This window comes from Pararge aegeria, chromosome 6 (assembly GCF_905163445.1).
Source record: "Pararge aegeria chromosome 6, ilParAegt1.1, whole genome shotgun sequence".
NCBI classification, from domain to species: Eukaryota; Metazoa; Arthropoda; class Insecta; order Lepidoptera; family Nymphalidae; genus Pararge; species Pararge aegeria.
The window spans coordinates 3,270,723-4,397,212 of record NC_053185.1 but is presented as its reverse complement, the minus strand read 5'-3'; the positions used below and the strand labels follow the sequence as shown (position 1 = coordinate 4,397,212).

General features: G+C 36.3%; 27 protein-coding genes across 44 annotated transcripts; 13 read left to right on the top strand and 14 right to left on the bottom strand.

The window, feature by feature from the left end:
• Positions 1-14,473: 14,473 nt before the first annotated feature.
• On the bottom strand, positions 14,474-46,106 carry LOC120624264. The gene is made up of 8 exons (XM_039890713.1): positions 46,037-46,106; positions 40,278-40,788; positions 34,403-34,511; positions 23,517-23,599; positions 22,816-22,952; positions 17,759-17,939; positions 16,493-16,644; positions 14,474-14,595 (listed from the first exon to the last, which is right to left on the bottom strand). Exons 1-8 carry the CDS (start codon positions 46,095-46,097, stop codon positions 14,474-14,476), a joined length of 1,356 nt encoding a protein of 451 aa, XP_039746647.1. The 5' UTR covers positions 46,098-46,106.
• Positions 46,107-363,484: 317,378 nt separating this feature from the next.
• LOC120624263 (protein GVQW3-like) lies at positions 363,485-363,874 on the top strand. Its single transcript, XM_039890711.1, has one exon. It carries the CDS (start codon positions 363,485-363,487, stop codon positions 363,872-363,874), a length of 390 nt encoding a protein of 129 aa, XP_039746645.1.
• Positions 363,875-374,473: 10,599 nt separating this feature from the next.
• Positions 374,474-403,131, bottom strand: LOC120624571 (guanine nucleotide-binding protein subunit alpha homolog). The gene is made up of 3 exons (XM_039891207.1): positions 402,461-403,131; positions 382,100-382,368; positions 374,474-375,458 (listed from the first exon to the last, which is right to left on the bottom strand). The coding sequence occupies exons 1-3, from the start codon at positions 402,959-402,961 to the stop codon at positions 375,101-375,103; spliced, it is 1,128 nt and encodes a 375-aa protein (XP_039747141.1). The 5' UTR covers positions 402,962-403,131; the 3' UTR covers positions 374,474-375,100.
• Positions 403,132-404,258: 1,127 nt separating this feature from the next.
• Positions 404,259-412,812, top strand: LOC120624224 (RNA polymerase I-specific transcription initiation factor RRN3). Its single transcript, XM_039890648.1, has 7 exons — positions 404,259-404,802; positions 406,836-406,935; positions 407,850-408,002; positions 408,917-409,132; positions 409,970-410,331; positions 410,911-411,136; positions 411,844-412,812. The coding sequence occupies exons 1-7, from the start codon at positions 404,394-404,396 to the stop codon at positions 412,049-412,051; spliced, it is 1,674 nt and encodes a 557-aa protein (XP_039746582.1). The 5' UTR covers positions 404,259-404,393; the 3' UTR covers positions 412,052-412,812.
• A 1,691-nt stretch (positions 412,813-414,503) lies between these two features.
• On the bottom strand, positions 414,504-419,031 carry LOC120624223 (probable RNA-binding protein 18). Of its 3 annotated transcripts, none has more exons than XM_039890645.1 (4): positions 418,828-419,031; positions 418,102-418,191; positions 417,274-417,480; positions 414,504-416,418 (listed from the first exon to the last, which is right to left on the bottom strand). In XM_039890645.1, the coding sequence occupies exons 1-4, from the start codon at positions 418,840-418,842 to the stop codon at positions 416,146-416,148; spliced, it is 585 nt and encodes a 194-aa protein (XP_039746579.1). In that variant the 5' UTR covers positions 418,843-419,031; the 3' UTR covers positions 414,504-416,145. The 3 variants fall into 3 exon arrangements, with proteins under 3 accessions (XP_039746579.1, XP_039746580.1, XP_039746581.1); XM_039890646.1 differs by lacking the exon at positions 418,828-419,031 and adding an exon at positions 418,540-418,788; XM_039890647.1 differs by lacking the exon at positions 418,828-419,031 and having other exon boundaries at positions 417,274-417,438; positions 418,106-418,191.
• An 816-nt stretch (positions 419,032-419,847) lies between these two features.
• Positions 419,848-422,941, top strand: LOC120624644. The gene is made up of 2 exons (XM_039891301.1): positions 419,848-420,558; positions 421,763-422,941. The coding sequence occupies exons 1-2, from the start codon at positions 420,075-420,077 to the stop codon at positions 422,227-422,229; spliced, it is 951 nt and encodes a 316-aa protein (XP_039747235.1). The 5' UTR covers positions 419,848-420,074; the 3' UTR covers positions 422,230-422,941.
• Positions 422,942-426,205: 3,264 nt separating this feature from the next.
• On the top strand, positions 426,206-482,688 carry LOC120624317 (SEC14-like protein 2). Its single transcript, XM_039890782.1, has 10 exons — positions 426,206-426,367; positions 466,175-466,244; positions 473,321-473,364; positions 474,043-474,163; positions 476,439-476,590; positions 477,313-477,451; positions 478,268-478,467; positions 478,723-478,868; positions 479,601-479,749; positions 480,926-482,688. The coding sequence occupies exons 1-10, from the start codon at positions 426,305-426,307 to the stop codon at positions 481,078-481,080; spliced, it is 1,239 nt and encodes a 412-aa protein (XP_039746716.1). The 5' UTR covers positions 426,206-426,304; the 3' UTR covers positions 481,081-482,688.
• Positions 452,353-463,134, bottom strand: LOC120624316 (armadillo repeat-containing protein gudu). The gene is made up of 6 exons (XM_039890780.1): positions 462,504-463,134; positions 461,601-461,907; positions 459,263-459,608; positions 458,636-459,019; positions 456,648-456,862; positions 452,353-452,498 (listed from the first exon to the last, which is right to left on the bottom strand). The coding sequence occupies exons 1-6, from the start codon at positions 463,100-463,102 to the stop codon at positions 452,367-452,369; spliced, it is 1,983 nt and encodes a 660-aa protein (XP_039746714.1). The 5' UTR covers positions 463,103-463,134; the 3' UTR covers positions 452,353-452,366.
• A 2,322-nt stretch (positions 482,689-485,010) lies between the features above and the next one.
• Positions 485,011-496,029, bottom strand: LOC120624333 (thioredoxin domain-containing protein 17-like). The gene is made up of 3 exons (XM_039890799.1): positions 495,648-496,029; positions 488,881-488,962; positions 485,011-485,747 (listed from the first exon to the last, which is right to left on the bottom strand). Exons 1-3 carry the CDS (start codon positions 495,790-495,792, stop codon positions 485,594-485,596), a joined length of 381 nt encoding a protein of 126 aa, XP_039746733.1. The 5' UTR covers positions 495,793-496,029; the 3' UTR covers positions 485,011-485,593.
• Positions 496,030-496,361: 332 nt separating this feature from the next.
• Positions 496,362-500,541, top strand: LOC120624535. Its single transcript, XM_039891138.1, has 5 exons — positions 496,362-496,589; positions 497,309-497,428; positions 498,785-498,945; positions 499,094-499,157; positions 499,449-500,541. The coding sequence occupies exons 1-5, from the start codon at positions 496,517-496,519 to the stop codon at positions 500,510-500,512; spliced, it is 1,482 nt and encodes a 493-aa protein (XP_039747072.1). The 5' UTR covers positions 496,362-496,516; the 3' UTR covers positions 500,513-500,541.
• A 3,058-nt stretch (positions 500,542-503,599) lies between these two features.
• LOC120624472 (peroxisomal membrane protein 2) lies at positions 503,600-507,402 on the top strand. The gene is made up of 4 exons (XM_039891040.1): positions 503,600-503,921; positions 504,700-504,792; positions 505,044-505,329; positions 507,074-507,402. Exons 1-4 carry the CDS (start codon positions 503,833-503,835, stop codon positions 507,167-507,169), a joined length of 564 nt encoding a protein of 187 aa, XP_039746974.1. The 5' UTR covers positions 503,600-503,832; the 3' UTR covers positions 507,170-507,402.
• Positions 507,403-513,230: 5,828 nt separating this feature from the next.
• LOC120624764 (serine/arginine repetitive matrix protein 2) lies at positions 513,231-549,848 on the bottom strand. 11 transcript variants are annotated; one of them, XM_039891483.1, is made up of 14 exons: positions 549,748-549,848; positions 549,308-549,562; positions 544,005-544,112; positions 532,042-532,263; positions 529,983-530,042; positions 529,420-529,446; positions 529,308-529,340; positions 528,249-528,357; positions 524,210-524,262; positions 521,966-524,122; positions 519,708-519,791; positions 519,100-519,225; positions 514,495-514,513; positions 513,234-513,425 (listed from the first exon to the last, which is right to left on the bottom strand). In XM_039891483.1, the coding sequence occupies exons 2-14, from the start codon at positions 549,544-549,546 to the stop codon at positions 513,357-513,359; spliced, it is 3,306 nt and encodes a 1,101-aa protein (XP_039747417.1). In that variant the 5' UTR covers positions 549,547-549,562; positions 549,748-549,848; the 3' UTR covers positions 513,234-513,356. The 11 variants fall into 11 exon arrangements, with proteins under 11 accessions (XP_039747415.1, XP_039747416.1, XP_039747418.1 ...); XM_039891486.1 differs by having other exon boundaries at positions 513,235-513,425; positions 519,100-519,192; XM_039891481.1 differs by lacking the exon at positions 514,495-514,513 and having other exon boundaries at positions 513,231-513,425.
• An 800-nt stretch (positions 549,849-550,648) lies between these two features.
• Positions 550,649-554,051, top strand: LOC120624464 (THO complex subunit 6). The gene is made up of 5 exons (XM_039891025.1): positions 550,649-550,898; positions 551,417-551,604; positions 552,221-552,422; positions 552,785-552,947; positions 553,703-554,051. Exons 1-5 carry the CDS (start codon positions 550,795-550,797, stop codon positions 554,021-554,023), a joined length of 978 nt encoding a protein of 325 aa, XP_039746959.1. The 5' UTR covers positions 550,649-550,794; the 3' UTR covers positions 554,024-554,051.
• Positions 554,052-556,788: 2,737 nt separating this feature from the next.
• On the bottom strand, positions 556,789-587,979 carry LOC120624524. The gene is made up of 5 exons (XM_039891122.1): positions 587,920-587,979; positions 566,381-566,466; positions 564,958-565,449; positions 559,416-559,636; positions 556,789-557,415 (listed from the first exon to the last, which is right to left on the bottom strand). The coding sequence occupies exons 1-5, from the start codon at positions 587,948-587,950 to the stop codon at positions 556,950-556,952; spliced, it is 1,296 nt and encodes a 431-aa protein (XP_039747056.1). The 5' UTR covers positions 587,951-587,979; the 3' UTR covers positions 556,789-556,949.
• A 2,844-nt stretch (positions 587,980-590,823) lies between these two features.
• LOC120624261 (dynein intermediate chain 4, axonemal) lies at positions 590,824-593,010 on the top strand. The gene has a single exon (XM_039890710.1). It carries the CDS (start codon positions 590,824-590,826, stop codon positions 593,008-593,010), a length of 2,187 nt encoding a protein of 728 aa, XP_039746644.1.
• A 616-nt stretch (positions 593,011-593,626) lies between these two features.
• On the bottom strand, positions 593,627-597,628 carry LOC120624730 (rabenosyn-5). Its single transcript, XM_039891420.1, has 6 exons — positions 597,121-597,628; positions 596,421-596,568; positions 595,706-595,920; positions 595,265-595,459; positions 594,513-594,773; positions 593,627-593,861 (listed from the first exon to the last, which is right to left on the bottom strand). The coding sequence occupies exons 1-6, from the start codon at positions 597,538-597,540 to the stop codon at positions 593,787-593,789; spliced, it is 1,314 nt and encodes a 437-aa protein (XP_039747354.1). The 5' UTR covers positions 597,541-597,628; the 3' UTR covers positions 593,627-593,786.
• Positions 597,629-598,441: 813 nt separating this feature from the next.
• On the bottom strand, positions 598,442-610,997 carry LOC120624631 (tetratricopeptide repeat protein 27). Its single transcript, XM_039891283.1, has 12 exons — positions 610,861-610,997; positions 610,397-610,779; positions 608,901-609,159; positions 608,014-608,248; positions 606,720-606,944; positions 605,426-605,597; positions 604,582-604,657; positions 603,508-603,682; positions 601,525-601,711; positions 599,455-599,630; positions 599,209-599,356; positions 598,442-598,709 (listed from the first exon to the last, which is right to left on the bottom strand). Exons 1-12 carry the CDS (start codon positions 610,919-610,921, stop codon positions 598,443-598,445), a joined length of 2,364 nt encoding a protein of 787 aa, XP_039747217.1. The 5' UTR covers positions 610,922-610,997; the 3' UTR covers position 598,442.
• A 458-nt stretch (positions 610,998-611,455) lies between these two features.
• On the top strand, positions 611,456-614,970 carry LOC120624474. Its single transcript, XM_039891042.1, has 5 exons — positions 611,456-611,667; positions 611,736-611,853; positions 611,937-612,130; positions 612,829-613,426; positions 613,689-614,970. Exons 1-5 carry the CDS (start codon positions 611,576-611,578, stop codon positions 614,724-614,726), a joined length of 2,040 nt encoding a protein of 679 aa, XP_039746976.1. The 5' UTR covers positions 611,456-611,575; the 3' UTR covers positions 614,727-614,970.
• LOC120624475 lies at positions 614,969-620,294 on the bottom strand. Its single transcript, XM_039891043.1, has 5 exons — positions 620,195-620,294; positions 618,409-618,548; positions 617,636-617,809; positions 616,653-616,807; positions 614,969-615,551 (listed from the first exon to the last, which is right to left on the bottom strand). Exons 1-5 carry the CDS (start codon positions 620,292-620,294, stop codon positions 615,506-615,508), a joined length of 615 nt encoding a protein of 204 aa, XP_039746977.1. The 3' UTR covers positions 614,969-615,505.
• A 4,524-nt stretch (positions 620,295-624,818) lies between these two features.
• LOC120624554 lies at positions 624,819-626,023 on the bottom strand. Its single transcript, XM_039891183.1, has 2 exons — positions 625,696-626,023; positions 624,819-625,246 (listed from the first exon to the last, which is right to left on the bottom strand). The coding sequence occupies exons 1-2, from the start codon at positions 625,789-625,791 to the stop codon at positions 625,097-625,099; spliced, it is 246 nt and encodes an 81-aa protein (XP_039747117.1). The 5' UTR covers positions 625,792-626,023; the 3' UTR covers positions 624,819-625,096.
• A 212-nt stretch (positions 626,024-626,235) lies between these two features.
• Positions 626,236-775,181, top strand: LOC120624727 (E3 ubiquitin-protein ligase HECW2). Of its 5 annotated transcripts, none has more exons than XM_039891413.1 (16): positions 626,236-626,393; positions 628,234-628,614; positions 680,613-680,714; positions 680,796-682,910; positions 683,863-684,007; positions 685,505-685,691; positions 687,965-688,150; positions 689,334-689,459; positions 691,219-691,311; positions 691,909-692,069; positions 759,347-759,544; positions 761,332-761,598; positions 767,015-767,180; positions 767,785-767,997; positions 768,745-768,911; positions 773,904-775,181. In XM_039891413.1, exons 2-16 carry the CDS (start codon positions 628,269-628,271, stop codon positions 774,160-774,162), a joined length of 4,731 nt encoding a protein of 1,576 aa, XP_039747347.1. In that variant the 5' UTR covers positions 626,236-626,393; positions 628,234-628,268; the 3' UTR covers positions 774,163-775,181. The 5 variants fall into 5 exon arrangements, with proteins under 5 accessions (XP_039747347.1, XP_039747348.1, XP_039747349.1 ...); XM_039891414.1 differs by having other exon boundaries at positions 626,236-626,437; XM_039891415.1 differs by lacking the exon at positions 689,334-689,459 and having other exon boundaries at positions 626,238-626,393.
• Positions 775,182-775,687: 506 nt separating this feature from the next.
• On the bottom strand, positions 775,688-777,641 carry LOC120624728 (plasminogen activator inhibitor 1 RNA-binding protein-like). The gene has a single exon (XM_039891418.1). It carries the CDS (start codon positions 777,454-777,456, stop codon positions 776,293-776,295), a length of 1,164 nt encoding a protein of 387 aa, XP_039747352.1. The 5' UTR covers positions 777,457-777,641; the 3' UTR covers positions 775,688-776,292.
• Positions 777,642-778,316: 675 nt separating this feature from the next.
• LOC120624509 (glutamine synthetase 1, mitochondrial-like) lies at positions 778,317-779,604 on the bottom strand. The gene has a single exon (XM_039891096.1). It carries the CDS (start codon positions 779,555-779,557, stop codon positions 778,352-778,354), a length of 1,206 nt encoding a protein of 401 aa, XP_039747030.1. The 5' UTR covers positions 779,558-779,604; the 3' UTR covers positions 778,317-778,351.
• A 21-nt stretch (positions 779,605-779,625) lies between these two features.
• On the bottom strand, positions 779,626-780,965 carry LOC120624510 (glutamine synthetase 1, mitochondrial-like). The gene has a single exon (XM_039891100.1). The coding sequence runs from the start codon at positions 780,914-780,916 to the stop codon at positions 779,723-779,725; it is 1,194 nt and encodes a 397-aa protein (XP_039747034.1). The 5' UTR covers positions 780,917-780,965; the 3' UTR covers positions 779,626-779,722.
• A 2,581-nt stretch (positions 780,966-783,546) lies between these two features.
• Positions 783,547-785,997, top strand: LOC120624671 (DNA-directed RNA polymerase III subunit RPC9-like). 2 transcript variants are annotated; one of them, XM_039891340.1, is made up of 4 exons: positions 783,547-783,827; positions 784,499-784,619; positions 784,765-784,917; positions 785,825-785,997. In XM_039891340.1, exons 1-4 carry the CDS (start codon positions 783,820-783,822, stop codon positions 785,912-785,914), a joined length of 372 nt encoding a protein of 123 aa, XP_039747274.1. In that variant the 5' UTR covers positions 783,547-783,819; the 3' UTR covers positions 785,915-785,997. The 2 variants fall into 2 exon arrangements, with proteins under 2 accessions (XP_039747274.1, XP_039747275.1); XM_039891341.1 differs by lacking the exon at positions 783,547-783,827 and adding an exon at positions 783,936-783,987.
• Positions 785,998-786,114: 117 nt separating this feature from the next.
• LOC120624670 (glutathione S-transferase 1-like) lies at positions 786,115-792,518 on the top strand. The gene is made up of 6 exons (XM_039891339.1): positions 786,115-787,393; positions 787,810-787,955; positions 788,962-789,020; positions 789,588-789,735; positions 791,089-791,282; positions 792,386-792,518. The coding sequence occupies exons 1-6, from the start codon at positions 787,381-787,383 to the stop codon at positions 792,510-792,512; spliced, it is 687 nt and encodes a 228-aa protein (XP_039747273.1). The 5' UTR covers positions 786,115-787,380; the 3' UTR covers positions 792,513-792,518.
• A 992-nt stretch (positions 792,519-793,510) lies between these two features.
• On the top strand, positions 793,511-1,116,382 carry LOC120624260 (serine/threonine-protein kinase 17A). The gene is made up of 7 exons (XM_039890709.1): positions 793,511-794,115; positions 1,108,500-1,108,671; positions 1,109,883-1,110,183; positions 1,112,488-1,112,716; positions 1,114,958-1,115,304; positions 1,115,637-1,115,776; positions 1,116,194-1,116,382. The coding sequence occupies exons 1-7, from the start codon at positions 793,970-793,972 to the stop codon at positions 1,116,380-1,116,382; spliced, it is 1,524 nt and encodes a 507-aa protein (XP_039746643.1). The 5' UTR covers positions 793,511-793,969.
• The last annotated feature ends 10,108 nt before the right edge of the window (positions 1,116,383-1,126,490 follow it).

Below are 1,126,490 nucleotides of genomic sequence, written 5' to 3'. Positions count from 1 at the left end.
ATTTTTTTCACAATAAATTTGAAATTTTTTTAACTGAAACTTTCAATGCTTATTACAATTTTTTTTTTTTCATATTAATTATTATTCATTTTTTGTAAACAAGACACGGGAATGTCATAATGATTGCACATTGAAAGTTACAATTAATATTAGCTAGAATAATTACATGGAAATTTAACGACAGTGAATTGAACGCTCATATTAACTAAGAAATTATGTCGTGTGTTACTTTAGATAATTAAAAAAAAAATATTCCGATACGATCATTTTTTCGACCAAATTTGATGCCACATACACCCGTCCATACACGGACGTCCAGAAAAGATTATGTTTAATGTTATTATTTACTATGTTAAACAAAAAAATTGTTATTGAAATGTATTTTATGTGCCTGACAAATTATCTGACTTGATATTAGTGTACTCAAATTAAAATGTAAGTGCAATATAAATAACAAAAAATCTATTTCAGTTTCGAAAAAACTGCTTTTTTTGAAATGTCGAGATTAGAGCACAACCTCAACGCTTCGCTTATGAGGCGTGCAATTCTGTGTATTATATTCATACAAATATTCATCAGACATCCTAGTACCCATAACATAAGCCACGCTTACTTTGGGGCTAGGTGGCGATGTGTGTAATGTCGTAGTATATTTATTTATTTAAGCCGGGCCACTGCAGGGTACGGGTCTCCACACATTAGAAGGGAGTAAGGCCTGCCCACGCTGGCCCTGTGCGGATTGGTGGACTCCGAACGCCATTGAAAACATTATAGAGAACTCTTGGGCATGGTTTCGTCATGATGTTTACCTCCACCGTGGAAACAGTGTGCATTGTTTCCACCGTGGAAACAAGTGGAAACAATGCTCTGGTTAAAGACGATGGTGGTTCCATCACCTAACATTAGTGTTAACATGTTAAATGTATGAACGCTTCATAAGTGCCTGCGATAAGGTCTACATGAATAAAACATTTTTGAATTTCAATTTGAATTTGGATTTCTAGTTACCATCACACAACAACCAACAATAACCTGATGGTTGACAACCTGCTTGGTCCGCAGTGGCGTGCACTTAATATATACAAAAGCTCTGCATACCCTAAAATTTTTGTATTACTCATAAACGCAAAGGATTGTTCCATTTTATGGCACCTTCCTTCTTTATGCATACCCTGGTCAAAAACCCTGTGCACGCCACTGTTGGTCCGTCAATTACTACCATAAATAAGACAAAATAAATTAAGATTTTATGATCACACTGTTGAATGAAGAGAAGACATATAAAGCCAATTTTATTCAGACTCAGATACTTTTATAAAATATAGCGAATAACGGGCAGAAGGCCAAGTGGCATAAATCTTACCAACTGTTACAGTCAGGAGTTTTTTCTCAGTTAGGATTCATCATCGAGCTACATTTCATAGATAATCGTAGAATACCAACTTTATAATAATAGCCGGCTCAAAATATCACGCCTTTTCTGCTTCATTCAATTTTATGCATGGACGTTCGGATACCCGTAGGTTATTAGGTAGAATAAGCGCGGCGGTGTTCGAATACAAGCGCAAAAAAGAATTATGTCGTTCTATCGGCTGGTTGTTACCACTCCTCAAGCCGCAGTGTTTGTAAACTCATTGTCCAAACACTACTGATATTAGGTTAAAAAAATTATCAATAAAAAATAACTAAAAACACACTTGGTGTAAAAAAAAAAAGTTTTAGTACCTTTTAGTTTAGTTTATTTATAACAACGTGTTTATTTAGTTTTCTTAAACTATTATTTTTATTAGAGCAAAATTAATCGGTAACCCATTCACCATAAAATTTGTTGATAAGAGCAATTGGCTAAAGATAATGGTTATTGGAATTAAAATTACCATCATTCCTGCCTTATCGACTTAAGATGAAATTATACTTAATATAAAATCTTATTTTGCAAATTTAAAAATGCAATAATTTTATCAAATAGTGTATTGTTATCGGTCCTCAACATATCACAAATTAAGAAAACAGACCGTTTGACAGGGGCAAAATCAAGTCCAAAGAAATAGGTTACAAACATACAAACAAACATTTTCACAAACACAAACAAACTTTTAATAGCTCTTACAATGCGTATCCCTAAGTTTTTTCTTCATTTTCTATCATCTTCATACCCTGTGCAAACCCTCTATGCAACTGCATAGAAGATACCAAAAGGAATAAACTTTAGGTAGTCTACTTAGTTAACTATAGTCGTACGAAAAATTCACAGAAGGACAATAGTTGTCGCTGATTTTGATTATAATGTAGCAGATCAAGTTCAATGTACAATTAAAATAGTGCATCAGAATTAAATAGTACGCAGATTTAAATGTAGCAACTCAAAATCAATGTACAATTTATAATATATCGTTACGATTTCAGCGTCATATACTAGAAAAAAATATTTTTCCACAAAACATTTCATCTTTCGAAGATTATACTTGTAATGGAGCACGCTAGCTGATGCAATACTGATTTATTTGTCATTCACGCCGGTATACACACACGAGTACATTATCATTTGAGTACCCACATATTATTTAACATAGTATACCACCTCTCCTTTCTTATAAATAAGCTTTATTATTTCTATATGGGTACTTAACATTCCTAACAAAGAAACGAATACACAAGGCTGATGACAATAAGAGTAGGTAGCGACTACTGTTGTTATTATCAATACATTTTACTTTTTTTTTAAACTATTGACATTATATTTTTTTTTATTTACATTTTACTACAGCTAATATTACAAACTTCATGTACCTTATTTGCTCCAAACAAAGACAATTTAGTGTCTTCCTACTTTTGTGTCATCGAAATCATTTTATCATTTACTTCGCTAGGATATTTGCTTTCCTTTTTACACGCTTTATTTGCTTCACTTGTATGTTTGTAACTGACTTCTTTGGACGCTATTTTGACCCACTTTAAACGGTCAGATTTCGTTCAAACTTTGTAGACATATCGAGGACAATACACTAATGAGAAGATTATTCCAACTTTCTATATAAAAAATAAGATTTTTTAGTTTTTTTATCTGTATATAAAATAAAATAAAAAAATTAATAAAATAAAATAATTTTATTTCAGGTCAGGGACCCATATACAAAATTTAACACAAAAAAAATATACATATAAGACAGATTTTAAAAATAAACACAAAATAAATATAAGACCGATTTTAAAAATAAATAAATAAAGGGAAAAAAAACAATAATTAATTAAAATCTACAATTAAAAATTACAATAAATTAAATTTCTATTAAAAAATAAATTAAATTTCAATTAAAATTAAAATCCAATTATTTTATATCATTTCGTGTTTGGAATCTGGTGCACTTTTCGCCAATGTTTAATAAATACGCTGTCAGGGGATGCCTGAGCGACGACTCAAGCATCCCCCGAGTCCCCCTATATCCTTTAAGGGTCTTACATAATATAACACAATACTGTAACAAATTATAATAAATGTACAAAATTTTCGTGGATCGTTACGATTTCAATGCTATAGACAATCAGGTTTTTGTACTCTATGAAAACAATGCAAGGGCTCCCTACTGTATTTTTACAGAACGGTAGGCATTTATTTTTCCACGGCGCGTAACATTTTAGGGAGGTTTTAACAAAGCAAAACGTGAATGATGTTTACATTGGAGAGAATATTATAACCGCCCGCGGCCATTATTCTCTATTGCGGTTTTATGGAACATCAAACAATATTTGGCCTTGGAATTATCCCTTTGAAAAGTTTTGTTATGAGCGCAAAGTTATTTATACACCACAATGAATATATATTTATCTTAGATGAGATCCATAACTGCCTCGTTGGTCTATATAATATGACTACGAATATCGAGATTACGAGTTCTGAGTTTGATTACCAGTTCGGGCCAAAAGTACGGATGTTCTCCCAGAATGAGAAGAGCTTAGTCCGCATTCAAGCACGCAATAAGTCGTGCAGGATTCCATATAATGTTTTCTTTAAACAACTCTTACTCTTTCTCTGATTATCTCTTACTAAAACGCACATAACTCTGAAAAGTAAAACACACACACATAGCCTTGAAGATGACGTACTCGGTCACCACCAGACACCTGGCTATCGTATAACGCTATGACGTTACCTTGCTGGGTGATACACTAGCGCCATCTATATCGGTTAGGTGAACTGCTTTGTTTATAGATAGATTGCAGATAATCGGTAAAGTTCTAACTGCTTCTTCACATCAAAGCTATTTGTTTTTGGAGGCACATCAATATTGATATTTATTGATAACCTACTCCGACACGAGGCGACTACCTCCTTGGCGCAGCGGTGAGCGCTGAGGGTTTAAGTGGGAGGTTCTGGGTTTGAAATATATATTTTCTGAATCTGATCTGGTATGGTGGCTTCTGCCGTGGCTAGTTACTACAACCGACTAAGACGTGCCACTACGCGATTTAGCGTACCGGTACGATGTCACGTAGAAACCGATTAGAGATATGTGTTTAATATAACTGCCATACCTCTAACGCATTAGCCCGTTACCATGTTAGACTCATCATCACTTATCAGCAGGTGAGATTGCAGTCAAGGGCTAACTTGTAGTGGAATAAAAAAAAACCTGTGGAATTCACACTAGGCGACCTGTAATATGGACTCCAGAATAGGTTGCCAGAATTGATCAAATAAGTTTTGTAAACTTTTATGGCTTCATGTGATGTGCATAAAACAGTTATTTCCATAATTCGTTATGAAACATAAAAAAACAAAGGCTTGTAAAATAATGTTAAAAATATTTGCAAATAAACATTTTTCAATGAATACAGAATGGAATGAACGTCAACGATTGCAACTTTATTGGCAGATTTGATGACCCGGCAACGAACAAACCCAATTAGGCTGCCTTCTCACCGGAGATGTGCGTAAACACTGTGATTTCTCAAGTGCATTTTCTTTAGAATCGATATAATTTTAAACTCGATGACACGAAAACGCGTCCCGATAAAATACAAAAACATAAATTGATTAAATCCGCGAGAGAATGACAGATAAAACTTTACACACTTTGTTTTAGTTACCATGGAAACGGAATAATATGTAATGTAATATTGTAGTCGTGGGTAGGCAGAAAACAGCACGTGTTATTCCCCCTGGATTAGTAGTATATTAGTACTTGTTTATCTCGGTTCACGACAAGGGGGGTCCGCCTGCCGCACTACACCGTACACTATTTAACAGTTACAATTATTATATTTATATTTAATTGTTAATCTATTCAGTAGCACTTATTGCCTGTACAAATGGTGATAGGTCCGGTAAAACGTACACAATCACATTGACGACACACATGATGCATCAGATAAATTTACTCCATACTACATAGTTTGAGTTGAACACAATGATAGCGCGAGAAAATGACCGAGTGGCGCCAGTTTAAACTAAGGACTGTAGGAACTAGGTGATTTAGTGTAGACGTGTATTAGAATTGTAAAAAAAGGGACCACTTTATTTCACACAAGAAAAAAAATAAGTCCGAACGGAAAAGTTATCATATCAACTAAATAATAGGATATCAACTAAATAAATAAAAAAATATATTGAGACAATATACACATCGCCATACAGCCAGCGTTGTATAACGGGTACTAAGTCTACTTTTTTTTTTAATATAACATATATATAAATAACATCCAGAAACTGAATAAAATTTTCCAGCTGTGGGAATCGAACCCTTGGACTCAGAAAGCAGAGTTAAGTCTAAGTCCGTTACCATATTTAATTTTTAGGCAGTCGGCGTTAGACGCCGTAGGCAGGCATTAGAGGCAGTATTCAATATTTTGGAGTCGTATCATCATCATCATCATCATCAACAGCCTATAACAGTGCACTGCTGGACTAAATAGGCCTTTCCCATGGAGGATTTGCCCATAATCACCCTGCTGGGCAAGTGGGTTGGTGACCGCTGTAGATGGTATGGTAGTAGTAGCTCAGAGTATGCTGCTGCCCGCACACACAGGGACTCCCGCGGGAAGAAGAGGGGTTGTGGCAACTGTATTCTAATCTACCGACACCACACGGCACTTCGGCGCAAAAAAATATTCGCATAGACACTTAATTTGATCAGATGCTTCCAAATTTCTAAAAGCAGAAATTAATGATTTAATTTTTTATAACTGTTGTAGCAAACTTCAATAATGTTGTATCTTGCTTGAAGATATCGTAGGTCAAATTGATAGGGCTGTCATTGTTGTGTAAACAACGTGTAAACGAATTACGAAATACTGTTAAAGGGTGCATAAGTGTACTTCATAAGGAATCACCTGTAAGATTATAAAATAAAAAAAAGCATATTTATTTTTCCGTACAAACTAATTCATAATGTTTACTTACGACAACCCTATTGAAGATAAAAGACTAACACGCGCATAGTACGCTACGCGACGCGACCTAATAAAGTGACTCCTGTAACTCGTTGATTTTCCTCGCGTCGATTTTAATTTTACATGTCATGTTAGGGCTAAATCTTATTTTCTTTTTATTTACACGTTGTATAATGTTGAACAAAAGGTCACAAAGACCTCGATTCAATACTACGATACGACCTAGATCGGGATAACTGGATTGTTAAGTTAGATTATGTCAAGAAATTCTCAGTACCAGACCGAAATTAGGATATTGGCTATATCCATTCCCGGGCCTGGGCGATAACATTAAATTATCGGTCCCGGTGATTGTTACACCACTTATATAATAATCTTAAAAGCCTGGCCATCCACACAAGACTTATTGATCTATAGCATCGGCATCAGATACTACAACGAAACAGTTACAATGTACTTATAAATTCAATAAAAAAAATTATCTCGCACACCTTCGTGAAAAGACAGCTTTACGCGCTTTTAAAATAAATAATATAGTGTTGGTAATTCAACGCAGGTAGGATACCTTTTTTTTTACAGAAAACTGAGCATTTTGAAATAATAGGAAGTTTTTTAGGGACGAAAAAATATGTATTTAAAATTCATTTATTTCAAGTAGACTTATGCTAGATTTCTGTAACGACGGACAAGACAATGCCTGAGTAATGCCTAATCAGAGAAGATTACTATTTATACCAATCGATTTTCACTAGGCAACTCATATAACCTCACTTTACTATGATTCTTGCCACAAGGTGAATTATTTTGTGTTTGTATTAACATATTTTTAATTTTTCGTACGGAGTTAAGATAATGACAAAAAAAGGATATATAATTTTTGGTCAATTAAATTAAATTTAGATTCACGATTATCAGAATCGGCAGAGTCGAAAGTATACAACATTCATTTCTTATTCTCGTTTTTCTGTATTCAATGAGAGAAATAAAACTGCTTTTATTATCATCATTATATCAACAGATGTATATCCACTGCTGATACGGATCTTTTATAGGCCTTTCCGAATTGCGGTTTGTGTGGCTCGTATGGGGTTACTTGCGATTCAATTGATGACGTCTGGCGATGTATGGGTCTACCAATGTAGGGTCGCTATTCCAGCACTTTGAGATCCTTTTGGGCACCTTGGGTCTTATGGGCCCCGCCTGTTGTCGCTTTAGCTTCTGATCTCCTCCGAAAACTCTGCCCAATGACGGCTGACGGCTTTCTGGCGCATTTGGCAGCTACCTTACTTTCTGAGTCCAAGGCCTTGGGCCGATCCCTACAACTGGACAATGTTTGTGTGATGAACATAATTGTTTCTCAGTGTCTGAGCGTTTATCTGTATATGATAAGTAGTTATGTGTATTATATTTATAAAAATATTCAACAGCTATCTTAGTACACATAACACAAGCTACGCTTACTTTGGGGCTAGATGGCGATGTGTGTATTGTAATATACTACGACATTTATGTTTATATATTAATGCCCGAAGAGTAACTCTCAACTTAACTATGTAGCCCATAGTCAATGACCATGTTTTGGGGCATCACATCATCATTAATACATCCCTTTCTTCGGGCACTCAAGAAAGAATCTGTGGGAAAACCAGAATATGGTGGCAGATGAAAAAAAACGTTTATTCAACCATGTATTAGTAACATTAACCGCGACGCAAAACAGCGGGGTTTTATTTGTTGTGTGTGTGGGGGGGGGGGAGGGTTGGTGGGTGTGTGTGTGTGTCTGGGGCATCCTATTAATTATGCGTATTTCCCGAAATATAAATGTTTGTTTTTTTTTGTTGGAAACGTTAATTAGTCGAGAGTTTTCCTAGCTATGTTTGTTGAAAATCGGTCCAAGATGGCCGCCACCACAAAATGGCGGATTTTTTTCACAACTTCCAGAATACTTGTGGGTAACAAATGACTGGCCTTGAGAATTATTATTTTCCTTACACATTTTACATAACATAATTTATTATTGGAGTTTATTGGTCTCCCAAGACAAAGAGTAATCGATTTACATCCCATTTATCAAAATCAGTTCAATATAGGCTACGCTACATTGGCACACCTATCACTACACGCGAACCTGTTAAGTACATTACCTTGTAACAGTGCCTTATAGTAAGAAGCGATGTGAAGTTTTGAGAACTTATAAAAATAGTTGGAATGCCAACTCTTGGGAAGTGAGTTGGAATTTATTTATTTATTATTTATTAGCTTTTCAAGGGAAACAAACAGTACTATTACACATAAAAGTAATGCCGCATTTTTATATCACATAAACCAATGAAGTTTCCACAACTAAGTTATACATATGATACAGTAACATTAACCACAATTGCTTTGGAACAAGCGAAAATTACACAAAAAAAAAATAAAAATTATGAATGCCAACTCTTTTTATAAGTAGTCAAGTATATCAGTTTTTTTTAGGACTGACTGTTTTTACTACAAATTCCCTTGGCAATAGTAATGTTTTGAATAGGTGATTAGTTTTTAGAGTTCTTTTTGGGCAAGCAGAGGCCCATTTGATTTTAATTGAAAAAACATTGCCTGTACGCAGTGCTACACTTCACAGAGCATAGAAGGAAAAAGTCCTACAATGTGTCGCCTTGTGGCCATCAACCGTAAGGATTAAGCCTCATGTACCTACCTGTACAATACGGTGACGGTACTGGCGCAGTGGGCAGCGACCCTGCTTTCTGAGTCAAAGGCCGTGGGTTCGAATCCCACAACTGGAAAATGATGGTGTGATAAACATGAATATTTTACGCGACCCGGCTTTCTGAGTCCGTGGGATCGAATCCCACAACTGGAAAATGTTGGTGTGATGAACATGAATATTTTTCAGTGTCGGGGTGTTTATATGTACATTCTAAGTATTTATGTATATTATTCATAAAAATATTCATCAGTCATCTTAGTACCCATAACACAAGCTACGCTTACTTTGGGGCTAGATGGCGATGTGTGTATTGTCGTAGTATATTTATTTATTAAAAAAAAAAATACGCCGTCAACCATGCTCTTCACACCCGAACACAGCTAGCTGCTTAGCGGTAGAATTAGGCATAGTTGTACTTCCCCGGACGAGCTCTGTCTCAAAAAACTCTTCTACTACTAAAGGATTGCCAACATTTATTTTAAATTTTTTTATTCCACTACAAGTCAGCCCTTGTCTGCAATCTCACCTGGTGGTAAGTCATGATGCAATCTAAGATGGCAGCGGGCTAACCTGTTAGGGAGTATGGTAATCATACCACTAATCGGTTTTCTACGCGACATCACAACGGAACACTAAATAGTCTATCGTCTTTGTTGGTAGAGTGGTAACTCAGACGATAGATTTAGATGGCCGATTGGCGCAGTTTGCAGCGATCCTGCTTTCTGAGTCCAAGGCCGTGGGTTCGATTCCCACAACTGGAAAATGTTCGTGTGATGAGCATGAATGTTTTTCAGTGTCTGGGTGTTTATATGTATATTCTAAGTATTAATGTATATTATTTATAAAAAATATTCAACAGTCATCTTAGTACCCATAACACAAGCTACGCTTACTTTGGGGCTAGATGGCGATGTGTACATTGTCGTAATATAAAAAAAAAAAAAAAAAAAACTAGCCACGGCCAAAGCCAGATCAGACCAGACAAGAGAAAAATCAATCAAAATTATAAATTACCAATTGCCCCCGCCGGGATCGAACCCGGGACCTCCTACTTAAATTCACAGCGCCCACCGTTGCGCCAGGGAAATTTTTTACGTGGTGAAGATTATTTTTAAATAAAATTGCCTCTTAATACCTTGTAAATACTTAGTCATGTTTTGCGTAATTGATTAGTCTGAGTTTGTTATTTTCCCGTGTAGGTTGAAGGATTCCAAGAATAGTCTAACCTTCGCAGGAAAATGTTACAAAAATAACTTTTTTATTTATATTGAAACCAATTCTTTCAACTATTTATGTTTTAAAAGCGGGGGATTAGATAAAAGAAAAACTTTTCTCGTAAATCTAATGCGGGGACAAAAAGAATAACAAATTCTGAAACTAACAACTTTTCACAAACTTTTAGTTGTTTTATTTAACTGTATATTAATTATATTGGGTCAAATCTCGCAAGTCAATTTTGGAACATTCTTACACGCTGATGTAATTTTGTAATTAATTTTGAGATGCAAATTTTGTATCGGAATGTTGTGCACGACCCGTGATAAGACTAGCCTCGGTATGAAATAGCTGGTAACTGAGTTGATAAACTCATAGATTCTTCGTAACCTAGGATATCTTCGAGATGTCTCTTAAAAAATTGGCTCAGTCTCTCAGTCAAATCTGTAAAGTCGGCTTACTGACGATAGTTGAAAGCGACAACGTCGTAAGAAAATACTGATGGAATGGTTGCATTTTTCAAAAGAAAATTTTAATTTTATTTGTTTGATAGATATTATCGTTGCTATAAACAATTGACACCACATTCACTTTTCACTGCACTTCATCCTCGTCGAAAACATGTAAATGTATTATTGTATAGAAGCTGTCCACGCGGACGCATCGCTCACTCAAGAAGAAGAGAGACAGATGTCGAACGCGGAGACCGACTGTGCCTCTTTGTCGCTCGTTCCGCGCTCTCGCTTGCACTTCAAGCCTTGAATGGAACGCCTCAGAGCGAGGTAACGCCGCATACGTCATGTTTTTTCGTGCGTGCAGCCGGCTCCATCGAATTATAAGACGTTGTCACGTCAAAAGTTCAAAGTTTGTTTTAAGCGAAAGCTTATAGAAAAGTCTTTTTATAAAGTAAACGTAAAAGAATCTTGGGTGTGAATTATTGCTCTAACCAGGTTACTTCTTAAATATTTTCAAATTACAATGTGAGATAATGATAACAATAGAACACCCGGCTAAGTTTATTGTGGCCTTCTTCTTAAACCGGGGCACGTTTGCTAGATCGGTATCGTTGAGTAGTTTGACAGACATATTATGGCAAGTAAGTACTTATTCGAGTGATAACTTCTTATGAGAGGGTAGATCGCTTCGTTACGTAACGCGTTACGGCGTCAGTCTGTCTGGCTTTCCTTTCTCTAGCACATAAGCAAGCTGTAGCAAGATTGTTACTTTTATAGGATTAAATAATGGTTTTATTAATATGCATATAAAAAATTGTATTGCACATATTCAAGTATATATTTTAATATCCGTACGGTGTGTCAGTAATGTTCTCTGTACCCACGTTTCGCTCCGATACCAGAGCATCCTCAGGAGATGTTGACTTAACAATGAACAATTGTTAAAACAAAATCTCTCTACGCACGTTTCACTCCGACACTGGAAAATCCTCAGGAAATATTGTCTTTACAATATACAATTGACTTGAGGCAACAATTGTTCAATGTAAAGTCAACGTCTCATGCTATTTAGAGAGTACATTGCCGAAGATTTGTTTGGTGTGGAGTATATAGATTGAAGAAATTATAAATCACGCCATACACATTCCCTTGCTTTATGCGGATTTATCAAGATATAATACAGTTCTTAAGATGCCGCCTCCCACAATACTAGACGAGATAAAATTCAGCAATAATAAATTTACAATTTGTATTTGGACCAAAGACGTACGAATTATAAGACCACAGTGCTCACGATTGCGCTAGGGAACTCGAAAATGGACGAAAGCCATTATTCCCAAGTCCAATTAATTAAAACCCGTTCCGACCGGGTCGGACGTCCGGAACGGGCAGCAATGATTGGCTCTACGTCGAGAGTAATGTCAATATTTGCATAAGAGCCATCCATTAGAACTCCGACAATGTAGGAGTTAGACGCCCCGCAACGTTTTGTCGAAAAAAAAATAATTTATTAAACTTCTGAGTACGAATCAACTAGCAATGCTACTTTGTCTATAACTATTCTTTCTTAGTGATAAGAGCTGAGACTGACGCGTGACAATCCTCTTTCAAACATCGAAAGTCGGGAATTCACCGAAGAGACAGCTTGTCACAATACCTATTAATATGCCAAGGCTAAAGCGACTGAGTATATCGAAGTCGTAAAGTATTTAGATTAAAATTTGTCCATTTTGAAAAGGTTTGTGATCGCTTCTTTTCTCTATTATGATTTCATACACTCGGCAATTTTCCACTTTTCACTACAGGCTGCAGGAATAGCAAGGGTAATAACATTACCCTGATTACCCTTATTATATTATTACCAATCATACTACAAGTTGTAGTATGATTTGTAATAATAAAATAAGGGTAAAAAATGCAATTTGCCTGGAACGACCGCTGTACAACCGTATAATATATCAAAGATCGATTATCCTTAGAGAATCGCTCCACTGAATATAAACGTGAATCACAGAAATCCACTCTTGTGAAGTGTAAAATATAGAAATGAGTTTATAAAAGCGGTTAATATCTCGGTTAGCTCACAAATGTCATGGTAATAACGAGATTTATATTACGACGAATACTATTCTGAATTCTAACACCATTCTAGTGCGAAATTTGAATACAATTTATGTACGAAGCGGTGTGTGAATGTATGCGAATCGACACGTGTTATTTCACACAAGATTCCTAGGTAGAGTTTGTGTTATTTAAAAACAAACGAGTTGTATGGCGGTTTGGTGGTATATAAATTTATCACTAGAGGTATTTATGATGTGAATTAATAAGTCTTTACACAGGTCACATCCTCATTTAATCGATTTTTGGGATCTTCAGGCGCAGCGGTGGGCGCTGTGGTTTCAAGTGGGAGGTCCCGGGTTCAGCCCATCTGGCTAGCACGGGCGGGTGATAAAAAATTTATCCCCCAATTTTATCCCCTGACAAGGGATGTAACTAAAGTACCCACCTGCTAAATCACTGGAACATGGAATCGGAGAAGTTTACGCCCGTCTATTAATACACATATGTTCAGTGGCGTGCATAGAGGGTATGCACAGGGTATGCAGATGATATAAAATGAAGAAAATCTCCAGTACGAGTATAAAAAACTTTAAAAAAAGGCATTGTAAGAGTTATAAAAAGCGTATCCTCAAGTATTTAGAACTCATACTGGATATTTTCTTCATTTTATATCATCTGTATACCCTGTGCATACCACTGCATATGTTATATGCATATTATTTCCACTTATGTGCACGTGCTCTGAGAGTTGATAAAGCTGTGGGAGAAGATAAATTTATATCCTTCCCCCGGGGATATAATTGTCCCCTGCCCATGCTAGCCGTGCATGGCTAGCACAGGAGAAAAAAAAAAAACAAATTTTAACTCCCGATTATATCCCCTGATAGTGGATATAATTATTGTGTCCACCTGCTAAAGCATGGGAACATGGAATAGGAGAAGTTTACGCCTGTTCATTATTACACATATATTATTCGAAGATAAATTGTTATTCTTTCCCCGAGGAGATAATTGTCTGCTGCCGTTGCTTACCGTGCTGTGATAATGTCACTCATGAAATCGGTTCAGTAGATCCGGAAAATACCCCCGACAATCTCACAAACTTTACCTTTATAATGTTAGTATAGAAGTGTAGATTATAGGTATAACTATAAAAGAGGCAAGCAAATTATGGCCATTGAAATCCATTTCTGCGGGATATAGAATTTAGTCGATAAAAGCTGCTAATACCAGCAGCACGGCCTCATGAATATGATAATCCGAAGGTTCTTATTACTCTGAATATTATTCGGAAATCTAACATTGCTCTGGTATGAATTGTAAGTAAAACTATTCTTAAAATAATAAAAGTAGGACTTTACCTGCTACCTTTTGATAGTATGGCTATAAATAATTTCTTTTGCGCGTTTTTCCATTATTATTGTTTTTTAGAAATCCCGGGGTAACCATTTTTTTCGTGGGATAAAGTAGCAAAAAGTAGCCTATTTAAGTTTCTATATTATCTTTGAATTAATTTTACGTCAAAATTTAAGATGTTTGTTCTTAGTAAATAGGGCATGAAGGACAAAAAAACAAACTTTCGCATTTAAGGCAAATCGAGAAATGAAAAATTCCTTAATAATCAAATATGAACAATTTATTATTATATAATATCATGATATAATATTAGGTGTAAAACTGTCAACGTCCCGAGCGCAATGGCGATATGCAAAGAGTCCGCTGTCCTTTTCCCTGCGCCTTGATGGAGTTCAGCCAAACTTTCCCCTGGAACAAAGAAAATTAGTTTCAGACAAGGATTTATGGGCCGACCATACTCAAACACGTCTGTCTTGAACCCGATTACCCTATAAAATACCAACTTTCGGTCCCTAAACTACCTCTATGCAGAAAATCTATGATCGCTTGTTCTGCAACCGTACTTTTTTCCGGAGTAAAATAACGTATGTCGTATCCTGACTATAATCTATCTCGGTGCCAAATTTTATCAAGAGGACCCTCCATTTATGACATAAATAAATGGCTGCGCCCAAACTGGGTGTACGTATACAATTACTGGGATACATTTTATAATTAGATTTATTTTAAATATTGTATTACGAATGTAGCATTATGAAATTGAAATTGTCAAACCAAATACTCCGGCGATAGCCAAGTGGCATTCTCGGGGGTGTGCGAGTTTGATCTCTGGCACGCACCTGGCAGGTACTTGCTTTAATAGTGCAGGAAATAATGCCTGAGATAAAAAAATAAAAGCTCTAAAACAATTAGATTTTTTTTTAAAAGAGTTTAATTCTTAAAGAAGGTAATTAAAATCGCGCTACGAACCTAAGGAGAAAATAAAACGAAGTAACAGCGGGAGTGTCATGCGACGCGGTGGGTTGGGGTAGTGTAGAATAGCGGATTCAAGATTGTATGGGAATTGAATGATCCGTATATATATTATGCGGAGGAAGTGGCGAATATCCGCTACCGTACTATGATATCCTAGCGTTTAAGCGTATCATCTTTGTACGCCTATACCTGCTATGTTATTAAGGACAACAAATTGCTTGTGTAATCCAATCCAGCCGTTTATCTTAGACGCAATAACAACGTACCGAGATCGAGTTATTGATGTAGAAATACCGATAGCCTAGTTGAAATTGACATTCATTACTGCTACCGAGCTTGCGCAATGTAGAACACACACGTCTTTAACACCCACGAACACAAACGTGTGTGTGAAAAATATTTAAGTGCAAAAAGTTTATACTAAAAAAACAAAACATAAACCGCCTGCAACTGTAACTAGATAAAAAAAAATCAGAAAAGTCGTTTTTTGTGGTTTTGTATATTTTCAACGAATAGAAAGCGCTACCTTAATTTCGATAAAACCTTTATGGAACCTATTTTATGATCTACCAAACAAAAAAAAATATCTAAATTTAAACCACAATTATTTTTAAACTGTTTTGACTAAATTTTGTTATAAAACCTGAATCCTGTAGACGGACATAGGATACTTTTTAGCCTAGACAAACATTCGGTTCTCACATAGTTGTTAAAAAAATACTCGTATGCACTCACCCGTATACAGCTCTTCGACTTCACAGTATATTCAAAATCAATATATACAATGTACGATACAATACGCTACCTAATAGCAACTTTACCAATGTATTTTGTTACATAACAAGGTAAGTCGCTGAACGATCACGTTTACGACCAGGTACTGCAGTATCACGTAACTTTACATGTCGTAAACATTGAATTACCTAGCGTAGGTATTACAAGTCGCACGAACACTTTTTTCCGCTCTGTAAATTCAAAGATTATTGCCATTTATATACTGTGGCTTTGCGTAGTGCATAAAGCGAAATAATATTTTGACAAGAAAACCTTTCTTTACGGTTAGGAATGGGGATAGAGGTAGCGAGGGAAAAACATAGCGTTTTACAAATAAATAAGAAACTTAATTTTTAAGTTTTGTAAGCTATTTTTCTTTAGGTTTTTTTTTTAGCGGCAACAAAAAAATATCATTTGAGAATATTTCAACTATCTAGCTGTCGCAGTTTATGAATTACAGCCTGGTGACAGATGGACGGGCAGCGGAGTCTTAGTAATAGAGTCTCGTTTTACATTTTAGGTATGGAACTCAAATAAAGGAAATAGACAGTATTACCTTTTATGACATGTAGTATGACGTGTGCGGTAGAGGGTGCGGGGGGCGGTGCGCGTGCAACGTTGCATGTGTAGCGGCCCGCGTCGTCGTTTCTGACACGTGCTACCCGGAGCACGGAGTTAGCGCCGTTTGGACCGAACTCTGTTCTGACACTGAAATATAATATTTATTATAGGCTCAACAGCTCTTGGTAAACTATAGGTTGTTCGGAGCCTTACGTCTAATACGTCTGTCAAGCAAGCCAGTCGACTGGTGCAGTGGGCTGCGACCCTTGTTTCTGAATCCATGGCCGGGGGTTCAGTGCCCACAACTGGAACATGGTTGTGCGATGATCATGAATGTGTTTCAGTGTCTGGGTGTTAATATGTGTACTATAACTAATTATGTATATTATTTATATAAATATTCATCAGTCATCTTAGTACCCATAACACAAGCTACGCTTACTTTGGACAAGATGGCCGATGGCGTTGTGTGTATTGCGGTAGTATATTTATTTATTATTATTATTATCTTAATCCTTTCTTCCTTACTAATAGTATAAATGCAAAAGTGGGTTTGTTTTTTTTGTCCTTTCTTCCGTTTTTTATCCCAGGAAAACGGTTTCTTCCGGATTTTTATACGTTGTGTTTGTTTGTAGTAATAATGCCAACAACTACTTCTAATATAAATGCAAAAGTTTCGATGGTTTTTTTCTCGATCATGCCGAAAAGGCTAAATAGATCAGGATGAAATTTTGCATATATTAATTATCTCGAGAAAACTAACGATTTCTGCGAAATTTTCCAAAATGAAGTCGTTAACAGCTATTTTTTAAATATTTTTAAACCAATTTTGCCTGACTTGTTGCTCTAGTTGTTTGCATGTTTAGGTCACGAGACAAACATTTCATTGCATTAGGATTTGCTGTCAAGAAATATCTAAATATTTCTTGGCAGAAAACCCTGCCAGCAGCAAATACCAGCTATGTTATAGGAAATTTTCGCTCTCCACTTACGAATTAACGATAGCCTTTTCAAGTAGAATAAAAACGTAAGTTGCAATATAATAAAAAATGGAGCTACATATCTATAAACCGGCAGAATCGAATTTTAACGTGTTCCTGCGTAAATGGATCTTGAATTATATTACAGTTATTCTCTGTTGTCATTACGAGGTAAGTAACTCAAAAAAACTCTCTTGTCCAATCAACTTCCTTATTTGGAAGTTGTCGCTTTTTTTGTTACTTAAAATACTAGCTAGCATACTCTAAAACGAAGTACAAACCTTATCCCCCCTCTGGTCGTGTCGTCATTGAGCAGCGCTTCCCGCCTGTACCACAGTAGCGAAGGGCCGCCCTCCATTCGAAGACCTCGGACTTCGCACCGCAGGGCTACAGTGCTGCCGAGCTCGCACACCTGCTCGGACACTTCAGCACCAGCCCCGTCCACTATGCGGACTGACACCTCTGCAAGAAAATTATATTTTATATAATCTCGTCGTTTTTGTGGTCGAACCGATTATTATGTATTTTTGATAGTTACAGGTGGATTTACATTTAAGGTCTAACCGACAGTCCTCTGTACAGAGCGTGCATGGAGGCAGATGAAACTCTGACACAGGTATTTCTCCGATGTAGTGGAGTAGCAGAGCAACGCGCAGCATACCTTGGCTCCCCAGCATCACTCCCTGAAGCACTTGGCGACCTGGGCGGCCTGCTACGCTTCTGGAGTGAGCTCGGCTGGCTGGAGTGACCCAGCGGGGAGCCGTAGCAGTGGCACTACGTACAACGGGAGGTTTCGGTCGACCAAGGACGGAGACAAGCCCAGGGAAAGACGAAGAAGAAGGTATAGGAAGGTATAGGAGTCTCGGGTGCTGATCAACTAGGTGTTACAAGTAACAGGCATTTGGTTCCAAAAGGCTGAAAATAGGACTAGTATAAAGGACTACGTAATCGATAAAAAAGTTTGGGTATAAATTATTGTTCTAACCAGGTTGCTCTTCTAATAATTTAAAATGACATTGTGAGATAGTGATAACAAAAAAAAACACCCAGCTAAGTTTGTTGTGGGCTTCTTCTTAGACCAGGACGCGTTTGGAACCCTCGTAGCTTTAGTTTTTAAGTTTACGAATGTGGTTATATAATCTCTCTACCGAGTAATTCTTATGTACGCATCAAAAGTGCCACCTATGGGCCTACTTGAATAAAGATATTTTTGACTTTGACTTTGGATAAGTTAGCGCTGCTGAAAAGGCTATGTTCAGCAGTGAATGCATGCATACAGCATAACCGCGAGGCGAATTAGTGCTCCCGTATGATGTCGCGTAGAACCCCATTAGGGTTATGAGTTTAATATAACTAGTAACTACCCTTACATGTTATCGTCATTAGACTGCATCGCCACTAGCCACTAGGCAATAGACGTCAAATAAAAAAACAACCGAAATATCACCAACATCGTTATAATAAACTTTAACAACGGTTTAACGTGCTATTACATATATACACGACAGGTTCATAAAACATAAAACTGTAGGTATGTTCGTTAAAGCAAAAGTGGCACTGTATTTTCCGGGGGCTTTATGTCAAAAGTTTCAAAGTGTCGGACATTTATTACAGTGCTCCATCAGTATTTTAATGCGAACTATTAAAACGGTTTGTAAAAATTTTATGAAGGCGTAAGCTCAGTGTTATTCTTGGGCCGAGACATATTTTTATTAAATTTTATAGACTTCTTTGATTTTTCATTTTTATTCCTTGACCCGCTGTAAATCCATAATATAAATCCATGACGGCAAAGCTGAGCTGGTAGGATCTTTGCCAATTTAAGTACTAACCTTAGTTTAAGCCTTCAGAAAAAAACGCTAAATGGTACTTTCTTAGAACGTCAAATACATACAGGAATATTATCAGGATGTAAAATCGGTCTCATTCAGGACACGTGCGGTATAGCGTCCCACGTACCAGTGACCCGCGCGTTACAGATAACAAAGTATGTTAAACCTTCCTTTATGACTTCCCGACTCTGGTATGATGTTCGTGATATAAGAATCCGAAAAGAGGCCTATTATATTATTTTACCAGCAGTTACCCCGTAACTTCGTCCGCTGATCTTTTCTCCCACAGTACAAAATAACCACGAACTCTCATTACAAAATCTTCCATTCTTTCAAGTTCCTTATTTCGATTCCAATACAATATTTTTAGTTCACTCATCTCCTCCATTATTTTGTAGCATAAACATGTATGTGTTTCTAATATCATCACAAATTATTTTTTGTTTGTATACCTACCCTCGTTTTTATGTTTATTTCTTGATATGGAAGAGCGGTGTCTCACACAGGGGTCCTTCCCTTAAAAAAAGCCATTAGCGTTTACAGTAACTTTATTTACCCAAATAAAGTATTATTATTTAAAAAAAAGTTATTTTTTATTCCCCTACAAGGTAGCCCTTGACTGCAATCTCACCTGATGGTAAGTGACGATCCAGTCTAAGATGGTAATGGGATAATCTGTTAGGGATAAAGCTGCTATATTAAACCCATAACTCTAATCGGTATTTACTCGACATCATACCGGAACTCTAAATCGCTTAGTCTTTGTCGCTACGGTGGTAACTAGCCGTCCGAAGCGACCCCCCAGACCAGACCAGAGAAAATTCAGGAAATATAAAATCCAAAATTGTCTTGTAGGGATATAGCTGCTATATTAAGCCCATTACCGTAATCGGTATCTAAGCGACATCATACCGGAACGCTAAATCGCTTATCATCTTTGTCGGTAGGGTGGTAACCCACGGCCGAAGCCTCCCACCAGACCAGACCAAAGAAAATTCAGAAAATATTAAACCCAAAATTATCCTTGCCGGGATCAAACCCGGGACCTTCCACTTAAAACCACGGCGCTTACCACTGCGCCAATTTCCCATTAGCTGGCGCGTATTACGCCCAATGGCTAAGTCTAGCGATTCGATAGCGCCTGCGTTTCGGGTATCACGCCCGTAACTAAACAGATGGACGGCTTATATTTTTTGTAAATATTATTATAGTAGTAGGTTAGTTTGGTTTGTACATAAGTCTCGTAAAGTAAAGTCTGTTACTTGATTGTTGTATCAATAAAAATTTTTACTATTTGTAAGCGGCATCGTTTTTTTATACCAACTCAGTGCAGTGTTTTTTGGTATTCGAACCGCGTGTATCGGAGATTCCGTCTTCTCACTACATCTCATCTACATCTTAAACTACAATGTGTTAATGACAACCGAAATATAAGTTCAAAAGGCTTTAAACGTACATTATTTACCATTTATTATTATTAATATTATTTTATATTAGATATATCTGAGATTTATCTGTTAAACCGAAACGCTAATTGTTTTTGAGTAAACCATTGCCATAGTTTTTAATAAAATAAATAAATAAATATACTACGACAATACACACATCGCCATCTAGACCCAAAGTAAGCGCAGCTTGTGTTATGGGTACCAAGATAGCTGGTGAATATTTTTATGAATATGATACACATAAATACTTATAATATACAGATAAACACCTAGACACTGAAAAACGATCATGTTCATCACACAAAAAATTTTCAGTTGTGGGAATCGAACCCACGGCCTAGGACTCAGTAAGCAGGGTCGCTGCCCACTACGCCAGTCAGCCGACAAAATAAATCTGATGCAGCCCTAACATAACATGCAAAATTTGATATCAAGTAACTCCTGTCACTTTTCCTGTCACTTTATTAGATAGGCATCGCGTAACGTAGGTACTATGCACGTTTCGGTCTTTTATCTTCAGTAGGGTTGTCGTAAGTAAACACTTGAGATGTTTTGAATTAGTTTGTATGGGAAAATAGATATGTTTCTTTTGACTTAATATTTTTATAGGATGAATACTTAAGAAATATACTTATGCACCCTTCAACAGTATTTCGTAATTCGGTTACACGTTGTATATATACGAACGAAACAATAGTTTAAGTATATTGGGTGAATTAGTATTTTAATAATAAGCCCTCCAACCAGCATTGAATCCGTATGGTGGGACAAAGCTCTAAATATCTCTCTTTTATTATTCTATATCTCCAGATATTCTTTACTCCAGATGTGGTAGTAAAATTGATGAGGTTTTTATTTATTTATATTTATGCGATATCTATAAAACTGATCGTCCCTGAATTTCCATTTCAAACAGTCCACAATATTGGTTTTAACGTTTCATCCACTTCGGAAAGTTGAAGTCAATCTAAACAGACCCCATTCCAGACACGTGCGGGGTTGCGACCCGCGACTCTGACCCGCATATTATGGATAGGAAAGTAAGGTAACCGTATGTACAACTCTTCATGCCGTTTTGCCATTCCGATAAATGTGCCAACGTGTGAACCCAGAACGGAAAAAATCCAGGCTTAGCTGCAAAAATAAGCATGGCGATAGTACTGACGTGCTCTGACACAATAAGCTATATTTAAGGTCATGAAAATTTACGAATTAAAATGTATGTTTTAATGCATTAATCGGTAAATTTTTATTATTTTTCGTTATAGGAGGTTCATATAAAATGGTGTACCTATTAAACTTGAATTATTTTGATCCATTATGATCATCATCATATCAACCCATTACCGGCCCACTACAGGACACGGGTCTCCTCCCACAATGAAGGGAAGGGATAACGACCGTAGTCCACCACGCTGGCCGAGTGCGGATTGGTAGACTCCACACACCTTTGAGAACACTATGGGGAACTCTCACGCATGCACGTTTCCTCACGATGTTTCCTTCAAACTTGTAAAAATTTTTAAGGCATTTCTTCTGGGGTAAATTTTGTCCAGTTTATATAAAACATAAGCTTAAAAAAAATCCTATTATAATATTAAGGATTTATTGAGGAATTGCTCTAGCTTCATAGCTGAATATAAATTTACTTTGTGTGAGAACATTTGTCACCATGATAACAAAAAAAAAAATACCCGGCTAAGTTTGTTGTGGGCTCGTTTGGTACCCTTGTAGCTTTAGGTTTAAGTTGGCGAACGAAGTTATCACCATCCCCTTACAATTATGAAAACATTTATGTATGAACGCTTCATAAGTGCCTGCGATAGGCCTACATGAATAAAGAAATTTTGAATTAGAATTACAATTTGATCATTTATTTAGATAACGCTACTAAAAAGATAATACGAGAAAGCACGAGTAGGTGATATATAAGACTAGCTATGCCCTGTGGATTCCCACGTACACTACGGGTAACTTTGGTAAATTGCGTCAGATCTCCAATTCGCCGATACCTCTTACTGAACTTTCGTTCGATAACACAATCTGTAATCGACTTACCAGGTACTCTCAACGTAACACGCGCAGTCCTCGGAGGATGTGCAGATAGTTGACAGTCGTAGAACGCAGCATCTGATGGCCTCACTTCCTTTATCTGAAGCCTCCAAATGTCAGGTGGTATGTAGCGGGCTGAATATCTAAACAAAATAGAAAATAGTTCACTATTATGATAACTTTTCATCAAAATAGTTTTAAGAATAACTACTAAATTATATTATGTAATACTTTTAAAAGTAACTTTAATTTTCAATACTTATAAATTAACTAATACTGTACAAGTCATGCCCACGTAGAATGCTAAGAATGCTGGCTGCATTTTTGCGCTTAACAGCCAGGCTGATTTGCGCAACATGATCCAGCCCGTCTGTCACCAGACAACTCAATCTTTTAAAATTGAATATAAAACATAAATTGTATGAAATAACTAAAAAAAACACGCTTCAATATAAAATCGAATTTAAAAGTAGATAATAATATAAATAAATTAGAAATTAGAAAAGCTTGGGTCGTAAATATTTTAATGTCCAACATTATGGAAATATCTTAATAAGCACGACTTGCTTGACTTTTTGAAGGGGTAATATGCGTGTAAAAAACCGTTAGCAGCACTTGTCGATTACTTTATCGATAGACCGAGTGTGCCTATGGCCAGAACTTAGGCTTCTGTTCTAGTAGTACTTTTTACTTGTTATTATATTAACCTGTCATCAGCCGTGTACTGTTGTGTCCCGGTTGTCAGCAATTCCATCGGCTGCTCGTCGTTTTTCCGACGTACCCACGATACCTGGGACAATATTGATAGCATGTAAATTTATATTATACTAGCTGTTACCCGCGACTTCGTCTGCGTTTGATTTTGTTTTTATCGTATTCAGTATCGCTAAGCCTTAAATGAGTACATGTGACTGTCAATTAATTATAGACAAATAATTTGCAATAAAATAAAATTGCGACTATAATGATATATCTAAGCTATCCTATCTCTTAAGTTGGACCAGACTGCTCACGGTGTGCCAATTTAAATTAAAATCGGTTAAGTAGTTTAGGAGTCCATCGCGGACAAACATCGTGACAGGAGATTTATATATATTAAGATGAGTAGTTTTTTAGATTGCAAGTCTTCTTGACCAATGACGTTACTAAGACCATAGCCCAACCGCTCTTGGACGTAGGTCTTCCAAATTCTACAGGGGTGTATTTTATGCCTGCAGCGAGCCCCTGATATCGTTTGTCCACCTAGTTAGGAGCGCATCGACATTGCGCTTTCCAGCGCGGGACACTACTACCTTTAGAAGCCAACGTCCATTAGTCCAGCGTCGCGCTACGTGACCCGTCCATTGCCACTTTAGTTTCGCTACTTGCTTACTGAGTGACTCTGACTCTTGCCCAAATACCAGGTTTGGTTTCATAATCTTCGGACCTATCCGAAATGGATTGGTAAACGTACATCTTTTTTTCAAATTAATTCTAGGTAAGGTTGTGGCAAAACGCTGACCTTTAAAAAATTTTCACCAGACCAGATTTTTCTTGGCTTCTTTCTCGATTGAATTTGTTAGCTAGGTTTTTAGTTTCACAATGTCAATGAAGTCATAGTAGAGCACGTTAAGCCGCCGCGTCGTACCGCACATGACCTTTTACCATAGAGACATTATTCTTAAGAGCTTGCCAACCGATATTGATTCACCATGGAGGTTTAACTCTCTAAGTCTCCTCTTATGAGATTCGAGACTTTTGTCCATTGTCCACCAGTGGGAAAACCAATGGACGTCCACTGCTGGACAATGGTATTTTGTAGTTGGTTCCAAATACCACGTTATTGTGCCGTCGCCGCGAGTCGTTGATGTCATCCATCCAACTCGTCGGGGGCAACCAACGCTGGTTCTGAAGCTTGGTCGTTAACTATGGTGGCCACTCAGCGGCATTTCCCGTTGAGTGGCCCATCGTAGAGAGAGCTATGCTTATAGAATTGCTACGTGATCAAATCAGGAATGAAGAGATCCGTAGAAGAATCAGAGTTACCGACATTGCGAAGCTAAAGCGGGTTTGCGAGTTATATAGCTAGGTGAACCGATGGATGGTGGGGGTCCCAAGGTGCTGAAATTGTGACCTGGTAAGTTAAGACAAGCTCCTTTTGTTTTCCTTAAAATTGGACCTTGAACTAGTAATAAAAGCTTAATGGTTATTTATGCTAGTTACGATACTTGCTAGTTCTGCCGTCTATTTAATTAAAGTAACGGAGTGTACGTACAACAAACTACTGAGTTAGTCTATTTCTGATTAAGTTTATTGCTTGTAGTGCGATGAAATATGAGTGTATTTCCCCCGGGGCAACTCGTCGGGCTCTCATCGAAGCGACCTTGCTACATCTTTATACCCAAAATTTGTATTATACTAACAAACTGGTAGCGAATTCCTTTTTTATTTATTAACATTAATGTGATACTCATAATATACTAGTAATGGCTAAGTTACTTGCTTTGAAATGGTATTTGTGAAGTGAAATAACCTGAGGTTGCTCTAATTTTTTTCCCATAGATATGACCGCAGATAATATTTTTCTCTATATCTCTCGTAGACCGGAAACGGCTCTTATGTTAGCGATGAATTTTTTTAATGCGTGGTCTCTTCTTCAAAAAAAATACATTTTTCAAAAGAAAAAAAGAAAACATCTACTGATATAATTTATCCTTTTTTCTTATGTAAATTATCTACTAGTTGCAGAAAATATCAGCTGTTTGTTACAATAAAATGCTGTACTAATGCAGGTAAACCCACACCAATGCTTAGAATGACAAAGACGTGTAACGATCACTTGGCAACGTTCACATTTTTGGATAGAAGCAGGCGTTACTTTGCGGAAATCCATGATATATTATGAAAATTAAGCTTAATTTGCTTTACTCCGCGAAATGCAGGACAATCTGTATGGTGTAATTTATAATTTCTTCAATCTCTATACTCAACACCAAACAGATCTTCGGCAATGTACCCTCTACGCACGTTTCGCTTCGAAACCGGAGCATCCTCAGGAGATGATGAATAATTGTAAAGTCAACATGAAGTGAAGTGAAGTGAAAGATTTGTCATTCTTGGCTATATTTCTGACTAAATAAATGATCACTGTCAATTCACTTTAAGAGCAAATTTTAAAGACGGTTATTATATCTTACTCATTTGTTCTTTACTCAATATTATGTTATTTTATTAAAGTAATTAAAATTCAAAGAAATGCTGAATGCAGAACGCCCACTGAGCATGTAAGGTTACGTTTAACGTTTGAGTTTGCGACGAGAGTCTGACATCTACTCCGGCCATCTCATGCTCCTAAGTGACATAAAATTATACTACACGATACAAGAAACAAGTCCTGGAAAAAAAGTAGCTTACTCTATGCCAAAAATAAGGTCGACTGGTTGCTTAGTTAAGTTGTGAAGGAAAGACAAACAACCAGAGGACAAACACATTCTCTCGCATTAATAATATTACTAGGAATGATAACTATCGTGTAATATGTAATTGTATAATATCTTCAATTAGCAAGAACATCCCTGGTTAGTATGAATGCTAATTGACTATAACGAACGATTTATATTACAATCAATCATTACATATTAATTAGTAGAATTAATTATATCGGAGCCAGACTTGTCCCGAAACGTGGTCGCTAACTGCGTGTGTCATAAGGCTCAGAGTTATACCGTGGGCGATGGAAGGAGCTTCTTCTCGGTCAGCCTTTTTCAATCATAATGGTGGCCTCCTTCACCATCTTCCACTTTTCGCGAGGAATGGATCCAATTCATCATCGTCATCATTAGGTGCCATCTTCATATTGAAGTTCGGAGGTCAGCCGGTGGAAAATCGAACGATGATGTGCCATCTTCTTCAATACCGGATAGGTATGTCCGGTCCACTCTCTTATATCGCCGAACCTCTTCTTCATCGGTCTCACAGACGCTCTTTTCCCGGCAATTTTCCCTTCAAGGATCAACCTTGGAAACTCGCACAGGGATCCTCTCTGTGACCGAAAAACGCAACCTTCCTTTGTATGACGGTTTTCATTAGTTTCCGTTGGCATTTGGCCCTTCGTAATACTTGAGCGTTTGAGATGAATTGTCTCCGTGATGTTATAAACATTTTTCGTAATGACCACATCTCAAACGCTTGCAACCGTCTACAACTTTCCTTCTTTAAAATCCATGTTTCGCATCCATATAAAAGAATAGACCAGACATAGCACTTGAGAACACGACACCTCGTGGGAAATAGAATTTTAGGGTCACACTAAGCTGCTTTAACTTGTCCAATTTTGCATTTAATTTCTTCTAGGTCTAAATCCGATGTAAAATACCATCAACCGATCCAATTCAACCGGCTACATTCTTCACGTCGTCCTTTCAGCGCATTAGAGGGAGTTGTCCTGAGTGCTTTTCTTCTCATGGACTCCCAGCACCCCTCTAACTTTTTCAAGTTATAAGTAATATCACTTGCTTCAACGGTGAAGGAAAAAATCGTAAGATGACCTGCGTTCCTGAGAGTTCTCATGTTCTCAAAGGCGTGTGGAGTCTTACACTGGGCCAGCGTGGTGGAATATGTTCTGAATCCTTCTCATTTTGGGAGACTCGTGCCCTGTAGCCGGCGTGCCGTGGGCCGGTAATAGGTTGATATGATGGTGATAATGTTATGAAAGTAAACAGCGACCGTAGCTTATACACTCGTACTCCAGCATGGTATACAAATAAATAACTGCGGACTTAACTAAACCACTGTTTACACAATTATCTACTTACACTCGAGCCTCTTAACAAGGTTACCGTTTAATTGCTCTTCACTATACAAATAAGATATACATGTTTATCAATACTTAACAATGCTCGGTTTGCTTGTACGTTTGAATTGGCTCATTACAGCCAGATCGATTGTCAAATACCTTTTTTAATAATTGAGGAACGTTATATGAAAATTATTTACAACATATTCAAACCTTAAATTAGTACGGATGAAACTGCTAAAACAGCTAGTGTGTACTCTTCTACTTATGATTTTTATTTAAAGTGATTTCGTTTGTGAAAACTGCAACTCAGCTTTAGTACCTATTAACTATGTGATGTATCATATGGCGTTGGAATTATAAATAAATGTGTATGCATTAACAATGAGACTAATATACGAGAAATATATATAAAAGAATATAGTAAAGTTTTAAGTAATGTACCATTTTAAATCTATAGTGCTTGTAAAATGTTAATAATCCGCCTGCCTGATATCGAATGTTTGCTAAATCTAATGATCAAATTATCATAGCATATGTATATTTTACGTTAAGATAATTAATCATTTGACAATGTACAACGAATGTAACCAGATACGTGAAAAATTGAAGAATAATTTTTAATTCTTAATTATTCATTTATTTAGCACTGTTACAGAACAAGTACCATATATTCAAACGAACATGGAAAAGGGCAGGACGTGCACAAGGGCCACTTATCCCAAAAGAGATTAATTCCACAAGCCCTCAAATGTGAGAAAGATTTAACTATTGCAAAATTAAAAAGATTAAAACATATCTTGGTAACTGGCCACATTATATCTTTGTAATTGAATAATCTTTTGTTTGGATTTATAATACACATATAACTGTGAGTGACGCGCTGTTCCGGTCATTGACTCTAGCATTAAAATAATTTAAATGGTTTTGCCACTGCATTGATATTTATCGCTGTTCCACGTGCAAAAGAATTTGTTTTCGAGGTTCCGCAGGTACTCATTAATTTTAAACTTACTTCAATGGGTATTTTCTTATCTATATACATAGTGGTTGACCCAATTAATATACCCAGTGACTAATCATTTCATGGATTACAATAAAAGGTGGGTAACCATCATCATGAACTGAGAGCCATCGATTTACACGAATGTGTAGTACTTTCTAAATATCACAAGCTAGTGATAATAACCGGGACCGACGGCTTATTATGATGTTACGTGATGTCCGGCGGCGGGGGAATATTTGTAACGAATATAGTGAGTAAACTTCTTGGTATACTCATTGAGAGTACCAGTGCGCAAGCAAAGTCAAGCTGGCATGCCGCTAGCGTCAGCGTGGGTAAAGGGGAGACCCCAGACCTGTCATTGGCCTGTCTCGTGGTTTATTTTACTAGTGATATTACCGGGACCGACGGCTTATTATGATGTTACGTGATGTCCGGGGCAGGGGAATATTTGTAACGAGTATAGGGAGTAAACTTCTATGGGGGGCTATGGATAGAAAACACTTTTGTTCATGGCAATAAATGACGTATCCAGCAGGTGGCGCACCTAATGGTAAGTGGAAAACCATTGCCCATAAACTTCACTCTTAAACTTCATCACTTCGCATTGCATGAAAGGAAGGCGAGCCTCATGTGTCTGTAATTATACAATTCTGCTTGGCAGCGGAAATAAGAATGGTAGTAAGAACTTCCCCGGACGAGCTCTGTCACAAAAAGCTCGAGGCAAAATGTACAGTATATCATGTGTATTACATTGATAACGCTCGTATTACATATTAATTGGAGTATTTACATAATCATTGAATATTGTACTTGAATATTAACTTGTAAATTACGTTGTGATTAATCACAATGATCCTATTACAGAATGTAGTAATGTTATATGAATGTGAATGTAGAATGTTTATTCAATTGAGATAATAACAGTTTAATTAATTCATATGTAATTTAGTCGTTATATAGGTCAATTAAGTTTTATTAATATACTAGAGGTTCTCCGCGGCTTTATCTGCATATAATATCTGCTAAGTTTTCCGTGCAATTAGTTTCACTAGGCCTTCTCTCTGATTTTTCATGTTGCTCTACTCCTAAGATTTTTAGCGCCGTGTTAAATAAGTAGCATCGAAGCTTTTTTTAGGTAGCAAATTATTTAAATTCAAATTAAAATTAAAAATTTCTTTATTCATGTAGGCCTATCACAGGCACTTATGAAGCGTTCATACATAATTGTTTACATAATTGTAACGGGATGGTGATAACTTCGTTCGCCATCTTAAATCTAAAGCTACGAGGGTTCCAAACGCGCCCTGGTCTAAGAAGAGCCCACAACAAACTTAGCCGGGTAAATTTATTTTTTTGTTATCACCATCTTCCAGTAAATTTAAATTAAGCTATGAAGCTAGAGCAATTCACACCCAAGCTTTTTTATCGTTTAAATAATCCTTAATGTTATAATAGGATTTTTCTGTAAGATTACGTTTTATATAAACTTTGAACTTATTGAGAGACAACTCAAAGATTTCATTTGGTAATTTGTTATAAAATAATATACAATTGCCCTTGAATGAATTTGCAATTTTGTGTAGCCTAGTAAACTGCACAACGAGTTTATTTTTGCTTCTAATATTAATATTGTTACAGTGCATTTTCTTTTTAAATTTTGATATATTTTTATGGACATAAATTAAATTTTCATATATGTACTGACTATGCACCGTCATTATTTTAACTTCTTTAAATTTATCCCTTAATGACTCTCCTGGGCCCATTTTATATATCGCACGAACAGCCCTTTTCTGCAGGACGATAATAGAATCTATATCAGCAGCATTACCCCATAATAAAATGCCATAGGACATAATGCTGTGAAAATAACTAAAAAAAACAAGCCTAGCAGTTTCTATGTTTGTCATATGACGAATCTTTTTTACCGCGTATGCTGCAGAACTAAGTCTGTTCGCTAAATTATTTATATGTGGGCCCCATTGAAGCTTAGCATCTTAAGTTATTCCTAAAAAGATTGTCGTATCCACCAAATCCAACTCCTCATTATTAAGTTGTACAATGGTTTTTACTTGTTTAACATTCGGTAGTGTGAATTTAATACTCTTTGTTTTTTTTCCGTTAAGAGCTAAGTTATTAGCCTCAATCCATTGTACTACTTTAGCGAGACATATGTTTACATCGTCAAGATTTTTTTCACGACGTTTAATTTTAAACATCAATGATGTATCATCAGCAAACAATATTATCCCGTGATTGTCCTCAGCTAGGTAAGGAAGGTCATTCATGTAAATGAGGAATAGGAAGGGTCCTAATATAGATCCCTGGGGGACACCAATTTGCACAAATGACCCGTTAGACCGCTTTCCGTTCACGTCAACTTTTTGAATTCTATCATTAAGATAGGAAATCATTAAATCTAGAGCTATGCCCCGAATTCCATAGTGGTGTAGTTTCCTGATTAATGTTTCATGTTGTACACAATCGAAAGCCTTGGACAAGTCACAGAAGACGCCAAGTGCGTCCCGTGACTTCTCTCAGGCTTCAAATATATTTTTTACTAACTCAACACCAGCATCGGTTGTTGAGCGACCCCGTGTAAAACCAAATTGCTGCCCGTGCAATAAATCGTTCTTATTAAAAAAGTGAAGTAATTGATTTAATATAAGTTTTTCAAAGATTTTACTGAGAGTAGGTAGTACAGATATTGGTCTAAAGTTAGAGGGGTCGGTAGTACTACCCGATTTGAACAACGGAACTAGTTTGCTATGTTTCATTAAATCAGGAAACACACCACAGTCTATACAATTATTAAATATGAATGATAGGTCAGGTGCAATTATTTCAATCAAAGACTTTACAACGTTAACGGAAATGCCCCACAAGTCATTTGTTTTCTTATTATTTAATAATTTAAATGCCTTAATAACGTCTGAGCTGCTAACGTGTCTGAACTTAAAAGTATCGTTACATTCAGGCACATTAAACTTCAACAAAGAGAGAGCGGTGTCCGGTGATGATTTCAATGATTTGGTTGTGGAGACAGGAATGTTGGTGAAGAACGTTTCAAAAGCAGTTGCAACCTCGAAAGCTGACGTTATTGATTTGTTATCTACATCAAGTTTGATGTCATTAGTTCGAGATGTTACTCTTCCTGTCTCCTGATTAATTATATTCCAAGTTGTTTTTATAACATTACTGCTATTTTTTATTTTATTCTGTATGAATATAGATTTAGCCAAAATGCATTCACGTTTAAATTGTTTGGAAAACAATTGCACATTTGTTTTGAACTCATCACTGGTGTTATATTCTCGTATCGCGTACAGATCATATAACCTTTGTCTACTTTTATGCAATTCAGTCGTAGCCCAATCACTGAAAACTAGTGTATCAGTAATCATGACAGACTTACTAGTGAAAATGGAATTAAATATTGTAATAAATTTACTGAAGAAAGTAGTGTACATTGCGTTAGGGCCAATTGTAGATGATAAAAAAGAAAGGTCCTTAACAAGGCCTATTCTCATTTTCTCCAGTCGGTCTGATGTCACAGGCACAAAAGTTATTTTATGTTTAGACAATGTTTTTTCCCAATTTTTGAACTGGATTAATTGACCACAGTGGTCAGAATCTAATTTACTTATGATATTTTTAGTAATTGGGTTGATATTTGTGAAGATATTGTCTAAACATGTGGCGCTAGTGGCAGTTATTGTTGTAGGCTCCATAAACATATTTGATAAGTTGTAGGTCTTAAATAGATTTAATAACCTACTACTTTGAGAGCTACTTTCTAAAATATTGACATTAAAATCACCGCACACAATAATGTTTTTATTCGATTTAGATATTTCATATAATACTTCATCCATAACCTGATCAAAAAGTTCAAAGTTTGATAAGGGTGGTCTATATACAGTAACAACAATGAATTGCTCTAATTCCACTAAGGCAAGTTCAATTGTTCGTTCAACAGACAGGCTCACAATGTCTGTTCTATTTTTAAATTTCAACTTATTATTTAATATAATTAATGAGCCACCATGAATTGCAGTAACTCTGGTGAACGAACTACCAACATGATGGTTACCAAAATTAAACATGTATTCATGAGTTTTTAACCAATGTTCAGTTATACATAAAATATTAATATTAAACTGATTTAAAAATAATTCAATCTCTAATTCTTTTCCTTTAATACATTGAATATTTTGGTGCACCAAGTTGATATGAAAATAATTTATTGTATTTAATTCCTTACTATAATTTGTTTTATTTAGGCAAGAGGATATCTCCATTGTCTTTTTGTCTAAGCAAGAGAAAACCTCTGTTGTCTCCTTAACTAGTTTAAAGTATATTTACTTGGAATAATTTCCAAGATGTTAATGTCAGAATAATTGGGACACTGCTCAATAAAAGCAGTTTGTTTAGCCAAGTTCTTGGCTGATATTGTAAAAAAATATGATAGCGAAACAGCTATCTGTCGTTTAAAATAATTTGATAGGTGATACCTATCTTTGTACAAATTATAATAAGCATTAGCACACTTGCTAAAGTCAATAACCTTAATTTTATTATTATATGTACATAAATTGTACAGAGTCATATTTAAATTATATCTGCAGGTATTTTCTTGGTGTGGCAAATTTTCACAATATGGGAATGTATACATAACAATACTATTAACATTTAGGGAATCTAAAAAATTATAAAGTTTTATCAATTCTATTTTGTTAATATTCCTTCTATTTCCAATTAATAATATTAAATTAGTTCTACAATCATACCTATCTCTATTTTTATACATACATGAAACAATAGACTTTAAATCAGAGTTAGGTAAACAGGTGTTCAAAACTGTGTGTCCTTGTAAGTTTGAATTAAGAAATAAGCCCATGTTACATCCAATTTCATCACTATACATAAATGTTTTTGTTGTGTTTAACTTAGTTGTTTTTGTCTGGGAAAAGGAACTGTTAGTAAGATTTTTTGTCAAGACTTTGGATCCGTCACACGTTTCCGTTTAGTTTTATTGTTAGTAGTAAATATTGAGTTTGCACGTTACCCAACCTACCTATGTCACGAAATCGATTAATTAATTTGTGACGACGTACCTCATTAGACAAAAATATTACATTGACTATATCGTTTATGAGAATTGTAGATATAATAATAGTAACAAAAGTAAAACAAATGACATTTTTTTCCAAAACACTCAGGAATTTCTTATACAGTTCTTTAGTTGAAATTTGCCAATTCGTTGCGTCGATAAATCTCTTGAAAATTTAGTCTTATGCACAAATTTGACTTTTACTAATTATAATTCCAAAAAACTTTTATGTATCAGGAATGTTGTTACAAAATATTAAAAAAATATCTCATTTTTAGGATCATCATGATCAATGATATTTTAAGCTGCCTTACTTTTAGAAATAATCGAGTAGTTATTTGAAATGATTCCGAGTCCCGATTTTTTCCGAGATTTGTCCCGTGGCCAGCACGTAACTTAAAATATATATGAATATATATATTTTAAGTTACGTGTTATATATATGAATATATATATTTGGTAAATATATATGAATATATATATTTTAAGTTACGTGTTTTTTTTTAAATAAAAATAGCTATTTTGTGTGCTTGGTATCTGTGACCAACCACGGCCACTTAATATTCTCAACTCGTTGAGCGTCGTCGTCTCCCGGCAGATGCTCCGGAGGATTATTAAATTGAAATTGTTATTGAAGTGGAAAATGAAAAAGTGATAGTGAATCAAATGTTCGGTAATGATGATAGAACATACTTATTACCAGTTTATCGTGCAGGGCGTCCACTTTGCAGTCCAGCAGTGCGGTGGAGCCAACCAGAGCCTCGATCTCTGGTCCTACTGCTACGTATATGCTGTTTCCGGTGCCAACTCTATAAACAAAGAAGAGAAAAAAAACGTGTGTGTATTTATTAACACGCGTTAAAAGGTATACTTCTTTGGAGTAAAATTTTATCTGATTTGATTCTGCCTTATTATATATAACGTTTGTTGACAAAACCACACTAACAATACATTTAGTATTTAATTCATTAAAAGTTTTATTATAACGCATTATCTAGTTAAACCTATCTAGTTCGCTTAAAGCGATAAGACATCTTTTGCGCATTTTTATTTTTCTAGTATTTAAGTTTTCAATATATGTTATCTTTATATAGAATTTATCCATCTATCTATCTATCTAGTTATCTCATTATCTAGCAACAAGTACACAAGTCACATTCAAATTTGAGATTTTGGAATGAGCCCGCAGACTTTGACAATTGAAGTGTAGGTACACTGTCAAAACTTTTTTGGAAAAACTAAAATGTTTTATAGCTTCAGGGTGACGGTTCTTCGTGACGGTGTGCGCACGCATCGTAAAAGTTTACTCTCATAATTTTTCCCTAACGCGCCATAAAAAGTAAAACTTCAAAAATTGCATAAGATTACGTAACTATAGGACCTTGGGGCCTTTTCATCACCTCAGCTAAATAATATACGTTCCTGGGCACAGCTATAAGCAGTGAACACTTTTATGACCTCTCTTATAGGAAAGATACAATAAAAGTATTGACCCACGCCAATGCAATCATCAAATTATTACCGGGACCCCAATGTCCTCAAGGTCCCACAATGAGAAGGCCGTAGTCCACCACGCTGGCCCAGTGCGGATTTGTGGAGTCCACACACCTTTGAGAACATTATGAAGAACTCTCATGCTTGAAGGTTTCTCTCTCAGGGAGCAAGTGAACTTAGAAAAGTTAGAGGTGCTGGTATTGGAACTCGGCCCCTGAAAGTGAAGTCGAAGTCCAACGCGAACCGCTGGGCTATCACCGCTTCCGATGAACGACTATAATCACGTTATGTTATTAATCTTTACAGGACCTTTTTGTAGTGGAATAAGAAATAAAACAAATGTATCTACCCATATACGACGGCCGAGTGGCGCAGTGGGCAGCGACCCTGCTTTCTGAGACCAAGATCGTAGGTTCGATTCCCACAACTGGAAAATATTTGTGTGATGAACATGAATGTTTGTCAGTGTCTGGGTGTTTATCTGTATATTATAAGTATTTATGTGTATTATATTCATAAAAAAAAATATTCATCAGCTAACTTAGTACCCATAACGCAAGCTACGCTTACTTTGGGGCTAGATGGCGATGTGTGTATTGTCGTAGTATATTTATTTATTTATTTATTTATATTTTCTATGTACAATTTTAAATTATTAAACCTTATAAAAAAAAATATTCAAAACACGGTGCCCTTTACAGCATAATATTATTAGAATGTATATGAGTAGAAATTAATCGGTTGTGCGGTTAGCATACATCACTGTGCGAACGGGTGGTTAATTTACGTCTACGAGTAAGTACGTGGTTCTCAAACTATAACAGAACGTTAACCTATACGTTACGATCCGCGGATATTGCGGATATTAGCTAGTAAATGACTGCCAAACCAACTGAAATGAACTGATTTATTGATTTCGTTTGAACTCAAAACTAAAGCCGCAAACAATGAAGTACCGTGAACAAACTGAATATTTAATGCAAATTCTCAACAACTTTCCAGGGGTAATGCTTGAGCGGCTGAAATCAAATTAGCTTTACTATTTGTATTTTACATTTGTAAGCCAACGGAGTTCATGTAAATAGTGTGTAATACTGGAATAAACAATGATGTTGATGAATGTGAATTGAAAAGTGAATGATGAATGATAAGACTGACTTTAATCTCACAATGAAGTTCGAGAAAATCGGTATAGTGACAAAAAAATAATTACAGGCAGACTTTGAATAAATATGCTGGCTTGACTTAAGCGCAAAGTAGGTATTTGTCACAAAAATTCGGTGATATGATCAAATTGCATTCGAATAAAGAATACGCAAAATGACCGCGAAATTTACGGATTAACGGACTTTATGAACATAACTTAAATTTGAACAAAAATTACCTCTGAAAAATTATATCTCCAGAAAATTATAAGTTAATTATTGTCTATTATCGTCAACTTTAAATTTCAAACGATGCGGTGTTGTTATATGTTCGTTGTGTCTGTGTCTATTAAAGTCAAAGTCAAATATTTCTTTGTTCACATAAAGATAGATGGCGCTTTTGATTAGATGCAAAATATGTGTGACTGTCAGTGGCATGGTATTTCCTTAACGGATAAACCGATTTTGATATTGTTTTTTTACATTATTTTTGTAATACTTTTGTAATAAGATAATACAGCATACAGCATGTATGCTGTATTGTCGAATATCTTTGCGAATATATTCGGGTGGTGGGAAAAACGACAAAATGTTAAAATCTGTTGTTATTTAAATAATTCCCGAGATCCAGTGAAAACAGTGTCGTAGTTACGTTGATTGTTCTCATAAAAATGAAAGGCAGAAGCCAAATTGGCTATGGAAAATTTGTTACCATTCATGACGAAGGATTTTTTAAATATACAACAGTAAATGAAAACCGAAATACTTCACAGACTTAAGAGGTACACTATCTCCTGTCTCTGAGACTTATCTGTCAAATCGAAAACTTATAGTTTTTGAGTAAACCACTGCCATAGTTTTGAATGAAAGAAAAAAAAAAATCAAATTCAGTTACAGCCCATGCAAAATTAAAAATCATGTGACTCCTGTCACTTTATTAGATGCGCGTCGCGTAGCGTAGATCCTATTGGTGTCGGTTTTTTATCTTCATAAGTTCACACATAGAATGTTTTGAATTCGTTTGTTTGCATAAATAAATATGCTTCTTTTAATTCAACATTTTTACAGTGGATTTCTTATGAAATATTCCTCAATATTTTTTCGTGATTCGATGATACGCTCTATATTTAGATATTTATTATTGACCATATTTTTATTTTTTGAAAAAAGTACTTAGTTCGCGTCGGTATAAAGAATAAGTCGTCGCTTGCAGCTGAGTCTTCAAACTCTTCCGGTACAGCTTACTTTTAGGGTTACGAATCAAATATGGAATGTCGTGGATTTTACTAAAATTCTGAGCAATATGTATTTTGAAGTATACGGTACACCACAATCCTGATTTGCAGAGAGTTATGCTACATATTTATTATAACGCTATGTTATGCTTCGAAAAATTATGTTAAATTATACAATATCCTAAAAGATCCGACAGACGTGGGATTTGCATGCGTTTACCATAATTTGTAGCTCGAATAAGCTCTCCTTTACAGGGACCCGTTCTATAAACGAAAACATACAGATGGAAATAAAAATAAATAATCCAGATCCGGTAGCGGTTATATCTTTATAAAATAAATAAATATACAACGACAATACAGACATCGCCATCTAGCCCCAAAGTAAGCGTAGCTTGTGTTATGGGTACTAAGATAGCTGTTGAGTATTTTTATGAATATAATACACATAAATACTTATAATATACAGAACACCTAGACACTGAAAAACAATCATGTTCATCACACAAACATTTTCTAGCTGTGGGAATCAAACCCACGGCTTAGGACTCAGAAAGCAGGGTCGCAGCCCAATGCGCCAGTCGGCCGCATATCTTGAAGATATATTACCTCTAAATTGTATAAAGTCAATTATTTATACAACAGGCTATGGTGAAAACGGCGATAGCCTAATGTGTAAGTCTTACGCCTCCTGGCGCACCTCTAACTTTTCGGAGTTACGTGCGTTTTAAACAATTAAATATCACTTGCTTAAACGTGAAGCATAAATTCGCGAATAAAACTCCATGCCTGAGAGTTCTCCTACCTCAGGGTATACCTACTTCAAGCGCCAGGTATACCAATCTGCACTTGTATAGCTTGGTCGAGCCTAACGCTTTTCATTCTGAGAGACCCTTGCCCCGAAGTGGGCCAGTGATGGAATGACAGAGATATATTTTTTTTACTCTTTGTCGAATGGCTTAATTGTATTAGCCCTTGACTGCAATCTCACGTGTTAAGTGATGATGCAGATGGCATGATGATGGAGTATGGCATTTACATATAGCCCGTACCCCTAATCGGTTTGACGCGACATCTTACCGAAATGCTAAATCGCTTAGCGGCACGTCTTTGTCGGTAGGGTGGTAACGTTGTAACTAGCCACGGTCGTAGTCTATCTGGTGGGGGACTACGACCGTGGCTCCTACGAAAATTATAAATTCCTAAGTTACCCCTGCCTGGAATCTAACCCGTGACCTCCAACTTAAAACCCCAACGCTGACGGCTGCGCCAGACAGGTCGTAAAGACATAATAAAGTGTAGTTCTAATTGCGATTTAGTTGTAAACTTTCTTTAAATTTGTGTAACCAAAACATTTCGCAGAACACTTATTAAATAAATACTTAAATCTAAATTCCCTGGAGCTATTCCGTAATAGAATATTATTTGTATGACAAATTCTAAAGCGCCAGTTGCGGTTGAGTGCAGAAATTTAATTTGTCACACAAATACTTTACGCTGCGTAAAAGATTAATAACAATTCAACAGTTTAAAAAAAAATCAATTGCAAAGTTTTTTGAAAATCTCTGAACAAACTCGTTTATTTATTACTTTTGTAATAAATTATTAATAAATTTTCTGACGATTGCGACATTCTAAAATATTCAATGACAAGGTTATATTGTCATGTGCAGATCTAACCTTCAATTTTCTACTCTTAATTATTCCATTTAACAAATGAAATGATATTAATGAATTTTTAATAGATAGATAGATAGATAGAATAAAATAAAAAAGTGAACTTTTTTCTCTTTCATCAATAAATAATAATAAAAGTTTTACTTTAATCGCGCGTAAAGGTTACACGCACACACTTTTATATATTTATAACGTATTTTAAGCATCGACGTAAATAAGGTTTTCTGTTTTCCGTATTAACGTTAGGCCTAGTTGCACTTGCATGAGTTGATTTAATTAATTACACAACGTTTATTGTTATAACCGTAAGAGCTTAAAATTATTTCACCCTTATTCAAATAAGTTTGAATGAATGAAGGAATGAATGAATGAAATTACTTTTATTGCACACCACAACAAGTACAAAAAAAAGAAAAGTACAACAAAACTACGTGTACAATTTGGCGGCCATATCCTTTTAACCAATGGCGAAGAAAACAAATACAGAAAATAGTTTGATGGTGCATATATATTATATATACAGTGGCGTGCATAGAGGGAATGCACAGGGTATGCAGGTGATATAAAATGAAAAAAATCTCCAGTATGAGTTATAAACAACAGGATAGGCGTTGTAAGAGTTACAAAAAACCTACCCTTATGTTTTTATAACTTGAACTGGACATTTTCTTCATTTTTTATCATCTCCATACCCTCTATGCACGCCCTGTATATACATACATATATGTAAAACTTATATTTAATCAGGAGTTTTCGTTTATTGGCTAAGTATAAGCTTTCTTCATAAGCTTGCTTCTAAAGAATGTTTAAACGTTAATATTAAACATATCATCTTTTAATAATGCGTTAATAATTTTAATATTTTTTTTGTTCAATTTTTTTTTTTAAATTATGTTTACATGACGCTATGTACACCTGTAATTGACGTGCATGTAAGTGCGTGTTATTTTGTGTGTGCTATATTTAAACACGTGTAATATGTACGTTGTTAGTGCTCTTAATCCTTTTAAAAATAGTAGCTTACCTTTCATTTCTATGTTGATGCGTGTTTGAATACGTATCAAATATGTAATTAAGAAGTGGCGCAGTGGAACCCGCTTCTCCTGGCTTGCGTTTTCTCTCAAGGGCCATCGGCTGGAGGCTTGGAAATGTGACCGTAGGTTCTGCATAACCGTTAAACGTAATATTCTTATCCCGCAGCACACTGTCGTCCCGCAACACATTCACAACCCGTCTTTTTCTATTCATTCTGTCCTTATCTAACACATTTCCGACAATAGCACCGTTATCTAAAGTTTTGTACATAACGTCTGTGCTGTTCCCACAACACATTACTTTTGATTTATCTATCTTCTCCATACTAGAGAAATGCTTAGGTTCGAAACTATGTAGAACATTGAGGGAGTAATTAAACTTGGGGTTCGTTTCATTATGTGAGCCGGTGGTGGCGTGCAGCATTTGATAGACCTTATTTATCGTTGGTTGCGTTGTTTCGTAGGTTTCATTTAAAATTGTCGAGCTATCGGCGTCCGTTCCTGTTGAAGAAAAAAAATTTTAATTTCGTGGCACTTCAGAACTTTGCAAATTACATTTTTACAACTTTATTTTCAACTAATGCCACGGCCAAAAGTACCGTTGTTTTTAGCGCGGTTTTTTGGTTTTACCGTGGGAACCGTACCGTATCCAGGATATAATCTATCTCCATTTCAAAATTCAGTCAAATTGGTTCAGTAGTTCTTGCATAAAATAATTACAAACTTTCATCATTAAAAATATATATAGATTAGTAATTAAATATATGAGTTTAATTTATTTCAATACCCAGCTTTCATGCCCTTAAAAAAAGCCTTACTATTTTTATCAAAAAAACATTTTCAGCTCAATGGTAAATTGTATTGTACCAGTCGGCCTGTAGAAGTATCTATATAATGAATTGGTAACCAACAATCAGTTATTTTTTGGGTCCTTTCCCGCTTGTTTTATTTACCTACAGATAAAAAACCAACAAGTATTCATACCTAATAAATGTAATTTTTTTATGGCTAAAATTGTCTAGCTCGTTTGATTAGGGTCGCTCTTTTTTGACTTTATCGTTACTTGATAAAAATATACGGAAGTTGTTCGATATTCGCTTAGATTTGAAACGTTAACAGGTGATAAAAAAGTTATGCTGTTATTTCATCGTTATCTAACTGTCGGGGGTTCTAAAGCAAAACCTTTTACCGCCATTGGACCTGCAGGATCTATCTGATTGTTTTGAGAGAGAATCTAAACGAAAAACGGCTTGCACTTATTATTATGATATAAGATAAATTATAAAGTTATCTACTTAGTAAACCTCTAAAACTGATCGACAGATAAACAACGCACTACTTAAACCGTAAAGATGGATAAAAACAATTAATTGCACAGGAATTTCTTCACTAACGTACATCTCGCTCTAAGTATATTCTTGCCGGCTTTCCCCGGTAGATTCTGCTTTTCGAACCGGTAGTAGAGTCACTATAAATAGACATAACTGAGTAGTTATGTCTATTTATAGTGAATATACGTTTCAAAAGTGCTTATGCAGTAGGTCAACTTGAAGTAAATCAATTTTGGATTTTGAATTATTATGATTTGTTAAAAGTGTGGTCACTGATAAATTGCGCGTGTTTAGTTTGTAATAAAAAAACAGCCTATACAATATTGGTAAAAGTTATTTTGTATCGAAAACCTGATAGTCGCGTTAACAGTCATTAAAATGATGTTTACGTACAAATAAAATCCCAACTGATTAAACTTTCAGCACACTGCAATGCTCAGTTTAACCACTGCAGTAAATGTTTGAATAGTTCGCCAGAAACATGCTCCTAAAAGACCAAAAACAAACAAGATGTGGCCGCTTTCCTTTCGATGTTAAGTTTTTCGGCAAATTCTCTTTAAAGTTTTAACACGTTTAAAACTTCCACGATAGAGACACATCTTAAAGTGGAAAGTTTGCAGAAAAGGTTTTTTTTTATAAAATAAGGCGAGGTAGTAAAGTTTTCAAATTTAGAAGAGTTAGGACCGACTCAATGGGGCTATAGGTGCCTTTATGGAGGAAGGTGAAGCAAAGGTTTTCTAGATGAAGCGAAAAAGGAACAGCAATTTAAATCTCCAGTTGAAGAACAAGAACATAAATCAAAGTCACTTTACAAACACATTAAACAAGAAGGCTTAGAGGGCAGACAGAACAATATAAACAAATTTTAATTTACTGAAAGCCTGTTCTACAATTCCACAAGCCAGACGTGATAAAGTATGTATTATTAAATTAAAACACAATAGCATAATTTTTGAACCGTGTTCCTTTGGATGTCGTCTTGCCAATTTAATTTCTCTGTGGCGTCTTAATGCAAATAAGAAAATAGCTTCTAAATACGAACTTAGATCTTTTAATCTTTTTGGACTAATGGTCATCACACACTAGTGACGAGTAATGGGCAGCGCGTAGCTGTTAGTGCTAGGGTACGTTCAGACCATAAGCGCTCAATGCGCGTTAAAATCGTGCTTACGTTACGTAACTATACTGTACAGATAGTGTGCGCATTTCATGCGTTAAACGCGCGATGCTCTGGCTGCCTTACTTTGAACTATATATTTGTCGTCACGTCAAAAGCGCACGCTCAGCTGTATGCACGTTGAGCCGCGTTTTCGCCCGTGAATTAAACGCCTGTATATGATCCGCCTTCTCTACGAGTTAAACCTATTTTGTATTGGGTTGAAGCAGTGCTACTTTGCAAAAGTCCACGGTATACGATGAACTTTAAGCTAGACAAAAGAAAATTATAAGCTGTTCGTTGCCCAACACTAGAAACGTGTTCAGAGAATATATTTTGGAGGGTAAAATAACAAAAAAACCAATTAATTATCCCTTTTTATTTTATCACGGGTCCGAACGTAAGCGTTGATAGCCCAGTGGTCAGGACTTCAGCTTCACTTTCGGAGTGCCGGGTTAGAACCTCTAACTTTTCTAAGTTATGTGTTTCTAAGTATCACTTGCTTCAACGGTTCAGGAAAACATCGTGAGGAAACCTGCACGCCTGAGAGTTTGCCTTAATGTTGTCAAATGCGTGTGGAGTTCACCAATACGCACTGGGCCGGCGTGGTGGACAACGGACTTAACCCCTTTTTTTATGAAAGAAGACCCGTGCCCTGTACTAGTAGAGTAATGGGTTGGTATGATGATGACAGGGCCGAATACACAGACTCCGAAAATGCAGAAACTTAGATAAACATTGTTTTGTAAGAGTGGCCCGAGTTGAAGTATTAGCCACATAAAGATGCCACTGCTCAAGGGGCACTTTTGGTGAATAAATATTTTTATGGTTTGGTCGGTTGACTTGAGTTAATCGACTTCACTCCAGTCGGACACCTCTTTCAGTTACAATCAGTCTGGCTAGCTAGAGGTCTTAAATATTCACATTGGTTTGAAGTTCATTGAAAACTGGTGAATATCGCGCTCACCTAGTTGCTCGTTTGTGCCGACCTTTACGGTTAATAAATATTTATTTATTACTCCAATGTTATTTTTAATTAAAGGCGAATGCGGCAAGCATCATCAGATTAGGTACCCTTAAGATTTTAAACGATTTAGTAAAGTGAAAAGTCTAATTTGAAATTGTTCGAGAATTCATTCCCAATTTATTTGTATATTTCGTATTTAAGAGTACGCTGACCGACAGCTCCTACTGAACCGTGCTACTAAAAATATTGCTGTTTTGTGAAAAGGAGATTCTAAGAAACTCAAGAGCGAGAATCGTGATTTTCTTCCTTGAAATTTAACATGAGCTTTGCATAATAGAGTGTTAATAAGGCAAAACGAATCAATTAATTAATTTTATAAACAAATAATTGACTAGAACCTATTCTTTTTTTTGCAATTTTCTTATTTCTTAAATGTTAAGTTTACAAAATGATGTCTACAACTTCATTCATTTACTGGTTGGAATTACTTGTTTCCCGTTTAACTAAGATAATTTCCCGCGCCGTTAAGCTTACATAGTTACGTCCGTTTTCAGGCAGAATTTTCTAGCTAGAACTGTTTTAGTTAACTGCGCTGATTTTTTTTTAAATAAATATTTTCAATCCATACTCAAAGTATTAAATGTCTTTAAAATTATAAATTAAAAAAAATCTCCTTTATAAATTGTTCGTTAAAATCCTTATTATTATTTTTTTATAAAAATAATGAATGTTTTTGATAATGTAAATCTCAACCTTCAGGAAAGCATAAAGACCTGCAAGTTGGGGCAGTTCAATAAAATTATATTAGAAAATATTTAATTCAACATTTCTAAGTTAGCAGTTATTGTAGATAATCTTAACACTGGGCAGACCATAGAATAGGTCAGAGGATAATGTGCAGATAGCGCAACCTTAATAAAAAAAAAATACATTTATTACAAGCTAGATTACCCAGCAGATTGCTCTTTTTTTTTAAGAGTGAGAGAAGAGAGCGGAACGTCCTGCTTCCAGGCAGCCGTGTCGTTAAGAAACTTATCAATCGTGTACTACTTAACCACGACTGATAATATGTGTTTTAATGCATTGTTCGAACTAAAGTAAAGATCTAATATTACATTCGGTATCATATGAAGGATATACATCCTCACAAAGGATTTCTATACTTTTCCTATATAATATGAAGATATCACTAATTTATGTCCGGTTCTAGTAAATCCATTTTTTTATTATTACAAATATATACTGTAAGTATAACTTTGGCACGAAGGGGTTTAAGCTTGAGATAAACTTTCAAGTAAAGTACAATATCAGGAGTCAACTTCAATCTGCCATAACTACAAACTTATCTAGCCCGGTATCGGTATCCAAAATTGGTACCTACTACTTGGCATTAAAATTCTAATTCGGATGCAATAATACTAGACCAGATAAGTGACACTGACACGGGCCACAAAAGTTTGTCGGTTTGTGACTATAGTTTATGGCTAGCCTTTATGGCTAACCTTTATGGCTAACTGTCGTAATTTGACAACTTATTATTTGGGTGAAATCACATTTGTCAATGCGTAATTGGACGCAGTGAAACAGGAAAGGATCGAATATTGAGCCAGTTCTAAGATATTTCCGCTTATATTGTCACTTTGACTATTGATAATTTATATTCCTGCCATATATAAGTAAGTTGCCATAAAATTGTTATTTACTTAGGTAGGCCCAAATAGTGAGAATTGTAAAGCAGATGTCCATTTAGTCAGAATAATGGTTAAGAATTATAACATTTCAGTTTGTCATTTATATCGACCTATATATAGAAAAGTCATGTTTTAACTGAATCTTGCGGATATTCATTTAGTCAGAAATTTGGTTGAAAATAACATTTCTTTTTGTCATATATATCGACCATTTATATAGAAAAGCGGATATCAATTTAGTCAGAATTTTGGTAACGTATAAAATCGTTTTTTGCTGTAAAAAATACATATATTATTAAAGTTTAATTTCTTTCAACCTTATTTAGCAGCACTGCAGGGCTAGCACGGGCAGGAGACAAAAATTATCCTCCGATTATATCCCCTGACCACACATATATTATTTAGATATTATTTCCACTTGTGCGCCCGAGAGTTGATAAAGCTGTGGGAGATGATACATTTATATCCTTTTCCCGGGGATATAATTGTCCACTGCCCATGCTAGCCGTGTAGCATCTTAATTCTGTTTTTGTCAACTGAACATAATTTGTGAATTTGCATGTTTTTTAAATTCTTAAGTCACCCAAAAGGCATGGGAACCTACCTTTACACGGAAGTGCGGTGAGCGCGGCTAATAAGAGCGCCGCGGCAGCCGGCGCGCACATCGCTGTTACATCCTCGATAGCACTGTAACAATAATGACAAAGCTTAACGAATATTGTACTTCGAAGAAAAAGAGTTCAAATAATTGATGCATCGCACCGCTTCGACTGTACCGCAGAGGTAATTGAGGCTAATGGATTCCGTTTAATTACCCACCTTCGAAATCTAAACATTGTTTGTAACATGTCATATTTAAAGTTATGGGATACCTTTATATCAATATCATTGAAGTAACGCGGTACCAAATTTAGAATCCATTGGACATATAGAAGGTAGTAAGATCCCCTCATCAACTATTTAGCTAATGATTTAAACAGCTGATCAGGAGATGGATGCGTTACCATATACTTTCAACATCATTGAATTAACACGGTACCAAATTGAGAATTCTTTGGACATATAAAAGGTAGTTAGATCCCCTCATCAACTATTAAAGAGCTGATGATTTGAACGACTGACAGGTCATGGTTACCTTACCATATATTTTCAACATCATTGAAGTAACAAAGTACCAAATTTAGAATACATTGGACATATAGAAGGTAGTTAGATCCGACTGATCAGGTCATGGTTACCTTACCATATATTTTCAACATCATTGAAGTAACAAAGTACCAAATTTAGACTACATTGGACATATAGAAGGTAGTTAGATCCCCTCATCAACTATTAAATAGCTGATGACTTAAACGACTGATCAGGACATGGTTACGTTACCATATACTTTCAACATCATTGTAGTAACACGGTACCAAATTTAGAATTCATTGGACATATAGATGGTAGTTCGATCCCCTAATCAACTCTTAAAGAGCTGATGATTTAAACGACTGAGCAGGTCATGGTAACCTCACCGTATACTTTAAATATCAATGTCAGATCCCCTCATCAACTAGAAAAAAAACTGATAATCTTCAAGCGGCTGAACAGATTTTCATGAAACATGGCTAAGATAGCTTGGGATAACATTATCAATGACACGAAAAAAAAAAAAAAGAAAACCGGTTAATCCGTTTGGGAGCTACGATACCACAGACACATACACAGATTAACAGACAAACATTTAGATTATAACACCCCTCTCTTTTTTGCGGGTAAAAAAAGCATTTTCCCAGGACTTTGTCCATATACGATTTCTGATATATTTCCAGCACAAACTTCCTTCCGCTATTCTAGCTACAACATTTATTAAATTATTCAAACTTTAACCCTATGGCTAATTTGCATTAGAATTAATTTTGTAATATTTTTTAGTATTGTAATATTTTTCTAAGCTTCTTCTTCTGAGAAAATAAGACTTCTTTGTGTACTGTGGGAAGCCATGTACACAGAATGTTCAGGAGTATCATACGATTTTTATAGCTGTGAAGAAATTAATTGACAACAGTGCTAGGTATTCTGTTTGAGAACACCTGGCTAAATTGTGGGCGTCTTGGACCCAGGGTGCGTTTGTTGGTTTGGAGTTTTTTTCCACGCAGAGACGGTTCAACGCATTTCAGGCTGCATAATTATAAGTTCCATATTTTCAAGTACAGGCAGAACTCTTCTTTCTACTTTTCATTATTATTGCTCTTTCCATTCCCACCAGTATATCATAATTATAGGTAGTAAAAAAAAAAATCCAAACAAAAAAAACGTAATGGACAATCAGACACGCGTCAGGCGGCTAAATTAAAATATAAAATTCCGTTTTTCCACTCGCGCTATGTCAATATCCATTAAAATTCCTTCCATAATTTTATATACCGAAAACAGTAGGAATATTAATTAAAAAATTTACGCTCCAATTTTGGGGCCAATACAATATAATATTAATTTGTGGTCTGTGTTATAAGTGAATATTGAGTACGCCATCGAAATAATTTAACGAGCGAAAGTGAAATTTAATATAAATAATATGGGTAAATCTGCATAACTATTGTTGACTAATTAATTAAAAGGTGAGAATACGTTGATAAAATCCATCCACGAGAGAGTAATTTAGAGATAAATTTAAAGATGTTAAGATAATAAACGTTTTTCTTTTTAGTTTTCCTAATCCTAATGTTGCCTGGCAGAGATCGCTACTAAGCGAAAAGGCCGCCTTTTTTATCCTGCTTCATTCTTCACGTGTTTGTTCTTTTTTTTGTCTCGTTTTTCTGAGTGGTGTACAAATAAAGAGTATAAATAAATAATGACCGTTTTTAGCCAATACATACTTATTTGAAAATTTAATGTATGTTTACAAAAATATATCCAAATTTAAGAGAAAATGTGACTGCAATAATTTGACCATTAGAAGCAAAAATAAACTTGTTTTGAACTTTCCATGTTTGTATTGAACGTAAACTTATAAATTTTTGGTTATAAATGATTGCTCCATCCAGGTTGCTTCTTTAATAGTTTTAAATGACAATGTAAGATGGTGATAGCAAAAAAAAACAACCGACTGCGTTTGTGTGTACGTAAAAAGTTTTATCTATGCCTATTTGAATAAAGAAATGCCTATTTGAATAAAGAAATATTTGATTTTGACTTTAACATACTAATATTATATACGCGAAAGTGTCATTGTCTGTTACATATTTTCGGTTAAGTGTATGAACGTGACTGTAAGGCTTTTTTTATTGTGACTCGAACTTTATTAGTGTTGCCCTATTAAAGCGTGAACCTATTTAACCTTAAAGGAAAATACAGCTGATGTTATAGTTGACACTGCGTAATTATTATGACGGTTTTATACAATTATTTCTAATAAAAAAATCGATTTCATCGCTTTTGACATTAAAAACTTCCATTGCGCCCACGAGAGGTGCCTGTAGCTTTTTTATGTTGAGTTCTTTTCGCTAAGTTACTATAAATAAAAAAATGGGCTGCTAAACGGAAACAATTTTCAAACAAACTTCTATAACTATTCTAGCTGACCCGCGCAACTTCGTCTGCACCAAACGATATTAAATACAGGGTTTAATATCACAAAAAAAAACCTAGAAACTAATTGCAGCGCTGTACTCATCTGTATTCATCCATGCATCAATCCTAACAAACTTTCGCATTTATAATATTAGTAGGATGATACGCATGCATCGTTGCGATCGTTGTCCCATATGCCTTGCGACTTGCTGTTATCTGTGAAGAGTTATGTCCTTTATCTTATTTATTATTATTATTCTATATTGACAATAGTTATCATCAGACAGATCTTCATCAAAATTAGACGATACACGCTTGATAGTATACATAAATCAAATACGATAGTATACCCAGATGAAAAAAGAATTATTCAAATTGGTTCAAATTTAACGGAGCTATGAAGTAAAATTGATAAAAATTTTCATCCCATTTCCCGTAGGAAACTTATAGTTTATCGGGATTAAAAGTATCCTATATGTTGAACTGGAATATTAGCTACCACTATAGTAAATTTTATATAAATCCGTTCTCTAATTTTCACGTGATGCCTGGACAATCAGACTGACAGACAGACAAAAACTAACAAAAAAATCTGTCTTGGACTCAGTATCGATTATAAAGCAACCCCCGGTCAAAATTTTCAAAAAATATAATATTAAATGTACAGAAATCTTCCAGTTACAGTTTTATTATAAGTATATTTATTGCACATAATATTTAAAATAAAATAAACGTTCTTTACCTCTTACACAAAATTGCAATATCAGTCTTAGGCCCCTAGGTTTTAACACTTCAAGAGCAAAGTAACCTCGCAGAAGTTTGGAGCAGTAAAGACACCCTAGATCCCGGGTCTCGAAGTGGATTGGCTCGAATAAGCGACGCAAGTTTTTGCAATAAATTTTTGATACGTTTAAAAGATTTTCAGTTGCAAAAAAGTAGGTATTTAGGGTTACGTGGCCAGCACCTGTCGCCGTTGCAAACCTTCGCTCGCTCTAGAAATAAAGTAAAACTTTATCGGAAAAATCTTTACTGGAGCTCTAAAAGTGCCGTTTTGCAAATATAACCGTAGAAATGTGCACGCGTGTACGTTGCAGTTTTGAATTTTTTTTTGAATTCGTGCAATTTTTTTCCAGCTAAAATATTTCCATAAAAGGAATAAATAAGCTATGCCGTACGAAATGAACGAAATTTCATACTCGTATGTTTACTCCTATAATTACTTCACCATCATCATCATATTACCCATTACCGACCCACTACAGCGCACGGATCCACAATGTGAAGGGTTTAGGCCGTAGTCCACCACGCTGGCCCATTGTGGATTGGTGGACTTCACACGCCTTCGAGACCATTATGGAACTCTCAGGCGTGCAGTTTCCTCACGATGTTTTTCTTCAGCTTTGAAGTAAGTTATGTTCTGATTGCTTTAAACGCACAGAAGTGCGTGCTTGGATTCGAACTTGGTCCCTCAAAAGTGAAACTGAAGCCCTCACCACTAGGCTATGACCGCTTCAAATTGCTTAGTACTTAGTTACTATATTGTAAAATTTTAAGACATTACCTTATAAAGTAAGGTAATGTCTTATAAAGCAACCAGTTTTCTACATTTTACTATCAACTTTTAAAGCAGAATAATTTTAGATTGACGCTTCACATTGAGAGTTATCCTCAATTATGGATATCAAAGTACATCGAGCTTTCATTTAAAAATAATACTGATTAAAGTGTTTTAAATAAAATTAATTACTGAAAAATAACCTGTTTGACAGAACAGACCATAGACTTGATTGTAAGGATTTTTGTTTGTTATCATCTCACGTATAGTTAATTGGCTTAAGCAATCACAAATTTCTTTTTAATGACATAATAAGAGCCTATTAAAAACAAAGAGACTTTTAAGATAAATTACTCCATTTTTAAGTCCAAAATATACTGCTTCGCCTAAGTAGGGATCCATTGTTTAAAGTTTGGCATTGGTAGGTCTAAAATTCCCTAATAATTTATAAGTAATCATGTTATAAAATAATATACTTAATCCCAGAAATGAGTTCGCAGACTATAGGCAGATGCCACATTTCCAGTAAGTCTGTTGTTTATAATCCACTTATCTTAGATCTTTAAGTATTGTGAATGTGTATCTCCTATTATTAAAATATAGTAGGTACTGTGTTTACACAAAATCTTTACTTATAATAAAACTGTAACTGGAAGATTTCTGTACATTTAGTATGTTTTGAAAATTTTGACAGGGGGATGCTTTATAATCGATGCTGAGTCCAAAACAGATATTTAATTTTTGTCCGTCTGTCTGTCCGGGCATCACGTGAAAACTACTGAACAGATATAAATACAATTTAGTATAGTGGTAGCTGACATTCCGGGTCAACATATAGGCTTCTTTTTATCCCGATAAACAATAAGTTTCCTTCGAGAAATGGGATGGAAGTTTTTATAAACTTTACTTCATAGCTCCGTTAAATTTTTGCCGATTTTAATAATTCTTTTTTTATTTCAAAGTGTATTCTATGAAGCATGTATTCTGTAATTTTAAGGAAGATCTGATAAATATTCTCGGAGATAAAGGGCATAACTCTTCACTGATAACAGCAAGGCATATGGGACAACGAATGCATGTGTACCGCCCTACTAATATTATACATGCGAAAGTTTGTGAGAATGGATGTATGGATGGATGTATGTATGGATGGATGCATGTTTGTTTCACTTTAACGCCAAAACGGATGATCCGCTAAATTTTGGCAGAGTCATACAATATAGTCTGGAGTCTTAGGCTTCTTGTTATCCCGGAAAAGCAAACAGCTTCAACAGGATAGTACCAGTTCCAGCAGTGGACTTCAATCGGTCGACGTGATGATGATGATGATGAAATTATTGTAAATAAATCGTTAAGCCACTTTAAGTATGCCTATCAAATTATGTAACAACATGAGGCGAAGAGCCGAAAAGTAAACAAAGTAACTTTACCACAGGTAATAATATATTCGTGTAAGTAAGCACCGGATTTACTAACTTCGTGGGGAGGGGTAGCGGGTAGGTACAACGTCACCCATCTCCCAAAAAGTAATTTAAGGCAAAGTTCAACAAAACCGATTTAATTAGAAATCTGCCACGTCACACAATCAAAGTTTCGCACCGAAAGCTTCAAGGCTTTATCATTGAAATAGGAAAGACGTGATTTCTCTACTCTAATTGGACTGCTCTGAATGACGTACCTACTACCTCTCTACATTTTGTGTCGACAAAAACACATTTCCTTCCTTTCCGCTGTCATTTTTATTTTTTATCTTCTGTAGACTAATTAATGGGACCGGAACAACATATTAAAGTATAAGCACATAACCTAGTAAAGGTCCTTATCAACCCTTTACCGGCCCACTACGAGATATACGTATCCTCTCAGTACGAAAAGGGGACAGTCCACACGGGACTGTGACGGGTGCAGATTGGTAGATTTCATATGCTTTCCAGAATATGATGGATATTTCACAGGCATGGTTTCCTCACGATGTAAACCTTCACAGTTGAATAAGGTTAAATCAAGAGATATTTACTTGACGGCGGATTGGCGCGGTGGGCAGCGACCCTGCTTTCTGAGTCCAAGGCCGTGGGTTCGATTCCCACAACTGGAACATTTTTGTGTTTATGAACGTAAATGATTTTCAGTTTCTGGGTGTTTACATGTTATGTTATATTATAAGTATTTATGTATATTATTTCTTTATCAGTCATTTTAGTACCCATAACACAAGCAAAGGTTAGATTGCGATATGTGTATTGTCGTAGTATATTTAGTATTAAATATATATAAATATATAATAATGCCGTGTGGTGACGATCTACCCAGCGCAGTGTGGTAATTATAGACAAACCCTCGCCTTGGGGGAAAAGTGGACTGTGGAAGGCTATTTATATTATGATAAATTATGATGCAACTGTTACATGTAATGCAGTCAACTGGACCAGAATTAAAATAAATAGACCTTCCTGCTGAGAATTTAAGTAGGAGGTCCCGGGTCCGAATCCCAGCAGGGCAATTTGGGAATTTATAATTTCTGAATCTTCCCTGGTCTGGTGGGAAGCTTTGCCGTGGCTAGTTACCACCCTACCGACAAAGACGTGCCACTTAGCGATTAATTGTTCCGGTGTGATGTCGCGTAAAAACCGATTAAGGGTATGATTGACAAACTCCCTAACGGGTTAGCCCGCTACTATATTTGACTGCATCTCTTTCCACCAGGTGAGATTGCAGTCACTGGCTAACTTGTAGTAGAATAAAAAAGACATACTCGTACATATTTTACTGAGTTTCTTGCCGGCTCTTCTCGGTAGAATCTGCTTTCCGAACCGGTGGTAGAGCCACACAAACATGCATACTTGACGTTTCAAAAGTGCTTATAAAGTAGGCCTACTTGAAATAAATGAATTTGAATTTGAATTTATTACTGTAGGAATAGATAGCCGTATCGTTACCGGTACATTTGCCTTTCTTATCCTCACCTGTATCGATACTACCGACAAATTCATAATAGGAACATTTCGATGCGGAGGTACATACAAATTTTTTCGTACATGGTTGAAATTTATGCACTGGTAATTCTAAAATGACATGCCGAACATTGTTATAACAGCTAGTTTCTGTAGAACCGTAATTTAAAGAGGAGGCGTGGTAGAAACCTGACTCACAACTTAGTCTAGTAACTATATTCCCGACAATTCACAGGAATACGGTTACATTGTCGAAACTTATGCAAATGTCGAAGTTAGAACTACGCAGTGGGCAACATTTCAAATGAATGAATTAAATGTGACGTCTTTAGAAATCAGCATGAATATTATACCATAACATAGACCCGTTTGTTCGCCAGTATATTCAAATCGAAGCCCAATTTGAACTGCAATTCATGACGCAAACTTCATGGGTTCTTGTATGACCAATAGCCTAAGTAATCTTGTACTAAGACTGGGCGTAACTTGCGTGGTTGCTTACAATCGAGGAGTCGTTTTCGCACATCAAACTCTGTAACGTAAAACTAAAGTGGAACTTGAAAGCCCTAGTTTACGAATTTTAGCCAAATTTAAGCTTTAATACGATGCAAATAAGCATTTAACTCAAATGTTCAAGTAATTCGAAATTCGAAAACGAAACTTGTAAACAAATTTTGTCGAGGCTGTTAAATTTGACGTAACAACTATTATATTCAGAGGTAGTAGAAAAGCAAGAAGTCAAAAAGGTTTAAACACGAATCAGGTTCTCAAAAACTTAAACTGTTGCAAAACGCAAGTAAACGCGACTTAGTCGACGTAAAATTAAGAAGCCAATATAACTTTGTCTTAAGAGTTTGCCAGGCTTCTTATCGGGGATCACTAAGTTTGTTTTTTTATAAGGCTCTATGGTATCTGTGTTCTTGTGTGTAATTTACTAATTACTAAGAGTAAATCTATTTTAAACATAAAGCTTAATTAAGCAGTTGTTTGTTTGTTTGATTAATGACCAAACAAACAAACCCTTGCAACTTTCAAATGTTGCAAGGGACATTTGAAAGTTCTTTTTTGCATTAGATGAGGAGGCAAATCTGTACAGTGCAATTTAAAATTTCTTTAAACTGTCTTACTGATTAAGCAAGTTGTAATTGTACGCTTCTGCTTAGAGAGTAGGTACTTTTGGAGGATCTGTTTAGTGAAGTGTATAATAATTTCCTGGTTTTCAAGCATTATAGCAAACTAGATTTTGCCGCGTTACTAACGTTTATCTACAAATCCCGTAGGTTTTCTTTGAGCTTACTTCTAATTTGTTTTCTTACGATAAAAGGAGCCTATGTTACTTTCCTTCCTTTCAACTTACTATGCCAAATCAAGTTAATTGGTTGCTAAGGTAGGGGCAGTGGCGTGCATAGAGGGTAAGCTCAGGGTATGCAGATGATATAAAAAGAAGAAAATCTCCGGTAAGAGTTATAAATTACTTACGGGTAGAATTTTAATAACTCTTAAAATGCCTATCCTTTATATATCATCTGTATGCCCTGTGCATACCCTCTATGCACGCCACTGGGTAGGGGGTGAAGGAAGGACAAACGAACAAACATAATTTAGCATTCATAATGTTTGTATGGATTAGGCTTAATGTTAAATGTATGTAGATTCCGCAAAGAAACGTCTGCTTCTATCCAATAATACAATGGAGTCAATCAATTTGAGACACCGCCATTATATAACTTTGTTTATTCCATTACAAGTTAGCCATTGACTGCAATCTCACCTGGTGGTAAGTGATGACGAAGTCCAAGATGGCAGCGGGCTAACCTGTTAGGGAGTCTTGTAGTGAAACCCCTAAATTGTTTCTACACTACATCGCAACTGAACACTAAATGGCTTAGCGGCACGTCTTTGCCGGTAGGGTGGTAGCTAGCCAAGGCCAAAGCCTCCCACCAGACAAGACTCCTGTGAAATCTTGTACTGAAAATTACTTGACAGAAAAATTCAATTCCATTTATTTATGACCTGACACGAGAATCGACCCCAGGACCTCTTGTTCGTAATTAAACACGCTAACCAATATACCACGAGGCCATTTTTATTTATACATAGACATTAATTAAATATTAAAGCAACGTGGAGTGTCTAAGATTGAACCTCTCTCTCCTGCGGCTTCTTAATCAAGGCTCTACAAGCACCTGTGTTAGGTGGCAGGGGGAGTCCATCGTAGATCTTACGTGGGCGACCGCTTCTGCATCACACATGGTATCGGGATGGAGAGTTGCAGAGGAAATCATCACACTCTCAGATCATAGACACATAATCTTTGTGGTGGCACAGCGGCCTCTGGCTCTCAACGGCCGCCTCAGTAGCGGCCCTGTGCGGAGATGGTCACTAAAGAAGCTTGACCGAGACTTGCTGGTTGCTGCTGCCTATGTCGCGGCCTGGCCATCGGGTTCACAGGATTTTCCTCCTAATCCAGAAGACGAAGCGACCTGGTTTCGAGGTACCATGTCAGCTATATGCGATACCGCAATGCCACGAGCCAGACTGTCCAGAAAGAGAGCAGTGTATTGGTGGTCAGAAGAAATTTCGCAACTGCGTAACGTCTGCCTTAATTTCAGACGTCAGTACACGAGAGCGAGAAGAAGACGGAGAGCCACAACAGGATCAATCGCTGTTGCATACGCAAATTACCGGGAAGCCACAAAAGCGCTCCAGACCGCAATAGCAAATGCCAAGGCCAAATGTTGGAAAGAGCTTTTAGAAGGACTAGATAGAGATCCATGGGGGCGCCCGTACAAAATGATACTGGGAAAACTCAGACCGTCAATTCCTCCATTGACGGAGACCCTGGATCTTGACCTGGTTATGAGGGTGGTTGATACTCTCTTTCCTACTATCCGGAACAGCTCAGCAACTTCTATATTGCTATCAGGTCAAAGTGCTTGGTGTGAGGAGCTAGAAGTGTCGGAGAAGGAGCTAGACCGAGCAGTGAAACGTCTCGCAAAACGCAACACCGCACCCGGGCCAGACGGTATACCTGGGCGAGCCTGGATTTTAGCCTTGGAGGCGTTAGGAAAAAGGCTAAGGGGCCTATTTAACAGCTGCCTTCGTTCAGGTGTCTTCCCATCCGACTGGAAGAAAGCCAGGCTAGTCCTTCTAAAAAAGAAAGGCAGGTCCATAGATTCCCCATCAACTTATCGACCCATATGTCTGCTGGACGAAGTCGGTAAACTATTTGAGAGGATTATTGCCTCCCGCCTAACTGACCACCTGACGCAGGTGGGTCCTGATTTGTCTGAATGCCAGTTCGGTTTCCGGCAGGGCCGTTCAACAGTGGATACGATTCTTCGTGTTCGAGCTATCTCACAACTGGCCGTTAATGGGGGTGGAGTAGCGTTGGCGGTGAGCTTAGATATTGTGAACGCCTTTAACTCCCTACCCTGGAGGGCTATTAGGGAAGCTTTAATTCACCACAACGTCCCTTCGTACCTACGTGATATGGTTGGAGCCTACCTGAGTGACAGATCTATCCAATACATAGGTCGGGATGGTCTCACACATGTGAGGGAGATGAGCTGCGGTGTTCCACAGGGTTCCGTGCTAGGGCCACTTTTATGGAACTTGGCATACGATGCTGTTCTTCGGGTTAGTCTACCCCCTGGTGTGCATCTAATTTGTTATGCAGACGACACTATGGTTCTGACAGAAGGGAACACTTTCGAGAAGACGCTAAGTCTTGCAGAGGTCGGTCTGGCAAGAGTAGTCACCAAAATTCACGGACTGGGACTTAGGGTAGCGCCCCACAAAACCGAAGCATTATGGTTTCATAAGCTTCCCAGGCGTTTGGAACCACCCAGCACATCAGTTCGGGTTGGTGATGCAGATGTCCAAGTGAGCAAGCATCTAAAGTACTTGGGGCTGACCTTGGACGGCCGCTGGGGCTTCGAGGAACACTTCGAACGCTTGGTTCCTCGAATACAAAAAGTAGCGGGTGCAATGCATGGTCTGCTGCCTAACCTCGGGGGACCGCAGGAAGGAGTCCGACGACTTTACGCTGAAGTAGTGAGATCAATAGCCCTTTACGGGTCGCCAGTTTGGTCCAAAAGGCTGTCTAGCGTTCAGCGCCTCAGAACAAAACTAAACAGCGTGCAACGCAAGATGGCCATCAGGGTAGCGCGAGGATATCGAACGATATCATTTGAGGCGGCAACAGTTCTGGCTCGTTGTCCGCCTTTTGATATTTTGGCGGACATGGACGCAAGGATATATGCTGAAAGTCGCACTATTAGCCAGAGGAGTACGGACGCAGAGGTGGAACCCAAAGCGCTCAGACAGCAAGCGCGCCAACAGGCCATCACCATTTGGCGGGTGCGTCTTGAGCAGGAAAGAAACGCTCGCCAACGCGCTGTTGTTGCGATACTCCCAAACTTTGAGGCCTGGTTGGCAAGAAGCCGTGGAAATGTCACCTTTAGACTGACACAGGTACTCACTGGGCATGGTTGTTTTGGGGAGTACTTGTGTCGGATCGGTCGCGAGGCAACACCGCGATGTCACCATTGTGGGGAGAATCAGGACACAGCACAGCATACCCTTGCGGAGTGTTCTGCTTGGAACGCAGAGCGCGTTGCCCTAGTCAGTCACGTAGGGAGCGACCTTTTTCCCTCAGCAGTAGTAGCAGCAATGCTTGCAGAGGATGAAGCATGGATTGCGATGGTCACCTTCTGCGAGATCGTAATGGCTAAAAAGGAGGCTGCCGAGCGCGATCGAGAGAGAGCCGATCCTTCTCGGAGACGACCGAGGCGTGCAGATGGCAATCATCGCCCAATTCCATCTGATCTTTAGTCCCAGATGAAGGGACATCGGGTCGTGTCGGACAGTCTGGGGCTGTCGCCGTTTAATACCAATTTACACGACCCGGGTAGGATTGCAGCTTGCCGTAGCCAAAGCAAGGCAAATGAGGTCGGGGGAATATTTTCTCCCGGGACGAGCTCTACATGCGCTGTACGAGGGAGGCACCGGTGCGTTCTTAGGAGATCCCGGAGCCTCCCAATTATGCGCCGAGGATGGCCACCGAGGGGGTTTTAGTGGGTAAAAATCCCACATAACCCGATCTTCTTTGAGGTCGGGTATCTTTGAAGATTTCCCCCCCGATAACAAAAAAAAAAAAAAAAAAAAATGGCTGGTAACTAGTAGAATAGGTAGAATTCCTTCAAGACAACTTAAAATACACTACGTAAGTACATGTTAAAGCGAAATGTGAGTTTTTTAAGAGCTTTCTCGGGATACAAAGTGATATTTGTCTTAAAATATTTTTAAGAAAAACGTTACATTTTCCCTCACATTTTGTGAATAGCGTAACCTCCATAAATTTGGAAATGTAAGCTTAGTTTTAGCTTATCCTTTTTTGTCACGTAGTGATATTATAAAACATAACTTGATATACTGATGGTTACACTAAAAGCAACGTGACATTTGTACAAAATGTGAGGGAACATCAATAGATACTATATTAGAGGCCTCCGGTCTCCCTCCCCGTTTGATTCCAGGGCCTTTATTTCTGAAAACCTTCCTGGCGCAGCGGTAAGCGCTGTTTTAAGCTGGAGGTTCAATTCCCGGCAGGGAATTTCTAATTTCTTAATGTATTCTAGTTTAGTCTGTTGGGAGGCTTCGGCCGTGGCAAGTGCGTACGTGCACGATTAGGTATACGGTTAGGTATACGGGTATAATGAAACTGCCATACTCGCTTACATGTTGGTCCGCTACCATCTTAGACTGCGTCATCTCTTAAAGGGCTAACGAGTAGTGGAACAACGCACGTTTCATGATACTTAACATTTATTGTAAAGTCAACATCTCGTCAAGATAATCCGGTCTCGGAGCGAAACGTGCATAGAGTACATTGCCGAAGATATATTTTGGTGTGGATTATAAAGATTGCAAAAACTATAAATTACATTAAACAGATTGTGCTGCTTTTCGCGGAGTATAGCATATTAAGATTATTTTTTATTTTATATCATGGAATCCCGCAAAATAACGCCTGCTTCAATCAAATATTTAAAATCGTAGTTCTGAGCTAATAGATATGCTGTTGTTTTCCTTCGAGAATGTATTTTCTAGAAAATTCTAGAAAGGTGTGTGTGAAAAGGTTTCAGACAAGTAGAGTTACTTTTGAATTTATAATAATAGTATTCGTAAGAGTCGCAAGGAAGCAGGATTTAGCTACGCTTACATATTATTGAGTTAATATGAATTTATTTACAGCCTCAAAATGTCCATGTTAATTAAACACCCAGCCGTAATTTAATATTCCGTAATAGGTACGAGTGTTAATTAAAAAGTTACGGTCCAATTTTGGAATTATTAATAAAACGATTATCACATTATTATCGGATGTTGATTTCCTCAACAGTAAGTCATTAATTAACACGGATGGAATACATTAAAATTAGTTTTTGTTTACCAAAATATTATGTTTACGACATAGTTCAATGATAAAGTGGAATGGGACCCTTGTCCCACAGCTCCTTAGGACCCTTGTCCTAAGGAGCTGGAATGGTGACCCCGCTGCTGTTACTCAAGTAGATAGACAGTTGAAATCGAACAGATGGCTGCGATACTGAACAAAAGCGGTACCAGACTGTGGAAATTAGAAATTCCCTTTCTTAACCCCAGTGTGTGTGTGTGTGCGTGTGTCTGTGCGTGGGCGTGTGAGTGTCTGTGCGTGTGTGAGTGGTGTGTGTGTGTGTGTGTGTGTCATCGTATTTCCCGAATAACGCATAAAAATGTAGGTAGGTAAAAAAGGTGAATTAATCGCGAGTGTTCTTAGCCAAGGAAGACCGCCGCCACAAAATAGCGGATTACATTTTTCATAACTCCCTCAATATAGGTATCAAATGAAAGGACTTGACTAGTAGAACACTACCTAGACCTAATTCGATACCCGAATATGGCCGATTTTAAAATTAACCAATAAAAATATCATTTACTTTACAGTTGAAGGACATCTTCGGTAACCTGCGAAGTCCCCATACTATTCTCAAAGGCATCTGAAGTCTACTGATCCTCGATTGGCTAGAGTGATGGCCTAAACCCTTGTTATTCTTAGAGGAGAACCGTGCCCTGTAGTGGGCCGGTAGTGGGTTGATGATGATAAAGTTTTTTTTTAATTAGCTTGGCGCCCATTATGAAATACGCCATCTCGTGTGACCCCCCAGATTTTCTAGATATTATCTTCACGTGGTTTCACAGTACCTTTCGTTCCATTCGTTATACTCTTAATCCGAGTATAACGAATGGAACTGTTTATTATTTTTACAGAAATAATAGTAGTAATCCTCTTAACCCATTTCACTCGCGATGACAAGACGGATCTGAGTTCGGACGGGTTGTTGTGCGTTATATTCAGAACCTATATTTGTCTATTTCAATATTCAGAATATTCAGAACTTATAAGTTAATATGTCATATACGCAACCCGCAAGATATATTATGTAGACTTATGAATGGAGTTTTACGGATATAACTTGAAAATTCTCTGAGTAATGAGGGCTCGAGGGCTATCAAAAAATATTCCCTCCAAATTTTGTTCGTTCAATCGTTTGGGGTGCAGATTGTCTGTGTTGCTATTCGACACGTCTGTAATCGCTGGTTTTGGCCCTGCTATCAACACTGGTATCTCTTGTTATCTCCCCAGAGATGGCAGCACGCATAAATAAAATAGCAACATAATATGGTTAATCTATTTTGCAACGTGCAATCGGACGAGATCGTCAGTTATTAAAGTTTAATCACGATTCTCTTGAACCGTGTTCACCATTCTCTTGAATCAACATGTGGTAAGGAAGTTAGACCTGTGTTAATATTGTATTGGAGTATTTGTTACACTTTTCGTATTTACTTCTGTACGCAATGTGGTACCTTAGCTAAGTTAAATGTGTATGTAGTAATGTAATGTAATAACCACTAGTGCTTTAGTATTTATCTGAATGGCTTGTTCTCTGTCTGTATAGGCTTGAAAACTCAAGCATTGCATATGAATTTTATTAGCCTTGAGGCTTGTTTATAGGCCCAATAGAATGAGAAATGCTCGCAGGTAACGGTTTTCAACTTAATGAAATTACGTGCATTTACTTTTATGTCTGTATATTTACCCAAAAAACGTTTTCACGAAAATTACTGTAAAAGCCTTATTAACGATCAAATGAAAGGCCTATTAACAGCTTCGTCTCAAATAAAATATTACTTAATGATCACAATTTAAAACGGAGCTTTTTATTTCATTTTCGGTTTATTTAATTTATTCTATTCATAATGAGTCTTATTTCGGCATTATATCTCTCAAAGTAAAAAAAAATAATGTCGCTAAAACATTTCTTTATAAGGACGTATTTTTTGAACCATTTCGAGGTTTATAATTCGTTTCCCCTTCGCTTTTCCTGCTCTTCACAATTTTGTTTTTCCTGTTCCACGGAGTAAAATTTTAAATAAATCGAGCTCATTTGGAGTGCTCAATATACTGTCTCGAACTTTGTCATTAAATATTTATCTTTTGGATATTTTAACAATGTCCGCCGCTTTCTTTGCGAGTAGGAGTACGGACTGGCAGGAATATACACAGGGATTGCAAGTCCCTACTAATAATGTAAAGCCCGTAATAGTGGTGGGGATAAATCTGTCGGATGTATTGCACGTGTGTTCGTATACCTAAATCTAAGTTGTATTCGGAGATTGCATGCAAGCTAAAGCGTTTCCCGCCGATTACCTAAAAGTACACTCGCGTAAGTCGCACAAAGTGCAAACTTACTTGCACGCGCTAATAAAAACTTGGAGCATGAGCATGGTTTCGAACTCGGCCTTCCGAAATCGAAACGGGAGTCATAACCACAGGGCTATCATCGCTTCCATTCGCTTTCTTTGATACACTATTTATGGTAAATAGGCACAAAATAAAAATAAAATATTAAAACTAAAGGGTTGATATTAAAAACTAAATATCAAAAGAACGACTGAATAAAATTGCATCCGAAAAAATTTGAATCATAACATTAACTTATTTATTTTTTATACTAACTCATTTAGTTTTAGTATTGATAGTCAACTTATGTAATAATAAATAAAGCATTTTTCAAAGCAAAAATATAATATCTACTCCTTAGTCAATTTCCAATTCAGATGTCTGGGCCATTGCGAAGGAAAAACCTATCCTTGACCAAATACGACTTAGAAAATGGAACTGCATTGGTCACGCTTTACGCCGAACATCCGGTGTCCAACAAAAAGCATTTCAATGGCATCTTGGCGAACGAAAACGTGGTAGGCCAAAGGCAACATGTAAGCGGTCTCTGGAAGCGGAAATGAAGGCTTCTAACTTATCTTGGACCACTGGAGGTCTGGATGGAAAAAATGGTTACGTATATTAGTCAAATTCTAAAAAAAAAGTTGACTACCTACGCTTCGTTATGTCGCAGGATTGCCTTTAAATTTTAATACATACCCAACATCAACGTAGACGATTACGCCGTTCCGCGTGATTAGATGTCTACGTACGGGGTGCGAGACGTGCGAACGTGGTGCAAAGACGCCCATAGAATACTGAGTCGGCAATAATAGTCATCATAATGAGCGTTACGGTAACATAGGCACGTAGTCACGCCAATATCGCCGTAATAGTCTGGCGCTTTGAGGTTATACCATCGTTCCAGGTAATAGGGACTATGTCTTGTTGGGGGGAGTTGGAATTCTTTTATTATAATTTTATATTGGTTAGAGAACGGGCTAGATGATAAATGAATTTATAGCTATTAATGAAACGCTGTGTTTCATAATAGCATAACAAATTGTTGTTCCAAAATTATAACATATATTTATCTATACTTATAATAAAAGTGTAACTGGAAGATTTCTGTACATTTAATATATTTTGAAAATTTTAACCGGGGTATGCTTTATAATCGATACTGAGTCCAAAACAGATTTTCATTTAAATTTTGTCTGTCTGGACAGACAGACTGTCCGGGCCTCACGTGAAAACTACTAAATTAACGAGTAAATGTTAAAAGTTTATTTGAAAGGGTATAATACTATCAAGCACGTATTGTCTAATTTTAATGGGGATCTGATAAATATTGCCGGAGATAAAGGACTCTCTTCACAAATAACGGCAAGTCGCAAGGCATATGGGACAACGATCGAATGTATGCGTACCATCCTACTTAAATTATAATTGCGAATGAAATAAAATAATACAAATATTTAGTTTGATTATATCTGCTACCTGCAAATTCGTTTACAAATTATTTAACGTTGCGACGGGTATAGAATAACACGTACGGCAACGACGGGCTGCGAATAACATACTTTGGAAATAAAACTGGACCCGGTAGGTAGCGCTGCAATTAGTTACTAGGTTTTTAAAGATATTAAGACGATTTCGTGCAGACGAAGTTACGCGGGTCAGCTAGTCTGTTACTAAGAAACAAAATCAAGACGTTAAGTTTTTTGTGGTTTACTTTTTTCTCTCGCTGGTACCAGGTGCACACAAAAAGGTACACGCCAATACTATTTACAATAATGTTAATAGTGTAATACATTATGTCTGCGAAGCGGTAATAGCTCAATGGGTAGGACTTGAATTTCATTTTTGGGGGGCCGAGTTCAAATCCCAGTTCCCACCTCTAACTTTTCTAAGTTATGTGGGTTTTAAGCAATTAAAATATGACTTCCTCGTCGTTATTGTGAGGAAACCAGCATGCCCGAGAGATTTTCATAATGTTCATAAAGATGTGTAGAGTCCACCAATCCGCAATGGGCCAGTGTTGCGTACTATGCCACAGTAAAAAATGAAAGTAAACCTTTCTGATGGTTGTAAGAGACCCCTGCCCCATAGTAGGCCGGTAATGATGATGATTGATAAAAAAAATGACAATATTTATTTTGACGAGAATATTGCGTATGCGCATGCCAAAATATATACTCGTGTTAACGTCCCACGACTCGGTACACGTCCCACGGCTTGCTCTCTTATAGAAGAGAGGAATCTAGATCGATGACGTCACATAAGTAAAGTGATAAGCTAAAAAGCAATATTCCTGCGCTTTAAAAAAAGCACCTAATGTAATTTACGGGATTTTAAATACGGGATGTAACTGCATGTATGTCTGCACAGTTAAAGTGAAAGGTATTTAATGGCTTAGAACCAACATAACTCTGAAAACGTAAACTCAGTCTCCCCGAAAATAGAGCGAACTCCTAACCTTAAAAATTCATTGCAACCTTAGAGAAAAGAAATATTAGAGCTAAAAGCTGATGGAAATAGAAAAAAAAAACACTGTCCAAGTGTATCAACCGTGACATATGAATACAACACTTTTATATTATGTATGTTTTTTATGAGAGGCCCACGGTTCACCACTTCAGTTTCGATAGAATGAGTGTCTCGGGGTGGGGCCAATTCTGTAGGTAAGGAGCAAAAAGGGTCAAGTGTACTTCACTTGTCGAGTTTTTTGTAGTACTCGTAGATAATATGAAGAGGGGTTATTGTTAAAATTATAGACGATAGTTACGAGTACGGCAGTAATTAATACATTTTTATTGCCCAGTCTAGTCGGAGGTTCCCAATACACTGTATTATTTACTAAGTCGGTATAACATAAAGCACGAGTGCTGTAATGTAACAAAAACATGTGTTAAAACATGTTACTAACAAGTGTTATAAAAAGTAGCTCATTGCACTACCTAAGAATAAAGCACTGGCTAGGACTATTCTCAGGTAACTCGTACCGAATACCGAATAAATTAGTTTACATATGCATTTTATATGATTTATGTTGAACTTTTATTAATTAATTTATTTAATAATGAATTGTTATCATATGAAAATCTGTCATATTTTGCTACAGTTCATAAACAAAATAAACTAAAACATAACTAATTAAATATTAATTATAATTTTTGAAATTAATTGTAATTAATCAAATTCTGAATGTTTTTAATTATTTTTAAGTTAAGATTTGCATACCTTTAAATGGGCTAAACATTGTTCTGTGTAACTTTTTGTAACATCTATAATTTGACATGTTTTTTGCAAATAAATGATTATGATTATGACTAAGTACACCAAAGAAAAAAGAAAAAGTAGTTACAGAGATATAAATACGAAGCAAGAGAGTACAATTTGGTGGTCTTATCGCTACATAGCGATTTATTCCAGGCAACCAAAGGCGTAAAAGAAAAAAAACATAGAAAAGAGGTAGGTGGCTATCTGCTCTGGCGTCAATAAATATTACTATTCAAAAAAGTACTTCCTGCCTTTAAGTCGCATCTGCTAACACTACTAAATCCGAGATACAAGAGTGAAAAGCGTTCACTGAACTGAGGCGGTTCGAATTTCAATTGTTGATACCATTTCGAGTGTACATTCTACGTATTACCTTTTAGCACACAATCTCTAGTTCTCTACTTCATATTCATAAGGTCTGAAACAGACAACGGCTTTGGCTGCAGAAGACTTCTGTTTACAGAATTTATTCTAGTGGTACACGGAATTAGGAACCGTTGAAAACTTTATCTTTTAAGCGAATTAATTTTAACCGAGCGAAGCTTGGTCTTAAAGTTTACTTGGGTGAAATTGAAATTTCTGAATTAAGTAACTTCCATTCTACAAATATTATGTAAATTTGTGACCCATGGCAGAAAATAAAATTATAAGAATTATGTTAAACTAGCTGTCACCCGTGAGTAATTTTGGTTGTTTCATTACAATCCGCGGAAAGGTTTTATTCTTCTGGGCTTAATAGTATCTATCTTATGTACCTGGGATGCGAAGTATCGTAAAGATCTGTTTAAAGCGGGTAAGCCAAACAAATAATTTTCAGCGTGCTCTCTCCGCAAGTATATTTTGAGCTATGAAATTCTTCTGCGGCGAGGCCTTCTTCTGCTGGCAACTTTGCTTTGTATGATATGTTAAAGAATATTAAATTGTTAGGTGTGCCCTCATCACGCGCCTAAAATATCCCAGTTTTTATAAAGCAAAACCAAATTTGTTTATTATTTATAATCAAGTCAAAAATGTAGTAATTTTAATCCAGCAACAAAGGTTTGAAGCTGTAAGGTCTGAAGGTGTGTTCGCGCGGGTAGGAACACGACTTCACTTTCGGGGGGCCGAGTTCGAATCCCAAAATGCACCGCTAACTTTTCTAAGTTATGTTCGTTTTTTTAAGCAATTAAAATATTACTTGCTTCCTCAATGAAGGAAAACATCGCGAGGAAACCTGAATGTCTGAGAGTTTTACAAAATGTTCTCAAAGGTATGTGGAGTCCACGAATCCGCACTGGGCCAGCGTGGTGGACTACGGCCTTAACCCCTTCTCATTGTGGGAGGAGACCCGAGCCCTGTGTGCCGTGTTTTGGGTTGATATGATGATGATAGCCTCCTTTCCTTCCTGAAATCACGACATCCAGGGTTCGATCCCCTTGACGGGACCAAGAAAATTCTGAAATTCCTTTGTATAAGAGATTTTATTAAAACCTTTTTTATACGACTATAGCTTATTTCAATTCAATAGTTGGTTCCAAATACAAACTAGAAAGTTTACAAAGTAAAATGAGATACTCTAGTTGCATTCTACTTAAACATTTTTGCTAAAGAAGAATGGTCTAGAAAGTTCGAAAAGTTCCATTACATTGTTTGAGCGCACCGTCTGAGTTTCAACGCAGGCTTATCTCTCTGTCACAGAGCCAAGTGTATCCAGCTTTCAAATACCTCCGTATACGTGCAAGTTGCGACCCATATAAATGTGTTCACAACTTGCTAGTAACCGATGTAGAAGACAAAAACGACTTAGTTAAGCCTATCTTACACAGTACTATCCTATTAAGATAGTGTCACACTCGCACTTGTTTAATTAAACTTTTTTTAATTCATATTTCGGATCTGAAAAGTGGTCGCTTACATTACGCCTTTTTTTTGTATTCCAGTGCTAGGCTAACATGTTAGCCTTTCACTGCAGTCTCACCTGGTATTAAGTGATGATGCAGTCTAAGATGGTAGCGGGCTAACCTGTTGGGGACTAAGGTAATCATACCCCTAATCGGTTTTTACGCGACATCGCACCGGAACACTAAATCGCTTAGCGGCACCTCTTTGTCTGTTGGGTGGTAACCAGCCGCCGCCAAAGCCTCCCACTAGACAAAAAAGTTTCTTAAGAAGGCTCAGAGTCACTCAGTGGGCGATAGAGAGAGCTATGCTAGGAGTATATCTACGTGACCAAATCAGAAATGAGGATATCCGTAGAAGAACTAGAGTTACCGACATAAGTCAGTGAATCTTAAAGCGGTAGCGACGAGCGGGGCATATTGCTCGGAAAACCGATGGACGTTTGGGTCTTAAGCTGGAATGGCCACCCCGCACCGGTAAACGGACATCAAGCGAGTGGCTGGTAGCCGCTGGAAACGGCCCAGGACTGGGTTTAGGAACTTCAAAAGACCTATGTCCAGCAGTGGACGTCAATCGGTTGAATTGATGATCTGTGTTTATGAACTTCACAGAACTACCGAGCTACGCAGATGATATTGTTAAGCCGGGTTAATCTATTAGTACACTTATAAGGTTATTGAATCTATTTGTGTTTTCCTATATTTTAGAGTAAAGGATATCCTATAACGTCCCTGCAGTGACTCCGAACAAAATTGTTTCTGAAAAGATTTACAGAGTTTAAGTATCTGGGGCTTATTTATTTATTCATAAGACACACCAGCAATTAATTGTAACTATAATCATAAAAAAATATGTGTTAGAATTACAAATTCTGTCTAGCGCTATTAAAATAATGGCTGTATAAAACATTATCGTTGTTATCTCCGGTCACAATTTAAAAAAAAAATGTAATCATTATCATTAAATCAATTACCGGCCCACTACCGGGCTTGGGTCTTCTCCCACAATGAGAAGGATTTAAGGCCGTGGTCTACCACGCTGTCCCAGCGGATTGGTGGACTGAACACACCCTTAAGAATAATACAGAGAACTCGGGCTTGCATGTTTCCTCACGAAGTTTTCGTACACCGATGAAGCAAGTGATATTTTAATCACTTAAAACGCACATAACTTATACGAAACATTATACGTATGTGCGAAATTGGAAAAGTCAAAGTCCTACAGGGCTATCAGCGCTTCGAACACAGGCAATAATATGAATGTTAACAATATTGAAATTATTGTAAATAGTATTGTATTCTTTGCTTTTCTTATAAACAAAAAGCTGATATTAACAATCGACTTACCAGAAACGGACATAAATTAGTGATATCTGCATATCGTCTGCGAAAGGTGCAGAACTCCTTTGTGCGGTTGAGTATACGCTTTTACAACATGATTCCTAAGGTAATTCTTGACCTACCAATATATACATTTGAAAAATGTGTAAAAACACATCTAATACAGCGAGGTTACTATACATTTGATGAATTCCTTAATGACACGGTAGATTGGAAGCAGCCAGCCTCGCTCTCATCTCCCCCAAGATAGAAAAATGATTGTAAATGTTGATGTTGGAAAAGAGCAACTACTGAGTTTCTTGCCGGCTCTTCTCGGTAGAATCTGCTTTCCGAACCGGTGGTAGAGCCACTACAAACATAAATAGATAGATAGATAAATTCTTTATTGCACACAATTAAGGGATAAAGATAATATAAATTGAAAACATAAGAAGAATAAAAATGCGTAAAGGCGGTCTTATCGCTTTAAGCGATCTCCTCCAGACAACCCTTAATGAAAGAAGAAAATTAGTATGGAAACGGGATAGTACAATTTTAAAAATATGTTACATAGAAACATACATACTGGACGTTTCAAAAGTGCTTATAAAGTAAGCCTACTTGTTGCTGGGCTATCACCGCTTCGCTTATTGTAATAGATGACTCATACAATTTGAAGGATATTGAAACTAAGCGTAGGGCATTGCCAGTCCGATATAATATAATAGCCCGCGGGTTCGTACGTTGCAACATGTAGTAACAACTAAAACTTATACTGTTTAAGGCCTATTGCAACAACAGGGCGACTGCTAGAACGATTCAATAATTAATTGCCAAACAAAAAATGAAAATTGCATTGAATTTTTGTTATAGTACCGTGGTCGATGGGGCGTGCGCTAGTGTGGGATGCGACCTGCGTTGAAACGTTGGCAGTTTTTCTCTTGCCGAGTACCTATGTCCCAAAAAGCGGCAGCAGCTGCCGAATCTGCTCAAATGCTTAAGCGCCGTAAATACTCCGTTATTTGTAATGACTACGTTTTTGCGGCGCTTGCGTTTGAGACTCTGGGCCCATGGTCTTCGGACACGAAAAATTTTATTAACGTCGTGTCGTCTGGCGCTTATTTAGCCCAACAGCTAACTCTAGCAATTCAAAGGGGCAATAGCGCCAGCATTTTGGGTACCATGCCCATAAGTGAACAGTTAGACGGCTTATATTTATTGTAAATATTAATTTTAGTTTATAATCATTTTTACTTATAACTTAAAGATGATTTTGAATAAATAAAAGAATTACACGTTGTATATATAAAAAACTAAAAAAAAAATTGAATTGCATACTAAAATTAAATCTGGGCATCAAGGTATTATTGAACACTATTCGCGTTATTGGATTTGTTACCACAATTCGCGTTATAAGTATGTTTCCACCCTTAAACTATCTGGTGCGGTGGAATAAAACGGTGCGATTTTTTCAAGCTTTATTGCACGGGAATAAAATCTCGGTACCGGCTTCAAGAAAAAAACCTCAAAAAGAACTGAATCCTTTCTCGTCGTGAAACCATTTCCAGTTCTCGATCATTTATTCAAATAACGTAAATTACTTATTTCCGTCTGATGTTGCGTAAACAGATTGATCCGTTAAATAAAGCTTTTTCATGCTCAAGTATATTTTGTATCATTATTTTATTAAATAGGTTTTGGGGCGAAATAAAATAACTTCAGAGTGACGAATCAATTCAAATAAATAAAGTGAATATATGATTTCGAAGTTGCTCAGAAGATTATACCTTAACAAAAACACACGCTTTGAGAGCACACGCACACGCTTGACCTACCGTCTTTTTTTTTTCTTTTTTTTTTTTATTAACGATATAACTGGTATGAAACGGCCAGCGTTTGACGACAATCATGCCCGTTAGAAAGCAATGCCTATTCACTCTAGCCTTGAAGGTACTTAAATTCTTTTTCTGTTACGCTTCATTATTATGTGGGGGTAGTGGATAGGTAGGGGAATTGGAAGTTGTACGAGATGCAGCATTTTAGATACCATGACCTTCGTCACCGCGACGCTGATGGTAGACTCGACTGGAAACCGCGGGGACGCCCGAACCCCCCTGGGAATCGCAATAAAGTCTCCTTAATATCAAAGCTAACCATCGTGAAGGCAATTACAATTCTGTCAACCTGATAGCACAGTTGAAATTGCTGTGGTAAGGGTTCGACTTAGTATGGAAATTAAGATTTCTAATTTTTCTCTGGTCTGGTCTGATGGTAAGCTTCGATCGATACTAGTTACCACCGTACCGGGACGACGTGCTGCCAAGCGATTTAACGTTCTGGTACAATATTACTTAGAAATCAATCAGGGGTATGTGTATTTAATGTAGCTGCCGTACCAGGTTAGTCTTACCTACCACTAGTTGAGATTGCCGCTGCGTTGCCCTTAAGGTAATTGCAATAACTAGGTTCACTTTCTGAAATTAAATAATAGTAGCTATAAATGTCAGAATTGGAAAATCCAAAAGTGCACGCCTCATAATCTCATTCATTACAATAAAATTGAGATTATTTGTAAATTTGTAAAAGTATTTATTAAATAATAATTAAACTACATCTAATTATAGCGTGAAAAGTGATAGGCTTCTACTCCTCAAAAAACTGAAGCCTATAAAAAAACCCACTCGATAAGTGAAGTATTTCGCTCGTTATCGTGACCGCAAGCTACGGGATCCGCACATAAAGACACACGGACGTCCAAGACAGAATTTTATAAACAATTTTTTAATTAGTTTAAATAATAAAAAGAGAATTTAAAAATATCATGAATGTTAAAAACAGTGTTTTTTCTCAACATTTGTCTATTTATATTCACTTATAAAAGCAATTAAGAATAAAAAAATTACATTTTAAGTTAGAGAATCACTCGGTGTGCGTAAACTGACAGTAATACCCACCTCAATGCTTCGCTTATGAGGCGTGCAATAACTAAAATAATGCCATGACATGATAAGTAAATCCTAAATCACAGCCCTGGATATTGCGGTAAAAAAACTAGATATAAGATTCAGTTTAGATACGTAAAAACTGTTCAAAAAGACAACTGAAAACCACTTCTTATCATTTCTATTTTTGCATTGTCTGAGTCTCATACGAGACTGAAGTTTATCGAAATGCACTCGTATTTATTCCAAAATACGAGTACCTGAATACAAGTACATTTCATTTACTTCTTGAAAACTTGTTATTAATTTATTAAAAATTATGAGCCCATATTGTGTTAAAATGCTAAATAGTTTAATAAATTATCTGCCACATATCAAATTATACCTAGTTATGAAAAATTGTATTTATTTACAAATCTTGTACCTAACACAATGTAGGACACATTTTGCTGATATCGGATCTGTAAGGGAAACCGAGTTGTTTTGCTTTCTGACTTTCGATTCCCGATATTCGAATTCGGTACAATGTTTGTGTGATGCACATGAGTGTCTTTCATTGTCTGGGTTTATCTGTATATTATAATCAAAGTCAAAGTCAAATATTTCTTAATTCAAATAGGCACATATATGGCACTTTTGATGCGTACATTACATGTAAAATATAACACAGAAGTGAGTTGATGGCGATAATTACATTCGGCAACTTAAAACTAAAGCTACGAGGGTTCCAAACGCGCCCAGGTCTAAGAAGAAGCCCACAACAAACTTAGCCGGTTTTTTTTTGTTATCACCATCTCACATTGTCAAATAAAACTATTAGTATTATTTATAAATATTCATCAGTCACCTTGGTGCACAAGCTAGTGTTGTATTGTTTATCGTATAAAAATATAATTTATGTAAAAATTTTGAGCCAACTTCCATTTGAAGAATAAGTGTGGTTGACGACTACGCCGACAAAAGAATTGAGATTATTTATATACTTATATTGCACTTGTCGTACGGACGGCAGCCGCTGTACACAAGTGGCGCAAGATTTTGGAATTGAACTTTTGTGGCTATCTAATTCATAAGCATAGTAGAAGTGATAATAGTAGTGCGGAATATCACTGTGCTATTCTACTACTACTTTACAGAGTAGTAGCAGAGTTGCACAGTGATATTCCGCACGCGGATATTAACTAAAAATGCAGGTAAGTTGTGAACAGATAGTTACCTAACGATAAAAATGCGCAATGAATTTGCGAAGTAAACCCATTAGCGTTTCTTGTAACGTTAAGAGCGATAGCGTGTTACATTTTGTTTACCCGACGCCTATTTCCCGTGAATAGGTATTATAATACCGAAGTAAGGTAAGTATGTATTGATTTAAAATGATGAAATGCCGCATAAAAAACTAACGGCTAAAAGGAGTCTTTTTGCCGAAGTACGGGTGTTTGATACCTAGAAATTTTATATCCTACTTAAAAGCCACGCGTAGGAAAATGCTTAAAGATCTACTACTACCTTACTACTAGAAACTACAAGCTTATAGATTTTTGTGCCACAGACTTGGCCTCCAGAGGGCCACATTACCAGTACATTCGCGAAATAATTTATAATTTAAAACAACGATGTGAACAAATATCGAATCATCTTTTTTTAAATGAGATAGCCCAAGGTCAACCAAGAAAACTGACACAGTGCAGCGCTAGTAATATTGGACCTGTTATTAAACTCCTCAAGATGCCCGCACCCGTTTAAGATAGTCTGAAATACCTAGGAACAATTCTGTGATAAGTCGCCGTTATTAAAAACCGAGACTAGAATAAAAATTTTAATAAACCGTAAACTTTGTATGGATTTTGTTTATGTTAGCTATCTCATTATTACTAAGGCCTGTATTAATAAACCGATATCAAGCTAAGGTTCTTAAGTATTGATCAAACTAATTCAATAGCATGAACACGTTAATCTAAAATGATATTGTTATGATATTGTAAGTCATAGTGGAAGAGATCTGCTGAAACCATTTGTTGGAATAAGTAAATGGTTATTATACAATTAAAAACTCCAATTTAAAATTCTAAACACATGGTACTTCTGCCGATAAAGCGGTAGTGAACTTGCCTACATACCTTTGTCTGTCTGTATATTATAACTATTTACGTATATTCATCATATCAACTCATTACCGAGCCACTAAAGGGCACGGGTCTTCTCCCACAATGAGAAAGGGGTTAAATACCTAGTTCACCTGGCCTTGTGCGGTGTTGATATATTATTTATGTACCTAGATATATTATTCATAAAATATTCATCAGTTACCTTAGTAAGTCAGTACCTACCCATAACACAAGCTACGCTTACTTTGGCGCTAGATGGCGATGTGTGTATTGTCTTAATATATTTATTTATTTATAAATTTGTTGGTATTAAGAATTATTGAATATTTCCTCTTATTTGTAAACATATATTGAGCAAAGAACCGTTGAATTACCTAGGGATAAATAATTACCGCGACCTTATACAAAGATAGAAACAACAGAGCCAGAAGAACGGCAAGTGTGTTGCTAGATTTTGAAGAAATTGTTATTATCCCCATATTGAAACTTAATGGCAATATGTTACAAGGAAGCTGGTTCCACACTTAACATCTGCGTGGAATAGATTATCTGGTATAATTAATGATCGAGGAATAAAAGCCCTTTAGCTGTTACGAATGAAATTTGTTTCTATCGTCTCTATCTCGTGGAAAGATCAAACAAAATTGCAGATAGTATGGGTGAAAATACGAGTAGGTAATACCTGAAATCTAATTCACCAATCTATCTAATTATCTGCTGATAATACATACGTAATTGATGCTATCTCTGATAGAATCACCGAACATTATTTGAACGCAGTCAGCATCATTGAAACACACTGTACTTAAGAGCTCAAACCAGACAAGGAGGAGATTTTAGATTGAATAGAAAAGAACACAAGAGAAAAAGAATGAGTATTCCTGTAAAAGCGAGTAGGAAGCCATTACCTTTTACCGCGAAATTCTAAAATATGGTGACTATTGATGTCGAAATATTGATGAGATTTTGAACACGCTCAGCACGCTCACGCTCAAGCAGTCGTCAGGAGCTCACTAAACTACGCCTCACTGATATGGTGGCCGAGAACACTCCTTGCGACAACCCAACTAGAACTACAAAAATTCCAACGTCAAGCGTGCCTAGCTATCACAGGCTGCATGAGCACAACACCAACCACTGCGCTGGAAGCTATATTATGCATACCACCACTACACCTACACATTAAAGAGGAAGCCACACTTGCAGCCCTTAGACTGAGGGCTTACGGGCTGTGGAAGGATACAAACATAGGACATACAAGGATACTATCAAAAGAAATTAATAAATGCCCACAACTAGACTGGATATGTGACAAGACGCGGAAACACTATGTGCTAGACAGGCACTATAAAGTAGCCGCTGAAGGAGGAAAAACAGACAAAGCTGACACCGTCGTAATAGAGGTCTACACCGACGGATCAAAGACAAACTCAGGCACTGGAGCAGGGATATACTGCCCGGAACTTAACATAAACATTGCCCAGCCGCTTGGTAAGAACAACTCCGTCTTCCAAGCGGAGTGCGTGGGCATAACAACAGCAGTCATAGCCATGCTAAACAGAAAAGTAAAAGGCTTCAGCATCAACATAAACAGTGACAGTCAAGCTGTACTAAAAGCCTTAACCAAACACACATCAACATCAAAACTCATACTAGACTGTCACAAGGCCCTGCAAGCCCTATCAAAATCCAACAAAGTAACCCTAAAATGGATACGAGGTCACAACGGAAACAGAGGAAACGACGCAGCCGACGAATTAGCGCGTCAGGCAGCATCACTAAGGGTAGCTGGACCGGAACCCATCATACCCATACCCTTCACTGAATACAAAACATGGCTCCACAACCAGACGCAAACATCACACTCGGTACTATGGTCTAAAACAAAAGAGTGCAAACACACGAAGGAGGCCGTACCAGTTCTCAACCCACGACTAACAACAAAATTACTGCAACTGAATCGACCTAAACTAAGGACAGTTGTAGGTATGATAACAGGGCACTGCCCACTAAACAAACACCTTTCCATTTTAGGTATAACTGACAGCCCTCTCTGCAGAGCATGCATGGAGGCGGAGGAAACACCGATACACGTAATGCTCCAATGCAACGGAGTAGCAGAACAACGGGCAGCACACCTTGGCTCCTCAGCAACACTCCATGAAGCACTCGGCGACCTGGGCGGCCTGCTAAGCTTTTGGAGCGAGCTCGGCTGGCTGGAGTGATCCAGCGGGGAGCCGCATCAGTGGCCAAAAGTACAACGGACGGTCCCAGACCAACCAAGTGCGGAAAAGGCCCAGGAACAGAAGAAGAACACGCTCAAGTTAATTAAGGTGGAAACTTTCTTCAGCTTGGCTATTAATAATTGTGGTTGCTATTCCGGCCAAAACTATTAGGAACAAGCAAAGAGGATACAAACACAACTCTAGAATATAGTCTTTCTCTAATGGGTACGTTGTCTGTTAACATGTTTGCTCCAGGCGTGCACTGAATGCACTATCCATTGTTGTTATTGTATGTCTTGGACTCGAATTAACCTCTACGGATAAGCCGCAAAAGAGAAGCTCATGAGCCGCTCCCGAGCATTTTTAATTTGCGAGCCAAATGCGAACACGTTACGACTCTCGATAACATTTTTTCCTATCCAAGTGCGAATTCCTAAAGAATTATTTCCCAAAAATATAAAATGACAATTAGAAAAGATTACCGTAAATTATTTGCATTTTGTGAAATTGTACCTATTCAAGAGACAGCTGAATTAATATTTTTTAATTAAGAATATTTTACAGAAAACTTATTAAGTACGAAGATGTGACAAATCAAACTTAAAAACTAAATATTATAAAAAATATGTGTAGTAAAAGCCGGTTGATCTACGTAATACCTTACTTTATTAATCAGCTTCCAAAAAAATAAAAAATAAATTAAATAACAACTAAAAAAACATTATAAACATCTTCTAAAAAATAAATACAGTTAATAACTGATTCTTAGAAAAAAAAAATCCTGTGAATTTAAGAAGGAAGTCCCGGGTTCGATTCCCGGCAGGTGCAATTTTGTTTTTTTTTTTTTTTTTGAGGTGAGAATTTCTCTGGTGAGGTTTTGGCCGTGGCTAGTTACCACCCTACCGACAAAGACGTGTCGCGATTTAGTGTTCTGGTGCGATGTCGCGTAGAAACCTATTAGGGGTACGACTACCATACTCCCTAACAGATAAGCCCGCAATCTTAGACTGTATCATCACTTACCACCAGGTGTGATTGCAGTCAAGGGCTAACTTGTAGTGCAATAAAAAAAACACACTTTCTGAGTCCGATGCTGTGGATTTGGATTAATATTACCTGTATACGTACGTACCTACCTATACGCTGTATATAGAGATGGATGCTGGCTGGTTTTGTGCCTTTGCGCGCGTAATTAAACCCGTCGCGCCATTTTCCGGTTGATTATTAATAATTTAAAATGTCCAGTTTAATACTAATACGTGTAGTAAGTAATAGTCGTTTTGCTGCGCCGGGAATAATAATCGAGGCACGAATCGTGAGTGAATAGCCCGAACGGTGCCTACGTAACTTTCAAACGCTAGAAAAACGGAAAATGGTCAGTATTTTTCTGAGAACGTATTCTCGCAAGTGTGATGAAAATTGTCATATAAAACGCGTATGGTATTTGGCTTATTTCACTCTCGGCTTTCTTATCGCGCTCGCCTACAGCTCGCGCTCTTAATACCGCCAATACTTATATAATATACTAGTGTGGGATGTTTTATTAAAAAACAAGATACAAAATTATGTGCGAGTAATTACGGTAAACAAAACTTTCGAGAGCGTTTATTAGAATGCTCAAATAAATTATTGGCCAAAGTTCAATATAATATCTAGAAAACTATTTCTACCAACTTCTATAATATTTAAAAGGTGTTAAGATATTCCAATTAACAATATTACCCCAGGCAACAAAGTCTATCATTGAATTATTTAATTAAAACCTTAAATTAAGGTGTTTTGAAGTATCAAAGGAAAAAGCGCCGTGTTTTCATCGTCTTCCTTGCATAAAAAATTCCAATTGCTATAAACATCTTTGACAAACGAAAACACCTTCATTCAATCGTGAATTCATCAAAGGAATTGATTAATAAGAGGCGAGAATTTATTAGCGCAAATTGCCGCGGGGGCATAGACTGACAGTGACAAATTGTGTTTTTCCTCACACAAAAAACGAAGAAAACAAATTTGTTATTTCTTTGCACGTAATTGGTAATATCTGTATTCTATACGTACCTACATAATATTTATGTTCCAATACAGCGTTATATATAGTGCAAGCCAAGCGTGCAATTTTTATTTTTAAACATATTGTTTTGGGTCATACAGAGATGTTATGTCAAACCGATCCAAGTGATGTAAAGTGACATTTCTGTGACATTTCTGTTCTTCCAAAGTTTCTTAATCTTGATTGTAAGCCTACGTGTAATCATTGTTTTTGTCACAGAACTAACAACATACAGAAACCGTGTACACGACACTAATATTGAATCATCAAAAACTACTCCACTTTATTAGTTTTCTCGAACAGTCACTTCATACAATTTAGCAGTTTATAGTAATGATTTGACCTTTAATGTTCTAAGCATTTACCATAAAATGGGAAAAGTTTGTGAGCTAGCAACATTCCCCAGGTGTGAAGTGAGACGGTCAATGTTTTTGGACGCAATGCACTAATGCAATAATGAAGGTACTGTATTTTTTTTATTCTGTGGGTTTTGTATTACAAACCAGTATTATAATAAGTCTATGATAAGAAGTATAATAATATATTGACTGCAAATAAAACAGTTGGTATAAACATCTGCATATTGAATTTATAGTTTACCGACCATGAAAATTACTGTTCTGACTCTGCTTGATTTTAGTAACGCTTTCAATACCGTTGACTATGATATCTTGCTTAGTCTTCTGCGCTCTATTAACATATCTCCATCAGCGATAGACTGGTTTCGGAGTTACCTCATTGGTCGTCGACAACGCATTCGGACTGATGAGTCCGTTTCATCTTGGTGTGATGTTACGGCCGGGGTACCTCAGGGTGGCGTGTTATCTCCTTTACTATTTGCCATATTCATTAATTCTATCACTCAAAAAATAGCTTCTCTCTATCACATGTATGCAGATGATGTCCAGATTTATCGCCACTCAACTTTTGAAAATCTTGGCTCTGCTATTACTGCTGTTAATGTTGACCTTTCACTGATCTGTGAATGGAGCAAGCAGTATGGGCTGAAGGTGAACCCCGCAAAATCACAATCAATAATTATTGGCAGTCCGGGAATGATTTCAAAAGTTGATTGGCAGAACATCCCTTCTATTGTTTATAATGGTGTCGCTATTCCTTTTAGTGCCACCGTTAAAGATCTTGGCATTCAAATAGATCAGGATTTATCATGGTCAACGCATATTAAGGAGCTGAGTAAGAAAACTTTTGCGACAATGCATTCATTGCGACGCCTACGTGCTGTTCTGCCAATCCCAACCAAAGTTATGATAGCCCATTCTCTCCTTCTCTCAATTCTCGATTATGCGGATGCATGCTTTCTTAATTTGACTGAAGACCAGATTAACAAACTTGAGCGTCTCCAAAATCTTGCTATTCGGTTCATATTTGGCCTACGCAAATATGACCACGCTTCCGAATTTCGACAAAAACTCAAGTGGCTCCCTATTCGCCGTCGCCGGGATTTGCATGTACTTTCGCTTCTGTACTGTGTTTTATTTCATTTAAAAACTCCTTCTTATCTTAAGGAGAAGTTTACTTTTCTGGGAGTGCAATCTGATTTAAGATCGTGTCGCGCGCTGACTCTGAGTACGCCTTTTCATAGAACTAAGTTCTATGAGCACTCGTTTACAGTGCAAGCCATAGCGCTATGGAATGCGCTCCCAATAGACATAAGGCAGTCTAAGACACTTTGTATTTTTAAGAAAGCTGTCAAAAACCACTATAGTTTGAATTGAAGACGACTTGTAATAGTATTTACTGTTTTTAATGTATTTATGATATGTTATAGTATATATTAGTTTATTATTATTTTTTATTATTTAATTTATTATGTATTATTTTATTTGTGTAATCTAGTTTAAGTATTAGTATGTAGTTATTAGTATGTATTTTTTTTTAATATGCACAACCTGCAGTATGTTATCCTTTTTTTTTCCTTATCCTAAGGTTGCCTGGAAGAGATCGCTACGAAGCGATAAGGCCGCCTTTTGTATACTTCTTCTGTCTGTGTTTTCTTTTATTCTTTTTTGTATCAATCTTATTTGTGTGCAAATAAAGAGTATAAATAAATAAATAAATAAAATTCATTTAAAAGAACATTAATAAAAATCAAAAAATCATGTTGACCTTTTACTCTTTTGTTACGTGAAAAACCAGCAAAAACTTTTGCAGTAAGAGTGAGTAAGGTACCTGCATCATGAACAAAAATAAAGTGCTTATATTGATTTAAAATAATATTACATACAATATTAATTAAATTCAAATTCAAAAAATTAATTTATTTCAAGTAGGCCTAATATAGGCACTTTTGAAACGTCAAGTCTGTCTGTTTGTAGTGACTCTACCACAGGTTCAAAAGGCAGATTCTAGTTGCCTGGAAGAAAGCGGAGCGGCTTGCTTCCAAGCAACCTTGTCATTAAGAAATTCATCAATAGTATAGTAACATCGATGTGTTACCTAAATGTGTTTTTATACATTCTTTAAACTTATGTAATGGTAAACCTATGTCAGGAGATGTTGACTTTACAATAAGTAATTCTTAAGTGATCTGTTTGGTGTGGTTGAGATCTGTTTGGTGTGGAGTATAAGGATTAAAATAATTTAAAACTACACTATACAGATTCTCCTGCTTTTCGATTTAATTTTCATAATTACGTACAATCTTTTTGCCTGACTCATGAATATTTTAGTGTTCAGTGAAAGCTAATTTTAGTGGAGTCGATGGGCTGTCAAAGTTTGGAAATTTCGCGAGTCAGTGGAAAATTTAGATCGATTACGGCGAGTGGGGATTTGTAGGTAGGTAATCGGCTTAGCGTTGTTCGTGACTAAGATGGTTTAGATTAGGGATAACTTAGGTAGCTGCCAATTTCAGCAAAAGTTTCGATTAATATTATATTATGATGAATTAGTACTGCGATTCTATATTTTCTCGTGCTGTAAGACTATATAACGATGAATTTTTTGACGTAAACCTGCTTTTTAGCTCCTTAAAGAAAATTAAATCTGCATCTTTTAAAAAATACTTTTAATGTATCTTTATCTTTAACTTTTTCTTGTTCTTGCTTGCTGTTCTTAATAATTATGTACCTATCCTTTTTCCCCTTCACTTATTGCCTCACTACTCTGTACAATGCTTTTAAAATTTTCTGCTAATGTAAATTAACTGTACTTATGTTGTAAGATGGTTATTATATGTATAAAGTTACTAATAGGTAATGACTGTTTTTGCCAAAATAAAAAATACACAAACAATATAGAAGTTTGTGCAAATGTTCCAATGTGATTTACAAAAAGTTGATATTGAGTGAATGAGTGAATGAATTGTATACTTTTTGTTAAATTTTTATTTTAAATTATTCTATATTTTTATTAGGTTTACAATGTAACAATAGGGTACAATGTAATAAAAATAGCATTCAATCATTCATTCATTCAATCTTAGATTCAGTCATTCATGTATTCATCGGCCTCACGACCACCCTGTCTGACAAGTGGGTGATTCTAAAGTTTTCAAACTAATTTTAACTCTCCGAAAACTATACTAAATAATAATAAATAAATTTACTATGAAAATACGTCGCCATATTGCATCATAGTAAGCGTAGGTAAGCTTGTGTTATTGGTACTAAGATAGCTGATTAATATTTTATGAATATAATACAAATAAATACTTATAATATACAGATAAATACCCAGACCATGAAATCATTCATGTTCACCACACAAACATCCTCCAGTTGTGGGAATCGAACCCACGGCGTTCGGACTCAGAAATCAGGGTCTGTCGGCCCACTGCACCAATCGGCTGTCAAATCTATACAACTGTAGAGGATTTTTTTTAAGTCCTTAATAGGCTCGCAGTTTACGACACGTTGTAAATTCAATTAAACGGTGACAAGGGCCAAATAACGTTGTCACGTCGCTGTCACAGTTTTCTGCCACGGTAGGCTTGAACTTGGGAATGTTGTGAAATTACTTGCGTGTTGATGGATTATTTTTCACACGTGACGTGGTTAGAGATAAGTTTGGTTACCAGAAGTATAATAACAAAAAACAGTAGCAAAATAACTTTTTGAAAAAGAAAAGGTATAACTAAGAAAATATTGGTCAATAAACCTGGTCAGCTCTTAAACAAAAATTATTACTTTAAAATTACACTTAGAATTTAAATTGTAAAAACAATTCAAGTTCAAATTTCAATATATACAGGTTTTTTTGTAATATGCGGTTTTTGTATGTAAAAGATATTTGGGATTATGAGACGGTTGGCAAATTGATATTGGCAATGGTAACACAGTTAAGTTTGAGTTTGTTAACAGGAAATTTCAACATACGTGTCAACGAAAGTATAAAGTTTTTAAAAATAATATATATTCTATGAGCATTAACTCCGTGACGAAATAACCCAGACTAAATCATTATTTTACAATGCTTCATTTATTTTCAACTAAAGCATTTCCACTATAAGAAAGAAGACTGGCAACCCTAATTTATAGAGAGCTAACGAAACAATAAAACAGAAACAAAATAACATAACATGTCCGATTTATATCCGTTGATACGAAGGAAAGGGAGAGTATAAACTGAGGTTCCATTTCGACACAGATCGAAGAACACAGAAACCATTGTCACCAAATGGACGTTTATTGTGTAAGTCCCTCCGTGCCTCACGGTATTTTCACAACCTTTGTGATTAAAATACCTAACCACTAATTATTATGAATACTAATTTGGATATATGCATGCGTTTAAACAATGTGTTAAAACTCATTTATTACAGCGAGATTACTATGCAATCAGTTATTAGTTCATATTAAATCAACGGATACAATTGATGAATTTCTTCGCTTTCATCTCTCGTAAGACTTTGTCTCGGTAGAATCTGTCTACCAAACCGGTGGTAGAGTCACTACAAACGTACGGATTTAACGTTTCAAAAGTCAAAATAATTGTTTTATAAATATAACCTAAAATAAACTATTTAAAACTAAATAAAATCTAAAACGTCTTCGAAACCACCGCAGCGAGGTACAGTTCCTAAGATGCCGGCAGCATTGCCGCTTTGGATGGCCAAACGAATTCGTTGGCCCGCTCTAGGATCACCGGTAGACTCTATAACTCTTTTCGATAGTTCTTGTTCTTTGAAAAGAGCTCGTGCCTCCGGACCCCACGGTCCTACGTAATAATTATCGAAAAGAGACTGAAATTTTTGCTTAACAAAAATTTCAGTCTCTTTTCGATAATGATATAAGTTTGTTACAAAACACAGTTAATCAATGATGTGACGTGATAACTTCGGAATGAGAACCCGATGGTTCACATTGCTATGGTAAAATGTTGAAGGTGCAAAAGGCCCCGCGTGACCGATAATCATGATACGTGAATTTTTATGTTTAACACGAGTCTTCGCTTAGGTAAGATTGCTTGTGATTTGTTTGAACACAATTCCAACATGAAAATGAGTAATATAACCTATTTACTTGCACGAAAAGTTAACAATATTGTTTTTATTTGCTAAATAAACAAAGACAGGGGTTTATTGGGGTTTCGTTCTCAAATAGTGTGATCCTGTCTGTCAATAGATCATGTAAAAAAAGTATGATATTTCATTTTATAATAATAATCTCCCCTAGTTATAATCATCTGCCCGGTGCAAATATGTATTTATGTAATGTTATTTATTGTAAATATGTATTTGTGTTATTTAAGTGTTTTAATCTCTATGTATCTCAGTAAGTATATAAATGTTGTTTTGGCTCACTATATATATATATATATATATATATATATATATATATATATATATATATATATATATATTCAAATTCAAATTCAAATTCAAAATTCATTTATTTCAAGTAGGCCTAATATAAGCTCTTTTGAAACGTCAAGTCTGTCTGTTTGTAGTGATTCTACCACCGGTTCGGAAGGCAGATTCTACCGAGAAGAAGCCGGCAAGAAACTCAGCAGTTGCTCTTTTCCAACATCAACAATTTACATTTTGTATTTTAACATTCATTTTTCTATCTTGTGAGAGCTGAAAGCGGAGCCGGATGCTTCCAAGCAACCTTGTCATTAAAAAATTCATCAATTGTATAGTAACCTCGCTCTAATAAATGTGTTTTAACAAATTCTTTAAACTTGTGCATTGGCAGGTCCAAAATCACCTTAGGAATCATATTATAAAAGCGTATACTCAATCCCACAAATGATCCCTGTACCTTACGCAGACGATATGCAGATGACACTAATTTATGACCATTTCTTGTAAGTCGACTGTTTATGTCCACTTTTTGTGTATAAAGACTAATATGTTGTCTTACAAATACTATATTGTTATAAATATATTGTGAAGCTACAGTAAGTATGCCTATTTCTTTAAACTTCTCACGGAGGGATTCGCGTGATTTAAGTTTATATATTGACCGTACAGCTCTTTTCTGCAATATAAATATAGTTTCGATATCAGCTGCTTTACCCCATAACAAGATTCCATAGGACATAACACTATGAAAGTACGCAAAATAAACTAGCCTAGCTATTTCAACGTCAGTAATCTGTCTAATTTTTCTGACTGCGTAGGCAGCCGAGCTTAGTTTACCCGCTAGTGAATCTATATGGGCACCCCACTGTAGCTTATTATCCAAGGTCACGCCCAGAAAAACTGTGGAAGTCTCTATTTTTAGTGATTCACCATTTATCATTATATTTTTATCAATTTTCTTTACATTTGGTAAGATAAATTCGACACACTTTGTTTTTTTTGCATTTAAAAGTAAGTTGTTAACTGTAAACCAGTGCGACACATGCGACATAACACGGTTTACTTCGTCAGAGTTATCTTTACTCCTATCAGTCTTAAAAATTAGAGATGTATCATCTGCAAACAATACAATGTCGCATGTTCCACTGACATGGTACGGTAGATCATTTATATACACTAAAAATAGAAAAGGACCCAAAATCGAGCCTTGTGGGACACCCATTGAGGTATTTGAACCCTGAGACTTTGCATCATTTATGCAAACTCTTTGGGTTCTATTGCTGAGATAAGAGGCAACCAAATTTAGTGCAACGTTTTGGATACCATAGTGGCTTAGCTTAAGAAGCAAGGTTTTATGATCAACACAATCGAAAGCTTTAGATAGATCACAAAAAACACCCATGGCGTTCTGTGAACATTCCCAGGCATCATAAACATGTTTTATAAGTTTAGCGCCTGCGTCCGTTGTGCTACGACCTTTAGTGAAGCCATACTGCTCAGGGTGTAGTAAGTTATTTACATTAAAATGATATAAGAGTTGATTTAATATAATTTTTTCAAATATCTTACTAAGAGCTGGTAAGATTGAGATAGGTCTGTAATTGTTTATATCATTTTTATTACCAGATTTAAATAGAGGAATGAGTTTACTATGTTTCATTAGGTTCGGGAAAGTACCTAAATCAACACATTCATTGAAAATTATGGCTAAAAGAGGAGCAATGACGTCAATAATTTGAGATATTACCTTTACCGACATTCCCCATATATCACCTGTTTTCTTTAATTTTAACAACTTGAAGTTTTTACTGATATCCGATGCATCTATATGTTTGAAATGAAATAAAACTTTGCACTCATTAATGTTGCCTCTTAATAAATTCTGAGCTGCAGTAGGTGAGGAATTTAGTGAATCTGTTAACAAAATAGGAACATTCTGAAAAAAGTTTTCAAAAGTACTAGCAACTTCTGTATCAGTAGTTACCATATTATTATTAATAATTAATTCAAAATTTCCGTCTCGAGATTTAGTTTTCCCAGATTCATTATTAACAATTTTCCAGGTTGTTTGTATTTTGTTTTCAGATTTTACTATCCGATCTTTAATGTATAGCGACTTAGCTTGTCTACAAACATTTTTAAATGTTTTGGAGTAACTTTTTACATATTCAAGGAAGGTTGGAGTCTGATTGTATTGTTTTTCATCATATAGCTCATACAACTTATCCCTGCTTTTGTAAATGCCTATTGTCGCCCAATCACTAAACCTCATTTTTTTATTAGAATCTATGTATTTAAAAGTAAATACTTTATTAAATGCACTTTCTATTTCATTGAAAAGCGTACGATAAAGATTGTCGGGATGACAGTTTTCAAAAAAGAGAGCAGGAATTTTGGCTGATATTTCACCTTCAAATCGCGTCAGTTTACTCTGAGTTATCGGCCTGTACTTAACAATATGTTTATTTCTATTTGTACCAACAACAGTAATTTGTTGGCCACAATGATCTGACCTTAAATTGTTTAATATCGATTTACCTAAGATATCACAGTTAAAAAAAATATTATCTAAACAAGATGCTGAAGTTGCTGTGATTCTAGTAGGTTCATCGAAAGCATTATTCAAATTAAAGCATTTAAATAAGTTTAACAACCTAGTCGTAGTAGTATTATGTAATAAGATATCAACATTGAAATCCCCGCATACTATTACATTTTTAGTAGACATACACAATCGCTTAAGGACATCTTCCATTACATCCTCGAATTGGTTGAAATCACCTGAGGGGGGATGGTACACACACACTATTATAAAACGCTCCAGCTCCACACAAGACAGTTCAATTATGCGCTCCACAGAAAGACTAACTATATCTTTTCGCTCCTTACATGTTATATTATTGCGTACAAAAATTAAGGATCCACCATGAATAGCAGTCTTTCTAAAGAACACACTTGACATTTTGAAGTTATTGATGTTAACTGCTATTTGTGCTCCAGTGAGCCAATGCTCAGTTATACACAATATGTGTATATTGAATTTTTCAACAAACAGTTCTATTTCTAATTCTTTGCCGGTGAAGCTCTGTATGTTTTGATGTACAATGTTCATATTACAGAGCTTCCCCGTTGTCTCACTGTCTAGTTTAAATAACTATTTGAATTAATTATAGTACTAGAACAAGTACTAGGGTCAATATTAGAAATATTGGTGGTACTTGAAGTACAATATGTAGAGGTGTCAATAGACTTAGTTACAATACTTGTAACAGTATCATTTAAGTTGTAAGCTAGTAAAGATGCCAAGTGATGCTTACTTTTCTTAGATAAAATTAAACTATCTCTAGACAATAGGGATGACATGGATTTATTGATGTCAAAATAAAAAACTGCGTCACTATGACGGCATGTCAGGTTATAAATTAATAAATTTAAATTATAAATATGTTCATTCTGCTTTGAACTAAATGTGCCACAGTAAGGAAAGGCACACATAACGAATTTACATTGAGTTTTACTATGTAAAGCTAGTAATTTATCAATGCATCTTATAATTTGATGCTTTTTGACATTCAAACTGTCTCCTATTAAGAGAACAACATTTTTATTTACATCTAAATAGTCACTATTCAAACTATTAATAAGATAATCGAAACTAGCCCCCGGTGAACATCTATTAGTCACTGAGTGATCAAGGTAATGGTTCATAATAGGTCCAAAACCTTTACCTAACATGTCGGAAAATATAATTGTCTGTTTTTCAGGCATACTTTTTAATAAAGGTGAAGGGTCTGGTATGACAGTTGAGCACTGCTCCAGGCATGTTTCTAATTGGTTGGAAGATACTGTATCACATAATTTTAGGTTAGTCATAGGTATCTCATGAGTACAGTTACATTTATTTGCTAAAGACTCAAAGCGAGCCATGTTGTAGGTACCTAGGGTAGGTACCTAACAACTCATCAGCTGCCAGAATTTGTTCATCAATCTGCCTTTGTGATAGCTCATATTTAATGGTTACAGTTTTAAGTGAGTCCTCCAATTGTTTAATTACATCATTGAGGCTTTGAATTTCACTTTCATAGTTTTCTCTACTTCTCTGAGAGGATAATGAAAGGGTGTTTAATTTATTTACTAAAACTGAGCGTTCCTTTCTTAATGCCAGGTTTTTTGTGTCAGCCCTTTGTTTTTTTATTAAAGTTTGAGTTTTTTTAATTATTTTACTTATTTTAATGTATTTTTTTATTTTGTTATGGCTATTTAAATAGGAACAGGAATGTTGCTGAGGCTTGGGGTTTTTAATACAATATATATATATATGTTTATCTTGCTACAATAACGTGGTAAGCCCAACAGCATTCTGAAACCATCAGTATACTGAACTCTAAGTCAGTAGGGTGTTAAGAGATGACAGGGATCCTGAGTTAAAGGTTTGACAAATGGCTAACAAACTAACTTTTACTTCCTGGCTACAACAGAAAAACCAGTGGATCAAAATATTACAGCGCAGCACCGTAGTCCAACGCTCTCGTTCTATGTCTACATCATCCTTAAGGTAATCGGTAACAACATGTCCTAGATATTTAAAATGCTTAACGTATTTAAGCGGGCGTCCATTCAGTATGATTTTAATATAAAATAAAAATAATAAATAAATTAATTAATATTCATTTTAATATTAAAGGGCATTGCCCGTGGACAGGCCCAGGATTTGGCGGCATGTCACATGTATATTTAATCCAAAAAAAATGTCTGATTTCTTTACGGTTATTTGTTTTTTATCAACATTTCTTTTACAATGGTAGGGACCATTAAAAATTAATATGAATACTAATTACGATAATATTTAATAATAAAAACGACTTAAAATAGTTATATCTAGCAACACCATATATAAACATTCGGCGGGTTGCGGAAAGTTGTTTTTGTGTTAAATCATAGATATAACCTCAATTTCAGCAACCTGAACAAAAAGATTTCTCCCAAACCTGGGTGAATAAATCAAAATAGTTTGCAGAATTTTGAAAGATAATTGTTTTTTATGTAATAAAATTAAAACTACCGTAACATAACATAACGTCATTAGGGGCCCAAAGCTCCTAATAAAATGGGCAATATCCTTTAGTGCAAAATTAAAAAATATGTAAATTTTTAGTTTAGTTTTAATAATCAATTATTCGTTACTAGGGCAAACAAACAGTATATTTTTCTTTATCATAAAGCACCGCCACTTCGAGGTTACATCATAACCTGTCAGGAACGCATTCTTTGCACGACTGAACTATAAGTAGTTAGAAAAAAGTAAGATTATAGTTTATTATGTAAGTAAGTAGTTCATAAATAGTAATGAAATGTACTATTTATGAACTACTTAAAGAAATAGGTCACTTAATGTAATTGTACTCTCTTGATATGTATTTTTATCTTTGTAACTACTTTTTTTTTTCTTTGGTGTACAATAAAAGTGTATTCATTCATTCATTCATTCATTTTAGCAAAATGGTGTAAGGTCGTGTATGGTAGCTATTTAGTCCTACATCAAAAATCTCTAAAATTAAATTTTTATAAAATTGATCGAGTTTGGAAAATTTATTAACTTTTCACTTTAATTATTTCTTATATAATTCGGGCCAGTCAGTGTCTGAATTAATTAATACGAAAGCTAGAACAAAAGGAAGGCTTTAATTATAAAATTAAATGCAAATTTTCTGTGAAAACTTGTGATGGGGCAAGATGGTCTTTAGAATAGAATAGAACAACTTTATTGAAACACAACACAATAGGAAAACACACAAGGAAACTACTTATACTAAAAGTACTTAGTGCTAGGGTGCAAAGGCGGCCTTATGACTAAAAGTGATTAGTGTCTATCTAAGCAGTTTAAAGCTAGTTTTTTATTGATTGACATTTGTTGGCGCAAGTCAACTTTGTTTTGTCTACAGTACCTACGGAAAAGATCCACATTGTTTTTTATAGACTTTTTTCATCCACTATAAGTTAGCCCATGGCTCCAATCACACCTGGTGGTACGTAAGTGTATATGGTAGAAGGCGACCTGTTATATGGTGTTAGGGGTATAGCAGTAATTATTATTTTTTTATGTCTACAGACGAGCACTTGACTGCAATCACACCTGATGGTAAGCGATGATGCAGACTAAGGTGGAGCGCGCTTGCCTAGAAGATGCATATTCACTCTTGATTTGAAGGTACTCATATTGTAGGAACTGGGGAAAATGGAAGCTGGAAGAGCATTCCAGATCCTAGCGGTGCGGATCAAACACGAAGATGCGAAGCGCTTCGAACGCGTCCGCAGTATATCGACCACGTAGGGATGAAGATCCTTACGGTGCCTCGCGGTTCGATGTAAATTATACTAAGCACATACCCCTAAATGGTTTAAACGCAGCATCGTAACGGAACGTTTAAGCGTTTTCGCCACGTCTTAGTTGTCAGGGTAACTCCGACCTAATGACCCACACCACCCAAGACAAGGGAAATTCAGAAATCATATAATTTCCAAATTGACCAATTGGCAAAAAAAGCCACTTTTAATATTACTAATAGTTCTACTCCATACGAATGCTTATGTTATAAGTAGGTATTTTAGTCTACCTTAAGCTTTAAGCTATAAAGGCTGTTAAAAGTTTACGCTCCGTTAAAAAGTAAGAAAGAAAGAAAAAATCTTTTGTTTGGCTATACCCCAAAAAAAAAAAGTCTCTACAACAAATAAAAGTAGGTATGTACGTTAAGTGGTTAATTGTTAAAACCCTATAACAGTCCATTGCTGGACTAAGGCTGATAGGGGGTTTGCCAATAATCACCTCGCTGTGCAGACTGGGTGGTGATAGCAGTAGATAGTTCTTAGCAGTCGCACAGAAGCCGCTGAAATCTTTTCTCCATTAAATTGACTAAGTCGCCACGTATGACACTCGCGGGTAGTGGAGGGTAGGTAACAACTGATTCTCACCATCATTCATTTATTCATAAGACACACGAGCAATTAATTGTAACAACATTCATAAAAAAAAAATGTGTTAGAATTACAAATTCTGTCTAGTGCCTTTACAATAATATAATCAATTATTGGTGTATACAGCATTATCGTTGTTATCTCCGGTCACAATTAAAAAAAAAATTAAAACTTAAATAAGATCACTTTTAGTATAAGACCGCCTTTGCACCCTAGCACTAAGTACTATTACTGTTTTCCTTTTATGTTTCCTATTGTGTTGTGTTGCAATAAAGTTTTTCTATTCTATTCTATTCTATTTGACTAAAAAACTATTAAAAATAATAATGTAAATGTTAGGTTTTATTTTGCGTGAGATTAAAAGCAATCCACCTTCGTTTATTTTATAATTTAAAAGGAAATGAAATGTGGGTAGTTGGAAAAGAAAAGAGAAAAGGGGGTTGGAGTCAGCGCGGGCATCAAGAACGGTGGTGTGTCGTGGTGACGGAGAAGAAAAGGAATTAAAAGATTGAATGGTGGTTGCAAACAACGGAGTTTTATTGATCCAGAGGTTTTTCTTACACTTCAGAAGTGGGATGTACACGTCTACACTTATTTCTCTTGAAGTAACCTTGATCTTGAATACAACTTACTCTGCATGTAATTTTGAGATTATTATTCCTGCAGTTAGTGACAATGCAAATTATTTATCTGTGAGTTTAATGATGTTTTTATAAAAAGAAACTTTCAAAAAGTTAGTATTAATTACGTTTTACTAATACCAAGCTGTTGTACAAATAATGTGGCCTAGTTTGTACTAGTAATTGGAGTTAGTATTGTATTTTACGTACATTAGTTAAAGAGATGTAACTGTAACAGTTAGACCCATGGTATCGTAGACTTTTTGTAAATATGTGGTTTTCTGTAAAACTGTAGTACATTACTTAAGGATGTTATGTAAATAGGCAGATAATATTTTTTATAGGTGTAACCTGTTGGCCAAATAATTCTGTTAGAAAGGGCATATAATACTTTGAACAGATAGTGTCTAGATGCTAGAACGACAGTATGAGATTAAGTTAAGATTCATTTATGACGTCATATACTTAAATGAGCATAATTGCGTGTTGTGTGCCTCATTTTGGAATGACCCAATTATCACCAATCACCCGACTCATATTATGTTAAATGCAACTATTAATGACATTAAGAATTTTATAGAAGTACGAACTTTGAATATTTGACTTGAATTTGATATTATTTATTGCTAGGAGAGTATATATAGTATTTAGTCCCATTGAATTTAAATTAATCAAATAAATTGTATTAACTTTTGCTTTTCTTTGCACGAGCTCTGGAACATGCCTCGCAAGAGTGAAACATCGCATAGGCGATTGACGACGCCTGATCGACTGGACATAGGTCTTAGTCAGGAATCAGCCAGGCGCAGTCGCAGTCGCATCCGTTTTGAGAGTCGTGGCTACCGCAGGCGCAGTCCTTTGCGCAGCTCCGTCAAAAGACGCGCGTGCTAAAAATATAGATATGGAAAGGCCCAGATATTCACTTATTCACTATAATACCCACAATGTTCAGGATGGCACTTAGATCTTTCATTAATTAACAGAATTATTGAAGCTAAATACCTAGTTTCTCATATTAAAGTATTAATTTTATAAAATACATCATTAAAGCCCACCAACCTGCTTTAGAGCAGTGTTGTGGGTCTGTACTCTATAAACCTGACTTCCCAAGGAGTGAAATAAAACAACTAGACTGACTCTAATACTGTATATTAGGCTTCTCTATAATTCATATTACTTATTACCTTCAAATGACTCTACTACCAGTTCGGAATGCTGTCTTCGGCAGAGAAGACCACTGGCAAGAAACTCTACCGTTGCTCTTTTATTCAATCAATTAAAACAAGACTTATAAACACAATTACAACATTATCATATGTTATAACGCTAGGCCCTTTGATACAAGACATATAAGACAGGTCAAACATAACTACTATTATCACTTATAACATCAGGACTTTTGAAACAAATTGTTTGTATAGAGCAACGTATGCTACATAAGCTATCTGTATGAAATAATGCTAGGGCTCCATATATGATACCTGAATAACCCAAAGGATATAAGAGATATACTTATCTGATGCTACATCAGGTACAACCATAGTACCGACAACTTTTAACAACTTATCTCAACTCCATCACCAGTATATACGACTCTTGTTTTGCCACAACAATATTTCGTTAAGTATGTCGTTTCCATTATAAATCATCTATTCCCAATTTGTAACGTTCTATCCACAATACTTTACTTAATCTTCTATTCTCAATTCATTAATTTAAATCCGTCCTCACTTTTCTTTTGCCGCCAATCTATATTGTCAAACTCGCGTCTCCCGCCATAGATCCTATACTTTTATTTGACAGTCTACTAAAAGTCCATTATTCTATTTTCAATACATTATCAATGAGTATACAAACTATGATTTGTTGATATATTTAATATAATCATCGTGTTTATCATAGATAAAGTGCTGTAATTCCCTATTTCCTAACACGGCCATTCTGACAAGTACTTCGTTCTCGAAGTACATAGGGTTATTCTTTTTAGGTATATGTATTGTATCATAAGTCTTTAGGTTCAAAGAACATCCTTATAAGTACATCATCTTATGTACACCTCTATAAAATTAGTTCATGGTATATAAGCATAAAAAATCATCAAATCAGTTACATTCTGTATACACTTTTATCAATAAACTGTAAACAATATTTTATCAAAAGATAGGCATAATCATAACATTTTATAATTAAAGTGAAAGAGACCAAAAAAAAATTTTCATCAAAATTCCACACCATTTAACAAATTATAACAATGTAATACTTCTATCAAAGTAAAAAAAAAAAAGATTAATTTTCAACAATGTAAATCAAAAATACTCATTTTCATTTATCTTGTACATTTTAACATGTACAATCACAATCCAAATATTTCCATCTCAATATAAATCTCAAACAATTTATCCATTTGCCTCCAGTCAAACTTTATCAAAATATACACATAATTGTATTTCTCCTCAATTCTGTTATTTGCATTGTTAGTCTCATTTAGTCACAGATGCAATAGGTACAGTCTAAATATGCCAAGGCAATTCGAACAATGTGCAATACAAGTCTCAACAGCTCCTTACTCACAAACACTGAAGCTTAATCAGCTGTGGGCAAGAACCTGACGCATGACTTACTTAGCCAATACCAAAACACCAACTCCTACTGATGATATCAACATAATCATCACCCACTGGTGATATTCATATTCTTTTCACTGTCCAAGTCAAGTAATATATAAGATAAATATAAATAAATTGATATAAAAACGCTAAGATGGAATTATTTCTATTATGGAGGGTTTACCTCTTTTTTTTTTATCATATCATCAAAAAAGCCAAGGTTTATGTTTAATTGTTATTTCTATTATTCAAAGATTATTTCAATCTAAACATCAATAAAATCACCCGTTTAACAGAATCATTTATCATACAAGGACTATTAAAATTTCAAAATAGAATTTGAAAATTTAAACAACTGTAGACCTAAGTATAATATAATTATTTATAATGCAACTAATATATTTTCCTTTGCAGCAGCAACATTAATTTAGTTTATAATTGTATTTTATTTATATCATTTTTAAGAACTTCTCTCAACATCATACTGAAAGATCTCTAACCTAACCTAACCCACAACATTTAAGCTGACTCCTAATTCTTTTCTTCACACAACCCAACATATAAACTATTTCATTTAGCTATTCAGTAGTAATTTTCCCTATATGTATTGTTCTGATACATAATCATATTCTATTCTATTCTACCAACAAAATTTTTTTTTTTTGTTTTGTTTTGTTTTGTTTTATGTGTATTCTTTTATATGTTCTGAATAATTTACATAATCTCTCCTATCTCGGCTTTCCTGACAAGTACTTCGATCTCGAAGTACATAGAAAAGTTCCTTAATAAAAGTTAACAGCTCGGCTAACCTGACTAGGTAATTATTGAAAACTGAGCACACAAACATAAATTAAAAATTAACACACATTCAATTTGGCTAACCTGACTAGTTGCTTAATTTAAACTTGAAAGCTTGTATGTAATAAATAAGAATTATAAGAAAAATCTATTACACATTACGTTCGGCTAACCTGACCAGTTAATTTATTTTAACCTGGACAGACTAATAAAATAAAACCTAACATAAATTCTATTTGTCTAACCAGACTGGTTAAATAAAACTTGATAATTCAAATTTATCAAACTTATTACACATTCTGTTTGGCCAACTTGACTTGTTGGTTTTCACAAACAAACTTAAATCAATTATATTTTGGACTTAATCATTTCAGCAAAATATACAAAGAGCCACTAGTCCATATCAGTTTCAGGTAATAAGTACTATCTTTCAAAAGTAGAAATCACAAAAAGATAAAATAAATAAAAATATCACATCAATTGGTTCCCCAAACCACATATCCTTCAATGGAATTTTACCAAGTCTGGTGCTCTGTCTCCAGAGTGTTTCTGTTTTAGCACATACCAGCTATTAGTTAGACATCATCAAAAACATCAAACCATGTACTATATCCACATTTGCCGGGATGGTTATTAATTGGTTCCCCGGACCACATATCCTTAAATAGAATTTCAACAAGCATGGTGCTTTGTCTCCAGAGTGTTTCTGTTTTAGCACATAGCAGCAAAAAGTTGAGGCATCATCAAAAACATCAAATTCTTTATTATGTCCACATTTGACGGGATGGTTCTAAAAAAAGTAAATCTGCATTAGAGAAAGGCATAAATTGGACATGAATAGGATCCCACTTCTGAAGCTAAAAATATAGATATGGAAAGGCCCAGGTATTCACTTATTCACTATAATAATACCCACAATGTTCAGGATGGCACTTAGATCTTTCATTAATTAACAGAATTATTGAAGCTAAATACCTAGTTTCTCATATTAAAGTATTAATTTTATAAAAGACATCATTAAAGCCCACCAACCTGCTTTAGAGCAGTGTTGTGGGTCTGTACTCTATAAACCTGACTTCCCAAGGAGTGAAATAAAACAACTAGACTGACTCTAATACTGTATATTAGGCTTCTCTATAATTCATATTACTTATTACCTTCAAATGACTCTACTACCAGTTCGGAATGCTGTCTTCGGCAGAGAAGACCACTGGCAAGAAACTCTACCGTTGCTCTTTTATTCAATCAATTAAAACAAGACTTATAAACACAATTACAACATTATCATATGTTATAACGCTAGGCCCTTTGATACAAGACATATAAGACAGGTCAAACATAACTACTATTATCACTTATAACATCAGGACTTTTGAAACTAATTGTTTGTATAGAGCAACGTATGCTACATAAGCTATCTGTATGAAATAATGCTAGGGCCCCATATATGATACCTGAATAACCCAAAGGATATAAGAGATATACTTATCTGATGCTACATCAGGTACAACCATAGTACCGACAACTTTTAACAACTTATCTCAACTCCATCACCAGTATATACGACTCTTGTTTTGCCACAACAATATTTCGTTAAGTATGTCGTTTCCATTATAAATCATCTATTCCCAATTTGTAACGTTCTATCCACAATACTTTACTTAATCTTCTATTCTCAATTCATTAATTTAAATCCGTCCTCACTTTTCTTTTGCCGCCAATCTATATTGTCAAACTCGCGTCTCCCGCCATAGATCCTATACTTTTATTTGACAGTCTACTAAAAGTCCATTATTCTATTTTCAATACATTATCAATGAGTATACAAACTATGATTTGTTGATATATTTAATATAATCATCGTGTTTATCATAGATAAAGTGCTGTAATTCCCTATTTCCTAACACGCGCAAAGCCGGATCAGCGAAAGGGAACTAGAGGTGGTGCAGCAGTGCAAGCGTTTGCGTGCGCTCTAAGATGCGCTTAGAAGACATGGCAGCCAAACTCGACGTGGTATATCTAGAAGACAGTCCTAAGTGCAGAGCCAATCAAAAATCTTTTCGATTTTGGCCCACCCTCTAAAAATCAAAGAATTGATATTTGTATTAAGAAAGTAAAATAATGTGCCACTGTCTACGGTTGGGACGAAAAGACAATCATACATTTTATCTATGCCTTTCTTACCAAACCTTGGGCCTAAAGTTGATTAGTTGGGACGAATGAGTGCTTTTCCTCTCGAGCAAAATTATGGTCAATCGTCTACACGATAATACCTTGAGGTCTAGTGCCAATGCGTTGCGCTGGGCTTAGCCTACAAGCCTCAACATATTTCCTGTTCATTAGGATAATGAGTAAAGAAAAACCACAATCATTTTATCGCAGTCAATACAAACATAAATCGTTATCTGAAACTCTTATAGCTGAGAAAAAGCAATACAAAGGCGGGTTAGATCCACGGGTAACAACGATGTTATTAGTACATAAGACATACATAAGACGCTCTAAGCTTCTTGTTCAATGCACTAAAGGTACGTAAAGCAAAAAGTTGTAATATGAAGCGCTATAAAGACAATGCACATTCTGACCTCGTACTCAAGTACGAAATATTTTAAAGATGTCATGGTAATGGCATCTTTCATAGATTTTGGTAGGTGGTTTGTCTTATAAAGCAAACAGTAACTTTTCGGTAATGATATTTTTAATTTCATCAGTGGAGTGGATTGTTAATGGTGTCTGTGCAGAAATCGTTTGCCATGAGGTGGGAGATAAATTTCTCGATTCTCCGTTATTAATAGGGCAATCTTTTACTGAGCAGGCTCATGTGCTAGTATTTAAAAGTGCCAACGTATTAAAATCCTATGATCTCAACTATAAGGGAACTTATAGTTGAGATTATATTTCCCATGTATGATAATAATGATAATGTTATCGTCACAAATGTCCTATATACTACTTCACATGGACCGGCCATGGTTAAATCGCGTATAAGTGGTTTTAGTAATGTAGATCTCCGGCTATATTATATCAGGTTAGTGAAGGTTTGCAGAGCGCCATGAGGATTTTTGTGATCTATCTAAAGCATTCTAGGGGTTGGTATCAAACACGTTGTAAAAAATTTTGATGCCTCTTATCTCAGCAATAGAACCCAAAGGGTTTGCATAAGTGACAAAGTCTTAGGGTTTCAATACCTCAATGTGTGTCCCACAAGGCTCGATTTTGGGTCTCTTCCTATTTTTAGTAAATATAAATGATCCACCATACCATTTCAATGGAACATGCGACATTGTATTATTTGCAGATGATAAGTATCTAATTTTTAACATTAACAGGAGTTAAGATAAACGCACTGGTTTACTGTCAACAATTTACTTTCTAATGGAAAAAAACGAAGTGTGTCGAATTTATCTTACCAAATGTAAATAAATTTTTTAAAAATATAATGATAATTGGAGAATCCCTAAAAATGGAGACACCCAACATTTTTCTAAGCAAGAATTTGGATGATAAGCTACAGTTGGGTGCCCATATAGATACACTAGCGGGTAAACTAAGCTCAGCTGCCTACGAATTTAGGAAAATTAGAGCGATCACTGGCGTTGAATTAGCTAGGCTTATTTATTTTGCGTACTTTCATAGTGTGATGTCCTACGAGGTATTGGTATGGGGCAAAGCTGCTAATATCAAAACTATATTCATATTGCAGAATAAAAGTACGATCAATATATAAACACAAATCAAGCGAATCCCTTCGTGTGAAATTTAAAGATATAGATATACTTACTTACTGTAGGGTCACAATATATTTATAATAATATAGTATTTGTAAAACAAAATATTCATCTTTATAAACAAAAAGGGGATATAAGCTTACAAGAAATGCTCATAAATTACTTTCGTCATATTGTCTTTCAAAGGTATAGGAAGTCATTTGTGGGATTTAGTATACGCTTTCATAATACGATTGAATTTGAATTTTTGATTTGGTAAATTTTAACTACAAAGATTTAAAAAAAAATGTCTTGTTGCTAATAGGAAAGTTCCTAATAAAAAAAAATCAGAGATCTTTATATCAATTTTCATCCCCTATTTGATACTTTTGGAGATGATATTTTAGAAATTTGAAAAACTAGTTTTTTTTTTTTTTTTTTAATAGAAAATCTAAAATCAAAGTTTTGTTAGTCTCTGGGAAAGGGGATAGTTTTGCCGAGGTACATATCAAGTAATCAACAAGGTCTAACGAACCAGTCAAATATTATAATCACACTATCTTTAGTTCTTTGACTGCTCAGAATCTTAATAGTAATGAGAAGGACTGGGATGACAAGGTAGGCGGGGTATAATGGAATTTAAATAATACTGTGAAAATTACTACGGGAAGGACGCCGGTAGGAGTCATGTTAAATAAAATGAACGCAGGATTTAATACTAAGCCACATGAAATTGTTCACATACTCAAGATAATATAGGTTTACTAACTATTTGTGAAACAGTAAAAGATAAAATCGACGAAGAACAGGAAAAACAAAAACCGGCGTCCTGCTCGCGTCTTTCACGAAGAAGAACTTGTCAAAATAGGAAAGCTCATTCCACCATACGTAGGTCCAAATGGTGTAGTTGTAGTCTTTCGAAATGACTGTTATAGGGTAGCAGATATTCCTGGCTTAAGCTAAAAAAAAAACAAGCGTTAATCAAACGTTTACGGCAATAGGTTCACTTGATTGCTCTTACTGTTAATGAGGGAAATGAAGAGTTTGATAAGAATGAACGCAGCAATAGTGATGATGGAGAAATTTATATTAAGTTTATACTAGATCTTTAATGTTCCTTTTAAGATGTTTTTGATGTTTTCCTGTTTGATTATTTGGTACGAAGATTGTTGAGTGATTTGTATATTTAAAATATTATATATCTCTGTAATGATTAGAGCTCGATCGTATCTGATTATTTGAAAATATTTCATTATTACGTTGCATATCTTGTGAGAAGGAAGTATCGCAAAACACGCATAGTTGGAGGCAATACGGCTGACTATTGCAACAAACCTGCGTTTTGGCGAGAAGGAAGTATCCCAGATAGCGCAACTTTAGATTTATGGTGTGTTTGGTGAGAAGGAAGTATCACGAAACACACAGATTAAGATGCAATACGACTGACTATTGCAACCGAGCTTAATGTGTCGTGTTTCTGTGAGAAGGAAGTGTCACTAAATACCCATTGGTTAAACAAATTTATTGAGATGATCTATAAGAAGGAAGTACCACAAAACATATATATAGGCGCAATACGGCTGACTATTGCGACCTATCCTGATGAGATGTTTTGTGAGAAGGAAGTATTACAGATCATGACGGTATCGATTGACGAAATAAACATTAAGTTTAATGACTAGTTATAGCAATTGCATTGATAATATTTAGTGTGAACTTATTTTTATTATATTTGATTTTGTCAATGATGCGCGCGACTGACTCAACTGACCAAGTGTTAGGTTTAGGAGACCAACTCACTCCGTGCATGAGGACATGCACAGGGTCAGGATGGTCGAGTGTTAGGTTTTATTTTGCGTGATATTAAAATCAATCCACCTTCGTTTATTTTATAATTTAAAAGGAAATGAAATGTGGGTAGTTGGAAAAGAAAAGAGAAAAGGGGGTTGGAGTCAGCGCGGGCATCAAGAACGGTGGTGTGTCGTGGTGACGGAGAAGAAAAGGAATTAAAAGATTGAATGGTGGTTGCAAACAACGGAGTTTTATTGATCCAGAGGTTTTGCTTACATAAATATGAATTAAGCTATTATAACAGATTGATAAGTACTATTTAATTAAAATTAAAACTTACACACGGCATACTATACATATTTTGTGTGGGATCACTGCATATACCAGAATTGAATTATGTAACGGAAAATTAAGTAAATCCTGTATAGATCACATTTACGCTCGATCCCGCACACAAAACCTATTCACAGCAGCGGTACGACACTGGCCGATCACCGCGCGGTAGTTCTCGCTTGCGTCGGCGCACGGACACGGAAACTATTATAAATAACAAAAAACTACTTGCTTTGCTTGAACAAATAGATTGGGAGCCTACGTTCAACATGACCTGCCCATTAAAAATTTACGATTATGTACATGCACGTCTTACTGAGTGTTATAAAAAATCTGAGTATCTAACTAAAATCAAATCTAACAGTTTAAGGAAAAATAACGCATGGATTTACGGTAAAATAGTTAAAGCTTGTAATTATAGAGATGAATTATTTAAACAATGGATAAAGAACACTAATAACATGATTATAAAACTAAAATACAACAAAGCGAGGAATTATGCAAATTCATTAATTAAAAAAAACAAAAGTAAAAACATGAAATATAGAATAATGTCTAATAAACGAAACCTAAAAATTCTTTGGTTCATATTAAACAGGTTAACAGGCCGAATAAAGTCATCTGTCGATGAAGTTCTAATAAGCTCTTTTAGTGGAAATGGTAATACGCCCAAAGAAATTGCAAACAAGTTTGCGTATACGTTTAAAAATAGCGTTAGGCAAATAATTTCTGACTGTTCTGAACCAATGCTTGACAAAACAACTGTTATATCACCAGTAAATGTTACAATGCGATTTCGGCCAGCTGGTCCCAAATCTGTAGGAAAAATTATTAACGCACTAAGTAGTAACAAAGCTCCCGGAGTAGACAAAATAAGAACTATTGACATCAAAATGTTATGTGATAAGATCAAGAAAGTTCTTTCAAATTTTATAAATACTAGTGTAGCTACTGGGAAATATCCCACCTTACTAAAGACCGGAATCGTAAGGCCAATATATAAAAAAGGTAGTCGAGTGGAATATGACAATTACAGGCCTATAACTATTTTGCCTACTATCGATAAAATTGCTGAAAAATACATAAGTGAGCAAATACATAAGTTTTATGAAGATAACAATATTTTGACAAAAAACCAGTATGGATTTCAACCTCACAAAAGCACTACGCAACTGCTATCTGCTTTCACGGACAGCATAAATAGCCACATAGACAACAAAAGGCATGTATTGGCTGTCTTTATAGATTATAGTAGGGCTTTTGACACACTTAGACATACTACACTACTACAATGTCAATCTGATAGCGGAATTAGAGGGAAACTGCTTGACTGGTGTAAAAATTACCTTCAAAACAGATCATACCAGGTGAGGGTTAGCAATTCTGACAGCGACACAGTTCCAGTCACGGAAGGCACAGCCCAAGGCTCAGTTTTGGGGCCTTTGCATTTTCTGACCTATGTCAATAGCCTGTCCAGTGCAATTAAGCAATGTGAAATATACCAGTTTGCTGATGACACTTGTTTAGTTGCCGCGGGACGTAATATAATGGAGGTAATTGTGAGACTCCAAAGCGATTTTGATATTTTGGCGAAATGGTCACACGATGTCGGACTGGTGCTCAATGGTAACAAAACTAAATTAATGTATATAAGCACTAGTCACAATAGAAGTTCTATCAAACCTACAATCAAAGTGCACAACCATCAATGTCTTCATTTAATTAACTCCATTACTAACGGTCTTCCTCTCTGTAACTGTGATTCCATAGAATTAGTTCAAAAATATACATACCTTGGACTTGTAATAGACGATCGGCTAAACTGGAAAGAACACGTTAACTTTGTATGTGATAAACTAAGGGCAATACTAGCCAAATATGCATTGATTAAATATAAAATACCGTATCAAACACTCCTATTACTTTATAAAGCATTGGCTGAATCTATCATATCTTATGGGCTGTCAAGTTATGGAAGAACCTTTAAAACTTACCTTGATAAAATTTTTACCCTTCAACTGCGAATTCTAAAAGAATTAGCTCCCAGAAAAATTAAAATAAACTTCGGAGGAGATTACCGTAAACTATTTGCATTTTGTAAAATAATCCCTATTCACGAGAAAACTGAATTAGCATTGTTAAATGAGGAATATTTTACAGAAAACTTACAAAAAGTCCAAAAGTCTTATTCAATACGAAGATGTGACAAACTAAAACTTACTAAATATAATAATCTGTATGGTAAAAGACGATTGCTATACGTTATACCTTACTTAATTAACCAGCTTCCTAAAGAGCTTAGGGAAGTTATAACGAAGAAAAATATTAAGTACAAACTTAAACAACATTATATAGAACTTATAACAAACAAATATATTTAATGACAAAATAATATATTTAATGACAAAATATGAGTAAAAATTAAAAACATCCTGTACATGTAGGAATATGAACGCACTTCGTTCCTACCTATACTGAGTTATATAAATTATGGAACGTAAACAAAAGATTTTTACATTTATCATTGTCTACCTACCCACATTCTAAATGGTAATGTGAATAAGTAACGATTTTGTAGCATTAATTGTGAATGTTAATATATTAATCTATTAGACTAACAAAGCAAAAATTTGTCAACGGCTAGGTGTACGGAAAAATTCTTTTGAGTTTATGCTTACACCTTTAAATTAAGACCTGTGATGTATATTATGTGTAATGAGTTAATAAATAAATAATACCATCTACGAATGGCAGTACTAGTGATGACGTAAACAAAATTATATCTTAACGATGTGACAATTTGCGATTTGCGCAATCATATAACCTAGCCTATGTTTGTTTAGGAACAACGCGGCCAATCTTTCTTAAGCTGTGGCTTTTTTCAAATGTCACAGAGAATACAAACACTATTTTTAATTTTTTTAATAATACAATTCGATTCTATAGATGAAAATAACACAGCAAAAACCTTAATATATATTGCAACAACATAAGATTTTATGTTTTTGTTCAAACAAAAGGCTAAACCCCTCCTAAGTCCTGGTATATTGTTTCACTTTATATTGTATCGCACACACGTTTAGGAACTGGCTCTATTCCAAATGACCAAATGGTGAGCAGTACAGCCTTACACATCCACACTTACTTATTATAAGCCCAATAATATACATAATAAATGCCGATCGGAGTTAGTGTTTGCCAATAGTTTGTGCTTGAGCGGTTTCCTATCTAATATCAGTGTTAAAAGAAATAATTAAGTGTTAATTTATGTTCGTTAACGTTCTGAAATTAAATACCTTTTCGTATAATATCAGAACGGTTTAATCTGTAAACGCGACATTTATTTTTTGGAATTAGGTACTAAATAAATATAAGCAGTTTAAAATTGCAAAACATAACCAAAATTTTTAATAATCCGTACATGATATACCTAAATTATTTTTATTTAACCAAAAATTATAATATATAATTACGAAAAGCTATTAATCTACCATAACACTTATCTTATATCTGTGACATTTTTTATCTGTTTTCATCTCCACCATATCAACCAAATACTGACATGGCTGTAGTCCACCACGCTGGACCAGTGTGGATTGGTGGACACCACCCACCTTTGAGAACATTATGGAGAACCTTTTGGAATACCCTCTACAAAAAATAATCGAAGACACCTAGAAAATAATATTACCTACGCAGTACGCTAATTACATTCTATAAAAATTCATTGTACATAAAATAACAGGTTCAATGCGTTTTCAATTATTAGTATTTAATAATAATTGCTTTATAAATTCTGACGATGTCATGAATTTTAATTTCAAAATAAATGACGGCTTTTATTTGATTGAAATGAATATTTAAAAGCACCGTTTTTAAATATTCATTTTGTCAATAGTCAAACACTTTTATTTGTGTAAACAAAAGCCTTATACAGTAGCACAGTTCGCATTAAAATTTCTGATTTAAGCTACTTACCCAAGCATTGTGTCTCATTCTGCTAAAATGGATTAAATATATATATCCCATCCCATACCGTATCCCTTTGCCGTCAAATATTTAGTATAAATAGCGTATAAAATTTAGTGTATATATAATATAGCGTTTAAAAGACGACCCTGTTAAAAGTTTATCGGCCAGCTTTAAATATCTAAAATTTGTAGGCACAATGAATGGTTTTAAATAATATATAATAGTTTTCTTTTTATAAAAAAAATGTTTTTTTTCGAATAGATTGAGCATGCAATATTCATTTCCTTTTCTACATACCATCGTTTTTTTTAAACAAAATATTTTTCGTGTTTGCATCTGCCAGGAGTTATTGCGGTTCAATTATTTTGAATTATATATATATTTTTTTTTGACTATATTTTACTTTCTCGAAGCGGTGATAGCGTATTGGGAAGGAGCTCGACTTCAATTTCGGGGGTCCGAATTCGAATCCCAACACGCACTTCTAACTTTTGTAAATTATGTGCGTTTTAAGTAATTACAATATCACTTGCTTCAACGGTGAAGGAAACCATTGTAAGGGAAACCAGCATGCCTGAGAGTAAAAATGGGTAACGCGGTTGTTTGCTCAGTTGGAAACTGGAGCAGACTGAAAATCAACGCTGAGCATTGTTAATACACAGCTTAAGCCAGAGTTTGCAGCCATTTGCCATATTGTTAAACAATAAAGTGGTAATTTTACTTAGTTCAAGAACTTGCACTAAAAATAGAAATAAAGGAATTTATTAATATTTCTAAGTTCTACCGCAATGCTCATTTCTGTCGCAAAGTAGTGTTGCTTTTTCCGCCCTGCGAAGTGTTGCTTTTTTTTGGAAGTAATCACCCGTACAGGGCTGTACGGGTGTTTACTTCCTTAATTATGCATCAAACTGATGGTCAAGAATAACGAAACAGCTACGCAATCATTGACAAAAGCTAATCGAACAAAAAAAAACCTTTGCAAACCATAGTCGCTATATAGTCGCTAGCAAAGTGTGCAATACTGTACTAAGATTACTGTATACTCAATCTTCAGAAAGGAAATTCAAACGTTTCCAACGTTGTTCCATTTCAAAACAAATCGAAAAAGACAGGATCTTTTTCCACAAAATAGACGTAGTTCCACTGTCTGTTTTCATGACAAAATCGTTTTCATGACCGGAAGTTGTGAAACGTGTTTTTATTCGCGATACGAATATTTTACTCATATAACTAGTTCATGTCGCAGTCTCGCCGCGTGTACTATTGGAATATGTACGAGTATATGCATACTTATCTGCTACAGATGCACTACAGGACACAGGGCACTCTTCCCGCAATGAGAAGGGTTTATGAGAAGGGCCGTCCACCACGTTGGCCCAGTGCGGATTGGTGGACTCCACACACCTTTGAGAACATTGCGTAGGTTTCAGGCATTAAGGTTTCCTCACGACGTTTTCCTTCTCCGTTGAAGCAAGTGATATTTTAATTACTTAAAACGCACATAACTAAGAAAAGTTAGAGGTGCTTGCTAGGATTCGAACTCGGCGCCACGAAAGGGAAGTTGAGCACCTGCCCGATGCGCTATCACCGCTCCTATCTAACTTATGTCATAGTAACGCTCTTATTTCGGAAAAATATTCTCTTATAATCTTTATTTTAGGTAAGTCATGTTCGTATATACCTACATATGTAATACAATAATACTTTTTATAGCGACGGTAACAAACCTCCAGCTTATAACTCTGTCTTCAATCCAAATTTTAGAAGAATCTGTTGTCATTTCTGTCCTTTGTTTACTTAATTATTATTGAGTAAAAATAAAACACACAGTTTCAAAAGACAAAACCCGTAAAGAGGAATTCCGTTGTAGAACCATAGTTACCGACATAGCAGTAAAAATTGAGTAAGCTGCATTGACAGTAGGAAAAATATGCCGGAACTAATAACTGGTAGATCAGACGAGATTCTAAGTGGAGAACGATTACTTGTAAAAAACGGAGAGAATGAACTTCAAAATTCAAAAATTCAAAAATCTAAATTCATTTATTTCAAGTAGGCCTAATATAAGCACTTTTGAAACGTCAAGTCTGTCTCTGTGTAGTGACTCTACCACCAGATTAGATAGGAAGGCAGATTCTACCGAGAAGAAGCCGGCAAGAAACTCAGCAGTTGCTCTTTTCCAACATCAAAAATTTACATTTTACATTTTAACATTCATTTTTCTATCTTGTGAGAGATGAAAGCGAAGCCGGATGCTTCCAAGCAACCTTGTCATTAAGAAAATCATCAATTGTTTAATAACCTCGCTTGTATAATAACTTCAGCGCAGTGTCACCATGAACAGGAGGATGGGTTATGAAGTGAGGTGACGCATCGGAAACGGCCTATGGTGGCCTATCTCCAGCAGTGGACGCATACTGGCTTTTGATAAATCGCTTGATAGTTGAAAAAAGACAAAAGCTCCAAACCAAAAAGTCGCTCAATGTGATCATTCACTTATCAATCACTTTTATGTATTTCAAATATTTGGTAAACTTAGCTGGTAACTCATATTTTCGCGAAAGGTTTCCGGAATGTAATACATCCAGTCAATTCATCATCTAAGCATCTCCCACCTCATTAGTACCTCATTACTACGAAATATAACATACATGCAACCCTTTGTCGCAAGTATGTTGTATTTCGTATGAATGATTACTAGCTACGTTATGTCCTCTGTCTAAAAGATCTTCGGCAGAATAAGATATGAATTGCTGTGTTGCTGCTGCGTTTCAAATTTACGTCCAGTCTGACCTACATATGTAGCGTGGCATTATTGGAGTTATACCTCTGATCTGTGCTTACAAATTTAACTTAAAGTGGAATAAATAAAATACAAAATATGTTTTCTTATCTGTCGTTATTTATCCCCTAAAAGGTAAAGTTACCAGCAGGATATAAATTACTTTGATTTGTTACTGAAGCATTACTTGAACACTTAACTTATATTGGTCTTACACATAGAAATACTTTGGAATAAACACGGGCAGCAGCTAGTTGATAATACTAAAAGGGAAAGCGTTTCTCTTGCCTTATTATTTCCATTTCTTGAGGTGGCATATAATCTTTTTATTTAAATTTATTATCGAAAGGGCGCGTTAATCTTGTGGCGCTTTTTTTTATGAAGCGATCGTAATGTAGCTTAAACGAATCATTTCAATTTACCAACCGATACCACATAAATATCAGCTGGCAAGTCGCCAGATACAGAAGATAGCAACTAACATCAAAATACCATTTCTACTTATTACTTAGCTAATAATATTTATATTGTCTGCGAAAAGACGCTTATTGTCTCCAAAAAGATGGAAACATAAAGCCTCCTGCTATTACATTAAGAGCTATTTTAGTTTGAACATAAAGCCTCTGTGGTTCATGATTGTAGTTTATTAGGCATAAAGTTAGCGGAAACATAACTCTTACAATATTCGTTGGGTAGTAAAGTGATATAAGAGAATACGGTAAATTATAGTAATAACAATTGATAGCCTCATAGTTAGGGCATTTGGATCTTTACGCAGCAATCTATGACTAAAAAAATATTTAACTTTCTTTATTTATTCACCGTCATCATTATCATAATTTCAGCCAAAGGACCTCCACTGCTGGACGTAGGTCTAAAAAGTCCCAACAAAATGTCTGCTTGGGTCTACCGGCTCCCTGTGACTCATTTAATGCCAACCGTCCACCTAATCGGTGGTCTACCAACTCTGCGTTTACCGGTGCGAGGTCACCATTCCAGCACTTTAGTTCTCCATGCTATATATGCCAATTCCACCCATTGCCATTTCAGTTTCGTGACTCACTGAGCTATATCGGTATCTCTAGTTCTCATTCGGACCTCCTCATTTCTGATTTAATCACGTAGAAATATTCCAAGCTTAGCTCTCTCTATCGCTCAGCGACCCAGAGCCTTATTAGGAGACCCATAGTTCGCGACCACGGTTCAGAGGCATCAGTCATCACTGGCAACACGCCCTGCTCGAACTTTATACAAAGCCAAAATAGCGAACATGGCCTATGTTTACTAGTGGCCGGGCTGTTGAGTAATTGATTGATTGTGTTTAACTTTTCGGCACTAGTTAGTTCTAGTTAGCCTGATGATTATGTCAGTGTATCATTACATCTATTTTATGTTAATGTTATGTCTATAAGATTGGCTAATATAGAACGCACAATCGTTAAGCAGAAAGGTTATTGTGGTCTATGTGTCACCCGAGCGTAGACTAGCGGTTTGTAATTTATACTGTAAATATGATTTACTTAAAAAGGTATTTTACGGGTACTATTCGATCCGTAAACGATTATCTTTTGTGAATGGTTCACTGACCTCTATAATACGTTGGAATAGCTGAATTTGACAGCCCTATTTGATTTACTCGACTCGGCTCGGAACAATTTGGGAATTTATAAGTTCTACACACTTCCAACCCCGATTCGACCCTCCTACCTACGTTGTTTGAGTGGGGAACTATGCAAAATTTATATAATATATTTAATAAATTTAAAATGTATAAAAAAATTATTAAATTGATAATTCCTCCGAGTGTAGGAATAGTAGGTAAAAAAACACTAATAAAAATTATAAAAATTATATAATATACACCAATATAATACTTAATTTCATTGATCTAAGAACTAGAACATTAAACGCTGATAAAAGCCATATATTAATTTCACCATCGGTGCTCACTTGGTAAAGCACTCAGTTGATCGGAGGTGGAAATTCTGATGGGTCCGAATTTTCTTTATGAATTTTAAATTTATGGCAGCGACCCTGCTTTCTGCGTCCAAGGCCGTGGGTTCGATTCCCACAACTGGAAAAATGTTTGTGCGATGAACATAAATCTTACTCAGTGTCTGGGTGTTTATCTCTGTACATTATAAGTATTTATGTGCATTACATTCATAAAATATTCATCAGTCATCTTAGTACCCATAACACAAGCTACGCTTACTTTGGGGCTAGATGGCGATGTGTATATTGTCGTAGTATATTTATTTATATTTCCTCCAAGTGTAGGTGTGTACTTTAACTTAGACACTAACTGTTTTTTGCGATTCCATCTGCGTTAGCTATTTTATTAAATTAAGCAAACCATGACCTGCTATGGCCCCTTACTTACTGATAGAATTACACTCTTTTCCCGTTACATCACTTATGAATATAAATATATTATTACTTGTACTACAAGTAGTGTTGGTGGTAGTCATGATGAATTCTAAGATGATAGCGAGATAACTATTAGGGGTATGACAGTTATATTATACCCAAGCCATAATCGGTGCATATGCTGCATCGTGCCGGATCGCTAAATCACAAGGTGGCATGTCTTTGTGAGAATATTAAGTGGCTAGCATATCGTATTAAATAGTTAGGCAATGGGTGTTTCTGTTAAAAAAAAAATACTACGATATCTAGCCCCAAAGTAAGCGTAGCTGTTTCTGTAGGTACTAAGAAAGCTGATGAATATTCTTATGAATATAATATACATATAAATACCCAGACAGTAAAACACAAACATTTTTCCAGTTGTTGGTATCGAACCCACGGCCGTGGACGCAGAATGCAGGGTCTCAGTACCAGTTAGAAAATTGCTACTATCCGTACCCGTGCATTGGAACTCACGTTAAGCTTGCGTTAAAGGGCTTTAAAAAGAAAAAACATTTATTCATGTAAAGTATTAGAAACAGTACATCTTATAATAATAAAGTAACAACATAGTATACAACATACAATGTCTGTGTGTAACACCAGACAGAAAGGGTGTACAGCTCAGCATTTGCCATGCATTGTACCTAAGTACACGCATGCCGCTGATTTTCAGCTGAGACCCGAGTGACGATACGGCAAACTGAATATATAAATAAAAATAATGAAATAAATAAATAAAGTGATAAAAGCAGCAAAATTATAATTATACTAAAAAATAATAAAAAAAAATAAAAAAATCAGAAATACTGTTTATTACATAATAAATAAATGCAATTATATAATTAGTGTTAATATAGTAAAATATAATATAATACGATTTGTATATAAAGATAATACATTAACTGAAACTCGCATGCCCACCTCTATATAATTGACATATTAGTCGCACAGCCTTCAGATTCTAATTGCCTAGCCAAGATGATTTTTTTTAATTTATGGTTGAATGAAAATTTTGCATACGAATTACGTATAGGCGGAGGAATGTTGTTCCAACACCGGGTTGCGGCATATTTGAAACTCGGGAAGGAAGCAGAGCAATGACGTGGGACGCCCAGAAGTTTTCGCGTACACCTAAAAAATTCTTCTGAGTTTGTTATACAAATATAATGGTTTTCCACCTTTGAAAAGTCCAAAGAGCAAACTAGCAAGCTTCCTCCTAGAACTCATTTTTAACAAGCCATGCACGTTTAAAAAAGGCGAGTTCTTGCAGGGATGCTAAAACAGAAGCGTGCACACGCGTTTTGAACCCGCTGGATGAGTTTACTTGTTCTAACTAATAACCGAGGTCCGTATACTACATCCGCGTAATTTAATTTGGGCAAGACTAGGCTTTTTACCAACCGAATACGTACTTCTTGGCTAATATACTGGCGAATTTTATAAAGAATCTTTAATCTGTAAAAACAGTTGCTTACAACCGTAGCTACATGCTTTTCAAACCTTAATTCCGAATCCATAAGCAGCCCTAAGTTGCGGGCTTCATGTACACGCTCCAACCTGTTACCCTTGAGACTAACCCTGGCAGATTCAAAGTTAACTTTGCCTAATTGCATCTTAGAGCCAAGCTTAGATTTGCAGGGATTGAGAACCAATGAATTACTATCAGACCAATCAGCTATTCGTTGAATGTCCTCATTAATCTTTTGAACCGCTACCTGGTACTCATTAGGCTCAAAAGAGTAATAAACTTGCAAATCATCGGCATATAAATGAAATTTACAATTTTTAATATTGGTGACAATATCTGCGCTATATAGAATAAATAAAAGTGGACCTAAAATAGACCCTTGTGGAACGCCCCTAGAAACATTAGAAAGGGAAGAACAATATTTTTTCCCATCATCCTGTGTAACTTCGACATATGGCACTCTGTTACTCAAATAGCTATCAAACTATCTCACTGCATCATAGTCGAAGCCATAATACGATAACTTGGAGAGTAACAGTCCGGTATTTATACTATCAAAGGCCCGAGAGAAATCCAATAAAACCAACATTGTACACATTCTTTTGTCCTGAGCAGTCAATATATTGTCAGTTACATCAAGAAGTGCAGTTACCGTACTTCTTTCAGCTCTAAAGCCAGACTGCATTTCGGGTAACAAATTGTCGCTTTCAAGATATTTTGATACTTGTAAGTAAACCACTTTCTCTAAAATCTTGGATGCACAAGGCAAAACACTAATTGGACGCAAGTCTTTAACCTGGATCTTTAGCCTGGATTATTGATTTTAGGTATAGGGCGGACCACTGCCAGTTTCCAAGCTTCAGGGAATTTACACGTTTTAATAGATGTGTTGATGATCGACGTGATGAAATCAAGGCTTTGAGGAAGTGTCATAAGTAATATGTCAAGTGTGATCTCATCGGTCCCCTCCGCATTAGAATGCAAATTCTTAATAATTTTTAGAATATCTGTCGCAAAAAAAGGCTAACTATTGTAGTGAATAAACGGCGTAGTTTCGTTAAAAGTTTCTAGCCTATGATTAATGAGTGACAAATGCTTACCGCAAGGAATACAAGTTTTGGCGACCTCTGACAAAACTTTATCGCTTACTCGAAGGGTTCAGAGAAGTTGGCACTCAATATATTATTCTACTTGCGATTCATGATTATGTATGAACGCGTTTAATACATGTACACTGCTTTAGTGTGAGATTTTCCCTGCGTTTACCTATTCGATCGCGTGAAAGTTATTTTCGATTTGTATGGAAACGAAAGAGCGCGCGTGCGGGTCATCTCCAAGCGAACAAAAGGCCGGTCGGGATGACGGGCCTCGAGACAACACCTCCTTACCCAGGACATATTTGCAGTGCAGCTATGCTGCCCTGGTATTAGTTGTTTTACTCCCCGCGTCACTGACAGCGAAGTCGTCGACGGCGCGCTAGCCACCGCGTTGTGATTGGAGGAGCGCTCGAGGTAGTAGACGCCCTGTTATAGGTCTGTCCAGTGCTGGAGGTTGAGGGGTATTCCGTGGAGGTTTTCGCAAGGCCCGTAATCTGCGTGAGCGAACATGCGGCGTGCGATTGTGCGGACTAGAGAGCGCCATGTAGTACAATAATGTTTCCCAGTTTTGTAACTATATGACGCAATTTCGATTGTTCTTCAATTGTATGTGAACCAATAGCATAATTAGTCATTCTCATTCTAAGAGGAGAACCTCGCTATATATTAGACCGGAATGGACTGAATAAGAGTATAGGACATAGGAACAAATAAACACATTTGTAACGATTTATGTAGCCCTCTTACAATCGCGGTCTGGTAACAAAGAAATAGTACTTTCCTTTATGTTTTGCCTGCCTTAACTAAGCCCCTATATATCACGGGGCCACACCCCGGACACTCCTGTGCGAAAATGTGTGAAGCAAGCGTAATCCATTTACCTATAAGTTACCTACTACATTAGCAGAGCTTTGTTGGTACTTAATGTTATCATTATTATCTTTTTATTCGATTACAAGTTAGCCATTGACTGTAATCTCACCTGTTGGTAAGTGATGATGCAATCTAAGATGGTAACGGACCAACATGTTAGGGATATAGCAGTTAAATTAAACCCATACCGCCCCAATCGGCTTCTACGCGACATCGTAACGGAACGCTAAATCTTCGTCGGTAGAGTGGTCGCCACGGCCGAAACCTCCCATCAGACCAGACCAGAGAACATTCACAAATTATAAATTGCCAAATTTGCCCTGCCGGGGATCGATCCCGGGACCTCCCGGAAGGTTGTCGCAAATATATTATTTAAGACAGTTCACTTGTATCACTGGTACGGACAAATGATGGAAATGTAACTTTTCAAACAAACTCCTATAAAAATTATTGTCACGTTAGCTTTTCTTATAAACTCATACTTTGCTGCAGATCCGACACGACAGGAAATAGATCACTGAACTAACTCTGATAACAGTGTCCTTTTATTCAAAGAATATAGTGGAAAGTTAAGTTCTGAGAGATCTGGTTTTAACCACAGGGCTATCACAGCTTATATAAACCCAATGGAAAAATCGATAAACTTTAACGCTGGTATGCAGATACTGTGCCGAAACCAATTATAAAACTTAGAACTAAATATAATCAGAAGCAATGAGTAAGAAGCACTTTGGTTCTAAGAAAATATTTGAATTCGGATTGTACAATTTAATATCTAGTTACTGCCGATTGTTTGTCTTTAATTAAAATTTGATTAAGAGAGAAGATGGTTTCTATTTGATACTTTGATACCTATATATTTTATTATGTAAACTTAGTATTAGTTTAGTGTGGAAACCGAAGAATTAATAAAAGCAATACACATTCACTCCAAATTAAATAAGTCAACATCACTAAAAATCCATTTATTGTATTCGTTCTAACGACGACGGGGTATTATAGGTTTGTCGTGCCTATGTGTGTGTCTGTGTGTGCGTGTGCGTGCGTGTGTGTATGTATATATATATGTTTGCGTGTGTCATAGTGTGTGGCATTGTAGATCTCGAACGGATGCACCTATTTTGTTTTTGTTTTTTTATCGATCAATTTTGATTCGTCCGGAGTGTCTATGTTTGTCCCAGATTGTCAGATTACATATTTTTCACAACTCCCTCAATATTGTATCGAATGAAAGGGCTTCATTAGTAAAATACTGTGTACTAAGACAAAAATCAAATGAAACATGGCCCATGGTTTGTCGTAGAATAATGTACACTGTATTGAAAGTGGGGGTTTTTTTAAATTTTAATATTATTCATACGTACGCAGGAAATCGCTTCGAAATCGGGTTTTTCAAATAACATAGGGAAAGAAAGTGATAACGACTAAAACACCGGGAGGTATCTTTGGATCGTTCGAGTGCATGTAGGACTGTTGTGTATCGATAATGCAGTCGTATTTATATCAAAATACCCACGAATTCAATGTCATGCACATTGGTTGTTAATCAAATATATCTTTAATTGTTTCTTGAAAACTATTTATTTATTTTATAATAATTATAAAAAAACTTAATCAATTCAATAAAATATGTGGCCAATATGAATTTATAGTTAACAAAAAATTTATTATGTTATTATGTACCCACTTTATAAAATTACTGTAACCAAATATTGCAGCACTTCCATGTGGACTTAAATATCCGAAAAATATATAAGAGCAAAAAAAAAATCATGCACCAAAATCGGTCTATTTGTTTTCAGTGGTTACAAATAAACACACAGACATACATAAAACCTCTAACGACTAATGCTTAAAAAAAATTAACTCCATTTTTTTATGGTTGAACCATAGACTTAAGAACTAAATAGACAAAAGAAGAAAACATTAGAGGTAAAATAGTTACTGTCAACTGCTAAATAGAATGGAGCCGCCTGTTCTAGAAACACTACTATAGTGGAGTGGTTTTTGATGGATGTTAGTGTACGCGGTTTCTGTATGTTTTTAATTCTGTGAGCTAAAAATATATGCTTGATGAACTGTTAGAACAATAATATATATATAATACCCTTGGTGTCCTTTTCTTTCCAACATAGTGTACGAACGAACGAGTATATTCACACTACCGAATGTTAAACAAGTAAAAACCATTGTACAACTTAATAATGAGGAGTTGGATTTGGTGGATACGACAGTCTTTTTAGGAATAACTTTAGATGCTAAGCTTCAATGGGGCCCACATATAAATAATTTAGCGAACAGACTTAGTTCTGCAGCATACGCGGTAAAAAAGATTCGTCATATGACAAACATAGAAACTGCTAGGCTTGTTTATTTTAGTTATTTTCACAGCATTATGTGCTATGGCATTTTATTATGGGGTAATGCTGCTGATATAGATTCTATTTTCTTCCTGCAGAAAAGGGCTGTTCGTGCGATATATAAAATGGGCCCAAGAGAGTCATTAAGGGATAAATTTAAAGAAGTTAAAATAATGACGGTGCATAGTCAGTACATATATGAAAATTTAATTTATGTCCATAAAAATATATCAAAATTTAAAAAGAAAATGCACTGTAACAATATAAATATTAGAAGCAAAAATAAACTCGTTGTGCAGTTTACTAGGCTACACAAAATTGCAAATTCATTCAAGGGCAATTGTATATTATTTTATAACAAATTACCAAATGAAATCTTTGAGTTGTCTCTCAATAAGTTCAAAGTTTATATAAAACGTAAGCTTACAGAAAAATCCTATTATAACATTAAGGATTATTTAAACGATAAAAAAGCTTGGGTGTAAATTGCTCTAGCTTCATAGCTTAATTTAATATTACTCGAAGATGGTGATAACAAAAAAATAAATTTACCCGGCTAAGTTTGTTGTGGGCTCTTCTTAGACCAGGGCGGGTTTGGAACCCTCGTAGCTTTAGATTTAAGTTGGCGAACGAAGTTATCACCATCCCGTTACAATTATGTAAACAAATATGTATGAACGTTTCATAAGTGCCTGTGATAGGCCTACATGAATAAAGAAATTTTGAATTTGAATTTGAACACCTTGTACTAGAAGTTCTCTCATGATCATCAATTTACTATAGGTAGCTTTTATTAAGAACATTGACTCTCTTTAACACAAAATAAATTATATATAAATTTAACTCACCGATAAGTGTTCGGTGAGTTAAATTGTTGGTGAATTTTTTGTCAAATTAAGTTTACATGACGCTTTTTCAATGTACACTTGTAATTGACGTGCATATCAGTCAATGTTTTTGTGTGTGTGCTATATTTAAAAACGTGTAATATGCATGTTGGTAGTGCTCTTAATAAATAAATAACATCTTTAATAAAATCTTTTTAATTTTTTTAATTGCACAAGTAAATTTCACTTGTTGGTAATTTATTATGCAGTTTAATCTGGTAGCGGGCTAACCTGTTACGGTATAAGGCAATTGTATTAAACCCATCCTTAATTGGTTTATGCGCGACATTGCTAACGCTAAATCGCTTGGCAGCACGTCTTTGTCGTTGAAACAGAGACCTAGCCGATGGTTTAACATGCTATCCGAGTCATGGAGGTGGACATCGCCAATTTCCTTACTCCAGACAGGCTGTGATTTTTTTTTGAGGCAAAACCCCAATATCTAACAATTTCTCCAGCGTACATTCTATTGTATTACATTTAATAGAACAGAACGTAAGCTTTCAAGTTACATTTCCAGTAAACTATAGATGGATGAATATAACTACAAAAAACCTCAATATCTTACCATTTCAGACATTTGCAGCTCTAGGCTCTTTGCGTCGTCTTCGGTATTTACTTCCTATACCTACCAAAATTATGCTCGAACAGACCCTACTCCTTCCCATTCTTGACTACGCTGACGCAAGCTATGTTAACTTAACTGAAGATCGGTTAAATAAACTTGAGAGACTCCAGAATTCTAGCATTCGTTTCATATTTGGGTTGCGCAAATATGATCATATTTCTCAATTTCGGTATCGTCTCAAGTAGTCTTCGCCGGAATTTGCACATTGCTTCTATTCTGTACTGTGTTTTATTTCATCCTCCTACTCCTTTACCTAAAAGAGAGGTTTCAATTTGTAGGACTCCCAGACGAGCTTCGTTCTACGAGGAAGTTAATCTTGAAGGTGCCTGGTCACAAATCCTCCTTCTTCAACGGATCATTTACGGTTCAGGCTATTAAAATATGGAACGCCCTGCCGTTAGATATCCGTGAGGCACAATCGATTGGGACCTTCAAGAAACTAGTGAAGGATCATTATTTGTCTCAATCAGCCGAACATCGCTGAAGCGGATCATTTTAAGTGTGTAATTTTAATTATCTATGTATTTCATATAAATTGAGGATGTTATTTGTTATCTATTTATATAGGTATTTATGTTATATATTTTATTTGTATTTATATGTAATATATTTATATATATAATATATATATTTTATTTATATATTTGTATAATTTTAAATATTATTTATTGCACCACCTACCTCTTTTCTATGTTTTTTCCTTTTACGCCATTGGTTGCCTGGAAGAAATAGCTATGTAGCGATAAGGCCACCAAATTGTACTCTCTTGATATGTATTTATATCTCTGTAACTACTTTATTTCTTTGGTGTACAATAAAAGTGTATTCATTCATTCATTCATACATTTCTACTCCAACGTACATTCTATTGTATTACATTTAACAGAACAGAACGTACGCTTTCAAGTTACATTTCAAGTAAACAATAGATGGGTGAGTATACCTACAAAAAAGCAATATGAAACACGCCGGCGAACGTGCACACGCTATATCCGTTGATCCTCAAAGACGGGAAATGCAAACATCGAGAGACATGTTCCATTTCAAAACGCAAACCTAGAACTGACTCAACCGTCGTTGTCGAGAATTGGACTTGTTCCTTGATAGCTCCCAAATGCTTTTACAAAGAAAGTTCATCCGAACTAAGAATATAAATGCAAAAGTGTGTTTGTTCAGTTTTTATCTCTTGATCATCATCATTTCAACCGATAGACGTCCACTGCTGGATATAGGGCTTTTGTAGGGAGCATCATAGTCAGAAAAACTTGCAAATAACGAGCGGTGTTTTTACCTATGCTTGGGTAAAACGCTGCACCATTATTGAGGAAAATTTTGGCAATTTCTTAAGCTAGGTGAAAGATTTTCGGGATTCACTCGTATGTGTTGACGACAAAACCATACAGTTTCGTATTTAGAATAGTATGTATGCATGTTATATAACTTTTTTTAAATTGCTAAATTCACAGCTTTTTATCTTGCCTCCACCAATCCGCACTGGGCCAGATTGGTAGACTACGGTCTTTCTCACTGTGTGGGGAGACACGTGCCCTGAAGAGGGCCGGTAATGGGATGATAGTATGAAATACACCACCATAATTCTGCTGTGGTTTAGATGCACCATCAACATGAAATAGTGGATTTCTGCTAGATCAAACAATGATGAAACGAGTCCGCTTAGTTTAGGCCCAACGTGTTACAGAAAGAGAATCATTAAAAAAAAAAAACATACTCAACTGTCAGTAAACTCGTATAGGTTTTTATTTTTTTAACGTACTAAACGGAAAATAAATATGGGATTATTAACATCCCGGAATGGCATGAAGAAACCGTTTTCTTGGGATTTCAAAACACTAATGTTACCTGAGAAAGGTTTAATACATAAACCGATTGTGCCAAAGTTTCTCAAAAAGATAGTTTGCATCCTGGACTTAGGCTACTTCTAGTTTAGCTACCCTTCACTATACATGTCTCCCTACTGTCTGAGAAGGGGTCAAGCTGTACCGTTCCCCCCCTCTATAGCGTAGGAGCCACGACACTTAACTGGGGTGGTTTGTAGACGTCCGGGAAGTGTATCCGGGTGTCTAGTAAAGCCACCTAGAGGAACATGCCGTGGTGGTTTTTATTCAGAGCGGGGAGTTCTACACATCCTTCGTCCTGCCCAAGGGAAACAACCTGCCGTTAAAAGGGGAACAAAAAAAGGGAACTCCAAGGCTGGAGCAATCCAAGAGCGTTTCCGAAGGCATTTTCAATATACATAAGCAGACAAAGTCACGGACAATAGTTAGTTATATATATTTAGGCTCCTCGGAAAGGGAAACGAAATCACCGAGAACTTTGTTCATTTAAACACAAATCGAGAAACACGGAAACTTTTTTTCGCAAAATAGAGACGTTTCCCAGCTTCCGCAAACGTCTGCCTTTACGACAAAAGGCCCCGCATGACCTGGTTTTGTAACACGTGTGTGTAAGTACTTGTTTTACACGCAACAATAACTTTCATTTCAGATAATTTGTATAAACAATGTCTTTGCAAATTTTGCCGACCATGATTATGACCATGACCATGATAGGCTTTATTGCCTATATGTAGCCTATAAACTTGACTAATGCCTAACTTCATTTTAACTTAAAATTTCACTTTAACATATCGGTAATTTTGTGAAGTGGGTAGACAATTAAACTTCTGATATGTATAACTTGATATATATCAGACATTTTATTGAATTGATTACCTACCGTTTTCACAAATCCTCTAATCATTACAGTTTTTATTAATTTATTTATATCTAGAATGGAAAAAATAACTATGCAAAATTTTGTCAAGATCGGTTTTGCTGCTAGGCGTACTACCATAAGTACCGAAGTATTTTTTTTCCCATAGATATCTCTGTCCCCAATTCCATCATGATCGGTATAGCATGGAGGTAAACAAAGGTAACATTAATAAAAACAAACAGACACTTTTACATATACATTCAATATTATGAAGCTGGAGAGTTTGTTTGTGTAGTGGAAAGCCCTAATCTCAGAAACTAATAGTAATAGGTTTAATCTTAAAAAATATTTATTGTGGGATGGTTAATTTATTACGGAAGGCTAGGCTGGGCTGCAAAATAAAGTGAAAAAAAAAATCCATTTGAGAGATAGCAATGATTTTTTTTAGTTTTGATATCTCGCCAAACTGGACAGCCAGTTTGATGACGAGTAGCTCTGGTCCTAGAAATAAAACCGAATTTTTAATTTTAATTTAAATAGGAGAAAAATATGAAAACTTAACTAATAAATTACTAATTACACACTGTCAGTCAGTGAACGAGTCCTTAAGAAAAACTTCCCTCAATTTATTTTATAAGGGCTCCTTCACTGACCTTCGTCTCCTCTCTAAGCCACTCTATGCTATTAAACATTTTTGGAAGCATAAACAATTCAGTCTTTTTCCATTATAATTAGCAACTGTTCGTAGTACTAACCTTATCTTCCTTATATTCCTAGTATTTTCTTTTTAGGTTACTTTTTTTTTAAATACCTTCTTTCGGCGCACCGCAGCCAGATTTTTCCGTAGGTAGTAAGTTAGGCTGAGCCGCCACGCTCTGAGGTGAAAGGCTCCCGACCGAAAAAGATACTTTCATGTGTCATTTTTTTTTTAAATAATGCATTTTAATTTTTCAAGGTGTTTTATAAACATGTTATATCGTAATAAATAATAAAAAAACAATCGCGAACGAAGTCGCGAAGCACTAGTGCAGTGGGCAGCAACCCTGCTTTCTGAGTTCCGATTCCCACAACTGGTAAATATTTGTGTGATAAACATGAAAGTTTTTCAGTGGCTGGTTGTTTATCTGTTTTTTTTTTTTTTTTTTTTTTTTATTTATTCAAGAACGTTTGTACAATATAAAGATGTTGGTAAACAATATAATTATTTTAGAGAGCATAACATTCTACTAAATTAATAGTGTGCAAATTTGGCTCATTGGATATTAAAAAGATCAACCTTAATTAAATGTCAAATTAAATTAAAATAAACACTACAAACACATGATAAAATTAAAAATTACAGTAAGTAAATAAATAACCAAATCGAAATAATGATCTATAATTTATATTTAAAATGGTTTAGTTTATAACAAATATTCTTTTACATCATAATAACATATTTTACTTAATTTATTCTTAAACATATTAAGATTCATGTTTTCAAAATCGGTTGGTAGTTTATTATATATTTTTACAGCCATACCGCAAGCACATTTCATATACTATTGCATCGTTTTGCAATACAGAGCCTGTTGGGATATCTGACGACTTTATACGCATTATATTCACAATTTCTTTTGAAATAATTTGGATATCTTTTAACAAATATACACATATCTCTTATATACATACAAGGCAGTGGTAGAATACCTAATTTCCTAAAAAGAGGTTTACCACTTTCTAATGGCCCTACGTTGCAAATAGCCCGTATGCATTTCTTCTGAAGTGTAAATGCCCTTATAAAATCAACGGAGTTTCCCCACAGTATCAAGCCATAACACGGATGATACATATCCGTGGTATGCATTTAAAGCCGCACTTATTGATATCGTCTTGACTAGACTAACGCATAAATAAATTTGTCTAATTTATATGTATATTACATGTATTTATGTACTCGTATATAATTCATAAAAATATTCATCAGTCATCTTAGTACCCATAACACAAGCTACGCTTACTTTGGGCCTGGATGGCGAAGTGTGTATTGTTGAAATGTATTTATTATATTTATTTAGTCTATAGTAGGTATAAGTATGCAAACAAATATGCGAATAATAGAAGCGGCGAGACTACGACAATAACTAGTTAAATGAGTAAAATAATTTGTATCGCGAATAAAAACACGTGTCACAGCTTCCGGTCATGAAAACCATTTTGTCATGAAAACTGACAGCGGAACTACGTCCATTTCGTGGCAAAAGTTCCTATCTTTTTCGATTTGTTCTGAAATGGAACAGCGTTAGAAACGTTTGAATTTCCTTTCTGAGGATTGAGTATACAGTAATCTTAGGACAGGATTGCACGCTTTGCTAAGGACTATACCGACTGTGGTTTTATAAAGTTTTTTTGTTCAACTAGATTTGTCAGTGGCTGCGTAACACTTTGTTTTAGTTATTCCTAAGGGAATTGAAGTTTTTTTTCTGTATAAACTAGAGCCTATGTGTGTGTGTGTGTGTGGTCACGACGGGACCACGATCCATGCAACTGGGTACGTAACCGTTGAACAATTTTAAGAAATAAACACATCATCATCTAGCCCCAAAGTAAGCGTAGCTCGTGTTATGGTTACTATGACGACTGATCAATAATTTTTTGAATTATATACATTAATACTCATAATATACAGATAAATACCCAGACACTGAAAAACATTAATGTTCATCACACAAACATTTTCCAGTTTTGGGAATCGAACCGACAGCCTTGGGCTCAGAAAACAGGGTCGCTGCGCCAATCGGCCGTCGTTATAGGCTATTCATGTTAATAAGGCTATAATGTTATAAGTTTTTATATCCAATGACGTAGTACATGCTGAGTAAAGACCAATTTAGGTCCACTTACATATTTTTATCTCTACACACTTGTTATCCAATATAAACACTTTTTCTTTCTTCTTTCTAGTGTTAAAATTTTTCACTACACCAGTAGTAGTACTACTGCAGGTACTTAACTTTCATTATATTGAATAGTGTTTAGAAGTGTTTAGAGTTATTATAGATCAAATAGATTAAAGCGTCTGATGTTAGACGATAAAAAAAAATCATTATGTACACGTTTATTTCAATACACATTTTTAGCTTACCACTTGATATTGCTTCCACTTGCGCATTACCTATATTATCTAACGTAAAATAATACCTGACTATCCGTATTGTATCCATGTATATGCCGTTAGGTTGAACCGTTTTGAAGAGGGAACAAAGTAGGAACGACTATTGTGAATGATAATAACCGTGACCGATGGGTTGTCGTACCCTCTTTGTTATGGAAATACTTACGATTTTATTCACGACTAACTCTTACCCGCGATTTTATATAAACAATCTATATATTTATACTAAAAGCAAATAATTTGAACCCATTTTGCGAAAATTGAGCGGACGGAGGAGCATGAAATTTCCTTTACTTACTAGTGTAGAAGTGAGTGCAGAGTGCTCATATCTTTTTTAAACTGAAACTTTTATTAGATAGTCTCAAATTTTTTCGTCTGTGTGCTGCATGTCGCGTGACGGTCGGCCGCGGGGTAGGGAAGTGGCAGGCGCTCAACAGAGCAGCCGAGGCCAATATGGCGGCGCCTATAGTTCGCATCAGCTGACCGTGTAGTCTATAGGCTATCATCACTCATTTGTGCCAGTGCTCAATACAATATTCAGACTCAACGATTATAAAATGTTGTTTTCAGTTTTTTAATAGGTGTCACCATCTAAATAATTGTTAAGTATTATGTATGTCGTACTCCAAGACACAGAGTTCAAAAAAAGTATAAGTCGGAGACCTAGTCTACTTTTATCATTTTTCATTATCATTCCCATTTTCCAAGTATAAAATTAATATTGATGAAGCTATTTTTATACACTCAATGAAATATTATTCCGAAAATGTTTAGTTAAATGTCTATAATGTGAAAAAAGTTTTAATTTTACCGTGATTTCTGAAACTTTAACCTTTAACTTTAACTTTATTTTGTTTTAATTATGCATAAAACATTCATTAAATCCACATTCAATCAATAAAAACACATTACAAGCACTGCCATACATTTAACACATATTCGCATAAATACTCTTTTTTAATTATTTCACACACAATACCACACTAACGCAGTGTTGGTCGGCCCCCAACGAGGTGGACAGACGACATCAAACGAGTCGCTGGAAGCCGCTGGAAACAAGCAGCCCAGGACCGTGGATTTTGGAACTCTCTACAAAATACCCATGTCCAGCAGTGGACTTCAATCGCTTGAAGTGATGATTATGATGATGACCACACTAAGAAAAAGAAGTAGAAACACTTCACTGCACGCAAAACATAAAGAAAACGAGAAAGTAAGAAGTTTACAGTAAAAGACATTGTAGGCATGCAAAGATGTTTAGTGGACGCGTGTTTTTAGACGGCCGACTGGCTCAGTGGGCAGCGACCGTGCTATCTGAGTCCATGGCCGTGGGTTCGATTCCCACAAATGGAAAATGTTTGTGTTATGAACATGAATGTTTCTCAGTGTCTGGGTGTTTATTTGTATATTATAAGTATTTATGTATATAATTCATAAAATTATCATCAGTTATCTTAGTATCCATAACACAAGCTACGCTTACTTTGGGACTAGATTGCGATTGTACCCCGTAATTTTATTTTGTTGATATTATTATAATTACTCTAATAAAAATGCAGTTTTGGATGCATAGATTAATATCTCCGCACCGCATCACTGGCAATTGCTACAGGGTATTTCTTAACGAAACGAATACAGGCTGTATTGTAATTTCCTTTATAAAAAAGTAAAGTAGGTCATCGTTGTAATACTGAAAAAAGGAACCGTCAATAAAATAAGCTGCAGCGAACGATAATACCCGGTGGGAGTAGTAGGTACTGCCGCAAGGAAAGAACACTAACTTAATTAACTAGGTTCTTGAATTTGATGCTATGTACTAGATATCAAGGGCCGAATCGCGCAGTGGGCCGAAACGCTAATAAGTAAACGCAAACAAAATAATTATACTTCTTTTAATTTAATATTTTTACAGGATAATTCCTTGTGTATTTCGTAATTCCGTTACAAGTTGTATATTCGTATGTATCAAATACATCGTAGTGTGCGCAATATTTTTTTTATAGATATTATCTGCTACTGTTGCCCGCGACTTTGTCAGCGTTTGTTTTTGTTTTTAGAAAGACATGTGGCATTCAATTTAGGTGTAATTCTACGGAAATTTTTAAGTTGTGTATTCTTATATAAGAAAAGTAAGTAAGTAATTATTTAAATCGGTTGTCATTTGACGGCGTTATGTCGCCCCCTATCCCAAAAGAACTGAGCTTAATTTGGGGATAAAAAGCTTCCTATATTACTTCTAATACCTTCAGGAATATGTGTACAAAGTTTCATGATGAACGGCTTAGTAGTTTTTGCGTGAAACCGTAACAAACAAACTTACATTACATATTAGTAGGGATTATGCATAATTAAAAAAAAAATAGCACTCTGCACTTGCTTACCATATAAACTATAAGTGTGAGAAATTTAATACTCCTCCGTCCGCGCAATTTTCTTTAAAAGGGGACCAAGTTTTTGCTTCACGTATCAATATATTGATATGGGTACCTGAAAACTCTTATAGCGGTTGACGCTAAACAAATTATTGAAATGGTTGCACGTGTAAAATAAGTAGTTTGGCGGAACCTAACTTGTTTTACTAATCGAATGACTAGGCAGGTTGTCAGACAGCACCTTAAGGCGTTGGTCCTAGTTTTTATCATTAAAATCTATAGGTACTTAGTATAATAAAACTGTAACTTGAAGATTTCGGTACATTTTATATATTTTGAAAATTTTGATTGGGGGATACTTTATTATCGATACCGAGTCCAAAACAGATTATTGTTTAATTTTTGTCTGTCTGTCTCTCTGTCTCTCTGTCTGTCTGTCCGGGCATCACGTGAAAACTACTGAACGGATTAAATTAAAATTTGGTAAAGTGGTAGCTGATATCCCGGGTCAACATATAGGATACTTTTTATCCCGATAAACAATAAGTTTCCTCCGGGATATGGGATTAATTTTTTTATCAATTTTACTTCATATCCCTATTAAACTTGCACCGATATAAATCATTCTTTTTTTATTTGATAGTGTATACTAACTGAGCATGTATTGTATAATTTTAATGAAGATCTGATGAATATTGTTGGAGATCAAGGATATAATTCTTCACAGATAACAGCAAGTCGCAAGGCATATGGGACAACGATCGAATGCATGCGTACCATCCTACTCATATTATAAATGCGAAAGTTTGTCAGAATAGATGTATGGATGAATGGATGTATGTATGGATGGATGTATGTATGGATGGATGTTTGTTACACTTTAACGCCACAACGAATGAACTGATTTGGCTAAAATTTGGCAAAGATACCTACAATATAGTCTGGCATAATTGACAGGCTTCTTTTTATCCCGGAAAAGCAAACAGCTTCTACAGGATAGCAGCGCTATTTTGCCCCATCTGTGTCTCAAAATCCGCGCAACTTAAGCCTCTATGCCCGAATTGGACACACAAAATAAATGTTTAGCGCAATTTCATTTTACTTTTTTAAAGTACAAAACCAAAATTAGTGATCGCGTTATAATCAATATCATTCGAAAACTTCAGATTGCAGATTTAATTTTTGCAGTATCCTCTTCTCTTGCCGATCGATAAAGATATGCTAATGGATAAACTATGCTAACCTCATTTTTTTCACCAAAGGGTTTGGGATGAGATTGATTAATTGAAATCGGGCGCTAGAAGTCACACAAAAAAAAACAATCAATGGGAATATAAAACAAATTGAAAGGTTCTAAATTCAATAAAACCGACGCTTTATCTTCTCTACGAATTCAAAAGGTCCGGGCCAAAGATATTCAAAAGTGATACGAGATCAAACTAAAAACGAATAATTAGACAAAAATAGCCTTTCATCTCTGAATCTGGGTAAACATCATAACCAACATATTAACGTCCCACTGCTGAGCCTCCTCTGTTATAGCAGAGGGATTTCGAGCATAAATCTCCACGCTCTTCCAATGCGGGTGGACGGGCGTTAACAATAGTTGATTATGGATAATAACCGAACGAAGACGGCTAAATGTTCTTACAATGGGGTAGGAACCGCCAGTTTCCTAATAGCAGGCCGGTGGTGAAATTTTTTAACAAAAAATTCAATACCTAACAAATCATTCAATCGAACCTCGAACCTCGTGATCCATAGCCAATCATTCCATCCAGCGATAAATTCTCTGAATTGAATAAAGTTGTTGCATGACAATATTATCATGAGCCACATGTATGCTTTGTATTATATATGACGGCGCCGGCAAGAAATGAAGTGAAATTATAATCACTTAGTTAATAATAACTAACCACTACTTTAATCAAGATAGTAATTATGCGAGATGGTTATCAACTATAAATTGTGGCTACTAATTCTAATTTTTAGTTGAGAATAATAATTAATTCGTTTTCCACAAATTAATTATCCAAAGGGTCTAAGGTAAGGGATAAGCTACTAGCACGGTACATCATGTGCACCGTGCTACGCCAGAGCCAAGACTGCCTCGCCACTGTAGTTTCGGTCCTTATATACGGATCAGAACGACTTGAGTAGTAAGTGAGTGGGGATAATGAACAATGCGCCAGGTGGCGAGAGTGGTGCACGTGTTGTTTACAGGTTTCTTGCTGGCGCCGTCATATATATGTTTTCGCTTCTATCGGCAGTCTTCACAGACTGCACCACATGGTTTTGTCCAATGACAGTATTCACGCATTATTTTGACCGATGTGCGTTCGTTTTAAGTCTGGTACGTTATTTTGCTATGACCAAGGTGCGTACAGTGTCTAGGTTTAGTATAGCTTAGCTCTATGGCTACCTCTGTTCTTTTGGGTAGGACAGAGGTTATGTGGGACTCGATTAACCAAACTAAAAACCATCACGCCATGTCCCTCACTTTGGATTAAAAAGACTTCCGGGAACCCGTTGTATACTTCCCAGACCTCTAACAACCGTTCACGGGACGCCTAGCTGATTTAAAAATGGAATTATTTAAATATTTTGTATAGAAGATATGCATGAAAGAATAGTTTATTATAGGTAATAAGTATGTCGCCAAGCCTATAGCTAATTTTATCATTAAATGCTTTATATTTAAACTGTCATAGTAAGTATGTCATAAGTTTATGCAGCATAGCATAGCTAAAACATGTCTATAGCTGATGGTGGTTAGTTGTCAATGTAAAACTTTGCTTAGATTGTTAGCTGTAAGTAAGATTGTACACCTGGTAATAAAATCTTTTTTATATTCCCCGCGGGAACTTTCTCGATAAAATAGGATGAAATAAAAAGTATCCTAGGTAAATATCTACGTCGCTAACTATCTATGTCACGAACTTTGTCAGAACAGTGAGTTAGTAACAAAGTAAAAAGTATAAGACATTGTATTTGACTTATTACAGCTGTTAATAAATAGAAGTTCGCAAATTTTTAATATTTACTTATGTCAAAAGCAGTTGATAGGCTCGACTTCACTTTCGGGGGCCGAGTTCGAATCCCAGCTCGCACTTCTAGCTTTTCTAAGTTATGTGCGTTTTAAAATATTAAAATATCACTAGCGTCAACGGTGAAGGAAACCAGCACGCCTGAGAATCCTACATAATGTTCTCAATATTCAAAGGTTTATTCAAAGGTGTGTGCAGTCCACCAATCCGCACTGGGCCAGCGTGGTGGTTTACGGCCTGAACCCCTTCTCACTCTGGGCGGAGACCCGTGCTCTCCTCGTGTAGTGGGCTGGAAATAGGTTCATGTGAGGATGATGATGCCAATGTAACTAAGTACAAACCGTCCCGGCATTGAACTCGCATATATCAAGAGTCAAATATTATCTCTCTATTGTTTTAGTAAATCTCTTTGATCCGAGCTCTTTCGAACCCAAATACAAATTCGGTTTTCGGGTCTAATTTACAATGTAAATATCTCTAGGGAGCTGAAATTACGTTTCAGTTAGAAAGTTAGATAATTTCGAACTCTGTTATGCTTGATTTTCCACTGCAATACAGCACTAGTTATAAAACTCGTTCAAAGTCTATCTAGAGTATATAAATTTATAGTTCATCTCATTCATTTGAAACTAAATGTTGTCCGCATTTTATTTGGTTTCCTACTGCAGTAATTAAGTATATGCAGTTATTTAGCTATAAAGTATCCATACCTGGTATGGATACTTTATAGAGATATTTTTTTCCTTCTTCATCTTTTCTTGTTAATAATGAGTATGTTACTTCTTATGATACTTAATAAATAAAATTAACAAAGGCGGTCATAAATACTGCCAACGTAATTGCCGAAAACTTAAACTATAGAATAGAACTATAGCTTTTCGACTGTAAATACTTTGTTTTAGTCATTTATGTTTCTTAATGCACATGTATTTAAAGCAAGTACTCATTATAGTACCTACTGCATTCATTCACTTTCCCCCTATCAAACATCACTCAACACGGCTAAAGAAGTTTTCACTTGAAAAGCAAGTGGCAAGAAGGGTTTAAAATTCGATCTAAGAACGAGGACAAGAGACTTAGCCAGGTATTCTTTTTGTTATCTCTAGATATATATATGATGAAATAATCCTTACTTATAATATTATAAATGTAAATACATGCCCTAAATAAGCAACCAATCGTCTTGATTTTGAAATAACGAAGAGAAACATAGGCTACTTTTGTACAGGAAAACAAAATTTTCCCACGGGATTTCTAAAAAACCGTAATAAACGCGGACGAAGAATGCAGAAAACAGTAGTTTATTATAATTTTCTGATTTATATTATTGTTTTATTTATGGACGTACATTGTTTTTTAAATTATGTAATGTATTTGCATTCACTTTAGTGGAAACAACATTGGGTCTCAGCTGAGAATCAACGGCATGCATATACCTAATACATGGCAAATGCTAGGCCACCTTGAGTACACCCTTTCTGTCTGGTGCTACACACATACATTGCTACTATATTAATAAAAGATGTACTGTTTCTAGCACTTAACATGAATAAATGTATTTTCTTTCTTTCATTCACATATTTTAATAAATTTTATTTAGTTTACTTCATAAATAATGTCAGAGCATGTGAAATACATAGAAATAAATGAAAAATGTAATGGTAGAAGTCAATTCAGATCTTCGAGGCACTAAGTGTGTCATACCAGTACTCCATGGATCAACTATGGGACATAGGTAAAGGGGAAACTTGAATGAACTTCCATATCAATTAAGTTGGGGCGGCCCAACCGATGGTATTTTTAGATGCAACCTAAAGACCTTTTTTATGGCTTTCTCTTACGACCTTTGCTTTACGGTGGGCGTGGCGATCACAAGGCTAGTCGCAAATAAGAAGATGGAGGCTTTTTTTTTAGACACTAAGATGAATACACTAAGTAAAGTTAATCTTTTAACTTTAAATTTGTTTCGTTAATCATGTGTTGCTTTATCATCAGAAAGTATACGTGTACAGAAGAATGCATCAGAATATTCCGTAGATATATTAAAACAAAAACTACATTTTTAAAAAGAATTCATTATAATTCGGTCTTATTTTTAGTTAAAACTATTTCCCATCAATAGTACAGTTATATTGACTAAGCAAATACTTGGTCATCTTGTGCTTTGTAAAGTTACGCAAAGGCAGGTCAAGAATAACCCTAGAAATAAACGTCATAAAAATATTTTATCCCCTCAAATGATTGAATGATCTGAATTCCGAACGATATAAAGATATACGTAATTTTAAATAATTTATTTTTGTGACGATGTTCGTTCGTATAATAATGTCCATTTAATGAGGTACTAAAAAAAGGAAATATCCTAGGTAAATTGCAGCAAAAAAATATTGGAGAAAAATATGCTGTATAGATTATACAGCATATATTTCTCATTTTATCTTAGGGCATGGAACCCAAAATGCTGTCATTTGCTCCCTTGTGTGACCAACATTAGCTTTTGGGCCATTGGGCTACACAACTTTCAGTTTCTAGCTATCCAGACTTATTTTCAAACTTTCATATTGATAAAAAAGAGAATTTAATCTTTTACAACAATTAAATTAATTGTATGTCCAGCTTTGAATTATTAAAAATTGACAGCAATAAATACATTTTAATATATTTATTTAATATTTTAGCATATTTATATTTATATTAATACCTAGATGTTTAAGCGTAAATCATTTATTTTACATTACAACGATTATAATTTAACCTGCAATATAAGACAATGCAAAAATGAAATAGGTTTTACTTACCACTACATAAAAAAAAAATACAAATTCACATTCACAGTCACCATTACAATAATTATTAACACAATATTACACGCGTATATCGAACTTTTTACCGCGACTGGACGTTGCACAGACGTGCGACCCATACCAGCGTCAAAATGCTACTGGCGTATCAAGCTCTATGTAGGTTTAAGCTAGGTGCTGTATATACTGATGAGTTAAGGGTTGTTTTGGTGCATGATAAGTTTTTATACGTTTTTGATGCAACGAAGCATTTCTAGTCGTTGCAAAACGAGGCATTCATCAAAGTTCGTAGCCAAAAAACCGTAGACATATGCTACGGCGTAGAAATATAATGCGCCTAAATAGATTTTCAAGTCTTACGTGTTTTAAAACTTCATCTTCCCACTTTCTTTCTATTAATATTGATAGCAAAATAATTACACGATTGCCGCACTTTCTAGTAGATATATTAATATAGACAATACTATATTCATTTAGATCTAAAAGTCTTTGTCGTTTTATCTACGAGACAAAATAGGTCCTAAGATCCACGTTTATATATTTAGTCGTAGTATATTTTTGATTGCGCACATGAAGCGGTGATAGCGCATTGGTTAGAAACTAGACTTCACATTCCTGGCGGCTAGTTCGAATCCCAGCACCCCTAACTTTTTCCTAAGTTATGTGCGTTTTAAGTAATTAAAATATCACTTGCTTCAACGGTGAAGGAAAACATCATGAGTCAAAAGATGTGTGTGTATTCCACCAATCCGCACTGGGCCAGCGAGGTGGACTACGTCTTAATCCCTTCTAATTGTAGGAGAAGACCCGTGCTCTGTGGTGGGCTGGTATTAAGCCGATGTGATGATGATGATGAGTAGCATAGCTTTATGACACTGAGTACTACCTCCATGCTTATTTTTTCCGACAAGAGACTTAATACCTACGCGTCAGCTTGATGGATACAGTACGGCACTTTGTAGTGTTCCTAACATGCCTTGAGAAGTTTTTAAGTTGAGAAGGTTTTAAGAAGTCTAGTTATAGGCCATGATTTTTGGCCCTACGAGCCATCTGCTTAGTGCGTCAATTAATTAGAAGCAAACTAATTGCATCATCATCATTATCATCCGCAGCCTATGAACGTCCCACTGCTGGGCAGAGGCCTCATTGAAGAAACGGTTTCAGAGCATTGACCCACTACGCTGCTCCAATGCGGGTTAGCGGGCTATAATATGAATTTTGTTAATCTGAACACTACATGATAGTTTGTCAAAAGTGAAAGTTGATGCGCATATGATTGTAGATATACCTAGTAGTTTGATTAGCACAATTTCAGGTGTGACTTTTCTAATAAAAACCCCGCTCAGTAAAGTCAAATAAGAAGATCAAACGTTTATACAAGGGCGTAATAAGAAAACGTTGACATATTAATCTTAAAAACGAAGCTAAGAAATACTCAATCAGAAAGGCTTCTTGAGACCTAAGGTACTTGATGCCAATACTAGAATACAAGTTAGTCCTTTTTTCAATTTATGTGAAGTGACCTTGTATATGTGTATTTTATTGACTTGATTTTTTCAAGTAGACCAATGTGGTATTGCTGTATCCAGTATTGTGTAAAACTTTGTTCCACAACTTTTCTCTTAGAAAAGTACCGTTCAAATAACAATACAAAATTTTCATAAAAATACGCGGTGACAACCATAACATCAGCTGGGATTATTTCTGGTTCTTTACCATTATATCTAGCTACTTATAACAAAATTGTCTACACTTTTTAGCAACTATCCTTAAATATCTACAGAAACAACTAAGGTGTATAGTTTAGTTAAATTTTAGATTTTCAATGAAGCAATATAAACAAATTTTTGCCATTTATTTAAGAGCTTTATCCATTTATTTTATCTATCTATCAATTTATCATATCTATCTATTTATTTTTATGCTGTCATTTAATTTTGGTTAGACAAGAATAAGATAGGCGATTTTTATATTGGATCATTTATAGTTCTGAAGGATCCACTTACGAGTATTGTGTTCAAGACCAGACACACTGTATATTTAATTAATATCAGTTTCAATCAAGAGGGTATAAATTAGGAAGGAAACAACATAAAAGCACTTTTTTAATCAACACTTTATGCTTAAGGCTATCTAAACTTCAGACTTGAAGCATATTAGTTCTTTGATTAGTCTTTAGTTGAAACAAACTTGTTTTACGCTGGCTCATGCTTTACAGTTCATACAAGGAACACGATCCTCAAAGTGCCGCCCCGAGCCGTAGGTGTATTAATTCATAGGTCGATCATAATAATAAAATTTATTTTCAAGAAACATTGTATAATGATGGTACGAATATGTTTCGACAAATGACACGCAATATTAATAGGAAGACAAACTAAGAACAATCCCTACTAATATTATAAATGTCAATGTAAGTTTGTTTGTTACGCTTTCACGCAAAAACTACTTAACCGATCCCCATGAAATTTCGTACACATATTCTTGGAAGTGATAGAAGTAATATAAGATACTTTTTATCCCAACGTTAAGCTCGGTACCTTTGGGAGAGGGGATGAGTGTTTGACGATTTTACATAATAACTCCGATAAATTATAACCGATTTAAATAATTATTTTTGTACAATAGAGGTTATAATATGTGTTTAATTTTGCCCAAACTTTGATTGGAGGTAGAGGACAGAACTCATCAGTGGAAAGCAGCAAACCGCTCATTTAAAGCTTAGCGATACTGCATACTCTATTTTTTTTAGATCTACAACTAAATTTAATGCCACATCAAAAAACAAAATCAAACGCAGACGAAGTCGCGGGCAACAGCTAGTAAATAATAAATAGATAAATTTCGATAAACATTCTGAGTATGACACACTAATGTCATATTATTTTTTATATATTAGTTTACATTCTACTTTAGATCAGCTTAGTTCAGTAGTTTTCATGTGTATGTAATAGAATCGGCAACCATGCCCATTTGCAGAAATACTAATGACGGTACTTCCTTGGAGAAGCTCTGTCATAAAAGCTCCACTATTACTCTAGAGATCACTTGGCTACGCAGTCCGTGTAGATTTGTACGCTTCTCGGGTGAGGATCTTGTTAAATAAAATGAAATTATCGTATTATATAATAATATATATATTCTTATCATACAAAATACAAAAATTTTATGACGCAACATGCGTGGCGTAGCGTGACTTGGGGTTAGCTTGCAAAGAGGTAAAGCTAATTTCAGATTGTGGGGAATGATAAAGCACAATTTGGTCGATGTAGCGTGAAGCTGATATTCTGATTCATTACCTCTCGAGTTTTGAACGTTTCGCTGAGTTTAATCCGATTCTAAAACCTCTGAATGGCTTAAGAAGTGAAGCATAATAAGTTGAAATCTTACAAAAAATATATTACACTAGGTGCTGATGCTTTTATCTCATGCTTCATTCATAAATAGTTATGACTACTTGTTGCCCACGACTTTATTCAAGTATAGGATAGGGCACGTCTTATAGAAGATTCCAATTTCTCAACAACGCTTCACCCAACGCATCTTTTCATAAAAATGGTGATCAGATTTATACTGCTTGTTTAAATCTACACGTTCACACAAAAAATACAGAAGAAGAATAAAAAAAAAACACAGACAGAAGCAGTATACAAAAGGCAGCCTTATCGCTTAGTAGCGATCTCTGCGAGGCAACCAGGTTGTGCATTAAAAAAAATACATACTCATAACTACATACTCATACTTGAACTAGATTACAAAAATAAAAAATACATAATATAATAAATATTAAAAAAAATAATAACAAATTTATATATACTTTAAGATAACAAAAATACATTAATAATAGTAAATACTATTACAAGTCGTCTTTAAAGTAAACTATAGTAATTTTATACGTTTATTCAGTGTGTCTTAACAAGAAAACACGCAGGGCAGGCTGGCGATAAATTCAAATTCAAATTCATTTATTTCAAGTAGGCCTACTTTATAAGCACTTTTGAAACGTCAAGTATGTATGTTTGTGTGACTCTACCACCGGTTCGGAAAGCAGATTCTACCGAGAAGAGCCGGCAAGAAACTCAGTAGTTGCTCTTTTCCAACACCAACATTTACAATCATTTTGCTATCATGCGGGAGATGAGAGCGAGGCTGGCTGCTTCCATTCTACATTGTCATTGAAGAATTCATCAATTGTATAGTAACCTCGCTGTACTAGATGCGTTTTTACACATTTTTTAAATGTATGCATTGGTAGGTCAAGAATTTCCTTAGGAATCATGTTGTAAAAGCGTATACTCAACCCCACAAAAGAGTTCTGCACCTTTCGCAGACGATATGCAGATATCACTAATTCATGACCGTTTCTGGTAAGTCGATTGTTAATTTCAGCTTTTGATTTATAAAGAGTAATATTTTGCCTCACAAAGACTATATTATTATAAATGTATTGCGAAGCTACTGTAAGAATACCTATTTGTTTAAAATTTTCACGAAGCGATTCGCGTGATCCAAGTTTATATATTGATCGTACGGCTCTTTTCTGTAGTATAAATATACTTTCAATATCTGCAGCTTTTCCCCACAGCAAGATCCCATAGGACATAATACTGTGAAAGTATGCGAAATAAACAAGCCTAGCTGTTTCAACATCGGTGATAACTATATATATGTACATTTATAAACAGTAAGTTCAAAAAGTAAACACATACACAATATACATATAGTTCACTTTTCGCTACAAAACACTTTATTCACTAAGGTATTGCACAAAGCCAGTTTAGCCCGTTTAACCTTTTAGCAGCTGGTTTAAGCTCAAACACACATGACGGCAGGTAAGATTTCGGCGGAAGAGAATCTCAATCCGATTTCATTCCAGATCAACGGTCACACGTTTATTTTCGCCAGTGAAGGAACATAATGCTAGGAATAGTTTGCCCTTTTGCAGCCAGTTTTCATCTCAGTGCTTTTCTAGGCACTGGCCCGAAATTCGGACATCTCTTGCTTTGAATATTTCAAGTGTTGCTTACGTCAGATTCACATTAGTGTGTCGTAATAATATGTTACAGAAATTTTGTAAAGTGGGTAAATAATTAAACAACTGTTAACAATAACTTGATCTGAAGCAAATATTTTACTGCATATTTTTATGCATGATTTATACGAATGTGCTAATAAATTATTCTTATTCAATTAGTAAATATAGTTGCCAATCTGATACAATTACAGCTTTAAGACTTCGTTCCCGAAATATTCCAACAAATAAGTTTGCCTACCTCATTGGAAAAAATGAAAGCCCTAATTGCTAAACATGTGGGATACTTGAGGATATTTATCACGTTGTGTTGGAATGTGTTCGGAATGAACAACTTAGAATAAGTTTACTAGATAGTTATTTAAGTATAGTAGATGTAATTAGCTTTTTAGCGTTTCCTCTTAGATCAGAATCAAAACTGATACATAAATTAGTTAGAACATATTTAAGATTAAGAGAATTAATATCTGTACGTAACTAACAGAGCGAAATCGTCACATTATGTGACTAAGCTCTTTACACTTGTACGTACTTGTAACAATAAAAATGAATATTAATTTTGTAATAAAACAGACATTTTTAACCGACATATAAAAAGGAGTGGTTATCCATTTGATTGTATTTTATTTTTTATTTGTGGAACAAATTTTATCTTTTCATTATTCAATATCTGCAATAACTTAAAGAAAAAAATTTCAATGTTTCACATCTGCCAGGCGTCCCGTAACGACTCACACTTTTTTTTATAAAGTATTTGTTTTGGTAATCTAATCTTTATCATCGGATCTTATATATTAATCTATGGCTATAGAAATTTACTGTATCGTAACAAAAGCCAAAGTTACAAAAGTCTGCGAAACTTACGAACTCCTTCATGACTTGCCGACTTGTTCACACAAGTTACTTTTAGTGAAGATCGTTATAGGAACATGAGTGAGTAAAAAGAGAGTTGGTAAAAGGAAAAGAACTTTGGGCGACTGATGTTTTGGTAAGCTAAGTAGTAGTAGCCCCGGTTTTGAATTCAGGCTTGATAGAATTTGTATATTCATAATATAAAGCTATCTTCTTCTACTAAGTCGTTTACTTTGCAGAATCATCTTGGCTTCGGATAACGACCTTCGACACCTTACGAATCTCCACGAACCACTGGACCCAAGCAGCACAAAACTGTTGTATTTGGAATTCCTTTCAACATACCTACGTCCAGCAGTGGACGTGAATTTTTTTTTTCTTCGACAATAAACACATCGCTATCTAGCCCCAAAGTAAGCGTAGCTTGTGGTACGGGTATTAAGATGCCTGATGAATATTTTTTTGAATTATATACATAAATACATAGAATATACATATAAACACCCAGACACTGAAAAACATTCATGCTCATCACACGAACATTTTCCAGGAGTGGGAATCGAACCCACGGCATAGGGGCTCAGAAAGCAGGGCAGAGTAAACATGGTGATGATGATGAGGGGTTACGGGGTGTCGGGTTTACAACTGGGAGACTGTCTGTCTCGTTTTTCTCGTGGTTAGTAAAATTAACTACAGTATCTCCGTATAGGATTAGAATTTTACTAATTTCGCACTAAGGGACGCTCCTATGTTTGGAAAATTCCTAGCTCGGGTCTAACCCAGAGTTCAAAATCGGAGGTGTATTGGTAGACGACTGGGAAGGAGGAATACAACGGGTTCCCCGGACGTCCAATAAAGCCAACAAGAGGGACATGCCGTGGTGGTTTTTAGTTCGGGTAAACGAGTCCCACATAACCTCTGTCCTGACCAAAAGGACAGAGGTAGCCATAAAGCTTTTCCACCACGACAAAAAAAAAAGATGTTCATCTCCGTAGCACATTAAGCCATCGGTCCCGGTTGCTGTCCCAGCAGTTCGACATTAATGGACTGAGCTGCTACAACAACCAAATCCCACCATCACCAACCGAAATGATAAATTTATTCCGATTCTATTCTAATACTACTTTATTCCGCTCCTTTAATATTTTTGTGACAATACCTACGTAAAGAAAAGCAGCAGGAATTTCTCTAACGCTGAAAATTCATTTATCTTTCACCCAATGTTGGCTTTCACTTGTTTGAAGATTACTGCTTTTGATCTCAATACAAAGTCGTTGTATGTAAACAGTGTTTTGTCTGTTTGTATTCTTATCATTTGCTTTGAGTCCTCGTTTCGTACGTAGAAAAAGTATACGTTCGACTGAATCGCATCTCATGAAGTCATGCTTTCTAAAAGTTTGTTCACGATGCAAGAATGGTCGTTTTCAAACGAACTCTTAAAAGGATTTCAATGCTCCAGGACTTGCCGCGTGCGCCTTACAGCTTCCTGTGTCGCTTTTTATGGCATCTACAATGGTAGGTTGCCATTCCAGCAACCTTGTATCTATATAATCCATCGTTTGAAGAAGTTAGTTGCACTGCTACTTGCCACTTTGGTTTTTAATCCATTCAACTATATCGACTATTGATGACCTATGGCTCTGAAACATGGTCGTTAACTATGGGCCTCATAAGAAGGCTTAGAGTCACTCAGCGGGCGATGGAGAGAGCTATGCTCGGAGTATCTCTACGCGATCGAATCAGAAATGTGGAGATTCGTAGAAGAACCAAAGTTACCGACATAGCTCAACGAGTCGCGAAGCTTAAGTGGCAATGGGCCGGGCACATAGTTCGGAGAAAGGATGGACGTTGGGGTCCCAAGGTGCTGGAATGGCAGCCCCGTACTGGTAAGCGCAGCGTTGGTCGACCCCCAACGAGGTGGACAGACGACATTAAGCGCGTCGCAGGTAGCCGTTGGATCCAAGCGGCTCAGAATCGTGGAACTTGGAACTCCCTACAAAAGACCTATGTCCAGCAGTGGACGTCTATCGGTTGATGTGATGATGATGATGAACTATATCGATACACTTAAGAGATATTTATATATATTTTTTATTATTCCACTACAATAATTTCTAATGGAATAATAAAAATATGGCCTTTGACTGCAATCTCACCAGGTTGCAAATAATGATGCAGTCTAAAATGGTAGCAGGCTAACCTGTTAGAGGTACGGCAGTTATATGCAGCTCGTCTTTTTCGGCAGGACGGTAAACTATCCACGGCCGAAGCCTCCCATAAGACCAGACAAGAGAAAATGCAGGAATTATAAATTCCCAATAATGTTTCCTTCCGGAATCGAACCCGAAACCCCCACTTAAAGGACCACAACGCTAACCATTAATCGGTGGAGGTAGTTAAAACATTCAAAAAAATCTTCAGCAATAATTAGTTTTGCACACTTCAACAAAACTTATAATTATTTATAATCTGCTAACCAATAATCATAGTTTAAAATCTGAGCAAGCCGTGAATTAAATTTCCCGGACCACCGTAGTTGTATATCCTTATAAAATCAGAAAAGATAGAGAACCATTTACCAAAGAATAACAAATGTTTAAATTATTCATTCTCTTGGAAATCAGGCACAAAATATAAAAGGTAAAGCAAATAAAACCGCATCAAACGCACTCCTATTGGCTCAGTCCTTAGTTGATTGAGCCATATCGCACAATCAAGAGTCACTGATATGAATGCGAAAAAGCCATGGAAAGCGTTTGTACATATCAGCTTTCCAGCTTCGCTTTTAATGTCCTAAACTAATGGAGTTTTTTGGTGATAAATGGAGTATCAAACGATTCTTTTATATAGAATGGGTGCCACAGGCTTTATAACAAGCTTTTTATGTAGGGAATGAATATTAAAGTTTGATATTTTTCTTTTTCTTCAACTTGTTACATATTACATATATTTAGTTATCATTATATCAACCCATTAGCAGCCCAATACAGGTTACGGGTCTTACCTACAATGAGAAAAGATTAAAAAAGTCCACCACGCTGACCCAGTGCGGATTGGTGACTCCACACACCTTTAAGAAAATTATGGAACACTCTCAGGCATGCAAGTTTCCTCATGATGTTTTCTTTTTACCTTTGAAACAAGTGATATTTTTATTCATAAAACGCACATAACTTAGAAAAGTAAGTGGTGCGTGCTATGATTTCCGAAAGTGAGGTCAAAGTCCTACCCATTAGACTACCATCGCTTCGCATTTATGTATATTTATATGTAACTAACTAATAAATTAGTTTAGTTACATGTATTTATATACTGATTTAATATTTAATTGAAGTGTTTATTTCACTTATTTAATAGTTTGAATCACGAATCTGTATAATAGCGAAAAATTAAGCTATTAATAAAAATATAAATTTTACTTCAATGGGGTCCACCTGTTAGCGACGCAAACAGCCCTCTAGTTAATTATTCATTAATAAAATATAAATAATTAATATTATATAATTTTCGCTGCAATAAATGATTGTCTATGGTTTTAATAAATAATGTGCTAAAAACGGAACGTAGGTGGCGGGGGCGGCAAACCGTTATTCTGACATCCGCGGCGGTTCAAATTGTAGACGTTCACCGCAACCGACCGCAGCCGCATCGTTTAAACTTTGCCAACCGCTACACACGTTCTGTCAGCCAAGTAATTTAAAGAAAACCTGTGTTTTCACTTGCCCTGGCCCCTACACCACCTATAAATAATTTAGCAAAGCGACTTAGTTCCACATTAACATATATTTATATCCTTTATTTGTACAAATAAAGGGTATAAATATATGCTGCCTAAATTAATAATATTGTATGCCACAAAAGTTAAGAACATCAACAAGAAAACGTAAACTTAAAGAAGTAAAACAATAGATTGCCTTTTCGCTTATTAGCGACTTCGGCCAAGCTACCTTAGGTTTATAAATTAAATTAGATATTTTAAGACTCGTTATTTGATTCTTTTTTTATATTCACATATATTTCGCCTAATTGTATACATCTTGTAAACTAGTTATTAATAACTTCTCCTAAATTGTATGTGGTGTGGTCATTCATATATTCTCATATAAAAACCGACTTGCATATATGAGAAAAATATTAAATTAAAAAGAGGACGAGAGGTAAAATGCATGATTGTACGAGTATCTTGAATATAAAAGTGTTACCAGTGGTCGGCACGGTCGCGGCTGCTTAGCTAATATATTTTTACGACCAACAAGGAATATACTGTAGGAATACACTACGACTGTGTGTCGGTATTGCTTTTGAGACTGTATTGCTTTGACTGCATAGGAAAAATAGGTGATACTTGTCGATATGGACATAACTAAAATGCGCGCGTGGTTTCACAAATCTTGTTTTATGTTCTGGTTTATATAGTGGCTGTTTGGTTATTATTAAAATCGTATTTAGTTGTCAACTTTGAAGCAAATAAAAATGCTTAAGCGTCGTAAATACTGTGTTGTTATTTTTTGCGGCTAGTTATAGCACAGCCCTAAAGCAAAGCCGTGTTTGCTGGTGGAATGCGCTGCGTAAGAGTTAGCGAATCGTCCGTGAACGCGGTAAACGACTGTTCCCACGATTACTATCCCAACTTCGGAATAATCCGCTCGTAATAATAAGTAAGGTTTTAGTTGTAATATTGAGAATTATTATAATAATATTTTTTTTATTTGGTAACTATGACCCATCTACACTATTATGTAACAGAATAATTAAAAAGTAAACTTAATCAAAGAAACTCACGTGTAATATTAATATTAAATTACAAATTAGAATTTCTACCTCCAGTCAGTCCTACGTGGAGTTTAATATAAAGCTTGTAAATCGCAGAGTAGTATCTATTTATTAATGCTTTCAGAGTGCCGTTACTGCTTACCCACGTTCTTTTCATCAAGGAAAAAATATACTGTATTTCTTATATTTATTCTTAAATTCATTTAAGTATCCGGAAGTCTATTATTTTGTCCCCCACCTGATATCTTCTGGAACTGGCGCTGGCATTTGAGACTGGTCCAATGGTTATCGGACACAAAACATTTGATAGTAAAATGTCGTGTCCCAAAAATTTAACTATACGTCCGATACATACTTATTGCTGGCACCTTTAGCCCAACGTCTAAGGTGATAGCGCAGTGGGTAAGACTTCGACTAGACTTTCGAAAACATCGTGAGGAAACCTGCATGCCTAAGAGTTCTCCATAATGTTCTCAAAAGGTGAGTACACCATACCGCACTGGCAGTGGCGTGCATAGAGGGTATGCACAGGGTATGCAGATGATATAAAGTGAAGCAAATCCCCAGTAAGTTTTATTCATACTATTATTAGGGTAGGCTTTTTATAACTCTTGCAATGCCTATGCTTAAGTTGGAAATTTTCTTCATGTTACATAATCTGTATAACCTGTGCATACCCTCTATGCACGCCACTGCACACTGGGCCAGCGTGGTGGACTACGTCCTTAACCAATGCATACATTTAAAAAATGTTTAAAAACGCATCTAGTTCAGCGAGGTTACTATACATTTGATGAATTCCTCAATGACAAGGTAGAATGGAAGCAGCCAGCCTCGCTCTCATCTCCCGCAAGATAGCAAAATGATTGTAAATGTTGATGTTGGAAAAGAGCAACTACTGAGTTTCTTGCCGGCTCTTCTCGGTAGAATCTGCTTTCCGAACCGGTGGTAGAGTCACACAAACATGCATACTTGACGTTTCAAAAGTGCTTATAAAGTAGGCCTACTTGAAATAAATGAATTTGAATTTGAATTTGAACCCCTTCTCATTGTGGGAGGAGACCCGTGCCCCGTAGTGGGCCGGTAATGCTTTGATATGACGATGATGTGATTGATAATGTATTAAGAAAAGGGTTATACTCCAAGATAACATATGCACTTAAAATCATATAAGGCGCTAAAACGCATGATATTATTCTATGTATAAATACTTTGGACCCGTTCGGATTTCATAACTGTGGTGTAGCATCCATCAAAAAAATTAAAAGAAAAAGTTATGTGTATTTATTATATAGCATAGATTTGTGAAGTGAAATACTACAATTTGGATACAATGGGAAATATCGCAAAGTCGTACACCGCACACTTGGCAAAACAACTTATCGTCATCGGTCGTACATAAAACACAGTCGCTGACTTGAAGCGGATGAACCGATACAAATCGCTGGTTACAAGTCACAGGAGAACTGCCTTCGTATTATAAAAGTTTAAAGATTAGCCTCTAGATCATAAAAGTTTGAATTAATGCATTGCGAACGGTTTTCTATTTCACCTAGGTACAAATCAATAAATTCTTGGTGTAACGTTAGTAAATAAAAAAAAAAAGAACCGGCTAAGTTTGTTGTTGGGTTCTTCTAAGACCAGGGCGCTTTTGCAACCCCTGTAGCTTTACTTATTTAGATATCGCCATCAACTCACTTCTATGCCATATTTTACATGTAATGTACACATCAAAAGTGCCTATTTGAATAAAGAAAGATTTGACTTTCACAAATTTTTGGTGGAACGTTAGTAAATAAAAAAAAAAAAAAACGACCTTTTAGTTTATTGTGGGCTTCTTCTTAGACCAGGGCGCTTTTGGAACCCTCGTAGCTTTAGTTTTAAGTTGAATAATTTAGTCAATAAAGAAATAATTAGACAATGACTTTGACTTTGAAATTAAATTCTAGACTATGGTTGTAGCGAGAGACCTAGCATCAAAATCAATGCTACAATTGCCAAGGTTCACAATCTTCCATACATAATATAAGGAAACGTACCAATGCATAGATAAACTTTAAATAACTAGAGATTTTAAACTAACATTTTCGTGGTTAATAAACATTTCTTAAATGAACTATATTACATACCACGATAATATTTTGGGATTTGTTGATATTTCACCCAGTTGCATAGATCGTGGTCACGACGGGACTTTTTGTTTCTTTTTTTTATTCCTCTACAACTTAGCCCTTAATTGCAATCTCACCTGGTGGTAAGATGGTAGTGGGTGGCTGTTAAGGAGTATGTAGTCATACCCCTAATCGGTTTTTACGCGACATCGCACCGGAACACTTAATCGTTTAGTGGCACGTTTTTGTCGGTAGGGTGGTAACTAGCCACGGCCAAAGCCTCCCACCAGACCAAAAGACGCTCCCGGACTAAGAGTCCTCTGTCGCTTTAAATAATTATCATACGTGCACTTATCTTTAAAAGGACTATCGTAATAAAATACAAATAATTACATAAATGCACACTCTTAAAAGTACATTCTATTAATTACATAATTTTTTTTTATGTTTAGTATATATTGCTATATATCTATGTAAATGATGTTTGTTTATTTTTTAACCTATGTAGCTTCAATTATTTAACCTAACCTAGCATAAAACATTTTGAGTTTCAAGAAATAATAATTTATATCACTTGGCTTAATATAATATCAAAGACGTCCATTTACATAAATAAACTGTCCTCGAAAGGCACTTCAAAATAAAGAAATGCCGTATTTCAAAGTCACGTATTACCATTTCGTTATTTTAATATAACTTAACCTTTAAAAGTTTTATTTATATTGTGCTAGCTGCTACGAAGAGCGCGGCTTCGTTCGCGTTTATTACGGCTTTCTACAAATCCCGTGGGAACTTTAATTGATTGGTTGCTTAGTTAGAGCGTAAAGGTAGGACAAACAAACAAACACACTTTCGCACATATAATTTTTTGACGACCACTCTGGCGCAACGGTGAGCGCTGTAAAATTAGTGTACTCGTGCGTAGCACGTTCCGGGTTCAATTCCCGGCAGGGACATTTTTTTTTTTTTATATCACTTTTGTTTGTTCTCTGGTCTGGTCTGGTGGGAGGCTTTCGCCGTGGCTTGTTGCCACCCTACCGACAAAGTCGTGCCGCTAAGCGATTTATTGTTGGAGCTAGTCGCGTAGATACCGAAGAAGGAGAAGAAATACTTTATTGCACGTATAACATACATGAAAAGAAACAGTAAGGAGTGTACAGTAAACAATGTAGACATGCAAAGGTAGCCTTATTGCTGGAAGCAAACTCTTACAGGCAACCTTTATAGACAGGACTAACAGCAAGAGTGTTGTAATATATACATAAATACCAAAATGTTTACATACAAATACATACATAAGTTTAATAAATATACGTATAATTAGGGGTATAACTACCATACTACTCCCTAATAGGTCAGCCCGCTAAAATCTTAGACTGCATCATCACTTACCACCGTCACTTAACTTATTGTGAAAAAAAAAGAAATGAATATTATCTACTCGTATATAAATATCGCTCTCTGCAACCTCTTTGTACTGGTACGAACACATAATCGCATTCGCATCGGAGTTACGATTTCAGATTTTTTATTACCCTCCTCACCCACTTGAAGGGAGGCCCTGGGATATTTACAAGTATGTCGGAACTTGTTTTATTGAAGGTTCGTAGCTGAGGACGAATTGTAGATTGGAAAGTTATTTATTTTCCTTTTATCCTTTTAAGGCAGGACTAACATAGCTTGTGTTAGTTACAAATGAAATGTACTACCTTTTTCACGTCTTCAGTTACATTTATTAAACACCAACTATTTAATAAACATAATTGATACTTAATTATAAAAGTGGTAATAGCCTAGTGGTTAGTGCTTCGGCTTCTCCGTCAGGAGCCTAGTTCGAATCCCGGCAAGCACAACTAACATTTGTAAGTTATGAGCGTTTTAAGCAACTAAAATATTACTTGCTTTAACGATGATGGGAGACATCGAGAGGAAACTGGCATGCATAAGAGTTCTAGATAATATTCTCAAAGGTCCACACATTACAGGTGTATAATAAACTGTGTTTATTTAGTTAGTTTGATAATAAGCTACTTATGTTATGTTTGACCCTGCCTTTCTGAGTCAAGGCTGTGGGTTCGAATGATCGAATCCCACAACTAAAAAATGTTTGTGTGATGAACATGAATGTTTTTCAGTGTCTGGGTTTTTATTGGCATATTATAAGTATTTATGTATATTATTCATAGAAATATTCATCAGTTATTTTCGTACCCATTACAGGCTTCGCTTACTTTGTGGCTAGATAGCGATGTGTGTATTGTCGGAGTATATTATTTTATGTTTAGCTCAACAACTACATTGATTTTGACGAAAGGCACATGTATAGTTTGTATCCTGGAGACGGTCGTAGGGTATTTTTCATACCAGCAACAATGCCGTAACTGCGGGATTAAAAAAAAAATGTAAAAAGGATAGCCCATAGGTTAAGACTTCGACCTTCGTTCTCTTTTTACTGAGTTCAATTCCAAGCACGCACCTTTAAAAAAATGCTTGAGCCAATCAACGAAAACGGTTATAACTCCATTTCATTGGAAAAATTATATTGTAACTTGCGTTCATCGGCGTACCCAAAACTAGGAAGAAGCTTCAATTCATTTATTTATCGTTTACCAATTCTTTAATCTCGCAATCGGCTAAAAGTAATTTGTTCTGGAAATAATTTTCAATCAATTCCAATCTAAAGAGAATTAATCAAGAGGCTGTCAAAAGAGTTTATTGAATTAAAAGGGTCAGCCGAGTGACTCAGAAATGGAACCCTGGCTTATTCCGTTCAATTATTCGATGTGAAGTAGTGAATTTTTAACAAGGTTGAATGCCTTATTAAGGTGAGCAATTTTTCTTCTCAGCCTCGTTAATTATGATCTTCATTAGTTTCAGTAAGTTCTGATAAACTTTCATAAGTTTGTGTTATTTATCGGAATATTTTTTTATTGTAATCAACACATATGAACTAATTAAGATCACAATCTCCCTGTAAAACCTGTCCAGTATTCTCTTCTTCTTAGTTGTGAACTCTTGAGATGTTGTTCATCCAGTATTCTCTTCTTTTTAGTTGTGAACTCTTGCTGCAGAGTGGTCGTGGCTGCTGAGATGAATTGCACGGCGTTAGGCATCATTAGATCGTACGGCTTCCTGCGGAAGTCTTCTCCACTTTTGGCGGTTAGTAGCGTGTCGGAAGCATTCCACCACAGTTGTCTGGGTCAACGATATCACCGTATCTGTACAACGATTAGATGACCGCCCTCTTGCCCTTTTTCCTTCAACCTGTCCTTTCACCACCAATCGTTCAATCGACCCCGCATTCCTTTAGTCCAGTATTATCTACATTCACAATAATATATAAAATCGACTTCTTTAAACTTTCTTCGACCAACATCTTAAGAAGCTTTCGCTTGGTTGTTGGATCAAGGGTCGGATACAGAAGGCAGTAGTCCTTGAAACAGCGCGTATTGAGAGGAGGTTCCTCAGGAGCCTCTGGAGCCCTGACCGCCGGTTGCTTGGGCATAATAAATTTTTAATAGTGTTTTTTTCACAGCACGACCGTATTCGATAGGAAACAAAACGTCAATGAACAAAATTGGACAGCAGCAAAACAGCCCCAAGAGACGAAACAGCTATAAGAGATAAATGTTTTTTTTCGGCCAATAACTGGAGTACTTTTAAGACAAGACTAAATAAATATTTTCTAGGCTAGCGCGCTTTTTCTCGGTAATGATATTAAAATGCTTTAGGATTTATGTACTAACATTTTCATACATTATTTTCGTTTATCGGTTATCTACGGGACACACAAGTGTCTTCAGTAACTCCACAATGTTGTTCATCTTTCTTCATTTTACTGTGACAGATCAGTGAGACGCTGTGAGCGATGGCGTCGTTATTTGAGTGACATCAAGTTGCACGAAGTTTGTTTATCAATGTTCCCGACGCGACGCAAAAACCTGGTGTTATAAGTTAGGCGTGTCTTTATGTATGTGTGTGTGTATGTGTTTATGTGTGTGCGTGTGTGTGTGTGTGTGTGTGTGTGTGTGTGTGTGAATTTGGGGGATATCATATTATGTTAATTGTGAAAATGCACTTGTTAAAAAAAGGCCTTAGGGAAGAGGAAAATAGAGATACAGAGCTACACTCTCACATCAAAGTTGTCAGGAAAATAAGACTTAGTAAAATAGGCGTGGTTTTCTTACATAGGAAATAAATAAAATTAGCTGATTCAAAACGTAAACGTTATTCTTTATCTTACATTTATTGAATTTGTAATATCGCTTTGTTGCTTAAGGTACCTACTTTAAATTACGTCAGACTGCGATAAAAAGTCGCCGTGTACCAAAAATCTTGATAGGAATATCATGATACTTGCCAAAACCAAGTGAACACATGGGCTTTAGGTTCAGATACATAAGTATCTATGCAAAATTACGCACAAACAGAAAGTTCGTGTTTAGCTATGAACGCAGTGTGGCAAGATTGAATTTAATTATTCAGCTGTCTGTCAGTCGTAAACCTCTTGTTTTAAATTAATCCGCTTAACAGAAATCTTGATTAGACCGTTGCAGTGCCATTTTGTTTATGCCGCACGGTAAACGCGTTACTTTCTGTGTTATCTAAATTGTATCTACGCTTTGGTTGCTGTAAGTAAAATAGGATGGAGCAAATTACCTCATTCTTTCAATGACAACCAATTATATGATGATGGAAAGCTTTTGGACGGTTTTGTCCCAAAATTATGAAAACAAATTCTGTAGTATGACTTTCTAACTACAAATGCTACATGTGTGTGTGTTGTGTGTGTAAATTTTTGTTTTTAAATTGTGTTGGAATTACTAAATTGATAATGAATAAACAGAAAATATTTATATCCTTAATTTTTGAAGCAATGAATCGAACAATATATCTTTCATCGTTTTAATGAATACTTATTTTACGAGTAATAGGTTTATATTTTTGAAATGCAAATATATTGATTTAACATTACAATGGTTTTTAAAAAAGGCCAGTCCCGCTTTAATTCAGATTTTTTTGTATTAAGCATAGATTGACAATTGATTGTTCTTTACACACAAAATTATTTTATGTTCGCTGTTTCGAAGAGGTCGAATGCGATTACAAAAATAGCGACCTACTATGTACGTCTATGTTAAAAGAAACCTATACGTTGAAAAACTCGATTCTGGGTCTGGGTCATTTTGGTACAGCAACAAAATGAAATTCGTTTAAGGTCTTACTATCCGACATCCTCTAACCGACCAAGCGGAAACCGGAAACACTCAATAACATAAGTGGCACACTTAATTAAAGCCAACGTCACTGTATCGAACCATAGCTAGGAGTCTCTTTTTTCTTATTATGAAAAGATTGCTAACGTTATAAGACGAAATTGAAGACGTAGTGTAGATGGAGTTCGACGGAAATGTAGAAGGGATTTAGTTTTGACCCCAATTCTAGCTCTACAATCATTCTCAAACCAATCATGATATATTCGCTTATTATTCAAATATAAGGAAGTGTAGTACTACAACCAAGCCTATTTCTGCCGCTAAGCAGCATTGTTGCAATGCTGTGTACCGGTCTAAAATGTAATGACATATGGAGCCGAGACGTGGACACTGACAGTCGACCTAATCCACAAATAAAGTCGATGAGCTATGTTGGGAGTCTCTCTTCGGATAGAATTCGCAACGACAAAATCCATAGAACAACCAAGGTCACCGACATAGCTCAAAGGATAAGCAAGTAGAAGTGGCAGTGAGCGGGTCATGTCTGTCGTAGGACCGATGGCCGTTGGGGCAGACGTGTTCTAAAGTGGAGACCACGAATCGGTAAGCGCAGTGTGGGACGACCTCCAGCCCGCTGGACAGATGACCTTAACAAGACGGCTGGAAGCGGCTGGATGTGAAAGGCGAGGGACCTGTGTGTGTGTGGTGGCGCGCTCTTGGAGAAGCCTATATTCAGCAGAGGACGCTTGTAGGCTGTTGATGGTGATGATGTACCGGTCTGAAGAGTGTGGGTGTTTGTGTAACACATGAGACATGAGGCTTAACACCTACGACTCTGGTTTATGTGTTGTCCTATGGTGGACATAGGACAACACTTTGTAGGATGTGTTCCTTGCCCTGCGAAGTGTTGCTCTTTTTATAGGCAATGGTTTTCCACTTATTATCCATCAATTATTAAGTGTAAAAAATTATGATATTTTTTATACTTAATAATCCATATATATATAAAAATGTTATGTTGGTTTGTGTACGCTTCAAAAACTCAAAAAGTTCTGCACCGATCGAACTGAAATTTTGGCATGATATATAATACGCATCAAGGATTGTTTTTATCTACTTTTTTGCATCAGTCACATATCCTCGACCACGAACTAGTTTTTTTAACGATCGATGTACCAGTGACCTCGCCATCTGCCGAAAGCGAGAAAAACACTCGCTGACACATGTAATGTATTCTTTGTTTCGTTTCTCATTTCTCAACCATTCATAAAAATGTGCCACAGCGAGGCGAGGCAGGGTACAGCTACTAGCTAGTAATCATTAATAATAAATAATAAGGCCTGCGGTGGTCGTAGTGCTCAACGCTGCCCGAGTGCTGATTCGTAGACTTCACACGCCATTAAGAGCATTATGGAGAACTCCCAGAAGGTTTCCTCACCATGTTTTCCTTTACCTGTCGTTAATTAAGTGATATTTAGTTAAAAAAACACATAGCTCTGAAACCCTAGCTACTAGGTTATCGCCGCTTAACAGATATTTACAGAAATCATATAAAAAAGTTATCACATACAATATCATGAGCCGATGCGTATGTTAATAAAAAATGTAGGTACACCAGTTTACCATTTGACGTCATGTATACAAACAAAATAATAAAAATAAAGGGTAAATGTTAAGTGTGTACTTTGACTAGACCAAAGAGGCAAAATGGGCGACAATGTTTTTTATTTTGACTGTGTAAGGCGTGCGGTCTTTTTGATTTTGCGCGGGCGGTCGGCGGTGTCCTTGGTCCGTTGCTATGGCAACCGTATGCGTCGCCCGCGCCGCGCCGCCAGGCCGAATAACTGTTTACCCGACTCCCGCGCAGTCCGTTTGCGAGCGGCAGTACTGGACGTGCGCTGTTTATGTATTAGTTGCGCTGGAGTTCGTCATTCCGAGTATGTACTTTATTTTATAGTATATATTTTATTTATCTCTTTAAATAATTTATTATATTAGTTATTAGTAGTATGTACTTTAGTGTGTAAATTTATGTATTGTTTATTGTAATTGCGATTTCCCGTCTCTCATGTATAATTGTGTACTATAGTTAAGGTTACCTGGAAGAGATCACTTTTAGTGATAAGGTCGCCTTTTGCTTTTAATTTTTATTTAAGTATATTTTTAATTTCTCCTTTACTACGCAATAAAAATGTTTAAATAAATAAATAAAAATCTTCTTATTAGGGTGCCGTCTCCTTACGAAGGTTGGCAATCATTAGGGCTATCTTTACTTTGAACACCTCTGCTCTAAATAATGATTTGGTGCTCTTTCCAAACCATCAATCAATCAATCAATCTATCTATCAATCAAACATACTTTATTGCACACAATAATTAAATAAAAAAGAACAAAGGTACGAGTCATTTAAAATTGTGTAAAAAAGGCGGTTGTGTAACAAACCATTGTCGTAGATCACAACTGTCATAACACAATAAATAATTAGATACATATTATGGCGCAACATTTCGCACATAATAATGTTATGTTTGCACCCTATTATGGTAATACAGTAAAAGCTTGTGCTAGGTACTTACAGTCCATTAGATAACACTAAGGACATCGCAACGCCATCCGTTAATGTGCTCATGAGATAATGTATTTCAGTAGGTGAATTTCTACAATAATATAATGTTAAATAATAAGATAGTGCCGTGTGGTGACCGCAGATCAGAATACAGTTGTTGCCATCTCTTTCTCTCTCTTTTAGGCGACTAAGGGAAGATAAAGGAGTATGGGCGGCACTGTCTTCTGAACTACTGCTAACATCTATTTTGACAGCCTTTACGCATTTTTATTTTCTTGTATTTCTGTTTTCAGTATATATTGAAAATATCGTCAGTTCTACGCACTGCATGGAAACTGATCCTAAAGGTGCATTCTCATAATTCTTCTTACTACCACAACTCTTTCACTATTCAGGCTGTTAAGCTTTGGAATGCCTCGCCTTTGGTCATTTGAGAGGCAAAATCTATCCAAATCTTTAAACAACTTGTGAAAGATCACTTTATGTCTCAATCAACTGATGACCCGGGACAGTTTACTGCTCCCTTCTTCACTGTTATTATTTTTTTATTATTTTTATTTCAGGATAATTATTTATTTTATATATTTTGTTTCATATTTAAACTATTATAATATTTTTAAGTAAATATTATTATTGTATATTATATATATATATATATAATTGTAGTTACTTAGTTATTTATTTGTTTTTAGTTACAAATATTGTTTTTTATATATTATATGTATATATTTAAGTAATGAAATATGTATTTTATGGGTGTATGCACCACCTAACTTTTTTCTGTTACTGTTTTTTTATCTTCGCCATTGGTGGCCGCCAAATTGTATACGTTGTTTTGTTATTATGTTCTTTTTGTTCTATGTACTTTTTGTGGTGTGCAATAAAAGTATATCCATTCACTCATTCATTCATTATCTTTATCCATTAATTGTATGCAATAAAGAATTTATCTATCTATCTATCTATCTATCTATTGCGATCACCAACCATTCTGCTCAGCTTGGTGATTATGAGCAAAACCTCTCGTTTGGAGATGCCAACAGTAAATAAATAAATAAATATACTACGACAATACACACATCGCCACCTAGCCCCAAAGTAAGCGTATGTGTTATGGGTACTAAGATAGCTGTTGAATATTTTTATGAATATAATACATAAATACTTATAATATACATATAAACACCCAGACACTGAAAAACATTCATGCTCATCACACAAACATTTTCCAGTTGTGGGAATCGAACCCACGGCCTTGGACTCAGAAAGCAGGGTCGCTGCAAACTGCGCCAATCGGCCGTCAAACAGTGAAGTTTTATAGGCTATTTATGATGATAAGGTGGTATATATTTCCTTTAAACTGGCTTTGTTTTAACATTTCATCATCATCATATCCACCCATTACCGGTCCACTACAGGGTCTCCTCCAAAAACGAGAAGGTGTTAAGGCCGTAGTCGTCTACGCTGGCCCGATAATAGGTTGATACGAGTAAATGATGAATTCAACTGGACACTGGGCGTTCGAAAAATGAAAAGAGATCAGAATGTTACCAAAACACAAAAGCGTTGCACAGTCTCAGGAAGTTTACATAAAAGAAATGAAATATATTGTGATTAGGTACTTACTCTCACGTGCGATGAATAAATAACAATTCCGCGTTATTTTTCATGCAAATAACTCGGCATTGCTCTAAAAGCACAACACGCCCGGGCTTTAGGTTTGATGCCACCGTAATGACATCCTAATGGGCTTTGTATTGTACGTGACATGACTCTTTTATGAATTATTTTAATGTTTTCGGGTTTCAATTTTTTTATATACGTTGTACTATTAGGTACGGTTTCGCCTGGAGGTATTTTTTGGAATACCTACAGTCTTTTTATTTTAACGTTACTTTGCGGAATTAATAATCAATGTAAATAATATAATATATAATAAATATATAATCTGGTGAAAGCTGAAAAGGAAAAAGTATCTAAATACTGGGACCTTGCTCACGAGATTACCGCCATGTGGAATGTTGAGTCGACCGTTGTTGTTCCGATCGTCGTTTCAGTCAATGGTCTTCTCGCGAAAAGCTTCGACCAACATCTCAAGAAGCTTTCGCTTGGTTGTTGGATCAAGGGTCGGATACAGAAGGCAGTAGTCCTTGAAACGGCGCGTATTGTGAGGAGGTTCCTCACTCTGGAGCCCTGACCACCGGTTGCTTGGGTATTCAAAAGCCCCGCAAGCGAAGGGTGGAAGTTTTTTTTTTATAAATTTTTAATAGTGTTGTTTAATTTATTTTTAAGCATTGTTAATAATTTAAAAAAAAAAGAAAAATAATAAATGATAGAAAATTAAATGGCAATATAGGTACTACAACAATATACACATCGCCATCTAGCCCCAAAGTAAGCGTAGCTTGTGTTATAGGTACTAAGATAGCTGATGAATATTTTTATGAATATAATACACATTAATACTTATCAGATAAACACCCAGACACTGAAAAACATGCATGTTCATCACACAAACCATTTTCCAATCGTGGGAATCGAACCCACGGCCTTGGACGCAGAAAGCAGAGTCGCTGGCCATTGCACCAACGGACTGTCAAATTCCATGATGTCAAATGATAACTAAGCTCAATTTGCTAGAATCTTCCTAGAGCAGGAAAATCTACGCTGCAATTTATAATTTCTTCAATCTATATACTAGACACCAAACGGAGTCCGAAATGTGTTTACTTTACGCACGTTTCAGCGGCCTGCAAAGTGTTGTTTTGTTTATAGGCGATGGTTTTCCACTCATGGCCATCAGCTTGATCCGTCAATTATTACTATTAATAAAGCTGAGTTTCGAATCCAAGTGCGAGCGCTTACGGGGCACTGTGGGCTTAACAGGCACATGTTCAACCTAAAGCTGCAAGGCACAGATCTATGTAGACTCTGTAAAGAGGCTGCGGAGACGCCGCTGCACTTAATCTGTTCCTGCCCCGCGCTGATGCATAAACGCAGCACTCTTTTGGGGAAGTATATAATACAACCAGAGGATGCTAAACTTCTTCCAGCAAGGAAAGTGCTTCTATTCCTGCGACCAATGCTTGCTCGGAGATCTAGACAGCTGTGTCACAATAGATCGTAGCCGGTCGACGTGACACCAGGGACCAGACGAAACTGAGCCGCAAGCAGAAGAAGAAGAAAGCTGAGTGTTCATTGAGTGTCACGCTGCCCATCCGAGTTGGATTCGGCGGTTCACCTCCTTCTCGAAATTGGACCTTCCTAACTGGAACGGATGGACGTTGGGGTCCCAAGTACTTATATGGCGGCCCCGCACTGGTAAGCGCAGCGTTGGTCGACCCCCAACGAGGTGGACAGACAACATTAAGCTTGACGCGGGGAGCCGCTGGACCCAAGCGGCAAAAAACCGTGGAATTTTGAACTCTCTTCAAAAGACCTATGTCCAGCAGTAGACGTCTATTGGTTTATATGATGATGATGATGATGATAATAAATAAAATAATAAATATACTACGACAATAGACACATCGCCATCTAGCCCCAAAGTAAGCGTAGCTTGTGTTATGGGTACTAAGATGACTGATGAATATTTTTATGAATATAATACATATAAATACTTATAATATACAGATAAACACTCAGACACTGAAAAACAATCATGTTATTCACACAAAAAAAATTCCAGTTGTGGGAATCGAACCCACGGCCTAGGACTCAGAAAGCAGGGTCGCTGCCCACTGCGCCAGTCGGCCTTCTAAATGTCACAATTTAAATTTGACCCCATTGCCCATGATTGGATAGCTAAGGCTGCTACCAGTTACACTATTTAGTCATGCGCGCACTAGTTATCTTTCGAAAACGACCGTATAATATGATAGTACCCGAGAATTTACACAAACGACTTCAAAGTGCAGTAGATGTCAGCCACCGCTTTGTTTCAGCGAACTTGTGGCTGCAGGTTTAAATATGGCGGCATTGTACGCGCTATCTCACTAAACTCGCGCTATTACGCCGCTACATGCGACATGCAAGTTAGTTCAAACCGAAATGCACTCAGTAAGTGAGAACGTTTTGGCTTCCAACAACATTTTTGGCGTTATAAGTAAACTAGCTGCTGACGGGTTTTACAAATTCCGTGGGCTTTCCTGGGATAAAAAGCCTATGCTACTCTCCGACCTATCAACTAACTCTATGCCAAAGACCAAGTTAATTGATCGCTTTGTCAGGGCTAAAATGAAGGACTAATAACTAATAGACACACTTTTGCATTTATAATATTAACATGGATAAATAACTTAACCGTTGTTCTTCTTCTATTTTCAGTTAGGAAATTTTTAGTACCAGTTTAGGGAAGTTAAGAACAAGTTAAGCCTTCGTTCCTGTTTATTATCACTTTCTTGTGGTAAGAGTCGCTAAAACCCACTAACCTGCATTGGAGCAGCGTGGTTGGACTATGCTCATAAAACTGTGTCTCCTATAAGAAACGTGGTGTGCCCAGCTGTGAGACTTTATATGATTTTTAATAAACTGTTGAAAGTTTATAACTTCGACGAAGCAAGATTCAACAACGAGGAAAGGTTGTTCATAAGCAAGATTTTTGTTCAATTGTCCATTTAAAGACCGCTGATTTAAATAAAAGTTATTAATGCTAATTTAGGAGAGAGGTCCAGAGAGGTGTGGCGACGAATAGTCAAGCGTGCCACAACACTTAAGTGACGACCACGGCCGCTCTGACAAGAGGAAACCGACTGAGACGAAGAAGAATTAATGTTAATAGGAGCAAAAACTATAGTCAATATGCCAAACGATTCATAGATATTTGCTAGCAAATGAAATTACGAAACATAGCTTTTATAACCATGCTAGAGGTGATGGGCATTTTGTTTATAGCAGAGGCGGGGCCATTTTCGTGTTCGATACGTTAAAGCGACCGCTAACATGAATATTCTCGTTTGCGGTCCTGTGCTTGAATAGTTTGACGCGAATTTTCATACAGTGGTTTGAAAACTGGTACAATCGACACCGTGTAAATGTTTTGTTAAAATTTACGATTTGTTTTACTCAATACGAGTTGTGGATAGCGGTTCCACTCGTGTTAACTTTTTCCATGTCAGTTTTAATCAAGGAATTCCGTTATCCACGAAAAATTTGTGGGAACGCATTAAGCTCTATGGAGTCTATGATGTAGAACGGCGAGGAAAAAAAATTGCGTTAACACGCGTGGAAACTATTTATTTTATTTTATTTATTTTTATTTGGTAACTATGACCCATCTACACTATTAAATAACAGAATAGTTAAAAAGTAAAATAAATAAAAAAAATACATTAAATATTAATATGCAATGTACAAAAAGTTACAAATTAGAATTTCTGTGTCCAGGCTGCCCTACGTTGAGTTTAATACGAGTTCACAGCTTGTAAATCGGACATAATTGTAAATCAGCTTGTAACTACTGTGCGTTTGAAGTGGAAATTTTTCGTGAATGTCTGCGAGCTCTGTGTATCCACTTCCACGGATACACAGAGCTCGCAGACATTCACGAATAATTTCCACTATAAACGAGTAATAATAAAATTAATTATTTATCGGCTTCTTATTCCAAGTTTTTCATTAATTCGCATTCAAGTTACCAATAAGTAGTATTCAGTTCCTGAGGAATTAATGGCCGGTGAGGAAAACGCTACTTGTAATCTTTTGTCTCTAGGGAAGACTCCTTTGTCTAAGGCCAAATGGTGTCACATAGTACTTCTGCTTCAACTTAAGAGCTAAGCTCTTGTCCCAGTAGCCTTTTCCGATTTCTCTATCTTTCACCCTTTCTTTCACCTCTTCATAGGTCCCAACCCTAATATTTCATTTTAAAGGTCCCACAAAAGCCACTTTCCCTCTTTTTCTCCATTTCCCTCTCAATTATATTGATGATAAATTCATTTTAGTTCAGCCTCAGTAAGTCGTCACAGGGTAAGTACTATAGCAACAGAAAGTTATTAGACTCATATTCATCATCATCATCCGCGACCTATTTATCTTCCCACAGCTGGGCCACGTCTGTTCAAGGAAATACGGTTTCAGAGCATAGACCCACCACGCTCGCTGCCAATGCGGGTTGGTGGGCTTTAACGACTATTACCTTAAGTTGATATAATTAAGTGAAAATTACCAACGGCTTTATGTGCTATCCTGACAGAGGGATGACATCGCCAACTTTCTAAATCCACGCTGGTACCGATAATTATTTAATACACAATGCCTTATATAATTGGGCCCAGCCAGGATTTGGCCAGGACCTCTTGAACCGTAGGTGCACATGTTAAACACTAGATATAGTAATAAAAAATCACATTAAACGTTATTAATTACACTCTGTTGAGCTCCACAAGCGCAAATACATATAAAACTTGATGTCAAGCCATTGCAATTGGGGCACACAAAATGCATTATTAGTTACTCCTTTATATGATCATCATAAGCCTTTAGCAGTCCACCTCTCGACTAAAGGCCTGGCTCAAAATGTTTTGCCCATAATTACACGCTGGAAGCGTTGATAGCCCAGGGGGTAAAAGCACGACTTCACTTTCGGGAGGACGAGTTCGAATCCCAGCAGGCACCAAAGTCAAAGTCGCATATTTCTTTATTCAAATAGGCACATAGATGGCACTTTTGATGCGTTGATTATATACAAAATGTGTACATACATAGCAGTGAGAAGTGATGGCTATAACTACGATCGTAAACTTAAAACTAAAGCTACGAGGGTTCGAAACGCGCCCTGGTCTAAGAAGAAGCCCACAACAAACTTAGCCGGGTGTTCGTTTTGTTATCACCATCTCACATTGTCATTAGAAAATATTTAAGAAGCAACCTGGTTAGAGCAATTGTTCACACCCAAGCTTTTTTATCGTTTACGTAACCTTTAACTTTCTAAATTAGGTGCATTTTAAGTAATTGAATTATCACTGGCTATAAATTTTTCAGTTAAAGGTAGACCTTGAAGTAAAACCTTATTGATTTATTAATTATAAACCATAAGTACCTACTGTTTTGGGCCAACAACAAAAAAAAAGCAAACTTTTAAACCTCGACGCTGAAAGTAATAAAATTAAATTCATCACTGATAATTTAAAATAAATTAAAAGGTTCACGAAATAGAAATAAGATCGGAGCAAAATCTCTCATCAATTAGAGATATTTCTTCGCCTCCACCAGGACTTCAATCTTTGAAAGTGGATGCTGAAAATAAAAAGAATACCTACTCTATTTTACTGAATCTCAGCAAATAGGATTATTTAGTACTCGAGACGATCAATGGCAAAATGTTGCTTGTAATGGTATTCCAGAATCGAATTCCGGTAGAGCTATTAATTGCCACGTTGGCAAATTGGTTTAGTGGTCAGGTTGATCAACCTATGGATCATTAAGTCCCGGGTTCTCAGTAACTATGTCCCCCATGCATCAGAGAACAGGTTTATACGGTCCGTCATGGTTACATCCCTTAACCCAAATGTGATAACTCGAGGTTATTTAAATAAAGGTACTAGGGCACCATCTGTATAGAGGCTATTATTTGATTTAAAGAATTCATTAGAATGCCGAATAACGTATATCTCGGTTTTATATAACGGAGTTTGCAGTGTGATGATGGCAGATCATTATACAATTATTATCACCCCTTCTTCGGTGTTAATCGAGGCGACGGGAAAATAACAGAGACCTGGCCGGAGCGTCCTCTATGCTACAATATACTGCGATTAACCCATTACTCGCCCACTGCAGGGCCCGGGTCTCCTCCCACAGTGAGAAGGGGTTAAGGCCGTAGTCCACCTCGCTGATACAGTACAGATTGGTGGACTCCACACACCTTTGAGAACATTATGTAGAACTCTCAGGCATACAGGTTTCCCCACAATGTTTTCCTTCACCGTTGAAGCAAATATTTTTAATTACTTAAAACGCACATAACATAGAAAAGTTACAGGTGCGTTTATTTGATTAATGCTGCTGGGATGGGCTAGAATGGTGCTGGGATTCGAACTCAGCCCCCCGAAGGTGAAGTCGAGCGCCCACAGCGCTATCACAGCTTCTATCTAGGTTTCGTATGTACGTATTAAGAATGTGAAAGTATTTTTGTTTGTTCTTTCTTGACGCCGTTGCTAAGAAACCAATTTACTTGATTTTTGGGAAAGACTAAGTTGAAATGAAGGAGAGTAACAATTTTTTACCGGCACATATCAGATATGTGTAAAATTAATTTCCTTGCTACGGGTTTTTCATGACGTCATCATGGAATCCACAGTCCAGCTCGGAAACGCTGAAAAATTATCAAATCTATTTCAGTCATTAACTAAGTCCCGGTATTGGAATCATTTCGGTTAAGGTGTCGGTTTCGGTCTTATAACCGGTTAAACAGAGAAACCGGTTTCTTATTTAATTTCATTCAATCGATTGAAGTTAACCGGTTTTACAACCTTAAATTCAGTTATTTTTGTGATTTGCTGCGCACAAACTGAAAGACGACCACATAAGGATGCCACCGTTCACAACGTCTCGCTGAAACATAAAGACTTTTATTCCAGCGAAAATACTCGGGATTTGTAAAAACCATAATAAACGCGGATAAAGAACGTAGGCAATAGCTAGTAATTTAATGAATCGGAAAATATTTGACTTTAGTATAATAAAACTCGCAATATTGAACATAGATACCGCAAGGGGAAATGAAAAAACTTAATAAAGCCGTTGAAGATTCCTGCAATTTCATTTGTATTCAGAAATTTAAAATTCTTACCAGAGGAACGGCTGCGGTTGGCTGGGTGGCTGTGCACTAATTAAGATTGTACTTCGCCGGTTTCATTAAAATCGGGTAATTAACTAGTGACGACAAGCGTGGAATAAAAATATAGCAATTGCTTTCAGTTCCGTAGCCGTTTATTTTGAGTGGCTTGTAAGAAAATGTTTTGTGAACTGCAGTTTTCTGTCAATCCAGTGTTATTCATACTTCGTCGGTCGTAAGTATATGTCAGTGGCAAATATCATAATCAATTAGGATTATTTATTTCAAATATTTCCAATACGATCAATTGTGAATAGCAAAGTGAATAAAAATTCAACAGTTTAAAAAAAAAATATTTTAAATTGCAGTCTTTTGAAAGTCTCTAAATAAAATTGTTTATTTATAACTTTTGTAATAAAAAAATTATTAATCAATTTTCTGACGATTGCGACATTCCATAATATTCAATGACACAAGGTTATATTGACATGTGCTGATCTAACCTTCTTTTTTCTAACCCCAATTATTCTATTTACCAAAAACAAAAATATTTATAAAATATGAAAGTTATATTAATAAATTTTAAATAGAATTTAAAATGAATTAGCGAATATTAAATGAAATAGCGGGGTCCTAGGTAAATTTTACTCTCCCATTAATAAATAATAATAAAAGTTTTACTACAATCGCACGTAAAGGTCACACGCACACACTTTTTTAAATTTGGAAGAGTGTAAGTTACTTATGTTCAGCTCAAGCATATACAATTTTGCACATTTAAAACTACAAATTACCTGAAAATAGATACAGGATATTTTTCATACCGGAAAAGCACCACCGAAACGTTCCAAAACATTGTACAGAACTAGCTTCCATCTAAATTTCCCTCATAGTATGATATACAATCTAAACCATCCGTCCAATGTTATTTACGTAAAATATTAAACATACTTTCCGATACGTTGAAATAGAGTACTAAAGTTTATATGCAGATTTAAAGTTGATCGCATACTACGTTATAAGCCGTAAGAACGGGTGCCTCTAACTACACTTAAGAAGTTATTCATTTATCTTTATTCCCCAATTATTATTATTATGGATAGCGATTAAATTGATGTCCTCCGTGTGGGCAACCGCAAAATCCCTTGTTAGTCGTAGTTTCGTCTTAGCTTAGTTATACGAAAAGTCTTAACTAAGGCTCCATAAAGGCACAAAGCTAATATACATATTAGTTATCTGTAAGACTACTGTGGAGGCTAGGCGTTTCGTCAGAAGCACTGTATAGCAATTAGTACGCGCGGCGTGGTGGTACTTATATTAAATCGCAGAGCGGTTTGGTAAAAATTCTCTTCGAAATCTGCTGCGGCTCTTACTGCAGTCTGCAGTCGAATTTATTATGTGTTCTCATTATAAAAGTAAACGTTAGCTACCTTTATACATGCGGTCCCCATTCATTTCATTTCACAGGCTACCTACGACTGGTAGGCTAAATTCAACTAGGAAGTTTAGTTTTCTTTTATGAAATCAAGTAATCCACTTTTAAAACGTAGTGCGTTTAAAACATAAACTGGACTAAAACCCTTTTAGAGACTTTTTGGCCTTTGCAATTAAAGCTTTTAGTACAGCATTCATAGCTGGGTTTCATTTTCCACTGAAAAAGTGTGTTTACCTTTAAAGGGATTGGTAGTTTACGGGTACAGAAATGTCCGTTGGCAAGCTCGGTTTTATTATTTATTCGATTGATATACCAGTGCGGCATTTTTATTGCGGTGTTGATATTTGAAGCTCCAATTTATATTTTGAAAATTAAGCTTGATTTGCTATATTCCGTGAAAAGCAGGCAGGTAGATGTTGACTTTGTAAATTTAACATCTCCTGAAGATGCTCCGGTTTCGGATCGAAACGTGCGTAGAGGGTACCGAAGATCTTTTTGGTGTAGAGTATTATGATTGATGAAATTAAAAATTAGACCATATATATTCTATGCTTTTCGCGGTATAATGCAAATTAAGCTTAATTTTCATAATGTATCATGGATTTACGCAAAGTAACGCCTGCTTCTATCTAATATTTGAAGCTTCAACGTCCATTGCTTTGTGCCCTTTTGTCGTTATGCATGATGCCCACGGAACATTTACGGGCGGTACGGGCGGTTCGAACGGCAAAGCGTCTACTAACTAAAACATCAAAAGTCTATAACAGTTCACTGCTGTACTAAAGGCCTCGCCCAATAAAAGGGTTACCCATAACCACTACGCTGTGCAGAAAGGCACATGATCGCAGTAGATGTTTGTAGTACCAAGGGAGACGCTGCTGCGCGTGTTCCGTTATATTCCCTTCGTTTCCTCGGGAAGAGGAGTTGTAGTCATAAGCATGGGCGTACCCAAGAGGGGCCGCAGGGGAGGGCAGCTTTTCCCCCTGGAAATCTCGCAGAAAATGTATCTAAGCATTTAAATAAAATAAATAAATAAATATACTACGACAATACACACATCGCCATTGAGCCCCAAAGTAAGCGTATCTTGTGTTATGGGTACTAAGACTGATGAATATTTTCATGAAAAATATACATAAATATTTATAGTATACATAATAAACACCCAGACACTGAAAAACATTTATGTTCATCACACAAACATTTAGTTGTGGGAATCGAAACCACGGCGTTGGACTCGGAAAGCAGGGTCGCTGCGAAGTGCGCCAATCGGCCGTCGTCGTATTTAAAAAATATATGGCGGCCTAGATACAGACAGACAGACAAAAATGTAAAAAAAATACAATTTTGGCTTCAGTATCGGTCAATAATTACTAAGAGCGGTCATAGCCTAGTAAGCGGTGATCGACTAGTGGGTAAGGCTTCGGCTTCCCTATGTCGAGACCGAGTTGGAGCCCCAGCACGCACCAATTAAGCAATTTAAATACCGCTTGCTTTAAACAGTGAAGGAAAACATCGTGAGGAAATCTCCATGACTGAGAGTTCTCCATAATGTTCTCAACGGTGTTTGAAATTTACCATTCCGCACTTGGCCAGCGTGGTAGACTACGCCCTTCTCACTCTGAGAGGAGACCCGTGCCCTATAGTGGGCCGCCTATGGATTGATAATGATGGTGAAATATACCTTTTATTTTTGCACACTTTTATTTAATTTTCTTTGTTGTTCTCCCTCCAAAAACAAAACAAAACAAAACTCAATCAAAATAAATGTAACGACCCCCCTAATTTAGTCCCCCCATAGTCCCCCCCCCTAATTTAGTCCCCCCATAGTCCCCCCCCCTAATTTAGTCCCCACATATTAAAGTCGTTGGCCTAGTTATTGGCATACTTAACTATAATCACAAGATCCTGGGTTCGGATCTCGAGTTTTTCCGTTAAAAATTCACATTCTCATTACTGGCTTATTGTATACTAGATGTGCCCTGCGGCTTCGCCCGCGTAATTTTGGGTGGCAGCGTACTGCTACATAGTCTACACCTTAAGTCATATATGAGATTTTGAATGTTTTTCACAAACATTTTTTTTATCTTAAGTAACTTTTTTTTTCAATGAAAAGAATAGGACTATACTATTTCTAATAACTCTAAGAATATATATAAAAAGTTTCATGAAGATCGGTTTAGTAGTTTTCGCTTGAAAGCGTAACAAACAAACTTACATTCACATTTATAATATTAGTAGGGATAGGGTAAGGTATTACTTAATAATTTTGTATGTTTCTGTCGTCATAATGCTCGTATTAAAGATTGATATGGCGTGATAATGTTAAAATAAGTTAAAACCTTTGCGAGATAACTCTTGCAAAAGAGAATGCTTAATTACTCAAATTAATAAGAAACAATTACAATGAAAATGAAATTCCGTTGAAGAGTTAATTTCTACGTAAGTTTCGAGTTTCGCAATGAGTTTTAATGAGTACAAATTTATTACATCGCGTCGTCCGGGGATAAATTGTACAACTGGATCTGATTAAATGAATCGTTTAGATTTGTTTTAATTACGTTACAAAACTATGGTTTAATCACGTAAAATTACGTAACTACGTCCGCTGAACAAAGTGCTAAACCATAATTTAAATCTCCTATACATGATTTGATACGGGGACTGGCACTTTGGACTACTTTCAATGTGGTGTACGTAGCCCACCAGCCCGCATTGAAGCAGCGTGGTGGGTATATGCGCTAAAACGCGCCCCTATGGGGCCTGTGCCCAGCAGTGGGACGTCAATAGGCTGAGGTTGATGAATTTTTACAGTTTACCAGGTCATTTAGTATATAACAATTAATGCGCGATTGAGTAACAAACCTCCACATGTTCACATTTATAATATTAGTCATTTTTCCATAAGATTGCATGTCACTGAACTCGTCCTAAATGCATAGACTGATATTTAAGTGTTTTTGCCTTAAGTAAGAACCAGCAAGAATTTACTTAAAAAAATGTGAAAGTATTTTTTTTTTAATCACCAATAAACCGCTCTAGTATATATATATACTAGCTGATCCCAGCGCCATCTGTCCTTCCAGGGTGCCACCCAAACGCATACCGAAAAATTCATTCAAATCGGTCCAGCCGTCTAGGAGGAGTTCAGTGATATACACACGCACACAATGAATTTTTTGTTATACGTTTGGGTGGCACCCTGGATGGTTTAGATTCACAAATTAGCCCGACATATGGCGCTGGGGTCCGCTAGTATATATATAAACCATTCTGGATAGATGATACTCCAATTAAGATTATTATTTTAATACGAGGTACAACCAATACTATGACAATATACCATAGGTTTAACATGCTCTTCGACGCACGGAAGGCGGACTTCAAAAGTAAAAAACCACCAGTTATTGAGTAGGTATAGTTAGTATAGCAAGTGTTACTAAACAAACTTTTTCTTGGCTGGGTTAATTAATAAAACTGTATCATGAACAATACACACGTCAAAGCTATTTTTCACTGCATAAACAATTTATTTCATCGTCAAGTGAACACGTAACACCTACTGTCACCGGCAAAATATATATCCATGAGTCAGCAGCGTTTCAAAAAAAAGGCCTGCGTATATGCAAATCATGCTTTGAATTCTGAACCAGAACGGTTGAAGGTTTATTGGTGATTTTTTTCAATCAATACTTTCACTTTTTTATGTAAATTCTCGCTGGTTCTTAATCAAGGCAAAGTTAAAGGCGAATCCGCGCATACCAAATATAAATTTTGAACACTTTTCACTTCCTTTTGACTTAGTAAATTATCGTGATATCCACCTGGAGCCCAAACAGACAAAATTCAAATTTGACAGGATCAATTTGGGTATCATTTTAACAGATAAATATGCTGTTAAATTAAAATTTAACATCTGCAAAAAAAATTTTTTAAGAATACTTAACAACGTAGGACTGGGTTAGTAACAGTTCTAAATAAAAAAAAATTTGAATGGTACGTTGTCTAATGCACGTTCTGAAACGGAATACCTCCGTTTTGACGACCTTCTTGGCGCAGCTGTTCGCGCGGTGGATTCAAGTGCGAGATCTCGGGTTGCGTACCCGGACAAAGACGTGAGTTAAGCGATTTGGCGTTCCGGTACGATGTCGCTTAGAAACCTATTGCATAGTGCTCGTTTGACTTTTCCACACTAGTATTAAAATGAATACTTCAAGTATCATTAAATTTAGATACGTCACGTGACGTTCAAGTATTTTTTTTATTTTTTATTTCACTTCAAGTTAGCCCTTGATTTAAATCCCTCCCAATGGTAAAAATGTGATGCAGTCTAAATGGTAGCGGGTATATATAGCATTAATATTAAACACGTAAAATAAAAACATACCTACCTAACAAAAAACGACAGTAAAAAACGAAAATTTTGTTCAACCAATTTCTAATTTTACGTAGCGTGAAACAAATTACGTCCAAAGTTTCGAGATATCACGTAGAAATCTGCCCTCATATTTAAAGTTTGCCGCAAATTTGCCGTGTTCCGTATACACCGGAGTAGCATCTGTGCACTTTAAAACCGTACGTATAAATCCTGTGTAAGCACACTTATTACTTATTTTATGACTCTGCTTAGTCACTTTATAGCATAATAATTTTGAGTAGGTTATATTTTTTGCTTTGCACTCGGATAATATTTTGTTTGGATGATATATATCGTAACTTTATCTAGCTTAATAAATTACATTAAGTCAGGTTATATTCAAGAGGTTTTAAATTTATGTGAATACTAGTCTGCGCACGCGGTGCTACCCACTTTGAATAAGTAGCTTGGTTTCATTGTTAGGACGTAAAAAAAGGACAATATTTGGTTTAAAAATACGAATGTTCCTGAAACCTTTAGGAATTTTATTTTTTTCCAGGACCAAAGTAAGCTATGTGTTTCTCCTTACTTTCAACTAACCATGCTAGAAATTAAGTCGATTACACGCTAAGTTAGGGCGCAGAGTTACATAACACAAACAAACGCACAAGCACAGTTTCACATATTTTTCGTTCATCGCTCTTCGATAAAAAGTAACGTACGAGTATGTCACTCTCCGTACTTTTGAATTGTAAGTATACCAAAAATCAAGTCCACTGGTTTGAGCGTAAAGTAAGGATAAACAAACACACTTTCTCATTTATTATAGTATATTTTATTTATTTTTATTTTTCATTTATACTCTTTATTTATACAGCACTCAGAAAAACGCGAAAAAAATAAAGATTTGTTCTTTTTTTTTACTAGAAGAATGAAGAAGGATACAAAAGGCGGCCTTATCGCTAAGTAGCGATCTCTGCCAGGTTTATTGTGGCCAGGATTATTTTATAATATTAATATGAATTATTATTGCAACAAGACCGTTGCTCACCGACCGTTGGTTAGACTGGATTCGTGGAGAGATTTTAATTACTTAAATAATGAATTCGGCTTGCCTCATGTTTTGATTAATTTTCAATCACTGAATACTAAGTATCTTCTTAAATTAAGCCATGTAAAATAATTACCGTCTTTTATAACTAATAAAACTATATAAAACTTTTTCATTCAAAGGAAAAATTTACTTAATATATTTTTGAGTGGCAGCGTCGCCTCGCCCGTAATAACGCTTGATTTATGCTCTTCCAAGAGTCCAGACTGAAAATAACTCGCCTAAACAATAAGTAGGGAAAGATCTTTTTATTCATCTGACTGATGTCTATTTGAAACGTAATTTACCCCTCTTTGACTTTGATAAAATAACAAGTTTTAGGCATCGATGTTCAAGTTTTTTTTTAACATCGTTTTATAATCAACATCATCATCATCACTATATTAACCGGTGAACGTCCGTCGCTGGTTACAGGTAGAGATTTTCGCAATCTATTTCAACCCCAGTGACTCTTTTAGTAGTGCAAAATAAAAAAAAAATACCTATTTACCTATTAATTTTTATTCCACTTTTAGTTCTTAGCTGCAATTTCATCTGATTGTATTATGTAGTGTTAGATCACATCAGGCTTATCTAATAGAGCAATGACAGTTATATTAAGCCCATAAGCCCAATCTATAGTTTCTACATTGTATTGTACCGCTACATCGCTTGGCGGCACCATGACGGCTGCCAAGCGCGTGTTAGGAAATAGGGAATTATATCACTTTATCTATGATAAACCCGATGATTATATTAAATATATCAACAAATCATAGTTTGTATACTCATTGATAGTGTATTGAAAATAGAATAATGGCCTTTAGTAGACTGTCAAAGAAAAATATAGGATCTATGGCGGGAGACGCGAGTTTGACAAGATCGATTGGCGGGAAAGAAAAGTTAGCACGGATTTTAATTAATTAATTGAGAAAAGGAGATTAAGTAAAGTATTGTGGATAGAACGTTACAAATTGGGAATAGATGATTTATAATGGAAACGATATACTTAAGGAAATATTGTTGTGACGAAACAAGAGTCGTATGTATTGGTGATGTAGTTGAGATAAGTTGTTGGTACTATGTTGGTACCTGATGTGGCATCAGATAAGTATATCTCTTATATCCTTTGGGTTATTCAGGTATAATATATGGAGCCCTAGCATTATTTTATACAGATAGCGTATGTAGCAGAGGTTGCTCTATACAAACAACTTGTTCCAAAAGTCCTGATGTTATAAGTGATCATAGTAGTTATGTTTGACCTTTCTTATATGTCTTGTATCAAAGGGCTTAGCGTTATAACATATGACAATGTTGTAATTGTGTTTATAAGTATTGTTTTAATTGATTGAATAAATGAGCAACGGTAGAGTTTCTTGCCAGTGGTCTTCTCTGCCGAAGACAGCATTCCGAACTGGTAGTAGAGTCATTTAAAGGTAACAAGTAATATGAATTATAGAGAAGCTTAATATACAGTATTAGAGTCGGTCCAGTTGTTTTATTTCACTCTTTGGGAAGTCAGGTTTATAGAGTACAGACCCACAACACTGCTCTAAAGCAGGTTGGTGGGCTTTAAAGATGTCTTTTATTAAATGAATACTTTAATAGGAAGGAAGAATAATAGTCATGAGAATAAATGATTACTGCTAAGAAACTAGGTATTTAGCTTCAATAATACTGTTAATTAATGAAAGATCTAAGTGCCATCCTGTACATTGTGGGTAATATAGTGAATATCTGAATACCTGGCCGTTCATATTCTATATTTTTTTAGCACGCGCAACAGCTATAGGGTTAATTTAACTGTCATTTCTACAACATTATATAATTTCAGAAAAAGCAATATTTTGAAAAAGGTAAACTCTATGAGCAGTATATATTTGACAGTAAGTTACGAGTATAACTTGTAGCGGTGAATGCCCTGTCTTTAGGAGTTCGACTTCACCTTCGGGGTGCCGAGTTCGAATCCCAGCACGCACCTCCAACTTTTCAGAGTTATGTTCGTTTTAAGTAATATAATATATATTTTATATATAATATATATTTTATATATATTATATTACTTATATCTTAATATATATAAATCTCCTGTCACGATGTTTGTCCGCGATTGACTCCTAAACTACTTAACCGATTTTAAATTAAATTGTCACACCGTGAGCAGTCTGGTCCAACTTAAGAGATAGGATAGCTTAGATCTTTAATTATAGTCGCAATTTTATTTTATTGCTAATTATTTGTCTTTAATTAATTGACAGTTACATGTAATATATATATATACTACTATACTCATTTAAGGCTTAGCGATACTGAATACTTTAAAAACAAAATCAAACGCAGACGAAGTCGCGGGCAACAGCTAGTATAAAATATAAATTGCTTCAACGGTGAATGAAAACGTCGTGAGGGAACCTGCATGCCTAAGAGTTCTCCATAATGTTCTCAAAGTTGTTTCGAGTCCACCAATCAGGACTGGGGAAGAGAAAACTGGCTGGAGAAGACTGGGGAAGGACTACGGCCTTTACCCCTTCTCATTGTGGGAGGAGACCCGTGCCCTGAAGTGGGCCGGTAATGGGTCTATATGAAGATGAAGTTATAACTTCGATATAATTGCAAACGTTTCCACTAAAAAGCTTTTAAAAACAACTTAAAAGGCGTAAATATGAAAACCTGGATAGCAGCTTCATTTTTGTGCCTTTTGGAGTAGAGACTTTGGGACCGTGTGGTCCGGAGGCAAGAGCCCATTTCAAAGAATTATCGAAAAGGGTTATCGAGTCTACCGGTGATCCTAGAGAGGGCCAACGAATTAGTTTGGCCATCCAAAGGGGCAATGCTGCCAGCATCTTAGGAACTGTGCCTCGGTGCGGTGGTTTCGAGGACGTTTTAGATTTTATTTAGTTCTAAATAGTTTATTTTAGGTTATATTTATAAAACACATAATTCAAGAAGTTAATATTATCTACAACATTTTTGAGTCGGCGCCAAGTAAAAGTTTTGGATAAACCTTAATAATCTGCAAATTAAACGGGGATGTGAAATATCATAGCCAGTCAAAAAAAACACATCAAAATGATAACCTTCCACTTAGAAGTCGGTTGAAAAAGCGCCCGATGCACTTTCAGCGCTTTAAGTTTATTAAAGCGCCGTTTATTTACAAACCCGAAACACTCGTGGATATGAATAGGCTTTGAGCCTATATTGAAATCAGCCGCTTTTGAGATCCACTCTGCATTCATATTGAATTTGCTGCTTCTTTTCAAAATCACTTTACGATCAATGGGATTAACAGTTGAAAAAGTTTTTTTATTTGGTACGCAACGTTGTACATAGGAACATTTTAATATTGTCATTACAAGTGAATAAAATTACTCGATGCGCTGAGCAATCCACGCTTGCCTCCCCTTCCACTGGTTAAAGTCTATAAAGCTTATTTAGAGTATTTACTACAGTGATATAGATCATTATATACCTTAGAATATGTACAGAGACTAAAGAGATACATGTCATCGGTATTATAATACGCATCAAAGCCTTTGTGGCTACAGTATTTCCCTTAACTTTTTCAACACCTTCTTTTTTTTGAACCACCTTTTCACCTTCTTTAATTTCCCATGATAAAGAAAGCTACTCGTATGTAGGCTTCGGCTTACGTTCTGCCCCACTCATGATTCAGATACTTAATTCCGTCATGTCATACTGATGTTATGGTGCAGAGTCTTGTAAATGCGAGGTCAACTTAGAGTGCTTCTTGTTTTGGTGAGAGCATTCTTTCGGCTGTGGAATGTCAAGGCCTTTGGGATTAACCGCGTGTAATCTTAGCACACGCGGGTCTCGTGGCGCAATGCACCTCGGTATCGCATAAAGCGGTATCCGAAAAGAAGTCAGGTCACTGGCTTCACGTTTTGTCATTTCACAGCTAAGGGACATCGTGTAACCGTATGTTCACGCTTAGGAATTAAGGTATGCGAGCCTCATTACTGCTCTTGTGGCACTCGTGTTGATCAATTGGGTCACCAAGGGCTTAATTTTAATCAAAGTGCTGGCTGTTTGTATCGTCACGGTCAGTGGCGTGCACTTCATACATGCACAAAAGCACTGCATACCCAAATTATTTTATATCACTCGTATTCCATTCCATTTTATGCCCTATACCTGCTTTATGCATACTCTGTTCCAAAGTCCTATGCACGCCACTGGTCACGGTGCTATCAATGATATAGTCTGGCCTATGCGTCCATCCTTGCACAATGGGAACCTCCCGGTTTGTTCAGGGGTGGTGGCCAGATACCAAACGGTATGACTATAGTAACGGTATGAATATAGTGCGCTGGTGTGGCATAAGACGTGCGTTTATACGTTGGCAGTGAGTACGTCCCAATTAGCGGACGCAGTTGCCGAATTTACCAAAGCGACGTAAATACTCCGTTATGTGTGTTTTTGAGGCGCTTGCATTTGAGGCTCTGGGCCTATGGTCTTCAGACGCGAAACATTTTGTTAACATCGTGTCCCAAAAATTAGTTTGATGACCAATGGACCAACTTCAGCTGACAGAAGAGCTGGCACAGCCCAAGTTCAGCAATTCAAAGGGGCAATAGCGCCAGCATTTTGGGTACCATGGCCCATGAGTGAACTGTTAGACAGCTTATATTTTTATAAATATTAATTTTAGTTTATAATTATTATTATTTTTGTCGAATGCTATTAAAATAAATATGCACTTAATATAACTTGCTTGAACGGCGAAGGAAAGCATCGTGCGGAAACCTGCATTCCTTTGAGTTCCCCATCATGTTTTCAAGCGGAACTCTGCCAGTTCGCACTTGGCCAGCGTAGTCGACTTCAGCCTAAAAACCCTTATCTTGAGAGGAGACCCGTGCCCTATAGATGGCTGTTAATGGGTTTTTGATGGTGATGATGATGATATATTGCAATAAGCTTATCAACCCAAGGCCTAGAACTGGTTAAGCATGCTAACCACTGGAAAATATATAAAAAAAGCATTTTACTTACCCAAACAATGTATTATTGTAATGAAAAACATCAGTTGTCTGCTGTTTCTTTTAGTTGCATCACAAAACTGACTTATTTTTTGTATCCTGTCGTCAAACGAAACTACACTCGTTACACTGGTGGAATAAGTAAGATTCTATTTTCCTTTCGTCTACGTTTGTTTTGAAAATAAAGGAAGCGGATAAAGAAAAAAGATAGAGCGAACTGGAAGATTTATTTAAATGTAAATGAAATGTATCCAGCGCATTTCCTGAGGGAAATATTAAATAATAGTAAAATTGGTGCCGCACTCGTTGCATACGAGTCTGACTATAATTCGTCATGAACCTAGGAATGTGACAGTGTCGTTAGTTTCATAGGATAATAATTCCACAGTTCGTTCCAATTGAAATATTATCAAACTATCAACTGTTTTTTTTTATATTATACCTTTAAAGTTATGAAACAAAATTTTTAATTTTATTTAAACTAACAGTCACCCGCAGCTTCGTTCTGGTGCAATTTCAGCTTTTCGGCACCACTATTGTTATTAAAATGGGCGTCCGTTATTTAAGTTAAGTTGTAGTTACGCGTAGCAGTGTAACACCGTAGTACATCTACGAATCATATCATCATCATATCAACCCATTACTGGCCCACTCCAGGGCACGGGTCTCCTCCCACAATAAGAAGGGGTTAAGGCCGTAGTCCACCAGGCTGGCCCACTGGCATTGGAGGACTTCACACACCTTTGAGAACATTATGGAGAACTCTCAAGTAAGCAAGTTGCTCACGATGTTTTCCTGAAGCAAGTGATATTGAAATTAAAACTTAAAACTTAAAACGCACATAACTTAGAAAAATTAGAGGTCAGATCGGAGGAGGAGGATCGGAGAGGAGGAGATCGGATTCGAACTCACCCCCGAAGTCGAAGTCCTACCCACTGGGCTATCGCCGTTTACGTATCGTAATATAGTTAACGTTATTCAATTAATTTGCTTATGAACATCCAAAAGAACATTGAAATAATGTATTTTAAAAAATCTTAATGGAGCAACACTGGTGGTTAGCCGAATCGCGTTTCCTTAATGAAGATTGTAATTTACGGATTTTATTAAAATTGGTAAGCCTACGTGCGAAACAAGCATGAAATAAAAATAAACTAATTTATTTTAATGGCCATGAAATTGGTTTTTCGTAAATTGTACCTTTAAATTTTAAAATGAACTTTATTTCTTTGTAATGAATATATTGATGGCCTTGTCGCTGTGAAATATGGTCACTAACTGTGGGTCTCATAAGAAAGCTTGGAGTCAGTCATCAGGCAATGCAGAGAGTTATGCTGGGAGTATCTCTACGTGATCAATTCAGGACTAAGAAGATCCGTAAAAGAATTTGGAGTTGCCAAAATATTTCAAAGAGTTGCGAAGCTAAAGGTCAATGTGCGGGACACATACCGACCTGGGAGAACCGATGGACGTTGGGGTCCCAAGGTGCTGGAATGGCGACCTTCTACCAGTACACACATCATTAGTATACCCCCGACGAGGTGGACGGATGACATCAAGCGAGTCGCAGGGGGCCGGAGCAATACACCATAGTATTTGGAACTCCCTACAAATGACCATCATCAGTACAGTCGTCCATTGGTTGTCATGTTGATGGTGATGATGAATGAAGATTTTAAAGTAAGATTTTCATGTTTAATCAACATTTCTTAAATAAAGTTCAACGGGTACATACAACGATAATATTTTTCGATTTGTCGATATTTCGACCCAGTTGCACGACGGGACTGCGTAGGTACGAGATGTCAAGTTGGATGTCACGGGCAGAATCTGACTTCTTTTGTCGGTATTTCACGAACTGTTCGACACACTACACTGACAACGTCACTTTTAAATTGAGAAGCTGTACGATGCTTTCTTCGTTCGTACAATTCTACCACTGGATTCAACACACTTGCTAATTTAAAACCATCCTCACGATAGTTTTTGTGCTTCCGAATTTCAATCGCTTCACGAACAAGTCTTGGAATATAGTGACGGTCGGTGGAGAGAACTTTTGGGTCATGTAGCTCTATCCAGTGCTGGTTGCCCCCTTGTATGGTCCGCAATCGATGACTTCTGTGTTTCATTATCTCTAACCGCTTTTATATGTTCGATACATATATCGCAAAAATATTATCGTGGTATTTACCCGTTGAACTGTATTTAAGAAACTATGAATGAATTTACTCAACAACAATATATATTTACAATGAATTCTCCCAATGCATCCAATCGCACAGTGTAGTTTTCCAATCAGATTATAGGATGATCACAATATGATTCAATTAAACGACCAAATAAATGAATGAATGAATGAATTTGAATTTCGCTGTAGTTGGCTGCGATCAAAAAAATGTAGCAAGACAATTCAAACATGAATCGGAATTTCAAAGGCTTGAATAGAACGACGCGTTGGTTACTCTCGAAGTGAACTGTTATGTATGTAAATCCAAGGATAACTAACGATTTTCATTACTAATAAAGAAATAAATAAATATAGCCCCAAAGTAAGCGTAGCTTGGGTTATGGGTACTGAGATAACTGATGAATAATTTTATTAGTAGTATACTTATAATATATATATATATATATATATATATATATATAATACAACGTACTAGTTTTTTTGTTTCTTTTTTCCTTTAATGCATAATGGAATAACCGGAAATGGATCATCACAGGAACTAATTCAAAATAAATGTTCTAAAAGGTAGAACTGGTTTTTTTGGGCATAAAAACAAAATAATCAAAGTAGTGCTATCCTTTTTCCACTTGACTGCAATCTCACACGGGTGCGGTCTAACCTGTTAGGGATATGTGAGTAACCTGTATGGCAGTTATATTAAATCCATACTTCTAATCGGATTCTACGGGACATTGTACCGGAACACTTAATCGCTTAACGACACGTCTTTAGTGGTCGTTAGTGGTAACTAGCCACGACCGAAGCCTCCCACGAGACCCGACCAGAGAAAATTCAGATATTATAAATTCGGGAATTGCTCCTGCCGGGAATCAAACCCGAGCCTTTCAATTTAAGACCACGGCGCTTACCGAAGCGCCAAGGAGGTCGACAAAAATCATCTCAGTTTATTTTATTTTTTTAAATGATACTTCTTTTGAAGATACTGTATTGAATGATACTTCTTTCAAAAAAACAGCTACAGGATATTTTTACCGAATGAAGCTACGCAGGTTAAGGATATACGGCAAAATCAAGTATCTCCAAGTCTTTGTAATTCTTACTACTTATATTCCCGCGATCTGTTTTCTAGCGATTTAAGCGCCGTACGGAAAATACACCGCTAGACGCATTTGCAAACTGCAGGCCATCAATCAGTGCAACTGATACCTGCGTCGGACATTGACCTGATCGTGACCTCTTATCTAGCGCTTCCAGCATCATACGCATAATTACTACGGCCCCATACATTGCCGCAGCTAATACTTGGGTCGAATATTGACGTAATTATTCCCCTTCTTTATTTCCAATAAAGTAACAACTGCCATTGTCATACGCAACACAATAGCTCTATATAACCTCTTTGCTCTCGTTTTCGAATTAGAGCAGCGAGGATGATCGAAACTCTACTTTCCTCTCTCCCATGGGAAAATATCTTTCACGATGTATAATACTTACTTGCCTACTACTTTTTAGTCTTAGTTCTTATTGGACCTTACAGTTTTTACTCAGTTTAGGTATCAGTGATTCAACCAACCATAGTTATGACTTCTGACACTATTAAACAATCGTGTTAATAAATGATTTTATTATTTTTATTATTAATATAAAATACTTCTTCTTACTAGATTATAAATGAAAAAGTGTGTTCGGTTGTTTGTTTGTCCTTCGTTCAGGCCCCAAAAGTATCCAATTAACTTAATTTTTGGCATAGAGTTAGTTGAAAGGACGGAGAGTTAGATAGACTTTTTATCCCAGCGTGTGGGCAACAGCTAGTCACAGTAAACGCCTTAAAGGAGAAGTAAACGCCGACATCCTTAAGACAACACGATAGTCCCTTACTTGTAAAGTCAGCGACTGGCGCACATGGCAGCGACCCTGATTTCTGAGTCCAAGGCCGTGGATTCGATTCCCACAACTGGAAAATGTTTGTGTGATGAACATAAGTGTTTTTCGGTGTCTCGGTGTTTATCTGTATATTATAAGTATTTATGTATAATATTCATAGAAATATTCATCAGTTATCTTAGTACCCATAACACAAGCTGCGCTTACTTTGGGGCTAGATGGCGATGTGTGTATTGTCGTAGTATATTTATTGTTATTAGCCTTTCCACACCTCTCACTTAACGCACGATTGGTCAGTCTAGACTGCTTCGTCGGGCTTCCATTTGACTATCATTACTCTGAGGGATGATCAATCCTGTTCTTTGCCATATTACTTTTTAAACATATCGCTTGATATGTTTAAAAATGCAGTTAAAGCTTATTATCTTGCGCAATAAGACGACTGGTTTTTATTTTTATATCACTATTAATTAATATAGCTTTTCAGAATATATATTAGTTTATTATTTTTAAATTTATTTATAAATATTTTATTTTATGTTTTTATTTGTGTATATTTTGTTTATGTATTCGTATGTAGTTATTGGTATGTAGGTTTATAATAATTTTACACCACCTATTTGTTCTCGCTCTTGTTGTCTCCTAATCTTAAGGTTGCCTGGCAGAGATCGCTTTTTAGCGATAAGGCCGCCTTTTGTATTCTACTCCAGTTTTTTTTTTTTTTTGTGTTTCTCTCTATTCGTCCTTTATTTTCCTAACTGTGTAGTGGTGTACAAATAAAGAGTTTAAATAAATAAATAAATAAATATTACTTTTATTGTATTCGGAGGAACGGAAAACGCACCAACCTTGGTAAGCCTATGTAGCCTGTCACAAGTTACAAGAAAACAGAAAACTTGATTATATATTGCCCGTATTGGCTTTCGTTAAAATAACTCATACGCGAGCCGTAAGCATTGCTAGGACCCTAGTGCAAGTCTCGAAGTGTTACGAAGTAAATATAAGTATTTGGTATTGGATAGTTGGTTTCCACGCTCTTGTGCTGCTTAGGACTTTGCTCGTTAACAATTTTTAATCCTACTACGGGAACTATGTAAGACATCGGTAAAGAAAGCACATGTCCTTTTCTATAGCATAGGTGACATGCATACCAAATTCCAAAGCTCCCTGACCGCATCTTAGCTCGTAAGAAAAATTCTATTGTCCCTCGGAAAATTCTTCAGGAATAAAAGGTAGCCTATGTTCTTTTCCAAATCAAACGCTACATGCATGCCAAATTTCACCCAAATACGTGCAGCCGTTTATGCGTGATTGAGTAACAAACATCCTCACTTTCACTTTCATAATTTACTAGCTATTGCCCGCGACTTCGTCTGCGTTTGATTTTGTTTTTTGATGTGGCATTCAATTTAGTTGTAGTTCTAAAAAAAATTAAAGTATTCAGTATCGCTAAGCCTTAAATGAGGGGTTTGCTACTGTCCGCTGAGTAGATCTTTCCTCTATCTCCAACCACATTCATCAGAACTACACAAAGTTTGGGCAAAATTAAACAAATATCATAACCTCTATAGTACAAAAATAATTATTTAAATCGGTTATAATTTGTCCGAGTTATGGTGTAAAATCGTCAAAAACTTTCATCACCTCTCCCAAAGGAACCGAACTTAATGTCGGGATAAAAAGTATTCTATATTACTTCTTACACTTCCAAGAATATGTATACAAAGTTTCCTGAGGATCGGTTTAGTGGTTTTTGCGTGAAAGCGTAAGAAACAAACTTACATTGACATTTATTATATTAGTAGGGATTAGTAGGGATACGGATATATATAGTAGGATTCGAAAACAACGAATGATTGTAAGCATGTAAATCTCTTTCTAAGGGTAAGCTGGCTAGTGAGGAACCATCGGCCCATGTTTACTATCGATGTTTGCTATGAGATTTGGAAATTTGCCAATAAAGTTCCTGATCATTGATTTCGATGAGGTATCTACCTATACGCGTTGTTGATGAATATCTAGTTATACCTTATCCTTCATGTTACTATGAATATCGATTGTATCTTCGTCAAAACTTTCTTCATCCAAATATATCATCATACATTATATTATTTGTGTTCAGGTGATAGTTCCATTAGTGTGACTGTACGAAACGCTAATGAAATAAACGTGGCAAAACGTCGGAATATGTATGCAGTAGTTTTCACGTCATTCAGTTGAAGTGAGAGACTGTTTTAGTATTGCATACTTCCCTCATCGAGTTTTCTTAAAACCAAAACTTTGTGTTTGACAACTCTAGTGCGTTTTTTATTTATTCATATTTACTAATTTTTTTTTAATATATTTATTATATTATGTATTATTTAATTTGTGCAATCTAGTTGAAGTATGAGTATTCAGTTATTAGTATGCATAACCTGCAGTCTGTTATCCTTTTGTTTTCCTTATCCTAAGGTTGCCTGGGAGAGATCGCTTCGAAGCGATATATATATCCGCCTTTTGGTTACTGCTTTTGTCTGTGTTTTTTTTTGTTATTGCAAATAAAGAGTATAAATATAATAAAATATATACCAAACAATACATGTTAATAGAAAACTCTTGTTAAGAGAAAAAGTCGACTCCATTAAACGAAACTAAAAGACTAATAGTCATCTTTAAAAGATAGTCTTAATTTTTTCCTTCTGCAGATTAAGACGAAACATCTGCTGTGTTGGAAGAATTTTTCTAGCGCTGTCTTATTTTATTTTCCGCAAAAGAACAAAAGTCTACTATACTAACAAAGGGACGTCGCGTCGGTTCCCTTTGTGTGTTCTATCGACTTTCGTGTTCTGAGGAGGGTGAACACCAATTACACAAATTAAATACTCAGCAGATTAAATTATACAGATTAAAACTAGAACAAAAAAAACAAAAAACATAATTATAACAAGTTAATTAACTTTACAATAGTTTTACTTAATTATACTATCTTCCCAAAAAATTAAAAAATCAAAAAAATAGTTAAGCCAAAAACATGGTGCTATTACATTTCTCACAGTACTGTAGGCAATTGTTAACAACGGTGTTCCAAGGATCCGCAAATATGTCACAGTAATGTGACTTCGTGAGCAGTGCATTTAGTGCCTATAACAGTCCACTGTTCGACAAAAATCATCTTTCAACAAAAAAAAAAATCATAATTCATTTATTTCAAGTAGGCCTAATTTAAAAACTTTTGAAACGTCAAGTCTGTCTGTGTGTAGTGACTCTACCACCGGTTCAGAAGGCAGATTCTACCTAGAAGAAGCCGGCAAGAAACTCAGCAGTTGCTATGTTCCAATATCAACAATTTACATTTTAAAATTCATTATTCTATCTTGTTAGCCGGATGCTTCCAAGCAACCTTGTCATTAAGAAATTCATTAATTGTATAATAACCTCGATGTAATAAATGTGTTTTAACACATTCTTTAACGTTATGCATTAGCAGGTCCAAAATTACCTTAGGAATCATATTACCCCTACCCAACCCAACCCTCTCTTTAAGGTCTGTTCAAGCACGCTTGTCTATTTATTATATGTATAAAAAAAACGCTTGTTTTACCTCAACTTGTACCATCCCTAAACCGCATACAATAAAGTTTCCAGTACATCTGTTTTTTTTATAGCCCCGCTAACCCACTTTTAGGGACGGGCTGAAATATGTGCTTGTAAAGTACGTTTCGAACTCCTAACTCACTTTATTGAGAGATTTAACTCACTTTATTCAAGGTTCGATTGTGAATATGTTCGGATCTCATGCCGAAAAGTTATGGGGATAATCTTCTGGCTTTGTTACAAAAGTATAGTTATAGGGAGTTATGTATCTTACAGGAGTTGTAGAGTGGTTTAGAATAAACTTTCAGTTCCATTTTTAACGCGCTTAGTTGTACTTATTTATGTATATACCAGCTGTGCCTATTTTCCACTCACGTTAACTATGGAGTCGTGGATAGATTTTATAAGCCTACATAGTTTTTCGTTAAATAGGATACCTACAATAAATTAATTTTCCCTTCTGTTGCTCTTAACATCGTACTTTAGGTGACGATATTCAAATTCAAATTCAAATCTATAAATCAATTTATATTATATATGTTATATATTTATATATATTATGTATATTTTTTATTTATATATATCGTATATTTATTTAAATTATCTATGTATTTGTATCTATACATCTCGGTATTTATGTATATCTTACAACACTCTTAGCACTATCCCGTTCTCTTGCTTTAAGTCCTTTCTACAAAGGTTGCCTGTAAGAGATTACTTGCAATAAGGCCACCTTTGCATGTCTATATTGTTTACTGCATACTCCTTACTGTACGTACTTTTCCTGTATGTTATACGTGTAATAAAGTGTTTCTTCTTCTTCTTCAATTTTATGCACTTGTGTTCAGTTAAAAGCGCCAGTCTAGCTTTAACTTAGAGTGATAGCTTATCCTCAAAAACATTTTATTATTGCAATAAAAACTCGGTAAGTAACACTAAACCCCTGCCCACTTTATAACTTGTCCGAAAACTGTCCCTTTTCCAGGATAGTCCTTTTATGATAGATTGCGGCTTTAGTTTTATAAATTGAGTCGACTCTTACGATATTTCCTAGAAATACAACTAATATTTTCGTTTTGGGGTAAGCCATTGTTGCCCTTTGTTAGGACAATTCCACGAACAACGTAAGCACGCAGACATTTATATAAACACTAGCGGCTATTGACCGTGACTTCGTCCGCTTTTGTTGTTCTTTTTAAAGCATCCCGTAGTAACTAAAAAAAGTTTATTTGAGAGACGTGTGGCATTTAATTTAGTAGTATTTCTATTAATATTTTTAAGTTGTGCATTTTTTGTAAATATAAAATAGGGTATAGTCTAGTTTAAAAGAAATCGCATTCACTTACACTAAAATATTTAAATAGAACTGCTTGTTTTGAGTCCTGAAATTTTTAAAACTCGCAATACAAATTATATTAAATGCCCTACTGGAATGCATTAAAAAGTATTTTACTGCTGCATAAATATCCTTGGTGATAAAACTGTTTATTTTCAAAAGAATTAATACTGCGATACTAATGTAACCAACTATTATCGATTGACTAACGATTTATGAATCTACTTTTTAATTGTACTTTTAATTTTAAAGTAGTAAAATCCGAGGCAGTAAGTAAATACTCGTTTGTTATTACACATAAATATAATAAGTTGAGCGAGCATTGCTCCAAACTCATCGTAACGTAAGAAAAACCCAATGGCCTTTCTGCCACATTTTAAAACATGGGGCCAAAATTCCACGCGATATCTCGAAAGTTTGCACTGTACCGTATTACACGCTACATAAAACTCAGATTGACCGAATATAAAAAGGGACTTTTGGTTATATCTCACCGTATTTAAGAGTGGTTTAACTTTAAGTTTAGCAGGCCATTACTCTGACAAGGTTGATAGAATCCACACTTCCATACTTATGTCATTCATTCATACCTAATTATATGTATGCGATAATTCGTCTGTTTATTCGTTGTCTACGTGCGCACAATCACTGCGCCAAGAAAAGTTTTATTTAAATTCTACCTTTTAAGTTGATAAAACAGGGGAAACACGTTTGTATAAAATTCTGAAATGTGAAGTTTTACAAAATACTATCTCAAACTGGCTTGGGGATAATAAAAATTACAACCTAGTTATTCATTTTTCAAGTTACATCCATAAATTTGGCATCACTATTTGCTTTGCTTTCTGGGGATACATAAGCACGGGCAAAAAATCTTAATCTTACGGGTTCTCAGAAATTCATCGCAGACAAAGTTGCTGGCATCCGCTAGTTTTTTAATAAAAATGTTCAAAACACCGTCTTGAGTGACAGCGCCGCAGCGCCAGTAATAACAACTGATTTATGTGTCTCCAAGGTCCTAAATGAAAAATAATCCTCAAGACAAAAAATGGTGAGAAAAGACGCTCTTAAAATTTTATTATGCGCCTTTCATGACACGAGTTATTTTTATCTGTTTATTGTCTCAGACGACATTCACCTTAGAACACAGATTTGTTGTAGAGATTTCGAAATATGGCCGCTAGCTACGGGCTCCTTTCCAAGGCTCAAAATCACTTAGCAGGCGTTAGAAAGACTCAATGCTGGAGGATATATGTGGTAGCGAATCAGAAATGGAGAGATCCGTAGACAAACCAGGGTGATAAAACTCCACGAGCTTTACAACCAATGAGTAGGCTTTTTTCATTAGTAATTGTTGACGGATTTTCCACCTACTCGTAACGTAAGTGGAAACCCAGAGCAATAATTCGCAGGGTACGCAAGGAACAGGTCCTCAAAAATTCCCTCTCTATTCCCGTCATCCTGAGGCGTAGGTGCTTAAAGCCTCATGTCTCCACCCTTCAGATCGGAACACTGAAATGCTGCTTGGCGGTAGTACTTTCCGGACCAACTCTATCACAAAAATGTCTATCAAGCCATTACCGGCCCACTACAGGGCACGGGTCTCCTCGCATAATGAGAAGGGGTTAAGGTCGTAGTACATAACGCTAGCTCAGTGCGGAATGGTGGACTTCACCTATCTTTGGATTACAGCCAGCAAATATTATGGAAAACTCTCAGTTATGCAGGGTTTCCTCGGGATGTTGAAGCAAGTGATATACTAATTGATTAAAACGCACATAGCTTAGAAAAGTTAGAGGTGCGTGCTGGGAATCGAACTCGGCCTCCCGAAAGTGAAGTCGAAATCCTACCCACTGGGCTATCACCACTTCAAAGACCTCTACTTCTACTAAAATGGCTAGTGATGATAATGATTGTGACCTGCAACCACAGATAATACCCTGATGTTACCCGAGGCCTGTCCGAAAAGGTAAAAAAACCTTATGAAAATGAAGCTTAATTTGTTATAATAAAAAGTACGAAAAGTAGGAACAACTGTATGGCACACCAAACACATCTCCGACTATGTACCCTCTACGCACGTTTCGCTCCGAAACCGGGCCATCTTCAGGAGATGTTGACTTAACAACGAAAAATTGTTAAGACTTAACAATTATTCATTGTAAAGTCTACATCTCCATACAGATTCTCCTACTTTTCGCAGAGTATAGCAAATTAAGCTTAATTATCATAATATATCACGGCATTCCGCAAAGTAAAGCCTGCTTCTATCAAATATTTAAAAAAATAACCTCCAAAGTCGAAAGGCAACCCGTCGACGTGGATTAACATTACTTGATCAAAGCAATCGATTTTGAGCTGCCGATACACTAGGTAACACAACTCAATTTTATGTGCGTATATAATATCTTGGGTTCTGCATATCAATGATTTCACGCTACATAAAACGGAGATTGGTCGAATAAAATGGTTCGCCGTATTTAACTCAGATTTAACTTTTAAATGGGGTAAAGTGGGCCGTAACTGTCGCCATCCTTATACATTGAGGTGGTTTTATGTAGGCTTTACTTTACGATTTTGTGGCTATAATAAAATACTTGACGACTTTACACAAATAAATATACCCTATTATTTTCGATGGTAATAAGCTTCCAACAAAGATCTAATGTCAAGGGATTTAACGTTTCGGTATGATAGCGTCGGAACCAATTTGGTATGGAATTAATATAACTGCTATCAGTTTAGCCCGCTACTATCTTAGGCTACATTATCACTTTCCACCAGGTGAGATTGGCGTCAAGCACTAACAAGTAACTTATACCTCCTAAGTTAAAAAAAAAACGTGTGTGTATTTATGTACACTTATACTTTTTTGGCGTAACAAGATCAAAATCTTTTGTAAAATTTTATCTTTGCCTTTTTCTACGTTTGTGGAAAAAACGACAGTAACAATAGAAAAAAGGTAACCTTAATACATCGAAAGTTTTACTATAACGCATTATCAAGTTTCTCATTATCGGACAGTCAACTTTAACTCAACAAAATAATTTGAGATATTCGTACAATTGAATCAGTTCAATCGCCGGAATGAGCCCGCAGAGTTTGACAATTGAAAGTATACACTGTCAAACCTTTTTTTTAAAACTAAAATGTAGCAAACTTTAAGGTGTCGGTGTTTTGAGACGGTGTGAGCGCGCATCGTAAAAATTAACGCGCCAAAAGAAGTATAACTTCAAAATGCTTTATATTTATGCCAACCTTTGTCCCTGTGGACTTAGCTTTATGAAAATGCCGTGGAAACAGTCTCAATTTACAGAATAAAAGAATCTTCTGTCCCGTCTGCAGGACGTAAGCTATATCCGTGCCAACTTTAATAACTTGAGCTTGCATAAATAAACAAACATACGAACTTTCGTATAAGCAGCAGATGTGGATATTTAACTCACTGTTAACTAAGTAAACAAATTTAATTCAGGACTTTTAACTGTCACCATTTGTATATTTTATAAATCCGCCGATAGTTACTGGCTTTCAAAACATTCAAAGATATCTATGGTTCATTATTCCACACGTAATTCAACTTAATATTTACTTTATTTACTAGCCAACGCCTGTGACTTGGTCCGCTTGGAATTAAGTGTTAAGCGTCCGAATAAAAGATTTTGCGGCTAAAAAGATATAATGTCTGTGTAGACATTGCATACGTTTCTATATTTGGAATGAAAATCTCCGCATCTCTCGAAATCTCTATTAAATATATCGGTGAGACCTCTTTTTTAACGTGGGGAAATCCTCATGGATAGCGCGGTACGGAGGCGCGAAGTTGATGTCAGTCCCTTACTGATTAAGACCTTATTATTCCTAGTCCAACGCCGACGATGGAGCCACGGAAACGTTTTTATACACCTCCGTGACTCCGACAGCGATATGCGCCGAAACGAATCCTCTTCGGACACTACGTGCCCGTGTTAACGTAAGAGGCGTGCCGGAACAATAGAATGCCAACCACTAAACAAATCTATATTTGACTTCAAAACACAGAAACAATGTTCATTAGTGTCGAAAGATCACCGAATGCAAAAACCTATTCTATAAACATTGTTTGTCCCTACGCCTACTATGGTCAACCTTTCTGGTATATTGGAAGGTAAGGGATCTATATTTCGAGTGTTGCCGAGGTCGAATCCCAGCAAGCAACTCTAACTTTTCCTAAGTTATGTGCGTTTTATGTAAATAAAAATATCACTTGCATCGAATGCGAAGCAAAAAATCGTGAGGAAACCTGCTTGCCTGAGAGTTCAACATAATGTTCTCAAAAGGTACCTATGGGGAGTCCACCAATCCGCACTGAGCGAGCATGGTCGACTACGTCCCCTTCTCATTGTGGGAGGAAACCCGTGACCTGTAGTGGGTCAGTAATGGGTCCATATGATGATACGTCTAATGTAAAATGACAAATAGACGTAATGTCTATCTATAAAATTAAGTCTATCGGACGTTTTGTAGGGATTTATGGTCACTCCCTATTTTCGATCTATCCCTAATCTAAGGATTTACTATTTAACAATGTTGTTATTGCCAAAAAATATCCATACAATTATTAACAAATAACAACTTTGCTTAGCAAATTGTCAACAGATTACAGACAGATTGAACAAAGAAAACGGATGTAAATCGAACGATCGGACGTCCATCGGATAAGATCAGGATGATAAATACCAAAGTTCAACAACCCTCAGCATTATAGACAATTATAATCCCAACCCAATGTTATATAATTGATACACAACTAGACAAACCTACTCGTGAGATTGCTTTAGTAATTGGAAAACAGACAGGCTTACAACACGATTGGAGTGACACTTCAGTTCAGACTCAAGATGAGTGAATACACATACCATAGAAATTGTGTTTGAAGCTATCGCCGTGGATTTTAGTTTCTACTTTAAACAGTACGATCGGTATAAGTCTCGACTCTGGTTACCAAAGCAATTATCCGTTTGGTCAGTAAACTATTTTAACGTATAATCAGCGATCTAGGTGCTTACTACCATCGCTTAGAGCAGTATTATTTTCATATCGTTGATGTTTTATTCGAGAATTAAAAACTTCTCTTCCGCTTTATGGCATTTAGATATGCCAAAAGTCATGATCTAATTTTTAAAAGACTTTAAGGGAAAAATGTATCCTGACATTTTAAAATAAGACTACTTTAAGAGAAACTTGTAAAGCAGCAGTCAACAGGAAATATTCGTGGGAAAATCGAAAATCTTTTTCATATACATTTCCATAAACAACCACTCATTTTAAAAAAGCGGAAGGCTGTATAAACATTTGATCTCATTCCAAGAAATACTTTGCATTTTTTGGAAGCTAACATATGGATGCTTAAATTCTCTACATAGTATAAAAAGTCGTTATCCGTGTCTGTTTTTTCACCGCTAACTTCCCCGCCAAACCACGATGGCACAAAAAAATTACCCAGCTAAGTTTGATGTGGGCTCTTCGCAGACCAGGGCGCGTTCGAAACCCACGTAGCCTTAGGTTTAAGTTGGCGAACGTAGTTATCACCATCATCTCAGAATTATGTAAACATTATATGTATGAGGCCTAAATAAATAAAGTTTTTTTAATTTAGATTTGAAATCTATGTTCCTATATTATGGTTAAGTTTTTTTTGCAACTAAGTTACAGGAAAAAAATCCATGGCATTTATACGCTTCTTTTCTTACTTATACCCGTGTCTACGTTAAGTACGTCTGGAGTTTTATATAAATCTTTCTTTTTACACTGTGACCAAGCGGATTTTTGATTATCCTCATAACTTTCTTTAAATTATAATATGAATGGAATCTAAAGCGCTTAGTTTCCATAGGTCTCATAAAGCCGCAATGGAATGGAAGCGTTACAATGCATTTTGGTAAATATATCGAGTGTTATCACATTTTATTTTGTTGTTGGGTGAGGATGAAAATTTTGATTATTGCTTTATTAAAATACTACTTAGCTAAATATATAATTAGCGACTCACTATGACGAGTTAAGAGTTTATAAACATCCCACGGGACCTGTTTAATCGAAATGTAAGTTGAAGAACTTTGGTATCTCTATGCAAAATTTTGACTACATTGATTTAGCCGAAAAGTTGTTTTTAAAATTCTTCTGTAATAGCTGGAGTGCTTGAACCGCATATGCAGAAGCAGAAGGTTATGCCATTATAGGATATCTCATTCGGATTCTTTTTAATATTTTAGAAGCTAATATAAGGTTTGAGTGCGGATCACAAGAGGATTAAAAAAATATTACCCGATTAGTTTTTTTGTTTACCACAATCATCCCTGCATTGCATACTTTAAACGTTTACACAACGCACGCAGCGGAATCTCTCAAAAGGAAAAAACCCCCGACTTTGAAACATTATTCATTGGTGTTATGCTTCTGTTGGTCTTAGCGTGTTAATACAGCCCATAGCCTTCCTCCATAAATGGGCTATTCAAAACTCAAATAATTTTCAAATCAGACCAGCAGTTCTTGAGATTATCGCGTTCAAGTAAACAAACTCTTCAGCTTTGAATATTAGTATAAGATAAGCGGGCTACATTATTCTAAAACGAAAATGTCTGTTATATAACATTAAATGGCAATATTGAATAGAACCGCAACTTTCTTACTTGGTATTATTTCCCGAACTTCACTGGCAAGTAATAATATCCTACTAAAGGAAAATTGTTATAATGAGGCTATCGCGTTTAAACTCTATGATAATTTAGATTTTCTGCAAGACTGTAGGACTCTACTATAAACTATCATTAGATTTTCTATTCAAACTAGCTGATGCCCCCGTCTTTGTACCTTATTTTTATTATTAATAAATATATAAAAATAATATTTGTTTAATTGCTGTTTAAAAAGATGTTTAGAATTCTAAAGAAATGTGTACCTTTAGTAAAATTACTTCCATATGTTTCCTGTGAACTTTGGGCATAATACACATCGGCAAGGAATTATATGTAATTATAGATTACCTATACCTTACCGCTTACATAAGAAAAAACTGAGAAATGAGGTATGAATTCATATCTCAATTCTTTACTTATAATCTCAGAGGCTCGGGTGTAAATTCCTTATGACAGCTCGTTACGGCTGGATTATTTATCTTGTGAATGTAATCCGTTTATCATCCTGAATCAGATTTCACCGAAAGCCAAGAGAATATAATCCCTGATAAAATATATACATAACGTGATTTTCAAAACTAAGTTAGAAAGAGGTGCGCGTCAGAATTTAGGATTTTATTTTGTCGTGTATTATTGCTAAGTTGATTAAGGTAACTTAAAAGAAAATAAATAGAATTTCTATGCGACGAAAGTTGGATTTTACACACAATAGGGGGAAATACTGATAAAAAAATATTCTATTAGTCGATCTTTTACTAGCACATAAGAAGCTTTATGAATATGTTTTCAACTTTATTGAGTATTGACGTTGATAACTAAGTTTAAGGTACATGTTTGGGGTTTTCTTTATACTAATATTATTACTAAGAGGAAAAAATAATTTGCAATAAGACTAAAAAACTTCGAAAATTATTCCAAATTTTTTTCACCTTTGAAAGCTAAATAAATAGCACAATTATTTCATTTCCATTAAAATAATTCCTAAAGTCTCCCAAATAGATTGTACATCCACACACACACACTCGCGCATTCACAAACTCACACACACACACACATACGTACATAATACATATACACACACACACACACTACAGGAACATTACATACAACCAGTCTTCCTTAATCATTGCTTATTACTTTTATCAACTTTTATTGTTAAGTAGTGTTTTATTTAAATAGTAATTACTCTGGCTTTTCTTTGATTCTGAAACTTTATTTAATTTTTTGGAGGGCGATGACAGCGCCCAGTTTTTTGAAGTTTTTTGGAGGGTGTTGCAGTGCACGATAATCGTTTTCATCTGTTTTTGTTATCATTGTAGTTTGTCCTAATAAATAAAACTTAAAAAAAAATAGTATTACTAATTATAATCTTACTTCGTTTCCAAGCTCGAGTGAATTATCGCTTTAATGACTGCAATAAATATAATATATCGCTGAATGAATGCATCCTAACATCCCATCGCTTTACAGAGATACCAAATAAAATTACAAACAAATCACAGGTCATACTGATGTCGATAACATGATGTAGTACTAATTAAAACATTTTAATTATTATTTTAAATTTTAATTCAAACAAGTAAAATAATTTTAATTAATTAATTTAACATTTGCATGCTGCCATTGGCAGTCGATTGTGTAGTAATTGATTCAATTAATGTACATCAAGTTGTTAAATGTTACCCGCATGATATTAATTTATCCCTTCTCATGCTCTAAAAGTGTGTCATTTCAGCTAAACTTGTGTGGACCATAGTTTATATATAGTCTTTAGGGATCAAAGTTTTTTTTTCACTTTGTTTATATCATCAACGTGCAACAAAAATAATGACATTCTTAAAGATTGAGCTTATTTATTTTTTCCATTTTGAAATATTTAAAAATCCTGTGCAATTTATTCACACACGGCGGAAGTGTAACTTCTTAAAAGTAGCCAACGAGAGATTGAGGTGGATGTAGAGTATCAGAACTATGAGGATAAATGTAAGGTTTATTATTTAGTTTCCATGGTAACTAGAACAGGTATAATGATTTCTATCTCGCTCGATCCTAAACATTTATGTGTTTGTTTCTTTATCGTAGATATTATTCGGTTTTATTGCTATACAAAACCGAATAATATCTACGATAACAGAGACAGAAATATACATACAGTTATCTTAAACAGATAACTGTATGTTTATTTCTGTCTAACTCTTTGCCGGCTTTATCCTACACATTTTTGTATTTGTGTCTCCGTTTATGTACCTTTCGTTTTTTCGTTGCATCCGGTTTGAAATCACAACGAAAAGAAGTTTCTTCTAAAGAAGTTTCACTAAAAAAAGAACATTTTCGATTGAATTAAATATAATTATTACATAATAGCCGTGTCGTGAAGGCATATCAGAATACAATATCCACCACCCCTCCTCTTTCCGTAGGAGGCGTAAGACGCTACTAAAGGAGAATGGGTAGCAAGATCAGCGATGATACTACTACTACGAGTATCTAGCGTGATTATGGACAAGACCTCTGTTATTAGTTCAGCAGTGGACTGTTATAGAGTATTGATAAATTTATACAAATATAAATTAATGTGAACGCCGAACGTGCCTATTCAATAATAACGCCATCAAGTTAAAAGCAAAGAGATAATTTAAAATCTATTGCCGTTGAATTCCCTTGGAAAATGTATTTAAAGACGTTACTAAACTTTCTTTCTCAATTGGAGAAGTTGAAAAAGAGTGCATTCGTTTGTAGGATAAGTTTTTCTAACTTATTATGATGAGCTACGTTAAAACTTGCAACAGTTCAGCTTCTCTTAGCAGCGCACATTAAATGTTAAAAAAGCCATATATATGTTTAAACCATATGCCATACTCTATTTCTCTTTTGGTACCTAACTTGTTAATTCTATTTATTTTATTTCTGGCAATCAAAGTTTTTTTTTTTTTTTTTTTACAAGGTAGGCTCCGATCTCACTTAGGTAGGTGGCGGTGCAGTCTTAGATGGTAGCGATCTAGCCTGTTAGAGAGTATGGAAGTCATAATAAACCCATACCCATAAATCGCTTTGTCGGTACGGTGGTAACTAGCCACGCCCGAAGTCACTAAACAGAAGGGAGAAAATTATTATTTATTATTATTTTTGACGGCCGATTGGCGCAGTGGGCAGCGCTTTCTGAGTCCAAGGCCGTGGTTGGTGGCCGTTGGTTCGATTCCCACGACTGGAAAATGTTTGTGTGATGGACATGAATGTTTTTCAGTGTCTGGGTGTTTATATAAATATTATAAGCATTTACGTATCCTAGTCATAAAAATATTCATCAGTCATCTTAGTACCCATAAAACAAGCTACGCTTACTTTGGGGCTGGATGGCGATATGTGTATTGTCGTAGTATATTTAAGAAAATTCCCTTGCCGGGATCGAACCCAGGACCTCTAACTTAAACCACAGCGCTTACCGCTGCGCCAGTGAGGTCGTCAACCTACCTAAATCTCATTTTTCTCGATTCTATACATAAAATATCTTATTCGAAACATGGCCGTGAGAAATGGCTCGTTTTATGCCCTAGTTGAACAAAAAATATTGACTTATTCTTATCCTTAACATGCGTGTGGGTATTTATAAAAGTCACTTGTATACATACCCACACGTAGCTCGCAGTCAATCCCAAGTTTTAATGAGTACTTTGTCTCGAGTCGTGAAATGTACTAAAATGTTGTTCGCGCGTAAATAAATTGCCGGCATTTATAACTCTCTTATTGCAAGGGCTAGCTTCCAAGATAAGGACGGTATAATTGCCCTTGGTATAAAAAGATAACGTACGTACTACTTACGGCGAGTTTCGCTAAAATACATTTGCGACAGTTTGTAAATGTGATTTTAACTCATTAATATAAGTCATGGGGTTGTAATTTTTTGAGATTTCTATAATATGATAACTGAAACAAAATGTATACGGACTTATGTTTATTGAAAATTATAAATCTAGTATTACTTGATTATATTTATAAGTGCCGTCCTTATTTTTATACCACTATTTTTGATGAACTCTTATAAATGGGAGGACCCGGGTTCGATCTCCTGTAGGGGCAATTCGGGAATTGATAATTTTGGCATTTTCTGGTCTAGTTGGATGCTTGGAGGAAAACTACTGAACCAATATGACTTAAAATAAGTAGGGAGATAGATTATATCCTGGATTAACACATATGCTACTTTTGATATTGGAAATGTGTAAAGTTTATGAAAATCCAAGAGAGCTAGTTACCAATATATTATAAACTAGCTGTTGCCCGCGACTTCGTCTGCGTTTGATTTTGTTTTAAAAGTATTCAGAATCGCTAAGCCTTAAATGAGTATAGTAGTATATATAACATGTAACTGTCAATTAATTATAGACAAATAATTTGCAATAAAATAAAATTGGGACTATAATTAAAGATCTAAGCTATCCTATCTCTTAAGTTGAACCAGACTGCTCACGGTGTGCCAATTTAATTTAAAATCGCTTAAGTAGTTTAGGAGTCCATCGCGGACAAACATCGTGACAGGAGATTTATATATATTAAGATTGTATATTTTATGTTCATAGTATATGCAAACGGGAAACACGAAAATTCGTTGCATATTTCATTAGTGACGAATTTGGACAAACATTGGCGCCAATGCCATTAATTCTCGCTGCGGAACATTTATCGATGTCTACGACTTCGCAATGTGTATTTGGTGAAACATGAGTTTGCATATTGTTTATTGTCATCTCGGATTCCTGATACTGTCTCATATTGTGCTCGTGTCAGAACATGTAAAGAAAATGGAACAAGTAAAGACATGTTCTCGTATTTATTCTTAACTAGCATTTGCCCGCGCCGTTGTACGGTTTTGTTTTGGTTTTTTTTATCCTGCGAGAATCGCTTAATTATCCTGTTTTTCTATCCGTAATGTTCTGTCTATGTTCTCGTAAAATTTAACACAGTTTCTCTTTACACAAGTCTTCACTCCCACGGAAGCAGTCCTGGGTGCATTTTCGGAATAAAAAACATCCTATGTCCTCAGTGCTATCCAGGATTCAAGCTATCTTCATACAAGATTTCGTTAAGATCGATTCAGCTATGTTTTAATGATTATAAATCTTCACTTATAAGTGATGAAATCTGCGACTGGTGAACTTATGTGCTCGTTGCCGCTCCGTTGACTACAATCCCACCTGGTGATAAGTGTAAGTTAAACCATCGTACCGGAACGCATAATCGCTTTGCGGCCCTTGGTCTGTAGGGTTATGAAGACAACGCCAATTTCTGAACTAGCACTGGAGATTTCTTGACAGAACAACCCAACCTTAGCATTATCATCTCAACCACTGCTTGACATTAAACTGTTATAGGGATTTCCATTCGCTACGATTTTGTGCTACTGTCCACTGCCGACTACCAATGCAGCTCTTTCCAGTTAGGGGTCGCCACTGTAAACAGTAGGACCCCAATATCCATTGCTTTTCTGAATGACGCCCCGCCGATTGCCATTTCAACTTCGGGGCACTTTGGACTCGGTCGGTCACTCTATTTCTTCCACGGATCTTCTCATTTTGATGTGATCCCGTAGAGATACTCTGAGCATAGCTATCTCCATCGCTGGCTGAGTGACTCTGAGCCTTGTTATCAGGCCCATAATTGTTAAAAAAACTTATTAGTTGCTATAAAAAGACGCGAGAATTCACAGAAATACTTTAGCGCTGTTAATTCCCACCAACTATCATTTTCCAGTCGAAATTCAAGTGCTAAATATAATCGCGAGTTTTTGAAATATAGTTTGATATTGTTCGTCATTTGGCCAAACGAGAACTACATTTTAGCAGTCATAATGAATAAAATTGGTCCTATAAGTAACTAGTCAATCCTCCAGGATTTGTCCAAAATTATACATCATTTCGCCAAGATTGGTTTAAATCTAAACTCCTCAAAGTGTGAGGAATACTTCTCGGATTTGGTTCCATTGGACCACAAAAACAAGATCCTTAATAGTTTAAATTTCTTAATCCTTTCTTGGTGCCTCTATCTTCAACGATGTATTTTCTCGTTTGTTGAATTCTTAATTTTAACACATTTTCGTACCGCCTTTTGGAGATAAAGCCGCACATGGCCATTTATATATTACGTTTATGTTTGTTTGCCCCAAAATATATGTACCCATTACGTCTGCTGTCCCTTTTCATTTCAATGACCGCGCCTGGGCTCAAGCCAGCCTTCTTGTTAAATACGGGGGCTTAGGCATACACTCTATTACAAGCGTAGCACTCCCAGCATTCCTATCTTCCGCTTTTGGTTCTGCCCCACTCATCAATAGTGAATGAAATGAAACTCGCCACTGAATTACCATACTTCTAAACTCAAAAAATATTTGTTGTGAATATTCCTGGCTCCATCCATTAATGTGAAATACAACCCATTCCCGCATATAAATGATATTACACATCATCGCGGTAACAAACGGAAGAGTGATGGGCGCAGGGGAAATAAGAAAATTCGTTGCATATTTCATTAGTGACGAATTTGAACAAACGTTTGCAGGGCTCCAACTACCTACACATTCTGATTCTCAAAATGAGGTTCACATAACGTAGACTATTAGGTACTAGAAGCGAAAAGAGATACGATATTCTTGACCATAATAATGTTCATTCGTAACCCACTACCGGCTAGTGGGCCGGTAGTGGCTTCTTCTAAGAGGGGACTTCTGAAGGAGAAGGTATACCATCTTCATCGTCGCAAATAAAATAGAAAATTTGTTGCCTATTTCATTATTCCCAACGAACATACGACAGGCAAAAACGCTTGATATCATCTTATTATCTTGCTTAATAAGACTACTTGTTTTTTTGTTTATTATTAATAGTATATGTATATATATATACCTTTTTGGATATATATTTTCTTTTCCAGTATTTATAGCTCTTCATAATATATATTAGTTTATTATTCTCATATTTATTTCATATATTTACTTTACTTTTGTGATTTTTGTTCGTTTGTTTTGATCGTTCATATATCATTAGTGACTTAAAATGCCTGAGAGATTGTTCGGTATCAATCAATAAAAGATTCTAAAATAAGGCACACATTATATTTTCACTCACTGGTCATACATATAAGAGTTGTGTACAAAAGTTGTGTTTACAAGCGTTACAAACGTGTATGTATACACAACACACATCTTATCTAGTCGTATAGCGCTATACGACTGGCTCTTCATTAATTCGCACGCAGGCGAATCACAATACAAATTGCTGGTTTATCATAATACGAATTCAGTCCCCTACATGATCATTATGGAGAATTCTCAAGCATGCCGGTTTCCTAACGATGTTTACCTACACCGTTGAAGGAAGTGATATTTAATTGCTTAAAACACCGAAACGTAACTCCGAAATTATAATTAAATTTTTGTCTTGTAAGATATAAAAAAAGAGTCGAGTGCTTCTGAGGAACCTTGACAGAAAAATACTATTCGATTCGAAGTTGATGTACCCAGTATTTAAACACAATACCGATCTGGAAAATACCAACACAAATATTAAATAAACATTCGCGGTGAGTCAAATAGAATTTTGATTATTTCAAATAAACTATTCCATAAATTTAAATTTAAAAAACCATGTGTACTTTGGTACCCGCGTTAGAAGTTATACAAGGTGAAAATCTTTTCAAAAATCTTATCTTTTCAAAGATGTTGTCTTTCTTACGTTTGTAGAAAAAACCATACTAAAAATAGAAAAAAAATATTTAAACATCGAAAGTTTTATTGTAACGCATTATCTAGTTAAATAAAGTTTATCTAAACATCACGAATAAATACGTATCGTGAATACAATAGGCAATTCTTACGCAAGCATACGTAGATGTCCATACTTTTACTTTGTTGGTAACTTTTATTGAAAAACTTAATTGTTGACTATAACTAACTTCAGGGTGTTTGTAAAAATGAACGCTCATCATTTTTCCCTAACGCCAAAAGAAGTAATATAAATAAAATAAAAATAATAATAACTTTAAAAATAAATACTATCACATTTCTTTAAAATGCTAATTAACTAACTAAAATATACAATATTTCAAGCTGAAGTTGTCACTGTTAGCCATTATAACAAAATTTCTGTGATAATACCTAATGTCTGCTGGCACGACCCGGGAATTGACTCCAGAACCTTGTGGTGCATTCGGGAAACAAGCAAACACCACAAGGCAGCTGCGAACACGGAAGGTATATTCCTAAAGATAAGATATTGCATACTGTCATATACATGTCCTCAAGCTTCGAATTCGTGCTCACGTCAGAATGAGTATAGCGGAAAATGAAAAATTATAATACGAGTTCCCCGTCGCGGGATACGCTAATAAGAATGTATAATATTCTGATTCCAGACGTCGACTAGTTGCAGTGCAAAGTCTGTGCGACATATCATTAGGATAAATATATTTTGTCGACGTTATACTTCATAGTATAACATCGACAAAGTTAAGTTAGTTAAGTTAATATTACCTACATAAAATAAGTTATAAATATTCTCATTGAGTGAAATTGTGATTTCTTTTGAGAAAAATAAACGTCTTTAACCACATGTACTTCATAGTATAATAGTGGGACATTAAATGCAAAAGAGATTTTTCAAATCAGTCTTTAACTCAGAAAAGAAACTCTTTAACATTATCATTATTTGTCAATATAAGTCAAAGTCAAAGTCACATTTTTATTTATTCAAATAGGCACATAGATGGCACTTTTGATGCGTTGATTATATACAAAGTGTGTACATAGAAGTGAGCAATGATAACGTTTAACATTCGTAAACTTAAAACTGAAGCTCTAGGGTTTCAAACGCGCCCTGATCTAAGAAGAAGGCCTCAACACTTCGCGAATCTACTTCTGAAACTTTAGCTTTTTTGTAAGCAAAATCAAATCAACCTTTTCTTAAATACAACTAACAATTTGCTAATCAGAAATAAGTGTTTCTAAGCAACACCGGGAAACTAGGGAAAATGGATAAAACGAAATTTTAAAATGGCGCTTCTAGTTCAATCGGGGTATGTTAAACAATAACTTCAGATCTTTTTCTTTCTTGATCTTTTCAGTTTTTTCTGTCATAGTCTCTTATAATAATAATAAAGCCTTTATTCAGACACAGTTTTTTTTTACAATTTACACTAATATTAACGACTCTGGTGAGTCTAAAGACACCGAAAACTTAGTCTGTTTGCCCAACGTTGGCAAAGGCCTCCCCCATTCTTTTCCACTCTTTTCTGTTTAAAGCTTTCCTAGTCCATGTTTTCCCCGCTACTGCTATCAATTCGTCTTCCCAGCTTCGGAACTGTCTGCCTCGATTCCTTTTTCTATTTCTTGGGTACCAAAATAAAATATGTTTGTTCCATTTCTCGATTCCTCTTGCTATATGCCCCGTCCATTTCCACTTTAGTTTTTTTATTCTAATTGTAACATCTTCTATTTTTGAAAGTTCTCTTATGGTTTTGTTACATATTCTGTCTGTTTTCTTAATATTCAACATGCTCCCCTCCATTGTTGTCTGACAAGTCTCCAGTTTCTTATTTTGTGCTTTAGTGAGTGCCCAAGTTTGGCAGCCGTATGTTAGAATTGGTAGTCTCTTACTTATCATTAAAAATTACCAAACAAAGTCCCGGCGGGTGAGACGTACACATTTAAGTTTTTTTTATTAAATTAAAGTTAAAAACTTATTGCATATGAATTACGAAGTTGAATGGTTGTTCGTTGTACCTCCTTAATTACAATTTTCTCGCGTACCTCAAGCGTGAGATCATTAATCATTGTAATTTATCTTTCCACGTCTATAAGGAAGTTTTCTTTTACTTTTATAATAGACTTACCAGGACTTTCGGGTTTCGGGTTTTTTTCGAGTTCTTAATAGGTAGTTTAGTTTTCTCCACGTTAACATGATCTAAAACGGTGATAGCCCAGTGGGTAGGACTTCGACTTCACTTTCCAAATCCCGAGTACAAATCCCAGCACGTACCTGTATCTTTTCTAAGTTATGTGCGTTTTAAGCATTTAAAATATTACTTGTTTCAACTTGATGAAGGAAAACACCGTGAGGAAACCTGCATACCTGAGTTACCTGAGTTCTCCATAATGTGCTCAAGAGTGTGTGGAGTCCACCAATACTGGACCACCGTGGTGGACTACGACGACTACGGCCTTAAACTCTTTTCTTTGAAGTAAGAGACCGGCCGGTAATGGGTTAATAGGATGATGATGATGATGATGATGATGAAACAGATTCTTACGATTATCTCCAGGATATCATTGCATGTTTCTATGGTAAATTATGTTACGATCGGTTTAGCTGTAAAGAATCCCCTGGGAACGTTACCCTGGGGCTTCTCCAGAATAAAAATTATCCTATATCTATCAGGATTCAAGCTATATATGAGTATATTCAATATCAGTGCAGTGGTTGTATATCATAAGTATCAAATTAAAAAAAGCAGACTTTTAGAATATTGGTATGGAATAATTCGCACTTACTTATTCGCACTTATATAATAATGAATAACAATAGTATATAGTTATCACGCGCAAAAATGGGCGATGGATCCTATAATGTCACTTTAATGATAGTCTTGACTTTAAAAAAAGTTCAGTTAGACATTAAATTAAACAAATATTGGAAATCAGTAGTAGTAGAGCTATTTGTGACAGATCTCGTCCGGTGAAGTACTATCCCCATGCTTATTTCTACCGCTAAGCAGTATTGTTACAATACTGTGTTTCGGTCTGAAGGGCGTGGTTGCCGGTGTAAGTGCAGTCGTTTGATCTTGGACACACGGCGGCATGCCCTGTGAAGTGAAGATTAATGGGCGATGGCTTTTCACTTACCATCAGTTTTCTCCGTCAATTAGAACTATAAAAAGAGAAACAATTTTAACAAAGGGTTTACAGAATTTATCGAAAATTAAGATTATTAATAGAATTTAATAGTTGAGTTAATATGTGTGTAAAAACGTATATCAATAACAGGAATAACAGGAATACCAGGTTTGTTTAACCACTGATTTTGTGTTATTTTGTTCCAAATAAATGTGATGAGGTATTTTCCTGGCGTAGGATCAATGAGGGATTGTAATTCAATTTGGCCTTCTTTTAGGCGCTGGGATTACTTGACATGGAAGGACGTATGAAGGGTAAAAAGTTAATATATTATTCTGATAAAAAAACTTTACGGTTTGGCCAGGACATTTGTTGTTTTATATATATATATCTAATATATAAAACTCTCGTATATAAATATATTTATAAAAATTAGTTTTATGGGTTAGGTTAGGTTTTATGAGTCAATAGATTATTATTATTCTTTACATATATATATTAAATATTATATAAATTTCTGCACCCGTTTCTTCGTCTTCCCTAACGTCAAAGGTTGTCTGGAAGAGATCGCTCTAGCGATAAGACCGCCGTTGCATGCCCAATTTTCTATTAAGTTTCTTCTGTATTATAAATGTTTACTTTGTATAAAATGTGTGTGTTATAGTATTCAAACAAACAAACAAACATTCGGAGCAAAGCACAACATTCTTATGCTTCTCAAAACGTAACTGTTGCAACTTGTATTGGTCTGCGAAGATACTGAGTTATTTAAGATAATCCACAGAATTGATAAAATATTCCAAATTTAAATGATATGCAAAATTGATTATTATTATACCTATTTCAAAATTTAAAAGGAACCTTATGCGTATTTCCACTAGGCTACTCTATGTTATATGCTTGAAACTGGATACCTGACTTGTCTAGATTCCTTAACACATTTTTACAGCATAACGCTGGAAATCTGTATCTGTCCAAAACTAAGACATTTTATAAGTATAAATTCCATAGTCAGTTTTATCAACTTTTTCTAGTTTCTAACCGTCGCGCGTCGTCGCTATGCCGTTCACGATATAAAGTATTAAATTGTGCTTTATTTTAGATTTGCGGTTCTTGCTCTTTTTATTTCGAGCGTTTTTTTTCGTAAGGTGACTTTTACGATTGTAAAAGTTAAACGTTAAAAGTTAGTAAATCTATTTCAACCATATTGTCAAATATATAATGAACACGGTAGATATGTGAGTCTTTGTAATTTGAACACCGAAAATAAATATATTTTGACAAATAAATGATCTTATCTTATCTTATGCTTCTCTGCTACAAAATAGGAGACCTGTGGAATTGTGGAGTGGATTGGAATAAAAATATGCAGGGGATTACGACAGATGGCAATGACGACGTATGAACATCCAGGCTTTATCTTTTTTCTAAACAGTTCTACCTAAACCACATTGATTGGGGCAATCCATGGTATGTTAAGACGGCCCGACATCAAAACCCCGTCGCGGCGCACCGCAGTGAAAACTCTCATTATAAATTTTGTATTTTTAGGAAAACAAAACTTGGATAGAATGATGATAAAAATAAGTTCGTAATTGAGATCTAGATACCTTTATATTTATTTTCCTCCCAGGACGTCTCGAGCAGTCACTAATAAATTCCGAGTACATAACTGGATTATTAGGTTACCGGGAAGCCGTGGGCGGATTTAGGATTCCCTGGCGTCAACACTCCTTATTTTGATGAGAGTTGCTTTTAATTAGTCAAATGAAGACGTCGCTGAAAATTTACAACTTAAGTATCTGCTAATCTGTATTAACTTTAAGCAATATCACTGAATGCATTTTAGATTCCTGTCCCAGTATTGAATATTAAAAAAAATCTTTCTAAATTTTTTGCGATCACTCTCACCTATTTCGCTACATTCTCTCTTTGCGTCTGCCCTTTGGGGCAAAGGGTGAACACAACACGTCTCCGTTACGGCCTGTTTTTGGCCACGCGCTTAACTTTACTCCAGGTAAGGCCAATCTTCAGCACCTCCGCTATAGTAGTTTGCCGCCAAGTTTGGTTTGATCTCCCCCTTTTACGCTTTCCCTGAGTGTTCCAGTCAGGAGCCGTTCTGGAAACGTGACTCTGGTTCCTCTGCAGGATAGTGACCAATCCACTTCCATTTGCGGCTACGTATTTGGACTTCAATTGAATCTTCGTGGCACAGTCTCCAAAAATCGTAATTAGTTATCGTGTCTGACCAGATATTTTAAAATAACTCCAAACTCGGCCACGATTTTCCTCTATCTGAAAATCTGAAAAATCGTGCTCCTACTGGAGCATAACCAAGTATGACTGAAATATTGCGTATTTCGGATACGGTATTTAGCTATATTAAATAAAATTAAAGTATTTTATAATATTAGCAAGTTATTATTTACTATTTATTATCATTTCTTAGCCATTATAATTCTTTTACCGTTGTTTTTACTTAAACCCGCCATTCAACTTTGCTCTAGCTTCGATTTTGATTATAAAAAACAAACTTATTTTTGCACTGACTTTATTTGAATAAAAGAAGACGTGTCCCAATAACCATGTTAAATGCATTGAGACAAACAATAGCGCAAGCTAATCAATGAATAAAGATCACCAACGCCATCGCAACGCAAAGGGAAAGCTTTGTAGAACTTTATTATTGCACAACTGTACTTGTAACTTTTTAATAGTGTCGCAAGCTTAGGTCCTTAGCTTTTCTTGAAGACAGCCGCCTTAATATTAATTCTAAAGTAAGAGGATTAAAAGCGCTAATTTTCTAACTCCAGCCTGATACTGAGAATTTTATAAAAAAAACTCGAATACGTTACTTTTCTTGAACAGTGTCATATTCTCCAGTCTCTAGGGTTGTGAGCTCGTATATTTAATACCAGGGAGTATTATGTGTAATTTAGCGCAGCTGTGAGGGCTGCGGAGGTCAATGGTATAACAAATGGCTCTTTTATCTAGTACTAAACGACGTTAAAAAAAGTAACTGACATGTTTTTGTTTTTGTCACTTCTAACCACCTTCTAACCCATTTTTCAATTTTATAGCAAACGAGTATATTCTATAGAGTACATTCTTACAATTTTTATTCGCATAGCGTGATATATACAGCCTAAGACTTTTCTCAAGAATAGTGCTAACAAACGCAGAAAAATATTTCTTAATTTTATTATCCTTATATATAGAGTATCCTTATATATAGATCCTTATAGAGAGTTTAGAGCGCGCGAATAGTATATTAAAAAATATATTTTAAAAAACAATCTAATTAAACAATAGTTTTATTGTATTACTTTTTAATGGAAAATTTGCAGCAACCCGAGACCTTATCACAACATGCAAATTAATAATACGTCTACAAGCAAATAACGGTTTTCAAATTAAAAAAAGATCCATCGAAATCGATTGAGTCTTTCCCTTAGTTAAAAGTATAGTATACACACATGTGTTAACATGAAATATACATCGTATGGCTCTGTTCCGTTAATCAACTATAACGACAAAATATATTTAAATTCATATTTAAAAAATGAATTCATATTATGCTTCTTGTTTCACTAGTGTAGTAAACATTTTAACTAGAGTCGCTAAATTAAGACGTTTCGCCCTTGTATAATTTACTCACCAAAATTACATGATCCATCAAAATGCAAATGAAGACTTAGCGGAGTTAACAGCTTAAAGTGACATCGTTACGTCGCCGCTATACACGTAAACACGGTAATGAGTGTTCCCGACAGCTTGCATGTCTGCAGTGACGCACCTTTGTGAAATTACCTCAACATTATCCTACTCATCTCAAAGTTTTGAATCCTACTTTATATATTATATAGAGAACTCTACTTGATAACTACAACTAAGTCTTCTTGCAAAACCCGTCTTTAAACTAAAACAAGATCTATTGAAATTGGTTTAATCTTTCCTGTAGTTAAAATAAATTATAGCTAGAGCTCTGCTTCGTTCATTACCTTTAACGGCAAGAAATATAATTATATGAACTTAAAATATGTTTCGAAACTGAAGAACTTTTTTTAATTTGTCACTACTGTAGCGAACATTTTAACTAGAGTCGCTGAATTTAAACGTTTCGCTCTTGTATAAATTACTTAACAAAATTACTATTAAAAGGGAAACAAGTCTGACTTAGTGCTTGTATTCTCTTTGGGTAAGTTATCGATAAGTAACAAAGATAATACAAACCTAATAATAATAACATATGTATAACATATGTACATACATATGTATGTAATATAAAAAAGGAAAAAGTAATAAAACAAAATCAGACCGAACAAGATACTTGAAGTAAAAAAACTACAGAGTGCAAAGAGCAAAGAATGCAGACTATATAAATAACTCTACTTGCAAATTCCTACTACTAACTCTATTAACTGCAAAAAGATTCTGCAATTATAATAGTGAATTCTATGTGGGGTTAACAGCTTAAAGCGGCATCGTTACCGCTACATATAGCCCGTTACCATATTATGGTAATGAGTTTTGGCGACAGCATGCATGTCTGAAGTAACGCGTATGTATGAAATTACTCCATATTAATATCTCTTTATCAGGAAATTTTCTTTTTACAAAGTTCAAAAACAGTCAGTAATTTTACCCCGACAGTCAGCATTTTTTTTTTTTTTTTTTAAGTGAAACTTCTTTAGGCTCGACTAGGGTTTACTCAGATTTCTTTTCAGACGTTACAGACGTCTGACATAAGTCTGACGTCTGTCTAGTTTCCGCTCCGTAAGTATATGTCATATACTCCACGCTTCTGGAATACAAATTCAACAGTTAAAAAAAAATCGACATACGACATGAAACGTATGAAACAAGGGTGGGTAGAAGTCGCCCGTAGTGCTTTTCAAAGCATGAAAAAAGTGCTCACTAGCCGCCGCCTAAACATCGCATTACGAAAACGCCTTCTACATTGTTACGTATGGCCAATACTTCTTTACGGATGCGAATCCTGGACCATCAAAGAGGATCTCAGGAAACGTCTAGAAGCATTCGAGATGTGGGCCTATCGACGCATGCTGAAAATTAGTTGGACTCAAAAGGTCACCAATGAGGAAGTCTTGCGACGAGTTGGTTGTCAGCGCGAACTTTGGAAGACCGTCAAAAAGAAAAAAGTTGCTTATCTAGGGCATGTGCTTCGGCATGATAGATACAGGCTACTGCAACTGATAATGATGGGCAAAGTTGCTGGAAAGAGACGCATCGGTCGCAAGAGGAAGTCTTGGTTGCGCAATGTGCCGCCCAGCTGTTTAGCCTCGCGAGAGAAAAGGAAAAGTATCAAAAACTGACGGCCAACCTTCACTAGTTGGAGAGGCACCTAAAGAAGAAGTAAACTGCGGCACCAGAGAAACCTATTCTTAGTCAAAAGATACATCCTAAAAACAACTACAAATTATATATTATTATGAACTTCTATTGTTTGTGAGAAAGCTGTAGGTGGGAACTGTTTACATAATTTGCATGCGTGGCAGGACGATCTAGTATAATATATTCTACCTCAAAAGTGTTATGTCATGTGTGTGAAGATATATAATTAATTACCTCGAGGCTTACATCGCTTAAACCTATAACGTTTTGAAACTTATCCCTTGACATAGCTATTCATGTAAAAGTATCTAAAGAAGTTTTAACTCAATAGACCCCTATTGAGTTAAAACTTCTTTAGTCATTTACTGTTTTCTTACATTTTTTTCTGTATTCCACCACTAGTTAGCCCTTAACTGCAATCTCACCTGGCTGTAAGCGATGATACAGCCAAACATGGTAGCGGGCTAACATGTTACAGATTAAAATAAACCTTTCAAATCGGTTTCTTACCGGAACGCTAAATCGCTTAGCAACACGTCTTTGTCGGTAGAGTGGTAACTAGCCACGTCCAGACCGGACCTGAGAAAATTCGAAATAATAAATTCCCAAACTGTCCCTGCCAAAAATCGAACCCAGAACCTCCAACTTCACACCACAGCACTTACGACTGAGCCAAAACAAACCGATAGGTATGTTTTTTAACAGTGGACTTGGGTCTGTGCAGTTACACTTATTTAACTATAACATTATGTAGAATACATTTAGAATTAAGTTTACATGACGCTTTGTCAATGCTATGTGCACTTGTCATTGACGTGCATATCAGTCCACATTGTTGTGTGTGTGCTATTTTTAAAAAACGTGTAACATGCATGTTGTTAGTGCTCTTAATAGATAAATTAATAAATAAATACATTAATAGAAACGTGGCAACAATATTTTGAAGCTAATTAAATTTTTTTAATTTATATTACTTTAAGCTTTACTGAGGAGATTTCTGATTAGATTCTCATTTATTTTGACTAATTATTTATGTCTTGAATAAAAAAAAAACACTTGTAATATATCCCTTGTCGGGGGATATAATCTGGGGATAAAAAATTTGTCTCCTGTCTGTTCTAGGCCTGCTGTAGTTGAACCGACAAACACAATCAGACCTACACATTCTTCCAACAATGCTGCGTGGCGTCAGAAATAAGCATGGCTTCTACGAGTACTAATAACAGAATTGGATTTGATTACGACAAGAGTACCAGGCATCCAGATAGTAATAAGAGGTAGTAGGAATCCAGATGGTAAGGATGAAAGTTTCAGCGGCGTGAGGTATCATTATTTTAATTTAATGAATGGTACTAGAGCGACGCGCTTCATAGACCAGCCTTTAATTACGAAGACCGCACTTTGCTTTGATGAAGCAATCACAGGCGCAGCAATGGAGCCGTTATATGCCTATTACCGGTGCAATATCGACCTATCAATGACCTATTTTAGAAGCAGTCTGTATTTAATTATAATTTCCTACAGGTGCATACATCATTAATATAATGAGCTGACTACTAAGCAAAAAAAAATCGAAGTTGGTAGGAATGTTCTTAATGAACCTATCATGGCTAATCGTACTTGTACTGCTGTGTTTTTTAAATAAATAAATACATAGATAAATAAATAAATACACACATCACCATCTAGTCCCAAAGTAAGCGTAGCTTGTGTTATGGGTACTATAGTCGTAAAAATGTAATAGGCCCGTTTTGACATTTGTCATCGCGACGTAACTAGTTATGGACCATAAGACTCTGTACTCGATACTCACGATAAATCAATTCAAGTTTGTATCAGTACTTGATTGATATTATTATGTATTGTAAAGTGTTCGCTCGTTCAAAGTATTCCTTTAACTTCACAACCAATACGCGTGACTGGCTGTTGATTATACGTCCACTTTTCAACATGTTGAAACAGAGTTAGTACTATATAACAACAAACACAAAAATCGAGTCAAATCACTATGTTAAAATCAATGTCCAAAATAGAAGAGCCATAGTTAACGTAATAGTAAACAATATATAACAATCTTAAACGAGCGCACAGTCAACTTTACAAGATGAGGAACGAAAAACTGCGCAGTGCGCGCGGGGACGCTTCAGTCATGTGCTGCTTGGTCAGATACATCATCTCAGACTCATTATTTAGAACCCATTTTGAGAACCAAGCTCATTCTTTGCAGTAAAGATAACTACACAATATTTAATTTCGATATTCAGTAAAAAAATGGTTACAGCTCTAGTATAAAAAAAAAAAAGACTGAGAACGTAACTGTTTTCGGAACGTTTCGAAACAATTATAAATTGCATGCTACTATGAAGTAAGCGCAAAAAGAATACTCGCGATATACTCTTTCATATTATTTAACGTCCCAAAAAAATTTACGTATTTTTTAAAACACTGTATGAAATTGATTTTAATTTTTTTGTTTCTTTCAGTTTCGTTCCAAGTTACATTCTATGTATTATATTAGATAATAAAGCCTTAACAACAGATTTCGAGGTGGCTACTGCTTTTGAAACCTTCTTTACCAACATTCCCGTCTCCACAACAGAATCATTAAACTCTTCACCAGATATGGCTCTCTCTCTATTAAAGGAAAATGTGCCTGAGTGTAACCATTCTTTTAAATTCACGCATGTTAGTGGCTCTGACGTTATTAAAGCCTTTAAATTATTAATTAATAAAAAAACAAATGATCTGTGGGGCATTTCCGTAAACGCTGTCAAATCATTAATTGATATTGTTGCACCCGATTTAGCCTTAATATTTAATAATTGTATAGATTGTGGTGTGTTTCCTGACTTAATGAAAGTTAGTAAAATAGTTCCATTGTTTAAATCGGGTAGTACTTCTGACCCCACTAACTTTAGACCAGTATCCGTACTACCCACTTTCAGTAAAATCTTTGAAAAACTCATTTTAAATCAATTACTTTACCATTTTCATAAGTATAATTTACTTCATATTAAGCAATTTGGTTTCACACGGGGTCGCTCAACAATCGACGCAGGTGTTGAGCTAATACAAAACATATTTGAAGCCTGGGAGGAGTCACGTGATGCACTTGGTGTGTTCTGTGACTTATCTAAGGCGTTTGATTGTGTTCAACACGAAACGTTAGTTAGGAAACTACACCACTATGGAATTCAGGGTGTAGCTCTAGACTTAATGAGTAACTATCTACGCGATAGAATTCAGAAAGTCGACGTGAATGGAAAACGGTCTAATGGATCAGTTATGAAAATAGGTGTCCCACAGGGGTCTATATTAGGACCATTTCTGTTCCTTATTTACATTAATGACCTTCCTTACCTTGCCAAGGATAAACACGGGATAGTTCTGTTTGCCGATGATACATCACTGACTTTTAAAATAAATCGACGTGAACTAGCTTTTGACGACGTAAACAACTCTCTCGCTAAAGTGGTACAGTGGTTTGAAGCTAATAATTTGGTTCTTAACGGAAAAAAAACCAAGTGTATAAAATTCACTTTACCTAATGTTAAACACGTGAAAACCACTGTACTACTTAATAATGAGGAACTGAAACTGGAGGATACGACAGTTTTTCTAGGAATAACGTTAGATTCTAAACTTCAATGGGGCCCTCATGTAAATAATTTATCGAACAGGCTTAGTTCTGCTGCCTATGCGGTAAAGAAGATACGCCATATGACCGACGTAGAAACTGCTAGACTGGTATATTTTAGTAACTTTCACAGCATTATGTCATATGGAATTTTACTTTGGGGTAATGCTGCTGATATTAGCACTATTTTCGTGCTGCAGAAGAGGGCTGTTCGTTCTATCTACAAAATGGGTCCGAGAGAGTCATTGAGAGATAAATTTAAAGATTTTAAAATAATGACAGTGTATAGTCAGTACATATTTGAAAATTTAATGTACGTCCATAAAAACATTTCTAAATTTAAGAAAAAATGTGACTGCAATAATTTAAACATTAGAAGTAAGAATAAACTTACAGTGCAATATACTAGGTTACATAAAATTCATAATTCGTTTAAAGGAAATTGCATACAATTCTACAATAAACTACCAATTGACATCTTGGAGATGTCTCTTAAAAAGTTCAAAGTTTGTATTAAACGTAAGCTTATAGAAAAGTCCTATTATAGTATAAAGGACTACGTAAACGATAAAAAAGCTTGGGTGTAAATTATTGCTCTAACCAGGTTGCTCTTCTAATAATTTAAAATGACATTGTGAGATGGCGATAACAAAAAAAAAAAAAAAAACACCCGGCTAAGTTTGTTGTGGGCTTCTTCTTAGACCGGGACGCGTTTGGAACCCTCGTAGCTTTAGTTTTAAGTTTACGAATGTGGTTATCGCCATCAACTCACTACCGTGTAATTCTTATGTACGCATCAAAAGTGCCACCTGTGGGCCTACTTGAATAAAGATATTTTTGACTTTGACTTTGACTTTGACTATGGTCTTGCACAAATGTCAAAACGGGCCTATTACATTTTTCCGACTATGGGATGACTGATGAAAATTTTTATGAATAATATACATAAAAACTTTTAATATACAGATAAGATATAAGCAGAAAACGCATATGACCAGCGTTGATGGAAAGTGTTGATGCTACCTTAGATTGATTAAAATTATACTTTTTACGGAAACTAAAGCACTGATTCTCAGTAATTTACTGTGTTCTCTTACTAATATTATAAATGCAAAAATGTGTTTGTTTGTATGTTTGTCCTTGTAGTTTTTGTACGTATTTACTTTGTTTGTATTAAAAATGGCTGCCATGTTGTATTTTTCAGAAACGGAAAGAGTATAGGGTAATTTAAAATATAGTGATTTGGGAATGAATTGTTTGTTGCTTTTGGTTTTTACAAAAGTAAATTTTTTATGTTTATAAATAACTGATGAAAACGTTCTTCAAATTTTTCTTACATTCTTCCTCTTCGTAATTTTTTTCTCGATCGAGAATTTTTTAAAGAATCGTTTAAATTAAATGAGTAAGAATAAAAAGCAACAAAATAATATTTATTTTTCGCTCAACACAATCCGTGATCCGGAAAATTACCACTATCAACTCACCACTTTGTATGTACTCTATTTTTTCTGTGTTATCTGTTAGCTATGTTTTAAAAATTATATAATACTAGCAGACCCCAGCGCCATCTGTTAGGCTGATTTGTGAATCTTAATCATCCAGGGTGCCACCCAAACGCATACCAAAAAACTCATTCAAATCGGTCCAGCCGTTTAGGAGGAGTTCAGTGTCCTACACACGCACACAAGAAATATATTTATAAAGACAACAGATGATCCATATAGACGTCAATAAATTACTGAGAAAAGACTGAATTATAGTTACTTTCAATATTTAGTCATAGGTAATCAATATTTAACTTTAGCATCTTCTCTATATTTATAAAACAAAGTCGTGTTAGTTACACCATTTATATCGTGAGAACGGATAGACCTCATCATTATTTTTGGATTGTGGGATTTCTATTAGTCCGGAATAGGACAATAATTATTAAAATAAAATGTTTATCAATAAAACAATATATATTTAAAATAAAAACTATAGTCTAGCCGTTCATTAGTAACAAAACACAACTAACGCGCACGTCATGTTGTCTTTAAACGTAGCTTGATAGAGAGCTACCTTAATCCGGAGTAAGATGAGTACTTATTGTACGTATTATACCTTACAAATACATTGTGAACAAATATTAAGTCTACATTGTGATGTAAACAAATATTAAGTCGAAATGTCGCGGGGACACCTAGTTTATAATAAAAGAATGGAAGACAAAACCAAAGAATATTAAGAAATCATAAGAGTTGATCCCAGTTCATATTACTACACCAAACAAGTTGCCTTTTGAAAACCTAATATCCACGCTCAGTTGGATATAGTGACATAGAGATAAGGAAACCTTTGTTTACTGGTAGCACCGAAAATGGTTTCCGTAAAACAATAGAAATCTGTTTGCTTCTTAAATTGTCTTTGTTGAAGGCTCAACCAGAGTTTAACAAGTGAAACACAATTTCGCTTCGTTTGCGCACCCAAATTATCATTTGTGTTCGCACGGAATTAAGTGTTATCAATATAGGGGACAAATAAAGACATTAAACAATTTTTGCGTCTTTTATCGAAATGACTATAAGAGAGCTAAAAATAAAGACATTTTGTGGTGACACTTCGACAATAAGTTTATAGTCTGAATATTGAATATTGCAATGCCACAATGCTGTTTAGCTGCAAAAAATAAGCATGGTAGTAGTACTTCCCCGGACGAGCTCTATCACAAACAGCTACACTTCTACTAAAATATATAGCTGAGTGACTGTAATTAAACCTGCTACAATAATTACCATAAAAGCAACAGTGACTTTTCTGTCTTTCGTTAAGTCCAAAGTCCAAGTCAAAAATACCTTTACGCTACGCTTACGCTTTTTCAATCTCAAATTTACGCATCAATAGTGCTACTTTTTATAAAAATTACATGAAAAATATATACATGGTAGTGAGATGATGGCGATAACCATATTTGTAAACTTTAAACTAAAGCTACTAGGTAGCTTGGAACTCTCCCAAACGCGCCCTGGTCTATAAATAAACGCAACAAACTTAGCCGGCTGTTATTTTTGTTATCACCAACTTTGTCATTCAAAATCGTGTTTCTAATTTTCACCTTTATACATCGAGGATTTACAAAGATTGCTTTTTGCTTTTTCGGAAGGACACTTGCCGATAACCACCTAAGGGGTTGCTACGGCGTCACCGGGGGAGTGGGGCGAGCGCGAAAGCTCGCCATGAGAAGAGCCCCAGGGCTCGACGACATCGGGGGGAGTATGGGAGACGTCGACCCGAGGGTGCCTCCTGCGAGGACTCGGACCTCGGCTCGGTTCGACGTTAATCTGACTGTTGGTGGACTTTTGGACTAATCATTGTTTAGTCCGAACGCCCCCGTGACCGTGGTAAGGATCCACGTCCGGATGACGTCAGAAATCGGGGCCCTCGTCTTCGCCGGCGAAGACGCTGTGAATGTTGCGTGTGTGTGTGTTGTTGGGACACGTTGTCGGTAGTTATTTTGTCGTCAGGGTCGTCAAGGACATGCTTCGGACGTCGCCGCTTTGGTTCGACGTCGGGGACGGGGGTATAAGTGGACGCCTCGACCACTAGGGGGTTGGGGTGTCGGACTGCATTTTCAAAGTAGGTCTTTGATAATGTTTTCATGTACTGGGCTATGGTGGGAAGATCGAGGTCTCGGTGGAGATCTACGTTGCGCATGTACCACGGACTGTCCGTGGTCATACGCATAAATTTGTTCTGCAGGACTTGAAAGCTCCTGTAGGAGCTGTGAGGGCGATGGGCGAATACGACGCTGGCGTATGTCATAATGGGACGTATGCACGTTTTATACAAGGTTACCTTGTGACGGAGGGATAATTTGCTTTTGCGGCAAATCATCGGATAGAGACGACCCATCACATACGCAGCCTTGTTGCGGGCCTTGCGAATGTGTGCGGTGAAGCTCATTCTATGATCGAACGTTACTCCCAGGTATTTGGCCTTGTCTTGCCAGGGTATGGGACGCCCGTAGAGGGTGACCTCTGCGGGGTTTACCGTGAAGCGGCCTCTCGGTTTGCCCGTGAAGAGCACCGCTGCGCTCTTCTCGGGGTTAACCTCGATCCTCCAGAGGCGGAACCACTTGCCCAGCAGGTGGAGCGCCTTTTGGAGTCGACTTGCAATGTTGCTCTTTTTGGGATCGGTCGCAAAGAGAGCGGTATCGTCGGCGAATTGGGCCAGTTTGACCGTCGCCGGTAGGTCGCGGGGAATGTCGCTCGTGAAGAGCGCGTATAGAAGTGGGGAGAGCGCGGAGCCCTGAGGGACTCCCGCTCGTATAGGTCTAGGGGAAGAGAGCGTACCGTCTAGACGATAGCGAAATGTGCGATCGGTGAGATACGCTCGCAGCAAACGAACGAGACTAGCTGGCACGCCCAGATGGTGCAGCTTGTACAACAAGCCGGCGTGCCAGACCCTGTCGAAGGCCTTGGCAATGTCTAAGAACACGGCCCCAGTGGGGCTCATGTGTCTGTATCGATTGAATCCTGCCAGTATGTGCTCCGTGAGGCGGTGCGCTTGGTGGACGCAAGAGTGCTTGGCTCGAAAGCCGAATTGCTCGTCGTTAAGGAGGTTTTTCTCCTCTACGACTGCCTTCAGTCTGTGTAATATTACCCTCTCATACACCTTTGCTAAGGTGTTGAGGAGGCTTATAGGGCGATAACTGGAGGGAAGGTCGCGGGGTTTGCCCGACTTGTGGATACCTATGACTGTTGCTTCCTTCCACTGGTTGGGGAAGTAGCAGTTTGCCAAGAATACATTAAAAATTACCACAAGTAGGTTGATAATTTGTCCTGGGAGTAACTTTAGGGTTTTATTGGTAATGCCGTCGGGGCCTGGGGCTTTCTTAGAGTGGAAACCCTTGATAATAGTATGAACTTCATCGCAGGTCGTCGGGGCGAGAGGTTCACCATCGGGAGGGGTCGAGAGGATTGTTGCGAGTTCGCTTTCGACTCGCAAGACGTGGGGCCTATCAATGGATACGGTGCTCGGAGAGCATTGGGATTCGAGGCAGTCAGCCATGCATTCAGCCTTATCGATATCTTCAAAGGCGGGCGGAAAGTCGGGGCGTGCTAACGGTGGGAGGGCGGGAGCGCGGGTCATTTTGAGAGCCTTCGCCAGTTTGTAGAACGCACTACGCGATGGCGAGAGCTCCCCCAAGAACCTGTCCCATTGTCCGTGTCGGAGTGCGGTAATGATAGACACTACCTTCCTCTGGGCTCTCCAGAGTTCTAACCGATTCTGTCGTGTCGGATATTTGTCATGCTCCCTATGGGCCCTATTCTTGTTTGTGATTAGCTCTCGCGCGTCCTCCGTGAGTACCATGCGGTAAAATCCGCACGGCATCTCGCGGGAGCATTCGCTCGTAGCGTCACAAACGTGGTTGGTCAAGTGCAGTGAGGCTGCCTGGGCTTGCTCTAATGTCTCTACGACGTCAGGAATTTTAGAGAGGTGCACAGAGTCCTTCGCTTCGAGTAGCCCGGAGAGCTTCTTGAAGTCGATGACTTTACGGGTCGGGAGGATCGCGGGGCCTACGGGGCCTAGCTGTAGTTTGACAGGTCTGTGATCCGAATATAGCTCGGATAGCACTTCCACAGAGTTCACCTGAAGGGTGATATTCTTGAGGAGCGCTATGTCGAGTATGTCCGGTCGGTCGATCGAACTATCCGACATCGGGAAGCGAGTCGGCGAGTCTGGGGCAACTACGATAAAGTTGAGGTCGGGTCGTCTGACAAGTATGTTAAGTTGTCGTCCGTGCGCGTTAGTGGAGCGGGACCAGTCGGTGTGCTTAGCGTTGAAGTCGCCAGCCAAAATGACAGAGTCACCTAAGGAGAGGAGAGCGAGTAAGTCACTCTCTAAAAAGGTTTTGTTCGGTGAGAGATAAACGGATGCTAGTATGATCGACGGATGGCCGGTCATACCCACCTGACATACGGAGGCTTCCATGTTGGTAAGCTGTGGAGGATCGAGAGGAGTGCAGTGAAGAGCCCTTCTGTAATAGATCGCGGTACCACCCAACCGGTTGGTGGTCCGATCATTTCTAATTAAGTTATAATTTCCAACTTTGGGATCGCTTCTACTAGGTTTTAAGAAGGTCTCTTGCACTAGGAAGATATCGATTTGTTGTGCACATATAAATTCACGGATTTGATGCATTTGATCGATAATGCCGTTTGCATTAAAGAAGCTGACTGCCAGGGAGTGTGGTTTTACCCTACCTTTATATGTACTACCCATTAACGGATTGCTTTTTGGATAGTCCCGATGGTTGTTAGGAGGCTAGAGTGCTCACGCATAGCCTGGTTGAGGGAGACCTTTGCCTTTGCAAAGAATACTTTTACCTCGTTCATGTCAACCGCAGACACGAGGTACTGGATGAAGTCCAGGGGGTCCATATCCGGAGATAGGTGCATGGGCGAGGGCGCTGAGGCCGGGTGGGCCGCTGCCGGTGCGGTGGCCTGAGGGGCTACCGGCACCGGTGCGGGGGCGGGGGCGGAGGCGCTAGGCGCTCCGTTAAGGGGCTTGGCCCATGCGCTGGTAGCGGGTACCGGCGCTGGGACGAAGCGTTGGGCGGGCTGTGCTGCGGGTCTCCGAGCCGGCGGCGGACCCCTGCGCCGTGTAAACTGCGGCGCCTTTGGGCATCCGCGATAATTCGCGGGGTGCCCTTGGGTGTAGCAGAGTACACAGCTCGGTGGTTCGTCGACGGTCGGGTCCCGTCGGGAGCAATCGGCGGTGCCGTGGTCGCCCAGGCACTTGACGCACCTAGGGCGGGCGAAACAATTCCTTGCGGAATGGCCGTACAGTTGGCATCGGTGGCACTGGCCGACCTTGCCTCTGTTATGGGGCTTCTCGATAGTGAGTCCTGAAAGGTGGCACACTTTTTCGAGATTGTAAATCTCTTTACCTTCGGGGGAAAGTTCTAATAAAACGAGAACCATCTCGTAGACATATTTCGTCCTGGTATTGTACATCCTATGTACCTCCAGGACAGGTAGATTTTGCGACAAAAGGTCGGCTTTTATTACCTCGGAGCTAATCTCCTTCGGTAATCCTTTAATGACGACGCGGAGAATGCGTTCGTCTCTTAGGGCGTAGGTATGAAAACCTATATTATGCTCTCTGAGCATTGAAGTTAGCCGACGGTGGTCGTCGGAGGATAGGCACTGTACTCTAATGCCTATAGCGGTGGATCGGGCACCGGTGAAGCCGATGCCGTTCGCTTCAAGAAGCGGGATGATTTTCATCCATGCGAGCTTGTCGCGGATGAAGAGAGGTGGGATTCTATCCCTGGGTTGGGGTTGCTCCTCCATAGGGGAGTCTTCGGGCTCGTCTTCGTCCGCAGGGGAAGCCTGGGACGCTGCGCGAGGCGCTGCGCGGGGCGCTTGGGACTGGGTCTTAATCGGGCGGTCCGTTACCACTTTCTTTGGCGGGTTCGCCTTGGATTTGGAAGCCTTAAGCTTCCGCTTTTTAGCACCGACGACGGTGAAGCCGTCGTCGGTCTCGGATGATGCCGGGGAGGTAGATTCTTCGATCGCTATCGCAGGGATAGCGACCGGGTCGTCGGTAATCGGCTCTGCGGGAGCCGGGGATTGCGGGCTGTCCGTGAACACTCTAGGCCTAACAGTCCTAAAGCGGTTTAGGTAACCCGCGTTATTCTCCTGGAGGTCCTTTAAGAGGGCCTCCAGATTAAGGTCGGAGTCGGCGAGGGCCATGGCGGCCCCCGGGGTAGCGGTTGACCTCCCTGCCATGCAGGGAGGTGTGTGCCTAAAAAAAGGGTGTGGCCCTATGGGGCCTCGCCTTTAGGTGACGAGGGTGTTAAACTACGCTAATAATAACACGTGTACTTACAGGAATCCTAGACCCTAGAACTACACTGCACTACCACAACGCAGAAACGGACACTGATTTCCACTGACACTTTCACCTCGAGCAATCGGTTGCGAGACAGACATCCGTACGGGACGGATGCGCGAGTCGGAATGTTCTTACAAAGATTAAACTACGCTGTATATTTATATAGATTTTGTAAATGCAGCAAATCTTTGTTTGGCCTTTCTTTACGCCTCTACTGAGTAACCAATTGACTTGATTTTTAGCATAGAGTATGAAGGACGGAGAGTACCATAGGCTACTTTTTATCCTAGTAAAACAAACGGTTCCTACAGGATTTGTAATAACCAATATTAAACGCAAACGTAGATCGCGGGCAACGGCTAGTGAACTAAAAAATGGCCCATGGCTTTCGATGAAATCAGAACCGAAATAATCTGGAATGATAAACGAATTACATTAACAAGATAAATATTCCGACGAAAACGAGCTGTCAGACCGAGTTCATACTTCATTTCGCTAATGCCAGAACGCCGTACACTCCATTTTTTTTTGTTTCGAATTACGGTGGGTTTAAATCTGAGAAAATAATAAGCATGTATAATTGGATTGGAGTCACGGAAACTGGGGGACAGAAAGTTATCAGTATGGCACATCAGCTTCGTAAAACTTGAACTGGTGGTTTTGCTAAGTATTTTATGTTTCCCACTTTTATTATATAAAGATTACTCCTAGAACGAAGGACTTATATTTGGAAGTGTTTGCATTCCTCTAGGTGATTAAATAAGCGTCTAATTTTAAATAAAATATCAAATGCATTTATTTCAGTTACTTCATAAGAACTTTTGAAACGTCAAGTCTGTCCTTTTTTTGTGACCGGTTTAGATGGAAGAAGCCGTCTTCTCGGTAGAATCTGAGAGAGACAATAATATATTTAAAAAAGGCCTCTAATGCTCGTCTTTACTGACGACGGACAAGGAAATGCCCAAGCAGGTAACGGATAATCAAAGATGATTCCTATTCCAGCTCAAATAACGTAACTTGTCTATGATTCTTGTGACAAAGCCTGGTATTTTGTGTTTGTATTATCATATTTTTCATTTTTCGTATAGATAGGTTTAAAAAAAAACGAATTATTATTTTTTCCATCTGTCAAATGTTTACGAGTCCTCCTAAACTTTACGATCCGGCGAATCGGCATCGTAACTTTGGACGGCGCCTGACGTCGTTAGTCATCACATGAGAGTTCGTGAAACGTTTTTTTTCTTTAGAAATCACCGAAATCACTAGGCATCCGATTGAGACTATTCCTCAGTTAAGTGAAAACGGGCTTAAGTTACGGAACCCTTAGCGGGTCTTAACTTGCACTTGGCCGATTTTTTTAAGTTATCACCCATAAAATATTGGTAAAAGTATCGATATCAAAAATTCCGCGAGCCAAACTTCCTTTTTCATTCCATTTGATTCCTTAATACGGTTCATTTATCAGAAGCATTGAGTTACCAAATAATAATGGCAAGATCAATAACTCGGGGAAGCCTTTATCTACGTTATTCGTTATAAGGGATTTTGAAGTCGATGAAAAATAATGTAGGATTGGAATTATAAACTGTAAATATATATATAATACATATCTGAATATATTTTTTTATTTTATTATACATATTATATTCTCCGTGCTGAGGTGGAACCAAATTTGTACACAAGCTTTATTTTGTTTAGTATTATAATTGTAGAATGAAAAAAAAACTTTAAAATAAACGTAGAAATAATCATAGTTTTTTATTAGAGTTATCCGCTCACTGTTTTTATTGTTGCGCAAAACTCAGTGTTAAAGCTTTGTCGCTTCGTTTTGAAAGAAGACTAATGACTGTTGATTTAGTGTGATGCACTCTACAGTAGAGCTCTCCTCTTACACATTTTTGCACACCCTAACACACACACACACCAAAAGTGAAGAAGCGTCGGTGTGGATGATGATTGAAGTTACGTACTCTGCAGCCACGAGCGTCGTGCTTAGAATAACTACTAAAGGCCGATTTACATCAAACAAGCGAACGCTTACTCTATCCCCACTCTATTATATTACATATTTTAGTGTAAACAGACGTAGAATATTCTGTCGCTGTATGTCTGTGTTCGCAAGATTCTATGAAATATTCGAAGAATGCTCGCTTGCTTCATGTAAGCAGCATAAGAGCGTTCTTGCTTTGTTCTTGAGTGCTGGCTTCCCGAAGCGGTTTCTTCAAAGCATTTTTATGCTCTAGAAATGAACATCGTTCGGCTGATCTAAGCACCAAGAATTCTAGATCTTGGTTCTTATTTTTGATCTTGTTATTTTGGTGTAAACACTGGAGACGAGCTTTCGTTTACACTAATGGATCACAAAAAGAATGCCCTTTTATAACTCTGGCTCTTTGTACGTTTGGTGTAAAATGTAAATGTACCTTAAGAAGAAAATTAGCGTGACTAAAGATAAAGTGTGAAACCATAAAGACATCGAGGGATGATTGAAAGTTTGTTTTTAAATCAGTTTGTAAGTTAAATATTAAAGCGAATGTTTAACTTTATTCAAAACATAATAAAGTAACACATTTAATTGTTTAGTTTCCCAGAGTTTTCTTCCACGTAGATACAAGGGGACGGCAAAGTCTATCAAACTAGCAAAGGTTTCAACCTCAATAACACTAAAAGTAAAACATAAACTGTATAGTTTTGAATCGGCTTACTTGTTCAAAGAAATCTTTACGTCATTAAAAATAAAAAACTTATAAAACGAGTGAAAAATGAAATAAATTGGCTTAAATCTGCGCCTCTTAATATAAGTATATTTTGGTCTTACCTGGATACCAATTTATTTAAATACTAAATAAAAGTGTGTGTACTCATGTACACGCGTTAGAAGTTATACTTCCTTGGCGTAACAAGATAAAAATCTTTTCAAAAATATTATCTTTCGCCTTATTCTACGTTTATAGAAAATACGACACTAACAACAGAAAAAAGTTATTTAATACATTTAAAGTTTTATTATAACGCATTATCTAGTTAAATTAAGTTTATTTAAATATCACAATACATCATTAAATAAATAGACATAAAAAACATAATTGAATTGTTAATACTAATAGACTCATTACCGGTCAATCAAGTTTCACTCAACATTAAAATTTGAGATTTCTGTACAATTGAATCAATTAAATCACCAGAATGAGCCCTCAGTCTATGACAATTGAAGGTGTACACTATCAAACGTAACAGCTAACTTCAGGGTGTTGGATTTTTGACGAAGTGCGCGCGCATCGTAAAAATTTACTCTCATCACTTTTCCCTAACGCGCCAAAAGAAATATAACTTCATAAACTAGCATATTATATTTATATTCTTCTATGTTTTAATACGCAATTGGATTATTTTATTTGTACACATATCATGTACATAAAAAAATATTGGTTCGATATATTTGGGAGTCCGCCATATTGGATATAGAATGCTAAGTGGCTACCATGCATTTACATCCAAACCAAATGTGTATTATCAAGTCAGTCGGTTGGGGACGCTTCATGATATTTGATTTTACCTAAAAAAAGCTCCAAAAGACCCAAGAGTTCTCGCTGGTCAGCATGGCAAGAACAACACTGGGCAGCGGGTGCTTTAAAGGTGAAGAAAACCTCATGAGGAAACCTGCATGCTTGAGAGTTCTTAATGACGTGTGAAGTCTACCAATCCATCTCAGCTACACTCAGCCATCGTGGTGGGCTATAACGGCCAAAACGCTTCTCAATCTGAGACGAGATAATCTGATGTTGAGTATGTTGATGATAGAAACCGATTAGGGGTATGATGTTATTATAATTAACGGGTCAGCCCATTACAATCTTAGACTGCATCATCACTAGCACGTGGGGCTGCAGACCAGGGATAACCTGTAGTTGAATTTAAAAAAAAATACACCACTTACCGCGCCCAATGTAAGTATTCAGTATTGTGTAGCCCGACCGCTCGAAAATAGTCTACCGTCCTAGACTCGTGTAACTTCTACATCTACGAATCTAGTATCGTTTCTTTATCATATCTTCATATTATGAGATATGATTTCCAAAAAGTTCCGAAAAGACAGTAAGAATCTAATTGAGATCCCTTAACAGGCTATATAGGGGTTTTCAATGAACCAAACGATAGCGCGACACAATAAAGTTGTGGTGCCATCTCTCGCTGCCCGGGACTACTAAATACCAATGTAGTCTAACTGAAGTATGATATATAAAGGTATTATCATTATATTAAGGTCGGATTGTATTAGACGTGTTGCTTTTTCCTTCATCAATATACATTTAAATACTTTTTTTTACACTTTGTGGCATCTCAGCTATTCAAAGATGGAAATCAATATCTCCCCCCATCCCCTTGCGGTGCGTCTACCTTTACCGCATAACTCGCCCCGTCCGCGCCACGGTTCCTAAATAGATCTGTTTCGAAATACCTGCCAAGGGTGGCTACCGAGGGGGTTTTAGTAGGCAAGAATCCCACATAAAACAAGCTTTTCCCCCAAGAAGCAGGGTATCTGGAGTGCAATGTTACCTATTGGTAAGGGATGATTCAGTCGCAGTATAAGATGGGGGCGGGCTAACTGCGGCATCGTACAGGAACTCTAAATCGCTTAGTGGAAGTCTCCTACCAGGCCAGATAAAATTCGGACTTCCACTAAGACCGCAGCGGTCACCGCTGCGCCTGGAAGGTCGACAATTACGTCGACTTTAAACTTTGAACAGGATTCATTTTTGTGATACTCAGGCGTACTGAACCATGTGGAAGATATGCTTTAAAATGCTGAATGTTAATTGTTATTTATAAAACCAATTTAATTTTAAATAAATAAAAAGTGCGTACATGATGTTTGTAAATATTTTAACTTGTCTTTATCAATCAAAATATTTTTTGTTAATACTGTTATTTGTACCACAAATACCCATTTTAGCGCGACGGTTGTATCCCGAATACTTAAAGTATTTGTATAAAGAGAATTTAGTTTTCCGGAAAGAATTATAAATACGGATCAAGATAAGTTTATTCACTTTATACAAAAATAAAATATTTCCTCTTTATTACATTAGCAAAAAAGTAGGGAAGTAGGTACACGTTAATAATACCTACACGTGCGGGTCTCGTCAAAAATAGAACCTAAAGGGAAATATTTCAACAACTTCCGGCTCTTAAAAGAAACATCGTAGTACATTTTCAGCACTTCTAAGCGCGAAAACGATTCACAAATGCTAAAGAGCTTTTGTTTTTATCTTTTCATTGTTTTGATCCAACGAACGGCGTCGAGGGTGATTTAGTAGGTCAAAGTTAAAGCTTTAAAGATGTTCACCCACCAGACATGCAGGGGGGATACGTAGTGGCCTAGTGCCCTAGGTTAGAGATTCATATTTACGAAACGATATATTTTTTTTTGCTACAAGTTAGCCCTTGATCTCATCTGGTAGTAAGTATTGATTCAGTTTAAGATGGTAGCGGGATAATATGTTCGGGAGTATGGTAGTATACCCCTATGGCATGGATTTAACATAACAGTGATTAGGGGTCCAATAGGTAAGTCTACTACTATTTTAGACTGTTATTGAAACAAAAAGAAAAGGAAGGAAGAATTTTTTTATTTTACCACATAATTGCTTACAGTTTTATTCAAAAATATAACTCACAAAAATATGAACAGTACGCATGTGGACAAATAATGTTCCGCCTTAGCGCAGCGAGCTACGGCGCTAGTTTTTGGGGGACCCTGTGTGCTCACAGACGTGCGACTGCTTCATCCATGCCAAAGCCTTAAATCTATACTTAATAAAAATAAAACACGGTACGAAGAAAATCCTGTGCAATTTATTCACACACGGCAGAAGTGTAACTTCTGAAAAGTACCCAACGAGAGATTGAAGTGGATGTAGAGTTTCTGAACTATTAGAATAAATGTATGGTTTATTATTTAGTTTCCATGGTAACTAGAATAGGTAAAAAAAATGTAACATGTTTTCTATATCACTCTGTCCTAAACATTTATGTGCTTGTGTCTCATTGGATTTATGTTTTGTTTCATCGAGTTTGAAATCACAACGATTCTAAAGAAATTTCACTTCAATCAAAAAAAATACAGCGCTAAACTAAGAAGCTATAAAGTCAGCCAGTGTCCATGGTAACGTTAGATACCGCCCTGTTTACAATCCACTAGAAATATAATTCGGTCCTTAATATTAATTGTTTTAGGGACCGAAATTTTCAACAGACATTGCATCAGGAGCTAGCTTGCAAGAGAAAAAAATGGGACGTTTGCGTCCTAGCACAAACGCTTAGAGTGCTACTTTAATAACTAAATTAATTAAACAACTAGCAAACAAAGTCGTCACACGCAAAGGCGTTTAACTAACTAGCAAACAAAGTCGTCGTGTGCAAATGCGCTTAACAGTTAAAATAACTACCAAACAAACTGTTTGTCGGAGGATATATGATTAAAACGAAAATAAACTTTTTATTTTATAGTAAAAATTGACGGACAAAGCAGATGGCCCACCTGAATCTAGAAAATATTGTGGGTTGTGAAAAACATTTCTCGGTTCAGGTATCTGTTGTGTGTGTCAACACAGCCACAGCCAACTCAACTTTGACCAAACAAGTCCGTGTACCTCTTATGTAACTGGAGTACCTCTAAAGTAGCCTAAGTAGTCAGAGTACCGCTAAAGTGTTCGACGTACCTTTACAGTCGCTGGCGTTGTCTGCTTACCAAGTTGTCAAATAGGATACTTTGTATCCTGTAAAAACAGGGGTACCGTTTCCGCAAAATAATTTTAACCTCGATCTATTTTTCATCAACTATTACTACGCAATGCTTTAAAAACATAGAGAAATACGGAAGAGGTCGCGCGTGTTAGGTAATAGGGAATTACTAATTGATAATTGATTGAATAAAAGAGCAGCCGAAGACAGCATTCCGAAGTGGTAGAGTCATTTAAAGGTAACAAGTAATATGAATTAAAGAGAAGCTTAATATACGGTATTAGAGTCGGTCCAGTTGTTTTATTTTACTCCTTGGGGAGACAGGGTTATAGAGTACAGACCCACGAAACTGCTCTAATGCAGGTTGGGCTTTAATGATATCTTTTATTATAGTAGTATAGCAGTAATAGTATTTAGCTTCAATAATACTGTTAATTAATGAAAGATCTAAGTGCCATCCTGAACATTGTTAGTATTGAAGTTAATATCTGAATACCTGGTCATCAATCCCTGTATTTTTAAGCACGCGCAATAGTCATACTGTTTCATTTTTTTCATTTCATCATTTATTATGATGGTAATTGGAAACCTTCAGTATCCAAAGTATTTGAGAAAGCTATGTATAATCGACTGTACGACTTTTGTGAAAAATATAACATATTTGACGACTGCCAAAACGGATTTAGGAAAAACAGATCAACTACACTCGCTACGTACATCAACCAAATACTTAACACACTAAATAATAAAGAATACGCGATAGGCATATTGCTAGACATGACTAAGGCGTACGATAAAGTACAATACAATATACTTTTAAATAAATAATACGATCTAGGTATTCGTGGATCTGCACATAAATGGCTTAAATCGTATTTGTGCAACCGAAAACAATACATAGAAATTACACATCATGACTTCAAATCAGGTGAAGTAAAAAATATTATATCTGACGTAGAATATATTTAAAACTCAATCCCACAGGGAAGTGTACTCGGATGCCTCCTATTAAATGCTTATTTAATTCCTCCTATTTAATGGGGCTGGCTGAAAACCAGTGCTGCGCGTTTTAGTTTGCAGCTATACTGAGCCAGCTCCTTTGTCACACATTTTTTTTTTAATTTTTATACGTTAACAATTATTTTATTTCACAAATGTAGCATTTTACACAAATGTGTGACAATAAATACGATTTTTCTTTCTTTCTATTCCTACTGTACAACAATGATCTCCCGAGGATCCTACAGGACCCATGCGTATTGTTTGCCGATGACATATCAATACGAACCACATGCAAAAACATCGAGGGCTTAGAGGTCTAAATTATTTAATATTTTAAATAATGTTTACAGTTGGCTAAGAGACCATAACTTAGAAAAAAATTTTCAAAAAACTAAAATAATGCAATTCAGACCATATCAAAAAGCAGCCTTAACTATAAACTGATACAATGATATTGTCCTAGAATGTGTCGACTCATTCACCCTTCTCGGTACTGACATAGATTGTAATATAAATTAATAATAATAAAATAATAATACATTAAACATAACATAACATATTCACATACGCATTGAGAGAGCTAAAAAAATCCACGAACTCAGAAGCGACACTGTTAGTCTACTTCGCGTATGCAAATGCCTGACTAAGCTACGTTATCCTATTATGGGGAAATAGTACAGAGGCACATCAACTTTTTGTACCTACTACAAAAAAAATACGTTCGTATTATAAAAAATATTAACAACACGGAAAGCTGTGCGCCTTATTTTAAATCGTTAAGATTTTGACCGTGCTCAAATACATACTAGAAACATGCAAATTTGTAAGAAAACATCCCATATTTTTTAAAAAACTCCAAGACATGCGCCGGTTGGATACATTGCGGCGCATGCGCAAACACAACTTGGTCCTACCGCCATCTAAATTAAAAATCCACAGGACCGGCCCAAACAACATGTGCACCCAAATTTACAACAAAATCCCGGAACATATAAAAGAAAAAGAAAGTATAAACTTATTTACAAAATCCTTAAAACATTACTTGCTGGAGAAAGCTTATTAAAATAAATGACTTCCTAAATGAGAATATTTAATATTGACAATAATAAGTCCGCCTCTCAATCTGGTTACAGCGCCCTCACAGGGTCCCATTTCAAATGTAAACATTAGATTGACATTATTTTTGAAAAATATAATAATTATGTAATCTATATGACATTTTAATGGACTTGTAATTGAAAAAATAAACCAATAAACTAAACTATAAATAAATAAACCAACGCTTATAAACAGAGCAACACTTCACAGGGCATGCAAGAAGCACGTCCTGCAACATGCCGCCCTGTTTCCGCCAATAGGTGTCGTAGGTCGTCGTAGGTATTAAGCCACATGTGCCTGTAATTACAAAGGCAACCACGACCTTAAGGCTGCCAGTCCACCGGAGCGGAGCGAGGCAGCGGAGCCGAGAAACGGAGAAATATTAACCAAATATAATAGGATTGCACAAAATCTCTGCTGCTCTTAAGTGAACCAGACACAGTACGCAACTGCGCTCCGCATTAGTCCGTTTCTCGGCTCCGCTGCCTCGCTCCACTCCGGTGGACTGGCAGCCTAAGGCCGGTGCACAGCATTGCAACAATGCTGCTTGACGGCGGAAATAAACATAGTGGTAGTACTTCCCCGGACGAGTTCTGTCACATAACGCTCTTCTACTACCAGCATGTTATCAGTTTAAGTTTTCCTTATGCTTTATTACAACGAATCTTCTTTTAATGTTTTGGATTATGAGCTATGACTACCCCATGTCCCATATGACCTGAACCTTCAGTATAGGGTTTCAAGTAAAATGAAAATGTTCCATGTTCCTTGTTGCTCTTTGCTTTAAAGCTCAAATTCGTCCTCATTAATACATTCTTGTCAAATAAAAAACAGAATTACAGAAATTAGTCTATTATGCTATGTTACACTAAACACTGTAACGTCTATGCTAACGTCATGAACGTAATAGTGTTTCGATATTCGAAAACTACTCGACGGTTGTGAGCAAATAAATCGTATATACTAAGTGTATTGAGCCTTATTTACTACGTTATTGTAATGTTAACTGCGCGAGCGCACAAAATGCACTTTTAACTGTTTCCATAGTACTTAATGTAAATTTTACTACCAATTGTAGTCAAGAGTATCTTACGGTGAGTATAATACATACATCATGCCTTCTTGTAAAATAAAAAACAGGTTTACAGGTCTGTTATGCTATGTAACACTAAACCCTGTAACGTCTATGCTAACGTCATGAACGTAATAGTGTTTCGATATTCGAAAACGACTCGACGGTTGTGAGCATATAAATCAAGCACAAAATGAAAAAATGCACACCGTTTCCATAGTACTTACTGTAAATTTTACCACCAATTGTAGTCAAGAGTATCTCACGGTGAGTATAATACAGAGATTTAGGGCTCAGATCCCCATCGGAAATTTAACTTGAACTAAGGTTTACAGGGAAAACGGCTTTCAACTGCTTTTTGACTTGCTTCTCGTGAAAGATGTCTAGTGTACAACTACCATTCAGACATCAAATGAGAGTTCTAAAGATGTACAATATAGCATAGACCTCATCCAATTGTAGACAAACAAAACTTGGCGTCATACCTGCTTTGACAAAGATATAAGCTAAAGCATACGAGCTATAGTCCCATCTCATTTCTAATCGGGTAACTATTAACTTTTAATTCGATTTTTGGATTGATGATGATGATTTGAATATAAACACACTTGTAAATCTTTCGTTAAAGTTCAATTATTTAATAGAGAACGGGGACAGCGTGGTTAAAGTAACTCCAAAGAAGTTATTTCATAGAGTTGATTAATATATAAAAAGCTCAAAATGCTCAGTTTCAGTTCTTGTTCTATCATAAATAATTATAGTTCCGCAAAGTTAAATAACTAAGCTTTTCAATGCAACTTTATAAGGCTACGGAAAATTGTTGTACTTCTGAAATGAGATAGTAATGGTATATAATACAGTTAACTTAACTCTTTCTCTTTGAGGAGTTTTATCTTCGATCTCAGAAGTTCTTCATCCGATCTTTACTAAATATAAGTAATACGAACAGACTTAGAAATAAAAATAATAGTTATTAATAACCAGTAACCATAGATCTAGGGTTGATAAACATATTTTTTACATTTCTCTTTGTTTTCGTAATCCATAAAAACTCAACTTCTACTTTATCTAAGGGCAACGTGGCGATCTTTTTAAAATAAAAAATATATTTATATCTAGTGGGCTTACAGACAGACATAAAAAGTTACCCAACCTACCTCTTGGTTTGATTATTACGGTGCGTGTAGCGTGACACTGCCAAATGGACAATCTATCCAATGATGGCAACCCTAGTCTTAGGGTTGTCAAACAAAGCTACGAAAGATTTATTTTTCCTAAGTCCCTGTACGTTTTTTTTTTTCTAAAATTATCATCATTGTCAACCTATTATCGGCGCACTACGTCTACTCTTTGAATAAGAAGGGTCTACCACGCCTCTGTCTACCACGTTAGCCCAGTGTATATCTTGTGTATGGCTTCATAGTAGACTTAACACGCCTTTGAGAATATTACATTGAACCTTTAAAGTTTCCCATAGTAGATCCGAGCCAATTTAGAAATAATAAAGTTTCGAAATCAATATAAGCAAAACTAACTCAACCAGACTGTAGGTGTGATTATTACGGTGGTGATTTCAAATTATGTGGAGCATAATTAAGTTAACGCGTGCAGCGTGTCACTGGCACATGTCCAGCGATCGAAGAGCGGGATTATACCGCGTCACAAGCTATTAGCGTCAACTCTAAGCCTAGGGTTGCCACTCTACTAGATTTTTTTTTATTTTGTCGGCAAAAACTGACGAAGTCGTCTAAGATATAAACTCTTTGGCCTTAAAGCGCTATAGCAGTTTACTAGTAGGTTTAATTAAACCAATTCTTACCTATGATGGGTTTCACACAGGTTAAGCATTATCTTACCATTCTGGTATTCTGTTGCTTGACGGTTGGCACCTACGGCATTTCTGACAAGAGTATTGTAGTTGTCTGTAGGTACATCATTTTATTTCAAGAGTGCCAACTGCAGTTAGGTATGCGTAATAATGTGGTATGTGTTAAAATAGTAATAGCGTTGTTTCTCAGTGCTGTCTGCGCAACTTAGCCTTAAGAGTTATTTTTAGTATTTTTTTTTTATTTATTTATCTAAATAAATGTCAAACATTCAGAATGAAAATTTGTAGATATGTTCCGAAGTGAACCTTTCGACAGTCGCTATTCATATAAATTTAGGGATACGAAATTCTGAGACTAGAGATAGTAATATAGCACTATACGCTAGCTTGTATATTACAATTGTATGACCTGTCTATGCCCATCGATTAACGAGGTAGAATTTTGTGGACTAACGTGTCTAATACGTAGTAAACTAAAACACAATCTCCATTTGTTTATATTACAAGAAAGTAGATAAAGTGATGTATGAGTACTATTGAGTAACTAATTAAATCCGTACTAATTTTATAAATTCGACACAAGATGTGTTTGTTTTTTTTACCTTACTTTACGCCCTAACTAATTTTAGGTATATTATAATTGTCTACATTCGTGAAAATCGTTACTTATTCACACATTATAATAAATAAATAAATTAACTATGACAATACACACAGCGCAGTATTCGCAAGCAACATTAGCAGTAGTGGAGCTTTTTGTGACAGAATACGTAAGGGAATAAGCTTTCCTTATGCTTATTTCTTTATTAAGCAGTTGCAATGCTGTTTTTCGGTCTGAAGGGTTTGGTTACAGGCACATTAGACTTAACACCTTTGCCTCAAATTGATGGCACAGGGCGGCATGTTGTAGGACGTACATGCCATGTGAAGTGTTGCTCTGTTTATAAGCCATGCTTGCCACTTGCCATCAGGTCGGCCATCTGCTTTGTCCGTTAATTATTACTATAAAAAAATAATCGACTTCAATTCTTGCATAGAGTTAGCTGAAAAAACGCAGTAGCATAAGCTTTTTATCCCAGGAAAACGAAAGGTTAAAAAAAAAAGCAGACGACGAACTCGGGCAACAGATATTTTTTTTTTTTTTTTATAGTAGTTAAAAATGTTCTAGTGACACTCAAGCCGAAAAACTTAGGCGACCGCATATTTATCATGTACTAGCTGTTGCCCGCGACTTCGTCTGCGTTTGATTTTGTTTTTTTATGTGGCATTCAATTTAGTTGTAGTTCTAAAAAAAATTAAAGTATTCAGTATCGCTAAGCCTTAATTAAGGGTTTGCTGCTGGCCACTGAGGAGTTCTGTCCTCTATCTCCACATTTTGGGCAAAATTAAACACATACCTCTATAGTACAAAAATAATTATTTAAATCGGTTATAATTTGTCGAAGTTATGGTGTAAAATCGTCAAACACTCATTCCCTCTCCCAATGGAACCGAGCTTAATGTCGGGATAAAAAGTATTACTTCTAACATTTCCAAAAATATGTATAAAAAGTTTCATGAAGATCGGTTCAGTAGTTTTCGCGTGAAAGCGTAAAAAACACACTTACATTGACATTTATAATATTAGTAGGGATTATAGATAGTAGTAGGGATGTAGCCAAAACATTTTACATGATACTCGTCGATTTTCTTTAATATGTTGCTTCATAAACACCAACCCGCACTTGGCAAGCGTGGTTGACTATTGAGAAAAAACTCATGCCCTTTAGCAGGCCGGTAATCGGTATACAAAATACGAAGTTAGATTAGAATAACTGAAACTCACGACCCCGAGGATCAGATTACTACTGAGAATGCTCCCTATCTGGACTCACAATCAATCTGCGTCAGCGTCAGCGTCTACGCCGGCAAAGACAAGGTCACCGACTTCTGACGTCATCCAGACGTCGGCTCACATCGAGGCCTCGGAAGCGTGCGGACGAATCACCGTACGAAACCCCCTTCTCTGCAATCGTCGCGCCGACGTCGGCCGAGTTTCGGCCTCACATGAGGCGCCCTCAGGCCGACGATTCCTTTACTTCTTCCAGACCTAGAATTCAAACTCTTTCTGGCAGAGCCTCATTCACAACAAGCCAGCGTTATGCTGTTAAAATCATTATGGTTAATCAGACACAATCCGAATAAAATTAAATAATAAAGGTTAAGGTAAAGACAATGATAGGTTAGAATAACTGAAATAACTTACCGTGGCAAAAGCAGCTTAGTATTCTAAGAATACATGCTTACAAGTTTGACATAGTTATTAGGGCACGCTTATTATAAAGATGTCCAGCGTGCCGTAGAGCGTGACTGGAGTACAAAAGCTACGAAACAACGCTGCGAATATACCGATGATATATGTTGCTGGATAATTTATAAGGCGATAGTCATCAAGCGATAATGTACTTAGTATTTGTGTTAACATATTATATGCACACCGCGATGAATTAGGTATAAGAACTAGAGATGAATTAATAATATATAAAAAAAGCATAAAAAAAGCGGATACAGGAGACGAATTTCCGTTAACCGTCAGGTGGCCCATTTGCTTGATAAGTACACCAATAATTAAAATAAATTGACCGAACACAAATGATGATATGGTTCTCCCTGCGTATTTTTTTTAAAACTTTGTAAAGTTATTTCTCTTAATTATTGTTTAATATCAGGAAACAGTTGTTGATTGTTTTTTATTATAATGAAAACTGCTACTCAATAAACTTGATTTCATCATCAACCCATTACCAGAGCACTACAGGGCACGTGTCTCCTTTCAGAATGAGAAGGGTTCAGGCCGTAACCCACCGCGCGGGTTAAATGCGGTTTGGTGGACTTCAGACGCCTCTGAGAACATTATGGAGAACTCTCGGGAATATGCAGGTATTTTCCCATGTTTTTCTTCACCCTTTTAGCAAGTGATACTTAATTCTAAAAACGCACATAACTTCGAAAAGTTTGAGGTTAATGCCGGGTTTCGAACTTGGCCCTCCGAGTAAAGCCGAGGTCCCACCCACTAGTCTATCACCGCTTCATATTCACATTCATATTAACCATACATAAAATATACAAACTGATGTGTATTTTTTATATTAATAACTGAAACCGAGAACTAATTATGGGAAACGAAACATTACTGTTGAAAGCGCTCAATTATATAATAAACTACCTAAAAATCTTAAACAGTGCAAAAATATACACACCTCACCACACCAAATTGTACTCTCTTGATATGTATTTATATCTCTGTAACTACTTTTTTTCTTTGGTGTACAATAAAAGTGTATTCATTCATTCATTCACCTTCAAACAATTACTAAAATACCATTTTCAGAATAAAACTTAAAATTTACATTTTAAAAATAAAACTTATTTCCTATCTAAGAAATAAAGAAATTAATTACCAAACTAAATAACCAAGTAGTAGTTTCAGTTGTCACATCTAGTTGTGGATGAATCCATGTTACCTATGCAGTGACATAGCCGCGGCTCGCGTGAGCAGTTGACCGTCGATATGAGTTAGAGGCCCTAACAGACCTCAACCCACGACTAACAACCAAATTACTGCAACAGTAGTGTGAACTAGTTCAGCTGGACATTACATTTTATTTTAGTTTTTAGTGTTTCATGTTTTTTAGTTTCATAATTTTTGATTTTGTTTATATGATAGGCATTTTTTCGAATAAAGACGATTTTTCTTTTCTTTCTGTCTTTTTTTAGCCTTATAACATGCTATGTGACTGTTATGTAACATTTGGCGATCAAGATGGGGATAATATTGAAGGAGTCATTTGTATAGGGACAGCTAGTACAGTTGTTATGTAGAGGTCAGTGGCTACACGTAATATTACTATCACCAAGATTTCTTCCAAAAAACAACCCTTGCACCAGTATCAGAGCGAACAAATGATCCGTGCATTCGTTTCCTCGTTATTCATATAAAAAATCAAGTATTTTAATAAAGTATATCATGCGTGTCAGAATGCTTACAGTACCCTTATTATAAAGGCATCCGGCGTACCGTCTCGTTGCGCGTGATCAGAACATAAACAAGAAATTTCCCCCCTAACTTGTTTTCAGCAATAAATTTAGAACTTTATTAAAACTGTACATCATCGATGACAGTTTTGCTTTCTACGTGCTTTGCTTGGTGATAAGTTTTAATAAGATTTTCGCATCACAATCAATCAATTCCATCGAAAATAATTAAATAACAAGTATTCTATAAAAAATAATTTAGATTTTCAGAATACTTTTCAGACCAGTGGTAGATTTACTACAAACAGAGGGATGTTAATACTCGTAAATAAGCAAGAAGTAAATTATTGGCAGCTTGATCGCTATAAAACTATCTACCTACCAGGTAATCATACTGTAGAGGATGTGATGACCATTAATAAAACGAAATGGGTGTAAATCGCCGGATGTAAGATACGACTTATGCGTTACATGAAACAGAATCAACTGTATTTTTATTGGCTTTTCAACACTATCAGCCATAGATATACCTCTATATATCTATGGCTGAGATCTTGTTTTCACGTCGGTGGTGCTTACGCTTATCTAATCCATACTTACTTAATATTATAACTGCGAAAGTGTGTTTGTTTGTCCACCAATAACGCAGCAACAGATTAAGATGAATTTGTGCCTAGAGATAGTTTATCTGCTGGACAGTGACATAAGCTACTTTTTATCCGGGATGCACAGTGCCTCTGGAAAGATACGCTTACGATTTCGTTTTGTCCTTCAATCACGTAGCAAAAAAGCAAAAGATTGCCGTGATTTTTGGCATAGAGTGGCATAAGCTACTTTTAATGCCGAAAAAAAGCAAAGTTCCTCTGGGAAGATAAGCTTTCTTCATTCACGTCCTAACAGAGTAACCGAACGACTTTATTTTCGGCATAGCACTAGTTTAAAGCACGCGGAATAAAGGAGACATAGGCGTTCTGAAATAGTGCAATGTTCTGTATTCATGATCGGTGCCCTAGCAAAGTTTTTCAAATTACCACGCGAGCTAAGCCGTGGGTAGAAGCTAATAAAAAATAATAACCAAAATGGCCACCCAACTTATATTAAAGTAGATTGTGCTACAAGGGCATAAAACAGTTCAAAGCCTGTGCCGAAGACGAGGGAGATATTAAAGTCGACAATAAAATTCGTTTATGAGTTAAACTCTGTTTTTTACTACGATTCGGAGGAAATTTGTTCGAGGTCTAAGGTTCGATTCCCGAGTCCGGTCAAAAGTTAATATTAATTTAATAATGCATTTTTTATCATTAGTAAATCTGTCATATTTGGTACTGTTTATCAATAAAATAAAAATAAACTAAGCTAATCGCCTCGTACGACAACCGCAGAAGGAAGGGTGTTGACAACTGTATTTTGATCTGAACTCAAAAAATGGTTAAAATAAGAACATTTATACTGTTAATGATTTTTTACAACAAAATGACATTTGTTGCTTTATTTGCATGATACATTTTGCACGCCATGTATAAACACTACACACACTATACACTGTAACCTAAAACCTTTAAAACCTTTAATACTTAAGTGAACTATACAATGAGTTTAATGCTCGAATTTCTGTTATTTTTCGACACGTTTTTCTATATTTAATCACGTGTTACACAATACACCTTACGTAACTATGTAAGTTACGTCACACAATAAGTGAAGCACTAGACAAATGTACAAGCATTCCTTAATGTGAGTAATGAGGTAAACATCTAAGTTGACGACTACATACAGCCTACATTACGAGGCATTTTAGATAAGCAATCCTAATGTCACGCGACATCCACCCCGTTCTGTTATACTCGTATTTTGTAAATTTATGTAACAACGGATAAGCAAGCAAGAAATATATCATACTATCGCTGTGATATGATAATTTAGATATTTTGCAAAAATTTTCATAAATTGTTGTCTAAAAATACGAGTTCTGCTTCCACAAATAACACTGTAAAAGGAATAGCACTCCTAGTGAAAGCATAAGAGTTATTTAATGCATTTCACACATATTTATCAGTATTTACTTACTTACTTATTTGATAGCCGACTGGCGCAGTGGGCAGCGACCTTGCTTTCTGAGTCCATGGCCGTGGGTTCGATTCCCACAACTGGAATATGCTTGTGTGATGAGCATGAATGTCTTTTAGTGTCTGGGTGTTTATCTGTATATTATAAGTATTTATGTATATTATTCATAAAAATATTCATCAGTCATCTTAGTACCCATAACATAAGCTACGCTTACTTTGGGGATGGATGGCGATATGTGTATTGTCGTAGTATATTTATTTATTTAATATTAGTATAAGTTCAATAAAACACTATTTGATCGATGAACGTGACAAACCACAAAACACTGATCATGAGATCCAAAATAATCATGAAAATTACAATGTTGCCGAAACAATTGCCTTTGTCAATAAACGTCATCAAAAGTAGATATAATATTGACTGTGATTATAAGCATCAAAACGTATATAGACAGTCACTATGTCAAAGGTTTTTCACATTTGTTGGTTTCACGACTATGAGGTATAGTGACTTTATTATTTAATTGTTAACATTTTATTTTTCTGTACTTTTGTGTGATAGCTCTTTTAGTTTGAACTAAAAAAAAACCTAATGGCTATCACATAAAAGTACAGAAAAAAAAAATACTTTATCACTCTGAGAGGAGACCCGTGCCCTTAGAGCGAGTCAGTCGGTAAATCATGATGCAATGGAAAAAGATCAGTGCAGAGTCTCTAGAGACTGTCTGTTTCACTGACTTGGAGAATCAATGTAAGGGTATGCATTGCGTTAATATGCACGAAGTATAAAAAAGCTGTGTTATTTATGTTTTTATAGTTGCCTCTTAAAGTATAGTTTTCTAAGTAAGAGCGCCCTTCGGAAAATGTTTGCGTTATGTAGGTTGCGTTATGTAGGTATCGAACTATATACCCAGCTAACTTTCAGGAGTGCACTGATTTGATTTGATTTGATTGATTTTTACAGCAGCATTATCGTGATTATTACCGACCCATTACCGGATACATTTTATTTTATTGTTCTGTACTTTTGTGTGATAGCCCTTAAGTTTGAACTTATGTAACCTAAGGGCTATCACACAAAAGTACTAAGTAAGTAAGTTTTATGTTTCCGAATGTAGTTTGCACCATCACCGTATCACAAGTAATAATGATAAAAGTATGTAAATGCACTGCTATTTTCAAGAACTGAAAATAGCAGTGCATTTACATAGCAGTGCAGCTAATAGACCTGATATAGTGCTAGTCGATCGATCAGTGCGCCGTGCAATAATTGTTGACATTACTATTCCATATGACGATAATCTGGTGAAAGCTGAAAAGGAAAAAGTATCTAAATACTTGGACCTTGCTCACGAGATTACCGCCATGTGGAATAGTAATGTCAACAATTATTGCACGGCGCACTGATCGATCGACTAGCACTATATCAGGTCTATTAGCTGCACTGCTATGTAAATGCACTGCTATTTTCAGTTCTTGAAAATAGCAGTGCATTTACATACTTTTATCATTATTACTTGTGATGCGGTGATGGTGCAAACTACATTCGGAAACATAAAACTTACTTACTTAGTACTTTTGTGTGATAGCCCTTAGGTTACATAAGTTCAAACTTAAGGGCTATCACACAAAAGTACAGAACAATAAAATAAAATGTATCCGGTAATGGGTCGGTAATAATCACGATAATGCTGCTGTAAAAAGATCAGTGCACTCCTGAAAGTTAGCTGGGTATATAGTTCGATACCTATATAACGCAACCTACATAACGAAAACATTTTCCGAAGGGCGCTCACTGATCTTTTAACACTGCTATTTTCAAGAACTGAAAATAGCAGTGCATTTACATAGCAGTGCAGCTAATAGACCTGATATAGTGCTAGTCGATCGATCAGTGCGCCGTGCAATAATTGTTGACATTACTATTCCACATGACGATAATCTGGTGAAAGCTGAAAAGGAAAAAGTATCTAAATACTTGGACCTTGCTCACGAGATTACCGCCATGTGGAATGTTGAGTCGACCGTTGTTGTTCCGATCGTCGTTTCAGTCAATGGTCTTCTCGCGAAAAGCTTCGACCAACATCTTAAGAAGTTTTCGCTTGGTTGTTGGATCAAGGGTCGGATACAGAAGGCAGTAGTCCTTGAAACGGCGCGTATTGTGAGGAGGTTCCTCACTCTGGAGCCCTGACCACCGGTTGCTTGGGCATTCAAAAGCCCCGCAAGCGGAGGGTGGAAGTTTTTTTTGTTTATAAATTATTAATAGAGTTTTTTAATTAATTTTTAAGCATTGTTAATAATTTAAAAGGAAAAAAAAAAGAAAAAGAATAAATGATAGAGATGAAAAAAGTATGTATGAACGCTTTACAGGTTTCTGGTATCACCTACATAGGTGGTCATTTCATGTAGTTTTTAACATCCTTGTTTGTCTGGACCTACAAGGATATATGCGTAGGTATATTTGGTCCTAATGTGGGAAAAATACATTGCCAAAGACGAAACAGAATGCATTGGCGCGATGGTACGATACAAATAATATACTTTCCCGACAATCGAGTGACACAATCTGGTATAGCAAAGTAACTGCCGCTAATCCTGGATGTAACGGTTTCATAAAAACAAATAACTTTTACGCTACATTGGTTTTAATAAATATTGTTTTCGGTACCAACCTACAATTTGTTCCACCTGAATTATTGAACGGGTTAGTGAAAAATGGCCCAGATGTATGATACATTGATATCGTTTCGACGACACTTTGATTGATTCATAAATCATTCAAAGTACGGTATTTTTGGGTCGTAAAGCGATTTGCGAAATGTATAGGCTTATGATTGTTTTGTTATATTACAAAGGCGTTTTTATCATGTTTATTATGTTTGAAACGACTAGAAAAAATTTACGCCTTAAGCCCCAACATGAAAGACTAATGCCCGTTTTCACTAACATCGAACAAGGCAATGCCTTACTATGTAACGCCTAATCTAAAATGATTTCTTAGCATACTTAAACCCAAACCAAAACAGCATTATGATCTGCCGTCACCATACGATTATATCAACATATCTAAAGAAATAATAATCGGTGGCATCTCAAAGAAAAAGAAATAATGATTGCCTCCTTTTTTATTATTAAAACATTTTAGCTAAGCACTCACTAAACGGAAACCTTAAAAAGAAGATAAAACTGCCGTGAAACTTTCCGTCTCGGAAAATTGAGTGGGTTGATGTTTCAACTCCATACATATTATAGTCGTATATACCCATTTTATACGAACTAAGTTTAGGATATTGTATCGGGAGAATGTTTTCATGGAAAGTGAATATTGTCATTATTTAACGGTGTATCTTTAACCTGCCACGCCGTATAGCAAGAAAAGGGTACTTTTAAAGTTAAATAGTGTACATATATGTTCAATATACACAGTAAGCTTTTGTCGTCTTTACATTAACACAAACTTACCTTAACCTTATTATATTCCAAGCGGAGCGGCAAGTTACACGGCCTCAGTGTGTAAACGTTACATTACAAAACTAGCATGTAAAAATATAAGGTTTAATAGTAAAGGATTATAATGATTAAAACGTAAACATTTAAGTGTTACTAAATTTGATGGCACGTGCCAAGAACGAGTGCCCTATGTGTAGTATAGATAATTGTCTGTGGTACATCAATATGGCTTAAAAATCCAATTTATAAAATTTAGAATCCGAAATCCCAGCTTCGCTGTGGAACAATCCCACGGAGAACTAATTGATTAATTGCGTTAAGCTCGCCACTGCAGATAACGAGGGCCGTTTTAAACTGCACACTGCACTCACCGTTGCTATGGAAACGATGGGAATAGGAATCCTTAATTCCGAACCTATTTCGTACTGTTTTATTCATGGCAGTGTAAAAATGGCGCATGAAGAAAAGGAAGCAGGAATTTGACATTAACATTTTCATTTAAACTACAGTATGTAGGTACTATTGAGAATCGCATGCTCGCAATCGTAGGGTCGTTCTCGAGTATCGCTACGCTGTGACATCAAAGCAAAATGAACCTAATTTAACTGAATTTAGAGTCGCAACTTCTGCAATCGTGGTTTTATTTTGTCAAGAGCGCTTGATGTAGGTTTGTGAACGAATTCTATAAGTATCTATAAAGTGCAAGTAGTCAAAGGCGTGTGCCGGCGTTGAAATCACCCGCACGTACCTCTGACTTCTCGGATTTAGGTGCGTTTTTAATTTAAGCAATTAAAATATCACCTGCTTTTTAATAAATAACGGTGAAGGAAACCATCTTGAGTAAACCTGTGTGTCTGAGAGTATTCTATAACTTTCTCACGGGCGTGTTAAGTCTGCCAATTACCACACACACTTAGCCAGTTCGGTAGGTTTATGATTTAACCCTTCTATCTGAGAGCACAGCCTTGATCTATACTGGGTTGATAAAGATGACGATGATGATGTTGATATTCGGTACTTCTTGGTCTCTTTGGTCTGACCGGTAGAAACTCAGATTTCATAAAACGTTTCGAACATTTTAATAACGAGCCGGTTTTATTTTAGTCAAGGGAGCCATTGACTGCAATCTCACTTGGTGATAGTTGTCACTATCCGTGCCTTGGAGTGCACGTTAAGCCGTCGGTCCTGGTTATTATCACTAACTTGTGACAATAGTCGTTATAGCCCACCAACCAGCGTTGGAGCAGTGTGATGGGACTCTGCTCTAAAACCGTCTCTCTTTTGAGAGTCCTGTGTTCAGCAGTGGGACGTTTTTAGGTAGGCTGACGAATGATGATGATGATGCAATAAAATTGTGTTAAAAAAAACCGTATCCAACACTCAAACCTACTAAAAACATCTGTGCCTTAGCGGCTAAGGAATGTTAAGCTTTCAAATAAAACTTTTTTTTTTTTAATTACAACCTAATGTAAACAGCCGAAACAAAGATTAAACCGAATTGAACAAGTCGTAAATTACTTTCGGAAAAGCAATTACATCATAATTATTGTACTGAACATGATTCGTGAATTCAAAATTGTGAAAACAATGAATGAATTACTCCCACATTCCAATAGATTACAAAACAAAATTACAAATTAAATTATTTTATTGAGTACAACTCGATATGAATTACATTATAATACGAAGCCCAAAATCAAAATGTAAATTAAATTATCAAATTAATTTCGTTTATGGTAATATAGCATTAGATGGATGATGCTATTTGGTCAGTGGAAAGCATTATTAACGCTAGTTATATTATTATTTATAATAAAGCACTTCCGTTTAGGTCAAATAAACGTCCCTTTCACACCACTCGCTCGATAATGCTTTATTGCACATACTAGTTTTAGGCTAAGCGGGATTGTAATGTTTTCAGAAATCCATTACCCTAACTCATTTGAGTTTCAGGACATCAAGTAACCTAATGTATAGGTTCCTTCTGATTATAAGAAAGAAAATACATAAATAAAAAACGATGGTTTGTCATATGAAACTTCGAACTAAGGAGCATCCCATTGAAAAAAAAATCGTCGGTTTATTATAATTTTGATATCCCGTTTCAACAAATGATCGGGCTCTCTCCTGATTTAATTTTCCTATAGAACCACAATAAATTCACCTCTTTCACTCGCTAGGTACAGCCCGTGAAATGCTAACCTTATATGTATTTGTAAATTCTTTCGTACTTATTGTGTTGTTATTAATTATTTTTTATAACAATACAATAAGTACAACGTTAAAAAAAACAAACATACGTAAGCTTGTAATAACACCGCAATATTCCAATCCAACTCTACAAAGCTCCGTGCTACAATTCACATGTGTTACAGATCAGAATATTATACATCTCATTTGTCTATTTTCCACACTAGAATTTTCCATTTTACAGAAAACTCACACCGACGTGAGCACAAATTTAAGCGACTTAACGATATAATATTATACAATTTGCACGCTCGTATTTCACAGTAATAGATACGAGTATGTATAACTCGCAGATGTTGAAAATTTTTCCTCATATCCTTAACAAATTTTGCACTAAATTTGTGCTACAAATTTTCAGAAAAATTCAGTTAGTGTTTTGGGCTTCAGCGTCGGTTTAGGGGCGACTGAGTTCGATCCCCGGGACGCACCTCTGACGTTACGGAGTTGCGTTTTTAATTTAAGCATATTGTTATTTTAAGGAAACCTGCATGATTGAGAGTTAATGGCAAATTTGGGGCAAGCCTGTAATGGCATTTTAAGTCTACCAGCACTTGGCCAGCGTGCTAGTGGTAATAATGATGCAAGAATTCTAAAACAACCTACAATACATAGAACCCAAGGCAAATACAGCTAGCAAGAAACTTTGCATCCTCAATAAGATCAAGCGGTACTTCACGCCTGAATAGTTTTTCACCTTGCACCAAGCTCAGGTTCGACTGTACATAGAATACCTACTGCTCCCATTTACGGGATGGCTCTGCCAAGTATCAGCTTGATGCCTTGGACTCAGCGGATCGTCGTTCTAGAAGGCTAATCGGTGAACTAGGCAATTAAGAATTTCAGAGTTTTTAGCATCGTCGCAAGGTTGCTTGCCTTTCGCTATTCTATATTCAATAAGATAAATTTGTGAGAGCTCTAGAACTGTTTCATCTTGTTCCCCCCTTTATACCATCAGACCGCAAGGCACCGTAAGATTCTGCATCCCTACGTGGTTGATAAACCATGAACGGGTACGAAACGCTTTGCATTTTCGTTTCTAACTCACACCGCAAGGATCTAGAATGCCCTACCAGCTTCCATTTTCCCCAGTAGGTACCTAGAATAGGAGTCTTATAGGCATGCGCGCTCTACATTAAGCTGCATTATCAATTACCATCAGGTGTGATTGCAGTCGAGTGCTCAACTATAGACATTTAAAAAAATGCATCATTGGTTCAGTGGTTAGCACGTGCATGCATTACGCGGTCCTCGGATCGATTTCTCGGTTGATCCTATAACTGTTCCGAGTTTTTCTAATACCAGCCAGGAGTTAGGAAATGGACGATTTCCACCCTCTTGCCCCACCAGATTATTGTCGACCTCAGTTTTTTCATCTGATTTCAAATCCTGCTTTAGCTATGTACAGATAAATCTGCAAATAATAATTACATACTACTACTTATCCGCCATATTTTATGTACTCCAAATGACGTCACATGGTTAAAATATCTTAACAATTTTTCAGTCTCCTAAGATTAATTGTTAAAGTCTAGACTGAGCACGGGCGTTAAAAGGTCGACGCTTCGCAAGAAAAATTCCTCACGAGACGTAGACCCTGCTAATAATAACTGAAATATATATTACTATCACGATCTCGATTCCTTACAAAAACCTGCAAAGATACATAAATCTTTCGGGGTATCATTTTATTACAACGCTGTATCAGACAGCTTTTGTATCAGATTTTTATAAACAGTATCAACTTTTCAATCAGGATTAAAGATGATGGTGTGTTTGTTTCAAAGGAAATTGAAGGATTTTTTCGATACACAAAGATAGCATAATACCGCCAGTAATCTCAAATATAAGGGAGATAAAGTACTAAGAGCCGGCAGTTGTTTAAGCTACGCTATAGTACCTATCAATCATAACCGATAGAAACATTTTTAATAGATGGTCGCCACAATACGTCGTCTGTGTAGGTACTTGTCGCAGGATACAACAATTTGATACTATTTACGATAGTTGTGGTACAGTTCCCTGTTTTAAGTTCAAAAATGGTAGGATAGCGTTTACAAAATGAGCACTATTTACCTACCGACTAGCATGCAAGACAAGCAAACAAATCGCAGCTCCACGGATATTCTTTAAAACATGCACACGCGAACCTTTAAGTATGTTTAACTCCGAAACCAAAGATTATGGTCTGGGGTACAATTAGTTCAAAATTCAAAATTCATTTATTTTAAGTAGGCCTAATATAACTTTTGAAACGTCAAGTCTGTCTGTTTGTAGTGATTCTACCACCGGTTCGGAAGGCAGATTCTACCGAGAAGAAGCCGGCAAGAAACTCAGCAGTTGCTCTTTTCCAACATCAACAATTTACATTTTGCATTTTAACATTCATTGAAAGTGAGAGCTGAAAGCGGAGCCGGATGCTTCCAAGCTACCTTGTCATTAAAAAATTCATCAATTGTATAGTAACCTCGCTGTAATAAATGTAGTGTATCGGTATCGGTTACAGGTTAAAGATTTTAAGCGATTGATTTAATATTAAATATTGGAAAGATTCCCATGATATACATTGAATATTAAGTTTAATTTGCTACACTCCGCGAAAAACAGGAAAATCTGCAAGGTGCAATTAATAATTTCACACACACCAAACAGATCTTTCGATCTAATGTACTCACTTCGCACGTTTCACGCTGATATAATTGCAAACCATTATTTTAATCATAACATTGAGAATTACAGAGTTCGTCAGCAAAAAGATTTTATTCTGTCAGTAGAAAATTTCTCCCTTTGAATTTAATGTTTGATGCATAATTTGACAACCGAACTTATCAGTATGGTATTGTGCAAAGAGACCCGCAAGACCGTTTGTAGCATCGTCGCTAGGTTGCCTGCCTTTCGGTAATCTACAAGATATATTTTGGAGAGGATGCTTAAGAACTATTTCATCTAGTTCTCCTCTCACCTGTTTACCATCGTACCGCGGGGCACCGTAAGTATCTATACCCCTAAGCGCTAGATATACCATAAATAGTAAAAACGTGTGAAAAAGCATATTTTAGGCAAGCGCATTCAACCTTAGACTTACCATCAGTTGTGATTGCAGTCAAGCGCTCGTCTAAATACATAAAAAGGTGCCATCTATTACCAAACATGTAAGGAATGTTTACGGCGGCTTTGGGCTTGACACTTTATCAAGGGAATTAGATACGGGGGCTCTTACTCTATAAGGGAGTATGCTACATCTTTGACGCAACATCTGCAATAGGTCAAATTGAATCAAGCCTTCGAATAACAAGATTTGTCATGTATTTATTTATTTTGTTGATTCTATAAAGTAAACACGAATATAATGTGGTAAACTAGTGCCACAAAAAACACAGTATATATATATATATATATATATATACATTATACATGTATACTTGCTGTTGCGTTCTTCATTCGCGTTTATTACGGTTTTTTACAAATCCCGTGGGAATGGTTTTCGTTTCCTGGAATGAAGCCTATGTTACTCCCCGACCTTTCAACTAACTCCACGCCAAAGATCAAGTTGATTGGTTTCTTAGGACGTAAAGGAAGGACAAGAAACAAACACACGTTTTATTGATTTATTTATTCACTTTATTACACAACCGAATAAAACGGTTTACACACTGCGAACTTAAATGCTAAAGCATTTTCTACCCGCCGCCCTACGGACGTGCTAGAATAACCAGGGTGTGCCTAAACTTTAGGAAGTAAGAAATACATATATCTACATTTGTATGGTAAAAGGCAAAGGTGACTGACTGACTGACTGACTGATCTATCAACGCACAGCTTTAACCACTTGACGGATCCGGCTGAAGTTTTGCACACCGATAGTTCATACAGCATCCGCTAAGTAAGGATTTCTGAAAATTCCAACCCTAAAAGAGTAAACGGGGGGATGAAAGTTTGTATAAAATCCTTCATTTATCAATTTATTTTTCAAGTTACATCGATGAAACTTTGATTAAAGGTTTTCGATTGAAAATAAAGAAATATTTAATTTAGGTAAATGAAATATTAAAAACAATCCCTGCAGAGTGCACAAAGTTGCGAGTGACAGGCCACAGCTAGCATCCCGATAAAGTACATTTATAAATACACGCCCAGCCAGCATACCCGTAAAATTAATTAAGGATTGATGTCCTTCCGTACATGCTGGAAGCTTTTTTTTTCAATATTTCCCACTCAAGCGGATTTATGTGGACATAATGGCGTGACTGGAGGCGCTGCAGTAAATATTGCGGCTCGGGGGGACATTAACGCGACTATCCGACGTTAAATCGGAAATAAAGGTACTTCTGTGCCAACTGATAGACGCCCATGAGAGAATCTATGCCAATTTGTGGTACATAACTTATTTTGCTGATGAAGATGGTGAGACGTTTAATAAAGCAGCCTATTCTCGTTTTAACCCCTTTTTATTGTGGGAGGAGACCCGTGTTGATATGATGATGATGATGAAGATGAGATGAGTAAAAACCATCGCCTATAAACCGAGCAACACTTCACAGGGGTGCAAGGAACATGTTCTTCAAGAACATATTCTTCAAGTGACGGCGCTATATTCAACCTTAAGGGAAGGTGTTAAGTCTCAAGTGCTTGTCATTACACCGGAAACCTCGCTCTCAAACCGGAGCAGCATTGCTGCTTGGCAGCAGAAATAAGCATGAAAAATAGCCCTCCTACTACTAGGGGTCTTATTGTATATATTACTAGCGGACGCCAGCGCCATCTGTCGGGCTGATTTGTGAATCTAAACCATCCAGGGTGCCACCCAAACGAATACCAATAAATTCATTCAAATCGGTCCAGCCGTTTAGGAGGAGTTCAGTGACATACACACGCACACAAGAAATATATATATAAAGATTGTATATCGTATTTAACTATGTTTCACATAAAAAAAAATACAACTATGTAATGCGGATACATTTCAAACAAATACCAGAATAAATTGGCGACTTATTAATTCGCTTATTAATCGTTTTTATCGAGGTAATTGGAACGAGGTTTACATTTACATTATCGACCGATAATTGTTATACCTACCATCGTTTTCCATCGTGGGTAGGCTCGTATTTCATCTGATTAACGTCAATTTCTTCGAATCGTGGCCCTGCACGTGAATTAATTATAATAATATTGTTGTAACCATATCTTCTCTTATTTTATTGAAAAAAAAAGTATGTATCCTAGAAACGGACATAACGCTTTTATCCCAGAATACTAGCTAGCGGTTCTCGAAGGACTTTTAAAACCCGGAACATATGCGGCCGAAAGCACAGGCTATTTTTCTCTTTTTTTTAAATATACTACGACAATACACACATCGCCATCTAGCCTCAAAGTAACCGTAGCTTGTGTTATGGGTACTAAGATAATTGATGAATATTTCTTATGACTAATATACATAAATACTTAGAATATACATATAAAGACCCTGATACTGAAAAACATTTATGCTCATCACATCTCATCAAACATTTTCAAGTAGTGAGAATCGAACCCATGGCCTTGGACTCAGTCGCGTCAGTCGGCCGTCTAAATCTTTATTTATCTTTTTAATACTATAAAGACGAACAGTTTTATTAATCAATTAATATTTTTTCAACGTATTATATACTGCTGTTCAACGGTTTGGTCGGTGAGAAGGTACATAGTTAGGTGAATTCAGAGCCATCTTATTTGTAAGTGAATTAATTTTGTAAAATGAGAAAAATAAGGTAATTTTATATTTCTCAAAGGACAAGCCTTGTTGAAAGTAATATTTGCCGAGCAGATTATTAAGTTACTGAGGAAAACGTGAGAGCGTAGTGGCGTTTCGGGTTCCTTTCACGTTATTTGTTATTAAGTAAAGCCACCAATTTATATGAATACTCAGCCTTTTCTTTTATTAAATTAAAACAATCTCTTTTTACTTAAAAGCTAAGTTCTTATCGATGTAGCCCTCTCCGACATTTTATGTCTACGTCTCTGTCTTTCACTACTCTAGAACTATAAGTCTACTCTTTCATAATATTAGTCTCAAAATGTGCAGTGTTGGTCGACCTTTTTATTTGTCTATTTCCATTCCATCCATCATAAATATGCGTGACAGGGTGACATATACGCGAAGGGCCTATAACGACCTGTACATCCAGTATAATAATGGTTTCAGAGTGTTGATGGGGCTGCCGCGTTTCTGTAGTGCATCTCTGATAACAATAACCAATGGTTTCTTTGGTATTATAAGAAAAAGAGCAGCATCAGTGTTGAGCAGAATGCGTGGAAGCTCCAGCTGTATTCTGAATACGCTATCATAAAAACAAGAAAATCCATTTATGCAGCACTGAGTGGACGTGCATGTGTTTTTTCAGTGCTGAGAAAACAAATGCATGCATGCTGCTCTATAAATGAAAGGTATGCCAAATAGCGTTGGTACAAACATAGCTTATAGGTATGTATTATTATTTACAAATACTTATTTTAAGTACAAATGTAATTATAGTTATTTTAATTTTATACTATTTTTCATAAAAGGATGCAATGTTTGTCAATAAAGATTATTATTATAAAACAGGAATGGAAATAGAGGGAAACTAGAAAAAAAGTCGACCAGTGCTGCACTTTTTGAGACAAATAAAATAAAAGATATAGAAAAGTGAAAGAGAGGGCCGGTGACAGAAAATATTGGAGAGGGCTACGTTACAAGAGCTAAGCTTTATAAAGGAGATTGTTTAAAGGTAATAAAAGAAAAGGCTGGTTATAACACCTTACAGATTCTTCTGCTTTTCGCGGAGCACAGGAAATTAAGCTTAATCATTGTATTTCATGGATTTCCAAAAATCAAATTCTGCTTCTAGCCAGCATTTTTTGTTTTTGAATCCGGGCCCTCATGATCGTAAATCATACATGCTAACCACGAGACATACGGACAAAAAAGGCAGAGTAAAACATATTTCAGCTGTAAGTATATTTTGAAACGGCATCGTATATCCTTTAGAAGCCCTGAAATAAATCTACGTCGGAAAGATTTCAATGAAATCCTTGCATACAATTTATATTCTTTTATCTGACAGCGGGTGTTATTGAAGCGGATCATCTTTTTCTTTACTTTTCGCATTAAAATCACAACTGAAGATAAACTATGAGAATGAAATTGCAAAATGCTTGTTTGTGCTACAAAATGCACAATATCGTTTTCGGATTGCTGACTACTACACAGTGTAACGAAAAAAATATAGCAGTTTGATGTCTTTAATCTCATGGTAAAGGCTGACGTAGTCTAGACACTGTCGCGACATTGCATAGAGACTATGTTGGTAATATACACTTGTTTTGAAATGAAGATAGGTACAGTGTAAGACTAAACTAAAAAAAAATTATAATATTTATATACTAACTGGTTAGCTCGTGACCATCTTAGACTATATCATCACTACGAACAAGGTGAGATTGCGGTCAAAGGATGACGTGAAGTAGAATAATTATTCCCTACTTACATTATATCTACGACTTATGAAAGTATGTTTGTTTGTTTGTCCTTCCTTTACGCGCAAACTAAGCAACCAATAATCTTGATTTTTAGCATAGAACTAGTTGAAAGGATTGTGTACGGTAACATAGAAAATTTTAAAAAAAGCAAACATTTTCCACGAGATTCGTTAAAAACGCGGACGAAGAATTCAGACAAGAACTAGTAAAAAATAAAAACAAAAATTTTACACTATACTTTTCCTTCCAAAGTACTGAACCCTCGCCGCTAGCATTTGGTGTGTTTTTTTTAAATAATAATAAACATTTATTGCAAAATACACGTCAATAAATTTCTACATATTGTTTTAGGGTACAGTGTATTGACAATGATTTGGCAGGTAGTTTTTATTTATTTTTTATGTTTATAGACGAGTGCTTGATTGCAATCACACCTGTTGGTAAGCGATGATGCAGACTAAGGTGGAGCGCGCTTGTCTAGAAGATGCCTATTCACTCTTGATTTGAAGGTGCTCATATTGTAGGCAATGGGGAAAACGGTAGCTGGTAGGGCATTCCAATATTACAATGTTACACAATAGTTCCCATACGTACAATTAATTGATGTCAAAAAAAAATAATAACACTTAGTCAGATTAATAAAAATTTTAATCGATTAAAATATAATTATGAAATATAACATTTGAACTATTGCAAAATTGCAAATAGTCATTGATGCTGTGAAATGTTTTGGAGCTAAGCCATTCATACAATTAAGCCATTAATAAGTATGGAGACCTGAGAAACGTGTGAGAAACCGATCCACTTATCGCTGATCACTTGAAGGGTAAATGAGCTATCATTGTACCCTCGTCTATCGCCAATACGTCAGCCATGTTTGTTCGGGCGCTAAAACATCTACCCGCAGCTGTCACGTTAAGAGAAAAAGGGCGCCTGCAAACAATAGTACAAAATAATTAGGATACTTTATTTACGGAGGCGCAAAGAAACGTATAAAAGTAAGATCATCATCGTCATCATCACAACAACCCATTACCGGCCCACTACAGAGCCCGGGTAGCACAATGAGACGCCACGCTAGCTAGTGAAGATTGGTGGACTCCACACACCTTTAAGAGCATTATGTAGAACTCTCAGGCATGCAGGTTTCCTCACGATGTTTTCCTTCACCGTTGAACCAAGTGATATTTTAATAACATAAAACGCACATAACTTAGAAAAGTTAGAGGTGCTTGCTGGGATTCGAACTCGGTCCCCCGAAAGGGAAGTCGAGCTACTGCCCAATGCGATATCACCGCTTCAACAAAAAAGTAAGATACCTGAATATAAAATTTGCGTTCAACTTTATTAACTTAGGGCTGGTACTGTGAATTTGAACTCAAAACCTTATATCATTGTCCGGATCCGGAAATCGAACCCTGGACGTAGTGATCCTAACGAGAATTAAGTAGTACCTACTTGAGCTTTTTGTACCATATCTCATCTCGTGTTTCGTAGTACTAGAGCTGATTTCTGCCGCTAAGCCGCATTTTTGCAATGCTCAAGGGCGTGGTTGCAGGTGTAATTAGAGTCACATCATCATAATCATCTCTTCAACCGATTGAAGTTCACTGCTGGACATGCCGCTTGTGCCAGCGGCACCCAGTTACTCGTTTAATATCGTCTGCCCACCTCGCTGGGGGCCGACCAACACTGCGTTTACCTGTGCGGGGTCGCTATTCCAGCACCTTGGAATCCCAACGTCCATCGGTTCTCCGAGCTATGTATGTGTCCCACCCATTGCAACTTCAGCTTCGCGACTCGCTGAGCTACGTAGGTAACTCTGGTTTTTCTACGGATCTCCTCATTCTTATTTGATCACGTAGAGATACTCCCAACATTACTCTCTCTTTTTATCTCTCTCTTATGCACATGAGGTTTTTTATGTAAAAGGTAAATAGGAATCTTCTTTGATTAGGCTTTACTTACTTTGGAATTGCTTTGTCCGTCGTCAGTGGAAACGGGCGTTATTCTTACTTAAACTTCGCAATCTAGAAATAGCAAAATATTTTATCTTTTTGGCCTTCTAAAATAATTTAAAAAAATACGAGAGACTTCATCCATAAACTTTAGAATAATAACCATACTAAGCCATACTTTCGTGAATTATTCATAGGAGAGAAAATTTTCTTCTTACCTAAATAAATCGTTGTCAAGAAAAATATAAAGTACGCTTTAATTAAACTTTCCTGGACGAAGAACGATACTCTTAGTGTAACCTTATTCACATTAGTTGTGTAACTATATAAATAAGGGCTCCTGGGGCAAGAATTAAATCAGGATTATATTTCAACTAAATCGTAATTAATATTATTAATGTATTCTAAGTTGTTGTTAAGAGTTCTCTATAATATTGTCAAAGGTGTGTGGAGCCCAACAATCCGCACTGGGCCAGTGTGGTGGAGTGTGTCCTAAACCCTTCTCATTGTGCAAGGACACACTGTATTATGGGTTGATATGATGAAGATGATGATGATTATAAATGTGAAAGTAAGTTTGTTTGTTTGTCCTACCTTTACGACCTAACCAAGCAACTAAAAAGCTTAAAGGATGGAAAATGAAATAATAAATGGAGGTTCCAATAGGATTTGGACAAAAACAAAAACATGGGATTTTAGAGAAGAATTCATTGTTAGTGTTGAAATAACCAGGCCAAATTAAGAATATATACCTCTTATTTTTGAGACTGGCCCGACCCGTATTTTGGGTTCAAACCCACCACGGTGTACTGTATCTTAAATACACTTTGTGTTTGCAACAGATCGTACTATGTCGAGGACTTATTACCACTGGTATAATAATACCCAAATAACTTTAATGGGGCATTATACAACAATTATAATGAATATAATAACATGAAATTATTATAGGAATGATAACGTGAACCGATATGCGGTATCGACTAAAAACAACATCATTACTACGCAAGCTTCAATCAAAGTAATGAGTAGGTATTTGACGGCGTAGCTCATATTTGATGTATGTGCCGCAATCAGTAAATTACCTACAGAATTTCTGCAATATAGCCAAAATGTATATGTAAAGTTATTTATTTATACATAAATATATATGATGTACATGATTTTTAGTAGTTTACATTAATTATGGGTAATTTCATATATGTTTATATCTTAGTTGTATTTATATGTAATATATTTATATTATTTGCATAATTTTTAAATCTTATTGATTGCACCAAGAGGTAGGCACTTTTCTATGTTTTTTCCTTTTACGCCATTGCCTGGAAGAAATCGCTATGTAGCGATAAGGCTACCAAATTGTACTCCCTTGCAACTTGCGAGTTACCTCATTTATATCTCTGTAACTACTTTTTTTTCTTTGGTGTACAATAAAAGTGTATTCATTCATTCATACATAATATATAAATTAAACATAATAATATTTATACACTGAACTATTAAGAAAATATAGAAACCGCGTACACGACTAATATTAAAGCGTCAGAAACACAGTATTGCTACAATGCTGCTTAGCGGCAGGAAATAAGCATTGCGATACTTCCCCGGACGAGCAGTATTAAAACAAGCTTATCTTGCACACTTACAAAAAAAGTTATAAACTGGCGAAGTTAGGAGCGTAAAATAACATCATTAGCACGCGACATCGCTCCAAAACGCGCGTTAAATGTTTGTCGACACAATGCCATTTTGACGTGTATCACGTACAAAAGTAATTTTTTAGGAATTTCGGCGCAAAATAGGCTACAAGTGTATTGGGGAAAAACATATTATTCCATCTTTTCTGACAGCTTTTCACTTGACTAATATCTAGGCTTCTTCTTACGCGTGTCAAAGTAAAATTTCGTATGTGCTAGCGATTATAGCCTAGTGGTACGAGACACGAGTAGCTTTGGCCTTTCTTTTGAGGGAACCGAGTTCGATCCCCGGCTAGCACGCTCTATCTTTCGGAGCTATGTGGGTTTTTTTAAATATCACATGCTTTAATGGTTAATATCGTGAGCTACCTAACCTTCATACCTGATATCTCCATAATGTTTTTTTTGTATATAGACGAGCGCTCGACTGCAATCACACCTAATGATAATTTATGATGCTGCCTAAGGTGTAGCGCGCTTGCCTCGAAGATGCTTATACTCTTGATTCGAAGGTAGGTACTCATATTGTAGGTAATCAGTGGCGTTCCTAGGGTTTTGAATTTGAGCAGGCCCAGTTACCTATAGGACAAATTTAACTCGTCATGAATTTATAGGTCGAGACTTGCTGTAAGGGTAGCTTGCTCTAAAGCTGGAAGAGTATACCATATCTTTGCGGTGCGAATCAGAAGCGAGGATGCAAAGCTATAATAAGCTATGTATAATAAATTCTATAATAAATTCCCAAATAGCCCTTGCGTAAATCGAACCCAGCATTTCCTGTTTTAAACCACAGCGTCAGGAAGGTCGTCAAAAGATTATTTATTTATTTCTTTGCCAATTTGGCATAGTATAACTGTCTTAAATATTATGGTTTAACCAAATTCCGCTTAACAGCATGAAAATCATGTATGTATACCTAATAGTAAAAAACAAATTAAAATTTATGTCACTATGAGATAGTCATTAATTCCCGCTTAAACGACGGAAAGGAATATTTAAGGAAGGAAGATTAACATTATTAAAAAGAAACGACAGATCGCATCGCAATCGGATCGTTTAATAACAAAATGCAGTAACACGTGGCAATGCAATACCTTCTTAGGCGAGATTAATGAATGGTACAGTAATGCTCAGTGACCCCTTAATGTCCTTTGTCCATTACTCGGCCAACAATTTAATTATCCTCGAAGAATTCTCCCCCTAGTCACAATGCATTACTTTCATTGTTAGAAGATAGCTAGATAGCTGCTGGGAATATTCAAGTGATTGTCGATTCGTTAAATTAAAGTGGGTACCTAGCTTTTGTTTAGGACGGGTTTATTTACTATTTACCCTACCTTGATTCTTAGGGTTCTTATTAAGACTCCGCTTTCCGTCCATTAGTCTGTCTGTCTTTACGTCTGTCACCAGGCTGTGTCTCATAAACCATAATAAAATTCAAAAGCCCCGCAAGCGGAGGGTGGAAGTTTTTTTTTATAAACTTTTAATAGTGTTTTTTAATTTATTTTAAGCATTGTTAATAATTTAAAAAAAAAGAAAAATAATAAATGATAGAAATAATAACCGCCGCCATTTAGCGCCAAAGTAAGCGTAGCTTGTGTTATGGGTACTAAGACGACTGATGTATATTTTTATAAATAATATACATAAAAACTAAGAACATACATATAAACACTCAGACACTGAAAAACATTCATGCTCATCACATAAACATTTTCCAATTGTGGGAATCGAACTCACGGCCTTGGGCTCAGAAAGCAAGATTGATGCAAACCGCGCCATTCGGCCGTCAAATTATTAGTTAGATTAGTAACGATTATTTTAAATTAAAGCGGTGATAGCGCATTAGGTAGGAGCTCGACTTCATTTTCGGGGAGCCGATTTCGAATCCAAGCACCTCTAACTTTTCTAAGTTATGTGCGTTTTAAGTAATTAAATAATCACTTGCTTCCACGGTGAAGGTAAACGTCGTGAGGAAACCAGCATGCCTGAGAGTTCTACATAATGTTGTCAAAGGTGTGTGGAGTCCACCAATCCGCACTGACGCAGCGCGGTGTACAACGACCTTAACCCCTTCTCATTGTGGGAGGAGACCCGTAATCGTGGTCTTACGTCTTATGTCTTTGTCTGTAGGGTGGTTACCACGGCATAACCCCACCAGACCAGACTAGAGAAAATTCTGAAATTATAAATTCCCAAAGTGCTTCTGCCGGGGATCGATTAACCCAACCAAAAAAAAACATCGGGACCTCCCATTTATAAGACAACAGCGACCTTTATGAAAAAAAAAATCACACCGGTCCACGAACGCTGAATTATTGCGTTGCTGAAGGAAAAACAAACTGTAGAAAATGTTATTTCTTGCAATTCATGATAGCCTGGTAGTTAAGAAAGTGGTTTTTTTTTATCCCGTAACAAGTTAGCCCTAAATCGCTTAGCACGTCTTTGCCGGCGCTGTAGTGGGCCGGTATTGAGTTGATGTGATGATGATGATGATGATTTCAAATTCGGTGTTCCCGCGATTACACCCGTGTTAACTAACCACTGTAAAGGGCAAGGGTCATAAGAATTTCTTGGTGATAAAATGTATTTTTTTCTTAAAAGAAAATATTGGAAAACATACAAAAGCCCAATATCGCTTGATTTAAAATTTTATTTATTTTAGGGTGAAACCTAGTTTCTACAAAATAAAACATAGCCTCTTTACTCTTTATAATATCAAGTATAGATAAGGCTGTGTGACACACTTTCCAGCGCTTTATTTCAAACCTAAACTTCGTAGCTCCGTTGCTACGAGAGCTTAGAATATTATTGAGTTTACGAGTAACTCATTTAAATTAAGCTAATTTTCTGTTTATCTTCCGCACGCAGCCATGATCCCGAAAATTGTATGCTCGTTGAGAATAGACAATTAACATGAGATTAACATAAGATGTAGACACAGATGTTTTACAGTGATAACAACGTTCATTTTAATATTCCGAAGGTTAGTAGATCACCTAAGGAATTCATAGTCCTTAATTCTTTTTTTGTTTTTCATTTAGTTCGCAAAACTGACAATCAACTGTTTACTTTTAATGTAAATTTTTGTACTATTTGGCAGGTTTATGCAATTGTGGCTTCTTGATGCAAGCATAACATGTAAATCCGCTGGGTACATACGGCTGCCGTCTACCGTAAATAGCTAAAAAATAAAAAATAAAATACTAAGAACAATAAATAAATATTTGGCGAAAATAAACATTAGTAAATTCTTTAGTAAAATTATGAATGTGAAAGTGTTTTTATTTTGTCCTTCCTTCACGCCCTAACTATAAAACAACAAATAAATACACTACGACAATACACACATCGCCATCTAGCCCAAAACTAGGCGTAGCTCGCGTTATGAGTACTGAGACGACTGATGAAAATATTTATGAATAATATACATACATACTTATAATATACAGATAAACACTCAGTCACTGAAAAGTATTCATGTTCATCACACAAACATTTCCAGCTGTGGGAATCGAACCCACAGCCTTGGACTCAGAAAGCAGGGTCGCTGCCCACTGCGCTAATCGGTCGTCAAAATCCAAACCAACAAATCAACCAGATTTTCGGTAGAGTTATTTTAAAGGTCGGATGTTCCCACATTGGCTACGTTTTATCCCAGGAAAAAAAATGGTTCCCTCGGGATTCCTAAAAGACGCGCGGTACACCTTTTTAAAACTCAAACTCACTTGTAGCCCAGTGGGTAGACTTCGACTCCACTTTCGGGGGGCCGTGTTCGCATCCCAGCACGCACCTCTAACTTCTCTAAGTTATGTGCGTTTTCAGGAATTAAAATGTCATTAGCTTCAACGGTAAAGAAAAACATCGTGAGATTGTTTGCAGGTTTGCATGCCTGAGAGTTCCACATAATGATCTCAAAAGTGTGTGGAGTCCACCAATCCGCACTGGGCCAGCGTGGTGGACTACGGTCTTAACCCCTTCTCATTGTTGGGTGGCTTGTAGTGGGCCAGTAATGGGTCAATATGATGATGATGAAGCACTTCTGAAACGTCAAGTAAGTCTTTCTATAGTGATTCTGTCGCCAGTTTGGAAGACCGATTTTCCGAGAAGAAGCCGGCAAGAAACTCAGCAATTGCTGTTTTCCAAAATCTTATTTTGTTTAATACAAATATTGGTATGCAGATGCAGTCTTATTGTTAAAGCAATTGCTAAACCAACCATTGACGAAAGTGATTGTAAAGGGTAGCGGCGCAATATACAAAATAAGTATAACTATAACTTATAGTTATACTTATATAAAATATTAGGTTAAATATACTTATAGTCTATTAGTATGTTTAATCTAATATTTTATTGCTTGCTTAATCCTATTGTAACAAAATACTGTATGTTTCACTTAATACCACTACAAATTTATCCCCTCCTTGTTATCTCGAGTTGGCAGCACTTTGTTTAGACTTTGCCGGCGAAGTTTTAATTCTCTCGGGACGGCGTCCAATTGAAGGCTGCTATCGACGAGCAAATCTTCATTTTGTATTCTGGAAACAAATTCAAAGCAGTAGTTTATATAACAATCCTTCAGGTCCTAAACATATGGGTTATATTTTTCGTCAATACTAAAATAATACTACTTTAAGAGATGGTAGTAAGCTCTCTGATTTGCATCTGACTAACGACTGATTGAAATCAATCCCTTTGTAGTCTGGGTCCCAATGAGCTTAATAAGCGAGATTCATAGAGCACAGCCTTGCAAAGCTCGGCGATACATTCGGACTTCAGAATTTGCTCGAATGAACGAACAGACTAAAAATTACGAGCATGTGCTTTCGTGGAAACTTAGAAAGTGAGTGACCAAGTAGCAAATAGCACGTATGTAGGTATTAGTGTACATATTAATATATGTTAATGTTATTGTACTAACATAAACCACTTGTAACTCGTCGTATCCTCTGCAGTTTGGTTGCCTGGCAGAGATCGCTTTGTAACCCCCGACGCATAAACGACTGGGTGCTATAAGTTTGGCGTGTCTGTGTGTGTCTGTCTATGGCATAGTGTTTACCGAACACCTCGCGTGGACTTTGATTATGTTTTGTTTTTCAGGTGTTCTTAGTGTTTTTCTATGTTCGATGAAAATTGATCTAAGATAGCCGCCGCTACAAAATGGCGGATAACATATTTTTAACAACCCCCTCATTATAGAAAAAGATAAAACTATGGCCAATTTAGTTTAGTTTAGCTATCTATTTAATTAAAAAAAAATCATTTTATACTACGGGGCACGGGTGTCCCCCCACAATGAGAAGGGGTTAAGGCCGTAGTCTACCACGCTGGCCCAGTTGGTGGACTCCACACACCTTTGAGAACATTATCTCAACAGAGATAGAATATAGAGATAGAATCAGAACAGAACTCTCAAGCGCTCCTCACGAGGTTTTCCTTCACCCTTTAAGAAAGTTGTATTTCAATTATGTAAACGCACATAACATAGAAAAGTTAGAGGTGCGTGCTGGGATTCGAACTCTGCCCTTTGAAAGTGTAGTCGAGCTCCTACCCACTGGGCTATCACCGCTTTTAGCTATCTATGTACAACAGAATTATTAGCACCACTGTAATGAGCGTTCTCAAGGCGTTGAAAATACTCGCAAATACGGCCATTTGCGGGGACTCTGGCATGTGGTAGATTATCGTGAACACTCTAATACATACAAACAACAGAAAAACTAAAAAGTGTAGAATTATTAGTGGTCGTGCGTCCATAAAATAAAATAATATTATATACTGCAATTTACTGCGGGACTGCGGGAATAAAATGCGTAGTCCTAGCATTTATTTTTTTGTGGCGTGATTTGAGCCGGCCAGATAAACTGGCTTTGCGCTGCTACTATAAATATTGTACTTTTTTCATAACTTCTGATTTAGTTGAATTTCGTACTCTACATAATATAGGATATTTTGTGGTCTTTTTTATGTGTGCAATAAATAAAGGGAGATTTACGGTAGGTTTTATATGAAGAGTTCATATATCACTTCTTCATAATCATATCAATCCATTACCGGCCGACTGCAGGGCAAGTGTCTCAACCCACACTGAGAAGGTGTTAAGGCCGTAGTCAACCACGCTGGCCCAGTGCGGATTGGTGGACTCCACACGCCTTTGAGAACATGATATAGAACTCTCGGGCATGCAGGTTTACTTTAAATCGCACACATTAAAACGCACATAACATAGAAAAGTTAGAGGTACTGGGGAGTGAAGTCGAAGTCCTACCCACTTGGCTATCACCGCTCCTCACTGCTATTAAGGCTCGTCTGATCGTTTGACAGAGCTTATCTCTGGATTGAGATAAAAACAACAGTAAAACTCTGTAAACAGTAAAAGTCTGGATAGTTGACTGTCTTTAGATTTTCCAAATTCGATATTTTTCTTTACACTGTGCAACAGTGCACAATGAGTCATTATCACTAATACCTCTTATTAATTAGCAGAGTTAGAGTGCCATCAGAGAAAGGCAACCTGTGTCCAGCAATTAAAATTTATTAAGACTGAAATTGCTGACAAGGCGTAGCTGATCGTGATAAATTAATGAGGTGATTTTTTTAGTCAAAAAACTGCGTGGCTCTATGGGCCTAATTTGAATGCACTATTAAAAATTCTCGTCGGGCATGTTAGGCAAAAATAATCAACAATGGAAAGAAATGTGTGGTTTTTAATTGTAAAATTTCTAGAACGTGAGCAGTGGTCCTACTTAATCATAATTCGATGAGATCAATACCAAATGTACCTACTATAAAGCTGCCATGTATATAACATGGTTGTTGATGAACAGTTTAAACTGTGTGCTCGCTGGGCAAACAACGGTCATGCGACTCTTTCTCTATATAACTTTTTACTCTACGGTTTTCCTGTTTTCTCTATAGGCGTTATAAAATTAATACATTTATTCATGAAAAAATGATTTCCATTTAGATTTTTCTAGAGCAGTGTCTCATATTTTCTCTTCTCTCTGGAGGCTGAAACATATTTGGATCTCGGATAAAACATTAAGCTACGTATGCATTTAAAATAATTTATTTGCTTATAAATCAACCACTGTTATTTTAATAATGAGCTAGCGATAAAAATCTTTTTAAAAAGCCGCCTTCAAAAGCTAATACAAATTAAAGAAAATTTTTGTACACTTTTTCAAAGAGAATATAAAACACAAAGTTATACACGTTTTAAATTTTACCGGCAAGGGCAAAGAGTATATTAACACTATTAACAGTGAATATAACGTCGTATTCTCTTCTTTTTTTAAGGTGTGCCATATCAGCACGTTGCACTTCGCCAATGTCACGTGTATTGTTGTATTCAGTGTTACAGTTAATTTATAACGTGGGTAGATAATTAAACTTTTGATAACTATAAATTCATATTTGTCAGATATTTTATTAAATTGATAAGGATTTTTACAAATACGCTAATAATTATTATTTAGTTAATGAATAGTTTTCAAGAAACAATTAAAATTATATTTGACTAACAACCAATGTTCATTACATTGAGTTAGTGGGTATTTTGATATAAGTATTTTGCATTATCGATACACTTCAGTCCTATATGGACTCGAACGATGCAAAGATACCTCCCGGTGTCTTAGTCGTTTATCATCAGTTTAAAACCATTAACAAAGTTTTTATAGGCATTGATGGCCCACCTGATCGTAAGCGAAAAACCATCTACTATAAACAAATCAGCTCTTTGGAGGGCCCAGAAATACGTCCTACAAAGTACTGCCCTGCATCCATCTGCCTAAGCCGTAGGTATTAAGCCTCATCATCATCATAACTTCGACCCATTGACGCCCACTGCTGGACATAGGTCTTTCTTAGGGAGTTCCAAAATCAACGATCCGGGCCACTTGTTTCCAGCGGCTCCCCGTGTCGTCTGTTCATCTGATTAGGAGCGGACCAAAGTTGCGTTTTTATTCGGGGTCGCCATATCAGCTCTGTTGGGATATCAACATGGATGGATGTTAGGGTGCTATGAGCCCTGGAGCTATTTGCCATGGAGCTATGTGCCCCGCCCATTGTTACTTCAGCTTGACGACTCATTGAGCAATCTCGGTAACTCTAGTTCTTCTACGGATCTCCTCATTTATATATCTGTATATTATAAGTATTTATGTTTATCATATTCATGAAAATATTCATTGGCTATCTTAGTACACAACTTACGCTTATTTTGGGGCTAGATGGCGATGTGTATTGTCGTAGTATATTTATTTATTTATTATTTTTTATTATTATTGTTAGTAATTAACAGAGCTTTCTCCATGGCCCGCTGAGAGTCTCTGAGCCTTATTATGAGGCTCATAGTAAGTGACTACGTTTCAGTGCTTCTACTATATTCAAAAACCTTGTTAATGCCACAACCTGGGAACTGAACTTAAAACCACATGTTCCAGAGAACAATTCTCTAGCTACTAGACCATTCGGCCGAAAAGTGAAATAGTTTTAGTAAGTCATAGTACTTACTTAATACGGAACGTAGGTTAGAGCAGGTCCCCACTTTGGCGTGCTCCCTTGCCAATAACTCACAAATGTTCCAACTAATCTCGTTCTATCTATCTCGTAAATTAGTGGCGATCGGTGGCGATTGAGTGTAATCATCGGCGCCATTGGCGATTCAATCGCGCGCGATCGCCTCTGGTCTAATTACGCCAATTTCTCTCCGATAGTGGCAAGCTGTTCTGAAATAGCCCGAATTTCTGATATCGTTGTTGATACCTACGGGAACAGGACTTTATGAAACTGTTGCATTATGAGGGGCATTAAAACAAGAGTGTGTGCTTAAGGTCGTAGATGAAATCATCATCATCAGCGTATCAACCCACTACCGGCCAAATACAGGCCACGGGTCTCCTCCTACAATAAGAAGGGAAAGGGTACGTGGTGTACTAACTTAGGCGGATTGGTGGACTCAACACGCCTTTGAGAACATTATGAATTCTCAGGCATGCATTTTTATTCAAGATATTTTCCTTTACCGTTGAAGCTAGTGATATTTTATTTGGTTAAAAAACGCACATAACTTAGAAAAGTTAGCGGTGCGTGCTGGGATTCGAATTAGCCCCCCCCGAAATTCCCCCTCCCGAAGACAATATGGCTGCACAGTGAAATACCTTTGCATTTCCCTCGGGAAAGCATAAAAAAAAACAAATGTCTGACATTAATCTGACTTCATTTAAAACAAGTAAAGACTAAGCAAAGTCAAAATACGCTGTGTTAATCTCACCCTTAGCGTTAGATTTTAAATGAAACGTGGAATTAATCGTCATTAATTAAATTATTTTTAATTTTTTCAATCACCTCTGAAAAAAACAACGCTTTATATTACTCGCGCGTAAATTCTGTGGAGCTTTCCTCTGTGAATAATTTACTCTAATCAAAAATTTCCCCGCGAATTGGCTCAACGCGGAATTACAATTTTTGTGACCTCGTTAAATTTCGAGTGAAAACATTCTCCTTTTGAAGAAGTTTTTAAAATAGTCGATGCGGGTGGCATCTCAAACTTAGAGTTAGGTAGGAAAATGCGGTTGGGAAATTTTTGGGTTTCAATAATACGCGTAGTTCTGGTGCTACTTTATCCGTCCGTCTGTCTTAACTGCTTATTACGTTTACTTTCGACGAGCTACTAGCGCAGTGAGGAGCGCTGTGGTGCTTGGCACATATGTAACTGGCATCTTCGAGATGAACGTACGATACTCTTCATTTTAATATTTAAATAACACTTTCCTCGGGATTTTCAAAATCCAAAACACTCGCGGCAGAAATCGCGCAATAGGTACATTCAAAAGATATTTATTTATTTATTTATTTTTATTAGAACTACCAACAAAATGACATGAACTATAGTTATAAATAAAGCTAGCCTTTTGACACATAATTTCACTTATAGGTAGTCACAGCATGCACTGATTAGTATGTACGATAACTTACTTTAATGCAAGCATTATTAAAAGATATGTACATTTATAATAATAAAATTTAAACAGAAAGCTTCATAAGTGCCTGTGATAGGCCTACATGAATAAAGAAATTTTGAATTTGAATCTTAGCTTATACCTAGACTTTTCTTTGCAAAAATGCAACGAATTCCGGATCTAAGATATGGAACTCCGAAGTTTTGCAGTAAAACGTGACCGTAACAAACAGAGCGGCACGTAGTATCGGACATGCCGAACTTGTTACTGTTAAAGACGTAGTTGAGTTAGTTGTTATCCGGTATTAGGCCAAGTTCACATAAATTCCATTCAGGGTGAATTTACATTTATTTGCCATTGAGTTCGCATGATGGATAAATTAACGTTTAGCATACACAATAAAAAGTGTATAAAAAAAACCTACATAGCGATCTCTTTCTTATTTTTTCTTTCTTTTAAATTGTTTGTAAAAATCTACTTATATTTATTATGTTTGTTATATAATTATATATATTATGTATATTTTATATTTATATATTTCGTATATTTATTTAAATTATATATGTATTTGTATCTTTACATTTTGGTATTTGTGTATCAACACTCTAGGCACTATCCCGTTCTATTGCTGTAAGTCCTATCTACAAAGGTTGCCTGAAGGAGATTGCTTGCAGCAATAAGGCCGCCTTTGCATGTCTACATTGTGTACTGTATACTCCTCACTGTTTCTTTTCCTGTATGTTATACGTGCGATAAAGTGTTTCTTTTTCTTCTCTTTCAAGCAAAAAATGGCGAAAAAAGGCAGCTACAGAAAAGATGGAGCTAGTGCATGTGTACAAACACACACAGATATATTTAAATAAGTATTTAATCGATGCGATAATACATATGGCAAGTAGCAGTTATTATTTTTGTGAAAAACATCTGTTTATACATAAATGGAACTTCAACACGTAACCGTAATAAACATACTTGTAAAAGCACGAAGTACAGACACACCGAACTAGTTCGCTGAGTTCCGTGCTATCCGAGCTTTGGCTAAGTTCACCTGACGCCCACAATACATATTGAGATGGATTTTCCGTTCAATACTGTGCGTTATCAACCGTATTATAAGTTACTGGCTAACTTACTGACTAATTCACTAATAAATTTAACATTTTTTACAAGTTAGCCCTTACCTAACCTCACCTGGTGATAAGCCGTCTAAGATGGTAGCAGGCTAACCTGTTAGGGAGTATAGCCTCCGCAAAAAGAGTCCCACCGTCTGGTCAGGACCAGAGAAAAATCAGAAATTATAAATTCATTTATAACTGTAGTATAAATTTTGCTACCACCCTGTGCTCGCCACAGGGTTTAAATATCATCTAGCGAGCATTCAAAGATCGACGACAACTAAAGAATTACGACACTATTTTATCAACAAATTTGTTGGTTTTCGATGTAAAACAGTAATGTATACATAACACAATATTTAGACCCTGTATCTAAGAACAATTAATTACTATGTATAAACTATATTCACTAAAACCACGTAATATATGGGGAAAATAACACTATCTGAACGTGACCTTACAATAAACAGGGAGAGAAATAATTTTGCGAAACAAAAGTTGTCATCAAAAATACATTGCTTTGGAGACAATTCATGAGTGTCTCTAACGTAACTAACCGCATAGGCTGCGATTTAACCACAACGCCATATTATAATATAGTATAAGAAAAATGTTACCTTTAATGGTATCTTATTAATGAAAAGCTTTTAAAAGAAAAGCTGGATCTTGAGCTGTCAAGTCTACACCCGGTCCTATCGGTGTAGGCGCTCATGCATGCCCATAATTGCTACATCGAATGCTACGTAGCGCTACGCAGCAAGATGACAATACGAGTATAAGGCTTAATGAGAAAGCTCAGAGTCACTCAGCAAGCGATAGCTGTGCATAGAAAGTCGACTAGCGACATAAATCAAAAGTTTGGTCAGTTGTGTGAGTCTTCGGTTTCTTTTAACACTTAATTTAAACATATACCAAAGACAGCCGACCATTGGTGATATCCATCCACATCTGTTAAATCGGCGTAGCTACGTAGGTGCTACGTACACGTACTAAATGGACTAACTGGTTACAAATTTTTGGTGGGTGCCAAACCGGTTTTGTCTGATGGGAGGCTTCGGCCGTAGCTAGTTCCCACCCAACGACTAAGATGTGCCGCTAAGTGATGTAACGTTTCGGTACGATGTCACGTAGAAACCGACGGTACGGGTTAAATATAAGTGCCATACTCCCTACCATCTTAGACTACATTATCACTTACCACTCTCTTGAAGTTTATTCAAAAAAAATACTCGTTTTACAGTCACCAACCTTTATTATCATAATAATTCTTCTCGTTGAATAAACAAGAAATCAGAAACGTTTTTACTGTTTTCCGTATATTTTGTATATAAAAAAATACCTATATATTGTTAGCGACTTAACACGTGCCAGCATTTAAAATTATATAATATTAAAACCACTGCATTTATTGTTCAGCACTAGCTTTTCGTCAGCATATCTATTTTCGGAGCTATAAATTTAAAAATATTGTGTTGAATTCATATTCTGTAAATATTCGAATACCTTTTAATATTAAATCCTTTGTAAATAACAACTAGCATAATCTTTAAAACAGGCAGTTTTTACTAAATCACAGGCAAACATACTTTTTAATTATGTGTATAATTATGTGCATAAATTCGAGGAAGGTAGAAAATAAACTCTTGAGGAAGGGACAGGAAGTGTTATAATTGACTGTGTAGTTGACTATTAATAATTATATTCTATCATTTATTGATTTTCATTATTTATTTTTAATTCATAACGATGCTAAATTATAATAAAAACAACACTATTAAAAATTTATAAAAGAAAAACATCCACCCTCCGCTTGCGGGACAAGGAAAATGAACCTCTTTACAATACACGCCGTTTCAAGGACTACTGCGTTCTGTATCCGACCCTTGACCCAAAAACCAACCAAATTTATTGTTACTCATGGTATTATTAGTTATTGATGGTATGCTTAAATATATATGAAATTAAAATTAAAAAACGTTAAGTACAATACAAATAGGGCATTACCTATGTTTTCGTCTTGTTTATTTAATCAGAGTTTTGCCTGATAGAGATCATAACTAAGCGAACAAGTATACGTACATAAATCATTAAATAAGTAGATAGTCACATATTAAATCAATGGTTGCGGTATATATTCTCGATCTCAGTTCCGTTTTAGTAGTAAATAATCTACCAAGTTCAGGAATTTTATGTGATTTAAAGTAAGGTTAAGTTTTGGAAACTTTAGGAAATGGTCAGCTGGTCCCGAAATTCCGCTCATTTGTATTCTGAACAAGTATTTGTAGTTCGCTACTGCATTCCAGCAAATAGCCTGAAGAGACGAACACTGAACACTTCAGTAGCCAATGACCTTTAATAAAAAGACGGGCTATAGGACAACGAGACATGCTTCTTTGATCACTCGAAAATCATCTGCATTCTTTTTCTGACCCCAGAGTCATCTACACACACCTGGTGCTTGTATTTTGAAGTCGAAGTAAACCATTAACTTTTAACACAAAAGCATCTTTATCGATACTGCATGATAATGAAGGTAGTCTTTAGAAAATAATATTAGTTAAATGCTTGACAGTGGTACAGTGTGGTGACGGCAGATTTGAATACGGTTGCCACCACCCCTCCTTCACTCGCGGGTGTCGTATGGTGACTAAGTGAATAACATTTTAACAGAGAACAGGCTGTAGAGTACCTACTCTATGCTACTACTACTAACATCCACAAACCCGTCTGCCCAGCATGGTGATTAGCGGAGGCCTTAAGTTCATCTGTGGACTGATATAGGCTAGGATAATGGCTTCATAGTGATTCAATATTATAGCCTTACTATCACTCGATTAAACTGCACCAATGGATGGTTTGACTCAAAAATAATGCCGGGCAATTACCTTGTATTAACATCGCTAACTTGAAGCGCTGGTAACGCATCTACACTTATAATTGCATCTTAGATAGTAGTGCAAACAACTGCCTGTTCTAGATTGTACTTCCCTCCATATTCATTTAAATTTCAAAAAATTTGCGTTCAGGATAGCAGATTTAAACCTTTAAACACATACTATATTTTAATAGTATATTGTTGCTAAAAGTTTTTTTTGTACTTCGTAGTATGTTATTATTGTTTGTATGGATATACAGGAACTTCGTTCCAAGGGATTTCATTTATAACAACTCATTCACTCATTCAAAAACGATATGTAGGGTATTATGTGAATAATTATTACTGGGTGTTGTCCGGGACTTTCACGGAAACCGTTCGTTTTACTGGTTAAAAAATGTCCTTTGTCAGGCCATCTACAAAGTTCAAGATTAGTCAACAACGTGAGCAAGTCTGAGGCAACAACAAGTGTATTACAAAGTTTTTGGCATATAGAACCATTCTCTATTATAAAAATAATATGATATAAAAAATAGAACAATACAAGAAAAAAATTAAATCTCAATCAGTGAAAGTTGTTTAGATTATAACGTGTAAATGAAAACCGGAATATTAATTAACATGCTTATTTACTGTCTGTTGGAATTACATGTGAAATCGAAACGTAAACGTAGTTGTCGAGTAAACCACTGCCATGGTTTTTACTGAAAGTAATCGGAACTAACATCACTAAATGAAAATCATGTGACTCCTGTCACTGTATTAGGTACGAGCCGCGCATAGCGTAGGTACTATGCGCTTTATCTTTAATAGGGTTGTCATAAATAAACACTGAATTCCTTTGTATGGAAAAATCACTCGCGTTAACGTTATCGTTATTGCTTCATATAAAGGATATCGTTATGAGGAAACCTGTATACCTGAGAGTTCTCCATAATGTTCTCAAAAGCGCATGAAGCCAACCAATCTGCGATCGACCAGCGTGGTGGACTACGACCTAACTCCTTCTTATCCCGTGACCCGTCTCCTGTAGTTGGCCGGTAATGGGTTATTCATGATAATTTAGATGATAATCCTAATCTTAATGATCCCTGTCGACAAAGATGAAAATCAAAATTCAAAAAAAATTCAAAATTTAAAATTTATTTATTTCAAGTAGGCCTAATATAAGCACTTTTGAAACGTCAAGTCTGTCTGTTTGTAGTGATTCTACCACCGGTTCGAAAGGCAGATTCTACCGAGAAGAAGCCGGCAAGAAACTCAGCAGTTGCTCTTTTCCAACATCAACAATTTACATTTTGCATTTTAACATTCATTTTTCTATCTTGTGAGAGCTGAAAGCGGAGCCGGATGCTTCCAAGCAACCTTGTCATTATTGATGGCTCTAATAACTCTCCGATCTAAAGTTATAAGATTAGATTGATTATTAATTACGGGCGTAAATTAATCTACAATCTGAAGTTTTTGAATACAGAGAATTAAGATGTGTGCGTTGTATCCAAAAACAGTGAAAACGCCCCGTGCACGTCTCACTTCACACCCGCTGAATGTTACTAGATCGCAAACTTTTCCCATTTATCCCATTTTATGGTAAACGTTTAGAACATAAGGGAAAAAATAATCACTGTCAACTGCTAAATGGAATAATTACTTGATTATATTTAGTAGTTTAACTGCCTGTTAAGGCTAACTGCCTATTCGAGAAATACCACTAAAGTGGAGTGGTTTTAGATGCTTCAATATTAGTCGTGTACACGGTTTCTGTATTTTCTTAATTCGGTAATTATATATTAATTTCAGGAGTAAACTATCAAAAGATCCCTAGAAATGTAAAGTTGAATCCTCAAAAATGGTCGCCGTGCTCAATGCATAACCTACACTCCATTTTTTCTAAGTTTTCTTATAATGTAAATAATCTTTTCATTCATCACAATCACGAGGAAGAAAAAATAGACTTTAACCTGTTCTATCCACGAAAACATTAAAATATTATCATCTTCATCAACAACAGTTTAAACGATTTATATTAACTGGACATAGGTACATTGTGAGGAGTTCCGAAAACCACGGTTTTTGGCCACTTGGTTTTAGCGAATCCTGACTACTCGCTTAATGTTGTCTGTCAACTTTATGGTAAACTTTATTGTCTATGTTTAACGGTGCGAGGTCGCCGTTCCAGCACTTTGGGAGCCCATCGCATCTCCGTGCTATGTTCCAAAGCCATTGTGAAATCAGCTTCGCGACTCAAATAACTTAAAAAGAAAAAATAAACAAAAGTAATCCAGCAATGTACACAATACCGCGTTATAAAATTATGCAAATCCCTGTAGGAGCAGAAAAAAATGTTCTCTAAAATATTGCAGCATATATTATTTCCGCCTTGCGTCGCTTATGCTTTCAACTTTTAGAGCGCGTGAATTTTTATAGTGCAATTTGCAAAATTGCACTACGTTTATGTGCCACATGGGCCGCAATAGTAAAAGATCCGACCGACGACGATTTGAAGTCATTCAAAGTTTAAAATACTAATCTTAACAAATAAATAAAATCACCATTTAAGCTTGTGTCTGTAAACACAGAATATATGATTTTTAGCTTTTTTCCTACTTTCTCCACTCTGACCTTTCAAACTTGAACATACAGAAGTATTTCCAAGTAGTAAACTATTAAACTATTTACCACGGCGATATGTACCGACAGAGATAACCGGAGATTTGCAGTATTATTTGTTTATACTCTTTTTACTCAGCTCCGCATTTATACTTTCATTTTAAAAAGAAATAAAACAGCCGAAGAGCAACGAAGGCTACTTTTATATCCTTGAACGGAAGTTTCATTACAGACAAGTCGCCCAATGAACTTTGACAGTCAACGGAAAATGGATCTTTATATATTTAGTATAGTACCGAATATCCATAAACCCATTCCTTTTGTTGACTTACCTTTCGGTATATTGAAAAGCAAAGTTGCCTGTACCAAATTATGTGCGGGACGGTGGAGAACGTATTTAGGGATAAGTTGTAAATAGTTCCAATTAATCAACCTTACGTATTTATAAGTTTCCACATGGGGAATAGTTGCGAGACTAAGTGTAAGAGTACATACTCAAGTTTATTATCATATAAGATTCCAATTAGATTTATACAACGTGTAAATGAAAACGGAAATAATACTTCAAAGGCTTTAGAGGTACATTATGTACTGTTTCTGTGAGTTATCTGTGAAACCGATTACCTAACAGTTTTTGGGTAAACCATAGTTTTTACTAAAAGAAATCAGAAACAGCCCCAACATCACACGCAAAATTAAAATCATGTGACTTCTGTCACTTTATAAGGTACGCGTCGCGTAGCGTGTCGGTATTTTATCTTCATTAAGGCTTCATAAGTAAACACTGAGAAGTTTTTGCATTCGTTTGTATGGAAAAAAATTGGTTGCCTGTAAAGTCGGTATACGGGCGAAAGTTTTACGTGACAACGACTTTGAGTGGTAAAATAATTTTAATGTGAATATTCATTCGTATAGTAGGAAGAAGGATGAAATAATAGTAACAATTTAAAACATTTATTTATACAAAGAATTATATTTAAAACATTCATTTATACAAAGAATCTCGCACTGAATTTCATATTAACAAAATTTTATTTTTACCTTTACACATACATACGTATTTATATACAAATATACATACAATAACTTGCAATACATTTGCGTACAATGAAACAGCGTTTACTACAAAGGGACGCGTGCCTTTCACTTTTTATGTCTGTCTCTCTCGCTCTTAGGCGGGCGCGTGCCTCTCACTCGCTCTCATTGTGAGCGCATAACGTGAGCGGAGCGTAACGCAGTTTCTTGAAGTGTCACCCGGCAAACCAATTTATAAGACGTTGTCACGTCAAAATAATGCTTCTTTTGCGTACAAATAGTAAAGTAAAATCAATATATTATATCTATGTGGACTTTGTTTGTCTTTGTTTACCATAAAAGAATATTCATTCATTCGTTCACAAAAGTAACCTGTTAATAAAATTTGGTTTACGTGCGATATATTAGAATTTGCACCCTGGAATCAAGAATACACATCTATTGTATACTACAGAGTCGAACATAATTGCAATAGAAAATTTTAATACAATTTATCCATTATTATAATACTTGCAGCCCGCCCTAGCTTCGCACGGGTATATTCACCTACATATTTAACAAATCATTCTTAGCGGACTTTACACGATGTCTGTCTGTCTGTCTGTCTTCTTTTTATGAAACAAATAATGTGACCTAGAACTGCAGCGCGGCGTTCCTTTTGCATTTTTTAAGGTGAAAAGCAGTTGTTGTGATATAACTGTAATAGTTAGATGTATAAAATTGCCACGTTTTGTAGATATTGATGTCTTCTGTAACACTGTTGTACATCACTTTGCTCTGTGGTCAACAGTGTCCGCAGCTTACGCAATAAAAGATTTTTTCTAATATTTTAGTTTTCATACGCATCCCCAAGTTTTTTTTAAACGTAGAATGTAGTAGATGACGTAGAATTCTACCATTAGGTAAAAGTATTTTTCAAATCACTTTCAAGTCATTTTGGAGCCTGAATAGGCTTTCAAATTTCAATTCAAACCGACAATAGTATATTGTGCAACTAGTGCGACAAGTTGTCGATTGCCCACGAAAGCGAAGTCGAACGCACGAGAGAAGCGAGTGCGGTCACTCGCTTGAGTGGGTAATCGATGTCGCACTTGTTGCACATACTATTTTGTATTACTCATGCGGGGAAAGTATCTTGACGCTCGCTGTTGCGGTTGAAAAAGAACCGTTTGCCCATTTTAAAATTTGAGTGCGACAAGAATAATTTGAGTGTGACAAGTAAACAAGAATAATTTTAAAATGGGCAAACGGTTCTTTTTCAACCGCAACAGCGAGCGTCAAGATACTACTTTCCTCTCATGAGTGATACAAACAAATATTTCGTCTTTATAATAATAATATTGCGCTGCAAGTAACGAGAGGCATAACAGGAAGGTAGGCAGGTATATGTTAAAGTTTCAGCAAAATAAAGAATTTGAATATGCTACGTCCACGTAAAATGCCATACAAAATGCGGTCTTGCTTTTATTTTTATAGTGCCGCGTACAAGAGCATTACCGTCCGCGACGGTTTGCGGGTCCAATAGTTTTAAATATTATTCTTCCTTTGCAGAAACTTTTATGTTACTTATTGGACATAAGATTTTGTCTGGTGAGAGGCGTAGGCCGTGGCTGGTTACGACCCTACCGACAAAGACGTGCCGCTAAACGATTTAGTGTTCCGCTGCGATGTCGAGTACAAACCGATTAGGAGTATGAGTATAATATAACTGCCATACTCCCTAACAGGTTAGCCCGCTACCATCTCAGACTGCATCATCACTTACCACCAGGTAAGATTGCAGTCAAGGGCTAACAACAACCAACAAAAAAAATAAGCTACCTTTGAATATCCATATAATAAATAGTATGTGTATAACCGAGTTTTACAGTACTTTTGCGATTTTTTTTTAGGTCTGGTCTGATGGGAGCCTTCGGCCGTGGCTGGTTAACACTCTACCGACTAAAACATGCCGTGTAGAAACAGATTAGGGATATGGATTTTATATAACTGTCTATTATTATTTATTTATCTACTCAAACTCATATTTAAGTATTTATGGTATATTAAGATATGTATTAGTATATATTTTTTTTAATATTTATCAATAGTATTTTTAATTTTTTTTTTATTTGTGTAGTCTGGTTTATGTATTAGTATGTAGATATTTGTATGTATGTACTAAATAGTGTACCCCACCTATTTGTTTTCTTTTTAGTTTTCCTAATCCTAAGGTTGCCTGGCAGAGATCGCTACTTAGCGATAAGGCCGCCTTTTGTATCCTGCTTCATTCTTCATGTGTTTGTTCTTTTTTGTCTTGTTTCTTTGTTTGAGTGGTGTACAAATAAAGAGTATAAATAATATACACCTAACCGGTTATACAATCATAGGTTGAGTCTTACAATCCTATGTCGTACCATCACTTTCCACTAAATAAGATTGCAGTAAAGGGCGAATATGAATTTGAATTATGTTTTGTTTCAGACATCTAAAGCTTGTTTACAATCGGTTATCGATTTTACGCTACTTACGTTTGCTTATTCCAACAAACGTTTAGTAAGTATGCAAGCTTTTTATTCTACGTATAAAAGACTCTCAACATCTTTATTTATTCATCATCAGCATCATATCAACCCATTATATGTCGGCCCACTACTGGGCACGGATCTCCTACCACAATGAGAAGGGGTTCAGGCCGTAATCCACCACTCTGGGCCAGTCTAGTACAGTAGAGTATAGTGATTAGTGGGTATTGGTGGATCTTTCACTCATAGTTGATACAGATTGGCAACAAAAACCAAAAAAACCGTAAAAAAAAATAAAAAAAAATATTCAACTAATATGCATAATGTAATAATTAACTAGCGGACCCCAGCGCCATCTGTCGGGCTGATTTGTGAATATAAACCATCCAGGGTGCCACCCAAACGCGTACCAAAAAATTCATTCTAATCGGTCCAGCCGTATAGGAGGAGTTCAGTGTCACACACGCACACAAGAAATATATATATAAGATAAGCTATACTTAACGCAAAATCGCAAAACTAGCTTAGTTTTTAGTTCAACCCATTTTAAATGAATTTATTATATTTTTCATCAAGGATAATGATAAAGAAAACTGTATTATATAAAATTGGTTTTTAATGTTTTCATTATTATGGATGAATAAATAAATTTTATTTAATTACCTACATTATACAGTATTTTATTTCAAATGTGTCATACTCATAACCTCTAACCTCCAATTATTAGCACTAGAAATAAATCGATCAATTTGTTAACCTCGATCTAGAGTCGAGTGGACATGACCAATAATTGATACTAATCAGCTTAATTTAATCTGTGTAAAAGTGGTGATAGCTCAGTGGTTATCGCAGCGGCCTCCCTTTTGAGGAGACCGAGTTCGATCCCCAGCACCGATCTATAACTTAACGGAGTTATGTGCGTTTTTAATTTAAGCCAATAAAATATCATTTGCTTTAGCGGTGAAGGAAAGCTTAAGGAAACATGCGTGAGAGTTCTCCATAATATTCACAAAGGCGTGTGAAGTATCCAAACTTGGCCAGCGTGGTGGACTGCGGCCTAAACCCTACTCATTCTGAGAGGATACCCGTCATGTAGTGGGCAGGTAATAGGTTTATAATATGAAATGTAATCTGTGGACTGTAACCTGTCAAATCGTTCTAACCCGAATGGAAATAGCAATGGCATAACACCTACGGCTCGGCTTGGTGGTCACAGGGTGGCAGTTTGTATTATGTGTTCGTGGCATGCCCTGCGAAGTATTGCTACGAGTATATATGCAGATAGGAGATCAATTGAGAGGATTAAATTATTAAAAAAAAAAACATTAAAGCCTTAATCGACAGGAATGTACAATGAATCAATAAATGATGAATGAAAGAATGAATGAATTAATTATTGTACACAACATAAAAATATAGGAAGAATTAAAAATAACTAGTTTTCACAGTGTATACAATTTGGCGGCCTTATCGCTACATAGCGATCTCTTCCAGGCAACAGATGGCGTTAAACGCAGCTCAAGACGAGAGGTACGATCAAATTTTAAACCAGATCCTTTGTTGTGGAATGCTCCAGCAATGCTACCAACCATCTAAACTGGAAAAGACTCGGGCGGGAAGCGGTTATTTCTAAACCTAATAACTAATGACGCAATTTACCAATAATGCCAAATTATTTTTATTTTGACGTGAACAAAGCTATAAGGATTATATATATTGCTCAAGTTGGACCATAAAAAGAGCACACAGCCGATAACTGCTGGTCTGGCTGTCATAAATCTGACTCTTATAGCTGTAAGAGATTTTGAGGTTAGCAGCAAAAGCAGTAGGCTTTAAAAATTAAAGAAGAAATAACTGCAACGTTGGTCTAGTTGTTACCATGTTCAACTAATCACAAGATCCTGAATTCGAATCCAGGATTCGAATTAAGGCCACGCTAAAAATTCTTAGTAGTACAAACTAGTTTTTTGATTAAATAAATAAATATACTTCGACACACATCCCCAGCTAGCCCCAGAGTAAGCGTAGCTTGTGTTATGGGCACTAAGATGAGTGATGAATATTTTTATGAAAAATATTCCTACATAAATACTTATGTATACAGAAAATACAGATAATTTAATCATCAGTACCAGTCCGGAGCTAGAAAATTGGCAACCCCCATGCCGCAGAAAGCACGTTAAGCCATCCAATAGGGTGATTACGAGTATCTCGCAATATCCTTGCGAGAAGCGTCAATCTCGCGATTCCTGCTATCAAACGTTACTTTTCCATTAAATTATAGAAAAGTTAAATTATTGCTGACTTATGGCATCTTTCGGCCGATTGGTGCAGTGAACAATAGTGTGGTGAAAATATTTATTGTCTATCCTAGTACACGTAACACAATCTACGCTTAATTTGGGGCTACGCTTATCGTCGCAGTATATATAAATATTTTTTTTAAACCTGCATTCGAGCAGCGTGGTGGGTCGATGCACTAAAACCGGCTCTCCTAGGAGAAAGGAAGCCTGTGCCCAACAGTGGGACGTTAGTAGGCTTTGAATGATAATGACGATAGATTTGTATTTATCTAATAATGTAATAAATCCATGCCCGCGGCCATTCGGATTTTAGATCGTCCCTTAAAACCACTTCAATGGTTTTCGGGAATGAATCTTAATTGAAATACAATTCGAAATAACCACGCATCATAAAGTTTCGCAAACGCTCGTCGCCGGCACGTGTATACGGACCTTTCAAATATAATTTAATTCCGCTCTATAAAGCTTTTAAGTTTTTAAAACGTTTGCGAAAACGAAATTTTCACTGAGCAATTTTAAAATTTAGTCTTCCATATTATTAATTTTGAACAATTCGTAATTTATCGCCTGTTAAATATGATGTTGAATAAAATTTTAAAAAAGCTACGCGCACAGAATTTTTGTATTAAAGGTATTTCATCCGCGTGGAATACATGTTTTCCTGCAAGCCTTGATAATTGTAATTGTGGTAAAAAAACACAAGACTTTTATATTTTTCTTTTTTAGGGGATATTTACAACCTTAATAATATATTTCGGTTATTTTTTTCTAGTTAAAAATTTGTACTGAACTCTATTTCAAGAATTAGTTACAATTTGGTACTGAACTCGGTTTCATTAATTGTGAGTGTTAATATACTAATCTATTAGACTAACCAAGCAAAAATTTGTCAACGGCTGGGTGTACGGAAAAATTCTTTTGAGTTTATGCTTACACCTTAAATAGACATTCTTTTTATACTATTGATGAATATTTAAAATGACATTTGTTAGTGATTATTAAATTATTTGTATTTCTTTGACATGTGCCCATATAAACTTAATTGTAATTTATTATTTTATTAATTGTATTGTGTTATTATAAACATTGTAGTTGCCAATATTTTAATTGTACCTAGTAGTAACAATTTAAAATTTTAAAACTACCCTGAAAATATTTTGCATGCCAATTTGGCGTGGTACAGTTAAGATCTGCATATATTTTTTTTCTTGTAACACCTATTTACCTGTATCAGCAAATAAATAAAATTGAATTGAATTGAATTGACCTTTAAATTAAGACCTGTGATGTATATTATGTGTAATGAGTAAATAAAAAAATCGTTAAAAGTTGCAAGGAATAAGAATGCAAATAGCACAGTCACGTTAAAATACAATAAAGACATGTTTCCCTGGTTATCAACCGATTACCGGCCCACTTCAGGACACGGATCTGCTCTCAGAATGAGATGTAGAATGTTTAGGTGGAAGTCCACCACGCTAGAGAAGTGTGGATTGATAGACTTCGCACACCTTTGAGAACGTTAAGGAGAACTCTTAGGCATGCAGATTTTAACGATGTTTTCCTTCACCGTTACAGCAATTGATATTTTAAATTCCTTAAAATAAAAACGCACATAACTCCGAAAATTATAGGTTTGAAAGTAAGGCCGAAGCTCACTTACTTGTCTTAAGCTAAAAAACGGAATAAACTAGAAATATCCTCCTCCTATTCGAGTTATATGAAATTTTAAGGGTAGCCAGTACATTTGTGCATATATTAAATGCACGCCACTGTTCAAACCAACTATCGCCGCTTCTCTAATTATACAAGCATATAATTACTTTCTCAGTATAATCTTGTGGTTGTGGCGTACCATTTATCTCGATACAGATGCCACGTCATACGTCATCAATCTTCGCAAGTTCATTAAATTAGTCGTCCTTCAAGTTTTTGTTCGAACGTTTATATAATTACCTAGTTCAATCAATCAAAACTTATGTATTTGAATAGCTAGGCATTTGAGGAGGCAGATATTTATAGTTTTTGCTCAGATTTAAGAAACAGTTAAAACGAGGGACAGCTTTGCCTGTCAAAAAACTGTTTAATTTTTTTTTGTTGTTGCTGAATAAGCAAAGTACGCTCTATAGATCGCGCTTTTTGCAATTACAATGTATCTCCAAGCTATGTCGTATGGGTGGTATACACAATAGAAAGCGTTACGCCATTTCCCGTGACGTGTGACGTAAGACGCGCAAAACAAGACGGACTTTTATTTTCTTTTTAGTAAAAATCGAGTGGAAAACATTTTCTAATTTTTTTATTAGTGTTTTCACCAACACTCGGAGGAATTATCAATTTTATAATTTACCATATAATAATTTTTGGAACCGACAGTATTTGAACCTGCGACTCTCTGGCAATCCCGGCCTGAGCGCTTTAAGCAATTCAGCTACGGCTCTCCTACCGTCGATGCCAAAATTAGTATATGGCTTTTACATATGGAGGGTAGAGGTAAGGAGAGTCATCTGTGTATATGAAAAAGTGTCGTCAAAATGTATTAAATTAGGATGGCGCCATATTTGCATCAGGGTAACTCTTAAAAGAAGCGCCAAATATAAATATTGTTAGAGTAGGCTTGAAAAATAAACAAGGAAGTATGGAGATACAAGGAAGTAAGGTTATATTTACCACAATATTTTGTACAACGTAAGTTGTTGAAATTCTCAATAATTAACTACTTTAGTCGATAATGACATTAAATTTTTTAACTCGGCATACTTCAATTCATCTACGATTGCTACATTCATACCATACCCTGTGCATCCACCAGCGCCATTGTGGAGGATTTTTGAACTGTTATTTAGCGCAACAACTGGACACTTTTTCAACTTTTCTCCCATATAAGATGACTCTCCTTACCTCTACCCTCCATACTTTTACATCAGTTTTAAAGCGACTGTAGCGCCATCTAGTAGGAAACATTGCAGTTTCGATCTATTTTTTCAAAGGTCCATTTTACAATAAGACACGTTTGAAATAAGAGATGGCACATTGTTTTTTTATAATTTTTTCAAGTTATACTTTTTTGGCGCGTTAGGGAAAAATGGTGGGAGTAATTTTTTACGATCCGTCAAAAAAAAAACCGACACCATGAAGTTAACTATAGTCAACATTTTAGTTTTTCTAAAAAGATTTGATAAACAATACCATTTTATTAGTGTTTTTACCTACACTTGGAGGAATTATCATGTTTATAAATTAAAAATGTACATAAAAATGATAACATTAATTTTAATTTTCATTTAACGGTGCAACATTCTGTTGGGCATGCAAGAAACATGTCCTGCAATATGCCGCCATGCATTCATCAACCTGAGGCATTGGGGTTAAACCTCATGTGCATGCTCATTGCAACAATGCTCATCAGATCATCACTAACCTAAGAATAATTATGAAAGTTGTTGTTCCGATCGTCGTTTCAGTCAATGGTCTTCACGCGAAAAGCTTCGACCAACTTCTTAAGAAGCTTTCGCTTGGTTGTTGGATCAAGGGTCGGATACAGAAGGCATTACGTGTTAGGAAGAATAAAAATGGAAGCTAGCAAATTTTGTTTCGGCAGCATGCGGGAGCATTTCATGTACTAGCAAATATTTTTTCGGTGCTGTTGCCCGATACTTGGTGCCTATAAGCAATTGCTTAATCTGCTTCTGTTCTAATCCGGAACAGCCCACCACCATGTTTTATTGCATGCAGTCAACGGCAGACATTTAGTGGAAAAATCACAATAATAATTTTATTAATGTGTTTTTGTTATGATAATGTAGCGAAACTTGTGTTGAGAGTACTACAGTCATCTTCATACTGTGGAGTATGAAGATTGTAAAAATTAAAAATTACACCATACAGATCTCCTGCTTTTCGCGGAGTATAGCAAATTAAGCTTTATTTTTATAGTATACCATGGAATTCCGGAAAGTAACGCCTGCTTCTATCCAAAAATAAGTTAATTATGTTTGGTTTTCTTTGATGTATTGATGACAAAGATTACATTATTATTTATTTGTTTTAAGCGAAATTGCTCCCCAGCTAGCGATGAAACGGAGATATGCATGCTGATTATTCAGGAAACAGTCGCGCGAGATAAAACGCTCACAAATCACGGACGTGTATTTATAGCCTCGGATGTACGTTATCGGATGCCTGGGATGTCGATATTCGAAACGTTTCAAAACATGATAACAAATGTATACAATACTAGCATTGCTCGCGGCTACGCCTTTTAACCTTATACCCCAGTAATAATAAAACCAATGCGTTAGGAGAGCTATTTGTGACAGACTCGTCTTGCTCGTCTTGGTCTAAAGGGTAAGGTTGCTGGTGTTATAACGGGCACTTGAAGCTTCATCGTAGTCATCATATCAACCCGTTACGACCCACTAAATGCAGGGGCGTGCATAGAGGGTATGCACAGTAGGATGGCAGGGTATGCACAGTAAGATGGCGCAAAAAAACCGATTTTTTTTTTAGTCTTACGTGAAAAAATATGTTTTATGAGCTATCTCCAAAGAATTTTTGAAAATGTTACGGTATATTTTTATAGACCAAAAAAAAAACAATTTTAAAAGGTCGCAAAGAATTTTTGTTGCGAGCGACCTTTTCATACTCAAATTAAAATTCTATACCTTTTTTTCCTTTTATTCAATGAAGTTTTTAGTAAATAGTCGGTTTTTTTTCACTACCCCACAGGTTATGCAGATGATACAAAATGAAGAAAATCTCCAGTACGAGTTATAAAAAACTCAAGGATTGCCTATCCTTTTGTTTTTTATAACGTATAATTGTAAGAGTTATAAAAAGCCTACCCTCAAGTATTTATGACTATTACTGAAGATTTTCTTCATTTTAAGCTCTCTGCATACTCTGTGTTTACTCTTTATGCACGCCACTGACTACAAGGCACAGTTGACCCACAATAGTAAGCCTTCGGCCAGTGCGTATTAATTAACTCTACATCCCTTTGAGAAAATTATAGATAACTCTCAGGCAAGCCGGTTTCCTCAGTGTTTTCCTTCAACACTTAAGCAAGTGATAGTTTAATTGCTTTACACTCACTCACTAACCTAAACTAACTTAGAAAAGTTAGTGATGCGTGCTGGGATTCGAACTCGTCCCTCCGAAAGTGAAGCCGAAGTCATACCCAAGCTATCACCGCGTCAGAGGCTATCACCGCTTCATGAAGCCTAACAATCGCTTTGGCGGAGTCAGAGCGGCAATTTGTTGTGTGTCTTTGCAGAGCCTATGTAGTGTTGCTCTGTTTATATGCGATGCGATGGTTGTCGACTTGCCATTAGGTGCTCCATCTGCTTCGTCCGCCAATTATATAAAAATATACTAGTAGGTCTTCGTAGTAGATCTTATAGGTCAGATCATACATTTTTGTGAGAATTTATGATAGCTATGTATAATTTTTTTTTTTCATAATTTAAAACTTTGTTTATCCAATTAATTGTATGCTATATAGTATTGTCATCAATTAATTTCATTAATCAAGTGTTCCAAATAATTTTATATTTTCTTGTGTTGAAATCAATTTATTTAATTAGTGTAATTGAGCTTGGTCCGTTATAGTTAAAAAACAATGACTAAATAAAAATACACTTAAATAAAGTCGTGGATAATATTAATAGTAAGTTACGCTTTCAATTTGTAGTAGCCACCAGGCAAACATCTAATGGGGCAGTAAGGCTCAAAATAATAAATTTATTACGAAACACTAGCAAAGGGCTAATACAGGACAAATACAATAATAATTATACGAAAGAAAATTTTATTTCTATTTGTTTGATATATATTATCATTACTATAAACAATTGACACCATATTCACTTTTCACTGCACTTCATCCTTGCCGAAAACATGTAAATGTATTATTGTATAGAAGCTGTCCACGCGGACGCATCGCTTACTCAAGTAGGAGAGTGACAGATGTCGAACGCGGAGGCCGACTGTGCCTCTTTGTCGCTCGTTCCGCGCTCTCGCTTGCACTTCGAGCCTTGAATGGAACGCCTCAGAGCGAGGAAACGCCGCATACGTCATGTTTTTTCGTGCGTGCAGCCGACTCCATCGAATTATAAGACGTTGTCACGTCAAAAACAGAGAGGGAATGGAAACAAAAAGGAACGCTAAAATATTTAAAAAGTACGATGCGTCCCTGGTCACTGGGTCATCTCCTTAGCTCTGTGTTGCAGCACCATACCAGTAGGTGCTTACCAAGGAATGCTGCAATTCTGATTTTCAATAGGTCCACGGACAGGCACCGACCATCTAGTGTTTGCATACTCTTTGGATAAGCTATCGATAAGTCACAAAGATAATACAAACACTACGTCCTTTTAACCTAATAATAATAACAAATGCTTATTCAAATTTTAATAATTCAAGTAGGGCATTCTGTATAAGTGCTTAGAATCGTCAAAGGTTTTACGTACCCAATTAATCTTCCTCCGAATGACGGTTCTAAATACACGAGTATATTCTACCTAGATCGATTGAGTACTTAGACGATGTCTAGAAATGGAATAGTTCGGTAAGTACCTATTCCTTTTTAAGGAACATACCTGTTCCCTTACAAATAGAAGTAAGAGCCTTCAACCTCATTACGATTGCACAAGTTACATAATTTTTGTTCACCCGCGCTTAAAGAAATTTGCACTTTAAAATTCGAAGGCAAACCTAATGCAAATTCGAATACAAATACTCTTTATTTCAAGTAAACCTTACAGGCTCTACACTGAACAGTCTTGTCTATCTGTTTCTTACGACTCTCCCATCGCCGGTTCTGAATGCTGACTCTAACCTTACAGGCTCTCCACTGAACAGTCTTGTCTATCTGTTTCTTGCGAATCTCCCATCGCCAGTTCTGAATGCTGACTCTAACCTTACTGGCTCTCCACTGAACAGTCTTGTCTATCTGTTTCTTACGAATCTCCCATCGCCGGTTCTGAATGCTGACTCTAACCTGTTTCTACGCGACATCGTATCGGAACGCTATAATTCTTGGTGGCATGTCTATGTGAGTAGGATGGTTATTAGCGAAGACCGAAGCCTTTCACCAGACAAATAGGTTTAACTCTCTTAACACTTGTAGATCCACGTGAGACACGCGGTGACAACTGCATTTTCATCTGCTGCGGCCACACAGTATTTTTAAATTATTATTAACATAAAATACGCCATTGTGGCTTATTTAAAACAGGTATTTATAACTTATTATTATTTCTTCAAAACATTTTTGTACATGGTATTTACGTATAGGGTACTATTACGTCTGCAGGGTACTTACGTATACTACAATAGGTTTGCGACAGGCGTAAATCTCGAGATCATTGCTGCACTTCACTTTTGCATTAAAAAAAATCACCTTTGACAAATTTATTATTATTTTATTTTTAATTTATTTCATGGGTTCTCGAACAACAACACAGTATCACATTAACAACACAGTATCACATTACACGAATATTGCAAGGTTTACGCCTATTGAAAGCCTGTCGTGAGAAACGTAAACACCTTGCAGGTATGGTGGCTTGCTTTACAAATATTACATTATTTGAGACTGAAATAAGCCTAAATTATAGCCCTTGTTACTTTATATACACGATAAAATTTTGAAATTTTCAGAGAACCTTGAATACAAGCAAACTAATCTTACTTCTTTATAATATTAGTATTAAATAAATATAATACGACAATACACACATCTGTTGAATATTTTTTTGAATATTATACACATAAAATACTTATAATATACAGATAATAACCCTTTTTAAGGTATTGAAATTTAGATAAGCATTAAGTGGTGAAGGCCTAGTGATAACGGCTACGGCCTACCTTACGGAGCCTGCTTTCGTACCCCGGTAGTCACTTTAAAATACTAATACTCTTTGGAGTTATGTGCGTATAAATTTTATGGATTTTGAATAAATAAATTATCCAAGCAGTTAAGATAACACTTAAATGGTGTAGGAAAACATTGTGGGGAAACCTGCATGCCTGAGAGTCCACCATAATGTTCTCAAGGTCGTGTGAAGTCTACCAATCCAATTTGTCTCCTCTTTGTCTCCAAAGAGGAGACCCGTGCTCTGTAGTGGTCTGGCAATGGGTTTATAATGATGATAGATGACAGATATTGATTCCGGATCATCGTGAGCCAAAATGTCAACCACTTTAAATCACGCAGTTTTACAATGTACTTCAAAGTTATCATACGAAGTGTTTAGCTGCAAATTGGCTTGACGGAGAACAAAAGACTCAAAGACAATAATAACGAGTGTAATCGCTCGGTTCAACCGCAATGGAGCAACTTTAGGGATTTAGATCGTGATTAATGACGCAACTTCAGACAAGTTTCTCTTTAGATCAGTTTAATGCCCTTTCCAAAGCGGTGATAGCCTGGTGGTTGGACATAAGGCGCCATATCTGGGGGACCGAGATAGATCACAAGCATTTCTAGCTTTACGGCGTTATGGGCGTTTTAAGCAATTGATAACACGTTTGTGTTAGTTAACTAACTAACACAGATGCGTGTCAACACGCGAAGGAGACCATACAAGCCATGATTAACAATTAAAGTCCTAAACCGTGACAAACTAAGGACAGTCGTAGGGATGATAACAGAGCACTCACTGCCTTTTGCCTAACACCTTTCATTTTCAAATTATCCATAGAAATAAAAACAAAGTATATAATACGACAGAGTTATTAAACTTAAAATTATAATGCATAGTAAAATTACTGAAATTAAAATTAAAAAAATTATAAACCAAAATCAAAATATATTTTTTTTGTATAACCGACAGTCCTTTTGCAGAGCATCCATGGAGCATGAAACATCGATACACGTACTGCTCCGATGCATCGGAGTTGAAGAACAAAGCTCAGCATACCTTGGCTCCTCAGCATCACTTCCTGAGGTAATGGACTACCAGGACGGCGAAGTGACTCAGCAGAAATCAGCGGCCCTCAAAACAATGGAAGGTTCCGTAAAACTAAATATGGAGTTAAGCAGAGAAAAAGAAGCAGAAAAACGGTATAGGAAAACATCGTGACGGAAAGAGTTCTCATATTATGATCTTCAAGGCGAGTAACAGCTCTGAATGTATCAGTATACAGGTAGCTATTATAACAATAGCATCCGATATGCAAGATTTTAGAGAATTTATTCCCCGAAGATCCAAAACAGGGTTGGTTTCGATGTATCTAAAGCACAACGCTATAATTGTCAACGTATCTGTCTACGCAATAATATATTCAAGCTATCAAGATTTACAAAAACTGTTAAAACGTAATTAATGACGCAACCCTTATTATCCCTTTCAAAAGCTGACAATTTCTGCATAGTCTTGTTGTTGCATAAATAAGTATATATCGATGTTTTTGAACGATTCAAAATACCAAATAGTAAGTAAATTTCGAAAAACCTTATGTTTAGTTTTACCTTTGTATTGCCCGTAATATATTGGATCAAATTCAAATTCAAATTCAAAATTTCATACATATTTGTTTTAATAATTGTAAGGGGATGGTGATAACTTCGTTCGCCCACTTAAATTTAAAGCTACGAGGGTTCCAAACGCGCCCTGGTCTAAGAAGATCCTACAACAAACTTAGCCGGGTAAATTTTTTTTTTGTTATCACCATCTTCCAGTAAATTTATATTAAGCTATGAAGCTAGAGCAATTCACACCCAAGCTTTTTTATCGTTTAAGTAATCCTCAATATTATAATAGGATTTTTCTGTAAGCTTACGTATGACTTATTGAGATACATCTCAAAGATTTCATTTGGTAATTTGTTATAAAATAATATACAATTGCCCTTGAATGAATTTGCAATTTTGTTTAGCCTAGTAAACTGCACAGCGAGTTTATTTTTGCTTTTAATATTTATATTCATTTATCAATCTTTTTTTTTTCAATATAGTTAATTGACGGACGAAACAAATGCACAACCCTATGATACGTGTAAACCCACCCGTCCGCCCCGCCCACTACAGAGCACGGGTCTACTGCCAGAATGAGAAGGGTCTAGGCCGTAGTCAGTGGCGTGCATAGAGGGTATGCACAAGGTATGCAGATTAAATAAAATGAAGAAAATCTCCAGTACGAGTTATCTATCTGTATATATAAAAGAGAAAGTGTGTGGGTATGTTCCGTATAGGCTCCGAAACAGCTGGACCGATTTCAATAATATAATAAATAAATATACTACGACAATACACACATCGCCATCTAGCCCCAAAGTAAGCGTAGCTTGTGTTATGGGAACTAAGATGACTGATGAATATTTTTATGAATAATATACATAAATACTTATAGTATACAGATAAACACCCAGACACTGGAAAACACTTATGTTCATCACACAAATATTTTCCAGTTGTGGGAATCGAACCCACGGCCTTGGACTCAGAAAGCAGGGTCGCTGCCGATTATGCCAGTCAGCCGTGAAATGAAACTTCAATGAAACTTTCAGGGAATCTCCGGATTGACCTGGCGAGTAATCCTGTAAAGTTCGGTGACGATCGGAGCACTCCTATTTTTGAACTGTAAAACTGTCAAATGCAGCTTTTATTTACTATGATGATATTCAATGTTGGGTGTACATGGGTGTAGATAATGATCTTCACCCGCTCGAGATGAGAATAGAAGAGAATGAATACGGAGAGAAATAAATGATTTAATATATTATGAGACTTTAATTAAAAAATTTATTGATGTAAGTTTATTGTTGAAATTAAATAAGGCCAAATCTAGCCCGGCGAAGCGGGCTGGGTACGCTAGTAAATACTTAAGGTTAGGCTTTTTATAACTCTCACAAAGCCTATCCTTAAGCTTTATTGTACTGGAGATTTTCTTCATTTTATATCATCTGCATACCCTGTGCATGCCCGTAGTCTACCACGCTGGCCAAGTGGCGATTGGTAGACTTCTGACGCCCTTGAGAACGTTATGGAGAACTCTCAGGCATGCAGGTCTCCTCACGATGTTTTTCTCCGTCCGTTTCACCGTTTCAAACAAGTGATATTTAAATAGCTTAAATGAAAAACGCACATAACTCCGAAAAGTTAGTGTTGCGTGCCGGGGCTCGAACTAGGCCTCGAAGATGGCCGAAGCCTTACCCGTAAGTACCCTTTATTAGTATTTTTTTATTATTATTGTATACATATTTACGGGTATGTTGGTTCGATACACAGAACTCACAGTCAATCACAGATATTTCCGCTATAAACAGGGTGGCCGGTCAGTTGACGTCATAAAAAAAATTTAGGTCCGGTCTGTTGTGGGGTACCCGAATCACCCCCATGTATGTTCCGCGAGTTATGATTCGTTTTCGATTTTTTGAGGAATTTCCATCCATCTTAAAAAAAATCTAAAAAAAAGAAAAATACTTTATTAGTGTTTTTTTTGGCAACTGAATTCCCATGAGTTGTACTTTTATGCATATAATAATCAGCTTCGTAGCTTTGATGGAAGTTATGAAAATGTTGTTCTAATGTCAAAAATTTAAGTTCCGTGAATTAATACTTCGATTTTTAATTTCAAGTTGAAAATTTAAGTTAAACACTAACTTTTAACTAAAATTTTGCCTGCGAAATATAGCTTCCTGCGAAGTATTGCTCTGTTATATTTCATAACAGAGCAATACTTCGCAGGACATGCGAGGAAGACGTCCTTTCATCCAACTAGTCCACCCTGAGGCGTAAGGGTCAAGCCTCATCTGCCTAAAACTATACCGGCAACCACGCCTATCAAACTGGAACAAAGCAATGCTCTTTCGGTGCAGAAATAAGCAAGACGATACTTCTTACTTCACTGGAAGAAGTCTGTCTCACAAAACTCTACTACTGTTACAACTATCGATATCGACATCGATATATCTTGCCACTTTTGTCATCCCTATTCCTACATTAACAGCCTCTTCTTATTTTTATCTCTTATAATATCGTAAAATAGAACGCCTCCCGCTTAAGCCCATTTCGCGGAAACAATACCTCGTTTCCCCTGAACTGTTATCCCGAGACATTAATAGGCCGTTAAAGCCTTTAAAACTCCTTTCCTAAGCGCATCGCAAGCGGAAATTTTGATAAGCAAATATTATTGCTTTACTGCCTCGTTTGTCTAGTAATTAACATAACGAGGTCCTGGGTTCTATTCCCGAGTCGTCATTTGACTTGTCAAACGCTATTTATTAAAGCTAACGGTATGCTAAGTATTCAGTGCAAGTTTTTTTTTAATATAAATATTGGGCTAATAAGCCACTTGTTGAATGATTACTGCGAATTAGGAGATATTTATAGGTTCGGCCAATTTTAATTTATAAAATAGTAAATAAGATAACTTTATATAATAGTAAATAAAGTTACTAGATATGGTATGTTTTCCGAAATAAACGTTATTATCTTATATCTTTAAACGAGCAATTCTTGTATATATATTCTATAATTGGAATATCGGAATCGGCACCAACGATTTTCTTGAGAGATTCTGATGCGTGCGATGCGTGAACGGTAAACGTTACGCCAAATGACGAAGGTACGAGTATGTAGTTAGTATATCGGAGCTATAGGAATTGTTGTTTCTTTAAAGTTCTATAAAACAGTCCGCGACAACATACGAATATTTTTTTAAGATGGCTCATTCGCGGACGAAGTCGCGCGGGTCCGCAAGTTATTATTAATAACTTAACACGATCAAATAAATAAAAGAACGTAGAAATTTTCACTCTTAGACCTCAATTCATGCGTTATGCGACTTTTTCTTGTAATGGAATATTTGTCTCAAATTGCCTGTTAAAGTTCACAGAATTTAAAGCCTTAGGATCTACCTATGTCTCAAAACTACCTCAATGTTGGTTGGATCCATTATGTTCAACTAAATTCAATTGGCACCCACTTGCCTACCGATGTGGGTAGGCAAGTGGGTGACTGGTGCGCGCAGCTTTATACTAAGCCGACGGAATGAAAAGAAAACGTAGATTTCATACATGAATTGTTCCATTAAGGAACACGAAATTTAAAGGGGTTTTTTTCGTCGATCCTAAAGAGAAATCGATCAACGTCGCCTATTCAGCGGCGAATACTGATTGATGCTTCCACGTGACAGCACCTGACGTCACGCGTATAGGCGCGCTACAGTTGGGCCTTTGAAAGAATGCGTTCTTGACAGGTTGTGATCAAATGGACTATGAAACTTTAAAGTGGCGTTGCATCCATGGCTATGCTGTCATACTGTTATTATAAATGAATCAATGAATTAATACACTTTTATTGTACACAAAAAAAACTAGTTTACACGATGTATACAATTAGGCGGCCTTATCGTGTAAATGCGTAGTATTGTTGGCCGTTTGTTTGTTCTTTATCCATGTTCAGCTAAACCTCTGCACTGATCTTTATAAAATTTAGCACTAATTACAGCTTGTGTCCTGGTCAATCTCCAGAATACTTTTTCCCGGAAAAGACCAGGCTAGCTTTTTAGCTAGCCGAAGGAATTTAAGTTATTCCCTTCATAAAAAATGCTTCGCTTCACAGGAACTTCTTGGTGTAAGTTTGCACAGGATAGTATATATATCTATCGATATCTAATACTAGCGCTTGACTGCAATCACACCTGATGGTACATGATGATGCAGCCTTAGATGGGGTGTGCTTGCCTATAAGATGCCTATTCATTTGAAGGTATCCGGGAAGAGGAAAGATGGAAGGGCACTCCAGACCTTTACGGTGCGTATTAGAAATGAAGAAGCAGAGCGCTTTGTACGTGTTGATGGTATTTCAACTACGTAACGTTGCAGATTATTACGGTGCCTCGCAGTTTAATGGTAGAAAAGAGATCGTTTAACCAAATCGAATAGCTCCTTAGCACACTCTCCGAAATGTATCTTCAAACTTAACCTCTGCGCTTCTAAGTTAATTTATGCATTATATGTTAAAATTGCCTATGGCGGTCCTAACATAAAAGTTATAAATTAGATGGTATAAGTACAATATATTACTTAGTTAAGAAAACATTTTAAATAGAAAACAAGAAATAGGATCAAGAAAAATTAAGTTTAACTCTACTATATTTAGCCAGTAAGATCTTTAATTGTAAGGAATGTAATAAAGCTTAATTATTATTATTATTTTAAAATTATTGCAATAGCATTTTTGTTATATATTTCACATTATTTCTATTTACTTATGACTTTACTATTTACCTAAGGTAATTTTGGACCTACGGATGCATAAGTTTAAAGAATGTGTTAAAACACATTTATTACAGCGAGGTAATTATACAATTGATGAATTTCTTAACGACAAGGTTGCTTGGAGGCATCCGGCTCCGCTTTCATCTCTCACAAGATAGAAAACAAAATATTAAAATGTAAAATGTAAATTGCTGAGTTTCTTGCCGGCTTCTTCTCGGTAGAATCTGCCTTCCGAACCGGTGGTAGAGTCACTACACACAGACAGACTTGACGTTTCAAAAGTGCTTATATTAGGCCTACTTGAAATAAATGAATTTTGAATTTTGAATTTAGACGTGTTTATTTGTTTGTGTTTGAACATCTCTTGTAACTTAAACAAAAGGCACTAACACAAACGTTTATATTATAGGTTTATTTTCTAGATTTATAATAACATAATTATCTGTTGCTTACAATAACATAATATGCGGTGAACCATGATGCTCTTAGTTCATACATATAGATGAGTTTGTTATTACGACCGAAGTAAGTTCCAGGATTCATTATACTGTATGCTAATTATGTTTTGATGATTCGGGGTTGACGATATTGTTGATTTTGCTTACTCCAACCGGGAGTAATATGAAAAAGGGGAATCCTTAACGATTAACACGGTGCCAGTTGTTTTTACCAACATCTTAAAATATAAGTTCACTAACAGTTGAATTCAATTACCACAAAATAATCAAAAATCAAAAATCGAAAGCAGGGTCGCTGCCCACTGCGCCAATCGGCCGTCAATATAGCATAATAGTCCGCTTGACAAAGTTAGGTGCCAGTGGCCCCAGATATGTATTCAAGCGGTAATAGCCTAGGGGGTAGCCTAGTGGCTAAGACCGGCTTCACTTTCGGGGGGCCGCGTACGAACCCCAGCATGCTCCTCTAACTTTTCTAATTTATATGCGTTTTAAGAATAAAATATCACTTGCTTTAATGGTCGAACTTTTCTAAGTTAGTTTAGGTTAGTGAGTGAGTTTAAAGCGATTAAACTATCACTTGCTTAAGTCGTGTCGTGTCGTACGTCGTAAGGAAGGAAAACATCGCGAGGAAACAGGCATGCCTGTTAGTTCTCCATGGTCTCAAAGACTTGTGGAGTCCTCCAATGCGCATTTGGCCAGCGCGGTGGACTACGGCCTAAACCCTTCTCATTCTGAGAGAATACGCGAGTTCTGAAGTGGGGGTAGATGGTTTAATGATGATAACAGGCTCCAGAAGTAGCAAGTACAAAATTCTTCCTGCTTTATCAAGCAAAAGACGAGAACAAAACATCTTCTCTTTTCATCTAGTTCCTTTGTCGTCACGTCATTTAGTAAAGCTTCTCGCCTCTCAGCGTGTCACTTTTGTCCGTTTCTAGGCTACTCTTTTCATAACTTCCTGTCTGATCATCCAAAGTCAGTGAGGTCGAAAGTTCTATAAAACGTTTACGTTCATAATCGTGGAAACTAAAATACTGTAATGAGGCTCAGTGGGTCGACTAATCGCGCTGGCAGTTCTCCAAATTAGTGTTATCGTTAAATACACTGCCCAAAACATTAACTCATACTAAAACAAGGTTTAGTTTATACTCCGCTGCTTATTCTTTATACAAGCACTTTGGCCACCTACCTACCTGTTCCATGCTATCAGAAAAAAAACCCTATGCAATTTATCAGTAAATTGCATAGGGTTTTATTTCTGATAAAACATATGATCTGATGTCAGCATCAGAAGCGAAACTTCTGAAAAATAGCCTACGAGAGATTGAGTATCAGGAGTTAGGAATAAATGTATGTATATGGATTATTCTGATAAATAGTGTATGTGTGTATTGTGTTATCAAATAAAAGGGCTCGACTAGTAGAATATTATACACGATGACAAATTTCTAATCCATGATGACCGGAACAACAAATCTATTAACTTAAGAAGAATCAACAGGTTAGCATACAAATTTCACACGCCAAAATCACTCAACGATATATGGAGAGGGCTATGTTGGAAGTTTCCCTAAAATATATAATTAGAAACGAAGAGATCTGCAGGAGAACCATAGACACACCGTAGCCCAAACTATCTTCAAGTTGAAATGGCAATGGGCAGGCCAAGCCAAAGTTGCGATGACCGTTGGATCAGACAAGTTCTAGTATGAAGAACACGAACAAGCAAGCGTAGAGTTCGACGCCCTCCAGAACTATGGACCGACGACAAAAAGAGAGTGCGAGAGTGGGTGGATAAGGAAGGCTGAGGTGACCGAATGTTTTTTTATTTATACGCTTTATTTATACACCACATGAAGTTCAGAAAAACAAACAAAAACAGACACTTTTAGTACGTAATAGGAAACAAAAGGCGGCCTTATCACTAAGTAGCGATCGTTGCCAGGCAAACTTAGGATTAGCAATGTTCAGCAGTGGACGTCCGCAGACTGAAATAATGATGGTGATGTCATAGTCTTATGAACACAATCACTACTGGTGATCTTCTAGTGTATGCCACTTATACATGGGGCGAAGCCATTGAGAAACACGGTGCTTGCTGTCTCTCTGGATATCTACAAGGCTTTTGATCGGGTCTGGCACGGCGGCCTTCTCAGTAAGTTTCCTGCTTACGGGATACCTGCTGGCCTGTGCAGCTGGATATCTGATTTTATGTGGGAACGCAACGGAAAAAAATGATTTTCCACTGCACCTCGCTTTATCCGAGAGCAAGGAACAAATATATAATATATATAACAAGCCAAATATATAATATTTTAAGAAATATACCTAATAATACTATTCAGAAGCAGACGTATAATGTAAAACGCCGATTTTAAATCTGCAACTGTCTTCTCCAAGCCAGGTAAATTTCAGCACCCCATTTGCCATCTATCTTGCACGTATAGTCTAAGAGCTGGGAACGAGTTCAGCGGATTCAGTCGTGCAGATTGGCCGGATCAATATTGATGGATAGTGGTTTTCCGGGCAATAGATTTATTGAAGACTTTTGTGTAAAAAGGTTTACTCGGAATAACATACATCCCACGTCTACCCACGATACGTAATGAATGTTGTACACGTGGATAAAACTGTAAGTGATGTGTTGAGATTATTGCCAACGGGCGTTATTTAAGACAAAAATTTATAATTTAATAATCCCCGACATAAAATGAATTTAGAATAGGGTACATTATTCTACTAGTCAAGCCCTTTCAATAATTAGAGTTGTAACTAAAATAATAGTTTAAAAAAAACTAAAAAACACGCTTTTTATAGAAAACCGAACTAAAAAATAGAAAATAAATTTTAATAAATTTAAATTAAGAATAGTGTTAAAAATTTCAATAAATATAAATTAATAATAGTGTGAATAAAAAAAAAATATTTTATTATAAAAAAAGCGTGGGGTGCATGGTGTCAATAGTTATAAATATTTTATTGACAGATATGAATAGAGTGATTATTATTTTGATAATATCTTAAAAAGCACCCTACGCTTTTTTTTGTGGTAGTGTGGTGTTCGCCATTCTGTGGTGACGGCCATCTTGAACCGATTTTCATCAAATATTTTTATTCCACTACAAGCCCTTGACTGCAATCGCACCTGATGATAAGTGATGATGCAGTCTAAAATGATAACTTACCGGTTAGAGAGTATGGCAGTTATATTTAACTCATTACCGCCAATCGGTTTCTACACGACATCGTACCGGAACGTTAAATAGCTTAGCGGCACATAGCTATGTCAGTAGGGGTAACAAGCCACGGCCGCAACCTCCCACCATATCAGACCAGAGAAAATTCTAAAATAATAAATTCCTTAATTGCCTCTACTGGGAATCGTACCCGGGTCTTCCAACTTAAAACCTGTATAACATCACCGCTGCACCAGGGAGATCGTGGAACGGGAACCGCTAAACTAACGATGTATTTTTATTACGTAGATACTATATATATCACAAAATGGGAAAGCGTTAAACAATGGGCCACACGTTCTCGTATTTATCTCCGCACTCCCTTTTGATTCGACGTCAAGTGATTTAGAACACTTAGAAAAGTAAACGCTCTAAAAGCCCAGGCGTCCGTTGTTGAGCAAACGATAAAATGAATACAACTTGGTAACAGTGTTGCTATATTGTTATTTTTTGGCTGTAGGTTGTTGTAACGTTTAAAAGTATAACATAGTTGGTTTCTACTCGCTACTACGTTCAAGTGCAGTTTAATTCGTAGGTTTTGTGAGAATGCATGTAACCTGTAATTACAACGGCAAACACGTCCTTCAGACCGGAGCACAACATTGCAACAATGCTGTTTAAGTGCAGAAATAAGCATGGCGGTATTTATCCCACGAAAAAGCTCTGGCACACAAACCTCTACTACTACTTAGGTATATAACATCTCACATAATCTACGAATTAAACTGTACAACGTAGTAGCGATTAGAATAAACTACTTAAAAATATGCTTTATTAATACTCAGGTAATTTATAAAATTTACTCTTACTTTAGGCATATTACTTTTTAAAATCGAAAAAGATATAAACACTTCGTTTAGAATTTATTTTTTTGTCGTCGAATATGTACTTAGATAACCAGGTTGAAGTTAGCCCGTAAATCTATATATATAAAAGAGAAAGTGTGTGGGTATGTTCCGTATAGGCTCCGATACGGCTGGACTGATTTCAATGAAACTTTCAGGGTATCTCCGGATTGACCTGGCAAGTAATCCTGTAAAGTTTGGTGACGATCGGAGCACTCCTATTTTTGAACTGTCAAACTGTCAATTACAGCTTTTATTTACTATTATGATATTATATTGTTGGGTGTACATGGGTGTAGATAATGATCTTCACCCGCTCGAGAAGAGAATAGAAGAGAATGAATACGGAGAGAAATAAATTATTTATTATATTATGAGACTTAAATTAAAAATTTAATGATGTAAGTTTATTGTTTAAATAAAATAAAGCAAAATCTAGCCCGGCGAAGCGGGCTTGGTATAATATAATATTATATTATATTATAAGTGCCGGATTGTGTATTGCAATACGACAATACACACATCGCCATGTAGCCCTAAAGTAATTTATTTATAAAACGAGCACCTATATAATCCTTTCTGTTATTTAGCTACCAAGTAAATTAAAAGACTAAATAAATAAAAGCCTTTGAGTTGAAAATCATGTTGATCCGTTGGACTTGCCACCAACTTAATTATTTACCGGATGGCAACGTTAGTTACAGTCGAGATGCTTGTTGACTTTCCGATTTTCTTTCAGAGTTTTTATCAGTATAATCTGCATTCTGAACAGATGCAAAGTCAAACAGTTAAACATAGTTTTAAATTACCAGCCTATATGTTACAATAATATTTACCAGTTTGTTCCACAATTACATTCTATTACAAAGAAATAAAACAATAGTAATCTTTACACATATGTATTACATTAAACATTAGGCTCAGATCGCTGACCGATGCTGCCTGATTATTTTTATTATTATTATTTGTTTTTTTTTAATATTAATAAATATTCTACGACAATGCATGCATTACTATTTAGCCCCAAAGTAAGCGTACTATCACATACTTATAAGCCTAAACTTTTCATTAAAAATGGCACTATTAAAATGTCTGCATAAAAACATAAATACAAACGCATTGGCGGATGATTAGTATTCTGTCTTATTTATCATTTCATAGTCTCATACATTAATGGAATCTAGCAAATAAATACATATTGTAAATTAATGCCTGTGCAGAGCAAAGAAACATTTGCCGTACTCAAAGGATACTATCGAGCAAAGTAACCATCTTAATCATAAAGAGCGAAATAGTCTTTCGAGAACTGCCTAGTTATAAAAACTTGTTATATACCCTATAATATAAAATATTTGAAGATTCCCCACCCATTTTGCAATGTTTAAATGAAAAAAGACGAAGTTATTTTTAAGGAAATGTAAAAAACGCTTTTTAGCCAACAGTTCAAAAACTACCACTGTTTGATAAAGAATGTCTAAATTTAAACATATACAGTAAGTTGTTATATATTCATACAATTATATAAATAAATACTTGCGAACTCCTTATCCTCACCATAAACATAAAGTTTCTAGGAGGATGGCTGATGTTATTAGAAAATGTTTATTACAATTTAAATTGAACAACAATAAAAAAAAACCTCTACGGCTGCACAGCACTTAGTTCGATAGATATAGATAGGTATATAGATGATAAAGATAATGACCGGGAACTTAACGTGCACTCATACAATTTTCTTACTCCTATGAGGTACTTTGAATGCCATGCAGGAAAACCCAATACCTTGCAAAAATAATTCAAATTCAAAATTTCTTTATTCATATAGGCCTATCACAGGCACTTATGAAGCGTTCATACATATATGTTTACATAATTGTAGGGGGATGGTGATAACTTCGGTCGCCACCTAAAACCTAAAGCTACGAGGGTTCTAAACACGCCCTGGTCCTATGAATAGCCCACAACAAACTAAGCCGGGTATTTGTTTTTAACACCATCTCACAGTTTATTTATATTAAGCTATGAAGCTAGAGCAATTCACACCCAAGCTTTTTTATCGTTTTTTATCTTTAATATTATATTAGGATTTTTCTGTAAGCTTACGTTTTATATAAACGTTGACATCTCAAAGATTTTTTGGTAAATTGCCCTTGAATGAATTTGCAATTTTGTGTAGCCTAGTAAACTGCACTACGAGTTTATTTTTGCTTCTAATATTAATAATGTTACAGTCCATTTTCTTTTTAAATTTTGTTATATTCTATGGACTTATATTAAATTTTCTAATATGTACTGACTATGCACCGTCATTATTTTAACTTCTTTAAATATATCCCTGAATGACTCTCTTGGGTCCATTTTATGTATCGCACGAACAGCCCTTTTCTGCAGGACGAAAATAGAATCTATATCAGCAGCATTACCCCATAATAAAATGCCGTACTGCCGTAATACAATGCCTGACTCGGGCACAGAATCCAGCACCTCGTGATCTACAGACAAACATGCTCATGCCAAAGGGGTTTTGGCCTTTAAAAAGGTATAGTGGTCTAAACAATACATCGAATAAAAATGGATTCGTTATCGTGTCACTGGTCATAAAGCGTTTATTTCTAGCGCTTTATTTCTACACAAATAATTCTACGCGAAGCTATTTTTGTTTTCAGGTTTGTGATATCGTTTTAGCTTGTTTTATATTGGAGGTTTTAGATGTCGCCATTGACGTTTGGAATGTCAAACGCTGCCAAGCCGTTTTAACTGTGGTTTTAACTGTAACATGTGAAATGTTCTAACTGCATTGCCAATTTTAACTGTATATATGCCCAAAAATCAATCATACTAAATAAAAAGGTAAATAGGTTAAGGATGGCGGAGAGTTAGTGCGTTAAAGATATGGTATAAGTAGACAGTATGAAGCCGAAGGTTTATCAGACAGACAAGCTAAGAGTGCTAAGAGTGCTAAAAAATATTGTTACAATAAAAACCAAGTTCTAAAATAATTGCATATAACCAAAAGCGAAAAACAAATATATTCTATATTTTAAATTCGACGCCAAGTAAAATGTAAACATGAATATGAACCTTCCTTGCTATGATATAATAGCAGGGGTGGAAACGTAGTAAAATCAGAAACGTTAGTATTTTTGCAAAAAAGTCTGTCAAAGTAAGTTTTAAAAAAGTCAGTATCAGTATTCAGTACTTTCTTTAATAACCCTGAATCTCTTTAGGATATTGAATTTAATGATTTTCATTTAAAGTGGTTCAGTGTCAACAATAATTGTCTTCTATTCAATTTTTGCATGCCACGCATGCGAGTTGCAAGTGCTGTTATACGAGTTCTGCATATTTTCTGCATGTGAGCTACAAGTGTATTTATTGCAAGTTCCGTATGTCTCGCATGTGAGTTGCAAGTGTCTTTTATGCGGATTCTGTATGTCTTTCATGTGACTTGCAAGTGTATTATATTTAAGTTTTGCATTCCACGCATGCGACTTGCAAGTGCTTTTACACGAGGTCTATATATTCTGCATGTGAGCTGGAAGTATATTTTGTGCAAGTTCTGTATGGACCACATGTGAGTAACAAGTGTATTTTATTCAAGTTATGCATGCCACGCATATGAGTTGCAAGTATATTTTATGTAAATTTTTAATGTCTTCTATGTGATAGTATCTTTTTGCGAGATTCTTAAGTAGTTTGTGATTTGAAAGGGCTTTTATGAGTATATTGTATTTGTTAGAAAGTGTCTATTAAGAGAGTTTCGTATGTTTTGCATGTGAGTGGCAAGTGTCTCTGAAGCAAGTTTTGTACGTATTGTATGTGATTTTAAAGTGAATTTTATAGGAATTTTGTACGGCCAGCATGTAAGATATAGGTGTATTTTATGCTTGTTCTGTAGGTTTCGCTTGCAAGTTACAAGTGTCTTTCAGTTTTGTTCATCTCGTATGTGAAATGCAGTTGTCTTTTATGCGAGTTCTGTATGTATTGCCTGTGATTTGAAAATGTCTCTTTAGAGAGTTTCGTATGATTTGCATGTAAGTTGCAAGTGTCTCTTATGCGAGTTATAGGTGTATTGTATGTAATTTAAAAGTGCCTTTTATGCGAGTTCTGTGTGTCTAGCATGTGATTTAAAATTTTCTTTTATGTGAGTTTCATATGCCCAGCATGTTTAATGCAGGTGTATTTTATACGAGTTCTGTATATCTAGCATGTGATTTGCAAATGTCTTTTATGCGAGTTCTGTGTGTCTAGCATGTGATTTAAAAGTGTATTTTATGTGAGTTTCGTATGACCAGCATGTAAGATGCAAGTGTCTTTTATGCGAGTTTCGTATGCCCAACATGTAAGATGCAGGTGTCTTTTATGTGAGTTTGGTATGCCCAGCATGTTTGATGCAGGTGTCTTTTATGCTAGTTCTGTATGTCTAGTATGTGATTTAAAAGTGTCTTTTATGTGAGTTTCGTAAGCCCAGCATGTAAGATGCAGGTGTCTTTTATGTGTGTATACATTTTTAATTTTTTACATTTGAGTTGCCAGTGTCTTTTATGCGAGTTATCTAAGCATTTGTCTGTGATTTGAAAGCGCTTTTATGCGAGTTCTGTATGTATTGTAGGTGATTTTAAAGTGTCTTTTATGGGAGTTTTGTATGTCCAACGTGTAAGATGCAGGTGTCTTTTTTGCCAGTTCTGTAAGTATTGCTTGTGATTTGAAAGTGTCTGTTATAAGAGTTTCATACAGAGTCTTTTACCCAAGTTTTGTAAGACTTACATATGAGTTCCAAGCAGATAGCAAGCAGAAAACAAAGTATCTATATAATACCAAGATTTACCGTGTTATTAATTACTGTATATTTGATAGCAAATTGCAATAAAGTACAATAAGTTACAGCATTATGCGCGACAAAAAACACTCATACGAATATATTATATTTAAAATATTGTTTTGAGTTCACTTTAATCAATTCATAGTTTGAAACACATCAATATAATTCCTAGCTTTCACAATAGTCCCATGGAAACAATAAACGTCTTCAAAGCGCCAGGAATTAATGACTTTGTTAATCAAAAGATGATATTTGATACAACGCAGCCATCCATCAATGTCCCGGCCACGGTGCTTCATGCTGGCGTAGGATTGATACTCACTCCTTTTGTAAGTATTCGAACAAATCTTAATGATTCACTGCTGTATATTGTACAAAAAATATTCAGTGCAAGTCTCAAATCTCTTCAGATTGTAGGCAGGTGTAATTCAATATTTTGCAAAACAAGTTCTACACACAGATATTAATACCATTACCAGAAAATTATGCAAATCTATGCTAAAATAATAAAATTTATATGCTTTATTTACCATAATAATTTTATTAGCTAAGATGCCGCTGTCATTTAAAAAAAAATCATATCTTAGGTTTAGTAGTTTTGGCATCGGGGCTGAATTGGCAAAGCACTCTAGCCGCAGTTGCCAGTAAGATACCGTTTCAAATTACCGAACTAAACGCTTGATCAAGAACTAAGGTCTGAGCTAGATTCGTAATGTAGTCTAAATATGCTTTAAAAGTCCTAGCTAGGACTATCTTTATAATAGAAACAATAAACGTCTTCGAAGCGTCAGGAATTAATGACTTTATTAATCAAAAGATAATATTTGATACAACGCAGCTATCGGTCAATGTCGGCGCTTGATGCTCGAGAAAGATTGATAGTCACTTCGTTTGTCTCTGTTCGAACAGCATTCGTTAGAACAAAAGTCTTCATAATTCACTAATGAATCTGTGGGACATAAACTCCTAGGTCTTTGCTGAAGTTTGGCAGAAATACTTCCAAAATAAATAACTAACATAATCAAAGCAATTCTAGCTTCAAAATGAACCAATTGATCTATTTATTGCATATCGTTAGATTGACCTTCTATTGAATATATACAACGTGTAATTGAAAACTGAAGTAATACTTCACAGGGGGTACATTATGTACTGTCCCAGAGACTTATCTGTGAAACCGAAAACCTAATAGTTATTGAGTAAACCACCGCTATAGTTTTTACTGAAAGAAATCAGACCCTAACATAACATACAAAATTATAATAATCTGTCCTGTCACTTTATTAGGCACGCGTCGCGTAGCGAAGGTACTATGCGCGTGTCGGTCTTTTGTCTTCAATAGGGTTGTCATAAGACTTAAAATATTTTGAATTCGTTTGTATAGAAAAATAATTATGCTTCTTTTGCTTAAATATTTTACGGGGTAATAATTCCTTATGAAATATTTATGCATCCTGCAAATTTATTTCATAATTCACATTACAAGTTGTATTTGAAATTTTAATTGCACCATTTCGAAATAACAAATAAATAATCTTGCAAATCCGTCCGCTCTGCCAGGGAGAGTTTGAAGTCGCCTGAGCCGAGGTTCGGTCTCATGGAAGCCGAACCTCGGCTCAGGCAACTATTGGAGTGACAGGGTTTCGGACGGTGTTTATTCTAAAGTCGGGGCCTCATCTTCACTTGCGAAGACACTGTGCAGAGGTCAACTGTGTTTCTTGATAGGGAGCATTGTCAGTAGTAATATGATCGTCAGGGTTGTGAATGATATGTTTAGGCCTCATCTTGTTGAGGTTTTTCGTTAAGGTTGGGTGAGTAAAATGAAGCCACAATTATGAGAAGGTTGGGATTTCGGATCGACACGCGTCCGACCACCGTGTACACTTGTCATTACGAGAATCATCGTCATTGTAGAAATAATTGAAATCCCAAAATACCCAAAGTGTCTTTTATGCGAGTTCTTCAAGTATTTATCTGTAATTTTAAAGCTCTTTTATGCGAGTTCTATATTTTTGTGGTGTGATATTGAAAGTGTCTTTTAAGCCTGTTTCGTATATTTTGCATGTGAGTTGCAAGTATCTCTTATGCGAGTTCTGTATGCATTGTCTGTGATTTCAGTGTCTTTTATGGGAGTTTTGTATGTCCAGCATGTAAGATGCAAGTGTATTTTCTGCTTGTTCTGTATGTTTCGCTTATGAGTAGCATGTGTCTTTTAGTTTTGTACATTTCGCATGTGAGATGCTGATGTCTTTTATGCGAGTTTCGTATGTTTTGCATGTGAGTTGCAAGTGTCTTTTATGCGAGCTATATATGTATTGTTTGGGATTTTAAAGTGACTTTTATAAGAGTTTTCTATGTTCAGTATGTGATATGCAGGAGTCTTTTATCCAAATTTGTGGGTCTTGCTTATTAATTTTAAATATCTTACATTTTTGTTGCCTCAAAGAATTTAATACCCAAAATTCGGTGATAATTTCGCCACTAATCACACAATTTGTGTTGACCGCGTAAACAGTTTAATAGTGTACTGTAAATTAACGGGCATGTTTGTACAACTCCCGATAATTATTGGTGTCCGGTTATTCCGTGTAATGCCTATCGATACACGAAACACGATGAGGTACTCTTGTGCATTATTGCCAAATCAGTTGTACATACAGAACGGGCTATTTTTGGCTATTTACTACACATACCCTTTGCCACAGATCTCAAGTCTGTGCAAAGGACATTTATAGCATGTCCTTCCTCTCCACAAATGTAGCATTCCTCACTTGTTTGCTTGCAAAGTACTTTTTTTTTTAAATTGTAATAATTGACAAACCAAGCAAATATAGCCTTATAATAAGTGGAAAACCATCGTCTATAAACAGGGCCACACTTATTCAATTCAATTCTTTTATTTGCATAAAATGATAAAACATTGTAGGTATACATGTTTAGTCAAAATTAATGATAAGCAAATCTTTATTTACACAAATTATTTTATATAACAACTAAAAAATCATCAAGATAAACAAAATCAAAATAATCAAAATATGTATGGCTGAATATAATAAAAATGTCATTAATTTTACTGTATAACTATACTTACTGTATAACTATACTGTATAACTATACTTGCATTGCCTGCTTAGTAACAGACTAAGCAGGCAATGCAAGAAACACGTCCTGCAAAGTGTCCATGTACCTGAGGCATAGGTGTTAAACCTCACGTCTTTGTAATTACACCGGCAACCACGCCCTTATAAACGGAACCAGACCGAAACACAGCATTGCAAAAACGCTGGTTTGCGGCAGCAGTAAGCATGGCTTTAGCACTTCCCCGGACGAGCTCTGACACAAAATCTCTGCTACCACTAAAAAATGCTGAAGCCCTGTGACCGCGGTTCACTCTCCATACTTATTTTAGTGCCATTTTTTTATATCTCACATCTACTAAACATATCTAGGTAGAGACCTACCTATTTCGATAAAGGAAGGAACTTACATAAACGCTGTGCCCAAATATCATAAAAGTTTGAAAACGACGTTAAGCAAATCGGCCTCTTGAGATTTCCCGTCGGAAGATCGAAATATCTTCCTCATAGAGAAACCATTGTAATGCTAGGTTACATCGACGAAACTAGCACAGACTAACGCTGAATATTAGGTTATCTTCTATGGTTGAACGTAATATTCGAAAACTTACGCAGTAAGAGGATATAAACATTTTAGAAGTTCTCGTTTAGCGAGTTTATAAAAAGGAAAGAAAAAAACAAGGTGCTATTGGAAGAATCAGGTGTAAGAAGCCCAGAATCACAGAATTAAGAAAATACTGAATCATACAGCCATGTAGTGCATTATGCTCATTCACTGTTTAAGTGAAACGTTTCTCGGACGTCTCACTTCACACCCGCGTTATGACGCTAGCTCGCAAACTTATCCCATTTTCCCCATTTTATGGTAAGCGTTTAGAACTAAACTAAAGTGAAGTGTTATCAAAATTAAGCTTAATTTGCTATAATCCGCGAAAAGCAGGAGAATCTGTGTGGTGTAATTTATAATTTCTTCAATCCTTATACCCCACACCAAACAGATCTTCGGCAATATACCCTCTACGCACGTTTCGCTCCGAAACCGGAGCATCATCAGGAGATGTTGACTTTACAATGAATAATTGTTAAGCATGCAACAATTATTCTTACAAGCTTAATTATTCTAACAAGCTTAACAATTATTCATTGTAAAGTCAACATCTCCTGATGATGCTCCGGTTTCGGAGCGAAACGTGCGTAGAGGGTATATTGCCGAAGATCTGTTTGGTGTGGGGTATAAGGATTGAAGAAATTATAAATTACACCACACAGATTCTCCTGCTTTTCTCGGAGTATAGCAAATTAAGCTTAATTTTGATAATATATCATGGATTTCCGCAAAGTAACGCCTGCTTCTATCCAATAAAGTGAAGTGGTTTTTGATGCATCAATATTTGTCAAGTACGCGGTTTCTGTATGTTATTAATTCTGTGCCTATAATATGATTTGTACGCGGGACGCGGGAAAATATCCGGGAAATGGCAAAAGAAAGGATCTTGTTGTCATTACAATTTCATGATTTTTTATGAGTCTACTTAAGTTATATACGAATAAACTCTGTGACATAATAATAAAATGATTATTTCACAAGCTTATATTTGAATTCACCACGTTATAGTTCTGCTATGCTAAACTATCCATTGGAGACGTGAAGGTCAGCAAAGGCTCAACTATTAAACTTGCAAATATATTAAGCAGATCCGTTTGGAACAGGGCTTGTGTTGTCTGTTTTATAATTTTTAGATTATATTTTTACAAAGTTTCCGGGTTCTATCCCTAGCAAAAACAATTTGGAATTTATAATGACTGAATTTTTTTATTTTTTAGTCTTGTCTGATGGGAGGCTCTCGCCTAACAGGACAACCGCGGAAAAAGGAGGGGTGGAGGTAGCTGTCTTCTTATCTGCTATCACCACACGGTTTGACAATGATGATTATGAATTAATAAATGTGGTTTAAGATCTTTATTTCTCAAAAGAATTACAAAAAATTCGCTTAGTTGAGGAAACATTAAACTGAAAAATAAAACATGTTGTAAGCGTACCCTATAGAAGGTACATATAAATCTATAAAGCATAACTTAATGCAGCTAAAAGAAAATGTTCGTACAATCGGGTAGTTTCACAAATATTACCGAGCAAAAACATACGACTTAAACAAAGATCATCGTTTACTGGAAACAACTTATACTGACATATTATTTATCAAGTAGAATTTTAATTTAACGTAATTTTAACGTAGATTTAGCTTCTTTTATATCAGATGGCAGTTTATTATGAATAATATGAAAAAATCGGTGCCGTGCGATGAAGGCAAAGTTCTCGCCACCCCACCTATTGTCACGGGTGTCGTACAAGGTGACTAGGTTTAAAGACATTTATTCCCATAAAAAGACCTAAGTCACTTACATAGGAAACTTAGTTTTCTATAATAAATTAATACACTTCGCCATTCGACTAAACTAAATTCAATTTTACTATTATCTACTCATTCAATGTATTCGTCTTATATTATTATAAAGTTTGGCGTCGTATTTTATTATAAAGTTTGGCGCCTTCAAAGGTAAGGGATTTTTTACCATAATTTGTTCTTGTTCTAGGTAAGGTAAGGAAACTGGCTCGACGAGTTTTATTTTTCTTTTTTGTGAAAGTGATATTAGTGTGGATTGTTTTGTTTATTGATTTTCTAATAAAGATGCACGTGCTATATATATATAATTGATGAATGTACAAAACAGTACACAACAGAGAACTCGCCCTGAGCTACTACTTTGGCAAATTCTCGACATTTAGTCCAGCAGTGGACTATCATATTGATGACATAAAAATATATTTTGTCTGTCACTACAGTGCTCTGTGCAACAAACACAATAAGATTTGGATAGGTTTCATTTGCATTTAAATAGATTTTCTTCCGTTCTGTATTATCTTACGTCTTCAGCACATACCTATTTAGATATTTATTTTTCTAATACGTTAAACGAATGAAATCTTTAGCTATAAATAAGGAAACGACGGTGGTAAATAAATTCGTAGGGGTCGTAAACGAGTTATAAAATAGCACCTTGCGGAAACAACCGCAACTACAGAAATTAAAAATTTAAAAACACAAGACGAAAAGCAACTTTTAACAGGGTCCCCTGATAACCTATAAACTCAAAATATACCTATTATTATACAGCAATATTGAACGGGGAAACTTTTTATTTGCACCCTCTTCCATTTCAACGTGACATTTAAAATATTATCTAAAAAAAACGCAAGACCACCCTGAACAGTGGTAATATAATAGGTATATAACCAATAGCTGGTAGAGTCACTACACACAGACAGACTTGACATTTCAAGTGCTTATTGCCTACTTGAAATAAATTAATTTTGAATTAAATTTAGAATAGAGGCAATTCTTTCAGGCAAGTGTGTACGTTTATAGGTGAACAGCTTATACACTTTTCGGCGACTAAAATGGAAAAGGACAATGTTTAATTAAAATACAATCCAATCAACAACAACGTAAATTAAAATGGAAACCGAAATTGAAAAATGGATGCTGACAATGTTGATGCAAGTAATTCGTATTAATATTTACTGTGTTTATGCAATTGCAATAATGGAGTCTTGTTGAAGAAACTGTGCTGCAAGCCTTTAAGCACGCGGCTCTGCACATGTATTTTATACATATTTCCATAGTATGAGTGGAAACAGAATACCATCAAGAATTATATTAATTATTAATATTAATTTTGACAACCTCTAGGCGCAGCGGTAAGCGATTTAAGCGAGAGGTACCGGGCTCGATCCCCTGTAGTTTAAATTTATGATTTCTTATCGGAACTCCATGATATATTGTGAAAATTAAGTTTAATTTTCATAATTTCTTATTTTCTCTGGTCTGGTCTGGTTGTAGGCATCTGCCGTGGCTAGATACCGTCTTACCGACAAAGACGTGCCGCTAAGCAATTTAGCGTTCCGATACGATGTCTTTAACCCTTCTCATTCTGAAAGTACGCCCGATATTGCTAGCGGATTAGGCAACAATTCGTAAATTTAGCCCACAGCGCTCACGACTGCGCTAGGAAGGTCGACAAAAGGTTACTCATGGGAGGGTAGTTTAGTTTTGATAACAATTAATTTTAAAAAGAAGCTTTACTCACCACGCTTCTTCATTTAATACATTAAAGAAGATAAAAAAAATCGTGCTCGTGGTAAATAAAACCGTGAGACAAACAATTAAAGAAGCGGAACTTTTAACTCAATTTTTATGACTGGAATATGAATTTTAACGAACTGTTATGTTAAAGGTTACTACAAAGTTATGCCCTCACTATTGCCAGCAAATATTATTCTAATCGCCCTAACTTTTATGGACTATAATTGCTTGTATGAGCGCCCCTCCAATAAAGTTTGTTTTGTAACTTTTAATGTCATTTTCCTTGCGTACAAATATACAATTTTCTGAAAACTCAAGTCCCGCGGGAAATCGAATATTCCACGCGGGCGGAGAATAGTTGATTATAATTTTAATGTACAAATATTTAAATTTTATAATAGGTACAACCGCAATTAAATATTAATTCACAAATATTTAAAATATTATATAATAATATAACCGCAATATAACGGTAATAAAATGCATCGATGGTTCTTGTTTCTGATCCAATGAACCGGTCAAACTTTTATGTTATACGTGCGTTTTGATAGCTGCTATGATCGTATTGTAACCGTACCGTACGTACTGTAACACATTTATCAGCCGTTTGGCGCAGTGGGCAGGAACCCTGCTTTCCGAGTCCAAGGCTGTGAGTACAATTCTCAAAACTGGAAAATGTTTGTGTGATCAACGTGAATGTTTTTCAGTGTCTGCGTGTTTGTCTGTATATTATAAATATATATGTATATTATTCATAAAAATATTCATCAGTCATCTTAGTACCCATAACAAAAGCTACGCTTACTTTGCGGCTAGATAGTTATGTGTGTATTGTCGTAGTAGATTTATTTATTTATCTACAGTTTTACAATGGAATGTAATACAGAGGTCCGACGAAGCCTTCTCGACAGAGCAATTCTGCAGTTAATGCAGGGAGAGGAAGACTCCTTACGTGTCCTGATTTTGCTGTCGCGACGCTGTTGGGGTGATGTTGGCATTAAACAGTTTACCCGACATATTTCAGACACGTCGTTTTTGCGTCCGAGGTTAAAGAGGTGATTTCTTTTGTCATTTGCGGAATCAGATTTACGAAGAAAAAGAAATGAAATGGGTCATGTATACTTTCACGAAAAAAATTATAGCTTTTGAGGCTAACCAGGAAGGACTTAGTAGAATAGATATATTGTATGGAGAATTACGCCTATACTGTTGTCATAATAAAATTATGTGACTGTGTTTTGCGTAGCTTTCAACTTGTTGCAAGAGTAACGTCACTTTCTATAAAATATTTAAAACATTGGGGTCCCAATGTGCTGGAATGGCAGCCTCTGGTTAGTTGGTAAGCGCACCGTTGGTCGACCCCCAACGAGGTAGACTAACGACATTAAGCGCGTCGCAGGAAGCCGCTGGACCCAAACGACACAAAACCGTGGAAATCGGAACTCCCTACAAAAGACCTATATCCAGCAGTGGACGATTATTGGTTGATATGATGATATTTTAAAACACTGATAACAAACTAGAAGCGAAATGCTACAGTTTCTATTCAATATTTAGAACATTAATATAAAAATTGCAAGCGGATTGTCACATAATCAAATTCTGAGAGGGACCCGTCCACCCGTCCCGAGGGTCCCTCTCAGAATTAGTAGCATTTAGGCCGTAGTTTACCACGCTGGCCAAAGATTGCTAGACTTCACACTCCGTTGAGAACATTATGGAGAACTCTCAGGCATGCGGGTTTCCTTACGATATTCACGATATTTTTTTACACCGTTTAAAGCAAGTTATATTAAAATAACTTAAATTAAAAACGCACATAACTCCCGAAAAGTCAGTGGTGCGGGGGCTAGAACTCGGTCTCCACGAAAGGAAAGCCGAAGCCCTGATAGTCAATTTCGCCGCTTCGAAGCGAAATGCCACGCACAGTAGATATTATAACAGGTCATACGGGACATTGTTTCATTACACCGTATCTCGTTATATGGAATGAATACCCCAATCATGAAATTCAGATGACGGCTACATTTACATTATCATTAACCGAAATGAATTCCATTCGCTTGCGATTTTCAACCCTATTAATTGTGCTTGAATTAAGTTGACAATTTTGTGTAGCTACCTATCATTTGGCTTCTATGTATATTTTATGCCCGTTTTCACTAACCACGAACAACGCAATGCCTAAATAAGTAGCGCCTAATCTAAGGATATTCCTAGGCATCCTACCTATGACCTATACCTATCACCTAAGAGTTTGTGAAACGTTTTTTTTAAACCCTGGTAAGAAACCCAGTGCACGCCACTGGGTGTGAAGTATAAAAGTTGGAGTAATTATAAATTACACCAGAAAGATTATACTGTATCCAATATGTGCGGAGAATAGCAAATTAAGCTTAATTTTCATAGCATGTATTATGAAATTCCTCAAAGTAACGCCTGCTTCTATCCAATATGATAAACATATCTATCTATAATGCAGCGACGATGTTATGTGTTGGCATTAAAGTAACTTTTGATATCTACCTTACTTTGTAAGAGTCCCTAGTTTTCAGAAGAACCATTTTACTAAGAGTCACAGAATGTACAAAAGATTCGTTCTCGCTTAATAAATAGCTGACATTTGTAACTTTCTTGTAAGAAAGCCTTGCTATCCACAACATAGCTAAGATAATACGAAGATATCCATTCCTGTTACACTTATATAAATTATTACCTGTGGCCAGGTATTTCATCCGCATTTATCTTTTAAAAATCCGTGGGAAGCGTTAATTTTTCTGGTAAAAAGTAGTTTATGTTCTTTTCAACTAACTCTATGCAAAAAATCAAGTAAATTTGTTTCTTAATAAGGGTGTAAAGCTAGGACAAAAAACACTTTCGATGGACAGTATGGATATCATTTCTCTAGAACCTATTTTAGGCATATGTACAACTAGGGAAATTTCTTTTGTTTGTTTGAAATCTATATTGCACACACACATTTTATACAAAGTATACACATATACAGAGAAACTTAGAAAAGAAAATAGAGCGTGCAAATGCGGTATTATCACTAAAGCGATCTCTTCCAGACAACCTTTGACGTTAGGAAAAACAAACCTTCTTATTTTGTTTAATCTTTCTTACTTCTTCTGGTTCCCGAGTTCGTCCAGTAGAGTAAGTAATAGTAAGTAATAAGTTTATTTCAATTAACAGTTACACAGCAAATTAAAAATAGTACAAAATAAGGCAAACATAAGGTAATGTGTATCATGAAACCCAAATTCGATAATACTGCTATAGTGCAAGACTGAGTCGCAGTTATTATCGCCCGTCTCTGGAGCGAGAACCATACACTTAAATTAAATCTAGTGAGATTAATAAAAATAAAAACCGAAAAACTTTTTGAATTAAATTCAATTGAAAGCATTGATAAACTCAATTTTTTTTTTGTTTTTTTTTTTCTAAATATGAGTGTGTGCGTGCGCGTGTGTTTCTGTGTATGTGTATGTGAGTGTGGGTGAGGGTGAGGGTGTGATTGTTTGTATTATTGAAAAAGGTTTTCAGTCTCTAGTGCCTACCCTTTGTGCAACAACGAGGAAATGATCTCCACCCGTTTTCCGTATTCACGGGTCTCCTCCCATAATGATAAGGGGTTAAGGCCTTAGTCCACCACGCTGGCCCAGTGTGGATTGATGGACTCCACACACCTTTGAGAACATTATCGAGAACTCTCAGGCATTCCGGTTTCTCACGATGTTTTAATTCTCCGTTGAAGCAAGTGATTTTTTAATTACTTAAAACGCACATAACTTAGAAATGTTAGAGATGCATGCTGGGATTCGAACTCAACCCCCGGAAGTAAAGTCGAGCTACCCACTCGGCTATCACCGCTTGTTTTTTTAGCATAAGTCGAAATAATTTTCTCGTGGTGCGCATGCTAGCCCTTCAAGAAAGTACCTACTACCGCCATGATTATTACTGCCAACAAGCAACACTGCTGTAATCTGATATGAATAGCGTAGTTGCCGGTGCCAGGCTCATGAGGCTAGTCACCTTCGCTTTAAGAAAATGAACACAGGGTGGCATTTTGTAGTTCTTGCATGTCCTGCCCTGAGCATATTGCTCTGTATATAAGCGTACCATCATGTGGGACATCTTGGTCCGTCAATTATTAATAAAGAACTTTGCAATATATAATAAATAAATAAATAAATATACTACGACAATACACACACCGCCATTTAGTCCCAAAGTAAGCGTAGCATGTGTTATGGGTACTAAGATAACTGATGAATATTTGTATGAATAATATTTATAAAAACTTATAATATACTTATAAACACCCAGACACTGAAAAACATTTTCCAGTTCATCACACAAACATTTTCCAGTTGTGGGAATCGAACCCACGGCCTTCAACTCAGAAAGCAGGGTCGCTGCCCACTGCGCCAATCGACCGACAAAATAGTGTAAATAATGTCACGTTTAGCCATAGAAGTTTTGAAGACTTCTATACTCGTTCACTTCGTACTTGTTTTGTCTAAGTGCAACTGACTCTGGATAAACTGAATTTATTCAGGAAATCATATTTCAGTCTCACTTACTTGCAGTTCGGGCCTGGTGGACGTGTTCCTTAGTTCGAACTTTTGCCCTGCAATATAACCGCTACACGAGAAAATTCAGAAATTCTAAATTTCCAAATGGCCACTATATACACGGGTATCGGACCTTGGACCTCCACTTAGAAAACTACAGCGTCAACACTGAGCCTGGGAGGTTGCCAATAACAGTATTTTATATTTCTTATATTGCCTAACTGGCAAATAAACAAATAAATAGTTACCTAAGCGTGGCCGGGTTAAGCTAGTTTGATATTAAATAAAACACAATTACAAATATCCATACTAAAAATGTCATTAAAACTAATTAATCCATAAACAATTTAGTTTAATGAATACCAACGTTCGGGTAATTTATAGACAATGGGGCCCTAATTTACACATGCCCAAGCATCCAACCGTGATTTAGATAGTGTGACCCTTCAAATAACCCTGCGGCCCTGGTGAAAGGCTGTGAATAATGACGGACGATGAATGAAGAAAATAACTATGCGATGAAGATAGCAATGCTTATTATTTCCTAGACGCTACACCGTAGGGAACTTTGATCCAAACATCAACATCATAAATTTATTGAAGTCCACGGTTGGAAAAAGCTGGAACGACTGCTTCGTTCTAGTAGTCTCTAGTAGTCATGCTCTACTACTACTATACGATCGCAGGGTTGGCAATGCAAGCTTACAAAAATCTCAGTTCCACCCTAGAGTAAGAAAATTGGATTGCCAACTTCCGTGCCTTAGAAAGCACGTTGGATAAAAATTCGGTGCAATTATACTATATTTTTGACTTTACAAGTGATAAAACTAACCCACCTTAAATAAATTACACTAACTTAAATTAATTTAGATTGCTTTGCAAAGCACGTTTCTTTAACGCAGATATGAGAATACCAGCTGTTGCCCGCGGCCACGTACGCGGTTGTTTGGTTTTTCATAAATCCTGCGGGGACCGTACCGTTTCCCGAGATAAAAAGCAAGCCTATGAGTTAAATCAGGATGTACACTATCTCCATTCCAAAATTGAGTCAAATTGTTTGAGTAGTTTTTTTGAGTAATAAACATCCATCCATCTATCCATACTTACAACCTTTCGCATTTATAATAATAAATAAATAAATATACTATGACAATACACACATCGCCATCTAGTCCCAAAGTAAGCGTAGCATGTGTCGTGGGTACTAAGATTACTGATGTTTTTATTTTTTAATGAATAATGTCAAGTCAGTCTGTTTGTAGTAACTCTACCACCGGTTCGGAAGGCAGATTCCACTGAGAAGAGCCGGCAAGAAACTTAGCAACATCATTTTAAAGTTTAACAATCTTTAGAATATTTCTGTTTTGTGGGAGATGAGAGCGGAGTGGCCTGCTTCCAAGCAGCCTTGTCGTTAAGGAATTTCTAATTAATATTTTAACATTGATTAGTCAGCTCGGAATCAGAAAATAGGCGTTTTCCACTGCTGTGCACGAAAGCATGTTAAAGTCAATAAGTCTTGAAGTTAAAAGACGAATTACTTAACGAATTTTCTCTGACCCAGTCTTAAAATTTCTGACTGACTGATAATCAACACACAGCCTAAACCGTTGGGTTTAGAAATATAGCATAATCCTCTTCATTCTGAGAGAAGACCCTTACGCTATAGTGGGCCGCTAATGGCTTACTGATGATGATAGACTAGACACCTTGGATAGAAGCAGGCATATTTGTTGAAATCCTTTGTTGAAATTCATGATATACTTTTCTTATTTCTAGAATCCTTAGTGTAGAAAGTGTTTTAGGGGCGCCGAATACCAAGGCAGCTTTAACCCTGAGTTGAATACTCTACTTTTCAAACCTCACGAGGAAATAAAATAAAGTTTTGAAGTGATTTTGTTGACAATCTATGCTCTATGGTTCGCATTTCACAGGCTCTGGCGAGTGAAAGTGGCGCCATCATACGTTAAAGCGAGATAGCAATATTAGAATGAACATATGTTATTCAGATACGCCGTGCGCGATATTCCTTATTCAAATCATAAAAGCTCCTAGGGGCTCCAGTACAACATTTCTTACCCTCTAAGCTTATAGGATGTATTGACTTACTTGACATCTCAATATAAGGCATTTTCGAGCGAGTAGTGTGAAAATATACATTATAAGACAAGTTAGTAAAAAAATAGTTTTGTTTACATTATTTAGATTGCTCAGCATACCAACTAAACTGGGAGACATCGTTTAGCTCGTTCAATAAAGATTTTAAAATTTTTCCGCAAGTGTCACACGCAATCTTTGTCTGGAGTCCGGTGGGATGGAAAATCTCCTCGGTGATTATGTCAGCTTAGTGCTCGTAATGTTAACCTATTTCTTAGTTAATTGCACATTTTAGCAAGGACGTTGTGAAATCGTTAGCCAAACAGCTCCCTATATTTTCAAGCCACTCTAAAAATTGGAGGAGGTTCTTAATTAGACTGTTTTTTTTTGTATGTTTGTCACACGATTGGCGGAGTCCAATAATAAACCGATTTTAATGATTATTATTTGTATGGTATGTCATGAAAATGAAAAAAAAAACAAAATGAAAAATGAAAAACCCTTTATTGTCATAAAGAATAACAAAGCAGAATCAAAAGTACTTAAACATAATAGATAAAATTTACAAATTTTGTTTTATTTTGCAAAGATAAAAATTTACCAGTTCTCCGAACTATTTCAGACTGTCTCGGAAAACAGAGGTCATACCGCAGAGGTTAAGATTTATTGGAGGAATCCGGGAAAAATCGGGCAAACTTTTCAAATATGGCCGGCCTATGAGGCACATATGCACTTTCTCTCGATAAGCACCATTTGGTCAAGTGAAATCGATAATGAAGACCACGGTAGGCGACCGGAACTATACAATAGTGAGTGTAACACGGGTTGCGCTTCGATTATGGTACAAAGTAGGTAAGCAATTAAAACTAGTCACATTAAAAGATCTGATGATGAAGTGCCGGCCGCCGGGACAGTACAAACAATAACCCCGGCTTCAGGAAAAACAATATTAAATTGTAACTTAGATAACTGCAAACCAACTGAAAAGCATGAAAAAAAATGCTTAAATTAAATACGCTCAAATTAATTAAAATTAACAATCGTTCCTCCAATTTCTTAAGCGATAATCAACATATAACAGTACCTAATATCAATGATTTTTTAAAATGTAATTTATGTTTAAAGAGAAACGAAGCAATACTTCACTTTAGCTCTATCCCGCTCTATCATATAAGGATTAGATTTTTTACTGCTCATCATTCACCGGATTGTAGGTATACAAATCAAGCTGTGAAAGTTTAAATTAATAATAGCTTGAATATGAAATAATAATAATAATATACTACGACAATACACACATCGCCATCTAGCCCCAAAGTAAGCGTAGCTTGTGTTATGGGTACTAAGATGACTGATGAATAAGTTTTATGAATAATATACATAAATACTTAGAATATACATAATATAAACACCCAGACACTGAAAACATTCATGTTCATCACACAAATATTGTCCAGTTGTTAGAATCGAACCCACGACCTTGGACTCAGAAAGCAGTGTCGCTGCCCACTGCGCCAATCGGCCGTCAAAATAAGTATATGAAATAATTGCATGACAATATGTACACAAACAGAACGTCGATAAATACGATTTACATTTTTAACATTCATTTCACAATATTATATGTACAGGGGATTCTATGCAAATAGTAATTAAGTACTGTGACAGTCAAATTTAAACATTATAAAATAGATTTTCATCGTCATTTTGAACTCATTATTGACTCATACAGGCCATACAAAGGTAGGCAGACTGCTTGCAAGATGGCCAGACGATATCGTTAAAATTGCCGGCATAAACTGGATGCAAGTAGCCAAAGATAGAGACCGGTGGTCATCTCTGGAGGAGGCCTTTACTCTCGCATGTGAGGGGTTCTTGCGAGATGATATATTATACTTACCAGTTAATAATTATTAATCACTTTATAAATGCAATTAAGAACAATTAGAGACTTTGGGACCGTGGGGTCCGGAGGCAAGAGGTCAAATAATAGGTCAATAAGAGGTCAAATAATAGGTCAATAAGAGGTCAAATAATTATCGAAAAGGGTTATCGAGTCTTCCGGTGATCCTAGAGCGGGCGGTTACCTTGGCCAACGAATTAGTTTTGCCATCCAAAGGGGCAATGCTGCCAGCATCTTAGGAACTGTGCCTCGCTGCGGTGGTTTCGAGGACGTTTTAGATTTTATTTAGTTTTAAATATTTTATTTTAGGTTATATTTGTTAAATTAAATTATATCTATTAAGAACTAACTTTTTAACTTATATATTATTTTTTTTGTATTTTTTTTTTATTTAAAATCTTAATATGTATTGCAATGTAATCTATGTATTGTAAGCAAGAATTAAAAGTCTTTTCTATTTTATTTTTTATTTTTATTTATTGGTTCACCATAGGACACGGATAGCCCACTATCATCATGTCTTACAACGAGATGAGATTGCATTCAAGGGCTAACCTGTAGTGGGATAAAGAAAAAAACTTTTTGCAGTTCAACATAGGATGTTTACTTCACATCGTAAAGTGTCCGGGTAAATTGAATTCTCTCGAGATTAAATCCAATAGAGAGCGAGTCGCTTTCATTGAACCGTTGTCTGGAGGAGCCCGGGGAGCGTGTCCCGGAAACACATTGTGCTTCCTTGTTTCGAATCCCCGAAGGCTTTGTATGTCATACATTTAAATCCCTATAATATTCTTATTAAAAACCCACTTTATTTACACAGCTTTATATATAAAGTGGAGTGGTAATCCGGCACCCCCTGTAATCCGACATGTCTATTATTATTAAATATTTTATTTTTATTCAATTGTGTCTGTAATTGGTTGGATCACAAGTTAGTTTTGTAAAAAATCCGGAATATAGGGGACCCCTTATATAGGCACACTGCCCTTGCAAAACTTTTGTCGGATTACCGGGTGTCCACTATACTTTTAAAGTGGTACAGTGGTTTGAAGCTAATAATTTGGTTCTTAACGGAAAAAAAACCAAGTGTATAAAATTCACTTTACCTAATGTTAAACACGTGAAAACCACTGTACTACTTAATAATGAGGAACTGAAACTGGAGGATACGACAGTTTTTCTAGGAATAACGTTAGATTCTAAACTTCAATGGGGCCCTCATGTAAATAATTTATCGAACAGGCTTAGTTCTGCTGCCTATGCGGTAAAGAAGATACGCCATATGACCGACGTAGAAACTGCGAGACTGGTATATTTTAGTTACTTTCACAGCATTATGTCATATGGAATTTTACTTTGGGGTAATGCTGCTGATATTAGCACTATTTTCGTGCTGCAGAAGAGGGCTGTTCGTTCTATCTACAAAATGGGTCCGAGAGAGTCATTGAGAGATAAATTTAAAGATTTTAAAATAATGACAGTGTATAGTCAGTACATATTTGAAAATTTAATGTACGTTCATAAAAACATTTCTAAATTTAAGAAAAAATGTGACTGCAATAATTTAAACATTAGAAGTAAGAATAAACTTACAGTGCAATATACTAGGTTACATAAAATTCATAATTCGTTTAAAGGAAATTGCATACAATTCTACAATAAACTACCAATTGTCATCTTGGAGATGTCTCTTAAGAAGTTCAAAGTTTGTATTAAACGTAAGCTTATAGAAAAGTCCTATTATAGTATAAAGGACTACGTAAACGATAAAAAAGCTTGGGTGTAAATTATTGCTCTAACCAGGTTGCTCTTCTAATAATTTAAAATGACATTGTGAGATGGTGATAACAAAAAAAAAAAAAAACACCCGGCTAAGTTTGTTGTGGGCTTCTTCTTAGACCAGGACGCGTTTGGAACCCTCGTAGCTTTAGTTTTTAATTTACGAATGTGGTTATCGCCATCATCTCACTACCGTGTGGTTCTTATGTACGCATCAAAAGTGCCATCTGTGGGCTTACTTGAATAAAGATATTTTTGACTTTTTTTGACTTCACTATCCAATGCCGCTATTTTACCTTTTATGTGAGCTATCGGTATCGGTCTACAATCGAATACCTCTAACTGTTATATATTATTTTTTTTAATTAATATATAGCAGTTGGAGGGAGGAGGTATTCGATTGTAGTTGATCGTCAATAAAAAAAATATTACGAACCGAATCCGAAAAGGAATGAAATGATTTTATATATTCCACAATTTTAATAAATAACTTAGAAGTACGTAAGGGCTTTCTATGAGTTGTCTTTGGCATTCATTTCTATAGAGGAAATTTGACTGAATACAGTTTAAAGCGGAATACCATTTAGTAGGAAAAAAAGATATGTTATTCCTGACCATATGGTCATCATCAATACCTTTCGTTTGTGAAGAACTACAGAGATTTAACAATTGTTTCAGTTCTTTCAACCTCATTGTAGCTCAGCCCCTTAAATGTTGACTTTCTACTTTGTAACAAACTCGTGTGCAATAGAATGAATCTATCTGACTGAAATTTCTCGCTTCTTCACTTAAAATTACATGATCAATCGATAGCATTTCTCCGTGCACCCGACATTGACAGTGAGAAATGGTTATAGCGCGGCCATTATATGCCTAATGGGTTAGGCACTATCGATGACAAAAACTTGTAGGTTAAAATGGTGGAAGCAACGATTAGAATCATAAAATATGCACATTAAAATGTGCCCATTATCAAATGCATGAGGTTCGGCAAAAATAAATACTGCACTCGTTGAATATTATCTACAAAAGCAAGCATTTGTACCGGTAAAAGTTTCGAGCCGGTTTCGGTCACTTATCCTAGTTTCGGGATAACTTACGTAACGGTTTCGGTTTCGGTCACTTATCATAGTTTCTGTTTCAGTCACTTATCCCGGTTTCGGTTTCGGTCACTTATCCTAGTTTCGGTATCGGTCACTTTTCCCAGTTTATGAATAATTTAGGGTTATGGTTTCTGTTATGTTATCTTATCTTTAAAATTACCTTAATCGGCGATAGGAGGACCGTGCCCATTCAGGCCTTGGTTGCCGGAAACATACGGGTTCAAACGCGGTTAAATTATATCACCGCTTAGAACTATATACGCATTTCAAAAATGTAGGACATACAGTTTTCAATACTAAGGTCAATAAATGAATTACCTTTGTTTCTGTCAATACCTAGGTACTAACTTTTTAGTTTAGTAAATTTTGCTTTAGTAGTACAGCAAAATTTAATCCATAAACGATGACTACATTTTCCAATAAGACCACGTCTAGCGGCCATTATAATATTACTCTATAACTTCATAATTGAATTTTGATTACGTTATTTTGTGAGCTTCATCTGAAGTTACCGCATATAACCGCCTAAAGGTCAAACAACGAGTCCTCTAGAAGTTTAAAGGTGATCGTCTAATAATTTACAAACAAGGGATGAGTGATAGAAATCATACCTATAATATAGGTTTTCGTTTTATTACATTCAACTTTTTTTATTGATAATATTGCAATGAAACTGAAAACTTAATTAATTACTGTACAAGTCAAGCCCGCGTGGAATGGTGCCCAGAACGTTGCGTGCTATTATAGGCATGCTAAAAGATTAATAGAATCATTGAAATATTCTATATATCTAATGATGACCCATGTATTATTATGAAAAACTTATTTTTTTTACATTCGAAGTGAGATATTTATCTGGTATTTATTTTCAATAAATAAAACTGCAAAATCTAACGAACCGCCAAATCAGGTGAAACGCTGAATTAATAATAATGACGAATGAATAATGACGTCACTCCTATATAACCATAATTTTATAAAATCTCTGCGTATATCAAGTATTTTGTAATTTCAAACTATAAGTTGCTTATTATTTTTGTCATCAATACCAAAATCAATAATCTTTAGGTATGAAACAACAACTTACTAAAGCTCTAGTTTGCCTTTGGCGTCTCGAGTGCGGCCATAATAATAATAATAATAAATGGATACACTATGACAATACACACATCGCCATCTAGTTCCAAAGTAAGTGTTGCTTGTGTTATGGATACTAAGATAACTGATTTTTTTTTATGAATAATATACATAAATACTTATAATATATAGATAAACACCCAGACACTGAAAACATTTATGTTCATCACACTAACATTTTCCAGTTGTGGGAATCGAACCCACGGCCTTGGAATCAGAAAGCAGGGTCGCTGCCCACTGCGCCAATCGTCCTGCGTCTGCACTGCGTCCATGACACCCGGCGAGCGTTTTCGTTGCAAAAAATTTTTTTTTAATTTAATTTTCAAATACCTATACTTAATTCCACAAAAAATATAGTCATCATGCCTTTCTGCGCTGAAAAGCCAGACTGATCCTTTTTGATTGCGCAAAATGAGCTATCTCATATGTCACTAGATCTAGTGACATATGAGATAGCTCATTCAGCAATCATAGTGTAAATATCAGTAAAAACTAGACCTAGGGTACATTTGTGTATCACAGTCTTTGGTAAACGCCTGATTCTATCCAATATTTAAAAAGTCACCGTTATTATGCTAAGCCTATGTATACTGCTTGGCATAGATCTCCTCTCTCATCAGAGAGAGAGTTAAGCCACCTCGATGCTCTAACTAGTAGCAGTAGAGATTTTTGAGAAAGAGCTCGTGCAGAAAGGTACTACCGCCAAACATTACTGTGTTCCAGTGTGGAGGACGTAGTTGGCGGTGTACAGGCCCTTGAGGCTTAACTCGTACGCCTCATGTTGATAAACATAGAGTGGCACTTTAAGGACATGCTCCTTGCATGCCTTGCAAAGTGTTGCACTGTTTAAAGATCGTTTTCCACATAAAAAAACGGTATAGTTTGTATTAATAATAAAAGTAACGTTTAATTCGGATAAAACTCCATAGTGGATAACATATAATTCGGATAACAATAACAATTATCCTATTCACTAATTTATAAATAAAAAAATGGTCAAAACTATAAATCAAATCTCCTAAAAGGTAAGTACCCTCTTGAGCACTTGGATTATGAGTGTACACCAACTCCATAAAGGGATATTCCCATGTATTGCTTAATATTTTTAAAATACGAGTACTAATGAGTATTGTATTATAGCGTAGTGGAGAAAGGCCTTAACCCCTTCTAACTGTGGGAGACCCATGCCTTGTAGTGGGACGATAATGGGTTGATAAGATGCTGTTAACTAACTATAATAACAGGTAACAGGGCTTAATGAACTCTCCGCATTACGAATTTAAAAACCGGCGAAGTGCGATTTGGACTTGCACACGAATGGTTCCATACTAAGTTGCAATATGAAACACTACACGGCAATAAAATTATTGAGACCAAACAAAACAACACATTTCCTATAGATATCATGTATCCTAAAGATTCATACGATTTATTTCATCCGCTGACAACCAGACGAACAGATCCGAGAACTAAAACACCACCCTTCGGGTACAGACCATAAAAAGTAGCGGTAAATTTACTTTCCGGAAATAGTACCCAAAAACAGGCTTTCAGTTGAACAATCACATCGGGTAACTGGTTAATTGGGTTAACGCTGCCAGTTCCGCCTTTGTGGGCAAAGCTTTGGACAGCGGAGTGCACTCACTGGCTGTAATCTTTCATTTGACCAATATTTCACCACCCTTTATTCGTAGTTCGATTATGTAAAAGTCCGCTAGTTCCCAAATTGTTAACACATTTTTGACTACTCAATTCACGAATAATTGTTTGATGTATCTGATTTCTATCCGTTTAAAACTCTAGCAGTGGTTTACTCAAAAACTATTAGCGTTTCGATTTCACAGACAAGTTTTACCTATATAATGTGCCTCTAAAGCATGGGAAGTAATATTTCGATTTGTAATCATAAAAACTTATGCAATTCGGTCTATCCATAACGCATGATAACGCAATGATAAAGACAGAGAAAGTGGTCAAACCAAGGGCACCCTTTTTTTACGTCGGGCGATTTAAAAATAATATAATAAGTTATACGACAAATGTCCCAAAAAAATCTTGTCCAAGAAGCGCTCAAGCGGCAAATAGCCGCTCTCGTTAGTTCAGCTCAGCCTTCAATGCATGTACCCGTCAACATACGGTTGAGCAAATTGCTCATATCATGGAATAGTGCGGGCTGGGAATGGTCAATTTTCCGCCTCGGCTCTTTTGTATGTTGTATAAAATATGCGTGCCATCAACTTAGCATTATACGTTGATCAAACACTGATACAAAATCCACGCACACACCAACGCAGCATTTCTTCAATTCATCGACTTCAATTTTATACACACATCGCCATCTATCCCCAAAGTAAGCGTAGCTTTTATTATGAATACTTAGATGACTGATGAATACTGACGGCCGACTGGCGCAGTGGGCAGCGACCCTGCTTTCTGAGTCCAAGGCCGTGGGTTCGATTCCTGCAACTGGAAAATGTTTGTGTGATGAGCATAAGTGTTTTTCAGTATCTGGGTGTTTATATGTATATTATAAGTATTTATGTATATTATTCATAAAAATATTCATCAGTCATCTTAGTACCCATAACACAAGCTACGCTTACTTTGGGGCTAGATGGCGATGTGTGTTTTGTCGTAGGATATTTATTTATTTACTTTTATGAATATATACATTAATATTTAAACACCGGTAGTTCATTAAGTTCATCACACAAACATTTTCTAGTTGTGTGAATCGAAAATACAGTCTCAGAAAGCAGGGTCACTGCCCACAGCGTCTATCGGCCGTCATTAATTCAATTTAATGTTCCCAATATAGATAATGCACAGGTTTCCAACACACTAGTATCAATCCATATTTATTTACCTCTAAGTCCGCTAACCCTTATTGCAGTAGCGTAGTGGATCAATGCCATATACGATCATGTACCATAAAGTATATACTTTATGGTATATGATGGTATATAGGAATCTAAAAGCGGGACTCGTCTGAGAAGAGTCCCGCCTTTACAAATTAACGTATTTGTTTCTTTGTCCTCACTTTACGCCCTAATTACGCAACAAATGGACTTGATTCCTTGAGACCTTCACGAGTTTACGAGTCTAACTCGTGTTCACAGACAGTATTGAGGGATTATTCTTATTTTGATTTTTAGTGCTGCCATTTAATTTCAATTTATTTTGATTTGATTTGATTTGATTTAATTTAATTTAGTTTTTAATTTATTTATTTTTGACATAATTTTATGTTTCGATTTTTTTTTATTTATTGTGTTTCATTTAATTTGTAAATTATTTAATTGACATACAATGTTTAATGTTTATGGGTAAAGCTTGAAATAAATGATTATTATAGTTTTTATTACTATTTCAGGGTTTTTTCAGCCCTTGCAAGTTGTAGTAATCAGATAACTCAATATGACATAAAACTTGATCGGAGATTATTACGAGACGGTGTTCGGTGGTAACTTTGAGAAGCCTCAGTAACTCAGCACTTTACTAAGTCCAAAAGGTTTCTAGTAAAAGGATAAGGTAGGAGAGTATAAAAAAGTTTACCATGATTGATTATTTTTCTTTGCATAATATAAAACAAATTCGCTCCCGCTGTTTGTTATTCACGCTGAGGTCTTTTAAAAACGACGCAACCGATTTTAATGCAGTTTTCAGGAATTTAAATGTAAAATAACAAAGAAATTCAAATATTTGTAATGAGATGTCGTAAAAAAGTTATTTTTGTCCCTTACATTGCAAACACTGCCTAAACTTTATGAGATAGTAGATTAAATTAATGTGTATTTCATTAATTGGAATGTATTATTAATCACTCCAAACTGTCTTACATAAGTATCTACATTACACCCGTGCGAAACCGGGGCGGGTCTTAGAAACACAAACACACAGTGTTGTCCAAATAAAAGTGTTTTCTTTCTTTTCTTTCAAACAAATTGTTTTATTTCTTTTCATTGGTCGGCTCTTGAAAAACAATTAGCTGAAGTCAATCTGATATTATAATTATTTACTAGTCTTAACTGAACTTATTAAGCCCACCTTCTCGTAGGACAGAGGGTTCTAGAGCAGGTGTTAGAGACCCGTTACGCTGCTCCTATGCGGGGTTTCAATGATTTTATCAAGTTATATCCAGGACAAACGGATTTAGGTGCTCCACGAGGCACGGGGTTAGTTAGGTACTGAGGACGAAATAAAATCCAATACCTAACAATGGGCCCGATCTGGGAATCGAACGGAGTACCTCTTGATCTAGAAGAGGGCAAGCCAACTAGCCTAACGTTACTGATAAAATACTATCTTGATTTTACAAAATCGACTCGATTTACATCGTATTTCTCTTTTATTTTTCTCCACCGGTTCGTCAATTTTTTTGCTAGTATCGGTATAAAATTATAGCTGAGCTTGCTTGCTGTTTATTTAATCTGAAGCTGCGGGGGAAATAATAAATGTTGCCACATTTCCCATTTTTCCCGAAGCCACGTCGATGCAAAAGCACCCACAATATAAAGACGTCCGCACTCAAGTCGGGAGTGACTGGCATGAATAATGAGGGAGTACTGGGTTTATTTTCCTTCATGAAGCTGAAGGAACATAAACAAATTGCTTAATAGAGCGTATTGGTGAATGTATTTATAAGGAAGGTTTTTGATTAATCTCAGACGCAAAAGAGTAGTGTATTTACTATATTTATAATAACATATTTTTTTTAATGTAGCGATGGAGAGAACTATGCTACGAGTATCAAATCAGAAATGAGGAGATCCGTAGAAAAACTATAGTTACCGACATAACTCAGCGAGTCGCGAAGCTTAAGTGGCAATGGACAGCTCGGAGAACCGACGGACGTTGGGGTCTCAAGGTGTTGGAATGCCGACCCCGCACCGGTAAACGCAGCGTAGGTGGGCCCACAACGAGGTGGACAGATCACATCAGGCATGTCGATGGGAGCCGCTGGAGGCAAGTGGCCTAGGACCGTGGATTGTGGAACTCCCTGCAAAATACTTATGTCCAGCAGTGGATGTCCATTGGTTGAAATGACTCAGAAATTTTCGACCGTGTGTTGCAAGTCCTGTGACAGTCGGCCGCGGAGTAGGGATAAAGTGACAGGTGCTCGTCAGAACAGCCGAGATCAATATGGCGGCGCCTATAGTTCGCATCAGCTGACCGTGTTGTGTATAGACTACTCACTTGTGCCAGTGCTCCATAAAATATTGGTTACATTTATTAACTGTGAAACTCATGATGATATATATGATGAAATGATAATAGAATGATATAAATAATTAAAAACCGGATCAAAATGATAACGATTATAAAATATAGTTTTAAATTTTTTAATGTGTGTATATCTAAATAATTGTTAAGTATTATGTTTGTCGTACTCTAAGACACCGAGTTCAACAAAAAAATTAGTTGGCGATCTAGTCTACTTTTATCTATAATGTGAAAAAAAGTTTCACTTTTACTTTTTAATTTGAATTTTGCTTACTTCTTCGAACTACTCCATGTGTTTTCAACAATATGTTATCTCGCATACCTACATTGTGAGCATGATGACTATTGTTTCGTTTTATTTTAGTAAATAAGTACCTAATATATCTTTTAAGAAGAATGCGCTGTCAAGTGGACTAGGCGTGGCGTTAAGGGTGCGAAGGACCTATAAAATATGCTATACTTTTGGTTCAATAAATAAATAACTGTTGCGCGGTGTTCTACTCGCGTTAACTAATTAAAAAACGTATATAGGTCACGCGGATACCTCGCACATAAATTTAAACTCGTAATTTTAATTACCTATGTATACATTATCGAAAAAGAAAGTAATAAATTATGTATTTGTGCATATAATGTCTCGAAAAGCGGTGCCCAGTGTGTAGGATTTCGACTTCGGAGGGCCGAGTTCGGAGGGCACGCACCTCTAACATTTCTAAGTAAAGTGTGTTTTTCCAAATATCACTTACTTCAACGGTGAAGGAAAACATCGTGAGGAAACCTGCATGCCTGAGAGTTCCACATAATGTTCTTAAAAGGTGTGTGGAGTCCACCAATCCGCACTCGGCCAGCGTGGTGGACTAAGGCCTTAGTCTCTTCTCGTTGTGGGAGGAGACCCGTGCCCCGTAGTGGGCCGATAATGGGTTGATATGACGATGATGATGATTTATTTATTTAAACTATTTGCACCACTACAAAATTAGGAAAATAAAGGACGAATGGAAAGAAACACAAAGACTGGTATTGAATACAAAAGGCGGCCTAAACGCTTAGAAGCGATCTCTGTCAGGCAATCTAAGGATTAGGACAACAAGAGCGAGAACAAATAGGTTGTTTAAAATTATTACATTCAAATAATAACATACGAATACATACACAAAAATTACACAAAATGATGATGATGATAAATGTTTACTATTCTTACATACAATCATATAATTAACCTGGGTCCAGATTCAGTATGAGATCAAAGTAGTTGTCGAACTGTGTGCACTCCGCGACGTAGAAAATACGTACATCTCAGAATGCGACCAGATAGCATACTGTAAAGAGCAATATTTATCTACATAAGATGTCTTGGCAATAAAGTGACTCTGGATGTAAGGATTAATATTCTATGCCTAAAAATCATATTTTAATACTTTTAATTTTTTCACATAAAATTCCGGTTTATTTATAACAGATAATAATAATAGGCTTTATTGACAAGAACAACTTTATATTACAAATTATAAAGGAATAAAAAAAACACCAACACCTGCTAAAGCTCGAGAACTTGGAATAGGAGAAGTTTGCCCCCGTTTATTATTACATATATATTATTCGGATATTATTACCACTTGTGCACCAGTGCTCTGAGAGTTGATAAAGCTGTGGGAGAAGATAATTTTTAATCCATTCCCCGGGGAGATAACTTCCCATACTAGCCGTGCAGGTGAAGAATTTTTGCGCGTATCACTGACTGACAAAAAAATAACCGCTATCTGGTATTTCTGCGAGTAAATCCCCGCGTCGTGACCCTAGAGCGACAATTAGTAAACGTTGAGCCCTGCCGCAGGCTCATTTGTCTCACGACCAGATTAATATGTAGCAGTTAACCTTACGCTTCGCACGTTTGTCACCTTAGAGTAATGCAAAAGTATTTAATTTAACATTACCTATGCACTTATGAAGCGGTTATAGCCTAGTGGGTAAGACAAACATTTTCCAGTTGTGGGAATCGAACCCACGGCCTTGGACTCAGGAAGCTGGGTCGCTGCCCACTGCGCCAATCGGCCGTCCAATTCAAAAATTTATCCCACTGATTCCCGCCTTGCCACAAGATGTAATATTTATGTCAGAATCTAAACACCAAAATATAACTTTCACAATCATCATTATCATCCCATCACATGTCCACTTCAGGCTACGGGATTCAACTCAGAATGAGAAGAGGTCTGGTCGTACTCCACCACGCTGCTGGCAAAGTGCGGACGCTTTTAAGAGCATTACGAAAAATCCGTCAGAAGTGCTGTTGTTTGTCCTCAATGAAAACCTTCATAGACAAGTGCTATTTAATTGAATGAATTAAAACGCCGGGTTCGAACTCAGATCACCCAAAAGGAAGGCGGAAATCCTGACCAATAGGCTACCACCGCTTGCCATTGAGCAAAACATCGACTAAAAGGGCAATTAACATGTCAAATTTACCCAAGTAATATCAAGATATTGAACAAAACATCAACTAAAAAGACATTTAACGAATGTAAAATTTACCTCAGTATCATCACCATCATCATATGGACCCATTAAAGGTCCAAACAGGGCACGGGTCTCCTCCCACAATGAGAAGGGTACAGTAAGTAATATGCAAAAAATAAACTAAGGGCATTCAACTGATGCAAGATTTACCTAAGTGATATCAAGATATTGAACAAAACTCCATCTACGGGCATTTAACTGATTCAAGATTTACCTCAGTAAGTAATATCATCATCGTCATCGTCATTCACCTATTACCGGCCCACTACAGGGCAGGTCTCCTCCCACAATGAAGAAGGGAATATAACGTAAGTAATATACAAAAAATTAACTAAGGGCATTGATTGATGCAAGATTTACCTAAGTAATATCAAGATATTGAACAAAACATCAACTAAAAGGGCATTCAACTAATGTAACGGAAAACTGAAGCTTAAACTTATTGTCATCAATCACCACACAAATCCGTAAAGTTTGTCCATTGCGGTTAAACCGCCAGATTACATGCTCCATCATTGTTGGTAGACTTTTGTTCAGGCAGAGAACATAGTGTCACTTTATGAGCTACGTTTTTCCTTTAGAAATATGAAAGTTATATGATTTCTATGATACTGACAAATTACACTAATAATATTTTAATACATCCGCTTCGGCGCTTATTTTGGTTATTTAAAACTCGCACAATAACTTTTTTTATTTTCCCGGGATAAAATGTATCCTTTGGCCGTTTCCAGAATTAAACTGTATGTTTACAAAATTTCACGCTGATGAGTTAAGCGGTCATCCGATTCATAGGTGACTGTTGCTATGTTTTTAATCCCGTGCGTAACTTTATGTCCAACTCCAGGATGCAAGCTACATGTAGGTATGCTAAACATCAACATTGGTTCGTTACCCTGTCGACAAAGACGAGCTGCCAAGTAATTAAGCTTTCCCGACGCTGCGTTGAAACTGTAGGCAAACTGTAGGTGGCCTAATCTTATACTAATATATAAAGCTAAAGAGTTTGTTTGCTTGTTTACTTGAACGCGAGGAACTACACTTTCAGTGGTCCGAGTTCAAATCCCAGCACGCACGTCGTTAGAATATCACTTGCTTCAACGGTGAAGAAAAATATCGTGAAAAAACCTGAGAGTTTTACGTAATGTTCTCAAAGGTGTGTTGTCCACCATACCACACTGGGTCAACGTGGTGGACTACGGCCTTAACCCCTTCTCATTGTGGGAGGAGACCCGTGCTCTGTAGTAAGCCGGAAATGGGTTGATGTGATGAAAATGATAATGACTTTTTGGTTAAGAATAAAAAACTCCCTATTTTCCTCGCACTCTTTAATAACATGTTTCAAAAGTTAAACCGTACAAAACCTTAAAGTTAGTCCATTGGGCTTGAACCGCGAGATTACTCGCCTTATTATTGTTGGCTGCCTTTTGTTCACCCCCAAGTAATGTACAAGAGAGTTAATACCGAGGCAAACAGGCAAAGTTCGCTATGTTAGCAGAACTTGTTAATCGGTTTCTTACTTCTGTCGGGCTGGCAAAATTATGTTTGGTACAGTCGCGTAGATACTTATAACGATTTGTAGGGTTCTGCACCCGCGAAGCGGTGATAGCCTAGTGGTTAAAGCTTCGGCTACACTTTCAAAGAAAATATCGTGAGAAAATCTGCATAATGAGTTAAAAGAGAATGAAAAGTGTTCTCCATAATGTTCTCAAAGGTGTGTGGAGTCCACCAATCCGCTCAATTCCTAATTCGAAGATTGCCTGACAAAGACCGCTATTAAGCGAAGGCTGTTGAATTCTACTTCTTTTTTGTTTCTCTTTTTATTTTATTTTTATAAATGTTAATGATAAAGTTTGTAAATGTGGTATACAAATGAAGAGTTAAATAATAATAATGTTGAGAAGGTACAATGAACATTAAAGTAAGAAAGAAAACTTTTATTAGAAATACTTGACGTTTCAAAAGTACTTATATTATGCCTACTTAAAATGAATGAATTTTAAATTATTTTGAAGTAAAACTTCTTTACGCGCGACTAGGGAGTAAGTAAGCGTTACTTCCGTCAGACGTCTGTGTAGTTTCCGCTATTTAAAAATAATAATTTAGATTGGTCGTAAGTATATGTCATACACTCCACGCTTCTTGACTTATACGCCAGCTAGTGGCAAATGTCATAATAAATTAGGATTATTTAGTTCCAATATTTTCTTCAAACGGATCAATTGTGAATAGCAAAGTGAATAAAAATTCAACAGTTTTAAAAAATATTTTAAATTGCAAAGTTGTTTGAAAATCTATAAATATACTTGTTTATTTATTACTTTTGTAATAAATAAATTATTTATAAATTTTCTGACGATTGCGACATTGTATAATATTCAATGACAATATTATATTGTGTTATATTGACATGTGCTGATCTAACCTTAAATTTTCTACTCTCAATTATCTTATTTAACAAATGGAAATATTTATAAAATGTAAAAGTTATATTAATGAATTTTAAATAAAAGATTAAATGAAATAGTGAATATTAAACGAAATGGCGGAGTCCCAGGTCCCACCATTTTACGTGTTCATCAATATATAATAATAAAACTTCAATCGCGCGTAAAGACGCACACACTTTTATTATTTTTAAATTTGGTTCTAAAGTCTTATGGTAAAGTAAAGTCAATGTGATTCCAAAATGTATTCAGTCAGCATGTTTATATATTTACGTGTATACAGGGTTTAATAAAAATACCACGTTCTCGGCCTGTATTGGTTTCCATTAAAACTAACAACTTTTGTTCGACGACATTTTCTTCCAACTCGATACTTTGTGAAATGTTGAATAAGTATTCAATATTTTACATAGATCTCTACTTGTTACTCTGAAATGTAACATCGGCAACAGCGGGCGAAACATGTTTCGACTACGCGCCGTTGTCAAAACTCGAATCACATGTCCCACAGTGGGACATGGGGTACAGAAATAACATTTTTTTTTTTTTCAAATTTATGCAATCCTTTTTAATATTGTAAAAGCGGGTTTTGTGTGCCGTGTGGTGACGGCAAGTAAGAATGCCATTTTCACTATTAAAATCTGCTGCGATCACAAACCCGTATGCCCAGCGGGGTGATTATGGGCAGATCATCACGTTGGGAGAGGCCTTTAGTCCACTGTTATAGACTGTTGATGATGATGAAAGCGTGTTTGTTTGTTGGTCTGTTCTTCACGCCCTAACTAAACAACCAACTTTTTTTTTAAAGGACGGAAAGTAAAGGCTTCTTTTCATCCCAAAACAAGCGGGATTTGTAAAAAACCGTAATAAACGCTGAGGACCGCAGGAATCAGCTACTATATAATAAATTTATAATTCTGATTTTTGGTCCTGTAAAGTTTTATTAAAATCCGTTCTGAAATATTTGTGTGATTTACAAACATCCATCCATCCCTTCGCATTTATAGTAGAGTAAGAAGTAGGTCAGGACCGGACAAGATTGTCAAAGTAAATACCTACCGTCCGGAAGCTACTATCCCGTCCTATGGGACGGACGTCTGAACGTTTTATAAGAACCGGTTCCGCCCGCTGGGACTGTTTCCTTCGTTGCTCTTCTTTACATTATTTGATGTAATAAATCGTCGAGACTCGACCTCTCTGGCGCGGTGGTGAGTGCTTTAGTCTTATAACTGGGAGTATCGGGTTCGATAATTAATGATAAAATTATTAATTAATAATTTGAGAATTTTGAAAAATACAACGTTGCGTAGAAATCGAATTCTATTATAAATATATTATAATAAATCGAAAATTCAATTTATATTCTAGGGCCAACCTGTTCGATTTCTATTCGATTCGATTTCGTTGTGACATTGCAGTGAAGGTTTAAATAGTAGATCAATAAATAAAAAATATATGGCGCCGCTTCACTTTCGACAAAGTCTACAATTACTCTAAACATCATTTAGATAGGAAATTTTAGAATTATTTTTACTTATTATATAAATACAAAGAAAAAAAGTTATCTGTATTACCTAATAAAATCTGTCATCAGGTCTGTCTAGACTAGTCTCAGGAATGGCTTGATCGATTTAATAAGTAACTTTTAATGAACATCCATCAATAGGCGTACGACATTGAATTTTGGAACTTTATGAATGTTTTCAATCGGCGCCCGGCGATGTTTGCAGAGAATCGTGTTGATGTGTAAACAAACCTTTAAAAATTTGGTGCATTGTAATATGTACGCTATGATTGTGCTCTGCATTCGTTGCTCTGCGTATCTCTCTTCTTGCCTTGACGTGCGACTACGCAACATCTCTGTTTATCACAGTACTATCACAGCATTATCACAGTACCTACTGTGATAATTATATTTTGTGCCACCAATAAACCATTAACTTCTGTGTTCACTGATTTTATTTTTTATCAAAACACATCAAATCGAACAGATGGCTTTGACCCCATCTGATTTAAGAAAGTCGCACTGCTCAGCAGGGTCCGTGAGAGCAGCAATGGCATTCTGCGTATATTTGCCGACAAAATATTCATCTGTGTTGGTATACTCAATCAGACTACTCGATCCATGTTAGTTATAAGATACTAACTCCGAAAAGTTAGAAGTGCGCCCCTGATATAGAAAGAATAGTATCTTATAACTAATATGGATCGAGTCCTCTGATTGAGTATACCAACACAGAGAACTATTTTGTCGGCAAATACAGCTAAAGCCACTAGCTAAATTTTTTTGTTAGCAACCGCTACTCCATAACAGAAAGCAAACACATTATCTTCCTGTAGTCGGGTAAAAATCATCACGTCCGTGCATAACGTGTGAATAGCATCTTTTTTTTAAACAAACAAAATATAACCGTGTCGCAATATAAACCACCATTATATTAATCGTATAATGCTACAATTTTTCACCATTTCAACCAAAAATGAGTTTAACGTAACAATATAACGTGATGAGCACGTTCGACTGTTTATGTTTTACCGCAATATAACTACGACCCTGGCCCAGCGGAGAGCGCTGCGGTTTTAAGTTAGAGGACCCGGGTTCGATTCCCGGCAGGGAAAATTTGGGAATTCATAATTTCTGATTTTTCTCTGATCTGGTCTGGTGAGAGGCTTTTGCCGTGGCCAGTTAACACCCTACCGACAAAGTCGTGCCGCTAAGCGATGTAGCGCTCCGTTATGACGTCGCTAGAAACCTATTATTGGTATGGGCTTAATATAACTGCCAACAGTGTGGTGCATAGAGGGTATGCACCGGGTATGCAGATGACATAAAATGAGGAAAATCTCGAGTACAAGTTATAAATACTAAATAAAGGTTAGGCTTTCTATAACAGTTACAATGCCTATCCTTAATGCCTATCTTCTTATTTCAGCTCATTAACTCCCAAATTGATTATTCCGTCTTACTCTCGCTCATTACTATAAATACTCGCGTTAATCCCAGATTAAAATATTTTAAACCATTTTCCCTAAGTGTCTACAAGAACAATACTTCCTTTTACAATCCCATCGTTCGCATGTGCCGCCTTTATAATGATTTAGTATCAAGTAATCATAATATTGACATTTTTAACAAAAGGATAAATATTTTTAAAAATCAAATTATTAAGCACTATTCCACATAATCTTTAGGGAAATAATATATATATTATTATTTAAGTGTTTCTTTTTTGTTTCAACTTTAATTTTATCTTTACTTTCTGTTTATTTTAATTCCAAGTTGTGTACACATACTTTGGGTTGTAGCTTAGAACAAAACTTGTTATTACTTATATTCAGATCTACTTTTAGTTATTACCTGTTTTGTGTACCTAATAACAATAAACAATAAACAATAAACTTAACATGCCTTTGAGAATAATATGTAGAACTCTCAGGCGTACAGGTTTCCTCACAATGTTTTTCTTCGCCGTTGATGCAAGTGATATTTTAATAACTTTAAAGCACACATAGTGCGAGATAGATATAAGTGATACTAAATAATAGATAGATAATAAACTCATCGACATATCACAAATGTTGCCTAGTGAAATTGCGTGCGGATGGTAATATTTTTTTTTTTAATTAAATTTATTAAATCTACTTCCCTCATCAGTTATTCCAAAAAAATCAAACACTAGTTGAGAACCAAACCTCACTTCCAAAAATTAAAAATATTGACTAGGTCATGCCTGTACATTTATGAAGTTGTTGTATTCATCAAATTAAATAGAAATCTGTTTAGGTTCTCTGAGAGTGCAAGGAGGCGAAATAAAATTTGTTTTTCAAAACATTCATCTGCGCAGTTTGGCAAAAGTTTTTTAATATGGCACCTAAGATTTACAATAAATTACCGGAGGAGCTGACTGATAAAAATCTTAGTACATATAAGCTGAAACGCAAATTAAAACAATATCTTCCTGAAAAATGTTATTATTCCGTAGATGAGTACTTTGCTGGTACTTAAGGCCTAAATTAAATTCATTGTCATTATATAGCATCTGACATAAAATTGACATTGTAATTAATTAATTTATATTATAATTGACGTAATCTAATTATGAATGTTTTTAATTATTTTTAAGTTAAGATTTGCATGCCTCTAAATGGGCTAAAACACTGTTCCTTATAATATTTTTAACATCTCCAAATCAAAAAAAAAAAAGTGAAGAACGCCATGTTCCCCTGTGCCCAACCGTGGTGCCAGTGCGTTGCCAGGTACAAGCTAGTGAGTTAGGTACTCGTATATAACTACTTGACCAACCCTGCGCTTACCAGTTCGGTGCTGCAATTCAAGCACTTTGGGACCTCAACGTCCATCCTTTCTCCGAACTATGTGCCCGCCCCATTGCCACTTCAGCTTCGCGACTCGTTGAGCTATGTCGGTAACTCTCGTTTTTTTTTTTCTTGTTCAGAAAAACGCATTACATGTTATTTACAACTATGGATGACACCGTTCTCGGTGTTTTGCTGTTCTGTGATAGTACATAATAAATCACTTATTTTTTGTCGTCACCCAGACAAACAGTCATTTGTATTCTGCGGTAGTACTACAATGATATTTATATTTCTACGTCCTTCAAGAGTTACGCATTGTAGAAAAATAAATGGGTAAACACTTTGACCTATCACGTACACACGACAAATTTATATTCGCTCCACAAAACTTCGAAAAGTGAAACATGGCCCAAAAACTTTCGTATAACCACTAATTAAAGATTTTGTGCGAGTAAGGTTAGGACTTTTGGACTACTCTTGTACATATGGAATAGCCGCGGTACCCGAACTTTGTTTTGAAACGTGTTGCCTCGATTACGTTAACAATATGTTAAAATGCATGTGTGATAATTTGTTTTGTTTTTACTCTCGTAAAACCCGATTATTTAAAGCTGGTATTTGCGTGTTGGACTTAGATCTAACTCGTAGTGTCGTTGAGATTACATCGGTATCCTATAAGTGGCACTAACTTTTACTATATTACGTATATAAATCGCTTTAAAGCATGATATTTCGCAAACGATTCCCTAAATCGACAGAGCACACTACGAGAGCATGGACGAGAAAACAAATGTGGGTATAAAAATAAATATGAACGAGGCCAGAACCACATAGAAAAACCAGAACGCAGGTTATAAAATCAAGCAGTTAAATAATTTAGCGAATTCTGGAGTACTTCAGACATATTGGCAGGAAAGACGGAGATAATCTCGAAAACTTGTAGTCGCTGTAAAAGTGGAATAACAAAGATTACGTGGCTCCAACCCGATGCGTTGGTTTGACCAGATTCGCTGCTCACTAAACACTACCGTCTACTAGCTGCTCTCCAAGTTGCTGGCGAAGGAAAGAAATGGCGTTCTATCGTAAAGAAGAAAGTCATGGATGGAGGTGGTCACGACCCGCAGATAGGAGGAATATAATTGAGAAATTTCGGTACTGATAATCATCATCATCACATCAACCTTCTACCGGCCCACTACAGAGTCGGGAGTACGGGTCTCCTCCTACAATGAGAAGGGGTAAGGCCGTAGCCCACCACGTGTCCCAGTGCTGATTGGTGGACTCAACACACCTTTGAGAACATTATGTGAGACTCAGGCATGCTGAAATGTTGGTAAAGTTAATAAATGAACAAAATTATACCTGAATGAGTAAGAATAATCAAGTGCAATTAAATGAGCACCGAAACCTTATAACTGTGATTTATATTAACGATCGTAATTTTTAAACTTTTTGCATTAACTTCATCCGCAGCTTAGAGACCCTTAAGTCGCCTCCGAGTTGGCGAGGATCAAGCTACGTGAACAATAAAACCTTTTTTTGTTTTTCAAAGTATTCATTAGTCAAATTCGATATGGGAAGTTTATCAACAAAACGCTGCCTAGCAACCAATGACTGATGTTAGGTACCTATTGAAAAAAGTTAACATTTTTTTATAGAATACTTGCTATAAAGACTGTTAGAAATGTTTATACAATATTATCTATATTTTTTAAATTTCTGCCTATTTATGTTTATTTAAAAAGATTTAAGTCGAATTAATCGCAGATTTCCGGACTCGCTCTTTTCCTTTGCCAAGAAAATTTCACTACGCTTTGAAGTCCACTCGAGTTGGGTAAATCAGGATAACTTATCGTAACAAAGTTCGTTCATAAAAAAATATCATCACAAAAGGTATGAACCTTTTGTAGTCAATTTGACGATTGATCAAAAAAAGACCAAATGTTACTAATCCGCGACATTCTATGATGAATACTATAATATAGGTTTGTTAGACATGTAGTAATAATTAAACATTTGTAAATTTTTGTGTTATGCTATTTTTATTTTATTACTTTTTAGCGCTGGACTGTTAAGTTATCTTTCATAACGATATTAAACTAAAATTATAATGTCTAACATGGATGTGATAATAAAAATACGATTCTTGATTACTAAAAGTGTGATAGATTCCATATCGAGTTTGGCAACTTGGTAGGTATGTATCTTTGTCTTGTGAACTAGTAGTTATGCCAGTAGTATACCTCGGAAGTACAAACTTTAAAAAAAACGGACAAATGCGAATTAGACTCGCGCACGAAGGCTCCGTACCTTTAAATACCGCAAAAAAATTATGTCTGTTGTATGGCCCCCTTATTATAGGTACTTTGTTTTTTTGTAAATGAAAAAGAATTTCAAATGTATAACTATCACGGTTTATGACAATCAGCCTGGTGGCATACGGACAAAAAGGCAGACTGACAGCGAAGTCTTAGAATAAAAAGTAATATTTATTTTAAAAATATCTCAGCCCATCGACATCGGACCCGAAACATTAACCGTCCACCTGTTCACTTATGGGCTTTGTACCCAAAACGCTATTGCGTCTTCTGACTTGGAGACCAATTTTTGTGTGTCATGTCACAACAATTAGTCAACAAGTTAGTCCAATTATTTTTTTTGAAACAAAATTGTCAGTAAGTCGACATTTAGCAAACTATGAGCTACCTAACTATCATGAGAATGACGTCACATGGATTTGATAAAACATATTGGCTGCTTCTCTCCCATGCCAATGACGCGGTAGCCTCACATCGGTCCGCACATTGTATCGTTCAGTTGTAAGTTAGATAAAACGCAATTATAGTTTTTAAATTAAATTAATAGTTTTGGACAATTTTGGTTTTGTTTAATCCTCCGCTGCGTAGATTGTTTTTGTTATTAGATACTTTTTTTATTTTCCGTAAACTCTCGTAGTTGGTTGTAATAAACCGAATTGTACGTTTAAAAAAAAAATTGAATAAATTCGACAAGACACAAACAAAAAGTGCAAATTGCAATGTCGCGTACTGAAATCAATTACGGTCATGTCACGACGTTAACCCGCCAAGCGTGTTGAAGCAGTGTAGTGGGACTAAGCTCCAGATAACAGAAGAAGCCTAAGCCCAATAGGAGATTATTGATCCCAAAGATGAACCACACATACTCGTATATTTGATTGATTGCAACCGCAAACTGATTACGGCTGAAATTTGTGATGAATTTTAAAACGTATCTACTCGCCCAAAATGAATACGTATTCAATTGGGGCCAAATAAGATTTATTCCAGTTAATGATGTAAATTTGACCGTCATCTGAATTTCATTATTGAACTATTCATTATTAAATCGTCAATGGCAGTACTTTTTTTTTACTTTATCGCGAAGTCATTTAATTCAGTTGTGCCACAGCCAGATTTGAGCAATATCTACCCTTGGAACATTATACAAGAGTATAAAGACGTACTGGCGTCAACGGTAAAGGAAAACATCGTGAGGAAACATGCATGCCTGAGAGTTCTCTGTAATGTTCTCAAAGGCTTTTAAAGTCCACCAATCCGCAATGGCGCAGCGTGGTGAACTACGGCCTTAACCCTTCTCATGTGTGGGAGACCCGTTCCATGCAGTTCGCCGATAATGGGTTGATATGATGACGATGATAAGGATCCAACTTGGTGAAGGATCCAACCATATACTTGGTGATAGGAGAGTACTAGATAATACTTGGACACATAAATTTATCTGTTTATTATATAATTGTAATTGTAGCCGTAGTTTATTTGTAAAGTAGTAGCTTAAGTTTCTTTTTTAATTATAAATATTTGGACGTCGGTATCGACAAAATAAGTAATGTTGCTCATATTGATTTAGTGTATATTATTAATATATGTATATTTACCATATTTTACCAAATAAAACTACTTAACTATTAATAGTATGTATATACTTACTCATTTATTGTATGTTATAGTATTTAAATATGTAAGTGTTGTTATTATATATATTAGTTTATTTTTATATTTATTTCTTAATTATGTTATTTACTTTTTATCTTATTGTGTACACTAGTTTATGTATTAGCATGTAGTTATTCGCATGTATGTCTATTCTCCTCTTCTTTTTTTTTCCTAATTCTAAGGTTGCCTGGCAGAGATCGCTATTAAGCGATAAGGCCGCCTTTTGTATTACTACTTCTTTCGATATGTTTCTGTTTTTGTTATATTTTAAATATGTTAATGTTGTGGTATATAAATAAAGAGTTTAATAATAATAATAATAATAAAATTTGATTGATTGATTAATATACTATACGGAGTTTTAATTAATAAATTATTTGTTAATTTCAATATGAGAAACTTCTATGTATCATGCCACTAAGAAATATTAAATGGCGAATTTCGTTGATATTGGTCGAGCATGCCGGTTCACTTCATTATTAAGCATTATCTAGTTAAATAAAGTTAATTTAAATATCACAAAAAAAATAAAATCTATATAATTAAAGAAATGGACATAACAAACATAATTAAATTTAGAATACCTACTAATAGACTCAATTGCGGACCAAATAGACAACCAAGTTTCACACAACATTAATATTTCAGATTTTTGTGCAAATGAATCAATTAAATTACTGGAATGAGCCCGCAGACTTTGATAATGTAAGGTGTGCACTGTCAAACCTTATAGCTAACTTCAGGTTTTTTGTGATGGTGTGAGCGCGCATTGTAAAAATGTTCTCTCATATTTTTTCCCTAACGCGCAAAAGAAGTATAACTTCAATAAAAAAAAGCGTAAAACCTCCTCCGTGCCTCGGTGGTAATAATCATTAGATTGATTATAATTTAAAGGAAGAAGGATATTGATAAATATCCTTCTTCTTATGAGCATGGAGGCCTCAGGCCAGCACAACAGTAAGCCTGAAATTTATAGAGCGCACTTTGACTACTAACTTCACTGACTAATGTCAGTCCCCGTCCTGTTTCTTAAATCTGAGCAAAGTCAAAGTTAATTAGGATTATCTAATAACGTAGTTTTATTATAATAAGTACACCTACTGTATAATGAGAAGGTATAACAACTTAACCTCATACCATGATAAAATTTCAATAAATATCCTCCCAGGATTATTATTACTGTAATTGATATTATACAGCAAAATGTAATTTCCTTCTATTTAATACGAGAAAATCTAGCATTATAATTAACGAAGTGCAGAACGCAATTATTACGTTCGAGCGAGCGGGCGGAATGTTTAATATTCTATATAAGCGCGCTAACAGTTCTAGTTTACGACCAAGGCCCTTATTATCTATGACAATTCTTACACACTCATTATTACAATTTTTTTTTTACAGCAGATACTTCTTAAAAAACAGTGACGTACACGAGAAGAACACTCGTCGATGACACGAAGAACTTGACGTGAATATTTTCAATTCTTTTTTTTTATACGACTACAATACCCACATATCACCATTTAGCTCCAAACTAAGCGTAGTTTTTGTTATGGGTACTTTTAATATCAAATGCCAATCAGTCAATGTTATAGATAATCGAATCAAACGAGATTGTTTAAAATCTTGTGCCGTTAATAAGTTATTAATTTCCGGCGTTAATCTAACTACAGTTAGTTTAACGTAGGTACTACTTCATCAAAGTTATAAAGTATGGGGTTCTTCGACAAATGTCACGAAGTGAGTGCAAGATAAATGTGTGCTATATATTTTGACGTCTCATTAGAATTTTGATTTACGGTCCTAATGTCGAGACCACAAACAACCGTTGAAGTTTGAAACAATTAAGATTTATTGATCGAGTAGCATATCTCAGGGCAGAGCCGTTATCCGTGTTAGGAAGTTTGTTTTTTATGTTATCGAAGCAACTGGTGGAATGAGAAAGCTTTCAATCCGAAAATCTCGAATAAAAAGTAATTTTTTAATAAGCGTTTTAATTTTTTTTTAAATCGATTACATCATGCTAGAAATCACTCGGAATTTGTTTATTCATTTGTTTCTTTATCTTTTTGATGTGAATAACGATAAATAATAAGCGCACTTTCGTCGATGACACAGAAGAACAATGACACGAATATTTTCAATTCTTTTTTTTATATACGACGACAATACACACATCACCATCTAGCCCCAAAGTAAGCGTAGCTTGTATTATGGGAATTAAGATAACTGATGTTTTTCAGTTATCTTACATACAACATACTGATAAACACCCAAACACTGAAATACATTCATGTTCATCACAAAACATTTTACAGTTGTGGGTATCGATTCCAACGAATTATTTCATTAATTTGTTTTTTTATCTTTTTAATGTTAATAACGTTAAATAAAATGCGCACTTTGCTTATAGCTAAAACTAATACGAAACTGTAGCGAATAAAAAACCTTTTTCAATTAAAATAGATTTTATAAGATTTAATTATTTACTTTTTAAAGATAAGGTTGTAGCACAAGTACAACTAAATACCTATGATAAGTATCATTTTCCTAAACTAATACTTCTCTCTTATGATTATAATCTACCCGCAAGGGCGAATCCAGATTTTGCGCCAGGAGGGGGTCACATAGTCGTGGTCAAGTCGAGAACTTATAATTTAATTTTGGTGACAATAGATAGAAGTAAAAAGTAGGTATTTTATTAATGTAACTGAGTACTGTACTTAAAAAAAATTATTCTTTACTGTACACTTGATAAACAACCTAAATAACTTGCATATATACTATATTTTAGTTATAATTATATGCAACATGTAGAATGGGTACAACTAAAATAATCGTTGTATTTAAAATCTTTATTATTGCTGGCAAAAATAATTGAAAACAAAGTTACACGTAAAAACAAAAAGCGATTTTCCGCTCCGACGCACAGTGGGATTTCACTGGGACACTTGTGGCCAAGTACGTAAAGCGAAGTGTCTACTTTGCAATCAGGCTTAGCTTTAAGAGAAATTGGACAGTTCAGAAGCTGATTCAGTATCTATACTTCAACAAAGCAATATGTTAGGGCTGACGAATCATGCCGTGGTGGTCTTTAGAGAGGGGAGGCCCACATAACTTCCGTCCTGCCCAAGGGTCGGAGGTAGCAATAAAGCTTTTTCACTACACCAAAAAAAAAATTGGTTGTCTGTAAAGTCGGCTTACTGACGATGACACGAACGAACGTGACAACGTCGTAAGAAAATACTGATGGAATGGTTGCATTTTTCAAAAGAAAATTTTAATTTTATTTGTTTGATAGATATTATCGTTGCTATAAACAATAATAAATAAATAATAAATAAATATACTACGACAATACACACATCGCCACCTAGTCCCAAGGTAAGCGTAGCTTGTGTTATGGGTACTAAGATGACTGATGAATATTTTTATGAATTACTAGCCGTTTCCCGCCCGCTTCGCTGGGCGAATTGAAAAAGGAAATAAATTACATTTTATAATTCATTTTTATTTTATTTTTTCATATTTTTATTATTCTCCTTTTTTTTTATTTTTGTATAAACATAAATAGGCCCCGCGGATAGAACTGTAAGCATCGATATTGTTTGGACTTACTCAAATTCCAAATTCCATCGATTTAGCCTGTATCTTTCATCCAGGTGATTTTTCTCACTAATATTCATTGTAACTTTCAATGTGCAATCATTATAACATTTCCGTGCCTTTCTTCCAAAAATTTATAATAATTGACATGAAGAAAAAAATTTGAAATGAGCATTGAAAGTTTAAGTTAAAGTCATTGCAAGTCTCATATGTGAAGTTGAAATCTGTCTAGGTTCAAGTGCGACGAATTTTCTGTTAACTAAAATTTTCTCCGTGACATCAATTTTTTATAGAAAATTAATTGTGCATGTTTTTTATGAATTCTATTGGAATAAGTAACTAAATTTCTTTTCCACATCTCATGTGCTTGGAAAATGCATTCATTTTAATCTGTTACATTTCCGCGATCCCGCAATAAAAGAATTCGTCGGTTATGTAGTCTGCAAAAGTAAAATGAATGTAAAATTCTTAGTCCGTTGATTGGATAGCTACATGTAAAGTTAAGTTTTTGAAACCTCTCAATGACTTTTTCTCCGCTGCCAAAAAGACGATTGTTGTAAGGAAATACACGAATATCCCTACATACACGAAGATCCCCACCAAATTTGGAGTCTGTAGAAGTTACAGGTTAGAAATAAAAATTTTAGATTTTAACACCCACCCCCGCAATTCCTGTCGGAAGTAGACTTTATTGAAATCCATTTTGAGATGTTCTTTATGTGAATAATAAAAGATTCCTACCATATTTAGAATTTTTAGAAGCTATATTTCGAAATTGAAATTTTTTATTGTTAACACCCACCCCCGCGAACCTTATTGGAGGTGATTCATTGTAAAATCCGCTCGAAGATCATTTTTATATTACATATAGAATACTCTCACTAAATTTGGAGTCTATAGGAGCTATCGCTTGGAAATTGAAAATTTTTATTGTTAACGCCCCCGCAATCTTCTTTGGGGTGGGATATCGTAAAATTTGTTCATAAATCATTTTTACATCACTTATTGAAAATTCCTACAAAATTTGGAGCTTGTAGGAGCTTTAGCTGGAAAATTAAAAATATTAATTGTTAATACCCACCCCCGCAACCCCCTGTGGGGTGAGCTATCGTAAAATTCGTTCATAGCCTATTTCTACACCTCTTACAGAAGATTCCTACCAAATTTGAAGTCTATAGGAGCTATAGTTTAAAAACGGGAATTGTTCATTGTTAACGCCCCCGCAATCCCCTTTGGGGAATGAATTTCTTAAAATCTATTCATAGCTGACATAGCAAAAGTAATATTCCTACCAAGTTTCACGTTTCTAAGTCTTATGGTTCCCGAGATTTCGTGGTGAGTGACTATATAGATGGGAATTCTTCGATTATCATCGAAATTTTTAACTTTTTATCGGGCCTTTTTAAAATTTTCTTACATACAAAACTTTCTCCTGACAATTCTGAAGTAAAAAAAAAAGTCCAATTGGTTTAGCCGTTCTTCACTACCCTGAGTAGATTCTTAGCTGAATGTAAAAAACCATAATCCGTTTAATACACTCTGTTGAAATCCATGAAAACAAAAGAATCAAGAGAAAATGCTTATCTTTTGTTTTTATTAGCGGGATAAATGTTCATAAAAGTAAAACAGCAATAAAAAAATGAAGGAATGTTGGAATTCAAAAAATAGATAGCCATAAACCATCTAGGAAAAATTTCGCATCGAATGGTGGTAGTTTCATGTCGATACGATCAGTGGTTTGGGCGTGATTGAGCCTCAAACGAAGACCATTTTCATTATATATAAATAGATATATACATAAATACTTAGAAAATACATATAAACACCCAGACACTGAAAAACACTTAATGCTCATAACACAAACATTTTCCAGTTGTGGGAATCGAACCCACGGCCTTGAACTCAGGATCGCTGCCCACTGCGCCAGTCGGCCGTCAATTGACACCACATTCACTTTTCACTGCACTTCATCCTTGCCGAAAACATGTAAATGTATTATTGTATAGAAGCTGTCCACGCGGACGCATCGCTCACTCAAGTAGGAGAGAGACAGATGTCGAACGCGGAGGCTGACTGTGCCTCTTTGTCGCTCGTTCCGCCCTCTCGCTTGCACTTCAAGCCTTGAATGGAACGCCTCAGAGCGAGGTAACGCCGCATACGTCATGTTTTTTCGTGCGTGCAGCCGGCTCCATCGAATTATAAGACGTGGTCACGCCAAAAAGGGCATACGACGAACACGTCCAGCAAAGGTCCTGTGTCTATCAACCTGAGGCGTAGGTGTTAAGCCTCGTGTGCCTGTAACTACACCCTTCAGACGGGAACACAGCATCTGCTTAGCGGCAGAAAAAAGCATGGCGATAGTCATTCCCCGGACGAACTCTGTCACAAAAAGCTATACCTACATAACCTACCTACCTACACAAAAGGGCAAAAATTTGGCTATAGCCAAAAGAAACCAATTTGGCTATAGCCAAAATTACTACTGATTCGATCCGATAAAAATCCTAGGTAACTTTCACTCTATTGAATAAGTAAACCTAGGTCCAACTGCTGAGTTTCTTGCCGTCTTCTTCTCGGTAGAATCTGCCTTCCGAACCGGTGGTAGAGTCACACACACAGACAGACTTGACGTTTCAAAAGTGCTTATATTAGGCCTACTTGAAATAAATGAATTTTGAATTAATCTTAATTTGCTATACTCCCCGAAAAGTGCAATTTATAGCTTCTTCAATCTTTATACTCCGCACCAAACAGATCTTCCGCATTGTCCCTCTTCGCACCGAGAGTAGCATCCTCAGGAGTTATTGATCTACATTGAACAATTGCTAAGCAATTATGGAAGCAAACTGTGCGTAGAGATTACATTCTAGAAGATCTGTTTGGTGCGGAGTATAGCAAATTAAGCTTAATGTTTATTGGATATCTTGAAATTCTGCAAAGTGACGGCTGCTGCTAGTCCAATATTTTAACCTTAGAAATACTCACACAGATCTCTGCGTTCCTGATTTCATATGCAAATGTTAACTGTAAATTAGTTGTCGCTGAAATACCACATCATGTATCTTATTGAGGTTACACGTAACACGTAAAATATGTCGTCACGTCGCAGACTCTCCATCCAACATTTATCACAACACTTCGCATTTCGCTTCACGTCACGATGAACGCTTTCCGGGAACATATGTTACTCGGGGCACAGATTAAAGGAAAAAGATAGAAAGTAAACAAACGATTGTAACATTAAGGACCCGAAGTTCGACCGATTTCAACTACTGTTATGATCTTGGTATACCACTAGAATATACTCTATAGGCTATAGGCAACTGAAAGTGTCCGTATGACCTAATAACTAAATACTTATAAATATTTCTATAGGTACCAGCTGTTGCCTACGTTCTTTATCCGCGTTTATTACGATATTTTAACAATATATTTTAATAATAAACCGTTTGTTATACTGTGATAACAAGTAGGCAATGTTTTTCTCCGTCTTTCAACTAACTATGCCAAAACCCAAGATTGATTGCTTATTTAGGGCGTAAAGGAAGGACAAACAAACAAACAACACACAATAAAGTAAGTAGTGCGTAGGTTGGCTGCAAGAAATTATTTAGCATTAAGTCCGCCGGCATTTTGTAAGCCGACTTATGGTTGTGCAATAAAGAGAAAAGAAAAAGTATAGTAAAAGAAGTTAAAATATATAGGTAGTTTCAAGTACAACATCATAACATTATTGTTAAATGGACCCAATCCATTTTACTTTATAGCTCGTCCTTACTATGCCAGTGCCTTGAGTGAAAACTAAAAATAAATGGTAATAAATTTAACAAATCAATTTAAATTTACAACCTTCATTTGCAAGTAAACTTTCTAATCGGTGAATCGCTATTAATAAACATTCTATCGATAAGCGGCCTTTAATGAACTTTCCAAATATCGATTGGGCGTAGTGTGCACACGTAACTGTCTACACTAAGATCGTTGAAAGAAGAAGGGTTTCGTCTATATTTTACGTTCGATCTTTGCTTGCGGATTGTTGTTTGGCAAACCCGCTTTCCATTTTGGCGAAACCTTTTAGGAAGAACTTCACTCTACTTTATTTTTTACGCCTTGTGACTATCGCTGTCTGCTGAAGCTTTTTCATTTTAGCCGGTGTTTAGTGACTTCATTCTGCTTTTTCATCACGTATAAAATTTAATATTAAAAAATCCTAAGCTTTTTAATGCATTTTTACGAGCTTTAATATAACATACTCGTAGGTGCAAACTCACGCTAAGCCAGTGACATAGGGTTAACGCCGTTATCGCTTTGGATCCTTAAGATTTTCTGAACACGTAAAATCTTTAGGGCGGGGCTAATCAAGGTTAAGTGTTTGGTTTCACCCAAAGCCCGAAGTTAGGGATTTGGCGTAGTAACCCCCCTCGTTTCGGTTGCAATGCTGTGGTACGGTCTGACAGGCATGGTTGTCTGTGTAATTACAGGCATACAAGCATTCACATCTACGTAAGTAATTAAAATATTACTTTCTTCAATGGTGAAGGAAAACATCGTAAGCAATCTTGCATGCCTGGGATATCTACATAATGTTCTCAAGGGTGTGTGGGGTCCACCAAACCGCACTGGGCCAGCGTGGGGGATTACGGCCTTAACGCCCTATCATTATGGGAGGAGTGCGGGTAATGTGTTGATATAATGATGATGAGGATGTATGAATTTAACTACAAGTTATAGGATTATAGTTAGGTAATTATGGACTACCCTGTTTCCTTTGTTCTCTCTTATAATTAGAAATTTCTCGTTAAAGCAGCGAACTAAAGCTGAGAGTGTAATCATTAGTTAGGTCTGGTCATTAATCTTCACACGTCGATGCGAGAAAATCTTCCTCGCTTTAACTTTCACTACAAGGCATTTTCTTAAACAATTTAACTAACCTATTTATTTTTAAAACAATATTTTATTAACACTGTATGCTTTAAACTCCATTATCATATATAAGTCAACTAACTTATGCCAAGAAATAAGTTTTCCAGGCAGCCAGTTGTCGCCGTGGTCAGCGATCCTGCTTTCTGAATCTTAGGCATTAGGTTCTTTATTACAGTAACTTTTTATTATGTTAAAAGACAGTCAGTGATAAATAAATAACTAACCGATATTAGGTACCTACCTGCTATATAATGAATATATCTAGTTAATAATTTTAATACGAAATAAAAAAATTAATATAACTTACTTTTAAAAATAAGTCGTAAAATTTTTCTTTATTGAAATAGGCACATAGATGGCGTTATGCGTTGGTTACATAAAAATGTGTACATAGTAGTGAGTGGTGATGGCGATAACTACATTCATAAACTTAAAACTAAAGCTACGAGGGTTCCAAACGCGCCCTGGTCTAAGAAGAATCCCACAAAAAACTTCTGCGCAAACATGGTGGTGTGTGTAGAGTCGTATTATATTTATTAATTTTTTATTAAAAATAAAAAAGTTGAGTGGCATAGTTAGGGAGTTACCTAAAGGAGGTACAAACACACTTTCGCATTTCAAGCAGGATTAGAGCTTTGACAACTGCCCTAACACACAGCGCCGTGATCTTAAAATACCTCCCAGGCTCGTTCCGCAGAAGGGGAAATTTGGGAATTTATGATTTCAGAATTTTCTCTAGTCTGGTCTTATCTTGTGGGAAGCTTCGGCTGTGGCTAGTTACTAGCATATTTGTTTAGGTATACATTTTTACTGCCGCAACCCGTTCCTTATAACAACTACTATCGCCAAAGGTTGTCTGGGAGAGATCGCTTTAGCGATAAGACCGCCTTTGCACATCTAATATTATTTTTTGTTATTTTTATCTATTGTGTTTCTCTTTGTGTTTTGTTTTTGTGTGTGCAATAAAGAATTTAATAATAATAGTAATAGTAATTATAACCTACCGACATGGACGTGTCACTAAGTGACTTAAGGTCCCGATACGATGCCGAGTAGAAACCGAACACGAAACATATAACATACTTACCTATGTACCTACTTATACTAAATATGACATACTTTTTAGTCGTTTTTCTTATAAATAACTAAAAACAAATACTGGTTCAGTCCAGTTTTTCTACAAATAACTACAAAACAAGACAAGACAAGACGGATCAGCGGTATGGACTTAATATAAGTGCTGTGCCCCTAATAGGTTAGCCTGAAACCTTCTAATACTGCATCATCACTTACCAGGTGACATTACAGTCAGAGGTGAACATGTAGTGAAATTTGGCTATTCAGAGTATTGTCTTATATAGTTGATGGACCGAATGGCCCACGTGATGGTAACCAGAGCAAAATTCATAGGTATGCAAGGAAAACGTCCTTCAACCTGTGGCGTAGGTGATATGCCACATAAGCCTGTAATTCCACCAGCAAGCGCAACCTTCACAGCATTGCAAAAAAAACATGGCGGCAGTCAGTGGCGTGCATAGAGGGTAAGCACAGGATATACGTATGATACGAAATGTTTAAAAATCTCCAGTACCAGTTATAAAAACTTAAGGGTAGGCTTTTTATAACTCTTAAAACGCCTATCCTTAAGATATTTATAACTCGTACTGGAGATTATTTTCATTTTATATAATAATCTGCCCGCTTTATGCATACCCTATGTTAGCGATGCAAACAGCCCTCTAGTTAATTATTAATTAATAAAATATAAATAATTAATATTATAAAATTTTGCTCCAATAAATGTTGACTATGGTTTAATAAAATAAATTATGTGCAAAAAACGTTCGGCAAACCGCGGCGGTTCAAATTTGAGAGGTTAACCGTTTTAAAATTTCGCCAACCTCTACACACGTTCCGCCAGCTTAGTCAGTGACCCCTACACTCTCTATGCACGCCACTGGCGGTAGTACTTCCCAGGACGAGCTCTATTACAAAAAGTTCAACTACTACTATAATCCTATATATACTGAAAACAACGCCTCGTGATATTATTTCACAGATGAGTGTTCTTACATCCTTAACACAGTTTATAGAACAACCACTGCCACTATAACATGATATGGCAATTAGACTTGTAGTACCAATTGGGCGGCTTAACGATCCAAAGCTTATACGATGTTGCCAGCAAGATGTCTATACCTCTGGAGTGATTATACCCGATCTGGGGAGTAGCCATTGATATTAAAATTACCGAGTATAAATGCTGAGAAAACTAACATGAGAATCAAACAACATACACAGTAATATCATTTTAATTTTTAGTTATCGGCTAAAATCACGTGAAATTACGTCGGTGAACGCAGGCATAAAGGGGCTACCCCACGCAACGATTTTACGAGTTAAACACGAGTAATTACAGAAATACTTGAATTAAACTGTTCAACTATAAAAAATAAATATAGTCTTCGAACGTGGCGTGCAAAAAAGTTGCATCTTTTTTGCACGCCACGTTCGACTCCTACCACTGTGCAGTCCCTCTGACGTCTACCATACAGTGCATGAATGAATACACTTTTATTGTACACCACATAAAAATACAGGTTTTTTTTTTTTATTAATTTAATTAGGCGGCCTTAACGCTACATAGATATCTCTTTCAGGCAACCGATGGATAAAACACTGCTCAAGATGAGAGTTGGTGCATATAAATATATTTATAAATATATACATAAATACTATATGTATTGTTGGAGGAATAGTCAGGTGACGTCATCGTGGAGGGGACGTCGCGTAGTGGTGGTGTCGAAATAATTAATTTATTAGAGTTTTATTAGTTCTGTATGTACTTTGCTTTAATTTCTATTAAAAATATATAAGCGTGAGTAGACGTGTTTGTTATTTTTTAATTAAAAATTCACCTCTGGTTCCCAAAAATATAATAAACTTCTACACAATATTATATATACATAATAATCAAATAATATCTATCTACAAAATGAATATGAATAAATAGGAAAAATATTGTCAATCCCTAAACAAAACAGAAGAGAAAAGGTGTTACTAACGTTCAGAAGATTCCGACTAAAAATGTTCTTTAACCGTGTCATATAATTAGTTAATCGTGTGATAATTTTTAGTCTGTGGCACTGGGCACACATCTTAACGTAGGCACTCTGTGTGCATTTCTCTTAAAACTGCTAACAAGTCACACCTGAGCTATCGTAGCAAATATCGTTTCCTAATATTTTTCCCTGAACATCCACCGGTTTTTAATATCATTTTTACAGCCTCCCGTATACCCATGTAATTGGCCATTTTACTACGTTCAGTATAATTTTATACACACCCACGTTGAATTGGAAATGGCGAAACGAAATTAACATACGATTACCAGTCTTCTGGATTCCTTTCTTGTGTCTTTTAATTTATATAAATACTAGCTTCTGCCCGTGCCTTTGTCTGCGTGGATTTCAGTTAATAATTTTAATCTTACCACGGGAACTATTTGAGAGATCGGTATAGATAGTACATGTCCTTAGGTGACAAAATGCATTCAATGCATACCAAATTTCAAAGATGTCTGCCTGCGGCTCGTAAAAAAATTCAATTTTCCCTCGGGAACTGCTTAAGGAACCGGAATAAAAGGTAGCCTATGTTCTTTTCCATGTCAAAAACTACATGCATGCCAAATTTAATCCAAATCCGTTCAGCCGTTTTTGCGTGATTGAGTGACCAACATCCACACGTTCACATTTATAATATTAAGTAGGATGAAGGATATTTAAAAAGGCACTCTAAGATGGATGAGTTTTTTTTTTTAATTCCTCTACAAGTTAGCCCTTGACTGCAATCTCATCTTGTGGTAAGTGGCGATGCAGTCTCAGATGGTAGCGGGCTACCCTGTTGGGAGTCATACCCCTAACCGGTTTCTAGGCGACATTGCATTGGAACACTTCCTTGCGATACTTTACATGTAAACTTACACTAAGGCAGCTGATCTTAAAGCAAACCAAACCCGTCTACACGTCTCTGTAATGAAATAATAAATAAATATACTACGACAATACACACACCGCCATCCAGCCCCAAAGTAAGCGTAGCTTGTGTTATGGGTGCTAAGACGACTGATGAATATTTTTATGAATAGTATACATAAATACTTACAAACACGCAGACACTGAAAAACATTCATGCTCATCACACAATCATTTTCCAGTTGTGGGAATCGAACCCACGGCCCTGGGCTCAGAAAGCAGGGTTGCTGCAAACTGCGCCAATCGGCCGTCGCGGTGGATTGATTTGGCGGGCTTCTCAGCAGCTTCACGTCTTGACAACAAGATAACTTTATAAGCGGCACTAAATCAACAACTTACTATTAAGTAGTACTACCGCCATGCTTTTATCTGCCGCTAAGTAGCATTGCTATGTTCTGGTCTGAAGGGCCTCATTGCCAATGTAATTACAGGCACCTGAGAGCTAACACCTACGCCAAAGTTTGGTGGACACAGGGCGGCACTTTGATGACGTAGACGAATTTTAAATTTTGAATTATGAAAACAACACCGTGCGAAGTGTTATTTTCATAATTCAAAATTCATTTATTTCAAGTAGGCCTAATATAAGCACTTTTGAAACGTCAAGTCTGTCTGTATCTAGTGACTGTACTACCGGTTCGGAACCCAGATTCTACCAAGAAGAAGCCGGCAAGAAACTCAGCAGTTGCTCTTTTCCAATATCAACAATTTACAATTTACATTTTAAAATTCATTTTTCTATCTTGTGAGAGATAAAAAGCGGAGCCGGATGCTTCCAAGCAACCTTGTCTTTAAGAAATTCATCAATTGTATAATAACCTCGCTGTAATAAATGTGTTTTAACACATTCTTTAAACTTATGTATTGGTAGGTCCAAAATTACCTTAGGAGTCATATTATAAAAGCGTATACTCAATCCCACAAATGACTTCTGCATAGGAGATGGTAATCTGTTGGATCGGTCAATTATTACCATAGAAAACCAAAAGAGAAGGAGTGAAAAGTGAATTTCCCGATTAATCACTTCGCCCGCAACATTTCAAGGATAAAGGGAGAATTAAAAGAACGACGTTCACACTCAAGTCCCAAACAGAACTCAAGTTTTAACGAGGTCACGAAACTTGGGTGAAGCCCGCGTTGCGCCAACTCGTGAGGAAAATTTTGATTGGTGTAAATTATTCAGTGAGGAAAACTCCGCCAAATTTCCGTTCTCACATTATCCCAGTAAGGAGGGTGACTAAACGTGCAAATTGAGAGAAGTTTTAATACCACGACTCAAATAAAACCTGCCATGGCTTTATTTAATAACTTATTAATACTGGCAGCTTAGACTTCTTTTTGCCAATGAGAATACAAACACTATGTCTAGTAAGCGAAGCAGTGATAAGCGATGTTGCAGTCTAAGATGCAAGTGCGCTTACCTGTAAGGTTCCCGGATTTAATAAATTTACATAAAGTGTAAATTTTATCGCCTAGTACATTTAGCACACACAATATTAATAGTTGCATATTAAATCAATGTCTGTACACGCTTTTGATATTATTATTATGCGTCGTATTAATAATGAACTGACTAAGTATTGTAATTTTATTCTATGTTTTCATAATCATTATTGGTGCGGTTTGGTAGACTTCACACGGGTTTGAGAATATTGTGGAAACCCCAAAGCATGCAGGTCTCCTCGCAATGTTTTTTCTCCTACACCGTTAAAGCAAAATTAAATAACTTCAAGCTATATATTAAACTCCATGTAGGCAGAAATGCTAATTTGTAATTATTTTTTATATTTAATATAAATAAATACCTCAATACGTTTTTTTGATTTAGTTTTTGATTATTACTGTTTATAATGATTCTGTTATATAATAGTGTAAATGGGTCATAGTTCCAAATAAAGAATAAGAAGTAATACTATTATTATCATCGACATTTACTCTCACGCCCGTGTACAAAATAAATATATATAGTGAGCCAAAACAACATTAACATACTTACATAGATACCATAGAGATTAATAAACTGAAATATATATTACATAAATACATAGGAATATTATTATGAGGCGGAAGCCTTGCGCGCGAGCTAAGCTAGTGGCGCCGCTCGCGCACAACCGAAATTGCGTTCGGAAATGGGGCGAACCGGGAATCAAAATTGGTATCTATAAAAAGGGAGGCTGAAGTGCCAACCGCTAGGCTATAACCGTTCTTCGTATAATTCTATACTTGACTCCTATAAGGATGAAATAAGACGAAAATGAGAGTGAAAATGAGAGTGCAAACTTGTACAAAGTAAGAAGTTATTTTGCAGCAGTACTACAATTCGCTTACTTTTCATTGCTACAGATTATGTCAAAGCCTTTTAACCAGTATCGTTGTTGCCCGGTGAATGGTAAGACATTTTTCCACCACAAAGTTGGTTCTGCGCGTGACGTAACCTACCTAAAAATAACTTCCAATACTTGGTTGTAAATTACATTTCTTATTGCTTTCGGAACGATTAATTTTCTCAAAAAAATCCGTTCTACTTTCGAAAGGCAATTTTCACGTCAAGGCGCATAAAACCTGCCACGTGATAACTAGCGTTAAAAATGTTTCAAAGTGCTTCATAAGGTTCATTCAGCGGATGAAAACCAATTTACACGTAAGAAAAATGTATAGGATTTTTTTTAGGGAACGGTAGATAAAACGATTGATTATTTACATGTTGTTACAAATAAATAGGCCTCTTGAATCGTTAATAATATAAATATCGCATTTCAAAAAAATAAAGAAATTAACTTCTTTAGCCGCGTTGAGCACTTTTATTAATTTACAAAAAACAATAATAAATTATACTAAAACCTTCCGCTTGAGTCACTCTGTTCATTAGTGAAAACCGTACGAAAATCCGTTAGGTAGTTTTTCGCTAAGACAGTCAGACAGAAAATTAGCCTTTGTCACTTTTCAGGCCCTCAACTAAGCCCATCCAGAAAACCACGATTATCTAAAACTCGAATTGCGCGGATTTTGAAAGACAATTGCGGAAAAGTTGTGATGCTATCCTGATAAAGCTGTTTGCTTTTCCGGGATAAAAAGAAGCCTATGAGTTATTTCAGACTATATTGTATGTCTCTGCCAAAAGTTAGCGGATCATCCGTTTTGGCTTTAAAGTGAAACAAACATGCATCCATCAATACATCCATTAGTAGGGCGGTACGCATGCATTCGTTTTCCTATATGCCTTGCGACTTGCTGTTATCAGTGAAGAGCCTTATTATGCCTTTTATCTCAGATAATATTTATCTGATCTTCCTTAAATCATGAAATTAACTTCTTTCACAACCCTTTGAGAACATTATGGGGAACTCTCAGGCATGCAAGTTTCCTCACGATGTTTTCCCTCACCATTGATCATAACATAGAAAATATAGGGGGTGCGTGCTGGGACTCGAACTCGGTCCCTCAAAAGTGAAGCCGAAACCCTAACTATTGGGCTATCGCCGCTTCACTGCGCTTTTTGTATACCGTGTTTAAATGTTTACTTTTTGCGTGAAACTCGCGTCACAGTCACCTATATATTAGGTATTTACCTAATATACCTGATATATAGGTGTATATTAGGTATTTACCTAATATATAGGTGTATATTAGGTATTTACCTAATATACCTAATATATAGGTGTACATGTACTACATACATTTACTTTCCACTTCTATCGGCAGTCTCCCAAAATTGCCCCGCATGTTTTTTAACGTTTATTTTATAAAATGAATTTACTGCACCTAAGGTTTTCGTATTTCTCGGTAGTTCGCCTTAAGGCAATACGTATCGCAGATCAACGTTATTGCGATGGTCAGCCGGGCGCTGCGCCAAGTTCAATCAGCAGCGAATGGCGAAATGCTGCACACGATTCGAATACCTAGCACCTGTTTCTTACCCGATGCTAGGGAGTCTTCCTCTTGCTTGCCAAATGATAAGCTTTCCAAAAAAATTCAGTTAAGAAACTAACCGCACTTATTATAGTTTTTAACTCTATTCTGTAAAATTGGTATACAAGATGCTCTGCACTACAAAATAATGAAAAAAAAGAGCAAACACGTTAACTAGGGTAAATAGTAAGGACCGATCTATACCACGTGTAAAAGAAAACCCAGATAATACTTTACAGGCTTTACTGGCACTGCCATAGTTTTTACTAAAAGAAATCAGATACAGCCCTATTATCACATGCAAAATAAAAATCATGTGACTCCTGTCACTTTATTACGTACGCGTTATGGAGGGTAGAGGTAAGGAGAGTCATCTGTGTATATGAAAAAGTGTCGTTAAAATGTATTAAATTAGGATGGCGCCACATTTGCATCAGGGTAAATCTTAAAAGAAGCGCCAAATATAAATATTGTTAGAGTAGGCTTGAAAAATAAACAAGGAAGTATGGAGATACAAGGAAGTAAGGTTATATTTACCACAATATTTTGTACAACGTAAGTTGTTGAAATTCTCAATAATTAACTACTTTAGTCGATAATGACATTAAATTTTTTAACTCGGCATACTTCAATTCATCTACGATTGCTACATTCATACCATACCCTGTGCGTCCACCAGCGCCATTGTGGAGGATTTTTGAACTGTTATTTAGCGCATACACTGGACACTTTTTCAACTTTTCTCCCATATAAGATGACTCTCCTTACCTCTACCCTCCATAGTACGCGTCTCGCAACTTAGGTACTATGCCCGTGTCGGTATTTTATTTTCAATAGGGTTGTCATAACACTTAGAATGTTTTGAATTCGTTTGTATGGAAAAATTAATATGCTTCTTTTGATTTAATATTTTTACAGCATTATTTCGTAATTCGGTTACATGTTGTAGAAGATTCTGTCCTGAGGTAAGGTAAATTGGTGATACGGGTAGTATTACCAATTTACCTGACGATGAGATTTGTAAGTTTTTTTTTTTTAGTAGTGATGGCGATAACTACATTCGTACACTAAAAACTAAAGCTACGAGTGTTCCAAACGCGCCCTGGTCTTAGAAGAAGCCCAGAACAAAAAAAGCCGGGTGTTCTTTTTGTTATAGCCATCTCACATTGTCATTTGAAAATATTTAACAAGCAATAATTCACACCCAAGCTTTTTTATTGTTACCGTAATACTATAATAAGACTTTTCTATAAGCTTTCGCATAATCCAATGTATGAACTTTTTTAGAGACATCCCCAAGATATCAACCATTGTATATTTATTTAAAATTATATACAATTTTCATCGAATGAATTGCTTATTTTGTGAAGTGTACTGCACTATTTAATAGTTTTTATCAGCCACAAGTATGCTTCTTCTATAACAAAATGTTTATGCTCATCTTTTAAATATACCTATATAAAGTCTATTCTTTGTTACATATCTTAATATTTTTGTTACTTTTTAGTTTAAAGTATGTTTTAAAAATAGAAGAAAAACAAATGTGTTGAAATAAATAAAATAAAAAGAGATATTCTTTGAAAATGTATGCTTTATTACATTTTTATATTTTCAAAACTTTAAATTAAAAGGTAAATGAAAAATTGTTTACATAATAATGCATGTAACATAAAATGTGGTGTCGACGGCCGATTAGCGCAGTGGGCAGCGACCCTGCTTTCTGAGTCCAAGGCCGTGGGTTCGATTCCCACAACTGGACAGTGTTTATGTGATGGACATGAATGTATTTCAGTGTCTTCGTGTTTATCTATATGTTACAAGTATTTATATAGGTATATTTTCATAAAATTATTCATCAGTTATCTTAGTACCCATAATACAAGCTTTGGGACTAGATGGCGATGTGTTTATTGTCGTAGTACATTTATTTATTATTAATTTATTTTATTTAAAAGTGTATTTATGCACGTATGTAGTAGGAACTCATTTAGTATTCTTATCTAGTCCATTAACCGACTTGGTGTAGCGTTGAGGCTCAAATTATTCAGTATCACTTTAGGTTCCTAACAACCTTGAATTCATAATAGCGGACAGTAAGATTTTATTTATCTACAAAAATCGAAACTGTTCTTTCAACCTACTGACATGAATTGAGTGTTTAAGAACGTTCTTTAAGAAGCTTTTACTGAGTGCCAAAATTTAAAAGAAAGCTGAGGCTATTGAATTTATTTCATGAATGTCTCCGCGACATTAAGGTGTCAACAAAGGCACAGAGATTTAGCTTAATGGTATATACAGACGTATCGTTGTCAGGGCAATCTTGACTCCGGGGTAGTGGATTCATAAGTCCTTCAGTCAATAGTGCTCACATAGAATTTAACGGCATGAATAAGAACAGCAACGCCCAAGTGGCATTAAAAACGAATAGCTCTAAGAAAGCGTGCGAATGTTATATAGGTTTATCTAGACATATCAGAGTCAGGGTAGATGGACGTACGTCATTTCCTAACGGACACATGCTTTGTTATTGGTATCCGAGTTTTTATCTCGGCCACGAACCTCATTTTCAACTTAATAAAAATAAGTCGGTTCCATCCGGTGTAGTACAAATTTTTCATGAAACGCTGGTCATTATACTTCTTTACATCTTGAGATTTTTTTCCGATGGACAAAGTAGACTATGGAACTCAGCGGGGGTCTTTCAATCGCACACGTATTTTCCGCTCCTGACTGAAGAATGAGTGTGTGACTGTGATAAGTATAAATAAACCCTAAACTGTAATCATTTCTCAAGTAAATCGAGTAGGAAATACCAAACGTTTACGGTTGTACTGAGATAATAAATCTGGGGCCTTTACGAGAACATCGTCGCATCAAGAGCAGACTGTTTGCTAGATAATGATTATGGCTGTACGGCGAAGATATGACGTCTTATAATATGCATACGGCCTCTTGGAGATATAGCTACAATAATTTAGCTTTGTTCCATGAGATGTTATTACTAGAGGGATACCATCGCAGGGATACATCGGGCGTCAAAATAGAAAAGTCAATCGAGGATTACATACACTTACAACATTCACGTACAGATGGGCGCACAGTCCCATACACACACAGACATAAACACACACACGCATACACATAACCACACACACACATACATACGCGTTTCAGTCAGCACGCTATTCTCACTTGACCGTTAGAAAACTCAACACACCTTTGAAAGTTAAAGTGCACTATATATTATCTCAATGATTGAATCAATGTTTGGGAAGGCACTGGCGACTAAGATACGGAATTCCCTAGTTTAGGAGTCAGGATTCCAAAGATTTATTGTACTGAGTTTTCTATGGATTACAAAAACCCAACTTTGTCATGACCTTCAACCTCCAATGCGGTTTGGCGACAACGTGTTTAGGGATAATAAATAACTTTTTTATCACCATTAACAACCCATCACAGGGCTAATACAGTGCAACGGTTTCATCTCAATATCTGCAGGGTTTTGACCGTAGTCCACCACGCTGGCTAAGTGCTAATTGTTGGACTTCACACAGCTATGAGAACATTTTAATAATAATAATAATAATAACGTTTAATTCAGATAAAAATCCATAGCTACAACAATAACAATTATCTTATTTACTATATTCTAACCTAAAATTGGTCAAACCTATAAATAATTAAAAAAAAATAAAAAAATAATAATAATAATACAAAAAAAAAAAAACAATAATCAGTGGCTTGCATGTTTTTTCGCGATTTTTTCCTTCATTTTTAAAATAAGTGTTATTACAATTGTGCTCCTAGCTCCGACAACTTTGAGGTGAATTCCGGAGATCAAACTCAGTCCGCCCTAAAAAGAAAGCGGTAGCCCTAACCACTAGGCTATCACAGCTAAAGACGATTATCGTCTTATTCACGTTTGTCGAGTGACTTCAGTACAGTCGAGCAATAAAACGTGCCCACATGAGGACAGCGCAGACTCTAGATAACATCTCAATGCCACAACTCAATGTCTGCGAATTTGTATGTTTATCATAATCTCATATAAATTATAGTATTTTGCGATAAATCTCATAGCTGTTTACAGAAGTTTAAGCTAAAAGCCTTCAGGCAGCATAATTTCACTTGACTAAAATCATCCTTGTGAAAAGCAATGATTAAGACCACATTAGAGCGCGCTAGTCTAGAATTCCACTGTTCAAGTAGGCCTTTTTAACTAAACAGTAAAAATAATGTGATTGCTATGGAAATACGAGAAATAGCGGTGAGAGATAGAAAACAAGATAGAGATCAGACAGCGATAGCGTAGAAAGATAGTGGAGTGGACTTGAAAAAAGGGCAATGAAAAAAATAGTAGCCGTACTATACAAATAAAGTTTTGTTACAGTTTGTAATTACTATTGGCACCATTGTAAATCAAAACGCTGGTCACAATCTCTCAAGTAAAAAACAATTATGGGAAGTTACGTCGCTCGCCGTGACTAGCCGCTGTGCCGGTCGCGCCACGCGTCCCGTAGCCTGCACGCTACAAGCTGCAAACTCCTTAGATCTACATCAATAATTGTAGCCATTGTATTTTACTAACCATTTTGTTATCCAAGTCAGTCGAAATAAATGATTTGATTTAATAGCTGTTACCCGCGACCAGTGACCTGGACTTCATACATGTATAAAAGCAATGCCTACCCTAAAATTGATATATAACTCGTATAGGAGGAGGGTTTTTGTCTTTTTATGCAATTATCCTGTTGTACGCATATCCTGGTAAAAACCCAGTGCACGCCACTGCCCGCTACTTTGTCCGCGTTTGTCTTTGTTTTTAGAGCATCCCGTAGGAACAGTTTACGGATATTTTTAAGTTGTGCATTCTTGTAAAAAAATCTGGTGTAGTTATTAAAAGTATTTTTTAATTCACTCCTCTATCTAGAATAAAATATCTTAAAACAACTGTTTGCGATAACTTTAAAATGAAATCATTACTAAGAGGAAGGAATTCGAGGAAATACTGGTCTGATTTTAAAGAATCTTTCAAATCAAACAAACAAACAAACATACAAACTCTTCAGCTTATATAAGTATAATATATAAGATTATAGCGTCTACGAAGCATCTACGACCATCTAACTCCAGCTATTTTATTGTCAGCGAAGTTAGGTATATGACCATGCCAAAATCCAGATTATACGTTAGAGTAGAGATTACAGAGATATTTCAGAAAGTGCTCGAAGAATGGACAATTTGTGAACCGGCAAGACCTATACAGCTTCCGTAGCAAGTTAAATAAATGCTTGTAATAAATTTCACAGCGAACCGACCCCGACCTACACTGTATTGGGACAAATAAATTTCTCGCTCGCCACTGGACATTATTAACTTAAGAGTTCCGCCACGCTAGGACAAGTTGTGTCGCGACATTATGTCTTGAACCTAATTACTGACCCAACGAAACATAGATTTGGTAAGAAAATGTCTATAGTTCTTTCAACCCTTTTTCGTAGTACAGTTCTTGTCAGTATGTATGACATTTGTAGTCATATGTAGAGAATATACGTTTCGTACGTTTCCTATGCTCTTGATCTTTTATTGTTACAGTCTTCTTCTATAGTAGCTCCTTCATCTGAGGTCTTCTCAAACATGTCCTAATCGTAATTTGTGACATAAAAATTTAGGAACAGAGATATTAATTGAATATGTTACTATTTATAAGCTCATTGTATATAGTTCTCAACGATGTAATTGTAGTCACAAATGCTTGTCTAGATATATTATTTTTTTTACTATAGTCCGTGAAAACCAGACTTAAACCGTGCAATTTAATGATAAATTTTGGAATTGTTCGTCGTAAAGACAACCATTCCTGAGAATTTCTGTAGTATCAGATTGTAACGTGCACAAACGCAGTAATATATTATATCAATGCACAGAAGTTTCAATAATTTGAAGGCCGATTGGCGCAGAGGGCAGCTACCCTGCTTTCTGAGTCCAAGGCTGTGGAATTGATTCTCACAACTGTAAAATGTTTGTGTGATGAACATGAATGTTTTTCATTGGGCTGGATGTTTTTAAGTATTTATGCATATTATTATTCATAAAAATAATGATCAGTCATCTTAGTATCCAAAACACGAGCTACGCTTACTTTGGAGCTAGATGGTTAATGGTTATGTGTGCATTTTCATAGTATATAAAAAAATAAAAAATTAAGTGGTTTAGGAATGAAGAAAATAACGAACGACCGGACTCTAACTTTTAAAATGTAATAAAATCTCGTGTGTCGCGTTAGGTTAGGGACGGTTTTGCATGTGTAACAGTAAATAAGAAAATAACTGACCGTATCATACAGTTAAACACATTGTCTTAAATTATGGCATTAAAAAAGATAGATAATAATATAATATATTTAATATTTACTGCGTAGAGAGTGCACAATTTATGAGGCGTTGAATATCCGCTACGCTGTTATTGTTCATAAGGTATCCACGCGTAATTAAGAAATATCTTACATTATTAACTCCGCCCTCGGCTGGAAATAACCTCCTTTGACAAACAAGAGGGTTTATTACATACATTATGACTAATACTTCCTCCAAGTGTAGGTACAGAAACAATATAAAAAATAATAAAATCTGTATATAATATATATAAAAGAAAGTTGTGTTAGTTACACCATTTACAACTCAAAAACGGCTGGACTATTTTTTTATGATATTTGACTATATGATTTTATTATATTTTATTTTATTTATTATTATTTATTTATTTTTGTAATTTATGATTTTTATTAAAGTATTACTTTGTGTACCTTTGTTCTCCTTTATTTTAATTGTGTATATTTTTTTTGTGCTTGTTTTTTTAATCTGGTGTACAATAAAGTGTATTTCATTCATTTCATGAATTAATTCGTACTCATATTGTAGGAACTGGGAATAATAGAAGCTAGAAGGCCATTCCAGATCCTTACGGTGCCCTAGAAGGGCATTCCAGATCCTTACGGTGCCTCGCGGTTCGATTTTAAAATTGCATGTAATTACACCAGCAACCACGCCGTTACCATTGCAACAATGCTGCTTAGCAGAAATAAACATGGTGATAGTGTTCCGAAGCATGTTCTGAGAAATGCTCGCGAATTGTATACCATCTTAGTAAGGTGGAGTTCAAACTGTAAAACCACTAACCTAAACTAACAACACGTTTCTATGACTACGACTTCCACTATGGCTGCCTAATGCCGATTTCTCAAATAAACTACTAGTGGCTACTATGGCTTGAACGTTATAGTAAAATTGGCGCAAAAGCTCCATGTCTCCAAGGTATCCAAGGCGAACGCAACCAAAATGACTTCGATACACAAAGTATCACCTGGAAGGGCTCTGTTTATTGTTGGAATTCTAATTGTCAAATCTCAAGGCCTCTATTAATAATAATCCAAAACACAAATAGAAACAATAGGTCCTTGTCAGATCACGCAGGCTTTCATTTAATTCTATAACTAATTCGGGGACGACGGAACCATCTTGAAACGTCAGAGTTCTATCGCCCAAATTAATAAATTTGTCTCGCACCTTCGTCAACCGACCAAGTTATATAAGGGACTGGAGAGATCTCACAAATCATCGGTATATATTATATTATTAAAAGGTACATACAGATAGCTATGTTATAATTATAACTTATAGCACTGTTCACGGTAGACCTGTATGTCTGAAAACTTAGTCATAATTCTATTAATGATAAGATCTTTTCAAAAACAAATCTGAAAAGCGTGACGTGCTGACCAGATTTGATTGTTTTTCTTTAAGACTTGAAATCCGGTAAAAATAATTCCGATACAAATCCAAATATTTTAACCATGATTGCCATAAATTTAAGTTGCATATTGGATAGAAGCAGGCGTTACTTTGCGGAAATCCGCAAACAAAGCGGATGATATATTATGAAAATTAAGATTAATATAGCGGAATATAGCAATATTCCGCGAAATGCAGGAGAATCTGTATTTCGTTATTAATAATTTCTTCAATCCTCATACTCAACACCAAACAGATCTTCGGCAATGTACCCTCTACGGACGTTTCGCTCCGAAACCGGAGCATCCTCAGGAGATATTGACCTTACAATGAATAATTGTTAAGATAACTTATGATAAACCGAAGGAAGCGCTACTCAACATAGATCTTTTGAAGCGATTTTCAGACACCACAGTACAGTGCCTCCTGTATCCGGTAAAGAAGTATTTTATTGGCAATTTTACGTACTGTGTCAGAGATTACAAATAGTGGGAATTTATTAATGATAACTGTAATAAAATTTCACCTGATATTGTGATTAACTGCGGAAACTGAAAAAAGATAAAAGGTTCACAAATCATGCGCCGAGTTTAATAGCCGCGATATCGGAGCCATAACTGTCCGCATTGGACAATTTTATTGTGGATCTGGATTTTAACACTTTAAGTACCTACCTACTAGTTTTTATTTGCAACGTTGACCATGTACAGATTGACTTACCTACATTAATAAAATGAAAAATAATGTAGGTAGAAACAAAATATGCAGATTGCAGTCCGGCAGGGTGATTACGTAACTTACGACAGGCGTAAATCTTGCAATATTTTCTGTCACATACCATTTTCGTTTTTTTTTTGTATGTAAAATGGACGTTTGAGAGTAATGATCGCCAGATTTACACCTGTGTCACTCACCTGTTGTGAGATACGTTATCACCCTCCTGTACAATCACAGGCTACTCTTTACCCCAGATTTCCGTGCGATTTGCGAATAACTGAATTTTACCTCAATGAACTATAACACTGGCCATATTACACCATAGCAAACATTCTCGAAATTAGATTCAAACAAAAACAATTTGTTTGAATCTAAGAACAAAAACAATTGGTTAAGCATAAACTATGCAAGGCTATTTATTACGAGAAATAGAAATGATCAAGAGACCACAGCACGGAACACTCCGGGAGTTCGTCAAACCGATTTTGACAAAATTTTGGTATTCATTAGTTTAACTTGCATTCTACTTTTAAGGTCGGAAGAATTCGCGGGCAACAGTTCATAAAGTAACTTTAATTTCATTTTATTTCATTTTTACTTGTTTAATTTAATTCTAAGTTGTGTACACATACTTTGTTGGGCTTTAGCTTGGAACAAAACATTTTATTATTTATATTTAGATCTACCTTTAGTTTACCTGTTTTGTGTACTTCATAACAATAAATAAATAAATAAATACTGAAACAAGCTCTTATAAACAACAACAAATACTGATGAAGAATAAACAGTTATTGCTTCAAAGTGTCACGCAAAATCCCCGTCCAATATGCAGCGGAGCGGCAAAACGCCGCTCTCATTATATCAGCTTGCTTCTATGATGTCGCTTCGTTTCATGCTAGATTGCTCTTTATATGAAAGATAAATTTGCCGCTCCATGCTCCTTTGTACTTTGCTACCAAAATTTGAGGTTTTTTCTATTTGATTTACGGCCTTTGATAATATTATTAGTGGTGGACAGTAACTTTCAACTATCAATAAAATTATTACAAAAAAAAATTGGAGTAGGTGAATTCTATCACGACATATTTATATGTTCACTTAAGTGTCCTTATTAAGGTTATTTATAGTATACTGATGGAATTTATAGAAGGAAAAAATAAAACAAAAAGGGAGACTTAAAAAATGAAATTTCCAAAGAAAAACGCCCAATAAAAATGTTGTTTTTTTTCTCATTTCTTTTGTAGTTGTAGCTCGGCAATCTGACATTTGGCCGTTCGTTTGTGGGTTAAGGTAGGACAAAAAAAACCGTTCCCACGGTAGCAACAACTAGTAGTCAATAATCATAATCTTAACCATAGAATGTCCACCACTAGACACACCTAATACTTTTGTAAGGAGTTTCAAACGCTACGGTTTTGTGACGTACGGTTGTATTCAGACTCACTGCGGGCTGCTTTTATTATTATTGTTATTATTATTGAATTATTTATTGCACACACAAAAACAAAAAAAAACAAGAGAGAAACTTCAAAACTAGTTTAGGTGGCCATAGGCGGTCTTATAGCTAAAACGATATCTCCCAGACAACCTTTGGTGAAAGTAGGTAATTCTACTCGTAATAGGGAACGGGTTGGGGGAGCAATCAAAATTTAGGCCCTTAATAAGAATGTTTAAAGGAAGTTTTATCTTGCCTGTTACCTTTGTACTCTGGCTACCATCTGTTGTAAAAAAAAACAATTCAAATTGCAGCTTTAAAACAAAGAAATTAACTTCGTTAGCTTATAACTGCGGTCTCAACGCTTATGTGATGGTAAATACAGTAGAAAGGGTAGTACAGTTAAAAACCCATGTGTCTTATCATTAGGTATCTATGCAACATCGTACCGGAACGTTCAATCGTTTGGCGGTAGTCTGTATCTACCCACGAACTCGCTACTTCCATTTCCGGTAACCCAGAAAGTTCTGACCATGACGTGCATGCTTTAATAAATTATTGTCACCATCATCCTCATCCTACTAAAGGAATTCAGAGTACACGTCACTCAAATGCAGATCCGCGGGATCATATCTATATTTAAGTACATTCACTTTATTTTACATAAAAAGAAATTTAGCCAAGTTCAATTTAAGTTAACAAAAGTTTTTTTTTTAATTGGATCATTAAAATCAATGATGTTATCACGAGAATAACATAAATAAAGAGAAATACAGGCGATTGACACCTAGATCTAGAAATTACCACAGCATGCTTAATAAAAATAATCTAAAAGCTAATCAAATAACAAAGCAAAATTTAAAACTGAAATAACTGCAATACCATCCTCGAAAAATTATGATACAAAATTAAAACTGAAAATAAATAAATTTAATCTATGTAAGTAAATGTTTGACATGTTTTTTGAATGAGGTCAAAGAACTACAAAAAAACAATACATAAATATTTAGAGATGGCGTATTCCTAATTGTTATGAGTATTTTAAATGCAAGGGTACCTACCTAAATCGCACAAAAACCAAAGCTTCATCGACACAATAACTTATTTAGGCGTTCTACCCTCGTTACGGCGTAAACCAATCCCGCCGCGAAGCTTGATTCAATTTCACCCATCCTTGATACCGTGACAAAGACTGAGCTCAGCATATTCCCTTATCGCGGGAATTTTGCGAACCCGCGTTAAATAACAGCCTTTGTATACTGAGCTCCTTTACTCCTATACAATCTTGATGAAAAAACTATTCATTCTCACTTCGCGTTTGGAAACAAAGAGTTGTTTTTGTCCTCAAATCCTATTAGGCCTAGCTTCGGAGCTTTTTTTTCGTGAGATTAGGTTTTACTTTAGTCACTGTGATATCTGCGACTTGAAGCCTGTACTTACCAAATTTCTTATCATTTGGTACTTCTCTACCAAATTTCTTTTGGCATCATTTTTGCCACACGATGTTTTGCTATTATACCTAATGCGTTATGCGAGGTTATGCGCCTAATAAAGTGTCATAAGCAACATAACATTTTTTTTTAAAGGAAGATACTTAAGGCTTAGGGAGGAAAATGTGTTATCAATACTTTGCTATCTTTTATATCCATGTATATAATGGATTGTACACTGGTATCCAAAAGTAGGTCTGATACATTTGCCAAAAAAAAACACTTGATCCTCATATATATATGTGTATTTGTGTTATTAGTACTAAGATAACAGATGAATCTTTATGAATAATATACACAAATACTTATAGTATAAGTATTTATACTTATAAACACCGAAAAACATTTATGTTAATCACACAAACATTTCCAGTTGTGGGAGTCGAACCCACAGCCTCGGGACTCAGTAAGCAGGTTCACTGCGCCAATCGGCCGTCAACTATTGTTTTTATGGGTCGCTGCCACAGAAATAAGAAAATACAGTACCCTTATTAGCCATTTTTGCATGCAGTGCGTTTTGGCCAAAAACAGTAAAAACGGCCCGCGCACTTATTCACCACACTTCAAACCCACGAAACGATGCTACGAGGGTGCATTTTTATATTCGCGGAATGGGTAGGTAATTAATAAATGAGGGTACTTTCCTTAGTCGTAACTGGTTAAATAGCTCATTATTAGTATAAATAGAACGTTTTGTATTAATCGGGCCATTACTATTTGAATTATCGTCGATCAAACAACTCAGTTGGGAAGAACATTGTGAAAAATGGAGAAAATCGAGCACCGCGCTGTCATAAAGTTCCTTACCAAGCAAGGTAAATCGGTTCAAACCATACTAGAAGAGATGTCATCCGTTTACGGGGAGTCTTGCCCCGGTAAAACCATGGTTCATAAGTGGCATACCCTTTTTAAGCAAGGCAGGGCCTCACTTGAAGATGATCCTCGGCCAGGACGGCCGATCGAGGTGACCACTCCGGAAATAATTCAAAAAGTGGAAAAATTAATACTGGAAGATGCTAGACTAAAGAAGAAACAGCTCGCAGAAATGGTTGGAGTGTCCGATACAACCATATTTAAAATTCTTCACGATCATCTCGGCATGACCAAAGTCAGTGCAAGGTGGGTGCCGAGAATGCTCACGCCGCCTCAAAAATAACAGCGCGTAGAGTGTTCTCGAGCGTTTTTGGACCTCTGTAATGAAGACCAGGATGGAGTATTGACTCGAACTGTTACTGGGGATGAAACTTGGGTTCATCATTATGAACCTGAGTCCAAACAAGATTCTATGCAGTGGCACAAAAAAGGTACACCACCACCAAAGAAATTTAAGGTGTCACAGTCGGCGGGACAAATCATGGCGACAATCTTTTGGGACTCAATCTTGTTGATAGATTATAAAGATAAAGGAGTCTCCATAACCGGAGAATACTACGCTTCAATCTTAGAGCGATTAAAGGAAGCAATCAAGGCAAAAAGAAGGGGAAAATTAACCAAAGGTGTCCTCCTTCTGCACGACAACGCGCCTGTGCACAAGAGCCGTGTTGCGTTGGCTTCCCTGTATAAGATGGGCTTCGATATTTTGGTTCATCCACCCTACAGTCCTGATCTGGCTCCCAGTGATTATTATCTCTTTCCAAAAATGAAAAAAGAACTTCGGGGGAAGAAGTTCTCAAGCGATGAAGAAGTGAAGGAAGCAGTTTCAGCTTATTTTTCAGACAGTCGAGGGTATACATAAGCTAATTGAAAGATCTGAAAAATGTATTAGGGTTGCAGGAGAATATATTGAAAAGGAAAAATAAACTTGTATTTTTATTTCCACGTCTTACCCCCGATTCCGCGAACTTAAAAACGCCCCCTCGTACCTTACAAACTTTTCCTATTTTCCCCATTTTCTGGTAAAAGTTTAGAACATTAGACATAAAAGAATTACTGTCCACTGCGAAATGGTATAAAGTGACTAACAGTCTGTTCGAAAAACTATCCAAAATAGAGTGGTTTTGATGCTTCAATATAAGTCGTGCACACGGTATGCTCTTAATTCTATAGTCACTGCATAACCTGAGGTTGCAGTTCCCCCCAGGTTACTCCGAGCCCTCGGCGAAACTGTTGAGGTTATTAGTTACAAAAGTCTAAAATGAAAGCCTGTAATAAATTTCCTCACGATCGAAGTGCAAAGCAGTGTGCAACTGTCATAAAACGGATTGCTTTATGCCCTTCAAGCACAATTATCAATTATCATAATGTAGTTTATCGCGTAAAAGCAACCGAGGTCTTTTTTCACAGGCTATCAGTTCGGCAAACGAAACAGTCGCAGAAATCGCTTTGTATTTCGTGCACTTGGGCAGCCTAGAGGTCTCAACTCAAAAGCACTCTCTCCTACGAGAGAGGCCAGCAGCATAAATAGGATGAGGGTAAAATGAATTAAATTAATTCAGTGGTGGGTTTTTTAATTCACCTATAGCCTATATCTGTACAACAGTCCACTAACGGACTAAACGCTTCTCCTAGGGTTGGTGAGCGAAATAAATGGTAGTAGTAGCACAGAGGACGCTGCCCGCTCTCCGTTATATTCCTTTTGTCGTGTTGTTTCCTTACGACACCCGCGGAATGAGGAGAGATAGTAACAACTGCGCTGTGATCTGCCGTCACAATGGATCATTTATTATATTTTTGTTATTTAGCCACAAAAATGAAACACAAAAGCATACATGCATGATATTTTATTACACTGTACAATAAATATTGGGCTGTATACAAAATATAGAGGAATTACAAAAGATATTGTCAACACTCCAGCATATATCAACATGAGTGTAAAATGACGTAACATACCTTTAAAATTCGTAACATACAACTTACTATAAAGGTCTCGTCCACTGCATTGGGCTGCGTCGACACCGTAAACAGTCCAAAATGTCGTTTTAGGTTAACAAAAAAATTAAAATATAACTAGTGTAGATGCAGTCCAATACAGTGTGCGATAACTTAATAACCGCTTACTCAGCCTCGATAGCTACATCTATTCCTATTAAAAACAATTGCATACTGTTTTCATAATCAAATAAATATTTATTATTGGATTTTTTTCGAGCAATTCAAAAATTGGCACCCACGGCGTTCACTAAACTACACCAATTGTGTCAAACATTCACCGATTGCTTAATTAATTGCTCTTTTTAATACGCACCACAGATAATATCGTCGATTGGTTTATTGCACTTTTTATTTATACGCGCCACAGATAATATTATGTTGTTCTTTTTATAAAGCTGCAAAGTTCTTTTATTCGCCTTTTAAAATGATTTGATTAGGGGCACGCATATTGCGTTATTTGTTATTTGCCTTATAAAGCAACGAATTTTCAACCTGTCATTGAATTGCTTCCATTAACTGTCTGTTTCAAACACACAAATCAAATTATTTTTATAATAACCTAGAAGACGATATTTTTTTATTTTAATTATTTATATTAATATTTTTGAAGCCCCTTCAAGTGCTGTCAACTTTACAGTGAATATTTGGCACAATATCTGTCTGCATCTAATACATACTGTGCATGTCCCATATTAGTGTACAAGGGCAATCAAAAAATTGCTTCTCTTCACCACTTACAGTGAAAGTTTATTTTAAACCCGCTAACGTTAACTACTAAGTTTTTACCCCCTAACTTAGCTTGTCTGCAATCCCTCTGCAAATTCCACCTGCGCGGCTAGATTCATGGACAGAAGACGATTTTTCTACCCGGGGAAATTATAAAATTGTTTCTTCTCCCACGTGTAATATATATAATAATAACGAGGGCAAACCTCTCTTGCCGTGATTGGCAATCACTGAGAACATACAGAACTCTCATTCAGCCATTATTGCAAAACTTTTCCCATTTTCCCAATTTTATTGTAAACTTTTAGAACATTAGAGGTAAAATTATTACTGTCAACTGCTAAATGGAGTGAAGTAACAAATTGCCTGTTCGAGAAATACTACTAGAGCGGAGTGGTTTTTGATGCTTCAATATTAGCCGTGTACATTGTTTCTGTAGGGGATATCAGGGGATATAATTATCGTCTCTTGTCTATATCTTAGCCGGAGGTAAGTAATGATACAATCAAGAAAGATGGTAGCAGGCCAACGTGATAGAGAAAAGAAAAGCAGTTCGTATCGTTCTAGAACGCGACATCGATAAAGTCCGACCAGACAGAACTTAAAAAATTCCCCTGCATGTACCTTCAACTCGACTAAGTGGTCAAGAGAAACGAAAATAATTATCCACATACACCAGTGCATCTATAAACTCCATTTTCTTTCATGTCTCAGTATGTAAACAATCTTTCAATTATTTTTAAAATTGCATAGAGAAAATCTCTTTTTATTATATTTCTATACATTTATTTCAACACATTTGTTTTTATGCTATTTTAAAACACAGTATACACTAAAAAATTATGAAAATAAGTTTACATAATAAGACAAGTTAGAACAAGGGAGTATAGACATTTCTACGTTCATTAACAGTAATAACTACACAATATCAATCAGCCTATCACATTGCCTCGACTTAGTCGCTAATTTGAGACCCATTTTCCGAACTTACTACATTTTTTACCTAAACTTTACCGTTACATTACAACTCTATATTTGTTCCTTTATAAATAACATTGTACAAAACACGCCTTAGGACTAGCGCTCACCGGGTACAGGAACGCAGAGTTTTTACCCTTTCTCAAAGTAAATTCATACTTATGTAATGGTAATAAGGTATACGTACATTAAGGTTATGGTCCAACGTTTATAGAACGACCCCAAGGCATCAAAGGAAGCTGATCTATTATTAAACATAGGAATATGTATCTTGTTACCATGAGTTACGTATGAATTTGCGTTGAGAAAAGATATAAATGCTCTGGCCTGCCGTCCCCTGGTGTGAATTAGCCATGGTAGCCATTAGGGCACGCTTAAGCAGCGGCGAGTGCAGCGGGAGCCGTATGTCTTGCAGACATACACCAATCAGATTCTTATGGCGCGATATCACATCATCAATCAATAATCTGATTGGACGCCTCCGCTGCGCTGGGTGAAGCGAATACGCCTCCTTTTAAAGGTGTGAAATTATATCTAACGATACATATGAGCCCATTCGTGCATGTTAACTTATAACTCAATTGAACGAACAAAATTGGCAGTATTCAGTAAAACATTCCCCATCGTTTACACTATTTATAAACTGAGATTCCAATGCACGATTACGTTCAGTAGCCTTATTAAAAGATTTGCAATCGAGGAGTCCTTTTCGAGTATGGAATACTTAAACATCTGAGTAAAATGGACCTTATTTGCATTGTTAATGCTCAAATTTGCCTACAACTCTTTTCAAAGAACATTTGTAAAACCATAATCAGAAGTACAAGATTTGAGACTAAAAATGAGTAACATTTTCTTTGACGATACAGCGTTCTTGTATTAAGGCTACAGGAAATTGGGAGGTAGCGTGAATAAATTATTTTCAGATTCTTAATAGTATATTCCTACACATAGATCCGCTTCTTGCTTCAGCGGAAACACACCTTTACATCTGTACAAATAAGGCAAATCCTAAGTTTACATGAAATAGGTACAAAAGTGCATTAAAAAACCAACCGATAGTCTAGCTACACATACATCCTAATGCGATATATTTTACAAATAAAAGAAATACTTTAATCAACTCACTTCAATAGTGTTATACCTATACATAAATGAGATTATTTGTACAGATAAAAAATTTAACAATCATATTTCGCTAACCTACACTGAAAGGTAAGGTACTAAATATTTAAAAGGTCAGTTTTAAATTATATAAATTATATTGATATTAGAATAACATTTTATTTATATATACTCTTTATTTAATCTCAAACATGTATTGCTTTAATTGATGCCTGCATTTGATTTTTGTATTACCAACGTCGTATACCTACATAATAAGCAACAATTCATTTGTTTTAATAACTACAATTTTTAAAGCGAAATCGGAAAGATGGGTCAATTTAGTACATTTTAAAATATGCTATACCTGCGTAAACTATAAGCAATTTTGTATTTTCTAATACATTGTAAAAAAAAATGATTTAAGGGTGATTTTTCAATGGTCAAATAAGTAGCCGGTACAATACTGTACTGTTTAAGTAAAGTAACGATTGGCTTTCCCGATATAGTTTTAGGGACAAAATGGTGACAATGTAAATGATAAAACACATGCGGAAGCGTCTCAGGGAGACATTGGGAATTTCAAGTAAAGTCGTGCGAACTGTTATATATGAATTAATACAATGCTTTGACAGTCGCAAGCAACCAATCAAAATGTTTTTTGGTATAGAGCTAGTTGAAAGGACAGAAAGTAACATAGGCTACAATCTTTTTACTTTTTATCCCCGGGAAACAAACGGTCCCACGGGATTTTTAATAAAAGCGGAGAAAGAACGCGGGCAACAACTGGTAATTTATATAAAACGCCGAATTTTATTCCTGGCGCCAGGGCATGCCCGAGATTGGTTCGAAGTTGGACGTTAACTTTGGATCTATGCCTCTTACGTTACGTAGCTTAGCCAAAAACACCCTTTAATCCTCAATGAAGTTTGTTTTATTTTAACTTTATTGCAACGAAAAGATGTACAAACGGCGCACTTACTGCTAACAATTCTCTACCAGTCAAACTTGGTTCATTTATAAAAAAAAACACTCGTGGTAGTCACATAACAATTGAAAAATCACCCCAAAACAATCGAACATTTATAACTTTCCATAATTTTAAAACAATAATTTAAATTAAATTCCGCAGGCTACACATTCATCATGTTAGACCGCCATTATTAAATGGCACCATTAAATGCAAAATATCACTCATTAGAAATCAGATTAACTCGAAAACATAGTGATTTCATATGCTCGTATTCAGGATTTTTTAATACAATAAAATTTTAATAAAGTTGTTGAACGTTTTTAAGATGGCAAAAATTCCGCTGTAGTCAAATCTCTAAACTAAAATGACATGACCTTAAGTCCTATAAGTATATAGACAGGCACATAATTCGGTGGATCAATGGACGTTGGGTCCCAAAGTGCTAGAGTTGACAGACATTATAAGATTCGCTGATCTGAATTGGACATAGTTAAACGAAAATTATTCAACCCATATTGATATTAGTAGTTTTGAGACATTTAGGACCTTACAAAGAAACGTGGCATAACGTCTGAATATATTAAGTTGAATAGTTTTAACACGCTCTGACATTTGAAAGACGTTTTCAGTTGAAGTGTGACAAAAACTGGTTAACTGTTGCGACGTTATACCACATTTATTTGTAAAGCCATATCAATGAGCAGTCAGAACTAACTTAACATTAGTTTAATCCTCTTAGTTTAACTACGTACAATTGGTATGACCTCGTGGAATTTGGTAAAACCTTGGAAGAGACTTTCCAGTATAGCTAACATAAACACGACATAGATAATTCTAACCGATTTCTCGTCTTTTTTTTCATAGAAATAAAGCGAGAAAATTGTAGATAGCATTATCTCTAGGCTTACTGAGGTCGACGTCCATCGTCCAATATAATATTGATGAGATAAAGTATTTAGCAATCTCCACAATTAATATTGTAAAAAAAAGAAAGCATTACTAAATCTGTATAGAGCATTTATTGATTAAACTCTCCCTGCCCGCGACACCTGCGGTAGGCCGGCTGGGCTTTACTTGCGCACCGGTACTCTCAATGAGTAGAGTTGTGAGAAATTGACCCACTATAAAATCTTTATACATAGGGGTATTGCTTTATATTCTAAATTTAAAAGTCTTAATTTAGTTTAGGATTTGTATACAACACAATTAGCACCAATAGTATGAGTCCTTACTCCTTTAAGACGGAGTGTAAAGTTAATTCAGTTTTTTTTATTGTTTGGTAAAAATATAATACATCAACTTCTGAATTTGTGTGGTAGGCTGTCTGTCTACCAGAGCCTAGTTGATGAACTACGGCCTGAAATTGGTATAGAGGTATATGTACTAATAGAAGATCAACCAGAAGAATCAATAGAGAAAACAGAAAAGGTTAAGAAAACTCTATTCTCTGCACTACTAACATTAACAGGAGACATTTTCTCCACAGTGAAAGGACCAAATAGTTATCTTCTCTTACAGTTTTAGCCACTCTCCGAGCATGGTGGTACTGGAGGAAATAATACAATATATATTATATAATAATAGGATAAAATGTTGTATCCTGTCTATGCTTGCCGTGCTAATGTAACGATCTGATTGGTCGGATTTCTCTTAATCGCCGCTCATACTTCTCCATCATCTCAGACGAATAATCACTTTTAACTAAGTAGACTCTAGATCGATCAACTTTTTTTTCTAATTCATCGTTATTATATATTTGGAAATAAATCGAACCAAACCATTATCATAGAAACTAAAACAAAGAGGTATTTACACAGGTAGCCTCGAATAAACCATTTCTATAGCAACTAAACTTTACAAAGAATAAATAAACGATTATTCTAAACGTAAAAAATAAAACTCCGATAAACTTTTACCCAACTAGAAATAAATAAACTAATGCTTAATAAAAACCAAATAAAATGAGTATAATTATTATGATCGATATAATTATGCAGTAATATTATTTAGAACTATAAAAAAGATCACGTTCACAGATCCGTAAGTTCAGAGAATCATTTTTTTTTTGTGCCCTCAATCGAAAATTCCCTCTCGAGGGAATTATACTCTGTGACAGCTTTTGAGCCAGCTTCGCCATAAGGACCCATGTGTTTACGAAATTGACACGTATTTTGTGACGTCAAATAAGTTTCGTACAACAGTAGGGGACGCATGAGTTACTCAAACATGTTTTCGAAGTAATACGCGAGACTTAAGATGTTCAACTATCCGAAATTCTTCGGAACAATAAATAATTTATAGCCACCCGCCCCGAGTGTAATTTCGCGGGAGTTATAATGTCGCGCTCGCCACCCGCCCTTCAACCGCTTTTCATACATCTGATATTATCTAAGATAATTCATATAAATAAATTAATAAGATAGTTTAAAAGTTCTAAGCGTTCGGGGTGGGTGCGACGTTGTTTTATACTATTTAAAGATGTATTTGTTGATACCTCTTAAACTCAACAACAATCTAATCCAAATTTTCAGGTAACAGAATCAATTGAGTTCTACCTTTTTCCTACTCTTCCCCGAAGATAAAGATACGGAATATTTACGGATATGACGCAACAAAATATATATAGCAGTAATGTTCCGAATGAGCAAAGAGAAAGATAAAAAAAAATATTCAAGATAGGGCAGGTAAAGCCCGGATATGCGTAAATAGCAAACTCTAGGTTTTCAAGTTGGAATAGCTATTTTTCCTTAATTAACTGTATGCAAGTGAATAAATGAGTGTACATTAGTCATTTTATGTACAAAGCCCATAGGTAAATAGTAATTTTACGTCATTGAATATTTAAGGAATTTCGTATTGGTTAATTCTATCTCACAAGGGCTGTTTGGCTAAAGTTTTTGTGCATGCATTGTGTGTGCAAAAACTAAGGATTATATACGCTTCTCAGTTCACTGTACTACTTCTGACAAGAGAGGCTAAACTGTCTTCGTGAGATACAAGATTTGTATTAACTTCAAAACTCAAGTTGCCATAGTCACTTACGTTAATAATTTGTACAAAAACATTTCGTTGCTCTTTACAGCTGTACAAAATTCCATCAGTTACTCTTTTTAATTTTATATCCCTCAATGGAATCTAAGTGACAATTGATTTTACATAAGTACACGATTATGTAAGGCTCATCTGGAATCTATGACATCAATCTATGGAACATTCATTAACATAAAAGTTATATTTATGGGCAGTGGCGTGCACTTATTACATGCACGAAAGCAATGCCTACACCAAATTTTTGTATAGCTTATAACGGGGAAGGATTTTTCAAGTTTATGCCATCTTCCTGCTCCAAAACCCTGTGACCACCACTGTGTATGGGGATGAAAGTTGAAAACAGCCTTAATACGTAATAAGCACGGAAATGATGTGGAAGTAGAGGTCATGTAATAAGGAGAGAAAAAAATCTTGCTACCAGAAGAATGTTTAATATTTATGTGAAAGGCAAAGAAGTAGAGGTAGACAGAGATGATGGATGGATTGTGTGAAAGAGAATTTGAGTTTAAAAGAAGTAGATAGTGAGATGAAAAATATTAGAAGTGAGTGGAAGAAGGCATGTTGTGACGACCACACTTAGCATGGGAACAGAGCAAGAACATATAGGAAAATAGGCGTTTTCAAATTGACTGGTAACCCTACGATATCTACTTAGCTGTGGGAAAAAAGACGGTAACGAAACAATATTTGCGGACTGACGTACGTTTTTAAACGCTTTCACACTGTTTCCTTTTCGTCAACGTGTACCAAAAGCACCGATACTAGAAACGACCAGGTGCAGGCGTGGTTACGAGTGACTGACGAAGTAGTGTGTGATGGGGATATTAAATCGGTATCATCGTTATAGATACCGGTTAGTTGTAAACTAATGTGAAAACCCCAATTCACCGACTTTTCTTTACTAGGTGACGTGCAATACGCGGGAAGGTGATAAATTGAGACAAAATATTTACGATACTTAATAGTGACGTAATAGTTGCGCAACTAGTCCTGAGTACGTGCTATTTCCAATATCCGTATCTTAAAAATATATATTATTTACTTGTATAAACCAGACGGACTTTTTGTGTTGTATAAAATGTATCGTTGTTTTTATCAACTAAATTATTTGCATTTCATTTCGTCATTGAACTTATATTTTCGTTGATTCAAAGTTGAAAATAAATTACTTCACGTAAAACTTTTATTAATGTGAACGTTTGTGAAAATTGAATTTTTTTTTAATTCACTGTCTTCACGGCCTAGGAGTTCAAGCATTTTTGTACCTGATTTTTACGTCATGCGTTCAAAAAATTGTTTAAGAGATGTGAAAAGTTGTAGAAAAATTCGCGTCTAACTTCACGTAAACACAATCACTAATTTTTAGGATCTTCATTTTATCGTTAAATAAATTTAAAAAAAAACAATAAAAATGGCAGTTAAATCTACATAAATTTGTATCATCGATAGGATACTTTAATGTTATTGCTGCTGTACTTATAATTCCGATTTAAAGACTAGGGTTACATAATTGCGCATGCGGTGACAGGGCGCGTGGCAGCGATTTGTAATCAGCGCACTGCATTTAAGATAGTGGCAATAATAAATGCGCTACACTGCGGCCTGTCCCGTGTGCGGGGACAAAAACTGTACCCCCCCCCCCCCCCCTTTAGTGTACAAAAACTGTTTCTAGGTCTAGTGCATATATTAAGCTCAATACCCTTGTAAACACAAGTAAAAAGCGCCGAATACATACGTAAATTTATCAAAAAGTGATCATAATATTATATATTTCGAGTGCAAAATCTACATTTTTGGTCATAAATAAACGGATATACAAATTTTATCATTACAATATGATAGACTATACATAGACCACCGAATAGACACTCGGTGAAAGTATCGCGCCAAACGATTAGCCGGAGAGATAGCGGGAACTTTTGAGGACGTGCTTGATTAAACCTGGAAATGTTTGATATTACTTTTCTGCATCACAAGTTTGGTGGTCAGAGCACATTTAACGCATGCTTTAATATATATATATATATATATATATATATATATATATATATATATCAAAATTTTTATCTTTAACTGTTCTACAAGAAAATAGAAGCTGCGCTTTTCCGTAAACGCGAAAGAAGTGAAACATCTCTGATATATTTTCATATGCTAGCTTAACTATTTAATCAAGAGTTAGTTGAGAGACTAGGTGGGCCGGATCACACTAAATTTTTTTTTGTTTCTTTATTATGTATGAAAAGTACCATTGCTCAAAACAATTTATTCACTATCAAGAAATTTTAAAATTCTAGTTTTATAATTCTCGGGTCTTTATCACGGGCCGGTAATCAGAAATGTCAGAATTGTCATACTCAGTGATTATGCCATACTATGCTACGTAATACAGGTACTACCCATTCTCAAAAAACTTTTAGCATTTATCAAGCAACTCCCCAAAATTTCCCGCGCTCTCTCGACCGTTATAAAGCTACCGAGAGTAGGCCGACGATAAAGCTCTAAAATAAAGAAATAATAAAAAAATCACATTCCTTGTCTTTTAAAATGTGCTTTCATATTATGCAGAATATAAAACGAAATGACAACAGAGCGCACAAAATCACCTACTAATAGAACAGATAAAACAGTGCAGTATTGCCAGAAATTATCACAATCATTATTAGTCCATGACATATGTCACTGTAGCATTAGAGATTCGAGATTGCGATTCAGGATAGTGTCCTTGACGGAATTAAATACGACCTCTATGTTGTGAGTGTCTATGGCGGTGGTGAAATGGTGGTACAAGGTTGTCTTTGGTTCCCTCCGGACGTTCGCGAACATGTTGAGCAAGTACATCTGCACATCTCTCAAGTTGTGGGGGTCACCTGCGAACTGGGGGTAATACCAGCGGATGTCCGTCTCACTGCTGGCGACCTTCTTCGCTAACAGGTCCGACTTGTTGAGAAAAAGTATGATAGAGATGCCCTTGAAATTGACATTGTTCACGATCGTGTCGAAAATGTTCAGCGCCTCCTCGAGACGATTCGTTTTCCTGAAACAGATAAAAACGACAGTTTAGTTTAGTGTCTTCCATTGTCATCGTTCAACTATCGTGGGAATAAATAATGTAGTAGTATCCCGTTGCTTTCTACATCACGGTACTACAGACACAATGTCCGTAGAATTCTGTTAGTGAACCGATTCAGCTGCTCTCCACCAGGATCCAGGTGCTACGCCCCTGTGGCTTGCCTCCTCCGCTGGTTGGACCGTACCGACAACTCTGTCTCCGCTATTGTTTTCATGAGTTTAGTGCAAAAAAAGCTATGTAATATAGACCAACAGGCATAGTACAAGATTTGCTCGCAATCGAGAGGTATTCTTGGCGAATCAAAATCGTAAAATAAATGGTTCCGAACGATTAAGAACATACAGTACACAAAATATACGTGCAAACAAAACCCTAAGGTTCTCTGCGAAGATTGGAATAAAATCTTAGCTCACTACACTTATACTATGGTAGAAGACGAATGACGATGAACTTCGTTTAGATTGTAATAAAAAACCTGCCAAATGCGAGTAAGACTCGCACACAAAGGGTTCCGTACTCACAGAAGAATGCCCACAACAAACTTAGCCGGGTGTTCTTTGTTTGTTTTCACCATCTCACATTGTCATTTAAAATATTTAGAAAAGCAAGCCCGGTTAGAGTAATAATTCACACCCAAGCTATTTTACCAGTCACGTAATCCTTTATATATAGTATAAACTAATCGGAATTAGTTTATTGTAAAATTGTATTCAATTTCCTTTAAACGCGTTACTAATTTTATGGAACCTATTATATGGCACTGCAAGTGCAGGCTGAAATTATTGCAGTTACATTTTTCTTAAATTTAGAAAGAGACCCTAAAAGTGAGATACAAACAATAAAATTAGGCGCGCGTGCGAAACCAGTAGGTGCGAATGAAAAGTTCTCCACCCTGTTTGGATATAATTATACCGCCAATCGTCAACAGAGCTAGTTTCTCTCGTAAACTCGAGTATTACTCGTATTACTCGATTCGTAACGGATAAACCATGACTGACACAACTTTACTTTCATAACACACGCTGCATTTACGCATTTCCCGCATACCTGACTATATTTTAAATATATTTTAAATTAGCTGCGCAGTTAAGAGGACCATAGAAGATACAAAAGAAAATAGAGCGATCATCCGCTATTTGTATGAGAACGATGCCACCGGTCGCGACCTCTGGATTTCTCCAGAGGTCGCACGATCGTACGCAGTACTGCAGATACGCAGCGATCCTACTAGGTAATAAATAAATATAATATTAAAAAAAATTTACTACGACAGTAGACACATCGCAATCTAAAAAGTAAGCGTTAGCTTGTGTAATGGGTACTAAAATAACTGATGAATAATATACATAAATACTTATAATATACATATAAACACCTAGACACTGAAAATCATTAATGTTCATCTCACCAACATTGTCCAGTTGTGGGAATCGAACCCATAGTCTTGGACTCAGAAAGTTTCACCAACTCTTAGGTGACAACTCTTGAAGAACAGTTGATGTATGCCTAGGAATCTCCTAAGATTAAACGATTTTTTATTAAGCCATTGCCTTGTTCGTCGTTAGTGAAAATTGGCACAAGACATGCAGCTCAATAGCTATACTTAGCTGAAACTTATTCTAGGCTTTGCCAGTGATACCAAAAGTTAACCTGACGTTCCCACTATTTAGGTAGCACTTAGCTTAGGTCTTTAGTTCATAAGTGAATGAAGATTTCTATTTTGTTTTTTAAATATAACTTCTACAAAGCTGCATGTAAATCACTAACGACAAATTACTGAGGCTCAATAGTGAATGGCACCAGTGTAAGCCCGTTGAACATACGTGTGTAGTCTCTATGTAGTTATATTTAGTCTGAGGCTTGGTATATGAAAAATCTTTGATGGATCAGTTTTATCATCCGCCGTAATTTAACGTCATTACTAAATGCGATGGCAGTAAAAATATTAATGGCACGGTTATAAAAACAACGAGATAAATTAATAAAGTAAGTAGTTAATGTTTATAATGATGGATTTTATCTATTTGCGTACACGTGCGTGTTTGAATCGATACCTAAATAGAAAGTCAGAGGTAAATATGTAGTGTGAACCTTTGCTGTTCATTGGTTTCCCAAAACCCTTGAAAAGTGTGTCTGTTTGTTTGTTTATTACATCTGTTCAGATTTCAATGAAATTTGACACCTATTTAGATTACTGACAGATTTTACTATTTAAATTACTGTACGGATTAATGATAATTTTATTTTCTATAACCGAGTTTCAGAATTATCCTGCATTTGTAAAAATAACTCTAATGCTCTAGATGAATAGATTTTGATAAAGACCATAGTTTTAAAATTTGTATTTTATTGATTTATTTAGGTATTACTTTTTAAACAGTGTTATTTAAATTATTTTCACGTATTTTGAATTAAATTATCATCTCATATAAGCGTTTTCCTATTTTTATTAATTAATTATAACAATCACTATTACAAAGTTAACTTCTTTTTATACATTACTCATTTTCCAGATCGCGAAGCATAGAATCGAGTCGAATTTTTAAAAGTAAAAAAGCTTTTTCTAAACCGTATCACAACCTATTACATTTTCCATCTCGTACAAAGTCATTTATTTTAAATACGTTACAATTATATGAAAACTGAATTATACGTTTTTTTTTAATTATAGTCATTTCTCTTAATGATGCAGTCAGCAGCCTTGGCACCATTGTACGCCATGACTGCATCAATAAGTTTACTAATAAGTTTTAAAGTGCCATCAGTAAAATTGAACGCCAAATACCAAAAAAAAAAACGGGCGGTGTTCGACAAGCTAAGTAATATGGAGGTACAAAACAAATAGAACAAAGTGGCTAAGGAGATACACAGAAGCGTTTTGAGCCAGATGACTAGGTAATTAGTATGACCGCCGCCCGGTCTAAATGATTACAGTAGTATTCGCACGACTAGCAGCCCGCTGCGGATGTGAATTAGCAATTCATAATCGCTTTGATTGTGAATACAAATATGATTCAGTACTTTGTTATTAACGGTACAGTACCCAGTGGTAGTAGAGCTTTTTGCGAGCATTACTACTACTGTGTACTGTACCGTGTGCAGAGCTCGTACAGGGAAGTACTACCACCATAATTATTCCTGCCGCTAAACAGCACTGTTGCTATGCTGCGTTCCGATCGGCAGGGCTAGCGCGGGCAGGAGACAAAAATAATAAATAATATAAGGGGTATAATGAACGTGTCCACCTGTTATAAAAGCACATGGAACAGGACAAAAGTTAACCCCCATTTTTTCACATATATATTATTTGGATATTATTTCCACTTGTGCGCCAGTGCTCTGATAGTTAAATAAATATAAATAAATAAATATACTACGACAATACACACGTCGCCATCTAGCGCCAAAGTAAGCGTAGCTTGTGTTATGGGTACGAATGATGAATATTTTTATGAATAATATGCATAAAATACTTATAATATACAGATGAACAACCAGGCACTGAAAAACATTCATGTTAATCACACAAACATTTTCCAGTCGTGGGAATCGAACCTACGGCCTTGCAGATTCGCTGCAAACTGCGCCAATTGGCCGTCAAATACTTCCAAGTTGATAAAACTCTGGGAGAAAATAAATTTTTATCTACGCCTCAGTTGATGGACATATGGCAACACTTTGCAGGATGTGTTCCTTGCATGCCGTGCGATGGTTTTCCACTTACCATCAGGTGAGCTATCTGCTTGGTCCATTAATTATTAACTATATATATAAAAAACGGGGGGGAATGTGAATCACAAAGAACTAAGAAACTGCGTCATTTTTCATCACCCAATCGCGGCCAAGTTAATGTGTATCTTTATACACTTTAACTATATTTTTTTTATTTTTTTATTGTTATTAGGTACACAAAACAGGTAATAACTAAAAGTAGATCTAAATATAAGTAATAACAAGTTTTGTTCTAAGCTACAACCCAAAGTATGTGTACACAACTTGGAATTAAAATAAACAAAAAGACATAACATATATAGAAGACATAAAAGTCACAGTGTATATTATTAACCTTCCCTCATTTGCGAGGGGCTAGTTCGAATCCCAGCACGCATTTCTAACTTTTTTAAAGTTATGTGCGTTTTAAGCAAGAAAATATCATTTGCTTTAACTGCTAAGGAAAACATCTTATGGAATGCTGCATGACTACATAATATTTCTAAAAGGCGTGTGGAGTCCACCAATCCACAATGGGCCGGCGTGTTGGACTACAGCTTAAACCCTACTCATTGTAGCAGAGTCCCGTGCCATGAAGTGGGTCGGTAACGGGTTGATATGACGATGATGTATACATAACCATGATAACAATTGGATGGCCAAGTTCAAGGAATCGCTAAGTCTAAACTGACTGAATAACTATGCAAAGAACCGGTAGGTATAAACGGAGTAATATATTTCTGTAAGGCAACGACCTCTTTTTCGTCGTCCCTAACTGGACTACACTAGGTGTGTGTTTCTAAGAAATAATAGCATTAATTGGATATGGCTAATAATCTCTAGCTAGTTCAACAAATTTTCCACGCCCCTTCCCATTAGCTTCGATTGTGTTCAAGTGTCTCTATTATTTGATATGCATGAATACTATAGAGTTTCACTTGTCCTTGTGTATGTCTGTTTGTAATCTTTTTTTTTTTTTTCACTAGAAGTGAGCCCTACTGCAATCAAACACGATTTTAAGGGATGAAGTATTCTAAGATAGTAGCGGCCTTACCAGTTAGGGTGGCATTTATTTGAATCGCATACCCCTAATCATTTTCTACAGGGCATCGTACCGGAACACTAAATCGCTTGGCGGCACGGCTCTGTCTGTATGGTGGTTACAGGCCGGGGCCAAGGGCTCTCATCAGACAAGATAAAAATCTAGAAAAAAATAACATCCAAATTTCCACCCCCACGGATCAAACCTGCGACTACCCACAAATCATGCAAGCCAAATATGATCCACTGTAACTGGAAGTTTGAAGGAAAATTACGCAGTGACAACCGACTGTGTTTACATTTAAGGTCAAATAAAGTCAAGGATTACAATTGCCACAGAAAAGAGATAAAGGTAAATATTAATACAATCATTTTAGCACACAGTTTATATGCAAACGAAAACATATTATGTAGGCAGAGCACTTAAATGTTGTTCAGTCACTAAAATGAGGGTTGACAAATTGATTTTAGGCAGTTGTAGTTATCTAAAACATACGTTAAATGCTTTAAATTAGAATTATTTCTGGAAGGGCAGATTTTTCAATCGGAAAACAAATAAGAAGGGGCCTAGCGTGGGCAGGAGACATTTTTTCTCCGCGGAAAAGGTCAAAATGTTACCTTCTCCCACAGCTTTATCAACTCTCCGAGCGTTGGTTCACGAATGTTATAATAAACACTAAACTTCTCCTATTACATATTGCCGTGGTTTGGCTGGTGAACACGTTAACTTTATCCCTTATCGGGGGATATATAATTTTTGTTCCCTTTCTATGCAAGCCGTGCTGAGTAATAAATTTTATAGATTTCCTTGATTGAAAATCAGCCTTCAATCGTGTACTGCGTAGCCCCTCTAGTCAAAGTCAGAAGTCAAAAATATCTTTATTTACGTAGGCCCGTAAGTGGTACATCTGATGCGTACATAACATGAAAGAATATATGATAACCATACTCATAAACTTTAAACTAAAGCTACGGGTTTTTCAAACGCGACCTGGTCTGGTCTGGTCTGGTGGAAGACCATAAGAAACTTTGCCGGGTACAAATCATCATAATCATAATATCCACCCATAACCGGCCCACTACAGGGCACGGATCTCCTCCCAAAATGAGAAGGGGCCGTAGTCCACCACGCTGGCCCTGCGCGGATTGTTAGACTTCACACACCTTTGAGAACATTATGGAGAACTCTCAGATATGCAGGTTTCCTCACGTTGAATCAAATGTTATTTTAGTTGCTTTAAACGCAAATAACTTAGAAAAGTTAGAGGTGCGTTCTGCGATACGAACTCGTCTCCCCAAAAGTGAAGTCGAAGTCCTTCCCACTGGGCTATCACCGCCTCAAAAACAACAAACATTCGGGTATATTGCCAGGTATTATGAAAAGAAGGACGATAAGACGAGTGGAACATGCAAAAGTCTATGACCAAAAAATACAGCTTTCTTCCAGATATACTGCATAAGCAGTTCCTGCAAGATCGAGTGGAGATAGGGAGGAGGTTTATAGTCCGTATGCCATTGGCGGCCGAGTGGCGCAGTGGGCAGCGACCCTGCTTTCTGAGTACAAGGTCGTGGGTTCGATTACCACAACTGGAAAATGATTGTGTGATGAACAAGGATGTTTTGCAGTGTCTGGGTGTTTATCTTTATATTATAAGTATTTATGCGTATTATATTCATAAAATAATATACATCAGCTATCTTAGTATCTTAGGCGATGTGTGTATTGTCGAATTATATTTATTTTTTATTTATTGGGATCATTCCCAATAGAGTCGGGCACGCACAAGGAATCCATGAGGGATTTGCCCTTACCATAAAAAAATATATATATTAGTTATGACTGAAATCCTCACCTGTCTTCCGATAGCACTTGGTCGAACTCAGAGGACGAAACTAGAAACAATATCGACGTGACGGAATCGAAGCACTGTGTCCACTTCTGCCTCTGCGTCCGTTGTCCGCCGACATCGACGAAGACAAATGGCACATTGTTGATGTTGATCGTACACTCCGTGATGCCCTTCGTGGCTTTCCGGCAGTGGAGGATGTCCTGGTGCGAGGGCATGTAGTCCGGCCTCGCTATGCGCTCCAGCTCACCGAAGAAGTAGCTTACTGAATCGCTCTGGAAAATAGAAATGGAAAATATTATTACAAACCATTATTTTTGACGACCTCTCTGGTGCAGCGGTGGGCGCTGTGGAGGCCGCGGTTTGCCTACAATTGTCCGGCCAGGAAATTTGGGAATTTATAATTTCAGAATATGCTCTGGTCTACTGTCAGCCTCGGCCGTGGCTAGTTACCACCCTACCGACAAAGACGTACTGCTAAGCGATTCAGAGTTCCGGTATGATGTCGCGTAGAAAAAGACTAGGGATATGAGTTTAATAAAACTGCCATTCCCCTAGTAACTTTAACAGCCGCTGCTCCGTGATAAATATTATATAATGTCCATCTCCAGGTACAAGTTCTCAAGCTACATAGGTGCCAAATTTCATCAAGATCGGTTCTAGGGTTGAGCCGAACTTCGGTAACATACAAACAAACAAATGAACTTACGCCATCGACCCGCCAATCTTCACTGGCAGAAAATAAGACATCGGAATTTTCGAAAATCAATATAGACTTCCGTGTAAAGATATCATTGTCGAGACGAAAATAAATAAATACATGGCAAAAGAAATACATTCGTTATAAGATTAAAATTGTACATTAACATAATATTATATTGTAGGACGTAGGGAAACCAGATTCAAGGGTCATTGCGTGTGACATTTAATAAATTACAAAATTCCATTCACCTTAAACTTAAAAAAAAAACTCGAGAGCTGTTAAAGAAATCCAGTATATCTTAACTGTCATAAGAAGACCTTTGTCATTAAAGGAGAAGCTTAGATATTCTGTGGTTTAAGATCACACAGAGATTCTTACGAGATAATTAGGTTTCCGCATAACATACATCACGCATATCTGTTATTTAATTTTGAATTCGCCATAATATCTTCGAAACTGATTGTTCCAAACTTAATATTATGGAGATTCAATCAACCTAAGAATGAATTAAAATTTTTGTAAAATTACTTTTAAATTGGCCCTAATATTATGCACGTCACATTAAATAGCTTACGGTTTAGATTCTAGTGCAAGACTATTAGCCTAAATGAGCAAAAATAAATTGGATGAACTCAAAACCATTGAACCTAACAAGGCATTTCATTCAATTCCATCTTATTCAGCCTTCAATTCATTCATCTGATCTTTGTATTGACGCCATTCCTATTTATCTAATGCTTCTTTGTTAACTCGACTGACCGTACATTAAGTGGGACCTTATTCGCTAACCACGCGTAAAAGACACACTCGGTAAGATGAAATTCAAGAACTGTAATAATAAGTATGTCCTACAGCACGCAGAGCATTAATTTTTGCATGTGAAATGTCTTATTCGCAAGAACGCTTTATTTTTTTAATCGCTTAATTTTTTATAATAACCGACCATGAAATGTTCATTCCTTATCTCATGATAATAAAATACATACGAAGTGGTACTTACGCCTGCTTCTATCAAATAGGAAACATTCAAACATTCACTGAGAGTATACTAGTGAGGACAAATGCAGAGTATACAAGTGGATCACCAACCATTGATAGGTATTAAGATACCTTCTCTGTGGTGTACATTAAAAATATATTCATCATTCATACGATAACATTTTACAGATTCTCACAACAAATGCTTGCATTTCGCATCTGTACCCTTGGTACAAGATTTGCTCGCTCGCAATCGAGAAGTCGTTTTCGAGTATGAGAAATACTTGAACAACGGAGTAAAATGCTTCCTATTTGCATTGCATTAAAGCTGAAATTTGCCTTTAACTCTTTAAATCCTACTATTGGCAGAATATGTGTAAAACAAAAATTAGAAGTACAGGATTTGCGACTCTAAAATTTTACTTAGACGATCCGGAGTTCGATTTGCGACAACAACACCTCGATTGCAAGCGAGTAAATCTTGTGCTAAGGCTACTGTTTATATTGGGAATATCATATCAAATCGTGGCCTAGTTTTACCTACCAAACACTGTTAAAAAAAAAAAAGGAAAAATGTATTTCATAAAACCGCTTGTCGCGCGTCATTGCATGAATATAATAATTCCGTAGGATACAAAAATTTATATTACTACAAAACTTAAGTGCGATAAGTGCACATTTGAAGCAATAAAGGATGTCAAGTTGATGAGGTCACACCTACAATCCGTGTTAAAATTGAGCATACACAATGAAAAGTGACGCGCCAAGTCACTGCTCCGGTGCGTCAATTAGGGTTGTCACAATCGTCTCATTACCAACTAAGCCTATTTCTACCCGCTGCACAGGCCACCTTTCCCATAGGATCATCATCATCATCATCACATCAACCCATAACCGGCCCACTACAGAGCACGCGTTTTTTCCAACAATGAGAAGGGGTTAAGACCTTGGTCCACCACGCTAGCCCAGTGCGGTTTGATGGGCTCCACACACCTTTGAGAACATTATATAGAACTCTCAGGCATGCAGATTATTTCGCGATGTTTTCCTTCACCGTTGATGAAAGTGATATTTTAGTTACGCACATAACTTAGGAAAAAGTAAGAGGTGCTGGGATTCGAACTCGTCTCCCCGTAAGTGAAGTTGAGCTATTATCCAATGCGCTATCACCGCTCTCTTTAGATTTGAATACCTCCATCCCATAGGATGGAGGCATTCAAATCTGAAGCTATCGACGCTGTTTTACAGCGGATAGGTACAATCTGCTTTACCATAAATTATAATAGTGATGTACAATTTGGCCGTTTAAACCGGCCATGAAATTTAACCAGGTTAAATAGTTCAGCAGCCAACTAATTAACTTAAACTAACCGGTTAAATTAATTAACTAGCTAACCGGTTAAATTAGTTAACTAGTTTGTTAGCAAGAGAATAGAAATGAACACTGGGTCTTCATCGGTCTTCTTCGGTCACACAACTTCTGGTCAGAAAAGCCTACAGGCAAACCCGGGTATTCATTGAAATTCTACTACACAAACTTGTGTTAAGACCAAGAAGACGATGTAAAAAGTTACATTGCATCTCATATTTTTATTAAAACATATGGAGTACTGAGTGACAAAAAATAGCCCATAAAGGACATTAACGCTATAGGAATCCCTATAAGATGTCCCCAAAAACTAGTAAACACAATTTAATTTATTTATTTTTAAATCCAGTTCCGAGAATAGGCATTAATTAACTAACTTATCATTACACCCACGCCCTTCAGACCGAACACAGCATTGCAACAATGCTGCTTAGAGGCAGAAGTAAGCATGGCGGTAGTACTTTCCCGGACGAGCTCGGTCTCAAAAAGCTCTACTACTACTGCACTACTACAACTGGCAGCCCTGAAGCAGAAAAAACACATACTGCGCGTATCGAAACGTTACGATTTTTCACACGACAATGCAAACGAATAGTAGGCACGGTACGCAAATAAGATGACACCGTTAGGTGTAATACAAACAAGAAACATTTAACTCAATTAACTTTCTGAAAAGTCTATAGTGATCTTCGTTTTAGAATCCATTGTTCAAGATTAATCGAAAAAATTGAGAATTAAAACCAAAAGCCAATATGATAACAATCACCCACACTTGCCTATAAATAAACCTTTTTTTTTTTGGCGTGGTGGAAAAGCTTTTTTTCTACCTCCTACCCTTGGGCAGAACAGATGTTATGTGGGGCTCCCCCTCTAAAGGGGGTGTACCCAAAACTAAAAACCACCACGGCTTTTTTAGGCTCTAACAATGCTTCTTGTTGGCTCATCATTGCTTTCTAACGGGCATGATGGTCTTCAAGCGCTGGCCTGTCGTTAATAAAATCAACTAAAAACTACCATACTAAGAGCTATATGTTAGTTGGTGCAAACATGGCGGTGTTAAGTGACCCAGCAGTGTATTAATTGAAGGATACGGTGAACGATTACAGACAAAAGCCTTTATTGGCAAGGCGAGCTACTGATAAAAACCAGTCGGTTAAAACTCGTCGCTTATCAGAAATTGAGACGCTTTCTTGTTCGCTAAACAATCGGGCAAATACTGCTATGCTAACAGGTGTTTGAACATAGCCGTAATTGATAAGCTACTGGTTCTTAAGCCGCTTGATGTAATTAAGTAATGTGTAAGTTTACTATCCCTACTAATATTATAAATGTGAATGTAAGTTTGTTTGTTACGCTTTCACACAAAAACTACTGAATAGATCATCATGAAACTTTGTACAGATATTTCTGAAGGTACTAGAAGTAATATAGGATGCTTTTCATCCCGAAATTAAGCTCAGTTCTTTTGGGAGAGGGGACGGAACTGTTTGACGATGTTACACCATAACGCCGTCAAATGATAACCGATTTAAATAATTACTTACTTTCTTTTTTATATAAGAATAACTAAACATCGAATAACATCAACCAAAAGACTATTGGTTGATGATGATGACCACATGATAGATATAATAACTGGGACAGACGACTTAACTTGCACTACAAGGCACGGCGGTGGACAACGCCAATGGAACCTCGCCAAAAATTCAACCACTAGAACACTAGACGATCCATAAAAATAAGTCTAAGTTAACATTATTACCAGTTAATTGATTAACACTCAGCTAATTGATCATTAATGGAGACCGGTTGCGAAACCAAAGGGTTAATAGCAAACCAATGTCATTATAGTTACTACAAAATCAGAACGGCGTTGCGGAATAAAAGAATCTCTTGTTAAAAGTCGTTAATTAGGCCCTAATGATGGTTACTTCAACTTCTAATGAATGAAGAATGCTCATGCCGTCGGATCTCTTTAGTGAATTTCCCATTTAAATTATATTTGCTAGCTTTTCTAGCCTTCTACACCAAAGATGATTCTGCACTTAAGATGCTTTGATCCAATACAGGAATCTTTAAGAACTGGCCAAGTGACCAATCGCGTCACGCAATGCGAATAAATTTATGGGAAACCGCGTCAATAGCAGCGCCGCCGATGATCACTACAATGTATAGAAGCATACCAAACATTGTACAGGATGATTGGTTTGCTTCCAAACGTTTCTTTAACTTAATTTAAGTCACTAAACCCTTAAAACTCGCGAGCGCGATTTTTTGCGCTACGTCTTCCTTGGCCAGTACGTCAGAAGGAATGCGCCTGTCTAGATCCTACTCTTGATTTCTTGGTTTGAAGGTACTCATGGGTGATCGAGAAAATGGAAGGACATTATTCAATTTCACTTGACTACATCCCATATTGTTCTGAAAGGATTTAAATATTAAACCGCATTGGAATGAATATTTTAATGAGAGATTGCTTGATAAAGGTATATGGTACAGAACCATTCAATCTGAGCCTTGATCTCAACTAAATCGGTAACTCTGGTTCTTCCAGGGTGGTTCTCATTCTGATTTGATCAAGAACAGATGCTCCGCGTATAAAGTCGGTCATTTAAAGTCACAAAACATTACAAAGTTTAAAAAGATATAAATCAAGTAGAAAGGTCGTGAGGCAAAATACATTAAGTTCATACGAAGTTATTTTAACTACCTTTAACATAGATAGTTTACTGTTAAAATTCTATATCAATAAACGATTTTAGAAATCATAATTCAATAAAAAGGTGACAAATTCGTAATCATTTTCGTTTTATACTAAAGTAACAAGCGTTTGGGGAGCTAAGAACTTTTTCCAATCGTGTTTCTAGTTCTGAACAAATCAAGAGTAAAGGCCCAAAAAGCGTATAGGTATAACAAAATAGCAAAGACATTGTCATGATGTTTTTAAAAGAAGCCTTTTCAGTCGGTTTAAGCAAAAAAAAACTGTACCTATTAAGTTTAGCGACAACCAATTTACTGCACAATCGAAGTAATTAGTTCACAAACGTTGAAAAGAAAACATTACTGATTTCCACTATTTGTTTGGAGATAAAGATCTTATCTACCGTTGGAAATCATTTTATAGGCATTACAATTCAACGCAATATTAGCAAACACACTATTACGTGATGATTCATGAACTGCTTTCGAAACAAAGGAAATAAACTAAGTGGTAACGACATTTTGCTGTAAGGTGTAGGGTACGATGTCTGCGGACGCAATATTACTCCTACATTAATTAATTCACATTGAAAACTCTTATGTTTAAACTACAGAAAAACTGACTCTATTGGCTGTATTATAGAGTTCACTTTCGATTGGATTTTATAGTACGAAATACTTTGATATATGAAAAGAGATATATAACGTTGACGTGTATAGCGGTGAAAACTAGTTTTTAGGACTTAGGCTTCTCTTTCGGAGGAACCTACTTCGATCCCCGGGTCGAACCCTCTTAACTTTTCGGAGACACCTAGCCAGCGTGGTGAACTAAGGCTAAAAGGTTGTGGGCCGGCAATGGGTTGATGATGAAAATGCTGGTTGGGTGACTTTGGATGTGTGAGTTTAGTCATTAATTACCTTTTCTCCGTACCTCGGAGAGCACATTAAGCGTCCGGTCCCGGTCATTAAACACCTCATAATTATGGTAACAGAATCTACTAAATATACTCCTACATTAATTTATATTAAAAACTCTTTAGTTTTCTACGTTAGACAAACTAAAGAGTCTCTATTAAATTTATTGTAGGTAAAGGTTCACAATTAATGGCAACAAAAATTATGGAACAAAAGGGGGGGGAGGGGGGGGGGGTGGACTTGGCTCCGGAAGCAAGATCAGTATAATATCGCGGTATAGAAGAGAGATACAGTTAATCGACGCCTTTTCTATAGCATTTAACACTAAATACCCTTAAGTTTTTACACAACGTTTTTATAACCGAATTCTACTTAAACCTTTCATTGGATACTAAACACTTTTCACAAAATGTTTGATATCATATCCGCACATTTGTCAAGAAGTCATATTACAAACAAACTGACACCGCATTCGTCAAAATCAAAACAGAAAAAGTACACGCCACAGACAAACAAATTTAAGACCACTTATATCAAAACAAGTCCGTAGTCCGGCAAAAATAGGAGTTGAGCTAAATTAAGCAGATATATTAAAACAGATTAGGACCGTTTAGTTATTTTCCTCTCATAACTAGTTTAGAGGAGAATTCTTAGAAGCTTAGTCTGGTTTATATATTTGGTTGAGCTCGAAGCCGAAAACGTAGGCTTATAATTGATTGTGTGGTTACTGAGAAGCTCAAGGAGGGAGTGAGAAGATCGCTGCACGAAATCTCGCAGCGAGACCTAAAATTTGCTATTTAAAACACAGTCTTTCTTATGGCTCGATATGGGTTATCCATATTAATATTATAACTACGGAAATTTATCTGTTTGTTTATTTATAAGGTACTTCTGTTCGGCGCAAACAATAACGTTCTTCGAAAAATTTCTGTCACTGAAATAGCTGTTTTTTAAATACATACACTATGCCTAAGTACACTTGCCTAGAAGATGCCTTTTCAATCTTGATTTAGTTGTACTTATATTATCGTAGATGAAAAAAGGATGCCGGAATGGCGTTACAGATTTCGAAAGCTACTATGCAGGAGCCATTAAAAAACGAGACTTATCCGAGGAAAATGGAGGATTTGTATAAGATTCATTAAAAAAACATTTCTGTCGTAATTTATAGATCGGAGTTCCGATTGACGTTTCTATCCCGAGTGCTAGAATGGTGACATCGCACCGGTAGACGCAGCGTTGGTAGAACCCTGACTAGGTGTCTAGACTATATCAAAGGAGTCGCAGGGAGCCATTAGACAGAAGCGAAGACGATGCTGACGATGGTGTTTTAAGGAATTCAGCCAACATAATTTACTTGCAAAATATCTAATTCTGAACCCAATTTAGCAAGACCATTTCCAAGTATAGGAATGTAGGCAACACAAATATAAATATATATTGTTCAAAATCTGAAAATTACAGAAAAATGGCTAAATCTATCGCATAATGTTGAACTGCATTCTACAGAGTAAATAAGCATTTTCAAAGGTGGTTAAACTGATCGCTGAACCAACATAATTTACTTGCATAATGTCTAATTCATACCTAATTTAGCAGGATTATTTCCTAGAATAGAGGGGTATTATAAACACACTGTCATTAAGCGCGGCATAATTCAAGGCTTCGTATTCTACCTCATCGATGATTTCATATTTAACCTGTCTTTATGGCCACTATACATAATTGTTTGCGATCATTTTACAATAATGCCATACATAATGGAATCGCAAAGTGTTCGCAAGCGTTTATTTTCTCAATGCAAGAGATAACCTACACATATCCAGAACATTTATTATACATTTTAGCAATAGCATCTTTATCTTTAGAACGTAATTTTCAAACTAAGCGTAAACCTATCTTTTTTAAAACCCATGACGAATGATGATTTGAGAACTAGTAAAGTTTAAAGAAAAATTTTGTTCCTGGTTCTATCTTAAAAACGGCTTTATCAAAAAGGTTACATATAATGACATGCAGCCTTTTAGTTGTGTAATTTCAGTCACATCCTGTAGTTAAACAACATATCATTATATCAATCGATTATTAAAAATACATAAAATAATACGTATTTATGCCCGTTTTCACTAAACATATGAAACGCTTAAATCTATAATAATCATTTGGGTGAGTGCAAACAAAAATCGTTTCACCCACACTTAGATTATGACTTACGTCGTTAGGCGCCATCTTGCATTGCAACACCGATTCGGCGGTGTGTAATTTTTAGGGAACTCGTAAACTGACTCTTGACAGATGAAAAAATGTAAATTCGTTTTTTTTAATAACCTTCATTAAATACATAAGAAAAATTAAAAATATTATATTATATAGTGGCAAGAAACATAGACAAGTTAGGTTATAAGTTGCCTAGTGAAAATTGATTGGTGAATGGTAAATGTATGCGTGTAAATCTTCTTTGATTAGGCGTTACTTACTTATGCAATCGATGGCGTTACGCAAATGTTAGTGTTTTTATCTTACAGCAAAGGCATTATAGTTCGGGACGAATCACTACTTCACACAGATCTTGTAAACATAACATTTCCATGAATAAAATACTAGGTAACAACTAGTAAACATACATATAATTATGTATATGTTATATGAAATGTCGACGGTAAAATATCAAATCGAGACCGGTTTGACTAATTTGCCTGCTGATCTAAATACATAAAAAGACATGTCATTAAACTTTTGAGTAATAATTTATATAACTTGTGAATTATTTTACCGACACCGTGGATATGCATAGAACGTTTTAAAAAGTAAAGCAAGATCGCATATAAATAAAAAAGATTTTATGCGAAATACATTTTTTTTACGTAGGTACCTAAGTAATATTTAAAACTTGAAGAAATAAAAATTATATGCATGCAATATTATAGAATAAAAGACTGAAAGAACAACAAGGACACTCAAAATATCGAAGCAAGCACAGAAAAAAAAGAGCAGAACTAACTGGGTACTTAACTTAGCAATTTTTCATTGTTCAGTGAACATCTCCTAAGGATGAAACGTGAGTAAAAAGTATATAGCAAATTAAGATTAACGTTCATTGAATGTTTTGGAATTCTGCAAAGTAATACCTGATTCTATTTAAGAGCAGAAGTGACAAGAAAAATTACGAAAAATGTTGCAAGGATAGTAATAAAGCAGAAAAATTATTCTTCGAACTTGTGGATGGTGACTTCAATGATGATACAATAATTTCATTAATATTTGTTAACGTTTGTTGAAATAATTTTCTTATGCTAACAGATCAGGAATGAGGATATCCGTGAAGAACCAGAGTTATTGACATGGCTTAAATAGTCGCAAAACTAAATTGGCAATTGGTGATCTACATAGCAAAAAGAACTGATGAACGTTCGGGTCCCAAAGTGCTGGAATAGCGACATCGCACATGTAAACGCAGCGTTGGTAGACCCGACGAATTGGACGACAGTTTATCCCAAGAGGAACGAGTCTAGAACACCCTACAAAACGTCTATATCAAGCAATGGACGTCTATTGGTTGTCATAATGATGATGATGATGTTAACAAAATTCGATCCGATAATATCTAAAGAAATCAATAATGCAGACTCTATACTAATAGATATTCAACGCTTTACCAAATGTGGTAGTGTTTGATAATGACAAGATTGCTTAGAAGAAATTGGCACCGCTTTCATCTACCTACAGAATAGATACACAGATTGTTAAATTGTAAAATGTTAAAACTATTCAACTGCCGAATTTACTTCCGGCTACATCTTGTTGAAATCTGCCTTCAGTACAAGATTTCCTCGCTCGCAATCGAGGTGTCGTTTTCAAGTATCGAAATACTTGAACATAGGTGTAAAATGGAGCTTAAATTAATTGTATTAAATCTCAATTTGCCTGAAATTCTCTCTCTTGGCTTTTTGCCGAGCACTTGTAAAATAAAAATCTGAAATACTGTATCAAAGACTATAAAACAAGCGCTCAAGGGCCATTTTTCTATGACGGTATTTGATATGTGAAAGCCGAAAACGAATCCTCAATTGCGAACAAGCAAATCTAGTACTAAGGCTACTGAACAAGTGGTAGTCACTAACAGACTGACTATACTTTTCAAAAGAGCCTACTTGGATGAAATTAATGTTGAATTATTTTTTTTTATTTGTCTTTACCGCTGACGTACCTACATCTTAACCCCACACCGGAAAACGTAGAGTTGGAGTAGTTTATATTATTTATAATCTTTTTCGTACGAACTTACTACATAATGTTTATAAAAATTAAAAATAAATCTTGATTTGCCTACATTACACTTTATTCACATGCAAAGACGATAGAAACATTACTTTGCTTTTGAATAGAACACAACGGCATTTAAAGTGGTCATTCCACCTGTACTGAGTGGTCGGTCAGCTTGTCGTTTATGACAACGTTACATGAAAGGTAAAAGTAAATTTTCTTGTGTAAGCGACTTGTACTTTCATTATGTGTATTATCTTAATATATCATCTTATATAGTAAAATAATTATTCGATAATCTTTGCTGCTTGCCTATCAATACAATCGACAATATAATCTTTCTTCCCCCATTCAGAGCAGGGGTAAATCTTATTCTTCCATGAGCTGCCAGAGCATTATTACAGGTTTTTTCTTGCGGCACCTTTGTGCGCGTGTCAGACTCGCACTTGGCTGGTTTTAAATCGTCGTATGCCGCCCGCTGCCATGTCTTTTTGGCCAACCAGGCTTTCTTTGGCTTTGCGGATTCCAAAATTGAAATCCAAATCCGATGCATCAAATTATTACACTACACGAACACGTGAGATAAATGAGAAGGGCCTAAGTTCAGCTGTTTTTTTTTGTTAGATCTACGAAAAGCTTTTGCTTCTAAGACGTGCACGCCGTTGCAGCTTCCTCTTATTACTGTACGCCTTTGCTACAATATTATTTAGTATTATTTAATAAGCAATCTAATCTAAGAACTTCAGATCGTCAAAACCTTGTCAACATACAATTTTTAGTAAAGTATAAGCACGAATTCTCACAAATAAACGTCACAATAATTATGCGTTTTAGGACACTTCAACTGATAGCAGCCTTTTAAATGTTTGAAAGAATGATCACGCAGATCGGTAAGCTACATAAAACATGCATCTCATTTTATAAATCGCTAAAACTACAAGGTCAGAACAAACCAAAAGGATCGATGTCAGTTAAAAAGTTCCTTAGTTATAAATGCAAATGCGAGTCGGAAACGCCAACAGCGCAATGCAGATGTTCTGTTCGGCACGCAATCAGAAAATAGTTTCAAAATTGTACACCAGCGAGATACACAGGGTGTACTGAAAACAGGACATAATACGTAAGTAATAACATGTGTTAGCTCATAAACTCCGCCTGCTTAACTGATTGCCATGTGTGAGATATCCTACGTTTACTTATTCGTGCGCGTATATGTTAAATACGATTTGTATAGTGTCGAAAGAGCGCCATCTAGTGACAGCTCGATTTCCCAGTATGGCGGTGCTTCGATACCATACAAATCGAAGTTAACTCTCACGAATAAGTAAACGTAGGTAGAAAATGTCAAACTTGGCACTCAGTCGCGCAGCAGCAGAGCAATGGTTTGCAGTGCATTTTTTTGCATTGCTGATCATTTATAATTGGCCAGAGTGTGACACAGACAGATATAAAGGAACCGTAAGTTCCTGTGAGATAGCTTGAAAGAGCAATTTTGTTATTATATTGAATCTTGGCTATAGTGGAAACAAGCTTATAAAATCCCGTCTAAGTCCTGACCTTATACCATTTAACGACATAGCCCTCCTTGTTTGTACGTTATTCGTTCCGTTCCAGGCACGGCATTGTATGCCTAAGTTACCTTAACCTAGAAGAAATTTAGGGCTATCAGGTCAGTGTGTTTCCGCTGGAAATTAATATGTTTTTCATCCATAGATTTGATCAAGAGCTTTTTTTTCGTAATCCTATGATATCTGTTGGCGTTGGATTAATAATTCCAGCCAATTGATTATGGTTTGTTTATAAGAAAAACTAGCAAAATTTATTGGAATATTTTGATAACCAAGGAGGCTACCCACGTTGTAATAGCCTAGTAGTTGTTATTCTTAGGGCCTCTCTTTCGTGAGGACCGCGTTGCGTTTTCGAATTTAAACAATATAATTAAACATCAGCTTTAACGGTGAAGGATTAAAAAAACAACGGAGGAAAAGGAAACCTGCGTGCCCGAGACTCTATAATTCTCAAAGGCTTGTGAAGTCCACCAATCCGCACTTGGCCAGCGTGGTGGACTTCGGCCGATACCCTGTTCGTTATTTGAGGAGACCCATGCCTTGTAGTGGGCCGGTAATGGATCAATAGTAATGCCCTAACCCACTGACTTATTTACTGGACACCCTGTACAGGCACTGTGAATCTTGGTTTCCGCGAGTTTTATAAACGAATCGTTTATAAAAAAAAATAACGACAGGTATGAGGTGGGTTACTCAACACTTCCAATATCAAGTAGAATACATTATAACCCAGTTATTCTTTGGATAGACTTTTACAACACTTTGTGTTTAATAGAAGCAATATCTGGGCAAATTATTCTACATTCCCTGTCTAGGAAAACGATAACTTTTAAAATCTTATAGCATGACAGTGGAAATTTTAGTCTTACAAAAATACTTTTTTATCGTTGAAAACATCTCTTTAAAAGAATTACTCATACGAGCTTTTTAATCGGACAAAGATGTGTATATCCATAACAATACGTATCTGGCATACACAATCGTCCGTCAGAAATGAAGGAAATTTTTCGAGATTGATTATCAAAATAGTCTTCATTCAAGCAGCCACAAGCTTAACATGCTGTTTTGAATCATTCATAGTCATTTTGTAGTAAACCTACATAATATGATATTGGTTTTATCGTCAACTTAAAATAACTTAAGCTAAGAGGGTTCCAAACGCACCCTTGTCTGAAGGAAGCCCACAACATACAAAGCCGGATATTTGAACGACATATATTATAATTCATTTAAGTTTTCAACGAAAATGAAGCTCATTGATTCAGAGTAGTTTTGCGTGTTTTTCGCTCATGGGTAAGGTTCGATAAAGATATCGTTTCAAGTAGTTTGCCCTCAAAAAAATGTGTGAACCAATTTGCCCAAATTGTTATAATTGTGAGAACTTAGGCAATTGATGCAAAATGTGCACTAATAGGTGGCAAAATAGTAGATGCAGAATTTGCATTAAAAATTATTGACGTCTTGTAGTCTTTATAGTCGACCGACTTTTTTGGTTTTTGTGCCTTATGCCCAGTGGCGTGCATAGAGGGTATGTGCAGGGTATGCCGATTATATAAAATGAAGATAATCTCCAGTACAAGTTATTAAAAACTTAAGGATAGGCATTGTAAGAGTTATAAAAAGCCTACCCTTAAGTATTTATAACTCGTACTGGAGATTTTCTTCATTTTATATCATCTGCATACCCTCTATGCACGCCACTGCTTATGCCCACCTTGACTAAAAAGTCGCAAAGGCAAAACCTCACTGGTACCACTATTCTTAAAGGCTATAACGACATCACAAGGAAAAACCCTGTAATGAAATCGTAGTAAAAGAAAGGCTGTTAGATTATGTAGTGAATTACATAATATTTGAATAGTTAACGCTTAGTCATACTTTTCAAACCGATTTAAATAAAATAAAGCAGGAAAACACGCGGTCGGTCATCTTTTATTCACGCTGTCTGCCAAACTCGATACTGTTTTGGTACGAAATTTGATTAATTCCTCACTTGAACGCCGATGGCTGCATTATATGAAAACGTAGTAAGCGATCAAATAAACAGAAGAGACAGTCATAATTCTCAGCTATCTACATACCGACTTAAACACGCCTTTCTCTCAAAGGAAAGAGGGAATCAGATCCTGCACACATCATTGCGTGATCTTCAACATGTTCGTGTGATAATAACCAAGGACAAACAACAACAATAGCTTAACCTGCTTTCCAAGGCAAGGGGGTTAAAGATGCCAACATCCCATCTCTACACTGGTGCTGAGAGTTCCTTGGAAAAATAGCGCCGCTCTTGCATGCGGTCACCATAGTCTCATATTTATCTATCTTTATATATAAAAGAGAAAGTGTGTGGGTATGTTTCCTATAGGCTCCGAAACGGCTGGACCGATTTCAATGAAACTTTCAGGAAATCTCCGGATTGATCTGGCGTTTGATTGATCCTGTAAAGTTTGGTGACGATCGGAGCACTCCTATTTTTGAACTGTCAAACTGTCAAATACTGCTTTTATTTACTGTGATGATATTCTATTGTTAAGTGTACATGGGTGTGGATAATGATTTAATATATTATGAGACTTAAATTAAAAATTTAATTATGTAAATTTATTCTTCTTCTTAGGGTGCCGTCTCCTTACGAAGGTTGGCAATCATTAGGGCTATCTCTAACTTGGACACCGCTGCTCTAAATAATGATTTGGTGCTCTTTCCAAACCATTGTCGTAGATTTTTGAGCCATGATATTCTTCTTCGGCCAGGCCTTCTAAATAATTAATTTATAATTCGTAAATTTATTGTTTAAATAAAATAAAGCAAAATCTAGCCCGGCAAATCGGGCTGGGTACGCTAGTAATCAAATAAGTGCGAAAGTGGTTGGTTCATTGGTCGTCACTTTTTACTCAACGACGAATGGAGAACAGCCGATAAATTTGAAGAAGCTTCCGAGAGAAACTTTAAATATATTATATTTAAAGATGCACCCAGATGGACCCAGGCCTCACTTCCGATAGGGTATGGCGGTCTTGGAATTCGCAAAATTTCAAGTGTTTCGCTGCCAGCTTTTCTTTCCTCTGTGTACAGTACACACACTCTTTTTCAAAAAATTATATCCAATTCTTTGGGTTCCATAGAAGTGTCATACTTGGCAGAGGCAAGAAATAGTTGGTCTGCTCTTAGTCCCAGTATTTTGCCGGTTTCTTTTTCTTCACAGAGACAGTGGGACGACATTATTTGCAAAAAAACTTTTGACACACTTTTAGACCAAATGCCATCTAAAAGAGACCGTGCTCGTCTTCTCGCTCTCTCTGCTAAGGAGTCCGGCTACTGGCTACATGCTCTCCCTTCAGCTAACCTGGGCACTATGTTAGACCACACCACTCTATCGGTGGTGATTGGTCTTAGGCTTGGCGCCTCTATAATTCAGCCTCATCGATGCCACTGCGGTGACAGCGTTGACACCTACGGTCACCATGGACTCTCCTGTTCAAGAAGCGCTGGTCGCTTCTCTCGCCATAGCACCATCAACGACATCATCCGACGTTCTCTAGCTACCGCTCACGTACCAGCTGTATTAGAACCTATTGGTTTGGCGCGGAGCGATGGCAAGAGACCTGATGGTATGACGCTCATACCTTGGAGGCTTGGAAGGTCACTTCTGTGGGATGCAACTTGTGTTGATACCCTAGCTGCATCACACATCCAGGCCACTTCGTCAATGGTAGGTGCGGCTGCTTCCAGTGCCGAGCAGGCCAAGAGGCGTAAATATGAAAACCTGGATAGCAGCTTCATTTTTGTGCCTTTTGGTGTAGAGACTTTGGGACCGTGGGGTCCGGAGGCAAGAGCCCTTTTCAAAGAATTATCGAAAAGGGTTATCGAGTCTACCGGTGATCCTAGAGCGGGCAGTTACCTTGGCCAACGAATTAGTTTGGCCATCCAGAGGGGAAATGAATATATTATATATATTTAAATATATTCCTAAGGTATTTTAAAAAACTAATATGACACGGAAACGGCTACAATATCTATATACTTTTTTCTAAGTAGATGTAAACAAAAGAGACCTACTCCTATTTTATTTTGGCAAACCTCGGCTTTGTAGTTTTATTTTCCAGATTAACTATAAATATCGTTTACGAAAACTATTCTCAAACTATTGCACTTACTGGGTTTTTAACTTGGACAGTCGACGGTCCATTGTTATGTGCAAAGAATGATTTGTCAATTTAATTGTTTGTTTTTATTGTACCTACATTTAAAAAACTGGAATTATGTTAAAAATTTCATTCAGACACCGAAGTTTTCTGTTACGAGTTCCCGCAAGTAGGTATATAAAAGGTTATAAAACAGGTGGCTTGTCGGTAAATAACAGGTAATAAGCGGGCAGGCTAGATACCAGGAAAATGCAAAAAAGGTTCGACGCTACCTTTTTTGCATTTGTACCTAGTTTTTCCTTTTTTATTATCGTAACAAAGTAAACGTATTTTTGCATCAGCTCATTATATTTTATCATGTAGACGGCGTTTATGCATTTGGCTTAAGAAGAATACGTTGTAAGTTTGTTTGTTAGGTTAGGTTTTTCCAGAAAGCTAGAGGGCCAATTTGAGTGCGTTTTTAACAAAGTACGTATTTGGTACTTTGTTAAAAACGGTTGGCAGGTTTAAGACACGTTCGACGGTAAAAGGTCAACATTGGAAACGTGCTTAAAATATTTTACTTACTTACAATTCATTGATAAAATTATGCCGGTTTTCACTATATAGAAATAAGGCAAAGCCTAAATCAGTACCGCCTAATCTAAGGAGATTTCCTAGGCATCCATCAACAGTCCACCAATAGTTATCACCTAAGAATTAGTAAAACGTTTTTTTTTTAGCCATAAGCGTACTAAGTTGAGCCTTATGAATATGATAAGGTTAATAACGATCCGAGAGGTCCAACCTTCCATTTCAGGGTCGTGCCAAAAATTACTTCATGTCATGAATTTTCAGTCCCGGGGTGAGAAAGTAGGCTCACCACCTTGCCTAGTCACTAGACTAGACTCTAGTGGAAAGCATGTTCGACACATCACACACTGCTATCGATCCCCGGGTCGGGCCAATAGATAGTCCGGAGTTTGGAAGTTGGCGGAGATTCTCCCCCGTGCCAGTCCGTCGGATCGTCGCCGGTCGTGTCGGATCTGCTGTCCCATCGGACTATGAGAGTGATTGGATACCTGCGTTCGCGTACACACTTGTGCACTATATGCATAATATCTACAACGTACTTGGAAAATCTCGATGGAGATAGACAAGCGTGCAATGATCGCGAAATTTACGCCTGTCGCAAGTTGTGAGATACGTCATCACCCTCCTGATTATGTTATAGCCTTTAGTTGAATGAGTTTTTTTTCATGTGCAATAAAAAATTAACACAAATTAATACATTCCAGGTTTTCTTTTGGCTTCGTTTAAACAGTTTTTTTTATGCCCAGCTGTTCAAAAGTAGCAAGATGTTGGTGATACAAGATTCATACTTAGAATACGTCGAATTCTTTTAACACATCGGTAGACATGCGTTCGTTCGTTCAAACTTTTTGAGTACAATCATGTTTTAATATTTTTTTGACATGGTCAGGTATTGTCCGAAGACTAGGTATAATTATAAATAGGTATGTGCCACGGAACCTTGCAACCGTAACGCATGACGCAACTCCCGTGTGACTAATCAAACGAGATAAGACCTATTACAATTATTTCATTAATATTATGCTAGATGATGACGTCACAAAGTCATCTGGTCAGCGGTTTGGCATTAAACTATCGTACCGTTAATTTTTAGCATCGCATTTTAAGACAGTTAATTATAAACTACCGAATTGTTTGTTAGGGCACTATGTTACTAGGACTCCAATAGCGGCGCAACCAGTCGCGCTACCAATGACGTCTCATTCACCGGGCCTGAGGTATCGCAAAATATTTTTTTTTTTTATGAAAAAGAGTTCATTATTATTAATTTATTTAGGGCAACAAATAGTAAAAGAAGTTTGTTCGCAATCAGCAAAGCCTGCTCTTTTCTTATATAATTCATTGTTACAAAGTTTAAGTGAACCGAGCGAAAAAGAACATCCTGTACAGGCAGTTACAATGCAGGCTTCTCTCGGGTGGATAACATCGGAAATTTTATTTTTTATAAATTGTCTATGGTTGTTAACCTTTTTTTTTTGTTTTGTGTGGCACAATTGTAATAGTAAACTAACCTCGATGGTGTCTAGTTCTGCTACCAGGTATTCCTCTCTGGACAAAATACGTGCGCGACGATTTCACGAAAAAAAAAAAATTATTTGAAGAACTAATACTGCATATTCCCTAGCAGCCTTTTTTAAAGTTACTATGAGTACTTTAATCACTTTTATATTCTATCACCAATAGTCCTCTTAGTGCTAACAGTTAGTGGGCACAATTTTGCTACTTTGGGTTACTTTCTTCGTTACTTTGTTATTGGAATTTTCTTCATGATCTCTAAATTATTTTAATAAATTATAGCCTATTGTACTTTGTGTGTTGTACTTGTACTTTGATAGTTTAACTTTTTTTTTGGCGAAGAAATGGTTTAAATTGGTCCAGTACTTTTGGAGCTTATTCGGTACAAACAAAAAAATCTTTCCTCTTTATAACATTAGTATATATTTTTGTTATTGTTACTCTAACTTAGCACCAAGACTGACTCAGCAATTGTGCATTGTGTAACCTTTACTGAGGAGACTCCGGTTTTGGGAGTGAAACATGTATATTTGGACAATCTGTAGTGTGGAGTATAAAAAAGTTAATAAAGAAAATCCCATAGGAATCATTTGTTTTCCTGGGATAGCATATGTTACACTCCTTCCTCTCAACTAACTCTATGCCAAGTTGATTGGTAAGAGAAATAAAGCAAGGACAAACAAATAAACACACTTTCGCATTTATAATATTGTAAGGATAAATATGGACTAAAATTGAGAACTTGCATAGCATAACTTTACCACTTATCTTCCTCTTAACACTATGAAGCATATATTAGTTGCTCCACTCCAGCAGGGGCAACTTGGAATGTAATGCTTTAAGGTTTTTGTCAGGCCTGGTCTGGTCTGGTCTGGTGGCTGTGGCTAGTTACCACCCTACTGACAAAGGTGTTTAGCATTCTGGTAATACAGTTAAAAAAACCTTGTTCACTAAAATGCCTTGTATCCAAAGCATAACTATTTATTACTTATTCAAATATTAAAGGAAACCTAATATGGTCACCAGAGACCAGCCAAACTATTATAGCTTGTTTCTTCTTATAAGATCTACTTCTTTATATGATGTACTCGGCCAATAAATTAATTAATATTATTCATTTCAAACCTAATAACTGTCAAATTATTAAGAGGCACTATTGTAATAGTTGATTGACCTATCCTATAATCAAGAGGTAATTAAGAATAGTCAATCAATAAACAATAAATAAATATAGAATAACAAAACGAATTATTCTAATCTTTACATAGGATTTGTGTGGTTTACAAGAAAGAATAACAAAGGAAAAATTATCTAATAACAAACACTAATTATGGATGTTTTACTGAGAATTTCATGATTCAGAAATTGAAGTCCAAAAAAGATCCTTCTTCTAAACACACCAAGCATAAAGATTATTCCTGCATAAACAAAAGCTCTGTAGTTCTCCTACAAACTACAAACAAGAGATTGCAGAAGATGAAAAGTTTTGGCAAGATTTTTTTAGAGATTGAAATAAATCAGATTTAAATTTGTTTAGAAATTGTAAAGATGTACCCCAAATGAAGAAGATGGTTAAACCTTTAAATTACTTCACAATAATAACGACTAAAACATAAGAACCATGTAATAAACACTCACCAATTGAAATTCTCTCCGCCTGTCATAGGCCCTCTTTATGGCTCTGTCTAACCACAACGAGTGTATATGCGGCGCATAATGCATGAACAATCGGCTGTCTAGCGACGCCGTACTGTTAAAATGCAAAGCCTGCTGCCCAATGTCCAGATTCCTCGGATTTTCCCAAGGAATCGCAAGCTTATCCCTCGCATCCACTAACACCTGTATCCCCTTTACAATGTTCTGGTATATCACGTGCTGGAACTCGCGCACCAGTTCCGGCTCGAACTTCACTTTGTGTATGATCCTCATCTGCTTCAGGAATGTCGATTTTCCGCTTTCTCCTGCACCGAGCAGCAAAAGTTTGACCTGTCGCCGCAACGTCTGTTTATCCTTCTCTAGTATCCTATCGATCTCCTTGCTTCTGTACCGCTGCTCTATCTCCTCTGGAGACAGCTTGAGACGCAACCAACAAGTCAGCGCCTCGGTACAACAGGTACATGACCACATATCGTTGGCCATTTTGCATGATTATCGACACTCAAATAGGAAAAAAACGCTTAGTAAGATATCATGAACACAACACATAACGTTTATAATACACACATTGTTAATGTAACACTTTGTGCGAATCGATAACAATAAAATAAAGTTTATATCCGGAATAGGACGTACACACGCATTCTACCCCTCCCAAATTCATTGAGAAAAATAAAATGAGAAATTGAGTGAAAGAGACCACAGATCTATAAAATATTTGTGTTGCCCTTGAAATCATTCATCATTGAGGATACAAACATACAACTTTTAATAGCAAATTTTTTTTAATGTCCATTCTTTAAAAAAAATTGCTTCATCTATGTCTTAGGATGTTTTTCATGTGTTTAATGTAGTGAATCCAACTTATCTGTGTCTGTGTATCAGAGAATCCAATATATCTTAAAATTAACGAGTGTTTCAGCGTATCCCCCCCCACTGCGTCAGTGGTATAATGTCTAAAACCATCCAACCAAATTTTATTCTCTCCTGTGTCTTCTGCTTTGTGCCCAATTGTGGGATTTTCATAGACTGCATCCATCCACGAATCGGCATACATGAAAGTTATATCCACATAAGCCACGTTAGATTGTTTACCTTTATAGTTAATGTTCTAACTATTATCAAAGATCTATTATTTAGTAGATTTTAGATATCTATTCTATTATTTCGTGGTTTTGATACAACTGTAATGAATTATTATTTGTGTAATAATTTTCAAATAGACGTACATGATTGAAGTCAGTTTCTTTCGTAAAAATTACTCACACACGGAGTAAAAATGACTCTTAACGCATAGGTTAATCTGGTAACACTTGATTTATATCAGTCAGATCAAAATTCAATTGACTTGTCAATTTGTCAAATTAAAAGTTCCGCGCACTAAAGTTTTGCACGTGGTTTATTTTTAATATAAAAAATATTCATAATTTTGATAATATTCTGGTAAAACTTGGCCAATTGCAAAGAGCAATACCATAGTTCACTTATAATATTACTTGAAATTAAATTAAACAAAGCCACAATGTGAATTCAAAGCGTGATGTCCAAAGAAGGTTATAGTGCCGAAAAAAAGGAAGGAGACAGTAAAGTTGTGTTAGAAAAGCTACAGTTATATCTCAAGGATAAGAGAAGTGTGGAATCTGTTGAACCGAGCGTTATCTATAGCAAGCCGAGCACTAGTTTCGAGCAGAATCCTCCGAGTTCCATAGACGACAGCAGTAACGTGTTACGTGACGTATTGAATCACAAGAAGGCAGAACTTCTTCGGCAGCCTGAAATAGTCTCATTTCTGAAAACTATATCTTCCGATCTCAAGAAGTCGTGAAAAATAATCGATAATCGGAATACATGTCTTCTATTTTACGTCAGTAAAATTTGTAAAGTATTTCGCATTGGAATTTAAAAGATCTCCAGAATGGCAGTAACAGCACAAAAAACCGTGGCATCCCTGATGCAGAAGACTCTAGATCGTCAGGCGGCTATCGCTCGATTGAAAATAAGTTTCAAGAAGAACCAAATAGAGAAGGTTCTGCTAAGTTACATTAGGGATGGGAACTCTGCACCGTACAATGAGTTATTAAATATTTTAAGAGACAATTCACTAAATGATAGTAACTTCAGGATATTGTTTGAAGACTGTTTAAGATGTGTGGTGTTGTTAGGAAGGGAACTGAAACCTTTTGTGGATGTTTTGTGTAGCATAGAATGGGCGAGTCGGGAGGAAGATTTGGTGGATATTTATAGTAGATTTTTAATTAACCTGGTCACCGCACACACCTATCACTCAACACGGATTTTGGGTGCATTAGTCAAATTATTTAGAGGTAACTATGAATTTTCTTATACAGCGTATTTTTTGTCTCCATCGCTGGGTACAGGCCTCCAGTCTTTATATAGAGGTGTTTAAAGCTAGTAAAGTGGAGCTTATTCTCTTGAGCCCTGAGGAATTTCCTAATCGTTGATCTTGAGTACCCTGTTCTAAGGATCTCTCCAAATTATTGTACAAATATCAATTCCACAGGTCCTATACTGTGGGAATACCCACTCATGACAACTGGCTTCAGACTATATAATTTGGAAATCTTGTAGCCTTCAATGTATGCCAGATGGCATTCATTCCAGCAAAACAGATTCTGCGGACTAAATGGAGATATTGAAATCATATTGTAACCTATCCAAGCAGAGGTATGGGCTCTAAAAGATTGTAGAAGCTGCTGCCCTGTCTTATGATGAGGTTGAAAACTGTAGGTATACCTTGATCCTCCCAGTCCCAAAAATCGTTTCATCTGCTGGAAACATAAGCAAGAGTTAAACTTCTCAAAAGGACTATAGTCAAGTCCTTCAATAAGAAAGTTGCTCAGCCCTTAGCAGGAACATCTATATCCTTTAGTGCAAACACTAATCGCAACCTAAACTAAATGTGATGATGTTATATACATCAGCAACCAAAGCATAAAAGGCAAAGCTTAGAACCTGTTGAATTTACTAGTAAATTTTGTTTAGTAAATGACCATTTTTTAAGGAACCAACACAAGTAAATCATTGATTAACCTATTTAAACCAGTATGGCATTGAAAAACAAGAAGAAGAACAGAGGTCAATGTCTGTTAATCTCTTTAATATATCCTGGAAAATATGTAATACATACTAAGGAACCTAAGCAACACCAAGCCAAGAAAGTGCTGCTGTTTCTGGCAGTAATCAATATTGGTTGGAAACTACAGACATTACACTAGGTGATGTGGCAACTAATGAATAGTCCATTCTCTAAGAAAAAGAAGGCTCACCATCCTTCTCAAAAGTGGTTCAGTGTATTATTATGCTCATATGTATTTATGGGTATTTTATAGTTGTTGCAGCAGTTCAGATATTGTTTGTCTGTTCCGTTCAAAGAAAAGTTCTTAGCATTTTGTATGGCATAAACTATGAGATATCATGCTATGTACAATTTTCCAAACATGAGAAGAGAAAAATATGAAAATAATAATTTGTGATAAACATTCAGATTATCAAATAAAAAGGTTTCATAGCTTGCTTTTGGAAATATAAAATTTGACCAGACCTTTGATTTCTGCTTTAGAAATGATATTACTTTAGGGTTGTGGGCTAGAATTTTATTGTACTTATTGATGGGAAGGAAACCATAACTAAGACAGGTTGTGTGTTTTGTTAGGACCATTCCACACAAGCCCTAGAAAAGTATAATCAGCCTGTCTAGAGGATAATTCAATCTGCAGGTGACTAGAAGGCTGACATTTATATTATCCAGCATAAAAGTCTGCCGTCTGCAGTTTGGATATTTTAAGAGGTATCAGCATACTGGGTATCTTGGGATGTCATAGTTTAGATGATGTTTTTGATATGTTTTGACTAATATTTACATATTGCAAAATATTTCACATCATTAAGATGTTCAAGTGACTCATAATATACATTAAAGTACTTATAATTCATTGTGTAATAATAAATCATGAAGTTTCTTGTATGAATGTGATTCTCTATTGCAATCTAATCAAATCTCTTATCCACAAGTCTTAAAATGATAGTCCTTGTATGAAGAGGTACCAAAATTTAAGCCACAATTTTATCCTTTGCACACCAGAGATATTGCACAACTCAACTGAAGTGAAAGCATTGGAATGTAAGCTTTATATAATTTTTTATGTAGTTCAAAAATGGTCTTCATGTTTCACACTTCAAATAACACTTTATACGCTTACATTTCTTTATTATTTTGTATCAATTTGTTATATGATGTGTAAAGGCCACTTGCATTATGTCAAATATAAGGGTCTGGGTGTGCTACTAAGATTAAATTATTTTAAATATTAATATGATAATTTCCTCATATTTTCAGCTGACGGTGAAAACTGGGAGGATACCCCATCACCAGATATTGTTTCAAAATGGTCAAATGTACATACAGTTATTGCACAAATAGTGGCTGTTATGCCTATGTGAGTATGCATATGTTTTATTTAATAGATGTTACATTTCCTGGTATTGATTCTTTACATATTTTGGCCTTTAAAATAAAACAAGTTTGTAGTCCTTAAATGAGATGCAAAAGTTAAAATGCGAAAGTTGTTTGCTGAATCAAATCAATGTATTAATATTTGTGACTAGGATTTTATTTGTCCTTGTCATCCACAACCTATTAATGAACCCAATGCTAGGCTCATCTCTCATATGAGAGACTTTTAGAGCATAGGCTCACCACTCTGCTCCAATGCTGGTTGGTGGGCTTAAACAAATATTACACGGCAAGTAAATGATAATTACTAGGACAGACAGCTCTACATGCTCTCCAAAGCACAAGAGTTGACAACTTATTTACCGTAAATACCAAATCAAATTTAATAATGATGTATACAATATACCAACCTGTGTTTATGAGGAAATGTGACAGATTGTTAAATTTAGATCATTACCCTTTTTTTAAAACCCTTTTAATTTTGAAAAAAAAGAAGTAACAATAAGTATAATACAAAACAATAACTATATCAGTATGCACTTTATACAAGTATAAAAGCACTGCCATAAAGATTATTTTAAATGTGTTTGGTTTTTTTTTTGTGTTTTTTGGTGATATTATGTATATATGTTTTTGTTTGTAGCAGATTTGCTTTAATTAGTATTTAATGTAAATCAAATTATAATTCTGACCCAATAAAATTGTTATAGGACCTATCCCATTAAAATTTCAGCAGGTTTCAGGGTTATACTAGGTAAATCTAGGCCTCCTGGGTATGTTTTTTCCATAAAATCTACAAACAATTTTTGACTTAGTAGTATTTTTTAAGATCATTTTTGTATCATGCTATAGTAGTACAAGCACTAATAATTATGTTTGTCATAATTTACTTTCCAGGACCAGTGATCTCCTAATGCAAACAGTGGCAGAACAGTTCCCATATTACAAAGCTGGTTGCTTTTGCAACCGGGCATATATTCATAACCTTATATGGATGGGCAAATATTTGCCATCTCTTGTAGAGCAAATTATGACAGCTATCGTGAGCAAGTGAGTATTTATTTTTTACTTTTCTTATCTCTATGACATTCAAATTTAAAATGTAATGTAATGTAATTTAATAATGCTATGTTTATACTTCAAAACACTGATAAATGCACAATCAAATGCATATTGCAATTTGTGGAATCTGCACAATCTTATGAACTGTGTGTATGTGTGTGTGTGAAAAATGTATCAAGTTTTAAAATTTTGCTGGTTATTACTCCCTCAGACAACTATAAATAAAAATAAAAATATAAAAGCCTTTTATTATTCCTTAATTGATAATATAAACAAAAAAAAACAATAACTATAAAAATAGGTAAGAATATAAGCTCTTAAAAATTTCTTATGTTAGATAAAATTTTTTTTTTTGACAAATTGAGTTTTGTAACCAAGGACACCTTGTAAAGGCCTCCTCCATTCTGCCACTCTGTTCTGTTAAGTGCTCTTTCAAGCCAGTTCTCGCCAGCCACACTCTCTAATTCATCTGCCCATTGTACATAGACTACTAGGACTGAACTAATTGGGCTGAAATTTGGAATCTAAAATTTTTTTTTGTAAGAATTCAATCATTGCTATAACAAAGTTGAGCAAAATCTTATGAATTTAATATAAAAATTTACCAAAGAGTTTAGGGATCATCAGTACTGTAAAATATGCTGATGGATCATCAGTACTGTAAAATATGCTGATTTGTTTTGATTCCAAATGTATTAAATTTAAACGGCATTTATTTAATGTATGTTTTCCTTTAAAGAAGACACTTCATAGTGGTTAAGCTTAAGAGGCCCTTAGTGATACATTTTAGTCTACATTTTATCAAAAAAAGGTGACATTGTATCAGTGTGATATAATTTAGGCAAACATCAAATGAATAGAAACAATCAAACTTGACTAACTGATATGAATTCAATTTTCAGAATGGTAGACATGGATGCAAATATTGTGGACAGAGACAAACACAAATCCCAAGAAACCATATTTGACATGGAGGTGGATGAAAAGGATGAAGTCAGCGAAACACTAGATTACTGTATGCTGGAAATGCTGAAGTGGCTTGAAGATGAGAGGGACAGGGTACTAACTGTTATGTGCAATGTTTTTGAAAGAGTTATACTGCCCACTCATGGGATAAGGTATGATTATTTTGCTTATCTTTATTTTAAAATGAATGCCTGTTAAGTTTTTAATCTAATTAATGTAAAATGTAAACCAAACAAGAAGTGACAACAATGTACCATTGTCAGTGGTGACAATGAGCTTACAATAGTTACATATTAAATCAATGCATAGTGCATTGATTTTCGTATATAATTAGGCAGTAAATAATGACTTTTGAATGCTGCCACTGACAACACCACAAGACACTAAAACTCTTTTGTGTTTCAGCTAATAATGGACTTCAATAATAAGATTATAGGTTCATAAGCATATTTTATGGTTTCCCTAATGTTTCTCTTGGGCAGTTATAAAATATTTATTTCATTCAATAGAGGGAGTTCTTGAAAATAAATATATAAATATTATATCTAATATTGATCCGTTCTTCAACTAACTGCAATAATATGAATTTTATAACTTCATGAATAAAAATATTTATATCATGGATGTAAAACGAACACCCTACTTTTAAAGTAGGATTTGCATATTCTTTCAGTGCAGCAGTTTCTTTGAAGCTAAATTTAATATGTAACTTTAAACATCGTAATCATATTTTATAGTTGTGTTTTTTTACCAGCTTCTGCAATCATCAACCTGTCTGCAGAGCATGGTGATTATAGGCAAACCCTTCAATTGGGAGAGTACTTTGGAGAGCCTATACCAGTCTAGGAGTAGACTACTATGGCCTATTAATATAAAATAAAACACACATAATAAACAGTTTTAATATTTTTAGATTTTTTGTCCAGAAGTGGACTGTTATGTGCAATGTTTTGAGTAATGATTTTTAAATACTAATTTTTTTTTTGTAGACACGTCCAATTCCTTCTTCTATATACGATATCAATAAGCCAACAATGCGCAGACCGCGTATTCACAAACCTTTGGATAGTAGCCGCTGGCTTACACGGCCTAGGACCGGGAGCTTTGGCAACGCGGCGAACAGCTGCCAGCCACCTGGCAGGTCTGCTAGCACGATGTGTCAGAGTGCCAAACTCCAGGCTTATATTCTACTTGAAGACAATGGCAGAATGGTGCCATTCCTACATAACTGCCACTCAAGAGTCAACTGTAGCTGATAATACAAAAGTGCATGGAGCATTTCATGCAATATGTCATGCAGTCTTCTATCTGGTTGCATTCAAAAATCACCATCTGTTCATGAATAAAGAGAGTAAGTCCTTTAAAGCAAGTGCTACTTTTAACCTTACTGTTGGCAATGCTGGTCAGATGAACTGGGGAGAAAACTTGTACAAGAAATACCATGTAACATTCAATATGATTACCGATTGATGTGAATCATCTAATGTGGATCAGACCAGCTGAAAGTGTGTTGACTTGACTCACTGTGCTCATCCATTTTTATTCTTTATTCAACTTAACTACACCATTACCCTGCCATCTCATCTCATCATGCTGGCAAGTGAGAATGTAATCTAAGATGGAATCAGGCTAACCGGTTCTGGAACTGGAGCCGGTAATCGGTTTCTACGTGACATCTAACAGGTGCGCTTAGTAACTAAGCAGCACGTCTTTGTTGCTAGGGTGTAACTAGCCCCACGCACCACACAGAAAACTTCAGAAATTATAAATTGCCAAATTGCCCTTGCTGGCGCAATCGAATCTACTCACAACTTCTACTCAAAGTCACAACACTCGCCGCTGCGCCAAAGAGGCTGTCGTACGATGAGTTTTGTTATGTTAACATAAGTGTGTAAAAAAAAACCAATATTAATCATAATGTCTCTTCCAGGTCTTAACTTCGTAGAGTCCCTTAACCTTCCCCGACTGGTCACATGTAACTTAAACCCTCTACGGACATGCCCCCCACAAGTCACGAGAGCCTTCTCCTCCGTTACTAGATCGCATCAAGTGGTCTACTGCCAGGCGATCATAGAAAAGAACACAAGACTTTCGTTGCAGAATTCGGTTCAGAAATATGACGAGTGGTTTCCGTACGACCCTTATATGTTACCTGTGTAAGTATTATATAATTTTTACCAAAAAGTATCACTTTACAGGGACTGAATATGAAAACTTTAATATCACTGAAACCTTTGAAGTTTGTTTGAAATACCTTGATGTTTTTCTTTTAAATTATATCCTTTGCACACAACGCTTCTATTTTTGGTTTTGTTAATTGCAAGTTATGAAATAAATTTATCTTATCTCCGTGTGGCGTGTGGTGACTGCAAATCAGAATTCAGCTATCATCACCCTTCCTGTTCCCGTGGGAGTATGAGAAGACTAAAAGAATATAATGGAGTACAGGCATTGGAGTATCCCAATTGCGATAGCTAACCCATCCCAATACCCATAGCATAGCTCAGCATGGTGATTGAGTCCAGCAGTGGACTGCTATAGTCTAGTAAAAAGTAATAAAAAAACGCTTTGAGGAAAGCCCATGTTTACACCATAAGACAGATGATGTTTTTTTTTATGTTCGGATCAGAAGATGCGAAGCGCTTCGTACGCGTCCGCGGTATATCGACCACGAAGGGATGCAGATCCTTACGGTTACGGGTTCTATAGTAAAAAGGCGAGGGGGGAAACTAGATCAAATAGTTCTTGAGCACACTCCGAAATATATCCTATAGAGTACCGAAAGGCAGGCAACCTTGCGATGATGTTCCAAACTCTTAAGTATTTTATTGTTTATATGTTTTAAGACACACTATTGTTACAGATCTGGTAAAATAATATGGCCACTATGTATGGAATACAAGAACCTCTTTAAGGATGGAGATGATGAAAACCAATACAATAGTCTCAAGAGGAAACTGGAAGCAGAGGATGATGACTTCTTAATACCGAGCCCCTCGCAGAAACTAGCTAGCTCTTTAACTAATTGTATATCGCCCGGCTTTAAAACCAGTGAATCTATATACATGTAAAAGTCAGTGATTAATTATTATTTAAGCTATAAAAATTATAATAGACATGTTATTACTGATGTTAAAACGTTTAAATATATAGCTTTCGTAACATGTAAGTTGTGTTTACAATAACAAAGTCCATTTTGTCCGATTAGATATTATTATATGATAATATTAAATATTATCCCAATTCTGATTATCAAATTCGTGTTTGATATATATGCAGGAATATTTAAAGTAAAGTATAAAGTTACATTATAACCACAATAGGTTGTGGCTTCCGCCTGTAGATATATTATATGAACTCTAGTTTATTCTACTTGACTACGGCGAAACAAAGTTATGGGATACATATATGTATAAACAATATTTTTTTTACTCATGATTATAGCTCATTTTAATAGATTTTATTCTTGTTTAATACTATAAAAGCATACTTTACACTAAATAAAGAACATTAAAAATTGTTTACATAATAAGAAATAAGATGCTGCCTGTATTATATCCATAAGTAGGTTCAACCTCAGCCCTGTTGTTCAAAAGTTTATAAATGGAAGTGTCCTTATGACGTCATTATGAAACAAATATGGAGGATATCGAATTAAATATACATTGAATAATCTCGTTTTGAAGAACCCGTAAATTATACAATATTTTTTTAAAGATTAGATGTTTTTTTAATTGGCGATTATGATATTGTATTCGATAGCCTCAGAAGGATATGCTGCTTAAACCCACCACGCTGCACAACTGATTGGAGAGTGTGACATCGTCAGGCATAATAGATAACAATAATTAATGCTTATATCCCAGATAGGTGATAAGTACTACTTTAAAATTGTAAAGTTTTTACATGTTTGTAATTGTACCCATATTTTATTTTAATACTTTTTTATGGGTAGTAAAACTAGTAACAGTTATTGGCACTATTTTTTGTTGTAAATAAATCTTTTGACTTCAGTTTAGAGATTTGTATACAGCAGAATTGGCACCACTGTATAATAAAGCTTAATTGCCTCAATAAAAATTATTTATTAAAACATGGTTTTGTATTACATCGTTAAACTTCCTCTTTTTATTTCCAACAGTATGTATTATTACAACACAAGCCACTATAATGATATTCAAACACAACTATTTTAAAACTATTCAGATAGGGTTAGCTTTCGCCAACTTAAAACAAGGCTTAAATTTTTAATAGAGTCTCGTGAATGTAATGGCGTAAAAAATAGAGTAAAAACTGATAAACTGCAATTTCGCGAAAATCTTGTTCTAAAAGTTTATTTATGAGGAGCAATGTTTAAAACTATTTTTGAATACATATCTAGAAATGTTGGAAGTGCGTTCCGCGAATCAGTTGCACATTCGTTTCACACGCGATTGTGAATTTTAAGTCGCTAGCAATAAAGTTCTTTTACTAAAATAGTTTGTTTACAATCTTGTCAACCTGAAAGGTTTGTGATAGGCTAAACATAGTTTGGAAAACAATATTATTTTATAATTCGTAGAAATTTTTACTTTATATACCCGTTTTGTACAATGAAATAATACTAAAAAATAAACATCTTAAAGATTAAAAGATTTTAATTTTTTTAATACAATAAAGTCCCAATTCTTGTTGGACAAAAGTTAACTCAGTATCCTTTAAAAGTAGCACATAAGTGGTTGAGGAAAAATTACAATCAATTACTGCGAAAACATCAAAACATTCGCTTATTGAACACCAAAGGTATTAAAAAAATCTCACAAAACAATTAGCCTATGTTAAGATTAAACATTTAATAGAGTAATGCTAATAATAAACGCCCACTACTAGTTTGAACAAGAGATAAAAACGGCTTACAGTTAATAGCATTAGTGATTTAGTTAGTAAACTTAAGAATATTGGGATTGGAGGCTTGTTTAATACTATAAAAGCATACTTTACACTAAATAAAGAACATTAAAAATTGTTTACATAATAAGAAATAAGATGCTGCCTGTATTATATCCATAAGTAGGTTCAACCTCAGCCCTGTTGTTCAAAAGTTTATAAATGGAAGTGTCCTTATGACGTCATTATGAAACAAATATGGAGGATATCGAATTAAATATACATTGAATAATCTCGTTTTGAAGAACCCGTAAATTATACAATATTTTTTTAAAGATTAGATGTTTTTTTAATTGGCGATTATGATATTGTATTCGATAGCCTCAGAAGGATATGCTGCTTAAACCCACCACGCTGCACAACTGATTGGAGAGTGTGACATCGTCAGGCATAATAGATAACAATAATTAATGCTTATATCCCAGATAGGTGATAAGTACTACTTTAAAATTGTAAAGTTTTTACATGTTTGTAATTGTACCCATATTTTATTTTAATACTTTTTTATGGGTAGTAAAACTAGTAACAGTTATTGGCACTATTTTTTGTTGTAAATAAATCTTTTGACTTCAGTTTAGAGATTTGTATACAGCAGAATTGGCACCACTGTATAATAAAGCTTAATTGCCTCAATAAAAATTATTTATTAAAACATGGTTTTGTATTACATCGTTAAACTTCCTCTTTTTATTTCCAACAGTATGTATTATTACAACACAAGCCACTATAATGATATTCAAACACAACTATTTTAAAACTATTCAGATAGGGTTAGCTTTCGCCAACTTAAAACAAGGCTTAAATTTTTAATAGAGTCTCGTGAATGTAATGGCGTAAAAAATAGAGTAAAAACTGATAAACTGCAATTTCGCGAAAATCTTGTTCTAAAAGTTTATTTATGAGGAGCAATGTTTAAAACTATTTTTGAATACATATCTAGAAATGTTGGAAGTGCGTTCCGCGAATCAGTTGCACATTCGTTTCACACGCGATTGTGAATTTTAAGTCGCTAGCAATAAAGTTCTTTTACTAAAATAGTTTGTTTACAATCTTGTCAACCTGAAAGGTTTGTGATAGGCTAAACATAGTTTGGAAAACAATATTATTTTATAATTCGTAGAAATTTTTACTTTATATACCCGTTTTGTACAATGAAATAATACTAAAAAATAAACATCTTAAAGATTAAAAGATTTTAATTTTTTTAATACAATAAAGTCCCAATTCTTGTTGGACAAAAGTTAACTCAGTATCCTTTAAAAGTAGCACATAAGTGGTTGAGGAAAAATTACAATCAATTACTGCGAAAACATCAAAACATTCGCTTATTGAACACCAAAGGTATTAAAAAAATCTCACAAAACAATTAGCCTATGTTAAGATTAAACATTTAATAGAGTAATGCTAATAATAAACGCCCACTACTAGTTTGAACAAGAGATAAAAACGGCTTACAGTTAATAGCATTAGTGATTTAGTTAGTAAACTTAAGAATATTGCGATTTGAGGCGACTCAAAATAACTGAACCATCAGAGGTTCAATCATCTAGTGTGTAGTCATAAAATTGAAGTCGACTTAATAATAAAATAAAGCTTATAATACTTCTGAAAATCACTCTTACATTCTAATTGTAAAACATTATTAGATTCGAGGAAATAGTTGAAAAAGTTGCATCTCAGTAAACACAAGCAATAAAATACATAACGGTTGACCCTCACTAACATCAATATTTAAGTGAAAACCATATTTCATCCCGTAATTAGTGATGAATCATTGACTCGGCATTATCATTTCTTCTAGCATGCATGACCTGATTTTAGAACCTTAAATTAATATCTATGTATTAAATTTTTACATATTTATTTTAATTTGTATAATACAATGTTATGGTAGATATGATATGTGATGGCGGGGCTGATAGTAATATTAGTAGGATGGCGAAGTGGTGAGAGCCTAGTGTTTAGGACCTCAGCTTCACTTTCAGAGCCTCATGCCCTGTAGTGGGCCGGAAGTTGGTTGATATGATGATGAACTAGGATGGCTCCAATTTCGATGTAATATTTTTTCGTACGTTCGTAAATTACGTTTTGATTTTAATTACCAACAGCTTACTTAAAATTATAAATCGTACAAGCATTCAATTGAGCCAATAAATCGGTACACATGTAACTATTTTCTAAACACAAATGAACTAAGATTGTATCATATATCTTATAAATTACATAAGCGGTAACAGATTCATCTTTTCTTATGGTAAGGATGCCTTCGTTTAAAAGAACTGATAGTTTTGTTTTGCACCTGATGATGTTTAGTCTGATACTGAGCGATGATTGGTGTTTCGTTGGCCGCCAGCTTGTTGATAACAAAGTCGTCTCCAGCCTTCATGTTCTCCATCATTTTTAGTTTGGCTTCAATGGACTGGATAGCAGTTTTTTTGCTGAGTTTTAACTCGGGTTTGACTCCACTTAGCGCTGCTATGCCAAGCTCCGGTTTCGGTTTGTCTTGGTCGTCCTTAAAAAAAAATTGAGTCAATATTATGAAATCTGGAATCTAAATAAAAAAGTAACAAGTTTCAACACATAAAAAAACTGAAACTTGTTTGTTTTATTTTGATACTTATATTGGTAAGTTTGTATTGTATATCTAACATCGTCAAGTTGACTGATTGACGTCCACTACTGAACATTTAGGTACGTATTTTGTAGGGAGCTTCAAACTTTGCGGTCTTGGGCCACGCGTCCAGAGGCTTGCTGCAACTTTGTAGTCTATTTACCTAGTATGGGGGTCTAATAATGCTGCATTTAATGGTGCCATCCGAATTGCGATGGGTCGACATCCAAGCTTCCTGTGACTCAAACAAATAATTCAGTCTAAGCCACGGCGATGCCATCGGCCATCACCTGCTGGGTGACTGAGCCTTCTCCTCAGGCTTGTTAGGCGATGGCTTTCAAACCATTGTCATCACTGGCAGCACACACTGGTTGAAGACTGGTCTTAGGACACAGGTATTTCAGATAAAAAGATGTCACATAGTTTCCCCGACAAATTGTTTTTTCCATGCTGGTCTACAATTTTGAATGCAGAGCTCTTAACTATGTCTGGTTGCAAATACTCGTAGCAGTCTCAATTATTAACTTTTCAGTAACATAAATAATAAAGTAACGATACTTTTATGGAAACTAATTTTGATTCTTTGATCAAAGATCCTGTCAAGAAGTCTGAAAATACTTCTACTATAAGACCTTTCTCCAGGCCGAGCCATGGCTCTATAGAGCTTTGGTCATGAATTTTAATATTTCATAACAAAATAACTCAAACTCAAACTCAATAAAACAAAATAACTTAAAATCACCAATGAATACTTACTGAAGTGTTTTTGGCAAACTTAACGCATATTCTCTTTGAGCCCAAAAGCTGGCCGTTTAAAGAGTTCATAGCATTGATAGCATCTTGCTTCAGCTTATACGTGACGAAGGCGAAGCCCCGTGGCTGGCCGGCGTTTGGCCCGCTGCGGTGGAACAGCATGTCAAACTTCTCGATGATGCCATACACGCGGACCATTTTCAATAATTGATACCGGTAATAAGAAAAGGTTTCGTTTAATCGATTGTTTATTCATTTTCATCATCACTCATGGATGGATTATGACATTAGAGCAGTGTGGATATTGTAGATATTTATTTAATTAATTTATCTTTTTTGTGCCTACCTTAATCAAAAATCATCATCAGATACAGAAGTTAAAGTTTTTTTAATAGAATTTGAAGTTCCAAATATACAAACCTATTCACATGTTTGTAGTATTTAAACCACAGAATTAAGAACATGCAGAATACTCATGCAGTGCATTGTGAGAACTCAACAATTTTAGACTCTGCACACATTCTTGTCCACACACAAATTTTGTCTCCTAATAATTGATTAAGTTAAATTTTTTATTGTAATTTAGCTTTAAATATTTATACTTTTAAAGGTTTATATTAACTGACTAATAATTAATTGTAAATAATTTATATGAATGACTTTTTTACATTTTAATGCATGCTGTGATAACCTGTAAATAGTTGAACATTTACTATGTGACTCATTCCAAAAAATAAAAAAAAAAGCAAGTTTTAATGTATCTACTGTTGGTTGTCCTTTATAAATAAATAAATAAATATTTAAGTTAGTTCTTATGGTGATTAATTAAACATACTCATTAACTCGTAGATCCAAATTTCCAATCCATAGTCTTTTGTCGCACCTTTCTGTTTGCTTGATAGGATCCAAGTGTAGGGGAAGCTATAAAGAAGAAAAAAACATATAATTACCCAAAGTCCCTACGCTATGGGTAATTATATAAGTATTGGTCTCCTCAATAAAAAATAACATATGTTTATAAAGTTAGTGTCTAAACATCTACATTTTGTTTATTACAATCCAAAATGGAATTAAATTTTATTTTAAGGGTTATTCATTTATTTATTATTTATGTACCATAATTTGTGATTGTGAACATAAGATACATGAAGTGTACAAAGGAAAGCTTATCTCTATAAGAGATCTCTTCCAGCTACCCCAGGATGAGATGGTGGGATGGGTTAGATAAACAATTAAATCACTGTAGTTGTATAAGCTGCTCTGAGATACCTGTGTTATGTGCATCAAAATCGGTGAAGCAAACGGTACTAACAGCAGCAGACAACCAGCAAGTGTCCTTTACTTTTCATCTGTAATCGTTTGAGCGAATAATCTAAGCTTATCCAACTCCCGTTACAAATGTAAAAGTAAAAAGCCACCCCGTCACACCACATTAGGCCTTAATATACTACTATTTTTACTTTGCTGCTACACTGTATTACTTCAAAGTTTAAACCTTTTTCAACAGATGTTATCTTTAGAATGGTCAGAACAACTAGATACAAGAGAAAAACAAACCGTAGCGTTTGCCATAGCTTTTTCTGCTCGATTATTTGCACTTATTATATTAAAATGAATTATCACATAATTTTGTTATTAAGTGAAGGACTGCAAGAAGTGTATGTTTGATTTTGTTCTCGTATTTCTTCTCCTCCACTACCACTATATACTTCAACACTCGTAAAATTTAACCCGAATTCCGATATCGATTACTTTAAACCCTAGAATATGGAGGGTAGAGGTAAGGAGAGTCATCTTATATGGGAGAAAAGTTGAAAAAGTGTCCAGTGTATGCGCTAAATAACAGTTCAAAAATCCTCCACAATGGCGCTGGTGGATGCACAGGGTATGGTATGAAAGTAGCAATCGTAGATGAATTGAAGTATGCCGAGTTAAAAAATTTAATGTCATTATCGACTAAAGTAGTTCATTATTGAGAATTTCAACAACTTACGTTGTACAAAATATTGTGGTAAATATAACTTTACTTCCTTGTATCTCCATACTTCCTTGTTTATTTTTCAAGCCTACTCTAACAATATTTATATTTGGCGCTTCTTTTAAGAGTTACCCTGATGCAAATGTGGCGCCATCCTAATTTAATACATTTTGACGACACTTTTTCATATACACAGATGACTCTCCTTACCTCTACCCTCCATACCCTAGAATCAAAGTTATAGACTAAAGTCCACAGAACAATATAACAATAAGTCAAAGATATTCCTGCTCTGTGCCAAGCTTTTAGCAAATAGCGTAGACTGATGTATTACTCAGTCTACGGCTAATAGCTAATACAGCTTTTTTTTTTTGACTTGCTTTACGGCTTTACAGTCTCGCCCTTACAATCGCTTACAGAGGAATACTTCAATACTCATTGCACAACTGTGTAGCCAATGTTTGGCCAAAGTAAGATATATAGATATATATAAGTTAGAATCCAAGCTTAAAACCGGAATAGTTTTGTCTATTGCTAGTGTCAGTTTTGATTTTTAACCTGTGTTTCTGACCATGGTGTGTGGTTTCTGACAGTGATATGAACAGGCCATGAAATGAAATATGACAGGTAGGTAGCAGAGCTTCAAGTTCTGCTTAGTAAGCAGAGTTTGAAGTTCTGCTAAGCCAAAAGTAGTGTGGGCCCAGTTGAAGAGTAGATTTTTGATGTTTGTTTTGTTTATTTTGCTATTTATGAAGAAGTACATTAAACTAATAATCCAAAATAGATTGATAGATAAGTAAAGTTGTCCTAAAAATTGTGTTCCAAGATGACGGTTATGCAGAAGATAAACAAACGAATCCCTGGCATCTTACCACCTCCTCCTAAAAGTGAAGTCGATGGCAAAATCGAAAATTTATCAGCGAAATCCAAAGCAGAACTATTGGATATCCGGGACCGGCAACTAAAACTTTTGAACAACAAAACATTCTTGAGCAAACTCTCGGATAAGGGGGCAAAGATTCAGCAGTTTTACGACAAAATTGTTACAGAAATAAAAGCAAGGGAACATGTAGAGCAAACCTGTCGTTTGTTAAATGAAATGAGTATTAGTTCTGACAAAGATTCTATACAAAATCTCGAATGGGAAGGTAACATGAAAAAAAATGAGAACATTTACTTGGATTCTGATGATGACAGTGAACCTGAAGACACCTTGCACATAATAAGTCAAAGCACATCTCATGAAAAGAAAGTTAAGGTTATGAAGCCAGAAAAGCCATTAGTTACTCCTGAAGATCTATTAAGTATAGGTAAGATTTTATACCTACTCAGAGAAGACCTTAGCCACCATCTACCTAATTAATGCTACAATGTGTCCCGTGGGCTTACTACTAAAGTAATACTAGTAAGCCTAGGGGACACAATAATTTAACATTCCTTGACATCCTGAAGTAGTAGAGTTGTAGTAGAGCATGACTGGGGAAGCTTCACTACCGTGCTACACTTATTTCTGCGGTCAAGCAACATTGCTGTGTTCTGGTCTGAAAGGTGAAGTTGCCCATGTAATTACAGGCACAAGAGCCATAACACCCATGCGTCAGGTTGATGAAAAGGCATGGCACTTTGTGGAATGTGTTCTTTGCATGCCATGCAATGTGTCACTCTGTCTATGCAATTGTTTTTAAAATTCCAACCTTAAAGTTGTAATTAATGGGCCAAGAAGATGCCTTCTTGACCCAAAGTCAAAAATATCTTTATTCAGATGATGGCGATAACCACATTCGTAAACTTAAAACTAAAGCTGCGAGGGTTTCAAACGCGTCCTGGTCTAAGAAGAAGCCCACAACAAACAAAGCCGGGTGTTTTTTTTTTTTTATATCACCTTCTCACAATGTCATTTAAAATTATTAGAAGAGCAACTAATTAACCCATTAATTACATCTATAAGTAAAAAGAAAATAGATAAAATAATAAAAAGCTTTAATTATATTAGAAGAATACTTAAAGTAGTAATAGTAGTAGTGGCGATAGTAAGTCTGGTCTTGTTTTATAAGGGTAGGGACGTGGAATATTAGACCTGCCGCATGGCTTATTGGGCTAAGATAACAAAATTAGTCTGATGTAACAATAATTCTTATTGTTAGTTAATACAACATGTATCAACCCCAGAGGTATCGAGTGTGTCTTGATACCTTTTTTTTATTCCACTACAAGTTAGCCCTTGACTGCAATCTCATCTGGTGATAAATGATGAAATTCCCAAATATCCCCTGCCAGGAATCGAACCCGGGACCTCCTACTTAAATTCACAGTGCTCACCGTTTCGCCAAGGAGGTTGTCGTTGTCTTGATACCTTTGGAGCAAAATAAATTTGTACCTGCAAAGCAGTCACCTTTCTAGTAGCTTAATATATTCTTAGTTTTTATAGAAAACCCTTTACTTAAATATCATATTTCTATTAAATTAACTATCTAGTAGCTTTTGAAAAAATAATGGTAACTTATTATCTTCTAGGTGAGATTCCGCACATCAAAAAACTTGTTGATATAACCGAAGTAAGCATTAAACCCAAAACCTCAGGACAATTCAAACCATATAGGACAACAATATCAGATGTACATAACCCAGAAAAAGAGATACTTAGAAAACAAAATAAACATTGGGAGGTTACAGCTGCAACACCTCCACCTATATTACATTGTCCAGCAAAACCTTTGACAATAAAAGAATCCTTAAATCTCCAGACGGAACATTATAAGCATTTGAAAGAAATTGAAGCAAAACATGCTGCTGAGAAGTTATTTGAACGCACAGGAATCAAAATGGCTGAATTACCAGAAGATAGGTCCAATTTTGGGAACTATAGGTCTGCAGATAGTGACGATTCGGGATCGGAAGTGTCTGATCCTGAAGGTAGCGATAAAGAAGTCCTTGATGAAGAACCGGAAAGAGGGGGAGTTGTTTTTACAGTTCTCAAGTGATCAAAATTGTTGTAGCACCATTATTCCTTACTAATATTGTAAATGCAATAGCGTATGTTTAGGTTTGTACCTAATGAAGCAACAGAGCAGTGGGTTAATTGTTATTAAGCTTGTGATGGATGTCACTCTAACATCCAAGTCTTAATGGACAGACTTACAGTGTTTCTGGTGTGCTACTATCAAACTTATTTCCGTTGCAAAGCAGCGTTGTTGCTTTGTTTGCTGCTGTTTTCTGGTCAGAGGGGTGTGGGTGCTGGTGTACTTACAGGCACATGATATACTTACACCCATACCTCAGGTTGATGGACCCAGGATGGCTGGTTCCAGTATGTGTTCCTTGCAAAGTGTTACTTTGTTTATAGGCAATGGTTTTCCATTTACCATCAAGTAGCCCATATGCTTGGTCCGTCAATTACAGTACAATAAAAAAAAATGAAATTTGTTTATTACCTCAACACAAATTATTTTATAAGGATGCATAATATTTGTTATTAAGGTATCATTTTAGCCTTAGAAAATTGATTTGTTAGTTTATCCATCTTTATGTCACCGCTTTTGCATTTATAATATCATTGGGTATTTAATATCCCACAGTACATTCTGGCAAAGCCATGGATCTTTAGGTTAGTTGTGGGTAGGAATATTTATAACGTTAGTGTTAATACAAACATTTTATATGAATTAAAAATAAATTGCGATATATTTCATAATATGGTGCTATTTATTTTTTGCCAACATTAATTATCCCCAGCTAGCATATAGGCAGGAGACAAAAAATTATCATATCTCCGTTGTTTCTATTGACAAGGGATAAAATTGGGAAAAATTTTGTCCTTTCCCTGTGGCGACAATGTCACCTCCGTCAGCTTTGCTGTGCTGTATCTGTTTTTTGGTATTATTTTTATTATTATGCGAAATAATACATCACAGGATTTAGAGGTACATTATGTACTGTCTCTGATACATGACTGTTTCGTATCTTAGAAAACGTCTTACGCACGTTTGTTCCGACACCGGAGCATCCTCAGCACGGCTAGCATGGGCAGGACAGCAGCATGTTTTGAGACTATTATATCCCCGGGGAAAGAAAACAAATCATCTTCTCCCACAGCTTTAAAAACTTTCAGACCACTGGCGCACAAGTGGAAATAATATCCAAATTCTTCTCCTATCCCCTGTTCTCGTGCTTTAGCAGGTGGACACGTTAATTATAGTTACTTTCACAGCATAATGTCATATGGAATTTTACTTTGCGGTAATGTTACTGATATTAGCACTATTTTCGTGCTGCAGAAGAGGGCTGTTCGTTCGATCTACAAAATGGGTCCGAGAGAGTCATTGAGAGATAAATTTAAAGATTTTAAAATAATGACAGTGTATAGTCAGTACATATTTGAAAATTTAATGTACGTTCATAAAAACATTTCTAAATTTAAGAAAAAATGTGACTGCAATAATTTAAACATTAGAAGTAAGAATAAACTGACAGTGCAATATACTAGGTTGCATAAAATTCATAATTCGTTTAAAGAAACTTGCATACAATTCTACAATAAACTACCAATTGACATCTTGGAGATGTCTCTTAAAAAGTTCACTGTTTGTATTAAACGTAAGCTTATAGAAAAGTCCTTTTATAGTATAAAGGACTACGTAATCGATAAAAAAAGCTTGGGTGTAAATTATTGTTCTAACCAGGTTGCTCTTCTAATAATTTAAAATGACATTGTGAGATGGTGATAACAAAAAAAAAACACCCGGCTAAGTTTGTTGTGGGCTTCTTCTTAGACCAGGACACGTTTGGAACCCTCGTAGCTTTAGTTTTAAGTTTACGAATGTGGTTATCGCCATCATATCACTACCGTGTAATTCTTATGTACGTATCAAAAATTCCACCTATGGGCCTACTTGATTAAAAATATTTTGGACTATATCCCCTGTCAGGGTATATAATCGGGGTGGTATTATTTTTGTCTCCTGCCCGTGCTAGCCCTGCAGGAGATGTTAAATATGATTGTTAATTTTAAGGTAATTTTGTAGATCGCCGTAGACCTGTTTGATGTTGAGTATAGATAGTAAAGAAATAATAAATTACAGATCCTTCTGCTTTTCGCGGAGCATAGCGAATTAAGCTTAATTTTCATTCTAATTTTTTTAAATAATACCTACAGTATTTATTGAATTCTGGGACTCGGTTCTCATCTCGTTGGCATCGAATTTCTCTTAATAGAAATATAAAGTCTAATAACACGCATTCGAACCGCGTTCTATGAAAGTAGGAAAGTGAAAGTCCCTTAAATCACTGCATGTTGTTATTAGCAGAACCAAAGCAATTTCAACTAATAGAGTGTTATCTTCCTTGATATAAATACAGCCTTACTTATAAAGAAGACTACTCTTAGATTGCTTGCGAGCAAATCTTGTAGAAGAAGAAGAAGAAAAAGTCTTTTTTGCACATACAAATATAAAGCCAGGTTAACAAAAAAAAAGATTATATGCATATGCACAAAGACGGCCTTATCTCTTGAAGCGATCTCAGAAACATATTACAGAAAACGGGATAGTGCAATACCCAAATTGTAGATACTAAGGGGGATCCATTTTAATTCTATCTACATACTGATTTTGAGTAGGCACGTGTTCTCAGCTTGATATCCTAGGGCCTAGGTGTTTACTATGGATTAGCACGTTCCAAGGACTTATGTCGCTTGCGACAAGCGATCTATGCTACTCGTTTGATGTCGTACCTATTTTCACCTGGTGGGTGGTTGGTTCTAAAAATCAATGTATGGACGCGGTTATATCGTAGACCGAGACCAGGACTTGTAAGGAGTACCTAGAAAGGCCGGTTTCTACGCGACATCGTACCAGAACGCTAAATCGCTTAGAGGCACGTATTTTTCGCTAGGGTGGTATCTAGCCACGGCCGAAGCTTCCCACCAGACCAGACAAAAGAAAATCCCAAATTGCCTGCCGGGGATTGAACCCCACTTAAACCCACAGCGCTCCTCGCTGCGACATGAAGATCGCCAATGACATTATCTTAACCGAATAGACGTCCGCAGGACATAGATGTTTCTACACTATACGGTCTTGAGCCACCATTGTGTCTGGAACAGGTATCCAACGGCTCTAAACGGGTAAAAGATTTAGTCCGCTAAAAGTTAGCCATTGACGGTGATTACACTTGTAAATGATGCAGTCTAAGATGGTAACGGTCCGATCTTTTACTATAAAACTGCCTGGGATGAGAGATGTCTAGAAACATAAGTATTTAATCCTCATCATCATCATCATATCAACCAATTACCGACCCACTACAGGTCTCCTTCCACAATGAGAAGAGGTTAAGGCCGTACTCTAACACGCTGGCCCTGTGCGGATTGGACTCCACACACCTTTACGGAACGGAGAACTCTTAGGATAGCAGGTTTCCTCACGATGTTTGATCAGGTTCAAGCCAGTGATATTTAAATTTCTTAAAACGCACATAACTTAGAAAAGTGAAAAGTGCGTGCTGGGATTCGAGCTCGGCCTCCCGAAAGTGAAGTCGAAGTCCTACCCACTGAGCTATCAGAGATTCAATAAGAATTTAATTTAATTGCGGAACTACCATATGTAATGAAAAAAAAAGCTAGTGCGATGAACCGATTTGAAAACTCTTTAAAAAAAGTTGTTGTTTCTAAAGTCCCCAGAGGGCCTTATAAATCCGCGCATGCCTTCTTGCGCCGTAAATACAACGCAAGCGTTAGGGTGTCGATACTTCAAGCCTCAAGGGGTATTAAACGGTAAACATTACTTATAACACCTTGAACAAAACACTCCTGAACCAGCTGGCTACGATATCTATCAACATCTATCGACAATATCTATCTCAGCTGATATCTCAATCAACTGTTCATTGTACACAATCTTCATTCATTCAATACGCAATATAATATAGCAAACTCAAACACAAGTCACGTAAACATAATAATTTAACATTTGTATACGAGCGCTCGGTGTGACCGCACGCCTTGTTTGGAGCGAATTGTATTTTTTTAGTGCGTCGTAAATATTTATTATATATTGTGATATGGCACCAGTGTCGAATACGGTCGTTGGCATCGATGATGACCAGCGTTTTGCCCTTATGAAGGTATGTCTTTCATTATGTATGCCTACATAATAATTGTTACTGGTTAGGTTATTTAACTAGAGAAATGAGTAGATTCATAGCATTCCGTTGTTTTCCGGTCCTGCATTTTATCATGTTTATTGGTGCCGAGGCAGCGCGGCGTTATACCATTTTAATTGCCTATCTATCTATAAACAAATATACGCAGATACTTACGTGTCTGTGTATTGACTCATTAAATTACCTAATCTTAAATGTTTTCCGAATCCATTTCAGGCGAATGCTCACAACCTCTTTCTCGTGTTTACGTTTTTAATAAACTTAATAATTTTCTTTAGTTTGTAATTTATACCAATAAAATATACCTACCATTTACCAGCCTGCCAGTAATGAGAACCTAACTACTTTAGTGTACCTACTAATAAGTTAGGTTCTTAACTTTTAGATCAAGGTGAATAAATATTTACAGCTGTTCTTGAATAAAGTCAAGTCTAATAGGTAAATAGATTAATAAATTTAATAAATTATTCCATACAGTAAAATTAATGCACATAGGTACATTATTATTATATTCAGCCGACATATTTTGATTATTTTGATGTTTTTTTAGGTATTACATAAATTAATTTGTTTAAATTAAGATTTGCATGTCATATACCTATTATGACTTAACATGTATACCTACAATGTTTAATTCAAATAAAAGGATATGAAATTTCTATTAGAATTTAGAATAAAACAACATTTTTCTAAAATTTTAAATTTGTATTTCATCAGGCTTATCATTTATTTTAAAAAATGATTACGATTTTAAGTTATACCACGCACAGTCGTTAGTAGAAATGTTCATTAAGTTCAAATAGCTGGAATGTATACTTAAGTACAATTTCGAAATAGTTATAAAAGATATTCCTATGATTTTCATACTTAAATAATATTCAAGAAATAATAAATCATAAGAGCAAAAGTAAGAATACTTTAGTTAATAATTACCTTGTTTTTAAAAGTATTATCTTATTATGTAAACATCTTTAAATTATTTGATAAGATAAAGTATGAAGTGTTTAAAAAAAACAAGTGCGTACTAATAGAAAAAGTATTCGTTCATGAATGTATAAGTACATGTTTTTTTTCAAATATTTTTAAAACACTACACGAAATAATGTAAATATTTTTAACGTAACAAAATAAGTACGAAAAAATGAACTATCCACTGCGAAACAGGTAAAACTAGTTTATGTGCCATAAAGTTTATCGGTGTGATACTCGCCTTAACAGACCAGATGCCCTATGTTGACTTCCCAGTAGGTCGAGTAACGGCTTAGATAATAATCTTTTTAACAGTACCTATTTAAAAATAAACGAAAATGAAACGTTTTAAATCTTGATCATCATCATAAAATTCATCATCTCAATCACAGGACGTTTACTCGTGGATTGAAGACTCTTGAATCGTTTGAGTTTGACGCAAGCCTTCAATCTGAAGGCTTGCGTCAAACTCAAACGAACGACCAATAATAACAAGAAACTCGACAATAAGAACCAAAGGTGGGATTGGTCGCACGCAGGACGCAAACTAAAGCGCCCCTATAGACGCAGGTTTAACCTAACCCTACTTTACTGTATATATAATGCTTTGTTCCGTTTTAAGATTTCACGCACGAGTTAGAGTATTTCGCATGTGTTTTTAATGACTTCGCATTAGATACATAATACCAGAATCACAATACATTTAGGTATTTACAAAGCAATTGGTCGGTGATAACCTAAAATTACATTTAAGTAGGTACTTACCTCATAAATCATTACTCAAATTATTTTATCTTTAGAGTAGACAAGATAAAACAGACGGCTATAAAAAATACACCTTTTTAAACCCGAAGTAATAAATCGCAAAAAAATTTAAATTGTGCCAAGCAATTACAGGACTTAGTTTATTCTCAGAGATGATAATAAAAAGCAGGTATCAAAAAAACACCCATTTAAATATATCCGAGGTATAATCATCGCAAATAAAATAAAACTAATGTTGCTAAATAATTGTGTAAATAATTTTAATAAAATACTTTATTCAAATTAATTAATTTGAATCATAATTAATTAATTGTGTAATTTTGTTTAATTTTGTAATTACACAATTAAATTAAAAAAGCTTTTAACACTCGAGGAAGCTATCGTAGGAACTGCCAGAACACCAGACCTTTTTAACAACCTCAAATCAGTTGGAAGTTCGTAATTCGTCGGATTTTATTTGTTAATCTACCATCGCCGCTTTTTTTGTTGGTACAAAAAAACAATAGTCGCGATATAGTTACCTGATATCCAAGCCTTTATATCTAGCATAATAGGCCCAAGAACAATACAACACAAACAGTCGGCCTAGTGCTATAGTTAGACTTCACACAACCTTCGGAACATTATAGGGAACTCTCAGCCATGCAGCTTTCCCCAAGATGTAGCTTTCCTCACGATGTTTGAAAGTTAAGCCGAAGCTAAGCCACTAAGTTATCATCGCTTTTATCTATACCAGACAATAAATAAATACACCTATTATAATTTATACAGTATCTGCGATGCAGCTAATGATCAAACGTGACTTTGTTGCCATTAACTGCCTTTTAAGTTTTACGACGCTATATTTTTAACTCAGCATAGTAAATTAATTCTATATACTGACCCATTGTCTGTAATGAATAATGACCTTGGGACTAGCAAAGTGCAATAATGTATCTACACAATAATAGATAATTATCAACACATATTGGCAATGTATTTGTGATTACAAAACACTCTTATATAGACGTTTTGAAATAATAAACCTGGTATAAAGATTAAAAATAAACACCAGGTGTTGTCTTCCGTCATGTGTAAAAAATGAGTTACTAACATGTGTGAATTATTTTCGAAACCCACCATACTGCACGTGAGCAGCATCGAGGGTAAAAAATAACTCTAATTATCGTCCTATCCTAGGAACTCCATAAGCAAGGAGGCCTAGTTCCAGCACGGCTAGCATATGGGCCGGAGACAATTATCTCCCCCCTTAAAAATTTTTCTTCTTCCACAGCTATATCAACTGTCAGAGCATTAGTGGAAATAATATTCAAATCATATATATGTAATCATAAACGGGGGTAAACTTCTCCTGTTCAATGTTCCCGTGCTTCATAGGGTGGACACGTTAATTGTATTATATATAATTATGGGGGATATAATTTTTGTCTCCTGCCTGTGCTTGCCCTGCAGCAGGGGAGTGACAGTGACAGTGTCCAGGGACTCTAATTATTTATAGGTAGCCTAAGGAACTTACTTTTCTTAATATTTTTTTATTTTTTTTTTTTTAAATAATAATCGTTTTTTTTAATTACTAGCACAAGTACAACAATTCAATAATATACCTAATTCTATGAGCTTTCTCAGTGAACAACTGGTTACATGGTATTTCTCGTCCTATTTCTATGACTCTATGAGGCGGACGAGAAATGGGTAGAAATAAATGTCTCGTGGCGCGTATCTCGAGCCTTCCTTGCCTCATGAGCTAGATCTAAAAACAAGCTGGAAAATACCTATTTACATTTTCCACGCTATTAACCACCCACTTCACAATCGTTATGAAATCTGCCTCTCACTCAGCCTTAATGCACATTGCGTAGAGCGTTGCATCTTTACGTATAATATTATGTGCCTAACTCTTTTAAAATAGGACACCTCAACTCAGAAAGTTTTATCAATTTTGTGTGTATCCTTACATATTATAAAACCGCATCTGTCTGCCTGCCTGGGCGCGAAAAACTAAAAAAACTACCGAACGGATTTTCATACGTTTCTTACAAATGGACATAGTGATTAATGAGAAAGATTTTTGTATATAATAAATTAAGTTTTTCGTGTTAATTGGCTGAAATATAACGATGATTGTTGAAGATGTCGCCAAAAATGATACCGACTAGGAGCTGTGCTAGCGTGTACCGCGAAAAAGATATGAATACTTGTAAATAAATATATCTACTACATTATGAAAATGAAGCGTAATTTGCTATAGTCTGCGAAAAGAAGGGAGAATCTGTATTGTGTAATTTATAATTTCTTCAATCCTTCTACTCCACACCAAACATCTTCGGCAATGTACCCTCTACGCACGTTTCGCTCCGAAACCGGAGCATCCTCGGGAAGTGTTGATTTTACAATGAATAATTGTTAAGTTAACAAGGAGATGTTGACTTTACAATGAATAATTGTTAAGTTAACAAGGAGATGTTGACTTTACAATGAATAATTGTTAAGTGTGGTGTAGAGTATACCTGTAGTAAGTAACGCCTGCTTCTATCCAATATATACCTACATCTAGCCCCAATGTTATTTATCACTTAATAAATTACTACGTAGTAGCACCTACCTAGATTTTTGTTCAGTTATGTAATACCATGGTTAACGATACTTATTATATTATTGTGCATCTACATAATATAAATACCTAATGTACATTTTATGTGAATTATAATTTTTGGTTGTAGAAATATACTGTATTGTGTACATATAATATTCTTCCTATAGGTAGGTTCACTAGCTCAGTTTTAGCGGGTTTTTGAGGTGTAATTTGCTGCATAAACCTATTAATACAAAATTTTTGACTTTCCCGCATTTGAAAGGGTTTTCTTATGCAACATCGTCTTTTAAGGTGGATGGCCTCATTCATTTGAATATCTTGTTCACAGTTCATCTAATACACAATTAAGGCAAAAACAAAATTTGGATGACTATTCTCTATTTTATCACGTGACCACAAAGATAACTTTTTATCGATAATACATGTAACGCGTGTTACCCCGGATGTTTATACATATATTTATCGAAGTATATATATATATACGTTGTATTATCGAGAATTAAAAATAAACACCACTTTATCGATTGTTTTTCATACATCCAACAGCTACATTTGTGGGTTATTTTCTCACTTAAAAAAAGTAAGACATTGACTAGAATAACTGTAGGTATAACAAAGAACGGGTAGTTCTCAGTGCTAATAAAACCATCTATTGCTATCACAAACCCATTACCAACCAAGCCCAGCGTGGTGATTATGCGCAAACCCTCGCATTGGGAGAGGCCTTTAGTCCAGCAGTACGGGTAGCAGGGGCCGGGGAAAATTATCTCCCCGAGGAAAGGATAAAAAATGTATGTTCTCTCACAGCTTTATCAACTCTCAGAACACTGGCGTACAAGTTGAAATAATATCCAAATAATAAATGTGTAATAATAAACTGGGGTAAAGTTCTCCTACTCCATATTTCCTTGCTTTAGCAGGTGGACACGTTAATTATATCCCTTGTCAGGTGATATAATCGGGGGATATAATCTTTATCTCTTGCCCGTGCTAGCCCTGCAGGAGACAAGAATTATATCCCCCGATTATGTCCTCTGACAAAAGTTATAACTAACGTGTCCACCTGCTAAAGAACGAGAAATTGGAATAGGAGAAGTATACCCCCGTTTATTATTACACATTTATTATGTGGTTATTATTTCAACTTGTACGCCAGTGTTCTGAGAGTTGATAAAGCTGTGAGAGAACATACATTTTTTATCCTCTCCCCGGGGAGAATATTTGGATATTATTTCCACTTGTGCGCCAGTGCTCTGACATTAACTGTCAGCTATGGGAGAAGATACATTTTTATCCTTTCCCCGGGGAGACAATTGTCTCTTGCCCATGCTAGCCGGGCAATTGTAGGCTATTGATGAACATGACAAATGAACAGCAGCTTCTGCTGTGATTTTACTTTCTTATGATTTTACTGAACTTACTATCCATAACTAATCTAAGTTTCAGTAGCAAGCGAGGCCGTTAAAATATTGAAAGGTTCGTTCGCATTGTGTTGTGAGTCGTAACAACACAATTTGTAAACCAGTAGCTGTCCACATTTCAACAGAGCACCCAATCTTGATGTCCGACGCCCGGTGTCGCCTTTCATGGCCGACAATCGACATTGTCCCCCATGCGTTACGCATACTAATCAATTTAGTGTTACGCATAAAACACACTATTATAAGGAATCGTATTACGTATTAGTACGATTCAAAATCACATCATGCAAAGCCTATTAGAAGAAGCGCCATCGAACCGCGGGGCACCGTAAGGATCTGCATCCCTACGTGGTCGATATACCGCGGACGCGTACGAAGCGCTTCGCATCTTCGTTTCTGAACCGCACCGCTAGGTTCTGGAATGCCCTTCTAGCTTCCATTTTCCCCAGTACCTACAATATGAGTACCTTCAAATACAAAATTGAATAAGCATCTTCTTGCATCATCGCTTACCATCAGGTCTGATGCACAGTCAAGCGCTCGTATATAAAGATAAAAAAATCGGTTTTAGAGCATAGACCCACCACGCTGCTTATATCCTGGTTTGTGGGCTAGTACGAGATTAGGGTGCTCGTAATCGTAGAGTAATTTTGAGTATCGAAACGCTGGAACGTCAGAGTATAATAGAACATATTACATAAGATACCTATGTTTTCTCTTCTTATTCCCATTAAGTATTCAATCTTCTTTTTATTTACTGTCATGGCGTAGCAATATAATAAGTTTGACCCCTTATAATTGCAATTTAAACGATTTGAGTCTTACGATTCTGATTGGTGTTAGTAAAAATAAATACTTATGTCTTCATAAAACATATTGTTATAAATAATAGAATACTAAAACATTTTGGATATTTTACTCATCCGGAATTTTCTTATTACTTCAAAATAGCAGCCACGCAAAATACGTATGTTATGAAACAATAGTTGGAATTCAAAAACTTTGTTGACAAAATTACATAGTGTCAGATTTCTGAAATATAAGCTAATCTTGTAAGCTAAACTTGTAAATACCGGTGGCGCCATCTTTGAATAATTAATAAATAATAATAATAAATATACTACGACAATACAAACATCGCCATATAGCCCCAAAGTAATAGTAGGGGAGCCCAAGCGGGGATTTCGGGATTTACTAAAGCGCGGCAGATTAATATACAGGGGGATACCTTGTACCCGGTTAAGTACCTCCACAAAACATGAGGCCCATATATAAGTCATCCCGTGAAGGATACAGGATCAGATTAGTAAAAAAAAAATTGACCATCACTATCAGAAATTCTCGAGCGCGTCAGATTAAGGTACGGTGAGTTAATTACATCCTAAAAAGTGTATATTCCACTAATCTGCCAATTTGAGAGTGACGTAACAAAAGGGGAGGGCAACAAAGTTGTAAAAAAAAACGTCATCTCGACATTCTCGAGCGTAGCTAAATTTTTTTTTATTTTGAACGAAATAATTCAAGAATAATGAAAAATATATAATCTGACGATTTCCGCAAGCCGAAATAACAAAAATTCGTCGATAAAGTTAAATGCGTGCAGCTGCGTGATGCCTACATTTCCTTCTCCGCGTTTCTATTCCTCTCTCACTCTTTCTCTATCTATTACTCTCTCACTCCGTCCCCACTCTGGTTTCTGTTGCCATGACGCCATCACAGCTGATCATAAAGACTCGTTCGTGGCATACTGTTTACACATACACTTATTTATTTGCATGCTATTTCCTGAGCTTTTTAATTAATTAAGTTAAATGATTTAAAAAAATAAGAAAAAAAATTTTTTTGAAAGTGGTTTTTTTGGAATAACTTTTAACCGGCTTTATCGATTAACTTCAAAAACTAATCCGCCTTTGAGCTTGAAAAACCACGTCGATCGCCACCAAGCTGGTCAAAATCGGTTGATTCGTTCGAGAGATATCGTGAACGAAAGAAACCCGAAAAAGTGCTTTTTCGGGATTACTCCGAAATTTGTGGTTCGAACAATAAAAATTGCAAAATTACTTACGAGGATGATAAAACTGCGTCGAATGGTGCCAACCGCGTGAAAATTGGTTGATCCATTCAAAAGTTATTGCGGTTTGGAAATTCCAAAAATAGTGTTCTATGAAACTTTTATCAGACTTTCGAGCTGGAAGAGCTCAAATGCATAGAAATATTATTTCTTTGAACTCAGCGAACTATGACATAAATTATATTTTGAGCTCAAAAATGTCATAAGTATAATTTCAAGCGCCCAGGAATGGAATTAGCGGGAAGTTGCAGGGATGGCCTTTAAAGTGAACCGTTTTTCTAATTTTTTTTTTGTCAGATCAGGCGAATCCCTCTAGATAATCGTCAGATTATGAGACAGTACGTTTAGAACATAAAGGTGAACCATATATATCTTAATCTGACGCGCTTGAGTATTTCAAAATGGCGATTTTTTTTTGCACATTATGAAAATGGCCGCGAGTTTGCGTCCCATCGAAATCGTCAGATTAGTGAATGAGAGCTTTTTTTTGGTGTACTTATCACTCCCTTAGAAAATCTGACGCCCTCGATTAAATTTTTTTTTTTTTCATTTTCATCCCTTAAATACAACCACCCGCATCATGCAAACAATCAGATTAACATACGTACATTATTAAAAATACGTAGGGCATTGATGCTATCAATATCTGATGCGCTCGAGGATGTCTATGCAACAGTTTTTTTTTACATATTTAAAAATCTATAGCCGCTTCCCCCACCGATGTAAAGGTATATATCATATAACATTTTTTCTACTTATCATCTAAGCTTTGCATCCCAATAGGTCTCTACGACGCTCGAGTAAATCCCCATTTAGCCTCGTGGGCTCCCCTACTATAAGCGTAGCTTGGGTTATAGGTAGGTACTAAGATAATAATATACATAAATATATGATAAACACCCAGACACTGAAGAAAATTCATGTTCATCACAGAAACATTTTTCAGTTGTAGGAATCGAACCCACGGCCTTGGTCTCAGAAAGCAGGGTCTCTGCTCACTGCGCTAATCGCCCGTTAAAACTAAAATTAAATATTGTTGCTATTTTTTAGCGAAAGACTTATTAAGCCAACACTTTCTCTGCTTGTACCCAGCTTTCCATTTTCTTGTGATATCCCACTAATGGTGCTCTCATAACGTTGTATTTTCTTCCATTGCACAGATATACACGTGGAATAAAATTATGTACATTAAAATATCATTATGTTGTCTAGCAGTTTTTTTTTATTTTATACTGATTTTATTATCGCTACAATAGAAAGTTAAATAGGTGCATTTCGCTCGGATTTTAGAAGGCAAGAATGTTTAAAAATGTATATTTTTGTAAACAATATTTCTTTTATAACATAACTTGTCTCTACTTACCATATAATATAGTACAGATAGGGGCAAGTTATGGAAAATCTAGGTATTTATAATTAGTAGGTAGTTTGAAAATATACTTTTTTTAAGTTATTACGCTCAACGATATTGGTTACCCTAAAAAATATACTGGTACAGTGTTGGCTAATTTGTCTGATATTCTTGGTACTTAAGTATCATAAAAGTGTGGTTAGTGACCTTTATAATTATTCTGTTATTAATTATTTTTACAGCCATATAAATAAGTACGTAAAAATGTAATTGCTTAGAACCGACATCGGTGATATGAATTTATATTTTATATTAATCAAATGTGCTAAAAAAGATAATGCACAAATAAATATAATTAACATGAAGAGGTGTTCAATCATTAACTCGTTATCATAATTATCTTCTTTGCCCTTAATTTGAACTCATATAGCGTGGTTTTAGCACAGCTAAACAACTGCTAACGTTTAAAGGTGTCCATACACAAGCCAACTTGCGGTAATCAATCGAAAATCGCAGCGATTCCATAGCCTAAAAATGTGTCGTCCAAACTCCACAGATCACGTGTTTGAACGGCACATAAAACCAATAAACCTAATGAAATAGCTTGTGGTTATTATCAGCAGTATAGTGCATTTGTAGCTTGCATCAGTAGTTTATTTAATATGGGCCACTAGCTTGCTCGGTGGAGTTTGTACAAGTAACGCTAGGAAACTTCAAGCATTGCTACGTGATTGTCCTGAGTACGGGAACCGAAATTATTATTTATTAATTAAATCGAAAGCGGTTTCAGAATATGAAACTTAAAAATAAGGCCGCCTTTGCATGTCTACATTGTGTACTATATACTCCTTACTGTTTCTTTTCCTGTATGTTATAGTGCAATAAAGTGTTTCTTCTGCTTCTTAAAACTTTTTCTTATAGTAATAATTGAAGAGCCAAGCAGATGGCCGGACTGATGGTAAATGAAAACTGTTGCTAAACAGAGCAACATTTCGCAGCACGGTTACAATTAACGTACACCTGCCAGAGCAATTCATATGCGTAGATAAATTAATTTGATACGAATTCCACTTGAGCGCCAATGTTCAAAGAGTTGATAAACCTATGGAAGAAAATAAAATTGTATCCTCTCACCGTGGGAGAAGAATGCTGGTAAGAAAAAGGTTCCGAAAGTGTTTTCGTGTGTCTATGAACCAGAGGCGTAGGTGTCAAGTTCCTATGTGACCGTTATGTTATAACACCGGCAACCATGCCCTTACGATCAAAACAATGCGTTGCAACAATTTCGCTTGGCCCAGAAACAAACGCGGTGGTAGTACCTTCCCGGACGAACTCTGTTACAAAAAGCTCACCTTCCACTGAATCGATTTCTAACGACCTACCGCAAGCTACGAGCCGAAATTAGTCGCGAAAGCTACTCGCACGAGTTACTGGGGCATTCTACGAGTACTTGCACGAGTTGTCTGTGATGACACGTGACCCGTTTTAGAAGAGTTATAGGCCAAAGCAATCAATAGCAAGTGGCGTGCATAGAACTAAGCGGACAGATGAAGATAGGTCCTTTTGGTTGTATTCGTACAATGCCTATCTATAGATATAGATAGTAGGCATTGGACAAGTTATGAAAAGCCATTCCATTCCTTTTTATATCTAGGACTGGTGTTTTTTTTTTTTCATTTTATATCATCTACCCTGTATGCACGCCACTGGCATTAAAGCGATATTATCTCCGTGAATAGGACTCTTAATGTAATGAATCAAAGCATATCGCTGTATCAAAGCTTTATCTTAAAAAAAGTAATTATTACGTAAATGCTTGTTTATCAATACTATCGTTATCACTGAGACATAATATTGGGAACATTATTGGTTTTCTATACCTACCTAACTACTGGGTTATGTAGGACCTCTATAAGTTAACTGCGAGAGTGAAAAACGCAATACCGGACCGACTATAATGTATTCAGGAACTATTCGAATTGTATCCACTTTTACTTACCTTTCTATCATCGAACCGCAAGGCAGCGTAAGTATCTACACCGTTACGTAGTTGATATCGCTTCCTTGTTTCTAATACATACCGATAATTCTGGAATGCTATTCGACCTTCCATTAGTTACCATCTGGTAAGGCTAGTCTATACATGAAATCTATACCGCTACCATGTCTTTACATATACAAAGCATTGCTATTTGTGAGGAAGAATCCTAATTTATTTCCTACATTAAATGAAATTTATCCAAACAGGAGGGGCAAACCATATCCTCAATACAAACTTTGGGTACCAGCTAAAAGGTTGGCTGTCTTCTCAAACAATTCTTTTTGTATGGCTATTACTTTGTACAATAAACTTCCGGACAAAAATCTACCACTAGTAAAATTCAAACGATTTTTTTGGAACTATCATCAAAAAAAACTATTTTAGTATTAAATACACTTTGTGACAGTAATATAGCTACTAAGTTACTTTTGTAACCGTATAACAAACATTTGTAATTGTAATATTATATTTTATTTATAAAAACATTCGCACACTGTCTGTGACAGTCGATTGTGAAGGTCTCGATCTGTTTAATGAAATGTGTACTTGTTATGTACCCACAATTTGGCAAATAAATAAACATATGTACTCCCATAAAAAAAAAAATGTAAAAAAGCATGGTCGCCAGCGCTTGACGATAATATGCTGACTTAGTGGGACAGAACCAGACGAATCGCATGGAAGGCGCGTACTCAACGCTTTTGAATTCATCAATAGCTTATAATTTTAATAAATATATTACGACAATACATACTTAGCCACTTAGCTCCAAAGTAAGCGTATCTTGTGTTATGGGTACTAAGATAACAGATGAATATTTTTATGATTAATATACACAAATACCTATTATATACAGATACTGAAAAAAAATCAGGTACGTGATGTACCTGAATTTTTTTTCAATTGTGGGAATCGAACGCACGGCCATGGATCCAGAAAGCAGGGTCGCTGACCATTGCGTAAGTCGGTCTAAAGGCCTCTCCCAATAAGGCGGCTTACCCATAATAACTAGATTGAGCAGACGGGTTGGTGATAGTTGTAGGACAGAGAACGCTACTTTAGGACTAGCACGGGCGGGAGATAAAAAATATTTCCCCCTATTATATCCCCTGACAAGGGATATAATGAACGTGTCCACCTGTTAAAGCACGGGAACATGGAATACTCCCGGGGGATATAATTAACGTGTCCACCTGCTAAAGCACGGGTACAGGGAATAGGAGAAGTTTATCCCCATTTATAATTACAAATATATTATTTGGATATTATTTAGACTTGTGCTCTGAGAGTTGATAAATCTGTGGGAGAAGATAAATTTGAACCTTTCCCCGGGGATATAATTGTCTCCTGCCCATGCTAGCCGTGCTGCCCTTTATATGCTGATTGCCTACGTCCAAGATACAAAGGTGAAGGACTACAGTTATGGTTGTGGTTAGGAGCTAGCTTTCCATATATATATATATATATATTATATGGGAAGCTAGCTAATGAACAATATACTAGCTGACCCGTGCAACTTCGTTGCACCAAATCGGTTATTAACGGAAAACACAAATAAAATGACATTTTCTAAAAATGAATCTTAGCTAGATCGATTTATCGCCCCGAAACCCCTGTATACTAAATTTCATGAAAATCGTTGGAGCCGATTCCGAGATTCCAATTACATATATACAAGAATTGCTCGTTTAAAGATATAAGATATATTTATAGATAAAACACGAATAAAATGACATTTTCTTAAAATGAATCCTAGGTAGATCGATTTATTGCTCCAGAAACCCCCTGTATACTAAATTTCATGAAAATCGTTGGAGCCGATTCCATGATTCCAATTTTATATATATACAAGAATTGCTCGTTTAAAGATATAAAATAAGATATGCGTAGATTCAAACAACTCGTTCGAGAAGTTACTGCGATCGTGTTAATTTTGAAATCCATCAGAGATATTAGTTGAGACTGAAGGTCAATTGCATTTTAACTAGATGTCAACTTGCAATCTTTATATAGGTGTGTACCCGCCTAATTACTATGACATTTAAATATGCCAACCGTTAGTAAAATGCTAATCATGCTAAATGTAACATGCTAACCACATTGGTTACCATGTTTAACTACGGATCACGAGGTCTTGGGTTCGAATCCCGGGCCAATTATATAAGGATTTTTCGGTACAGTCCTTTACACAATTAGGAAAGCATTTTTTAGTATAAATAAGAAAACCTTCATACAGATATATAAGACATATGTGGGACCTTTATTGGAGAACGCTTTTCAGGTTCGGAGTCCCTATTTTGTTAAGAATATAGAAATGCTTGCAAAGGTTCAGAGACGAGCCACTAAACTGCCAAGAGAATTGAGAAACCTTTCAAATGAGCAAAGGCTTGCAAACCTGGGACTCAGCACCCTCAAAAGTAGGCGAGAAAGAGGCGATCTCATTGAAACTTATAAAATATTAAATAATAATACTTATTCTGTACTTAACAACATTCCAAATTTTGAGGAAATATTTTCAAAAAAGAGTAACCCCAGATTGAATTTCAGCAGGCATCGTCTAATCCTTCTTCTAAGCAATACGAATGTGGAATGCCTTGCCTGAAGATGTAGTGACTGCAGTATCACTGAATCAGTTTAAGAATAGACTGGATAAACATCAAAAAGACAAATAGTACAAGAAATGATATAGACGCATCAGCGAAAGCTGCTAAGTCTATTATATAATAATAATAATATTTTTTATAATAATAATAAAGTCCGGAGTTAGGAAGTTGGCGGTGTCACCTCCCTTGTGTCGAAGAGCACCTAAAGCCGTCGGTCTTAGTTATTATTACTTAATTGTGGAATTCGTCGTTATAGCCCACCCACCCGCTTTAGAGCAGCGTGGTGGGTTTGTACGCTCTAACCGTCTGTCCTATGAGAAACGAGGCCTGTGCCCTGAGGCTGCGGATGGTGAACTTTTTTATAACCAAACTAGCTGTCTCCCACGTTCTTACTCCACGTCTGTCGGTTGCGCATTGTTTGAGGGTGAAAATGGTATATGTTCCGACTTGGGTGGCAGAAATAAGCATTACGGTAGTACTTAACCGGGAACATAGGATAGCACGGGAACATGGAATAGGAAATGTTTAACCCCGTTTTTATTACACATATATAAGACATATGTGAGACCACGTGCAGGTGGCAAAGCGAAACTTTGGTTGTTACTACAGCCTATGGCCGTGGTAGCCCTAGCCTACTTGTCTGCTGATTTGCCTGCGTGACGTGTTGTGGCGACGCCCTATCCGTTATAATACCATCCTTTTTTGCTTTTCCATTGTAGAGATGGCGTGTTATACAGGTTTTGTGTGGAACCACTGCCGTCTGACCTCCGCGACCCCGAAAGGTGTTCTGTCGTCAAAGCCTTGTTTGTTGTTTACAGTTTGACGGCCGATTGGCGCAGTGGGCAGAGACCCTGCTTTCTGAGTCCAAGGCCGTGGGATCGATTCCCACTACTGGAAAATGTATTTGTGATGAATATGAATGTTTTTCAGTGTCTGGGTGTTTATATGTATATTATAAGTATTTATGTATTTTATTCATACAATTATTCATCAGTCATCTTATCACCCATAACACAAGCTACGCTTACTTTGGGGCTAAATGACGATGTATGTATTGTCGAATTATATTTTTTATAGCAGGGTGCACAACAAAATAAAAAGCTCTACTAATTGCTACCTTTTAAATAGCTGATTAAGTTTTTAAAATAATATTCGTGACACAATAATGTAGGCCAAGTGCACACGAATTCGAGGTCACCGTTTTGCCGATTCATGTAATGTGTTTTGTAGGACTACAACTTACAATGTCATTAATCCGGTGCACACCAGAATAACCTGCTCGAAATAATTAAAATATACTAAAATCATAACAGTTTTAAATAATTTTACCTTCATTTTGCATTTAAAAATAAATATGCCGGGGGTTTAAAGTTAAATTACTTTTTAATTTATGATATTTAGCCAAAGAAATATGTTTGCATTTTTTTTATTCAACTACAAGTTAGCCCTTGACTGCAATCTCACCTGGTGAGTGATGTTGCAGTCTAAGATGGTTTTGGGCTATCCTGTTAGGTTGTATGGTAGTTCATAATAATAATCGGTTTCTACGTGATATCGCACCGGAACACTACATCGCTTTGCGGAACGTCTTTGTCGGTAGGGAGGTAACTAGCCACGGCCGATGGCCACCAGACCAGACATAGGGTTACCCGACGGTCTGGAATTGGCGGGATTCTCCCGAATTCCGTTCTCCCGACTCCTGAAAAAGCAAATAATAACCCGAAAAACAGTTCCATAATTTTAAGTTCACATTTTCGTCAAACGAAACTTGCAAACAAGACACAAAAAAATATGACAAACACTTATGGCAAGAACAAAACAATAAACATTCTCATTCGGTTCTTATCTTATGTGTCACAAATACCTACTATGTTTTCTTATACTACAGTGCAATGTAAAAATATGTATGTTTACTTAATATATTATGTATAATTAATATAATTAACTTATTTTTTTATTTCTTCCGACCAAAGCCCAAAAATCCCGAAAAATCGGTTATTGATCCCGATAACAGGAAGAATCGATCTGGCAACCCTGACCAGACCAGAGAAAATTTAGAAATTACAAATTCCTAAATTGAGAATCGAACCCGGACTCCGAACGACGAACTCCTATTTAAATTCACTGAGCTCACCGTTGCGCTGGGAGGTCGTCAAAATAGATGTGTTGTCGAGTTGATATTTCTTTGATCAGCAGTGCACGCTGCAGCTGTTTTCTTAAATAATTAATTATGAAAAATCTTCCGGTAGCAGAGTCAAAGGTAAAAACAACTTTGACTTAGACCTTAAGTCTAAGTCAAAGTTATTTGTTATTTTTACCCTACTAAGTTAAGGTAGTTAAGGTAGAAGTCAAACTTGTGGGGGGGGGGGGGGGGGTTCTAAATACCTAGGCCCCAGATGATAAACATCGTAAGGAGTCTCCTAATAAAGAAACTTTGACTGAAGTTTCGTGAAATCAATTACATACGAGCGTGTGGAGTCTAGGTCAAGTGAGTAAAGTCCGAGGTCACACGAGGCACTGGCTTGTCGGCATTATCAAAAAAGTGGGACAGCCATTCATGTTAAAAGTTAACAGGAATTTACCTACTACTGCTTGAATGGATGAATGAATATAATTTTATTGCACATCACAAAAAGTACATAAAAAAAGAAAAGTATAACAAAGCAACGTGTACAATTTGGCAGCCTTATCGCTTCTTAGCGATTTCTTCCAGGCAACCAATGGCAAACAAAGCAAATAGAGAAAATACTGAGGTGGTGCATATATATACTCGTACATATACCCAAACAAAAATTATTTACTTAAAAAAAAAAAACATACTAAGACAATAAAAACAACGCCAGCTAGCCCCAAAGTAAGAATAGCTTGTGTTAAGGGTACTAAGATGACTGATGAATATTTTTTGAATAATATATATAAATACTTATAATACATATAAAAACCCACATACTGAAAAACATTCATGTTCATCACACAAACATTTTCCAGTTGTGGGAATCGAACCCAAGGCCTTGGACTCAGAAAGCCACTGGCCGTCAAAGTCAGGGGGCATTAGCGTGCGTACACAAAAGCACTGCCTAAATACTGTTATTATAGACATTTTTGAAGACATCACTGGGACGCGGTGAGCGCTGTGGTTTTTAAATGGGAGGTGGGAGGTTTTGGCCGCGACTAGTTACCACTCTGCCACGTGGCTCATCTGCCTAGTTCGTCAATTATTACTAATAAACAAAATAGTATGTAATCTATATATATAGATCTACTCTTCATCGCAACAGGCGAATCGCAATCAATAGATCACATGTGTGTCAGTAGAGAATTGAGAATCCAGTTTCCGCGAAAAGTACACGCGCGAGTGAAGCAGCGGACAGAACTTGTTTTGAATGAAACATTAAAGTGTAAAGCCGTAAAGTAAACCACAGTAAGTAGTACCTACCTAACAGTTACGGAATACTCCTGCGGCGTCCAACCATAAAGCAAGTTTCTTTGAAGTCGGTATGTGACGCAATAATTTTTGTCTTCGCTCATCTAGTGGCAGTAAGGTGGCCCCACACTTCAAATTCTGCGGGGCGGCCTTTTATACAAAATGACTTATTTTTCTTCGTACAACTGTGACCCAATTAATTTGTCGAATGTCGACTACTCAATAGAAAAAAAAAAAAAAATTAAGAAAATATTCACCAAGTGAGATTTCACACAATATTTTTTTTGGGCTATCTCATAGTGGAAAATGTTGTGGCCACACACTTCCAATTTTGCGGGGCAGCCCTTTATACAAATGACTTATTTTTCTTCGTACAACTGTGACTCAATCAATTTGTCGAATGGCGACTACTCAATATTTAAATTAAAATATTAAGAAAATATCCACCGGGTGTACACAATATTTTTTTGATTGGGCTAACTCATAGTGCAAAATGTCTGCCAGAAGAAAAAAAAAAGAAACAAAACACGTGTCGCCATTCGCCAAGCGATTTGCCGTTCTTGAAAGGCGCCGTGTAGAAGCCGATTAGAAGTAAAAGAAAACCCCATATTTATATCTTACAACGTTTAATCGTTTAAGCATCTGTAATAACAACATGGCACATTACACTGTTAATTAACTACAAAGAGATAACTTCTTCAATCTCCCCTTGACACATCTGTCTGTACTCCTCTGTACCTCTATTTTTTTCCCGCCATTTTATATGACCTTGCATTTTGATCTGGGTTCCTGTCATTTTGAATTTCTACTCAAACTTTTACCGACAACAGATCATGCATAATTTTGACCAGTCTGAACGAAGATACCTTTTTATCTTAAACCAAATGTACACGCAAATGCAGATTTGCTGAATTATTATCTATTATATTCCTATTAACTATCGATTACATTTACCCCGTATATCGTCAAAATTATCTGGTCACCTTGGATAATTGTAAGAGATTATTTTGTAGAACCAAGGAAACGGTAATATGCGATGATTAAAGTTTCATAACTAGGTATAGCATAATTTTAGACATTTTAGTTTGATTACTCCGTCTCCGGTGCGAGTAAGTATATATTATTTTCATTTATACCTATAACATAAATTGTTTATTTTATAACTTCATGTGAATATAAGATATGTATGTACTAAAAATAAAATAATAGGCCATACATAATGCATTAATTAAAATACAAAAAGATGAAAGAACGAGAATGAAAATGTGTTTGTTTAGATTACTTACGCCGTTTATTTGCGAGTAGGGGATTGCAAAAAAAACACTGAGCAAGGTCAAGGCGCTAGCGATTGTAATCTCAGTGCGCTTGCGCAAGTCTGAGAACCGATACATAGGTGTCGGAAAATTTTATTGATAATTTTTTTTTATTATCTATACAAATTAAGAATAGCTGTACAACTAATAACTCATTACTTCCATTTATCAATACCTATTTGAAAGTCGACAACTCAGACTTAGACACTAATTGGACACTTTTAAAACCTTTATTCCATTATATCATTGTCCTTAGAAGTACGTATACTCTACACTAAGTTACTGGGCTAGTAAGTAGGAACTGTTCTTGGTAATCGAAGGTTTCTTATCTTTTATAGGGCACAGGTATCCACATCTCCTCATTTTGCAGCATCCAGAACCATCAGAAATCATACTACGTACACATAATAATATAAACTATTAGCATACAATAATCGTTAACACGTTCCCTGTCCCAAACAAAAATGCAAAATTGAATGACAAGTCCAACATACTTTTTGCAAAATACTTTTAATATGTTGTCAAAGTAATAAAAAAAAAAATAAAAAAAAATAAAAAAAAACCGGAAGTAGGTATTATTAGCCTGAAACACATATGGCTCAGGAGCGTAGAGAGTCATTTTTGTTTCTGCACGTTCATGACCATATGTGGTTCAGGGAAGTTTATAGTGGTTTTTATAATTATTTATTGATTTTTTACACTTTATATGTACAAATTATACATTTATACAACTTATGGTAATACCTACTTATCTACAAACATGTCAGTGTTACATATTTTTTGATGTCACTGTCAATGACATCAAAAAATCTGTCCGTTACTTTTTGATTTTCATGATTGATTTCTGTGTTGTTTTGAAGTTCATCATCGTGTGTTTTTTTGTCGAAAATGTCCCGTAAACTTACTACTGAGCAATTGCGACAAATACTGGAAGAAAGTGACTTCGAATTGAGCGATAACGACACGGATTCGAGTGGAAGAAATAGTGATGTACAAGACGAGCCGGATTTTGTCGATTCGGATGGTGGTTTGCAGGAACCAAGTATTTTTGCTGATGATGATATAAACGATCCAGACTTTGATCCAGGTGAGTTCAATCGTTCAATTATTGTTACCGAGGCCTTTTATGGTGACTATGGTAGAAACTCACCTGAAGATTCGCCCGATACCGTTATAAATCCGCCCCAACCAGTTACGAGCAGCGTATCGCAGCCACTTAGACCCAGAAGGTGGACAGCTGGTGAGGTTATGCGGCTTTCTCCACAGGAAATAAATAACATTGATGAGGAAAATGGTTGGAAGCAGGAAGTACTACCATTGTCACGTTCTCCTTATACCGCAAGCTCAACCCTTCACATCCAAGGAGAACATTCTGTTGGATCCATTTACCGAAAAATAGTGACCGATGAGGTATTAGATCTTATGGTCACACAAACAAATTTGTATGCAATACAAATAAAACAGAACACCAATATATCAATGCATAGCCGCATGAATCGGTGGACAGACGTGACAAAAGCTGAAATAATGAAATTCATCGGCTTGTACATGTTGATGGGTATTGTACAATTTCCCACATTGGAATCGCATTGGAAATTAGACGCGATTTATTACCATCCAATTTTTCACAATGTAAATATGTCGTATAATCGCTTTTCATCTATATTGCGTTGTTGGCACTTTGTCGATAATGAAGCTCCCAGAGATCCGCAGGAACGTTTGTACAAAATAAAGCCACTTTTAGACCTTGTCATCAACAACTGGAAAAGTTTACATACACCTGGTGAATGTATTGTTATTGACGAATCAATGATGCCATTTAGAGGGAGGATATCTTTCCGTCAATACAACCCATCAAAAGCTCACAAATATGGCTTGAAAATTTATAAGCTCTGCACAGAAGAAGGATTTGTCTGGAACTATGTCATTTACATAGGGCGCGATCCCGAAATTGCTGATCTGGACAAGCCGGGAAGTGTCGTAGTTCAGTTATGCGATGGACTTTTAGACACTGGACGGGTTGTTGTGTGTGACAACTTCTACAACAGTGTAGGACTAGCAAAATATTTGCTGCAGCGGAAGACAGACTTATGCGGCACTCTACGAGTAAATAGGGTTGACCTTCCATGGGCAATAAAAATAAAGAAAATGGGCCCCAAAAAAGGTGAATTAGTTGCTCGTCAGAAAGATAATGTCACTGTGCTGAAATGGAGAGACAAACGTGACGTCGCTATGATATCTACTTGCCACGACGCTAGCATGCAAATGTCTTCTGGGTACCGCCCAATATCAAAACCGACAGCAGTGCTTTTCTACAATGATAGAAAGAAGGGCATAGATCTATCGGACCAGCTTTCAAGCTATTACGACCCTAAAAGAAAATCTCTAGCGTGGTATAAGAAGATTGCTCTGGATGTTTTGATTTGTGCGTCGGTTACAAACGCCACGCTATTGTATCAAAAACTACACCCAACTGCAAACAGAAAATCTCGCAAAACGATATTACAGGCGCAGCAAGAGATTATCAGGGAGTTCTTGCTATTGGACAATTCATCAGATACGAATGCCAATACACTGAGTAGTCCAAGACCGTCTACTAGTTCGATCACAAATCAACATTTTCTATCAAAAATTCAGCGAAAAGAGGACAATAAAATTATCCGAAAACGTTGTAATGGATGCTACGAAGACTTGCGAAAAGATGGTACAAGCTGGGAAACTGCTGCTAAACAAGTCAAACGCGTAGATACAGAGTGTTTGCAATGCAAAAAAACCTTTTGTTTGCCATGTTTCAAAAACAAACATAATTAGTTAGGAAGTGTAATTTCGTAAAAAATAAAGATATTTTTCCGTACGTCTTGGCGTTTTTCTTTACTATATGATTGTCTTAGCACGTCCCAAGCATATTTAGTACAGTACCAGCGCGTCCCGTAGAAATAGTCGCTATAGAAGTTGTATATGTCCCCTGACACACATATGGCTCAGGAACGTATTAGTGCTTTCCAAGGGCAAGTTTCCTGAGCCATATGTGGTTCAGCGGACAGGGAACGTGTTAAACAGTCGTCGTTGTAGTGTTGCGATGTGTTATAAAAATATATATAATGTTTATTATGTAGGTATTCATAAACACCACACGATGGAAGCTTTTTTCTACAAAGGGCCAATATTTCATAAATTGATCTCATTGCATGTCTCATCAAATAACAACCCAAATAAGTTTGAAATTTATTCGCTTAATAGTAAGAAAACACTCATTCCAACTCGCGCTCATAACGAAAGGCAGGCTAGACATCGCGTCGGCGACTTCAACGACTCGGCATTTACTGTACACCCGTTATGTTTACTAAGTATATTGTCGAGATTCAGCGAAATCGCTGAGATATCTAATACATAGTAACTTAGTATACAACCTAGAATACAAATTATAATTCCTCCTACTCTACTAGACTGCCACAGGCTATTGACGATTGTAAAGTATAAATGCACCCCAACTCTTCCTGCGGGTGTCGTACGATGCGACTAAGCAACTACTATCATCTACTGCGATCACCAACCCGTATTCCCAGTGTCGTTATAATGGGAAAAGCCTTTAGTCCAGATGTGGACTGCCACAGGCTATTACAAATTGAAGAAGTATAGATGGTACTATAACAGAGAAAGGCAGCAGCGTCCTCTGCGCTACTACTACCATCTACTGCGATCACCAACCCGTCTGCCCAGCGTTGTTGTTATGGGACTATAGGTTAGTCCAGCAGTGGACTGTTACAGGCTATTGTCGATTGATAAAAATTTAGATGTATTGGTCCGAAAGACTAATCTGGTGATCAAATTCAAATTCTAAATTTCTTTATTCATGTAGGCCTAACACAGGCACTTATGCGTTCATTCATTATTTGTTTACATAATTGTAAGGGAATGGTGATAACTTCGTTCGCCAACTTAAATCTAAAGCTAGCTGAGGGTTCCAAACGCGCCCTGGTCTAAGAAGAGCCCACAACTAACTTAGCCGGGTAATTTTTTTTTGTTATCACCATCTTCCAGTAAATTTATATTAAGCTATGAAGCTAGAGCAATTCACACCCAAGCTTTTTTATCGTTTAAGTAATCCTTAATATTATAATAGGATTTTTCTGTAAGCTTACGTTTTATATAAACTTTGTACTTATTGAGAGACATCTCAAAGATTTCATTTGGTAATTAGTTATAAAATATCGATCGATCGACTATTTTGGTGATCGATTTTGACGCGTTGTAATTAATTCAATTAATTTTAGTATACAAGTGATGAAATAATATATCTCTCTGTATTTATTTCCATATAGTTTCAAAATTAGCAAACTGCAGACTATTAAAGCATATGAATTATATTATATAGTAGCTAGCTTAGCTCGATGTAATTATGTATTGAAAAAAATAATGATTGTTTAACTGTTTATTGTACCTATACTTAATGATAATTACGTTCATGTTTATGATGATGACAAGTGTCGAAGTCGACTGGTAATGTGAGTTAAAGTTTTTTCATGTAGTCAGACCGAGAATAAGATACTTTGAGGAATAAAAAACCTTTGTAAACCCGGACTAGCATTTTTTATTTCTTGGTAAAAACGCTGAAGGTATTTAGGTAGTGGAACCTCTGTAAACACTGACTCTTAAAGCACCCACAAATTATAAACTTTGGAATGTGGCGGGCATATAATATTTATTATATGTAATATATAACTTTGCATAAACGTGCAACACACTAATAGTTTTTTTTTTGTCTTCTGACGAAAAAAATGTTTAATGCCATGTGAAACAAATACAATAGCATAAGTATTTAAGCAAATTACTTCCTATTGTTCGTAAAGGTCCCTAGGTAGGTACACACTTCGGTTTAAAAATCACAAAAACCGTGAGCAAAAACCTACGTATAGAATTAAATTACGTACCTATAAAATCTTATGGAAACTATCATTTTAAAAGGATAAATCTTCGGCCTAACTTTCCGGGGTACTGAGATTGATCCAGGCACGCAACTCTCACTTTTTGGAGTTATGTGCATTTTGAACAATTAAATAACACTTTCTTTAAAGTTGAAGGAAAACTTCGTGTGGTAACCAGCATGCCTATTTATATTTTAGTTATATTTATATATATATATATATATATTTTATTTATATATTTGTATAATTTTAAATCTTATTTATTGCACCACCTACCTCTTTTCTATGTTTTTTCCTTTTACACCATTGGTTGCCTGGAAGAAATCGCTATGAAGCGATAAGGCCACCAAATTGTACTCTCTTGATATGTATTTACATCTCTGTAACTACTACTTTTTTCTTTGGTGTACAATATAAGTGTATTCATTCATTCATTCATTCATGCCTGATAGTTGTCCATAATGTTCTCAAAGGCGTGTGGAGTCCACCAATCCGCACTGGGCCAGCATGATGGACTACGGCCTTAAACCCTTCTCATTTTGGGAGGAGACCCGTGCCCTGTAGTGACCCGGAAATATTGTTATTAATGATGATGAGGAATCTTTGACTGCCTCTTGGTGTTTTGGTTTTCTTAGTGTTGAAGCACAGAATTAAGAACATCCTTGAAGAAACATTTAATTCGCCATTTTGTTATGGCGGCCATCTTGGATTTGAAAAATTCATAGTCAGTCGTATTCTACTAGCCAAGCACTTTCATTTGATACCCATATTGAGGGAGTAATCCGCCATTTTGGAACGATTACCATAAAACTTAGATAAATATACTCCTGACCTAGTCTAAAACACAAAATCAAAATTGGTCTATCCGTTCGGTAAATACGTTGCCACAGACAGACAGACACATACAAACACGCACGCACACGCGACAAAATTGTAACACCACGTCGTTTTTACGTCGGGGGTTAAAAAGCATCATCACATCACACATCAACTTCTAATCTTTTCTTTAATCTTCTTTTATTCTTTTTTTGTATTTTTATTTGTGTGCAAATAAAGAGTATAAATAAATAAATAATCAACCAGTGCTATTTTAAGCAAGCGCGGGGCCCATAGAAAATTCTTTCAAAAAGCCCTTGAAAAGAAAAGCTCTGGGTTTATGTGTGTGTGTATGTAAGTGCCCCTCTTATAGCTTTTGAACGGCTTGAGCGATTGGTATGAACTAAACGGGGTTCCAAAGAGTTCCACCAAACTTAGATTCCCTGATAATTTTAACCAATTCGAACAAGAATATTTTGAGAAATCTCAAAAATAATAATAATTGAAAAATGGTTTTATTGGAATCACTTTCTAAAGGCTTTATCGATCAACTCCAAAAACTAATCAGCTCCTAACCTTGAAAAACCACGCTTCTGCCGTTTTCGATTCTGATTCCTTCCTTGAAAACTGTGTTAGCGGATTTACTTCGAAATTGCTAATTCAATCAATTCAAACTTAAATACCCTTTATGAGGCTTATAAAACCGCCTCGAACGCCGCCAAAAACGTGAAAATCGATTGATTTGAAAAGTTTTTGCGATTTGAAAACCGAACAAATAGTGCTTTATTCAATCTCTATCAAACTTTTCAGCTCGAAGAACTCAAAACATAAAGCAGGTATATCTCTTAGAGCTCTTGTTTTATTGCCTTTAAGACGTTTCACGTTTTTTTGGCATCAAAAAAATTCAACGTAGGAGTACCTCATCTTAATGAGTTTCACTAAAAAAGTTACGCTCAGGCAGAGATGAGTGGATTTAAATATGCGGGGGCCCCCCTTTGCGTGGGGCCCGCAGCAATTGCTACTCTTGGTAAGTGGTTAATCCGGCATCGACATCTACCTATTACCGGTCTATTAAGCACGGGTTTCCTCCCACAATGAAAAGGGGTTAAGGCCATAGTCCACCACGCTGGCCCAGTGCGGATTGGTGGACTCCAAACACACCTTTTTTTTAATTATATACTACGAGTGTAGCTTGTGTTATGGGTACTAAGATAACTGATGAATAATATACATAAATAATTATAATACACATAAATACTTATAATATACATATAAACACCCAGACACTGAAAATCATTCATGTTCATCACACAAACATTTTCCAGTTGTTGGAATCGAACCCACGGCCATGGACTCAGAAAGCAGGGACGCTGCCCACTGCGCCAATCGGCCCACCTTAGAGAACATTATGTTGAACACTAAGTCATGCAGGTTTCCTCGCTATGTTTTCATTCACCGCTGAAGCAAGTGATATATTTATTACTCAAAACGCACATAACTTAGAAAAGGTAAGAGGTGCGGTGCTGTGATGCGAACTCGGCCCCGCAAGTGAAGTTGAGCTCCTACCGATGCTATCGTAGCTATATAAAGCATGCAAACGTCAAAAGGTGAATAAAACCAAGCTTAACCTGATGTACATTTTTATTAATAATATTACTAAAACACTACTCATTGCTTCAGTTTCACCTTTTCAGTGGCTAGCGCCAACTTGCGTATGTTGCAGAGGCAACCCGCTGATGCTTCTTGCAGAATCGCGTCTTTGGAGCCTATCGTTTCCAGTAAGAACTGTACAACTCCAGCCTGTAAAAGAATAGTTTATTTTTCAAATACAAAATACATAGATATTATATAAAATAGATATATATATCCATATTACGGTATATGGATATTTGTAAGGCGGGAGGCTTCGTGCATGGCGGGCGCGGTTTTTTCAGTTTTGCCTGTAAGTTTAAATAAATAAAATACTAACGAATAAATAAAAAATACTACGACAGTACACACATCGCCATCTAGCCTTAAAGTAAGCGTAGCTTGTGTTATGTGCTTGCTTTTGGTACTAAGATGACTGAAGAATATTTTTATGAACATAATACGAATAAATACCTATAATATACAGAAAAACACTCAGACACTGAAAAACAATAATGTTCATCACACAATCATTTTCCAGTTGTGGGAAAATTATGGCTAACTAAAATACTAAATGAAAGAGTCAGTTGTGGCGAAAATATATCTTGAAAACGGCCAATTGAAAGCACTGTTTTGAATTTCTAATTATTCAGTTAGTACAGGTAAATATTTATTAACTAAAAAAACCTAAAGTGCACGGCCTGCGGGCACATAAATATGTATGTTCTGATCTAACCTAACCTTATTCTACTTATCTAACTTTAGATTTCAGTGGTAACACGGGGAAAAGGGATTATAACTTTCGGAGCATTTTATCTATGCTCACTTTATATAACATTATTATTTTTTTGAACAATTATTATTGTTACAAGTTAATTTTTGCAAATAATTTAATGCTGATCTTTGCTCAGTTTAGTAGTAGAGTATTTCTATTCTATTCTGATATCAACAAGAATGACTTTTGTCAATATTTTATTTAAAACAAATATTGGCTGTACGGTTATACACCTTTGCCTTTTCTTCATGGAAAAGAATAAGGAAAGAAGTTAAAACAAATGTTATACCTATAAAATATATTAAACATCAATTGACACAGAAGGACAAGAAACCAATGGGTAGGTTAGAATTGAATGCAATATAAAAAAAGTTACCTATATGTCCAAAAGTATTGCGATCTCGAGATATCAAAATGTTCACGATTTTTTTAAACTTTCTAGGTAGGTGCTAAAATGATAATACGTGCTATTATGATATTCTTGTTAAACAAACAGCCTCTGATGACTGACTAGACATTTTCTTAAGTTATTTGGCGACCATAATTTCAACTCTCAAGCAATTAACAATTCAAAACTCTAGGTAAAAAATTACCTGGGATTTGAAAAGTCTATTACAGAATTACTTCCATTCTCCATTACTTCGAAATTAAAATGACCATTCTTTCAAGGTGAAGTCTTACATATGTTTCATTATTTTTATCTACTCTTGCAACGGAAAGCGTTAATGAAAGTCTCAACAGAGCGTAACCAAATTAGAAGAAAAAAAACTACGTACTCATGTGAGGTCACTTAAAACGTACCGTTATAATTTAGCTACATTTTCTGTGATAGGTACATTAATAAATCTTTTTTTTAACTCGTTAATCCGAGATTTGGACTGCGGAATTGAGTTTAAGCACGCACATGCGTAGTTAAATTGAATTTTGATTTAACCTTTCAAAACGGGTTTAAAATACAAAACTCTATTGCCCACTCCGTCTAATGATTCAACATAAATTCCCCCTTAGAAAATATTAAACTCCTTGAAATCACTAATTGGTCAAAAGTTCATGTACATAGGTTATCTAAAAAAGTTCATACAATTATTAATTCATTGCTTTGAAAATCGGACTGTTTTGTATGCGTTCAAATAGGTACAAATTCATATACTCTCTCATTAATTACTTTAAGAATTATAATGAGTAAAAATAACAGAATAGGTATGCAAAATAATTCAATATACGATAGTATGTGTATGCATTCTTGAAATAAAGTAAAAAATCATTTATTTACTTAACGTTTTAACGTTATGAGATCAAAATTCAGGAAAAAATTATGTGTTTGTTAATATTACGCTATTCTTAATCACATTATTCTATTCAATTTGCCTGCATTTTTATGTTGGGCACAACAAAAGTGTCATTCATTCATTCTTGCGATATACCGCAAAAGGATGTAAAATTTAGTTCTTGGATTACGAAAAATTATGAAACATTTTCATAATTCGGCTTAACACATGTAGATAGAACTTCTCAAAGGCTCTTTACTTGATCACTGATATACTATGGCATTGCAAATGCGTACTCACTTGTAAAGTTAAGGGCCAATTTATATTGGTCGCTGGATGTTTTCGCCAAGTTTTTAGATAGTGAATGGATGACATGATGTTGACAAGATTAAGTGCTTAATAATCTTAAATAAACAAGTGTGTCTAATTGAAGCAACATGTTGAAAAACCGTTGAACTAGACAGCTTAAGTATTTATAATGATGTTAAAAATTCTGAGGAACGATCATTTGGGACTAGTTACTGGGTAAGTTTAATACATAGTTTAGTCCACCAATCCGCCTTACTGGGTTACCGTGGTGGACTATCGACTCAACTTCTTCTCGTAGTGGAAGGAGACCCGTGCCCTGTAGTGGGTCGGTAATCGGTTGATATGATACATAGTCTATTACAAGCCAACCAGACTCAAAATTTGTAATGTCCAGTGGTTAACTTGCAATGAGTATACAAACACTAGGTATTTAGAAGTACCTAGGTATTAATAGTTACTACCCTATCTTTAATGTACGATACCAGCTAGCACGGGCAGGACACAAAAAAAATTATATTCCCTGACAAGTAATATAATTATTAACGTGTCCACCTGCTATCGCACGGGAACAGGGAATAGGGGAAGATTTCCCCGTCTATGATTACACAAAATATATTATTTTGCTCATATTCCCACTTATGTGCCAGTACTCCGAGAGTTTATAAAGCTGGAGGAGATAATTTTTTATTCTTTCCTCGGTGAGAAAATTGTCTCCTGCCCATGCTAGCCGTGCAGCTCATGAAAGAAACCTACGGTGATGTTAAAACCAGGAGATTTTCATATAAACACTAGCAATCGTAGGCTCGTATGAATAACGCGGCATCAAACTAAGAGCAGGGTCAAGGTCTTTCTTAAGTGTATATTGACAGATACCTACTTCAGAACAAGTTCTTGGTTCGATGTTGCGCGCTGTCTATAATCTATGGTGCCTCTTAAAATTCTGTCCTCCTCGCGATAAGTGCAATTTAAGATAATAGAAAGACATGGGGTCTTGCAAATCTCATACTGTATTAACTCTACTAACTGAACGTATAAGATAAATATACTACTACGACAATACACACATCGCCATCTAGCCCCACAGTAAGCGTAGCTTGTGTTATGGGTACTAAGATAGCTGATGAATATTTTTAAGATTATAATACACATAAATACTTATAATATACATATAAACACCCAGACACAAACAATCATGTTCATCACACAAACATTTTCCAGGACATTTTCCACACAAACATTTTAGGACTCAGAAAGCAGGGTCGCTGCCCACTGCGCCAGTCGGCTGTCGAAGATGAAACGACACTCGATCTGGAAAATAACAGTAAAAACTCCACAAACTTGTACAATGAATAATTGTAAAGTCAACATCTCCTGAGGATGCTCCGGTTTCGGAGCGAAAAGTGCGTAGATCTTCGGCAATGTACCCTACATTGCCGAAGATCTGTTTGGTGTGGAGTATAAGGATTGCAGAAATTATAAATTATACCATACAGATTCTCCTGATTTTCGCGGAGTATAGCAAATTAAGCTTAATTTTCATAATATACTTATCATGGATTTCCGCAAAGTGACGCCTGCTTCTATCCAATAAAGAGCATCTTCTCAAAAAGATTCAGTGACATATTTCCCTGATAAGTAACCATTTTTCTCCACTTTTCCCTAAGTAAACTGTTTATTGAAAATGTATATACGAGTATATATATATTTGTTGGTACTAGTTACACTGCTGGTATTAAGAGCTTGGTATAATGTAAGTAATGTGATATTTATATAAATATTCCTATTTTTATTATGTATTTTTTAACAATATATCTTTAGGTATACATTTATGATATACTATTACACTCGTTTTTCTCGTCCGTCCGAATTTTTAAGCATTAAGTCCATCTTCAGCCGTTGCAAAAAAAGCTTCAGTGCAATCCTAGTGAAACACGATTTAAATAGTTAATTTGATGGACAAGATCTTACCGCATGCATGGTAACACAGTTAATCGAGTAGAATGACAGGTGGTAGAGCGCCAATGCGGTCGATCTATGCACGTTCGGATCCCTTGAAGTCATGTAGTTAACTAAAGGTGTGATCGCACCCCGCTTGCCGAACTCCTGGCGATTCTGTGCCCATTCGCAGCAATACGCGATGGCGACACCGAGGTTGGCTCTCAGATGATCATCCGTTGTGCTAACTGTAATAATTCCCTAAAGTCATTAAGTCGTCGTAATAAAAAATATCACTTGATGCAATCGTTTACAACTTAAACCCTCCACTACCCTTCAATGGTGGGATTATTTATTATTACATGTTAGCTGTAATCAATGCCTTAACGACTACCAACGCTTAATTGCTACGAGTAATTCCGAGGTGATACTAACAATTTCGGGTCATAAAAACATTATCTCCGTGCGACCCGGGAATGGAATCCAAAATCATCGATCCACTAACCAGTAATCCAGCGAAGTACCACAGTATGATTAGTAAAACTACGATTACGACTTAAACTGAACTTGAGATTCTGGTAGAATGTATCCAAAGTACTTGTGACTCATTTAACCTTCATAAAGTGAAGGTGTCATCAAAAAACACTCAGCAGTTTTGACATACCTTTGATGAACCATCATAAATTTCATAATGTTTTGCCTTCAAAAGATCTTCGATTAATGAACAAAAGATGAGTTACTTAATAGATAAGCCGGCAGGAGGAACAAGGTTGAAATGGTTAACGCGTTCCGACTACGAAAGACATGAATAAAATCGCGACTGTTTCCAATCCAGCCATAATAAAGCATCATAATAAACTATTTTTCGCGCTTTAATCAATCGAAATTGTTTCGGTTTTTTCAAAATCCCATGTAAACTGTTTATTTTCCTGGGCTAAAAAATTCTTATACTCGATCCAGACAATGCTCCAGATCCAGAATCCGTAAAGACAAGCTTAGAACCGTGCGTAAATAACAAGTAAACAATATGATACATACGATTTAGTGTGGTTTAGAAAAACCGACTCTACTTACAGACAAAAAATTGCTTAATATTATCTTTTCAAATAAAACCACCATTGAAAGCCGATCAAATAAAACAAAAGATAATAAGTCTAGCTACCTAATAGTCTTACACAATTTCATAACGTAAACGGTATACCAATTACTACTAAAATAAGTACAAAAGATTTTACACTTACCAAGTTTCGAAAGTTTCACAAGCAACCTTTGCGGTTGCCGCATAAATAGCAGAGCATAATAAGAAAATAAATAAAGTAAGTAAATACCGTTGGCTTCAAAGCTTCAACGAAGATCGGGATTTACCTTATTTAGCGTAGGTATGATGCAAATTGTGTACTAAGAATAATCAAACGCTACAATAGTCTACAAGAGTCTCTTGGCACTGTATCTGTCTACTACTAAGTGACTCTCTGTTTGATATCCAATTAATCAAAATACAACCAAACTCTCCGCAGAATGTCCGGCTTTTTAGAATATTTCCTAAATGACCAACAGTTTTGGCTGCGAGGATTTTGATCCTCGCTGAATATGATAATAAGCCTAGTCACTAGACCACTATGCAATAATACCACTAATTACAGATTAACATGACCACCGATCATGCGGTTGTACTTCCTAGATTCGATGATAGGTCCGGTGAAAAATAAATAGGGATTCGGGTTTCCTGTTTAAAATTTCTCGGCCCGGAAATAGGCGTTTTTCTCCATCTCATGACTCGGGGATCAGGTATGGTGATGTAAGTAATGTTAGAGATGCTAACACTGTAGAGATGTTAGCATCTCTATCTCTATTAGTGACGGGTAGCCGTCACTAATGACAGGGAGCAGACATGGTAGTTTATTGGTAACTGTATCACTAACATCTATTATAACCGGTTAAAGCGTCGAGGAAGTCTATGCACAGAAGTTGGGCATTAATACTCTAAGGATGATATTAATTGATAAAATAGTTACACTCACCAAGTTTCGAAAGCTTCGCTACAACACCATGATCAGAGATAACAGCTAAGTTTTCATGATCGTGAGCAATAGTAGCAATAGCAGCGCAAACAGCAGATAAAACGTTATGATCATCAGAGTCCAGTAAATCAACAGTTAGATCCAAAGCACCGACGAAAGATCGGACCATTTCTCCGGAATCTGCAGCATTCTGAACACACGGGCTCAATGCTAGAGCAGCGTTTGTCTGCACTTTTTTGGAGTCGTTCTTCAGGAGCGACCATATTAGTCGCACTCCATCCAAGTCGTCGATTTCACTCATGCAGTTTTGTTCTTTAGCACATTCCATCAGGACCAAGGGTACGTTTTCCAGTAGTGGTTTGTAGGTGTTATTTAGGTGGTGTACTGTGAACCAACCAATCTTTCTTAAATAATAGCTTTATTTGAGTTCCCATTTGAAGTGCCAAATAGTTCTCTGACACTATTGAGAAAGTGTTTTAGTAAGTCCAATTTCGTTGCTTGGACACTCGTATAACAGCGCTAAAGTGAAATCAATTAATTGGAGACCAAAAAAAGTGACAGCAACCTTTCCATTAATTCTATTCATAACTAAACTCTACCTAAAAATAAGGGGGGAAAAAAACTTACTTAGCATCGGGATGCCTCCAGAACTTCTAATTTTATCACGGTTAGGTGGATGCTTTGCGCACTCGGCAAGAGCACCTGCGACGTTCGTCAAAACCCCGTCATTTTCGTCGTCCAGCAATCTCACAAGTGTCGGAACTGCACCGAGATTGTCAAGTTTCTTAACACTCGCATCACTGTTGGCACATTTCCATAAAGCACCAGTAACGGCGGCCATTAGAGGTTTGTTTGATCTGTTTGTTGTATCTTGAGCCGCTTCGACTAATAGCTCAAGGCCACCAGCCTCTCGTATCATATCTCTTGTTATAGGATCGTTTGCACATTTGTATATAGCTAAACTGCAGTACGTCTGCAATAAATGATAAGAATATTATAAATACTAAGTATTCCCAAAAGGCCAAAACAACAAGTCTTTCTTTTAATATAAAAGGATTTATTGTGTTTAGGTTTTTTTTTATTCCTCTACGTGTTAACCCTTAACTGCAATCCCATCTGGTGGTAAGTGATGATGCAGTCTATTAAAGTAGCGGGCTAATCTGTAAGTGAGTTTGGCATATTGCTAATAGCTACGCGACATCGTACCGGAACGCTAAATCGTTTAGCAACACGTCTTTTCCGATAGGGTGGTAACTAGCCACGACCAAACCTCCCACCAGACCAGACCAGAGAAAAAAAGTAAATTGAGAAATGATAAATTCCCGAATAAGTCTCAGAGACAGTAAATAATGTACGCCTGAAGTATTATTTCCGCTTTCATTTACACGTTGTATAATTCTTCTGTCTGTACGTGTGCTTATCACCTAACTCCGCCTACACGACTGGGCACAATTTTGATGTTTATTTCATTGGGTTCACCGGACAGTTCCAATTGTCGTCTGTTCCAAACGTCTGCCGGATCCGCTAGTTAGATGAAATAATAGTACGATATATTAGACATTAGCCCGGAATTATGTCCCCCCTCACGTTACATGTCAACCTTCCTGGCGCAGCAGTTAGCGCTGCGGTTTTAAATGTAAGTAGGTCCCGGGTTCGAACCCGGCTGGGGCAATTTAGGAATTTATAATTTCTGTTTTTTTTTCCACACTCTTTATCAGTACAGCACTTATCGCTAAGTAGCTCTGCCAGGCAACCTTAGGGTTAGAAAACAAAAAAGAAAACGGAAAGGTGGGGTACACTGTTAAACACATACATACGAATAACTACAATTCTTTTACAGTCAAGGTGGTTATACTCTGGAATGGATTGCCAAGAGACATAAGACAGTCTAAATCATTAAGCATCTTCAAAAGTCGTTTAAAAGAATATTATTTATCTACAGAGTCATAAACTAATATATTTGCTCTGTATGTATTTGTGTATATTTATATTTATTTATATGTAGGTATCTGTATTAGCTGTTTATGTATTATTGTTATATATAGTAGATGTAGTTTGTGTTATATATTTTTAAAATTGCACTATCCCGTTTCCATACTCCTGTTCTTCTTTCATTAAGGGTTGTCTGGAGGAGATCGCTTAAAGCGATAAGACCGCCTTTGCGCATTGTTATTCTTCTTATATTTATGTTTTCAATTTATATTATAAATTGTGTGCAATAAAGAATTTATCTATCTATCTATCTATCTATCTACACACTAATACATAAACCAGACTACACAAAAATTACAATACAAAAATTCTATTGATAAATATAAAAAAAAAGTAATTCTAATTCTAAGTAATTCTTTAGCATACCATGAATAAGCATATATGAGTTAGAGAAAATAAATAATAGCCGTCTTTATTAAGCGAGATAATGATCACTTAAGCGATTTAGCGTTCCGGTACGATGTCTTGTAGAAACCGATTAGGGGTATGTGTTTAACTGTTATAAACTTACAGTAGTAGAGCCCCTTACCCACATCATCACTTACCAGCAGATCAGATTGCCGGATCAGTCAAGGTCTAACTTGGATAGAAGCAGGCGGTACCTTGCGGAATTCCATGATATATTATGAAAATTAAGCTTAATTTGCTATATTCAACGAATAGCAGAAGAATCTGTATGGTGTCATTTATAATTTCTTCAATCCTTATACTCAGGACATTATACCAAACAGATCTTCGGCAATGTACCCTCTACGCACGTTTCGCTCCGAAACCGGAGCATCCTCAGGACACGTTGATTTTACAATGAATATTTATTCATGGTAAAGTCAACAGGTAGAGCGTACATTGCCGATGATCTGTTTGGTGTTGAGTATAAGGATTTAAGAAATTATAAATTACACCATACCGACTCTCCTGCTTTTCGCGGAGTATAGCAAATTGAGCTTAATTTTCATAAGTCAGTAAGTAATACCTTCAAGTCCTTGTCCTCATTCGCCAAATGCGTAATCAAATCTTTAACCATCTTTTCGGTCTGTATAGCGAGCTGAAAGGAAGTCTCGTTAGCGCACATTTGCAACAGTCCAACTGCCGGAACAGCCACGTCCAAATGAATGGTCTTGAGCATTCGTGCGAGAAGAGGTATTATGCCATATTTTCTCATTGCTTCGCGGTTACGCTGCGAGGACGACATTGACCACAGGGCCTTCGCTCCGGCTCTTGCTATATCTAAAAACTGCAGCTCATCTTGGTTCAGCTCTTCCTTCGGTGCTATTAGGTATCTATAAAACCGGCCAAGTATGAGTCAAGACTCTATAAAAGACATTATTACGAACAGTGTTATATTTTGCTGTTCTTATGTTATCTATGAAAACAGCAAAAAAATAATGCTGTATAGCAATTACTATTAGATGACGCCACAGTCGCTATAGGCTGATAAATAGCCATGTGATCATTTCGGCATCAATTGGCAAAGCACTCAGGCCGCGTTTTTTTACTGAATAGCATTTCAATATCTGTGGTTAGATTACTAGAGCTTTTTGAGACAGAGTTCGTCCTGGTAAGCACTATGCTTATTTCTACTGACAAGCTGCATGATGTGTCCCCGTGTGAAGGGCGTGGTTGCCAGTGTAATTACTGGCACATGACGCGTGGGACGGAAATCATAACAATGAAACTAAAGACTAGCAAAATACCATGCCAGGAGAAAAGCAAGTTCAAAACCTGCCATTTTCGAAATTTTTAGCATTTCAAATGAATAAATGAATAATTGACATTACCTTCCAGTGCTTATATATGCCTTATTAGCCAAATAAAACTATTTTTTTCCTTTCTTTTTATAACAACACATAAACAACTAAAATGTCCAAGTAATTACCTTTCTTTTATATCCAATAAATCTATTAACTTCGGAATTCCACCAAACTTTCTGCAAAATTTCCTGCTTTTGCGTATTTTTCCCAAATTAGCAATAGTTTCGGCTGCAAGAATTTGTACATCCCTCGCTGGGTCCGATAATAACCCGACCAGAAGAGGAATGGCGCCTAGATCGGTTATCTTTTTTCGAATTTCAATATTTGGAGATATATCTTTGAGTACAGCAAGCCCTCCCAAAATACAACACAAATCTCTTGTCTCCAGTAAGTTAACCAGGAGTTCTAAACCACCGATCTCTTGTATAGCTCTTTGGTTAACTTCAATAGTTAGGTCGTGATCCTTCAGGCACGACAATGCGACCATAGTTGCTGTTTGATTACCAGCTTTCATGTACTTCACCAGTTTTTGTATGTGCCAATATTCTGGTGGAATCTCAGAGGATTTGATGAGATCAGCCCAGTTGTCCTCAGAAGATGAAGTGGACGACGGGGAAGAAGCTGAGGTATCAGACCCCTCTGTCACCATCACAATTCGAGGCAGACCAACCGTGTCCTGACCACCGTCCACACTAAACGTCGATATATTATCAACTTCTGTCATGATTCTCGATTAAATAGCTTAAAAATATATTTAAAAAATCTATAGATGTCTACGCAACAAATATTAACAAACACCAAAAATCTAAAAACGATTAAGATATTGTGTTTGAATATTGTAATCTGACGGATAAGTAAAATAGTTTGTCAATATGGTTTCTAAGCAACGGACATGTTACACCTATTTTTGTCTTTGTAGTCTTCAAAGTCTTTAGAATTTCTTAGTTCTGCTGCCCGATTCCAGTGAGAATATTACTAATACTACTGTTGCCCGCGAGTTCGTCTGCGTTTGTTTTTGTTTTTTGAGACATATGGACATTCAATTTAGGTGTAGTTCTACTGAAATTTTTAAGTTGTGTATTCTTAGAAAAAAAAAACTGGTGCAGTTTTTAAAAATAAATTTTTTAATTCTCATTTTAAATAATATTTAAAAAGAACTGTATGATCAGTCTCAGCTTCTCCTATCACTTACAAAGAATAGTAATCTTTAAAGGAAGAACCGAAATCGCATTGTTAGTTGATTTATATGTAAAATCGTCCAACTTTTCCATCCCCTCTCCCAACTAAGCAAAAAAAGTATCTTATTATCTTATCTTTTTTACTTCGGGGTAAAAAGTATCCTATGTAACTTCTAATACCTCCAAAAACATGTTACCAATGTTTCATGATGATCGGTTCAGTAGTTTTTACGTGAAAAAAAACAATCAAACAAACAAATAAAACTCACATTCTCATTTATAATATTATTACTATTACTATATTACTAGAACTAATACTATTACTATTACTAATTACTAGTTACTAACATAGTCTGATCTATAATTTAATTATTATTAAATTCTTTATTGCACACACAAAAACAAGATGGACAAAGGAAAACAGATAAAAATAATAAATAATAAAAAACTAGTTTAGGTGTGCAAAGGCGGTCTTATAGCTAAAGCGATCTCTCCCAGACAACCTTTGGCGAAAGTAGTTGTTATAATCAACGTCTTTGTTGTGTTAAAGATCGATGGCAAGAGTTTACAAGCTCACGACAAAGAATAAAAATATCTATAATAATATATTTACCTACTACGTTTCTCCGCGTTATTTATTTCTGACACAAAAAGTTTTATTATTACTCGTACATTAATGGCTGTCATTAACGCTCAGATAATAGTAGGTACGAGTACTTCGTCTAAGGATTAACGTTTAAGTTGATTTAGATATCACTTGGTCAGTACTTACTTCCTGTCTTGGACTGGTAATGCATCATGATTCATGCATTACTTACAAACGCATAACGCACAATCGGAAATCGGCAATTAATAAACCGGTTAAACTTAAATAGAATATATACTTCGTTGCTACTACTAATTTCCTAGTTAATTAAAATAGATAGGTATATTGACCTCGATTATTGAAAAATGCATTTTTCTATAATATATGCATATAAATTATCTATAAATATCTACATAAATTTATTTTTACTAAAAATATGTATAAAATAGTAAAACAAGGACACGTAGGTACAATATAAAAAACTAATAAAAAAATTGCATACACAACCATTTGAGATTTTAGCCGATCGAGATAATCAAAAAACTGGCGCTGCAAGTAAAATAAATTTTTATTTCGTAAGGAATTTGGCAAATTAAAGCATTGCATACAGATTACATCGCACTCGACTGCCGTCTGTCTAATTTTAGTAAAACTATGATCAAAGTTTATGTAACTAAGATAAGTCAGGTTAAAATTTTAAGAATTAAAAAACTGACTAAGTTTAGATGTGTTTCATTAATTATAATGTTTTATATGGAATAGAGATATTATTTAAAAATAGTATAAAAGACAGACAATATTATAAGTAGTAGACGTAGATACTATTTATTTTATCATCACTCACTTCTGAGTCCTGACCTCTGCTCTAATTGAAGTACATCCTGAATAGGTACCAAATAATTTGGTAGTAGGTAACTAGTATACGTATTCACTGCGATGATACCCGATATACTATCGGGTATCATCGCAGTGATATACGTATCTAATTACAAAAAAAAGTGATTTCTTACACTAAAAGTAGCCAATGTTACACTTTCAACTATCCGTCTTCTATCTATCTATCAGTTGACATGATTTTTGGCATGGAGATAGTCCTTTCAACTATCTCCATGCCAAAAATCAAGTCAACTGGATGTTTTGTTAGGACTTTTTGTGTAAATTAACGAATATATATTATGTTAACCATCCTTGGGAATTTGATGGATGTTTTTCCAGGAACAAAAGTAGCCTTAGTTACTCCCCGTCTTTGCCAAAAAAAATGTCTATTGGTTGCTAAGTTAGGGTGTAAAGACAGGGCGAACAAATACACTTTTGCATTTATAATAATATTTAGGATTTGGATTTCTTGTCCACCAAACACTAAAAATGGATACCTTCCTATCCTATAATGAGTTTTATCGAGAATCTTAAAGTCGTAGACAATCAAACGGTCCATTGTTATTTACCAACCCTAACTTTTTTATCCGACTGCGAAAGGGTTCATGTTTTTATCAGTTGATGTATGTATAGATTTTCAGTTTTATGCAATACTAGCTGTTGCCCGAGACTTCGTCTGCGTTTGTTTTTTTTTTCGAAAGACATGTGGCATTTGATTTAGGTGTCATTCTACGCACTTTATGTATTTAGGATAGCTAAGCCTTAAATGAAGGGTTGGCTGCCGTCCTCTGAGGAGTTGTGTCCTCTATCTTTAATCAAATTTGGGCAAACCTCTAAAGAACAAAAGTAATTATTTAAATCGGTTATCGGCGTTATGGTGTAAAACCGTCAAACACCTTCTACCCCTCTCCCAAAAGAACTGAGCTTAATTTCGGTATAAAAAGCATCCTATATTAATTCTAATACCTTAAGAAATATGTGTACAAAGTTTCATGATGATCGGTTTAGTAGTTTTTGCGTGAAAGCGTTACAAACATACTTACATTCACATTTATAATATTAGTACGGAAGTAGGGATAGGGATAGGGATATTGTTAAGTAAGTATTAAATTGCCGTTTGTTTCTAAAATTAATGAAAAATTGTCGTTTGTTGCAGTTCCGAAGGAGCGTAAGAGATGTTTTGAAGCCTGAGCACAACGATCACTTTTTATTAAGATGGCTGCGAGGTAAGTCATTCACATAATGTTCTTTGTATAAACCAATAAATAAATAAATAAATATACTACGACAATACACATATCGCCACCTAGCCCCAAAGTAAGCGTAGCTTGTGTTATGGGTACTAAGACGACTGATGAATATTTTATGAATAATATACATAAATACTTTAGAATATATATATAAACACCCAGACACTGAAAAACATTCATGCTCATCACACAAACATTATCCAGTTGTGGGAATCGAACCCACGGCCTTGGACTCAGAAAGCAGGGTCGCTGCAAACTGCGCCAATGTTTCATAATCGTCATTATCAACACAATACCGGCTCGTTACAGAGCACGGGTCTCCTCAGGATGAGAAGAGTATAGGCCGTATAGGCCAGGAGGGTTACAGGTTGGGATGGGAAAGTCTTGACGTAACTTAGATAACCATTGAAATCGCTGGCGAATCGTATAAGTATTGCATTTCTCGGGGTGCTCCAGCTTGAAAAGGTGTGCTAATTGCATAAACAACGAAAAACTGAAAAAAAATGCAAAAATCGCGTTTTTTTCCGGAAACAATCGCGTATATCTCGATAAATATGCATTTTAGAGAAAAAATGTATACTTATAAATTTGTTCGTTATGAAATTTCCTATAAGATAGAGTTGGTCCGATATCCATAAATTTGCAATTCTCGCTGCAAAATGCTCGAAAGTGCGAAAAAAGTAGGTCAAAAACAAGGTCATTTTAAATTGTTTATTGAACAATGAAAAAATTCTTCAATCACGCTATAAATTTCAAGAAAAGTACTTGGTTCCAATACAAATCGAACGCCGTAAGAGCGGTTACGATCGGGCTGATAGTTTTTGCATAATTCTATTGTTAATTAAGCTACCTTGAAAAAAAGACCTTTTTTAAAATTTTGTGCCAGGCTCAAAGTTATGAATCTTTTTTTGCGCCCCCGCTTTCACACCTTCTTGGACCCTTAAACTATCATACGCAATTGTTATCTTAACCATTTTTCAATTTTTAACAACTTTTTGAGCGGTTTTAAAAAGTTGAAAATTTTTGGCTTTTAAATAAATAAGCCTGTGAAGCGGGATTTGCGAGTGTGAAAAAATCGAAAGGTAGGGAAAAATAGTACTCGGAGAGACGCTTCTTTTAAAAAAAAAATCATCCAATTTGGTCCGTTAGATGTTGAGATATTACATTCCAAAGTTGGGAAGGGTTTGCGGCGTAACGGTTAATGATGTAACAATAAATTTTATACCAATCGATAGGTTTTTCCGAGATCTTTTCCTATGTGCTTTAAAAAATGACATAGGATGTGTGCATCACGCGCAAAAATTAGCATAAACATAATGTAGTGCGCGCTCGGAGGCGCGCTCGGGCCGGAAGTAGGAGGGGTGGGGATAGAGTGCGAAACTTGAAACGGGCGCTTCAAAATCGGCGCGCTCGCTTCAGGGTGACTTATCTCGGCTTCTACTGCACCGATTTTGACCATTTTTTTTTTAAACTGGGGTACAAGAAGGAGATAAATTCAATTTTCGTAGTTGCGTTTATCAATTTTTATAAATAAACAATCTGTATTCGATTTTCATAAACATGCATTTTTAAATGTTGCTAAAAATTAATGCTAATCGTGATATCATTATTGGGCACACATTGTACCTTGTAAAATAGTATTAAATTGAAAAATTTATGCGGAATAATGATATAAATTAATTTTATTGTTATTGAATTACTATAATACATTGAATAACAGAAGATAAGGTATAAATAATTGTAAAATATTGACATTTCCATTACATTTACATAAACTATAGTATTTATTTATTAAAAAATTGATTTATTACGTTAATTTTTGTTTTTTACACGGAATTTCGTCGTTGCTGTCTTCGTTGTCGGAAACGCAATCTTCATCTAACATATTTCTTTCTACATCGAATTGAACATCATTTTCCCTCTCATCGACATCGCTGCTATCTTCTATATCTATATTATCTAATACATTTTTTTCGCAATTTTTACATGTTTGACCGTGGCATCCTGCGCAATAATCGGAACATTGTAATCCGTGTTTGACACAGCTGCAAGATTTTGTGCAGCCTTTAGTACATTTACAACTGATGTCCCGAAGTATATTGAAGTATATTGTTGTATAAGTATATTGTATATTGTATATATTGGGGTGGGCCTAATGAGGGCCTGTCTAGACACCTCGAGACACTGTCCGTCTAAAGTCCATGTAGACACCTGGAGACTGTCTAGACACCGCATAATTTACTTTAATCTTGTGTCTTGGTGCATGGTTAATAGCTAAGATAATAAATTAAGGGATAAGGTCATTAAAAAGCAATTACGATTTACAATGCCAAAGGCAGGCACAAACTTGTACAGATTATCCGACGTGAGTAGATATTAGCGTAGACAGGAGAATAGTAGCAAACAATAAAAAAGTTTAAGCATGAAATTTTTCAATTTAATACTATTTTACAAGGTACAATGTGTGCCCAATAATGATATCACGATTAGCATTAATTTTTAGCAACATTTAAAAATGCATGTTTATGAAAATCGAATACAGATTGTTTATTTATAAAAATTGATAAACGCAACTACGAAAATTGAATTTATCTCCTTCTTGTACCCCAGTTTAAAAAAAAAAATGGTCAAAATCGGTGCAGTAGAAGCCGAGATAAGTCACCCTGAAGCGAGCGCGCCGATTTTGAAGCGCCCGTTTCAAGTTTCGCACTCTATCCCCACCCCTCCTACTTCCGGCCCGAGCGCGCCTCCGAGCGCGCACTACATTATGTTTATGCTAATTTTTGCGCGTGATGCACACATCCTATGTCATTTTTTAAAGCACATAGGAAAAGATCTCGGAAAAACGTATCGATTGGTATAAAATTTATTGTTACATCATTAACCGTTACGCCGCAAACCCTTCCCAACTTTGGAATGTAATATCTCAACATCTAACGGACCAAATTGGATGATTTTTTTTTAAAAGAAGCGTCTCTCCGAGTACTATTTTTCCCTACCTTTCGATTTTTTCACACTCGCAAATCCCGCTTCAGAGGCTTATTTATTTAAAAGCCAAAAATTTTCAACTTTTTAAAACCGCTCAAAAAGTTGTTAAAAATTGAAAAATGGTTAAGATAACAATTGCGTATGATAGTTTAAGGGTCCAAGAAGGTGTGAAAGCGGGGGCGCAAAAAAAGATTCATAACTTTGAGCCTGGCACAAAATTTTAAAAAAGGTCTTTTTTTCAAGGTAGCTTAATTAACAATAGAATTATGCAAAAACTATCAGCCCGATCGTAACCGCTCTTACGGCGTTCGATTTGTATTGGAACCAAGTACTTTTCTTGAAATTTATAGCGTGATTGAAGAATTTTTTCATTGTTCAATAAACAATTTAAAATGACCTTGTTTTTGACCTACTTTTTTCGCACTTTCGAGCATTTTGCAGCGAGAATTGCAAATTTATGGATATCGGACCAACTCTATCTTATAGGAAATTTCATAACGAACAAATTTATAAGTATACATTTTTTCTCTAAAATGCATATTTATCGAGATATACGCGATTGTTTCCGGAAAAAAACGCGATTTTTGCATTTTTTTTCAGTTTTTCGTTGTTTATGCAATTAGCACACCTTTTCAAGCTGGAGCACCCCGAGAAATGCAATACTTATACGATTCGCCAGCGATTTCAATGGTTATCTAAGTTACGTCAAGACTTTCCCATATCTGAAAGATTTTCCCGTAATTCTCCTGGCCTAGTAGTCTACCGCGCTGACCGTATATGCGACACACGCCTTTAAGAGGTTTCCTAACGATGTTTTCCCACGCATTTAAAGCACGTGATAATAATAAATTGCTTTAAACGCACTCTAACTCGGTCCCTTGAAAGGCTGGCTGAAGCCCTAACCTAGGATTTTACCGCTGGTAGGCTTTGGCAAAAATGTGCCAAGCGATTTAGCGTACCGGTACGATGTCGCGTAGAAACCGATTAGGGGTATGGGTTACGTACCCCAACTTACAGATTAACGCGTTACCATCTTAGACTGCATTAACACTTACCAGATGCGTTTGCAGTCAAGGGCTAATGTGTAGAGGAAAGAAAACAAAAAGAACGCACACGCAATTTTGGAAACTTATGTGAAAATAAATAAATAGTTTTATTATTTAGTCGCCATTAAGTAGTACCTGATAACTCATTTTTTAAATAACAATAACCAAGAACGGAAAACTAAGTATTAGTCATCTAAGTCCTAAGAAGTCCTGCTAAGTTTTTAAAATAGCCGTCGATCGACTTTTGGTGCTGATCGGCATGAGCTGGGCTGGGCGTTATTTCTTCGGGCTGCGAGTTATAGCTTTGTAAGTAAATCACTCAAATAGTTAGCTTTAGATTTGTATAGAATTAAGTTTTTAATAATAACGTCCCATATAGCAGTGCATTGCTCTACTGGGATCGAACGATTATCACTGACAGGTATATTACAGCTAATAGACCTGATATAGTGCTAGTCGATCGATCAGTGCGCCGTGCAATAATTGTTGACATTACTATTCCACATGACGATAATCTGGTGAAAGCTGAAAAGGAAAAAGTATCTAAATACTTGGACCTTGCTCACGAGATTACCGCCATGTGGAATGTTGAGTATTGTTCCGATCGTAGTTTCAGTCAATGGTCTTCTCGCGAAAAGCTCAAGTTGGATCAAGGGTCAGATACAGAAGGCAGTAGTCCTTGAAACGGCGCGTATTGTGAGGAGGTTCCTCACTCTGGAGCCCTGACCGCCGGTTGCTTGGGCATTCAAAAGCCCCGCAAGCGGAGGCTGGATGTTTTTTTTATAGTGTTTTTTATTTTATTTTCAAGCATTGTTAAGAATTAAAAAAAAAATTAAAAAGAATAAATGATAGAGAATAATAAAGTCCCATATAAATTGAATACAACGTACGTGACGTACTTAAATAAACAAAGAAAATGTTTAACATAAAAAATCTAACTTAAATCAATCCTTCATTGAGATACTTAGGGCCTTAAAAATAAACGTGGAATAACGTTGCAATACTCATGCAGTATTTTGTCGCACTTCAACGAATGTGACGCTATGCCACATTTATTTATAAGGCCGTAAATGTCAACCAATTCGCACTGGACCAGCGTGGCGGACTACGGTTTAAACACTTCTCGTTGTGGGAGGAAACCCGTGCCTTGTATTGGGCCGGCATTGGATGGATACGACGATGATGATGATTTTAAATTAAGAGCTAAATTTTAGGATGGTGGAGCTACTATTGTTTGCGGTCATTTTGACGTCAATGTTAATCTGTAATGACGTCAATGTTTTTGGCTGATATGACGGTTGGCCTATCGATATAATAACTAAGTACTTTTCCACAACCTTTCGTATTTTATACGATTTTTTTTTCATAATGCATATTATAATGAAATTCTTAATATATACGTTAATTACTTACAATTATAGTGTTTGATGCTCATTTTGTTTGCTAGAGATTTTTGGTCTTTCCGTGAAACAGGATAGATCAGAGAATTAAAACTTGTGTTTTTTAGATTAGGTACAATATTTTACAGATATGCGGTAGTAGAGTTATCACATCCGGACAAATTTTATATTATAGAAGGCTCCTTGAAAGAACGTAATTTTGAATTTTTATTAAAATCGCTGGATTTTTATTTTATTGCTGTTTCCTTTTCCGTCCAAAAAATCCGCTCTTAGAAGTTCTTATTACTCTAAGTTACTTTATATTTTAGGAAAGCTATAGGCATGCTTTTATAAAATTTCACCCCTCGGGAGTTCAATATGGGATAAAGTCTATATGAAAGTTTGTCATTTTCTAAGTTTCATTATTACAAGTGGTCGACAATTAAATGTAAAAAGGAAGGGAATTTACAGTTAAACAAAAAAAATCCATTTTGGTATTTGATAGCCCAATCTAGGAGCCAAGCATACGGAGTTATAGCAATGGCGGTCGAGGCGCCGCGGTGGTATATTATGTGGAATAGCGGAAGAATGTTTGTTTATAAGGGAATATCATCAGGTAAGAACGTCGGACATCGTCGCGTGGATCAGCTAGTGTAAGCTCAGAATTATCGCGAAAAACAACTTGTTTGATTTGTATACTTCATCTGTAAATATAAAACCAGTATAAAGCAGGTTAAGCAAATTCACCGTGGTAATTAACATTGGCATTGAAAAGCACTTGATATGTGCTTATTTTATGAAGTAATAACCAATGACGTGTAAAGATATTAAACAAATTGGTAAATATTTAATTTTACAAAGTTCTTTTAAATTAAAATGTATAAACATATTTTTGTAACCAAGCAAGGTAATACAAACTTAAAAATACCAAGACTTGTTTTATCTTGATCAATAGGGCTAAGTAAAAATTTAAGTAGATTTGTAATCATTATACTTATACCAAATTATTTTAAGTTACGTCATCCCTGACTGGCTTCGGGTTCCAGCTGAAACTCAGCGCTGCATACTTATCAAGCAATGTATGCTGAGCTTTAACCTTTTACTAGGTTGTGCCACATACGACTTAGACCTTTATCCTGGTGTTTCTGTTATACGAGCATTGAAGTTGTTTTCTATTAGAAAAGGCGCTGGGTGGCATTTAGAACTTAGGTGCATAGCGTTAAAAAATTGTAGTGTGTGGCATCTTTTTGGCTTTTTTTTTAAATTTATTATTTGATTACGTATTGTACACATAGCAACTACAAAAAACAAAATTGTAAAAACTTCACAAGTTATTTAGATGTATAAATGTCTTAGAAGGCAATCTTTAATAGTTTTTTTACATAAGCTTAATTATAGTGGATAAATATTGAGTGCATTGTTTATTTTATTATATAACTTAGACCCAAGAATATAGTACTGATTACCAGCAAGAGTTGTTCTATGCAGACTTTTGGCTTCCTTCGTGTATCTTCAGCGTTATTAGGAATTTTGAATGGTAATGGTTATTAAATAAATCATTACCATAAATCATAACCATATTAAATCATTAGCCTATTTGTTGTAATAAATAAAATATTCTTCTTTCCTTTTGTTTTAGCCAGGCAGTGGAATCCAGATGCCGCGGAAAAAATGCTCAGAGATGTAAGTTTAAAATCAACGAAAACTTAATAATAATATTCGACGTCGCCCCAAAGCAGGCGCCCTAACTCCTGAGAAAGAAGTTTCCATCGATGTCGTTGGGTCAAATTAACAATATAAAAAATTATAAATAATAATAAATTAAGCGCACAATAAATCTTGGACTCTTGAAAAGTAAGGTCTGCTGCTTAAATATCAGTTATACGAAGTAACGTAGGTAGTTGCTTAATCAAGGACGTGCCCAAAATTATAACTCGCGAGCCATCTTTGGCACGCGTTCCAACAGTTTCCATCGCTGCTCTAGAGTCTTACCAGGATGTTGAAATTAATACTTACTAAGATCTATGGGTTTCATGAATACTTTATGAGAGGCTGGTAGGTACTAACCTATCTTACCAGTTTGACTTCGTACTTCGTCACCATCCCATCCTAGTTTCTTGTCTAGGGGGGAAAAGTGAGATTTTTTAAGGTCAGTTCATCCGCGGCTGTTTTTGAACATAATTTTAGAGGGCTATCTATAATCGATACGGAAGCTGTCTTTATCATGGCCGCCATATATTTTTTAAGAGAGTTCATACATTTTTTGCGAGATTTCCAGGGGGGAGGCAGCTGCCCTCCCCTGTCCCACCCTAGGTACGCCCATACCTATACATATTCAAGTTACCTTTCCTACTTTTTCAGTCAATGAAGTGGCGTGAAAAATGGGGCGTTGACACTACCCTGGCCTCCTGGCAAGCACCTGCAGTATTAGAGCAGCATTTCCCAAGTGGAACTACCGGATTTGACAAAGAGGGGTCGCCAAGTAAGTGTGCACTTATATAGTTATTGTTTTGATATTTTTCTTTATAGTAAAAAAAATTGGTTGTCTGTAAAGCCTTAGTCTGTCGGCTTACTGACGATAGTTGAACGTGACAACGTCGTAAGAAAATACTGATGGAATGGTTGCATTTTTCAAAAGAAAATTTTAATTTTATTTGTTTGATAGATATTATCGTTGCTATAAACAATTGACACCACATTCACTTTTCACTGCACTTCATCCTTGCCGAAAACATGTAAATGTATTATTGTATAGAAGCTGTCCACGCGGACGCATCGCTCACTCAAGTAGGAGTGAGACAGATGTCGAACGCGGAGGCCGACTGTGCCTCTTGGTCGCTCGTTCCGCGCTCTCTTCAAGCCTTGAATGGAACGCCTCAGAGCGTGGTAACGCCGTATATGTCATGTTTTTTCGTGCGTGCAGCCGGCTCCATCGAATTATAAGACGATGACGTCAAAAATTTATGGCCCAAGTAGATGGTTAAGCCTCAGGTGCCTGTTATTACTCAGGCAACCATGCAACAATGCTGCTCGGTATTAGTACTTCCCCGGATAAGCATCACAAAAAGCTCTTCTATTACTAAAACGATTCTAAAGTAACATACATAATCTAACAAATTTAAGTAGGCAATGTTGTTCGGTATTCACGTATTGTATGTGTGAGTTTTTATTAAAATATGTCAAGTAGTATGCAGTAAAGTTTCTTGTTTTAATACTAGTTTGTTAAGTTTTGTGTTTATTAAGTTTATAGACCTACTATTTAATCATGTTTTGATATTAAGTTCTAAGAAATAAGTGATGTGTTTTATAGTGCACTTTATCAGTAAATTACATTACTACTACTAAATACAGTTATAACTAGTTAGGAGTCAGATACTCACCCACACCATGGCCAAATTACGACTTTTTACCTGTATCTATTCGAATATTTGTGGGTCATAACCTTGTTTTAATACATATATATAAATAAAATAAACTACTGTCCAAGGTGGAAGCGGACTAACCTTATAGGGGCGCCACTAAACGTCTTCGTGTCTTCGTCTTTATAAACGTAATATACGTCGGATTAATTATACAGTGTCACTCTCCAACTGACATCAAATTTCAAATGTCACACAAAGCGTAAAAAAACACTCCTCTATTCCGGCGTTATGCTACGTTCACTAATAAATCGCTGGCGCAATGAACTTATAGGTGAGTCCCGGGCTGAAAACTCAATTTAAGAATTTGTAACTTATGAATTTTCTGTCGTATACCTACTACTAATGGACTATCTGTCGGATTGGGGGTAGGCCTCAGCAGGGCTAGCACAGACAGGACAAAAATTATGTCCCCCGATTGTATCCCCTGACAAAATATATAATTCACGTTTCCACCTGCAAAGCACGGGAACAAGGACGAGGAGAAGTTTACCCCCGTTTATTATAATATCAAATATACTATTTGGACATTATTTCCTATTGTGCGCTAGTCCTCTGAGAGTTTATACAGCTGTGGGAGAAGATAAATTTATATCCTTTCCCCGGGGAGATAATTGTCTCCAGCCCATGTTAGCTGTGCAGCTGTGGTTAGTTATCACCCTACCGCATTGCCGCCAAATGATCTAGCGTTCAGGTCCGATGCCGAGACGAAACAGATAATGGGCATGGGTTTCAAATAATTGCCATCAATGCCATCACTTAACATAACTGCTTCGTTGAATTAGTGGATAGCATGTGTGACTGCATATAACGAGGTCATGAGTTCGAGCCCGGGTCCGAGCAATAAATATTGTCTATAGGATTTTTCAATCATGTAATCCTTAGGAAATTTCCTTCCGATCGTGTCCTATCTCATGTTCCATCGCAGTATGAGATTGGTGGAAGTTTCTTTTTTTGCGGTTGTGTGGGCTTATTGCTGGAATATGGCTTTGCCAGTAAGAGTTTCAACCCTAGGGCTCGAAGAAGTGAAGGGATTGTTCCTCATGTTCCTTGAGGCCTCATGTGAGGCCGAACCTCGGCTCAAGCGACGATTTTAGTGAAAGGGTTTCGGACGGTGATTAGTCCGCACGCCTCCGAGGCCGTGGTGTGAGCCCACGTCTGGATGACGTCACAAGTCGGGGACTTCGTCGTCGCCGGCGAAGACGCTGTGCAAAGGTAATAGGCAATAGAGTGCACCTATGTTTGCGCTCTATAATATCTCTTAGAAATCGGTCAAGAAAACCGTGTTTAACAGGTCCAGATAAAAAATAATCCTAATATAGTATTTTTCCGTTCCAGTATTAGTAATTCCGTTCGTGGGTCTGGATGTATGGGGCCTGCTGCACGCGGTGACGCGCACTGATATCATCCGCATGGTTCTGTTACATCTGGAAAACTACCTCTCTTTGGCCAGTAAACAGGCGCAGACCCACGGAGCCAATGCCCTTAAGGTAGATATCGGAGGCAATTCTGTGGTACACAAATCTCTAAAGTAAATAGTGCTGTCCTATTTACAATGATCGTGTTGATTCGTGTGTAAATGAAAACCACTTTTTTAGACCTAGCACCAATATCATTTAATTTTAATTTTTTTTCTTATCCCGTCCATCTCTGTTTTTTCCTTTTTGTGGTGCCCAAAAAAAGTGTATAAATAAATATCCTTTAAGTACAATGAACAAAGTGAATGAAATTGGCATTAGACTGGGCACAAAGCTCGAAATCCCTATGGACGTTCTGTTTCCAAAGTGCTAGAATGGAGACCTCGGTGGGCAGACGGTATCAATCGAATCGCAGGGAGTTGCTGCATACACTGTGGCACTGGATACACTGGAAAAAGATCGTGGCGCATGGAAATCCCTAAAAAGATCTATGTCCAGCTGTAGACGTTCAACAGGTTACACAATAATAATAATAATAATAGATATGCCTACTGAACTTATCGCCCAACTCCGCTAGACAGCGAGACAACTGAAAGAAGAATAAACATCTGTATCTACATCTGTAACATCTGTAACTATTCCTTTTCGTCTGGTCTGTCGAAAGGGACAGTTATAAAATATGGCAATATCGGCTCTAATCCCAATTATAAATTTTATAATTGTTTTTTAAGGTAGGAATTAAACATAAAAAAATATGTTTCGGATGAAACTTGTAAACCTATCCTCTATTACAGGTAACAGTCCTCTTCGACCTAGAAGGGTTCAACATGCGTCAATACGCCTGGAAGCCAGCAGCGGAACTGGTGTTCAGTCTGCTGCAGATTTACGAGGCAAACTACCCCGAGATACTGAAGATATGCTTCATTGTTAATGGTATGTGAACCAGGATCATTCCTAGACTTAATAACTCAACGATATTATCATAAGATTCAGAGTGACTCAGCGGGCGATGGAGAGAGCTGTGCTCACAATGTCTCTACGTGATCAAATCAGAAATGTGATCTCATTTCTGCTGTGTCCATCAAACCGTGGAAGGACCATATTTACCGGCACAGCTCAATAATTCGCGAATCTAAATTGGTAATGGCGGGACACAGACAGGCAGGGCAGACGACATTAAGCGTGTCGCTAGGAACCGTTGAACACAAGCGGCCCAAAACCATGGAATTTAGAACTCCCTACAAAAGACGATATGATGAGGTCGATATGATGATGATGATTATCAAGAATGTAAAAAGTGTGTTCCTGCTATGAAGTCAACAATACTTAAGTATGGGGACTAAAATCCAAATGGTTGCATGAAGACTTTCCTGTTAGCAATTAGATTCCTTGTCGTACACATTTCTAGCACTGGCTTTGCCTACATTTAGCTTTTGCGATTGACATGTTAGTGCAGGCATACATGCATCGACCTAGCAAAAAACCGATGGGTCCCAACATCACAACAACACGTCTGTCAAAATTATAACGGTAGTTCTGAACACATTGGTCTTAAGAGATCCGATAGAGATGACAAAACCATGACCTTTAATAACCTTGCTACTCCTTTTATTGTTTAAAAGCCAGCGCACGCCTATACAATTTAATAGATATATGTTTTTCTTGTATGTAGACTACACAAGCAAAACTATTTGAATATCTATTCTGAAAAAACAAATTGAGTGAATTGTCTTTAACCCCCTTTTTCAGCCCCAAAAGTATTCTCGCTGGCATTTAACGTCATCAAAAAGTTCATGGACGAATACACGTTATCCAAGATCCGTATCTACGGCAGTGACGCTAAAAAATGGCAAGCTCAAGTATTGACAGTAATCGACAAGGACCAGTTGCCACAGCACTATGGAGGCAGCATGGTTGATGAGAATGGAGATCCCAAATGCAGTTCTATTGTGAGTTTGTTGTTCCTTATTAGCTTTCCTGTAACCAAACAAGTGGCTTTCTATCCCTCTCGCTTGTGAGAGGAGCTCTTTATTCAGCAGTGGGATATTGATCGATCCCACTTCTGAACACATTACTTTTTGTGACAGAGCTCGTAGGGGCAAGTACTACGGCAATGCTCTTTTCTGTCGCCAAGCAGCATTTTTGTGTTCACGTTTGAGGCTGTGACCTGAATAAAATATGGTTTCTTTTTCATATTGTTTCAGGTGAAACCCGGTGGAAAAGTATCAAAGAAATTTTACGCGCGGAACGTATTGAATGAGTCCAAGAAGGAGTACACGAAGGTGACTGTCAAGACAGGCGAGAAGCACTGCGTCGATCTCTTGTGCGCCGACGGTGATAGTGTTTTGAAGTAAGTCTTTTGAGCTGTGAGTTTTAAGATCTCGCGTTGACCATAGAAAATATAGAAATTATAAACTCCGGTTTTGCATCTGTCGAACCTGAGTCTTCCCACTTATGTGACCATCGCGGTCACAACTGGGCCAGCGAGCCTACGAAAACCTAGACAAAAGCACAACTTTGGCTTTGTAATTTCGAAATTCCCCATACTTATTGTTTATAAGTATAGAGAAGGAATGCAGAATGCAGAATGCAAATTTTTTTTAATTATCCATTAAACATACATTAAATCAATAAAAAAATCATTATACACACTATGACCTTTTCGACACACACATATATATATATATATTTTATAATCATTTTTTTAAATCGTTCTATAGTTTTGGCGAAATCTTTTAGTCATTGACAATAGTATCTAAATAAGGTACAAACTTTGATTTAAATTAATTACGTCAAATTCGACCAGTGGGCGACCGTAAGTAATAATTAACCCGCAAATCCCATTACCGGCCCACTACAGGGCACGGGTCTCCAGCCACAATGAGACGAGATTAAGGTCCAGTGCGAATAGGTGGACTCCACATAGCTTTGAGAAAATTGTCGAGAACTCTCAGGCATGCAGGTTTCGTCACGATTTTTCCGTCCACCGCTTAAGCAAGTGATAAATATCACTAACCTGAACCTTGAAGAATATGTAAGAATGAAGAAGTTATAAGCAATTGTATTTTGTATTGATTTACAGATGGGAATTCGGTGTCGATAGTCACGACATCAAGTTCTCGATAAAGAGGAGAGACCAGGATGGTAACGAAAGTATAGTCCATGATCCGAAAAAAGTCTCCGAGGGACCAATGGAAGTTGGCGTTCTATCATGCTCCGGACCAGCCACTTGTACGTTTACTTTCAGTTACTTTTGACATTATTCACAACTGCGTCGATGGACTCGTGGTTAGCATGTTTGACTACTGATCACGAAAAGCTGGGTTCGATTCCCGGATTAGGAAAAAAGGCGACTTTTGAATTATTGACATAGAACATATTCGTAGGTTCGGTCTATTTTATCTTACTTGTCTTTTTGTCACTTAAACACGCGTCTACCCCAATTATGTTCACTAATAAATGATAAAATTTACCAGTCCACACGCCAAGGCACGGCAACAGGGATAAGGAAAAGTTTAGCTCTTATTTAATATTTTTACAAATATTGTATTAAGATATTATTTCCACCCGTGTGATCAGCAGGGCTAGCACAGGCAGTAGACAAAAACTGTATCCCCCGATTATATATATATATAAAAGAGAAAGTGTGTGGGTATGTTCCGTATAGGCTCAGAAACGGCTAGACCGATTTCAATGAAACTTTCAGGGAATCTCCAGATTGACCTGGCGAGTCATCCTGTAAAGTTTGGTGACGATCGGAGCACTCCTATTTTTGAACTGTCAAAATGTCAAATACAGCTTTTATTTTGATGATATTCTATTGTTGGGTGTACATGGGTGTAGATAATGATCTTCACCCGCTCGAGAAAAGAATAGAAGAGAATGAATACGGAGAGAAATAAATGATTTAATATATTATGAGACTTAAATTGAAAATTTCATGATGTAAGTTTATTGTTTAAATAAAATAAAGCAAAATCTAGCCCGGCGAAGCGGGCTGGGTACGCTAGTATAATATATATAGGGTATATATCCCCTTACAAGGGATATAATTAACGTGTCAACCTGCTAAAGCACGGGAACAATAAATAGGAGTAGTTAACCCCCGTTTATTATAACGCATATATTATTTGGACATTATTTCCACTTGTGCTCTGAGAGTTGATAAAGCTGTGAGAGAAGATACATTTTTATTCTTTCTTTGGGGCGATAAATGTCTCCTGCCATTGCTTACCGCGCATAGAGTGGTTAGAAAATAGTTTGGTGAAAGGTAAATGTATGACTAGGAATCTTCTTTGATTGCCTTGTCCGTAGTGAAAACGGGCATGAGTGTTCTGGGCCTTAGTCATTTAGGCTTTAGGTATAGGTTTATTCCTTCACTCGTCAACGATTAGTTTCTTTTTACAGATACGATAATATTCGACAACAAGGGTTCATTCCTACGGAACAAGAAGGTGTATTACGACATCATCATGACCATGCCGGAAAGAGACCTCAATATGAGCGACGATCCGGAAGACCTTGTACCGAGCGGGGCCAGCATGGTTACAGCAACTCCATAAGAGATTTTGATAATAATTGTACATATTAATGTAAGCTCGTATCGTGCCTTAATATGTAAGCAGATTCATAATTATATCTACGCTTAGCTAGTTAGATTGCTCAAAAAACGCTATTCAGGGCTTAAAAACTTCTTAGTTGTCAGAGTAAGTCCATTTTGAGAACAAGATTAATAATAAAAGCGGTTTTTTGGGTACAAAAGTTCGCTTTTAACCGGTTAATTTAACGAATTAAATCTGTTAATTACCTAGTTAGTGAGTCGTTTCCTTGTGTGAGCGTTGACGGGTTGATTGCCCGCTCGTGTTCGATCGAGCTTATGTAACGCGTTGCAAAGAAAGCGAAGCGCACGGGTTTGCGTTGTTTCTAAGTTAATTGAACTATAAACCGGTTAAAGGAACGGTTTGATATAGCGTTCTCAAATCAATTTGTCCGAATGAAACCGGTTTAATCCAAATCTGCTTTTAAAGCCCTGCATTTATCTATAGTTGCTTAGAGAACGGTGAGGCATATTCTGTGATAAAAGAAAAAAATGTTTGGTGCGGTTTTTATACTATACTTATGTACAAAATATTAGAAGTAACTAATTAACTTCAAAGTATAGGAGTTCATGGCTATAGCTTCATTTTCATTATCTTGTTATTCAATTCAAGTCAAATAGAAATCCATAAAGCATTTTATTGACATTAAATATAAGGGATCTTCTGTAAACAGGTATATGAAATTGACAATGATTATAAAACATAGATTGTAAGTGTTGATAATATACATGTTCGTAACTTGACAAGATATATAGAAAACAGGGAGAAATATTCTATTCTTATCATATTATCCTTTGCTTAAATTTAAGGTTTAAAGTAGTTAGTTCTACATTTTTTATTCTAAATAATAGGTATGCTAAATCTATTGTTAGCTAAATAATACTTGGGTACCCAAAATTTTAAATGTAGGTACATATAATAGGCGCTGTGACCCATTCAAATATTTAAGAGATTTGAAGTAAGACTTGGAATTCATGTCTATTAATTATATGGCACAGAATTAAGAGCATACGAAAACCGTGTACACGACTAATATTGAAGCATCAAAACAACTCCACTTTAGGATGGTTTCTCGAGCAAACGTTAAGTCACTTCATACCATTTAGCAGATGACAGTAATTATTTTACATCTAATGTTCTAAGTGTTCACCAGAACATGGGAAAAAGTTTGTGAGCAATATTCCGCGGATGTAAAGTTATAAGTGAGTGGGGCGTTTTCACTGTTTTTGGACACAATTTACTTATATGGAAATTTACTTTTAATAATGGCTAAATGAGGATTCTGTATATTCTTAATTCAATGCTATGTAAATGGGTAAATAAAAGCAGTTATGTATTATCTTTATTTATCGGCTAATGAAAATGGAGAATTTTTAATAGATGGTAATAAATAATCATTTAATCCTTTGTCTGTTTTTGTTGGGAAATTTTCTGTAATTTACTTATTTTTACTAACGCTAAGTTTAAGTAGGTTACATAACTGAACATTTGGTTAAATCTGCTATGAATGATATGAAATCTATATCTATAAGAAAAACTTTTAAAATATAAAAAAGTGGTGGTGTAAAATTGGTTGTACAAAAATATCTCTTTAAGTCTTAAATTAGTTTTAAGCAAAATATTCTCTTTCCTCAAATTTAATATTTTTCTTAGATTTACCTTTAAATCAATTACCTATTCCATTTATTCCACAAATGTGCCTACATTTTTATTTTCTTTGTTTCAATGTATTAATACCATGAGCCCTTGAACCCGACCTTTGATATTTTATAAAAGTTGAAAGCTTGTAAAAATCACCACGTGACGTGACTGTGTAGACGGGTTGGTGATCGCAGTATATGGTAGTAGTAGCACTGAGGACACTACTGCCCGTTCTCGGTTAAATGCCTAAGCGGATTTTTTTAATAATACTTTTTTTACAATAACAAGATGTTTCCTTATCAGCCAGACCGTTTTGAAAGTTCGAACTTTTCGATCCCATGCCTAGCAAGCATATTAAAGATTTTAAAATAGAATAAGTATAACTACATTCCAAATTTCAAGGAAATATTAAAAAAAAAAAGTGTAACCCCCAGACTAAGAGGCTATGGTCTCAATTTTGGATTTCAGCAGTTATCATCTAATCATTCTAAGCACTTTATCAGCATTAAAGTTTTTTTTTCTTTTTTCTTTATTTGGTTTACCAACAGCTTTACATTTCAAAAAAAACAATTTAAACTAGCTTATACTGTATGAAGACAAAATGTAAATCTACTTACAGGTAAACACCGCATGCAATAAATAGCGTTAAACTAGCTTACAACTACACAAACAAGAAGAAAGTGTATACAGTGTAGGAAGGAAAAACAAAAGATTAAATTATTATACTTTGCTTAAAGCTAATTCCATTGATCTCCGGAATTCGGCCAGAGAACCACAATGTATATCTACAATATTAAACTTGTTATAAAGTTGACATAACCTAGGGACTGGCGAGTTGGCACCCATAACTGTTGAACGGCGAGGGAAGGTTAAGATGGTTTTAAGGTACCTCGGATATCTCATGGGAACTTTGTAACTAAAGCTCTGTAATAGAGAAGAACAATTAATTTTATTATTAAGAATCTTGAATAAAAAAACGAGATCTAGTTTACTTCTACGTATATCCAATGATTCCATATTAAAAAACTTTAGACGATCTTTGTAACTTTTCATTTATATTTCGTTATACAAATGTGGAATGCCTTGCCTAAAGATGTAATTGACTGGAGTCACTAAATCAATTCAAGCATAGACTGGACAAACATGAAAAAGACAAAAAGCACGATACAAGATATGATACAGACGTTTCAGCGTAAGCTTTTTAGTCTTTCATATAATAAAAATATAGGGAAGCTGTTCATTTATTAAGGGGCTGAAAAAGTTTTAGCTTTTATCAAATAAAGAAAGGGCGATTTCTGTTTTATTATTTCTCAACATTTAAAGCTGCCAATAGTTAAATTGGTAGATTTTTGTACAGCCAAATTAGGTGCCACATTTATCAAAGATAAAATATGTACTTTTAATTACGTAGTAACTTTCATAAGGTTTTTATAATAAAAAACTTGTACATATCTTGATGATTTTATTTTAACCTTGTCTTAAGATATAATATAAAAATCATTAGGGTATTTGCGTACCACGGCTTAGCACAGGCTAACTAAGAGAGAAGAGCATTTTAGAGCATAGACCCCACCGTGCCGCTCCAATGCGGGTTGGCGGGATTTAAGGTGACCAAAAAAAATCTATAACGCGCGGTAGCGCACAGTGTGTTATAGAGACCATTTTTTCGGACATCGGCGTTTTATCAAAAATACCGATATAATTAGTCATATAAAACTTGAGAGCAGAGCTCCCCTGACAAAAATGCTTAATCAAGTAGTAATATTTATTTGAAATCTCATGAATTTTAATCTGAATAAAGTTTATAAAAAAAACTACCTTAAAAACTAAATGACAATATAAAGAATTGATTAGGTAGTTCGAAAGTGTATTTTAAACTGCATTTTATTTTTAAGAATAGCGTAAGTTTCTTGCAGCAAGAGATTTTAGTTTCTTTAATATTTTTGTTTTTTTTCTCAAGGAATTCACTGTGAAATTTTAGTGTAAATACTTTGTCCTACAAAGTATTTACACTAAAATTTCCGATGCGTCGCATTCATGATTATTAACACATACCGGAACTAATAGCTTACCAAGGCATCTGGGAGGCCACTGCCAATTTCCTTACTCCAGTGTGGTACTTACTGAGATTATCTTACAGAATAAACTGAGTCTCGAACCGAGGACCTCGTTACCCATAGATGAACATACTGACCACTAGACCATAGAGGTAGTTATATTATTCATATTACATATAAGAAAAATAGACAGAAATAATTAAATGCAAAGGCTTTTATTCAAAAAGTTATCATCTTATGATTAAATTTACAGAATAAAATATTTTTATGACTATCATACATTCAAAGAGATTAAAAATACATTTGGATATAAGTTTTTAATGTGGCAACAAGATAATTAATTCATAATAGCTTCATAACTTGAGTAAAGGAAAAAGATAAAACTAAACATATGCAGAATTAATGCAGACTCAATGAAATCGATTACGAAAATAAAAAGTGTTAATAAAATATGAAAACGACTTCACATCAATTGTACGAATAATTAGGGAAATGGTTTTGTTATTGTTAAAAGATTCTTGCGTCTATAAAGATATATAAGCACCCCAATGAAAAATTTTAACAATAACAAATAAAATGTAAGCATTTAAATCTGCTGAACCGATAACAAATTATATGTTTACTTGGATATAAAGTCTCACATATTGTAATAAGAAACCTTCCTTTTCGAATTTTATGCACCACAATCAAATAACATTGAAAAACTGCTGTTCCTTCCAAGATCTTTTTCTCTTACTGTTTAATATGCATATCATAATAAGCTTTAAACTTAAACTTTACTAGTCGTCTTCTTCGAATAGCATTTGCAATAGTTCTCGATTAGAACACTGGCTGCCTTCCAACCTTTGCACTCCCTTCCATTTAATTATAGTGGGAATCACCATCAGCTTTGTTCGATTGTCTGTTCTGAATGGACAAGCTTTGTCCTTCCAGCTGAAAGAAAGCACCAAATTAAGTCTAGTTCTAGAAAAAAGCAAATATAGTCTTGTTGTTAGAACTCAGCCTTTACTTTTGGGGACGCCGAGTTAGAACCCCAGCAAGCATTTCTAGCTATTTTAAGTATGGACGTTTTTGAACAATCAAGTATAATTTGCTTTACCGGTAAAGGAAAACGTCGTGATGAAACTTTCATGCTTGAGAGTTCTCCATAATGCTCTAAATGCTAAAGGTGTTTGAAGTCCAATCTTTACTAGGCAAGGGAAGTGGACCTAAACCCTTCTCATTTTTGGAGGAGACCTCCCCTATAGTGAGCCGAAGACGATGACAATGTAGAAAAAAATTATATTTATTTAGAAAAACTGTTTCTTTGTCATTCAAAATTTGTTTTCAAGACTTTTGTATTATTATTTTTTTCAAAACATCCTCAACTGAACGTTATCCCAGTAGGTGTGGTCCGCTTGACTTAAAAATTACATCAATCCAGATCAGTTTTAAATTTGGTCAAGATTGGTGTAGTGGTTGAGTCGGAACATAGCAACTATTTTAATTTAAATTCATTTATTTCAAGTAGGCCTACTTTATAATCACTTTTGAAACGTCAAGTATGCATGTTTGTGTGAATCTACCACCGGTTCGGAAAGCAGATTCTACCGAGAAGAGCCGGCAAGAAACTCAGTAGTTGCTCTTTTCCAACATCAACATTTACAATCATTTTGCTATCTTGCGGGAGATGAGAGTGAGGCTGGCTGCTTCCATTCTACCTTGTCATTGAGGAATTCATCAAATGTATAGTAACCTCGCTGTACTAGTTGCGTTTTTACACATTTTTTAAATGTATACATTGGTAGGTCAAGAATTTCCTTAGGAATCATGTTGTAAAAGCGTATACTCAACCCCACAAAGGAGTTCTGCACCTTTCGCAGACGATATGCAGATATCACTAATTTATGACCGTTTCTGGTAAGTCGATTGTTAATTTCAGCTTTTGATTTATAAAGAGTAATATAACTAACAAACATATAAACAGAACTTATCCTTTTATATTATGGATAACCTCCCCAAGCTGGCCACAGGCCTCCTCTGTGTTTCTAGGTAACAAAGTGACTAATAATTATTAATAGTAATAATCATTATTTTGTCCAAGTGATGCAAATTAATTTGGACTAGGTCCTGCAGTGGACTTCGGTCAGTTGAGATGACGATAATGATAATATTTTAATCTACATCAACAAGTGCCACCGCTTTGATTGTTATCAATAACATAATACATAAAATAGCTGATTAGATATTATAATTTCAATCCTACAAGGTAACAGATGCAGGCAAAATAAGTCATTCACGAAAAAACTAACTAAAATTGTATGGTAAGTACTATCGACGATGGAAGCACTCTGTATCAACAATCACCATGAAATCAAGCGATAGACGTCCACTGCTGGACATAGGTCTTTTGTAGGGTGTTCCAAATTCCACGATTTTGTGCCGCTTGAATCCAGCGGCTACCTGCGACGCGTCTAATGACGTCCGTCCACCTCATCGGGGGTCGACCAACGCTGCGTTTACCAGTACGGGGCTGCCGTTCCAGCACCTTGGGACCCCAACGTCCATTCCTCCTCCCAACTATGTCCCGCCCATTGCCACTTCAGCTTCGCGACTCGTTGAGCGATGTCGTTAACTGTGGTTCTTCTACGGATCTCCACATTTCTGATTTTATCACGAGATACTACACATAGCTCTCTCGTATAACTAAATTACCCCTAATCAGTTTCTAAGTAGCAAACTTCGCCCTCGCCTGCAATCTCTATGATGATGCAATCTAAGATGGTAGCGGGCTAACCTGTTAGGGAGTATGGTAGTCAGATATTTAATCTGTTTCTACGCGACATCGCACCGGAACACTAAATCGCTTGGCGGCACGTCTTTGTCGGTAGGGTGGTAACTAGCTAGAAAATTCTGAAATTATAAATTGCCCCTGCCGGAAATCGAACCCGGGACCTCCTAGTTGAGCGCCAGGGAGGTCGTCAAGACAAGATTGTAGTCAAAGTAGCAGGAGAAAAATTTATCAAAAGCAAAGAATTAACAAAATCACTTTATGATAAATCTACTAATCCTATAGTGTACAATACAGAAGATTTAATTCAAATAAAAAGCGAAAGATGGTAGCAAGATGGATAGTGTTTATTTAATATGCAGATGAATAAAAACGGTAAATTGGATACAATTCAAAAGATTCATACGAAATTGTTCAATCCTTATGAGTAAGTTTTGTTATTAACCTAATAATGTATTTTACCCATCTTTATAAAAATATAAAAATTATATTTACATACTATTTTTTTTTATTAAAATAAATAAATAAATAAACAAATATACTACGACAATACACACATCGCAACCTACCCAAAGTAAGCGTAGCTTGTGTTATGGGTACTAAGATAGCTGATGAATATTTTTTTATGAATATAATACACATAAATACTTATAATATACAGATAAACACCCAGACACTGAAAAACATTCATGTTCATCACACAAACATTATCCAGTTGTGGGAATGGAACCCACGACCTTGGACTCAGAAAGCAGGGTCGCTGCCCACTGCGCCACCCGGCCATCAGGAGTCATAAAAGGATGAAAGTGGGAGAATAAAAGGTATGTATCCATTACATATGGATGTAGAGTGTAAAAAGTCAGTATTAATTGAACGTCCCGCATTTCATTACACCGCCAAGATCCCGCCTTTCAAAACAATATATGAATAAAAAAAAAACTATGCCCTGCAGTAGTATTTTGGGCATAGGATTCCCTCCTTTTCCAAAAAAGACATAAATTGTTGTATTGATATATATTTTCAAGAATGAACATAATATTATAAATAACTAGTTGCTGCATTCTTCGAATAGAATAGAATATCTCCATATTATCCATGATTATTGCAAATCCTATGGATACCATTTCTTTTCCTGCGATAAAAAGATACATATGTTGTACTTTTTATCCTTTAAACTCTATGCCAAAAATCTAGTTAATTGTTGAGTTAATGTGTAAAAGACAAAAAAAAACACACTTTCACATTTATAATATTAGTATGGATTATCCATTCAAGGTATTAAAATATGTAACTTACTATTCCCTATCTCCAACATCCACATAAACAAATGTTGCTTCTTTCTTCACCTCTGTTAGAAATGCTTTGACCACAGGTTCAGCTGAAAAATTACATTTAATTATTATAATTAAGTTAAACCAATATGGTCATAGATAATAGAATGTATATATCAAATAGTTGGACAAGTCCAAACAAATGGATCCATTTTTATTTACATATTTTATACTGTATATGCCCTGGTTACTACTCTAGGAATATGGTTAGTATGGCCAGAAGACATTTTTTGCGAGCATTGGTGCACATGTGGCAAAATGTCCTAGTAATATATATGTAATAATAAACAGGGGTAAACTTTTTATATTCCCTGCTGCCATGCTATAGACATGTCAATGGTGGTGTTGAATTTTTTTCATACCCATTTGACAGTAAATGCACCAACTTCTTCCATTCTCTTTTTTACTCCCTGTAAATAGTATATATACATTCTTTCTTGGTTTCAAGTGTGCAACATAATTAGTAAATTCCTCGTAATTATTAACTGTATGAATAGTCACTTTATTTTTACCCATTTCCGTTTGAAAATAACAAATTTTAGAAATTATCTACTCAATAAATATATCATTAATTTTCTATATCAGATAGAAAATTAATGACAATTGTCATAAAAAACATCAAATGGGAATTTAATGACAAATGTCATATAAATGATCTTAGGGAATCAGGAAACCACTTTACAATTTACAACAAGGGAAAAGTATTTTACAAGATATCCTGCAACTTTTATTCTAGTTCAAAATAGTACAGGTATTTCTGTCCTTGAATTTTCAGCAAAAAACTCAGATATAGAAAATTGCCATGATCCACCCCTGTGCTCCAGAGAGCATGTTAATACCGACTATACATTTGTGTTTTTTTTTTTTTTTTTTTTTTTTTCCTCTTCTGGCTTTACAGAGATTAGCCAATGTCAGGTGTCTATATGTTTAATAAAAGTTAGGGAAACTTAAAATATAAAACATCAGGATTAATCTACTTAACTATTTGGATAGGAAAAGGATAGGGATTGATTCTACTTTATAAATATATTATACGATTTGCTCTATAGTTTGATATCATTTTTTTCTAGAAACAAAGATACAATTTTATAAACTTTACACGAATGGATATTTAATAAACAAATTATAGAGGTGGGAAATGGAATGTTTAATGATTCGAGATGAGCAAGAAAGGCAGAACGATCATACATAGGGCATGCAAAGAAAACATGGTTTAAGTCCCCATACTCCCCACAGGAACAAAAAGGATCAGGAACGATTTTCACTCTGTGCAAGTGCGCCGGGGTACAAACATGACCCAGGCGCATTCTACACAGAACAGAGGTGACTGTTTTAGAAAAAACGCATTGGCTAAACCAAGGTTTTCTCGGAATGGATACTTGAATTTTCTTGTAATGTTTACCAACTGAACTATCATTATTCCATACCCTATCCCACTCTTCATACAGATAAACATTGGCTTGGTTTGCCAAGTCGGAACAATGATTCGTATATGGTACAATGTCTCCTATGCGAATAGCCTCATTTGCCAATTGATCCGCTCTTTCATTTCCAGGAATGCCGACATGACTTGGAACCCAAGCCAGCACTATGTTACAATTTTTCTGTGAAGATGTATATAGTAAATCTCTAATTCGAAAAACATTTGGAGACTGCTTATGAGACTTGAACGGAAATCCCATAATAGCCTCCAAAGCACTTCGGGAGTCTGTAAATACAATTGTTTTTGGTATTTTCAGAATTAAAATATATTCAATAGCTTTGAGTAAACCGTAACATTCACCAGTGTAAACTGATGTTTCTGGTGGAAATTTAATCTGCTGAATAACTTGGTATTGTGAATGGTAGACCCCAACGCCCACGCAACTCTTACTCCCATGTTTAGATGCATCGGTATATAAACAGTGCCAATCAGACCATTCATTATTAACAATATTAATAAAATCCTGTTTTATATTAGGGCTATTTTTCAATAGTCCTATATCCAATTTAATTTTGGGAACCGCAATAAGATTTTTGTAATTGTATTGGTATAAAGGCAGAGTAACACTGCGATGAGTGGGAGCTCCCAAGCTTTCATATTTTTTATAGCTTTTTACAAGACACGGTGAATCTTTATGCGTCCAGTAATTACAGGTATCAATCTGATCCGCAAGTTGCTTTACTTTTGGAAATAATGGATGGGAGATAAGCTGTAACGTACGGAAGAAAAATTTATCACAGAGTAACTGTCTCCTAAGATATAAGGGCGGATCACAGCATTCTATCTGCAAACAGTTTATTGGAGTTGATTTCATGGCACCTGTAACTAGTCTCAAAGCCTTGGACTGAACGAAATCAAGCTTTTTAATTGCACCTGTGTTACCAGGGTGTAATAAGAATGTCCCATAGTCTAAAATGCTCCTGATCAAAGCATTGTATAACAGTTTCATTGTAAAAGGATGTGCACCCCACCATACTCCAGAAAGACACCTTAAGATATTTAAGTTTCGCTCACACCTTAATAAAACATATTCACAGTGAGGAACCCCAGTCAGCTTGGAATCTAATATAACACCCAAAAATTTTGATTTATCTGTAACTGTTAGCGGTACATTATTGTAACTAATGTGAATACATGGGAGGATTCGTTTCCGAGAGAACAATACAACAGAGCTTTTAGATGGTGATAGTTCTAGACCATTATTGTCTAACCAAGACTTTAAATCGTTCAAAGCTAAGTTTAATAATTCACTGATATTATCTAATGATCGACCAGAAACATATAAAAGCAAATCATCCGCATATTGAAGAACATTTGCATATCTCAATACAGAAATTTCCAAATCGTAAGTATAAATGTTATACAAAATAGGGCTCAAAACCGAACCTTGTGGTAGGCCCTTCCATACAGTTCTACTAATGAATTCACTTTGGGAATGGCCTATTGAATACTTTATATATCTTTCGTATAACATATTTACAATAAAATTTATTAATAAGCTAGGAATATTCAGGGCTAACAGTTTACTCTTTAAAATTGAAATGTTAACATTATCATAGGCAGCATTTATATCTAGGAAGGCAGCAACCACTGATTCATTTTTGGAGAAACTGAGTCTGATGTCTGTGGTAAAGATGCTCAAGCTGTCAAGGGTACATTTACCTTTCCTGAAACCAAACTGTGTTTTTGATAGTAATTTTTTATGTTCCAAAAACCATTCCAACCTGATTTTAATAAGGTGTTCAGCAGTTTTAGCTAACACAGATGATAGAGCTACTGGTCTATACGATTTTGGATCTGAACTCGATTTGTTCGGCTTCTGTAATAAGATCAATGTTTGTGATCTCCAGGATTCAGGAACGATACCCGCAATTATAATATTATTGATTAAAGAAAGATAATAACTAAGACTATTGTCGTCAAGATTTGACAAGAAAGAATAAGGAATACCGTCTTCACCTGGCGCAGAATCTGTCGTTGATGAAAGTACGCCTTTCAGTTCTATAAGTGTAAATGGTGAATTCAAATCTGAATTGTTATAATAATTGTTATTGGATACTATTAGAGGCATTATGGCCATGGGACATTCAGGTACATATGGAGGACCTAAACGATCCATGATTTGCTCTGCTATTGCTGGAGATAATTTATTCTGTTGTGTGTCTTTAAATGCAGATCTGAACTTTCTAATATTTTGCCAAACTATTGATGATGAAACATTAGGATTTAAGGATTTACAAAACCTACGCCAACCTTCATACTTCTTTACCCTAAGTAGTTCCTTAGTAGAATTGGCAATTTGTAAGTAATGGTCAAAATTGTCATCAGTCATGTTTTTACAATATTGCTTCTCTGCTCCCTTTCTCTGTTTTACTGCATTAGTGCACTCTGCATCCCACCATGGTGGTGATGGAATAAATCCTGAACCATACTTTTTTAATGGAAAAATTTCATTTGCAGCTGCAATCAATGCAGTAGCTAATGTTTGTGAGCATTCTAATATGTTAGAGCTACTTATTGGTGGTAAACTATTAACTTTCTGTTCAACAGCTACTCTATACAAGTTCCACTTAGCATGAATAAGTTTATGTTTTATTCGTGGTTGTTTCACATATTTTGGAGGTTTTTCAAAAGGAAAAGTTATAATAAGCGGGTAGTGATCACTACCATAAGTAGACTCTGCAGTTGACCAAAGGAGAGATGAAGCAAGATCAGGAGTGCAAATGGACAAATCAGGAGCACTAGGTGTCCGTGCAAGCCTTGTTGGAGACCCCATATTCAAAATACACAAGTTATGTGAGCTAATTAACTCTAACAATTGTTCTCCATAATAGGTTGATGTAGCACAACCCCATAACATGTGATGAGAATTAAAATCCCCTAAACATAAATAAGGTTTCGGCAAAAAATTTAAAAGTTGATTAATTTCATTAAATATATCATTACTAGGACGAGAAAAATATATAGACACATAACATACACTATTTACAATAACTGCAATAACTGATAAGTTATTGCTATGTACAGGGAGAGTGATATTTGTAAATGCCAGATTATTTTTGATGAGTATGGCCACTCCACCATACCCATCAGGTCTATCTTCTCTGACACAAACATAACCTGGCATTTTAAATAATGACTCCTTTCTCAACCATGTCTCTTGAAGACATATGAGAAAAGGTTCATGTTTATTTATTAAGTGTATTAAATCGTGTTTTCTACTGTTGAGGCTCAGGCAATTCCACTGAACCACTTTGGCTCTGTGATCCATTGTTGTTTGGGATGTGGTATAATGCTTCAATTACTGTGGCAACGTGGGACGGTGTAACTATGTTTGATTGTGATAATAGTTGAATAAGTATTTTAATAATGTCAGCAATTTTCATGCTATTTTCAATATTTTTATTATTAATATTAGGCTTTTGTTTAGGGAAAACAGGATCTTTTATTATATCAGAGTGAGCAAAGCGGTCATAGCCCTTACCAAGCTTAGACGGTGATCTCGGCTTGGCAAAGACTGTTTTTTTATATGACTGAGACTCTGATTTTGAATAAGATGGAAGGTTAGAGTTTTGAGGACTATGTATGTCCTTTGATGAAGAGGATGACACAGGTGTTGAAAACAAAGCTTCGGCATATGACATCTTTGAAACTGGTGGATGCATCTTAATTGCTTCCATATATGAAATACAACTTTTGCTCATTGTTTCTTTGATTGCTCTCTGTCTATTATGTTCTAGGCATTTTTTATCAATGGCTTGATGTGATCCGTTGCATAAGCAACACCGGTAATCCTCCTCTTCAACTTGGCAAGAGTCACCAGAGTGTCCTTGACCACACTTATAACATTTTGGCAAAGACCTGCATTGATTTTTAACATGACCAAAACGGCAACATTGATAGCATTGTACAGTTGGATAAATGTACAATTCCACTGATAAGGCAGTGTAACACATGTACACCCGGGTAGGCAGAACTTGTCCGTCAAAAGTTATAATTACAGTGCCAGTACTAATAAATTGATTTACATTATTTACAGTGACTTTTCTTTTAATACGCCTGATTTTAATAATAGGACCGCAACCCAGTGGCACATTTATGTTTGACAATATTTCCTCGTCAGACCAATCATTTGGAACACCTCTTACTACACCCATGCGTGTTACATTGAAGGTAGGTATAAAGGCGCTATATTTTTCCAAGCCAAGACTTTGATGCAACAAAAATTTGTTGGCATCCATATAGGAAGAAAACGCCATACTAATGCGATTCCTACCCACACGTTTGAGACTACCATTCACAACACCATCAAATTTGTTACGTTGCAAAAAGCGACCAAAAGTTATGGGATGTAGGGTTGTGGAACTATCACTATTTTCATATTCTTTGTTAACATGTACCACATATGGGGCACTGTCAGATTTCTGATACTGAGCACGACCAATTGGCACTCGAGTTGGTACATTTGTTGGTATGGTGGATAATGATGGTTTATTATTATCAATGGAAGAAGTGGGTTCAGTTGGTTTGTGGTTGGGAGAAATATTTGGATTTTTGTTAGGGCGATTCGGAACATCATCAGTATGTGATTCGCACATGCAGTCATTAAACTTATCCTTTTCATAATTTGCTTTGCCTTTCCTTTTTTTTTTCTTGCACATCGTACAAACGCGGGAAAAAATTTTTCGTTTTAGCGTTTGTTCGGCATTGGACACAGCAGATGCGTCCGTGTCCATTGACGACTCAACCGCTGAGATTAATATATCCATCTTAGATGGAATATTTACAGACCCTGGGGGTATTGTTCCCCCAGGGTCGGGGGGCCGATCCCCCATAAAAGTTTAAAATTTCCAATAAAATATTTTGAAGAACTTACCTATATAAACAGCTAACTACTATGAGAATGACACTAATACTACAATATGTACAATATAAACAACACCAAATCCTTTTCAAGACGAGTTTACAATAAAATAAAAGAAAAATTTGAAAAAACCGCGTCCGCCATGTACGAAGTTTCCCGCCCTTTTTTCATTTGTGTTATGACATTAGTATCAGTTGTTATCACAACATAATGGTTACTTGGTTTAAAAGGTTAATGAAAATCCTGAATTCGAACAGCAGGATATTTAAAGTCCGCCCTTATAAGCGGAGGCCCAGCAGTGAGGTATTAAAAATACCGAAATTTCAGCAAATTTCATTAATACCGATAGTGTAGTGAGATTATAAATAAAGCCACGTTTACTTACCTTCAACACAATCCGAACACCAACTACTGCCGTTCGGCAATTTTGAGCCGCTAAAGTAAAACAGTACTAAAGGGCTACTAGAAGAAATACTCGCAATATATTTTGCAAAGTCATCGAACCCTTTTATTTGAACGATTGTAACCATTGTATCCAAGAAACAATAACAACAAATAAAAAAAGAAATTATCAATTATATTACACTTATCGTAATTAGACGAATTAAGACCAACAACTAAGGTAAAATAATTAAAGCATGCAAGTTGAAACTATTCCCTATTCCTACTCCCACAAAATTACTTAGAAAATAACAAATTGAAAAGTGAACCGTGAAAATAAAGATCACACTCCGACTACAGCCTCAGACTAAAACCCTTAGTCCTACTGCCACTAATCTTTGACAGCTAACCACAAGACTTATCGCAGGCTAGACGAGTCACAGACTAGGTCCTATACCTAAGTATAAAATACACAGATGACAAACCCAATAAACCCGTAAACATGCCAAAACACGGATTATAACTTTGAATTTAACTTGGTTATAAACACAGATAATGGTTACCACCTACGTGAAAGTGGTATTTGTAAACATCATGTGGCTATGTATTTTAACTATAAGTTGCTTTTAAGGTTAGGCTTAGTCAACCTTCGTCGTAAAGATTCGTACTGTTTGTATCCTCTTCATGTTGTATATGAGAAGCCTATAGACCAAAGAACAATCATGACAGTTAAATGGCAGAAACGACAGTTATTTGAATTCGGATAGTTATTCTTTTGTGGTTGTTTTATTTGAATTAGTTTTTGTTATTGTTTCGTGAAATATCATAAATCCTTATTGTGTTTTAAATGTTGAAATACATCGATAATACATTATGGATACAACTATGCCTACTCACACTCCCATGCAAGCAAAAACGATGGCAGAGTTGCTACCCGGGATTAAATGTACGTTTCATTTTCATCACTAATCTTAGAAACCTATATGACCTTTGCTCAGATTTCTCCTAAATCTTATAATCTCATTGAGTTTAACTTAACTTTAATGGAACCAGTGAATAGGGACAAACTTTCTACGCCAGATAAACTATTGTCGTCGTTAGTGTCAAATAAACCAAGCTACACTGTTCATGAGCGGCGGTTATCACTTAACATCTAGTGACCCGCTTATTCGCATGCCTGAAATAATAAATCAATAAAAAATAAGTTACCTGCATTGAGTAAAAGTAGTATGTCCAAATGTAAACCATTGCTACCTATTGCAAAAACCTTTATATTAACCCAAACTTCATAGTTTGTAATTGTTGTAAATAAGAGAAACACATTATTTGACTGTGCGGCATGCACAGTCAAATTAAAGAAACAATCATACATCAACATCATAGCAATTGCCAAATAGGAATAGTTTTAAACCCCTAAGTTGATCTACAGGTGTTATGATTAACCATTACACAATTTACAACACACTCGGTGTGTTTATATTATATTGTACAATAAAAACCTTATATGTAATGCAAAACTAAAATTTTACCAACTAAAACTATACCCCTAAAAGAAATTATAACATTATTGAACTAAAAGATATTCTCTAAAGACACTAAATTAAACTAATGTCACTCATTTAATGAATTGCCTAAATACTGAAGCATAATTTGTTTTGTTTTCAGCTATATTGTCTAAAGATACAGTGATGATGCTAACTTCAAAGAAAAAGCCAAGTTCTAATATACATCAGACGCGGACAACTGGGAAAATCATCAAGCCAATGACTATTGCAGAAATGAAAGGTATATTATGTGTCAAAGCTCTATTAACTACTAATACTAAGGATGTCAAAATGTGGAGTTGCTTTTGCATATCAAAATCCACTGATATTTTGCCAGATAAACAATTTTATACAGCAGAATTTTACATGCAACTGACTTAACGATTTAGAGTTCAATCTTGTACTAAAGGTCCAGTAAGTCCACACGCTAGACTACAGCGTAAAATCTGATAATTTAGAGCAAAGACCTATGCTTTGTAGTGGACAGTAACCCTATTAATATTATAAATGCAAAAGTTTGTATAATTTATTGTAATTTTTATATAGTAATAAACAAGTTGTTGCCTTACGTATGGTTTTTTGCAAATTCCATGGCTGCGTTAATTATGGTTTATTGCAACTCCTTTATTCCTTGGATAAAAACTAACTAATAACTTTAACTAACTTTAGTCCAAAAAACAAGTTGATTGATAGCTTAGTTAGGTTGTTAAGGAGTGACAAACAAACAAACACTTTTGCATTTGTAATATTTGTAAGGATAATTGACAGAACAATCATATGGCTATAGTAAGCAGAAAACCATAGCCTATTAGCAATAGTTCACAGGGCATTTAAAGAATATGTCCAGCACTGTGCACCTTGTGTTTATCAACCTGTAGTGTAGGTGTTCAGCTTCAAGTGCCTGTAATTGTACTGGAAACCTCACCGACCAGACCAGAACACAGCATTGCAACAATGCTGCTCAGGGGCTGAAACAAGCATGGCGGTTGTACTTCCCTTTCTTGGTTAATCTTAATCCACTAGTGGATTAATGATAAACTTAAAAGTTTTCATTGGTATTATACATACAAAGTCGAATGTGTACATAGCAGTGAGTAGTGATGGCAATAACTAAGTTTTAAGTTTATGAATGTATTCATAAACTTAAAACAAATGCTTTAAACACACCCTGGTCTAAGAAGAAGCCCACAACAAACTCAGCTGGGTGTTCTTTTTGTTATCACCAACTCATATTGTCATTTGAAAATATTTAAGAAGCAACTTCTTAGAGCAATTGTCCACACCCAAGCGGTTTAATGTTTACATAATTCTTTATACTATAATGGGACTTTTCTATAAGCTTTTGCTTAATACAAACTATATGTGTGTACTAACTTATATATAAATTACAACACTCTTGGCACAATCCTTTTCTTGCTGTAAGTCCTGTCTACGAAGGTTGCCTGTAAGAAATTGCTTGTCAACATTGCTTATGGTATACTTCTTACTGTTTCTTTCCCTGTATGTTATATGTGCAATAAAGTGTTTCTTCTTCTTCTTAAAACCATAAGTGCTGCAGACATAATTCAATGATTTTGACCTATTCTTCTCTTTCTAGCTTTAAGAGGACCCTTGCCTAGAAAATATCCACAGCCAACAACTGCTAGTAAAGCTAAACCTTGGAACTCCTCAATAAAGGTTGACAAAACTAAAACCCTCACTAAAGATGGCCAGATGAAGCATAGTACAGCAAGAAAAGTGCTCAATTTCCAACCAAGAGTAAGTACAAATCTTTTCTGATGCTGCTTTTAAGGCTGCTTTAAGGCTAGGTTTGTTTATTTTGCACTTCCAGTCCAAAACTGACTTATGCATCCGAAGGGCACATCTTGTAATATTATAAAAATGTAAATATTTTTAATGTTAACAGCCAGCAGCAAACAATAGGGCTACCATGATAGCACCTGTGGCCAGGAAATCGATTCATCCTCAAGGTAAATGATTTAAACATTATCAGTATCTCTTACAAGTTTGCACATCATGTACAAATAGAGTTAGATGTTTTAGTCAGTTTAGATACTTTAATGTAAGCGAGACGAATCTCATGCTTTCATTTTTCAAATTGAATTTTCACAAAGAATTATTATAAATAAACGATATTGCTTGTCCATTTAATTTTGGTATATCAAAAATCACCTAACGATCAACATTGTTGACTGCAACAAACTCGTAATATGCAGTCTCTATATACCGAAAAAATCATGTTTTTCAAAACTTTATTTCAGTCAAAGCAAGTAATCGAAATGGCATAAATAGAATCAGTGGCGTATCTAAGATACCAGAAACACCAGTCTTCAATCAACCATTTCCACATCGAGTTCCAAAATTGAAAATGAATAATATTTCATTCAAGTCAAATGGCGATGACAGCTTCTTACAGAAGGAGAAAGAAATAAACGATTTTGAAGAAAAATCTAATGCTTTAACTGAAGAGCCAACATTGGAAAAAATTGCTGAAATCTCACCACCTGTTTCAACTCCTTTCAATGATTACAGAAATGTTAGAGATTATTTCAATAACAGTGAAGCTGAACACTCGGTTTTATGGAATGATAACACTATAATGTCTTTTGAAAAACCTTCAGAGATCAAAGATAATGTTAACCGAGATGAAAGCGTCATAGTGTCGCTATGTGAGATGCTAAATAAAGCCACGGTCACAAACGCTAACAACAATAATCAAGAACTAGGTGAGTTAATCGAATTTGAAAGGCAGGCAGAAAATAATTTGAAAATGATTGATAATGTTATGGGAATGTTAAATAGTATGAAGGAGAAACAGCGTATATCTCTGCAGTATATCAGGAAATTAAAACACGATAAACTCCAAACGAACGGTGCAAAAGATTGTAACGTTACAGTTTTAGAAAAGGAATATATTGCTAATAATTTAGCAAAAACCAATTTAACAGAGGAAAGTAAAACAAAACCAAAAACACCTAAAATCAATACTGTGACAGTGAAAGAAGAGAATGTCAGTCCCGAAAAATCCCCTATTAGCAGTAGACCCACAGTGATTAAATCAAGATCGCCGTCGTACAAGATACCAAGAAGAAGTATTGGTCTTAGAAAAAAAGTATTCTGCAAGTCAATGCCGAACGTTTCAGATGGAACACAGACGCCAAATAAAAACATGGATAGGGCACTAAGTATGTACATGCAGATTAAGGATCAGATGACATTTCTCAATACTCCGTTGGCGAAAGCCCGTACGGAAATTCCAGACACTCCTGCGATTACATCACACAATTTACAAAAGCAATTAGACAAATTGTATAATGAACGCTGAATTTAAAATTTATCTTGTACCAAAGTGAACGATTGTGTTATTAATTTCTATAAAACTATGATCATATAGTACAGTCATTTTAGTACATAAAGTGGCTATCTCGTAAATATTCTGAAAGTTTTGAAATTTGGTAGATTTCATTAATAGGCTGGTTGAAATATACAACATAAAATCAATCGTAGTTTTATGACGAAACTATTAATTTTACATTCTTTAAATTACTTTATTATGTAACTTTTTTAATAGTTATTTTCTATTTCGTCTTTATTGATAGAACAATATTCTCTTTAATATGTGTATAAATGAAAATTTGAAAAGAATCTATAGAGATACTAAATTACTTGCATTGATGGTATGAGAGCTGTAGCTTAGTTGGCAAAGCAATCGGGCTGCGATTGCCAGAAATAAGCAGGTTCAAATCTTGACAGTTTCAACATATTGATATGATTAAGATTTGTCTATTTGCTTTAATTTAGTTGACATTTGTATACAAAAATTGGCATCACTGTCTTCTCAGCAGGTAAGTATATTAAGTAAAGTCACAGCAAATGTAATATTAAAGTAGAATGGAAACCACCAACAATCGTCCGAAACAGCACATTCACACAGATGCACGCTTTTACGAGGCCCCTAAGCTATTACGAAGTAGTTTAGTCGGGATTACGAGACGAGTGGTCGCTCGTTTTACTATAGTGTAGGTAGGTCGTGTGGAGGGTCTAGTTTCCATACTGTTTTAGCTTATACTGTGGTATTTAGTCTATAAGAACGGAAATAATTTCATCTTTAGGTAAATTTAATTCTTCGTAGATTTGACCGCAATATATTATAATTCGCACCCGACGTGGATTATTTTTGAATATATTTTTATTAAACACTCTTTACAATAACCAGTAATAAAAGGATAACTTACACGATAAGACACTAAAAATTCTGTATAATATAATAGTGTCATATGAGTAATGAGTATAAAGTGCGTCAACTTCTTACTATGCTTTGCCAAAGTTAGGATTTGGTTTCTTCGGGTAAAATAATGAATTATTCTTCATGTAAATGACACTCCTAACGAACAACCACATACTATCGAAAATCGGTGATTAATTGAACACAATAATATGTACTAACTATTTTTTATAAATATTAAAGTTATTTGCAACAAGCAATAATTTGTTAAAAGAAATATTATTTACATAGTTAATGATTTTAGTTTTATTAATTGGAAATCATTAAGTATCCATTATTATTGCCAATCATAGCATGTAAAGTTCAAAAATGGGAATTATTTCATCAAAAAATAAAATAGTTTTTTTTTGTATTTTAATCTCACCATACAGAATTGCAATGCAACAAACGATTCCAAGCACTATGGGAATTGTAATCGTCAGTCCAAAAGGTTCATTAATGATTATACACTACCTGATCCCAACTGTAGGCTGTCTAAATAAATATCCTACATTTCACAAAACATTAAAGCCGAGCGGCCTAGTCGACTCACTATAAACTCATTACACCGCCCGCAGGCTCGTAGCGCAGACTGGTAGGATTACACGCTAGGCGTGTTTCTAGCACTGGTAAAGCGTATTCGACACAGGTGCTACGAGCCTGCGGGCCCCACACGCCTGGCGTGTAAAACTTATCGCAACAGCTATGCGGCTCTTACGCAGCAGGTGTGTTATTACATCACTCGTAATTTCTCATTTATTTATTGACGAACATGAAAACTCAACACTTGTCGTGTTTGAAATATAGCATTTTTTTTTGTTGGATGAAATAGAATAATACTTTAAAATATATTGTGTAGTGTAGTGGTTGCTACCCTTTTACTGACTAAAGATATGTGCATGTGACTAAAGCTGTTATATCCTAATAAAGCAAAGGGTAAATTTTTAAACAATTTAGAATCCTGCGTGTAGGCCTACCAAATCTGAACTAAAATTGATGACAAATTATTATACGTTTTTAACTCTCATTTATTTACATATTATTATTTTTAATATAGCTAGGTACATTCCGATTCAAACTTGATGTTGCTGCGAGTGTAGCTTCGCGTAGGGCGTCAATTGTACCTTCCCGCCGATTGGCTGATACTTCGAGAAGTCATAAAGTTAGAATCGGACTATACTCATCTAGCTTTAGAATATTATCATGTGGGAGCTACAGGTTAGCTGTTAATAGCATAATTTTAATTGTATTGTATAAAATAAGGTTTATAACATAGTTCTTTAAATTAATTTTGTATAGGTATAATTTTTAAAGATTTTAAAAATATAATTAGAATGAAATATATTATTTGCTTATGAATCTTTGTGTTTCTAAAAATTATTTATCAATCTTCTGCCCATATAAATGCATTTCACTATTGAACATTTTTACAAAAAAGAAGACAGGTCTTTTTTATGAGCTTGCATGAAATCGCTCTGCTATTCTAAATTAAGAAGCAAATATAGTAAGTAAATAGGTAAATCTATATCTACCTATACATATAATAAAATCGTAGACAAGCTGTGTCTGTACCTACATTAAAGATTTTTACAAAGAGATAATTAGGAGTACATTAAAAATATACAATAGAATGTAAAAAACAATTTTTGTCGGTTTGTGTTGATTTTACTACATAACGCCGCCAGTCCTAAACTGATGTCATAATTTTATTTTACTGAAAAGGTTGTTCTTTAGTTTATTTATGCCTAAATTTTGTGAAGATCAAGTGAATATTATTGAAGGTAGATAACAACAAACAACTGATTTAACGGTTCATAATACATACAACTCTAGCCACACCTAGGTGCGCTGCGTTCCATAGTTTCCAGCGGAAACAGTGCAGCGGGACACAGTTTTGTCTACTTGCGAATTTGATGAATCCAGAACCTGTAGTGTGTATTACAATAATGTATTATAAAGCACGAAGCTTGTGTAGTATTCTTGGAAAACGAGGACTTTAATTAAATAATTCTAATTTTCAAACCGACGGTTTTCCTATTATCAAATTATGTTTTGCCACCAAGCATCAGTCATAAATACATAGTGACATATTACAATTATTCACTGGTCTGTACTCTGTGGTTTCAATTTAAAATTTTGAGTTTCTACCATTTTTACTATAATCAGATTGTAATAATATTGTTGATATGTGTCAATAAACAGGCAGTCCCAGAGTACAGTGTACACTAATATCATATTCGGTAACCTGTGTTGAATGATTATGTGATAAGTGATAACATAATCAACATTTAAGTGATCAACGTCATTAGGTCCTGTTACTAAGATAAATTCAAGAATTCTCCACCAATATTAGCAAGTGTTTACAAAAACTACCAATAAAAATGTCGCTATCAAAACCAGTAATGAATTTAGTAGTGTCGTACTTACAGAATTTATATCTGCATCCCATAAAAACTAAAGCTATAACCAGGTAAGTTTTCAAGTTATTTGTGGATAAAATCAACATGACTTGCTCTTTTATGTTAGTTATATAATATCAAGTTCAAAGTGCATTTAGAATTATGAATTTAAAAATCTAAGCTTATAGTTTACTAGGGTCAATAAACACTGTCGTTATGATACTCGGCTTTTGAAATAAGAATTACTTTTAAAATTTAATGTTCTAAGTAAACAAACAACAAATAAAACAAAAAAAGATTGAGAGTTGGTACTAGAAACTTATAATAGAAGGCATAAACAAACAATAAAGATCATCATCGTTTAACAACCCATTACTGGCCCACTAAAGGTCTCTAGGTTATTATGAGAGTTCTAATAATAACTTTTGTTTTTATAGACTAATATTATGTAAAGCTGTAACATAGGTATTATATATTTTTCTGCCATGTTGTATTCATGAGTACAATACCAAATATACCAAACAAGCCTTAAGAGTTTGTGGTAAACACTTATATTTACAAGCCACACTACGCTTTCCAGTATGTAACCATACTGGAAAGCGTAGTGTGGCTATTCCAGCACCTTTTGTCTCCAAAGTATATCTGTAATCTAAGCTATGAGACAGGGAGTTGCTGGATACAAGCAACACGAACCTGTAGTTTGTGGAAAACCCAACAAAAGAACTAAATACAGTGGATAGATGATGGAGGATCCATTGGATGTACTGTGGTTAAAATGTTGATATAAAAATATAGGCATAAAAAAATACTAACTCAATTTTTATATCATGATTAACATTTCATTTACAGCTGTGTGGTTGGCTCAGCAGGTAGTATAGCATCCCAGCTAGTGTCTGGAGATTCTGTGAGACTTGATCCTGTTTTAGCCTTTGGTTTATATGGGTAAGCATATATATGTTTTTTAATATTATTTTTTTTAATATTATTTTATATTTTATGGTAAGCATATATATTTTTTTTATCTTCATAACATTTTTAATTTGCTAACAAACTTGGTTATAAAGACAAGTAGAACTAAAACAATAAGTTGCAACCTTGCTATACGGGGGGTAAAGCAAATGAAGATTATATTATTTAAACATTGAATAAAATAATTATTTGAATATAAATAACATGATTTAACATACTTTCAGGTTAATATTCGGAGGAACCATTCCGCATTACTTCTATGAGTTCATTGAAAGAGTGTTTCCCCAAGAGACGTCAGCATTCCCCTTAGCAAAGAAGCTGTTATTTGAAAGACTGATCTTTGCACCCTTCATGCAGGCGTTCTCTTTATACACACTAGCAAGATTTGAGGGCAAGAATCACAATGCTGCACTGAAACAGTTAAATGCGTTATACTTGACTGTGTTAGAAGCCAATTGGAAATGGCTGACGTTATTCCAAATTATCAATATGGCTTTTATACCTCCCATGGTAAGTATACTAACTGTTTTGATCTTTTAACTATTGCTGGTTGTAATGGAACGCACTTTGTCCTTCAGGTCAATGTACAATACAATCATTACTTCTTTTTTTATTTTCTGTACAGCAAAAAAGTCCATTATTTGTTCTGGTCTAGCCTGAATAAATAGGCAGTGGAAGTTACAAAACTGATTATGATATTGTTGTAGCAATTATGTGTTTCTTTATCCTTCATAACTTTTAAATGCCTGAACAGATATGGATGTATTGTTAGATTCCTTGCATCATCGCGAGGGACATAAATTATTTTGGAAAAAAAAATTAGCGCCATGTAGGCGCCATATTGAAATAGAACATTGGCAGTTGTGTTATTTAAATATTGTAGATTACATACTTATTTGATGTAAATCTATACCTCTATACAAATAAATGAAACAGTACTTAATCATAAATTGATAAGCAGGCAGTAATCATACCTACTTGTTTATCATATAAGTTATGATAAATTTGAAATGAACATAATAAAACATCTTATTTTAAAAATGCTGTTTACTATACTTCTAAAGTAATATTAGAAAGAGAAACGATTTTTTTGTTTGTTGTTTACACAAAAATCTGAACAGTTTTTTTTAAACGTTACGTCGTTATGTACCTACGTCATTATTTGGAAAATCCTGAAATTAATTACACATAATAATAAACCTTTTTCCTTATGCAAATTATCCTGCAGGGATAATAAATAGAATTTGTCACCTTTTAAATACCGCGTTAGTGGAATGGTTATTTATTTATACCTAATCTTTATTTGTACAACACATATTCGGAAAAACAACAAACACTTCAAGAATGAAGTAAGATACAAAAAGCGGCCTTATCGCTAAGTAGCGATCTCTGGCCAGGCAACCTTAGGATTACGAAAACTAAAAAGAAAAACGAAAAGGTGGATTACTTTTTAAAACATAGAGACGAATGTCTACATACTAATACATAAACCGGACTATACAAATACAATAATACTATTGATAAATATAAAAAATAAATATACTAATACATACTTTAACATACCTGCCATAAATACTTAAATCAAATATGAGTTTAGTAGATTTAAAATAAATAATAGTCGTCTTTATTCAGCGAGATTTTTAAATATTGTGCCCAGTGACTTCAACTGTCTTAAGTTAAATGGGACTGCTACTAATAATATGAATCTTTAGTTTTTTTTTTTTTGAATTATTGAAATACCAAGCATACAGTCCAATGGATGTTTAGTGGAAAACCATTGCTTATTAACAGGGCAATACTAAGCAGGGCACGCAAGGAACACGTCCTGCCACCCTGTACCTGAGGCGTACGGTAGGTGTTAAGCCTCATGTGTCTGAAATACATCGGCCACCACGCCCTTCAGATCGGAACACAGCGATACTGCATTGCCGGTAGCAATAAGCATCGCGGTGTATCAGCAATAGATGGATAAAGAATTAGAAGAAATTTATATCAAAATACCCACCGACTCAATTTCATGAATTTCAAAAGTTTTATTATTTGCCCACTTTTTAAATTTACTGTAACAATAGTTATGAATTATTTTATGATATAATAGAATTTATTAAAATATTGGAGACACTCTTATTACAATAGAATACGATTCAATTTGGTCCATCTATCGCTGCTAGAGCGGTAACACTTCGCTAGAAGAGCTCTGTCACCAAAACCTCTACAATTTTTTTTTATAAATATTTTTTTTCCTTGTTTTCAGCTACGGGTGCTGTTTATGAATCTCGTAGGCTTCGGCTGGGCGATGTTTGTGGCTTCAAAGAGGAGACAACAGAACAAAGGAATAAAGAAGGATTAATTTAGAGACTGATAGATAGAAATCCGCAGATTTATTTCAGAATTAAAGGCTGGAGTGTAATTATATTATTATGGGTGTGGAAGATTTGTATACTGTTTTTATAATGCATGGGGGTATTTCTCCGCTCCAAACTAAAGTGACCTTGTAAGTCTACAAAATGCTGATAACTATAGTCTATTTTTTCTTACTTGCCTTATAATGAAAATAACCTTTTTGTTATTTTCTAGTGTAAAGTTTATTTTCCAATTGTTGACAAAATAACAAAACTCACGTAAAGAAAATCTATTTTTACGGATTTTTATTTTATTTTATTTAAAAACATACTTTACACTTAAAAGTAATGATAGGATTGTTTCCAATATAAGAAAATTTGCAAAAACACTAATTTAAAAGAACGCACTCTGTAACGCAATGCCTTCTTATATTTTTCCGAAACATGGGAATAGCCTTGGATCATATTGCATTTTTCGAAGTTTATGATAACTATGTAATAAGTAAATTGCCTTCAATTTTAGCGCAAATTTTTTTTAATACAATTTGTAAACTTAATTGACAGATCTATCTTTTTGCGCAAGAAGGACGGCAAAGGAAAACGTTTCTTTCAAACACTGGTTTTCCTTGGGGTTCTACACGAATTTAACAGCTTTTATAGTATTTTATCTGTAATTGTGATGTGATAAGATGACTTTGAACTGTATTATCTGTTAAGGTCCTTTCTGATAGGAGTGATATTTTATAAAATATTTAAAAGATTTTATTGGAATGATATAAGAGCTATTTTCACACAATTAGGACCTTTGTTATAAATTTTAAATGCATATATAAATATTCGGAACCGACAGGATTTGAACCTGCGAATCTCTAGCAATCGCGGACTGAGAGCCGCAGGTTCAAATCCTTTCAGTTCCGAAAAATTTTATATGCATTTTAAATTAATAAAATTGTTAATTCCTCCAAGTGTAAGTAAAAACACTTTTAAAAATTATAATAATTAGGACCTTCTCTTTAACGATTAGAAAATATTTTCGCTACTCTGCTTCAGAAAACGAAATTATAAATTAACGTTTTAGGTTCGATCAGTAAACATTGGAATCTGTACCTTATTACAACTGGTTATGTAAGTATTTCGGTTGGGTAAATATGAAATGTTCTGTCTTACCAGCTTGTTGTGCACTGGCTGACGTTGCGTTTTTGAAGCAAGTTACAGTTAGTAAAATATATAAAAACAAAAAAAAATGCATTTTTATATATGTACTTATTTTCTTTTCAATAATTGAATTTATATACTTATTATGAAACTAATATAGATAATGGTGTATTTTTGATACATGATTGATGGATAAGAAAATTTAAAAGTTTGTGATATATTTTGGAAACATATACATTCCACTTATTTGTGTGGTGCTCTTAAAAGTAAGGAAAAGGTGCAATAAATACATTTTATAAATATTAGGTACTTTATTTGACAACAGCAAAAATCTAATATTTCTGATATTATTCCTATTTTATAACCGCAGATATAGAATCGGCTGTAATTCTGTATAAGTTGGATCGCATACTGCCGCCTAAAGCCGCAACGCTATTGATGCGTTGCGTCAGTATGCTATTAGGGTGAAAACACACTTGTCAACATCGATTCGCATTCAGCTGAAGGTAATCAGTGTTAGGAGTCATACCTTCTTCTAATTTTATTGGTTGGTGCATTTCAGCTACTCACCGTTTCCTCATCGTTTTTCTCATTCCATTTGCAACACCACATACCAACAGGTGTGATTGCAACCAAGCGCTGGCCTGTATATTTTAACCTAAGCGATTTTATTGGTTAGTTTGTCGTAGTTTAGAAACGTGGTATATCGCTTGCTGAGAAGTGGTTAAGTACAGTTTGTTATACTTTGTCTAAATTAAGAAGTTAAAGTTTCGTATTATTTTGCGGTAATACAGAAATTGTCGAATTTCATTGATAGATAGTGAAATCCAAGCGTAAAGAACATCTATAGAACTATAGAATCGAAAATACAATGAACTCAATTATCTCACAATATTATCATTTTATGTACATGCGTAATAAAGTTATTTGCAATTATTTATCACGCAATTACAGCAAACTAATTGAGTTTTAAAATTAGAAACACGTAATTATAGTCAGTTGTTTAACAAATATCATCGGTAGGAATGACTAATCAAAAAAGAAATGAAAAAAAAAAAAAATTTAAAAATTTTATTATAGAAACTAAGTATCGATTTTAAGTTCTATGAATGGAATAAGCGACCATCAAATAGGTTCATTAACGATTATACAATACCTCATCCCTACTGTGAACTGTCAAAATAATTTAGCATCCTGAAATAGGCGGTATGGACAATGATTTTTGCCTGTCCTTTGTTAAAAAACACCAACAACTAAATTAGACAAAGCATAAATGCCCTCGCAGTTGAGTATATGCAATTGGACTCGCGCGTTGACGCTGCACTTATCCGCATTTGAAATAAAAAAATTCAAAGCTGAATCCATCCATAAAGAAAGTTACTAGAATAATTGATAAAAGGCGAATTGAAACTGACATTTGTGATTTTACCACTCCTTTTTTACGTAAAGAGTTTTTCGCCTTGTGAGTATAAAAAAAAACTCTTTATGTAAATATGGTAAAAAAATCAATAATAAATTATTTCCTTTGTTACTCTTATATTATTTATATAATAAATTATATTTAATAATCAGTATTCCGAGTATTTTATTTTCTAATATCGTCATATTTTCAAATTATTGCTTTGGTATCCTGATTTACAGTTGTTTTACAATGATTCTTCTACAATAATTTATCACTATCAAAACAATATACATAAATGAACTACGTAGGGTGTATTTTGATAGAATATACGATGGTGGTACTGTTTCTGATGTACACAATAACTAAATTGACTGGTTTAAAATTTTTTCCTAGTGCAAAAAAGCATAGCGCAATTTTTAGACGCGTAAATTTAACTTATTTTTTTTTACATAGGTACTACAGAATTGGCACCAATCAACCGTAGGTACAGTTTTTTTTTCTCGGCGTGAATTTTTGGCCAGTTCTGTATCTTAATCGATTCCAGAATATTATCAATTTTTTTTATGGATTAAGTGTTCACGGACCGCGCCGTTTGAACAGCGTTTACCTCAGTAAAATAATTACTGCTGTCAGTTTTAGTTGGGTGATCTTAATTGTGGCTATCGAAGTTTTAATCTTTCTTAATAGCGCTCTAGAAAAAAAATCCTGTTAAAGCTGCTAGTATCGTAGACTTAGAAATACGTTCAATCTATGGTCTTCCGTTTTCGAATATTAAAACACCGCTATGAAAAGTGGCCCTCTAAATAAAGTCGTATATTCTGCACTTTTGATTTAACTTCAGAAGTGTGAACGTGAAGCTTTATAAATATGATTTTGAGCGAGCAAATCTTGCAACCCATACTAGGTTGTAGGTGTTGCAAATTCTGTTTACAAATCTCTCAACTGAAAAGACTATTAGTCGGAAAACCGTGCTATCTTTTCTATTGAAAAGAGTGACAAGGACAGCACTAATTTTAGATTTGGTAATTTAAGATAGTTTCTATAGCAATATTGTCACCATTGTTAAAAAAAATGAGTCTACTTTTAGACTTGTCAATTTAGCGTAGGTTAAAAGAACCACCAAAATAGCCTCAGTAATAAGAAACCATCCATAACGTCTCGCATATTTTAGGAAAGTATTTCAAGATGAAAATAAGAATAACACCAACGTATTCTATATGACATTGTAAGAATGAAAAACTAAGCAATGCATTTTTTAGCGTAAATAATAATGTCAAGTTAAACACGCAATGTAATTTGAAAAGTAAAATTTGAGATTTCTTCATATAAGCACTGAACTGTGAACCGTCGTAGCGAAAGGTGGCCACATTGGTCTCAAAAACTCGCAAAAGCTGGTGACTAAGATTGGAATGATTTTTTAATATATCAGTAAAACATGTAGTATTAGTAAATCACAAAGAATAAGGAAGTTCTATCCCTTTTTAGCCGAGAGTATACACTACGCGACGCACGACGCCTGTTCGAGGCTGAGATCTCAGTGGAACCACGCGACATGATTGTAAGTTTATTATAATATGATCTTCACGAAAGGAGCAACCTATTAAGAATAGATTTTCAACCATACGGTGTTCTCCATGAAAACAGACTTTTTTTCTGTCATGCATAGATTAAATTGCATTTTTTTTTAATTTGCAGCAACGAGTTAGACAATTCTTTTCGTTCAGTGACTGTCTACCTTGTAACCTTCCGTTAAGAAGCGGCGTCGAAATCGATCAAAGGTAGGGTTTTAATATGCCGTACATCTTACTTAGGTTGTCACTCGTTATCAAATGAGATCGCAAATCAGCACTAGCTTCAATATAAATCAATAAGATTTAAAAAAAATAATCCAATTCCATACACGGCGAAACTATGTTTGTCTCTTGACTAGATTGGCTACAAACCTTACCTATAGCACGAATTATTTTCATAAATTTATCCAAAACACGCTTTACCTACGTTTATAATATAAACAATGAATTAAATACCAGAAGTGTACGGATTTTAATGCAGATAAAAACTATTTGGTACGTACAAGCAATTAATATTTCTACGTTTATTGTAAAGAAAATTATATTTATCACTTTATAAACATGTGTTACAACTGTGATTTCCGTACACCTCCATTTACAATAAATATTAGATATAAATTAGCAAAATAAGACAATTTGTCAAATGACTAGAAAAAGATCAAAATAATTTAGTGTAAATATCCTTTTAAATAAATATATTGCACGTATTATCCTAAATGTAAAAATAAGTATTCTTAATACTTAAGACTAGAGTATCATTGGTAGGTACTGAGAATGTTTAAGTATTAAAATAAAATTATCAACAAATAAAAAAAAATCAAGACTAGCATTTGTATATAAATAAAACAACTTTTGCTAAAGTTAGGCATACATACCTAACTGAAACAAAGTGAGTATCATTATCTTCGAAAACGAAGTTTGCCAATTGGCATTAAAATTTAAATACGTAATGGCTACGTTGCAAACGAGATGCAAGTACTACATACATCGTACTACATGTCCCTACATTAAAATGTATTTTCTTTGAAAGAAAGCGACGGTGTTCGATATATAACATAAATCGAAGTATTCCAAGAAGTAATTCACAGAAGAATTAATTTCACAAAATGTGAATGGTGGCCGCATCATCTATGCATTAAATTGTTCTACTTAAAACTACCAATAAATAAATAATTGTAACAACAATTAAATCTAAGTTATAGGTATGGGTGTGTGTATGTGTACATTACAATGGTTTGTTTTGGGCAGCCCTTAACGGTAACTTGAAAATGACATTGTAAGAATGGAGACCACGTATGAAACTTGAAATATTAAGTTATTATTAATTTGAAGATTTATTTCGTATATATTATGTACCCCCCAAAATGTATATAATGGATGTAAAATTGGAAATGCTAATAGATAAAAATACAGGGCGTCGTCAAATAAAACGTATCCAACCCTGATTAAGCTAATTTGAGACATTTCGTTAATGCCCGCAAAACTCGAAAGCAGCCAATGGAATTTGAATAAAAATAATTTAATATGACCATACACCAATTATTTATTATGCCTAAAAAATAATTGGTTTTGATATTTTAACGTCATGTATTATTGTTGACCAATGAGGACACAAACTACTTAATCTCTTAAGTGAACTTAATTCAGATTAGCTTTTTCTTGCTTAAAGACGTCCTGTTATTACTTTTGTTGATGCGATCGAGTTACTTTAATAGAAAAGTCATCACTAATCAATAGTGTTCAATCCACTTGCATCTGCATGGTAGCTCTAGAGCACGCTCAAAATAGTGCTTTTTTTTAAACTATAAAAAATTTAAATTCATACAAATTGCAGAGGTACATGTACTCATAGTAAAAGAACTACGAACTTCGTCTACTCTGCGGGTAGCTCGTAGAAACCGAGCGCCGCTTGAAAATGTTGTTTAAAATAGAGCTTCTGTATTTTATAATTCAATTGTGGGTGCATTTTGATTGCAAGGCTGCCCGTTAACATTTTCTCAGTGTTATATTCATCATTCACGTTCAGGCCGAGGTGATCTTGACCAACTCTTCTGAGACGACCCGCTGCTATAGTAGCTTCCGCTCGAGTGGGTTGACGGCGTGGGTCTCCGGTACGGTATTGGGCGTTTTCGTGCACTGTTATTTTGTTAGTAAAGAAAATTAGTTAGTAATAGAAGATGATTTTTGTTTTATAATTATAATAATGCGAAATCATTAGTAGTATTATATCATGATTTAAAAGATTTATGAGAGATCAGAATTAACTAAAGATGGGCGCCGGAAGGGGTTGCTAGTTGCAAAAACTTACAAAACTATAGATTCTAGAACTACTTAATACGCTCGCTTTTTGAGTGCTCTTTTTTACAGACTTGGTTTAGTATTAATTGGTTAAATCCAGTAATTTTATAAGCCATACTTAATAATATAAATTACTATTTAGTCAGTGTGTTACACCCAAACCAACGACCACATTTTGATATTCCGCCTCTAGGAAAAGAATAGACATTATCTTGGAAAGTAAAAGAGCTTTTTTAAAAGCTTGAGTCCCTGCGGGCATTTGCTGCTTATATCTTCATATTTTTTTAACAAGTTTTAGCGCCCGTTTTAAAAAGTTGTAATTTGTAACATAATATTACAAAATAAAATTAAAAATAATTCCGTGACGTCAATTGTTTCAAGAATTTGAACCCACATTAGAACAAATTCTTGAAAATTCTTGGTGGTTTTAAATTTCAAAATTGCGCTGGGTGATCACAACATCCACCCTACTTTAACGTATTCTGTATGAACCCTCGTAAAAAAATCCTGCCGGCGTCCATTAATCATGCTTATATAAACGATGACTTGACTTGTGACTATTTAGATATATCAGAAGTTAAGGCTGGCAACAGTATTATTTCAGAGTCTATTTAAATTTACTTTTTACAAAAGGCTCATGAAATTTAAAAGACAATTCCCGTAAAATAACACATCTTTAAATTTTAGACAACTCTTTTTGTGTCAATTTTGTAAAAATATGTTACACATTTGTCGTTTGCGAGCCTCGTTAATTATTTTTTACAAAGAAAAAAAAACGGAATGTAAATCTATTAAATGCAAACTACGTTTAAAAAATATCATGCAGAAATTAAAATACAAATAAAAACAACCTAAAATGTTTTTGATTCGAACTACTGGAAAAAAACAAAAAATATAATAAGCTTACCTTTACATGGAGGTCAATGCTGCAAGCGATAAAAACAAATCGATTAACCCTTTAACCGCCAAGACTGTGATTTCCCGGGCTTTTGCAGTAAGCAAGCCCGAAATATCACATGTAGACCATCTTATTTTGTAATGTATAAATGGTAGAGAGTTCAAGTGTGTGGGCATAGCTTGAGACTTGAAGTTTGATCAAACAAACTTTTCAGTGTAAGCACGAAAGTCGTGCAAATGTAATAAGTAGATTGTTGTACGGCTGCCGGCCTGTATTTGCAGTGGCCACTTATCGTTCTTACTAATATTAAAGCTAAAAGGAGTTAGTTTTAACGTGCTTATTTCGGAAACTACCAGTCTAATACAAAGTTTGTATGACAAACTTATCTTATAGTCTGAATAATATCGCATATTCTTTGGGCAAGACAGTTCTCAAATATCTAAAGAAAGATAATTAATATACTCAATATTATATGGATTACGTAAGGAATCGTTAAACTGATAAGAAATGATTCTGCTGCTATATGACGCTAATCGAACAATATGTATTGAGGTAGTGGGGCCAAGAATCTCCCAGTTCCATATTAGACGTTTTCGGATGAATTTTGAGTGCTAAATGAGGTTTTCTCTGTAAAACTCTGTATCTAATCTAATCAAATTTAAATTATTAATCATTTATATGGCTTCATTTTTATACAATTCAATTAAATATTTATCGATAGAGAAAAAATTTGAGTTACCTCGAACGAAAATTCGAAGCAACGAGGATTTGACGTAAGTAGTTTTATTATTTTATTCTTGCGATAATATAAAAAATACTTTATAAGTAGAAATAACAGAATAATTACTAATTTTTATTTATATTTCCGCCACTAATTGTAGGTAAAAACAATTTTATTTTAGTATAATTTTTGTATTGTATAAAATTTATTTTATATTGAACACGATGATTCCCGAAATTATCTAAAATTGCAAATCGCTTACGTCGCAAATTGAAATCAAATCTGGTTATGTTACCTTTTTTAGCTCCTTCAGGAAGTGGCGAATGACCTTGTCGTTTATAAAAGCATATTTTACACCATAATCTTTTTTAATGGTTTGGAAACCTAAAGGCCGTCAATTTTGTACTTTGGAAACTGAATCAGTGTTACAACGGAAAGTACCTAAACGACTATTCAAAGGAAGAATTTGACGCCTCAAACATAGTTAGTATAGTTTGTATGCGCTACCTGAAAACTGGATCAATCCTCAAGCCTCATATAAATTGCACGATATATTTGAACGTCTATAACTTGCATAAGACATAGATATGATGTAATAATGACTTAAAAAAAAAACGCCCAACTCAGGGAATTCACCTGGTGTAAATTTTGGAAGCAATGAGTTTAAACTCAAACCCATTTGAGCGTATTGCAATTATTAGTAATAACCAAGTATTTCTAATAATCGTATTTTAATCAAGTATTCAACACTCTAAGCAAGAAGATATTATAACCCTTGAGCTAAAAATTAAGTTATGAGCTAAAATAATTAGTTAAAATGCATGAGTTTAAACTCAAAAATCTCAATAGATAAAATATTCATACTTTTCAGATGTGAAGACTCTTTTGGCACTATCTATCTATTTACTCTATCATTTTGAATGTTCTCAAACATGAATTCCTAATTCTTTAGAATCTTTTAAATAATAACCAATGGATTATTAAAATTAGGTTCATCAAATTTTATTTTCATTTCTATATAATTTCCGTAGAATTAATGTAACATTAATGTTTTCTTATGTTTATGATATTTATACATAAACGATCTTGAAGTTCCTAAATATTCCTTCAACTATCGAATTTGCCAAAAGGTGCTTCAAACTGCGTACTATAAAAAGGTAATATAAACCAAAAAACTTTGAATGGTCTGGCGGTAAAAGAGTTAAAATTCTGAACAGTGTAGGGTGTATAAGATTCTATATATTTTTAATTTATCATGCAAAATGAAATAAAAACAAAATATAAATTTACAATACACTTTAATGTGATAACACAAAAAATAATTGAAACAAAACACACTTGAAATAAAATGTCCTTATAATATATAGCACAACTTCTACATCTGGCGTCACTTGCAATAAATTGGTAATTGGCAATAATTTTTATCATAGTTCATGTAATTCATCTTCTTCGATACTTGTATTTCTTTGACGTGTATGTTAGATCTATTATGGGCGCGCTACGAAGAAAAATAAAAATTTTATTAAACTGAACTTTTTTAAACTTCTTAGATACAAACGCAAACATTTCCAAGTACGTTAAATTATTTAAGCAAATAAATTATTGTTAATGAAATCAGAAAGACTTTCAAGGTTTTTTTTATGAGAAGAAAATCGATGGTTGACTTATTGATTTTTAATAATGGATTTCAAAACTGTTTAAAAATTATTCTTTAAACAACTTAATCAATGTATTATAAATACCAAAACTTATATAATATGTTAAAAACCTTGTTAGTAAGTATCAAAACAAAAAAAATGTTAGAACAAACATTTATGTTAAGTCATTTTGGAAAGAAAAATATTAATGTATGCGTGGCATGGGTTTACTTTAATATTTACATGCCCGAATAATATGTAGTCCAAAGTAAATAATTCCATGGAACCTATTGTTAAAAAAAAAAAAATGCTTGAATTGAGTAACAAAATATCGAATACATTTCCCTAAATTATTTACAACAGGACAAGTTGTATGTATGAAGTGGTTTTAAATCCATAGAAATTATGGATTAGAGACAGAAACGGCGAACATAAAATTTAACTAATTGGGGTATGTAAAAATATACAGATTTATAAAATAAGTAACTTAATGATAATTATGAACTAGCACTTCACTAATCCGAGCAACTAATTGTGTCTTCAGTACTCGTGCGCTACAATTTCGTGTATTTTTTATCTATAAAGAAAAAAACAAATAGTCACACAGCGGCAAAAATAAAAAAAAACAGCGCCTTAAGCTAGTTGGTTATCTGGCAGACAAGAAATTTTTATTTTCAAATTACGAACTCCTATTTTCAAATTGTGAAACTTGCGCCCACACCCACATAAAGGGCGTCGAGTTTAAGGTGCTTTGTTATGAAAGTTTTAAACAATCGACCAGATTTGCAATCAGCTTAAAATAATGTGTTATTGAAATGTTTCAAACACATTACCTTCGACGTCTATTAAAACAAAAGAAAATAAAGCCCAATGGATTACCATAGACAAGCGACACACAAAAAAAAATGTTAAATCACACAGACACATTATCGACGTTTATTAATTTATTATTAATTTATTTTACAAACAAAATTAATATACGTCAATTTAAGTGCAATTTACAAGCTCTGAGAAAAACAGTGCTTTTGATTTTTTTTCATTCAATAAAAACTTCAGTTAAAAGTATACAACGCATGTTTCTAATCATTGTAAAGATAAATCGAAGAATTCTTGAAACCGAAGAAGAATCTTAGTTTATAGCGAAATAATAAAACAAAGCACATAGACGAGGTTACGGTATACAGCATACCTTTGCCTTGTCAGTAAATAAAAAATCCAAAATGTTAGTTTTTTATACGTCCCAATTTTATTATCACATTAATAATTATTATTTCGGTTTAACTCCGATTTTTATCCTCGTAAGGCCAAAATAGTTCCAGGTTAGGATTGGTATCTCAACTTGTACCATGCAATATACATTACACAATTAATTTTGCCGGTAGACTTTCTTTCGGATAGTTTAATGAATAAAATAAGGTTTTCGGTATCAGTAAGTGTGCAAAAGGAGTAAAACTTATTTGTTTACTTATACGAAGAAACAGGTTGAGTCGAGTTGAATCGCATCAGGTCCGGTCCGGTTACGGTTCTAAAAAGGGTTTGAGTCCAAGGACGTCTCGTGTCTCGAAATTTACGTAAATTTAAATGTCTGTAATTGTTTCTGGAAAGTCTTGAGGTCCCGGATAGTCCCGGGACTGTGATAGTGAATGGTCTTGTGTCGTAATTTGAGAATGTCGAGACTCCTCGAACACTTATCGAAGTTTGGTACCGGTCCAGCTATTCCATATACATCGAGTCGCTTTTTGTAACGATGTTAAGCTAGCGATGACCTGGTCAGTAGAGGTTTGAGTATTAAATCCGGTCTACTGTTTTACTTTATCAAAGAATAAAAAATTGCCGCCCTGTGTCCATCAATTCGAGGCGTAGGTGTTAAGCCTTTAGACCAGAACACAGTATTTCAACAACTCTTCTTAGCGAGCTCTGTCACAAAAAGCCAAAATAAATTTTAATATTATAATTTCTTTTAATTTATTCCCGACTGCGCCGAAAGAAGTTTCACTTCAGCCAATATTATAGAGGAGAAAGAAAGAAATAAAATTCTGGGAGTTTAGGAGCAGATGGCCTTGAAATTTATTTCCAATCGGAAACTACTATACCATTGATATCGCGTCTTGTTTTTGATTTTATTGTATATTGTGCTTCTTTAACGTAGGAAAGCAACTCCTGATATGTACATTGCATTGTACGCGGGGCCTTACGAGGTGTATTTAGTGCAAGGTTAGTGTTCCATCAAAAGCACTGCTGTTTGTGTGTCGGTACCTCGTGATCCGTCGCCGGTCCAAGAAGCTGGGCGAACCGGCGCGGCGCGGGATCGATGGCGATCGAGAGCGCGCGGAGCCGCGGTCGCTCGATCTACGGTAATCGGCGTACACGCCCGTCATTGTTCTGTTCGTTACGCACGTTACGTTACGTGTACGTGCCGCATGCATCGCGTATTATACGTTCGGGAAACATCGAAAATTAATGTTAATTCCTTTAAATCCTTCATTTTATTCAATAATATTTGTAGAAATATGAGACTATCGAATATTGAAAGGCTAATCCACACATACTCAATATAACACAAGGTAACGGTAAATTTTATTAAGACCCTATTCAGTATTCGAGGGTTATAGTGTCAAAGAGGCATAATTATAAGCTTTACCATATGCAACTCTTAACTAGCCGATTCCAGATTTTATGGAATAAATAGTGTCAATAATTATATTATTAATTCGTTCGTGAGCGTTGTCGTATTTCGTTTGTAATACTAATGATTTTTTACTTAAACAGGCCGAATGATGCAGACAATAAAATTAAAATACTTTTCCCATGAAAAAACTATCGAATTTTTCTTTTGGGTCTGTTCTAAGGTAAGAGATAATTACCTTGAAGAACGAGAAGAACGCGATGAACTTGATGATCGAGAACTTCTGCTGCTATACGAACTGGATCTACTTGATCGGGACCGCCTGGAAACATTTATATATTTTGAAACTTGAAAATAAAAACTGAATCAAGATGCAGTACACTTCCACTATAGCCCCCAAATGCTTTCCAAATTAGAGTGTTACTACGCAGACAATTATTAGGCATAACATTGGCTTAATATTGCAATTTAAGGCACGGATTAGTAATCTAACTGAGTAGTAACTTCGCGGTTTTAATATTTAATATTCAGGTGTAAGGGAGTCCTTAGTTGTTATTTAATGATTGAAAAAGCAGCAGTAGGTTCCTGATTTTCATCTACTCCCACAATAAGAATGGGTTAATGCCGTAGCCACATTAGCCCAGTGCGCATTGGTGGATTTTACTCACCTTGGAGAACACTATGGAGAACTCTCAGGTATGCCGGTTTTAGAAATGTGTAACGTAATAAATGTCTATTTAATTACGTTACATAAATTTTATAATAATATTGTTGGAATTTGCGCGCGGGCAATCTTCCGAAATGTCGCGAAACTGGTATCCCGGCGCGAGGGGAGCGGTGCGCGGGGACCAGCCGCGCTCGCGGCTTTCTAACTTCGCGCGGCTCGTCAGTCGCCCAGGTCTCTGCTAGAGGCTGGACGCCGCGCGGCCGCCGTGCGGCCGCCGCCGCGTTATTTTTCTTACGACTCTCACTTGATTGCTGTTTTTTTTGCCTTAGACCTTAGGGATGCTTACCCTCGAGCTATCTAGGCCCCGTGTATCGGGTAAGTGTTGAACGATTCCTTAAAGTTTAGACGTTAGAATATCTTTTAATTAGGTAAATTACACGCATGCGGGTCGGCCATTACGCTCGTTGCCTTTGTTCTTTGTTCTCGCACATTGACCCATGCAATTGATCATATTTGGCTTAATCCTTGCATATTCTTTGTTAAAATTTCATCTAAATGTTTTAATTCCTTTTTTTTTTATAATTAAGTTTCCTATTTCGATAAATTCCCAGATTCTCATACTATAGTAGTTCTCTGTATTTTGCTAATAACCTCGCGTACCTTTTGCTATTTGCTATCTTTTAATTAATATTAGTCTTAATGTCTTTTGTTTTATTTTAATGCTTCTCACGCTCTCATAATGTAAACTCCGTCTGATTGTGAACAACGCATCCGCCATCTTGCGCAGTGCTTGCCGCTTAGCTGAGCCACGTGTTTGCAATCAGACGAGTTGAAGCGGAATTATTTTTCACACGCTGGACGAAAATTCCAGGGTTCGAGTTTCGAGTCTCAAGTTCGAGTTTCAAGTCTCAAGTTCGAGTTTCGTGTCTCAAGTTCGAGATCTAGTCTCAAGTCTCAAGTTCGAGATCTGACGTCACCTCCGACGCCATCTCCTGGTGCAGCTGAAGACCACCTCGTCTTCGCCTGCCTCGCTTCGAGTTCCTCGCTTCGAGTTCCTCGCTTCGAGTTCCTCGCTTCAAGTTCGAGTTCAAACCCAAGTTCCGGGTTCGACTCTCTACTGTTGTCCGACGCCGATCTCCGGGTGCAGCTGAAGACCACCTCGTCTTCGCCTGCCTCGCCTCAAGTCTCAAGTTTCAAGTTTCAAGTTTCAAGTTCCGGGTTCGACTCCCTGTTGTTGTCGACGTCACCTCCGACGCCGATCTCCGGGTGCAGCTGAAGACCACCTCGTCTTCGCCTGCCTCGCTTCGGGTTCGACTCCCTGTGGTTGTCGACGTCACCGTCAACGTGCCGTCTCCTGGTGCAGCTGAAGACCACCTCGCCTTCGCCTGTTCCTTCTGGGCCACGCAATCAACGGCTACAAGGGCCACTGCAGAATTTGGAAGCGAACTAATTGACGGGCCCTTTCACCCACGACCGCTGACCTTGTTACCCTAAATAAATTTGTGATTACGAGTTCCATCTTTTAATACACTCTAACTAGAACCGCAACAAATGTTTACTTTCACCGTTGAAGCAAGTGATATTTTATTGGCTTAAAACGCACATAACTAAGTTAGAGGTGCGTGTCGGGATTCGCCTCCCCGAAAGTGAAGTCAAAGTCCTACTCTGGGCTTTCACCGCCTCAATCAGCTAAGATTCGCAAAAGTTTAATTTCCATGATAAGCTCAGTCCATTCGCACTGACGTTTCAGAATATTCTATATTTTTAATTAAATGTCAACACATTTACTTTGAGTTCAATATTTGAGGAGTTGAACTATACAAACTTACCTTGAAGAAGAGTATGAACGCGATCTCGACCGGGAAGATCTTGATCTGGAGCGGGACCGGGATCGGGATCTTGAACGCGAGCGGGACGACGACCGTGACCAGCTGCGTCGGGACGTGCTTCTATCGTGTTTCTTCTTTACTTCCGGGGAACTTTCTACATTCACTGGTGCTTCCTTTTTTGGACTATCAACTTTAATCGGAGTTTTATTGATAACTTTAGGGGTCAACTTGTCAACTAATTTGAAACTTCCTTTTTCCAAAGCTTTTTCTTTTTCCTCAGGGACTTTTTCCTGGACGGCCTGCGAAGTCGAAGCACCGTCCGAATTCTCCTCGATCCGCTTCCGCTCCATCGAAGCTTTCGCCATTAAAGCTAATTTCTCTTTAAGTCTGTTCAACTCTTTGTTATCCATCTCCTCTTGTCGGGCTCTTTCGTCGAGGCTCAGAAAGTCGTCTTCCGAATCTTCATTTTCGCTGGATGAACTGCGCATACATGCGGCTTTTGGTTTATTATATTTCTCGGCGGAGTCTTTACGTTTCTTTTTCTTTGGCTGAAGGTCAGATGGCGATTTAATATATTTCCTCTTATCTTTTTCTGGCAATTTTTCAATAATGTCGCGATATCTCTCCGGACTGCGACGCGCCGGTGAGTAGCTTAGGCTCGATGTGCTACGGCTCCTGTGATTTGACCGCGACCTAGACCTTTCTTTGTGAGATTCCTTGTGATCATTCCTCTCATTATCTATTCTTTGGTCTGGGTTGGGCGACAAACTCTTTTTAGCTTTTCTGTTTGGTGTGCTGCTTTTTCGCTTCCCCTTCTTCGAGTGTCGACGCTCGGGTGAAGAAGACTTCGATCTACTCCGTAAAATTTTTTTTCGAGTCTTTTCCACTGGTGTGGGTGACTTTTTTCTTTGCTTACTGTCATCACGTTTCTGTTCTGATGATTTTGAACTACTTTTATACATATCTGGTTTCTTTTCATTTGCTTTTCGATCCGGAGATTTATTTTTTGTGTATTCTATAGATGAACTGCGCCGTCGTTTCTCTTTCGGGGGAGATTCACTTTTCTGTTTTCGTGTGGTTTTAGTTACTTTTGACTTTGGCGGTGCTTCATTTTCAGAGTCAGAAGACGAAGAGCGCTCGGCTCTAGCGGTTTTGTAATATCTCTCAGGTGCCTTCCGTGATTGCTTCTTATTTGATTTGATTTCAGGCGCAAGTTCCTGATATGCTTGAGATGCTTCCGGTCTATCTCTTGAAATACTTCTATTCTTATTTCGTTTGGGTTCATCGCGATTGTCCTTGTAGTGTCTGTCATTGTCATTTCTGCGTCCTTTGTCGTCTTCATTTTTTCGAAATTCTTCCTGACGACTACCTCTATACTCAGGCGACTCGCTTCTTTCTTGTCGCTTTTTGTCGTTTCGCTGTTTAACCTCTTCTTTTGACTTTTCTTTTTTATTGTTATAAACGTCTTTCCTGTTATTTTCAGGCGAAGGACTTCTGCGTCGTCTTTTTTCTGGAGGTGGCGAGTCACTTGATTGTCGTTGAGGTCTCCTGTCTCTATTTTCATATTTCTTGGACGTTGGTTCCTCGGATTCGGAACGAGACGGTGATCTTTCCCGCTCACGTTTCGACTGCCTAGAATCCCTTGATTTTTCATAATCCTCTCTGTTTTTATCTGCTTTGCTTCCGTAATATTTTTGCCTATAATCTGGTGACCTACGTTCATCTCTGCGCCTTGTGTCCGGTGATGGCCTGCGTTCATCTCTGCGCCATGTGTCCGGTGATGGCCTGCGTTCATCTCTGCGCCATGTGTCCGGTGATGGCTTTCGTTCATCTCTGCGCCTTGTGTCTGGAGATGGCCTTCGTTCAGTAGATCGCCGTTTCTCAGGCGATCTGCGTCGATCGACTGATCTACGTCGATCAACCGATCTACGTGGCTCAGCTGACTGACTTCGTTCGTCGCGCCGTCTATTGGAATAGTTTGGTCTTGAATTTCTTTGGTTATCCTCATACCAACTATTGCGCTCTTCATTTTCCCAATTCTTTTTTCGGCTGTCATTATCTTGCGGCTCACTAGGACGTTCCCAATTTTTTTTACGTATATCACTGGATTCGCTTGGACGATCCCTTTGTTTTTCTTTAGTCTGCTTTACTGGAGAACTGAAACAATGAAGTCGTTAAGAACGTGTTCTTGATCCTATAGTAAAGTTGGTGTATATGGGTCCTTAGTTTCATTAATTTACTAACCTCTCCCGGCTAGATGGTACACTGCTTGCCCGGCGCCTGCTTCCCGACTTTTTCTGTTCAAAAATCAATATTAAATCATGAAAATCAGATTGCAATAATTTGGCAATTAACACCAGTGCCAATACAAGAATACTAGTGGTTATGGCAACAAAACACATATTTACTTCAATAATCTGAAATTCCTCACTTCACGAGTCTTTGGTAGTGATTGAAAAATTTCTAAAAATAAAATAAAAAAACAATAATTTTTACACATGCACTTCTATTTAGAACGAGATAAAACAATTTAGAGGCGTTAACTTAAAATTCACTGTTTAAAAAAGCTACTCACGAAAGCGAATACTGATTAAAACATTAATTCAATGGACGTATTGTTAGGTATTTTTGTACTTTTTATTATATTACATTACAATAAAATATTTATCCATAACACTCTCTTTTGTAGAAATGTTCATACTTAAATAATATAGGATTTGGCACTAGTGCATGTACTCCTTTTTACACAAAATATCATCTAGTTTAGTAACCACATTGCAATGTTAATAGAAAGTTCGTAAGATACTTAAATACATAAATACATGTATTACACAAAATCAAATGTAATATTTCGGGACGTACCTTATGCAACAAACGGTGGTGGTAGTGTATACCATTTAAACATGTGGAGCATCCTTAATTAGTTTTGAGTCAATGAGAAGAGGGAGAATGTTATGGATTAGTTACATTTTTATAAACAATCAAGATCAATGTGGAGATTAAACAATGTGCGATACAAAAACGTGCTTATATCCGGCACTGAAGACTCAAAATTTAATGCAGATCAACGTTACACTTCAACATTTACCCATAGTTACGTTTAAAGGTCTGATCAAACTGAGGCGATTTAATGAAGTTCTTTCGCTAGCAAAACTTATGCCACTTTCAGCTTGTTTCTTAATTTCCCTTACTGCTTTCTGTTGGTTAGAGGACCACGTAATTTTATTGTTGACTTGTTAGCCGTAGCAATAGAAGAATCACAAGACTCGAGGATAAATTTGTGTGAAAAAGTAATTTAAACCGCGAGATCAAAATTAAATTCCGTTGGGATGGGACTCGGCGCCCGTCTTTAGTGTCGTGTCAATCTAGGATACTCCGTTTGAACACGTCCATGCGAGTCAGTGGAGAGATTGGTCGCGAGCGACTTCCGTCCTTTGTTCCTACTCAGATAGCACCTCAGTTTGAACAGAGCGTTACATCAATCGTGATCAGTAGCCCTAGTACAAGGATTACTCGCTTGCAATTGAAGAGTCGTTTTCGAGTATGGAAATACTTGAACATCGGAGTAAAATTGATCTTATTGGTATTGTTTTAAAGCTCAAATTTTCCTGCAAATCTGTCTGCTTTTTACAGTACATTTGCAAATCAAAAATTCAGGATTCCATTAGGTCCATTTCACTTGGCGATACATAGTTTAATATTCGAAAACGACTTCTCGATTGCGAGTGAGAATAAATTGTACTAAGGGTATAGATAATAATTGAGTATCGAATAGTTATCAAAGAAACATGAAAGCACGTTTTTCCAATACACATGAGGGCATTCACGCTGCAAATAGCGATACCACCATCTTTTTAAAAGTTCTACGAAAGACCATGCATTAAACGGTGCATAAGACCCTGACAATTGCCCATATTGTATAATCTCTTCGCAAATTAAGTTAGTCACAAATGTATATGAAAATGCAATAACAAATTTAACACATATCATTTTAGTTTTCACCTAACAGTGTTTTATTGAGTGTTATTGTTTTGTGATATACTTACAGTATACGTTATTTCTTCAGATAAAGATGGCTATCCTATGAAATGATGCACAGTTAAACAGATAATTTTTACTGTCTATTTTTTGTATTTACAAACAAATATAAATAAAATTAAAAAAAAAATATATTGTAAAAAGACATTAAACCACAAATCAGATTTTATGCCCATGTCGGATTGTATGTCCGTTTAAAAATTTAAACGGCTCGAGTAATTTCACAATAATTCTAAGATGCTCAGGGGATTTGTATAGAAAAGGAAAAATATAGCAAAACAAAATTGAAAAAAAAAATATATTGTAAAAAGACATTAAACCACAAATCAGATTTTATGCCCATGTCGGATTGTATGTCCGTTTAAAAATTTAAACGGCTCGAGTAATTTCACAATAATTCTAAGATGCTCAGGGGATTTGTATAGAAAAGGAAAAATATAGCAAAACAAAATTGTGATAACTACATTCCACAGCTTATGGACGAATGCATAGAAAAATATAGGGATGTGTAAAATAATTTATACAATTAATATAAAGTTAAAATTTTGAAAGGTATGTGCAAAAGATTCCAGAGCATTTCATGTAAGATCAACAAGATCGGTATTATTATGGTTCAAATAAAAAGAAAGCACAGTGCTACGTAGGCTATTGACATTATCCTCTAGAGGGCGTTATGAGTTAAGGTTGGTGACATGTCAGTGTATTTGTGACAAGAAATTCCCCCAAAAAGAACTTAAAGCTATTAAACATATTACACACTCATATCATGGACCCAATATTACCATCACTACCTCTTAAAATTACAAGAGACAGTAATCACTATGAAGAACTTAGAATTCAAAGATTATGTAACTTCATTTCTTTTGAGACACAAGCAACAAAAAATATACTGTTATTCCATTTTAAAGGAATATCTAGATATGTATCGGTCAGGATCTTCCGGGACAGTTATATCTATTTTTATTCGATATTTCAGTGTACACAATGAAAGACTCGTTGGTCTAATGATTTTATTAGCACAGATCAATAAGTTTTGGGTTATATTTTCTGGGTCGGGTGTATTCAACAAATTCTCAATACCAGCTCATCATTATCACCTCAACCAATTGACTGCTGGGCATAGGTATTTTGTAGGAAGTTCCGAAATCCACGGTTCTGGATCGCTTGCTTCCAGCGGCTCCCAGCTATTCGTTCGATGAGAAAATATCAGGTCGGAATTCGTTAGTTAAGCTAACAACTCCAATTACTAATACGTGTTAATAACCGTTTAAGGTTCCACATCACTCTCTCCTATTTTGCATTTGTAGGCTGATGGTGTTATACATCGTTCGATTGACACGAATAAATCGGATCGGATAAAGGAGAGTGTTTCTTCTCATCAAAATTCATTTATTTCAAGTAGGCCTAATATAAGCACTTTTAAAACGACAAGTCTGTCTGTTTAAAGTGACTCTACTACCATCTCGGAAGGCAGATTAAATAGAAGCCGGCAAGAAACTCAGCAGTTGCTTTTTTCCAACATAAATTATTTAAATTTTAATTTTCATTTTTCTATCTTGTGAGAGAGGAAAGCGGAGCCGAATGCTTTCAAGCAACCTTGTCATTAAGCCTCGCTGTAATAAATGTGTACTGGACGTCCTGATGTCTCCAATATGGAAAAGTGTTTATATGTATGCTAGATTTTTTTTGTCAATCCCTGAAGGACTCCTGACCGTGGTTTGGTTGATAAATTATGATTTTTTTTTTTTTGTGTTACACATATCGTGTTTAAATATGAATCTTCAAACAAAACAATATACAAAGCCTAAACTTTTTCAATAATTTTATAAAGCTACAAAGATTTTTTGGGTTTTCAACAAAATTCCGATAACCTTCGATAAGAATTGGGCTGTAAGTTTTGGCCCTTTACCATTTTCTTTACTTGATTGACGCGTAAGCAATAGATCGTGAGTTACATTATTATCAGGCTGATCCCCACGCTTGGGCCAATCAAACAGTCACCAATCAAAGTGCTCTAATGCGAGACTGTGAGGCATACTGAGCCTCTAGCAACGGCCTTTTTGGGATAGGTCTACTAAAAATGGCTTCATTATTTTCATTAAAAAGACGATATATAACAAAAAAAAAAAGATTTGTTTATGTACAGCATCTGTCCGAAACACAATCTTTGAATAATAAATGACCTAACCACAAACTGCTAAATCATATGGCAAGTCAGTAATCACTGGCCTAAACTGATATTTACCTTCTTTTTCTTCTGGCGTTCCTCTTCGGAGCTGGAAGCGCTGTCACCTTCTGAACTGCTGGAGCTCTCGTTTGGCGACTTGGAGCGTTTCTTCTTTTTCTTGTCTTGTCTAAGACAAACAGAATATACATTATATATATTATGTCGACCTATTATCGGCCCAATACAGGGCACACGTCTCCTATCAGCAAGGATAGCTTGCTTTCTGAGTCCAAGGCCGATTCCCATAACTGGACAATGATTTTGTAATGAACATAAATGTTTCTCAGTATCTGGGTATCTGTATATTAAAAGTATTTATGTACTATTCATATAAATAATCCTCCGTCAGCAAAGTACTCATAACTCAAGCTACGCTTACTTTGGGGCTGTGTGTATTGTCATAGTTTATTTATTTATTTTGCTCTCCAGGAAAAGGACGAAATGCTATCTTCTGCCACAGCTTTATCAACTCTCGAGTGTTAGCGGACATATGTAAATAATATCCAAATAACATACTTTTAAAAATAAACGGGTTCAATTTCTGCTACTCCTTATTACCGGGATTTGGAAGACGGACATTCTATCTCTTGTCAGGGAGTATAATCCGTGCAGAAAAAGAAGGGTTGGTCAAGTACAGATTGGTAAAGTACACCAGCCCTCGGAGAACATTGTGTAGAATTCTCAGGCATGGCGTTTTCTTCACGACGTTTTCCTTGACCGTTAAAGAAAATAATATTTAATTGCAATTTATTATTATAACAATAATATTTACAAAAGAAAATCAACCGATAACAAGTTTCGCGTACAACAATAATTGTGACGCAAAATTATACAGGAGGCACTAGTTTTCATTGTTCATTTTTTATTTTAGAAGGCTTAAAATATCATCAGAGGCGGCTTCTCTGTCCCATGGAAGGGGAGCAGAACTGTGCTCAGATTTTATTGAATATCAGTCGGTTAAAAGGCTAGAGTATTTCCATAATTTGACTCACTAAACTTTACATTTAAAGCAATAAAAATCGGCTTATATTAGTGATTGCTTTTATCTTTAAAATCTCGTTTAAATAGTTTGCATACCTACGAATAAATCTCCACAACATTTTTCTTTGACTGAAAATAAATGATCCTTTAGATATTTATTCAACGCGAAAATAAACCACATAAAATTAGGTTAAAAGAAAACACTTGCCTTTTAGTTAATTCTAGCTTCACCTGTCTAAGTTTACAAAAAAAACATTAACATCTTTTTGAAATAAAATAACAAACTAATACAAGATGATATTTTTATGGCTCCATGCGTATGTCATTGGAGTAAACAGTTTTGGCTCTAATGGTCGCCAGTTGAAACGTTCATAGAATACATGTTAGTAAAAATAAAAAAAATTATAAATGCTTCAGTGGTACATATAAATAAGACTGAAGATAAATTAAAACCCTTATATATAATAAGGTTTTAATTTATACTTTAATTAAAAAATACTCAATATGTTAAAAGGAAGGGGAATTTTACCCAAACAACTAACAGAGCAAGCTAAAAATCTGAAAAAAGTAATAACTATAATAAGAGCGTGCAAAACTTTTGTTCAAGTCATTTCACGGCTTTTATGGTCACCTCGATGATCCTATTGCTATTTTATATTGCTATTACATATTTGTTTTAAGAGATGGTCGAATAATTTTAGCAAGCATTTTACTCTTTAATGTACGGAACACGTTAAACATAATTCAAACTTACTATTGAATTTAACTTACTTGTCTTTCTTATTCTTCTTTGACTTTTTCTTCTTAGATTTTTTGGCTTCTGGTGATGTACTGGAATAAGATAAAAATAATACATATGTAAAGTTAAATTACTCGTAAATACATTCAAAGTATACTTTTAGGCTAGGGATAGATGCGTTTTTATCGGTCAATAATATCACATGCGTTATTGCGCCTCGATTGTTGCCAAAGTTGAGTGAGTCTACTCAGTACAAACATACCGTCTTGAAGCTTCAAAAATGCTTATAAAGTAATATTGAAATCTTCTTTTGTTTTTCTAATGCATCTGTAATATCACAGCAGTGTGTAACTTATTTGCCGTACTAATAATGTACTGAAAAAAGAATAACTTATCAGATATTTTTGACTGATAATAACGCGCTTGTGACGAACCTTTATTGAAATCGAGTGTATTTAATAATTCATAATATTGTATAAAAATAAAAAAAAAATGTTGTATAAAAATAAAAAATAAAAGTTGTATAAAGTATTGATTATGCCATCTCTCACATAAAGTTGCCAAACATTAAGAAAAGAAGATGAAGAGAAACTGGCCAGCTGCCAAAGAAAAATTTAAAGGATCATGTTGGGTTTAAGAGTTAAAGGTCGAGTAAGTAATAGAAAGATTCGAAAGATATCAAAACTTGTATATATAACAAAAAGGATAAGAATTGTTGTTGCAACAAGAGAGACCGATTAAAAAATTGGCGGAATGGGTTCCAAGAAATAAAACGAGGAAAAGAAGACGACAAAGAAGGCACCTCCTTCTTTTCATCAGAGGTGTGGCCCGGATGCGAAAGGCTCGCGACAGAAAGCTTTGGCAAGACTTGGGGGAGTAGGCCTCCGCCGCACCGTAGGCGACTTAAACGTAAATGTTTAAAAAAAAATAGTATGTACGTATGTAAAGTATTTATAAAATTGTAATACTTTTTAGAAATAAAGGCATTTTTATTTATTTTATTTATTATTGTATAGGTTTATTAAGCAAGCTATATAAGGCTGTAATGCAAGTTGGTATGGCGGTACTAATGTATGGGATATTAGTTCATAAAGAAAAACATTTATACTAGTAATTTTCCCCGGGATCAATACTTTTCCTAGACAAAGTAGTCATAAAAAATACGCAATGACAACCATTAGATCAGCTGTGTTTGCAATAGCAAAAATTACATAGATAGGTAATATTATAATCTACACTTACGTTCGCGCACACATACGAAACAGAAATGTGATTTCAAGTCATTAAAATTGGTTAGGGTTGTCAAATATTTTTCTGGGTTACTATAAAAGCTGAATTATCCGTTTCATAATTTCTCTTAATCAAAAAGCTATGACTGATATTTTTTATGGGCTGTGCCCAGAAGCGTGCGTAGAGGGTATGCACAGGGTATGTAAATGATATAAAATAAAAAAAAATCTCCAGTCCGAATGATAAAAACCTTAAGAATAGAATTGTAAGTACCTATTAGTATACACTAAGTATTTATAACTCTTACTAGAGATTTACTTCATTTTATATCATCTGCATACCTTGTGCATACCCTCTATGCACCCGTTGGCTGTGGCCTAGGAACCCTTTTCCAGCCAGGCTTGTATAACATCACGCTACGACACCGGGAGGCAATTCCAGTATATGTTCAAAACACCGTAATCCTGAAGTGTTAAAGCAGTTAATAAAATAGCTCAAGTTACTAGACTTTAATAAGGCTTTTATCGACACATCAATTAAAACTTATTAAACTACAAGGAGGAGGAGTAATTGAATGGCCCAATTCAAGAGATCCTACTCCAAATAACTCGACTTACCGTGCCTTTATTATGAAATTTTATTTTTAACTTAATTTCACTAAATTAAAATATAAATCTTATCAAAAACCAGTAACAGAACTTTCCTTTTTTAAATTTTTTGCACATTTCATAATGATTATGCTAGGATAATTAAAAACTCTGCTATGTCAATTCTGTAGGTAAACGTTGCTCGAATTGGACCATTCCATTGTAAATACTGTGATGTCACCGTTTTAATGGAGGTGTAGGTTCATTATATTACCTTCGCTTCTTTTTCTTCTTGCTGACGTGCGTGTCGCGAACAGAAGAGTCCCTCTCATGGCTGGGTGTCCTCACTAGAGGATACTTCTGAGCTTCGTCACGCGCCCTCCTCTCTGGGTCCAGGCTCGTCCCCTCCACGAACCGCGGCGATATTCCGAAAGCGTCCCTGAGCCGCGCATTTTTCTCTTGTTGAGCCTCCGCCACCGCATGTGTTTCGCGCACACTGGAAATTCAGCAAAATTTCAAAATGGCCGCCGATACAATCAAATTTTCATAAGAATCTTTTAATTTGTGGAGAGCTAAGTTGCTATTTAACTGTTGAAGTCACAATCTTGTGAATTTAAATCTCATCTAAAATAGTATAACGCATAAGCTCCAATTTAGCTGGAAACAAGGTTATATTTACCTGTATAGCACCTAAGTGCGCTAGAATAGGGAAATAGTCAATTAATTCATATAGGTAAATACTAGTTTATCTAAGTCGTTCACAATCAATCTACTGCGGCACGGAATCGTAAAGTTATATTTTATGTAGCGTAGCGTGAAATCGTTTAAAAATCCGATTATATTACTAACGAAGGCGTGACATTTATAGAAATGCGATATTATTGATTTCTCGACATTCGATCAAGTTAGCGTATACTGCGGTGATTAGTAAATCGGTACAATAACACACCTTATGACGGATCGCATCGATTTCCTCTCCTCCTCATTGGAGAGACAGACCTGCAAATTGTTGTTAACATTGTTGCGATTGGAGGCGCAACTGCATCGACAACAGCAGCTTCTGAGTCCCTCCAGAATGGTCCTCAGAGCTGGTTCTAATGGGTCTGTCATGATGGGGGGATGTCTGATCGGTTCGATTGACAGGTCTGGGTTGGGGTCGTGCGAGGAGGCGCGCGTTCTACGCGAGCCGGCGAGGACCGCCTGGAAAGTGCCTCGCCATAGACGCTCGAATACCACACGGTTATTGTGTTCGCGACGCGACGCTCTACCACGTTGCATTATAAATAAAACCTTAACCTAGTGGAAGACTTGTTTTCTTAAAGCTAGTTAGACTAAGGCGGCGAGGCCGCTGGAAGACTGCGAAGGCGTGGGGCGTGAGGTTACATTGTAGTCCGACCGGCGGCGACCCGGCGGCGCTACTGAAGTAATAACAGGAAGCACGCGACGCGCGCACCCTGCGCAAACAACCCATCTCCGTTCTGACACCGCCCTACTCGCTACAATGGGTTTTCCTGCCCTTTGAAACTAATGCTTACTTTAGGAATCGCGACCTACTTTAAAAATGAAAATGAAAAAAAAATTCAGACTTCATATTATACAGAGGCTTTGCATTTGTGCATTGTAAAGTCAACATCTTAGAGTGTTGCGGAGCGGAAATAGCGGAGTATTATAGGAGACTGTTTCGAAAATCAACACACAAAAATATTTTTTTTTAATCCTACGTCCGACGCCAGGATTCACTATCACCATCAATATTCCTTCAATATTGATTAAAATCTGTTGAAACGGAATTAAAATATAAGGATCTAAATATCTGAATCTTCCCAACCGGTGGTAGAGTTTGCAAGCAGTTTCAAAAGTGCTTATACTAGGCGTACCTGAAATAAATGAGGTTTAAAAGGCCTTTCTTTTCCAAGGTTTAGGTAACAATATAGGTCTGTTTTTCCGGTGGGAAAGGTTCACATTTTCTGGGATAAAAATTATCTTGAGTCCACAAGTCAAGTATTTACTTGAGTCCTTCAAGTAAATTCTATAAATATAGGTCTAGAATTTGAGCCGAAAATAGATAGCAAATAGTTTCGTATTTAAAATACCACAATGGCAAAAATATACTTTTAAAGTCCCACGAGTCAAGGTCATCAAGGTATGCCATATAAAATAGAATACTGCTTTAAAGCTATGGTAGTAAGCCCGCCCACTGACTGCAACTATCGCGTCGGCATTCAAACACGTGTAAAACTTAAGAATTTTCTAGAAGTCTGTAACGCAGGTCAAGTCGCTGCGAGCAAAACGCATACATCGCTACGCCTATACGCAATGCGACTGACCGCAATTTTCGTGTAGGCAGTAAAACATGAGTAAAACGTAAGAATTGAAACTGCGTCAGTGTTCCTATTTTACAATTGTATCACGTGTATCTCTGGCTACGTTTTGCGGTTTATTTTGGATTTGGGATTGATACAGGCAGTTGCCAAAAGCTAATGCGCTGTGTACGTACAAGTGTGTACGTTTCTCTATCTACAAACGCTATCACGACACATTTCTCTTCCTTGGATATGATTTATTGTTTAACAAAGCCTTACAAATCTACCGATCGATACTGGTAACTTGGCAAGCTATAAAACTCAAAATTCAAAATTCATTCATTTGAAGTAGGCTTAATATAAGCACTTTTGAAACGTCATGTCTGTCTGTTTGTAAGTGACTCTACGACCGGTTCAGAAAACAGATTCAGCAGTTGCTCTTTTCCAACATCAACTATTTACATTTTACATTTTAAAATTCATTTTTCTATCTTGTGAGAGATGAAAGCGGAGCCGGATGCATATTATACGTATATCCATACTAATATTATAAATGCCGAAAGTGTGTTCGTTTGTATTTCGGAATTGCTTAGTTTTTACAATCAAATCGACTTTTGCTATAGAGTTAGTTAAAACTGAGAGTAACATTGGCTACTTTTTATCCAATTAAAACCAACGGTGTCCACGGGAGTTTGTAAAAAACAGTAAAAACGCGGGCGACAGCTAGTAGAAATGTAAAGGGCAACGTAGAAAATAAAATAAATACTGGGGCCGATTGAACCATTTCTAATCTACACCAAATGTCAGGTTTGCTGTATCAATTACAATAGGGGAAACCCTAGACAAGTCAAGCTCTATTTTTATAAATTTTTAACATTCGTCGAGAGGTTAACCTACAACAGAATTGGCACCAATATCTGCTTTAAATGGACAAATTTTAATAAATATTATTTCTTGTGAAATTACTACACCTATTCTTCTTTTTAAGACATACACATTTATAGTGATACTATAGTTTCAAATTAATAATTTGACAGTGTACCGAGTGGAAAGTTTGCTAATTTATTGTAACAGTAAGAAGTGACGGAGCCAACCTTATTTACACTATAAAATGACTGTTCCAAAGGCAGTTCAGTTTTACCGCAAAAAACATGCGTCCACAGAATTAAGAACATACAGAAACCGTGTACACGACTAATATTAGGACAGAAATGAACTTATTTCATGCCCTTTTTTTTATGTATGTAGTTATTTGAATATAGGTTTATGATAATTTTACACCACCTATTTGTTCTCGCTCTTGTTGTTCTTATCCTAAGGTTGCCTGGCAGTGATCGCTTTTTGTATTCTACAAATAAAAAGATTAAATAAAATAATTGTCATGTCATTGTGGTTTATTAGCACGCTGATATATGTAAAGGCTAAAGGTACTGCGGTAGCTTTAGTACAAGATATGCTCGCTCGAAATGGGGGAGTCGTTTTCGAGTATTAAACTCTGCATGTTTGAAGTAAAATGGTAAATGGTATGGTAAGTAAAATCTCAATAATTTTAGAATCGCAAATCCTTTACCTTGTTTTTTGTTTTACGAACGTTTTGCAAATTTGAGCTGAAACACAATCAAAATTCTACTTCGACGTTTAAGTATTCTATACTCGAAAACGACTCCTCGATTTCGAGCGAGTAAATCTTGCACTAAGGCTACTGGACGCATTTTCTGGCCGCTTCAGTCTTGCTACACTCCCGCCTCTAATGGACCTAAACATTTAAGCGCAAGTGTCTACCGAGAAGGCATAGTGATAATGTAGGTGTAATTATTGACTAACTTTACGTATATTATTTATCGTTTACGAACGAGGGGAGAATAAGTGGCGCATTCAAAAATGAACACTACACGTACATATCAGTCTTAATAACATTATTTTCACGTATTCATAATTTACCGTTTACGAGTGGGTGTATTACAAAAACATGACATTTAAAAATCCTTACTGCCTTAAACGAAAAAAAATTGGATCGATTTAATTAATTAGGAAAACCGCTCTTCACCTCATTCAAACCTAACAGACCCATTAGCCGTAGGTACACATTTCCAACTTTTATGGCGCGTTGAGTATTCAGCGCAAGAAAACTTAGCTACGCTTAGTGGGGCGGAATTGTGTGAAAATAGACCACTTATATTATTGACTAACAAGCTCTCGCCGCCATTATAACTCGTAAACGACCATTCTGCTTTTCGAAATACGAGGTAAAATGGTAAAAAATAAAATAAAATGGGACGCGTTAAAATTTTAAAATAATAATAGTAGGTATTTTGACGATGGAAAAACTGACTGGAACACGTAGGTGTTCCGAGACGATTTAAAGTATGCGTTGTCAGTCAGTCAGAGTTTTATTAAGTTTTTGTACCTACCTCTGGATGACCAAGCTTTGTAATAAAGGAGAAAAAATAATCATCTGGACTAGAACCGGGGTCAATTAGTTTTGGGATCGATTTCCCACCGGAGCTATTATACCTTGTACCTGGTGGCGATATTTATTCTAATGATATTGTACCAGTTTTTTTATTGTTTGACATCCCAGAAAAAATTACATTTTTCTGAAAATGAAACCTAGCTATAATCGATTAACTAGCGCCCGATTCACTGCATACTAAATAAAAGCATATAAGAACCGATAGACGTCCACTTCTGGACATGGGTCTTTAGTAAGGAATTCCAAATTCCACGGTTTTGTGCCGCTTGGATCCAGCGGCTACCTACGTGCTTAAAGTCGTCTGTCCACCTCGTTGGGGGTCGACCAACGCTGCGCTTAACGGTTAAGAATTGCTCGTTTAAAGGTATTATATTAAGTAGTGTAGTGAAGCCATAGTTTAATCACCTCATCTCACAATAACTTAATAAGTCTAACGCTGCACATCTTCGCTCCGCACTGAATTTCTCGCCTAACCGTTTCAATGAAAACTGTCACAGGCTACTTTTTACATTTCAGCTGCATATCTCGTATCTTTATCGGCTACGGCCTTGTTAAAATCCAAAATGGTTTTTACATGTACTTATGCACAATAACAAATTACCCATTCATTTAGATCATAATTTATATTAAGTGGACTTAGTTAAGGTTTCATAAAAAACGGTGTTTAAAATTAGTGGTTAGGACTTCGGCTTCAATTTTGGTCGAGTTCGAATCCTAGCACACACCTCTAACTTTTCTAAGTTGTGTGTATTTTAAAGCGCTTAAAATATCAGTTGCTTTAACGGTGAAGGAAAAACATCGTGAGGAAACCTTTATGCCTGAGAGTTCTCCATAGTCTTCTTCAAGGCGTATGAAGTCCACCAATCCGCACTGGGCCAGCGGGTCTCCTATCAGAGTGTGAAAGGTTTAGGCCATAGCCATCCACTCTGGCCAAGTGCGAATTGGTAGACGCCTATGAGAACATTACATGCCGATTTCCATTTCATTCGGGGTGCTATAAGTTTATTGTGAATGTGCATGTGTGCATATTCGTGTATTCGTGTGTGTGCGTATGTGTAAATGTGTGTGTGTGTGTGTGTGTGTGTGTGTGTGTATGTATGTATGTATGTGTATGTGTGTGTGTGTTATGAAAGGTGAAAAAGACGGTTTATTGTTAGTCAAAAGCTATATTGATGAATATGTAAGCCACCACAAACAATTAAAATTCGAAACGACTCATCGCCGCAAGGTGAAATGTGACTTTTATGTTCTTTGCAGTGAAGTAAGACTTGACCTTTTCCGCGGAGAGGCTGTTGAAAATGCTTTTAGGTCGACAGGAGCTGTTGTATAATGTTTTGAAATAGTTTTTCGCAGAAAATAAACAAATAAATATACTACGACAATACCCCAAAGTAAGCTTAGCTTGTATTATGGGTACTAAAAGATAGCTATTAAATATTTTAAAGAATATAATAATAATCTGGGTGTTTATCTGTATATTATAAGTATTTATGTGTATTATACGTTTTCATAAAAATATTCATTAGATATCTTAGTACCCATAACACAAGCTACGCTTACTGTGGGGCTAGATGGCGATTGTGTGTATTGTCGTAGTATATTTATATTTATTTAAAGAGGTAAAGTTTGTTTGGTTATAGTGGGTAATCTCTGGATCTATAGAACCGATTTTGAAAATTCCTTTACCAATTGAAAACTACATTATTTGTGAGTGTCATAGGCTATAAATTATACTTAAAGATTAAGCTATATATTAAACTGAAAGTTGAAAAGACTTTTTCCCGATTGCCTGATTTGCAAAAAAAACCTGGCGAACAACAACCTTTCTCACGAAAACAGTCTTACGGTGATAAATATATGAGTTTTAGAGGACAGTTGTAGAGCTTGAAAATGCCTACAAAGAAGAAACGACAGCATATGTCTTTTATAAGTCACAAAAAGCAGTTTTTGCATCAAAAATTATATGTACCCGAGCAAAGCGGTGCGGGTTGGGTCAAAGTTTAATTATAAGCTACTATGACATATAAATGTACGTCAAGAAGAACTTGAAATAGCACACTCGATATATTTAAAACACAATTATTTTGTTTATTACGGATAGGTACAAAAGATTACTGATTAAAAAAATATGCCAGGCTTACGGCCGTAAAACTTAATGAGTCTAGACCCGTTCCTTTTTTTATAAGCTTTATAACGCCACTGGATTATTTCCTTTTGAAAATGGCTGCCTTAATGTCGTTTGATTAAAATTCACAAATTTGTTTTCTTTAATTATGTTTAAAACTTACGGATTTTCCAAATTTCTTGTTATTAATAGTGTACCTATTTTTTTTTTATAATAGATGGAATGGACAAAGACAGGCTTGATACAGAATATTAATTTCGAGTTTATAGTGTCAACATCTAGTTTATAAGAGGCCAACCTTTATGAAAAATGTAGTTGAACTGTGGCTAAAGAAAATAGCAACAAGAAATATAAACTTTTTATAGAACAAGAGTGATTCATTTTAAGTACGAGGTAGCAAGTATGGGTGGGGCAATTTTTTTCTCGCCCGACACACCCGCCGAATGTTTTCATCCCTCAAATATTTAATGGGTAAATGTGTTTGTTGGGCTGTCCTTCTTTCACGCAGCAACTTGCGCATCAATAACATTAGTTGGGAAGTAGGCATACGGTTCACGTCGGCAAAGCTGTAGCTGAGTTTGAAATGCATACATTTCAACTTACTCTATATCTATATAATTGGTCTAAGATTAACTGTAATGCCCACGCCAACTGCCAAGTGCTAAATGATTAACACCTTGTCAACATGTTCACCCTGCTATGTGTGTTAATGGAACGAAATAATTAATAATCGTGCATTAAACATGTGTGGCTAATAGATAAATAAATATATGCCAAAAAGTTTTCAGAAGCAACCGAGATAGTTTTGAATGTGGACATGGATAGGTCGGTACAGGTAGATCAACAGCAAAGAAAAGTACGAATTTACAAGCAAGTGTCGAGAGGCAATTTTTGTCTGGTGGGAGGCTTCGGCAGTGGCTAGTCACCACCCCCCCGACAAAGACGTGTCGGATGTCGCGTGGAAACCGATTAGGGTCATTGGTTTAACATAACTGCTATACCCTTAAACAGGTTAGCCCGCAACCATCTTCATCACATGCGTTCAGGCGAGATTGCAGTCAAGGTCTAACTAGCTATTGCTTTTGAGTATGTTAATGTTGCCGATTTTCTATAAAAGTATTTGGCTATTTTTTAATGAGGATGTGCTGAACTGAACTATGTGCATATAGATTAGAGAAATTTATGTTCAAAGTATGACTCATGAAACTTAGAATGAATTATTATAGATTTGTGGAAACATCCCAAATATAAATTACAGATAACAGTTGTTATGTGTGTAAAGGGCTAGGAGCCGATGCTAAAGGTGTAAAGGGCTAGGCACGTTGCTCAGAATAGGGCAAGAATTACATGCTAAATTCTCATGGTCATTGTCGTACAAATATAGCTAACAATAAGTGGACTACAGAGGCGTGCACAGGTTTTTTGACCAGGATATGCATAAAGAAGAAAGATGGCATGAAATGGATTTTTTTTCTCTTTTATGAGATATACAAAAATTTTAGGGTAGGCAGTGCTTTTCTACTTGTATGTAGTGCACGCCTGCTGGACAACGTACAAACAAAAAGGTGCTGGAACAGTAACATCAGTCGACTAAGTTTTACACAAAAGGCACATGAAATATCGAGCAGAAGAGACCTACGCCCGAAGGTGGTCACACATCGGTTAAGACGAAAAAGACAACACGTTAAAAAAAAAAACTGAGATCAAAACAAAATTATATTCGATATATTATCGACTACGCTAAATGATAATGATAGGATAATACGTTGAAAATTTTCTATTATATTTTAGCGGAACAAAAATCGTGAAAACAAAAGGCTGGCAAGCAATCAAGCCTGATGAATACTTGAAACTGAAAGCTCTCCTATTGAATAGCATGAAAAAACATCGTGCTGTTTGCTTAATTAATATGTATTGTTCTCTGGTACACTCGGAAAATTGTTTAATATTTGAAAACCGAATTTATAATAATTTTTGGAGCGATATCGAGAAAGCCACTTAGGTATTTTTGATACTCTCGAAAAATATAAATATACTAGCGGACCCCAGCGCCAAACGCATACTAAAACAATCATTCAAATCGGTCCAGCCGTTTAGGAGGAGTTCAGTGACATACACACGCACACAAGAAATATATATATATTGATTTGAGCAATTAAAGTCCAAATGAAAGGTAGTAAAAGAGGTTGCCAGCGATCTCTATCAGTAATTCTCTTGGTTTTTTCAGTAAATCAACTACATCCTTAAAGTTAATAACAAATTTACTCGTAGCTGTTCAGATTTAATTAATAATTAAGTATTTAAATTAACATTTTCTTGACAAATTTCAATATCTTTTGAATCGTTAAATAATATGTTTCCATATTAAAAGGATCTTTGTATATTTCTCATAATCAGTACCTACCATTCTTGCAAAAATATCAGTAAGAGGGATCGAGATTATTGTACCTATGCTATATGGTAACAGTTTCTCCAATTATTTGTCAAGCATACTCTATTACACAATTAAGCAAAATTATTGTCGTATAAGCTTTATGCTAGGGATAGGGCGATAATAATCAATATAACCTCTTGTCTATGATAATAAGTACCTACTCAGGCCGAGCTTGCCTTGGCACGATATACTTAGTAGTTCCATAACCTAAATAAAAGAGTAAAATTTTTAGTCAAAGTTTAAATTATTATTAATAATTTTCCACCTATATAATTTAACCCCTTTTGGAATCACATGTCATGATTAAAAATAAACAAGGTTATACAACCCCTGGTAAAACCATGCGCGTTGTATTCCAAGCGTAGGGGGAGAATGCGATCAATACGTGGGGATACTTTTTCTAGGATTAAGGACTTTAATATAGAGATACATTTTACTTATACTCATTTATATGTATAGTATATACATATATTATAACTGAACAGGTTAAATCCGTACATTGAAAATATTTTGATTTGATGAAGATGTTGACAAAGTCAAAAAATATTTTATTTATGAATCTTTGCCACGTCTTCACGACGAAACTATACTGAATGAATTGAAATCCTGGCATCATATTTTGAGTTCATACTACGAGGTAAAACACGGGATACTTTTTATCGCGATGGCGATAAAACTAGGACTCTTAGGATAACGTAAGATATCCTAAAATAGATAAACGGGTTTAGAAAGGTACGTGACACGACAACAATCTCGAAACTCCTTTAAAAGTGCCATTGAATTGTGATGGAGGGTTTTCTTTAGTCACATATTACAGTGTAACAGAAATAACAAAGCAAATACTATTTAAAAAATGCTTTTTCCTCCTCTATTATTTATAAACATTGTAAGTCTCCTATCTACATTTACAGTCACGTTAATCTCTCTCAGTATGCAAATGCAAGCTTTTATGTAACTTTCATAATATGTAGGTACTACGGCTTTTATCTAGTTCACCCATTGAGCTTTAACTATGGTAGGATATATAAGTATTCATATAAACGAATGTCACATCCACGTAAGCATAAATCGGTCATTTTCATTTTCTGTCATACTCGTACTTCATTACAAAGTTCCAAAAGTTCGTTAACTTAGTAGTTCCGGGAACATTCCTCAAATATACGAAAATAAAAATGATTCTGGAATTTCTTTATTTAACAAGGGGTACTCTTCCAAGGGGACCTCTTTAGTCTAGTGTAGAGCTTGTTCGACTCAAGATCACGACGTCCCACTAAATTCGGTTTGATCCCCACTAAATTCTTAGTACCAGCTTGATGTCTGATAGTTTGTCATTAAAACTGAATGTAACCCTTTTTAGACCAAATTTTGTTCTCAGGCTCTGATCGGATAATGTGGAATGGTTATTATCAGAAAACCACAATCGAAAATAATTTTGAAGCTTTTGATACAATTGTATTTTGGGATCTGTAATAAAACGCAATAAATCACTAAAATGTGAACTATTCATTGGATTTTGGGGAAGGGGCACTATATATTATATAACTGTGAAACCTTGAACCAAAACTTGTAAAATATAACCATAAACAAACTTTTGTCTGAGCTAATATGGTAAATAGTTTGCTCACATTTAGTGTTTTTATTTTTTGAATCAGTTCAAACTTTAAATATGAAAGAAAGAAAGTTGGCTTTTACAAGACAACGTACGTAAGTACTATTTACAAATTTACTATTTATCTTTAATTATAAAACCACCACAGAATATAAACACAGAAGATGTATAATATCAATGTTAAATAAGGCATGTAATACGAGTCATATTTACTTCCAATAGATGTTTTGACTCGAAAAGATACATAAATATTAGTGCGTACGCGCATATTATAAAAGTAAATAGTTAAATAAAACGCAGCGTTAGTAGGCCTCTTTCACAGGGTAGACAGAAAACATAAAACGAATTGCAAGGAGATGCTGGACACAAGCACAAAAAAACTGTAGCGTGTATTCTTACAAAAGACCTGTCTTATAGTGGGCGTAGTTCGGTTAAGATGAAGATGATCAACCTGCATTGGAGAAGCGTGTTGGGGCTATCCTCAAAACCCTGTCTACTATGAGAGGACGAATTTTTTTTATTTATTTTTTTCGCGCTGGGAAATGCGTTTACGCATCCCTTCCGGAAATATCCTATGAGAGGAAGCCTGTGCCGAGCATTGGAAAGTTAAAAGACTAATGATGGTGATTAATTATCTTTATATATTGTGATAAACAAAGTATAAGACAGTGTAGGTAGAGATATAAATCTTTTTGATTACGTTTTCACTGGGCAAGCGAATCGATTTTCCGGCAATAATTGCCCGTTAAGATAATTGTTTTTACGCTTGTTTCTGTACGATTGCACAATATTAATAAGAGAAAATGTAAATAACAAATGTGATTTTAAACAGAACAAAAAACATATTTAAATAGAAACCAATCAAAAAGAGAATTTTACTTAGTTATTTGAACAAAATATAACTACGGCGAATAATAGTAATATAACGTTCATAACAAAGCCTTTTGTTGAATTAAGAACCTACTGTTTTTTATGTTGCTAAATTACTTATATTTTAAAATTCTTTCGTACAAGTTAGTTTCATGATTCGTTCTCTACAGACGGTTCAATTTAGTTCACTTGAGCTATTTGTGTACAACAGAATTTGCTCTCATGTTTTTTTATTTCTCTTGCAACAATTTTTTTCTAAAAGGCACGCCTCCTCGAATTTTGACCCTCAATAACGGATACAAATAATATCTTTCAAATCACCGCTTAACAAGTTTCACTTTTAAAGTTCTTTATTCATAAACATTTTAAATACAGAACATTTGCTCAGAATACGCAACGATATTAAAAAAAAATACTACTTACGCCACTCTCCCGAACTCGTCTCTGGGCACATCCTTGTCAGCACCGCCTGTTTCTGACAGCTTCGCTCTGAACGCCGCAACGCGGGCAGCTATCTCCTCCTTCGGCAACCTGCGCAACCACACCAAAGACACACTCATCATTGATTAAAGTCGATTTTGCTTTTAAAGTTGTAGAAACAAAACCAATAAATTCATTTTAAATTGTTATGCCGAAGTGTTTCGTGCTGTGCGTCAAGTGACAGTATGCATAAAACGCGTTCGTATAGTCGAATCTCAAAATAAATAGTGAGCGGTCGACTCGCATAGAACTTAAGGCCCGGTGGCCACTTAGGTAGCATGTACACTGCTATTTAAGTCTGAATTGCAAGAGTTTTCTAGCCGAGTTTCTTTTGTTAGAGAAACCAACGAGCAAACAACTTTTAATTTCGACTGCCGATATTGATAATCCCTTAAGATCAGCCTTCACATAGTAAGCTTTGATTGAAACACGTTTTCTTACGTGGGCTTCTTTACAATTTTTCATTAGACTGCTTCTCAGACCGCGTTCGGAACTCTCGTAGCTGTTTGAAAGTTAACTCACCATCACTTCATAACAATGAAAAAAATTATGTACCTCATGCTCTTCATAATGGCAGATCTACATTTTATAATTCACTCAAGTAGGCCTAATTTATAAGCACTTTTGAAACATCAAGTCAGTCTGTTTGTAGTGACTCTACCAACCGGTGGTAGAGTTCCACTGAGAAGAGCCGGCAAGAAACTCAGCAGATTCAGAGCTCAGAGCAGATTGCTCTTTTCCAACAACATGATTTGACCATAACCATAACTCATTACAATGATCTTACCATAAGGTTCGTAATAGATACCTTCACCCGTACGTTATTCGCACAACCACATTGTACGCATTTTTAGATATGTATCTTTTTTTTCCTACAACCCCCTTGCAATACCACCTGATGGTACCTACCTAAGTGATTCAGATTAGTGCAGTCAAAAGTGGTAGCGGAGGGCATTGGGTATGGCAGTTATACTAAACCTTAATTTTATGCAAGAAAAACTATAGCCAGTGTCTCTCTCGACTCGAGAAGATATAACATTAAGCCAGTAAACATTTATAATCATCATTATCAGCCCACTAAAGGGCATGATCTCCATTAAGAAACATTATAGAGAAACTTTTCTGTCATGCTAGTTTCCTCACGATGTTTTTCTTTACCGTTAAAGTAAGTGATATTTATTGCTCAAGTTAAAACGCACCGAAAAGTTTGAGGAAGAAGGATGGAAATGAAGGGAGAAGAAAGTGAGGCCGAGATCTAACCACCGTATGTTTTTTACACAAAACATCGACACTATTTTACAAGAAACATTACACTAATTTTTTGAACATTTGTATTAAAAGCATACAATTACAAGTGTGAACTAAACCTACCAATGCATGACACGGTGTTGTAATCACGGAATTACTTTTAGAAAACAATAAAATGTGCGATAAGACCCGGCCGGCGTGCGTCGGTGAACTGAATGCGTTGAAAAATTTTATAAGGGCCTCTAACTATGTACTGAGTTATTGATTAAACTCGTGCGCAAGGGCTACTGCCCCTACAAGAGGGCGGCTAGGAGGGTGGAGAGCAGCTATGGACTAAGGGGTGGCAGATTTTGTATGAATATTAAAAGGGTATTTTATAGTGTTCCATATTATAGTGGAAAAACGACACCCTATAGGATACCAGTTTTTTCTGTCAGTCCGGTCGACAGTCAGAGGATTTGGACTCAAAATTTTCCAACAATAGGCATACATACATTAACAAAGAATCGGTAAAATATTGTATTTATCTAATGATATATATAATTAATGTTTTTTATATTCGATGATTTTGTATATATAATATAACGAAGTAAGATTGGTATTTATATCAATAAATAAAACTGCACAATTTAGTCAATTATGACGTCACGTCTTTATAAACAATTTTCTTGAATTATGTCAATCTCTATTTTGTGATTTCAATTTATCTGTTGCTATGTTTTTTTTATAACAATACGAAACGAATAATCTTTAGCCATGGCACAAAGACAAGGAACTACTGCTATAGCACCCGGCGAGCTTTATTTGTAATTTATATCAACAAAAGCTTTGATAATTGACTTCCAAACATCATAAGGCAGTTTATCAAAATTAGTCACCATGCCTATCCCAGCCTGAGTGCTTTGCCAATTAAACATGCTAATTAGGCCTGTTTTCGTGCCACTGATGCCGTAATTATTACATATCTGTTGACAGTCTTATAGCGACTGGGTTGTTTTAGGGAGTTTTGCTCGTGGTTTTGTACGCGTTTCAGTTTTTTTTATCACACGGAAACCGTTTATTTCACAGGGCCATATGTAAAGTATCCTGTGGATGCAAGCTAGCCGCATACAATTTTGTCAAGATCGTTTTTGCTGTTTGACCATAGGTATAGTATGGTATGTAAGTATATGGATATTAAAGTCAATCACAACGATCATTTTAAAAATTTAAACTTTCTTGTAAAATGCAATTATTATTTTACAGCTATTTAAATGGCTAAATTTATTTATTTATCACAAACCGTTATAACCGTTTTATTCGTGTGTGTTTTTCAGGCGGCAGAAAAATTTAACAAAATATTCACATTTCCTTCCATGTTGCGGGACCCTCGGAGCGAGAATTTTGAATTGCGCTTAGTCGGTTTTTGATAAAATCGATACTTAGCGACACGTGTCGCGTATGTTAATAACGCAAGGTGCAATTAAAATTATAACAATGATCGTAAATCTGTATCGCGTTTTGTCTTTGCGCTCACGACACTTTATGGGTCATTGAACAAATAAAGTGGCACCGATTCATTGGTATTGACGTATATACGTAAAAAGAGCACCGAGCGGGTGCACGGGGTAACCTTAAACTGCCAACTTGACAGGAGAATTTAATTGACCCTTATTTTCTATCCAAAGATCCTGTATTTTTTCATTTTATTTCTATATAGTTAATTGGTAAGTGGAAATCCATCGCCTATAAACAGAGTAACACATGCCTCAAATCATCACATGTGCCGCCCTGTGTCCATTAACCTTAGGCGTAGGTATTAAACCTCATGTGCTAAACATGGCCGATTGGCGCAGTTTGCAGCGACCCTGCTTTCTGAGCGGCCGTGGGTACGTTTCCCACAACTAGAAAATGTTTGTGTGATGAGCATGAATGTTTTTCAGTGTCTGGGTGTTTATATGTATTATTGATGATTGATATTTTTATCTATAAAATTCATAAAAATATTCATCAGGCATCTTAGTACCCATAAAACAAGCTACGCTTACTTTGGGGCTATTTGGCGATGTGTGTATTGTCGTAGTATATTTATTTATTTATTATTATGGCGGTAGTTCTTCCCAAGACAAGCTCTGTGACAAAAAGCTCTATTACTTCTAGATCTACACATTCTAATGACAAGGCTATGTTGAGTAACTTATAAAATACCACATAGCTCTATCAAGGTCTGTTCAGGTGCTCAATTCTTTTATCAGCAAATTTGACAACCACCCATATGGTTCATATAGAACTTGGCTCTAACTTTGAACATATGTTATGTTTTTAATGGGACATACATTTCTATGGCTGTTCAGCATAAAATATTAGAGGAAAAAACCTTTCTAACATTGACCGAGTTTCTAGACACCCTCTGCACAGCTAGCATGGACAGGAGACAATTATCTTCCCGAGAATGGATAAAATTGTATCTTCTCCCAGCATTATCAACTCTCAGAGCACTGGCGCATAATATCCAAATAATATATGTGTATAAACGGGGGTAACTTTTTCTATTTTATGGGCTTTAACAGGTGGACAATGGACATGTTATTTAAGTCCTTTGTGTCAGGTTGATATAATTTTTGGATCCTGCCTGTGCTAGCCCTGCTGGTGCAGTGGTAAGTGTCTGAATTCAGGTTTGATCACCAGCAGCTGGCAGTTTGGGAATTTATAATTCTTGTAGTTTCACTGGCACAGTTTCTGCAGGCTTTGGCTAGTCAATGCCCTACCAACAAAGATTTAGCATTCCAGTGTATACTGAATAGAAAGCAATTAGGGGTAATAATACATCTCTCAAACCTCTAACAGGGCTGCTTACCATCAGGAAAGATTGTGGTAAACTTTTTAAATCGTGCACCCTGAATTTGAGGGGGGAGAGGTCGGGGGGTTGTTGGGGGGTGCCACCCTACTCCACTGGTACCCTTTCTTTGGAGGAAATGTCTATTTTTTGAAAAAAAATACATATTTATAACTCATACAATTTGAGGTTATGTTTATCCTTTACTACTATAGACTATAGGGAACTCTTCGCTCCGCTCGGCTCTGAGTGGTTCAATAATGTTCTAACCTAACCTAACCTAGTTTTTGAAATGCATTTTGACCTATATGGTAATTATTATCCAGTGACATATACCTTTTTGACAGGTTAAAATTAAACTAACCTCAATTTTTTTTTATTTTCATTGTTATTTTCTCAAAAACTATGCATTTGTTCAGAAAAAGAAAAGCTGTTTGTTTGGAAAAGTGACTGTCGTCTATCGAATGCATGTCTCATTTTAATAAAATTCGTGGCGCATAATATAAAAACCAACCCAAGATTGCAGTCAAGGAGTCAGGAATTAAAAAGCTGATACAGTAGCTAGAGATAAGTCTCTAATTAGCAGTCTCTGATTAAAAAAGAGCTGATATATTGCATAACTAATGTAATAATCAGTTTAACTGCCCAATGTCTGGTTATAGCTCCTTATCTTGCACCAGGAGCTATGACAATTAGTGATGTACAACAATACTAACAAAATAAGTAGGACCATGATAATATAATCCAAATAGCAGAGAAAGAGTAGATGAAAACTGCCCACGATAGAAAAGTGTTGACTTAGCTTGCGGCCATTCCCAGTTCTAGATAGATCACATAGCATGGTTATGACATCTAGAACTAGGAATAACAGACTAACACTATCTTATTTATTTAAAAATCACACTAACCAAGTACTAGCACAAGTAGTTTGTAAGGAACATAATTTAAGTAAATTTCGATTGAATAAATAAAGCTTTATTACACATGCAATGACTTTATATTTATCAGAGTTACCCCCCAAAGTGTCCCCACATTAATTATTGCAGAAATGTATGGCCCATTCTATCTTTTCAGAAGTAACAGAGATTACTTCATAAAAAGAAACTTAATATCTTTATGGTAAAATACAAAAGCTAAAATAAACTAACTATTTATTAAACTATAGATTTATAATCTGACTCACCCTTGCTCTTCCAGTGTATCCTCTAACTCTGCACATTTCACTTCGATCTTCCTCTTTCTTTCGTGATCGAGAATATCCTGGTTGGGTTGTTTATTTGACGCGGAATCTAATTTCGCGATCTCATCTTCAGTTCTATAGTTCACAGAATCTTTGGTTTTTCGAACAGAAGCCCAGTTCCTTTGCACATAACCATTCGTCCCGGAGCCCCTTGGCGTTGTTAAACCAATCCCATTGTACATTTTGAAGACCTAACTCCTATTTAAAATAAGAAAAACAGGTTAAATTCACTATGTAAGTCACTAATACAAATTTTTCTCCATCGCTTGCAATTTGATACGTAAGCAAAAATAGTTTGCAGACAATGAATCCACTTTCAAGCCAGATTTGTATCCTCGTGCGCTTTAAGCTTTTAAACTAGGTCAAACTTCATATCACCTTACCTAAATCAAGACTCTCAAAATGTTATTTTATTTCACGAAAAATACGTCCATCTTGGTTGAGGTTTTGATTTTTTGATTTTTTTTTCCTTGCTTTCCGTACAGATAAAACAAAATATAACCTCTGACGTTTATTAAACTCTCTAGTCTCTATAGGTCCTGTATCTATGCTCAAGCGTTAGTGTATTATCTATGATCTTGAATGCTGAGGGATTGCTACGGCGGCGTCACCGGGGGAGTGGGGTGAGCGCGACAGTTCGCCATGAGAAGAGCCCCAGGGCTTCAAGACATCGGGGGTATGGTGATGTGTGTGATGTACTAACCAGGACCACTGTACTCACGGCTACTCAGGGCTACTATAGTTTCTTTCACTCGGGCGTTAGGTGCTGCCAGAAAAACTTATGTCCTTATTTTGAGGGAAAAAATAAATCTTGGCAAACGTTCTCTATACTAAAATTATAAAAAGGTAGAGTTTGTAAGTTTGTGACACTATCGTGGGTACTTTATCTCTAGATCTACATACTCAACCGATTTTGAAAATCGTATGCCAATTTGGCTATATTAATTAGCAGTTTACAAATAAGTGAATTAAATGATTATGATTGAATACATAATTCTATTTTTTATTGAAATAGAGATAGATAGAGAACAGAAATTAAATGTTTGTTTTCTTTTATTACAAATATTAAAAGTAAATCGAAATTCGACTATTTTAATTATCCATTTGCCCATTATTTTAACTGAATATTAAATGGGTAAACTATATTATGTCCTTTATCTGAGATATCATAGATTCGCTCTTCAATCATCGTCAATAGTAACCACAGACAACATAGTAGTGAAGAGTTCTCAGACAAAGGACCTAGTTTTTTTAGAGTATGGTTTCAGAAGTGTTTTGTTTGCTCTGAGACATAATTAATGATATACTATCTAAGACCTATTTACTTAGAGGTTATGTTTGTGTTTAATATAGGACATAGGTCTTGTATCTGTAAATTTAAAGAATAAATAAACCTCAAATTTTGTACCTTTTGTTGGTTAATTCACAAAATGCTGGACAAGATTATATACAACACTGTTCTTTCTCAGACGCTTTCACCTTGTGGGAAATATTTGGTAGCCGGCAATATTTATGGCCAATTGGCTGTTTTTGAGTAAGAATTTTAGATTTTTCTAGGATTATTTTCTCATATTGTATGGTCTTAATGAATCCCAGATATCAATAAAAAAGGGGGGTCACCCTTTTTACATCTCAATTAAATACATAATACAAGGCAGGCTGTCTTAAATTTTGGCATTTATTGAATTTTTTTTTATATATTACAAAGTGCAAATTATATTACTAAGTAGCCAGCTATGCAAGATTTATGTATAAAACATTTGAAAATTTATAAATTTGCTAAAAATAAAAAAGATTTTTTTCTCTGCAAGAACAATTTGACAAAATTTTATTTCTGAATTTTGTTTTGTCTTGTTGAAGGAGTGGTTGGTTACCTACCTACAAACAAAGAACCACCATATTATTTAAGCATTTTCTCCATCAATTAAATATTGATATTATTTCTATATTTTATTTCTATATCAATTAAACATTGATATTATTTAAGCATAAATAATATCAATGTTTAATTTTATTACCACCTTTACATGTTTTACACATTTTTTTTTACAGTCTGGATAACATATTCAATCCAGTAATTGAACTACTCACCTCTGAATTTAATAAGCCTAAACACATACATACACTTGAGTCTGGCAGTCAAGTATGTAGTTTAGTAAGCACAAAGAAATTCCTGGTGGTTGGTACAGTAAATCAAATATTGGGATGGGACTGGAAATCTCTAGGACACTCAAAATTGGGTATGTTACTTTTCAATATTTCCTGCTTTTCAACTTATATCATCATCATCATATCAACCCATTACCAGCCCACCACAGGGCACAGGTCTCCTACAATGAGATGGGCTTAAAGCCTTAGTCCACCACACTGGCCCAGTGCAGATTGGTGGACTTCACACACCTTTGAGAACATTATGGCGAATTCTGCAGGTTTCCTCATGATGTTTTCCTTCACAGTTGAAGAAAGTGATATTTTAATTGCTTAAAACACAGATAACTTAAAAAAGTTAGAGGTGCTTGCTGAGATTCAAATTTGCCCCCTGAAAGTAAATCCTACCCACTATTTATATATCCCTAACTTGAAAGCAATGCAGTATTTTTGTCTGATATTCAGACATTTCTGGTGACTGGAAACTAAGGCATATAAACACTTAGCACTCTCTTGTCCAGCTAACTCCAAGGCATCAAAAGGGTTTATCAGGTTGATTTAATTGAAATTTATATCTACTAGTTGCTCCATAATGTATATACTCTGGGTATAAATAAAATACTCTGGCCTAAAGATGTGATTGAAGAAAAATAAGCTATCATACTTTCACTTTTTTATCCTTATATCAATCTGTTTTTACTTCAACAGGTAAGCCAGCATGGAATATAACAATACGACCAAGATCTCTTTTTGAAAATTGTGATATCAATAGTTTATGGTGCTCCGAAGACGAGGAGAAAATATATGCTGGTTGTGGTGACAATAAAATTTATGTTCATAATTTAGAAGATGGTCGACTTGTCAATTCATATGAAGGACACTCTGATTTTGTGCATTGTGTACATGGGAAGTGAGTAATTATTGTTTCTTAAGCTGTAGTGTAATAAGACGTAAAATACAATGAACACTTTATTTTCCCTGGATAAAAAGTATCCTATGTCTGTTTCCCGGATGTGAGCTATCTCTGTGTTCAGTTATGGAAAGATAGGTGAAGCTATTAGAATGTTTCTTGAGCCTGAGTATTTGTTCACTTCCTCTTTGGTATTACCAAATATTTCTGAATTTCTTTATTGCGTGCAAACCAAGGTGCACCAGAGATTGCCCTAAGGACTATGTTTTGGAACCTCTGAAGTATGAAATGGTTGGAGTGGACTGTTGGTCCCAGAGTTCTATGAAGTTTGCAGATGAGTAAATAAAACTATTGTGTTCTAGTGGTAAACAGATAATCTCGTCTGGTGAAGATGGATTGGTTTTGCTCTGGGACACGCGGACCAAGAAGTCACACAACAAAATAGAACCTCACAGGAACAGCAAAGTACAGCGACATGATATTGGCAAGTGGGTTGGTGCAGCTGCGCTCGGAAACGATTGGATTGTCAGTATTTTTGTTTTAATTTCATAGCTTAATATAAATTTACTGTGAGATGGTGATAACAAAAAAAAAATACCCGGCTAAGTTTGTTGTGGACTCTTCTTAAACCAGGGCGCGTTTGAAACCCTCGTAGCTTTAGGTTTAAGTTGGCGACAATTATGTAAAAATATTATATGGATGAACTTTTCATAAGTGCCAGTGATAGGCCTACATGAATAAAGAAATTTTGAATTTAAGCCAAATATTTTTTTAAATTACATAAAAACCATAGATCTTAATCGTACAGTATCGAAACAATAACTCTAAAGTAAAATTTATATTGCCGGCTATTATAATGGTTCCAAATAACTGATGAAAATATTCATCAGTTATTTGGGATACATAAAACAAGCTTACACATTATATTTATTATTTACTTATTAATCTTAGTTTTCTCACTTTAATGTCTTGATCTTTATATTTTTAAGCTTAGCTCTCGCTATGGTATATATGTGAACGAATTGAAGGCAGTGACGTGCATAGAAGGTATGCAAATAATACAAAATGAAGAAAATGTCTGGTACGAGTTATGAAAACTTACCGGTAGGCTTTTTATAACTCTTAAAATGCCTACTAAGTTTTTTTTAACAAGTACGGGAGATTTTCTCCATTTAATATCCTCTGCATACCCTGTATGACGCCACTGATAGAAGGTACGGTAAGGTGAATTTGCAGTTAACCAAAAGCGTCAACGACTAAAAATATACTGTTCTTTCTAGATCTGTGGCGGAGGTCCTAGACTATCTCTTTGGCATTTACGCTCCCTCGACGTCGTCACGGTGTTCGACCTCCCGGACAACGGCATCCATGTGGCATTCTTCCACGACGATTGCGTATTCGCTGGCGGCGTATCCAAACATTTGTATCAACTGAGCTACTCCGGCGACATCAGAGTCGAGCTACCAGTGTCGGCGACCACAGTGTATTCCGCGGTGTTGAGGACAAACCCGCGCAAAGTTTTGTCTATCGCCGGCTCTAGTCCGGAGATTGATCTGTGCACTACGTTTAATTATAGAGATCAAGTTTTGCATTTTAGATAACTGGAAATAAAACCGTTTTTTATATAAACTGTAGTTATTATTTTTGCACATTTATATTTTGTCTGTGATATTTTAATCGCGACAAAGAAGATTTTAATGTTGAACCCTTCTGATATAAACTGTGTAATTTTTATATTTTGCACATTTATGTATTATTTTTTATTCTACTACTTGTAGCCCTTGAGTGATGATGCAGTCTAAGATTGTAGCGGGTAACCTGCTAGGGAGTATGGTAGTCATACCCTAATCGTTTTCAACGCGACACCGCACCGGAGAACTAAATCACTAAATATATTGTCTGTGATATTTAAATGGCGACAAAGAAGATTCTTATTTGATATCCTTGAGTGTTTGCGTATTGCATACAGTTTTTTGAAATTGATTGATTGATTACATATTTGAAATATGACTTTAAGCCAATTTTCATTAAAATCGGACCAGTATTTGTATCAACACAGGTAACAAACAAACAGACGAACTTTCGCATGAAAAATATTAGTATGGTTTTAAAAATATTTATTTTAGTGGGCCTACTTCATGAGTACTCTTGAAACGGTAAAGTGTATCTGTTTGTTAGTACCATCAACTGCGGTCACCAAACCGTCTATCCAGCGCGTGGTGATTATGGCCAAACCCTCCCACTGAGTGACGCCTTTAGTCCAGCAATGGGCTATTGGTTGCTCGATTGACATCATCATATCGACCCATTACTGGAACTCTTAGGACACGGATCTCCTCCCACAATGAGAAGAGGTTAAGGCAGTGGGATACCTTAGAGACACCTTAGAGAACATTATGTAGAACTCCCAGGCATGCAGGTTTCCTCACGATATTTTCCTTCACCGTTGAAGCAAGTGATAGTTGAATTACCTAAAACGCACATTACTTAAAAAAGTTAGAGGTGCGTGCTGAGATTCGAACTCGGCCCCTCGAAAGTGAAGTCGAGCTCCACCTCCTAGTTCAAACTAAGCCCAATAAAATCTTGTGCTCGGGGACTAATTGTAGGTTGCATATATGATAATTTTTAGTGACAACTTCGTTAGCGCGATGCAGAATCTTTGTGGCGCCATCTAGTTAGGTTAATGTGGAGACCGCTACATACTCCACCCTATCAAGGACTTCTTTCGCAAACGACTACAGATTGGTCTGATTCTAGTAAACCGATCGGTTTACTAGAATCGCCGTCTGCCTCGGAAACAACGTTAAAATTCCATTCCCGCTTATTATAAGCTAACACCAAAATATAATAGCTATGGCCTAAGGTCTGAGATCGTTGCTTATGACCACCAACCCGTCTGGAAATGGCGCGGTAGGGTTTTAGTTTTATATTTCTCTGCTACGGTGATAAAGGAAATGTGTGCCCAATGTGAAATAACTTAGGGTGATTGGTTATTAATATTATGAGGGACGTACTAGAGAGACCATAGAGAAAATAAGGTATTAGCAATAAATAATTAAATAAGTTATGGATTTTAACAACATTTTATTTATACTTAATGTACTTATTATAATTATCTACAAATTAAACAAAAAAGTTAACGAAGATAATAAATGCATACGCGATTTCTTTTAGGCAGTGTCACAGCTTCAAATCGGCACCAATTTTGAAGGTTTTCTTTCGTCTGATAGGATTTACCGTGTTGTTGGTTCCATTTTTTAACAAGGATATATCTACATCTTAGCGACATAACTCTTTATTGGACTATAGCTAATCATTTAATTTGAGTCCAATATTAAATACTGTACCTAGGCCCCCAAAGATAACCTATACATAGGTGGTAGGTACATAACAACAATAAGAGTAAATTTGCAGTTTCGTCTATTTTAATTCAATCCTTGTATTTGTATACAACTTCTATGAATAAAACCACACTGTTAAATAACTAGACCCGACTGTTAAATAATTAGGTAGATACTTATACTCCACGCGTCCTAGCCCCTACCCACACCACTACAGCAGACGATCGCTCGTCTCGACACGGTAAATCTTATACTCTTATACCAATGAGGCTGAAGAGTTAGTTTGTTGGTTTGTAATCTTGTAATGAGGTCCGCTTCAGCGGATGCACCTCGACCTTCCAGGATCTTTGCTCTAACTGTTGGTTTGTCTGTTGTTGTCTTGTCTTTTAGTTTGTTGGTTTACTTGAACGCGATGATCTCAGGAAGCATCGAGGAAGACTATAGGCTATATATCATCACGCTAAGACCAATAGGAGCATAGCACCACTGAAGAATGTTGCAAAATCGGGGGTTTTCTTCCTTTTGAGAGCTTTCGCTGCCTGCGCTGCGTGAACTGTTAAAGTTTTAATAAAACCATGTATGACAAAGTTGTTCCTCTTTATAAGTTCTAACGAAAAGTCTGCGACAGCTATTCTATTCTAAGGTTGACTTATAAGCGGACAAAGTCGTCAGGGACCGCTAGTGTTATGAAACGTGTAACAGAATTAAGAATTAATATTGAAAGATGCATTAGTATATTTCATAAGGAGTCACCCTGTAAAAATATTTAATCAAAAGTATATTTATTTTCACATGCAAACTAATTCAAAACATTCTAACTTATGCCAACCCTATTGGGGGAAAAGATCGACACGCACCTAATAAAGTGGGTCACATGATTATAATTTTGCATGTGATGTTAGGGCTGTATCTGATTTTTTTCAGTAAAAACTATAGCAGTGGTTTACTCAAAAACTATTTTGTTTTCGGTTTCACAGATAAGTCTCAGAGACAGCACATTATGTACCTCTAAATCTAAATGTATTATTTCGGTTTTCATTTACACTTTGTATATAATAGCTTTGGGGCCTAGTAAAGGTTTGCATCTGTGTGAGTGTTCTGTTACGCACGTGTGTTCCCGTACAGCATTTATTAATTTACTGTGATAACACAAAAAGTTTTGAAATGAGAAACAGTCTTAAGTAATTCAAATATACCCATGCCCAGCAATAGCTGCCGGAATAAATCCCTGGTTTCCGTCCTTCCGTCTCACATAAAACCATTCCAAGTCCACATCAGTCTCTCCCCCGCCCTGTATTAGCACGACCACTTCACCCTTTTTCACCGACAACGTTCTATTTAAAAAACTACCATTATAATCACAATTCACAACCAACAGAGTCTGTCTTTGCAACTTCGGTTTAAAGTCGACCGAACTATCTTTATATCCACTATCAAGATTCGAGCAAACGGATTTAGTTTTTAAATACAGGCTATCAAAGTCCTTTTCTGCGCAGGTTGTTTTGGTTTGTCTAGTTCTCGGACGGTGCCGGCTTTCCGATCGAGTCCTGCCTCGTAGATGCTCTTTTTCGCTGTCTGTGAGGTTACTGCAGGGCCGCGGGTAGATATCTGTACTGCTTTCCCAGCAAGGTGTTTTCTTTTGAAGGGATGACCTGTAAAAGTTGAATTTATAAAACTGCAGTTACCTATTTTCGAGCCATCAGTATGTTTCAAAACGTAAGCTGCAAATATTCATCTGTGAGATTATTATTTATTACTGGTTGAAACGCGATCATTATTTTTTATATTTTTTTTTAGAACTACCCGTCATATTTTGTATGTAGCTTTAAAATACTTTACCTTCTTATTATTCCGAGCGCTGAACGATGAATACCGGTGTACGGATAAACCCGATTGGGTTTTTGTTACGTCATAACATATGAAAACATACATACTGACTACATATTTTATAAATATACTTTTATGCTAACATAAATGTATATTTTTTGTTAAATTAATTAATTGCTAATTACTGTTCTGCGAAGGTAAGTGGTGAATATACCTAAACTCCCGCATATAGATAAAAGATAAAAGACAGAATTAAGAATATACAGAATCCTCAGTATCCATTAGTGCATTGTGTCCAAAAACAGAGAAGACTTCCCGCGTACGTCTCACTACACACCCGCGGAATCAGCCCACAATACACATTAGAGGTAAAATAATAACTATCAATTGCTAAATGAATAAAGGGACTAACCGCTATATATATATTGATTCCCACAACTGGAACATGATGTGATGAACATGAATATTTTTCAGTGTCTGTGTGTTTATCTGTGTATTATAAGTAGTGTTTATTATTCATAAAAATATTCATCGGTCCTGTTAGTACCCATAACACAAGCTGCGCTTACTTTGGGGCTAGATGGCGATGTGTCTATTGTCGAAGTATATTAATTTATTATTTATTTTATTTGGAAATTTAGAGGTGCGTGCTGAGATTCGAACTCGGCCCCCCGAAAGTAAAGTCGAGCTCATACGTAATTTATAAATAACTAGCTGTTGCCCGCGACTTCGTCTGCTTTTGATTTTGTTTTTTGATGTGACATTAAATTTAGTTTTAGATCTAAAAACATTAAAGTATTCAGTATCGCTAAGCCTTAAATGAGGGGTTTGCTGCTGTCCGCTGAGGAGTTCTGTCCTCTATCTCCAACCACAGTTTGGGCAAAACTAAACACATATTTGCAAACTAAATAGTAAAAAATAATGATTTAAATCGGTTATAATTTGTCGGAGTTATATGTAAAATCGTCAAACACTCCTCCCCCCCTCCCAAAGGAACCGAGCTTAATGTTGGGATAAAAAGTATCCTATATTACTTCTATCACTTCCAAGAATATGTGTACAAAGTTTCATGAGGATCGCTTAAGTAGTTTTTGTGTGAAAGCGTAACAAACAAACTTACATTGACATTTATAATATTAGTAGGGATAGGGATAGGGATAGGTAGGTAATAGGTATACATAAATAATAGCAGTGTGGTGACGGCAGATTAGAATGCAGTTGTCACCAACCCTGCTCTTCCCGCGGGTGTCGTATGAGGCGACTAAGGGAATATAACGCGTACTCTGTGCCACTACTACCGTCTACTGCGATTACCAACCCGTCTGCCCAGCGTGGTGATTAAGGGCAAAGCCTTCCGTTGGGAGAGGCGTTAAGGCCAGCATTGATGACAAGGCTGCTTGAAAGCAGGCCACTCCGCTCTCAACTCTCACAAAACAGAAATTTTCTACAGATTGTTAAAATAAAAAATGATGTTGGAAAATAGCAACCTGCTGAGTTTCTTTGCCGGCTCTTCTCGGTGCAATCTACCTTCCTAACCGGTGGTAGAGTAACTGCAAACAGACTGACTTGACTTTTCAAAGGTGCTTATTAAACTAGGCCTACTTTAAATAAATGAATTTTGAATTTGAATTTAACACATGAATACTAATAATATACAGATAAACACACAGACCCTAAAAAACATTTAGGTTCATCACACAAACATTTTCAAGTTGTGGGAACCGAATCCACGGCTTTGGACTCACAAAGCAGCGTCACTTGCCATTACGCCAATCGGCCGACAACTCAATTGTCGAATCTACTAAGCAAATATAATTGTTCTCACCTACTAGGCAATATTCCCAAAGGCAAGCATGCGCTATAAAGCACGTAGCCTTCATCACCATGCGGTGTTTGCGCGTACAGCCACTGCTGGTTTTTGAACACCGCGTTCAGTACCGTGCCCAGAGGCAAAGTCAGCTCGCGTTGCAGGTCTTTCTGCGTCTGATACAGCGTGGTGGGGAACGCTATCACTACCGGAATGTTGCCCGGGTGGTCTATTGTGGCCTGGAATCAAGAAAGTGATACTTAGTTAATTTGGAATAAGAAATAAAAGGATCAATGAGCTCCAAAATGTTGTATATTAATATAAAAAAATATATTTATTAATACTTTTATATTTAGTTCGCAGAACTGATAATCAACTGCTTACTCTAATATTACCACCATGCTTATATATCTAACTAGCGGTCCTTCGCGAATTCGCCGCGAGCATCTAAAGGCGAACAACTTTTTGATACACGCTTTTACCGAAACTTTAACCGTTTACGTAGCGCACGCAGTGGAAGGTCTCAAAAGTAAAAAAAACCCGATTTTGAAATATTATTTATTGCTGCTTTGCTTATATTGGTCTAAGCTAGCCTGCCTCGATAAATAGGCTATCCAACACTGAAAGAATTCGTCAGCAATCAATCGCGTTCAAGTATTCTAACTTACAAACAAACAAAAAAACAAACTCTTCAGCTTTATATATTAATATAAGAATAGATAAGGAACGATGTAGGTAAACAATGCCTATTCTGTTGAACCAAAATCTCAAAACTAAACTAAAATTATGAGTCTGAAAAAAGTGCTAGGTCTAATCAAAGTGAAAACCAATCAATTTAGTTATTTAGGTATTTCAGGGTTTCACTATTTTTGTATTTTTAAAATTATTAATTCCACAAGTAACTTCTACAGGATGGATTATATAGGTTTCACCTAAACTTAAATAACAAATTTGTAACAACAAAAGTCATTTATAGGCTTTTATTTTAATAAATTTCATATTATATTTATAATAGCAGGATATTTGTGTGCATTCTAAATGAGACTATAATAAATTCGAATCTTGGGCCGTCAATTATAATAATAATAAAAAATAGAGCTATCTTAACAGCTCGTATTCCCCGTCACCGGACACAGGACACAGGCCTCCTCTCTTAATATTTAAGAAGATAAGAAGAGCAAAAATCCACCACGCTGCTTTATACGAGTTGGTGGTCCTTAAACAATGGACTTATTATCACATGATTGGACTGATTAGATACAATATAGCACATAGAACGGTTACCACAGCTTAGAGTCTTAAGACCATTAATTTCAAAGCTCCCTAATGCCTGTTTTCAATAAACCAAGGAATCGCCTTAATCGAATCATAATGATGATAACTATTGGTCAATATAGATCAAATATATCCCTAGGAATTTCCCTTACATTTATTTAGATTAGGCGTTATTTATTTAGATTAAGCGTACTTTATTTATGCATTGCGTTGTTCGTCGTTAATGAAAACGGGCATAAATATAACTATTCTGAAAAGTAGAGGGCTTGTTGATGGAGGCATGATACCCGTAGGTAGGCTATGTCGAATTAATGATTGCAGGTAGTAAACCTGTATTTAATTAATAGCAAGTGTTTAAACAAAGTTAATCAAATTAACAGCTGTAGAAGCAGTTATGTAATCCTGGATAATTATCAGTCATTGAATAAACCTGAGGCAGGATATCTCGTTTGCTGAGAGAAAAGGCAAAATTTCAACATACTTAAACCTACATAATAGTTAACACCATTATACATTTAGTGACTGTGTGTCACTGCCTCGCAAACACACGCACACACCCACGCATGCACGCACGCACGCACGTACGCACACACACACATACACACACGCAAGCACGCACGCACGCACGTATTATTTTGTGTCGTGGGCACTGACTTACTAAAATTACGTCAGTGCCCGTCCGTGGGTTAAAACGAAGCAGTTATTTCGAAATTGCACGGGAACAATTCGATTTTTAAATTTATTTATTGAGATCTACCATCTGATTCTGGCATTAAATAACTCTCGACTAAACAAAGCACTTATTTAAATTCCAATCAGCCATCATTCAAACATTTCACTTTGTCAACTTATCGCATGGCAAAGGTCAGAGACAAATCGTGGATATTTGTTTGGTATTATTTTCCAAATATCATATTGCTTTCACAAAACGTGCTGGTGCAATCTCGGACGTTTAACGAAGCATTGATGTATGGGCTTTGTTCGACTAAGAGATTAGGAGCGTTTACACATAATCTGATCCGATATTTTAGCCACGTGAAAGCATTCAATTTATTGTGGGACTGGCGTAGACTGCTATTTCGGGCTGCCTTGGGCCCATATTTACAAACATACTCGTAGTAAACTTTTTTGACGACCTCTAAAAATATTACTGTTCTAAATGGTAAATTTTAGACCTAATATTTTTGCCTGAGAATTGGCAATTCTATAGTCGTTTCGCCTGGTTCAAAATCTTTGAACAAAACGAAATGACAACAGAATTGGCAACAATATATGTTTCAATCAAAAACTAAAAACTTGCCAAGGATGGGTCAGAAATAATTACATTTTGAGTGTAAAATTTTGACCCTTTAAAATAATAAATTACGAAATTATATTTAATTCAAGTTTTACTTGAACTTTATTATCTGATCGGACTAAGTGAAAATGTGGTAAAAATGTTTCGAATGTCCGTTACGTAATCCTATAGCGCGGTTTAAAATTGCAGGGATAATCGGTAAGTCCCGAAAAGCGGGCTCCGTAATATTGCACCATTAAACATTTTTGTAAATGACGTTGCTCGTCCAACAATTTATGAGTATTCCAATTTTGCACCAATTTTGCAGTTTACAATCAATTTCAACATCGTGACCGGAAAGGTTCACTTACAGCGAACGTAGTCACGATTAAATTTAAACTTTGTAACGTAACTCTTTTGTTTTTTTTTAAACACAAACTAGTTAACACAAAATTAACTAAATCCACGGCGAAAATATTAACACACTGCGCCACTCGGCCGTCAATTATATTAAAATACTAAAATATTAAAATATATGCTTTGCCTCAGGCCTTTAGACGTGTTGAATTTTTTATTGTTTTGAACATTAAACCAAGATAAACTTTACCCAATCGATATAGTTTTGTCGGGTGGAAGCTTTGGCCGTGGCTAGTTACCACCCTACCGACATATACGTGCCGCTAACGATTTAGTATGTATGTAACGGGTCGATGTCGCATAGAAAACGATTAGGGGTATGACTACCACACTCCCTAACAGGTTAAGCCAATCTTCACTTAGACTGCATCTTCACTCATCTTAGACTGCATCTTCACTTACTAACTAACTTGTAGTAGGCTAACTTGTAGGGAAATAAAAGAAAAAAGTTTAAGTATTAGATACTTAAACGCAAAAATATTTTTTTCAAATCGTACCTAAATACCGACTTAAAATTTCTAAGATTATCACGTTTGCATATACTCGAATACATACAAACTTTAAAATACTGTTGGTATGGGGAACGTTCGTTATTAACCATAATTACTTTATCATCTCAAGCGAGGCTCGAATAATATCGTGACGTCGCCTCGGAATGATGAACTGTTAAGTTAAAACCACAATGCCCTTTTAATTATTTTCTCTTAAGCGTATAATATCTTCTCGGGAATTTTTTAATCTTGACCAATTAACCCGGCACTGAACGGTAAAATTGCATAATGCGAAAGGGCATGAGATCGTAACGTGCTAATTGCTACCTACCTGTCTTCCTTCTATTTATATAGCAAAAGGGAAGCGGACTCGGGTTTTGGTTTTGAGTAGATATGATTATACAAAACAATTTTTTTTGGTAACATAAAAAAGAACGTCCAACATATTCTGTACAATACCATATTACAGCAATACTTTAAAAGTTAAATAAATTAATTAATATTGATAATGGAACCATAGCGACTTAGCCAAAATGCTCGCGTAGTAGAAATAACTTGATTTATCGGATTTCCACTTGAGCTACTTACATTTTTTTCCTTTCTACTAGATAGCCTTTGACTGCAATCACAACCTGGTGGTAAGTGATTATGCAGTCTAAGATGGTAGCAGGCTAACCTGTTAGGGAGTGTGGTAGTCATACCCCTAATCGGTTTCTACGCGACATCGACCAGAGAAAATTAAGAAATTATAAATTACACACTTAAATTCACAGCGCTCACCGTTGCGGAGATCGTCAAACTAGCTTCTACTCTAAGCTAACTTTTAAAAACCTACAATATTTTATGGTAACCACAGAAATAAGAACATACATAACCCTCGTTCAGCTATTATTGCCTGCAGTGCATTGTGTCCAAATATAGTGAAAAAGCACCGCGCACGTCTCACTTCACACCAGGTGAATGTTGCTAGCTCACAAACTTTTCATATTTTCCCATTTTATGGTAAACGTTTAGAACATTAGAGGTAAAATAACTAACCTTCTGTTCGAAAAAAGCTACTAAAGTGGAATGGATTTATGCTTCAATATCAGTCATGTACCCGGTTACGGTATAATATTAATTCTAACTAGCAATGGTTATCAATAACATGTCAATCTTTGAAGCCCGGCAACCCGCAGTAGAACTAAGCTATAAATGTCTCTCACATATGAAAGGGAAAACGTGTATCGAGTGATGGGCTATTAAAATAGCCACATAGATGAAGAAAATCTTCAGATGGCAGATGGTATTCAGTAATGTTATCATAATTGAAGAGTAAAAGGATGCGATTTATAAAAGTACGAGTGGAAAATGCCGTATCTGATTATATATGTTACTCTCAAAAAAATCTTCAAATTTTGGGTGTAAATGTTTGTGTGATGAGCATGAATGTTTTTCAGTGTCTGGGTGTTAATATGTATTATTCTTTCTAAGTATTTATGTATAATTCATAAAAAATATTCATCAGTCATCTATCATTTATATTTATTTATTTATATTAAATGAATGTTATTCTATGAGTATGTTTCATTCGGAGATATATTCAGCAACTCCGAACATATTTAAAAGAAAAAAGATATCCCACTGTCATTTTTTGTTCTGTAGAGTAGGTATTTCAAAGGTTTTCATAAAAATATGACCTATGACGGACGAGGGATTGGGATATAACGTCACTTACAGGAAATTTCGTTCCATCATCAATAACTTGAATTTTGACGGCCGACTGGCGCAGTGGGCAGCGACCCTGCTTTCTGAGTAGGCCGTGGTTTCTATTACCACAACTGGATTTTTTGTGTGTGATGAACATGAATGTTTTTCAGTGTCTGTGTTTATATGTATATTATTCATTAAAATATTAATTAATGATCTTAGTACCCATAACACAAGCTACGCTGACTTTGGGACTAGATGGACTTTAAAAAAGTCGCAAAAGGCGACCTTAAACCTTTAGACCTTTTTTTTTAAAGTATATTTTTAACTTTTCCTTTACTACGCAATAAAGATGTTCAAATAAATAATAAATATTTACTATTATTAGCTTTTAATGAAATTGTAACTCTACCTCGGTTAGAAATGTGTCCAAATCTCTAATGTCGTATCCGAATTTGCTGTTCCTTTTTCTTCTCCGATGTCTGTGTCTGTGTTTCCTTCTCACAAACTCCTCAGTCCCGACGCTAGAGTCCGAACAAGAGTCCTGGTGGTTCGCGAAGACTTCGCAAGCGCTCTTAAACCTTAGATTATGATAATATTCATTACGGCCAGCCACTCTATCTTTGGCAACATATTTGTTATCAAAGCATTTGGAAACAGGCTTATCGTAAGAAAAAGCTTTTATTTTCTCCTCCTTTTTCCTATCAGCTTTGTCTGTGTTCTCTTTCAATACCCATGTTAGGGATATTTTGGACTTGTGTCTGTGTGATAATGGCGTGGAATGCCACACACCCATATCTTCGATTTCCGCGTATTCGACCTCAGACTGGGTGTCGGAGTCGTTAGGTTCGCTCGTTATTTTGCAATTTGCCAGCAAGTCTAGAGCGTCGCATGATGGCGGGTCCTGGAAATTAATTTTCGAACTACATTATTACCTTCATTTGAAATGATTTCAAAAACGAAGGTTCTCAATTCGATTCGTATCTAGATTAGCGTTAATGTTTATTTAAAATTATTATTTTTCGATTTATATTAATTCTGCGTTATGTAAAATTAACTAAATGTAAATTAAATAAATATGTGCGGCAGTCTTCGGGGACACTTTATTCGGTACGCATCACGTAGCATAGCTACTATGCACGTGTCGGTCTTTTATCATCAATAGGGTTGTCATAAGTAAAGAATTTTCAATTAGTTTGTATAGAAGAATAAATATGCTTCTTTTGATTTAATATATTTACTGGGTTATTTCTGTTGAAATACTCTTATGCACCCTTCAACAGTATTTCGTAATTCCGTTGCAAGTTGTATACCTACACAATATGCATATGTATAGCTCATGGGAAGCATGCGATACCGATGTCACGAGTTTCAAGCTTTTTATTCACCAAAAAGTAGACATATTAAATTACACAGTACACCTAAATATATAGCTCTTGGAAGCGTTCGATTACGATGACCCGAGTTCCATGATTTTTTTCAATCAAACCTAAATAAGTTTTAACTTAAAAAAGATTTTTTTTCTAATATAATCGGATCATAGCATTATAAGTACCGACGTAGTATTACCATAACACTATTTACATACGCAGTTTCATAACTTAAACATTAAATTAAAAAATATATATACATGCATCTTAAAGTGACCAAAAGCACTCTTCAACAATGTACCTTCGTAATACGATCCAAAATGAAAAAAAAATATTTTAAAGTGACTAAACGCCCTCTTCAATAATGACCTTCGTAATACGATCGAATTCGTATACAATTGGAGATAACTGTTTGTCAGCCCGCAAACAGTTCTCACATTTATTTTTATCGAATATGTAACGTACCGGAATCTGCTGCTGGAAGTTCTCTCGCTGAATTGCTTCCACTTCATTTTCCCGATATGGTGGCGGCAAATCTTTGAATGTGATTCCTGTAATAGAACACTTCACGTCAGATTGCTCACGGACAATGTAGCGTATGTACTACTACTTCACTAAGAGGGAAGTTTTGTGGTAAAGTCATGCGTAGGTAACAAGTGCTATTTTTTTTTAATTTCGTGGGCAACTTCTACAAATAGCTTTTCCGGGATAATTAATTTTCTATTTCCATCTCCAGGATGAAAGCTACATGTATACCATATTTCATCAGGATCATATCAACATCGATAATAAACAGACATTTATAATATTAATGTGGATGTTAAGACATAGGATACCTGTCTTCCTCTGGCAGTCTTCAAGACTGCCTGAAATACTGTCTGTTGTAAGACTCAATCATTAATGATTTTCCATTGTAATAATTCAGATTAAAAGGGTAGTCTAGGGTGCAAACTTTCCAAATTTCAGGGATTCAGGTGTTAAATAAAACAGAAATATTTTAAATATTCATCCTTTCAGCTACCGTTATACTAAAAATCGTCATAATCTGTCTAGCCGTTTTCGAACGATGTGGATGTAATCTAACTCAGTCCAATGGCTTAAATACTCTACCGGAATAATCGCTAAGCTACTTGAGCCATGAAAAACCCACAGACCCCTACATTTTCACATTTATGTTAGGACGTTTTTTATGAACGTCTATTTTTAGCACGTTATTTTTAGGCTAATAAATATTTTCTTCTTATTACTAACAAAGAAAAATTATTATTTTTGAATGCTTAGATAAGTATTATTGTACATTTGTACCCATGTGCTGTAAACTCCATTCTTTGTAATATAAGCAAACTTTTAATTACTTTTTACGTTTTAAAAATACCTATAGAATAACAAGTGCGATATAAATAAAAAGAAACACTATTAAATGTTATTGTGTTTTTATTATTTTCTTAACAATTTGAAAGTTTACTTTATCCTAAATAGTGACAAAAAGACTAGACTTAGACCGCTTTAAGAAAAGTAAGAAAAAATTTACTATACTATGCCAAAAAGTCTACGTTTGGACTGTGTAATAATATGTCTTTTAATAAAACCTAAGTTGTTCTTATTCGTCAATATTTTAATTACATTATGATGTACATAGTTATTCTTGTATAAGTATATATAATTTTTTAAGCCTAGTAAAACAATGAAATACCTCTAAAATTATCTGCATAATATTCCTCCACAGAAACACTATTACTTAGTTTGTTGCGTCACTTTACCGGAAGAAAATTATATTAAAAATTTTTTAGTTAAATAAAATAAAGCACGTGAAACTGTGTCTGGACAGTACAAGTTCGCGCCACTGACTGGCACGCTGGCGACTAGGCAGCGGATAAGCCACGATAGAGCCTCCGAAAGTAAAAGCGTACGAACAACAACGAGCTCGAAGCTCCTAATCAAATAAAACGGTGACTTATTTTTCCTCGATGATGCAAAACTGACCCTGTTAATCTAACCAATGTCTATTCATTGGTAATTTTTTTTTTAATATCTTTAAGAAAACTTGCTATTGATACATTCATTGGTATTTTTTTAAAAAGAAAACTAGCTCTGTTGATGTATTCATACAAGTACGAGTCAGGACAATGCCATTTCGGCCTATATAAGTGCAATTCTAGGTCCAGATTTTGTCTTGAAGCTTCGGCCGTGGCGAGTTACCACCCTACAGACAGTCGTGCCGCTAAGCGATTCAGCGTTCCGGTACGATGCGCGTAGAAACCGATTAAGGGTTCCATATAACTGGTAATTCAAAAAAAATGGTAAATCCTTTACCATCCTGGACGGCATCGTCCCTTACTAATAGTAGAATTGGTGGGATTGCAGTCGAGGGCTATCTTGTAGTGGATTCAATAAAAAAAAATGCGGGGCCGTTATTGGGTAAGAGTGAAAACTAAATGTACATAATCGCAGTATAGTAAACATATAGGTCATGGACAGCGTTCAGTGACGATGACGCGAGTTATATGATTTTTGTTTACCATAAAAGCGCTCAACGTGCCTACAGAAGTTTGCACTTCAAAAAATACATAATACACAAAAAAACTTTCGGTTCGACAGCTTTTCATAAAAATGTATGAAGCCATATTACTTAATACGGTTCGCCCATTAACCGCTTGGAGGTATCTTGGTATATTCTCACGGGGCTATACTCGTACGCACGCAGTAGCTTTAGTGCAAGATTTGCTGGCTCGCAATCGAGGATTCATTTTCCCACATCAAACTCTGTATCGTCAAAGTATAATCGACCTATTGTCACTCGTTTAAAAGTCGAAAATCTGCTACTTCTGATTTTTGTTTTACAATCGTTCTGTCAAAAGCCGGACCTACAGAATTGCAAGCAAAATTTGAGCTTGAATGCATGCAAATAAGATCCATTTTACACCAAAGCTCAAGTGTTTCCATACTCGAAAAGACTCCTCGATTGCGTGCGAACAAATTTTGTACTAAGGCTACAGGCCGCAGGACACGCTTCTTTCAAGCGCTCTGACCAATGGCCCTGACGCCCTGAGCCCTCTCTCACGAACACTCATTACGACAAGCGCGCCGGAGTTTCGCCCCGGAGTCCCCAAACTTCTTTGGCCCGTAGGTACTCCACGTGCGCATTTTTTTGGATAGACCTAACGCTGTGCCTAATAAGAATTCCTCTTCGTGCGGATGGGATCTAAACCGAAAAAAGTGTAGTAAGACTATTTGGTCCGACACTGCTGTTGCGACCTAGTTCCCTGTTATTTTTACCGTTTCCTTAACTATGATAAAAAGTATCCTACGTCATCTACAGGATGCAAGCTGCAATATGCAAAATGCTGCTGTATGCAAAATTTCGGCAAAATTAATTGGTAACAGAGGTTATAGAGCTGGCGCTTTTTCCGACTTAATACCATATGTATGATATATACAATATCCTATTTCCATCTATAGGATGCACGGCTTTATATAGGTCAAATTCCATCAAGATTGGTGCACTAGCTGAGTCGAATAAAGGAAACAAACAAACAAAGAAAAAATAAACAAACAGACACTCTTGCATTTATGATCATCATCTTCATCACTTCACTACAGGGTACGGTATGTATGATAGGTACTGGCACGGAAAGGGACTAGCGGTTCCCCGTAACTTCGTTCGCGTTACGCGTATCAGTTCTGTATTATTTACTATACCACCTTTCGTCCGCTACTCTAACACATTAAGGCCACAATAAATAAAATATTAGGAATGAACATAACTATGTGTAACTTCTGTTGCATAATCAATGCAACACAAATTGGTTTTTAAAGTATTTTATGGTCCAGTAAACGCTATTGGCATTAATTACCTCGCTCACGATCTCCAGACTCCAGAAATAGATGGAGCTCCTGACGGACAACAAAAAATCCCTCGCACACAGTGCAATACGAAATTCTTCACCGTCAAACATAACTACTGAACAACAGGCCAAAATGGCATCTAAACGAGGCTCTTTAGTTCTCTTGCACCTACATTTTTTTTTACTGGACGACTAGCATGGACTATGTTCTTATCTGCTCCACTTCTGTATCCACTCTTCGAGCTTGGGCGCACGGGTAAAAATAGTATCCAAATAATAATAAGTGTAATGTCAATCAGCGGTAAACTCCTCCTTTTTCCCGTTGCCATGGTTTGGCAGGTAAGGTAAATTTTATCCCGTTTCAGTGGATATTATCAGAGGATCTTTTAGTATCTTACCTATGCTAGCCGTATGGGGCCGATATACCTACACGACTTTGGGAATGACTGGCTTAGACAGTCGACCATAATTTTATGCGAGAGTTATGGCTTTTAATATGCGGAACTAAGGCTGCCTTTAGATCACAGAGGATGACGTCTGAGGATGCGAAGTGCCATGTGTGTGAAACTAACAGGATTGATTAATTTAATTAGTTATGGGCCAGCTTCTCTTCTCTTTGCGGAAGGAGACCCGTGTCCTATATTGGGTCAGTAAAGGGTTAAAATGGTGAAATGCCACTAAAGGCCTCGCTGGCGCAAAGACGTGCCTCTAAGCGGATTAGCATTCTGGTACTGTGCCGCGTAGAAACCCATTAGTAGGGTTTAATAATATGACTGCCATATCCTTAAAAGGTTAACCATCGCCCCAACATGGCTAGCATTCCCCTTTTCCCTAGCTATTCCCTTTGGTCTATGCATCTCATTCTGCAGTAGACGTTTATCTCCCCGGAGAAAGGTGAAAATGTTTATTCTCCCACAGCTTTATCAACTCTCCGAGCACTGGCGCACGTTTGGAAATAATATCCAACAAATATACGTGTAATAATAAACGAGGGTAAACTTCATCTTTACCCTGCCATGCTATGGGAAGTTACACGTTGTTTTTATCCTTTGTCAGTGGATATAATAGGGTTGTTAACTCCTGCTAGGCTTGCTGTGCTGGTGTGAACGCCACAGGGTCTGTTGTTCCATTGATCACTTACGAAAGGACTCATTCCCATTGAAACAACGAGCGTTCTCACAGGTGTGGAATACCTCGGGTATCTAATTTAGAAGTGTAAAGTGCTAAATATTCAAATGTTCGGAAAACGATAACTCGTGGTGAACCAATCTGTATACCGTGTGAAATACCGCCGTCACTTCCTAATAATGCATTTAGTAAGAGTAATGTAGTTTGTTAATTGTAATTTTTTTGACTTTTCTATCATGGGTTTTTTTTAAAACTAATTGTCTTACGTCTAGTTTCCGAGAATTATAGCACAAACACACTTGGCTAAGTTTGTTGTGGGTTATTCTTTCATCTCCAATTTAAATTTAAGACGGATAGAAGTAAAAAAATCCTGATTATGTAAAGTTATAGATAGTAAATGATGGCTGCTCTAATACTAAATCTTGATAATCTTTCATTATGCATCCATATTATGAAATCTAGTAGAAATAGTGACCGGTTTATATTTTTTAGCTGAAGGTTATCTCTGGAGTGTTTAGAAATATTGAATTTATTTTTAAAAAATATGAGTGAATCTACTTAAAATAAGATAGTTTTATTGCTTTTTCGGACGTCAATCACGAACAAATTAGCTTTTTTGCTCGAAAACAATCGAAAATAGTCTCCTCATTCTTCTTCTTCTTCTTCTTTGTGTTAATGGCTTTTTGTCATTTAGGTCTCCTAATTCACTTGATGTGACCTGTCTTGCACGGATAGTTTTTGACGTTTGTCAGTACCTGGTAGTACCTTTATTGTTAATCGGAGATAAAAACGCAATAATAACAGAGATATTCCCCGAAATATGAAAGTTACACCGTCGGACGTCGCGGTTACCCGCATGATTTCGATACGCGAATGTTTTGTTTTATCCTATTCACCGGTTTTACACTTTTTTGCGCTTCTCTTTATTATCGCATTAAGTAAGTGCCAACTTGATTACAATAACTTATTAAACTACTAGCATCTGCCCGCGATCGTTAACATTTTTTAATCTTACCACGGGAACTATTTTAGAGATCGGTATAGAAAGTACATGACCTTTTCCATAGCACAGGTGACATACAAAATTTCAGAGCTGCCTGCCCGCGCTTGCTGGCTTAACTCGGTTGCAATTTTCAATTGTCCCTCGGGAACTACTTAAGGAATCGGGATAAAAGGTAGCATATGTGGTTTACCATATCACCTTTGATATGGCCATGTAGCATTCTACGTGCATGCCAAATTTCATGCAAATCCGTTCAGCCGTTTTTACGTGATTTTGTAACACATCCACTCCTTCACATTTTAATTATTAGTAAGATTTATTTTTCGTAGCCTTATATTTTTATCTTTGTATCCCGGACACTAGTATGAGCGGTTTTTTTTAATGAAGTGTTTAGTAGCTGTTGCAGCTACTACTACGGCCGCGAGTTTTTTAAGAAATCGCAGGAACCGAATGCTATGTTGCTAATCTCTATGCAAAAGGATCTCTATGCAGAATGGTGCCAATATAGGCTACTGTACTGTAAAACCATCTCCGTACTGTATAACCATCAATATCAGTAATATAAATGGTTTTTAGGTATTAATATAATTAAATAATTGCTATAGCCAAGTAAGATGACGTGTTGATATTGCTTAGCGGTTCAGTGAGTTTAGTTACGCTATTAAATTAAATATAATAATAATTATTATCAAGATAATATGTTTAAAAAAGCCTAGGTATGTTTATAAGGAGTACGTTTTCCATTTAGAGGCACAGAACCCTAAACATTGTCAAAGCTTCAGTTATGTCGTAGCGTTTTGTGTTGTTACGTGACAAAAGGGTGCGTGCGTGTGTCAGTGCGCGGCGAGGCGGCACGCGGCACGTTTTCGGCAATCGTGAATCCCTAGCATTCCAGACATTCCGCGCTGCTGGCACATTCCTGGCATAGCGACATGCTCGTGCGAGCGGAGATTTTGTCTTGCTTCACGCCTGCTCACCTGCTCAGCTTTGGCGGCACTAATATGTGTCACGCTGAAATTGAGGAGCCTTAATAAATAAAGTTAAATAAGTATAAACCACACTGACCACTGTATTATTAAACCATATTTTGTATAAGGTTTAATTTATTAAACATTTCTACACAATTTATTAAACAACTAAAACATTATAAGTGAGAATAAACTTACAGTGCAATATACTAGGTAAAATAAAATTCATAATTCGTTTAAAGGGTGTGGAGTCAAATCTCATGCAATTTTTTTCTTGATTGAAACAAAATGAAACAATATTATTTTGAAACCCACGTTTGAAAAATCTCACGTGAGATTAGGGGATGGGGAGGGGGTTGAATAAAATCTCACGACATCTCACCAGGAAGGGAGAGAAAATTAAAAAAAAAACACCACACGTTATTTATGGACGCATGAAAGGAGGTTTGAAAATATAACTTTTAGAAATGATTGACTAAATCTACATTAAAGCAAGTGCAACTGCGGGCAATAGCTACATAGGATCCCATTTAATTGCCTCAATTAGTAACTATAAACATTGAGGTCGAATTTCGGAACGTAATCATATTTTAAGTTAAAATTCTACGGTCACGAGCGGTTTCGTCAAAAGATTACTTAAACGTAACATTTTTTGAATTATAAGTATTTATTCGCAAGTTTTTTTCCGTTTGTATTAGCAATTTAATAAAAAGAAGATAGTGAAACTTCTTGGAGAGATTCCTTCTTATAGTATACTAGCGTACCCAGTACGCTTCGCCGGTCTAGATTTTGCTTTATTTTATTTGAACAATAAACTACATCATTAAATTTTTAATTTAAGTCTCATAATATATTCAATCATTTATTTCTCTCCGTATTCATTATCTTCTATTCTCTTCTCGAGCGGGTGGAAATCATTATCTACACCCATGTACACCCAACAATAGAATATCATCATAGTAAATAAAAGCTGTATTTGACAGTTTGACAGTTCAAAAATAGGAGTGCTCCGATCGTCACCAAACTTTACAGGATTACTCGCCAGGTCAATCCGGAGATTCACTGAAAGTTTCATTGAAATCGGTCCAGCCGTTTCGGGGCCTATTCGGAACATACCCACACACTTTCTTTTTATATATATAAAAAGATAGATAATAATAGCTTTAAATGGCCTTATAAGCGGCTATCTTAGTTTCGTTCTGTAGAAGTTTCATATACTTTAGTCATAGTCATTTAATACGATCACAAACAATAAATTATTATCATAAAGCTTAGCGGTAATTTACTATGGCTCAGAAAGCCCGGCCCACGTTGCGTAGATGATTATCAAAAAATTAAAAAGTTAAACCCATCGCCTATTATTTGTTAGAAACGCCTACACGGATTAGGCCGAACGTAATAATTACGCGAATTTATTTATTAGAGATTTTCCGCGTCGATAACTAAATTCTTTAGAGTCAACCGAACGTTTGTCTATTTTACTTTTTTATCCCACTACAAGTTAGCCTTTAACAGCAATCTCGCATGGTGGTAAGTGATTATTCTGTATACGATTACAGTTCTACCTCTAATCGGTTTCTACGCGGCATATTACTTGAAGCCTATTAACGTCCCACAGCAACACAGGCCTCGTCTCTTATAAGACAGACGGTTTTAGAGCATAGACCCGCCACGGTGCTGCAATGTGGGTTGGTGGACTTTAACGACTATTATCAGCGTATGTGATAACAGGGACTGACGGCTTTACGTGCTCTCTGAGGTACGTGGGTTAACACCGCCAATTGGCTGCTGGAGCTGGTTCTTAAAATTCTTGAACAGAAAATACACGATACCAAACAATTTTTGGCCCGACCTCTGGGATTCGAACCCGGGACCGCGTGATCTGTAGTTGAACATGTTAACCACTAGAACAACGATGCAGTCCTGAAACAGATTCTCGAATTACACAGGGGAGGCATATTAGAAGCTAAATATATTTTGGAAAGCTATAAAACAAATATTTCTGAGTTAACTTTAAAAGTAAATATAAAATAAAATTAATTAGTACTACGACAATACACAGAACGCTATGTATTCCCAAAGTAATAGTATATATACATAGTATAGGTACATAGTGCTATGGATACTTAGATGTCTGATGAATATTTTTTACGAATAATGTACATAAGTACTTATAATATAAAAGTAAAAACCCAGATACTGCAAAACATTCATGTTAACCACACTAACATTACCCAGTTGTGGGAATCGAATCCACGGCCTTGGACTCAGAAAGCAGGGTCGCTGCCCACTGCGCCAATCGGCCGTAAAATAAATATATTATGGCTAGTCCTGTGCCCGGGCTTTCAGATCCCTAGCGACCGTGGATTAACCACAGTCGCACATGACATTGTGAGATGGTGATAACAAAGAAAAACAGCCGGCTAAGTTTGTTGTGGGCTTCTTCTTAGACCAGGACGCGTTTGGAACCCTCGTAGCTTTAGTTTTTTAATTTACGAATGTGGTTATCGCCATCATCTCACTACCGTGTAATCCTTATGTACGCATCAAAAGTGCCACCTATGGGCCGTAATACTTGAATAAAGATATTTTTGACTTTGACTTTGACTTCACACTTCACAACAGCATAATTAGGCTGATAATTAAATAATAAGAGAATAAACAAATAAAAGAATAATAATTATGGCACATCTCATGGTAAGGCAGCGTAGGCGAAATTCGCCGTGTTGGCAGGGAAGGTCAAATTAGGGGGTAGTGTAGGTGGCCGATAATTGCACCGTGAGAACGCGTTGCGCGTGCGCAGAAATTACACAAAAATTATGCCCAGCTCACCACAATACCTACTAAACTACCTGCTTAAACATTAAGGTGTTTTAGTGAAAGTGTTGCTAAAATTTAGAAAGGAAAAGTTTCCTAACAAACACCTAAGTACAGTATATTTAAAATTCAAATGGTTCATTATTTTTATTGCTTTGGTTAATATTTAAAAAATCTAATAGCTGTATTATGACTTTACTAATATTATAAAGAGGAAAGATTGTTTAATTTTATAATGTAAAACTTTATATTACATATTATTCGGTTTCCAAGGTCAGTTACCGTGGAAACTGGAAATACGAAACAAAATGTGTAATGTTAACTATCGCATTCTTTTCTATTCATTTAATTGTTTCATATATTATCGTACGACCGAACTGAGGAAATTCTCAAAGCAATTTATTTATAAAATCTTGTATATAGTCATACACATATTCTTTTACATACACACATATGGAAACTTATATACATACATTCAGTACACACCCTCTATATGTACACATACACACCAACACTATACATATATTTGCATGCTTATAATATAAATTATTTGCATGAAAAGTATTGGATAATTTTTAATTTCAAAGATACCTTTTTGTTAGAATCTCTTACTATTTGCTCGTATGTATAATTTCTCTGTATTACTTAGGAAGGCTGTCTTCTGAAACACAGTTTTTACGAGTTCAGTACTCAGTGAACAATTGAATTGTATTTTTTACTTATTACTATACATTTTGTGATGTAAAAGATACGTAGTAACTATTGCCAATATTATTTTTATATATAATTTCTAATGTATTAAGTACATATTTGTAGTAGATAAGTTTACAATGTGTAAATTTAATTAATAAATAAATAAATTCTTTATCGTGACGCTAACGACGAAGTTTCACGATATTTATTTTTTAGCCCGATGGAAAAGCCTGTCAAAAATATGTGTAATCCGTCTGTATCGACTTATGCTGCGCTTACTATTTATTACACGCTTTACCTGTATGTAACGATGTATTATAAATAAACCAAACTAAAAAGTAGAAAATAAATAATAGTTTAAAAAAACTAAAAAACACGCTTTTTTTAGAAAACCAAACTAAAAATAGAAAATAAGTATTAATAAAATTAAGCTAAATTTTAATTAAGAATAGTGTTAAAAATTTCAATAAATATAAATTAATAATAGTGTGAATAAAAAAAAATATTTTAAAAAAAGCGTGGGGCTTTTTAAGATATAATCAAAATGATAATCACTCTACTCATATCTGTCAATAAAATATTTATAACTGTTGACACCAATGCACCTACGCTTTTTTTACAATAAAATATATTTTTTTTTTGCTATAGGACTTCTGTCTTAAAGTTCAACGCAACAGAAAGCGAAACCTTAGGTCAGTGGAACAACCACGGTGTTGCAACACGCAACCACTGATCTGTGAAGCTGTGACTAATAAGTAATCATAGCAATTAGATTCGGAACCTGCAGTGACAAGTGTTGTGAATATGACTGATCTGAGTGAATGCTAACTGCCTATTTGGTCTCGCAGTTAGTATGTTCTATACGGATCACGAGGACTTTTTTTTGCGTGTAGGAAAAGCTTTATTGCGACCTCCCTTGGGCAGGACGGAGTTTATGTGGGACTCGCCCCTCCAAAAGCGGTATTATTATAGTCTCTTATATATATAATATGTGCATGCATAAAAATGTGATATCTATATATATATATATATTAAATTCTTAGTAATAAATAATAAAATCTAGTTTCACTATGGACCCCTATACGGGTGAAGGCCTCCTCCATTTTTCCCCACGACTGTCTGTCCTTTGCTTTAATTAACCAATATTCACCGGCTTTTCTTTCCAAAGGCGGTATACCCAAACTAAAAACCACCTCGGCATGTCCCTCTTGTGGGCTTTGTTGGACGCCCAGGGAACCCGTTGTATACCTCCCGGAAGTCTACCAACCACCCCAACCGATTGCTGGGGCTTCTGCGTTAACAAGGAGGGAATCAGGACAGCTTGAACCCCCCCTCAGTGCGTAGAGAGGCTTTTGTAGTGACGGGTAACTAGCCCAATAGCAGCTGGCGAGCGGCAAATTGCCAACGTCTTCTAACCACCAGTCTACGCCGGAGCGAATGCGGGGTTTGATTCTCGTGTCGGGGAAAAATTTAATTTCCTGTTAAAATTCTCAATACCGTAATAATTTTATTACGGTATTGAGAATTTTATATATTTTAATTTAGCTAAATGAAGTCCAACCCTGTGCCTCCTAGAGTGGGAGTTAGGCATTCGTCGCTCGATCCCCATTTTATATTATTATATTAAGGTGACCTTGGAGGGACCGAGTTCTATCCCCGGCACGAATTTTCCTATTATAATGTTAAGGATCATTAAAAGATTAAAAAACTTGGATGTGAATTGCTCTAACTTCATAGCTTAATATTAATTTACTAAGTTAATTGTGGGCTCTTCTTGGGAAGAAGTTATCACCATCCCCTTACAATTATGTGAACATATATGTATGTACGAACGCTTCTTAAGTGCGTAAAAATATATCTTTATTCAAGTAGGCACATAGGTGGCACTTTTGATGCGTACATAAGAATTACACGGTAGTGAGATGATGGCGATAACCACATTCGTAAACTTAAAACTAAAGCTACGAGGGTTCCAAACGCGTCCTGGTCTAAGAAGAAGCCCACAACAAACTTAGCCGGGTGTTTTTTTTTTGTTATCACCATCTCACAATGTCATTTTAAATTATTAGAAGAGCAACCTGGTTAGAGCAATAATTTGCACCCAAGCTTTTTTATCGTTCACGTAGTCCTTTATACTATAATAGGACTTTTCTATAAGCTTACGTTTAATACAAACTTTGAACTTTTTAAGAGACATCTCGAAAATGTCAATTATATATATCATATATGTCGTATGATAAGACCTACAAAAATAAAGAAATTTTGAATTTGAATTTTGAATTCGATCCTTTATTTTCCGGAGTTATATGCGATGCTAATTAAAGCAATTAAAATATCACTTGATTTAACGGTGGAAACAAAGATCTCAAACAATCTCTGCATGCCTGGGAGTTCTTCATAATGTTCTCAGAGGCGTGCATGAACTTCACCAAATCCGCAGTTAACCAGCGTGGTAGTTTGACCTATTCTAAGAGAAGACCCCTGCCCTTAGTTTGCAGGCAGTGCCGAATTAACCACGTAGAACAATTGCTACGGGCCCCGTGCGAAAAAGGGGCCGTCATATTTAATACCACTCATCTCAGCCTAAATAACTGACTAACAGACTGACTAACTGACTGAATGACAGACTGACTGACTGACTGACTGACTGACTGACTGACTGACTGACTGACTGACTGACTGACTGACTGACTGACAGACACGCACACAGCCATCGCCTATAGTAATTTAATACACTTTTAATTACCCACAAAATTGTAATTTATAAATAGCAAATACCTATTGTATTTAAGACACGTTTATAAGTATTTAAGATACGTATTGATTATTGAATTGTATTTTTACTACTTTATCCGGCACTGTGAGCAGGTAATGGGTAGATTTATTTACCCAGCGCAGCGAGGTGATTACGGGCGAAACCTTCCGTTGGAAGCTTTTAGTCCAGCAAATACCCAGACACTGAAAAACATTCATGTTCATCACACAAACCTTTTCCAGTTGTGGGAATCGAACCCACGACCTTGGACTCAGAAAGCAGGGTCGCTGCCCACTGCGCCACGCGGCTGACAAACTTACCGTATATTATAGGTATTTATTTATATTATTCATAAAAATATTCATCAGTCATGTTAAGTACAAAAGGTTTGTGTGATGAACATGAATGTTTTTCAGTGTCTGGGTGTTTATCTGTATATTATAAGTATTTTGTGTATTATATTCATATATAAATATTCATCAGCTATCTTAGTACCCATAACATAAGCTACGCTTACTTTGGGGCTAGATGGCGATGTGTGTATTGTCGTAGTATATTTATTTATTATTTATTGTTATTTATGTTCCGAGGCGCATTCTTTTCAAATTGCATTCCTCCGAAGATACGGTAATAACGTATGCAAGATTACGTAATCTGTGATTCTGTGATCAGCGCGCTCGCCGGGATATGGCGAATCGGTGCAATCATTCACAATTTCTGTTGCAACTTTTTCGCATTATCTATACGTACACTTCATGAAGCGGTGATAGTCAAGTGGTACGGACTTCGGCTTCTCTTTGGGAGGGCCGAGTTCGAATCTCAACACGAACCTCTAACTTTTTTAGGGTATAAAATATCACTTGTTTCAACGGTGAAGGATTATTTTGTAAGGGATCCTGCATGCCAGAGAGTTCTCCATAATGTTCTCGTAAAGGCGTCAACCAGCAATCCGCAAAGGGCCAACGTACCCACTATACTACACTATACTATACCTATGATTGTCAGTACCTGTGCCAATTCTGCATGGAACATGTGCTTTCCAAACGGGCTATCATGGGCAGGGGACAATAATATCCCCGGGGAAAGGATAAAAATGTATCTTCTCCCACAGCTTTATCAACTCTCAGAGCACTGGTGCACAAGTGGTAATAATATCCAAATAATATATGTGTAATAATAAACGGGGGTAAACTTCTCCTATTCCACTTTTCTTGTGTATAGCGTAATATCATACAAAATGCAACTTTATCAATAATTAGAGTGTATTATACGAATTGTTTAATCGACTGTAATTCGAGTGACAACATAAATTTAAGCTGTTAAATTGTAAATAGGCACCCACAAAACAGGAATACCTAGTGTGGGTACCATCGGTCGGTAACATGGAATCTGTAAATGTTGTTTTTGATAATAAATATTTTTTCATCCGAGCTTTAGCAGGAGGGCCCGTTTATTATATCCCTTGTTAGGGGGATATAATCGGGAGATATAATTTTTATCTCCTGTCCGTGTTAGCCATGCAGAAGGGTTTCATATAAACTATTTCGTTAGGCTATGTTTACTAACTAATTTAACTTAGTATTTTACTAATCATTTATGATCCAAGTCGGTCGAAATAAATGACTTTTATTTTATACTATAGGGCCTAAACCCTTCTGATTGTGGGAGGGATCATCGACCCAGTGGGCGGGTAATAGGTTGATATGATGATGATGACGATCTATACACTTTTATTAACGATGACAAAAAACGGTGATAGCTTATTAGATAGGATACAGTCTCTCATTGTTGGGAGCGATTTCGAACCGCGATATTTTTAATCATTTTCCGGAGTTACGTCAGTGTTTTAAGCAATCAAATATAACTCAAAAAAACTCGAGGAAACCTGCAAGCCTGAGTTCTCCGTAACATTCTATAAGGCGTGTGAAATCTACCAATCTGCACTTGACCAGCGTGGTAGACTTATCGTAAGCCCTTCTCATTCTAAGAGGAGACGTGGCTGTTGTGGGCCGGTAATAGGTTGTTGACAGTGGCGTGCACATCATACATGCACAAAAGCACTGTCTACCCTAAAATTGATATATAACTCGTATAGGAGGAGGATTTTTGCCGTTGCTCTTAATTTTCCCGCTGTATGCATACCCTGATAAGAAACCCAGGGCACGCTACTGGTTGATGATGATGATGAATGATGATATGATGAATGATGATGATGAATCTTAATGACAAGTTTGCTTGGAAGCATCTGGCTCCGCTTTCATCTCTCACAAGATAGAAAAATGAATGTTAAAATGTAAAATGTAAATTTTTGATGTTGGAAAAGATCAACTGCTGAGTTTCTTGCAGGCTTCTTCTCGGTAGAATCTGCCTTCCGAACCGGTGGAGTCACTACAAACAGACATACTTGACGTTTCAAAAGTGCTTATATTAGGCCTACTTGAAATAAATGAATTTGAATTTTGCATTTTGAATTTTTTGAATTTTGAATGAGTTAGGTATAGTTATGCTATAATCAGAGCTATTTAAAAATAATCCAATTTCATTTAATTATTACGTTTGTGTGGTTATGAGGGTATCATTAACAATTCGACATACCGATGTTATCGTGGAGGCGAAATTATCGCGGAATTCCTTTTAAATTTTAAGAAAAAAAGAACTTTACAAGGAATAATTTGAGGTCAAAGAGGCGCGTGATCCCTGGATAGTGCGGATAACAAACTGACTCTGCGAGTTGGGCTCACATCTAAAGTTCCGTAGGAAATAAAAACACGTAACTGCAACTACAATTAAAAAGGAAGTTGTGTTAGTTACACCATTTATAACTCAAGAACAGCTGGAACCATTTTTATGATATTTGATTTTTCGGATTTCTGTTAGTCCGGAATAGGGTAATAAGTTTTAAAATATAACATTCATCAAAAACAAAAAGATCCGCGGTATGAAGTTCGCCGGGACAGCTAGCAATTATATATCCATGGGCCATGGCTTTAAAGGTTCATCGCGAGGTATTGGCGTGCATAGAGGGTATGCACAGGGCATGCAGATGATATAAAATGAAGAAAATTTCCAGTACGAGGTTTTAATACTTAAGGGTAGCCTTTTTATAACTCTTACAATGCCTATGCTTAAGTTATTTAGAACTCGTATTGTGGATTTTCTTCATTTTATATCATCTGCATACCCTGTGCATACCTACCCTTTTTTTTTGGCGTGGTAGAAAAGCTTTATTGCTACATTCCAAATTTGGGCAGGACGGAGGTTATGTGGGGCTCTCCCCTCTAAAAGGGGTATACCCAAACTAATGTCCGTCTGGTTGGCTTTGTTAGACGCCCGAGGAACCCGTTGTGCAAACCCCCTATGTACGCCACTGTCGCGAGGGGAAGTCGACCAGTCCTCACTTATTTAGCGTGGTAGTCTGGGGCCTAAACTCTTGTCTGAGTAGTGGCCCGTGCTCTGGAGTGGGCCGGTAAAGGGTTGATAAGGATGGCAATTTTAAGATATTGTATTTCGTAATGCAATTCTTGGAATTAACATAATATTTATGTGAATATAAACTACTTGATTTCTTGGTCTTTACTATTGCATTAAAACTTAAACAATCAGCGGGCCTGAGTATGAGTGAAAGGTACGAAATATAAATATAGCGATATTCAAAGAAGAATACAAAAACCATTAATTTGTAGAGAAAAATCCTCTTGACTTATTGGCGTTAAGTTACAAATTTCTTTTTTTATGGCTATTCTAGCTAAATCATTATTGTATATTATATATATATATATCTTTATACATATATTTCTTGTGTGCGTGTGTATGTCACTGAACTCCTAAACGGCTGGACTGATTTGAATGATTTTTTTGGTATGCGTTTGGGTGGCACCCTGGATGGTTTAGATTCACAAATCAGCACGACAGATGGCGCTGGGGTCCGCTAGTATATATGTATATATATACATATATATATATATGTATATGTAATATTATATTGTAAGTATATGTTTTCTTTATTATTTTAGACTTCAAATAAAGTATTTACAAACAAAAATACCGGAACGCTTATTACTTAGCAGCATGTAATTCAGAAATTATAAATTCCCAAATGCCCCTGCTGTGAATCAAATCCGGGATCTCCAACTTAAAACCACAGCGCTCACCGCTGTGCCACGTAGGTCGTTAAAATTCTCTTTACTTTACTTTACTTTTTCTTGATCCACGGAGCCCTAAAAGTAATCTGCGTGGGGCGCGGCAATTAGGGAGGCGGGGCAACTCCGAGGATGACCCCGCGACCTCGCGCTCGGACTGTATGCCGACTGCAGGGTCCTTCGCGCCTGACGCCTGTCCACTCGCATTTTGACGCGGCCATACATCTAGCAACTCGCCTTGCTGAAGACGTAACATCAACATTCATCTATTTTACGTAAACGGATGGTTTCGGAAAACTTAGTACGGAGACAGGAACAGGAGGACCTATAAATGTCCCACTGCTGGACACAGGCCTCAAAGCACACAGCACACTGCGGGCTAATACTGAAAATTTTTCACAGTAAAACGCCATAGCTAACATTTGGCCCGACCTTTTGGTTTTAAAAAATATTTTATTACCGTGCCAAAAGGCGCGGTTTTCTTGCACTGGGTTCAGCAAAGTTTGGAACAAAACATATAAATTAGAAAAACACATGACCATTTCACTTTTTGTTAACGCCATATTTATTTGACCGAGTGGTCATGTACTTTGCCAGAGGCAATCGTAGCTTACAGTAATGCGGGCAAGAAGCTTTAGCTTTGCTATCCCGCGTTTCTTTATGGACACAGTACGCACCCAAAGGAATCCCTAAATTACAGTCCTGACTTTACCGATCACGATTTCACCCACTTTCCCGCTCTTATCTTAAATATTTATTACTTTAAACCGTTACACCGGTATCGAAATAATACCTCCAACCTATCTAGTAGGTAGGTATTACAATCTTAAAAAAATATCATGTCTCAGTATAAAGCAGCTTATGAATACATTTTTAGTGCAGCTTTGCAACTGAAGTTTGACTAGCAAGGTAGATACAGTTAAGTTTCGGTACTATACGTACCTACTTCTCGCATTGAATTACCTAAGTACAAGACTGGGCTAACGACATCCTGCGTTAGTCATTTCCTGCTACAATCAAAGCTTTGTAAACTTAAAACGAAGGTTAGTCAAAGGCGTTTTAAATTTGTGTTTAACAAAATATGATACTAAAAATATGATACTTAAACCTTCCACCAACACCTACGCTTTTGCTGTAATACTATTTTATAATAATATTTATTTATTAGCAAAATTGCAGGTACATAACAAGTTAAATTTAACTAAACAGTCTCTTAACAATCGACTGTCACAGACGGTGTGCAAACGTTTTAAAAATAAAAAATAAAATAAAAATAACCTTACAATTTAAAGAATAAAAATACAATAATCAGAAATAGGTAATATGTAATTAACTACTATAACTAACTAACTGTATAATGTAACTGTTTATCTGACAACTTTGAAGGCTTGAAATATTTAATAACTAGTGTCGAAGGTTCTAGAGCAGAACAAACCAAAATTTGTTATCTCTTTAGTACCAGTAGGCCACCATGTTTATCGTTTTTTCATCAATCATCAAGTTCAAATGTGTCCTTAACAGCATCTGAACTCAGATATGGCTGCAATTTGCTTTGCGAGATGATCCATTCAATATTTTTTGTAAGATCCACTTTCGTTGACCTTACCATTCCATGGACTACTGATTTATTCTTGGCTGACATGTAGGGCTAGCATGCGCACCACGTGTTAATTATGTGTACGCATTATCTAGTCTATCGCTATAGAAAAAGTAGGTACGAGTAACGGGTAGAGATAATTATCTCGTGGGACGTATGCTAGCCTTGCTGGATGCAACTTGGGTTTATATAGACCGCTTAGTGCATATCAACCCATTACCGGCCCACTACAGGGCAAGGGTATCCTCCCACAATGAGAAGCGTTTAAGAGCATCGAAATACTATGACGCAAGAGTAATATGAACCTTATCCTTTTTTTATAGCAATAAATGACGGACCAAGCTGATGGCCCACCTGAAGTTGAAAACCATCGATTAAGAACAGAGTAAAACTCCGCGAGCATGCCAAGAACTTGTCCTAAAAGTCGCCAACCTGTGTCCGTCAACTTGAGGCGTAGGTGTTAAGCGTCATTTGCTTGTAATTTCACCAGCAACCACTCCCTTCAGACCGGAACACAGTAATGCTGCTTGACGGCAAAAATAAGCAAGGCGGTAGTACTTCCCCGGACGAGCTCGTATTAAAAAGCTATATATACCACTAGTAAATAAACTGTTTTTAAATGAGTAAGTATGCACTATCTGTGCTAATCAGTCCAACAACCCCATCAGTCGAAACGCCAATATAAAGTCCTAGTGTCCCAAGATGGCTCTCAATTTGTTCAAGCATTCCCACGAAGCTTCACTTCGGTTTTACGCTTGCAGATAAAAAAAAATCATTTATTTCAAGTAGGCTTATATAAGAACTTTCAAAACGTTAAGTCTGCCTGTTTGTATCGACTCTACCACCAGTTCGGAGGGCAGATTCTACCGAGAAGTAGCCGACAAGAAAGTCGCATGTAAAAAAACAGCAGTTCGAATATTCCATTTTTAAATAGATCGCACAGTCTCTTCATGAAATAGGATACTGGTAGACGCGTAGGTATTTTTATAACTTTTATAACACTAACTTAGGATATTCAGTGGCTTAGGCAGTAAACTGGATAAAATGTGCTCGGACAAGCAAGAGAAGTTATGCAAAGTTCGCATACCTCGGGACTTGCGTACGCATAACATAATCGATTAGGAAAATGCCTTTGAAGACATGGAATTTAAAAAGGTGTACCTATAATGTGATACAAATAAGTATGTCTTTTATTTCGTCGTCCTACTAATAGGTATTATATGTTTGTATGGATGGATGGATGGATGTTTGTTACTCTTTCACAAAAAACTACAAATCCAATCTGAACGAATTTTGAAATGGAGATAGATTATATCCTGGATTAACAGATAAACTGCTTTTTATCCCGGGAAGGAGTACGCGGTTCCCGCGGGATTCACGTAAAACTAAAAATACGGGAACGCAGCCGCGGGCAACAGCTGGTCACCTATAAGCGTGTGTTGGGCATCCCTCCCTCCAAGCTCGTCCAACGCGTGTTGGCGGGCTTTTTCAATTATTATCACATGCTAGTAATAAAAACCTTGACCAACGCCAAATTCCTACCAGCGCGCTGATAAAAAAAAATGGCTAAGTATTGCTGGCCCAAACTGGGAATCAAACCCAGAACCCCGTGAAAGAACAAACGAGGCAGTTTAATAAAGGTATAGCTAACGAAAGCACCTAGTAGATACTCAATTTATTGTTTAATTGCGAGCGCAACTCGACTCTGCGATAATGAGTAGATACATTAATATTAAAACAACTTAGGCACGCGGTTTTATCCATGTGTACTACTTGCTTGTACCCCTGCTTCTCACTTACCTTACTCTAATTACGCTATACGGGCTATGTCTTAAGGAAATAGTACTAGTAGTACTATTAAGTACTGTGAAATATGCACAAACAGTTACACATTTAAACCTACCTTTATGTAATTAATAGCTTTTTTTTAACAATAAACGCACCTGAGCCCAGATTATTAGTACTTGCTTGCGTTAACAAAATGTTAGAGTGCGTTAATTCCATGATGGTGAACAAGAATAGCGTTTAAGATCTATCTCATTATGTTGTCTTGAAAGTAAGACACATTAAATAATAATATTTATAATAATTAATTATTTATTTGGTAACTATGACACATTTACGCTATACCTAACAGAAAAATTAAAGACAGTAATACTAAAAAAATAAATCATAATCAAAACTTACATGAGATATTGATATCAAATATACAAAATAATTACAAATTAGAATAAAAAACGCTGCCACTGAAATTCAGCGTTCACTCTGGGCCCTATTACCTCAGTCGTACGACTTGTCGGTCATGCGCTGGTAACCTTCACAAACTAAATTGCCTAACCGCTTGCAACGAACCACTGTCGTGCAAAAATAATGCCAAAAAGTTATTTTTTATCCCTACAAGTAAACCATTGACTGCAATCTTATCTGGCTTAGTGTAAAGATGGTAGCGGGCTAACCTGTAAGGGAGTATGGCTAGTATATTTAACACATACCTCCCCAGTCCCCACCCATCTGTAGGTATCCATATCGTACCCAGTGGCGTTAAGGGTAGGCTTTTTGTAACTCTTACAAAGCCTATTCTTAAGTTTTTTATAACTCGTACTGGAGATTTTCTTCATTTTATATAATTTGCACACCCTGTGCATATCGGTACGATCAGTGGCGTGCATAGACGCCACTGATCGTACCAAAACGCTAAATCGCTTAAGTATTACATATAATAAATTATTAATAAATATTAAGCAGCATTCTTTTTCTGCGTTTATTACGGTTTTATTTTACAAATTCCGTGAGAACTTAGAAAAAAAAACTTACTTTCGTGGTTTTTCTGGGATAAATAGTAACCTTACAAACTTACTCTCTGTTCTTTATGCCAAAAATGAAGTTGATAGGTAGCTAGTTAGGGCTTGTATGAAGGAACAAACTTTTAAATTTTTACTTTTTACGGTATACTTTACTATAAGTTAGGTTTATTGTAATGTTACCACAAATAAAGAGGTTTTGTTCAAACACGCTATCGCATGAACAGTATTAGTAAGAGGATAAGAAATAAGACTCACTTTCTCGCAGTTTCCTCAGGATCTTCTTCATGATGAAGGAAGGCCAGACAGGGCAGGTGTTTTCCGGCACGCGTTAGCAAACTAAATGCTCACTGCAACACTGTCGGATCGTCACGCATCGTGTACCGCGCCGGTATCGTCTCGGGGTGGTTAAACTCTGACAAAGGGCGAATTACTCATCGCAAATTAGTCACTAATGAAAAACTTACGAAAATGGCAAGGTCTTACGATCTTACCACTTTGGCTCTGGTATACGCCTAATTAGTTTACGTAGCTATCTATACTTATACACGTACGTCAAGTCTATATTTTCCTACCCGTCTTATAACGTACACTTCTTTTCGTCACTTAGTGTAAAGTTTATTTGGAAATGTTAAAAAAAACATTTACATAGTGGAACTCTCTTTTTATTTTGTTCATTTTTATTTATTTTAGGTACTTTACACTCAAAAGTAAAAAAAACAGATTGCTTTTGATTTATAAAACATACCTTACACTAAAAGTAATGAAAAGTTTGCTTACATTATAAGACAAGTTATTATTATAGTATTTATGTGTTAACCTACCAACTACGTAGGTATACGTAGGCCAGCCAAAAGTCAGCTCTTGGAAAGGTTTGCACGTGTAGTAAAAAACTAGGTAAAAACCATAGCGGCTATTTGAGACTTATTTACGAGTATGTACGGCTAACATAGGTTATCATAGGTAATCATAGGTAACATAGGTAATCGTAGGTGGCGCGTTACCACAATCTGCAGTTGTTTTTTTTTATTATACATTATGTTCATTTGCTTTAACATTTGTTAACTACTGATAACGGATCAAGTGGTTAGAACATATGCTGTCGGATGTAACAGTTGCCGATTATAACATCGGCTGTTTGGATGATCGAATATCTTCACTTCACTTATTGAATCATCACTTTACTCCACTTATTATTGCAGGCATATTTATTTAAATAATCTTTTTATAAAAAGATTTTTTTTTTTTAAAACTATTTAAAAAAAAAAATCTTAAATTTTAAATAAATATGTCTTAATCTTAAATTTTTATCTTACCTAGGTACACTAAATCTTAAGAAATCTAAATCGAAAATCTTAGCTAACGGAAAAATATTCAAACATTTCTTTCGAATCAAGATATAAAAATCTGACTGAATTATGTTCGTTCAGACATCGAGAACAACTTACATCGATATAACTTTATTTTTTTAAAACCCGTGGAGGATTTAAAAATCTATTAATATATCGAGTAATGGAAACCCGAGATTTAGGTAGGTACCTACCTAAGGAATTAATAGAATGCAAGTACAAGTACGAGTAGGTATGCACTTAAAATAAGAAAGGTAAACATTCGAATTACATATTGTTGATGTTCGTGGATTTTTTTTAGTGATCATCATCATATTAACCCATTACCGGCCCACTACAGGGCGCAGATCTTCTCCCACCATAAGAAGGGGCTAAGGCCGTAGTCCACCACGCTGGCCCAGTGCGTATTGGTGGACTCCGCACACCTTTTGAGAACATTATGGAAAACTCCCAGGCATGCCGGTTTCTTCAAGATGTTTTCCATCACAGTTGAAGCAAGTGATATTTTAATTACCTAAAACTCACATACTTTGAAAAGTTATAGGTGCGTGCTGGGATTCGAACTCGGCCCTCCAAAGTGAAGTCGAGCTCATACCCACTGGTCCGATAGACATACCTACTATAACATTTTTTTTTCTAGTATTTTATTTATTGAATTTGCATTAACTTAATATATAAAACAATACAGGTACATTCAAGAACCACGGAGAGCTAAAGTATAGACTCTCATGTAGATTGTAGAGAAACCGTTGAACTCCTCGAGGCGGAAGCACGCTTCACAAAGCGCGACGACATCGTGTGCGATATGCTACACTACCCCACCGACGTGCTCGCTGCTCACTGCCACGGAAACCTCACATTATCTTGTTTACACTTTATATACTTTAATATATAGGTATGTTACTTATGTAGGGTAGGCTATTCTTAAGGCAGTATGATTTAACTCGTGCATGCTACCGCAGAACACACAATGGTGCCAATTCTGTTGAACTAGAAAATACCTAAATTGAGAAATAGATAGAAGTACTTTAAGACACTTGGATAGCACTAATTTTGGACAAGTCACTTAAGTTTTAACTAAGTAATAGTAGACCGAGCTCGATCCCCGGCTCGCACCTCTAACTTTTTGGATTTATGGACGTTTTATGAAATTAAATAACACTTGCAACGATGAAGAAAAACATCGTGAGGAAACCTATATGCCTGAGCGTTCTCAATAACGTTCCACGTCATATTAAAGTAACGATGCCGAACTTGGCCAGCGTTGTGTTCTCCGCCCTACACCCTTCTCATTCGAGAGGAGATCCGCGCCCCGTAGTGGGCCGGCAATGAGTTGACGATGATTTAATGGTTCATAGTATAGGTATTATTTTAATCAGGTCTTAATTAAATAAACGTAGGTACGAACATCTTCCTAAAATATGAAAAAGGCAATGAAATCTTTTAGAACTTTTTGACGTCATAAAACTACTAGAAGCTATGAATAATTCATTGTTCTGTGTTAAACTAGCTACCGATTCGGAATCGGGTTAAAATAAGCCGCGAGATAAGGTCTCGGGAAAGATCAGGTTAGATAAGAGAGTCAGCAAAAATCGTTTTAAAAATATTTCAACCAATGACGTTGTCAATTTAAATGTCAATAAATAACGCAAAATCGGAGAATACATTACATGACATTGGTGAACGTAGAAATATTTACGAAACATATTATTTAATTAAGTTAAGTAGACTCGTATTTTACTTTTTGGGCGTTAGGTACCTACTTCACGGAATCTCAAAGTTCATTATAGTAGGTACTAGGTAAGCATTAATTATGGATACCGGAGAGATGTCTATAGATGCAGCGGATCACAGCTCCATATCGACAACTGGATCTATTCCTAAAACTATAATCTCTGATTCTGTTTCCAAAGCTACATTTAGTTTTATGGAAAAGCGCGAAATGTACAGAGTAATCTTAGACGATAAAGACTGCACCCCAGATGATATAGTGAATTCTGATTTTGTCACAATGGAAGATACATTTTCTCATGCCGCTTTCGAAACCAGAGTTCGCTCCAGAAGCACTGCCAAAGATGCTGGTAAATGCAAATCTACCGCCGACACAGGAATGAAAGTTTACGCCACCACGATCTCCCTTGACGATATCCATATCGACCACACAATCAATACAGAGGTGGGATTCGTTTATGACGATGTCGACTTAGAAGTGGCACCCTCAGCTTTTTATCTGCCCAGAACAATGCCAATCATGTCGTACCCACCTGAAATTTTTGTGATATTGAAAGAAACTGAAACACATTTTCTGTTCGAGTTACCGAGTTTCTCGTACGAGAAAGGATCCGTTGAAGGCAACGCTGTGGAGGAAGAAAATGAGTTCTATCAGTATATAACAGTCGGTAAAGGAAAAAATCGAAAAATGGTGAACGAAGAAACACAAACAAAAGAACTTGTAACACAAACACGTCATACACTTGCTACAAGGCCGCAGAAGAAAAACGCTATCGTGTTTGCCTCTATGTGGGATATGCACGATACGTATGCGAAGCTCGCGATGATAAAACCAAAGGAACTAATTGACGAGATGGTCATGTACCAGTCTGCTGCACCCAATTTATTGCGTAAGAAAAAGGAAAAACATTATGATGCTCAGTTTGAAAGCAGAGGCAAAACTTTCGACGAGATATCAACTTCTCCACAGTTCTTAGATGCAGTCCTTTTAACAGAGCGAGTTCTGGCGACGTTAGAGTATTCTGGTGCGCAAAAAAAGTTTCGCGGTCTCGTTAGGATAAATCCATTGTCGTTAGATTTGGTTTACGTTTACACAATGAAACCTCTTTGGACCCTCGAATGTACTGATACAGAAAATAGACCTATTTCGAGCATTTCATTCAACCCCAAAAATAATAACATTCTAGCAGTTGGATATGGAAAGTTTACGTATGCCGAAAATCAGACTGGATTAATATGTATATGGTGTACAAAGAACCCATGTAAACCTGAGCGGTTATATCGTTTCGAAGATCCTATTACGTCACTAGCTTTTTCAGATAAAAACCCCAATTGGTTAGCGTGTGGTTTTGCAAACGGCGATGTATTGATACTAGACGTAACATCTTACCCGATAAAAACGATTGCTTCAAGCAAACGCGACACTAATCCATGCTTCGAACCCATTTGGACGACAAATTGGCGGGCTCTCGACAAAGACAACGAATATGTTATAACAACATGCCAAGACGGCAGAATTAATAAGTTTACGAGCACGAAAACTCATGCTTTTATCTGCACGCCTTTAATGCGTATATCTACCGTCGAGGGTAAAATGAAAGGTTTAGAAGCACCAAAGCAGTGTCTCAAAGAGGACGTGCCGATCACTAGGTACCCAGCAGCGCTGTGTATGAAGTGGCACCCCAGAATAGATCATATCTATTTCGTCGGGACTGATGAAGGCTGTATCCACAAGTGTTCGACACACTATTTAAATCAGCATATGGATGTATTCAGGGCGCACGCTGGTCCCGTGTACAGCATGCAATTCTCGCCATTTATCGATACTCTGCTTGTTTCTTGTGGGGCCGATAACGCTATCAGACTTTGGATAGAGGGTATGGACGACGTTATACTTACAATGAATTGTCCAGCCGCCGTGTACGATGTAGCATTTTGTCCAGTAAGCTCTACCATTATTATATCGGCGAGCGGTAACGTGCTATCCATTTGGGACCTTCGAAGAAAAACGCACATGCCATGTGCAGAATACACTTTCCCCAGTAATGTAGTGTTAACATTCATACAATTTACACCATCCGGTGACAACGTGTTTGTTGGAGATTCGATGGGACGTATTCATACGTTCCACTTAGAAGACACGCCGATACCTCCATTCTACCAGAAAAAACTGTTGGACGAGACAATAAAAAAGGCTCTGTGCACTCGGCCACAAATGTTGAAGCAATTAGAGAAACTAGAGAAGTTTAGACAGAAATTTGGTCAATAGCCGGTATATCTACCCGTAGTTTCAGATAAAATAGCAATCTATAGAATCCACCAATTAACTATCCTACTACCTACATGTATGTGAAAGTGTGGATGTTTGTTATTGAATCACGCAAAAACGGCTGAACGGGTTTGGCATGCACGCAGCCTTTGACATGAAAAAAAACATAGGCTACCTTTTATCCCGATTCTTTAAGTAGTTCCCGAGAGAAAATTGAAAATTGTTAACGAGCTAAGCTTAAGACCCAATTCTGAAGTCCACGCGACGAAGTCGCGAGCGGAAGGGCAAAAAAGGGGTATCGTCAACGCAACGATCAAATCAATCTACCATTATCTGGCTGTAGACATCGCGGGTGGACATAACGCGCTGGCAGATATCATGAGCAACGATTTGAGAAAATTGAACGACCCATCAAAGTAGGAAAGCCTAAAGCCCAAAAATTGGGGACAACCTAGAGGAATAACACGACGAAGTGATATAAACTGATACAAGTATGATCAGCATCACTTTTCAATATGAGTTCGGATGAACTTTGAGTCTACATGGTAATGTTTGTGAATAAAAGTACCTATTAATAAAGCTAGAAAGATAATTTAATTAAAAAAATAAAACAAAATACACTTTCAGCTCTTTATTCTTCAATTTACAAGAGAAGGAAAGTATTAAATATATTATCTTATATTATTACGTTGTAACAATAACTATAACTGCTTTAAATACAAAACGTGCTTACAATATATTACAAATAAAATATTATTCATATGAAATGGAATTGACTAGGATTTGTATGAGAGCATTTGAAGTTGATATTCCTTCTTGAGTTCCTTAAGATTCGTTTCTAATATCGCCACCTGAGGACAAAATGAAGTTTCACTATCAACATCTGCCTATTAGTATCCCAGAGTTGGACCATCGTTATATCAGATTCAAAGTAAGAAGTATGCTACTATTTAGTTTTTAAAAGACTGAAATTTTGAGTCAATCTAATCTTAAATCTTTAGAACGCAGATTCATCATTATCATCATATAAACCCATTACCGGTCCAAAACAGGGCACGGGGTCTCCTCCCACGCTGGCCCAGTGCGGATTGGTGAACTCCACAAACCTTTGAGAACATTATGTAGAACTCTCAGGCATGCAGGTTCTACATAATGTTCTGAAATTCTCCCACTGTGTTCTCGCACATAACTTAGAAATGTCGGAGGTGCGTTCTCGGCCCCCCGAAAGTGAATTCGAGCTCCTACCCATTGGGCTATGACCGCTTACTGGGCTATGAACGCAATTTACGCATTCTACTTTTCCATGACAATAAAGATGTCTCTAATAACGTTATGATTGGTTCTGAAGTTTTGGGATTAAATAGATTATTAACTTAAGACGTTAGTCGACTTCCGTTAAACTTTGTCTCGCTTCTCCATTCGCTTTCGGTCCTATAAGTGATTATGTGACTGGAATAGTTGGGAATTTATTAAATCCTAATACAAACAATGACATATATTACCTCCTCAAATCTAAGCTCCTTTCTTGCCTCTTTAATGTATTCTCTTATAATATTCATCTGTTCGAGCAAGGGATTATCATCGTCATGCTTGGGACCATTGGTGCGAGAACCGCTAGACTCGGCCTCACTCCTCCACTCCCTTTCCAACTCTACTCTCTCTCTTTCCAATTGTATTTGTTTCTGCGCGCGTTCGTAGCGTTGTCTTCTGACCTCTTCTATTTGCGCTTCCGTTGGTAACTTTCGTAATGATAGGAGTTGGTCCTGGGAATTATTACATGAATTTAGGTTCATAAAATTAACGACGCGTTAAAGTAACATCGTCATATCCACCCTTTACCGGCCCACTACGGGGCGTGCTACTTCCACAATGAGAAGGGGCTAAGGTCGTAGTCCACCACGCTGGCCCAGTGCGGATTGGTGGACTTCACACATTGGGAACATTATGGAAACTCTCAGGTATGCAGGTTTACTCACAGTGTGTTCCTTCACCGTTGAAGCAAGTGATATATTAATTGCTTAAAACACACATAACTTAGAAAAGTTTGAGGTGCGTGTTGGGAGTCGAACACGCTCCCACCAATTGAAGTCGAAGTCCTACCCTATGCGCTATTACCGCAATAGTACATAGTTCCAACATATAAATTTTATTGATAAAGTATCGAATCAGTAATGTATTGTTGATTATTCCTTTTAATATAATTTCTAAATAATATAGATAACAGCTGTACAATAAATAAAAAAACACTATTTACCTTAATATAGTATGCTGCAGCTTGACTAATATGCTGTTGCACCTTGGCCTGCCTGGTATTGGGCTCAGCGGGGAAGCCCAAAACTTGCTTGCTCAACAAATCAATACCCTCGGCCAACTTACCGATGCGTCCACGCATTGCGTTCACATCTGATAGGTTATAGGTTGTTTCTCCGTCGAATAAACTTTGACACATCTAAAATTACCAACCAAGTACTTTTATTAAAATAGAATGCTGATGATATATAAATCAATTATTTTTGGCTGATTTTAATTGCATTAACAACCATTGTTATTAACAAATTTAACTTAAAAATGAACAACATAAATATCTGTAAAAAGTTTCTCAATAAAAAATTAAAAAGGTACAGTCTTTGACATAAGGAAGAATAAATGAATGATTACAAGTCCCATGGGAAATAAAAAGTAGTTTTTATTATACCTTTTCATACATAGCAACGGCTGGTTGAGCCTGGTCCATCAGACTCCGCATCTGTTCATAAGTGGTCATAAGCCCAGTTTTAGCATTTCTGTTCTCTTGCACCTGTTTACGCAGCTGTACTAGTTTGTAGCAGTGCTCGCAAAGACGTAAACCATTTTTCTCATTTACTTCATGCTCCTGTGATGTTTGGGGTGCAGATGGATCAACTATTGTTCCTAGAATATAGCAATAGGACTATGGTAAAATAAATTAAAATTGTATGAAATGTTTAGCGATACAAAAATGTTTAAAAAAAATTAATATATACTTGGTTGTTTTAATAATAAATGAGTTACTCTGATTTTTCCTGGACTTTGACAATAACTTTGCAACATTAACTATTCCCTGCAGGACCTTGACTATTTAAATTGAATATTTCATTTAGGCATTAAAGGATTGTTGTATATGTAGTTATGCTGCAGGAAATGGGAAAAAAGGATTTTCTACCAAAGTCTGGCCGCAAGACCATTTTGACAACATTGTTGAAAACGTTTATAAACAGAATGTGCAAAAGCTCAAAAAGCATACAAACCTTCTATTACCGGACAAATAGATTTTTAAAGGTAGAGTAAGTAATCAATAGTAAATTTGTTTTCTTTTTAATCATGATGTGAATGTGTGAAAAGAATCTTAACTCTAATCAATAAATAAAAATAGAGGAACTTAATTAACTCACTAGCTACATTCAAGTCCAAAAACACAGAGCAGTCATGACATAGAATGGATCCACAAAGTCTGCAGTGGTGTTTTCTCCTCGTCAAACTAAATGCTTTAGCACAGTTGGGACACAACTTCACTGATGTTCCATCTAACCATGGTACAACCTGTAAATTACATTACTTATGTGAGGGCCTCAACTCTGCATCCATCCAAAATTCCATCCTGTCACAACCTATGACAATACTTTTGCTTGAAATCATACTTCTTGTAATCACAACTGGCATGTTTGTGATTTGAGGTATATTATAAAATTAAAAAAGCATTCACATAATCGATTTCATAAACTATGATTGATGAAGGTTCAACACAGTTTATTGGATTTGCCTTAAGGTTTTTAAATGATACACATGAATAGATTCCATATGCCCTGAGAAGTATGGAAACCTGTATTTGTTTAGAACTAACAAGAACTACAATGGCAATAAAAATTAAGTAGTAATGGTATATAACTATGAATGACTAATGTCAATCAATTACAATGTTTAACATTTCTAGACTATGCTGATCAATAATCTTTACAACTTAATTTACAACACAAGTGATACCACATTAGGAGAATCATAAAACCTCTCACTTTAAATGGCAACCAGAGTGTTGTTTCTAGAAGTTTCACACGATAAGAAGTTCACAAAAAAGGTAAAATTAAGATTACTTACTTCCTGTTCATGTTGCTTCCTTTGGTTAGGCTCGCTGGGCATGTTAAACACTAATTTATCTAACCTTATCAATAATTTATTAGTTTCAGTCGCGTATCTCTCTAATCTAGCTGAGCGTACCGCTTTAAAGTAATCGCTCGAACTTCGCGATACACCAATAGTCTGCTCCTCATACGGATAGTACTCTTGGGAATTAAACTTTAAGGCACGATCGAAGGTTTCTTTCAAATTGGTATCATCAGCGTTCAATATGACCTTCTTCGCTTTACCAAATATATCCTTTAGGGACTTTAATACATCCTGTTCTTCTTGATGGAGGCTTTCGAAATGACTTGTAAGTTGGGACGCTGATTTTAAGTCTGCCTTGCAGATCGGGCAAAGGAAGCCCTCTAGTATTTCTTCATCGTTAGCTGCAGCCATTTTTGAGCATCACTTATGCACTTGCGGAGTAATTTTCATTATAATTTAATTTGTTTTCAATATTTCTTTTACACATACACCCATTCTATCAAACGTCACAACGCGTTTTATTTATGCATTTTTGACAGTTATTCATTTAACGCATCTTACATCATTTCATCAAAAATCTTATGTAGTGATAATTAATCTATAATATGCTTAGATCTTACTTAGTATCGATACTTATGAGAAACAGCATATTTTTAGTTATAAAGTAAAAATACATTAAAAAAGTAGGAATGCAATATTAAAGCGCTTTATCTCTTTTCAGTGCTACCATATTTAAAAATGAATTTTATTGCTTACATAATAAGAATACCTCTTTCGATAAGAGAAGCAATGAGTTTGCAAGGGATTTGGATCTGAATAATAAATAAATATACTAAGACAATACACACATTACCATCTAGCCCCAAAGCAAGCGTAGCTTATGTTATTGATACTCAGATAGCTGATGAATATTTTTATGATAAATAATACACAAAGATACTTATAAACACCCAGACACTGAATAACATTCGTGTTCATCACACAACCATTGACCAGTCTCGGGAATCAAACCCACGGCCTTTGACTTAGAAAAAAGGGCCGCTGCAAACTGCGCAAACCGGCTGTCAAACTGACCTCCGGTCTGACCCCTAACCTCACTTTTTTTTATATAGGTCAGTGTGGCTCACATTTTAGCAATTAAGAGATGCCTGTAATTTAAAACTCGTTTCCCCATTGATCAAAAGCGTGTAGCGGCTACCAAGATAAATAAATATTTGATTAGTAGTACAGTGTTTGTATCCTCAATGGTAGTACTTTTATTTATAAACTGGCATGTTCTTGATTTGAGGTATATTATGAAATAAAAAAAGCATTTACATAATCGATTTCATATATTCTGTAACACTGTTGAACAATTCTCTTAAACCATCTAGCATTTTCTGAGTTTCCGGCCAGTCTTGTTTCTCAGCTGCCCGTATCACTGCCTGCCCCGTTAGTCGAGCCGACGACAGCTGTTGATTCGCTTGAAGATGGTCTTTTTCTTCCGCCTCCTGTCTTGATTTTAAGCTGTAGTCTAGGAGATTTTCTGCTAGCTCCATCACTTTCTTACACGTGTCTGGGTTATTTGACCAGCTACCACTCTGAAAAAAGAAATTTTTTTTTGCCTTCCAAGCAACGTCGGCATCGAAGATGTACCAATCGAATTAACCTTCCAATACTTTTTTTTATTCCACTACAAGTTAGCCCTTGACTGCAATCTCTTATCCCTTGACTAGTGGTAAATGGTAATGCAGTCTAAGATGTAAGCGGGCTAACCGGTTAGGGAATATGGTAGTCGTATTCCTAATCGGTTTCCACGCAATATCACATCGGAACACTAAATCGCGTAGCGGCACGTCATTATCGGGAAGGTGGTAACTAGACACGGGCAAAGCTTCCCACCAAGCCTGACCAGAGAAAATTAAAAATTATTTTCAGAATAAAACCCGGGATATAGCCCTGCTAATATTATGAATCACTACTAATATTTCATACAATTGTTTGTGAGAAGATAGGGCAGAATATAATTAAAACTAAAAATACACACGAATATTAAGTGTAATGTAATATTTTATACAAAAAAAGGCTACCATTTTTTACCTGCGTATATCCTTTATAAGCTTTCAGTAAACGTTGTGCCTTCAACAAATAAGTTGGACTCAAGTCTGAATACAACTGCCATATTTCCGGTTTGTTTTGATGAATAGATGTTATTCTGCCAAACAACTCAAGAGCACGCTTTTGTAATCTGTGACATGGATAACGTAAAAATATTAAAAAAAAAATTAAATATTTAAAATTGTATAAAGATAAATTTACAGATTATACAGTTTGTTGTTTTTTTACCTGGCAGCACTATTCCCATATGCATCCTTTTCATCATTTAAAATAGCTCTAACGAAAAGCGATAGTAATTCGACATCCTCGAACTTGTGTTGTAGATCAAGTATACGGTGGCATCCACGTATTACGTCGTCAAAATGGCCCGTGTCTATGCTTACTATTATAACATTTTCCCAGAGCTAAAACAGACTAGTATTAAGTCACATTTCACAAATTAGCTGCTCTGCGTAGACACTCAAAACAAAAGCACAAAATTTTAAGTATTGGCTCTCTTAAAAATGTATTGTAGGTATCTAAGTAGCATAGGTCCGATCACCAAAACAAAACTGTAGCCTTAGTATTTTATTTGCTTGTTCGTAATCGATGAGTAGTTATGAAAATTATGAAAATTAAGCTTAATTTGCTATAATCCGCGAAAAGCAGAAGTGTGGTGTTGTTTATATATAAATATTTCAATCCTTATTGATAAAGGACTAAGACACCGGGAGGTATCTTTGGTTCGTTCGAGTCCATGTAGGACTGCCGTGCGATAATGTAGTCGTATTTATATCAAAATACCCACCAACTCAATGTCATGAAAATAAACATCTGGCAAATATGAATTTATAGTTATCAAAAGTTTAATTATTTACCCACTTTATAAATTTACTGTAACATTATACTCCACACCAAATAGATCTTCGGTAATGTTAAGAGTGTTCTTAACAATTAAGTATTCATTGTAAAGTCAAAATCTGAGGATGCTCCGGTTTCGGAGCGAAACGTGCGTAGAGGGTACATTGTTGAAGATCTGTTTTGTGTGGAGTATTAAAGAAATTACAAATAACACCAAACAGATTTTCCTGCTTTTCGCGGAGTATAGCAAATTAAGCTTATTTTCATCATATATCATGGATTTCCGCAAAGTAACGCCTGGTTCTATCCAATATTTCGTAGAGTTGTTTTCGAGTATTAAGGTCTGTATGGTCAAAGTAAAATTGATCTAATTCCACTTGTTTTAGAGTCGCAAATCCCGTACTTCTGATTTTACAAACGTTGTCAAAACCCGAGCTAAAGAATTTTAAACAAATTTGAGCTTTTACATAATGCAGAAAGGATCTGTATAACCATTGAATTAAGAACACAAAGATTCCTAATTCAGCCATTATTGTATACAGTGCATTTTGTGCAAAACAGTAAAAACGCCCCGTGCACGTCTCACTTTACTCCCGCGGAATGTTGCTAGCTCACAAAATTTTATGGTGAACGCTTAGAACATTAGAGATAAAATAATTACTGCCATCTGCAGTTTGTTCGAGAAACCAATCTGGAGTGGAGTGGTTTTTGATGCTTCAATATTAGTTGTGTAAACGGTTTCTGCATGATGTTAATTCTCTACATTTTATATCGTATTTAAGTATTTCCATACTCGAAAGCGACTCCTCGATTGCGAGCTAGCAAATCTTGTAAATTTGTTGCGCAGATTATTATTTAGATTAGTGGTGGAAACTTCATTATCATATCAACCCAGTACCCAAACATACACAGAAACACGCATACTTATTTTGTATATTATAGGTTGTAATTTTTTATTATCATCTAAATTTCTTTATAACATGTCTGTCCTTTTGTATATAATTGTATCTCTTGTTTTTTTTTGTTTACCTACCTTCATTTTAATGTATTTTGTTAAGTTTATTTTAATTGTAATGGAAAAGCGGAGTCTTCTGACACAGGGGTAGTAATACTACTCTTAAAAGAAGGCTTCAGCGATATATTGATACCAATTTGTTTCTTACCGAAATAAACTATTTTTATTTTATTACAGGGCACGGGTCTCATCTCACAACGAGGAGGGGTTAAGGCCGTAATCCAACACGCTGTCCCAGTGCGTATTGGTGGACTCAGTATGGAGAACTCTCAGGCATGCAGGTTTCCTGACGATGTTTTCCTTCGCAAGCGACATTTTAATTGCTTAAAACGCACATTACTTAAAAAAAGTGACAGGTGCGTGCTGGGCCTCCCGAAAGTGGGCTATATATAAACTGGGCTATCACCGCTTCGGTATAAACTTAGCTATAATATATTTCTCACCTTCCAGTTATCGTAATTGAATCTCAGCGCCTCTATCAAAGCGCGATAAGCTCTGTTCTTATCGCCTTGCTTCACATAAACTTTTGCTAGATTGTTCCAAGCTTCAAATGTGTTTGGATGCAAGTATGTGTAACGGCGGTATGCTTTAGCTGATAGTTCCCAGTTTTCGGTCATAAGTGCTGCGTATCTACAACAAAAAAAAATTGGTTGTCTGTAAAGTCGGCTTACTGACGATAGTTGAACGTGACAACGTCGTAAGAAAATACTGATGGAATGGTTGCATTTTTCAAAAGAAAATTTTAATTTTATTTGTTTGATAGATATTATCGTTGCTATAAACAATTGACACCACATTCACTGCACTTCATCCTTGCCGAAAACATGTAAATGTATTATTGTATAGAAGCTGTCCACGCGGACGCATCGCTCACTCAAGTAGGAGAGAGACAGATGTCGAACGCGGAGGCCGACTGTGTCTCTTCGTCGCTCGTTCCGCGCTCTCGCTTGCACTTCAAGCCTTGAATGGAACGCCTCAGAGCGAGGTAACGCCGCATGCGTCATGTTTTTTCGTGCGAGCAGCCGGCTCCATCGGATTATAAGACGTTGTCTCGTCAAAAAAACATAATTCATAATATGAGCTAAAAAAGACCAAACATTTCGCTATTTCAGGCATGCTATATTATTCAAGCAGAGACCTTTCAAATAGTTACATACTAAAAATCGTATTAAAGCGTAATGCACATGTCATTTAAATATAACAAAAAAAAATTGGTTTACTCATTTTAATGGTGGAATTGGAAAAAGCTAGGCTTTTGTGTGCGTTTGAAGGTATTGTTGCCAATTTTTTTGTACACACATTTCTAATTTAAACTAAAATTGCAGCTCTAAAAGTCAAATTCAAATTCATTTAATTGCTTACAACATGACAAAATGTTATACATGTTCAGTCGCAATATACGACATGCAAATCTTAATTTACTATACATAACCACTCAATTGCATACATATTAAAAATAATAAAAATTGTAATTATAAGAATTTCATATGTACACTGTCTATCATTTCTAATATCAACACAAATATTTTTGTTTGTATACCTACCCTCGTTTTTATGTTTATTTCTTGTTATGAAAGAGCGGCGTCTTTTGACACAGGGAAAGTAATACTACCCTTCAAAGAAGGCTCCAGCCTTTAGCGTTTACAGTAATTTTATTTACCCAAATAAACTAACTTTTTTTTCTATGATAGAATTATAAGGTGTAATAGCTGTCTGTCATAATCAAAATAAAGAAAAAAAAAAAGTCGTGATTATTTTCTTCGGGAAACTTTGTAAAAAGGACAGGACTACTTTTTGACCTGTCTATATAGTTTAATATAGACATTTTTTTAACATCTGAATTAAAATGATGATCATAGTTACCATTCATTCAAATACTCGAGCTTGAGAGATTTGAATTAAGAGGGTACTCTGCTTATTAAATGGATTAAGGTTAGGGCGGAGCTACACGCTTAATATACCGCAAACACTACATAATTTATCTCGTTAAACAAAGTAAGTGAGCTAAACACCGACACGAGAGTTCCTACTTTTTCAAGCAGTAATTTCGGCCAGACAAGGTTTTCGCCCTTGATACGAATTTTGTATTTTATTGTTTGAAACTTTTAGTAAATAAAGGAGAAAGTCAATTAAAGTTACATTATTTTACCTAAATAAAACCAATTAAGATCGAGTTAATTACCAAACAGAAGGGTTATACATTTATTTAATTTTGTTGCATAAAATCCGCTTTAAAACTGTTAATAGGTACTAAAAGTACTCGATTGAATAAAAAGTGCCCGTTTTTTGCAAAAGAGTTGACAATTTTCAAAATCACTAATGAGTATAATTTTTGATTTATTGAAAATAAATATCTTTGGTAAAACAACAGTTTCATAGGTGGAGACATGAGAATAAGCTGTTTTACATGTAGTACGCCAACATACCCTAATCGCAGCCACACTCTGTCCTGTATAGAGTTGATGTCGACAGATTGTTCGTAGTGCGGAATGCACTCTTCATATTTCTTGTGGTCGAAGAGGTAGTTGCCCCAGTGGCGTTGCGCGCGACTGCTCTTGTGGTTCGAGAACTCCCACGCTTTGGAATAGCAGGTGACATCATCTGTCAAAAGTAAATGCGTTTATTAAAAAGTCACGTGAAAATACCGTTTTCGAAATTGAAATTCGAATTATGCGTATTTAAGTTTTATCAGTAGCAGGTTACGGTTTTTTAGGATGAAAGTTTGTGTTACGATTGTTAACGCACTCTTTCCCTTTTTATATAATTGTTTGTATAAGGCATCAGCCTCTGTCAATCCTATTGTCATCTATATATCTCTTGGCTGCAATGTCATCAATAGCAGTCAACAGTCCCACGGGAGGACTACCCATAATTACAACACTGGACAGACGGGTTGTTGTTCGCAGTGGATAGAGTAGTAGTAGTAGCACAGAGGACGCTGCTACACGTTCTCAGTTATATCCCCTTTGTCACCTCGTACGAGGGTGACATATATACATATATATACTAGCGAACCCAAGCGCCATCTGTCCGGCTAATTTGTGAATCTGAACCATCCAGGGTGCCACCCAAACGTATAGGTACCAAAAATTCATTTAAATCGGTCCAGCCGTCTAGGAGTCAAGTGACTTACACACGCACACATGAAATAAATATATGAAGATATCTATATTTGTATGTAAATATGTAGGTATATTTATTTATTTATTGAACCAAAAAAATAACAAATTTTATTAGTTTCTTCGCACCCTGTCAGAGTACTGCGAATTCCTCTTGAATGATTAGGTACATAAATACTAAAATAAAACGAAACAACAGTCATCATGCTCGCAATGCAGGTGATCGAGAAAACAATACAAAATCACAATATAAATAACTATATACTCGTAAATGTAATAAATTAAAACAAGAAGTTAGCCAAATATGAACCCTGTGAAAACTGGCATTAAAATTCGCGGTTAGTTGACACATGGCATTCAAAGTTGGCCCGTGATTATTACCTGTTGCGTCTCCAAGAAGGCAATATAGCTTCACGGTCGGCTGGATGTCTATTTGCTGTTGGATAATTTCCGCAGCCTGAAAAAAAAAATCGCTATTTATCTAACAGTCAGGAATGTTTAGAATTATGCCAGAAACCAAAACTATTTAGTGTATCAATTTCCTCTTCTTGCGTAAAAAGAAAGAGTTTTGGTCAGTCTGGGATTAGTTATAATCCTTAAATCTATGAACGTTTGCGTAGGTAAGATTGCGTCTGCGTAGCATTGAATTGTCACTCAAGATTTCAAACGTTAAAATATGGACTGTGATCGAGGATTGGAAAATAATAAAAAGATGTACGTGTGTTTTTGACGTGACAACGTCTTATAATTCGATGGAGCCGGCTGCACGCACGAAAAAACATGACGTATGCGGCGTTACCTCGCTCTGAAGGGTTCCATTCAAGGCTGGAAGTGAAAGGGAGAGCGCGGAACGAGCGACAAAGAGGCACAGTTGGCCTCCGCGTTCGACATCTGTCTCTCTCCTACTTGAGTGAGCGATGCGTCCGCGTTGACAGCTTCTATACAATAATACATTTACATGTTTTCGGCAAGGATGAAATGCAGTGAAAAGTGAATGTGGTGTCAATTGTTTATAGCAACGATAATATCTATAAAAACAAATAAAATTAACTTTTTCTTTTGAAAAATGCAACCATTCCATCAGTATTTTCTTACGACGTTGTCACGTTCAACTATCGTCAGTAAGCCGACTTTACAGACGACAAATTTCTTGTTGTATATGTATCACTGAAATGGAAGAAGTGAGTTTTTCGTCCCAATTTTATAAAATATCCCACATACATACCTTATGTCTTAGTTGCAACATAGTGTAGCACACAATGACGTCCTCCCACAACTGCAGCCTCTGGTATTCTTCGAGTGCCGCTTTCACCAGGCCGAGACTTAGGTACAGGTCGGCCAGTTGTTGCCGCCAGTTCCAAGCGGGCGACAGGCCGGTTGCCCACAAATACGACAACCTATTGATAAAAACAAGTTTAAAAGAAGAAGGCCTTACTTTGTTCCGCAAAGTCAGCTAGATGTCCGTTTTCACCAAATCTAGGAATCGCCTGACTTCTGTTTTTCTTTGTTAAAAATTGCATAGATATTTTTTGGGAGTAACAATGTTGCTAAGTAATACGTAATAGATTACGGTTAGATTGGATATTGAAAATGGACGTTAATCGGATGCCTGCTGATTTAGGTTATTCCTTTGAGAAAAAATACGTTTCACGAACTTATCTTCTGTCTTACGACGTTAGGCGCCGGCTAAAGTTACTGATTCGGCAGATCGTAAAGTATTGGGAGACTTGTACACTGACACTTGACAAATTAAAAGAAATATGAACACCTATGGAAAATATGATAATACAAACACAAAATACCAAGAACCATAGACAAGTTACGGAATACAGAAGCAGGTCTATTTGACTGACAATTGAGTCGAAATCGCTCATCTGAATCATCTCATCTAATAAGCTAAGTGTATGGAATGGTGACGGTAAAATGTGGTGGCGGATCCATCGGATCTAATACGGATTCGGATCCACGTCTCGCATCGGAACTAATATAGTCAAGTGTCGATTGCTTAAAGCGATGTTCGTGTCTTGCAGTATCGTATTTGTCTATTGAATTATTTCCTTCTCCGTTGGTGGTAAGAATAGCTGTTTCAAAGCAAAACAAATTTTGTTTATGGTGCGCAAATTGTTAAATGGTGCCAGCAGCGTTAACCGTAATCTGGATAGTCTAGAGTAAGCCATTTTTTTTTGACACTAACGTCAAAGGTCATCTTCCTTTGAAGCACGCCGAAAGCGTAATTAGGGCCTTGTAGTCATATATATTTTTATGCAAACTAAAGGCACATACACGTTAACAAAGAATAATTGTTAAAACTAAACAATTATTAATTGTAAAGTCATCATCTCCTGAGGGTGCTTCGGTTTCGGAGCGAAACGTGCGTAAAGGGTACATTGTCGAAGATCTGTGTGGTGTGCAGTATAAAGATTGAAGAAATTACACCATACAAATTCTCCTACTTTTCGCGGAATATAGCAAATTAAGCTTAATTTTCAGAAGATATTAAATAATAATTGAGGTCTTACCTGCTAGTTGCTGCAACACCAGACTTATCATTCACTATGGCCTCGGCTTGCAACATCGCACGTTCTACCGTTCGTTTGTGGTTGGCCTCCATCTTGCAGCGGATAAGTAAAGCGGCCACACGGGTCGACCACGGCCCGCTCTTCTGAGACAATATTGTCTCTATGTAAGGCTTTATTTCTTCGTCTCTAAGATCGTCTTTTGCTTGAGACTTTTGGAGGTATTGGCTGCAAATAATTTCATCATCATAATTCGGTTAGGAGTTAGTGTTTGCGTCCTCGCGGCCGCTTTGATGTGTATATGAATGAAACTTCGTGGACTGTATATAAAGCTGGTTATAATAAGAATAACAACGTTGGTAACACAAACTAGTCAAAATTGACAAAATTGTCTATGAAATCGTTGATCGCGTCGTCGGTGGTCCGTTTGCCGCCGCAACCGTGCGATGTATCCGTCGACTTGCCTGGCCTACCGCGCATCTCCTCCCGTGCGTTACATACGAGTATATCGTTCCCGCTTCTACCGCGCGTTTACTTTCGCGGCGTCAACCTCGAATCCTAGCTCGCACTAGCTTTTCTAAGTTCTGCGCGTTTTAAGCGATTAAATATCACTTAATTTTATAATTTTTATAATATTCTTACATACTTACACTTGGAGGAAATATTAATTTTGTAAACAATATATAAGTTATAAATTTATAAAAAAGCAATGTGTCATCTCTTGCTTCAAAGCTAAAATGTTTCCTACTACATAGCGCTACCGTCGCTATAAGACTCATATAAAAGACGTGCCGCTACGCGATTTACGGTTCTGGTACGGTTAGGTATATGAGTTTAATATAATTCATTTACTTAACCAGTTAGCCCGTTTCCATCTTGGACTGCATCTTCATTTACCAGCAGGTGAGTTTGCAGGCACCGTCTAACTTGCAATAAAACAAAAAAAAATTGGGAAATAATACTCTAGAGGATTTTGATGACTCGAAATCGGCCCCCCGAAAGTGAAATCGATATTCTACCGACTGGGCTATCACATGTATTTACGATTCTTAAAACATTAAAACGCGCGGTTCTAAGACCCTTATCTAAGACCCTTATCTAAGATCCACTATAATCCTAAAAGGGCCTAAGTAGTACCTACTCTCGTAAACTATAAACGACACTGGCGCACGGTGATCAACGCTGAATACTCAGAAGCTAAGCGAGGTTGTTAGCAAAAGTACTGGAAGTACTGGGAGAGAATAAGTTTTCATTGATATGAAAATTTTATTTGCTCTTATTTATGCCTATTACTTACACCGTCAGCAAGCATAATGTTTGCTCCAAACTAGGCAGTTCAGCTTGCACTACATTTTCATTGAAGGCGATTCTGTTCAGTCGCACATCATCTTGCAGTTCAATCTCCGCTGGGAGGTCTGAATCACCGTGACTTTGTTCTGCTGTTGGACGCTCTACACCGTTATCTAGTTCACTAGATAACGCTAACTGTGCTAATGCATCTTGTTGGAACTTTGTGCGCTTTCCCAGCATACCTTTAAATAAATAAAGCCTTTATTGCTGATACAAAGTCTGTACAATATGTAAATTTAACTTATTAACACTTATATCTCGCATTTTAGTTAATACTAATCCGTCTCCTGACGCATATTAAAGTTATGCTGGCAGGAGGCCTATGCGCCAGCATACCTTTAATTATAAATAAACAATAATAAATTTAAAAATTTAATAGAGGGCAGTCACTCCCCCCTCCCTGGAAATCTCGAAGAAAATGTACCAATTCGCCTAATCACTAATTAAAGCTTAAAAGGGGCCTTATGTGCTAACTTTTAACATAAAATAAAATTGCTTAGCAAGCGCTACAGCCGCGATAGTAAAATTTACTTTTAATTATTTAACCACCTATAAAGCAGGATCATTTGCGGCTGTTTGCACAAGACACTCACTATAATATATGCCTAATGTTTCATAGAGGTGTCTTTGTGTTAGTGCGTATGATAAAAATCCATTAGTGATGACATAAACAGGTTAAGGCCTCGTTAATATTACAGCACCCCTTGTCTCCTCAGCATACAACTCCTCAAGCACTTTGCAAGCTAGTCGCCTATTAAGCTTTTGAGGAATCAGCTGGCTACAAAAAAGCTGGCTAAATGACGATGATGAATTAATAAAAAAAAATTATCTTACCAGTCAACTCCAGTTTTAACCCAGCTATTTCCTTTGCTTTCAACATGTACTGTTCAACTTTTTGCACTCGTCCGTACATTAAGTATGCCTGTGCTATCTCCAAATACAATAATATCTTCAACCTAGGTTTGTCCAGTATTTGTGATGCATTGTAAAGTTTGGCAATGATCAACTCCAGTTCATTGTACAGCGTAGCACTGGTATCTTCCAATACTCTTTGATGTGTAACTTTGCTACGGAAGCTCCACCAAAGATGTAGCTGAAATGTTAATTTAAATAGTAAATAATTACTAATATTATTAATGTTAAAGTGAATGTTTGTTGGTCCTTCCTTTTGCACCCTAACCAAGCAACAAATTAACTTGAGTTTTATTATGGAGTAAGTTGAAAGGACGTAAAATAACAAGCTATTTATTCCAGGAAAAAAGACGATTCCAACAGGATTTTTAAAAAAGCCTTAATAAAAATGCACAAAGATTGGGGTTGACAGCTGGTTTATTACAAAGTATAGTAATTAGAAGTTATAAGAATAATATCTATTTACTATATTTATGTTTTTACTTATGAATTTACATACCACTATCTCTTCCTTGGAAAGTAAACTGTTGGGCGACTGCAATATTTGGTTTAAAGCATTAGTTAGTAGCACAGCAACAACTACAGTGGATGTTAGAAGGTACTTGTTTTAAACATACTTATTGCCATCATATTTAACTTTTAACAACCTACTTATATGACAAAGATTAGATAGAAGTGAGTGGCCAAAGGTCGAACCCTGCATGCACCTTTAACTTATATAAGTGATGTGTTTTAAGAATTCAATAACACTTGCTTTAATGTTGAAGGAAAATATTGTAAATAAACCTGCATGCCTGAGTGCTCTTCATAATGTTCTCAAAGACATCTGAAGTCCACCAACCTGCACTTGGCCAGTGTGGTGGTTCTCATAATGGGTTGTTGATGATGATGGTCAATATAACTAAAGCAAACATTTGTCCACCAATATCATTCACAATAAATTATACTATCCAATTTTGGCATCGTCAATATTAAGCACACACCAATAACTTAATACTGACTTGAAGCGATAGAAATACCAATGCATTTGATTGGTCACTGCAGCATGAGATATCAATACTTTTTTAGGAAGAAGTTAATATCAAAAGTTATGCTTGATAAAGTCAGTATTTAAGCCTTCAGAAGAAAAGCATGCCCAACCACATATTTAACAAGTTCACATAGGTGTTATCAAAGGAAAACTTTTTTTAAAGCAGCTTCTTTTGGTTGTGCCCAAAGTAGTTTAATATCAATATCAAACCTTATAGCGTATTGAATTTTATGCATGCAAATGCACATCAAAGAATTAATCTTTTTTCTGGATTTATTACTTAAACAAATATATATATATATATATATATATATATATATTCTTAAGTTTACCTATATATTATAATTACAAAAGATAAACTTAAGAATATATATATAATGAAACTTACAAAACTTTGTTCCACAGAACACAGTGCAGAGAATATTTGTGAAGAAAAATATAATAACTCTGGATGTAAAATGTTTGTGTACAAAGGTTCGGAATCACGCTGCAACTTTAACAATGCTCCTATATCTTGAGGCCATTGAGCCCCTAAATATTTATTTGTATCCAGCTCTTCATGGTGAGGATTCCAATTTATATCACAGAATGTTAAAAAAGAACACACAGCTGTCTGTAACACCTCTTTTATTTTACGGTCATCATTTTGATACTTTTTCACAGCAATACTTAAATTATCAGTTTCCAAATCACAAGAAAGAAATTCTTTAACCAAATCTGGGTTTTCTATATTCCATTGTCCTGACCATAGTTTCTTAACGATATCAGGGGCTGTAATTTGAAATTAGAAACATACTAATTAGAAAAATAAAAACAATAAAAGTAGTTAAAAGATTTTAAAAGGTTTATTACCTGTATCACCTAATTGATCGTCATAGTTACACATATAATAAATTTCAGTATTTAAAGCCATTATGAAATCATAGGACTACAAAAAGTATTAAGAATAAAATAAACTTAACCCCTGCAAGTGAGCACTGAGCTGTGAGGTTCAGATTGTTTACAAAAAAAACATGTGTTTGTGACATTGATATATTTTTTTTCTTTATTCTTCCCCGTAGGGAAAAGGCAATGGTATATCACCGTACAGCCATGTCTTCAGTATATTTACATTCAATCTCATATCCAATTTCATAGGAGGGCTTAACGCCATGTCTTAAGTAGAGTAATGTTTTCCTAATTCGTTGTAATTCAAATGACATTGATCTAAATTACCAACACAAAATTAAATCTAGATTATTAGGACACTGTGATGAAATCCCTCAATCTATTGTCATACCGGCTTTTCCATCTTTTTGGCTAATTAAAACAATGATATCTAGAACAAATTATTTTAACATGATAAATTGTATTATTTAGTTTATAAAATATTTTTACCATGACAATAATTAAAAATTATTTATGTGCTTGCTTCATCATATTTTGAACTAAAGCGTTTTTTTTTACGATTAATGTTGTGCTGTGATGTTGTGTCTGTGATAGTGATGGTGGGTGGGTGTCGTGTATTTTTAGGTTAAGAACAATAAAAATATGATTTTGTAAAATATATAACAAAACTCGACCAAAAATGAAACTTACTTATCTTATGGAGTCAACATTAATTACAATACCAGCAATCTTGTGCACGTTATTGCTCTGGAGACTTATTTGCAATTTGCGGTAAGCAAAGTAAGGTTATAATACTTTCCCGCCGTTCTAGTGCTATTATTAAATATAATTTCTTTCAGGTCATCTCTACCTTGGAGAGTAAACTGTTGGTTTTGCAACAGTAATATTTGGGCGAAATACATTGATCGGAACTGTTGGACGTGCCCAAAATGCGATCAGTACAATGGGTTTACGAAGGTACTTTTTTTTTCTTATTGAACTAAAAAAAAGGCAGCAAAAACTTTTTGATTTGTCTACCTGACTGTTATCTCGTATTTTAGGACGGTGACTACAACAAAGCGATTTGTACTACTACGGAACAAGTTTCCAAAAGTCCCAAATTATTTCATAGAACTCCACCCAAAAATGGTTTGTGCAAGATGTGTAATATTAACCAACAGCTCAAGGTGACACAATTAGCGAATTTTGTGCCAATGAATGAGAAAAAATATGATGAAGAGATAAACTCCTACAGGTATGTGTTAGCGTATTATGTAAATGAAACTAAAACTGGATTTTTTATGTGCTGGCCACGGAACAAATTGCGTCACGCGAATTTTCGCGCGGTAGAAATAAATGAATGGGTAACCGCGGTGCCGGTCGCCGTTGCCCCCCAGAGCATGCTTTCTTAAATTTCCATACATTTTTTTTCGTAACTGGACGCTTCGCCGGTCGCGGTGTGAATCCCGTGGCCAGCATGTTACGCACCTATTTTCTAAGGGCCTGGAAAATATTCTGTAAAACAATTAAATCTATTTGGATGGCTAGCCACCTAGTAAACTCACCTTGTTGAAAACTTGAATTTGCGGGACACCCAGGAAGCACACAGCAGGAATTCTTAATAGGGTGCAAAGTTCATGCAAATAAGCATTGGAAATGAACAACTTTGGGTATAAAGTAGTGAGTGTTAACTAGCTATAGATTTGGATTCATTAAATCTTCAAAGATATAGCATAATGTTTAAAAATTTAAATCTAGTATCAACTTTTATTGGTACTACCATAGTGTAGAAACATTTACAGGAATACCAGTCAAGAATAGCTTGGTTTAAAAAAATTACAGTGAATTAATTCCCATTTAATACTTGGGGAAAATTTTATGACTTATTAGTTCCAGACATTTGCAAATTAAGGACATTTATCCTATGTGCGTCATATTATTACATTTTTGCAGAATGCAGTTGGAAAAGGCATACAAATTGTGCAGCCCATGTAAAAAAACCCTGCAAAAGAAACTTCATAAGGAAAAAGAGTCATTGTTAGGATCAAGATTATTAGAAACAAGGGCTTCAGACAAAAGAGATCAAAGGATCAAAAAACAAAGTGAAATAATGAAGAATATAATCAATACTACTTCTAGGCTAATAGCAATCATTTTACTAGTTCTCGTGGCAACAGAATGTCATGAAAATGCTTTGAAACACAAGAATTTATCCCATACAATACACTATGTAAAAGAAATTATTTGGAGCCTTGTGGAAAGAGTTTTTTCTATCATAAAAATGAAGATGCTACTTACATTCCCATCACTAGCGGATCAACATATTGACATATATAACATAGATTTATTTACAAGCTTTATTGGACCCAATGATTTGATGCAGAAAGCATTAGGAGGATTCGTATGTTTTATACAGATTATTGGACATTTTTGGAATATTAACAAAGCACAATATTGTATAGTAATTGACTTATTCTGGTCTGTTTTTGTACTGACGTCATTAGTACAAGATTATGTGACTGCAGACCCACTAATTATGAGCTTATTAAAAGTAAGTATAAATTTATTATGAAATAAACGTTATTGTTGCACGACCATTTCTTTGAATAAGTAACAACAGGAAATGGTTTTTGTCTATAGTAGTATAGAAAATATTCACTTTCAATCAAATAACTAAAAAAAATCCTTATTTTTTAATGTGATGCATACCCAACAAAAACAAAAAGATCTCTGTTAATTGCTAAAATTAATAAACAAAGAAAGTTTCTTATGTATTTATTTAACTAATAACATATTTATTTTATTTCTTTCAGTTATTTAGTACATTGGCAGTGTTGCATGTCTATAGGCATTTGAATGACAGGACTGCTAAATATGTTACAAGAAAAAATAATACGCCAAAGACTTTGAAGAATTTTGCAAGTGTTACACCTAAGAAACTCATTGACGAAGAAGATAATATATCTTTAGATACAGACGATGATGTGTCACTTAGCAAATTTGGCTTGCACAATTTCACTGACTCATCTAACGAAACTGCCAGTTTGATTAACCATAGTCTCATAAATGGTAGATCATTTACCCCCCGCAATGAATCTTTATGGGGCAAACCAAAACTTAATTCAACCTTTTCAATAAACTCTGTCACTTCTAGCCCAAAATCTCTTTCAGAAAGTGTTTTCATTAAACCTTCATTCAATAATTACCAAAAGATTGACGATTCTGATTCAGATTTAGATGAGAGCATAAGCTCACTATGTATAAGCAGTCCAAAAAAGAGGAGCTCGAAAATTAATCCTGTCTTTGCATTACGCAAGTTTACAGCCTCTCCAAATTTCGTAGTTCCGACTCCCTTGAACAGATCTAGACCTGTTATATCGCCAAGTAAATTAGGTCACAGTACATCTTGGGTGGCGGGAGGTTACTGGGGTAATGACGGTGAGCGTCCCATGATATTTAACGTAAACGGGAGTCGTTCCTCTAGTCAAAGTTCGGGGTTTGAGTCTCAAGCTTCTAGTTTGAACCAACGTAATGTTTTTTCTCAACCGTCGTCTCGAGAGGAGTCTGACTGCGGGGAGCCAGATAAGCATTTATTGTTTGACAGATTCCAAAACTGTAATATGAATAATTATAATCAAAATACACAAGTGTTCGCGCCTATAAGCTCCCCCGTTTTTCCTCAAATGCAGTATAATAGTCATGTACAATTACCTCAGCCAAGATTAGCTCAGCAAACTTTTGTATCTCAGAATGTGTACGCGCATCAGCAGTTTGCGCCAAACAGTTTGTTCAAAGCCCCTGGTGGGTCTCGACTCATCAAGTTGCCTCAAGATAATTTTATGTCTCGCTAAGGCTGGAAAGATACTTATAACACGCCACTCGATGCAACGCCCAAGTTGCGTGGTGGTTTAAGCTGTTTATCCTGTCATATGAGAGAGGATGCCTGTGACCAGCAAAAGATATTAAAAAGATGTAGTAAGGCATTTATGATGATAGTGAGATATCATCATAGTACTTAGATGTAGGTGCCGTGGTGAGAGCTGTGGCCTGAGGGTATAGGTTTGATAGGGCCAGTTTTTGGTTTTATTATGCCATGTGTATCCAAATAAGGATTAGATATGAATTCGAGTACATTATCACTTACTCACGGTACTGTTCATGGAAAATAGTAGTTTCCATTATTCACTTATTCATATAATCGCGGGGCGTCGGTTCGGGTGGCGTGTTTTAAGTGTGCCAGTGTCTTTATGCTCAACTGCTAGTCAGATTGGCATAGTAACTATTGCGTTCAACTAACACTTCGCCTTTTTATTCTTTGATTGTTTTTATATACTACAGTATCATGAACTGCCATTATGTTAAGTAACTTCGTTAAATTATATAGTATTAAATTCATTTAGATTGTAAGCGGTTATTAGTTGTAATGTCTGAGTGAAGTTAGTGTGTAAGTGTCTGCTGATCTCTGTTGGTTGGTGCCGGGTGATGGCCGTGTTATATGAAAGCATTAAGAATTATTGTATTGTTACAATTTTTATACGGACGTCACTGTCCTCTCTCGAACAAAATGTGATATTTAAAGACTAGTAATTTTTGCAAAGAGTGATGAAGAAAATGATTCTTGATGTTATCATTATTTTGATTTTGTCATCTTGTAGCGAAAACTTTTTGTGAAGCTCCTGAAATAAAATATATAAACATCAGTTTCGTTTGATTAATTTTAAACCATTGTCCATTCGCAATAACCTAACCCCTATACAATATAGGGGACTACATAACATATGGGACAAGTTAAAAGGGATTGGACGGTACATATAAAACGAATGCCGTGTGGCGCTTGCAGATCAGAATAACAGATGGCACCACCTGTTGCGCTGGTGTTGTACGAGGCGACTAAGGGAACAACGGAGAACGGAAAGCAGCGTCCCTTGTGCTACTAATACCATCCTGTCTGTCCAGTGCCGCTGCAAAAGCCTGCCGCTGGGAGAGCCCTTTAGTCAAGCAGTGGACTGCTGTAGATTATGGATGATTGACGGCCGACTGGCGCAGTTTGCAGCGACTCTGTTTTCTGAGCACAAGGGCGTGGGTTCGATGTCCACTACTACTGTTTTTCTAAGTATTTATGTAGGTAAAAATAAAAATAAAAAAATTAAATATTAAATAAATATTCATAAAAATATTCATCAGGCATCTTAGCACCCATAACACAAGCTACGCTACTTTGGGGCTAGATGGCGATGTGTGTATTGTCGTAGTATATTTATTTATTTATAAAATATATATATATATATTTTATAAATAAATAAATATATATATTATACAAAGCTAGGTGGAAAGTGGGTAGGTGGTAGGTACACAATAATTCTCCATCACTAACTTATAATAGCATTTACACGTGCCTGTGTCTGAGTGTGAAAGTGTGAATTACCTATCGTTTCAATGTTATCCAGGGCGATAACCTTGCTGTTATAGTAATCCGTGACCCTATTTGACCTTGTATAATAACAGCTGATGTTATGGATGTCACGGCGTATATTACTAGCAGTTTCCTTGTCGGGTCGGGATTTCGGTACTGAGGTATGATTTTAAACTTAATATCAGTAGCGTTGTGAACGATCGTAACTAAAAACCCGCGAAAACGCATTGGAGCAGCGTGAAGGGTCTAAGCTTCTTTTATCAGAGCAGTGGTATATGCCCAGCTGTGGGACATGAAGGATATTAAAAAGAAGACTATGATGATTCGGCATCCATGAGGCATAAGAAGTAAAACTAGCACTAACGAATTCCTGGCCTTTCTTTCGCAACGTTGAAGATACTGATGAGGCATTGGCGGGACATAGGTATCTTCATACAAAGTCGACGAATAGTCCGACACGTCAGTGCACTTCCACTCGTGTTCAAGATATTTCTTCAGGCCCCATTCTGTTACGTTGCCCTTATGAAAAAGCGAATTTTATTATCACGACCTGTTGCCCGCGTTTTCATCTTCGTTTATTACGGTTCCTTACAAATCCCGTGGGAATCGTTTGCTAACCCGGAATAATAAGAAGCCTATGTCATATACAACGTTTACCGGAATAGTGAAATATTGTTGAAGTGTGCATAAGTATATTTCATAAGGAATCGACACCATGGAAAAATATTATATCAAAATACAGCAATTTTATTTTCACATACAAACTAATTGAAAACATTTTAAGTGTTTAATAATGACAACCCTATTGAAGACAAAAAACCGACACGTGCCTAGTACAAAACGATTCAAACTTAAATGCGTCTACGTGAAGTTAGCAGACGTGCGCTGTTACCCTCCCCGCTACACCGGACACCCAAAATGTGTGTGGTGCGCAACGTCGTCGTGCGCAAACTTCAGGGGCGCATTTACGTTTGAATCTTACTGTACCTACGCTACGCGACGCACAATAAAAACTATCGCAATGGTTTATTCAAAAACTATTAGCGTTTCGGTTTTACAGATAAATCTCAGAGATAGTAAATAATGTTCCTCCGAAGTATTATTTCGGTTTTCATTTACACGTTGTATAGCTCTCCGTCCTTTCGAATAACTTTATGCCAAAAATCAAGTCGATTGGTTAGAGCGTTAAGGACAAACAAACACACATTCGCATTCATAATATTTTCATACCGTTTAAGGTAGTCTACGTAACTTCTTAAAATGTTCATAACTTAGTGGCTAGGACCTCGGCCTCCCTTTCACGGGGACATCACGTAGAGGGAGTAGTAGGGTAGGGTAGGTGCTTACGAAGCATTTCATAAGATCCGGCTGCGGGTAGAACTGGTGGGCGCTGCGTTTGTAATAACGCTGGATAGGTCCACACAATGGTTTCGGAAGATGGTTGTACACAACGTCAGTCGTGGTGGCGAAGTTGCCGCAGGTGGCGTGACTGTCGTGACGGACTACTGCGTGAACGTAGCCCTGCAATGAAATGGTTTTTTTTTTAATTACACTTAAGTTAGAGATGAAGCAGACAAAGATGGAAAAGGGCTTTATTACATGACATAAAAATAGTTTATAAAATCAAGTTTTTTTGATTATTACCAGTCTGCGCTCGTCCACGCTCGCCGCTCGCTGGTTTGCGAAATGTAATAAACCTAAACAAAAGCCGGAGAAGCCGGACAACGTTTATTTAGGCCGGATACGCAATCAAAAAACCTAACTATGTTCGGCTTTATCCGGACGCCTGGCAATTTTAGGTGTGCTCACCTAAAATTGCAGGTAGGTAGGTAGGTATACTTATCTTGAAGTAGGTAAGTGATAATTAACTGATTCATTAACACTTCACAACGAGTAGATGACCAAGTACCTGCTTTACACATAGGTAGGTAATACTGTGATAATATTAAATGATGTAAAATTTTAACTTACGTAGGTAAAATATCTACCTAAGTCGAAAAAGTATGAATAAATGAATTCACATAGGACATAGGTACACCACATAAAAGTACACAAAATAGAATAACTAGCATAATACCACAACGCATACAATACTGAAGTAAGAGCATCATAGTACCTACCTGCAAACCGTTTAATTTATTTAAGCGGAAATCAAGCTGCCTTGATTCTGGCTTTAATTTCTCGTAGTCGATCCTTTCTTTAGGTGGAAAATAATAGGTACCACCTTTGGGACACTCGATTCTGTCCTCGACCCAATTTCCTAAAGGCAGGAAAAAAGTTTAATCAATTTTCATACTTTATTTACAACGGTTTCTATTATTTCATCTTCTCATTCCTGATTTAATCATCAGCCTCGTTTCTGATGATTTTACGAGCAGTGAAAAACTAAGCATCGGCCCCCGCTTTTGCTCATTTGAGAATGACGGTTATAAACCTCAAAAAACAAATATCTTCGAATTATTTTCTATGCAACGACGACCGGAATTATTCTGCCATAGACAATAGGATACAGAGGCGTTCCAAAATCACATTCTCGATAGCTAACAGATAGTCAAAACACGAAATGCTCCCTGTAGACCGCTGCTCAATGACTTACGAAGCTAAAGTAGCAAAGTGCGGGAATATAGCTCGAAGGACACACGAAGTTGGGGGTCCCAAGGCGTGGTAGCCCAGCCATAGAAAATTTAAGGCGAGTCACTATACGTAAGTGTTTCGTGCAGGACCTAACAAAAAACTTAAAGCAGACGGTTTTCCGACAGTTGAGAGACTCATCATCATTTCACAATCTATTAATATGAATGACGCATCACGCAGGTGTCCGAATGCTGGGAACAGGCATTCTGCCTCATACGAATACAGAAGAGAATAACATGTCACTTTGGGTGGAAGGGAAAACGTCAACCATGGTTAAGAGATTGAGAGGTCTGGGTTGTTAGAATAAAAACCCAGCAATATTTTAGGTGCTTGTAGTTTTTTTATGCAAAGATCGAGCCTGACGCACACCACTCGTTGGGGAGAAATAGAGTTAAAGAGAGTGCGTCACTCAATGAACCCATGGGCGAGGCTGCAGGATGCACTCGTGAATCACCGCACTCCTGCCTGGTTACACACTCTCCACACAACCGTGTATGGTGGTTCCCATCATCGTCGCCAGCCTGTACCCTTAGTACAAAATTAACTCGTTCGCAATAGAGGTGTTGTTTAGATTACCTATAGAAATAATTGAAAATCAGAGTAAAATGGATCTTATTCATATAAATAAATAAATATCATCATCATCATCATATCAACCAATTACGGGCCCACTACAGGGCACGGGTCTCCTCCCACAATGAGAAGGGGTTAAGGCCGTAGTAAACCACGCAGACCCAGTGTGGATTGGTGGACTCCACATACCTTTGAGCACATTATGTAGAACTCTCAGGTATGTAGGTTTCCTCACGAAGTTTTCCTTCACCGTTGAAGAAAGTGATATACGCACATAAATTAGAAAAGTTAGAGGTGCGTGCTGGGGTTCGAACTCGGCCCCCCGGAAGTAAAGTCGTGCTCCTGCCCACTGCGCTATCACCGGTTCATAAATATAATAATAGATAAATGGCTCTATTTTGTCCATAGTTCTTTAACCGCATTTAGCTCTAGGCTTTTGGTAGGATCTTTGTGGAATAAAAATCACAAGTACCTTCAGGGATTGCAACTCTAAAGTCACATTTTACATTTTCCTGCGTAGGTATTTAGTTTGATACGCAAAAAAGACTCCTCGATCGCGAGGAAATCTTGCATTTAGGGTACCTTCTGGTCGCTGCTTAAACCTCTAGAGGTGCGTGCAGAAATCGGCATGCCACGTTCCCGTACGCAAAACTTTTCCCTTATATTCGACACCCGCATTATTGTCCACTGTATACCTGCCTTGAAGCACACCAGTGCAAAAGGTTGGTACTGGTACAAGCGACTTGGCGATTGCTTCCGAACGTGTTGGAGACTTCGACCTCGTGCTGATCGTAGTCATAGTTCTAAAATATATTATTAAAATAAAATATATATAATAACTTCAAAAAAATTACATAAAGTGTGTTTATTTACTTCATAACTAAACTTGATGTTTAATTATGATAAGATTGTCATAAATATTATTGTCTATGGAATAGTCATCTGAGCAGTGGATCCAAGAAGGATAATTTTATTGGAATCTAGATATTATATTAAACGGCTCCGAAACCCTTATGTAATGCGAAATAAACGGAACATTAGTAGGGTCGGAAAGATTAGGTGTTGTATTTTTAGCTTGAAAACATGTTATTTTAAGCGTTTTTTTTTGTTACGTAGATACATAGGTGCCAATTCTGTTAGAAACAAATATCTAAACTAAGCAAAATTTATCATGCCATCCTTCCTTCAATGTTAGATAGACAGCATTACTTTTATATGAGACTGTAGTGTCTACACTATACTAAAGTCATTGGCACCAATGACTAGCATTCAGTATATGTTTCAGGTTTCTACTTGATACCTCAAACAAATATTTTGAAAAAGAGGCTTCGGGCACACGACTGACATACAGGCAAACAGAAAATAGTGAAACTAGCCACACCAACATATGAGATTCAGAACTTTAAAAGAAGAAAATTAAAATCATATTCCCATTGGTTGTGCATCGCTTTATTTTAAATTTACACAAATATTAGTTAACCAAATTACACTTGTATTGTATAATTATATTAAATCAACATACCAGCATATCATCAGCACTATTAAAATATATCATAGTAAATTAATAACAAATATAATAGAGAAATATTAAATTTAAACTGACTTATAAAAATAAATTACAACTAAACATTTCATATTACAGAAACAATAATTATTATAAACTATTATAATCAGATTGCATTATTTTTTATTTATCACTACTTTCGAATAAATAACGTACCTACTTAACATTGTTCTTAGGCGTCGAAATATTTAAGTATTTGACTTAAAACAATATTACAGGAGGGCAGTGTACCACCAATTAAAAATAAAATGCGTTCGCACTCATTATCAACTCAACACACTCAGCTCAAAATAAATCCGGGGTCATAAACTGTAACCAATGTAGTGTGACCTGCCTTGTGGTGACGGCAGATCAGAATACTTTTTTTACCACCGCTCCTCTTCCCACGGGTGTCGTACGAGGCGACTAACGGAATTTAAACGGACAACGATCAGCAGCGTCCTGTGTTACTGCTACCATCTACCGCGATCAAGAACCCGTCTGCCAGAGCAGCCTGATTATGGTCAAACCCTCCCCCCATTGGAAGCCTTTAGTCCAGCAGAGGACTGTTATTGGCTTTTGATAAAGAAGTGTGTAACAAATAAGCAGTTTTAAACCTTACTAGCGTACCCAGCCCGCTTCGCCGGGCAAGATTTTGCTTTATTTTATTTAAACAATAAACATACATCATTAAATTTTTAATTTAAGTCTCATAATATATTAAATCATCTATTTCTCTCCGTATTCATTCTCCTCTATTCTCTTCTCGAGCGGGAGAAGATCATTATCTACACCCAACAATATAATAGCATCATAGTAAATAAAAGCTGTATTTGACAGTTCAAAAATAGGAGTGCTCCGATCGTCACAAAACTTTACAGGATTACTCGCCAGGTCAATCTGGAGATTCCCTGAAAGTTTCATTGAAATCGGTCCAGCCGTTTCGGAGCCTATACGGAACATACCCACACACTTTATATATATGGATTGTACGGTGTGGCAACATTGGCAACGCAGTAATACACAGCTATAGTGTTTGCTATAGCTTTAGCTTTTGTTCTCTTTTGGGGGTGTTTAAATTATTGATTAAATCATTCAAATATGAGCTTAACATTACACATTATCAAATAAAGTTCATTTTTGTATACGTGGTGCAATCGTGGTATACTTTCGCAAAATTAACTGTATGCTATACGATTTAAAGCTCACAATCCAACGACTTTGAGTAGAGTCGGTGTTGAGTCGATATAGTGAGCGAAGGACATTATATGACGTATCTGCTGCTGTATTCTATAAATTTCTGACAAGTTGCCAACATTTAGTTTTAGAATGAAAGTGTCAATACCTAACTGCCGAGAGTTAAAAAATTGGTGGTGTTTTGGAGAGCACGTTAAGACGTCGGCCCGGGTTATCATATCAAACGTTTGATAGTCGTTAAAGCCCACGATCCCGCATTGGAGCAGCGTGGTGTCTATGCTCTACAACCACCTACCTTGTGAGAGAGGAGGCCTTTGCCCAAATGTAACAGGCTGAGGTTTATGATGATGATTGGTAAAAAATACGCATTTTATGCAGAGGACCATAAATTTAGACAATAACAATTGCAATATACCAGCTGATCGCCACTGGTTATCAATTGTCAGAAAAGTTATAGAATACAGTGCCATATGCTTATTATCATAATATGTGCATGAAAAACATGAATTAACAGTTTAACAAATTGTATAGAGTGTAAAGTTAAAGAGTGAAAGACATTGGTGCCAATTCACATCAACTCTCAAATCGCACAACGTCCATCAACTAAGACTTTGTTGAACAGACAATAATTCAGAACAAATTAACACCATTGCCTATCATAGGTACTATATATTAATATCACTATGTATTATAATGTCTATTATAAACTGAAAAGATGATAAATATATAACTGTTCCTATTTAGAAGTAATAGAGGACCAAAAATCAGCTATTAAAACAACTACAATGGATTCCAAATAGTTAGTTGAACCATATTAAAGACACAAACTTGACAACATTCAATTGATTCACTATGCCTACCTTTAAGGGTGCGTTAGACGTAACTAATACAAGATTTGCCCGCTCGCAATGGAGGAGTAGTCGTTATCTTTATCGTTATCTTACTAGTATTATAAATGCGAAAGTATGTTTGTTTGTCCTTGCTCCACGCCCTTGTGACATAGGCTACTTTTGTATTAAAAACATTCTGTCAAAAGCCCTAGCTTTAATCAAATTGCCTATAATCTTTTATAGGCAAATTTGAGCTTAAACCCAATGAAAATAAGATCCCTTTCACTCCAATATTCAAGTGTTTTCATACTCGAAAACCACTTGATTGCAAGCAAGCAAATCTTGTACTATGGCCACAGGTTGAACGTAAGATGTTTGGTACAGTCTGTTTGGCTAAAACCTTCATGGTAGGTCCTGGTACCAATTCGAATTGCCTTAATGGATTTGATCCTAGTCCTCTGTGAGATTAAATATTATTATAAGTTGAACACAATGTTATGTAAGGCTGTAATTACACTTATGAAGCATGCAAGGCATATTATCTACATAGTGTATCATCATCACAGATCATCATTATCAAACAATAAGGGAATCACAATAACATGTTACACAGCACTAATAATCAATGTTATATCACTGTCTATGCCCACATTCTACATGAAACATTTTAAATTTTAGTACAAGAGAAAATACAATTGTGGAACTAAACCATAAATATATTGAAACTGGGACCTGATTCTCTGTTAATTTCTAATTGCAATAAACCTCCACTTGTGACAGATATTATTCAGTCACAAATTATGGTTAAGATACTACTACTACTAGTTACTTTGAATTATCAGTCTGTCAATTTCATACAAAATGGTGTCAAAATTTAGATGTCTGTCAATATAGGCTTTGCACAGACATCCCAAATAGTGTAACTCACAAATGTAAACTGCTGATGCATGATTTTTGTTAAATAGATTCACTTCAGCACAAAACCCACCAACCAACAATTTAATACAATAGAATATATTTGTGAGGTTGACTCTGTGAACTTTATCTTGAGATTCTCAGTTATATTATTAGGTAAAAATAAACTATTTTGAATCTGTAAGTTAAGTTTGAATAAGCAAAACGCATTGGGTTGATAAGTCATTAATTACTAGCATACGGACACCATACCAACTCAATGCTGTGTCAGCTTAAATTATATCATTGAAATATGAGCTTTTGAAGGTGACCTATTGTTGTTTTAAATGTAAGATGTGTGGCCAACATGTGGTCCACTCTCTCTTTACAACTGGCACAAAAATATTAAAAGATTAACTGTGTGTCACATAAACCGCACATTCCAATACAATTTCCGTTGAATCATTGCAGAGGCTTTATGGTTTGTGAAGGTCATAATCCTTATTTTTTGCTAGTCTTGGTATAATAAAGTTAAGATTCATGCATTTCTATCTTTTGAGATAAACAGCACATAAATCATAAGTCTTTTTTTTTTTATTATTAACAATAGGCCAATGCTTGACGACACTCATGCCCGTTAGAAAGCAATGATGAGGTCTAGGTTGGAGCACGCTTGCCTAGAAAAAGCCTATTCACTCTAGCCTTGAAGGTACTCAAATTATATGGCAGGAAACAAATTGCTGGGAGGGCGTTCCACATATCAGAAACATGGATAAAAAACGTTTCACGTGTGTTGATGGAATATCAACCACATAATCAAGTCAAGAATATACTTATAACCATTCATTCTTGATCTGTTCACCTTACCACAAGACACTGGACGGGTTTCATTCCCATATTGCCAATATCTTGAATTCATATGTCTTCTTATTTGGGTTTTACTTAAACTGGGAATCTTTGAAACGACATTGGATAAGTATCTGATTGTGCATCTTACCAGAGCTCATTTAAATTTTCCATATGTAAGATAGTGGTCAAGCAAGAGCTGTTAATTTATATTAATTTGGGATATATGTACTTCCATGCTAAAGTCTCTTAATTTTAATGAATACTAAAATGTATAAGTATTAATTGGTTTCATTCAGTCTCCATTGGCAGGGTAATGTTTGGCTTGGGTAGGGTTTGCAGCAGAGCAGATAGCTGACTCTCTAATGGACCAGCTTGCTGGACAATATTCTTCATGTTCTTCTCAACTTGCATGATATCCTGGTTTATTATTTCCATGTTCTAAAAATGAAAACAAGTATATAAGTAACTTGAAAAACCATTGTCATTAAACCTTACTCTGAGGATGTAACCTATGTTTTTTACATTAACTGTGTTTATTAATGGTAGTTTAATTTATAATAACACTCATTTCTGGAGTTTAAAACATAAACTAATTACTAAAGTAGCAAAACAGTAGACAAACATAACAAAGTCTCCTAAGTTAACTTGGAATAAAATAAATAAATAACAGTAAAATTTAAAAAAAAAATTACTTTTCACCATCAGTACTTTTCTTATTTTTCCAATAAAATGACATTAAAGTCTGATTTTCGATTCTTTTAGAACGCTAAAATGCCGATAAACCGGGAATATCAATACTTTAGTGGTTTTGTACTACCCACACTAAAGCCTTCTTTTCCCGGTAGGGACTGCTACTCAATATGTTAACAGATCTCGACTATAAATACCTGTATCATGGATTTATAAAGATGTTTAAACTTTTCGTCGCTGTACCGAATAAACCCGCTGACATTAGACTCAGCGTCTGAAGGCATTGAATCCATAATTATAACAATGGGTGAAATTAATATATTACAGTAGCTTTTAATTTACGATTTCAAAAAAAAATTACATGGACGACTTTTTTCTCAACAGAAATATTTTCAGTTCTGCCGTTTGAGGAGTCAGGAATGTGACATTAGACATAAGAATTCTACGTTCTGAAACGTTTAGGTGTTTATATCATGATGTCGTTTTATACTGTGGTTTGTTACTGTAACTTTAAAACTTTCGGTTAATCTCTTAACCCAACAATTGTTTTAAGTATAACTTTTGCTTGTAGGAAAAATTAATTCAAAAACTTATATTTCTTTTAGTTGATGACATTGACGTTTTAAATGTCAAGTTCAATAGAAACTTGTCATCCGCAGTACAACATAGACCGACAAAATTTTTAACCAATCCGAAAGTTCCTGCAGCTTTCCTGCAGCTTTTCTACGCTCTCTCATTGGTTGGCTCGGCATATCCTGTTCGCTCGATGTGTCAACGGGAACAAGGACTGCAGTGAAGAAAAATACGAAGATGAGGAATTTTAAAATAATCTCCGAGGACTAAACCAAAAATGTGTATTATGTGAAAGAATAATTCAAGCAATTAGTGTGAAAGTGTATGTGACATGATTAGCCTTTGTTGTAGTGTAGACATCACTACGTAATTCTGCATTTTTCACAACCTTTTCATCTCTAATTTGTGTTGTTTTCATTTAGTTGCATATTGACAAAATTATTGATCTTTATAGGAACAGCCTTTTCTTAGTTAAATATTTAAAATGTGGAATAAAAATGGGACAAATTTGTATAACTTGCTTCTTTGATTCTGTTCTTTGCCTATTCTGAAGTAAATATATATATATTTTTTATTATTTAAGTTTAAATGGTCCTCACTTGAAATAATGCGTTATGCTTGTATGCTTACGACATCGAAGCTCTTATAATGTATTAAAATAAAACCAAAGGTTGTGAGATGATGTATGACTACTGATTGAAATATACAGTCATGCACCTTTGTGGATAAAATACTCCTCTGAAATTATTGTAATAGACATTCATTTAAACACAGTTCTTATTATAATTAAAATTTATTTTTAATGAATAGAATTATTCCATAATCAGGAACAGTCAGGAACAATTGATAATGCACTATAAAGAACTTGATTATTTTGTCAAAAAATATCTGTAAAATTATATTGCTCTCATCTGAAATAAAAATAAAATATACTGTATTAATTTACAAATTAACTTTTGTATTATTTATTTAATTGTATTAGCTAATCACATATTATAGAAGAAATTTCATAAAACAGTCTTGTTCAAACAATAATATTTATTATGATTAATAATTATTATACGATCAGTGAAATTAATGTAACTAATCAATATATATCTAAAGTAGGATTATGTATATTCGGTTTTGTTGTTGTAACAGGATTTTTATGATATTTTAAACATGACCCTGACAAGCTCTTTGCCGAGCTAAACTATTCTCTTATTTTACATTATGACACAACATTGCAATCATACAATAATCTTTAAACACTTTATTTGATGTGAAATTTCAATAAATATACAAAGGTGGAATTATTTGGACAGAATACAAAATTTATTAAAATACCTACTATGATTTGGTTGAATTAGACAGGCGTTGCAAATTTGTAATTGTTTCCTTATATTTTTTTGTATGCCTTTTCTTAAGATAACAAAAAGATCTTTTAGTATTAGTACGTACACATTTTTGTTAAATTTGTGCTAATGTATTTAAATAATTAATCATAAAAAATAAAAATGAAGTAAATAGGTAGGTACTTTAATTAATTTCCATACAATTGCTCATTATTTAGAGAATTTCCCAGCATTTTGGTTCAGCTAAACGTCTGAACTCTGAATAGACGGCATTAGGCGTCAGTTGTTTGCCGGCGCCGGCCGGGCTGGCGTCGCGACGTCGCACCGCCCCATACCTCCAACCTCACCCCTCAGTGTCTCTCTCGCAAGTCTTATGTTCACAAGTTTCATTTGGTTCAACTCTCTTATCTTAATTTGCACTTGTATCATAGTAACTCTTACTTCCGAAGTTGTAAGCCAAAGTTTTTTATTTTTCGTCTTTTTTAAAAATCTTATCGAAAAAATCTTGAAAGCTAACGAACGGCCGAATACTAAAATGAATAAATAAAGTTATTTGTTGAGCTTAAATAATAAGTGTAGATACATTTTTAAAAAAAATCTTGAGTTTACGAATACCGCGATTTGCTACATTCAAGGTAGTGTTACTTTGCATTTGGACTGTTCGTAATGTAAGCATTAATTAATGAGTGTTTTCCTTATCGCAGAGCTAAAAGCACAGTTCTGTATGAAAAAAAGGAAATATGCTCTGAATAAACTTTTTTATAAGCGTTTTGGTATTCGGATCGGACACATAAGTTGGCCAAAAATTTCACATACATTTTGACGTAGTTGCAGTCAACCATGTGCAAGTAGCTCTTTGAGTCATGTCAGAGGAACATGACGTAGATTGTGCTGGAAGTGAACGAACTGAGGACAAAGATTGCAATGAAACTGGGGAGGACGAGGTAGGAAATAAAAACGAGAAAGACAACGAGGACAATACGGGAGATAAAGACAAGGTAGAAGAGATTGCAAGTGCCAATGTTGTAAGTGCCACAAACGACAAAGAGAGTCTGAGTAGTGAAATAGACGAGAAGCAAGATTTGTACGGAGGGAAAGGTTCGAAAGGAACGCTTACGTGGACGAGGGAGGAGTCTAGTTTACGAGTGTCGTGGAATTTGTACGAAGGGACTGCAACTCCGAAAGATTACGTGGCGCTATGTTATGCAGGTAAGATTTTTGATTTTTACATGACGAAGGCAACTTAATTAAAATAAGCCTAGGTATTTAAGAATACCGTTTAAACATTCTTATTATTGCTTTGTGCGCTGTCTTAAGTGTATACGAAACTATGGGAAACATGTGATTCTCTAAAACTATCCTACGTCGCGTCGGTAGGCCAACAACAAGTTCATTTTTAATTTCATTCCACTATATTATTATTCCACTATTTATAGGGTTAGCCCTTGACTGCAAGTTCACCTAGTGCTAAGCGATAATGCAGTCTAAAATTATAACGAACTAACCTGTTAGAGGTATAGTCTGCCTTTGCATAAAAAGCAATGTATTGGAGAGATCAGAGTTTTTGCTCAGCCGTGGGACAGTACGGTTTAAATAGAATAAGATATTTTAGTTCTTTATTATGAGATGGAGACGTTATTCGTTTACTGAAAAATAAAAATTATGAGAATAAGGCTGGTTTTCCACCAGATAGATGTGCTAGGCGTATCTTGCACATCCCACTACTACATCACTTCGAATCCCCAGTTCACATACCTACTTAACTTCCATCCGCAACTCCCATCTTTAGCACGCGTCCCTCTATACGAACAACAAAGATTCGGTCCACGTTTCTACAACACATCGGTAAAAAGACATCCGTAGCCTTAAGATGTGTCCTGTAATTTTTATTCCTGCTATCTTTTTACTTTTCTTATTATTGAATATTTTCATATACTTGACCACGGATCACCGAAAAGCCACAAAATAGAAGATAGAATAAATTAATATTTCTTCACGACCTGCCTTTAAATTTCTTTTAATTTTTTTCTAACATATTTTATAATGGTTTTTATGTTTGTTAAGTCTGCTAATCCGCATGGTAGGAAGCAGCATGGTAGGTTTTAGTAGCCCTCTTCTGTCAGAGGAGAGTTATTTCTACGTGTAAAATTACACTCTTCTGCTTGAGACATCCAAATAGGTTACTTGGTAAATATTAACATACTTGGTAACTATTTATGTTACTTGGTAAATATTAACATATTTAGCAAGTAATTGAATAGGTATAGAAAAAACAATAAATTAGTATTAGAAATAGAATGTATTTAAGACCTCGAATTATAAATCAGTTTTTCTTTAGCAATTAAACGTGTCTTTAACGCCTCTACTATGTTTATTTTTCATTGTTTTAGAAATTAATTTAATGACCTAAATAGCTTCACTATCTCGATAGGAAACTTATTTACGAGGAACCCGCTTTATAATGTTATTACTTCCAATATTAAGTGCCAAAGGTAATTAACCTTGGCAACATAATATCATAAGCCACTTAACCTTTATTGCAAAGTTATTTTTAAACGTCGCAACTTTATTTCGACTAACTACGTCTTAAAAATACAACTTTGCGTTATTATTGTGTACATAATGAATGTTTATGCCTGATTTTTATATTGAATTAAAAAATATACCAATTTTTCAAGATATAATTTTCCCTCAAAATTTTACAACGGAATCGCTGGTCATCATTCTTGTTCGTTTGAAATCTTACATGATTACCATTTAGCTAATTGCGCGAACAGCGTTTTCCGCGGCTAAGCGTTTCATACCTACTGTCTTATAATTTGGGTGCTTTCCTTTATTGCATCCTAAAATGCTTTTCCTTGCATTATTTTCAGAAACAGCAGAATTTAATTTTAAATAATCAGTGTTAAAGTAATCATTGACATAGATGCTCGCAAATTCACTCGCACTTGACATACTGGTAAACTATTGGAAAAGAATTTTTCCATTTTTCATCATTGTCCGTATCGAAGAGTGTACCCCGGACGAAATTCTGCGCATACCACACATCATATGTGATGTAACAAAAGATTTTTATTGGCTTAAATTTCAATGAGCAATATCGCGTTGTGAAATGTCTCGACGTTACTCAGTTACTCTAGTGCTAGTGCATAGTTTAATAAAAAATGTTAAAAAATAAATTTAAAAACGCTAGAACGTGGTAGTTTGTAATGAAGCCTTTTTGTGGAAACAACGTATAGGATAGCGAGGTTTTTTGCTCAAACATAACGTTTCCCAGTCGGCAACTGCATGCAACTTGAATGTAACTGTATCCGTATCGTTGGAGCTTATTGCATTAATTGAAAACAGGAAGTGCTGAGTGCTCTCCCTTGCTCCCTTGATAACGCCGCTTGGACGGCTTGAATTCATTTATCTTAGGAAATGTTGAATGGTAAATGTATTCAGCAAGATATATAGCATCTTGCAATTATTTATCTTGACTTGGAGGATAAAATAGTTGCAGTGTAACTGAGATAAAATGCAAAATTTTCTGCCATACTCGTAGTGTTGGGGACAAATGAATTGTGGAGTGTGATATATAAACTTCCTCGTTTTTAGAAATATCTTCTGAAAATTTTGATTTATGGGTATTACCTTTTCGACCCAACTTCGAGTCAGAAGAGGAAGGTGTTTGAACTTCTTTGGCATTACCTGACGCTACAAATCTACTGGCGGATTCAACTGTATGCACTTGTGTGTTTAATTATACATTGTGGGTTGTTAGGCCTAGTTACGAAAGCGATTTTTCTGGCTAAGCACCGTTGACCTTGGTCGGAACTTCGTCGTATTTAATCTATTCTGTACCTTGGAGAGCTTTTAAAGACTTCGGCATGTATTAAATAAAGTTTGTTTGTTCGAATCGCACGCACCACCAACTTTTTGAAGACATGTGTTTACATATAATTTGAAAGAAAAAATCGTGAGAAAACCTGCATGCCATAGAGTTCTCGATAATGTTCCCAAAGGCATGTGGAGTCCTCCAATGCGCAAAAGGCAACAGCGATAAAAAAAAAACCTAAGCAACAAATTTATAACGTCCCCAATTTGGAAGTCTGTAATAAATTGTAAAACCTTTAGGCTGATGTTAAAACATGTAAAAAGCAATTAAGCATACGTTCCATATAAAAATGTTTTATATCATCGGAGTCAATGCATTCTGAAAGTTCACGAAAGTGCAATCTTCGCCCACGCATGCTTAATTGTGCGCCTGAACAGGCTCCCGCCTCGATACACTGCATATTGATAACCGCTTTTATTACCTAACACCGCTTTATTACCATTAAGATGGTACTGAGTCAGGCGGCCTTTTAATTTTGTGATAATAAAATTAATGGCGATTTCCGATACTAAAAAGCAGTTACGGCTTATGAGTCAGAAACTTAATATAATTTTTGCCAAATTTCAACTACGGACGGATCCACATCGACTTAAATTTTCCTATCGTGTAAAATGAATTTAATTCTTAAATATTTGCATGTCATCGCCTATGTTGTTTCCTGGATATGTTTTTATTTTGTACTCAAAAAAAGTTTTGTCTACTGACTCTTGTTGTCATAACATGTTTTTAGAAGTCGTAGACAGTTTCGCTGGGTTCAAGAAGATACTCTGTCTTTTTGACTAACGAATTTCTCATATCCTTCCAGCACGGCTAGCATGGGCAGAAAACATTTATCTCCCCGGGGAAAGGATAAAAATTTAATTTCTCCCACAGCTTTATCAACTCTCAAAACATAAGCGCACAAGTGGAAATAATATCTAAATAAATGTATAATAATAAACTTCTTCTATTCCATGTTTGCGTGTTTTAGCAGGTGGAAATCCCCTGTCAGGAAATGCAATTTTTGTCTACTGTCTTCTGCCCTGCAAAAACAGCTAAGAGTCGCAAACGTTGTATCCGAGAGGGATGCGGAAATGCATTTTCCATCATCGATAGATAGACAATGACGCTTTCACAAATCATGGCGATTTGTGGATTTCCATTAAAAATATTCTACGACTGAGTAGTCTGAAAATGGATTCGGAATATTGTACGAAGTTTAATATACAAAAAAAAATGGCAGATTCTATTGTGATCATCATCCAAGTTAAGCACTCTATGAGTGACATGTGGAAACAAAAGGCCGGCGTAGTGTTGCAGCACGCGCTTACCAGTCCGTTACGTAAACCTCTTGTGAAGCCTTTCACCAGCAGCCGCATGTAATTTCCTCGTTTAGCGGTTTTAAAGGATTTAGCACTCGTGGTTTAGTTTACATCATTAGCGGTCTTTTGCTTTTAAATTTACCAGCATGGTTAAGAATTTCCAATTGGCAAAGTCATATTTTCAAACAAGTGCTTAATCCTTTTTGTTTCGAGAAAACATCTAATTTCTTGGCGGTTTACCACATTATCTTACCACTTAATCTTACCGCTTAGTCACAGCACAAGTCAACTCTATCTTGGGCCGGTGACTCTTTTGAAATGTTATGTTGTATTTGATACATCAAATACAACATAACATTTCAAAAGAGTCAGATGTAGAAGTCAGAGTAAGATGTTCAGGAATTATACAAATTAAAATCGAGTTCTCGATATTGCCTTATTAAAAGTCCAACATTTATATATCAATATCCGTAGAGATCTATCAGCAGAGATTATATTAAACAATTTAGGTTAAACATACAAACATATTTCACAGCTTTAACGTCACTTTGATTAATGGACATTGTTAAATGTAAGAATCGCATTGTCTTACATTTTAAGGCGGCTGCTTCCGGTGAATATAGAGTCTGCACTGTTCTCCGATTTCCCCAGACTTTCGCTGTTTCAACAGTCATATTTGTGTCACCGGTGCATCAGTGTAAAGTAAAACGGATAAGTTCCATCTCATATCCAAACACTAAAATAGCTCCAACAGACGTGGCAACTTCCAAATCTACTTTAAGGCCTGTTCTTCAAAATAAGTTGTTCTGGTTAGTAGCCCAGTTATTGCCATATCTGTTTGGAAATTATTATAATCATAGTACTCACTGTTCCTCGTTCTTCATCCGCGTTTATTAAGTTACGAATCCTGTGGAAACCGTTGATTTTCCTGAGATAAAAAATAGCCTATGTTACTCTCCGTCCTTTCAACCAACCAACCTAGTTTTAAAACCAAGTTCATTGGTTGCTTATTTTGGGCGTGAAAGAAAGAAAAACAAACTTTCGCATCGAAAATTATATACATATGTATTATTAAATTTTTTTGGTACAGCTGCAAATGGGAATCTAAAATCTCAGATCAGCAATTTTCAAAACCGGTGTGGCAACTTGCAGATGGGACGAGGGCGCATGGTCGTTTTGCATGGTGCATGATTTTGTGTACAGCGGTTACCAGAGTGCATTGAGCAGGTCACCACGCCTCGGTGGTTGCATGAATGGGCTCCGGAGGCCCCGCGCGTCTCTCCCCGCCACTCGATTTGTGAATGAATGCCCCACCGGCGCGTGCCTCGCCGCTCACGTTCAGTCGCGACGAGCACCGCCTTCGATACGCGAGCGCATGCCCCCGTTTCAAATTCCGACGGATCGAACTTTGCAATCGCGAGTTTTGTTATAGTTATCACCCAACAACTTAATAAAATCTGAAACACTTCCCCACCCAGTGAATATCCCTGGATACGTGTTCCACCAGCCTTTTGACCGGCTTTTGGAACCTCATCGCTTATTAGGTAAGTAATTAAAATATATTATGTTCTAGCCTATTCTTATATCCAGTTAGGTGACACGTAGGTTAGATTCATTGAAAAATACGACAGTGGGTTGTACCGTAGGTGGGTTGCCCACGTTATTACAAATATGGTACATGTAGTACGCCATCATGTCTTCTTCGATATCGGGCACGTATTTGGTCGATTATATGGTAGGTGTTGGTCCGAAATACTTTCACAAGCACCCGCTCATTCTGCACTATTACTTAATTCATTCAGCTAATGATAAAATTCTGTTTGAATGGGTTTTTATCGCAAGTAGGCCTAGCCCGAGGCTATGTTCGCGATGCGGTTCAATGTACACGAAACCAATTAAAGTAAACTATAATTACCGAAACGTATTCTTTTTAAGCTGTAGCAATTCATTTTTGTTTAAGGGTTATTTCGCGTAACACGGTGATTTCTAAATATTATGAACTGTGAACTTTGTTTGCTAGAATCTGTAATCAAGTTTTTTGTTTTCGGAATTGATATACTGGTTACCTCACAATAAAGTGCAAAATTTTGAAGTCAATAGAATTGCCATGATTAACTTTTAATGTCCTAATCCTACAGGTTAATCTGATTTTACAATATTGAAAAATAGCCGGTAAGAGAGCTCAGTTTTTTAAATGCAAATTTAAGTAGATTTGCATATCATATACACTTTATATATGACCGGATTTTAAACCAATCATTGTCGCTACAAAAACTTAGGTATTGATTATATATTGATTTAAATTTTTTTATAAAATGCATGGGAAACTTGTTGCCGGCTGCTCATTCAAAACTTGAAGTGGACGGACACTTTTTATATTGTTCTCCACAGTAGAAGTTAAAAACTAGGCGCCCGATACAATGGCCTTTTATAAGGCGCTAACGGCAACTACCTGGGTATCATTTGCAACTTTTCACAATGGCGTGCGATTGCGCCCGTATGCTTTCGAAATTGATGACACCACCATTCTCCGGGCGATATATCGATCACATTGTGACACCCCATTAAAACCACGGTTTGTGGATTGTTCTCCTTCGACTCTTAACATTTCCGATATTTAACTTAAACCAGTTCATGAGACCTACCAATATGTATTTTATTTAATCGCCAAGTTCTCAATACAATATAAAACTTGGACTTGGAATTTGTTAATAAAGAACCAATTTAGATTCTTGACAATAGAAAAGTGGCATAGTAGTAATCTAGAAACAATTCTGTTTCTTTGCAAAAGAAAACTAGTAAAAATAATGAAGCTTCTGATTGAAAGGATTTATCAAAAGACAAATAAGAGACTAAAAAAAAAATAACAAGTTATCTGATGAGCAAGTTATAATTTAATTACTTATCTGTAACTGCATAAGTGCATATACATAAATATTCTGAAAATCCTTTTTAGCCAAGAAATTTCCTCCTAATTCTGACACAGTTTATTATAAGGCCGGCTTCGCTCACTACATTCTAATTAGGGTTTCGCGTATGATCATCACCCAAATAGGCCTAATTCTTAATGTTCCATGTCGATTCTCTGACATAATATTCAACCTTTTGTCACATCACGTTATGTTGTTTTGTGCTAAGTTACGGAGAAATGCCATTCAATAAATATTTTAAATTCGTCTAAACTTTCTTATGAAATTTACTAGCTACCTCACGATCATCGTAAAGTCGAGGCACGTCCGGCAGTAGGGTTAATAAAACTGCCATCCATCATGACGGGCCACCGGCGGATATTAAATTGACACGCCTCACTCCAACACTCCATCTCATTTCATTATGATGATATTATTATACTAGCAATTCACCACGGAATTATCTACTGATTTTTTTAAAATTTGATTTGGATTTGTCACTTGGAACTTCTATTTTGCAACCAAGGGCACAAAACTATAATTTAATTTTAGGTTTTTATAATGAACATAACTAACCTCACCTAACCAAAGTTTTAAGTCTATTCGCAATGATTTAAGATGATACTTAAACTAAAAAGATGCGTATGCTTTTGAATGTTTTTTTCGAGGTTTTAAAGTCTCGTGGTACGATAATTAAATGTAAATATTTTTTATTGCGTCAATATATGAATTCGTGCACTATGTTTAATAGGAAAGAATAAATTATGTTAACTTATATCATAAATTTTTATGACAAACTCAATTATCACTACCCTATAGCCAAAATATAATTATTATGATTTCATGTACCTATAACTTTTTAGTAATGGGTATTGATAATAAAGCTTGTTTTTCATTACATTCTTCCTTCACAGAATTTGGTACGTTTTACCAAGATCAGCTTTATGCCTCAGGCGTCTGAAGGATTTTAATAAGATCAGACAATTTTAATAAACCCAAAACATAGCGTTATATTTGAATTTGATGAATTATTCCAATCAATTCCGTTTAAGTAATCTTTAAATGAGGCAATGATAAAAATTTAATTTTACCGACAGACTGGATTATAACATAATACAAGTAATATTATGGAGGAAAAACACTGAATATGAAGAACATATCCTTCCCTTTATATAAATATTACATCAACCACTTCTCCCAATACGTTTTTATTACCTTACTATAATTGATCCACAGGTGCTAGAGGAATCCCATCTCTATTAGACCCTTGCATACTTTTATTAGTTTTCTTAGTAGCGTCTATAAGGCAATTTTCTTTTTCATTCGCAATAAATGACACCGATGTTACTAACGATAAACTTTATGGGTAATAAAATATTTTTGCTGACTGTGGGTGGCTCCAGAAAAAGTTATGTGTTATTAATTGTACAATTTTGAAATACCATTAGGTAATTGAATAGCGTACAATATGAACATTAAGAATAACAAAGAATTACTCTTTTAGAAGTAATTATAAATTACACCATACAGATTCTGCTGCTGTTCGCGGAGTATAGCAAATTAAGCTTAATTTTCATAATATATTATGGATTTCCGCAAAGTAACGCCTGCTTCTATCCAATATACAAAACTCGATTTTCCTTTATTGCCTTGGCGCCTAGAACACGTGATAAACATGGCATTATATGCATTAAACACCTTAATAATATACAATTCTTTGACCTTCAGATTACATAATTTTACATATATTTTATCGGTTATCATGCGCATAGTTTATTGATTTGGCATACATAAATTTATTACAAATGCTAAACATATTCATGAATGTGATAATCAACGAGTTTTATGGGTTTAATAATAATGCAAGGTAAACATTTTTTTGATTTGTATATTTTTAATACGTACATCTAAAATGTTTTTAATAATTTCTCTTGACTCTTTCTCTTTTTAATTTTGATGACTAAACTTATACTATCGATGTCAAATATCCCATAAAATTCATTTGAGTCTATTGCTGGAAGATTCTTTGTCAGGAGTGTCTTTGCTTGGATTCGTAACGTATAGTAATTTAATTTTTGGCTTTGCCCTCCTTAAAATCCGGTTCTCTATAAAATCTCGTTACCCACCATAATATGCTTATAAAAGGATAAAAAGGGATTCATTTAACTTAATAATATACAGATTATAACATGTACTTTCATGTAATGCGTTGTACACTGTACCTATACTTACTATCAACTGCGGCCGGCGTTGTCCGACGGAAATTAAATCGACACGCCCTCATTTCATGCCAACACAGCGTCCACTATACGTCGCTCATTTGCTGTGTTTTTAATTAAATCCAAATTGCCCATCTTATTTCAATTAATATTTTTTTTGTTTGTTTGTTTTTAGTATCATATAAATGAAATAGCTCTTTTATTGAAAGGGGATGTAGTCTCACAGCTAGTTAAGTAATAATTCCTCTTTACGCACGTGTATATTTATATAAATTTTTATTGCATCTTTTTTTGTATCAAAATCTCGTTTTTTGCGGGGAAAGTCCACCAATTCCAATGCGTGATGTCAAACTTGACTGATTAGACGTCACGTCGACGTCGACGTTTATTAATTTTATCAGCCTCATAGATAGAGCATCTGATTGATCATTAAAATAGTTGAAGCAAGAATCATCCCTTCAGTGTGATATAGAATTAACCAACTGACCACCCTTTATCTCCGATTATTAGTGAACCTCAGATTCCACAAGAAAACTCAAGGCATCGATATCCTTGATATATGTGATCACTTATCACCATTTTTTACTGTTTTACCAGTTTTTACTCTCTTTCATCTCAACATGGATTCTAATAGCCTCAAAGCGGGTGTGAGGTAGGTGACCAAAGTGATTCTGAAAAAAAGCGTGATGAAACGGCATACATTTCAAATATCATCATAGACTGTACTTACGGGCTGCCCATAAAGTTTATAAACCAAAAAATAATTACTTAAATCATTAAAACCTTTCCTTTATTTTGAACTAGGTTCGTATATTTAATCTTAATTAACGGCTTTAACTTTGCTCGCTGGTTTAATATAATATTATAAGTTTACGTTTACAAGGATTTCCTTTGCCACTTATGTTTATTGACATAGCATCCGGCTGGCTAACAGATAAATTAAATTTAGCTTTTTATGCCACACAACGACCTGCCCTGGTAGGTCAGCTTATATGAAATAACTCCTGACCTACCAGGTCATTATCATCATAATCCCAACTTGTGTTATTTTTGGGTAAAAAATAAACCTATTTTTCGTTAATTTAGTTTCATCATGATCATCATTATTATATCTTTAATTCCTTAATGAACACGATACAGGGCACGAGTTTCCTCTCAGAATAAGAAGGGTTTAGACCTTAGTCCATCGTACTGGCCAAGTGCTTATTGGTAGACTTCACACGCCTTTGAAAATACTATAGAGAAGTTCCAGGCATGTAGGTTTTCTCAAGTTGTGTTTCTGATGTGACTCTTCCTTCGAAAGTTTTGCTTTGGGACTATTTGCGCTATGTCGGAAACCTTGGTAACGGAACTCTGTATTTCGATCCCATATTAATTGATAACATAAATGAATTACGTTATTGGCAGAAATCTAGTCTAGCTACTTACTAGTCAATAAAATAATTATTTGAGAAACTTGTGTCATAAATATAATTAATAATTAAAGTTAAGATAATCATCATCATTATGTCCAACTGCTGGTCATTTGTAGGGAGTTCCAAATAAGTACCACAGTCTTGTGCCGCTTGGGTCAAACGCACTGTGACACGCTTTATGACATCCGTCCACAATCGTCGGGGATCTACCAACCCTGCGTTTTCCGGTGTGAGGTGGCCATTCCAGCACCTTGGGAACCCAGCGTCCATCAGTTCTCCAAGCTATGTGCCCCGCCCAATGCCTCTTTAGCTTCGTGATTCTTAGAGCTGTCGGTCACTGTGGTTCTTCTACGGATCTCCTAATTTCTGATTTAATCACGTAGCGATAATCCAAGCATTGCTCTCTTCATCGTCCCGTGACCCTGAGCATTCTTATGAGGCCCATAGTTAGCGACCATGTTTCGATCCCGTTAAGATGATATAAAATTCATATTCCCATAAATAGGTCCTTTTAATGTTCCTATCCTGATACAGTTACTCTATGTACAGCTAATAGTAGGCAGTAACATTAAACATGATTTCAATTAATTTAACTTAATTGTACTTATGCATAATACTTTCTTGCGAAATTCGTCATCTCATCTACCGGTTTCTCTGAACTTTATTCACATATTGTTTGCAAGAGACAAAGGATTTCACAAGCAGTTTCTTCACATAAGTCTTTATAAGATTTTCTTATAACAACGTGCAAACTTATCATTCTAATGATTATGTGTAGTATTTTCAACCGACTGCTGAAAAGAGAAGATTATCGGTTGGGGATGAGTATTTATTTTACTTTTGTTTAGTGACTTAACTCCGTGCGGATGATGGTGGTTTCTGAAGATATATGAGAGAACTCCTTAACAAGCAGCAGCAATTAACTCTGGTTTAGTTTAAGAGTTTCTAGAACAGTGTCCTTTCATAACATTACTTAGTCAAAGTAAAAACTTTTCTACTATTAAATAGATCTAAAGATAGCATTTATAATGCGTAGATACGTAGTAAAATTTAATTTGCACAGGCTTTAAGATAGACCTGCGCGTATTATAAAAAAAAATTTACTTTCATATATTGACTGTTAAATATACAACCCTTCCCTTAAATCGCTAATTAGCAATAAGACTGCCTATTAGCACCTACTATATTTGCTTAATAGTTTTGTAACCTGTTCTCTTACTAGTTTCTGTGGTGTGCAATAAATCGTTTACATACACATAGATCGAGTAAAAAATACATTCTGATCGAGATAGGGGAAATCTTGCTAGTTTTATAATATTGACGTTAACGTTTCCTGTACCTCAAGGTATATTATATGTTTCAACATACCGCATTCTTATTCTTGCGAGTGCAGTGATTGCGTAAAGCTCTCATCATACTTTTTGATTGAAATTATTATCATGCCATTTCTTAACACATAGTTAGTGAAACTGTGATCAATGATAAAAACAGCGATTCGATAATCAGACTATTAGTCGTTGATATTTTCTGAATTGTGTTGCCAAAAACGAGTAAAGAAGATATGAGGTAACATAAATATTTCGATCATATCAAAGAAGTTATTTAGGTTCAACGAAATTAAGCTTCATTTTCTATAATACTTGACAACTATCTAGGTAATTCTGTGCTGTCTTATTTATTTTTATTTTTATTCTCCTTTCCACACTCATCCCTAAAAATACTTATACTCTACGCTCTTTACAACTCACCGTATAACAGTAATTCACTTTGCAATTGTGTTTTTTTATTGTAACGTTTGTTAAAAACTTTTAATATCTGATTGGCGAATGGAGATTCTACGTCGCTATTAAAATTAATGGCTTGTTAACTTTGACAGCTATTTTTATTGCATATCCATTGATTTGATCAGTAACATTTTTGAAACTTAAGATAGATCTTCGTCATATTCTGAATTTTGAAGAGAAACTGCAATACTTCACAGTTTTGTTGTTCTTAGCAATATTATGACAACTTTTTTTTTGCTTATTTTAGTATGAGCTGTCAAGTTTTACTTCACAAAATGCTTTTTGCGTGTACTTGACAATTTAGTAAATGGGGGCCCATGGAAACTGTTGATTATTAATTTTTGTAATTAATAAAATCCAAGAAATTAGACAACGTTAGCACGTGGCGTTCTGTGATTTCATTAATATCATTGCTTTTCTGAAGTGTTGTCTATCCATACTTAAATCCATATGGACAAAAACAAAAAGACACACGATTTTACAGTAATCCATATAGATTTAAGTAATACTGTAAAATCGTAGTTACGTTGCCCAACAAGATGGCGCCACAAGATCCTTCACCGCGCTTTCGAAGTTTTAACAATTGTGGACCATAAATTTAACATCCAATAGATGAACTGTTGGACCTCGGTCCCGAGCATACAGCACCAGCTCTTCCTATTTCTATTGTCGAGTTATTCATTAATATAGGTTTATTTATTTATAGCGCGCTAGTAAGGAAATATAACAATGGTGGACAGTAGGTAAGTTAGGCTCCATATTTAAAAGTTCAAAACTTCTTATAAATTAAAGATCTTTGCGTAAACGATCGTCAAGATTTACGGAAGCCCTAATTAAGATCTGTAAGATTAATGCAGATAAAAATTATCTAAAAGAGAAAACGTCTTTAGATTTTGCCATTAAATAAGGAATGTTGTAAGTCTTGTTTCTTTGATACCGGCGATGAACTAGTATCAAAAGATTATAAAGATCGCAAACTAAACGTTTCTCTAATACATAAGACTTGTAAGCTACATTCGTGTTTCGATAAATAGTGATTTTATTGCAAGTTTCGTTTGCTCGCAATCGTTGACAGATTTTCGACTATTGAATCAATATAACGTCACAGTAAAATAGACCTTAATTATCAGGTTTTAACCTTAAGTTCGCCCGAACTGTTTCAATCAACGCTCTTAGCAAAACGTTTGTTAAATACAGCAAGCACAGCAATATAGGGTTGTTAGACAGAATTATTTTACTTTTAAGACACAGGTAATATAGACATCTGTACCTTTCGCAGCATAGTGTCTGCGAAAGGTACTCATGTCATTGTAGGGTTGGGATTATTATGCTTTAATAACATAATTCAATCGGATATGTAGACACAGAATTAACACGTTGTTAAAACTTATGTATTAGTAGATACCAATAGATAAGTTTGAATAATGTTTTTATTCTCATTTAGTACATATAGCAGTCCACCAATCTGCAATGGGCCAGCGTGGTGAACTTCGGCCTAAGCCGTATTGTGGGAAGAGACCGTGTCCTGTAGTGGGCCGGTAATGGGTTGGTATGATGATGAGAACATATCGCTTTCCATGCAATTGATGAATTTATTTATGATAAGGTTGCTTCGAAACAGCGGCACCTCGATTTCATCTCTCAGAAGATAGACTTGTTAAATTGTAAATGTTGATGTTGAAAAGAAAAACTCTTGGGATTTATACATTTGTAATTGGTATTTAAGAATTTATAATTTTAGAATTTGTGGATAGTTACCAGCATACCGACAAATCCGCTTGGTGCCACGTCTTTGACTCCCACCAGACTATACAAGAAAAAAATCAGAAATTATAAAATCTCAAATTGCCCCTCCCAGGGATCGAATCCGGGGCCTTCCACTTATCTTCGCCAAAACTTGCATCATGACGCACTATTTTTATATTTTTAAAACATAATTTACACTCGAATAATAAAAACGCACTTACATAAAGCACAATTACGCACTTAAATATTAAAATCTCGTTTAATTTTGTTTCTTTTTATTAATTTTATCGTACTTGTTTTTTTTATATTTTTAAAACATAATTTACACTAGAAAGTAATGAAAACTTTGTTTACATTATAAGATATGTTAGAATATACGAGTATGATATGAGATGTGTTGACAATCTTTTTGTTACTTTTAGTGCAAAGTTTATTTTGAAATTGTTAAGAAAATAATAAAGACGCTAAATAAAGAAAATCTCGTTTTATTTTGTTTGTTTTTATTTACTTTATCGCACTTGTTTTTTTTTATTTTTAAAATATACTTACTTTACACTAAAATTTAATAGATAATTTACATTATAAGATATGTGAGAGATGTAGTTTAGTACATTGTTGATCGAAGGATTTTTCCTTAGCCATGCACTTATATGGGAAAGCTTCCCACGGCGCACGACGTCATACCAAGAAACATGGCGGGAGGGACCCCGCTGTTTTCGATTGACTCTTACGAGATACTAATTGCATTTTGACTTCGTTAAGATTTCTTATCTTAAAAAAAGTTTTTTTTTTCCTTTTTATTGGAATGCTTTTGTCTTACGTTTCCCATAAATACCTCCGTCTGGTACTGATTGAATTAAAGATCGTGCAAGGATCCATTATAGTTAGTTATTTTAGGTTTTGTCGCTTTAGTGTGCCCACTGTGTTAATTGTCACAAATTTTTTAAATAGCTTTTGGATTGCATTCGAGAAAACGTATTGTCGGTCTCATTTATACAGTACAGGTTGTACTTGAAATAAATGAATTTTGATTTTAAATTTCGAAACTACTTAAATAAGCTTGTAATAAGAAAATTACCTTTAAAAGTTGTAATGTAATGTATCCTAGATAGTTTGAATATCCAGATTGCCCAGCATGATATAAACCAGGCAATCGAGCGAGTAGATTGTGGTAGCGTGTTTCTCTAGAGTATAGATTAGTGAATTTCTCTTTAATCACATATATCATCTAGAGTCTGCAGCTTGTCGCCTGTGATATGATAAATTGCTGCCGTCAAGTTGTATAATATGTTGCTTCGAGTAAATTCAAATTCTAAATTCATATATTTTAAATAAGCCTTCAGTCTTTTTGTTTGCTTGTGACAAACAAAGAAAAGTGGGCTAAGGATATAACCGAATGGTGTCCCAGTCAAAATAAAAGAAAGAAAGGGAGACACATTGGAGGTTGATATTAGAAAGATGGCTGGCGTTACCTGGAATAGGATGACCTATAATAGGAAAGTGTGGCAAGCTCTAAAGCCTTTGCGGAAACGCAAGACAATCTTAAAACCGATGTCAATTAGACTATTTCATATTTAAGTTTATAATTAAGTTATAAACTTAAATATGAAATATAAAGTATATTAGTATAACTTTCATATTATTATTTTTTGTAAGATTGTTTAATAAAGGTTATTATTATTAATATTTAGTCTGTTAGAAGGCTTCGGCCGTTGCTAGTTATTACCTATATCCTTATAGTTTCTACACGGTGTCGTACTGGAACGTTAAATCGCTTAGCGGCACGTCTTTGTTGGTAGGATGGTAACTAACCACCGAAGCTGTCCCATCAGACATAACTCAAATAATAAACAGACTACAAGACTTGAATAAGCAATACCGAGGCGACATCGTTCCGGAACGTCTTACGTCTCTGTCAGTGAGGTGGTAACTAGCCGGACAAAACTCTACGAAGTACATAATAGAAAGATTTGACCTTTCAAAAGGCCTGTAAAGATTTTTCAATCGAATATGCACACAAGCCTCTTGTTATATAGGTACAACTCTCACGACCTTAAACCACTATCGTTGTAGTGTTTGTTCTACGAAATTGTATTGTATTGTTTCTACGAAAACTGAGAGGAAGCGATAAATAATCTTCGAAGTTTATAAGACCGGCCGATCTGCGCACGGAGTCGTACATACACTCGCTATTCGTTAAGGTTGTTTATATTTGTAACGATGCCGGCCACTTTGGCTCCTCTAATCCACTTATACACATTGTTTTCTCACTATAGCCTCATCGGCACGTTCTACTTCGAGGTATCACGGGTTCGTCGGGTCTATTCCCGGTTTTGACTAACAGTTGTAAGGTATTGGGTTTTCGGGTCATATTAGGTACTTGGCGTTGTCCTCACAATTTCCAATTTCGGTTCGTATTGCAACCAGAGGTTTTTTTAAATCCTAATTTTAAGAGATGATTCGCTGGGCGAATATTGCTCTCTGTAGTGTTACATTACGTATAGTAACTACATACAGTACTAATACTACATACAGCAGTAGCCAGGACTGTCATCGACGAGAGAGGAATTGTTATCGTTTCTTCTCGATACCAATCCCAACCAATCGCAACAGTTTTCTTGCTGTCATTGAATGTGGGTAGGCCAGCACCAGGCCAAAATATCTAATGGAGCTTAGAATCAGCTTATTAAAGTGCTAAGTGCCAGAGGTTGAAATTGGATTGGAAATAGGAAAAAAATTCAAACCGTTTTCGATCAGTTATCGAATCATTTAAGTCTTCATCAATCATCGGTTAAGGTTTTCGTTGATTTTATTTAATCGGTTAAATTGAGAAGCAGTAGTTCTAGTTATATAAGCCCTGTTGAAATAAATTAATAGGTTTGAAAGTTCACATCTTGTTTGATGATTATTATATTATGTTAGCTAGTGACAATATCTAAGGGCAGGTACTGATATTTTACCAGAATAATTAATTGGGCCGACCCGCGAATTGGAACCAGATCATCATAGTCAGCAGTTGAGAATGCTAACCACAAAATCTAAAAAGGCTGTGAGGTTCGGTATACAACGTGTAACGTAATCTATACTTATAATAAAACTGTAACTGGAAGATTTCTGTACATTTAATATATTTTGGAAATTTTGACCGGGGGATGCTTTATAATCGATACTGAGTCCAAAACAAATTTTTGTTTAATTTTTGTCTGTCTGTCTGTCTGTCCGGGCATCACGTGAAAACTACTGAACGGATTCGAATAAAACTTGATTTAGTGGTAGTTGATATTCCGGGTCAACATATAGACTACTTGTTATCCCGATAAACAATAAGTTTCCTCCGGGAAATGGGATGAATTTTTTTCAATTTTATTTAGACTTAAATTCAAACCGATTTCAATAATTCTTTTTTTATTTGAAAGTGACTATGAAGCATGTACGGTCTTATTTTATTAAGGATCTGATAAATATTGTCGGAGATAAAGAACATAACTCTTGACAAATAACTGTTAGTCGCAAGGCATATGGGACAACGAGCGAAGGATGGTAATCCTACTAATATTAAAAATGCGAAAGTTTGTGAGGATGGATGTATGTTTGTATGTATCAACTAAAATACCACGTAAAATAATAGTAGGTACATACCCACGATGATTATGATGTTAGCATCAGATATATTCAAGCTTCTCGATTGACTCATATGCGGACGAAGTCGCGGGGTCCGCTAGTTACGAAATAATATTGAAGGATGCACATTTAATAAGGAATCACTCTGTAAAAATATTAAATCAAAAGAAGCATATTTATTTTTCCATACAAACGATTTCAAAACAAGTGTTTACTTATGATAACCCTATCGAAGATAAAAGACCGACACACGCATAGTAACTATGCTACGCGACGCGTACCTAAAGAAGTGACAGGAGCCACATGATTTTAATTTTGCCTGTGATTTTAGGGCTTTATCTTATCTGTTTCAATATAAACTATGGCAATGGTTTACTTAAAAACTATTAGGTATTCGGTTTCAGAGAAAAGTCTTAGAGACAGTACATAATGTACCTCTAAAGCCTGTAAAGTATTATTTCGATTTTCATTTAAACGTTGTATATGGGATTCTTATCAGCTCGGTCAAACCTTCACCTTGATAGCCCTTATGGAAAACCGGTTATATCGTAAGTATCTAAGGGATATTAGTCGAAGTAGTAGATGAGTTCGTGAATATTTGTGACTGACACCGTAATGTGATAGTGATAATGTTTGTGTAATTGCCTCGTTGGCCTAGTGGTTAGCATGTTTGACTACGGATCACAAGTTCCTTGGTTCGAATCCCGGTTCGAGCCAAACGTTGTTTAGTGTATTTTCTGTTAAAGAGCTCTCAGTACCAGCCCGTAGTTAGAAAATTTGGGTGTCCCACGTATCTTATAGAGTATGTAGAGTCGTTAAAGTCTCCTAACCCGCAATGGAGTAGCGTGGTGGGCTACTCTAAAACTGCCACTCCTATGAGAGACGAGGCCAGTGCTATCTATAGGACGTTTAAAGGCAGCGGATGACGCAAATTTTAAATAAATAATTATACTACGACCATACACACATCGCCATCTAGCCCTAAAGTAAGCCTAGCTTGTGTTATGGGTGCTAAGATAGCTAATAAATATTTTTATGGATATAATAGAGACACTGAAAAACATTCACGTTCATCACACAAACATTTTCGAGTTTTGGGAATCGAACCCACGGCCTTGGACTCAGAAAGCAGGGTCGCTGCCCACTGCGCCAACCGGCTGTCAAATAGCGGTATGAGGAATGTTTTACCTATAGGTACCTAACCTAACTTAATCGACCAGCCTGCGAGACCAAAAAAATATAGGATCCAAGTAACACAAAACCGATTACCTACTTAAATAGACTTAAGTTTTATTACCCGTGTAACAATTATTCACCTTTCCGACTTTGAGCATTTAAATTTTTACAACGGACAAATAGACGGAAGTTGTAGTCCGGACAAAGGCTCAGTTGACTTTTTAAGCTTATTAATTTTTGTCCCTTCCGGATCAGCCCCTAAACTAGGGTGGGATTCATTCAAGCGAAAACGGAAGTAACATACGTTCGCCATACCGTCCCGTAATTGGTGGCACGGGCGTGCGTTTCCGGTTTTAAGAGGCACTAATAATAGGCCAAAATGTTTGCTTTCGACGATTGAGTTGTGTTTGTCAACTTATAAACAATGACGGTAAATCACGAGGTGATGCTGCTTTATATAACTAACGCAATGATATTAGCTTGGCTTAGTTTAGTTTCAACCATTTTGAAGGATTGTTTAACATTTTATATCAAGAATCGTGCCATAACGAACCTTAAACAGTTTTAACCCGTATAGCGATCGCGCTTTTAATATTTTTTGCTGCGAATTTTACAAATTGGCAAATGGTCATAGTCAAAGCCCACCAATCCGCATTGGAACAGCGTGACGGGTCTATGTTTTAAGCTCCAAGATCTTATGAGAGAGAAGGTCTGTTCAGCAGTGGGGTGTTAATAAGCGGAGGGCGAAGATATAAACAAAGTGTGATTTCTAAAGCGAATGATGACTATAAATAGAGACGTAATTGAATTTGGCCTCTCCGTGCGAAGTTCCTACGTTAGGCTTAATGGCCGTCCTAATAAGACGTGTCCTTTGCTCATGAGAGCGTGACTCGCACACTGAATACAAGTGCATTTACGTTTGCATGCTTGTGTTTCCAATGAGCCGTGTCCTAAACGATGAATGGACCAATAGAGTCAAGGGCGATTGATTATGCAATAAAAGCAATTTTTGATACCAAATTGAAATTTGTACTGGATTGTCTAAAATAAGTACACCCTCGTAAAACGGTAAAACGCTGGCAACGTTCGCCAAATATCCACTATGATGTACTTTAAGATATTATATTTATAAACATTTTATAGCAGGAAATCCACGTAGCTTCAAAAACGATAATGATAAATATTTTAAACAGGATAAAGATAGATTCAGTGATGAGCGTTTTGTTGTTTTCTAAACGCCGCTTTAAATTTAATCTTGCTGCTTAAGCCACCAATAAAAGTGTATGGGACCAAATTTGCCGTAGACGCTGTAAATTTTCCCAAGACAATTTCGTGTGCACATAAAAAGATTAAAGAAGGGTGGAGGTGCTAATGCATGAGTGTACGCACATCCGGTCCATCCATGGCCGTTAATTGGACCGCGTAAAAGGGATATCGTGTAGCCGCCCCCTCGTCTCTTCACGACTTCCTTTCTCGCGACTCCGACAGGTCGGTATCACGACACTGTAGATGAAATACTCCTTAAAAGGCCCGATGTCCAATTAAATGCGGCCAAACTACCCCCCGCTGAGGGACTTCGTCTTTGATCTTCCGTCACGATTATTCTTTATATTTTGCACGTTTCTTTACACAAATTAGCGAAAATATATTGACGTAGTCTACTACGTGTAAGCGATATGGATTCATATTATTCTTATTTATTCCATCACATGAAATACGCAACTAAGGTTGAGTGATTTAAAATTACTTTACTCTTTACAATTAATTCTCGGCATCAATTATTTCTTTTATGCCAGCTTTTTCATTTACGTCATTCATTACTCTCCAGGACCACGTCCTAATGTATAATGTTTAATGAATGGCCTTCCCACGATTCTTTGTAATTTCATGAACGAAGTCATTAACCGTGGCCCCCGGTTATACTTCTTTGCTTTGATTCGTAATCTCGACTTCATGTTCCCATGACGACGTTTTCGACTGTGACTGCCACTTTGGTTTATACTTATTCATACGTATGATCACTGTACCGTGCACTCGCTAACTGCGTAGGTACTTCGTCGTCATCAAAGCTTCTTTGAAATTGCGAATTCACATAAATCAAAAGTAGCATTCCATCTCGATGCGTAATATTATCCGAGGAAGGCGTGTTATTATCTTGATGTTTCTTCGAGCTATTTTCCTCAATTTTGTCATTGTTAACAATTGAGATCTATTTTGTTAAGATCTAATAAAGTGTTTAAAGATATCGTAGATTTTATAACTTCTGCAGGAAATGGACTGTTCTGCTTCTTATAAATAAGCTTTAGACTTTGAGCTTATGTTTTTGCTTGATAAGTGTTTTTAATGTGTGTGAATGAAAATCTCTGCATGATTAAACATTATTTTAAAATAAGTATAAATTGTTATATAATATTATATTTGCTAACAATCAAATTCTCACTTAACGAAAAAATTAGCACACGCTAACAGTTTACCTATTTAGATTAATTTGCAGTTGGATTTATGTAAACATTTTGATCAAATAAAAAAAAGTCAGTCCAATGTCGTATGTAAATGATATTTGATCATTAGATTATCAAGACGGTCTTCGTAAGCTTCGTCGATTTATTTTTGATGTTTTTCGTCGACTGACCAGCGGAAGTCATTATGCGTTTTCCGCCGTAGACAGGCACTGCCCTGTAAAAATATATTCATTAAAACAGCGACCACGAATTCATACCGTACCATTCTTTATAGCTTTAATTTAACATACTATTTCACAATTCGCTTTTTAATACTACTGATCCATTTATGTGAGCATATATCAGTTGTGCTCTATGCATAAAAATTATATTCGGTAGTAGGTTCATATTTTTTTTATCAAAAAATAACACGAAATGTATTAAGTTCATAAATATTTGTTTGGGTGTGGACTACGACAGGTTTGGACTTCAATAAAGGATGCGCGATGTTGAAAAATGGTTTAAGGCGGTCTCTTGCAATCGCGGGGGCTTGTGACAAATATTAACATGGCAAATGTTTGTCTCGGCGAGCACGCTCATCTCTTGTGCCACTACGTGCGGCGTAGGAGGCTCACAGATAAAGGTTATACTGCTTGGCTCCGAGATAACTACAATGTTTGCACAAAATAAATCGTGTTTGCTTTCTTTATGTCCTGCACATTGCCAGGATCACGGCGTTTTGAATCCTCACGTACTGTTTGTTTTTGCTTTATTATAATGGTAAGTGTATTTTACTATCATCGGGATTTATGTTATGGTCTGCGTAACTGATCGAAAAATACGTGGTAATACGGCATGAAGAAGGATTAGCTATGGTTTTTGTTTGATTATGGCCTATTTCCGTTTTAGACGCTACCATAAAAGTATGGCTAGATATTAAGTTTTCATTTTTATATTTCAAATGAAGAGTGTAATAAAAAATTAAAATTAAAATGTTCACGGGCTTATACGTCATAGTTTTCTTCTGTTCGGTTTTGTCTGTAGTGTGTTTCTCACCCGCCTATTTAGGTCTTGACCTACGACACATGCGCGTTTCAGACAAGAACAGCGATCGAACAGAACCTGACTTAGAATCCTGGCTAAGTCATCTTTTAGTTTGTTTAAAACTGGTTTTCGAAGTTACTTTATCGGTGTTTGTATAAATTCTATAACGTGAGTTATTATAAGTAGTTACTCAGAGAGCTTAAAACCAAGCTACGAATGCATTACTACCAATCTTGGTGAGTTATCAGGTTTATTTGTTATAATAATGTGCAAAGATTAAAACTAATTTTATTGATAAAAACATGTATCGATTAACTTAAGGTTTTTGAAATTGATACGTGAATATACACACTTACTTACTCGAATAATCTACTCCATTTATAAAGTATATGTATTTTGTTGCCCAGTCGTTAGGACTTCGGCTTCACTTTCAGGGGGCAAAATACCAGCACGCAGCGCACCGAAGATACAGATTTTTGGTACTAACATGATTTTCTTACTACACCGCTAAAATTATATTTTTTTTACCTGCTAACCCGTTGTGATGACCACGATAAATCTAAAGCCAAATAATTTTTTGTGTAATCTTTGAATAATAGTTGAAGAAGTAGATACCAAAATTGGCGTTTGATCACAATTAATACCTTCGTATTTGAGTCTAAATGAGAGTTAATTTGGTCAAAAAGTTCAACATCCGTAAACACGTCCGTCAAGGCCAGTTATATTTACGCGCCGGGTAGTAAGTAGATACTTGTAAATCGTTGAGAACCCTGCATTCCAAATTACACACAATGATGTAGGTATAGTGCGCCAATTCGCGTGGTGGACAACGACCTTAACCCCATCTCATTGTGGGAGGAGACCCGTGCCCTGTAGTGGTCCGGTAATGGGTCGATGTAGTCATAGAGGGGTGGGGTACACGCTCCAGCTGGGTAGGTCCAAATTCGTTGATGAGGTCTACTGCTGATTTTAACTTGCTGGGCAGCATTCGAGTAAATGAGAGACTGAAGACCAATAAGCGCTAATAATAACACCGCTAATATAATTACACCTTTGAAAAGTGGTCGCTAACTACGAAATTTCAAAATCATTAAACAGGCAATAGAGAAGAAGCTACGCTCGATGTCATCATCATGGGATCGCGGAAAACCAGTTAGGGGCCAACAAGTCTTCCTTTTTCAAAGAACAACCAGAGTTATTACAATTAAAAAAACTTTTGACGGACTTTGAATTTCTGTCCTTTATCTATAACTGCTTGATAAAGAAAAGCAGATCCAGCTAGATTATCATACTAAATTGACACATCAATCAATTTGTTGAAGATGTCCATTACACAACAAGCGTGCTCAGCTCAATAAACTGCGTCGCGTGTAAATCACCAACGGAAATGAGTGCCAGTAATGAGGTTCGGATGTCGCTCACCTATTGTGCCATGCGAATAGATATCGACTTCCTCAGTTCAGTTATTGGTAACACAGCTCTTTAATGAGGCATTGTTCGTGAGTCAGGAAGTCTTCAAGTCCTTAGATCTTATTCTGTTTTCAGGACGCAGATCCATGCTGTGATCCGATTGCTAAATCCTAGTATCGTTTATTGCGACATTGATACTGCCGAGGTCTCCACAAAACCAGGTCAACGTCCGCTCACGGATCTCAACACGTAATCTGAGCTTTGTCTTAGTTCAAGCACACCGAAATCAAGAATTGGTGATTGGATTAACTTTAACAGCACGACTGAATGCACCATTTATTTAAGACTGCTGGATATTGGTATTGAGTTATCTCATTTTTCTTTATAATATTCATTTCTCCTTCACTATCCTATGATTGCTGGGTATTTACTCAACTAAATTCATCAGTTGTTATTTTATACAGAAAACTGTTAACTGATATTTCTTCGTTTTCCGGCTTTTGCTTGAGAACGGAAACCCTTCAAATATATCTGACAACCGTAAAGCTTGCAAAAGCATTTCTAGGGGGAATTGGTTGGCAGTTTAAATATACCTAGTAAACAATGTAGGGGAGATTCTGGATTAAATTAAGCCCGCAGTCATGATGTTATTATTTTTGACAAAGATATGATTTTATATTCACCGAGACTCATGATATATTTATATATAATGACGTGTAAATAAATAGGCACCAACTATTAAGTCCAGATGTCTAAAAATCTAAGCTCAATAATCTCTGTATGGCATGCGCGTGCACGTTTTTATATGGGTTAGCGTGTCAATCACAAGGTCAGACGGCCTTTAATTTCGGGTGATAAATTGAGGTCTCCAATCGAGAACACTACACTATTCCTTTCCGTCCCCCATACAATCTTTATGTTACATTGAGAGTGGGCAGAGAATATGGTCTGCTATTATTTTCACGCAAGCGTCTTACCGAGTGGTAATAAACCTTATCTTGTTCGCCCATGTAATGGAAACCTGAATGTTTTATTCAGCTCGGTCATCTGTATCCATGCCATTGAAAAGCAGGGCTTTATCAACCATTTATTTTATAGGAGTGTTGTAAATATCTAGAATCAACTAGGTAATCTTAATAGTCAAGTGAAAATAAGCTTTCGACAATCATATTGCATCGGAGAAATGTTCCATTTACATACCTGCTATGACTAACGTTATAAATCCAGTTTTAATATTAACGTCCTTGATATAGTTGGACTCGTTTTACTTCCTGTTACGCGGCGAATTGTATACACAGAGCACGTCACTCATTCAGACTCAATCAAAGGATCGTGAATGAGATGTTTACCGCGTATGCGGTTATAGTTATATGTGCATAATGCAAGAGCTCGGCATTTCCTGTTGTGGTTCTACTGCATAGCATCGTGCGCTATGCTCTTATAGATTTCCATTAAAAAAAAAAATCTCACATAAAAGCTTTAAGTGTAAATTGCATTTACTTGAATTAAATTTACCGATATAATAATTGAACACTTACAAAGATTGTATATCTGATTCAACGATAAACATCGTGATTTCCATTTTATGGTTTCTCTGCCTTTAAAGTCGTCGGGGTCGTTTTGTGACATCCATATAATATGTATCCATGAATAGTCGTGGCTCGGCGCGAGCCGGGTCGGTCGTCCTACCAAGGCCAGCGAGTTCATTAGGGCCATTCATGGATGCCTGCCTCTTTCCTTTGCCCATGGCGACAGGATACTCTTCGTTTCTGTGTCCTATGCTGTACTTTTGATCGGTTTCTTTTTTTTCGAGATCGAGCTCGAGACAAAAACCAAGCGCAATCGTAATTCACCGGATGCACTAACGAGTGTAATATTTTAAAGTTTCACCATGTAGCATTAGTTTGTTTTTGTTTAGAACCTTTTCCGTCATGATACCTTTAACTGTTGAGTTATTATTTGTTAAAGTTAAGGTTGACATAGAATTGAATGTTTTGTTGAAATTTATTGTATAAATTAAACACTATGTATTTAGGGAACTTGTAAGGAACATACGTTCCTCAGAAGTTTTGCAAAATATTTTAGTAATAAAATTCCATCCATCGGAGTACTAGCGGCGCATTTAGGACTCGGAAGGTGGGCAATTCGTCATGATTTGGGTATGTAAATCAATGGAGTTTAGTTGTATGAACGTAGCGGTATTTTTGTCGGCATATAACAGGAAGACGGATGCTATAAACACACATTTAGCAAACCACAACTATCCGGGTATACACATAACGTTCTGGCAGTACCAAATTTTTTCATTCATATTTTGACACTGCCTCTACTGATTCTTAATAGTCATTACTTTTCAATCTATACTAGATGTACTTTTAATTCGAAAAAGTGTCTGAAAATATCGTTCGGTCTGAAAATGCAATTAAAGTAACGTAATATCTTACTTCAAAGTAGGTAAGGACATAGATATCATTAAAAGTTAAGATTCAATACTTTCAATTAATGAACTGTGAAATCATGAGTAAAAAAACAAAACTGGATTATTTCTGCTATATGAATTTTATATAGGACATAAGGCCAATAATCAAAAAATATTATTTACCCTTTTTTGTTGTTTGGCATACGCTCATAAAGACGAAAAGAGTTAAATTATTTGTTGCCGATTTATGCCTCAATCATTGTTTGGTTTCACATACAAACAAAGAGAGGACACAAATTATAACGTGCAAAAGAATCATGCACTAAATTTAGTTATATTCCAATATATCACAAAACTGATTTTGAATAGAATTGATTAAAAACAATCTTTGGTTCTTTATGCGGTAAGAGCTAGAAAATCATTACAAATATTGAGAGGGTTAATTTAGTCCTTTTGGCGTTTCAATTTAAAACACTACTTGTTAGGTTATCAGTGTTATATACTTTGACCCCTTAGATAACGTAAATGAAGGTATACTTATAGGTCCGTTTCCCCGCAACGTCGTTCGCGTGATATATATATTTTTTCGAAATATACGAACTTAACGCCGTGTCGTAACCCCCTGTCTTTTCTCCATTCGCTCGGGTCCTACGGGCCGTAGCTTCATATTAAATAATTTATAAGGTTACTTAAGAGTTAGGGTATCGAATCCAAAGAACATTTTTCTAACACAACTGGAAATACAAGAGATTAGCGCGTTTGAACAAAAAAAAAAACAAAGTCAGGCTTATTATTAGTAGACGAATACAAAGATCGTCCATTCCATAAGTGCATTTCCTACGTAGGTCTCAACGATGATTTCAGGATATTACGCCACCGTGCATAAAGCGTTGGGATTATAACCCTCGTCTGTTATTTCCCCCGGGTAAAATTTTCTTAATGTCACTGGTAAACATTTAAATTTGCATAAATATTTAATTTCCGTTTGCATTTCACTAGACTTTAATTTAAGTTGCAAACAAAAGGATACATTGTTTTGTAAATTTTATCTGCACTTTAATAATCAAGCTGAAGAGTTTTTTTATTTATGTTTGAAGTTTAGAACTACCATTCGCTTTTAAAAAAATCTGGTTGATATTGAGGAAGATTGTAGGTTATATATTTGTAAAAAAAACACGATACTGAAAGGTCGAACACTGGGCAAAGCGTTCTGTAATATGGCTTTGACGGACGGATGGACGAACAGACAGACGGACAAAGTGCAGTTTCGCTAGTTTAATCAAAAAGTGGTTATATTATTCAGCCAGTTTTATTTTATTGAGTTAGTTGAAAGAACAAACGGAATTTTTGTTTTGAGCCACCGGAACTTGCGACGTGGAATCTATGCTAGCCGTACTGGTACCTACAGTTGTGAGTGCTATGGTGTTATAAGAGGAAAAATCACGGGTGGGAGTATTAATACTTTCTGGATTTTCTCTGGCGCGATCTGTTCGGAGCTAGTTTAGTACTAGTGTATTTATTTTTATGACAGAACCGTATTTTACATTACTTTTTGTGTAAGTATTTGCCGATTTTATGAGACGGCCGATTGGTGCAGTTTGCAGCGACCCTGCTTTCTGAGCCCAAGGCCATGTGTTCGATTCCCACTACTGGAAAATGTTTGTGTGATGAGCATGAAAGTGTTTCAGTGTCTGGGTGTTTATATGTATATTCTAAGCATTTATGTATATTATTATATTCATCATTCATCTTGGTACATTCATTATATTCATCATTCATCTTGGTACCCATAACAAAAGCTACGCTTACTTTGGGGCTGGATGGCGATGTGTGTATTGTAGAAGTTTATTTATTTATTTATAACTAAAAAGAAAAAAATCACACGTCACGGGACGTCTACGGCACTTCCACGTACACGTGGCGGTAAGGCCGCCAAGGTGCGCCAAGTCCCGGTACGATGCGTAGCCCGTTACCATCTTAGAGTGCATCATGACTTACCAGCAGGATTCGAGATTTCAGTGAAGGGCTAACTAGTGATTATCGCCCTAATCTACGGTGTATTATGTTTATTCTTCTGCGATATACCATGTAGTATTTTAATCTATTTTATTACTGCTGACTATCTGAACAAAGTTTTAAGAGCACCAACGTTTGATAGTTCTTAAAGAGAATTATGTATCATATTATAATTTTATTTTACTGATATCAATACATATTCTTGAAGTAATATTTTTTATCGCGATTTTTTGTGGAGCGAATTTGTTAAAAAAATGTTGTAACGTAGGTATCTCCCTGTTTTCCAACCGGTTTCGGTTGTTTATTGGACAAGCTTCATTAAGAATTGACTTCTCGGCAGAATAGCGCTAGTCTTGTCACAATTATATACATCTAGGTACCTTTGATAATGCAGATCTTGGGATACATAAGTACTGTCCTAATATTACCTATGTTATATCCAGATACAGTTTAGCTAGTTATTCTTCTTCTTACTATTGCTACTAATTATATTTGTATATCTCTACTAGTTAGTTCTTGAATGCAATGTCATCTTTAGGCTCCTATGATGGTTTCAGTCTAAGATTAAGTGGCTGCTAGGAGAAAGATAAGTAGTTATATTAATCACCCCTAATCGGTTTAAACGCAACGTCGTAACCGAACGTATTTCTCGGTTGAGTGGTAATGAGCCATGGCGGAATCCCCTCGCCACACCTTATCACGGAAAATTAAGAAATTATAAATCCCCAAACTGCTGGACTTTGATCAGTGTTCAATACAGCGTCAGAAAGGTCGTCAAAATGTTTTCTCTCAGAAATCCTTCGCAAGATATTCATCATCAAGAATTGTATGTAGGATTCAAACGAAGCTATGAACAGTTACATTGTGCGTTCCATCACCGCCCCCAGCCTTCAACCTACACCCGGCCACATCTTCACCCTACGCAACATAAAAACCACGTTAGATAGATTCTGTTTAGTTTTCGAAGCGTAGGCCCTAATAGAAATTTTCAAACTATACACATTGACAAATTCCTTTGACTCTCTCGAGAGATATGAGATGCTGTCACACCCACGAATTAGTTTATCAATCACGAAGGATCGATTGAATAAGATCAATAAGTAAAGTGAGCAGTGGGCGATCGGTCGACGAACTGCGCGGGCGCAAGTTGCCGGTGGTGTGCTCTAATTTGATTTAACGACAATCCACCGCACACGCACCACAATCCATTTCTCTGTCGACTATGTATTATTACTCAAGACAAAAGTGTATATTACAATAATTCAATAAGCTTTGTGGAGTGTTGACTTCGAAATATTATTTGACTTATTGCTTAATACTATCAGATACGCTCTTAGAAGTTGATTTAACGTAATGTTCTATGGCGCGACCATTAAACGTTGACAAACTGTTGAGCAAGCAGAATTGTACGACAGAGATTAATATTTTATAGAATTTATGCCCCACTAAGACGAAGATAAAATCAATTCAAGGAGCTTACTGTCACTGAATGCGTTTTAGTATCTAGTGTAGATGCTATTTTATTATTTAACTTCCCTTTCAGTCATGATATGCCTATTGTTTAGCAGATAATATTGCCTTTGCGGGCCGGATCTGCAAGGATGGGCCGTGTCACCTTGAATGCCGGATGCCGGTGTTCTGACGGAGGACCTATCGGCCGTCAATCGTGTGAGCGTCGCGCCATATATTATGGTAGTCTGTCTGTTAGTCTTTGCGGCTGAGAGTAGTTTTTATTTTACGACTGTCCACGTCCGCTCTGCGAGACCTCGTCCAAGGTCAACGTTTCTTATAACTAATCGTGTGCAACTAAATGAATAGGATGAATAAGGCGTTAAGCCGATGTTAGTTAACGTACGATTTATAATTATTACTTTGCTTTAAAAATTCCATGTTTTTCATGGAAATAGCGTGTCACCTAAGTACGCAGCGGAAACAGATTGGATGTGGGCGACGCCCACGTTTCACGTTATTGACCATTCTTAAATGTAACACGTGACAAGTTTAATGTTACATCTATTTCTGAAGTTACTTTATTCCCCATGAATGGTTGGATTATTATATATTTGTTCTTTTCTTTTCAGGTAAAATTAACCTCTTGACTTCTACGTGATAGCTTTAAGGTCACATAACAGTAAGTAAAATTATTTTCTATACTTCTTTTCGCCTGATCTTTGAGATTAAGTCTAACAAGATATCACGTGTTTTTTTAATAATCTCATTGGTTTAACCTTTAGCCTTCTACATTTGTGTATTGTGTTACTTCATAGTTTACTTTGTAAATACAAATGTTATTTTCAAAGCGTTATATAAATTTGTTTTATCAATTTTAATCACCACAGCCAACTTTGTCAACGTCTCAAAAATACTCAACTGCATTGAATATTTTTTAGAGTGATGAGATGGAATACTCAATACATATTGGATGGTTATATTACGAATTTCAATAAAGTATTTTAGCTCAAATTATTAAGGTTGAAAATTGTTTAAATTCCATGGCTCCCTTTGAAGTTGAACGGGAATATTGACAAAGACGGATGTCCGGTGCCGGTCAGGATTTGTTTCACACGCAGTGGTTTCTCGGGCTTGATGCAGATGAATAATTTCTAATAATGTGAGGGAAATTATAGATACGCAAAATTATTTCGATATCCGGGCCCGATAATAAGCATAACATAACTCGATAACCATTAACTAAATAATTAGGTTAGTTTCATTTGTGAGTTTTGCTAACTATCTTGATACTTTTAGCACCAGCGTCCGCAGATTTTAATGTGTTTTTTAAACTCTTGCTGTGATGTCATTTATATCATACAATCACTATTCATTCATTTGAACGCAATGATGCATTCGCTAAATCGCTAGATAGTCAGGACCTACTTAGGTTACGCAGGAGTCTCTGGTGGTTACAAAAATGTGGTCACCCAGAGCAAGATTGTAGTGTCAATTATTTGCCTCTGTAATTATGTAATATGGATATCGCGTACACGCCGTCATATCGACTTCTAATATGCTTTTGACACCAATGCGTTTGTCCAATCCAATTCTAAGCTGATTATTATTTATTCCCTACTACCTTCGTTTAAAAAAAGGAATCTCATAGAACAATCTGGAAATTAAAAACCTAAAACAACTGCTCAAAATATCAACGTTGCATTAATTCGAAATGCAAATAAGTAAATATGCAACAATGTTTACACTAGCTTTTATTTAGAATATTCTAAAGGGATGTTGGTATGGCGAAGAATTCTTCCGGTCCTTTTGATATTGCCAAGCGGCGTGTATGCATTTCAAAGGGCTACCGTATTCGCCGGTTCTTATATAAACATTGTTTGTTTGCTCGCCTATGATTTACCTTTTTGTGTAGTTTTTGTGGCACGTCCGTTTAATCGCATTATGTCAGCATCCGGAAGTTGATGATGGCCGGTTAAAAGCTGAACTTTTATTCACACATTAACTCAAAGCCGGATGGTTACTACTAATTTGTTAGTCTTTGAGTTTAAAAAATGGTTCCCGTTTAGAAAATGCTTTTTATGGTTGACCATGAATCCTGCGCGAACCGCAGATTTTTCCGGGATAAAAAACAGCTTATGTGTTAATCCAGGGTATAAACGGAGATAGTCTGTATTCCAAAATTCAGTCAAATTGTTTCAGTAGTTTTTGCATTAAAGAGTAACAACCATCCATCCATCGATCCGTCCATACAAACATTCTCATTTATAATGTTAGTCAGATGCTTCTTTCTGTTGGTCTTAGTCTGGATTTGAATAAACTGGTCATTAACGTGTGATGATGATCGTTAAGCCCACCAACCCGCATTGAAGCAGCCTTGTAGGTAGAGTGCCGCTTTGGGACTTTCCAGTATTCCAGGTGAAGTGTCCTGCACATTAACTATAGTGTCAATTTGTATAAGAACAGCTAGCTTACCGTTACCGCTGTTGAGTCAGTATTTGGCGGAACAGCCGCTTTGCATACAATACCCATAGTGGCTGCTTGCGCAACCGGTCATCGGGCCGGATGTGACGACATGTCCAATACTACGCCTAGACGTCTGAGTTAGGTCAGCAGTTAAATGCCTGCTTAATGCTCTGTTTAAACGAACTTAATTTTTTTATTTGAAGAGGCGGCAAATAATCACACTTTTGGCTGCAGAGGTAAGGACCTAAAAAGCCTTTATATATAGGCGCGTTGCTTTCTAAACGACGCCGGCATTTACCACGAGATCAAAGGCTTCGAACAACTGTATCCCTTCTTTATAATGTAGTAGAATAGAACTCGGCAATAATGCCGCAAAACTTCACGTAACAAAACTTATAGTACTAAGAGTGAACGCTATCTGCAGAACGGTACGACCTGATTTAAATTTTGAATGTTTAACATGATATTTTACATTGTCAGTATAATGCAGATACTAACAAATTAAATAAATGGTATAATGTAATGTAGAGCTTTAGGAAAGTTCTAAAAATCCGGAATTCCTATCCTATTGACTATAAAATTATGTATGACCAACCAGACTTTTAATAACTTGATTATTTAAACGCATTCTCTGCAGATTTTTATGTATTGTATTTGCAGATTATTCGGTCTTTGCTGATTTAATTACCATAGTTTTACATTGAATGCGTAATTTATTATTGTTAGATGGCCACTAGGCTTTTTTTATTCCATGTAGACTATCATTTCGACTGTCTTATATATCCGCATGAACGTTCAACTTTACAACCTTCTACCTTTGCTTCCTCCCCTATGACCAGCTGTGGGATATTGGGCTGATGATAAAGTGTGTTGTGCCATTTTTAGTTCAACATTTTGTCTGTTTTACATTTAGTTTGAAGCGGTGATAGCCCAGGAGCTCGACACCACTTTCGGGAGGCCGAGTTATGGTACTGGTGTATCCGTAACCGTGTGTCAATCACAGATCATCATATCGTCCGCAGGATGGCTCGCCTCGCAGAGATAGCTTCTCACCGTCATCGCCGAAAGAAATACTTGTGGCTGTCTCTTGTATCTTCGCTATTGTTATTATTATATATGTTCTCCATGTACAATTAAGTGTTTATCAATTATTCACTCTTCCATTTAATATTTCACGTATTAATTAATTTATTCATTCATCACATTAGGTAAGTAATGTGCTCACAGCATCATAATCAGATGTATTATAAAGCCAGAGTCCAGTAGCCGTAGTACAAGATTTCCTTACTCGCAAGCGAGGATTCGTCAAAGTAAATAGTTTCAATATCCCTGGTTTTAGAGTCGCAAATTCCCTACTTCTGATTTTTTTTTTACAAACGTTTTGTCAAAAGTCCGAGCTAAAGAATTGTAGGCAAATTAGAGCTTTAATTTAATACAAATAAGATTTCCATATTCGAAAACGACTCGAATGCGAGCGAGCAAAGTTTGTACTAAAGCTAGAGATATATATCATCGCGGACGTTTCGAGCTATTTGGACTGGACCGCGCTCAGCCAAGGTCGGTTCACAATCGTCCAACAATTCAGACACGTGTCCATTGGACGTACCGAAGCTTCCGGCCGCTTCCTATGTAAATTACCACCACGCTGGACTATAGCAGTGCCATCCTTGGAATTAAATCACGTTGTGCATGACCACTTGTAGAAATTACAATAGTGGTTGGAGTACCCATATACGTATGTATATGGGTCTATTTATTAAATTAGAATAATGAATCTAGCTTGGCACTGTTTGTAAACGCTTTATTCACGAAGTTGCCTTCTTGTTTATGTCTTGTAAATATTACAAGTGAATTCTTCTCTTCTTTTTTGTTTTACTAGCTGTGGCCGCAGTTTTGTCTTTTTGTCTGCGTATTGTTAAAATCCCGCGATAAAATTTCGTTATTCCGTGATTGAAAGTAGTTTATGTCTGTCACCATGTTAAAATTTTGTCTACCCATTATCTCTCTCTTATAGAAGGACTACGAGTAACGCTTGCTAACCCTACTGGAAGCAAGCTATCTCTTTACAAAATGTGGTCAAGATTGATTTTTCTGTTAAGCTCTGTAAAGGTAACAAAAGTTGTGTGGACAAAACTTGTAATTTATGAAGAGAATTCTGAAACACTCGTAATTTTGAAGTACTTTGTAGTTTGATTTTGGTTTTAAACCTAAGCTTAATTGGGATTTATATGTATTTAAATAGTTTTATTATAATTTTACGTCTTTTTTTTCAAAGCACGTAATAATATTTTAAGAAACGATTTAATTTTAATTTTAAAGACATTTTACTCATTGACCATAGTCCATATAGCTTGCTTTCTAGCTAAAAGGCTTTGTGGGCTAATTGCTAATTCAGTGCGGGCTAACCACGTTTTTAAAAGTTTTGTCAGTTGATTGATAAATCGTACCCGCATAGCGCTTGCTCGTGGCGCAGTGAGACCTATATCTAGTGCATACCCGATATTATTAACATACATTTTTGTTTTTGGCGATGATCCCTGACTTAAAGTATAATAATTGGTATGGAAAACTCATGAAAGGTAATTGTTTTATAATTATCTGCATGAATTTAGTTTAACTTTTCTTTTTTTTTAATTTATGCTTCTTCAAACCCTTTATATGACACCTATTAATCCCCCAGAGCATCACTTATACATTAAAAACTAAAATGCAGTTAAATTCGCGAACTTATTCATCAATTTTACCTTTAGGTATAATAAATAAATTTTGCCTTTATAATAAATAAAAAAATCAAAGCTTTTCTTGTTTTCAAATTATTATCAAAATTTATATCCTTATTTATGCAGCTTAATTATTGGTCTGACTTCTCAAGTCACTGCTCAAAATCGATCTACTAGAAACAGAGATAAAGTCACCCTTTACAAACGCCATTAAATCTTGACAAGACTATGAAACATGCGGAGCTCAATTCCAGGTAGAATGGTTTTGAATATTTCATCTTATCGCCGTATTTCCTTACGCCAGGAATATTACAGAAATATATTAGCCATATGACTTACATCCTCTGAGATATCAGGAAACACGATGTCGGTAACTCGAGTCCTTGCTTCGCGACCGTTACACGAAGGGTCAAGCTTGACAGGTTTATGTTCGTTGCGTGCTCCACCATTCGCATGTTCAATCATCATGTAACCACTTATATAGATATAAAATAGAGAATTACACTCGGATGTCACTTTAGCAAATGAGTTTTCTTTCTTTTTATAGCAGTCATATCATATTTTGTACTTGCTCTCATCCTTGCCTATAGAATTCTTATTCGAATAAAAGAACATTCGAGATTATTACGTATGTCGATCATGTCATCATTTATTATACTTCACTAATATTATAAATGCGAAAGTGTTTTTGTTTGTTCTCTCTTTACGACCTAAGTAACCGGTTAATTTGACTTTTGCCATCGAGTTACTTGAAAGAACGGAGAGTAACATAGGCGCGTACGCGATTGGTAAAAAAAACGTAATACACGCACGATGAACGCAGGCAACAGGTAACGTCATAAATAAATCCCATTAATTTTGTATTAAAATTTAAAAAAAGAAAATAGTTACCCAAAGAATAACTTCCGCTCAAAATGATATTTCATGGCAATTTGGATCTAAAGTTTAAATGACAAAGCTTAAGCATAAATAGTCTTAGTAAAAAAATCAAATGTTGCATAACAAGTAAAGTACGTCGAAATTAAGTTTAAAGATGGGAACAAATGAGCTCCAATAGCATTTGCTAACCTTAGTAAATGTCGGGAACTGTCTCCAATTAGTGTTGGCGACTGACAATGCTTGTTTTTCTCACGACTCAGTGGCACCGGAAGTGAATTGCAAAAGATAAATCAGTTCCCTGCGTAGACAACGCAAACAGCGGTACTTATGTGAGAATGCAACGCTCTACTTACTGGTAACGCTGAACCTCACTCCGTTACACGATCCGCTTGGAATATGAAATTGCTGAACCGCTTTACGAGCCTTATCTCTTTTTCAGAGATTTTTGCCACGCACCTCTATCTTTTCGGAGTTTTTTTTTTATTTTAGCAATTATTAACGGTGCAGGAAAACATGTGTGAAACATGCATGCCTAAGAGTTTTCCGTAATTTTCTCAAATCTCAATAGCATGTGAAGTCTATCAAATGTCTGTATTCTTTGTCTTGCAGATTAAAATCATCATAATACAGAACATGTTTGGTGGATATAACGCTAAAGATGTGTGATTTATCTTTGAAGATTCATGTTTTCACTGCGTGTTTTTGTTTACTTCTATTTTATTGGATTATTTTTTGGATCTACTTATGAGTAGGTTATTGCAAGTTTAGTGCTCTTGTCATCAAAATACTTTTTATTTTGAAGAAGAAATAATTTATTCCTTAATTGGCATCAAATGTAAATGTACAAAAGTAAATCTAGGAACTGCACTGGTGGTCAAGTGTTTAGTATGTTCGATGTCGGATCATAAGGTCCTGTGTTATATATTTAATAGGTAAAGAAATTTTCAGTACCAGCCCATAGTCAAGAAAATTGTCTCTAACTTCCTCTTGTAATAATTCCCAATTTAGGTACGCAAAAAAGTTATTTTTATCATAGACATTTTTAATTGTGCGAAATAAAAGATACAAATTCCGTTAGATTAAAAAAATGGAACGTCGTGGCCGTGTTGACACTACTATTGTATCGTGACATGCAATTGGTTCTCACGTCATGTAGGCTTCATTTACAAAATAATTCTCTAGAATATTCCAGACGTGAGAACTTAGTATGGCATTACAATATGATAATACGGTATTTAAATAACTAACCGGAAATCCTTAGAGATGACCTTTGACTTTTCATTACGGATCCTGGTCAATAGTTAATGAGTCTATGTCTACATCGATTAATATAATGCACTAATACTATTTACATTGTTGCTAATAAACTATACCGTAATGTATCTATTATCAAGCTATTCTTTGATATGGAATATTAGTTTTTCAGATAAGAAATAATTGGTGCTGTACTAGTTTTTAACTTTTCGGCCACCCTGAAGTGAGCTTGCGCGCAGTTTTTGGCGGTAAAAAAAAGCTTTACTAAGATTGACGTGAAGTTTTTGTGTGTTATTATGGAAAGTAAAACTTTTGGATCTCTCCTAAGATACAGTTCGTTTTGGAGATATGATCAGAGCAAAGAAATATTTATTGATTATCAATTTAACACTCATTAACTTAATTATTCACTCAATTAGTGTATAATACTCTATAATTTAGCCTGCCAATTTGGACAGGCGTAAAATAAAGTGCTTTAAATAAAGTCCAATCTTACATTAAATTATTGATTGGATTGGTTATAAGTATTTTTGGTAGCATAGCAGACACCAGTAGTGCGAGAAAAATAATTTCGTATAGTCGAAAGCTAATTCTTAATAGCTCACCATACACATACAATACTTCGATAATGTTTTCGATGAATGCAGGAAGTGCGTGCGAGAATTTCATTTGTCATTACCGTTGCCACTATGGACTACTTTGATTTAACGTTTAACAATTTGAAAGTTTTGGACTCACCAAATTCGTACTCTTTCATCATCACTAACGGTCGTAAGCTACACGTATCGATTTTATTTTAATTAATGCCAGCAAGTCCTTTCGTTTCGTGGTTTCTGGTCAGCCTTCCACTGTGTGGGTCCAAAAAGAGGGTCGGCCTCGTTGTGCCGACTGGCTGGGTTGCGGTTGTATGTGCTACCGTTCCCGTGATCCCGACACCAGGCGAGGAGTTGGAACACCGTGGGGATTTAAACGGAAAGAGTCCGACATACCCATTGCTCCTCCCCGGGAGACTACTGCGGAATATATCTATAAGGTTTTCACCAGGGAAAAAAAATCATCCACCGGACCATTTAAATATGACGTTACATGTGACATTGCCCAATTTGAATAGTCTAGTTGGGAGAATCTTAATTCTGCGTTCTAAAACTAATTTGATTGGCTGACTTGTAATATTAATTTAGAAAATCCCTTAAACTTATCGTGCGAAGTTCATAAATTTTTCTACTCATATGATTTATACAGAAGTTAATGCGTTTTGAATCTTAATTCTTTCGATCAGGTCAAATAAATCTATTATACGTTTGGGACATTTTGTATTCATTTCACAGACTTTGAGGTCGTTCGTCCCGGCTCTTGTCTGATGCTAGTTATGCTTTTGCATACCGCGGACGAAATCTCAATTCAGTTTACGTACCCACTTGTATTAGCACATTGGAAGCACAATGCGATTTGAATTTTTTATTTACAGCTTTACGAAAACATTCCTTTTCCAGTACAATTCTTACTTAATAGACTTTTTCTAAATTCTAGATAAAGAGGTTATTTTGCAATGTCTTTGTCCTTGACCTTTGTATTACACTCCTCCATGATTTAGGTAGTGGTTAAAATCAGGTTTAATGAATGCAAATAACGATAACTACTGTCCTGTTTGGAATATAACTTTTAAGAAAAAGCCCTTTTTTCAAAATTCATTCAAAAATATCTCGATCATTGTCAACCCACTACAGGGCACGGGTTTCTTCTCAGGAGAAATCTGGGCTTACGCCGTAGTGGACTATGGCGTAAGCCCAGACATACTGACCCAGTGCGAATTCGTAGACTTCACGCTCCGTTAAGAACATTATGGAAATCATACGGTATCGAACTCGGTACTCCTGATATGGTCGCTGAAGCCGTCACCACTAGGCTATCAACGCTTATGAAGGGCTTAGTTTCAGATAATTATGCAGTCTTTCATCTTAATATCATTTAGGAAAAGGTGATCCTATCAAATAATATCAACATCATCAACACATTATTGACTTGACACGCTTTTGAGAATGTTATGGAGAATTCTAAAGCCTACTGGTTTCCTCACAATGTTAAACCAAGTTATATTTTAATTGCTTAAATTGAAAATTGCATACTTTTATTGTTCACAACACAGAAATCTAAAATAAAAATTAAATGCAAATACAAAGAAGGAAGGTACAATATAAGCGATCTCTTCCGGGCAACCAAAGGCGTAATAAGTATAAGCTTTACTTGCATCGTAGGTGGTACAATAGTATACTAAAACATATAAATACATAGACAAAGATCCTCCCGAAAATGGAGGCCGTTGCCCTCACTAGTACGCAAATCCTATCAATACTTTAGGAAAAAATAGGAGTTACAGACCGCTATTTGGAAATGCGGTTTTTGGAGTCGCGTCCTTTTTATTCTGTTTGTTTTTGTCCGTGGGAGCATATTGACTCGCTAAGCCATTGCTTGAACTGGCATGCGACAGGTTGGCGGACGTAGGTGTCCGCAAATATTAGCAATTGCCTAATTCATTGCCTGGAGACCTGTTTACATTATACTGTATGTACTGTATTACCTAACTGCCTGTTTAATGTGGTTCTATTGTCGTGCTATGCTGTTTAACTTCATAACTAATTAAGGGGTGTGGGTGTGGAATTATACGCAATACAAAATTGACAGTGGAATGATATTGTTTGGGCGAGAGCGTCAACTTGTTGCACTGAAAAGTAGGGGGGATTTTTTTTATTCAATTACAAGTTTGCCCTTCACTGCAATCTCATCAGAGCGATGATGCAGCCTGAGATGACAGCGGGCTAACCGGTTAGGTTAGGTTATGTTACACCTTATTGTTCTTTTTAATTTTAAGTCACGTCAAGCCAATCAGACGGTTGGCCCACCTGATTAGCTTGACGTCACGCCGTCAGATGGCTCGCCTGGTTGTAAGTGGAAAACCATCGCTGCTACTTCTTTGCGAAATTGCATCGTACCAGAACGCTAAATCGCTTAAGGGCACGTCTTTGTCGGTAGAGTGGTAATTAGTCACGACCTAAGAATCTCCCATCAGACAAATCTAGCAGCTGACAGGAGCCTTCAGTTTATAATTAGTGCTTTAACAGTTTTTTCGGCGCACGCCATTACAATGAATTTTATACGCAAAATTTTGCTACTTTAGGTTACATTACAAAATATATAGCCTATGTTACATTGTGATAGTTTAGCTTTCTATTGGTATAATTTTTTTTTTAATTGGTCCATTAGTTTCGGAGCCTATTGGGTACAAACAACAAACGAACGAAAAATATTTCCTGTTAATGACATTAGTACCTTAGTACCTATAGATTATTTCGTAGTGAAATCGACATTCAAAAGCCCGTCAGCTTAGTGACACCACTTTCCTTGCATTCTCCGGAGTTCAACGACGTTCTGATGAGTGACGGGACAGTGTAATTTATGATTATGACACGAGTAATCTGAAACACGCGTTTGCGGTGGCGGGCGGCGCGAGCGCTATGAGCGCTCGGCTCGATGGCGAGACGCGAGGTCGTCGATGGACGCATTATGAATGGACCCCCACCTCGCGGCCATGTTGCCGATCAATGGTCCGCATGTGGTAGTAAATCGATTGAGAAATTTAACGCCTACTATTGTGATTTTTATCCTACTTATATCGTAAAGTGCGAAAGTTCGTATGGACGGATGCTTGTTACTCTTTCACGCAAATCTACTGAGCAGATTTTGACATAAATCAGAATAACACATAGGCTATAATTTATAATTCTTAAAAATAAACTACCGGTTAGCATCTTGGAAATGTCTCTTAAAAAGTTCAAAGTTTGTATTAAACGTAAGCATATAGAAGAGTCCTATTATAGTATAAAGGATTACGTAAGCAATAAAAAAGATTGGGTGTGAATTATGCTGTGAATGCTGCTCTAACCAGGTTGTTTTTTTTTATAATTTTAAATGACAACGTGAGATGGTAATAACAAAAAAGAACACTCGGCTAAGTTTGTTGTGGGTTTCTTTTAAGACCAGTGCGCGTTTAGCACCCCTAAGCTTTAGTTTTAATTTTACAAATATGGTTATCGCCATTATCTAACTCCCATGTAACTACACATTTTTCATGTACTGTACCTACGCCTCATAAGTGCCATCTACTTGAATAAAGATATTTTTGTCTTTGACAATCCAAATATTGTGCGAAAAGTAAATTTAAAAGTTGTTTGTCCTTCTTGCACGCCCTAACATAGCAATTCCAAATTCCAAATTCAACCTAAGATAGCAATTCCAATCAACATAATTTTTAAGATAGAGTTAGTTTAAAGGAAGGAGATTAACATAGGCTCCTTTTTGTCGCAGGAAAACTTATGGTTGCCACGGGATTTGTAAAAAACCGTACAAAGTGCGGACGAAGAAAGCGGGCAACAACTAGCTTACCTATATGTTGGATAAGTGTATCGTTGGTCAAGTGGTTAGCATGTTCAACTACGGATCACGAGTGCCGGGTTTAATTCATTTGGTAATATTATGGTATAATATAGTTCCTGTATATTTTTCGTCTGGTATGGTGTTCGGGCTGTGGCTAGTTTAACTGATAGATTCTTACGCTTAGGTTGCCTTTAAAATATCAACTGAAGTGATAAGGTCGACTTTGCACCCTAATACTATGTACCTACTATTTTTTTTTTTTATTTGTATATTCCTTGTGATTTGTTGCAATAAAGTTATTCTATCTATCTATCTACAAGATACTAACCTAGCGACAAAAAAGTCAGGTTGGACCGCTACGTGCATATACTCGTAGATTTTTTCTCTTGCAGATCATATAATGCCGAGTTTATTGTACTGTTTGTTTGACAAACTCTATAATTTTACTTGTAACCCAATGTAACACATTGTTATATGATGCTGGACCGCTGTTAATAATAATTGACATTTATTATTTGTGCTTAATGGAAGTGATTCAAATTGAGCGGTCGGCAATCTTGTTAACGATGATTTTAAGCAATAACGTCGGATTGTACACCCAGAAAGTTTACGCAGATGTATTCAGTATATCGGGGCATACCCAAATTTTCTATGTAACTTAGTAGTAGTAGTGTAGTAGTTGCATATGTTTTCGCGACTTAAAGCTAGTTGGAAAAATATTTACTTTTTAGTTAGTATAACATTTATTTCTTTAGTCTGTAGTATTTTGTATAGCCTGGAGCATTTCATCCAATTAGCTAATACCACTACTCCAAATCGGTCTTCTCTCAATGAAACGTTTATATAATCGTACATGTTAACCATATCCGATGGAGCTAGTTTCCTAACGAAGGCTCCGAAGGAGGCACTTATCACCATCTTTGGGCTGCGCCGATATGGCATGACAATAACTCTGCCCGTTATGAAAAAGAAAATCATATATGACTTCATTTAACGGACTGAAATCACCAGGTGTTGTACAGTGCGTTGGAGCAAGAAGAAAGTTCGAACCTACTTTTATGTCAGTAATGGGCCACTATCCATCAGCCTTTCAACGGTTACTGCTGGGCACAGGCCTCTTCTGTCATAGGAGAGACCACCACGCTGCGCCTATGCGGGATGGTGATAATAACACGGGACCGTCGGCTTCACGTTAGGCCCCAAAGCTAGCATCTGTGTACGAAACGAAACACACTTCGTTTAGTTTCGTAAGTTTGTTCGTAGTTTCGATACTGCTTTAATATATTTATTGTGTCGGCCGATTGGCGCAGTTTGCAGCGACCCTGCTTTCTGAGTCCAAGGCCGTATTTGCCCGCGTATGTTTCACTTATTTAAAATCCTCACTGGTACCTCATAATTTCCGGCTTTAAAAAGTATCCTAAGTCTGTATTCAAAATGCAAGATATCTCTCCGCAAAATTTTATTAAATTGGTTTCGCTGTAGGTAAGTACGCTATATTTTTTTTAATCCCGCAAGAGAATCAAAATCACTGACATAGCTTTACCAATTTAAAGTAGCAATCGGTGGGTCATGCTTGCCGTAGGTGCGATGGCCGGCGGACCTGGAAATTCCTAAAGTGGAAACCGTTAAAAAGCAAGCGTAATGTGGGGCGCCCTCAAACACGATGATGGCCTGACGACACTAAACCGCCTTGCTCGATAACTTCACATTTTTCTATAAAGTGAGCAAGAAAGTAAGAGTGCAGTAAATAAAACAAATATAAATCTATTTATTTTCATCTTACTCCACTCAAACTGAAATAATGGAAAACACAGGACTCGAATACGTGTATCAATCGACACAAGATGCGTCAAGTGCACTAAATTTCGGCCGGGTTCGATTCCCACAACTGGAAAATGTTTGTGTGATGAGCATGAATGTTTTTCAGTGTCTGGGTGTTTCTATGTATATTATAAGTATTTATAAAAATATTCAACAGCTATCTTAGTACCCATAACACAAGCTACGCTTACTTTGGGGCTAGGTGGCGATGTGTGTATTGTCGTAGTATATTTATTTATTATTTTATTTATTTATTGTGGCTCAGTCCAGCAGTGACTGAAAGAGGTTGTAAGGATAATGAAAAGTCATCAAGGTTAACTTTCTCATTCATTTCCTGGAAATAGAGTAACCTGTTACAGGAATCATAGGTACATGTTTTGCATTACTTAGGTATATCAAATTAAACTCCTCTATTACCTACTTCTGACCTATTAGCGCAAAATGAGTTCTTAGAATGATATTATGTCGGTATAAACTTTTGCTACTAGTTCTGTGATTACAACTCTTAGGTTTAACGTCTGTCTGGTTTGGCCGCCGTTAAGGGGATTAGGGGATTTTTTTATCTAATCTGTCTATCTATAACAGTCCACTGAGTGACTAAAGGCCTGTCCCAACGGCCTTTGGAAGGAAGGAAGGCAGGGAGTGTTTGCCAATAATTACCGCGCTGGGCAGAAGCAATTATAAATTGGGCTATAAAATATCCTTTTTATTTTTTTAAAAGTGCGTTTCACACGCACAAACGCACATTTAAAAAAATAAAAAAGTTAAAATTTTTTTAGTAGTTTCTGTGTTAATTCCAGACAAACATAGTGGCACTGGAATTATATATAATAGAGAAGATGACACATAAACGTTTATATATATACATCTAATTAATCCTCTAGAGTCGCTGATGTGCCGAAATATATATTCTGTCAACTAGAGATAAACTTACTTAGCGATGATCAAAACTGTGACACCTTCGCCATATGTGCTGGATTATCGCCTTTGAGTCTACTGGCTTTTGTTGCCCGACTTCCTTTAGCTTAACAGTTGTTCTATAAGAACAGGAGGTGTATACTATTGTTTCGTACTCTACAGTGGTTATATTGCAGTGTATTGTTTCGTTTTAACTTTAATTTCCGGTACGATTTGTGTTCGCACCGTGGAATTTTAAGTGGTCTACACTCGTAAAATTAACCGGTCCTTAACGGCGGGGAATGAATGGAAGGTATTTCAAAAAGCGTTTGCATTTCACCCAAGTATTCTTTACGGTCAGAGCATCGAAGCTTTTTAAATACGTAGCACTATTGCTTGAATACATTAACGAATTTAACAGACATTTCGTCTCCCACATTTAAACGACGCACGACGTCAATAAAGTTGCGTGATTTAAATTCTGGGTACGTTAATGTTGTTTTTGTATTCATGGTATTAAACATTTATTACAACTCTTACATGACAACTACAATTTTGTAGAAACTATCCATAAATTGTGCTATAAAAAATAAATTTTTGACGGCCTCTGCGCTGGCGCTGAACGGTTTTAAGTTAGAGGTTCGAACCTGGCAGGGGAAATTTTGGGTTATAGGCTTCGGCCGATTCGGGCTCTAAGCGATTAAGCGGTCCGGTAAGATGTCGCGTAGAAAGCGATTAGGGGCATTGTTATTATATTGTTATTTACAACTATTTGAAAAGTAGCCCGGTACATTAATAGTTGATACCCAAGCATTTATAATTTTTAGGTAATACTTTTTACTATACCTACTACTTTTTCAATGTAAAATGTATCTCTTAAAAATAACTGTTTTGTTTGGGTGTAGTGTTTAATTTGTTTTAACTCGCGATCACTCCAAAATTAAATGTCCAATTATTACAATGAATTAAAAAGTATTTTACTGCTTTATAAATACCCTTGAAGGTGCCTCATTAATTTTTATTATAAACCGATTTAATATAACTGCCATACTCCCTAACTGGTTAGCCCGCTACCATCTTAGACTGCATCATCACTGATCATCAGGTGAGATTTAAAAAAAGATCATGCTCTTTTTGTGTTCTATTCTAGATCAAAGTCATGCCTTCATTCATTTACTCATTTTGTTTGGTGTTGCAACTCTGCCCCACTTCCATCAACGCTATTGATTGTCTGATCATCAGGTGAGATTAAAAAAAAAGATCTTGCTCTTTTTGTGTTCTATTCTAGATCAAAGTCATTCCTTCGTTCATTCACTCATTTTGTTTGGTGTTGCAACTCTGCTTCACTTCCATCAACGCTATTGATTGTCTGATCATCAGGTGAGATTAAAAAAAAAGATCTTGCTGTTTTATTGTTCTATGCTAGATCAAAGTCATTCCTTCGTTCATTCACTCATTTTATTTGGTGTTGCAACACTGCTCCACGTCCATCAACGCTATTGATTGTCTAGGGTAGTTACACAATTACCGGTGTGTAATCGTGTGAAAGTCTGTAACGATATTTAGTCTCACGTCATCGTCTTCTAACAACCTCGTGAAGCTGTCAAATCGTCACTTCGCTAATGGGGGTCTGTCATCAACTCGACCCCTTTAAACTCGCGTTTCCTGTCGTCCGAACTCCAAATGTTATTTTGAGACGGATACACTTAAGTGCTCGAAATACTGCGGTTTGTCGATGAAACTGTACGTGCCTTTCCGTGGCAGATGTCTGCCGGCGATGACAATAAATATGACGACTTGTTTTAGAAGGGTTGGGCTGCGGATAATCGATTTATGGTAGTGCATCCCAATGTCAACGCTCATTAACACACCCGCATGCGCTCCGTTGACGTAGATACAATCTTTTCAACCTCTTTCAAGGACTTCACTGGGAATGTAATAAATTACTCGTAAATTAAACTTTGATGTTCATCTATGACCCTGATGAAACTCATAATGGTTGACGTAGTTGATCCAAGTTCAAATACTAATAAAAAGTATGTGATTTGAATTTATTTCAACCCCTGTAGTTCTTTTGTGATTGCGCCGAGTTGAGATATATTTCTTTAGTTTACGTTAAAACTACAATAGTGATTAAAGTTTCACGTTGCACCTGCGTAAGGTACTGCAGAGTATTTTGTCTCTATTTACTTATTTTTTAAAGTACCTAAGGCCTGCAATTTAACACGGGTAAACTACGGGGAGTAGCGTAGTTTTACCTGGTTTACAACCTTCCTCAAAACGCATTTACTTTTAATCTATTTATCTTATTGAAAGTTTTAAGTGAACAAACCAACAAACCAAATCTTTATAGTAAAAAAGAAATACATAGATCTATATAGGTTTTAGTGTTCAAGTATAAATGGTATCGTAGAACAGTAAAATCTTCTAACTGACGTTTAAGTAGTGTGTGTTGTTTAAAAGTAAATTCTCTTTCAGAAACTAGATGAAAACCATGAAAAAGAAATAAGCAGGTATAAGCCAACTTTTAAATAATAAAAAAAAATAATGATTAGGAGCAAAATCTCCATACACTTCTGCTCAATCTCCTTCGTACAAATTTTTTTGACACCTGGCAGTTTACTAAGTTGAAGATAGATACCAGGTGATTGACGTCACCCAGAGCTTGTGTGAATGCGAGGGGCCCACTTAAAACGATATCAGACAGCACAAAAACAGCTAAAACAGTCGTAGGCGTTAAAAACAACGCTGAATGAGGGTCGAGAGATGACCGTAGTTTAGTTTAACTATGGACTTCCGTCTAATGACCGGTGGCGTGACACATTGTTCGATTGTCAGTGCGGTCATAATTGCAGGCTTCTATAGAATGTCCCGTGGTGTAAACTAGAACAATCATTAGTAGCTATTACACCTTATTATCTATCATTCTATAAATATATAATTTTTTTTTTACTCCATCTGACTTGTGCGATGATGCAGTTTAAGATGGTTGCGAGTTAACCTGTTTGTAGTAAGCTATATTAAACCCATTTTTATTTATTTACACTCTTTACACCACAACTGAGAAAATAAAAGAAAGTAGAATATTCAAGTAGTAGGATACAAAAGGCGATATATACGATTAATAGATAAACCGGACTTTACAAATAAAACAATACTGATAATAAATTCTATAATCGGTTTCTATGCGGAATCGTACCTTGGCTGCACGTCTTTGTTGGTTTCGAAAACTTTTAATAAGTAAAATGTGTATTTATCGGTATAGAATATCTCCCTTACCTTACTGTACCAGAATTCATGTTTGATAATCGATCTGAAGGTTTATTTATTACTAGCGTACCCAGCCCGCTTCGCCGGGCTAGATTTTGCTTTATTTTATTTAAACAATAAACTTACATCATTAAATTTTTAATTTAAGTCTCATAATATATTAAATCATTTATTTCTCTCCGTATTCATTCTCTTCTATTCTCATCTCGAGCGGGTGAAGATCATTATCTACACCCATGTACACCCAACAATAGAATATCATCATAGTAAATAAAAGCTGTATTTGACAGTTTGACAGTTCATAAATAGGAGTGCTCCGATCTTCACCAAACCTTACAGGATTACTCGCCAGGTCAATCCGGAGATTCCCTGAAAGTTTCATTGAAATCGGTCCAGCTGTTTCGGAGCCTATATGGAACACTTTTTTTTTATATATATAGATAGAAGATAGATAGATAGAAGATAGATAGAAGATAGATAGATTGTTTTCATTATAAAAATTCATTCGCAAAAATATATGTTGGCAACACTAGTAAATTAGTAAGCTTTTATTTCTGATAGTTTGCTATGCGATAATGTAGAGTATATAACATGACTAGACCAATTTACACTTCTTGGAAATCTATATTGAAAATAAAAATAAATTGTAAATCCATGTTCCGAGGAAGCTTCATGATTAACAGATGTTTCCTCTTGATATTGTCAGTCGTTGACTTTTTGTAAAGTGTTGGTTCTTTTTGTATAGAATAGAGACGGAAATAACTTTAGTCATACATTTTTCCTTCAAATTACCTAGAGCTTTAGGCTCATCTAAATATTTTTTTGAGGTTTTATTTATTTACAATTGGTTGCTATCTATTGCTTTATCTTCTGCGTTCAAAACTTTTAATCAACTTTTCGAGTATTTGCTGGCATTCTCAAGAGGAAGATCTTTGGTTGAGAGCTAAATATAACAACTATCATCCTATCTACCCATTACCGGCCCTCTACAGGGCACGGTTCTCCTCCCACAATGAGAAGGGGTTAAGTTCGTAGTCTACCACGCATTGCGGATTGGTGGACTCCACACACCTTTGAGAACATTATGGAGAACTCTCAGGCTCTCATTTTAATTGCTCGTTTCTAACGCACATAACAGAAAAGTTAGAGGTGCGTGATGGGATTCGAACGCGCCCCCCGAAAGTGTAGTTGAAGTTCTACCCACTGGGCTATCACCGCTTCGCAAATCAGCAAATAAAATAAATTGAATCGAATTGCCGGAAATGGACTTCGCGACTTGTTACTTACAGGGCGACAACGAAACCATACTTCTAGAATTTGCACGGGAAGGTTGCCGGTTACAGGTGTTTTTTTAAATCCTAGAATAACAATATAGGTTTAAATAAAATCAATACTAAGTTTCATGTGATTTAAGACTCTATACCTATAGAGTCTTAAATCTTTTACCTATTTCAATCGTGAACGCTCAACTAGATCGAAAGGGCATTGGATGTTATGCGATTTGATATCGGTATATTGCATAACGTCGTATTTTTTCACTTTTTCACGCTCAGGCATTTGTAAGGTGCTAAGTGTAACAGAAAAATGCATAACTATTCCAACGTGATGCCATATTTATATGGCCTTAAAATATCTCAAACCTACCTCAAAGTGGGTTGGATCCTTTTCGCTTCGCTACGTCCAATTACAAACAGACCACATTCAGAAATACGTGAAGTGGGTCACCTGATGTTTAGTGATCAATTTGTTTATCCACCTTATTGTTTAGCTTGAAAAACGTTCTCCCGTGATTGTGAAATAAATTAGGCTATAATACGACTTCGATTAATAAGTATGGCAATCAGTGGCGTACACAGGGTTTTTGGGGCACCAGGGTAGGCATAAAGCAGGAAATTCCATAAAGTGTAAAACTCCTCCTCCCATGCGGGTTCTTTCAATAATTTTGGGTATGCATTGCTTTTGTGCATGTATGAAGTGCACGCCGCTGATGGCAAAGCTAGATAACAATTGGCGTAACATACGCATGACCCAATTCGAGCATCCCCCGAACTATCGCAAATCCCGCGGAAGTATCCCGCATCAGTTGATCTCGCCGCACTGGTATCTGTTCCCGTATCCTGCGGAAGCGTGCGGATGTTGCGTCACCGGCGGAAATAGACGCCCTCTGTGTCACTCTGTCGTCACCACTGCCGTCGCGTTGTTGACAGCCCGACACCGTTGTGGAGATGCCTTGGCAGCTGGCAGGCTAATTAATTAGAGCAGAATATTGTATTACAGTAATTTTATAAAGTGGGTAAATAATTACACTTTTGATAACTATAGGTAACTATATATACGTCACAGATAATTTGTTAGTTTGATTAGAGTTTCAACAAATGTGCTGGTAATTTTTATTTATTTATTTATTAATTTCACCAACAGATTATACACTGAAACTAGCCTAGGAACTACAAAATTGAGAAACATAAAGTTGTAGTATAAACACTGGCAAACTGGCATGCGTATCTGAAAAAATACAAGGGTTCGCAAGTTTATAATGATAATATTGTTGTAATGAAAGAAACACTGTATAATGAAGTTAAAACAACCACCAATCAACTTGCTTTTCGGCATAATATTAGTTGAGAGGACGGAGAGTATTTTTTTTATCCCAGGAAACAAATGGTTCCTACAGGATGTGTAAAAATCTGTTATTAACGCGGACGCGAATCAAAGAGGAGTGATAGCCTCTGTTTTTTTTAATGTATAATCGGCAGATTATATTTAATGTATAATTCCGGAATAGTCCCATTTAAATTTCATATACTCGTAGATCTGATGAAGAGTTTCGGAAACAGACAACGTGACTCATCAAAGAGTGAGTTTTGCTATCGGATAATAATGCATTGGTTACGCATTAACACAACATCGCCTCTGGGTACACCCAGATTTTCTATTCAAGTACGTTATAGTTGCAAATTTTTCCGCAACTGAAAGTTGGTATAAAATTTATTATAGATTTCGGTTAAAAAAATTATCTAGTTTAGTCTATTTTAGTCATCCCACTGGACTATATAATCGTCCACCCTATTCATTGTTTTCGGCTATATGAATGACAGACATAAAGATTTCTATTTAAATAAATATGCAAAAAAGAATAGGCATATGTTAGTGAATAAGCATGTTCTAGGTCATCGCGCTCCACCTTAGGCAGCATCATGACTTACCATCAGGTGTGATTGCAGTCAAGCGCTTTACACAATAAAAAATATGTACTTATTCCATTTCTCAATTTTAGCGAGGATGGTTTACTAGGAACCCAACAAAATGTGAAATTTGAAATTGAAATTACTGTCATTTAGCAATTTCCAGTAAACGTACAACATTTGTTTTAACTACAAATGGGGCCTCGTTAAATAAACTACAAACAAAAAGCTAATGGCTGTCATTGATCAGGTAAATCCAATTTAGCTGTGGAGCTTGAACGTGATCATTACAAAACGGAAACGATCCCGAGATAATTCCGCGATTTATCCGTTCTATAGGGTAGAAAGTCTCGCCCTTCTATTTCCGCAGCTAAAAGTAATGTCTACCCATATATACATTTATAAGTAATTTTAATCTCTGTCTGGGATTTCCATTTAACTATCGCTCACTCGTATTTTGCTCATATCGTCAGCGCCAACAAAATACAAGTTTTAAATTAATATTAATAAACCTATCTATAAACCTCATATCTGATGGATTTTGACAAAATTTTCACAATCCGGTAGTCTTACTATTAGGTACAATTTTAATATTTACACCTTACATGCTCAAATATAATGTTGAATGTTTGATGTAAACATTTTCACCGCGGTCAGTATTTACGAGCAAGCCGAACACTTCATCAACGGCAGGAAGATGTAAACTGTCCGCTCATATTTTATCCCAATCGAAATATGGTAATGCTCGGCTGCGGGTGGACGCACCGCACCGGTGGCTTGCAGAATCAATTTGCGTTCGCGCTGTTTATGGCCTTGTTTCCCCAATTAACTGGCAATTCGGTGGCTTCGATTATTTCGCTTTAAATGTGCGGACGACTCCCGCATCCGGTGATTATGTCTGGCGTATAATATGTGATGCACCAGCGTCGAACTGCGCATCCTACGCGTTGATTTTTGTTAGATAAAAAACGGAAGGGTTCGCCGAGGCTCGTTTCGCTGTTCCCCGTTTTGTTTTTATTTCACTTACAGTTCTTTGCACCTGTACGCTTTTTGTTTCTCGCATTTGTTGCCGCCGGCATTAAGTAGGGGCTTTAGGTTGTTTTTTTAATCGAGCACAACTTTATGTTTCACTTTTGAATAAATTGGCAGAGTGTATTTGAATTATAATTAATTGGTTGAAATTTTGGTTTCCAATTTTTGAGTAGATCGAAGTTTTTTAGAGAAACATTAATGTGAAAAAAAAAATGTTTAATAAGCGAACGTAAAGCAACGTTCTAAATTTAGATTTGTTATTTGATTAGTTCAATGAGTTCTAAGTTCTGGAGAACAAATAATTTGAAAGATTTGAATCACATAAAGTTAATCTACATAAAGCAAACGTAGAATGTGTTGATTAATGAATTGAATACTGTGTCATAAATAACAGAGCGATAACATTTTATTATGTTCATTTACAGAGACCGCAAGCCTCGCCGGTATCGCCAGGCTCGTGCCGGCGACCGGATGCGACACTGGCCATATAATGTGGCTGCTTGATGAGCCCAATCAGCCTTATGAAGGTAATCGGACTTTCCTTAAAAACCCTCTTTTACTCCCTGTCTTCATATCAGATAACTAACAAATATCATTTACCGTTCCAGACTGTGAGCAGCTCCTTTGCTTTCGCTATTACAATGGCGAAGAAGATGATTGCGTGGCAGAGTCGTCGACGATCCCGTCGAGGTTCAAAGTTGAACTCAAGAAGCTTCCCCTGAAGCTTAAAGAGGGTATATCAAGAAAGAGAAGCGGAGACCAAGTGTCGCCCTTCTCTTACAACAATGAAAGCTTTGAAATGAACTCCGAAAATACTCCACGAATGGAATTAGTTAGCACCAGTCAAGACATTAAGCATCTTAGTGAAAACGTTGATAAATGCTCAATTAGCGCTTTAGAGTCTAGAGAAAAGTCTAGAGAAAAGTCTAATTTCGAACAAAGTAAATGTGATCCTAGCAAATCTCTAGTTAGTAATAGTACTGAATCTCAATCTGTAAATAGTGAATCTCAGAATGCTCTGAACTGTAAACCGACATCTTCAGGCGTAAAAAAGAAATGTCCTCCACCTGTTGATACTGCCAGTTGCCTAGCATTGAATGGTGTAAAGAAGAAGACGAGTATTAACATTGGTTTCGAGTCTCCCACATCACCTGATACCGAATATTATAAAATATGGTCACCACAAAATCCGTGTAAAATAATGAAGTTTGTCTATGATGTCGAAGGTGCTAATGTGCCAAATGATGCTCAAAAATCGCCAGTACCTCCGTTGCCTCCGAGACAATCGCATAAACCCTTAGAGAGAATGCACGCTTTACCACCAATTGTACAAAGGCATCGAAAACCAAAAAAGCTTTCTAAACCTGAAGACGCGTTCACCTTTGAGCTGATAGATACAGATGAACAGTTTTTTACAGATAATAATATTGCAAATTCTGCGGCGTTACAAGGAGATATAAATGATTTTAGGCCTGGGGAGTTTTATTCTGGTGCTCAAGCACCCATTTCTTCTACGGCAAGCTTTTTAAGAGGGTGTCAAAACGTTGCTCCCTTAGCAACACCCGAGACTGACGGCAGCTTATGTGAATCCACAGTTTCTTCTATTAAATTGTCTAGGTTAGCTGATGATAAGAAAAAAAGTGATGTACCTGATAGCACGCAAAGCGTGAGTAAGAATAATGTTATGTTAATAAAAGATATAGGTCCAGATAATTATATTACTACAACGTTTGCAAGGAAGGATAAGAACATTGTAGAAGCTTTTCATTCGACTCCTAATCATGCAAAATCCGAAGAAAAAGCTCAACATACGTTCCTTAATGATATAAGTAGTCATCAAGATTTCGAGGATGACAATAAGAATCAAGTCGAAGAAAAGGAGATAACGGTGATAAAGGCCCATAAACCTCTAACGAGGCAAAACTCGGGACGATCTACACCGACAATGATGACAGCATTTCTTAACTCATCCCACATTGATGGACCTAGTCGAGAAATTGTCCCCGGCAGTCCCAACGCTCCTAGTTCCTGCAATTCGTCACAATCAAATTCACCCATAGATGAAACTAATAAGATGTTACCCAGTGTGGGAACTATGATATTGAACCGCAAATATTCTTGTGATAGTTCGACTCCCAAACACTCAAGTTTACCTCGGCATCTTTTAAAAAGTCTCGGCTGTGAAGGGACTCCTAAGCATTCTCCTCATAGAGTAAATCCATCAAAAGACACCCCAGATAGTCCATTGAGGCCGCACCCTAGAGTCCTTTCTAGAGTTGCGGCATTAGCTGGATCTATGGCCCCTCAATGCCCACCGACGCCTACGCATCACGCGCGCAGACCAAGGCCACTGCCACCAGCAGATTTACATCCACCACCTATACAAAACACAGAAAACAGGGTAGCAGAGAATTTCGAAATGGTTGAGTTTACGAATGAATTAAGAACATCGGAGATCAGATCTCCTAACCTTGAATTTAGTAATCATTTCACGATTGTTCACGCCGGACCGCCAGACGATGTTGTGTTGAGAAGGCCGCACGCTGTTGATGATTGTGATGATAATGAAAACGCTGTAGCTTCACCAACACCTTTAAGACATATGGCAGGTATTAGATTACCATCGATACCTGAACGTGCGTCAAGACAGATGGCTTTGACTGGAGATTTTCCAGCCAATATGATTGGCGGAATTATTGAATGTGAAGAGCCATTACCTCCTGGTAAGAATATTTCATGTGATTATTTATTTTTACTGGAATAGAAGATATTTATGAATTCAGCTCTGTATATGTCTACAAGTAGTACATGTTTGTTAATTCATAGGTATAGGACCCAATAATGTGGTAATCTTGTGACTTTAAAACTAGTATTTCTATTGGCAAATTGTCCTTGGGAATCGGAACGTTATAGTAAAATGAGTAAAACGAATATATAGTTTGCTATCAATATTAATTATAGATTCAGAAAATATATGAGTAGGTAAAACGTAAAAATAAATTAACACGCAACACGCATAGTTTCGTGTAAACTGATGAAAATAGTTTTGCCCGATATTTTTGTGTAGTTACAAAATAAAAATCGAGAGACCGCTTTTATTTAAAAAGAATCTAAAAAGTATCCTTTGTGTTATTGCAGGACGAATGTCCGTGAACCAAATTAAATTCAAACATCCGGACATCATCACAAACTGATATTGGCGTCATAATAGATAATAATCCATTTTAGTTTATGTACTTGTGTTGATAGTTAAATCCTTTTTATAAATTTAAAATTAACATAAAAAAATTATAAAATTGATAATTCCTCCAAGTGTAGGTAAAAACACTAATAAAAATTATAAAAATATAAAAAAGCAATGTGTCATCTCTTGTTTCAAACGTGTCTCATGGACCTTTGAAAAAGTAGATCGAATCTGCAACGTTTCCTACTAGATGACGCTACAGTCGCTATAAGACTGATGTGAAAGGCATATCCTAATTTCGACATTGACGGTAGGAGAGCCGTAGCTTAATTGGTGAAAGCGCTCAGGCCGCGATTGCCCGAGAGTCGCAGGTTCAAATCCTTTTTTAATTTATAAAATTGATAATTCCTCCAAGTGTAGGTAAAAACACTAATAAAAATTATAAAAGTGAAATCCTTATTTAAACCTAATATTATGTTTGGTATTTCTAGGCTGGGAGGCACGTATGGATAGTCACGGCCGCGTGTTTTATATCGACCACATAAACAGAACAACGACGTGGCAGAGGCCCGCGGCTAACGGGAGCTCTCCTAGATCGCCCGCACCGGAAGTCCAAAGGCGGCAATTAGATAGAAGGTAAAATAACTTAAGCTACGCAACGCGTCACTTGTTGAGTCAATTCAAAATCTTTTTATTTTTTACCAACTTAGTATTACGATCACTCGATATCACTGCGCGTCGTATCGGATGATTTTAGTCGTAATCAATACTGCGGGTTTGATTTGACTTAATAAGACTCTTAGATCGTTTTACCTTTAGCTGACCTTCTAAGGTACTTGCGTGAATTTTTCTAATCGATTTTTTACTGTCGAATCCAGCAAATTACATCAATTAGGATTACAGCCATATTTTTTTAAAATTTTGAATTTGAATTTTGTGTGTGTGTCCTCTATTACAATTTACTATGATTAAATGCAAATAAATTAATAGTGAAATACAAGTATGCAAAGTCCAAGAAATTTAATACCAGAATATCACTTTTCCAAGAAGAGTTGAAGTTAGACAGGCATCGTAAAAAATATGCCAAAACCAAAACGTGTCTATCCGCGAGGATGTTTGTTAAAGATTTGTTGTGTTGAACCCTATACGGGTTATAATAAGACTATAATTATTAAGACTTTTTGTAATGATTTAATTATTATTTACTAGCTGTTGCCCGCGACTTTTTCTGCGTTTGATTTAGTTTTTTGATGTAGCATTAAATTTTGTTGTAGATCTAAAAAAAAATAAAGTATTCAGTATCGCTAAGCCTTAAATGAGGGGGTTGCTGCTGTCCGCTGAGGAATTCTATCCTTTATCTCCAACCACAGTTTCCAACCACAGGGCAAAATTAAACACATATTATAACGCTCTATAGTACAAAAATAATTGTTTAAATCTGTTATAATTTGTCGGAGTTATGGTGTAAAATCGTCAAACACTCATCCCCTTTCCCAAAGGAACCGAGCTTAATGTCGGGATAAAAAGTATCCTATATTACTTCTAACACTTCCAAGAATACCTACGAAGTTTCATGAGGATCGGTTAAGTAGTTTTTGCGTGAAAGCGTAACCAACGAACTTACATTGACATTTATAATATTAGTAGGGATTATGAACTAAGTGAGTGGGCAACTAACCTAACCATCGCCTATAAACAGAGCAACACTTCACAGGTCAAGGAAGGACAAGGAAGAAAAATTTAAGGCGTTGATGTTAAGCCTCATGTGCCTGTTGTAACACCGGCAACGGCACTTCATACATGCACAAAAGCACTGCATACAAAAATTATTTTATATAACTCGTATTAGAGGGTAATTTAAACATTTTATGCCATGTACCTGCTTTATGCATACCCCGCTCAAAAACCCTGTGCACGCCACTGGTGATAGTACTTCCCCGGACGAGTGCTGCCACAAAAAGCTCTACTTCTACTATAATTACGTTCGTAAACTTAAAACTATAGGTAGCTAAATGGTTTCCAAATGGTTTCCTCCTTGGTCTAAAAACAAGCCCACAACAAACTTATCTGGTTGTTTTTTTTGCTATCACCATCTCACATTGTCATTTATAGGTTAATACTTTCCCGTTTCAGATACCAATCAATCCGTCGCACTATGACGCGCACGCAACTGGGCGAGGAGGAGCGAGAAGCGAGTTCTTCCCCTCCCCCCGCCGCCAGTACGTCTCGCTCGCCCGAGGGACAGCCCCCCGCCGCGCCCCACCCCGCCGCTGAGTTCCTGGCGAGGCCCGACTTCTACTCCATACTGCATATGAACTTGGTAAGAAATCTCCGAAAGGAGACTTGCGATCAACTGGTTAAATAATCTCCCATCTACAAACTGAGGCACATCTTGTCACTCTACGTCTATGTAATATCCATTTCATGACGTAGATATGCCTAGCGATAGTGGATTTTGGTACAATGGTACCATACTACCCTCATATTTTTTATACTTTTAACGGATAGCTGCATGTGAATTAATTATTTTGGCATATTGAATGAAGTTTTTTCTTTTGTGTAGCACTCCTGACTTGTAATGTCAGCAAACCTTATAATGTAATAATAGCTTAAGTTTTCATGTAAGTGAATACTGTTCTTATGAAAACAATAAATTTCTTAAACCGCAAATATGTGGACGAGTTCGCTCGCTCTACATGTAGTGAATATATCCCCCCAATGTAATCACACCCGCACCTTTTCCCGCAGTTTAGTTCTTCATTAAGATAGCGAGCTACTTTTGGTGCAAATATCGTTCTTCATTTAAATCCTAACAAAGCAACAAAAAGACTTATTCAACGTGGGAAACACCGTATGGCGCAGCTAGTAGTACTCTACAACGTGTAAATGAAAGCCGAAATAATACGTCACAGGCTTTAGACGTACATTATGTACTGTCTCTGAGAGATCTGTGAAACCAAAAACCTAATTTTTGATTAAACCACTGCCATAGTTTTTACTGAAAGAAATCAGATACAGCCCTGACATCACTGTTACTTTATTAGTTACGCGTAGCGTAGCGTAGACACTATGCACGCGTTGGTCTTTTATCTTCAATAGGGTTGTCATAAGCTTGTAGTCGAGGACGCTGCCGCCCGCTCAACGTTATATTCCTTTAGTCGCTTCGTACGACACTCGCGGGAAGACTAGGGCTGGTGATTACTGCATTCTGATCTGGCGTCATATAAACCCATTACTTCTACAGCGCACAGGTCTCCCACGATGAGAAGGGCCGTAAACCACCTCGCTGTCCAGTGCGGATTGGTGAACTCCACACATTGGTGTGCATAGACGGGCGCTTTCTCAAGCAATCAAAATATCACTTGCGACAACGGTGAAGACAAACATCGTCAGGAAACCTGCTTGCATGAGAGTTCTCCATAGAGTTCTCAGAGATGTGTGGAGTCAGTGGCGTGCATAGAGGGTATGCACAGGGTATGCAGATGATATAAAATGAAAAAAATCTCCAGTGAGAGTTATAAATACTTAAGAGTATGTTTTTATAACTCTTATAAAGCCTATCCTTAGGTTTTTTATAACTCGTAATGGTGAATTTCTTCATTTTATATCATCTGCATACCCTGTGCATACCCTCTATGCACGCCACTGACAACTCATATCTTTGAGAACTCTATGGAGAACTCTCAGGCAAGCAGGTTTCCTGACGATGTTTCTCTTCACCGTTGACGCAAGTGATATTTTAATTGCTTGAGAAAGCACCCATAACATAGAAAACTTAGAGGTGGATGGATTCGAGCTCGGCTCCCCGAGAGTGAAGTCTAAGTCCTACCCAATTGGCTGTCACTGCTTCACCTGAATTCCTCCTTAAAATTTATAGCATTTAAGCGAACAAGAAACGGCTGGAAACAGCCGCATAAAAAAATCAACGTATCTATGAATATAGCGTATATCCTTTTTTTTTTTTTTTAATAAATATATTACGACAATAGACACATCGCTATCTAGCCCCAAAGTAAGCGTAGCTTGTGTTAAGGGTACTAAGATAGCAGTTGAATATTTTTATGAATATAATACATAATAAATTTACAAATAAACACCCAACTCTGAAAAACAATCATGTTCATTACACAAACATTTTCAAGTTGTGGGAATCGAACCCACGGCCTAGGACTCAGAAAGCAGGGTCGCTGCCCACGGCGGTCAAATATATATATATGATTGAACTTTGTGAATGAATGAATGAATGAATACACTTTTATTGTACACCACATAAACATAACAAATTAACAGTAAAAATTTAACAAAAGGTATACAATTTGGCGGCCTTATCGCTACATAGCGATCTCTTCCAGGCAACCAAAGGCGTTAAAAACAGCTCAAGAAGAGAGGTAGGTGGTGCATTTAACTGTACTGTGTTGCAAATAAACATGCATAAACCTATATATACAAATATAATATGTACATATAACAAACTTACAATAAAATATATAGATAGTGATAATAATTAATATATACCTATATAATTAATATCAATAATTAATAAATATATACAATATTTTTGTGTATAAGTTTTTGACCTTATTTTTCCACCAGGAAGCATCATCGCTATACAACTGCAACTCCACATTGAAGCATATGATATCGAAGATACGTCGCGACACGGCGTCCTTCGAGCGGTATCAGCACAATCGAGACTTAGTAGCGTTAGTCAATATGTTCAGCGAGTCTGAAAGAGAACTGCCATTGGGATGGGACTCGAAGCTGGATAGAAATGGAAAGGTGAGCGTTTTAATTTTCTATAACAATTCAACAAACTGTAGATCTAAAGAGAAACGTTACATGGCATTTGATTTTCATGAAAATTATGTATTTTTAATACTTTACTTCGTTGGAGTTGGGATATTCCAGAATGGGGTGTTAAACTCGGTTGTTAAATTTTTTTTTAATCCAAAAATTGTAGGCTAATAAAAATGCTCAAAAATAAGATATATATAGCCGGAATGAAGAAAGAGGATACAAGGCGTGACGTCACTGCTAATAGTTTCTGGTTTAAGGAGGAATTAACGATTTGTTTCCACTACAACCCTACTTTTAACATGTCGGCTTGTGGCAGAGGTTATTATTATCAAATACAGGTAAAATAAAGCACGATACAAGGCGTGACGTCTTTTAGGCTAGGCCCAAAATTAATCCTCTATTACACACCTACTTTTCCTCATTGCCTCTTTAACTTGGTAGCAGTGTTGAATCTCAAAGGACAGAAAAGGAAAACACGTTACAAGGCGTGAACGTGACGTCAACGCGAAAGTGCGCATTGATGGTTTATACGTTTACGCTTGAATTCTTTTTCACACATTTTGAAGGCTTTTTAACCTGAATTCGATAATTTATCCCTACTTAGTGGTAGGGCTTAGATAAAAAGATGCTGTTAGTAGTAATAATAAGGTAGTCCTATATTTTATTAGTTGCCCGCGACTTCGTCTGCGTTTGATTTTGTTTTTTGATGTGGAATTCAATTTATTTGTAGTTCTAAAAGAAATTAAAGTATTCAGTATCGCTAAGCCTTCAATGAGGGGTTTGCTGCTGTCCACTGAGGAGTTCTGTCCTCTATCTCCAACCACACTTTGGTCAAAATTAAACACATATTATAACCTCTATAGTACAAAAATAATTATTTAAATCGGTTATAATTTGTCGGATTTAATCGTCAATCGAAAATCGTCAAACACTTTCATCCCATCTCCCAAAGGAACCGAGCTTAATGTCGGGATAAAAAAATCCTATATTACTTCTAACATTTCCAAGAATATGTGTACAAAGTTTCATGAGGATCGGTTAATGTTGACATTTATAATATTAGTAGGGATTATACCAATTCGATTCGTATAATTATTTTTTCGTTTATCGAGGAACTATATCGTTTTAAATGATACATAGGATTACTGTATATGGTATCCAACAGCGTTTCTTTGTGGACCACGTGATGCGGCGCACGACCTTCATAGACCCGCGGTTGCCGCGAGTGCCTCAAGCCGGGCCATTCTCGCCACTGCTGCCTCCACGGAGACGACCCATTATGCCTGACCAGGTCGAGAACATATGCTGCTTTTGTGGGCCTTCTTGCGCTGCATACTCGAACTATCCTGTGCTATCCGAACACTACCTAGTCTTACTACCTTCGCTTAAGCAGTATTATTCAAAGTTCATTTGAAAGACGCCGATGACTTAAAAATAAGGATTATAGTTCTGAAACTGAACTTAGACAATAACGAAGTAATACTGCGATGCGAAGGTGACTGACCTTGAAATCCAAAAATCGCTAAACATTGCCATTCTAACATCTACGTTCACCTTAATTTTTACCCTATGAAGAAAATGATCAGAACAAACCAAATCAGTATAGTTATGCACTTAAATTTAGAACTTCATAAAAATAGTGTGTGAACTTGTGTACACGGGTTAGAAGCTGTACTTCTTTGGCGTAAAAAGAAAAAAATCTTTTCAACAATTTTATATTTCGCCTTATTGTACATTTGAAGAAAAAACGACATTAACAATAGAAAAAGGATTGTATACATTGAAAGTTTTATTAGAAAGCATTATCTGGGTGAATAAAATTTGTTTGAATATCGCAAATAAATACATATCGTGAATATTTACTCTCATCATTTTTCCCTAAAGCGTTAAAAGAAGTAGGTATAACTCCAAAAACGTAGTATAAATTCAGTTCAGAGCACCTTTCAAATGCCAGAGCAGATTGGTCCACAGATAAGATCTTAAATTAAACTTAAATAAGACTGTGACCCAAAATTAAAAAAAAACGCCCATTTAAAAGGAGAACGTAGATGAACGAATTCCCTGCTCTATTATAATCTTTGCTATAAATTATCTGTACTTTTATATTGCCGCGGATGTAAAGTGCATTTTGTGATCATTTCATTTGCTAGATATGCTATATGGAGCATGTATGTTTATAGTATGGTTTTCGCACGTTGTTATGACATTCAATAGTTACTCTTGTGGAATGATTACGTTTTTACGTTTTTTTTTTTAACTTGTGTACCTATTTGTTTTTATTTTTTTGTAGTTCTATAGATTTTTTGTTTGTGGTAGCCACCTTTTGGTTTCAGTTTGGTTTCTGACATTGTTGATGCTGCTTGTTTCTGAGATTCTTTTATTTTTGGGTTTTTTTAATTTTTCTATGGAATTATTTGTCTTTTAATTCTTTAGGTTATGCAGGATTGATTTTCAAGGCGCAAGGTTTATTGTTCTACAAAACTTTATTTTCTATATTCTAATGATTTACTTAATAATACAGGCAGGCCTTTCATATGTAGAGCAATGCCTCATTTATTGTTCGTTGCGTTGCATAAACGACAGCAAATATTATGAAAATTAAGCTTAATTTGCTATACTCCGCGAACATCAGGAGAATCTGTATGGTGCAATTTATAATTACTTCAATCCGTATACTCCGCACCAAACAGATCCTCGGCAATGTACCCTCTACGCACATTTCGCTCCGAAACCGGAGCATCCTCAGGAGATGTTGACTTTACAATGAATGATTGTTAAGTGAAAAATTTGTCGCCTTTTATACCTTTCACAAATAGCGACATGCATGTAACACATCCTGCAACCCTGTGTCCATCAACCTGAGACGTAGGTGTTAAGCCTTAAAATCCTGTAACCACACCGGCAACCATACCCTCCTGAGTTTACGGCATTGCAACAATGCTGCTTAGCGTTAGAAATAAGCATGGTTGTAGTACTTCCTACGTTACGTAGCACGTTTAGAGTATTGGTACTGCTGTGTTCCATATAAGTTAAGTTAACGTTTGATTCAGGCGCCGACGCCGCCGCCAAGGCCGCCTGTGCTCACCTCGGACACGTACTCGCACCATTCGCAACAAGAAATACCTGTTGCCTATAATGATAAGGTGATAAAAGTTTAACCACTAATTTATAAAATAAATCATTCCGCATGTTCTGTGATGTATAACTTGATGAAGAACTGATAAAATTTCATTTTATCAAACAATTTCCACATTAGTGCATTCTAGATTAATTTCATTATATAATGTAACTGAAAGCCCAGTTTGGGCGTAGCTATTTTATCTCAAAATATATTATAATTTTTAGTTTAAAAGATATTTAGATGGGAAACCGATTTTTGACCGAATTTATGACCTTCTAAAGGAGAAGGTCTCAAATTCTGATGTTTTGGGCATTACAAAACATTCGTTGTTGATGGATAGATTGATTGTCGTTCGCCTGTTTTTTATGCGTTGACTTATTTTGCAAATCCAACTACCAGGAAAAAGTCTTTTGATTTTTCCGGTTAATATATAGCCTATGACTCTCGCAAATAATGTTGTTTTCTATTGGTAAAAGAATTTTCATAATCGGTTCAAAAGATCCAGGAACTACTGTATACAACCCTACAAAGTTTTTTGAGGGAACACACATATATTTTATAAATTCCTTTGTATCTTTGCATTTTACTGGTAATTAAAATAATGTAATTTTCCGTATAGGTGGTTGCGTTCCTCCGACAACCGAATATCCTTTCAATACTCAAAGAGCGATGCGGAGGTTGCGGCGCGACGCTACGCGACAAAGTGAACGCGGTGCGAGTGGAGGGCGCGCCCGCACTGGTCCGGTACCAGAATGACGTGCAACTCACGTGCTATCTTAGGTAAGTTTAGTTTTAGTACCCTTGATTGAATTTCTATTCAACACAACGTGATATCGATACGTAAGCTGCGATTTAGACGCGAAAAAATAAACGCGGTGGGAGTTCGCAACGCACCCGCACTGGTCAGATACCAGAATGACGTGCAACTCACGTGCTATTTGACGAAAGTTTAGTTGTAGAACGCTTGATTAAGGCTCAATGCAAGACAATGAAATATCAATACGAAAGATGTGATTGAGACGCGACAAAATAAACGCGGTACGAGTCGAGAGCTTCAGAGTTTTGCTTATACCAGAATAACTTGCATCTGACAAGTGACATGTTTTCTAAGGTAAGTTAAATTTTAATAACAGTGAAGTATGTTTAAATTTCTGCCAACCGAAAATAGGTATTGTTGATACCTAAGTTTGATACGAAAATGCATTGCATGTTTTAACAATACTAGAATGCTGCCAGTTGTCAAAAAGACTAAACGGAAATCTCACTTAATCTAAATAATAATCTTGAACATAAAAAAATTAATAAAGGTAACGGAACTCTTTAAGTTTAGAATAAACATACATTAAGCGTTGCGTCGTCATGTTTCGACAAAAAAACGCGATTAAAAGCAAAATGGCGGCCGAAAGTTGCGTTGCTATGGTTTATACCTTTAACTGAAAAGGTACATGTTGCATTAGTCGTGTTCAAAGTTACATCCTAAGAGACCTAACTTATTACATAGCTGCATTTAATATTTTCGTAACAGTAGATGGAATAGTGTCCTCTACCTTTTATTTTAAGAATCTTACGGAACTAGACTTCTAACGCCATCTCTCGTGTTATACTAAATTCTGAATAATCATATCCGCAAGCAGTCATAGATGTCACTAGTAGCTCAGAACCTTTACTTATAGTTTATCTAGGATTTTTTTGATTTTTGATGAAATTAAGATTTGAAGGAAACACTTCATAGTACGCTTGCACTTCGAAGCTTTTAAAGGATAAATAATATGCTTTTAATTTAGAACCTGCGGCGGGGACATTCGAAAGCTCGAATAGGTAAAGTTGTTTTTTTAACCAATAATTGATACCTAAAGTAGGTATCAATTATTGGTCAGTTTTGCCAAAATTATCAACATAAATATTCGTTCTCTCTTCTAGCTCAGAGTCAGAGTTTTTTTCTTCTGGTTTTATATGAATCCCGCGGAAACCGTACATTTTTCAGGGTAAAAAGTAGCCTATGTGCGTTAGTGTTATGTAGCCTTATGTTACAGTTATGTAACCTAATATCCGTTTATATTCCTCAGTCACCAGGGTACAGGCTATCTCCATTCCAAATTTGAGTTAAATCCGTTCAGTAGTTTTTGAGCGCAAGAGTAACAAACATCCATCCATTCATTTATAATTCTACTTGTAAAAACAAACGGGTGTAGTTTTTCAAAAATATCTTCGACAATTAAGTTTTGTTTAGACCTCAAATTTTTAAACTCGTGATAACTTCTACATAAAAATTTCCGATTGGAATTAATTAAAAAGTGATGATAATACTATTTATTTGAATAAGAATGAATAAAACTATTTATTTAAATAAGAATGATTAAAACTATTTATTTGAATAATGGCGATCTAATAAAATTTTAGAACACAAAGGGACTTTTTGTAGGTAAATAATAAGTACTTCAAATATTTAGTATATGTTTTTTTATGTATAAAGCGCACGCTAAATAATGAATTTTACGATTATGGTTTTATCATAATGAGGATGTTTCATTTTACGCGCCTGTCTGTCTTACCTAAATACCTATCTATTTTAATTAGTTAGGTAAGGACGCGGGCGCCGTGACATAGTGCGTTGATGGTTTAATAAGATTGGGAACGAAAGAAAGAAAGATTTTTTGTTTGTTTGTATCCAATAGGCTCGGAAATTACTGGATCGATTTTAACCTTTTCTTTGCCAAAAGAAAGCTAAACTATCACGAAGTTTGTGAAAGCATAACGCTTCGTTAATGTTTCTATGTATATTGGCACGGGAAAGGTCAAGAAAATATGGTCAAGAATAACTGTTCGCTGAAGAACAACATACAGTATTCTGTATTAGTAGTTTAAGTTCTATTAATGCCATTTAATTAAACAGCACTCAGCATCTTAATGTCTTTTAATAACTGAGATCCGACTGCATTTTTCTTATTTCCTTTAAACTTAATTATAATATGAACAATTACTAATGAGTGGTACATTCTGCTACAGTAGGTTTTATTGTAATTGTGTCGTTTAAATAACTAAGCATTCACAAACTAACTACTTATAATGCAGTCCTAATTCGCACGTTCTAATTTGCGGTGTAGATTCATGCTTCTTTGTGCTGTTGGTAAAATTATATGGCATAGAACAACAGTTGTATTATATAGTATGTTTTAGCCAAGTCGGCCTGTCTGTGCACGTGTAACCTTACAGTCTCGAAGCCTCGATGAACAGGGTGGGTTCAACTTGAATACATTTTTATACATAAATCTCTCATAACCAATACACATTATTTCAAAGTGACATAGGAATTAAGTTTTTTTTTTTTAATAAAAAAGCATATATGCATATCTTTTAAAGGTAAGTACTAACAAATTAACTCAATTCAAATGGGACTTGAAAATGTCCCTTGTTAATTAAAAATACGAAAATATTTATTTGAAAAATACACATTATTTAACTGTTACATAATTAAAATAAATAGTGTATTGGCGAAAAAAATAAAAAGAAAACAAGCTAATCGGCCAAAAATCTGTAGATTTTAATGGTCAAACACTAAGTTTGTGTTATACAAGTATATAAGTAAATAAAATCTACAAACTCGTGCCTTTCGTTTACAGTTGTTTATAAATAAAAACGAAGTAATTCATTTCGCAGAAGATTGATAACAAAAATTTTTCCCATGTGAATAATGAAAATAAACACGCTAAATCCGGTGTACAGGATAATTATTGCAAATTCAATGCAACAAGATGTCGTACTTTTGCATTGTTTCTAGTTTTTGTGTCTTTTAATACATTGTTAATTATTAAGCTCTGATGCTGGCTGTCCATCTTATAATGTTTGCGAGAGAGCTAAGCAAAATAATCAATGGTATAAGATGATAATTGAGACTGTGATAATTGGTTTCTCTTGAAGTAACTGAGCAACGGATCAGTGAGATTTTTGGATAGTTAAAGGTGGTGTAGAACGGATGTATGCATCTTCATCACTTCATAAGGAATCTTGAAATTTAAAAGGAATGGATTCTACCTAAGGTTTCTCCGGTGTCGAAGCGAATCGCGCGTAGAAAATATATTGCCGAAGATCTGCTTGGTGTGGAGTATAAGGTTTAAAAAAATATAACTTACACCATACAGATACTCCTGCTTTACGCGAAGTATAGCTTAATTTTCGATTTTGCAATATAAGTTGACTAAAAACAACGACGGTGCTAGTTAGTTAATCCATAAAACATTCAATGTCAACTATCTATTGACTGAGATCGACTGTCAATCATACTGTCCATCTATGTCAAAATAGTTTTCCCGCTAACGAACATCAACTCGTATTTCGCAGTCCTCGTTTACTCAGCTAACCCATTCCACTTTAGCGGGATATACGAAGTTATATGATAAATGCAAAAGTGTCTGTTTGTTTGATTTTTTAATTGTTATACACATCCCGACAACTAAGCCGGTCTTGCTGACATAAGACACATGTATAAATTGTTCCCGGGTGGATATTGGATTATTTTTATCCCAGAAAAGTACCCGGGAGCGGTTTGCAATTAGACATGATTTAGACACTTTAAGGGTGCTCAAACAATATTCTCTCGTATCCGTTTATGCTGTAGGTTTCATTTTATTTATTTATACACTTTATTTGTACACCACAAATAGAATAAAAAACAATGGACACAACAAAAATAAACTTTAAAAGTAGGATACAAAGTGCGGCCTTATCGCTTAGTAGCGATCTCTTCCAGGCAACCTTAGGATTAGGAAAACCAAGGAAAGGCAAGGTTGTTCAATCAGCACAAAGTTTTTTATAGTTATGGTATTGGAATGATTATATGGCATCACATAATCTTATCTTTCAACTAAACATCCTTGCACAGCATAGCTACAACACACTGTTCTAGTGGAAGGCGGCCTTATACCTGTTCTCTAGGATCATTAAAGCGTCGAGTCGATTGATGTTACATAGCCCTTAACAGGTTGGAAGTTCTATGTTGATCGGATCCGGTAATGGTTGTTTTATTTTTAAATGCCATTCAAGATTTTCTGTATAAGATTTTTGCTCAACGGTTTTATTCAACTTGATTGACGATTGAAACCTGAGAGGTTTTTGTACTACGACTATTTTTATCTGTAACAAGTTAGCGCTTTACTTTTATCGTATAAGTAGGAGTCTACAAGACTCTTGGTTCTTTCCAGTAAACGCTATATGTTGCTGGTATTTCTGCTAGTTTTGGTGAACTTCTTTGACTTTTGGACCTTGAAACCTTGCAATTTTATGAGGAGCATAAAGGAACATAATGGGTTTCATGTTAAGAAATTCAAAGTTTTCAGTACCCGTAAGGAAATTGTTGTTGTCATCCCATTGCCTGGAAGAAAGAGCAAATTAAGCCATTGTTCTCAGGTATTTTCATTTCAATTAAATAGTTTTAATTTGATCGTTAAAATCCTACAATTGGTAGAGTTTAGAGGTTCTTAGCTTTAAATCTGTCTCTTGAGCGATCTGGCCTGTGCCCTTCAATGTGGCATTAATATGAAGAGTTTTATAAAATTTAGTTGGCCCGTGGTATTTTGTGTTTTGTACTTTCTGAGACTCGATGTCTTCTGGTGTACAGATAGTGTAGTTGGGAGTCTACCGAGCAACTACGTTTACCAAGGAAGCCGATAAGGTTTGGCAAGTGGCACAAGACCGTGGTTTTCGGAACTCCCTACAGAAGACCAGCAGTGAGCAGACCAACGACTAGCATGATGATTATGATGATATGATATTTTAGTTATATTCGAACGACAGTGTAATTTTCTTCATAGAACGCAATAATTTTTAAGATGGACTTGAACTCAAGACTTGAGTTCAAGAACACTTTTGTGGGAGGCCTTAGCCGTGGCTAGTGACCACCCTACCGACATAGACTTGCCGCTTAACGATTTAGTGTTCCGCCATGTCAGATTGCAGGGCTATCTTCTAGTGGTATAAAAAAATGGACTTGAACTGGCATTTCAGCATTTTGTCCCTTCTGTAAGATATGTATTTTAAATTAGGCGATTTGCACTCCATAAGGACTTATCTAGATGGAGAATCTTAGCGGTTGTGAATGTTGAATTTTACTCGAGATTTGTCAAGTAGCCAAACGTGCTGAGGTAGCAAATAAACACATTTCCCTATTTAGGTATTAAATAAGGAAGCGGAGTATAGTGCCGGTATAAGCCGCGGTTATCTCGCAAATCGGCCTTACGCGTATATTCAGAGCTTGCAAGATGCAATCTCTTTAGTGACTTTCCCGTATGCTGCGATAAAATTTGATGTGTGGAAGTCGTGTGCAGCATAACATCTTATACTAATATATAAAGCTGAAGCGTTTTTTTGTTTGTTTACTTGAACGCGATGATCTGGCACTACCTACTGGATCGATTTGAAAAATTCTTTCAGTGTTGGATAGCCCATTTATCGAGGCAGGCTTAGAGGTTATATATCGTCACGCTAAGACCAAAGGGAGCATAGTACTAATGAAGAATGTTTTAAAATCAGAGGTTTGAGAATTTTTTCGTTTGGTAGCTTTCGTTGCGTGCGCTGCGTCATAGTTTCGATAAAATTATGTATGACAAAGTTGTTCTTCTTTACCCGTTCTAAAAAAAGACCTCGAAAGCATAAGTCGCGTGGGACCGCTAGTTTATGAATAAAAGCTTTTCCTGAATATGCTTTCAAAAGTTTGTACCTACGCCTGAATTGCTACTTCCGGTGTTTGAAATTCTCATTAGGTATTATTAAACATCGAGGCTAACTTTTGGACTAAAAACATTGCTGAATTACGGTTGCCCATACTTGTTTTGACTCAGATTTCCAGAGCGTAAATGTAAGCTTTCTCAGGCTTGACCCATATATCGAAATGTCTAAAAATAAATGCCTTCCCGTTTAATCCGCTATTTTGTAACGCGTGAACTAGTTACCTACTCATTTTAACGCGGGATATGAAGCAGATGACATCATAACTAGGTGGATCGTGCAATGGAATTAAGTTTTCAGTTTAACCTCGCAATAAGCTTTAAGAACTGTATTTTGCTGCTATAGCTGTGCTGTAAGGCTTTTTGAAGTTATACTTCTTTTGGCATAATCATCATCATCATATCAACCTATTACCGGCCCACTACAGAGAACGGGTCTACTCCTACAATGAGACGGGCTTATTCCGTAGTCCATCACGCTGGCCCAGTGCGGAATGGTGGACTAAACACACCTTTGAGAACACTATGTAGAACTCTCAGGCATGCAGGTTTCCACAGGACGTTTTCCTTCACGGTTGAAGCAAGTGATATTTTAATTACTTAAAACCCAACTTGGAAAAGTTAGAGGTGCGTGCTGGGATTCGAACTCGCTCCCCCGGAAGTAAAGTCGAGCTCGTACCCAATGCGCTATCACCGCTTTATAATTTTATAAATTTAGTAATGCAAAAATTAACCTCATTAGGTAAATAATATTCTCACCCCATCGCCGATAATCTCTGTTATTAAATAACTGTTAAGGATAAGCGGAAACAAAGAATACAAACAGTAGACAACTAGCATCTTCTTAAGAGTTATTTGTTAATTAACCTTCCAACGAATAATCTCATCAGTTTAAAGGTCTACTAATGAATTTCTATTGTCATTCAAAATGTTAAGCTAATTGGGCATCAATTAAAGGATTAAAATCTCTAGTTAAATTATGAGTTGTAAAATTCTCCACAAATATTTTCAAGAGAGCTACAACACCCAGATGACGACCACGACCAGTCTGTCAAGACTGAAACGACTAAGAAGAAGAAGAATCCCAGTGGCAGTAGGTAATGCCAGAGAAGCCGAAAAGCCAGGCTCTAATTATCAATCGAAATTTCTAATCATAATTCCACACCGGCGCGTGGACCATAATCGTAGTGTCTTTATTTATTAACAGCACTAACACATGCATATCACACGATTTTAAACATAGCACACACACAAAAACATGGACTGATATGCACGACTATTACAAGTGCACATAGCATTGACAAAGCGTCATGTAAACTTAGTTTTTATCAAAAAATTTCAAAAATTAAGTTTTAAAAAGTGCGTTTTTTCCTAAAAGCTGTCTTTCGAAGCCGAGTTGATATTTGTCATTTGGCACAAAAACAACTGCCTTATATGGGTCATATGATGAGTCAAGTCAAGTAATATGTTCATTCTCACCCTGCGAAGACATCCCGCTAAGCGATTTAGCTTTCCAGTACGATGTTGCGTAGAAACCGATTGGGTTTAACACTACCATACTCCTTAACAGGTTAGCCCGCTACTATCTTCGACTATATCATTAATACCAGGTGACCAAAAAAAAATATCCATTTTGTTATTTGTGGGATGGCAGAATATACGTAAGTATAGTCCACTTTTTCTTGTCTAACGTTAAGCGTTCTTACCTTAGATATAAATCATTTTATGGTTTAAGAACTTTATTTATCTAAAAAGTTTATCATCAAGAATAAGAGTATGGGATAGTGTGTTTAACAGTCTATGTATCAGTATGTATATATATACTTGCTAATAATTTAAAATGACATTGTGAGATGGGGATAAAAAAAAACACCCGGCTAAGTTTGTTGTGGGCTTCTTCTTAGACCAGGACGCGTTTGGAACCCTCGTAGCTTTAGTTTTAAGTTTACGAATGTGGTTATCGCCATCATCTCACTACTGTGTAATTCTTATATACGCATCAAAAGTGCCACCTATGGGCCTACTTGAATAAAAGTATTTTTGACTTTGACTTGTTAAACTGCCGTACTTAATTTTATAGAACTGATTAGATCTTTATAAAAATCTTCAGACAATCCTACTATAATAAAATAATCCTCCTTCCTTTCTTCCTAATATTATAAATGTGAATGTAAGTTGGTTTGTTACGCTTCCGCGCAAAAACTACTTAACCTATCATCATGAAACTTGTACACGTATTCTTGGAGGTATAAGAAGTAGCATAGGATACTTATTATTTAAAAAAAAAAAAATATTTTTTACAAAAGATGAAAAAATGTTTGTCAAAAATCTCGTGTATGACTACAGGTGTAGACTATGTAGCAGTAAGCTGCGTCCCGAAATTTACGCGGACGAAGCTGCAGGGCATATCTAGTAATATTTTGAATGTGAAAGTGTGGATGTTTGTTACTCAATCACTCAAAAACGGCTGAACGGATTTGGATGAAATTTGGCATACATGTATACTTTCACATGGAAAAGAACATAGGCTATCTTTTATCCCGATTCCTAAAGAAGTTTCCGAGGGAAAATTGAAAACTGTTTATGAGCTAAGCCGCGGGAAGACAGCTTTGAAATTTTGGAAAAGGACATGTAGGTACTCAAAGAGTTCCCGTGGTAAGATTAAAACTTGTTAACTGTTAACGAGCGAAGCTTTTGACATTCGGTTGGCGCAGTGGGCAGCGACCCTGCTTTTTGAGTCCAAGGCCGTAGGTTCGATTTCCTCAACTGGAAAATGTTTGTGCAATGAACATGGATGTTTTTCAGTGTCTGGGTGTTTACCTTTATATTATAAGTATTTATGTGTATGAATATACATAAAATAGTTATCAGCTATCTTAGTACCCATAACACAAGCTTCGCTTGCTTTGGGTCTAGATGGCGATATGCGTAGTATATTTATTTATTTAGACTCAATTCTGAAGTCCACGCAGACGAAGTCGCGGGCAATAGCTAGTATATAATATATTTTCCGACAACCAATTCGAATTTATTTATTGTTATAAGATGTTTTGTCGACCTCTCGACATATTTGTTACGACTAAAATATTTTACGAGTTCCTTTGAACCGCTGTTGATACTTTGGTTCCTCGAATTTAGGATTATCTATAGTTTGTAGTAATCTCTGACACTAACATTTTTATGGGGGCATGCAATTTATTACTTCTTCTGCCACATCATTTTTAAACTATTGAAATATATATATACAAGCAGTTACCCGCGTTTTTCGTTCGCGTTTGTTACTGTTTTTAACGAATCCAATTTGAAACCTTTTTTTTTTCCTGGAATAGTTAAAAGTCACATAAATGGCAATTTTGATGCGTACGAAAATAAAATTCGTCAACATAAAACTAAAGCTACGAGGGTTCCAAACGCGCCCTGGTTTAAGAAGAAGGCCACAACAAACTTAGCTGGTGTTTTGATTATCACCATCACACATTGTTATTTAAAACTATTAAAGGAGCAACCTGGTTAGAGCAATAATTTACACCCAAGCATTTTTATCGTTACTCTCCACCCTTTCCAAACATGATTGGATTTGACTTTACTTTCCGAGGGCCGATTTCGAATCCCAGCACGCAGCACTAACTTTTCTAAGTTATGTGCGTTTTAAGTTATCAAAATATCACTTGCTTCAACGGTGAAAGATAACATCGTGAGGAAAATGCCTGAGAGATCTACATAATGTTCCCAAAGTAGTGTGGAGTCCACGTATACGCACTGGGCCAGCGTGGTGGGCCTGGTGGCCTTAACCCTTTCCCAATGTGGGAGTAGACCCGTGATGTTTTGTAGGCCGGTAATAGGTTGATATGGTAATCATGATGATTCTATCCAAAAGTCTTGCTTTATTTTTAGACAATTATATGTATAGAAGACTCATGGACTACTGAAGAGTATATTGATGAAAACAACTTCCACGATTTTTAATCCTATTATGCCGATAAGATGATCGTCTTAAGATGATTCTTATCATCCCTATCCCTATCCCTACTAATATTATGAATGTCAATGTATGTTTTTTTTTTTTACGCTACCACGCAAAAACTACTTAACCGATCCTCATAAAACTTTCAAAATTCAAAATTCAAAATTCATTTATTTCAAGTAGGCCTAATATAAGCACTTTTGAAACGTCAAGTCTGACTGTTTGTATTGATTCTACCACCGGTTCGGAAGGCAGATTCTACCGAGAAGAAGCCGGCAAGAAACACAGCAGCTGCTCTTTTCCAACATCAACATTCATTTTTCTATCTTTTGAGAGCTGAAAGCGGAGCCGGATGCTTCCAAGCAACCTTGTCATTAAAAAATTCATCAATTGTATAGTAACCTCGCTGTAATAAATGTGTTTTAACAAATTCTTTAAACTTGTGCATTGGCAGGTCCAAAATCACCTTAGGAATCATATTATAAAAGCGTATACTCAATCCCACAAATGATCCCTGTACCTTACGCAGACGATATGCAGATGACACTAATTTATGACCATTTCTTGTAAGTCGACTGTTTATGTCCACTTTTTGTTTATAAAGACTAATATGTTGTCTTACAAATACTATATTGTTATAAATATATTGTGAAGCTACAGTAAGTATGCCCATTTCTTTAAACTTCTCACGTAGGGATTCGCGTGATTTAAGTTTATATATTGAGAGATCGAGTAAACATATTCTTGGAAATGTTAAAAGTATTATACCTAGGATGTTTTTTATCCCGAAATTAAGCTCGGTTCCTTTGGGAGAGGGGATGAAAGTGTTTGACGATTTTACACCATAGCTCCGACAAATTATAACCGATTTAAATAATTATTTTTGGACTATAGAGGTTATAATATGTGTTTAATTTTGCCCAAACGTTGTGAAGATCTAATGAATGTGGTTGGAGATAGAGAACAGAACTCGAACAGAGAAGAGCAGCAAACCCCTCATTTAAGGCTAAGCGATGCTGAATACTTAAATTTTTTTAGAACTACAACTAAATTGAATGCCACATCAAAAGACAAAATCAACACGGACGAAGTCGCGGGCAACAGCTAGTTATTATTATAAATCGCTGGAATGTGCTTGCGATGTGACGTAGTAAAAGAATCTGGAAAATAGCTAACACTTTTTTATGTTAATTTTAATTCGCGCAATAAAAGACTGTCATATCACATAATTAGTTCTGTTTAGTTGGCGTAAAGCCATATATGAGCGGAAACCTTTGCGGAAAATCACTATGGAAGCCTTATTAGAGCTTTGCAGGGACGATACGTTTCGAGAGTTAATTTCCATTGTGTCTGACTTATAGACGTAGCGTAGAAATAGATTTATTAGTTTCGCTATAAAATGATTGATTCAACGTGGCATAACGTCGGAAGAGTATACCCTCGCATAAAGCAGTTTTATTTTTAAATGACATTTATATTGTGAAAAAACAACAATATCAGAAACAGGTTTGAGCAATAGTAGTAAACTCACAGAGCATTACAACCTATTCCGACGTTATGCCACGTTTATTGGTAGCGATAAACGTGGCATAACGTCGGAATAGGTTGTAATGCTACTGCCTAAAACCCGACAATTTAGTGTATATTAAATTCAAAAATTAAACCACTATATTGTTCAGTTGTCGCGGATTATAGAAAAATTAGGCTGAATGATGATTTCTTGTTATGAACTCATGGAGTAAAACCTGCTTTTATCCAATCACGATTAGTGTCACTATCCCTGTTTGGGATGAACCGTTATCCAATTTTTCCACAGGAAGTGGCTAAAAAGTAACGCTAGTATGGCTAGGCACAATTTAATGGTCATTGTAATACAGATCTCGCTTAATTATAATACATACATACAATTAGATGACGAATCGGATGGAAAATAATTCAATACTAGATATTCAATTCAATACGACACGTAAGCTTCCGTTGCATTACTCACTTTAGATCATTTTGCTTCTTAGGGTCAGCGCACTACGCTTGCTTTAAGACGATTTTTTTAGTAGTTGATCTGTTAAGCATCTGATGAAAGTCTTAGAGAATGGAGGACGGAACTCCTCAGCAAGTCAACGGTAATCAGCGGCGGTATAATTAAAAAAAAAGCATTTTTCGTAAGTCCATGATATAATCGCATTAAGCTCAACTTGCTTTACCCAATACAACCAGGCATATTTGAGTGGTGTGTTACGTAATTTATATTTGTTTATACGCAGAGCACACGAGGTTTAGCTGTGCTGTTTTGTAGTAAAAGTAAGCTGTTCCTCGTAAGAATGAAATATATTTGTCATATAAATTACACATTAAACACATAATTTTTATCTCTGCAATTAAATTAAAATGGTATTCAAAATAAATTTCATATATAGGTACCTAGCTTAGCTATGTGCTTTATATATATATATAAAGAATGTTACAGAAGCGATATGAAGTCTATCTCTTCTGTTCTGCTTACTAAAATTCAACTCTATTATAATTTGATGTCTGAGGCCAAAGTTCCGGAAATGCGAGCGCAGTGTATCCTACCGTCTGAGCTGACCCTTAGCGAAATTTTATATGATTCATTCATCATCAAATTAGTGCTTTTCAGTTACATTATTCCAACTTTAAGCGGAAGGTTTCATGTCATTTGGAATTTTACCCATTTTTTTACGTAAAAATTATGTTCGTTGATTTAGTCTGAGGATTTTTTGCTTTTGTGGTTGGTTTACAAAATTGGTGAGTGGTGAATGAACTTGTCAAATTACCATGGATAGTCGTTAAGGGATGCGTCAGTTAAATTGCCGATTTCATTCTGTTTGAGCGGAAATTTTAATATCATACATAATTGTTTGGAATAATGGGTTCAATGTTTCGTAGAATCGAGTTCTATGAAATATTGAACAAGAACATACAACCAACAAAAAATATCTTTATGTTAAAGCAGCAAGTTCGAGTTGTAAGCATAAAAGTGTTTCACGGTAAAGGGAAAAGAGACGGATGAAAGAATAGTAGACGCAGCTGAAGAGTTAACATGGAGAGTTCTCTCTATATAGACCGATAGTTATTAACCACTTTAAGACGCGACGGTGTCACGAAATTCAATCAATCGGTCTGTAAACAAAAAGTGGATTTAAACAGTCGAGTTACAAGAAATGGTTATAAATTAGTGACATCTGCATATCGTCTGCGAAAGGTACAGAAGTCATTTGTGGGATTGAGTATAAGCTTTTATAATATGATTCCTAAGGTAATTTTGGACCTACCAATGCATAAATTTAAAGAATATGTTAAAACACATTTATTACAGCGAGGTTACTATACAATTGATGAACAAGGTTGCTTGGAAGCATCCGCTTCCGCTTCCATCTCTCACAACATAGAAAAATGAATGTTAAAATGTAAAATGTAAATTTTTGATGTTGGAAAAGAGCAACTGCTGAGTTTCTTGCCGGCTTCTTCTCGGTAGAATCTGCCTTCCGAACCGGTGGTAGAGTCACTACAAACATACAGACTTGACGTTTCAAAAGTGCTTACATTAGGCCTACTTCAAATAAATGAATTTTGAATTTTGAATTAATGGTAATGGTGCCACTTTGGTTCGCCGGTAATTTCGTATCTTAAACTGCGAGTAAGTAGTGCTATCCTTTTCAAAGTGTTGTCAATTTACTTTAGTCAAGAAGTTTATATGCAACCGAATTATCATAAATAACTAAGAGTGCATTATCAAAAAAAACAGCACACCCAGTCCGTGTTTACTAACATAGCGTCCCAAGTACGAAAAGGAAATATCGCAATATTGCTCAATACAGAGAATGATGTCAATACAGCTCAATACAAAGAATGATGTAATTTTATTATGATTCAACACTATCTACCAGACTTTTTTCTGCATCTGCCTAAAGATTAGTCAAAAATATGGCGTCTCACCCACGTTCTATTGTCGTAAAAATATACGGCCAATCACAAAACGCGCTTGTTTAAGCAACAGTGGTGATTGGTTGTTAGAAAGATGCAATTTTGCACGCTAGCGTGGACACGATCTGGATACGTTATGCATCACTTCAACCTATCGCCGGACGTCCACAGCTGTAGGTCATAAGTCGATCTAGTGGAAGGTCTTCTGACTAAAATCAGGTTTTTCTTGTAAAAAAGGCGATATTAATGGCCCGACCATAGAATCAAATACAGGACTGTATTGTCCGCAGTCGCAGAAACTCACTAAAATACTAACAAAGCGGTTGCATCAAAATAATGTTGTAAGGAAAACCGCACGTTTTAACCAGTTCCTGAAGATAATTGGCAGTCAACTGATATGTTTATAAATCGTAATATAATAGAATTGCTATACCTAATTACATGAATCATGTTGAAATTGTTTAGAATAATAGGGTATTACAGATAGTTTTTTTATACAAGGCAAAGCCGTACCGATGCGTACAAATTTGCGTTCTAGTAACGACCAATGACAAATTTTTTGCTCAAACCGGTGCGTTTTTGTGATTGCTAGTGTATATGCATATACGGGTCATATTAAGAACCTCTTTGGAAGTCAGATTAATACGTCTGCGATACTTCAGCGCACTTCACACGTCGATACACTTAGCATGTCGTTTATTCGAACTGCTCCATACAGTCGACGAAGAATGACTTACTTCCCGACTTCACCAAGAAATTATCGATTTATTGACTTTAATCATAAGGATGTAAATGGGATGAATATTCTGGAAGGCATCCATCAGACGGTCGGCATTTAGTACTCAGTTAACTTGTGATAAGCTTGAGAATAGATCAACAGGCTGGCTTTTGCATGAAACATGATTTTCGTCTTCATGTTGGAAACACTAAGTAAGCATTAATTTAATAATGATTTTGTGTTTTCTTCAGATTTCCGCTTAAGCTTATTTTCGCAACAGCTTTAAGCTTTTTTGTTTCGTTCGTATATAAATTTGAATTGACTTTCAATCATGTCTGTATCCTAAAACATGTCATCTCTATTGAACTAAACCAAAGTTTGTTTGTCTACTTAATTTCTAAATTCTTAGATAAAATATTTAGTTAGGTGTGAATATGATGTACAAAGACGTGACTCAGTCTTTGAAAGCATGATTATTAGTATACTTACTGTAGCTTCACAATATATGTATTAGTAAAAATATAGTATTTGTAATACAAAACATTACTTTTTATAAACGAAAAGTGGATATAAACAACCGTCTTACTCGAAACGGACATAAGTTAGTAACATCTGCATATCGTTTGCGAAAGGTGCAGAAGTCATTTGTGGGATTGAGTGTATGATTGTCAGGGTAATTTTGGACCTACCAATGCATAAGTTTAAACAATGTGTTAAAACACTTGTAATAAATTGTGGCTACGACAAGGCTGCTTAGAAGCAGGCTCCGCTGTCATCTCTCACAAGATAGAAAATTTTAAAGATTGTAAACTGTAAAATGATGTTGAAAAAGAGCAATCTGCTGAGTTTCTTGCCGGCTCTTCTCGGTGGAATCTGCCCTAGGAACCGATGGTAGAGTCACTAGAAGCAGACTGACTTGATTTTTCAAATGTACTTATAAACTGGGCCTAAAATAAATGAATTTTGAATTTTATTACCACCATTACGACACTGCGACACAACAGCTGATGATACCTACTCCCGCCGCTTAACTCAGTTATCAGTATCAACTGATTACCCTTGCACTCTAGGGCACGGCTCTCCTCTCAGAATAAGAAGAGTTTAGGCCGTATATCACGCTGGCCAAGAGCTCTCAGGCATGCAGGTTTCCTCACGATGTTTTCCTTCACCGTTTAAGCAACTGATATTTAATTAATACCGCACACTCCGAATAGGAAGCCGAAGCCTTACGTACTAGGCTAGGCTATCACCACTTACAAAGCAGTACCATCCTAAAATTTTTGACGCTTTCGTTTCAAAATTAAAATCCCTATTTTTTAAATATAAGCGATGGTAGCAGATGCTGGGTAACTAATAAGAAATATTACGATATCCGTCCATCATTATCTTGATGAACACTTTTGAGGAATCTCACAATATGATTAATTTAATAACATTCCACACAATGTCATTTTCTTTGTAAGGCTTTCAATAAACTTGATCAACTGAAGGGTTTCGCAATCGACATTATGCGGAGCCAATAGGGGCCGCGTTATCAAGCAACACTGTTCAGAGAGGACTATACGTGTGACATTAGCTATTGACTGTTTGTCTGTTTGTTTTTTTTATCTGCGATGCATAGTTTTAGTGTATGCAAATGTTTTTTATTGTAATAATGCATAGCTCATTACATTGGGAAAACCATTAACATATAAACAGAGCTACATTTATGCTTTTTTCTTGGCTTTCTATACTTTTGTCGTGTTAAATTAAACATTATTCAGTTCTTAATAAGAAGGTTGCTTGGAAGCATCCGGCTCCGCTTTTATCTCTTACAAGATAGAAAGATGAATGTTAAAATGTAAATCGTTGATGTTGGAAGAGAGCAACTGCTGAGTTTCCTGCCGGCTTCTTCTCGGTAGAATCTGCCTCCCGAACCGGTGGTAGGGTGATTACAAACAGACAGTATCAATATTGCTTATATTATGCCTACTTGAAATAAATGAATTTAGAATTTTTATTTTTTAATTATTTTGACCTAGTGGACCGGTACTTTGACATATGTGAAAATTCTGTGTAACCTCTCTCCGTTCTAGTATTTCGTTTGCGTGCATGCGGGCATTTACATTACACGAGCACGGATATTTGAATGTTTAACCCACTTTATTGTAATCAATTTATTCTTTGGTACGCATGAAATTGATTGAACGACGGAAATTGGTTTCGATTTCTTCCTTATTACATTTTTCACTCTTCATTCTGTGCGGAATGAGTAATAAAATTAATTGTAAAATAATATAATAGGAAATATAATAGGAAAACAAGCTCAATGTGTTTTGAGGTTCTTGTTAGATTAGGGTGCGTTTGAAACCCTCGTAGCTTTAGTTTAAACTTCTCGATCCGTCTACAGGGAAGACCCTCGGGTGCCCTTGGAGGCGACTAAGGAAAATAACGCAGAGTGGGCAGCAGTGCCCTCTGTGCTACTTACTACCAGTGGCGTGCCCTTCATACATGTACTAAAGCACTGCCTACCTTGAAAATTTTGTATAGCTCGTAAAGTCGAAGGACTTTTCCATTTTATGCCATCTTCCTTATTTATGCATACCCTGGTCAAAGACCCTGTGAACGCCACTGCTTAATACTACAATCTTCTTCGATCACCAACCAGCCTGCCAACGAGGTGATTTTGAGCAAATCCCGCCGTTGGGAAGACTTTAGCCAAGCAGTGGACTTTTATAGGCGATTGATGATAGACCATCGCACTCAGCAGACAGATATTGAGCTGAGAACCACGACGCTGGTGCAATGCAATGACAGGCGTTCTTACTATAACACGTCTATCTGATTTGTACCGCTAGCGCGTTCCACTAACAGGAGTTAAGACTAGAAAAATGTAAACAATACAATCACTAATCACAATTCTCGCAACACTTTATATTGAGTGGTAACTTATTAACGTTTTATACATTGTGTCCAACAATGTAGCTCTATGACTCCAATGTCGCCAGTTGACGTCTCCACATCAACACCCTCGTGAACTTGAGCAGTCAACCATTACGTGAGGTTCCACTCTTGCGCTGATTTACGGCTAAATAAATCCTAAATTTATGGCTGCGAATTGCGTTTTTATTATATAAACATCCTGACTCGACGATTTATGTGACTGCCTTCAAGTGTTTTGACCGCCATTAAATATATGTATATATATATAATAGGTTTCAACTTCCAATTTATCAAATTCATCAACTCATAAGTAAAATGAAGATTTTTTAGTTAATTATAAACCAAAGTATAGAAAAAATAAAGTGTTTGCAATGAGAATGTTTCTCGAATACATAACTATAAATGCTAGAGAGAAAATGTAACGTTATAGCGCTATTCGCTTCGCTATTTTTAATCAACGTTAAAAGAATGCTCTTCTTTTAAATTAAAAAAATTGCGATGTTTTAATACCTATATTATATTTCGTATAGCCCCCGGTTCAAAATGAGTGTACTCATTACGAAACAATTTAGTTTATAAATGTATTTTTTTTGTTTTATAAACTACCTACTTTGTTTTATTATGTTAAAGCTATCACTGCTTTGTATTCATTTAACGGTCGGTTTGTCAACCGTTTAATGCTAAATGCGGACAAATTGTAAATGGCGAGGATATTTTTGTTACTTTTTTTATAATGCTTAAGGCTGAAAAATACCTAACAAGCGAGAAAAGTTGCAACTGTTCTCCGGTAAATTCTATTCTTTTTTTTAAGGGAAAAGGAGGGGATGAAACAAATGTATTCTGATCCACGGCTCCACAGAGCACAATACAAGTAAAAATATCCTCAAGCCCTCACGAAGGTCTTATGAAATGAATCGCGGAATCGTGTAAACAGTAGTGTTTACAACACATTCGTATTTTTAACGTAAAACTTTGTTATTAAATCAAAAGATAAACACAGGGGGATATTTTAGGCATCAGCCCCCATTGCTTGGTGCGCCGCGCCGAGTTCTAACAAAGACAAAGGTGTTGTTTTAATAATACAGCGGGAACATTTGGCAAGTCTCCGCGAATTTGAATGGTATCCTGGAACGGTGTGTTTATGCTTTGTTTATTTTAACGCGCGCAAGGATCGTCCGACGCGATGGAAATAGTCGACGTTCGTGTGCGAAAATAGCTGCCGATGCGACGCTTCGACGCCTCGAGCGGATGCTTCTTTGTAATTAAAATGATATCCAGAAGCTGCTGTTAGCCTGGTACTCGTACAGGGCTTTTCACACCGGACCGGTTTGAACCGGTTTGTCTGACTGTGTGCTATTGTTCGAACAGTGTGATGGATTCAAGCTCCAAATCCTATGAGAGAAAGCCTTTGTCGATCAGTCAAATCTGTTTCTTCATGACTACTTTCTTCAAGCTAAACCGATTTGGATTATGTTTTGAGTTTAGGGCGTCCAGTTGTCTTGTTTAAATTAGTAGCTATTACCTTTAGTAGCTATGCCGAAACGCCTAAACGGATCACAAAAAAATACTCGCAGAAATCTTAGACAGTGCAATCAAAAGTTAAGTAATAGTACCTATCATGGAATAGTACCTATCATGCGTCCGGTTTAGACTAATTTCTCTCTGACGAATCCATAATCTGTCCAATTAAAAAAAGCGAAAAAAAGCTAAAAATTTTAGGTGTTTGGTTTTCCTGCCTACAGAATTATGAGTGTCAGCCTTGTGCTAGGAAATTGAGGTAGTCCTACCCAATAGTAGCACGTAAATCCGTCGGTACGGTTTTATTATGCATACATATATTATAACTAATTATTTTTCATAATAATAGTTAAATCCCGCTAACCCACACTTAAACAGCGTGTAGGATGTAAGCTCTGAATAGCCGTTAGAACTTGCGCAATGTTCAATTCAAGAAATACAAATATATATATATTGTATATAAATGTATACTTCTCATACCGTATTTTTATTATTAATACTTCTTTGCGCCTTCGACAAGTTCTTAGAATGAACTATGTTACATTGTATTTTTCTAGTGCAACAAAGTTTAAAAAAAATAAAAGATTTAACCACAATTATTATCTTTACACATTCACAAATCAATCGGACAGATGGCGCTGGGGTCCGCTAGTACTATATGAACCACTAGTTTTTTCAATTAAATCCATGAAGGATTTTTAAAAAAAACGGACATAAGCATGTTATTATATCCAATTAAGCCACCTGCCTTACGTGGCGCGTCTTCTATAAGCCAGATGGCCCACCTTCACTTGTCTGAACCTCCTTGCACTAACACATGCTTTTAAGGTATATAATAGCACATTTCATACCCGAGACGTCTTGGAGCTTGACACATCATGTCATGCGACATGAACCCGTTTTTAAGGCAAAAAATATCGCATTCGCGCAAAATTTTTCCCACACTAAAACTAGTAATAAAAAAATATGGTCAAGTGCGAGTTACAACACCAATATGGTAGAGTTCCGTAGCTATGCCAATGAGGAGAAGTTCTTTTTAAAGATGTAGGAGGTACGTTGAGATGTAGTGTTCCAAAGTAAGCTTAAATCCTATTTAAGATTATAAATCTGAATGTTAGTTTGTTATTTTGTTCTTCTTTGATGGATTAGATGCAGAGTAACGAAATAATCAGATTTTTGCATAGATATATGTAGTTTCTTGTCCGGAGAGTGACTTAAGGTACTTTATCCCGCAATGATGTATTTTTCCTGGTCGTTTAATCTAAAATGCTACACTATTTGTACCTCTGAATGCTAGAGACAGTTTGCTAGATCCAAAACCAGATAAATGTCTATAGGATTAATTCCTTTCTCTGTTTGCTTGCAAGAGAAGCAAACAGGTTACCACTGTCACACCACACTGATCATCCAAAATACACTATTCGACTTCTACACGTGAGCTACCTCAGGCTCCTAAAGGCTGCCATATTCCTTATCCTAAAATATGATATTGGTCCTTTATGGCTGGTGTGAGATTCACAATTCCACATTTGACTTATTTATTTGAATAAACATTTCAAGAGAGTCGCAGACTCTCTTGAAATGTTACACATGAAACAGCTACCTAGCTGTTTTCATAGTTGTGTTAAACTCCAGCTTAAAAAAAAGTAAAGAAAGGTTAAATACTTTCTGAAAAAATTGCTGTGCCATAAAAACAGCCACACAGGCATACGCAAAAGGTATAGTTTTTAACTATAAATTTTTCCGCCGCGAAACCCTAAAAAATGATTCGCCGCAAACACCGCTTATTTCTAAGGACAGAAATCCTGCGCAGGTGTATTACGAGCAAGTATACCTCGCGACGCAACTAATATACTAAATCTTCAAATTGTTGCACTCAAAAATAATCGTAAGTGCCCTATGCAAAGAGGTGAAAATAGATTGTAATATTTAAATAACTTCAGTTGCTACCGTTTTAGGAGCATCGGGAATATGTTTCTCTACAATTATTGTGAAGAGCCCTATTGTGCCGTGTTAACGGAACTATCTTTAGAATTTGTACCATTTTTTTGTATTGCATTGCAATACAGTTTATAGAGGCTAGCATTAAATTCCTTATTTTTATAACTTCAAAAATTTGGTAAGTAATTTCATTTATTTGTATAATTCTAGTGCTAACATGTTATTAGGTAGATATTTACATGAATTTATTAGTATCAGATGCGAAAGGAAATATGTAATAACAATTAATTTCAAAATATCGGTTAAATACATACGCCATGACCAAAGTGTATCAAACATCTGTTACAATTTCACAGTTAACGTCCTTTTCTTAAACACTTTATCTTGCTTCATTCAATTATTACCTTTATTTATATGGAACGAAGAATAGATATTGTATTCGATATTGTCGAAAATGTTTTTCATATATGAATGATATCCTACTATTTTCAATAAGGTTAGTAGGTAATCGATTTGCCGTCTATGTGTGGGGCTTTATTATAGGGTCACAGGGGTTAATTTCAGGTGGCGTCTATGTTTAACTATATAAATAGTTTTGGGTTCCCTTAGAAATATTACCACGAGTTGTAACACTACATGTTATAAATATACCTATCAATTTTAGATTTTTTTTTTCTTGTAAACCGCTCATTTCACGATATATAATCTGTAACAGACTTTATTCTGCCTAAGATCACCAATGAAAGCTGAATAAATATGCATTACAAACTGTATGATTCATTGTTGATACGATATGAAAATTTTACTTAAAATTATAGCTCTATGGTTACATTGAAGACACAAACACTACGTTAGACTTCTCAGACTAGCTTTTAGTTTTAGGGTGCGTTACATCGAGCTGACTTTTTATGGCAATCGCTCACAATACTGACATCGACTATACTTTAATTGAAGCATTCAATGTCTTTTAATAATTAAAAAAATTGTATTCGTTTTTTTACCTATACTTGGAGGAATTATTAATTTTATTAGTTAAAAATTTTTGGAACCGATCGGATAGGCTAATTTATATGCATTTTAAATTTCTAAAATTCATGGAATGTCAACTTTAAATAATGATACTTGAATTAAGCTTTTAACATTTGTGCTCAAGTAGTAAGTAGTATGACGTTGTACAAATTGGACTCGTAGCCTTAACGAGGAAATTTAAAAGAAGTTTACTATGGAAACTATAGCTAGAGTTAAAGCCATTGGTGGCACTTCAGTTATCACAAATCACGCGGAAACCATGGATTTTTCCGGGGATAAAAGTAGCCTATCTGATAATCCTGGGTCTAATCCTAATAGTCTACTTCAATTCCAAGATTCAGTCAAACAACCAGTTCAGAGCATGAAGGAGTAACAAACATTCACACTTACATATTTATTATAAAAGTTTTCGCTATTTTATATAAGTTTTGTCCTGTATCACGATATAACCAAAAGTATAAACGTGTGTTAAGGAACAATATGTCAATCCTAATTTGAACAGAACCCATCTTCCGTTTAAATCAACTCATCTTATTTTTTCTTGTCAATATAACGGTACGGACAATTTAACGCAGGTAGATGCGCCCGCGCAGCCGCACCCGCCTTCTGGATAGGATTACATCGTTGCTATGCTATAATTTTTTTTCTTCATTTTACTAGATGCATTTATTTGACACTCCTGCAGCTTTCTGTGCATAAGTCCATTCAAAATATCTTATATTTAAAATCTCTTAGAAATTATTTGATTAAGACCGCGATTAAGACCGCCGTATTATTTGATTAACTCTAAAATTTAGATTTTGTTTTAAATTTTTTTATGTGAAAAACATGTTTAATTTCACTATGTTCGGGTCAAATCTTTCAATAAACTTTGCATACGGTGTACCGTCATCAGAATTTAATACTACACAATACGTGTACAAACTTTATGATACTGTATTATTATGGTACAAATATCTGATGATGCAGAAGGAATGAAGTCATAGGAACTATAAGGTATAGTTATCGTTGATACCAGTTACCTCGTTTAGGTCGTTAATCCATCGAGTCTACGATAGTTTAACTGACAGATAGTTATAATGGTTTAATTATGGAATAAAAGCCATCACAACGCTGAGACACACAAACCTTTTGTAAAAATCTATTTTATATACATTTTTTCAAATAAATTGTTACTTCGTCTATAAACTTGCGTGTTTATGTCTGATAGATTAACTATTGTTAGAGTATTTAGACAGCCTCCACTAAACATAGCTTGCAACGATCGCTCATGAACTAGCTCGATTACGGTCAATCAGAATCAGAAGACTTTGTTGTCATGCGATGGCTTTTGTATGACATAAAAAACCGGCTCAGTGCGAGTCTGTCTCGCGCACGAATGGTTCCGTACAGTAAGCTATAAAAACGGCAAGACAATTATGTCTATTTTATGTTTTTTTTTTAGTATTTATTGTTATAGCGGCAACGGAAATACATTTGTGAAAATTTCAACTGTCTAACTATCTCAATTCTTAATATACAGCCTGGTGACAAATAGTTACAGTCACAGTCTTGGATTTAGAAAGCAGGGACACTCCTACTGCGCCAATCGACTGTCAAGATGGCACCTTTTAGATTCTATATTAATCATAGTTAAGAATAAGTAAACGTAGGTAGAAAATCTCACATTAGACACCCTGAACGTGTACACAGTGGCGTGCACAGGGTACGCAGATGATATAAAATGGAGAAAATCTCCAGTAAGAGTTATTAAAAACTTAAGGAGAGGCTTTGAAAGACTTATTAAAAGCCTACCATTAAGTATTTATAACTCGTACTGGAGACTTTCTTCATTTTATATCATCTGCATACCCTGTGCATAACCTCTGTGCACGCCGCTGCGTGTACGTAAACAACTACGTAACCATTTCACGTTATACCACGTTTTAAAATTAGGGGGAGTGGTTAATTTCCCCTCCGTTAAGCCTTATTTATTGCGCAAAATATTTATTGTATTACGTGTAGGAGGAGATTTTTCTTAATTTACGCCATCTTCCATCATTATGCCTACCGTGGGCAAAAATCTTTTGTACCTCACTGATATTTTCAGTAGCGTGCACAAGGTTTTTAACCCAGTACTAGTCGTACGTTTTTAATCAAACGTGGAACCCCCCATTTGTAAGGCCACACGCTGCGCCAGTAGTTCTCCAACTATTAAGGCCACATCTCACTATCAGTATCATCAGCCATATAACACTTCCGCTAATTAACCAAGATAGTTAAGCTGAGTTTATTAATTAATAGTAAAGTATCCGCACAATCGACGCATCCTCATTAACGCTTGGTTACTCACACTTGCGAATTGCAAGCGAGTATAACAGCGGGTAGTGTTATTTGCCATAACTAAGCCTTGTTTAACTGCTTCGTCGATAACAGTGGTTAATATGTTCGAATACAGATACTGTGTTCTATTCCCGTTCGACGTAAAGAATGTTTGGTATTGAATTTGCTGTAATTCTGCTCAGTAGCAGCCTGGTATTATCATATCACATCATGTGCTTTATAGAGCATGTGAGCCCTTCGCACCTGATCATTATCACTAACGTTAATATAATAGTCAAAGCCTTTCAACTCGAATTGGAAGAGAAAAAGCATTAAATTTTAATGATGGAAAGGAATAATTACCGAGTTTGTCTCGTTAAGAGTCTGTCTTCCAAACAGGTGGAAGAGTCACTTCAAACAGGCTGATGACGTTTAAAAAATGCTTACCTAGAATAAGCCTATAAATGAATCTAGATTTTATTCGGCCATCCCCATTCGGCCTCCTCCTCTCTTACGTATGAGGCTGTAGTGGGATTTATAATAGCCTAAAAACAATCGGGATCCTTAAAAAGTTCAAGTCAAATACCTTACGATATAAACTTGATATGTTTATAAACTATTTGAGTGTCCGCTTGAACGGGTATTCAACGAAATAAATCCTTATCGAGTGTGCTAAAAATGTCGTAACTCGTCGTTGTAAATAAATCCCACCGCAAAACACAATAGAAGCAGCTTCCATTCCTGTCGATCGATGTTCCATGCAAGTTGGAAGTGACAGCGACATGCGAGACGGGAGATGCGCGTGCGCACACGCAGGGTGCAATCCAGATATAGAACTATGTTAGTAAATTGATATGTTAAATGAGAGAGAAGCGGCTATTCGGTTACAAAGATGTTGCGATCCGGCTGCTGAACTGGATACTATGTATCTATTCTTTTAGTTGAATGGGTTCCTTTGCGATTTTTGTTTAAATTCCTTTAAGGGCACTTAGCTCGGAGGAACGATGGATGGAAGACTCGAAAGTCTTTAGTTAGCATTTGTTGGAGGGACAAGGTTAAATTGGATAACACAGTTATCGTTTCGGTAAGTCTGTAACAGGTTGTAACCTTAAGAGACCGTCCGCGTCACCAGAGGATGGGAGCGAGCGTGAAGATCACTAGCCTCAACTCAGCTCGCTTTGATAAACCCTGCTAGATCGATGAATACATCTAACTACTTTCTGTGTGTGAAAATCCCTAAGAGACCTTACCTAGGATGGAGTTAGATGTTGACGTCCCACCCGGAAAGCATGGCTTTAAATTAGTAGGTAGGTATATAATAAATAAATATACTACGACAATACACACATCGCTATCTAGCCCCAAAGTAAGCGTAGCTTGTGTTATGGGTGCTAAGATGGCTGATGAATATTTTTATATACCATAAATATCCCATTATCACCACGCTGGGTAGACGGCTTAGTGATCAGAGTTGATAGTAGTAGTCGCATCGAGGATTCTGACCTGAGGCCTCGTAAGACAACTGCGGGAAGAGGCGAGATGGTGACAACCGCATTCTGATCTGCCGTCACTTCTGCCGAATTTTCAGGCATGCAGGTTTCCTTAATGTTTTGCTTCAGCGTCGAAGCAAGTGATATTTTTAATTACTTAAAACGCACATAACATTTAAAAGTTAGAGTTGCGTGCTGGGATTCGAGCTCGGCTACCCGAAAGTGAAGACGAGCTCCAGCCCAGTGCGCTATCACCGCTGCTAAAACAATGTTGTCCCATAATCATTGACATTTATAGTTTTTTTTGTCTAAACAAAAAGGGTTGTAAGAAACGGTTTCACCATTCTGTTGGACAAATTGGGAATGGAACCTTTATTTTACTCTTCCATCACACTATTCTGTACCTCAATAATCTTTTCTTTCTTTACTTCCTTTGAGCGGGCGAACGCCCCGCAATAATGTAGCTTACTAAATACTTTCAAAACTTTTACTTTCACCGAATTCTAGACAATGGTGCTTGACAGGGCCTTTTGTTTAATATCTTTTTATATTGTCATCTAATTACAGCTCCAGCTCGGCAAGGGGTAAGGGCATTTTCGGTTATGGTCTGTCGACGCTCTACAACGCGTTATTATGATTTGTGATCGCTATTTCGAATCTGTTGAACACGTATTTGGCTGTTTGAAGTGCGAGTTCACGTACAATACGCAGGAACGGACGATATATTTGATATTTCAGACGTTATCTACAATCTTTTAGGCTCCTCGCATACAGTCAATATTATTGGTAATTATACTAAAGTTCTTAATATCGCTGACAATGTTCAGATAATCGATAATAATATTATCGCGATTGCCTTTGGTATTTTGTGGTATAAAGCTATTGCCGCGCGCCACTGCTTAAGACAATTATACGTTTATAGTTATAGTTAATTTATTTTTATTGGACATCATTAAATAAAATAATCAAAATATAAGTTTTTTTATGAAATTACTTATTTAACTTTTGCTAAATTGAACTTTTTTCTATAATATTCTGCTTGGTAATGTGTTGATGATGATATTCCTCCAGTAAGCGGCTGAACGTAGCTAACTAACAGTGGCGTGCACTTCATAAATGCACAAAAGCTCTGCCTACCCTAAAATGTTTGTATAACCCATAAGGAATTTTCATTTTATGGCATATTCGTTCTTTATGCATACCCTGGTCAAAAACCGTGTGTTTGCCACTGCGGACTAAGTATCAAAGATGCACGCTGACAGTGCCAGATTATTTAGTGCTCTCGCAATCGGATAGTCGTTGGCGAATATCGAAAAATTGTAACATCAGAATAAAATTGACCTAATTTACATTAAATCAACGCTTAATTACTGCAAATAGCGCTTCTAACGGAATATCAGTAGTATTAACGATTTTTAAACGAGAAAAATTAAGACCATTTTACTCAAGCACATAAATGGTTCAATACTCGAAAACTATTAGAAGCTTGCAAATCATATACCCCAATCTTAACCTGCCTAGTGGCTCTGAAACTGGCTTTTATCATATAAATTGATTGAATAGCTTAGTTACAACAAAACATAAAGAAACGATAGAAAAACGTATTTAGGGTGCAAAGGTGTCCAATCTCTTAAATAGACCTTGTAAAAGCAACCCGAGCTTACATTAATGTTACTACGCACATGTGCAATACTCCAAGAAAAAAAAAACTTGCATTGCTATACACGAAGCTTAAAAAACTAATATACAATGAATAAAAAAATCTAACAAAGCTCACAAAAGGGCTATTCCACGTACCGTACATCCCACACATACAACATCTCATTCAAAATTACACAAACTACGCTCTACAGTTTCAAGTTTCAATACGACGTAAATTACCGAGAACATAAAAAGGGAAAATAGGTCATAGTACTTATAGGGGTCCCTTAAACTGAGATGCGTTGAGATATCGACCACGTGCGCCCACAGTATAATGCGTAATGTTTACAGCAGTGGAATCACAATGAGGCCTATGTTTACATTTCATACAATTTGTGTTTACTATATATAAATGGCAGTGCTACGGAACGTGAGCGATTTAATAATATTTTGGTTCTCGGTAGATCCGATTCATGGTTATCAGACGAAATATCACTTAAAAATAACCTTTTAGTAATCTATTTAAAATCAATCAATAACAAATAAAATCGGCTAAAGATTGTAAACTAAAATTAACGTTATTCCTGCCTCATCGACTATATATGAAAATTATATAACAAAAATCTTATTTTGCAAATAGAAAAATGCAATAATCTTTGCAGTATTGTCATCGGTCAATATCTACTAAGTTGGAACGAAATCAGACCGTTTGAAGAGGGTCAAAATCTTAATAATAAAATCTAATTCCAGTCAAAGGAGTCGGCTACAAACAATTTTACATGCAAACAGACATGGTGGGTGAAGCTTATAAAAAGCGTGTAAAAATTTTGTTCTTTATCATATTTCTCACCTCTATGTCTCTGTTCTATCATTTAAGCTGACAACCATTTATTGTCCGCTTTACACGATTGAATAAAATTTTGGTCTCAAAATTCAAAGGTTAACTCTAACGAAAATGTGATATACTAGCTGTTGCCCGCGACGTCGTCTGCGTTTGAATTTTGTTTTCTAATGTGGCATTCAATTTATTTGTAGTTCTAAAAAAACTTTAAGTATTCAGTATCGCCTTAAATGAGGAGTTCAGTCGTCTATCTCCAACCACATTCATCAGATGAACACAAAGTTTGGGCAAAATTAAACACATATTATAACCTCTATAGTACAAAAATAATTATTTAAATCGGTTATAATTTGTCGGAGTTATGGTGTAAAATCATTTCATCCCCTCTCCCAAAGGAACCGAGCTTAATGTAAATGTGTTAGAAGTAATATAGGATAAAAGTATCCGATATTACTTCTAACACTTCCAAGAATATGTGTACAAAGTTTCACGAGGATCGATTAAGTGGTCTTTGCGTGAAAGCGTAACAAACTTACATTGACATTAATAATATTAGTAGGGATGCATTATTTCACTTAGACACACTTTTACATTTATAATACTAATATGGATTATTTATCGAATAGATATTATTTTACTTTGTTCTGGCTTAGGGAGTCGGTTTTAATGAAAACATTTTTTATTTCCTAGTAGTAACAATAAAGCTATTATGTCAGGCGAACAGTAAATCTTCTAACCTTCGAATCCCAGGAAAACCTGAAGCCTACATTATCGGCACGCAAGGCGACGTAATTACGAAGATTGCGTCTCGTTACGCCTTACATTATATTAAATTACAACTCAATTTAGCCTTTATTACCCACTAAAGTATAAATGGGTTAGGTGTTGAGACTAGGCGGTAGACATTAAGGGTTAATCGAAGCCTAAATAATAACGTTGTAAGTTCTAAAAGGGCCCCCGAGTCTGCTTTTTCAATTGTGACTCAGTGATCGATGTATGACATCATAAGATACTACTCGTAATTAAAATAGTATCTATGTAGAACAAATAGTTAAAAAAGTTTTTATGCAATCAATTGCATGCAATTTTCCTAAACAACTAATTAGGAAAAGGGTGGTGGTAACCCATTGAGAAATAAACATAACATCTCTATATATATAAAAGAGAAAGTGTGTGGGTATGTTCCGTATAGGCTCCGAAACGGCTGGACCGATTTCAATGAAACTTTCAGGGAATCTCCGGATTGACCTGGCGAGTGATCCTGTAAGGTTTTGTGACGATCGGAGCACTCCTATTTTTGAACTGTCAAACTGTGATATACAGCTTTTATTTACTATGATGATATTCTATTGTTGGGTGTACATGGGTGTAGATAATGATCTTCACCCGCTCGAGAAGAGAATATAAGAGAATTAATACGGAGAGAAATAAATGATTTAATATATTATGAGACTTAAAATAAAAATTTAATGATGTAAGTTTATTGTTTAAATAAAATAAAGCAAAATCTAGCCCGGCGAAGCGGGCTGGGTACGCAAGTAGGGTTATAAAGAGTCCTAAGGGAAATTTTATTCATTGATAAAATAAATAGCTTAATGTTTAACAACGTTTTTTTTAACGTATGGTACGTGAGAGGACTTCCTTAATCGATAGCCGAATGATTTTTGATATTTATATATAAACGAGTATATATCTTTTTTAATTTTGGGTTTTCTTTGGAAATATTTGTTTTACCAACACTAAGATGATAACTATTGGTTAACGGTTGATGTATGCCTAGGAATCTCCTAAGGTTAGGCCTTACGTATTTAGGAAAATTTTTGTTCGTCCTTAGTCAAAACGGACATTAGAGCCCTGGTTATAAACCTAAAGACGAATGAACTTTTTTGGACTTGGATGCTACGTTGTTAAACCTAAGCTTATAGAAAAGTCCTATTATAATATTAAGGACTACTTCAACGATAAAAATGCTTGGGTGTAAATTATTGCTCTAACCAGGCTTCTTTAATAGTTTTAAGTGACAATATGAGATGGTTATAACAAAAAAATAAAATAACAACCGGCTAAGTTTGTTGTGGGCTTCTTCTTAGACCAGGAAGCGTTTGGAACCCTCGTAGCTTTAGTTTTAAGTTGACGAATATAGTCAACTTAAAACAAATCACTTCTATGTTATATTTTACATGCAATGTACGCATTAAAAGTGCCATATATGTGCCTATTTGAATAAAGAAATATTTGACTTAGACTTTGAACGGTAAGTTAAACTTTGTCAATCGCAAATCGCGAGTCACTGTAAACAGGCCCTAAGGACTATATTCAAAATCACTTATAAACTAGAGGAAACATTGCTAAATTTTAAAGACACAGGTACTTATCACGTAATTACATAAGTATACATGTTCTAACTTCTTAAATAGCTTTAAAGTGGTCTTTTTTTTCAGTTTAATATTTAGTTATGATATGACCTCACTCCAATGTTTTTGCTAGGTTTACTATAACGACAATTATTAGATTATTAATGCAACAATATTCACCTAAGAGTGCATTGCGGAGTGGTACTTGAGTCACTACATGATGTCACTATGACCTGACCGTCACGTCACTGCACTATACGTACTTTGTATACGGTAAAAAATGTATTAGGTTCTCGTATTCACGCGTCTTTGTACGCGTTTAATTACCTGTGAGATTAAAAAATAACTTGTATCCGAACTTATTAATAAAATTTCTTTTTGTAACAAATTTTCTTGTCGAATTCTAAGACTTTTGGCCAGAAGCTTGGAATGGCTGGGCATTGGAAATACATATTTTATTTACCTTCTAAAAGTATTTAATGACAAATATATAGAACTTTCCAACCCCTATTTCACAAGCCTTTTTATACAGAGAAAATACCTGAAGCATACCACTCCGTTATGGGAAACGATGTCCAGTTGCGGGAATCGAACCCGCAGCCTTGGACTCAGATAGTCCATTGCTGCGCAAATCAAGGAAAGTGTAAGAAGCAATAACTCTATGTTACTACTACTGTCCAATAACAAATATATACGTATATTCGTTGCTGCGTGAAAGTACCACAAACGTACAAACGCGTGGATTTCTACTGTTAGTTTTGATGGGTAGCACGGTTTATAGTGAGGGCAGGTCTACATCGTCAGAAGCCTTTTAAGGTAAAGTGACGTAGTATTTGAATAGGTATGCAATGTAGGGGTCATTGGATACCGTTGACTTATTACGCATTTACTATTATGCCCATAGTCGCCATAGGTCGTTTTTTTTCTTGACCAGTTACCGTAATAAGGTGTTTGTTGAACTGCATTTTGTTGTGGAAATAACCATTATTAGTTGTTTAATATATTTTCCATAGGGCCTACCCAGTCTATGGAAAATATAAGCAATCGATCCCAGCTCGAAGATAGTGAATGATTCATCATATTTATTCATCATAGGACATAGGTGTTTGACTATCTGTTGACTTAATCGCTCAGCGAGCTATGGAGAGTTCTTGCTATATTGGATCGGAGAATCTCTATTTACTCTATCATAGCCGTAAATAATTACGGTAATGCCTTTTAATAAATCCCTATAAAAAAAAGTGTGTGCGTGTAACCTTTACGCGCGATTGAAGTAAAACTTTTATTATTATTTATTGATGAAAGAGTTTGAAAATATTGGAAATAAATAATCCTAATTGATTATGATATATGCAACTAGCTGGCGATAAGTCAAGAAGCGGGGAGTATATGACATATACTTACGACCAATCCAAATTATTATTTTTAAATAGCGGAAACTACACAGACGTCTGTCTGACGCAAGCGTTACTTCCGTCAGAAAAAAAATCTGAGCTACTCCCTAGTCGCGCCTAAAGAAGTTTTACTTCAATAAATAAAAAAAATGTTAATAATAAAATGCAAACATTGTAAAGAAAGCTCAAAATCACTCAGCGAGCTATGGAGAGATCTTGTTATATTTGATCTTCTGCTCGGAGTATCTCTACTCTACATAGCCGTAAATAATCACTGAAATGCCTCGTTAAAAATTAAATGAAATAATAAAATACAAACATTCTTAAAAACAATGTCTTTATTTTATTACTTCATTTTCCTTCCTCGATAATTCGTAGATAATTAAAATAAATAATCTTTATATTTTACTAGTGGTTCCCTGCGACTTTGTCCGTGTATTTCTGATAAGTAAATATATTTGAACGCAACGCATATATATTTGGTATGTTTAACAGTGTTGACATGCGATATACATTAAAAATTTAGTAGCTTCACACGCGAAGTTTACCCCTGGGCGTTTAGTAGAAAGCCTGAATAACAACTGTGTACCTCGGGCGCGGTAGGTACCTGCTAAAAAACTTCGCGGTCTCCAATACAACTTGGTCTCCAAAGACTCGGATTACATATTATGCATTACCCACGTGAGCGTGATGCGTGGAGTTTCTACGACCGGAATCACACTTTAAACACCCGGCCTGCTTTATTCCAACATGTTTTACTTTTAAGAGCTTACGTAAAGTTACTAGCTGAGTCCCACGCGTTTAATTAAATAAAAAAGCCTTTTCATGATAGTTCTTATGCCTAGCCTTCCTTTAACTTATCCAGTATTTAATGCATAAACATTTTTACTAATGGCAATGGTTTTAACATTGTTTAACGCATTCAAATTTGCAACTTGAGATATATTATGCTATCAGTATATATAGATATCAGAGGTTTTTACAACTAGTTTTTACTTGCTGTTCTGTATAATAATTATTTATACGTAAAATAAAATAATGGTTATAAGAATTGATATTCTTAAGCTTCTATTAAGTAGATATTTCGTAAATTGTTTCATACTTTCGACGTTTTTTATTTTATTCCCTACAAGTTAGCCCTTGACTGGAACCTCACCTGCTGGTAACGGTTAGGGTGTCCACGGCCGAAGTCTCCCACCAGACCAAAATTAAAAAAATTATAAATTCCCAAATTTATCCTGCCGGGGATCGAACCCGCGACCTCCCACTTAAAACTACAGCGCTCACCACTACGCCAGGGAGGTCGCCAAAAAGGTTACTGTCGTGTGCGGAACTATAGTTACGACGACCAAAAGAGACGAGCCGGGAGATGTGATTCACGGCGAGCTTACAAGTTGCAACCCCTGTAGCAAGCGTAGCGGCCGGCTTTCCAAGTTCCGTAGAATCTACGTCAGTATCGTCCGTACCACGCTGACGAGCGCACGTGTCACCCATAATCGACCTCACTTGGGCTCTATATTACATCGTATTTAATTACGCACGATTCTTTTCTATGCGTCCGTTTTAAACGCTCCGCCTCTAAAATAGGGACAATTGTATTGTATTAACAGTAATTTGGTACACGATTGTATTGTAATGAACGCCCTAAAAGCCCGAGAGCAGGTAAACGATCTTTTTAGCCAGTGAATAGCTCAAAAGTTTTCCTTGGAGCATGTTTGTGTGGTGTACCTGAGAGGGTGATGAAGGATTGCGCCGGGGTGGAGGAAGCTCGTCAAAATTAGCTCGTACGCGGAACTCGGTGCGCCTCGAGGGGCGCGCCGGAGACAGTTCATCAAGGGCTGGAAGAAGACCATGGGGGTCATCTCCAAAACATTTGGCGTCGTATTCAGTCTGTGAGTAAACTACACTTGTTATAATATTGATTCTTAAAAGAATGTTACTAATTATTTATCGGTACAGACTTTTACATTTATTATTTGATAACAAAAATAATGCTTTTTTATTAGTGTTTTTACCTACACTTGGAGGAATTATCAATTTTATAAATTTAAAATGCATATAAAAAATTTCGGAACCGACAGGATTTAAACCTGCGACTCTCGGGCAATCTTTCACCAATTAGACTACGGCTCTCCTAAATATTATATAAAAAAAATAATGCTCTTAAGAGTTTTTGATTGGTGAATTTGATGCCCTGGATTAAAAATTAGCCTATGATACTCACTGGGCTTTCAACAATGTTTATAATATAATCATGTCGATGCTACGTTGCTGCGTTAAATAAAGTATAAGCCGGTACAATCATTTAAACATTAGCATTTATTTAAGCTTCAAAGCTTAAATAAATGTTTATATAAACTATCAAATGCTATGTTTCAAGGTAACACCCTAAGGTTTGAATTTGGAAACGAAGTTTTCAAATATCCCATCGGGACTATACAATAAACAGTATGTAATAAAACATAATAATACGATAATTTAAAAAAAATCCTCAGTATCAGTAGTCGGGGATAGATTAAGTTGTGATATATTATGACCTGATTTTCTTATTATATTTACTTGGTTTTGTAGACCAATGTGCAGCATAATATATTTATCAAAAACATGAGGTTTCGTTTCTGTAGTTCTACTAACTTTTGATAAAAACAATGCAAGTTGCTTGTGTAAGTCCAAGTGTTAAGTTAATAGCAAGCAGAGACTTTTTGGTTTTTTTTTATAATAAATTTGTCACCTTGTATATAATAAGTTTGTTTTATGCAATGAAAATTTTGGCTATGCTAATTGTTGATTTCTCAGAGGTTGAGCCTTTTTGACAAAATTTCTTAAATTACGAGTAATACGACTGAATTATAACGACAGTTATATTTAATAAATTTTGTTAATAAGATAGTTCGCTACCTGGCGGCGGACATAACATACTGTTTATACCGGGAAATATTAACATTGAATTTAAAAAAAAAAACCTTTCTTTTATACTACTACAATACACACATCGCCATGTAGCCCCAAAGCAAGCTTGTGTTCTGGAGACAGCCATAGATATACGATTTTTGCTCGGAGTCCTTTGGTCCGTGAGGGTTTATAAAATTCCAAAATAAGCGTGGATAAAGTTGCGGGTAACAGCTAGTATATGATATTTAATAAGGTATTAGAGTTAGCATTTCTCACATATAACGCATATCTTGACAATCTTACATGTATATCTACTGTACAGTGTATACACAGAGGTGTAATAAAGGGCTATTGCGCAAGCGCAGCTATTCGCACGGGCCTCACGTAGATGCGCTTTCGCTCTGCTAACCTAATGGCCCCACGGGTGATCGTCATCTCCATACATCTCACTGCTTTTTTCACTCTACTATTGATATACTAAGTTGAAGATGTACAGTACTGGATTAATTAGAACTAATGATTTTAAATTGGTATCAAACGTGTAAAAACAAGCACAAAGCTTCAAATTCTAACAGGCTTGCCGGCAATTATTAACTATTCAAATAATTATATAATAGTTGCTACCCTATAAAATAATGAAGAACATAATAATGTATTTATTCATTCTGGTGCAAAAATTTTCATCGGAGGCAAAAGTAACGCAACATTTTTATGATAAGTGGAGGCGACTTGAAAGATTTAAATAATGAATGTTAATAACTATGTACGAGTATCTTTGGTTTCTTTATATAAATGTTTTATACATATTATATAATCCAAAAACTTAGGAAACACTTTAGTTTATTTATCCCAGTCGCAACACCATTGTTTTTATGCTAATTATCGCCTGATTCGCACAGTTTCTTTAACCGAAGTTTTCGCTTTTTGTACGCCATCATATTAGTATACCTTAATTATTACATTTTATTTGTGCGAAAAGGTTTTCACATCAATTTTTATTCTATTTTTACTTAATTAAAATTTATTTACAATCGTCGAATGAAACGATGGTGGGTGTTTATCTGTATATTATAAGTATTTATTCATAAAAATATTCATCAGCTATTTTAGTACCCATAACACAAGCTACGCTTACTTTGGGGCTAGATGACGATGTGTGTATTGTGGTAGTATATTTATGATTATTATTTTATTATACTTAAAACCATTGAATAAAAACTCGAAACTCTAAAATTCCGTAGCTGAATAGAAATTCTCGTTTTCCAAAATCACGTCACAATTATTATTATGATTTGTAAGATCATGTATAATAAAGCGGATGTTTATAATGACATAATAAGGGTTGGTGTTGCGTAGATACCAATCATGTAATTACGCATACATAGAGAACTATGGTATAAAATTTATACTCGTCTCTAAGCAGAGAAAAGTATGGTTAATTATGTAAAATTAAGTGAATGTTTCTTGAAAAGATGAGATACATTTTAAAAACTGCTGTCTTACCCGATTTTCGTCTACTTCTTCTCTAGCATTATTTTACGCACGAAACACTTCGCTCGTTAAAAGTCGACCTTCCTCGTTGTTGCTCACTAATCCAGTAACCCCAGCTCGTCACAGAAGCCTAGCAGGCCGTCCAGGACGTTAGGGATTTCTGAAAATGTAGCTGGGGCTAGCAGGTACTTATACTGCAGGTTTGCTTACAGAGAAATCCTATTATAATATTAAGGATTACATGTATGATAAAAAAGCTTGGGCATGAATTTCTCTAACTTCATAGCAAAATATTAACTCTACTGTGAGATGGTGATAGCGAAAAAACATAAATACCTGGCTAAGTTTGTTACGGGCTCTTCTTAGACCAGGGCGCGTTTGGAACCCTCCTAGCTTTAGTTTTAAGTTAACGAATGCAGTTATCACCGTCACCTAACATTACTATACAGCTACTATTGAATTTTTGCACGAGACGTGTAGCTTTAATAGTTAGACGTTGTTTTTAAAATGGGAATGCTACCTTAGTGTCACTGCAGTCATCATCTTTATGAATTCATCACATCCTAATAATTTCACTAATGTTTTTGTACCACCTACTAATTTCGTATATCATTTTCTTGTATGCCTTTGGTTGCCTGGAAGAGATCGCTATTTAGCGATAAGGCCGCCAAATTGTACGTTCTACCTTATTGTGCTGTTGTATTTGTATCTCTGTAAATTTTCTCTGTGGTGTACAATAAAAGTGTATTCATTCGTTCATTCATTCACCGGCCCGCTGCAGGAGAAGGGTCTCCCCTCAGAATTAGTAGGGTTAAAGCCTTAGCCACGCTGATCAAGTGTGAATTGACACGCCTTTAAGGACTTCATCGAGTCATGCAGGATTCCTTACGCAGTTTTCCTAAAGCATGTTATTCTTAATTCCTTAATTAAAAACGCAAATAGCTCAGGGAAGTGCTTGCCGGGGTACGAACTCGGTCTCCCCAAAAGACAGTTCGTGGTGCCAACCACTATTATATTACCCTCGTTCTTTTCTGACTGAATTTCTTGTATTGCTTACCGAACTATGAGATTGTTACGTCGTAAACAATTTAATAACAATATTATTAAAGTAAGCACAAAGCGGGAAGGATAATTTCATACTATTAGTCATAACAACAAGAATAATGTTGCGCTTTAGTAAAATGATATGGTAAATATTAAAGAGCAATTTTAGTCAAATAGATAACAGAACCTTGGTACTAACAACATTGTGTCGACGACCGCACAATATGGTTTCGCAATAACAAAGCGGATAGAAGGAGGCGTTAATTTGCGGAATTCCATGATGTACACTGAACATGAAGCTTAATTTGCTACACTATTCGAAAAGCAGGAGAATCTGTAAAGTGTAATTTATAATTTCTTCAATCCTTATAACCCACGCCAAACATATCTTCCGCAATGTAGGTTGCAACGCACGTTTAGAAACTAAAGCACGGGAACATGGAATAGGAGAAGTTAACCCCCGTTTATTATTACACATATTATTATTTGGATATTATTTCCACTTGTGCGCCTGTGAGAGTTGATAAAGCTGTGGGAGTAGATACATTCGTATCCTTTCCCCGGGGACATAATTGTCTCCTGCACGGCTAGCATGGGCAGGAGACAATTATCTATATTACATTGACATTACAATAAACAATGGCTAATAATAACAATCGTTAACATAGCGTCCTAAACAACCAGTACACAGCACCCCACTCACTAACCTAATTGAATATGTTAGTGTCCATATCTTCTAACAGCACTGGTGGTTATATCCATCCCAAAAGAACCAATATCCCACTGTAAGCCTTAGATTTTGGTTCTTTTATATTTTTGAAAGTGGTAGAAAGGACAATTTTTAAGCTAATAAGATGGGATTGCTTATCCAACTGTATGACCAGTTGAGAGTTTCAAGTGTATGTTTTTTATATATAGCTAGCTGTCCCCCGCGACTTCGTCCGCGTATGAGTCAACCTTAAAACATAGACATGCTGCCACGGACATATGTAGTACTTTTAAAGAGGATCAATTCCGTCGTACCACGTTATTTTGGCGTTACTTTACCAAAGCTCTCAAAAAAAATTATTTTTACAGTTTTTACTAAATTTTCGTCTATCCATATGGACTATCCAAGAAAAAACTATAGGTCCACCAGGTAGTAGGTAGGTAGCACCAGTAGATCCTGAGCAGACAAACCCAAATAAAACTGTTCAGCCTTATAATATTTATATAGATTCAAGATTGCAATTGTCACAATGAATAAATAACAAGTTTTGTAATACGGGCCTATTTCGTGTTTAATTCGCGGTCAGAGCATTCATCATAACACCGGGTTCCCGATCTTGATAGCTACTAATTCTCAAATAAATCTTGTGCACTGCAATTTAGAGCGGGGCCAATTATTACGATGACGTCACTATTTTAAAATACACTAACAATAAAAGTTAGCGACTTCATATGCCTACCGCTCTGACAGAGATAAGATGATCTTAAACGGCAACCGTAGTTTTAACATAAACCTTAGAAAGGTCCCTTAATCTTATGGTGATGAATGTGGCTCTGTATCGTGGCCCCATAGAAACCTTAAATGCATCAGACTTCAGAAGAACCAAAGCAACCAGAGTAACTGACTTAGCTCAACTAGATGCGAAGATGCTTATTTTGTACTTTGGATTGCAAAGTCCATCGATTTTCAGATGAACTCTGAGGAGGTATGAATCTTAAGTGCTGGAATAGCGAGAAAGATACCATCAAGCGAGTAAAAAAAAGCCAGACGCTATTGTCATCATCATATCAACCGATAGACGTCCACTGCTGGACATAGGTCTTTTGTAGGGAGTTCCAACTTTCACGGTTGTGTTCCGCTAGCGTCCAGCGGCTCTGCAACGCGCTTGATGTCGTCTGTCCATCTCGTTGGGGGTCGACCAACGCTGCGCTAACCGGTGCGGGGCTGCAATTAAAGCATCTTGGGACCCCAACGTCCATCCGTTCATCCGAGTATACATCCAAGTATACACTACACAAAACTGAGTTGTGCAAATCTAGTATAACGCGCGCTATTAAAGCACAGATTTATAATAATAAAAAACGATTCTTGCTATGGGACATTGTTCTTGCACAATGTCCCTAAAATTGTGCGTAAGAAATGTCAAACCTTCGACCGCCTTTTATAATTTTATTCTATAAGCGCGTCTGTTATACTTAGCAATAATAAGTTATACTTTTGCCAAGTAAATGCCCATCGGTTGTGATTAAAATCACTAGTTTTTCTAAATTGTTGATAGTGGAAAGAACCTGCAAATGCAACCTACCTAAGTGCTAAAGAGTCAGTGAGTGAGTGAAAAATTTCACATGTACTTTAAATAGCATCAATCATTTGGTATTTAAGGCTCGAAACTCTAATGAAACAAACAACAACCGTGTTTCTTGTAACTACGTTGAAAAATAAGTAAAATCCTAAAAATATTAAACCATAGCTATTGTACTCAAGACGCAGTGGTTAGCTGACCGATTCGAAACTGTATTTTGATAAACCTTCTTGCATTGTCAAGCTTTACCGAAAGGCGGCGACCAACAAAGAGAGCTCTCTATTTATTCCACGAAGGTAGTAGAAGATTAGGATAACCGGTTAAACGTGGCCTTCGGATTTATCGCCGGATTTGTGTTTGGGATTGGCCTGCAAACGCGGCGGATCGGAAAGTGAAACAATTGCATTCAACTTTTGTGTTTGTAACTGTTACCTAAATGAAAGAGAAAAGGACCACCGCTTTCAGATTTAACCATGGGCGTATTGGTAACACTCCATACCGCCATACAAAATCCTACGCATTTGGGTCAATTCAAAATCATCTAAGTACGTAAGTTAGGTTGCTCTTTGAGAGGAGAGGGACAATGCGACCTGCGGGGCAACTCATCATCATCATCATATCAACACATTACCGCCCCACTACTGGGCACTGGTCTCCTCCCACAATGAGAAGGGGTTAAGGCCGTAGTCCTGGCCCAGTGCGGATTGGTGGACTCCACTCCAAAACCTTTTTGAACATTATGGAGAACTCCCAGGCATGCAGGTTTCCTCACGATGTTTTCCTTCACCGTTGAAGCTAGTGATATTTTAATTGCTTAAAAAGCACATAACTAAAAGTCAGAGGTGCGTGCTGGGATTTGAACTCGGCCCACCGAAAGTGAAGTCGTAGTTCTGCCCATATTCATACTTAATTCATTACCTCAACTGTATAAATAGGCTAAGTATGTAAAGATAATGATGTTATTCGAATTCCGAAGCTTTAACTCGACTAAATTTGGTTGGAAAAATTAATTAAATTGCTGTTGCCCGCGCTTATTACAGTTTTCTTACAAATCCCGTGCAACCGTTCGATTTACACGGATCACGGATAAAAAGTAGCCAATCTTATACTCTGTTCTTTCAACTAAATCTATTCCAAAAATCAAATTGATTGTTTGCTTAGTTAGGACGTGATTAAAGGACATAACAACAAACACTTCCGCATTTATAATTTACTAGCTTCTACCACACGGATTCACTCGCGTGGTAATTTGAAAAACTTTGCCTCGAGGAATAGGACACCGATCATGAATACAGAACAGTGCTGCTGCGTTTATGATGGACAAACAAACACACTTTCGCATTTATAATATTAGTATGGAATAGTATGGATTTATTTATTTTTTCAAAATTTAAAATTCATTTATTTCAAGTAGGCCTGCTTTAGAAGCACTTTTGAAACGTCAAGTATGTATGTTTGTAGTGTCTACTACCGGTTCGGAATGCAGATTCTACCGAAAAGAGCCATTTAGCAAAAACACACCCCGTGAAGACATTACGGTTACCTAATTGGTTTACCCGGGGCAATAAAAAGAATTAAAAAAATACAAAAATAATATTAATAGCTAATAATATAAAATTAAGAATTACAAAATAACAATAATAATACACAACTGAAATAATAACAATAAAAAAATATATGTATCAGTAAGGATGTCGTCAATCCATTTTTAAAGATAAGAGGCAATAATGGTTACTACAAATATGAAGAATGTGTTGTGTGCCTATTAAAAGTTCTTATCTGCATAAGGAAAGAAAGGTCACATTAACGACCGTTCCCTAAAAGTGTGTTTTCCCGCGATAACATAATTCTGATAACACAGCCCACTTTGGTGGGTAGCGATTTATTTGTTGACCTACCGAAACATAAATATTGCTTGCTAATCTTAGAGGTACCTACTATCCTGGAAGTAATGTTATATAATTATATCCTATAATTTTTTCCTCTATTTGTACTTAACATATAGAAAAAATATATTAAAAAAAACGAAAACCCGACTGAGTCTTGATATCTGCCATCTTTATTACATTAATTGAAGAACGGAGAAGATAGAAATAAGATATAAATTTCCTTTTTGCCCTGGACCGAATTATGAACCAGGAAGGTTTTCAAAAATAAAATAAAAAATAACTAGCTCTTTATGCGCACTTTTCTTGGCTGATTAAATTTTTTTTTTTTTACATTTGAGCAAAAGGAATGATAATATACAGTATACTACGACAACACACACTACTAGCCCCAAAGTTAGCTTACTAAGCTTGTGTTATGGGTACTAAGATGACTGATGGACATTTTTATGTATGATAATCATAAATACGTATAAAATATACAGATAAACACCCAGACACTGAAAAACATTCATGTTCATCACACTAACTTTTTCAAGTTGTGGAAATTTAACCCACAGCCTTGTACTTAGAAAGCAGGGTTGCCCAATGCGCCTATCGACGGATTGACCTCTCGGCTATCTATGGATAAGTTCAGCAGTTTTATATCTTTTGCGATCTTTTCAACGCTTAACATTTTTCTTTTAAAAAGTGATGTCCAGTTGGTAGGACTTCGACTTCGCTTGATGGTCCGATTTCGAATCCCAGCACGCACTTCTAACTTTTTAAGTTATGTGCGTTTTTTAAGCAATTAAAATATAACTTTCTTCAGTCCACTAATCCGCAATGGGCCAGCGTGGTGGGCTACGGCCCTAACCCCTCTTAACTCGTCATTGTGGCAGGAGACCCGTGCACTGTAGTGGGCCGGTAATGGGTTGATACGATGATGTTATTGTTGACTTACTTTTATTGACATATATTCTAATGTCATCAATAACAAAAAGACTACATTATTACAAAGGACTCATCTATTAACTAATCGCTAGTAATTTTTCAATTACAGTCAACACTTGGTCACTAAAATGGTGTCTGTAATAAAGTAACAATATATCAAGAGACATTATAATTACACCCTAAATGTATTCCATTAACGACTAAACAAACTGTTTATGAAGGTGTGATTTACAACCTCTGCCCCTTTTTATTACCCATACGACTGAAGTTTTATATGGATCGCAAAGGACTGAGTACACCATGCCAGCTCAACACGCACCTCTGCAACACGGCACCCAACTTCATACATACAGTGGCCAAAGCGATGCGTGCGATACGTAAGCGTACACGCAGCTACAACCAACGAGGTGGCAATGCGGGCCCCACGTATTAAGTGTACAACGCATGCCCACTCGCTTTATAATAATACTACACAAAAAAACTTGCTATATACTTTCTTTCATATAGTATGGGGCTCAGACTAATGCTTTAATTTGAGTCGAGTCGGTGTTGAGTCGATATGTTGTGCTTAGACCTTTAATCGTACGATACCTGTGCCTTTCGTGCCCCCATATCGTTAGTCGCGGTTCAATCAAAACCTCGTAAAGTGTAATGGTAATCTACTCGTTCGATATGGGAACGAGCATTTTCGAATAGTTTAGGAGACGACTTTACCTTTTCCCCATTGAACTTTCCTTGACCTTGGGTAAGAGCCTCCTCTCAGCGCCTCGTTAGTACACATATTAGCTATGTACAGCTGAAATAAGCCACGATAAAACATAGGATGTTACTTTAGTAACTAATAGTTATTTCACACCAGCTACCTCTCCAAAGGCTATTCAATTATATTTTGGTTTTATCGCTATGGCGAGATACACGTTATTTTGGATAGAAGCAGGCGTTACTTTGCGGAAATTCACGATATATTATGAAAATTGAGCTTTAATTTTAAGCGTAATTTTCTAATACACGTTACTTTGCCAATGGCACGTGGATGGAGACACGATATTTGTAATGATCTGTGAAAAGTGAGGATCAATGTCGACAATATTTACTACACGCGGGAAACTCCTTTTGCTGCCTCCACCATAAATTTGTCCTTGGCTATTTTTAACCATTTATTTTAAATTAAAAAAAAAACAATATTCATTTATTTCAAGTAGGCTTACTTTATTAGCACTTTTGTGTAGTCGTTAAGTATGTATGTTTGTAGTGACTCTTCCACAGGTTAACTCAAAACGCTACCCCAGCTTACGTGCCAAAAATGCATCTTTTATGATTTCTCGTTTCTGATAACATACCTTCTGCTAATAAAATAGAAAACTTTAGATACCCTCCGGCGTCTATAATAATATATCAAACCAATTATGTGCAGTCTAAACATCTCGGCACGCTGCACTGTATTATTTATGAGTTTGATCATTAGCTTACATGACAAACATACAAACAATTAGAACCTGTAGGAAACGTTTCAAATAGTTATAGTTTAAGATAAATTCAATAAGTTAGGACTAACAATAATACATATAAATAATATAAACCGTTCAACTTTGGGTTTGGGTGTACGGAAAAATTCTTTTGAGTTTATGCTTACACCTTTAAATTAAGACCTGTGATGTGTAATGAGTTTATAAATAAAAAATAAAAAAAAACTGTTTAAGGGCGTGGTACCCAAAATTTTTATGGAGCTCCTTTAAATTTTCTTAAATGTTTTTTTTAACTTTTTTACAACTGTCTCTCGGACTACAAGATTAAAGTGATCTAATATCGATAAACAAAGTATATTTTAATCGATAGTAGAATTTACTCTGTATTACTTGTGCAGTAAGGTCTATAGTATTTTAATCCATCACCCCCTTCCCATCATTGGACAAACATCATGTTACGGATTAAACCGTGTGTGAAGAACTGTTGTTTCCTATGCTCATTGTTTTTTATGGGCGAGTGTTTCACGGTACATACGTTTTGGTGTATCGTTTCGACGTGCGTTTTTTTTTCATTTCTCGATATAAAAAGTTGCGTGCTGTTACGAAAGCTTTTAATTCACGTGAAATATAACTTTGCTTTAGATACATATATTAAAATGTCACGGTTCCGCTTGGCTTGTTTAGCTTTAGCTGTAAGGTTTACCTGAGCATCTGCAAAACATACGTATAATATGTTAAAGTAACATCCGGTGATTGCAGTAGATGGTAGTAGTAGCACTGAGAACGCTGCTAGCCGTTCTCTGGTATATTCCCTTAGTCGCCTCGTACGACAACCACGGGAAGATGAGGGTTGGTGACAACTGTATTCTGGACCTGTAGTCGCTAAAAACCCCACGGCCCGGCATTAATTATTGGCCAATGCTAATTTCCTAACTCGGGGCTTGTGTGGGCTGACTGGCTTAATGGAACGGTTGTCCTCACCACTAATTCGGTGTTTTCGGGATCTAGAAAACAACACATAACAATCTTCATGCGACATCGGGTTATGAAATCCAACATTGTGTTTATCTGTATATAATATTTATTTATTTATATTAGTTACTAGTTTTTGCCCGCGGCTTCGCTTACGTTAACTAAAATTTTTGATTCGGTAAATTTTAACTACAAAGGTTTAAAAAAATGTCTTGCTGCAAATAGAAAAATATGAACGTAAATTACTTAAAAAATTAGAAACGTTCATATGAATTTTCATCCCCTATTTGATGCCTTGGGAGTTGGAATTTTTAAAATTTGTGAAACATGTATTTCTTAATTTTTAATCGAAAACTTAAAATCAAAGTTTTATGGATGTAACTTTAAAAATAAATTGATAAATGAAGGATTTTATACAAACTTTCATCCCCCATTTAACCGTCTTAGGGTCGGATTTCAAAAATCCTTTCTTAGCGGATGCCTACGTTGTATTAACTATCCGTGTGCAAAATTTCAGCCCGATCCGTCAAGTGGTTAGAACTATGCGTTGATAGATCAGTCAGTCAGTCACCTTTGCCTTTTATATACCTATATAGAGATAAGAATAATCATCAGTCATCTTAGTACTCATAACACAAGCTACGCTTACTTTGGGGCTAGTATAGTTATTTATTTATTGCAAACTACTACATGAAGCTAATAATCGCAATAACCAATGCTTAGAAACTGCGATACCTAAGTTATCGCATTTAAGGAGCTTTCGGTATATAGTTTTTAAATAGGTAAAGGCCAATCGTTAATCTAATGCATGATTATCAAAATGAGGTAATCGCTAGGTGCCTTAGCACCGTTAGCTCTAGATTGTCGTTGTTACGACGTCATTAAAAATTTTATATGGTGGAATATCCAAGATGGCGGACAAAGCATTTAAATTCCAACAGGACGAGTCGCGAGTTTATTAATAATGTAGCCGTACGGTAACTTTAAAAGAATCGTTGTTACTAGGTAAGTGCGAAGTAAAAAGTAGGTACTTAGTGCGGTATACAATTAAAAGGGGTCTAATAAAAAGGGATTGCTGGTCCGTAATGGCATTGTCGGGATGTGGCGCGCCGACTGGTGCGTCCAGATGTCCCAAGGCTGACGGGATTGTTTCAGTAGCTAAGATAGGGTTGACACTCTAAAGCTTACGAAGATCGTAACATGGCCTGATTCGATGTCGGCATGTAACGTTCTAATTTGCAGTTATAATTTTAGTTTGTTCCTTTTGCAAAATTGTATCATTGCAAAATTTGGCATTTATTTCTATTAATTTTTTTTTTGACTTGAAATATTGTCAAGTATAACGAATCTTTTTTCGTCTGCGAAGAACTACATAAATCATTATTAATGGATTATGTTAAAAAAAAGTACTATAATCTAATATGCGTACTGCGTAGTGGTGATCTGTACAGCTAAATAACTGTAAATAAACTAAATCACGTGAAAAAGGTTGCAGGTAAAAGCTAGTAACATTTAAATATAAATAAATCTACACTGGCTTTTTTGAATCGTTGCAAACCATTCAGAACCAAAAAATCAACAGTTGTTTATGCCCTTAAGACACATTATGGGGTATGCAGCTTATTTTGACAACCCTATTTTAGACAGTACTGGATTGAACATTTAATCTAGTGTCACCAGATTCCCGCGAGTGGTGCCGAGTGGGTAATATGGCTGCGGTGGGCAAACAGGCTTTAGATTCTAGCTAACGTCATATCCGTTCAGATAAAATGATGCATCTCTGTTATTTTCATACGTTTTAATTAAAGTAAAATTTCAAGTGAAATGTTGATAGCGTCGTAGATAAAGCTTCGATTTCCCACTGTGGAGACCAAGTTCGGAGTTATGTGCGTTTTAACTAAGCAATTAAATATCGATTGCGTCGAGGGGAACCATAGTGAGGAAACCTGCATGCCTGAGAGTTCTCCATAATGTACTCAAGGACGTGTCAAGTCTACCAATCCGCACTTAGCCAGCGTGATGGACTTAGGCGGGCTGAGAATGGATTAAATATGATGACGATGGATAGCAATTTAACGGCCGATTGGTGCAGTGGACAGCGACCCTGCTTTCTGAGTCCAAGGCTGTGAGTTCGATTCCCACAGCTGGAAAATGTTTGTGTGAAGAACATGAATGTTTTTCAGTGTCTGGGTTTATTTGTATATTATAAGTATTTTTATGTAAATACATAAAAATATTCTTAGTACCCAAACCAAAGCTACGCTTGCTTTGAGGATAGATAGCGATGGGTGTTTTTTCGTAGTATATTAATTATTATTATTATTTATTAATTAATTTATTTATTTATTCGTCATCAACAGCTATACAATAAAAATCAATTTATAAATAGTTTCACTAAAATCTAAGGCCACGAAGATTACATACCCATAACATTTTGAAATAGTACGGTCTCGGATTTAACATAAAAATATTTTTTGAATAAATAAATATGTGAAAGAGTTAATAAATAACATAAAACATTATGAAAATTTCATCTAGTGTTCTAGAAATATGGGAAATAATTACGATAACTTTTTCGTTTGATCGCAAGAGGGGTAAATAAAGTACTTATCTAAAACCTTGAGGCTATCAGTAACTATGGAGTTGCTGTCCTCTCCAACATTAGTCATTAAGTATGAACGTGCAGGAGTGTCCTTCCAATCGGACAATCACCTTTATTTTAAAGAAGGCTTGCCTCACTGATAACGTCAAATTCTGGCCCACAGGACCAAACTATTTGACTGATTACAACGGAAATCACGACGGAATAAATCACGCTGAAAAAAGATTTTAGCACAATAAAAAAAAGGTGAACCTACAGTATATTTTAATATATTTGTTGATGCAAACCCAACAGTCATTTAAAAATAAAAATTTTATCACTTATCGTACACCGCAGTATCACTGCCTCGTTGGTCTAGTAGTTAGCATGTTTAACCACGGATCACGAGGACCTAGGTTCAAATCCCGGATCGGGCCAAAATATGTGAGGTATTGTTATTTTTTCTGTTAAAGAATTTTCAGCTAGTATATTGGCGGTTCCAACCAGTGTGCCTCGAAGAGCATGTTAAGTCGACCACAATAGTCGCAAAAACCCACCAACTCGTATTGGAGCAGCGTGGTGGGTCTATGCTCTAAAACATCTCTCCTATGAAACTTGTGCCCAGCAGTGGGATGTTAATAGGCTGATGGTGGTGGTGGACAGTCATCATCATCATATCAACCCATTACCGGCCACTACAGGACACGGGTCTCCTGTGACAATGAGAAGGGTTAAGGCCGTTGACTCCACACGCCTTAGAGAACATTACGGAGAATCCAGGCATGCAGATTTACTCACGACCCTTATCCGTGGAAGCAATGGATATTTTAATCGCTTAAAACGAACACACTTGCGTAAAATAGAGGTGCGTACTGGGATTCGAACTCAGCCCTCAGAAAGTGAGGCTGAATTCCTAACCACTCGGCTATCAACGGTGGACATAATTTCTGCTTCATAAAAAAGTCCTTAGTCACATACGAATTGAAAACCTACTCCACTTTTGGAATCGGTTAATAAAAGCCAAGCTGTCTGCCATCAAAAGCTATTTTGGTGAAGCGTCATTCAAGTCGGTTTTTGCTCATCATAAATCTTTTTTCCCCTACTAATTATCCCCCGGCCGAATTTCAAAATTGAAAAGCTATGGGTGGATCCTTTATATGAAATAATGATAGGTTGAGGATAATGTGAATTTTGCGCAACAATTTTGGGAATACTGAACCTTGATATTTAAAAAGTATTACTGTGGGATTTTCGTATTTTCAATTATTCGTGCTTCTCTAGATTATATTACATTTTTCTGCAACAACGTTGGCCGGTCCTTCTTTATTTCGTTGATTTAATGTATTACTATCGGTGTGTTCCACTGATGGCTTAAAATAATAAGTATACTACGACAATACACACCTCGTCATCTAGCCCCAAAGTAAGCGTAGCTTGTGTTATGGGTACTAATAATATACATAAATACTTATAATATATAGATAAACACCCAGACACTGAAAAACATTCATGCTCATCACACAAACATTGTCCAGTTGTGGAAATCGAACCCACGGCCTTGGCTCAGAAAGCAGGGTCGCTGCCCACTGCGCCAATCGGCCTTCGATGCATGGCTTGGCATGATGATGATGATTGTATGCATTGTATTATGCTTGATTTTGTATGTTCCATATTTTTTTATGGTGCATGTCGTATAAAGTTGTTCACATCAAAAGTTGGAAAAGTTCCTAATGGTGATTGTCAGATGCCACCATTTCAGAATTAACTTGTCATATTCAAAAAATCAATTCATTTGCATAGAGGGTATTCACAGATGATATAAAATGAAGAAAATCTCCAGTAAGAGTAGTACTTAAGGATTGAATTTAATAGTTCTTACAAAGCCTATCCTTAAGTTTTTTATAATTCGTACTGGAGATTTTCTTTATTTTATATCATCTGCATACCCTGTGCATACCCTCTATGCACGCCACTGGGCCTTTCACCCTCAAGGCGGTAAGTTCAAGAGGCATTACGTACATTTATTACAATGTTTCTTTGTTATGTTTTCAGCATTCTATCACGTCATAGTGAACAATGTCAGAGCCAAGGCTTCACAGAATTATCGTTCGTATGCAATAACAAAATTACATTAGTTGCTCTAATTACTAATCAGTGATTCGGTTCTATGCTCATATTGTATTCACTGAACTTCTGTAGCCTTAGTACAAGATTTCCTCCTTAGCAATCGAGGAGTCGTTTTCTAATATAGAAATATTGGAACTTCGGAGTAATATGGATCTTATTTGTATTGTATTAAAGCTTAAATTTGACTAAAATTCGTTAGTTCAGTTATTTTACGTTTGTTAAAAAAAAATCAGTTGTACAGGATTTACGACACTAAATTAGTATCGTTAGGTCCATTTTAATTTATAGATACAGAAGTTACTACTCGAAAACGACCCTTCGATTGAGAGCGAGCAAATGTTGTACTCAGGCTATGGAAGTGAACTCTTTTTTTTATTCTAAGTTAAAAAAAGTCCCGTTGAACTCGCGAAATCGAATCGAATTGCTGAAATATCAAAGTAGCTTTCTGTGTCCGTGTCGTTTCATTCGCTAACCCCTCTTAAATCGCGCAACGGATTTTGATGCAGTGCAGACCATCGTTTAGAACATTTTTCACATGCTTTATGTATCTTTTAAAGGCTTAGCCTTTTAGTTAAAAGAATTAATCCGTTACATACAAAATTAATTTTCAGGGCAGTAACTTCTTCTTTTTTTCCTAAATTCAATGGTATACCGTGCGACCCGGTCTGGGTCTATACTTAGTGTATCTAAAAAAAAAGGTAACCAAAAATAAAAAACTAGATTTCCACATTCACTTGCCTCTTTATAAAGTTGCAAGCTTTTCTTTGGTATCTTTATCTAGTTGTATTCCATGTAATGAAGAAATAATTTCATGATCTTTTTTTTAATTTATTTTACTCCGGGATGCAGCCTTAACTACTCTCTCCTTACTCCTTCTGGCGCATTGAACTCGAGAAAGTGAAAGTTTTTTCAGAATTACTTACACAACACACCGTCTAGATGTAACTTTTAAAAGCACCTTCCTATGCTACGTATGATTTTTGCATAAAACTTCGTTGCCAAGGCTTAAAGCGCAGTCAATTTAGGTCTCATCCCGAACTTTCAAAAATAAGTTTCCTTTTAAAAGAAAAGATGTGAATAATTCATGTATACATCAGTCTCTACGGCAACGGACGGACAACAAATTAAAATCATTTGGACGTTTGCATAATTTAAATCATTTGGACGACAACGATCGCGTGGACAAACATTGTTTTTTTATTATATTGTACATGCGCTTAGATTATCTGGACGCTTTGTTAATACATTAAATAAGATTGCCGTTTGATATCAAACGCCATTATCCATAGTGTATTATGCCATGGATGGCGTAGGTCAAAGTTATTATCTTGTGTCATTAAGAATCACAATGGGCTAGCATCGTATACGTACTTGCGTTAAAACATTGTTGTCTACTACTTCTGTGACGTCAAAGTCAGTGTCCTTTCACACCTTGAGTTACGATATCGAAGTTTTCATACGGATCCCGAACTCTTTCGAAAATATTCTATACAGCCTATGTTCATCAGGGATAATAAAGGATTCTACTTGTAAAAGATTTTTTCAAAACGGCCAAATAGTTTCGGAGCCTTTTCAATTCAAACAAACAAATCTTTACTCTTTATAATATTAGTATTGATAATACATAAATAAAGTTTTTCATTTTAAGCAAATAGCCTGTAACTAACGTGATGGGAAACCTATCCATGAAAATGTATTAAGATTTTATTAAGTTATCGAATTGCATCATAAATTTGGAAGCTCATTACATAAAACATATATAGGAATGTCAGTAAATGCCACTTAGATTATAATCTTTCTTATTTCAAAAAACAGATTTTAATTCCAGCTTGCTGGAAAACCAATCGCTTAAAAAACAATGTATTCTTGCTTCACGTTCAAATATGGAATCACAAAATTAAAAAAAAAACTTGGAAACTTAGTAACGGAATCGCATCATAAATTTGGAAGAGTATTCCATAAAACATATAATTATAGGAATGTCAGTAGATGACACTTAGATTATAATCTTTCTTATTTCAAACAGAAGATTTTAATTCCACCTTGATGGAAAACCAATCGCATAAAAAAAACATTTAAATGTATTCATAATTCATCTTGAAATATGGAATCACCAAACTTGGAAACTGAAAAACGGAATCGCATCATTAATGTGTAAGCGTCTAGTAGAAGATGCAACTTAGATTTTATGAGTCGTATATAGCCTACTTATTTGTTTCGTTACACTTTTTTAAGTGCAAGGCGTCATCATGTGTTGAAAGCGAAAAAAGAGGTAACACTTTCATCGTTTTAGCCTCGGACCACATTGTTGCTACCTCTATCCCGCAAAGTGAAAAACAAAAAGTAACAAGTATACAATACGTTTTGGCAGGTGCGTTTGCAAAAATTAAAGATGCAAGTAAAATTTACCTAACGTGTTACATTAATACTTACTACGTGCTTATCTAAAAAAAAATCTTCAGTTTAATTATTGTGTACATTATTCTACTAGTCAAGCCCTTATATTACAAATAATATAAGGGTATCAAAATACCCATATTGAGGTGGTTGTGAAAATGATGTACTTCGCCATTTTATAGTGGCGGCCGTCTTGAAGTTGAAATTCGACAATGTGTACACTAGTCGAGCCTTTTCATTTTTTTTAAATTATTATACAAGTTAGCCCTTGACAGCAATCTCACAGGGTAAGTGATGATGCAGTGTAAGATGGTAGCGGGCTAACCTGTTAGGGAGTATGGCAGTTATATTTAACCCAATCCCGTAATCTGTTTCTCATCGCGACATCATACCGGAACGCTAAACCGCTTAGGGTCTTTGTCGGTAGGATGGTAACTAGCCATGGCCGAAGCCTCCGTCCAGATAAAAATTGGTTGTCTGTAAAGTCGGCTTACTGATGATAGTTGAACGTTACTAACGTAACGTCGTAAGAAAATACTGATGGAATGGTTGCATTTTTCAAAAGAAAATTTTAATTTTATTTGTTTGATAAACAATTGACATCACATTCACTTTTCACTGCAGTTCACCTTGCCGAAAACATGTAAATGTATTATTGTATAGAAGCTGTCCACGCGGACGCATCGCTCACTCCAGTAGGAGAGAGACAGATGTCGAACGCGGAGGCCGACTGTGCCTCTTTGCACAGTCGGCCTCAGAGAGAGAGGTAACGCCGCATACGTCATGTTTTTTCGTGCGGGCAGCCGGCTCCATCGAATTATAAAACGTTGTCACGTCAAAAATTTGATACCGATATTGAGGGAATCGTGAAAAATATGTTATCCTGCATGCCTGAGGGTTCTCCATAACGTTCTTAAAGGAGTGTGGAGTGGTGCTGACCAAGTGCGGATTGTCTATCAACCCTGGCGTGGTGGACAACTGCCAAACCCTTCTCATTATGAAGGGAGAGCTATGCCCTACAGTTGGCCGTTGTTATGATGATGATGAATCTAAAATTAATATGCAGACGCTAGTTAATCATTTCCTTTAGCCACCACTTTCCTGTTGCTAGTATAGTCCGCGTTTCTATCATAATCTTAAAATACCTAGCCAATTACTTGAGACTTCGCGACATAAAATATCCGGTAGAGCTGTTTACGAGAACTTTTAATCAAAATTCCCACTAAATATACTCAGCATTTTGAACTTCCTCCAGAAATAGGGACAAAACAACCCAGTACCATTTATTTAACTAACCGTTTTCGTATGCTTTAACAAACTCATATTTGTTAAAGTTAAACACTTGGAAACAAGTAATTGTAACAATAATTAATTCTACCCTTATTTTATAGATTATGATTCATTACCGCATGATCTACATACGAGTGCAGACAGGAAGTTGTAAACAATGGTGTGCCATGGGACCACTCAACCCTGACCCCCCGCTTATCATGCGGACGGCTTCATTAGGTATTTATTTATAGCGGACCTAAATAAGCCTTTTAGGGCTTTTGTGTGTTCATTATTCCGTCCTTTGAATTGTTTAACGGTTTCTGACTTCGGAAGCCATTATAGAGTATGTACAAAGTAATTGATGCTCATTAAAACACAGTTTTAGTTATAGTTCTATATATTGTTCGTCATTCTATATTTCAATTTTTCCAGTATTTCTTTTTTTGTTTTAAGCTTCGAAAGTGTTAGGGGCCAGTTGAATAGTGAAAAACCAATTCTAACGCATGTACATCACAAAAGTGACTCAAAAGTTAAAAGCTAAATAAATTCTTTAACTATTAGCAACAATGTTATCCCACGATCCAAAGTGCTATTTCTAAGACAGCTACTACGGTGACATGACATCTCGTCATTTACTTCAATATCTCAGGAACTACTGATCCGATTCGGAAAGTTATTTCAGTGTTGAAAAGCCCATTTATCGAGGAAGGTTATATGTCAATACGCTGAGACCAAAAGGAGCATAGCATTCATGAAGATTTTCTTTTTCCTTTTGAGAACTTCCGCTGCGTAAACGGTTAAAGTATCGATAAAATCACACCATCAAATACATGACAAAGTTGTTCCACTTTAAAATATCTAAAAAGGCTAACTTTTAACGTTGACTTCGCGTAAGTTGTCGCGAGGGAGCGCTAGTTACTAATATAATATAGTCAACATAATTACTTAACTAATTTTTAAATAATAGACTAGCTAAATAAATTGAGTGCTAAAGTCAAGCCTCGGAAAACGCCTAATATTTACAATTAAAAAAATGTAAGCCAAGTGATTTGCAACATAATAGGATTTAAAACTAACAAATGACGCAATATGAAACGAAGCCCGCCTAATACCTACCTACATGCCGGTCGATATTATATTAATCAGACTTACAATGTGATACAAATTGATAAAGGACGGTCCTGACGTAGAACAATCGAAGCCTTACGAATCTAAACAAAACAGAGGAGCAGTTTCGAATCAAGTTTGAATACATTCCAAACATTGACAACTTTGGAAAAACTAATTTAGAAATTCCAAAGATAGATGTGACTATCATGTATTTCTTATCAGTCTCACTAATTATGTAATTTAACTAAAACACGCTCCAACAGATACCTATATTTAAATGAAAATTGAACAAGTTCCTCAGCTAATTACAATAGTTAGTGCCTACAATACAATGTAATTTATTTTCGGCGTTAATTTTACACCGGCCTTGAGCAAGTTTAGTAAAGCGGTTAGCTTTGGGTATTCTTTATATTTTGTTTCTTGTTATATTCGAAAATAGATGTGTAACAGTGTACTTATTCTTGATTCAGTTATTTCCAAAACATTCAAATGTCTGCGTGGGGTTCACCTTATATCATAGTCATGTATAAAAGCACTGTACGATAAAGTTTTTTTATAATCTGTATTGGATATTAATGCCAATGCCAAAATTTTTAGTGCACGTTCAGGACATTTTAAAAAAGATGGTGAACCAATCGCATGAAAGTTAAAATTATAATTATTAAATTATAGTTTATTAAAATTATAATTATTAAATTATAGTTTAAAATATAATTAACATTTAATTATAAACCTACCTAATTTTTACTTGATCGATCTACCGTTGTACTTGGGGAACTTTTAAATAAACCTAACAAAACAGTAGACGAAATACATGTTACCTAGAGCTTTCTTTCTGTTTTTGTCTTCTTCTGTATGGCATATTTCGCTATGATGGTAACTTTTTTAATTGATGAAACTCTCTGCTGGAAGAAGAATTGCCCGTGCCGTCCGCAACTAAAGTGGGACATAGTTAGGAAGAAGAGGGTCATATTTCGAAAAAATTACACTAAAGTTATTGTTTGCATAATAAGACTAAATAGAAAAAATGGAGCAGTATGGTGAACGATTTGGTCCGGTAAATATGTCTTGGTCGAAATTTTAAAAATGTAGAGAATCTCAAGAGCATTTAAAAACAAACAAGATATTTTTCTTTTTGAAAACAATACTATCGTTTACCTGAGAGTTAGACACAGTCACGGCCTCGCCAAAAGTTTTCAAACCGAGCTCCAGAAGTACATTGCGACGGTTAAGTAAAACAATAACAAAATTATACAAAACCGTCATTCAATAGTTTCAGTGTGATTAGACAGGTGGTTTCAAGGCTCGCGTTTGAATTTGTTTCCACGGCACAATTCGCCTTTTGTTTTCTAGTTAGCAATGGTCCACGAAGGAAGTAATTTAGCAGAAGTATTGGGCACGTATCTCTGCTAAGGTTTCGTAAGGTCGGTGCATTGTCAAAATCAAATTTAATATAAGTATTATCAGAATTAATGTTTCCTGGGTCCATAATCGGTATTTAAGTGGGAGGTCGTTATGTAAGTATATTTCTGTACTTATTCTGCAGTAAAATGCATTTTGCGCTTAATTCTGTGATAGAAGCTTCAGTAAATCACCGATCTTGATTGAAATTATGGCCGACATAAACGAACTTCGGCGTTTTCATGGCTTTTATAGCACTTCCTAGGACAACACCGGGATTCAATCGTTTTTTTTTTTCAATATAGTTTTCCGCGATCCCGAGAACTGAATGCTTAAATAATAATTAAAGTTGCGAGTTATTTTTGATAATGCTGATACGTCGTTTTTATACATCCTTTTTTGTATAGCTATAAACCTTAATTTAAGTGAAATTATCAAAACTGTAGCAACCAATTTAATATAACTTTGGTGTGTAACCAAAGTTCTATTAAATTAGTTGCTACAGTTCCATTTCACTGCATCTTAGAAACTTTACACACATATAATTTAAGCCTTGTATCCTTCAATTGTAAGAATTTCCGTGAATGAGAAATCGATATGAAATTTTGTAAGGAATTTAATTTGTAAACCGATTTAATTTGTCTACCAGGAAGATGCAATGATGAAGAAAATGAAGATAGGAATTTGTAACATAGTAATAACAAAAAGCCTACAGGCGCGGTAGTAGTAAATAACAGCGCTGTAGCGATTGATGAAACCTCACTGGGCGTTTGGGACCTCGGGCTAAACGTTTATTACCTATCTTACCTAGTAGTCATTTCGGACCGGCCCTAATTATAATATCGAAAATTTCAAAAAATTCAAGTCAGTGTTCCGAATTCCTATCATAAAGGCTTATATAAATAAAGGCTATCATAAAGAAAAGATGTTCTTTTTTCAGCTTCGTCGATAAATAAATTAATTTTTTAAATGAAAATCTTAGATTTTCGTGATTATCTCCGGTTAGCAAAAGATTCTGATTCTGAAGTTTTTGCAATATCTGAGTTTGTATACTCATAATAAACGTCGGTCAGGAGTACAGATTTCAATCTATAATCACAATTATTTAGAATTATTTAGTTGTTCTTGTTCTATTTCTTGATTTACTGATGGGTATTTAGTTAATTTTTTTTTTGTAATAATTTTGTTTTTTTTTAATTTAACACCATTTCACTGATACTTTTATTTTCATTTAAAACAATAAATTCTTCAAAAAGAACAAAATATGCACCGAATTTGGCGGGCAAACGGGTTCGAACATCTGTTTTGCTGTACGCAGGTGCTTGCTATCGCTTTTTATTACATCTAGATGTATGGAACATCATCCTTCCGGGCTATTTGATAGCTATCACTTACTTTGTAAGTATGTGTAGTGTATATTTGTTTAATACAAATGTTGCATACATTTATTTTGCACATGTCTTAAATGTTTAATATAATAAGGTAAAGATGAAACGGCCGATTTGCACAGCGAGCAGCGACCATGCTTTCTGAGTCCAAAGCTGTGGGTTCGATTCCCTCAACTGGAGAATGTTTGTGTGATGAACATGGATGTTTCTCAGTGTCTGGGTGTTTATCTGTTTATTATAAGTAATTATGTATATTATTCATAAGAATATTTTATATTCGTCAGTCGTCTTAGTATCCATAGCACAAGCTACGCTGACTGTGGACCTAGATGGCGAAGTGTGTATTGTCGTAGTATATTTATTTATGATTAGCTGTTGCCCGCGACGTCGGCTGCGTTTGATTTTGTTTTTTGATGTGGCATTCAATTTATTTGTAGTTCTAAAAAAAATTAAAGTATTCAGTATCGCTAAGCCTTAAATGAGGGGTTTGCTGCTGTCCGCTGAGGAGTTCTGTCCTCTATCTCTAACCACATTCATCAGATCTACACAAAGATTGTGCAAAATTAAACACATATTACAAATTCTATAGCACAACAATAATTATTTAAATCGGTTATAATTTGTCGGAGTTTGAGGTGTAAAATCGTCAAACACTTTTATCCCCTCTCCCAAAGGTACCGAGCTTAATGTCGGCATAAAACGTATCGTATATTACTACTAACACTTTCAAAATATATGTACAAAGTTTCATGAGGATCGGTTAAGTAGTTTTTGCGTGAAAGCGTAACAAACAAACTTACATTGACATTTATAATATTAGTAGGGATAGGGATTAACTGTTACGTTTTTTGAAGTGGCATGCCATATGAAATCAAATCAAAAGTCATTTATTAGCAAGTAAGCCTAGTTTATTAGCACTTTTGGAACGTCAAGTCAGTCTGTTTGTAGTGACTCTACCACCGGAAGGATTTGGAAGGCAGAGATCGGGAAGAGCCGGCAAGAAACTCATCTCGGCTCTTTCACAACATCATTTTATAGTTTCACAATCTTTAGAATTTGTGTATCTTGTGAGAAATGAGAGCGGAGTGGCTTGCTTTCAAGCAGCGTGTCGTTATAATATCTCTCATCCTACTTATTTTATCTATATTATAACACCGTTTCCTGACTGGCTGTGATAGGCAACGGACTGCCCACACAGTTAAACACAGAAACTTTAAATTCGGTAAACGGATTCTTTAAATGGTTTCGGGATGCAATCGAGTTAAGTTAAATCCAGGATAACTTTTTGTATGTGAGTGAGACAATGCAAGCTCTTTTTTGTCCCTGGAAGATATTTTAGTAAATGTTTGAGTCGAACCACGAATTAAATAAAAAAAAAGTTGTAGAAAACCCAGATGTGTTAATGTAATCGATTCCATAGCTTCCCATTTTTTAAGCTTGTTTATTCTACGTCTACATTTTATATCTTCCATCTTATTATTTTGTATCGTCCAAACCATCGCTATCTCTGTATCAAGTAGCATCTCAGTTTCATTGATTATTATCTAAACATCGTGCGCATAATTAAATTACCACCACAATAGCACAAAACCTCTGCGTCACGGTCGACTAAACTAAAAACCGAACTCACTTAAGAATCAAGACATCAGGCCCCGTAAGCCTGCATCGCCATGTACCAAGCAATTGAATGTCTCGATAATATTGAATCGTAATATTGCTGATAGGTGTTACCTAAAAATAGAAATAAGAAAACAGCTACAAAGAGTGTAGAGTTGCCAGCAGTACTATGAGGTTGTGTATTAGAAAAAGACTGTAAGCCAAAATTCAGAACAATTTAATCGGAGTATTTCGCTAAAATAACATGTAAATTTTGATTCTGGATTACCTTACTGAAGCATCAGATTTTAATTTTAGCATTAAAAAGTATCCCTTTAGCTGTTCTTCCCTTTTAAGTCAATCTGTACTCGAAAACTATCACCAATACCGGCCCGTGGTCTGCGCGTACACCTGTTGTCTATAAAAAATGGCAACTGTAAACTATTTTAAACTTTAAAAGGATATACATAAGTGTGCTTTTTCAGTAATACCAAGGTCTAAGATAGCCGTAGGCCCGGACGCGGCACGCGTGCTCCGAGCATAAAGCAACTCTGTCCCTCCTCTCAAAGGAGAGTCGATTTATGGAACGTACCCGTCTCCTCTACTAAAGTACTAGACCACGCTATCCAAAAATATATAATAATATGGAAATGATCTTATTCGTGATGATCGTGTTATTTATCTGTTATGCGATGATGACTCTATTTTCTGTGTTTTGCGTTGTCCTTATATTGCAAAAAGTTTTAAGTAGGTAGCATACCAACTAGTACTGACGAGGCATGCATATGATATGCTGCTGAAGGCGTAGATGTTTCTGATATTGATACGAGTAAACTCGTTGATACAAATTGTGTGCATGTATTTCTATAGCAGCAGAGCTTTTTGTGACAGAGTTTGTACGAGGAAATACTACTGAGTTGCTATGTTATGAAAGGCTTAAGTAGATGAACACAGGACGGCATCTACCATCAGGTGTCCAACGGCTTGGTCGATAAACAAAAAGCATTTTTTATGTAAATGGTCTGGTCCTGTGGGCTATGTCGTCTCCCAGGCGTGTCCACTGTCGCTCGATGGCTCCGAGCCACAGGGGAATGCCTCCAATAGTCATTAACTTTTGGAGATTGGTGGCATCACAATGATATATGTTTGGGATGTGCCGGATGCTTATGTAATGACTGTGGTGAAGGTATTATTGTGAATACGAAGTGTTTTTCGTTTTTGTTTTGTAACGCTGCGTTCGCTTGGCGCGACGTTAGTTGAATTGATTTTGTGCGGAGAAAATAATTGTAGAGTTGTTTTAAAGTATTCATCTGCTTCTCTGGACTTCTCTTTACTCTTTTTGAATATTTTTTTTATCCAATTATTTTACAATGGACCCTATCGTAGGTAGGCGGAGGATCAGAATCGTTTAAATCTAAAATTTTATTGAATGTTTCGAGCTTGAGCAGAATTACACTATCAAGGTTACTGCACTATCAACAATCTATCTTACAAATATTTTAGTAAATTACAATATTTATTACAAAAATGTACATTGAAAAAATATTTAATTTCAATGAGGAACTTTGCTGAATCACAATGAACTTTATAATTTTTGAATATGTTAAAATGATCTATGCTCAAATAACTTTTACCTAAAGCGGTGATAGCTCAGTAGTTGGGACTTCGACTTCACTTTCGGGGAGCCGAGTTCGAATCCCAGCACGCATCCCAACTATTCAGTTATAAGCGTTATAAGCAATTTAAATATCGCTTGCTTTAACGGTGAAAGAAAACATCGTGAGGAAACCTGCATGCCTGAGTTCTCCATAATGTTCTCAAAGGTGTTTGGAGTCCACCAATCCGCACTGGGCCAGCGGTGTACTAACCCTTAACCCTCTCTCATTGTGAGAGGAGACCCGTGCCCTGTAGTAAGCCAGTAATCGGTTGTTGATGATGATGATTTTTTTTTTTCTGGAAACGTGTTATAATTTTTATAAGTAAGTTAAGAATAAAAACGTTATATAATAATATATCAATTATTTAATATTATAATCGTCAGAATTGAATTTACCAAAATAAACACTTCATTTACAAAGCTTCGTAGTTCGTGTACATGTAAAAATACTTGTGTTTAATATTAGTGAGCAACACAATGAAGCACTATAATAATATATTATAGTTATATTTATATATATATAATATATATATTTTATTTATATATTTGTATAATTTTAAATATTATTTATTGCACCACCTACCTCTTTTCTATGTTTTCTCCTTTTACGCCATTGGTTGCCTGGAAGAAATCGCTATGTAGCGATAAGGCCACCAAATTGTACTCTCTTGATATGTATTTATATCTCTGTAACTACTTTTTTTCTTTGGTGTACAATAAAAGTGTATTCATTCATTCATTCAAGCACATGAAAGCAAAATGAGTAATATAAATAAAAAAAAGAAATCCGAGAAAAATGTTTCTAGTTTGTTATCAAATAAATTGTGTGCGATGTTACTGCGGCCGTTCGCTCATCGTCTAACGACTGCCGAGTAATATCTGCTGGAGCGAGGGTAATTTTAGGTCATTCCCATCCATCGTTCTCGGGAGGCGGCCTTGCTACACACACACGTGCACCGACAAACTTTCCTTTCGGATCAATTTCTTCAACGTTTTAGCTAAAATTTCATGCAGTTATTGGTTCAAAAAGTCATTCTTACAACTCTATTTCTTCAACGTTTTAGCTAAAATTTCCTGCAGTTATTGGTTCAAAAAGTCATATCTATCTTATAACTTTTTAAATGAGCGATATATGTGTACTTTTTGGTTGAACAAAAAGCGTGAAACTCGCGTCGTCGTCACCGCACGCTTCCCATGAGCTATAATGTATACTTTGTACATATGTACATAGATTTAGTTTTCCGAGCCAAATTAGCGTAGAGCGTGGGGCAAAACCAAAACTAATTAAAGGTTTGATGAAAAATTTATTTGAAATCGATAGTTGAATAGTTCTTAATGGGAATAGTACTGCTAGTTTTCATAAATACCAAACAAGTAAGCTTTTACAGCCAGGAAACAAAAATTGTTACAACTAGCCCCCCGCTCCCATATTGTAGGCAAATTAGAGCTTCAATGGTATTCAAATAAAATATATTTTACTCCGATGTTCAAGTATTTCCATACTCGAAAACGACTCCTCGATTGCGAGCGAGAAAATCTTGTACTAAGGCTTCAGAAATTGTTCGAAGAATTGATTGAATTGAATGCGCCGATTTCGGTTTGTTTTGTCTACCTCCGTTGCTACGTTACGTAACTTGTTAGTGGAAACCAAAACCTTTAATAAATAATCCTTATAACATTACGGTCTACAATAAAAAGTTCAAGTAGACATAATCGATGAAACCAGATATCCTCCGTTTGAATTCTGAATCATTGAATTCAAAAAAAGCTTTTTTAATTACGTTTGTTATTTATTATTTTCATTTGACCTATCTCACATATTAGTAGACTAATTATATACCTACTTTAGTCTAAACAGAGGAGCCGTTTGAATTATGGTCGTAGTGGCAAAGCGTTTTTAATTATGTTTTTTATTTATTATTTTGACTTGACCTAACTCACTTATTAGTTTTCCATTAGTCTATTAGACTAATGGAAAACTATAGTGCCCTCTGTTTATCTCTCCTATTTTTTTTTAACAATCAACTCTGTGACACCGGTTGTCTAGTAGTACCCAAATCAGTAAAGGGATTGGCGATCAACTATATGTCTAAAATCCTTTCCGTTACTCTCTATTTCTCTCTCTATCTTTATAACTTACTTATGATGTCGATCGCAACCTAAGAGTCAAAATTCGTAACTACCAGCCCAACTAATAGAAAGTGAAGTTTTCTTTCAGTATGGGGCCATTAATCAGGCTGAATGATGCCAGATATGTGTTGTTTCATCATTACCACAGAGCACGGGTCATATATATAGGTACTTTATTATGTCTAGATATATTAAAGGGAAGTAACTAAATCTATAAATATTTGTTAGAATTTCTGCCATTTGGTATTAAACCTAATGGGGTCACCAAAAGAAATACGAGTATTTATCGCGAGTGCTTGCGCAGGACGTAAGCGTATGTGCTGGCAACGAGCCAGTTCAGAGTGAGTCGCAACTGAATCTGGAACGAGATGCAAAACAACAGATAATCTCACGTTTCCATAAAAAGCACCAATTACTGTGGTTGGACGCACGAGTAACATGCTTAGACATATTGCTTGTCAAATTAATTCTGATCTTGATACACTGAATATTTTTGTCTGTTGGGAGGCTTAGGCCGTGGCTAGTTATCACCCTACCGACAAAGACATGCCGCCTAGCGATTTACCGTTCCGGTACGATGCCACATAGGAACTGATTCAGCCCAAATTTACCGGTACTATCTTGGAGTTCGGCAAAATAATGGTTTTAATAGAATGTAAATAAAATACAGTACAGTTATAAGCTAATAAAATGACAATTCATAAAATTTTCTTTTTTTAATATTGCCTAACACAGCTTCCGTTTTAAACGCTTTTTTAACGTCAGGGTTGTCTGATTGTATTGACTCTACCACCGGTTCGGAAGGCAGATTTTATCAAAAATAAGGTAAAATCTTTATGTATTCATCAAAGCCTTGTTGTATTTATAAAGCACATAATAAATACGAAATGTATTTAATCGTCCCTTGTCGAAAGTACACAACAAGAATCTTCAAAAATGAGAAACTATATAATTCGTTTAGTTTAAAAACAAACGATTACCTTACAATAGGTTGTATTATATCTCGCAGCAACCGAAATATATTATCATCATTGCATTGTCATTCAAATTCAGAATACCTGAATATATTTTAAGAGGTCTTTTTAAACATCTCAGATATGTGTGATAAGACGCACGTGGCAAGAGCTTTCCGCATAAAAAAACCCTCGATAGATGTGCGAACAAACGCGGCTGCCGGCCGACACGATTTAAAAAGAAATAGTAATTAAATATTGATGTGTCCGAGCAACTTTACAGACTAAATAACTGTGTTCCAAATTCGGAACAACTAGGGAGATTTAAGAAAACCATTTTAAATTATGCATCGTTATTACATTAGCTTGGTAGAGTCATATTTTTTATGATAGAAAATGTTATTTCATCCAGCGTGAACTTGAGGTGAACGTAAGCATAGCAGTGATTTAGCCTACATGGCCAGGTCAACCCAAACTAGAGGCAGGCGTCGGATGCCTCTGATATATGATGATATTCTTTATACATATGCTTATAATGCTGGATGCATTTCCGCGCTGAACCGCTGGTCTTAGTTTTTCGCAAACGATTTGCTAGCCTTCTGCAACCAGATTAGCCAATTAAACTCCATGTTATAGATCATATTTTGTTTTATTTGCTTGAATGAACTTAAAAAAGATGAAGCAAGCGAATTGAATTTAGAAATTGGTACGTCTGTTTACGATTAATTTCGAGACAAGTCAGACTTGCAAGTCCACATTATTCTAATTACGCCGTGTTGATCGCCGGCAGGGCGGAGCGACATTAAATCTCCACCAAATCGATTACAGCTCGCAGCTCGCTAGCCTAGAGCCCGCGTTTTGTCTCTGTCTAATGGCGACCTTCCTCTCAGTTTTGGGCACAGTTTTAAACGGTTCATTGTACCCTGTGGGCCATTAGGACTAGCTTCGCCCGCGGGTTCAATCGCGCGGCCCATAAAAGAAGATTTAAAAGCCAGTATTCTCGGAATATGTAATAACAATTAATACAGAGATGCACGGAGAAATATACACTCGTAGCTTGTAAGAAAAAATAATTTCATGCCGCGATATTTCTTACCAATCGATGTTATAAAATCTGCGCACTAATTAAAAGCTTGTTTATTATCGTCGTCTAAAGTAGCCTTTACATTTTACTTGGCGCCGATTAAAAAATGTTGTAGAAACTATTAATTTCTTGCTTTTTAGTTGCTTAAAAAAATTAAGTTCTTTTTGTAATTTTTTTTTTAATCTGTTCCATTCCATAAAAATGTAGGTAGATGGAATTTGCCTTACAAACCGATGGAAGAGTCTCTACAAACTGCTACCAACAGACAGATTAGTCTTTTCACAAGTGCTTATATTAGGTCTACTTGAAAGAAATTAATTTGAATTGGAATTCACAAAAAACTATAGAAAACACAGAAATCGATTACCTAATCGAATTTTTGGGATTTGAGATTAAATTAGATTGGGAAATCGACTTGACGTCTCACACGCACATGCATCTATAACACGCACTAAGGCATAACTTCAAACACTGGGCATTTCTTAACCGTCGTTAAAAGTTTCGTCGATTATTAATATAGAATGAACGAAACGGGATGTCATTAGTCAAAGTCACAAAAAAGGAATACGCTTTCCCTATTCATAGACAAACGCCTCTACCTCTATCGATTATTTGAATAACTGAAAATAGAATTCCTATCTAGATTATTTGCGATCTACCATTTAGTTGGATTCTGACGCTTTGTATTGCTTCAGTGTACAGTAGTTTAGGTGCGCACGGAAGGTCGACGATAAGTATTTATTAAAGTGGTGGTAGATCGTTACTAAACATTTCAGTTACTGCATTTCCGCACTAAACTTGCATGGCCACTTTGGAGCAGCCTAAAAGGGTTGGAGGTTAAAGTTTAGGGGACTCGTAAACTGATACTTGACAGAGGAAGAAACAATTAAATTCGTTTTTTTTTTTAATTATCTTTAAATCCATAAGAAAAATGAAAACTATGATAATATAAATACAAAATACCACACTGTTTGGCAAGTATCATAGACAAGTTAGGTTGTATGAGTTGCTTAGTGAAAATCGTTTGGTGGAAGGTAAATTCTTCGCTAGGCGTTACTTACTTTGGCATTGCCTTGTCCGACGTTAGTGAAAACGAGCATAAACATCGTTATGCTATGAGAGACGTCTGTGTCCAGCAGAAATAACACTAATAAGGAAAAATCTAGACTCATAAAATTACCGGTCGGATTTGAAAATTCCTTTTTGCATTTCGTAGCCAAAGTGTTAAATCGCGTTATATACGTATATTATCTGTAGTATACAGGCTGTATAATACCACGATACGACCCCCTAGAAGCCTAGCAAAGAAAATTCCCATAGGAAAATATAATTATCAAAAGCTAAGAAGGTATGTTATTTATGTTTGTAAATAAAACTGCCGGCCAATAAAATCGTTAGCTCGAAGAGAATGAGCGACTCCAACTTAAAAAATGTATAGCATACAAATTTAATAATTTTCGCTCTGGTAACCACTGTAGTTAAGTATAGCACATCCTGTCTTCATAGTCTTTATGATAAGGTCTTAAAGAGCAGATTAGCATCTGGCATTGCACGTTCACGCCGGGCGATCATTTCGGTTAAGGTTATGTGAGAGGTGCATAAGAGGGAAATGTATAAAAGTGAAACAATAATGCGTTCGCATATTAACATCACTTGCGGATGTCGGATACGTGGCGAAAGTGAATTTTAATTCACTATCACTAGCCACTAACTAAATACATTAACCTAAATTGAATTGAGCTAAGGCTAAATGTCTAGCCTGCGTCCTTAGATTCATAGGTCTGTTTTTTTATTACGGACCTACGGATCTACGGACTCAAGACTTGTCGGACACGGATTTTATACGGTTTTGCGTTTAATTTGTAGTTGTTTTTGGAGTCTTCGAAGTTGATGATTAGAATAAACAAAACACATCTTATAAGTACTCTACGATAAACTGTATGCAATGGCTAAGACATACGAATCACAAAGAGATTCAGAACAAAACATTTTTTTTTTTAAATTTTATAATTGATAACTGTACACGTCATGCACGCGTGGATTATTTTTCAAAGGTTTTCTTTTTTCTTCAAAAGAACTTTCTTCAAAGGTTTAGGTTTTTCTAAAGTTTAAAAAACTTTTGCCTCTCCCACTTGAACGAAACAGCTAATATGTTATTAGGCGATCGGATTTTTTAGAAGTGTTAAAGATTTTTGTGACAGAGCTCGTCCGGGGAAGTACTACAACCATGCTTATTTCTGCCGCTAAGCAGCATTGTTGCAATGCTGTGTTCCGATCTGAAGGGCGCAGTTGCCGGTGTAGTACGGACATTTAAGGCTTAGCACCTACACCTCAGGTTGATGGACACCGAGGCGGAACGTTGCAGGACGTGTTCCCTGCATGCCTTGCGAAGAGTTGCTCTGTTAATAGGCGTTTTCCACTTAGCATTCGGTGGGCCACATGCTTGGTCCATCAATTATATCAAAAAAATAAATCTTTCGCATCCTTGATTATCCTCAGCAAAAGAGAAGGCAAATTGCACCGATGCCATTTTGTGTTAAAGTTTCACAACTATCTATGTTCGTAGATTTTTACACGTATCGATGCTACAATACCTTCTCTTCCTTTTCCAGCCTGTTCGAGCAGGAGATCATGAGCTATGTACCTGCATCGGGATGTGCAACGGCAGAGCCCTCGCCCGTCGCGTCGCCGGCCGCAACAAGGAGTACCAGGGCACCAGCGCCGCAAAGGAGGGACTTTGAGGCCAAATTGAGAGCGTTCTATCGGAAGCTCGAGAGCAAGGGCTATGGACAAGGGCCTGGCAAGTTAAAGTAAGTTCTATAAACGATTTTTTAAGAAACCCTGACGATAGCTTTTTACTCTGACAAAAGAGACATTTTGATGCACATGACATTTGTCCACTGCTGGACTAAAGGCCTCTCCCAATGGGAGGGTCATAATTACCACGCTGGGCAGACGGGTTGGTGAGCGCAGTAGATGTTAGTAGTATTAGTCAGAACGCTGTTGCCCGTTCCCCTATATATTCTCTTAGTCGCCTCGTACGATGCTCACGGGTAGAGAAGGGTTGGTGACCATTATATTCTGATCTGCCGTCGCCACACGGCTAAAATTACCCGCCAACTACAGGTCACGGGTCTCCTTACAGAAAGAGTTTAGGCCGTAGTTCACCACGCTGGACTATTGCGGTAGAACTACACACGCCCTTGAGAGCATTATGGAGATAACTCTCAGGCGTGCCGGTTTCCTCACGATTTTTTCTCTTCAATACTTTGGATACAAAAGTTCGGTGTGAAGTAACAGGGCATCAGCACTGCTAAGAAGACATATTGAAGGTACTACATCGAAAGTCTGCGATCATTTTGGCAACCAAAACATTTATTTTCATACCATTTATTAATCAAGCTCGGATGCAGTGGTGAGAGCTGCTGTAGTCTTTAGGTCCTTTACAGTCCGAGATTCGATCAGCGACAGGAGCACATTTGGAATATATAATTTTAGACTTCTCTCCGGTTTGAACTGAATAGATATATATCAGGAATAGTAAATTGGAATATATGAATCATATACATCGCGGTGAAAAGTGCTCGTATAATCTTCTTCGTTTAATTGTCCAGGGTAAAATATAAAGAGCGGGGAAAAGAAAGCAATAGAATATCTTCGTTTGCTCTAATGTGTTTATTTTGCTATTACAATTATTATTTGTTATAATTATCAAAAGCCACGCTGAGCAGACGTGTTTGATCACAGTAGTAGTAGCACAGAGGACTGCTGTCTGTTTCCTTTATATTCCCCATAGTCGCCAATACATTAAAGTAATTTAATAGTGTGGCAACACTTTTCAAATGTAATTGAAACTAATAATATTTAGTCTCAAAACTGAGGGTGTATAGATTCAAAATTGTAAAAAAAACATTCTATATTTTATACATTATTTTACTAGTCGAGCCGTTTCATTTGATACCGATTTCATTTGATCTTGAGGGAGTTGTGATAAAATATGTAATCATACATTGATTTTCATCAAACATAGCCAAGAACAATCCGTACTAATTCACCGTTCAAACAAAAAAAAAAACAAAATCAAAATCAAGTTCGGGCAATACGATGGCACAGATACACACACACACACACACACATACACTCACACACAAACACACACAGACACGTCAAGTTTATAACACCCCTTCGTTCTTGCATGATCATCATATCAACCCATTACCGGCCCACTACAGGGCACGGGTCTCCTCCTACAATGAGGAGGGGTTAAGGCTAGTCCAGTATTGTGTATATTATATTGTGTATTGTGTATCGGTGGACTCCACACCCCTTTGAGAACATTATGTATAACTCTCAGGCGTGCAGGTTTCCTCACGATCTTTCTTTTCTTTCGCCGTTAAAGCAAGTGTTATTTCAATTACTTAAAACGCAAATAAGTTAGAAAAGTTGGAGGTGCGTGCTGGGATTCGAACGACCCCCGAATGTGAAGTCGAGCTCCTACCGCTGGGCTATCACCGCTGTCGCGTCTGGAGTTAATAGAGAATGCTGATCGCAAATAAGTCATGATTATGTAATTTACGTTTGCGTTGAAAAATTACAGATTGCACATACGCCGGGAACACCTTCTAGAAGACGCGTTCAGGCGGATAATGTCGTGCAGCAAAAAGGAGCTCCAGAAGGGCAAGCTCTGCGTACTGTGGGATGGGGAGGAAGGCTTGGACTACGGCGGGCCCAGCAGAGAGTTCTTCTTCCTGCTATCCAGAGAGCTGTTCAACCCCTACTATGGTCTGTTCGAGTACTCGGCGAATGACACCTACACCGTGCACGTATCACCGATGTCCGCGTTCGTTGACAACCATCATGAGTGGTGAGTGAGAAACGTCAACTTAATTTCATTCATCATTATAGCCTATAGACACAGAGTTAAGAACGTACAGAAGCCGTATCATCGTCATCATCACATCAACCTATTACGGGCCCACTACAGAGCACGGGTCTCCTCCCAGAATGAGAAGGGATTAGGGACACCACGCTGGCCTAGTTCGGATTGGTGGACTCCACACACCTTTGAGAACACTATATAGAATTCTGAGGCATGCAGATCCTCACGATGTGTTCCTTCATTGTTGAAGCAAGTGATATTTTAATTACATAAAACGCACATACCTTTCTTAGAAAAGTTAGAGGTGCGTGCTGGGATTCGAACTCGGCGCCCCGAAAGGGAAGTCGAGCTCCTACCCACTGGGCTATCACCGCTCCCATCCGATGTCAAATGTATTTAAAACAACAATGTTTTAAAACCTATATTTTTAAATGGCGACTTGATTACCGCTATTATCGAAAATGATGAATAAGCGATGTAACAATAGTGATTATCTCTCGAACGATAGCTGCAAACGATTGAAAGTTAAACGCATTTTTAACTAGGTTTTCTGCGTAACCTAATCTTAAGGAGTCTGTTAATCTTAAGAACTTAAACGTTCAATGTAAATACTTAATTCCCCTAACTTTTCTACTATCCACATAAATATCCTGTCTGATGTTAAATGCGTGAGGTGTCCTTTTCATAAATAAAATAAATAAATATACTACGACAACTCACACATCTAGCCTATCATCTATCTAGTTATGGGTACTAAGCTGACTGATGAATATTTTTATGAATAATATACATAAATACTTATAGTTTACATATAAACAGCCAGACACCAAAAAACATTCATGTTCATCACACAAACATTTTTCAGTTGTGGGAATCGAACCCACAGCCTTGGACTCGGAAAGAACGGCATCAGCAGTTTTGTTTGACCCTTCAGCAATGTTGAACAGATCTCTTCAGAATATTTATACCATAAAAGCAGCTAGTAAAAGACACCGGCGGGATTTAAAATAGCAATTCTTAGCTTTGCATGGCGCTTTACGTATCTTGGGGAAATATTCTATTTAAATAGCTAGCATAAATCACTGACGTATTCATATTAGGTCAGTGATTTATGGTCAGTAGTCAGTGTATTCACAAACAAAACAAAATCACAAAATAAAAGCCGAAGCCGTTATTTTACTTGCCATTGTTTCATATCAAATAAAATTAAGAAGATTTAACGAGAAATTAAAAAGAATGCAATTTTGGCATACATAACATTTTTACCATTTATAGTGGGAATATCGTCGTAACAACTACATTTAACTTCAAACTAAATTATTTGCATAAAAAACCTAATACTTCGAGAGTTACGTGCTAACTTCAAGCGCTGATTTCTAGAGGATTGGAAAAAAACATTAACCTGAGTGGCACTGTCTAGAAATTACCTGACGGAAAATTAAATATGGCGACTGTTAACGCCATTTCTAAAAATGAATCTTCGGCAGTATTGCTATAGAAGTTTTTTTTTAATTTCCTAATTGTGTATTTGTATTTATTATGACTTTCACAACATAATAAAATGTATGTATAAATATATATGTATGTATATACTTTATTGTACACCACAGAAATTTATAATTATGACATAAAAAATGTATGCTAATCAGTCAAGGCGTAATCATCGACCTGAGCGAGTCCTGCATAATCTGATATTATCTCGTTATCACGCGATCCCTGTCACGAATTGCGATAAAACAGATTACGCTATTGTTATTCGTACGCAATAATTATTTATTGCACAAACGCTGGATTATAAAAAAGGCTATTACTGCACTAGGACTTAAGACTAGCGGTCTCGTAGTTGTAAATACATAATTATAAGGTAACAAATATCTTTGAATTTACGTTTATTTTGTTATTCAAATTTCATTTATTTCAAGTAGGCCTACTTTATAAGCACTTGTCAAACGTCAAGTATGTCTGTTTATAATGACTCTATCACCGGTTCGGAAAGCAGATTCTACCGAGAAGAGCCGACAAGACTCTTTAGTTGCTCTTTCCCAACATCAACATTTACAATCATTTTTCTTTCTTGCGGGAGATGTGAGCGAAGCTGGCTGCTTCAAATCTACCTTGCCATTAAGAAATTCATCAAATGTATAGTAACCTGACGTGTTTTTACACTTTTTTTAATGTATGCAACGGTAGGTCCAGAATTACCTCAGGAATCATGTTGTAAAAGCGTATACCCAAGCTCAACCCCACAAAGGAGTTCTGCACCTTTCGCAGACTATATGCCGATATCACCAATTAATGTCCGTTCTGGTAAATCGATTGTAATCATTTAGAACCTCCAGGTGGACGTATGTGGAAAATATAATGTTAATAGGAATAAAACCTATTATACAAAAAATCGAAAAAAAAAAATTTTTCTATCGGAATTGCCACTTTGGTAAACTTCCCATTCATGGCGCTCCATAGATTCTTTCTTTAGGTTGTACGAAGTTAGTCGGGTCATCTTATCTTTTTTTTAATTCTAAATGCTTTTTTTAATCTTCGTAAATGCTTATTAACGTTTGTTTTTCTAGATCATCAAGCTGTAATTACACGGTAAAAAAAAAGCGTACCAAAAATTCAGAATCGTGATAGCTAATCAATTTTACTGCTAGCATCGCAGGACTGATATTTGTGAGCGCGCATAGATAAGATGCAATAACATTGTTACGGTACTAGTGTTTAACGGTTCAGTAATATAACAATAATAAACTGCACATAAAAGGCAATTTCGACGCACTGAGCGATATAATAATAAAAAGAGAACAAAATAAAAACATTCAGTTACGAAGCGCCGGGTGACTAGACCTATTGATAAAACTCCTCTTTACTCCCGAGTGCTTTTAACTTTCGGGCAGTTTATAATTCAAGACAAATCTTTAAGTAAACTATTAAAAAACCATGTCGTATCTTTATGATAAACTATCAAACTTTACAAGTTCCTACGTTAAAAGCGATTTCTCAGTCGATTGTTTTAAATCTGTAAGTTTGATCTTAAGTAGGTACAGATTAAACGTTACTTGAGAACATGTTTTAGCTCGATGGCGGTTTATCAATACGTATCTTACAGGGTAGCAAAATTAATGTGACGATCGTTATTCTTTTATTAGCAGACAATATTCTACTTTTGTAGGTCCAAATGAGAAAAAGCTTCTATTGCGATAATCGCTGAGTGGCAATCTAAAGTTTTACAAGATATCTCCTCATTTCTGCATCGTCTCTCAAAGCCAAAGAAGTTCCTATTCAATTGCGCAGTTTCAAATTCAACTCCTGTGAATTTCAAATTCAAGAGTCGTTTTTTTAACATTTATTTTATATATATCACGGCGTATACCATATTCAGGCTACTTTTTATTACAAGAAAGAGAGGAGAAGAGAAATCAATCCCTTTATAAGAAACAAATTCTACGCGGCTATGACGCTAGTAGAAGCTTTTGATCACATATGTTTATATTAATCACTGATTGATTAATGGTATTTTATATAGAGATTCTTAATTATTCTTTATTGATTCTTTATTTTTTGTTATTTTATTTTGTTTTTCTTGTTATGTTCAATCTTTGTCGTATTGTCGTACTGAATCGCCGTCGTATCGTCACCGCGTGTTATAAAGGCGTCCACTCTTTCAATCACAAACAAACGGGTCATTGTACTTTTTTTTTAAATCAATTATGGTACGTTTTAATTGTCATTCACAATGCATGGACTTCCGTTGATTGTTTTACGAGTGTATGCTGTTTAGTCACAGCACAGGCTATATATTTTTATTACAAATTATTTTCAACGATTATTTGTTTCTGAACGCGTGCTCCGCAGTTTAATGGCGACCTCTCTACACAGTTCCAGTATCTTAACAACCATGGGTTCCTTTCTAGGATCATATTTAAGTTTATTTCGAGAAGTGGCTATTGTCTTATGGTGCGCCATGGTTATAAAACATTATTAAACTCTAGCTTTCGACAGCGACTTCGTTCGCGTTTATTTTAAGCTTTTTAAAATCTCGCAGGAAACCGTTTTTTGATAAGTTAAGCCGCTAAGCCATGAATGGTTAACAAATGCTTTTTTTTCAAATCCCGCGGGTAATTCCTATCAACAGCTTTGCCAGGATAAAATATATCATATCTCCCCGACTCTTTGATGAAACATGTATGCAAAATTTTATCAAAATCGGTTTAACGGCTGAACCGAACAAAGGTGACAAACAAACACAATTGCTCATTTATAATATTAGTGCTGATCGATTTGGATGAAATTTTGTGCATATATTTCAAACGTATCCTGGATGTGGATGGTTATAAAACACAATTGTCACTTTTAATGTAGGTCTAACAAAATAATATAACAATGACTGAGTTTTTTTCTTGCAGATCATAAGTAGACATTGCTGGTACAAACTCATTCAATTTAATACACGTCTCCAAACACAGTGGAGGTTAAACGAAGGACTTTGTAAAAAAAGCCTCAAAAATCTCACATTACATCCGCTATCTGGTTACGAACTGTACAAATAGACGCTTACTGGTGTACAGGTGCTTCTAGTTTTTGCGCCCACTGGATACTTCGTACCTGCGACAGTCACGGTTGAGAAACACGTAAAAACATGTGAAACTTAATCGCACAATAGCTTACTTTTGTGTTCACTTAATTATTTGAAATTTAGTACACGCTTGTAATACCATCATCATGATTTTCGTCAATCAACCGATTGACGTCCATTGCTGGACATAGGCCTTTTGTAGGGAGCTCTAAAATCCACGATCCAGGGCCGCTTGTTTCCAGCGACACGATTGATTTCGTCTGAACACCTCGTTGGGGACCGACCTACATTGCGTTTACCTGTGTGTCGTCCAAAGTAACGTCCAAAGGTCAAACGCCCCGTCCATTGCCTCTTCAGCTTCGCGACTCGCTGAGCTACACTGGTAGCTCTTGTTCCTCTACGGATCTCCTCATTTCCGAGTTGAAAACGTAGGGATAGTTATCACTTTCAGTCAAGTCAGTCGCTTATACATATAAGTGATTAAATATAAGACATTCGCTTTAACGGACTTGCCCACATTCTTCGTCCGCGTATATTACGCTCGGAACCGTTTATTCGTGGGATAAAAAATAGCCTAAAAATGTTAGGTTAAGGTCTCCGTCCTTTTAAAAAAAGTCTAGTTGATTGGTTAAGGCACGAAGGAAGAACAAATAAACAAAATTTCGCATTTATGATATTAAAACCTAGGATTGACACTCTGACATTAAAAATTTGCACTATTTCGACCACGTCTATGTTGGGCGGTATAACCCCTCTTTCTACTACGAGCCGAGGCATATGCGGTTGGGCTAATGATCATCACTGTATATGCAACATTTTGTCTGCCAGGTTCAGATTCTCCGGCCGCGTGTTGGGTCTCGCACTGGTTCACGGCTACCTGCTGGAGGCGTGGTTCACTCGCGCCCTGTACCGCGCTCTGCTGCGACTGCCCCCAGCGCTGGAGGACGTTGATGCGTTAGACGCACAGTTCGCTGCATCACTGAGATGGCTGCAGGTAACATTTAAAACTTCTCCTAATAGTCCTTGGAGGCAAGAAGTGTTGATAGAAAAGAAAGAATCTCATACCTCGGGGAATTTCATGGAAATAAATCGGGGATTTGCTAAATAAGATTTGTAGCTTCTTTATGATATTTTATTGTGTATTTTTTTTACTTGGCTTGTCTTAATTTCAATTCAGGTTCGGTCCTGAATTGGAATTGGATAAAAAAATATTTATTTAAATTAGCACTACTTTATAAGCACTTTTGACAGGTCAGGTCACTCTGTAGTGACTACCACGTAGGTAGGAATGCAGATTCTACCAAGAAGAAGTAGGCAAGAAAAGGTTGCTCTGGCGCCTAAATATATCAAACAAAATATATTTAAAAAATTAGCTCTCGCATTTATTACGGTATTTTACAAATCCCACGGGAACGTTTACGTTTATTTTCTAGGGATATAAAGTACCCTGCAGTAGCCTTAGTTAGGGCGTAAAAAACAAACAAACACACTTTTTTTTACTACACGCCTATAAATATTAAATTGATTTTCAAAGCTATTTGTCAATGTATTAATTATGTTTAAAATTATATGAAACGAGGTGTTTTATCTGGTCACAGACGGCACGGTGCGTGTCGTCGCTGGAACTGACGTTCGCGGTGTCGGAGCGTCTCGCGGACGGACGCGTTTTGGAGCGGGAACTGAAGACGGGCGGGCGGGACGTGCCAGTTACGGAGCGGAACAAAAAGGAATACTTGGAGCGCCTTGTGCGGTGGCGTGTGGAGCGAGGCGTGGCGGAGCAGAGCGAGTGGCTCGTGCGGGGATTCCACGAGGTGCGTACACTAGATTGACTAAATTAACTTCTTTTCATGCTGCTAGCCTAGTAGCTCGACCAAACGTGCCTGCCACGAAGTGCGTACAACAGATTGAATGACTAGGTTTCGACCTACGCCAAACCCACCGCCACAATGATATAAGCAAAAATAGTGGCTAGATGGATTAGAATACCTTTTAATGATGCTGCTAGCCTAGTAGTTCGAACTACACAAAAACTACCTCTCTACAGTGCCATAAGCGAAACGAGTGGTAAGTGCGGGTGTAGTTTGCCTTCTTTTGACGCTGTTAGCCTAGTAGCTTGACCCACACCAAACCCCAGTTCCATAAGTGGGGCGCAGAAACGTCTAAGCAACGAGAAAGTTTTGATCCTGCGTGACAGTTAATTCTAGGTCTTGGATTTACTTTTGAAGATATAATCCATACCGATGCCATAACGAGGTTTTTTGCATGGGTGTAGTTGTAGAATCTCGCGACTTACGCATGCAAGGCCACCCATTGCATCGCACTCAACCTAAACTATCCCTAGTTTATTATATAAGGTTTAAATACTCGCAAATCTTGTTCCTTTAGTTGTTTTCGAGGATCAAAATAGTAAATGTTCTCTGTATAAGTAACTATAGTATTATGTGACATTGGTCAAATGCTTACATTTTCGCAGGACCAACTTTAGTCTAGCCGAACGGTTTACTATGGGACAAACAAATTGGAGTCGGTTCTTTTAAGCAATGAGATTGTGTGTACAGGTGGTGGACCCGAGGCTGGTGGGAGCTTTCGACGCCCGCGAGCTTGAACTGGTCATAGCGGGTGCGCCCGAGCTGGATGTGCCAGACTGGCGGAACAACACGGAGTACCGCGGCGGGTACCACGACTCGCACCCCGTCATCTTGTGCTTCTGGCAAGCGATCGACAGGTGAGGCCTGCAACATGTATACTGAATGCCAAGCTGGTGGAAACTGGAAACGTCGCTGCATATTAATAAATAATATGTGATATGTATATATATATATCATCATCATCATCATCGTCATCATCACTTCAACCGATTAAAGTCCACTGCTGGGCATAGGTCTTTTGTAGGGAGGTCCTGGGCCGCTTGTTTCTAGCGGCTCCCAGCGACTCGTTTGATGACCTCGTTTGGGGCCGACCAACGCTGCGTTTACCTGTACGGGGCACCATTTCGGCACCTTGGAACCTCAACTTCCATCGGTTCTCCGGGCTATGTGCCCCGCCCATTTCCACTTAAGCTTGTCGCTGACTCGCTCACTCGCTGAGCTGTCGGTAACTCTGGTTCGTCTACGGATCTCCTCATTCCTGATTTGATGACGTCGTATTATAGTTATATAGTGACTTTATATATTTGTGTAATGTTAATATCTTATTTATTGCACCACCTACTTCCTTTCTATGTTTTTTTTTCTTTTACGCCTGTACCTAACTACTTTTTTCTTTGGTGTACAATAAAAGTGTATCCATTCATTCCAATAATAAATAAATAAATATACTACGACAATACACACATCGACATCTAGCCCCAAAGTAAGCGTAGCTTGTGTTGTTTGGACTAAGATAGCTGATGAATATTTATATTAATATAATATATATAAATACTTATAATATACAAATAAACGTTGATAGTATGGAAACGGAGTTCGAAATTCAGCACGCACCTCTAACTTTTCTAAGCTAGCTTCAACGTTGAAGGAAAACATCGTGCGGAAACCTGTATGTCTGAGAGTTCTCCATAACGTTCTCAAAGGTGTGTGAAGTCCACCCATACGCACTGGGCCAGCGTGTTGGGTTTAACCCCTTCTCATTGTGAAGAGTCGTTAATGGGTTGATATGATGATGACGATGATGAATAATAAACGGGAATAAAGTTCTCCTATTTCGTGTTTCTGTGCTTTGGCACATGGACGAGTCAATTATATTCCTTGTCAGTGAATATAATCGGGGGTTACAATATTTGTCTCCTTCCCATGTCTCCTAGCCCTGCCATATGTTACTGCCCTAACCTGCATAAGCGTAGGATCCTTTATGTATTCATTGTATACCCTGAGGAGGCTCCACAAATCCCAACGAAGAAATGCTTCTGTTCCTGGCAACAACCGGTATCAATCGGGAACTGTAGATAGTAGCGAGAACAATAGATCGGTAACGGTCGACGTAACAATGGCACTTTAAGCCGTACATAGCAGAAGCCTCAAGAAGAAGAAAATTATTCCGCAGATGTTTGACTTAAGGGAACCTAACTTAAATACTAACTTAGTCGTTTAAGATGTATTACTAACAAAGGTGGACCTTAGTTGTCTTAATAAAGATATTATTATTATTATTATTAAGGGAATTCGGTAGTTATGTTATTGGCCTAGTCCTCCATTGAGGTTTTAGCAGCTGACGGCTAAGTTAGCCGTCAGCTGCTAAAACCTCAAGTTCACTCAAAAGGGTACGACAAGATGGACAGCAGTAATTGTACGTCTCTGGCAAAAAAAAAGCTGAGGGTTTCACTTAATAATGCGGTTGTTCTGACGAATTTCTACCAAAAGTGGTGAGTACTCGAGACACGCTTGGTGCGTGCGTTAAAAGCTTGCAATTCACCGGATTGACTAGCCGCAAAGAACGGAAGGCCCCTTAAACTAGAAGTTATTTTTGTCTGCTAGGTCACTTTGGCTGCGACTAGTTCATCATCTAAATGGATCATCTTGTGTAGGGATATTCACACGCCTCGCCGAGGATAAGGCCCCGTGATAAGTGAGAAAACTTTTACCACTTGAATTGGCTCTTTTTATGTTGTCGGTGAATCTATGGTGTAGGTTCTGGCAACACTTCGTTTCTCGGTGTAGGGGCTTCAGTTTTATGTCCCGCCCATTACCTCTTTAACTTCTCAACTCATTGAGTAGTTATTTCAGTACTTTATCCGGATCTCATCAAGTATATTTGATCACGTTGACAAACTCCTATATCATATCTCTTCATACCCGGTCCAACAATGTAAAAACTGAGACGTGATTGTCACAAGTATTTAGGTAAATAGTCTAGAATACCGAAAGAACCGATAACCCTTGCTCGAAGATAAATATAATCATAAGATTTATGCCATGACCCTAGCAGCTTAGAGTTTAAATGTTCCCAATAGATACCTAGCTAAGAGATGTCTTGAGTGCACGTAAACGTAAACAAGTATCATTTTAGATTTCTTTGCCATTTTTTTTACTATAAAATCTGGTCATTATAAGTAACTTTAGGGTAAACTAATTTTCTAAAAAATTTATCTACTGAACTGGTGCTGAACATATTATATCCATTTATATAGTTTTAACGCTTAAACTTGTTCTGTTAGTCAGACTTTAGAAATCTATTTTGTTATCAGTAGATAACCTGATTCTAGAGGAAGGTACTAAATCAAAATCATATCTGCCTGATTCCATTTTTTTATTTTACGCAGGAAAGTCTTAGCGTTTCCTAACTAACAAATATGTTATGTATAAACGGCTAGCATAAGTTGGAGTTGGATGGAATTCACTTTTCCACTGCTAAAGTACCGCAAAATGGAAAAAGAGAAGTTTACCTCCGTTTAATATTACAAGTAAATTATTTGGATAATATTTTCACCCATGCACCCATCTCTGAGTGTATAAAATTGTGGGAGATGATACCTACACATTTCATCCTTTCCCCTGGGTATTTAGTTTTCTACAATATACCTATGCTAGCCTATGCTGTACCTTCCGATAATATGATTCACTACCCACTAAAACATTGTAACTGGCGACAGAATTGAACATAAAGAAACCTCATTCAGCCATTACGGCATGCACAGTGCATTGTGTCCAAAAACAGTGAAGAAGGCGCGGCCACACCCGAGGATTGTTGATAACTCACACTTTCCCTTTTTCCCCATTTTATGGTAAATGTTTAATACATTAGAGGTAAAATAATTACTGTCAACTTCTAAATGGAATTAAGTGACTAACTTCCTGTTCGAGAAACACTACTAAAGTGGAGTGTTTTTTGATGCTGAAGCATCATTATATAACCACTGCTAAAGCATATTAGTATCGGACGTCCGATTCGCGCAGTGAGTTTGATTCTTACAACTGGAAAATGTTTCATTGATGAACATGAATGCTTTTAAGTGTCTGGGTGTTTAATGTTTATCTGTATTCTATAAGTATTTATGTATATTATTCATAAAATTATTCATCAGTCACCTTAGTCCCCATAACACAAGCTACGCTTACTTTGCGGCTAGATGGCGATGTGTGTATTGTCGTAGTATATTTATTTATTTATTAGTCTTGTACACGGTTTCTGTATGTACTTAGGTAATTGAGTATTTGGCACATAGTTGAGTGAACGTATATCTACCTAGCTATTTTTACTCCTTTTCACTCAAGGATAAGATAACAAGCGAAGGATGTGGTCATCGAACAAGGTGATAAGAGAAATACATTTGTGTTCACAATATTATTACAGATATTGTCAATCTGTAACCACATTTCGTTATCATTAACATGTTTTGCCCCAGACCGCGATCTCGCCTAATGGCGACGTGATGATGTAAAGGTCATTTTGTAAAACCAAAACTCAATTTGTTAATATAGGTAATGTTTCAAACATTATTTGATGTTATAGTAATAGGTGTTTAAGAAGCAGTCGAGACTTCTAGAAACCACGACACAAATAAAGGAGTGACAAAGTAAATAAAATTTATTTTGAATAAATTTACATTTCTTTTGTGATTCATTGATCTCTCGCAAGATAGGAAAATTCTAAAGATTGTAAAACTGTAAAATGATGTTGAATACGAGCAATCTGCTGAGTTTCTTGCCGGCACTTCTCGGTAGAATCTGCCTTCCGAATTGGCGGTGGTAGTCACTACATAAAGACTGACTTGACGTCCCAAATATGATTATAAACTAGGCCGACTAGAAATAAATGAATTTTGATAAGACTCGCTTGTTCAGTTAAACTTATTAAGCAAAACGACTACTGAATAAAATATGTAACTTTCACATCAAACTTTAGAGCAATTTTTTAATTTTCGAGATTAGTGATATAAAAAGAGATACTTTTCCATAAAACCGCTGTTGACTTTATACAGTTGAGGTTGAATTTTCTCTCATTAAATATTTTCAAATATCTAATGACAGTACGCACAACACGAAAAAATTATTTCCAAGTCTAGGCGGGAATCGAACCCAAGCCAGGCTTTAATAAATATCAGACTACGACACTGTATTTTAAATCAGTTTAAAGAAACTGTATTGTCAAATCTTAAAACTAAACTAAATAGCACGAATTTTTTTCCAAACAACAAGCTGTCATTCCTTTAAAAATTTAGAAGACGAGACAGAATGCCTAAGAGGTTATATTATTCATTCGCACATGTTGTTCATTTCCATTGATACTAAATTCTACTCGGAATACTCTACTCATTGAAATACTACTACTGAATCGATTTCGTAAAGATTTGAATTAGGTAGGTACATGGTACCAATTTAGAGCTGAAGATTGCGTAACGTGATTAGCACATGTTGCCTGTTATGGTAATTTCTCTCAATTTGCGTAGGTATTTTATCGAACAGAGAAATGACATTCGAGTGCGATCATCTCAGTCGCTATATTTTTGCAAAAAGCTTCCCGATACAAATGGGCCACAAGTTTTTTATAGAGCCAAAGAAGTCTTTTGGTTTTTATTTATGGACTTACAAACAGGAGGACAATGTTATGTTCAACTGTACCTACTGTACGAAAAATTCTCCGTCAATTATAATTGTGGACCAAATTTGAAAATTCTTTTTATTGCTTGAAAGGAGGAGGTGGTGTCTATAGTGAAAAGTCATTTTTTTTTGTGTTCGTACTTTTACGAACAAAAATTAACTATCTGTTTTTGTCCTTACAGATTTACAAATGAACAGCGCCTTCGTCTCGTTCAGTTCGTGACGGGCACATCCTCCATCCCCTACGAAGGTTTCTCAGCACTGCGCGGCTCCACTGGTCCACGGCGATTCTGCATAGAACGATGGGGACGAATCGAGTCCCTTCCAAGGGCTCACACCTGCTTCAACAGGCTAGACCTGCCTCCGTACCCCACGTTGCAGCTTCTACATGAAAAACTACTTCTAGCCGTTGAAGAAACTAATACCTTCGGAATTGAATAAAGAAAAAAAAGGACAAGGCAGTTGTGAAAACAATAAAGCACGTCGTGACAAGCTAACGTGCTCAACTAGCTTCTCCTATCTATAATATATGAACAAGTTTATTGGCGATAACTTTGTGTCTATATTTAGTTGTGGTAGACCCCTAACCAAATGATAAAATAGTTGCTTGTAAAAAACACTGGTTAAATGTTGATGTACTGTTAATGATTGTAATCCCATTAGCGGCTGTAAATTATGAGTTTTATGACTCTCATGTAAATAGTAGTCAATTGATTGTATAGTTGAGGGACAAACAAAGATAGTGTAATAATATTTGCTGTACGTACGTAGTGTAGGTGTGCCAGAACATTTATAATAAAGTTAGCCACGTATCTATTTGAGGTTTGTACTTTATAAACGCTTTGATTGTAAGTGAAGTATATTGTGGCTGTGAATCGGGGCTCAAGTCCCAAGTTTAGTTTTACGCTTTTGTCACTAATTTATATTATTCTATTTAAAACTTAGATTTCGAGAATTGTATAACTTGGCATTTTTTTAATCTCTCGAGAAGATCAGTATTTGTTTTTTTTTTAATTATAATTTAAAACACATAAAAGTGATTACCTCTTAACACTCTTTATTGGCTATAACAGAGAAGCTATTAAAATTTACGAACAGCACTTCCTAGTCAGCTAATATAAATATATGCTTATAATAAAAATAACTGCAACAGAAATCATAATATTGCTTGATCATCCCTGTAGTTACACTTACCTATTTATGTAATTAATATAATAATTGACATGTGGATGTTGTGATTTATTTTGCTAATCTAAAATTTATGTACCTCTGTTAATTTATACAAAACAATATGGAAATGTTTCATGCTCAAAATTACTGTAAACGATGGAAATTGTCACATATTTAATGCAAGTGTAACAATAGTTTGTACTTCAATGTAAATACATTATTTATTGTGTTTATGTAAATTACACTCAAGTGTAAGTTCATGTTTATTTTTGTAAGTAATATAGCTCTATTATGTTGGATATTTAACTACTATTAAATATTGTTTTATTATGAGTAAATTCTAAGTAACTTGTTTTGTGTGAAAGTGATCATATGTGTCAATATACAATATTACTTACATATCACTGTAGTTTGAATTTTTTTCCAATCCTACTTCATATTGACGGCAAAATTGTTTCATCAGAAACGTAAGTGCATTTTTCAAAAGTAAGAAAGAACATTTGAAACTTCATTTAACTACAATTTTAACAGGAATCAATAACAAAACAGGCTCTTTATTTTGTGACATTCAATGTTACAAAATAAATGAATTTTTATATGTCAATTTGACACCCTTTAGTTAAAAGATGTCGCAATACATAGTTAACAATTGTATTATTAATAGAGGCCCAAGCAAATCAAGTGTTTCATTAGAATAGACTTGCTGCAAGGGGGAGGAAGATGTTAGCAAGAGATAGACATTCTTGTTAGAGGAAGTGAAATTTGCAACTTAATTCAAAAATAATAACAATAAAGCAAAAATTCACACATACAAAATGTTTATTTTTCAAGAAGTTTGTGTAACAACAAAAATCAACCTTGTTATTAAAGACCTTATCTTTTAAACATTTATAAAACTATTTACAGTGTAGAGTCTGCATCTGTCAACACAAACAGTGGTACAAAATGCAACAGGTTATTTCACAATACTCTAAGCTAAATTGTGACAGAGTTAATTTATTATGTGTCACAGTCCACAACTTTGAAAACTTATCAGATATAAAAAATCATAAAAATAAAATGTAAGGCAATGTGATTACAATAAAAGCTACTGTTATGATAGATTCATATATGCATTACTGTTGCTATGTGTACGCAAAATAAACTGATAGTCCTTCCCCTCCCTTACACCAAGCCTAACTCAAGGCTCACCTGCGTCATTTCCCTGATGAAAATTTATAATCTGCACTTCACCAGCAGGTTTTGACTAAGAACGTTGAGACAGTGACTGAACCGAATGCAATATAATACACATCTTTGTAAATATTTTGTATATTTACTTCAAAAATAACAGTACATACAATTTAAATCTGTATCTCTATCGTACTTTCGAAAGGGGAGAAGAACAGCGACTCGCTGAGTCTAACCGAGAGAGGGGAAATCCTTGCTGTCGTCCACCTTGGGCGGAGCGACCTGGCTGCGCGGCGCCGGCCGCTCCTCGGGCACCGCCTCAGGCTCACGCGGAACGCCGCGGGCGCCGCGCCCACGGCCGCGACCCCCACGCCCGCGACCGCCCGTGCCGCCGCGCCGCGCGTTGTCGTTGAACGTGTACTCGATGCCTAGCACACGCTTCTGTCGGCCCACGCGCTGCGGGTAGTCGGCGATGTCGTACTCGTCGTCTTCGTCAGAGTCGTGCTCACCCTCCTTCTTCTTCTCCATGAGCACGAGGTTCTTCCACTGGCTCAGGTCCTCGCCCTCGCCGGCCTTGCGCAGGTTGTACTGCGGCGCCGTGCGCTGGGCGTTGCGCAGAGCCTTGTACTCGTCCAGCGTGAGCTCCCGCACCTCCTCCTCGGCCGGCGGCGCGCGCTCGGGCTCGGGCTGCGGGCCGTCGCCGGCCGCCGCGACGTCCGCGGGCTTCTCGGCTTCAGGCGCTTCTCCCTCGGATCCAGTTTTGTTCAGCTCGTCCAAATCGTCTTTAATCGTTCCCCAGTTGTGGGGACCGGCCCCTTCGCGTTTGTCGACGGGTTTCACACCCGTTTTGTCAGAGCCCGACCTCCTGTCGAACTCCCTCTTTCCTCGGCCGTCGAAGCCCGGCCTGGGGCCGCGCTGACCGTCACGTGGCTCGCGCGGCGGCCTGGGGCCTCTGCGCTCACCTCCTTCCGGATTCTCGGTAAAGTTGCGTCGTTCAAAGTTAGGCCTTCGGTCACCAAACTCGCGGCGGGGGGGCCTGGCTCCTTCCTTGCCTTCGACGACCGCTCCATTCTGTGGGCGCTCCTCGCGGCGACGCGGAGGTCTTTCCGCATTGCGCTCGGTCGTCCGCGGCGGACCTTTGTTCTTTTGTTGATCGCCACTTTTAGTTTCCTGGGTCTTCACATTTTGAGTTTCCTTGATTCCCTTCCTTACGACGACAGTGCCGCTTTTAGGTTTGACCTCGGGTTTACCCTTATTCTCCTTTTCCGCATCTTTGGCCTTTTTTTTGAGCTCTTTTGCTTGCTCGCGAGCTTTTATCGCATCAAGAGGATCGGACTCGTCGTCCAAGAAAAGAGCGTATCTATTCACTATCCCCACACCGTAGGAACTCTCCATTGTGATCCTCTTGATGTTTTAATTACACAAAAACTAGATGTTAATGGATTATTTTAGTAAGGCGACATTTTGCCTTATTTTATTGATTTCATTTAATATGGCGGCTTAACGAACACACTTATACGCCATATGACGGCAAGAATAGAGAATGGAGAATTAAAATGGCCGACCGCTCTCATAACTTTAGATAGTCTATTTGTCTTTGGTAGATAACAACTATAGACAAAATATTTAGATACCGAGAAGAACGGCAAAGGAAATTAGCTATACAGCCTTAATAGTAAACATCACTTAGATCACAGTTGTAGATATATATATATATATAATGTAAAACTCTTACAATAAATTGAACGACAATAAGCGAAAAAGGCTAGTGATACGTAAAAGGCTTGTTAAAACAGGCAATTTGTTGACGAGTACAAGTGAGCGGGCGAGCTGTGAATATGCACGATCCGTAGTAGAAGCATTTGTTAACCAAGTTTGAAAAGTTTGGATACAGCTTGCAATTTATTTACATGGATCATTACAGACTCAATCTTATACAATAAACATTTTTTACCATTAGCATTGCTAGAACTTGCTAGCTGTAAAATTTGTATCTATGTTGTATTTTGTATAACTTTCCCATGTTACGTCCCTACCTTCATAATCCCAGTATACTATATACCTTTCAATAACAGAATAATAAAAAAGGATTGCAAATAAAATATATTAATAATATTTTAAAAAACATACTTTGCATTATAATTAAATAACAACTAGTAAATAAAAACAATATTTTTTTTTACTTTGAAAACGCAGTTGCAATATTATAATCATCGAAAGCAAAACTTTAATATTTTGAAAAACGAACGACCAGGTCAATAAATTTAATATTGTTATATATTTATTAAAATTAGCACTTTTTGCCTCCTCTAGAGCCTCCACTTCCGGCTGAACCTAAACAAGTGTCCATCAGTAGCCCACAAACAAGGTAGGGGTCACAATCACCAGCTGGTCTTCGATCTTCCATAAAACCTTTGCCTTTCTCTTTTATATTTCTTTGTAGACGAATAGAGGCTTTTCTATTTGCAATACCCCAAGAGAACTTATCAAAAGGTGCTGTTTCAAATTTACCAGACAATCGCATGCGATTCGTTTGCTCATCGGCACCGTATCGTTTCATATGCTTCATATGATTCTGTTCTAATTTTTTAATACATTCTTCAATGAACTTATAACCGCCATCGGACCGCATTCTTTTTGTACTAAAGTTATGATGCATTCCAACACCTGGATGCTTTGGACCCATGGGCTTTGGATGGTAAGTAATAACGACACCGTAGTCTTCAGCTACTCGAGACATTAGAAACCGTGACATCCACATGTCGTCTGGAGCTTTTATTCCTATCGTTGTGCCTATTTGCCATTCCCAACAAGCAAACATAACTTCGGCATTGGTGCCCTCGAAATCACATCCAGCATACAAGCAACATTTTGAGTGAGCCTCACTTACATCTCTTCCAGCTATATATTTTGCTCCCACTCCACAGTAAGAAAATTCATAATTTACCGCAGGAAAACCACCTCCTTTGGGCCAGCCTAATCCCCAACCATCAACATCTAACATGGTATATTCTTGTTCTAGACCAAACCATGGCTCTTCTGCTTTATGTGCTTCACATAAGTCATTGCAGAATTTCCTATGATTGGTAGGGGCTGCTGAACCGTCTCCCATATAGACTTCAGCCAGCACAATAACATGTGGCTCAAGCCTGAACGGATCTCTATATACTGCACAAGGCTTCAAAGACGTGTCAGAGTTATCGGTGGCGGCTTGGCCACAGGAGCTTCCATCAAAAGCCCAACCGGGTGCTACATCGGCACTATAAGGTGTACAATTTAAAATCCTGTCCTTACATCTCATGTTAATGCCTGATCCGTCAATCCAACAGTATGTTGCCAAAACCTTATTGCAGGGCATTGGTAGTCTTATGTATCTGTCCATTACTTTTTTGCTCATAATATGATTAATGGATTGTTTAAGCATTAACCTCTTTGATACAAAATATACATCCACATGTTTTTGGAGTTTACAAAAGCACTTAAGAAAGCTCTCCATTTTAAAATTTCATTCTTTAAAAAAACTATAGAAAATTAAAAAATATACAGAAAAAATATACAATAAAGAATTTTGCCTACCGTTTAATTTCAGTCATCTTAATTTAAATGTGAATGAAGTTTCATAAAATACAATTGTTTTATAAGACACACCTTTTCCAGCCAGTCAATTTAGGCAAGTTTCTGCTAAAAGAGCGCAAACTCTATACGGGTCACAATCACCAGCTGGTCTTCTGTCTTCAAGAAAACCACTTCCTTTTAACATAACTCTTCTTTGAATCCTTACCGACGCTCCTCTATCTGCCACTGCCCATTTGCATGTATCGAAAGAAGCAGTTTCAAACTTTCCTGTTAGTCTTTTTTTGTTTTCATTTCCATCTCCAAGTCCATAGTTTTTTATATACTTTGTATGCTTATCACAAAGAATTTTGCACACTCTTTCTATTTCCCGTATTCCTCCATTATCTCTCATTTTTTTAACACTAAAATTGTGATGGCAGCCTATGCCTGGTTGATATTTACCCATCGGTTTTGGATGGTAACTGATAATGGTATTAAAATGTTCAGCTATTCTGTTTAAAAAATACCTTCCCATCCATACGTCATCCGCAGCCTTTATTCCTAAAGTGGTTCCGACTTGAAATTCCCAAGTTCCTTTCATAACTTCAGCGTTAGATCCCTCGTAGTCCATGCCAGAATAAATACATGCTCTTGCATGGCATTCTACAATATCTCTTCCAGCTATGTGTTCACCATTCCCACAGTAAGAAAATTTGGATTTAATCACTGGAAAGCCACGACATTTTGGCCATCCTAGAGGCCACATATCCGTATCAAACATTGTATATTCTTGTTCTATCCCAAACCACGGTTCTTGGTGTGCTATTTTACTAAGAACTTTTGCACAGTTTGCTCTGTAATTTGTAGCTGTAGGTGTTCCATCGCAATGAAACGTTTCACAAAGTACTACGACATGCGGACTTTTACGAAATGGATCTCGATATATTGCACATGGAATTAAGATCGTATCGGAGTCGTTCGTTTTCGCTTGGCCTGTGGAACTTCCATCAAATGACCATTTTGGGGCCATGGTAAGGTCACAAGGTACTCTCTCTAATATACGATCCTTAGAACGCAAATGTATGCCGCTTCCATCAATCCAAACATACGTCGCTAGTATTTTATCTTTTGGCAAAGGTAAATTAATATAATGATTATAAAAAGCATTGATGGGCGTATTCAAACTTGCTACACCTGAAGTAAAATGGTGTTGAGCCAACGTACGTGCATATATTTTAATGTTAGAATAACTTTGTAGGATATTTCGCCAACGTGAAATACTTTTTATATATATAGACATTACATTTACAAAATTAATAAAGTGTAAAAATAAGAGGACACAATATTAAACTGAAAGTATTGATGATTTTCTATATCTAGACGGCTAGGGCTATTAAATAATACAAAATCTAGTAGCCTTTTATATTTGTTTACCTTAAAAAATAATGCTCATTTATGGACAATGCCATCACAGCATGTAAACAATATATAGAATGTAGAAACGCTGTTATTTGACGCTCTACATGTCGCAGCGGTGAGTTTTAAGAGGAAAGTCCTGGGTTCGTTAACTGGCAAAGTTGTGGTAAAATGGCTCTGTGTATAGAAACCACGCATTGTTGTCTAAAATTTTACAAATTTTAGATTATATAAATATATAAACCAAATCTCTTGCATTCATTAGGAAAAGATGTTTTAAATATCGTGTCTTTTTATGAAAGCGTTGTAAGCAAGAGAAGACACTGCTGTCACGTGTGTAATATGTAATTTCAAAAAAGGTTGACAAAAACTTAAGAACTATGTTTAAGGAAAACCTATCGTGTGTGGCAACGTCTCACATTTTTATTATCAGCAATTTTTAATATGGTGAATTGAGCACACTAAAGTATTATCATTATGAGGATTATTCATTACTTACGTTGCCGAGAGGATACAAACGCTACATAATATGTAAATGAAGCTGGAACCCGACGTTGCAGTACGTTTTAAAAAACATCCAAAAAACATAGGCTAGGACTATGGAGGGTAGAGGTAAGGAGAGTCATCTTATATGGGAGAAAAATTGAAAAAGTGTCCAGTGTATGCGCTAAATAACAGTTCAAAAATCCTCCACAATAGCGCTGGTGGATGCACAGGGTATGGTATGAATGTAGCAATCGTAGATGAATTGAAGTATGCCGAGTTAAAAAATTTAATGTCATTATCGATTAAAGTAGTTAATTATTGAGAATTTCAACAACTTACGTTGTACAAAATATTGTGGTAAATATAACCTTACTTCCTTGTATCTCCATACTTCCTTGTTTAATTTTTAAGCCTACTCTAACAATATTTATATTTGGCGCTTCTTTTAAGAGTTACCCTGATGCAAATGTGGCGCCATCCTAATTTAATACATTTTGACGACACTTTTTCATATACACAGATGACTCTCCTTACCTCTACCCTCCATAGCTAGGACCCAGAGCCGGAAAGCATCGTGATTGTGATCGTCTGGGGTTTTGGGGTTAAAAGTATGGAGGGTAGAGGTAAGGAGAGTCATCTGTGTATATGAAAAAGTGTCGTCAAAATGTATTACATTAGGATGGCGCCACATTTGCATCAGGGTAACTCTTAAAAGAAGCGCCAAATATAAATATTGTTAGAGTAGGCTTGAAAAATAAACAAGGAAGTATGGAGATACAAGGAAGTAAGGTTATATTTACCACAATATTTTGTACAACGTAAGTTGTTGAAATTCTCAATAATTAACTACTTTAATCGATAATGACATTAAATTTTTTAACTCGGCATACTTCAATTCATCTACGATTGCTACATTCATACCATACCGTGTGCATCCACCAGCGCCATTGTGGAGGATTTTTGAACTGTTATTTAGCGCATACACTGGACACTTTTTCAACTTTTCTCCCATATAAGATGACTCTCCTTACCTCTACCCTCCATACTTTAGCGTTAGCACCGTTAGTTACTGAAGTTATACTTCTACCCTCCATACCTCAATAGTATGGAGGGTAGAGGTAAGGAGAGTCATCTGTGTATATGAAAAAGTGTCGTCAAAATGTATTAAATTAGGATGGCGCCACATTTGCATCAGGGTAACTCTTAAAAGAAGCGCCAAATATAAATATTGTTAGAGTAGGCTTGAAAAATAAACAAGGAAGTATGGAGATACAAGGAAGTAAGGTTATATTTACCATAATATTTTGTACAACGTAAGTTGTTGAAATTCTCAATATTTAACTACTTTAGTCGATAATGACATTAAATTTTTTAACTCGGCATACTTCAATTCATCTACGATTGCTACATTCATACCATACCGTGTGCATCCACCAGCGCCATTGTGGAGGATTTTTGAACTGTTATTTAGCGCATACACTGGACACTTTTTCAACTTTTCTCCCATATAAGATGACTCTCCTTACCTCTACCCTCCATACTTTAGCGTTAGCACCGTTAGTTACTGAAGTTATACCTCTACCCTCCATACCTCAATAGTATGGAGGGTAGAGGTAAGGAGAGTCATCTGTGTATATGAAAAAGTGTCGTTAAAATGTATTAAATTAGGATGGCGCCACATTTGCATCAGGGTAACTCTTAAAAGAAGCGCCAAATATAAATATTGTTAGAGTAGGCTTGAAAAATAAACAAGGAAGTATGGAGATACAAGGAAGTAAGGTTATATTTACCATAATATTTTGTACAACGTAAGTTGTTGAAATTCTCAATATTTAACTACTTTAGTCGATAATGACATTAAATTTTTTAACTCGGCATACTTCAATTCATCTACGATTGCTACATTCATACCATACCCTGTGCATCCACCAGCGCCATTGTGGAGGATTTTTGAACTGTTATTTAGCGCAACAACTGGACACTTTTTCAACTTTTCTCCCCTCCATACTCCATAGTTAAAAGCACAGACTAGTAAATAAATAGTATAAGAGTCCGTCATTTTAACTTAAATGTCATTTTGTGTTTATCTCTAAAGTGAATCTAACGAAAAGCCATAAATCAAAAGAAGAAGAAAGTGAATCTAGAATGTAAATACAGAATCGCGGTCTACCTTTTTGGATCAGAGTTATGTCCTCCACCTTCATATAAGGTGGATTGGATGTACGGAGATAGTAAAGTTAATTGTTTTGGTTGTGATTGCAAAGTAATCTACTAGAACAAATTACCTGTTGGACTTTAGCAATGGAAACGTAAGAATTATGTATTAACCAATTGCCAATTACCATCCTTGTGTCTCGCTAATACTTGGAAATGGGTTGAACGATTCGATTTTTTTTTGTTTTTGTTTTGTTAGCTTCAATGCTGGGATTGTTTGGGAAGTATTAAACCCTGTTGAAGCAATGATAGTGGGTAAGACTTTAGTTTCTACTGACTGGGAGACTGAGTTCTATCTCCCACACCTTGTAACACTTTGGATTTAAAAGAATTAAAATATCACTTCATCTTAACAGCCCATTAATAGCCGTTTACAAGGCAGGGCACAGTGATAAGGTGTTAGATGCACATTACTTATAAAAGTTAGAGGTGAATGCTGGGATTCAAACTCAGCCCCCTGAAAGTTAAAAAAGTCAGTTATACATTAGTAATATAATAATAATTTGACAAGGTCTAGAAATGCATTCTAAACAGCACACAATAAAAAAAAAATATGATTGTAGGAAAAAAGGAGAAAGCAAACTAAATTAAGTAATTTTAAGGTATTATGCTAAAATTTTAAAATTAAAACATTATTTAAATCAAAATTAAACATTAAATAAATAAAACTAGCAAAGTCAGCAGAATAACAATGTTCAAGCTTGTCAAAAATTAAGTTTTTATTTATCTAAAGTTTTGGACAATATCAAATATAATTTTGTTGCAGAACCAAGGCAAATGCAGCATTTTTATGCAATTATGAAGTGATGCAGATTCTACAGAAATTGAAAGACAATACACAGAAAAAGCACAAACGGGAGGGTTCTTTGGCTACTGTGACTTATGAGGTACTAATTTATCTTAACCAGTTAATTATACTGAAGTTTGTTTTTTCTCTGGAGTTACTTGAGTTAAAAATCTTAATGCCTTTGATAGTCAAATTCTTGAAGGTTATAGGTATATGTTTCTATCACTTGTTTTAATATTTAACAGACAGTTCACTATTTGCAAGACACAGAGTGCAAGAATCAAAGTGCTGAATCAATCCAGAAGTTTCTTGAAGCAATGAAAGGGTTCAAATTAACCAAATCTGAGAAGCTGATGATGGTGAACACACCGCCAAGAACAGAACTGGAAATCCAATTGGTAATCATTTCTTTAGTGTAGTCATCATTATCATCATCATAATGACCTATTAAAGTACTTCATCCAGACAGAAGCTTCCTCTTATAGCTAATGACTGCCTCTTTGGTCTAGTGGTTAGCATATGTACAGATCACAAGATACTGGGTTTGAATCCCAGATCTGGCCATCTGGCTGGTAAGGTATTATGTTTTATTGGCTAATGAATGTTGAGTACCATCCTGGAGTTAGAAAATGGGCAGTAATAACCCCCATATCTCGGAGAGCATGTTAAGCCGTCTGTCCAGGTATAATAATAGCTGTTGAAGGCCACCCATCTGCAGTTGAGCAGTGTGGTTGGTCGGTCAATGCTCTAAAATCATCTCTCATATGAGAAAAGGCTGCAGATGATGATGAATGTGGATTTGCTGATTATAAGGTTGATTATGTTATCACCATATTAGTTAAGTTATAATAAAGAACCCATGGCTTAATATGGTTGCTTGCTGGCCAATCCCTTGTACAATATCTGCGATCACTGCTGGCCTGGAGACAACTAAATCTTGATGTGTTTGCCAATGAATGAACAAAGTTTATATTATTATTTTGTTAATTTTTTTACAACTAATCTATAATTTGATTTTGTTCATACTTTTTTCTTGCTATGTTTGTTTAGTACTTCTGTATAATTAGCTTTTCGCTATTCTAATTATAATTATAATATAATATATCAATAGTAATATAAAATAGTTGGTTTCATCAGATCTGGAGAGTTATTGTATGATATATGATATTAAAGATCTCCTAAGCTTAGTAACCCTCTTAATAAATAAGATTTGCAGTTGTGGTCATGAAGGTTGTGTGGTAAACAAGCAATTTGCACACCACCCTCTTTCAACTTCTGTGACACGTTTTGTTTGTCTGATTCCAGATAGTCCAAGAAAGCGAAGAAAGATTATCAGAGGAGGATGTTAGGAAAATCATAGAATTAGCAAATGAATTCCTCCCAGCGACTCCATAGTACTCTAAATAGTACACTGCATTTAACCTTTAAAGTTTCTAATAGTATGTAAGTATTGAAAATAAAATTTATTTTATCTTTTAGTGTTTATTTTTATGTTTTAAACATTCATATTGCAGTGTCAGTAGATATATAGGTATAGATTAACTTTATGGCAATAAAACACAAAAAAACAATTAAAAAAAAAAACAATGACAGTACCTACATATTGTTAGGGTGCAAAGACGTACCCCTTTTATGGGGGAATCCCACATAACCTCAACATGGGTTGGAATTAGCCTTAAACCTTTTCCACCAATTAAAAAAAAAGGATGCAAAGGCGGCCTTAAGTCCTTATTTTAATTTTAATATGTATTCTTTTTTGTTTCTAAATCTTATATAACTTATATACCGACTAGAAGTTTCCCGATTTCGCCCGCTTTTATTTTCAGTTTGTAAAAAACCCGCAGGAGCCAGGATGCAAACTATTTTTGTGCAAAATTTCACTAAGATTAGTTTAGCGTTCAATCTTTGGGAACTTTTACCAGCAGATAGTACAGTTCAACAGTTGAGCCGAAAATAGGTAACAAACAACACAGACAAACTTTCGCATTTATAATATTATTATGTATGATTGTCTAAATTAAACTGAAAAGCAAATATACCCAAAGTAACTGTTTATTTAATAGATTAGATTAATATTTTATCAAGATTATGTTAATTATTTTATTTGTTAAGCTTATTTACTTTATTCTACTTCTTTTATGTAGTTACTCATTAATATAATAATTGTTTTTATTACTGGAATGTACATTAACACCCGCGACTTTATCCGCACTTAGTTCTGAACTACTTGCAGTGTTACCCCTGTTGAATAAGTCGGAAGGAAGCATATTTGGTGTGAAAATACGAATTTTGCTTTTAACAGCTCTTGGAAATTTAATACAAACGGTTACCACGGGATTTGTAAAAAACTAATAAATGCGGGGCAAAGCTAGTTTGCTATAATTCCAAATTCAAATGACAAAATCATATGAGCTAATCTAATAAATAAGAAACGACTCTTACGAAATCACAGACCAGACAGACATTCCAAGTTTAATAATTATTTTTATAGTTACATATAGATAATAATATATCACGTATAAATTCGCCCTTGATAGGAGCACAATTTTCTTTATCAACAATCGTATACTGTAATTTGGTACCTCAGTATTAAGTGTTAACTGATCAGATATGTACACAAATATTTGACAGACATATCACAAATCTATCTAGCAAGATTTCTATGTATAGGTATATAGTTTTCATATTTTGTTATTGTCTTATCATCGACGGAGTGTATCACAGATATGTAAGTGAAAAAACCTAAGTATATAATTTGCGATACCATCTACGTGTGTATTGTCATAGTATATTTATTTATTTGCTGAGGATAATTTGTTTTTTCTTATTTTAGTTGAGGTGTTTATTATATACCAGTAAATATGGCTAAACAAGGTATGTAATGAAATTATATTTATTTATGTGTTTTATTTAAGTCATACGAACCAATTGGTCTTGTGGTCCACTATGGATATCGAGGTCCTGGGATCGATTCCCAAGCATTGACGTTAAAAAAATATGCTGCTTATTTGAAAGAACTGAAACTAGGATTTTTGTGTTTAATTTGATTTCTGGAATTGGTAGCCAGTACTGATAGTTTCGATTAATAATGAACAAACTTTGGATAAGTTATTTTGTCTGGAGGTTTTGGCCGTGGCTAGTTACCACCGTACAAATTACACACATTATATACCATACAAAAATTGCCTCGCATTTCGTGACTGAAACTTGTTTTTTTTCAGTCACTGTTTGTCGACACCTACAGTATATTTTGAAGGTAATTTATTGTAATACGTAGAAATAATGTTTAGGTTGGCCACGACTAATTCTATACAAGAACCCCGCTAGCCCGCCTTCCTGTGCGGTTATGATATTAGGAGATATCCTGGGACTTACATTCGACTACAAAGAACCGGAACTGAGAAAACGAGAACACAAGAGTGCAGAGTTTAAAAAGGTGAATATAAACTACGTCTTTTGTCTATGAATTTTTTATTCAACTACCAGTCAGCTTTTGACTTTGATATCGTCATTTGATGATCTCTCTATCGCAGTGGTGTGGTCTTTGTAATTTGGGAATTCATAACATCAGTTTTTTTTCTTTTTTGAAGTTATGCTTCTTTTGGCGCGTTAGGAAAAAATGATGTGAATCGACATCCTGAAGTTAGCCATCATTTTAGTTTTCAATAAAAGTGAATATCAATATCTATAAGTTGCAAGCAAAAAAAAAATTTCCACTTCTTTAATTGTGTAGATTTTTTTTTGTGATATTTTAAAAAACCTTATTTAACTAGATAATGCGTTATAATAAAACTTTTTAAATGTATAAAATACCGTTTTGCTATTGTTAGTATTGATTGTTCTACAAACGTAGTTAGAGTTAGTATAAGAAGAAAGATAAAATTTTTGATGAGATTTTTATTTTGTTACGCCAAAGAAGTACAACTTCTAACGCGTGTATGTACACGCCTACACATACGTTTTTTTTAATGATTTTTGTTCAACTAGCTACAAGTTAGCCTACGACAGCTAACTCTCAAATGCAGGCAGCTAGACGTGTAAATGTTCGCGTGTGTCCAATGCTCAAAATTCACATATCTTAGAGGTAAATGCAAGGACACACAACATTGTTTACACAAGCAGCAAAGCAGCAAGTTTGTATATTCGTTAATTTTGGATGTGTATTCATGATCGGTGTCCTATTCCGTCTGGCAAAGTTTTTCAAATTATCACAGTGCCAAAACAATATTATATTGTTTTGGCACTTCGCACTTGCGATGACGTTGGCATTTATTCAAAAGGTACATCATACGGTAGCTGGTTATACGATGGCGAATCTAGGCATTGAGTCATAAAATCACCATAATTGAGATAAAGGGGTTTCTAATGGAGTGGTTTGGTTCTTGCAGCTTCATGGCTTACATGCAGACGTTAAGAGTAAACTTTGTTTTTCTTATTTCCAGATAAATCCAATGGGAACAATTCCTGTTCTGCAAGATGACGACTTCATTGTGTCTGAAAGGTTTATATTATATTTATAAGACTCCTTAATACCCATAACACAAGCTATTATTCTCTTTATTTGTAATCCACATCAAGTCAGAAAATCAATAAAAAAAGAAAAGACACTTCCAAGTAGGATACGAAAGGCGGCCTTATCGCTAAGTAGCGATCACTGCCAGGCAACCTAAGGATAAGAAAAGTAAAAGTAAAATTAAGAGGTGGGGCACACTGTTAAAAACAAACGACTATAGTCATATATGAGATTTTGAGATATATTCCCAAACATTTTTTTATCTTACGTAATTTTTTTTTTCAATGTAAAGAATACTATATTATTTCTACTACCTCTAAGAATATGTATAAAAAGTTTCATGAAGATCGGTTTAGTAGGTTTCGCGTGAAAGCGTAACAAACAAACTTACATTCACATTTATAATATCAGTAGGTATTATAATGCTATAACTGTAATGACAAAATTACCTTGAGTAAAAAACACAGACAGAAGCAGTATACAAAAGGCGGCCTTATCGCTTGGTAGCGATCTCTTCCAGAACCTTGAAAAGCATTTGAATATTTACATTTCCAGTCACGCAATAATGAAATACCTCCTAAACAAGTACGGAGGGGCTTTACAAGAGAAGTTGTACCCAAGCGAGCCGCGACAGCAGGCGAAAGTTGATCAGTGTCTCTTCTTCGAGGCGGGCGTACTGTTTCCCAGGCTGAAGGCTGTGGCGGTGAGGATTTTTTTCTGCTTTATAAGTGACAAGCTATTGCCCGCGACTTCGTCTGAGTTTGATTTTTGATGAGGCATTTAATTTAGTTAAATGAGGGGTTTGTTGTTCCGCTGAGGAGTTCTGTCCTGTATCTCCAACCGCATTCATCAGATCTATCTATCATCAGTCTATAGTACAAAAATAATTATTTAAGTCGGTTATAATTTGTCGGAGTTATGGTGTAAAGTCGTCAAACACTATCATCCCCTCTCCCAAAGGAACCGAGCTTAATGTCGGGATAAAAAGTATCCTATGTTACTTCTAACACTTCCAAGAATATGTGTACAAAGTTTCATGAGGATCGGTTAAGCAGTTTTTGCGTGAAAGCGTTACAAACAAACTTACATTTACATTTCTTATTAATAGGGATAACGAACAAGACACCGGGAGGTCAGAGATTTACACATACAATACGACGTTCAAATCAATAAGTTCAAAGTTTATATAAAACGTAAGCTTACAGAAAAATCCTATTATAACGTTAAGGATTACTTAAACGAGTAAAAAAGCTTGGGTGTGAATTGGTCCAACTTCATGGCTTAATATAAATTTAATGTGAGATGGTGATAACAAAAAAAAATATTTACCCGCCTATGTTTGTTGTGGGCTCTTCTTACACCAGGGCGCGTTTGTGACCCTCGTAGCTTTAGACTTAATTTGGCGAAAGAAGTTATCACCATCCCCTTACAATTATGTAAACGCATATGTATGAACGCCTCATAAGTGCCTGTGATTGAATTTGAATTTGACGGTATCGGGCTAACCTCTTAAGGAGTATATTAGTGATACTAATCCCTAATCGGTTTCCACGCAAGATCGCATCGGAACACTAAATCTCTTAGCAGCACGTCTTCGTCTATAGGGTGGTAACTAGCCACGGCCAGACCAGACCAGAGAAAATTCAGGAATAATGAAATCCCTAATCGCCCCTGGCGGGAATCGAACCCTCCTACTTAAATTCACAGCGCTCACCGTTGCGCCAGGGAGGTCATCAAACGTATGTGCCACTTAAGCTTCCCGTCTCGTTGAGCTATGGCGGTAGCGGTCTGGTTCTTCTACTGATCTCCTCATTCTTGATTTGATTACGAAGAGATACGACTTTCCACCTTTTTATCGGCTTCGCACGCTCAGGTTGCCTTTAAAAGGTCACTTTTAGTGATAAGGCCGCCTTTGCACCCTAGCACTAAGTACTTACTAAGTACTACATTGTGTTGTGTTGCAATAAAGTTTTTCTATTCTATTCTATTTCGACCATCTCCCTCAACCGCCCGCTGAGCCTTGTATATTTTAATTCAAAACATATTTTACTTTCAGCTACCCTCATTCTTTCACGGCCTTGCGGGACCCACATCCCAGCACTTAGAGGACATTGAAGAAGCGTACTCAGTTGTAGAGGCGTATTTGAATGGAGATCGGTACATCGCTGGCGATCGCATTACCATCGCTGACCTATCACTCGGCACCACTATTAGCGCTGCGGAAGCTATACTAGAGCTGGATAAGAAAAAGTAAGTTTTTATATATTGATTAAACTGACTGTTATTTTACATAACCGTGAGCACCGTTTGCTTTCCTGGGATATAAAGATACGAACCAAAAATAAAGTTGATTGAAATTAAAATACACTTTATTAAAATATATAACATAACGATAAAGATAATAAGCATTACAACCATCAAATATTATTTTATAAACTAAAAATATAATAATAAAAAAGCACTTTTGTTTTAAAGTGTCTCATTGTAGTATGGAACTTTGAAAAAAAAATCGAAACTAAAATGTTTCCTACTAGATGGCGCTACAGTCGCTATAAGACTGCAAAACTCAGTGGTCAAAAGCGCTCGGGCCGCGATTGCTTGAGAGTCGCAGGTTAAAATCCTGCCTATTCCGAAAAAATATATATTAAAATTATATTACATATTATAATTCATATTTCATCTATAAGGTACGAGTATATAATATAATTGATATTTCTTTCTAAGTGCCTACACTTATAACAACACTATAAAAGTTATTAAATCATCAAATATTATGCAGGTACCATAGGCGGCCTTATCTTTAAAAAGGGACAAGTAACATTTGTGTTATAGCTGATTGGTGACGTAGTTAGGGCGTAAAGGGAGGACTAACAAATAAAAAAAGGCACTTTCGCATTTCCAATATTAATTACATAACTCCGTCGAATTTTAACTGTTGTAACATCTTTTTTTTTTACTTTAAAGTGTTTTCGATCTGATTGTACGTTGTCTGATTATATAGATGTGTGAATTGTCGTAGTTTATATTTATTTCTTTTTATAGATATTTAAAAGTATAAAATAAATTCGTGGTAAACAAAAATCGGGGGAAAGTCATCAAATATCGCCGCGCTATTTGGCGTACCTAAAATTTAAATTCAATATTCGACTTTTGAAACGTTAAATATGTCTGTTTGTTAATCACTAACAAATAACAATCTACCACCGGTTCGGAAAGCAGATTGTACCGAGAAGAGCCGGCAAGAAACTCATAAGTTGCTCTTTTCCAACACCAACAATCCTTTTTCTTTTAGAATGGATATCTCATTTTAATATAGTAAAAGTGAAGTCATTTAGCTATATTTTTATTTCTAGATTTCCCCTAAGTGTCGCGTGGCTGTCCAGATTGCAAGAAGAAGATTGTTTCAAGGAGATTAACAACCCTGGTGCGGCGTTGTTTACAAAGCTGTTGCATATGAGTTGGCAAAAAAATAAAAATTAACTTTCATATTTTGTTTTATTTGTAAACCGATCTGTAAAACCGCTTTCCATACTAGATTCGCAGTACACAATAGAAAATCAAATTTCCAACGTAATTTCCAACGATTTCAATTATATATTGATGGTAATTTCGAATGACGTTATTAATAAAATATTCTTCGTGAATGTTTTTTTTCCACCCGGCTAATTAACCGGACATTTAGATTTAATTCTGACTGTCCAGATGTCACATTTAAATTTTGAGAAAATCTTGGGAGCTAAACACAATAACTCTCTTCACAACCGAGTGCAATCTGCAAATGTTTCAGATTTCAGTTAAAGCACCTATTTATTTTTTATTGTATCTTTTGGAGATAACTAATTCAATTTTAAAATTATTATTTTTCTTATTACCTTGATCATAGACTGACCACACTTGACTGCACACAGTCAATATTATTGAAACTATGCAGAATATTGTCAATAATAGTAATGATATATAGTGTAATACAAAGAAATATATAAATAACACATTTATGTAATAAAAAGCTACCCCGAAATAATATTTGACAGGATTATTTACTACAAATAATATCGTAGGGCTGATTTTCAGTGCCATCTGGCTGAAGTCGATTGAACTAGTTGATTGTCTAATCTTAGGCCTAAGACATTCTTTGGTAAAATCACTATGCCCATAGATAGCGCTACTGTTCGTTGCCATAACAAAGAACTATTAAAGTTGTGTTTTTGTTAATATATTTTATGTTAGTAAGAAACAACCTTTAAAATTTATGAATAATAAAATAAATTAATAAATTGTTCTATTAATAATTGAACTGAAATTAGGTAAATTGTATATTTTTTTATGTATATGGTAACACAAACCGGACTCAAACGCCATCTAGTTGGTCACTTGGCAACATTATGACCCCAACTGACGTACGGCCATGCAACTTTCGAACTTGAAACAAGGGAATAGTGACATTCGCCAGAAACGGAATTTGAATAGTATCGGCCGTCACGAGCCGAGTCCGCGAAGACTGAGCACCGAGCGCTGTCGACAGAAACGTGTACGGCGAAGTGCGGTCGACTCGTCGATTCGCAGCTGTCTAACCGCGTTTGTCAATTTTAAAGTTTTTCTCGAAACGCGTGTGTAAATAAACAAATTGTCTTATTACTTTTCGTTATGAAAATGAAGTGAAACATATGTTTGTTTATTAATCGTGCATAATCGTAAACAGTGGAGAGCTTCGATAGTTCATAGTCTTCGAAACCTTAACCGCTTCTCGCAATGACAAGGGAGAGCATTAAGTTACCTTTTGAGAAAACGGAGGAATTTAAACTGTTGTTTCTTATGGTTTAAATTGATGCTTTTGTAACGTATAAGTGAATTCGTTGAGTATAAGAACTACTGTGTTTCGTTTTGTGACAATTTGGAGCGTTTTCGTTTAGTCGGTTGTTAGTCGCGACGCATTAAAAATGAGTGTTCTAAGTGGTTTGAGCAAGGCTGACTTCAAAACGGCGAGTGATGGGCTACTGGAGCTCTCTGAAGAGCGGCTCCGGAGCATCATGCGTACGGAGCCGATCACAGACGTGTACCACGTCGAACAGACACCCTTTGCAAGGTCAGTTTGTTTACACAACTTTATAACTTATATCACGTGTCTTTATTCGAAAACTTTTATTGCAATAACTTCTCTAGAAATAGCAGCATAACTTATTAGTAGTTTCCATTCACGCCTCTTACAAATTGCCCTCAACAAAGTTAAATTGATAATAAACTTGCCAGCAACAGGTTTCTAAGTTCCACTCGTGTATCGAATTTAAATTTGACTCTAATTAATACATCAGCCAGCCGATATCTGCATACTAATATATTAAGTATTTGTTAATAATAATCACTTATGCCTGTTTAGATTGATTTGAAAAATAATAAACATATATTTCATGGCCACATTATCTGCTCTATCATTGAGTCACACACAGCCTCACAGCTCAGAATACTAACACAGACAAAGCACACATTATTGCTCAGTTTATAGGCATAGAGTAAACAAGAGGTTATCCTTTAATTTAACCGACAATGTTATGTGTATATAAATAAATGTATATATGCCACACTTTGCCAACTTAAAACTTTTAATTAATAAAAATTAAAATGTTCAAGTGGATCTTTTGACTAATTTATGAGTTTTGCAAACACAAACATACAGAAGCTATATTTTTATACAGTTATATTATAATAATAATTCAATCTAATATAATATAATTAAAAAAAATGGACATAACATAAATTTAATCATAATAAATAAATTAGTAATTAAGAAGTTTTGAATGATTAGATCTAAGAACTTGTTGAGAAAAAAACCAAATGCTAGGACATAATTGAGCATCCTTCTCCAAAATGTAGTAAAACTTACAAATTTACGAAATAAACTAAATAAATAAATTTTTGTGAAATATTTTAGTAAATTATAACATCTCAAATAAAGTGATTTTTTATAATTCAAGGATTTGGAACCACTTATTTGTAAAGTGTGATTGTTTCTAAATTATAATTTACTGTTGCCTTGTGAAATGGCTATGTATAATATAGTGTTTATCTTGACATTCCTGATAAAAATGAATGATGATACGAGGCATGTTGATACTGGAAGATAACATTGTTTTATTCACCTGTTTTATGTCTCAACGCTCAAGTAGTGTGTTTGTTCACCCATTTAACTGAAGATATTATATTATTATTAAATTATAATTATTTAAACTTTAAAGAAAATAAAAAAAATAGCTTTAGGTTCTAGAAGTTGTAATAGTAGGCTAGTTTTCAGACAAAATTACTTATTTAGTTTAATTATTTTTTAAGCCATAGAGAATATAAAAAAAATTGTACTGTCAGTGCCTACTACAGAAGGCAATAAGATTTCAGGCTCCTAAAAACATTTGATTTTTAAATAATTTATTAACCTGTAGAAAATTAAACATTAATTTTAAAATGAAATTGTTTATTTTTCGACACCTTATTAATTATAATCCTGACTACAACTAGTAGGTAATTCTTTTTAATTGCACTAAGTTACAATATGGTCAAAAGATACCTGTAATGTACAATTAAGATCTCAAAACATACTCTAGCCGTTTCTCTTATTGTTTTCCAAATACTGAATATACTGTATAATACTGTTTTTGACTCTCATATTTGACAAGGGAATTTGAGAAGAGCTGTAATCTACATATAAAAATTGCAACAAGAGTCTTACAGCTACTACTGCATCATCATCATGAGTCTTTTAATCAAATTGACAGATTGCAACCAATACTGTTCATCAACTATCAGAAATGTTACACAAGTAATGTCTTTGCAATGCATTAAACTTTTTAGTACTCGGTTTAGTGTTTATGTAGGTCTGTGACAATTATGGACCAAAAGTTTTAAAAGTTTTTTTCTTGCAATAATATATTGCTTATGCTGCAAACATGGGATATGCTAGTAGATATAGATATCAACCTATGATCTATATTTAGACAAGAGTCAAGGATTGTTACTTAATTATAGTTTGAATGTAAAGTTGGTACCTACTATGACTAACTGAATATTTATTACCTTTTTCAGTATTGAACTCTAATGAGAGTCAATTAAGTAATTAAAGGTGATAATTATAATAAAAGAAACTTTAATCAGAAACTAGAAACTAATTATAGTGGTTGTATAATAAACTGGGTATCATTGAATCATATACCATATAACTTATTAAATTTTAAATCTGTAAGTACCATTAATTAATTATGTTTTTAAATAGGTTTAATGTTTAAGATAGAGGCAACTACTTAACTAAAAAAATCAATATAAAATGTTACCACCTGCTTAGTTTAAAATACTTTCCTGTCAACTGTAACAATTTTAAATGGTAAAATGGTATTTCCATCCATAGTTCTAATTTTTAACCTTTATCACCAATTCGTGCCTGGCTTTTTTTCATAAAATTATTTATTGCTCACTTTTGGCCAAGGTTGTAATAAAGGCTTATTGATTGCAAATGAAGAGATACAAACTATTTGACGTCTAATTTGAACTTTAAATAATGATCGGCCTGTTTATACTGTAAATAGGTTATTTTTTAAATATATTTATAAAATAAAGAATGGCGTGTACGCGAAAGTGTTTATTTGCGGTGTCGCTAACTCTATGCGGGGACATACATGTCCGGCAACTTTTCCCGTCGTCTTAATATGAATTTGGCATTATTTGTTTTGTTTTTTAAACTTTATTTATAGAGAAATTTAAATTCTTACTCAATTTGTATGGCATGTTTCCTTAAACTATATTAATACCGCCGCGCTAGTTCTTGATACACATACATACCACTAAAATATGAAATATGTTCTCTTCATCCTGTGCAATTAATTGGGTCTTGAAATCTTATCGATATAATAGGCGAATTTATTGAATAAAATGTGTTAATCGGACTCGCAAAAAAACTATGATGTCCCTTTTGAAGTATCTAGAATCTAAGAAGTCATCAAAGGTTAAGCTTACGGTCTTTCGCTAGATATATAGCTAGCGGCAGGCAATCCCTGTAAAAGAAAAAACAGGCGAAACTGATATCTCAACTTCTTCGTCAGTCGCTTCTCTAGCTCTTTTGATCAATCATATGTCAAGGAATCCTACAAGGAACTACTTTTCTAGGTTGATTATTAAAATTATGGATGAGATTCAAAACTGTATTTAAGTCATTATTAGTCGTATTGAATTATCAGTCAGTCTTATTTTTCATTCAAGTAATTAAGTGTGGGCAGGGCGTCGTTGCATTCAGAAAAGGAAAGTGAAACGCGCCGATAAATATAGAAATAGAGTTGTTATTCGATTGTATCGAATAATCGTTTGTAAATTTATCCGATACGTTACAATAATAGGAATTAAGTTTCTAATTATTATGTCTTGTAACTTATGGCTATTTAAAAAAAATATATATTTTTTTAAAGATCACAAATTTTGGAAATAAAAATTATCATCACAATGAAAATTAGAATTTATTTTTTAACATTTCAATCTACTTCTGGGTAAGTAGAACGTTACGAAACTATACAGAATTTGAATTTCATGATTACAGATAAAAAATAACTCGAAAAGTTCTTCTTCTTGCCCTTATCCCGCGTTATGTGGGGTTGTCACACCATAACTTGAAGATAGGTACATTTTATTTTGGTTTTGGCTTACAATTTTACGACCTCGTAACTACAACGACGATACGCTTGCCGGTCTGACTTTATCCCTGCTCTGGTTAAAACCAAACAAACATTGTTTAATACATTAGATATCTTAACAATCTAAATCAATTCTATGTGAATTCTTTATTAATATAGAATTAATAATAATTTACTAATATAGAACTTATATTTGTTATAGAACTGAATAACGAAATGACATACCTACCTACTTTTTTTTTTCGATGTTCAACACACATTTCGTGTTGCTTTAATAACGCTCTTATAGGAATTGCTGATTACAATTATTATTATTATCACAGGTAACATTTTAGATAAAGCTTCATTGCGTCGTATTTTGTATTGATAGGACGATAAGATATTATGTACTTGCTTATATTTGAAGTAGAATAGACTCTAAGATTTGAGTGGGTAACCTTACCTAAATCTAGAAGGATTAGGTACGTGTACCTAGAAGGATTTTACTAGTTGAATACCTCCTTAATTGTAACAACGAGCGCTTGCGTGTTTCTTACTCTATCTTTATATATACATATATATATTTCTTGTGTGCGTGTGTATGTCACTGAACTCTTCCTAAACGGCTGGACCGATCTGAATGTTTTTTTTGATATGCGTTTGAGTGGCACCCTTAGTTTAGATTCACAAATCAGCCCAAAAGATGGGTCTGGGGTCCGCTAGTCTTTATATATATATTTCTTGTGTGCGTGTGTATGTCACTGAACTCTTCCTAGACGGCTGGACCGATTTGAATGAAGCCCGACAGATGGCGCTGGGCTCAGCTAGTATAATATAAATATTAAAAAAAATTTGATGTAAAAACTAGATAACTTGCGAGCAAAAAACCTATTCAGCCGCACGATTGCATCTAGGTAGAAAGGTAACTAGGTATTACAGGCTTACCTAAATTATTTAAATCAACTCTTAGAGAAAACAACGACTGATAACTTTATTTTTCTTTATAAACAATAATAAGCTCGGAATGTGCTTCCATCAAATAAAAAAAACAAAATTAGATAACACTGAAATGCAACGTTGCCGTTTATATATATTTTATTACATTTTCCAGCTTTCATAACTCGGCAAACGACTATTTTTTTCTTAATTTGGCATTGAGATACTTTAGCAACTACCTATTCCTGTTCGCTTCTCAATATAATTAAGAACCGATACCGGTTTATTGTGTCGATAAATACCTATTAAGTTGACACTAGCGACATGCGCTAAACAAAAAGCATCTTTTGTGACATACAAAAAAAAACAAATGTGTGTCACGTGGAAATATTAAAACTAAAAAGGTTTTTGCTACAGAATATCGTGCACTTGCAAAATTAACTACTAATGTTAAAAATCTCAGTAACTTGTTACTAAACGTGGTATAATGTGTGAATACATACATATGCAGTGTTTTAGCACAATTCAACTGAGAGCACCTTTTCAATCTCAGAGCGTAAAAAAGGACTGCATAACTGTTCCGACGTAATGCCACGTTTGTTAATAATACCCTAAAAGTACGCACCTACAACTTTACTTTAAAAATTAATGTTACGAATCTGCTAAAGGTATACTGAACCCTATTTCATTCAGCTTTTGTCGACTTTGAGTCAAGAAAATTCGCTCCACATTAAATTATATCGGAATATTTCTAGTTTCATACAGAAAATCAACTAGACAAAAGTTAAAAAGTACCTAGAGGTTTAATGCATGAAGCGTACGCTAAATGTAATTATAATTGATATGGCTGATAGCACTGGGCGATTCGTCGCGTCGTTTTGATTCCTGAAAAAGTAAGAGGCGATTTGATGATTTTTTTCCCTTTTTATTTTATATCATTAGAAACATATATATTTGACGGCCGATTGGCGCAGTGGGCAGCGACCCTGCTCTCTGAGCAAAGGCCGTGGGTTCGATTCCCACAACTGGACAATGTTTGTGTGATGAACATGAATGTTTTTGAGTGTCTGGGTGTTTATCTATATATTATAAGTATTTATGTATATTATTCATATAATTATTCATCAGTCATCTTAGTACCCATAACACAAGCTATGCTTACTTTGGGGCTAGATGGCGACGTGTGTATTGTCGTATATTTATTTTATTTATTTAACATTTAAGTACAGTTACCTAATTAATTCTCATATCTTGTAGATTTATTAATTTTTTGCGAAGTAGTATATTATCTATGTGTACCGCCTTAAAAGTTCCTTCGATTACACGTTTCTTTAATACATTAAAGCGTTTTTTAGGAGAGAGGGCCCTGAGCATGATCGACGGACGGTGCATTACGTATCGTTTCCAGGGCCTTGAGGCGCAAGGTCGCGGGGTCTGCCAATGGCCCCTCGCTTATCACCCTAGCCATTTCTCGAAGCCGGTTCATAGATAGATCTATTGCACTTTCTGCGCCGTTTCTACATGTACGGATGTTATAATGGCTGGATTTGATCGTATTAAGACATACTCGTACATAATGAAAAGAAAATATGTTGTCCGCGCGCTGTTCATAATCAATAAATAAATAAAATATACTACGACAATGCACACATCGCCATCTAGCCAAAGCGTGGCTTGTGTTATGGGTACTATGATGACTGTTGAATATTTTTAAGAATAATATACATAAATACTTATAATATGTATGGGTATTTGGGTTTTTAAAAATCCCGCAGGAGATCTTCATTTTACCAGGTTAAAATGTATCCTATGGCCGCCTCCAGGAACCAAACTATTTTCAATATCAAATTTCAACAACATAAGCCGTGCATAGGTAACAGAAAAGCTTCATCCTTTTTATTATATCAACCCATGACCGGCCCATTACAGAACACAGGTCTCCACCCACAATGAAACAGAACTTTTACCAGCATTTTTTCTGATGTTGAAGACTAAAAGGATTCTTTTATCTACAAATAAAAGCATAGATAGTGAAGAACAAATAAAAGCGCAGTCCCCGTTCTTTCTTTTTTCTTTAAAGTCTATTAAAAATAATTATTATTGTTTGAGTTGCCCACAAAATATAGGTACCGTAACGGCTTTCATAATAAAAACTGTTGACAAAGTTGTTTCGAGTTGCAACTGTCGTAACTGGCAACGGTTCTTTTTTATTTTGTTTTCAGTTCTGTACCTAGAACCCCTAGTAAAAGATTTGTACTCTCGCAATCACGTAGTTGCCATAGAGGACCGAAACTATATATAACTTCAAAGTGTAATGGACCTAACGTTACTTGTTTTAGAATTGCAAATACTTTGCTATTGCTACTAGTACTAATGAAAAAACACTACTACTAATTACAAATAGTTGAAGAAGTTTGCAGCATGCTTGCGGTCAGCTGTGCTTGCTTTTTTTGTTAATAATTCATTTTTTGAGCAAAACAACTTGAGGGAACAAAGGGACCTATTTTGTGGCAAATAGGCACACAGGAATGAAAAACTTTTTTTTATTCCTGTGTACGATTTTAATCTTTAAAGCGAAATGTATAACTTCTATTTTACTATGACGACACTCCGACAGCATGCGTGCAAATCTTATGCTAGGGTACCGTTGTATAAAGTTTCCATTACGACAATCTTCGATTAAGAACAGACATTTTGTGTCGAATATGCCGTAAATGTGGTTGACCTTGGCGCCTCTATGCGTGCCGTGAAATCCGCAGGAGCCGCGTGAATTTGTAATTTTTCAGTGCCTACTAACATGTGAACGTTCTGTTAAAGTAGGTTCAACCAGTAACATAATAAATCAACTGGGTTCAACCGTACCAATGAGATCAGACAAACAGACATATTTAAAAATAATGCTAAAATGTGTCCGTTCAATTAGTCATATTAAGTTGTAATATAATATTATGTTCCAAACTGCTGCAGTGATCCCGTACTGGGAAAGTCAGCGTCGGTAGGCACCCAACTTGGGGGACATACGTAATGAAACTATTCGCAGGAAGCAAACGGCACAAGATTGCGCGTTAGAAGAGTTAAAGTCCTTACAAAATACGTAGTAGTAGTTCTTGGTCAGTTATCATCATTCTCAGACGGGTATCTCACTGTCACTTATGGGCACAGACTCTTGTGGATAAACCCTGACAAAAAGTCAGTTTGAGTTGAGAGAGGAGAGAAGACCTGTTTTTATTTATTAAAGTGAAACTTTTATTGCATCGTATCAAACTTTTTCAGCTGTGTTTTGCATGTCGCGTGACGGTCGGCCGCGGAGTAGGGAAAAAGTGACAGGCGCTCGTCAGAGCAGCCGAGACCAATATGGCGGCGCCTATAGTGCTCTATAAAATATTGGTAACATTTATGATGAAGATGGAATTGATAATAGAATGATTGAAAATTAAATGAAAAACGGATCAAAATGACTCGACCATTATAAAATATAGTTTTCAGTTTCTTGATGTGTTATATTGTTAAGTATTATGTATGTCGTACTTTAAGACACAGTTCGATAAAAATATTAGTTGGAGACCTAATCATTTCCCATTTTCCACTAGGCTATCACCGCTCCATGATCTATGAGTAAAAATAAGAGGCTAGAATGACATACAGACGCTTACAATTTTTTGTGGTAAGATAAATAGTGCAACAACAGTTTCGTTTGACCTAGTAAGCTACCGTTTAATTAGGATAATGCAGGTCATAATTTAATACAAGCCATCGCTATATGACACGGTTAATTAAAGTCCGCAATAAATTGCCTCCACGTCCCAGTTTTCGCGAACACGATTTTCGCACTGTTAGATAATATTTCGCCGACCTGGAATGTTTATTATGTAAACATGATAAATGGCCGGCGACCCGATTCTAACGAGATATTATGTATTAGTTCTGGCGCCCGCTCGAGGATTAATGATGATACAGCACCATCAGCCAGGCTATTTAGGTACAAAAGTTGTAATTATAAATAAATAATAAATAAATAAATATACTACGACAATACACACAGCGTCATCTAGCCAAACGTAGCTTGCGTTATGGGTACCAAGATGACTGATAAATATTTTAATGAACAATATACATAAATAATTATAATATAATGTATAAACACCCAGACACTGAAAAACATTCATGCTCATAACACAAACATTATTCCAGTTGTGGGAATCGAACCCACGGCCTTAGACCCGTAAAGCAGGGACGCTGCCCACTGCGCCAATCGGCCGTCCAAATGATTGATTGATGAATACGAAGCGCACCCTAAAATTCAAATTCAAACTGTATTCTGATCTGCCGGTCACCACGCGGTCCTTTTAGGAATAAGAAATATCCTAGCGATGGAATTATTGCACTTTTTCTCGAAGTTTCGCTAAGTGGTCTTAAGAGTTATTTGCATTCACCATCATCCCTCTGTCTGTAGTTCCAAATTCAAAATTGTTTCTACAGACAGGGAACAGGGATAATTAAACATAGGTAATATCAGTTCCTTTTTACCGCGGGCTTGCATATTGTGGAACAATCATCCTTCTACTGTGTTCCCTGAACATTACGTTTTAATGTTTTTAAGGAGTCAGATAAAACCCGGCTACATATTGGTGGCTTCTCTGGTACTGCAGAAGTTCATGACCTCAGTAGACATATATAATATCTAGGTGCCCCAATTTCCCGTTTTTAATATTTAAAAAAAAACTTTTTGTGTTAACCTATTTTTGTACGAAAGAAAACCGAATAAACAAACAAAAATCAGGACAACAGTTGGTTGGTATTTCATTGAACTATTAGGATTAATGGGTATCCATATTTCATACAACGGAAGTTTTTAAGCTGTGTTTATAAAACAAATGTAAACCTGACCTCGTAGCGCTGTTGTTTACACGCGGTGTAAACAGCAGCGATGCCCAGTAGTTAGAATGTCTGAATGCTTTCGAAGCTATCACAGGTTCATATCTAGAACTGTATGTATCAAGCAACATAAGTGATATGTCTGCGTTCTTCGTCCGCGTCTATTTTATTACCGTTTTATAAAAATCCCGTGGGAACCGCTTGTTTTCCTGGGAAAGAAAGTAAATGGTATGCTTAGTTAGGGCGGAAAGGAATGACAAACAAACAAATTTTAGCATTTATAAAATAAGTTAGGATTTATTTCATAAATTTATTTAGATACTAGGAAGGCATAAGTTGTACGTAGGTACGTAACGTCATCGTATTTATTTGGTACTATTAGGACCTGCACTATCTATTGCAACTTGCACTCACCTAATTAGATAATGCCTAATGACCAACAAACAGAATTATGTCAGTTGTGTACATATTATAATATACATGTATGTAACTCACTTTTGTTTCAAACGGCGATTTAATAAAATTTTAGAACACAAGCCGCTATTGCGATATAAATAATATGTTAGTTAGATATATTCCCTCGCGGACTTTTTTGTTGGTAATAATGAGATACTATAGTCATGTAACACAAACTTTGATTATGTATTATCAATAGTTATCTCAGCGCACGCCAAGTAAAGTTATTGATAGTCAAAATTATGCTTTTTTGGGTTTCATTATTGCAATTTTCTTAAGGTTCTCCATTTTATTTTGAAAAGAAATTATAACCTTATGTTACTTTGTGATAGTTTAGCCATCTTTTGGCGAAGAAATGGTTGAAAACGTTTCTATACTTTCGGAGCCTACTGGGTACAAACAAACAAAAAAATCTGTCCTCTTTATAGTAGTATAGACTAAAAAAATTCTATAAACCCTCCTAATGACCGTTTAATGACTTTTGTACAGCAAGTTAGCTTTAATTATCTCATACTAAAGAGTATTTTTTATTATCACTTACGTTAGGTCATTCGCGCAAAAAATGGAACTACGGTAGCATGGGTTCAAGGAAATACAAACCATTCTATATAATACATGACGCCCGATTGGCGCAGTAGGCAGCGAGCCTTCTTTCTGAGTCCAAGGCCATGGGTTTGATTCCCACAACTGAAAAATGTTTTTGTGCTGAACATGAATATTTTTCAGTGTCTGGGTGTTTATCCGTATATAATAAGTATTTATGTATACTATTAATTTAATTCATCAGTCATCTTAGTACCCATAACATAAGCTACGCTTACTTTGGGGCTAGATGGCGATGTGTGTACTGTCGTAGTATATTTATATTATTATTTTAATAATTGCAAAAGTGAGTATGTTTGTTTGTTTGTTTGTTTCATGAGGTTCGGCTCAACCGTTGAACTGATCTTGATGTTCGGCACACATGTAGCTCTTGCATCTTTAAGACGGACGTGTACGTATACGTCCGTTAAGTCCGTCCGTCCGTTAAGTCCGTCCGTCCGGACGATAGTATATTACTGACTTCATTGCCCCCACTACAACATAGTGTCCATACTTAAAAAGTAATCTTAAATTTCGTAGGCTCCCTAGGGCGTCGCATCCTTACATCTTTATCATCAGTGGCGTGCACATCATTAATGCGCAAAAGCACTTCCTACCATAACATTTTCATAAAACTGGCAACCGAGGAATGTTTTGACATTTTATGCCGCTTTAATGCTTTATGCTTACCCGTGTCCATATTACTACACGTGCTACGTGTGCACGCCACAATATAGCAACATCGTTGTTCGCTCAGGGCACAGTTTCCCGGGCGGGGAAAACAGTTCTTGCTCGCGGCAGCCCGGTCAGATCAGAGATGTAATCGTTGACTTTCTACAGCTGGTCAGACGGTTTCACTTTCAAGCGTCGGCGGAATGCGGCCGGAGTCCGGACCTCCGACCCGTGTCTTGTGTGACACTGACGGGTGAGGAACCCTTTGATGGCCCTTTAGTATCGGGTGGTCTAATATAAAGGCAGGTAACAAGCGAGGTTGGCACGTGATGTTGGAGACTGAAAGTTGATATAGTAGGTACTAATCTAGTTAATTTTTAATATTCGAAAGCATTTATTTAAACATTAAAACGAAATAAACCGTGATCTTCTAATGACTAAGTCTGTACTCCGTACTTAGAAAACTTAAATTAAAAAGTTTTAATTATTTTCATCGTAATTAGGATTAATACAAAAAAAAAAGTTAAAATCAAAAATATTACCTGATTATGGATGTAAACACAAAAATATGTCAATTTATTTTGGCCTTAACTTTTTAATGCTTACAATTTACAAAAAAATACTAATAAAAATTTATATAAATAAAAAAATACTGTCCACTATCAATACGACCGATAAACGTCCACTGATGGTCTTTTGTAGGGATTACCACGGTTAGCTACTCTCCGCGTCCCAATGCGACTTTTTACATGTAGTGCCCGGTCTGTCCAACGCTGCGTATAGAGGTTACTACAGCACTTTATGACACATAATCTGCTAAGCTCTGAAAGGTCGAAAGTCAAACATGTCGTGGGCTATAAAATAGAAGGATGATGATGAAACAATATTGCGAATGTAACGTGTCGTATGTTTAAGTTAGGAATTTGTGCTAGATCTGTGGTAGGTCGATGAGCAATATTGATTGGACACGCGGCCCCAATACCCGAGATGGACGCGCGCTGGATGCCTCGGCAGCAAACCGCGCTAATATCTTATTCGTGTCATTGGTGCGAAATGTCAGCGGCTTGGCACCCGCAGCGCCGGCCCCCGCGTGCCAGGCGGGCGATGCACCGGCGCACGGTGCCCGCACCGCAGCGCATCAGCTAAATTCGGGACCGCGTTGCATCATGGATAGGGTTATCACCTAAAAAGTTTTTTCTTGTCACAAGTCACAAGACAAGACTCGCAAGACTCTTGTCCAGACCGTCTATGTGATTGGTCGCACGCAGGACGCAAGCCTGCATGCCAAGGGAGACTCAGTTTGAACGTCTTATTGGCCGTTTGGTTTACCTGAAATAATGTCTAACCGTATAAGCGCAGAAAAATATACGTTAAGCAACGTCTGCGGATAATAGGAACTTAAGCAATGTACCAATGGTGAACGGTACCTACTATTCCGGTTCCCGAATCCTGATCATATTTATTGTCACATGTGCTGTGGTATTTAAAACAAAACTGACTAAAGATTTATTTTTTGTTGGGTTTAGTGATAAAGTAGAGCAACCTCGGTGTCACCATCGGCTCATTCAAAACCAAATCTGCGAATAAATTGATTATCAATCGGGTTAATTTGAAATTCAAGAGGTGGTTCATTGAAAAAATCAGTTAAATTATTCGTTGATGTTTAGTATACTTTATTTTCTAATGACAACTTATATGGTAAATTATACAGTTAATATTTAATAATATAATTTTATTTTTATTTTTTATGTTCCAAGTTGATAACCCTAATCAAAGAGCACTTTCGGTTTCGTTTGTCACGCATCTATTTTAGATAATGTCGATTATTAGAACGCCGCATTTAGCATCGTGCGCCGGCCCACGGGAGCGGAGTGCGATCCACACGAATGTGACTAATCTTCGCGGCATGAGGAAACTTCCACGTCAGTTTAGGTCCTATATCCGACCTCGTGTTTCCCATTTAAATATACCAACGACGGCTAAAATAGGGCACTCTAAGGCTAGGCGAGTTTCAAAGTCAGCGTGCGGTCGCAGCTTAGCGAGTGTACAGTTCAGAAACGAACGCCTTCATAGGGGTCATTCGAAGTATTTATAATTTGGTTCGGGGTTGATTTAGTGAAGACTTCAAACGCAACTAGGTACCACGCTACTGGCGAAAACGTTCTTTTAAGCGATTGAGCGTTCTCATCTGATGCCACGTAAAACTGTTTCGGTGTGGGTTTTATAAACTATAACCTAAAGTTGAAATCTCACTCGTTGAACTATTGTCGATTAAATCCTAGCAGACACTTTACCTAGTTTAAAAGGGAAATATATCCATCATCATCAGCATCATAACCAATCGACGTCCACTGCTGGACATAGGTCTTTTGTAGGGAGTTCCACAATGCACGGTCCTGGGCCGCTTGCCTCTAGCGGCTCCCAGCGACTCGCCTGATGTCATCTGTCCACCTCGTTGGGGGCCGACCTACGCTGCTTATAGCGGTGCGGGGTATATACTCTTATCTATATCGAGCATGAATGTTCTTTGAACATAAGAAAACACAACAATAATCGTCATTAACCTAGGAGCAATTTTCCATGTATCGGCAATCTATGCTGAAGATCAACCTTCATAACCTGTTCTTAGCTTAATTCTTAGATTTATTAATAAGACAAAATAATAAGAGTAATCATCAATGAATATAACATGTTGTATGCTTCTACAAATGGGGATTTTTCCATACTTACAATGACCTGATATAGGTAAAAACACCCCAGTGGTGATACTGGTGCCAGTATCATAACTGTATGGTAGCTGAACTGCGTCGCGGCTATGCAGCGGGTCTAGCCTGCTCAGTTATCTTGACTTTGCGGAACGTAACCCGATACGTATGTAGTGGCACGGGCGAGGCCAACGCGTCCGCAGAACAGTTCTTTTACTTCGACTCCTTAGTGTTTACGGTTTACCTGAGGTAGGTGACCACTTAGTTTTTTTTTTTACAAAATTATCATTGTAGAAAATATACCGCATTTCTTCTAAGTTGTGAACTCTTAAAAGAGTAATCGTGGCTGTCAAGATAATATACTTGATCGGACTGCATGGCTTCCCTTGCACTTTTGGGGCAGTCGTTAGCGTTGCTAAGAATTTCACTACACTTAACTGGGTCAGCGACTTCTGTATCAGTCCACCGAGTAGGTGACCGCCTTTATCCATCAACCTGTCTTTGCACCACCATTCGCTCAATATACCCTTTATTTCTAGAGATAACAACCGCATTTCATCATATCCATCCATTCCCACCCCACTGCAGGACACGGGTCTCCTTGTGGACTTCACACACCTTTGAGACCATTTTGGAGAGCTCTCAGGTATGCAGGTTTCCTCACGATGTTTTCCTTCACCGTTGAAGCAAGTGATATTTTAATTGCTCAAAAACGCACATAACATAGATAAGTTAGAGGTGCGTGATGGGATTCGAACTCGGCCCCGAAAGTTAAGTCGAAGTCCTACCCACTGAGCTATCACCGCTACAAACGTATTAACGATGTAACAATATGGACTACACGAATTTGACCTGTTTAAGCTACTATTATTTATATAATTCATACTCGTTATTTCCCATTTGATTCAAATCTTAATTATCTCACGAATCGAGTATATATACATTACCGCCCATAGGCCATATCTAGGCGCCCGAAGGTCGCCTACACTTTCGCTAAACAGCCTGTACCTGTATAATGCTAAAGACCCAAGAGATCTATCTGAACAGTAGAGTGGACATTTTCGTATTCATACGAGTAAAATTACTGGAAAACGAAATGGAAAAAGAACACTTTGCATAAGTTTTGAAGTTTATGGACGGAGTTCTCGATCTAATTTGAATCGATTTGCCAAATAGTGAGGTTTCGGCGTCCATACAAATTATCAGATTAGCATAAATATGAGGTTTTGACCTTACGTTTAAGGCGTCCGAAGACGTTTACAGTAACTTTATGCTAAACAGAATAAAATTTATTAATAATTTTGAAACTTTACATTTAAGGCATTATAAGCAGTGGCGTGTATAGAGGGTATGCACACGGTATGCAGATACTTAAGGGTAGGCTTTTTATAACTTTGCCTTAAGATTTACTGGAGATTTTTTTAATTTTATTTCATCTGCATACTTTGTGCGTACCCTCTATGCACGCCACTGATTATAAGACCATTGAAAACATGTCAGAATCCTCCCAAGGTTTCAGAATAGAATTTTTTCTGAAGAACATCCGTTTTACTGTTACGCTAATGAACAAAGACGGATAGAAAAAGCGGTCATGCTTTTAAAATCTCTTTTGTATGAGGAGATTTTAAGCTTTTTATTTTAACTTGGTCACGTTAGAATATCTGGAACTTTGTCCTATCTGCCACTAGAATATAACGTGCCCAGCGATCCAACGGAAAGCCTAGTCGCCTACGCGAACGCACCGAGAATACGAGATGCAGGACGGTCGCATTACCATAAGAGACAATCAAAAAGCAGCACCGGAGCCATGTTGACGTTGGCCTGCTGTTGTCTGTTACATTCTGTTTGGTAATAGGACCAGCAACCCGCATTCCGATGCTATGTTACGGTATAAGAGAGTAACTTCTACCTATATTGATTGTTTACTTTGACGGCCGATTGGCACAGTGGGCAGCGACCGTGCTTTCTGAGTCCAAGGCCGTAGGTTCGATTCCCATTACTGGAAAGTATTTCTTTGATGAGCATAATGTTTTTCAGTGTCTGGGTGTTTATATGTATATTATATGTATATTATTCATAAAAATATTCATCAGTCATCTTGGTACGGGGTACCCACTACCCATAAAAATACAATGTCACCTGGTGGTAAGTGACGATGCAGTCTAAGATTTTAGCGAGATAACCGGTTATGGAGTATGCTTGTCATACCCCTAATCGGTTTCCACGCGACATCGCACTGGAACACCAAATCGCTCCAAGGGCAAAAAAATTTCAAAGCCTCCCACCAGACCAGAGCAGAGAAAAATCGGAAATAGGAGTAGTCCAGTCCAAAAAAATCTTTCCTCTTTTCGCAAACGTTTCGTTATCGAAACTCACAAAAACCATCAAAAATTTTGAGTTGTGCCATCTTATGCCTACCAGGGGTACAGTTACATTCTGTTTTGTAATGTTAGTTGCAGAAGCCCGCATTCCAATGTTTAGTTATTCGAGAGGATTGTTCTCGAGCGAGCTACCACCCACGTGCCAGTTGACAGTTGCACAACTCCGAGCCTCCAAGCGTTCTAGCGCAGGTGAACATTCGCCCAACGTTTGGCCTTGACTGCGAAGGGCACGACCGTTGCCCATTCCGATAAGTACGCGGAGCGGAACGCCCCAACACCCTCGATATGTTGAGTAGATTCGTGAGACAGCACCGGATGTTCATACCAACATAATGGGAACGTAATTGATTGAATTTGTTAGTATTATTAAACACTTACTAAATTGTTTTCGAGAAAAAACAGAGTAGGTTCCTTTTGATTTTCATGGGATCCTGCGGTTTTTTTTAATTATTATCTCTGGAGTTAATTCTGTTGTATGAAAATTCTTTAAACATACTTAAACTCACAAGTTTGATATCTTCTTCTTTTGATTTATAACTTTTCGTAGAAGTTTGAGTTATTTGACGTATTTTCTTATTGGAAAGGAAAACAACTTTTATTAGAACTTTTTATATAGTTTTTTAGTATAGAGTACATAGTAATATGTACCCTAGAAATCGTGAGTTGAATTTAAAGGATAAAAAATTATCTTCTCCCACAACTTTGTCAACTATCAGAGCATTATTGGCGCACAAGTAGAAATAATAAACATTAGGAGTGACTTGCGGATGCACCTCTGCACTTTCTACGGCGCGAAACGAAAGAAAAAATAAACTGCACAAACAACCATTTTTAACACTTATTGCTTATTACGTATATTTTATATCTTATTTTTTTGTCCGTAAGTAGTCAAAGTATGACAAGCGTAAGATTCGGATCTCTTGTTTTACTCTGTGTTGAGTTATGGACTACGATCTTATCACGTGTAAATAATATTTCGTTTCGTCAGTTTTGTTTAACTGCTTCTTTTTTTTTTTGTAACATAATATACACAAACATTGGTGGTTTTTGTACAACTTTTAGGTACAAGTTTACGTTACAAATGTAAAAATATCCATTTATGGACCATTATAGACATGAAGCTGTAATAGCCCAGTGATTTAAACTTCAGGCTATTTATTCTCTGGGGGATCGAGTCCGATTCCCACTTATTAAAACAAACACAGCTCTCACCACTGTGCCCCGGAGTCTTTAAAAAGGTTTAAAAGTAATGCATTATATATACTGCATGACTTCGGAATATGATAGCGCTACCATTGGTTTTGTATATTTACTTAGAACTTGTATAAAAACTTTGATATAATCATCATCATCATAAAATAGAATCATCTTCATCGTCATATCAACCCATTAGTGGCCCAGTATATAGCACGAGTCTCCCACAGTTTGAAGAATTTAGACCGAAGTCCACCACGCTGGCCCAGTGCGGATTAGTGGACTCCACACGCCTTTGAGAACATTATAGAGAACTCTCAGGCATGCAGGTTTCCTCACGATTTTTTCCTTCACCGTTGAATAAGTGATATTTTAATTGCTTAAACCGCACATAACTAAGAAAAGTCAGCGGAGCGTGCTGGGATTCGAACTCGGCCCTCCCAAAAGTGAAACCGAAGTCCTAATAATATACATAAAACATGCATAAGCAAAAATCACCAATTATGCAGATTTATAGATTAACTCGATATTGAGTTTTTCGTTTCCAGCTTAAACCTACACTATGAATCATTATCAACTCCTCGTCGTCATAAATGATGTAACACAAGGCTGGGATTTTCCAACAAATCGGAAATTCGGTCACCTACTTTCGTTGACCCGGTAATCGTACGGTTTGGAACTTTTAATTGGTACTGTCTTTTCGTTTTGTGGACAATTTACTAGGTTGAGCGACAAACTCCGCTCGTATGCTTGCGCAGATTTACGACGGTAAATGAAATATCATCGTTATCTATTCCTAAACCTAAAGAGTTTCATGTATGTTTGAATGCGCTAATCTCAAGAACTACCAGTCTCTTTTAAAATATAGTTTTGAGTTCGATAACCCGTTTATTGACGGCCGATTGGTGCAGTATGCAACCCTGCTTTCTGAGCCCAGGGCCGTGGGTTCGATTCTCACAACTGGAAAATATTTGTGTGATGAGCATGAATGTTTGTCAGTGTCTGGGTGTTTATATGTATATTCGAAGTATTTATGTATATTATTCATAAAAATATTCATCAGTCGTCTTAGTACACCTAACACAAGCTACGCTTACTTTGGGGCTAGATGGTGGTGTGTGTATTGTCGTAGTATATTTATTTATTTATTTATTATTTATTGAGGAAGGTCAAATAATATGCCGTGGATAGGTAACAAACAAATAAACGAACACACTCACGCATTTACAATAATAGTGTTAACTTTCCAGATGTCTACTCGATGTTTTAATGCAATAACGAGTAATTTAATGTGATAATGGCCAATGCCTTTCTACCAATATGCAGTGCACGCCCTTATAATATATTACCGAAGTCTCAATTGAATAACACTGCAAACGATTCGTAAGATTCCACGTTCTTAAAACACGTCACGTTCACGTTTACGTCACATACTACAGTCAGAATAATATTTACGTACTCTTCCATTAAAAAATATGTCGCCCGTATGTAGCACTGGTGCTTATCGTTACTTACTTACACTTACTCGTACATATGTCTTTATCACTACCGATTGACGACCGATTTGCGCAGTGGGCAGCGACCCTGGTGTCTGAGTCCAAGGCCGTGGGTTCGATTCCTACAACGGGAATATGTGTTTAAATGTATATTATAAAGTATTTATGAATGTTATTCATTAAAATATTCATCAGTCATCTAAGTACCCATAATACAAGCTACGCTTACTTTGAGGCTAGATGGCGATGAGTGTATTGTCGTAGTATATTTATTTATTCATTTATTTATTTACTATAAGATAACTGTCGTGTAAATGAGCTATAAAAATTAAACTCTTGTTGTAAATCTTGCAGTTCAGAGCCTGGTACGGTTATTCGCAGTGACCTATTGTCAGTAGCATTGGAGTGTACTTCACCATGTCGTCATTTCCTCCAACTCGCTTAAAAAATTGACAGCACCTTTTTAGAACTACCCCCTATAATCTATCTAGTTCTACCTTTTATACATAATGTATACTCTTTGTTATAGCTAAAAAAATAAAATATTTATTATGATTTCAATGTATGTATTGTCAGTTTCTTTATAAAATTTAAATGCAATTTAAGAATTTTCTATAAGATGATGATCGATTTTTCAGATGTGACTTTGAGAGTATATCTGAATACTTTTAATTTTATGATATAGTTTGATAATTGTCAAAAGAGTAGATACAGTTAATTATAAACCGAATATCTCCTGCTTCTGATTTATGTTAACCGTGTAGTGTTTACAATATTGTCAGTTTCCCAATCTACTGTGGTACTCAGCATCTCGCGGCTACATAAATGTAGGTATCTACAAACTACCCTTTATGTTGCTAAGGCTCAGGCCGTTTATAAGCGCGTTCGATATCAAGAATCGCAAATTTAATATAGTTGTTCTGGTATGCTTGAAAGGGTCTCGCGGTGTACTAATATTGACGTTTCTCGATTTTATTGTTTGATCGCTCGATGGGTGCGATGCGCTGTTCGTAAGCTGGCCAGGGCTTTTACATTTCCGGGATATATTTCGTTTAATTTGGATATGCTAGTGGATTATAAAATAACACGTGATAATATGATTTTCTCCATGGTTAATAATATTTTTATTAATTTCTCGTCGCCTCGCCATCTTTTTTTTTATAGTCCTCCTCTTAATAAACGTGGCGTAACTTCAGAAACCTTTTAAGTGTCAGAACGTTACTATTCCAACGTTATACCACGTTATTAAAAAGAGGGTAGAGATGTCAAATGGATAGAAGCAGGCGTTACTTTGATTTTTGTTGGATTGAAGTAATTATAAATTGCACCATACAGATTCTCCTGCTGTTCGCGGAGTATAGCAAATTGCGCTTAATTTTCATAATTGTGAAATATAGTTCAAGTGGAAAATGTCCCGAGGAAAGTGCGTTGCTATTTGGCAGCACTAGTCGTTCGCTCCGTTTGATGTCGCTTCCCTTCCCTAACCTTGAGTGAAGTTCAGTGACTTCGGACCATCACGCTGGGCTCTAATTGTGCGTTTCCGGTGTATTTCCATCCTCCGCCAGGACCTAGGACATCGCGCGGCACGTGCATCCTGAATGTTTACACACTCTTCTATATTTAACTCGTTCTTGTATTCGTGGCGCCCCCCGCCCTGACGTATGCATACACGTGGTGACGGATAGATGTAAACATACGATTGTCCAAAGCTATAACTAGTAATTCCCGTTCTCCGTATATTTGTAAAGTACCTACCAAGTATGGTAGAGTTTACTGCCGTAAAGGACCATCGATCCGGAGAAATCGGGCAGCTAATTTATTTTTATAACGAAAAAAAAACTTAAAATGATTTGCATGCCCCATCGAGTAGGTAAAGAATGATGATCTATTTAAAGTTTCTTCTTTCAAGTTTCGCGAAAATTTTAACAATCATTAAAGTGAACTTCTTTGGGACAGTCAATAATTTTAAATTTAGTTCGTTGAGTTTACCGGTCAATACAAGATACTCATTATCTTGTATTGACCGGTAAACTCGAGCATTGTTCCAGCATTCCTCGGGGAGGATTTATAGCATGTCGGCTGGCGCTGCGTAAATATAATTAGAGGGGCTATTTATCAGCGCGGCGGAAGGGCGCACTCTATCGCCGCTGTAAATCTGCCTCGGCCCCGGATGGCTCAATCTGAAGGAGAAATGGATGTAGATTTTGAGAAGTTATGCGGATTTCCGTCGTGAAATAATCCAGAAGCAAGTTGGACGAGTTCTGACTTATAATTATTAAGTAATCTTTCGATGAATAATTTTTCGTTCCTGAATTCCCTTATTAAGAGCACTAGCTGTCGCCCGCGTTTTGTTAGTTGATGAATACGAAACGTTCTTGAAACTTTGTTTTAGTCCTCGACGCAAAAACTACGGGATGTTATAAGTTTTACGTGTATGTGTATGTGTGTGTGTCTGTCTGTGTGTGTGTGTGTGTGTGTGTGTGTGTGTGTGTGTGTGTGCGCGTGTGTGTGTGTGTTTGTGGCATCGCATTTCCCGACCGGATTAACCGTCACTTCTTTGAACCGGATGAACCGAGCGTTTTTCGCTATGTTTCGCTATGTTTGATAAAAATCGGTCCGAAATGGCGGATTTTAAATAATTATTATATAGGTACCATGCGTAGGAAAGTAATTCCGTAAAGCGCTTGTGGAAAGCAAAAAATTCAAGAGTATCAATATCCTAAAGATTATTGGAGTATTAAAACTATCCTATTACTTGTTTCAAACGTTGTACCTTATATGTCACAATCAGCAAAGGATTACCCGTTGAAATAGAGCTGGTATTTGAATAAGTGGAATGGATAGGACGCATGGTTGGATGCTCAGTTGGGATTATGTTAATTTATGACATTACCAGACATCGATGCTAAACTCGGATCGCCCTAACATTCCGATGTCAGAGCACATGCCACGATATCATTATTTCTATATTCAGATTATAGTTTATCGTTTTTTTTAATGTTCGTAATCGTGCTGTTAAAAATTTTCATTATTTAAACTAGGAAATTTTGATTATAACTGTATTATAAATTCAATTCAATTCCTACAAGGGACTACATTTTATGTTTTTTTTTATAAAATCTTTGACTTCTTTCTAATTTCGATGGGTTTCGTTGAGCAATGTTTCATCACCATCATCATCAACGCAACAGATTGACGTAAATTGCTGGACATAGGTCTTTTGTAGGGAGTTCCAAATACACGGTCCTGGGCCGCTTGTTTCCAACGGCTCCCAGCGACTCGCTATCCGTCGTCTGTTCTCCTCGGTGGGGGCCGACCTAGCAATCTTTATTTAAAATTAATTCATTTCTATTATATACTGTATAGAAGCGATGATAGCCCAATGGGTAAGAGCTCGACTGCACTCTAGGGGGGCGTTTTAAGTTATTAAAATATCACTTGCTTCAACGGTGAAGGAAACTATCGCGAGGAAACCTGCATACCTGAGAGTGGCAGACACACTATGCCAGCGTGGGGAACTACGGCCTTTACCCCTCGATCGATTGTGGAAGGAGACCCGTGCCCTGTAGTGAGCCGGTAATAGATTGATGATGATTTACTATATCTGTAGTTCAATTCAAACTTAAAGGAAATGCTGTATTAGACACAGGTATTTAAAATAATTATACAATGTATTTCAATAATGTATTTGCATGGATTTATAAACACAAACAGTCGAGCCGCAGGCGGGGGGATGGTCATCTGTAGCAACAATACATTAGCATACACCATGCACAATTGCACTTGAGCTCAGGCCCCGCCCATGAATCGCGGTGGTTCAAGTAGAAAGGAGGAAATCAAAACACCATACTCGACTAGTCCATAATAATATTGCGACGATATTAAAATTACTTATATAATAGTTTCATCAAAATTAGGAATTTTTGCTTTCGCGCTTTCAGCAGAATACTAGACCTATGTTATTATTCGTAAAGTTTCGGAGGTTTCTTAGAGCTGCATTGGACGAATATCTCTTCCGGAAGTTGTAAAGAAATCCAATACTTATAATTTTTAGCTACTTAAGTAATTTTATTTATAATCGTGAAAGTTTCAAACCAGCTGGTATAATATATGACTGTAAAATTCTTCATTTCAATCTGTTGTTCATATGTAAAGTACACAACTTTAAAAGCTTTTATGCTCATAAAATGTTTTTTTTTATTGCATTATCTGATGCATCACTAATGTATTTACACTCAGTGCGTTATCGTGAGTTTTTTACTCTTCTCGTTGAATACTTTTTAATTTTTATGTAAATTTTTCCTTTTTTTATATCTACTTTATTCCTTTGTATAATTTTCTGCGTCCGGGTCCGTACCTTTTTAATGATGCGTATTATTTTTTAGGGAGTTTAACCGAGGCGCTTAATCTTTGTTTTTAACATAAATTGAACGAATATTCTTTGTAACGGTTCTAGATCCGACCCTTGAGTTCTAATAAATTACGCTTAATCATAATCCCAATGAATACCAAGGGTAATGATTTATTTGGTATAAGTTATAATATGATTGTTTCAAAACATTTTGTGAACATTTTGTGCATAAGATTTGCTTATGGTTGTACCAAACAATAAAAGTGCAGTCTTTATTGTACAATACGTGAATGCTGCTATGAATATATAATGGGCGTCCACAACCATGACCTTTATTTTGGCCTTTCTCTCCGGCTATTGTTCTTGGACGAGCATGGCTCCAGCTAGCCATTTATCTTGTATTAGCTTCGTATTGAAAACGTATATCGGCAAAAAACACTACGAACATGCCCATAGTGTATAATTTTTTGCGACCTGTCAATAAACGTCTGTCAAGTTACGATATGTCGATCCCTCAGCTCTTTGTTTAGATCAAAGTTACGATATGTTATGGCACAAAAAATACTCCACCTCTGATGATGTAATCGACAGTGGATTTCACCGATTATTGTGTGGATGCTTACTCATCTTAAATTCATCTATAAATTATTAGATTCTGCAAGGATTTTTTGTTATTACATTTCTGTTTTGTTCGTTGCTTCGTTTAGATTACAGTAATAGTTAAAGAATTCAGTTATTTCCTTTATTCTCTAGTCTTTGGATGTCTATTTTAGCATTGGCAGTTTAAATCGATTACGAAAATCACTGTCATCTATGTATATGATTAAGCCGCTTTTCAGTAAACTCTTCAATGTTCTCCTAGCTATAATCTAGTTCATGTATCGTTTGGAATACCAAGCCCTGCACATAATGACCCACTGGTGAAGGAACGCATTTCTTAACCCGTGGTTACTCACAGGTGATTTTGTGCGGTGATGTTATTGAATTTTTTGGACTTTTGTCCAGATGACTAACACGATATTTGCATAGGTATGCCTTCTTAGGAGGATGATTGTAATTTATTCTTTAGTTGTGTGGTTCATTGATCTTGCTAAGTTTGTATTGCTTTAACATCTTTGATATGATGTTGTCTATTTATGCGGTCTTGTAGTCAAAGAGTATCGTCATTATCAACATACTACGGATCCACCACTAGGCCGGCCTTTATGGCCAAGTGCGGATTGGTAGACTACTCAAGCATTTTAAGAAAATTTTGTACAACGTTCAGGCAAGCCAGTTTTTTCAAGAATTTTTCTTAACCATTAAAGCAAGTGATCGATCATAAATTGTTTAAATCGTGCACAGGTTCGAAAAGCAATTAACTCTACGAACTTAGCAATTGGTCATTGTAAAGTCAACATCTCCAGCTACTTTGCCGAAGACCTGTTTGGCGTGTAGTAGTATAAAGATTGAAGAAATAATAAATTACACTGTACAGATTCTCCTGTTTTTAGCGGAGTATAGTAAATTAAGCTTTGGTTATATTCATTGTAACTCTAAAAAGTTAGAGATGGCTCCTAAGTTCTAACAACTAGGCTATCAACGCTCTACGTATAGTCCAGATCATTACTGCCGAGCAAATGCAAATTGTGGTACCAGCTACGATCTATGATATTCTTGCAAAACAATGGTTTAGAATTATACGGGATTAACATTCGGGGGTTATTTCCTTAAAAATCTGAAATGCATTCTTAGCTCCACTGGCGATACGTATGTCCACGAGTACTTCAGGTGTCGCACCCCTTGAATCAGTGTTGTGGTAAGCTTCACATTTTCTATGCCCAAAATAAGATTTGCGACCTTTATCGACTGTTAGTTACCTTAGTTTGTACTTTGAAAAGACCGAAGATTAGGTGGCGTCAGCTGGGCGTCGACACCTATGAAGGTTTTTTGTTGTCAAAGTCACTTTGACTCGCGCCTCTTTAGGCGTCTTCCTGGTCGGCCTTCTTTGATTTACGCGTGTAAGCCGATATGGTGAGTTTTCGTTACATGTGAACAAATTAATTTTGATACAGTTAACGCGTCACGGTGTATGGCTTTAAATGGGGGAATTTAATACGACAACACGACGTCTCCGGCGCAACAGTGCGTATATATTCCTCTCCCAAGAGGTCTCATCTCATTTTCCGTGTCGCCTACTTTACCTTTCATTTAATTGCTCTAATTATTCTGGTGAAAATTTAGTTTCGACACTTATGAACAAATATGGAATATCTTGGTTAATAGGAACTTTATTAACAGATACTTTGAAAATACGGTCGAATTTGATCATCAACATGCCCAACAATGTAAGTTCACTGCTAGAAATACGTCCTCGTAGGGAGTTGCAAATACCACGGTCTTATGCTGCTTAGGTCCAGCGGCTCCCTGCGAATCATTTGATGTCATTCTTCCACCTAGTCGGGGGTCTACCAACGCTGCGTTAGCCGGTGCAAGGTCGGAATTCCAGCAGCTTTGGACTTCAAAGTCCATCGGTGAGCTATCTCTCCGGCCCTATAGCTTTACGACTTGTTGAGCTACAACACATCGGCGTAGATAAACCCTAAAATTCGTGTGTAGCATCCTATTATCAACTGGCATTTTAGATATCCTGTACTCAAAAAGTCACAAATTCCCTTGAAAATTATTTATTATAAACCTAAGAACTTAATTAATTTATTGTCAACCAACATGTAAGATTGAAATCGTAACTAACACAAACGAAACAATAAATGTCATAAATCACTGTTTCCTCCAGGCACTGGTTGCATCCTACAGCATCTTTGCGGCGGCAATCTTGCGCTATCTAAATTGATGGTTTCCGGAGTACATTTGAGCAGTAAACCTATCTCAGCGAATTTGTAATATCACATTGAAGACATGTCGGTGGACAAATAGTTGCTAATGTTTTCGCCACAAAGGAAAATCGGCAGCTTTTAATCGACTTTTCAAAGAATTAAAATGTATTGGATTTTAAGGAGTATCTCATTTTCATTGAGTTTTTTAATAAGTAAGTTATTTTGTGGGTGTTGTTTTTTCGATTAAAAGGCATGAGGCAAGCTATTTTTCATTAATTAATTTGGCATACATCTTTATTTTTAAAATGTCTCCATACCAAATTTGTACCAAATTGTATTGTAAAAGGTACGTTTAATTGGGAAGAGGATCTTATTCTTTTTTCTATTTTGTATTAAATATGATTTATTTTTACCACTTTCGAGCACGACTTCAAATCTTAAAGTAAGAGCTCTCTGCTTTAAAAAAAAATGTCAAGTGTAAAAGAATAGCAACAAAATTTTACCTTAAAAATTTTCATTCATTGACAAGATAAAAAGTCTCTCGTGTGTTGTCACACTAATACTAAGCAACTGTCTACATATGTGAGTCGTGAATCGCGACACACTTCATTTGGCGTTGCGCGTGCGCTCAAATCAAACAAAAATTTACGATGGGAGAAAGGGACGAAGGATGGAGCTAGTCATGCTTACATTATAGTTATCTAGCTGAATGTTACTTATTAGATTTGCAACTGAAGTACAAAATTAATATCTACCTAATCATAATCCTGAAGATTGATAGCTGAACTCGCCTGCCTCCAAAGCGTTATGCAGCTAATGGGCTTCGTTAAGATGTTATGTTGTATCTTTGAAGTTCTCCCAGCCATATGGTCTAGAATATCTGGGACTATAAAGGCTGGTTATTTGCTGGACTCGATTAAACAATTTTTTTCGACTGAAAACAATTCAAATTTACCGCTAACATAAACGTACACAGACATAATAAAAATACTATATCATATTATGTAGGGATTACTGATAATTTTGGTTTCGTTTAATTTTATTGAAACTACAAAAATTACAAAAAAAGTGGAAATCGAAAAGTGCATTTTAAAGGTCGCAGATTAAATTTAATCGGCTAGCCTATTTATCATTATTTTATTGTGTTTTTGAGCTATGTTCATTATATTGAAATATAGAATGACGGCTGGAATTTATAAGTTTTTTATATGTTTGTTTTGAACTCTTTCGAGATCCTTATTCATGTTTTGTATGTAGTTTTTCAACTAATGTGAAGCGATTTATAGGTGGTAACTTGTATAACTGCGCGCCGCCGCTTCCTGCGATTCTTATAGTTATCTGTGCATTTCATCAATTAATATTTACCCATAACATAATCAGGGCAATTGCTTGAATCGAATGTAATTTCCGGTCGCGTAATCATTTGAATACCGCTATATCGGGAACGAAATGAATATTCCACTAATCAGGTATCCAGGAAATTGGAACCGGCGATGGCGAATATAAACGACCTTTGCTTTCCTGCGCGATGCCACAGAATACCAATAAGCGTGCCCTTAGTAAACAAACTCGCCAACATAACTGCACACAGCAGTGTACTCCTACGCTATTAAGACCTATATATAACATTTTATAGATTATATGTAAAGTTTATGAACTGGTATAGAAAAAAACTTTAAAAGAAATTCGATTTATGATTACGATAGCTTTTTGGACGAACAGCTTTTGCTAAACTTATTTGAATAGATGAAATTTTCATTTAATTCGGTTAGCCAGTTCCGGTATCAAAAGTCTATGGACGGCCGTCAAATGATGATTTTGTCAATCGTCGTCAAAGGTTGTCAATTATGATAAGGTTATATTCAATCTCCAGGATGCATGCTATGTAGTTTCCAAATTTCATTGAAATCGGTGTTAAAGCCGAACAAAGGTAACACAGATAAACAAACAGGACACACCATTTTGTGTACTTGTAAAAAAAAATTGTAAGTACAGCCGATGTGACATTAATTTGTGACGTCCAAATTGACAGATCTAGTAAGACCAACATCTGTCAATTAAGTTTGGACGAAATGAGCTTTGTATGTGTTCACGATACATAATCAGTGCCCTTTTGCGAAATCTGATAGCTCCGCAATTTGATTCCGCATTATCTAAATGAATTTCGTTAATACGAGGGGTCGAACGGGACATCTGCTTCTCTTCCTATTTCCCCCATTTGCCACTCGTTTATCCAACCCCTCCTGATTGACAGGACATTAGGATGGGAATAGCTATCCCATATGTGTGCGTACGTAACTCTGTTCCATTAAAAGCAGAATCCTCACGCAAGAATACATTGTTAAGTTTAGTCCCCTAACTGCATAAAAAAATATGGCTAGTTTCCCAATATATATAAAATCGGCAAATAGGTAAACTTTTAAGTGGTTTACTCTGTAAAATATACCTTCACTCTTAATCCGCATAGCCTATATTTGCTTAAATCAATGCCCAATGTTCTCATATCGTCTGACCACCACTTTCTCGTCAGAGCGAAGCGTTACATTGTCGAAGTATTGTTTATGAAAAGCGGGTCAGAACTGAGAAGAAAGCGATTGGACGGCGGACGTCGGTGTCGAACGGCTGGTTGCTCGGATATCTCCCGGTGGAGAGGTCACGGTCATGCGCGAATAATCCGAGAGCAATCTGCTCTAGGTACAATGTGTACATGTATCCCTAGTACCTAATATTAAACGCGAAAGTGTGCCTATTGATTTGTCCTTCTTTTACGCAGCAAAGGAGCAACGTGTTGTCGTAATTCCTTGCATAGAGGAACCTGGTCCAAATTTCTTATATCAGAAACATTTAAAATGCTTGGGTATATCAGACAGGAAGCCCAATATTGGGAAAATAATCGTCTGATGATGAATTGATTTTCCAATCAGCAGAATTTTCATTAGATTAATACAAATCACTCGCAGCTTATAAATATACATCATCTCGATAGTAATTTAACTCAAGGAGGAGCAAAGAAGTCAAAACAATCATAATTCCTGAGTTTTCATAGAATTGCTAACTATAAAAAATAAAAGTCAATAACTCGGCTAAAAGTCGAGATTCCCTTTATAATATAACTAGCAGCTCTCGGTTTTATTATTTTTCCGGTTTCCTCTGATTTAATTTTTTGGTATGTTTTGAAATTAAAGACTTTTAGATTCTGCTCAGAAAGAAGATATCAGCCAGCATCTGACCATAAGAAGAATCACTGTCGAGAGCCCCTCCTCTAAATGACTCAGTCATACCGTAACAATGCCTTTTTGTTTGTATTCCGTTAACCTATAAATGATACAGATTTCTCTTTCGCCATCTTTTGCCACTAATTGGTCCGATTCAACTGCATTCATTGCATTGGTATTTTTATTGCACTGTTTTATCATTCGCAATTGAGAAGCGTAAAAGATTAAATTCATATTAATTAATATTATTTACTTACGTTTTTTGCTAATGGTTTATGTAACTTTTACTTCTGAGGTTTCTGTAAGTCCGCCTGTAACTGGTTGGTTACAGTGTTCGACTCCTGGCTCGGGTTGATTTGGAATTTGTGACATATCAATTGTTCAGTGCCCAGTTCCGATAATAACTTTGGCACCATAATATTGTATAAAAAACGTGTTAGATTTTAAGTACGTGTACCTATACTGAAATTTGGAGTTACATGTAAGATTTGATTTGTTTCCAAATATATTTACCTACTAAAAGTCTCAAACATGGGGAATACGGTGGAATAATCTTTACAGAGGACTGAACACCCGTCTGGCAATGGCAGGCGGCCCATCACTAAATATATATTATACCTATTAAAATAAAATAAGTTTAGTAAAAGCTTATTTAAATATTCAAAGCAAGTGTTTACATTTTTTTACAATTAGTCCTAAAGGAGGTCGCGTCAGTCATGGGGGTCAGGGAATTCTTTGAAAGTTCGCTTACTAGTAGAGTAGAGTAGTTTCCCTTCTACCATTGAAATAAAAGACCGCGTCAGGTTTGGAGATAGGTAATTCTTTGAAAATTCGGTTAATAAAAGTAGTTTACTTTTAGTCTGTGTCAGCAACTTACTATCGCATTCCGTCTATCATTGAACCGTATGCAGGCAAATTAAATATATGTTAGATCACTTTTTATGGGTGTATCCGTCCATCCATTGTTGCGATGTCAAAGGGTTATTGTCGCGTGCTCGCCGGAGTGTAAACAATCAAGCCACCGTTGGTACAGTCCGTAATGCTAATTGAATTCGTTTCAAGTGTACAAGTACATTCGAATACGAATGAGTGCTCTATCGTCGGCTTTTCGTTGTTTAATAATATGAATATTCATTTGTGCATGTTCGTCACATTAGGGTTGGCAACTTTGTGATTCTTACCAGCCATTTGTTCTTTACCTCCTCTAACTGCGGGTAGCGAAGGAGGCGACAGAGGGATTATAACGTTGAACGGACTACTACCACTACCTGTGATCAGCAACCCGTCTGCCCAGTGTGCGATTATGGTTTGCCCATAATCGCATGTGGCTCTCCCGTTGAGACAGGCGTTAAGTCCATCAAATGCTGTTATGCGCTATTGACTAGACCACACACAAACAGACTATATCAAGCGAGTCGCCGGACGCATGCAAAGAAGAGCTTCCCTAAAATCTACATTACAAATCTAAAAAAAAAGAAAGAACATTAATAAAATAACCTTTTGATGAAAGTTTGCATTGGAAATATTAATGAACTTCAAATTGTAGGCGACCGAAGTCCCGGGCGACCTTTAGTATTTATTAAAAAAAACACCTTTATTTATTTTTACTAAGGTGGTGTAAATACTCTCAAAATTAAAAATAAAGAATAGAAGAATAAAAACGCAAAGCCCTGTAGTAAGTAGTAATAAAAGTCAGCCTCGTCAGGTATTTTGACGGTTGAAATCCCTAGCGGGTGTACATGTGTGCAGGATTGCATGCGCACATCGAATCTGGAATGCCTTTGCGCAGCATGCACGATGCTGAGTGGCACTAGTGTGGTGTCATTTGTCCGCGAACGTTTTGTTCGAGCGCCATTTTGACACAAGGTCATCAATATTCCAATACTATGTTATGATGTTGCTTATATAATTCAACCTACGACGCTGGACTAGTGTTGGCTGTTGGCATGTTGGACTATGGCACACGAGGTCCAAGACTTTTTAATAGACAGGTCGCACCGAAAAGTGTCAAGTAGGTGTTTCAGAACAAGAAATTTTCCGTACAAAAGGCCTAGAAACACTTAAGTAAAATAACTTATCTTATGTTTATCTGTATGTTATAAGTATTTATGTATATTATTCATAAAAATATTCATCAGTTATCTTAGTACCCATAAAACAAGCTAAGCTTACTTAATTATATAACTTCATTTGTAATTTACAATCGAACTTCTAATTGAAATATCAACTATATAATAATTATGTTTATATTAAAGTACAGTTAACGGTTGGTTAATAAAATAATAGCATTGGGATATTTTTCTCCACGGGGAAAGGACGAAATGTTTATCATATTACGTTTTATTCTTAATAAATTATCCACCTAATAATTTTATCCGTTGCCGGTCGATATAATCGGGGTATATAATTTTGGTCTCCTGACCGTGAGGGAGCGTGATTCGTTTAAAATGAAAATATTTAAAAAATAATTACTTACAAACCGATTTGGAAACAGAACTGAACAGTTGTTATTGGAATTTACAATTTCGATCGACTTAACTAGGTTAACGGTTTCTGTTTAATCCCGTTTTTTACTTGTTCAGTAACGTATTTATGTAAATGTTTTTATTTATCATTTTCATTGACACTGGTTTCCCTTGTTGCCAACGAACCGGTCTACTCCCTAAATGCAAGCAGGGAAAAAAAACCTGCATTTTGAAAAAGGTAAATTTCTTAGATTACAGGAACTGTGCATTTCTCTGTAGCGTATTGTTTGTTACTAGTCTTACTATCATGTAAACAATCAAAATAAAGTTAATCTGAAAAAAAAAATCTTATATAAAGGAAAATCTCATTATGTTTTGTTTGTTTTTAGATATTTTCATCATCATTATATAAACCCATTACCGGCCCACAACAGGGCACGGGTCTCCTCCCACAAGGAGAAGGGGTTTAGGCCATAGTCCAACACGCTGGCCCAGTGCGTATTGATAGACTTCACACGCACTTATAAACATTATGGAGAACTCTCAGGCATGCAGGTTTCCTCACGATGTTATTCCTTTACCGTAAAAGCAAGTGATATTTCAATGGCTTACAACGCACGTAACTTAGAAAAATCAGAGGTGCTGGAATCCGAACTTTTATAATTAAAAGTCGCTGTTTTTTTTGTAATGATTATTGTAAGATCCCATTTAACAGCCGCAATTGTTAATTGCCAGCGACTTTTATAGAAGCCGTCAGATATCTAATTAATAAGCAACAATGGGATAAGTAAGCAGACGGAGCACAGCGGCAGCCGACGGTTAGCAAGCACGTGGGAGGCACCCACACGATCAATAAATCACTCATCGTTTCCAAGTCCGCGATGTTTTCTATTGTAACATACAATATATAATGGCGGAATAACGTTTTCTCACCTCATTAAATGTAGATCTAATGGGGAAATCATATTTCTGTCGCCGTGGTTTTCTGTGGGCGGTGCTGTAATCGTTAGCCCTCAGTGCAGCCATGGAGTGTGGTGGTGGAGTGGAACGAAACACACACGCACGTGATGCTGGAGAGAATTGGCGATGCAAAACTGCGTAGGGTCAGTGGCGTGCATAGAGGGTATGCACGGGGTAGCCGATGGTATAAAATGAAGAAAATCTCCAGTACGAGTTTTAAAAAACCTGAGGGTAGGCATTGTAAGAGTTATAAAAAGCCTACCCTTAAGCATTTATTACTCTAACTCGTCATTTTCTTCACTTTATATCATATGCACGCCACTGCCGGCGGGGTCTTCCGGGGGGTCACAACCTTATCATTAATAATTTTATTAATTATTGTATAGTAACAGTTTATTCGTACTCAAATAAAAAAGCACTTATTTCAAGTAGGCCTAATATAAGCACTTTTGAAACGTCAAGTATGTGTATTTGTAGTGAGTCTACCACCGGTTCGGAAGGCAGATTCTTCCAAAAAGAACCCGGCAAGGAACTCAGCAGTTGCTCTTTTCTAACTTCATTTCATAATTTAACAGAAAGCGAAGTGGCTTGCTTCCAGGCAACCTTGTTATTAAGAAAATACATCAATAGTACCTATAGTGACTTCAATGAACTAAATGTATTTTTGATTCATTCATTAAACTTATGCCATGGTAAATCTAATATTACCTTCGGTATCATGTTAGAAAAGCATATATTAAGCCTCACAAAGGTTTGCTGTACTTTCCTGAGACGATATACTGATATCACTCATTTATAACCTTTTCTAGTAAGTATGTGACCGTTTCTAGTATAGTGAAGTATACCTCTATTTCTTTATTTTTTACACGGAGAGAAAATATAAGTATAGTATCTATATCAGCTGCTTTGCCCCATAGCAAGATCCCGTAGGATATAACCCTACCCAACCCCACAAATAAATCCTGTCCAGTTCGAGTTTTTCTTGTACGTTAGCGCTAGGACAGAACGACCAGTTGTTTGAGAAAAAGCTTAGATTTGCCAATCATTCTATCCAGCTAAGGGAAAATACATACGTTATAATATAAAATAATATAAGGTTTATACAGTAGATTATTAAGTAAATCTCTATGTATATGTATCAATAATAAATAAAATGTAAAATTTTGATAGTAAGAGTGATTTACATTTTACATCGGTATATAAATATACAATGAATAATGAATATTAAACATAACATGATACAGTGTTCATTTTAGCTTGAATACAGAATATGAAAGTTTAAATTGTGAACCCCTAAATAACAACCAGAAAAGTCAGACGACCTTCTTTTTTAAGGGTTCACAATTGAAACTTTCATATTCTATATTTAAAATTTCAATCGAGGGAGTGAGTGTGACCAATAACATAAATAAGGTTTCAATAAAATTATTTTTCGTAAGTTCGCGACGCTGCAAAAATGGCAGGCCATTATAAAATCAATAAAATTTAAGCCCAAAGCTCTTTACCGTAAATGGGCTTCCACATCCGCGGGCCTTCGTCGAGGATTTGCATAATGAGACACCGTTGACACGTGTAATCTACGGATATCGTTGTGAATTTATTCCTAAAATGTAACAGCATCTTGGCTCCAACTCTTATTTAGTTGCTCTGTGAACTCAGGAATCGGAATTAAACATATCTACCTATTATATTGTTAGCGTTATTGAATATGTTAACATTATTTACGTTTATGATATTATTTAAATATATAAAATAATGTTAATTAAGATTATATATGATATGAAGGATGGCGGTTTTATAATAAAACCTAATTGTAATAAAACCTATTACAATAAGATTTACAATATAATTATTTAATATAGATTATTTAAATAGTTGCAACATTAATTAAGTAATTAATATTAGCTTGAATATGAAATTGTATGTTTGTTTCCTCTTTGATCTACATGCCGAAAAAAAAAACAATAAATTGAAGAAAAAGATGATGCCAATTATGGATTCAGACGCGAACGCTCAACATACTTGGAATGGATATAATTTTAGAAGTGTTAATTTCTAAGCGAAGAGTTATAATTGAATTAGTATTGTAAAAAAACGAAGAAGGAAATAAAAGTGCTGGAAATATTAAGAAAATTATTTTGAAGATCAGTCAACAATATTTACTATCAATTTCTTTGTAATTTAGCTTTTCTATTATCATCGAAACATGGAATCAATCAAGGAAACCTGTATATAGGGTGTCGAGAGGTCGTCAACATTTTTATGGAGACCTAATAATAATAGTATTTTAAAAGAACATTACATTATGTTTCTTCCATTGATTTAATATGTTACTACTGGTTTCTTCTAATTCCTAAGTCCAAAGGATTTAGATCTGAGACGGTGCTCGCATGAGGGTATTAGAGCAGACATTGTTAAACTGTAATTAAATACAGATACAAACATTTTACATGCTAATGATTGTTATTAGGGTACATCCAGACTTGTTAGTGTCAGAGATTTCCGGGTTCAAAGCGCGCGCGCGGTGTAATCCGTCCGGGAAGTGCCGAAGTTATCTGTGTAACCATAAATCAGGTAAATCGGCATCGATGTTTTCGGTTTTGTTTCCGAGTTTGTTGATTTTAACACAATTGTGTCTGGTTCAAGCACTGCAGGAATGTGCTTACGTCACTGCTTGAATCAGAATACTTTTGGTCTAGATTTTCTCAGATACGGAAATTTGTCAACGTGCTTATGACAAAAATATCAAGTTGTAGTTTTTTTTTAAAACAAACTGAATCCAAGCATTTTATTCTATTTTAATAGCGTCCAGTTTTGAATAATTGCATAATTTTACGATGTGGTTCGTGCCACATTTTTTCTGTATGTGTATTTTTTTTTATTAATCAATTACAATATATCACTTGCTTTAACTAGCAATTTCGCGGAATATAGCAAATTAAATTGTTTTATATAGCTTAAAGTATCCTGTAAATAAATGAATAAATAAATAAAGGAACAAACATTTTCCAGTTTCGGGAATCAAACCCACAGCCTTAGACTCAGAAAGCAGGGTCGCTGCCCACCGCGCGAATCAGCCGCTTAATGGCCATGTCAATAGGACAAAGAAGAAATCTAGGAAGGCCAGAGATAAATTAATTGCTTCAAAAGTACATAGCTCCGGGGAGGTTAGAAGTGCGTGCAAGGGCTCGAACTCAGTCCCACCGAAAGTCTATATATATAAACTATTAGGCTATCACCGCTCACAATAGTTGTGTTTACTGTCAAACAACTATCAACTAGTGGCGTGCATTTAGCTTTTGCCCTGGGTATGCATAAACATGAATATGGCATAAAAATAATAGGGCAGGCAATGCTTTTGCGCATGTCGCAACATATCACAGTATCACACGCATCAATTCACTTACTGCTTTAATCAAATCAACATTGTTCACCAGTGGGAGGTCCGCAGGCGACGTTCATAAAATGCTTTCATCAAGCGTTCAATCGAAGGTTTTATATGAGGCGCGTAATAAATTCCGCTTTAAACGCTTCCGCGTACGCTGCGGCGATCATTCACACTTGTCCGTACGAATTTGTGCCTTTGGGGAGTGAGTCAAAACTAATGCCATGTGGGTGGCAACGGCATTTTGTGGCCTTAGATCGGTAGTTCCTTAAGTATGAAATTTGCACGTTTTGCGAGTTTATCAAGAGTCTTTTTCTAGTATCGAAATACTTACTAATATTATAAATGCGAAAGTGTGTTTGTTTGTTTGTACCTTTACGCCCTAACACAGCAACTGATCAACTTGATTTTTGGTATAGAGTTAGTTGAACGGACGGGGAGTATTTTATATAGGTAGGCTACATTGTAGTCACGGAAAACAAACGTTTCCCACGGGATTTGTATAAAACCGTTAGTAAGCGGACTAAGAAAGTGGGCTTTTTTCTTTGACAAAGTTAGTTTGGACAGTTTCAGCATAGTTCTGAGTGAAAAACACATCGAAATAAAAATCATTATATAGGTAGGCTACATTGTAGTCACGGAAAACAAACGTTTCCCACGGGATTTGTATAAAACCGTTAGTAAGCGGACTAAGAAAGTGGGCTTTTTTTTTTTGACAAAGTTAGTTTGGACAGTTTCAGCATAGTTCTGAGTGAAAAACACATCGAAATAAAAATCGTTAGTGACTTATGTTTGACTTCAAAGCGAGAAGCATTAATTAGGTTTTACTCTGGCGTCATAGTTATTCCATAACGAAAACTAATGAAACTTGCAAGGAGTGCGATCACGTTCTACCTACCTACTATTTATTTGTCATCGCCTATGACTTCGCAAACACTTATTTTTGTTTGGAGACCTCCAGTATTTGCGGTCAAGTATGCTTTTACTTTTCGACAAGTTTCAGCTAATTTTGTCGTTAGTACCTAAACGTTATAAGAAACAGCTAAAAATTCCAATTTTTTAATTATGTTCCATTAAAACTTTTCCACTATAAATAATGACTGCAATCGCACCTGCTGGTAAGTGATGATACAGCCTAAACTATTCGGAGTAAAGTAAGTTATATTACGTAAACCTATACCCTCAACGTACTGAATCGTTTAGCTGCAAGTTTTGTCGGTAGGGTGGCACGGGTCATCTTTTACATCGAGAAGGGTTCAGGTCGCAGTCCACTACGCTGGTGGCAAACTGGTGGACTAGTTGCTGTTACGCTTCATATTTCATTAAATTTTGCTCTAAAATAAATATGTTTCTTGAACTATCAGTAAAAATATATATAATTTTGCAATGTACATATATAAAATGATATAAAATGTGGAATCAGTTATGTAGTTTATGATGCAGAACAATAAATAGTAGAGTAATTACCAGATTACATGATGGAAAAACGCACGGGCAAAGCCCCAAATTGGTTTATCTCTATCGTGTTTTATTAATGGGTACAATCAAAGATTAGGGACATTCTTGCCATCGCTTTACGTAATCATACCGGAAGGTCGTAGAAACGTTATCCATTTAAAAATAACCATTCAATTTTACACCGTATCGCCGTGGAATACGATACAAAATTCGCTTGAAACACTAGCGTAGGATTAAGAATTCAATTTGATACACGGCTCGGTGTCGCAGGTCAAAGTTAATTATAAAACAGCTGGGGATTAAATCGAATAAGGGAACGTATTTATTAAAATAAACAGTAAATCTTGTAAATTAACCTATTTTCCTTGTGGAGCGTACATAATGCTGTGTGCTTATGAAGTTTTAGTGACACAACTGCCTCCTTATGAGGAGCTGGGTTCACGTCATGAGAGTAATGTGCTTTTACATGATTATATTGGTCTTAAAATTCTAAATTCATTTATTTCATGTAGGCCTAATATAAGTACTTTTGAAACGTCAAATCTGTCGGTGTGTAGTGACTCTACCACCGGTTCGGAAGGCAGATTCTACAGAGAAGAAATTCCAAAGAAGCCGGCAAGAAACACAGCAGTTGCTCTTTTCCAACATCAAAAATTTACAATTTACATTTTTCTATCTTGTGAGAGGTGAAAGCGGAGCCGGACAGCAGCAGCAGCAGATCTTAGAGACAGCAAGCTGACGTGACTATTTTATTGCCAGTGTCATTTGGTTGTGTATGCCCAGTGAATGGAGGATGCCCAGTGAATGGTGTATGCCCAGTGAGTGGTGTATTCCGAGTGAATGGTGTATGCCCAGTGAGAGGTGTATGCCCAGTAAATGGTGTATTCCCAGTGAATGGAGGATGCCCAGCGAATGGTGTATGCACAGTGAGTGCTGTATGCCCAGTGAGTGCTGTATGCCCAGGGAATGGTGTATGCCCAGTGAGTGGCGTATTCCTAGTTTTGTTAGTGTTTTGAATTGTGACGCTCGAAATCGAATAGTCGTTTCAGAGTATCGATAAAAGTGTAGTGTAAAATACACTTAATTACGTTGATTACGTTTGTAAAATTTAATTTTGCCCATCTGATAGTGTTAAAACCATCGTCTGTAAACAGGGCGACGGGGCGTGCAAAGAAATCGTTCTGAATGCTACCCACCTCCTACAACTTGAGGCGTAAATGTTGCCTTACGTGTTTGTAATTATAATTGCAACCACGCCCTCCAGACTGGAACACAGCATTGCAACAATGCCGCTTGGCAGCAGAAGTAAGCATGGCGGTAGTAACTAGTACTTGCTCGTACAAGCTCTGTCACAATAAGCACTACTCCTACTAAACATTTATTTTTACATTATTATTCACGCAGCAATGAATAACTAATTAAACTTAACGGTCACCGTCGAATTATAAAGTAGGGCCGCTATTTGCGTTAGTGCGATCTAAACCGGCGACATCGGTTGTGCCGTAATCGATCTGAAACCCGTGATTAATATATTATATTAATCATTGCTGTATTTAATTCGAAACGTCGGAAGTTAACCTGTTGTTAATTAAAGCAATTAATTTGGTAAAATGTTCCGATGTTAAAATAGTTAAGTTATTGCGTTTCGTTAAAGAATTAATGAGAATTGAGAATTTACGTGCAACCTCCAGCTTTTGAACTCCGGTCCTTTATGGTATTTATTCAGTGCGAATCAAAAAGTAACGAATCCCATCTGTAGAGCAGGCGTTATATGCAACATTCAACTTGGCCAAATTACTGGACCACTTGGTCAAAACATACTTTATGGTTTCAATGCACTGCCCAAAACACTATACCATGCACATCATCGTCATCATATCATTATCATCCCATTACCGGCCCACTACAGGGCACGCATTGGCGTGCACTGGGTTTTTTACCAGGGTATGCATACAGCAGGAAATTTGCATAAAACGGCAAAATCATCCTCTTATACGAGTTATATATAAATTTTAGGGTATGCAGTGCTTTTGTTCATGTATGGAGTGCACGCCAATGGGCACGGGTCCCCTTTCAGAATTAGAAGGGATAAAATGCACACACAATGTTTATTTTTGCCGACGTGCATTAAAAGAGGCATAAATGACTGTCAATAGTTTTCGTATATATAATAAGCAAGTAGCGTAACAAAATTAAACAAAAAAAACATATATTGTCAGACTGATTTTTATGGTTTCGTTTTTTCCAAGTCTAGTAAATAGAAACAGTAGCGTACTATGCATTTGTCGTAGTGTGTAGATGTTTACTTTCACTCGTGCGAAATAATAGAACTATTCGAGCTGAACGATAGCACCGTGTCTTCTCGTGGTTGATCGACGTGTTGGTCAATTTCGAATAGGTTACTTTGTCACCGTATACGTTTCATCGAGATCGATGGAATCGGTTTTGACCATTTTCGGCTGGCGTATTGGCTAACCTGTTTCCATTATTTATACTTGTACCTACTATACTTATTAATTTAATACTGACGGTCAATTACTGTAGGTATTTGCCTTAAACCCATATAACTTTTGATGCGCCTTAAATGCTTTAAAAGTTCAACACAATAATTTCAGTTTGAATAGCGAATGATACTACCAACCTTATTTGTAAGACTTAAGTAGACTATATCGTAGTCAAGTTATTTTAAGTATCGTATTCCGATTTCAAAAGTGTCGAACTCTTCCCCTCTAAGCTTGCTACTCCAGCCATTCAAGCTCTATCCCTCTATCTAGCCTAGCAGGCCGCCCAGGTTGCCGAGGACTTCCGAAAGTGTGGCTGGGTATCCCAGATAGATTTTGCCGTGTTCTGCCACGCCCGTGCACTCCAGCACCACGTGCGCTGGTGTTTCTTCCGCCACAATTTATGTCGGCAGTGAAAACTCGATATGATAACTAAATGACTGAAAATGGCTGAAGGTGCTCTCCGAAGAACGGGAGTAAAACAACGCTCATTCCATAACTCGGGTACTGATAATTTGTTGATCGATGAACCAAAAACTTATTAGGTAAACTTTTGGTCGTCTTAAGAATCGAACTTGAAAGAAATCGAGATCTTACTCGAACATGCTAACAAGATTCGCGATGCAGGTAGAAAAACTTACTATAAATAAATGAAAAAAGGCATAGATACCAACTCGATCATAATGCCTTTTAAAAATGAATTAATCTTCAACGGTAGAGCGGAGAAACTATACGCTTGACCACAATATGGCCGCAATAAATAATCGCAGACGGATCTGCGTGTCATTTATCATAATATTGTCTAGCGGCGACTTCTCAAGTTCCCGTCCCGGCCCGGAGCAGGTGGGTGTCCATACTTGCCTTATTAATCGTACTACTCAATAGTACCAGGGCAACACGATCCTGTTGCCCTGGTACTATTGAGTAGTCTTCTCGTCTTACGAGTGAATTTACGTACAGATTTATTTTTTATTATTACTTTTAATTCTTAAGTCATCACATACGAAGACCACAGCGCTCAAAACAGCACCAAAGTTGTGGAAAAGTTGTTGGTATGTAACATTAACAGCTTCTTGATTAAGGGGTGAACTGAAATACGAAAGGTGTAGACAGGAATTGAAAACTGGTAAATATTTGCGCTCCGGTTCGTTAAAATTCGATAAAAATTGCGGTTTCGTTAGTAATAAGTTTAGCCGGTTTATAGTTGGAAACGGTATCACGAATTAGAACGACATTTGTGAATTTCCTTGATATTTATACTTCACTTGACTGATACTTTGCAATTAGTGTTTTTGGCCCCATGTCTATCTGAAACATTGCGGTTAAAGAGCGGTTTGATATAACAATCACGAGGCCAATTTCTTATAATATAAGCTAAATTTAGAATGCGAAGTTAAAACGCCGTGATTAAGGTTTACTATTCGTGAAACGCGGGTATATTACATGTTTATAGAATGTTACCTACTGTAGTATTTCAAGCTTTATGTCGTCGCACAGGTACAGTCAAAAGTTTGGTCCCGATGATAAAGAATATTGAGTTCTGCGTATTCCGATTCAAAATATATGACTTCTCGAAATTCGTGCGTCTCGATGCGCAGAACTCAATATTTATTTATTTATTTTAAATACCACCACCACCATCACCATCTTTCTCCACCAGCACCATCTTTGATACGAACAATTATGTTTTGTTATACTTCTCCCATGTACCAACGTATTCTTTACGTATTCCTATTACTTCACGTATTTTAACAAGTGGCTTCTGACTCCTGAGCATTATACAACGGTCCGCTTACATTTTGCATGTAGATTATGTTTATGGACACGAATTTAATTGTAAGGAACTACTTTGTGTTGTACGTAAAACGTCAATATTAAAATAGTGTAGGCACAGTTGATATACTGGTCGTCAGTTCTGAGCAGGTTTCGCTCGGTAATTGGGACGGAGCCAATTACCTACGTGCATGCGGCACAATGCAAATATACGACCCGCCCCGCGCGCATAGATCCGAGATAAAGAAGTAAGAACCGACTGCTGGCTGCTGCCCGCTCAGTGAAACACAGCTATGTGCGAGAAGCAAGGTTCGATATTTGAACGCTAAATATTTGGTTAGGAGTTCTTTATACGGTTGCATATCACTATTATCATCCCATTACCGACTGAACGCGAGTCTCCTCTCAAAATGAGGAGGGTATAGGCAGTGGCGTGCATAGAGCGTATGCACATGATATAAAATGAAGGAAATCTCCAGCACGAGTTATAAAAAACTTAAGGATATGCAATGTAAGAGTTATAAAAAGCCTACTCTTAAGTATGCGCCACTGGTTATAGGCCATAGTCCACCATGCTAGCCACTTAACTATCCGCACTTGCGGATTAATAGATTTCAAACGCCGTTGAGAAATTTATGACACTAGCATAGGCAGGACAAAAATTTTATAGCCCGATTCTTCATCTACTCATTCACCTATTTACTTTAATATTTGGATATTCTATTATTTGGATATTCTTTCCAGCCGTGCGTGCGCTCATGCTCGAGGAGTGGTTAAAACTGTTGGAGAACATAAACTTTTTATCTTTTCCCAGCGGAGAAAATGTCTCCTAACCATTACACACGCTCAGGACCCCGCTTTTTGCACTTTGTGTTTTAGTTAACGTACGGCATTCAGTTGGCTTTAATTTGACGAACGTTGCCAATGTTTGTTCAAACAGTTACTCGGCACACATTTCCCACCGGCTGCGTCGATTACTGCAACGACGGCGAAAACTAGCCGCTGTAGTGCTCTCGACCCCGCGACCTTTATTCAAAGAGCCAGGGATAAATCATCACCAGCTTTAAACGAGCTCGCGTCTTCTTCTAAACTCTCGTTAAAATGGATACTACGGGGGTCAGGCGTAAATGGATGTGCTTGCTCAGTGCCCGTTAGTCTTGACTGCTTGGGGTCATCGACAGGTGGCGATTTGCAAGTGACGAGCGTGGTTTTCCTATTTTGGTTGTGCATTGTTAAGAAAATAAACGTGTCCCGTTGCGGACCTGTCTTCGTAAGTGTGAGCAGCTCCCATGCCTAGACTTGCTGCCTTAAGGCGATGTCCCAATAGCGCGACCAATCGCGTGAACAAAAGTACGGTGGTCTTATAATTCCACGTTATCAATTTATGTCAATAGTGACGCGACGAAGAAGAGGATGTCCTATGGGCGTTTGATGCGTCGACCGTGTTCTGCTTCTATAAATCGGTTCTGTAAATCACATTGCGTTCCCCTTTTCTAGCACTAGCTACTCTGTCTCAATCAGCTATCCTTATTGGATGGTCGTATCGAAATTTGTTGTATTGCATCGATAACGTTAGCGCGCTTGAAGGTCACTGACCGCACCCATCTACACCCCGTTGATATCAAGACCGTACGAAAAAAAATCGCGCAACTAATCGCGGTTTATAAGGACGACGCCTTATAGCAAGTTTTGTCTACTATGTTCAAGAATACGGGGTTTATTTTGATAGACAATTTGATATCTCCGTGTAACGGTAATAAGATGTGAACCGTTAACCGCAGTTTAAATTATTGTTGTTGTTGCCGCGTTATTTTGTTGCTATGAACTCAAGATTGGCGGATCGATTAAATTTCAAACCGCGAAAAAAATGTGTGGTGCCTTTCGACTCCAGCTTTGATTTAACGGATTAGTATGTGAAATATATAGTGCGTTAATAGATATTTACTTGTTGTATAATTGTGTTATGGGCGGCGTTTGCAAGGTGTGCATTTTAGTTTAGCACCGGACTTCAAATTTGGAAGCAACTGGAGATCATGGCTTACTTTTAAGATCTGAATACACATATCTCGTGCCTAGTAGGGTGGGCTACCCGTAATCGCGACAACAACTGCTCTTGCGACAACATCAAATAGGTATGTGAAAAATAAGTAACACTCGAGCTACCCCTAAAATCCGTAAATTGCGATTACTATGCAAGAATATTAGTTCGAAGTTATATCAAAACATGCAGTTATATATCTCATAATATCTAGCTATACGACCGTACATAACTGAGAATCTTTTGTAAACATATTATGGATAAAAAATCTGTAGTATTTTATTAATAAGTTTATGAATAAATTAATTGGAGCCATGTTTGGTCGCGTGAATAAATACGTAGGTACGCAGTTCCGATAGAATTAATTTTATACGATTAAATACTCCGCAATATCAGCGTAATAATAATTTAAAAGAGCCTATTGTTTCGTTTATATGGGCATGGCAATTAATTTAAATAATCATAGCGGAAGAATTTTGTGCCCATCGTGATTCCTTTTGAGCGTTTATGTTCTTTTAAAGAGAAAATTGAATTTTAATAACATATTCCATCAATAAGAATAGCCAAAACTGTTCAGCGAATGGTGAGCAATTTGCATGTCGAAGTGAAGCGATTACTCATACATTTTTAAGTGTCGTATATGTTATTTAAAGCTTGAAGATTCTTTAAAGCGTAGGTATATATTTATCTGGCTGACGAGATCATGGGTTCAGTTTTGCGCTAGTGTCACTTAAATAAAGGATAACAAAAAATAGTTTTGTTATAGCGTTACTTGCAAATTATTAGTCATTTTGGGAAAAGGCAGTTAACACAGCTCATTTTCAGCGCACGCTTAGTTATAAAACTGGTTATATGGGCAAGTATGTACTCAGTATTTGAAAAAAAAAAACAATTGCTTGTCGAATATGTATAATAAATAGTCTGTATTGCGTTAAAGCATTTTTTTTTACTTGATGATCATAGATAAGAAAAAAAAAGTAGAAGAAGAAATGACGTTATAAGATATACACGTGAAACGACAAAGAAGTAGAAATAGACCTAAGAAGAGATAGATTATGTGGAAGATTATATGTGCGTAGGAGGAGCAGCATAGAAAATTCAAATCCTATTCTACTACTTTTACACACATTTTTTTACAAGAATAAGGAAACATATATGCCGAAGTCACATGTATCCTTTAGGGAAGTCAAACGTTAATAGAAAAAATACACAAGGTGTAGCAATCGTAACTTTCCATATAACAGGTCGCAATTTTAAACAACAGTCTATCTAATGTTACAATATCCTATAGTATAATCCGAAACAAATTTTTATCGTGGTTTTTTACATATTTTAAATCACATAAATAAATATATTACTACAGTACACACATCGCCGTCTAGCCCCAAAGTACGCGTAGCATGTGTTATTGTAGATAGACTAGTGTTGCCCAAATTCAGTCTTGGTCTTGCAGTCTTGGTCTTGTTCTTGCGTTTTTGCAAGACCAAGACCAAGAACAAGACCGCGTATTTTTAGCAAGACCAAGACCAAGACTGACCGTGCAAGACTTGAGCAAGAACAAGACATAGCCTGCAAGACTCTTGCGTCTTGCAGCTAGGACTTAGCGCTATTTCACGGAGTAGTTAGGTGTAACAGTTCGGTGTATAGGTAGGTAGGTACGCTTAGGAATTCTATGAGACGCAAAAAACTATATCAAAGAATATGAAAAACTGGACCTATGCGCATTACGACTAATACCATAAACATAGCGAATAAAAAAATATCTATTAAAATCAAACTGAGTGCATGCATAGTTATGTTTTAACCATCGGCACTTTGATAATGCGGCATCAAAGGTTTTGTACTTACTTCTCAAAGAAATTTGCCGCTTTTCGGAAGTACATGGTTATGATACACGCGCCGGCGGCTTCTTTTGAAATCTAAAACAATCGTTGCCGCCGCGCCGAAATCATAACATTTGACACTATTCATGCAAAATAATTTCGAATTTTAAGAGTACCTACAGGTGTTCCAAAGAATAAATAAGTTTCAGAGTGCTTAGAATGAAAATGAATACATTATACTGATCACGCAAGTAGTATTATGATTAGGATAAAATGGTGAGGATAGGTAGTAGATGTCATAATAATTCATTCTAGTAAGTAATTATAATATTGATTACTTATATGGTTTTAAACTAATTACTTAGGTACTATTATTGTACATTTAGTCATTATATTTCTTAAGTTTTTACAAGTTGTTTTAGCAAATGTAAGCTTATAAATCATAAATGTTTATTAAGAAACAGTTACTTCCATGGAAAACGACATATAGGTCAGTTGATTTTTCGAATTTCTTATCAAATCTTCAGTTATTTATTAATCTGCTTGATCTTTACTATGGCTATGTTAATTCAAGCTCACAATGTTCCAATTCTAATACGTTTTTCTAAGATTTAAAGTAAACTTTAATAAATAGTAATAGACTAATAGGTAATTGCAAGACTTGCAAGACTCTTGCTGCAAGACCAAGACCAAGACCAAGACTGGGAGCGCAAGACCAAGACCAAGACCAAGACCAGGTGTATTGGCGCAAGACCAAGACCAAGACTGGCTAAGTCTCGTCTTGTTCTTGCATTTGGGCAACACTAAGATAGACACCCAGACAATGAAAAACATTCATGTTCATCACACAAACATTTTTCCAGTAGTGGGAATCAAACCGCCTTGGAGCCGCTGCCGTAGGGCCACTGAGCCACTCGGCCGTTAAAAATTAAACATTAAGTGCAATATATAGTACTCACATAGTAATATTTTTAACCTTTGCTCCCATGGAGATTATAATGCCAATATATCTCTATTACTAGCTTCAAAGCAATTTCACGCAGCCATTATTCAGTCTAGATAAACACAAGATATTGACAGATGGCGTTCTTGGGATACGACTGTTATGAATCATTTTAGATTTTGCTTCGTTCGTGACGATGTAATTCCAACTTAACGACTTAATGTAACACCTTTATGGAGTCAGGAATTTTATTATACAACATAAATTGGTATAACGAATAACAGAGAACGTCAAGGCGATGACGAAATGGGCACCCAAGCAAAAAAGGCAAGAAGGAAGACCCAGAATAAGGTGGATGGATTGTGTGGAAGGGGATCTATAGTAAATTGCAAAATTTAAATTGTGGAAAAAGGAAGTGACAAAGACATAAAATAGTACTGGAGGTCTAGACACATAACAGTGTGTCACATAAATAGCTATAGACTGCTTCGTCAATCTAGTGATTGTTAGACAACGGATCATGTTCTGAGTTCGATTTTATTTGGGGTATGGTATTTGGGGTTTTCTATCAAGAAATTCTAAGTACCAGTCCGGAGTTAAATATCCAGTGAATCCGGAGCCTGGAGTTAGGTGTAGTCAGTCCATCTCCTGGGCTTTTGGAAATCACCTTAATTTGTTGGTATTCTTATTTTCTATTTTTTTATTATACTAGAGACTGTAACTTTTAAATCTCAAGAGAACCATTTACCCTAATCGAGATGTGCTAATTCTTATTAAGATTTAAGATCAGAGGTCTCCCAAACTGTATTTGTCGCTATGCTGTTTTTGGGTGGCTCACCTAATTTTAATTTTATGCAAACTCATTATCTTTTAGTTTTGTAGTAACAACTGTATTTGCAATAGTGGCCGCACTTTGGAAGATTAAAATTTTAACTATTCCACTCGTGTCAAACCAAAATTATATTTATGACCTGTTTGAACCCGTTCCATTATCATTGACACCCATACGTTGCATGGCCCCCAATTTTTATTTCCGCTGACATGGACAACTTTGTCGACCCCAAGGGCTCGATAGAGATCTCTTTGGGTATCGTCGATATAGATGATACTTCAAAATCTACCATTGCTTATAGTTTGATCTTTCGCGACGAGAGCGTGTCAAATATTTATTAGAGGAGAAAATTGTGCAGCGAGGCACGCGATTTTAAACTAGAATATCTTTACTTATGCTCTATTTGCTCAGTGATTCACGTAATACATTACCCTTCTTCTGGTGCATTCGGGCTATAGAAGTAAAATTAAACTTGTAGTGCAGTTTACTAGGCTGCATAAAATTAGAAATTCATTTAAGGGTAATTGTATATCTTTTTATAAAAAAATACCAGATGAAATCCTTGAGATGTCTCTCAATAAGTTCAAAGTTTACATAAAACTTAAGCTTATAAAAAATCCTATTATAATATTAAGGATAACATGTATGATAAAAAAGCTTGGGTATGAATTGCTCTCACTTCATAGCTCAACATTAACTAGACTGTGAGATGGTGATAACAAAAAAAAACCTGGCTAAGTTTGTTGTGGGCTCTTCTTAGACCAGGGCGCGTTTGGAACCCTCCTAGCTTTAGTTTTAAGTTAACGAATACAGTTATCACCATCACTAACATTAGTGTAACATGTTAATTGTGTGAACGCTTCATAAGTGCCTGTAATAAGGTCTACTGAATAAAATATTTTTGAATTTGAATTTATAAACATCTCGCAATTGATATTCTTTGGCCTAGGTTAGCATACTCAACCTACCGATAGCGAAGTCTTGAGGCTACAAGCATTTATATCGTCATCGACCTATTACCGGCACACGGTAGGGCGCGGGTCTGAATGAGAGTGGTTTAAGCCGTAGCCAAGCCACAGCAGAACATGATGAGGAATCCGCAGGCATGCAAGTTTATTCAAAATATTTATCATCACCGTTAAATCAAGTGTTATTTAGCTGATTGCTTGAAACGCACATAACTCTTTAAAGTTAGAGGCCGAAGTCAAAATAAAAAACAATAATCTTTAATTTGAGAAAAATACAACTTATAAAGTACACGCAAAAACATATCAATGAGAACATAAATAAAAAAAAAAGATTATGTATTTTATTTATTAAATTCTGTATTGCACACTCAAAAACAAAATACAACGATAGATAAAAATAAAAAATAGTAAACAACTAGTTTAGGTGTGCAAAGGCGGTCTTATCGCTAAAGCGATAAAGCTCCCAGAAAACCTTTGGCGAAAGTAGTTGTTAGAAGGAACGGAAAGATCTTAAAATTAGGTAACTAAATAAAGTTAAATAAACTAAAAACAAACGAATATAATTCTATGTAGGCATTGACATATTACTATGTAACGTTAACATATTTTTTGGTGTTGTTTCTCCCAAACAAAGTATCGCCTCAGCGTTATGCTGTGTGTTAGTGGTTTATTGATCACTGCTTTCATAATAACATACAATTTCCGATGTCCAGAGATCGGCTCGAGAAATTCCCACTGAGGCTTCGGGGTCAATATCTGAACATTGTACTCTGTAACTTGCTATCCCCAACCATTGGCGTGCACAGAGTTTTTGACCAGGGTATGCAATAAGCAGGTACATGGCATAATATGAAAAAAAGCCCTCCAATACGAGGTTTATCTAATAATTTAGGTATGCAGTGCTTTTGTGCACGTATGAAGTGCACGCCACTGTCCCCAACCCCAAAAGCTTCTTTATGTCGTGGAATAAATATGTTTAACGGCCCAAGGTTACAATGGTATAAATTGAAACAGCTGTTATTTTCAAAACACTACCAGTTCTGGCTAGCGACGCGCGCGCCTTATTGACGAGTTAAAAAAAGTTGTCCAACACCGCTACACGTAGGTATGGTACCTACAGTGTGTTTAATTATAGCCAACTCCTCATTAAGGTTGATACAAACATGCCGCACTGCCACTCGGCCTTTGGACTCTCTAAACATGGACAAGTTGGAGAGTTAATACTTTGGAATTTGAAAATAGAGTTACTCATCTTTATAACCCGACGACGTCCACTGCTGGACACATGCCCACCGATGATGTCCTTATGGCTCTTTCGTCAATAGCTTTTATTTCCGCTGCTGGCCTCTCCAAACGTAAGTAGGTGGTTTTTCCTTACGCAGTAAATGGTAGTAGTAAACAGAGGTCACTGCTGCCCGTTCTTCGTCATATTCCCTAATTCGCTTCGTAAGTAACTCGCGGGAAAAGAAGGGTGATGTCAACTGTATTCTGATCTTCTGTCACCGGACGAAACGTGTCTCCTAATGTCGCCCGTCTATCTATTTGAAGATTTACCGACGCTGCATTTTCCCGCCAATTAATACTTAATTAAAATACAAAACTAATTTATTTAAATTGGCTCAAATATATGCTTTGTCTGGTTTGGGAGGCTCTTTGGTCGTACCTAGTTACCACCCTACCGACAAAGAGATTCTGCCAAGCGTTCCGGTACATTGTCGTGTAGAAACCGAACAGAGGTATGGGGTTTTCACTGCCATATTCCTAACAGGTTACCATCAGATACTGCATCATCACTTGCTGTCAAGGGCTAATAAAAAAAAAAGTGTGTGTCAGCTCCGTCGCACGACTGGAGTTTACTCCTTAAGTAGTATTGTCGAAACATACACAAGAAGATTTTATTTAACTGAATAAAGATTAATACCATATGAAAGGGTACATTAAAAATCCTGTGCAATTTATTCACACACGGCGGAAGTGTAACTTCTTAAAAGTACTACGCCTACGGGAGATTGAGGTGGATGTAGAGTATCAGAACTATTAGGATAAATGTAATGTTTATTATTTAGGTTCCATGGTAACAAGAATAGAAAAAAAAAAGGTATAATGTTCTCTACCTCACTCTGTGCCATATATTTATGTGTTTGTTTCTTTACCTAGATAATATTCGGTTTCCTTGGTAACTTAAATAGGAAAAATAAGTTAATTAAATTAAAGCGACGTTGCATGTTTGCGCATCACAGTTGCCGGTCATGCAACGTCGCAAAGCGAAAACGTAAAGAGGTCATTCATCAGTAGATTTTATTTCTCACAATTTTCTCATACCGGGCGCCTTATATATGAAAATCGATTCTTAAGGAGTAAACTCCAAAAACCGTTTTGACGCGTCAAGTCTGCCGTCCGTGACTCTACCACCAGCTCGGAGAGCCACCAGCTGGTGTAGAAGTAGCTGGCAAGAAACAGTACTTAGTTGTTTTACACAGTACAATTTCAATATCATTATTCTATCTTGCAAGAGTTAAACGTGTAAATTTATTAGTTCAGTTAGTTAGAACTCTAGTTTTGCGTTGCATCGTTGCTTTATGCATAACTATGCACCGATGGATACACTAACCAGAGATATCATTGAAGCCAAGTGTTAATACGTTAACACAATAATGTTTTCATAACAACGCGCGCTCATAGGAATGCTGTACAATAGGGTCGACCCTTATCGGTAACTAGATAGCTTGACCGGCTCGGTAGCAATATGTACTAGCACACATCGATCTGGGAGGCTTTTGCGTCACAACTCACACGCTGAATATATATTGTCAACACCATCCAACGTACTCAAAGTACTAAAATATATCTATAAGCTTATTATCTTGCGCAATAGGACAACTGGTTTTTATTTTTATATCATCTATTCATTAATATAATATATATCAGTTTATTATTTTTATATTTATTTCATATATGTAAAGAACTCTTTTCTCGAGTTTATATATCGAACCTTTTCTGAAAGTCACCAATGTTTTTACAGTGATAAGTGACATAAAGAAAAGGATGTTTAAGAAGAAATTATTTTGATTTTAAAGACCTAAAGTATCTACCCATTGAAGGGAGTATTATAAACATTATTATATATATATAATTATTTTATGTTTTTATTTGTGTATATTTTGTTTATGTATTCGTATGTAGTTATTTGAATGTAGGTTTATAATAATTTTACACCACCTATTTGTTCTCGCTCTTGTTGTCTCCTAATCCTAAGGTTGCCTGGCAGGGATCGCTTTTAAGCGATAAGGCCGCCTTTTGTATTGTACTCCAGTATTTTGTGTTTCTCTCTATTCATCCTTTATTTTTCCAACTGTGTAGTGGTGTACAAATAAAGCTACTTAATATTGTAAATGTTAAATTGTCCTTCCTGTACGCTATATCTAAGTAACTAGTCGACTTGAATTTTGGCACGGAGTTAATTGTTTTATCGGAGAGTAACATAATCTAATTTTTATAGCAGGAAAACAATCGGTTCCCACTTCCCACTTATTTTGTAATAAACCATAATAAACGCGGACGCGGGCAACAGCTGGTATCCTTAATAATAATAAAAATGCGGAAGTGTGTTTGTTCGTTTGTCCCCTACCTTCTTCACGCCTGTACATGTAACACGTATTTCCATACATAAGTTTGCTACTAGACTCTGGTCAGCACAAGCTTTCTGCTGTAAGTTTCGAACCGTTCTATGAATATCCATTTCAACATGTACACAATTCTTTATGTAGTTGACACGATAACGGTATTTCCTCATGACGAATGTGGGTACAGTTATTTCACGTTAATAAAGTAAGATGTCACTCTCTACGTTTATTGGTGTTCACTGTTTTGCATACACATTACCCGGAAAAAGTGTGTGTTGGTTTAAATATAAAGTTGTTACAGTCATCATTGCAAACTGTATATGCAAATTTTTTTATACAGTAATAATTGACGTTTATAATATTAGTAGGGATTCTCTTCAAGCCTGGTACTATGGGACGGCGACAGCCTAATATCTGGTTAGGAGTGCGTTTCCACTTTCTTGGCGAGACTGATTACTTTACTTGTACAAACTTAGAAAAAATACAAGAAACACACAAGAAAAGAAAAAATAAAATTAAAAACAATTAAAAACAAAAAAGTTAAATACAGTTGTGTCCAATTACAAAAGCAACCACTGCAATAGTTTTACTGAAGGGAATTAGATCCATCACATGCAAAATTAAGATCAGGTACGCGTCGCGTAGCGTAGGTACTATGCGTGTGGCGGTATTTAAAATTCAAAAGGGTTGTCATTAGTAAACACTTAGAATGTTTTGAATGCGTTGGTATGGAAAACTAAATATGCTTCTTTTGATTTAATATTTTTACAGGATGATGATTTCATATGAAGTATACTTATCCTTTAATATTATTTCGTAATTCGGTTACACGTTGTATGTATTTTGTTTATTCTTATAGCTTTTTTAACTACTAAATCTATATATATAAAAGAGAAAGTGTGTGGGTACGTTCCGTATAGGCTCCGAAACGGCTGGACCGATTTCAATGAAACTTTCAGGGAATCTCCGGATTGACCTGGCGTGTAATCCTGTAATAAGTTTGGTGACGATCGGAGCATTAAAAATTTAATGATGTAAGTTTATTGTTTAAATAAAATAAAGCAAAATCTAGCCCGGCGAAGCGGGCTGGGTACGCTAGTAAAATAATAAATGGAAGTAAACAGTTTATATTGCTATTTAATTTGCATGGACGTAAATTCTTTGTTCCAACAGTATACTTACCAACCATTTGATTAGTTTTTATATTTGTAAAGCTTCTTGTTTACCGATTGACTCAGACCATCCTTGACCCACATATTATATCATTCTTCTCAATAATTGACGCATGATATTTTCTATACCCGTTCGTGTCGTCGATCATCCAGCTTTAATTGACACTTTGCTAAGTGTCGTGCCCGAATTGTAATTACTAAATTCTTTATCTGTCGTTTATTAAGACGACGCCCTGTCGCAGCGGTGAGTGCTGTGGTTTTAAACAGAAGGTCGCGGGTACGTTTTCCGGCAGGGGCAATTTCTGAATGTCCTCTGGTAAGGTGGGAGGCTTCGACCGTGGCTAGTTACCACCCGACGCAGACGTGTGCCGCTAAACGATTTAGGGGTATGGATTGAAAATAGCTGCCACACTCCTAACAGTTTAGTTCGTTACCATCTTAGATTGCATCATCACTTACCATCAGATCAGATTGCAGTCAATCAAAAAAAAACCGATTTCAATAACTCTATTAGAACATATTCCTGTAAAATATGTTCTAATAGATTGGAATTTTATGTGTATGGTTAATTTATGTTTAAGAGTGTTGTTTGTTGAACAATCTTTTTTAAAATACGATATAAAAAATGTGCTTCAAATATATAAATACTTAGAGTTTTATTTTTTTAAATAATAAAAAATTACATTGCTAGAAAGTAAACTTCAAACTTAAACCAACAAAACCCATGAAAACATTGTCTACATATTTTTTAGACAGATATAGCTAACGTCACGAATATTTTTACAAGTAGGGTATTCTGCAATTAATAGTTTTTACTAATTGTTAATAAAATAAACTGAATTACTAAACACAATCTAAATGAGACTTTTAAACCAGTGACCCCTCCCCAATGAAAAGCTAGTTATTAGAAGTAACTGTTTGTAAAAATCCAGTAATCGCAGCTACGTTTTCGACATCTAATTGACGATACTTCCGATACCCGTCGTCGATCAATCCAGTTTTAATTGACACTTGTAGTGTATGTCAGCCGTGTACGAATTCGGTGGGTTACCGTTAAAACCGCCTCTGCTAGCCGTTCCGCACGCGATTTATTTGCGACGTAATCGGGTCCCTTACGGTATCCATCTATATTCTATATCAGGCATTGATATACTAAACCCGAGATATACAAGCCTTTTAGGAAATGGACTACCATGTCAAAGGGTGTAACTGTATTCATGATAATGGACGACCTTTGTTCCGCAACTTAGACGTGGGTTATATTCTGTTTGTGAAATAATTGTGCGTATTTTTCATAAAAATACATGTTGCCAACCATTAAACCTGTGTTTAAATTTAAGGATTATTTAAGGATGGTTACGGATTACTAAGGCAACAGAAGAGGATTATTTTCTTTTTGAGATATAATAATACACGGTTTCAACTATTAAATCTGTGTTTACATTTAAGGATAGATACGGATTACTAAGGCAACATGGCAACAATTTTTTGGGTGTCGCGGATTAAAGTAAAAATGCTATAAACCAATTACTGGGCCACTACACTGCACGGATCTCATGTCTGAGTGTTAAGGGCGAAGGCCGTAGTTCACCACGCTCAAGTGTGACTTTACACACTTTTATGGAGAATTAATTCTCAGGCGTGCAGGTTGCCTCGCGAGGTGCGTTTTTCGACACAGGTAAAAAAGTGATGATATTTTTAATTTACATCGCATATAATAACGTTGAAAGGTGCGTTCCGGGATCGAACCCAGAAAGAAAAGCCAAAGCTTTACCCACTAGGATATCACCGCTTTTACCCATACATATATATTTTTGTTTCTTTAATACCTTTCTTCGTTTTAAATATCAGCAGATATCGCTCAATAAAGCATGAATCGCGCACCTATATCACGCATGTCTATCGGTTGGATGTCGACCCTGATTTGGACCCAATGGGCTTCACTTGAACTTGCCCGGTATTCTGGAATAACCGTTATTTTAAACTAATATAATAATAAACCGTTTCTTCGTAAACCTCCCGGAATCACTTTTCTGTCTAACTGGCACGTTGAGGTTGCTATAGCGGACTGCAACCAAAAAACTAAACATTTATTCCATTATTATTTATAAGTTTAATTAATGACGCTACACCCGAATCTTCTCGTTGTGTCACTATATGATATGAGGCTTACCTACCTCATCCATCCTCTTACATCTCACCCTAGGGAAAGATAAACCTACGTACCTTTCTGGATGTTTTTTTTAGTAAAACGGGTGTAAAAAATTTATTTAAACTGCCTTCCCTGGTAGAGCATTCTATCATTCATCGGAGCTCTATGTCACTATATGTATGACATGATGGGTCTATGATATTGGAGAACGCGGGAGTCGTCTTAAATAATACTAATTTGTATTTGCAGCAGGAAGATAGGACAGAGTTTCGTTTTTAAATAGATGTACGCCATATATTATGCATGTATGATAGCTTTGAGCCAATCAAATACTGCACGAGGAGATGTATGTCAGAATGACTAAGGTGATAAGTTTTACCACTCGAATAAACAGCTTTAGATAGTTCCACTTTCTAAGCTAACGTGAGCTTAAGCAACACTGAATTTCGAATATTTAATAGCGTCAGTGGTAGATCTATCCTACAAACTCCCATTATTGGCTTGCTTTGTGTCATTTCCGAAACAATCGTAGTATATACTAGATAGACTTGATATACTATGTCTTGCTTATCTCATAACAATGTCTTGCGTATGTAATAACATATTCCAAACAAAGCCACATTCATATTGAAACATTTTTAGAAGCATTTCACTGTACTTTATTGGAACGTTAAACGGTTTAGTGGAAAAAGTAACAGAAACGAAGTGCAAGGCTTTTAAAACCGCAGGCAAAACTAGACAAACAATTTCACAGTCCATAATTGAAACTGTCATTTGAACTAGCATTCCACGTTTCTTCATTCCGGTAAACGGAAGCACTTAATCGTCCGCCGATGAGAAGACGTAACTGTGAATGCGACCCGCTATTTCCCCACGCCGCTGACGACTACTTTTTATCTTGTGCGGTGCTAAAAATCTACATAACCTTTAGGCTGATAGTTAACCTTTACCAAGAGAACGTTAGAAATGTTTTCTCGATTCAAAAGTCTCTTTTATACGAAACAAATTTAGATAGGACCTGTTGTACCTATTATTTAACTCTTTTCCAAGTTCTTTGAAATCAAAATTGAAAATCGTACTACGTTTGCGTGCCTTAATGTACCGATGGGTAATTAATTTGACGGCCGATTGGCGCAGTGACCAGCGACCCTGCTTTCTAAGTCAAAACTGTGGGTTCGATTCCCACAACTGGGAAATGTTTGTGTGATGAACATAAACGTTTTCAGTGTATGGATGTTTCTTTGTATAATATAAGTATTTATGTTTATTATTTATAAAAATATCATCTTACCCATAACACAAGCTACGCTTATTTTGGGGCTAGTTAAAGATGTTTGTATTGTCGTAGTATATTTATTTATTTATTTTAATCAACTATGCGTTGCGTATGCGTCGAAGTCCCGAAGTCCTCTGTATAATACAGAGGACTTCGGGACTTCGACTGGAACATTAGTACAGTTCTCATTGTTTGTAGTTAGTTAGTCCAAAAATGTTAGGCCTTTTAATTTTTGTCGTCTCGTTTATGATTAATATGCAGCGATTTCCTGTAGTTTGTATTTGTCACTGTTTCATCATCGTCATCATATCAACCCATTACCGGCCCACTACAAGGCACTTGTCTCCGGCGATGAGAAGGGGTTTTATTGAAGGGATTATCATTAGCGGCTGCTAAATATAAATATTCAACATAATATATACAAAAATATATCAAAATTTAAAAGAAAATGTGACTGCAATAATTTGAACGTTAGAAGCAAAAATAAACTTGCAGTGCAGTACACTAGACTACACAAAATAAGCAATTCATTTAAAGGAAATTGTATACAATTTTACAATAAATTACCGGTTGATATCTTGGGGATGTCACTAAAAAAGTTCAAAGTTTGTATTAAGCGAAAGCTTATTGAAAAGTCCTATTATAGTATAAAGGATTTCTTAAACGATAAAAAAGCTTTGGTGTAAACAATTGCTCTAACCAGGTTGCTTCTTAAATATTTTTTAATGACAATGTGAGATGGTGATAACAAAAAGAACACCCGGCTAAGTTTGTTGTGGGCTTCTTCTTAGACCAGGGCGCGATTGGAACCCTCGTAGCTTTAGTTTTAAGTTTACGATTGTAGTTATCGCCATCACTACTCACTGCTATGTACACATTTTGTATATAATAACGCATCAAAAGTGCCATCTATGTGCCTATTTGAATAAAGAAATATTTGACTTTGACTTTATATATAATGCAGATAAAGATTGAAAGTAACATCTATGTAAGATTTGTAATGAAAACAAAGTTTATTATTATTGTTAGTACCTACTCGTACTGGCGCCTCTATAATTGCGGAAGCAACTCTACCTGGTTCTCAACTTTTAAGCTCGTTAACTTTGTCATCCTTCACAGCCTTATATCTCTTTATGGCACTCGAATTGTCTTTGTTGTTTGCACGTCTGTTTGTCTGTTGCCATATTCGTTATGTGCAGTTCACCCGACATTGTCACAGGCAATTATTGCGGATTTATTTTTATATACGCACCATCTACGGGCAACAGGCGGAATTATATTTTCGACTTTAACGATACATTGTGATTTCGTTTAATAAATGGCTTATTTAACAAAAAACTTGTAAGAGAGATGTTCGAAAAAATAAAAATATGCAATGCAGGAATGCTGTTGACTTAAATGGTAATTTATTTGCAACGCATTTATATAAATAAGGAGATGTATCCTTCCTTATTTATCCACAGTCGGCCGGCCATTGCTGTTAAAATTAGAAACTTTGATAGGAAATGGATGCAATAGTCCTATTTATGACGTAGGTGTCGCACCCAATTATGAAAGAGTTGTCGAATGTAACCACCTATTATAAAATCTTCTGAGTTGGATAGAAGCAGGCGTTACATTTTACTATATAATGAACATTAAGTTCATTTCCTATAATCAACGAAAAACAGGCAAATTAGTGCTATAAATACTTCCTATACTTTCTTTAATTTTTAAACATCATACAGATCTTCTAAAATGCAGTCTCGTAAACTACACCGGAGCATCCTCAGAAGATTTTGACTCTACAATGCACGCGCTTACTAAGAGCAAGCATTTGTTAACCTCTGTGCTACCTAAGGGTATTTAAAAAGCACATCAGCGCTATAGCGGGACGAACAAGCGACATCTCAAAAGAAGCTCTTAGAGCAACGCAGAAATTTTAGCTCCAATTGTGTATTATATTGACTTGAAACCGGAAAGTGTTATAAAGAGTTGTTTCAAACATCATTTGTGTTCTGTGTCCTTACCTCAAGCCGTAAGCATCTCATAATACCAGAATGTTCCTACCGCGCACTCGCGAATTGTGGAACAATGTCCCATCTAATGTGTTATCTCAAAACAAGTTTAAGAGGCCGATAAACTAATTCCTTAAAAGTTGGCAACGCATCGGTATTGCAGAAGTTCATGGTTCTCAGGATCCGATTGCGATGGCCGCTTATTAATTTAAAATGAAAAATATTATACTCTGGCATTGCGTTGAGTGTAATTGACACTATGGGAACAGATCACCTGACTGAGAATTGAGATAAGGTAATATGTACGCGGTCGCAATATGCGCAGGAGACGTTGGCGGCGTCGGCGCATGCGTCCGACCCAATTCCTCGCGCAGGCGTCGAGGCGCATATTACTGCTGTATTTAAGTTTATTTACTAAAATCCGCCTGTCGGTTGTGTTATATAACAAGCGTTTAATGAGATTCATGGAATTCGAAGTCTGTTGGAACATAAAGGCGTGAAATGAATGTTATTTCCAATATTTACCTCTTAATACTTAAATCAAGATTTTGCCCAGACACTTTTCACAGGATTGAAACTAAATTGACAGCTCTAAATGTAGTTCTGTCCTCTTTATAATAATAGCTGTTTTCTGGGATCTCCAAATTTAGTTTACGTTGGATATTTACGTTATCCATTTAGTTTCACTAACTTTCACGAAACTTCAAACGTTTGCGATATTCAGTAAATGTGATTTTACGCTTATAATGCGCAGGAGTCGGAACGGGCGTCGTGACCACCGCGTCACATGTCCGCGTGATGACCACGTCCTTGCTAACAAATATAATATCTAAGCAGCTAGAACTTTGTGTTGCAACCGATATAAAACGTAACATTTTAATTGAACGTCGTGACTTAAGCAATCGAGCCTTTAGTAATATTGTTTTCATTCCATTGCACTTATAACTACCCATTTATTATATACAGTTAAAAAGGAATCTAAAGTTTAAACAAAGAAGGTTACATAAATTCTAAAAAATATAATTAAATAATGAAAAATGAATTAGTTTCAAGATGTTACTTTGGTATAATGCTTTCTTTGGTCCCTATTTCTTATGTATTTTTTGCACGCCTCATAAGCGAAGCGTTGAGTTGAGTTGAGTTCTGGGACGTCCGTGTTTCTGTATGTGCGGATCCCGTATCTTGTGGTCGAAACGAGCGAAATACTTCACTTATCGAGTTGGTTTTTTTTTATAGTCTTCAGTATTTTGAAGAATAGAAGCCTATTACTTTTCACGGTATAATTAGATATAGTTTATTCATTATTTTTTGGATTTTCCAACTATTTTGTTATCTGCCTGCGCCAGTTTTAGTCCTTGGGTTCAGTTTTGTTGTACGCAAAAATTTAGTAAGTATAATATGTACCTAAATTGGTTTCAATGTGTTCTGAATCATATTATTGTAATAGTTAGTGACCCACGGCAATACATTTCCTTTCACTAGCGATCGTGCTTATAAATAAATTTTATTAATAAATTGAGTGGCAGCTGTACCACTTACAAATACTGGTATACTTGTAATAAGAGGTGGAATAACTTCCAATTATGCAGTAAACATACTCGAACTGTTGAGTTGAGGGTGGTGAAACAGCGCAAATCTTTCGATTGCGCCGGCAATGTTGAATATTAAGGGTAATATTTTGTATAATATTATTTTTACTCCTGTAGGTATTTTAACATGAAAAACATGTTAAGTCATAGATAAAAAATAAAATATAGTTTATTAATTATAAGCGATGCTTTAGATGGCCTATTGACGCTGTGGGCAGCGACCCTGCTTTCTGAGGCCAAGGCCGTGGATTCGATTCCCACAACTGGAAAATGTTTGCGTTATAAATAGGAATGTTTTTCAGTATCTGGGTGTTCATATGTATTTTATAAGTATTTATGTATAATATTCATATAAAAAAATATTCATCAGTCATCTTACACACACTACACAAGCTACGCTACTACTACTTTGGGGCTAGATGGCGATGTGTGTATTGTCTTAGTATATTTATTTTTTATTTATTTATTTATAACGTAAAGTGGCATGGGTACAAAATACATATTACATAGTAGTTCGAGGTTAAACACGTTTTATATGCTCTGAAATTATATGCCTCATTACCAGATTACCAGACAAATTTCATTAGAGCCGTTAAGCAACAGTCAATCAATCGCCCGTGTAAAGCGATCCCAATAATGATAACACAGACGCCAGAAAGTGTCAAGGTCCAAACAAAAAAACCCTATTACAAATGGTCCGGTTATCATATGAATAAACATAGGTAGTCGTATAATTAAAAACCATGTCCTAATTAATATGATACTATCGCTGTTATGAAATGTTGCGGTTATGTACAATGTGCACCTATCGGAGATAAATGGAATCGATAAAGTTTACTATTTAACTGCTATGGAATATATTACGATTTAATTTCTAATCTTGTTAACTCAAGGTCAATTCACGTTCTATAAACTACTAGCTCTTAATCACGACGATGCTACCGTCGATGGATACAAAGGAATAGTCAAAGATTTTTAGTCTTAGCTTTAGGGAAATATTTGATGTTGTTCGTTATCATCAGCCTTGTCAATGTTCTTCTTCGCATCCAGACACTCCTCTCTAGCAGTAGACTGACCACTCTACTCTTGAGTGGGTAAGGCTTTACTCAAAAACTTATTTATAGGTACCGGATAATCATTTATTAGCGGAAGTAACTCAAAATGATCGATCGAGGACAGGCACTTTTCAAAAATTAAAGTTAGCCAATTATCCATTTAATTTATTTGAGTCAATTTTACTTTTCCAGCTCCATCTACTGATTGGTGCTTTCTTAACAAATATTTTTATAGAAATACTTTATTTATAACAATGTGCTACAACACATACTTCATCCTTACAGTTCCATATTTTTTGTCACTCTGAACAAGTAGTGATGAGGTTACTTTTGCACTGTATTATTTTTGAACAAAACGTGAAGCCATAGAATTGTGTGGATTTTCTTCATGCCTTTTGCGTTTATCAATCATTCGGCGCAATGCCTGTCAAGACTTAAGAGCCACGATGGTATTCTATTCACGTTCAATCTAATTCACCTTGCATACGTTTCTTGAATTCTTATTTGTGGTAATTTCATTTAAATCGTCTTCTCTTCGTTTATTTTCTTCATTAAATTTACATTATGTACACCTACATACTTTTTTAAGTGTGAAGTGTGCAATCTTATTGTCAATTCATGACATGGCAGATAATGCTTAGACATTTCAAGCAAATCAATAAATAAATGTCAACATCAGTCTGGTTTGCACTGCAAAGTTTTTTCCTAGAGGATGTTCAAATGTGGAAATCAACTTACTGGTTTTTGATTTGAAAACCTTTTCAACTATATTTACGTAAATAACTAATCTTTTTTATAGTTTTCTGAATTTATTCTGGCATTTGTTTCCCATTCTTGAAAAGTAGTTGTCAAGTCCTTCACGACGATTAACCTACTTTGCGCAAGATCGATATTGTGCCGGATCGAATCGGAAATGGCCCAATTTTCTGTACCCTTGTGAATTGATATCAATAATCAAATATATTGCGCAAGTCGTTCCTTACAATGATGATCAATTATGGTTCTATTGTGTTTACCAAAGCAAACAATAGGTCAACTCAATTGAGATATTTCGTGGTTGCAATGAAAACATATTAATGTTAACAGTTTGAGCATTATTATGACTCTTTCACGTCTGGAATGTTTACTTCAACGTTGATTATTAACATGTAATGTACATAATTATGAAGTACCTCACTTACATTATTTTTAGTAAATGTATCTAACTACATTTGCTAGGAACCATACAAATTGATATTTAATCTATACTTATAACCAATATACATTACATTCTGATGAAACTCATGTCATATATTGTTTTATATTGGGTGATTTAGAGTACTTGTTCAACACAAAATTCTATACATATTATTTTACCGAGTCAATTAATTTGGGTAATTCACATTTAAGAATTTTAGATTGATAAATTGTAAAGTTCAATAGTGTTTTTCTGACGAGAACGTAAATTAGAAGTATTTTATCACTCTTGTTATAGGCTTTTAGTTTGCTAGACACAAATTTCGTTATCCTATTCAAAATGGGTTCATACACAAAGAAGGTTGGCAGATCGTCAATGATTGACCTGGCCTAGTTGTAGTGTCACGTTGGCAGTTTGTCCATCTGTTTGATCAATTGTTAATTTGAGTTTATTAGCTGTGATTGGCCGGCGGGTCAACATCGCAGTCGTTTTATACACAGATACAATTGCCTTTGGACCGTTTGCCTTGTTAGGGTTCTTTCGTGCTCCTTGATCTATTTTGAATTATCGTTAAATATTGGGTAACTAACATGCATTGTATAAACTAACAATTGATTTCGTGGAAATTTAAAGAGTAAACGTAAACTTAAAAAAATCCCATGATTATATTATAGGATTATAGAAAATGTAAAAAAACTTGGATTGCCATATTTTATTATTTGGTTTTAAATGGCTGCTGAGATGGTGATATTAAAGAAACAATGCTGAATTTTATGTGGGCCTTTTTTAGACCTGGTTGCATTTCAATTGCCTTATGTTACATTAAAAACATCTGTTTAGTTTTATTTTTACATACAACTTATTACTACCTAGTTATTCTTGTATACATAGCACACATTTTATATGCATAATTGAAATTTAGCCATTTGTCTTAATAAATATTTATTTGTTTTTGTTTCAGGTAAATAATTTATGGATCAGCTGATTATTTATACTTATAAACGCTATAACAATGGTAAGCTGACTCTTTTTTATTAATTCCTTTTTAATCGGTTTTGCTGGTTTTGTCTTATTAAAATGTATTGTTAGAATTATTCCGAGCAGGAATATGAATGTTGTAACATCATCTTCAATACATAATATACACCAATTCTTCAGTAGGCCATAATATAATTCCTATATATATTGGTTTAATAGCTGCAGCAAGAGTCTCCCACAAGACCACGTCAATTTATTAGTTTAAAATTCTGAAATTTACTCCTATCGAGATCTTTTATTTTCAATGGTACAACTTTTACCACCAGTGTTTCCGATGTTTTGTGTTTATAGTTGTTTTCCAACTGTATTGTGTTTACATCGCGCGGATGTCACGAGTCAACGTTTCCATTCAAATGAGATGGAGCCGGTACACGATTATGAGCCGTTGATTGGCCAGTTGACTCGGTTGATTAACCGTGCGGCAATTAATGCGCGTCACGGCGTGATAAATGACTCCGCAATTAAGCCGACTGCGACGCGCCCCCGATTCATTCTCTATCACTTCTTTAGGTACTCTGCAATCATAGGATTCAGAGCTTTTAACTGTATATTGCCGAATTTACAAAATTAAATACAATTCGACTTTCAAATCCTTGCATTTATCTATTTGTGTCGATTTCGCTGATAACAGCAGATATTCATAATATATCATAGACTTACTGCAAAGTACCTAATGCCTGCTTCTATCCAATATCGTTGATGCATATCGGCACATCGATCTTCAGTGCAACGCTTTACAACATATCTAGATTTTAATGTTCGATCTTCGTTCTGGATATTTTAGATGAATTAGATTATTAATTTCAGACGTTATTACCTAACGAATAAGTTGCGACACTCTGAGTCATAATCTATCTGTATCACCTCAGAACAGTTAGATGGATTTGTCAGCAATCGCCATAACCGCAAAACTACTCTTTCTATTTTCATAAATGTTTCTGGTCATATTACCAAACTAACAGAAAAAACATTTGTTATGAGTTTTAGTTCTCTTTCTTGTTTAATTGAATAGGAATTTACAATTTTCAAGACTTGACTGATTTTCACATTACTGTGTTTCAGAATTTGGGGAAGTACTCGCTTGAAATAATTAAAGTTCCTCACCCAAGTCTTCTGCTTTATTTACTTAATTATTTTTAGTAACACATACTTGGTGACTAAGTACTTTTGTTCCGTATTACCTGTACTTCCCCACAAGTACTACAGTATTATCCTGAAAGTCATTATTTACATAACTTTGTTTGTTCTGAAGTACGCATATTTAGCGACTAAAATATTTTTTGTACTTTTATGTACTCATTTATTACTTCTTTCTTATTCTATATTTGAATCGGCTACTATCGGTTTTTCTGGCTGCAATCTGTATCGTGTATAACTCATTTTTATTCTTATTATTCTAAAAAAAAACCTCTCAGTATTGCTGTTGTCTAATAGTTACAGGTTTTTCATTCTTTTATGTTAATAGTTTTTGGGAGAAAGGCTCTCCTTCGATGTGAACGCATGAGAGTTTTGTCAGTGGACTTGTTTTCCCTACAATGAAACAAAAACAATGAATAAATAGGTATCTACATCACTTGTTAATATATTTAAATACATAAGATTAATATTTGTAGTTTACTTACAAAACATTACGTTTTCTGGACACACCTGCTTATCGACGGTAGACTATGACCTCTTAATGAGGAGGACCTCTATTAGAGAGTCTCAACGTTTCATAATATTATGCTATATAAATAAGGCCTAAATGAAATAAACTAATAACAAATTCCATCCATGAACAGCATAGTTCAGGAAATTTGACAATATTATCCTCAAAAGTCTTTTGTCATGACATAAGTTGAAACCGCAACAATCGCTTGCGCCAATGTTTATTCATCGAAATGGAGATGTTGCAATTCTGAGAATCATAAAACGTAACATTATCGTTTCATTAACGGATTCCGTTACACCACTTTCACTCGCGAAGATAAGTAAGAGAGGAACGTGGCTGGTTTTATTTTGTTTTCGTTTGCTTTTGTAGAATTGGTATAGATGATATTCGAGCAAAGGTGCCTTAGATCTCTTTGAGTTAGGACTTCGGCTGCCCTTTCGGGGGGCCGGGTTCAAATCCCAAAAGTTCAGAGGTACACACCTCTGAACTTTTCTAATTTATGTGCTATGTGTTATGTTTTAAGTAATAAATATATCACATGCTTCAACCGTGAAGGAAAACATAGTACGGAAATCTGCATGCTTGAAAGTCCTCAATCATGTTCTCAAAGGAGCGTGAAGTGGAATCCGCACTGGGGCCAGCGTGGCCTAAAGCCTTATTTCTCATGGTGGGAGAAGCAGTGGCGTGCACTGGGTTTCTTACCAGGGTATGCATACAGCAGGAAAATTGCATAAAACAGCAACAAAACCTCCGCTTATACGAGTTTTATATAAATTTTAGGGTAGGCAGTGCATTTGTGCATGTATGAAGTGCATGCCACTGGGGAGAAGATCCGCGCATACAAAATGTGTACATAGCAGTGAGTAGTGATGGCGATAACTACAATCGTAAACTTAAAACTAAAGCTAGGAGGGTTCCAATCGCGCCCTGGTCTAAGAAGAAGCCCACAACAAACTTAGCCGGGTATTCTTTTTGTTATCACCATCTCACATTGTCATTAGAAAATATTTAAGAAGCAACCTGGTTAGAGCAATTGTTTACACCCAAGCTTTTTTATCCCCACCCCATGTGACATCCCCAAGATATCAACCGTTAATTTATTTTAAAATTGTATACAATTTCCTTTAAATGAATTTTAATAATTTACAGGGCAGTTAAGTTACTGCCATGTAAATTAACTTTGGCGAGTTCGTCTACTTAAAATATAACTTAATAAACAAACCATAAAACAACAATAAAAAAAACGCATCATAATCTGTTGCGTGGTTTAGGGGAGTGAACGGTTAGACAGATAGGCTTGGATAATTACTTTGTTTTATAGTATGAAGAAGTAGATGTAACATAAAATAATGATAACATGACCGGGAAGAGCCGAAGAGAACTTGGATCATGCCCGTCCTACTATCAATATCATCATGTTATTTAGCGATAAGTCAATTGAATGTGGGCATCATAACAGTTATTAATTTTAATAACAAAGCCGTAAAATTGTTATCGTTATTATCGTATACCTAATTTCACTTTTTATCGCCTTATCCGATACGTTTTGATTATTATTATTTTTATCGACTCATTACCGGGCCACGGGTTTGCTCTGACAATGAGAAGGGCTTAGGTCGTCGTCCACCACGCTTCTCTAATGCGGATTGCCAGACACACGCCCTTGAGAACATTATGGAGTACTCTCAGGCATACTGTGTTCCTTCACGGTTAAAGCAAGTGATATAAAATTGCTTAAATTAAAAAAACAATTACGAACTCCCCCATCCCCCCGAAAGCGGAAACCTTACCCACTGGGCTTTAAACTAAAAAAATAGTACGCAGCAGAGAACTCAGAATACTAGAGTTCACCAATAAGTAGGTATTGAAAGTGGAAAGTTATTAAAATCGTTCGAAACATTTAACGGATCACTAATCTTATCGTTGCCAATTAACAGTTTTGCGGTCGTTTCGTTATCGTGAACGATAACGGAGTTTATAAACTTGTAACGGATAAATAGCAAATTTACAAAAAATAACGGAACCATTCTTTATCTGCGGTCAAGCTTATTATGTCTTATTTATTATAAAATATTTCTTATTTCATGATGCACTTACTTTCGCGGTAAGCGGTATCGTCTAGAGCAGTGACTCCCAAAGTGGTCTATATCGACCCCTAGGGGTCTATGACAAAAAATTTGGGGTCCAATAAATGAAAATGGGGGTCCACGATAGTGGATCTCAACACATACACTGATAGTACCTATTTACTTGCATCATACTATCTTATAATATCAAATCATATACATTACGTACATTTTACATAACAGATACAAAATTTTATTTTAATTTAAATTCAATTAATAAATGTATAAATTAACATGTGTTACAAAAACTTAAAGTAAAACTTTAAGTTTTTAACACTAAACTTCACTTCAGTTTGAAATATACAGGAAATCAATATCAGGTAAGTAGGGGGTCTACCCAACACGGAAAACCATGGCAAGGGGTCTACGACACAAAAAAGTTTTGGGAAGGTCTAGAGGGTAAAATTTAGGCTTCCTTTCGGGTGGACTTAATTAGATACACTGCGCACACCTCCAACTTGTCTGAGCCATGTGCAATTTAAGTAAATAATAATTCTTAAACGGTGATGGAATTTTTTTTTGAGGCAAACTGCATGCTCGAAAGTTCTCAATAACGTTCGCAAATGCGTATGGTAGACCACGGCTTGAACTCTTCTGTAAAGAGGAGACTCGTGCCTTGTTGTGAGCCGGTAATAAATCGTTAGTGATGATGATGAAATACATTACTTCTATGCAATTTTAAATGATGACCAAGGTGGTAAATTCCATCTTCGATTCATTAGCCATCTCAGTACAATCCTCGAGGTGTGGAATTAACTTTGTTTATCCCCCTCGTCTCACCTCTTAGAGTTTTGGCAAGCCATCATGCTATAATAATGCAGAAGTCCACCAACCGGCGTTCTGCAACATTATGGGTTTAAGCCCTAAACGCTTCTCTGTAAGAGAGATGAAGACTGTGCTAACTCTGTTAAATTAATATGATGATGATTGTCAAATATTGAGTATGCCGAATACCTACTGTAACTAAGACGACCAATGGAAACTGTATCTAACAATTTGTAAGAACATCTTTCGTGTTAATTCATATCCAATACACACCAACCTTGGGATAAATAAATGAGTAGTTCTTATTCCAATACTGTTAAGATCGAATATGTTTTACGTATTTACTAGTCCTGGTATAATATCTAGTATGCGCCGGCGCCGAACACACCTGCCCACATTGCGTGATTTACGAGCAGTAAGAACAGTAGCAGCTTCAAGCTGCAGCTATTAAGTATTGTTTTAATGCTCATATAACTAGCATCTACCGCTTTGCCTACTTGCTTTGAATGTTTGAAGTAAATGACCATACGGTCGGGACTGCCGGATGACTGGACATGAATAGCTCTTGTGCCTTTTGAGTGGACACACTCACTTTAAATACACACACACATTAAATACAAGGTTACCATATGTTAGCCGTTAAAAAATACCGCTTTTTGTTATTTTAACAGATTCCAAAAAAAGGAAGAGTTCTACTTCTGAATACAGAGCTTTTGTCTATAAATGTATGTACCCCGATTCATCGCTTAAATTTTTGATTATTTAAGGAAAAGGATGTGCTTCAAAGGTCCTGTTCAAATTAAATAATTGATTAAAGAATATGATTAAACAACTTTTAAGTAATCAATGCAAGTATATTCAGCAATAAAAAAAAAAATACCGTACTTCAAAAGCCACTAAAAAGGTCATTGCAATTATTGATTTAACCGGACAACTCGGTTATAATAGCTACCGATGTAAACATTTTATTTCTTAAACAAATTTAATAATAAACATTCGGTATTTCAGACAATTTATGACACTAGTACCAGGCGAAATGTCTCATACTAATACAGAATACACGTTACCGCCAGATTTTTTGTACTTTAAATGAAATTTCGGAAAGTTTCCGTGCATTAGTCACAGGTACTTGTGTATCCCTTTCTCGACATTTAAGCGTGAAGTCGACTTTCCAATGTTTTATTTACGAAGAACCATAGCTAATAGATAATATGTACACAATAGTTTTCATTGACATATAAAATGTGCTTTAGTTCACTAAAATAAACAAAAATCAAACTTTTTAACCTCTATCAATAAATACATTGATTGAGAGAGGGGAATCTTTAATACGATACATTATTGTAAAATCTTCAATGAATTATTGTTAAGAACTGCCAGACTAACAATTATTCATTTTAAAGTCAACACCTCCTGAGGATGCTCCGGTTTCGGAGCGAAACGTGCGTAGAGGGTGCCGAAGATCTGTTTGGTGTGGACTAAAGGGTTGAAGAAATTATAAATTTCACCATACAGATTCTCCTGCTTTACGCGGAGTATAGCAAATTAAGCTTAATTTTCATAAGAGAGATTGCAATCCGACCCCCGCCACTCGTTAAGGTTTAATTAACTGCCACGAGTTCCGATTAAAGAACAGCTAGTGTTAATGAACATTATCAGATGCTCGCCGTGATAATGAGCCACTAAAGCATCACGCGGCTCGTTAATTTCAGACTTTATTGTATGTTTCTCATAAGGAATCATTATATTTCGTCATCATCATCAAGTTTAACATTCCACTACAGCAGGGCTAGCACTGGCAGGAGACAAAATTATATTCCCCGATTATATCCCCTGAAAAGGTATATAATTAACGTGTCCACCTACTAAAGCACGGGAACAGGGAATAGGAGAAGTTTATCCCGTTTATTATTACACATATATTATTTGAATCTAGCGTTAACGTAGTAGCGTATCTAGCGTTACCATGGACACTGCCCGACTTTGTGGTAAGCTTGTTGGTTTAGCTCTGTCAATTTTATATTCCGTACCGTGTTTTATTTTTACGTTATTTTTATTATGTATAGACTTAAGGTTTTGGCATGTCGCAAACACGTCTGTCACACAGGGTCCCCCTGAAAACCAGCGCCGCAGCTCCCTGTGGCTTCGTGCTGAGGCGGAACCCTATTTGTCCACATGCTTTTTGTTAGATACATTTTTGTATACAATTGTAAGCGATTTTGTGGGCAAATATAAAATTTGATATATATATTTCATATGAATATTATTTCTACTGCACCAGTGCTCTGAGAATTGATAAAGCTGTGGGAGAGGTTTTTATCCTTTTCCCGGGGAGATAATTGTCCCCTGCCCATGCTAGCCATACAGGAGTAAAGGCCTCCCCTCCGCTGCGCTGAGCAGACTGGTTGGTGATTACACTAGATGGTAGTAGTAGCACAAAGGACGTTGCTGCCCGCTTTCCGTTGTAACCTGTATAATAACGTGACTATCTTACGACAATTATTAAGACTCGAAGCTCGACTTCACTTTTGGGAGGCGGAGTTCGAATCCCAGCACACACCTCTAAGTTTTCTATGTTTTGTGCGTTTTAAGTTATTAAAATACCACTTGCTTCAACGGTGAAGGAAAACCTGCATGCCTGAGAGTTGTCCATAATGTTCTCAAAGGTGTGTGGAGTCCACCAATCCGCATTGGGCAAGCGTGGTGAACTACAGCTTTTACTTTTCTATTTGTGGAAGGAGACCCGTGCCCTGTAGTGGGCCGGTAATGGGTGGATATGATGATGGTGATGATTAAGACTCGCGTTACTCCAGAAGTAGCAAATGGCCTATTTTACCTCTATTATTATTGGTTATTAAAATTGTACCAGACATATTATGTGTGGGCTTCAGCACAGACCAAAGTGCGTTTAGGAAGCTCGAAGGTTTAGGTTTTAATTCGTTGAATACAACTATTATTGTCACCATTCTTGCATAGCTATCCATAGTTCATCATATATTTATGATAGATTCGTATGAGAATGTGTAATAAATTGGCTCATTTGAATAAAGACATCTCTGGTTTCATACAAAGTTATTAAATTATTCTCGTACTAGCGGATGCCCGCGATTTAATCTGCGTTGGATTTCAGACTGCGAAGTGTTTTTGGCGTGTTGTGCCGCGCACTGTTTTGGCTATAATTGTTATTTTTTTAAGACTGTTCCTAGTAACAAAAAGAGTAATCACACATCATTTTCGACTAACTCTAACGATTTATATGAAAGCAGCTTTTTCCTGATAAACTTGAAACTTATTGTTATATCTTGATCAATTTACACACAAAATCTTTAAAAATTATAAGTTTTATCAAAATCCGTTCAGGAGACTTAGCGTGAAATGGTAACAAACATCCATACAAACTTTCGCATGTATTATTAGTAGGATAGGATGTATAATTTAAACTGACTCCTAAAATGTTGCCGTTAAGTAAGGGACATTAACGCGATGCGGGTCACAAGGCGGCGTGTAAGAAAACTTGTTATTGACTTTTTCTTTGTCGAAAGTTGTGGTCGTGAACTTGCTCCGGCTTGCTCGCCGCGTAACTGTGCGAACAGTGATACGGCGGAAAATATTTGTATAATCTTCCATATTTATGATATGCTACGGTATTTTAATAGTGGGTATATCATAAATATATCATTTCTTTCGTCATCTTCGTCAGCTTTTTAAAGTGTTTCTGCTAGGCCCGGGCTTGAAGCCCTTATAAGAAAGTGGAGTAAGAGCTCAGACCCTTCACTATGCTCATTTATGAGGTTTGCTGGAATTTAACGATTATTATTACATATCATGTACGGATACGGATGGACAGCGCCAAATCCTTACAACCCCGGGATGGTTCTACGAATTTATCAATAGAAAATACAATATGCGGGCATCGACTCATGGCGTCGTGATCCGTAGTCGTACATCCCAGCCAATGGAACCAAAACGGCAGTTTTTGCATTAAAAACTTTATTACTTTAGAATCCCGAGCAGTTCTTAGATATATTGTAAAGTTCTTTATAAAGGATTTTTTAAACGCCGCGCCGTATCATACATATATCTTAATGCAATGAAATTGATCGTAACGCCAAAAATCTTCATTAGCTTCTTTTAAAAGTTCTTGCGTAAATTTGACAGATATTATGATTTGGATATTTAACAGGCATATCCGCTGATGTTTTACCAAAACGACTTACATTAAAAACCTCTCCGCTAACATCGACTGCACACAAAAACAACTTTCGCCCAGCGCAGCGCCGCGTCGCGCCGTGTACCGCCTAAACTCGACTTCGAACGAAATCGGCTGTCAATTGATATGTAGGGTTGCCCCATCGTGTCTGACAAATTAATTTATGTGATTGGTCTACTTAGTTGCGTCCAAACATTGCGACTGAGTACGTCATTCTCTGGTTTGTAGTAACAGATTCTTACTGAATAACGTTATTATAATAACGATAACTCATATTGAAGTATCTTATAATGAAGTTTGTAAAAAGACTAGTCATCAGTTGTCCTAACCCAGTCTTAAACTCAAATAAAGTATCTGGATTTACTTGTGCAAAGGCATATCTATGGAACAGACAATGTAAATGAATATTCAAGGTAAAAAAAGTTTACCCTATAATATTTTTATTACCATCATTCGATTCTGTAAAAATAAAAGTATATAAAGTAAAAGTATCTTGTAATGTCTACAGGATGTAAGCTTTAATTGTTTTAAATGTCATTAAGATTAGTAGAGTCGCTAAGCCGAATATAGGTAGCACAAAAACAAAGAAACAATATTTATGTTCATTTATAATATCGTCGACATGTGTTGCGACGTGTGGCAACCCTACCGTCGGGTGAAGGGTGACGTCACCGCTTTCGCGTCGACCGGAAATTCGCTATAAACAACGAAGAGAAGAGGTGAATGTCAAGGCTCCGGCGTGTTTTGATGTGAAACTGACTGACCGATTGTGTGGTGCTCACGAGATTAACGACCCACGTAACGAGTGATAGGATTTTTGGAAACAGGACCAGAGATTTAAGATCAATTAAATGGTAGATCTTTTTGAGACGGAGCTCATCCGTGGAAGTACTACCGCGAGGCTTATTACTGGCGCTGAGCAATATTGCTATGAAGGATGTGGATGCTGGTGTAATTACAGGCAATGAGGCTTAACACTTCGCCTCTGGTTGAGGGACTCAGGGCGGAGCTTTGTAGGATGTTTTCCTTTTATACCCGGCGAAGTGTTACTCTACATCGTCTGCGAAAGCCTCTGTCCACGTTTTTGATATCTACCGCCAGGATGTGGAACGCCCTCCCGGAAACTGTGTTTGCCGTCACGTATAACTTGAGTACGTTCAAGGCAAGAGTCAATAGGCATTTTCTAGACATGCTCTAACTTAGACCTCATCATTGCTTTCTAACAGGCATGATTGTCGTCAAACGCTGGGCTATCGTTAAGAAAAAAAACCTACAGAAGGCATAAGTAGTTTCAATTATTATCTTTTGATTATAACATGATTCATAAAGTAACTTTGGATCTCCTATTGGATAGGTATATTAAAACTTATAAGCCCTCTTACGATCTTAGGTACATAAGACTTATTTCTGTTACACTTTCGAATTTAAAATATAGTAGAAAAGTGAATAATAATTGGAGAGTCATCTTGACCATGTAAAAAAAAAAACCTTATTTTAGAATAGTTTTTAACAATCATTTGCTATGTCAGCTTTCATTTATTAAGTAAATTCATTATGTGCTTAAAATAATACAAAACCACCTATTCGACAGTCCCTTTGGGTCTTTTATTGAGCCAAATAAAATACAAAAATAATATTCAAATTGCACAAGCAGTTTCTGAGTTTTAGCGAGACACTAACAGTTCAGTTTTATTATTAAATAAATAGATTTATGTAAATGTATTATGTTTTTAGTTAACGTAATAATCTCATCACGTTAACGCGTGTGCGTATTATGTATAAATGTATAAGTAATTGCGCAGGCGCATTGCAGACGCGGCCGCATCGCCCGACCGCGACCACTTTCACTGACATTGAAATAGTAAACTTGGACTCTGCGGTGGAACTTTTGAATCCATCATCATAAATAATGGTGATGTTGAATAAATATACGGGAGAATAACAGCCAAGCAATATATTTCTAGTCGATTGATTTTAACTTCTTTTTTGTTTATTTATTTATTGATGCCCGCATTTTACGTCCGCGTCTATTAGGTTTTTCACAAATCCCGTGGGAATTGTTAGTTTTCCAGGAATAAAAAGTAGCCTACGTTACTCTCCGTCCTGTAAAATCTATGCCAAAATCAAGTTGATTGGTTACTTAGTAAAGGCGTTAAGCAAGGACAAACAAACAAACACACTTTTATATTAGTAAGGCTTAGTATGGACTAATTAGCACCCTTTTGGCACTAGTTTACCTAATGTTTCTTTTTTAAGTGATGGGTTTACTAGCAAACAGCTATCTATAAAAAGGCTTTTTACTGACAACTTACAGTCCAAACGGCTGAAAGTAAATTTTTTTAAAGAATATTCTTTGAGCACTCTAGAAAGTAAGGAAGGAATTTTTCTGATTCTCCGAAAGGATGGAAACCGGGGAAGAATGTTTATATGAAAGTCTTATCGTTAAGTCAAAATCCATTAGACTCGGTATTTGGGTTTTTATTAAACAATGAGAAACACAATATATTACACAATTTTCAAAAATAAAATTGCTCCCCTAAAATCACAAAGTTCCGCAACGATTACCTATTTAGATTTTTAAACCCTTACGTCTTAATTATACGAAAATAAAATAACACATTAAAGCCGATATTTTTTTATTACTCTGTTTTATATAAGCGCACAATATGTCAAGCTTTACTGAGAAAGTAGTTCAGAAGTCATTGACATCAGAAGTGGGATCAATACAAAACCGATTTCGACTTGACTTTTGAAAAACCTAATGGGTGGTTGAAAACAATACACTAAGAGTCATACCCGGTAGTAATTACTGAGTTATTATTGTAGGTATTGTAGAAATTCCCTACTGTTACATAGTAGTGTTTACATTCCTTAGTCGCTGCTGGCCTATTGTTCAAACATGATTTATTTTATATTCTGTACTGAGTCAGACGTACATGTTTTTTGCACATGTTTTAACACTGGCTTGATTGTCGTTGGAGTTTTTTTCGTAATGAAATGTGAACTCAGCAATGGTATACCATATTTAAAGCACTAGTTGTACCGCGCGGTTTTACCCGCGTTCACTATTTTTCTGGTATGTACCAAGTTGAAAATTATCTGGGCTTAAAGTTCCGCACTGCTTCGGTTGCGTACTATTTAATATACTTAATATAATAAATATATATATTTCCACAACGAACACATCGCCATCTAGCCTCAAAGTAAGCGTAGCTTGTGTTATGGGTACTTTTACAAACTTTCGTCAGAGCGACCCATTACATCGCTTAGCCCGATCGCCTTTATTGTTTCTTAGTTTGCTCCGCTCCTTAGATTCGAAACATGATGTTAAATAGACTATGTAACCTCGCACAAGAATGGGGTTAGCAAATGCAAATGAAGTTTTTTTTTATCTAACTGGCAGATTCAGAGAGCTAAACCTCAAACGGTGATATATTCAGATAGCTATCAGAATTAAATGATGACTGTTTTCACGCGTGCTCTGATGACTCGACGGTTTTATATATGTTTCTGTTCTATAACTAAAGATTATTATAGCTTTTTTAAGACTTTTAGCTGCACAAAAGCTTTCTCCTCTGACTAGAGAGACCACTGGGCTGAGATTTTGGAATTTTATTTCCTATAACTACAGTCCATTACATATTTATATCAATACTTCTTCTAGTATTTGCTGAAAATCTTGTTTTTCGTGTCTGGGTAGTCAGATGTCAGACACGAAAAACATGATTGATTTTCTGGCTTGCTTCTTCTCAGTAGAATCTACCTTGCGGGAAGTACTATCGCCATGCTTATTTCTGCCGCTAAGCAGCATTGTTGCAATGCTGTGTTCCGGTCTGAAGGCCGTGTAATTACAAGCTCATGACATTAACACCTACGCCTCAAATTGATTGACACGCGGCATGATGCAGGACGTGTTCATTGCATTCTCTGTGAAGTGATCCTCTGTTTATAGCCGATGGTTCCACTTACGATCAGGTGGGCTATCTGCTTGGCCCGTCAATTATTAGTATGAAAAAAAAAATCGGTATCTCTTTACTATTCATCATATCAACCAATCGACGTCCACTGCTGGACATAGGTCTTTTGTAGGGAGTTGCACAATAAACGGTCCTGGGCCGCTTGCTTCCAGCGGCTCCCAGCGACTCGCCTGATGTCATCTCTCCCACTCGTTGGGGGCCGACCTACGCTGCGCTTACCGGTGCGGGGTCGCCATTCCAGCACCTTAAGACCCCAACGTCCATCGGTTCTCCGAGCTATGTGCCCTGCCCATTGCCACTTCAGCTTCGCGACTCGCTGAGCTATGTCGGTAACTCTAGTTCTTCTACGAATCTCCTCGTTTCTGATTTGATCACGTAGAGATACTCCTAGCATAGCTCTCCATCGCCCGCTGAGTGACTCTGAGCCTTCTTATGAGGCCCATAGTTAGCGACGATGTCTCAGTCCCGTAAGTTATCACTGGCAACTCTTTACTATTGCTGTTCGGTAATTTTTATAATTTAGTCCATATATGAGAACCTGTATCCGTTTCAAAATATACGTTTGATTACGCAAGCTATATGCACCAGTTCGCGCCCATGGGAACAAGCCAAGGCGACTGTTTGTATTGTTCATGAGAAAGACCACAAGAATGGTTGCCCAAATGATATTGTGTTGTTTGCGAGCTAGGGCTGACCCCGACATCTATAATAAAGTATTTGACGCAGTTTTTGTTTTTAATTTAAAACAAATTAATTTTAACGGTGACGCAAAAGGTTGTAATAAACAATCAATATTTGTAATATTTGTGATGGCATAATTAAATGATAATATTAATTAATTAGTTGACTTTCAACTATTCCGTCAATTAATACTTACAACCATCTAAAATCATCATAATATATGTACCAATATAAATACAATACAATTTTAGTAATGGTTAATGATTGCAAAATAAGTGTTTGATACTAAGCTCGTATTAAAATGATTTGAAAGTCAATACACTCATAACATAAACACACGTTTTTTATTTTTCTTATCTTTTTTCCAATTTAAATCCAATCATTGATTTGCTTTAAACATTATATCAAAACACATATAGTAGTTATCTAGTCATTATTTATGCATGTATAAAGATATGAGTATTTAAAATTAAAACGTTAAAGTATGGTTTCGTATTTACTTTATAATACAAAACGTTTTAATTACTAAACAAGAATTATTATATTTCTTAAGGTTTAATTGTTTATTTGTTGTAATAATGTTTTAGTTAAGCAATCGCATTAAACTATTCGTTTGTACGATAAATTCAAATTCAAAAATTCTTTATACATGTAGGCCTGTCACAGGCACTTACTCGTATGAAGCGTTCATACATAAAACCTGCGAATCGTTTTTATCCAGCTAAGGAAAAATATTCCTAATTTCTTATTCCTTCAATCTACTAAAGTTGCTTAATATCTTAATATTCATTATAAATGTCGTAAGTAGAGTTTGTGATATCATACTTTCCGCAGCCCTCCCTGAACTAACATTTGGTTTGGCAGGTTGCCGTAACGTTCCGACGGCCGCGGGTAAATATTGAGCCCCGTACGTTGTTACACCGGTCGACTAGTGGGTAATGGTGCGAGAAATAGATGCCTTTTGAAAACTATTGTTCAATCGAATGAAATGCGAAAGTGTGTTTTTTTGTTTTTTCCTTGATCCTCCCCATACGCTCTAACTAAGCTACCAATTTACTTGATCTTTGACATATAGTTAGTTGAAAGTTCGGAGATTAACATAGGCTTCCCGGAAAACCAAACTGTTCCCACGGGATTACAAAAAAACGTAATAAACGCTGACGAATAACACCCACCCGCGTTGCCAACTGAATTCTGAACTGCCACACGTTACGTTACAGTTACCACACGGCAAATATTCATATTTTATCATCATCATCATCATCTACATCTCTAGTAATTCTACTTTTTTTACATTATGACGTTAGACCTCTGATTTGCTTCATAAAACTATACATACGGTCACTTAAAGACTGCAGATAGAGTCGCTCCATAACTGCTAGCTCCACCTTTGACATCCGTGTTCGTATAATATATATATATATATATATATAGATAAGTTCATGTATATATGTTCGTGTATATATATATATATATATATATATACACGAACATATATACATGAACTTATCTATTAAAAAAAAGCTTCATCTAAACCACTCTTATGCAATGAAACTCGTATCGTGTAATGACATTACGGATAATGGCATTACAACAATTGTAATTTGCCATGGCAAATGTGCAGCCATTTATTTTGACATAAATAGGCGACGCTGTACGATCTTTAGCTCACGTAACGTGGAAAGTGCTGCGAGCTGGCATTTTCCCATAGCGCCGTGGTTTGTGGGTCATAGGCGTCGAGCGACACGCGTAAGAGTCGAGATAGCAGTGTTGAGACATGAAAGCTGTGCAACACGCAATCTCAAGCGTGAAGAGTCAAATGAAGTAGCTGTAGTGTGTACCCTTACCAGTGGTGGGCACAGGTGTGTTATCGGGGTAGGTATAAAATGTATGAAACCTCCTCCTATACGGGTTACGTAAAAGGTTTTGGGTAGGCTGTGCTTTTGTGTAAGTATGAATTGCACTGACATATGACGTGCTAAACGTATAACTATAAACGTACGTGACATACGCATAAACGTATCCTAATAAACATTTGCAAACCAAATTTTTACCTGTATCTATACCTCATCTAAAAATGGATAGGCATGCAAATATGAAATTGTAATACAGCACACAGTTCTAAGCGAATATAGATTAAGGAGTAACTCAAAGGTCACATTACTATTGATACGACCTATGGGCTTAATTCAAAAACAATACACGCACACTTCTATGACACGTCTAATCCCCCATCCCATAGGTTTCAGACCCATTGGTCTCATACTTTCGGTGAAAAAAATTTGTGCATAGCTTCTCCTATTTGAAAAGAAGGGTGTCGCTCGTTAGTCGCTGTCCATAGATAATTATTTTTCCTGTTTCGATATTGTTTGACAGTTGACACGGTTTGAGGTTTATAGGGCTTTGTTGACAGCCCTTGATTAGGATGTAGTGGTACTTTGCTATCAGCGTCTACGTAAAATATTTGTACTTACTTTAGTTCTTTGTTTATATTATTTACTAGCTTTTGCACGCGTTTTTTAAGGTTATTTACAAATCCCGTTTGTTTTCCTTGTATGAAAAACCTATGTTACTCTACGTTCTTTCTGCTAACTCTGTGCCAAACAAACAAACACTTTCGCTATTATTGGATAGAAGCAGGCGGAAAACTATGATATATTATGAAAATTGAGCATAATTTGCTATACTCCGCGAAAAACAGGAGAACCTGTATGGTGTAATTGGAAATGTTGACTTTACAAAGAATAATTGTTACTTTCGAAGCGAGACGTGCGTAGAGGGTGTCGAAGATCTGTTTAGTGTGGATTATAAGGATTGGAGAAATTACAAATGACACCATACAGATTCTCCTGCTTTTCGCCGAGTATTGCAAAGTAAGCTTAATTTTCATAACTTTCGCTGTTATAATATTAAGTTTGGATTGGATGAGTTTCTTTCATTTATTTAACGATATTTCGACTTGCTGGCGGTATCACCTAATGAGAAAGTGACGATTCTATAATTAGTCAAGATAAGACGAAGTTCATTAACCATAAAATTAGGCAGTTTCCACGCTTTAGCTTAGTTTAGTTTACATACTACGATTTATTCCGCTAGGTATAACTTTGCTAGTCGAATCGAAATCTGAACAAAATAAATAGTCAAATCTAACCCGGATCTTTATATTTACATTCTATCTACTCTTCTCATACTACTAATACTAATATTATAAATGCGAAAGTTAGGATGGTTGGTTGTTACCCAATCATGCTATCCTGATGAAATGGATAAATTTTTAGTTTGGTAACGAATTGCACAAAGGTTAATTTAATTCCTGAAATTACCCGTGAAATACATCTGTTTTTGTTTATCACAGAGCAAGAGATAGACGTGTTTTTTGCATAGTAGTAGTTCAGAGGTCAAATAATAACATATGCAATAGGCATTCCCATCAAAACGTGAACGAAGTCGCGGGCAACGATTAATATAGAATATAGATTGTAATGTCAGCTTGTACATTAAATATTTACTAAGAGCTGATGTTCATGATTGCCTTCGCGTGTATTAGTCTTAACTATAGGGGGAGACCCGTGCCCTGTAGTGAGCCGGTGATGGGTGATATGATAAACGGGCAAGTTGGCAATCATTAGGGCAATCTCAACATCAGTGGCGTGCACTTTATACGTGCACAAAAGCACTGCCTACCCTAAAATTTATGTACAACTCGCAGTGGCTTGCATAGAGGGTACCCACAAGGTATGTAGATGATATAAAATGAGGAAATCTCCAGTACGAGTTATATAAAACTTAAAGACAGGCATTGTGAGAGTTATTGAAAGCCTACCCCCAAGTGTCTGTAAGTCGTTTACTGGAGATTTTCTTTGTTTTATATCATTTGCATACCCTGTGCATAGCCTCTATCCACGCCACTGACATCTCGTATAGGAGCAGGATTTTTGAGGCTTTATGCAATTTTCTGCTGCATGCATACCCTGGTAAGAAACCCAGTGCGTGCCACTGCTCCAATTGCCCCTTATAATTCAACTAACTTTCGTTAGGAGACGGGTCGTTCGGATTAGATAATGGGTCTTTAAGCTTAACTATCTCCAGCCAAAAAACCATGTTCTCTGCTGTACTACTACTGTAATTCACTTACGCGAATATAATTATAAAGTAAGTACGTACTTCAAGTAATCGATGCATTAAAATATTGTTCCAAAGATCTCCATTTATCACGACTTTTTTTGTCAGCAATTATTCTTTTATAATTGAGCAATTGGAAGGATTTATTGCGTCTGCGCAAGTGATAAGAGCCGGTGGCTTAAACATTGAAAGGTTTAATCAGGTCGCACTGACATCCATTGAGTTTGCAATTTGCATACCCTTCACTGTTGTCCTTGGGAGCCATTTTTGTATTATTCCTCCGCAGGGCTGCCATTTCTCCCATTTACCTAAATTTCCTATTTATAGAATACTAATAAGGTCCCCAATCTGCACCGAAGCCGCTTGGTAAACTTAACCTCCATAAGGAACTTCAAATGGAACCGGTGCCCAACAGTGGAACGTATAAACATGCAAATTTATAAGTATAAAAAATAGACATTTTTGAAGAACAACACTTTAAAGAATAACGATTGAGAGTTTGTATATGATCATTTTACTTAGGTATAAGGAATTGTACGGGAATAAAGTCCCGGTTTTTAATTTAATAATTACAATCCAAAAAAGATACCCTCAAACTTCACTGTTTATTATATTTATTACATATTAGCTGTTACCCGCGTTCTTCGTTCGCGTTTATTACGGTTCTATAAAAATGCCAAAAAATAGAGTTGATTGGTTGCTTAGTTAGGGTGAAAAGGAAGGACAAACAAACACTTTCGCATTTATAATATTAGTAAAAATCAACAATTCTTTCTTTTGTAGACTTATAAACACTAAAGGTAGATGTTTCACTTAGCTTCCGAGTATCTTCATTACATTCAATAGGAAACATACAGATAAACTACAGAGGTATCCAAGTAACAACCCTGGAGTTACCTACCGGTTTTGATCGATTATTATATAATAGTGGGCGCCGTATCTCAATACCTCCACTGCGTTACCAAACGACATTCCGTCTTATCTCGTACGAAACAAGGTTCTTTTTTCATCGCCGTTTGCAGAAGCTGGAAGGTACCTTGTTATGCTAATGCTAGGCTGCTAAAAGCTGCTAGAATGTTAGGTGAAGTAGCTATGAGCGTAATTGCAGGTCATTTGTCATTAGTTTTAGTATGCACTGCTTAGAAATCATACAGATGAGAAACCGCCATACATCGTTAAAGTATAGAAGCCTCCGTCAAAATGTTTTGTGGCTTTCCTTATCAATAATTTTTGGCATTGGACCAGGTTTAAATATGTCTTCTGAAACATTCACGGAGGACAATAAAACACGGACACGGCCCTATGGTATTCTATACGTATAACATTCATGATTGAAATGTGCCATCAATTGCGGCAATTTACATAATAAGAGGGGTCAATGTCACGTCACAATAAGTTTTTCAAACTTCAAGTTAACAAATGCATACGTCAGCACTAACAAATGGCAGTATAACTCTTATTATGCCATTTCTAAAGTTTTGTCAAATACAGACGTTTCACCAAATACCATTCAAACATATTACACTTACTAGGATGTTACGTTTCTTTACTTCAATAATATGTCAATTAATACTCAATCTATTCCAAAATCTTATAATCAAATTAGTAGAACCTTCCTTACTGACAGGAAAGAGTAGAAAAAAGTCAATCTAATCCAAAATCATTAATTTTGGATTATCTAATCAAAAATTAATTATTTTGCATTAGATTGATTGATTTTTTATGTATACGCTTCGTTACTGTTGAGATGTTCCCACCGCGACGTAGTTTTCAAAGGTACCTCGTATTATATTATTTCCTTAACTGTACGATAGCTAAGCTGCGCTGGTCACCGGGTGTTTAAGCTGTCAGTAGTTTGCGTGATGTGTTATTATTGCTCTCCTTTTATAAGTGCGATTGCTTATTATCGTCAGATTTATTTCCCCCTGCTGTTCAACACTGATGTTTACTGATTTGTCGGAATTAAACTCCTCTGTCTAGTTTCCTTTTATTGATCGTACCGATCATAATGTCTCACTGGTCTAGTGATTAGCGTGTTCTGTTACGGATCACGAGGTTCGACTTCCGGATCAGATCAAGCCGATTATAACTAACTTTGTTTTAATTGGTGATCTGAGAAAAGTACCATTGGATAGAAGCAGGCGTTACTTTGCGGAAATCCATGATATATTATGGAAATGAAGCTTAATTTGCTATACCCTGTGGAAAAAAAAAATTCGCGGAGCATAGCAAATAAAGTTTATTTTTCTTAATATGAGAAAAGTACCATCAAGATGTCATGAAGATTCAATTGGCTTGGATCATTATCAGTCCATTATCGGCCCACTACAGGGCACAGGTCTCTTTGTAGAATGAGATGGGTGCAGGCCATAGTTCAATACGCTACCCTAGAGCGGATTGGTATCACACGCCTTTGAGAAAATTATGGAAAACTCTTAGGCTTGCAGGTTTCCTCGCGTTGTTTTTACTTAACCATTAGAGATGTTTGCGAGGGATCGAAACGCTATCACCGCTTTTTACTTAACTCAATTTACTTACCATACAAATTATTTCCTTTATTTTTCAACACAGAGGACCCCAAAAATATTTATAACTTAAGCTAATTCACCTCGTCTCAAACCACACAGGATTTATTTTTATATATAATATAATGAGGCAAAATGTCATTACACCTACAACCTATATAACCGACCAAAATCGACATGAACTACATCTAACTAAAAAGAGACAGAAAGAGAGAGATAATGAAATAAAAAGTCAATTACTGTTTATTTCATTATCTCTCTCAACGCGTGATTGAAAATTACCTCTTGAATAAGAGCTTAGGTGACATATAACCGTCCAAAATCGATATGAACTACGTCTAACTCTAAAAAGAGATAGAAAGAGAGATAAAGAAATAAAAAGTAATTTACGCGTGATTGCGACCTAAATAACCTCGTGAATAAGGGCTTAGGTGAGATCAGTCACGCATAGACACTAAAAAAAAAAAACTAAATCGCACGCTCTAGTAACCTTATCATAATAGGAACATTATTTTTTCATGCTAACTTTATTATTATTACGTATACCTCAATTATATTACGCGATGTTATGTGCACTTGGAACTGGGGCAAAGAGTTGTTTGATTACACTTAGTATTGATATCGTTAGCTACTAAACAGACTTTCAACAACTCAGTGTTTAGTTCCAGTCCAGTTAATGCCCAGTTTGGATGTTATGTAAATTATGTTAACTAAACTTGTTTAACAAATATTATTTCACGCTTTCGACTTCTGATAAGTTTCCCACACATTTTTTTATGCTTTTCTACACAATATACTCAGACCTACCGCGTCGCACCACACACTTGCACTATTAAGACCAAGTATCAAATGCAAACAATGGTATTTAATCAGGCTGGTATTTCCAAAGTTTATCGCTTTCTGACAAATCATTTTTTTTTAAACTTGAAACATGTGTTTTGCTATGAGGTACCCAGTATTGGGAAATTGATTGGCTGAGGACTATGATTTTTACCCACTTACTTTTACCATAAGAAAATATGAAAAAAGTTACCAAATTAGCAGGTTAATATACTGAAAAGCACCACTATTGAAGGCTATTCAAGGGTCCTTAGCAACTCCTTAGCAGGTCTGTAGGTTTTGCTTAAGGGAGCTCACGTTCCTTAACGTCGGACCCAGGCTACTTGACGGTACTTAGGTATGCACTAACGTAGGTACACCCACGCAAAGGCTACTTCAGAAGCGAATATTATAGGTACTGCTTTATATTTATACGATCTTGTTTGGATAAGAGGATGGCAATAACTATAAACTATTTCGTTTTAATCTAACTAATAATATAAATGTTAAAGTATGTATTTTTGTATGTTTGTAGAAATTGAATTGGAAATGGATGATACCCTGACTTAACACATATACATACTTCCACGCAGGCGAAATCGCGGGCAAAAGGTAGTAATTAGTAATTTAATATAGTCTAGCGTAATGCACCTATTGCATTACACTAGACTATATTAAATTACTAATTCATTTGAAGGAAATTGCATACAATTTTACAATAAAATACCAGTTGTTATGTTGGAGATGTCTGATTAAACGTAAGCTTATAGAATAGTAGTTACTTTTATAGTATAGTAAAAGCTTGGGTGTAAATTATTGCTCTAACCAGGTTGCTTCTTAAAGTTTTAAATGACATTGTGAGATGGTGATAGCAAAAAAACGGCTAAGTTTGTTGTCGGCTTCTTCTTAGACCGGGTGCGTTTGGAACCCTCGTAGCTTTAATTACGAATTTAGTTAAAACGCCATCTGCTCACTTCTTTGCAATATTAAATTTTACATCTGCTATCTATCTGCCCATTGCAATAAAGAAATAAAGTATAAAGTTTTAAATAAATATTATAAAATAAGTTGACACTGACACGGAGCACAAACAGAAGTGAAACATTAGCACACAACGAAGAGCGGTGGCGCCGTCCGTCATGCCGTTTATCGTGACGACATAAACGACGCCAGAGACGTTGGGCAGATTTAAAATGTTATAACAGCCTAGAAAGTCTTGGGCGGAGCTGTAGAAGGGGCCGACGGTATAAGAGAGCGTCATGCCATTTTCCGTGACGATATACGGTACGATTTGCTGCCAAAGCTCGCTTTAAGGTGACATTATATATTTATTGAAATTTTTCCTGCCTCGAGATATGGTCAATATCACGATTTTAGTCTAGTCTTATTATTTCACCCGGTTACGTCAGCCGCGTTCCAATCATTTGTTACGGCCTACGCTAACGTGAAACACATTCATTTTCGCCAGGCACACTCAATGGGCCGTCAGCTCGCATGTTTTTGCCAACATAAAACAACCACGGATGATTTGCGATCGCAAATTGCACGATTAAATCATTAAATGATCACCATCTTTGATCGTATGATTACAGTCTTTTGTGGTGTCATACATTTTGAATTAGTCATAGTTCTTGCGATCAAATGCTACGGTATGTGGTATTTTTGCGGATCACACAATCATTACTTATGATCGCTTCCGAAGGTAGGCTCAACTAGTTTTTTTTTTTTTTTTTCCTCCACAAATAAGCCCTTGACCGCAATCTTACCTGGTGGTAAGTTATGATGGGACTGGAAAAGTTTAAAGACTAAATTCTCGCTTCCAGAGTGGGTAATAAACCAATACTACCGCCATGCTTGTTTCTGCCGCTAAGCAGCATTGTTGCAATGCTGTGTTCCGGTCTGAAGGATTCGGCGTGGTTGCCGGTCCCTAACATCAAACGTAAAATTAAAATCATGTGACTCATGTCACTTTATTAGTTAAACGTCGTGTAGCGTAAGTAACAATGCGCGTATCGGTGTTTTATCTTCAAAAGGGTTGTCATAAGTAATCACTTAGAATAATTTGAATTCGTTTGTATGAAAAAACAAGTATGGTTCTTTTGATTCAATATTTTTACAGGGTGATTCCTTATGAAATATACCTATACATCCTTCAATATTATTTCGTAATTCTGTTACACGTTGTATATAGGCGATGGTTTTAAACTTACGATCACGTGGGGCATCTGCTTGATTCGTTATCTATTTTTTTTTTCCTACCATGAAGTTCCACGCACGCGTGAGTCTTTACTAAAATTGCAATCCAGCCTTAAGGCTTATATTTTTTTTTAACCAAAACCTGTACATAAGTCTATATCCAAGAACAAGGTCCATATCTTAAGTGTTCATAATAGGGAAGACACTTTGTTGTTTATAATCTTAAAATTGCACTAGACTACACCAGCTCAAAAGGCTTAGTCCTTTCGTGTGTTCTTACTATATCCGTATTGTCGAGGAGCTGGATGGATATGTACTGAAAGTATAGAGCTTATGGTATTACAGTCATTTCAAGGTCAGACGGTCAGAGGAAGTCGTGAGACATTTTGACGCTAAATTAATAGCGTCGCGGCTCGCTACAACCAGATTTATTGGTCTGGTCTTATGAGCTGAGTAGTTTTCGTCTAGACGGAAATTGCCATAAAACGAGTTATATCTCAACATTGATGAAGTAGGGAGTTCTTTATTACGTTTTTATTACTTCGATACAAATGTAGACCATTTGAAACTGCTGAATCTACTGAGCTGATTATATATAGCATGTGGGTGTTGGAAAGGAGCAATTAGTGAGATTATTGCCGGCTTCTTCTTCTCTGTAGAATGTGCTATCCGATGTAAGACTCACTACAAACGGACATTCTTGATGTTTTTGGAAAGTGCAAAGTAATAAAATAAAGAAACTTGATAAGTAGCCGTAGCTTTGGTACCATACAAAAGGTTGCCGGTAATTTCCCTTGTATTTTATATATATTCTTCTGTTCTTTTAAGTGCCATCTTACGAAGGTCGGTGATCATTAAGGCTACTTGTATATTTGATGACGCGGTTCTCAATAAGGTAAGAGTTTTTGTTTACGTAGGTTTTTCAGCCAAGATGCTTTTCTTCGCCCCACAGTTCTGTTTCTGGTTCTTGCCCTGTATATAAGGCAACTTCTTATTAGTAGGTCGCATTTTCGGTTTCTCATTATTTTACCGAGCTTTATAAGCTTTCATTTCTTGACTGAACATTCAACTTCTGGTTATTATTGCTATGGTAATTTTTAATAATGGAGACAAATAACGTAGGTATAACTACCTGTTTTCCGAGTCCAAGGCTATGAGTTCGATTCCCACAACTGAAAAATGTGCGTGAGATGAACATGAATATTTTTCAGTGTCTGGATGTTTATCTGTAACTATTTATGTATAAGTATTATTCATAAAAATATTCATCAGTCATCTTAGTACCCATAACACAAGGTACGCTTAATTTGGGGATAGATGGGATTTTATCAGCTTTTTGCATTTAATAATCTATTTTATAACCTTAGTCCCTTTTAAAATGAATAAATTAAATTATTGTTTATTAACATAAAGTATGGAGCAAATTATTTATAACTCACTATATAACTATCCGTATATAAATTTTATGGATTTACAAATTATATGGATTTGTAATAAAATGAAACCTCAGTAATTTACTGTCGTGGATGTCGATATCGGAGGTTACGTTATTTAAATATTACGAATACACGGTAAAATTACCAAATAAAACTTGCAAGTATTATGTATTGATTTAAACTCATTATTTTATTAAAAGTCGTAAAGTTCCCGCTAATTCGAAGAACCGAACGCCGAAAAGGAGGTCAAAACGTACCCTGGACGAATACGGCACTGAGTCCGTCTGCATTCAAGAGGTGGTTGTTTACTCAACGATTTCGCTGAACAGAAACTTTTATGTAGGTTCACCATTCGCATTCTTTTCAAAGGATTTTTTCGTTATTTACTTATGCTACAGTAATTTTGTAATGTGGGTAAATAATTAAACTTTTGATAACTATAACTTGATATGACACGTCGTGTTAGATACTGTTTTGGTAAATTTTATTTGATAAATAAATGTGCTAATAATGCTAAATATTTTTTAAGAAATAATCAAATTTCATATTTGATTCACAGCCAACTTTCATGACATTGGGTGGGTATTTTGTTATAAATACTGGTGCATTTTCGATACACTTCAGTCTTGTGGTCAGACGATGCAAGGATATCTCGTGACGACTTAGCCGTTATCACTTTTTGCATTTACCCTAACTATATATCCTGTGACATTTAGTCAAGTTATAAAATTCTAGACGAAAATTTAGTCAAGATCGATTGTGATCAAAAGTAGAAAAGTATTCAATCTTAGGTAAAATACATGAATCTTATGAATATAAAAAATTACGCTGACCCAACTCTTAAAACCTCCCGATTATTTATTTTTTTGTTTAGCATGTATACAAAGTATGTAAAGTATTAAAAAAAACCTAGTAAAATTTAATTTGTTTGTGTTGCCACTTCAGAAAACTTTTTAATTTTTATTTCATTTAAATAAAAATTTCTAAGAATTCGCTTTTGAAAAGTTACAATCAAATCAGTTTTAGGTGTTCGATTTTATGGATCATGTCGTAAGAATTAAATAATTTTAGCGTTATTGCGAAATCATTATCGGAAGCCTCCGTTTTGTGCTAGGTTCACAGGGCACGCTTCGGTTGATAGTTTACGCGGGTACGGGATACGGCAAGCATTCTATATATATACCAGTATGAAGCTACATAACAGCTGTATCAGTTATCAGTATCAGACGCACATACATCATGCGGTGGGGATCTATAAATACAAAACGCCACAACGTCCGCAAAACGTACTAAATATGCGACTGTATATCTTCTGCGGCGGCGATCTGTCTAGGTCTCTTTTCGACCGGTTTTTGTTGACGCGTTTCGGTTTTTCTTATTTGCGACCGAGTATATCCTAATTTATAGCTGGGATAGGGATGTCACCTTTACTAGGTATTATATATTTTCTTTCGATTACAACTTAGATTAACTATTAGTCCTCACTGCGCTCCTAGTACATAGTAATGAATACTACGTTGTAGTCGGCGTATCTACTCGGGTGAGATCTTCTTACATATTTGAATGTTTTCTTTTAAACCAGTTTTCTTAGCTACATTCATAATAGTAACATCACTAGTTGACTGTTGATTTTTTTTATCGTTTAGAGTTTAGCAGTTTTACTACGTACCTATCTGAGCTCCTGAGTAGGTACATAGACATCGTCTGCTACTGTGTGTAGATAACTTTTTCGGAAACGATGAAAGAATTTCCATTCTTCCTACATTGTTCGATCTCTGTTATTCATTTCGATATTCCTTAGAGACAAGTGACCGATTCGAGGCGGATTATTTAAAATCATTGCATCAACGCACGTAATAGGCAAGTACTCATGTTACTCACCGTGAATTTGCTCGCTCGAGTGTCCGCCTGGAGTGTTCCGATGTGGAATTAATGAGGAGCCGTCATGGGCTCTCAAACCATGTGTGCCGGCGCCGACTGCTCTAATAATAGTCGCATTCTGAACTTCCCTGCCCCTCCTGGAAGATTCACGATGCCAGAGAGAGAGAAGCTTTATGCAATGTTCACTATTTCAGAAGTTGCGGACCAGTGGGTCAAGGTAATAAACGGAGTTTTTGTGTGTTGTTCTCTTTTCTTCTGAATTGTGTTCTCTTAAAGATTCCAGAAGTGTGATATTATCACCAGGTTAATTGATCGCAATGCTGGGCATACGCTTCGTCTGTGATAATCCCAGTAAAGCATTTCTTTGTTTTTTATGCATTTTCTAATATATGTATTGTATCAGAATGTAATTATATTTCCTAAAGGCATCAGGGTCTTTTAACACTAGTGGTAGTGTAACTTTTTAGCAAACTGCATAAGATGAATACGCAATTTGAACATGTTTTCTCAAACTGGCCATAGGTCATAAGACGAAAGCACTATTTCTTCTCCTAGGCGTGTTTGATGGGAAGGGCTAACCACCTGCCTCACTTTCCATTTCCTCCACCACTTTCCCTCCTATAGTGACATAATGTGTTAGATAAACATCTATCACACTTCCCCGTTATTTCAGCCCTCGGGTCAAAGGTTGTCGGAAACCTCTTGCGCCGTCGTGTTCGCCTAGTATTATGTCCTGAGAATAAAACGATTTGTGGCGGAGCTTATGTAATAATGTTTTAATATTATCGGTATCGCGTGTGGTCGAAATCCAGCCAATTGTGTAGTAACTCAACAAAACTTGTTTTATTTAATTGGTTAAATCTTTCTGTATGTAGAAATAATGTGTCTATATCAGCATCGCCTATGAATGTCCAACTGTCACCCACATGACTGATTGGAGTCGTGAGATATTCCGAGCGTAGTTCCCCACGATGCTCTTAAGCGTTTGGCGGTTTTTTTTATAGCAATAATAGTAATAATAATAAGGACCAAGCAGATGGCCCACTATTATTATGGTAAATGGAAAACCCTGTCTCCATCAACCTGAGGCGTAGGAGTTAAGCCTCATGTGCCCATAATTACACCGGTTATGATCTTAATTTTATAACTCCCTTCAGGATGGATGAGGATTGACAATCGATGACTTTGAGGAGAGGTGAAAAAGGTGAAGTGGACGTACACGAGTACGTCCACTGCACCTTTTGAATGCGATGTGACACGTTTTGAATAGTTCAAATTGACATGGTTCGGTTAACGTTCCTCTTTTAATGTATAATGACTAGAACAGTTATAAGCGGGGACAATTCGACAATAGCAAGGGGGCAACGCTTCTTCAGCCATTAGGGGAACCAGGAGCCGTGGAGGGAAGTAGCGCGGAACCAACTACAGGGCTGTCTTAGACCGTGAGAATGATTTCGAAATACGCACCTTGCGAGGGGATGACTCAGTCTTTGCAATTTGAACATCGGAATATTAGGCGATAGCGGTATTTTTAAAGCTTGTGTTGGATTGATATCATCGAAAGTATTTAAAAGGCACAGAAGTTGTTGATTAGTTCCACCTTTAGCATAGATAATGGTGAATGCAAACACAAAATGCTTCAACTTTGGAAGGATTGGGCAAAATGCTTGCACAATCCTTCCAATTAGCTGCCTGCTGGCAAAATGAAAATTTGGCCAATAACAACATTCACGCTTGAAAGAAGTTCGGTGATGAGATCATTTCATTGGCTGCAAATTATTGACAGCAATGAGGAGAAATAGTGAGTTTAGATGATCAATTTGCCTGTAATTAAGGTAGTCATACTAATTATTGTAATTAATGTGCCAAGTTGTATATGCCCAGTAATTCGACACAGGAAAAGTGGCGGGCATCTGCTTGATGTAATAACAGCTCTGTAAATTAAGAAGTACTTAGTGTCATATGTGTTTTAATATTTGGTCATTCAACTGTATAAACGACAAGTTCAAGTTGAAGAAAAATGTTAAATGCCCCAATTATGCTTCAGAGAATAATTCAACTTGAAATATTTATGGCACCGCTCGCAAGATAAACGCATTCTTACATTCGGTAAAGAAGTTTTAACAAGGGCGTCGGTTTCAATGTTATGTTGGACGTTAATTTTAGATACTATTATTAACTAGGATAAGTTTAACCAGCACTATTAAATATGAGTGGCTAAAATTCCTACAAAATTACAAACCTCATCAAATGTCACCTGCATATAGTTTTAACAGTGGCGATATTTGTTTCATGTGTAGAAAGAATGACACGAATATTTTAATTGATAGTTTAGTCTGTATTATATGGATGGGGATTTGGATTAAAAACAAGTGCTTTAAAGTGTACGATTATTAATTTTTTTTTTATCTGTGCGGTTATGAGAGGTGACGCTATTAATTTATCCCTCATCTAACAAATAAGGCGTTACTCTCTCTCTTTGTTCGGTACCTCATGACTAAGGATCGTGATCACTGTTATGGCGTGTAGTAATCTTGTGATATATGATGTGATATGATGAAACGGGCACCGGTTTCTCTTAGTTCATCTGATCACCGGGTTGAAGATCTGCCACAATCTGATCTGTCAATATATTATATCAGAACCTTGATTCGGTAGGTACTACATAAACCCTTGAAGCTCTAAGACAGAACTTTTCTACAGTTACAGACTACAATATTTTTATCCCGTCCGTGTGTTAACTGAGCTAAATCTGCTGAGCATCTTGAGAAAAAAATTAGTCAAACTATACTTCTTATATGTCAGTATACGTACTGACGTATAAGAATTAATATATTGTGAAGCATCGTTTATGATGATCAAGCACGGATGCGATGATCCCAATGCCTCCCAATATCCGGGCACTGAATGTTTTAAGGAACAGTACCGAAAATTTCGGTAAATTTCTTATATATAATAACAAATTTGTTGTGAGTAACTCTTTGATTTTCTTTAGAAATCTAAAAGCGATGCAACACGTGACGAATGCACTTTATGGTGATACCTTTTTTGATATAAAACTCGTCATACCTTGCAGCACAGCTTTGTCCTTGAGGGGATAGACCATCTGTCCTCAAACGTGTTTGACGCGAGCATTGCATTAATTAACGCTATTCAATATCCTACTTACTATGGCAAAGAAGCGCCGGGAAGTGCGCTTCCGTTCTTGCCTTTCTGGAATAAAAAAAATACATAGACAACATGAGTTTTTAATCCCTGACACAAAAGATGAGCTCATTAATTGCTTCATTATTTTAGTTTAAAAAAAAAAACAGTCTAACTATTTAAATGAGAAGATGATTTTATTATTACCTATTTTCGAAATACAACACATTTAAGTAGTTTTTTTTTGCTATTATATTTGAAGTCATGTATTAATAATGAGATAATAAATATAATTGGCTGTAATTTTCAAACGCAATCCTCAGACACTTGCCATGACCCTCTTATCGGCTATTTATGTTACAGTATCGACAAAAGCTAAAATTATACTTGAACACCTTGCCCAGGCTCTTGCAATCGACAGTCTAGTCAACGTCCCACGACTTTTAACTAGTGGGAAGCATTTAAGCCAACATTAAGATCATAATGGGCTTATAAAAATCTTAGAAACTACTAAACACCCCACATTTTAGAAAACTGAAGGTTAAGTGCATTAAAGCTTCGCTCTCAGGCGGTGTTTTTGTTTCGGCGTTTCAAGGAAGCTCTTGATGCTTAAAATCTTACTAGCCTTAATCTTACTAACATATCAACTAGTATTTGCAGAATATTAACAAAGTAGGCTTGTTGTTTATGTTTTTCGGATGTTCTCCTTTTTTTTTAACTGTTATAGACTAGCGCTAGACCACAATCTCACCTAATGGACAGTGTACATGTGGCCTAAGATGGGACGAGCTTGAATAGAAGATCCCTATTCACTCTTCTTTTAAAGATACTCAGGTTGTAAAAATTTGGAAACACATAACTCGAAAGAGCGTTCCAGCCATGCGAAAAGAAGATGCAAATCGCTTTGTGCGAGTTTCTGGGATATTAACAACATAGGGATGAAAACCAGCCCGGTGTCTTGCAGTGCGATGGCAGAATGCTGAAGAGGGAATGAGATCGAATAGTTCCTAAGCACACTCTCCAAAGTATATCCTACAAAACACCGACAGACTGGCTACCTTACGACGATAATCGTATATAAATACGTAGCGACCTGTGTGCGGTCGAGAACACGTATCAACTCACATCTTCATTACATCGCCCATCTCTGCTGAAAAGGCTATCCGTATCACCAAGGAACGGTGTTCTTTGCTCGTATATCGGGCATAAAACAGTATAACAAGTAAACATTACATATTCATTCATAAGATATTCCTTGATATTCGTCTATGTGTCTGTTATGTGATTTAGCATCAACATTATCATTAGGCTACCAAGCAACAGGTGTTGCATTAGGTGATAATTGCGTCCTCCAGCGCAGCGTATACTATTGCCACGTTAAGATAACGATCACAGACATTTGCATGCAATTCGATCCTTATTACCTTCAATCTGTCTAAGTAGCCAATTGATATACAATGTTGCTAATTCAGTTGTACCACAAACATTATAATCGAATCCATTAGAAAATGATTGATTTTTAGTCAGATGACGCGATATAACTTTGACACAACGCAACTAACGCATCGTTGACACAAGACTGGTTAACTTGTGACCTTTTTTATATGGTAAGGGACGTACGAGTCACTATTTCTTATGACTTCTAAGGGCGGATCTTGTAGCAATCGCTCAATGACCGACTACTGTGTGACCCAAACAACTAAAGAATTCCCGAATTGGACGTCACCCGGCGATTCATTCTGATAGTATGCGAACACCGCAGTTAGAATCGCGGTTGTTTTTCCATTATTTTGCTCGCGCAGGTTCTGACGTTAATTGATCACATTCCTTAAAATGAGTCATCCTCATAGGGAATTCTTTAAAACAAGAAGTAATCTTTATAGCGATGTTTGAATTTGCCTAATTTCACGTTGTTGTAATGGGCCGACACCGACCGAAGGAAGGTGGCGACACTCGTAACACAAGTTACCTTAGTGCGAGTGTTTAAGCACTCCTTTGTGCACAAATAAATAGAGTATCACTGTGTCTATTAGGAGATACCTGCTGTATACACTTTTATGTATTAAATAAATAAATTATCATATATTATTATTAATTTTAAAAATAATACCCAAGGGAGTATTCCTATTTATAACAATTCAAGAATATTTACCCAAATTATGACATTGCCTACATTAATAGATTCACACTCATTAATAATTAAAAAGCTCTTTTTCACACACATTAACTTAAGTCATGACAAAGGAAATGTAAACAAAGGAACGTATGCCCAATTAATTAGTCCCCGTTTCGTCAATCGCCTTATAAGTTTTAAGTGATTTTTATTTTGCATTCTTAAGACGTTATGACGGCCGCTTTTTGTGTTTGCAAATTAAGGTTACCGTCATAACCTTTAACTTCATTACTCATGTCATGATTGGAGTCGGTTATGGTATTGCTTGTTATTTATGAAATACAATTTAGATGCTGTATCTTTTCGTCTTCTTTCTCTACGCACGTTCCTGTTACATAGGGCTTCTTCGATTCATTTGATACGACTTTGATCCGTTAGAAACATCCTCTGAAGAAGGTAGAACCTTTAATCGTTCCTGGCCTTTCGGACCATTGTGCAACACGTAACCAGTGGCCTACATCTTTCTATTTTACCACACTTTGCTCGGTTAAGAATTTCTATCTAACTTTTAAAGTATACCAGGGCTAGCCATAGTTAATGCATTTTTACCTTTGAGAATCTTTTCTACTAGCTTCATCCTTATAACATGCCCTAAATATAAACATCCAGAAGTAATGGTAGCACATTGGGTTGGAGCTCGACTTCACTTTCGGGGGGCTGAGTTCGAATTTTCCAGCACTTCGTAATTTTTCTAAGGAAGTCAAGGAAAACATCGTGAGGATACCTGCATGCCTGAGAGTTCTTCATAATATTCACTACTACTACGGCCTTAAGCCTGATTGTAGGATATAGGACTCGTGCTTTGTAGTGGGCCGGTAATCGGTTGATGTTATGATGATGATGGACAATCATATTTCATTATTTGACCTTAGAGCTTAATTCTTATTTTTAGAATGAAGGCACAGATAACTTCGGATCCTGGACACGTCACTCTCTGGACAATTTTCGCTTTCAAGCCAACATGTCGCATTCAATGCTCCACATATGACCAAACCACATATTTACCATAATTAAGATGTTAGTCGAACATTTTGGATGACTTCTTAAGTTATTACATTAATTTGCCCTTGAGCGGTGAGTTCCGGGGTATTTTAATGTCGTTTATGTTTTAATATGCACTTTTGCCGAGATAATTGAGAGCAATCAACTACAAATCACTGAGAAAGTCTTGTGCATATTAATTTAAATGGTCAATAAATCGTTCTACGTTATGGTATATTTGAGTTATTTTACAACACATGTCTTCCTGATCTTGTATTCATAGACCATAGTCTCATAAATATGCACAAAAATGAGTCTTTTAAATGACAATAAATAACGATTTTAGGATCACTGTGATTGAGTGATTTTTCTTTGAAGTTAAGAGTTAAATATTATTTATACTCTTTATTATTATAGTAATATTGTTTTTTTTAAAATATAAATATAACCTAAAACAAACTATTTAAAACTAAATAAAATCTAAAACGTCCTCGAAACCACCGCAGCGAGGCACAGTTCCTAAGATGCTGGCAGCATTGCCCCTTTGGTAACTGCCCGCTCTAGGATCACCGGTAGACTCGATAACCCTTTTCGATAATTCTTTGAAAAGGGCTCTATAGTTAAATACTATAATATTTAATTGCTCCGTAAATAACTTTCTTAATCCCGAAGACGAGCATAAAAACTTTAATATTAACTAAAAGTTATCTTTAAGTTTTTTTGTTATCAAACGCACCAAATTTACGATTAGATAATGCACTATTAAACGCTGTTGTTTGAAGTTCCCATCGCGGTTAACGTTGATTTACAAACAAAACTATATTGTTTGTTGGCTGTAAATGCACATATGCCATCAGGGTGGCGTAGCCTGTCGATTGCGAAAGTCTGACTAGGCTTTTTCCACTGTCATTGGTACTGTAGAGGCCCGGTTAGTTAAACCATCGTCCGGCTCAAATCCTAAAAATCTATAGACTTTTTCACTGTCCTTTGAAGAATAGAGAGGGAAAGTTAGGTGATGATGATTATTTATTAATAAGTCTAAACAATAATTTTCAACTAAGGGTCGCATGAACGTCCACGCGGGAATCACTGCATAGAGATGTAGGTCGCTTTATAACTTTCTCTCATAATATGGGAAGAAGATCTGGTCACAGCAATGTAACATTTATGAAGCTGATGATAAGGTAAATACTACTGGAAAACTGCCTTTGTGCTTGATGTCGCAGTTAGATACGTTTGTAACGGAGTGGATTAACTGGCTAAACTGATAAATGTAATAAATCACTCGACGGCCTTCGTTCTCCATGTTTCGTTATTGTGATGAAATAGTTGAAAACGCTTGGATTGAGAAAACAGTGGCGATGTTTGAATGAGATGAGGTTGGGGTCAGCATACTCAAGTTCAGCTTGCAAAAGCGAGGACGTCTGACCTTCAATCGCAGCCAGCGTTAAGCTTTCATCTTTGTTCATGGAATGGTTTTGGTACGAAATTTTATTACCCTTAAAACAGAACAGTGCGGATCTGTTGCATTAGTTCTAGACAGTGGCTTGCCTAGGGGTTTTAAGCAGGGTAGGCATAAAGTAGGAAGATCGCATAAAATTGAAAAATTCTCCTTCATACAAGTTGTATGAATTTTTTTGGCTGGGCAGTGGAATTGTGTATGAAGTGCATGCCACTGGTTCTAGATAACATCTGTAGTAGGTATACACTGTGCGAGATAGGTGAAACAATGAACATGGCACGGTACCTAAACATACTTCTACTGGCCGTCAACTTAAAATCCTTACGCTGCTTTTTTCTTTTACATAATCAAACATTTCGCAATCTGCGTTCAAGTGACACTTGCAGTATGGGTTACTGTTCCTAAAACTATAAGTTCAAGGAAAATTACCGTAATCCTAATATTATAAATTGTACGTCAGTGTGAAGTATTGCTCTGTATTATATGCGATGGTTTACACTTACCATCAGGTAGGCCAATCTGCTTGGCCCGTCAATTATTACTAAAACTAAAAAAGTAGCGACACTCACACCTGGCTAATAGAATTCATCTCACACCTCGTCCGCGGCGCACCGTACCGTTATTTTACGCCCCTTCCATTCGATAGTGTGCTGATTAAAATGCATATTGCACAATTCCTTCGGGCCACTATTGGATCTTATCGGTGTGATGTGACCATAAACGCGGTATCCATATTAATATTATAAATGCGAAAGTTTGTCTGTTTTGTTTTGTACTAATGTTAGTATCAACCACTGCACTGAGCTAGATGAAAATTGGCACATATGTAGTATGCACCCTTGAGATGGATATGTCGGATACCTTTTATCCGAGTTTAAAAAAAATCACATGTTCACGGTTTCGCACATATTATGGAGACAGACATAAATTCAAATTCAAATTCATTTATTTCAAGTAGGCCTACTTTATAAGCACTTTTGAAACGTCAAGTATGTATGTTTGTGTTACTCTACCACCGGTTCGGAAAGCAGATTCTACCGAGAAGAGCCGGCAAGAAACTCAGTAGTTGCTCTTTTCCAACATCAACATTTACAATCATTTTGCTATCTTGCGGGAGATGAGAGCGAGGCTGGCTGCTTCCATTCTACATTGTCATTGAGGAATTCATCAAATGTATATTAACCTCGCTGTACTAGATGCGTTTTTACACATTTTTTAAATGCATGCATTGGTAGGTCAAGAATTTCCCAACATAGGAATGTATCCCTGAAAAAACAATGAGTATATTTTAATTATTATTCCATTGGTTTTTTTTGTTTTATTTTATTTTATTACAACTTAAAACCTACTTTACTTATTTACGGATTTATTACTTAACTTAGAAACTACCTTTTTATCGCACGTAAAACATATAATAATACAGATACAGAACGTAAGAAATAAAAATAATAATGTAGGCATGCAAAGACGGCCTCATTGCTGCAAGCAATCTTGTACAGGCAACCTTTTGTGCAAGTGAGCGGGACAGTGCTATGAACTATTTGAGTGCTTTGTTTTATATTGTTGTTTAACTAGGTTAAGCAATATTTACTTAATTTAGGCATTTGATGGAACACATTGCGCTCCTCCCAATCGATAATGCGTAGTTACACAACTCCTTAGGCTATATTTACTATGTTAGTATCTTATCGATGTGATGTAAGCATTCATGCAATAGAAATTGTAATTATGGTTTTCTCTACTTTGCTGCATTCAAATAGGTGTATGTATTTACTTTATTGCGGAGTTAAAGATCACTTTGCAAATGTTACTTGTGTATTTAGAAAATAAGTATGATTGACAATATATTTTGCAAAAAAGCGGCGATAACCTAATAATAAAGGCTTCGGGCCTCTCTTAGCTAAGGATAGAGTTTCGTCCACGGCACGCACCTTTGACTTTTCGAAATCATCCAAAACATCCTGACGGGAACAGCCTTTTGACGACCTCTCTGGCGGAACCGTGAGCTCGAATCCAGCGGCTGCCTGCGACGCGCCTAATGTCGTCCGTCTACCTCTTCGGGGGTCAACCAACAATGCGTTTACCAGTTCAGGGCTGCCATTCCAGCACCTTGGGACCCTAACGTCCATCCCTCCTCCGAACTATGAGCCCCGCCCATTGCCACTTCAGCTTCGCGACTCGTTGAGCTATGTCGGTGACTCTGGTTCTTCTACGGATCTCCACATTTCTGATTTTATCACGTAGAGATGCTCCGAGCATAGCTCTCTACATCGCCCGCTAAGTGCCCCTGAGCCTTCTTATGACGCCTATAGTTAGCGACCATGTTTCGGAGCCATAGGTCATCACTGGCAACATGCACTGTTCGAAGAGGTCTTGAGGCACTGAGGGATTTTTGACGAAAAGATGTTACGAAGCTTCCCGAACGCTGCCCATCCGAGTTTGATTCGACGGTTCACCTCCTTCTCGAAATTGGACCTACCTAACTGGGTCCTGTGTCCTAGGTATTAGATAATTTCGAGTGCAGTGCTCTCAACGATTACTGGTTGAAGCGGAACATGAGCATTAGACATAATCTTAAATGGGAAGAAGAATAAAGCCTTCAAATTATTAATCATCATATCAACCTATTAGCGGTCAATTGCAGTACACGGGTCTCCTCTTCGGTGAGAAGGGTTAAGCCCGTAAACCACCACGCTGGCCCAGTTCCGATTGGCGGACTCCACACGCATTTAAGAACATTATGGAGAATAAATCTCAGGCATGTAGGTTTCTTCACGATGATTTCCTTCACAGTCGAAGCATTTTAAATTTAAAACGCAAATAACTCAAAAAGTGGGAGGCGCTGGTGTGGTTGGGACTTCGGCTTCAAATATTACGTTTTAAATAATTTTACGGAATTTATTATTTTCTAATCGAATAGATGATCTAAATATACGTTACATAAACTGACCCCTTATTAGGATTTGTGTTGATGAAGGAGGATGTAACGATGAGTAGCAATAATAAAGCTCTTAATATTCCGTTCGCGTGTCGCTCGTCCGTCATTTCGCTGGAGTTCTTCCTAGAAAGCGCAATGGAGTGGCCCACTCGGTAGAAAACAACCGAGCACCGGATGTGGTGTCGACGTCATATTTAACTGTTGATTTTCACTTTTATTAAATTGGAAAACGAAATGGAAATTCTATTCCAGGACTATAGACTATAGGTAAATAAAATCATCATCATATCAACCTATTAGCACTACATGGCACGGGTCTCCTCCCACAATGAAAAGGGGTTAAGGCTGTGGTCGACCACGCTGGCCCAATGCGGATTGGTGGACTATGAATATTGGATACTTTGATGTAGTTAAATCATAGTAGTCAAAAATCCTAAAGGCGTTCCCTTTAACAAACGTTTTCCGGATTTCCAATGGTTTCTTTTAATACGAACAGACATACATTTATATGTTATACCTGCTTGTACACCTAACGATCATTAAGTAAACAATTATGACAAACAATTGCACGGTGCCGGATTCAAAATGGCCTCGTTATTTATGGACAGAGATAATTTGCTATCGATATACCTAATATATATCAACGATGGTAAAGTAAGCGATAATTCACCTTTAAGAACACGATTGTTCGCGAGGACTTAATCCCCTTATCACCATTTGCGTTGGTCGCCAAAAGTCTACCAAAAATCAGTAGATTCTTACGCAAAATCCGCGGCATTTGTATCCTAAATCAGTAAACTCGTACCTATATATTTTTTTTAAAGCGATAATTGATGGACAGAGCAGACAACCAACCTGATAAGTGGAAACCATCACCTATTATACAGAGCAACACTTCAAAATAGTTTGCATGCATTGTCCTGCAACATGCCGCCCTGTGTCAATCAATTTGAGGCGTTAAGACTGTTAAGCCTTATGTGTCTGTAATTACACCGGCTACTCTGCCTACAGACTGGAATACAGCATTGCAACAATGCTGCTTGGCGGCAGAACTAGCGATAGTACTTCCTCGGACGAGCTCTGTATCTAAGATCTCTACTACTACTTTTTGTCTCAATCAACTGATGACCCGGGATTCTTCTCTTTTTTTAATTTTTTACTATTCTTATTCGAGGATAATTATTTATTTTGTTTCATATATATATATATATAATTGTAGTTACTTATTTATTTATTTGTCTTTACATTACATATATTTAAGTAATGAAATATTTATTTTGTGGTTATATGTATATATGGACCACCCAACTATTTCTGTACTTGTATTTTATCTTCGCCATTGGTTGCTTGGAAGAAATCGCTATGAAGCGATAAGGCCGCCAAATTGTATACGTTGTTTTGTTATACTTTTCTTTTTTTTCTATGTACTTTTTGTGGTGTGCAATGAAAGTGTATTCATTCATACTGCAAAATGAATTAATGTCAAAAAATACATCTCAGAACATAGCCAAAAGGCTTTATGGAATTTCCTTGAAAAATAGAAGACCGATTTCGGGAAAAACTTTATAGCTCCGAGACCACTGCTTTTAGTCGGATGATAAGAAATTTAATTAACACTTTCTACAAACTTCGATTAGATGTAACCATTGAGGGTGGCGGAGTTATTATGCTATCGGACGCCGTCAGTCGGACCCGCCTATGACTAACCGCAGCTATTACCTACAATAAGCAATACTAAATTAGCTTTTGCCCTAACACTTCCGCTGTCGAGTTTCCGGTTTCTAAGGGAATTAAATCATTATTGTTCGCTCTTTTCAGCAGACATCTAATTATTAAAACAAGCAACGTGCCACTTTTTCTGTACATAAATATCTTAATACACAACGTGTAACCGAATTACGAAATACTGTTGAATGGTGCCATAAGGATATTTCATAAGGTAAAAATATTAAATCAAAATAAACATATTTATTTTTCCATACAAATTAATTCAAAACATTCTAAGTGTTTACGTATGACAACCCTATTAAAGCTAAAATACCGACACGAGCATAGTACGTACGCTACGCGACAAGGAGGACAGGACACTTGATTCAATTTTGCATGTGATAGGGCTGTATATGATTTCTTTCAGTAAAAACTATGGCAATGGATTACTCAAAAACGATTAGCGTTTAGATTGCGATTGCGGGTATGGGTTTAATACAATTGCCCTAACAAGTTAGCCCGTTAACATTTCAGACTGTATCATCACTTAACAGCAAGTAAGATAGCAGTTAAATAGGGACTTGTAGTGGAATAAAAAAAAACGTACGTGCAACGTACGCACATTTTACTCCAACTTTGAGGCATCCTCAGGCAAAAGTTCATCGAGATAAAAAAAATTAATAAAATAATAAAAACCTCAACATATTTAGGTATTTATATTATTTATATTTAGGCCTTAGCGAATCGGTGATTCGATATTCGCTAAGCATAACTTAGTTGTCAAACGAAACCTAGCATTACGTTATCGGGGCGTGGAAATTGAAATGACATCAGGAATCGTGACAGACGCTATTGTAATACACTTCGTGACACCAATGACAGAAATAATGAACCCGAAACGGTCTAACCCGAAAACGATACCGATCGTAATTCTTATGTTCACGTGAAGGCGGCATGTGAGCGACACGACAAAAGGATTGCATCACTTGGCGACAAAGAGGGACACGTAAATGTTTCGACCAACTTTGGAATATATATGTTAAAAAAAAAAAAGTTGCAGTCGGGGGAGCTCCGTCGAGAACGAAGGAACGAAGTTCTGGGTGACTGGTGTGAGATTTTACAAATTTTACAAGCTAAAATAAAGTTCAGTTGGGCTTAAAATAAATAAACTCCCACTACTGGAAAATGTTTGTGTGATGAGCATGATTGTTTTTCAGTGTCTGGGTGTTTATATGTATATTGCTATTTATTTATGTATATTATTCATAAATATATTCAGTAGTCATCTAGTCAGTCATATCAGTACCCATAACACAAGCTACGCTTAGTTTGGGGCTGGGTGGCGATGTGTGTATTGTCGTAGTACATTTTGATATATATATTTATTATTTTCGGCCCGTCCCGGGAAGAACGTCGTGGCCTAGCTCAAATTGGACCAACGAGCAGTGCTGTAATATTACTCAATGCATTGCAGTTGATGGTTAAAGTATTGTACTAATACAGCTTTAATTTCCTTTATTTAGGCATGAAATACACTATACGTTCCCTTAACAGCCAAATCCAGTTTTAAAGAATATATGAGGCCACATCGCTTAGAAATCGCGGCCAGTGATATGACTACCATCTCCTCTTGGAAGTCATTGAAGTCATGATAACCTCTCTGCCGCAGAGGTGAGCTCATTGATCTTGTAAGTGGGAGGTCCTGGGATCGATTCCCAGCGGGGTCAATTTTGATAGTAATAATTTCCTCTGGTTCGGTAGGAGGCAGTGGCTATTTATCCCTCCTGCAAAGACTACCTAAGCGTCCCGGTACGATGCCGTATAGTAACCACAGAGGTACGGGTTTAATAATAAGTGACTGCATCTTTTTTCACCACCGGGTGAGATTTCAGTTAAACACTAACTTGTAGTGGAATAAAAAAAAGTAAGTTTCCAACACCAATTTCGTATGAGTACTTTGGTTTGGTAAGTAAGTAATGGGTGGAAAAGTAAATTCTTTTTTGTCTTAATTCGTCTTTTGCATGATCGCTAATGTTACTTGGTCGGCACAACAATATGAATGGCTCTTTAAGTGAAATATTTAGATCACAGGCGAAATTAGATCATTACATTTATCAATTAAGTTGCACAAGTCGATTTTGAGCGAATAAGTAAGTAATTATGCAATAGTGGGCGATCACGTTAGCGGCGAAACCGATTTTAAATAAAGATATTAACTAAGTTACGTCAACTATAGACAGGACAATGCACAACCGATTTAAAAAAGTAATGAATTGTAAGAATAAATTACCAATAAATAAAAAGGTAATATCTATGAAGCCAAACATGCAATGTCCTTTTTTTAATTGACGAGGGCTCCAGTCCTGGGTTCCAGGACAGACCAGGGACTATAATTCTATGACTGCAATCCCTACACCTATTGAGTAAAGAGGTGGTGATCCTCAAACGGTAAAACTGGGTCGGCTGTAAAAATATAAAATTGAAAAGTTATTGTTTGTACTCCAATATATTAATGGATTGTTTATTATTTAAACCCATCAATATTTGGTTAAGAAAACAAAACTGTTATATTATGCTCCCGTCATGTTAACGTACATTGTTGTAGTATGTCAATAAAATACATAGTCATTCTCGCTTTTTCAATTCATATTTAGAATTTTGAGCTATCCTAATCATCCACAGCTTGATCATTGTCCAACTGCTGGGTCTGCATACTCATTATGTTTGTGAGACGATTTAAGGACATTTAACTTACCCATCACGCTACTCCGCTGCGGGAGAATTTAGGCTTATATTTAAGATTACGTGGTAATTAATAAAGTAGAGTTTGTTAGTTTTTGAGTGATGTGTCATACCTAACAAGTAATACAATAACAGGTAATAGACAAATTAAGAATCCTAGAGATCATGATTTGCATATTTTAATGTTCGAAATGACCGCTCTACCCCTTAAGGAGGTAAATCTCTTGGATTCCAACAAGTAATATTTGCATAGTAAAGTGGACATGCGACATGAGACGAGGTGTCGTTTGAAACTTTAATGACTTCATGGAAAGCGAAAGAGCTGATGCTCTAACTCCTTAATTATAAAATCGATAGAAAACCGATGCAGTATTGTATTACGAATAAAGAAAATGATGTAGTGTAATTAGGTGTGATAGAGCTGGTACAATTATTGTATTGCTACTTCTTGCTATTATTCCATGTTATGTGGGGCCGGCACAACACGCTTGCTCACACTTTAAGATAGACGTTATGTTTTTGGTAAGAAGTTATAATTTTGCCATATTTTTCACGACTGAATGACGTGATGCTTCTTGGGAAAGTTTTTTTTATATGTTTTGATTTAACTATCTATTAATCTTTACTAATCATAAATTTGATGAGTGGGACTTTTTTATTCGCATGTGCTTATCGGCAAGTACCTGTCCAGATTATGCCGTAATCAGTTTTTTTTTACTAATTGTTGATCTAAATCCTTTAATCGTTAAAGTGGTGGGTCTAAGGTCCGATTGTCTGGGTTTCTAATAGGAATTAACTGGCATTAGAACGATCCAACTTTTCAGCTTTGAAGTATAAATATGCGCGTGTAATCATTTGCATTATTGCGGTATTAAGTACCAGCAGCAAATGTACTTAAAGGTTACAAAATATTTAATGTACAGCCTCTGTCATATTCATTATAACTCTATTGTCACTCCATTACACGAACAGGCAACTAAACATGACGTGCAATTAAAAACATACTGACTATAATTACAATATTGAGCTTTGAATATTAAATTTTGATCGATCTGACACCAGATTATAATGTTACCTTGAACCGATTCCTTTGGCGTTCCAATAGTTATTGCAAAATTGAAACTATTCGCCTAGCGATTCGTCTCGATATAAAAGCAATACGCGTGAAAGAGGCGGTTGCTGTATGCAGCCATTCCCTCTGGGTAAATAATGGACCAACAGGTCTTAAAATAATTGCAGGTTCGATCAAAGTGTACTTGAATTTTTTATGATATTTAATCCGTTACGTCGTAAAGCGTGTAACTTTGTATCGACGGATCATAGTTCGGAAGTACTCCGCGTATCACGGCACATATAACGAGTGTGTCACTGCTCCCACTTATTTACGAAGAACGAGAACGTTCTCATTTAAACTTCAAGGTTCTGGATTGATTCTGGGATAAGCATAGCATACTTATTGGTATTAAATATCGCATAGAAGGGGGCGTTTCTTAGCGGAAGGAAGTCCGCGATAATGTAAAACGAAATTTAAGTTAAATCTAGTATATTTTGCGGCAAACATATAAATTTGGGTGGTTATTTTATGTATTATCAAATTAAGTTCAGATGATTTATTTTGCACTTTAACAATCCTGAAAGCTTTTTCGTGTTTCGAAACACTCTAGTAACTCTGTAACTAAAAGACAGAATAGGCTATGACAAAACGAGCAACATTAGGTCTATTTAAAACCCAATGTTGCTCGTTTAAGACGCCTCTGCTCGCCATAGAGACGAAAACGTTTTCCCTTCTCTTCTATGCGTGTACCTTAATGCATTTCGATGTAGTTATTCCGCTACCAATTTGAGTCGGTAATTCAATTATAGAAACACATGTAAATGTCATAGCGTAATGAAACCAGAAGATAGGCCGTCAGTTTCGAGTGCTCTTGCGTTAAGTTATGAACGTGTGCATTCAGCTCTTCGTTATGTTGGCCAACCGTTGCATTACCTACTCGCACGCTTTTCTTATTTCGATTCATGTTTACATTACGGTTATGTAACAGTTTTGTCATTTTATATGTTTGCGTTTTGTTTTATTTCATGATTTTATCTTAATTGCCTATTGTTCAATGTTTTCTCTTGGACGTGTGTTTCTAGGTCAATAGACTTTTTATTATTCTTGATTTGGTATACCTTTACCGATATTCATTTAAAACATAAAAAAGCTAAAGATATTTTGATGTCAATAATAAAGTGAGTTTACGACCTAGATTATTTGCAAATGGTTTTCACAGAGGAGTAGTATCCACCAATCGAAGGCGAAAGTACACAGCTTACAGCACCGACGTTCGGTGCTGTAAGCTGTGTACAGCGGTCTATCGGTTTTTTACAGGAGGCTTTGGCGAGTGTGCTCTGGAACTTAATAAATAATCTTGTTCCTCCGGCACCATTCTACCATAAAACAGCGAGACGCCGTGAACGGTGGCATCCTTTTGTGGTTGACATTAAGTGAACACGTACGACACGCTTTTCATCTACGTTTCTGAAACGTACCGCTAAGGTTTGGAACGCTCTTTCGGCATCGGTGTTTTCTGCCGGAACAAAATAAAAACTTTTCCTTGTCCCCTATCGGGGTGCTACAAAGCATAGACCTTTCATACAGAAGAAAGTATTGTTTCCGAGGGATGGACAAACAACTTTTAGAATGAAAATCCCGAAATAATTGGCATAATCTACAATAAACGAAGCTGCGGGCAAAAGATTAGGCAGGCAGATTAGCAGAATAGATAAAAATCTTTATATATAAGGAAAATAGAAATAGTTAGATTCGTTGTGATCTTTTAAAGGCAACCTGATTTGCTAAGCCGATAAAAATACTATATTTAATTAAAGACGAATTATCTCCATGGTAACATGTTAGAAATTCCAACAGGTTATTATTTGTTTTGGGTTTTCAAATTATATAGACATTAACTGCATTACTGCATTACTGCATTCCTAGCTGACATTCTTGTCTTTCGTCCCAAAGATTATTTTTATTAAAGATTTATATGTGGAGGTTTAGTGGTTTTTGGTTTAACCATAAAGTTTGGAGTCCTGTTCTCTCTCCTATAAATGGGGAAACCGTCGCTTAGTGGGTCATGAGCAAGGCAACTGATGATGCAGATGTATAACTTTAAAAATACGAACGTTTACAAGTAGGATGTTGTGGGGGATTTTGTCGAAATGCGGGTGCGTTGACGTGCCAAAATCATTCAATTATTATCTAAGTATGACATAAAATAAAGTGAATGTTTAGATAATAATAGATGCTTTTAGTATCAAGTTAAGATTTGATAAAAGGTAGCGATAGCTATCGGGCCCAACCAAATAAATAAAAACATTTGTTATTTCTCCTATTTATATCCCATTCCAGTTTCTTCTTTCTTGTTCGCGTGAGCTCTAGTCTTGAGCGTGTTAAATTTTGCTTGGTACCAATAAAACTAACGTATTTTTCCTCTGTTTACAAGTAAGGCTGATGCTTCTGGAAGCGTGCGTCAACGTGGGTTTGTCTATGTTATTATAATACGCAGTAACCTCATTTAGTATTCCGGAGGGCGCTGCGAGGGCATCAGTATGCGCCCGCGCATCCACGCTCGATTTGACGGGTGAATCACAAGTCACAACCGTTTTCTTCGTAGTCGGCTCACGTGACGTCACGATTCCGATGTCGCACGCGCCCGCGACATGTAGTCAATCTGCCTATAAAAGCAGTTGCCGGATTTTTTAAGTTCGTGACCTATTAAAGATGTTAGATGGTAATGCGTTCTTTCTAACTCAATAACCTATCATTTTTACTTTTTTATTCATTCGAATTTTTGTATATTTGTTGGTATGTGCGGTTTATTAAACAATCTATTTAGAAGTCTGAGACGGTTTAAGTTTCAGTTTCTAGTCTCTAGCTTATTGAAGATACATAAAAGAATCTTTAAAAGTAGCTTGGATGAAAATGGTATTCTGACACTTTCTTGTCTGTACTAAAAAGGAAGAAATTATTATTTGAAAAAAAATAAAAAATGAATGATTTCACGCTAGTGAAAAAATTTTGCTCCACAATTTTTTCCCGGGATGAATACTTTTAGAGAAAGAACTGTTAAAAAAATACGCGGTGACAACCAGAGTACGAAAATTATTAAGTTTACAGAAACAATCTATATTCTATATAATATTCAAGCTATGCATATTATAATAGAAAACTAATCCAATTGTTTAGTATCCATTTCCAAAACGTAGCAAGTTTATAAATAATGACATCTTCCTAAGCCAACTAGCAAACCCTATTATCGAAGTTCCAAATTGACTTAGAAGTCGTGGCATGTATGTAGTTAGCGTATTCTAGTGACAGCTAATCCTTACAACCTGTAAGTTGTAAGACGAGATGGAAAGATCTTACACGTTAGTTACTAACGAGTCGATGGAATGTGCAATAAAACCTAATCTAGTTGCGTAGCATCTCCCTAACAGCTTACATTGTAAACACTGCGGCAACAACCTTGCCTCATTAATTTTATTATTACTTGTAACATTCCAGTTACGTACGCAGTGAAATCACGGTGGACATATTATTTTGTTACCCTGCGATATCGTGTTAGGAAATATTGTTTCTTTTCCCAAAGGAGAATGTACAAATTGACGGCCGAGTTTGAGTGATGAACATGAATCTTTTGCAGTGCCTGGGTGTTTATTTGTATATTATAAGTATTTATATATATTATTAATTAAAATATTCATCAGTCATCTTAGTACCCTTAACACAAGCTACGCTTACTTCGGGGGGCTAGGTGGCGAAGTGTGTATTGTCGTAGTATGTTTATTTATTATTATTAAAACAAGTGGTAGGTGCGTTATATTTGATTGCGTACATTAATTAAAAAAGAGCAAACGCCAAAAACTGTACGAATTTTGCAAATGGCGTCAAAAAGCCGCAATGTTAATAATTTTTTCAAAAATACTGCATTTAAAAAAGGATTTTTCATAATGCATATAGATATGCACCATGTCACAAATATTCATTATCGTCAGCCTCATCATCATGATAACCCATTTCCGGCCCACTACAGGGCACGGGTCTCCAACTCTTAGAACTCGGCGCCCTCAAATGTTAAGCCGAAGTCCTACCCACTCCGCTATCACAGCTTTCAAATCATTTTGTATAAGAAAACCATGACTTTAATAGTTGAAATTTCATACCTAAACTCTGAATTGCTTCTGCATAAGGTGTACCTACTATTGCTCCGTTATCAATAACTCGATAATTTAGACATCAGCAATAAAACACGTTGGAACGGACATGAATTATAATGTACTTTTGTCTTCGGTTCCACGCCGAGCAGCATTATTCATTATACTCGTAGCTAAAGAGGTGGTGGCTATTTCGGTGTAAGTTGGCCGTTCTCGATAGATGTGTAACAGGCACATGAATAATGCTCAGTAACTTCTTGTAAGGCAATGTATCATAATCCTGCGGATTCGTTAGTTTAGATTTTGTTAACCAATGTGTTATTCCATTCTTTGCGAACATTACTTTTACATTCGTGAAAGTGTGTATATGTCCTTTTCTGTGCCCCTGACAACGGGTGTACAAAATTTGGTATACGTAAAGAATAAAAAATGTTTAAAAAACTAGAAAAAAAAACAACGGATGAGTATGACGAAGAACAAACATTTTAGAGTGATTTGTGTTTTTAAACGTTGATTTCAAATAGTATTTTAGTTCTTCTTGTAAGTAGTAGAAGAAGATTCTACTACTTCTTGTTGCTCTTTTTCTGTTACTGGTCCTGTCTCTGTATTTACCATAATTGTTCCTTCTACGGATGGTGGCAAATCCCCATCGGATCACTCCAGCCAGCCGAGCTTACTACATATGGCTTGTACCGTGATCTATGTCCAAGCGATTAATGAATAATTACAATCGCATTTGATTTCTCGGAGATATGGAGTAACATCGCCAATTAATATAGCGTTAGACCCATTTCGAACTGGTTCTAAGTAATCTGCAAAATCTTAAGTTATCGAACTTTAGTCTTTATCTGCACCAGACGTTAATAAATAGCGCATATAGATGAGGATAACAAAATATAATCTATGGCAACATTCATCATGCCTTTGCATTCAATCGTCGACATTGACTTGAAAGGAACAGAGCAATCCACCCTACTCTAGATATATTTAGAGATATTTATATTAAGAAGTGAATAGGACAAAGCGAAACATAAATAAATCTAAGAAAGAAGGGCCAATTGGCTACTTTTCCCTCTTGTTAAGCTTTAAAGATTATACCCGTTTTCACACACCCAAGAAACGCTTAAATTCAATGCCTAATGATTTGGGTGATGCGTAGAAAATAATACGTTCACCAACTTAATGATGACTAAAAACATTGGGCGCCATCTAAACAATAGGACACTTAGACAGATGAAAAATTTGCTTATTTGCTTTTTTTTTAATAACCGGAAAATTTCGTACGGATTTAATCCGTACCGTGATAGCACCAAAATTTGGTGCTCAGCATGCCATACTGGTGTAATCGTAGTCATGATATGAAGAAAACCGTTCTGAAAATATTACATTAAGATCGTCGCTTTTGGTATTACTGATGGTAACAGTGTCTCCCATAGCTTTGATAGCACCAGAGTTCGGTGCTGATTTAGCCATACTGGTGAGATCGCAGTCATCCTTTAAAGCCGAGCTGTAAATTGAATTACCTAGAAATTTACCACTGTTCCGCATCGTTTGGATAGCATCAAAGCTTCGTGATAATTCTGCGTTACTGGTGAGTGAGTTAAACTGTTATAGAAAGCCGCTGTGGACACTTTACATGAAGATCATCGAAGTTTTTATAATTGAATACTACATCAAGATTATATTATGGTAATATTGTGATCAACTATCAGTAACAGCACATTGCTTTCATGGCCCCAAAGTTTGTTTGTTTGTTGCTAATTGGGCCGTACAATAAAACGAAGCCGCTCTACGCTATGGGCTCATCTCTCTAGCCGGGCTTTATGGCCAATCGGTCAAACAACCGGACCATTTAGTTCCTGCCATCTTTTACGACAATCTCTAGCCAACGGCCATTGTGCGCTCGCGCAGGCCTTTACATTGTTGAACAATAGAGATGCCGATTGCGAACTCTCGCTCGGCTTCGTTTTATTAGTATTGGTTCCGCGAGTGTCACTTTTATTTATATTGGAATGTAATATCGTTTAAATGACCATTGAACATAAGTGCCCGTAAGAGATATATATATATCTAAAAAGTTATTTTATTTTAAAGTATTGTATTAGGTCTTATGCCGTGTGGTGTACTAATCAGAATAATGCGTAAGAGATATATATATATCTAAAAAGTTATTTTATTTTAAAGTATTGTATTAGGTCTTATGCCGTGTGGTGTACTGATCAGAATACATTTGTTACCACCCCTCATCTTTGGGGGTGTCGTACGAGGCGACTAAGGGAATATAACATAGAATGGGCAGCAGCTTCCTAGCTGGTAGGTACTAGCTGCTACTAGTACTTTCTACTGCGTTCACGTTGGTGATTATAGACACACCCTCGCGTTGGGGGAGTGCCGTACGGTATTGGCCAAAGTCAAACCTGGATAAGCGAGAGTTCAAGGGAGCACAATCTCATTCTCGCTTATAGAGGTTTCTCACTAACCCGAGTTTCTCGCTAATGCAGGTACATGGGTAGCGTGTTTCTCTTATAGAGGTACGCAGCAATAACAAGACATATATTCATGCACTATGTAATTTTATTTTATTTAGAACTTATTTACATTTTAAAAAATCCGTGAATTTCGTTTGGGTTACTGTTTTTGTATTTTGAATGTTTTTCTCTAACTCATAAATTTTGTTGAATATTGCTTGCTCGACTGTCGCTTATAGAGGTATAGATAAGTAGCAGTCTCACTTACGGAGGTCCGTGAGGGAAAAACGACTCTCTCTTACAAAGGTTTCTGTTTCTCGCTAATAGAGGTTTTGGGAGCTAAAAATTACGGGTCCTGGCTATTACTCTCACTTATAGAGTTTTCTCACTTACCCAGTTCTCACTTACCCAGGTTTGACTGTACCGTTTTATAGTTCTTATTTTAAATTTATATCCTTGTAAATCTATTCCCCATATAGTTAACTCCAGCCCGTCCATTTGTTTGTAAGTCACAGCTGGTTAAGCCTGATAATAGGTATATATGGGGTAAAAAGCTAAATGTGTTTGTCAACATTTTCCTGAAAAAGCATTGGGTTATTTGTTTGATTTTATAATTTCAGAAGAAATCGTTACGTGTTCTTTTGTTCTGGAGATTTCGTATCGCCGCGTGAGTTCATTCATAAATCCTAATTTTAAACCTATATAGTATTGGATATGTGCCAACATATACCTACGCGTTTACATGAAAATACTACGTTTTAATAGTGATACCGAAATAACTGTAGTGGAAATAGAAAATATATACTATTATTAGCACACTGTTGTAACTTCTAGAGGTACAAAAACCTCACACGCACATCTGGAGTAGGTAAATAAAGAGTCTTCACACCTTATTTGTTGATAATTTTGTTAGTAATTTATTCATCATCAAAATCATCAGCCTCTTACTGAACGGAAGTCTACTTAGTCGTATAGAGGTATGCAGAGCTTAGAACTCCCTCGCTGCCCTATTTCAGGTCGGCGAGCTTAAACAAAGTTATTTATCTGATTTTCGCTGATAATAGCCAAATTAAGCATTAGTTTATTACAATTTCGTTCAATCGAATGTAAATGCCATCGATTTCAAATACATTCAAAAATTCTTAAACTTAAACTGAATGTAAATAACATAGATTTGAAATATAGGTATTCAAAATTCTTAAAAAAACACAAATGCACAAATGGTTTGTAAAGGTTTCTCAATATGAGAGGCTACGCTCTACTTACGAAACGCTTCGACTTTATATTAGCCATTCAAATCGGGGAAAACAATGCCCTCAGTCACGGAGGTCAGGCAGTTCCATGCTAATGTCCGACGTTTTAGACTTGTTCAGATTCGCAGCAAAAACAAAACAAAATAACATTTTCCTATTCCATTATATATTTAATCTTATATATAGAGCAGGTATTCCGTGATATCTAAATAAACATTGAACTATTTTTTTTTATATACCTTATCCGCAAAAACCAAAAAAATATGTACCTTGCAATTGATAATTTCTTAACTTTATACATAATTGTTGTAAGCCTTAGCAATTATTTAACATCTCCTGTACAGGAGACAATTATCTCCCCGGGGAAAGATAAAAATTTACTTCTCCCACAGCTTTATCAACTCTCCGAGCACTGGCGCACAAGTATAATAATAAACTGGGGTAAACTTCTCCGATTCCATATTCCCGTGCTTTAGCAGATGGACACGTTAATTGACTCCCTTGTCGGGGATCGTTAGATTAGTTTCTTAGTTACAGCGTGAAGAAAGGATAAAAAAACATACAGCGCCAATATTATAGCATTATAATATTGCCGCGAGTCATAGCGGCTATTGTGACAGCCAGTAGGCGCAGTGGGCAGCGACCCTGCTTTCTGCGTCCAAGACCGTGAGTTCGATTTCCACAACTGGAGATGTTTGTGTGATGAACATGAATGTTTTTAAGTGTCTGGGTGTTTATCTGTATATTATACGTATTTATGTGTATTATATTCATAAAAATAATTATCATCTATCTTAGTATCCATAATACAAGCTACGCTTACTTTGGGGCTAGGTGGCGATGTGTGTATGGTCGTAGTATATATATACATAGATGTATAATTAGAGTTATAAGACATTTAGGGCTAATTCCGTTACAGTCATTGAGAAAATCGAGAAGTTCTACCGTCTCTGATTAGTAAACGTAAATCACGGACGTCAGTCTATTTAGGTCTGTAGGGAAAGGCCTCGTTGAGCTTCAAAGCAATTGGAAAACGTAACATACCCTCCCAGGGTGGTCGGTACCTACAGTTAATGCAATGCAAGATCGCTCGAGGCGCTCCCGACCTGAAATATCACGGAATCAACAACGAGCCAGGTGAATATTGCATGCGCATTCATCTATAGGTATTATTAACGCTTTAGATAAATAATATAAATCAAGATTTTTTCTATAGAATATCCTGGGTGTTGATTGGCAAACAATCGTGTATAATGGCAATAAATTGTTGAAACCACGAAATTATACACTTTTTGTACACGTTTTTCTTTTGGCTTTACACAGATTAGCCAATGTCAGGTGCAGGGAATATTGTACAATAATACACCTAAGCTAATATACCTAAGCTAAGGTAAAAGGTGCAATTTGAGACCTTATCGCTACATAGCGATCTCTTCCTGGCAACCCTAAAATTTACTTACTAGTTTCAGAGAAAAGCGTGGACATACATGCATTCTTTATTGACCCTCTAAACTGGGACAGCGGTAACAGCCTAGTGGTTAGGAATTCGGCTACACTTTCGGGGGGAGTTCGTATCCGAGCACGCAACTCCAAGTTTTCTAAGTTATGCGTGCAATTTAAATATCGTTTTCCGTAATATTCGCAAAGGCGTGTGGAGTCCACTGATTCGCGCTTGTCCAGCGTGGAGGACAAAGGCCTAAACTCTACTCATTGTGCGAGTAGACCTTTATGGTGGGCTGGTAATGGATTGATACGATGAAACTGGGAAAGCCCGTATCTCAGGTTCAAAGAGTGTCTTGCCAAACATAGATTAAAACATTGACTCAACCTGACTTTCCGCGCGTTGTCTGTTGAACTAGGCTAAAGAAAATGCCTTAAACAATTGCAGCATCAGCCATCGTCTAGAAACGTATTCGTACGTACGCCACGTAATGTTTCACCGTTCGAGTTACACATCCGCGGTCGCTGTAAGCGGACACTGTAACGCGATAGTCTGTCGACTCTCTCCTACAGATGGAATGGAAATGCAGAGCGGAACGCTTCCTAGTGTGTCCCACCTCGGGTTTATACAGGGTGAGCTGGAATCAGTAGTAGAAGTAGTAGTAATAGTAGAAGTACTACCGCCGTACTTATTTCTGCCGCCAATCAGCATTGCTGTGTTCCAATCTAAAGGCGTGGTTGCCGGTTTGATTACAGGCGCATGGTGTTTATTTAAAATACAAACTTGCTTCAAAAGTGAAGGAAAATATCTTGTGGAGACCTGCATGTCTGAGAGTTCTCCATAATGTTCTCAAAGGCGTGTGGAGTCCACCACTCAACCTTAGGCCATCGAGTTGGACTACGGCCTAAACCATTCTCATTTTGCCATGTAGTGGCCCGGTAATGGTTTGATATGATGCTTAACACTTGCACCTCAAGTTGATGGACACAGGAAGGTGCTTGGCAGGAGGTGTTCAATGCATACCCTGTGATATGTTGCTAGGTAATAGTTTTCCACTGCTGGACGGCAGAAGCCTTTCTCTCTTAGCAGAAAGATTTAGAGTACGGATCACCTGTTCTAGTGCTACGTAGGTTGACGGGCTGTAACTGTAACTTACACAACAATTTGTGAATTAGTGATTTTAAATTTAAACTTTCAAAGTATAGTTATTTATACTATTTTACTTTGACATACTAATTAACAGTGACATACTTATTCATCGGGATGCCATCTGCATTTCTTTTCCTAGCATTATGCGGTCACGGCTTAGTTATGGTTTCAATGCTGGTAGCGTATGAAGCCCCAGAAGAATTTGTCGCGCTATTTACCGGACACCCTGTATAATGTACTTTTGTTTCTATTGTTTGACGCTATTCGCTCGCATCGCAGTTCAGAGGTCACTCGCCGTTGCATCGCCGTCACAATAGTAGCGAGAGTAGAGTGTGCACAGTTTCCTAAGATCACTATCACACCCTGCAACTTGTTAGTACGGTTGTTTCCCAACTTCCGAGTTACACGGGTGTTTTATGACATGATGGGTCGATCGGTTATCTAATAGACATCTTTTGCACGAAGTAATATATGGTGAAGCCAAGCCAGAGTTAGATATGAATGGAAAAAGTTGAAAGAGGCATTTGTCGTTAGACAAACAGATGCAGTTGCCAACAACATTATTTAAGTTGAGCTATATTGTAAAAAATCGAAAACAACCTACTGGGAAGATAACACTGTTGCCCATTCAAGGGTAGGAATGGGAATGAGCTAAGTGTGTATAATGATCGACATATAACTAAGTTCATTCCCATCCCGAATTACAAACACAGGCAAATATTTTTAAAGTTTGTAGGTAATGAGTATACAAGCATTTGCCTTGTAAATAGCCAAATCCTAATAATTAATACTTTAAAAGTGAGCTTTCGCAAACGTTAAGCTCTGGACCTTTAAAAAAATATGGATTAGCTTTGAGATAAATATAGGGCCTTGTAAATAAACAAATCCTAATTATTAATAAGTAAAAAGTGAGCTTTCGCAAACGTTAACCTATGGACCTTTAAAAAAATTATGGATTAGCTTCGAGATAATCAAAGATATTTTTTTTCGTAAAACCGCGAGGTTTTACTTCGGGGCGAGCTACTAATAGTTTTAAGTTTGTATCTGTGCACACAGTAAACTTGCCACCTACTTAATGTTTAGCTGTTTGCGTAGTCTCTCCGTATTTGGGTTGTTAAACAAGCATTTTGCAACAACGGCCGACCACGTTTCTGTCGTGGGTGACCATCACCTCGATTGTATCTGTTTGTTTTTAGAAAAACTCCAACGGATGTCACGTTCTTTGGAGGATTCGCAATGTTTTGTAAACTGAATCATCTCAATCACTTAAACTTACATCGGAGTTATAATTGTCTGGTTTTGGAATGATTGAGACAACATTCATCATTTAGTTTTTAGGAAATTAGTTTTTGTCTAAGACAGGTTTTCATGTGAACATCGCAAATCTGTAATTAATAATGGGCAAAGAGTCAAGATTTCGCTGGTAGCTCCAAACAAATTTTACAGATTATCTATTTCGAAAGTAAAAGTCAGGTAACTTGATCAGATATTCGAAATTCAAATTCAAAAATATTTTTTTCATGTAGACCTTATTACAGGCACTTATAAAGAGTTCATACATTTAACATGTTACACTAATGTTAGTGATGGTGATAACTGCATTCGTTAACTTAAAACTAAAGCTAGGAGGGTTCTAAACCCTATATACATCGACACTGGTTTTGGTTACTCATTTATTACATAGTTTGTACCGAATTTTGATTGTGTACTACAGGTTGTGATCGAGAAATTAATCAAGAGTTTCCGGTATTGGTTTGATTATGACAACATTTGTTATGTAGTTTCCATCTAATTATTTGTGTATGATATATATGGTTGTCTTCTAAACCAATGCAATTCAATGTCATCATTTAATGGGCGTTCACTACTGGAATATCACGGTGTTTTATTGTCAATTCTACTTAGCGGAAGAAATAAGCATTCGTAAGTGGTAACGCTTCCATGTATGTGCTCCGTCACCAAACGTCCCTCTGTTACGATTCTGCGCTTTTTGATGCGGGTTACCAATCCAATTCGTTTTCCGCAAATATCGATACTTTAAATTAGTTCACGGCCTTGTAATTGTATTCTAATGCAATATTCCATTGTGCGTGTGCGCACACCACCTTCACCCACCGAGGACGTAGTACTAGGGTTACCAGACGACAGACATTTTACCCGATTTGTCAGGTGGCTGTTATCCCTGCATGCAGTGGCGTGCACTTTATAGATGCGTTGAAGCACTGCCTACCCAAAAAAAATTATCACTCGTAAAGTAGGAGGATTTGAGTTACGGCTACCATGGTCTAAAACCTTGTGCACGCCACGGCCTGCAGATCGGAACAAAGCATTGCTGCTTAGCGGCAGAAATGAGCACGGCGATAGTACTCCCCCAGACGAGCTCTGTCACAAAAAACCACCGTCCGTTTACTTTTAATTGTTACTCTAATGCCCGTTTTCACTAACTCTCCTAACGAGGTTCCTAGGCATACATCTATCTTTGACTAATAGTTATTACCTAAGAGTTGGTTCATCATCATCTCTCATTCCATTGCCGGCCCACTACAGGGCACGGGTCTCCTCCCACAATGAAGATGGGTTAAAGCCGTGTTCCACCTCGCTGGCCAAGTGCGGATTGGTGGACTTTGAGAGCGTCATAAAGAATTATAAGGTTTCCTCACGATGTTTTTCATTCACCGTTGAAGCGAGTGTATACTTTAATTGCAAAAATTAAAAACAAATGTTCTGTTTACAAAATTATATTAATTTTAAGTGAGAGTTGAGGGAAAATAATGAAACGATATATTCAAAAATCGCATGACATCAAACTACTATACTTACGAGTACGTACTATTTATTTCTCAAAGTTGACACACTTTTTATTTCTCAAGAGTTGGTTAAACGATTTTGTTTATAGACATCGCCTTAATCACTAGGCATTCCATTTAGGCGATTCCTATGTTTAGTGAAACGGGCATAAGAGTCTAAGGGCACTTGTACTTAATAATCTGCTAACCCTACACGTACCGTCACAATAGCGCTTTGACATTTTACAGCTTTATCTAATACCCGTTCTAATATTATCCTGTCGGCATAAATTACTGCGAGCCTTGTCCAATTATGCTGTTACGATGCCTAAAGGTGGTATTGTAATTGGCCATTGTTATATTTCACGCTAAAGGTTAATATATAACGCTAGCTTAGACAATACTCTCGGTTAGTTGAACGCTTTATTAGTAGAAAGGAACCAGGCGCTACCACTATGGTTACATCAGTATACTTCAATCCTTCTTCTTAAACCCAAGAGTTTAGCTTATCTTGTCGGTTTAGCCTTTTTCAACCTTCCCTATCCATGGTTCTATCTTTTACCTATAAGTTCCTACCCAACCTTTCGTTTTATTTGTCGCACAAAAGCCAGTCTCGGACGCTCTCGTCCCCATCTACTTTTCCTTTAACTATAGTCTCGATAAATTCTTCATGTCTGAATAGGTGGCCAATTATTTTCCCTTTTCTAATTGTTATAGTTATTTTTATTTATTTTTTTATTATAAAAAAAAGTGTAGGTAAAAGCCCAAAAGTAAGCGTAGCTTGTGTTATGGGTACTAATTAGCTGACGAATATTTTTATGAATATAATACACACTAGCTGACCCGTGCAACTTCGTCTGTACAAAATCGGTTAATACCGGAAAACACGAATAAAATGACATTTTCTAAAAATGAATCCTAGCTAGATCGATTTATCGCCCCCGAAACCCCCTGTATACTAAATTTCATGAAAATCGTTGGAACCGATTCCGAGATTCCAATTATATATATCTAAGAATTGCTCGTTTAAAGATATAAGATAAATACTTATGATATACAGATAAACAGGGTTCAGGGTCTGGGCCCTGAAAAACATCCATGTTCATCACACAAACATTTTCCAGTTGTGGGAATTGAACCCACGGCCTTGGAGTCAGAAAGCAGGGTCGCTGCCCGCTGCGCCAACCAGCTGTCTGATCTAATTATATTCCTCTTTTCGTATAACCTAATTATAATAAATGCGAAAGTGTTTGTTTGACTTGTACTGAATCGAATATATGAATATTATTTTTTGTTTCATTCCGATATAATCAACAATCGCATCACATCATCAAACAATAACGACTTAATTTTTTTTTATTTCACAAGTTGACAAACTAGGAAAACAGAAGCTGCCTTTTTCAAAGCCAGTCAACAAATTACGCCGCGGCGGCGATTAGTTTGAACGGGTAGATGGTTAAACACGAGTAAAAAGCGTTAGGATGGTGCACACTGGCGCCAGGATGCGGCTTATTAAGGCAATTAGGAGCTGATCTATTGCTGAGATGCGCTTAAACGATTGGCTGTAAACGCAGTTATAGAGATGCTGAATATTTCGCTTACTTTTGCTATCGACATCGGTGTGTTGTGCTTTTTTATAGTTATGATTAAACGGACCAAGCAAAACGCCCCACGTGATGGAGTGGAAAACCATTGGAATTATGAAAATTAAGCTTAATTTTCTATACTTACTTGACTTGATGTTGACTTTACAATTAATAATTGTTAAGTGTACAAAGACTAAACAATTATTAACTGACATGACAAACATCTGAGCATGTTTGGTGTCGTGGTATGCGTAGAGAGTACGTTGACGAAATTTTAAATTACACCATACAGATTTGTCTGCTTTTCGCGGAGTATAGCTATAATTTTAATAATATATCTTGGAATTCCGGAAAGTCACGTCTGCTTCCGTGGGATTCGCAGGGAATGCAACGTGTCGCCAACCAAGTGCCGCCATGTGTCCATCAACTAGAGGCGTAGGCGTGTTAAGCCTCATATTCCTGTAATTACACCACGCCCTTCAGAACACATCCTTTCTGCTTGGCGGCAAAAATAAATATGGCGCTAGTAATTCCCCGGACGTGCTCTATCACAAAAAGTCTACTACTTGACTTGAGCAGGCTAAACAGATCTAAAAAAATTTGCTAAACAAGCAAACAAACGGAAATAATTCGTATCTAACGTTTAATATTCAAAAATTCAAGTGTGAGTGGCCTGCTTCCAAGCAGCCTTGTCCTTAAGGAATTAATCAATCTGTAGTCTGTCAAAATGTAGTAACCACGATTGGTAAAATGAGTTTTAATACATTGTTTAAACTTAGGTAAAGTTATATCTAATATTACCTTCGGTATAATATATAATTACCTTTTTATATCATGTTAAAGCATGTAACCATTTCCACAAAAGATTTCTGTACTTTTCTCAGACGATACGCGTGTATCACTCAATTAACATAAGTTTCTAGTAAGCCGATTGTTTATATCGACTTTTTGTTTATAATTAATTATGTTTTGTTTAATAAAGATTATATTATTATAAATATATTGCGGTGCCTCTGTAAAAATGCCTATTTCTTTAAATTGGGCACGAAGGGATTCGTCTGATCTATGTTTGTATATCGATCGCACAGATCTTTTCTGTAGAAATATAGTTTCTATATCAGCAGCTCTGCCCCATAACAAGATCCCATACGACATTACACTATGGAAGTTTCAACATCTGTTAACTGCCTAATTTTTCTGACAGCATGAGCATCTAAGCTGAGCTTACCCGCTAGTGTCTCGATATGGCCACTGTAAATGTGCGGCTTAAAGTCCAAGGTAACTCCTAGAAAAACTGTGAAATTCTCCATTTTTGATGATTCTCCAATTATCATTACTTTTTTTCAACTTTCTTTACATTTTGTAACATAAATTCCACACACTTTGTTTTATCAGTAAACCTACACAAGTGACATACATGCGACATAGGACGGCTTACATCTTCAGAATTGCCTTTACTTCTGTCAGTCTTGAAAATAAAGAAGATGAAGATGTATCATCTGCAAAATGAACTATGTCACAAGTGTTACTGACATGGTGTGAGAGATGATTTTTATACACCAAAAATAGAAAAGGACCCAAAATTGAGCCTTGTGGGACACCCATTAAGGTTGATGTACCCTGAGACTTCATGTCTTTTATACATACCTTTTGTGTTCTATCACTAAGATAAGAAGCAATCAAATTAAGTGCAACATTTTTGATGCCTTAGTGGCTAAGTTTAAGTAATAAGGTTTTATGTTCAACGCAATCGAATGCCTTGTTTAATTTAAATACTACACAAATAACGTCACTGAATATAAACAACCGATATAAGAGAAGAAATAATGAATGAACATTAACGTTTGAACGTTAAAATGTGAATCATACATTAAAGCTTCGGTGTTCATTAGCTAAGTGTGGTAACAGCGTGTTTTATGATCTATACCATCTCTATTATGGCTAATAAAGAAGTTTAATCAGTATATAAAACTTTATGCTTTCCTCTATAATAATTGCAACGTTTATTAATTATTAATATAACTCAGGAGTGTGTCTAATAAAATTGTACATCTATGCAAATAAAATAAAATTATTCTGTCTTTCTGCGATTAGAAATGCCTCTTACTCATAATATGAACGGAAACGAGTGTACGACTACGTAGATTGAAAAATACAAGCCATGGTTTTTATCTAGTATTTTAATTTTTGACCGTTTGCCCTCATATTAGAGCCAATTCGTACAATTTCTAATGCCAGATTAGATGAGATTCAAAAAAAAATCATACAAATAAAATGAAATCGAAGTGTCGGTTTACGATATAAAATTTCGTCGCTCAATATATGATTGTTATATTCAACGAAACATAACTAATGTATAGATGCAAACAAAGACGTCATGTTTTCTGACTGCGATAAATATTTTCATCCGTTTGCCCTCACATTAGCCCATTAGAGCCAATACGGAGAATTTCTACTGCCGGATTGGCCGAATCGAGTTTTGCTACAGGCAGAGGACTTTACAAGGAGAAAGGAAAGCAACTGTTTATCGCGGACAGAGTGAGTTGGAAAACCAAAGTATTATAATCAACTCCGCTAAGGCCACCGACTACGCCTTTTTGTTAAATGAATTTTTGTACAAACCTTTTTGTAGGTCTCTGAACACTGTCAACTAAGATTATTGAAAACTGTAATAAAATAAGAGAGAGTGAGACTTAAAATTTCTCTACTCTCTACTTCCTTTGATCCCGGGTTTTTAAGAATTCATTAATGAGGACACGTTTTTGTACACCATAGAGAAAAGTAATAAAAATGCAATTACAATAGATCAAGTACAAGTACACGGTATAATTTGGCGTCCTTATCGCTACATAACGATCTCTTCCAGGCAGCCAAAGCGTAAAATTTATTGTTATGCCGGAGCATCAGAATGTCGATGCAAATATTGCTCCAAGTTTTTTAATATTGCGCATGTTATATACAATGTAAATATCATATATTGCTAGCGTAAGTTGAATATTAAAAGTCTTATTTCGCAAATTGAGAGGTGGAATCATTTAATCAAATTAGTGTATTGTCATCGGTCCTCGATACATCAACAAAGTTTGAACGAAATCAGACCGCGTGGAGAGGGTGAAAATGAAGTCCAAGAGAGTCGATTACAAAAATACAAACCAACATAAAGGTGAAGCTAATAAAAAGCGTGAAAAAAAAGGATCAAATGGCTGCTTCTATTTTTGCCTAAAGTGAATACTTCTGAGAAACCGTAATGAAGCAAAATTCTTTTTCTGCAAATCGATGAATGCTTTGCTTGCAAAAATATTTGCGACACTATAGTTAACTTGCTATGTTTATAATTTTGCAATATTTGTGTACTTTATTATTTATTAGACTCGACATCTCCAGAGTCCCGTTCGTGACCCCCGATCCAGCATTAAGGTGAAATGGTATCGTGTTCTGCGTGTGCGCATGAACACGCGACCCAATTCAACTAAGTGCACGCTCTGATGAATAGGGACCCATTTAGGAGATAGACGGCCGGATTAAGATGATCGCACATTTGGAAGCAGGCGCCGAACCTTTGCTGTTGTGAAGGCAACATTTGCATCTTTACAAAAATAATTCTGACGTTAATTACATGAACACCAGAAATAAACATAAGCTCAGATCGAAATCCTTCAGATTTCAATAAAGAATATAATGGTTTATAATAATAATATAACAATTTTTAACGAATGCTTTAGCATTATATTTTATTATAATTCTAATTTTAAGGCCGAATATTAAATTGACTTTAATTTTACTATTAATAATTATTTAACATGTTTTTTTTTTATCATTACTTTAAGTGCTATTATTATATTTATAAAACAAACAATGTCTGACGTTCATAAGTGCTGTACTCATAGCCTGAATTAAATAAATTAATTGATTTATTATGTTTGGCAGCCAAAGTCTGGGATATAAGAACCTCGAGGCTATACCTACTTGGGGTATAACGAACCCCTTTTGCCTTTTGTTATAAAATGTAGAGACGAATACGATCTTTAAAATTATAAGTATTAGATTTAATATGCTTATGATAATATACCGTTTCTCAATTCGTAAACTACAGATACTTCCACTTTTGGTGGTGGAGGTGATTGGAAGTGTTGGAACTGTAACCTCTCATTGCAAAGGTGGACAGAATAGGCAGTATCAAATCTAGTGACCGTGGTAATCTATGATATATAAATATCTAAAACCAGCAGTTCTCATTATATGTAACACAACTAGCATAGACGGGAGACAAAAATAACCCACGTTTAATATTATCCGTTTATTGTTTAGATATTTTTCTAAGCTCGGAGAGTGAATAAAATTCCCACGGAGAAAATGTCTCAATGTGCCCATGCTGATTCGACAACCATGAGGGTCTGCAGAGTTTTGCTAGATGAGCGACCAGCTTTAAAGATAGTCGGCCGGATAAGGCAACACATGAGCTATGGTGGAGTAACCCCTGGCATTAGTTTCAATTTATTATATTAGCCTAGGCCAGCTCTAAGTGGCCGCTCCACATGAAGATTTATGGGACAGATTAGTTAGTGGTTTGTTTATCTATCGGCTGGTGGCTGTTTGATCGAAATTTCTTTTTTTTTCACCCGACAGTCGGCTTCTGTAGTGCCAGTTGAAAAATACGCTCAGACCGCATCTACTGTCTCGAAATTCGAATTATGTGCTACATTAAGATAACTAAAGATTCAATGTAAAATGTAAAAAAAAACCTTTGATACCTATACATATTCCTCATTTGTCATTCCCTTACAATATAGAGCACATTATTGTACTAGTCAGGCTCTTTAATTTGATATAGATATTGAGGGACTTGTTAAAAAATATGTTACCCGTCATTTTGTAGCGACTTCGACCGATTTTGATCAAACTTTTAGCTAAGGATACTCCCGGCACAGACACGGATCTCCTCCTACAATTAGAAGGGCTTAGGCCGAAGTCCACCACACTGGCCCAGTGCGGATAGGTGGACTTTGTATTATAGTAGCATTTAACTGTGTGAATTAAACCGGTTTGATCTTCCAAAAAAAATCGTTTAGGTACCGGTGACAAAACACTACAATAGATGATGCCTCATGCAGATCGGTATCGTAAAAAAGTCTGATTAGCATATGTCGGCAAGGCGCTTACAATAACAATAAAAAAATAGCTCTATATAATTATGTAGCATGTAAAAAATTAAGCGAAATTCGATTAGCAACAGGATCAAAGTCATGTCAGTGGCGCCTACGCTGGCGCAATCGTATTTATGATCGTATCCAACGTACGAATAAATAAATATACTGCAACAATACACACATCGCCATCTAGCCCTAAAGTAAGGGTAGCTTGTACTAAGATCACTGGTGAATATTTTTATGAATAATATACATAAGAAGGTCCTTATAATATACAGATAAACACCCATACACTGAAAATCATTCATGTTCATCACATAAACAAGTTTCTTCTGTATTTGTGTTTAATTTGTATAAAATGTGTGTGTGCAATAAAGATTTCAAACAAACAAACATTTACCAGTTGTGGGAATAGAACCCACAGCCTTGGACCCAGCAAGGGATGTTACAGTTCTACTAAAATAATTAACGCGAATTTATGGATTCCATGTTTTACTACGTAATCCTAAATTTAAAACCGAACTATAAAATATTTATATTTTATCTGATTCATTAGTATTGTATATCAACAAAGTATGCAAAGGTATTAAATAACATGAAATTGCGCATCCCGCTTCTGAACATTGCCTCTTACATGTTTTAATTACCTAGGTTTTAATTACCACTTAGTATTCCTAACGATGCAGATGATAGGAATGCATTTTTCCGTGCAAGTTATAAAATTATTAAGACAGTAGGTAGTTATTACGTATTTTCAATTTAACCATGCCATCCCACTTATGGGGATTTACTACCGCCGCTTAAAGCAGAAGGTACTATCTTTTAAGAATTATAACCCTTCAAGAACGTCAAGGTATGTCATATTAAACTATCATTTGGAAATTATACTGCTTTAAGCGTGGTGGCCCCTGAACTTATTTTCTAATCTATTTGCAGTTTTTTTTTCTAGAAAATAGCTTTTAATTGCAATAGTGGTAGCAAGTAAATGGTGGTGGTGGTGAAGATGGCATCCATGATGATAGCAGGCTCACCTATTAGGAGTATTGCGGTTAAAAAGTCCGTTCCCTGAATCTGTTTCTACGCGGCATTGTACCAGAACGTTAAATCGCTTGGCGGCACGGCTTTGTCGGTAACTTAACGCGGGCTAAGCCTCCCAACAGACCAAATCACAGTGCTAACCACTTCGCCAGGAAGGTCGTTAAAAATGTATGCAATAAGTAAGACCGCTATCTAGTGAAAATACTGGGAAAACAGCACACACCAGGCACCGGCCATGAAAAAGGCAATTGAAGAACCGTATGTTAGAAGTATGCAATATTTGCAATGTTTAAACAGCAAAGCATTTAAAGGCGGCTCGGAGTATTCAACTCTGTCATTTATAGACATCACAATTGTCAAATTAGTAGTTGCGCTGCTACTAATTAGGCAGGTCAATGTCGTTTAGTCAATTGTTCACAGACTCTGTACATGGTAATCACAGCCTCACAGGCTGTAATAAGCCATTACATTTGATTACCGAGTAGTGAGCACGTCTGTTTAGTATATTATCGAGTTAATATTTATAGTATCCTAATTTATGGAGCCCTAGTAATAAACTAAAATAAAGTATCATAGATCTAGTCACACTTCAAACGTTGAAACTCTGAAACTCTTGTTTGTGAAAGTTTGGAAAGAGGTGTACTATTCAAATTTCAGAGCGTTAACAAAACACTGCAATCCGACGTTATACCGCTTTTACTCAAGTAGGACTATTATTTATTTGGAATCTGAAAACGGAAAGCATTTTATAGGTGTACTTCTTCGGAAAGTTTGTACCAAAAATATTCACCGATAAAACTTTTAATTACGAAAATTAGGGCTTTATTTAATTTAAGTTTTTAAATGTTTTGATTTCTTATAATATTTGCCGTATTCCATTGTTTAACATACGTTCGAGTTTATTAGAAGGTGCAAACATACGTATATTTACGATATGTATTCGAATATTTTTTGTAATCCAACTATTTTTTGTCAGCTGTTGATCTGATCAAAAGCAAAATAAACGTAATCGTAGCACTTATTTGAACTTGTGTGAATTTTTTTTTCGTTTTTAACGCAATTTTTTATTTTCAGGTAAGTGTACCCTGTGAAACCCTGCCATACAGTGAAGTAGCTCTGGTACTGAGTACCTCGATACTGTAAGTAGTATAGCGTAAGAAATGCAAATATTACGGTTAGTTGCAGATAAGTTACGAGTAAGTACTAAGAATATCAGGAAGTACGCAACTGGTGAGCCCGTAGTCACGACCAGATAAATACAATCGCGATCTATCTTCAAAAGGGGACTTATTGCTCTTGACAACTGCATATTAAATAAGATTTATTACACTACACATTATGTTTGTTTGTGCATTGCTTAGGAGATAATCCGCCGGGTTCTGATATTTACTTTCTAACTATAATGATACAATTATATCTTACTCTTTTTTGACGACCTGATGACCTCCGTGGTGCAGTGGTGAGTGCTGTGGTTTTAAGTGTGACATCCCTGGTTCGATCCCCAGCGGAGGCAATATAGTAATTTATAATTTCGAGTTTATTTTTGTCTGGTCTGGTGGGAGGCTTTGGCCGTTGCTCCCCGGGCATACAACAAAGCCAACAAGAGGGACTTATTAAAGGGAATATTTTAAAATATATTTTTGTTTTAATATTTTTATAGATGTGTAGGTACAATGTGCTCTTTGATAAACCAAATAGGAATAAATATATTTGCTTTATTTCATTCAATGGCTTTAACATTATTTGTGGCCGGAGAGTTATAATCGTTATTTCGACATATTACACGTACTTAACGTGAATTACCGGTGGGGTTTGCATCCTGAATATAAATCCACCAATTAGCGGTCAGGCCGACCGAGACGCGACCGTTTGTCTGCCGTCGGGTGAAACATATTTGAATCTTTAGGGTTCCGCAGGGTAAAAGTGTCTCGTACGGTACCAGACTGTTTGTAATTTAGTATTATATCGTGACCAAAACTGTATCGTATCATATCTATTTACGACCTCTATAATATCAGAAGTGGGATGACCAAAAAAAAAGTTATTCCCAAACTCTCTTCTGATAGTTAATTCGCCTCATACAATCCGCATCGCATCACCTACCCGTTGCTTGTCATTATAGTCGTCGTAAATTACCTAAGTTCATTCGGTGGTATCCTGTTTATTTTCACTAATAACCGTCGCGTTTAGGCACCAACGTGCAATTGGAGCAGCGTGGTGGGTCTATGCTTTAAAAGCTTTTCTTCTTATTATTGATGAGGCCTGTGCTAAGCAGATAATCTTTTATGAATTAGCGATGAAGAATAAATAAGGTAGAAGATGTAGATGAATAATATCAATATCATGTAAGTATTTAAATATTTTTAACTCTCTTCGTTTTTGTTAGTACGGAACTCTCTTGTCGAGTGTCCAACACTCACTTGCCCATGTTTTTGTTACGAGCAACGGTTTCGGTGATTAGATTCACAGCCGGTCGGTGAGTCACCAACTGGCCAGGGTCACTGGACAGCGCGGTTTGCCAAATAATGGACCCCACCCGAATTGATAAAAATCCGCAAGCAATTCTACACTATATCCCCTACAAATAATAGCCATAATAGTGTGCAGGACGGAAGCTGTTTAGTAAAAAAAGAACACCCGAAAATAATACCTATGCGTACATAATAAGTGTGAGAAAAAACTCGGAGAAGTATGTAATGAATAAAAAACTTATTTGCTTAAAGATGTACGCACATAATCTGTTTGCACTGTGATTGTCACGAATTTGAGGAAGGCCTGATACATCAACTATTTTCGTTCACCGTCGTTTTCGATTCTGAAGACATCGAGATTTTATAAGATTTAATAAATGATATTTTAAACTATGTAATTTATTTTCGTTGTTCAACATTTTTAAATTCTTCATTACGTAGGTATACTTACATTTCAATACATTGCGTATTGATCACATACTTAAACTTTCCATATTATTATTTCGAACCAAACTTACTGTACCGTACTGTGAACACTATATAAACAACGTGCATAACTTACTTATTTAATAAGTGTTCCAACATATAGAAATCCTTGCAAAAACAGTAGATTTTATTAAGATTAATTATTAGGCTAATTCGTTAAGTGCGAAGCTATGGGTCGACCCATTATCGCCACACCTGCTTTGCTATGTGGCATGTGATTTAAAACATATGGAAAACAAAGAAGTGTCAACGCAACGCACCAGTGAGACAGAGCTCTCGCGTAACGTACGATGCATCGCGGCGGCGTAGTGTGTTGACAAATGTGCGTTCTCCATTATTCCTTAACAATAACCGTTGAGGTCTGTGACGTAGTATTTGTCTTGTACTCTTAAAACTGGTTTCAATGATCAAGTCACTTAGCGAAGTTGAAATTGAAACTGGTAAAGTTTTTTTTTTTACAAAACTAACTGTTAGGGCCAGACCCTATTATTACCACAGGGTATGCATTGTTAAAAAATAGTTGTATTCATTATTGTTGCTAGTCTTCTTCCTCCTGATTTTTTTTATATCGATACTATAGCGCATTTAAGACTTTGTTTAATCCAGTTCGTAATTCTTAAAAATCTGTAAAATGGCGGTGTGGACAGGCGGTTGAGATATTTAACTGCATTTAGAAGGCACTTACGAGCCTTGTTGTTTAGTACCCTTCTTCCTTTTTTGTGTACATGATGACCAAGGAAAGTGAGAATTTAAATACTGCAATTTCATTTGCAATTTTCATAAAGATCGCCAGGGAGGTCGCCAAAAAAGTTCAGAAGGAAGTAAATTTTTGTTAGTTTTGAGAAAAAGTTGAACGTAAATCCAAAATGGAGATGCAGTATGAAGAGGATCCATCAGAAATAAATTGCAGTTATATTTATGGTAATTAAAGTAGTAGTAACTTCACCAGAAATATTTAACTTGCGGGCTGCGGCACTAATTTCACTTACTCAATAAGAATAAAGAATTTGTCCATCTTTACATACGGTCTTACCGGATATGACATATTCTCAATTACTTTTTACAAAACCACAAGTTTCGTCTCCAACACAAATACATTGTTGTTTGAGCTCGTTGTAACTTCTATTGTTCTATATAATTTTAAGCTATCCTTCTTTCTTAAGAAACATTGTATCTAGATTTCCAACAGCCATTAATTTGAAAAAAAGCGTAGCAGAGTTTGCTCTAAACAATTATCCCACTTGCAACCCTTTGTTGTAAAAATTTCATCCTTCCGACAAATACAAATATTCGGTATTAAAAGCATTTGAGATAAATTCATTCATCAACTCTTTGTGACTCTATCACTGATATAAGAAGTGCATACTACAGTGTTTTCCGCAAAAAAACTCAGCCGTGGCTGTTCTCAGAAAATCGAGTAATAATAATAATATGTAAATATACTACGACGATACACATCTAGCCCCAAAGTAAGTGTAGTTTTTTTAATATACATTAACACTTATAATATGCATATAAACACCGGAACACTGAAAAACAGTAATGTTCTTCACACAGAAATTTTTCATTTGTGGGAATCGAACTCACGGCTATGTACTTAGAAAGCAGGGCCCACTCAAGTAGAACCCAGGACCTCGTTATCCGTAGTCGAACGCGTTAACTAACCACTAAACCAACGAGGCAGACGCTAAAAATATTTGCTTTAAGTTATTTCCTTCCTAATTAACCTCATACTCCGTTCTTCTCACCTACCTATATGCCTGTATAAAAGTGTTATACGCCCTAGATAGGAGGAAGTCGCCGCAGACATTGTGGGCGCAGTTAACACTCCAGGCGTTAATTACTTGCGAACCTCTCAAATGACTCACTTTAGCATCGTTTCCATTTGCTTTTCTCTCCTTACAGAGATGTGCCTATTATTTGTCGCAATTATCAGAAAATTAGGTTTCGTAGGACAGCAGAGAGGCGGTTAAGTACATTGAATAAACATGTAAACTATGAGCGTATCAGAAGTGCATATAGGTATTGACCTCGTTATAGGTTAAAGTCATTTGCAGTCCATCGCTCGTTTCACTTTTTATAGGTGTCTTTCCCAGTTAAATTAGATAAAGGTGCTCATAGCTCTTGGATTACGCATTTCTTGGACTAACCACGATTCATTAAATATATTTTAATATATTGTGTAACCTTAGGGGTAGATGTAATATTACCCTCGGTAGCATATACCCGTTAAACTAGATTTAAAAAATGTTGATTAACCACGAAAATCTTAGTGTAAAATCTTTGGTATCATGTTATAAAAGCATATATCCCCACACAGGACTTCTTTACTTTTCTCAGACGATATACATACCTACATATTTTACTATAATATTAAAATAAAATATATATTACATACATAGGTATTTTAGTATAATACCGGAAGTAATAATGTGGGTTGATTGGGGCGTTGATGGATGGCTCGCTGTTGCGAAGTCGGTCGAAAAATGTGGGTTACGGCCCAGGACCAGCAGCGAGTACTGGGAACTACGGCGAGCATACAAAAGCGCATTGTCGCATATTTGCCGCTATCTTTCCCACGATACAGTATCTCTGCAAAATTAACAATGAATTCTCCTTGGCATTTAAAAAGTTATCTTACACGACAACATTTAAAGGTGGTACTCGGGTGCTGGTAAAATCGTGATTTATGAAGTTTTGGAGAGGTATACGTTCCGATGCGATCGCTCGGAGACCATTGTTTCAGTTGCGGAATGCGATTGCTTCGTTTTTTTCACCAACGCTGATGGACTCCGTTGACCTTCCCGTGATTGAGATGTGTTCCATCACAGCTGACCTTCTTATTTCGTTGGCTCGGTTACTGAATGTAGGCCTTGCTAAAATTAATAAAGTCTGTCTTTGAAGGGCTTTTTATAAATATAGATAGACATTAGATTTGTCAGAATAAAGTTGTCATCACTCCTCCTTTTCCCGCGGGTGTCATACGCGGCGACTATGGAAATATAACGGAGAACGGACAGCTTCGTCCTCTGTGCTACTACTACCATCTACTGCGACACCAACCTGTCTGCCCAGCGTGGTGATAATGAGCAAACTCTCTCATTGGGAAAGGAGCTTAGTCCGTAGTCCTTAGAGCATAGTCCGCGAAAATCAAAAGAAATGGTGATTACACCATACAGATTCTTTTCCACGAAATTATAAATTATTATAATTTCTTCAATCCTTATCCCAATTATTCATTGTAAAGTCAACATCTCCTGAGGATACTCCGGTTTCGGAGCGAAACGTGCGTAGAGGGTATATCGCCGAATATCTGAAGAAATTATAAAATACACCATACAGATTCTTTTGCTTTTTGTATCCTACTTTTTAAGTTTTTTTTTTGTTGTGTACATTGTTTTCTTTTCCTATTTGTGGTGTACAAATAAAGTGTATAAATAAAATAAAATAAATAATTCCCCTGTATTTACTCTTTTTCTTAAATTCTCAATGTCAATAAATGGACAATTTTTCGAACTTTGCTTTTTTTTAGATTTTCGATGGGTGCGAAGCCTTTATTTTGAATCCCCCGGAACGTTACCCCTTGAAAATGCTTTTCCGGGAATAATCTCCAGGATACAATATTTGTCTAAGGTAAGCAAGAGTGGTTGAGCTGAACATAGGTAACAAAGAAACGGATACTACATCTGTTAATATAAGCATGACTCTCTGTAGCAAACTCTTATAACTTTTTAACAAAAAAATTAACAAGTCCCATTAAATTCTAGTCACGAACATAACTTCCATAAGGCAGAACGTGCCGGGCGAACCTTGCCCATAGATCGGTTTCCACGATTCGCGAATAGCGGCAGGCTTGCGTAAGGCTTTTAATGTCGCAACTGTTTTGTCTCCGCGGAAGAACCCAAGTTCGTTTAACTTTATTTAGCTCAATTCGCATCTAAACGAGTTGCAAATGAATGTAGGAATGGTCTTGATTATCGAACGGTTAGGATTTGAATTTTCGGGTCGAGTAAGCGATTATGACACAAGGATTTTATGTGCAGAAATCCTCAGTACTAACAACTCCCGTGACATTAATTGGCGTTGCCTCGGAAAGCACGCTAAGCTGTCGGTGAGGGTGGTATCAGTGATATTTTTCTGTTATCTATTGTACCTATTTAATGTGAATAAAGAAAACAAGATGTTTAAAAGGTGTTAAGAACTGGTTAAAAAGAGTTTTAAATTTCGTTTAAAACTTTCCTTGGTTTGTAATAATATAAATAATAATAAATATATTCATTCCTGAAATATTATATTTTACCAACTTCAGGTTGCTGTAATAGCAAAAGAAGTTTGTTCGCAATCACTAGCTTGTTTTCTTAAGTATTCCATTGTAGAAAAACGTAAATACAACTTGAGCAGCCTTTCTGAGTGGCTAGGATTTGACTTATTGCCATAGATCTACCACTGATCTCGTGATCCGTAGTTAATGCAATACAAAAACGGTAACGCCACTCGGCTAGTCGTGCGCGGTGGATATTGCGAATAAGTGTCGCAACCGCATTGTCTCCGCGCATCTAGAGCGACGATCCCAGCTTCAAACGCCTACTGGTTGCGCAAACGCATTTTATTCACTCGGTTATAGGGCCAAGATGTTTATAGTATACTAGCTATTGCCCGAGAATTCGTCCGCGATTTTTGAATCCCACGTCAACTCTGGATAAAAGTATTCTATATCCTTGTCCGGGAAATATATAAGCTAAAGCAGTGTGGAAACTAGACTCGATTGATAAATTAATTACCTCCACTCCACGCAACCTACCTACACTACAGTACAAGCACATTCCCGACTAATTCATCTTTGAAACAATAAAAATAAATACAAAATCTCTCAAGACTTGGGTTATCGAATGAAAAATGGTAATTCGAATATGACTGGAAGTTTCAGAGTATTATTTATATTGCAAACCTTCCTTCGTTACGTATTGGTAACTGATCATGCATACTAGGGTTGGAGTTGGAGTGCTCTTGCTCAAAAGATGTATATTCTCGGAGGTCTAAAACTGTTATAGTTATCTCTAGCTTTCAAGCCATTATTACCGTATATTCTGTTTGAAGTTTGATTAAGCCCGCAAACAATGAACAAGCCCCCCTCCATTCAGCTCATTTACCCTGCCTTCGTCCCAGTTTCACAATGTATGCGCTCGGAGCTTATCATCTCGCGTGATAACGATTGTGCAAACTGTGGCAGTGTGGCAGCCAGTGAGATATTAATACCATGATACCATGAGCGCCTTGGACGAATAGACATAAGGTGTCAAAAGAACGGTGCAGAGTTAAAGGAAATGATCTTTACACGCAATTTAAATTAGTAATTTGCACCTTTTTAGCTGACTTACTAAAACGGAGGAGGTTGTCAATTCGGCTCTGTGTTTTTTTTTGTTTGGTACGTTATACTTGAGAGGTGGTCCCATTTTAATTTTGGTGAAGATTAATTCAAGGGATCCTGGAGAAATCGATAGAACTCTTCAAATATGATAGACCTAAAGCAAAGCTAGTTTCGAAAAGCACCATATGGTCAAGTGATAATGAAGACCATGGATGGCCACTGGAACAATATAATAATTAGAATTACACGGATTACGCTACGATTATTGTTAAGCTAGCAATTTATAATCTTCACAATAAAAAAAGCTGATGGTGAAGTCCTCGGAGAACTCCTCAACCGACTACCGGCTTAAAAGTGTTGTAGAAAATATTCCTTTTTTTAAGTCGTTTTTTATTTGCCAAATTTTTAATAATAAATAGCGATATCTATAGATTTGTAGCTTAAGTATTTTCGGTTAATGCATAGCAATACGACAATATACCCACCATACATACATAAGCAATTCCTTTGAGATGCAAATCTCTAGAGGTATTAAAACCTCACTGGCGGCATACTTCTCGCTGTTTGCTGTGGGCGATTTTACTGCACTTTCTTGTGCTTTTTCGTGGGAGCGTGGGACGTATCGGATTACACAAAAATTGTGCAAGCAACGCTTGACCAACATTAGGTGTTGCATTTATAGTATGTATGGGGGGGTGGTGGGGATCGTAGTAGATACTTTAATCATAATCGTACCCTTAAACTGCTGAGTGATTAAAATTTCTGACAAGAGTTTCAATACTAATCGAATGGTTGTTTAGTTAGAGCATAAGGTAAGGACAAACAAACAGACACACTTCGCGATTATGATATTAGTGTGACTTATGTACAAAAGGCTATTCTTTGTTGGAACGATAAACGATTCCAATCGTAACGACCTTGTACCGTTCCTCAAATATCGGTTACAAACCAAACAGCGTTTAATTTTTAAATGCATTAAAGCATAACACGATACTTTAACGTTTTGTTTACGTTCGGAGAAGGGAGCTTCGCCGAACCGAGAAGAAAGGAAGTCGATTGATGCTCCACCGTATTTGTTTACATATCGCATGGTGGGCTGATTGACAACCCACTGTTGGAAATCGTTAAACAGACCTTTAACTTTATATTGTTTAAGTCAAGGTTTATAATCGTTTGCACTGTTATGATTTATTGTGTGTTTAACATGCGCTGGCGCCGGGAACGCGCGTGCTACTGCACTGTTTCATATTAAAGCTGAATGTACATTTATCTGCGCCGTCCATTGGTTGGTTCGATACCAAACATTTATTGTAGTAACAAAACAATGATATACATTTTACAAATTATGTAGTAATTTTTATGTTTGTTTGACTGTTATTCTAAGTACCTACTTTCATCAGATCACCAAATTAAAATGGGACCACCTGGAGGATTAATTCAAGTTCTTAATTATGCTTATTTTGGATAAAAAACTTTTTTAAAGTTTTGACTTTTTGATTGAAGATAAAAATGAGAATTTAATAAGATTTGACTTTTTTATTGAAGATAAAAATGAGGTCACATAAGTGCGGATTTGCATAGAAATAAAGACCTCTTTTTCTTGAGGAAATCCTCATACGGACCAGACATCGACAAAAACTTCACGGTATTTCAACTCGTCCTTTGGTGGCTGAGCCACAGATTTCGCACACACATCTAACGAGTGGCTAGCTTGATTGTATAAATACAGACCTTACAGCAACATCGCTTGCAGAGTTGATAAATGTGCGATTAGCTTTGAACAGCGATGTCAAGATTTGCGATGTTACAGCTTCCGTCATAAACGGGGCGAACGATTAATAATGTCCAGGTGTTCTCGGTAGCACCATCACTGTACCGGTGTGATATATTAGCGTTTTTAAAGACAAGGCCAACGCGGTGTTCAACCTGTGTCCAGATCAGAATACAGTTGTCTCCCTTCTTCTACACGCGGGTGTCGTACGAGGCGACTAAGAGAGTGTAACAGTGAACGAATAGCAGCTTCCTCTTTACTACTACTACCATCAGTGGCGTGCACAGGGTTTTTGACCAGGGTATGCATAAACAAGGAATATGCCATAAAATGGAACAATCCTACACAGTTTTGAGGTATACCAAAATTTTAGGGTAGGCAGAGCTTTTGTGCAAGTATAAAGTGCACGACACTGACTACCTGACTACTGCGATCACCAACCTGTCTACATGCATGATGATTTTAGGCAAATCCTCCGATTGAGAAGGGGCGTTTAGTCCAGCAGTGGGCTGTTACACATTTGTACTGTTGTTGTTGATGATTTATGAAGACCCATCGGTCAAAGTCCATCACACTTTAATGATGTATATCGTTGTTACGTTTCTCCTTCTTACGTACACCACCACGTATGCTAAAACATTGTAACGTTTATGTATAACGATAGTTGAATAGTCAGTGATTGATTACATAGGCTCATTATTTACATATGACCAACCTATCTACTGAAAAAGCTTGTTTAAAATGTAATCTAATCTCATTTTGACGGCCGATTGGCGCAGTGGGCAGCGACCCTACTATCTGAGTCCAAGGCCATGGGTTCGATTCCCACGACTGGAAAATGTTTGTGTGATGAACATGAATTTTTTTCAGTCTCTGGGTGTTTATATGTATATTATAAGTGTTTATGTATATTGTTCATAAAAATATTCATCAGTCGCCTTAGTACCCATAACAAAAGCTACGCTTACTTTGGGGCTAGATGGCGATGTGTGTATGGTCGTAGTATATTTATTTATAAAAAAAAATATTACGATAAAATGAGCTATGCGCTGACTGCCGCCTCCATTACACAACTTCTTGACTATAAAGTCACTATTTCCTAAATGTATCAACATACCGATGTCGTATCTCTATTAAACGTCTCAACAACCTTGTCTTTTATCTTTACGATGCTGATAAATTTCATCAAAATCGGCCTTGGAATGTCCTCATTCCTCAAGAGCCTAAAAGAGTTTTTCTTCTAGTATTATCAATAACTTTTTATTAACGTTATAATCATTTCAACCTATTACCGGCCCACTAGAGGGCACGGGTCTCCTCCCGCTATGAGAAGGGGTTAAGGCCGTGGTCCGCCACGCTAGCCAAATGCGTGTTGGTGGACTCCATGCGCCTTTGAGATCATTAAAGATAAATCTGATGCTCGTATGTTATAAACTCTTATAATATGAGTCGTTGGTATTATTACGGTTTAAACGTCAAGTATTTTTGCCTTATATTTAGATGTCTTAGTTCTGTGGCAATAGTTTTTAAGTAATAAATAAATAAATATACTCCGACAATACACATATCGCCATCTAGACCCAAAGTAAGCGTAGCTTGTGTTATGGGTGCTAAGCTTGCTGATGAATATTTTGTTTTATGAATAATACTTATAATATACAGATAAACACCCAGACACTGAAAAACATTCATGTTCTTCACACAAACATTTTCCAGTTGTGGGAATCGAACCCACGACCTTCGACTCAGAAAGCAGGGACACTACCCACTGCGCCACTCGGCCGTCAAAGTGTATATCTATTTAGCATTTTGGTCCTAGTAAGTGTGAGTTCACGGGTTCGGTCCCCGGAGGAGAAAATTTAGGAAATTATAATTTTTATTGGTTTGTTAAAAGAGACCGTTGGTCATGGCATATTGGGATTTAGCGTCGTACCACGATGCCGCGTTAAAACCGATTAGGGGTGTCGGTTTATTATCACTTACCACCAGGTGCAATTGCAGTCAAGGACTAACTTGCAGTGGAAAAAACCAATCAAAGAAACCAACCAAGAAAGCACCAGGCTAATTAGGTTGTCAAAAATAGATAGAATACCTTCTTCTTTGCGCTTGTGTTTTATCGCTTCGTCACATTAAATTATCTCGTAAATATCATTGTTTTAGTTTTACTCATAAAGTAAAATAGTAAATTATATGGTGGCTTTTAACAAATACGTGTAAATGTTAACTGGTATTGTGTGTTTTTTTCTTAAAATATCCTTCTTCGTACTGTTGACCCCCATTCAGACTACACAGCCAACGTCGAGAGGCCGCGGTAAATGTCGGAATGTGTAAACAAATATATCTACTTAAAATTTAAACAGTGCCCTTAGTAAGAAGTATACCTATGCGTGCAACGCAGGTGGTTTTCGAGTATCGAAACATAGGAACGTTGGAATAAAGAAATATCTTTATGCAACTTGTTGTAAATTCTATGTTCGTACATATATCCACAGCCAATGCCCATAGTGGAACATTTTTGTTATTAAAATTATTTAACGAGCCCAAAGAAGCCCTAAAGCACTGCGTTCATCGAGCGTGAGGTGCGAGAAGTGCGTCGTACGCTAACACCGCGCGAGTATCTGACATGAGACCAAATGGACCTAGCCAAGTGCATTGTGACATTGGTTTAATATACGTGCCATGCCCCTAGCAAGTTAGCCTGCCATCATCTCACCATCTTACTTTTACTGGAATAAAAAAAACTCCTCTCACAGTTTCGTACTAGGGATTCTGTTTATATTCGATACTATTGGATTTTCGACTCATATATTCGTATGTCCGCAGTGTTACTTCCGGGAAGTGACACCTTAGCATTAAAGTTTACCCGATTCATTTTAATTTAATGTGACACAGACGATTTATTATTATCACGTATTTGGATGAAACAACATTGATACTCGAATTTTAAATACTATACAGTGTCGTATAAAGTAAGTATCGAATTTAACTAAGTTAATAAAGCGTCGAATTTAATTATTTCTGTTTTACGCACTTTGTGTGGCAGGTTTGCGCCCTTGGATATTTCTCGTCTTTTGTACGTAGAGAACCTATTAACAGAGCAATACTTCAATACAGAGCAGGGCACGATCTACGAGTAGTATGACATCTGCTGTGGGAAATAAGAAAGTCCTAATCATTAAATAACTTTAAGTCGCGATTAAAAGATTATTTCCTGTCCAGTGTGCAGTAAAATATATATTTAATTTTATGTGTATGCTTAAATGGTTATTTGTATTTAAGTTTATATATTGATGTATATATTATTGGATATTTATACACATATATATAAATGTATAGGTTTTAACTACACATTTATACATTTGTATATATATGTAGTATTAGTATGTATTGTATACCTATTGTATATAATTAGCAAATTTGGATATTGCACTATCCCGTTTTATGTAATATGTCTCTTAAACCAAAGGTTGTCTGGAAGATATCGCTTCAAGCGATAAGGCAGCCTTTGTGCGTATGTTTTGTATTATCGTTTATTTTGTTAAACTGGCTTTCTATTTGTATGTGCATTAAAGAATTCTTCTTCTTCTTCTTCTAGTAACCGATTTCAATTAAACTATTAATAACTATTATTTTCAACAATTGAAAATAACTATTATTTTCAACAATTGAAAATAACTATTATTTTCAACAATTGAAATCGGTTCGGTTGCTTTACTAATCCCATTATTTCTATACACTGTGGGTTTTTGTCGAAGTGAGACATAAACAGACAAATGGACGTGCTGCGCTCTGAGATTGATGCGCCCGCCTCGGTTAATATTTCACATCCGGCACGCACTTTCCCTGCAACGTTTGAAAATTGCCGCGTCTCCGCCTATCCGCGTGCTTCATAAAAAGATTGCCACGGCTCCGTGATGCTATGTCGTGTTACTGGATTTCCATATAGTCTTGGAAAAAATACCAGCGTGTGGGTCTTTTTTAACCGGTTGTTGTGTCGACCGGAGTCCATTGCCTTACTCTACCTTACCCAATAGCCCATAACCGTCCACTGCTGGACTAAAGGCCTCTCCGACCCGGGGTTTGCCCGTAATCACCACGCTGGGCAGACGGCTTGGTGATCGCAATGGATGGTAGTGGTAGCCCAGAGGACGCTGGTGCCCGTTCTCTGTTATACTCCCTTAGTCGCCTCGTACGACACTCGCGGGAAGAGAAGGTGTGGTGACAACTGTATTCTGTATTACTTCCGTCAAAATTCAAATCCTTTTATTCGCATAAAACATTGTCGGTATTCATGTTTAGTCATAATATATGACATGCAAATCTTAATTTAAACAAATTCATTTATGTAATAACTAAAAAAACATCAAAATAAACAAAATCAAAATAATCAAAATATGTCGGCTGAATATAATAAAAAGGTCATTAATTTTACTGTATGGAATAATAAATTTATAATCATCGTCATCACATGCCACCTTTTTAAAATTCCACTATTAATAATTAGTCTTAACTATAGTCTCACCTGGTGTTAAGTGACGATGCAGTTCAAAATGGTATCTGGTCAACCTGTTATCTCTTTGAGCTCTTTAAGCCAAGATGATAGGTTTAAAGGCTGAAAGCGCAAAGAAAAAAAAATTGGATAGAAGCAGGCGCTTTACTTTGCGGAAATCCGTGGTATATTATAAAAACTAAGCTTAATTTGCTATACACCGCGAAAAGCAGGAGAATCTGTGTGGTGTAATTTATAATTTCTTCAATCCTTATACTCCACACCAAACAGATCTTCGGCAATGTACCCTCGAAACGTGCGTAGAGGGTACATTGCGCAAGATCTATTTGCGAATCCGAATATATGCAACCATATATAAAATATTTCTTACTTCTGCACCATTATTTGCATTAATTTCAAAGCTGCAAGCGCTTATTGACCCCGCAGTACAGTAGGTAGTAGCGGAACCGCGAGTTAAAGGTTTCGCACGCTCAAAAAGGGAATAAGCATCGCTTTCGTTCGGAAACAATGGTCCCGCCTCGCGGGGGCAATGAGCGAGGAATCGAACTACTCTAATTTGATTCGCCTTTGCGGAAATTCGAGAAAGCCGCCTTCGGAGCCATTTAATGAAGTTTTAGAGTGGTTAAACACTAGCTGTTTTGGAGCGAAAACTTCTTCGTTGAACACTTTTTTTTTAAACATAAATCATGGGACTTGCGTCAGCGTAACTATGATATGTGTACTGTGTATATATGTGCATAGATTTCGTTTGCATTTCTGTTGGTAGTCGAAAAAGAATGGAAAAGAGCAAAGCTGCTGCTGAGTTTCTTGCCGGCTTCTTCTCGGTAGAATCTGCCTCCCGAACCGGTGGTAGAGTCACTACAAACGGACTGACTTGACGTTTCAAAAGTGCTTATATTGGGCCTACTTGAAATAAATGAATTTTGAATTTTGAATGCGTAAACGGTCGTTTTACGACCAACTATGACGCTGGGAGCCGCTGGAAACAAACGCTAGCAGTTGATGTAAATCAGTCGATATGATTGATGTGTGATAGTGATGATGATGATACGCTTACACGCGCGCTACACAAAAACTGACTCGCGTACACGGGCTTATTCCGCCGTGTTTGCTTGCACCGGCCATGGTGTGTCTCACGGCTCGCGGTGATACTAGCTTACAAGCGCGTCAACACTCGTAAGAGTTGCGCGTTTTTGCAAAGGCGCGCGTACATAACGCTAGTCTGTAACCGCTCGTAGACTTACCTACAATACAGAGAATTCCGTGTATGGCAGGGTTAGGATTTCAAAACATGTGATGATTGTGAAAGTGCTTTTACACTGTACTTCGATGATGCAAACTGAAGCTCCAGAAACCGAGCTTTAAGAACCCCGTCGGACCTATTTGTTATTATTATGCGGCTTTTAAGCAAATGATTAATCGGAGGGTGGTTTGTGGGAATGTTACAAATCAGCAGACCTATGCAATGTTTTCATATGTAGTATTGAGAACCTCTGTATATTTTTTAGTCTGCTAAATAAAAGCTTAATTAGTAGTCGAAGTCTCCAGATTCGTTTAGATCATAGATAGCGCTGTGTGAAACCTCTCGCTTTTACGTACTGGAGGGTGAAACTTTGTAGGATTTACTCCTTGGTTTTTCCTGCGAAGAGTTGCTGTATTTTCTACTTACCGTCAGGTGGACCATTTGCTTGATCCGTCGATTTATAATATAAAAGAAAAACGATTATAGTTCAGCGAGTGCGTAGTTAACGTGACAATGGGCGGGGTATGTATACCTCGGACCGCTGGACGTTGGATATTTAAACGAGTTGAAGCAACTGCAATAGAAAAACTGCTTTTCATATGAGCGCGCCGTCCATCGTTTGATGTGGTTGTTGATGAATGTTTATCGACCCGGTGGTCCGGTAGTTTTACAGGGGTACATCGCGTTACTTGAGGCATATTATTTACAATGTTGCAATCGTACAGCGAGTTTTAATGGCTCATTAGTAAAGCCTTACTGATTGCAGATAGCGTTGGAGGAAGAACCCTAGCGGCACGATACGACTCTCTTCACTTCATATGTGTACATTATGTTTTACATGAGACTTGCAATTTTTATTTTTTTTTTATTTTAACTATTATTAATTTCCGCAACATCAAAGTTAGGTAGGTATCTTTATTGAAATTGTTTAAATTCGAAGTTGTAAGTTTAACTATATTTTGCGTCGTGTTATATTGTGAAGCTGACGATGTAAAGCTCTCTGATAAAGCAAGGCAAAGGGGAGCGCTGCGAATTTAAGTACCAACCCACTTGGGTACCCAAGTTCGATTCCAATTTGGGAATTTATAATTTCTGAATTTTCTCTGGTCCAGTGAGAGGCTTTGACCGTGGCTAGTTACTACCCTACCGACAAAGACGTGCCGCTAAACGATTTAGTGTTCCGGTTCGATGTCGCGTAGAAACCGATTAGGGATATGACTACCTTACTACCTACATACCTAACACGTTAGCCACAATCTAAGACTGCATCACAGCTTACCAGGTGAGATTGCAGTCAAGAGCTAACTTGATGTGGAATAAAAAAATAAAGCTGAAGAGTATGTTTGGTTAAACGAAGTAATCTCAGGATCTACCGGTTCATATTCAAAAATTCTTTTCTTTTTTTTTGATAGTCCACTTACCGAAGAAGGCTATATATAAATAAGCTTTATTAACATTACGCTATTAATAGGAGCGGAGCATCAATTAATCATGCAAATACAGGAAAAGTAAGGTGAAGCGGTGATAGCGCAGTGGGTAGGAGCTCGACTTTACTTTCGGGGGGCCGAGTTCGAATCCCAGCACGCACCTCTAACTTTTTTTATATCCGTTTTTAGTAATTTAAAATATTACTTGCTTCGACGGTGAAGGAAAACACCTGTATATTATAAGTATTTATTTAAATTATTCATAAAAATATTCATCAGCCATCTTAGTACCCATAACACAAGCTACGCTTACTTTGGGGCTGGATGTATTTTCGTAGTATATTTATTATTATCGTAAGGAAACCTGCATGCCTGAGAGTTCTACATAATATTCTTAAAGGTGTACGGGAGCTATGGTGTGAGAGATATGTTATGTAATGTGGAGACAGCTACAAAGGTATGTGGAGTCCACGTGGACCGCGTGGTTATAAACGTTTAAAGTAGCACCATATAAGTGTACTACGGAATTGTTCCTCTTTAAACGTTAAAAAAAAGTCCGCGACAATGCTGTCTATCTTTTAAGGTTGCCTCATACGCGGACGAAATAGTTATTTATAATAAGTACCTTTTCAAAAAAAAAACTCTCATGCTTATTATAATGTCAATTGATCAATTGTAATGTTAATGCACAAACAAAGTCAAGGGACATGTTTGTCTCGATCGGACCTTGACTTTTACTTGTCCATAAAGTAAAACGTTTTTTTTTATTACACTTGACAATTACAGATACCTACTGACTTGTCCGATAAGGAATTAATGTAAATGGTTTTTGTCATTTCGGCGATTTATTACTTAATATATACTCGCTTAATACAATGATCATATATAATATTATTACATCCGTTTTTTTTCGTGCACCGATTAATGGTCAATTATATTTTCGGTTAACGAAAAATTCTCCTGTCAATATATTACCTACTTTTATAATTGTTCGAGCGTGGAGTTTCCGTTTTTAGCTGTGAACGCGAACAAAGTCATATAGCAAAACCGCTGTGCTAGGTTATTAACCATTATTTTGTACATGTAGGGCTTCGTACACTTACGTACCTACACTTGGGGTGTAGGTAAAAACACTTAAAAAAATTATTGAATTCGGCTAATAAAGGTGGGAAAGTTTACGGAAATTTTGTTATCACAAGAAACTAACTGCGATCAGTGGCGTGCACTTCATACATGCACAAAAGCTCTGCCTACTCTAAAATTGTTTTTTTTTAAGGATTTTTGCCATTTTATGCAATTTTCCTGCTGTATGCATACCTACCCTGGTAAGCAATCCAGTGCGCACCACTGTCTGCGATATTAAACTTTGTGCGTGCATTGTACGTATCATAACCGCCTTCTAAAGTCAAACGAAGCTATCACCGCTTTTGATTATGCTGATTATAAAATGTTTGATAAGTGATCATGTCTCATTATTCAGAATGGCGGAACCTTCAGTGTATGTCAGGAAATTTTGCGAGGCTTCTTCAAAGTTTTTTATACCGGTTTAAGATTTACTGGCCTAATGTATTCTCTTTGAAGCTTCACCTTCTACTTATACAGAAGAGATGTAAAAAGCTGCCAACGACAGCCATCACTGCTTCCTGGAAAGGTTATTCTCTATTTAACAATGCATTTCTACCCTTATCGCGTTTTAATAGAGCTTAAAGTAGATAAACGATTGCAGTGCATTGGTAAGTACCGAGAAATACATAAACGACTTCAAAAATGCCGCAAACACTCAATTAGTGAGTTCCTAGAGACGTTCAAGTTGTCGGTGGTTGTAAAAAACTACGCATTGAAATGTCGGACGCAGTGTGACCCGGTCACGACACGGAACCGATACGTGGCTGGGTCGGCGCAAGTTTGTGTGGAATTGCCCACTTATAGCTAGGGAGCTGGTCGCAGAAATGTTTAAATCATTAGTTCTTGTTGCAGACTTGGAAAATAGTAAAGCTTGACGACCTTGATAGACCTAGTTTATAGAAAAACTACCATTACACGCGGCTCAACTCACTTTAAAGTTTAATGTAGATTTTTATATTAAATTTAAGTCGTCTATAATTTATTAACGTTTTCTATAATTTACTAGCGTACCCGGCCCGCTTCGCCGGGCTAGATTTTGCTTTATTTTATTTAAACAATAAACTTACATCATTAAATGTTTATTTTAAGTCTCATATTATATTAAATCATTTATTTCTCCCCGCATTCATTCTCTGCTATTCTCTTCTCGAGCGGGTGAAAATCATTGTCTACACCCATGTACACCCAACAATAGAATATCATCATAGTAAATAAAAGCTGTATTTGACAGTTCAAAAATAGGAATGCTCCGATCGTCACCAAACTTTACAGGATTACTCGCCAGGTCAATCCGGAGATTCCCTGAAAGTTTCATTGAAATCGGTTTAGCCGTTTCGGAGCCTATACTGAACATACCCACACACTTTCTCTTATATATATATATATAGATTAAGTATGTCGCTCGGGAGCGGTGCTTTATTGTGGATTGAAGGCAACCGTCCTTTTCTGTATTTCTGAAAACTTGTATACATAATTAATGATTGGTTGAGTAGACAACAATACAGGACAGAGGCCGTTGTGAATAAATCTTTATTCACAACGGTGGACTAAGATGATGAATCTTGTACCAAACTGCCGCCAGCTCTTTGGTTACTCGTATTACTGTGAGTAAGGTACGGAAAGGAAGCTACTGCAAGATAATGATAATCCGTGATATCACAGAGTCGGGATAGTCATATAGAGGTCTGACGATGCCGTCTAGACAAAGCAATCATGCAGTAAGTGCGTGGCGAGAAGATGGCCCTTTCTGGCCTCAATAGCCTCTGTAAACTGTCGCGACCCTGTCTAAACGATGTCGGTATTTACCAAGAGATCAAAGGCATCTACTGTCTCTATATTTATACCGTTTGCTTCACGTATTAATTTATACTGTATTATATGTATTTTTGAACTGTTCATATATTATTATTCGGCTATAATTGGGCTAGTAGTAGTACTTTGGGCAGACCCTTAAAATAATAAAAATTATATTTCATTATTTCAAAATCGTTTAACACCCTTTCGCTTTTGCGTCCGTGGTTAAAAACTGGATTTGATAAGAATACTATGGGCTAACCATTATATGTAGGTACCATTCATATTTAGATATTTTTAGATTAACTTGATGTCCTAAAAATAAGGATTATAATTTAAAAAAAAAACTGCACCAAAAAAATATGGCTTTAAGCTAGGCATCTAGCTTTAAACTATAGTTAAGCCCACTGGTTTCGTTTTTTAAGCTACATTATGAGATACATTTTTAGAGGGGCGTGAAGAACTGTCATAATTTTCATCAAATGTCAAAATTTACACACTTACATGTCCGTCACCTACGCAGTCAAACGATCACGCCTCCGTCATTGTGACGGATAGGTGGCCATTCAATCGATTAGTAAATAATACACGTCCGTCTGTCTGTCACTGCCACCAAATCAATTGGAGGCGACCTTCAGCTGTTGTATAAATGATTATGTCACTTAAAATATTAAATGAAATCTTTATTAGCAAAAAATGCTCTGATACTTTTAAACTACCTCGTTGGAGCTCGAAGTCTTGTGATCGATTCTATGTGTTCCGTCGGAAGAGAATTGATACATTTTATCCACACGACTGACTGCGAGTCTCGTGGTAAGAATATCCGACAGCGGATCACGAAGGTGCCGGTTCGACAGAGCTTTTTCTGCCAAGAAATTCACATGCATTTAGGAAATATCCTAACCGACAAGTGGTTGTATATAACCAGTACTTATTGACTATGCGGTGTTTTGACGGAAGATCATATCAATCAATCAATCAATACAGTTGTCACCACTCTTCCCGCAGGTATCGTATGAGATGACTGGGGTAATAAATTAGAAAAATTAAGAGTTCAAAAAAACTAAAAAAACACACATGGTATAAAAAAACAAACTAATTTATACCATTTGGTTTAGTTTACTTATAAATGCGTGCTAAAGTTTTTCATAAATTACTATTTTTTTATAGCAAAATTAATCGGTTATTCATTCACCATCAAATTTGTTAATATTAACGAAATCGACTAAAGATAACATCATTCTTGTTTTATTGACTGTCAATGTAAATTACATATATAAATTAACAAAAATCTTATATATCTTAGCTATACATACTTACTCGAGCTACATATCTGAGGATGCTCATTGCCGAAGATCTGTTTGGTGTGGACTATAAGGATTGAAGAAATTAAAAATTACAGCATACAGATTCTCCTGCTTTTCGCGGAGTAGGTATAGCAAATTAAGCTTAATTTTCATAATAATATCCAAAGTTTGTAATTGGAAGGCCAGGTTTTAGTATAATAAAAATCGGTCATCGATTCCAAGACACGACCGGTAACGCTTTAGGTCTGGATATTACGTTGCACCGATATTACGTCTTGAATCACCCCCCCCCCCCCCCCCGCTCTCCCTCCACCGATTTGCATACGCCGACTTGCTCCATAAAGCATAAACAGCAAATATGATTAATGCCGAAGTAATGGACCCATTACCAGGCCCGCGCTGACCGCGCGAGAATGTCGCCAACGTCCGCGTTGCGGAGCTTAATTGATGTTCGTGCAACGACCTGTTGCTTAGAGGATTAGTTTCAAGTTATCTCCGACTGATAACCGATTTTACGCCGAAACCGAATGCCCGGTTTCTCTTACAGTTTCGACCGAAAACGTAACCCAATCTAAACTCATGTGGTAACTCTCATTTACAAATTCGCAGTTAGAGGCGCTCTATGAAATGACACACAGAAGAGTTCTTTATGCGTTTCGTTTTTAGTTTTATTTTTTTATTCTTTAGTATTTCTCATTGTAATATTACTTTTGTTGTAAATTTTTTGTATTTTTTTATACTTTGTAGTGTCAATATCGGTGGGCATTTTGTAGTGAATGCTGTGCACACCTTTAAGTGGCTAGTCACACTGATTAGAAACCAAATATTTGTAGTTTTCCTTTACTTATGTATTGTGTACAAGCTGTTGGTGTTCCTTTAATAAATAAATAATATACATGGAAGAGTATTTCATTTATTTATTAGGAAGCTAACGTGTATACAACCTATCTTAATATGTAGACACATTTAACAATTGTTTTAAAATGCTGTACACCCCACTTTAAGACTAACTCAGCATGCATAACAAAAAAGACACTCTTTGTTTACCACCAAATTTTGTGATATTTAGCCGCTAAACAAAATAAATTTACAATGAAAACAAAAAAACTAAAATAAGTACTAAATAAGTACAAGTAACAGTTGCATAACCAAGAAAATAATAAAAAAAAATCACTTAAAAAAATAAATAAATGACTCACTATCATGCCGTGCTTTTAAACATTTTATGACTTCATTTTTGAAACACGGGACGAAGTGTCGAAAAATATCCAAGCCAGCCCTTCCAACCAATTTGTTGTAGGTAACAACTATTCTACATAATGGAGCAGTTCTAACTATTCTACAGAATGAGTATTGGACAAGGACTACACAATTTGATCTGCCGCCTAGAGATTTTGGATCAGATTTATTATTTATTGGTTTCGGGCGTCAGTGTATTAATGGCAACGCTTATAAAGTTGTGCTCTAATACAATAGCAGTGCATAACGAGCTCGAAGCGGGTCAAGTATAGCGGAAGCCCGGCGGCCGCACGCGCGCCCCATTCAGGCTTTATCATTGCGCCGGCACAAAGCCGCGGCACGAGCGTGGCCATTAACTTCGAGACAATGAACGTTTAATAACAATCAGGGGATTATGGAAATTAAGCTTAATTTGCTATACTCCGCGAAAAGCAGGAGAATCTGTATGGTGTAATTTATAATTTCTTCAATCCTTACACTCAATATTTTAGTTAACAATTATTCATTGTAAAGTCAACATCTCCTAGGATGCTCCGGTTGCGGAGCGAATCGTGCGTAGAGGGTACATTGCCTATGATCTATTTGGTGTGGAGTATAAGAATTGAAGAAATTATAAACCACACCATACAGGTTATCCTACTTTTTGCGAAGTATAGCAAATTAAGCTTAATTTACATAATTTATCATGGATTTCCGATCTAAAAATCAGAGGATTTCACGGCTCGCCTGAATTGTATTTGTTACTATTCATAATGAAACTAATGATTATAAGAGAATAAGAGAAGCGGTGACACATTCGGGGGGTTAGCGGGTTCGAATCCCAGCACGCACCTCTAACTTTTCTAAGTTACGTGCGTTTTTTAAGCAATTAAAATATCACTTGCTTAAACGGTGAAGGAAACGTCGTAAGGAAACCTGCATGCCTGAGAGTTCTCCATAATATTTATAACATTATGTTACCCAGTTATAGTTGTTACATTATTACTAATTCCTTAACAAACGTTGATGTAAGTACGTTCATTATTCAGCCTGGCCTTTAACGAGTGATCTAGTTGCCTTTAAAGCGCAGATCTAGCATGCATGCGTACTTTGATTACGACTTATTAAAACTCGTCCTTATCCAATCCACATAGAGTTGTTAATATAATAGAATACAAAATTTGTGTCATCTTTCATTCATTTCAACTATTCTAGATGAGTTAGATAAGGAAAATACTTATTTTACCCCGGGAAAAATTGCTCAAGCATGCTCTCGCAATTAGATTGATTTCAACACTAGACTTAAATTCGTTCACTTTGTTAGCCTAGCTAACAGGGTAGGTGTTGAATAACAAACAACAACCGGAGCAGGTCAAAAAAAAATTAAGAATTTATAAGTTTTTTGTCCCAAATTGCTCCTGTCGCAAGAACCTGTGGCCTTCCACTTATTACCACAGCACCTACCACTGCACCAAGGACCATATCAAATAACCTGCCTGGAAATAAACAATACATGTGTAATGGGAGAACGTATTAATATTATTGACGACGTTCCTGCCGCAGGGGCGAGCGCTGTGGATTTAAGTGGGAGTTTATAATTTCCATATTTTCTTTGGTCTGGTCTCGTGGGAGGCTTCGGCCGTGGCTAGGTACCACCCTAGTGACATCAATAAATAAATGAATATACTGCGACAATACACACATCGCCATCTAGTCCCAAAGTAAGCATAGCTTGTGCTATGGGTACTAAGATAACTGATGAATATTTTTTATGAATAATATACATAAATACTTATAATATATAGATAAACACCCAGACACTGAAAACATTCATGTTCATCACACAAATATTGTCCAGTTGTGGGAAAAGAACCCACGGCCTTGGACTCAGAAAGCAGGGTAGCTGCCCACTGCGCCAATCGGCCGTCACATAGACTTGTCGCTAGACGATTAAGCGTTCCGGTACGATGTCGCGCATAAACCGTTTAAACGTATTAATATAACTGCCATTTCCTAAAAGGTTAGCCCGATATCAGCTTAGACTGTGATAAACTTACTATTAGGTGAGATTGCAGTTACGGACTAACTTTTAGTGGAATAACAAAAACTTCATTTGGCCCCTCAATTAGTGTTATGAGTATCAAATATTAAGGATAAGAAACAAAGAAAAATAGACTACACGCCAACTCCCAGCTTATAGGAAACATTGCCACAAAGATAAGCCAATTTATAAAAGATGATCCCAGATTAACCCAAACTGTAATCGGACATGGGACCGTTTGTTGTTAAAGCGATCGATCGCAACTCCACGCTGTCGCGGCTAACGAGTGCTCAAATATCTTAATCCAAATAAGCCGATTACTCGCAATCGATTCTCACGGGAAAATAGAAGGTCTCAATTGTAAACGTTCGATCGCGCACGGATTCGGCATTGAAATGGCACGGTACATTTATCAAAATTGTTTAATGTGGCACCACTAGGTACCTTGGGTGGAGGAGGTCGTCTCATGGCAATTGCAACGTTCAAAGTGATAGCAGTTTTGAGTAACAACGAAGTATGATAAATGAATAAATGAATGGATGAAAATAAACACTTCAATTGTATACCACATCATAGTATAGAAAATAAGATAGTAAATGCATGAATGAATACATTTCAATTGTATGCCACACACAAAAAGGCGTAGTCGGTGGCCACCATAGCGGTGTTAATTATTCCTTGCCGTATCAATCAAGTCTAGTTCACTGGAACATTTGGCCACCCACTAGGCCTATTTGTTAAATATACATACAATTTTAAAGACGGTAGCCTTCTTTAGGCGTCCCTATTAATGGGCGGCACTTTTCAGAATGTATCCCTCGCATTACCTACGAAGTGATGCTTTGTTGTCGGCGATGGGATTCCACTTACCATCAGGTGACCCATCTGCTTGGTGCATCAAAATATGAGAGTAATAAAGATTGGAATATACCTTCGGTACTAGGAAACTATAGATGTACAAGAGGTATGCATCGCGTTCACGGTGTGTAGTTTGAAACAGATATTATAAAGTAACTTTGTTGCTTTATTCCCATATCTCTATCCGAAACCAATTGAATTTGATACACCATTGTAGTATTACCTTACCTAGACCCCTGTTACATTGTAACTGTATGACACAAGTTAGAAATTACACGAGCAATTTCCCAGTAGATATATGAATATAGTGCTCGGTGTTATTTTACAGGCATAAGAAACCGATTCTTAGTAGGTACTTATACATAATTAAACCGATTCCTTATCTTCATCATAATATCAACTGTGTTTTCTTTTTGTTTCTCTCGTCATCCAGTTAGAAACCGCTACTGAATTGATTAATCCACCATTTTTTATATGTTTCTGCCTTTTTGTTTTAATTAATAACTTTAACGTTTTATAAATTTTTGTTTTATTTTCTTAACTTTTAGTGGCATGCAACAAAGAGTATAAATTAATTAGTAGTATTTTCAAATATAGATAGAATTTATTTTTAAAAGCCTGGGTATGAATTTCTCTAACTTCATAGGTCAACATTGACTCGACTGTGAGATGGTGATACACACACACATATATATATATATATATATATACTGTGCGCGAAAAGTTAGTGATAAACTGTTTAATTTCCATTGCGCAACATTTGCCTTGTACCTATTTGGAATACAAAATTATGAAATTAAATCACGTGCAATACCGAAATTCACCCGCGAAATATCACGTTTTGTCGGCGAATATCTCGGAATCGGAACATTGATGTATCGCTTGTTTCGATTACGAGAAAAGCCGAAGTATTAAAGCAACATGAGGAATACCTATTGCATGTCACAGTGTTGCATTCGAAATCGATTTTAAGACAGTGCATATTTGTACCTATACAGTACTTCATGCTTTCCGCTACATCGACATCCACTTTAATCAATCACATAAATAAATAAATAAATAAATATACTACGACAATACACACATAGCCATCTAGCCTACTAAGATGAATGATGAATATTTTTATGAATAATATACATAAATACTTATAATATACAGATAAACACCCAGACACTGAAACACATTTAGCCATAATATAGATTCTATCTATAGTAGTTCAGAGCAATATACAAAATGATTCAAGTTTACTACACCGGTAAAAAAAAACACATCTGGGATCTTACACTCGATATGGGATACTTCTTATTTACCAAACTTTTAATCAAATTTTCTTAATATAATTCTTAATTCTTCAGACTAACTTGGTAACTGTTGTAAGATGACAAAAGAGTCACCCCGGTTCACTTTCCACAGCTATCATCCTAAACACATTACCGGACCACTACAGGGCACGGGTCTCTCAGAATGAGAAGTTTTGGCCGTAGTCCACAACACTGGCCAAGTGCAGAATGCGGATTGGTGAACTTCACACGTCTTGGAGAACATTATGGAGAACCCTCAGGCATGCAGGTTTCTTCAGGGGGATTTCCTTCACAGGCAAAAGTTATTTAATTCTTAAAACGCTTATAGCAAGAGTTACATTGCGTTCGAACTCGGCTCTCCTAAGTCAAGCCGAAGTCAGTAAATAAACGTTCTCATATACAAAATATTGTATATTGTATACATAAAGGAAAATGCAGGCCGGGAAGCAAACCCAAAAACATTCTTAAACCTCCAAACATTCTGACAGCTGTACCAACGCAAGCTTTTTTAAACGCAAGATTTTAATCTAGCGATCTAGCAATCTGGCAAAGATAGAATAAACTGTAAGCGATAAAAGTGTACAAAATACATAACGATAAATACTTCGAATCGCGAGAATCAAACGGTCAGACCGCGTAAACACATTCTGCAAGAAAGCTATCCACCACAGAGCTTACAATGACCGCGTTCGAGCCCCCTTGACGGATTTATGACCACCTGTTGAATGAAACAATGTAGCTTTCTAACTGAACCTGCTGTTACCCTAAAATCTATGGGGCCGCGTCTGGCTGGAGCGGAGATACTGAAGCGTTTATATTAGGTGCAGATAGGACAAAGCGTTCAATATGGTTTAGCCTCTTATACGCAAATTTATACACAATACTCTCCTTAACCGTTAAAGCAAGTGATATTCAATTGCTTAAATTGTAAAGACACATAACTCCGGAAAGAAAGAGGTGCGTGCCAGGAATCGTACTCGGTCCCCCAGTAAGAAAGCCGAAGCCTCGCCTACCAGGCTATCACCGCTTTATCCATAATAAGGGCGTGTGAAGTCATTCTGAGAGATAGGCCCGTGCCATGTAGTTGGCCGTAGTGGGTCGATGATGCTGATGAGGACAAAGCGTTCAGTGGTTATTAAATGTTATTTGTCTGCTAGTTTAATAATAGAAAGAAAATCTAAATATTAATAAAAAGTCGCCAATGTCGTACAAAATGGCGCTGTACGTATATATATTTTTACTAATTATACTTTGATATGTATTGAAGGCTAAACGCTTATAAAATTTAAGCGCTATTTATGGCTGTCCAAGTGCTTTCAAACTGCGTAAGAGCTGTCCCAAACAAATCCAAACAATCTTTTAGCCGATGCTTGCACCGAAAAAGAAATATATCTAATATGTAATCTTAGTTGTGATCATTTTATAGCTGCTATTAGCCGCTCTACCCTTTAGGTGTATGTCCATGGGTAGCATTCATTTTATTAGCAAACAAACGGTTTTGTACCGTTGAGTTGAGAGACTATTGAAGTTTGAGGCGTATTAAGAACCCTTAGATCCTGATCACCTGTTGAATTGAGTTTATCCAGAATCCACATTCCTCGACTGGCTTACAACAAACTATTATTTCTACCGTGACGCCATAACTATTGCTTGACTGCTATCGCACCTGATGGTAAGTGATGATGGGACCTCTTTATTAAAACCACCCTGCCTTTTATCGGTTTCTACGTGGCATCGTACCAGAGGTCAGTTGTGCATCAGCTGTGCTTTCATTTAAGGTCAAATCGGCTCGCAGATCAAATTTATAAATATAATGCGACAATACACACATCGCCTTTTAGACCCCAAGTTAATACTCCTTTATAATATTTACATAATAATTCACACACACGTTCACCAGTGGCGTGCACAGGGTTTTTGACCAGGGTATGCCTAAATAAGGAAGATGGCATGAAATTGAAAAAATCTTCTCTTTATGAGACACAAAAATTTTATGGTAGGCAGTGCTTTTGTACTTGTATGAAGTGCACGCCACTGACGTTCACACGCGCAACATATACATACATGTGTAATTTTAATATCAGGCCATTATTACCTAGGGTTGTAAATTTATTTTAGATTACTTTAAATGAAAACTGCAATATATAACGTTATTCGAATGAATCCCCGTAGTGAGCTTTTTTAGACAGTTGCTTACAGTGGCTTGTACGGGGTTTTGGACAGGGTAGGCACAAAGTAGGTTAATGGCATAGAATATAAAAATCCTGCATCTATAAGAACCATATAAAAAAAACAGGATAGGCAGTATTTTTGGGCATTAAATGCCCCGTTTCCGGATAACCTTGTACATTACCTTACCTTTTGTTTTCCCTTCGCTCGATTGTAGCATCAATAGATCGGTTGGCTTCACATTTCGATCTCTCGATATTTGCCAACGCGCTGTGGTAACCATTTGTTCACGTTCCATAAGATCGCTCCACTGAGATTTGAAACGATTCGATGACGAAACTGCATAATAACTCACTTGTGACTTACTTCTTTGAATGTCACTTGATACCTTATTATGGGGCCGTGACAAAACTCTGAGTACTATCACATTAATGCATCGCTGTAATGTATGAAAGTTTAAAGTACTTAATTAACATCGCTAGTGGGTGGTAAGTGGGTAACTGTTAATGATAGACGAAATATCCATATTCTTACTTTACTTTATTCTCTTCTATATAGTCCTATCTCTCCGCTTTACCTTAAAGAGCGTTTTTCCTTCTCTCAGCATCTTGTCAGTCTCCGGTCGGCGAATGACAACAAGCTCGAGATTCCCTTATCTCGCTCTCAGCGCTATAACGAGTCATTCACTGTTAAAGCTGTAACACTGTGGAACTCGCTCCCCTGGGAAATACGTCATTCCGAAACCATTCACCTGTTTAAACATCGCTTTAAGAATTATTACTTATCTATGTAATTGAGTAGTATGTAAGTTTATAATAGCATAAATATATATCACATATATCTATCATAGTATATATAAATTTATGTTGGTATTTGTGTAGTTAATATGTAAATGTAGCATGTATGTTCATGTAAATTTATATTACATTTCTTTTTTTTTGTTTTTTTTTTTGTAACTTACTTTATGCACCATCCATTTTCCACTCTTTTATCGGCTTCGTACGCTCAGGTTGCCTTTAAAAGATCACTTTTAGTGATAAGGCCGCCTTTGCACCCTAGCCCTACACACCTAGACACCCTCGCATCTACTGGCAAACATTGGAATTAGATTAAAGTATTAAGATTTTAACATGTGACATGCCATCTTGATTAAATTTATATTGCATTTTAATTATATATTGTACTAGCGTACCCAGCCCGCTTCGCCGGGCTAGATTTTGCTTTATTTTATTTAAACAATAACTACATCATTATATCTTTAATTTAAGTCTCATAATATATTAAATCATTTATTTCTCACCGTAATCATTCTCTTCTCGAGCGGGTAAAGATCATTATCTACACACAACAATAGAAAAACCTAAACCACTTGGGTTAGGAATTTGCAATTTTGCAAATGTGTTTTTGGTGAGGAAAATAACCATTTTTTTTTGTACTTACTCCTTTATTTTTTAAGTTATATTAACGTAACTCTGAATCGCATTTATAATGATGTACGTGTATGCATTTTTTACTATTACTGTTTTCCTTGTATTTTCCTTTTTTTTGTTGTGTTGCAATAAAGTTTTTCTATTCTATTCTATTCTATCGCTGTTTAATTTTAAGTGGATGCTTTTTGTGGCAGAGCTCGTCCGGGGAAGTACTACCACCATGTTTACTTCTGCCGCCAAGCAGCATTGTTTTATTACAGTCTGAAGGGGGGGTTGCCACTGTAATTGCAGACACACGAGGCCTAAGACCTACGCGGTACTTTGTAGGCAGTGGCGTGCACTTCATACATGCACAAAAGCACAGCTTACCCTAAAATTGATCGATAGCTCGTATAGGAGGAAGATTTTTACCATTTTATGCAATTTTCCTACTGTATGCGTACCCTGGTCAGAAACCCAGTGCACGCCACAGTTTGTAGGACGTGTCCGTTGCATGCATTGTGAATTATTGCTCTTGTTTATTGGCGATGGGGATACATTTACCATCGGGTGGTCAGTTTTCTTGGTCCGTTAATTATAACTATAAAAAAGTATATAATTGTATGTGTATATATATACAGTCGAACCTGGGTAAGTGAGAACTGGATAAGTGAGAAAACTCTATAAGTGAGAGTAATAGCCAGGACCCGTCATTTTAAGCTCCCAAAACCTCTATTAGCGAGAAACAGAAACCTTTGTAAGAGAGAGTCGTTTTTCCCTCACGGACCTCCGTAAGTGAGACTGCTACTTACCTCGATCTATACCTCTATAAGCGACAGTCGAGCAAGCAATATTCGACAAAATTTATGAGTTAGAGAAAAACATTCAAAATACAAAAACAGAAACCCAAACGAAATTCACGGATTTTTTTAAATGTAAATAAGTGCTAAATAAAATAAAATTACATAGTGCATGAATATGTCTTGTTATTGCTGCGTACCTCTATAAGAGAGAAACGCTACCCATGTACCTGCATTAGCGAGAAACTCGGGTTAGTGAGAAACCTCTATAAGCGAGAATGAGATTGTGCTCCCTTGAACTCTCGCTTATCCAGGTTTGACTGTATATATTTTTTTTTGAGTTATATATACTACCGCCACTGTTCAATTATATTGCGATTTTTTTTTAGCGAGTGCTATAAGTTTGCCATTCGTGCGCGCGTGCGTGCGTGCTTGCGTGTGTTTATGTGTGTATACTTTTGCACAACTCCCATTATATGGGTATCAAATGAAATGGTTTGACTATTAGAAAAATGAGCAATACATTGGAAGTTGGGGGTTTTTGAATTTAGAATCTATTTATTATTTATTTACTTCTTCTCATAAAATGTTACAGCTGTCGTATTTCATTTTTATTGGTATTGAACCAATAAAAATAAAATACGCTAGCAGAAATGTCCATAAAGTTATCAACATCCAATGTATCTTATTGTATTGCTGCATAGCCTAATAGGCGTATCAAGTTCAGTATACATAGAGGCCTGCTGTGAACTAATCGAGTGTTTCTTTTCCAGGTAAGATGACCGTACCTAGCCCGTTTCCCCGAAGGCCTATCGGCTATCCGATGCTTACGCCGCGCCTGAGATCGCATTAAGGTACTGTAATTACTGGTAAGAGCTTTACCTAGGGCTATTTACTATCGGTTTGCGAGATGGGTGTATGTTCTGCGATATTTTGTTCCAATCTTAAAATTTATTATAAATACATATTAATAATAATATTAAATATACTACGTCAATACACTAAGATGACTGATGAATATTTTTATGAATATAATACGTAAATATTGTTTTTTATATATTATATGTACATATATATTTATGTAATGAAATATGTATTTTATGGGTATGTGCACCACCTAACTTTTTGCTGTTACTGTTTTTATCTTCGCCATTGGTTGCCTGGAAGAAATCGCTATACTGCCAAAGCCCGCCAGATTGTATACGTTGTTTTGTTATACTTTTCTTTTTGTTCTATTTACTTTTTGTGGTGTGCAATAAAAGTATATTCATTCATTCATTCATTCATAAATACTTAGAATGTACATATAAACACCCAAACACACCAACATTTTCCAGTTGTGGCATTCGAACCCACGGCCTTTGATTACGAAAGCAGGGTGCCTACTGCGCCAGTCGGCCATCAAATATGGGAAGGCACAGGCATTATTTCCAATAGGAGGGATTGGTGTAGAAGCTGTGATAGTCTGATGTGTAAATCTTCGGCTTTCGTACACAGGGGATCGAGTTCGAAGCCCGGCACGCACCTCAAACTTTTCGGAGCTAAGTGCGTTTTAAGCAATTTTATATCACTCGCTTCAACTGTAAGGGAAAACATCGTGAGCAAACCTGCATTCCTAAGTCCTCCAAAATGATCTCAAAGGTGTGTGAAGTCCACCAATTCACTCTGGGCCAGCGTGGTAGACTTCGGCCGGTAATGGGATGACGATATTATACTTAGAACCTCCACTGTTTCATAACTTACCCAGTTCACCACGTGAGATTACAGCCGAAGGCTAACTTGCAATAAAACATTACATGATTACACGATCCGTCAAAAAGACGCTTAGCTTATTACACGCTTTATATTAGCTTCACTTGTATGTTTGTTTGTAACCGACTTCTTTGGGCGCGATTTTGACCCACTTTAAACGGTCAGATTTCTTTCAAACTTTGTAGACATATCGAGGACCGATGACAATACACTAATCTGAAAAGATCATTCCAATTTTCACTATAAAAAATAAGATTTTTTTACTAATTACTACAGCGCCATCTAGACCAAAATGTAAAAAACCTATGGCGTTCGCGTACCTAACAAATTCCACAGAAAACATTAAGCTACTAGATGGTAGAGGGCGTTAGCTATTACTTTTTAATGGCCTGTTTTAAATAATAATTCGAACTTGCATTTCGAGAGACGGGCACACTGAATAAAAAAAAATATTTTATCTCTTTAATGGTGGATGGGTTACCGATTAATTTTGCTCTAATAAAAATAATAGATCAAGAAAAACTAAAAAAAATCGCTATTATGAATAAACTAAAAGAAAGAAATTAGTTTGTTTGAACTATTTAATTATTATTTATTTATATTCTTTATTTGAACACCACTACAAGTTGAGGAAACAAAAGAAGAATCGTAAAACAAAGAAAAAATACAAAAGGCGGCCTTATCGCTTAGTAGCGATGCAAGGCAACCTTAGGATTAGGAAAGCGTGAGGTAAAGAGACTGCAAACGTTGCATAGTAAATAAAATATAATAATAACTACAAACAAATACTTGATCTAGATTAAACAAATAAAATAATACATTATAAAATAAATAGTTAAAAAAAAACTAATATCTACTTTAGCTTCATCTGGAACGTGAGCACTAAATTCTAGACGTGTTGTTTAATGAGGTGTATCTACACGCGTTAATTTAATTACTCCATGCCAATCGTGAAGGACGTATTAATAATGTTGGCGAGTCAGTTCTGCGAACTCGTATGTAGGTCTTTAAATTATTTGTAAGATGACACGGTTGAAAACGCGGAAGTCATTAGTACTTTTTAATTAATAAAATATTAAAAAACTGTATTTATTAAAAAAAAAAAATGTCGTTTATGGCAGGACATTTACACTACTATAACGAAGTTATTATTCATTCTAATCTAAAATTTCCAGATGATAGATTGAATAAATAAATGCTGTCCCGTTCTACATGGAAATATCGGAAAAGGATGGCACTGCTGGGTTCATTCTGCAATCTGAAGATTTTGAGTCAGATTAATTATGCAATATCGAATTTTATATTTGTATTTCATTTTCTTTTATTTTAGACGCTTGTGTTTTTTCGAAATTTTCAATAACAAAAGTTTGTTGAAATCATAAAACTTAATCCATATGTCTATAGCTTATGACCTCTTTACGCCTCCACACTAGGTAAAACCTCTTTGGATTTATGAATAAAAATGCATGTGGACATCATTATGTATGGCTTACCGGGAATACAAGTGATGTATTGCTAGTGTTATAGCAGTCCTTTATTTTCATTGGCCCCGCTCGAATCGGAACGGTATCGTTGCGTGCGCTGTAGCCCTAGTACAAGATTTGCTCGCCCGCAATCGATGAGTCGTTTTCGAGTATGGAAACACTTGAACATCGGAGTAAAATCGATCTTATTCTAATTAATTTAAGCTCAAATTTGCCTACAATTCCTTAGCTCGTGCTTTTAGCTGAGAGTTTGTAAAACTACAATCAGAAGAACAGCATTTGCGGCTCTAAACCTATTGACATTAGGGCCATTTTACTTTGACGATACAGAGTTTGATATGCGAATACTACTCAAGCAAATTACAGTACTAAGGTTGCTGTTATGCAATGCGGGCGACGTCCTTGCAGCGGGGCGGGGGGGCAGAGAGCGCGCGGGGCGAAGGCCGAGCCAGGGCGCCGACCCTGTTCGGTAACCACCCCGCTTTTTATAACCAGCCTCCATCTCGGAACCAGTTCAAACGGGTCCAGTTTGTAATCACTAGTTTAAGTAACTATCGCTTATTTTTTCTCTACTCCTACGGGATAACTATACCCAAAGATTAAAGGAAATGAAAATATTTAAGGACGATTATAAAAGATTAATGCTTTTCTATTCACTAACGACGAATAAGGTAAAGCCTTAATAAGTAACGCCTAATCTAAGGAGGCATACATTAATTTAAGAGTTGGTGAAACGTTTTTTTCTATAGATGTCGCCTAAATCATTAGGCATTCGATATACGCGATGCCTCGGCTAAGTGATGACGGACGTGAGGATTTGTTTTAATTGTCTACATAAAAGTTTTAAAAGTGCTTATGAAGTCGGCCACTGATACGAGTTTTATAGTTTTTGAAAAACAAAATACTATCTTAATTTATGCAAGTGTTTTGAAACAGTGAACTTTAGACTCTCTAAATAAAAACCCAACAAATTAAACTTTTTTAAACGTTTTTTTATCAATTCTATCTATCATTTTTCTTTGATCTGTGCTTACTACTAGATACTAGTAAATCCTGCGAAGGGAATATGCCAGAGGCCACGTAACACGACTTGTAGAAATGTAGAAGCCACTGCGACTCCGGCGGTTGTACATTTTAAGAATGTAAATGCTAATTACGTTAATTACTAAATATGTAGTTTCAAAAAGCCAAATAAACGAATAATTTTAAGTACAGTTAATCTGCGCTCTAACGCAGTTTTTTTTTTAATAATAACAATAATTGAGCGACCAAGCAGATCACCTACCCTAAAATGTATATATAACTCGTATAAGAGGTGATTTTTGTAGTTTTATGCCATTTTCTCGCTGTATGCAGTCAAGCAATGGTGCAGACGAGCTCTTTAAAAATGCTGTACTACTACTAAAATGAATAGAGAAAAGATGCAGAAATTCGCGGCCTTTAATCTCGTGGTAAATGCCGACGAGTCGTGATTGTATATAGACTTTATGAGGGTCCCTTACTGTTGAGGCTAGTGAGGGACCTATCCTATCCTCGCCCAGCACCACCGGAACAGTAGCGTGCACTCCATACATGCACAAAATCACTGCATGCCCTAACATTCATAATATATAACTCGTATAGGAGGAGAATTTGTGCCGTTTTATGCAATTTTCCTGGTGTATGCCTACTAGGTACCTTGGTAAGAAACCCAGTGCACGCCACTGCACCGGAATAAGGCTGCCCGTCCACCGGAACGGAGCGAGGCAGCGGAGCCGAGAAACGGACTAATGCGGAGCGCAGTTGCGTACTGTCTGGTTCACTTACGAGCAGCGGAGATTTTGTGCAATCTTATTGGTTAATATTTCTCCGTTTCTCGGCTCCGCTGCCTCGCTCCGCTCCGGTGGACCGGCAGCCTAAAGATAGTAATGCAGGCTGCAGCAGGGCTAGCACGGGCAGGTGACAAAAATTATATCCCCCGATTATATCCCCTGACAAGGGATAGGTACAATGAACGTGTCAACCTGCTAAAGCACGGGAACATGGAATACGAGAAGTTAACTCCCGTTTATTATTACACATATATTATTTGGATATAATTTCCACTTGTGCGTCAGTGCTGTGAGAGTTGATAAAGCTGTGGGGGATATAAGAGTTCCCTGCCCATGCTAGCCGTGCTGAGGTCTAACGGCTCCGTTAGACCTCTGTATGAATATCCTTTCGCAATATAATACTTACCGTAGCAAACAAAACCACTTCGCCCTGAATCATACAATTCCGCCGGTGACCGTGGCGCCGCAATAAACTTGGCGTGTATACTCGCAGATGCACTATCTAGTTCGCTTTGTTTAGGTTACATCTACGCCTTATTGTTCCGCCGATATCGGCGCGGATTGGAATAACGATTGTACCTGTGTACACGCACCCTTACAGCTTTTATTTGAATTTGGATTGTGTAGCATTTCAGTTGAGCCATAGCACACATTATACTTTTGGGATCATGGATTTAGCGACTGCGTCGATTCTTCATGCTTGGTTGGTTGTCCATATAATAATGGCATTCTGTTCCTGTATTGAGATGGAGAGAGTTCCGGCTACTTGCTGCGTTTGATTATGGTGTCAGACGTAATAACCATTCTATTCCTAGACATTTCATAGGTTTGCTAAGAGGTTTCTCTCAAATGCCAAAAACATCACTAAAATGAGCTTTGATTGAGTAACTACGTCTTTATTGTCATGCCATTATCGGCGCTGATTAGAATAACGATTTTACGGTAGAAAGCTAACAAACAACTTCTCCCTGAATCCGTGGCGCCGCAATAAACAAGGCTTAGATACTCGCAGACTCTCTATCTAGTTCGCTTTGTTTGAGTTACATCCACGCCTTATTGTTCCGCCGATATCGGCGCGGATTGGAATAACGATTGTAGCCGTGTACACGCAGCCTTACAGCTTCTATTTGAATTTAGATTATACGGAATTTTAGTAAGGTTTGTGTTCCACCTATTTCATTAAAGTTGATAACTATATATTTCTTAACCAGCTATACGATAATGTTAAGAGTTGGATTGTACCATCGCTTACCATCGCTTGAAGTCGTACTATTTTAAGTTTTAAGTTTTTTAAGGCATACCCTTATGCCTCTACAGTAAGACTTTTATTTTTGAAAAGTATCGTTAAAATCAATCGTATCAGTATTGTTAAAATAAGCCTTGAGCGGTGATTGAAGAAGGTAGAGTTTTTGTGACCGAGCTCTTCCTGTAAATTAGGTACAATCGGGCATATTTTTGTCCCAAGCAGCATTGCTGTATTCTGGTCTAAATGGTGTGGTTGTTTGGTACAAGAAGCTTAACATCACGCCTGAGGTTGACAGACGCAATGCTGCACTTTGTACGATGTGTTCCTTGCATGCCCTGCGAAGTTATTTGGCGATGGTTTCCTTATTACCATCGGGTGGGACACCGGCCTGGTCCATCAAATATAGCTATTAAAAATATATATATATAATATCATGCCCAAAAACCATGTGTCGCCGCTACTACTTATGCCAGTATATTTCATTAGGGCCTGTTGCGCGCGCGCAGGTTATTCAAATAGCGTCCGCGGCTCATTGTTCCGCCGCTGCGGTGTATCGGGTGCGGATTTGAATTGCGTAAATGCGGACCTTCGTGTCGCTGCACTTTAATAGCAGCCATTTGAATTTATGAATACTCGATGTACACGGTTTGTTTTGTACTTTACGGTATTTGTAGCGACGTTACTTAAAATGTGAGGGTCTTTTGGAGAAAATTGTGCGTTTGTTTCTGTCGAGGCCGAATTAAGTTGTCTTAATTTACCTGTTTTTGAATTTAGTAAGCTAGCTTCCAAACTTGAAAAGCAGGGACAATTTAGTTATTTTCTGAATTAAGACGTCTTAATTGGGCGAAGTGCTTTGTGTGTGTGTGTAGTGTTCATACGAGTATCTATTTGACTCTCGGTGTCTCAAATTTCAGATTCGGATTCAGATTCAAATTCAAATTCATAAATGTTTTATTCATAGTAGACCTTATCACATGCTTTTATAAACCGTATACTTCTAACATGTTAACACTAATGTTAGGTGATGGTGATAACTACATTCGTTAACTTAAAACTAAAGCTAGGAGTGTTCCAAACGCGCCCTGGTAAGAAGAGCCAACCACATACTTAGCCAGGTTTTTTTCAGTTATCACCATCTTACAGTCGAGTAATTGTTTTGCTATGAAGTTAGAGCAATTTATACTCAAGCTTCATATTATAATATATCTCCTTTTTTATCCATATTTATCCCATTGTATTAGTGTATATTGTTAGTTTGTTTCATCTGTGAAATGAAACCGTTAGATCCGAGCAACTGCTGAGTTTCTGCTTCTCGGTATAATCTGCCTTCTGAACCGATGGTAGAGTCATTAAGTATAAACTTATCCTTTCAAGAGTGCTTATAAAGTAAGTCAGTTTTAAATCATTAAATTACGAATTTTAATTTAAAAAAGAGAAAGATGTACGGCTTAGTAAGCGTTTCCTACGCTTACTAAGCCGTACAGTACAGCCGTAAGTTTAAAGCTTTTCCAACAACAAAAATTATGATGCAGAGGTTATCTAACCTCAACTTTTATTTACAAAAAAGCAGTACTTCTTGTGTATAAAAACACGATCACAAAACAGCCGAAGGTCGAGCTATGGACGCATTAAGAGCTTTTACCTCTTAAAAATGATGGCACATTACGAGATTAGCCGTAATAAGATCTCTTATTATACCTACTATACTAATCCCTTTATATTATTATACTATATGGCTGGAAACCTGATAATTACACACCGTGCGTGTTTCTCACAAAAACTCAAATTTGAATGGGCCTATCATTAGTGCCATTTATGGGCCTACTAGAATAAATATATTTTTTACTTTGACTTTGACTTTTATATCATGACCTTTAACAAACTATCCGATATTAGCTTAAACTTGATTATCTTGCTGTGTAAAGACTATGGGGCTCTATATAGTTTGTTAAGGTATAGACCTATGGTACGCGTTGCAGCCATTATTATTCTATAATGCAGGAAAGGGCTGCAGCGTCGTCCGTGCTACTACTACCATCTATTGCGATTACCAACTTATCTGTCAAGCGCGTGATTATGGGCAAACCCTCCCGTTGGCAAACCTTTAACCTAGCAGTGGCTGGTAAAGTTTATTGATGAATATAAATAGTATAAATTCTTACAGTTACGCTTCGTGTCTTTTCATGCTAGTTGGGAGGCCAGTTACTTGCGGCGCGTGCGTCAGTAATATGCAATTAGCATTACACGTGCTTTTACCACTTAAATATGAATTACGGTCCACCATTTATATTCTCACGAGTGTCGGTTTCACTATCGTCCGGTGGTAGAGTAGGTACGGCCGCGTCGTGCGTCTGCGCAGATTAAGTAATGCACTAAAGAAACGTGTAGTGTGTTGAGCTAGTGTTACTTAACATCCGTTTGAGATATAAGCCGTCTCCTAGGTTCAGTCGGCCGTCAAAAAAAATAAAAATGATTAGCAATTTCGGTCGTAAAGAACTATGATTTAGTCTGAGATTGCTTTCAATTTATGATCATCATTTCAACCAATTGATGTCCACTGCTTGATATAGGTTTTTTGTAGGGAGTTCCACAATCTACGGTCCTGGGCCGCTTGCCTCCAACGACTCGCTTGATGTCATCTGTCCACCTCGTTGGGGTCCGACCTACGGTGCGTTTACAGGCGCGGGGTCGCCATTCCAGCACCTTAAGACCCCAACGTCCATTGGTTCTCCGAGCTATGTGCCCCGCCCATTGCCACTTCAGCTTCGCGACTCGCTGAGCTATGTCGGAAACCCTAGTTCTTCTACGGGTCTCCTCATTTCTGATTTGATCACGTAGATAGTAGATACTCCTAGCATAGCTCTCTCCATCGCCCAATCAATTTATGTTAGTGAATATGATATTAATTTTTATCAGAACATAACAGCTCTTATAGTTCAGGTACTTATTTTAAAACATTTTATAATGAAATAAAATCATTTTTTTATTTCAATAAGCCTATCATGGCACCGATGATACGTTTATGCATTTTTTTAATAATTGTGATGTTGTTACGTTCTTACCAACTTAATACTAAAGCCATGAGGTTAAAAACCGAGCCCCGAGTTAAGCAGAAGCCCATAATAAACTAAGCTAGAAGTAAATAGTAAGAATAACTTAGTACCTACGCTATGATAGACTCTTGAAATAAGGATTGTACCTGTTTCAAAGAATATTTCACAATAATGATAACGACATACTAATAACAAACATTTATTTCCTATAAATAACATTCTTATCAAATAAACCGCACTGAACCAGTAGGTATGTTGGTACCTCTAGCTAATCAGCCAGTGATTCAAAATAACATTTATTCAATAAGGAAAACAATAAAACAATTGGTTTATTATATCTACATACTTAGATCTAGCTACTACCTAAGTAGGTCAATGTCTAGGTATGTGTAACATGACACAAATAGATTCCACTTACGTAGACATTTAATCGTATTTTATTGGAAATATTGTTCCTAGGTTTTCCTAGTGGCCAGATCCGACTTGTCAAATGGTTTATATTTTTATACATGTTCTGAAGAAAAGGAGCAAGTAGTATAACTTCCGCGCTGAAGCTGAGCTGGAGGGCCAGTTTCAAAGGAAATGTACTTGCTATACATTTTCAACAAACAAACATTAATATCTTAGTTTGCTTTGATTTTAAGCTGTATTAGAAACGAAATTATAATGCGATAGGCTCGGTATTTTTGTTCAAATAACTTACTATATACTTAGATACCTACATTACAGAAATCAACGACCCCGTAATAAAATTTACCCAAAGATGCCCAAATAAGGGCAATGATTATCATATCTTCACTCATTATTTGCATTTATATTGAGAATTTAATGTAGCTAACGCGAGTTCTCCACATTCCACCACTGCACTGGGCCAAAGTGGTGAACTACAGCCAAAACCCATCTCATTGTGGGGTTAGACCCGTGCCCTTTAGTGAACCGGCAATGGGTTGATATGATGATGAACGCGTGCGAATAAACGTCAGAAACATCAGAAGTCATAGTAGCTCATTAGATTACAAAATTACCGCAAATGGCATATAAATCAAAAACCAGATTACTTTTATGGCATTTTAATTTAAAAAAGCACCACAACAGTATCGGTTTTGAACGGTTAACAATAAAATTTATACCTGCCAGACACGGCATCGATCGCATCGGCGCCTTTTACGAATTCGAGGAAAAGCATTAAAATACGATCGTTTCAAAACTTCTAACGTTGTGGTCCGCTACTAAATTATCCCATAGAAATAAAGCATAGAACATTTTACGAAATAAACTTTGTCATATTCTCTTAACGTAAATTTATTATACAGTATAATGAGGGTACAGTTGCTAAATCCTCTAACCAGCTGAAAATGTTTCGTCGAAATCAAACAACGCATTACCCCAAAGAACAGACAATCACACATATCTTATGAAAAAGAGTGTTCGAGTTATGCTATCATTGTAATAAATCATATTAGCTAAAAGGCAAGGCTCTCAAAATCAACACACACCATTTTTTTTTTGTAAGTTAGTAGAGACACTTTAGAAAGGGTACAGAAAAGCTACAGCACATCAACTTTACTTCGATAGCTTCGGTTATACCACCTATGTACATGTCCTAGCTCCTTAGGAATGTTTCTTTTAAAACTCCTTTTAGGAGTTCTAAAGAAACAAACTGCTTTAAAACTCCTAAAAGGAGTTTTATATAAATTACGAAGAACTAAGATGTTGGCTACAGACGCATTTTTCATAACAACTAGATAGGTAGGTACTACAGCATATGCCATGTCTGAACTCCGAGCACAGCATCCTGACGTCCACTACATCACTTAAACTTCGCGAAAACAATTTTACAAGTCTAGTCATTCTCTGTCCATTGCCTATGAAGCTTAGATCTATGTTTTAGAAAGATGAATGAAACTAGCAATGGAAGAGATACGGTAGAAGTGTTGTGTACGTAATTTTTGAAATAGTAGGCTGGCCTGTATAGGGTTGCTGCCTCCTAAACGTTATAAATAAAGTATCAAGCGGTTTGTCTAATTCAGTCTTTTCACGCAAGTTGTGGTAAACTATAAGTCCCACAAAGGTCTTAGGATGTATCTCTTACAGCATACTTGCTTGTATCACTACCACGACAAGGCTATTAAGTTCAATTTGCCCTTTGGTCACTCATGATTCATTACCATCCTCATCTTGGATACCATATTGTTAATTAACACATCAAAATAAACCCCAACAGGCCCAAACACGTTATGTTAAGTCTTAAGGAGTTTCTATCGAAGGTATATATTTCCATGGTCACCTTCCGGCTCCATCGGTCAATGGTAGGTTATTGCATTCACACTAAAGTTATCCACGTATGCCAAATTTTACCACAATATGATCTTATTGTGAACTTGAAATATTGATAACACAATATGAATCGGAAAAACAGATATGGCGATCGAAGCAAATGAAATAAAAGCGCAGAGATATACTCAGTACCACTTTGGAGTTACGAAAATGGCAACGTCCATCGTCCACCGCAGTGCATCGAAGTGCAAGTAAAACCTGTGCCTGCCAACCTAAATTTTAAGCGGCATAGAGAATCCAGGGATTAGAGCTTTGATTCTCTACAGGATGACAGAAGACAAACTTCTATGTGGGATAGATGTGGTGCTAAGTTACCATTAAGAAATTTAAAGGCTGTAAATCATGAAGAGAAAGTTCCCGGTGGCAACCCTACGTCCTGTGTCCTTCGGCCGGCGGGAACCAGCGGCCTTCGTCCCGACTCCCGTCTGCGGCTAAATTTAGCCCAGCGCCCTTGGGGATACGACGGTCGACGCCAAACTGGATTTATGGCGGCCTGGTACTCGCGCCGCAGAGTGGTGCAGCTCGCTAAAAGTAAGACTTAAAAACTATAGTAGTTTAGTTAAGAGTACTATAAAGCTAGGAAATTAATTCAGTAACTAACAAGTCGCAGGTTTTGCTTGCATTTAAGATACTTCATCGTCGGCAATCGTCATTATCACCATCATCATCCTATTAACGTGCCATTAGTGAGATCCTCTCTCATGGGAGACGTATAGTTTATTTAATATATTCAAGAATATAACATTTTGAAACAATTCAGTGTTGGTTTGCAGTTCGTTTCCGGCCGAACATTGTAAGGTATTTTTATGAAAAGTTGAAGATTGTCAATTAACGCTTGAAATTATTTTTAGACTTATTGCATAACATAGAGGTCATAGGCTATTTATCAAATATAGAGAAAACTAAGTTATAGTGCGGGTGGACGATGGGACGAGGTGGGTCGTCGATTAAAATTTTTTAAGCGACTTTAATTATGAAAAGTCGTACCCCAAAGAAGTAGCAGGGAACCGCTTGTTTTATGATAACGATTATTTTATGTACTACCTACGAGATATTTTATTGCTCAAGAAATTCTATACAAGTCTTAAAATAGATAAAAATTAAAAACCCTATGTGCATTAACTATTGCATTGCATCTAAAAGTGAATCTTATAACGTTAATGGGCCACGTGCGACCATATCGAGTAACAATTTTATCTGCATTGTAAGATCGACCTTAAAAACTAGAAGTTACGTTCGAAATTCCATTGAGAGGATTGTCGCCAGTTTTAATATATTTCATAAATTCCAAAGTAAGTAACACTAATGCATTTTATATGTGGAAACTATAAATATGACGTATCGTTGGGTACGCGTGACTGTCTAATGCGTGTTGCAAGACCTTTTTTCTTTGTAAACTTTTTAATGGGATGCATCATTCTCCTCTTATTTATGGACCCATCAAGCTGTGGCGTGCAATTCATACTACGTAAAAGCGCTGCTCAACGTGAAGTTTTTAAGAAGGTTATCAAATTTATACTGATTATTTTTTTCCTTCGTGAATCTGTAAATTCTGAGTGGATTTGGAAAGTTTAATTTGGTCTAAAATGGCCTAACGTTAATAAGGATTTTTCATCATTTTCATTTTTTAGTAATATTATAATTACAGTTATTGGATAATATTTAAATTTAATAAACAGTACAAATAATAATAATAAACGAAGGTACCTCTATCTTAAAATTTTTGAATTCCTTTATTTTACCAAGAAATTTAATTATGTAATTATGAATTTTTGATTTTATTAGGATTAATAATAATTTATATTAAATTGTAATGTCTTACAAAATGTAGTGTATTTTGACGAAAGTTAACGCGTGCCTTAAATACTAACCCGTAACATAGTTAAGTCCTTTTCCTAGCTGAAAAAGTTAATATGTTATTAATGACAAGTCCTTATTGATTTGTATTTGTACACATTATGAGGCGGAGGAAAGCGTCAATTTTAAGCACCTATAATGTTTTCACGTACTCAACAACACGAAAATACAATAGGTAGATTCCTAACGCTCTGTATCAATGCTGAAATTTTCTATTCTAAGTGCTGACAGAAAGATCGGTGGAATAAGTCATCCCGCATAGCTAGCATATCCGACGCAAGAACTTCGTTGCAGTTTGGTATCGACAAATTTTATCGACACCTTATTTTCAGTTCTTGTGTAACTGTTTGAACTATTGTGTGTTTACGGTGTAATCTATGAAGGTCTCAAAGCAAGTTTTACTCCTTTATAATGCTTTAGTTCAGTTATAAACATAAATTAAATTAAAATAACTTACGTATGAAAAACGATTCATTCGCAATTTTGGTTGGAGATTTGGGAATTGAACTGAAACGATCAGTTCAGGGGAGAGGTGGCACGAAAGAGCCAGGTTTTGAAAGATGCACTTACATTTACATATTTTACATTTCATTGCATTTACATTATTTTGGTAGTTTATGAACGCATTTGGTTCTTAAATATATTTTCAACACTGATTTCCTATCACCGACAAACATTTGACAGACTGTCAAAACCAACGGACGCTTCCACATCCATTCTAAGTTTTTTGTAGGAACATACATGGAAATAGGTTACTTGAGTTTAGATTTTGAGAATAAGAGATCCTCCTTTAAGGCTCAATTTTTTCCACTGGGTTATTGAGAAGGAACAAACAGGCTACGTCAGTCGTCAAGACACTTTTTTTCCTACACAAACACTTTTAATCTTGGGTGTAAGAAAGCACTAGAAAGTGAAATGTTTTATATAATTTTATTTTTTGTTGTTTTTATAATCGTATTTTTAAATATATTTTATTTATGTACCTAACGTAACGGAGGTTGTCTTACAATTATCTATAATTTTACCGTCAAATTTGTATGGTAACTAGCCCAGCAGGCAGGCATATATTTTATTTATATATCTAACGTAACGGAGTAATCTGTCATGTAATTATCTAACGTCATAGCTGTACAAAATTAACAGATGATATATAATATTATCGTCAAATATTTGCGGTTAGCCCTCGCTAGCTAAAAAAAACGTATTGTTATATTTCGAGATCGCATATTTCTAGATTTGCGTTGACAGATTATTTATATTTCAAAGATATTTTAAGCTTATTTTTTTTCACGGCCACGTTTTGTAACACTTCATTAGTGCGATTCATTGCGCAAATATTTCATCAGAAGAATTTTGGACGCGGTAATGACGCGGCACGTGATCGACACGTTTTTAACCCGCGTGCTTATAGGGTCCTGTAATAAGTAGTTATTATACAACAATATTCAGTGAACTGGAAAACGAGGTTTTTTTCGAGTAGAGAACTACTGGAAGTTATGTGTTGCTTTAAGTTAATTGGTTGTCAAGTTTTCTTTGCTCTACATGATTAGGCTTAAGGGGACGACAGTGAAATTCTACAGAACTATAAGTATATGGCCGTATTAGTTATATTCTGTATATAACTAATACGGCCATATACTTATAGAATATAACTAACTCATTACCGGCCGAACAGAACAGCCGCCGGACAGAACGCCGGTCTCCTGTTAAAAACGAGAAGAGTTTAGGCAGTAGTCGACCACGCTGGTCGATTGCTTCTGAGAACATTCTGGAAATCTCTCAGGTAGGTTATACAGGTTTCTTCACGATGTTTAAAACTTAAAACGCACATAACTCCGAGAAGTTAGAGTTGCGTGTCGGGAATCGAAATTAGTCATCCGAAAGACGGACCGGAGTCTTAACAACTAGGCTATCGCCGCGTCATCGAATGCGAGCGTTCAAATCTAATACTAAGGTCTACGTACAGGCGTTAGATACATGACACGTGACAACTGCATAATCCGCATAATCCGGCGCCGCGATGGCGTCCGAGCGGAGACCGATTTACATTAGTCGTCGTAAAATGTTTATTGACTTAAAAACATTGTGTATTCAAGGTGAGAATTTAGAAGCGGTCATTATTGCGACTATAGATATGGTAAGAGTTAAGAAAACTTCGGTCGGTACCTACCGCGTCTGTTTTAAAGAAAAGAAAAACAGTTCGTAGTTCACACAACGTTCTAAAAACCTCATAGTCATAATTCTTAATCTATAATGCTAATCTGAAGCGGAAGCGTGATAGCCCAGTGGCAAGGACTTCGACTTCACTTTAGAAGGGCCAGTTCGAATCCCAGCACGCATCTCTAACTTTTCCAAGTTATGTGAAACGCACTTTTGCTAGCTTCAACGGTGAAGGAAAATATAATGGAGACCGGTACTTGCATGCCTGAGAGTTCACTATAATCGTCTCAAAGTTGTGTGGAGTCCAACAATCCGCTATTTAGCGTTATGGACTCCTTACGGTCTTAATCCCTTCTTCTCATTGTGGGAGGAGACGTAATGATGCTGATGAATGCTTCTTAGTTACTATTTTTCAATCTTCCTTTTTCCGTACCCGAAGGTTACGGTTACTAAGCCTCCGCTGTCCGTTTGTCCATCCGCTTGGCTGACAGTTGGCTGTTTTGTATAAACAAAATCAATCAAAAATTTCGCTTACGTTCTAGGGGGGGGAAATCTTGTTACCGTTTTCTAACTCCCCAAAAAGTTATTTACGGGAGATGAAAGGTATATTACAGTTTATTGTATCAATCGTACCGAAAACTGAAATTCTTGGTGATATATATTTACTGGTAGCTTTTTTAGCTGTAGCCGCTTAGACTCCGATCTGATCTGACTCGAACCGAGTTTAGAACACGGCATCCTAGTACTTAGCAAGTTCAACGGAGTTTCAAGTTTAAGTTCAAGATCACGCGGATTTTTATTCCAAAATTTCACAGTATCGGCCTGGAGTTAGGAAATTGGTAGTGACCATCCGCGATGCTTCGGAGAGCAGTGTAAGCCGCCGGTCATCAACCCTAGTAATCGTTCACTGATTACTGAAGCAGCTTGTTGACAATGCCAGAGTGGTCGTCCGAACATACTCAATGTTGTTTAGTTCAGTTTTGATGGTCTGCGGTTTCGGCCAACTGACCGCATCCAAAATGTCCCTCTGCATATATTTTTTTGGTGAGATAACGATTAGCATATAAAGCGGTGTTGCACCGTTTTGTATTTAGCGCGAGAACGGTAAACAGCGGACTAGTTAGGTAGTCTATTGTTTCCTAAATCTTCGGAGACGTTTACGGTTCTTATCTGTAAATGTATCGCTTTCTATGTATTTATTATACCATATTGTGACAGATTTTTGGATTGGACAGTTGGATTTCGTGTTTTAAAAATACGTGAAATGTTTAAACTGCCGTATGGTTTAGTTGTTGGTTATGTTCTTTTTTGTATATAATTAATAATATCTCGCTGTTGCCGCCGTTCATTAGGATTTTTTTCAAATTCCACGGAAACCGTTTGTTTTCCTGTGATAAAAAGTAGTCTATGAGCGATGAAATTTCAGAGTTGGACATAAAATTCAAAAAAAAATATTCAAAATTCATTTATTTCAAGTAGGCCTAATATAAGCACTTTTGAAACGTCAAGTCTGTCTGTTTGTAGTGATTCTACCACCGGTTCGAAAGGCAGATTCTACCGAGAAGAAGCCGGCAAGAAACTCAGCAGTTGCTCTTTTCCAACATCAACAATTTACATTTTGCATTTTAACATACATTTTTCTGTCTTGTGAGAGCTGAAAGCGGAGCCGGATGCTTCCAAGCAACCTTGTCATTAAAAAATTCATCAATTGTATAGTAACCTCGCTGTAATAAATGTGTTTTAACAAATTCTTTAAATATGTGCATTGGCAGGTCCAAAATCACCTTAGGAATCATATTATAAAAGCGTATACTCAATCCCACAAATGATCCCTGTACCTTACGCAGACGATATGCAAATGACACTAATTTACATACATTTTTATAGAACCTACTTCACTAAAAAAGTTTCAGGTAAATAAAATAATAAAAAATCGTTTATTTCGTTTCTTACATTGTAAATGATACATGTTGTAAAGACCTCCTAGTAAGCATCAAAATACCTGTGTCAGGAGGCCTTACTCTTCCATAGCAAAAACAAGATAAAATTAAAATAAAACGATTGAGTAGTGTGTCTTGGTGTGTATGGTGTGTTTATGTTTGTGTGTGTGAGCGCGTGTGAGTGTGTGTTTGTGTGTGAGTGTGTGTACATGTTATTAAGTGCGTCTATATCCATTACATTTTAAATAGAAATAAACTGAAGAAGCACCTCAGTTTCTTCATAGGTTAGTGTCTTCAGCCAGGCTGTCAATGTTTTGTTACATTCAAAAAACGTTTTTTGGTATATAGCTAATTCTTTGTTTATTTTATTGTAAAGAGTGGTGGCTTGCGTGATGTATTGTCGACGAGCAAAAGCAGTCCTTGTTCTATGACTGAGTAAAACATTGCATATTCTTCTATTCCCACTTAGTCGACTAGTATCAAACTTTGTTGTTTTATGCATTTTCAAAATAGAGTTTAAGATATACAATTTTCTGACAGTTAATAGGTCACAAAGCTTATAAAGATTATCAGTGGAGAAATGATAACGCTTAAAATACATGGTTTTAAGTAAGGCACGCTGGGCCCTTTCTACATTTAAAAACTTTACTTTAGTAGCACCACCCCAAACGGGGATGCAATAGGTTATAATAGATTGAGCTAAAGCAAGGTAAATTGTCTTAAGTATGTTAGTTGATGCAACATGCCTTAATTTCTTAAAAATCCAAATAAGTTTTCTAATACGCGTACTTACTAAATCAATATGATTATGCCATGAGAGTCGCTGATCTAAAACTATACCCAAATATTTAGCTTTTTCCACTTTTTGGATAACCGAACAACTGCAATCGCAATCACCGCTAAAACTGTATTTATGAATTTTGACAGAGAAGCTAATATTAGGTTCTGTCCTTTTGGTTAAAGAATAGCACATATAATTTGTTTTCTGAGTATTAATTGTTAGCAAATTATTATTCAACCAAAGAGTAATACGCGACATTCCTAATTCCGAATCCCGTCGTACAGATTCCCAGTCATTGCCAGTGAATACGACTGCTGTGTCATCGGCGTATGAAAAAATACGGGCTCCACTTTTCTCCAATTCACACAGATCGTTTATGTATATTAGAAACAAAGTAGGGCCAAGGACACTTCCCTGTGGGACTCCGTATGTAATGTCTAAATCCCTACTAACGTGTCGATCAATTTTAACTCTCTGAGTACGAACTGAAAGATAATTTTTGAATAGCTCCAGCGTTATTCCTCTTATTCCGATCAATTCCAATTTTCGCACAAGAATCGGGATAGAGACAGTGTCGAAGGCTTTTTTGAGATCAAGAAAAACTGAGACGCATTTTTTACCTAAATCAACTTGCTCTGTAATAAAAGACGTAATAGCAGTTACTGCATCTTCAGTTGATCTTCCCTGTCTGAATCCGAATTGTGAATTTGATAGTATTTGATATTTATTCAAGAATTTTATTAACCGAATATTAAGGAGTTTTTCTAAAATTTTTGATAAAGAAGGTAAAACTTATATAGGCCTATAATTATTGACATCATCTCTATCCCCATCCTTATACACCGGAGTTATAACAGATTTCTTTAAAAGTGAGGGAAAAACTCCCTTATTAAAGCATAAATTCGCTAAATGGACAATAATTGGGACAACTTCTTGTTTAGCTAACTTGAGAAAGCTGGTTGGGATATTGTCCCAGCCAGTAGCGCTATTGGACTTCAGGTTCATGAGTATATCATGTACCTCATCCATGTCAGTCTCAAGGAGAACAAATGATGTTAAGTGGGAGTTACAACCATGAAATGCATTAGAAGCGTCTATGTTAGTTTGAGATAAAATCTTTTCTGCTAGCTTACTACCTATGCCAGCAAAATGGTTATTCACATGATTAACTGCATCGTCGGGGGTTGATTTAAGATTTAAGAGAATAGTATTATCTGTTTTAGTTTGTTTGATATGTGTTATATTTTTAATATTATCCCATAAATTTTTACTGTTTTTAGTTGAATTTGCCAATTGTTCTCTCTCATAGTTGTGTTTGAGTTTTTTAATTAAATTATTACAATAGTTTCTGTATCTTTTATAACTAAGGCTAAGTATTATATTGTAGGGATCGCGTGTAGAGGATTTTTGTAATTTGTTCCTATTTTTGATGCATCTTAAAATTCCAGGAGTTATCCAAGGTTTTATGGTCCTTTTTTTTTTTGGTATATATATAGTATTTGTGTTTTCCTTTAAGGCGTTCGATATTTTATTGATTAAAAATTCTACTAAAACATTAGGGTCCCGACAAAATAACAATTGACTCAGGTTTTTATCTATTAAGCTTTTGAGAGCTGCATTAAAGTCTGTTACTACTTTCGTAGCCTGAGCCTTATAAGTTATTTTAACTTGTGACAGATTTAAAAATAAAAGTGCGTGGTCAGTTATAGACGTGTTTAACACGGTTATATGAGCAGAAGCGGTTTTCCTATTTAGTTTCAACATAAAGTGATCCAAGCAATTATTTAGCCTAGTAGGTAAAGTATGTCCTGTCATCAATCCATGCATAGATAACATAGATGTGTAGTTTTGTCTATTATTAGATTCATAAGATTGCTCATTTATAGCTGGTAAAAGGTTTATATTAATATCCCCAGTTAAAATAATACTATTAAAAGAGTCAATGGATTCTAAGTAAGAATTTAGAGAGTTGATGAAATGGTCCGCATTGGTAATTGACGGAGACCTATAAATACCCAGAATTACATGATTATTTACTTTAATTTCTAAGCAAGATGCGTGAGTTAACATAATTTCTTTCAAGTTTGCTTGAATATTTTTTGTCACATAAACTACAACACCGTCATTTTTATTGATGTGATTTGTGGTTTGAAACATTGTGTAATTTGGAATTGTAGGTACCGGTTTGTTTATATTTAGATGGCATTCAGTCAATATCAATATATCAGGATCAAAATTTAGACTAGCTAAGGTCACTTCCAAATCATTGATGTTATTATACACGCTTCTTATATTTTGGGTAAATATTTTTAGGTCATTCTTTTGGACATGAATATAGTTGAATAGATCTTCAACATTACAATTTATTGCTTTTGCTATATTAACATTGTCTATTTCGTTCAAATTTTTAAGCGAACTATCCATTTGACGTGTAAATAAACTTGAATATCGTCACGAATTTGTATTTTTCTGGTAAAAACATGTCTAATTGGCAAATCAATATATTTATTTGTAAAATGTAGAACGTACGATGGATAATCATTAAGTATAGGAAGTCAATAAGTGTGTGTAGTGTAATGTTAGTGTGAATGTAAATTTTGTTTGCGGAATGTATTATGTGTGCATTTATTAAGAGACTTAAAATAATTTGTAATAAAAAATAAAAAAGGGTCGTAGGCATAAAGCTACAACAGGTAAATTTCAGTTCATTTTGTTCTGATAAATCTAGTCATGCTCCTTGAGAAAGTTGATGTATTTGCTCCTCAGATTTCACTGTAAGAATTTGAGTATTTTCATCCTTTCTTAGGTAGACTTTGCCATAAGCTGTCCAGCAGAATTTAAATTTCTTAGCCTTTACAAGATCACGCGCCAGAAAAAAGAGGCGGGAGTTCCTCGCTGTCAGTTGCTCCGACACAGGTAGGTTCATACTTCTGGAACAGAAGTGAGTTTTACATTAAAAACTTACTTTCCTATATATTAAATGGTTTAGAGCAGTAAAAAAAAACGAGTGGTTAAAACACAGAGCTCTTGCAAAGCCCATAATAACAGTCGACGTAGGTATCCTCGAGTACTCGTTTTTACAAGTCCTTGAGCTGTAGTCACTATTGCGAATGCGGAGAAAAATGTATGAAAAGAGGAAAATTTTATTTTTATTTACTAACCGCGGTACGGTATGTTATACTTGTTGCATTTAATTTTTTTTCCTTTTGGATATTTTAACGTCATCCTTACACTTAGAACAACAACAAAAAAACAGTGATGACAGTGGTAGGTAAGACTTTCAGCTTTCTTGTTGTGGGTACAAAAAGAAACCCCTTTTCATATCTTACAGCGTTCAATCCTTTTAGTATCTGTTATTACAGCTTCACTCATATAAACTTAAACTTCATTCTGATTGAACTTTATTATTTTTCTTCGATCTTCTTCACACTTCAGTAGGTCTAAACATTTTTTTTTCTTTATTCTTTCCCAAAAGGAACAGGCTAAGGTACATCACTGTACAGCCATAGGTGCATTGTATTCCCGCCATTTTTCATACATTTTGCTAAGTTTTGCTAACAGTTTGAATTCGGTCACCGGCACGCACTTTTACTTTTCAGAGTTTTTTTGCGTTTTAAACAGTTAAATATTGCCTTAACGACTTTGCTAGGTTCCGCCATTCACACACACTGGGAAACCGTATTGTCACTAGATGGCGCTCTTTCCATTGCATACTAATACTTAACGTTCACGCGATCGAATAAGTCAACTTAGAAAATCTCAAACTAGGGACCCCGTATGGAAAAACATAACTTTAAGATTTGTGTACAACCACTTTAGCATAACAATATAACGAATTAGTCTTTGGTTTAGTGTTCTTAGGTACATAGTTTATTTAAGCATTGGTCAACACGGTTTCCATTAACAGAGATACAGTTTTGTTTCGGTCGTGTAAACTGTCGGTTAGTCAGACAGCCAGTAGTCAGTAGTTCGACAAACGGCATAAATCACATTGGGCAATTATTGGTATTGGCTTTGCTGTTATTGGCTGCGGTCAGACCTAACGAGTTAGTGCGGTCCGCGACTATGCGATTTGTAACAAACATGCGTGCTGAGATATAATTACCTCCAGACGTTATTCATTTTTTTTATAAACATAGACGTGATAACGGTTACACCTAACGTTCTCGTGATGCTTATGCTCTGGTTTCTTTGCCTTGTCCGTCGTGAGTGAAAACAAGCATAAATGTAATTAAATTACCAGATTATATTATATATATTTAGTAATTTAATTACATTTATGCTTGTTTTCACTCACGACGGACAAGGCAATGCCTAAGCAAGTAGAGCCTAATCATAGAAGATTCCTAGGCATACATTTACCTTTCACCGATCGATTTTCACTGGGCAACTCATATAACCTAACTTGGATAACATATTATGACTTCTGTGGTTGTACACAAGGTGTGTATTGTGTGTTGGTATTATCGTATTTTTCATTTTTCGTATGTATTTAAGGTTATTAAATAAAAAATTGTCAAGTGACGACTAAATTTTACGATCCGCCAAATCAGTGTCCTAACTTTATATACGTCCTAACTTGACTTACGACGTAAGGCGACATGTCTTTCGTCAATTAGATTACACTTCAGGCATTAGCATTCGGCTAGGCCGGACGCATTTAATCGATTTGCAGTCCCAATGTTACCTGGTTATCTTGTGATTTGCAAACACGCGAGCACTTATGTTATCACGAAACCGATAATCGATTAGTCACTTCGAGCTTTAGAGGCTCTACATTACTCGTCTAGTCTGGAAACCGCAACTGATTCGCAGTACCAACGTGACTTTGTGGTCTCGTTATTCCAAACCACGTAACGTAAATCTAGCGCTGTCAAATTTGGCGTGGGTGTCGGTATATCATTAGCTAAGCTAGCTTTAGCTGAAGCAGAAAACAGATAATTTGGCCATATTCTTGCTCGTACTTCTCTTAAATTCAATTTTTTTATTTTTCAAGTAAGCCTCGTTTATTTGAACCTGCAAGTCAGACTCTACCATCAGTTCGGAAGGCAGATTCTACCGATCTGGCAAGCAACTCAACAGATTGCTCTTTTTTAACATAATTTGAACAATCTTTAGAAATTTTCTATCTTGTTTTTTATATACATAATTCCATTGTTAATAAATTGATTAACGGCTATTATATTAATTTGTTTCCTATTCTTAAATAAAACCTTGTGTGCAACTGAAATTAGTTTGTTTAGAAATATAGTAATTAAAAATTAGTGTGCGTAGAAAATTTTTACTCTCGTGCTTTCCTATATACTCGGCATCTTTAAAATAGCACTCGTATTGTAGTGACCTTTAGGTATCAGTTGCATAAATAGCTATTACATTACATAATAACGCAAGTGCGAAAATAGAGCGTATGGGTAAATTTATTCCGTGTCTAGTACTCAGCGGAGTCGTCGCAACCCGCAGCACATTAATTTCCGTGCACTTCCGTTAATAAAGCCCCCGGGGCTCCAGCACTATACAAAGTGAAGTCTGACACGCTGAAAGCCCTCTGATGAACGTCGCGATTGAGTGCAAGTCGCGTCCCTATACGCATCTTCTTATTTGTATTGTGTCGAGTGTGCCAACCCTTGTACAACCGTTGGAAAATGTATCTTGTAACTGTTGAAGCCGTGTTAGCCTAGTGGGTAACGCTTCGGCCTTCCTTTTATGGAGACCGATTTCGAGCCCCGACACGCACCACTAACTTTTCGGAGTTCTGTGCGTTTTTAATTAAAGCAATTTTAATATCACTTGCTTTTAAACACTGAATGAAAACATCGTGAACAAACCTGCACGCCCGAGTTTGTGTTCTCGATAATGTTATCAACGGCGTGTGATGTCTACCAATCCGCACTTGGCCAGTTCCGTTCACATCTTCAGGTATATACATTTTAATATCGTCGATACTATCAATAATTTGAATTTGTTATATAATTTTGCTTAAAGGACCACCAAGGTGCAATATGTACCTATAAGTTACGAGCCACATTTATAAGGAGAGCACTGTCGCCTATAACACAGGTTTATACCTAGCTAAGGGACAGTTGATTTCTGTATATCCGTGTAAATTATAACATAAATATAAGTTATACCTATTGTGCAGATGTAATGTAAATTGTACCTATGTTTTATTGAACAATAAACAAATATTATTATTATTATAAGTATTGGTGACCTGTGTCTTGCACGTTAGACCCGATAGCTTATCAATGGGAGCGAGAGCACAATAGTGCGTTATGCTTGCCCTATCAAGTCGCAGCTGCGAGTTTAATCCCTATCGGTCGTCGCCCTGCTGCTCACCTACGATTGCATGGCTTCTGTTCCTGGCGCCTTAGTGGAACTTCCGGAAACTATTTCCTTTTGAACCTTCATTTCATTTACTTATCTCTATATATATAAAAGAGAAAGTGTGTGGGTATGTTCCGTATAGGCTCCGAATCGGCTGGACCGATTTCAATGAAACCTCAGGGAATCTCCGGATTGACCTGGCGAGTAATCCTGTAAGGTTTGGTGACGATCGTAGCACTCCTATTTTTGAACTGTCAAACTGTCAAATACAGCTTTTATTTACTATGATGATATTCTAGCCCGGCGAAACGGGCTGGAACGCTAGTTAAATAATAAATATACTACGAGAATACACACATCACCATCTAGCCCCAAGGTAAGCGTAGCTTGTGTTACGAGTACTAAGATGACTGATGAATATTTTTTATAATTAATATACTTAAATACTTATAATATCCATTTAAACACCCAGACACTGAAAAACATTCATGTTCATCACACAAACATTTTCCAGTCATGGAAATGGAACCTTGATGAAATTTGTTTAAATTAAGATTTGCATGTCAAATATTATGATTAAACATGTATACCTACAATGTTTTATGCAAATAAAAGAATTTGAATTTGAAGGAACACACAGCACAGCTGTGCTCTGTAGTGGGCCGGTAATGACTTTTTGATGATGATGATGACTCTAAATAAGTAGATATAAGATGTGAAGCCACGTCAGGGCATTGCAAAATAAATTTATTTTGGTAGTTTTTTTCCGAAATGCGAATAACTGAAAACAATACAATTTTTATACGTACTCTAAAGACAAATAGATTCATTATATTTTAATTATAAAGGCAATTTTTTTTTAATTAATAATTTACCTCAAACTGTGTGTCTCATGTGACAACGTCGTCTCAAATGATTGACGTCCATTGCGGGACGTAGTTTTTTTTTTATTTGTACATTTAGATAAAAATTTAACTGACAAAATCCTTTCGTAAAATACGAACGTTACGTTACGTATCACTACGTTTTGCTGATATTTTGTCATCGTGGAACCTTTTTTCTAGGTTGTGCCACATTATCTTGGCGCTTCTATTGTTTGAGCATTACAGTTGAGTGCTCAAGTAATGGAAGAACCGGGATAGCAGAAAAATCTGGGGCACAGGTTTTTAAACCAGTAGCGCTAGCATGCGCACCTAGAGAAAATTATGCCTACCCATTATTTCGTCTATCGCTGTTGAAAAATAGATTTTTATTTTGTTTCTTCGCTTTTGGGTACGTATGCGTACTTAGTACTAGGAACATCATAATTTAAACGTTGTTAAATTTAACATATTAGTAGCCTTCATCAATTTCGCATTTGCAAAGGTATGGGACCTTTTTACATGTGATATGGTATAAAATGTCCTCAAAAAAGTAATGTTTATTAATCAGCCACCTGAGATTTGCTGTCGCATCGGTCTGAGATGATAGTTTTTTGTATCCCACTGTGTCTCGGATCTTACCATTAAGCGTATTAATAGGTTTTTGCTATCGCGGAATGCCTGAATAGGTCGTTTATACGCAATTAGGCTCTCATTACCCGTTTGTTTCGCCCACGTCCTTTTAATCACAACATGTACCCAGGAATTTTTTTCACATAATTTACTTGTAAGTGGGCCTCTGAATGGAGGTTTATTACGGGCTTGCGTGTTTACAATGAAATGACATGTAGCTTGATAGTTCCAAGCCCATTGTGGATTATCATCTCATTTTGCTCGGTGAACTTTATTATTCCGCGCAATTTTATGTGACCACTTTGTGTACACGGTTTAAGTCTCGAGAAACGTGTGTTTAATGCCCCCAGTAGCTAATCGATTATGGTCTCGTCCCTTGCGCGTGTATGCAATTTATTTTCTACGCGGTGTATATCTTCATTCTTGCGTGTGTTTATTATTTAATAATATTTTCTAAAATAAAATTTACACAAAAAGGAACGAAAATATAGTTTATTATAAGACAAGATGATGGAGCGGTGGTAGCCCAGTGGTTAAGACTTCGGCTTTACATTCGGGGGGGGCGAGTTCGAATCCCAACACGCACCTCTGACTTTTACAAATAGCTTAATTTGCGTTTTTAATAATTAAAATATCACTTACTTCAACGGTGAAGGAAACAATTAGGTTTTATATAACCTCCTTAATAGGTTAGCCCTCTATTATTTTAACTTATAGAGAACACAGCTTACTTGTAGAGAAATTAAAAAGGAAAAAAAATGTTGACGGACTACCATAATAACAAAGCTCGATTGATTGTAGTACAAATACCGCAACATTTTAATTCCTTTAGGGTTGTGTGAAGAGTTGAAGCTTCAAACACAAATGGGGGATGTGTGTTCAAATTGAACGAAGTGAGGGGTCGTTATTTCACGTGCCTCGTGAAAGTTGTATGTAAATCCCCCGTCTAGGTCTGACTCATACGAAAACACTCGCAAGAGCTGTGTTTATTCGTTTGACTTTCGAGGGTTCCGTACAACGGTGATATAAAACTCTAGAATACCATATGCCATACAAGAAATGTGTTTTTGTCGCTTATTTTTTTACAGTAACGTAATTGATGGACCGTTTCAAAAGTTCTTAAAAGTAGGCCGCCTCATTACCGGCCCACTACAGGGCACGGGTCTCCTCCCACAATGAGAAGGGGTTATGGCCGTCGTCCACCACGCTGGCCCAGTGCCGATTGGTGGACTCCACATACCTTTGAACATTATGTAGAACTCCCAGGCATGCAGGTTTTCGCACGACGGTTTGCCTTCACCGTCGAAGCAATTTATATTTTTAATTACTTAAAATTACTTTAGTAGACTTAAGTAGGCCTACATGAAATAAATGAATGTTGAATTTTTAACTTTTGACCAAGCTGGCCCACCTGGTGGTAAGACAAAAACTATCGCCTATATACAGGGTAATATTACGCAGAGCATTCAAGGAACGTGTCCTACAATTTCCGCCATGTGTCAGTCAACCTGAAGCGAGGGTTTAAGCCACTTGTGCCTGCAATTACACCGACAATCGCAACCTTCAGACCGGAACACAGCAGTAGCACAGCTACTTCACTGTACGGGCTGAACAGTTTTTCAGGCACTCGTGAAGCGTTCATACCTTCAACATGTTCAGTGGCGTGCACTTCATACATGCACGAAAGCATACCCTAAAATTTATATATAACTCGTATAGGAGGAGAATTTTTGCCGTTTTATGCAATTTACTGCTGTATGCATACCCTGGTAAGAAATCAAGTGTACGCCACTGAACATGTTACCACTAATGTTCGATAACTTAAAACTATAGCTAGGAGGATTCCAAACGCGCTCTGGTCTAAGAAGGGCGCAAAACCAACTAAGCCAGGTTTTTTTTGTCATCACCATCTCAAAGTCGAGTTAATGTTTAGCTAATAGGTTAGAGCAATTCATACCCAAGATTTTTTAATCGTACATGTTATCCTTAATATATAATAATAGGTTTTATGATAGTTGTTTTAGTCCGGAGAAGTACTATAAACATGCTTGTTTCTGCCGCTAAGCAGTATTGTTAGAATGCAACTATTAAACCTCATTTTAAAATCGTGTCTCACCCAATACCATATTATAGTGCAGTGATTCGTGGAGGCGGTAGCTAGTGTGGCGCACGAGTTCACGTTTAAACGCTCAGACGTTACGAGGTTAAGTAATTCATCCAGGTGAATGAGGCAATTTACCAAGATTCCAAGTTGCACACTATGGCGTAGCTAGAGTGGCGCCTGGGGGGAGCACGGCCCCCCTTAAAGCCCAGTTCATCCCAATTTTCTCCATCACACTTTTAAGATATTCTTTTCATATTTGAAACGAAAATAAGGCGCTGTTTACACCGTGTACCTATATATCTTTGAATTTACATTATTTTGGTTTGATCCGATGGTAGAGGGTTAAAATAATAACTACTTAGTTGTTTTTTTTGTAACAATATGTGTAAAAATGTACCTTATAAATGCATACCGTGTAAAATTTGACCGCCATACCCATACAAACATACCTTTTACCAAGTTTTTATAATATTATTATACTATTGAACGCGCAACGACTCCTACCATGCAGTAGAAGCTACTAAACGCAATGTTAAACCAACGCGTCGATTCCGCGTTTAAGGTGGCTTGCAAATTAGCATCCGTCTAGCGACAAATCACAGGTTTTGCACAAACCAGCGCGTCTTGTGATAGTAAATTTGCACGGGACTGTGATAGCAAGTTAGAGGTGATTTGGCAATCAATATAATAAAATAAAGATTTCACTGTACAGTTATTGTGTGTTATACTCGCAAGCCCACCCCAAGAAAATTGCTAGCTACGGCTATGCCCGTCGCAACAAAGAGGTGAGAGGTAGGCCACGTTTCACAATGCGTGTTCTCCGTCGGTACTGGATAGAAAGCACAACAATACAGTGCCGCGGCGCCACAGCCCTGGATTTATAGGTGTCGGACGCCATTGTTGCCCCGCGAACGTTGGACGCAAGACCGCATCATCTTGCGCCTGCGCACCCTCGTTTTATTATAACTACTCATTTTTTTTAGCGTGTTTGTAACTATTCTTGTCCTGATCTTTACATCGTAATCAAGACGGGCTGCCGAGAGTATGAACATAAACTGCTACTGTAAAGGCAAATCTCGACTTAGGTTAGATTAATCAACGATTCCGCCGTACATTCATTTCTGTAGGGAATCATCCGTACATAACTGGGGTTTAGGGTTTTTTATAACCATATATGTGTGAGGTCCCGGGTTCGAATCCCGGCAGTGCAATATGAGAAATTTAAATTACAATTTTTTCTTTCATCCTACCGGCAATTATTCAGCGTTCCGGTACGCTTAGAAACCGATTAGGGTTATGTGTTTTATACAACTAAACCTCAACCCTATCAGGTTAGCCCGCTACCATATTAAGACTGCATCAACACTAAGCATCAGGCGAGATTGTCAACGACTTACTTGTAATGTTACGTGATTATTTCTCAATATTGAACGAGTACCTATTTCGTGTGGTTCGTAAAGTTTTAAATCATGTACCTTTTAGCTGTGGATTGTAATCTTGTATGTCTAAATACGATCGTGCCAACTAAAATGTTGAGTTTTAGACTGTAAATGACAGCCGTTACCGATCACGACTCTTTCGCAAAGGTGAAAAATGCACTGAGAATGCCACGACTTGTCATTTCGCAGTCACGAGCCCCGACCGCCAAATGTCATCTCAGGTGTAAACCCGCACGCTGCTAACATTTCCCTATTAAGTTGATTTCTCATGGTGCCTAATAACACGAGCGATTGCAGTTGCATTCTAAATTTGATCATCATCATAATAATCTCTTTAACTAATGGACGGCCGCCGCGATAACCTCGGTTCTGGGCCGCTTCTTCCAGCGGTTTCCGGCTACTCGTTTGATGTCTTCTGTCCCCCTCGTTGGGGGTGGGCCATCACTGCGTTTATCGTTGCAGGATACAGTACTTTGAGACCCAAACGTCCACAAATTCTCTATGTAATTCTCTACCCGTTTAGCTATCTCGGCAATTCTAGTTCTTCTATGGAGCTTCTCATTTCTGATTTGGTCACGTAGAGATTCTCCGAGCATAGCTCCTTCCATCGCTCACTGAGTGACCTCTTATGAAAATCCTACTTATGAAAATCACACGTAGCGAACATCTGTCACAGCCATAAGTCATAACAACACGCACTGTTCGAAGACTTTGGTCTTCAGGCACTGAGGTATTTTGTACAAAAAGATTACATATTATTACCCAGTTATTTTAACGCAATCTAATCATGTGTTTTGTATATATGTCATTTGTTTTGTATATATATGTGTTTTGTAAAATATGTAATGGAAACTACGTGATATAATTCTTATTTATTAATTATGTAGATCGTCGTGGCTTGTGCTATCTCGCGTCGTGAACAGCCACCGTTAATAACGTTACGGGGTTATTCGAATTGCATAAGGCCTTTGTTGCTTTATTGCACATCAGTGTTCTACATAGTTAGGATGTTATTTCATAATAATACCGTAAACTGATATCGGAGGCCAATTTAATCTTTTGTTTAGAATTCGCTTATCCGTTTTTGATGATCTCGTTAGACTAAAAACCTAGTTTCGGAATGAAATATCTTCTGAAGCATCGAACTTTGACTATTTAATAAGGAATTTAAATTTCTGAATCTATATGATGATATAACGCTTAATTAAGTTATGGCGTTTGGTACTATAGTGCGTATAAATTATGTTGAATAATCATAGCCGCTTTTTGATGAAAGCAATTTCCTATCGGCCTTGCAGCTATTAAATAAACTACTTACGACAATACACGCATCACCATCTAGCCCCAAAGTTAGCGTAGCTTGTGTTATGGGTGATGAATATTTTAAAGAATAATGTACATAAATACTTATAATAACGATATATATATATATAATATTTATTATAGGTAATTTTATAAAGTGGGTAAATAATTAAACTTATGTTCATGAAATTGAGTTGGTGGGTATTTTGATATAAATACGGGTGCATTTTCTATACAATTCAGTCCTACATGGACTCGAGCGATGCAAAAATACCTCCCGGTGTCTTTGTCGTTTATCAGTACATATAAACACCCAGACACTGAAAAACATTCATGTTCATCACACAAACATTTTCCAGATGTGGGAATCGAACCCACGGCTTTGGACTCAGAAAGCAGGGTCGCTGCCCACTGCGCCAATCGGCCGTCTATTGATTGAGAATAACTAAGAACTTTTGACACGACCGAGCAAAGAATACAGACCCCCGTTATTGTCGATCATGTCATGATCTCCGGCAGGGGCGATTGGAGAATTTTTATTTCTAAATTTTCTTTGGTCTGGTCAGGTAGAAGGCTACGGCGGTGGCTTGTTACCATCCTACTGACGAAATCGTACCGCGAAGCGATTTAGCGTTCCGATATGATGTCGCGTAGAAACTCAGTTGGGGTATGTGTTAAATATTTCTTACTGCCATACCTGCTGACTGGTTAGCCCGTTACCATCTTGAACTGCATCTTCACTTACCACCAGGGCAAGTACAATCAAGGGCTAACTTGTAGTGGAATAAAAAAAATCCTGCGCTTGAGAATACCAAAAAGACTTTAAACGACCGGGAATCGAATACCTATGATAGTCGAACATGCCAACCACTATGTCAACGGGTAGTTAAGTAGACATGTGGTTAATGATGAAGTAACACCTCTACAAGCAACTGACGTATCGAAAAGTGTACAAGGAAGTTGCCGGGAGGCCATTAGCGACGATCAAGAAGCGCCGCTAATTATAATTGCGCCGGCGCAAGGTCGGAGCGTCACACCAAATTCGGACAGCACTTTGAACATCTCTGAGCTCTGTGAGCGTGACTCGTTACTAGTGACTTACCTATTTAGCTCAGGAGTTATTCCAACGACCGTCAATGCATCCGAAATGCACACAGATTCAAACTCTGAACAGCGTCTCCATTCAAGATGTGGTCCCCAATTCCTGACATCATCAGAACGTGGCTCTTATCCACTATGATATACCGGTGATAGTGGATAGCAGCCACGTTCTGATGATGTCAGGAACGAATGACGATGCACCCTAGTACCAGTGGTTACTCAGTAGTGGTAGGTTTAGTTGGGTAGTGGGTACCCAACAAACCCAACTAGCGTAAACGTCTACATAAGTTGAGGAGCAAGCATGAGCCTAGCTGGAGCATGTCGCATGTCGGTGAACCCATAACTTTTGCCTATAGCAAAAAGGCTTACCGCTCAACGACACGTACGTTTGAGGGTTGAAGATGACGACAGTAAGTAGTTGTAGATAATTGCATGTCTGCGAACAAATTTTCATCTATCGTTACCTTAAAAATACCCTTAAAGGGAAATCAAAATTTTGGCTTATTTACAGTCCGCCATTTTGATTTAATTTCAATCTCGTATTCACGGATAATTCTTTTAAAAACAATATTGTAAAACAAAAAATAAGTCAACCCAACGAAGATGTAAGCTTTCAAAGTTTTTATATTTTTCATCTATAATTTAGCGTAACATGTAAGTTATCTATAACATAAAGTACGTTAACTGCGATGTTCTAGTATCCATATTAGTAAAACCGTGAACCTCAAGCTAAGGGGAATGCTCCCGTTCTCCATTTTGAAACAGCCGCGTAAGCAGCATAGTAATTAAGAAGGGTCCGCGAGAAGTTACCGTACACGGCTGCGTACTGTGTTCGCACGCTCCAGATTGTGTGCGCTCGCGTATTGCGTATAAAGTATGAACGTGCTCGTGTAGGTTGGGCTGATTGCTTTACGTATTGGCATCTGCAGACGTGCCGACTTCCAACACTGTTTTATTCAGTACTAGCTTTTCGCGGGACAAAACATTTACGGTTATGTATATAAAGTATCTCACTTTAAGCAAATAATTACCTCAGTTTGTTGTATTTGTAAAAGATACTCGCAATTAAGAGTGACCTATTTGCAACAGCACGAATCAGAGGTTACCGCTGGTTAATCAAAGTTTAATAAAATGGGTTACTTGCGAATAAACGTCATAATTAGGGCTTCACAATGCCTACGTGCCTCGGAGAGTCCGATAAAATGTTAAGATAATGATTGTACTATTTTTGTATCACTAACATTGTATAAAAATTGGTACCTAGGATTTGGAGTCCGTAAGCAAAACTTATCAAAGATAATTGAACCAGCGAGATATGGCTTAGATCTAAATTGCTATCTTTCAGACCTAACAAACCATGTTCCATTAGGGCTATACTGATCATAGCATAGCATAATTCATTATTAACAAAAGAGTAGGAAGAGAATCAAGTTCGTCAAATACCGACGTGTGATTTGTTGGCAGCCGACTTGTTGGTACGTCTGTAGATTTGTTTGCTGAATTATCATTATATTATATTTTGAATTCTTTTGTTAGTGTTATAAGATTGCTTTTTGCATGCATTGTCACGGTTTGGTGTCGTTCGTAACGTAGGTAATGTTCTAAAGTCCAGTTAAACAGCGACGCGGAAATATTAAAGGGACAAAAAGTTTATGCGCTTTTCGTGTTTAGGTTTTTTTATCGTGTGTCTTGAAAACCATTTGAATATTTGAGGAAACCTTGGAATGTGTGTTTTTGTTGAGAACACCGTCCTATCGAGTTCCTTATTGCAAGTTAATACGAATGTTTACTTGGTTATGTAATAAATTGTAGTTAAGATAACGTTATATTTTCTACCAAATTTTAAAATTAAGTTTATTTTTAGTTCAAGGTCAATGTATATATAATGTAAAATCTATAACTATTTCGATTGTTAATTTAGCATTTCAAATTGTATACTGTGTAGCTGGTTGTCATATTATATAAAAAAATTATTAGGGCGACTGTATAACTCTCGTAGCTTTAGTTTTAACTTAAAGAATTAAACTCGTACCAAAAAATTGTATAACTATATTCCAAGAAGATGAACTATAGTTACATATATAAGTAGGTAACACAGATGAAACTGTTTATTTCCTTTTTTTGACTTCTCCCACGCAGACTCTGTTGCAGACAGAAGCTTCATTAGTGCCACGGGCCTAAATGAAATAAACTATTTTTGATTGAATTCCTTATGTTGGGTGGTCAGCCCAACCATGAACTCTCCTTCTAAATCCAGGCCAGCTCAGACGGGCCTATATAAAGGCAAGATAATAAAGAAGAGTAACAGTGAAATATTGTTTTTATTACACCCGCATGATCTCAGTGGCACCTATCGCGTTATCGCGATCGTTTCATTCATCGGCGATAACATCGAGCGATCGACACGTGACCATCGAATAACACGTCAAGAGCAGAGATACAATATCACCATTACCAAGTGACTATAACAGTCCACTGTTGGACTAAAGGCCTCTTCCAACGGAAGGGTTTCCCCATGATCACCACGCTGGGTGTAAGGGCTGATGATCACCCGAATAGAAGTATTACAAAGGACGCTGCGGCCCGTTATTCGTTATATTCCCTTAGTCCTTCGCACGACATCCGCGGGAAGAGAAGGGGTGGTGACAACTGTATGAACACGGTAGAATTAGTTCTACAATGCGTCTAGACGCATAGCCCCTATCGTCTGCATAGAAACGTAAAATAGGTAAACGTTTAGATAACAAAAATAATTTTTATAAAAACCGAAGTCGCCAGTCCCAACGCCAGTGGAAAATACCCAGTAACTCACAATTTCAGGCCTTAATCGAGATAAATTGGTGAGATGACTGAATATATCTTTAGGTAGTAGTTGTTAGTTTTCTGATATAAACATCATATATAACTAATCACTCATAGCGATACACCTATTCTAAGAAATCACAAATTATTCTCCGACCCACTGGTCTCATACTTTGACAGATTGAATCGTTGTGGTGACATAACTTCTCCCCCAAGAAGGATGACTCTGCTTTACGTACCGATCGATCGACAAGGCTTAATAAATTTAATTAAACCGCCTGTCCCACCGTAGCCTGATTACGTTTTTATCTTAATACGTGCGCAGTTAAAAAATACGGCAAAGCTCACTGCAGATAAGATAAACCGTGGCGGTATACCACAGATAATAAAGCGGGCTTAAAAAAGGCTTTAGTTTTCAAGCTTGTTTGATCTCGCCTAGATTGAAAGACCTCTCTGATTAGCGCTGCGAGTTGGAGATTTCAGATTTCATTCCCGGCGGATGTCGACTTGGGAATTCGTAATTGTTTTAACTAATCCATTTATGTATCTACTGTATCTAGTAAGGCACTTCATCAGGGCACTGATCTCCTCCCACAATGAGAAGGGTTTAAAATGTAGTCCACCACGCAGGCCCAGTGCGGATTGGTGGACTAAGATGGTAAGCGCTTGCCTAGAAAGAAGATGCCTATTCACTCTTGTTTTAAAGATACCCAGGTTGTAAGAAAGAAAAGAGCCATGCGTATAAGAAAAGAGGATGCAAATCGCTTCGTCATTGTTTTTGGATATTGTCAATATAGGGACGAAAACCCACCCGATGTCCAGTGCGATGGTAGAATGGTGAAGAGGGAATAAGTTCGAACAGTCCCTGAGCACACTCAACAAAGTATATCCTATAAAACACCGATTAACTGGCTACCTTACGACTATGATCAAGACTTTGGAGTTAAGCCAAAAGTGGTGAATAGAGGATTCACCACTATAAGTTCTAATTATAATTCTAATTCTAGAGGACTTTTAAACCTAGAAAATAACTAGGCAGCTAGGAAATTGCTGCCGCTACTAGATACCAAGCTTATCCTGTACGGACCAGCGAATTAGTGTTTCGGTATGATTTCGCACGTAACTCGATTAATAAAGGGGTTTAATAAAAGCCATACACCATCCAGGTTAGAGAGCGTCCATCTTAGACTGCATCGCCACTAACCATCATTATATGAGACGTGGCCTACTTAAATTATACCAAAATAAAGCACTAGAAGAACATCATTAAGAACTTGTAATGATGCTGTCAGTTGTGAACTTGATTTATGGTCTGTGACGTCATAACCTCCTTTTCGGTAACCGGAATGCTTTCCTTTATTAACACGGTTACATTTGGCCCTTCATAATCTCAAGGTTAGTCCTCACCATCATCAGTCTGAATAATGACCTACTTTTTTGTTTATAATAATGCTCGAGAGACAAGCAGATGGTCCACCGAACGGTATATTTTCATTTTTTTTATTCCGCTACGTGTTACAGTTTGACTGCAATCTTTTGATAATAATTGATAATGTAGTCTAAAATGGTAGCGAGCTAACCTGTTAGCAGTGGCGTGCACAGGGTTTTTGACCAGGGTATGCATAAAGAAGGAAAATGGCATATTTTCAAAATTTTTAGGGTATGCAGTGCTTTTGTGCATGTATGAAGTGCACGCCACTGCCTGTTAGAGGTAATATTAAACCCATTTTGCTATTGTTTCTACGCGGCGGCATACCGGAACGCTAGATCGCTTGGCGGTTAGCGCTGTCGGTAGAAATTTAGAAATCATAAATTTCCAAATTTCCCCCGCCGTGAATCGAACCTGAGACTTCATCATCATCATTATCATATCAAACCATTACCGGCGAACTACAGGGCACGGGTCACCTCCCATAATGAGAAGGGGTTAAGGCCGTAGTCCACCACGCTGGCCCAGTGCTGATTGTTGGACGCCACACGCCTTTGAGAACATTACGGAGAACTCTCGGCACGCAAGTTTCCTCACGATGTTTTAATGTGAATATTTAAAGTGATTTTAATAATTAAAATGCACATAACTTAGAAAAAATTATTTATTTCATATACATACATACATTTTATTTCTATAATTTTTGTTTATGTATTCGTATGTAGTTACATATTTCAATGTATGTTTATAATAATTTTACACCATCTATTTGTTCTCGCTCTTGTTGTCCTAATCCGAACGTTGCCTGGCAGAGCGATATGGCCGCCTTTTGAATTCTACTCCGGTCTTTGTGTTTCTCTCCATTCGTCCTTTATTCTTAACTGTGTAGCGGTGTACAAAAAATGGGTTTAAATAAATAAATAATATTAAAAGTTAGAGTCGATTCGAGCTTGGCCCCTCGAAACTAATAGTCTAAGTCCTACCCATTGGGCTATCAACCCCAGCCACTAATAAGACCACAGCGCTGACCAATACGCCAGGGAGGTCGACAACTAATAAAAGCATCAACAGAAATTTCTAATTTTGTTTCGTCAAAAATCAATCACTTTGTGCGATAATCGATATTTAATCAAACCAAACGCGTAAAGTCTGGCGTCGCGAATCGATTGTGACGCGAATCGACTTTCTTGGCGAGTTCGCAACGCATGACCGCGCGATCTGGCGATTTACCTCACGGCTATGCAAATAGAAATTGTGCTAAAATCCACCGATATTGTTGTAGAAAGTCATTACAAATTTCACGAGAGTTTTGTTTATAAAAGGAGGAATCGCCCAGTCGTTTTAGTGTTGGACTGATTGATTCGTCAACGGTTTGAAATAAAATTTTCTATTTATTGGCTGAAATATATAGCATGCAAAATAAATCTACATTTTATTATCATATAATGGCTTCGCCAAAGCAATGTATGACGGAATTGTTTCTCTTTAAATATTCTAAAAAAAGTCAAGGACAGCATATCCTATATGTGTATTCCTTTATACACATATAGGATATGCTGTCCTTGACTTTTTTTAGAATATTTAAAGAGTAAAGTTTATTTTATTTTATTTATTACTATTTATCTATTTTTGTAGTTTATGTTTATTATTTAAGTATTATTTTGTGTAGGGTGTACACAAAATAACCCTTCTTCTTAACTGCATTTACTTTGGTAGGTTGCCTGTTAGAGATCGCTTTTAAGCGATAAGGCCGCCTATTGCACCTTTTATTTTTGTTATTTCAATTGTGTTTTTTTTATTGCTTTGTCTTTGGTGTACAATAAAGTGTATTTTATTTGATTTGATTTGATCCTTATCTTTTAAGGTTGACCTGTCAAGGGGAGTCGCTAGTTTATTGCAAAGAGACTGGTTAAAAATACTAATTTCGGATTCGTTGAATTTTTCCGATATCAAACTCGCCTCGCTGGCACCAATACGTGTGTGCCAATAGTTTATCAATAATTCATCGTGTTCCAATTTGAATGGCACCCCCCAACCTTTGGCGTGCTGCAGTCACCTTGGTGTCCCGAGGCGGTGTTTCTAATCGTGACCGCCCGGCGATCCCTTTCGAGATTATATCTGCTGGCATTGTATTAGCACCGGTTCGCTGTTGTATTGCTGATATTGTTGCACTGTTTAGCTTATGACTTTGTATGTGCTTGCAACACAAGCGCATATTTATCATCATTAGTCTATAACAGTCCACTGCTGGAAAAAAAGACCTCGCCGGGATTGCCCGTAATTGCTAGCTGCGCTGGGCAGATAGGTTGGTGACACAGTAGAGGTTATTAGTAACATAGATGACGCTGCTAACCGTTCTCCAATATAGTCTCTTCCCACGGGTGCCGTATGAGGCGACTTAGGGATTATTATAACTGAGATATATCAATCTATATATATATATATATATATATATATATATATATATATTTTGAACAGTGCGTGTTGCCAATGATGACCTATGTGTCTGAAACATGGTCGTCAAATATTGGCCTTGGCTATAAGAAGGCTCAGAGTCTCTCATCGGGCGATGGAGAGAGCTGTGCTGTATCTCTACGCGATCAAATCAGAAATGTAGAGATTCGTAGAAGAACCAGAGTTACCGAAATATCTCAACGAGTCGCGAAGCTGAAGTGGCATTGGGCCGGGCATATAGTTTGGAGAAAGGATGGACGTTGGGTCGCAAGGTGCTGGATTTGCGGCCCCTAACTGGTAAGCGCAGCGTTGGTCGCCCCCCAAATGATGATGATGATATATTTGTTTATATATCATTGCAAGTAAGCTTTTGACTGCGATCAGTAGCTTGAACTTCATACACGCGTAAAATCACTGCCTACCCTTAAATATTGTATCTTGTTTTATGCCTACCCTGGGTCTGCAACCTGCACCTCACATACACGGCTAGCATAGGCAGGAGACAGGAGGCAACACCAACCCGGTGTTGCAGTCACATTGTTATCCCAAGTCGGTGTTTATAATCGTGACCGCCCGCCGAACCCTTTTGTAGATAATATCTGCTAACTTTGTATTTTGCAACGGTTCGCTGTAGCTTTACCGACATTGTTGCACTGTGTACCAACTTAGTTGCGATGGCACATTACAAGTAAGCCTTTGACTGCGATCAGTGGCGTAAACTTCACACACGCATAAAATCACTGCCTAATCTAAAATATTGTATCCTGTTGTAGTCCTGGAATGCAACCACACTTGGTGATGGCAAGTGATGATACAGTCTAAGTCGGTAGCGGGCTAATCTGTTAGAATTATAGATGTTATAATAAACCCTAATTAATGTCTTTCACGCAACATCCTGCCGTAAGGGTAATAGTCTTTATCGGTAAAGTGTGAAAAATTTAAAGCTTTGTGTCCAGGCACCAAGCATGCACTTCATCCATGCACAAAAGCACTGCCTACCCAAACTATTTTATATAACTCGTATTGGAGGGGATTATTTTCCATTTCATGCCATATTCCTGCTTTATGGATACCCTTGTCAAAGACCCTGTTCACGCCACTGCACATTACAATACCCGATGTAACCAACGAATTATTCAGCACTGGAAATGCATGCTGAGACGTCATCCGCATTTTGTTAGCTCGATTGATTGTGGAAAAGTTGCTGCTCGCTGTTTGATTGTGGAAAAGTTGCTGCTCGCTGTTTGATTGTGGAAAAGTTGCTGCTCGCTGTTTGATTGTGGAAAAGTTGCTGCTCGCTGTTTTTATTCTCTAAGAAATTATCAATTATTAGAATTTATAAATTCTTTTTTTTTTAGTTTCTTTGAAGATAGGTCCAATAGGTATATCTCTAGAGCATTCTAATACCTTATATTAGCTAAGTAGCGATAAGGCCACTAAATTGTATTCTCTTGCTCTATGGGTATATCTCTGTAAGTACTCTTTTCTTTAGTGTACAATAAAAGTGGTATACAATATTCATTTATTGATTCATTCTTATAAAACCAAAATGGCTACTATTCGATATTCGAAACTGGTCTTAATACAATTGTTTATGGTTTATGTGTTGCAAATAAATCGGCTGGATTTCACCATCCGTGTCTTATTTACAATCCCTGGACGAGAAGCTTGTGGCAAAATCATTAATGTAGCTCATGTAAAATTGCTCGGTAGCAATTTGCCCCGATTTTACTACAGCGCAAGTAATTTTCATGTTTTTTTTTATTTACTTTTAAAAGTCACGCGTTCGTGATGAAAGTGTTACGCTTTGAAGTGATGTAGGCCGCAACCCGTCTGGCTTTAATTAAAAATACTCAAAAGCCCAAAACATATTAAGATAATTGTTTTTAATTATGTGTAACTATGTAGAGCCACACTTAAACCAAATATAGTATACGTTCCCCCGAGACTTTGTATACGTAAAAAATCGATAAGTTACCTATGTTAGTCTTCCACTCTTGTACACAATTTACCTCGATCCACCGCTTCGCATCATCTGTCGTTTGTTGTGGCGAGATGCAAAAACTTTCCAAAGTTGTGGATATTGTAAATAGACGGTCGATTGGCGCAGTGGGCAGCGACCCTGCTTTCTGAGTCCATGGCCATGGGTTCCATTCCCACAACTGGAAAATGTTTATGAATGTTTTTCAGTGTCTGGGTGTTTATCTGCATTTTATTTGAATTTTAATTGTTTATCTGTAATTTAATTTCTTATACCTATTACGGTTTACTGTGTTAATTATCATGCTTTTTGTCAGTACTACAATACATAAATATCAAAAAACTAAATCTTAACTACATAGATGAAACCACATCGGCGTAAGAGCCGTTTCCGAGGTAAACAAAACATAGTTAACTGGATTAATTAATAAGTTCTAGAATTGCTCGTTATATCTTGTACACTCACCCTTGAGTACTTTGGCATATATGCTTGTACGTCAATCCACATATGCCGCGATCGCTAAGATTGCCTCCACGTGTGTGTGACTCACATTTTGCCCATGTCCCAACATGCCCATGTTTACGAATGCCGTATCTATTTTGCCGACCTACCGTTAGTACAAGATCTAGCTCGCAATCGAGGAGTCTGCTTCCAGTATGGAATACTTGAACATCGGATTAAAATGGACCTTATTATAAATATTAAATAGATAAATATACTTTGACAGTACACACATCGCCATCTAGCCCCAAGTAAGCGAAGCTTGTGTTATGGGTAGGTACTAAGATGACTGATGAATACTTTTATGAATAATATACTTATCGTGTAAACATAAACACTCAGATATTGAAAAACGTTCATGTTCATCACATTACTAACATTTTGAAGTTGTGGGAATCAAAATCACCGCGTTGGACTCAGAAAGCATGGTCGAAATAATACGAGTGAAATAAGGTCCATGTTACTTTAACGATAAATTCAAAATTCAAATTCAAAATTTCTTTATTCATGTAGGACAGGCACTTATTAAGCGTTCAATACATATATGTTTACATAATTATAAGGGGATGGTGATAACTTCGTTCGGCAACTTAAACCTAAAGCTACGAGGGTTCCAAACGCGCCAAACGTTCCAAACGATACAAAGTGTAATACTTGAAAACGACTTCTCGATTGCAAATCTTGTACTAAGGCTACAGACACGACCTTTTGTCGGTCGGAATTTTTTACTGAATAAAACATAAGCTAGGTACCGCTTGCTTTATTGCGGTATCCGCAATCTTAAAAAGTTATCCCTCTGCTCATTTTATGATCAATAACAAAAACTAATTATAAAATAAGTTTATGCTTTTAAGCTTTCTTTAAAGTTCCTGTCAAGGATCGTAAATGTTATTTAGTTAGTTAATTAAACAAAATTATCTGATACTGGCTGTTGCCCGCGACTTCGTCTGCGTTTGGTTTGTTTTCAGATGTTGCCTTCAATTTAGTTGTAGTTCTAAAAAAAATAAAGTATCGCTAAGCCTTAAATGTGGGGAATGTTGCTGTCCGCTGAGGAGTTCTGTCCTTTATCTCTACCCACATTCATCAGATCTACACAAAGTTTGGGCAAAATTAAATACATATTATAACCTCTATAGTACAAATCGGTTATAATTTGTCGGAGTTATGGTGTAAAATCGTCAAACAGTTTCATCTCCCAAAGTAACCGAGCTTAATGTCGGGATAAAAAAATCCTATATTACTTCTAACACTTCCAAGAATATGTGTACAAAGTTTCATGAGGATCGGTTAAGTAGTTTTGGCGTGAAAGCGTAACAAACAAACTTACATTGTCATTTATAATATTAGTAGGGATAGGGATAGCATTCCAGTACTTACAACTCATTAAGTTTATTGTTTTCATATAACTGAAAAGGTTAGCCTGCTACCATCTTAGACTGCACCAAGTGAGATTGCAAACAAGGACCGACTTGAAGTGGGAGATTTTCGTTTTTTTATTCCACTACAAGTTAGCCTCAATTTTTTGTATACAAATAACGAAAATATAGAGTTAGTGCATAGTTAAATATTTTATATGTGTGCAATTGGTATGTGAACAAGCGATTACTGAGTGTGGCTTCGACGAATGTTGTAGGAAATTACATTTAAACCTGTAATAATTTAGAACAGTGCAAATTATATTCTTTTCATTATTGATTCATTAAACATTGGAACTCGTGATGAAATAATTATCTAAATGGAATTTCAAATAATAACTTGTACCCGTGGAGATAACTGAAATTGATAGGAGATACCATAATTAGAAATTCAATAGCGTTAATTAATTATAATCGTAACGAAATGTCGACTGATGAATTCATTATAATTGAATTTAATAACATGCTTCATGAATCGCAAATTGATTATTTAGGAATAAAACTCTCCCGCGTGGTTTATGTCGCCATTTTGAGTTAGATGTTCCATTAAATATAACCGAATGCGGTTTAGTTTCTCACGTGTCTAAATCGCTGATTGATGGGCAAGATACCAAGTTTGACGTCGTTCCGCCATCATCAATATCAATTCGGGTCCGGAAAACAATCGATATTCGTCTTTTTATTATTCACCGATCGTATGAAACCATGCATTCGGCCATGAAACCATCTCTGACAACTCCTATTAGTGTATCTTTGAAGAGGACAAAAACAATATCATGTTCTTCTTAAATCATATTATCTAATTGAACATTTTGTAAGGCGTTCGTTTTTTATTATTATTTATGTAGGTATTTCTAGATCGTTACACCATAAATTTCGGACATTTAAGAATACGCCGGAAAAGGAATGAGGCCCATTTGCTGTTCTTTTATCTGAATGTTTATCTAATGTTTATAACTGCCAGAATATTGGCGTATCCTAGGGTCTCTTAGAGGGTGCTATATCCTTCTGGCGTTCTTCCCTAAGGTATAATTCGGGACTCTACTGATACTTACAGTTCCTGTGACTTGTCCTTATACGTACTGCTACATGCTTCATATTAATGGACACAGGACAGCATGTTGCAGAGCGTGCTCCTTGCATGTCTTGTGAAGTATTGCACTGTTTATAATCGATGGTTTTCCATTTTCCACTTACCCAGGTGGCCCATCTGCTTGCTCCGTCAACTATAACTATAAAAAACTGCTTCGTATCAAGCTAATTAATGGCAAGTTTGCGATAACAACTGGCTTTGTGTTATTGGAATTGATAAATAAAGTCTTAAACGTGACCACATAAATTATGCGGTGAGTCGTAAAATACCCTCTTGCCGTGTCTTAAATGAACAAAAAAGGTCATTATGTTTGGCTCAATTAAAGCATACGAGCTTTGACTTTGGACCGTCAAAAGTAGTGTTACAATAGCATATATATTATAATTTATATGATGAGTATATGCTGTGTACCAAATGTGTATAGAATTTTGCACGTCTTTTAAGTCCAAATATTTTTCTCGTCCAGAACAGTGTAATAATGCTTCCTTTTGTAGTTGGTTTGCAGCATTCGAACGAACTCTAGAATTGTCTTGCCAACTTTACTAACAGTGTTACTGTATTTGTAGTGTGATTAACTCTTCTTTTCTTCTCTTAATGGTTCAGTCATGCATGTTCGATTTTTATACTGTTTTTTTTCTCATAATTAATTGACCGTAAATTAGACTGCCCAAAATGTAACTGAAGTGGGTGTTTTCCATTAGGTTCAGCAACAACAAATTTACGAGCACTTAAAATGGTTGCCAAAATAACCTCCCAACTTATTTGCGAAGGTCTTAATTTTTTTATGGTCTCTAAATTTTGCGCTGTCTTTTATACAAGGGTTATGTACGGAATTATGAGTTTTGTGTTATCGATTATTCATTTTCTATTTAACTTAAGGATAAAATATTAGGTTCTGTTTCATTTCTCCATAGCTATAATTTCTCTTACACAACTTTTGTTGGTGAATGCGTTTGATCTGAATTATTTAGTTTAATCATTTACTATGAAACTACTATTCGTCTTTCTTCACCTTTGAATATCTACGTTTGAGGTTCTTTCATCTGATATCATATCATTTTTTGCAATCTCTTTCACGTCAAGTTATATTACAATACTAAGCAATATATTTAAAAAGATTTTGGCGATATAATCTATATGTCACGATGATATTTTATATTAAAAATAAGAGATCTTTATTAAAAACTTTATTCTCTGCTTACTGATTTCTGAAAGTTATCTATAAAAAAATTGTTAGATTTTGTTCTCCACCTCATTTTATATACAGAACCCTCGAAGCGCACAACAACGCCCCACTCAACTGCTCTTTCTAATTTAGTATGGGCGTTTAATGGGTCATTGATTGCCAACACCCGCTCCCCGATTTGTCTTGGTTTGAGAATGCGGAAGCGTTGCAAGTCAGTTTTGACATTGCCCACGGGAGTGTATCGAACCTTGAACTTGGTTAGCTTTAAATAATTTGATGGCTATTAAGGCTTAACAATCTTATTGTGTGTCAAGAAGTTTTTAATCAATATACTATCTTCGTCATGTGTAACGTCAATTGTCAATCAGTAAGCATATATGCGTGTTTGGGTCCTTACGCTACGAAACTTAAGATTAGGTACTCTCTATCCCAGTACAAGAAATATTTAAATGTTTATCATTCTTTTTTACAAAGATTGATTGCCAAAGTAAAACAACGGTGTACCTCTTTGATCGGATGAGCTGAAAGGTACTATAATCATCTATTGTCTTTTCTAAGATCCCTTTATATCCTGTAAATCTTAAAAAACAGCTCTGCTCGAAAATAATTTGTATAGTGTGTGACTTGTATTTGATGCTTTTAAAGCTTGCTTTATAGTTTGTATCCACCGTTTCTTGGCTGCTGAATGGAAAGTTCCTACAATTTCGATTCGCAAATTGGAAAACTTGCATAAATTTGCTATAGCCTTTGTACAAAGGTGTACAAACTTTACACCACTGCTCTCTTATTTGATAAAGGAATAGCTTTATATTGCAAATTGATACGTATTTAACTATTTTGTTCGCAACTGTCTTATTTCCCGCGAAGTATTTCTTTCTACAGTAGAACTTTTCCTTGTGCTAACAATTGATTCGACTAGTTGAATGAATTGTGAAGTTATCGACGTAATGCTCCGTAAAACTACCGTTTTATTTTTAGTTGTAATTTATGTTTTATATTCGTGTTGTCACCGAAAATAAATTGTTTTGCTTGTTGTGGTTATTTGTATAAACAAGCTTTAAAAATTAAGTGCATTCGTAAAACCTATGAACTTATGTAGCAACAGTGATTTAGGGGTTTCAGTTTTTTTTAACTAGCAACACATTAGGAGTCGTTCTAGCGATTAGATCGTTTGCTGATCCTGTTGAACCGTTTTTTATTCTCAAGAGATTTTTTAAGCTCCTAATATGGTTACGTAAGCAATATTTTGTTTTGTCTTTACTGTCTTTGTCTACGATTATTTTCTCTATTAAAGTTCTAGAGATATAATTGTCGTTGACAGCGTCAGTAAGAATGCAAACCACTTCCGCCATATGGCGGGCGCCCGCGCTTCACGACGCCTGCGCTTTGCCGCGGTTACGCTTTGTTAACTTTTATTAACGCCGACACTAACATCGACCTTAGGGCTGCTGTGCAAGTCTAGTGTCTAACCACTAACGACTTTCTCATTCTGCTTTGCCTGATTGGGTTCTTTATTCGTAACGGGACTTTGTTCCATCTTAATATTATTTCAGCCTTAAGTTATATTTTCAACTCAGAAATATTCAATATACCTACCTTATTTTCAATGTAGTAGTGTACTCATGCAAAATCATTGGTTGGATATCAAAACTTATGCAACTCGGCGATGATTTTATTAATGTCGTAAAAAAAATACTGAGGCGTTGCCAAACGAACCCTATCCCATAAACAGCTGGATACAGTCTAATTAGGTAAGTTAGCCATTTCGCATAATGTTGAAATGCAATATTTTTTAAAAATCATTTGATACAGCTAAACACGTTGAATCGCCTGTTAAAACATAACATAACAGATAAAAACATTTACATCTATATTCAAAAACAACTTTCGATATTCCGCTGTGTAGCGCAAAGACATACAGCAATGTTACCCAACTCGGGTTAAAAGAAATTTGTGCCCTATTGGCGTGAATGCTTGATAAAACTTTAAATTATTTTGATACTATTTATCCAGTCAACATATTACACTTTTGTATTTGGTTGAAACAAATTCACGAAAACAAATAAATTAAATGAAACTGGCATAAACGGCGCCTTTTAGATATTGTACTCTGATCGAAATCAGTATTTATTAGCGACTAAAGTTAAACCCGCTAGTAAAATGTCGACTGTAGCAAATTATAAATTGGAGGTTTAAACGATAGGTTGTCGATTTTGCATACAATGACGCCCTTTGTATACAATATCAAGGCTTTCCTTTGTCGGTGCATATAATTTTATTCCGAGTTTCGTAATTTTAAAATCGGCACTTGTTTGATATTTGATCTGGCAACCCTGATCGGGCAGATTTCTCAAAATCAAGACCACACGTTAGTTCCCTGAAGTCAATACTCACATCCTGCAGGAACGCTACTTATAACTTTTATGTCATTGGTATCTTCATGCCGGAAGAATTGTCGGAAGTGCAGACAAAGCAATAAGGCTGTGGTTCGAATCGAAATATATCTGCTTTCGTTATTATGACATGACTTTTTTTTGACTTACGAAGGCGATTCGATTAATGTGTCTGATAACTATCTCTCTCTATGGTCGTTCCTTCATTACTGAAGATCATGGTTCTAGTGAGATTTCAGCTTCGAACAGGTAAACCATTTTGGCGATAGTAGAGAATGGACACGAGAGTCAGTGTTGCCTGTTACTATAAATTTTTCTAGGCTGTCGTTCCCCCGCCGCCTTGGTAATTTGACTACATTTAATATAATAGAAAAACATTATTTAGTAAAAAAAGAAACAACCGAAAACGGGTTACGACCCGCCATCCCTCCATTCTTCCCGCCATTCTTTCTAACTTCCGAAAAAATAAAAAGATGAACAGCTGATTTAAACTACGTTTAGTAAACTGACCATAAAGCATTTTTTAAAGAACGTGATAAGTAGCTTTCTGGACGCTTTTAGATGAAATAAGTTATGTTTGACATCTGCAAATTGTCGGCGAATCCCTAACGTAATTTTGGACCTACCGATGCATAAGTTTATACATCGGATAAAACTGATTTATTAATTTGTGGTTACTATACTATTGATGAATATGTTAACGCTGGTAGCAGGCCGCTTAAGAGAAAAAATTCTAAAGATTGTTAGCTGTAAAATGATGTTGAAAAGGAGCAATCTGTAGAATCCGCATTCCGAAGCGCACTACAAACGGACTGACTTGACTGACTTTCAAAAGTGTTTATAACTAGGCCTACTTTAAATAAATTAATTTTATGAGTTTGTGAAGACTTTCCTGGCACTATTAGCGTTTTGGCTTTTAAATGGACCCCGATAAATTCCCAGATTGAGTCAAGCAGGCAATTTGCAATCTTTTGCACTCACGTTATTTTAAGGTATTACGATTACATGTAAATTATCATTAAAAAAAAATCTAAAAGTAAAGTTTTACCCATACACTTACACAAATTTATTGCTTCACTAGTAGCATATACTAGTGAAGCAATAAATTTGCATGTATAAAATGTCGCACAGTAAAAGACTGGTTCTATCATATGTCGATTATACTATATGGAACTATTCAGCCATACATTATTGACTATAAAACCTATTTTTTCCTCCTCAGGTAAGATGCTGTACCACACACAACGTTTGTCGAGAAACATCTCTGCATCCAGTAAGTGACCATAAATAGAGGGCTTTATATAACGGTGCTATAACGGTCTACTTTATTACTTTATTTGTTCAGATGAAGGTGGCTTTTAAACGTGTGAATCTTGCTTCAATACTCGTAACGCAATAAGGAATTTCTTCACAGCGATTGTTTTGCTGTTGTATAATATTAATTCATGCTGGGATTCGTTTCGTCAGGTCGGGGATGATTATATCCAATTATATGATATTTCATTCATCATTAGCCTGACCGACTGGCTTTAAGGATTACGCTGGTTAGGATAAGTTAATTGGTGGCCTTAGGAGGTCAATTTGAGGTAAGACCTTGCCTAGGTGCCTCGGGAAGCACGTTGAGTCGGAGTTCCCCGTAATTCTGACTTTATGATCATGCTTAGGTACCCAGATTTTGGATTTCGTTACCTAAACCAGTAAATCACCATTATTAAATTGAGTCTTGTGTCGATGCTCTCTCTTAAGACTTTGGAGAGAGGTGGCTTGTGGTGAACTACCTGTGGAACTTCATTATCAAGAAATTACCGGTCCACTTCAGGGCACGGGTCTTCTCTCAGAATGGGAAGGGTTTAGGCCGTAGTCCACAACGCTGGCTAAGTGCGGATTGTTGTACTTCAGAACCTCGAAGAACCTTGCCTTGAGAACGTTATGACAAGTCCCAGGCTTGCAGGTTTCCTCACGATGTTTTCATTAAACCTTTAAAACATGTGATAATTAATTGTTACAATTTAAAAGAAACGCACTAAACTCTGTCGTGCCTGTGATCGATCACGGTCCCTCGGAAAGGGAAGCCGAATGAAAATAAGCTCAATTTGCTATACTCCGCGAAATGCAGGAGAACCTGCATGATGTAATTTATAATTTCTTCAATTGAAGATTACTCCACTTCAAACAGATTTTCTTGACATTACAATGAATAATTGTCGTAAAAAATTAAGCTTAATTTTCATTATAAATAATTCCACTAGCTCTCTGTTCACTTTAGTAGGGGGTCTCAACTTTCCCAAGTCATCCTTGACCTGCACATCGGGCACCTGTCTCACAGTGCCTGCATTAGACGCCATTGTTGTAACAATGGCCGCTAATATACCAACAATTATGTCTGTGTTTATGTCATTATCGGACTCTTGTATCAAAAGCTTTGTATCGTAACCAAATTAATTGAACTATACAATCCGTTTACCTTTGTGTTCGAAGTTTTATAATTTCCTCATTCATATACTACTGCTCCAATCTACTCAACCATCTAACTATGTCTACTATAAACTTGGCAGTAGTAGGGATCATTACCGGCCCACAACTGGGCATGGGTATCATCTCAAAACACTGCACACACATTTAATAATACAAAAACAACATAAATATTTTGCGTGTAAAGGCGGTCTAAAGCGTTTTCTCCCAGACAACCTTTGAAACTGCCTTTGAGAACATTATTGAGAAATTAAAGGCATGCAGGTTTCCTCACGAGTTCTCACTGTACGGCAATTGATTTTGGGATTTCATTGCAATATCTTTACACACATGGCACTACAGTTTTTCAAATACATGTCTGTCCTAGGGCACTTGTTGAATATTAATCTGTCTTTGTTACGAGTGTGCCTTGGAAATAAATCAGTGACCTTCCCGAAGAGGTCTGGGTTAGATTTAACAAAAGTTGCTATCTCTAAAATATATATGCTAGGATTGGGAATGCTAGTGTTAGGATTCACAAACTTTTGAATATCTGTCTTTTCGAAGAACGAAGAACATTTTTCTTAAAGGAGAAAGTAGAACTATCAAAATAAATCATAAATCTGTATGAGTCTTATTCAAACTGAACTCGATCCATACTAATATTATGAATGCGAAAGTTTATCTCTTGTTTCTTTGTATGTTTGTACAACGTGTAACAGAATTACGAAATAATATTGAAGGATGCATAAGTATATTTACACACATTTATTTATACTTATTTATATTTCCAAGTGTTTACTTATGACAACCCTATTGTGAATAAAAGACCGACATACGCATAGTTGATATAGTATGATTTAAATTTTGCATTTAGGGCTGTATCTTATTCATTTCAGCAACTATGATTGCCATAGGTTTACTCAGGTTTTTGGTTTCACAGATAAGTCTCAAAGACAGTACATAATGTACCTCTAAAGCCTGTGAAGTATTATTTCGGGTTTCATCTACACGTTGTATAGCTTGTATCCAGGAAATGGACATAGGATACTTTTAATCTAAGAAAAGCACCATAATGACCCCCTCGTGGTTTTTTGATTTCAAAAACAAATGTCTTTATATTTCACAGCTTAACAGATCTCGGCAACATTTATCATAGAGACATTTAGTATCCTGCAGACCAGTCTTTACTTATTGTCCCGGAAAAAACGAGAGGTTCCCGCGGCATTTGAAAAATCCGTAAATAAAGCGGACAAAGTCGCGAGTAGCAGCCAGTCATAATATAAACACGGACAAGATTGAACTGTCACATTGCCATGTTGTATTAAACAAATATTTAACTAACATCTAGATTCTAGATGATTATCTAGGCAACATCTCAGGCATCGGGCGATCAGTAATAATGGCAATTAGAAATTTATTCATTGCTTTTGAATAATAACGGCGGTGTATTTCTTGCATTTAATGCTCACTGCTGACACCGCATAGGTATTGAGAGCTCTCGGAGTCATGGAGATCTAGATTGAACAAATTCCTGCATTAATATAAGGGAAAAGTTTATGAAGTAGATTATATGTCCGACTTTAAAAGTACTTTGTACATGTAGAAGGGCAGAGTTAAGCCCTTTATCGACCTCCCTGGCGAAGGTTTTAGGTTGAAGGTCCCGGGTTTGATTCCCGGCAGGGGAGATTTGGGAATTTATTATTTCTGTATTTTCTGTGGTCTAGTGGGAGGCTTCGGCCGTGGCTAGTTACCACCCTACCGACACAGACGTGCCGCTAAGCTATTTAGATTTCCGGTATCATGTCGCGTAGAAACCGATCAGGGCTACGCGTTAAATATAACTGCCATACTGCCCCTAACATTATCAGGTGAGACCTACAAGTTAGCCCTGCACTGCAAGACTGCAAGCGCTAACTTGTAGTGCAATAAAAAAAAAAAAGTCTCTTGAAGATAACAAAATACTTTGATGTTTGCGTTTTTTTCAATAGTGATAGTTAACGGACCAATCCTGTTATATTTTAGTCTTGAAAGTTTACAACATACGTTAACGATCAAAGTGTTAAACTATGTCCAACTTGTCAGAATTCGGAATATTTTACGATTTTTTCAAAATCGATTCCTTGAATGTCCGGTATATGATGAATTTAACATTTTTTGGTGATAATGCCGGTATTTAACAGCTGACAGCTCTGAAAGGGTAATTGGAGGGCAATCAATGTGAAAGTCAGGCGATCCTCGCCGATGACCTGATTCTTGGATTTGACCCACTTTATGTAAATTACCGCGAGCAATATGAATTGGCTCTGTTTACGCACCATTAATGTTCATGATCTCGTTTTTTGTCTCAATTTCGAAAAGATTAAAAAGTACTGTTTTCTTTTTTATTTCCACCCTGGTTTCACTGCCGATGACTGCTTGTAAATAGATGATTGTCATAACAGACATGAGATTGATTTCTGACATTTTAAGATGCATATCGAAGACCTAATAGTTATAACACATAGCTTGGTAACGTTAGAGGCCGGGGGTGGAACTCTGTTATTCAAAAAAGGACTTCGGCTTCCTTTTTTGAAGAACAGAGTTTCCTTAATTTGGGGCTATGGGGATATGTGTATTGTCGTAGAAACAAAAACCCTCTAAGCCAACATAGGACAGGCAATTTTTGGAGAGTTTAAAGTTCATCATCGTAATATCGGATAGGACCTTCTAGTGTTTTTCGACCTCAACCAAGTACCAGAGTCTAACAGTTCGTCTGTCGAACATGCTTACTGAAAAAATTACACACAAGTCGCAGAAAATTACACACACGCAGAAAACAATAAGCTATGTGTTTAACAGAAATATAATTATCATCATCATCGTATCATCCCATTACCGGCCCACTACAGGGCACGGATCTCCTCCCAAAATGAGAAAGGGCTAAGGCCGTAGTCTACCACGCTGGCCCATCGCAGATTTTTTGGACTAGCATTACTCACTTGTATTCCCTTAAGTTATGTATAGTTACAATGCCGATTTTTAAAATAATGACCTATTGTACCTATAAATTACCCTTGTCCCCACCGTTACCGTTATGGATACTGTTCTGCGGACACGTACCATAAATCTGTCCGTACGTTACCGTAGTCCGCGCCCCGTGGTAATTTGGCAATAAGTCAGCGGTTAATCTGATGCAAATTGCTTCATATGTTTCTGTTATCGGTTCAAGTGTCACCTCGCGAATTTCCTGTGACCCAAAAAGCGTTAAGCGTGGACTTCGCTTATTCAATGGGGATAACGGACATGAGCGAAGTGTTCGATTATTCTTTAGATACTTAAAATCGGTTTATCCAGGACTGTTTCGGGATACAGGGCGACTAGAGGCGTCGCCGTGATTATCTTCTGCTGGCCATGAGCATATGGAAAGAGTTTAACGTCTAGACGTCCGAGCGAAAGCTATCCAGTTACGTACCCTTTTATGGGTTCTTAATTTCCAAAAAAAACGGGTGGTGAAGGCAGATCAGAATACAGTTGTCACTGCCCATCCTCTACCCGCGGGTTTCGTACGAGGTGACTAAGGGAAATATAACAGAGAACGGGCAGCTGGGTCCTCTGCGCTACTTATTTTTTTTTTTGGACGGTCGGTTGATCAGTTGTGCAGCGACCCCGCTTTCTGAGATCAAGCCCGTGGGTTCGATTCCAACAACTGCAAAATGTTTGTGTGATGTACATGAATGTTTTTCAGTGTCTGGATGTTTATCGATATATTATAAGTATTTATGTATATTATTCATAAACATTTAAGTGCCCATAACACAAGCTACGCTTACTTTGGGGCTAGATGGCCATGTGTGTATAGTCGTAGTATAATTATTAATTATCTACTACGATCACGAACCCGTCTGCCGTGGTGTCTATGTGCGAACCCTCCTGTTTGGTGAGACTCTAGGCTCTAGGCTCTTGCTCTAGACTAGAGCAAGAGCCTAGAGCTAGTTTTTTTTTTTTTGATGAAAAAAATAAAACTCTTTCGGGCTTAAGCGCGTAAACTCATGAACCGACTTACTGCATCTTTAATGGTACTAAAACTTACCACCCAGGCTCCAGAATCTCCACGTCAAATGGCATATTTGCGGGGCTTCATTATCGACTCAGAGTTAGGATTGCTAGATTTGAAGATAGGTCGACTTGACTTGAGCTGTGACGCTTCATCACCGAAATTATCTATGAACATTTCGTTATTTACTGTGAGGGTAAACCATGACGTAAGAACTAAGAATGGAATCAACACTAAAAAGGTACTCACATACCTCCGAAATATGCGCTGATTACGGCCACCAAGGGGGCGAAGTTGGGTATCTTTCAGGAGAATATCCCCGTAAAAAAAAAATTGTATCCCATTGCTTCCAGTTTGTATGAAAGCCTCCTCTCATAACATAACGTCAGTTTTTAGTCACGAAGTGTTACTTAACACTTCGTAATATCATCTTTAAAATATTTTTATTGATAATATTGTCATTCAGTACGTGAGCGATAGTGATATGTTTATGTGAATACTTATGTTCTCCATAAGATATTTTGTAAGTGATAGCTTTTGGTTATACAATGTGATTTTATCCTCCACGCTCTTTGTTCGTCATCCTTGCACATTTCGGTTTTTAATTCCCTTTCCGAGGCAGAAGAGGGGTTTTATAAGTTTTACATTAGTAAATGTGTGTCTGGTTGTGGTATCCAAGCTTCCAATCTTTGAAGTTCTCCTTGGTGCAATGGTGAGCACCATGGTGCAATGGTGAGCGGAGGTCTCGGATGCAATCCTTAGCGGGGGCATTCGATGATGCGATGCCGCGTAGAAACCGATTAGGGATATAAGTTTAATATAATTGCCATAGGCGTGACAGGCTTGCCCGCCACTATCTTAGACTCCGACATCATCTCTTACCCTCAAGAGATTGTAGACAAGGGCTCCATTGTAGAGGTTTAAAAATAACTAATGGACCGATTTAAATTCGATTAAAGAATGAGCAGATCCGTAGAATCTGGGGCTTTAAATTCGAATTTTAGTCATGAATGTTATGTTTCTTAGTTATCGTATTCAAAACCCTTGTTTTTGTCTTTACTTAATCTGTGGTTACAATTTATTATGTCTAAAGGTTGTCTGAGTTCGTAAAGAAAGCCATTGTAAGTCAATTTTCGACTAAAAGTTAGCATATAAATCAAAAGTAATAAAAATCTTATTTCTTTCATTTATAACACTTGAAACTTAAATCATGCCTTTACCATTTAAATGTCTTCATCGTGGCAAGATTAAGAATTTATATCAGTAAATGCTACGTTATCAAATCGTACGCAATTATGTCTAATATTTAGAATTAATTTTAGATTTATAGTTTTCGCCTCATCGAAATTCGCGAGTTTATTTAATTCTCAATTAGCGAGTTTAAAATCCCATTTATCATTCGATACATCGTAATCGTTAACATGTTTAAAATCGGCGTAAATCTTTTACGTCCGTCTCGCAAATTTTTATTACGGAGAACTGAAGAGCGATTCTCCGCCGAACTCGGGGAGAAGACAGTGATATCATTATTTTTGAACCGTTCTGGCATTTTATTTCAAGAAAATGCACTTCAAAACACCCTCTAACCCTCCGACAAAGGAAATTAACACTAAAAACAATACAAATAGAATCTTCCCGGTTGTGTACACTTTAAATCATAACATGTTATGAAAATTAAGCTTAATTTTCTATACTCCGCGAAAAGCAGGAGAATCTGTGTGGTGTAATTTATAATTTCTTCAATCCTTGTACTTCACACCAAACAGATCTTCGGCAATGAACCCTCTACGCACGTTTCACTCCGAAACCGGAGCATCCTCAGGAGATGTTGACTTTACAATGAATAATTGTTAAGTAAAGATTAATTTTCATGATATATCATGGATTTCCGCAAAGTAACGCCTGCTTCTATCCAATATTTAATAAATCATAACGTTTTTATCTACACTTGGAGGAAAGCAGTCAGGCCGCGAGTGTCGTATATATGGAGGTTAAAATTTCGTCGGTATCGATTTTTTTTCTTTTGCATGTTAAATGCTAATACCCTATAACCATATTCCAAAATAATTAGATTAGCTTTATCTAGTGTAAAACTATTATGTTGCTACCAGAAATTACAACTAAATTAAATGTCAGCAAGCGATTGCACCAATTCATTACAAACGAATCGTTTTAGTGAAGAAGTAAATTAAATAAAAGCTTGTTAAATTAATAGGCCCGGCGGTCCAGTACTTTGGCAGAGTGGCAAATTGCGTAAAACAACTCGTACATCTTCTTAAGGGGAGATGCCATGTTGGTTTTTGCGTAGAACTAGTTCTACCCACTAACCTCGATGCCTGTCCGATACCGCGTAGACCTTTATATCGATACTGGTTGTCATCATTCGTTGCGCCGGCTGCGGCCGCCCGTATTATTTCTATTGATGCTCTATATTCCGTTTGTATTGACATAACCTGATTTTTATGAATTCTTGTGTTATTTGGAACGTGCTATTCGATTATGCGGTTAGGATTGTACAATTCACATGAGTGTAGTATATGCATAATTTTTTACTGCTATGTACACGTTGATTTATATATATATATATATATAGATATATAATATATTTTAAAGATTTAAATTGAAAGTTTTTGTGGCTAAAAATTAATTAATGTGCTAATAATTGTTATTTAATTTGTTGAACTGTCTACTGCAACAATTTTAAAGAGATACATAAAACTTTGTTCATGTGTTTTCAATACATAAGGCTTTGGTTTTAAAATTTAGGGTAAAGGAACGGAACCCTAAAAATGTCATAGGCGTGAAATAAAAATATTTCACCATAGTGTTACGAGTCAATTTGTTAACTGCAGCAGCGTAACAACAAATCGGAATGCTATTGCGTTCCGTCTGTCCGTGCGATTACACGCTGTTGCCACGAAATTTGTAAAAACCACAAAAACGCATTACGTTTTCGTGAGAAGCTCTACAGTAAGATCAAGCTTTCTAGGGTTCCGTACCCGAGTGGGCTAGCGACACCCTATAACTAAGCCTCCGAAGTCCGATGTCCGTCTATCTGCTCGGTCAGTGGGCTGTATCTCATTAACCGTAATATAGAGTAAAACACCCAGCATAGGTTATTCTTAGTCTGTCATAACAATACATAATAGAAATTTAAGTAGGTGGGTCCACCTGATGGCAAAGTGGAAAACCATCGCCATAAACAGAGCAAAACTTCGTAGGGTATTCACGGAACACGTACTTCAAAACCACCCTGTGTCCAGTGGCGTGCATAGAGGGTATGCACAGGGTATGCAGATCATATAAAATGAAGAAAATCTCCAGTACTAGTTATAAATACTTAAGGGTATGCTTTTTATAACTCTTACTATGCCTATTCTTAAATTTTTTATAACTCATAGTTGAGATTTTCTTCATTTTATATCATCTGAATACCCTGTGCATACCCAGTATGCACGCCACTGCCTGAGTCCATCAACCCGAGGCGTAGCTGTTGAGCCTCATGCGCCTGTAATTACACCGGCAACCATGCCCTTCTGATCGGAACACCAAAAGTGACGGTAGTGCTTCCCCGAACGAGCTCTGTCACAAAAAATTGGTTGTCTGTAAAGTCGGCTTACTGACGATAGTTGAACGTGACAACGTCGTAAGAAAATACTGATGGAATGGGTGCATTTTTCGAAAGAAAATTTTAATTTTATTTGTTTGATAGATATTATTGTTGCTATAAACAATTGACACCACATTCACTTTTCACTGCACTTCATCCTTGCCGAAAACATGTAAATGTATTATTGTATAGAAGCTGTCCACGAGGACGCATCGCTCACTCAAGTAGGAGAGAGACAGATGTCGAACGCGGAGGCCGACTGTGCCTCTTTGTCGCTCGTTCCGCGCTCTCGCTTGCACTTGAAGCCTTGAATGGAACGCCTCAGAGCGAGGTAACGCCGTCTACGTCATGTTTTTTCGTGCGTGCAGCCGGCTCCATCGAATTATAAGACGTTGTTACGTCAAAAAGTTCTACCACTACTAAAAAGGTGTACGACTAGTGGCACAAATGGCACTAGGTATTACTACTAGAACTACATGTTTTTGCTCGATCTTAATAGCGTTAAATTACTATGGAGTGTTTCATATTGCATGTTAATACGGAACCCTTCGTGTGCAGGTCCAACTCGCACTTAGCCGTTTTTTTCATGTTCTTCTCAAATTGCGAATCGTGCGTGCGAGTATAATTTTGTTCGAAAAATAAAAAGGTAGATATAGTTTTGTTTCTACAGGGTGAAATCATATTTGGCAGCATTTTGTCTATTATTAACTGTTACTTTATTTGTTGCCGTCCGACACCCGAACCCGCTAGTCGCCGAGGCGTTCACTAACACTCCCGACCCCGATACCCTCATATTTAGTCGTCCCAAACGCGTTCTTTGCCACCTAGACTGTCAAATTACGACCGCCAATATAAAACGCGTCATCGCGGGCGAGGACTAGAGCCCCGATTTTTGACGTCAAAGAGGGTCCTATCCACGGTCATGGGGGCGTTCGGAACTAAGCCGAGGTGTGAGCCCACACATGAGGCATGGAGTATTGGATAGAAGCAGGCGTTACTTTGCGGAAATCCATGATATATTATCAAAATTAAGCTTAATTTGCTATAATCCGCGGAAAGCAGGAGAATCTGTGTGGTGTAATTTATAATTTCTTCAATCCTTATACTCAATAATAGGCAATATCTTATACTCAATAATAGGCAATATACCCTCCACGCACGTTTATAAATTACACCACACAGATTCAATCAAGAGTGAATAGGCATCTTCTAGGCAAGCGCGTTCCACCTTGGGCTGCATCATCACTTACCATCAGGTGTGATAGCAGTCAAGCGCTCGTCTATAAATTAAAAAAAAAAAAAACATATTAAAGTTAGAAAGACCTATTAGCAGTATGAGAAAGTTATAGTTTTATATTTATAAAGCGAGGTGGAAATCGAACTCAGGACCTTGATCTGTTGTAGAGCATGCTTGCTGTGGCGGTCTCCACATTATCAAACTAGATGGCGCCACAGAGATCCTGCATGGCCCCAGCGCTGTGTTCACAAATAATGACTATATTATACGGCTCTTATAGCTAGCAGTTAAGCTCTTATGATAATAAGTAACGGTATTATTAGTTTGCGTAATAACATCATGTTAGGATGTTACCTCATTAAGGTCAGCGTATACTATCGCATCGCTGGAACATTAAACAATGTACATCCCATGATCGATGGCGCTCGGTAACGGGTCGCTTCCGGCTGTAACTACATCGCGTTTTACCAACGCACTCGAGTTTCGAAAAGGATAAAAATAGAACACTTACTTACTCAGTTGGGGCCCAAATTTTAAGTTTTTTATTTTAAGGGTTACAGTTAGCAAGTAAAAAGCTATGATAGCCTAGGGTAAGGCTTCGTTTTTCCTTTCTAGGGGACCCAGTTCGATCCCGGGCCTTCGATCTTTGAACCTCTAATTTTAAAAATTAAAAAAAAAAATGGGATCCCTTTTCCGCGTTATGTGCGTTCTCGATTTAAGCAATTAAATATGACTTGCTTTAACGCTGCAGGAAAATACATGCCTGAAAGTATAATGTTGTCAAGGGCGTGAGATGTCTACCAGTGGGGTGCATAGAGGGTATGTACAGGGTATGCAGATGATATAAAATGAAGAAAATCTCCAGTACGAGTTATAAAAAACTTAAGAGTGGGCATTGTAAGTGTTATAAAAAGCCTACCCTTAAGTTTGTATGACTCGTACTGGAGATTTTCTTCATTTTATATCATCTGCATACCCTGTACATCCCCTCTATGCACGCCACTGATGTCTACCAATCCGTACTTTGCCAGCGTGGTGGACTACGTCTTAAACCCTACCCATTCTGAGAGGAGACCTGTGCCCTGTAGTGGGTTATTAATGGGTTTATCATGATGACGATGAACTACAGTTGGATTAAGTAGATGGTACACCTGATGGCAAGTGAAAACCATCGCCTTTAAACGGAGCAAACGTCGCAGGCCATGGATACACCCTACGAAGAGGAGCCCTGTGTCTACCCACTCGCAGCGTAGGTTGTAGGCCTCATGTGCTTTAAATTACACCGGCATATACGCCCTTCAGGCCGGAACAATGCCGGAATGCTGGCGGTAACAAGTATGGCAGCAGTACTTCCCGTCCTCAAGCTGTGTCGCAGAACGCTCTCATACTACAGAAATATTAAAAAAGAGACATTTTAATGGACAAAAATTTAATTATTATTCAAGAAAGCGGACACGATCGTTTATAATTGACGTGTCATATCCATTGACAAAAATATAATTCGATTGGACCTAATAATAAGTGCGTGCTTGACCGCGAACCGCGCCCTTATACGTCGGTGTCGGACAGATTTTATTGTTCCAAGCAGTGACAGCCTCTTTGCAATTCACTCAATTTATTTCTCCGAGGTTTATTCTGTTTTAGAGTGGTCGCACACTCGACAGTATTCTGGAATGCGAAACTCGCTTAGGTTTTTAAACGTTATATACAGTAAATAATCGGATCTATCCTTTTCATTATGTTCCTTCAGAGAAAGGATATAATTAATTTTAAAAAACAATTAAATTTCCAAATGCCCGAGACCTCAAACTTGAAAGGCCACTTCGCTCTGAAAAGAGCTAGAGGGGGGTCCAAATCTTATTTAAATTAGCCTTTGATATGCAAGTAGATGCCTCTACTTGCGTATCAAAGCCTAATTCAAGGCAAATATAACAATACAAAATTAGAGCTTTCCGCGTTTATTACGGTTTTATACCCATCTCGCCGTTTGTTTGCCTAGGATAAAAATGTTTCTCGTCGTCCTCCTTTCAACTAACTCTATGTCAATTAAGTTGTTTGTTATCTCAGTTAGGGCGTGAGGGAAGGGCATAAATTTAAAAGCACCCCCGCGTTTATTTAAAGCTTACTGCCAAACGTTCTACACGTGCAGCCTGTGGGTGGCGTATACGCAGAGGGCTTACAATGACCTACGTGTGCAATATAATAATGACCTCAGGATGCTGTTGGGGTTGCCGCGCTGGTGCAGCGCATCACAGATGTTCGCAGATGCTCATGTTGATGACTTTTATTGTGTAATGAGGAAGAGAGCTGCATCTTTGATGAGCAGGGTTCGCGGCAGCAGCAACAGCATTTTGCAAACACTAGCTGGAAAGCTAAATAACCCGTTCTGGAGGCTCTGGGTGGGTTTACATGCACACACACGGAGCAAATAGTATTAAATATTAATTTCTTTTTTTATTTTTTTAGATGGCGATGTGTGTATTGTCGTAGTATATTTATTTATTTATTTATACTATCCCCACTATACAAAACTATTATAAATGCGAAGGTGTATTTGTCTGTTTGTCCCTATTACACACAGCAGCAGATTGAATGAAAACACTTTTACTTTTATTTTTCTTTTCTATGCACACAACATAGAAAACAAAACATAGTCTATTTTCCGGATAGTCTCTTAAACCTTGCAAGGGCTCCATTGTCTGTGCCATAATTCTTCACCATAATCACTAGCCCATAATCGGCCCATTACAGGGCGCGTGGTTTTTTTTATCTGTGCTAGTGAATGCATTTACGAATACCCTCCGAGGAAGGGTCTGTGGGACTCGATGACGATGCATAATACCGACTAAACCCCAGCCAGCGTAAAGTTGTTTTATGTGAACACCTCGGTGCTAACGGTAGATAGTCCTTAGCTTTCCACCATTGTGTGCAGTGGCGTGCACTGGGTTTCTTACCAGGGTATGCACACAGCAGGAAAATTGCATAAAATGGAAAAAATCCTCTTATACGGGTTATATTTAAATTTTAGGGTATGCAGTGCTTTTGTGAATGTATGAAGTGCACGCCACTTATTTTGTGAGTGGAGGTTGATTCGTGTCATTGGTTGTAGAGTATTTTGATGTAGAATAAAAAGGATTTAATACCGACTAAATCCTTCTTATTCCACCACAAAATACTCTACCACGCGGACCAAGTGCGGATTGGTAGACTGCACATACCATTGAGAACATTATGGAGAACTCTAAAGCATGAAAGTTTCCTCACGATGTTTTCCTTTACCGTTGAAGCATGGGATATTGAATTTCTTAAAACGCGTATAACTCCGAAAAGTTGAGCTGCGTGCCGGGGATCGAACACGGTCCCCTCGAAAGGGAAGCCGTAAACAGCTTACTGCCCAGCATTCTTACATTAATAAGACAGAAAAGACCGTGATGATGATGAGAAAGGTAATAAAAGATCCGTCCGTTTAACAGCTAACAAGCGGTGCGGCGTATAGACGTGCTGTGACTAATTGTCGTCAAACATACCGAGAGCCATATTATTTTTATAATGGCAAATAAGCTTGCGGTCGCCGCGCGGTCCCGTTATGGTGTGTTAGTTCTGTGTGCAATCACCACGGTTTATACACTACGTTAGGACAGGACAGTTTTGTGAGAACTTTTATCTCTAGAGGCAATAGGCATTTAAATAAAATAAATAATAAATAAATATACTACGACAATACACACACCGCCATCTAGTCCCAAAGTAAGCGTAGCTTGTGTTATGGGTACTAAGGTAACTGATGAAAATGTTTATGAATAATATACATAAATACTTATAATATACATATAAACACCCAGACACTGAAAAACATTCATGTTCTTCACACAAACATTTTCCAGTTGTGGGAATCGAACCCACGGCTTTGGACTCAGAAAGCAGGGTCGGTGCCCACTGCGCCAATCGGCCGTCAATTTGGTAGGTTAACAAGTTCCAGTACTTGCAGCCAAGTACTAGTGCATCATAAATATTTATTATTAATAACTAAATATTTTAATTAATTTTAATTATTTTTGTATTTTTTTTACGGATATAAGATTATTTTGGCATATTTTTTTTTTTTTGTTTACGCTCTGACTTGCAATGTTAGCAAACCTTCAAGTTTTGTAGGATATATTCCTTTGCGATGGTTTCCACTGGCCATTAGGTGGACCAACATCTTGGTCCGTCATTAATATTATTAAATAAAATAACGGTATTGTCCCTACAGACAATGAACTCCTGGATATCCTAATACTGAGTAAGCTAACACCATTTCTTTGTTTGAAATGAGTAACAGAAGAGGAATTCACGGCTTAGCATATTATGGCATTACGACTTGGGACTTACGGGCACTAACTGTCTTTAATATCGGCTATACGAAGACAAATAAAAAAACCCTAGAGCGGCTATTCTGCCTATTTTTACGATTTTTCCATTATGAATTGCAGGAAGGCTTTATCAAAATTTAAGGGATGTTTAAACCAAGCGTAAGTTTTGGAGTAAAAGAAAACTGAAGATCATATAATTAATAACTCCCAATAAAAACTTTTATAGTGTAAACAAATTTACTACTTTTCAATTTTATTGACACTTCAGACAAAATTGACTTTTTTTTGTTATCCTAGTAGACCTTTGACGTCGACGCTCCAGACTACTTTTACTTTTGCCCGATCGAACTTCTCAAGTGTAAAACTTGTGTTGGTGCATATTCTGTGGTATAGAAATCTCTCATTTTTTATTAAGTCCGGTAATCTTCGGCTCTGTTAAGCACAGTTCGGCACAAAAGCACCTTTATGGTAACGCGCCTGATATTTCCTTTTGTCCCGTCTATCACTAATACAAGGTTTAAACATCTTCACATATTAGTTATAACTTACATGCGAGCTTATTGTGTGATTTGTAACAAGTAAAGATTGTTTGTTGCGCACAATTAAAGTTATTGCGCTTTTTATTGGACAGGTTGCTTGCATTGTAATAACTTAATGCATTTGTTGTTTTTACTTCTCCGCTGAGGTATCTGATATGGTAAATAACTAGGTAATATTACGAGGAAGCGAGGTTTAATTACTTCTACAAGTACCCCATACATCTAGTTAAAATAGCTGATCCAACTAATAAACAAACTCGGGCTAAGTTTGTTGTGGGCTCTTCTTAGACCTGGGCGCGAACCCTCCTAGATTAAGATTTAAGATAACTAATGTAGTTATCACAATAGTGGTAATAATATATCGCTTCATTAGTGCCTGTGATAGGCCTACATGAAAACGTTTTTGAATTTAATGATTACTAAAAAGCACTTACTGCTCACAGATTATAGCTTATTGAATTTGTTAGGATAACTATACAGAGCGTTACCAATTATTTACCAATTTTACACTTGAATAGTTTTTATTGCTTTAATTATATAGTATTTATCTATTGCTTTAATTATATAGTATTTTACTTCCATAAGGTAGGTACATAGGGGAAATGTAGATCTATATTATTAGTAAACTCCCAATGATAAAAGAATAGAATATATTTATTTGCTGCGATATTGTTTAATATATATTTTTTAATTTTGCGTATGAACTATTGTGTTGTTGTGGGGGTTGCCATAATATGTATCTTTAACGTAAAATAGAACAAATAACGTTTCTTCTTTTTTCCCAACGTCAAAGGTTGTCTGAAAGAGATCGCCTTAGCGATAAGACCGCCTTTGCCACGCCTCATTCTCTATTCTGTTTCTTCTGTATTATACGTGTTTACTTTGTATAAAATGTGTGTGTGTGCAATTAAGTTTTCAAACAAACAAATAAAATAATACACAACGATTCAATTCAGTTCTGTGCTTGCCACCCGGGTCCAGTGTGGATGGTGTGGTTTTTACTCGCCTTTGAAAACGTTAAGGAAAACTCTCAGGCAGGGTTCCTCACGATGTTTTTCTTCACCTTAAAGGTGAAGAAAAACATCGTGAGGAAACCTCAAACCTAAAAAATAAATATCAAGTGATATTTATTTTTTATAAAAACGCACTTAACTCGCGAAAAGTTAGAGGTGTGCACCAGTTTCCCTGGAAAGGGGCGCTGAAGTCCTAATCATTGAGGTGATCACATTTAACTTATAAAATACTTTATCACATTATGAAACTATTCATATCGATTCATTCGCCCAGCTCAGCCGATAGGCGAATAAATCGATCAAAATAGTATGACGCCGGCTCACGACCTGCATGTTCCGCGACTCAGCGCGACGTTCCCACAGTATTTGACGACTGGTTCCATCGGAATTATGACTCGCAATGAACTTATAAACTACGCGGTTGAAATATCCTCTGTACTTCGTATTTATGTTCGGACATCGGAGTCTAAACATGGTTTACGTTGATATACTCGTTTTCTAGATCTCGATACAGAGTAGCTGTTTAAATACATCTAGAGACAATGTTTGCGACAGTGTTATAGACAATGATAGCGTCAGATTTCATAAAGACGTTATCGACATGTTCCATTTTTTTAATTACTCTATAAGTTAACCTTTGACTGCAATCTCACCTGATTAAAGTGGCGTGCATACGGGTAGGACATAAAGGAAGGAACCCTTCTCTCCCGTGCTTTTAAACTATTACTGCTGTACTAAGTCCGACCACAGACCATGGGTGTGTATATGGGTTTAATATAACCGCCATGAAACTAACAGATTGGCCCATTACCATTTTAGACTGCATCATAACTTACCAGCTGGTAAGATTGCAGTCAAGGGCTAACTTTTAGTAAAATACAAAAAAAAGGTTCAACATTTAAAAAAAAATTGCATATAAAATTGTGTGAACGTTCAATGACAGCTTTCCAGCATAGCAACAGGAGAAAAATTAACATGTGAACTTGTGAAAAAATGCATTTCCATAAAATTAATAGCCCCCTCATAAATCCACGTTCACCGAAACGTTTAACTCGCCTCTACCGACGAACGGCACGGAGTCACGCTAAACGCTAATTTACGAATTTCTCCCGCCAATTAGCGGCTGCCTGATGAGGATTCGCTTAATTCTTGATTTCAACCCGCGGCGGCTGCGGTCCGCTCTTGTAGGTATCATTATAGTCAGCGCAGACGATAGATAGACCGGGTGTGTGGAGCCGAACAACGGTCACTGGTTCTAGACATAGCCCGGGTGTGTGGCGCCGAATAGCAATCAGCGGTCCCAGAGACAGAACGGGTACGCGGCGAAGACCAGTTACCGGTTGTAAATATTTAGAGTGGGTGTGCCCACGAAAATAAGTTACAAAAGTTTCATGGAACGGGTGGTGGTTAATAATTATTTATGACTTTAGGCAGTTCAAAGACGAATTCAAAGCCAATGCAAAACATTTGAAAAGGTCGTATGGAATGCAGTTTTCATGCTTACATAAAAAATGTGTACATGGTAGTGAACTCAAACATAAACTACGAGGGTTCTAAACACGCCCGGTCTAAGAAGAAGCGCATAACAAAAGTATTCGAGTGTTCTTTTTGTTAGCATCATCTCGCATTGTCATTTCAAATTATTGGTTTTATCGTTTTCGTAATCCTAATCCTAATATTGTAATAGGACTTGTTTGTAAATTTACGTTTAATACTATCTCTGAAGCTTAAACTAAGCAACTCTGAAATTTATGTAAATATATTGGTGTCAATTTTTTTTATTATTTAATATTCTAAAAGGGCTCAAGTAAGTATGAAAATTAAAAATAAAGAGGGCAGATTAAATTCTGACGTGAGGTCTGGCGAGGCGCCGCGGGTGGTCGTCCGCCTCACATACAGCCTGCGGCCTACACGCCCAGTTTTATATTCATTTTACATTTATTATATGAAATATTTTTCATTCATCCGCACAAATTGAATTAAACTTGGCCAGTACACGCACGAGCGAAAAATAAAAAAAAAAAGATATTAATAGAATTGAGCGTGCTTCGAGTAGGTATAACTTTATTCATCCGTCCAACCCCGCAATGTGCATTTTCACGTACATTTCGCCCCGCACACTTAGGTCAATGTATTCTGAAATGTCTGATTGCCTGGTCCAGCTAAAAATGGCTGGGTATTAGGATCTATAAAATTGTCATTTCCGGCCAGATGCCTCGTATAAGACGATAATAAGTTGTCAGTCTCGGTTAATTTAACTAAATAGTGAAAACCGTTTAAGCCTACCCCAAACCAAATCTTAATCCAATTGGAGCATACCAAATCGACGTCAGCAAGTTGACAAGTAAATTCGCCTATTTTCTCCCTGGATAATGACTCTAGAGAATATCCTTTTTTTTTTCTTCTAGTGTAGACGTGTCACTTTTATTTCTTTTTGTCAGAAAGCTAATAAATTTAGAATATCTAACCCAATGAAATGGTATTCAATTCTCCTTTTTCACCGTCAAAGAATTCACATAAAGACCGCCAACCCGCATTAGAGCAGCGCGGAGAGACAAAGCTCTAAATCCCTATGTCCTATGAAAAAGGAGGTCTGTATCCAGCTGTGTGACATTAATAGACTGAAGATGATAAGGATGAATGACTTTAAAACAACAAATACATGGGTAGAACAGGAAAAACATGGAGTCGACGTTATTATGTTAATTGTAAAAGAATTCAACATTCCGCTGTAAAGCCATCCTGCTTGCACGTGTGCGGCTGCACATTAAGGTTTTATCCTGTGATCTGTGAAACGCATCAGATCGTATCGATTCGATCTTTATCTATGTGTAATTAAATCGAGACGTGCTTATGTATGTGCCATTATTTTTTTGTAATTTAATCTCTATTATTGCATTTCAGATATTTTTATTTGTATTTTAATGAAAGATAAGTTGATATCGATATAATAAGTTAAGTTGATGTAACTAATATCTTTACTAAATCTTCTACTAAATTTACGCTGCGAATACATCCATTAACCTGCGTGGTGGGCAATGTGAAAGAGTATAACTTTTATCACAAGATTTCATACATTAATGCATTATACCGCGCTCTGCATAAATCAAATATTTCAACAAAGTTTCTATTTAAGACATGCTTATATGGCTTTAGCAAAAAGGATGCCATTGCACAAATTTATATCGTTACTAAATTCAAATAATTTTGAAGTTAAATGTACTCGTACCTACACTCATAAAAATTGTACGTGCAGAGATGCGAACAAAGCTTTGCCTTCTGTCGACAACAAATGCAAGCGACAACGTAACAAATTACGAGGAATCGGTGATGTAACGGAAAGAAAATCGCGCCTGTTCGTCTGCTTGTTTGTCCACACGGATGTTTACACGCATCTCTAAGGAATTTTACACCTAATTGTAATTTTGCTCAGAATACTAATTGAGTGCGGCAAAGCGTTTTGTTTTCCTGAACAGACTGTATGGCACATCTTTGAGAAGTTGTGCCAAGGTTGCACTGTGGAATGAGTTTTAATTTATCCAACGAACGAGTGTATGGTTTATCTGTTCCTCCGTAACTCTTAAACCAACCCGAATTGAACTGACGTGTTGGATGCCTTAATCCTCTCTTATGAGGGGACTGTACTCAGCAGTGAATCATTATTTATATGACAAATACTATTTTTATAATTTAAATGCCAGATTTTCAGATATTAAATATTTTTTTTTGTATTTTGCCAAATACGAAGGATTTTTCTAATATCAACATGCAGATTTATTCTAATAACTGCACCTATCTAATTTAACCTAGATTAACTATTTCTCTTACGTATTAGGTTATAATTTAAGAGAAAAATGTAAAAAATTATCGCAACTGCCGTCACATTCACATCCAATTTGTTAGCACGTACGTTACGGTACGTTAGTACTGAAAATTTACGTTCTTACACTTCTTGCGGCCATTGCGGCAGCATGCAATCAACATTAATAAGAAGTAATTCAAGACGTGTTCGACATCAGCCGTAACTTATAATTACCGAGTTGTAAGTAAAAATTCGTTATCAAGATTTATTTTCATCGGTGTACACCTAGCTTTATCTACCTCTCCGTGCACTGCAGTGACACGATCTGCAAGATAATGGCGATTGTTTTGTAATGCTCGTGGCTTAGTTCTTCGTCATCCGAATTTTTCTTGTAACTTATCCTGTTTTTGTGCAATCGATATTACGCGTGCCGAATAAATTATCTCAGTACTGTTTTTCTAATAGCGCTCATATTCTTAGTACGGCAAGATCAAAATGTCGGGCCAGCATTTAAAATGTAAAATAAATACGTAAAACTGCTACATTATTATGCGATTTATTGCAAAAAAACAGCACACTTTACGAACTGCGCAGTAATCGATTTCTAGGTATTATTTGAGATACAGTGCGCGGGGCGAAATAGCGCATGGCATGCATGTGTTAGGAAATAAGGAATTACAGCACTTTATCTATGATAAACCCGATGATTATATTAAATATATCAACAAATAATAGTTTGTATACTCATTGACAATGTATTGAAAATAGAATAATGGACTTTAGTAGACTGTCAAATAAAAGTATAGGATCTATGGCGGGAGACGCGAGTTTGACAAGTTAGATTGGCGGCAAAGAAAAAGTTAGGACGGATTTAAAGTAATGAATTGAAAAAAGGAGATTAAGTAAAGTATTGTGGATAGAACGTTACAAATAGGGTTGAGATGATTTATAATGGAAACGATACACTTAACGAAATATTGTTGTGGCGAAACAAGTCGTATGTACTGGTGATGGAGTCGTTAAAAGTTGTTGGTACTATGGTTGTACCTGATGTTACATCAGATAAGTATATCTCATCCCTTGGTTTATTTAGGTATCATATATGGAGCCCTAGCATAACTTTATACCGACAGTTTATGTAGCAGAGGTTGCTCTATACAAACAACTTGTTCCAAAAGTCCTGATGTTATAAGTGATAATAGTAGTTATGTTTGACCTGTCTTAAAATATGTCTTGTATCAAAGGGCCTAGCGTTATTACATATGACGTTGTAATGATGATGTTGTAATTGTGTTTATAAGTTGTTTTAATTGATTGAATAAAAGAGCAACGGTAGAGTTTCTTGCCAGTGGTCTTCTCTGCCGAAGACAGCATTCCGAACTGGTAGTAGAGTCATTTGAAGGTAACAAGTAATATGAATTATAGAGAAGCTTAATATACAGTATTAGAGTCAGTCCAGTTGTTTTATTTCACTCCTTGGGAAGTCAGGTTTATAGAGTACAGACCCACAACACTGCTCTAAAGCAGGTTGGTGGGCTTTAATGATGTCTTTTATAAAATGAATACTTTAATATAAGAAACTAGGTATTTAGCTTCAATAATACTGTTAATTAATGAAAGATCTAAGTGCCATCCTGAACATTGTGGTTATTGAAGTGAATATCTGAATACCTGGGCCTTCCATATCTATATTTTCTTAGCACATGCATCAAAGTGGTAACAGAGACGCAATTTTAATAAGTAGTTATTAGTGAGCACATAACCTATACCTAACCTATAGACTAACCTAACCTAACGATTACAACTAAAAAATACACAAGTCTACCAATACACTTATGTTATACGTTAATTGAGAACCTTTGACATAGTTAGATAATCCGTTACTACTTTTAATATTAAAATAGCCATAAGACGCCATAATAGAAATAAATAAATAATAAATAAATATACAATGACAATACAATTCTGTGGACGATCTTAACAACAGGCTCGTGGAAACTGTCCATACGGTTGGGTCCAAGTTCTTTAAGACCCACCGTAAACATAGAACCAAAAAGTTCTCAGCCCATACACTCGGGCTTATGGAGAAGAGACAAGAAATGAGACTACAGTCTTCAAAAGATGCGTCTGAATATCGGCGTATTAATAGACAGATCTCGAAGTTTCAGACGAAAGACTTGCGACACTTTAACACTGAGAAAATTAAAGTCGCCATTGAGCGCAACAAAGGCTCGAAAGTGTTCGCAAGAGATCTGTCTATCGGACAGAGCCTATTGACTCGCCTGAAGACTGACAATGGTAGTCTCATTTCTTCTAAACCAGAGATCCTGAGTGAGGTTGAGAAATTCTATGGACAGTTATACACCTCAACACAAAAGCCTGTTGAAAGTTTGGCTAAAGACCCTAGAGCCAAATTGACCCGACACTTCACTGAAGATATCCCGGACGTCAGCCTTTACGAGATTAGTATGGCTCTCAAACAACTTAAGAACAACAAGGCACCGGGTGATGACGGAATCACAGCAGAACTCCTGAAAGCGGGTGGAAAACCGATACTTAAAGTCCTTCAGCGGTTGTTCAATTCCGTCATTCATCAAGGCACAACGCCAGAGGCATGGCACAGGAGCGTGGTTGTTCTGTTCTTCAAAAAAGGTGATAACACCTTGCTGAAGAACTACAGACCTATCTCGCTGTTGAGCCATGTCTACAAGTTGTTCTCGAGAGTCATTACGAATCGTCTCGCGAATAGGTTCGACGACTTCCAGCCTCCTGAACAAGCCGGTTTCCGAAAGGGCTTTAGTACCATAGACCACATACATACGCTGCGGCAGGTTATACAGAAGACTCAAGAGTATAACCGGCCACTTTGCTTAGCGTTTGTGGACTATGAGGAAGCCTTTGATTCGGTGGAAACCTGGGCTGTGTTAAGGTCACTGCAGAGATGCCGAATTGACTACCGGTACATCGAAGTTTTGAAGTGTTTGTACAAAAACGCCACTATGTCAGTCCGTATACAGGACCAGACTACGAAACCGATCCAACTGCAGCGAGGAGTGCGACAGGGAGATGTTATCTCCCCGAAGCTGTTTACCGCTGCGTTGGAGGACGTTTTTAAGCTTCTGGATTGGAACGGGCTTGGCATCAACATTAACGGCGAGTACATCACTCAACTTCGGTTTGCCGACGATGTAGTCATAATGGCAGAGACTCTGGAAGACCTTAATGCGATGCTCAATGACCTCAGCAGAGTTTCTCAACAGGTGGGCCTTCGTATGAACATGAGCAAGACGAAAATTATGTCTAACGCTCATGTTCCGCTCCACCCAATAATTGTTGGGAGCTCTGCACTCGAAATTGTAGACGAGTATATATACCTAGGACACACGATCCAGTTAGGTAGGTCCAATTTCGAGAAAGAGGTAAACCGCCGAATCCAACTCGGATGGGCAGCGTTCGGGAAACTTCGTGACATCTTCTCGTCCAAAATCCCCCAGTGCCTGAAGACTAAAGTCTTCGAACAGTGCGTGTTGCCAGTGATGACTTTCGGATCAGAGACATGGTCGCTAACTATGGGCCTCATAAGAAGGCTCAGAGTCACTCAGCGGGCGATGGAGAGAGCTATGTTAGGAGTATCTCTACGTGATCAAATCAGAAATGAGGAGATCCGTAGAAGAACTAGAGTTACCGACATAGCTCAGCGAGTTGCGAAGCTGAAGTGGCAATGGGCGGGGCACATAGCTCGGAGAACCGATGGACGTTGGGGTCTTAAGGTGCTGGAATGGCGACCCCGCACCGGTAAACGCAGCGTAGGTCGGCCCCAAACGAGGTGGACAGATGACATCAGGCGAGTAGCTGGGAGCCGTTGGAGGCAAGCGGCCCAGGACCGTGCATTGTGGAACTCCCTACAAAAGACCTATGTCCAGCAGTGGACGTCAATTGGTTGAGATGATGATGATGATGATACAATGACAATACACACAAAAAATGTACTCGTAGCACTCTTTTTTTAAGTTAAGGTCACTCCTTTAAAATTATTAGATTATGTCCATCTAAGTCATTAGGGGAGGATTATATACAATAGCATATTACCGTCGGTATTAACGTTAACACATGTTTAAAAAACATAAAAAATGATTGACGTATTACGAAATTCCGCTTCTGGTAACGCCCGACTTAAGTTATTCTAACTATAACAATGTGTACCACTTGTCATTTATAAAATGTTAGGGAGTACCTACTGTCTATAGTCTTCTTAACACTAGTCGTTTGCCTCGAAGATCTGGTAGTGAGTTAAACACTTTTCCCCTTCTAATGATTTGTCTTCTCATGTTATAATGTTTTCTACAAATAAATAGAATAGAATAGAATTTTATTGTTCTCTGTTTACACATAGAAAGGGAGTTGACAAGGCCTAGAAAATAATTCAAAATATTGTTTTTGAATGCTTTTCTGTACCCACAACCGGGCGTACAATTATAGTATTTAAATGAACTGTTATAAAAAATCTAAGTATAATCACAATGAGAATCAGTGTCAAAAATATATACCTAAATAAGATTATTAATAATTTAATCAAAAGTGAAACAATCAAAAAAGAAAAAAAAAAACATTGTAAAAGAAATAAATAAATTAAAATAAACAGAATCTTAATTTTTTTTTTCCTCTTTTTAAACCTCATCGTGATGACTTGCAGAGTCAGCTGAATAACAGTATTTACGCCAACTGTCATCAAAAAATTCATTTAAAGAGTAATATAGGCTTTAGCAATCAACCAATTTTTCAAAACTGTTTTAAATGAACGAATAAAATTGTATTGCTTCGTTTCTTAATTAAAATATTATTGGGTTTCCACAATCAGACTATTTAATTGCATCTACGTGAACTTAGAGGCCTCTCATTGAAGCAGCAATACTCTAAACCCTATGAAAGTGGAGGCCTGTGCCTAGAATTGGGTAATTATTTGGCTCAGCTTAGAAAAACTCAAAGACCTCTCTTCGACAATTATTGTGTAGGGTAGTAGATATGAAATGGGTTAAATGGGTGGTATAAAATATTTAATTATATATTACGTCAGAATTGTTTCATAATTATAAAAATATAATAATTATAAATCAACTCCACTGATTCCATGTTCCATATAAATAAATCGTTTATGTAAACAACATGCTGTTGTGTCAATCGGAGTTACATTGTAAGTGCGTCCTTGTGAGGACGGAACCTTTTTTATTTTACCACCTATAATAAGTAATTATTTGTACATTTAATATTATTTTTTTATTAAATTTACTCATGGAATAACTTCCTGTTTATATCTCTTAGTAAAAAGTCTGAAACAAGAGTAAATTTTCAATCGTACTTATTATTCGCTCTAGTAAAGAATACATACGCGTAACTTTGTGTATGCTAGGTGAGAATTAGAGCCTTGAGCCCATCCGATTAAAAAAGAAAAATAATTTCCTGTTCAATAATAACTTGTAAACATAAAAGAAATACAATTGTAATTATATTGGCTATTATTAATTTAATTTTAATTTATTTAGTAACATTTTAAGTGTGAACTTCGTTGATTAAAACCTTTTATTTATACATTATTTTTTTTTTCTTTTAATACAGATCCTTTTTTATTTTATTATTATAAGCAACTGTATGAAATTCTTGGTTTTATTAAATACTGTAAAAGTATAAAGAAAAATCGTCTTATACTTTTATTATTCGCTCAAGTAAACAACTCACGCGTGTATTACTTTGTAAGTGCGTAGGTTCAACCTTTTGTATTTTCTCTTTTTTTACAGAGCTTGATTGATTGATACTGACAGAATCAACATATTGTTATGATTTTTTTTTATATTTCAACTCTATCGAATTCTTGTTCTCAATAAAAACTGATAAAGAAAAAAAAACAATTGTAGTTATTATTCGCTTCACTAAATAACACGCGCGCGTTTTAGTCGACGCAACATTGTAAGTGCGTCCTTCGTTGGTGGGAACTTTTTTTTTTTTTTATCGTGCCCCTTAATAGCGTGTACGACCAGATAACGGCAAGGAAACCTGTGTCCCGTGTCTCCTCCCCCGCCATCTAATTTAGGATGCAAATGCATTGATACACAAAATCCTAGATGTACTATTGTGCTTCTAGGATTTCAACTAGTTATTAACTACTTATTTTAACCATAACTTACGTAGTTAAATATAAACTTGTTATTTAGTACCTTTCAACTTTAATTTAGCCAGATTGGGGTTGAAAGTACGTACTGATTTTTAGTAATAAAGATTCATTCATTCATTCAAATGATTCATTTTTGTTTTTATTTATGATATGAATGCAAAAACATCCTTGAAACCCTTTAGATCGATTAGTGTAAAATGCCTATGTTCGACGATATAAAAACACTGTGTAGGTATTAATACATTTCTTTTTTATTCCACTACCAGTTAGCCCTTGACTGCGATCTCACTTGGTGGAAAGTTATTATGCAGTCAAAGATGGTAGCAGGTTAGGAAGTATGGCATTTATATTAAACCTATACACCTAATCGGTTTCTACGCGACATCGTACTGGAATGCTTAGTCGATTAGCGGCACGTCTTTGTCGGTAGGGTGGTAACTAGCCACGACCGAAACCTTCCACCAGACTAGACCAGAGAAAATTCTGATTATAAGTTCCCGAATTGCCCCTGCCGGAAATCGAATCGGACCTCTATCTTAAAACGACAGCATTCATTTCTGCGCCGGCTTCACCTTAAAATTATACTTTTTTAGGGATGCTAGCAAGCCCACTGGCTAAGGAAGATGTTACAATCGAGTTGATATCGTTCGCTATGCATTCTCACGGTAGAGCAACCTATAACATATCAATGGTCTCGCATCCCTTTTTTATCCGTCTGTCTGTCCGTCGCTATTAGCACAATGGTCGGCAGGCAGAAGGGTTGAGTTTTTCTGTCGAAAGTGATTTGTTACAGTCCGCCACGGGTTGTTGGGTGTTGACGTCTTGTAAACTGATTTGTCGGGCTAGTTTACTTGCTTTCTTACGCTACTTAACTTATGTTTTGGTTAAGGCGTAAGTTCTTAACTACCTAGTTCTAGTGGTTACTATGTTGAATTACGGGTAATGTTTAATGTTTAATGGGATAATGTTTTGGGTATTTAGCTTTCCGTCCGTACCAGCCCCGGGTTAGAAAACTCCGTGCCTCGGAGAGCACGCTTAAACGCTCCCGGTATAAACTCGCGAACCGGCTTTAAAGTAGCGTGGTGGGTCTAAGCTGAAAACCCTCTCTCTTATGAGAGCGCTTCAATTAATAAGCTTAATAATGATTATAAAAGTTTATAAATGTCGTAGACAAGATTCTTTTAAAATAAAATCCCCAATTGCAAGCCAAGCTGTGTCGTATATTTCATATACAATATGGGACTCCTTTAGGGACCAAATAGTTTAGTATAAATAAAATTAGCGTTCGTTATATATATGTGTTTATGGACTATATTAACCCCATGTCGATGGTCACTCATAAAACGATGTTTATTAACACCCAGTATTCGCGTTCAGCGTAAACAATGCGCACACGCATAATAAAATATACATTATTATATGCGTATTAACATAAGCCTATGAATATCGATTGTAAATTGTAATGAGACCTAACATACAACTTTGAACATATATGTGAGTTTAAACTTAGAAAGTGCATACGGTATATTCAGTGTCATGGTGTGTATAAGAATCTTACACTCCGTTCTTGTTTTTCTTGCACCTATACAGGGTATGCATAAAGAAGGAAGATGCCATAAAATACCAAAATTTTATGGTAGGCAGTGCTTTTGTGCATGTATGAAGTGGGACTATGCTACTGCGTACCATCTGCTTGATCCGTCAATTGTTACTAAAAAAAAAGTTATTTTTATACAGTTCGAGACTCTCAAACCATCGACGCTTTCGAGAATTAAATCTCATACTGGGGGGTACCGAAACCTCTTGCGTGTACTGCACTATTGATTTATTCAAAGACACGTGCTCAAAATATACGAGAGCATGGGAAAGGGAATGTTATGCGCAAAATATATCTGTTGTAGGCGCGAATAGAAAGTTTCGGTGCGCACTTGCGTTCCGTGTAACTCTGTAAGCGACTAGTACTTAGTACTTAGTACTTATAAATTGCAGAGGCTGAAAGCCCCACGAGTATCTGCTCGGAATTGAGATAATATGAAATTTAGTGTAATGGGCGCGAGACTTTACTTTTAGGCTCTACGCAAACGTAGACACATTTTTACCAACACCATACACATCTTCTTCATCTTCATCTTATCCTGTTCCCATGCTTGGTTTGTCAATGCCACAGTAGTGGTGTTGTACAGTGGCTGTCCAACACTGTGACCGTGTAAGACAACCAACGACGCTTGAGTTTAATGGAATATATGGCCAACGTTTAGTTTTTAGTTGTTGACACTTTGCTTTTTAATAAGCATTGCCATTGTGTGCAGTGGCGTGCATAGATGGTATGCACAGGGTATGCAGACGATATAAAATGAAGAAACACTCTAGTACGAGTTTTAAAAAACTTAAGGCTTTGTAAGATTTATAAAAAGCCTACCCTCAAGTATTTATAACTCATACTGGAGATTTTCTTAATTTTATATCATCTGCATACCCTGTGCATACCCTCTATGCACGCCACTGATTGTGTCGAATGGAACCAAATGGACACCAATAAAAAATTCAAGGATAGCTTGAATTGAACAGTAGCGGATAAGAAATCGAAATGAAGAAACCGTTCTCCTATTTGATGCTTGAATTCAAACCAAGACACAAAAATGTCTCTGTTTGCGCACCGCGTTCCGTGTAGTAGGTTGCCTACTTTATGTTACTGCTTTTAGAAAAGTGGTGACAGTTAAAGTCTTGCTTAAAAAATTTCTATTATTCATATTGGAGATAGGTAGCTTTAACTCATACGCATATATAACTTATCTTTGAATTGGCCTTCAACATTTGTTTACAAACAAGATGATAAGTAGGAATATAAAAATAAATAAATATATTAGCTTAAGAAACTATTTCAAAAGTACCAATTCCAAAGTTTTACAAACCATCAAAATGTTTTATTTCTTAGAGCTTTTAACATCAAATTGAAAAAAAAACCATAATAATTTTGTAGGTAATAATAGTATATTTTAGATTAGTTCGTTAAAACTAAAATGGCGTCTTGAGGACAGGTCAAAAAAAAACTTTCAAGAAAATCTTGCTGCAAGCATTTCTTAAAAGCGCGATACAATAAGACTTTTAGAAGGCTTTTCTAAAGTAACAATTCCTTGTAGCGTTAAGCTGGAGTTCCGACAATAAGGCTTTTAGCTCACAATATCCGTTAGAAACTTAGCACCTCATCTCACCATTTTAGTAAGACGTTTATTGCTTCCAATAGGAAAGATAATAAAGGTATAATGGTAACGTGAAAATACGTATTAAATTAGAAAGCAGGTTCTACATACATAAAATTCAAAATTCATTTATTTCTAGTAGGCCTAATATAAGCACTTTTGAAACGTCAAGTCTGTCTGTTTGTAGTGATTCTACCACTGGTTCGGAAGGCAGATTCTACCGAGAAGAAGCCGGCAAGAAACTCAGCAGTTGCTCTTTTCCAACATCAACAATTTACATTTTGCATTTTTCTATCTTGTGAGAGCTGAAAGCGGAGCCGGATGCTTGCAAGCAACCTTGTCATTAAAAAATTCATCAATTGTGTAGTAACCTCGCTGTAATAAATGTGTTTTAACAAATTCTTTAAACTTGTGCATTGGCAGGTCCAAAATCACCTTAGGAATCATATTATAAAAGCGTATACTCAATCCCACAAATGATCCCTGTACCTTACGCAGACGATATGCAGATGACACTAATTTATGACCATTTCTTGTAAGTCGACTGTTTATGTCCACTCTTTGTTTATAAAGACTAATATGTTGTCTTACAAATACTATATTGTTATAAATATATTGTGAAGCTACAGTAAGTATGCCTATTTCTTTAAACTTCTCACGGATAGGATTCATATTATTATAAATCATCTGTGCATAGCTTGGAGAACCGATGTACGTTTGAGTCCCAAAGTCGCAACGCAGCGTTGGCCAATCCCTAAGGAAATGGCCAGACGAATTGCTGGTCTGGGAAAGTACCACCGAAACGCTTATTTCCGTTACATTGCTGTGTTCCGGTCTGAATTAGTTCGTGGTTGTTCTTGGTTGTCGGTGTAATGTTGTGATGTTGTGAGTTGATAGAAACAAGGCGGCATTTTGTAGAACGTGTTCCCATCATGCCCTGCAAAATGTTGATCTGTTTTAAGGCGATGGTCTCTATTTTACCATCAGAACGCTATCTGCTTGGTCCACAAAATACTATACAAAAAAGTCACTGGGAGCCACTATTAACAAGCGACCTATGACAAGATCGAAACTGCTTTATAGTTTACTAATATTTAATTTACTATTTAAGTTAGTAATGGAATTTGGAATACACTACTGATAAACGACTAAGACACCGGGAGGTATCTTCGCATCGTTCGAGTCCATGTATGACTAAATTGTATCGAAATGCACCCGTATTTTTATCAAAATACCCACCAACTCAATGTCATGAACATTGGTTGTTGATCAAATATAGTTTTTTAATTTTTGTTACTTGGAAACTATTTGTTAATTGAATAATAATAATAAGCGGTTTTGTAAAAATCCTAATCAATTTAATAAAATATCTGGCCAATATGAATTTATAGTTATCAAAAGTTTAATTATTTACCCACTTTATAAAATTTACTGTAACACTACTATGAAAACCTATGTCTAGCAGTAGGCGTCAATGAAATGCATAGATAGAATAAAAGTATTGGTCTGTGATGAACATTTGTTACAACACAATGTTCGTACACAACATTGTACAAAATCTCTACAAACTTTAGTTACGGGAATGAAGTTATTGTAGCTGTAGCATTCATGTTACAAAGAAACGAACAATTCCATTCAAAACATAATAGAGATAATATTTCATCCGCGATCTCGACCCGCTTTTTCTACATTATTCTACATTTTTATTGTATTCATATGCTAACTTTAACAGACTAACCAATTTGGTTGGAACCGACCAACAAACTTTGTCGGATTGCTTGCTCTTCGTGGCCATTAAGTCAGAAAGAAGTCCTATTTGTGTTACTGTAGTTCCTAAGATTATTGACTTAAACATATTGCTTTGCATAATAATACTGTGACATGTATTGCGTCTTGTTTGTTACCTGTAAACTTATAAAATTAGGATACCTTTGGAACTCTTCTCAACTCTACTCTTAACTTTAACGGTAACATATGGTTGCGAAAAAGCTGTCATCCCGCCAAAAATAATAGGAAAATTTTAATCCTTACTTAACCTAGTATAGTTTATAACAAGATTGGCCTAACTAGATCGGCTCAACTAAGTTGGTTCGTCTGTTAATACCAATACACCTAATGCCCGCACGGAATAGTTTCACGTTATGGATGCGTCCATCTCACGCACTATACATTTCGGAACAAAATATTTTCTATTACATAGTTAGAATGTCGAAATCGACTATTAGCCGATATTTATTGTGGCATTTCTCGAACTGGTACAGATTTTATTCACGCCACACCCAATATTTGTTTACATCGGCATTTTTACCAACCTCCCACGGGAAGGATATGTATTTTGCAAGGTTTTCAAGGTTGCAATTGTTGGGTCGTTTTCGAGGATTGAAACGTGTGTTTTAGTAAAATGGCAGTTATTAAGTCATTTTTGCAACGGTGAAGGAAAACATCGTGAGGAAACCCGCATGTCTGTGAGTTCTACATAATGTTCTCAAAGGTATGTGGAGTCCACCAATCCGCACTGGGCCAGCATGATGTTAACATTTATAGGTTATAGTTATTAGGTAGGTACATTTACAAATACCTATGTGTAATTGTAAATAATAATAATAATAATAATAATCTTTATTTCGGACATTTGTCCATATCGTGTTAGTAAAACAATGTAGTTAAACCAATGTTAGTACTTAACAACTAAAAACAACCTTATTCTATACACAAAATTCCATATAGTCTAACTGATAACACCCCTATAACGCGTGTGCACACCATCCCAGCACCCCCCGAGAGAGCTGTCCATCCTGAATGCCAGTTTACTGAGGAGGGTGTTGGTGCTGCTCACAAGCCTGCTCATCATTGACGCAGCACGCTTGCGGAGGATGATCGCGTAGAAATCATCTACCCGCGCATCCGCAAACATCTCTGACGCGCTGCAGCGTCGTGGCTTCTTCAACACCGCCCTCAGCACATTGTTGTACTGAACTCGCAGGGCGTTGTATGTTCGCTGCGTATAGTGTGTCCACAGACAGCACCTGCAAAAAAATTGGCAGTAAGCTCTAAATAATGCAAGCTTTACTTGCGTGGTACACTGTGCAAATCTGCGAGCCAGCATATTGCCGTTCGAAAACAATCAAATTGACCATTAACTACTGATAGTAAAAACTATGTTTCATTAGTCAGCCTTCCTCAATTATATAGGAAAAATTACACAACGAGCAATACAATTTATAATTATAGCATGCAAGTATGTTTATAGTGGCGCTATGTATATGTAGATATGTATAAGGGGTGTATAGTGAATGTATGCAAAGTAATGTGTGTTGTATATTTTAAATTTAATTAAAAGTAGCGTCGATTGGGTGCTTAGTTACGGCGTAAAGTAAGGACAAACAAACAAACACACTTACGCATTTATAATACTGTAAGCAAGTATGGATTACGAAATGATATTAATATCGGATCGTACGATGTGAGAGAGGTTTTATTGTGACGTGGGTGGATAATGATACGAGTTTAGGTGGTCATTTTTCAGTGGGCATATTAATTTGGTGTAATTTATTGGCATTAACGGTTCCCGGACCGGTTCGGAGTCGGGTCAACGAAAACAGTGGTCCCGACGGCTTGACCCGATTTTCGGGCGAGTAAAATATTTATTGCGGCCACTTTTACATGCCGTAACTCATCTCGGGTTACCGCACGTAACTCGTATTTAAACATTTTTAACTTTTTTTTTTTATTGAACTACACGTTAGCCCTTTACTGCAATCACACCTGGTGGTAAATGATGATGCAGTCTAAGACGGTAGCGGGTTAATCTGTTAGTGGTGATGGTAGTTATATTTAACCGATATCCCTAATCGCTTGCTACGCAACATAGGGTGGTAAGATGCTACGGCAAAAGACTACCACCAGACAAAAACCAACTAAAAACAACACAAAGCGGTGTATGGCATTAGAACCCATTGTGGGTAGGCTTTTTATAACTCTTACATTGGCTATCCTTAAGTTTTTTATAACGCAGTACCTACCTACAGTTTATCTCCAGTACCTACTGGAGATTTTCTTCATTTTATATCGTCTGCATACCCTGTGCATACCCTCTATGCACGCCTCTGAGGATTCTACACAGCTGCCGGAATGCTAAATGGCTTGTTGGCATGTCTATGTCTACGGCTACGGCCGAAGACTGACCAGGAGAAGTTCAGAAAATTTATATCGCTCGATATGACCACGGCGCCCACCACTGCACCAGGGTGATACAAAAATCTGTACACTCTTGTAAATTCATAGTGATTATTCTAATCTACATATAATAAATATCTATTCTAGTATATAATATACATTTAAACCGGTTTTTTTTTTATTTATTATGTAAATGCAGTATGTTCATGTAAGTTTACTTTACTTTTTGGAACATATTTTATGCACCATCCACTTTCCACCTTTTATAGGCTTCGCACGCTCAGGTTGCCTTTAAAAGGTTACTTTTAGTGATAAGGCCGCCTTTGGAACCTAGCACTAAGCACTATTACTGTTTTCCTTGTGGTTTTCCTATTGTGTTGTGTTGCGATACAGTTTTTCTATTCTATTCTACAGTTTTATAATCATTAACAGGTATTACTTAAAAAAACGGTATACCAAGCTAAGCCAAGTTAAGCCGCTCTTATGCATACCTATATTATATACTAGCGGTCCCTCGCGACTTCGTCCGCGTATAAGCCAACCTTAAAAGTTAGACATATTCTGCCGCAGACTTAATTTTAGAACTTTTAAAGGGGAACAACTTTGTCATTTTGAAACATTATTTATTGGTGATATGCATGCTACGATTGGTCTTAGCGTGATGATACATAGCCTATGGCCTTCCTTAATAAATGAAACTTTTGACACTGAATTTTTTTTGTAAATCGGACCAGTAGTTCCTGAGATCATCGCGTTCAAGTAAACAAACAAACATACAAATTTTTCAGCTTTATATATTAGTATAAGTTACGCGCTTGGGTGTGCTAAGTTTTAATAAGAGGGCAAATAAGTAGACGAAGACCAAAGAAGAATAAGATGGAGTGCCTGAGAGAGAGTCAACAAGTAAAAGGCGTCGATAGAATTGAGTGGAAGGAGAAGACGTGTTGTGCCGACAACACTTAGCGTGGGATAAGGGCTATAAGAAGAGATAGAGTGCACAAAGTTTTATGTTATGTAATAAAAGTAATAATTATGATAAGCAAGCAATTAGTTTATTACTCGAGGAATATTTATAAGCTGTAATTACGCGAACCGGCCGGGCCTCACGCCCGACATGTTGTTACTTGTTTTATAAGCGGGGATAAATATAAAATCTCATTTTAATTGGACCCCATCAGTGCCATGTTTAACATTACACTATAGGTATAGTTCATTTTCCTGCCTGTTACCACTGATTGTTTATTCGTACTAATGTTTTTAATGCGAAAGTGTGTCTGTTTAATTGTTTGTCCGTTACCTATTTTCGGCTAAACCACTGCAGCGATTTTTATGAAGTTTGGCATTGAGATAACTTGCATCCGAGTGCAGAATATAATATATTCTATTGTTTATATTTATCCCGGAAAACACAAATGGAAACCGTTTTTGTGGGGTTTAACATTTAACAGAAGACTTAACAGCTAAAACGACCTTGATAAAATTTTACATACGGATAGCTTTCGTCATAGAGACGGGAATTTTCCTGGTATAAAACGTATCGAATCGTATAAAATTCGTTCTCGTGGGATTTTTAAAAACCGAATGAGACGCGGGTGTCGCCGCAGTCATTTATAGGTTAATTATTTACTTGTTTGCGATTTATAGGAAATAGGTCTTATTAATAATAATAATCAAAACATGCTTTGGCATGACAAATAAATGCTACTCATTACGCAATAATTAAAATGGACTGGGTAATGTGTTGCTCGTTTAAATTTTTGCGAGTTCCATCTCGAATGTCCTTTAGAATAGCTGATTTTATTAGCAGCAACACGTTTGGTTACCATTACTATTAACAGTAAAAGCAGATAGGGCTTAGCCACGCTACGCTTTTTTCTCTTCTTTAGGTACCTTAATGACTCGTGCGGGTTAGCATTCAGATTTTAACCGATTTCCTTCACAAAAGAGGAGGTTATCAATTTGTTTGTTTTTTATGTATGTTCGGGCATAGTTCCGTCTTTTATAGACGGATTTGATTTGCAGAATTCGGGTTTATTTTTCGATCATTTAAATTTTATATAGGTATGACGATTTTCTGAGGCATAAATCAGAACTCTTCAAAAAATGGAAGATAATCAACCGCGATTGCGGCTATCTATATAATAATATAGTTTACGCCGTCACACAATGTACCATAGAACCCGTTCACTCGAAAGAGTTACGCGGACGTATTCAGTTAATCATAGTACACCCAAATTATGTATCAAATTTAGTAGTGTTGAAAATTTATTCACGACTGAAAGCTACTTGTAGCATGAATGAATGAATGAACACACTTTTATTGTACCCCACATAAAAATACAGCAAAATAGTAAATAAAAATTTACACCAAGTATACAATTCGGCGGCCTTTCGCGCTACATAACGATCTCTTTCAGGCAACCCGCAATTTCTTCTCTCTCAGCAATGTCGTAAAACAAAGCTGCAGCACAGTAAACAAACTTGATTTATACAAAAATGTATTTCCTTTTTAGCTGGTATCAAAATTTAGTTGGTAAGTGACGTGCATAGAGGGTATGCAGATGAAATTAAAATAAAGAAGAAAATCTCCAGTACGAGTTATAAAAGTAGGCTTTTTATAACTCTTAAAAGGCCTATCCTTAAGTTTTTTATAACTCGTACTGGAGATTTTTTTCACTTCATATTATCTGCCCGCTTAGTGCTTACCCTGTGTATATCCTGTATGCACGCAACTGCCTCCTTGTCTATCTCTCCAGGTTAAACAACAAAGTTTTGGATCCAACCAATGCGAGTGACGGGAAAGTAATGTGCGATCTGCATAAATTTCAACTGAAACATGAATCGCTGTGGTTTAATCAGTAATCGCATCAAAGGCACCGCGCTCGCGCCTGAATCGTATTCTGTTTGGTTTTTTGGCGTCTAAATGACCGTGACGGTCGTGAACTCAACGCGAGTTCGGTGGGTGAACGCCCTCGCGAAAATCATTTCAGACGTGAAAAAAAATGCTCAGATGAAATTTCATACCGACGCTATTTGATAACCGGCGCGTGAAATGATACCAAATACAAAACGGTCCGCGGTTTTTTCTCCTTAGAATTCATCAAGTTGTACACGTAGTAGTAGACATAGGGCTCTCATTCATTCGCAAAGTCGTGTTTGAGTAAAATAAATGTAGAATAAAACAAAGCTTTTTTTATATTTCTTTCAATTTCGTGTTATATTTGCTTTATCATTACTGATTAAAACGATTTCCAAAGCCCAGTTTCTTCTAGCGTTTATTGATTTTGAAACTATATTATTTTGTGAGATATCTTGTAGCGCAAGTTGTATTTACTTTTTCTATGAATTTATATCCAAATTTCTTTAAATAGGTTTTATACGTTAAAAATAGAGCTACACGCTTTAGTCCGTATTGAAAACTGTTATTCGGGTGTACAAATCACATTCATACAATTCACAGCGCTGATTGTCATGTCAGTATCTATGGTTATATCACGATAAACAAAAATTTCTTAAGTCCCAGTGGTCTGGTACTATGTTAGAACGGAACGTTGCCTCAGCGTAATCTCTAGAGACGAGCGTCCGTGTTGGTTTTTGTAACCGCAAAAGGATTACATCGCCCTGGCTTAATAACGATGTTACGTTTCTTTTGGAGTCCGTGCAAAAAATTTGATGTTGATTGTAATCCAATTGTAAACGGCGGCATCGTCAAAGAGCCGTGGTTGATCGGTATTGCAAATTGCAAATTTGTTTCAGCAGGTTAGGCTTAAGCGTAGTGGCGTGCGTATGGGTTTTAACAAGGTTAGGCACGGAGAAATTAGTTGTATGAAATAGGGTAAGCAGTGCATTTGTGCTAATATGAAGTGCACGCCACTGTTTAAGCGTCATCCTATTTTCTTAGGATACGATCGAATTTGACACTTTGTATACCTAATGGCTAATACCGCTCAAGTGAAATTACAAAAGTTTTTAAAACAAACTAAAAGAGTCTATATAATAACGAAAATATCAAGTAGTTAATAAACACATCGATATTGCTAAGTGAAATCATCTTATTTTGTTGTATGAAATGAAAAGAGAACTGGGTTGTTGTTCTACTCTATACCTACGTTACCATCGTAGAACGCGAAATCGGTACGTGGCACGAATACGCCTGTAGGAACTAGTGGCCGAAGAATCCCGCCAGACGAACCTTCTCTTCTTGAAGAACCAAAAAAATACAATGACATCCATACCTACTACGTTTCAGAAAATAAAACGAAATACTAAATACACTTTAGTTTGCTGTACGTGCGCGCGTATAAAACTTGAGCGTAACCATTTACGTCGGCTACTAAATTTTTTTTAATATACCCCCATAAGGTATGATATAAAAAAGGTCAGTTGACAATCTCGACAGAAATCCTCTCGGGAAACGACGGCTTTTGTGTGGTATACATATTAGGTCGGCTTTACATGACCAATGCTGGTTCCAATGTAAAGCTGGCCCATTTGTAGATTGGCCGAAGCTCTGTTTGGTGTGGAGTATAAGGATTGAAGAAATCATAAATGGAATAGGAATTGCAGAAACCGCTCGGGCCGCGATTGCCAGAGAGTCGCAGGTTCCAATCCTGTCGGTTCCGAAAACTTTTATATGCATTTTAAATTTATAAAATTAATTATTCCTCCAAGTGTAGGTAAAAAACTAATAAACATAATAACATTGATAATTTAAGGTTTAATCTTGAAGAAACCTTCAGTTCTGGCTAGTTAGCCACACAAGTTGACTCTATATAATATAATAACCAATTATTTATTTAAATTTTTAATGAGGGGACGCCTGCCATTGCCAGACGGGTGATCAGTCCTCTGTAAGGACTATTCCACCCTATTCCCCATAATTATGGCTTTTAACAGTCCACTACTGATTCTCACAATAGGAGGGTTTGCCCATAATCACCACGCTGTGCAGACGAATTGGTTTTCGCATTAGATGTAGTCGTGGCACAGTAGTAACCAATGCTGGCTTTAAATTCCCAACAGGCGGTAAAGTATCGGCCAAATAGTTGGCGAGCTCGCATATGCAATGGCCAATGCTATGGGTGACTTTGCGATCTCAGACACCGCAAGGGACATCAAAGGCAAAGCCGAAAGACCCCCAAGTTCATTGCCGTCACATCTGTGTGCGCATTCGATCTCGCGATAACCAAAAATAGGTGCACAAATGAAATAACGCCCAACACGTCGGTATATGTACGTGCATGAAAATTTAGAACAGCGGCGCCCAAACTGTTACCCAACTATAACCACTCGGATGCGTTGTATAGATAGGTCTAACTTTTCAAAAGTGTGTGGATTCTCGCGAGGCTGGATCTCAAATGGATTACAAACATTTAATCGCTGTCGATAAGATATCTTCCTTTCCTAACACCCAGTATTATACCATACTCGTTTACGTTTTTATTACTTAGAGGTTCCAATAAAAATGAATTAAATTTTTAACTGTGGGTTACTTTGGAAGTACAAGACAAGAAACTACCAGGAGCCGAAAGATTCGGGAAATACTGCTTCCTGTAAGAAATATACCGAAATTCTTAATTTTTAAAAAACAGAAGCGTATCTCGAAACGCTTATCCCAACCATGCATTTGGGAAACGCTGCATTAGAATGGAGGCATGGAGGCGAACAAAGGTTACTATTTATACGACTTTGGACTTTATTCCTACGGCCTAAGGTTATCTTCCATCTCGCACTCTTTTTGGTGAGGCAAAGGGACCGCCGCGGAATGGGGCGGAATCTCACGGTTCTTATAAGCTTAACGTCTTATTTTACGGTTTATTACAATGGACAATCAAATTAATGGTTTTCTTGGAGCGCGAACAAATTATTTCATAAGGTTTTAAAAAGTGCAATTCTTATTGGGTCTTTTAGGACTGCGAATATGTCTCGAACGCAGCTTTTGAGTGAAAGCTCACATTGAGTAGGGAAGTTAAAAATAGTTCAAAATCGATGTTCTTCTTCTGGGATGATTCGGAATTGAAGGGGATTTGATCCCAAGCGGGAAAAATTCCTAATTTATGATTTGCCGTTACTAGTTACCACACTAACGACAAAAACGTGTCGTGCGTTAGAAGAACGTAGTCAATTGATTTAGTACTGAAGTGTGTACTCTTATTTTCAACTGTTAATCCCTAAAAGTTTATTTATTTCCGTACTCAAGAATCAGAACAAAACGTACGTTAACTGTTGACGCTTCGCTTTGTTTAGTTCTTTGTAGTTTGTTTAAAACATATCTTCTCGTAAACTGACTTACACCAGGGTTGTCACGCTAATTTTATATCTAATTCATATAATCGTTTTACTGCATTCTTAATCTTTGAACAGTGTCGATCCGCGATTTTGCATGCCAATATCTTATCGAGCCAAATTGCCTTGCCTTTTTATCTATTCAAGAGTTGGATACCGTTATTATATTTTACATTGGCGTTGGACGCTGAGCAGACGGGTTGTCGATCGCAGCGGATAGTAGTAATAGGACAGAAGATGCACCAACCCGTTCTCCGTTATTCTCCCTTAATCGCCTCGTACGACACTCGCGGGAAGAGCACAACTGTATTCTGATCTTCTGTCACCACGCGGCACAATTATTACTATTAACTACTTCGTTGGTGCGACGAAGTTCGTACGCATACCGAACTACAACCATACTTATTTCTGCCGCTAAGCAGCATTGTTGCAATGCTGTGTTCCGGTCTGAAGGGCGTGGTTGCCGGTGTAATTACACATGAGACTTAATACCTACAGATTGAAGGTCACAGGCGATGTCTTTCCACCTACCCTCAGCGCGGCCAGCATGGGTAGAAAGCATTTTTCTCCCCGGAGATTTTTTGATTTCACCCGGATCGGAGAGTGATAAAGCAGTGGGAGACGATAAAATTTTGTCCTCTCCCCGGGGAGAAAAGTGACACCTGGCTGGGTCAATTATTCCTAAAATCAAAATAAATGGACGCTCTGGCAAGTGTTAGGACATCCGGATGGCTGGCAACCCTGCAGCCGCCAGACTCCGGCGTCGCGTCGTGGCGGTCGGCGCGCCGGCGCCTGCGCACGTCCCAAGTGCCCACCTCATACAATATTAATGGGCACTCGACAACGATTAGTGCTGGCCACAGCCGGCCAATTAAATACCTATCCGATGCAAAAACACCTGCCTAGTACGCACTACGTCGATGGATCTATTGGAATGACAGAAAAAGAGCGATTAGTAATGAGTTCACTGAAGTAAACAGATTTATTGAATTGCTAGCGACCCGCTCCGGCTTCGCACGGGTGCAATGCAGATACTTGTGTGCGGCAGTTTGAAGTTATCAATGATACAATACCTTTGCAGATTCATTTTTACTATCTCGTGAGGTTTAGTTAGCGTTACATTGCAATAACTGCACAAAAATATGTAACTTTACAAATCTTTGAATTCCTTTGCTTTTCTATACTATAATATAAATATAAATATAAATAAATAAATATGCTACGACAATACATACATCGCCATCTAGCCCCAAAGTAAGCATAGCTTCTGCTATGGGTACCTACCTACTAAGATGACTGATGAATATTTTTATGAGTACATAAAGACTTGCAATATACAGATAAACACCCATACACTGAAAAATATTCATGTTCATCACACCAACATTTTCCAGTTGTGGGAATCGAACCCACAGTCGGCCGTCGAATATGTATGTATGCTCTCTACATATAAACCTTTCTCTGGAACCTCCCTATTCCTGATAACTGCATTAAAATCTGTTGCGATATTTAAAATATCTTACCTTACGAACAGCGGGAGTGACTTTGTTTTATATAATATAAAGATAATTGGATTATGAGAAGTAAGTAGAATTTGCGCATTTTTATTTTTCCTGTATTTCTGTTTTTAATATATATATTATCTTTATCCCTTAATTGTGTGCAGTAAAGAATGTATCTATCTATCTAAGTAGCTGCTAGTTGTCTCAATATTTCTTTTAATACTACTACTATAATATCAGTGGCGTGCATAGAGGGTATGCACAGGGTATGCAGATGATATAAAATGAAGAAAATCTACAGTACGAGTTATAAATATTTAAGGGTAGCCTTTTTTATAATTCTTACAAAGCCTATCCTCAAGTTTTTTATAACTCTTACTCAGAGTTTCTTCATTTTATATTGTCTGCATACCCTGTGCATACCCTCTATGCACGCCACTGTATAATATATACTATATACGAGTACTAGCAGTTACCCGTAAAATTTAAATTACTAGTTTGTTTAATACTGTATATATTTCCTTCAAGGTAATTCCGAATAGTTTCATTCAAATCGATCTTTGGTTAAAATTAGTAATGATTTTTAAAATCTGCATGTAAAGTCCTCTTGCTATTTGTAAAAATCTTTTCAACAACAAATCGATTCAGTTATTTCACAGCTAGAGCCTTTGTCTATTGGCGTGCATAGCGGGTATGCACAAGGTATGCAGATGATATAAAATGAACAAAATCTCCGGTACGAGTTACAAAAACTTAAGGGTAGGCTTTTTATGACTTTTACAATGCCTAGCCTTAAGTATTTTCTAACCCGTGCTGGAGATTTTTTCGTTTTATATCACCTGCCCGCTTAGTGCATACTCTGTGCATATCATATTAAATAAGACCTACGTCTTTTAAACATTAATCATATTAAACTGCCTAAATACGAAGCAGTTTTTTTTTTAATATACAGATAGAAAAGTAATGACAGGCTTCATTTTATCGCAGTGGATGAGCCTGTATGTTTATGGCAATCATACTTAGCACCATTCCACGCGGGCGTTATTATATACTTATCAGTTCAGAGTTAGTTTAGTTAGTTAGTTAGTTATATTACAACAATACTGCTTTAATAGATGGTAGTAAATCCCCTTGTTGTAGCTAATTTGAGTTTGTTAAGTATAAGGTTGATATCACAGGTATATTGAAACTTCCAAGAAACCTTTTGACTTTGACTCCACACAGCTTTCAGAACATTATGTAGAACTCTCAGGCATGCAGGTTTCCTCACGATGTTTTCCTTCAACGTTGAAGCAAATAATATTTTAATTGCTTAAAACACACATAACTTGAAAAGTTAGATGTGCGTGCTGGGATTCGAACTTGGCCCCCCGAAAGCGATGTCGAAGTCCTACCCACTGGGCTATCACCGCTACAACGTTCTTATATTTAATGGCCATTATTTTGCTGGTCACCCTAGACATACTACTTGAAAATCTAATCTAAACTCATTACGAATTCCCGCAACAGTCATGCCCGCAACGAGTAGATTTATCGAACGTTCAAAAGAAACGCAATAGTCATCAATAACAGTACAGTAGCTGGATATCGGCGCGTGCACCGTTGCCGCGCGCTGACATAATACGAATGCTAAATCTATTCATCTGTGTACAGGATGCTTGATAAGAATGTATTTATTGTTTTCTATAAGATTTAGTTCGAATTAGGTTTTATATATTACTAGCGTACCCGGCAGGAGTTGTCATGTCCGGAACAGCATCGCCACTTTAAATATAATATTTTATTCTAATTTCGTTATATTCTGACAGCAGCGCCACCTACAGAGTTATAGTACAACACGAAATGGTATAAAATATACTTTACAACCAATTCTCATCCCAACCATAACTATATAAAAAAAGTTCATTAAAATCGGTCTATTCATTGCGCACGACTGCGACCACAAACACACAAGACAGAAGATTTTTTATATATATAAGAATAGCAATATAGTCGACGATACTAATTCATAACAGTTGTATTATTAGCTAAAAGTTTATTGTACACGAAATGACGTTTGTATTCTTTGTTACAGGTAATGGCGGCCTAAGAAGAAATAATCAAGAGAAAATAGCTAGGATTTATTCTAGTCTGGGTGTAATCCTAAGTGGGTTTTCCACAGAATAAAGATGTTTTTTTGACATTTTCTAGTTCGAGAGTCGTTTAAATCGCCGTTTGTTATGGAGAACTCTCAGGCATGCAGGCTTCCTCACGATGTTTTCCTTCACCGCTGAAGCAAGTGATATTTTAATTAAGTACTACGTAATATGTGGTGTTATACTCAGTGGCGTGCATTGAGGGTATGATATAAAATGAAGTAATCACCAGTAAGATTTATAGAAAACTGAAGGATAGGCAAGAGTTGGCAAGGTAAGAGTTATGAAAAGCCTAACTTTAGGTATTTATAACTCGTACTGGATATTTTCTTCATTTTATATCATCTGCATACCCACTATGCACGCCACTTGTTATACTAAACTAGCAATTTTGTATAAATTTTGTTATTATCTCAAAGTAACACAGTTCACGACTGATAAATAATCACAATAAAGGAGCCGATGCCAATTATCTGGATGTTATTGCGTGTAATCGCAACCATAAAGTAGATAACGGAATATGATTTCCACTGTTACAAATAAAATTATTATTCAATTATGTAAGAAAATAGTACGGGTAGTTTCACGGTCAACCGCCCCTCGGCATAACAAAACATATCAAAGTGTATAAAAAGTATATTATATATAAACAAACCAAAGAGATGTTAGCTCTCGTTGCGTGTTTTATCGACTTTATGTATATGCGGGAGTGTTCTGCACCCCTGGTATAAGAATTGTACGATTCTAATCGAAGGTGGGTTTCGACATTCGATACTCTGTAAATTTTTTTTTACTTAAATTAGTCTATTACTTCTTAAGCAAGCGCTATTCGCATCATCACTATTATCATCATATAAACCCATTACTGGCCCACTACAGAGCACGGGTCTCCTCCCACAGTAAGAATAGGTTAAGGCCGTAGTCCGGCACGCTGGCCCAGTGCTGATTGGTGGACTCCACACGATGTTTTCCTTCAACGTTGAAGCAAGTGCTATTTTTATTATTTAAAACGCAGTTAACTTAGAATAGCTAGAGGTGCGTGCTGGGATTCGAACTCGGCCCCCGAAAGTGAAGTCGAGCTTCTACCCAATACGCTATCACCGCCTCGTTCCTTCGCCTTCGTTTTACGGTTCACTAGCTCAAGTTACACTATATAAATAACAATCTAAATATTGGTATGTCAATATTCTATAACTGCCAACTGACGCAAATGACACGCATTGTTATATACATCCCTCCAACATTAGTTTGGGAGCTTGGAACAAATTACAAATAATTCCTCTACCTACTATTAAATATAAAAATTCGTAAACCTAGAAAGGTATTTTTGGTCTCGCTTCACTATGAAGCGACGGTAGACTATGCTCTCACGCCAAAAGTCCGCACTAAGGAACGCGTCCTTGCACAAAGCCTGAACTTTGAGTACGTGGGAGCTAAAGTATGTATTCCAGCACGGCTAGCATAGACATTTATGTTTAGCTTTATCAACCCCAATTTTATCCCTTGTCAGGGGACAAAATTGGGGGATATATTTTTGTCCTCCTGCCGTGTCGTGCTTAGAGTTTAGCAATCATTCAATTTACCGATAGTGTATATGACGCGCTGTGCGAAACAATTCCTCACTCTGTCCTTCACAATGAGCCAATAATATTTCACTTGTCCGAACAGCAGTAACGTTTGCTGGAGGGACATAAAATATAGAGGTCTATTGCTATTGTAAAAGGCGTGAGAGTGAGATAAGTAACGGGCACTCGGAACGGACCAATTGACCTCAGTATACCTAGTACGAAATTGCACGTCTCGATATTGCCGATCGTTTATGGCATCCCGCACACACGTCAATATTATTGACAAAAAATTTGCATATTGTTAATAATATTGCCTGTGTGCGGGGCGTGCTTTGGTAACCTTCAAGTATAGAAAAATAATACATTGCTAATGGAAGAAGAACCTTCATGTTTTAAAGCTCAATTTATCTATTTCTTACTAGCTGATAACAGATTCAGTGATTCTTCTAACCAGTTGCTAACACTGAGCGCTGAGACACACATCCAAAATTTTGAGGAAAGATGAAGAAGGAAGGAAGGTTGCCACCGACTACCAACTGACAGAAGGTTAATGTAAAGGGTAGCTGAAGAGCGGCGGAATGGCGGAAGCTTTATGAAATAAAAATTGCTAGTGCGGAATTTATGACATTAAAAATAAATTAGGGTAATTTAATTCTGAAGATAACGGTTTTTATACTCGAGTATTATAATGAGTTGTGTAGGCTTGTGCTGAGTGCACAGAACGGTTACCGCTATTGAAATATGCGATAGGGTAGTTTCATACGTTTGTTTTAGTACAATATATGACTTTTGTACAGTACAGTATTTTAATGCTACTGCAAATACTATGACAAAATATATTTTTCTGTGCATACAGAAACAACTTATTTGGTGGTAAAAAAATAAGTCGAACGAAATTCTTAATTTTTATCTTTGCTGTGTTTCTTGTAATTTACTTTAAATTTCTATCAAATTCGTTTTCAGTCATGTTTGTATTTAACAAAGAGTTGTAACTCTAAAACTAAACTAAAAAAACTTACATACTCGTACATATCCGTTAATCCGTTTTCTTAATAGTAAAAGTAGTGTAAATATGTTTAGGCGATAGAAATTTCGCCGACTTATTCTTGCTTTGACCACGCTGCATTAAATATCAATAATATTCCATCCATGAGATTGTCAACTTAGCCGACGCGATAGCATAATCCCACGCCAAGATATAAACGCATCAATAAAAATTGTCGCTGCAATAAATTCTGCATACCTACCGACGTAATTAAGTGATCGCCTCACTTCGATAATAATGAGATCTGTCATTCCGTGTGACATTATCGCATTATCATAGGGTTGTAGATAAATATTAAGTGCTTGTCGGCTCGCGACCGCGAGTGCGACGTCGACCTCGCTCGCGACTATATCAAATGATAAGTATCATCTTAGTTATTGGAAGGCACGCTTGTAAAGTTATTTTGGAGTACATAAACATTGCAAGGTCAGAGCAAAATGGAACGAATTATTTAAAGTTTAATTTTGTTTGTACCTCCAATACCTAAACCTAATATAAAATAGTAGCAGTACGATTTTAAAACGTGAATTTGTTTGCGGGTTATACATATATCTCAAACTACGAAAAAGAGAGAAAATAGCATTTTCACTTTGCTATTCATAATCGTTTATGGGCTAACATCACGCATACAGTCGCGCTAGCTGTCGCTTATGATTTTGATGTTATGTACGTATACGTAAGTTCGTTAGACGTAAGTGAACGTGTACTTAGTGGGTATAATCATTGGTCGCAATTGTCAATATCTAACATTATAGACATAAGTCATACGTAATACATTATATTATTTATTTATTAATGAACCAATGAAAAATATATTTTTCTAGGGAATTAATAATTACAAACTAAAATTAATATTTACAATAAATATAAACTGTCTAATTGTTCACTTATGGGTATGGTACCCATAATGCTGGCGCTTTTACCCATTTGAATTGCTAGACTTAGTCGTTGGGCTAAATAAGCGCCAGCTCTGGGGTCACCAGACGTAAGAACCAATTTTTGGGACACGATGTTAATAAAAATGCAAATCCACACAAAAATTAAGTTTTAGGTTAATCTGTCTAATAAAGAAGCCGAGAAAAATATTAGCAGGGTAACTAAATTTTTTTTCATCATCTTCAAGAGTCCCTTTATTACCTTAAGTAGTTCAAGAGATTTTTTCTCGCTTATGTTATCCCTAATGTTAAAAGGATTGATATTATTTTTAAGACTAAGTTTGAACTAAAACCCAAGATGTAATTTGGTAGTTTAGGTATTGTAAAAATATAAATTTCTTTCAATAAACCTTGTCTGATATTAAACCATTCAATGCAATACTCAATGGCCTTCACAAGAATAAAATAAAACATACACAATTCATGAGGAATGGAGCTTGGACAATAGCAAAGAGAACTAATCCTAAACACGGCGCTAGGCAGCCCTCGGACAGCCACTGACGACGTCGGGTCGAGGCATCTAGGCATCTAGGAGCAAGAATAAAATGCATTATTTATAGCCACAGATTAGGAACATACAGTCGGGCAATTGAGCTTTCACAGATTAAAGCTAGATACCTTGGTTAAGGAGAGGATTGCATTTCGTTGCCTAAACCGATCATCATCATCACATCAACCGATAGACGTCCACTGCTGGACATAGGTCTTTTGTAGGGAGTTCCAAGTTCCACGATTCTGAGCCGCTTGGATCCAACGGCTACCTGCGACGCGCTTAATGTCGTCTGTCCACCTTTCACATAGAACGTTGATCTAAAATATTGATATATTATCATGTGTAGCTAAAGCTTGATAAATTTTGGCTAATTCTTCTTCTCCTTCTTCGTCACAACATGTCTTCCTCTTCCACTCACCTCTATTAGCTGTTATCTTATAATCCACTCCTTTTACACGCATCTACTCTTTCACACAATCCATTCATCTCTTAATTGGTCTTCTTCTACTACTTTTCCCTTCCATATACATATTTATTATTCTTATGGTAACATGACTTTCTTCCGTCCTCGTAAAATTGCCATACTATACCAGCCTATTACTCCTATTTTTTTCTGACGCTACTTTTATACTTACGCATATTTACTAATTTCTAATCTCATCCTTATTTATTGCACTCATTTGAATAAGAAAAATTACATAACTAGTAAGTAGGAAATGCAAGTTGGCAAGTTGAAGTATATAAATTTATCAGACCCTAAGTAGGACTCGCTCCTAGGCATAGCTTACACGCTTACTACGACGCGCTATACATCTGTACAGACGAGTAGTAAAAACAAAAAAACTATGAGAATTGCGTTGTCAGGATGGACTCTATCATGTCGACATGACGTCAGTCATTATTTGTGTTGAAATGCTTTGACTCACTGTACGATTGCTAAACTATGGTATCTAAGTATAGCCATGGGAATCAGATAACATAATTTGCACTATTATATAGGAATCAAGGAATACGTTCATTACATCTTCGTTATGTATTTAAGCGCCAAGCCATTAAGATGTATCGACAATTTATGTGATCACAATAAATTATAATACTTAGAGATAACTTAAATACCGAGAAGTTAGTCTTTAATCTGTACACTTGTGTTTGATGTTTATGATAGAGTCTAGAGCATCAGTCGTTTTCACGTATTGATTACCCATCTTGACACAGGCGTCGCTTACTATGGGCCTGGTAAGAAAGTACAGATTTGCTTCGCGGGCAACGGAGAGAGCTATGTTCGTAGTATTTCTATGTGATCAAATCAGAAATGAGATCCGTGCGTGAACCATAACCGTACCATAACCATCTGATTCGGATATCGGATTTCTGATTCTGGTAGTAGACGAAGTAACCGAATAGGGTAAAGGATTTATTGTTGTTTGGCACTTATGAAATATTGTTCCCGAGCTCAGCCATAGTATATAATGGTACTCAATTTTTGTTCTATTGTATTGTTTCATTAAGTGACCATTTTGATAATGAGTCTTGATATATCTACTCTTTGAAAAAAATCTTATGCTATCGACGTTGTAAAACATATGTTTTTCAGTGAATACCTACTCAAACACCGAAAATCACTTAACACCAAGATTTAATGGTTTTTATTCAAAAAGTGAAATTATTAATATAATTTACAAAATATGCTATGTTAGATGTAATATAAAACATAACATTATGGTAGGTCCATAGAACCAGTAAGGAAAAGAAGTGTGTCATTTTGTGCGATGACGTCATGTTCGCCACCCTTTACAGCCCGCTTACGGCCATTGCACCCATAGAGGCATAGAGTGTGAAGGTGAAGGACAATCGGTTACGGCGACACGACGTATCGAGGGCGCGTCGCTGCTCGAGCGTAGCGTACTCGTCTTTCCATAGACAGTAGACCGCACATCCAGCTGCGGTTACGCATGCCGGCTCTAGGTAAGGCTTTCGTAATCATAATATTACGCCCTCTTTTCATTGAACAAGCGAAGCGAGAACTTTCTGCCTTCATCCATTTCTCTTCAACATTCGTTAACTTAAAACTAAAGCTTGGATTCAAAAATGTCTGGTCTAAGAAGAACCTTGTGGGCTTTAACTACCTGGGTATTTTTTTGGGATTACCATCTCACAGTCAATTAATATTTAGCTATGAAGTTTAAAGCAATTCATACCCAAGCTTTTTATTGTTTAAGTCTTAATCCAAAGTGCATTACTTCATTTGTGAAATTAAATTCTGACTTGGACCAACACACTGACAAAATATAGGCACAGAAGTATGGATAAATATAAATACATACTACATATGCTTCATTATTTTAGTCCGTCGTCGAATCATAAGAATTAAATAAACATTTCTCTGGGCAACCTTCACACTTATTTCGTTGGCCGTGAAGGGGTTCTTTACTTACAATAAACAGGACAACGGCGTTGTCAACCTTTTTATCGACGGTTATTGTGATTAATGCGGGTGTCAGGTGTCTGCAACCTTCGGTGGCGCCAGGAGTAAAGCACCCTGGCGATTGACCGTGGGCCTTACATTGGTGACGTAGCGGATTTACAAGTGAACGCTATTTATATACCAATGACTTGTAACTTTGTGGTATTACGCATTGATTGTGCTTAATCGATTTGTTTTTTTAAGAGAATTCGAAAAAAGATTTCGGTGAGGTATTATTAGTCAGAAGTAAAAGTGGTGATAGCCTAGTTGTTAGGACCTCGCTTCCCGTTCGGGGGAACCGAGTTTGATCCTTGGCGGACATCTCAAACTTTTCGGAGTTATGTGCGTTTATAAATTAAGATTTAAAATATCCATTCCACCCTTGGCCAACTTGGTGGACTGTAGTCTTTAGACTACAGTCCCTTCGGATTCTTAGAGGAAACCCGTGCCCTGCAATTGGCCGGTTATACGAGTAGGTTAATAATACTGACGATAAAATAAAAGTTATTTCAAGAAACTTTTTATAACAAAAGTTACTTCTTAAAAATGGCGGATCAACTTACTCCTTTCAAATTAAAAGAAATTGCCCACCGATTATAACCAAGAGCTAGTTTCAGCAACCCTAAATTTTAAATACCGATATTGGCCATTTTGACATATTGGCTTTTTTGTGGAACATAGTTTTTCTGGCATTTCAGTCATAGAACAGTAGCTTGCGCTTCATATATGCACAAAAACACTGCTTACCCTAAAATGTTTATATAAGTCGAATATTGGGAGGATTTTTCCAATTTTCTGGCAAGCAAGCGCTATCGATTAAAGCAGTATTATTTTTGTATATTGGAGAACGTACCTAGATAAAGCTCAACTAGCTTTATCTAGGTACGTTCTAATATAAGTCTATATCTAGGTACTGATAAATATCAGATTTTTATGAAGTCCGATAAAGGCTCATATTCACGACGCGACAGTACATTTTACATTTTCGTACCAGTTTCCGAGGGATGATTGAGTGCTTGCAATACACATACGGCGATTACAGCGCCAGCGCGTCGCGCGTCGTTTCCCTGAAGCCGTCAATCACTGAGATCGGTATCTCCGTACAAATTACCACGGCGATTGTGCTGTAAACATGGATAAATGACGTGTTTTTAAATAATTTTATGGCACACGCATTGTGTCCCGCCCGCCTTAATGAATGCGACTGGGCATGACTTATTGTCAACGGATTGTGTATTGACGTTGATAATCTGATATCGCAATGCTTCTTTTATAAGTAACTAGCTTTTGGCCGCGGCTTCGCTCAAGTAAAGGTAAATTTTTGATTTGTTAAATTTTAAAGGCTTAAAAATTATAAACGTAAATTACTTAAAAAATCGGAAACGTTCATATGAATTTTCATCCCTTATTTGATGCCTTTGGAGTTGTAATTTTTAAAATTTGTGAAACACGTAGGTATTTCTTTATTTTTAATCGAAAACCTAAAATCAAAGTTTTATGGATGTAACTTGAAAAATAAATTGATAAATGAAGGATTTTATACAAACTTTCATCCCCTATTTAACAGTCTTTTAGTTGAAATTTTCAATTTTCCTTACTTAGCCATCCGCTAATCCCTACGTTGTAATAACTATCTGTGTGCAAAATTTCAGCCCGATCCGTCAAGTGGTTAGAGCTGTGCGTTGATAGATCAGTCAGTCAGTCAGTCACCTTTGCCTTTTATAAATATAGAGATAATATATTTTCTTTGTATGAACACCAGCCCGGGTAAGCAAATTTCTACAGTTAGAGATAGACGGGTGGATGGGTGTCATAGTTTTCTCTCGGTACGCATGCCACGAGCCATAGAAAATAGAGAAATTATGTATACATTCATAAATTGCTACGCCGGAACCCCTGTCCCCACTTATAAGAGTGCAACGCTAACAACTTCGCCATGGAGGACGACAAAGGCTTAATAGGCGTATCGTATGAAGTGAATAAATACTATTCTTATGTGCTACACTTACTGGTTAGTACCTAAAGACTTGTTATATTCATATAATATATAATATATAATATATAATAAATAGAATATATAATAATAATATATCATCATCATCATCATCATCATATCAACCGATTACAGGCCCACTACAGCTTTCTCCTCCCACAATGAGAAGGGGTTAAGAAGGGGCCGTAGACCACCACGCTGGCCCAGTGCGGATTGGTGGACTCCACACACCTTTATAAATAAATAAATAATAAAATAAATAAATAATAAATAAATATACTACGACAATACACACATCGCCACCTAGCCCCAAAGTAAGCGTAGCTTGTGTTATGGGTACTAAGATGACTGATGAATATTTTTATGAATTATATATACATAAATACTTAGAAAATACATATAAACACCCAGACACTGAAAAACACTTAATGCTCATCACACAAACATTTCCCAGTTGTGGGAATCGAACCCACGGCCTTGGACTCAGAAAGCAGGGTCGCTGCCCACTGCGCCAGTCGGCCGTCTTTGATAACATTATGGAGAACTCACAGGCAGGCAGGTTTCTTCACGATGTTTTCACTGTTGAAGCAAGTGATAATGGAATGGTTTAAAACGCATATAACTTCGAAAAGTTAGAAGTGCGTGCTGGGATTCAAACTCGGAGAGAAACCCCGAAAGAGAAGTCGACCCACTGAGCTACCACAGTATATAAGAGAGCAAAAAGAATATATTTTGACGGCTGACTGGCGCAGTGGGCAGCGACCCTTCTTTTCGAGTCCAAGGCCGTGGGTTCGATTTCCACAACTGGATTTTTTTTGTGTCATGAACATGAATGCTCTTCAGTTCTTTTATCTGTATATTCATAACGATATTTAACAGCTATCTTTGTACTCATTAAACAGGCCACGCTTACTTTGGGGCAAGATGGCGATGGATGTATTGTTGTAGTATATTTATTTATAGTATGTTAATATTTATTTATAGTATGTTATATATATATATATATATATATATATATATAATATCTGAATTTTCTATGATCTAGCATGCTCACCCATTCATGGCTTAGTCTGCTAAAAAAACAAGGTAAATTGTAATAGATACTTGTACTATTCTTTACAAGACTGCAGACGCGTGCATTTAACTACGTCTGTCAATAATTACATGAGAATCAAAGCACAATTACAGTAATTATTTGTGTAATAACAATTACTGCATGCCAACGTAATAACGGCATAATTTAGATGTTCTGTGGTTTGAATTCGCGAAGCTGATTGCTTTTTATTGTTGGCAAAAAAAAATGTATAAAAATAACGATAATTGTTCTAATGTGATCTCTAGGTATAAAGCGTACTGCTAAGAGGTTTAGCGTTTCGGAACGATGGGTGGGGAATGCCAATTTTCAAACTTGAGCAAAAATTTTAGAAAAAGTGACTCGGGAATCAAACGCAGCACCTCGTAACTCATATACTCGAACATCCTAATCACCAGGTATCTGTCATCCAGGAAAACACCTTTAGCAACCCTTTAACAACGTTTGGTTATCATGTTTCATGTTATTAGGTCATGACCTATATATATTTGTATGAAGAATATCAAGTCTGTAAAATGAGATATCTTTTGTTAAAAAAAAAACCTTAAACCATTGTATGAGATGTTCTAGATAATACTGAATATACCAAAGCTGGATAATGAACGACCTACTTGCCGATCGCTTCTTTTTAGGGTTCCGTGGGCGTTTTTTTGTCAGCGTTTATAACGGTTTTATTTTTTACAAATTTACCTGGGGAGCCGTTTGTTTTTTCAGGGATAATAAAAAGAAGGAAAGGAAAGGAGGTCTAGCAAATAAATACAAGAAACTAACATAATCGCATATATTATAGGTACTAGATAATAATATAATGTATAACATAGTTCGGATTACATCGAGGTTAATAAATACAAATCAAAGTCATATAAAGTGCTTAAGAAGTTTGGCGCCAGTGTATTTACACATTTGGTCAAATGTCTACCACTGCATACCGTTTGATCGCCATTCTTACATAGCCTTTATCAGCGCTTTTCATATACACAATATATCTTACTCTCTCAATCGCTAGTTTACGAAATTACGACCCGTGCGAGAAAGAGACAAACATTTCAATTATAGTTAGAAATCAAGTTTTCCGATTTGTTTCTTTATTTGTAGAAATAAATTATATTCTAAACAGATACAAGATAAGCCTTTATCTGTGTTGACTCATTTATGCGTTATTATTATGGAGGGTAGATGTAAGGAGAGTCATCTTATATGGGAGAAAAGTTTAAAAAGTGTCCAGTTGTTGCGCTAAATAACAGTTCAAAAATCCTCCACAATGGCGCTGGTGGATGCACAGGGTATGGTATGAACGTAGCAATCGTAGATGAATTGAAGTATGCCGAGTTAAAAAATTTAATGTCATTATCGACTAAAGTAATTAATTATTGAGAATTTCAACAACTTACGTTGTAGAAAATATTGTGGTAAATATAACCTTACTTCCTTGTATCTCTATACTTCCTTGTTTATTTTTCAAGCCTACTCTAACAATATTTATATTTGGCGCTTCTTTTAAGAGTTACCCTGATGCAAATGTGGCGCCATCCTAATTTAATACATTTTGACGACACTTTTTCATATACACAGATGACTCTCCTTACCTCTACCCTCCATAGTTATTATGTGCCTATTCTCTAAACCTTGAACGTCGCTTTTATAGCTGTCGACGAAATTGAACGTAAGTGTTTGACTCACTTTGCACATTTGCTGTTATCTGACACATACATTGATTCCATCGGTGCGATAGTAGTAATCTTTAATCTGCTGAGTTTCTTGCCGGCTTCTTCTCGGTAGAATCTGCCTTCCGAACCGGTGGTAGAATCACTACAAACAGACAGACTTGACGTTTCAAAAGTGCTTATATTAGGCCTACTTGAAATAAATGAATTTTGAATTTTTGAATTTACTTGTATAAAAAGCTGAACGAACAGAATTTGTTTGTTTTAACGCGTTAATCTCTTGATGCACCAGTTGAAAAATATTTTTGCTTTTGATAGCCCAATTCAAAAGCAATTATTTGGAGCCGAGAAAACGAAAAATAGGGCAAGCGCGGTAACTAGGTGTATACTGTGTAGAATAGCGGATAAAAGTTTGAATGGGAAGAAAATACCTACTTATTAGATAGCTTCACTGGAAACAGCTAGTGTGGTATTATCATTAAAATGCTAATAAATGTCGCAAGGTACTTCTTCCTTACAATAGAGCGGGATAGAGAGCTTAGACCAATATATTTTTTTATTTATATATTTATTGTGGCCTTTTTTTAGACCTGTACGCGTTAAGATCCTTCGTTTGAAAATGTATTCTTAAAATAACTTATCATAAACATACTCGTAGCACTGCAGTAAAAAAAAGAGTGTGTGTACTTATGTACACGCGTTAGAAGTTATACTTCTTTGGAAAAACGTATGGAAAAAAAATAACTAAAATGCAGTAGTGATTAACGATAAATATTATAATAATCAAAAAGATTAAAAAGGTTTTATTAACGTAATAATATTTATTTATTCGCACTGTTTGTACTGTTACGAAACACGTGTTCTAAATAAAAAATACTAGCATATACAACTTGAACATAGTTTTCATGCCACCTAGAACTAACTTTACGATGTAGAATTCAGGTGTCGGTGTGCGCGCGCATCGTAAAAATTCACTCTCATCATTTTTCTCCTTCGCGCCAAAAGAAGTATAACTTCAAAATATGTTTTAATTTTTTTTTGTATAACCACGATGTAGGAAGTTAAAGGTACAAAATTGTTGTAAAATGACGCCGACAACGATCACGCGTTTTTTCTCTCTATTCGTATTTATCAGATGTTTCATCGGACAACTCACAGGCGAGCCCACCATTTTAGAGAATAACACTACGGGCGGGAGCAATTAAATGGTTAAAGCCATATTTGTCGTGGAACTGTCATCAGGCATTCCACCCGACACCTGCTGTAGTGAAAAACCATTCGAAAAACTGGTCGCGCGTGACATGGATTCTTAATGACAATTATTATTAAGAGATTTACGAATACGTGATAACTCTTACTTGTGTTAAATCTACCTATGTGTTCGGAGGTTTTAATCACCTGCCATTCCACCAGAGTAAGGAATCGCAGAGGGCTCCAAATAATTTATTTAAACTTAAATTTTCATGGTTAATCAACATTTATTATATTACTAGCTGTTGCCCGCGACTTCGTCTGCTTTTAATTTAGTTTTTTGATGTGGCATTCAATTTAGTTATAGTTCTAAACAAATTTTAAGTATTCAGTATCGCTAAGCCTTAAATGAGGGGTTTGCTGCTGTCCGCTGAGGAGTTCTGTCCTCTATCTCCAACCACATTCATCAGATCTACACAAAGTTTGGGCAAAATTAAATACATATTATAACCATTATAGTACAAATCGGTTATAATTTGTCGGAGTTATGGTGTAAAATCGTCAAACAGTTTCATCTCCCAAAGTAACCGAGCTTAATGTCGGGATAAAAAGTATCCTATATTACTTCTAACACTTCCAAGAATATGTTCACAAAGTTTCATGAGGATCGGTTAAGTAGTTTTTGCGTGAAAGCGTAACAAACAAACTTACATTGACATTTATAATATTAGTAGGGATTTATTGTTATTAGGTACACAAAACAGGTAATAACTAAAAGTAGATCTAAATATAAGTAATAACAAGTTTTGTTCTAAGCTACGACCCAAAGTATGTGTATACAACTTGGAATTAAATTAAACAAAAAGTAAAGATAAAATTAAAGTTGAAACAAAAAAATAAACTAACTCCTTCTAAACGGCTGGACCGATTTGAATGAATTTTTGATATGCGTTTGGGTGGCACCCTGGATGGTTTAGATTCACAAATCGGCCCGCCAGATGGCGCTGTGTCCGTTAGTATATATAGAATTTCCCTAAAGATTAAGTATTGTTCTTGTAGACACTTAGGACAAAGGGTTTAAAATATTTTATTATGTCACCAGTACACCATGTACCTACTGATGACCTGACTCCAAAAAATCTAATGCAAAGTAAATGCAAGCCAAACTGATAGGCTTAGTGCGGATTATCGCAAACTAAACGTAGGTACATACTGTTCATTGAATACTCTGAATAAACGCTAGGCTTCGGCCCTAAGTGCTATAAGCGTTCAGCTGATAATAGGTACGTTTGTTTGTTCATAGACCGCTGATAAATTTTATCGATGTGCAGATACCGGCTGCCTTTTGTTGTACTAATATCTGGTGTTAATCGAGAACTTTAATTACTGCGGCGATACAGTATATTGTATTCCTAATGACTAAGAGTTTTTCGTAAGGTAAAACCGAATTAAATAATCTATTCAATCAAAAATTCTGTAGGTACAAGATGATCATCAGTATATAAATGTCTGGGCACATTCCTCTCCTCTCATAGCAGAGAGAGAGAGAGATATAGAGCTCACATTCACCATGCCATTAGTGCAGCTTTTTCAGACCGACTTGTCCTGTAGGTATTACCGCAATGCTTATCAAAATTAAGCTTAATTTGCTATACTCCGCGAAAAGCAGGAGAATCTGTCGCACGTTTCGCTCCGAAACCGAAGCATCCTCAGGAGATGTTGACTTTACAATGAATAATAATAATAATTCTTAGATACATTCAAACAAAAACTTGCCCTTAAGGTTCATAGGCTCAGAAGATACAAAAAAGCCCAACAACGCAAAAAGGATAACACCATATTTGCTACAAATGAAAAAATGTTTTATAGGAAACTAAGTAAACCACACACCGACACAACATCCGATGACAAAATTGAAACGCCTACAATAGAACATTTAGAGCATTTTTGGTCTGGCATATGGGAACAACAAGTGGAACATGAAGCAGCTTGGATAACAGAAGAAGATTTTAAATGGAGAGGAATAGATGAAATTGAGTTTAAGGAGTTTACGGAATCTGATATCACAAACATTACAGCTAGATTACACAATTGGAAATCACCTGGAATAGAAAAAATACACAATTTTTGGTACAAAAAGTTAACCTCACTACACAAAATTATTGCAAAAGTTTTTACTGATATTGTATTAAGACGTCAAAATATACCTGAATTTATTGCAACAGGAATAACTTACATGCTACCTAAAACTAAGTACACAACACAACCTTCCCAATACAGACCAATTACATGCCTACCCACTATTTACAAAATTTTGACATCAGCAATCACAATTAAAATCAACTTGCACATCGAACACCACAATATAATAGCAGAAGAACAGAAAGGATGTAGGAGAGGCCACATGGGATGTAAGTAACAGTTAGTTATAGATTCAACTATTCATAAACATGCAACAGCAAAAAATAGAAACCTTCATTGTACCTATATAGATTACCAAAAAGCATTCGATAGTATCCCACATTCTTGGTTAATAAAAGTTTTAGAAATTTATAAAGTTAATCCCAAAATAGTTAATTTTTGCGTAGTATCATGTCACACTGGAAAACTACATTACAGCTAAGTAACCGCCTCAACACACTTGTATTTCGACAAATATATATTAGGAATGGTATCTACCAAGGCGACTCACTGAGCCCATTGTGGTTTTGTCTTGCTCTAAATCCCTTGTCAGACTTGCTGCATAGGTGCCGGGCTGGATATAGCTTTAAACACAACTCCAAGGAAACCATTATTTCACATCTTATATACATGGATGACATTAAATTATATGCAAAATCCGAAAAAGAAATGAAAAACCTAATAAATATAACTACAGAATTTAGTCAGGATATAAATATGCAATTTGGAATAGATAAGTGTAAGGCATTACATATTATAAAAGGTAAAATAAAATCCGGTGATTATATACTTAACGAAAATGATACAATTTCCTCTATGGAAACAACAGATCTATATAAATATTTAGGTTACAAGCAACTGAAAGGAATCGACAATACAGCAGTCAAGCAAACACTTAATACAGAATATCGAAGGAGAATAAACGCCATATGTAAAACACAACTATCAGGTAAGCATCTGATAAAAGCACTAAATACATTTGCCATACCAATTCTAACTTACTCATTCGGTGTGATCAAATGGTCCAAAACAGACATAGAAAGGATTACACGCACTACACTAACAAAACACAACAACCATCATCCTAAATCGGCAGTTGAAAGACTCACGATCAAAAGGCAGAATGGAGGGAGAGGCCTCATTGACATTCATCACCTTTGGCAGAAACAAATATCCAGACTAAGAACATTTTTTCATTCAAAATCTCGCACTAGTGACATACATAAAGCTATTACTATAATGGATCTCAATTACACACTAGCGGTGTGTAACTTAAGCGAAAAAATAGATACCCAAAACACAAGTATCACAGACCCTCAAAAACAAAAAGTAGAAAACTGGAAAAAGAAAGTTCTTCATGGAAGGCATCGCCATGACTTAGAGCAACCCCATATAAACACAGTAGCCTCAAATAAGTGGTTAAAAATAGGAAACCTGTTTCCAGAATCCGAAGGATTCATTATAGCCATACAAGATCAAATCATCAATACCAAAAACTGAATAAATACACATTCAATCAGAAACTGTTCAACACATTACAGGAGCATGCACAACACTCACTCAGACCGACTACACTCACAGACATAACCAAGTCGCCAACATCATTCATCAAAAACTGGCACTCAAGCACATGCTTACACAAAACACTAACACACCTTACTATAAATATACCCCTCAAACGATACTAGAAAATACCACATACAAACTTTATTATGACCGCGCTATTCTTACAGATAAGACCATACACTATAATAGACCAGATATAATTCTACAGGATAAATTAAGAAAAACCACTTACCTCATAGATATTGCAGTTCCTAATACCCATAATATACAGAAAACAGTAAGTGAAAATATTAGCAAATACACTGAACTTAAAGAAGAAATGGAAGAAAATAATAAACTTTATTCAGCTTCCACACATAAGTAAACTAATGAAAACTAATTACTAATTACATTAAAAGTAATTAACACTATTTTACAAACTAAATGCCTTATCGAAAGGTGCTTCAGCTGAAAAGGCTGCTACCTCAGCATGCTGCTGCAGTAAGTCAACTTAACAATAAGACTTAACAATTATTCATTGTAAAGTCTTAGCGTAGAGGGTATATTGCTGAAGATCTGTTTGGTGTGGAGTATAAGGATTGAAGAAATTATAAATTACGCCACAGATTCTCCTGCTTTTCGCGGAGTACAGCAAATTAAGCTTAATTTTGATAATATATCATGGATTTCTGCAAAGTAACGCCTGCTTCTATCCAATACCGCAATGCTTATTTCTGCCGCAAAGCATCATTACATGTTACGGTCTGAAGGTCTGAAGAACGTGGTTGACGGTGTAGTTATAGGCGTATGAGGCGTTTCACCTACGCCTCGGGTTGATGGACACAGAGCGGCACTTTATAGGACGTGTTATTGCGAAGCCCTGCGAAGTTTTGCAGCATCAGGTGGGCAATCTGGTTGGTGCGTCAATTATGATTATAAAAAATAAAAAAAACCACTGCTCCAATAAAGGTTGGCAAGCTTAGACCATAAGTCTTACATGTAATAATACCTGCTATCCAAGAGTCCGAGCTGGTGCTGATAATATCATAAAACGCGAATTTACTCGGCCCGAGAATCTAGCTCAGAACCTTATGATCCTTTGTCGAGTATTTATGAACTCGTTACATAAAGTTAACAGACCATAACTGCTGCTCAATAAATCCAGAGTGGGCTGAGATGTTGTCTTAAAATAACTTTAAAGATGAAGTAGCATTCAAGTTATATTGAATAGACATTAATGAGACATTAATCATTGAATCGTTAACACGTAACGATGACTTTGCCGCCATCCAACTAACGGATTTGATTGAGCAAACATTTTGAAGTTTCAAGGTTCAAATGTTTACTTGTTAGTACGCAAAATGCACATACAAATTAAATAGCAATAGTTTTATGTATTTATTATCAAAATAATATAAAGAGTAGTTAAAAAGCAGATTCTGAACATTAAGCTGAAGAGTGGCAATGGGCGCGGCACATAGTTCGGAGAAGGAATGCACGTTGGGATCCCAAGTTGTTGGAATGGCAGCCCCGAACTGGTAAACGCAGCGTTGGTGGACATATGACATTAAGCGCGTCGCTGGTAGCCGCTGGATCCAAGCAACGCAGAACCGTGGAATTTGGAGCTCCCTACAAAAGACCCATGTCCAGCAGTGGACGTCTATCGGTTGATATGATGATGATGAAAAAAAAGTCCGTGTCAGCATATGTCTATCTTTTAAGGTTGAGTTATACGCGGACGAAGTCGAGAGGGACCGCTAGTAACGAATATAAATCACATTTGTAATAATTGTAAATGAGTTTAACATTAACACACCTTTGCGTATTTGCATTCGATGTTGTATTCCGTCGATACAGCGTGAGAAAGATCCGCCAGTGGGCGTAGGCGCCACGGCAATATGTTGCCCTAATGATTTCAAAATCAAAATAACGTGCCTCATTCAAATATCAACACGCTCTTTCTGTCAATTGGTAATGAATCTACTGCAAATGAGCCATAGATCTATCGATATTTATTGGTTTTATTTTAAATTGAGGTTATTTATAGTGCACGAATACGATAACGTTTGTTTTGAAATTGTACTCGGTCTTGAATGATTTTGTATGTTTTCACGTTTTTATTTGTTAATTCTTCAGCGAATGCGCATGGCGATAGTGCTTTCTGGACGATCTCTGTCACAAAAAGCTCTCCAACTAAATAACTTAAACTAGTGTCCTCCCGACCTCGAATTACGAAGTTCAGGTATCATAAGAATTTGAACCGATATGTGGTTGATTTCTAATAGACACATACGAAAAGCTGGTTGTTACTGCCTGGTGCCTGGTGCCTGGTGGTTTCATTTTTACACCTACCTGTTAGTTTTCTTAATGTAACATTCTTCACTCACTCTTCAAAGTTCTCGTTTTGTTTTTGCTTATCTTAACATTTCTAAAAATAAAATTAACTCTATCTTACTAGCATCCAGCTTTGACCATTGCTTACGGACCTCTACAAAGCGACGCCTGCTTCGATTCTAGTGTACCATATTTTGGACTCATTAGCCCTAGCTACCCTGACATCCTTCAAAGTCAGTCCGGCTGACCTCATTATTGACCAGTGTTCCTAAACTGCTTATATCCAAGTCCTTATCCTGGCATCGTAACTAACCGTCAGGTGTGAATGCAGCGTAACCGTGTTGGTATTGATATAAAAATTATGAAAATTAAGCGTAATTTGCTATACTACGCGAAAAGCAGGAGAATCTGTATGGTGTAATTTATAATTTCTTCAATCCTAATTATTGTATTAGGATCCTCCATACCCAGTGGCGTTCTTACAGGAGGGTACATTCGGATGACAGAAAATGGAATAAATCTCCAGTAAGAGCTCCAGTAACAATATTAAGGGTAGGCATTGTATCTACGACTTCTAAAAAACCTACCGTTAAGTTTTTAAAACTTTTACTGGAGATTTTCTTCATTTTATATCATCTGCATACCCTGTGCATACTCTATGCACCCTGTGTGCGCGACACTGTCCACACAGAACAGATCTTCGGCAATGTACCATCTACGCACGTTTCTCTCCGAAACCGGAACATCCTCAGGAGATGTTGACTTTACAATTATTCATTGTGAAGCCAAGCCAATTGCGAAAAATCTTTTTGGTGCGGAGTATAAGGATTGAAGAAATTATAAATTCCACCAAACAGGTTCTCCTGCTTTTCGCGGAGTATCGCAAATTAAGCTTAATTTACATAATATCATATCATGGGATTCCGCAAAGTAACGCCTGCTTCTATACAATATTTGATATAAAAAAGCAATTAAATGCAGTTAAGCAAGTCACAACAAGGTCCGAAACCCTTTCAGTACAGCCGTTTTCGGCTCAGGGTTGAATGTTGACTAAATTTACGCGTTTTGAGCAACAATCAAATTTTAATGTATTTGCCTGGTTTGTGATAATTAATGTTTTATAATGCGGTTTAAATGCATATTTTAATGCTAAGTGAACGGGCTACTTGCTGTTACTCCGGCATTAACATACTAAAATAGTCGTGATTATAATGATACTGTTACCTGTTGCTCGCGTTCTTCGACCGTTATTAATACATTTTTACAAATCTCTCTCTCTCTTCCTGAAATAACACTACGCAAAAACTCGAGTTTTTTGGTTGCTTAGTTAGGCTGCAAAGTAAGGACAAACAAGGTTACATATACATAATTCTCCCTTTAATACTTTATTGGATAACGGTTTGTGTTTATCGATTTACACATCAAATTATTACAATAAATAAGTTTTAGTTTTATATCCACAGACCCATATCCCCAGACAGATAACAACTGAGAAGTAACAATCACACAGCGCCTTCTGCCTTAAAGTTTCTGACGAGGCTCTGGCCGGTGCGATCAGTCTAGCGATGACCAACCCGCCTGCACAGTGTGGTCATTTTGTACGGATGGAGATTGTTGAACGCAGTACGAAAGACGTCCAGCAGTGGACCTCAATTGGTTGAATTGACTATGATGATGATGATGACGAGTAAAATTTATTGGTTCAGCTCTACATATATATATTTATCTAGTACACAGGTGCTAGAGTATATTTTAATGAGAATATTAATACTAATGATAATAAAAGTGCATGCATCTTCAAAACCAGATTGTTTAAGTATTACCTAGCAGATTGTGTTTATGAGTATTAGTACAAAAGATTGTATTACTATGAGGTACATACATTTGTTTATTTTATGTAATTATCTGTGTATATATATATATATATATATATATGTATATATGTTTATTTTATTATATATTTATTTTATTAATTCTTATATGTGTATGTTATATAGTATGTAGTATATATATATTTTTAATTTTTTTTTTCTCATGTTTCATTGTTTGCACTCTCCCTCTTGTTTTCTATTATTACTTTCACCGAGGGTTGTCTGTAAGAGATTGCTTTTGCAATAAGGCCGCCTTTGCACACAACTGTATTTAACTTTTTTTTTTTTTTTTAATTGTTTTTAATTTAACTTATTTTTTTTTGGTTTTCTTGTGTGTTTTTTGTATTGTTTCTAAGTTTGTGCAATAAAGTATTCTAAATAAATAAATAAAAAAATGTGATATTAGACTTGTGCCCCTAGTTTGGTGCCAAACAATTCGTAGTGACATTAGCGGAGTCGCCCACGAGCCCGGTCGCCGCGTGGGCAGCGGTGTAGTGACCGCCCCGCCACGTGACCGGTTAATCTTGCCAGTTGCCACATTCTGCCGCTGATTAACTTATGCACACTTTATTGCTTCGACCTACAGCCCGGGAAACTCGGTTGGCTTACTTGCTTCATTTTTTTACTACATATTTACCGTGGTAACTCAACTACTACATAATGCGTACTAATATTCTTACTTTTAGTCCATCACGCTGGCCAAGTGCGGATTGGTGGACTTAACACTCCTTTAAGACCATTGTGGAGAATTCTCAGGTATGCTGAAGGAAAACATCGTAAGGAAACCTTTCCTTACGATGTTTTCCTTCACCAACAAAGCAAATGATTTCTTAAGTATAGTTTTTTTTTGTCGATATTTCGACCCAGTTGCATGGATCGTGGTCACGACGGGACTGCAACAAATCCAAAATATTATCGTGGTATGTTTTATTACCCGTTGTACTATACTTAAGAAATCTTGATTAACCAGAAAATCTTAGTTTAAAATCTTTAAAGCAAATGATATATATAATAATTAAATTTAAAAAAAAATGCATATAAGTGAGGAAAATACGAAGTGGGATCGAACTTTGTCACCCCAAAAGGAAGGCCACTATGCTATCCCAGCTAACATTATTTCACTTTGCTTAAACTTTACACCCTCAGCGTGCTCGTAATTTCAAATTTCTACGTTCAGCCGTTTAAGCTGTAGGATGTAGGTGGTCTATCAGTCAGGTGCAAACGTTTTATCATCATCATCATTTCAACCGATTGAAGTCCAATGCTGGGCATCCGGTCTTTTGCAGCTCGTTTGATGACGTCTGTCCAGCTCGTTTTGGACTGACCAACGCTTCGTTTACGTGTGCGAGGTCGACAATCCAGCACCTCGGAATCTAAACGTCCATCGGTTCTCCGAGCTATCGGTGCCCCGCCCATTTCCACTTCAGCTTTGCGACTCGCTGAGCTATGTCTGTAACTCTGGTTCATCATCTGGATCACGTAGAGATACTCCCATAATGGCCCTCTCCTACGCCCGCTGAGGGACTCTGAGCCTTCTTATGAGGCCCATCTTATATATATAAAAGAAAGTTGTGTTAGTTACACCATTTATAACTCAAGAACGGCTGGACCAATTTTTATGATATTTGATTTTTTGGATTCCTCTTAGACCGGAATATGATAATGAGTACTTAAATATAAAATTCATCAAAAAAAAAAAATGATCCGCGGTACGAAGTTCGCCGGGACAGCTAGTATAGATATAAATATAGAAGTCAAGAATAACATAAGATCATTAGTTATACTACCGGTTGTTACGTATCGACTATCGTATGTCAACACAATGTAATGTGGGGGTCCTCGTAAAATCCTCAGTAACCTCTGCGCCGGGCGTGGGCAGGCGGTGGAGTATTGACCGACGACAGGCGTGACTTGCACTACTGTTTGTTTGTCAAATCTACGAACATCCTAGGCTGTGATATCTTGTGTATAGATAGAACTTCTTTGTGAGTTCAATTCGGTTGTTTTTTTTTGCTTTTTTATGTTCGGGCATGATGAAGCGGTGATAGCCACTAGGCTATCCACCTAACACTTTGACCGCCGATAGGCGCAGTTTGCAGCGTCCCTGCTTTCTGAGTCCAAGGCCGTGGGTTCGATTCCCACAACTGGAAAATGTTTGCGTGATGAGCGTGAATGTTTTTCAGGGTCTGGGTGTTTAAATAAATAAAATATTTTTTTTATGTATGTTTATGTATGTTTATATGTATGTTATAAGTATTTATGTATATTGTTCATAAAAATATTCATGAGTCATCTCAATACCCATAACACAAGCTACGCTTACTTTGGGGCTAGATGGCGGTATGCGTTGTCGTAGTATATAAGTATATAAATTATAATTATACATATATGTATGTGCATATACATATATATATATATATTAACTATTATTATATATTATATATAATTACCGTTTTTGCACGCCCTATTTTCTATTCTAAGCTTCTTCTGTATATGTGTTTTCTTAGTATGAAGAGTGCAATAAAGTTTTCAAACCAAACAAACAAGAAGAATTCTCCATAATAATATTACCTACAAGAAAAAAAATCGTTTTAATCATCACTTTAAAAGTTAGTCATTTCGTACCATAAATGTTTCGTGTCCTCTGGGCATAACATACAGTTTTTAACATTATCATTACATTTTGATCTTGTTACCTAATACGTGGCTGGCAATGAACTCCAAAAATTGGTTTTGCACACCGCCCCGGCCCGTTTACTGTCCACAATCCACAATCCATACCTTAACCGCTTCCCACATGCCTTTTGATTTATATGCCTATTAAGACTTGACAATTCTATTTTTATTGACGTTGCACCAAATTAATGGGTTTTTTTATGCTTTTGTTTCAGGTGAGTCACACGTGTGTTTACAGCCTGGATTTAAATAAAATCCGATGCAAAAAGGCGTAAGTATATTGTTTTGTTCGGCGAATCCACATTTCGTGCGCTATTATGGAATAGGTCCGTGTTTTGAAATAAGTCACTATGAATAAGATATCGGTCTTACTTCCTAAACTACAAGTAGATTCCACGACGTCTGACCCCAACGCACCATTTGCAAAGGAAAACTAGCATATTTATAAATTGCCTCGTTTGAAAATAACATGACGTCTTGATATTTTCGTTGTGTCAATGTTGCCATATAAAAAAAAACAAAACACATACGGGTGTTGATTACATATCATCTTCATCGCCAGTCTATTTACGTCCCACTGCTGGGAATGCTGGGCACAAACCTCTTTCATAGGAGAGAGGGTTAGAGCATAAACCCACCAAGTTGCGGGTATTATCACATGTTTAATCGAGACCGACGCGATGGCGCAACGTGCTCTCCGAGTTACGGGGTTACACACCTCATGTGTGTGTGATCAGTAGGTTAGCAAAGCTATAATTTAATTATGATACAGCTATTCAATAAAACCTTAATAAACCGTCTTTAGAACGCTGTATTACTTCATTATTTTAATAACTCTTAATAATCCAGTTTCGGCTCCATTCAACTTTTGAACGCTGATTGTAGGCATTTAAAATGGAGCTATCTATTTCATTAGTAATTGACCTGACGATTATACCTACTCGAAAGAATATTGTTTTTTAAGAACACGAATTACTGGTTCCCCAATTTTATGACTCATTGATTAACGATACCAAAATTCTTAGGATTTGTTTTTTTATTTTCATTGTGGTGTGAGAAGACCTTTGCTGTATAAAATAAAAGTTTATTAAAAATAAATATCCACTGAGAGGATACAACGGGCTTCTGACTTGAGGAGCCAGATTATTATTTATTTATCCACAATCATTACTAATATTATAAATGCGATAATTTATTTGTCCTTCCTTGACGCCCCAACTAAGCCTCAAAAATTTTAGGCACAGAGTTACTGAGGTCCCATGCGTATTTCAGTGTTTTATCTTCAATAGGGTTGTCATAAGTAAAAACTGTTTTGAATTCGTTTGTATGCTAAAATAAATATGCCTCTTTTGATTTAATATTTCAACAGGTTGATTCTTTATGAAATATACTAATGCATTCTCCAATATTATTGCGTAATACTGTTACACGTTGTATAAAACAACTTTTTTTTATTATATATGCATTTTAGATATCAGTTATGTTTTCTTATTGTTATTTGCGTTTTCTTTTCCTTAGGTATGTTATTGTGTAAACCTAACTTATCCTATACTGTAACTTTTCTCTTGTCCTGTGATAGGTTACCTAGGTAGAGATCGCTTTTTAGCGATAAGGCTGCCTATTGCCCGTCTAATATTTGTAATTCTTAAACTTTTGATTATGTTCTGGTGTACAATAAAGTGTATTAAATAAATAAATCATTATTTTGAAGATCTTATTAGTTTGTCTAGAGCTAGTTTCGTGGGAGGCTTCGGCCGCGCTGGCCTCCTAACATAAATACTCGTAAATAAACAAATGAAAATACTACGATAATTTTCACATCGCCATCTAGCCCCAAAGTAAGCGTAGCGTGTGTTATGGACACTTAGAAGGTTAACTGATACAGGGCGGCAGTTCGTAGGACGTGTTCTGGCATGCCCTGCAAAGTGTTGGTATGCTTATGGGCGATAATTTTCCAGCTACCCTCATGTGGTTATTAACGGTGGTCTGTCAATTATTATAGTATATTAGTAATATTTTCGTAACCATAAAATAAGATCTGATATGGCCAAATACAGTACGCTTCCTATTGCCGGGTAATCAATAAAAATAATATTGCTATTAATTACCATCGGCAATTAAGGCGCTTTTGAAACGAACGGGTTTTTTTAAAGTCTTAGCCGGTTTCCTTTATATGTTATGGTCGATTAACATCGCTATGTAGTTTAATAGAATAGAGCGTAGATGTTTTATACTTATTATTATTGACTAGCTTATAACTTCGTCCGCGTTTTTTTTTTTCGTTTTGTTTTGAAATGATTGCCAGGGATATAAATTGAGCTTTATCTGCTCAGGCTTCACCGCCGTTTATACTCAGGGTGAGTTACACAGGTCTTTTTAGGTTGTTTTCTGTAGCACTAGTTAGGGTTCCATTTAGTGGCCTAATATTCGCAGAATTCAATTTTTTTCTAATCCTACTTATATTAAAAATGCAAAAGTTTGTATGGTCGGATGAATGGACGCAAAAACTAGCCCTGACCTAACAAACCCTGGGTTATCACATAGGCTGCTTTTTATCCCGGGAAAATGTACGGTTCCCGCAGGTTTAGTGTAAAACCCAAAATACCGCGTACGAAGCCGCGGGTAACAAGCTGGGTATGCAAAAATACATTAAATCAATAGAAAAAACATTACACACACCATGTATTGACATATACAGTCAAATATATCCTTTTTTAATCATTTTTGATTATAATATGCTTGAAAAAAAACAGGAAATATTGTCAGTGTAGACTTGGTGAAATCTGTGATTAAAGAGGTATATATAGTCCTTGTCAATAAAACCTTAATCACGCTAAAACTTATAATTTAAATTAATTATGGTCAAAAGAAAAGAATTTCGACCAGTGGGCGAATGATTATTTATAATAGTAGTACTCTTTATAAATGTTTGAGATCAAAATCACGATATTTTATCGAAATATTTATTGTCTGTATGACACTTGGCTATGAGTCACGCACATCAGTCGCGCCACGGCACAGTAGCTTTAGTACAAGATTTACTCGCTCGTAATCGAGGACTCGATTTATCATATATCAAACTCTATACCGTCAAAGTAAAATTGACATAATGGCACTCTCGAGAAAGAGTTGTTGTCTTTTGATTTTACAAATATTCTGCCAAAAGCTAACCCAACCTAACCTAGTTGAAGAACTAGAGCCAAAATAGAGCTTTAACTTAATAAGAATAAGATACACTTCGCCCTGAATGTTATACAATTTGTAAGTAAAAACTGAAATAATAGTTCAGAGGCTTTACAGGTACATTATTTACTGTCTCCGAGACTAATCTGTGAAACCGAAACTCTAAAAGTTTTTTGAGTAAACCATTGCCATAGTTTTTACTGAAAGAAATCAGATGCAGCCCTAACGCCACATGCAAAAGTAAAATTTAGTGACTCCTGCTATTACTACTCATCCCACTTTATACTTTATGCCGGCTCTTCTCAGTGGAATCTTTCTTCCGGTGGTAGAGTCACTACAAATAGACTGACTTGACGCTTCAAAAGTGCTTATAGACTAGGCCTACTTGAAATAAATGAATTTTGGATTGGAATTTAATCTTAGGTACCTTAGGTAATATGCACGTGTCGTTCTGTTATCTTAAATATGGTTGTCATAAGTAAACACTGAGAATGTTATGCTTTAGTTTGTAAGGAAAAAAAGATGCTCCATTTAATTTAATATTTTTACAGGGTGATTCCTTATAAAACATACCTTTGCACCCTGCAACAGTATCTCGTAATTCCGTTACACGTTGTATATTTGGATACTCAAAACGACTCATCGATTGCTACCGAGCACATCTTGTAGATTTGTACTAAGGTCTCAGGCTCCGGGTGGGCGCGACCTTGATGCGTTTTTTGTTGTTAGAATTAAAAACTAACGCCACTATACGTTAACAGCTCGATGACGGTGACGATCAAATTAAAAATAGATTGATCACCAACATCTAAGGTTGCGTGGTAAAGCGATTTTTCCGCCTTATGTATTGTACTTCTTCCTTCATGTTTTTGTTTTTCTTATATATATCAAAATTTCTTTATTCATGTAGGCCTATCACAGGCACTTACGAAGCGTTCATACATATATGTTTACATAATTGTAAGGGGATGGTAATAACTTCGTTCGCTTACTTAAACCTAAAGCTACGACGGAGGCTATGCTTAACACAATGTGGTGTATTCTGCATTATTATTATTGAAATTGACATAATTCATAGCTTTAAGTTTATTAATAATAGGTTTTAATTTTAGATGTACCAAATGTTGTTAGCTCATAATAAATAATCATTTATTATAGAAGAGCTATAGTTTATCAAAACCTACCGATTGGCGCAGTTTGCAGCGACCCTGCTTTCTGAGCCGAAGGCCGTGGGTTCGATTCCCACAACTGGAAAATGTTTGTGTGATGAGCATGAATGTTTTTCAGTGTCTGGGTGTTATATATATATTCTAAGTATTTATGTATATTATTTATAAAAATAGTCATCTTAGTACCCATAACACAAGCTATGCTTACTTTGGGGCTAGGTGGTGATGTGTGTATTGTCGTAGTATATTTATTTATTTATTTTAAATAATCTACTGCATATTTTATTGGCCCCTACTACAAATACGTTGGGACTATCACACATTTTTCCATTCTCCATTCGTGAAAGTAAAAAAAACTGTTTCATAAATCCTAAGGTTGCCTGGCAGTGATCGCTACCTAGTGATAAGGCCGCCTTTGTACACACTACTACTACTACATGCAAGTGTTTGTTCTATTTTGTTTTTCTGTATGATGAGGTGTACAAATAAATAAATAAATAAAGTATCCATGGAAAACTATTTCTCATCAGAATTATACACAGATCATCAAGTCGTGAGCATACGCTTGTATGTTGTTTTGTGATGTATAATAGTTTTGCTAAATATATTAAAACTGAGATATCTAGTTCAGAAATGTGCAGGTTATCGAAAGATATAATTACTATCTAGATAGCGCGCCCGTCATCGCCAAGCTTAGGGCATTAGAATAAAGCGCAATACTTAACGGCCTATTCTAGTAGACTTCTTAACGCGGCCTGCATCCAATAAATATATTGTTTTACGCTGAGCTTTCGAATACCGTGCTAAAATCTAAACACTGGCTAAAGCACAATTAAAATCTACTATTTATTAGTTTTCAGGTATCACTGTGTACATAGTATAATATTTCATTACGAAATTATCTTGGTGAAGCATCTAGATAAATTCAAACACACATATATCTTTAGTATGAATATTATAAAAAAGCAAAGATTAGATTCATTGTAAGTTTGGTTGTAACGGTTAGGTGCGGACACCGAAATGTGTAGTGACCACAAGACCAATCCAAAGAAAATTTCTAGTGAGCGCGGGATCGAAGCCGGGAACCCCCACATACAATATGCATATAAAATACCACATCGCTCACCACTGGGCCTGTTAGGTTGATGTGTCTGAGAGTTTTTTTTGTTTTTATGTTGGTATATATAAGCGGTGATACTCCAGTGGGTAGGACTTCGAGTTCACTTTCGAGGAGGCGAGTTCGAATCCGAGCACGCCCCTCTAACTTTTATAAGTTATGTGCGTTTGAAGCAATTAACATATCACTTGCTTCAACGGTGAAGGAAAACATCGTGAGGAAACCTGCATACCTGGGAGTTCTCCATAATGTTCTCAAAGGTGTGTGTCCACCAATCCGCACTGGGTCAGCGTGGTAGACTACGGCCTGAACCCCTTCTCATTGTGGGAGGAGACCCGTGTCCTGTAGTGGACCGATAATGGGTTGATATAATGATGATTATAATGAGGTATAAAGACGAGCGCTTGATTACAATCTCACCTGATGGTAAATAATGATGCAGCCTAACGTGGAGCACGCTTGCCTAGAAGACGCCTATTCACTCTTGATTCGAAGGTACTCATATTATAGCTACTGGGGAAAATGGATGCTGGTAGGGCATTCCAGATCATTGCGGTGCTAATCAGAAACGAAGATGCAAAAGCACTTCGTGCGCGTCCATGGTATATCACCAACGTTAGGGATGCAGATCCTTACGGCGAGTATGCTACGATTTAATGGCGAATCAAGGACTAGGGTTACCAGCTGTCGACACATTGCTTTTTACGTTTCATGAAGTACATGAAGGTAGTTCCGGCGCATTATTTAACTGTTGTCCGAATCACAAACTTTACCAACAAGTTGCCAACTCATCGTCTTCATATAAAGCGCACAATTTGATAGCGACAGTTGTAAACTATTCGCCTATTTTGTACGGGGATAACAGGTGACCATCGCTTAGCAACTTTTGAAAACTTATTGAATCGGGCAGCTGGCCTCTAATAGTCACAAATCATACCATATTAGTGGAGTGGAGTGTAATTTTTATTATAAATGAATCTCATAAACCAATTGAAGAAGAAACGTTGCCCACACTGGCAATAACTTCATACATGTCCAGTTCCATACTTGTCACCTGCCTGCACTCCTCGTTTTGTCGCTCCGCGGTTACAGACGTCGCATAACGCATTCCTGGACTCACGTTACGCGTGCCACGTGCCACGGGATTTGTCACCGGTCGCTTTCACTTTCCTTTTATTTCACTACCGAGGGTCGATGACACGGCGCCTTCTCGAACCCAAAAGTTACGCGTCTTCATCCTTTGATGGGGAGATAATTATTGCTCTATAAAAGAATAGGACCACTTGGTCTCTTTACAAATGTATTGGGCCATTTGGTCCAGAAAAGAATGAGTATGCCTAAAACTAAAAATAGTACCTTTAATTCAGATTGGATTGCAGAAATTCCTTTGCAACGGACACACATTATTTAACCCACTGTTGCGTTGCTTAAATAATTTCAACTCTTCAAACCAATTTTTACGTTTATAGTGACTTTATCACATGTCAGAATTTTTGAGTAGGAGTTTTAGTAGAACAACGGGTAATAAAACTTCCCATTTTACTACTGGGCCTATAAGTAGTTGCCCGTGTTACCACTTATAGTACACCTGGTAGTAACAAGTAGTTATAAATTCCACAGACTATTTAAATTCATAAGGCGCCACATTTGACCGAAGCGTCGGTTTTCGGTGGACAAACGGCCTAACTAAGACTGTAAACGCTGGCAGAAATAGTTGCTTATATCTAACGTGGCATGTCTTCTCGCAGACGCGTGGCCTACGCGGTGAACCCGCCGGAATGCTCTCCCCGTTTCCCCGGCTTAATGAGCCATAAATCCATTTGTTATTATTGGGTGTCCGCGGCTCGAATTAGAGGCGCTGAGCGTTGACCGGCGGACAAGACCGCGACCACGACACCGAGCGCCGGCCGGCTCGCGGGCCTCCCATTCATGCGGAGGCCGGTGGATATGAACGGGGAATTAAAGCTTTAGCACCGTTGATATAACCAATATCTGGTGTCTCCGAATCACCCTTGGCCAGTTATTTTTTAATATTCGGTCCTTAATTCGTGTTTTTCAATAGAAATAGAAATGTAAGGGCAAATTAATTAATTTGCCAATAACCAAATAATGTAAAGTGTCGTAACCAATAACTGGTGGAGCATATTGGTTATATGCTCCACTCACTACACTCACGTCATTAGTAGCAGAAGGGTAAACAAAGTTCATTGCACAGTCAATATCTCCTAAGGATGTCGGAGCGTAACGTGTATAGAGAGTACATTGCGGAAGATCTGTTTGGTATGGAGTATAAAGATAAAAGATATTATAAATTACACCGTAAAAATTCTCCTGCTTTTCGCGGAGTAGGTATGGCAAATTATTTATTTGCCCTTAAATTATTTCTATTGAAAAACACCAATTAAGGACCGAATATTATAAAAAACCGGCCAAGGGTGATTCGGACACACTTTCCGGACCATTATGTAAAAACAGCAAAAAAAATCATGTCTGTTTTATGGAAGCCCCGATTAAATATTTTATTTATTACTGCCTAACAATCACGGTTGTAGAGGTACAGACTGCTGACAGACAGACAGACAGACGGACGGACAGTGGAGTCTATTTCATTCTTAGTCTTAGGGTCCCATTATAGACCCACGACTTATAGCAATTAATTAAGCTTGATGTTTGTTGTGTGTCTTTTGTTTTATATCAATGGTTAAATATCACCGACCGCCGCATTTTTGTTATTCTAAATTTAATGCTACATATCATAAGTCTAGACGTCTCTTAGACCAACTGAAATAAGTGGTTATACACGTTGAGACAGATTAGGAGTTATGATTTGAATATCTTAGCGGTTAGGACTTCGGCTTCCCTTTCAGAGGAACGGATTTCGGTCTTGACTTCTTATTTTTTGGAGTTATGTGGGTTTTAAGCGATTGAACTCGCTTTAACGCTAAAGGAAAACATTGCATCTTAAGGAAACCTGCATGCCATTTAGAAATTTATAATTTCTGAATTCCCTCTGTGCTGGTCTGGTGAAAGGCTTCGGCCGTGGCTAAGTACAAACCTACCGACAAAGACGTGCTGCTAAGCGATTTAGTGTTCCGGTACGATGTTGCGTTGTAACCGACCTAGTGGTATTGGTTTAATATAACTGCTTTACCCCTAAACAGTTTAGTACCTTACCGTCTTAAACTGCATCATCACTAACCAGCCGGTGAGATTGCGATCAAGGGCTTACTTGTAGTGAAATATTAATAAACAAAACAAAAATCTCTACAAAAACCCAATACCCAAAATTTCGTGATCTGATATCAAACACATAGACACATAGATACATAGATTGAATTCAGTACTGCCATCCTTAACCATTATTTAAATGCGCTACCCGAAATTTTAGGATTCGATTGATTAATAATTTCGGGAGCAAACTAGGAGAACGAGCTATATTATTATGTAGCGACAATAAAATCCAGATTCTAATTCTCGTACGATTCATGTTTACGCCCCAAGTTTCAACTTCAGTGTCATTGTCAGACTCACTACAGACTTTTGAAGTTTTGCCAATATGCTTGCGCGTTGCGCTCGCATGATCGTAAAATCCGCGCGGACGACGGCAGTGACCTATATAGGGGCAGGTCATGGACGAGGATGGGTTACTAATAGAGCGGGTTTGTGTAAACTTCCTCACTGCTTCCTGTTCCTCATTCGTTGAATAGATAATACCACAGAGATAAGTTTTTATATGACTAACGTTTTATTAAAACTTGCGGCGATGGGAACTCATAGACGTAAACTTTCCTCCCGTACGTATTATAATATCAATTTTCCATTATCTCCTTAGCTATAGATCTAAATACCATGCGGTGAAGGGCAAGGTTTATCTGCATACGATTGTCTTGATAGAGAAAATATTTCTTTGCAAGGAATAATATTTTATGCCTTTTATATATGTATGCGGCTCAGAATCGTGGAACTTGGAACTCCCTACAAAAGACCTATGTCCAGCAGTGGACGTCTACCGGTTGATCTGATGATGATGATGATGATGATGATATATGTATGTACCGATCATCATCATCATCATATCGACTCATTACCGACACACTACAGGGCAAAGGTCTCCTCCCACAATGAGAAGCGGTTAAGGCCGTAGTCCACCACGCTGGCCCAGTGCGGATTGGTGGACTCCACATACCTTTGAGAAAATTATGTAGAAGCATGTTTCCTCGCAATGTTTTCTTCACCATCGATGCAAGTGATATTTTTAATTAGGTACTTAAAACTCACATAACTTAAAAAAGTTTGAGGTGCGAGCTGGGATTCGGACTCGGCCCCCCGAAAGTTAAGTCGAGCTACTGCCCACTACGCTATCACAGTTTATATATCTATATACCAATAGAGATAGGTGTATTGTTCCGTGGACTTTTATCGTGACCGGTATCTTCGTAGTAAATAGTTTGTAGTTATGTTTGTACATGTTTGTATTATTGCTATCTCCCGCCTCTCAAGCGTCGCCTTGGCTCCGTTTTAATAGGCAGCCTGGAAAAGATAAATACTAGTGATGAGGTCTCCTTTTTCTTTTAATTATGTTTATTTTGTCCTGTAACGGAGAAAACCTTTTCTATGCAATAAAGTTATCCAAAAAAAAAGTAGTATTTATGTACGATAAAGCCAGCTTACGCGAATAAAGCACCTTTATAGTCGGTAGTATGGAGGGATTTAGGGGCGGGATAGAAGACTGAGGTAATACAGCCTTGCTGATACCAACTAAGGTGAACCGGCAGTGAAACGGTGTCGGTACTGTGTTGAGTCGAGTAATGTGCGAAGGCCTTTAACGGATTGCAGCTTGCAACTCTGCTAAAACGGCGATCGCGGGCGGCTGAGAGTGTCGTTATCATAATACCCATTTCCGGCGATATCATTCGCGCAGCTTCCCCCAGTGCGTCAACCTCGCATGATTTATTGCGTCTAATTATACCGGACCATTGGATAAACTCGTTTTGTCTTCTGTTTACCGTGTAGGTACTTTTTTAGCAGCAGTAGAGCATTTAGTATCCGGGGTAGTAGGTACTACCTCCTTGCATTGCTGTGCTATGGTATGAAAGACTTGGTTTTCGGTGTGATTAAAAGCACATGAAGCCTACATCTCAGGTGATGCACACATATCGGCACTTTGTGTAAGGACGTGTTCCTTGCATGCATTGCGATGTGTTGCTCTGCTCAAAGCCGGGTAAAGGAGGGTGGTGACAACTGTATTCTGCCCTGCTGTTACCACACGGCACTAGAAACTAGTTCAGTCAGTCATAAAGTTTTTGAAGCTGAACTTCTTTTGGCGCGTTAGGGAAGAATGATGAATGTAAATTTAAACGATGCGCGCACACACCGTCACAAAAAACCGACACCCTGAAGTTAGCTCTAAGGTTTGACAGTGTACACTTTCAATTGTCAAAGTCTGCGGGCTCAGTCCGGTCATTTTATTGAATTAAGCTTAATTTGCTATACTCTGCGAACATCAGGAGAATCTGTATGGTGTAATTTATAATTTCTTCAATCCGTATACTCCACACCAAACAGATCCTTGGCAATGTACCCTCTACGCACGATTCGCTCCGAAACCGGAGCATCCTCAGGAGATGTTGACTTGTTGAAGTAACGCCTGCTTCTATCCAATATTTTATTGAATTGTCCAAAAATTTTAAATTTTGAGTTGAAACGTAAAATAAGGCGAGAGATATAAATTTTAAAAAGATTTTTATCTTGCTACGCCAAAGAAGTATAACTTCTAACGCGTGTACATAACTACACACATGTTTTTTTAATTTTTTAATCGAGTGTCAGCGAAAGTGGTTTCTGACCGTTTGTAACTTAAGCAAGTGTTACGAAATGGTTTCAACATTGAAATCTCGTGCACTTATTATATTGACAAATGTTTATACATTATCGATCCATCGAAATTGGTACGGGTCATTAGCAAAATTGACGTTTAAAAATTAGTCACTCGGTAATTGAATATCGACATTCGGATCGTGACATTCGCAAACTAGGTGGAATTAGTCGCTGTCAAATTGAAGGCAAATTGTTTAAGTGCATGATTATGAATACCCCCAATGCCAAAAGGGGGGGATTATTATTTATATCCCGACGCAAAAAGAGGGGATTATTTTGGTGTTATTATGGTATTAGAAGTTTTACGTGTGTTACAAGTAATCTGTGTCAGTCTTGAAGCGGTCATGGATTAGTTGTTAGGACTTCGGCCTGAGTCCGAACCTCGCCTCGATTACTCGCCTCTAAATTTTACGGAGCTATGTACGCTTGACGCAATTGAATATCACTTGATTTAATGGTAAAGAGACCTGCGTAAGATTTCTTCATAATGTCCTCAAAGGTGTGGGAAGTCTAGCAATCCGCATTTGGCCAAGAGAGACCCGAGCCATGTAATGGGCAGTTAATAGATAGAAAATGAAGCAAAAAAATCGGTCCCATTTCAGTTCTCAGTGTGAACGACCTCCCTGGTGCAACGGTGAGCGCTGTGAATTTAAGCAGCAGGTCCCGGGCTCAATTCCCGGCAGGGGCAATTTGGGAATTTATATTTTCTGAATTTTCTCTTGTCTGGTCTGGTGGGGGGCTTTGGCCGTGGCTAGTTAACCTACCGACAAAGATTTGCCGCTAAGCGATTTAGTGTTCAGGTGCGATGGCGGGTGGAAACCGATATGACTACCATACTCCCTAACAGGTTAGCCCGCTACCACCTTAGACTGCATCATCACTTACCACCAGGTGAGATTGCATTTAGGGGTTAATTTGTAGTTAAATAAAAAAAAATAACATTTTCCTCCTATGGTGTTTGTGTTAGTGTGAGTTTGTGACACTTTTTTTGTCAGGGCTACCACAAAGTTTCTGCTGTTCAGTTTGTTTTTCGTGGCAGTGACTCGTTCAGTTTGCTGGCAGCCCTACAAGTGCATCTACACATCACACGTTGGCGCGGACGCACGCAATCGTTATCTGTACAGACATGCCGTGTTTTTGCGTTGTCTCCAAGACTCGTGTACTTGATCACTATTGTGTAGTGTAGGTTGAAGTCAGGGATGTATTGCGCATGCATTTTATTAAAATAATGCTTCCACAGACCAAACGTTCCACAGACAAATTCAATTATCATATAAATTCATTTATGCATAGGAATAGTGCTTTGTTTGTAAAGTATGTATGAGGATTAGTGTCAGTGTCAGAATGAAGAATAAAAATTATTCCCAACTCTCAAGCATTCTTTCGCGAGCTGAAGTTTAAACTTTAGTTTTATGTATTTACCAAACTGTTGAAAAAAATTAACTTCCGTGAGCCACGCTCGTGCAACGATAGTTCACAAAGTAAATGCCCCCGATGACTAGGTACCTACATATTCCTCTTTCCTGTGAAAGATGGGTTGCTGTGGTAGTGGGAGTTGATGATGATAATCTGTCGAATCTGTAAGACGAGTGCGTGTTCTGTAATGTGTAAAAAGTCTGCAAACGCTGTAAACGAATATTTATTCATTTTAGCAAAAGAAAAATCAGTCGGTGGCAACCCTACAGCCGGGTCACCCGATTCCGTACGCGCACCCGCGATTACCGTCCGCGCTATGTGGTGAATAGAAAGCGAGTCCCTTGTACGTCCGACAAGGGCTTTCACACACTAGACATTAAACCATATTATATTATGTGTAAATAGTATATCTACATCCATCAATAGCACGGTATTTTATATTTCTGAACTTTCTCTGGTCTCGTCTGGGGGGAGGGTGCGGCGGTGGCTACTAGCTTGTTTTAATAGATAAGTACTGGCTAATTCGTTAGGCAGATTGGCACAAAATAAAACATACAGATTTATGAAACTATTTTTTTTATTTGAAAAATATAAATTTTAACAAATAATTAAGAACAACAATACTACCCCATCAATGCTGGCTGAGCTTGGTGCTCTTCACACAATTAGTCGAATTAGTCGAAGCGTTGGAAAGACCGTGACACCGCTGCACATAAATAAAACAAAAAAAATCACCGGCATTTATGATTTTTTTATTATTACTCTTTTGTCAATTAGCTGACTTCAGAGTACATTTCTTAAGAAATCATATCGTATCTTTCCCAATTATTATGCTGACAATGCGTAAAACATTATAATGTGAGTAGATCGATATCTCCTAGATTATTGAACCGATCATCTATTTCAATCGATAAGGAAATCTATAGAGATGATCCCATACGAACATCGATATCGCCAGTCACGTCCCTAGGCGGTCAACGGGCGCGGCGGAACTGGGTCCCGCACAATGACATGAGCACTTTCTCCCCATAACCTCTCCCGGCCTAGTGAAGATCCACTATCGATTGACCTCTGACGCTTCAGGGCGTTCATTTCGTGGTCTACTTGTTATTAAACTGCGCAATGTCTTTAGGGTTCCGTTACCAGAATGCTGTAACAACTTAATATTTCTGTAACCATGCAAACTAAATAATTATTTATGTTACAAAAAAAAAAAAAAGTTTTTCACTAATAACTATTGTTATTGTTCAGAAATAAATAAATAAAAATAAATGAATAAAAAAATAACTGTTCTGTGGCATCCGTTTATAATGACATCGAAGGGATAAACAAGTTATACTAAGCGCACTTCATATAATGTATTTTGTGAGAAAAAAAACAACCTTTTTTTTTAGGTAAGTCAATATACGCAAACGTGTTTTAAAACTCTCTCCTACAATAGGGGAGGCGTGTGACCAGTGGAACATTAATATACGGGGTGATATAGAAGAATGTACTCTCACAGGTTATTTTATATTTAACGGCTATAAATCATAAGGGAGCACAGCAATTGATGCTTAAGAGCTTCACATGGAACTTGGTGGAAATTTTTAAATTGTTGTTGGGCTGTTGCCGGAACCACCGTGGGCGAGTTAGACTCACGCTTGACCCTTTATCATTGTAGATCAACATCAGCAACACCAAATACAGATTCGGGTTCGGTAGGCTATCATAAAGAGCCCGGGAAACCGCAAGTGAACTTCCATGTCGATAAATAATCGATTCCAATACTCGGTACCCTCTGCCCGCAAGCAGCATGAATCTGCGGAATCGATGCGGATAACTATCGTGGGAGCAAATCGCTAAGCACGATGCTCTATTGACTCTATGTTTGATGTACCTTTGTACTTAAACGCAAGTGTTCAGAGATTTATTGTTAGTCTTAGTTTTACTTCACCGTAGTAAAGTAAGTTAGTAACGGTGAACGGTGAACGGTGAAGGAAACATCGTGAGGAAACCGGCATGACTGAGAGTTCTCCATAATGTTCTCAAAGGTGTGTGGAGTCCACCAATCCGCACTAGGCCAGCGTGGTGGACTACGGCCTTAACCCCTTTTCAATGTGAGAGGAGACTCGTGCTCTGTACTGGGCCGGTAAACAGGTTGATAAGATGATGATGATGATTGTTTTACTTAATAATAAAACAGAGTCGCAAAACTGAAGTCACATTACTCTGCGAACCGATGCACGTTGGGGTTTCATGTGCTGGAATGGCGATCACCCGCGAAGAAACGCAGCGTTGCTCGGCCCCCAACGGATGGACAGACGACAAGAAACCAGTCGCTGCGAGCCGCTGCAAACAAGCGGCCCAGGACCGTGGGTTTTGGAACTCCCTACAAAATACCTATGCCCAGTACAGAGTGTACCTTAACCGATTGTAGTAAAGGTGATAGTAATGAGATGATTTATTATAACGCGACGCACCTCGCATCTACGTAGGTTTCCTTCCTTTAAAAAGAAATAGGTTTTTATAAGGTCTAAGAAATCACCAGTGATTTTGACGATGTCCTTGACTCTGTGGTGAGAGCTGTGCTCTTTAGGGGGGAAATTTAGCAATTCATAATTTCTGAATTTTCTCTGGTCTGGTCTGGAGGGTGGTTTTGGCTGCGGCTTGTTTCCATCCTGAGCAGTGGCGTGCACTAGGTTTCTTACCAGGGTATGCATACAGCAGGAAATATGCTTAAAATGGCAAAAAATCTCCTCCTATACGAGCTATATTTACATTTTAGAATAGGCAGTGCTTTTGTGCATGTATGAAGTGCACGCTACTGATCCTGAGACTTATCTGACTAAACTATACATAGATTGTTTCTTGATGTCCTTACTGGTGAAGATCCAGGTCGGTGGCAATTTGGTGATTTATAAGTTTTGAATTTTCTCTGGTCTGGTCTGGTTACGTTACCAACCTACCGACAAAGATGTGCCGCCAAGCGATTTAGCGTACTAGTACGTATTAAATATGCTACGAGTACCATCTTAGACCCGTCACGTAGCACCAGGTGAGATTGCAGTCAAGAGTTAACTTGCAGTATAATAAAATAAAACCAAGTGCACTATGGATAATCTTGATATCGAATTGAAGCAGGCGTTACTTTGCGGAAATCCATAATATATTATGAATATTAAGCTTAGCTTAGAATTGTTCGCGGAGTATAGCAAATTGCTATACTCCGCGAACAGCAAAAATGCTGAATGCTGTTCGCGGAGTAGGTATAGCAAATTAAGCTTAATTTTCATAATATACTATGGATAATCGATTTTCCGGAAATCGATTATTCTATTCTCGATATTGTTGCCAACACTAACAACAAGCAACTGATAACTATCGTGGGAGTAAATCGCTAAGCACTATGCTCTATGGAGTCTATTGTTGAACGCTTTTTACTTTTCCGAGTGTTTCTAAACGGATGGTTTATTTGGATTATGGACCGATAGCATTGAAAATTAGCACTTTCTATTGAATTGTTAGAGGTCATGGGAATTTTGTTGTAAGCTAGCAGTTTAGTTTGGTTTTGTCCGCGCGTCCTTTCCGCTTTTTATGTTCAAGTAATCAATTCTCTTGCCTTAAAGAGTTTATTTATTTATTCAAAGCAATACCAAAAGAATCACATACAACCTGTAAATTAAAACCGAATACTTCAGAGGTTTTAGAGGTACATTATTTACTGTCTCTCAGACTTATCTGTGATAACCTAGAAATGCTAATAGTTTTTGATTAAACCATTGCCATAGTTTTTAGTGAAAGAAATAATATACAACTCTAACATCACATGCAAAAGTAAAATCAATTGACTCCTGTCACTGTATAAGATACGCGTCGCGCAGCTTAGGTACTATGCACGTGTCGGTCTTTAAGTTCAATAGGGTTGTCATAAGTAAACACTAAGAGTGTTTTGAATTAGTTTTTATGGAAAAATTAATATGCTTCTTTTGATTCATTATTTTTACAGGGTGATTTCTTATGAAATATATTTATGCACCCTTAACAGTATCCCGTAATTCCGTTACACGTTGTATAATATGACAATATCATTGACATATGATAATAGCCTGAGATATTAGTTAAACATATGATTCAACTTCTAGGTAGCTACAACATGCTTAATAACTATTCTATTTGTGTGTATTAAAGTCTGTAATTTTAAGTTACACTAATATAACTCAATTTTACGGTGTAGGAAAACATCGCTAGGAAACCAGCTCGCCTGATAGTTCATCCTAACGTTCTCAAAGGAACCAATCCGTACTTGGTGAGCGTGGTATACGGCCTTAACCAATCTCATCCTGAGAGGAAACCAATGTGCTGTAGTGGGTCGGTCATGGGTTGATTATAATGATGTATTATTTATAGATTCTTTAGAAACTAACTTACCTTTTTTGATGACCTTTATGGCGCAGCGGTGAGCCCAGTGGATTTAAGCGGAAAATCCCGGGATCGAACCCTGGCCGAGAAAATTTGGGAATTTATAATTTTTGGTCTGGTCTGGTGGGGGGCTTCTGCCGTGGCTAGCTACCACCCTACTGACAAAGACGTGCCTCTAAGCGATTTGACGTACCGATACGTTGTTGCGTGTTAACCGATCAGGGGATTATATTAAGCCCATAAGGGATTAATATAACTACCATACCCCTAACCGGTAAGCCCGTTACCATCCGTTACCATCTTACACTTGTGTGTAAGATTGCAGTGAAGGGCTAACTTTTAGTGGAATAAAAATAAAACCTAACCTAAATTTTGTCTTAAGCCTTTGATGACAATTAAATTATTCTAATTTCTAATCGAAACGTCAACACGGGTCCATGCCTCTTTATAGAAACTAAAGTGACACTTGTCAACCCTCGAGGGCGGAGTAGGGCCCTCTTCGCGATAAGTGTTTGCGGTACTTCTCGTTAGGGGTTGGATGTCTCGTAGTAAGAATACGTAGGGAAGGAAACTGTTATATTCATAAACAATAATACATTGTATGTACGCTTACTTTGGGGCTAGATGGCGATGTGTATTGTCGTAGTATATTTACTTATATATTTATAACATATTGTATACAACAACACAAATAGCAACTACAAAATACAAATTTGTAAAAACTTCACAAGTTATTTAGATGTATAATATCTATAGGTTACTAGCGAACCCCAGCGCCGTCTGTCGGGCTCATTTGTGAATCTAAACCATCCAGGGTGCCACCCAAACGTATACCAAAAAATTCATTCAAATCGGTCCAGCCGTCTAGGAGTAGTTCAGTGACATACACACGCACACAAGAAATATATATACATACTAGAGGTCCCTCGCGACGTCGTCCGCGCAAAAGTTTACCTTAAAAGATAGACATGCTGTCGCCTGTACCAGGCTTTTTTAGAACTTATGAAGGGAGAAACTTTTTTATGCGTGATTTTATCGAAACTTTAACCGTTTACGCAGCGCACGTGGCGTAAGCTAAGTGGGCGATTTTGAAACATTCTTCATTGATCCTATGCTCCTTTTAGTCTTAGCGTGATGGTATATGCTCTGTAGCCTTCCTCGATAGATCAGCTATCCAACACTGAAAGAGTTTATCAAATCAGACTCGTACCTGAATAAATCAGCCGTTTAGTTGCAGTATAGGTAAATAACCTAGATACCGACTGCAGCGCCATCTTTCGGACTGATTTGTGAATCTAAACCATCCAGGATGCCACCCAAACGCATACAAAAAAATTCATTCAAATCGGTCCAGCCGTTTAGTAGGAGTTCAGTGACATACACACGCACAGAAGAATTATATATATAAAGATATATATATATATATATATAAGATAGTTATTAGATAGGTACATTTACATCACAAAATACCTATGTGTAATTGTATAATCCAATTGTTCATTGACTACTGAACTAGTATAAACTGTATGTTTTGATCTTGCCGTGAAGTCAGATCAGAATACATTTCACGTCTTCCCGCGGGTGTCGTACGAGGCGACTTAAGGAATATAAACGAGGGCAGGATCTGTGCTACTACTGCAATCTACTGCGATGACTTACCCGCCTTCCGCCTTAGCGTTGTAGTTATGGGCAAACCTTTCACAGAGTTTAGTCCAGCAGTGGACGGTTATAGATTGTATGCATTTTGAACGTCTATCGTAATACCTCGGAAAAATGATGCTCGTTCCCAGTGGCGTGCACAGGGTTAATGACCAGGGTATGCATAAAGAAGGACGATGCCATAAAATGGAACAATACTGCGTGTTTATGAGTTATACATACAATTTAGGGTATGCAGAGCTTTTGTGCATGTATGAAGTGCACGCAACTGCTCGTTCCCAAGTTGCTGAAGTGTCGGCCGCGCACTGGTAAGCGCAGTTTTATTGTGTCGTTATAGTATTGCGATACTCGAAAAGCGAGCTAAGCTGAAAATCTCATGCTAAGGGCTATCGAAAGTGAAACACGAACTAAATCTCTACTAATATCTATCAGTCCAATCGCCACAACCATGTTCTACCGCCCACTCTATTAGGTCAGTGGACAAACTCTAGGAAGAGTGACCGTTGATATACAAAACCAAAGATTTACAACTTTTTATCATCAGGAACACTTTCTAGTTGTACCTTTATTATTATTGCTCTTAAATAGTTTTAAGTTACAAAGTTCAATGCCGACGCATACCATATCGAATAATATTTCAACTAATATGCAGTTGCTAATGTGACGATGATTTTTCTTCTTCATTCAGAACGTCAACAATAACAATTCTTAGTAGGAAATACAACTTATCTAGCTTTCGTATATCAGTGGTGGAGGCGTCCGTTATCGTGAACGAGGATCTGAATGACAATGCTCCGATCCGTTTATCTCGGCCGGTTCTCAGACCTGACTAGGAAGTGAATCTGTCTGTATGTTGTAGAATGTACTTAGTGAAACTAGTCGCCTTAACCCTTTCTTTTCTAAAAGCCTATAAGGATCTAAACCAGCAGGCATAGGCAGGACACAACAATTTTGATTTATCCCGATTATATCCAGAAAACAAATATAAAATTTACTTGTCCACTTTTTTATCATTTTGGTACCATCGCTTCCCGATTATGGCCCACTACAGAGCACGGGTCTCCTCTTAGAAGAAGAGAAGGTTTAAGCCGAAGTCCACCACGCTGGCCAAGTGCGGATTGGTGGGCTTAACACGAACATTATGGAGAACTCTTAGGCATGCATAATATTAAGGATTATTTAAACGATAAAAAAGCTTGGGTGTGAATTGCTCTAGCTTTATATAAACTTACTGTGAGATGATGATAACAAAAAAAATTTACCCGGCTAAGTTAGTTGTGGGCTCTTCTTAGACCAGGGCGCATTTGGAACCCTCGTAGCTTTAGGTTTAAGTTGGTGAACGAAGTTATCACCATCCCCTTACAATTATGTAAACATATATTATTAGGCCTATATGAATAAAGAAATTTTGAATTTGATTTTGAATTTGCAGGTTTCCTCGCGATGTTTTCCTTCACCGTTGAAGCTAGTTTTATTTAATCGCTTAAATTAAAAACGTACATAACTCCGAAAAGTTACAGCCTTCCAAAGGAAAGCCGAAGCCTTAATCCACTAGGCTATCACCCTTTCCATCCACTTCCGCCTGAGGTTATAGCCATTTTGGTACGGAATCTTTGAAACAAAATATGCAGATATTCATAAAGACGCTGAACAAAAATTTTTGCGCCATGAAAAGAACTCAATTATTATGTACCAAATGATCTAGATTTTTTGTGTCGCCAACTTATTGCTATGCAAATTGCCATAGTCTGAGAGACGACGTGGCGGTATAATTAAGTTACATACATAAATAACGTAACCAGAAAATAGTTTAGAAACATTCATTCAACAATAGGAGTAATAATATAATTATTTATAAGTTTTAACGCTGAAAAGATAGACGCGCGTGCTGAGAATCGATCTTGGTTCCACCCAAAGGGAGGCTTTAGTCCGAACCTCTACGCTATCATTACTTATCAGAGCAAAACCAAAGCTATAATCTCGTATCGTTGGCCTCCACACATGTTTCTCACATAACACACGATCCATGACAGAGTTTAGCAACTGTCTCCGCGACTATGAATATTAAGATTGAATTATTCACGTCGGCGAAGCTCACCGCTGCAGCGTGCGTGGGTGATCTATTAATTATAGCTGAGTTGCTTCCGCGGCTGCGCCCGCGCATCTTTGTTTCTGCGCGAGATCATTAGGCGCTCGGGTGTTTGCCGTCAACTGGGTATTTGTTGTCTGTATGACTCAATGTCTTTAGACGCTTTCGATTCAATATCAGTAGCTTTGTCGGTGAAGAAAAACGTCGTGAGGAATCCTGCATACCTGAGACTTCCCCATAATGTTCTCAAGAGCGTGCGAAGTCCACCAATCCGCACTTAGCCAGCGTGGTGGTTTACGGCTTGAAGCCTTCTTGTGACACTAGGCAACTTAGTACAAGCTCCATTTTTACTTCTTGCTCGCTCGTTTCACTTCTTATGTGTTTTGTGTTCTGAAAGTCACAAAAATTTCGAAAAGGTGTAAAGAAGCTTATCTTAAATCAGATCAGAATACTTTTACAACTGACATTCTTAAATGGTCTTGAAAATCCGTGGTTTTCAGTTCTTCAATTTTATTCGAGCATAATTAAATTCGTGTAAAGTTATGACTTATGAGTTATGACTGTAAGGTAGGAATCTAATCTATTATTTTGAAGTTAATTGAATATTGTCCTTGTGAGACTGACAGAAGACACTTTCAAAATCCGTCGTAACCTTTACCAGCATTACGTTTAAAGCAGCCGGCTGGATAATATTAGTAAATCAAGCATGTCAAATTTGCATACTAATTTTCAAATGTCGATTAATTTAGCTGTACGAAGTAATAGGTGTTCAAAGGCCAGGAGTCCTAGTACGAGACTGCACCGTTCGGAAACTTCCATAGTTTTCTACTATAAACCCCTGTATATTTGATTTGTTTTGATTAATTGGTTGACATAGGTTTTTCTATTTCTAAAACGTTTTCTTCTATTTATAAAACGTATTCTAAGTACCCTAAAATATAATGAAAAGATTATTTGAAAATAAGACAAGTTAGAAAGAATGGGTTTATAGAAGTAAAATCACCGTTAGAATGGAATTATTTTTTTATATTATGTAATCACTATTTATTGAATCAGAATTGTTAACAAAAATAATCATGATCTCAGGTTGATCAAAAAACTTACATTTTACAAGTAAATGCAAGGCAAAATATAAACAGAGCAGAGGTTCTGTACTCATTTACGTGTATTTTTCCTATTAACAGTCGCCAGCTACTCCAGCCATCAAAACTCCCTTATGACCGGTATCCCGTTTTATCACATACATATAGTAAAAGAAAATGGAAGTCATATTTATCTCAAGGCACGCATGTCAGCTCTGCCGGTTGCCGCGTATTTTTATTACGCTGACGTTTAGAAATTCGTCAACCTATGACGATAAAGAGGTTTTCGTACTAAGGGTAGAGAACCGGCAAACCTTGACACCGACAGGTGAACTGCCGAGCGCTGCGAGACATTCTTAACTGGTGATAGGAATTTGTCTACTAAATGAGACGTTTAGAGTTTAGTTAGACACGGTAATGCGGGTTTTGATGTATGTGATTAAATAATTTTATATTTATCTAAATTAATTATTTATGTTTACTTTAATTATTTAATGCTGGATCGTTCATTACGAGCCGGGCACCAAGTAAACTATTTTTGATACATAATTTATCAATCAATCAAACAATTTTTTATTTTGCTGGAATACTGTAAATGCAACATGTTTACATAGATGTTATAGACTTATTTGAATTATTGTCACATATAATTGACAAGTAAAACCATTGAAAGTAAATACCGAAAAGAAACTCACAGATTAAATAATAAATAAATACTTCATCTTAAATAATATAATCAATCTATTAATGTCTACAATTATTACAATTTTCTATTTATATAAATTTGGATCAATTTGGCAGATCGTAAAGTTTAGGAGATTCGTAAACTAACACTTAATAGATGGCAAAAATATAAATTTGTGTTTTTTTAATAACCTTAAATCCAAACGTAAAATCCCTATCCCTACTGATATTATAAATGTGAATGTAAGTTTGTTTGTTACGATTTCACGCAAAAACTACTGAACCGATCCTCATGAAACTTTGTACACGTATTCTTGGCAGTATTAGAAGTAATATAGGATGCTTTTTATCCCGACATTAAGCTCGGTTCCTTTGGGAGAGGGGATGAGTGTTTGACGATTTTCCACCATAAGTACGACAAATTATAATCGATTTAAATAATTATTTTTGTACTATAGAGGTAATATAATATAATATGTATTTAATTTTGTCCAAACTGTGGTTGGAGATAGAGGAAAGAACTTCTCAGCGGACAGCAGCAAATCCCTCATTTAAGGCTTAGCGATACTAAATAGTTAATTAGCTAGTAAAAAATATGTTAATAGAAATACAAAATGCCACACCTCGTAGCAAGAACCATAGACAAGTTAGGGTGTATAAGTTGCGTAGCAAAAATCGATTGGTGCATTCACCAATCGATTTTCACTAATCGATACTGAAAACGGCCATACGATTATGTTGAAAAAGGCATAATATGTAATGTATGCAAGATAACGTAGGATCAGACATCAGACAATGACACTGAACGGATTTATGTATGAACCATGATTATTCATAACGCACACTGTTTACCCATATACAGAGAGCGCTGTTAGGTTTGTTGTATAGCTAATTGTGCTGTGGCCTACGATTGTGCAGCGATTAGCAACGGAACGGCAGTGCGTACCCCATTGTGTGCTTATCTATCAGCGTGTAATCACTGCCAATTGCCGTCTTCCGCCATTATTATTACCTTCTAGGCTTCTTGCGGCGGCGCTGGGTACGCGCATGAATGTATGAATGTTAGTAATGTGCCAGCATTTTGCTGTTCGACTGAATCATAGAATAGAATAGAAAAACTTTATTACAATACAACAAAGTAGGAAAAACACAAGGAAAACAGTAATAGTACTTAGTGCTAGGGTGCAAAGGCGGCCTTATTACTAAAAGTGATATTTTAAAGGCAACCTGAGCGTGCGAAACCGATAAAAAAGTGGAAGGCGGATGGTGCATAAAGTATGTTACAAAAAAATTAAAATAAACTTACATGAACATACATTTACATAATAACTACAAAAATACCGATATAAATTTATACATACTATAATAGATATTTATTATATATATTTATGCTGTTATAAACTTACATAATACTCCATTTCATAGATATGTAATAATTCATAGTTGGAATATAAAGTCATATTCTAGCATCAGGACAAAGCACAGCTTGTGCTCATGCAAGCACGAAGCTGTACTAGCCTAGTGGTTATAGGGCTTTAGCGTTTGTTTATTTTCTCGTGCTAAGAAGTAGCATATAAAGTCTCTAGTCGGGCTAGCATGCCCACCACGAGATATTTATCTCAACCAGTTACTCGTATTATTTCTATAGAGACTGACGTGATAATGGGTGGGCCTAGCTCTCTCGTGGTGCAAACCAGCCCTACTGGATGCAAGCTGCTGTCTCAATGTAAAATTCCAGCTAAGTAAAAAACTTGTTCTTCAATTTCTCTTCCTTCACTGTTGATGTTCTCTCTTACTCAAAATTTAATTCTTGTACATACCTACTACTGTAATCCGCCGTTGCTCTTCAATCACACATAAGTTTCATCTTTTTCCTAGCTCTTTCCTCTGTCCATATTTTACGGTCTGTACCACACCTTGCCATAATATTATGTCATTGAGAATATTATTTATTTTAGACCGTCTCATAAATGAAATTACTTAACTGCTCAGACCATGTGCACGCCTCCGGGGCTAGCAATCGGTCTACTCCAAACGTGATTTGTGTGACGTCCCCCTAAGCAGAAACCTATTGCCTATTGATATTGGTAAATACTAACTAAACGCGCCCCGAAGTGATGTCGCAAATCGCAGTAAAATTAATTACGCCCTCTGCTATCACTGTGGTATTTCAATGAATTATTATCCAATCGCATTTCGTATAAGGAACTGAGAGACGCTATTTTGTTTATTTATTTATACATTTGATTTGTACACCACAAATAGGAAAAATTTAGAAAATCCAAAAGTGCACGCCTCATAATCTCATTTTTTTCACAATAAAATTGAAATTTTTTTAACAGAAACTTTCAATGCTCATTACAATTTTTTTTTTCATATTAATTATTATTCATTTTTTGTAAACAAGACACGGGAATGTCATAATGATTGCACATTGAAAGTTACAATTAATATTAGCTAGAATAATTACATGGAAATTTAACGACAGTGAATTGAACGCTCATATTAACTAAGAAATTATGTCGTGTGTTACTTTAGATAATTAAAAAAAAAATATTCCGATATGATCATATTTTCGACCAATTTTGATGCCACATACACCCGTCCATACACGGACGTCCAGAAAAGATTATGTTTATTGTTATTATTTACTATGTTAAACAAAAAAATTGTTATTGAAATGTATTTTATGTGCCTGACAAATTATTTGACTTGATATTAGTGTACTCAAATTAACCTGTAAGTGCAATATAAATAACAAAAAATCAATTTCAGTTTCGAGAAAACTGCTTTTTTTGAAATGTCGAGAGTAGAGCACAACCTCAACGCAATAAGCGAATTATGAGGCGTGCAAAAAAAACAATCGACACAACATAAATAAACTTAAAAAGTAGGATACAAATGGCGGCCTTATCGCTTAGCAGCGATCTCTTCCAGGCAACCTTAGGATTACTATGGGTAACGTTCCCTTTTTTTTCTGTAAATATTTTTTTTAAATTTATTTTGACTACTAATAAACGGAGCAACACTTGCACCGGGCATGCAAGGAGCACGTCACGCAACGAGCCTCCATGTGTCTATCGATCTGAGGCGTAGGTGTTAGGTCTCATGTACCTGTAATGGCGACCGGCAACCACGCGCTCCAAACCGGAACACAACAATGCTGCTTAGTGCCAGAAATAAGCATGGCGATAGTGCTTCTCCAGACGAGCTCTGTCACAAAAACCTCTCCTACTACTTGCATATATAATAATATATAGTATATAATTAGGAACATGAAGACCTCTGATTTTCGCCTTTTCCCTACAAATGACAATAAACTTGGTACTTGGATGGAGACGCGTACACAAAACCAAAAAAAAAAATATTTTAAATTCGAGTCCACCTCCGTAAACCTGTATGCTTCTTCTTCTGTCCCTGGACCAGTTTCCGTGTATTTAATATGACATATCAGTGTGTGTATGTGAATTATCTTTGACTTGTAGTAAGCAACGAGTTTTCGCTCGAGTTCAAACTTTAAATGAATTAATTCAAACTGTTTTTTTTTTAATTTGATTCGCCTATATCAGCACTCGTAAATGGCTCAGTCGGTAGGTCTCGAGAGTTGAGGCGTGGAATATGGATATCGCCAAACTCAGACCTTTGATAATCTGAGAGCAAAACGCGTATTACGAACTGCAAGGTACACGTACAAATGTCTATGTCCCATCGAGGGGGTTCTACTTGCTAGGCATTCATTATCGATGGCTTGTAAATAACCAATGTGCATATCTGAGAGAGAGAGGAAGTCGGTCTGCGCACGCGCTTTAGGCAGGTGCGTACAGGTACCGGGACCGGACAGATTGGTATCTATACATTACAACTTATCGTGTATGTACTGCACTTCATAATTATATCGATAGTAAAGTATTTTTTTCAATACATATCATCTGCCTATTTAATGTAGTGGGCCGGACTCTACAGGGCACAGATTTCCTGTCTGAATAGGAATAGTTTAGGCAGTAGTCCACCACGCACCTCCAACGTTAAAGCAAGTGATATTTAATTATTTCGATTAAATAGCACTCTTGAACCGAAAGTTAGAGGTGTATACCATATATTTCTAGCCATAGACTGCATTCTCACCTGCTCGGAAATCATGATGCAGTCTAAAATAAATAAAAATAAAAAGGGATAACAAAAGGGGTATGGCAGTTATATAAAACCCATGCCTCAATCGGGTTCTACGCGACATCGTAACGGAACACTAAATCGCTTAGCGGCACGTCTTTATCGGTAGGGGTGGCAACTAGCCAAGGGCGTAGCCTACCACTTGACCAAACCCGAGAAAATTCACATATTATAAATTCCCAAACTACCCATGGCGGAGGTCGAACCCTGGACGTCCCACTTAAAACCACTGCGCTCACCGCTGCGCCAGGGAGGGAGGTCGTCAAAGTTTCAACATATATAGCTCTCCCATCTTTCGCCAACCATTCTTGTGAGGCACGTACTTACCGACCATGTAGAAGAGCTATCACTGGCAATATCTAGATACTGTTCGAAGACTTCCAAAGACTTTGGATTGTTGGACTCACTTAGCCGGCCGGTCACTTTGACAGCCGCTTTGCGCTGTGGGCAACTACCCCGCTTTCTGAGTTCAAGGCCGTGGTGCCACACTGGAAAATGTTTGCGTGATGAATTAATGTTTTTCAGTGTTATGTCTGGGTGTTTATCTGTATATTATAAGTATTTATGTAATAGTCATCATCTATCTACGTACCCATAACACGCTTACTTTGGGGCTAGGCGGCGATGTGTGTATTGTCGTAGTATATCTATTTATTACTTAGCTGCCAGAAAATCTTTTGATGCCATAAGTCATGAAGTTCTGCTTTTGAATGTTTGCAACACAAGATCCGGACAGCGTGTTTTCATAATTGAATATTTATGTTCTGGCGAAATGTAAATTACTTCTTGCGATTGTCAATGTCACATGCCGGTTGCGATACTTACTGCGCGTGTTCAAGCTACTTTCATTTTTAACCGATTTAATAAAACGGTGATGTTCTATTGACCTTTTTTTTATCATTATTATCAATTGGGGTCGCCTCTCCTAACTATATTTCGCCAATATAATCTGTTTTTTACTGGGCAGTAACTAGCCGCGGCCGAAGCCTTCCAGCAGACCAGACCAGAGAAAATTCAGAAATTATAAATTCCCAAATTGTCCTTGCCGGGGACCGAAACCGAGACCTCCTACTTAAAACCACAACGCTCTCCTTTTCGTTTATATCGCCCGACTTTTGTATAGAAACAACTGACGGATTACGCAGATAGCCCAACGATGTTAACCATCTACTATAGACAGAGTAAAACTTCGCCAGTTCATTATACTTTATTATACTACGACAATACACACATCGCCATCTAGCCCCAAAGTAAGCAAGCGTAGCTTGTGTTATGGGTACTGAGATAGCTGATGAATATTTTTATTTTTATGAATATAATACACATAAATACTTGTAATGTACAGATAAACACCCAGACACTGAAAAAGATTCATGTTCATCACACAAACACTCTCCAGTTGTGGGAATCGAACCCACGGCCTTGGACTCAGAAAGCAGGGTCGCTGCCACTGCGCCACTCGGCCGTCGCACGGAGCACGGCCTAGAAATTGCCGCCCCGTGTCCACAAACCTGAGGCGTAGGTGTTAAGCCTCATCATCATCTCAACCCACTACCGGCCACGGGTCTCCTTCCACAATGAGAAGGGATTAGGCCGTAGTCCACCTCGCTGCCCGAGTGCAGATTGGTGGACTCCGCACGGCTTTAAGAACATTATGAAGAATTCTCAGGCATGCAGGTTTCCGCACGATGTTTTCCTTCACCTTCCAGCACGTGATATTTTGCTTCAAGCGCGTGATATTTTTATTAAAACGCACGTAACTTAGAAAAGTTAGAGGTGCTTGCTGGGATTCGAACTCGCAACCCGAAAGTGAAGCCAAAGTCCTAACCACTGGGCTATCACCGCTCCAAATTCAAATTCAAATTCATTTATTTCAAGTAGGCCTACTTTATAAGCACTTTTGAAACGTCAAGTATGTATGTTTGTAGTGACTCTACCACCGGTTCTGAAAGCAGATTCTACCGAGAAGAGCCGCCATTTACAATAAAATCAAAGTTTCACGCGCCTGTAATTACACCATATATAAGCATAGCGTTAGTACTTCCCCGGACAAGCTTTGTTCGAAAAACTTTACTTTTACTAGTTTTTACTTTTAAGTAGAGTTTAAAAGTATCTTGCTTCGTCCACCCATGTTAACTGCTATTATGAAACTGTTTATACTAAGGTTTCCAGTTTTCTGTGTTAGTTGTAAATTATAATTTCTCCTTGAATTATTATCGTTGTATTTTCATTTTCGTGATGTATTGCAGTGTTCTGAGATTAGATATAAAATCATATCTATTACAAGCTATGTTTCTTTAGCTGTGGTCCAGTGTATAAACAGAAGCGTTGTCGATTTTGATGGAGATATGTTAAAATGTTTAGATTTTTTAAATTTATTAACTGTGAAGACTTTGAATTTATTTGTTCCGCCCTTTTCAGAATCCCATAACTCCATAACTCTATCAGAAAATAAATAAATAATATATCAGATATGCATAATTCCATAATATATAAGAACCCCATAACTCTAAATAGAAGTTATTAATTTCGTTATTTAACACATATCCGGTAAGAAATGATTCACTTCAGATTCTTAAGTAAATATGAACAACCTATATATAGATAAAAGCCGTAAATAACATAAAAGGTATGTTTACTTTATGTGACACTCACAAAAGCAGATAGATGGCAATTATTTATTTTATCCGACACAGTTTCTTTTATAATTTATTTTAGAGCATCATAGACAAGTGTATATAGAATAAAAATATCAATCAATTATTAAATACAAATTAAAGAACCCTTAAAATATAAATGATGCCCTAAGCCTTGTACAACAATCACACTATTACTTAACCCATTTCCAGGTATGGTCTTGATCTGCCCTTTTTTTAACAGTTATGCCTTTGCCTTAAGAATGAGAAGGTTGCACCCGCTTCCGCTCATGTTCTGTACCATCGCTTAGCAGCCTACGTCGCGTACGTGCAAGGCGTGATATCCGAGATAAGTTCGTAATAAACGCGAAACCACTGTGATTTATGATCCTCCACCTTCCCTCTAGGCTCAATCCCATCCATCTGCGTTGCGTAAAACGGAACGTAGGACAGTATCAGCTGTAGTACCTATTCTCAAAACGATGAGCACATTCAACGCTGTCGCAGCGTCGAATTTAAACATAAAGACATTTATTATGCGGATAAAGAAATGTCATGTTTTGAAGATATGCACGGCTAAAACTGATCGTTAAATTAGAAAAATACAAGCGTTTCGGTTATGATAAAACAGTAACAAATATGGCAGTCAAAAAGACAATTTTATGTGTCATTGTGCGTAACTTATAATAATGTTCATAACGGAATAAATCAACAAACTATTCGTGAAATTACTTAAGAAATTTAAATGTCGTTTCTTTGTTGTTACATATTTGTCTAAAAATTGAATTGTTGCGTAATGTAATAAAACTAACGAACTAAATCTTTGTTGTTACAGAGCAACACGTTTAAGTTGTTTCAGTTTACGGAATCACACGATTTAAACTATAAACTTATTATATATGTAATTAATCACCCATTTTCGGCCCGCTATAGGTTAAAGTCCCCTCTCAAAATGAGTAAGATTTAGATGGACTTCAAACGCCCACGAGAATATCGCGGAGAACTCTCAGATGTACAGATTTCTTCACGATGTTTCCTTCACCGTTTAAGCATGTATTTATGTGGTATTTCAACGCACATAACCGAGACGTTAGAAGTGATGTTGCGTAGAAATCGATTATGAGTACGGGTTCAATATAACCTAACCTAACCTAACATGTAAGCCGACTAACATCTCCGACGTCAGACGACTTGTAGTGGAATAAAAGAAAAAGTTTTCATTGATTGGTAATGAGAACCACAACATCGGTTTGACCTGATGGTGAGTAAAACCATCGCCTATATACAGAGCAACAATTTGCAGGGCATGCTAGGAACCCGTTCGGCGATGTACCGTTCTGTGCCCACCAACCTGAAGTGAGGTGTTTAGCTCAACGTGCCTGTAATTACACCGGTAACCACGCCCTTCAGACCGGAACACAGCATTGCAATAATGCTGATTTGCGGCAGAAATGATAAGATTCTTCACGCATTTATCACCAATCATGCTCTCGGAAATACAAAGGGACGCGACCAGGTGTAAAACTTTACCCAGAACGTAAACTACAGAATTTGAAGTGTAAACAGAGTGCCCTAGAAATGGATACAGCGCGGCTATTGTGGGCCCTTCAAAAACAAAGAAAATGTAATTAACTCTACTCCCCCACACATAGGGTTACCAGATGAAAGAATCAAAAGTCCGGAAAAAAGGCCTGATATCCACTGAAAACGTGTGAGATTTTTAACAGTTTGAGTAAGTTCTCTTAAACTTAACTTAAGTTAACAATTCAAAAAAGTCGCAATATTATTAAATGCAAACGTAGTCTTTCATGGGGCTCAATGGCCACACGAAAGAAACCGACTAACGGCGTCTTCAGTTCGAGCTATACTTTTAATTCAGTATAATTTGTATAGTTTCACATGTGAGGAGTTCTATAAATTAATAATTTAAAAAAAAATGCTAAGCTGTATTTATAAAAATCCTGAGATTTTATGAGATTTGCAAAATCCAGCCGGTGTCCTGAGAAGAGGCTAACAATCCGGAAATCTCAGGACCAAATCTGAGATATGGTAACCCTAACCCCACAAGGGCGTAATTCTCTATTGACGAGTTGACGTACGCGCAGCATTGTTCGGATCTCTAATTTAAAAACTTGATTGCTCTCTGCAGCATCCCTTGTTGTGACGTGGGCTATTGTCCAATGGCGCACAGACTAATTGCTATGTATAGAGATATATTTAAGTAAGAAAGACATTTTTAAATCCGCGACGCAAATCCAGTACGTGTATGTGTGTATATGGCTTCGTAGCTTCTGAACGTATGAACAAATTTTGATTGAGATTTTATGTTTTAACAATTATCGCAGATGAGAGTGTGGACGCGTTTGGCCGTTGTATATTTAATTAATAATTGGATGGATAAATACACCAGAAAGTACAGAAAGCTGAAAAACAATCACAATACAGCGTTACATACATTACACCTTTTCAATAAATATAGTGATCTTTGATGTTAAGTGGAAAACTTTGCCTATAAACAGAGGAACATTTTTCAGGGCATGTGAGAAACACATCCTATAAAATGCCGCCCTGTGTCCATCAATCTGAGGCTTAGGTGTTTAGCCTCATGTCCCTGTATCACACAGGCGACCACGCCCTTCAGAACGAAGCAGAAAACTGTTTTGTGAATATAAACTGTTGTCAGAATTCTTTGAGCATACGACTCTGCAGCAAACAATGTGGTTTACATATGGACACATACTGAAACTACTGGGGGCCGTCCCACACTACGCTTCCTGTTTCGTGGTCTCCATTCTAGAACCATCCTGATCCAACGGCCATCGCACCTACAACATGCATGGCCTAATAGAAAAGGCATATTTTCAAAGAATGTCACTAGTGTGCCTACACTCTGTCGTTTAAGTACTCTGTGCTAATGACAGTATGCCCTTGTAAAGTCGTTGATTCCGCGCAATTTGCATTTTAAACCACCCAGCTATCAAGAGTCAACAATAATAGAACTATATCGTTCCAAGCAATTATAGGTGCTTATATTGTTCCTAACTTAAACTGTTATGATAATTTATTGTGACAAGGGTTTACGTATTATTCGTTTATTTATTGCAATTCACAATTTTAACAGTGCAAATGCACTGTTAAAATTGTGAATTGCAATAAACGGAATTTTACATTGTAAAGAACTGTGAGCTGTGTCGATCTTGCTTTAGGGTTCCATTTCGATTGAGGTCATTTCAATAGTAGTTATTGCCATCCGAGGATGAATAAAGATAAGTTTTATGACTTCCCTTATATGGTCCTTTAAAAAGAATGATTGCTTCATAATGCAATAAAATATACGAGCTAGTTACGCTGATATGTATGTGATGCTATTACAATAAATATTTTATTATTATAAGCGTTGTTTAGTTGATTCTAATATCTACTCTTGGTACGTTCTGTTGCTGTAAGTCCTATCTACAAAGTTTGCCTGTAAAAGATTGCTTGCAGCAATAAGGCCGCCTTTGCATGTCTACTTTGAGTACTGTATACTACTTACTGTTTCTTTTCCTATATGTTATACGTGCAATAAAGTGTTCCTTCTTTTTCTTCTTCTAATGTTGTTAAATAAGTACTACTGATAATTATTCAAGACCATTTGAAACAATATTGTATATTGAAATAGTAAGTAATCTTGTTAACTAATGACTATCAAGAATATTACCTTAAAGAATTGTAAAGGTGGCCGTCTGTCCTGACCCGGATATTATCACCTTATGGTTGCAATAGTAGTTGAATCCCACCAACCCGCATTGGAGCACCGTTGTGGGTCTATGCACTAAAACCGTCTGTCCTGTCCTGGATATTGTCACCTTATGGTTGCAATAGTAGTTGAAACCCACCAACCCGCATTGGAGCAGCATTGTGGATCTATGCATTAAAACCGTCTGACCTGTCCCGGATATTATCACCTTATTGTTGCAATAGTAGTTGAATCCCACCAACCCGCATTGGTACAGCGTTGTGGGTCTATGCACTAAAACCGTCTGTCCTGTGACAGACAAGGCCTGTGACCAGCAGTGGGACGTTAAAAGGCTGCGGATGATGGCGATGGTAGTGATGATGCGGACTGTTAGTAACGATATCAAGGTTATTTCGTAAGCGTATGTTTTAACTGCCGACGGGATCCCGAATTATAATTAGGGCGCTTACCCGTAATCAATCATCGTTAATCGTTGATCGTTTGGCCGGCTGGTGAGGAGATGAAAGTCGCTCTAAACCAGCCTAGGGATGTCGCAAGTGCTAAAGATTATATCGATAGTTATATACCTATCGCGTTATTTTGGTTCCAACATATCGCAAAAAAACGATAAGTTGGTAGCAACCTCAATGCAACTTAAAACTTGCAGATACACATCTGCAAGTTTTAAGTTGCATTGAGGTATACATTATTTCAATATGTTTTTATAGTGACTGGTATGTATGTATATTATTATATTTATTTTGTATATATTAGAATAAATATATCTTATCGCGTTGGTTTAGTGTATTGAAAATGTTTATATACATTTATGTATATTGTTGTATTTATATGGTAAATTGTTGAATACAATTATCATACCACATAGGTTATGTTTATATTAATTAACACCACTTATCACTGTCTACCTATTCCTGAGTCTAAAACTCAGCTTAAATTTCTCTGGTAGAAAAGGTTCCTAAGCGACCTTTTTGTACCTAAATCTATTTTAAATTAAAAAAGTACAAGAAGAAACATTATTTAAAGAATATCGATATAACGAATCGAATATAAAATAATATAATACATCGAAACTTCGATACATCGATATTTGTCCCACAAACCTAAACCAGCCACGCCTCGTCCGTCATTGCCAAGGACGCGTTGCTTGGCGGTCATCGGTCTGGTTGCGCAACCTTAGCCATCTGTTGCAGCGATTGAGTACACATAACGTACCTACTCTATGTACGCTGATGGCCACGTGGATGTCAGTAACATCTACATTAATATTAAAAATGCCGATGTTTGCCTGTTTGTTTGTTGCCTATTTTCGGCGTAAACGTTGAACCGATTTTGATGAAATTTGGCTCACATGTAGCTTGCATCCTGGAGATGCACATACATATATTTATTCGGAAAAAGCTGCTCATAAAAGTTACCCGTGGATATAAGAAAAAAAAAGTGTTATGGATGCATGGCTCTTGTTTCGCTTAACCAATCTTGTTGAAATTAAAGCGAAGATATAGTTTGCAGTAATCAATATATCCTATGGCTCTATCCAATAGAGCCATAGGATATATTTTATTCCGAAATTTTCCGAAATTTTTAAAAACCAAAAATAACGTCGACGAAGTCGCGGGCAACAGCTAGTACACAATGGACTTTCTCTATGACGTGCTACTACACTTAATGATTTTCGTTCAAACAGTTCAAAGAAGCACGTTTATGAGCACGTGGGTGACAATATCATAATAGACTAAATAAAGCATTTGATTTATTTGAGCGATTCGTATACTTTGTGTACACAGGAAGCCATTTTGGGATTGATTTATCTTAAGTGGTCTGACACAGCACAATAATGACACTCATTGATAAACGTGTCACATGTAGCCGTAATCTTAGTATCTTACCGTAATCTAGTTATCTAAGGGACAGATTGAGGGACAGAAAAAGTATTTATTGCAAAAAAATACAGAAAAAAAATGCTCTAAGGCGCAGAGGGATGAGGGGAAATCAATACTAGCATCAAAAGTCGGATGCGAGTGTTTGTTACCATGCCACAAATATGTAGGGTTGCCATACGTCCCCTATTTACGGGACTGTCACCGTATTTGACCATCCCGTCCCGTATTAATACATTGTTTGTGTTTGTATTTCGTCAAAATATGACTTTGCGAATTGATCTTTTTATTTTATCCTTTTGATACAGTTGAGATCATTTAATCACGCATTCTGTGTACATAAATAACATGGCAAGTTTCACGCAGCAACGGGTCAACGTAATTGTTCGCATGCAAAGCAATGAATAAACTATGTCACTTTGCAGTAAGATGCGAATTTGATCATGTTTTGATGATGCCATTCGTCATCGTATATTTTTATATGGAAAAATGACCGTATTATCGCGCATTCATAAAACTGACGGCCGAACATAAATACTCGTTGAGAGCAATTGTATTGAACGCGTTATGCGTCTATGACCGCTTAGTCTGTTAGCGCATATTTTTATATGTTCTCTAAAGGCAAAAAATTATGTCTCATCAAAAGATTGTTTATAGAATAAAAAAAAATATAAGAAATGTTAGATACTTATCTAAATTAGCATAGAGCTTTTTGTGACAGAGCTCGTCCGGGAAACTGCTAGCGCCATGCTAATTTCTGCTCAAAGCAGCTTTGCTTTTTTCCGGTCTGAAGGGCTTGGTTGCCGGTAAAACTAGCCAATTCCTCATAATGGTTGCCTGGAAGAAATCACTATAATTGATAAGGCCGCCTTTGTTACACAAATTTCATTGTACCTTTGTTGTTTTTGTCTCTTTTTTTTTTTTTCTTGTGTGCAATAAAGTATTTTTGATTTGATTTTTTGATTTGAAGGTCAAAGGGCGGCACTTTGTAGGACGTGCATGATTTGTTTAATATGAGATAATTTTTCACTTATCGTAAGTAAGAGAAGTGATGTTTACTTAAGCAATCCGTTCAGTTCAAATTTGTTTCAAATCAAACTGCTTCACGACTCGTCGGTTAGTTTTTCGGCTACACTCCACACAGCTGCCGTGGCAGGTGCGCCCTTTTCGGCGAAAATACCCCCCCCCCCCCTCCCTTTTTGTTACCATCTCCTCCGCTCTTCATACCCCTCGAATTTCAGATACTTGGGCGTTGCACAGAATTAAGAACGAACAGAACCCTCATTCAACATTGCATGCATTGTGTCCCAAAGACAGTGAAAACGTCCCGTGCACGGGTCACTTCACACCCGCGCAATGTTGCTAGCTGACAAACTTTTTCCTATTTTCCACATTTTATGGTAAACGTTAGAGAACATTACAGATAAAATAATTACTGCTAACTGCTAAATGGAATGAAGTGCCTAACCGCCTGTTCGAGAAGCACTGCTAAAGTGGAGTGGTTTTTGATTCTTCAACATTAGTCGCGTACATGGTTTCTGTAGGTTTTTAATTCTGTGGGGCGTAGCATCTGCACCAGTTTTTACTTTAAGCTGACGTTTAAACGCCCCAATCAGAGATCGTTTGAGGAATGAGGATTATATCCGTACTGCTCAGTTCAGAAGTTAAAATTGGGTTTGTAAACCTGGAGCTAGTGGATGATTTGTGTTAAGCGCTTAACCAACTCAAATGAGGATAGTGATTGTACTGAAACTGCAGTGCGCTTGTTTTTCTTGACGCAAAATTTTATATTTCTGCAAGAAAAATAAATATGAACTGTTTGCCTTTTCGTAGTTTTTCATAGTTAAGTTATGGGGAGGCTTTAGCCTAAACATTCAACGTAAAATTATTACGTGTTTTAAAATAACAAAAATGAATAAATATTAAATGTTTAGTGCCATTACTGGCTTGCAACATTTGAAAAAAAAATTTGGTCAATCACAATGTGTTCACAATGACATACTTCAAGGTACTGTTAAAAAACCGACGAAAATAACTATATTTTAATGAGACCCAACCGAGGGCTTACACACTCAGATAAAAAAACACAAACCGCCTAACGGCTGAGAAATCGGTCTGCAAACATATTATATACTTCAAAATCAGAATGCCGTTTTTCTAGATTTCATTTATAAATTCAGTGCCAAGTAGTTTACAATAATTTATTAAAATTTTGCCCAGTGCAAAACACTAAACAAATCGTTAACTAGCTCTTAGCTTAGCCCAATTATAAGGTTTCGATCGCAAAAAGTTTTACCTCGTGATTTACTGTTATTTTCTGTGGAAGGTGAATGACATCTCCTCAATGGAGTTATTTGGACAAAAACTGGTAATGCTTCCATTTAACCAAGACTGAACGCAATCAGTTTTTGCGTGTTTGTGCCTTTGCTTGTTACTGTTTACTCTAAAACTATTCGTTCGATTTTTGAATGAGTAAAAGTAAAAAAAAAAGGAAAAAAACCATGGTGGTGGAGAAAGCTTTGCTCGGAGTATCGAGAAATAAGAAATAAGGAGATCCCTAGACGAACCAGAGCTACCGACATGGTGTGCTGGTTTGATAAAACTGGTAAACCCATTGTCGGAAGACCCTTGACTAATTGACAGACGACTTCAACGAGTCTCAAGAACTGAAGTCTGGACGCAAGCGTCACAAGACATCGAAATCCGGTGCTCTCTACAAAAACCTGTGTCCAGCAGTGGACGTACATCGGTTGATATCATGACTGTAATGATGAAGTAAAACTTTTACGTGGCTTTTTGCATTACCATATATATAAGTTTTACGGGAATATTATGTCACCATTTTCAACTGATATTTGAAATACTAAATTCCAAATACATAGATAGATATCTTAAAAATATGTCATAACATAAACTACATCCATACATTAGACGGCCGATTGGCGCAGTGGGCAGCGACCCTGCTTTCTGAGTCCAAGGCCGTGGGTTCGATTCCCACAACTGGACAATATCAGTGACTTCTGAATTATATAAGCAAAAAAGAAAAATAGAAATAGAAGCAGAATAAAAAAGGCGATCTCTGCCAGGCAACCTTAGAATTAGGGAAAAAAGAGAACTACCTGCAGTTGGTACAAAATATGAAATAAATACATACGAATAACTAAATACTAATACATAAACTAATATACATAAATGCATCCATCATATAATACTTAGATACAAGTAAATAAATAAATACTATTAAACAACGGCTTCAGTTAGACAAATAATAACACTTAACGGCTTTTTTAAATATCGCCAGTGACTTTGACTGCCTCATATGTTTCAGTGTCTGTGATCTATGTAGTATTATGTATATTATTCATAAAAATATTCATCAGACATCTTAGTACCCCTAACACACGCTACGCTTACTTTGGGACTAGATGGCCAGTTGTGTATTGTCGTAGTACTATATGAATTTATTAATTCATTTATTATTTATCATATGTACTGCACATAAGACACGGCAAGGCTACGTAATTGCATAATAACAGAGATTATATTTTTTTGTTTTTATTTTTTTTTAGTTTGGTCTTATGTAAGAAAAAAAATGTATTTTATATTCATTCGTATGTGCTGATATAGAATCACGTAAATATAATAATTGAGCTCGCGTTCACGTGCTAAAATAGCATCCTTGCATTTTTTGTGTATGTATACTTTTTGACCCAAGCCATGAACACCAAAAATACTACAAAAAACGCAAGGAAGATAATACGAAGTGCGCGGTTGATGTTATTCCGTACTGAGCATATAAATCACTAGGTTGGAAAACTTAATAGGTATTAAAGCATTGCGAGACAGTTCCGTTGCATTCTTCGCGGAATTTCGCGCGTAGATGTGCGGCTAGCTTTATATGTAATGGTGCTACAATGTAATTTAGTGATACATATCATTACGCCTCAGAGACAGGAAGAGCGATGGATCAGACGCGTGTATCACTGGTGCTGACTGTTGTCTAATTATTCCAGCCAGGAAGAGGCCGTTTGAATGTTGTATGAATGCGTTGCTCTCGCGCCATCGAGCTGCTCGCCTAGGACCAGTGGTGTGCGCAGTATCATTTGGCAGTGATATATATAGAGCGTACTTTCACTTTGCTCAGACTCAGTGTCAAAACGTGATTGATTTGTGTCAGACACATAATTTGTCTCGTTAACCTATTTCTGGAGCATAAGATAAGAATATAAAAATTAAAATCATTATAAAATAGACTAATGTTATTAATTTTGTAGCACTCTACAACTCATTTAATAAGTCTAGTCTAATTATGTACTGCATACAAGTTTCATTTCCTTTTACGGGTAAACAAAACGGACAAGTCGCGATCAAAATTAAATAGGGAATCTTTGTAATTAATATGTCTTATACATATTGACAATCATAAAAAAAGTCTTATACGATTATAACAGTCACTTTCACGACAATTTTTTAAATAAAGTGTTTTAATTTCTCTGTGCATCCGACTTTATCTGATTCTTATTTGCTCTAGCTAGAACTAGAATTCGCCGTTGACGTCTGGGAAGAAAGCTAATTTAGGACCCAGTGGTCTCTTGCTTTGGAAGAGGGTAATCGCGGCGCGTCTAGCGTCTCCCCGCACAGTTAAGGGTTTCGTTGCTTTTCGCTCTTGGACGTCATGCGAGAGGGCTATTACGGCGACAAATGGCCCACTAATGGCCTTTTCATGAGATGTTTATCGCATTCAGCTTGTCTTCTTGGCGAAATTGCCCAATTACAACCTCTTACACATTACAAGTCTGTCCGGGAGGAAGCGTCACATGTATCATACTGATAGTAAGGGCCATCATGTAGATTATGTCACAAAAGTATCGTGATTTTTGAAGCCCTTCTCCGTAACCGTTCGTGTCAATGGTCAGGGAGACTTCACACCTGTGTGGTCTATAAACTCTATGCTAGACTATTAAACCTCAAATATGTAACGACTTAAAATATAGCTATATATAAAAAATTACTATCAGTTAGAGACTTGAGAACAAATCTTTACCTTTAAAACAAGAGTGAAAGGTATATTCTAGGTCTACATTTTAAATGCGAAAGTATGAATGTATACTTTTTTGTTTATAATCTGTTTTCGGCTCAACCGTTGAACAGATTGTGATGAAATTTGGCCTATATTATTAAGAAGGACCTAGGATAATATTAATTCCGGAAAACCTGCTGGTTAAAGTAACCCTCGGGATTAAAAAAAATGGATTTATTACCTATGCATACATTGACCGCTTAACTTGTCTTGGGTGAAATATAGCATGGATACTGTTTGGATCTTTAAGATGGTTAAAGGATAAATTTTATACCGGGAAAATAAAGGGGTTCGTCCGGGAATGTCGCAAGCAGCTGCTCAAAGTCCCAATAAAGAATGATCCATTTTGTTGACGAGCCTCCGACCTTTATAATTTTTTCACAAAATGAGTTCTGAATATTAGAACTTAAACAGTAAAAATAATAATGTACACATCCATCCATTGTGATATCATCTCGAATGCCGGCAAAACTGTATACTCTAGAATGTGTAAAACGTAGGGTTGCCAACAATATGTGCTATGAAAATTAAGCTCAATTTGCTATACTCCGCAAAAACCAGGAGAATCTGTATGGTGTAATTTATGATTTCTTCGAAGCCGAAGATCTGTTTGGTGTGGAGTTTAAAGAAATTATAAATTAGTATGGCAAATTAGGCTTTATTTTTAAAAACTATCATGGAATTCCGCAAAGTAACGCCTGCCTGTATCCAATAAAAATATGTATGATAGGTATAAGGAGCTATTGAAATAAAGTAGTCTGAGGAGACGACAAAGGGCAGGTTGTTGTGATTTATATATGGATTCCTAATCGCGATTGTATAATAACTGTTTGTTTTGATCCTCCCCAGGGGCAAATTCGCGTCGGTCCGCAAAATTCGGCACCTGGTCTCCGGCGAGGAGTACGCAGCCAAGTTCATCCGCAAGCGGAGACGTGCCGCGGACACAACGCGAGAGATACAGCACGAAGTGGCAGTGCTCGCCCTGTGCGCCACCAGCTCGCGGGTCGTGAGCCTACACGAGGTGAGCTTGTCTTTGTATGAAGAGGTCGTGTGCTAACTGTATCCAAATTCAAATTCAAAATCTGGTCTTACTCTAGAAACACTATTGACTGACTCTTTCAGCAACTGGAAGGCAGATTCTATTGAGGTGAATAAGGCAAGAAACTCAGCAGTTGCTCTTTTTAAACATATTTTACAAATGCTACGACTATAAAATAAAAAAAAAAAAAAAAACGACCAACTTGGATCATAAATGGTTAGTAAAATACAAAGTTAAAATTAAGTTAAGTTGTTAGTAAAATATAACAGGATGATCTTTTTTTATTTATTTTTTTCCACTACAAGTTGGCCCTTGACTGGAATCTCACCTGCTGGTTAGCTACAGTTAGAAAGTATGGCAGTTATATTAACCCCACAATCGGTTTCTACCGGAATCATCGTACCGGAACTCTAAATCGCTTAGCTGCACGTCTTTGTTGGTAGGGTGGAAACCAGCCAGGGCTAAAGCCGCCAACTAGACCAGAGATAATTGGGAAATTATAAATTCCCAGATCGAACCCGGTACCTCCGACTTAATACCACAGCGCTCACCGGTGCGCCAGGGAGGTCGTCAAAAGCTGTCCTGCTTGCAGAATCAGTTCAGGTTGTGGCTTATTGAAACCACGCAGGTTCTTTGAAAAGCCATAGTTGTTATCATAACATTTATGACATTAATCGTTCAAACCCACCAAACCGTATTGGAGCAGCATGGAGTGTCTAAAGTCTTATCTCCCTATCACCTATGCGCAGCAACGATATATTCAAAGGCTGAGGATAATAAACCACTAGAGGCGCTGTCGATGTCTTTTTTTTGTCGAAGGTTTGTCTCGCCGAAATTTTACTATATTCTTTCATCTTTTGATCCGACTTCCCGAGCCCTCATTAGCTCTTAATCCTTTTTTCACTTGAGACAGGCCAATGCCCAGTTGTGGGGACATGTACAACCTACGATAATCATGATAAAGCGGTGATAACCTTTAAACGTTATGAGCGTTTTAAGCAATTAAATATCACTTGCTTTAAATGTGAAGAAAAACATCGTTTGGTAACCTGCATGTCTGAGAGATCTCCATAATATTCTCAGAGGGCTGCGTGGTTGACCACGGTCTAAACCGTTCTCATTGCAGAAGGAGACCCGTGCCCTGTTGTGGGCAATGGATTGATGTGATGATGATGATGATTCTTACATTACAGGTATATGAAACACGTTCAGAAGTTGCCATAGTGCTTGAGCTGTGCACGGGGGGAGAGTTGCAGAGACTTCTAGACGAGGAGGAGCGGCTAACAGAGGGTGCGGCGCGCCGGGCCCTCCGCCACGTGCTAGAAGGGCTGGCACACCTGCACGCGCGCAGGGTCGCGCACTTGGACCTTAAACCACAGAACCTTCTGTTGACCGCAGCGGGAGAAGAACTTTTAATCTGCGACTTTGGAATCAGTCGAGCTATCCAGCCCGGCGCACATGTTCGTGAAATATTGGGCACAAGAGATTATGTCGGTGAGTTGCTTCTTATGTATAATCTCATCATTATCTCAAGACCTAAGATGGATGGATTGTTAACTAAGATGGAGCAATTTCCATCTTAGTATAGATCGAACCGTATCCTTTTTGGGGCCTGGTCTTTGAAGGGAGATTTTAAAATTGAGTTCGCGATATGTGTATGATACACTGTTTGGCTGCCTGAGAAATTTTGGAAACTAGCTTTTGTCCGCGTGAAGTCTGCTTTTGTTACGCTTTTTTTTTATCCCGTGGAAACCGTTTGCTTTCCTGGAATTAAACTAGCCTATACTCCTCTCCGTCCTTTCAACTAGTAACAGGCAACAAAGTTACGGGCGTGAAGGATGGATACAAATAAACATACAAACATACTTTCCCATTTATCTATCCATATAACGTCATGGAGTTTAAAAAACTTTGCACTGCCTATTCCGATCACTTGTCTCCTTATCAATTTTGGTTACTGGGAGCCTTATCGCGGAATTTTGGCACCACAATGTGATCGTAAGGCTTGCCAGCTGGCTGTCACTGGTGCTCCATTTGGCTGCATTACACAGTTATTGCCATACCATACATTTCATAGCAATCATTTTTGTATTGCAATTTGATAAATCTATGCCCTTAGTAAAATATTTGCACGCACTGTAAACATGGCATAGCTTCGGAATAGTTGGGCAGTATTTTTTTAACGCTCTGGCATATAAAGGCGCTGTCATTTGAAAATGTGACAAAACACCTTAGCCTTAATCATATTCGACATTATCACCAAAGTTCTACAGCTCAAGCTACGCCAAGCCAAGCCAAGACCTACCCATGTCAAGCAAATTTCTCTATTGAAGGCGGTCAGAAACAGCTTCCTTCTAACTCCGAACTCCGAAAACCCTCATTTCACTCTCTCCTCCTCGCTCACTCCAATGCTCTAGATCGCGCTCGGCGTAATTTTCTCCTCCATCATCCTCTCTGGGGCTTTGCACATGTCCCGCCCATTGCATTCTTAACAGTTTCGTGATCGAAACACTTCAGAGTGAAATCATTTTGAAGTTTTGTTTAGCTTATTTGTACTAATTATAAAGCACTGGGTACGCACCGACTCCTAGCGCAACGTGTTTATACATTATTTACAATTGTTCTATGAATACACTTAACCACCAGCTATGGGCCATGGAGTCATTATAGAAAGTTAAACTTATGAGAATAATTAGAAGCTTTGGGACACGAAACGTTAATTATTATTCAAGAGGTATAAATAACGTAAGTAACCTTGGAATTTAAATTCGTATTCCATGTAAATAAGAACAATTTTTATCGTATGCTTTTACGTAGGAACCTACGTTAGATTGCATAATTAAGATGCACTCAGTTGCACCTTCAGCTCTTCAATCCATCGACCATAACTTAGATAATTTTTATGGTCGGGTTGCCATGGAAATTACAAGGTAATATCTGTAATAGTTTGAATGTTACGTTATAGGTACACTTACTTTAACTTATGTGGTAAATGTAGTCGGTAACAGATAAGAATCTGTTTTGGACTAAAAGCAGCAATTATTTATCGACCATAAAACGTTTATGAACACGGATTGTGTTTGTTATTATGCTAATATGTGTAGATATGCGAAATAAAGCGTGGGAGGAAGTTCGTTAGGATCCAAATAATGTAGAATTTAATCGATTTTCTTCATGTCAATTGCTTCCTACATGCGTTTTAGGTAGTGATCGAATTGATCTTGGTCAAAAGTGTTTGTTTATAAAGTCTGCAAAATAAATTATTAGATATTACCTTATCAGATATTCAAGGATGTTTTTTTTCTTCCTTTTTATTCTTTGGATGATTCTTTTATTTCTCATGAATTACCGGTTGTCCGTCCATTGTGCGTGAAGGTTGAACAGTTCATATAATACTTTAAGTTACGAATTCTTCACGCCATCACGGATCATTGGTGAAGTATTTTCGTTAACATTTTTCGTGATAGAAGAATGGAATGCCAACTCCGGTTTAGTAAACACATCATTGGTTAGACCGCTAGCGTTACTTGGACAAACGAAATTCATAGGAAGTAGACAAATTAGTTACATTAATTAATAATACATTAATACCTTCTGTACGCAATAACTGAGCAACCAATCAACTTGATTAATGGCATAGAGTAGGTTAAAAGAACGCAGGGTACCATGGGCTTCTTATCCCAGGAAAACAAACGAGATTTTTTTAAAACCGTAATAAAACAAAACGCGGATGAAGAATGCGGGCAACGGATACTATACTAATAGATTTTATAAAGTTTGTCATAATTTTGTTTCCAGCCCCAGAAATACTCTCCTACGAGCCGCTATCCCTGGCGGCGGACATCTGGTCGGTGGGAGTCCTGGCCTACGTCCTCCTCAGCGGATACTCACCGTTCGCCGGGGACACGAAGCAGGAGACCTACCTGAACATCGCACAGTGCCAGCTGTCGTTCCCGCGAGATCTCTTCCGAGGAGTCTCGCAACGTGCCATCCAATTCATCAAAGAGACCCTTGTGGTTGATCCCAAGTAAGTTGGAAGATGAATTTATCTGTAGGTACTTTCTCTATTGTCGTTTCTTTATTTCTGATAATTGATACCTAAAGATTAGATCTCAGCCTCGAAAAGGTATATCGTGTACGTCGGCTTCTGTTGGAGGCTAATTTCGCAATGGTTAAGAATTTGTCTGACTTGGACGAAAGGAAATTGTATCTCCCTCAGTAGTCGGTCTTGTTAGTGAAAAGCCTCTGGTTTGCCTTTGATAATGTTATTTTGCTACCTTTTCTTAAGGAACAACCTTTATGTCTGATGATATAATAATAATGATATCTCGGCCTCCAAAAAGTAAATCCCTTTCGTCACCTTCTGTTAACTAAGCTTATTTTCGCAAAGGTTTAGAATTCGTAAAACTTGGACGAAAGCTAATTCGGAGAAGCCCATTAAATGGTCAGTCCATCTTTTAAGTGTCAAAACCGTCTCTGTTCTAGTTTTCATATCTTTGTTATCTTGTCAAATTAACACCATTTTAGCTTGATTAATTATTTTTCTTTATTCTTTGCAACGAAGATTTCAGTAAAATATTTTTCGCCTTGCAATTATATATAACGACTTAATATTCTTTTTCGGAGGTCTATATCTGAAGGATATATGCCCTCTCTTTGGAAATCTGCTTATATTACCCCTATTCATAAGAATGGCCCAAGAAATATGGTAGAGAATTATCGCCCAATTTCTAAACTTTGCCTTGTGGCCAAAGTTTTGGAACGTATTGTATATAATCAATGCTATAATGTCCTAAAGTCGCAATTTAGTCAGAACCAACATGGTTTCTTAAAGGGTAGATCTACGGTCACTAACTTGGCACTATTCTTAGATTTTCTTACTGATAAGTTAGATAGTCGTGACCAAGTTGATGCTGTATATACTGACTATAGCAAAGCTTTTGACAGGATTGACCACATCTTGCTTCTAAAAAAACTGGCCTCCCTTGGGATCAGAGGAGATTTGTTTCGCTGGTTTTCTTCTTATATTAATAACAGACTTCAAACAGTTGTGTTAAATGGTTTTAAATCAAATTGGATGGCAGTACCGTCGGGTGTGCCCCAAGGGTCCTTGTTGGGACCCTTTTTATTCACTATTTTTATTCATGATATCGATCTCTGCTTTATACATTCAAAATTTTTACTTTTTGCTGATAACTTGAAGGTATTTCGTACAGTCAAGTCAATAATGTTAAAGATGCGGAACTTTTACAAGCTGACTTGTTTAGATTAGATGATTACTGCATTCAAAATAAACTTGATCTTAATGTCTCTAAGTGTAACTCTATATCTTTTACTAGGAAAAGGGAACCTTTTCTCTATGACTACATTTTAAAACATCAAAACCTTAACAGAACTGATATTATAAGAGATCTCGGGGTACTCCTCGACACTAAACTAATTTTTGATTATCATATAGATGCTATTGTGACTAAAGCATTTAAAGCTTTAGGTTTTATTATACGTGTTAGTAAACCATTAAAAAAAATGAAAACCATCAAAATCCTCTACTGTTCACTGGTCCGTAGTCAACTAGAGTATGCTTGCCAAATATGGAATCCTGCGTATCACATTTATATCAATAAATTAGAAAGTATTCAAAAGAAATTTATTAGATTCCTTAAGCACAAATTTCACCTTCCTAAAACTTCCTACGAAATATCATGTTCGGATTTACAGCTTGTACCCCTTCATACACGTAGAAACATTGCCGACGTTTGTCTCCTACTTAACATTGTTAGAGGGTCAATAGATAGTCCGGAATTACTTACTAAGTTAGATTTATTTGTACCCTCGCGATTACCTAGGCATAAAAAGATTCTGCACGTACCCTTAACTAAAACTAAGAATAGATTTAATTACTTTATAATCCGTGTCTCTCGCCTTCTTAATTCTGTTTACAATGACCCCGAAATTGACTTATTTTATGGAAAGATGAATAGTGTACGTCGCAACTTAGTAGATAAACTGTTGCATGCTAGGTAAACTTAACACTTTGTTTTAGTTTGCTGCGTTTTTGCTGGGTTCTATCAGGTACCCTTGTTTATATAAGACTTATCTGTGGAAACCTGTTATTAGTTTTAAGTCAATCAATCTGTTAACTAGTTAGTATCTACAACTGTTGGTTTTCCAATTAAAGAAAAAATGAAAAAATAAAATAAAATAAAATATCACTTTTGGTGTATCCGAGTTAAAAGCAGTTTATGACACAACCGTTATCTGTTCTTAGGGGTCGTCTTACAGTGGAAGAGTGCCTGGAGCACCCCTGGTTGAAAGACGAGGCAGACATACCGCCCGCCATCGTTGGCGTTGGCTTCGGCGCCACCGACCTTGCCAGCGATGACGACACGCCCAACGACCTCGACAGTCTCAACGGGCACAACGGCCACAATGGAGTTAACGGACACAACGGTCACAACGGCACAACAGTCAACGGTGTGAACGGAGTCGGTTCAGTTAACGGTGTCAACGGTTGCTCCAATGTCAACGGAGTGAGCGTCAACGGAGTCAATGGAGTCAACGGACACAACGGCGTCAGTGAATGCAATGGCACCAATGGTGCGCACGATGATAATGGTGAGTTATATGCATTTTTACAATAAAAGGGTGGTGCACATATAAGAGTAGAGGCCTCTATGAAGAATAAACCCCTACAAGAAATAATAAACTGGGAATCATTTATCAAATTATAAAGTTACAAAGTTGTATTGAGAAGTTCGCTCGAATTTACCTTTGGTATTCCGTGGTATTCGCGCTCAGGAGTTACGCACACAACGTAGTCGAGCATGACGGCAAAAGAAAGCATCATTCCGTTTTCCGTGATGCCATATTTATCAATTTTATTACCAATGCGCGCCAATAGATGTTAAACGAAACTTTTATTTAATGTTATTACTCACTTTATTCAGACTCAGAGTCGCGCCCCGCGTCGCCCGCGCCCTCGGGGGAGCGAGGAGACAGAGATGAGGAGGAACGAGACAAGCCGCTAAAGCACGCGCACGCGAGAGACGTCTCCCCTCCCTTCCCGGACGCGCCCTCCACACCTAAGGTTGGTATTTATTCATGATTATTTTCAGCCTTTAACTAGTCCCAATAAGGTAACCGGGAAGGCCTGCACAGCGTCCTCGGCCCCGATTTCCGATGTAATCCCGAAGAAGGTCCGTTTGGACTAGAAACCTTAGTTCAAAAGCCCAACAAATCTGAAACGTCGCCCGGGCCGATGTCCGAGCCCTCGCAGAAGGCACCCGGTCAGGTCGACGTCCCCCCTTTCCCCCGAAGTTATCGAGCCGTGGGCCTCTTCTCATGACGAGATCTTGCTTTAACGGTGAACGATAACAGCATGAGATAACCTGCATGGCTGAGAGTTGGGTTGGACTAAATAGCCTTAACCCTTCTCATTCTCAGAGTCCCGTAGTGGGCGGATAATGATTTGATGATGGTCATTAATTGAACTGTTGGCGCGCAGGTATCGCGCAAGTCGCACCCCCACCCGCCGTCCGTGCTGGCGCTGTGCAAGAAGTTCCAGCCCGACTACGAGAAGCCGGCCAAGCTTGCGCACGCGCACGCGCACGGCGACTGCGGCGGCTGCGCGTGCCCCGCCCCGTGCGCGCCCATGCGCGTGCGCGCGCCGCAGGACCGCGCCGTGCTGTGCTAGCGAGCGCTGTGCTGTCTGCGGCGCGCGCGCCCGTGACGGCGGCCGGGGACACGGGCCGCGCGGCGGACACTGCTGCTGACTGCTTACTTTTGGCGGCATCGATGATTGATTAACTCCTTCTTTCAAATTAATAGAAACAGTTTATTGAACAGCACTCGTAAAACTTATTTGGTACGTACCTTATCTCATGTTGTGTGCGCTCGGCAGAACTGTGTCACTAACTTTGAAGACAGACTTGTTGTTCCGCTTCTGGCATAGTTTTTACGAATCTTATTCCACGTTGACAAACTTGGAGCGTTAACTTGGTATTTTTTTTGTCCGACCGCCTGTTTGCCGTCGGCTTACTTATCTCAGGGTCGACCCGAACAAACTTGAAAAACAGACTTATGTGTGGTCGGCACAACATATCTCATTCGAACTTGTTGTGGACATGTGATTTTGGTTTTGGCATACTAGTTACAATTATCACCTGTTTAACGCCAATGTTTTTGTTGGTGCAATAACTGACACTATTCGGTTCAGTTTGTAATTCCCTTTTAATCCCACTTCAACCGCAGAGATATTTACTACATAATTTAACAATCCTATTCAAAAGAGTATGCCGAGTCTTTGAAGTAGCCGACGCCCGAGCAAACAGACGAGATATCGCTACTTATCAGTGGAAGCGAAGGTTAACTGAAATCATACGAGCTATGTTTGAAATTAATCATTCGTCAATGCCTACTCAAGATGTGATGCAAAAATAAAGCAATCTAACTCTAAGGGATACGTGTCCGCTTCCCCCGTGCTCCGCCGCGCACCGACACTCGTGCTACCATGAGAAGGATCTTACGTTTGATAGAAATTAAAAAACCCTTCGCAGTGTCGTGTGTGGACTATAGACTATATAAGTGTAACCGATTCGCTGTACTGATAGATATATTTACGCGCTATATGCTGGATCTTCACCCTCGCGACGTTTTTAAGTTCGATCGAGCATGTTCGAACGTGTAAACTAGCTGGAACTTAAAAACGCGGTGCATTTATGTGGATCAAGTGTGAAATTGCGACACAAGCTGCATAGACCGTGAACTAATAGAAACCGATTGTACTGTCCTACCCGTAAAAGTTCAGTCCGTTACGACTGATCTTTACGGGTAGGACAGTATCTTAGACTGCATAATCACTTACCACCTGGTGAGATTGCAGTCAAGGGCCAACATGAAGTCGATTGAAAAAAAAAAAACTACTATTTTGTCATCGCTATTGTTGTTTCTAGCGGATTAAAGACTTGAGACAAAATAAATAAAACTATTCAATGCATAGCTTTTCGAACCTACACGAAAGTTTTTTTAACAAAAAACCCAATCAAATTATTAGTTTGCTGCGTTTTCATTGCCAGTACATCACATTTATTTTAAATTACGTGATTTATTGTAAAATACAAATAATATCAATCTGTAGTCCGTTAGATAGCTAAAATCAGTACTTTAAATAGAGCATCGCAAGTCTGCTCTCTACGACGGTTGGCAATCGACTGACTATATTGTGCAGACTGCAGGATGACTTACACTACAGGTACCCTCACATACACTAAAATTAGAACTCCATCAACAGTACTTTTATTGGTTTATTCTTACTCCGGTGCTAGCCCAGCCCACTTTCGGGGGGGAGTTCGAATCCCAGCACGCACCTCAAACTTTCCTAAGTTATGTGCGTTTTAGGTAATTCTTCCAACATCGTGAGGGATGTATGACTGAGAGTTCTCCAAAATGTTCTCAAAGGTGTGTGCAGTCCACCAATCCGCACTGGGCCAGCGTGGTGGACTACGGCCTTAACCCCTTTTTCTTGTGGGGGCAGACCCGTGCCCTGTAGTGGGACGGTAATTGGTCGATATGATGACGATGATGATTCTTACTCCGATTTGCCTTACCCTAAAGCCTTACGCGCACGGACGAAATGATTATTTATCCATAAATAAACAGAAAGATCAAAGTGTGTCCATTTTTGTACAGCTTGTGTCGTAATATACTTTTTAATTTGTAAATGTTGAGTGTGCGACCATATGGCGACGCGTCGACGACTTCGTGGCGACTTTCTAAAGTGTTATGATTGTGGATCGCATAGAGTACAATACAATTGAAGTGGTCGCGTCGTATCCGAGTCGTTGACGTGTGGCACGCTTTCTAGGTGAAGCTGTGAAAATTCGTCCATGGTACTTATTTTTACTGTTCGCGAAACTTCGATACTAAGAGTATTGCCTTCTTTTTTCTATGTGAAAGGGATGCCATTCATTTTGATATTATCCAAGTAGCGTAGCTTCATAGATGTGTATTACTTATACGCTTGCATGCCGATTGAATGCAGCGAGGTTGCAACTTCGACTGTCTTATAGTTAAAGCGTAGGATAAGTGTTAATTATTGGCTTATAAAGGTCTATGAAGCGATGTTACATTAATAAAGTTTTGGGTACACGATAATTGGTACCAATGTCGATTGTTATAATGTATTATTATGTTACGCGTAACAACGCCGAGCCGCGATTGGCTGTAAATAAGTTAATTTAGGTACTTATGTATATTTTATAATAGTAGGGACCCGATTACGCGAACTCGATCGATTTTGATACTTGAACGAGTCGTCCACGGCTTTTCGTAGTTTTAAACTTTGTAAAAGTATGTACTGTTAATGAAATTTTATAATTAAATATTGAAAACAATGAATTAGGTATATAATAGTTATTTAGATAGTTAATTGAAGGACTGCCATGCGAAGACGTATATAAAAAAAATATAGATTAAATGTTGTTTACAAAACTGATAAATATATTAAGTATAGTGCAAATTTGTCAAGCCTTTTTGAATCCAAACTGTGCCTTAGACACTATTCGTTCATTTACATCAACGATATGATATAGAACTTACACACCAACGAATTCAATTAAAGTACCAAGACTAAATAGTTAACGTTTACTTAAAAGTAATAGTTAGTTAACGTGACTTTATGTTTAACATGCTGTTAGGCACTCGTCAGGCCCGGAGTCCTCTATGACTCGTCGAGTTCGTCGTATAATCGCGCTCCTACGCTGAAGGTACAAAATGCATAATCGATTGTCTACGTGAACGTACGAACTTAAGACTGCCGTATTTTTCTTGTATACGGCATTTCGTGGTGCTACTTCGACTGTAACTGAACGTAACTGACAAAACTAACTAGCAACTATTTTTACTGCGGTGGTTTTTAGTTTTGTCAATTTAGTTTTAGTTTAGTGGAATTGTTAATTCGATTTAGCACCATTGTGTGTTCTATGAAACTTTATGGACGCGTCAATATCCAGTTTTGGATCAATACATTGTGCTTTACGCACGCACGCCTTAATCTATAACTTGCTAATGTTACACGGTAAAATTAGCGTGCACGTCCCGTATACGGGGAAAATTTGCCGCAAGTCTGAACCTAGCCTTAGTCTGAGGCGAGGCGCGCCTGTCTGTACATGTGTTCTTAGGGCGTCGCGGGCCGACTGTACATAGTGCGTGACACTTGTGGTCGGTGTCACGCCTCCCCCAGACGCAAGTGAAATTCCCACCGAAACGCCGACCGGTAATTTCGGCAATGATACGGAACGGTGATAACGCAGCTGTCTATCTGTACAAATTCTATTTGAAATTTCATTGGTTTTAAGGGGAATTTCCGTAAACAAGGTCTGCGGGGATTCCCCGAGTTATCGACAGAAAAAGTGCCCTTACGGATGCGCGTATCGCGTTGCGAAAATTCCGGTGGTAATTTCGCTTCCTTTTGGGGGAGGCATTAATTTATTGAATCGGCTACGCGCCGCCCAGCCTTCCACTTACTTAGATACTAAAAAAAACTGTTAAAACGTGTCGACGACCGCTGGACACTGTATTGGCCTGGGAGTTGGTGAACGATTTGTCCAACTAAAAGTTTGATATACTACATAAACTTATCGTTACATTTTTCGAGATTCGGTCAAAGGTTATTGAGTGTTGTTTTAAGACTCACGGACTTATGTTATTTTGTTACGCTCGCATACAAAACCGTCATGTCTGCCAGCAATAACCGCCGTCTACGTGAGATATGTGTCAAATTACAGTTTGCGCGAGAATCGAATAGGAGACTCAAAATCTGATAACGCTAGTTTTGCTGTAACCTATTGATGGATGGATTTTTTGATTGGAACACTGTAAAATTTGGAAGTAATACAATAAGACCCCGGAAAAACCGGCCCCTGTCTAATCTTACACCCCCTGTAATCTGACATGTCCAATAATGTAGAACATTTTTTCAATCTTCGATAATTTAGATAATGCATGATATGGGTTCTGGAAGGTATATGATAAGGATATTGGATTTGTAGTTTGTCGGATTACAAGGTACTCTTTTTGTAAACAATTCCGGACTATAGGGGATCTTAGGCAGTATTCTATAATCCGATAAATTCTATAGTTCGACACTGTCCTGGAAAACGTTTGTCGGATTACCGGGTGTCCACTGTTTTTGTGAAAAACGGGATTGTACAAAACGTTCACTAACTGCCATTCGTTTATTGTTAGACGTAAGTGTTTCGATGGTTCTTTTGTAAAGAGTTAATGTTCGTTACGTAGGTCGATACGACACCGGACGCGATGGCACCCGTGAGTATGTACCTACTGGGACCAAAATTTTTGTGTAGTCGCAAATGATTCCATATCGGTATAGTTTTTTTCTCGTGGTTGATGTAAAATAAGAAATTTTATCGCTAAGGCCCTCCGTAAACTGCCGACTCTTGATAGCCCGATAGTTTTTATATCTTAATGTTGATAATTTAACTATTGTACGCGTGTTTTAATCACGCTCTTAATGACAATTTTTGACTGTATTCATTATCAGGAAGGTCAAAATTTCCGACACAAGTTTAATTATGATACATGATAAGATTACTTTTCAATGCCATAGAGTAATAAAACTCATGTTTTAAGTCTCTGTGACGTGAGAATCTAATATGTGCACGCTCGGCGTCATATTGTAAAGCTTATTTTGACTATTTTTACGTTACAAATTGTGTATAACTGTGACGATAGAATGTAATTGCAAATCAGAGCATAAGCAAGTTCTTACGACGGTTAGGTATTTAGTCACTATTGGATGGCCAAGTCTGTGGTTTGCGGGGGTCCTAAGAGTGACCGCTTTCGGGTTGTTGAATAGATAGGCAATTGTTACGTAGTGAATGTTTACATGAGCTCAAATCTTGCGACTTTTTATTCTTGTATAGTTTAATCACAGGCTAAAGGAAGAATATAAACGGGGCGCTCCCAAACAAACGTAATGTGTACAATTTTGTATAGCACTCGAACACATTGGTCGGTTTCGTGGGGTTCGATATATCGAATATCGATATATCGAAGTTATAACTTCAGAGTAACTACGACTATATTAAACGCCAAGTATTGTTGTAAACTGCGACTTATGATGTTGCAGCGGTGCTGTGAAAATTTGGCGCTCTCCTAGTTTATTTTTGCATATATAAATAAATAAAAATCATTACTATGTGAACTCGTTAACCAAATCTAAATTTTATCCTGAATAAAATTTATTTTTCAATGAATAACATTATGAATTATTATGGCGATTTTACATTTTTCTTTTGAAAGGAAAAATGTTTAGCCCAGTTATTTTTATTTCTTGCTAAGGTTCTGATCAAGTATTCCTCATAGAATCAAGACAAGTTACTCGCAATTTCCACTAATGCGCACTGGGCTAGCGTGATGGACTACGGTAATGGGTTAGTTTTTTTGACTCGCAATTTGTATAATCGTTTTATATTATACGTACAGCATATATTCCTTTCGTTCTTCGAAGTCAGTAAGAGAACTCGCAAAACTTTGCGTTTAATATAAACATAGTTTTAAAGCCGTACATTTTGTACTAACGATTTCTTTTTCACAAGCTATTCGCTAGTGACGGTATTTGGACGAATTCCAAGCCATATTTAACTCTATGCAGCCTTACAAGGGTTCACTTTAATTGAGTATAACCGCCAATCATTGCGGTTAATTTGTATTTTATCGGCTGCGTATTTAAGCGTCCCGTTATTTTCCCTTAGTCTCGAGGGTGCGTTTACTGGCCGAGGTGTATTTCCACTTGATATTTGATTTTAGTTGTGTATTATATTAGTTATGTTTCGTTCATCATTTGTGAAATGTTTCATCCTTTATTGTTTTTCTCGACTCAACACGGAGATTTGAAACGCCTTGTGAGAGCTGTTGTGATCCATAACTCATTTGTAAAAATAAATTATTGTGATACAAAAAAAACACGTTGTTTATTTATGTAACCTATGTGCTCCTTTTGTAACCTAGTATAAGTTTACAGTAATAATTGACGTACTAAGTATATGCCCCACCTGGAAACCCATCGCCTATGCACAGAGAAAAACTTTGCAGAGTTTGTTTGTTCGTTTGATTGAAGTCTTTATTGCACACACACATTTTTTACAAATTAAACACAAATACAGAAGAAACTTTGAAAAGAAAATAGAGCGTGCAAACGCGGTCTTATCACTACAGCGATACAGGGTATGCAAGGAACACGTCCTGAAACGTGTTGCCTTGTGTCCGACTACCTGGGGAGTAGGTTTTAGCCTCATGTGCGGTGTGCCTGTAATTACACCGGCACTCATGCCCTTTAGACCGGCACTACTCTATACAGCAATTGATGGCAGAAATAAGTATGGTGGTAGTTCCCCAGACGAGCTGTGTCACAAGAATCTCTACTACTACTTATTGTGTATTGTTTTATTATTACCCTAAATAATAACCTACGGCTGGGAACAGCGTTCGTCTTTTATGAGATACTAGAATAATAAAAAAAATAATAAGGAAATACTTGTGCCTGCTGATTAAATGTTTCACAAAACAATTGGGAATGCCTTAATATTTTTTCCATTGTACATAAATTGTGGAACCGCTTACGTCGTTCTTTTGTTAAGTTTCAATATCTTATTGAAGAGGCGGATAGAGAAATCCCTGCACGGCCAGCATTCAGGAGAAAAATATTACATCCCCTGCAGGGCTAGCACGGGCGGGAGATAAAAGTTATATCTCCTGATTATATCCGCTTGACAAGGGATATATATATAGATACCTGCTAAATCACTGGAACATGGAATAGGAGAAGTTCATACCCGTTTATTAATACACATATATTATTTGGATATTATTTCCACTTGTGCGCCAGTGATCTGAGAGTTGATAAATCTGTGGGAGAAGATAAATTTGTATCCTTTCCTTATATTAAAGAGTTGTGAAAACATGTAAATCAGCCTAGGAAAACTCCCCGGCTAGGACTTTATCATCTTTCAATCAAGCACAAAATCAAATCATTTGAGCACAAAAGATCCTGGAGGGTCGAAGTGCATCCGCTGAAACGGGCCTCATTACTAGATAGATAGATCTTTCAACCAAATAAAAAAACAAAAAAAATTGGATCATCCGTTCGGGAGCTATGATGCCACACACACACACACCAACCCGTTTTTATTGCGTCGGAGGTTAGGTTACCACGACTTTACGCAAACAGAAATAAAACGCATCAATAAGAAAATTATATTCATTTTATTACAAACAGTCTTGTAGCTTACAACTATATACGTCATACCTACGTGCACCGGCATATTGACATCTGAACTTGGAAGACTCCAGTATCATATTTGCAATAAGCATAATAAAATAAATAATAAATAAATAAATATACTACGACAATACACACATCGCCATCTAGACCCAAAGTAAGCGTAGCTTGTGTTATGGGTACTGAGATAGCTGATGAATATTTTTTAGTGAATATAATACACATAAATACTTATAATATACAGATAAACACCCAGACACTGAAAACCAATCATGTAAATCACACAAACATTTTCCAGTTGTGGGAATCGAACCCACGACCTTGGACTCAGAAAGCAGGGTCGCAGGCCCACTGCGCCACTCGGCCGTCATGATATTATTATATATTTTAATTTAAAGGGATTGTTATATTTAATTACGAATTTATGTGTTTTTATATGGGCCTGAATCATATAAATAAATAATATAGTGGTACAAAAATGCTAGGAATTTTCTGGGGAAACCTTCCGCTTACGCATCATAAGAGTGGTTGACTCTTAATTTAAAGACTACTGCCGATATATGCCTTCACTAACGATCAACAATGCAAAGCCTTGATAAGTAATGCCTAATCTAAGGAGATTCCTAGGCATACATATACTTTTCACTAACAGTTATCACCTACGAGTTGGTGTAACCTTTTTTTCTATAGACATCGCCTCAATTTAGTTCAGGCAATTCCTAGGGCATAAATCGTTTAAGTTTGAGGGTTATTTTTATTATATCGAATATTTTGTGTGCTGCTAGATCACACATCTATGTTTGGCATAAGCTACACGGATCTTGATGAAATTTGATAAGCGGATAGCTTGCAAACTAAATACATTGCATAATTTAAAACCCGGATAAATAAACTGCTAATACGGGATGGTTAGAACATAAAAAAGTGGTCGCGGGCAACACGTAGTAGGCAATTTTTGTGTCGATGTTTAATGGGTACTTTCTCTCATTTTAGGTACACCCACTGTATAATGGGTAGTTTCACTCTTTTCAGGTACACCCACTGTATAATGGGTAGTTTCACTCATTTCAGGTACACCCACTGTATAATGGAATATAACATCAATGTACCGGGCACTTGACTTGTTGGCACAATGTTTGATATTGAACACATTATTGTAATGGAAATAATACAAAATATGACTATAAAGTAGGAGAATACTTAAGGTATACGAGAATTACGCATCACAACCAAACGGTATAACGTTTTTTAGATACTACAAAGAACTTAAAATATCGATTCGAGATAAAAACTTTAAAGCAATCCATAATACTTTGTTTCATTGCCTATCTTTAGATTTTCATATAACTCGTAAAGGAGGAGAACTTTTCAATAGTATGCCTATCCTGTAGAGCTAACATGCGACAACACAGTTTTACGTGGCATTTTTTAAATCCTATAATCCTATCACATCGTTTAGTTTTCATTACAAACAAATAAGCACTAATTTCACTGACCTGTATTTTAACCTACTAGCTGTTGCCCGCGACTTCGCCCGCGTTTTTTTTAAAGCCCGTTTTAAGTTGACGTTTAAGTGTATGTGTAAAAATAATCGGACGTGATAATTGTTTTTAAAAAGAAGTTTTTCAATTATCTCTTAAGAGGACGGTTTTGTTTAGGTGTAGTCCTTGTATTGTTTATACGCGCAGTTGGGTACAGGCAAACAAAGAATATTTACTCTTTATAATATTAGTATAGATGGAGAGGGCCCTGCAATGGACAAAGGAAGTAGAGGATATTATTAAGAAAATTAAGCTTAATTTGCTATACTCCGCGAAAAGCAGGAGAATCTGTTTGGTGTAATTTGTAATTTCTTCAATCCTTATACTCCACACCAAACGTACCCTCACAGAGGGCACAGTGCCAAAGATCTGTTTGGTGTGGACTATAAGGATTGAAGAAATTACAAATTACACCAAACAGATTCTCCCGCTTTTCGCGGAGTATAGCAAATTAAGCTTAATTTTCATAATATATCATGGATTTCCGCAAAGTAACGCCTGCTTCTATCGCCTGAGGATCTGTTATAGCTGCCTAAAAAGCGTGGATACTACCAAGTCTAAAGTGGATACTATAAATGCTTGTTTTTTTTTTTTAAAGAAAATATACAAGAACGTAAGTTCGACACATGTATTGGCTGGATGGAGTGTGTGATATGTGATGGCGATTAGCTAGTTTTATTGTTTTTGGTTGATGTTCTTATGTTTATGTTTTGTCATGATCTGTTTTGTATGATAAATAAATAAAAAAAAAAAAAGTGCAAAAGTGTGTCGGTTTTTTTTTTTTTTTGTGTGTCAATCATTCACGCCCTAACTAATTAACTTAATTTTTGGTATAAAGTTAGTTGAAAAGACAAAGAGTATCATAAGCTACTTTTTATCCCAGGAAAAGAAACGGTTCCCACGGGATTAAAAAAAAAAAAAAGCCGTTGAAAAGCGGGCGAAGGACGCGGGCGACACCTATT

Excerpts from the sequence above, each read along its gene's own strand:
- LOC120624264 (XM_039890713.1), bottom strand. The coding sequence starts at position 46,097 with ATGTGCGCGCCGGCTGCCGCGGCGCTCTTATTAGCCGCGCTCACCGCA. Across the intron at positions 34,512-40,277 it reads CATCAACATAGAAATGAAAG|AGTTGGCACCGGAAACAGCA; the intron begins GTAAGCTACTAT and ends CTTTGTTTATAG. Across the intron at positions 23,600-34,402 it reads ACGCCCTGCACGATAAACTG|GTATCGTGGGTACGTCGGAA; the intron begins GTAATAAGTATG and ends ATATTGTCCCAG.
- LOC120624263 (XM_039890711.1), top strand. The coding sequence starts at position 363,485 with ATGGAGAAAATCGAGCACCGCGCTGTCATAAAGTTCCTTACCAAGCAA.
- LOC120624571 (XM_039891207.1), bottom strand. The coding sequence starts at position 402,961 with ATGGCCAACGATATGTGGTCATGTACCTGTTGTACCGAGGCGCTGACT. Across the intron at positions 382,369-402,460 it reads GGCGGAGAGAATTTCAATTG|AGCGATTCAGTAAGCTACTT; the intron begins GTGAGTGTTTAT and ends TCTATTTTCCAG. Across the intron at positions 375,459-382,099 it reads CAAGTGCTATCGGAAGACAG|GAAAACGAATCGTCTCGAGG; the intron begins GTGAGGATTTCA and ends TATCTGTTTCAG.
- LOC120624224 (XM_039890648.1), top strand. The coding sequence starts at position 404,394 with ATGGCAGTAACAGCACAAAAAACCGTGGCATCCCTGATGCAGAAGACT. Across the intron at positions 406,936-407,849 it reads ATAGTGGCTGTTATGCCTAT|GACCAGTGATCTCCTAATGC; the intron begins GTGAGTATGCAT and ends TTTACTTTCCAG. Across the intron at positions 410,332-410,910 it reads TCTGTTCATGAATAAAGAGA|GTCTTAACTTCGTAGAGTCC; the intron begins GTAAGTCCTTTA and ends TGTCTCTTCCAG.
- LOC120624223 (XM_039890645.1), bottom strand. Across the intron at positions 417,481-418,101 it reads ATCTACGAGTTAATGAGTAT|CAATTATTGAAAATGGTCCG; the intron begins GTTTAATTAATC and ends TATTACCGGTAT. Across the intron at positions 416,419-417,273 it reads AGTTTGCCAAAAACACTTCA|GACGACCAAGACAAACCGAA; the intron begins GTAAGTATTCAT and ends TTTTTTTTTAAG.
- LOC120624644 (XM_039891301.1), top strand. The coding sequence starts at position 420,075 with ATGACGGTTATGCAGAAGATAAACAAACGAATCCCTGGCATCTTACCA. Across the intron at positions 420,559-421,762 it reads TGAAGATCTATTAAGTATAG|GTGAGATTCCGCACATCAAA; the intron begins GTAAGATTTTAT and ends ATTATCTTCTAG.
- LOC120624317 (XM_039890782.1), top strand. The coding sequence starts at position 426,305 with ATGGCACCAGTGTCGAATACGGTCGTTGGCATCGATGATGACCAGCGT. Across the intron at positions 426,368-466,174 it reads AGCGTTTTGCCCTTATGAAG|TTCCGAAGGAGCGTAAGAGA; the intron begins GTATGTCTTTCA and ends CGTTTGTTGCAG. Across the intron at positions 477,452-478,267 it reads GATATGCTTCATTGTTAATG|CCCCAAAAGTATTCTCGCTG; the intron begins GTATGTGAACCA and ends CCCCTTTTTCAG.
- LOC120624316 (XM_039890780.1), bottom strand. The coding sequence starts at position 463,102 with ATGACAGAAGTTGATAATATATCGACGTTTAGTGTGGACGGTGGTCAG. Across the intron at positions 459,609-461,600 it reads ATGAGGACAAGGACTTGAAG|ACGTACTGCAGTTTAGCTAT; the intron begins GTATTACTTACT and ends CATTTATTGCAG. Across the intron at positions 456,863-458,635 it reads AGCGAAGCTTTCGAAACTTG|TTAGCACAACGGATGATCAT; the intron begins GTGAGTGTAACT and ends GAATTATTACAG.
- LOC120624333 (XM_039890799.1), bottom strand. The coding sequence starts at position 495,792 with ATGGTTACAATCGTTCAAATAAAAGGGTTCGATGACTTTGCAAAATAT. Across the intron at positions 488,963-495,647 it reads GTGTTCGGATTGTGTTGAAG|CTGAACCTGTGGTCAAAGCA; the intron begins GTAAGTAAACGT and ends GTAATTTTTCAG. Across the intron at positions 485,748-488,880 it reads GATGTTGGAGATAGGGAATA|CTGGAAGGACAAAGCTTGTC; the intron begins GTAAGTTACATA and ends GCTTTCTTTCAG.
- LOC120624535 (XM_039891138.1), top strand. The coding sequence starts at position 496,517 with ATGGATACAACTATGCCTACTCACACTCCCATGCAAGCAAAAACGATG. Across the intron at positions 497,429-498,784 it reads GACTATTGCAGAAATGAAAG|CTTTAAGAGGACCCTTGCCT; the intron begins GTATATTATGTG and ends TTCTCTTTCTAG. Across the intron at positions 499,158-499,448 it reads GAAATCGATTCATCCTCAAG|TCAAAGCAAGTAATCGAAAT; the intron begins GTAAATGATTTA and ends ACTTTATTTCAG.
- LOC120624472 (XM_039891040.1), top strand. The coding sequence starts at position 503,833 with ATGTCGCTATCAAAACCAGTAATGAATTTAGTAGTGTCGTACTTACAG. Across the intron at positions 504,793-505,043 it reads TTAGCCTTTGGTTTATATGG|GTTAATATTCGGAGGAACCA; the intron begins GTAAGCATATAT and ends ACATACTTTCAG. Across the intron at positions 505,330-507,073 it reads TGGCTTTTATACCTCCCATG|CTACGGGTGCTGTTTATGAA; the intron begins GTAAGTATACTA and ends CCTTGTTTTCAG.
- LOC120624764 (XM_039891481.1), bottom strand. The coding sequence starts at position 549,546 with ATGTACAATGGGATTGGTTTAACAACGCCAAGGGGCTCCGGGACGAAT. Across the intron at positions 529,341-529,419 it reads AAGCTAGAATTAACTAAAAG|TCAAAGAAAAATGTTGTGGA; the intron begins GCAAGTGTTTTC and ends ATTTATTTTCAG. Across the intron at positions 519,792-521,965 it reads CGTTCATACTCTTCTTCAAG|GCGGTCCCGATCAAGTAGAT; the intron begins GTAAGTTTGTAT and ends AAATGTTTCCAG.
- LOC120624464 (XM_039891025.1), top strand. The coding sequence starts at position 550,795 with ATGCTGGACAAGATTATATACAACACTGTTCTTTCTCAGACGCTTTCA. Across the intron at positions 552,423-552,784 it reads GTGCATTGTGTACATGGGAA|TGGTAAACAGATAATCTCGT; the intron begins GTGAGTAATTAT and ends ATTGTGTTCTAG. Across the intron at positions 552,948-553,702 it reads CGCTCGGAAACGATTGGATT|ATCTGTGGCGGAGGTCCTAG; the intron begins GTCAGTATTTTT and ends TGTTCTTTCTAG.
- LOC120624524 (XM_039891122.1), bottom strand. The coding sequence starts at position 587,950 with ATGAAGAAGATCCTGAGGAAACTGCGAGAAA. Across the intron at positions 565,450-566,380 it reads ACTTCCAGCAGCAGATTCCG|GACCCGCCATCATGCGACGC; the intron begins GTACGTTACATA and ends ATTAATTTCCAG. Across the intron at positions 557,416-559,415 it reads TTGGGAATATTGCCTAGTAG|GTCATCCCTTCAAAAGAAAA; the intron begins GTGAGAACAATT and ends CAACTTTTACAG.
- LOC120624261 (XM_039890710.1), top strand. The coding sequence starts at position 590,824 with ATGGATACCGGAGAGATGTCTATAGATGCAGCGGATCACAGCTCCATA.
- LOC120624730 (XM_039891420.1), bottom strand. The coding sequence starts at position 597,540 with ATGGCTGCAGCTAACGATGAAGAAATACTAGAGGGCTTCCTTTGCCCG. Across the intron at positions 595,921-596,420 it reads TTTGGACTTGAATGTAGCTA|GAACAATAGTTGATCCATCT; the intron begins GTGAGTTAATTA and ends GCTATATTCTAG. Across the intron at positions 594,774-595,264 it reads CTGCAGCATACTATATTAAG|GACCAACTCCTATCATTACG; the intron begins GTAAATAGTGTT and ends AATAATTCCCAG.
- LOC120624631 (XM_039891283.1), bottom strand. The coding sequence starts at position 610,921 with ATGGCTTTAAATACTGAAATTTATTATATGTGTAACTATGACGATCAA. Across the intron at positions 610,780-610,860 it reads CGATCAATTAGGTGATACAG|CCCCTGATATCGTTAAGAAA; the intron begins GTAATAAACCTT and ends TTCAAATTACAG. Across the intron at positions 608,249-608,900 it reads GTTAAAACTGGAGTTGACTG|GTATGCTGGGAAAGCGCACA; the intron begins GTAAGATAATTT and ends ATTTATTTAAAG.
- LOC120624474 (XM_039891042.1), top strand. The coding sequence starts at position 611,576 with ATGAAACTTACTTATCTTATGGAGTCAACATTAATTACAATACCAGCA. Across the intron at positions 611,668-611,735 it reads AGACTTATTTGCAATTTGCG|GTCATCTCTACCTTGGAGAG; the intron begins GTAAGCAAAGTA and ends AATTTCTTTCAG. Across the intron at positions 612,131-612,828 it reads GAAGAGATAAACTCCTACAG|AATGCAGTTGGAAAAGGCAT; the intron begins GTATGTGTTAGC and ends ACATTTTTGCAG.
- LOC120624475 (XM_039891043.1), bottom strand. The coding sequence starts at position 620,294 with ATGACTACGATCAGCACGAGGTCGAAGTCTCCAACACGTTCGGAAGCA. Across the intron at positions 617,810-618,408 it reads ATAAATTAAACGGTTTGCAG|GGCTACGTTCACGCAGTAGT; the intron begins GTAGGTACTATG and ends ATTTCATTGCAG. Across the intron at positions 616,808-617,635 it reads CGGATCTTATGAAATGCTTC|GGCAACGTAACAGAATGGGG; the intron begins GTAAGCACCTAC and ends CTTTTTCATAAG.
- LOC120624554 (XM_039891183.1), bottom strand. The coding sequence starts at position 625,791 with ATGGATTCAATGCCTTCAGACGCTGAGTCTAATGTCAGCGGGTTTATT. Across the intron at positions 625,247-625,695 it reads TTTATAAATCCATGATACAG|AACATGGAAATAATAAACCA; the intron begins GTATTTATAGTC and ends TTTCATTTTTAG.
- LOC120624727 (XM_039891413.1), top strand. The coding sequence starts at position 628,269 with ATGTCAGAGGAACATGACGTAGATTGTGCTGGAAGTGAACGAACTGAG. Across the intron at positions 761,599-767,014 it reads GTTGACAACCATCATGAGTG|GTTCAGATTCTCCGGCCGCG; the intron begins GTGAGTGAGAAA and ends TTTGTCTGCCAG. Across the intron at positions 767,181-767,784 it reads CATCACTGAGATGGCTGCAG|ACGGCACGGTGCGTGTCGTC; the intron begins GTAACATTTAAA and ends ATCTGGTCACAG.
- LOC120624728 (XM_039891418.1), bottom strand. The coding sequence starts at position 777,456 with ATGGAGAGTTCCTACGGTGTGGGGATAGTGAATAGATACGCTCTTTTC.
- LOC120624509 (XM_039891096.1), bottom strand. The coding sequence starts at position 779,557 with ATGGAGAGCTTTCTTAAGTGCTTTTGTAAACTCCAAAAACATGTGGAT.
- LOC120624510 (XM_039891100.1), bottom strand. The coding sequence starts at position 780,916 with ATGTCTATATATATAAAAAGTATTTCACGTTGGCGAAATATCCTACAA.
- LOC120624671 (XM_039891340.1), top strand. Across the intron at positions 784,620-784,764 it reads TGGCTACTGTGACTTATGAG|ACAGTTCACTATTTGCAAGA; the intron begins GTACTAATTTAT and ends AATATTTAACAG. Across the intron at positions 784,918-785,824 it reads CAGAACTGGAAATCCAATTG|ATAGTCCAAGAAAGCGAAGA; the intron begins GTAATCATTTCT and ends GTCTGATTCCAG.
- LOC120624670 (XM_039891339.1), top strand. Across the intron at positions 789,736-791,088 it reads CCAGGCTGAAGGCTGTGGCG|CTACCCTCATTCTTTCACGG; the intron begins GTGAGGATTTTT and ends TTTTACTTTCAG. Across the intron at positions 791,283-792,385 it reads CTAGAGCTGGATAAGAAAAA|ATTTCCCCTAAGTGTCGCGT; the intron begins GTAAGTTTTTAT and ends TTTTATTTCTAG.
- LOC120624260 (XM_039890709.1), top strand. The coding sequence starts at position 793,970 with ATGAGTGTTCTAAGTGGTTTGAGCAAGGCTGACTTCAAAACGGCGAGT. Across the intron at positions 1,115,305-1,115,636 it reads TGGTGCGCACGATGATAATG|ACTCAGAGTCGCGCCCCGCG; the intron begins GTGAGTTATATG and ends CACTTTATTCAG. Across the intron at positions 1,115,777-1,116,193 it reads ACGCGCCCTCCACACCTAAG|GTATCGCGCAAGTCGCACCC; the intron begins GTTGGTATTTAT and ends GTTGGCGCGCAG.